Source organism: Schistocerca piceifrons, chromosome 4 (assembly GCF_021461385.2).
Source record: "Schistocerca piceifrons isolate TAMUIC-IGC-003096 chromosome 4, iqSchPice1.1, whole genome shotgun sequence".
Lineage (NCBI taxonomy): Eukaryota > Metazoa > Arthropoda > Insecta > Orthoptera > Acrididae > Schistocerca > Schistocerca piceifrons.
In genome coordinates this window covers 389542753-390495804 of record NC_060141.1, presented here as the reverse complement: position 1 = coordinate 390495804, position 953052 = coordinate 389542753, and the positions used below count along the sequence as shown (strand labels likewise).

The 953052-nt window shown below is 43.0% G+C and overlaps 3 protein-coding genes and 1 long non-coding RNA gene across 7 annotated transcripts in view; 2 read left to right on the top strand and 2 right to left on the bottom strand.

The window, feature by feature from the left end:
• Positions 1–65944: 65944 nt before the first annotated feature.
• Positions 65945–72787, bottom strand: LOC124796257 (ATP synthase-coupling factor 6, mitochondrial). Its single transcript, XM_047260363.1, has 4 exons — positions 72702–72787; positions 72308–72463; positions 66164–66300; positions 65945–66050 (listed from the first exon to the last, which is right to left on the bottom strand). Exons 2-4 carry the CDS (start codon positions 72460–72462, stop codon positions 66019–66021), a joined length of 324 nt encoding a protein of 107 aa, XP_047116319.1. The 5' UTR covers position 72463; positions 72702–72787; the 3' UTR covers positions 65945–66018.
• Positions 72788–73032: 245 nt separating this feature from the next.
• On the top strand, positions 73033–893468 carry LOC124796256 (ETS-like protein pointed). Of its 3 annotated transcripts, XM_047260360.1 has the most exons (12): positions 73033–73200; positions 133798–133906; positions 289436–289577; positions 432509–432562; positions 732462–732578; positions 779110–779310; positions 821214–821369; positions 881080–881205; positions 882949–883263; positions 885133–885384; positions 890631–890928; positions 891225–893468. In XM_047260360.1, exons 2-12 carry the CDS (start codon positions 133814–133816, stop codon positions 891286–891288), a joined length of 1818 nt encoding a protein of 605 aa, XP_047116316.1. In that variant the 5' UTR covers positions 73033–73200; positions 133798–133813; the 3' UTR covers positions 891289–893468. The 3 variants fall into 3 exon arrangements, with proteins under 3 accessions (XP_047116316.1, XP_047116317.1, XP_047116318.1); XM_047260361.1 differs by lacking the exon at positions 432509–432562; XM_047260362.1 differs by lacking the exons at positions 73033–73200; positions 133798–133906; positions 289436–289577; positions 432509–432562 and adding an exon at positions 668277–668431.
• LOC124796258 lies at positions 762903–816953 on the bottom strand. Of its 2 annotated transcripts, XR_007016733.1 has the most exons (4): positions 816757–816953; positions 791268–791416; positions 778883–779318; positions 762903–763640 (listed from the first exon to the last, which is right to left on the bottom strand). It is a non-coding gene; the product is annotated as an uncharacterized LOC124796258 (long non-coding RNA). The 2 variants fall into 2 exon arrangements; XR_007016732.1 differs by lacking the exon at positions 762903–763640 and having other exon boundaries at positions 778842–779318; positions 816757–816952.
• A 39549-nt stretch (positions 893469–933017) lies between the features above and the next one.
• LOC124795012 (cell division control protein 6 homolog) overlaps positions 933018–953052 on the top strand; it is a 39889-nt gene continuing 19854 nt past the window's right edge. Inside the window, exons 1-6 of the mRNA XM_047258774.1 lie at positions 933018–933406; positions 933497–933667; positions 944899–945098; positions 945224–945390; positions 945468–945714; positions 952993–953052. The exon at positions 952993–953052 is cut by the window's right edge and continues 112 nt beyond it. Of these exons, the coding sequence (XP_047114730.1) occupies positions 933172–933406; positions 933497–933667; positions 944899–945098; positions 945224–945390; positions 945468–945714; positions 952993–953052 (1080 nt within the window). The 5' untranslated portion in view covers positions 933018–933171. The remainder of the gene's footprint in view (positions 933407–933496; positions 933668–944898; positions 945099–945223; positions 945391–945467; positions 945715–952992) is intronic.

Below are 953052 nucleotides of genomic sequence, written 5' to 3'. Positions count from 1 at the left end.
ATATTTTGGATGTCAGTGAGTTAGTAGGAAGATAAGCATTTGTGACAAAGTGCATAAAGATTTGAAACAACAGTGTTGCAGGTGAGCTCTGTCTCTTTCCCAACATCCAAACCACTCACACCCCCCTCTAAAACCAATTGTCTCATTGAGTTCTATCTGTGTACATATTACCCCCATTTTTCCCCTTTGAACTACACTAAGTTGAGATGATGATGGATTTAACTTAGCTGTATATCTTGAAAATTGTACATATTTCTGTACATATAAGTACTGTAATACTATTTTTATATATTTATTGTGCTGGTAATTAAAGCACTTTCTTTTTATTTTTCTTGTTCAATTATTTTAAAAAAACTTCACTTTTATTGTGTATTATGAGAAGTATACAAAAAAAAAAATAATGAAAGTTTGAAATGAACATCCACATTTGAGGCAGAAGAGGATCATGTACTTTCCAGTCTCTGAAATAAACAGGGGCAGTCAAATGACAAACAAGTAGTGAATTTTCAGTTTTCAGCCTTATCATTAGTAAAAGATGCTGATATAGATTAAAAGATTTGTACATGCAGTACTTTGACAATGAGAAATGTAAGGTACAGGATGTCACTAAATTCCCTGTACAGTCTTTGAAGTCTTGTATGTGGGACCAAGAAAATTCAGCTTAGCACAGGAACTCATGTTCGGAAAGATACCGTTTTCCCATTAGCTGCAAAATATCACAACACACATTGCTCTCTGACTCCTGCTGCTTCTTGTCGTCTGGGTCTGTTTACAAGTAGGCTCACTGCGACAACCACCAACATCAACCCAGATAAGGCACCTCCATACCGTTTTCTAGTACAGACGATCACCAATCACTGGTCTTCCAGCATTCGCTGCAACTATAACTCATGCCAGTAGGTGTTCCTCAGATGTCACAAGGGTCTTGTAAATCAAACTTTGATTCAACCCCACAGGGAGTAGTCTAGTGGATTCGTGTTGGGAGAACCTGCAGGCCAAGCAGTCAGGCCACTATGGCCTACCTACTGTTGCCCAAATCATTCGTTCAGATTATTTCAGACGGTATCTGCAAAATGAGGTGGTGTGCCATCATGCTGCCAATGGCCTTGCCACAGTGGTAACATCAGTTCCCATCGCATCACCGAAGTTAAGTGCTGTCAGGCTTGGCTAGCTATTGGAAGGGTGGCTGTCTGGATCTGTGAAGCGCTGCTGACAAACGGCATGCACCCAGCCCTTGTGAGGCCAATTGAGAAACTACCTAAATGAGGCATAGTGGCTCCGGTCACGGAAACTGATAACAGCTGGAAGGGCAGTGTGCTGACCATATGCCCCTACATATTCACATCCAGTGACTCTTATCGACTGAGGATGGCACGGTGGTTGGTCGGTACCATTTGGATGGACTGCCATCATGCTGGAACCACACATTTTGATACATCTGCAGTAACACAAGATGATTCCTTGATGGCATACTACATAGGCTCTCGGAAGATCGAAGAGCCAATGCAGTGTGCCATCAAGGAATCTCAAGTACATGGCACCCATGAGATATGGTGAAAGAAGGTGTGGTCCAATCACACTTCAATCCAGGAATTGTACTCAAATGTTCAGACCATATTGCACATGCAGCGTGTAGATTTTTCATGCAGTGTGTTGATTTTTCATCAGCCCACATGTGACTTGTGGAATTTGAGAAAACCTTCCCTGGTGAACTTGGCTTCATGTGTGAAAAGAATCCACCATGGGAAATTGGGCTCGTCTACACAACGGTGCAAGAACTACCTTTAGAAGCTGACTTGTGACGCATTGCCTGTATCTTTCGGGGGTGGTACTGGTCTAGTTGCTGCTCATGCAGAACCCACCAGACAGTTTGGTGATCCACATTCATTCTGCCTGCTATGCGTCAGGTACTCACCATATCCTCTTCCATTGGATGTAGTATAACCTCCTCAAACTGGCGTGTGGCACCACAGTCAGCCCTGCTGGTGGTGTGCACCACAGTCAGCCCTGCTGGTGGTGAATGTACTCGTCTCCAAGGCCCGCTGGTACACCCTAGCAAAGAGGGAGTGCAAAGGTTTCTGGTGGTCTGGAAAATGCTCCACATACTACTGATGAACAACCCTCCCATTGCACAGAGCTTCATACAATAGCATCGTGTTGGCATGTTCTATGTAGTTATCATGTTCAACAGCAACGCACTAAAAATGTACAAACACCTTGCATTCTGCACTGTGGTGTATGATTACCACTGTGCAGTAGTGTGTGGTATGAACAAAGACCATAAGCACAACAGGTGCAAACCTCTCTGGGCAGATCATAAACTCAACTGAATGGCATGTAAACCGGTAGGGAATGTGAGGCTTCAGATGATCAGTGAATGACATACGTAATAGGCCAGTCATCAGTGCTGAAAGTGGGAGAGATTTGAATGTGTGTTGCGTATTTTGCGTGTAGTGAGAAAATGGTATGTTTACAGAAATGAATTCCTGTGCTAAACTTAATTGTCTTGGTCCCACTACGAGTCCTCATAATCAGTAAATGGAATTTGGTCACCGTCTTTTTCCTGGTGGCATTCATGGAAGTTAGACAACTCCATGTGTCTGTTCTAGCCATAATCCAGTTGCCCTTTTATCTGTAATTGTTAAATTGATATTCTTTGAGTTGCAGACAGACATAACAAAAAGATTGTTACACATTAATCTTTCAGCCTAAGCCTTCATCAGAAAAGGGAAACACACATGCATTCACACAAGAAAGCACACCTCTCACACATGAGCATGCTTGTTTGTGTGAACCTGTGTTTGTTTCTCATTTCTGATGAAGGCTTTGGCCAAAAGCTTAATTTGTAGCAGTCTTTTCATTGTGCCTGTCTGCATCTCATCGTGTCCTCTTTACGGTGAATAGCAACCTGTCCTCCCATACCTGTTGATATTCCCATCTGGAATTTCCATTGTTTAAATTGATACTCCACTACAGTTTGATGACAGAAGATCTTGCTTTCAGTCAAGGAGTTGAATACATAATAAGTAATGTACTGAAAACAGTGCAAATAAGTTGTCTTTTATATATAAAAACAAAGATGAGGTGACTTACCGAACAAAAGCGCTGGCAGGTCGATAGACACACAAACAAACACAAACACACACACAAAATTCAAGCTTTCGCAACAAACTGTTGCCTCATCAGGAAAGAGGGAAGGAGAGGGGAAGACGAAAGGAAGTGGGTTTTAAGGGAGAGGGTAAGGAGTCATTCCAATCCCGGGAGCGGAAAGACTTACCTTAGGGGGAAAAAAGGACAGGTATACACTCGCACACACGCACATATCCATCCACACATACAGACACAAGCAGACATATTTGTCTGCTTGTGTCTGTATGTGTGGATGGATATGTGCGTGTGTGCGAGTGTATACCTGTCCTTTTTTCCCCCTAAGGTAAGTCTTTCCGCTCCCGGGATTGGAATGACTCCTTACCCTCTCCCTTAAAACCCACTTCCTTTCGTCTTCCCCTCTCCTTCCCTCTTTCCTGATGAGGCAACAGTTTGTTGCGAAAGCTTGAATTTTGTGTGTGTGTTTGTGTTTGTTTGTGTGTCTATCGACCTGCCAGCGCTTTTGTTCGGTAAGTCACCTCATCTTTGTTTTTATATATAATTTTTCCCACGTGGAATGTTTCCTTCCATTATACAAATAAGTTGTCTTGCAGAAGTGTGACTAAGGCACTTATCTGCATCAAGATCATCTCCTCATGGGATAAAAAACTGAATAACCACCTGTTCCAAGCTAGTTTGATGTGAATTCTGCTACATGATCTGTAATTTTAAGTACCAGGACTCTATTATTTTCAATTATTGTGAAGTCTGAAACAATTAACTCACTTGCAAAGTGACCACTTAACCTAACCTAATGCATACGCCTTAAGAACTGCAGCACAAGCTCTTGTTTGGAGTTCCAGTAGCCATGTCAATAAAATAGGTATCCATCTAAACAATGTTACAAGAATCATGACAGTAACTTTTCGATCCTTGCCAACACGTTGGCTGTCGGTACTCGCCAATATTGCCCCTTCAAATCTCTGATGACATCAAGCAGTAACAAGTAAATGGATGAAATACGAAAGATCCAGAGACTTATCAATTCATGAAATATTTAAAGCTTGCCACACACCTGATTAACATCCAGAGGACCAGTCTGGGTTAACACCGCCAAATTGCCACAGAGAGCTGTAATCTAAGAGATGAATGGAGAAAATTAGTGGACTTACTTCCATGGTCCTATGAAATTTGGTAATATAGAACTGACCAACTCCCAGGTGCTACACAACCGAGAAAAATGTGGAGCTCTCTCAAACATCAACATTTTTTTAGCTACTCGTTCTCCAGCTTTCATTATTACCTACCAATACATATAAATAGATGTATCTGCTTGTTCTGATACATGTCAGGGTTTATTGTATGTACTTGTAATACATAATGCTGTAAGCCATACACTAAATAAAACCTGACCAGTACTATTAACTGTTCCAGGAAATGAAATTGACAGAAATGTATTAAATAAATTTATTTTTAATGTAAAAACATTGTAAAAGTGCACTGCAACAGCATTTACTTCTTAGTAATTGGTAGGCCAAATATAACTGATCAAATTTAAATAAAAAAGTCTTACTAAAGGCTGTATTCACTCATAACAATAACAGACGCAGGAAAAGATGGCGGAACTGCTGCAGGAACATTATTTTCTGAACTAATTCTTTAATTCTCATGGCTCAAAAGACTGGTCTGTCACAGGTGAGCACAGAAATCTGCTTCACCAAGTGTTTCATCATTGAGAGACATCATCCCTGCAGCTTCGCAACTTTAGCTAATTTTAGGAATGAAAGGAGATGGAACTGCGTGATACACTAGACCAGGCTACCTTGTAGATACGAAGTGTCTGACCAGTATGATTTGGTAGCCAAGTATCACAGGCCTGAGACTTCAAAGGACCATATACAGCACTATTCAGAGGTGGCAGTTTATGGCTGCAGTGTGTCGGTAATGTTAATACAACTGTTGTTTTTCTTTGAGCAATGTTATTGTTCTTACTGACATTTGGCTCCACAATTATCTATGGTGAGAAATGTTGGTCTTCCTAAGCTTAGTCATTCACATTTGAAAAAAAAACTTGACAATTTGTCTCCAGTCATCCATCTTGAGATGTGAGCTGCCGCTGCAGTTCCAGGTGGTGTGATGACGAGCATATGATAATGAAAATGAACAATTTTGCAACATGAAAAATGGAGGAACTGCTTTTCCTGTGCTCCCTATAATGCTACAACTAGCTACAAGCATGCCTCTCTGTGCCTTCTAGTCCATATTTGATTTTTTTGAAGGCATTCTTTGGAATTTGTGAAAAATTTACCAGCAACTGTCCTACTGAATTAGTGGCACGGCTCAAACTAGTCCCTTCAAGGTGTTAAAGAGGATGTATATGACTCTTCATAAAAGAGTGAAGCCATTGCTTCTCAAATACTTTTTCTTGTTGTCAGTGTGCCACGAGCTTCTTGTTGTTACTGCAGATCGTATTTTACCTTCCTCATAGCTGTGGATGATAAACTATAATACATACCAACAGTTTCGTTGAAGCAGGAGCTGGCGTTAAAATCTTTTTGTTTGTACTTTGATCGCATAAAGTTTACTTCATGACCATCAACAGGTTATTATTATGTTTTAGCATTGTTTGAAGAATGTTAAATTTAATAAACATTGCATGACGGCTAGTTCCTCTTTTTAATAGCTGTCTCTGGTAGTGTCAGATCGTACACTGAATACAACCGGTGGTTGGTTGTACAGTTACAAACTCGTGACCGCTGAAAATACCAACTTATAACTTATCTAAAATAGGTGTGAAGTTAACTCCATTGCAGTTTTTGCAGTGAAAGTTACTGCCAACAGTATTATATACAAGATTTTTAAAAGTAAAAAACAATACCAGTAAAATACAAAGTAGTTAACTGACCCAGCCTAAATAACCTAACCGCATTTATGTCCTATTAATCTGAACACACTTTTTTTCCTTCTAGGTCAGTAAAACAAGTACTCAACTGAAATTAATAATAAACAAACTGCTGTATAGTGCCAGCACTTCCATTATTTTATGTAATTAGTTTCTTCAAAATGCTTATTTAAGTAACAAATATACTGAAAACAAAATGAGTAGGAAAAACTACTGACAAAAAAAGCCACTCATCACAATTTCTTGTTGCTCTTTAACTGTTTTTAACAGCTTAAATTGTTAGATATGAGCAGTTTTTTTAGCCGTCTAGTGGAAGACACTGGAAATTACTACTGCTGGAATTTAAAAGTGGGAATCAGTTAGCCTAAGCTGTCCAGTTAACCTCACTCTCCCTTGTACACTGGTGACATCTGTCATGGGGTTCAAGAGACCAGTTTTTAGAGGCAGAAGACACAATTATGCTATAGAGAACAAGTGTATAATGGTAAGTTTTATTGACTTGTTCAGTGGTGCCCGGTGCTAAGCAATATTAATCCCCTTTACATGAAAAGATGATAAGCACTTTGTTGAGTGTGGACAAGAATGCATAAGAACAAATTTATCCCAAAGTACAATGTAACTGAGCAAAGTCCTCTGGCACGACTGAAATCTTATCAACCAAGTGAGTGCTTTCAGTCTTATGGATGGCTTAAAGGAGGTTTTCAAACAATGGAAACTCCAAGTAGGAATATCAACAATGTAGGAAAAGATAGATTGCTACCCTTAAAGAGGACCACACACACACACACACACACACACACACACACACACACACACACACAAATATACCTCACGCACACACAACTGCCAACTCCAGCATCTCGGACCGGAATGTAACATCACGTGGGATGCAAACAGCAATCTGGAGGGGGTGGGGAAGTGGAAACGGAAGGGATAGTAGAGTACGGGGGGAAGGTATGTGAACGCAATCTGATGGGGCGTGCAGAGACTAGACAGCCACAGGCACATCGTCAGGAGGTTGTGGAACAGGGAGGTGCGGCAAAAAGGGACAAAAAAGGTGAGGAATGGGGAAAGACAGGCAGATACATTGGCAGAGGGGTGCAAATAAACAGTGTGGGAGACAAGAATAGGAAGGGGATGATAGGACAGCAGGTGTGGAAACTTGGTTTGAGGGTGTAGGGACAGTATGTTACCATAGGTTGAGGCTGAGATAATTGCAGGAGTAGAGAATGTGTTATAAGGATTACTCCCATCTGCACAATTAAGAAAAAATGGCTCGGCTAGTGAAGCAGCCATTGAATTCAAGTGAGTTATGTTCAGCTGCATGTTGTGGCACAGGGTAGTCTACTTTGCTCTTGGTCACAGTTTCGTGGTGGACAGCTAGTTGGTAGTCATATCAATATAAAATGCTGTGCAATGATTGCAGCAGAGCTGGTAAATGACAAGCCTGCTTTCACAAGTGGCCCGACCCCTGATGGGGCAGGATAAACCTGTGACAGGACTGGAATATGAAGTGCTGAGTGGGTGGATTGGGCATGTTTCGCACTTTTCGTCTAGTCCCTGCACAATCCACCAGATGATGTTTGTTTCTCTCCCCATTCATATTTTACTATCCCTTCCCCACCTCCAGATTGCTGCTTGCATCCCAAGTGATGTTGAATTCCGGCCCGACATGCTGGAGTTTACAGTCGTGTGTGTGTGTGTGTGTGTGTGTGTGTGTGTGTGTGTGTGTGTGTGTGGGCGGGCGAGCGCGCGCGCGCGCGCATGCATGCATGCGCTGACAAAGGCTGTGGCCAAAAGCTATGAGTGAGTGTCTTTTAATCGTGCTTGTATGCAACTTGACTTGTCTTCTTTACAGTAAATAGCAATCTATCTTTTCCTAAATTGTTAAAGGAAATTTTTCTGGACTTGTTCTGAAGAAGTAGCATTATTGAGTAATTTTTTCCAGCTGTTATTGGTAGGCTATCATCACTGGATAGGTAGCAATAACAGGCAGAGATAGAGAATGGGTATGTTTACCGAAATAGCATTTGATGTTGCAGAAGTGATCTCCTGAATTCACACCCTTGGCTAAGTATTTACTTCCTTAACAGTGGGAAGCCATGAAGCTGGAAGCCTCTAGCCATAATTTCTATTGAAATTATTCACAGTCTTAGATATCTTAATTGGCTTTCTTCTATAAATGTTTCATGGCTAACAATTATACATTGTTGAAATGTGGCCGCAGTTCTCCTGATGTTCTGCTGTCACACATTTCATGCTCTGTTTTAAACAAGTGTGGTGTTAATGCTCTTTAATCTGCTCTTTTACTGTCTTCCCAGTTTTGCCTATGCGTATACAATTTGTCACAGCTACATGTCACTTCATACTCTTGCTGCATAAAGATGAAAAGGTACATCTGTTTTGTGTTTGAGAAATTCTTTTATTTAGTACTGACTGAAAAAATTATCTTTATGCAACTTTTTTGAAGAATTTTACTTGTCTGGCCAGCAACTGTGGAAATAAGTGGTAACCTTACACAGTCAGACGGTAGACCATCATCCTTCATATTAGCATAATTAATGCTACTTTGTTTGAAGATAAATTGTCATAACTGTTGACCTTCAGTCTCTCCTTTTGGAAATTCAATTCCAATTCCAAGCTGTTACAAGCACTGAACACAGTGCTTTTTGGCAGGATTAGGGATGAAGTGGCATCTAAATACCTATTTGTGTTTGAACTGTAGAATCTCTGTAGTCTTTCCTGTGTAGTCATATAACAAATCAATGGTAGGCAATGAAAATGTCATAACTCCATTTTGTTAAATTTTACAGGAGAATCAAAAACAGTTTCTTAAAAAATAATACAAAGTGATAACGAAAAATTTTCTACATGTGTAACTATATAGTAGTAGCCTATTTTTTTCAAAATACTCCATAAAAAAGCCAGCTTTTACTGCTGACAAAGCTGAACCAATAGCAACAATGTCAGGTTGTTTGTAAACTTCATCCTTGTGTTTAAAATAGGCCTAGCTCAATTGTGGACGTAATCTGATCAGCTCAGAAACAACTACAGCAATTTTCTTCCCTATGGTGTGCAAAGTATCTGGTAAGCAGGTGTTGGTAAATAAAGATTTCATGCCAGAGCTTACAAGAATGTCAGTCGCAAATATCTTCACCGTGCATAATATTTCTAAAAATGTTTTGAATCTTTCACTAAAATAGAATTTTTTTCTATCTAGACGTCTCAATTTCAGCAACAAATCGCACACTAGAAAGTACATTGAAGAGTTTTCATTTCTACTCGAGACAGCTGCCTGGGCCTGCCTCTTGCCAATGAAGCTACCCATTCTGCAGCTTGATCACAGATTTTTTCAATTTTCTAATTATTCCCTTTGTCTGATCACTTTCTGACTTGCAGTACACAGGGTCAACCAATAATTGTTACATCTTCTTGTGGTGTTACACAGCATCAATAAAAACTGTTTCTACTCTTATCCACTTTGGTGGGTGACCACATTGCATTCACCTTGCCATGAGGTGGTTGTGGCAACAATGATTACCAAAGTACAAAAGCAACTAAAATAAGCAAAAAAATATATGTTCAGTAAACTAGGTAAGATAAACCAGTAGTGTCATATCAGTGAGGAACTTAAAACTTTCAACACAGGGTGGAAGCATGTAGAGGAACTACGACTCAAGTTTAAAAGTATAGTTGACCATGCACTGGACAGATATGTACCCAGTGGAACAGTTCATAATGGGAGGGAATCTCCATGCTATACAGTCATTGTAAAGAAACTTCTAAAGAAACAGAGACTACTGCATAATAGGTGTAAAACACAGCATAGAGAGATGCCAAATGAAACGTATTGGGCTGTCAAGAGAGCAGTGTGCAAAGCCTTCAGTGACTACTGTAACAGAATATTGTTAAATGACATATGACAAAATGCAGTATGTAAAGGCTGTTAACTAGTGGCAGCAAAGTTAGTGTTGAGTCACTAGCGAATGAAACAGGAACTGAAATTGAGAGTAGCAAAGCAAAAGCTGAAATGCTTAACTCTGTTTTCAAATGTTCCTTTATAAAAGAAAACCCAAGAGAATTGTCCCAATTTAATCCTCATACCACTGAAAAGATAAGTGAAATCAGTATTAGTGTCAGTAATGTTGAGAAACGGCTGAAATCATTTAATTTGAGCAAAGCTCCAGGATCCAATAGAATCTGTCAGACTGTATACTGAATCGGAGGCTAAGTTAGCTCCTCTTCTAACTGTAATTTCTTGTAGATCCCTCAGACAAATAACTGTACCCAATAGTTGGAAGAAAGCACAATTACACCCGTCTACAAGAAGATTAGTATAAGTGATCCCCAGAACTTCCATCCAAAATCCTTGACATTGATTTGTTCTACGTCTCAGAACATAATATTCTGAGTTCAAACATAATGGGGTATCTTGAACAGAATGACCTCCTCTATGCCAAAAAGCATGAATTCCGAAAACATTAATCATGTGAAACTCAATTCGCACTTTTCTCACGATATACTGAAAGTTTTGGAATCAAGGCAACTGGATACATGCAGAATTTCTTGATTTTTGAAAAGTATTTGACTCAGTACCACACCTATGCTTATTGTCAAACGTATGGTCGTATGGGTACAAATGAAATTCGTGATTGGATTGAGGACTTTTTGGTAGGTAGGACACACCATGTTATCTTGGATGGAGAGTCCGCATCAGATGTAGAAGTAACTTCACGTGTACCCCAGGGATGTGTGCTGGAACCCTTGCTGTTCATGTTATGTATTAATGACCTTGCAGACAATATTAATACTAACTTTTTGCAGATGATGCAGTTATCTATAACTAAGATCTATCTGAATGAAGCTACATAAATATTCAGTCAGATCTTGACAAGACTTCAAAGCGGAACAAATATCGGCAACTTGCTTCAATGCTCAGAAATGAAAAACTGTGCATTTCAAAAAATGGAAAGTCAAAGTATCCTATGACTATAATGTCAATAAGTCACAGCTGGAATCAGTCAACACTTACAAATACCTGGATGTAACACTTTGTAGGCATACAAAATGGAATGACCACATACAGTCAGTCATGGGTAAAGCAAGAGGTAGACTTCGGTTTATTGGTAGAATACTGGGCTGGGGAAGTGGCAATCTGTCTACAAAGCAGTTTGCTTACACATCACTTGTGTGGTCGTTTCTGTGTGTGGGACCCTTACAAAATACAACTAACAGGGGATATTGAACATATACAGAGGAGGTCAGTGTGAATGGTTATAGGTTTGTTTGACCATGGGAGAGGCACAGAGCTGCTGAAGAATATGAAGTGGCAGACTCTTGAAGATAAATGTAAATTATCTGGAACAGGTCTACTAACAAAATTTCAAGAACTGGCTTTAAATTATGTCTCTAGGAATATACTACGACCCCTTTGTATCACTCACATTGGGATCGTGAGAACAAGACTGGAATAATTACAGCACGCACAGAGGTACCCAAGCAATCATTTTACCCACATTCCATATGTAAATAGAAATAAACCCTAATAAATGGTACAATGGAATGCACCCTCTGCCATGCACTTCACGGTGGTTTGCAGAGTATAGATGTGGATGTAGATCACACAGAGCTTTCCTGCACCAATATGTTGCTTGTGGATGAGCTCATTGTCAAGAAAATTCTCTGAAAGTCCCGTCATTCTCCTTCTGCTTGAACCTACAAAAGGCAACGAGGATGCTTCGGCTGCACTGAAATTTTCTTCTACAGGAATTATATTGGCTATATTTGTGAAATTTAGGCCTCTGCCCAATTCTGAGATGGCCTGTTGCCAAGTTCCTCCGACAAGATGTTTACAACTACTCGTTCTGGGTGCAGGATATAGTGCCTTTTATGTGCTTGATTCATCAGTTTTGTGGAAAGTTTATGAAATCTGTGATACCTGTCTGACCAACTGTTCATATAACATAACAATACATACAGTATCAAATAATGGATAGCCCAGGTTGAAATGCCAATAACGGATTGAGCGCCATATGATCCCCAGGCACAGCGACGGGAGCATAGCTGGGCACAACAGCGTTAATTAACGAAGTTAACTTTTCAAGATAACAAATGAACTTGTAAATTAACGTGAAAAACGTTAATAGGCTCTTTAACTTATGTTAATTTTTTTGGGTCCGTTAATCGTTAATTTAGTACCTACAGTTTATCAGAAAAATAATGCCGCGCCGCCTGCGGAAATCGCGTTCTGACAAGGTTTGGTCAAGTAGGTTTGTGGCCATGCCAGGGTGGGGTGCACGTGGTTGACGTCAACAATCGAGTGCGAAGGAAAGAATAAATAGGTAGTGCCTGTTGTCTGTTTACTGAGTTTGTGATAAGTATTTTTGTTTGTGGAAACTAAGTTATGTAATCGGATTCTAACAGCACAACTGACGAAAATCCGTGGCCGCGTTCAGTAGCCGTGTCAAAGGGAAGGGGGGGCGGGCTATAGACCCCTATTACACTGGATAAAATGATTTCAGAAAACACCAAATACATTACTTCAACAGATTCAATCATTTGTTTTATAATTATGTAGCAATATAAGCTGCAATGTACTTCAAACACATTTTAACAAAATAAGAGGGGCAATTAGCTTACTATCTAAACCAATTACTGCAGGTATCATTTAACTTGAAACGGGCGTGGATGTATATTAATGTACCAATTACAATAATCAAAAAAGTTAAATATGCCAGGTATGCCTACCAGCACTTAAATTGCTGACCCAAGACAAAAAACTTCGAAATCGCCGAATATTTGGGTCAAATCGTATATTTTCCCGGGCACACGCATTCTGCAGGCGCGTTGCAGTCCTGGCAACGCCTGTAGACGCGCCACCTACCGACCAGTAGCTATAAACTATACACGAGAGTAACAGGAATTTGTGAAAGCGCATTATAGAGACGTTCAAGTTCAAACGTAGTACGCGTTTGTAGTAAGGAATATGAAGGTCATTTATGTGCGTTTTAATACAGCTCAATGAGTAGAACGCAAATGACGTACGGAAAATACAGTGTGTTCCAAAACGATCTTTACAACTCCGACCATAGATATTTTGGAACGTGTTAAAAAGTGTTGGTTAATTAATATATACATAAATTAACAGTGCAGCATCCGATATTAAACTTTAAAACCAACCAAAAATTGATAATCGAAAAGGCTGAAAGAGAACGTAAATAAAATAACTCAAGGCCGGAAACTGAGTGTAAACATCCATATAGCGGCTGCAACCGAGGGAAGAAACCGACTAGACGAAAAAATAATCAACTAACCAATCGATTGTTAAAAACAGTCGGTTGTCCTGTCACTAGTTCCAACTCTTCCACATGCTGTCAGCGACCCCTTGTCTTCCGCTTACGATTATTGACATTGTTGAAGAGTGCAACTTGAGTAGTGTGACCGAATCATGCGTAGTGAAGTGTCAATTTTTTCTGAAATAATAGTGTATTAGTGATTGGAGTTAGTGATTAAAGACGTTGCTGCAATGAATCGCAAGCAATTGCTGTCTGCTGTTTAAAATACGGTGAGGACGAAGTGATCCAGACATCTAAGAAATATGAACAGTTTTTGGAGAGTTTTTCGCTTTTAATGAAAGGAGGGCTGAAACTATAGAAGAAAAAGTGTGCTGACGAAAGTAAAGGACCTGAAACAGCAACTGATGCTTTAAAGAACTGTGACAAGCAGTTTTTCCGAAATGTATGTTTTAGGCCTACTTCAAATATTTGGGACTATATCTGTCACCGCAAGCACTCCAGAACGAAGCTTCTCTACTTTGAGACGAATAAAGACTTACTTGCGTAACACAATGGAGCAGATGAGACTAAATGGATTGGTTCATGCAAACATCCATAACGAAAGAGATATGGACATTGAAAATATCATTGTATCATTGACATACTCAGTAAAAAGAAACAGAGACGAATGAGCATGACAAATTGGACAGAAGACAGAAATATCCAGGGAATTTTGCTATAGAATCTTTTTTATATTCATATCGAGTTCAAGTTTTTCCTTTAATGTCATCTTCTGTATCCAGAAATTTAATAAAGACTTATTTGTTGTAAGTTGACCTTTTTATGGTTTATGTAATTCATAAAATTTCCCATGTTAAAATAAGTTTTCTTTTTACTCTGAACTCCAAAACACCAACTACTTTAAGCAACACCAAATTTTACCAATTTCTCGGTGAAGGACCCAACTCTCCTTTTATTAAACGATATCCCATTCCCCCAAACCCCTCCCCCCCCCCCCCTCCCCAGTAGCCACTCCCTCCTTGACCGCCTTCTAGTTCGACCCTGGCCGCATTTAATTAATTACATTAATTTTGTATCCAGATCGAGAGAACAAATACTTTTCGTTTGTAAACTGATTTGTGTAAAAAATCAACAATATTGTTACATTCCATCCTGGATTTTTCATTCTTTGAAATCAACAATTAGGTTTCATTACAGAACTGGTTTGCAGGTTACGGTAAGGTTAGTTTGGGTATATGGGCCATGATTTTACAACGTGAGGACGTAGTTCCTAATGTAGTACTAGCCTGAGAAGCACTAATACGTTAAATTAATATCTGAAATATGTTTTCTTAAAATACAACATGCAGCCTTCAAGGAATGAAATTTAAACTTAAAGGGAAAAAAAGCATAATGGGCCCAGATACCCTTACAAAGTGGGGCACAAGTGCCTTAGATCCATACAAACTGTTGTTGTTTGAATTGAGGTAACTGGGCCTGTTAGCAAACATGTAAACCCCATGAGTAAATTAATACAAGTCATTTCTGTGACCCTGTAGTTGAGTTACCGACAATGTAAGATAACACCTGCAAAGTGACTAGGTATGAAATTACTTCACATTTTCGAATAACACAACTGTTATTAAGGAACAGGAGTTACAATTACTAGTAAATATCAATCCAATTACAGGTATTAATATTTAATTATTATACCATATGTGTAGTTAAAAAATGTTAATAAATATGTGATAGGTCACTCAAACAATCAGTAACGCTAATCAAGTCCTTGAATCTAGCAGAGCTGCTTTTAAGAGGCTTTGACAGCTTCCTTACTACATCTTTTTTGGTAATGTAAGCCTCTTCTGTTTCTATAAACTTCATTGTTTGGTAATGACGTCTGCAAAACATGACACCATATCCAGTGTCTCACTGGTTTGTCACTTTTTCTATGTACGGCCTGAAATTCACTTCTAATTTTCCATAGACTCTGACAACGCAATATTCACCCACTTCTATTGAATTCACATCATGTTCATCTGCTTCTTCGTCAGCATAACTTATAAAAGCCTAATCATCGTCACTGTCACATACAGAAAATTGGTCACTTTCTTCAATTGTCTCTTCAGCGGTATTATTAAGTTTCTTCCTCCTTTTTTTCTGGCAGCAGGCTTAGAAAGGTTGATCTATGCCATCTCTCTCTTCTTTTCTCTTGCAGCCTGTTTGAGTGTCTTTCTGTTCACTTCCTTCTATTTTTCTGTTTCCTCTTTTTCTTTCATTAATAAATATTGTTTTGATGTAATAATCTCACAGTTGGTCACAAGTCTTTTACGCTTCGTATCACCTGTTTCAGGTTTTTTCTCACTCTTAAGCATGTCTAATAACAGGTCTTCAAAACTTTTGTGGCATACTCCTGTTGATGTACTGGCTACTCCTGGTGGGTTTATAAATGTGGATGCAGGGATAGCAACCATTCCCAGTGGCGCTGTGTCTACAGGGTTAGAAGCTGAAGTGATTTCTGAAGACACTATGTCTATTGAGTGGAAGTCTATTTCTTGACGGATGGTAGCTACCTGTGGTGGCACATTTGGATTTGGGCAAATTATTATTATTTTTTTTTACTTCATCAGATCAGTTGTCTTGAATACTGAAGTTGGGATTGCTTCTTTGTCAAACCCCTGTACTTCCCAATCATAAGTTCCAGTAGTCTTAAATCCATTGATAATATTTGTTACGAGCACATCTTGGGCTAGTCTGGTTAAAAGTGAAATAAATGTCTGTTTACAGATTGTTTTGTATGGATTTCTCCATTTACATAATTCACTGTCCCATTTGGTGTCGAGGCTTTTAAAAACTGGCACATCGAGAGGCTGTAGTAGGTGTGTAGTATGGGGAGGTAGCTTCATAATGGTGACTTGATATTGTTGGGCTAGTCTAATCAATTTAGTTGAAATATGTGTAGTATGACCATCATAAATTAACTGCACTGGCCTTTCTTCACCTATAATTGGTAGAAACAATACACAAAACCAATTGAAGAATAAAGTGGTTGCCATCCATCCACGTGCACTTGCTGAAACTGCTGTTTGTGAAGCAAGATCTGCATTAATCCAATTCACCATTACATTTTTGCCTCTGAATACGCACAGTAGTAGAAGCTTTTGTCATGCAGCATAACAGCGTTAGAGCACTAATGAACCGAGTGATCAAAAAGTCAGTATAAAATTGAAAACTTAATAAACCACGGAATAATGTAGATAGAGGGGTAAAACTTGACACACGTGCTTGGAATGACATGGGGTTTTATCAGAACAAAAAAAAAAAAAAACAAAGTTCACAAAATGTCTGACAGATAGAGCTGGACAGCAAAACGTCAGTGACTGCACATGACAATCGCGTATAAAAGGAGCTATAATGAGAGAGAGAATCAGATGCGCCAGCAGTCGCAGCATGTTGATATTACCTGAAAAGGCGCTTTTAGTGAAGCTGTATTATTAGAATGGGGAATGTGCTAGTTCAGCGTTACGATCCCATCGCCATAGGAAGGGGATTCGAACGGGTAAAGGTCCGTTTACAAATGCAGCTGTGGCGAGAATGATTTCTAAGTTCGAAGCCGCGGGTTGTTTAAACGATAGACCCCGTAGTGGCCGACCGAGCACAAGGCGTAATGCTGCTGAGACAGTTCAGGAAGAATGAAGACTGTAGCAGGTTCGTCTATGCACGGGGAAGTCAGCGCTCGTGCAGTCGCACCGGCATGCCATACACTACTGTTTGGTAGGCACTTAGGCGTATCCTCCGATGCTATCCGTACAAAATCCATCGGCATCATGAACTGTTACCTGGCGATTTAGTGAAGCGGAGGGCATTTGCGGTGTGGCCGTTTCAAAAGATGGCGGAAGATGACGATTGGTTGAGTAACGTTTTGTGGACCGACGAAGCTCATTTCACGCTCCGAGGGCCTGTCACGGCCCACAACTGCAGAATTTGAGCTACCGAAAATCCTAGAACTGTCGTGGAAACTCCATTGCACGACGAGAAAGTCACGGTATGAGTTGGATTTACCATATCTACCGATATCGGATCTTTTTTCTTCGAGGAAATGCGTGATTCTGGTTTTGGAACTGCTACCGTGACGGGTGAGAGGTACGCCGATATGTTACAGAAGCGCATCATCCCAAGCCTGGCTGATAAACACCTGCTGGAACGTACGATGTTTATGCATGATGGCGCTCCACCCCGTGTTGCTAGACGCGTAAAAGATCTCTTGTGCGCGTTGTTTGGTGATGATTGCGTGCTCACGCCACTTCCGTCATGCTTGGCCTCCCAGGTCCCCAGACCTCAGTCCGTGTGATTATTTGCTTTGGGGTTACCTGAAGTCGCAAGTGTATTGTGATCGACAGACATCTCTGGGGATGCTGAAAGACAACATCCGACGCCAATGCCTCACCATAACTCCGGACATGCTTTACAGTGCTGTTCACAAAATTATTCCTCGACTACAGCTATTGTTGAGGAATGATGGTGGACATATTGATCATTTCCTGTAAAAAACATCATCTTTGCTTTGTCTTACTTTGTTATGTTAATTACTGCTATTTTGATCAGATGAAGCGTCATCTGTCGGACATTTTTTGAACTTTTGTATTTTTTTGGTTCTAATAAAACCCCATGTCTTTCCAAGACTGTGTGTCAATTTGTACCTCTCTATCTACATTATTCCGTGATTTATTCAGTTTTCAAATTTATACTGACATTTTGATCACCCAGTATTTTCACACCCAGATGTACTTGTTTTGCGTCTACTTTTTGCGCCAATGACCCCAACAACTCTGGTTTTCGATGGATCATGACTAAAAGAGGTTTCATCACAATTTAAAATCCTCTCTGGTTTTCTATGAAGATTCAGTTCCCTTACAGTTTTTTCTAAAACATAAAAGAAGTTGTGTACTACCCACGGGTTGACTTGGTCACACCTTACGTGTTCAATACTTTGTGGTTTCTTGAGAGACAAGTGGTGCCTAATTTTAAAATTTATAAACCAGTCTACACCAGGCCTCTGGTCTTTACATCTACAAGGGATGCTGTTTTGTCTGATGTAACATTGAACTAAATCCAAAACTTCTTGTCGAGGTAAGCCAAAATTACTTTCAAGCAGTTCACAATCTCTTCTTCTTCAGTAGCAGACAAGAACAATTCAACACCACCATCACCCGCCGCCTTTGCCGTCTCTTGACGTGAATCCTTCACCACATGTGCCCAGAATACGGTGTTTCAGTGTAGACCTAGAAACACTGTAGAATGTAGCTGCTCCCCTGGTGGTTTTACTGCCATTCTGAACATCTTCAATAGCTTTTTCTAAATCCTTTTCACAGTAGTTAATGCCAGCTTCCCTCTGAGTTTTTCTGACGTGTGTCCTCAACATCATCTGGAAAAAAAAAAGTTTGTGAGATAGTTATAAGAAGTTTAGGCTAGGTTAAATTAAGGTCAGATTAGACAGTCGCCGTTAGAACTCAAATAGTAGACTTCAGGTAAAATTAATTTAACATAATTCACAAGGAAATAATAAAAACTGACTTAAGTTCTGAATTAAAGAATAACAATAACGATAATTAATGACTTGGTAAATGGATATACTTGGGGTAAATGGGTCCTAGGTGGGCCCAGATACCCCAAGCACCCGCCCCAATTGCCCCATTTTTGACAAACCTTTGGGGTAACTGGGCCACTCCCTCAAACGTATAACCTAAAGGATCACACATGCTGCCAGTAACATAACAACTGTTTGTCATGCTTCTACTTTACGCTAAATTACTTGTAACATTGATAATACTCACAGTGAACCAATAGATATTCTGAAACTTTGAAACTTCCTGGCAGATTAAAACTGTGTGCCCGACCGAGACTCGAACTCGGGACCTTTGCCTTTGGCGGGCAAGTGCTCTACCATCTGAGCTACCGAAGCACGACTCACGCCCGGTACTCACAGCTTTACTTCTGCCAGTATCTCGTCTCCTACCTTCCAAACTTTACAGAAGCTCTTCTGCGAACCTTGCAGAACTTAAGGCAAAGGTCCCGAGTTCGAGTCTCGGTCGGGCACACAGTTTTAATCTGCCAGGAAGTTTCATATCAGCGCACAGTCCGCTGCAGAGTGAAAATCTCATTCTGGAAACATCCCCCAGGCTGTGGCTAAGCCATGTCTCCGCTATATCCTTTCTTTCAGGAGTGTTAGTTCTGCAAGGTTCGCAGAAGAGCTTCTGTAAAGTTTGGAAGGTAGGAGACGAGATACTGGCAGAAGTAAAGCTGTGAGTACCGGGCGTGAGTCGTGCTTCGGTAGCTCAGATGGTAGAGCACTTGCCCGCCAAAGGCAAAGGTCCCGAGTTCGAGTCTCGGTCGGGCACACAGTTTTACTCTGCCAGGAAGTTTCATATCAGCGCACACTCCGCTGCAGAGTGAAAATCTCATTCTTGAATAGATATTCTGTCAAATTGTGATGACACCATGTAGCTATAGAAATCCAGCACTACAAAATTGAAAACTTGCACACACGAAAGCTAAAGCACTTAGAAAGATGAGACTGCTTGCTCAAGGAAGACACCATTGTCCTTCAGTGCTGCCAACCACTTGAAGTGAAATTCCTCTGACAACTGTTATGGAAAAAACCTATGGCCCAGTTACCCCCTGGGCCCACATACCGCAACTGACCTTACCGGTCGCTGGCACCCTTGATCAAATTCAAGAAGAAGCTAAAGCTGTGTTCACACAAGCATCTAATGTGGCGCCACAACTTGTGGCTTGGTGTAGTGGCCTCGTGAGCTACAGCACCATTCACACAGAACGCCACAAATCGTACTTAGTTGCACAACTTCCAGTACGGCGTCAGTTGAAATCATATGGCAAGGTGTATACGCTCTGGGACAACAGGGAAATGCGAGAATTTTTTTATTCAGGAGAAAACTGAGAAAAACCTGGAAGTTTCCCAGCATTCGAGGAATTTTTCATTGTTTTAGTTCTGGTTAATTTTTTGTAATTTTGACTGATAAACACTGATAAACAGCAAAATGTGTCAAACGCTTTAGGACGAAGACTAGGAATACTTCATAACAGAAACTGCTTCCGATGAGCGTGATGTCACAACTGTTTACATTACGTTCGGTTTGAGCAGTTGCCAGCGGGCTCATGCGGATGCGCAGTTGAGTTGTGAGTGAGAAGTGCCTTCTCCCTCTTCTGGCTAGTTGAAGTGTGAATGTGTAGTCTGGGTTTTAGCAGGGAGGGAGCTAGTGACCCGTGTTTATGTTTAGTGATTTTGCTGTTTCCTGACGCCCTGTTTCCTCTTTATTCACAGTTCACACATCAAATGAAAACAAAACGATGTCTGTGGCCGGGAGGTATCAAGTGATTTAAGATACATGCACATAATTACGGAAGGCTGTTATTAGTTCCAGTTTTCTGATTTCGTTTTATTTCCATGTTTTTGGCAGTCAAGCATTAATCGCCTTGCACAACAATGAAGTTATTTTTGTCGCTTTGCTAAATAAATGTGGTTTTGAATAATATTTTCCGCAGATGCAGTCGATTTATAAGAAAAGATGTGTTTCATTCCTCACTATTGGCTAGTTTCAACTGTTCACTGACTTTCAAGAGCACATTTTCATCTTCTGGCATGTATGACATTATGCCATAACAAATAATCAAACACGAGTACTGGTACTGGTACTCCAAGAAAATGTGCAGCCTGAAAAGCGCACTGAAAATCTTAATATCAGGTTGGGGCCTACTTCATCGTGACACTGAACATATGAATGTGTCCCTTAAGACCAATTATGCATTTTAGTATGGTTTACGAAATTCCTATGCTCTTGGATTATCCTCTGATGTCCTATTTCTTTTATGACGCCATGCAAGATCTCTTAATACTATATGTGTACGGACATACGGGCTTCCTACGTTATCATAGCTGCCTACGCGCAGTAACGCGTGTTTTCTGGCGCTCTCTGGCAGCTATTGAAACGAACCCATGTGTAACAGGTCGCAGGAAAATATTGCGAATTGTTCATCGAAAGGCGTTACTTTCAAAGGTAATTTTCTTTTACGCAAGATGAATTATGTTACATGTGAGAATGTGCAATGATTTTCTTAAATCATAGAGCGTCTAACTCTCATTTAAAACTTAAAACTTTCAGGACCAGCCACTTGAATAATTTGGAGTCCTAAGGCCAGACATTATTAACGTTGTTTAAAATTTTACTGGCACATTTGTATGATGTATCTTAAAGTGTAACACACATTAAAAACACCAATGTTATATGTGAAAGCTTAACTTTTCTTGTAGCTTACAAGGGAACCTCCCCATCGCACCCCCCCTCAGATTTAGTTATAAGTTGGCATAGTGGATAGGTCTTGAAAAACTGAACACAGATCAATCGAGAAAACAGGAAGAAGTTGTGTGGAACTATGAAAAAAAGAAGCAAAATGTGCAAACTGAGTAGTCCATGCGCAACATAAGCAACATCAAGGAGAGTGTGGGCACAGGAGCGCCATGGTCCCGTGGTTAGCGTAAGTAGCTGCGGAACAGGAGGTCCTTAATTCAAATCTTCTCTAAAGTGAAAACTTTTTATTTTCAGACAATTATTATCTGGCCGTCCGTCCGTCCGATGCAACTGCGCCGTAGTATGGGGACGCTACACCTAAACAACGCACGGAAGAGAGAGTATTCCTGCTAACGAGGCTCCCTGGCTGGCAGTTAACTGTTCGCTACTTTGGACGAGAGTGCATTAAATACGTGAGATGTATTCCGTGGACAATATGAATCCAGCAAATAACAGCGGACGGACGGACAGATAATAATTGTCTGAAAATAAAAAATTAAACATTTCACTCAAGGGAAGACTTGAACCAAGAACCACTCGTTCCGCAGCTGCTCACGCTAACCACGGGACCACGGCGCTCCTGAGCTTACATTATCCATAATGTTGCTTATCTAATGCATGGACTACTTAGTTTGTATATTTTGCTTATTTTTTTCATAGTTCCACACAACTTCTTCCTGATTTCTCGATTGATCTGTGTTCAGCTTTTCAAGGCCTATCCACTGTGTCAACTAATAACTAAATCTGAGGGGGGTGCGATGGGGAGGTTCCCTTGTTACTAATCTTCAAGACCAGTATTATATGTGAACACTTAGCTTTTCTTATAGTTTAAACAATTAACTTTTCCTGTGTGTTCACGCTACTTAACAGTGATGTTGCTATTGGCTGGCTACATCACGTGTCCAATGCTAGGAATGTGTTGTTGTGGTCTTCAGTCCTGAGACTGGTTTGATGCAGCTCTCCATACTACTCTATCCTGTGCAAGCTTCTTCATCTCCCAGTACCTACTGCAACCTACATCCTTCTGAATCTGCTTAGTGTATTCATCTCTTGGTCTCCATCTACGATTTGTACTCTCCACGCTGCCCTCCAATACTAAATTGGTGATCCCTTGATGCCTCAGAACATGTCCTACCACCCGATCCCTCCTTCTGGTCAAGCTGTGCCACAAACTCCTCTTCTCCCCATTCCTATTCAATACTTCCTCATTAGTTATGTGATCTACACATCTAATCTTCAGCATTCTTCTGTAGCACCACATTTCGAAAGCTTCTATTCTCTTCTTGTCCAAACTATTTATCGTCCATGTTTCACTTCCATACATGGCTACGCTCCATACAAATACGTTCAGAAATGACTTCCTGACATTTAAATCTATACTCGATGTTAACAAATTTCTCTTCTTCAGAAACGCTTTCCTTGCCATTGCCAGTCTACATTTTATATCCTCTCTACTTCGACCATCATCAGTTATTTTGCTCCCCAAATAGGAAAACTCCTTTACTACTTTAAGTGTCTCATTTCCTAATCTAATTCCCTCAGCATCACCCGACTTAATTCGACTACATTCCATTATCCTCGTTTTGCTTTTGTTGATGTTCATCTTATATGCTCCTTTCAAGACGCTATCCATTCCATTCAACTGCTCTTCCAAGTCCTTTGCTGTCTCTGACAGAATTACAATGTCATCGGCGAACCTCAAAGTTTTTATTTCTTCTCCATGGATTTTAATACCTACTCCGAATTTTTCTTTTGTTTCCTTTACTGCTTGTTCAATATACAGATTGAATAACATCGGTGAGAGGCTACAACCCTGTCTTACTCCCTTCCCAACAACTGCTTCCCTTTCATGCGCCTCGACTCTTATAACTGCCATCTGGTTTCTGTACAAATTGTAAATATCCTTTCGCTCCCTGTATTTTACCCCTGCCACCTTTAGAATTAGAAAGAGAGTATTCCAGTCAACATTGTCAAAAGCTTTCTCTAAGTCTACAAATGCTAGAAACGTAGGTTTGCCTTTCCTTAATCTTTCTTCTAAGATAAGTCGTAAGGTCAGTATTGCCTCACGTGTTCCAGTATTTCTACGGAATCCAAACTGATCTTCCCCGAGGTCGGCTTCTACTAGTTTTTCCATTCGCCTGTAAAGAATTCGTGTTAGTATTTTGCAACTGTGGCTTATTAAACTGATTGTTCGGTAATTTTCACATCTGTCAACACCTGAAGAGAGGGTCTATACAAGGGCGATGTACTTGAGGACAATATTATGGAAATGGAAGAGGATGTAGATGAAGATGAAATGGGAGATATGATACTGCGTGAAGAGTTTGACAGAGCACTGAAAGACCTGAGTCGAAACAAGGCCCCCGGAGTAGACAATATTCCATTGGAACTACTGACGGCCGTGGGAGAGCCAGTCCTGACAAAACTCTACCATCTGGTGAGCAAGATGTATGAAACAGGCGAAATACCCTCAGACTTCAAGAAGAATATAATAATTCCAATCCCAAAGAAAGCAGGTGTTGACAGATGTGAAAATTACCGAACTATCAGCTTAATAAGTCACAGCTGCAAAATACTAACACGAATTCTTTACAGACGAATGGAAAAACTAGTAGAAGCCAACCTCGGGGAAGATCAGTTTGGATTCCGTAGAAACACTGGAACACGTGAGGCAATACTGACCTTACGACTTATCTTAGAAGAAAGATTAAGGAAAGGCAAACCTACGTTTCTAGCATTTGTAGACTTAGAGAAAGCTTTTGACAATGTTGACTGGAATACTCTCTTTCAAATTCTAAAGGTGGCAGGGGTAAAATACAGGGAGCGAAAGGCTGTTTACAATTTGTACAGAAACCAGATGGCAGTTATAAGAGTCGAGGGACATGAAAGGGAAGCAGTGGTTGGGAAGGGAGTAAGACAGGGTTGTAGCCTCTCCCCGATGTTGTTCAATCTGTATATTGAGCAAGCAGTAAAGGAAACAAAAGAAAAATTAGGAGTAGGTATTAAAATTCATGGAGAAGAAATAAAAACTTTGAGGTTCGCCGATGACATTGTAATTCTGTCAGAGACAGCAAAGGACTTGGAAGAGCAGTTGAATGGAATGGACAGTGTCTTGAAAGGAGGATATAAGATGAACATCAACAAAAGCAAAACAAGGATAATGGAATGTAGTCTAATTAAGTCGGGTGATGCTGAGGGAATTAGATTAGGAAATGAGGCACTTAAAGTAGTAAAGGAGTTTTGCTATTTGGGGAGCAAAATAACTGATGATGGTCGAAGTAGAGAGGATATAAAATGTAGACTGGCAATGGCAAGGAAAGCGTTTCTGAAGAAGAGAAATTTGTTAACATCCAGTATTGATTTAAGTGTCAGGAAGTCATTTCTGAAAGTATTCGTATGGAGTGTAGCCATGTATGGAAGTGAAACATGGACGATAAATAGTTTGGACAAGAAGAGAATAGAAGCTTTCGAAATGTGGTGCTACAGAAGAATGCTGAAGGTTAGATGGGTAGATCACATAAGTAATGAGGAAGTATTGAATAGGATTGGGGAGAAGAGAAGTTTGTGGCACAACTTGACCAGAAGAAGGGATCGGTTGGTAGGACATGTTCTGAGGCATCAAGGGATCACCAATTTAGTATTGGAGGGCAGCGTGGAGGGTAAAAATCGTAGAGGGAGACCAAGAGATGAATACACTAAGCAGATTCAGAAGGATGTAGGTTGCAGTAGGTACTGGGAAATGAAAAAGCTTGCACAGGATAGAGTAGCATGGAGAGCTGCATCAAACCAGTCTCAGGACTGAAGACCACAACAACAACAACAACAACACCTGCTTTCTTTGGGATTGGAATTATTATATTCTTCTTGAAGTCTGAGGGTATTTCGCCTGTTTCGTACATCTTGCTTACCAGATGGTAGAGTTTTGTCAGGACTGGCTCTCCCAAGGTCGTCAGTAGTTCCAATGGAATGTTGTCTACTCCGGGGGCCTTGTTTCGACTCAGGTCTTTCAGTGCTCTGTCAAACTCTTCACGCAGTATCGTATCTCCCATTTCATCTTCATCTACATCCTCTTCCATTTCCATAATATTGTCCTCAAGTACATCGCCCTTGTATAGACCCTCTGTATACTCCTTCCACCTTTCTGCTTTCCCTTCTTGGCTTAGAACTGGGTTTCCATCTGAGCTCTTGATGTTCATACAAGTGGTTCTCTTATCTCCAAAGATCTCTTTAATTTTCCTGTAGGCAGTATCTATCTTACCCCTAGTGAGATTAGCCTCTACATCCTTACATTTGTCCTCTAGCCATCCCTGCTTAGCCATTTTGCACTTCCTGTCGATCTCATTTTTGAGACGTTTGTATTCCTTTTTGCCTGCTTCATTTACTGCATTTTTATATTTTCTCCTTTCATCAATTAAATTCAATATTTCTTCTGTTACCAAGGATTTCTACTAGCCCTCGTCTTTTTACCTACTTGATCGTCTGCTGCCTTCACTACTTCATCCCTCAGAGCTACCCATTCTTCTACTACTGTATTTCTTTCCCCCATTCCTGTCAATTGTTCCCTTATGCTCTCCCTGAAACTCTGTACAACCTCTGGTTCTTCCAGTTTATCCAGGTCCCATCTCCTTAAATTCCCACCTTTTTGCAGTTTCTTCAGTTTTAATCTACTGGTCATAACCAATAGATTGTGGTCAGAGTCCACATCTGCCCCTGGAAATGTCTTACAATTTAAAATCTGGTTCCTAAGTCTCTGTCTTGCCATTATATAATCTATCTGATACCTTTTAGTATCTCCAGGGTTCTTCCATGTATACAACCTTCTTTCATGATTCTTAAACCAAGTGTTAGCTATGATTAAGTTATGCTCTGTGCAAAATTCTGCCAGACGGCTTCCTCTTTCATTTCTTCCCCCCAATCCATATTCACCTACTACGTTTCCTTCTCTCCCTTTTCCTACTACCGAATTCCAGTCACCCATGACTATTAAATTTTCGTCTCCCTTCACTATCTGAATAATTTCTTTTATTTCATCATACATTTCTTCAATTTCTTCGTCATCTGCAGAGCTAGTTGGCATATAAACTTGTACTACTGTAGTAGGTGTGGGCTTCGTATCTATCTTGGCCACAATAATGCGTTCACTATGCTGTTTGTGGTAGCTTACCCGCATTCCTATTTTCCTATTCATTATTAAACCTACTCCTGCATTACCCCTATTTGATTTTGTGTTTATAACCCTGTAGTCAACTGACCAGAAGTCTTGTTCCTCCTGCCACCGAACTTCACTAATTCCCACTATATCTAACTTAACCTATCCATTTCCCTTTTCAAATTTTCTAACCTACCTGCCCGATTAAGTGATCTGGCATTCCACGCTCCGATCCGTAGAACGCCAGTTTTCTTTTTCCTGATAACGACATCCTCTTAAGTAGTCCCCGCCCGGAGATCCGAATGGGGGACTATTTTATCTCCGGAATATTTTACCCAAGAGGACGCCATCATCATTTAATCATACAGTAAAGCTGCATGCACTGGGGAAAAATTGCGGCTGTAGTTTCCCTTGCTTTCAGCCGTTCGCAGTACCAGCACAGCAAGGTCGTTTTGGTTATTGTTACAAGGCCAGATCAGTCAATCATCCAGACTGTTGCCCTTGCAACTACTGAAAAGGCTGCTGCCTCTCTTCAGGAACCACACGTTTGTCTGGCCTCTCAGATACCCCTCCTTTGTGGTTGCACCTACGGTACGGCTATCTGTATCGCTGAGGCACGCAAGCCTCCCCACCAACGGCAAGGTCCATGGTTGAATATCTGGTGTGATTGGCTGACGAGATCACATGACATGAGCTATGATAGGCTTACAATAGCACCCTGCAATCTCTGTTTCAATGCTTCGGAAACTAACGCGCTGTGTTTGATGGAATTCGAATTTATGCTTTCATAATGCGAAAATATACAGCGTATCGTAATATGAAAATATGCAGCATACATGTTGCTGCACATCAAAGGTCTTACCAAAATGCGTTTCCTTCCTCCCCACCTTCCCGAGTTTCGTTTTCTGAAGTGCCTGGAAATTCTCGCTGGCGCGTAAAGCCTTTACCATTCAAAGGATTGATGTTTTTCTGCTCCAAGGGAAAGTACACTTTACTTATCATGGAAAAAGCGTATTTTCATCTTGAAAGAAGTATATTTCCACGTAGGAAAAAGTGCGTTTTTAACTGGGAGATACGACGAAAATACGGTTGTTTTGTTTGTTTGTTTCTTGTCCGCATATACACCCTGAATGGGCGGGTATGAATGACATAGTGCAGGTTATGCTCTTAGAGCTGTGACAAGCGATAAATACAAGGAAGACGAAACCCAAATGTTGGATCCGAAAATAGATTTCGCACAGAGATAAATCAGGGGAAACAAACACACTTATAAAAGTAATAACACGCAGAGACGATAATGCTACCTGAAATGTCAAACCAACCAACCAACACAAAAAATTGGTTCAAATGGCTCTGAGCACTATGGGACTTAACATCTATGGTCATCAGTCCCCTAGAACTTAGAAGTACTTAAACCTAACTAACCTAAGGACATCACACAACACCCAGCCATCACGAGGCAGAGAAAATCCCTGACCCCGCCGGGAATCGCACCCGGGAACCCGGGCGTGGGAAGCGAGAACGCTACCAACCAACACACACACACACACACACACACACACACACACACAAATCAAACGTAGGCTGCTGTTCTTGTGGGTCTAGAAGCTGCGAAAGTTAATTGCCGACCACTGATTTCACTTTTTTCAGAAATAAAATAAAAAACACTGAAATCGAATGGAATACAGCAGCAATTACACAACGATAACTGCAACAGAATACTGTGTTTCGAAATACTGCCACCAGGGAGCAGCAGTCGTAGGAAAATGGCGTAAAAAAGTGCATTGAACAACCAAGTTGAACTTTTTATGGTGTGACAAAAGTTAAGTCTCTTACGTTGCTCCACTATAAGTGGGAACTCGCACTAATTGTGGCGACACTTTCGTTGAGTGTGTGAACCCGGCTTGGCTTACTCCAACTGACAGCTGTGGCAACCATATTTAAATTGAATAATATAGAGGCAATGAGTCTTGTCAACTGCACAGATTTAGCCAGTGCCTTGTTAAGTGGCAGAGATAAAATGCTTGGATCTCCACTAGACGATAACCAGTGCTAACTTGCTGCGGCTTTTCATGCAAAGTTACGGGCGATATGGTTGAAAACATATTATAACAACTGAGTGGAACTAGTAAGACAATGAATGGATAAAGTTGCAGAAGAGACTTTGAGGAAAGCTGTCAAAAGTTCAAAGATCAGAGATACTTTAAGCGGTGGTAGAGGGGCCAGAACAACTAAGATGTATATTTTTTTGTGTCTATCACTCAAGCTAAGGAGGTGCCTAGTAGTAACACATCTGCAATAGGCAAAGCCCAGAGTCCAGTCAAAATATGGCTGGGGGTGAAATCAAAAGACTCATTCAACGATGCAGTAATTCTTGGGAAACAGGTTTTAGTTCATTTATCTATTACATGTAATATCCCAATAACCTCGAGTCTTGCAGTCGAACAACTTTTTTCTGTGGACAAAAACATTTTCTCACCTAAACGAGTCTAGATCTCTGATTAAAACTTGAACATGTTCATGAGAGAAACATGCACCTTACGTAAGATACAATCTGATCCTCCTGTATTTTGGTTCTCTTGTGATTTGCCGTAAACTGGAGTGTATAGGGACAGCAGTTCAAGAAAAAGTTTTATTTGTCACTAACTCATTGTGAAATGTGACTGTAGTACATTTGCTGTCCGAAACTCCCAAAAAGGTTGGAAACGTCTTATGATTTTGTTTCTCTGTAATTGAAGATTTTTCTGGCAGCGAAACATGGGAAGTGACGTAATTGACAAAAGTTAACACATCCAACTAAAGGCACTGTAAAGTACTAACTTTGAAGACGAAATGTTGGCGGATGGAAAGGTCTGTGTTCTTTTCGTCAAGATTCCACCATGCTGCACTGAACTGTAGTAGTAATTCAGCAAAAAACTTCAGGGTACGTTCAAACTCATCAGTTATTTTTGTTGTATTTATTTTGGTGGTAATACTTTTGCTGTACATGTAACACACTTTCGTGGAATCGTTTCAAAAGTTTCCAGGTAAACACTATTTATAAGACACATGTGCAGAGATTTACGCTACAATTCTTTTTGTAGAAACTATTAAGTTTTTTTTCTTATGCTATAATTATGTTTTACTTTCAGGAGTAAATAGGGACAGCATGGTTAGGAAGTATCAGTCTTATCCTACAGGTCATCAGCAGTGCTGTTTGAGGCGCCATGTCACGGACTGCGCGGCCCCTCCCGCCGGAGGTTCGAGTCCTCCCTCGGGCATGGGTATGTGTGTTACTCTTAGCGTAAGTTAGTTCAAGTAGTGTGTAATTCTAGAGAAGGACGACCTCAGCAGTTTGGTCCCCTAGGAATTTACACACATTTGAACTTTTTTTATCGGTCATCGCAACAAACATGCCGCACCAGAGCACCTGAGATGTAAGCAAATTTAAAATTTCGACGTCTGCATTGAAAAATAACATCAAAATATCTAATGAAAAAGTTGAAAACGGGAAAAAGAAAGGAGGCCAAACAGTCCTTGGTGTACCCATCGGAGTGAAGATTGGGAAAAGTATTGTTGTTACTTGTGCAAGACGGGGATATCCACTAATCATTTTTGACTTACAATATTTTGTGAAGTACCATTTGGACAGAGAAGGAATAATAATAAAACAATTTCAAAACAGTCTTCCAGGCCCAGACTGGCTACAATGTTTCATCAAGCTAAAGTTAACTCACACGATATTGTTCGTTATTTTGAAAAGTTGAAAATAATTCTCGATAATGTTCCTCTAGAGCAGGGCTTAACAACTGGCCGGTTTTGTGCGCGAGTACTCGCGTCTGCTCAGGCACGTGCTCGCGAGTAGGTGCTAGGTCGCTGAGTAGGGACAGAGGGATGGGAGGGAGGGGAAATGCGCGCGCACGTTTGAATAGGGCCGCAGCGTGCCTATTGAATTCGCGCCGACTGTGTAACGTTTAAAGTACTACGATCAGCTCTAACAGTCGCTTCGCTGGTTAAGAATCATGTCAAGTCGCCGTTGTGTAACCCCAACCATGCTTTCGCAGTTCAACCCCCATTGCGAGGAATTGTATCTGTTTACAGAAAAAGAGGGTGTTGCAAAATGTTTAGTATGTCACAAAACGCTGAATTCTTTTAGGAAATTTAATTTGCAGCGACATTATATGTCGTACCACGCGAAAGACTACGGAAGTGGAAAATGTGATGGACCAGATCGTGCACAGGAATTTATTAAACTTAAAAGGAAGCTATCCGAAGAAGACCTGGACGACGAAGAAAAATCAACTGAGGCAGAATGTGTTACAAAATTGCTTTGCTTTTGGCAAAATCCCTGCGCCCCTTCACTGATGGCGATTTAATAAAAGAATGAATGGTAGTTGCAGCGGAACATTTGTGTCCATCTCCAGTTGAACAGTCTCGGATTGTGCCATTATCTAACATGACCATTATGCGTCGCATACAGGACATGGCAGACGACGTCCAGAGCCAGCTTGCAAATATCTGTAAAGATTTTATGGCGTATTCCCTAGCTCTGGACGAAAGTGTTGATATCACTGGAACAGCGCAGCTTGCCATATTTATTATTGAGATTGTGGCAGTGATATTTTTCATGTCCGGTGCAAAGTGAGATCAAAAGTGCGCGAGAGTTTTTTTCGGTCATGTGTTGTTTTTTATCTTTGCCGTAGTTTTTGTTACTTCTCTGTTGTTTTTAGTTTTCTTCTCATTGTGAGTTTTCACGAATAAATATTTTTTCGTTAACTCATTATACCGGACGGCTATGCAATTATTTGTTGTAGGCAAGTCGCCTACATAATTGGTGACCTCCGGTTAAGGAACTTTAAATCTTTCGTTAGCTACGTCGAACATTAACTGCAAAAGCAATGAACGACGACGGCAAACGATAAATGCTCACCAAGACAGTTCCGTTATATTGAGTTCATAAGTCAGTTGACGACAGATATACGCCATTTAAGAGGCGCAGAAAATTTAGTGGCTGGCTATTTTTCACGTATTTGCCGGATTTCAGAAATTATAGACTATGATAAACTTGCAGTGGAACAGACCGAGGATGCAGAGCTACGACAGCTGTTAAACGACCCGTCTACAGGTCTGAAGTTCGAGCAAATTCTGGTGCCTAACTCCAGGCGGAAACTGTGGTGCTACTTTTCTCACGGCAGACCAAGACCATTCATTTCAGAAATATTGCGCAAGACGGCATTCGACAGTGTCCACACACTATCGCACCCAGGAGCCAACGCTACAATCAAGCTGCTGACAGACCACTATGTGTCGCCTTCTATGAAAAGAGACGCGCCCCTTTGGGTACGTTCCTGCATTCCTTGTCAACAGAGTAAAGTAGGACGACATGTGCGTGCTGATATTGGAGATTTTCGAGGTACCTCTGCTAGATTCGCACACGTTCACGTGGACCTGGTTGGACCTCTCCCACAGTCAGAAGGTTACAGATATTTGTTTACGGCCATAGATAGGTGCACAAAATGGGCAGAAGCAACTCCAATAGTCGATATTTCAGCCGAAACTACTACTAAGACGTTTCTGTGTACGTGAGTTGCCCGTTTTGGATGCCCCCTTCATGTCACAACGACCAAGGACGTCAGTTCGAATCTACGTTGTTCCTCGAGCTATCCAAAATGTGCGGTTTCCAACGCCACCACACGACTGCCTATCACCCTGCTAGTAATGGTATGGTCGAACGATGGCACAGAACACTCAAAGCAGCATTGATGTGTCATCAAGAGAGATGGACGGAAGCATTACCATTAGTGTTGTTAGGCCTGCGGACATCTCACAAACCCGATATTGGTGCATCAGTTGCCGAGATGGTTTACGGCGAGCCGCTACGGATTCCTGCAGATTATTTAGTACCAACCTTACTACCTGGATCAGAGGGCCTCACACACTGGGTGCAGCAGCTAAAACGTCACTGCACAAATATACGTTGCCCGCCACCTTCTCGCCATGGTAACCGTTAGGTGTTTGTACACAAAGACTTGTACAATTGCTCTCACGTAATGTTGCGAACAGACTCGCCTTTACAACTACCATATACGGGCCCATTTCAGGTGCTCAGTAGAAATAAGCATACCGTGGACATAATGTACAATGGTGTTCCGACAAAGGTATCGATTGAACGTGTCAAGCCAGCATGGGTTTTACCCTCTCCGACCTCTGACACCACGCCTGTGCATCAACACATGATGGACGCAGAGCATACCGAAACACCGCTCAGTACATCGTCCGAGACAGGTGAACCACCACCACCACAAACAACAACGTCACCGCCCCCGAGACACCCGACGCACACCAGAGCTGGACGTCGAATAAAATTCAAGTATCAAGACATCCCTGGGGCTCCGCATTTTAAGGGGGGGGGGGGGGGGGGGAGGGTCTGTGTGGCAGTGATATTTTTCATGTCTGGTGCAAAGTGAGATCAAAAGTGCGCGAGAGTTTTTTTTGGTCATGTGTTGTTTTTTATCTTTGCCGAAAGACTATAGGATCTCCTAGTTTTTGTTACTTCTCTGTTGTTTTTAGTTTTCTTCTCATTGTGAGTTTTCACGAATAAATATTTTTTCGTTAACTCATTATACCGGACGGCTATGCAATTATCTGTTGTAGGCAAGTCGCCTACAAGACCTTCAGGTGAGGGAGGAGCTCCTAGATGTAGTAGCCATGAAGAACACTACAACCGGAGGTATATTTTAAGTAGTGTTGAAGAAAGTGTTGAAAATATAGAATTGTCGTGGAATTCTTTAGTTTCAGTGTCTACAGACGGTGCACCAGCGATGACAAGGAAAAAATCTGGTTTCGTTGCGCTGTTGAAGGAGAAAATGTAAAAACTGACCGTGCCGAATGAAATAAGGGGCGTTCACTGTGTGATCCACCAGGAAAACTTATGTGCAAAGAGTATCACTCTAAAAAATGTGATTAGTGTTGTTGTTCGTACAACCAATTATATAAGGAAGCATGGGCTACAACACAGGCAATTTAAAAGCTTTCTTGAGGATGTAGAAAGCCAGTATGGTAGCCTGCCTTATTACAGCGAGGTCCGCTGGATTAGTCGTGGCGAATTATTAAATCGATTTTTTTGCCTATTAGATGAGATAAATATGTTCATGGAAATAAATAACATGTGTGTTCCTGAATTGAAAAAGCCTTCGTGGAAATGTGATCTCGCGTTCTTAGCAGATTTAACTAGCCGTCTGAATGCTTTGAACATTTCACTACAAGGTAAAGATCTGCTAATTACTCATTTCATAGATCGAATACGAGCTTTTAAAATGAAACTGACACTTTGGGTGAGTCAGCTGGAAACAGGAAATCTAGCTCATTTTCCTAAATTACCATCCATGCAAGATGTTCACAAAGACTGTGAACGTTATTCACATAGTTTAGTTGCCCTTAAGGAAGAATTTGATCAACGCTTTCAAGATCTGACAGCACTAGAGAGTCTTTTTTAATCTGTTCTCCTCTCCATATTCAGCGAATATTGAAGAGATTCGTCCTGAGCTGCAACTAGAAATTATTGACCTGCAGTGGGACAGAGAATACAGAGACAACTTTCAGAACAAAAAAAACATTTTGGAATTCTACAGACACTTCCCTCGGGATAGATTTCCTCGCTTGCACAAACTGGCGGCTACAATAATATCAAAGTTCGGTTCCACGTATGTTTGTGAACAACTGTTCTCTGCAATGAAATGTAACAAGACGCGCCTGAGAAACGCATTGTCTGATCGAAATTTAAACTGCACGCTCCGCTTACAATGCACAAGAACAATTACTCCGAACATAGACGCAATTGTAAAGGGCAAAAAGTACAAGATAACCAAGAATCCCACACTTCAGTGACACCTTTTATTGTATAACAGTTCACAAATTAATACGAATGTAGAGGCATACAACACTAAGCTAATAAAATTATGTGGCACGTGTACATTCTCCTTTATTTGTTTCATTTGTCGCAGTAATAAGTCGTGAGTGATATCCATGCAGGTGGCCGCGGATTTACATTGACTGGCAGCAGCTGTTGTGTGCCTCATGTGACTCTCTCCACTCACCGCTCTGGTCCGGTAGTGGGGGTAGCATGCTCGCGCTGCACCGTGCTCGCGCCTTGCTGCTCACAGCTTGCTCCGCGAGCACGTATGTTGTGAAGCCCTGCTCTAGAGCAAATATTAAATTACGATGAGACGAATCTGGGGGATCACCATGGAAGGAGACAACTTCTGTACAAAAGAGGCTGCAACTACCCTGACAGAGTTAGGAGTCAAACAAAATCCAACGTTAAGTCTGATGTATGCTGCTAGTGGCGATGGCACATTATTGCCACCTTATGTAACATGTAAAACTAAACACCTAGACGATGTATGGAGCGAAGATTGTCCTGCTGGGGCAAGGCTTAACCTATGTAAATCAGGTTGGGTGGGTGGCAGCTATTTCGTAGCTTATAATGATACCTTATTTTCGTTGCTTTGAGGGAAGAAAAGTCATTATTGGCGACAACTTGAGTTCTCATCTGTCTTCTGCTGTCTCTGATTTGTGAGACGTAGATATTGAGTGTGTTTTCTTACCTCCGAACTCAGCAGATTACACAGCCTCTAGAGGGCGCCCTGTTTAGGCAAGTGAAACAGGTTAGACGAAAGCTCCTGGAGAATTGGATGAGCAAACTAACAACAAATTTTCAGGAACTGATAAGAAGTGCTTTCCTCGACTTTTGAAACAAGCTCTCGACATGTTATCACAAACCCCGAAGTTAAATTTTTGTTCATGTTTCAAGGGGACTGGTATTTATCCTTTGAATAAGGACCAAGTTCCTGAAATGTTACCATCTGAACAAAATGGGGAGGGCAGCTCTATTAATGACAACTTAGTTGATTTCTTAAAGAATCAAAGGTGCCTTGATAATTATTTGCCCAAACCGGGTAGAGAAAGGAAACTGAATGTACCACATCGCAGGAGCGTGCGTATCTAATCAGAATGCAGAACAGTCTCTTGGTTGGGCAATGGGTAAAAGTAAAATTTGAGAACCTTGAGGGAGCTGCAGAATATTTTATTGGGAGAATTATCAATGTTGTGAGTGAAGGAAAAACACATGTGACATCATTTTTGAGACAAACCTCCACAGATGATAAAAATGAGTCAGTATAAGTTTAAATGATGTTTTTATATTCTAAAGGTTGATTTGCATTTAAAAAAAGTGTTTTTGTGTCTCTATTGACCCCAATGTCTGTCGCAATAGGGTTCTGTGTTTACATTTGTGACTGTCCCTACTAACCCCATTCATGGGGTGGGCAGGGAACTTTTTAATTGCTAATTAGTACAAATTGTTTAAGCATTACCAAATATACTTAGTTGAGAATGAGTACTAGTACCATCTTCCACCTGAATAATTAAAAAATCTGTTGCAGTTTGCTTTCCTCGTTCTGTAAAATCTGCCCCTATTCACCCCTGTTTATAGTAACATTGATACCTATATAATTACAAAACTAAATTATTAAATTATTTTTTAAAATTTATCTCCATTATTCTACCTGGTCTTTCCCAACTAAAACATTTTCATTTAAGCACTGGTAATACATTTGATTCACATGCTTATTTCACAACACCCAAAGTTTACTATTAGGAGTTAACAACTAACGATTTACTTCAGCTTACAATAAATCTCCTGGAAAGTGACTCTTTGACGTTTAACGAAGCTACCTTTTTAGTAACAGTTTAATAATTAGCGAAATTAACTTTTTGATTAATGCTGCCCAAGTATAGGTGGGAAGCTGTGGCAGATGGGGCGCAGAGGGAGGAAAAAGGTAGGAGCAGAGAAGGCGAAAAGACCAGTGGCTGCGTTGGCAGAGTGTGGTGTGTAATGAGGGGATGTGAATTAGGAGGAGGTTATACGAGGGCGAGTCAAATGAAAATCTTAAATATTTTTTAAAATATTATCTATTGTGCAGAAGTGGTACATTCTGTATCACTTTTCAACATAATCCCCCCCCACGCTCAATGCAAGTCCTCCAGCGCTTACAAAGTGCATAAATTCCTTTAGAAAAAAAGTCTTTTGGTAGTCCGTGCAACCACTCATGCATCGCATGGCGCACCTCTTCATCAGAACGAAACTTCTTTCCTCCCATTGCGTCTTTGAATGGTCCAAACATATGGAAATTACTTGGGGCAAGGTCTTGTGAGTATGGTGGATGAGGAAGACACTCAAAATGCAGGTGTGTGATTGTTGCATCTGTCGTACGGGCAGTGTGGGGCCTTGCATTGTCATGTTGCAAAAGGACACCTGCTGACAGTAATCCACGTCACTTTGATTTGATTGCAAACTGCAGACGATTTTTTAGGAGATCTGTGTATGATGCACTGGTGACAGTGATCCCTCTAGGCATGTAATGCTCCAAAATGACGCCTTTTTCGTCCCAAAAGAGAGTCAGAATAATCTTCCCTGCTGATGATTCTGTTCGAAACTTCTTTGGTTTTGGTGATGAGGAACGGCGCCATTCCCTTGCTCGCTCCCTTCGTTTCCGGTTGGTGGAAGTGAATCCAAGTTTCGTCCCCAGTAACGATTCTTGCAAGGAAGCCATTAGCTTCTCGTTCAGAGCGCCGAAGAAGGTCTTCACAAGCATCAACACGTCGTTCTCTCATTTCAGGAGTCAGCTGCAGTGGCACCCATCTTGCAGACACTTTGTGAAACTGGAGCACATCATGCACAATGTGGTGTGCTGACCCATGACTAATCTGCAAACATGCTGCAAGTCATTCAGTGTCACTCGGCAGTTTTCCTTCACATTGGCTTCAACAGCTGCAATGTTCTGTGGAGTCACAACTCGATGTGCCTGACCTGGACGAGAAGCATCTTCCACTGAAGTCACAGCATTTGCGAACTTCCTACTCCATTCGTAGACTTGCTGCTGTGACAAACATGCATCACCATACTTAACCTTCATTCGTCGATGAATTTCAATAGGTTTCACACCTTCACTACGCAAAAACCGAATAACAGAAAGCTGTTCTTCCCTGGTGCAAGTCGCAAGTGGGGCGGCCATCTTTATACGGATACTGCGACGGTATGTGTGCATCTGCACTATGCTGCCACCTACAGGCCATTCTGCACGCTGTTTGTAGCACACTTACCAACTTACAGGATAACGGCGCAAAATTTCGATTTGTTATTAAAAATTTGAAGTTTTCATTTGACTCACCTTCGTAGAACGGAGGGGTGAAAAATATTGGGTGGAGGGTGTGGGGGACAATAGTATGCTGTAGGTTGAAGCTAGGGTGATTTTGAGAGCAGAGAATGTGTTGCTAGAATAATTCCCTGCTCCACTCAGAAAAGCTGTTGGTGGAGGGGAGGATTCAGATGATCTGGGTAGTGAAGCAGCTATTGAAATCAAGCATGTTACGTTCAGCTGCATGTTGTGCCACAAGGTGGTTCACTTTACTCCTGGCCAAAGTTTGCCCATTCATTCTGGTAGACAGTTGGTTTGGGGGAGGGGAAGGGGGGCTGCATTCAACTCGTCGACTGAAAGCAAGAACCAATATAAACAACGGAAAGCCTTGGTTGAAATATCAACAATTATGGAAAGGCTAGATTGCTACACACCACAGAGATGACATGCTGAGTCATAGATACACTGTGTCATCAAAAGTGTCCGAACACCACGCTGAAAATGACTTACAAGTTAGTGGCGCCCTCCATCGGTAATGCCGGAATTCAATTTGGTGTTGGCCCACCCTTAGCCTTGATGACAGCTTCCACTCTCGCAAGCCTACGTTCAATCAGGTGCTGGAACGGTTCTTGGAGAATGGCAGCCTATTCTTCACGGAGTGCTGCACTGAGGTAAGGTATTGATGTCAATTGGTGAGGCCTGGCACAAAATCGGCGTTCCAAAGCATCCCAAAGGTGTTCTATAGGATTCAGGTCAAGCCTCTGTGCAGGCCAGTCCATTACAGGGATGTTATTGTCGTGTAACCACTCCACCACAGACCGTGCATTATGAACAGGTGTTTGATCGTGTTGAAAGATGCAATAGCCAACCCCACATTGCTCTTCAACAGCGGGAAGCAAGAAGGTGCTTAAAACATCAATGTAGGCCTGTGCTGTGACAGTGCCACGCAAAATAACAAGGGGTGCAAGCCCCCTCCATGAGAAACACGACCACACCATAATACCACTGTCTCCGAATTTTACTGTTGGCACTACACACGCTGGCAGATGACGTTCACTGGGCATTCGCCATACCCACACCCTGCCATCGGATCGTCACACTCTGTACCGTGTTTCGTGAATCCACACAACGTTTTTCCACTGTTAAATCGTCCAATGTTTACGCTTCTTGCACCAAGCGAGGATTCGTTTGGCATTCACTGGCGTGATGTGTGGCTTATGAGCAGCCGCTCGACCATGAAATTCAAGTTTTCTCACCTCCCATCTAACTGTCATAGTACTTGCAGTGGATCCTCATGCAGTTTGGAATTCCTGTGTGATGGTCTGGATAGATGTCTACCTATTACACATTACAGCCCTCAACTGTCAGCGGTCTCTGTCAGTCAACAGATGAGGTCGGCCTGTACGCTTTTGTGCTGTACATGTCTCTCCACGTTCCCACTTCACTATCACATCGGAAACAGTGGACCCAGGGATGTTAAGGAGTGTGGAAATCTTGCGTGCAGACGTATGACACAAGTGACACCCAATCACCTGACCCCGTTTGAAGTCCGTTGGTTCCGTGGAGCACTTCAATCTGCTCTCTCACGATGTCTAATGACTACTGAGGTAACTGATATGGAGTACCTGGCAACAGGTGGCAGCACAATGCACTCAATATGAAAAAGGGATATTTCTGGGTCCGCAGCTCGTGGTCGTGCGGTAGCGTTCTCGCTTCCCACGCCCGGGTTCCCGGGTTCGATTCCCGGCGGGGTTAGGGATTTTCTCTGCCTCGTGATGACTGGGTGTTGTGTGATGTCCTTAGGTTAGTTAGGTTTAAGTAGTTCTAAGTTCTAGGGGTTGGTTCAAATGGCTCTGAGCACAATGGGACTTAACATCTGTGGTCATCAGTCCCCTAGAACTTAGAACTACTTAAACCTAACTAACCTAAGGACATCACACACATCCATGCCCGAGGCAGGATTCGAACCTGCGACTGTAGCGGTCACGCGGTTCCAGACTGAAGCGCCTAGAACCGCACAGCCACACCGGCCTGCTAAGTTCTAGGGGACTGATAACCATAGATGTTAAGTCCCAGAGTTCTCAGAGCCATTTGAACCATTTATATTTCTGGGGGTGTCCAGATACTTTCGATCACATAGTGTAGTTGCATCGAAACGACTGTTACACATTAAGCTTCATCAGAAACTTCATCAGAAAAGGAAACACACACGAATTCACACGAACAAACACACCTTACACACAAAACCGCTATATCAGGTCCTAACCTAGAAACATGCTTTACTTGCCCCCACTGAATCAACAGTGTCTGTATAGGTGCAAGTACTGTAGAGTCCTGTCTACATAGATACTCCGCAAGCCACCGTACATTGCGTGTTTGAGGGTATGCTGTACCACTACTAATCTTTTCTTTCCTGTTCCACTCGCAAATTGAGCAAGGGAAAAACGACTCCCTGTATGCCTCCAAGAGAGTCGTAATTTCTCATGTCTTATCTTCATGGTCCTTAAGCGCAATGTAAGTTGGCGCCAGTAAAATCGTTCGGCAGTCAGCTTCAAATGCCGGTTGTCGAAATTTTCCCAACAGTGTTTCTCAAAAAAGTACGTCGCCTTCCGTCCAGAGATTCCCATTTGAATTCCCAAATCATCTCCATAACAGTTAGTGTTGGTCAAGCCTACCAGTAGCAAATCTAGCAGCCCACCTTTGAATAACTTCGACGTCTTCTTTGAACCCGACCTGGTATGGATCCCGAACACCCGAGCGGTACGCAAGAATTTGATCCAATTTGCGATCGTCTTTACAGGTGATCCATTCTTTCATAAAATTCTCCCAATAAACCGAAGTCGACCGTTCGCCTTCCCTGCCGCAGTTCTCACATGCTCGTTCCATCTCGTATCACTTTGCAACGTTGTGCCCAGATATTTAAATGACTTGACTGTGTCAAGCATGAAACTAGTAATGCTGTATCCGAACATTACAAGTTTGTTCCTCCTACTCAGCCGCATTGACTTACATTCTTCCACACTGAAGACTAGCTGCCATTCATCACAACTGGAAATATTGTCTAAGTCGTCTTTTATCGCCCTACAGTCACTCAATTTCGACATCTTACTGTACACCATGGCATCATCACAAACAACCGGAGACTGATCCTCACCCTGTCCGCCAAATCATTTATGTATATAGTAAACAACATCGATCCTATAACACTTCCCTGGGGCTCTACTGACAACATCCTTGTCTCTTATGGACAATCACTGTCAAGGACGACATATTAGGTTATATTACTTAAGAAGTCTTCGGGCCACTCGCATATCTGTGAACTTATTCCATATGCTCGTATCTTTGTTAACAGCCTGCAATGGGGCACTGTGTCAAAAGCTTTCCGGAAATTTGGAAATATGGAATCTGCCTGTTGCGATATACCATGTGAGAAGAGGGCAAGCTGCGTTTTGCACGAGCGATGCCATCTAAAGCCGAGTTGATTCGTGGACATAAGCTTCTCAGTATCAAGAAATATTATCATAATCGAACTGGGAATATGTTCAAGGATTCTGCAGCAAACAGAAGTTAGGTGTATTGGTCTGTAATTACGAATGTCCGTTCTTTTACCCTTCTTATGTATTGGACTCATCTGCAGCTTTTTCCAGTTACTAGGAACTTTGTGCTGGGTGAGAGATTCGCGATAAATGGAAGCTGGATAAGGGGCCAATGCCGTAGAGTAATCTTCGTAAAATCTAACTGGGATTCCTTGTGCACCTGTTGATTTATTTGCTTTCAAATCTTCAGTTGTTTCTCTAAGCTAGGGACGCTTATTACCGTGTTATCCATACAGGAATCTGTTCGATCCTCAAATGATGGTATGTTTTTTGAACATGAAATTTAAAACTTCGGCTTTCCTTTTGCTATCTTAAACTACCACACAAGATTGGTCAATAAGAAACTGAATGTAAGCCTTAGGCTCACTTAGCAATTTTACATAAGACCAGAATTTCCTCGTGCTCTCTGCCGTCTGTTGCTAAGGTGTGACGGTGGTCAGTGGCAGATCTAAAAACTTTGTGCCCCTAGGCCCAGCGTATTATAAGCGTCCCCCCCCCCCCCCGCCCCCAAGAAAAAAAAACATGTTTTAAATAATAACTATTACCCGATCACTTCACAACTGCCGTTTTGGGTGGGAGCACTGTGAGCTGTTTCCGTACTCTACTATTCGTTGTTCTGAAGGATGCATCAGCGGTCTATTCGCGCTCAATCAAAATGCAATATGGTTCCTGAACTGTACTTGGTGTACGGCAGTGAATAAAACAAACTTAAAACTTCGTTGTGTTAACGCATTCTGTGGTGTCACCGCCAGACACCACACTTGCTAGGTGGTAGCATTTAAATCGGCCGCGGTCCGATGGTATACGTCGGACCCGCGTGTCGCCACTGTCAGTGATTGCAGACCGAGCGCCGCCACACGGCAGGTCTAGAGAGACGTTCTAGCACTCGCCCAGTTGTACAGCCGACTTTGCCAGAGATGGATAACTGACAACTACGCTCTCATTTGCCGAGACGATAGTTAGCATAGCCTTCAGCTACGTCATTTGCTACGACCTAGCAAGGCGCCATAGCATTTGATATTATTTTATATTGTGGTTATAACATGTACCGCCAAGAGAGATGTTCTACAATTATGGATTAAAGTTAAGTATTACAGCAACTGCGTCCGTTTTCTAAGTTCTCATTTCATTGTAATGTTCCAGACCTCACGCAACCCTGCGTGAGCTTAAACGCGTGCCTTTCGGCTTCCTCTCATAGTGACTTGGCTGTCTTGCCAAGTCACAACACATTCTTCTGTCGAAAGACAACAGAAACGAACACAAGAGTCCTGTTTAACGTTTAGCTAGTCAAATGGCCTTTAGCTGCCGGAGGCCAAATAAATAAATGCCGATACATGTACACTCTCATCAAATTGCAAGACAAAATAGAGGTTCTTCATTACATTACCATGGCAAGGAAATTCCCAGAGTAGTGCTAGGGTTCTAAGAGCTTCGATCTCTCTCACAGATGAGTTCAGTTTCTTATTCTAAAACTAGTAAAACTGTTTGACAATAAAAAAGGATCATTGGCTATACATATGTATCGTAGAAATCACAATTTACGTTTTCAAGTAAACAAATGACATCGATACAATAGACGATATACCGTTAACAACTAATGGGCAAATCACTTTACTTGGACACAAGTTTTAGTTGTTTATGTATTGCTTTTAATCTAGATAAATGCAATCAGTGTCCAAATTTAATCTCTGTCCTAAAAGCAGTGCAGAGTCAACATATTACCAGAACACTGCAGTGATGAAGTGACAGTTCATGAACAGATTCACGCAATTGTGGGTCAACGTCTGCCCATGTACATTTCGTTTCATCTGGCTGGACCCCACCAACACACAAAAGAATGGTTTATGTACCCACTGCAGCATTCTATCCATGCCAAGTTACAGGACAGCTAATGACGACCATTTACACGAACCATTGTGAAGTGCATAGCAGAGGGTAGTTAGCATGACACCACAAGTGGTTTCTTCTCATTCCAGTCACAATTGAAGCAACGGAATAATTCCTCTGGGCAATCTAATGAGTCTAGTAATGTCTTCACAAGAGTGATACATGGCTGAAGGCTGTCACCAATTCTGCCAGTTTGGGTTCTGTGACACACTCTTGCGTGTCAAAGAGACCTGTGATCATTCATGCTGCTCTCCTTTGGGGGTATACACTGGAGCGCTAAAGAAACTGTTACAGGCCTGTGTATTCAAATACAGAGATATATAAATAGGCAGAATATGGCACTGTGGTTAGCAACGTCTATGTAAGCATCAAGTGTCTGGCACGGTAGTTAGATCGATTACCGCTGCTACAATGGCAGGTTATAAAGATTTAGGGGAGTCTGAACGTGGTGTTACGGTTGGGGCACAAGCGATAGGACGAACCATCCCCGAGGCAGCGATGAAGTGGGGATTTTCCCATACAACCATTTCACAAGTATACCGTGAATATCAGGAATCTAGTAAAACATCAAATCTCCACTATCGCTGCCGCTGGAAAAAGATCCTGCAAGAACAGGACCAATGATGACTGAAGAGAATTGTTCAATGTGACAGAAGTGCAACCATTCTGCAATTTGCTGCAGGGTTCAGTGCTGGGCCATCAACAAGTATCAGCATGTGAAGAACTCAATAAAACATTTTTGATATGGGCTTTCGGAGCCAGAGGCCCACTCGTGTACCCTTGCTGACTCCACGACACAAAGCTTTACACCTCACCTGGACCCGTCAACACTGGCATTGGGCACCTGATGACTAGAAACGTGTTGCCTGGTTGGACGAGTCTCGTTTCAAATTGTATCGAGCGGATGTACATGTACGAGTTGGGAGACAACCTCATGGACCCTGCATGTCAGCAGTGGACTGTTCAAGATGGTGGAGGCTCTGTTATGATGTGTGGCGTGTGTAGTAGTAGTGATGTGGGCTCCCTGATACGTCTAGACACTACTCCGATAGGTGACTTGTATGTAAGCATCTTGTCTGATCACCTGCCTCCATTCATGTCCATTGTACATTCCAATGAACGTGGACAATTCCACCAGGACAATGCAACACCTCACATATCCAGAATTGCAACAGAGTGGCTCCAGGAACATTCTTCTGGGTTTAAACACTTCCACTGCCCACCAAACTCCCCAGACATAAACATTATTGAGCATATCTGTGATGCCTTACAACAGGCTGTTCAGAAAAGATCTCCACTGCCTTGTAATCTTACTGATTTATGGACAACTCTGCAGGATTCATTGTGTCAGTTCCCTTTAACCCTACTTCAGACATTAGTCGAGTCCATGCCACATCATGTTGCGACATTTCTGAATGCTCGCGGGAGCCCTACATTATATTGGGCAGGTGTGCGGTATCAGTTTCTTTGGCTCTTCAGTTTATATCTTTTCCTCTACATACATAAAATGAAGTTCTCTGCTCGCTTCTGTCTGTATGTAAAGGTTAATATTGGGAAGTACTATAGGGATTTTGATACAATGATTTGAGGCAGACTGGGTGGTGTAGTAGCTCACACCTTCCATCATTTCCATATAAATAAGGAACACTTAGCAGTCATGTCTCTTGAGAACTTTCCTGCCTTGCAATGCTTAAATCGGTTTAGTTATATTAAAATGACGTGATTCAGTCGTCTAATGATGTTTTCTGAACTTATATCATAACTCTATACAGTGGCCCTTATGCCAAACTAGTCATCAATATACAATAATGGCTCTTTCAATCTATGTGTACTGTACTTTTAGGCCTCTCTCGTCCAACTCTTACTTGCATACAGCGTATTAACAATGGCTTTTACAACAAATCAACAATACCTGACCAGTTCTACAGATATTATACATTCATACAATATTTTCTTAGTTTTATAATTCCCCCCCCCCCCCCCCCTCAGTCTACTGACTGGTTTGATGCGGCCCGCCACGAATTCCTTTCCTGTGCTAACCTCTTCATCTCAGAGTAGCACTTGCAACCTACGTCCTCAATTATTTGCTTGACGTATTCCAATCTCTGTCTTCCTCTACAGTTTTTGCCCTCTACAGCTCCCTCTAGTACCATGGAAGTCATTCCCTTATGTCTTAGCAGATGTCCTATCATCCTGTCCCTTCTCCTTATCAATGTTTTCCACATATTCCTTTCCTCTCCGATTCTGCGTAGAACCTCCTCATTCCTTACCTTATCAGTCCACCTAATTTTCAACATTCGTCTATAGCACCACATCTCAAATGCTTCGATTCTCTTCTGTTCCGGTTTTCCCACAGTCCATGTTTCACTACCATATAATGCTGTACTCCAGACGTACATCCTCAGAAATTTCTTCCTCAAATTAAGGCCGGTATTTGATATTAGTAGACTTCTCTTGGCCAGAAATGCTTTTTTTGCCATAGCGAGTCTGCTTTTGATGTCCTCCTTGCTCCGTCCCTAATTGGTTATTTTGCTGCCTAGGTAGCAGAATTCCTTAACTTCATTGACTTCGTGACCATCAATCCTGATGTTAAGTTTCTCGCTGTTCTCATTTCCACTACTTCTCATTACCTTCGTCTTTCTCCGATTTACTCTCAAACCATACTGCGTACTCATTAGACTGTTCATTCCGCTCAGCAGATCATTTAATTCTTCTTCACTTTCACTCAGGATAGCAATGTCATCAGCGAATCGTATCATTGATATCCTTTCACCTGGTATTTTAATTCCACTCCTAAACCTTTCTTTTATTTCCATCATTGCTTCCTCGGTGTACAGATTGAAGAGTAGGGGCGAAAGGCTACAGCCTTGTCTTACACCCTTCTTAATACGAGCACTTCGTTCTTGATCGTCCACTCTTATTATTCCCCCTTGGTTGTTGTACATATTGTATATGACCCGTCTCTCCCTATACTTACCCCTACTTTTTTCAGAATCTCGAACAGCTTGCACCATTTTATATTGTCGAACGCTTTTGCCAGGTCGACAAATCCTATGAAAGTGTCTTGATTTTTCTTTAGCCTTGCTTCCATTATTAGCCGTAACGTCAGAATTGCCTCTCTCGTCCCTTTACTTTTCCTAAAGCCAAACTGATCGTCACCTAGCGCATTCTCAATTTTCTTTTCCATTCTTCTGTATATTGTTCTTGTAAGCAGCTTCGATGCATGAGCTGTTAAGCTGATTGTGCGATAATTCTCGCACTTGTCAGCTCTTGCCGTCTTCGGAATTGTGTGGATGATGCTTTTCCGAAAGTCAGATGGTATATCGACAGACTCATATATTCTACACACCAACGTGAATAGTCGTTTTGTTGCCACTTCCCCTAATGATTTTAGAAATTCTGATGGAATGTTATCTATCCCTTCTGCCTTATTTGACCGTAAGTCCTCCAAAGCTCTTTTAAATTCCGATTCTAATACTGGATCCCCTATCTCTTCTAAATCGACTCCTGTTTCTTCTTCTATCACATCAGACAAATCTTCACCCTCATAGAGGCTTTCAATGTATTCTTTCCACCTATCTGCTCTCTCCTCTGCATTTAACAGTGGAATTCCCGCTGCACTCTTAATGTTACCACCGTTGCTTTTAATGTCACCAAAGGTTGTTTTGACTTTCCTGTATGCTGAGTCTGTCCTTCCGACAATCATATCTTTTTCAATGTCTTCACATTTTTCCTGCAGCCATTTCGTCTTAGCTTCCCTGCACTTCCTATTTATTTCATTCCTCAGTGACTTGTATTTCTGTATTCCTGATTTTCCCGGAACATGTTTGTACTTCCTCCTTTCATCAATCAACTGAAGTATTTCTTCTGTTACCCATGGTTTCTTCACAGCTACCTTCTTTGTACCTACGTTTTCCTTCCCAACTTCTGTGATGGCCCTTTTTAGAGATGTCCATTCCTCTTCAACTGTACTGCCTACTGCGTTATTCCTTATTGCTGTATCTATAGCGTTAGAAAACTTCAAACGTATCACGTCATTCCTTAGTACTTCCGTATCCCACTTCTTTGTGTATTGATTCTTGGTTGGTTGGTTGTTGGTATGTTTAAGGGGGACTAAACAGCGAAGGTCATCAGTCCCCCTATTGATTCTTCCTGTCTTGAACTTCAGCCTACTCTTCATCACTACTATATTGTGATCTGAGTCTATATCTGCTCCTGGGTACACCTTACAATCCAGTATCTGATTTCGGAATCTCTGTCTGACCATGATGTAATCTAATTGAAATCTTCCCGTATCTCCCGGCCTTTTCCAAGTATACCTCCTCCTCTTGTGATTCTTGAACAGGGTGTTCGCCATTACTAGCTGAAACTTGTTACAGAACTCAATTAGTCTTTCTCCTCCTTCATTCCTTGTCCCAAGCTCATATTCTCCTGTAACCTTTTCTTCTACTCCTTCCCCTACAACTGCATTCCAGTCGCCCATGACTACCAGATTTTCGTCCCCATTTACATACTGCATTACCCTTTCAATATCCTCATACACTTTCTCTATCTGTTCATCTTCAGCTTGCGACATTGGCATGTATACCTCAACTATCGTTGTCGGTGTTGGTCTGCTGTCGATTCTGATTAGAACAACCCGGTCACTGAACTGTTCACAGTAACACACACTCTGCCCCACCTTCCTATTCATAACGAATCCTACACCTGTTATACCATTTTCTGCTGCTGTTGATATTACCCGATACTCATCTGACCAGAAATCCTTGTCTTCCTTCCACTTCACTTCACTGACCCCTACTATATCTAGATTGAGCCTTTGCATTTCCCTTTTCAGATTTTCTAGTTTCCCTACCTTGTTCAAGCTTCTGACGCCCTGACTCGTAGAACGTTATCCTTTCGTTGATTATTCAATCTTTTTCTCATGGTAACCTCCCCCTTGGCAGTCCCCTCCCGGAGATCCGAATGGGGGACTATTCCGGAATCTTTTGCCAATGGAGAGATCATCATGACACTTCTTCAAATACAGGCCACATGTCCTGTGGATACACGTTACGTGTCTTTAATGCAGTGGTTTCCATTGCCTTCTGCATCCTCATGTCGTTGATCATTGCTGATTCTTCCGCCTTTAGAGGCAATTTCCCACACCCAGGACAAGAGAGTGCCCTGAACCTCTATCCGCTCCTCTGCCCTCTTTGACAAGACCGTTGGCAGAATGAGGCTGACTTCTTATGCCGGAAGTCTTCGGCCGCCAATGCTGATTATTTATCAAAATTTAGGCAGTGGCGGGGATTGAACGTGGGACCGAAGACATTTCGATTATGAATCAAAGATGCTGCCCCTAGACCATGAGGAAAGTTTATAATGACATTAATGATATGTTATCTTCTACAATTTACTATTTCAATACAAACCACAAATGCAAGGAAGCATAGAACATGTGTGTGATGTCCCGAGAAGCATACCACTATTTGCCTGCCCCTTCTAGATACTTCTGCACCACAGAGAGCAGCTTTGCAGCAAAATTAGCATTCATTACCTGTGCAGATCATATGCATCATCATTAACAGCAACGTAAACCATAGTCTACTAGTAATACAATAACCACCAACATGTGATGATGAAGTCTGGCTCAGGAACTCTGACTGCCCTTTTGTGGAATTAATGATTTTATTAGAACACCCTTTTGTCTAGGGGTGTGTTTCCACTTTCTATTTACATTTTGTGTTCTACACATTGCCTCTTTCATTTTTCTTTCCTAGATTTTAGGAAACCAGTGTACATTATAACTTTATTTCTAGTGGCTACTAAGCTTTTGTGACCATATACTTATATTGTCCTACTGTCTCAATTATTTTCAACATTTCATCTATCACAAGCCGAGAGAGAGAGAGAGAGAGAGAGAGAGAGAGAGAGAGAGAGAGAGAGTGAGGAGGGGAGGGGGTGGGGGGGGGGGGGGAGTAAGAGGGAGTAGGGTATGAAGTGATCTTTACATGCGAAGGCAAACATTCTACACACAATTTACATAACTTCATGCAGTTATTTACATCTCATTCAAGAGGTTTTTTATGTCTTATTGGTGCTGAACCCTAATTTTAATTTCTACTCATCTATTTTCTTTTTTACATTAAATTATTATTTTGTTTTCTTCAAAGATTGCTTATTTCTGTAATGGAATACCTTGAGCCATAAGCACATCCTACTATTATTTCTTGTTTGTGGGCTTTCTTCCTTAGTTTATTTCTGTGGAAATAGTTGAAAATGTTTAGCTATCATATTGTTTCCATTCTGGATAAATGTCCACGTAACATCATCTCAGACACCTTCCATCTTGACACTTACCTCAAAACTTGTCTATCAGCCACCGATTCCCTTTCCATTTTACATACTTTCTAAAATTTATAAATTGAACCACTCAAGATGCTGCCTTGTAACTACTTATTGTTCTCCGTAGGTGTTTTCTGCTTATCATGAACACACCTTTCCTATGCACCTCTCCACATTGTCTGACATTTGGTTCTCTGTTTATCACTGTAAGTACTACATTCTTTTACACCGATATCTCCCATGGCGATGATCTTACTACTGCTGAACAACATCCTGTTAAATCAAGATTTCTTCCTTATACAGACGACACATAATATTCCACACTTTTTCCTCTGAATGTAATGCATAGAAGCAGATTCACACCATAGTCACAGGCAGTCAATATCAAACTGTTCTCAACCCACAAGTTGCTTTGAACACAACCATGTTTTACTGGGCACAGTTCTATGGGGTGGTCAGTTCATATTCACATTTCAACTGACACATCCAGCCACTTATGCGAAAATTTACATTTTAATGTGGACACAGAACCATGATGCAACTTTTCATTTTTCACCTATACCAATAATTGTGAGTTGAAAGAAGACAGTGACAGGAACAAATGATGACTGAAATCTGATTCTTTACATGTATAGTCCAATACTAAGCCACTGATGGGCATTCCATCCATGCAACTATTCATGCCTATTTAATAAACTCTCAAAGGGCATTTAATTTCACTTGGTAGAAAGGAAGAGTGTCTTATCATTGTTCCTGATGAGAGCCCTCAATCTTCAGTTTACAGTTTGGAAGCACAGAAATGATTTTTCTCATTTGCTTACAATAGGGGCTGAATGGGCACTCTGACCACCCAATTATTCAGATATGTTTGTAACCTAGAAGAATTCTTAGATCTGGTTTAGATTAATTTATGGCATCATGTGGAAAAATAGTGAACACTTGCAACAAACATATTAAAATGCATACTACTCAACATTTAATTCCAATACCCTGGGGATGCCACCAATACCTAAAACACCTAAACTTTCCACATATAAAGCCTCCCACATACACTGAATTACTGTAGATGCTACATATGTGGCAACAATTATTTTGAATTTAAATATGGTGAACATCTTGCCAAGACTTTTAGTAACAGGAAGTGTTCTCCACAGCTGGTACTTACAAAATCTTCTGTATCAGATTCTCCCATTCCCAATACTCCCTGTACCATTCCTAACAGCCAAGAGACAGCAGCAATGTTCTCACAATGGGCAACTCTGTGTATCTCAACAGATGAATCGTGTCCTTCATCAAACTGTCACCAATTCTCAAGCCGCAGAACGAGGAATCAATATCAGCCTTCCAACATCCCAAGTGTATTCTTTAATCCAACCAGTCTATATAATACCCTATCTTTTTTTTGTCAGATTTGCAAATCTTGTCCAGTGCAATCCTCGACAACAAGTCTTTCTTTCTTTCTCATCCCATACGGTAAGTTTCCCCTGTCTCACATTTCTGGCTGACTTTTCCGAATTCTCACCACTTCCTAAACCTCATCAGTCCTTTCCCTTCTCACTTCTACCTTCCTCTTCACCCTTCTCCCAGAAGAACGAGTTACTGGTTCTGAAAACATGCAAATTTCAATAACTTTGTATGTGTTTTCCACTGTCGCCACTTTGTGAGTAGGTTATTTAGTTACCCAACTGTTGAAACTTCCTGGCAGATTAAAACTGTGTGCCGGACTGGGACTCGAACTCAGGACCTTTGCCTTTCGCAGGCAAGTGCTCTACCAACTGAGTTACCCAAGCACGACTCACGCTCCGTCCTCACAGCTTTACTTCTGCCAGTACTTCGTCTCCTACCTTCCTGCAAACCTTGCAGAACTAGTACTCCTGAAAGAAAGGATATTGCGGAGACATGGCTTAGCCATAGACTAGGGGATGTTTCCAGAATGAGATTTTCACTCTGCAGCGGAGTATGCGCTGATATGAAACTTCCTGGCAGGTTAAAACTGTTTGCCGGACCGAGACTACCCAACTGTTTCCCACTGTCATTGCTTGGTGAGTAGATTATTTATCTATCCAATTAAATTCTATTTTTGACAGTTGTGGGGATGGGCACTTCTATAATTTCTGTTCACGGCAGCTGACATTCTCGGGGAACTTTCTAGCTTTTTTCAATATCATTATCCATTACCGACATCCAAAGTTACCATACTTATGCACATAATACCCAGTCTGAACGGCACAGTAGTTGTAACTGGCATAGTGCACACATGGCAAGGGTTCTGAGGTCAGAAAAATATGTTTTAGTTAGCATTTTTTCACCAATGAAACTTTATGACACTCTCTCTCTGTCTAATGGGCACTTCACTTCACACCGATACAGATTTGCCCAAAGTCGTACTGCAATAACAAAAAATGGGCTAAAAAGGGTCTTAACATGTCAAACATTATATAAAACTGGAAAGACTGCAAATTCAGTAAAATATTTCTAACAATATTTTTCTACTTTTAACACACAAATCATAAGCCAGGAATTTTTGATTAACTGCCTGATGAGTGAAGTATCCAGAAAAAATGATAGGCAAACGATTTTATGTTAACCTTATATTATGCATAACTATTTTTTGTTTATATGTGTTGAAATATATAAATAAACAGTCAAAATTTACTAACCTATAGAATTTGTTTCATACAATCACAGCACATCCTGCTGTAGCAGAGAAAATGGAACCAGCAGAAAAATGCAAATACACTCCTGGAAATTGAAATAAGAACACCGTGAATTCATTGTCCCAGGAAGGGGAAACTTTATTGACACATTCCTGGGGTCAGATACTTTACATGATCACACTGACAGAACCACAGGCAACAGAGCATGCACAATGTCGGCACTAGTACAGTGTATATCCACCTTTCGCAGCAATGCAGGCTGCTATTCTCCCATGGAGACGATCGTAGAGATGCTGGATGTAGTCCTGTGGAACGGCTTGCCATGCCATTTCCACCTGGCGCCTCAGTTGGACCAGCGTTCGTGCTGGACGTGCAGACCGCGTGAGACGACGCTTCATCCAGTCCCAAACATGCTCAATGGGGGACAGGTCCGGAGATCTTGCTGGCCAGGGTAGTTGACTTACACGTTCTAGAGCATGTTGAGTGGCACGGGATACATGCGGACGTGCATTGTCCTGTTGGAACAGCAAGTTCCCTTGCCGGTCTAGGAACGGTAGAACGATGGGTTCGATGACGGTTTGGATGTGTCCCCTCGACGATCACCAGTGGTGTACGGCCAGTGTAGGAGATCGCTCCCCACACCATGATGCCGGGTGTTGGCCCTGTGTGCCTCGGTCGTATGCAGTCCTGATTGTGGCGCTCACCTGCACGGCGCCAAACACGCATACGACCATCATTGGCACCAAGGCAGAAGCGACTCTCATCGCTGAAGACGACACGTCTCCATTCGTCCCTCCATTCACGCCTGTCGCGACGCCACTGGAGGCGGGCTGCACGATGTTGGGGCGTGAGCGGAAGACGGCCTAACGGTGTGCGGGACCGTAGCCCAGCTTCATGGAGACGGTTGCGAATGGTCCTCGCCGATACCCCAGGAGCAACAGTGTCCCTAATTTGCTGGGAAGTGGCGGTGCGGTCCCCTACGGAACTGCGTAGGATCCTACGGTCTTGGCGTGCATCCGTGCGTCGCTGCGGTCCGGTCCCAGGTCGACGGGCACGTGCACCTTCCGCCGACCACTGGCGACAACATCGATGTACTGTGGAGACCTCACGCCCCATGTGTTGAGCAATTCGGCGGTATGTCCACCCGGCCTCCCGCACGCCCACTATACGCCCTCGCTCAAAGTCCGCCAACTGCACATACGGTTCACGTCCACGCTGTCGCGGCATGCTACCAGTGTTAAAGAGTGCGATGGAGCTCCGTATGCCACGGCAAACTGGCTGACACTGACGGCGGCGGTGCACAAATGCTGCGCAGCTAGCGCCATTCGACGGCCAACACCGCGGTTCCTGGTGTGTTCGCTGTGCCGTGCGTGTGATCATTGCTTGTACAGCCCTCTCGCAGTGTCTGGAGCAAGTATGGTGGGTCTGACACACCGGTGTCAATGTGTTCTTTTTTCCATTTCCAGGAGTGTACGTTCCTCTTTAAATGACTGACAGAAAAGTGGGGAACCAGTTGCCTCAATTATCATTCCACCTTCCTCACCAAAAATTTTGCCATGCAAACATATTATTGCTTTTTTGTGCTGAAAGAGTGTAGCAGAGAGAGAGAGAGAGAGAGAGAGAGAGAGAGAGAGAGAGAGAGAGAGAGAGAGAGACAGTAGTAGGGACAGGAGACAGCATTAGTTGGAGAGAAACAGAGAGGACACACTGACAATGGGAAAGACAAAGTGGCAGTGAAAGAGAGACGGATATAGACTATGGCAATGGGAGCCCCAGAGAGGAGATATAGATTGGTAATTGACAGAGTGGCAGTAAAAAAGAAAGAGAGAAGGATGGAGATAGAAGCAGTGGGAGCAAAATAAAGGAAACAATGGAAATGAAAAATACAGATGAATGGGGACCATACATGAACATCATCGACTTCTCCGCCTGCCTTTGACAAATGCACAGAAACATGCTAGATGACAATGGGGTATGGAACACCACTGGAGACAGGAATGGCATCAGATAGTGTTTTCAGATGAATTCAGGTTCTGTTTGTTTGAAAATGATTGTAATATTTTTGTTCATCACACACAGAGGGAACAGCATCACAGCGACTGCGTTCACAAAGAAATACAGTGCCAACTGAAGGCCTTATGGTGTGGGGTGCTATTGGGTACAACCACAAATCACAGTTGGTGTGTGTCCAAGGCCCTGTAACCAGTGTGGCCCATGTTAAAGACATCCTGTAGCCATACTCTTTCTGCACAGCACCCCAGACATCATTTTTCAGCAAGACAATGCACGATCACATGTTGCTGCATGAACACTTGCCTTCTTGGTGTCACAGGATGTCAGCCTTTCGCCCTGGCCTGCCATATTACCAGACTTGTCGCCAACCGAAAATGTATGGGCTATTATAAAATGATGGGTGCGACACTGTGGCCCAATGCCAACTGATACAGATGAACATTGGAACCATGTGGATGCAGCACGGATGGCTATACCACAGGTTGCCATTCACACCTAATACGCATTGATGCAATCACACATGGAACAAGTTATCAGCGCCCATGTTGGACCCTGTGCCTACTAGGCAACACCTAATCAATCGAGGTGTTCTGTTTTTCTGAACAAGAGTGTACAAACTAAAGAGGAATGATTAAAGACAACAGTGAGAATAAACACCAAAGCTATGAAGAACAGCATTTGTCACCATAAAAGTAAAATTATAAATTTGACATTTACTTTATCACTGCTAGTTTGAAATTTTGAAGTACTTCTGATTCGTTATTTAATCGCTGACAGCTACATAGTGAGAGCACAACTCTGAAAATGCACAATTATATTTACCATTAATCTGCAGCATGCTAAATAAATACAACTGGTTGAGCAACCTATGTCTCAGTTAAGTCCCTAAAATGCTTAATATTAAAATGTATTTCATTTTCTTAGTTTCATATATTCAACTGCACTTGACAGGTCTGGAATTACATGGCCAAGAGTCTGAGGAGAGTAAAAGAACACCTTTGAGGGCGTTGTAACTCCTACTTGAAGCTGAAAATACATGAAACATTCTTTTTTTCTGAATCTTTTAAAACGTTTCTATAAAATGGTGGGATCTTTACAGGAGATTTATATGAAGTCTTCATGCATGTGTAGGTAATTTAGGAAATCATATTTGTAATTTAAACACAGCCCACTACTGAGCTTTTCGTTTCAAAAGCCAGCTGCATGTCCAAACAAATGTTACCTTTTCTTTTGGTGACAGTCAAAACGACAGTGGAGAAAGCAATTTGCTATTAACAGCATATTACACACAGATCAATGATTATCGATATGGAAGTGCAGCATGGTCGGATAAGTCTCACCATGCTTCCATTAGGCTGCATCAGTGTTTCTGCATTCCTTGTTAGTTTTCATTCCTAGTGAATTCCTCGTTTAGTTCCTTGACTCCACTGTTTGTCCCTTATCCATCCAACTGTCCCCGCTCCTTCCCCATTTCTTTTTTATCTATTCAAATAACAATCATCATCATGGTCTTCAGTTTGAAGCTTCATTTGATGCAATTTTCCACAGTAGTCTACTCCGTGCTAGACTGTTCATCTCTTTGCAAGTGCTGTAACCTCATCCATCTGAACATGCTTATTGTAGCCAGTTCTCGGTCTCTCTATAGTTTTTACCTCCCCACCACCCACATCTTTGCTCCATTAACAAATGGAATATTCCTTAATGCCTTACGATACACCGTATCAGCTTATCCATTCTTTTAGGGAAGTTGTGTCGTAAATTTCTTTCAAAACAGTATCTCTTCATTACTTACCTGATCTAGCCACTGACAAGTATTTGCCTCTAGCAACACATTTCGAAAGCTACTGTCTTCACCTTATATGTTCCATCTCCAAATATGGCTACACTCCACAAAAATACTTGCTATCACTTCAGTTTATATTGGATGTTAAAATATCGTTTTCAGAAATGCTTTTGATGCTTTGGCGTGTTCGTTTTATGTGCTCTCTACTTCAGTCATCATTAGTGTTCTGCTGCCCAAATATTGATCTCATACTTTTGGGGTCTCATTTCCTAATCTGATGCCCTGAGCATCATAATTTTACTACACCTCCATTACCTTGGTTTATAATTTTGTTGTTGTTCATCTCACACCTTCTTTTCAAGGCCGTATCCATTATTTTTAACTGATCTTCCGTATCCTTTGCCATTACTTAACAAATTAAAATGTCATCAGTTAACCTTGCAAGTTTTTACTCCTCTTTTTCCATAGCTTGTTTATTGTAAACTGAATAACATCCTGGATCATCTACAACTTCCCTTATCATAATATTGTTTTCTAATACCTTTCCTTCCCTGCCACATATTCATTTTACATTTCAGCCTTCCTTTCTTTGCTTAGTACTGGCTTTCCATTTAAACTTTTGATATTCATATGGCATTTCTTTTTCACAAAAGGTTTCATTAATTTTCCCATATATGACAGCTGTCTTTCCCAGTCATAAACGCTCACTCCCTTCTCACCTACTGCTTTGCTTTCATAACCATCGACTGTTGTAACTGGTCTGGTTTCTGTATGTACTCAGAATAACCTTTTGCCCCCAGAGTTTTCTACCCTTCTACTATAAAAATGTCAATGAGTGTATTCCAGTCACAATCATCAAATGTTGTCTCAAACAAAACAAATGCTGAAATGTAGATTTCCCTTTCTTTAGGCTAACCTCCTAAGTTGCAGGCCCATTATTGACTAACATTATTGTTAATTTGTGTTAGTATTTTGCAGCCATGGCTTATTAAACTGATCATTTGGTAACAATCACACCAGTTCTTGAAATTGGTATTACAAAGTAAGTGTGGATGTATTTTGTCTGTCTTATATGTCTTGCATAAAACAGACACACACACACAGAGAGAGAGAGAGAGAGAGAGAGAGAGAGAGAGAGAGAGAGAGAGAGAGAGAGAGAGAGAGAGAGAGAGAACCACTGTAGATGACAGACTGACCTGGGCACACAGCAGTGGCTCTGTGTGTGTGTGGGGGGGGGGGAGGGGGGGGGGGGGGGGGGCACCTGCAGAGAACTTAGTCCCATAGCTGATAATATCTACTAGTCTCCTTTCAATTTAATTGTTTGCCGCTAAACAACCATACTATGTGGTGAGTACCAGTCTACGCTATTTAATAGGGTTCAAAAATAATGGAAATTCCTGGATGGAGCAATACGTAAAATAAGGGAAAGGTAACCACTCACCTTTTGCAGACCAGTCTGTGGAGCACATACTAAAGAAAAACGATGTTTTCGTGCTAGCTTTCAAGCTCTTGCTCTTTTTCTAGCAAAGTACACTTATTCATACACACAACCACCTAAATGCACACTTGTGTGTGAATGTGTATACTTTTGCTAGAAAAGCTTGAAAGCCAATGTGAGTGCTGTATCCTGTTGTGTGTTTCTGTGTTCCATGCATAGGTCCACTAGAGGTGAGTGGATGCCTTTCCCTTGTATTTTCATTATTTTATCGTAGATTTTCCATTATTATATCTTGCAAAAAAGGTAGAAAAGCTTTGTCATGGTCATTTCTCCCAAGGATCTCAATAACACTGAAGATATGTTACTGTTTCTATTGCCTTGTTCCTTCTTAGTTCTTTAATGATTTTGTCAAATTCCACTCATAATCATACCTTCAATTTCATCTAAATCTATGGCCTCTTCCCCATCGATAATATTGTCTTGTGGTATCTTTCCTTCCCTTCTATATATTCCTCCCACCTTTTGGCCTTTCCTTCTTTGCTATTAGTGCTTGTCCACCTGAATCCCTGACATTCATTTACTACTACTTTTTTATCCAAAGCTTTCTTCTATTTTCCTATATTATGATAGAATCTTTCCCACAGTCATGCATGCTTTTACAGCCTTGCAATTACCTTCTTGTCATTCCTACTTGGCCATTCTGCAGAACATTTTTTGGTTTTTTGATTCTCTTTCATTTTACTCATTATCTGCAATTTTATATTTTCCCCTTCTGCCAATTAAATTCAATATCTCTATCAACGAAAATAACCAATTTTTGAATACATAATTGGATCCTCCTCCCATGAACCATGGACCTTGCCGTTGGTGGGGAGGCTTATGTGCCTCAGCGATACAGGCAGCCTCACAGACGCAACAACATAGGACATCTGTTGAGAGGCCAGACAAACATGTGGTTCCTTACGATGGGCAGCAGCCTTTACAGTAGTTGTAGGGGCAATAGTCGGATGATTGACTGATCTGGCCTTGTAACATTAACAAAAACAGCCTTGCTGTTCTGATACTGCAAACGGCTGAAAGCAAGATGGAAATTACAGCCATAATTTTTCCAGAAAGCATGCAGCTTTACTGTATGGTCACATGATGATGGCGTCCTCTTAGGTAAAATATTCCAGAGGTAGAATAGTCCCCCATTTGGATCTCCAGGTAGGGACTACTCAGGAGGATTCTGTTATCGAGAGAGAGAGAGAGAGAGAGAGAGAGAGAGAGAGAGAGAGAGAGAGAGAGAGAGAGAGAGGGAGGGAGAAATGGTGTTCTATGGATCAGAGCCTGGAATGTCAAATCCTTTAATCAAGTAGGCAGGTTAGAAAATTTAAAAAGGGAGATGGATAGGTTGAAGTTAGATATAGTGGGAATTAGTGAAGTTTGGTGGCAGGAGGTACAGGACTTCTGGTCACTTGAATACAGAGTTATAAATACAAAATCAAATTGGGGTATTGCAGGAGTAGGTTTAATAATGAATAAAAAACTAGGAACAAGGGTAAGCTACAATGAACAGAATAGTGAACCCATTGTTGTAGCAAAGATAAACACAAAGCCCACACCTACTGCAGTAGTACAAGTTTGTATGCCAACTAGCTACCCAGATGATGAAGAGATTGAAGAAATGTATCAGGAGATAAAAGAAATTATTCAGATAGTGAAGGGAGACAAAAATTTAATAGTCAATACCAGGAAAATGAAGAGAAGGAAAACTAGTACGTGACTATGGAATGGGGGTAAGGAATGAAAGAGGAAGCCACCTACTAGAATTTTGCATGGAGCTTAAGTTAAGAATCACGAAAGAAGGTTGCATACTTGGAAGAGGTCTGGAGACACTGGAAGGTTTCAGGTGGATTATATAATGGTAAGACAGAGATTTAGGAGCCAGGTTTTAAATTATAAGACATTTCCAGGGGCAGATGTGGACTCTGACCATAATCTACTGGTTATGAACTGTAGATTAAAACTGACGAAACAGCAAAAAGGTAGTAATTTAAGATGGGGCTTGGATAAACTGAAAGAACCAGAGGTTATAGATAGTTTCAGAAAAAGAACTTTAAGGAACAATTGACAAGAACAGGGGAAAGCAATACAGTAGAAGGAGACTGGGTAGTTTTGAGAGACGAAATAGTGAAGGCACCAGAGGACCAAGTAGGTAAAAAGATGAGGGCTAGTAGAAATCCTTGGGTAAAAGAAAAGAGATTGAATTTAATTGATGAAAGGAGAAAACATAAAAATGCATCAAATGAAGCAGGCAAAAAGGAATACAAACGTCTCAAAATGAGATCGACAGGAAGTGCAAAATGCCTAAGTAGGGATGGCTACAGGACAAATGTAAGGATGCAGAGGCATATATCACTTGGGGGTAAGAAGGATACTGCCTATAGGAAAAGTAAAGAGACTTTTGGAGAAAAGAGAACAACTTGTATGAATATCAAGGACTCAGATGGAAAACCTGTTCTAAGCAAAGAAGGGAAGGCAGAAAGGTGGAAGGAGTATATAGAGGGTCTATACAAGGGCGATGTATTTGAGGAATGGAAATGGAAGAGGACGTAGATGAAGATGAAATGGGAGATATGATACTGCATAAAGAGTTTAACAGAGTACTGAAAGACCGAAGTCGAAACGAGGCCCCGGGAGTCGGCATCATTCGATTAGAACTACTGATAGTCTTTGAAGAGCCAGCCATGGCAAAAGTCTACCATCTGGTGAGCAAGATGTACGAGTCAGACGAAACAGCCTCAGACTTCGAGAAGAATATAATAATTGCAATCCCAAAGAAAGCAAGTGATGACAGTTGTGAAAATTAACAAACCATCAGTTCAATAAGTCACGACTGCAAAATACCAACACGAATTCTTTACAGGCAAATGGAAAAGCTGGTAGGAGACGATCTCAGAAAAGATCATTTTGGATTCCGTAGAAATGGTGGAATACGTGAGGCAATACTGACCCTATGTCTTATCTTAGAAGACAGATTAAGGAAGGGCAAACCTACATTTCTTAGACTTGGAGAAAGCTTTTGACAATGTTGACTGGAATATTCTCTTTCAAATTGTGAAGATGACAGGTGAAAAATACAGGTAGCGAAAGGCTATTTGCAATTTTCACAGAAAGGGAAGCAATGGTTGAGAAGGGAGTGAGACAGCCTGTCCCCGATGTTGTTCAATCTGTATACTGAGGAAGCAGTAAGATTTGCCAATGACATTGTAATTCTGTCAGAGACAAATGGTTCAAATGGCTCTGAGCACTATGGGACTTAACATCTGTGGTCATCAGTCCCCTAGAACTTAGAACTACTTAAACCTAACTAACCTAAGGACATCACACACATCCATGCCCGAGGCAGGATTCGAACCTGCGACCGTAGCAGTCGCGCGGTTCCGGAATGAGCGCCTTAACCGCGAGACCACCGCGGCCGGCCTGTCAGAGACAGGAAAGGACCTGGGAGAGGAACTGAACGGAATGGACAGTGCCTTGGAAGGAGGATATAAGAAGCAAAACGAAGATAATGGAATGTAGTCAAATTAAATCAGGTGATGCTGAGTGAATTAGATTAGGAAATGAGACACTTAAAATAGTAGATGAGTTTTGTTGTTTGGGGAGCAAAATAACTGATGATCGTCAAAGTAGAGAGGGTATAAAATGTAGACTGGCAATGGCAAGGAAAGCATTTCTGAAGAAGAGACATTCGTATAAAAATTAAGTATAGATTTAAGCATCAGGAAGTCTTTCCTAGAAATATTTGTATGGAGTGTATCCAAGTGTGGATGTGAAACATGGACAGTAAATAGTTTAGACAAGAAGAGAATATAAGCTTTCGAAATGCGGTGCTACAGAAGAGCGCTGAAGATTAGATGATTAGATCACATAACTAATGAGGAGGTGCTGAATAGAATTGGGGAGAAGAGGAATTTGTGGGTCAACTTTAGAAGAAGGGATTGATTGGTAGGATGCATTCTGAGGCATCAAGGTATCATCCATTTAGTATTGGAGGGAACTGCGGAGGGTGAAAATCGTAGAGGGAGACCACAAGATGAATACACTAAACAGATTCAGAAAGATGTAGATTGCAGTAGTTACTCAGAAATGAAGAGGCTTGCACAGGATAGAGTAGTATAGAGAGCTGCATCAAACCACTCTATTGACTGAAAACAACAACAACAACAACAACAATTGGATGGATAAAAAATTCTGCTCACAAAATGGTGGCAGGGGAAAAACATTACAGCTATGGAAATGTGCAAGTTTTTGGAGCCACTGGCTCCTTTTTCTGGCACAAGGGAAAGGAAAGGGTTGAAGGAAGAGGAGTGGCAGTGTTCAGAACATGGGAAAGCTATGGAAAAGGCACTCAGAAGCCCAGATCAACAGAGACTTACTGAATACGATAAGAAGGAAAGCGAATTATATTATAAATTCAATATCTAATACATTATCCAAGAGTTTCTACTGGCCATTGCCTTGTTGCCCATGTGATCCATGGCTGCCTTCTCAGAAAACTACCAATTTGTCTTCTTTTTCTGTTTCCATTAATCATTACACAATGTTCCCTGTGAAACTCTCAACCACCTCTGGGTCTCTGAATTTGTCCAGGTCACATCTTAATTTCCAAACTTTCTGTAATTTCTTTAGCTTTTTCTGCAATTCATAACTGTTTCACTGCAGTCAAGAGTCCACAAATGCTCCTAGAAATGGGCCACTATTCAAAATTTGGTTTCTAAATCTTTCTTATCACTACATAATCTGCCTGGAACTTTTCACTATCTTCAGGCCTATTCCATCAATACAACCTTCTTTAGTGGCTCTTAAGCCAAGTTTCTGCAATGAGTAAACTGTGCTCTGAGCATAATTCTATCATGCAGATTTTGCTTTCATTCCTTTCCCAAGGACCACGTTTCCAAATATTTATCCCTTCCTTCTTTTTATACTAATTAATTCCAATCATCCATTACAATTAAATGTCTCCCTCCTTCAACCAAACAATATTTTCCTTACTTTAAAAATCTCATCATCTGTAGAGCTATTAGCCACATACACTTTAACCGCTGTGGTGGCTCTTGGGTTTGACAATGCATCTACAACACTTAAATTATCAGACCTACTCCTGTTCGATTTCATATTGACAATGCTATACTGACCTGACCAAAAGTCTGCCTTTTCCTGCTATTATACATCACTAATTATAACTTCAATCTATCTATTTCTCTCTTCATATTCTCCAATCTATCAATCTTTTTAAGACTTCTAATATACCAAACTCTGACCCATAGAGTGCCAGTCTTTTTTTTTTTAAATCTCGCTCAGAGGTTGAAATGGGGAATTATTTTAGTGAAGAGAAAGCAATCATCATTCAAACATACGTTAGAGCTGCATGTCCTCAGGAAATACAATTCCTGACTTTATCCTTACTTTTAGCTGTATACAGCATCAACAGAATATTGCCACGATGGCTATGTTACAAGGCCAGATTAGTCAATTATCCGGATTATTGTTACTGCAAGAACTACAAAGGCTGTGACAACAAGAACAAAATGTGTTCTTATGGTAAATCAGAATGAAACCGGTGGAAATGAGAAGAAGCTGACTGCCCCTCCACTTTAACCTTCCCATAACAAATCTATCTCTCTCCCTCTGGAGACGGAATGAATAATTCCAAAAGCTAGAATTATTTTCTTCCATATTTGGATATGTCTACCGGCAGTACAAGAATTACACCTACAGGGCAGCCCCACTGTCTCTTATTTCTGTTTTTCTCAAGGCATTTTTCATTCTGATACAATTAAGACATTTAGCTTCTCACTAATGAATACAAACTGAAGCATTTTAACAGGCACTACTTTCAAGTGTATCTGCTAACTTTCATAAAAGTTGAAAACGTCGATTACATAACTGGCTGACTCTGTCCTCCTCATTACATGAATAAACTTTTCATGTGCAAAATGAAGATGTCAGAAATTTAACTGGAGACGAGCATGACCACTGCACTGAACTAACAAGCATGGTCAGTGTTATTTCACTCACCATACGACACAGAAATTTCTTTAATTTGAATACTTGGAACCAAGTAAGTGTGCTCCTGCAGATATTCTTTTCCAGACAGGCTCCTTAAGTGGCAACCCAAGTCACCTACCAAGTGCCGCTGATATAAAAGTAACTACACCCAAGTACAAATTCTAACATACAATAATGAAAAGGAGATATCACAAAAGCCCAACCAACAAAAACTTTGTACACATCAAATTTTGAATATCTTGGGAGTTTACAGCAGCAGTAATGGCAGTAAGTATGTCAAAGATCACAGGTCAGTCATCAATACAAGGGGACAGATGCAATACACTCTACCAACAGTAGGAAATTTCAAAGAGTTTAAAAACTACTTAAAGGCGAACCCTCAGGAAGTAAAAAAAATAATACTGGCTAGTTCCACATGGATGACAAAGAGAAAGCATGCAGACAACTTATGGAAGAAAATATGGAAATGCCTACAAGAGGTAGGTAATAAAACAAGGGTGTACCCAGTGAGGAGCTAGGGAGGGAAGCAGGCAGAAAAGTAATCGGAAGCTAAACTCTAATTCTGCTTCACCACACACACACACTTATATATTTAGTATCAGTTTGAAGAAAGTTGGAAAATGTAATTGATTCTGACTAGCAATAAAAAATATCATGGCCAATTTCTCATGTAATCTAAAATTGATTCTGACTAGCAATAAAAAAATATCATGGCCAATTTCTCATGTAATCTAAAAACTATTTCATCAGTCATATCCAAACTCTTCCTTTCTGTGACCTTGGATACTACCTTGAACCAAAATAATCTTTGCAGGCAATAATATCATACAGAAAGCCTGTAACACAGCATTTTCCAATACTTTTGTCTGTATAAGCAAGCTGAATTGGGATTAAAATTTCAAAACAAATTTTCAGCATCTCAATTTTGTAAGCCTCTGTCAAATATTACTTTAGAAAGCTATAGAAATTATGGTGTAACAGGTTGTTCCATCTCTTCCTCACAATCAGATGAAAGATGTTCATGTAAAAATGTTTACATAGTTAGTGCATAAAGAATTTTTTCTGCACACACATAGCGTTTGCCAATGTACAGACTGTGACACAAGAGCACAGAATGTTACCAAGGAACACCACCAACTGAGTGTCTTCACTTCCTGTGAATGGGTCACATATGCTTGGGCAATGCGGCTTGGTGATGTTTTGGAAGGCAGAGAACAAGAGGAGCAGAAAAAAAAAAATTACATGACAGAAGCCAAAGTGAGATATATGTCTTTCTCCTGTGTTCTGTTCTGAGATTCACATAAGATATGTTGTTCTGGATAATAAGATATTTGTCACCTAATGCTGTAACTGTTAAACACATGAACAACCAAATACAGAAAAGTTCTTCAGAAGTGGTTACATGATTTTGTAGTTAGTTTATATAGTCTGGAGCTCACTTAGAACCCGTGACCCTCTGCAGACAATGAAGTAGTCCCATAGTACAAGGAGCGGCACTGCATTGCAGGTCCACTGCACCCAGAAAACATGAGAAGGCAACCATAAAAATACTCCTGAACAATATTTGGGTGACAAATTGTTAATGAAGTTGTTGGTTCAGTTACACCTCTTAATTTGAGCCCATTAACACTTCACAGTGCTGTCAGCTGCACACCAAAACAATTACATTATTACTGTAAACACTTGTACCAGACAAAGGCAGCACTCTAAAATTATGCAGTATTACATTTTAAGTACTTTCAGTTAGATATTTAGCTATAATGACACCAAAAGTAATTCCCTTTCATAAAAATGCTGAAATCTTGGTGGCTGAAGCAGAAATATATTGATCCAAACTCCCAAATTATGCTTTACTACAAAACCAACTATCCTATTTGTCATACAATTTAATTTTGCACAACTCAGTGGGTAAGTAGGTGTCAGTTTCAAATCCATAAGCTTGAGATTTGGTTTTCAGTGATTCCTACAAATTTTATCACTTACTTTACCTCTGGGAATACTTTATATACGCGGAAGATGCCTAGCTGCACTGTGTCCCACATTAAGCTGTAAGTCTCCATTTAATTGGATGTGCAAGTCAGTGAAAGCAAGAGCACTAGGTCCACACCTGGTGAAGATCACTTTCTTCAAACCAACTTCTGGATTAATAGCAGCTTTACACTTAGGCCTACTTCCTCTATGAGTCTTCACATTTTCTAATTAACACAAAATAAATGTAATATGATAGGTTTCAGATATCTGATATTAACAACATTTATTTAATCAATATTTACAATGAGAATTAACACTAACTGAGTTGATTTCCATACAATTAGGACATGTTGATAGGATCAATCTTTGGATCTGAAACAAATAAAATAAAGTCAAATATAGTCACTGCTTAAAAGTACCTCAATTAATAACTAAAATGAGTAAGTTTTTCTGCTTTTCATATGAAAGTTACAATTAACACAAACCTGTGAACTTGAAAGCTGGGAATTTTGTCATATCTTCACCAGGCTTGCCACCAAACTGCTTTGCTACCTTTTCCAGTTCTGCTTTCCATTCACGTTCTATTTCAGGAGTCATATCCACTAATTTTCCTCCTGCTGCCCTGTGGAAGTATCAAAAATTAAGAAATGCAATGGCATAAAGCTATGAAAATCCTGGATGAGCTAAAATACACTAAATTCATTAATAAAATCTTACAAATGACTTGCACAATCAATAATAATCAAGCACATACAGGTGACAGATGGTGGTTTAAGTGTCAACTGGTCAAAAGAGACCCAGTTTTTATAAGAAATACTTCAGCAATGGTCAAAGCTTTTATGCAACTGAAAATTGTCATTCCACCTCTCTTCTTAATGCAATTATCTATTCCAAATTTCACACTGTCATTCATTGCTCTCAGCCTTGGTTTCATCTATGTCTTCCATTTTATCTGAAAGAATCAGGAATTGGCTATCAAAGTGCTGGAGGAAACATGTACATTCGCCTGAAGTTGTTTAAGGAAACCACGAAAAATGTTAACCAGAATGGTGAGATATAAATTTAAACATGAATGCAATGTGTTAACTGCTGTGGCAATGAATGGTGAGAATGAATGATTTCAGACATTCATACTGTTGAAAGAACTGACTGGCACTGCTTGTAAATCCAGTATACTGAAGTTAAACTGATTAATATAGGGCAAAGCTGCACGACATTCAACATTCTTTGACCACTAACATCGTGTCACTGGAGGATAAAGTCAAACATGTGGCATCACAATGTTTGGACTGTTTTTGACCAAGTTTCAGTTTTAAACTGCATGCTATTATAATTCAACAGACAAAAATCTACTGGCTTCACTGATGGATGCATGAGCCCTGGATGCACTAGATCTGATGCCTAACCTGTAGCACTGGGAGGACATTGTCAGGTAACTACTAAATCACAACTATTTAGAAAGCTGCTGCTCTTTACTTTTGTACATGAAAATTTACATTATTTATTTTACATATAAATGTTTTTAAGTTACATTACTTTTATCTTTATTTTAGGAAATGGGTGTTCATTTGTTCAGTCCTCTCCAGATGTCTAATTACAGTAATGTTCAATAAACATCAGGATACGCTACTATTCCAAATGCTGTCCACAATGTGCAAGATGCCTGTGCTTGGTGTTAATGTCTCGGGAACTTTAGTAACCTATAATTTACAAGCAACACACTGGCATAGGAACCTCTGGTAACCACCTCCCTGCATTAAAGACACAATGGACAATTATACCAGTCATCTTCAACCCAAGTGAATATCTAGTCTGGTAATCACACACAATGTATTGCCGTAACTAAGTAACAAAATGAACCTCAGTAAAGGTTTTCAAAATTATAAAGCATATAATGTATTAACAACACAACAAATAAGATTAAGAATCTCATTTGTGGAAATTTATAAGTATTGTGGAATTCTCTACACCAAATACCAAAGCAAACCATAAAGGAAAGGTAAAGCTGTCATCAAACCAAAAAGCTGGTTTGAACATCACATTGCAATCATTACCCATGGATGGCTCTATTAAAACTGGCATGCTATTGCATTCCTCCTACCATTGAACTTACTTATCCAGGCCAGTTATTTGCCAACCAACAGCAAGATGTGGATGTCAAACCACAGCCCAACTAGTCAACTTTCACATCTACAAATGCTTGTCAGAAGCAAAACAAATGATCAACAAAAAAGAATCCTAAGACCAACTGAGAGTATAAACACAGTTTTCTTAATCTGTAATCTGACACCACCAAGTCACACTGATTTTTACAGAGTATTCATTGTATTTGAAACAAGATACATTTACAATCTAACAAGACATCACCTGCATGTAGTATCTGAGAACAGCCTTATTAAAAGAGGAAGGGTGTAGATGACCTGTTAACATGAGACAGGCTCTATTATTATAGGAATACCCAAATGAAAATTTATCAAGAATCAGGCTAGATCTGTAGTATATTCTGTGTGTAACAGGGATACCATCATTCACAGCCAGTTGAACTAAAGGTGCTATACCTACACCTTCCTGTTTTGCATAAAAATTAGTCAATCCAGAAACAAGAAAATCACACACACACACTACACACAAAGCACGGGAAAAATTTTCACTGCCAGTATTTATCTGGCAAGGGGAGGAGAGGCAGTGGCATTCCTGATCACCAGACTTTGCGCCAATGTTCTGGTTTAAATACCAAACATCTCCGCAGTGTCTCATGAAGTGAAGGCATGACACTATTGGTGGTGGTCCTTCCTTCCACCACACACACACACACACACACACACACACAACACACACACACACACACACACACACGTATGTAGTATTGCAAATATTGTAACAGAGCATGTTACAAATAAATAAAAAAAAAATACACTACAAAGAAAGCGTGACAAGAAGTAGTGAACATCATTATTATAGCATTTATGGTCCAATAATTCATTTCCATACCAGTAAAAGCAGCAGGGGACTGTCTTTGAGGCATTGCAGGATTGTACCTACAACTTGCTTGGTTTTTATAGCTGATTTGTGGCTTGTGTGTAGCTCTGGAATTCCTTGAAGTTTGAAGTCAAACTCTTCTTAAAGACATTTAACATTTGTCTGCAAGCCTGTTGCTGCTTTTAAACCTGAGATATTATTCTCTCTTTTTAACAGCTTATTAATTTCCTCCTTAAACTACAGTGAATCCCCCCCCCCTCTTTTTTTATTGCGCTATTATTTTAGTCCATCACTAAACAGTAACATCTACAAATACCTCACAGTACTGTCAGCTATAACCTGAATAATTGGAACTACTGTATTATTAATATTTTTATGAGCTCTCACAGGCATTAAGAGATTTCAGTTTCTATTCAAAATGCTGCCAACTACCACAGTAATCATTACAGCTGACACACCTGCATTACCAGTAGCCAATTTATCACCCTGCAGAGTGAACTGAAGGTCTAGATAGAGTGGTGGCACTGTCATTTATTTCTAAGCAACAGGGATGGAAAGCATTAATGGCATACACCGAGGTATTCTTGCAAATGAGACAGCACCACACACTACACAGTTATAAGTCAAAGCCTTCAACAGCACAATAATTAAACACTGACTGGCACTTTTGTTTGACAATACTCCCCTCAACACTTTAACATACTAACAGTGTAAAATCTGAGAGCCATTATTAACCACTGACTGCTTCCATTGTTATTTCATTTTTCATAAAAATCAAATGTACCATGCCCATTTTGAAGCATCTCGTTCATGGATATGATGATTCATTTGTTCTGACATCTTTTAAGACCAGATACCACAGTCAGAATAATTTTTCTCAGAGTTCTCCTGTTAGCCTCGAAACACACTTCTGTGCAACAAAAGGTGTTGATTTTAAATACAAAACTGGTATTTCTTTGCACTGTTCAAAATATTGCAAATTAATGCCTAACACACTGGTCCATGTCATCAACGTAATTGATTTTCAATTTCGACCATATCCTTCTCAGCATCATTACCTCGTAATTTTATTTTGCACAACACTGACTTACTCTACTTAAATATTTTTTCTACACCTAGATGTTAGCACACGCACCCCTTTCTCCTTGGTAATAAATGTAATAAAGTTAACAGAAAGTATTTTCTATGAACAGTTTTCGTCTTTGCATTGCAAGATAACAATGTGCACTACTTTGAAATGGAACATGGTTTACCCAGTCACGTGACCGCATTAGTTCCAGGTGTGGCGTAGTCTTTATTCCTGAAAAGCCTAGAAGTATTCTATTTCAAGAGTGTAGGTAATCCTAGTCCCTAGTTCATAAAGTCAATTTCCCAAGACAAAGTAGGATAGAGATTAAAGCACTCAGTCCAAAGGGATGCCTGTAGTTACAGGGTATTTTAATTGCATAACCCTAATTAGTATAGCAAATGCAGACTGAATCCACTATCTTAGTAATAGTTCTTTAACAATATATTCGTCTAGTTTAACCACTTTTTCCTCACATGCTGTTTGTGTACTAGAATTTACTTCATCATATTTGCAGAAGAGAGAGTAGCTGAAGTAGTGTTCATGCAGAAAAATATGCAAATGGTTGCCAAGGATAAAGTACGTGATGCCACACATAAGTACAGATATTGTGCACTGAACATTGGGATCACATCTACTGTCTTTAGGCAGTAATTCTGTGGTGGTGAACATTGTGTTATCAGTAGCCTGATAGTGAATTATGAAGACTTTCAATCCTGCCGATAGCTGTATCCTTTTGGGACTTGTTAGTGGAACAGAGGTGACAGGAAGTTAACCTATGCAATTGAAATGAGTTTTTCTAAGCTATCAGTGGAATTTCCTTGCAACACCTTTACTCTCACAATGAACAAATGTCCCAAACATTGGCTGCTTGGCATTCTTAAGCATGGTAATTCTAAAGACAAGCCACCTAACTCCTAATTATTGCTAATTTGCAGCTTGTGCTTTACAGTGCTATCTGCATTTTATTTGTTATTTAGATAAATAAACTCTGGCCCAACATGCTGGGGCTGGCAGTCATGTGTCCGTGAGATGTGCTTGCTTGTGTGTGTGTGTGTGTGTGTGTGTGTGTGTGTGTGTGTGTGTGTGTGTGTGTGTGTGTGTGTGTCTGTGTGTGTGTGTTTTATTGACAAACGCTGTGGCCGTTAGCTATATGTGAGTGTCTTTCTTCTTTATGGTAAGTAGCAATCTGCATTTTTTCACATCCTCTGTTATACATCTTAAACTTCAAAGTATACCATTGTTCAATACACGTTACGTGAAAATTAGAAGGCAGACTGGGCCTCAAACGAGAAACACTGTCTGTCAAGAGCAGTGCACTACCAGTCTACATCTTTTCTCCACAAGCCACATTATAACGTGTGACAGATGGTAGTTCATACACCACTGTCATTTCCCCAATTCCAGGCATGAATTTTTCACACAAAGATCAACTGTTGCCAAGCCTCAGTGTGAGCTTGAATGTCTACTTCAACCTTCATGGTCTTTTGTGATACGTTTGTATAAAACAAAGGAGGAAGCAAAATCAATTGTCACCTTTCAATCTTATCAAGACCTTGGGCTCGGTATGCCACTTCAATCCTCATTTAAAAACATAACACAGAGGCAACCAAATGAACATTGAGTTATTTCAATTTCTGATTATGGATGTATGATATCAATGATCAATACATTCTACAATATATTCCTACACAAATGGCATACTTGCCACCACCCAAACAAAGATGTGTAAAGTAATACACAAGGTATTACACACAAACAAAGCATAATCTGTACATACCATACAAGTTAGTGTATATATATTCATTTTGAAGTTCTGTGTAGATTGTTTGGAAATACATCCAATACCTCTGCTAGTATCAAATACATTGTAATTTGGTGGAGGTCACAATGGAAAATCTCAACAGAGTGCCGCTAATGTAAGATACTGGAGGGTGTAAGTCTAGCAAAGGAGGGCAGAGGTAAGCTACGAAATACAGCCCACATAAAATCGGAATATCATATCAAAACTGCACGGAATTTAATCTGAGTAGTGCTTTGAGCAACCACAGGCATTTGCCTTACGCAAATGGAGTTAATTTCACATAATCATAATTTTGCTGTGATCCTTGCACTCAAATTACACTCATGCTATTTTCTTCAAGTGGTTTCATATCTCGATACCCAAAAGGTAAGAACTGACTCCTCTGCAGCTGTTGACACATTAACAAAACCTAAAGAAATCTGGACTTTTTCATATAGTACCTGGAAGTGATAGGATTTCTATTGCTCCAAGAACTGGCTAAAAAGATTTTGTTGACCTGTCTGATAGCTTGGTTGTGGTGACAGACTGCCTGTAGCATATCTTGAGGTCTATGATAGGTTGCAAGATGATAATTTGGTTGAGAGTTGGAGTAGCCAACGAATGTGAAAGCTAGATTTGCGAAGTTCTTGCCTTTACATCCTACAGAACGAAATGCTATTATATTCATTACGTTTCTAATTAATCACTACTCCAGGAACTTGATGCATTAGGGTGCAATGTAATACAAGTACATAATCTAGCTCCTTTCTATTTTAAATTCGTTTAATTTTTAGTACTTACTGGCTTCTCTTGGCATAATCTCTAACTTTATCGATGAATAACTGCTGAATCGGATCTGTAGCCTTCTGGAGGGCAGGTGCAACTATACCAAAATTGCGCCGAAGCAGAAGGGGGATGGCTTTCTTTGAACGCTGCAGAAAATGAGATGTGAGCATTCTGAAACGAGGGCAGAATTTTAAAGTTGGAACTCCTTAATACAGCCATTAGAGTGTAATAATACAAAAGAACGACAGGGAAAGTCTTAAAAAGTATATGAGCTTTATTTCTCAGTGAATTACACAATTTATGATATACAATCGATTTCAGATTGTATCCACTAAAACCCACATCAATATATTTTTTCTAGTACCATACTCTTATTAAACACAAACTAATTTTCTAATAAACTTCTTACGTGCACAACTTATTTATCGCGATCACTTCCACCGAGAACGACCGCTATCAGATGCTCAGGCGCTAATGGCGGACGGGGAGCGGAACCACTCCGTTAGTGGCGTAGCAATTGTAAGAAAGAAACAACAGCTTAAATGCATATGGAAACAAATACAAAAATATATATTATTATTTATAACTCCAAAAATGCGTTCAAAACTGTCAAGTTTTGCTATATTTAGTTACGTCACTGATGTTTATAGTGTTTTCCTACGTCACAAGCAGCGTGGTAGAGGCGACCAATAGGAAACGTTGTTTCCTTTCATTCATCCATTCATTCATTTACTGACTGCGCTCGGCAGCCATAATCTTTGCGTTTTATGTTGTGATCAGTACTACAGAGCAGTGTGTGTGAGTGTGTGTGCGTGCGCGAGCGTGACGTACAAAGGTGGCTGTCATTAGCTGTGAGGACGCGTAAACCTAGAACAGTTCGAGCGACTTGCTGTGTTTGCTACTGAAAGGTGAGGCCGTTAAAAATTAGAACTAATCGTACACAACGTTTTCCTGACCGGGAAAATGGTTGTCATCTATTAATAAATTGAAAAGCCCGTAAGAAACTCGTACCATCTCTGTAATTTCCCAACATTTACATCGTATGTCTTGTGTGATACGTAGAACATGCCTTGCGCGAAGACACGCGGTTTCCGCGTCAACAATGAACATTGTTTATCTGTGCTTCCAGGCACCGGGCGGCATCGCATACTCTCATTATCAAAGGAACTGTATTCATTTTAGTTTCTAATATGACTGTATAGATACCAATTGTAAAATCTGAGCTTGTTGTAAGAGGTTTTTTTCCAGTTGTACACTTTTTTGTGACCTCTTCGAACTTTGGTAAATGTCTATTTCTACTGACGCAGAATTGTAAAATAGATCGGCGAACGTCCACACAGCAATAAATGAAGTAATTTGGTTTTGTATCGCTGTTGGAAAAGCATGTCGTGCACATGACTTCAGAAAAACCTGTTATGTATGGGTCTGAATATGTAAGTTTTATATCTGTACTTATATACGTGAAAACTGTTTTCTGACAATAATAATTGCCGGCTGGCGCAGTCCTCGAGACGCGGGGAATCATGTTCACAGGAATCAGAGAACACATCCGGTCAATCTGAATTTTGTTTTCTGTGGTATCTGACTGAAAAGTGGTAGGATTCCTTTATCAGCTACATGGGAGGATCGTTCCACTACTCTTGTCCAACAAATCCACAGAAGCATCGTTAAATATAATGTCGACTTCTTGTGTAAGGTTCATAAAACTGCTAGGTAACTCGAATTTTCATCCCATGTCTTCTTCAATATATTAAAATTTTGTTGCTCGAAAGTAACCAGACACACACATAAAAATAAATTCACAATAAGAAATCTAGAACACACTAATTTTGATGTGGCTAGAGAATTTGACATTTAGGAAACAATGGAAATGATGCGTCCCCGTAAATAAATAAATTTAAAACAAAATGGCAGTGTCTAAGCAAACAGGAATTTGTGAGGAAATGAGGTAATGACGACAATTCGGGATAGACAACTGCTGTACATCTGTGTATATTCCGAGTCATTTATATTGTATATTTATGCACGATATTAATTTTGTCTGTCGAATATTAATCACCATTAAAGTTAAAACAACGATACGCGAGTTCTTTTGAACAACTGTGTTTAATCAAATGTATAAATCTGTGAGAAACAACGGTAGCAGTATATGATGACATGTAGGGACATACCATAGAAAAGTAACATACATGTTACGACCAAGTTTTTTTTTTTTTTTTTTTTTTTTTTTTTTTTTTTTTTTTTTGGGGGGGGGGGGGGGGGGGGCGTGTGGCCAGAAAACTTGTTGAATTAGGTTACAATAGATACAACCATCGATGACTAAACTGTTGGACTACGGTGTCACGTTGCATAACTTTGGCGGTTTTACAATTATCAGGTCAAAAGTCACAGGTGGTGGCTGCTACTGCGTGGAATTCCGAAGAATGTCGATATTCGACGTGATAGAGTTACATCTGCCTACAATACTGCAAGCTTTCGGTGCGCACTCTTGAAGTAGGTTCTGACGCATTATAATTGCAGGAAGCTTTGAAGGGTGTACAACAACACTGATGTTTCTTCTAGCTAACACTCTATTTAAATAATGAATAGTAAAATTGTAATGTCATACAAGCGCAAATAGTGTGTGTGTGTGTGTGTGTGTGTGTGTGTGCGTAAGAGAGAGAGAGAGAGAGAAAATTCCCTATCCCGAATCACATTGGCTGAGATGTGGGGCGTACTAACGTCCAATCGCCAAAAAGTGAAAGTATCTGGTGTTACCGAAGTTCCGAATATTAAATTACTGATATAGGGAACCGAATCTGTTATAGCATCACTGCAATCATTTTTATGAGCTAACGCTATGCAGCCAATTCGCCCTACCGTAGCCGAAGCTCGTAATGTCTTAACAGGCTTCCTTCCTACTATCATACAGTCTTCCAGTGAATTCAGTCGAAGCATTCTGTGGCACAACTTTGATTTGCGGTGGGCCTGCTTCATATGCTTAAGTCTCTTGTAGCTGGCTGAAGAAATTGAGGTTCCGTCAAGTTTTCAAAGCTCACCTTCCAAATACCTTGCACTTCCAGTTGATGAATCATCTTATTTCGTTGTAACATGTTTGTTATCTTGCACCTTCATCTATATTCGCCGCCAATGTTTCATCATAGAATGTCGATTCATTTCTCTGGCCCATCAATTTTTTTCTCTCAGTTGCTCCTTCAATTTTTCACTTTAGAATCATAGTTCTTTTTGTAAGAAGTTTCCGATGAGCTTCTTTCCTCAAACATTCTTTATAGTTGTATAGGTTAAATGGCAACTGTCATTTTTGCAACGGTAGCTATGTAACCTATGTAACTTGGATATCTTCAGCTGTGGAAGAAAGAATCCGAGGAACGAAGACGACATGTATTCTGTGTAGTGTCTCTTAATTTCGAGCTTAACGCGCCCACAAAGCTTTTAACATTATTTTCTACGACCACATTTCAAATGTTTCCAGCGTTTCTTCTCCCTTTTTCATGTACACCACGTTTCACTTTTATATAAAGCTCCCCTCCAGGCGTAATTATAGCAACTTCTTACCCAGTTTGTAGTTAATATTTGATACAAGCTGTCGTAGAGGCAGTTATCAGGTGGCAGCACTCATGATAAGACATTCTTCGTTTTGCTGATATTTCACTGTGTCTCCAGTACAGCGGCAGTAACCAGTAAACTTCACAGAAAAATTTTGAAAGTAGGCCTGAAAATAAGATTTAAATAACGTGTAACCAATTACGGAAACCAAAAATTATACAAATTAACAATGGAGCCACAGACCAATAAAGAACTTTTTGCATACTGTGCAGCTGTAGTTAACAACTTTGATCGTCAGCGAATTAAATAAACCAAAGAGAAAAAGTTGCCTGTAGTGGTTTCGGTACTCAAGCGTTTGAAAAGGAAAGTTACAGTCGCTTCGTATTACCAACTGTGACTAGCCGCATTGAGACATGGACTTTTAATTCGAAAACCTTTCAAAACCTGAGAGCAGCGCAGCGAGAAATTGCGGGAATTATTAGAAATATGGACTTACCAGGGGAGAGAAGTAGGCAGAGAAATGGACTAGGGGACAGACTAGAGGAAAATGTAATTACTGCTTCAATTAATACTAAAGTGAGCTATGCATTTGGCCAACGAAAGGGTGGTAAATGGACCAAGCTTTTCTTCGCGGGATTCTAGCCTAGGAAATAATAAATTAACAGAGATGCCAATCCAATGGATGGTGAGTGAATAACTACACACGTGGACGTGCGTACCTAAGAGCATTATACATGGAGATGTCTGAAGGGACAAGGGAGTCTTTATCTAACAATAGCTGAAAGACGTCTTAGCCACCATATTCAGTTTTCTACTTACCCAAAAGGAGCATAGTTACCTTGTGGACAAGGCAGAAGTTCTCTACATAGAGCAGTTTTCAAGAAAATTCTCACTTTGTTATGGAAATGGCGTAGGTCGCATGCAATACACACAGTACATTTCGTTTGCACTTCTGCCACGTGAAGAATGGCGGCCGTGTTCTACAGCTGGTGTAAGAACATAAAAAAGAAGTCTCCTTTCCGCAAGTGCCATTGTGCTATGTCACAAGTAATACTCCCGTTTCCAGTAAGTGATGTTATATCTCTGGAATGGCTTTCTTTGTACCCTTCTCTGAAGCTTTCACGTAGTTTGATATTCTACGTAGTAGCTCAAAATATTGCATATCCAATTTGAATTCACATCGCGGAGTGTCCTTTTCGTGATTTAGTTTTCTACCAGCAGCGATGTTGTTGATGGCGAATTTCAAACATATGAATACCAGGTCAGTAGTCCACTTCAAGAAAGTTATCAGACTTTACCGAGATTGATACCAACACGTCGCTCGGATTGGAAAACAGAGACGCTGCCTCAGGTATTCAGACTCTAGTTTATGCGGACCTTAGAGGGTCCTAAAGTGAATGTTTTCATAGGAAAAGCCAAAGTAAAATTTTGCCAAACGAACTTAAAAAGAAGACCTAAGAAATTTTGTTGTAACATAATGTCAGAGAAGAGATCAAAATAGTCTGTTCATTCGCTCAGTGCCCATATTGACACCGGAGTGGAGAACGACAGAAAAATTGTCGAAATACTGAATTATATCTCCCGAAAATGTTTCGTCGCAGAAGATCATAATACGGGTCTTCCTACCGCTGTCGCACTGACGCCGAAATGGCAGATAGTGATAAGCGACCCCAAAATAGAAAATAAAAAGATCTCAGTAGTGGAAAGGCAGTTCATCTGAGAGGTTGTACAGTGGCCATGCGAAAGAACATGCCTCCCCTCCTAGCAGTTGTTTATGGTTGGCCACTGGAGCATCAAAGGATACTCAGCGGTTGGAAAAAAAAAAAAAAAAACAGATAAATCCCGTTTTCATGGACGGTCATAGGGTAAATTAGAGACTTATACCGATGTTGTAGAATTATGGAACATTTGTCATTCTCACGCATTATGACGTTTTCTGGGAACGAAAATCTGCTTCCTAAAAGTCAACTTGAACTCCGGAAACAGAGGACCGCTCTGTTCGTCCATGATATCCAGAGCGCCGTAGATAAAGGAGATAAGATGATCCCGTGTTCTTTCACTTCCGGAATGAATTCGATAGTTTCGCGCAGTCGTTTAGTGAACAAAATGCGGCCATTTACCAAGTGGTGGAAGAGATTTGTGGCAAGAGTTCCTGACATACAACACGCCATTCTTGACGAAACAGAATCGACAGATGTGGCGGTAATTTCGGGAATACACTGAGCAAGTTTAAATATCTACATCAACATGTTTACTCTGCAAGTCACAATTACGTACGTGGCAGAGGGTTATCGAACCACCTTCAAGCTATTTCGCAACCGTTCCACTCGTAGAACAGCGCGCGGGAAAAATGAACGCTTAAATCTTTCCGAGCTATCTCTGATTTCTCTTATTTTATTGTGATGATCCATTTTCCCTCTGTTGGTGGGCGCCAGCAAAATATATTTTCAGTCTGTGGACGAAGTTGTTGATAGACATTTCATGAGAAGATCTCGCCGCAACGAAATCGCTTTTGCTTATGATTACCACCCCAATTCGCTTATGATATCCGTGACATTCTTTTCCCTATTTCGCGATGATACCAAACGCGATGCCCGTCTTTGAACTTTTTGGATGTCCTTTCTCAGTCCCATCCGCTGCGGATCCTACATAGCACAGTAATGCTCTAGAAATGGGCGGACAGATGTGGTGTAAGCAGTCTCTGTAGTAGTCCTGTGGCATTTGCTGTGTGTTCAGTGAATAACTCGTAGTCCTTGATTTGCTTTCCACACAACATTATCTATGTGACAGCTCCAATTTAAATTATTCGTTGTTGCAATCCCCAAGAATTTGGCAGAGCTTACAGCCTATAGATTTGTGTGATTTGTCTTGTAATCGAAATTTAGCGGGTTCGTTTGAGTAGTTACGTGGATGGACTCCACACTTCTCGTTATCTAGAATCAATTGCCAATTTCCGCAACATACCAGTATCTTGTTTGAATCATTTTGCAATTTGTTGTGATCATCTGATGACTTTATAAGACGGTAAATGACAGTATCAACTACAAAAAATCTAAGAGGGCTGCTCAGATTGCCTCCTATATCGTTTATGTAAATCAGGGACGGCAGAGGGACTATAACACTTCTTTCGGAAACGCCAGATATTACCTCTATTTTACTCGATGACTTCCGTCAATTACTACGAACTGCAACTTTTCTGACAGAAAATCACGAATCTAGTCGCACAACTGAGACATACTCCATAGGGACGCAATTTGGTTAGAAGTCGCATGTGAGGAATAGTGTCAAAAGCCTTCTGAAAATATATAAAAAAAGGAATCCATTTGACATCCACCGTCGATATCACTCATTACTTTGTGAGAATAAAGAGCTAGTTGAGTACCACAAGAACGAAACCCGCCCGGTTAACCGTTCGGCCTAACGCACTGCTTTCTGGGCGGGAAGGTCCCCGGCACGAATCCGTCGGCGTATTAGTGTCGAGGTTCGGTGTGCCGGCCAGTCTGTAGATGGTTTTTAAGGCGGTTTTCCATCTGCCTCGGCGAATGCGGGACGGTTCCCCTTATTCCGCCTCAGTTGCACTGCGCAAACACTTTCTCCACGTACGCTTACACAATGATTACTCTACCATGCAAACATTGGGGGTTACACTCGTCTGGTGCGAGACGTCCCCGGGAGTGTCCACAGGGAGCCGAACCGCACAATAACCCTGGGTTCGGTGTGGGGCGGCGGTGGGGTGAGTGGACTGTTGTGGGATTGTGGACCACTGAGGACTACGGCGGTGACGAAGCCTCTCCGTCGTTTCTAGGTCCCCAGTTCCATACAATACCACAGGAACGATATTTTATGAATTAGTGTTGGCTGTTTGGCGATAAATCGTTCTGTTCGAGATAACCCGTCATGTTCGAATACAGTATATGTTGCAAAGTCCTACTGCAAATCGACGTTAGAGATATGGATCTGTAATTCATCGGATTAATCCTATTTCATTTCCAATCTGTATGTAAGGAACTTTCGACGAGCGATCGGTTGTATATGATTGCTAAGTATTGGGCTGTTGTATCAGCATACTCTGAAAGGAACTTAACTCGTGTACAATCTCAACCGGAGGCCTTGCCTTTAAGTGATTTAAGCTGCTTCGCTACACCGAAGATATCCTACTTAGAAATTACTCATGTTGACAGCTGTTCTTGACTCGAATTCGGGAATATTTTCTTTATATACTTTGGTGTAGGAATTTCGGATGGCCATCATTATTAATGAACTAGTGGCTAACGATGGAGGTTCTCTGAGGCTACTCGCGGGCGATGCTGCTGTCTGAAAATCGAGAAGTCTTCAGCGAAACGCTGGATGACTTGCCGAGGGTGGACGATTGGTGATGGGCATAAAGAGGCGAAGTAATCAACTACTGTTCGACGGAATGCCCTCTTTTTTTAGCCGCTTGCGTTCCCGTTTGTGTTTGGCGTCTGAGTTATCGGCCGTTTTTGCGAATGATGAGCGGACTGTCGACCGCGTTTTCTTTTTATCCGTCGTAGCAATATGGCGAAGGCCATTAATTTTTAGTTCTGAACCTCCGTTTTTCTATGGCGTATTTTATAGACCTTTCTCCACGTCCCTGTTTTAAGCTGTCTTCTCTTCCATCGATTGGGATTGACATGTAGTCGTTCTTAACTCCTCTCTTCGTTTTCTACAATTTTGACATGTGCGTGTATGATCCTAGTTGCTTTTGCGCCCCAAAACAAAACAAAACTGTTTGATTAAACAAATGCCGACGTATCACTGGAAACAGTAACCACCGTAAAATGCCTAGGAGAAACAATCCGGATCCCCCTATAGTGAAATGACCACATAAATCAAAGCAGATTCCAAGCTGAGATTCATTGGGAATCTTAAGCAAATGCAATTTATTCCCGAAAGAACTTGGTCAGTGGATTGCTGATTATTGCACCTCACCCTGGTACACTTCCCATACTAGATTCATAAAACAGGGAGAAGATCCAACGAGGAGCGGCGCGTTTCGTCAAGAGCTGGTTTAGTTGACAGCAGAGCGTTACAGGGATGTTCAGCGAACTCTAGCGGCAGACACTGAGAGAGAGGCGTGTGCATCACGGCGAGATTTACTGTTAAAATTGCGAGAGCGTAAATTTCAAGAAATTCCTCCCACGTACAAATCGCGAAATGGCCATTACAGAAAATAAATAAAAAATAAACACGAAGGAATTAGAACTCATTCGGAGCTATATTGATCGCCTTTCTTTTCAGTATTCGTGGACAGAGTAGGGAAGGGTTCAAAGATAGTGGTTCCACAACAACCCTCCGCCACATCGTAAATGTGGGTGATGGGTTACAAGAGTAGATGCAGAGATTCGGAACCGAATATTTGAGGCGCTACAAGGTCCTGAACAGCTTGTGTTTCATAACAAATAGCTGCTTGCCACATAGACATTGGTGTCGTTTCTTTGAAAATCGTCCGTGATGTGCCCATGGTGGAATTTGCCACCTCTTACAGTTCATGACTGCTTGTCGAACATGGAACATTTCTCGTTACAGGAATTGCGGACATGCATGTAACAGAAGGTGTAGTGCCCAGGAAGTCCAACGAATGTAGGCCTATAGAGAAAAATTTGGTTACAGAACACCCGTCAACTTGCCCGTGAAAGACGCACTCCAAAGAATGCTGGATGGAGGATACTGGTGGACCGATAATTACACCACTGTCATAAAATAATTGGTGCAACCAAAGAGGCTGACTAAATTTCAGCGTCCAAACCTGTCAACGGATCATGCAGCTCAATAATCCACTGACAAAATAACACAGTTTGTATTAATCATAGATGGCTTTTATTTTTCAAGTTCGATTTTCCGTACAGGATATGCTCAAGTGACGACGTTTTTGATGTCGCAATAGCCACATAGCCAAAATCATACGCCACGCTCGTCTCAGAAAACCAGCAACAATTCTCAAGCAACTGAAGGGCAAGAATCTTAAAAGGTCAACTGACAGACCTTCTTAGCTAACACCTACCCGTTTCGTTGGTGCGGGTGACTTATATGTTTGTGAGCAATATTCTCTATCCGAAATATACTCTATGGGTAACAAATCAGGGGAGAGGACAGATATGTCCAGGATCCGTACATTGCTGAAGGCTTTGTTTGCGGTTGATCCGCAGTGTGGGGTCTTGACCTGGTCAGGAAGGGTTTAACATTCTTGCCACTTAATGTTAAACATTCAGCATATTTTCAACCAGTAGCAAGTCAAACCTACTGCCGTATCCAGTAGGATCCCACACCATAATTCCTTTGGATGAAACAGAGACCTGTCACCATCTGGTTCATGGACACGTTGTCGTCGATCTGGGCACCATTAAAAAGCACAATTGATCGCTGAACGCCACAGAATGTGTGCCCAAGTCGACTCTCTCTACCTCATGCAAGCTTATGTTGCCTGTGGTATGACATCAAAGGTAAACGTAGCATTGCAAGTAGAGATTCCAACCTAGCTTTCGGAAATCTTTTCCCGGCGGGTCGTGGTGACACACTGCCTGTAACCTCCTCCCAAATTTCAGTTGTCATCTGTCTGCTCGTCAGTGCCATTCGAACAATCGTAATACATACGCGTGGTGTAGTCGTTCCTAATCTTATTAGCGCTCATTGGTCCTGAGTCCATCTCGTACCCACTCGGTTCGCAGTCTCTGCACCACAGCCAAATGTCTGTGCAGTCTGCCTGTGTGATTCTCTCATATTCCTCATGCCAGTGATTCGACTTTAGAAGTCCGGAAGATGACGATGGCGTCCTCTGGGCCTGGACCTGAAAAGTTCCAGCAACGTTAGAACATACCAAACAGGCATCACCTACACCATTAATCATCCGTAGGATTGACTCTTTTTGTACCGAAAATAGCTCGCACTTTTTAAAAGTGACGAGACTTCTGACTGGTTCGATACGGCCTGTTACGAATTCCTCTCTGTGCCAGTCTCTCTTTCTCAGAGTAGCACTTACATCTGATGTCCTCAATTATTTTTTGGATACTTTCCAATCTCTGGCTTCTCCTATAGTTTTTACTCTCTGCAGCGCTTTCTACAGTACCAAGGAAGTTATTCCCTCATTTCTCTTAAAACGTCCTATCATCGTGTCGCTTCTTGTTGTCAGTCCGATTCTGCGGAGAACCTCCTCATTCGGTATATGATGACCACCCAATTTTCAACATCACATCTCAGATGCATCGGTTTTTTATCTTTTCCGGTTTTCCCAAAGTCCATGATTCACTACCATATAATGCTGTGCTCCAAACGTTCGTTTGCTGAAATTCCTTCCTCAGATTAAGGTCGATGTTTGATACTAGCAGACTTCTCTTGGCCAAGAATAGTCTGTGCAAGTGCTAATCCGCTTTTTATGTCCTCCATGCTTCGTCCGTCACGTGTTATTTTACTTGAAAGGTAGCAGAATTACTTAATTTCGTCTACTTCGTGATCCCCAGTCTTTATCTTATGTTTGTCGGTAATCTCATTTCTGTAACCATTATTACTTTCTTCTTCCTTCTATTTACTCTCAACCATGTTCTGTACACAGTAGACTTTCCATTCATTCAACACATCCTGTAATTCTTCTTCACTTTCACTGAGGGCAGCAATGTCATCAACGAATCTTTATTATTGATATCCTTTCACCCTGATTTTAATCCCAGCACGGCAGCTTTCTTTCATTTCCGTCATTGCTTCTTCGATGTATAGACTGAATAATATGGGCAACAAACCGGATCCTCGTCTTACTGCCGTCTTGTTTCTTGTACATATTTTGTATTACCCATCTTTCCCTATATCTTACTCCTATTTTTCTCAAAATTTCGAATATCTAGCACCATTTCGCATTGTCGAACGCTTTTACCTGGTCGACAAGTCCTTGGTTCCATTATTAATCGCGGCAAAATTGCGTCTTTGATGCCCTTACCTTTCCGAAAGCCAAATTTATCGTCATCTAATAGATCCTCAGTTTTCTTTCCCATTCTTCTGCATATTATTCATATCAGCAACTCGGATGTGTGAGCTGTTGATGTGATAGTGCGATATTTCACGCTCATCTGCCCCTGCAACCTCACTAGTCGTTTGGTGTCCACTTCTCCCAGTGGAGTTAGCAATTTCGAAGGAATAGTATGTCCCTTCTGCTTTATTTGATCGCAAATCTTCCAAAGTTCTGTTGAATTTTGACTCTTATACTGGATCGCTCATGTCTCCCCCCCCCCTTTTTTTTTTTTATTACTTCGCCGAAAGTCGCTTTGACGATTCTATGTAGTGAATCAGTCCTTCCAACGATCATTTCTTTTTAGATTTCTCCACGTTTTTCTTGTTGCCATTTCACTATGGCTTCCCTGCATTTGTTACTCATTTCATTGCTAAGTGACTTCTCCGAACATTTTTGTACTTCTTTTGTCGATCAATTGAAGCATTTCCTCTGTTACCCAAGGTTTCTTCGCAGTTACCTTCCTTGTACCTGTGTCTGCCTCCCCAACTCCTGTGATTGCCCTATTTAGAGACGTCCATTCTTCTTCAGTTGAACTGCCTACTGCGGGATTCATTCTCGCAATATATTTATAGTCTCAAAGAGCTTCAAACGCATCTCATGAATCCTCAGTACTTCGGTTTCCCCCCCCCCCCCCCTTTTTTTTCTCTCTTCGGATTTGTGAACTGTGTATTCGCTATTGCTATCTGAGATTTATTGTAGAATTCAATTAGTCTTCCTACTCGCTCACTCCTGCTACCAATCTCATTTTCGTCTTCTCCTACCACGTTCCAATACCTCGTCACTAAGATTATCACGTCATTTTACATACCGAACCACCCTTTCAATATCCTCATACAATTTCTCTCCCTCTTCATCCTCTGCTCGTAACTTCGGCTCCGACATGTGTAGCTGAACTGCTATTTTTGGCCGTGGTTTGCTGTTGACTCGATGAGAACAATCCTATCGCTGCTCGCGTAAAGATGAAATTTTAATCGGTATATCTGATGAGTATAGAAATAACGGAGTGTTCGGTCGAGGTCATCATGGTGTATCACTCTATATTTCTGTCATTGTATATAGGGGAGAAATACAATAACGGCACATGTGAAACCTACACCACGATCGAAGCGGGATGCCAACGCGCAACCTCCAAATTACGAACCAGTGACTCTTTGAACACGGGGTAGTCACCCTCCAAGGGAGCGCTGCTGTAACAAGCCTCCCTCCAAAGAGAATAAAATATATTTTGTAGATTGGCTGGGGAGATCCTTTGCTTTTATACTTTTCTTAATGTAACACTAAAGCGTTAGTGCAAGATGAATTGCGATGACATGTATGCGAACGAACTCTTCTGCAGTCATAGCACAGTAGGAAGGTAACTAACCTCCCTCCACCCTTCCCCCAGCGACATGTGAGCGTTCAGTGCGTTTCGAAGAACGGCCCGAGTAGAGTTAACGTAGTTTTCCCAGTAAACATACGTAATATGTGGCATCATGTTGCTTCGTGAAGAATTTCGCGAAAATTTTTCATTCTCGCATTCAGCGCGCGGTTTCATATCCCGCCGTGTCATTAAAGCTGTTAGGCTGGCAGTTTCCGTGTGCATCACAAAATAATGCCAAGATTCCTTCTGTTTTTAGGAGGAGCGGTGTGCTGCGAAAACTGCCAGTTATTTTTCTGATTTAGTTTTTTCTTGCGGTTCCCCTCAGTTTCACTTCAGGTTAATTGCGTCATGCTACTTTAAAAAGGCCGCCGCAGACGTCGTATTGTCTGATTCTGTCTGGTCGATTAAGTCATTTTAATGTTTGGAGGAGGACAAATAGATATCTTCTTCTGTGGCGCCACGCCCAGTAAAGCAGTAACGCTGTGTATGCCCATCTACATCTGTACACCGTAAAATGCACGAAAGAGGGTACTTACTATTGTAAGACATATTAGGACTTCTCCTCGTATATAAATGATGTAGTAGAAAGTGTCGGATGCTCTTTAAGAATGTTCGCAGATGATGCGATTGTCTACAACAAAGTAGCAACGTCAAGAGACAGTATCGATTTGCAGAATGATCTGCAGAGGATTGATGAATGGTGCAGGCTGTGCGAGTTGACCCTGAACGTAAATAAATGTATACATAGGAAAAGAAAGCCAATACTGTACAACTACACTATTGATGACAAACTGCTGTAAATAGCATCTACCGTAAAATACGTAAGAGAAACTATCCATTACGACCTTAAGCGCAATGACCACATAAAACGAACAGTAGGAAAAGCAGATGCCAACCTGAGATTCATAGGAAGAATCTTAAGATGTAATTCTTCCACGAAGGAAGTGGAGTGGCGTATAAGGTGCTTGTTCGACCGATTCTTAAGTATTGTTCATCAGTAGGGGATCCTTGTCAGGTAGTACTGATAGGGGGGGGGGGGGAGGGAGGGAGGGAGGGAGAAGCGAGAGGTGTGCGTTTCGTCACAGGATCGTTTAGTCGGCGCCAGAGCGTTTCCGAGATGGTCAACGAAGTTTATTCGCAGCCGTTACATGATAATTGTGCATCACGGAGAGGTATATTACCGAAATTTTGAGAGCGCTTTTTCCTGGAAGAGCATGTCGCGTAATGTCCACGACTTCAAAATTCTAGAAATTAGATTTAATTCGGAGGCTTATTCAGTCTTTCTTCCCACATCCATTCGCGAATGGAACAGGGCAGGGGGGATCAGTTAGTAGAATCAGAAGTATTCACGGCCACACACAATTAGATGGCTTGCGAAGTAAGACATATCTAATGTTTAAACTCCTCCGTGTGCGTTATAATCGGTGTAACCTTCCCTTAGTGGGCCCCTGCGAGAGCGAAATATTGGCAGCTGTGGTAAATCCCCAAATTCATTTCAGACATACGTGTGACCATTTTTGCTATCCCCTGTTGACCCTATTTGATGTACGTTCGTACATCCTTGAGCAATGTTGTAGGATGGGTCGCGCGAATGTTCCGTGAGCCATCACCTTTGTATAAATAATTGATTGTTCCTAGTATCCTACAAATGAACTGAAGTACGACACTTACTTTACTCACTATTGATCCATTTCATTTCATATCCATCCAAATTGCAACACCCAAGTATTTAAGAGGGCGTGCTGAAAAGAAATGCCTCTGAATTTTTTATGTGATAACTCTTGAAACTTCTTGAATGAAACAAATTTTACTAACGATGTACATCTTTGTTCTTCATGTCTACATATTTATTTCTTAGCATAGTCACCCTTGGGACGAACACATGTCTTCTAAAGAGAGACCAGTTTGCCGATGCTGTCAGAGTAGAAAGATGGCTTCGCTGACGGAGCCACAACCTCACCTATGCTTGCACCGCTCCATCACTACCAAAATGAAGTCATCGAAGGTGTTAGAGTTCTGAAAACAGACGAAAATCAGGGGAGGCCATGTAGAGACTATGGAGGATGATCGATGACAGTGAACCTAAGGTGTACGACTGTTGCGGTTTAACAGCTCTCATGTGTTGTTTGGCATTGTCATGAAGGAGAGGCTGCTCCTTCTGTGGACGAACTATTTAGAATTCGTGCTTTGGTTTCTGGCGCTCTCACAGGACCTAGCAGAGTTTATGGTGACGCCTTCAGGCATGAATTCCGAATGCACCACATCGTGAACATCCCAGAACACTGATCATGACGTTACCTGCTCAGGTCATCAAATGGCTCCGAGCACTATGGGACTTAACTTCTGAGGTCATCAGTCCCCTATAACTTAGAACTACTTAAACCTAACTAACCTAAGGACTTCACACACATCCATGCCTGAGGCGGGATTGGAACCTGCGACCGTAGCGGTCGCGCGGTTCCAGACTGTAGCGCCTAGAACCGCTCGGTCACCTCGGCCGTCTGAGGTCATCAGTCCCCTAGACGTAGAACTACTTAAACCTAACTAACCTAAGGATATCACACACATCCATGCCTGAGACAGGATTCGAACCTGCGACCGTAGCAGTAGCGCGGTTCCGGACTGAAAAGTGAATAATGGGTGTACAGTGTGAATTGAGTTCGTTCATTCAAAATTTTAGTGATATCATGTTTCTTATACCCGTAGATCTGTTCCCTCCAGAAGGTTCAACTGGCGCTCCTTCGGCACAGTATGTACGACTTGCATAGTGTTATCGATGTTCGTTAAACACTGGATCGCTGTAGTCTTATAGGTGATCATGCCACCCCTCACTAATCACAAGTTACACTTGATACTCCGTACGATCGTACTCTCGGTAATAAACGTAGGTGTGGCAGTGACGAGGGACCACGGCATGTGCCATCGCCCGATTTCTCAGGAACTACGCTCAGTGGAAGAGGAGTCAAAATAAGCAAAGACGTGTCTCGGCTTATCTGTAGATACTCGACCGTTTCGAGAGTAACGAGCTTCAAAGTTTCCGGGGTGTCTTGCAGGTACTCCGCGTGTCTTTCACCGCGCGATATCCTCAGACGAAATGGTGACTCAGTGGTCAGCGCTGTGACTTCTTAGCTGTGCACCCAGTGTTCGAAACCCGATTATTGTTTTCATTTATTTTAGTTTGTTTGCGTTTACCTAACCATATCTGTAAAAGGTTACTGCACGAATGTTTACTATTGAATTATAGTAGGCCTATACAAGAGCGATATAGTAATTGTAAAATTGCAACTGGCTTTCACAGTAAGTGTCACACATTATCTAATATATGTGTGTATGGTATGTTGAGAGCTATAATCTCTTTTTAAATTCTCGTATTCCGAGTTTCATTCTCTTCCTATATTTTATTCATATGTTTATTCTTCATGAAGATTTGGTGCATTCCGCCTTAGATGAGACCGATCGTAGAGACATTCGAAGTACAGATATTGTCAACACCACGATCATCGCACCAAGGCAGATTTGCCTCAGTGATGTTTCTTCGTATGATTCTCACTCGGGGAAAAAACACCGTCAACATTGGTGAAGATTTCGCGCGTTGGCAATAATTTCGCGTCAAGTTATGCATAACGGATCGCTTTTCTGGAAACTGAAGCTCACAGCTGATTATGAATAAAGGTATACTACAGGAATTAGACCGAAAACAATTTCAAATATATATTTTTTTTTAATTCGTTCATCTGACATACAATTAGTAGACGAATAAGGACAACGTTATCAGTGTATACTGGAAACCATTCCTGTACTAACTTACGGAAGTACGTATATAAATGAAAAACAAAAATAATGGTAATAATTGGATTTCGAACATAATGCGCAAAATTAAGAACCCGCAACGCTACCCACTGAGCCTCCATTTCTCTGAAGATATCGCGTGGTAAAAGACACCTCAAAAAACTTTGAACGTGGTTCTTTTTAGAAACTGTCGAGTATGTACGGATAAACCGAGATATCTGTTTGCTTATTTACTGAGCGAAGTTTCTGGAAAATAGGGTTATGGGGTTTCCCTTGTTCTCCTTATGAGTCAAACGCCGATGTCCAAACGTCGTAGGCTTTTGTTCGCAATGTCACTGAATCTACAGATGCAGTACTATGCAATATTACTGTCAGTTTCTTAATTCATGTATTCACACCTTCAATGTAACTTTCAAATGATGAATCGATTTTAGAACACAGTACGCTGCCAATTTTGTTATGCATAGTTTCTTTATTGAACAATGTCTATACTTCATGTTACGGGCCAGTATCGACCATCGGCTATGTTCAAATGTACACTGAGTGACAGAAGTCACGGGATAGCGACATGCGCATATGCAGATGGCCGTAGTATCGCGTACACTACGTACACTAGGTATAAAGGGGCAGTGCATTGTCGGAGCTGTCTTTTGTACTCAGATGACTGATGTGAAAAAGTTTCGACGTGATTATGGCCAGTTGTGGGAATTAAGACTGTTAACTGGAGTGATAGTTGGAGCTAGACGAATGGCACAATCCATTTCGGAAATGGTTGGGGAATTCAATATTTCGATAACCACAGTGACAAGAGTGTACCAAGAGTACCAAAATTTCAGGCATTACTCCATCTCCATGGATAACGCAGTGGCCGACGGCCTTCACTTAACGACCGAGAGCAGCGGCGTTCGCATAGAGTTGTCAGCGCTAATAGACAAGCAGCACTGCGTGAATGAAAGCGGAAATCATTGTGAAACGTTCGACGAGCGTATCTATTAGGACAGTGCGCTGAAATGTGGCGTCAATGGGCTAACAGCACGATATCGTCTGCAGCGCCCGTCCTGGGCTCGTGATCGTATCGGTTGGACCCGAGACGACTGGAAAACCGCGGCCTCGTCAGATGACTCCCCATTTCAGTCGGTAAAGCGGGTAATAGAGCTAGAGTGTGGCGCAGACCCCACGAAGCCATGGATCCAAGTTGTCAACAAGGTATTATGGAAGCTGGTGGCTGTTCCGTAATTATGTGAGCTGTGTTTACATGGAATAGACCGGGTTCTCTTTCAGCCGAACCTGTCATTGACTTTAAATGGTTATGTTCGGCTGCTTGGAGACCATTTGCGGCCATTCGTGGACTTCGTTGCCAAACAATGATAACGTATCATCGGGCCACCATTGTTCGCGATTAGTTTGAAGAACGTTTTGGACATTTCGAGCTACTGATTTGGTCACCCAGATTGCCCAACATGGACCCCACGGAACACGTATGAGACATAATCGAGAGGTCAGTTCGTGCTAAAATCGTACACCGACAACACTTTCGCAATTATTGGCCCAAAATTACTGCAGGGGTCCTCCAACGACTTATTGAGTCCATGCCACGTAGAGCTGCTCCACTACGCCTCACAAAAGGAGGTCCGACACGATATTAGGAGGTATCCTGTGACTTTTGTCACCTCCGTGTATAGCGTTGGTGATATGTGTGTGTTTCACATTTGATGTCAGCCCCCCCAAAGCACGAAATAAGTATTATATGTGACACTCACTTCACCAACGCACATTGTGCAATAAAGGCACTTAACATAATAAAACTGACAGCGTGCGACGGTTTAAAATTGTTTCATCATTTAGAATCGTATTACTGCTTCGAAGCAGATCTCTAGCAACGTTAGTTGTGACAGCAGCGTTTCGCCGCATCTCGTATCTAGCCACAGGTCGTGGTTGCTCCTTTATACCCGCAGGTGTCTGCGTCCTCACACCCTCGCCGATGAGACTGAGGGCGCCTCTCTGCCCCAGTGTTTCCAATTTGTGTGCGCGGCCGGCAGCTGTCTCGTAGCAGCGGGCCGGGTCGCTGATGGGCGTGCTGCAGCGGAGCCACGAGCTACCGCTGCGGCGCGACGCGCTTGGCAACAGCGCCGGCCGACAGCTGGTCCAGCCCTTGACACCTGTTGCTATCATCCAGAGATCGCGGCCCTCCGCCCGCCAGCCACCCGTGACGTAACGGTGCAGGCGCAACCTCTGCCTCGCCACTGATAATCGTCTCGCAGAGGGTGGTGGCTGTCGCCTGGGGTGTATCGCGCCCCCGTAACGAGGAGTCACCCGTCACCACTATCTCTCTGGTGTAAATCTCCACCGAGGGCTACACAAATCCCGCCCCCATCTAACATTTGTTCTTTCCCGCTAGCTCCATCCTTCTGGCTGGCTAAGATTTCATCCCTGTCCCGCACATTCTCCCGATAAGGTCTGGGACCCTCCGCTTGTGAACTGGTCCTCTTCTTCGAGCCAACATTTGTTTTGGCCCGTTACTTCAAATAACGCAACGTAAACGTTAATTCTTTTAGCCTTATTGCTTGGACGACTCTCAGAAAATTTCCTGCGATGGCTCGAGCTGGTCACTACCTGAAGCACACACAAAACTCGAACACCAGTGATAATGATTCGGATGTTATTTTAAGTACAGCAATCTCCTGATTATCCGGGTACGGATTATCTGGCTGGCTGATTATCTGGATTTACCTAATTTTGGGGTGCTGAAGTCATTGGTATGATCAGTTTTCTGTGAAGTCACATTTTCTAAATAAACAGCAGAATCAAATACCGTACTGGCGAACATGGACTGGATTAAGACAAACAGGAAATACGTATGCAAACGTTCGAAATAGACACCATTTAATGTACATATGCAGTATATTAGGACATGACGCCAATTAGTTCACAACATTCTGTCAACTTATTTCTTCTTTGGTATTCGAAAACTGTGACAACGATTCTCTTCTTTTCTTTGTCATTCTTTTATCACGCTTACCATCTGACTTGTAGATCTACTACACCTGTACCCAAAAAACAGAAATTTAAAAAATTAGGCATAGACGCAAAACAACATTCAAAGATCGAAATAAAAAAATAAACACCAAAAACACTAAAAAACGTAAATATGTTGCGTGCTAGAACATTTTGAAAGGTAGATTCGTATTCTACACAGTAAAATACTTACTAGTTGACATATCCCAATTGCAAAATGGCTGTTGTATAGTGTAATTAGAACGAATATTTTTGTTTGAAATACAGATTTATGGTTGTGAAGTGATAATGAGAAAACAGCTAAGAGCTGTTGAGCAGCGATGCATGTGAACCGGAATTTCAGCCGCCAAGTGACGGAAATCAGTGGAAGAATACCACTGCTCAAGAGTGCCTTCCAAAATAAAAAACAGCTTGTGCTGAACAAGCCGTCAGTTTTGACTCTAACGAAATATTTGTAAAGACCTCTCTGTGGAGTGTCTTGACATACATACCGGGACATAGCAAAGCGGCAGAAAGCTCGCTTCGAAGCTGCGGAAATGTGGTTCTGGAGGAGAACTGCTACAACTAGCTGGACTGACAGGAAAATGAATGAGCTAGTTCTACAAGAAACGGGAGACAAGAAGTAGTAAGAGCTGCAGCCAAAGCAAAGCAGAGCTCTTTGGACACTTAAATTAGACGTGATATTCTTCTGCAAAATGTTTTTGAAGTCAAGATCACAGGGAAGAAAAGCAGGGGACAACCGGGACCATCCTATCTAAGAAATACGATCAGTGAGATGGGACGAAGCTGAAGAGAGGAAGCTGTGTCTGCAGAGACAGTGCTTGGCCTCTTGAAACAAGTTGAAGTGAGGCGGATGCAATTAACGAAGTATCTTAGATAAAGAATGACAGCGAAGAAGGGCGATCGAGGAATTAGTTACAAGACACCGAGGCACTGACTGATAGGTTATCAGAGTATGCTGCACAACATTCGGTTTACTTTACCATAATTTTGACTCCCTGCAAATCGAAGGCCGCCGTCAGGAAAACTGTGACTGAAAAACGAAAATAAAAGTTTGACGATCATTTGCGAATAGTGAACTGAGAATAAATGATACGAAATATTTGTGTTTTGGGTGTATTTTTTTTAATAATAATCCGGGAAGTAATAAGTAATCCAGTGGGTTTCCAGCTGTGACATGTTTTGTAAATACAATAAACAGTGGTTTCCAGTAAAAAAAGAGTATTTGGAGTATGCATGTTTTTCGGTTATCCGTGCAGTCTCAGGTCCGCATTAATCCGGCTCATCTGAAACATGCTGCCTGCGGTTTCCGGTGAAGTGTTGGAGTAATTACACTTCATTCGATTTCTCCCTCCATTTCTCTTTGTATCTGTATTGCACTGAAAACATTTGCACAACAGTACAAATGTCAACGATCTATGCTGTGTCTTGATTTGAAAAAAATTGTGATCTACACTGACATTGCTTACTGTTTACAACTGTAACGCCCTCGAGCTTGCATTCAATACTGGTCGGTTCTGTCCCTGGTTTGGTTCTGCGACAGTGTTAGTCGTACGGTAGCAAACGGTATGGACAGATTTACTGCTGAAGGCTTGCAAACGTTTCTGCCATGTGGTTAGCTTCCATATCAGACACAGCGCATATCGCCGACATTTACAGTGTTGTGCCGATATTTCCAGTGCATAGCAAATACGGAGATAAATAAAGGTAAGAAATCAAACGACATGCAATGACGAAATGTAATTATTCTGTAACGTACTTCTGGAGACCGCGGGTCTCTTATACCAAAATACTCTGGAAATATCCTGAACAAATTCCGAAAAATCGTCTGTATGATCTGCAGAAGCAGTTTACGGTTTCCGGACGATGGTTCGCTGCTTACGCCCGTAACTATCGAAGTAACTCGGAGAAGTTCTGCATTTTATCAGCCAACGGTCAGGTTTGCGGATTTGAAATATCTTTTTAGTCTGTAAGAAGCAATTCCAATTTCGTGCTTCCGGTCGCCATTATACACTGCAAAAAAATGCGATGTTGTCAGAAACGTATGCTGTAACCTATTGCACTACTTAATAAACCTAGGAAAAACTACTGTAAGGCTCCCATTAAGTCTGGCGAGTGCAGTCCTTGTAGCAAGATCGGAAGACTAACTGTGGTGTTTTAAATATGGATGGCGGACTTTTTAGAGAAGAGGCGGTCCCTCCCCCGGTGGCGAGTTGTTCGTGGACTGTAAGGTGTTGATAAACGTTTTAATATCGAATTCGACCGTTACATTGATTTGCTACCACTGCTTATGTGTTTGGGTGAGATTGGGTGAGAGGAACCGGGGGGGGGGGGGGGGGGGGGGGGCTAGAAATACGTGCTACACACCCCACCCAGATTGCAGAGACCGCTCTGCAGTGTCAACCTCACATTTGACAATATCTGTGCTGTAAGAGAGCTGTGGAGTGTCTGAGCACCGATGCAGAAACGTCATCACGATCTCTGCAAAATTTGATACTATCCAGGACACTTCCCCGGAAAACGTTACGTAAGACCCCTCCAAATAATAATTGTTAAAAAAAACTCCTAATCTTTTAGTGTTTCTTCAGTAGAGAGAATAATACTGTGAACTGACTGTTGCATTTTTATCTTCCTTGATTACGTGAATGATCAAATTCATTTTCTTGCGTGGACTTGTTGTCGTCGTCTGGCTGTAAAGAAATTATTCTCATTATAAATGCAAATATTTACCCGAAAAATGGAATAACTATTGACTGTAACCGGGCTCTTTGGGAAGCCGTACTATCGTAATATTATCGAGTCATATTTTGACTTCACATAAACAAAATTGTGTGTGTGATGGTTTGCGTTTATGTGAATTTCTGCTCAGTGAAAGAGGGACTGTTCGTGTAATTAGGTGACAAAAATACTATTTTCTAACATTGACATATAAAAAAATCTCAATTTATAGTATCCGATTGCAGTAAAACCTTAAAAAGACGACTGCAGGGCAAGAGAGGCAGAACAACACACAGGCAAACATAACATAAAATACTAATGTAAATATTTGCACTTGATATTGAGAATAAATTCTGGATACACTCGTACTAAGCAGTTTTTTATCGCTTAAACGATCAAGTAACTGATTGACCGTGCTCCCTTTCTGTATGATGTAAAACAAAAAAGGTTGAAATCCTCTGAAGATTGGTTTGTCTAAGTGCTTTTACTGGGAATCTGGTAATATTGGACGTTCTACGCCGTTGTTTTCCTCAGATTTGGTAACAGTACTATTCGGGCAGTACTAGGGGGAGTACAGTTTGAATTCTGAATCCAGAACATGGAGCTACTTTCCGTTCTTCACTCATAGAAAGCACTATGAGGGGTGAAATAACAGACTACTTGCGTTATTATGGCATCAGCCTTATCGAACATGTGCCTGCTCCATAAGCCTCTTACATTCTTTCTATTTCACTGAGCGTCTGTTTCGTGTTGATACCCGTTCTTGCTATGTATTTTTCATCGTTATCCCAACATCTTCTTTTGGGTCTGCTTCTTCCTTGCCTTCTATTAATTTTTCTAGTGAACTTTAGGTTGTGTTTTTCCTGATATCCTTAACTACGTGGCCTCGTTTGTTCAGTCTTCGCTTCTTTAGCGTTTTGACGACGCAGCAGTGTTTGTACAGCTTCAAATGTGTTATTTATTTATGATAATCCATTCCCTGTGGTGATAATTGATCACAGGCCCAAAAATAGTTCTTAGTTTTTTTTTCTTCCAAATATTAATAGTTTTACCCTAAATCATTTCCCAAAATTTACTGCTTTAGATTTGTATAATTCTGTTGACCTTACACTTAGTAGACTAACACCTCGAATTTTTAAGTTAGTGCTGAACAACTGTTTTCCTAGGAATTTGATGTTGTATTAGCAGCTGCTAATATTTATTTTTAGATCGAGGGAAATATCTTTAACACTTCACCTTTGTTGTTTGTAGTGTCACATCCACAGAATTAGAAGACAGTAGTAATAGCGTTTTTACATGCTCGTACAAGTCCAACGAACTGTAGCGGCCTACACGCCAGCCACCACGAACTAACGCGGTGTTTTGTATTATACGGTGCACTGCAGTGTTCTTGGCAAGTGAGTCGCGGTTGTATGTGCAGTTCCACGTCCAACCGCCAGGGGCTCTGTGCTTCTTACATTGTATGTTTTCTGTGTGTTCTGTTCATTCTTTGTGAATTTGTTGGTACGGTACGCGCCTTGCCAGTGTTCTGTTGCCTTCAGTTGTGGCCCGTAATAAACTCCTTTTTGTGTCAAGATTTATTAGTTCCGCATTACGGCATTATTTCTGCCCTGTCCACTTTTAAGAGAGATGTCAGGCGTGCATTCATAATAAAGTTTGAGTCACTACATGTGTCGTTCACTTAGGCACTACGAACACGTCAAGCGAAAGTCGGTTGACCATCAGTAGAGCTGAAACCGACAAAACTGTTTAACTGGTTGTGGTCATGCGTACGCTGTACAACGTATTATTCTATAAAAACACAATCTCCGTGGACTTCTAAAAGTTACGTCGTTTCCGGATAAAACCGAAGCTTTGCAGATAGTGTATCGGCTGCTTACCCTCTTCAACAAAAAATGCTAACGTATTTTCTGCGCAGATGATCATGTATGTCTTTATGTCTTATTACTGCAACTGCCCCTAACCTTTCACTGATTTCATTAAAGGCAGTTCGCCCCCCCCCCCCCCCCCCCCCCCCCTCCCCCCCCCCCCCCCCCCCCCCCCCCCCCCCCCCCCACCCCCCCCCCCCCCCCCCCCCCCCCCCCCCCCCCCCCGTAGCTGAATGGTCAGCGCGGCAGAATGCCAATCCTAAGGGCCCGGGTTCGATTCCCGTCTGGTCGGAGATTTTCTTCGCTCATTCGCTCAGGGACTGGGTGTTGTGTTGTCCTTATCGTCATCATTTCATCCCCATCGACGCGCAAGTCGCCGAAGTGGCATCAAATCGAAACACTTGCACCATGCGAACATTCTACCCGACGGGGGCCCCTAGTCACACGATATTTACATTTACATTAAAGGCAGTTTACGTGAGTAATAGAGAAAGGCATCGAAAGAAACGCTTCATATAACAATGAAACACTGTAGAAAGAGATGACGTTTTGTAATCTAGAAATTTATCTCCACAGTATGTCATTATAGAATTGAATATTCAATGATATGCTAGAAATAGGATTATTAATTTTTAAAACATCATTGTTACTGGATGAAAAACATTACATATTTCTGAGAAGTAAAATATTTTTGCGAAATCGATATCGACAAAGGGACAACGGAAGTAAATCAATGTGCTTGCCTTCACGGTTTTTTTATCTTTGCACTGTTCGGTTATTTCTGCAATAGGCTCTGCGGCTGTTTTAAATGTTGGGAACTATTCCATCGGATTCTGCAGTCATCTCGGAAATGCCCCTATTTTCAATCGCGGAGCAAAAGAAGTATTATATGTGCGGTCTTATTTCAGTTCATAACATAATTGAAATCAGACTTAAAATGCGAAAGCTCATTTACAGAGAAGGTACGTACACAGCATCATTTCTTCGTTGAACGTTAATTTACCGATTAACTATGAAACTTATCCTAACTACCTGCTTATTGTAGTAAGTGGTAACGCAATAGTTCTGTTAAAGGAAATAAAGTAGTAAACAGTAAAACTTCGGCGTAAACAGCTGCTAATAGGTAAAGTGAAATAAAATAAAGCCCACTTCTGCATTGGTTGGCTTATTGCAGCAGAATTAATGCAGCATTTAAAAATTTATTACAAAAGTGCAGTTCAGTAACAGAAGACGACAGGTGGATTTTCGGAATGGGATTTGTACATTGGTTAAATAGATAGAGCTCCATCGCCGGGCAGCACTGGTTTTACTAAGTAACGCCACTCCTCCCATGTAGTCAATATGTGATTAAAGATAGGTACAAGAAACTATCGGTTCTCAGTTCCTTAGGATACCGCCCTCGCAAACTAATTTTAATATATCCTTATCGTGGGTGCCATTAGTTGCGAACTATGATGGGCCACAGTCTGCTGCAGTCCGTAATGTCTCACATAACGTGTTACGTGAATGTAAAATGTTTCTGCCACACCTTGTAGCATCGGCAGTTTGCCTACAGAAATAGGGGTATAGAATCAATGTAACATTAGACGAATAAAAAAATAGCGAGCGTGTGCAAATAACAACAATGCGAACGGTCACTTATTTTTTTGGTCGCGCCCGATAATCAAGAAATGCAAAAAAAGTCAACTGACACACATTAAAATAAAAAAATTGGTGAATTTCAGGAACGGGCATACAACCGAAAAATCTTGCAACCTCGTGCTGCCGCGGATATAAGATTAAAATATAAAGGTGATACAATCGCTGCTTCCGTATCATATCCTACTTGTAACAGCCGTCTGGTTTCTTCACTATTTGATAACCTTTCGCTGCACGTGTTTTATCCCTGCTACATTTTGAGTTTCAAAGGTTGTGTTGCTGACCGTACTGTCAAAAGTTTTCTCCAATCTACAAATGCTGCAAATGTTGTTTTCTTTTTTAATATATCTTCTAAAGTAAATCGTAGGACGTTAGTGCTTTGTGCTGACCCACATTTCTCTGGAGTCTAAATTGATTTTCACCCAAGTCGGCTTCTACCAGTCTTTACATTCCACTGTAAGTATTTTACGTGAGTGTATTGCTGCCATGTCTTATTACAGTGATGGTTGGGTAACATTATCACTTGTCAAGACTTTCATCTTTGGAATTATTACATTCTTCTTGAAGTCTGAGGAATAATTTCCCTGTATCATATATACTGCTTAGCAGGTGGAATAGTTTTTCGTGAACCCTCTGTCCTTCGATACATCTTAATAACTGAGAGGGAATGTCGTCTACTCCTGTTGCCTTACCTCGACTTAGGTCAATCAGACCACTATCACATCTTCCATGTCACCTCAACCACTTTTTCTTCCATTTCCATACCATATGCTTTCGTAATTCTTAATTGTAATTTTATCAAATGTATCAGTGGACAGTGTTTTCACATTTGTAGAAAAGTGCTTTCCATCACATGACTGAGACAATGTCGATATCTCGGTCACACCCTCTTTTGAAGCTGTTTCTCCTTTGAAGCATCACGATGTCGATGTTCCATGTAAATACTTTTTGCGTGTGCACACCTTTTCGCCCAGGTTCTACAGCTTTTTGTAAAACTTTGTCAATTTCTTCAAAGTTTTAAACGATGATTGTATTACTTGCATTTTGGTGTAACTATGTTTAGATTCAGTTCGATTGGAGCTAGGTCACCTTTATCTTTTAATATACTGTCCGCAGTACTAAGTTGTATGAGAGGGGGGGGGGGGGACGCTATCAAGAAGTTTCCGCTCGAAGGCCGTCCGTACAGACCAGAATCGGTATGGTTGTCACGCAAAATCACTGAGCATTGAGACAATCTTCGTCAAACATTTGATGTTATTGGGCAAATGATCAAAAGTTTTTGTTGCTGCATCTTGAACTCTTCTCTGCGTCACTGACTTCTTTAATAATGGGTAATAAAGGTCAGTTTCCCCTGGAATGTTGTAGGTATGGATTTCACTGTTCTTGTCAAATTGTGATGGATTATTTATGAGAATATCATTAGCGAATGTATGTATTATGTATGACAGCGCAGTTAAAATGCCTAGCATCTTAAAGAGGCACCTCCTTACGTCTGTGGTTGAACACCGTATGTTATTCTTATTGCTGGTTTTTATGTAGTCAATACTCTCTTTCTAATTGACGAGTTATCGCAGAAAATTATTCCGTACGACATTACTGAGTGGCGATATGCAACATTATGTCAGGATGTTAAGTTTGTTTCCAAGATTAGTAATTATACGAAGAGCAAAAGTAGCTGAACTTAATTGTTTGGGAAGCTCAGTAATATACTTCTTTTACTTTAAGCTTTCATCAATATTACACCCAAAAATTTGGAGCATTTACTCTATTTACTGACTTCTGCTGACGTGCTAGACCAATTATTTATATGACTATTTGTTGCACAGAACTGAATGTAATGTATTTTTTCAAAGTTTAGGGAGAGTCGATTTTCAGAGAACCACTGAATAATTCTCTCTGAAATATCATTTACTGACTCTTCTGTTGCTTTCTCTCGAATGGAATTTATTATAACACCAGTATCATCTGGAAAAAGTACCAATTTTGCTTGTTGAGTGTTAAGTGGAAGGTCATTCACATATATAAGGAATAGGAGTGGATCTAGAATTGAACCCTTTGGGTCTCCCTTTGTGATTCCATTTTCTTACCAATCACTAAAATTTTCTACCTTTCTGACAATGAATTATTCAAGCTCAATCTTTTGCATTTTGGGCGTTATGTATGATTCAAACCAGCTGTGTGCAAAGTACATAATGTACACACAAACACCTTCGAAAGATCACAAAAAATACCAACTGGTGATGTACTATTATGTAAGGCTTGTACTGTTTGATGAGTGAGTGTATAAACAACATTCTCTGTCGAGCAACCCTTCTAGAATCCAAGCAGTGATATGCTAAGTAAATTGTTTCCACTTAAGTATGCCACTACTCTTGAGTACATTACGTTTTTGGAAAATTAAAAAAAATATATATCAGTTAGGAAATTAGGCGATAAATGTTTAGCTCTGTCTTGTTTCCTTTCTTAAAAGTGGTTTAACAGCTGCATATTTTAACTTGTCTGGAAAAATTCTCTTGCCAGTGATGCATAGCATATATCACCAAGGACATATTAAACTGGCACAGATTTTCAGAAGTCTTTTCCATCACCCCCGCATGGACTTCTGTTTTTTAGGATTTTTATACTTGAAATAATTTCAGTGAAGGGTGTTGATGCCACTTCTAGTAAATTCTATTGTAACTGTTAGGTCCTTAATTCTGCGATTACATTTCAGCTTTTTGTAAGAAGATTGGTCTCTCATAAACTCTCTTGCACAGTTCGGATGCCAAGCTGCAAAGCAGACAACTCTGGCGACACATGCAAGTTTGGCGCCAACTTGATAAGGACCACTTGGGGCAGGCGTAACTCGTACACAAGAGTAATACGCCAGGGGCACTGCGATTGACTCACTTGGCCATTTGCCACGAGTAGCAGGTAGAGACAAAAGTGTCGCTCCTGTAAAACGGGCTTAAAAATTATAGTCTGGGTGTATCTGAATGATTTTATTTACACTAACGGTAATCTGTGTTGAGCTACAGCATAGTCCGCCAGGTATCGTGCAGCAGACTGTGTTCGTCTTCCTACAAGCCATGTGGTCATGTAAAACAGACTTTAGCCGCGCGCGTTGACAGGAACAAGATCTCGGCGCGGCTGTCAGACATCTGTTGTGGGGTTGGGAGGGCTGCGGCAGGTAGCGCGAGGCACCTGCAGGCCCATCCCGTGGGAACCCGCGCTGCCTCTGCCGGAGCCTCTCCGGTGTCTGCAGCCGCTGCACTTTCAGCTGCCACCCCCGCTTGCTCTGTGATTTCAAGATCATCTTCGATGCACTTGACCACCTCAAATAACATTTTTGTCGAGAAGCAAAAATAAAAAAAACCGGTACTAAGTAAGTGTTGTTTAGCTACCAGGGAGCATAAATATCGTGGCTGCCTTTCTTCTAACATTGTTCAAACAGCAGTACGCTTTCGTAGCCAATTAAGTGACAAAGTCTTTCATCCGACATGACAAACAAATACATGCCAGTATGTAGTCTTTGGGAGTAGTAATAAGTAAAATCTCTCAAATTTATATGTATTTCAAAGTCCACCGTGAGTTAATGGTCATACGAATGAATCAGGAGCACTAAATTTGTGCTCAAGAAGTTCCAAAAATGGACAAGAGAGTAGCAATGTCACTTTCCTTTAGTAAACAGATGCCCTCAGGAGGAAGTAGTTCACAACCAACGTTAGACAACAAAATATAGTCCTGGAAAATAGCATTCATACAGCGCTGTTCATGTAGAATAACTTGCCTATATATTAGAAATAAAGATGAAGACCAGAGATGTTATTTTGTAAACCAACAGTATAGGATCTGTACATAAAAATGGATCAACTAAGTTACCCTGCTGCAAAAAGTGAATAAAAAATTCTGTAACGGCTTCACATAATGGGGAAAAAAGTAGTCGTACTTAATAGAAAATTTGAGTGTACATCGATGAATGATAATATTAATACTCTCTAATCATTCCTGTTCGATGTATCACTTCTGTTAGCCTCTTTGGCATGGAATGAACCATTTTTTGTTTTTTATTTTGTAGTCTCTGAGGAAAAATTTGGCCTTGTAGCAGACGTCATTTCAAAGCAGTCTTACTTCTTTAAATCATTACCGCCACATAGACTGTTTTTTATTTGCAGTGTTACATTTACACTATTATGATTTCGGCTTCAAAGTGCCATCATAAGGTCTTTTAAGTGTTATACAGTGCCTACGATGGTATACTGTCGTATTTAAAATACTCTGTTAGACACATTGTCTGAGGGTCGATATTTCTGGTAAAGCCAATTGCTTTGTTTTATCATTGAGTATACCATCTTGACTGAAGATGGTATACTCAGTGATAAAACAAAGCAGTAGGCTTTACCAGAAATATCGACCCTTAGACAATGTGTCTTATAGTGTATTTTAAATACGACTGTATGCTATCTTAGGCACTGTATAACACTTAAAACACTTGATAATGGCACTTTGAAGCCGAAATCTTGATCGTGTAAATGTAACACTGCAAATAAAGTCAATGGCGGTACTGACTTTAAAGAAATATATTATGACTGTGGCCCCACATTATGAAGAAATTATCAGTCTTACTTCGTATTTCGCATTTTTTGATAATTCTTTCAAGCGTACACCAAGGATGGTCAACTGTATTAAGGTCTGCGCTCTGTGATGGAAACTTCAGAACATGGGGAGTATGGTACAACAACCACAGCGAACAATTTCGGTTTTGTGATCATGGTCATTGTCTTGTTGTAATAGTAATATGTGTCTAAACCACAGTTATCAACATTGATTTTGCCTATTTGCCTTTAGGTTATCTTCAACAAAAAGAAGCTGCCCAACACCAGATGTGACCATACACCATACACCCCTCCCACCCAATCACAGTTCCTCCGCCAACCTGCTTTACTGTGGGTTGAATGCGTTTGACATCCAGCTCAGTATTTGGTCGTCTCCATATCAAAATTCTGCCATCATTTAAAGATATGTTAAATTTACTTTAATCTGTACATTGTCCCAGAAACTTCTGTTCTTGCTTGTATGCTCTCTAGCAAATTCAAACTCAATGTCTCATTCTTCTTGGTGATGTACGGTTTTCTTGTAGGTACCCTAGCTCAATAACCTACACTGCTTAAAATTTAGTGAACAGTCCTTGGTATGATTTTTTTCCGAACTGATGATTAACATGAGCAGACAATTCAGAAGCTGTCAATTTAGGGTCTTTTCTGACCATCGTTATTAACACAGTTCTTCTTGCGTTATCTTCTGTGATCAGCCTCTTCTTTCGCTATTAAAAATAGTGTTTCTTTCTCTAAATCGTGATATTATGGCCTACACAGTTGCCCGGCTTCTTCCAATATCGCCTATTTCTGAAAATGATTTTCCTTTTCGTATTGGGAGATAACTGTTTGGCTTTCCTCTACAGTTGTTTCCTTTCCCTTGCAACTCATTTCTCCGTTGCACGGCATTCACATCGTATCAAAACTAACATGCGCGACGTGCAATGTGCCACTGAAAGCGTTCCTTGCTGCAAGCGGTTCGTCATTCGTTTCAGTGTTGACATTTGCAGTAACATATGAATACTTTTTTCACCACTGTGTGGAGCTAGCTGGTACAGAATTTTTATTTACTTCGTGTAGAATACTAATTTAGCTAATGCTTTTATATGTACAGATTAGGAAGGAAACCCCATAATGTTAGTTTACCGAATAACAACTGTGGTTGTGATCTTTAGTTTTAATCAATAGTTATTACACATGAATAGCGAGCGGTATATGAATACTATTTTCAGTGACTGTAAATCCACATCTTGCAGCCACTTCAGCATCAGAGTCAGTTTTTCGACTTTAATGAAATGCTTCTTCAAGCACAGGCAAACAGTCTGCCCTACCTGCTGCTTCTTGTACTAGACGCTTCATCCACTGGTCCACTTGACTAGAATTACTGTGACAGTATCTGGAACTGTAGAATCTGAGTCTCTTATAAATTCTGCCTCTTCTGTGTGCTCTTCTGTAATCTATTCCCAGCACTTCGTTACACGATCAGCCAGACCTTCATCTGCTGTGGAACTATACCAGCTCCGTGACGTCATTCTTATAGAGCTAAAAAAATATTCACGAGTGTCAATATGATCAATTTAATTATAAAAATCAACCGAAAAAGAGTAAATATATGCCTACTACATTAAAGTGTGTGCATAAACATGTTCTCATGTTCCACGTTTTCAGTAATCATTGTTGCAGTACATATTATTTAACGGAAATCCTATATGTGCACTGCCAGCGGAAATAATTTATATTATCTTAGCGGCTAACATTTGCCAGATAATTTGTGAAACAATAATAATTCCAATGTTCATTCTTCATTAGAAGTAGCTAGGAACGGATTTACTAAAATCTTTTTATTGACATGTACGACGCGGAAGAAAACTAGCTGCAAATATGGTTGCAAAAGACAACCATATTGATGTTATACTTTATAATACAGGAAATGGTACTGCTCATTGACCTTACTGTCGTTTTTATCAGACGAGTTAATCCACAGATGACAAACGCTAACTCAACACAAATCCAGCTCTGAAGACGAGTGCCTAAAAGGGCATCGGTAAATATTCTTATTACCCACGTGTTCGCTGATACCGCAACTTACCGACATAGAAACAGTAAAGTTGTATTTATACTTGTCAGAGAAACTATTATGATTATATTTATACCAAGAAAATAGATTCTTTGTTGTAAATAAAATAGTAAACGGCGTGGTTTTTATTCAATAATCACCATCCTCTCCTGAAGATCTATTCAAACATATATCATCTTCGCGTATACGTAACGTCATTAAAAACTTTGACTCTTCGCTAATAGCACCCAGTGCGGGTATCAGAGGTAACGTAACACATCCACTTGCTGGATTGATAATAAACAAATGGAAACACAAGAAAAATGAACATTAGTCATTCAATCAACCGCCTTCAATTGAAGTTTCGTGTGATTACGGCATACACAAATAAAGATAAGCTAGAAATGGTACTCATTTATGGAGGATGTAAGTTCCTTCTCCCCATGAACGATGCACCTTGCCGTTGGTGGGGAGGCTTGCGTGCCTCAGCGATACAGATAGCCGTGCCGTAGGTACAACCACAACGGAGGGGTATCTGTTGAGAGGCCAGACAAACGTGTGGTTCCTGAAGAGGGGCAGCAGCCTTTTCAGTAGTTGCAAGGGCAACAGTCTGGATGATTGACTGATATCGCCTTGTAACAATAACCAAAACGACCTTGCTGTGCTGGTACTGCGAACGGCTGAAAGCAAGGGGAAACTACAGCCGTAATTTTTCCCCAGTGCATGCAGCTTTACTGTATGATTAAATGATGATGGCGTCCTCTTGGGTAAAATATTCCGGAGGTAAAATAGTCCCCCATTCGGATCTCCGGGCGGGGACTACTCAAGAGGATGTTATCAGGAGAAAGAAAACTGGCGTTCTACGGATCGGAGCGTGGAATGTCAGATCCCTTAATCGGGCAGGTAGGTTAGAAAACTTAAAAAGGAAAATGGATAGGCTAAAGTTAGATATAGTGGGAATTAGTGAAGTTCGGTGGCAGGAGGAACAAGACTTCTGGTCAGGTGATTACAGGGTTATAAATACAAAATCAAATAGGGATAATGCAGGAGTAGGTTTAATAATGAATAGGAAAATAGGAATGCGGGTAAGCTACTACAAACAGCACAGCGAACGCATTGTTGTGGCCAAGATAGATACGAAGCCCACACCTACTACAGTAGTACAAGTTTATATGCCAACTAGCTCTGCAGATGACGAAGAAATTGAAGAAATGTATGATGAGATAAAAGAAATTATTCAGATAGTGAAGGGAGACGAAAATTTAATAGTCATGGGTGACTGGAATTCGGTAGTAGGAAAAGGGAGACAAGGAAACGTAGTGGGTGAATATGGATTGGGGCTAAGAAAGGAAAGAGGAAGCCGTCTGGTAGAATTTTGCACAGAGCACAACATAATCATAGCTAACACTTGGTTTAAGAATCATGAACGAAGGTTGTATACATGGAAGAACCCTGGAGATACTAAAAGGTATCAGATAGATTATATAATGGTAAGACAGAGATTTAGGAACCAGGTTTTAAATTGTAAGACATTCCCAGGGGCAGATGTGGACTCTGACCACAATCTATTGGTTATGATCTGTAGATTAAAACTGAAGAAACTGCAAAAAGGTGGGAATGTAAGGAGATGGGACCTGGATAAACTGTAACAACCAGAGGTTGTACAGAGTTTCAGGGAGAGCATAAGGGAACAATTGACAGGAATGGGGGAAAGAAATACAGTAGAAGAAGAATGGGTAGCTCTGAGGGATGAAGTAGTGAAGGCAGCAGAGGATCAAGTAGGTAAAAAGACGAGGGCTAGTAGAAATCCTTGGCTAACAGAAGAAATATTGAATTTAATTGATGAAAGGAGAAAATATAAAAATGCAGTAAATGAAGCAGGCAAAAAGGAATACAAACGTCTCAAAAATGAGATCGACAGGAAGTGCAAAATGGCTAAGCAGGGATGGCTAGAGGACAAATGTAAGATGTAGAGGCTTATCTCACTAGGGGTAAGATAGATACTGTCTACACGAGAATTAAAGAGACCTTTGGAGATAAGAGAACCACTTGTATGACCATCAAGAGCTCAGATGGAAACCCAGTTCTAAGCAAAGAAGGGAAAGCAGAAAGGTGGAAGGAGTATATAGAGGGTCTATACAAGGCCGATGTACTTCAGGACAATATTATGGAAATGGAAGAGGATGTAGATGAAGATGAAATGGGAGATACGATACTGCGTGAAGAGTTTGACAGAGCACTGAAAGACTTGAGTCGAAACAAGGCCCCCGGAGTAGACAACATTCCATTGGAACTACTGACGGCCTTGGGAGAGCCAGTCCTGACAAAAATCTACCATCTGGTGAGCAAGATGTATGAAACAGGCGAAATACCTTCAGACTTCAAGAAGAATATAATAATTCCAATCCCAAAGAAAGCAGGTGTTGACAGATGTGAAAATTACCGAACTATCAGTTTAATAAGCCATAGCTGCAAAATACTAACACGAATTCTTTACAGACGAATGGAAAAACTAGTAGAAGCCGACCTCGGGGAAGATCATTTTGGATTCCGTAGAAATACTGGAACACGTGAGGCAATACTGACCTTACGACTTATCTTAGAAGAAAGATTACGGAAAGGCAAACCTACGTTTCTAGCATTTGTAGACTTCGAGAAAGCTTTTGACAATGTTGACTGGAATACTCTCTTTCAAATTCTAAAGGTGGCAGGGGTAAAATACAGGGAGCGAAAGGATATTTACAATTTGTACAGAAACCAGATGGCAGTTATAAGAGTCGAGGGACATGAAAGGGAAGCAGTGGTTGGGAAGGGAGTAAGACAGGGTTGTAGCCTCTCCCCGATGTTGTTCAATCTGTATATTGAGCAAGCAGTAAAGGAAACAAAAGAAAAATTCAGAGTAGGTATTAAAATCCATGGAGAAGAAATAAAAACTTTGAGGTTCGCCGATGACATTGTAATTCTGTCAGAGACAGCAAAGGACTTGGAAGGGCAGTTGAATGGAATGGACAGTGTCTTGAAAGGAGGATCTAAGATGAACATCAACAAAAGCAAAACGAAGATAATGGAATGTAGTCGAATTAAATCGGGTGATGCTGAGGGAATTAGATTAGGAAATGAGACACTTAAAGTAGTAAAGGAGTTTTGCTATTTGGGGAGCAAAATAACTGATGATGGTCGAAGTAGAGAGGATATAAAATGTAGACTGGCAATGGCAAGGAAAGCGTTTCTGAAGAAGAGGAATTTGTTAACATCGAGTATAGATTTAAGTGTCAGGAAGTCATTTCTGAAAGTATTTGTATGGAGTGTAGCCATGTATGGAAGTGAAACATGGACGATAAATAGTTTGGACAAGAAGAGAATAAAAGCTTTCGAAATGTGGTGCTTCAGAAGAATGCTGTTGATTGGATGGGTGGATCACATAACTAATGAGGAAGTATTCGATAGGATTGGGGAGAAGAGTGGTTTGTGCTACAACTTGACCAGAAGAAGGGATCGGTTGGTAGGACATGTTCTGAGGCATCAAGGGATCACCAATTTAGTATTGGAGGGCAGTGTGGTGGGTAAAAATCGTAGAGGGAGACCAAGAGATGGATACACTAAGCAGATTCAGAAGGATGTAGGTTGCAGTAGGTACTGGGAGATGAAGCAGCTTGCACAGGATAGAGTAGCATGGAGAGCTGCATAAAAACCAGTCTCAGGACTGAAGACCACAACAACAACATAAGTTCCTTCTGTTTCAATTTGTTTACTGCTGACTACAGCAAATAAGAGTTCTGTTGGTTACCCCTGATACCTGCCCGATGTGTGTAGGAAAGTCAAAGTGGATTTTGTGTTATGTTTTTAAGAATGTTGTATTTTCGTGAAAGCCACTCTGTGATATGGTTTTCAAGAGACCTTCAGAGAAAAAAGTGATCTTCCGAATAAAAAAATATAGGATGCTCTTTAATAAAGACGCACTGCTCGTTCTATATTCGTAACAAAAAATTGCAAGAACTACAATCGTGCTGATTAGCGTCGCCCTTGTAGCTAAACGGCATTTGCATGATAGTTTTTTTTTTTATTTTGCCCCTTGAGAAAAAGTTATATGGATTGTTCAAGCAAATGGAGCACCTTATATATTAACATCCAAGACTATGACGAGGGCGATGTGACACGTGGATGTCTATTTACCAGTCTGCAATGTTTTCGTCAGTTGCTTCTCCTGTGTCACATGCAAGTGGGAAAACTGAAATCGTCCTTTTTTTCTCTCGCCCCACCTCGAATTTCACTGCAATACCTACTAAATCCGTTTAACCAGTTGTTTGCCAGTAATAAAACACTTGTTTGAATAGTATTTTTCAAGTTCTGTCACATACACGCCGAATTAACTGAAGCAAATGCACTTTTCGTAGAAAATGTTTTACAATATTTTTGTGTAGCTTTAAAGGGAAACCACTGGTAAATCAGAGATTATCCACTTTTTATGGTAATCTGCAAAACAGTTATTATTCGTGCAAAAGTTCAGCAACATAGGTCTCACACATCCCATTCGGTACGATGGGGAAGTCTCAGTTGTCACAGTACACACTTTTTTGATGTTCCCTTTGCAAGTATATGTGCTGCGTTGTTTACCAATTTAACTTGTGGATGATTTGTAACAGCTGATGCGCAGCGCTTTATTTGCTATTGTTGACGGAAACATTAATGTCCCCACAAGGCCTGCAGTTCTTCCATAATAAGTTTTACGTCTTACGCTGGCAGAAATGCGCACATCGTGTGTGGATACTGAGATCGGCAGCGAGGCCACAGTCTAAAATACAGTATCGTGCGACAGTTAAGACTGCAAATGTCGTAAGATTAAATGAGTACCGATGAACTACACCAGAATCTTGCTAAACAGCAGCACACACAGTGAGAGTTTCAGAGTCAAATGTCCAGATCCAGAAAAGTGAATCAACAATGTATTTGCATCTGTGTAAAGTAGGATTCGATGGCGACAGACGAACTGCCGATCAGTGACATAAACTGAAAATTGCCGTTTTTTGACTTGTCACTTTTCTTGACGGGGTAGGATGTATTCCCTGGTCACATTTAATGTGTACATAGCTTATCTTTAGCTACATATCAATAGGTCGCGAAAGACGACAATGTTTCTTCGACACCCCTGTGTTACAGGAGCTGAAATATGTAATATACACATTGGCAATGCATGACTGTTCTTCACCACGTTCTGGGCTGAAACACTATCACCCAACATCATAAATATTATGATTTTTTAAAATTACAAAATCATACCTTAGCGCTTTACCTTTCGCCGTAATACATCAGTTAATGTAACTTTGTGATTCGGTTTCAGCGATCGACTGGTATGGGCCGACCGCCAATTTTTTCTCGAGCACCACATGCTCTGTATTGCCAGTTCCAGTTACGTAAAACAGTGGCACGCATACAGTTACGGCTACGGTTCCAAGTTTTTGGGAACGTCAGCGTGGCTTGCACAGCTGATAACACCACGCGGTGGTATGACTCGCTGCCTTGAGGTCACTTTTTTTAAATACTAAAACAGTGCATTGTCAAACCAGTTGTCAATTACAAAGTTATTCGTGTCGCAACGTAGACTTAGATCTTCTGCACCTTCAACCTAAAAAACAATAGTGATACTGATATTCATATTTGATTGTAACGAAGAAACATAATGCCGTGCGATCTAGGGCGCCTTGCCACGGTTCGCGCGGCTCATCTCGTCGGAGGTTGGAGTCCTCCCTTGGGCGTGTGTGTGTGTGTGTGTGTGTGTGTGTGTGTGTGTGTGTGTGTGTGTGTGTGTGTGTGTGTGTGTGTGTGTGTGTGTTTTGTCCTTAACGTAAGTTGGTTTAACTTAGATTAAGTAGTGTGTAAGCCTAGGGACCGATGACCTTAGCAATTTGGTCCCATTGGTACTTACCACAAATTTCCAGTTTTTCTCCTGTTTTCACCGTAAGATAGTGAAATCGTACTACAACGTATATCTAAATGATAGCTTCAAAAGGTTTTAAAACAGAAAGCCTGCATAAGAGCAATATTCCCAAATAGGAAAGCCAGCTTAGGCACGATAGTCCTGTAATAATTATGATCCCGATGGAGATGCTTCCTGCTTCCTTTCTCTTGCCTGAATAACGTTTCACGCAGCCAATTGTAAGGCCTTCAGCTGAATGCGGTCAACACATCTGCAACAGTTATGACAACGGAATGGCGATTAACATACTTAAGTGCAAAAATAATTGACGCTTGCGTCTCATGAACTGTCGGTTTTATTGATTCTCTGGTTTGGTACCAAGCGTAATGGCTCATTCTTGAAGATTGTGGACATGTGTTTCATCCGTAACGTAGTTAATTTTGACACCATCAGTCATATCCGCTTTTACACTAATTCTTCGATGACCTTAGAATGACAGGATGTCAAGCTCTTAATCTCCCTTCTCATTCATTGTTGAGGGACAATGTTGTTATTGATTTTTTTAACATCTGTGCTCCTTATCATGTAAACAAATGTTTGAGGGAACAGATGTGGAAAACCATTGCTTCAGATATGCGAGCTCTCATATTCGCTCGTGCAACTTTTCGAGCGCTTGTGCTAATGTGGCCTCGACTGCAGCGAGTCAGGCCACCGCCTAGTGGAACCAGCTGTGCAAACCACATTGACGTTCCAAGACTCTTGGAGCTGCAGCTGTAACTGCATGCATGTCATTGTTTTATGCTACTGCCTCATCAGTTTTTCAGCAGCCCTGTAGCACAAAAGAATAAACACTCTCGGATTAGGATATCCGTCTCGGACGTAAGACAAATCCCATTATTTGTTTCCCCAATGTGTTACGAACTTGTGGCTGTACTTATTTGTAAAGATATACCTCTGATATATATGGATGTAACGGAATATAATGCATATGTACTGTAATGGAATGTAATCGAATTAAATCAGGTGATGCTAACGGAATTACATTAGGACAGGAGACATTGAAAGTAGTAGATGAGTTTTGTTATTTGGGCAGCAAAATAACAGATGGCCATTGGCAAGAAAAGCAGTTCTGAAGAAGAAAAGTTTGTAAACATCGAATATAGGTTTAAGTGGTAGGAAGGAAGTCGTTTCTGAAGGAATTTGTATGGAGTGTAGCCATGTATGAAAGTGAAACATGGACGGTAAACAGTTTAGATAAAAAGAGAGCAGAAGCTTTCGAAGTGGAGTGCTACAGAAAAAGGCTGATTATTAAGTGGGTCGATCACGTGATCAGTGAGAAGGTACTGAATAGAATTGGGGAGACAAGGAATTTGTGGCACAACTTGACCAAAAGAAGGGATCGGTTGATAGGACACATTCTGAGACATCGAGGTTCAAATGGCTCTGAGCACTATGGGACTGAACTTCTGAGGTCATCAGTCCCCTAGAACTTAGAACTACTTAAACCTAACTAACCTAAGGACACCACACACATCCATGCCCGAGGCAGGATTCGAACCTGCGACCGTAGCGGTCGCGCGGTTCCAGACTGTAGCGCCTAGAACCGCTCGGCCACTCCGGCCGGCGAGACATCGAGGGATCACCAGTTTAGTATTGGAGGGACGTATGGTCGTTAAAAACCGCAGAGGAAGAACAAGAGATGACTACAGCAAGCAGATTCAGAAGGATGTAGATTGTAATAGTTATTCGAAGATGAAGAGGCTCGCACAAGATAGAGTAGCGTGGAGAGCTGCATCAAACCAGTCTTCGGACTGAAGACCACAAGAACAACAACATCTCGTATCAAGTCTTTTTGGCGAGTAAAGAGCGAGGTCTGCCTTGTTCAGATCACTTCAGTGTCATATGTACAATATGCTGTTATCGCAACTGTGACTCCACATGTTCAGTAACATGTGACTTTTACGGTCGGCGATTTTGGACACTAGAGCACTGGCATTATTAAACGAGATGGCACAGGTGAGGTAGGATGTTAAATTATCCATTCGCACCTCCTGATTTTCTATAACTGTACTAAGTTACTTTACGGGAGTACCGGAATGGATCCACAAACAGGGGCACGTTCGGTAACTTTCCTATCCTTCTTTAATGAGATAGTGCTGAATCTCATATATCCTAGATTCTGCTGAGACCTTAACAGGAGCATTGCATGGAAAGAATGGAAAGAGTTCACGTCGGGTGCCACTAAAGAACAACTGTTGTTTCCCTCCATACAGCCGCACGCGTGCTAGGTAAGTTGTAAAAGAAAATCAATGCCTAAATGAAAAGACAGACAGAAATATAGAATGGTGTGCCACACATATTTCAGACGTACTTTTGTTCGCTAAATACCGGTTTCATTCTTAGTGCTATGTTGTGAATGAGAAGCCACCACCGAGCGAGGTGGCGCAGTGGTTAGCACACGGGAGGACGACGGTTCAATCCCGCGTCCGGCCATCCTGATTTCCCTAAATCGCTCTAGGCAAATGCCGGGATGTTTCCTTTGAAAGGGCACAGCCGATTTCCTTCCCCGTTCTTCCCTAATCCGATGAGACCGATGACCTCGCTGTTTGGTCTCCTCCCCTAAAACATCCCCCCCCCCCCCCCCCCCCGAGAGCCGAGAAGCCACCTGTTAATTCCATTATGATACTGGGTTGTAGCTGTGGTAAAGGAAATTTTTTAATCCTTTCTCTCGAATATTTTGATGACCGCAGAAGATTTCTAAATATAACACTTTATCCTTCATCCGTTTTTTTCGTTTTCCTATTGAAGTGAATCTCTATTCTTATATTTTTACGTTCGCAGGCGACTGACTGGATGATGTAATCTTCTTTACAGCCGTACTACCTTCTCTCCAGTCTTTTATTAAACATGATACGCCTTCCTCTAACGACTTTATAATGGCAGAGCTTTAGCGTGGGTACTCCCTCCCGGTACAAATTTTAGAAGTTTCAACTCTTGCACATAAGAGAAGTGATAAACCACGACCGATGACATTTTCGAGGGCTGGTCGTGCCATCCTGATTTAAGTTAATCGCAGTTCTACAAAGGACTTCAGTGGAAAGGACGTGGCCATTTATTTTGTTGGTTCCGACCATTGTACTTAAATTAACACAGCTACGCCAAATTAATGCTCATGATCGTGGTAAAGATAATCTCATTTGTCAGTGGTGGTCGTTCATGATTTCCATTCCTTTTGATGTTAAACATTGTCGCTTTCGAAATACGAAAAAAAATGCCTGGCGTAACGAAAGCAAATAAATAGTCTGAGAACAGTCGAATCTTACTACTAAATGGCTTTACTTCGATTGTCCATTTTCGGATAAAACGGTTGTTAAGTTATTAATCTTCTTTCCGGTTTATGTGTATTTACTTTCATTAGGACTACCACATTGTAATGTAGTTGTTGGTTGTTGTTGTCGTCTTCAGTCCTGAGACTGGTTTGATGCAGCTCTCGATGCTACTCTATCCTGTGCAAGCTTCTTCATCTCCCAGTACCTACTGCAACCTACATCCTTCTGAATCTGCTTAGTGTATTCATCTCTTGGTCTCCCTCTACGATTTTTACCCTCCACGCTGCCCTCCAATGCAAAATTTGTGATCCCTTGATGCCTCAAAACGTGTCCTACCAACCGATCCCTTCTTCTAGTCAAGTTGTGCCACAAACTTCTCTTCTCCCCAATCCTATTCAATACCTCCTCATTAGTTACGTGATCTACCCACCTTATCTTCAGCATTCTTCTGTAGCACCACATTTCGAAAGCTTCTATTCTCTTCTTGTCCAAACTAGTTACCGTCCATGTTTCACTTCCATACATGGCTACACTCCATACAAATACTTTCAGAAACGACTTCCTGATACTTAAATCTATACTCGATGTTAACAAATTTCTCTTCTTCAGAAACGATTTCCTTGCCATTGCCAGTCTACATTTTATATCCTCTCTACTTCGACCATCATCAGTTATTTTACTCCCTAAATAGCAAAACTCCTTTACTACTTTAAGTGTCTCATTTCCTAATCTAATTCCCTCAGCATCACCCGATTTAATTTGACTACATTCCATTATCCTCGTTTTGCTTTTGTTGATGTTCATCTTATATCCTCCTTTCAAGACACTGTCCATTCTGTTCAACTGCTCTTCCAAGTCCTTTGCTGTCTCTGACAGAATTACAATGTCATCGGCAAACCTCAAAGTTTTTACTTCTTCTGCATGAATTTTAATACCTACTCCGAATTTTTCTTTTGTTTCCTTTACTGCTTGCTCAATATACAGATTGAACAACATCGGGGAGAGGCTACAACCCTGTCTTACTCCCTTCCCAACCACTGCTTCCCTTTCATGTCCCTCGACTCTTATAACTGCCATCTGGTTTCTGTACAAATTGTAAATAGCCTTTCGCTCCCTGTATTTTACCCTTGTCACCTTCAGAATTTGAAAGAGAGTATTCCAGTTAACATTGTCGAAAGCTTTCTCGAAGTCTACAAATGCTAGAAACGTAGGTTTGCCTTTTCTTAATCTTTCTTCTAAGATAAGTCGTAAGGTTAGTATTGCCTCACGTGTTCCAACATTTCTACGGAATCCAAACTGATCTTCACCGAGGTCCTTTCACCGAGGTCCGCTTCTACCAGTTTTTCCATTCGTCTGTAAAGAATTCGCGTTAGTATTTTGCAGCTGTGACTTATTAAACTGATAGTTCGGTAATTTTCACATCTGTCAACACCTGCTTTCTTTGGGATTGGAATTATTATATTCTTCTTGAAGTCTGAGGGTATATCGCCTGTCTCATACATCTTGCTCACCAGATGGTAGAGTTTTGTCAGGACTGGCTCTCCCAAGGCCATCAGTAGTTCTAATGGAATGTTGTCTACTTCCGGGGCCTTGTTTCGACTCAGGTCTTTCAGTGCTCTGTCAAACTCTTCACGCAGTATCTTATTTCCCATTTCGTCTTCATCTACATCCTCTTCCATTTCCATAATACTGTCCTCAAGTACATCGCCCTTGTATAAACCCTCTATATACTCCTTCCACCTTTCTGCCTTCCCTTCTTTGCTTAGAACTGGGTTGCCATCTGAACTCTTGATATTCATACAAGTGGTTCTCTTCTCTCCAAAGGTCTCTTTAATTCTCGTGTAGACAGTATCTATCTTACCCCTAGTGAGATAAGCCTCTACATCCTTACATTTGTCCTCTAGCCATCCCTGCTTAGCCATTTTGCACTTCCTGTCGATCTCATTTTTGCCTGCTTCATTTACTGCATTTTTATACTTTCTCCTTTCATCAATTAAATTCAATATTTCTTCTGTTAGCCAAGGATTTCTACTAGCCCTCGTCTTTTTACCTACTTGATCGTCTGCTGCCTTCACTACTTCATCCCTCAGAGCTACCCATTCTTCTTCTACTGTATTTCTTTCCCCCATTCCTGTCAATTGTTCCCTTATGCTCTCCCTGAAACTCTGTACAACCTCTGGTTCTTTCAGTTTATCCAGGTCCCATCTCCTTAAATTCCCACCTTTTTGCAGTTTCTTCAGTTTTAATCTACAGGTCATAACCAATAGATTGTAGTCAGAGTCCACATCTGCCCCTGGGAATGTCTTACAATTTAAACCTGGTTCCTAAATCTCTGTCTTACCATTATATAATCTATCTGATACATTTTAGTATCTCCAGGATTCTTCCATGTATACAACCTTCTTTTATGATTCTTGAACCAAGTGTTAGCTATGATTAAGTTATGCTCTGTGCAAAATTCTACCAGACGGCTTCCTCTTTCATTTCTTCCCCCCAATTCATATTCACCTATGTTTCCTTCTCTCTCTTTTCCTACTGACGAATTCCAGTCACCCATGACTATTAAATTTTCGTCTCCCTTCACAATCTGAATAATTTCTTTTATTTCATCATACATTTCATCTATTTCTTCATCATCTGCAGAGCTAGTTGGCATATCAACTTGTACTACTGTAGTAGGCATGGGCTTTGTATCTAGCTTGGCCACAATAATGCGTTCACTATGCTGTTTGTAGTAGCTAACCCGCACTCCTATTTTTTTATTCATTATTAAACCTACTCCTGCATTAGCCCTATTTGATTTTGTATTTATAACCCTGTAATCACCTGACCAAAAGTCTTGCTCCTCCTGCCACCGAACTTCACTAATTCCCACTATATCTAACTGTAACCTATCCATTTCCCTTTTTAAATTTTCTAACCTACCTGCCCGATTAAGTGATATGACATTCCACGCTCCGATCCGTAGAACGCCAGTTTTCTTTCTCCTGATAACGTCGTCCTCTTGAGTAGTTCCCGCCCGGAGATCCGAATGGGGGACTATTTTACCTCCGGAATATTTTACCCAAGAGGACGCCATCATCGTTTAATCAAACAGTAAAGCTGCATGTCCTCGGGAAAAATTACGGCTGTAGTTTCCCCTTGCTTTCAGCCGTTCGCAGTACCAGCACAGCAAGGCCGTTTTGGTTAATGTTACAAGGCCAGATCAGTCAATCATCCAGACTGTTGCCCCTGCAACTACTGGAAAGGCTGCTGCCCCTCTTCAGGAACCACATGTTTGTCTGGCCTCTCAACAGATACCCCTCCGTTGTGGTTGCACCTACGGTACGGCCATCTGTATCGCTGAGGCACGCAAGCCTCCCCACCAACGGCAAGGTCCATGGTTCATGGGGGAAGTGTAATGTAGTATATTCCCTTTAACTTAGTTGCACACTAGATGTACTGAGAGAGAGAGAGAGAGAGAGAGAGAGAGAGAGAGAGAGAGAGATGGAGAGAGTGAGAGTGAGTGAGAGAGAGAGAGAGAGAGAGAGAGAGAGAGAGAGAGAGAGTGAGAGGGAGGGGGGGGGGGGTTATAGAAGAAACAGTGTGAGTGTTCAAGGAAAGTCAGTGAGCTTACTGTAAGGGTTAACGAAAACATGTTCTTAAATCTCAGTGTTACAATTGATCTTACATTGTATTGAAACAATGGACTGTAGCGTTATTTTTGCAGAAATTTACAACTAAGTCCAGTTAGTTTGATATTCGATGACAGCATTTTTTTCAGAGACTTCGATTAATTATCGTAATGTGCTTAGAGGATTAACAAGTGGGTACTCTATTTGGATTGTTGAAAGGGAACGGAAAAAAAAGTTGAGAGAAGGGCAGAGATGTGGGCAGTCACATCCAAAAGTTAAAATACCGCCTATTTATAACGTCCATGACGGATTGTGGTTTACTGGGTGACATAACTGCTTATCACTATCCTGTTCTGTCAGAACCGAAGTGAGTAGCAGAAAAAGGAGGAAATCAGTCACTTGTACCCTATCATTACATCTCCCTCGCCTCTCCCCCCCCCCCCCCCTCTCTCTCCACCCGCCTCCGCGCCCATGGCCTAGAAGCAAGTAGCTGAATTACTGTGAAAGAGGTCGCCGCAAAATTGTGCTCCAGAAAAGAAAATGAACTGCATTCGGGGCACTTGCAGAGGAGCAGTTATACGGTTTCTGAAGCGCAACTCCAGACCAATCAGTATGCCGTCGTGAGCGAAGCCGGTCTGTTGCTCGCGGGATTGTCCGCTCTGTGGTGCCTGTTCTAATCAGATGCAGTAATCAAACGGAGTTACATCAGAGAAGCCGGGCTGTTTGATGTATTTATTGTGAGCATGGGTCCCTCAAAGGTTCCGTTTGTTCAGTGGCTTTATTCCTAGTGAATGTAAGTTCTTCCTCAGCTGCAGCAAAGTCTTTTTGAAAGTCTGTGAGGTGTGAAACTAGCTTACGTTAATATGCATTTCCAACATGTTTACTATAGTTTCCTTTAAACTTCCTGAATCAACGTAGCCTCGTCGAACATAATTTTGCTCACCAACGTTATAAAAGTTCACGGGTCGATTTGGAGGGCTGTAGGTTGTGTAGATTGTAGAACTGTTGCCAGACCGTCACGCGGCCTTCACCATTGACGTTAGTCGTAACAGTGAAGTGTGATTTATGCCAGCACAGTAGGGTAGGTCGTCGTGACAAGCTTGCAGAAAAGAACTATCGTATTTGGACTTAACCATTGAACAAACCATGAATGAATGCAATAGCTCAATCTCGATTTGTTGGTGAATCAACGTGAACTGTTCATTGTATGTACAAGAAACGGCGATTCACTCGCAGCCAGCTAACGTGGCGTAAGAACGGTAGTCGTGAAAATGTTCTGACCGTCAGGGACCGGAGACAAATGACGCGCCTTGTCAATGACAACGGTTTCAAAACCGAAAGGAATTGCTGCTGTCAGTGAATGCGGATCCATCTCAACGAGTTTCCTAGTGAACATTGAGAAAAGAACTGCATACAGTCGACAATTTGAAACATGTACTTCTCTTAAGGCCATTTCTCACAGCGGCACATGAAGCTGCACGTCTTCACAGGGTTAAACAACATAGAAACTGGACAGTACATGAATGAACTGATGTGTGTAGTGCGCTCCGACGAGTTACGATTTTACCTCCTTTCGAATGGTGCAATGCACTGAGTCCACAGACGGCCTTACAGAAATGGTTCAAATGGCTCTGAGCACTATGGGACTCAACTGCTGAGGTCATTAGTCCCCTAGAACTTAGAACTAGTTAAACCTAACCAACCTAAGGACATCACAAACATCCATGCCCGAGGCAGGATTCGAACCCGCGACCGTAGCGGTCTTGCGGTTCCAGACTGCAGCAGACGGCCTTACACGCGCAGTGTTTGCAGGTCGTATATTTCAGGTCAGAAGTGGTTCTGTGATGTTTTGAGGGTGTTTTTCGTCACGTGGCGTGGGCTCATTCATTCAGGTTACCATGCACACGAAGCAGGATGTTTATTACAATATTCTCGGTGATTGTGTGTTGCCCTTCCTTCTACATCTTCTTGACGAATATGCTGTGGACACTTCTGTCTTTCGAGATGATTCACAGGGCTGCACGCATACTTCCCTGCTTCGACGAACATTCGAGCATCCTACTGCACCTCGACTATACCGCTAAATCGCCCGATCTTAATGCCATAGAAAATGTCTGGAGCTATAGGGATTTGACAAAAATATGGAACACCGCGAAAAATGGATCCTTGAACTTAAATACAGATGCTAGCCAAGCCTGCAGGTTCCGCATTTGATTTTGGCAACGAACGGCACATGTGCAATGTCCTCAATACGTTAAAAGTGTAAGTCGTGGTGGGAACAGTGTTATGTGTAGTTGTGAATGAATTATGTCAGAGGTCAGTGCATTCAAACGTGGGCAGGTTCTTGGTGCTCGCATAGTGGGTGTTTCCATAACGAAGATATATGAAGCGTTTGGAACAAAATCTAATATTTATATCACTTACAGGAATGCGGCAAAACATCATCAGCCAAGGCACAATGCGTACGAATGTGTGTGTTGAGTGACAGTGACGGACGGTCATTGAAGAGGATTTTGACGAAAAATAGAGGGGACGATAGCTGTAAAAGTCATTGCAGAACTGACTGTCGCATCAAAACAACACGAACGGAGCTCCATAAGCAGAGAACTGTAGGAAAGCTGAAATTCCAACCAAAATCATTCATCAGTGGTGCAAATGCCTTTAACGGGAAAACATGGTGCCGAAGTCATAAATGAAGTAATGGAGTGCTACGTTTCACACTGTTTCCAGCTTCTGGCAGAGTTTACGTCACTAGAGTGAAACATGGTTGAGGTTCGGTACTGATTTAGGCAGCCATGTCGTGGAATACCATTAGCCCTGCGGATACTCCGCAAGACCGCGTTTACTGCTAAGGATTATGTGCATTTTGGCTCATAGGTCTACCCTATGGTGCAACGTTTGTCCCTCAACGGTGTTTTTGTGCTATAGACAGGGCTCCTGTTCAGATACCTTGCATCGTGTATGACTAATTTTGTGTGCACGAGAATAAACTGTCGCATGTGGCCTGACCATCAAACACGGTATCTAAGTATTACTGAGACTTTGAGGTCTACTTTGGAGAGAAAGGTGCGTGACGCTGTCCACCTCCATGATCGCTACCTGAACTTGCCGGTATTTTGTTAGAAAGAATGATATAAAATTCCCTTGAAAACCATGCAGGACCCGTATTTATCCACTCCGAGAGGACTGTAATCTGTTTTGAATGCCAACGGCTTTCCTACGCCATATTAGGCATGGTAATATGTTGTGTTTTTGTGTTCCAATAGTTTTGCCCATCCCCTGTATTTGGAACAGCGAGTGAAACGCAGTAATAGTCATCCCTGCAATAATGGCAATTTTACGTATTCGAATCATCAATGAGTGGCTTCAGTAGGCTGTGACATCCCCGAAGATTCCTGTGATCTTTCTTCCTCGCCGAACTTGGGCCATTATCAGGACTGGACGAGGTGTTAATCATCATTAGCGTGATGTATCCTGGAAGTGACTGACGTTTTGTCCGACGTGCTTATACATCTTCGTCTCCAATGAACAATGTAGGTTGAATGCCTTATTATGAATGCTGTTGAACTCTATAGAATGAATCAGAAAAAAGGGTGCAAATCAAAGGCTGTATGAGCCCAAAGGTAGTCTTTTAATGTAGTTTATCTATTGAAGGAACAGGCTAAAGATCGAATGAAATCCTCTACAAGCGAGAGACGCCTATCAAACTTCGACGCTGTCTAACGAAGTCTTTGTTAAGGTATGCGGGATTGGGTTTTAATAAGGAAGAGATGGCGGAACAGCCTCAGAGCAGCGGGCGCAAACGCCCAGTAGTATTAAAAGTTGTGTTGCGCCACTCCACCCGACTCCAAATCTGCCGTGCTGGGGTGTCGGGCTGCAGACTAGTCGTTCAGGCGCGATATCGAGATTGCCGGGCCGTGGCAAGCCGTCAATAAGCAATTTCCGAGTGGCTCTCGAGGGGCAGCAACGTGCACGGAAGCGCCGTCTCTTACTCCAGGGACGGCCGTCGCCAGCTTTCTGTTTCACTCGCCTTCCTACTGCTTATTTCAAACGGACGGAACTTTCGCTCACCCTCTCTCCTCTCAGTACTACAATCCAAACGTGTAATTGTGCGAAATAAAACATACAAAGTCAATATTGCCGCATGCCGAAAATAAAGCACTTAGTCGATAGATGGGGATGAAATCGGTGGGAATGGAATGACATCAAATGGTATCAATGCAAACCGTTTGGAAATGTGTACATGAAAATCTAGTGCTGTAGTAAAAAGTGCACACTATGTGCACTTAATAATGAACGTATTACATTGCAGCAGTATATACAAGTAACATTAAGTATGTACCTACCACTTTCGAAATGCGAACTTTTTGTCTGAAAGGAAAACTTCTAATAAAGTACTGTAAGTGTGGCATAAAATTTCTCTCATGGTTTATATTTTTGCGTGGGGCTGATATATTTATTCTTTACTACTTATGTTTCTATCTTAACGTGACACGCCTATCTTGTCATAATATCCATGTTTCATCCGTTGCTGTAATGGGTTGGTGCATAAGTTCGTAGGGTTTTCCCGTAAGTTTACTAAACACAACAGACACACATAACAAAGACTTCAGTCATCAGTAATATATTCTCTTTCATTATTTACAAGAGTCTGCTAACGCTGGGGTAATTTTTAATTCCGCTATTGTAGAAATTACATGGTTTCGAGGCGAAGAACTCGTCGAGCCGTGTTCTGAGCACATTTTCATCCGGAAAGGAAATTCCTTGAAAGTTGGTAGGGACAGAGCGGAAAAGGTGAAAATCTGAGGGCACAAGATCAGATGAATAAGATGGGTGCGCAAAGACTACCCAACCAAACTCCTGTACAGTGATATTTGTCAGTCTAGCAGAATGCGTGCGGGCTCTACCGTGGAGTAGCATCACTACACGCAGTCATCTTGACCGTTGTTCTTGGATTGCGTCTCAGGTGTTAACAATAAATGTCAACGTGATGGTTACATCTCTAGGGAGAAAATCGTAGTACACAACACCGTCGCTGTTCCACCAGATGCACAACATCTTTTGTGGATGCACGCAGCTCTTTGTATGGGAAGCTGCTGTTTTGTTTGTGCTCAACCACTACTTTTTCAGTATGTTAGCATAAAAATATCATTTCAGGCTCACCTTTAAAGATACTGGATAGGAATGGTCGCTTTTGTTCACGAGTCGATTGATGACGAGGAAACTGAGATGCACATATGACCACCCGCTGATTTTTGTGATTTTGGCTTAGAGCATGTGGTACCCAAACACCATATATTTGAGCTTTCCTCATTGCATGCAAATGTCACACGATGGTGGAATGATTACAGTTCATCACATTTGCCATTTCTCGACTACACTGCCGTGGGGCACTGTGGATTAATGCTTTTAAACGATCTTCATCAAACCTCGAAGGTCTTCCTGATCGTAGAGAGTCACTGACGTCAAAATGACTCCCCTCTCCCTTAAACCGAAAAAACCATTTTCTTCCCGTGCTCTGTGCAATGGTATTATTTCCATACACGGCGCTAATGTTTCTGTCTGGCTCCGCTGCTGTCACTCCTATACTGAACACAAACAGAAGAATGTGTCGGAAATGTTACGATTTCCCCAACTAGGCACTCTATTTTCAAGCAGTCCACAACTGCACTCACTATGTACAGATAACTAAATGACAATACGTAAACTCAAATAGCAATAGTGAACTACAAAATGACGATCGATAAATAAACCCATAGCAACTGGATTACCAACATGCAAAAGAAAAACGTTACGAACTTATGCATCAACCTAATACTGTACGCTCATTTGCGTTAAAGATATGCCTAAAACATCTAACAAAGTAGCCGATATATTGCGAGCCTGGCACGATGTAGTTACGATATCATGGAAGTGTAGTAATCGGTGCATTATCTATCATATCGAATTAGGAACTGAGACTTCACTATTCGCACACACCCCCTGGGAGAATGTCTAGTAATAATGTTCGAAAATCATAGGTAGAAATATCAGTGACCGTAAATACACTCCTGGAAATGGAAAAAAGAACACATTGACACCGGTGTGTCAGACCCACCATACTTGCTCCGGACACTGAGAGAGGGCTGTACAAGCAATGATCACACGCACGGCACAGCGGACACACCGGGAACCGCGGTGTTGGCCGTCGAATGGCGCTAGCTGCGCAGCATTTGTGCACCGCCGCCGTCAGTGTCAGCCAGTTTGCCGTGGCATACGGAGCTCCATCGCAGTCTTTAACACTGGTAGCATGCCGCGACAGCGTGGACGTGAACCGTATGTGCAGTTGACGGACTTTGAGCGAGGGCGTATAGTGGGCATGCGGGAGGCCGGGTGGACGTACCGCCGAATTGCTCAACACGTGGGGCGTGAGGTCTCCACAGTACATCGATGTTGTCGCCAGTGGTCGGCGGAAGGTGCACGTGCCCGTCGACCTGGGACCGGACCGCAGCGACGCACGGATGCACGCCAAGACCGTAGGATCCTACGCAGTGCCGTAGGGGACCGCACCGCCACTTCCCAGCAAATTAGGGACACTGTTGCTCCTGGGGTATCGGCGAGGACCATTCGCAACCGTCTCCATGAAGCTGGGCTACGGTCCCGCACACCGTTAGGCCGTCTTCCGCTCACGCCCCAACATCGTGCAGCCCGCCTCCAGTGGTGTCGCGACAGGAGTGAATGGAGGGACGAATGGAGACGTGTCGTCTTCAGCGATGAGAGTCGCTTCTGCCTTGGTGCCAATGATGGGCGTATGCGTGTTTGGCGCCGTGCAGGTGAGCGCCACAATCAGGACTGCAGACGAACGAGGCACACAGGGCCAACACCCGGCATCATGGTGTGGGGAGCGATCTCCTACACTGGCCGTACACCACTGGTGATCGTCGAGGGGACACTGAATAGTGCACGGTACATCCAAACCGTCATCGAACCCATCGTTCTACCATTCCTAGACCGGCAAGGGAACTTGCTGTTCCAACAGGACAATGCACGTCCGCATGTATCTCGTGCCACCCAACGTGCTCTAGAAGGTGTAAGTCAACTACCCTGGCCAGCAAGATCTCCGCATCTGTCCCCCATTGAGCATGTTTGGGACTGGATGAAGCGTCGTCTCACGCGGTCTGCACGTCCAGCACGAACGCTGGTCCAACTGAGGCGCCAGGTGGAAATGGCATGGCAAGCCGTTCCACAGGACTACATCCAGCATCTCTACGATCGTCTCCATGGGAGAATAGCAGCCTGCATTGCTGCGAAAGGTGGATATACACTGTACTAGTGCCGACATTGTGCATGCTCTGTTGCCTGTGTCTATGTGCCTGTGGTTCTGTCAGTGTGATCATGTGATGTATCTGACCCCAGGAATGTGTCAATAAAGTTTCCCCTTCCTGGGACAATGAATTCACGGTGTTCTTATTTCAATTTCCAGGAGTGTATTTGCCAGGGCTGCTGGTGTACTCAGATAATCAAATAATTAGGCGACTGTTCGCGATAGTTTTTACTCTGAACGTTGCGTGAATTCAGCACTATTAAATAGCAAACCACTCAGTGGGTGGAAGCTGATGTACGAACACAAAAAGATAGTCAATTTTATTTGCCGGGAAGATAATGGACAGTGTTTTCTTTGACGTAAATGAGATTGGCGCTGTTAATTTCCTAGCAAAGGGTAAAAAAATCTGGCAAATACTACGAAAACCTTCGGGACCAGCGTGATGAAAAATTACGCGGGAGGAGACGTGAATTGCAAAATAATGAGGAAAAAACTTACTCCAGTTCAGTGGAAAAAGAGCGGGATTTGAAGTCAGAATTATTGGCGCATCCACTCTAGTCAGCAGATTTATACCCTCTATTTCCTGCTACTCGCCGTTTAAAGAAATTTGTGGTTGGAAAACGTTTACAGTTCAGTGATAAGTTTATAGAATTCGTAGTTGGTTCTTTCGCAGACCTTACAGGATCTCTGTTCTGACATAGAATATACTCAGCGGAAAAGGTACATTATATTTGGAGAATAATACGTGTACCCTCTTTTCTATATTTAATGAAACGACAGCTTAAAAAAAATTGTACATCAGATATCGTGTTGCACTGAGCACCATTATTGGAAGAGTTCGTAAATTTGTAGGACATGTTTGCGAATCTAGCTACTAATGGCACCGCATGCGCTTCGCGCAGTATCAGGCAATGAGGATATTCATTTCTGCTTTACCGGCATATTACTTCCGGCATAAAAACGCAACAAATTTTTAGATAAAAGTTCTTTCCTGATACGCAGATGCCCCTTTCCGACGAAGTCGCCCTGTGGCCGTACTCTTTGAGAATGCCTTGTAACCAGGGAGCAGCCCACCAATGAGAGTCTCGCCGTCGTGGTTTTCCCCACGTTTATCCCTTAAGCGGCCGCGTTTCGGGATGCCAGTATGTGCCCTGCCGGGGCACGTTGCTTGCCTTTTTCTTTTGCCCGTGGTGTTCGCTTGAGCCAGTGTGTGTGTGTGCGGGTTCGCCGCTGTGTGCACCGTAGAAGACGACAAAAGCTCGTGCGAGTGCAATGTTTAAGATTTATTACTTGCTTTGTGTAGCAGTTGTAATCATAGTTGAAATTCGTTCGGTGTGTGGTACATGTTATACCTGTTTGAATTAGTTTGCCCGCAACCGTTAGTATTTGCGACATTTCAGCTTTTGTAGCCGTGTTTCTCCTCGAATACTTTCATGGAACATTTATTTGCTTACTGTTTTTATACACGTGTATTTTGTTGGTGAAATAGATACTAATAACTATGTTGAAACCACGTTTCACGTCACTTCCTGGTAACCAGCTGGTATTTCACCGGAAGGCTGGTTTGATGCAGCTTTACACACAAGTCTTTACTGCGTAAGTATTTTCATATTTCCATTAATGCTGCATCCTACATAAATTTGAAACTGCTTCCTGTAATCTAGCCACGGCCCCACTACACAATTTGTAACCCCCAGAGTGCCCTATATTACCTAATTGACTACTCCTTGATCCTTTGAGTAACATTCGATTTCTGTCTTCCTTTAGCCAATTTCTGACATAAATTTCTGTCCTCACTGATTAGATTCCGTAACGCTTCATTAGTTAAGTGATCTACCCGTCTATTCTTCAGTGTTCTCCTCTAGGACCACATTTCAAAAATTTCTATTATCTGTTTATGCTTTTGATCGTCGACATCTCACTTCCATGTAAGATGACATTCCATACCAAAATGTTCCTAGTACTTCCTGACTCTTAAATTTAAGTCTTGTATATGTGATGCTTTGCGCGTCGCAAATACTATGTCCTGTTACTATGTACTAACAGACTTAAGCTGCTCAGTAGATGGCACTAAAGATGGGCATCTGACAAATATTAGTCTGGGAGCAGAATGAAAATAGTAAGAGAGTACATTGTATTGAACAGCGGAAGTCGTATGTATATTAACGTGATAATTTAAATTTGTATCTCATATTAAGATATTCATTTCTTTAACTGAAACTTTACTTGCTATTGTCGATCTCCATTTTTATATACTCTTTACATCGGCCATCATTAATAATTTCGATGCTCGAAACCTAATCTAATTACCTCAGCGCTGTGTGATAGAATTCGATTATCCTCCATAGGTCAACTATTAATGTTGCCTAGCGGAGGTGATTCACTGCTATTTAAAGTCGACAATTATGTACGTATATAATAAGAAGAAATTGACCTCTCTTCGAAACTGAAGTGAGAAACAATTGAAAACCATTGCTTCAATGTGATGTCAAAGAAACCGCATTAACTGGACAACAGTTATCTCCTGTACGCTTCTGTCGTCTGTGGGTGGGCAAGGAAACCCATAATCTGGATAACTTGAATCACAGAACCCTTTAATAACTCTGACAATTTTAAATAGTGAAAAACTGCGGCAGTTACGATTTATCATGCTTAGCAGAGATGCATTCCAAGTTTCCAGTGCAACCACTTTCATTCGTATTGTTTGCGATGTCTGCGTGTGTGTTTTTAGACGCTAATGTTAAAAAAATAGTATTTTCAAACGTTAGAGTGTAAAACATCCCAAGATTTATATTTTATGGGCATACTAAAAACTTAGCAAGGCGACTGCAAGACAAGAGAAGCAGATATCATGGAAAATACCAATGAAATAATTGCACTTAGTTGGAAACGAACTGCTGAAACGCGTCGTTGGATGAAAAATAGTAACTGGTGCAGTGTTTTATTATGTAAATCATTAATTCTATAATTGCAGCCTCTATTATGATGAATGAAATTTAAAAAGGCTGATTTTAAACATGTTGTAGTAATACCAATTATAAGTTTTTATTTTATCCAGCTTGAGTAATTTGCTACTAAATAGAAATATAAAAATGAGAAATATGTAATTAATTTTGGCTGGTTATGGCGTTTTGTCACTGTTATCGTGGTTTTTTTTCTGTCACACTACTTCACCTCTTCTTTTGTTACCCCTCCGTATCTATCTTGTCCGCCAGTCAAAGCCGTTATAACATCTCATAGAAGAAAACATACTCAATTAAGCGAATGCGTTTCTACTTACCGAGACACAGAAACATAGCTACATGTATATTATGCAAACCGCTTAATTTATGTAGCGGAAGAAACTTCTTATATCATGTTTTACTGCCTGTTTCTCTACCACTTATGAAGGAAACGTGGGGGCGATGGGAGGAGTCATTGAGTCATGGGCTGTACATGATTGTAACTTCTAGTATGCTCGGTCATATAGATAAGAAAAATTTGCCTTTTTTTTGCAGCTGAGTTGTGTGCCAGTTAGCCGGCCGGAGTGGCCGTGCGGTTCTAGGCGCTACAGTCTGGAACCGAGCGACCGCCACAGTCGCAGGTTCGAATCCTGCCTCGGGCATGGATGTGTGTGATGTCTTTAGGTTAGTTAGAACTAATCAAACCTAAGTTCTAGGCGACTGATGACCTCAGAATTTAAGTCGCATAGTGCTCAGAGCCATTTGTGTGCCATTTAATTGCAAGAGACGAGTAGTATATGCATCTAGGACCTAAAAAAGATAATCACATGGAGACATGAAAAGAACGTAAAAATGAATCCCACTGAAAATGCCTAGCACGAATAGGCGAAACAAATTTGGTTCACACATATAAATAATTCAGATGCAAAGACGTATTTTTTTCTTATCTATGTGAGTGGTCATTATCTCTGATTGCCTTTTGGAGGACTTGTAGGAACTTTCCACTAGTGGGAGGGCTGGAACAGGGTGTAGTCAGCCAGCTAATGCCAGCTGAGAAGTTACCCGAGCGAGTAGTGGCTGCTCCAGGTTTTAAAAACTAACAACGGCCGGGAGAGCGGTGTGCTGATTCCACGCCCTCCATACTGCACCCAATGACACCGTTAGCTGAAGATGACGCGGAGGTTGGTCAGTACCGAAGTGGTCGCTGAGCCTAGGGATGGAGATAACGTTTACGCTTAATATAGCATAGCTGAAATAGTAACTGAAGAGAGATGGCTGCAGATATTAACGATACTGTGACTTCTAGATTAGGGTTACATTTATTAACAATATCTCGTCTTCAGTCACAATATTTTTATTTTCTAATTACTTTCCAACGGGTTTCGGAACCACATATCTATTTTGAATTACTGTAGAGACATATTGGGCATTATGTCTTGCTGTTTTTCAGCTAACACTAACAGGAGGACACAATTGTTAGTTTCTGCCTCACAGTTGCAACAAACTTAACATAAACAACCAGGTGTGAACAACTGACGTGTTCAGACTGCCCCAGTTTTCAAATAGGCATATCATTTGTTAGACGATGTACTGAACACATGTCAGCTCTAAGTTTAAATGTACACCATAAATTTGCAGTGGCATCTGACTTTAAACAGCGAACCCATTCTTCCAGACGTTAATAAAGATATCAAAATCTGCTCTAGACAACCCTCAGGCATAAGACTCAACATACTGAAAGCCATAGAAATACACAGACAACAGGTTTTCCAACCCACTGTGACAGGCTAAAGGAACAGATAGTGAATACAATAGATCATTTCCTGTCTGTTAAGACAAGGACCTCACAAAAAATGATAAACACAATTTATCTCTCTCTCTCTCTCTCTCTCTCTCTCTCTCTCTCTCTCTCTCTCTCTCCCCCCCCTGTCCCAATCCTTCCTCCCATTAACCCCCCCCCCCCCCTCCTCCCACCATATCGTACACACTATCACTTTGCAGCGGATGATTAAAGTCACTTTTATGCATAAATTAAAGTAATATGTTATTACTAGGTTACAATCCCAACTAGTGCAAATTACACACTTTGCAAGAGAAGTGGTAAATTGTAACGAGTATTTTGAGTCACTCTTTGTTAATAAGTATGTTAAATCTCGTTTTGAATATGTAAGAATAAAAAAACTTACATTTTTAACTCCTGTAAGTAATATTTTATTTCAACAAATAGTATGAAATTCATTGCTGCACCACTTCGCTGTAACATAGGTTATATACTGAAGAGCCAAAGAAACTGATACACCTGTCTAATATCGTGTAGGGCCCACGCCAGCACGCAGAAGTGCCGCAACAGGACGTGGCATGGACTTGATTAATGTCTGAAGTAGTCCTGGAGGGAACTGACACCATAAATTCTGCAGGGCTGTCCGTAAATCCGTAAGGGTACGATGGGGGTGGAGATCTCTTCTGAACAGCAAGTTGCAAGGCATCCCAGATACGCTCAATTATGTTCATGTCTGGGGAGTTTGGTGGCCAGCGGAAGTGTTTATACTGAGAGGAGTATGTCTGGGTCCCATTTGTAGCAATTCTGGACGTGTGTGGTGTCGTATTGTCCTGGTGGAATTTCCCAAGTACGTCGGAATGCACAACAGACATAAATGGATGCAGGTGATCAGACAGCATGCTTACGTACGTGTCACCTGTCAGTCGTATCTAGACGTATCATGGGTCCTATATCACTCCAATTGCAGACGCCCCACACCATTACAGAGCCTTCACCTTCTTGAATCGTCACCTGCTGACATGCAGGGTCTATGGATTCATGAGGTTGTCGCCATACGCGCACGCGTCTATCCGCTCAATACAATATGAAGCGAGATTCGTCCGAGCAGGCAACATGTTTCAAGTTGAACGATTCTCTTCAGTAGTCGTTGGTCCCGTTCTTGTGGGATCTTTTTCCGGCCACAGCGATGTCGGATATTTACCGAATTCCTGATGTTTACGGTACACTCGTGAAATGGTCGTACGGGAAAATCCCCACTTCATCGCTACCTCGGAGATCCTGTGTCCCATCACTCGTGCGACGACTATACACCACGTTCAAACTCACTTAAATCTTGATAACCGGCCATTGTAGCAGCAGTAAACTAACAACTGCGCCAGACACCTGTTGTCTTTATATAGGAGTTGCCGACCGCAGCGCTTATTTTGCCTGTTTACATATATCTGTATACGCATGCCACACCAGTTTGTTTGGCGCTTCTGTGTATATACCTCATTTGAGCCACGTAGTGCACTCATAAACTTTTGAATCGTTCAGAATGTAAGTGCATAAGTGAAAGTTTTTCACCAATGCAGAAGGCGAAAGGTAAAATGTAGGTAATATATTAAAATACTGTATTTCTCTCATTAAACCAGCCTGAGAGACTTTTCTCGTAAAGTAAACTTCAGTTCCCTTCTGTTACTGTTAAGTGAGAAACCAACAGTTGTAATGCCCATTACGTCAGCAGGGTCATTGAAAATGGAGCTGTAGCTCGTAAACACGTTGGACAGTAATTGCAAAATAAAACTATTGTGCTCAAGATGAAATATTATTAATAAATGTATCTCCAATTTAAACAGATTGTATGTATTATCTTGGAAACGAGCTGTTGAGTTCATCAAAAAAGACTTTCACAATAATCGGCGTCTTTCTTAGGGTGCCCGGCAGTTCAGATTTTTTTCGCGATATTTCTGGTATTCTAGACTCCTCAAACAAGCCAGTAACCGTGCACTCTCTCCCTCTGTATTCTGCAATGCTCGATGAACCCATTGGTCCATCTTGTCCAAGATCTCTAAAGCTATGCGATATCCCAGTAATTATTGTGCATCCTCAGTCACAGACAACGTAATTCTGGAGAATAACATAAAAACTAAATGTGTAGTGGGAACAATTCCATGTGGTTATTTTAAACTAGTGACTCGAGTGCCCGTGGCGCGCTTGCTGTTAAGCACCGTCATTTTGAATCTACTATGCAAAGAAATACGAATGCAGCTGCTTGTAGATATTGATCAATTTGCTCCTGAAAAATGATTATTGGTTTGGCTAACGCTTCACACAAGGGTAGTTCACTCATGATTTCTGTCAATATGACAAAAAAATGCTTACTCTCTTTAGTCTTTATCTATGCAGTCTGTTCAATGCTTGATTCTCCACGCAGGTGAAGCTCCACGAAAGTTTTGTAAAGAAGAGTTTTCGAGTGAATTGGAATTGTTATAACATTGTTACATGGTGATGAAAATGTGTCGTAGTTGCCGGATTAGTTACTATGCAGAAAAAAATGCTAAATTGGAGAAAGACAAAGAGAAAAAAGGAACAGTTTTGTATCTCCCCCCCCCCCCCCCCTTGTGACATCAGATCTCCAAAACGCTAAGATATCCAGTACTTCTGGAAGCTGCACTTTTTTTTAGTTACCCATCGTACAAATTAATGTGCGGCAATTTCTGCATATTTCGCCGTTTCTCCACGCTATCGCGACCCCGAATATTCCGCCAAGAAAAACGCTTCCAACGCCCAAGTTGTAAGGAGCAAAACGTTCGGGCTCACCACGGGTAGTAGCTGTCGTCTCAGCATTAGACTGACAGACAGAGCGTGTGCAAATAGCATAACTGTGTCGCTCAGTTCACTGAACGATACAACTACATGTGGCAGGACATAACAGTCCGCGAGCGCGCTTATCCCTTATCGCAGAGTTTATCAGGCAAAATGTTAGGCTGAGATAGGCGTTGCACAGTTTTGTTAGTGCGTCGCAGAGCTAACGTTCACCGCCTTTAGAACTGTTGCTATGGCGTACCAAGCGAAACAGAGAGGGAGCTATTTTATGGGCACGCCCAGTTCGTTCGAGAATATCGACGTCGATTCGGACACGCCCTTCATATTCCAGAAAAGCACCAACGATTCCGCCACCCCTCCAGTCTTCGAGAATAACACTGTGAATACTGGAGAGAATAGAATGCTCTTTGCGTTGTAAGTTCCATTCTATGCAGAAGTTACTTTTTTTTTTTTTTTAGGGAACCTGCCTTAACATCGCAAGTGTTCATCTGCAATAGCAAGAATGCTCAATAAATGTGTGTGTGTGTTCGAGCGCTTGGTAATTTGGTGTCTCTTCTGTAAAAGGACATATAAAATAGCGAATGAAATATATGGATGTGTGTGCATATTTCAAACTGACATCCAGCGAAGATATTGATACCTTCTTACACCGAAGGGGGGAGGGGGGGGGATATCTTTTTCCGAATGGGTAATGACTTGTGCCTAATAATTTAACTCGTAGAAGTCATAAAAATGGAGAAACACCGATATGTAACCCTTGAGGCTACTGACCTAGGTCAAGGATGATAAAAGGGAAACATCGTTTTGTGTATTTAACGACTTGAGATCCAATATTGATTATTGAATGGCTAAAAATGGTCTTGCGATGCTATCTTCGCTACGAATTGTGATTGTGCTTAAAGGGTGGAGCGTCATTAAACATTAGACGTTCCATGTAGCGTAGGATATTTTGTTCTGAAGTCACAGTAAAAACAATACTACAAAGGTAAGAAGAGTAGCACAAAGAGCCCAAAACGTGTTATTAATCTTTTTACTGCATATAAATGGCCTGTTATTGCCGGTATCCAAGCTATTAAAGAGCTTCAGATTATTTCCTAGTTGTGACGTGTTATTACTTTTTTGGGGCTGATTGTTTCAGGTCGACTTACTTGATGTATTATATTTTGAATCCTAGATATAATTCCTTCTTTCGGCAGCTTTTATAGTTAACTGACAACTAGTATCTTGTTTGCAGAGGTGGGAGGCCGGATATGGAGCTGGAGTCGTTGTACGGGGACTTCGCCATGGATGAAGAACAGGACTTCTACGCGTCCTCCAGCCCGCTCAAGAGCGCATCAGCCGTGGTACGTCTTGCTTGCTTGCTGCCCTTAAATTATTTCTCAAATAACTTTGTCCGTAACGCGCAATCATTTGATGCACTGTCTTCGCGTTAAGCGTCAAGAAAGGTATTTCACCGTATTATCGTGTGCAGTGCATGCACAAAACAATATAAAAAATGAGTTACCACACATTTCTTCATATTTTTTTACACATCACGTTGTTCTTAGGTTCGTTTGAGCAGTTGCCGGAAAACAAGGCGCTACTGCGCATGTGCAGCTGCGATGACGTAGAAAGCCCATGCTTGGCGTTCGCTCTGCTCATACGCTTTTCGTGGCATTTCTGTTTGATATTCATGCGTAGTGGGGCATCACGTATGCATGTGCACCATTGCGGCATGTTGTTGAGAGGTCATACGGAGTTGTACTTCGAGCAACTGTTTTTTCATATCATACCCAGAAAAGGAATGCAAATAAGGAAGCGGTTATTGGCATCATATTCATTTCAAAACTAGACCCTACATCTCAAAGTACCCTACCATTCTGCTATGTGGTGACTTTGCATAATTTTTTTTACTCATACTCTGCAATATTGTTATGTAGCATTTCCAATCAGGTTTACATCTACACAGTACTGCAAAAAACTAGTAAAGAGGAATACAAATTTCTTGAAAAAATAAAGCTCCTTGTGTAGCGTGCACAGGAGCAAACGACAACAAATTATTCCACGACTATTTCAAACTCTATAAAAAATAAACAGGTTATCTGTGAGGCCAAGAAACTGTACAGCTTGCAGTTTGTATTCTACTCTAGGAATAAATATAAAGGCATGTGGCGAGTTAAAATGATAAAATCACAGTGTGTTGCCAGTCTAAAATTTACCATTGAATGGCATTCCATGAATCTTAGATGTAAACAACACCAATCAAGAAATAACGTTAAGCCTAGTGGACGTACTAGTCAAATGTCTTGTGATCGAAAAACATTGTTCCACGGAAGGCAGATTTCTAAAATACTGCTAAAGCTGTCAATATATTAGAAACAAAATATTTAATGCAGTACTACTGACTAAATCTGCCTGTTTAGTCAGCTTCAAGTGCATATCTACTTATGTTCCTACGTGTATAGCATTAAGAGATCTTACAATGTCATAAAAGAAACAGAACATCAGACTCTACTTCAAGAACATCGGAATTTCGTAAACCGTACTAAAATACTTAATGCAGCTTAAAGTGCACATTTGTATGTCCAGGTTCAAAGTACGTTTATGCAGCTTTTGTGAGTGACTTTCGGTATGCCAGTTTTCTTGGAGTACCAGTACTGTATTATCTCGTGTTTGGTTCTTTATTATGTATAATGTCATACGTGCCAGAAAACGAAATGTGCACTTGAAATTAAACGAGCAGTTGAAACTAGCCATTAAATATACTGACTGCCTCAGCGGAAAAGATTAATAGAACCAAATTTCTCTAGGAAACAGACAAAACAACTTCATTAGTATGCAAGATGATTAGTGGTTGATTGCTGATAACGTGGAAATAATACAAATTTGAACAGTGAAACTACTAACTTATTTTAGTCTTCCCTGGTTATGGGAATGTATAATCAGTTGATGGCTCCCGGCCACAGAACTCTGTTTTGTTTTCATTTGACGTGTGAGCTGTAAACGGAGAGAACAGCTGTATCAGGAATCGTATACACGGTTCACGTGGAGAGTGACCCTCACCCTCCTCCCCACAACAACTCAGATTGCTCTGCGCCTGCGCAAATCTGACAGCTTGGACACACCAGAAACAATTTTCCGAGTAAAATGGTTCAAATGGCTCTGAGCACTATAGGACGTAACTGCTGAGGTCATCAGTCCCCTATAACTTAGAACTACTTAAACCTAACTAACCTAAGGACATCACACACATCCATGCCCGAGGCAGGATTCGAACCTGCGACCGTAGCGGTCGCGCGGCTCCAGACAGTAGCGCCTAGAACCGCTCGGCCACCCCGGCCGGCTTTTTTCCGAATAAATACAGGGTTATTACAAATGATTGAAGCGATTTCACAGCTCTACAATAACTTTATTATTTGAGATATTTTCACAATGCTTTGCACACACATACAAAAACTCAAAGTTTTTTTAGGCATTCACAAATGTTCGATATGTGCCCCTTTAGTGATTCGGCAGACATCAAGTCGATAATCAAGTTCCTCCCACACTCGGCGCAGCATGTCCCCATCAATGAGTTCAAAAGCATCGTTGATGCGAGCTCGCAGTTCTGGCACGTTTCTTGGTAGAGGAGGTTTAAACACTGAATCTTTCACATAACCCCACAGAAAGAAATCGCATGGGGTTAAGTCGGGAGAGCGTGGAGGCCATGACATGAATTGCTGATCATGATCTCCACCACGACCGATCCATCGGTTTTCCAATCTCCTGTTTAAGAAATGCCGAACATCATGATGAAAGTGCGGTGGAGCACCATCCTATGGTACGTTTAGCTACCTGCTTGCTTTATTCGTCGACTTCCGCGGGTTACGCATGAAACTTGCCCGCACGCGTTCAACGGTTTCTTCGCTCACTGCAGGCCGACCCGTTGATTTCCCCTTACAGAGGCATCCAGAAGCTTTAAACTGCGCATACCATCACCGAATGGAGTTATCAGTTGGTGGATCTTTGTTTAACTTCGTCCTGAAGTGTCGTTGCACTGTTATGACTGACTGATGTGAGTGCATTTCAAGCACCACATACGCTTTCTCGGCTCCTGTCGCCATTTCGTCTCACTGCGCTCTCGAGCGCTCTGGCGGCAGAAACCTGAAGTGCGGCTTCAGCCGAACAAAACGTTATGAGTTTTTCTACGTATCTGTAGTGTGTCGTGACCATGTCAATGAATGGAGCTACAGTGAATTTATGAAATCGCTTCAATCATTTGTAATAGCCCTGTACATGGGTACTTGCTGCTACTGCTCATACGGCTAACAGTCACACTTCAAGTGGCCAGAAGCGGCAAAGACACTGCTAATGCGAGAATTCAGCTCTGCACATGCGCACGAGCCCGCTGGCAACTGCTCATAAGAACCTTTTATCACGGCATCGATGAACATTTGTTTATACTGCTAATGATTTTAAATACCATCTCAAGTACAGTGCATAGCTCACTTTCTGCCGTTATGCTAGATGACAGAATATTCCTCATGTCGACACTGGTCGACACGGTTGGGCTAGTTGCTGAAGTTTATCACGCCCTTCAAACGGTGACTAAACGAGTTGCCTAAAGCGTGTAGATTCTTTACCGTTTTAAACAATTTCTTGTTGGGGAATTTCGGGCGCATATATTCTTAGCGAAGCACTCATCATTCCGCAGCTGACGGCAGAAGTCATCCAGTCAAACGCATAAACTTCCTTGGGAGTTCCTTCAACATATATTGCCCATCTAGTAAATACCAAAATATAGACTTAATCATAATCCTTTATATTATATATTATATAATATATATTATACATTTTATATATATAATGTATAATATATATGGCCATCAACTGCCATGGTTCTGTCCGCAGTGCGTTCTTCACAGTTAAATGAAATATCACGATCGCTGAAAATTTAATTTTAGCCTTCATAACATTTTCGTAACCAAAATATATAAATAGCGAACCTGTCCACAGTTTTATTACTGCGGTTTTCCTTACATGCGGCAAGGGCCTTTCGAACATACGCCTGCTATACGAACCCATTCCAGTCATTTCTGTCGAGTGCCTTCTCGGTTGATGTTCAGCCTAGCTATATCATCTCGGATGTTGTCTCGCCACTGTTGTCTTCTTCCTCTCGTTTCCACTATTGTACTAGAGGATGTTATTCTCCGACATTCTTGCTATGTGACCAGTCCAACTGAGCCTTCTCTTCTTTGACAATGTCAGGATGTTTGTACGACTTAGTATTTTTAAATTTTATTTTATTCTCCGTTCTTTGTTGTTATTGTCTATTAAAGACCCAAAAAGTTTTGATAATATTTTTTCGAATATTAATAGTTTTTCTTCATCTTTCTTCTTGTACATTAAAGCTTAAGTGGTGTTGTTGTGGTCTTCAATTGGAAGACTGATTTAATGCGCTGACCATGTTAGTCTGTCTTTATCTGTGCATAACTTATGTAACCTACATCCATTGGAACCTGCAGTTTTACACTGTGTAATATTACTGATAAAATATTTGAAGTTAATCATTAGTAATCTTTTCCTTGTTGTTTTTGTTAGTTACCCTCAGTCGATAAACTAGTTTGTTGCCACTCTTCACTCATTCTTATCCTGACCAAATCTCTTCGTTTCTACGTAACAACTGCAACCGACATCCTTCGAACCTACTTACCTTGGTCTCCCTCAACAGTTCTTACCAACTCACACTTCCCTCCATTAGCAAACGGATGATTCCATGATGCCTCACGATGTGTCCTACGAACTGATCCCTTCTTTCAGTCAGATTGTGCCGTAAATTACAATTTCCCAGCTCGATTTTGCACCACATCATTAATTACACCATCTACCCATCTATTTTCAGCATTCTTCTGTAGTATCACATACGGAAGCTTCTGTTCTCTTAATGATTGAACTGTTTATCACCCCTTGTCAATTCCGTTCAAGGGTACACTCCAAAAAAATATAAGGGGCGTTCAAAAAATTTCCGTTCGAAGGCCATGCAGTCCAGAATCGATAGGCCAATAGTGCAAAATCGCCGTGAACATTGAGGCAATCATGCTAACGACGCACGCGGTTGAAGATACCCTTTTTGTTAAACACAGTGTCCTGTTGCGAGGAAAAGTCCGTAACTGCCTGCTATATATCCTCGTCCGACAGGAGTTGTCGAGCCTTCAAGGTCTTTTTTTTTTTTAAGGGACCGAAAGCATCACAATCGCATGGGGAGGGATCAGTGTTATAGGGCGGGTGCTAGAGTATCTTTCCACTTGAGTTGGCGTAACTTCTGATGAGACATGATGCCTCATATACATCCTTCGCTATCCGACGGATGTCTGCCGGCATTTGTCCGTTGGCAGGCAAGGAAAGAATAACAACACGCTGGCCCTGTTTCAAAGCATTTGGTAATAACGTCTCCATACTTCGTTTCCGCATTTATCGCACGCACGTCGGAAAGACGCGAATGCCATACTAATCCCTTGCCTGCATGTAGGTGCTTATATACCCGCATCGTAGTCGTGCTACGTTGTATATACGCTGCAGCAACGCCCTCGAATGTAAACTCTTTGATCGCCCCTTATACCTTGAGAAAATACTTCGCAAAACCTATTTTTATCTTTTCCTCAAAATATTGATAGAAAAATAAAGGTCTCTCTTCGCTGCTGCTGGACAAGCGTGTATTTCTATATCCGCTCTGTTGTGTTTACTAGATAATTTCCCTAAGTACTTGAAGCACTCAACTGGTGAGAGTGAATCCATCTACAGTCAAAGGTGCGTCACTATGATTTTCTTACTGATGACCGGATATACTGTCTTCTGTTCAGTCTTCTCTTCAGCTATTGCTGGTTAAATTTAATTAACTTGAAGCTCATTAATCTCAGTTTAATTAGCTCGAACTGTAGTGATAAAACTCGTTACTATCGGTATAAATTTTCTGTCCGGTATGTATTTCAAAGGTGTCACCCTCAGAAAATGCCAAGGAGTTCTAGAAGCACCAGCGTACTTATGTTTCTTGGGTCCAGCAGCCGAACGTCTCGGCGCGCTACCCACATTATGTACGCGCATTTATTGTCAACAATACTTCCCCTTCAATCCCGGACCTACGATATTTCCGAACCGGGGTAAAAACTTGATATTGATAGTGCCCCCGCCCCCTCTCCCTCTCCAGCGTTTGAGATAGGACGTCAAAAATTTAAAAATAAAATTGTCAAAAATATTTTCGTTTTGTAGCACACATCTTTCTGAAGCGTTTACTAAATAAAACATGTATGTTCCAGGAAATGTAAAACATGTTATTTGGTCTTAAATGTGCTAAAGTGCAGTGCCACAACGTTTTTCTATCGCACGTCGCTGTATTTCGCTCTATGGAAATCAGACGTGTATATTTTGTAATGGAAGCCATCACAGTGGAAATTAAAATATCGTGTAGTACCTCTCCTTCTCCCAAGGGGTCGGTTAGATATCCTACCCCCCCTCCCCCTCCACCCTTAAAAACTCACAATTATTATTGGGTGGAATTGTTTGTAATCGGAAGAATAAAAACTCTTCAAAAAATTTGCACTCTTTAATTCCTGTTATCTAATAACTTTCTATTTTGCGTGACATAAAATTAAATGTAGGAAAGATAAAAGCAGTAAAGAGAAGAGGCAAGCAAAACAGTACGCATTCCTTCAATCCTTAGGTCACAGCATTTTTTTTCTCTCTCTAATCTTGCTACAGCTCTACACGGCGTGCTTTCCTTTCTGCGAAAGAATCTATTACCTCATCAGAGTTCGTCAAACACTTTGTTACATGAAAAATCAAAGCGTCGTTGTCTAATACTGAAACAGCTGTTGTACGAATAGTAGCAAAGACTGGTGTGGTTCAACTTGATTACGACATTTTGTCACTGTCTGCTAGGTAAAACGAAACAGGTCGTTCTAATATTGCAACAATTGTAACACACGCCAACTGTGTAAGACAGTTTTGGCACAAATGTTCATTTTTATCTACCTCATTTTCATAACTAATACGATAGAATATAATTCACGAGGTACTAATATCAAATGCCTATTAGCTCTTTGCAAACAAAAGTTTTATATTAGGAAATAGTTTCAAATTTTATTCTATGCTCCAGTTCCTCAAGCACGACTTCAGAAAGTGGTGGTGGTGGTGGTGGTGGTGGTGGTGGTGGTGGTAGTACGAAATTTGTATATAAATTTGAAATCGTCATATTCTTCCATACAATTTGTGTGATGTCCTCAGTTTCTTCTCCTTCCTCCTTCTAACAATCAATCTTGTCATCACTAATTTTCTAACTATTCCTGCCCTTGTCAAAACTTATTGTCCGGTTAATTTCACTAGAACAGAATTAAGCGGTTGCTAACTGGCGACTGTACAACTGGCCCTTAGTAGTGTAGCGATCTGGCGAAAATTTTCTGTCAAAATTTCATTTTCTTAGTTACACCGAGAAGATAATATGTAATCTTTCTTACCTGTTATTTCTGTTAGTCGTTTATTTCCACTTTGTTAGTCTGAATCTACAGATTTCACTAAAATCACAACGACGCTAATCATTCGCGCAGCCAGTCAACCACATAAACAAACAGCGATTGGCATTCACCTGTTGGGGTTTATTCATCTCACCGTCAGCTCCTATAGTCCCGTCTCCCATTTGTCTGCGGGAAAGTTTACTTCTAGATGCGACGGGGTTTCCCCCGGCATATACATTACGTACACTATGCAACGCATTTAAAAATCAACTTGTGATTCGTTCAGAAATCAACTTCGAATGTGCTCAAAAATGTTCGAAAACCAAAAGGAACGCGTTTCAAAATCAAATGAACAATCAATAGACCAATGTGCGCTTGATGCTAGACGTTTTGTGAAATTTTTTTTTTCCCTTCTAGAACACTATTTCGGCGCCCCCTAAAATTGCCGGCTGGGGCAGATATCCTGGTTTTGCCCCATTTTAGATCCGGGCCCTTTCCCCTTTCCGCGCAGTAAATCTCTTTAATACTTTCCCAGATTACAGAAATCACACTCGAATGTTCTGAAAAAGAGTATCAATGTGAAACACTTGATACTTTCACCTACAGACGGTGAATTTATAAAACCGTCCTCGAACTGCCTTCATGGAACCATTTCTTTGAAGTTGCGTTGTTTATCCTCTGTCATAAGCTCAGAAGTTGGAGTTCGTAATCGTGTACAGTTTCTATCTTTTTCTGTCCTCACACCACTTCCTTTCCACTCTGTTCCAGTTTTCTCTCCTATTCACACATTCCTTCACTCTAACGATCAATGTGTGTCTCGGTTTTCTTCTAGCCTGTTTCGGTATCTGCTAACTCCCGCTCTTCTGACCATCTTATTGTTGTCTTTTATGTGATACGTTGCATGTGCTTCTATTTCATTATTATTTCTCTCGGCATTTCATGCTGGTCAATCCTGTCCTGCGTCTTTGGAATTCATGTCGCAATTCGTACCCTGCAACCCCGCCTTTTTTCGTTACCCAGTTCTCCGACGCTTACGTGTGTATTGGAATAAAATCTGCTCTGTATCACATTTGATATTTGTTTGCTTTTGGTGGCACATCCTTGCTCCAGTTCAGGATTCCTACTCTCTGCAGGAATCTGTGTGCTTGCCTTTTCATTTCACTTATCTCCGTATCATTCCTCCCGTAGTCTTCCATTACGCTCCTCAGGTAATTAAAACTTTCCACTCTCTTTAGTACTTGTCCTCTGATACTTATATCCGTTGCCACTCTCAGAAGTCGGATTTTTGTTACGTTCCAAAATATAACTGTATGAAAAACCAGCCAAGCCGATAGATCGGCATCTCATTATATTTCTTCAGAATTCTATATTTACTACGGCACCATCACATTTAGTGAAACGAATTCGCCGGTGAAAAGTTTAGGTGATCGTTATTGAACAGAGATAGATTTGAAACTTCCTGGCATATTAAAACAGTGTTCTGGACCGAGACTCGAACTCGGGACCTTTGCCTTTCGCGGGCAAGTGCTCTACCAACTGAACTACCCAAGCACGACTCACGCCCCGTCCTCACAGCTTTACTTCTGCCAGTACCTCGCCTCCTACCTTCCGAACTTTACAGAAGCTCTCCTGCGAACCTTGCTGCGAGGACGGGGCGTGAGTCGTGCTTGGGTAGCTCAGTTGGTAGAGCACTTGCCCGCGAAAGGCAAAGGTCCCGAGTTCGAGTCTCAGTCCAGCACACAGTTTCATATCAGCGCACACTCCGCTGCAGAGTGAAAATCTCATTCTGGAGAGATAGATTTGTCTGAAAGTAGAACGCACCCCGCTGGGGACAACGCTTTTCTAGTTGCGAGGATATTTCCACCTCTGCCGCTGCCAGATGCTGCTCTCCATGCTACTCTATCCTGTGCAAGCTTCTTCATCTCTCAGTTCCTACTGCAGCCTACATCCTTCTGAATCTGCTTAGTGTATTCATCTCTTGGTCTCCCTCTACGATTTTTACCCACCACGCAGTATCCCGACCCTCTTTGGCTTCCGAAAGTTGTCTCCACGCGGCATTCCGTTCCGTCGCTGCGGGCGGGCCTGAGTCACGGAGGAGTCGCCCTCTCAGCTCTCGTCCGCAGGCGCAACTGATTTATAGCGCGCTTAATCAGCCGCAGACGACTGAGAGCCGTCAACTTTTCACTGGGCCCAAGCTATGTAATAGAGCTGGAGGACACTGCTGTTTTCGGCAGTATCCCTAAATCACTCAATGCGAATGCTGGGATGAATACTTTAACAAAACCATGGTGATACGATTCTACATCCTTCCATCAGCGTTAATACTTTATCTCTACTGACCTTGACGAGATATTAAACATTAAAATCCGTTAACATATAAATTTTTTCTAGCTGTGGTACCGCATCTTGGTTCTTTTTCGTGACAGTTATTCCTTATCTTCACGGGTCCGCATCTTAATTCTGGATTTGTTGTTGTTGTTGTTGTTGTTGTTGTCTTCAGTTCTTCAGTCCTGAGACTGGTTGGATGCAGCTCTCCATGCTACTCTATCCTGTGCAAGCTTCTTCATCTCTCAGTTCCTACTGCAGCCTACATCCTTCTGAATCTGCTTAGTGTATTCATCTCTTGGTCTCCCTCTACGATTTTTACCCACCACGCTGTCCTCCAGTACTAAATTGGTGATCCCTTGATGTCTCAGAACATGTCCTACCAACCGATCCCTTCTTCTAATCAAGTTGTGCCACAAACTCCTCTTTCCCCCAATTCTACTCAATACCTCCTCATTAGTTATATGATCTACCCATCTAATCTTGAGCATTCTTCTGTAGCACCACATTTCGAAAGCTTCTATTCTCTTCTTGTCCAAACTAGTTATCGTCCCTGTTTCACTTGCATACATGGCTACGCTCCATACAAATACTTTCAGAAACGACTTCCTGACATTTAAATCTATACTCGATGTTAACAAATTTCTCTTCTTCAGAAACGCTTTCCTTGCCATTGCCAGTCTACATTTTATATCCTCTCTATTTCGACCATCATCAGTTATTTTGTTTCCCAAATAGCAAAACTCCTTTACTACTTTAAGTGTCTCATTTCCTAATCTAATTCTCTCAGCATCACCCGACTTAATTCGACTACATTCCATGAGCCTCGTTTTGCTTTTGTTGATGTTCATCTTATATCCTCCTTTCAAGACACTGTCCATTCCGTTAAACTGCTCTTCCAAGTCCTTTGCTGTCTCTGACAGAATTACAATGTCATCGGCGAACCTTGAAGTTTTTATTTCTTCTCCATGGATTTTAATACCTACTCCGAATTTTTCTTTTGTTTCCTTTACTGCTTGCTCAATATACAGATTGAACAACATCGGGGAGAGGGTACAACCCTGTCTTACTCCCTTCCCAACCACTGCTTCCCTTTCATGTCCCTCAACTCTTATAACTGCCATCTGGTTTCTGTACAAATTGTAAATAGCCTTTCGCTCCCTGTATTTTACCCCTGCCACCCTCAGAATTTGAAAGAGAGTATTCCAGTCAATATTGTCAAAAGCTTTCTCTAAGTCTACAAATGCTAGAAATGTAGTTTTGCCTTTCCTTAATCTTTCTTCTAAGATAAGTCGTAGGGTCAGTATTGCCTCACGTGTTCCAACATTTGTACGGAATCCAAACTGATCTTCCTCGAGGTCGACTTCTACCAATTTTTCTGGATTTGGCAGTGATAAAATGCAAAAAAATCTAAACGGAGCTTGCGTGGCTCATGAGATGAGGATCAGCACAACAAGAACACACTATGGTGACTGGTAGAGGGAGGAGACTTGCAAATATTAATGTAGGACAAGTTTACGAACGGAACATGCTGCGAGTGAAAAATACATGGTGTTCAAAAAGTCTCTCCGCAGTGCCGTATGATTGTTCGCCTGCACAACGATAGTGCAGTGTATTCTGTACCCATTCATAGGAGAACTTGTGTTAAGTAAAATACTGAACCGTTATTTTCAACAAGATGGTGGAACCGCGCATACAGCTCGCGTTTCAATGTCACTGCTTGCCGATGTTTTTTGGTGGTCGCATAATTTCACAGGATCTTTGGCCTCCACGATCGCCTGACCTAACACCACCTGACTTTTTCTTCTGGAGTGCAACGAAAGCAACTGTCTATAAAAACCGTCCAAAATCCATCGATGAACTGAAAACTGCAATATCCACTTTCCCTGCTTCTGTTACAGAAGAAATGTAACAACTTGTGTTTGGAAACATGATTAGACGAACTGAATTGTGTATTCAACAACAGGGGGGACACTTTCAACATGTAATGTGGAAATTTATAAGTAAAAATGAATATTCAATAAATTAATTATTTGTATTTCAGTATGTTTCATTTCGGTATATTCACTGCGGCATACGGCACGCGTGGCTAACAATCATACGGCAATGCGGAGAGACTTTTTGAACACGCTATAGATCCGCAACTTGTCTTGTAAGTGAAATATATGGTTGTAGTTTCACGATAAGTTGCATTGAGAAGTGTCTATTTTTTATTTCTTTATGGTGACTAGTTTTGGGCACGTGTGTCAATTTTCAAACCATCCGTGCTGTAAGTGTGACAAATACAGGCGATAGCCCATGTAGCCTACAGGAACTGCACCGACTTAACAAATGCTTAACAACTTTTAAGTCGCCTATATACGCTTTGATTAATGCAGGGACAGTTTCTGCACAAGGGCTATTGCCTGCATTTGTTACACTTACAACACGGTTGGTTTTAAAATGAACACAGGTGTCCGAAATAAGTCACCATCAAGAAATAAAAAATATATACTTCTCAATGCAACTTACTACGAAGTTACGACCATTTATTTCAATTATAGGGCAAATTGTTATTAGCCAAGTAAGAGTATTTGAATATCTTCGATGTACGATCAGTGAAGACTTGAGATGTCATCAGTAGGTAAACACTCGCATTACTATAGCGAAGGAGACATTCAATGGAAAGAGGATATTATTATGCGTAGAAAAGGTATGAGGAAAATGCTTGGCAAGTGTTTTGTCTGGGAGTGGCACTATATAGGGCAGAAACATGGACACTGAGACGAGAAGTTGAAAAAAAAAATGCTTGAAGCGTTTGGGATGTGGTTATGTAAGAGAATAGAGAGGATAATCAGGATGGAAAGAGTAACGAAAGAGTGTTGGGTTGGGTTGATTAGAGGAGAAGGGTGTTACAGGTTATAACAGAAAAGAACTGGATGGAACATTCGTTGAGACGGGAGTTCTTGCTAACAGATGCGTTGGAAGTACTAGTTTGTGGGAAAAGATAGAGAGGAAGGAGGAGATGCGAGATGATACACGACGTAACCGACTGCAAGCGGAAATTGGGTGGACCTGAATAGGGTTGTAGAAGACAGGAGAGTACGGACAGTCAACATATATAAACCCTGCCTTTGGGCAGAACACTTGCGATGACTGGTAGAGGTTGGCTGTACGCTCTGTCAACGCTACCCCCCGCCCCCCAACTCCCCTACCGGTGGGATTTATGTACCACATTTGCGTCTAGTGTTAGTGTTTATACCATGTGAAGGTGAACGAACGTTTTGTAAATGTTAGCGAATCGTGTAACTGAGGCAGGGCTTGGGTTACCAGCCTGGTATTCACCGAGTCGGATGTGGAATACCGCCTAATAACCACATCCAGGGTGGCCGGCACAGTGGCTGCTATCGTTAATCCGTCGGTTGGATTCGATCGTGGCCGGCGCTCCTCCCCGAGTTCCAGAAGCGGCGAGTTAACGCGCTTGGCTATCCGGGAGGGTCTGATGTGGTACCGCGTCATATTGTGAAATAATTAACACTGGATAAAACTGCCGTTTCAGTCACAGTGGCCTTTCTTGGCTGTACTGGTTACCAGGAGGACTGAAGCATATCCAGTGATACTTATCTCAGAATATTGATACTTGTTTCAGAATGTGACGTCGTTAAGGCCAGCAAACTTTCATGTTACCTGAGTCTGAAGGCGGAAGCCTACGCATTTATTGAAACGTCGTTTCTTCCCTTCTGGAGAGGCGCGCATCTCGAGATGGGAGTGAAAACACCACACACACACACACACACACACACACACACGTGCACGCTCGCGTAAAAGTCGGAGTTCGGAACCCCTGAACGCTTTTCCGTAACTTTCTTCCGAAGTGGTGCTCCTATCTTCCTAAGATATCCGAACAGTTCTTGCCTCTGTAGTAGCGTGCCCTCTATCGCATTATAAGATCAGTGTAGTAAACGGAGCTCGGCGTATCATTTAACCCTTTAGATGTGATATTAGATGGGACGAACACGTGAAATCACTACTGTAGTAGGGAAGGCGTGTGGAAGACCTCGAATTGTGGAAGAGCTACTGACAAGACTGACCAATGCTGCAGTACTGCGCCAGCGATTGGAGATTCTTACGGAGTATCCATGACAGCAGAAATCGAACGAATATAGGGACGCGATGTTAGGATCGCATCAGGTCGCCATAGCTCATAGAAACACGTGACATATGCTCAGAGAACATCAGCTGGAATCTTTGGAGGAAAGGGTACGTTTTTCTCGCGGGACCTTTCTGAGTTAGAGGATCGGCTTTCGAAGAAGACTGTGTGTTGATTCTGCCACTCCAATCGTTTATCACGTGTAGCGAGCACGAGAATAAGATAAGAGCAAATTGGCCATTGACTGAGGCAAAAAGACTGCACTTTTACGTTCGCTTCACACACGAATGTATTCAGATTGCTTCACGCACGAATGGACGGAACATCCTTAATATTGTTTCTAAGTGCCCTTCGCCACGCCCTGGACTGAATATTGTATGTGCAGACTGTAACACACCTCTTCAATAACGTCTATACAGTGATTCGTCCTATGAACGGACTTTCGTCATTATTCCGAAGAAAATGCCACTGTAGGGAATGTTCACTTTACTAAAACAAAACTTCTTACTTAGCTGATTGTCGTGAAGTCGGTCTCGTTGTCGTCTAATCGGGAGTGTGACTATTGTCGCAGGTCTTGATTGCGCAAAGAATGTGTACAGGTTCTAACATGAATGTTCGATTAATCACTGACTATGGAATAAAATAAACTCTCTACATTTACAACTTAGGTATTTTCATCTCTTCAAATATCAGGTCAACAATATTTAACATCAGTTGGCTCCCTTCAGCTTCTAATTCCAGTCTAAAGCATCAAAGCATGACTTGACTCTAATACACAACCACTTCCCGTCAAGTTCGAACAAGGAGGGAGGACAAATATTGCGTTTGAGGCAAACAGATTTAAATGATGTACATTGTTGTTAAAGACAATGTTTCGATTAATTGATACATAATTTAACAAGATTAGTACAAATTAACAGATTTTCAATTTAAAGCTTCAAAATTATCGTAATTACATAAAGTATAAATAGTTAAGCATGAAATAATGAATTTTAGAGATCAGTTTGTATAAAACTTTTCTACTCATAAATCAAATTACCGATAACCATTGGTATCGAACGTTTCAGAATATGTATGACTTGATTACGTCACAAGATACAGATGCAGAAACAAGCGACAACGAATTTGAAAGAGCAGCTCTGTGATCTGTAGCAGGTTGGTCTGTTCTGGATTGATAGCGTCGTTTCCAAGCAGTGTAGAACAGACGGGAGCCGCGGAGTAATACACGGAAGTCATAAGGGTGGAGAACATAGTGATATAAGCCTTGCCTATTGTTATTGTTTCTAGCAGTTCGAAAAATGATTCGTTGCAGCTCTCCATGTCGATCTATTTAACTGTCAGTATTTTCGTATCTGCATGTACCAATTAGAACCTGGTTTCTGTATTCCGGCTTTGGTCTCCCTCTAAGATTTTTAGCACCACATTTCCCTCTATCAGCAAATTAATTAGCTATTCCTTGATGATTTGGCATGCGTCCCATCAACCAATCCCATCTTCTAGTCAGCTCCTGCGATGCTTCTAGATTCCCTTAGAACGATGCACTGACGTTTCGTTATAGGAAATCAGTGATATCTACGATGAGACAGAAAACATCGCATGAGCAGAAATCCGAATTAGATGGTAAGTTGGCGAAAGTTTTCGTGTTATTTATTCGAGTGCCACTGAAAGCTAATTTGTGGGAATTGTGGTTTATGCGCTCTATGAAGTTTCTGTACGTTTACATTTACGAAGTTTTTAATAAATGATCATACTTTGAATCCTGCTTATGGTTTTTTTCTTACATTTTAGCCGGACTCTGTTAGTAGATACCAAGGCACACAACTTCGTCGTGTATACTTACCTTTGTTGGTGGTATTTTCTCCATAGTTAAAATTCTACGGGTTAACTTGATGTGTGAGGTGATAAAAATTGTTCGAATAACAAAGAAAAACATTAGGAAATGATTCTTTTGTCTTTATTTTCTACACAAGTAAAAATATATCTGTATCACACCAGTCTGGTCGCATCTATGTTGCCAGCATAGAATTATTTAAAATGAAGATACAGAACCCTCTTCAGCGGCACACAGAATGTATTAACTGTCCATTTTGCTGTCTGACAACTGTTTCCCGTCCCTGTCCACCGTCAGCTGAGGCAATTAGTTTTATAATGGCGGCCTTTGACTGTTATGACGTCAACCGAGCCGTCTATCGTAATTACACGTCCTATAATTCAAATTAGTTTTTATATAATTTTACTTATAAACTGAACTGAAGGAAAATGTATGCAAGATGAAGTTCATCATAAGCCCTCAGAGCACTGCCGGTTCTGTCCGCCTAGAAATGATGCTCATAGTATTTTGACTGAACTGGGTTGTCATGTGAATGATAAAACTTAAAACGTATGAGAGTCGCTACAAAAGTGCAAGATACAGATTGAGCAAAATGTTGTAATTCCAGCCTTGGGTCACAATATTTATTTGTAATCCGGTAATTAGTTTTGACGGGTAATGGCCATCTTCAGACCTGAGTAGAAACGTGTTGCATTATATTAGATACCACGCCATTAAATGTGATAGTACTGTCATGTAATGACATGTTATGTGTAATGTAACACGTCTCTACTCAGGTTTGAAGATTGTAATTACCGACCAAAATTAATTACCTGATTACAGATAAACATTGTGATCCAAGACTAAAATTATAATAAAACAAATATTTTCCTGGATCACTGAGAACTTCTTCGTGACTGTCACAACTTGTGAAAGAATGTTGTTACGTATATGAAATGCTTTAGTTTCATTAAGGGATTACAGACATGAAAATTTGTCGTAATTGATACGAAGTAAGACATCGTCTTCTATGTGAAACTAGTTAGCTGAGTCGAGGTATTTTGACCACCTGCTTCGCGTGAGATTCTGCAATTGCTTGAAAGGCTTTTCTAAAAAAAAAATTGCCAGAAAAAGTTGAGCAGTGGTCATTGAAGCTGCCGCCCAGAAAGCTTAATTATTTTACTGTGAGGAAGAGGTGGCGGTGAATTTCAGTAAATGTTAAATGTCAGATATAATTTCTGAAAAGGAAACTAAGAGCGGAAACATGAATTACACAATGTGAGTTGATAGAGTAATTATAATTTCAGTGACTGGTACGAAAAGAGACGGATAGTTCCAGCAGTTTCATTTTTGTCGCTGAAAGAGTCTGTCATGTCCCATCAGAACGAAATTAGTTTGCGTTATTATGAACGTTGAGTTTTCCACCTGAATCATTCTCTAGGACGTAGATTGAGTGTTAGCACTGGATCTCAGATTGGTAAGAAGAACTGAGAATTAAGTCGCAACTTAATCATGTAGCTGAATAATTGAAATTCTTGTGACTGCAGGAGTTTTCTCGTGGTGTACCTGTAGTTGTTCAGCCGAGTTTTCTATACGATATTTCGGCGACCAACCTCAACAACTCGGCTGAACACCCAAAACCACACCACTGAGTAAATTCCATATTTATACATATGTGAAAGTGACTGGTATATTGCGTAGTGTGGAATTACAAACGGCGGATGCTTCGTGGAGGGCTCAGAAACCCCGTGAGTGAGTGCCCAGTGGCGCACAGGATAAGCAAATAGCCATTTCCGTGACACGGTATGGGTGTCGGCTGCGTGCCTGATGGCTGCTCGGTCAGGTGGCGAGCGACGAGCTGCAGAGTGCGGCCCCGGTAAGCAGATAGCTCGGCGCCGCGCTCAGACAGGTGGGCGTCCCGTCCCGCAGCCGGGGAAGTGCGGCTCGCTGCCTCCTCCAGGAAGCCGCATACACCAACACTCGCCCCTGGGAGGGTGCGCCGTCTTCCGTGTCGCCCAAATCCTCCTCCTGTCCGTCAGATCCTACTATAGACTCGCCCTTCTTCCTCATTTACAGGCCATTCTCTTCTATCCTTTTCTGTGCGCTTCTCGTGTGTTGCGCAGGTCCCGTAGTACAGTATCAGTTAGTTTATCGCACTGGCGCCTTAACATCAACCATTCCAAGACACATGCGATGATAACAGGATGAAGCGCTGGCAGCTTTAGCCTCGGCGACTTCTACGTAACCATTGACAGTTATCCTATCAAACTAATGAAGCCGTTTCCAGAATGAGATTTTCACTCTGCAGCAGAGTGTTCGCTGATATGAAACTTCCTTGCAGATTAAAACTGTGTGCCGGAACGAGACTCGAACTCGGGACCTTTTCTTTAGTAGCTCAGTTGGTAGAGCACTTGCCCGCGATGCCCGCGAAAGGCAAAGGTCCCGAGTTCGAGTCTCGGTCCGGCACACAGTTTTAATCTGCCAGGAAGTTTCATATCAGCGCACACTCCGCTGCAGAGTGAAAATCTCATTCTGGAAACATACTCTAGGCTGTGGCTAAGCCATGTCTCCGCAATATCCTTTCTTTCAGGAGTGCTAGTTCTGCAAAGTTCGCAGGAGAGCTTCTGAAAAAGTTTGGAAGGTAGGAGACGAGGTACTGGCAGAAGTAAAGCTGTGAGGACGGGGCGTAAGTCGTGCTTGGGTAGCTCAGTTGGTAGAGCACTTGCCCGCGAAAGGCAAAGGTCCCGAGTTCGAGTCCCGGTCCGGCACACAGTTGTAATCTGCCAGGAAGTTTCATAATGAAGCTGTTATCAATCCGAAAGTACAGGGGGATTTGGTCTTATTGTAGGTGGTAAGCCGTTGCGTTCCTTCAACGTTTGGCCCGACTTACCCAACCAATTATAGGGGGACACGCAATTCAAAGTGAACTCCAAATCTCAGTGCGACTCCGCATTTTTCACATTAGTAAACATTGTAAATACAAACTACGGATGCTTCGTGAAACGGAAACGCTTATGGAAACCATCTCTAAAGGAGATCTCATGGAGGAAATTTCAGAGCCCATTGAGATAAAGATGTGAGTTACGCAGGGAAATCGACCATCGCCCAATTCATATCGTCCCGGAAAAGAGAATCAGAACATGGAAGGAAGCTACGTAAGATTGAGTAAAAGCAATCTGTTTACCTCCAGAGAAGCAGGCTTTTAAGGAGTGGTGCCTAGCGTTCGCTGAGCATTTGGCATCGTTAGCCGACGATAAAGAAGCAGCTCTAATAATGCTCGAAAAACTATATGAGATACCAGAAAGAACAGATCTCACGATCTACGAAAGCACAGAGTACTCGGGATACCAGCACGATGGGTAAATTCATTTGAATACAAGGTTTAGAAACACGAGGGGAACAGACAAATTCGAGTATCTTTGTGAATGGGTCCAACCGAATGGGCCAGATAAAGAAGCAAACAAAGGACGATCCAAGAAGATAGAACTAGCACACTGGTTAATACAGAATAGATATAACAATAGAACATTCTCCGCACTACGGTTGTTGAGTCAGAATTACTTAACAGTTGACAATGCCTCATGCTGAATAAAAAAGGAGAAATGGAAGAAGAACAGAAGGAAAGAAATTCGGAGATCCTCGGACTGCAAAAAGAAAAGACGGTACATGGGAGATGAACAAAAATGAGTATAAACAAGTAGAGATCAGATACCTTATGCAAGAGACGGAACCTGTTCTAAATGAGTCAATGAATATAGACAAAGAAAATCTTCAATTGCGTGACCAAACAAAATGTGACAACAAAATGAGTAGAGGAAATAAGACATGGAAGAACATGGGATCAATCAGGAAGAGGTGTAGAACAGAGAGATATTTCGAATGTTAAAAAAATTCAGGGATTTTCAGGAAAACCAAAAGCAAAAGGACCAAGATCATCTGGACAGAAAAAAGGAGGAAGAACCTTAGTGAAAGAACGAATAGGTTCTGGGAAAAGACTAGGCAGAAAACCAGTTGTTTCCTGCTGTACGTAATAGGCCGAAGTCGTAAAAAAATTGTTAAAGGTGAAAGAAGTGACAGATGAAAATCCTAATATCTGTAGTCTGTCGCTTCATCTAGCCAATGCAATTAACACACATGGCCTCATAACCGACGGAACGCCGGGTATTACAACGCACCTACAAATGCATTGCACACAATCGACTGCAACAAGCCACATAGTTCCCTTGTTTTCGCCTTAATTTCATATAACAGTATGCCACTGTACCTACCCTACATTTCTCGCGCCTTTATGCGATCCTACACTACACACCCTACATTTTCTGCCAGGGCATATAGACAGATTCCCATTCTTTGGCCGTGAAATTTGTCCTGAAAGCTATTATTGCTACTACATCAAAGACACTCCCTTCCAATCCTTTCCCTCGTCAGTCCCTTCCCGTCCCAGTCCCTTCTCCCCTTGAAGTTTCATTTCCATGAGCAAGGCCCGACTGCCTATCAGTTTTCTTACTCTAACTCTAATGACGTGTTAATACAAATCCTACACATTACACCTGCTCCATCGTCAGTTCTACACCTTACTGCCCCACAAAACCATTCTGCCTCCCCTCGCATAATTTGCCCTGTGCTAGAGCAGACCCTTCCTGTTACATGCGTTGCTTCTTTTATCTTCCTCTCCTTTGCATTATTTTTCAAAAGACAACAGTTACAGTCTAGCTTTTAATTTTCTGTGTTCAAATTGTAACTGTAAATATATTTCCTTTTTTGAATATTTCATTTAATTTTTGCTATTTTAAAATAGTGTTAGCTGAAGAACGACAGACAGGACCGCTTCCAGCCTCACTCGCACTGGGGAGAAAGTGAAACTACGTAAAGTGGCATAATATTGATTTCTAACTGAGTGTGACGACTAGAAATCCGCGGGATGCGACACAAATGGCATCCGATGTTGAAAGTCGGATATCGATTAATCTGTGTCGCTGTGCTGTCGCACTGGAGGTTGGAGGTTGTTATTCTTCATTAAACAAAAAACAAAAAAAAACACGAAGTTTGGAGCAGCGCAGGTTGTAGTCTGTACATGATGAAGTGGTTATTAGATTATACAAAATAGCATTTTCACACAAACAGGTCACTGCCAAAGATTAAAAGAAGCGCTAGATGGGAAAGCAAATCCGCAGACCTTGCCTTTTTAACTTGTAAACAAGTTAGCCACTGAGCTACATTCGCTGCGGAAAAAACATGAAATGCGATTTTCTTATTTCGTGACTTTCACATCCTTTCCATAACAGTCAAACTGAACAGGAAGTACTTCTGTAATGTTACCGATACCAGCATTCGCGCGAAATGTAAGATATTAATGATATGAGGAGAGAGTTTTCAGATTGACTTCTGCCACGCCAGCAGACAGGTGCGTGGCGGAGTGGGGAACTACATCTCGACCTGGCTCCTAATTTTAGAGCCTGCGGTGGGGAGGGCGGGATGTGGTGCCAGTGAATGCGCGTTGCCAGCCTAGGTCCCAGTAGATCTTCACCCTTAGATGAGCGACGCTGAGGTCTACGGCTTTGCGGACTTCCGCCATTCTCACCCGTCGTGAGAGACTATTGAAAGCAATTATGCGCGAGATCCAGTGAGAATCTCCAATCCTCCCGTCCTTAATAATAAGACTATGATACGCGAATCGTAATTAGACGTGCGTGCCTGGTGGAAGGATTTTAGTCGAATACGCATCCGCACCGTTTGGTAAACTCGTTCGCCCTATTTATGACAAATCATTAAAGTTTCCCAGCGTTTTCATCATTAAGATTGCTGTCCAAGGTATACAGGTGAGAAGATTGGTGTGCCCACTGAAAACCAGACCGAGTAAGTAGTAGAGAAGGGGGGGATAATGCGAAGTCATTTAAACCACTCATTTTGGTATAAATTTAGTCAAATTACTCCAAACAATGACATGTTTTCAAACGAGTTATGTCGTTTCTTTCTTAAGGTAATTTCACTTTGTCACTCATAATTTCGTGTTGATCTTTCGTGTAAAATTCGAACAAAGACTATTGGAAACTTTTTATTGATAAAATCAAAGGTACTACACAAACGCAGGCTGTGAAAAAGAAAAAAATCGAATTGATAAGATTTCTTAGTTTTATATAAAATCCACGCTGTTTTCGTGAGTCGCAGCTGTTTGTGATTTCAAGAGCTTGTCCTAGTACCACAGCGTTTTGTTTTAGAATAAATGCAACGCAGTGGTAACCATGACATATCGTTTAACATTAAAATCGAATTACTAATTCATCCTTGGCGGTTTCGTAGTATACAATGCCTGTGAACTGTTTTAGGCTGTACATAACATCTTCGCATTTATCGAAGCGACGTTCATACTGGAGTCTGCGTTTCGTACTGTTCAACAGTATAAGCTCTAAGATATGCCCCTCTTCCACGACCCTCCTTATTTCCTGACGACTTTGTCACGCTCTCTTCATTCCCCTCTCCATTTGTATAGTTGTACTTGGATCCAGGGTATCTAAAATATGATACATAACTTTTTAGTCCCAACTAACACAAACTAAAATCTCTCAAACACTAGCGAAAGTATATCGAAAGAAAGCAAATTTTGCTACAAATATGTTTGGAAAAAGCTAATTTGCTACCAGATGAACCTACCTGCCATGTACAACGTAATGTCGGTATTTGGTGGTTTTTGTTATGATTTCTGTGCAACGTCTACTCAATTTACTATTAGTTTATGTGATGCGGTAAAATCATTGAAGTAAACCGGTTTCAGTTGTGTTTAGCGTTTCTAAGGCAGGCAAAAGATTATTTATAAGTATGGTTATCTTTGCTTCACTTGTGTAAGCTGTGCGAAGAATAATGTAGTTAGTACAAAAATAGCTGTTTTCGAAGGAGACATAGCACTTGTATTTCCTCATTGAAAGTCCGTTAAAATTTCTTACAAACCACATACGACTAGTTTGTGTGTACTGTGTATCATACTGAGATATGTTATGTGAACGTCGCGTGCTGTGGAAACGGTCTTTGCGTGTTAGTGCCGCATCTCCATTATCCTGCTGTGACTATCAGCATATACTGGAAGGCTCTTCCCTTATCACTATTCTCAGATAAGTGCCAAAAGCAGACTTGGGCGGCAACGAACGACTCACTAAACGGAATATTCCACATTATTCTGCTTCTTCTCCAACAAACATTTCAATACTGATTGACAGCTGTGCGGAAAACAAGAATGCGTAACATGGGCTGTTTTCGCTGACGTCCTGTAACTCCAGATATTTAAACGAATACGTAGAATGTAGAATAATTTGTTTCAGCTTGACTGTAGTTGTAAAGAGTGGCTGAACTACAGTGTGAGAGCTCTGCAACACGAAATTATGACCGACAAAGTGAAATTGATCTTAAATAACATAAAAGTTGCTGAATGTAAAAGTAAACTTAACTGAAAGAACCGAATTATTCTGCAAGAGTGCTCAGGTGAGCCAGTTAACTTTCCTGAGTATCCCCTTACAATTTTTTGGTAAAGTTTATTTAATATCTGTATAATTGTTTGATGTTTCACCACGTTCTCCTGTTGCCTGTGAGATCTGTCGTAAAACTACACACAAGACTGCCGTGTAGATACCCAATGGAAGTATTTTAGACTTGTTTCTGTACAGTGGACTTGTAGATTAAAATTGAAGTAAAAATCTGATGACTCTTTTAGCCACATGTAAAGTTGTAGATGTGAAACATCTGTGGTACTGCCCCATTGGGGTTATAATGTTATCCTGTTATGATATGGTTGGCAAACAGCGGTATCTTGAACATATATAGCTGATAAACTGGTAACTTTTATTGCCATCTATCCTGGAAATAACTTAACCTTTCCTGCAACAGTGTTGCATTTCGCCCGTTATCGGAATTGGAAAGTGATTTATTTCTGTGACTCGCGACCGGTGTCCGTATTTTTTTTCCTTAAGTAGTCGATGTAATTTTGTTTTCCTAGGACTCATGGTACGCCATCGATCTTTCTCATTTGTCACTCTTCTGCTTTGATAAGATGTCACTTCCCGTTTCATAGACCATCTACTACGCACACTGCATCTAGGAATCATGAGGTTGTTACTTGAATAAAGGCACAAGTTGCCACGTAACTGTTTGTAGCCCGTTAAGTTTTGCAGTTACACTACAGAGCTGTATGTTTGAAGCGTAAGGAAATGGGATAAGGCGCGGATGTACTAGCGCACTACGCCGCTTCTCGCTTGTTTTCCAACTCTGCAGGCTGCGGACACGGCACCGAGCCTGATTGGATTACCGTGCGCGCGCCAAGGTCGAGGCTTTTGTTAATCGATAACAGACACGGCACGTTAGCGACCGCGCACTTTTTATTTTTTCCCTTCGTGTGCCTCAGCTGTTTGCGAAATGGCTGCGTCTCGTGGCGGGTCTTCTGTGCGGAGCGCTGAAAATGTCCTTGTGTCCACAAGTCAAGCGAAACGGTGCCCTTAAACTCGTCTGCGTTTTGGAGTGGGAGGTGGGAGCGTAGAATGGTCGCTATTCGGAAAGCAGTTTGCTAAGTCAGTGGAAAATCAGCCACTTTGCTGTCACGGTAGACTGCCACCTGCATTGTCGGCCGCTGAGCTCCGGTTTCTTGAAACCTGCATCGGAGCGGGTCTCGAGTTGCATTCAGCGCGCTTTTTGTGGGAACATCTTGCGAGGGCACCTGAGCCGTAGTACTGAGTGCACAGCAGTCTCCGTATACTGTTGATTAGAGCAATTTTGTTCAGGGCTTTCCTTAGCGTTGCCCTTTATGACGATGGAACGATCTTTGTAGTTAATTTCTGACGGCGATGGCAGCAATAGGTTTGTAACTTTTCGTAAAGATGATATACACAAGCTTCTGCCCATTCGTATGGCTTTCCCCATAGCGTAGGTCTTCGTGTTTGAATGAATGGAGCGAAACATACAAGATTTTATACTTCATAAATATATTTTATGTATCGAGATCGTACAGAATAACAGCTTGAAGGTGGCAGGTCCCGCCACGATCGTCGCCTTGATCGAATACATGTGTAGTGACGGTGATTACCTGCGTGCGAGCAGAGCCCTGTACAGCAACAGAGATGGGCATTGGGTCCACATTAAATAATAGAACACCAGAGATTTGTAGATTAGATCAGAACAGAAACATGATATTACATGGTTGACATCAGTACGAATACTAACAGTACCTTTTCTGGGCGCGGTAACCCATTAACCGGGTCCTAGATGAAACCACAAACGTAATTGCATTTTATGAAGAGAGATTTCAGTTGGTACGAGTTATCGGTGTTTGCCAGACGTAAGGCAAACGTCTAGAAACCATCGATTTCAGTTTTCATCGCGGAACATGTTTGCACCTACCAAGTCTTCCGTACAGCAGAAAAGTAGTATACTGGGTGTCCCAGGAGGATTGGTCAATGTTCAGGGATATGACAGGAACGAACATTCGAAGAAGAAAAAACCCTAGTAAATTTGGACTCCAAAATGCATGCCTTAAGAGCTATGAGCACTTGTTCATCTTCGTTACTGTAAAACACATCCCTTCAACTAAAAGCTAAAAGGTGCTCATAGTTTTGAAGGTATTTCAAGGTATGCATTTTAGAACCTACATTCAGTACACTTTATTTACTTCAAATGGCCGTTCCTGTCATATTGCTGAATACCATTCCTCCTGGGACGCCCTGTACATTCAGTTGCTAGTCGGTTGAGCGCGCTGTCTGAACCTGATATACCCCACAACGTGCGCCAGTTCGCCGTGTCTCCTCTACCAACGTCATTTGACACTGATGTGAAGAGCGTTCTGACCTGTGGCTCATAATTTTGCTATCTACAGCGTCGTGTGAATCTTGTCAAACATCTTTCTGAATATGCGAGTTTCTCATCCGTGTCCAAATATTAAGATTCAGAATGATGTCTTACGGGCTTGTTTCTTAACTGTACGAATTAATCTTCTTTTCACACCTTTACTACGACGGACCATGCTATTAGATAGGCTAAGCGACGTCGTGTACAATGTTGTTGCTGCAGTTTCAGTCCAAAGACTGGATTAATCCAATTCTCCACGTTAGTGCATGCTTTTGACCTGATTACTATGTGCAAAGCTCGGTCTCTCTCTCTCTCTCTCTCTCTCTCTCTCTCTCTCTCTCTCTCTCTAATTTTTGCCTGAAACTACCGTCCATTACCAAACTGACGGTTCCTTGAGGCTTCAGAATGTGTGCTACCAATTAAACCCTTCTCCAAACCGATTCTGTACCTTGACTTTAGTTACTCGATCTACCAATCTAATCTTAAGCATTCTTCTGTAGCACATATCCAATGCTTGGTTTCTAGTCTGAACTGCTTATCGTCCACGTTTCATTGCCGTACAAGGCTACACTTGATAAATACCTTCATAAAACACTTCCTAACTATTATATGTTAACAAATTTCTTTTTTACAGAAACGCTTTTCTTGGTATTGCCAGTCTGTATGTTACATTCTCTCTGCTTCAACCATCATCAGTTACTTTGCGGCCCAAATAGTAAAACTTACGTTTCGTATGCAATGTTTGGTAGGTATCCGATGTCTGACGCTATATTCTGCTTCGCCCATTACTCCCATAACTCTTTACGTCCTTTGCTGTACATTGAAAAGAGTGTTTGAAACTCTACATTCCGAATTTTGTCTTCGTCACATAAAAATACTTGGTGGCCCTGACCATTAGTGGTTTATGTGAACGAAAATTCAAGTAGGGAAAAGAAAATTAGGGACATGTTTGCTCACAGGACAGGAGACAAAACGTTGAAGTAGAGAGAAGGAATTCGTCATTGGCTGAAGTAATCTACAAAAACCGTAGTACACTATAATCTCGATGGGCATTGCAACACCGTACCTCAGAATAAAGCTCCATTATCGTAATCAAAGTCCATACCTATTTGAGTGTAGAACTTCGAGCTTTTAGACGCTAATTGAATAGTCGCATTTGCTACTCGACCGTCCAGAATTTCATTTCGATTTCCCAGAGTAGTTTCAGCGAAATTCAGGATGATGATGTCAATAAGTCTTCCCTCTCCCAAGTTCATTGTCAAAACTGAGGTCTGTAAGAGTATTAAAGTAACTGTCGACGAATTGCTGATCATAACCAAAGTATTAAAATTAGACTCTCTGTAATCTATTGATAATGTTGACGTTTCAGATTTTCTTTTCCTACAGAAATAATAAAAACAGTGGTAGTCAGGAAGGCGGCTATACCTCTGTACTTCGCAAACCACCTTCCGGTGCGTGGTGGAGTGTTGTTCTGGAGCCACTTTTTGACTTTGTTACACCGTAGGTGGCCGTGTAGGAATTCGCTAGTAAACGTTAAACAAGTCTTAGAGTCCAAGCCTTCATCGCCCAGATACATGAACCTACCTCGAGCTAACATTTACATGCCAACTGGCTCTGAAAAGCTCGTTCAGATGTTGGAACTGCAACAGGTGTGACGAAGCATATATTTGGACGAGACCTAATGTAAGGAAGGGCTAGTGACAAATTTAACGAAAACTCGCCGAGTATTTTCGAAAAGCGGAAGAAAGCTGAAATAACTTGCCCTAAGTTTATAATATTGAGGGACTAATTTTAGTTTGTAGAGTGCAGATGTAGATGTGTTTGGTGGAATTCTGGAAAACGATTAGTTACGTCTAACGAAACAGAAACTGTTGTAATTGGCTTCAGAAAGACGGACAGAAGTGAGTCGACGATGCTTGAGTTACGGCGCCACAGTAATTCTGTGACTCGGGGCAAGCTGTGCCGTTGCGTTTCTTTCTGTTTTTTGTCGTGGTCCGCTGTACGCAGCGAGCACGGCGCTTGGCTGCGCCTGCGGTGTGTGGTCCGGTGACTAATCTTGTTGGACGCGCGCCACGCCTTGTGCCTCCTACAAAAGGGGCCGGGGGGAAGTTCGCCGTGGGGCACCCGCCTATAATGCGTATCGCGCTTCCGTGCGTGTGGATGACTTTTGATACTCATAACCGAACGGTCTACCTAACAGAGCAGAGGGTTCGTCACAGACGGGAAAGAAAAGAATCGTCCGGTAAAACATATGACCAAAGCGAGAAGACACGAAGTGTTATTACACTTGCCGACGATATTTCTGTTACACAAATTTATGCTGGATGCGAAAATTAAATCAATTTTTGGCTGTCGGGCGTAGTTTCCTTGTGACATGCTACCCTTCATCTATCAAAATCTATGAAAGCGGTGAATATTGGTTATTCTTTTGTAGAATTAATTTTCAAAAGTAATCCAAATATATGCAAAAATTTTAACACATTACCCGATGTTTAAAAATGCACCCTCCAACAAATGACACATCGAGGCTCTTGGTCATGATTTCAGTGTAAATGAGCGGCCCGTATTTATATATTCCAGCAATTAGTCTGAAGATGACACTTTTCCACAATAGGAATAAAGTTCCTTTCGTTCCGACTGCTCATGCAGTTAATTTGAAGGACACATGTGAAAACTGTAACTTGCTGCTCACGGTTAACCAGTACGACAAATAAAAATGGCGTGTATGCGAAGACCTCAAGAAAATTGCAATTCTTGTCGTCATGCAGCTTGGCCACACAGAGCGCTGCTGCTTTCTACGTTATATAGAAAAAAAACTATTACGGGAAAAATAAGCACCCGAAATGAATTACGGTCTTGACAGAAGATAGTGATGAACATTCCTCTTGTTCTCTGTTGGTTCATCATGGACAGGAGGGGTCATCGGCTGGTTAAGTAATTGTCAATGTTAGTGAGGTTCACCAACATCCGTGTAACCTAAGCTGTTATTTTATTTTGAAGGCGACCAGTTTCAGCATTTCATTATGCCATATTCAGGCCCCATGTGCATCTCTCCAAACAAACGAAAATGTCATACAGAGTCATAAATCTCTGGATGTTGCGAATTCAATCGTTACACTAGTGCTTCATTCCTAGACATGTTAGCAACATTTCTTTGCGATTAACCTTGGCATGAAAAGATATCTTTAACAGAACAATACGCATTTAGTGTAGTCATGTTCCAATGACAATCATGCAGACTGACTCTATGTAAGAGTCTTGAAAGGTGCCAAAGATCTGGTCCCACATGTCAGGAAAGCTGACTATGAGGGCTGTAAGAAAAAGACCAAAGGGTCTGTTGACAATGTTTGGTTTGTAGGGCGCTCGACTGCGCGGTCATCAACGCCCGTGTCCAATCTTTACACAGTCCAATCTAACCACTTACATGAAAGATGATGAAATGATGAGGACAACACAGATGCCCAGTCCCTGGGCAGAGAAAATCGGCAACCCGGACAGGAAACTAACTCGGGATCCCGTGACCAGAGGCATTAACGCTAACCACTAGACCACGAGCTGCGGACGAAAGGGTCTGTGAACTGTCACGCAATTTGTGTTGGAAGATACGCTAGTAAGAGGCTCCTGAATTGTGTGGCTTATTGTTCAACAATAAAAAATAACTTCGACCCAATAGACAATGAGACCAGGTAAGCGTCCAGAAGCAGTTTCAGGAAGAAAACTATCGTGACACATCCACACTGTCGAGAGGGGTGAAAATGACAGTTTCCAATTTTGTTTGTTTTGTGCCATTATCAGTTGTCTCATATTCACGTTTTAAGTGAATAAATGGGAAAGAGTTTAGAGTATATTTTGTTCATGTTCAGTGGTACCTGCATACAGATTACTAAGTTACGCTAAGTTACGTTAAATACTTTTGAAATAACAATGAATCTGGGGAACAAAGTATGTCCGATTTTATTAACGGCTGGCAAATTGAGGTCAAAGTTAGAGGGAGAGGGGCAGGTGAGAAAATTGGTGTCAGTTGTCCAGCTGACACACTAGCTACAGAACATTTAACATAGCTGTATGAGCAAAACGCTCACTAAAAACAGCCCGCATCTCGTGGTCGTGCGGTAGCGTTCTCGCTTCCCACGCCCGGGTTGCCGGGTTCGATTCCCGGCGGGGTCAGGGATTTTCTCTGCCTCGTGATGGCTGAGTGTTGTGTGATGTCCTTAGGTTAGTTAGGTTTAAGTAGTTCTAAGTTCTAGGGGACTGATGACCATAGATGTTAAGTCCCATAGTGCTCAGAGCCATGTCACTAAAAACAATGCCATGTGCGAAAATTTAAAAACAAGATTACGACTGGTTTAACACAAGTAAATATTCCACAACAGTTAGGTATTTTACACTAAGCCACTATGGCAACTGTTACATACGTTTATCGAAATACATCTGATATGTATATGCACATTCTCAATTTTTTTCCGTTCGTGAAGACTCTTTTAACCGAGTGTAAGTGACTAACAACAAAATATTTACGATATAGAATTTTAGTGGGAGTTTTGTTACAGGTATATACACCGACGGAAAAAAATCGCAACGCCAAGAAGAACTAAGCGACATAGACGAAAGATGGAAGACGTGTTTCTACATCTGAGAAATGACGTCTCTTCATATTTCGCGCCAGTAGCGCCACTTTGAGGATGCAAATCAGGTTTGCTTTAAATACGCGCTGTAAGGGTCGTGAGCGTTAGATACCTTTGAGACTGATTGTGGTGAGTTGATGTTCGTCAGGAATGCGTTTAAGGCGACAAAGACGCCATTATAAACACCTCACTGTGTTTGAACGAGGTCGTGTAATAGGAGTACACAAGAAGCTGGATGATCCTGCGACATTGCACAAAGACTTGGCAGGTGTGCAGCCACTCCACATGATTGCTGGCAGCGATAGTCACGAGAATGTACAGTCCCAAGAAGACCAGGCTCCAGACTATCACGTAGCACTACCGGGAGGAAAGACTATCGTGTTTGGCATTGGCTCTGAAGCATCATACTGCATTTGCAGCAGCAATTTGGAAAGCAGTTGTTATCACAGTGACACAACGAACTGATACAAATCGGTTACTTCAAGGACAGCTCCGAGCCAAATGCCCTGTAGCGTGCATTCCACTGACCCCAAAATCGCAATCTGCGAATTCACTGTTGTCAAGCAACAGCTCATTCGAGGGCAGGGTGGAGGTCTATTGTGTCTTCTGAAGGAAGCTAGCTCTGCCTCGGTGCCAGTGATGGTCGTGTGTTGTTTATAAGGAGGCCAGTCGAGGACCTGCACGCAGCCTGTCTACGTGCTAGACGCATTGGATCTATATCTGGAGTTATGGTGTGGGGGACGATTTCGTATGACAACAGGAGCACCCTCTTGGTAATGCCAAACATCCTGACGGCAAGTTTGTACGTCAGTCAGGTGGTTCGACCTGTTGAGCTGCGTTCCTTGGGTTTTTTCCTAAAGGATAACGCTCGCCCACATGCCGCTGTTGTAACCCAACATGTTCCGCAGTGTGTCGACATGTTGTCTCGGCGTGCTGGATCACCAGATCCGTCCCCAATCGAGCTCATATGGACATCAACGGATGACAACTCCAGCGTCATCCACAAACAGCCTGTATTGACCGACCAAGTGCAACAGGAATGGAACTCTATCCCACAAACTGACACGGGGCACCTGTACAGCACAATACATTTACGTTTGAATTCTTACATTCAGCATTCTGGCAGTTACACCGGTTATTAACGTACCAGCATTACACATTAGCAGTGGCTTATCTCGCGCTGTGCTCTTGCAATGTTAGTCACGTAAATACGTTACCTAGACAAATGTATTCCATAAATTTCATTACTCTACATAATTTTTTGGTGTTGCAGTTTTTTATAGTCAGTGTATAACTGCAAAGAAATAGTAGAAAATTTGAATATCTGTAGTATACCGCTGCAACGTGTGCTTTGTCGTATCGAAAATGCGTGGAAATCTATGATTTCTAAAACTAACTTTTCCAGCGCTCATTTTCAATTAATTTTCGGAGAATATTTACACTTCGACGTAGCTGTCAGCGTGAAGCTGACATCATTTGAAACATCTTAAATGGTGAAGATGCTCAGCGCCTGGTGCAGATGTTGACAGCTGATTCTAAACACAACCAACAGTAATGTAATGCGTGTAAATAGACAAAAGATCAGACATGGCGCTGAAACTCAATCGGCGACCAGGCACAGCAGTCGGTCACGACCTTAAAGTTTCTAAGACTTCCAGATCTAAGGAGCACATAAATCTAGTCGCGTTGAAGGCAGATAGTAGGTTCAGATTTCTATGGAGAATCTCGAGGAAGTTTAATTCCCGCACATAAGTTACTCGTTGACCAACGTTGAGTACTGTTGTTCAGTGTGGGTTCAAAATGGTTCAAATCGCTCTGAGCACTATGGGACTTAACATCTATGGTCATCAGTCCCCTAGAACTTAGAACTACTTAAACCAAACTAACCTAAGGACATCACACAACACCCAGTCATCACGAGGCAGAGAAAATCCCTGACCCCGCCGGGAATCGAACCCGGGAACCCGGGCGCGGGAAGCGAGAATGCTACCGCGCGACCACGAGCTGCGGACTGTTCAGAGTGGGATCTTACAAAATTTGATTAACGGAAGAGCTAGAAGATTGAAAAGAGGCCGACAGGATTCATCGCAAGTCAGCATGAGAGTGATACGGAAATATTCAGTAAACTGCAGTGTGATACATATCAAGAGAGACGATGTGCAACGCGAATATCTCACGTTACAAATATACTTTTTCTCCCAACATACACGTCGTGTAATGACAACGCCATTATTTGGGAAATTCTGAGAGTATTTCGTAGTGTGTTTCATCATTTAACTGAATAGGAAAAGGGGGAGAGAGAGAGATAAGTATATTATATATCCTCCTCCACACACTGCACATTGGCTTGCCGAGCTACAGATGTATTTACGTGTCTAACACGTGATACAGATCACAAAACTATGAAGTTCATACGAAGTAAAGATACCTCCAATACAAAGATATGTGTGGTCATTGGTATGATTTTTCTAAATATACTCGTATTTGGAGGTGATTTGTCATAGGACATGTAAACTAGATCATTCAGAGAAATTACGGAAGGTAAAGAGGTAAGATCATTCATTTTAACGTGGAACCCAAACCATAGTGATGGTCTGGGTATCTTCATCATGGTTTAGATTGGTTTGGTTGAACATCGCTGGCTACTGAGTGGCTGCTGTCAAGGGCTGACGATATTTTTACAGCTATCATTTTGTTTGCGTGACGTGTCTGCATGAAAGTTAGTTTCAAGGATTTATTACCTGTTTAGAGAGACCTTGACACTGTCGATGAAAAGTTTATAGTTTCCCGAAACAGTTTAAAAAAGACTGGTAGCCCTTAATTTTCTTAATTTGTGCTTTGAGTATTGCTCTGTAAAAGTATTGACTACCCCACCTACGTTGTCAAGAGGTTTTAGGAAGCCCCGGTTGATGAAGGGTAAAATCTTTAAAAGCAAGGCACAGATTTTCAGCGAGGCGTAGCATAAGTTTGCATCACCGCTGTACTGAAAACTGCACCCAGAACTTGAGAACCGGAGACTGTTATAGAAAGGATATTTTCGAGAAACTGTGTAGATTTTGTTTAGTAAACAAAAGACGGCAACTATTGAGAATTTTCTCCAAATACTCTACCTCACTGTTCTATTTAAAGTTCTCAGGGCACCACGCTTTCTCTGCTTCAGTTTCACAATATCTTTTGTTGGTCTTCAGGCCATCTCGGTGGATATAATGCACGCTACTCTAGACTGTTAGACGATATAGAAGCTGTTTGTAATTAAAGCTGCGTCGGGGATTATTATTTTCCGAAACTGCAAAGGCAAAATTGTTTGTGTACAGATTTTGATTTATTATATGATGGACTGGTACATCCCAGTTGGCACTGAAACAGTAAAAACAACTTGCTACTTGGTGTGTGTCGTGAATAGAGTGTTTGTAAGCTTGGCGAACAATCTGAACGATAAAAACACCACAGAGAGAGAACCGGAAGTTACTGTAATGTAAAGAGTAATGGTAATAATTTAGGTTTTAGACCTGTAGGGCTTGATTAACGTAAACGTAGAAAAGCGACTCGGAATATTTCCTTAAGTCCACAAAGAGAGGTAAATAATTGTGGTTGGGAAATACAGGCAGCTTTGTATGAAACTATGTATTTCGGATTAAGCTTGTTTTTGTTTCTGAATGATGATACGTGTGTTTTTGCAATGCAAATGAGTTGCCATCAGAATGAGCCAATAATGTTTAGAATGTTTCTTATCAGAATCACTAGATTTTTAGGCTAGTTTCGATGCGTTTGGAAACGATGCTAAGTACAAGAGTAACAAAGACGTAGAAAGGAAATATAGCGTATTTGCAATAATAACTAAACGCTACCATAAAAACTGTAACGGTATAAGTGACCACCAACAGAGCAAAAACAGATTCCACTATCTCTCCGGAGAGAACCTCGCAGGGATTACTCTTACACATAAAATATTAAGACAGTTTAATACCAAAGTATTACATAACTGCACGAGAAATACTGCACAGAATTCAGAAACTATCAGATTTCTGGAGGAGATGTAGTTCGTACGTAGAAACTGAATAAAATTAGGTAATTACTCATTTTACACGCAGTCTACACTGTCACCACTTGTAGGATGGAACACACACTCCTTTACAAAGAGAAGGAGGAAAGGTTTAAGTAACAGAAACAAGAGGGCTATGGAATAAAGCCATCAAAAATGTTCCTGTTCCTGACGATGACGTATGCTCCAGTTGAATCAGCATTTCATGAGATTGAAGAGTTCCACAGCAAAAAAGAGCTATAGAATCGTAAAAGGAATAAGAAAAAGAACAACAAAAAATGTAAAAGTCACTGCGAAGCGGTGGTTGGGTAACAATGACTAGAACTAATGTTTTAGTTACTGAACATCACGTGGAAAATCACCTCCTCTCACATTCACAAATCCTTTCCAAGTGCCAATGCGGAGTTATCTACTCTCAATCTAGTCAAGAATTCCCTTAAAGCTTCTGTGGTAAAGACGCCTCCTCAGCTGTCTAATTGTAATTGTTAATGGAGTCCCTAATGTAGTCAACTGACTGCCTTTTGCAAGCCTCTTTGACGAAAGTACTTGTAGAAATCACGAAATTACCGTCGTTCAGTGTCGTAGTGCGCGCCCACCGTGTGACAAACCTCGTATTTTAGGGGCTCTCCTTACCGTCGTGGTTACTATAACTGTTACCAAATGGTCCACCAGAACTTGAGAGCACAGCTATCACGATCGTCACAGAGAGATGCTTCACAATAGGGGAATTAATGCTAAAATTATAGCTACTTTTACATACCTGTCAGCTACCGAAACAATGATGAGAATCTAGACTAATCCGACAAGAAAGTTAAGGGAGATGTAGTCGCACGATTTTAAAATCCACAACTTCCACAGACTATCTAGCACTTCCAAGACTAAATAACTGTCACTTTGGCGTAATCATTGAATGAACCAGAATCGCTGAACTTGAACTGTCACGCAGTCTATACGATAGTAAGTCGCTTCAAGAAATGCAATCTACCAATCACATTCGCAAATTATAATTGTAACACAGTGACATATATTCTTCAAAATTCATGCATAGGCTTTTACAGCGCCATTTGTGTACACATCATTCAGTCGTGTAAATTATTCATAGGCAATCTCAATTCCATATGGATAGGTGCTGAATAGTTCTCAGGACAGCAGATCATACAAAACAGAACAGTACTGACAATACAATGTAACTTTTTATAATGTCCAGCCGGCCTCGATGGGGATTCGCTGACTCTCCACGCCTCTTGTTATCGTCATGCTGTCGGTTGCTCCCTGCCTTTGCCGGCTGCTGTCAGTCCCCGGTTGTATCATTGGAAGCGTACCTCAATTGAAGTATTCTGTATCATTAATAAATTAATTAATACCTGGACGATCGAAATAAGGCTATCCTTCACAACCGTCAGCTCTTTTTAAGTCAATGTTAATGTTTGGGGAGAAAATACGCGGACGCGTATTGTGAGTGTACAGAAGTACGCGTCGACTTGGTCGCTAGCTCGCAGCTTTATCGGGGTACGTCCTTTGACTGCTGGTTCGCCCACGCTTGTCATGTTCGTAACCTGCGAAGGATGCACGCCAACCTGCGCCTGCACGCCTCGCCAAGCACAGCCTTTGTTTTCCGATCTATAGTTTGCCATTGTGCGCGGAGCTAACTGCTGGGATGGCGTGTGTTCCTCCGAACTTCGTACACTTGCCGCATGTCGGAGAAATGCGTTTGGTAATATGATTTAAAAGCCAAAACGTATTTATCAGGTAGTCATTTTCAGAGGCATAAATCCTCACACGGCGGGTCTGGATGTCGTCAGCTATGATTACATTAGCACGAACTTTGTTTGTACTGTGCACGTATCTGTATCACGTGAGTTTTGACTGTAGGGTTTGTGCTATAATGGACGATGATGGAAATTGAAATATGGGGAAAAAAGAAAACTCCCTAAAAGCACAAACCATAACCACGCTTAAAATCACAGAGCGATCTGTACATCTTGACCCTCCCGTCTTTCGGGACCTCACCTTATGACTTCATTGTCTGGTGAGTTGTAACTTTCTGCAGCTACCTCTTGTACTTGTCTAACCAGTACCAACGATGAATACATTCGTAGTCATAGAAAATATCATCAGCTAATGTCAGATTGAGTACCCGAAAGAAACTGCGATTTGGCAGTGTCAGAAATTGTTTATAACCACCTCACAATACCGTAACATAAACTACAAATTGTCGTTGTTTGTTGCCGCTGGATAGAAATTATTCATCAGGCAAAAGAAATATTAAATATGTAACTGACAGAAAACATAGTAATTACTTCCATCTACTTTCTTTACAATAACTTGTTTTATTCGCCAATGTCGAAGCACAGCGTCATCTTCAGGGCTCAGTTGGCTCACAATAACTCTTCATTGTGATGTCATCGCGACAGAAACGACCGTGGAAGGTCAGATTGTAATTTTAATTGAAATTCTCGAAGTTATGATAGAATATACCCGCATTGGCGATAGAAAATATGTAGATTTCGTTGAAAAGCATATTTTAGTTGTCAGCTTATATGTTAAACACCACATGTGAGATTTATTTAAAGATTATGTTGTGGTTGTAAGTTTATCATCTTTGAACAGTTAAAACATCCATTCTGTTTGCGATGTTCTTCGAAACTTGTAGCGTCGTTTTTGAACACGATGTGGATACATAAGACTGTAAGCACACGTAGACAATACTTAATTGCGAGGTCATATGCAACTGAAATAAGGAAATTGTCATGGATTCTACCGTAATTTTTATATATTTTACCGTAATTTGCAAATTCCATTTAAAACAGGGCTTTAACCTCCGATAGACACGTTTCTGTCACGTTGACATCACAATGAAGGCTCTTTGATAGTCAACCGGGCGCCGAAGATGACGCTATGCTTTGAAATCTGCGCTGGCCGATAAAATACGCTACTGAATACAGTGTACAGCCTGTTTACTAAATATAATACTTTGCAAATAAGAGCCCTTGCGGTTTCCATTAAATGAAACTTAGGCGTTGAGTGATTTATGGTAATAAAGTCTTATAAATTAAGTCATTATCAGTTCACTGGTTTTTAAAAAAATCAGTATTTTGTGTGGCTGACAGAAATTTGCCTTAGAGGTGTTATGCATTGTCTCTACAGATCACTGAAGCTTGAGTCGTGTTCAGTAAATATGTATTGTTCACCCAGACAACATCAGCAGTCAGCGATATCTCAAGGGCAATAGGTACAGACAGCAGCGCTTTGAAGAATTCGACATTCCTTGCAGCAAGGAGTTAGGCATTGTTCTATTGGAATACAGCTCAAGGAATGTACAGTGCTGACGGATGACGGCATATACCACTGTCTGCGATTCTGCGACTGACAACCCGTCTATTCTTTATCCAAAATGGGTTTCTAAAATGCATTATAAAAGTTGAATCTAACGACTATAACAGCTGCATTTCGGGGGAAACATCACTAGTTGCCAACTCGCGTGTGCATATCCTAACGTGCTCACTGTCTCAAACGTCAATGGTGTAACATTATGCTACAGCATAAGCTTTGGAGTTTGGTAATCAGGTCTAGCGGTATAGAGTGGTCCAGGCCATCAAAGGCGATCCCGACTTCCTTGATCTGTGGGAACTCTGGCGCGCAGTCTAAACTCCAGTATACACTGATGAGCCAAAGCATTATGACCACCTACTTAAAACCGTGTTTGTCACCTCTGGAACGCAATTAGGCAGTGATTCTGCACGCGCCACGGATCTGAAAAGTATTTGGTAAGTTTCCAAACGTTTGTGGAACCAAATGCCTACGCACAAGTCACACTATTCCCGTAATTTACGGGCGGTTTGGTTTGTGGGCGCCTAGCTGGCTCCCGATAGCGTCCCAGCTGGATTTCATCGGATTCAGATAAGCCGAATCTGATGGCCCAGACATCAACGTGAATTCAACTGTCTTGATCCTCAAACCGTTGCAACTCGGTTCTGGCCTGGTGAAGACATCAAGCATAAGGAGTTACAGGGTGGTCCCTAATAGTGTTCTCGTAGTCCACAGCTGTTATCGTGCCTTCGATTACTACCGCCGGCCCCATGGAGGCCCCGGTGAATGTCCCCACAACACAACACTGCACCCACCGGCCTGCCTCCGTGGCGCGCTGCATGTTTCGAGCAGCCGTTCGCCTGGGTGATGGCGCTTCTGGACACGACCATCGAGCTAGTTTAACAATAAGCAAGATCCATCCAGTCAGGCGACACGATTCCATTGTTCCGTGGTCCAATATCGATGACCCAGTGCCCACTGTAATCACAACTGACGATGCTGTTGGCTCGTTACCGGAACACATATGTGCCCTCTGCTGCGGAACACCATGTTCAACACTGATATGTGCCCTCTGCTGCGGAACACCATGTTCAACACTGATATGTGCCCTCTGCTGCGGAACACCATGTTCAACACTGTACGCTGAACGATGTGCTCCAAAACACTTGTGCCTGCGCCAACACTGTTCTCTGTCGTCAGATCTGCCCCAGATCGGCCACCGAGGCTGCTTTAGAGGGCAGGCAAGCCTCTGAGCCATATGTTCTGCCATGAGGTACGGACGTCCAACTTCTTGTCGCCTACTCGCGGTTTCAGCGTTCTTCAACCACTTTCCATGGATACTCACCACAGTAGAACAGCCGACCAGCTTCCCCGTTTCCGAGATGCACGTTCCCATGCACTGGGCCACAACAATCTGGCTCTTGACAAAGTCTCTTAAATCGCGGATTTCCGCATTTGCCGCTCTTATCGTCGTTAGAATGATTCCCCGCTCGCCAATGCTCCGCTCATACACTTCTTACCGCGTCACGTTCCCTCAGCGCCACCAGGCAGCAAAGAGCCTCGCAGTGGTGGGCAGAGGCCATAATGTTTTTGCTCATAACTGTAGTACTTCCACTGCAAGGCCCTAACACTGTTGGTCGTTAAGCCCCGGTGTTGGTTGCTACACAGCGGATTTTACTTCTTCCCTGGACTCTCCGGCCACCATATTTGTAAGCGATCGTTCTCTTAAGGACTGTTACCAATCGGTAGTTGAGCCAACAGTTGTTGTCGATGAACTTCGAGTTGTGACCGCACGTACATATTTTGATGAATCGCTGCAAATCTATTGTAGAAACAAATTACTCATTTCGTAACATTAGCGTCAGTGTCGGTACATGAAAGTTTTTAACATTATCAGTGTGCCTGCTAATCTTATGCGAGACGAATTTCAGTATTTTACAGCGGTTCCGTAGTTGGTCTGCAATGTTTCTTCCCAGCAGCCACTGTTAGTTCCACACTGCAGAGACAGGAAGATCTTATCTTAAACACTAGGTTTGAAAAGTTTCTTGTCCACTTTCGAGGCCACCAACCTTCCAGCGCAGTCTTCCTCTTATCCTCTTGCGGCTTTGGTCTCATAATGGGGGCCTTGTGTAAATGACATGCGTAATCGAAAGAACTGGAAAAAAAATGAGTCGCCACCTTATTTACATATTAAAACAACATATCGTCCAGTAATATAAAGGAAGATAGCGTAGTACGATGGTTCGGAGAATGTGAAATAAGACAACACCTTGTCATAGATCACTCGTTTCTCCACGTGGGCGCGAGATTTGTGGTTCCCGAGGAGAGTTAACGAGACGAAACGGCCTACGGATATAATGGGCCGTTCGCTGGACATCTCTTTCTCTCCAGTGCCTTGGGCTAAGGATGGCGGCACCGGGTCACGACTGCGTGACAGATTTACTGCCACAGCTGTCAGCTGCAGGACAGAGAGGTCTTGTGCCCAACAAATTTGTAGCCACCTGCGGACCACGTCTGAAATAACAGATATATTCCCACGGCACTACGATACGTCCCGAGTTTTTTGTCGTTTCGTGGGCATCAGTTTAAAATTGCGATTTGGCTGAACTGATTTATAAGAGAAGCATTTTTAGGGCCCTCTTTTCCTTGGAATCACAGTTTTCGAATTTCCAAAAAATGTGCTCTGGAAATGGAAAAAACAAAGATTTTTTTCTTCTGTCTTACTAAATGTAAACTGTGTTTCATTTCTGCACTGTAGTAGTTTCTAAACGGTGTATACTACAGGGTGCTCTAAAATTCCCCTTACAAACTTCGATAACTTGTAGAGGTGACTGAGCCATTTGAAAACACGTTGTCAACGCGACCACTTTTACAATTTATTCGTTAGGCGTGACTCAGTTCATCACTTGTTTTTCCAATCCACTCATTATTAACCAAAGCAACATAACACGGTAGTTTACAGTTAAACCGTTTTTGTCCTTTTAAACGAATGATTAACATTCTGATCCGCTACAAGTAAGGTTTGATGTGGCGATCACAAAGTTCGGTGCACACATTGCACCTACGAATGATGTAGTAAACGCGCTCTGTCATACCTGGTCCTGCAGCGACCACGACTCGTGCCAACCGTTCATCCGTATCTACAGGAGTCTAATAAACCAAACTCCTCATTCGATCCCGGAGTAGAAATCCAGTGGAGTCAATTCCGGTGATCGCGGAGGCCATACGATTATACCACGTCGGCCTATCCATCTCTGTGCGAATCGTTGGTCCAGATGTTGCCGAACATGACGTGAAAAGTGATGGGATGCGTCGTAATGCTGAAGCCACATGTCTTGACAGACCTTCAGTGGCTGAGCATTTAACAACACCCCCGATACTCGTTGTAGGAAGGTAAAGTAGATTGGATGCGTGAGCTCCGGTGGAAGCATGTACGTCCCAGTCACATGACCATCCAGAATATCTGCCCACACATTTGTATCAAATCTGTGTTGGAATCCCTGGACACGCGTGGCATGTGGGTTTTTGTCTGCTCAGACGTGGCTGTTTCGAGAATTGACTAAACAGCCCCTAGTAAATTTACATTCTTCTGTGAAAATAATGGACCGTAGTAATACCGGGGGCCCGTTAGTACAGCGGCGCAGAAACTGCCTACAGAACTCAACGCATGGTGCAAAATCAGCTGGCTTTAGTGCCTGTAGTCTTTGCAGATGGAATAGATGTACTTGTTGGTCACGCAGAACATACCAGTCGGTGCAGAGAGCAACATCCAGTGCACCCACAGTTGCTCGTTTACTTACTTATCGGTTCTCTTCAACGTGCTGCCTACAGCCTCTTCCAGTTATGCGGTGTCTCTTTGAAGCACCATTCACGCCTGCTTATGGTGAAGCCATTGCGTAATTGTGGCTAAAAGTGTATGCTATGGAATCGGACGTTGTGGATAACGATCCTGATGAAGGCGACGAACAGCTCTTCCATTACCGTGAGCTTCTCTGTACAAAAGGATCATGTCGGTGTTTTTTCCAAACACGTACTCAATCACGTTGCTCTGACACCCACAAATACGTGAATGAGGCGCGAATGAGGTCAGAGGGGTAGGATAGACGTCAATTGACTTCAACTGATACGATGTGAGCACCCTCTCCCAACCTCTCCCACTCCCACCCCACCCCACTCCACCATAATTACCCTGTTGAATACCTACCTGGCAAACATGTTTCCAAACGGCTGTTTCCGGACATGGATTCCAATTCAAAATATCATCTACTCAGTCCTCTGTAAAAGTCAGAGAAGTTGCAAGGGGAGCTTTAGAGCACTTACACCCACAAAACTACGATATGTCCTGAATGTTTTGTTATTTTGTGGGCATCACAGTTTAAAATTGCGATTTGCCTGAACTGATTTGTAGCAGGAGAAGCATTCTCTAGTGTCCTATTTCTCTCGGAATCGTTATTTTGAAATTTCAAAAAAAAAAAAAATCAGGAAATGGAAAGAATTTTTTCTTGTGGCTTACTAAATGTAAACAGATTTTTTTTTATCTCGGCGCTACAGTAGTTTCTAAACATTGGGTCCTATATAAAATATGACATTCTTATCGTAATAAACGAAATGTAAAACATGTAGAATGGTAGATTAGAAGTAAGACACGGTCTGAAGGCCTCGCTCTTGCCTTATTAAACAAATTACTTAATAAATAAAATAATTTTGAGCAATGTAAACATTTTTTAAGTTGCTGTGGTTAACCTCAGCATACCGCTCTACAATAAATGGGAATGAGAAACGTCTATAAGTTGGATCTCAGACTCAGGAAGAGCAAAATTGTAATCCTAGTCGGGCCACGAATTTCCGCGTTTATCCTATACATTAAGACTAATGTTTCCTTCAAACAGACCGCTACCGATTTCATTTCTCGTCCCTGTACGAATGAGCTTCGTTTCCCATCCTTCATTCATTCTTTGTGGCTCACAGAACTTCCTTCCATAATAGCATCTCGTGTTTTACCTAGTTGTGTGAACCCTACCAACAAATAGTGTCTGTTTACCCCACCCCCCAACCCTTTCAACACACACAGTGAGCTTTCCGGCCTTGTGTAGACACGAAATACCTTCATAACTGACAATAGCTTGTTCTTGTGCACTACAGAAATCTGTTTTCTACTATGGTCCTTGTCTACGGTCTTACCTAAAAGTTCTTAAGTGCAAGTATCTTATTTATCTCCAGCCGTTCTTAAATTGTTTTGCCTACAAAATAATTGACACTCAGAAATACAGCCTTGTGGAACTCACCAGGAAATTGAGTTTTGACATCAGGGAGATTAAACGAGTGTCACCACGCTATCTATCACTTGCAAGATGCAGTTAATGAATCACATTATTGACCTTCTGACAGTTGTATTGGATTCTCTTAGCCTTATCAATGTGCCACATTTCGTTTGGAGGTGCCTTCATAAACGCTGTGAAAATATACCAGTGTATGATACTAAAATTACGCTTCAGCGAGTCTTTTCATGCCTTTCTCTTCTTTGTGATGTACTTTACTCACGGAACGAAGCTTCAAAGCCCGCATCTCGTGGTCGTGCGGTTGTGTTCTCGCTTCCCACGCCCGGGTTCCCGGGTTCGATTCCCGGCGGGGTCAGGGACTTTCTCTGCCTCGTGATGGCTGGGTGTTGTGTGCTGTCCTTAGGTTAGTTAGGTTTAAGTAGTTCTAAGTTCTAGGGGACTGATGACCATAGATGTTAAGTCCCATAGTGCCCAGAGCCATTTTTTGAAGCTTCAAATTTCCTTGTTAGTTTCCGCGACTTCTTCAAGCTGAAAATTACCGAACGGGGTGGCGCACTGATTAGCACCATGGACTCGTATTCGGGAGGGCGACGGTTCCAACCCGTGTCCGGCTATCCTGATTCAGGTTTTCTTTGATTTCCCTAAACCGCATCAGGCAAATGCCGGGATGGTTCCTTTGAAAGGGCACGGCTGATTTCCTTCCCCATCCTTCCATAATCCGAACTTGTTTTCCGTAAGCCGGCCTTGGTGGCAGAGCGGTTCTAGGCGCTTCAGTCCGGAACCGCGCTGCTGCTACGGTCGCATGTTCGAATCCTGCCTCCGGCATGGATGTGTGTGATGTCCTTGGGTTAGTTAGGTTTAAGTAGTTCTAAGTTCTAGGGGACTGATGACCTCAGATGTTAAGTCCCATAGTGCTTAGAGCCATTTGTTCTCCGTAGCTAATGACCTCGTTCTCGATCGGACGTTAAATGCTAATCTCCTCCTCCCCCAAGCTGAGAATTGTGTATGTTCAACGCAACCAGGCACAATGTTTGTGTTGTTTACAACACTTTATTTGCTACACGTTTCGAGCCACTAGTGCTGATATTCAGGAACAAAAGGATTGCATAACTTTTAATTCCTATCCATGCTAACGAAATGCAACAACTCGACTATAAACTGAGATATAACGTTGCGATTAATTTGATTTGTTGATTTGTTAATATGTATCTTTTCTAATAGTTTTGCATATACTTCATGCCTGTCGATGACCACCATGCTCTTACCTTATCAGGCTGCTTTTTGTTAATCTGTAACACCACGACGTGTCCAATATCCTTCTATAAATGATCCACGGATGAATAAAACTACTACTACTACTACTACTACTACTACCACCACCACCACCACCACCACCACCACCATCAAGGAGTCGACAAGCTACACATTTCCATTCGATGGACGGATCACTATGAACTCACCACGTGCAGAGACTGGTGGTATAGAACTATTTCTCAGACTGTCAGACCGATTTACAAATGACTCTGCTATAAACTATTTCGCCACCTAAATGTGAATGGGCAGCTCTGTTACCTGCCAATAAAACACCGCTCGAAACAAGTATTGATCAGTCCCTCCGCCGCTCTCCCCAAACTATTCTCATCCAAAGTTGTACGTAATGGGGCACTGTAATAACAAACCGCAATAGTGCGAATAGAGAGAAGAAAAATAACCTTGCGTTGTTAGTGCAGTTTGGGCAGCTGAGTGCACAGAGGCGGGCGTCCGCTCCGCCCGCACCCGCGCATGCGCATCCGCGTTGGAACCTGTGACCCCAGCAGCCAGCCCCGCTGCTCGCTTCAATGGGCGCACGCGGCCACCAGATGCGCGTGTTGTAAACACTTCTTGTGGACCGCCCAGCACTGCCGCCGAATTTACTCCATCTCAGTCTTATAAACGAGTCGCCCGGAACCTTGCCTCAAGCATGGACACACACACACACACACACACACACACACACACACACTTTTGTGAGCTCGTTCATGTAAATGAAGTCCTGAATCGCACCATATCCACAGGAGCACAAAATTTAACATAGTACGTTTCAAGGGCCTTTTTTCTTCTTTTCGTCCATCTGAAGACCACGATTCAACTTCATTCATTCTGGTCTTTATCCTTTTCCAATATTCTTTCATTCTCATACTTTTACAACCTTCTTCGCTCTTCTGTCCACTTTATACGTCTACATCTATACTCCCCAAGCCACATTACGGTGTGTGACGGAGGGTACCTCTAGTGACACAATTTTTCCCTTCTGATTTCTATTCGTTCGCGATGGTGCGACGGAAGAACGATAGTCTATAAACTACCGTATGGGCTCCAATTTCTCTGGTTTTTTTCGCTGTGATCATTTCGCGAAACAATTGGGCATCATATGTCTCGCGGAAAAAAAATCAGAGAAATTGGAGCCCATGTGGTTGTTTATAGACTGTTGTTCTCCCGACTCATCATCGCGAACGAATAGAAAAATGAAGGGGAGAATGACAGTGGCACCAAAGGTACTCTCCGCCTCACATTATAAGGTGGCTTGCGGAGTATAGATGTAGACGAACAACATGAACAGAAGAGCGAAGAAGGCTGCAAAAGTATGAGGATGAAAGAATATTGGACAAGGATAAAGACCATAAAAATGAAGCTGTGAACGAACTTAGGAAAAACTCCAAACACCCATCATGATCGCTAGTAAAGTATTTACATAGAAAACATACTAACCACCGAGGTTGTCCGTATTTAGCTTTGGTATGAACATGAACACCGGCAGTCAGCGCGTTAATCTTGTTTTGTATATACAGCTATTTTAATTATGACATGCCGACATCCAGTGTGTTGCACGGTCCTTGTACACACAGTTGTGATATGACACGACACAAAGCGCAGATTGCGGATATTGCGTGAATTGTAAAGTTGAAGATCCCAAGATAGTAACATAGTCTCACTGAAGCCGGTTACCTGAGTAAATATTTTGCTAGCGATCGTGGCTGTGTGGAGCTTTTCCGGAGTTCATTATACCACGGATCGCCTCCATTCTAGCAAAGTTAGGAAATATTTCTTCCATGAACGTACGGTCTCTGAATTTCAGCAGCGACCGCCATTGGAGTTCGTAGAGCTCTCGCGCGCGGATGAATTGAATTTCGCTAAGTCTCACGAATTTATGCCTGCCATCTGCTTTTCCTACAGTTTGTTTTATATGGTCATTCCAATTCAATTGGCTCCGGACGGTTAGTTCTAGGTATTTTATGGGTGTTACTGTCTCCAGCGCTTTTTCAACAACAGCCCTACCGTAATGGCAATTGTCGCCTATTTAAGATATAACATATTTAATATTTATTTACGTTCAGGATCATGTACCTGTTCCTGCACCAATCATCGAACATCCACAGCGTTTCGCTACAGTGTTCTAGCGTTGCAGCCTTCCTGTAGACAACAGCATCGTCTGGAAAGAGCCCCATAGAGCTTCCTAGTGCACCACTGGTACATTTATATATCGTATAAACAGTAATCGCCCTATAACACTCCCTTGGCGTACTCCAGCAATTACCTTTATACCTGTATGCTATCTCCTGAAAAGTATAGAATCCAGTCGCAAATTTGTCCCGATACTCGATAAGCTCGTATTGTGTTCACCAACTGCATGTTCTTAACTGTATCGAAGACCTTTCAGAAGTCAAGTAACATTGTATCAACCTGGTGGCCTTTGTCTACGCCGCTAAGGGTTTCATGAAAGAACAGATCCCTGTTTACGAAATCTATGTTGTTTCTACAGATAAAATTTTCATTCTCTAGAAACGTCAAAATGGTTTACCCTGGGTTTAATTCTGTCCTGCAAACCTACGACAATCTCTTTTTTTTAATTGTTGTTTGGAAGTCACCATGTTGTAAATTTGTTTCCCGTATTCTCCTTCTTCCAGATTCCTTTGTACTTCTTGGGTTCAGCGTACTTTGTTTCTCTTGTTCACAAAAACGCATTATCTGATGTGTCAATCTTCCCAGGTCCATTCCAAGGAGATGCCCGAAGAATATTGTGTTTTTTTCCCCCCCAGACGGTGCCAGTGTGTCTCTGTCTCGGTACATGGTACTTGTATCGTCTTCTGTAGTGACAGTCCTTCGAGGTCTCATTATGCCCCTAGAACTCCTTCGTTCGCAAGTTGTACCATCTTAAGTAATCCTGTTCTTATGAGGTTCAGACTTTCCGCTGCGAATAAGGCTTCAGGGCGGATCATTATCTGGTAATGCCTACATTTTTCATTGATACAAAAATTCTTCTTAGTCTAGATATTAATAGTGAGTTTGGATGCTAACTTTTTATTCTTCATTTTTGTTTTCATTCTTGTTTTCGCGTGAGACCTTTTTTTCAGAGCTTAATGAATTAGGGAGCACTTTTTTACTGGTTGGATACCGGGAACTACGAAAAACATACATTTTTAAACTATCGAAAAATCAATGTTGTGATGAGCCTCTATCTTGGGGTATCCACTGCAGGTCGATCTAGTTGGGAATACAGAGTGTATGCAAAGAAGAACAGCGTGAATGATAATAGCCAGGTTTGACAGTAACATAATTGCTGAAATAGGTCAGCTGGCCAGCATACTCAGAAAAACACAGATTATCTCGGAGAAACTTCCTTAGGTAAACCAAATCCCTGTTTTTAGTCTGGAAACTAAAATTGTCAGGTAGACATAAGTCTCTCAGCAAGTGTGTAGTACTGGATGGGATAAGTCAGCTGTATACAAAGACACCTGCATCCCAACATTGACCTATATCAATAAAACCTAGTTAGTGAATGCTGCTGGTGTAAGTCATCAGCTCAAAGACTACATGGCTGTTGCTCATCACGCTAAACTATCTTCTGCAAATTTTTCCATATCTACATGACTACCACAGTCCATTTTAAGCTGCATAATGTACTCATTCTTCGATCTGCCTCTACAGTTTTTATCCTTGCCCTTCTCTCCACCACCAAATTAACTACTTCTTGCCGTCTTAGAGTGAATCCATTCAACCTATCCTCACTTTTAGTCAAGTTGTACCGCAAAGCAATTTGATCACAGTTAATCAGAACTTCTACAATTGTTATTCGTACTACCCATATAATAGTCACCATTCTTCAGTAATGCCACATTTCAAAAGCTTCTATTCATTTCTTGTTTTAATTGTTTATCGCCCACGATTCACTTCCATATAAAACTACACTCGAAACAAATACTTTCAAAAAAAATTTTATCGTTCTCATATTCCTCTTCCTAGGTATTTTCTTTGTCTTTTCGCAGAAGTTGTACAAAGATCCAGATAATAGTGTACAATAAAAACAGATAACTTTACGACACGTCTATTGATTGGGGATTACGTACAGGACTGCATTTTATACTGTAGACAAAATAAAGACGTAGCTATTAACGGACCCTGTGGTAACATCGCACGTGCTGATTACCATATTTAAGATGGAAAATTTGTCGATAAATTGTAATCAAAGGACCGTATCTGTTGATTCTTGCGTTAATGCAGCACATGTTGGGCTGTCGAGATAAGGTGTTATCACTTCAGATAGATATTTGTTCAGGACAACCTTGGAACGCCCTCCGTCGGGACTTCGCGATGTATTTTGATGCGTATTTTCCGATGACTCCATCCCCGTGGAAGAGACAAAAATGTAACAGCGAGTGTAACGTTATTTCACGGATATATCTCAAGAAAACGAGTTGGGTGGTTGTAGAATTTCACTCGGCAAAATATCGCTGAAACAATAAATACTTCTACCCTTACTGTCTATACAAATACTTACAGATCCTATGATGAAATGTTCCCATTTCGACTTTCAGATATTAGTTTAACACTGACGCTTTCATGTATATCAGCTTGTTTCCGAAGCTCCATTATTCTTTCCATTATTTGTAATTTTTTTCTCGAAGATAAATTTCACCGGTTATATAGTGCGTTATTCTCCATCAGTACTCACTGCAGATTATAACACGGCAAATATTAACACGCGGTCGTGACTAAATAGCTGTCAGTTTCAGGAAAGAGAAATTTTGTAATGTGCGGCTCATAGTTAGGGAATTCACAGCGGGTTCGCTACATGTACATCAAGTATTATCAAGAGGTGTCGCTTTTGGCCGGCCGCTGTGACCTAGCGGTTCTAGGCGCTTCAGTCCGGAGCCGCGTTGCTACTGCGGTCGCAGGTTCGAATCCTGCCTCAGGCATAGATGTGTGTGATGTCCTTAGGTTCATTAGGTTTAAGTAGTTCTAAGTTCTAAGGGACTGATGACCTCAGGTGTTAAGTCCCATAGTGCTCAGAGCCATTTGAAGTTGTAGCTTTTGACTGGTCCTAGTAGCAACCGGTGGTAATTGCCGTTCGACGTGTACCGAAGTTTTGTTTTACACTGAAGAGCCAAAGAAACTGGTGCATTTGTCTAATATCGTGTTGGGCCCCTTGAGCACGCAGAAGTGCCGCAACACGACGTGGCATGGCCTTGACTAATGTCTGAAGTAGTGCTGGAGGGAACTGACACCATGAATCCTGCAGGGCTGTCCAAAATCCGTAAGGGTATGAGGCGGTGGAGATCTCTTCTCAACAGCACGTTGCAAAGCATCTCAGATATGCTCAATAATGTCAATGTCTGGGGAGTTTGGTGGCCAGCGGAAGTGTTTATACTCAGAAGAGCGTTCTTGGAGCCGCTCTGTAGCAATTCTGAACGTGGGTGGTGTCGCATTTCCTAATGGAATTGCCCAAGTCCGTCGGAATGTACAATGGACATGAATTGATGCAGGTGATCCGACAGGATGCTTACGTACGTGTCACCTGTCAGGGTCGTATCTAGAAGTTTCAGGGGTCCCATATCACTCCAATTGCACATGCCCCACACCATTACAGAGCCTCCAACAGCTTGAATCGTCCCCTGCTGACATACAGGGTCCATGGATTCATGAGGCTGTCTCCATACCCGCACGCGTCCATCCGCTCGATACAATTTGAAACGAGATTCGTCCGACCAAGCAACATGTTTCCAGTCATCGACGTCGTTGTTGACGGGCCCAGGCGATGCGTAAAGCTTTGTGTCGTGCAGTCATCAAGGGTACACAAGTGGGCCTTCGGCTCCGAAAGCCCATATTGATTATGTTCCGTTAAATGGTTCGCGAGCTGACACTTGATGGCCCAGCATTGGAATCTGCAGCAATTTGCGGAAGGGTTGAACTTCTGTCACGTTGAACGATTCTCTTCAGTCGTCGCTGGTCCCGTTCTTGCAGGATCTTTTTCCGGCCGTAGCGATATCGGAGATTTGATGTTTTACCAGATTTCTACTATTCACGATACACTCGTGAAATGGTCGTACGGAAAAATTTCCACTTCATCGTTACCTCGGAGATGTGCCCCATCGCTCGTGCGCCGACTATAACACCACGTTCAAACTCACTTAAATGGTTCAAATGGCTCTGAGCACTATGGGACTCAACTGCTGTGGTCATAAGTCCCCTAGAACTTAGAACTACTTAAACCTAACTAACCTATGGGCATCACACACATCCATGCCCGAGGCAGGATTCGAACCTGCGACTGTAGCGGTCGTGCGGTTCCAGACTGTAGTGCCTTTAACCGCTCGGCCACTCCGCCCGGCTAAACTCACTTAAAACTTGATAACCTTTTGTTGTAACAGCAGTAACAGATCTAACAGCTTCGCCAGACACTTGTTTTACATAGGTGTTGCCGAACGCAGCGCCGTATTCTGCCTGTTTCGATATCTCTGTATTTGAATACGTATGCCTGTACCAATTTCATTTACGCTTCAATGCATTTCCTTTTAAAACCATGCGGAGGTAGACAGATTAAAGGGACTTTGAGTTGTCGAGATGGTGTGATGCTTCATGATATAGTGTTTCGCAAGAAATTAATTAGTAATCACTATCCAGGCCCACTGTACGCCCTTGTCTGAGCAAGACAGTAGACCAGGTCGGTTAATAGTTGTTGTTCAGTGGTTTGATGTAATGTTGGTTTTAAATAGTGTACTGGTTTTGTTTTGAAGACCTTTACATCTCGTCGTTGCATTCCTATCTTAAACAGTCACAGTCGGCAGGAATAACTGCACTATACACGAAATCTTACTTTTTAAAAAGATTATTAGACAACGATAGGATATCTAGATTGCTTAGAGTACTTCTTGTCCTGTTTTAAGTGACATATGGCCCTGAGATCTTTCATTCCTGAGAAGCATAGATGCACGTAACCTTCAGAAGTGAAGCATACGATATTCGGTTTGTACAATGAGCAAGCTGTACAAGAAACTATGTAGGAATTTGGAAAACAAATTGAAGTTCCGGGAACAGAAATGAAAATTTTATGAGGTTCGCCGGTGACGCTGTAATGATTTCAGAGACTTGAAACGATCGGGAAGAACGCAACACAGTAGAAAGTGTCTTGGAAAGAGGTTATGAGATGAAACCAAACAGAAGTAAGATAAGGCTAATGGAGTGTAGCTATTTAAGTTTGATGATGCTGGGAGAATTAGATAAGGAAATGAAACGCTAAAATTGGACGAGTTGTGCTATTTAGGCAGCAAAATAACTGATGACGGCCGAGGTGGAGGGGATAAAAATTGCGGACTTAGTGTAGGTACCTATGCTTTTCAGAAAAGAGAGATGTAAAGGTTTTCGGTATGCCGTGGGTTACAGCTCTCAAATACTGAGGAAATTCGTTTTTAATTGTTTACACCAAAGATCCTATTTATTTATTGGCTAACGAATTTCAGTTGCCCATTTTCACAAGCCACCTATTACAGAGAAGAAAACTATTATGAGTGGATACTTCGAATGTGGACGATAAAGATATCGCTAATAATTTGCTCCAGATGGTAATTACTTACGCATTTCGTATTTGGGGTATATTTGGTATGAAGGATTCTGTTTGTTTTCACACTTTAGACGTAGCTCAGATCTGTGTTAAAACATTGCAGTTGCACCTTATTGTAATATGTCAGTGTATGAGTATAATGTATACGTGTCTTAATTGTGGTACCATCATTATCCAGCATGATCTGAGCCAAATGAGAACAATATTTCATATACGAGTATAATGGAGCAATTTTTCACGTTGGAATAAACATTGTGTTTCGCTGACTTATTTTTCTTAGGTGTTATAGTAAATTTCGCAGGTGCTGATGCAAAGACTTTTCATTAAATTACATGTCCATGTTATTTCTAGCATTAATATCAGTCAAATTTACTATAGTTGTACTTCTACTTACTCGTAAATTTATTTATTCGTAGCACATAAGAAAAATAAGCGAGCGTGACATATAGTATATTCCAACGTGGAGTAGTACACGAAATATCGTTGTCACATGGATCAGGTCATACTGTATAAAGAAGGTACCACAATTATGTCCGATATTATATTATGCTCCCACTTTGACATACCACAGTACGGTATGGCCACAATTCTGACATGTTTTAACGCAGAGCTCAGCTACATTTAAAGTTTGATGACATAATTACAACTGTCCGCGCCAAATGTATCCCAAATGCAAAATACAATTACAATTTGCACCATATTGTGACTGATACTATTATTATCCACATTCGACGTATAAAATCATCGAATATTTCGTTCTTTGTAATATATGACCTTTAAAAATGGGCAAAGCCTGAAACTTGTCATCCAATAAATAAATAAATAGCAGCTTTGGTGTAAACAATTACAAATGCCTTTTCCTCAAATAGAAATATGTTAATATATAACTCAAATACAAGTGTTACGTAGTATTTTCTAAAATAAATTTTTGGAGCGTAGCCATATATGGGATTGAGACGTGGACAATTAACATCACAGACAAGATGAGAACAGAAACATTTGAAATGAGGTGCAAGAGAACAATAGTGATTCAGAAAACTATTGCAACGGTGCTATATTCAATAGGGGAGAAAATAAATTTATGCTACAACTTGAGGTAGAGAAGGGGTGTGTTGATAGGACATACTAAGCATCAAGGAATAGTTAATTTCGTGTTGTTGTTGTTGTTGTTGTTGCGGTCATCAGTCCAAAGACTGGTTTGATGCAGCTCTCCATCCTACTCTCTCCTGTGTAAGCTGCTGCTTCTCCGAAGAACAATTGCAAACTACATCCTTCTGAGTCTTTCTGTATTCGTCCCTTGGTCTCCAATTTTTACTCCCCACACTTGGCTCCAATACTAAACTGGCGATTTCTTGATGTCTCAGAATGTGTCCTATCAATCGATATTTTCTTTGAGTCAAGTTGTGCCACAGATTTCTTGTCTCCGCAGATCTATACAGCGCCTCCTCGTTAGTTACTTGATCTACCCATCTAATCTTAAACATTCTTCTGTGGCACCACATTTCAAAAGCTTCTACTCTTTTCATATCCAATATGATAATGGAGGAAGTGTGTGTGTGTGTGTGTGTGTGTGTGTGTGTGTGTGTGTGTGTGTGTGTGTGTGCGTGTCTGTCTGTCTGTCTGTCTGTCTGTCTACATCTACACCCACACTCCGCAAGCCACCCGACGGTGCGTGGCAGAGGGCACCCTGAGTACCTCTATCGGTTCTCCCTTCTGTTCCAGTCTCGTATTGTTCGTGGAAAGAAGGATTGTCGGTATGCTTCTGTGTGGGCTCTAATCTCTCTGATTTTATTCTCATGGTCTCTTCGCGAGATATACGTAGGAGGGAGCAATATACTGCTTGACTCTTCGGTGAAGGTATGTTCTCGAAACTTTAACAAAAGCCCGTACCGAGCTACTGAGCGTCTCTCTTGCAGAGTCTTCCACTGGAGTTCATCTATCATCTCCGTGACGCTTTCGCGATTACTAAATGATCCTGTAACGAAGCGCGCTGCTCTCCGTTGGATGTTCTCTATCTCTTCTATCAACCCTATCTGGTACGGATCCCACACTGCTGAGCAGTACTCAAGCAGTGGGCGAACAAGCGTACTGTAACCTTCCTCCTTTGTTTTCAGATTGCGTTTCCTTAGGATTCTTCCAAGGAATCTGTCTGGCATCTGCTTTACCGACGATCAACTTTATAGGATCATTCCATTTTAAATCACTCCTAATGCGTACTCCCAGATAATTTATGGAATTAACTGCTTCCATTTGCTGACCTGCTATATTTGAGCTAAATGATAATGGTTCTATCTTTATGTGTATTCGCAGCACATTACACTTGTCTACATTGAGGTTGAATTGCCATTCCCTGCACCATACGTCAATTCGCTGCAGATCCTCCTGCATTCGCTGCAGATCCTCCTACATTTCAGTACGATTTTCCATTGTGTGTGTGTGTGTGTGTGTGTGTGTGTGTGTGTGTGTGTGTGTAGAGGGAGACCAATGTTTGACAATAATATACTGGTTCAAGTGTATGTAGGTTTTAGTAGTTATTACACAGAGAGAGACGTGCACAGGATAAACCGGTGTAGAAAGCTGCTTCGAAAAACCAGTCTTCAGCCCAAAGATGAGGACAAAAACTGTATGAACGAAGAATTCTTCCCGTCTTAAAATACACATAGAGTACAAAAGTGGTGTACAATGAACGAGAAAGACGAATTTAGGAAGTAAATTCTCGTAACTTTTACGTGGTGAAGTGACAGTTTGAGCTGTGTGCATACCAAATGCGTGTTCACGTTGGTGATGGAGCATGTGTAGTATCTGGGGAGACGGCAGAGTACTTATTTCTGCGTCGGGCTATCTTTCGCCTTATTCTGGCATGGTCGCTGACCAGATCTGTTCCGTGACTAACGTCGAAGTCTGTCCTCCAGAGGGCTGCAGGCGCCGGGCGTGCCCCACGAGGCAGATCGGAAGGCAAAAATAGCCATCAGCCATGCGACAGCTGGGGGCCCTGCTGCACCCTGCGCCTGGACCTTCTGCTACTCGTAAACGCTGCCCGCTCGTGCTCCTCCATCCAACTTTCACATATTCCTTGTCCTTATCAGTTGGCGTCCCGATCGCTGGGAACCCCAGCGACCATACCACCGAGGAAGAGGCAGATATTTTTCGTGTTTGTGCTTTATTGCGATTTATTCCCCTACAAACTCATACAACTGGACCACATATTTATAGCTTGCTTTTAAAATGAGGGGGCACGCCATAACTGCTTAGACAGTTGTTCTGAAACGACGTGCGGCACTTCTAACAAAATTAGAACTACCTCCTTCCCGATTGTGTTGTACCATACAGACATTGTCCTGTCTTCCTCAGACCTGAGTTAATGTAGAATCCAAAACATTAACTAATTTTGCATTTTTCACTTGCAGAAAGCATTGGAATGGCGAAACGAGTTAAAACACACAGAAATAATGACATGAGATCGAACATCGAACTAGTGCATTTATCTGAAACTTAACTGTTGCGCCACAGAACCGCAACCAGTTTAATTTTATACTAAATCAGGCGGTAGTTTTTGTAGTGAAACGTAATTTTTACATCAATGGGTGGTGTCTGTTCTTTCAGACATGATCGAAAGAACAGATACCACGCGGAATCCGTAGCTGTGATACATGTAATGTAACTGTAGGTGGAGGAGGGGGAGAAAGGACTCGTACCATCAGTTTCTTCCCTTTCCTTTCTCCCCACTCCACCTTTAGTTACATAAAAACACCTGTTTTCAGAGTTAGTTTGAAAATAAACAGTATTTTATTTCAGCGTTATCAACACTAATTTCGGAATTGTGAAGAAGCAGAATTGCTTTCAGTATTGTAAACGACGAATGGGCGGGTCAGTTGAACTTCAATTCACTTTACATTTGTACGTCATCACAAAAGTTGTCTGGTAAAATATGATAGTTCTTGTATCTGATTTGCATTCAGCATAGTGCCGAATGCAAAAGAAGCATGTGGCTCAAATGGTTCTCAGCACTATGGGACTTAACATCTGAGGTCATCAGTCCCCTAGAACTTAGAAATACTTAAACCTAACTAACCTAAGGACATCACACACATCCATGCCCGAGGCAGGCTTCTAACCTGCGACCGTCGCGGTCGCGCGGTTCCAGACTGAAGCGCCTAGAACCGCTCGGCCACTTCGGCCGGCGCAAAACAAGTATAGCCACAGTACAATTTTTATGATGCCAACTTTAGTAAAAGTTTTACGGAAGAGAAGTGCAAAGAAGACAATTGCAGAAAAAGAAAAAATCGGGTTCTCAAAAGCCGAAAAATCACGAAGGCCGAAAGTACAATAAAGTTTCTTCGATATCAGTTTCTGCTGACAAGGGAGGAAAACTTATGGAGTTCCGAACATGTAGAAAGGATAGTAAACACCAAGGACTACACCTGATGCTTTGTAAATAAAAGCGAAACTTAACTGATGTAAAACACTCTTAAACTGGAGTAGGCTTAAGACGGAGAAAGTAATCGACATTTAACAGCTGCAGCTGAAGATGGCCATGCAACGAAGTTTTCTTCATAGAATGCCATCTATTTTGGGATTCCAGTCTCGTTGAATTTTTTGAATGGCAACATGTTCGCCATCAACAGCACCATTTATTATGACTTCTTAAATAGCAGCTTCGACTTTTAAATAATTTCCAAGTGATTAAGGTACTGAGAACAAAGCAGTTGTTAAAGTTAGTAAAACAAGTAAAAAGCATAGCTCATGTTCGTCACATACACCATCGGTACGTAGCAGATGAAATTAAATCTCGTGAAACTGGATTCGTGGTCTTTTTTTTTTTTTTTTGTCAGAACAGTACACTGTACTGGATAAACACAAGTGAATACCACCTTCAACCTATATATCATGTGCAAGGACAAAAGTTTTCTTTGTGGTTAGGATTACACGCGTGTGGAGCGGGAAGAAAACGTAATAAAAAAACTGTCAGTAGCTGCATAAATTCGTCTTTATTTTTGACAACCGTCTTCGGCAGATGTGACTGTCATCTCCTGGTCTTCAAGAAAACGTTGTTACTAAAGGTGTTCATTATGAGTTAGAGCCTCATGTCATTGGCATTATGGTGGCTAAATCATAGCACTTCATGCACAGGTTTGTCAGAAATAAAACATTTACAGTTAAAAAGCATCTCGTGTACATGGCCATGACCGTATATGTAGCGAATTAAGTCATCTGTGAGCGAACACATACGGACATAGCCATGTGCACAAAGTGCTTTTTTTACTGTAAATGTTTTTTTTCTGACAAACCAGTGTATGAAATGCTATATTTTATACACCATAATGACAACATTACGGGAGGCTCTAACTCACAATGAACACTCTTAGTAACAAAATTTTTTTGAAGAACGGATGATGACAGCTATATCTGTCTAACACGGTTGTCAAAAATAAACACGAATTTATGCGATCTTGGTTACTGAAAGCTTTTTACCAAGTAAAACAGATCGCTCCTGATTTCTCAACATGAAAAAATTCAGTCAAGACTTAATACAATGGTAGGAAGTACACTCTGCCACGCAACTCATTGATGTAAGAAGAAAATTGGAGCTACAGAAGAATGCTGAATCTTAGGTAGATGGATTGAATAATTAATGAGAAGGTACGAAATCGAATTGGGAAGAAGACAGTTTTATGGCACGTCTTGACTAAAAGAAGGGAGCGGTTGATAGAACACATCCTGAGGCATCTAGTAATCGTCAGTTTGGTAATATGGAAAATGAGGGGAGTGAAAATTGTGGAGGGAGACCAAGGTGTGAGTTGTCAGCAGGTTCAAATGGACGTCGGTTGTAGCAGTTTTTCGATGTAATGGCTCCCACAGGATGTAATAGCTTGGAGGGCTGCATCAAGAACACAACAAATGTAGAGGAGAAGCTTGCCGCAGAGGCGGATACGGGGCGGCAGCGGCGTTTTTCGCGCCGAGTCGGCCGGCGCCTTTGGGCGGGTGCAAAACAGGCCCGGCCGGTGGCCGTGCGGCACGAGTTTGCGGCGGTGGCGACCAGCCAGCCGAAACGGTCGCCGCTCGCCGGTCACTCGCGCTGGCCAGTGCGCGCGGCAATCGACTCGCGGTGGCGGCCGCTCGAGACGCAGCTCATAGGCCAGCGGCCGTTGTTGCCAGCTCTGCAGCGCCGGCCTGCCCAGCTGCAGCGGGGCATCTCCCGCCGGCGGCGTGGGCGTGGGCGGCCGGCGTGGGAGACGCGCCTAATTCACCGCCGCCGGCCAGCCTCAATTGCCCGCCCCTGTCACCGTGCCAATAGCTGCCGCAACTCTGACACATCGGCGCTTAAACGCAATTTTCTAGTCTCAGCGGGAGGTCGCTCGGCCTATGAGGTCATGCATGCGCAGTTAAAAGTGCTGGAATAAGTATGTTTCGGAAAAGGATTCTGCCTCCACGAAACAGGTTTCTTCAGTTTTCACACATGTTTCGCTGAAGTTACAGCATCGTCATTGTTTCCTTTATTTCCGTACTAGCACGTATTGTTGATCACATAGTCACATGTCATCTACAGTAGAGCTAATATTTTGGTACAGTTTGCCCTCTGCAGTTCTTTTGGCCTCCACTGTACGGAGGTGATAACGCATCACGTGTCCAACTCTCTCATTTATGTAAAACACAAGTTTCGGGAAGACATGGTCCCATTGTCAAGGTGATGTCTACGTTGCTATCATTATCAAACCGTACTCCCAAACACTCATTGTATCACTCTTAATGAAATATTCAATGAAGATCTCTCACATTAGTGACAATAATGCGAGTAAAGTGTCGGAATCATCACCAAAATTTGCGTGGGTCGTATTTGTTGCTGTTGTTGTTGTTGTTGTTGTTGTTGTGGTCTTCAGTCCTGAGACTGATTTGATGCAGCTCTCCACTCCACTCTATCCTGTGCAAGCTTCATCTCCTACTACCTACTGCAGCCTACATCCTTCTGAATCTGCTTCGTGTATTCATCTCTTGGTCTCCCTCTACGATTTTTGCCCTCCATGCTGCCCTCCAGTACTAAATTGGTGATCCCTTGATGCCTCAGAACATGTCCTACCAACCGATCTCTTCTTCTTGCCAAGTTGTGCCACAAAATCCTCTTCTCCCCAATTCTATTCAATACCTCCTCATTAGTTATGTGATCTACCCATCTAATCTTTAGCATTTTTCTGTAGCACCACATTTCGAAAGCTTCTATTCTCTTCTAGTCCAAACTATTTATCGTCCATGTTTCACTTCCACACATGGCTACACTCCATACAAATACTTTTAGAAAAGACTTCCTGACACTTAAATCAATACTCAATGTTAACAAGTTTCTCTTCTTCAGAAACGCTTTCCTTGCCATTGCCAGTCTACATTTGATATCCTCTCTACTTCGACCATCATCAGTTATTTTGCTCCCCAAATAGCAAAACTCCTTTGCTACTTTAAGTGTCTCATTTCCTAATCTAATTCCCGCAGCATCACCCGATTTAATTCGACTACATTCCATAATCCTTGTTTTACTTTTGTTGATGTTCATCTTATACCCTACTTTCAAGACACGGTCCATTCCATTCAGCTGCTCTTCCAGGTCCTTTGCTGTCTCTGACAGAATTACTATGTCATCGGCGAACCTCAAAGTTTTTATTTCTTCTCCATGGATTTTAATTACTACTCCGAATTTTTCTTTTGTTTCCTTCACTGCTTGCTCAATATACAGATTGAATAACACCGGGGAGAGGCTACAACCCTGTCTCACTCCCTTCCCAACCACTGCTTCCCTTTCATGCCTCTCGACTCTTACAACTGCCATCTGGTTTCTATACAAATTGTAAATAGCTTTTCGCTCCCTGTATTTTACCCCTGCCACCTTTAGAATTTGAAAGAGAGTATTCCAGTCAACATTGTCAAAAGCTTTCTCTAAGTCTACAAATGCTAGAAATGTAAGTTTGTCTTTCCTTAATCTTTCTTCTAAGATAGGGTCGTATTTAAGCTTGCAAATTAAAAAAAAGTTTTTGTACAATGATAGGCTTATTACACTTTTAAAAATTTTGGCTGGTCTCTTCCAATTTAATTACAAGGTTGCTGCATAAGTTTGTAGCGTTTTAGGTTAGCTTGGTGGTATTCCGGTTTCTATGAGTTTATTTATCGATTGTCATTTTGTATTTGTGGTTCACTGTTGCAGTTTATGTCTACGTATTATTTTGTGATCATCTCGCCGTCGTGCAACATTCGCATGCAGCGGGGAAGGTTTAAAAATCTGTTATACGGATATCGCCTGCTCTAAGCCATAACAACAAAAATCAGCGGGTGGGCCATATATGCATCTCTCCTTGCTCGTCATAGATAGGCTCATGAATAGAAGCAATCATTCCTATCCTGTGTCGTTGCTGGTGACGGGAAATAGTGTCTTTATGCTAATGCAACGAAAAGGAAGAACGAAAGGAAGAATAGAGCCCAAACAAAGCAGCAACTCTGTACAAAGACATGAGTGCAGCCACAATAGAGGCATTTGGTGGAATAGCGATAGTTTGATATACTAAGACTTGCTTCCGGAGGCTTCACCATTACTCCTGACATTTATTGTCAACATCTTTGACGTCTTGCAGACGCAGTCCAAGTACAACGACCAGCAAAACTGCGTAAAGCGATACTACTCCGTGATAACGTCCGCTTGCATTCTGCTAGACAGACAAAAGACACTACACAGGACTTCGGTTGGGAAGCCATTCCGTACGCGCCTTATTCACTTGATCTTGCGCCCTCAAATTTTCCCCTATTCCGCTCTCTAACAGTCTTCGAGGAACGTCCTTTCCGAATGAAAATGCGAGCTTGAACATGGCTCGAAGAGTTCTTCTCCTCAGAATCACGTGATTTTACAGTCGCGAAATCGAAAAGTTACCCCACCGTTGGCAGACTTGTAAATAGTGGAGGAGAATGTATTATTGACAACTAAAAACTCTATCGTGTGTCTTTGTTGTGTTTATTAAACTCATGCAAAAACTCTCCGAACTTATGCACTAATCCAATACTTTACAGTTCGTGCTAGAAACCGTTCACCTGTAATAAAATAATAGGTAAAAGTAGTGCTACATGATACAAACAGTGCTGTCTCTAACTCCACCTTGCGTGAGGTTACTTTTACTTCGACCGTCGTTAATCAATGCGTAACACTGCTTTTCGTACTAACAAATACGTATAACAATTGTATTTCAGACTCATGTCGTCAATATTTTTCTTAGAGCTAATTTTAAGCACGTTTTCGTGTATGTGGACGATGATTTCCCATATCAAGACTGTAAATCAGTATAAACTAGAACGTTCCCCAGGAGGTTATCCTAGTCACCTACGAAAAATCAGCAAATCAAACTTGAACGGGTCGATGGAGGATTTTGTAACATTCCCTTTATAAGACATGAAGAAAATTGTAAAATTCGCCAGACGATAGAAGAACACATTGGAGACACGCCACTTGTATTTTCGTACACATTGCTACAACACAAAGAAGTGGCTCAGTCTGAGACTTTTACCGTCCACTGTAAAAATGGAAGTACAGAAGGTCTTCGTTGAATAACAGTATCAGGTGCTTTTTGAAATGTAACCACATTCTCTTGGACACGGAAGATCAGTGTAACTGCCAGTTCGATAAGGGGAAAATTCCAGAGTTAAATGATGGGTAGAAAAGCGTTATCAGTTAAACCAGTTACAGCACAGTGTTTGCTCACCATATCGCACATATCCAAGAACGAGGGTTTGCATTACACATTTCACGCGAACTAGATATACAATGAGGTGACAAGTCGACGTGTCATGGATTTAACGATTCATTGGAAATCCCGTACAGATATATTGAGCCATCCTGCCTCTGTAGCCCTCCATAATACCAAAAGTGTTGCACGTGTAGGATTTTGTGCAGGATATGATCTCAGTTATGTCCCTGTTAGGTTGGATTCATGTCGGGCGATCTGGACGCTCATTCGTTCGAATTGCCAAGAATGTTTTTCAAACCAACCTGGTGACACGAAACTGCTTTTTTTGGGGGGTGGGGGGATGAAACCCATGAATGGGAGCAAATGGTCCCAAGTAGCCGAACATAACCATTCCCTGTCAATGATCGACTCCGTTGGTCCATTCCCTTCCATGTAAACACAACCCCCACACCATTAAGGAACCGCCACCAGCTTGTCTAGTGACTTGTTGAGAACTTGGGTCCATGACTTCGTGGGATCTTTACAGCACTCGAATCTTACCATCGGCTCTTACCAGTGGGAAATCGGGACTCATCTAACCCAGGCCACGGTTTTCCAATCGTCTAGAGCCAACCGATATGGTCAAGAACCCAGGAGACACGCTACAGGCGATGACGTACTGTTGGCAAAGGCACTCGGGTCGGTCATTTGGTGCCATAGACCATTAACGACACATTTCGCCTCACTGTAATGACGGTGCTTTCGTCGTTCGTTCCACACTGATTTCTGCGGTTATTTTACGCAGCGTTGTTTGTCTGTTAGCAATGATAACGCAAACTCATACGCTCTTGGTTAAGTAAAGGCCGTGGTGAGAGGCGAGTCCCATAACGATTTCTGAAATGGAATGTCCCATGCATCTAACTCCAACTACTATTCCGCGGTCAGTTAAATCCTCTCGTCAAAAACTTTCACATGAATCACCTGAGTACAAATGACACCTCCGCCAATGCACACTGTTAGATCCCCCATCCGCCCATCCAGTAGTACGTTTTCGATGATTTCCGTAAATCGCTCTAAGCAAATGTCCGGATGGTTCCTTTGAAAAGGCCATGAACGATTTTCTTCACCATTCTTTCGTAACCCGAGCTTGTGCTCAGTCCCTAATGACCAAGCTGTCGACAGGACGTGTTCCTTCCTTCATACGAAAACATCAGTTACGATTGGAGTGGGCACGGGACCACCTAGTTAGGACCACGGGTCCAAGAAGACGTGACGCCTGGTCGGATAACCCACGTATCTTGTTACACCAGGTTGATGGTCGTGTCCGGATACGTCGCGTCGACGCCCAGGCAAATGCCTGCTTGAAACCTGTACTGCGCCACAGAGGCAGGCCACTGGGGGCACTCAGTTATTATGTTATGTGGAACTTACAGAAGTTTCACATGGAAGCAGTCACACATTCAATCTCTCTCCACGTGCGATTTCCGTATTTCTGGGGAACTACAGGAAGATATTCGTGGGCGCCGATTTGCTTCGCACGAGGGAAGTGCACACCTTCCTACAATAATAGTTCCATAGGCAACCGCAAGCGTTTTTCCATGAAGGCATTGGCCATATTGTCTCAGCGGGTAAATGTATTGACGCTTATGGCGACTGCTTTCGAAATAATACGAGTAACTTTTTTCCCATCTGTCTCATTTTTGAGTGTCCCATACAGAAACCGTTTTAAAAAAGGAATTTTGTTATAATTGTTCGTTCTACGTTTCCACTACGTTTGTTGCTTTTTAAGTAGCGTTTCAGGATCACTGTCATTATTGATTGTAGTTTTACCTACCCACTTATGCTGTCTAGGCTCTTATGTGTCAAGTAATTTCAAGACCCCCGGATTGCGTTCCCTAGAGAACGGCCATTTTCAGTAATGATTTAATCGCTTATGACCTCAGCTGTTTTGCGCCCTAAAGCCCCTACAAACAAATAGAAATAAAGGTCGAAGTAGAAGCCCGAAGGGTGGTTTTTTTTCCTACTAGTGGATCACGGGTGGCTGATAATGAGAAGCGTAGAGGAGATGGTCCAGCAGGGAGGGGGTGTGGAGCTGCGGCCGTTCTCCTGGGCGGCAGCCAAGGCCGGCGCTGGCACTCTCGCTGGCCTTGCTGGACGGGACGGACGGCTCCATTCATGGCGGCCGCGACCAGCTCATTCAGCGGCGAGCGGCGCGTGGGACGCCGCGCGGCCCCCACCCCACCACGCCGCGCCGCCGGCGTCGGATTGCGTCGCGCTGGCACGCGCTCTCACGCCCTGACACGCTCACTTTGCCGCCGGCCATCTGACTGCGGGCGCTCTGCTCTCTCCGGGGTGAAATAGGCAAGAAAATGAGTGTTACGAGCACAACTATAATAAAATGGTCGAGGAAACTGGCGGTTCTTCTCGCCTACTCCAGTCTATATAAATAAAAATGTAAATGTTCGTTTGTTCAAAATCGAGTACCTCCGAACGTTCTTCACCGATTGCTTTGAAATTTTGACACAACCTTGCATTCGAATACGAAAATAAAACACTGGTAGATTTTGGGGATCTGTCGACCAGTAAGATGGCTCCACGTGGAGACGTGACAGAATGGCAGGAAGCTACTACTGTGTTCACATGTGCCATGGCAACACTGCGAATGACGCATATACTGAAGCGCTGTACATATTTTCGTTTGTTCAAATCTTATATCTTCGAAAGTGCTTCACCAGTTGCTTCGAAATTTTGACGGAATGTTGTGTTTTTATATACTAAATTTTGTAATATATATGTAGTATATGAAGAAATATTTAATACATACAGGGGAAATGTTACAACCAAAAATCTCCAAAAGTTCCTGACAGATTTACTTAAAACTTTTACACAATTCTTTGATGAACATCGGAAGAGAATCAGGATTTGTATTTTTAATATACAAGGTGATTCAAAATTGACTGTACACACTTGGTTAGTGTAATTTATGCATCAAAGTATGACTAAAATATTAAATAAAGTTTTGTCTGAAATTACTTTGTTTCCGAGATATGCAACATAAACTTAATTATTCTCAAAAAGCAACGACACGAAGGAGACTGAAATTCACTATCACTACGTACTGTACATTTCCCTATATCTTGCCCGGAATGATGTCCGTGTGGATGAAGACAGTGCCGTGCTCGACGCCTCATCGTTTTCGAAATGTTGCAGGCCCCATTCATCTCGTTCTGCACAGTTGCAACTCCATACACGAACTCGTTGAGATGGCCCCAAAGGAGGAAAGAAGTCCAGGGCATTAAGATGTTATGCATTAAGAGTTATGGTGGACCAAGCAACTGGTCCTGCATGATGTATCTACTAATCGGGATAAGCAACATTGAGATACTATCTTGCCTCCAGAATGAAATGTGAAGGGGCACCGTGGTGCATAAACCGTAAGTGGATTTGTGTAGCGAATGGCATATCATGAAGAAACTGTCGACACACTCGTCCAGTCAGGCGCTTTGGAATAAGATGCGGTCCGAGTAGCTGATTGTCCACTATACGACACCAAATGCTTACCGCAAAACGATGTTCATATCCTCTTACTGTAGTTACACAAGTATATTCATGTGCATGTAACGAGCGTTCACTATACCTGCACAGGTAAAGATGCCCTCATCCGTAGACAGTACCAGACGACTGAACAGTGGATAAGCAGCATGGTGCTCGAGTAACCACTGACAGAAATACTGACGTCTAGGTCAGTCGACAGGTCAACTCCTGCAGGGTCGACTTGTTGTCTCCCAAGAAGGCGCCATACAATTGATTGAGGAACCCCTGCAGTGGCACTATTTACACGGCGGATACTTATGGTCGGATCATATACCATGTCCAGGATGTTCTCAACACCCATGATATAATGCCTATCGCAAATGACATTATGCGCCATAACTCGGAAATAAAGCAATTTCAGATTCTCTCTCTTTCTCTCTAAATCTGAATGACGAAACGGACAGAGAGACGGGCAAGGAGATTATGTATGTAAATAAAATTCAGATCACTGCATCACGTTTTTGTGACATATTCTATACAGCGACCTTTACGTCACCGGTTTTCCTCAACTCTGGGTATCCACTTGCCCATCCATTTACATCCCTGTATGTCCCGTCTACTCCCGCAAACTTTTCACTACAATCGTGTTTCCGTCTTCCACGCTAATCTGTTCTCTTATCGATTTATTTGGTTTCCTGTATCGCCAGATTCCCAATAGGTAATCCTCAGTTTATAAATGGTTTTCGCATAGAAAGTACGTGTGCACGTAGCCGTGAGTCAAAACTGGTAATGCTCTCGGAATCTGAAGAACACACCGGACAGAGAAACAAAGCAAACAGTAAAAATTAATCACTACTGTAGCGCTACTGGATGCGGTCGTCGACTGCAAGTGACTGTGGTCACTGGCACTTCGGGAAACAGAACGACATGATAACTGTGCACATAGCACACACGTGATGCTCATTCTCTAATTGATTATTGCTTTGGTAAGTGTCCTGTAACAAATTGCTATCAATCGTTTCGTTATTTTGATCCAAGCAAGATATAAGACGGCAGGCAAAACATTAGCACTCGCGCCCCCCCCCCCCCCCCCTTTAAAATAACGCACTGGTAGATTTTGGGGCTCTGTAGCACAGTAAGATGGCTCCACATGGAGACGTGACAGACCAGCAGAGAGCTAATACCGTGCCATGGCCTCACTTCGAATGAAATTGACCGATTTGCTGGTGCTCGTACAGCGTAATGATCAGGTGTCTGCCATGAAAAGCAGAAAAACTGGGTTAGTCACAACCTGATACAAATTTTAAATTCTTATTACTTACGCATTTCATTTGTATTATTTGATAAACCGTGACACATTATTATGCAAATTTCGGTGGCACATTGCTTAACGACTCCACAAGTCCATTTCGTATGTTTTGAGAAAAATGTGTTTTGCTAACGTCGGAGTTCATGTTCCCCATTTGTCAGCCATTTCATTTACGCTCAGGCGTGGCAAAAGCAACAAAATAAAGGAGTTACTCTTAAAGATAATTCGTTGCAGTACTCTGTACTACGCACTTAGCAATGATTTCACGTACGCCATAACGACACATAACGCTGTTGGCATGCCAAATGCACTGGAATACTGCTATCATAGCAATGTGGGGTCTGCATTGCTGGTACTCCCTGTACTAAGTACTCAACAACGTCTGTATTTGGGGAGTGGCTTCAAGGAAACGTTACGAGAGATGTCATTTGTATCGCCTCCTTTTCTAAGACACTATGCGGCTTTGAAACGACGCACGTGTCGCAGAGTATCAGCGCTCCTCTCCGATTTTGATGTTGTAATTGAGAGAGAAGCTACTCAGACGGTTAAGCGTCCTCGGAAAGAACACCTGATTTCATATCAGGTGCTGCGACCAAGTCTCAGATCGCTCAGTAAGCAACGCAGGCAGCTACTGTGGAGAGTAGTCGCTTGCCGTGTCCGGCAACGATCTCGCCCGCATTGTCCGCAGAATCGCCGACGCCCACCATGCAAGAAACAGATTCGAAGTTTACAAGAACGCGGATGGAATTTGAGAACCCCACTGTTGGATGTTACGCTCATGTACGTTCTTCCTCTGTTGCTCTGCCCATTTCTGAGCTAATGGAAATGACGCTTTGGTTTTTCGGGTACGTACGTTACAGAATGTAACACTACTTGCTAACAGGGCTAATAGGTAATCCGAAATAATCGTTGAATTGCTGCTTTCAGTTCTGTTATTCACTGACCTGTTCGTTCGCTAGATTATCTCAAATAAACATTTATTTTTCGTTCGGTCCTTACAAGGCCCAACATAGTAACTGATATTACTAACACAATGAGTGAACAATGATGTAGAAAATATATCAGCGAAAACTGCCTTAAAATCCTATATAGAAGCAAGCGCCAACGTTACATTTTCTTTCCGCTCAGTAGTTTCTGTTTGTGAGTGGAAAAAGTCCAATTTAGATACATATACTGTTTACGTAATAAACATTAAACGCTCAGTACTGTAACTTCTTTTCCAGATTTACTGTGCACCGCTAAGAAACTGTAAGATATCTGATCTCGCTAGTAAAATCGTCGAATGTTCAGAGATGGAGGTGTGGGCCGATGTAGATGCCACGTGAACAATGTGTCCCTTTGCGCAGTACGCGTCTTAAAAGGACACAAATTTTGTGTCATCTGAATCGCTAAGGCACTCTCCGAAGTTGGGTAAATTGAAAAGTATGCGCCGCAAAGCCTTCATTCATGTTTTCTGAGGCTAGCGCCGTGTCTGAATATTGACGCGTTATGTAATGTCCTGCTCAGACTATACTATATGTACATCGCCTATTGGTTGGCGCATGTACAGTTGTTAGGGTATATTTGTACAGTTTGTCTTCAGGAAAAGTGTTTCTAGCGATTGGCTAGTGTGGCATCGAAGATAATTGCAGTTTTCACTGAGGAGCAGTAACAGTATCCGAAACGAGAAACTGTAATTGCCATTTAGCTTTGCTTAGTGCACTGCAGAATGAATAGTTAGAATCTTACTGCTCAGCAAACTATGGAGCCTATTTCTTTCAGTACTTGTACCCTATTCACGAACTGCATATTAGATGCTGGACGCGACAAACACAGGAAGTCTTTCGCAATGTAGTTTTGTTTCTCAATGGCACAGAACGTACCAACGTCTTGTGGTACGAAGTAAGGAGTACGTAAGACTTGTTAAGTGACATTGTTCTCACCTAATTGTAACAGAGTTAGAGATAATTAACGTGCTGTGTTCGGTAACGTCATTAAAAGCCAACTAATTTCTTTTGAAGTGACCGCAGGAGTAGCTAAAACTGATAGCTTTGGCAAGCCATCAGAAGCGATAGTGCGCACACAAATTCGAAAGCAGCAATTGGAATACTATAATCCATGATCCGCAGTTGAAAGGTTAAAAAACGCGGCAGTCTATGAAACTTTTATTACACCAACAGCTTTCGTGAAACTAGTCATTAGTTAGGCGTATGATGTTGAGTTTATAGTTTCATGTCCTGTAACTTCAATTCCTGACCGGTAACGTGAATATGGGCGTATTGTTAAAAATTATCAGCTACCGTTCTTAACTGCTGTCGACTTCGGTATTTCACTGGAAAGCACATGACGCAGATTGTTGTCCCAGTTTCTGTGTATTTACTAACCAACTGATATAACGAATATCTGATCCTCTGTAAACTAGAGGCGGCTGGAAAGCCTCCAAGAGTCTCTTGCTGCCTCCCGTACCGTCAACATGATATCGAACTCCTGACGCAAAGTGAAATGTTTGGTTCATTGATACGGGTCGAGAAATTATAAGTTTCTTCGAAACTGATATGTTTTAAACAGATCTAGCGACAACAAACAGCACGAAACGTCCCGGGCTTGCTCTGGATATTTAAGGATTCAGTTCCCCTAAAGAATAGCGAGGCAAGGAAAAGGTCAACGCTCTCTTCTCTACTTTACATATTATATTGATGCGAGTGTGGATTTCATGATTACTGTACCACATGGGTGAAACGAAACTCGATAGTTTGTAACAAAAGTATTACGCCAACCCTTTGTTTCCAAGAGAGATCTGTAAAACACTAGTAATGACTCTCTCATGCTAAGCAGCTTGCACGGTTCAGACATTAATAAAATGACGAAACAGGATAAATTGGGCCACCAAGTGTCTAACTTCCCAATCCGGATGTGAGAAATGTAAGAAAAGCATCATTCGTAGATATGTCAAACATTTAATAGTAGTCAGTAACTTCGAAAGATGAAGGGAGGGAGACTCAGTTGTCTTCACTCGCTAATGGAATGCATCCATTTATGCCGTTGTAATAATTTCTGTCATTAACACTGACGTATTTCAGGTGGTCAACTCCGCGTGCCGTATTTTCTGAAAATTTGCTAGTTTTCTGAAGCAGATCAGGTTAAATGCAAAAGATGTTTTAGGCGCCAGCATCACATGGATAATCTAATACACAAGTTTTTACATAGTGCCTAAGCAGTAGGCGAGGGTTTTTCGAGTGACGTCGGAACTGTTGCAAGAATAACAGTGGGACGTGAACAAGTTTCATGCCACGTATTCTACCCAGAGTTACGGGCCTGGCTGGGATATTACTGGTCACTTAACACTTCTGATTGGCTGACGCTGGGAGGTGTAAGAAGTGATGCGCGAACAAGGTTTTTTCATCTCGCGTAGTATCTCGATCAAAGTTGTTATCCCTTTGTGTCTGAGACTGCTTTGCTCATAGCGGGAGCAGGCCGAGCTCTGCGAGTTCTTAACGAGAGAAAGGCAGTTGGTCCTCCCTGTCGTTCCCTTTCATTTTTCCTGGGCTGACGGTGACTCTTTTCTCAGGAGCGATTCATACAAGACTCACGGCCAGAAGAGAATAGGAGCACTTTGCGAAGAGTGCCTGTCACTGAATTTGGGACCACCTCTTGGGTTTTACCTTTCATCGTTACTAAGGAAACAGATCTCTCTAAAGAACTTCGCGAATGAAATGCATCAGACACTCGAAACCGCAATAGGAAAGCGATTGGGTTTTCCTATTTGATTTCTGCAGTTTCTTGATATCAGTTTCAATGGACAAAATTGTCAGTCAACTGCGTAGCAGCGAGGAGAGCTCCGCCTACCATCCTAAGGGAGCCATGGGTCTGATGATGGCTTTGTAGAAAGAACCGAAACCGGTTACCTATAGCATTAAAACATACATGATGTGATCAAGACTGAACTTTAGTCAAGATATAACAATTAATTGATCACTGCTTTCCAAAAATGTTTACCAAAATTGTACTTCCTCTTTTGCTTCTAGTTACTAATTACCTTCGTAACCTGAAATTTGTGCGCTAGCTGTGTTCTTAGACATACAAGTGCATGAACCAAGTAAGTAGAGAAAACTACACATTCACTAACGGATTTGCTTCTTGCACGTATTCCACCGGGTGCGTCTTCCTGGCTACATTGTTTTGAATTGGTGTTTATTTACTCGAGCGCCACTGTTAAGACTACGAAAGAGCCTTCCGAATCCATAGCAACAAGGACTGAAGAAATAAACGGCTGAATCTCGTTTCCAGGCGTTTGCTACTACTGACGTGCGACCATGCTTCACTGCCCTCTGCTTTCACTATTACACACCCAGATACGGTACTCTTCGCGAGAACTGTACATCCCTTTCAGACCTGAATTTTTGCCTGGAAGAAGGAAAGCTTTTTTTGTGGTTATGCTCTTAGATGATTTTTAATGAGGCAAGATTTATCCAAAAATACGTTTTCAAACCATACTTCGTACAATTGGCTACATTTTATGAGCTAAAATAGCCAATCAAGAAATATTTTCTATTGTAATAAATAAAGTGATCATTCAATAACTACCATGCAAAATAACAATTACGATATTCAATTATACTGTGGAATATTGCGAATAAACCACATTCGGTCACGAGCTGCTACGCACTGCTGCATAGACTTACTGACATTTTGATAATTATCTACATCTACAGCACTTAGGCACGATGAAAACATTGAACATTCGCAGATGTGTACCTCAGGTTTCCATTGGGGAAAAATACTTCTATTTCAGCTAAGACACAGTAAAAATTAATGTACCCAATTATAGCCAAAAGGTCTCAAAGGCATCCATCGTGAGAAAAAATTATTTGTGCCAGACCGGGTTTCAAACCGGGATATCGTGATTATCGCGAACACTTTCTGGAAAGTGTTACCTTAGATTCCATTGATTTCAGCACAGTAAATGTAATTTAAGTCGCAACCCTGCGTCATATGCATTCTCTAATGGCGATATCCCAAAAGGAAAAAATTTTGGTTGTTGTTCAGGAAAATTAGGAAGACAGTGGAAATAACGTGGAGAGTTTGGGTCACTTCTGACGGCGTAATATGATGCATAATTCAGTAGTCGGCAAACTCATTAGTAAGCAGAGCCAGGTATGAGCAATACAACGACTGAAATTTCTTTTGGAACCAAGTTTCATAAACTTAAGCCACATAGGTAGGTACATAGGTATAGTGTTGTTATTGACTTAATAGTGTACTCCTATGCTGTTCCAACTTCCCCATCCATACTTGCTTTGTATATTTCTTCCATCTGTCTCATTTCGTTCAACCTCTATATATGTCCAAACCATCGAAACATACCTTGTTCGTTATTAATCACTGCATCTTCTTCACTACATAGCGCCCACTAAAATTAACTTAATAAAATTTATTAAAGTTTTAAGTCGTAGTTACATCGAATAAAAATTAATATATTTAAGAAAGATATTATTTATCGACAAAATTAAATCATGACAGTGCTGACAAACACCAATGTGAAAAACGATCTTGTGTCTTCTTGGAAAGTTTGAGTAAGTCAAATTCAATGTTGTTGTGGCTAAAATTAAGACCGATTCCAGGTTCTTATCAATAACACGACTTCTTAATTTACTCTTGATAAGGTTTATGGTGAAAATGATTCTCCACATGAGCATGTATATCCGACTGAGGAAAGAGCAGCAAATGATAGATTTTTCAGCTGATTACGAATGTCAGTAATACTCTTAAAAATAAACATATCGTTTCTCCAGGTCTTTCAAAGCGGGCTCCTTGATTTGCGAACAAAGTCCACACTTGGTTTTTCTCTACTATATCTGTACCAGAACAAAGACGTTTAAATTTCGAGCTCCAAAATTTTTCTTTTTTGAATCCAGTAATTGCATTTCAAAGTTTCTAATGTCAGTATTAATTGTAGGGAAACTTAATTCTGTCACACTAACATCAATAGGTTTTTTAGCAAAGGCTAACGTCACTTTGGTGTTTCTGAATTCCTGGAAGCTTCCCTTATATTTGAAAGTGTTTTGAAATAACCGATGTCGATACCAGAATAATATTTTTAGCGATATTTCAACAGGCTTCGAAAGTGAATCAGTGTTTATCTTTCAAAATCATGAGTAAAAAGATATAATTTGTTTTCGAATGAAATAGCTTATAAAATCGACAAAATTGTTTCCTTTCCCTTGTAGTTTACAATTCCGTGATTTAGATGAGACGAAACGTTCACAGTGAAGTAAACAGACTCGCCCAGACCTAGAAACGAGTTCTGTGCATGGGCCACAAAGTCTCAGTATTTCTGAACATATTTCTCTGATATTTCATGTTATTGCACTTCATTGATATCAGTTCCACTAATTTCATAAATTTTTATTCAGTGAATTTGGATCAGTTGATACATTCTTCTCCAGTAACGAGGAGAAAAGTTCCACGAGAGCGATGAGCGCGATAGTAGGCCTAATAAGTGCCGGTAGACAAAACATCATTTAAAGTAGCAAGTATGGGAAGCTGCACTAAGCTTCAGATTTGGAAGTAGGTGACCAGAAATAACACATTAATAGTAATTAACATGTAATTGCACATTTCATTTGCAATTTTTTTTCATCAAAGCGGCATGTCTCGGCAAACAATCTCAGCTTTTGTTCAAGAGACATATGCATAGTTCGACACAGTTAATATTACCAATCACGCATACTAAAAGCTTTGAGTAAAATGGTATTTAATTTATGGATTTCTACTGCGTCTCGTGGCATTGTATCACATAACAATGGAATGAACGCATAAAGCATAAGTGAAAAAAGCAAAATCACTTTTCTGATCAGGCTGTCACTGACTGAATCATATTGGAGGTTTTATATGATAGATGAAAACTAATACTCTGTTTTGCACCAGTTCTCAAACAGTCCATTTCGTTGCTCTCCAGGAATATGAAACACGTCATTTACGTGAGCGCAGACTAGGGAAGTATTTTCTTTACATTTTCTAGGCTCACTTCATTTGTTGCACAACTATAAGATGATGACCACCGGAGTATAGCGCAATGCGTTTCATCTGAAGAATTTTCTACAGCATCGAAATTCGCGCAGATGGAATACTGAGGGTTGCTGCAATACCTCAAGCCCCTTTTACACGGACGACTCCCCTAACGTCAGTCGCCTGTTCGTGGCAAGTGAGTTCTGGCGTATTATTCCTGTACTGCGTCTCGCTTGTCACGAATAAATATATTTTTGCTTACCTGTCAGCGCAATATTTGCGTTTAGTAGGATCAACGTCTGCAGTGCAGTTTGGCACATGAAGGGCGGTTATGAGGATATGAGGAACCGTCCTTACTAAAAGTCGAAATGCGGGAACAGCAGTGATAAATGAGTTTATTAATGACGAGGCAAAATTCTTCTTAACAAGCGCCGTATGTTAAAATCTCCACACCGCTGGGAATTGAACGAATAGGCAAGATGTCTTCCAAACATCAACAATTATTTGCTCGATAAAATTTATACATAGAAACACATGAAACAATATTTAGAAACGCCTTATTATTTTATTCATTATATGTATATACTTTTCCCTAAGGCCCACATTACACTCTGAAAGATTTTTGTCAAATATATTTTATAAAAGACGTGTTGTAAAATATTTGATAGTGTACTGGAGTACTGTTATCCCGTCTGTAATTGAAGTTAGACCCCATCCTAGCTTTAATAAAAAGTTAGTCAAAAAACTTTATCATTGTAATACGAGCTTGAGTGCCAAATAACATCGAAAACCGTCTCTTTCACTAGATCTGACCAGTCTTTCATCTATTTACGTTCTTTTGTATGCACAGTGTAGGCGTTTTCTTTGCCCAGGTGTTGCCCAACCGAAATGCTTTCGTACTTTCAAGTATTTGATCTCCCTTTCGAGATAGTATTAGTAGCAAAAATATAAAGTTCACATGCAACATATACTGTGGGTCAGAAAAACAATAAAATAAGTATCAAGGAGGCACAAAAGCGCAAAATACGTTGCCACAACGTGAGAGAACGCTGCGAGATAGGTTAAATTCCATTTGTTAGCAGACGACGCTGATGTTTCCTGTTTCTGCACAAGCGAGCTTACATTCGAGAGAGTCAGCTGATTGTTAACGCCAAAGATCCACTCGCGACTGATTCACGCGCAGGCACGTGACGCACACCCACTATGAGTGCGTTAGGGAATTTTGACCAGAAAGTTGCTCGTGAAAATGGCCTTTGGTGTCGCAGAGGTAGCTGCGCCTACGCAGGTGCAGTTATTCTGACCCGCGGTGCAGCTCGCTGTCCACCCACCGCTCTGTTCATTGACTTGGCGCGCTCCAGCGGCTAGCTCGACGTGTGCGGAATGCCTCTCAACCGGTTTGTGACCACGCCGGACGCTGGTCTCCTCTCTATAGTTGTTCTTATGATATCTACTGTTGCGAACAACCCACTCGTATACACGAACAAGTGTATGGCTACCCTTTGTTCTAGAACTGGTCCCCACCCTGGGGTTAGTTGCTCCGTTGGGAGGGGGAGGGATTGAAATTTTCTGAAAGATGAAAGAAAAACGGGTTTTAGTATCGTACAGTCACGAAACTAAGTAATTATTAATAAATTATGAGTTATCAATACTTCGTTAATCTAACACTTACTAAATAAGCAAACAGTAAATACCTAAAATTTACGGATTCAAGGATTGTAGCGAGATTTAATGCGAGAGAAGCCACATCCCTTGAAACGGATCTGTGAAGAACGTTATTTGGAAATCGCATACAGTCAAAGATAACTACAGAAGTCATCAAAAGGTCAAAACGAACTACAAAATGATTTAGACAGGATAATTCCATGTTGCGTGAAGTGGCAGTTGCCCATGAACAATAAAAACTGAGATGTCGCCCACTTACAGTGCTAAAAAAAATCCCGTTAAATTTCGGTTAAACTATAGAGCACATAAATTTGAAGATTGTCGATTCAAGGGATTACAGTCGCAAACAACTTAAATTGGAACCGTCACATAAACAATGTTTGCAGGGGAGATGAACCAGAAACATGTTTTATTGTCAGAACACGTGGAAGAAGCAACAAATTTACAATGATACTGCCTACGCTACATTTCTCCGCCCTGTTGTCGAGTATTGCTGCGCGGTACGGAATCCTTTCCAGATAAGGTTGGCGAAGCACGTCGAAAAAATTCAAGAAAAGGCAGCTCATTGTACTATCGCGAAATAGGCAGTGTATCACGGATATGATAAGTTGTGGTGTCAGTCATTAAAACAAATGCGTTTATCATTACGGCGAAATACTTTCACGAAATTAAAATCACCGACTTTTTCCTCCGAACGCCAAAGTATTTTATTGACTCCCACCCACACAAGGAGAAATGACGATGGTAATAAAATAAGAAAAAATGAGAGCTCGCACGAAAAGATTCAAGCATTAGTCTCTCTTCCCCCCCCCCCCCCCCCCTCTTGGCATTCGAGAATGCAGAATGCAGGAATAGTATGAAATGTCTTCTACCAACCTTCTGCCAACGCAAGTGTGATTTACTGAGTAATCACGTAGATGTAGATACAGGTATTTGTATTAAGCTGCCAAGTTTTTGACAGCAAATGGTAATTTAACCATTGCCTTTCGTTTATCATTGAGCATAATTAGTTAAATTGGTAAGATACACCATTCGTAAACTCGAAGGAATCGAGCTCTTTATCCCTCAAGTGGTACAACCACTCCTTATGTACTCGTACATAAGGAGAATCTACGAAAGTAAAAAGTGACACGAAAGTGTAGAACACTTAAATATCTCTTGAAAAGGCTTATTTGTGGTTTATTCGATAAACTGACAGTGGTGTCCAATTCAAGCAATGAAAACCACTCCTTCACAGATCAAATACGTCAAACCCCAGTAATTAGTAATAAATTAATTAGTATTATTGTTGTAAATTATCAAAACTGTGTTGTGAAAGAACTAGAGTTCCAAACGCTAATAGAAAGCACTGAAGCTCAAATCGTTACAGATACTGAAAGCAGGCTACAGCCGGAGATGAGTTCAGCCGAAATTATTACTTGGGACCTAATGATATTCAGGGAAGATAGATTAAATGCAGTTGGTGGTGGCATATTTGTTGCTGTTAGACGTAGTTAATCTTGTAGTGAAACTGAAGTAGATTGTTCCCATACGTTAATGTAGGTATAAGTTATACTTCAGCCGGAATAAATAAACAATACATTCCTTTTACTGACTCATCGGCTCAGATGATACAGTTGCCGAAGAGTCAAAGAAAACTAGAGTACCGTCTCAGATAGGTACCCCACTCATACAGTTACAATTGCTGGCGACTTCCATCTACCCTCCATATGTTGGCGAAAATATATATTTAAAGTAGGTGGTAGGTATGAAACATCGGGTCGTAGACATAAAACATCGACTGAAATTATACAGGATGCTCTCTCCGAAAATCAGAGCATTAAGTTAAGGAGTCCGCTCGAAGAGTAAATTGTTGCGAAAACATATTTGACGTGTTAGCAACAATTAATCCTAAACAAATAAGGAGCATCATAACGGCTACAGGGCTTAGTGGCCACAAGGTCGTTGTACCGAGACTTAATACAGAAACATCCAAATCCACCAAAAATAAATGTAAATATATCTACAGTACTTCAAAAAGCATATAAAATTTCGCTTGACGCATTCTTAAGACAGTTTCCTTTCTTTCCAAACTATGTAAACGTAGACCAGGTGTGGTTTGAATTCAAAGAAATAATCATGTTTCATTCCATGGCAATGATTGTGCCCCACGACTATGATGTAATCCAGGACGATGGTCAGCATCGGTCGTAATATAGCTTATCTTTTTTATTGCATATCTAAATTTCAGCTAACAGTGCAGCTATCATCAATGTGTTATCGGTAATCGTGTTGACTCACTGTACTATAACAACATATTCCAGTATAATTTAGGCTTGTACAGGCAGTACGTTGGACTAATGCTTGTGCATGCCTAAGTTGTATTGGAATTTGTGTCGTTATAATTCCGTTGAGTACACATGGCTACCTATAACGCGCTGATGATAGCTGAACTGTTAACTGAAATCTAAATCTATAATAAAAAAGATAGATAATGTTACGACCTATGCTGACGTTCTTTCTGTTCTCAAACGATTACTATCGACGGCAGTTAACAAATAAAAAGACGGAACTGAACCCTCAGCGACAAAAATGTTCCATATTTCAAATAAAGAACAGGCACCAACATGAGTAACTTTGTAGTAGATTCCTCGATGTAGTGAAGCAGTTAAATTACTTTTTAAAGGTAAGTCTTTCACTCCGAATTGTTTACCAGTTGGGTTCCTTTCAGAGTATGCTGACATAATAGCTCCATACTCAGCAATCATATGCAATCGCTCACTCTACGTTAGATTCGTACCTAAAGACTGAAGTAGCACAGGTCACGCCAATACCCAAGAAATAAAATAGGAGTAATCCGTTAAATTACAGACCCATATCACTGACAACTATTTGCAGTAGGATTCTGGTACATATAGTGTGTTGGATGTTGGAGCAGTTTGAACTGCCTCGAAGAAAATCATCTATTCACACACATTAAGTCACGTATTCAAAAAAGTTTTTTTTTTTTTTAAACACAACTAACTCCTTATTCACACTAAGTAATGAGAGCTATGGACAAGACATCTCAAATCGATTTAATATTTCTGCATTTCCAGATGGCGTCTGACAGCGTTGCTCACAAGACTCGTTATCAAATAGCGTGCCTATGGAGTATCGTGTCAGTTGTGCAACTGGATTCGTGATTCCCTGTCAGACGTTCTTGGACGGAAAGTCATCGAGTAAAAGAGAAGTTACATCTGGTATTCCCCAAGGAAGTATTATAGGCCCTTTGCTGTTGCTAATCTAAATAAAAAATTTAGAAGACAACCTGAGCAGCTCTCTTAGTTTGCGGATGATGCTGTCGTTTACCATCTATTAGTTTTAAAAAGATGAAAACCAATTCAAAAATGACTTAGACAAGATATCTGTATGATGTGAAAGGTGGCAATTGATTCTGAATAAAAAAGTGTTAGGTCATTCACACTAGTACTACACGGTCCAGTGACATTGTTACCCCGCTTATGTTCGACGCCAATGTGCAGTAGCCTTTCACAGACGGCAGATGGCAGCACCAGTAGTGGAAGGTGCGTAAAATGTACCGGCGAACGCGGGAAACAGTGCAGCTGTTGTTTTAATGGCCACTGGAGCTATTTATCTGACGTCCAAGAGGGTATGATCATTGGCGTTCGGGCCAAGGGTGGAAGCATTTCCGAAACGGCTAAATTTGCAAACTGCATGGCAAAATGGCCCTAAGCAAAACCGGGGCTGAGGCGATTTTAGTGAAGCAGGGGTCATAGATGACTTGGGTGAACGACGGCAGCGGAGATATGTACGGGCGAACAGAAGTGCAGCTGTTGAGCAACTGACCACCAAGATGAACCAAGGAGCTACCAACAGTATCTCCTCGACAGTTCAGCGAACATTGCTGCGTATGGGCGACCGCAGCAGGCACCTGGTTCGTACAGCCATGTTTATCGCTGTTCATTGGCGACAAAGGCTGGAATTTGCACGCCAATACCGCAACAGAGCTCGTTTCGGATGAATCACGTTTTACCTCCCACCGTGCAGATTGCCGTTGGCGTGTACGGCGTGAAGCACATGAAAGGAAACACCCTGCAGCAGTTAGCCTGGGGAATGTTTTCGTGGAATTCTCTGGGTGATCGTATTATTCCAAAAGTAACAATGGATCAACAAAAGTACGCATTTATTCTTGGGGGACTATGTCCATCACATTCCGTTTATTTTTCCCTGGACACAATGGCATATAACAATAGCACAACACAACGTGTCACACACTGGTATTTGTGTGTTTCGAAGAGCACCAGATTGATTTTATCGTACTCCTATGATCACCAAACTCCCCGGATTTAAACCCAACCAAGAATCTGTGGGACCACCTTGACTGGGCTGTTCACGCCGTGGATCCTCAACTGAGAAACCTAGCGCCGCAATGGAGTCGACGTGAATCCACATCCCAGTCTATAGCTTCCGGAACCTCACTGACTTTTCCGGCACATCTCGCAGCGGTCCGCGCTGCAAACCGTGGTTATTCAGGCTTTTGAAAAGTTGTCACATTCAAGTGACCGGACGGTGTAGATGAAGTCTTTTAAATATCGGTTACACGATCAGTTAAACAGATCTGAAGGCTTTCAGTTCAGCTGAATACTTAGGGATTACAATTACGAATAACTTAAATTGGAGTGATCACGTAGGTAAGGGGGGGGGGGATACAAAGACTAAATTTTATTGCAGAACACTTATAAGATGAAACAAATCGACTAAAGAGACGGCCTGAACTAAGCTTGTCCGTCCTCGGCTAGAATATTCGTGAACGGTATGAGATCCTTACCAAATTGGATTGACGGAGGACATAGAATTAGGGGCAAGAGTGTCACGATTACGATACGCGGATTGGGGTGGCAATCACTGAAACAAAGGCGTTTTTCGTTGAGGCGAGATGTTTTCACGAAAATTCGGTCACCAACTTCCTCTTCTGAATGCAACAATATTTTGTGTACGCCCCGTACATGAGGAGAAATGAGTCGTAATAAAATAATTCAGAGCAAGCGCGGAAAGATATGTTCCTCCACCCACCCCCTGCACTGTTAGAGAGTGAACGGTAAAGAAATAGCTTGAAGGTGGTTCGTCGAACACACTGCCAGGCACTCAATTGTGAACTTTAGAATAGTCACGTAGATGTGGATAAACTATATTCATGACTTGGAAAAACTATAGGTAAGTGACAGGAATTTAAGATAATTTTCAGCGAAGGTAATATTATGATAACAACCAGAAGGGAAGGGGTCAACCAACATCAAATGTACACTGAGAGAAACGAAACCTAATATAAAAAAATCATTGGAAAATACCAGTACGGAACACCTCATTCGCTCATTATTTGGCTCTGAGCACTATGGGACTTAACTGTTGAGGTCATCAGTCCCCTAGAACTTAGAAATACTTAAACCTAACTAACCTAAGGACATCACACACATCCATGCCCGAGGCAGGATTCGAACCTGCGACCGTGGTTCCAGACTGTAGCGCCTAGAAGCGCTCGGCCACGCCGTGCTCATTATTTATAACTTCAGTAAAACACGTACTGGAAGACGTTGTTTTCATTTGTTTGAACGTTAGCTAAGTATTTCTTGATCTTCATTACTATAAACCTGAAATCTACAAAGAAAATTTTTCGAAGTTTGGTTATGCGATGAACTTCGTTGGCGTTATTGACGGATAACTTACACCGTTTAGGGGTAAAGATCTCTGGTAGGTTGGGAAGCAGGATTCTAAAACGGTCGTGGAAGCACTAGGTTTGCAGAACATGCGCTACAGTAGTGTGTTTCTGTGTTGTCAGAAAGTGAGTTGATCTCGAATATTCAGTTGCGAACTTGGTCGCCTGACTCTTCTTCATCCTGAAAGCCTGAGGAGAGAATAGTTGCGAAAATACACGTCCTATAGATTGCAGTAGATCACATGAGTTTTAGCAGATCAGCAGTTGAGGATTCTTCTAAGAAGGGCTGCAAGACGCCCGACGTCTTTCTTTTAGAGAGCAAGGCACAGTGAGCGTCAGTAATTTCTACAAAGAGCCATTACACATAGAGAGTTGCAGACATAGTAGTGGTCGTTGTGGCTTTAGTTGTCCGAATGTCACGTTATTTGCTGTATCAAAAAGATTGGAAACAAATTATTCTCTAAACTATGAAAACCTTACCACTGAGACGGAGTGATGGATAAAGCGTTGTAAAGTATAGGTGTCAGGCAACGATCTCAATGATGAAAGTAAAAAACTTCGGAATCACAAGAGCACCTCTGTTATCGCCACTCCACCACAAATGGAACGGAAACAAAGGCAAGTATCCTCTGCAATAAAGTCCAAAGTAAATGTATCCATATGAGTTTACAGGTAAATGGCAATAAACAAAGAAAAGCCAGGTTTTCGTAAACCATTTTAGTGTTGTTACCGTTGTCGTGGTTTCCATTCGAGGACTTCATTTGCGAAAGATATGGTGACCCCAGTTTGATGTCTGTCACAATCATTCTTGTTTAATCCGAAAATCTTACAGAACAGGAAACCAGCAGTTAATTAATAAAGTAACAAAAACAGAATATCCTAAATTGATTGACAAGCGAAGTGGTGCCATGCATCCGTGCATTGAAGTATGAGCTATCGTCAGAACGGTAAAAAAGCTAGTGGTGATTCCCGTCGTTAAGCAGAATTGCTGTCTGGCAATGACTGAAAACGACGGGTACCATCTATATTTGGGTACTGGAGCTATTTATCTGACGTCCAAGAGGGTATGAGCATTGACGTTCGGGCCAAGGGTGGAAGCATTTTCGAAACGGCTTTCCTTGCGTTTCTGTGGAAAAGCTGCATCTTGCTACTTCACAATGATTTTCGAATTAATATTTTTTTTCCTTTTTGGATCACTCAGTATTTTGTGAGTTTCCTTTCACTACACTGTCAAATAAAGCCAAAAAGGGACATATTCACTTATACATACGTCAGCACTGGTGAATACAAATGCAATACCAGTAGAGTATGTCCGCGCTGCACATACCTTTTTATTTTGTGAGCAAAATAGTCTAGATTAGGTTATTACTTAAATATTGCTCTAGGTTTCGGCCGAATCGGGCGATCTTTGAGAGTTACAACTGAAATACAGGAGCACTGTTGCTACCACCGGCGACAGCTCATGTCTTTTTGCGTACCAGAGCTCTATATTTTACGACAGCGGAATGAAATGAAATGTAACGTAATGTAACGTGTCAGGGCCAGCGAAACATCGACACAGCTGGTGGTCTCTGTGGCCTGCCGTAATGCGGCACTGTCATGGGTTACAAACATTAGTCTCCGAACGTGTGACCGAGATGTGACGGTCGCGAAACAATGCGTGCACCATTTGTCAGCAGCAGAAAAGACGAGAGAGACTGATGGCGCGGAATAATGCGGAGGCCACTGCGCAGTGGGAGCAGTGACCGGGGCTCAGGTATAGCGCCGCAGGGGGCTGGCGCCGAGGGCGTGCGGGCTGACCGGGGGTCGTCTTGACACACAGCTCGCCAAGTGTTATTCCTACGTCTACGAGTATACCCAGCAAGCCTCTATTCACTGAAATGACAAAAGTCATGGGATAGAGATATGCACATACATACCCGGCAGGTAGTATCGCGTACACAAGGCATAAAAGGGCAGTGGATTGGCGGAACTGTCATTTGGAATCAGGTGACTCACGTGATTATGGCCTCACGACGGGAATTAACAGCCTTTGAATTCGGAATGGTAGTTGGAGCTGGATGCATGGGACATTTCATTTCAGAAATCGTTAGAGGATTCACCTCTCACAGCAGACAACGCAGTGGCCGACAGCCTTCACTTAACTACCGAGAGCAGCCACATTTGCGTAGGGTTATCTTTGCTAACAGACAAGCAACGCTGTGAAAAAAAACGCAGAAATCGATGTGGGACGTACGACGAACGTATCCGTCAGGACATAGCGGCGAAATCTGCCGTTAATGAACTATGGCAACAAACTACAGACGCGAGTGCCTTTGCTAATAGCACGACATCACCTGCAGCGCCTCTCCTGGTCTCGTGGCCATATCGGTTGGACCCTAGATGAGTGGAAAACTGTGGTCTGGTCAAATTAGATCCGATTTCAGTTGGTAAGAGATGATGGTAGGGTTCGAGTGTGGCGCACACCCTACGAAGCCATAGACGCAAGTTGTCGAGCTGGTGATAGTTTCCTTGATGGTGTGGGCTGTGCTTTCGTGGAATGGACTGGGTGCTCTGGTCCAGCTGCTCCTATCACTGACTGACTGTAATCAGTTACGTTCGCCTACTTGCAGACCATTTGCAGCCATTCATTGACTTCCTATTTCCAGACAACAATGGAATTTTTATGGATGACAATGCGCCATGTCACCGAGCCACAGTTGTTCGCGACTGGTTTCAAGAACATTCTGGGCAACTCGAGCGAATGATGTAGCCTTCATATGGACCGCAGGACATGTCGGGATCCTGGGCGATGAACTTGCTGAGAGGCTGGCCAAACAGGCTACCGGTAAACCGACTCTAGAGATCGGCACACCGGTGACTGATCTTAGATTGGTCTTACATTGTAAAGGTTTTGGGACCCGGGATACTGAATGGCACACCCTCAGTGCACCAAAAAACTACTTGTTATCAACGAGGCAACGAATGTGTGGAGATCATTCATGCGAGCTACTCACAGGGACTCTGTTGTCCTTTGCCGGCTCCGCATCGGGCGTACGTGGCTGACTCTTCGGTCACGTCATACGTCACGAGGACCCACCTCAGTGTCGCTTGACTGTGGTCCACATCTGGTTGGACCTTCCCGCCACACTGCCAACGGTGTTAGGAGATAATGCCTCAACAGCTGATATAGTTTCACGTTTTCTTCAAGAGGGAGGTTTTTATCACTCAGTCTAAGGGTGGGCGTCTGGCTTTATCTCCCATACCTTCACCCTCCCTCTTTTTTAACTCGTTCTTTCTTTGCTATTTGTTCGCCTTCTCCCTATTTGTGTTTCTCTAGTCTTGTGTGTTGCAGAGTAGTTGACTCATGCTGTTTTATTCTTGCAATCAACCAGCCCAGGCCATCTTCTATGTGGTTGTAATATCTTCCACCGCTTTTTTCCCCTTTTAGTGCACGTTTCCCCCTTTTGATTTGCTTCTTTAGTTTTCTCTTTCAGTGTGGTACCCAGTTAGTTTTACGCCTTTTCACCTTCCCCAATTCCTTTTGGGAATGGTTTAACCCGAGACCTGTTTGCATGAGAAAAAAGGGACTGATGACTCTATAGTTTGAACCCTTTAATCCCCAAACCAACGAACCGAAGGATTTTTATCCATGAGCCTCATTCGCTACCACATCACGATTCTTAGTTGTTTTTCTACACTGGTAAGAATTTCCATAGCATAGCATATGTCCGGAAATTAATGTACAACCATGCATTACCCTTGAATTACCTCCTTGTAAAAATGACATTTTCTGTCGCACAGTAAGTTACTAAGTTCTACCTACATGATATTAATGCTCTAACTTGCTCTTTCTCTGCCTGCTTCATATTACGCGTTTCTAGGGTGTAATTAAATTATTCCACAAAATCAGTATTAGCTGAGTGGATGAAGCAAGGTAGCAGTACCGAAATGAGTATGTGAAGTTTGTTCAACAGACGTCAAACTACAAAATCAAAGGTCCACTATTCGATCCCAAGTTGGGTCTGATATTTTTTTCTGTTACCTGTTGCACCCTCGGCACTGGTTTATATTCGGCAACCTATATCGCCGGTGGAGCCCACTTCGAAATATAGATAAATCTATAACTGGCTGGATCTATTAGCTCATAGAGCAAAGGAAGGCAATAACGTACCACCTTCGACGAGGACAGACCTAGTAAAGAACGATCACGTTCAAATCTATGTTCTGCGTGAGAATAGTTCTATCTTAATTTTGAAAGCCCATTATGTCTGTTGCTGCTTTCTAATTTCTGAATTTCTGAGGAAGTTTTAGTGGAAGAATTTGTAGCATGACAAAACACAGAACGAATCTGATATTCTGTGTGTATGTGTGTGTGTGTGTGTGTGTGTGTGTGTGTGTTACGCTGTTGTAATGCCACTACAGAGAGTATCAGCATGCACTTAAAAGAAAATTTGATCAAATGCTATGACAGCAAAAGTACCTAATTTTGATGCAAAAGCACGTTGTTTTTTTTTTCGGTAGTTCTTTGCGCCCATTTTCCTTGTGGTTTTTAATGGCTGCCCAGTGTCAACCGCACACAGCTGACACAACAGTATGTATGTGGATGCAATTACCTTTGTTAGAAAACTATCGCTAATGAAATTAGTTCAACGGAAGTCTTTAGCAAGACGCTAGGGGGTAGTCGTATATTTGTTTTCACGCTGAGCTCTTTAGGAAAATGGTACTACTTTGTTCACAGCAGCACACGTTTCTGTTATTAACATCAATAAACCCGTGAGATAAACTGAGAGAAAATGTTAATTTATTGCAACTGAACATTCAGCATGAAACAGTATTCTTATCGCACACCGTCCCAACCAAGTGAGCTACTGTGGTGGTTAAAGCATTGGATTCTTATTCAGGAGGAGATCATGCAAAGCATTCTGTGAGCATTGTGATATGTTAATTTTATCCATTATGTATGCTCTTGAACCCGTGACTTAAATACAGAAACCTGCAACCAGTCACTTTTTGAAATTTTTGTTTATTGCCACAAACTAATTTTAGAGCCTTTTCAGGCTAATCTTCAGATGGAGCACATAGAATTTGATCTATAGCTCAGTAGCGTGATAATGGGTACTGGCTCTGTGACAACAAGATTAAAAAAAGATCATTAACGTATCACGACGCGACAGTATGGGCAACGTTGCAATTATTATCCACCTGGCATCTTCATTTTATAGTTTATTGGCACAGATTAAATACGTGTTTCGGTTAGAAACGATTCCTTGGCTCTTGCGCATCTTATGCAGTCTGGTGGGAGAAAAGATATTGACTTAAATTGGTGTTAGCGTTTATACCAAGATGTAGTAATACAGTAACTAGGGGATCAAAAACTCAGTTGTTTATGGATATTAAATTTACTGAACAAAACTTCAAAGTTAACTACCGCTTCATTACTAATCTTACATTAAAGTGACCTGAAAGATGCATATATTCAGTTTATTGCAGCTACATGGGTATTAAGTCAGTATGAATGTAATTATGTTTAGCATAGCTGTCAAGCCAGTCATATTTTTTTATTTAACAGTGGAAACATTAGTTACTTAGCTACATAGCACAGGAAGTATACAGCTGTAAGTTGCTGCATGGTAATAACCATATAAGTGCAGTTAAGAAGTGAAGGGGAGGAACGAAGCTGGATGGGAGGCTTGACTGATTACCTGTCGCAAAACAGTAAATAATGGAAATTCTGTAGGACAAACAATGCTGCATACAATGTCACATGATGACTTTATGGAGTCAGTATCCAGCATCAGTACACAGAAATAAAGAGAACTAAATTTGCCTCATCAGAAGATCAGCCTCAAAAACTTAAATATGGAAACATAATTAAAAAAGTGCCTGGAGTGGGGTATAAAAGAACGAACGATCTTATCTCAAGGTCACTGATACGATAATGCTTCTGTGAACTGTGTCCATGCACCTGAGACAACTGGGTTTGTTATCTTCCATGTCAGGATGAACCCCTATCCCATTGCCTGGGGAATCCCCACATCTCAGGCATTTGTACACAGTACATTCAACGTCACTGAACCTGTGTGTCAGTTACGGCACAGATAAGGATTTAAGCCAACAGGAAAGTATGAAACCTCTCCCCCCTTTTTCTTTGGGGCAATAGGAAGGAGGGGAAATCTCTCCCCCCTCCTGCTTTTGGTTCTAGAGCAATTCTATGAGCCTAATCATTTGCACTCCATAGTGAAAAAATCGGGTTTGTTTGGGTTACATTATTATTTATAACAAGTATCCAAACAAAACATGTTCCTATCATATAGGTACAAAATGAGGATTGTATTGATTTCAGACACCTAGTTTCAACTACTTTTCAAAACCACCAAACTATCCATGTCCTCCATTCGAAAGACACACTTGTACATGATCACAATTGACGACTTTTTAAGATCCGTCAGCTTAGCAAATAAGAAAACAAATATTCTTGTATGAAAACTTTTCATTTTTGCATGTAAATTTACATACAGAAAATAACTCTTCCTCTATTTGTGTTTGGGGTAGTTTTCACTTGTCAAATTAAAACATTTGAATGTAGTTTTAGGTTACAAGTACAGGAACGGTATATTCTCAAATTCCAATACATACTTGATTTTTTTCCCTTTAAACCCTTGTTACAGCTTGAGCTATTACCTCCGTTCCTCCTTGGAATTCACCTAGCATTTGGGAATTTAATTTTGCCTTTTTTTTTAATTCATTCTCTTCCATTTCCAGTTTTCTTCTTCGTACACATAATTGCATTTAAAGAAGTAAGTTCTGTAATGAGGTATGGCTTAAGTCAGTGCGATACATTCACTTTATTTTTTTTATTACAATGTATGGAATAACATTAGTTGCGGGAACCAGTCCTAATTTGGCAATATCTGTATCTTTGTTGAAGTCTGTGTTAAGGAACTCTACATAGTTTACCCAGGCAAATAGTTAAAACTATATGCAGACTGTCCATAGTTTACAATCTTTCCTCAGTCCTGATTGCCTACAAAGATTACGTGCACACCAATAAATTTTTTGGTATTCTTATTATCCCAGTAAATGAACCACAGAACACAGTTAAACATGACGCAGCAGCTGTTCTGTAAGTTACTTGTTACTTGATATCATATGGCAGTGATTCTCATGGGGTGCAGTGCAGCACACTGTGTGTACTGTGTGTTAATATTCAAAACACTAATACAGTCTTCAACAGTGATCAAACACATGATCCATTCTGTGGTTGTATATTGTAGCCTCCAGCCTGGTAATACCATGTTCTTGAGCGAAGGAGGAAATAAGAGTTTCTCGTAAATGCATGTGTGTATACTTCATAAAATCTATAAGGTTCACTGATATCTTTGTTCACTTATGGACTTGAGATTTGGGATATAAATCTGTTATATATCTTTGTGTGCAACTGTTCATCCACATTAAACAGCCTCTTACAAATGTCTTATCGTTATTTACAATCACACTTGTATTTCCTTGGTAGTCTCCTGTTCTAGGAGATTCGTGGTTTGGTACTTGGTAGTCACACGTCTCCATTTTGTTAGAAACCCAAGAATGCATTGCATTATGTCTGAACTGACAATGAAATAATCGTCTGCACAAAGCTGCTGCAAAATTCCGAGCAGCTGGTCCATTGGAAAATTTTGGCACCAGTCAGTTCCACGCTATACATGGTGTAGCCACAAGATTTTTATATTTCCTCAAAATGGTTCCTTGCCAGTTTTTCTAATATTTCTCATGCTGTCACAATTTGCTCCCATTTAGTGGAAGTGGTAGCTGCACCTTGATGCCATATCTTGCAGAGATGAACATTGGGAATTTACCATGTAGGCTGCCCACGAGGTGAGGATTTCCCGAGGGGGACAGCGGGGTGGGGCGCCAGGGGGGGATGGGAGGGGAGGGGGTTCCTGCAGACCTTGAAGCTGACGAGTTGCCTTGATATAAGATCATTATCTGTTCCTGTTATATCTTTGATACCCTACTGGCTGGTGGCAGTTGTCTGTATTTGTATTTATTGTGATGTAGCTTTTCAGTGGTGCCCTCTCCTGTTGATCTCCATGTTGACAGGACAAACTTTACTTCTGCAGTAAATTTACTGCATTTCAGCAAGATCAACAAGGCAAAGAACTTCAGTCATTTCTTGGGCTTTTTTTTTTTTGTCTACTTTATTTTCTGTACCATAGTGTGGTCAGAAATTTTATTCACTAGATTGTAGTTTATGAATGTTCTGCATCCCATTTTATTAGAAAGAGATGGCAGTGTTTAGACATATATAATTTTTTTTTTTTTTTTTTTAAATTATGAATTTGGCCAACTATGGACCGCATACAACTTAAGACTTATGGCGTTTCTTTTTCTTCCGTTCTTCCCAGTACTTCTTCATTTTCTCGCCAACTGCTCGTCTCTGCTGATCTGTCCACACTCTCTTGGGTCGAGGTTTTGGCGCATCTTCTTCACAGTTTGCTTTTTCTATAAGTAGCCTAAAGTTATTCCTGTCACGTATTATTTCTTCTGTAGCACCTATTTTGTTGGCGTCATTCTTTACTGCTTCTATCCATCCTACGGTGTTTTTCAGCTTACTAACGTAATTAAAAATTTTCTTTGTAATTCGTGTTTCTTCCATTCTTTTTAAATGTCCATAAAATTTTAGCCGTCTCTTCCTCATTGTATCTGTGATCTTTTCTGTATTTTTGTATAGGTCTTCATTTCTCCTTTTAATCCACCTTTTTTCCTTGTTTTTCTCAGGACCTAGAATTTTTCTTAATATTTTTCTCTCTCTTTTTTCTAGTTCTCTTAATTCGCCTTTCTTATTCAATGTTAGGCGCTCTGATCCATATGTTGCTTGTGTCCTAATAACTGAATTATAATGTTTAATCTTTGCTTGTATGGATATTGATTTCTTATTGTAGTAGTTTTGTGTTAATCTATATGCAAATTCCAACTTTTTTATTCTTTCTTTATTTGTTGTGTTATCCAGTCCATTGGCTTGGATCCACTGCCCCAGGTATTTGAATCTATCAACTCTTTTAATTTCTCCATACTTTGTTTTCATAAACTTTTCTGTATTATGTTTGTGTTCTATATACTCGGTTTTTTCGTAGGATATTTTTAGCCCAGTCTTTTCAGCAATCTCGTGTAACATATCAAGCATAACTGTTGCGTCTGTTCGGTTTTCAGTTATCAATGCCATATCATCCGCAAAGGCTAAACATTTTACTTCAAATTTGTTCTTTCCTTGGCCCATGCTTATACCCTTTGTGCCTCTGTTTTTACGAATAAACGATTAATTTTTAAAAATATTTTTTGTTTACTATCCTGATTACCAGATTTGGTCTTAAAGACTACTGTCAGAGAAAGGCACCAGATGACACAATGAGGCCAATACGTAATACCATCTGGTACCAGTCAGGAACTGCTCGAACTGCAGAATGGCTTTGTGCTCTTGCTTCTCATGTTGCATGGAGCCTTGGTCTGAGGATTTCTAGAAGACCGAAACTGGTAACCAGAATTAAAAATGAACAAAAAAAATTATTGCCATCTAGAATGATTGTTACTAAAATGTTAAGTACGATCTCAGTGTACCGTTAACGATGTCAGAAGTTATTAATGTTTACTTTGCGATCCTAGTATATGGAAAATAGTAAACTGTCGAACTACTGTAATGCTCACATAAATTGTCGATTGGCTATATTGGTTTCCAATATGCCAGTTACTATTAACAACCCGTAAAAATTCCTTCGCCGATGACTGACTCAGTGTGCTAGGAGGCAGTATTTCCCCTGAGGCTACACTGGACGACCGACTGTCCTGTTAATAATGACTGATCAGTTGAAACCGGTATTTCCATTAACAACAGATGTGAACATTGACTGAAATAAACGTCTTAGTTAAAAATGTGGTCAGTGCTGCTTATCTTATATTTTCCTAAAACCTTCAACCTTTTTACTTCATCAGATAATACACTGAAGAGCCAAAGAAACTGTAACACCTGCATAACATCGTGTAGGGTCTCCGCGAGCACGTAGAGGTGCCGCAACATGACGTGGCATGGACCCGACTAATGTTTACAGTAGTGCTGGATGAAACTGTCGCCATAAATCCTGCAGGGCTGTCCATAAATCCTGGAGCCACTCTGTAGCAATTCTGAACTTGTGGGGTGTCACGTTGTCCTGCTGGAATTGCCCAAGTCTGTCGGAATGCACAATGGACATGAATGGATGCAGGTGGTCAGACAGGATGCTTACGTATGTGTCACCTGGCAGAGTCGTATCTAGACGCATCAGGCGACCCATATCACTCCAACTGCAGACCATTACGAAGCGTCTAGGAGTTTGAGCAGTCCACTGCTGACATGCTGGGTCCATGGAGTCATGAGGTTGTCTTCATACCCATACATCTCCATCTGTTCGACACAATTTGAGACGAGACTCGTCCGACGGGGAAATATGTTTAGTCATCAACAGTCCAATGTCGGTGTTGACGGGCCCAGTCGAGGCGTAAAGCCTTGTGTCGTGCAGTCAACAAGGATACACAAGTGGGCCCTCGGCTCTGCAAGCCCATATCGATGATGTTCGCACGCGGACACTTGCTGATGGCCCAGCATTGAAATCTGCAGCAATTTGCGGAAGGGTTGCACTTCTTGGTCCCTTTCTCGCAGGATCTTTTCCCGGCCGCAGCGATGTGGAGATTTGATGTTTTACCGGATTCGTGATGTTCGCGGTACACCCAGGAAATGATAGTGCAGAAAAATCCCCACTTTATCGCTAACTGGGGGAAGCTGTGTCCTATCGCTCGTGTGCCGACTATAAAACCACGTTCAAACTCACTTAAACCTTGATAACCTGCCATTGTAGCAGCAGTAACCGATTTGACAAGTGCTCCAGACACTTGTGTTAAATAGGCGTTGCCGACCGCAGCGCCGTATTATGTCTGTTTACATATCTCCGTATTTGAATACGCATGCCTGTGCCAATTACTTTGGCGCATTAGTGTAGAATATCATTTGATTAATCTCTGTTATAGTATACTCAAATGACCAGCTTTGCATTCATCTTATGAAAACTTCGCTTTATTAGTTTTTGTGAATGGTGTCGGCTCCGTGACATATTTAACTACAGACCGTATCACCACATAGCTTATTCTTCCATCTGCAGGAAGCAATTGATGGCGATGAAGGGTTTCCCTCGTGGATACTACGTTATCTCAGTAACGGCGTCGTGGACTATCCAAATATTCTCAAGTGATTTAAAGCCACTGCGGCTTATCCACCCCGTACTAGAGTGATAATTAAATCAGGCCTTTTCCGAGTCAAAGGCCACATTTTACCACCTAGTCATTGCGTTCGTTGGGAAGAATTGCAGTGCGTTTTTGTAAGTGTAGAATTTTTCCCACGGTGGACACAGCCGTGCGAGTTTGTTTACTGGACCCCGGACGACGTCACCCGGCAACCAGCCGTGGGAATAGCGACCGCTAACTCAATTACTGCTGTTTATGCGGTGGCACAGTGACACGCTAATTACCTACACAATGACTCGTTACCACCTGTCTCTTGCCGCTACTGTTGCCACCTGAAGAGTAATGATCCGCTTCACTCATTTGCATTGAAATCGTATTCCCGGCATGCAGCTGTGGGTCTACAGCTGCAAGTGTCTCGAGGGCCTCTCGGCCCATAGCTCCGTGGCAGAGCACCCAACTTTTAATGTAGATTCACTTATCATCGTCATCTTCTTCAGTTTCAGTTTCATGGGTGGTGGTGGTGGTGGTGGTGGTGGTTGTTGTTGTTTAGTCTTCCAGTTGTAGACTTTTCATCTCTGCAAATACCTGCAATCTACATCCATTTAAATCTGCATACTGTCGGCAAGACTTTGTACACCCCCCCCCCCCTCCCACACACACACACACACACACACACACACACACACACACACACACACACACACACACACAACATATATATATAATCAGGATGACCTTTTCTCTAAGAGTCGATTCAGTATGTCTTCGTTAATAATTTTATCTATCTGTCGTATCTTCGGCACTTTTTTGTACCCCTACAGTTCAGAAACTTCTTGTTTGATCTTGTCTGTGCGGTTTATCGTCCACATTTCACTTCAGTGCAGACAAATGCTTTCGAAAATAGTTTCTTACAGTTTGTATTAGACGCTAACACATTTCTGTTTTCAGGGAAAACTATTCTTACTTTCGTAGGTCTCACTTTGTATTAGATGCTTAACACATTTCTGCCTTCCACTGTTAGTTTGCATCCCACATTCAAAATTCGTCTGCCACTTGCGGCGTCTTATTTCCTAGTTTAATTCTCTTACCATCACCTGACTTAATTCGACGACAGTCGTAGCCCACTGAACTTGTACTCACACCCCTTTACTGTCTAGCTAGTCGTCGTAGAAAACTTTCAGATCTTTGTCCTGAACACCTTTCGCAGGATTCTTCTATCAAATAGTAAACACCTCGAGATGGAAACGTTCTGTTTGTCTGTGCGTCGCTCCGAGGCAAGTACTTTGTTGGGGTGCTCCTACTACCATGAGTGACCGATTATACGCGTCATTCTTCTGCAGCATCGACCAATTTAAATTAGGAGTATGTTTACGGCTTTTTCAGAGACAGCTGGCTGTGGTGACCGAGCGGTTCTAGGCGCTTCAGTCCGGAACCGCGCGACTGCTATGGTCGCAGATTCGAATCCTGCCTCGGGTATGGATGTGTGTGATGTCCTTAGGTTAGTTAGGTTTAAGTAGTTCTAAGTTCTAGGGGTCGTATGACCTCAGATGTTAAGTCCCATAGTGCTTAGAGCCATTTGAACCATCATAGAGACACTCTGGCCTCGGCACCTAGAGACTGGTCGTGTGTGTGTGTGTGTGTGTGTGTGTGTGTGTGTGTGTGGGTTTTTTTTTTTTTTGGTTTTTTTTTTTTTTTTTTTTTTGTCAGTTCTGAGGAAGGTATTTCCGGCCGAAAGGTTACTGGTTTGACAGTCTTCTTGTTGTGCCTATCTGCGACTCAGTTTATCTCCACTACGTGGTGGGTGGCAACTATCCTTTTCATAATATTGTTCAGGTATTTCGGTTTCATTACGTGGTTTTTGTAGGAGATAGAAACTTTAAAGCAATTTTCTATCCCTACTGAGCAATTCAGTAGCAGCTGAACTATGGAAGTAAGCTGGAAGTAGGATTGTAATCAAGATGACAGGTATACTACTAAGTATTTGGGAGACTGAAATGTTACCTAGTGATTGGTCTTCTTTGATTTATGCCTTGCGCAAGAAATGAGACTTGACTGACTTCAATAACTATCGAGAGATCCCATTTACAACTTCACGCACAGTACTCCAACGTATGTTAAACAGAGCTGAATCTCAACTGGACAAACACAGTAACAGAACGGATATCTCTTAGGAGAATACTTAATTTCCAGAACAAACCATCGAGAAAGAAGACAGGTGCTCTCTGAACAGAGGAAACGAAGAAACAACGCAGCCAGAGGACCCGCAATCACTGGACGAACATCAAAACAGACCGCAAACAAAATAGTTCAGTGTCGTGTGCGTAGCTGACCAATACGAAAAAACAAGAAGAAATGACAGATAGTAAGACATTCTTCACGCATCAAGAAATAGTTAATTTGGTAATGGAGGGAACTGTCGAGGGTAAAAATAGTTGGGGACCAAGACATGTGAATACATTAAGCAGGTTCAAACGGTTTTAGAGTGCAGATATAGAAGGGTTTGTTTCAGATAGGCTAGCAGGGAGAGATACAACAAACCAGTCTTCGGAGTGATATCAAGAACTACAAGAACAGACGTGCGGCACATAGTCCAGCATAACATGCAACATGTCGGTGCTGTGGAACAAGGGTTTTTGAAGGCGGCTGGCTACTTGCACAGGTCGAGCAAGTGAGTGGAAACAAAGACCGCCCTGAGGAAACCCAAGCAGCCCACATAACGGCGGCTGCGCTGGTCTGGCATGGGGATAGGGTGTCGCACGCCGTCCGAGTTGCGCTCACCGTGTGAACCTCTGTACACCGGACAACTGCCCCACTAACTCACACGCTCCCCCATCCTGAACATCTGAAACATGCCTGTGGGCTCTTGACTCTTCGCCGGTCTGGGTGTAGTAGCTGTCAGTCTCCTCCAGAACTGAAATGGGAAAATGTGTCTCCTGAGGCATCGCTCGAAAGAAGTTATAGCGGAGGATTTTTGCAACACCGACATGTGATCGAATCATCTACTTTACATTCGCTACTGCCTGGGTGTCGCTGTATTCACGCGCAAAGCGATTCATATCCTTCATGCTCTGTCTCCAATGACATCAGAGCCAACTGGAAGTTTTTTCAATACTCTAACTCACTCTAGAAGTAAATAGAACTCATCTGTTACAAAACTAAAATCCAAGAAATGTACAATCCTCCTCGACTAATAACTTGAAAGACATACTGTCAAACCGATTATATCTATTACGTGCAATTTACGTTTCAGCCTGTTGGTCGAGTTGGAGTGTTTAACTTGCAAGCAGACCAGCAGCCATGTTCGTGTACGTCATTATTGCCACATTACGGAGCAAAATTTCAGTTAAGCTAATGACTTACATTAGAGTCCTTTAGAATGAGGGCTCAGGCGCTACGAAAAGTGATCATCCATCGTAGTTAGACGTTTGGCCTTGTTGCAGGAACTGTACTTTACGAAATGGGAGGCAAGACTCTGTGGTGGAACACCACGCCTGCTCCCACACTTCCTCCAACAAGTGGAATCCAAAGATGATGATGCCATACTGTGAGCATCAGACTCTCTCCTATCTACAGCCGTGGATCAGACAGGCACTTTGGGCACTGATTATTGAAGGCTTATCGTGGGGTCACTGTGAATAGGAAGTGACATTCCACGATTATAAAAATGGGAGAGATTTATGTACCAACAGCAAAACTAATATTATGCTTTCAAATTGGATAGAAAGAGTGCACTAATATTCAGTAACATTTTGCAAATGTGATCAAACATCAGTTAAAAAGAAAAGCTACAAAATAATACCAAGGAAGTTACTATATTGTTGAGAAGAGCGAGAGAGATATACTAGCAACGAGGAACAACAGTGGAGCACGATGGCGCTTTATCTAGATTCTAGACTGTATGATGCACAGTATCTCGCCGTGTTGTGCAGACATCTGCCAGCGATGGTCTTCCGATCGTGTCAATCACATGGATTATTTACGCCTCCCGAATAGGGTGAAGTTCATTACCTCTCCTTACTGAGTTGATTACGTCGCTCTCCTCTACCTTTAGAATCAGTATAAAACTCTACAGGAATGTACTGCGTCAGTTATCAAAAATGTGTGCTGCGGAACACATTCACAGAATATTTTACAGTTCCCACCCAACACGGCTGGCACACGAGCTTTAAATTTCCAATCCAGCAGTGTGTGCAGATGAACCGCACGTTTGTTATTACTGAAAGAAAATACTGTGTTTTGAACGGTTCAGGGATTACTAGGCGCTCGTGACCAGTTGACTCGTAACACCGTGGTCGAGTGCGCTCTTTTTTTCTTACCTACAACATCTGACCACGGGCTTGTTCTAATAGCGACTGCGCTTGTGGAGATGTTTGAATATTTGCACAGCAGCTCTGTACCAAAATTTGACACAAGTTCATTGATCGGCGATAACTTCACTGAAAGTGCGGCCGAGTGACACAGTTTAAAAAAAAAAGGGGGGGACGGATGACGTTGTTGCATCGACAGCTCTCGTGGCAAGTGCCGGCTAATCAATCATTCTGTGGCAGTAATAACTCGTTGTAACTAGAAGTTGAAATAGTTGGATAAGAAAGCTAAGTATGCACTCGTATCTTTTTATGTTCACCACAGTATCAACATATGAGACAAGATACTGCGGAATGCACAAACGAACAGTAACGTTCTCGTTAGCTGTTACTTACAACGGGATGACCTCGAGCCATAGATACACCGAGTGAGGTGACGTAGCGTTTAGCACACTGGACTCGTATTCGGAAGGACGACGGTTCAAATTCCAGTCCGGCCACCCAAAAATAGATTTTCCCTGATTTCCCTAAATGGCTTAAGGCGAATGCTGGGATGGTTCTTCTGAAAGGGCATGGTCTGGAGCCAAGTTTACGTTCTTTCTCATCCCAAAGGTGTTCCGTTGAGTTCAGGTCGGCACTCTGGGCAGGGCTTTCCGTTTCAGGACTGTTGTTGTCCACAAACCAGTGACTCACAGTTGCTGCTTCATGACAGTACACTGTCATGCTGGAACATCATTGACTCCGAACTTTTCCTCTATTGTACGCAGTACACTCAATTTTCCTATCGTAACACTGTTTCCTCCGTACTTCACTGCTAACAGGCATTCGCCAAACCGAAACCCTTCCATGGATTTGCCAACGTTGTATAGCGTGATTCATCACTTCAGATCCCTCATTTCCGGTTATTCACTGTCCAGTAGCATCGCTCTTTACATCACCTCACGCATCGCTTTGCGTTGTCCGTAGAAACGCAAATTATGAGGAGCATTTAGAGCGTTGTATCACATTCTTTTACCAATCATAGCGCTAGCTGGACTGCTGTTAGCGTTTTAGGTTTCTTACGATTTTTCGCAACCGCCCTCCTCAATGTTCAGTGGTCCTTGTTCGTGTTTACACGAGGTCTGCTTCAGCTTCGTTAAGCTGCGGTTGTTGATTCGGGTTACCACTTCACAATCGCATCATCAACAGTCGACTTGCTCTGGTCTAGAAGGATTGAAATATCCCTGATGGATTTGTTACACAGGTGACATCCAGTGACTAGTCACTGAGCTTTCCTAACTGACACATTCTGTCTTTTCTCCTTCGGTACTGACAGAACACAATACTCCACGCCTTCTTTTAAACTGGTAGGTGGTTCTCTCGTGATATTTGGTGCTCAGTACCGAATTACATAGGCGTATCCGGATACTTTTGATCAGGTACTGTAATTCGGACTAATTGCAGACACTCAGTTGTATTAGTTAACAAGATAACGAACCACGTTAACAGCAAATAAAAAAAATTCAAGTTGGTGTGTCTTATCGTGAACACAGAGACGAACGAAATGACATGGTAGATAAAAAATTAACATTTTGAATTAGCATGAAAAGTTTTGTTTGTGACAATTTGCACTGTCCTTTTTTGTATGTCCTCGCCGTCTCCTTTTATTCCGATCTGATTTGGGCCCCCTACACTTGAGCGCAGTATGCAAGTTTGTGTTCTACAGCTTTGCTAGCCAAACTACAGCTTATGAACAGTATTCTGCCATTTGCTATGACTGTGAATGAGCCTATCCGGTGTCCGACTTGCTGTCTTTACTCGTTGTTAGCTTATGGACGTGTGAGATACATTGGCAGCACGAATTGTTGTCCTAGACGTAAGCGCGGAGTGTTGCTGGCAGCTGGGCGAGGGGCACGCCGGCCGGCTGGGACCAGGTGTCAGGCGCGGCTGGAGCGTCCAGCGCGGCGCCAGCGATGGAGGCTGCCGTGCGCTCGCGCTGGCCGCCGGCCGCTATTTCGGGGGAGGGTCCGCATTTAGCCCCGTGCTTGGCTCCGGGACCTGCTTCTTCTCACCGGCGCTCCGCACGCCCACGCCTGCGCCGTGGGGGTAGCGCCTCCCCGCTCTGTTGCGCCAACACGACCTCGTGTGCTAGTAGACGTGTACCCGCCAAACGCCAGTTTCCGAATATGCGCAAAATCCAGTTTCCACAGACAGCACTGTTTCGATGATTCTGACACTAATACGGGCTACTAGTTGACCATAGCACTTCCCAACAACCTATGCGACAAATGAGTAATCCTCTGTCACTAACACTAGTATGAATTAATAAATCTACACCTATATCTGTAAATGACTGTCTAGTACGTGTCAGTGGTTTCTTCCCAGTGTACCACTTATTAGGGCTTTACCTCCCTTCCATGCCCGGATTGAGCGCAGTAAGAATAAAGGCTTCAACAACACCTCTTAATTGTCATTAGGCTAATCCTGTCTTCGCAGTCCCTACGGGAGTGATACGCAAGGAGACGTAGTATAGTAATGGATTCCTCACTTAATGCTGGTTCTTGAAACTTTTTCTAAGCGGACACTTTTGGTGAAGAACGAAATCAGCCGCAAATAATTTTAAAAAGTTTCATTTCAGTTCCAGTAGCAATTTAGGGCGATCATGCCAATCTTCAAAAGGCCAACTTTTTTAATTACAGTAACGTGTTACTCAGCAATATGACGTCCGCTTGTGCACTGCAGGAGAGTTTTTAGCACCACTTCGTATGTTGTGTGGGTAGCAAAAACATGTTAATGTGCCTGCATTTTGTAAGATATAAAGAGACACAGTCATACGAACTTACTTACACTGACCTGACAAGTCACGTGATACCGCCTAACATTTTGCCTGTCGTAGTGCAGCGACTCGACGTGGGAAGTCCCCTGCAGAAATATTGAGCCATGCTGCTATGCTGCTTCCATGGCCGTTCATAATTGCGAAAGTGTGCCGGTGCAGGATGTTGTGCACGAACTGACCTTTCGGTTTTGTCCCATAAATGTTTGATGGGGGAGCGGTGGGGGGGGGGGGGGGTGGCAAACCATTCGCTCTAATTGTCCAGAATGTTCTTCAAACCAATCGCGAACAATTGTGGCTCAGTGACCTCGCGCATTGTCATCCATGAAAATTCCATTTTTCGGAACATAAACTTCATGAATGGCTGCAAATGGCGTCCACGTAGCCGAACATAACCATTTCCAGTCAATGATCGGTTCAGTTGAACCAGAGGACCCACTCCATTCCATGTGAACACTGCTCACACCATTATGGAGCCACCAACAGCAAGCTCACTGCCTTGTTGACGGCTTGGGTCCATGGTTTCCTGATGTCCGCGCCTCACTCGAACCCTGCAATCAGCTCTCGCCAACTGAAATCGGGACTCGTCTGACGAGGCCATTGTTTTCCAGTCGTCTAGGGTCCAATCGATATGGTCACGAGTCCTGGAGAGGCGCTGCAGGTCATCTCGTGCTCTTAGCAAATGTCCCGATTGATTCCAATTGTGACTCGCCGATATTATACTCATGGTATACTATATTCTTTGTTTCGTAAATTTTATAATTTTACGTTTTAGAAATTTAGAGCAAGTTACCACCCTATTCAGCACATTGAAATTCTGTCAAGATCTGATCATGTTTGTACAGCTCCATTCAGACAGTAGTGTTAAATATCACGACAATCTGTTGCAGTGGTAGCACACTGGACCCGCATTCGGGAGGACGACGGTTCAATCCCGCGTCCGGCCATCCCTAAATCGCTCCAGGCAAATGCCGGGATGGTTCCTCTGAAAGTGCACGGCCGATTTCCTTCCCCGTCCTCCCCTAATCCGATGAGACCGATGACCTCGCTGTTTGGTCTCTTCCATCAACCAACCAACCATCTGTTGTAAGTCTCAGGTTACTATTAATACTGTCTTCTATGCCATTAGTCACTAAATGGTATTGCGACATTAGCACCGCGAGGACCACCATGTAATTTATTTTACGTTTAAAAAAAAAACTCCCCCTGCAAATCGTTTGACAATGTCAAGAAAGCCTAGGGCAACTCATCCTACGAGTGACTTCTCGGGCTACGGGCTCATCGTTTTGAAAGAGCTGCTCCACCAAGATGGTTTGTAAGCGCAGAAACAATTAAGTCATCTGGCGCCAAGTTTGGGTTGTACGGTGAATATTTCAGACGCTGACAGTGAAATGTTTGCAATAATCCCTGCGTTTGTTTTGCTGTTTGAAGGCGGGTATTGCCCAAACGTATCACGCTCACTGTCAGGAGTACAAGTCGTTGCAGTTCCCTCAATGCAGTGCAGCAGGTTTGGGCATTAACAGCCGTACCATAAGACTGGAATTTCAGCACTATACCAAAACAAACCTAGGCTAAACTGTTCTATCCTACCGGTAACAGGGTGAACGAGTTTGACCTACGCGAAACTAGTCCATCCTAAAATCGGGTTACCTTTCGTAGCCTATTCAAATCATTAAGGTAATTTGTTTGTGGTAATTATTGGTGCAAACACCAGAGTACACCACTATGTTTTTTTTTCAGGTAATTATTGATACAAATATCAGGTGCAATGCTATTAAATCAAACATCTATGACACTCTTTATTGTTGATTATGATGTTTCCTAATGAAGAAAGAGTGTTTGCTTGAAAAAACGCAGCACAAAGGTGGTTATAATTTAATAATAAATGAGTGGAATAATAATTGCAACACTGTTATATCTATAAGGAAGGCTGTCTACAATTTAGGGAAAGCCCTATAGCGGATTGCCACAGGACAGGTAGGCCACCAATAAGTGATGAAACTAAGCTGAAAGGTATACAAGCGGTTATCCAGAGACCTAAAAAGTCTATTAATAGGCTATTTCTCGAACTGGATATTTCTGGAACTCCTGTGGTGAGATGAAATTCAAACATCGCTACTGGAAAAGCGATCCTGATCGCAGGCTTCAATATTGCTAGACAATATCAAACAAATAAAGGGGTGGTGATAATGAGTTGTTTTCTATGATAATTTGGAGTGATGAGGCAACTTCCAAATTATCAAGTCATGTCAACAGACACAACTGAGTCTATTGGTGTACAATTATGTTACGATGAGTAGCGACTTTTGACCTATCCTGTATAATAATGTAAATTGGATATGTAATGTTTGTAATATTGTTTATAAAAGGTGCAAACTTGAAGTCACAAAACCATTTAAAGTGAGTTTCAACATTGTTTTGTTTATTAATGTTCAAATTCACAATACAGTGTATTTATATTTTGTCTCGCTTTCCCCCCTGCGTTCATTCTTGACGCGGGAAGTTCGCTACAGTCAGTGTCAGTAGAAGAGTTTTTAGAGTGACATCGTCTATCCTAAGTTTGTGGGTTTCCTGTTTGCTATACATTGCAGGCGACGATTCCACGATTACCTGTCTTTTTAAATTCATGACCCCATCCCTAAGAAAATGTTTTTGTAAGCGTTTCTATTTTTATAAATACCAGTTTTCAAATTTTTTAGCTAATATTCGGAGAATGAAATGGCACGAGCACTGAAGTCTAAAAAACAATATTTTTCGATGCTTTTCTGATAGTCGTCATGGATGCGGCGTGACTGACAGCAGGAATCATTCCGTTCAGATACAGACATCGATTCGGTGCCCATGTCTCCTACCATCAACGAAAGTGACAAGATTCGTCGGGACAGTGGCAGGAATGGAAAACCACAGGAAGTTAAGCAAGGAAGAACAGAAAGATTTAACGACGTTCTCAAAATTGTTAGAGTTTGTTGTTGTTGTAGTTTTCAAATAAATTACACAACACACACATTTACCATACTTTCGGACAAATGCTTTCCAAATTACATACGACTCTGAATTTAAATTATTACGTGGGTTGTTTTACGTTATTCAGTCCACCTGGTTTCTTTTTTTTACATATATATATCGTATTCTGGTGAAACTACGTAGCAGTTTATCTCTTGACTGAACATATCCCTATCTGCCGGTTACACTGCTACTATCTGGACTTTCTCTAGATACACTTTTTACTTGTTGAATCCATGCTATATTATTTAATTTTCATGTGTACATATAAAATCTCGTGTGTAAACCTGATTGTTGGGAGGGCAAAGAATTTTTCTCATATATCCTTCGTCCTTCCTTCAGGATGTTATCCAGATCGCCTCTCTGTTGAGAATTAGTTATTCTCTCGTTCAGAGCTTCAGGTTTCATCATCGTGTTGTAAAATCTAACCTTTACGCTTGTGCACTTGCATTTTTTGTTGTAGAACTAATGTGTTCTCCCGTACGCTTGTCCGAGTTTTTGTAATCCAACTATCTGTGCTTTCTTTTCAGGCTCCACGTCAGTCCTATGATCTCGCCGAGATGCTTGAAGTACCCGACCCTTTTGATTTGCCCGCACATCGTGTTTCATTGTTGAATATTGAATTTAGCGCAAGTGAACTCAGGTTTTTCAAGAGAGATTTGTAGGCCAGCTTTTACGGCACGTTCTTCGAAGACATCGGTATGATTATTGTGATTTCACTGTCCGCTAGTATCGCTAACTCATTGCGAAAGCTAAGTAGGGCATACTGTCACCTTTTCCTCGTCCAAGTTGGTAAGGCTTCTAGAGATTTTAGTTTATCATATCAAGACGTTTTATACATTTTGTCTTTATTATTAAAATCATAAGCTTCTGTGGCACGTTAAAAGCGGTGTTCATGGCAAGTTATTTTTGATATTTGGAGGGTTGGTGGGGGAGTGGGGGGGGGGGGGGGGGAGGCGGAGTGGCCGGGAGAACAACAAACTGTCTCTACTCAGAACCGAACCCTGGATCTACTCTGGTGTGTCGTAATGTTGTCTGAGGACAGCGGAGGGCCGTGAGGCCGAGTACGGCAAACGCAGGGCGCCAGTCGCCACAGGTGTCCACCACTGCGAGACAAAGGCGCCATCTCCTCGCCGGCGAGGCGTCTGGCCGCCCGCCGCCGACACGCGGGGTCCTGCGAGGCTGCACGCGATCGCAGCTGGCGGTCGCACCGCGGCCTTGCCACCACGCGGCCCCGCTTTTTTATCCGCCGCGCCGTCTGCCGATCGCTCATTCGACCGTGTCTCCCAATGTACAAAGACCGAGCAGCAACGCGTCTGCTCCTTGCCCCATTTCTTGTTCTGCGCTCTTTCTGTGGCATAACACTACCCCCATCCCCCTCCCGTCTGCCTAAGCCTGAGAATAATTAAATACCTTATTGCACTTAAGGAACCGCCAAATGCGGAAGGATATGAAGACATTGTACACCATTGTGTGCTGCGTACAGTATAGGAACAATTCGGAGACGATCACTGTTTTGTCAGCATGACAATGCACCCCGTCATAAATCAGCATCTGTGAGTCAATTATTGGTGAAGAATAACAATCCTGAAATGGGCTGACCTGCCCAGAGGCTCGACCTGCACTTTATGGACGTCGACATCGCTCCCGACCCCAGCGTCCAACGTTACCACCTTCTCAGGTTTCAGCTAGTGAGGAAGGAGGATTACCATTTTTATAGACACATTCAGACATCTCTCTGAAAGTGTCTCCAGTAGGGTTTAAGCCGTCATAAAGGGTGGACTGGACACAGTCATACTAATATCCGCTATTGTGTGTCTGGGTACTTTCGCTCAGATAGTGTTAATGTTACTCGAGGTTTGCTCCGGAAGAGTAACCCTCACACTACTAAAAATAGTATTGACGGAAATGCATGGGATCGAAGGGTAGTAGAGGTGACACCATAAACCGTATTTATAAGTCTTAATTTATTTCTAATAGATTTCTGTGTCACGTAACGCCATGTTCAGGTCTCTGAATACATGAAACATCTCTTCATCATAACTATGCAAAATGCAGTATTAAATTGTTTCTAGTTACCTTTAAAGTTCATCATACATTAATTCCATTAAATTAAAAAGATTCCAGTTTTATATGTGCACGTGACCAGCAAAATGTTTGCCTATACTGCGTCATATTTATAATTATTACTCAGAGATCAAACAGCCTATGATATTAATACAATAATAGTTACGAGGAGTGATGGTACACAAAGTGATTTGATGTACATGAGCTACTCATTAGGATGTAGAAACGTATAGTGCCACATCGGCCTTGGGAGGGGGCTATAGTCTCCTTGTATCAGTGACACAAAACAGTTGGTGTGGCTCATAACGCACAACCTACATGAGATGGTATCTGAATGCATCATAAAGCAGAAATGTAACATACGGGCAATTTTGTTAAATTATTTAATCGTATGGTAAAACAAATCAGTGCAGAGCAGAGTCATTATTCGTATTCTAATGCCACAGAAAGACAGCGAAACAACCAATGTTTAGCATACACACGGCTATTTACACTGTTTAACACACTTCACGTACACAAGCTAATATGAGATCTAGGAACATAAGTGTGTGTGTGTGTGTGTGTGTGTGTTGTGTGTGTGTGTGTGTGTGTCACTGCATGAATGAAGGAGGCATTTGTAACTTAAGAGGCAGATCATCTTTGTACACTTGACATCGGCAATAAACCGCAGAGGCGTGTCCCAACTTACGCGTAACCTGTGCTTGTATGAGTTGGTGTCTTACTTGAGCTAGTCATGCTTTGCTAATGAATATCAATGCTCAAATTATGATGATAAAAACGCACAGAATTCCAGTTTAGAATTTTCTATTTTGTCTGTCAATGAGGTAGTGGTTGTCAAATATTACTATAATATTACAGTTCTTTGGCTCATCCACATAAAATTCATGGTAAGATCACAAGTCACACAACCCGTTTCGAGAGCAGGCTCTGATCTTCAGCACTGCTTAAATCACGGTCGCTCCAAGGTGCCGATCAACGTCCCATAGTAAAGCCGTAGGAGAATACACGATGTGAGCTGGTTGTGTCAGCCATGCAAGAAGACGACGTGCAGGAGGAAACAAGGGTGTTAGTTCAGTAGCTGTTTAGCTCGACGCTTTTGCTGTTATTTTAAGTTGTTGAATTATGAACCTTCTTAAAGGTTCTTGTATCGTATTTTACCTAACAATGAGAGCTTGCTCTCGAAACACGTCGTTTGACTCGTGACTTTATCACGAATTTTATGTGGTTGTACCAGATTTTAATATTTTAGTAGCACAGAATTGCACTGAGCGCGGGAGAAACTATAGGAATAATTGCGTCAGGGTTTTGATACGGCACGGAGAGTGTACCTGCACACTCCAACGTCGTTTGCCGGGGCGACAGTGGCCTTTTATGGCTCGCAGCCTCGGCGTCGGAAGCAGACTCATTCTTCACGGAGACGGCCGCACGACAAATCTCCTCTCCAGCACTGTCCGTCTAGAAGGAATCTTTTGTTCCACGACGAAAGCCGGTGGCCCTTCGGAGAAAGAAAAACGAATTTAAGTTTCCTGGTAAAGTCGAAGTTGCACGAGCACTTTGAGTAACATTTTCGCCATCTTTTACATCGAGTATGAACTTGTTGACAATGCTCTCACTTCCTGTCCCCAGGAAGCGCCCATTTTGCAAAATCCCTCCAGCGTGCAGCCAAGGATTGTATTTCGCCAATGCGTGTCATGCTGTTATCTTTTATCTGTCTTGCTCACGTCATTGACTGTTTTAAAAATATATCTATAAGTACATAATATTGCCTGATTAGTTGGCGTCCGGCTGTGTGGTAACGAATCCAGATGTTCGTATCACATCTTATTACTCTAAGCGTCCAAGAAAATTCGTCGGCACCTGAGATGAAAATCTGCAAGATCGATTTCGCGTTACCTGTATCACTTACTCGTTGACTGTTTCCCAAACCATTTAACCATTTCTACCTCCTTTCTTTTGGCAATAACATGCTCCCCAATTGCTGTTTATTTTCGAAGTGAAACTGAATTACACGTCTATTTCAAAACAGTTTCGCCAATATCATCTGTATAAAAAAATCTTGGAGATATGCAAGTGGTCCTGGCGGAGGTTCGAGTCCTTCCTCGGGCATGGGTGTGTGTGTTTGTCCTTAGGATAATTTAGGTTAAGTAGTGTGTAAGCTTAGGGACTGATGACCTTAGCAGTTAAGTCCCGTAAGATTTCACACACATTTGAACATAGATATGCAAGTTTTATTGTTGCCCAAGAACTTTAAGAAAGTGTACGAGTACGAGAACATGATAAGATCGCCATCACGATAAATATTGTAGATACGTACGACGGTCTCCACATTATCGTCACGTCTTTCTTTGTCGCTAAGTTCAGATTCACTGAGTTTTATCACTGGATTGAAGATGAGATTCTGCTTATTCATTCCAGTCAGTAAATCCTCAGTATTTTCCAAAATCACTTTGCAGTACAATCTTCACTAATACGCGTTCTGCCTGCCACTTTTATACAAACGAAAGTCGCGCGAGAAGGAAATGACCAGTTGCGCACGTCTAAGTACACATTATATAGAACAGACAATTTGACGAAGTTATGCTGGAAATGTGTAATAGATGACTTGACGGTGATGAGTATGCTGAACCAGTGATACAGACACAAGATATTATAAAATCTGCATTTACACATTACAAATAACAGTGAAATCCATAACATTCGTTAAGGTCTCAATATACACGGACAGAGCGCTAGAAGAAATAGCCCTTGCACTATATGTAGTCAATCAAAATCTTATCTTGCTCCTCTCTATACGATGTGTGTGTTCATAGCAGATGCATATTCTTGGAAGCCTTCTAGGAAACCCTCTCTTACAACTTTTTAAATTAAATTTCGGGTAATGTATGCTATTTTCCTCTGAGTTTTTGATTTGGTTTTAACAATTTTTTTAGTTCATCTAGTGAGTGAAGCAAACTTATTACTTCTATTTTTCAATCAGCTACTCCGGGAATAGGCGCAAAGGGACGACTGAAGCACCTAAAGTGCCGAAGGAGTCGCCTGGTGGCTTTCACGCAGTTGTGGCTTCCGATGCACCTGATATGTCCAGTTTTTCCAGACCGCATCCAGGTCTTGGACCACAGGATAGGAGGTCGTTATGGTTCTACGAACCTACCAGCTCACACGTCCTCCTGATACCAAGCTCTGTCTTTTGTTCATATGATGCCTAAAACAGCTCGAACCCGCTCCAATACCGAGGGCCTTTTGCTCCAAAACCCGGGAATGGATAGACTTACGGCATCTTCCTAGTTTTTAGAACCTCCGAAATTATGCAGGTATTGATATGTCGGAGGGAGACAATAGTCTTGTTATGACGGATGTGAGGCGTGTTGTCAACACTCATACCAGGTCCGATGCAGCGTGACAAGGCCTACTGAGTGCGCGGAGGACAGTCAACTACAGTACGGTTCGTGGCACGATCTGTGACGCCAGCCGTCTGAGTTGTGATGATGATCTCAGATCTTTCCAGCGGCTGACCGAATTGGTGGACACCAATATGCTTCCACGTGTAATGGAGACACTGATTACCATCTGCGTAGTGGTCTACGATGTCAGTTAGAGGAGTGTGCAGAAGACCGCCGCGAATGTATTCGTTTAGCGAGAGGATGACACTGAACAGTTCGATGAACACGTACAAGCCTCTCAAGAAACGGCTCGTTCAGTTCTTTTTACAATTCCTAAAATATACCTTCCTTGAAGAATCAGCGCCATACATCAAACGCGCTCACCGTCATTTCGTGAAAAAGCTGTGGTTGCTGCAGATACATATTTTTCTGCCGTCAGCATATGCATCGTAATGTGCTTTGTTCTATGTTGGCTCAAGTAGTAAAGCATCATTATAATCTACCTGCTAAAGTGAATTCAAAGAATTGTTTCATTGTCAGTAGTCTCTAACTGCAGAGACGTGGGATAGTATTGATTCTGTAACGTCGTAACCACACTCAAGTCCAAATCTGTAAGCAGGGCCGTCAATGGGGTACAATACTTGATACTGAAATCACGTTCTATATTGACACCAACTTTCAGACCGAACAAAACTGACTCCTAGATGGAGAGTGTTACTGTTACTACGAATCTGGAATTTGGGAATATACAAACAAGAGAAACTTAAGAAATTTCGAGAACGTTCTGGATATGATAGTAAATAACAATATCAGCGCACACTGCGCTGCAGAGTGAAAATCTCATTCTGGAAACATCCCCCAGGCTGTGGCTAAGCCATGTCTCCGCTACATCCTTTCTTTCAGGAGTGCTAGTTCTGCAAGGTTCGCAGGAGAGCTTCTGTAAAGTTTGGAAGGTAGGAGACGAGATACTGGCAGAAGTAAAGCTGTGAGTACCGGGCGTGAGTCGTGCTTCGGTAGCTCAGATGGTAGAGCACTTGCCCGCGAAAGGCAAAGGTCCCGAGTTCGAGTCTCGGTCGGGCACACAGTTTTAATCTGCCAGGAAGTTTCATATCAGCGCACACTCCGCTGCAAAGTGAAAATCTCATTCTAAATAACAAATAATTTGTGGTGGTCGGTTTTGAACTGGCGACCCACAGGACACCAGCCAGCAACTCTAACCGTTACTCCATACGGCATGCAACACAGCTCACAGCTCACAGCAGTATGCTCAACTGCCGCAAGCTGTTGGTTTCTACAAATCTCGCTTCAGTGTAAGACTTTATTTTATTTATTTATTTATTTTTATCCTTAGCATCTTCGTGGTTCTGTGTTCGTAAGGTGAAAAATTATGTCTCCTTTTTCTAGCACGCTAGCTTAAAATTTACGCGAAACTTATGCGTACGAAATAACAAATGTTTCTATTCCGTAACTGACAGATGGTGTAGTTCACGGGAAAGCAGCAGGGATCTACATCTACATTTATACTCCGCAAGCCACCAAACGGTGTGTGGCGTGGGCACTTTACGTGCCACTGTCATTACCTCCCTTTCCTGTTCCAGTCGCGTATGGTTCGCGGGAAGAACGACTGCCGGAAAGCCGCCGTGCGCGCTCGAATCTCTCTAATTTTACATTCGTGATCTCCTCTGGAGGTATAAGTAGGGGGAAGAAATATATTCGATACCTCATCCAGAAACACACCCTCGCGAAACCTGGACAGCAAGCTACACCGCGATGCAGAGCGCCTCTCTTGCAGAGTCTGCCACTTGAGTTTGCTAAACATCTCCGTAACGCTATCACCCTTACCAAATAACCCTGTGACGAAACGCGCCCCTCTTCTTTGGATCTTCTCTATCTCCTCTGTCAACGCGACCTGGTACGGATCCCACACGGATGAGCAATACTCAAATATAGGTCGAACGAGTGTTTTGTAGTCACCTCCTTTGTTGATGGACTAAATTTTTTAAGGACTCTCCCAATGAATCACAACCTGGCACCCGCCTTACCAACAATTAATTTTATATGACCATTCCACTTCAAATCGTTCCGTACGCATACTCCCATATATTTTACAGAAGTAACTGCTGCCAGTGTTTGTTCCGCTATCATATAAGCATACAATAAAGGATCCTTCTTTCTATGTATTCGCAATACATTACATTTGTCTATGTTAAGGATCAGTTGCCACTCCCTGCACCAAGTACCAAGTGTCTAATCTTCCGGGGTATCGGCAAGCGCCGGCGGGAAGATGAAGAAGGCAAGAGCAGAGACGGCTGTGAGACGACGTCAGCCAATAGCCTGCTGACTAGGACCGCACCACAACAGGAGCGCCCTCTATGCGAAGAGAATATAAGCGCCGCTCCTGGCAGCCTAGGCCGGAGAGTAGAAGATGCATATTAGCAGAGAGGCCTAGAGAGCAGTGGTGATATTAACGATAGCAGTGAATTATGAGCGAGTGTGAATGCTTAAATGGACGTTGTATGTTGTGAAGGACACTGATAGTGTGCATGTCACCCATCGCTTGCGACAACTCGTTGTAAATCCGAAGTTAAGTATTGTCAATCTTCTTTATTGTAATAAGAAACTGTTAATGTGTTTTGCTTGAATTGCTGTATAGCTATCCGAGAAGGCAGCATCCTTTTGGCGCCCTGTAAGAGAGAGAGTGGGCAGGACCCCACATTTAATAAAGCAATTTCCTGAAACAAAACTGCTGTTACTATCATATGTTACACTTCTTTTTTGATACCTGATGTTTCCTTAAAATGAGAACTGTTATCGTGTTACTTCAACCAAGATTGCATTCCACTACTATGGTTGTCGGCGTTTTATAGCTCTTTGGGGAAATTAACCTGAAACCTTGAGTTAATTGCAAGCTGTACTTATTTCTATGCTTCAGAAACGTTTTAGGTGCAGAGAACAAAAATGGTGCGCTTAACTGATCTGAATATACGGATTCCTGAGCATATGCTTCCGTACTTCACCCTTCGTAGTGATTCTTTGTGGGACCGCTATTTCCACTACCGGATAACTAAGATTATAGGGAAGATAAGAGGGAAAGAGGGCATGGCACAATAAGTGTACGCTATTAAACAAAATTTTTAGTTACAAAGCGCTCAGAAAAAAGTTTAAAAACAGTATTCAAGTATTCTGTGCGGATCTGTTACAAATATGGAGGCCAGCGCAATCTCTTTTCGAAGGCAAAAAATTTAAATGTGTCGCAGACAATTCCCGAATCTTTCACCATGTGCAATGCTTATAAAAAAAAGAGAACTTCCTGAAAACAGTAGAAAGCGTCTGCTATCTGCTCTTACGCAAGATGAGAAATGCTTCTTTGCTCCCGCATCCGTCATCTCATAAATACTCGCGATTGGAAACTCAATTGAAGACTGCTTAATAGGTTATTGTTAATGAAGGAGAATCCATTCAGGGGCCAGGTCGTGTGTAAGCAGTTCCACATGAGGCATTAGAACTGTAGTAACTCTATGCAAATAAATGGGACGCAAGCCATCTCGTTAATGAAAGACATCGAAAGCACAAAAAAGCGGGGCCAGATAATAAGCAACGAAAGCTGCTGTGGGGTCACGCGCGCTGTATCGAGTGACTCATTCATTCAGAAGCATCTTGCCCTCGCTCGCTACGGACACTGATTTATCTGGGTCTACAAATTTACTTACCGACAAAAGCAAAGGGCACAAGCTTGTCCGGCCACTGATAGCGGTATATTTAGTCACGTACAGTAGAGCCGACAAAGCCTAGTTAATGAAGTGTTGCGGAAGGCCTTTCTTTTTCTCTTGGCGTGATTAGAATAAGATTGTATTCTTCAGATTGCTGTAAACACAAACGTTGAACGGAGCAGCAAGCGCATTAACATACAGGGAAGTGCGGATGTATCCACTAACATAAAAAAGAAATAAAAAAGCTGTTCAAAGAGCTGAGATATTTGAAAGACAGGGAGGCTGGAAAAATCGCTGAAATCACATAGTAAGTTGTCTTTAATGAACATGGTATGCTTTTAAAATTTGAATACAGCCGAAGGTTTTCCTGTTGTATATTTGTATAGATTTTTTTCCATGGCTCGATCTCAATAAAGAGGGCGAAAGAGAGGTATTTATTCAACATCTTTCTGTCATATCGCTCAGAAACCATGGAAAGTGTATGAAATTAAGAATATTGCAATCAGTCAGTTCCAAAAAGAATTATGTTTGTCTTATAGTGAACTCCCTGTAAGAGCCCAAAGCACCCTTGGCCAGTCGGCTACAAAACAGACCATTTGGGCTTCAGCAAAACATCGCTGTAGTGTGGAATAGACTATTATTATCTTTAACTGGACTGGAGGTAGTTCGCATGTTTATTAACCCAAACATATTTTAGAATTACTGTCATACGAGGAATATTTTTAATGTGAGTTTAACAGTACTGTGAAAGAGGATTGTAAATACACCGTATTGCAGTATGCACTATCAGAACTTCGCAAGGCGACTTCCTTGGCTTTCGTTATTTCTTTGGCATTCGTTATTTTCCCCCTCCAGATTCATTTATGATGTGTGAACAACATTGGTGCACTTATTCAGATCTAAATAGAGGTGTTCTTGCATCTAGCTTCTGAGAAGAGATGAGCAGCCGTACTTGAACAGTAAGATACACAGTCTTTTATCAAATATGTTACACAACAGTTATAAATGAATTATGAAGAGAGCGCAAGTACGTGCTTACGTTTTGCGCCTTTTACACCTCTGCTGATATATAAATGTCACGATGGAATCTCACGTGGGCTTTCCATATATGATTTCTGTTTCTTTCTTTATTCATCCTGACCACTGCTTGTAGCTTAGCGAAACCACAAACAGTTGTAAGAGAAGAGTATTATTTCGCGTATTAAAGGCACTTGTTATGCACATCAACTGAACATAATTCTTGCCCAAGCTATAAGTCAAAATAAAAAAGTAAAACTGTTTCTCACTACTGCTGCAGAAGTACCAATGATCTTCTCTTATTGACCTCAGAGTGGTTGTTCTGTATGCAATTGTGAAACAAAGTGTCTCATGGATAAGCCACAAGATGGAACTCTAAATGCAGAACAATCCTCACCGATCATAAGAATAAAGAAGCCATTCTAGATTGTCTTCAACACATTGAAGATTAACGACAAGCAGACGACAATTGTGAATCCAACACATGGCCTAAAATTGAAACTACATCAGCCAAAATTTTCCTGTTGGTTTGAGGTATTTTATAAAATAATGCCCTAGGTACATATCTTGTATAGCGAAATACCCCATCTCAATAAAGCAAGCAATAACATCATCAGAAAACGAAATTTTGAAAATGAGGGCAGTATTGATATCATAAATGAGGAAGAACCAAATGTAGCAAAAAGGTAGGTTGGCTGATTCGGGGGAGGGGACCAAACAGTGATGTCATCGGTCCCATTAAATTAGTGAAGGATAGGGAAAGAAGTCGGCCGCGCGCTTTCAAAGGAACCATTCCCGGCATTTGTCTGAAGCGATTTAGGGAAATCACGGAAAACCTAAATCAGGATGGCGGGACGCGGGTTGGACCCGTCGTCCTCCCAAGTAAGAGTCCAGTGTGCCAACCACTGCGCTACCTCATTCGGCAGCAAAAAGGAGCGAGGGCGTGTCTACAATAAGGAATGTAGCAGCAAAGGAAGTCTGTGACATAATAATTGAGCAGAGCAAATTGAGGTTTGAATTATCCAGCCACTTACTGGCGTCTAATTTAATTGACCAGCAGTTCTACTCTTCACTGAAAAATAAATTTTCTGCTGTTGTAAAGTACTATCATTTTTAAACAAAGCTAAAACAGAACTGTGGTATCGTACAGAGATCGCGTTGCCACACCAAAGTTTGCAACGAATATCGATATCACAGGCACTAGCAAAGATTCACTGCAATCCGCAGCTATGTATAGGAGGCGTTTCTGAAGATCACGCCTTCCCGCTCACTATAGCAGTGGTCATACTGAGGTCAATATAGGGTCGGGCCAGCAAGAACTCTGCTCCCAGTTGGTGACTTCATCTGAAGGAGACATCATAGCATAGGACCAACGTGAAAAATTTCTGATGGTCTTGGTCATTTAAATATGGAACGTTGTACTGAAAGACAACAGTTCGTTAATCTGTGCATCAAGTGATGCATAATAGTCAATAAAAGTTGTAACTTATCAAACACTCCTGTGACAAAGTTAAGTAAATCTTTTATTCATTTATGTAGTAAAGTAAACTAATATTTCATGTGTTACCGTATAATGCGCCAACTCGGCGAGCAAGCGAAGAACCCACAGCAATGGCCGGATGATTGTAGTTTCGTCCGGTCGCAACAAGAACTACAAATCATTTATTCTCGAAATGATTATCTAGAAATCTAAAGTGAAACAGTGTTCCTGAAGTTTCTGATTGAAAATAGCCTGCAAGAATCTTCTGGTGACGTTATGAAATTGTTGAAATTACTAACTGCTATCCCAGTAACAACGTGCGAAGCAGAGAGATCAAGACGTTTCACAGAAGTACCGTGTTTGAATATAGGCTGTTTACTCTTGTTATGCGGTCTATTGAAAATCAAATGATCCACAGGCTTCCAAAGTTCAGCGGTAGAGCCATGGACAGATTCACCACGAAAAAGGAACCGGGGATGAACTTTCTCTTTAAATATATCTCCGCAGAAGAGTCAAACCTATTAACGGCGTCAGGTTCGTTTAACGGTAATTTTAGAGCTACAGAAATATTTTAAGTAATATAGAAAAATTAAATAACTTTGAAAGCTGAATTGCATAATGCAGCAAAAGTGGTCAACCCTCCTTTATTTTGGCACCAGATGTCACTGAAGGTGATAGATTTTTATCTCTGTATTTGAAAAGTTGACACAAAATACTAAAGGCAACTTAACTTTTGTACGACTCAACAATGAACTCACTGTACTTCATTCGTTTAAAAGATTTAACTGATAAGACTTAACAGCTAGTATGTTCACTGTTGTTTTTGTTGCCTTCAGTTCGAAGATTAATTTGGTATAACTCTTCCCAACAGTCTGTCCAGTGCAGGTCTCTTCATCTCTGCATAACTACAGAAACCTAGGTACCCTCACTCTTCCCCGAATTATCAAACTAACTACTTCTTGGTGCTCCAGGACGTGTTCCATCAACATATCCCTTCTTCTGGTCAAGTTGTGCCAAACAGTTCTTTTCTCCCCAGTTTTATGCTATACCTCTTCATGCCATCTAGCTCTGCAGATGATGGAGATTGGATAAATGTATGATGAGATAAGAGAGATTATTCAGCTGGTTAAGGGAGAGGAAAATGTAATTGTAGTGGCGGACTGAAATTCGATAGTTGGAAAAGGAAGAGAAGGGAAAATAGTACGTGAATATGGACTAGGGGAAAGGAATGAGAGTACGCAGATTGCTACAGTTTAATACAGAGCATATTTAACCATCGCTAACACTTGGTTTAATAATCACGAAAGAGACCTGGAGACTCCGGAAGGTTTCAAATTAAGTAAGTAATGGTAACACAGAGATCTCTGGACTAGATTTGAAACTGTAAGACACTTCCAGGGGCAAATGTGTATTCTGACCGCAATTTGTTTATGAGCTGTGGATTAAAACTGAAGAAATTACAAAAAGGTACTAAATTAAGAAGATGGGAGACTTGGATAAGTTGAAAGAACCAGAAGTTGCTGAGAGTTTAAGGGAGCATTAGGCAACGATTGATTAAAACAGTGGAAAGGAATACAGTAAAAGATGAATTGATAGCTTTGAGAGATGAAATGTTAAAGGCAGAAGAGGCTCAAATAGGTGAAACGACAAGGCTTAGTTGCATTGAATGGAAGTGAAACATGGGCGACAGAGTGTTCATACAAGAAGAGAGTAGGAGCTTTTGAAATTTCCTGTCCCAGAGGAACACCGAAGGTTACATGGGTAGATCATGTGACCACTAATAACGTACTGAATCGGAATGAGGAGGAAAATAAGTTGGTGTCGTGACTTAAGTAAAAGAATGGATCTGTTGACTGAATACATTCTGAGAGTTCTAGTGGAAAGTGTGCCGGTTAAGAACTGAAGAGGGACACCAACAGATGAATAGAGTAAGCATGTTCAAACTGATGTAGATTGCAGAAGTTATTCGGAGATGAAGAAACTAGTGCAGGATAGAGTAACGTGGAGAGCTGCATCAAACTAGTCATCGGACTGAAGACGACGATGACAACAACAACAACAACAACAACAACAACCATCTCGTCATTAGTCATCTGATCCTCAGCGTTCTCCTATAATACAACATTCAGAACCTAGTCTTCTCTTCTATTTAATATTCACAGTTTGCGTTTCCTTCTTCCCTGTCAGCCCAAAAAGTTTCGAGGGTGTACTAAAAAAGAGAAAAATTACGAATTTGGTTTTAATGCTACAGGTGCTCTGTATAGGCCCCTAATCTACAAGTACTCCAGTGCAACGAACAAAACTTTCATAAGACAATGTGAAACTGTCAAAAATGTCTTCTTTGGGACGTTGTTCAACTCGCGCGTCACGTTGGCATGAATATCGAGTATGTCGGCAGTGTTGTCCCTTCATGTGAATTCTGCACTTAATTCGCTTTGTGGTATGTTCGTGCTGGTAACATAAAGTCTCTCATCTGTGATGTTTTTCCAGTAAAGAATTATCCGTGTTTTGTATTTCAGTGAAGCCGTTGATTTTGTTCTGGGGTCGAAGTGTACAGGACAAACCTGACCTAACACAATGCGTATTAAGCAGCGTGAACAGAGTTAATGAGATGTAGGAACCGTGGAACAACCAGTGTGTAGTTTTATGTTGTTCGGGATTAATTTATTCTCTTTGGGAGCATTTACGAATCGAAAGTACGTCATACTATTTGATGTGCAGCAACAGGTACGAATAAATATGCTCCCTCATTGGTATTCCAGAAACCTTTTAGCTCGACAGTATGCCGCCGTTAAAAAAGACTGAATTCCTTGCCTTAAAAGCGAACTGTGAATGAACGTTGGCGCCGCTTCGTGCCGCGGATTCCTGCACGTGTACCTGATGGATGGGCGACAAGGTGAAACCGGCTGCTGTGGCCGGTAACGGGCGATAAGAAGTCAGCGGAAAAACCGGGCGCCGCGCTGCGACACGAGGAGACAGGAGACGGAACGAGGAGAGACGGCACGGCACGCGCCCGCCCGCCTGTCCCTAGCCTAGGGGTTGCGGCGGCGCGAGGGCAGTGAAGTTGGCAACGCTGGCAGCGCGGGGCCGCGCCCTCTGGTATCACGTGCGGCGCAACAAGTGAAGCCCGGCTGCGCTGCCGCAACGCGCTCGAATGGCCATCACACGAAATGATACGCTGCTGTTGACATAACCGACAGGTCATAAGTAATGACACGGGAGGGGAAAAAAGGGGGGGGGGCAGAGACGGACGGAGACTGTACTGTGATCAGGCACGATTCACGGTGCAACCGCACTTCGAAACAGTGGTGAGCACGCTTGTGTAGAGCGTCTACAGAACGTCTTTCATAAATGACATTTCCACCTGGACTGTTGTTAAATTCATTTGGGATCGCAGTTTCAGCCCTTGTACCAATCTCGAGTAACAGATCTAACAACACAAATTACTATGAGACCAGTTTAGTTTAATGGAGCCATTCTATTCTCAAAAGTTTCTAAAATCCAAATGATTTTTTATTAGTTATACCACATCCTGCCTCATTACGAAGCGCGTCGATACATCGTCATGCGTGTTAAGAGGAGATCGTGTTCGTGTCAATCTTGTTAACCTCTTCCATGTGCATAATAGATCTGGAGTTTATTGTTTCAGTTCCCCGCCAATGGAGAGGGTGGAGCCAGGTGGGAGGGGGGGGGGGGGGAGACTGACAGCGGATGAAACTACTCTTCAGCAAAAGGCTACAAAAATTTGAAAGGGGTTTCAAAATAGATAAAACAGACAATAATAAATGTTGTTTAAAAACACACAACACATTAGTCACACTCTGAGGTGATAAAAAAAAAATCATACCTCCAATTATCGTGTCGGGCCTCCTTTCGGCCGGCGTTGGAAGTCCCCTGCAGAAATATTGAGCCATACTGGCTCTACTGCCGTCCGTAATAGCGAAAACGTGGCCGGTGCAGGATTTCGTGCGCGAACTGGCATCTCGATGATATCACATAAATGTTCGATGGGATTTATGTTGGGCGATCTGGGTGGTCAAATCATTCGATCGAACTGTCCAGAATGTTCTTCAATCAATCGGGAACAACTGCAGCTCGGTGACACGGCGCCATAAACATTCCATCGTTCTTTGGAAACATAAAGTCCATGAATGGCTGAAAATGGTCTCCGAGTAGCTAACGTAATCAGTTCCAGTCAATGATCGGTTCAGTTGAACCAGAGGACCCAGCTCACACCATCATGGAGCCAATACAAGCTTGTACAGTGCCTTGTTGACAATTTGGGCCCATGGCTTCGTGAGGTCTGCGGCACACTCGAACCCTGCCATCAGCTCGTACCAACTGAAATCGGGATACATGTGACGATACCACGGTTTTCCGGTCGTGTAGAGGTGCAACTGATGTGGCCATGAGCCCAGAAGAGGCGCTGCAGACATTGTCGTACTGTTAGCAAAGGCATTCGCGTCGGTCGTCTGCTACCGTAGCCCATAACGCCAAATTTTGCAGCACTATCCTAACAGATACATTCGTCATACAGTGTTTCCTGTCTGTTAGCACTTACTACTCCACGCAAACGCTGCTGCATTCGGTCGTTAAGTGAAGGCTCTCGGTCACTGCGTTGTGCATGGTGAGAGTTAGTGTCTGCAATTAGGTATTCTCGGCAGACTCTTGACACTGTGTATCCCGGAATATTCAATTCGTTAACGATTTCCGAAATGGGATCTCCCTTGCTTCTAGTTCCATCTACCATTCTGCGTTCAAAATCTGCTAATTCCCGTCGTGTGGCCTTAATCGCGTCGGAAAGCTATTCACATGACTCACCTAAGTACAAATGACAGCTCCGCCAATTCACTACCCTTTATACCTTGTGTAAGAGATACTACAGTCACCTGTGCACACCGCTATCCCAAGACATTTGTCACCTCATTGTATAGTATTTTTGAAACTTTTTATATGATTTAATATTACAGTTAAAATATATGATGATAATGTGAATGACGAGAGGGTGTAACGGTGGTGCAAGCATATGATCAGGGTTATGGTGGCGGTGGAATGATCCTTTGACTATGGGGCTCTGTGGAACGACAGGTAGCGACGAAAAGACGTTAACGTGTAGGGATTAAACTGGAAGGATGGTGTGAGGTGGGGCATTGTGACTAGGGCTTGGAAGAAGGGTATAGCTCGTGCTGTATTTAATCGTTGGGTAGTAGGTGTTGGATGGGGTTCCGACATGAGAGGATGGATAATGAACGCATGGAGGTGCGTTGAAAGTGGGATTTCTAGTGGCGCAGCAGGCTGCCTGGATGGTGATAGTGAGTAAGATATTGGGTACCGGGACTGGATTTTGCGATTAGTACATATATTGGGCCAGAAGGTGCTCCAGGTAGAGGATGTGGGAAGTGGATCAGTTGGTATAGGACGCGAGTTGGTGAAGGTAGTCGGATGCAGAAGGCGAAGCCGAGTGCATGTCTTTTTAGAATTCAAAAGATTTATAACATTTAGTTGAGGCGGAGGTCCAGGCAATCTTGGCATGAGTTTACATGGGGTGTATGAGGGATTTATAGTTCAGGATAATGGTAGAAAGATGTAAAACCCAGGTGCGATCTGTTGGTAGTTCGTGGTTATCGGATTTGTGCATTTCATTTTATTTTTCTGTCAATGATTAGTCCTAACACTTTACTGTGTTAGAGAGTTGAGTTGATTGTAGATTGAGCGGTGGAAATCTGAAGTTCCCACATATTACTCCACTCGACGAGGAGACTCAAGTGCGGTTGGATGGAGGCATAGGTGGAACAGAATTCGTTCATCTATATGGAAGTATCTAACACTTCACTAAAAACGAGAACGGTATGTCAAACTAGGTGTTGGGACAGGAATTCACTAAGCATATTTCAAATACGTTACTTACAATATTGATTTCTGTCGAATTGACGTCATGCTGCACTATCATCTATGTGCGTGCACCAGGTAGGACACGGGACATCTGTAGTTTCAGCGCTGGACACTACATGTATAACGCTTTACATTTCGTTCTAGACTAGAGAATTGCTCCACTATTTGGAGCCCATATGTAGTAGGTAAGAACGAACATCTATATCTTTCCGTACGAGCTCTGATTTCCCTCATTTTATCGTGGTGATCGTGTCTCCCTACGTCGGTGTCAACAAAATATTTTCGCATTCGGAGGAGAAAGGTGGTGATTGGAATTTCGTGAGAAGATTCTGTCGCAACGAAAAACGCCTTTCTTTTAATGTTATCCAGCTCAAATCCTGTATCATTTCTGTGACACTCTCTCCCATATTTCGCGATAATACAAAACATGCTGCCCTTCTTTGAACTTTTTCGCTGTACTCCGTCAGTCCTATCTGGTAAGGATCCCACACCGCACAGCAGTATTCTAAAAGAGGACGGATAAACGTAGTGTAGGCAGTCTCCTTAGCAGATCTGTTACATTTTCTAAGTGTCCTGCCAATAAAACGCTTCCCCACAACATTTTCTGTGTTCCTTCCAATTGAAGTTGTTAGTAATTGTCATTCCTAGGTATTTAGTTGAATTTACGGCCTTTGTATTTGACTGATTTGTCATGTAACTGAAGTTTAACGAATTCCTTTTAGCACTCATGTGGATGAACTCACACTTTTCGTCAGTGGTAATCTTTGGTAGAAAGGCGATGGTGTTCTCCCGAAACCCTGTTTGGCAAATGTGGAGAACTGGTATTATAGGAAGACTGCACCATTTCAGCTGTCATAATCGTATAACTCGCACAGGCATCGTGAGAATGACATCAGCGCGCGTATAAGGCAAGCTGAACTTTGGAGCTCGTCCACCAACGTACTCTAATTGTACAGTTAGAAGACAGTAAAGGAAACAAAGGAGTAATTTACAAAAAGAATTGAAGTTCAAAGAGAACAAATTAAAAACGAAAGTTTACCGATGATATTTTAGAGAGAGACACTCAATACGTAATGTAACACATTTTTTTCTCTGACATCTTCAGATGAAAAATACAGAATTTACATGGATATCGTGGAATATTCCCGCTTCTGCTCCTGTAGATTCATGAAGTTCTGGTAGGTGCTATACGCAGCGTTTAAAATGGCATCTGTGACGTAGGTGTGTTCCAAGCAAAGGGCTGTCATTTATTTTCTTTTGGCGGAAAACCAGACATTCGCAGATATTCATCGGCGCTTGCAGAATGTCTATGGAGACCTGGCAGTGAACAAAAACATGGTGAGTCGTTGGATGAGGCGTCTGTCATCATCGCAACAAGTCTCGCAAACCTGACCGATCTCTCTCGAGCGCCGGGCGCACACAGCTCTGACTCCTGCATTGTTGGAACGTGCGGACTCTCTCATTCGGTGTGATCGACGGATCACAGTCAAATATCTCGCTGCGCAACTGGACTTCTCTGTTGGCAGTGCTGACACATTCATCCACCAGTTGGGTTACTCAAAGGTGTGTGACCGCTGGGTTTTTCGCCGGCTAACACAAGAGCAAACGAAGGACGTCTGTGCGGAATTGCTTACGCGTTACGAGGTTGATCGTGACAATTTTTTGTCGAAGATCGTCACGGGCGATGAAATATGGCTTCATCACTGCGATCCGGAAACAAAATGGCAAGCCGGCCGCTGGTGGCCGAGCTGTTCTAGGCGCTTCAGTCTGGAACCGCGCGACCGCTACGGTCGTAGGTTCGAATCCTGCCTCGCTCAGAGCCATTTGAACCACAAAATGGCAATATATGAAGTAGCGTCATATCTGCTCTCTTCCGAAGAAAAAGTTCAAAGCCGCACCCCGAGCCGGTGAAGTCATGACGACGGTCTTTTGCGACTCTGAAGCTGCTGTTCTGCTTAATTGACTCTCTCATGGTGCAACGATCAACTCTCAAGTGCATTGTGCTACCCTCAAGAAACTGAAGAAATGACTTCAGCGTGTTCGTCGCCACAAAATTGCAAACGAATTTCTCCTTCTCCATGAAACGCCAGGCCTCACAGAAATCTGCGCAGCCGAGAGCAGCTCACAAAACAATACTGGACTGTTCTTCCTCATCCACCGTAAAACGCCGATCAGCACCTTCCGACTTCCATCCGCATGGCTCAATGAAGGATGCTCTCCGCGGGAAGCAGTAAGTGAATGATAGGGAGGTTACTGATTCAGCAAGACGTTGGCACCGATGTCGAGCAGTAAAGTGGTATCACGCCGTCATAGGGGCCCTCCCAGTAAGATGGCGTAAGGCCGTCGCATTGAACGTAGATTATGTTAAAAAATGTGATTTTGTAGCCAGAAGAATGGGGACTATATGATACAGGGTGATTCAAAAAGAATACCACAACTTTAGGAATTTAAAACTCTGCAGCGACAAAAGGCAGAGCTAAGCACTATGTGTCGGCGAATTAAGGGAGCTATAAAGTTTCATTTAGTTGTACATTTGTTCGCCATTTCAGCCAACAAAGTTTTTGGTCCCTTTTTCTTCGAAGGTGCTACTGGAACTGGACTACAGTATCTGGAGATGTTAGAGAATTGGCTGTTCCCTCAGCTCGAACAAGAAGCACAACAATTCATATTTCAGCAGGATGGAGCGCCACCACATTGGCACTTATCTGTCCGTAACTACCTGAACGTCAACTAACCGAGGCGATGGATCGGCCGCCAGGCAGCCCGTGACAGAGCACTTCATCACTGGCCTCCAAGAAGCCCTGATCTTACCCCCTGCGATTTTTTCTTATGGGGGTATGTTAAGGATATGGCGTTTTGGCCACCTCTCCCAGCCACCATTGATGATTTGAAACGAGAAATAACAGCAGCTATCCAAACTGTTACGCCTGATATGCTACAGAGAGTGTGGAACGAGTTGGAGTATCGGGTTGATATTGCTCATGTGTCTGGAGGGGGCCATATTGAACATCTCTGAACTTGTTTTTGAGTGAAAAAAAACCTTTTTAAATACTCTTTGTAATGTTGTATAACAAAGGTTATATTATGTTTCTTTCATTAAATACACATTTTTAAAGTTGTGGTATTCTTTTTGAATCACCCTGTATATTGGAATCAAGCTATATAGTATTACTTATTGAACACCCCTCGTAATTCTTTCGGGGGCAACAAAAGACTTAAAAGATTAGTTTAACGGAATGGGTAGGATATTCAAAAGAAGTTGTAAGATGAATATCGACAAAACGAATCCGATTGTAATGGGAGCAGAGGTGAAGGAGAATGAAGTAGATTTAAGACATGAATGGTTACGGACTGTGGAATAGGTGTACATGCTTGCACACACAGAAATCAAAGAAAGCGAAAACAAATATTTTCACGGTTTTGGCGTCCAGTTCTCCAAATAATCCGTATCGAATTTTGACTGGGCGTGTCTTGTGACTGCAAGGCCTAAGTCTGTGGAGGAGCGTGACGAACGGGTGCCACCAAGCGGCTTCAGAATGAGGTCGCGTCTGTGACGGTGCTCAGCTGGCGCGCCGTCGCCGCTGTGTGGTCCCGCGTGGGCGGACCGAAACGCATTCGCGCCGACGTTAACAAGGGCCCTCTGTTCCAGTAGAGGCGCGCCGCCGGCTGCGATAAGGCTGCACCCATAGCCTCGTGTTCCCGGCCCGTACAATTATCACACGGCCGCATTTTAGCAAACCTATGGACGGATTAAAGCATTGGGTTACACCTGTTTATGCAAAACAGTTAATTATTCTTGTGTTCCTTTGCCTCTAAAACGTTTTTCAGCACACATGTGGGTCGCCAACGATTTCTTATTTGACTGAAATCTGAAAATAAAGGACGTTTGGCAACATAAACTACTAGTCATTAAAATTGCTAAACCAAGAAGAAATGCAGATGACAAACGGGTATTCGTTGGACAAATGTATTATACTAGAACTGATACGTTACTACATTTTCACGCAATTTGGGTGCATAGATCCTGAGAAATCAGTACCCGTAACAACCACCTCTGGCCGTAATAACAGCCTTGATACGCCTGGGCATTGAGTCAAACAGAGCTTGAATGGTGTGTACAGGTACAGCTGCCCATGCAGCTTCAACACGATACCACAGTAGTGACTGGCGTATTGTGACGAGACAGTTGCTCGGCCACCATTGACAAGACGTTTTCAATTGGTGAGAGATCTGGAGTATGTGCTGGCCAGGGCAGCAGTCGAACATTTTCTGTATCCAGAAAGGTCCGTACAGGACCTGCAACATGCGGTCGTGCATTATCCTGCTGAAATGTATGGTTTCGCAGGTATCGAATGAAGGGTAGAGCCACGGGTCGTAACACATCTGAAATGTAACGTCCACTGTTCAAAGTGCCGTCAATGCGAACAAGAGGTGACCGAGACGTGTAACCAATGGCACCCCATACCATCACGCCGGGTGATAGGCCAGTATGACGATGACGAATACACGCGTCCAATGTACGTTCACCGCAGTGTCGCCAAACACGAATGCGATCATCATGGTGCTGGAAACAGAACCTGGGTTCATCCGAAAAAATGATGTTTTGCCATTCGTGCACCCAGGTTCGTCGTTGAGTACACCATGGCAGGCGCTCCTGTCTGTGATGCAGCGTCAAGGGTAACCGCAGCCATGCTATCCGAGCTGATAGTCCACGCTGCTGCAAACATCGTCGAACTGTTCGTGCAGATTGTTGTTGTCTTGCAAACGTCCCCGTCTGTTGACTCAGGGATCGAGACATGGCTGCAGGCTGCACGATCCGTTACAGCCATGCGCATAAGATGCCTGTCATCTCGACTGCAGGTGATACGAGGCCGTTGAGATCCAGCATGGCGTTCCGTATTACCCTCCTGAACCCACCGATTCCATATTCTGGTAACAGTCATTGGATCTCGACCAACGCGAGCAGCAATGTCGCGATACGATAAACTGCAATCGCAATAGGCTACAATCCGACCTTTATCAAAGTCGGAAACGTGATGGTACCCATTTCTCCTCCTTAGTCGAGGCTTCACAACGACGTTTCACCACGCAACGCCGGTCAACTGCTGTTTGTGTATGAGAAATCGGTTGGAAACTTTGCTCATGTCAGCACGTTGTAGGTGTCGCCGCCGGCGCCAACCCTGTGTGAATGCTCTGAAAAGCTAATCATTTGCATATCACAGCATCTTCTTCCTGTTGGTTAAATTTCGCGTCTGTAGCACGTCATCTTCGTGGTGTAGCAATTTTAATGGCCAGTAGTGTAATTTGCAAATGTAAAACAGGCTTAAAACAATTTCTGCTTATTGCGATCTTCTAGCGTAACTACTAGTTAGTCAGGCTTTGTAGGACATTCATTACTAGAAGATTGGACGACTATTAATTGATACGAGACCGCAACAGATAAAAAAAATTTTAGGGGTAATTGGCAGTCACAAATGTTATCACAAAACCTTTTTCCGTGGTAGGAGGGGATAAAGCCACGCAGTATTCAATTTTTCTATCGTTGTAGCAACGAAGGGTAGATTTTTCCCGTGATTTCAAGTTGAAGTCATTGGTTGGGCTGTTCCCTATAACCCATGCAAATTACAGCTCTATCTAATTATTAATTACAGAGAAATTTACAATTTAGCTAAAACAGATATTGCGGGTTAAATTCCCGCAGTGCGTGTCTTTTCCTCATTTGAGCTAAACATGGCCACAACACAACAGTGTCACAAAGGGCTATTTGAAGGGTTTGAACTGAAATGTCTCGTAAATTCATGCTTAAAAATACTTGCAAAAAAGACACGTCTTCGTCACGAAAGGACGATTAGTAGGGCAACCTGAAAGAGTTCAGTTACTGAGGCTAAGCTATCTAGGTACCTAGTAAATAGTGTACTTTGCTAGGTCCTCTGAGTCTTCCTTGAAGCCTCCGATTCTTCTTTTTTTCTTCGTATTCGAATACTTCTTCGCCAAATAATAAGTCCATGTCTATATCTGAGCTGCTGCCATAATGTGAGAAGTCTGAAACTGACGCTGAAGAATAATTAGCTGACTGTTCGATCTGTTATGTGTTTGATTGTCATTGATATAATGAAAAACACCTTACGTCGTTTTGTTTCTATGCCACACTCTTTTCTTTCATTGGCACGTCATTCCTTCTCAGTTAGAAAACTTCTCTTTTCTCATATCGTGGATTCTTCTTCCATTCGTTGATTGTTTGGTGTCGACGTTAGAAGCACAGATTTCAAAGCTTCGTCAAAAAGTTTCCACTAATTTTTTTTTTTTAGACAGCGGAATTACATCTTCAAGACAGGTAATCTTACTCAGTGCGTACTGTCATCTTGGGTGGGGATTATCATTGAAGAATTGTTGTTACATTGGAACTGCAGGGATATACCCCCAAAATACCTGCGTGGATTTCCCCATTTCGCTATTTTCTGAGAAGTGTGATATTCTTGATTTTGAGGAGCAACTGGAACAATTATTTCCACGCGAAAGCGAACCGTAAATGCAGTAGTGTCAACGAGTAAATCGTCGATTCTTCTTTTCAGAACCTACATCAGTTTTCAAGTAAAACTTCAGAAAAGTTAAATGTGAGTCGTAAGAACCAGTGTCACCTAATTTTTTTCCCCTTCGAAGCGACCTGCTGGGACTAACTTTCATGGAACAGTAAGTTGCAGTAAGACAAACCTGACACCTGGTGGTCAACTCCTGAATCGATGGCAGTCAGTTCAAAAACTTGGTGTAGGTTTTTACCCTACATGGGGCTGTACTCCCACCTAACCTACTTTCAGATTGCAACTTCATAAGAACCTACTGGTAATGACAGAAATATGCCAAACCATGTCTGCGCAAGAAAAGTAACACAGGAAGAATTTATGTTTCTTGCAGACATGTGGAACTCAACTGTGTAATTTGTTCTGCAAATCACACCGCCTATGATCGTAATGCTGTTGTGGTCTTCATTCGAAAGACACTTTTCATTCACCTCTGCACTTCAGTCTATCTCATGAAAGCCTTCATCTCTGGATGACTAATGCAGTCTACATCCATTTGAACCTTTTTACTGTACTGAAACCCTGGTCTCTCCCCCCTCCCATGCTTCCTTCTATTACGAAATTCACGATTCCTTTATGCTTCTGTTGGTGTCTTATCAACGTGCTCCTTCCTTTAGTTGAGTTGTACCACAAATTTCTTTCCACCTCAGTTGGATTCAGTTTCGCTTCCGTCACCTGATATCACTGGAAGACGGGGGGCCCTAGCCATACGATTAAATAAATACTCAAAGAGATGCCGCGGAGAGATGCGATGTCTGACATGGGGTTTCAAGCGAAGAATGGTGAGCAGGAACTGTTCGTTCCTTTGCTGGCGAAATCATTGCTATTCAAACATTTCCTCATCCAGTATTCGAACAGACCATCTTCGAGTTGGACGCCACCGCTCAAGCATCCGCTCATCTAGTGGAAGCCTTTGGAGTCGTGCAGTGAAGCGAGTCCATAGCCTTGAACAGATGAATTTTATTTTTAAAATGTTGTCTTGGGATGAAATAGCGGAAGGATGCGTATATGCGAAGAAAATGCTAATTTTCATGTATAACTTCGAACTGCCTCAAGAGATGTCATATCTTGAAAAGAAAAAAAAATGTATTACTGATCGTATTACGATTACTAGCCATCCTCGAACTGCACGGAATAGTCATGGATCTCAGGAACTGCATGTGGCACGTGGTTCAACTATTGTCTGTCTTTAGCTGGCAGCGCAGAATGCAGCTCGGCTGGTTGGTGCCGACAGGCAGAAGGCGGCGGAATGGCCTCGCAGTCCGCTTTTTGTAACCGCCTCCTCCGGTAACTGTTCGTAGCAGGGCGTTACGCCACGTCGACTCTTATAGCTCTGCGTCTGGGCTTGCGTTTCTTCACTCGCCAGTGCCTGCCCCAGAGCTAAGTCCGAGTCGTCGGAGTCCTTTCCTGTGATCCCGAAGCTACGAACTGTGTTGGGTGTTATCTTTGAAACGTTTCTTCCGTTCGCCTTCGGAGCTCCAGTGTCGATTCGCGGTCGCGTCCAGAATCCACACACTCTCGGCATCGTGCGACGCGCGAGGGAAATTATGCGATGTACTGCTGTCGCAGATATAATTGAAAACGCGTTTATTGGCGGGCAGGGATTAATTATTTACTCTGCTACATTAACCGTCACTTCTGAAGCGTCACTAGCCTGAATTTGACGTGCGACACTACACTGGGTTAAACTTTTTTGAAATCCAAAGACAGTTATTGAAAGCCCTGTAGCTGTGTTGCTTCCCATTTCTTCGGTGAGGCCTACTTTTAAGCGACGGTAAATCAGTTGTCTCCTTTCACTGCATGGTTTAGATGTGGTGTTACAACATTCCGTCGGTACCTAGTATTTTCGAGACAGATCTCAGATCTAGGTCCTGGTTAAACTTAATATTTGAGTGAAATAAAGAATCAAAAGACAAAGCTACACTGAATCGAGATTTGTACTTAGATGCTTTCGAATAATACCCGTTCTTGTTTACATTAGCAGTATAGGGAAACGTAAAGTTTTACTGATAATGCTAGAAGTTTGCCGTGCTAGGACGTTGGTAGAATAGGTACTCAGTTTTATGGATTGGAAACTGTTATCGGCTAAGGCCGCAGGCGGCAGAGGTCTCGCCCATCCCGCGCGCGTGCAGTAATTGATTCTCGAATCGATGCTGCCGTCGGAGTTACTATGCGTGGCTCCAATCCATTATCGAAATATCAGTTATCTTCGTGCTTGCTGTTAGCTCATTTCCTTCACTTTTATTGTTTCCTCGTTTCTATTAAGTAAACACACTGGCGTTCGTCATTTTTATGTCTTACGTTGGTGATTCCACATAGAAATGAATCTGTGTCCATTTGTCTCTCAAATCAAGGGCGGATTAATAGGTTTCTTTTATAAAACACTAAAACAACAACAGGGTATCTAATTTCTGGAAGTACCGAATATGATGGCATTTCTCATTACGCAATTCAACATTTTAAGAACTTTATAAGTATATAATGTCGAAAGCTCAAAGTACATAGAGATATGGTCACGCTAGTAAACTATTGCGAAATGCAGAAAGCTCTGCAGAGGACGGGCGCTTTGTGTTGAGATTGTCAGTTTATCCTCGACATCAACAAAATGAATTTTGCATAAATAGGCGGAAAGACCTATTATTGTAAGATTAGACGATATCCGAACAACCACTGGTATCAGTCACATCCATTTAATATCTTGAATTATGCGTGTGGAGCGATTTAAAGTGGAACGACCACTTAAAACTATTCGTATATTGCCGGCCGGAGTGGCCGAGCGGTTCTAGGCGCTACAGTCTGGAACCGGGCGACCGCTGCGGTCGCAGGTTCGAATCCTGCCTTGGGCATGGATGTGTGTGATGTCCTTAGGTTAGTTAGGTTTAAGTAGTTCTAAGTTCTAGGGGACTTACGATTTCAGCAGTTAACTCCCATTGTGCTCAGAGCCATTTGAACCATATTCGTAGATTGAAAGTCAGTGGAAGAATTCTCTGGAAGTGAATACCCGCGAAGGCGATATCTTACAAAGATATGGTTCGGCCAGGGCTTGAATATTGCTCCTGAACCTGAGACCCTTACCATGTAGGATTGAAAGAGGAAATACAGAAGATCCGATGAAAAGCCACGCTGTTCGTCGTAGTTTCGTGCAACCCCAGTTCAGAGTGCAGGACAGGCGTTGTGTATCACGATGTGGTTTGTTGTTAAAATTCCGAGAGCTACCGGTCGTAGAAGAGCCAACCAATATATTATTTTCTCTTTCAGACGTCCTGCGAAAAGACCACGAACGTAAAATTAGAGGGCTTCCAACACTAATTAGGCTTGTCTAAAACATTCTCGGACTTCTTGCTGTGTCAGTTCAAGGTAAACCCTCGAGCTATCGACGATTAGGTCCATCGTCTTCATCAAGAGCAACTGACTGTCTAAACTGCTGCTGTCGTGGCCTTATATAGCCCATAGACGGCTTCTAATAGTGGCGTAAACATTGTGACGAATAGCTCTGCTTCTTCTCTGCATCGAGAGCTCGCTTCCATGCACTGCTAGGATTACATCCATTGTCACCGTTCAAGTTCGTCTCGCGTATTCGTATTTTTATAATCTCTCTAGTTATAGAATTCCAGTATGTAGCACCCTGGATCAATAATTTTATTTTGTCAAACAGTATTTTTTGTTTGTTTGTGAGGCTGTGTTCAACTGCAAATTTCTCTAGTTTTCGATTTGTAATATGTTGTTGATGTTCTGCACAACGGTCGGAAGCCGTACGGATTACTTAGTTGCCCCTGACGAAGAGGATGGAAGTAACCGTCTAAAGCTCGAGGTATTTTCCTGAACTGACGCAGCAAAAAGTCTGAGAATGTTATATACAACGGTGTCGTCGCGAACTACTTCGTACTGCAAATCAGCCTTACCCATAGTTGTTCTTCCTCTCTACCATTGTCCATTGGCTTTACACTGCGCCGCCTCGCTCATTGGAATCATTCCTGTATTCACATATATGATTACGCATAATTTGAATTTCTGGATCAGTATTTTTTCCTAAGAAAGCATAAATCAGCGCACGAAACATTTCAGATAATAAAAAATAACTGCAAACGTAATGTGTTCTCATCACAAAACCGTTTAACTCTTGTCACAGTTGCTTTGGTGTCAAGATGGTACGACATTATAAAACGTGGTTGCAGATATCTGCTCAGATAAGGCACACTAATCGTGAGTTATCATGAGCCCACCAACAGATATGCGCGCAGATAACATTACTTCATTGCACTTTGTTCATTGCGTTATGAAGTTCAGTCGTCGGCAAGCTTTAGAAAGAATCTGGTGTCAAATTTCTGTGTGCGCCTGCAAATACTACACGCTGGTAACTGCGTGGTGTGTACTATTTTCTCCTTTGTACCTTCGGGAATCGCGTGCGCTTTACTTACATGAGGTCATTATCAAGTGAAATTTCTTTCAGTAAACAGCGAAGGCGCATCGTTTGAGTGTCTATTCTGGAACCACTAATTGAACGTCTATTAGAGTTCAACAGACTGAAAAATGTTGAGTTTTGCCGACGAGGTCGCTGGTTTTTGGGTGAGTAAGCACAACAACGGATCACGTTTACCATAAATTTCAGTAAAAGAAATTGTGATTTCTTACTCACTAGGAGCCGTTACGTCTTCGTTATGTATTGGATAGTAAACGTTATAGTTTATAAGGTTTCTCATAAAATTGAAGTATTTATTTTGAGTTGTGTCTAGTTCTGCGTTTAGCGAACGAGCTCGTTGTATGATTTGGATACACATCTCCTTTCCTCTGATCTAACCTCCCTCTACAAGCGCGCGAGGGCGCGCGCACACACACACACACACACACACACACACACACACACACACACACAGTATTGATTTCCAAATGCCCTGTCATGTAAAACAGACGTAGATGAATAGAGGCAGAAGATAGAATTTATCTTACGTTTCGTGGCTGTTCTAATGAGCATCACAATCTGGTGACGACTCCATCTAGTAACGGCATAGATTCTCAGAAAGCGAAAGCGAGAACCTGGAATATCCAGCATTGCTGAATTCCATCGTCATGCCCGGGAGAATGTAAAACTGTAACTATTGTCATGTGATTGTTACGAAAGCTAGCATACAACAGTTGGCATCAGTCCTTCATTTCTCTTCACTGCGACCAAGTAGCGGTGCAGGCGTGATCGGGCATAAATATTTGGGTGCTAGCTTCTTTCACCGCTCAACGCGGCTGTAATTGAAACCTGCGGCTGCCGCAAACAGAAGGGCGCTTCAGCGGTAATACTATCTGACGAGGCCGGTGCTGGCTGAAGCAGAAAAGTGACGCTGCTCCGCGAATACAGCGGGAAGCCAGTTGGCATGGCACGACTTCATTTCCATGTCCCAAGGCTCTTCCCACAAGCTGCGACCACTTTTCCAACAAAGTAGTGATTTATGTAAGACGAACTACCTGAGTACTATTAAAGATCTTCAATACATTCAGAGCTCAAAACATCTATTGGAGTTAGATGTTACGGAATAATCTAGCATGGAGCATAAAAGAATTGAACTGACCACTGTGCGAGAACTTCGCAAATGCTTTTCTCGTACAGCATTCTGAATTATGTTCGTGCCGAAAGCCAAGGATACCCTCAGACGGCATTTGAACACCCTTGCTACAAATCATTGTATGTGTATCTGGCTCTGTTGCCAATGTATGCTTGTGCTGTTGGCGCCCGACTCCGATAAAGCCGATTCGAATCATTGTGGCGAGAAAGAAAGCTATTATTTGGCTTGCAAAAGGAGAAGTAATACAGTTCTCGATCACCAGAACTTGCAGCAATGCCCTGGTTTGAATTTTGAATCCCTCCGCAGTGTCTCATGGAGTGAGGGCTTGTGAGGTGGTTGATGGTGATCCGTTCATTGTATGTGGACGTTCAGCTTGGCGGTTGTATTGGTGCTGTTCGCGACGGTTAGACTGTGTGCTAACACAGGGTTTCACACTCTTCGTTCATCATCACACAACACGACACTACAGTATACACACACACCCATTGCAATCATAGATACATTTAAGAAACAGACTTCAGATTTCATGAAAGCTGTTGTGGGCAAGAGAGAGAAAAAAAGTTTTCAGTTAGACGACTGCGTCAATCTCTTTGGATACGCAAGCCAACAACGCCAAAAGACTTCACTCTTGTTGTAACTGTCAGCTTTTCAATACATGTCATTGAAGCCCAATAGAAATGAAAAGCAAACTGGTTGTATACGGTAGACACGTCTAATAAAATCCCGTCGATTGTGTGAATTTTAGCTTTGTTCGCGAAAATAACATCTTCCGCCTGTTTCAGGAGCGGAATGAGCTTGTCATTTCGGTTCTTTAAGGTCATGCCGCAACTACTACACTGAATTATACGTTCCGTAAATGATTTGCACGATTTTTATCGAAGTAATGTGGAATGTTTCAGTTTATAGATAGTGTATACATTATGTGTTTGTGACTTTGGCTCCGAGCGAACCACGTAAGACTTGGCATTGTTACAAAATTGCAAGCAAACTAAAATGTAATAAAAACGACTCATGTAAGTAGTGATACACTTGAATGTAGTTTTTTTTTCATTTACACAGGCTACTAAGTTTTAATTAAAAATTCATTCCTTAGTAGAAGTTATTGTTCAGGATAATGATTTTAGGCTGAATTTAAAATTTGATTTATTCCCTGTCAGGAATTTCATGTTGTTGTGCAAATGATCAGACATTTTTGTGGCTGCATACCGATCTCATTTCTGAGCTATTGATAGTTTTAGAAATGAGAAATAAAGGTAATTTTTATTTATAGTGTTGTAGGTGCAACACCACTTTTCTTGTGCTTGTTTTCGCGCAATGAGTACTTTCTTTGTAAGTTGTGACCAACCTTAGAAAATTGTACCATGAGACAGAAATGATTGGAAATATGTAAAATGTGTTAAAATGTTGATTCGTTTGTTTCCTACCTACCAGTTATACGAAGGGCAAAAGTTGCTGAACTTTGTTGCTGCATTCGAAAATACGTTTCTCCCTGTTAGAAATTTCATCTAAATATCCACAAACAAACACCTTGAACAGGAGACGAGAAATACCAACTGATGTTCTTCGTTATTTAAGGCACGTAAAGGTGAGTAAATATATAACTGATCCGTGCGACCCTCCCGGAATCCAAACTGTGATGTGCTGAATAAACTGTTTCTACTTCTTTGTGACACTACTCTTAGGTGCTTTACTTTGTCGTAATACCTGTCTGAAATCAATTAATAGAAAAGGATCATACGCGGTGGCGAGAAGGTATGGGACAACGCAGTGTGACTTCGTCACGGAAAAATCGTGTCCGTCTATATAGTCGTGATGGCCTGCACAGATTCTGTCCCGTTGGATAGAAGTTAAGGGACGTTTACATGGTCCATAAAAATTGCATATTGCCGATAATACATCCATTCTCCATTGCTGTACACGACAAAGTCACGACAACAAATAACTACAAAACATGTGGCTGTATTAAGTATCCTAACTTTTGAACAAAAGCCATACAATGTTGCCAGCCGGAGTGGCCGTGCGGTTCTAGGCGCTACAGTCTGGAACTGCGAGACCGCTACGGTCGCAGTTTCGAATCCTGCCTCGGGCATGGATGTGTGTGATGTCCTTAGGTTAGTTAGGTTTAAGTAGTTCTAAGTTCTAGGCGACTGATGACCTCAGAAGTTGAGTCCCATAGTGCTCAGAGCCATTTGAACCATACAATGTTGTTTTCGCTCAGACACGTGGCTGCAGCGCTGTCGGCGAGGCAAGTAGGAAACAAAGATGAGAACGAGAGGGAAGCATTTAGAGACAGACAGAGGTAGTGTCTTGCAGGGCGAAATGATCTACGCCTTTGGTGGACAACACTGGTAGTCTCTCGACAATACGTTGCCAGTTCCCAGCAGCAGCCAGCGACGTCAACTATATTGCCCAGCCAATCCACAAAATAGCCGTCTATTGCAGCAATGTTGACCGCAACTCTATTGCGGCCAATATTGCCGTATTTTTTTTTTAATAGGGTGGAGCCCCTCCACGCCCACACCGGCATGATGGCCAACACAAACAGGTCTACTGCCATCTCTGAATATTGGTTAGTTTTTATTAAGTGAGGTCTCGCAGGATGTCTGTACTGGTTATGATTAACCATTAATACGCGCTCACCTGGAGACAGATCAAGTGCAAAGTTGAACAAAGGGTAGCGGTTTGAAGGGCTGAGAATAAAAAGTGCCAAGGCACTTTCTTTCCAAGGGAAAGAAAGCCGTGGGCTAATTGGGTCGTATTGTAAGAGCAGTAGTGATTTTCTTGCTGCCTGTTACAGGTCATGCAGGGGTAGGCTTGTGTTAGTAATGGGTGTCATCCAGGCGGATACCTTTGACGTTATGGAGCAGTGTTACTCGGCAGCTGCAGCTGGATACTGGTGTTAGCTTCTCAGTCAGCATCAGCATGCCTGTAACAGTTGGGTTCATCATCTTTTAGTGTCCGATAAGTCATATATGAGATACACACAGTGTAGGGTAGTGTTGGTGGTTTGTTTGTGCGTTATGTGCGAACTTGTCGGCTTCCTTCCTGTAGCCAATTGGTCGGCTTTCATAGCACTGGCATATCCAGTCAATGTTGTTGTTTTGCAGGGGCATGCCGATGTAGCCCGTAGGTGTAATAAAATATGTTCTATATAAACGCATCTGTAGAGCACTACAGTGGGCATGGAAATCTCTTTGTCTACTGTTCACTGAGGGCTGAACTGGTTGTAAGCAAGGAATCAAACGGCTGGAATTGTAATGGCCACGTGAACCCCAATGCTGGCAGGCTGCGTAGCGATGTGTAGTGACAGCATATGGGTACGATTTCAACTTGTCCTCCAGGGATGGCAGTAAGCGTATAAGAAGTTCTCAAGATGGCAATAGTCAGATAGTTTGCGTCGTTGATGGCGATAGCGGGCAAACACTAAGCGCAGTAGTTTAGGACACCACTGGATATAACATGCTATCTTTAATAGTGGTACTACTGACATGTATTTATGGCATTAATAGCAATCGCTCCGTCAAATAGGTTTTCGAAACAGAGATACAGCCCCTGCTTCAGATAACTCCACATGCTGCGAGAGTTGACTGAAAAGTAACACCTCCACCTTCGTGACTCTTCAACAGTTGGCAGCATTGGTACGCTGCAGGTACTGCCTTGTTCCGTAGCCTCTTCTCTACAGCTCCAGTTGGCGGGAAGCCTTAGCATCTAACGGTTGTGTTGTTAAAGTATAAAGTATGGAACCCTGCGCAGACGGTCGGTCAACGCGATTTAAGCATCGTGCTGTCATTGAATTCTTGACAGCAGAAGGTGTTACCCCAAAGGACATTCATCAGAGAATGAAAGCAGTTTATGGTGATTGCGTTGATGTGAGTACTTTGCGTCGTTGGGGGAGTAAGTTTAAAGATGTTGAGGCGGTAACTTCTAACCTGTGTGACAAACAAAAAGTTGGACGTCCTGTGTCAGCAACCACAGTGTTTAACAAGCAAAATGTTGACAAATTGATTCAGGACGATCGTCGTATCACTAGAGAGAAATCGCAAGCACAATCGGCATTTCACAAGAATGTATGGATCACATTATTGTTTTGCTTGGCTATCGGAAGATCAGTGCGCGATGGGTACCCCGGGTGCTGACTCCTGAAATGAAAGCTCGCAGACTTGAAATTTGCCAGGAACTCCTCTCGCGTTCCGAGAATGAAGATGCACAGTACTCACATCAACACAATCACCATAAACTGCTTTCAGTCTCTGGTGAATGTCCTTTAGAGTGACACATTCTGTTGTCAAGAATTCAATGACTACACGTTGCTTAAATCGCATTGACCGGCCGTGTGCGCAGGTTTTCATACTTTACACTGTAACAGTACAACCGTTCAATGCTAGGCTTTCCGCCAACTGGAGCTGTAGAGAAGAGGCTACGGAACAAGCCAGTACCTGCCTCATACCAATGATGCAAATTGTTGAAGAGTTCCGAAAGTGGAGGAATTACTTTTCATTCGACCCTCCTTTTAGCAGGACAACACCCACCTACGTGTGGTAATAAATGTGCAAGGCATCTTCGATAAACGAAGGGTATCGCTACTTCGTTGACGTGCATTTTTTGACTGACACCGACCTTACCGAACCTATATGATTTACTGTATGCGCATTGAAAGAAGATTCTCACTGAAGCGGCTGACGGGTGTAGCTGAATAAATCAAAATCGAATTATATGGCCGATACTGATACGTTTCTGATCACTGTCAACGTTAACTAGCAAACAATACTATCTTCCGTGCGTGTATATATCTACGAAAGCGGAAGTGACACGCGGAGCTAATGATCGTAAATGTGTTATTTGAACTTCAGTTTAAAATAATCTTATTACTGATATTGTTGGACTCTTCGGATGTGGCCTGCTAGCTTAAGTTGGTACCAACCGGAAAGCATTCAAAACCGGTCAACATAATAGAAAATATATCTACTCGTGGGTGGGCGGGGCGGAGCGTGTCATGTGTCTTCTTAGACTGTAAGTGGCGCAGTTGGCCGTCACCTCGTTCAGTACCCTCTTCCACCAAGATCTGTCGATCCTTTACGGATTCACACGCATGCTGAATGAAAGAAGATTCCACTCGAAACTTGATTCAGTGCATGATGTGCTTACGTTCTGATTGCAGCACAAAACAAAGGCCACTTCACAGCCAATTTTTAAAGCCAGAGATCATGCACAGTTTTGAATCCCGATCTTTTATATCTCATCATGTACCTTTGCTGCGGTCCATTGTCACACTATCGACTTGGTGTTGCGATTTTCGCAAGTTCATTCAGGATATATGACCTGCGCCTTATGTAAGCTATCTTCAGCTCGATGGCGCTTATAGTCTATAGATGGCTCTTATCAGTCACGATATATGCTGAGGATGCCGGGGACAACAATCGAAAGACATTGGCTGTATGTCAGCAAACGTGCCGATAAGACTCTTGTATTTGTTTGCTTTTTAACCGGACATTACGAAGAAACAATGTACGCTGAGATTATAATCGGGATGTGACTCTTGTCAGATATTTTCATTGCAAATTATTGTGGGACTGTGATAGGTCAGATGCATCAGATGTATAGTAACGCGACTGCCATTGACTCCTTAAATTCTGTGTATTTGTAATCTCTTCATGAAATTCGTAAATACATAAACCACAACTTATTCGTAATCGCAATTATAATCTGCGAAAATTCCATGAAAATTTTAATTTTAATTTTCAGTATTCTTTGATATTGTAATACATATCTATCAGTTGCCTATAAGCGATCAAGTCTTGTACAACAATTAATGCATCACGCTCGCAATTTTTACGGTAGTTTTTCAGCGTTTATAGAGAAGAGTGTGGCATCTAAGAAAACCGGAAAGAAATGACTCAAAGAACCATTCATACAGCTATACCAACAGTAAATTTACAAACCCTGCTGCCCTTATGTTTTTTTTTTTTTCTCCGCGTAAAAGTAAAAGTCTCATCGCATCATTTGGTACTTCGTGTACATTCGTAAAGTAATCTGCTGATTCCCCAGAACCTAGTTAACTTGTTTGATTCGGCATAAATCGAGCTACCGCATTTCTCATGGACCATGTCCCACAAGTAAAAATATCACTAGAACACACAGATCAGTAGCAACCACATGTGGACTGGCAGGTACCCGTACGTAAAGAATGAGATCTTGAAACAAAACCATGTAAATTTTTTGCAGCAGACTACATTTTGCAGGTACCCGAAAAGAAGCTTTCGAAGATACTGATGCGAGTAAATCTTTACCTTGACATTTGAGTATGATTGTTGCTTGTTTCCATCCTTTTGCGCCATGACCATTACTAATTCCTATGGATAGTTCGTATGAATATTGTAGAATCATGATTTTCGAGTGAGGCAACAAGAACGAGATCTACCACATTACTACATCGAAGTGAATATTCGTATGGCACTGAAATAATGTGATCTACATCTTTCCAACGCTAGCAAGCGTCAAATATGTTTTGCTGATGTTATGCAAATAAACAAAGTAAATTTCATGTTTAAAAATGGGTTGTGATCCTAGTGGACTTTACGTATTGTCGTTATGGAGCATGTCGGCAGTTCCAAATCAAATTTTCAGTGCGCTGATCTGAAACCACTTGGCAGATTACAACTGTATGTTAACAAGGTCTCGAACCTGGGACCTTTGCCTTTCGCGGGCAATTGCTCTACCTACTGAGCACTCATTCCGGATACAACGTCCAGGCTGTGGCACAGTCGTGTCTCCGCATTATCCTTTATTCCAGACGTGCTAGTCCCGCAAGATAAGAATTTCATGAAGTTTCGAAGGCAGGAAATGTACTGGCGGAAGTAAGGCTACGAGGGCGGGTCGGGGTCTGTGCTCGGTATCTCAGTCGGTAGAGCACTTCCCCGCTATTGTCAAAAGTAGTCAAAAGTCCCAATTAGAGGGTTGGGTTGTTTGGGGGAGGAGACCAGACAGCGAGGTCGTCGGTCTCATCGGATTAGGGAAGGACGGGGAAGAACTCTGATGTTGACAATTTTCCGTTCCTTGTTTGGTTGTCGAATACTGAAGCTGTTTACGCGAAAGTGGTCCGCTGCTTTCTTGCTTTTGATCTACTTATGCTATGCAGCGTTGCACTACGGAGTCTAGGTAACGTTGTCTTCAGCTTTCTGTACGTCCCCATTTTCTTAGTCGTGATGTATGAGGCAAGGTTCAGTGAGTAGCCTGAGGGCAACTGAGGAGCTTCATGCAAAAAGAAACTTAATTGGTGCCCAAGTAACAATATCCGATGTAACTGCTTCGTATTGAGATGAGTACTTCGGTACCTTCTCTAACAGTAGCTGTAGTCTGAAATACGTAGCCACAAGGGCCTGGCTGAGTGTTGGCATTCTTGTGGTAGACGACGTGCTTGGCTACAGCTGGCGTAGGCGGATGGAACCACTTGAGATTACGGCGATGCTTTACGTAACGCTGTGTCCTCACAGGTGCCGCAGAGCAAGGGCATATTCAGTCTTTTTCTCGATAAAGCATATTCTCTCACACAATACCGCCGTTACCATTTTCGCAATGTAACTAATCTAATAATAGTGACACAGTTTTCGCAAACAAATGAGATCTCCCGCGTCTTCTCTCACATGAGGCTGGACGACGAAAAATGACTTTTATGTCACACTGTTGCTTGAATGCATGGAACAATATCCGTGATCTGGTTCTTGCTGTTGCTGCTCGTTGTTTCCTAATGGTTTGTCACGTTACCTTTAATGATGGATTATATTAGAAATGAAATCTCCCGCTATCTTCGTGTGGTTACAATTAAGTCGGTTACTAATCGTCGGTAGTCGCAGAGAAAAATTAATTTTAAAGGCACTGAAATGATTACTATATTAAACATTCCTATTTGTTCTTTCTACTCTTTTCAATAATTCGAGGGAAATCCTTACTCACATTTATAACGGTGTGATGTTTAATGAGAAATTTGCATCGTATTGCCTTCACTTAGAAAATCGTCTCTAAAGTGCATTTAAAGTTTAAGTTGTTGCGTTAATATCGAGAAAACAATTACATAATGATGAGAGTTGATTGTACGGGTAATAGAAGCGTTACAAAGTGAAATAAATAATAAAATAAATAAGACCGTAGTATACGAAGCAGTACATGAAAGAAATATACTGGACAGGTCGTTGCTAAATATTTTCAAAAGAAAAACGTATGGCTTACTTGAATACATATTTCGTACATTGTTTTTAGATCTCGCATCCTACGTAATATTTTCACGACAATGCGATAACGGTTTGTTAAAATCGCTGTGTTTCTATGAGAGGGTACTTTTCATGGGACGTGCATCTTTCGATATTCTCTCGTTTGATACAATTGTGACAAAGGTGATACCTGGGCTTACCACTTATTGAGGCTTGCCGAGAACAGATACGAGAGTCGGTATCTACCACATCCTGTAGACGACAACAAGGTACAAATTGTGTCCAGTTCTTGGGCTATGGTGGGGACATACACGATTTTTAAGAGGTTTTGTTGCGAATAAGAGACTCTTGGAATAGAAAGAGAATTACTAATTTACAAGCATGGCGCCATGTGGAGTAAGTATGTAGATGTAGAACATAGCAGTCCTATGACACTGAAGCTCAGATCCGTTTACATCGCTAGCGCAGCCTCCAGTCTTTCCTGCCAAGCACGGTGGTGTATAATGAAAGCGGTAGGCCCCTTTCCACGAGGAGCAGAGTTAAAATCTCTGTCCGGCTAGCGTGGATTAGGTTACCATGTCTTTCCTAAATCATTTTCGCCGAATGTCGCAATGGTTCCTTCGAATAATGTCATTTCTTGTTTCTTTTCCGATCATCCTGCAGTTGGTACAGTTCCGATGACGTCACAGCCGGCGGGACATTATTATTAGTTTCATATTTTCTTCCGAAATGCAGTGAAAATTAAAGGTACAGGAGAGTGAATGGGGATGAGAATTAGATGCTATCCAATCGCAACAAATATGTACAGATACCTCAAACTCAGAAAACTCTAAGACGAAAGTAAAAATTAAAAAAAAAATTTTGAAGTACAATGCGTGGAATTTTCACTTCCGTTGGACAACCATGTACGGAGGAAATTAGTGCAGTTGACTTCCACATCATCGCTAAGTAAAATTAGTATACACATCTTTATTCCCAGTTAAATTGATGAAAGTGAGTTTTGGCGAGGCAGAATCATTTGTACGAATCATTCATTGACAAACCTTAGAGGCTGAAAAAGTTCTCAGATCAAGTTGTGCCAACTCCATCAGTTGCAGACATGTGGCATCTATGAACTCTCATGTAATATCGTGAAGATGTGGTCTCAAGAGTTGACAGATGCGCCGGGCATCCTGTTCAATTATTCACCAAGTGCAAGAGACGTATTCTCCTGTAACAGTTGTTTTTGGCGCTCGGACAAATTTTCAGTGTGAACACACATTCTTTTTGCCTTAGCTTGTGAAATAAACGAAAGGCCAAGGCCACGACAGGAAAAAAAAGTCAAACTACAGTTGCTCAAGGCACTGTTTTACGTTTCCCCTGTAATCTTGAAAAATCTTCGTGCAGTAATGCTCTTGGGTTAGCCCAATGTCCCAATAACGACTGGACATTGTGGGGGGCGCGATAATGGAGAATGTTCCGCCGCAACTTAAGTAGTGCGTTGTTAAGCTCGCATTAGTGGATTTGATTGGATGCTGCTATCGATTTACGTTGTTGGATGTCCAACAGTCGATCGAAAGAAAGCCGTTCTTAAGACAGGTCACAAGTCCCGACGGCTAATGAAATATATACCCTATCCATCAATGACCTGTAGTTGATGGACCACCTAACGCTCCCATCTGCAGTAACTACATAAATTGTTGTCTCTCTAGGAAGCGGTGGAGACAAATGTTTGGATGCAAAAGCTCTATATTCTGACGCTATTGAAAATCACTTGAATGGCACATTGTAAATAATAAAAGGAGCAGTAATAGACATTTAAATGGAACTAAGGTTTTTTTTACCATGGAATAGCAAAGATCTGTATGAGACAAATTGAGTGATACTCTTCTGTTGGTAGAACAAGAAAGTATGGAATATACATACATTGATTACGAGGATTTTTGTCCTGTTGCTGCGGTCGTGTGAATAGCCAGATAAACTCAACGCCGAGAGTAGCGTAAACGTCACATATCGCTTGCTCCGGCTGCACCAATTTTCGTGAAGCGTTGGCAACATGGCATTGAAACGACTCCAACGAAGCAGAAAAAATCACCAGTCAGTGTATTTTTACTCAGTATTGTTGCTACAGCTACAAAAGTGTTATATCACAAAATCTGCCTCATACAAGTCTGCTAATTTGGCGTAAAAAAGCGTAGCTCATCCTTTTTTAACAGAATGCCATTCAGGTGATACTCGGTAACGTAAGGAGATATGCCTTTCGGACCTAAACAACTTTTGTATGAGCCAGTTTCTTGCCACACCAAAATTAACATAAAAACTGGTTATTTATTTCAGCTCTTTTGAAATAAAATGCAGTGTAATACGTAAACTTCATGGCTGCTAGTGACAGCCTTCGCATTTTAACGTTGAAGCAGCCATACACCAATACGAAAACAAATGAAGATGGCCGAAACCGCTAATCAACTGTATTACATCATAATGATTTATAAATTCCCAACGATGGCTGCATCTCCTGTTGCGCTCATAAAATTAACGTAATTCTTCCAGAAGTCAGAGTTAGATGGAGCAACTTGTATAAATGCACTCTCGAAAACAGATCGGTTTTTCCGAAACCGCGAGTGACCACACAGTATCAGAATTCAATAACGGAGGGAGGCACAGCCTCATACTCTATCGGCAGAACGTCGGCTGCGCACTTTTCTGAAGTTGGGACGTATCTGGTGCTACTGTGGCGCAGTAGTTTTCCGAGAAGAGGCGGGACTTATCGGCGCGATATTTAATTCATGTGCGCCCAAGACGCGCGCCGGTGTGCCGGGGTCATTAATCGCCGGTGACAGCGGACACAGGACACGGCGACGTGCGCGCGCCCAGCGGTGCGGCATTCGCCCGCGAGTTACGTCGCCATCCTTCCACAAATCCCACTCTCCGCAAAAGGCACGACACACCAGCTGCAAAGTTTTGACCTCTTTTACCTCGGCAGCAATACTGGTGAGTACTGAAGCCACAGGGAACACGTTGAAAGGACACTATCACATACTGTCATTAGCACCGTTACTGGATACTGTAACACCTCCGTTTTTATCCCGACCTGATCTGATCGAATAGCAGCCCAATATTTATCATCAACATGACCGCGAACCTAATGGGGCTGATAATCGGAATTGACTGCTACGGATGTTGTTACTTTCCAGTTCGTCCTGTTCAATACTATAATACTGAAAGTCTGGTAATAAGGAACACCAACACAGTTTTACTAATTACAAACTTATATTCTTCTCAAAACACAAAAAGGAGACAGCCACTGCCTTCGTCATACATATCTAATTACGGCTAATCTCAGCACAGGCTTTCTTCATTTTCCATTATCGTCACACGCTATTCCATCACTGCTTCCAACACTGCAGTCCAAGGTTAGTCAGGCGCGGTAGACGCGAAACCAAATATTGGCACTAGTAACGTCACTGATCACTTTCATAATGATACTTCTTCACTTTCCCGGTGTTAATCTATTACTTAGGGGTCTAACCACGGCGATGGTGACACTCTTCTCGGTTAAAGACCCTGTATTTCAACAATGGCCTTCACACACACCATTCCCGCCAACCACACTGGCGCATCTCCACTCGCTCTCGCAACACGTCACAATCGATTGTTCGCCCTATCGACCTGTGCCGAGTGCAAAGTTGTAGTAAGGGCCTACGGACCCCTTACAATACGAATATGCACATCTCATGGCTTGAACGATGTCAGTGCTCACAAACTAAATTGCTGTCGGGCGTACACGTCATCGAGGTCCCGGTCGACTACGTCTGACACAAGGAGGATCGCCATATTGTGTACCAAGAACATCACAAGCCCTTCACATATGCGCCTGCCATTCGAGGACAAGAAATGCGCTCACTGCAACATTGTGTGTCACCCTGCACCATTGGTCGGAGACAAGCAGCAGCGGACTAAGGAATTACAATCTCATTCGTAGGCTCCCATTAACACCGCAACATAAACGGCTGCGACTGGAGTAGCGTCGCATTTGTATTCAGCGATGAATCGCGATTCTGCACTACGTCAACTGACCACCGTCAGCCAGTAGGTCCCATTCTTCCTGTGTTATTGAGAAGCATAGCGGTGTAATTTCTGGCGTCATTGTGTGGGGAGCCATTGGATACGACTTCATATCACGGTTGGTAGTGGCTGAGTGCACTCCGAAGGCACAATGATACGACGTGCTCGTCCTACATCATGCGTTACCTCTCCTGCGCTAGCATCGTGGTGCCATTTTTCACCAGGACAGTGCTCATCTACACATGGAACCTCTCTCTATGAACTGTCTGCGTGATGTTAAGGTACTTCCGTGCCCAGCAAGGTCTCCAGATCTGTCCTTGATACAATATGTAAGGGACCAACTCGGACGTGTAGTCTGTCCCACTATCAGTAACCAGGATCTCAAGGACTAGCTACACAAGTTGTAGGCCAGCTTGCTTCAGGAGAGGATAAAACGGATTTACGACGCCTATCCCAACCAAATGAGTGCTAGCATCCATACCAGAGGGGGTGCAACGTCGCACTAACAAGTGGGCTCATACTGCCAAGTTCTTTGTAAATTTTACTCGATGTTGCAGTTACTGAAATAATGTCAGTCACCCTATCAGCCCGTGAAGTTTTGTTTCCCTCCTCCACTTATGTATGCTTTCGTTTTTTGTCAGGCGACGTATTTGCGAAAAAGGAGCTAAAAATTACGTAATAAAAGTGTGCCTGATTATGAACGAAACGTAACTATACAACTCTAAAAACAGCTCAGCGTTCAAAATGCAGTCGTCAAAAACGTTGTATTGATGAAGATACAAATTTGTTTCGCCAGCTGACGTTGGGTGAAAACCCACAACATACATCTATGTAAAAAGCAGCCAGTTCTGTATTTCTTAAAGATCTTACTCCAGCCACTAAGCTCAACAATCATGATCACGGATTAATGTTTAAGATGTTCACGGAACGAGGGAGCTCTACTGAGACTCTTTAGGAGGTATTAAGTGATTATATTTCAGGGTCTTAATTTAAATAATCCACCATGCTCACAAACGCAGTGCAAAGTTATTTTGCTGGGTGGTTTCATTACTTTCTTTATTTTTTTGTTTCTAGCAATTTCAATCGTTAAACCATTACAGCATAGTAAGAGAGGAAATGTGGAGGATAATGGCAGAGTATAGGATACCTGAAAAGCTGATAATGCTAACTAAAATGTTTATGATGGAATCAAAGTGTAGAGTGAAAGTACAGGGGCCGTTCTCAGAAGCATTTGAAGTAAAAACAGGAGTGAGACAGGGAGATATTATCATCAACCGTGTTCAATTTGGCCCTGAACAACACGCTGAGGAGAGTAACATATGAAAGAGCAGGAGTCATCATAGGAAAAAAGATAAACGTCCTGGCTTTTGCGGATGGTATTGTGCTGATAGGAAAGAACATGGAAGACCTGGAGAAAATGGGGACTGTGCTAATGGAAGAAGCTAAGAAAGTAGGTCTAAGTATAAATGAAAGTGAAACAAGGTTCATGGTAGTAGGAAGAACAGCTCATTTAGGAGCAAACCATCTAAAAATCTGAAATCTAACAATACAGAAGTCAGAGACATTCACGTACCTCGGCGTCAACATCAACCAACAAAACCTTGTAGAACGAGAGATAGTAACAAGAATTCAAGCTGGGGGAAGATGTCTAGGAGCTATACACATCGAAGTTAAAATAAGAATATATCAGACCACCATCAAGTGCTATGCAAGTGAGACAGAGAAAGAGCTCATCACTTTTGAAAATGAAGTACTGATAAAAATATATGGACCAGTGAAAGAAAATGAACAGTGAAGAATAAGGAAATAAAGAGAACTCAGACAATTATACACATTGCCTGACGTCGTAGCGAGTGTGAAAATTATGGGACTAAGATAATACGGACAAGTGAGGAGGTGGAGAGGGGAGAACGCGGTAATAAAGGCTGTACTGGATGGAGAGGCTGAAGAAAAGAGACCACTGGGACGGCCGAGAATGAGATGGAAGGATAATACCACGGGAGACATGCAGATACCGGGTCTGGGTGATGATGATGCTGATGGCAGAAAAGTATGGAAGGCTGGACTGAGGCCAAGCACCGGCTGCGGTCTGTGTGGCCAGTATAAGTAAGTAAGTAAACCATTACAAAACTCGGTGTTGAGTAAGCAAGCTCCTCCATGACAAAGTTTTAGTAAAAATGCACAGCCCCCTATGCAGAGCCCATTTGACGACGTTTCAAATATACATGGCTTGTCAAAGATAGAACAACAGTATATAAAAGAGTACATAGAACTACATCAAACAGTCTTTGCAGCAACACAGCGTAAAAAATTAGCATTGACCTATCAACTAAACAGACATTTACTTAACTAATTCCGCAGCGTGTGTGAAACTCGCAGAATAAAAATGTTCGGAAACTAAGAGGGCTATTACATTGATGTAGTACAAGAGGCGGCAAGCCGTGAACGATGCGGGAAACGGTACGAAGTGGAAGACCAGGTACTGTACGCAGAACGCTCCTCGGACCACCAGTGAATGAAAACGTAGCGTTAGTTGACCGAATGTTTAGCAGTGCACGGAGAACGAAACACTTAAACAGCGCTACAGTTGGAGGCGAACGTCTAACAAGAGGAATTCCCTAGCCTGTGTCGCAGAACAGCAACCTGCTCTGCACTATTCCTTCACTAGGGGGGGTCACCGATCTGTAGCTTGTGTGATACCAGGCGAGTCACCGATCTGCAATTTATGATTTATAGTTTGTTTAGTAGCTAAGCCACATATATGTTCTCGCAGTCGCTAAATAATATACTGTGACTCGAATCCAAACGATACTATTTCAGGCGTCATCGTAACACAGTCGCTCATATTGGAGCCGTTGCCAACTTTAACAAATACTTCGTGCCGTTTACGTTGTCGCCTGCTTGAAACTTTAATCTTTAATTTATATTGTACTAGTCTCATGGTGCACATACGACCCATTTTTCTGAAATTTTGCTTAGTGCCGTTCAGTTTTTCTAATTTTTTACTGTTTGACAAATGTAACTGTGAAATGCAATCTTAGCATCTCAAAACGCTGTAGCATAGGTAAGTAGGAAGTCGGTGTAATGAAGAAATGGTGTGACCTTCTACACTCCTGGAAATTGAAATAAGAACACCGTGAATTCATTGTCCCAGGAAGGGGAAACTTTATTGACACATTCCTGGGGTCAGATACATCACATGATCACACTGACAGAACCACAGGCACGTAGACACAGGCAACAGAGCATGCACAATGTCGGCACTAGTACAGTGTATATCCACCTTTCGCAGCAATGCAGGCTGCTATTCTCCCATGGAGACGATCGTAGAGATGCTGGATGTAGTCCTGTGGAACGGCTTGCCATGCCATTTCCACATGACGCCTCAGTTGGACCAGCGTTCGTGCTGGACGTGCAGACCGCGTGAGACGACGCTTCATCCAGTCCCAAACATGCTCAATGGGGGACAGATCCGGAGATCTTGCTGGCCAGGGTAGTTGACTTACACCTTCTAGAGCGCGTTGGGTGGCACGGGATACATGCGGACGTGCATTGTCCTGTTGGAACAGCAAGTTCCCTTGCCGGTCTAGGAATGGTAGAACGATGGGTTCGATGACGGTTTGGATGTACCGTGCACTATTCAGTGTCCCCTCGACGATCACCAGTGGTGTACGGCCAGTGTAGGAGATCGCTCCCCACACCATGATGCCGGGTGTTGGCCCTGTGTGCCTCGTTCGTATGCAGTCCTGATTGTGGCGCTCACCTGCACGGCGCCAAACACGCATACGCCCATCATTGGCACCAAGGCAGAAGCGACTCTCATCGCTGAAGACGACACGTCTCCATTCGTCCCTCCATTCACGCCTGTCGCGACACCACTGGAGGCGGGCTGCACGATGTTGGGGCGTGAGCGGAAGACGGCCTAACGGTGTGCGGGACCGTAGCCCAGCTTCATGGAGACGGTTGCGAATGGTCCTCGCCGATACCCCAGGAGCAACAGTGTCCCTAATTTGCTGGGAAGTGGCGGTGCGGTCCCCTACGGCACTGCGTAGGATCCTACGGTCTTGGCGTGCATCCGTGCGTCGCTGCGGTCCGGTCCCGGGTCGACGGGCACGTGCACCTTCCGCCGACCACTGGTGACAACATCGATGTACTGTGGAGACCTCACGCCCCACGTGTTGAGCAATTCGGCGGTACGTCCACCCGGCCTCCCGCATGCCCACTATACGCCCTCGCTCAAAGTCCGTCAACTGCACATACGGTTCACGTCCACGCTGTCGCGGCATGCTACCAGTGTTAAAGACTGCGATGGAGCTCCGTATGCCACGGCAAACTGGCTGACACTGACGGCGGCGGTGCACAAATGCTGCGCAGCTAGCGCCATTCGACGGCCAACACCGCGGTTCCTGGTGTGTCCGCTGTGCCGTGCGTGTGATCATTGCTTGTACAGCCCTCTCGCAGTGTCCGGAGCAAGTATGGTGGGTCTGACACACCGGTGTCAATGCGTTCTTTTTTCCATTACCAGGAGTGTATAACAACTGTTTTGACTGGATGCGCTGAAATCTGTCCTGAGATAGTGAGCTAAACAGCGCATTAAACTCGGAAAGTGAACATATTCGAAAAATAGCAATTGGGTGTGGAACCTACAAGAAGTGCAATGTGTCTTCATATCAGCCTTAATGAAAAGTACAAAGTCGAAAAATAAGAAACCATAAATTATTTATTTTGTAAGACAAAAAAAGAGTATTTCCACACTGTGAAGAGATCCAGGTACATTCAGTACCTGCATCACTAGTATCGAAACACTTGAACTGTTGTTGAGGAGCCTTTTAATGCCAGAAACTTAAACAAAAAATTGATCGGTGGGTGAGAGCCTGCTACGTGTCCTTTCCATAAGGGAAAAAACCATACTGTGGATGCCGTAGGGCCTTGTGTCAAACACTCTCTAGTACAAATATCTTTCTACCGAATGAACACAGGTCCAACAAATGCGGTAATATTTCTGTTCGTCGTGTGTCTGTACCTAAAATATATTTAAAAAAATATTTTCAGACTTAGTCACTGGATTCTCCTTCATTCGTAAAAGCAAGCGGTGAAAATAATGAAATTACGTTGGAGAAGCGTGGAATATACTCCAGTAGTGTTATCTGATTGTCGCTTATCATTTTCCTCTAGTAATGTGCCCGAAAGACATAGTCTCCATCATGAATCAGCAACTCCATATCGGTATCGTGAAGTTATGAAAGACTGGTAGGTTATGCCAGGACTCTATACACAGCCCGTTAGAGGGCAGACTTATATGTATACCTTTTTCAGGGAAATTAATAAAAAAGCCCGGATTGTTACTTATTACTTACTTTAATCATGAGGGATGAATCACAGAATTTAGTACTGTTCACCGAGGATTTAATCAAGTTCCTAGTATAAAAAGAGGTGGAGTACGTTTCAAACTTCCAGGACAGTAAAAGATATAGTAGCTTTTCGTTGAGCGGTGACGGAAAAACCGTACGTAGTTCGTTGAGGTCGCGCTTTGCTGTTCACTTGCTTCCGTTGGTTATCCAGCTTTCGGTGGAGATTTCAGTCTACCCGGATGCTTAACAGGGTAGTAGGACACAGGAGTACTTTCTGTATTCGGAGTTGTCAAGTGTGAAAATATTGTCACACACTTTCATCTCTTTATCGATGCCGATATGTACCTTTATCACTTCCTGTGGAGTTTATCATACAGGATGTGACACATACTCGTACACCGAGAATAAACTGTCTTGTATCTATGCTGAACGTATACGTTCATTTTTGTTAAATCGTTTCTAGAATATAGTAACCTACATTTTCAGTTTACTCCTAATAACTCCGACATCAGTATTAGTACAGTCCAACACTAGCGTTCTGCAGTTGCTGTGTAAACAATGCTCGCTAATCACTTGCAGTGGAGAAATCCACTCGTGGAAACAAATGGCAGACTGTATATGCGTGAACGTGATTATTTCGCTTAATCACATGATAGAGGACTCTCCCAAGAATCATATTTCCGAGGGACGAGCATATACAATTGCGCCTTGGCGTCGTAAATAATTTAAGCTTCTGAGTCAATTCAGTAAAAATATACTGCCGTTTATGTCAGTTGTTATGACACAAACTCACTCATCAAAAACCCAAGAGGTAAGTAGCTATGCACATAGTTGTGTATGTCGGAAACCCTCATAGCGCGAATCCTACCCGCATTTGTCTTTTAAATCATGAAGCTGCGCCCTCTCACTGTTCCTGTCCTTGTTGTTTTTGAACCAATTGCCCTTAGAAAATGGCATATTATGTTTTATTTCACTCCACTTATTGTGAGACAAGAGAGAACGAGCTCTGTACTTAGGTACAATATACTTGGTTCGTGGTGGATTGGGTAAGACAGGACGTATCATGATCATGCAGTTCCCATTTAGAAGTAACTGTAGCTACTGGGCGAAACTATCTTTCGTCCTAACTTGTGTCATATACGATGATCAGTTACATGCTTCTGTGTAAAATCGCATAAGATGTTCAGAATTCGAGGGACTTCCGAAACAATACTCGTGTATAATATGTACGGAAATAACAATCTGGATTATCGGTGATATTAAGTGCTAGTTAGAAGGATTGTAGCGCATTTATGAAATTTATTATCACTACTACTTGATGGTACGTCGAAAAGACAGTGATTAAAATGAAGTTAAGATCAGGAGAAAAAAGTGAAAGGAAATGAACTGGTCTGTCAGCGCTCACGTGGCATTATGTGGCTGACTAGAAGTTCAAACGACACGAAGCACGGAACTGGGCTTCATGAGAATACCGAGAAAAGTTTAAAGATTAAAGAGGCAAAACAATAATCAAGAAAGCACTGAAATTTGGAAATATCTAATAGAACAAACCATGTAATCGTGGTGCTAAAGGAGCAAGACTACGCAAGATCAACGAAGCTATAATCACTAGGGAAAGGTTATTATTTAACAACAGATGAAAGAAGAGGAACTAAAGAAATATGTTTCTGGAAACGAACATTTGCATAGTACCATGCATAATTGATCGCCTTTAATAAAATAAAAAAGACACGCGCGCGAAAGGACGAGGTTTGAACAGGCAGAGAAATACTGTGTAGATTTGGAAGCGTCTTTGCAAAGTGTAGATATAAAGTGCTCTTCAAGATTTTATTGGACAATGTAGAAAGTCAGTGTGATCAAACAGTTGGTGAATATCAAGGAGGATTTCGATGTGGAAGGTTCTGTACTGAGCAGATCTTCAATCTGAAAACCATTCTCCAACTAAAACAAAAAAGGAGTACGAGCATCACCGTGGTTTTCGCCGACTTTACGAAAGCTTATGATTCCATCGACCGCCAAACACTCTTCTTAGTATTGCGTATTGCAAGAACGAGGTGTGGATTACAACACACACACACACACACACACACACTCACTCATCAAACAGACTATCACGGATACAGCCTCTAAGGTGAAGTTCAGGGGAGAACTACCTCAGAGTTTCAACATCAGAAAGGGAGTACGACAAGGTGATGGTGTATCACCCATTCTGTTTAATCTGGTGTTTGATAAAGTCATCAAAACCTGGGAATATTCGCTGAGGACCAGAAGAATCGAGATAAGATGCCCTGCTTTCGCAGATGACATTGTAATCTTAACCAACAACTCGAAGGATGCTGCCATTGCTGTCCAAGCCCTGCATGAGAGAGTGGTGAAGTCAGGGTTACAAATATCGTATGACAAGACCAAATACTTTGAGAACCGGCACTCCAGTAACACCCCATTAACGACTATACATGGAACGATTGGGAGGGTCGATCGCTTTCGTTATCTTGGTGAATGGGTCCACCCCAATGGTGGAGACGACACCTTCATCTTAGAAAGGGGTAACAAACTCAACGCAGCGTACCATCTGTCCCACAATCAGTACAACAAGAAGTGTATTTTGAACAATGCTAAGGTCTGTCATTACAGAACTGCTGTCAGACCACAGTTTGTGCATGCCGCAGAGACCCTCTCGATGAACAGAAAAGGTGCGATGGATGACCTGGAGAAAGCCGAAAGACGTATTGTCAGAAAAATTCATGGCCCGAGATTGCTCCCAGATGTAACATACCGACTGAAGTCTAATTCTGAACTCTATCAACAGTTAGAGAACACCAGTATGCGACGTAGGAGGCTCAAGTTCTATGGGCACCTACAACGAATGAACAACAATAGGCTTACCAAGAAGATCTTCTCAGTGGTTCAAAGTTACAAGACTGGAAGCCTGTGGCTTAATGAAGTGCTAAAGGGCTTGTATTCGGCTGGGATCTCTGATCTTGAGGTAGAAGATAGTTGCAAATCTTGTGCTATGGTAGAGTCTTGGACACCACCTCCTAGAGTCCCTAAACGTCGGAAGCCCCTTTCACAGCAGGGCTCAAGACATAGTGGGAACGGAAGAGATCATCGAAGAAGAACTAGTCATAAGCAATCCTTTGTGGGCTTAAATCAATATATATAACAAGCATATATTTGATAAATTTTATGTTTAAACGACGTAGGTATTCGAACTGAACGAAAATTAAAAGCGAGAAACATTAATGACTGAAACCTGACACGAACCAGCGATCCAGTCTTGAACGCTACCGATAACGCAACGCACCCATCGAAAATTGTCCTCCCTTCAGTTAATTTAAGTCGCGCGGAGAAATAGAAAGTTGATTTTCTTGAGAATTTTTGAGAGTTACATGAAACTGCTTTGAGTGATCGATAAGAGTTGTGAAAATGAACAGCCGCTTTGGCAGAGATATATTAAGGACTAGTTAGTACGTCGTATGTGATGGAAGTGGAACGAATGGCAGGTAGCGAGTGGAGGCAGCTGGTGCAACAGGTGGCAGACGCGGCGGTAGCCGTAGATTTCGTGGCCGGCTGGCTGGACACACGAGTGGACGTCGGCAATCCGACACCCGCCCCCCCCTGCCTGCCTGCCTCTCGCTCGCACAGCTTCTGTCGCCGCACGCATGCCGGGCTGGCCGTTGGGTTGGCCGCTCCGCTGCTCGCGCTGCGTCACGCACTCTGCGCCCGCCTTGTAACGTTCAACTAGTGCCCCTTAGCAGCTGCATACCGCTATCGTATTCACTTCTCTCCAGCAGCTAAACGTTACGTCTACAGATTGCTGCTCACATGAAACTAACGATTTGGAACCAAAGGCGCCTCTAGTCACCACTTACAGCTGGAATCTGTGTCTTCACTTATTATCATCATTATTATCATTATTATTGTTATTATTGTTGTTGTTGTTGTTGTTGTTGTTGTTGTTGTTGTTGGTGGTGGTGGTGGTGGTGGTGGTTGTGGTGTTTGCTATTATTACTGTGTGCTGGTTTGGTCTTTAGCAGCCGTGCTATGCGCGCGCGCACGCACCCACCCACACGGTCCCACATACAGTGCAGTTAGCCACTAATTGTTATGACTTAATTCGCAGTTTCTGTGGTGATTCAAAAAAATACTAAAATTTCGTTTATAGTTAGAATTTACCTTCCTAACAAAACAGCCGAATATTACTATATCCCGAAAAAAATTAAAACTGCTTTTTATAGTGGTGAACAATATCGTAGTAGAGTAGGTCAAACGTTTTAATTATGGGTGATTTTATATCAATACCAGTGTAATCACGACTTGGACCAGAAACTGAAAAATTTGAAAAGAATTATGGAGCATAAAACATACTTTAGAACGAGACATACAAAATAACTCTAGTTAAAATATTTTTTGGCTGCATACACTACATAGACTACCAAAGTGGGTCGTGAGTCATTTACAAACGACAATAAAGTAAGCTCCAGGCTGCTGAAATGGGATCTTCGTCCTGTGAAAGACTGTACCAGAGAAGACAGATTAAAAAAAAACGAGATTGGAGAGGAATTACACGTATTTAACGTAAGAAACAAAACTGAATGCAGCAGAAGAAAATGGAGTGGACATTTCGAAAGAATGAAGATCAGCAGACTACCTTACAGAGTCTAATTCAGTTGACCGGAGAAATCTGAGAAGGCCAAGGAAGAGATGGGCATCGTAACAGACAACGACCTGATACTTAAAGTGCAGATGCAGAAGAAGTCAATTTTATAACTTCCTATATAAATGAGAAATTCAGTTTAATGATCTAAAGCAGTTCAACCAATAACTGGGTTTGACTGACCACAGGGCTAAAAAGGACGGACCAGCTACCATGCAACACACTAAATCCTCCTGTGTAAAAGCTTTGACTGCAGTACCGACACTACATAAGATTTTATAACTTTTACCGCACTCCTCTCTTCACCTAAAACAGAGGCCATACCGCAACTTCGATTTGCTTGTTCCATCTTGTCAGAATATAAAATGAGGCACACCAGAGGCATGCCAGACTGGGGGGGGGGGGGGGGGGCGGCGGCGGCTTCTGCTGGAGTATGAAGCAGTGAGTTAATGTGTCGCACTTGGGGCCACAGCCGGGCTGTTGGCTTCACTGAGTGCAGCTTTTCGTCCGTTAGTCAGCCACATCGCCTCTCAGCTACATGGTAGTCAGAGTTAACAGCGAAATGACAGCCTATAGGGAAGTGGCACATTGCACCATGTGTTCATTGCAGGCCTACTTAAAACAACCCTTGATGAAAGTTGCAGCTGTGGCCGAAAGGAAATGATGAGAAATGTTAGTAGCTGATCATCATTCACAACATACGACAGTGATATAAAAGAAATGATTACACGCCATATGTATGTGGATCGCAAATGGAGAAAATAATGTGGAAAAATAGTGCATCGTTCATACTTTCATGTACAATACAATCCACTTTTATTGCTGATTTTACGCGTAATAAAATGTTTTACAATGTTAATAGCCTCGTTATTTGCCGGAAGTTATTCGTCAAGACTAAGTGACGTTATTTGAGAAGAACTTGTCACTGTCACTGAGTTTCTGTTCAGAAAACACACACACACACACACACACACACACACACACACAGACAGACAGACAGAGAGAGAGAGAGAGAGAGAGAGTGGGGACAAAACTAAATCATTGAGGAGCAAAACCCCAAAAGCGTATAAATTCTTCCTCGATTAGGCCTTAGGATATGTCATCCTTGTAACGGTTTGGTCTGACAAGTACATGTTTCCTAGAACCATTCATATTATCAACTCTCTCTCTCTCTCTCTCTCTCGCTCTCTCTCTCGCTCTCTCTCTCTCTCGGTACACAGTTATGGGGTGGTCTCAGATTCGGCAAAGGGGGCGGGGTCCAAGCCCACCCCCCAGCACTCGAGGGTAAGTCATATGTGCGAGCCTCATTCCCCGTGAGTCAGTCGGGGTGTATTCTGCGTGTGTGTTTCAAAAAACTGCGACAGATTACTGCTTCGCTGAAACATAGCTTGTTATTAGTCTCCAGTGACTTAATTACTGACGAGACGTTAAATCACAATATATTTCATTCTGCCTTTCTCGTTTTGGATCCCGGAGTTCGTTAAGTAACACGCACATCGGCAGTGTCGCAGAGTGTTTTAATTGCCTGTCCGGTACATCAACACATCCGTGTACACATGATTCTTAAGATGTGATGTTCGAATGGTGTTCCAGTTACCCAACCACCTTGTTTGAGTATTGCTCGAAACATTTTCGTATAACTTCATCAGGCAGTACCAGCGGAACATAAAGCTATTAATTCTTATTAATTAGTTTTTTTATTCCTGTATTCTATTAAAATAGTAAATTTTTTTACTTTGCTGCTGTGCTTCATTGACAATATAACACTTCGTGCGTAGCAAAAATTATAATGTAGATAGTAATTGATGATGATGATAGTAATGCTGAAATATTGTTATTTTTCTTTGTATCCTTTGCAGTTGCGTCCTGACATGTGTAGACATGTAGATTATTCTGTTTCCAGCTAATATTTCTATTAAATTTTGACTATTGCCGTTTACCTAGTGTAAACATTTGTATTAGCTGTATGGTCTATGCGTGTAGCGGTATAGTGATGGTGGTGTTCACGTTGCAGAAACGCGAACCCGTGCCCCTGGTGGTGAAGCAGGAGCGCGTCGATGGCGGAGACTCCTGTGTACCCGGCTCCGGCCCCAATTCGTGCTCCATGCAGAAGGTGCCTTCGCTGTCTGACCTCAGCGACCCCGAGAGCTCGCTCGGTGAGTACTTTGCTACCTACTCTGCATGTCGTATATACTAATAAGGTGCTCTGCCAAGGGATGGAAGCGATCTCGTATGTGGAATCACAGTAGCCACGAGATAAAAAGCAGCACCGGTTGCTTCAGTTCCTCGTATGATTTGTGCTATTGTGTCATAAAATATGGGGACGCAATCCGACTTCACTTTCGGGGTGACACAGTAGGAGAGCGTCTCCCGTAAACGAGAGTGGCGACGAGTCCAAAATGGGGCGTTCTACTTACGGACTTCCCATCGCGGTCCGTTGCTGGTCACACGGATGTCATTCGACCGGCGCAAGACGATCGACATTAGTACCTCAGCGTTCCTTAAGTTGCCGTACATACTTCGGAAAACAATGGAAAGTGCGTCGTGCAAGATACTTAGAACGAGTATCAACCTCTGACTTTTGTGTTACAGTAGCCAACGAAGCGTGCGAAAAATTACTGTATGTGTATTTCCGCACGGCCCCTTACTCCTACCGACAGTTTGGTACACATAAAAATACTTAGGCACATTTTGAGAACCGGGTCACTCAATTCACAAAACTGAAAAATTGTCGCTGAAAGAGGTTCCGAAATTTTCCGTTTTCGAGTTCATATCAAAAGATATTGGTGTAATCATTAAGAGCTAATCTCGGTGGTCTTCATTGCACTGGAGCCGCAGCTGCGATGAATTATTTGTGATTTAGTGCCGCCAGCAGCAGTCTCTTTCCTTCATTGGTTGTTCGTATATACAGTTTTGGTTTTAGACAATTATCAAGTATGCATACAGCAAAAGCACCATAGATTCAATATATTAGTAAACACTTAAAAATTAAACATAAACAAGTCAGATATTAGGGTACGTTAGTGAAATATAACTTACTTTACAACAAATTCAGTGATGGCACATTATGCCATAAAAAACTCTCTGCTCATGTCTAAATAGCGTTGCCTGTGGTTACAGATGTCGTAACTGTTATAAAAATGGAATTACTAACTCAGTTGTCGCGGGAGAACATCATAGTTTTTAAAACTATATGCATTTCGTGTTCCATCGCACTAAACAAAGATGTCAAGGCCACACGCTGTTCAACGTGGATATGCGACTACTAACCACAGATCTCTTCCAAAGATCTTACGCTTAGGCGTACACAGAGCCGAAGTACTCAACGTACATAGATGGTGGACAAGGGTGTTATTCTGTCATGTACACACACAGGTTGTGAAATGGATAAAATTAAAATAAAAGCCGACGTGTAAAGTTTAGCTGTCGAATATCTAAAATGCTAAAAATTATGCTCGTGTTCCATGAGCTGGTGACGTTGTGAACAGTTATTGTGGGCTGTAGTTTGTAAATAGTGAACAAGCCAAAGATCTTCAGATAGTGACTAAAACTAGTTTTTTTTTTTTTTGACCTGCCTTTACATGTTTTTACTCTTAATTTTGGTACGAGAATCCCACCTCCAAATTTTGTTTCTGTGTTTTGGTGCACTGTGTATATTGATATGGTACTTACTTGAGATAAAAACTGGAAGAGCAGAATCTATATAGTGTGTGGCTTGGATACTCTGAGTGTAACGAGAGATCGTTGTCCGGTTTCTAAGCGAGATATTTCTCAATGTATTTGAAAGTTTGGTGTCTGCTCTTCCATACACGTCCGAAAGAACAGACATCACGCATTCATATAATTTGATTGGCCTAGCCGGGCAATGGATCGACATTCTTCAGTGAGAATGCACAAATACGTCCGACCTCCTGTGGGAATCTCAGAGAGCGAACATGGAGGAAGTGGACAGGGACTGCAGATAGGTGGCACTCGATGAGAATGTGAGTCGGCCGTGAGGCGTGCCGAGTTAGTCCGCGCCGATGCGATAACGCTGTGTCCCAGATGGCGCAGTGATTAACGCAACAGCCTCGTAAGCAGGAGATCCTGTTTTCGATTCACGGTACGGTACACATTTTCATTTGTTGCCGCTGATTCCGCCTAATGTCCCCGTGTAACTGACAGCAGTGATGCCCTCCCCTCCCTTTCCTTTTCTTTATTTTCTTCCCCTCTCCACCTTCGATTTACACTTTTCTCAACGTATTCGCGCCTTGCAGTAATACGTGCGCGTGGTTCCTTTGAAAGGGAATGATTGATTTCCTTTAATATCTTTTCTCAATCCGAGTTTGTCCCTCGTTTCTAAAGACTCTGCCGTTGATTGAACATAATCACCCTTCGTTTTTCCAGTACCACGAATGTTCGGTGCGAGCTGGGCAACTTCGATTTCCATATCCCGCCATTGGTCCATAAGACCAGATACTGTATGCAGAACCACACTGGGCTGTGGAGCAGTGGACGGTCGTCTTATGGTGATTACCTCATGGGATTCCGACTGAAGACTGTGATTCAACGGAGTCTACCGAGATCAATTGGAATTTCTGCTGCGATACATGCATCCCCGTTCTCTTTCTCGAGGATTGGGCTTCACTCTTTTTGCTCCAAGTGGAAAAGTAAAGGCAGATGGCTTACAGAAGTGGCTGTGCACGATAGCCGTGAGCGGTGCCTGTTCTAGTATGAACACTGCATGCGTCAGTTGGCCGTTGTGGCCGAGTGGTTCTAGGCGCTTCAGTCCGGAACCGCGCGACTGCTACGGTCGCAGGTTCAAATCCTGCCTCGGGCATGGATATGTGTGATGTCCTTAGGTTAGTTAGGTTTAAGTAGTTCTAAGTTCTAGGGGACTGATGATCTCAGATGTTAAATCCCATAGTGCTCAGAGCCATTTGAACCATTTTGCAACCGTCAACTGGGTAATACTGACTGTGTTCACACAGGTAGGTTAGCTTTCATGGTTTCTTCTATCGAGTGTACACTTTATCATGGGGAAAATTTTTGATACTAAAATTTCCTCGTTACGACATATATTATAATATGCGAATACGTAAGATACTGAGCATTAGTATTCATCTTCATTATCGTCATACGATTTTCAGTCGGAGGTGAAGATTAATTCTGAATTTCTATGAGATGGTTGACGTCGGATGTTTGCTAGATGGGAACAAGGATGCCCAAGACGAAAGTGGTGAATTATTCACTCTAAACTATGAGGCGATGCAGCTGCCGACGCACTATTAAGCATGTATTATTCCAAACGGATGCAGCTAAGACCGCGCGCTGCAAAGAGGGGCACTCGCGTATACCGATAGCTGTCAGGAACCGGTGCGCAGCTCAGTTCTTCAGCCAGCGAACCTTACACAATACTTGCGGCTGAGTACGATCCTGTAAACAGGACACGTTTAGACAAGATAGCAATCCGCACACATTTAAATACCCAATTTTTACACTTTTGTAACTACATCATCTCATCGTCGAAATTATTGCAACAAAGATCAAACACTGTTTAGAAATCTCACTTCTCTTCCAGTTTGCGGAATTACCGATTCACCTGTGATATATTTTCTCCGTCATAACAGTACTTGTTAAATGTAGCGTAATGCATTAAGAAGGGGAAATATTTGTAAAAGAACAGTATTTCGGCAGAAACGTCCTGAGGTAGAAAATTGGCGATTCGCAGTTATTTAAATGTAGATCTTTCTGGGTATGTTGTTGTTATACCTTAGATAATATTCCCACGCAATAGAAACGAATGTGAGAGAATATTAATAAAATTACGTTTATAAAACACTGTAAGCCCTGTAGCATAATAATTGTAGATCTTTCTTCAAAGAATAGGTTTTATACTAGTTTCTTACTGTGTACATGATCTTTTCAACGACTGTCGTTGTGTTATACGTGCCACGTGCCAGGTTGTCGCATTTTAACCGTCAGAATTGATAATGATATTTCCGAAAGTAGTTACGAAATTTTATTACTTAAAATGTTTATCAGACTACACGATACACTTCTCCCTACTTCTACTTACACATTATTAACAATTACGTAAGTAATAGACGTTATTGGCAGGAGAATCTTTCAGAAGTGCTATTAACCAATTACTATGTAGGTGGACTGTTACAGTTCGGAGAATAATTTTAAAAAATTGGTACGCTTATTGCTGAGATAACCGATGGCTATGACAGCTTGTTATGTGCCTGACCCTCCAAGCTGTTGGGGATTTTCCTCCACTGTTGTTCTCGCATAGTCACATTGTCGTGATGTAATAGAACATTTATAGCGAGCAGTGTGCACTAGTTACCTTACAGCTTTTCATGCACTTCTTCCAACAGCAATGTGTTCCTCGATTCGAATTGTAGAGGTTCAGATCCACATCAGACTATCACATTCGCATAGTCGTGAGTGATCCGTAATTAGTAAATTCAGGTGATGGCTAGAACGATACCGTCAACAAGGTCAGTACCTGTTGCCTTCTCTATTCTCGTTCTTGAAGAGGAAACAGATTTGTATACCAATATATGCCCTGAAATTTAAATATATAAAACTCGGACTTATTTGTATAAGATTTTCACACCAATTTCCCAGCATTCATTTATATCAAAAATTTAGTTTCGGAAAAATGAAAAAAGATGTGTTTATCGGTCAACAGGTCAGATAACTTTTGAACAACACTCAGCGTGATGAGCTCTAAAGGGAAAAAAGAAAACGCCATGGCATACCTTAAAAAAAGGGTGCAAGTGGCTTTCTGCAACACTTAAAAGCAGAAAATTCCAAAGAGCTTCACGGTTACATGATATGGTTCTACGAAGAGCCGCACTGTAATATACTATGAAAAATGCTTTTATGAAATTGGACTGAAATTCTGTCGCGCCATAATGTGTTTATGTAATTCGACTCTGACATATGATACGTTTAATGGCTGCAACACCGTGGATCTTTCGGAAGTCGCAAATGACATTGTTTCACTCATGAAACAAATATAGACTGCTGAATTGGGGGCTGCCATGTTAAGTGATCATTGCTGTATGGTAAGAGAACTGCTGGAAGACAGTAAGCCTACCAGAGGCAGGCCAAAAAACTGCCTTAAAATATTTTACTTCTTTTCAATTTTTGCGTCGTCTCTTGTAAAATACATACAATAAGTCATTGTCGAAAAGTGAGAGCCAATCAATAAATTTCAGCCTTTTCTTCGGATTTTGTGATCCAAGAAACTGTAAACAAATCATAGTCATTGTTGTGTATATTATTATGTATTAGTATAGAATCAAAACCTCAGAGAGAAAAAGTCTTAGTGCCACTGATCGAACCAAAAGTAGCTACAAAAGCAAATCAACGTCCAGTAAAGTCAAGAGACCTCATTGTTGCATAGTGATACAGCCAGAGGCCCTATATGCAGATGAATGGCTCTCTACGAATAGAAAAGATCAGCTCAAGAAATAAGGGAAAGCCAGATCTAAAGGAGAATGTCAGGTGCATTCAGAGAGAATACTCGTGAACTGTAGAGACACGTGGGAAAGATGATAGCGACCACTCCTAGGAGGTGGATTGCTTGTTTGAATTCTACATGGTTGAGCTACCGGATATTCCGCTACTTTCCCAGCAAGAAAACCAAGGAGGTAGGGTAGGTATCTAGCAACGCACTCCGTTTAAGAAGAAACCCCGTGAGCACCACGCTTTCCAAGAAACTAAAAACAGGAGAATCGTGGAATGAAGCGAGGAAGGAACAGGACAGGAAAAGGGCAGTAGGTTAAAGTTATATCCCATGCACGAGGAAGAGGAACAGTACAATTGACACAGCTTGGTCTGTAAATGACGTATACGATAAGGAGAACAGCTTTTCAGAATTTCTAGAGCAGTGATACACATTTTCAAGATGCTACGTATTAAATAAAGTTTACGTAGTTTCACGCATTGTACCTTGAGGTGCATCTGAGCGTACGAACGTCCTCTGGACAGATCGTAGACAGTGTCTGAAGAAAAGCAAGCATCCAGCAGGTGCTGAGGCGTCGCGCAAAAACAAAAATTTCGTTGGCATAGATATTTGCGTGTGGTTTTTTTTTTTGCGCTCACTGTGCGGCAGGTGGCGCCGCTTGGCTAGAGCAGGCGAGGCGAGGCCAGGCGTAGCTGGCTGGCATTGATTTAGCGTGTCGCGGCCGCCTGATGAGGATGCTGGCGATTATTCTATTAGGCGGGCGCGGGGCGGCCCCTACCACAGGGCTGCCACCTTACCTATTCCCTGCACAAAACGACGTCTCACAATTGTGGAACGCTACTGTCTAGCAGTAATCCGACCGGTACCTATAACTACAATTTCTACTCCTATGAATGTAACGGTGCAATAGCTCTGTAGTTTCGGCCATCAGCGTTGTGACTGGTTTGTTGCAATTCCCTATTCCTTTAGCTTGCCAGCCATCCTCTTCATTCGGTATAGCTGCTGCGTGGTACGCTGTCAGAGGTCTTTTATATACAGTGACGGAAAAAAAAATCGCAACACCAAGGAATTGTACGACATACTTGGAAGTGGGGAGGCGTGTTTCTACATTTGAGAGATGATGTCTATCCAGAATTCGCACTACTTGCGTAACAGTTGTGCTAGTAGTGCCACTTTGGGGATGCAGATCAAATTTGCTGTAAACACACGCTGTAACGGCCGTGAGCGTTAATTACCTTCGAGATTACACGTGGCGAGTTGATGTTAGTCAAGAATGCATTTAACGCGACAAAGACGCTGTTATGAGCAGCACGCTGAGTTTAAACGATGTCTTGTAAAAGGGCAACGAGAAACTGGATGTTCCTTCTTCGATATTGCAGAAAGAATCGGCAGGAATGTAGCCACTGTAAGTAATTGATGGCACGATGGTTACGAGAACGTACGGTCGCAAGAAGACCGGGTTCCGGACGGCCACGTGACAGTACCGAGAGAGAAGACACTCGTGTTATGCGTATGGCTCTGATCCATCGTATTGCATCTGCATCAGCAGTCTGAGCAGCAGTTGTCACCACAGTGACACAACGAACTGTTACTTCAAGGACAGCTCCGAACCAGGCGCCCTGTAGCATGCATTCCACTGACCCCAAACTACCCCATTTGCCAATTCACTGGTGTAAAGCCAGAGCTCATTGGAGCTGAGTGGTCAGCGCGACGGAATGCTATACCTAACGGCCCGGGTTCGATTCCTGGCTGGATCGGAGATTTTCTCCGCCCAGGGACTGGATGTTGTGTTGTCCTTATCGTTTCATCACCATCGACACGCAAGTCGCCAAAGTGGCGTCAACTTGAAAGACTTGCACCTGGCGAACGGTCTACCCGACGGGAGGCCATAGCCACACGGCATAAAGAATATTGGAGGACAAGATGGAAGTCTGTTGTGTTTTCTGATGAAAGCTGGTCTCCCTCGGTGGCAGTGATGGCCGTGTGTTGGTCAGGAGAGGAGGCCACCTGCAGTTATGGTGTGGGGAGCGATTTCGTATGACAGCAGAAGCACTGTCGTGGTTTTCCCGCGTATACCCTGACTGTAAATCTGTACATCAGTCTGTTGATTCGACCTGTTCAGCTGCCGTTCATGGACAGCATTCCACGGTGTGTTTTCCAACAGGAAATCGCTCGCCCACATACCGCTGTTGGAACCCAACACGCTCTACATAGTGTCGACACATTGCATGGCCTGCTCCATCTCCAGATCTGTTTCCAATCGAGCATCCATGGAACATTATCAGACGACAACTCCAGCATTATCCACAAACAGCATTAATCGTCCCGGTACTGACCGATTAAGTGTAAGAGGTATGGATCTCTATTCAACAGACTGACATCCGACCCCTTTACAACACAGTGCATACACGTTTGCATGCTTGCGTTCAACATTCTGGCGGTTACACCTGTTATTAATGTACCAGCATTTCATCTTTGCAATGTTTTACCTCTCTCTTACATTAACCTATAATCTTCCAATGTTAATCATGTAAAATGTTATCTAGAAATTAATTATTTTTTGGTGTTGCGATTTTTTTAAGTCAGTGTATATTTCTTTCCATATGACATTTAATCCATAACATTAAACGACTGCAACTACTTTCTGAGCCTTATTAACAGAAAAATATAGAGATGAAAGAAAGCGAGAAGAGTGAAGCAGAAGCGAAAGAAAAACCCACCATCCCTGGACCCTTTGCAGCCACTATTCTGTTACAATGGCAATCAGCAACCTTGAAATTCAGTAAGTAACCTAATCATCAGTGTCCCATTCGGTCATCATCCTTACCAGAACTTTGAATGTTCAGATTTGCTTTCTCTTCTCATTGTTCCCTTGTTGAACTCCTCTAGGTGGTTCTGGCGATACAAGGTGTATTGTGTATTATATGTAATAGCGAAAAGTGACATGTGTGAAAGTATAGAACAATAGAAGCAAAAACGTTCCAGTAAATGTGGATCCGTAATGACCCGTTGGCGAGATAATTTAGAATGTGTGGTTATGAGCCGCAACTGACTGCAGCACGAAATACTAAGATAGATTAACTCCTCATCCAACTGGCTGAAGTATCACGAAGGATCCATGGTTGAGGAATGTGCTACAAGCGTGGTGGGGTACCGGTCCATTTTGCTGTTGATGTAGGACGACGTCCAACGCACCAGTTTGGTCCATGTTAGGTTGGTCGAGGTGGACCTGAACGTTGGCCTCCAACATTATCTGACCTCAGTCCTATGGATTTTTCTGTCTAGAGTCATCTCAGAAGTGAAGAGTACAGCACTCCCGCTGATGTCACTGAATAGCTGGAGCAGCGAATTATACAGTCTTGTCACGATGATCCGTGACTTACTAGAGAAGGGAGTGCACTACTGCATACAAATGCAAGGTTGACATATGGAACACCAGTCTCAACATCTTAAAGTGTACAGTAAATTGTAAATGGAACGTGCTGAATTAGTATTGTATTCCTTATTTAGGTAAACCACAGCTTAAATTTTAGTCCAGTTATTTGGGAAGTTAATCGAAAGATTTACTAATGAAACATTGGAATTTTGTTACTAACTAAGGCAATATTTTCTGCTGAAACCAGTGGCGGCTCGTAACCATACATTTGCAATTATCTCGCAAACGGTTTATTTGGGGATCCATGTTTACTGGAACTTTTTCGCTTCTATTGTCGTATACTTCCACCCTTGTCGATTTTCGCCACTAATTATGATACATCCCGTCTACTCATATTTATGCGTGCCCCTCCAAAAAGGTTTTCGGCTAAGACTCATGTAATGTCTGTCCAAACTTTCTCTCTCTCCGTTTCCTTGTGTTCTTAATTGCACGTTTTTTTCTTTGACTCGCTGGAGAAAGTTTTCTTTTCTCACTCGATCAGTCCATTTGATCTTCAACAGTCTCCTGTAATATCGCACTTCAGAGACTTTTCTTCGTTTCATTTATGTCGTCTCCATTGTCCATATTCCGCTCCGATACACAGCTTTGCTCCAGACATAGCTTTGGATGACTATTTTTGAGGTTCAAGGTTTATTTTCGGATGTTAGCAGGTGTTTCTTTTTACAGAAAGCTATTTTACCTTGTGCAGTTCTCGCTATTATGTCCTCCTTGCATGTTCCGTCATTATCTGTTCTATTTCCTCGATATTAAAGTTCATCCTTAAATAACCTTACGGTCTCGTAATTGTGTAAGTGGGGGGTAAAATTTCCACCCGTTGTGATCAGACAACTGCCATATAACCAGTGCGTTCTCCTACTCAGTGTAGATTCATACAATTCGGGCAACGTCCCTACATCAGTGACTGCTCTGGTTTTGGAGCGAGGAGGCACGATCTTTCTTCGGCGTTCTCTTGGTTCTATTTTGCAAGTTATCGCCCCCTCATACGTTTCCTGGAATGAAGAACTCTGTATCCCACGGAACAGAATATATCGCCTCATTCCTATCTTATCTGATGACCTTACGTATGGACAGTTACAAATGTGGATCAGACTGTTACTGGGTAACAGGACCATCTGTACTGTCTAGACATCCTGTTCCAGACTAACTGAAACCGTAACATCTCAGAAACACATCAAATGCCTCCCTGATCTTTTGACTCTTATTGCAGAGAGGGATAGGTCCACTTAATACATAGGTTCCGATTAGAGAAGACAATCGCCCCTTCTATTCCTTCTAAAGAACCGTCCACTATTCGCCTTAAGCGATTTAGGGAAACCTCGGGAAACACAAATATGGACAGCTGTACGGATATTCGACCCTCCGTCCTCCCGAAAGCGAGGCCAGTGTCTTACCACTAAGCAGACTCGCTGGTAATGCAAAAGAGGGACATGAATTAATTTCATCTACAGTATTAACAGCTATGTTTAGCCATTTGTTACTCCTTTTGCTAAAGCTAATCCTTCTGGACTGGTTCAATGCTGTCCTTCAAATCTTCTTGTCCTTCGTTAGTCTCTCCATTTCTATATAACTGTTTAACCTAACATCATTAACCTACAATAAATATGTCTATCATTGTCGGTCTGCAGAAGTTTTCACCTGTGCTTATTCTTCCAGCGTCATGAGAACTATTATCCTTCCCTTTGTAAGATAATGTTTCCATAAAATTACTTTCCCTCTCATTCTTTGAATATCTATTTTGTACCTTCTCTGTCCCTTAATTGTTGACTGACTTTAAAAAGCATTACATTGAAAATGTTTCAGATTTCTCCTTCTCCGGATTAGTATTCCTGCGGTCATTGATATGCTTTAACGATGTTTGTTTCATTCTGATTTCCTTACCTTTTGTGTCCGTTGTTTACAAGAGTGCATTAAACTTCGCATAACTAAAACTAGCCTTTCACTCTGCAGTGAACGCGTGGCACATTACAACTGCATGCCGTGTCGGGATTCAAACTTGTATCCTTGCCTTTTAGAGGCAATGCACTTACCGACTGAGCTATCGAGCCAAGACACAATGTCCGCCCTCACTGAGAGCGTTGAAAGGTGAGGTTGCGGGTTCGAGTCGTAGTGCGACATGGAGATGTAATTTGCCAACAGTTTTAATTGTGAATATTCTGGTTGCTCAGTATGTCTGGGATGGCTGACCAGATTTTGTTCCAGGAATTTTGTCTGTAATTTCATGACTGATTCACACATATTTACATATATCTATTTTTGTTAGTTCTTACAGTAAATTGTCTTAAGACTAGGCTTTATAAACTGAACACTGATTTGAAGCGTTTGTACTACACTAACCATGACTATTATGGACCCAGCTACTGAGAGGTTGCTTGTGTGTCTAAACGATACAGATAGCCGTACTGTGGCTGCAGCCACACTGGAGAGGTATCTTTGGAGAGGCGAGACTAACAACTAGAATTATTAATTTACCTTTAAATGCTTCCTTGAACTCTTATATTTTGACTGTTAGCTCAAAAGAGAGAAATGCAGATAAGGTACGGACACTTGGGATCTTATTTCTAAAGTAGTTTAAGTACTTAAGAGTTCGTGAACATTAGAATGCAGCAACAGTTTTGAATGATTTACGTGTGTTGAAAAAATGTTTCTTACAGAGGACAACGCGAAATAATGCAAAATCTGATTAGATTGTGCGGAAACAGGTCTTCAGTATTTGTAGTGATAAATAACATTCACACATTGGTGATTCACTGCTATCAGCCGGAAATTTGAGGTCTTAACCTGTGGGATGGGCATAGCATGTAGGTTACATTGATATGTCAGTGTGAATTGCAAGCTTTTGGAACTTCGTATTTGACTCACGTGATCAGAACACAAGTGCAGTTAGCGTGCACTGACAGCTGCTTTTGGTTCGACGTAAACATGTCGTGCCTTTGTTCTAGTATGTATTTTTCCTCTACTTGCGTGTCTCCTTGCCATAGACACGTCCATGCTAGCCGGATATTCAAGGTACCATATGGAGCCCATCAATACTGCGTTTGTAAAGGAGCGGGATCACGTGTATGTTAACAAAGGAGGGCGACGTCTCAAAGTTTATCATTTCCACTAATGTTGCAAGCAACGAACCAGTAAAGTGAATCACTTTTTTTTACTTAGGAACTCTAGTTTTGCATCTTCTGTATTAGGCCTATTTCGTGATTGTGGGAAACTGAAGTTGAACACGACTGGATTGCACGTTAAACGGCCCGTCCTCAGGCTGTATCATCCAGCTTACAGATCAAAGTAATCCAACATAAATACCTCCAAGATGTCAATATGCAGTGATGCACGAGTATTCCGGCCAACATTTGGACTAATGAACGCTTTAATTATTTCCCCATTAGCCACTGTCGTATGATACAGAAAGTTTCCTTCTTAACTCAGCGAATTCTCTTATAATTCTGAATGAATTAAACATCTTCGAATTCATGCACTGCTCTTATTCTTAGTCATTTTCGAAGTATTATATGTGAAGTTCCTCCTTTTGGAAAACGTGTTTCACGACTGTATACGGCTGTATACGATTCTGGATTTGTGATGAGCTTCTACACATCTATATTTGCATCTAGACTCGCCAAGCCACCCTACAGTGAGTGGCGGAGGGTAGTCTTAATTCAGGGGAGCAACCGGTTCTGTCTTTAGAACGTGTGTATCATCTTTCGCTGGTCTCACCGACTGTCTTACATGGTTCGTCGTGTGTGTGTGTGTGTGTGTGTGTGTGTGTGTGTGTGTGTGTGTGTGTGTGTGTGTGTGTGTGTGTGCGCGGGGAGGGGGGGGGGGCAGGCAGTCTCCTTGCAATCAGCCATGGAAATGAGGTTTCTGCCCCAGGGGATGGCAAGCGATATGCGCTGAACACAAACCATCTCGCCACCTCTCAGGAAGTTTGATATTGACCGTATCTCGGCGGACACTAGTCTCATTCAAAAAGAGACAGTGAGGCTCGTTATTCATCCACGTGTTAAAAGATACTCCTGTCGGACAGACTACACTTATTTACGCGATTTAAATTGGCCGTTACTGATTATCTTTTCAGAACAATGATAAAATGTATACCCATCAATCCCACTGCCCATTTTTGTTCTTAGATTCGTTGCCTAAGTAACAATAGTAACAATTTAAAGTACGAAATTTAAGCGTCAAATATTCCCGAGAAGCCGGCCGGTGTGGCCGTGCGGCTCTAGGCGCTTCAGTCTGGAATCGCGTGACCGCTACGGTCGTAGGTTCGAATCCTGCCTCGGGCATGGATGTGTGTGACGTCCTTAGGTTAATTAGGCCTAAGTAGTTCTAAGTTCTAGGGGACTGATGACCACAGATGTTAAGTCCCATAGTGCTCAGAGCCATATTCCCGAGAACAAGTTATCCTCAGCCAGAACACCATAACGTTGCCATCTAAGAGCTTCTATAATAAATGGTTGCAGACGTTCGGTTCTCTAGGTTACCGCAGATGTACGTGACACGTTTGAGTAAATCTACACGCCATAGCTAATAACAGGTACCTACACGGTCTACGTAAAGTTAACGATTGGTTAGCGTTTTATGGCTGAGTGCAGAATAGCTAAGAGAGCATTCATTACTTACAGGTATCGAGCGTTAAAGTGTCCAGTTGTGTATGAATAACATGTAGTGGGGAAAAAAGCGGAAGGAAAGCAAAAGATTTCAATGTCTCATTGGAGCTCATTAGTCACAGAGGGTGGATAAAGATACGAACGCTGTTGAAGTAATTATCTCTACATTGACTGAAGTGTTACAAGGAAACCACAGTCAGGATAGCAAGGCGAAACTATGTTGAACCTTCCCCCCACTTCTACTCATGGAAAATGTGTGTGTTTTAGCACGTCTTATTGTCGAAGATGGGTACGAGTGCGCAGTGGAAATTAAAAGAAATTGTATACTGTTCAATAGGTACAGAGCTGACTACAATGAGATTAGAAGTCCAGCAACGTAGTAGTATTAGATTTGCGCCAGGGTTTGTGGGACGTAAACTTATTGTTTTCGCGGAGTATTTATCGACAGAAGTGGCGAAGAGGTTAACGCAATGGATCTGCATTCTGGAGAAGCGAGCTTCAAATCCTCCTCATTTCATCCTGAAGCCTACTAGAGCATATGCCCTATACCTGATGTCGTCCTCGACAGGATGTTAAACACAAAATGTTATTTCCTTTCGCGGCATACGAACCATTATTGACACAACCGACGTATTGAAGCTTCGTGTCGGGAGATGTTACATGTCGAGCATCGATGCTTCAATTATCGTCGTTTCCCTCGTGTGGTTCGTAACGCTACAAGGACTCTTCCACCTAACTCCAACACCTGTCTGTATAAATAAAGTGTGATGAAGAATGGTTTAAGAATGAAGTCTAGGGTGCTGAGATTTAAGGAACCGTTACAACGGTGTATGTTTCACATTCAAATATGGTTCGTCATTTTGTGCCCAGTTGAGGTCGCCTCTTCATAGCCGAATGAATATAACTTTTTTTGTTTCATGAAGAGAATAAAATGAGTAGATGGTGCCAAGGACTGATCTACATATGGACACAATCTGATTAAAGGTCCTAGACACTTATTGGTACACACTGATGTGAGGTATGTCCACCCTTCGCCTCTGTGATATCCTGAACTTCGCTGGGGACCCTTTCAATGCGATGTCTGAATGTCTGTGTAGGAATGGTATTCCGTTCTACCTTAAGAGTCGAAACCAGAGATGGGAGTGATATTGGACGCTGGAGTCTGGAGAAAAATGGACGTTCTAATTCATCCCAAAGGTATTCCATCGGGTTCAGGTCGGGACTTCGGGCATGCCACTACCCTTCTGGAATGTTCTTGTCCACGTATTATTGCCTCGCAAATGGTGCTTTATGAGAGGATGCAATGTCGTGATGATACGAACAGTCAGCATTTTCGAACTGTTCCTCTGCTGCACGCAGTACACAGTGCTGTAAAATGTGTTAATATCCTTCCGAATTTGGCGTTTCCTTAAGTCCAATAGGGGGACCACATCTCAAACACGGAAGACACCCACATACCAGAACAGCACTTCCTCCTGCTTCAGTCTTGGCGTTACACGTGATTCATCTCTCCGTATCACTCGTTTCCAGTCATTTCCTGCCCAGTTCGCGTCGCTCTGTACACCACCTCAAGCGTCGCTTAGCATTTACTTATGAGGAGCTGCTCGATGATTATCATTTTTTTAACTTCATACTCACGGTTATTGTTTTAGCAGGATTGCTGGTAGTACTTCGGAACTCACGAATGATTTATCCCGCTGATTACATCATATTTTACAACCACCCTCCGCAGTGCTCGACGATGCCATATACACGAAGTATGCCTGGTGGTGATTTACCTGTAGTTGTTCTTTCGTGTTTTCACTTCACAATCACATCACCAACAGTCTACTTGGGCAGCTTTAGGAGGATTTAAATGCTTCTGATGGATTTGATACTCAGATGACACATAATGAGTAGTCCACGTTAGAAATCACTGAGCTCTCATAATTGACCCACTCTTTTGTTGCTGCTTCATTATGGTACTCCCCACCTCCTTTTATACTGGCGAGTCCGCCTTTCGTGAAATCTAATGGTCAATTTCGCATGTCGTATGGTTGTCTGGATTCTTTTGATCAGATTGTGGACATACATGCGTGCTACATATTCGGGAAGCCATTGTACAGTGCGTGGCGGAGGATACATTCTACCATTGTTAGTAATAGCCTCTACTATTCACTCGCAAACAAAACGAGGGAATAATGATTGCCTGTCTGAACCGTGATCTCCTTTTTGTGCTTACAATCCTTAATCGGAGACTGTAGACAAATGGCGCAGTGGCTAGCACACTGGACTCGCATTCGGGAGGACGACGGTTCAATCCCGCGTCTGACTATCCTGATTTAGGTTTTCCGTGATTCCCTAAATCGCTCCAGGTAAATGCCGGGATGGTTCCTTTGAAAGGGCACGGCCGACTTCCTTCCCCATCCTTCCCTAATCCGATGACCTCGCTGTCTGGTCTCCTTCCCCAAACAACCCGACCCCCCAACTGTAGACGGAGGAATCGTGCTGCAATCTGTCGCAAACGCTGATTCTCTTAATTTCGTGAATTGGAAAAAAAACCGTCGTAAGATTCCCGTCTAAGGTTACGCAGCATTTCCATAATATTCGCGAACCGGTCGAAACGAGTGATAACAAATCGAGCAGTATACCTCTGAACTGTTTCGATGTCGTCCTTTGATCCCGCTTGGTGGGTAACTACCGCTCGAGCAGTGCTCGAGAATGGTTCACGCAAGTGGTCTCCGTTACAGGTGCGCATTGCAGTTTTTTCAGAGCTCCCTCCACACGCTATAGCCGACCAGTCAGTCGTCTTCCCTGCAATGACGTTTCGTGCTCGTTCCATTTAATGTCATTTTACAAAATCACACTTAAATATTTTTGCTCTACGTGGCTGAGTGATACATCACATGTATTCGTTATCTTGATAGTGCCTTAGGACATTCGTGCAATACTTCTTGTACCCCTCCGCATTAACTTACATTTTCCGAATTTGAAGCGACCTGTCATTCATCACAATGACTACATTTTCCCTTACACAACAGCGTCATTAACAAACACTGAAAACAGCTGCTTGCCCTTCCCAACAGATTATGTAAAAGGGGAACAGGAGCGGTCCATCACGTCTGAGGCCTGATGGATCTTATCGGTGCTATCAGAAATGCCACGCGGAAAGGGAATCACATTTACAAAGAGGATAACGGCCGCGTCAAACGCGACACAAGATTAGAAAGCTTTGCCCTGGCTTGGGCCAACGAGCACGTCGGTGTTGCGTTGCGAAGTTGGCTGGCGATCGTCGCTGTGAGCACCGCCTCGGCCTTGTCGTGAGCAGCCTTGGCTCGTTAGCGCAGTTAGTGTGGGCCTGGAGATGCGCGCCAACGCCGCAGGCAGCTGCTGCTGCCAGCCTCGACCACGGACCACTCCACGACGCAGTATGCCTTCCCCACTCTCTCACTCCTAACACACCATACACATTTCCCCCTTCGCAAAAGTCATCCATACGGACCAAGAGAGAGACAGTGTCAGCCTGGATCAGAGGTGCCCGCTATGCCGATAGTTGTTTTTGTCTCCTTTTTCTTGGTAGGCCCTGCCAGGAAGTCCACCAGTCTCCGTCGAGGCCGGAACTAGTATACGAAGAGAGTGGTGTAAACTTCCGGGCAGCGCTATTCAAACGGCAACAACAATGCACAAAATTCCACAAATTTTTCACATTTTCTTGTCCATATGTTTTGAAATCAGTCTTCTGATTGGTTTGACGCGACCCGCTCCGAATTCCTATCACCCTGTGCAAATCTCTGCATCTGGGAGAAGCACTTTGGGCCTACACCCAACGTCCTCAACTGACCCATGTATTTCAATCTCCGTTGCCATACAAGTTTCACCAATTAGAGCTCCCTCGAGTACCACGGAAGCTATTCCTTGATGTCTTAACATATGCTCTACCATACTGTCCCTTCTGCTTATTCACATGTTCCTCCTTTGGACGATTCTGCAGAGAAGCTCCTCGTTTCTTATCCTGATTTTCAACAATCTTCGAAACATCCTACTAACAAGTTGCAGGACTTAGTCTTTCACAGGCTTGCTATTTTGGTGTAGAAAACACCAGCAAAAAAAGAGCATGGAAGCAAGTGATTACACATAATTGTCAGACATGCTTGTAACTGTATGGAGATCCGTTACTGCATTGCTGTGCTCTTCAGCATGTTGAATTGTCACTAGCGGGAAACTATCAGCCCACCTCTATAAAGAAGAATTTTATTGTTATTTCTCAGCATCGGCCCTCGGGTTACACAGACAGCATCACGACCGGTTTCGATTTCTTAGTAAGTCATCACCAAATGGTGTGAATACGTTACACAATAACTCGCAATTGACGAGCTACTACATAAAGGATTCACATCATTTAATGGTGACTTTCTTAGAAATCGAAACCGGTCGTGATGGTACGTGCGACTTGCGACCCACAGAAATACAGTACAATAATTTCGTTACAGGATGGGCGCTGTGCTCCCTTCAGTCAGTCTGCCTAGCCTTTCAACTCTGGAACGTACGCTCCTTCAAAGCTCCAGCACTGAGCCGATCGACTTCAGCAACAAACTTGTTGCGTACCCTCTGAGCAGCAGCAGCAGCAGCTGGCGCACGCTTATTTTGAGGTTTGCAGTTTACGTCAGAGAGTAGTCGGTGCCACGATTCCGAGTGTACTGGAAGACGGGGCAGCAGTGTCGCGGCGGAGTTCGTGGAAGCGAACGCGGCGATCGAGCCGCAGTGCTCCGCACGGGCTGCATGCCACGCCCGCCTGCGCCAGTGCACGCGCCGTCACGCAACTGCCGAGCTGCCAGCCAGCATTCAGCTCCCGGTCCTATCCACCGGCGACGACGGCTGCGCTCTGCCTGCTCTCGTCATCCTCTAGCGCAAAAAGTTGTGGCGAGGACAATTTGTAAAGCGTCCAGGCACAGCGCCTTCTGTTGTCGTACGTGCCTCATTAGCCGCCGACTCAGAGCTTCATATTAGCAATTTTTGTTAATTGTTTGTTGCAAGGGACTCTCATCGGATGTAACAATAGAGGTTGAACTCTGCGAGCCGCAGCAGAAAGAAAAACGAAAACTGAACTGATATCTAAGCGGTTATTGTTTGTCAGTCGCAACATCTGCCGTGATAACGGCGCCTCGCATATTGCTTTGATGAGAAGTTATGAACTTACGAGATTCTAGCTGAGAAGTGTTAACGCCATTTCGCATGTTCCTCCCAACGTTGCTCTCCTTGCACAGTATAGACGCCCGCCAAACCCTTCGTAATGCCGGCTCGCAAAGAAACTTTTGACTTTATGCCAGAGAATTTACTTCCTGCAAATTTCTCATCTGTTAGGACGCAAGTAATCATGCACCCCCTTCCCTTAGCTATCCGAGAAATAAGAGGTCAAACCAAATATAATCACCACGTTTCGCAGACTACAGCAAATAGCATTACATTTAATTTTCATAGTACACAGTTTATTAGTATATAAAGTAATGTAACTCGCCGTAACAACCTGCATTCCATTGTCATAAATTCTCATAATCTTTTTACTTCAACGTTGCTGTTCAGATCCAGATTGGAATCATTTCTGGCCGTAGCATTCTCAAAAGAATATTCCATCGCGGACATTTATTTCACACAGCCAGCTGATTTTGGCGCTGTAGCGGTTTCAAGTGCTCACACAAATCCTTGTCACTTTACCGTCACTCTGTGTATTTGTATACAACGCATGTCAGTCATTCAGATATTTTCAGATATTTAAATGACACATACACTATATACGCCTACCCAGTGTGACTGCGTAAAATAATGAGTAAGCACATCGCTGAAATCAGTTGTTCGTGTGAAATATTTCTGGTTCATTTGTAAAATATCTTTCTCCAATTACGGTTTTGTTGCTGAGAATAACTCTTATCGATTTACTGGGGTAATAGTACGCAGCGCATCTGGTTACGCTACGGTCGCAGGTTCGAATCCTGCCTCGGGCATGGATGTGTGTGATGTCCTTAGGTTAGTTAGGTTTAAGCAGTTCTAAGTTCTAGGGCACTGATGACCTCAGAAGTTAATAGTGCTCAGAGCCATTTTGAACCATCTGGTTACTAGACCCTACTAATTCGGTGAAGTCTTGTCTCATGGCTGGCGCCGGGAACGTCCCTAGACCTTTGATATAAAGATTTTGAAGTAATCTGTATACTCCACAATCTAGTATACTGTGTGTCGCGGGGGGTTTGTCATATCAGTGTCAGAGATTTTGTGTCGCAGTCTCTTCCCGAAATAATCGATTGAAAAAATGACTTTATATGTACTTGCACGCGCCCGACCTCTCGTATCTTATTCTCATTATCCGTAGGGAAAATAAACACTGATGACAACGTTCTTCCTCAAATACAGGTTCTCAATTTAAAAAAGGGGATTTCGGAAGAAAAACTTCGCCTTTCTTTGAAAGATTCACGATTTAAGTTCGCCGAGTATCCCTGTTACACTTTCGTGTGGGCTACACCGACTTGTAACGATACAGAGTCCCTTACAAATGCACTACGCTTCTTCAGGATTCTTCCAACAGATCATCGTAGGTGGTTTCCAAAGTTAAACTGTATGCCCGCTCCACCTTACTACTATACTCTTCCGACCTTTTGTTGTTGCATTAGTAAATGTAACTGGAGAAAGGAGGGGCCAGGGGAGGGAAGGTGTAGTAGTAGTAGTAGTAGTAGTACGGTAGTATTATTCGAAGTTCTCTCTGCCATACACAGTAAAGTAACTTGCTTAATGCGGAGGTAGATATGGTGAGGAACATTATCGTGCTGATACAGATAAGGTCCGACTCCAAGTTGCTGCTAGTGCGGGAAACGCGCTGTTGTCAGAAATGTTATCTACGTTCGTTTCTCGTTTCGTTTTAAATTTGATTGCATTTAGGCCTGTATAGCTGGCGAAACTTCTTTTACCTTTTCGCTAGTGTAAATTGCCAGATCCACTATAAATTGGTATATATGAACTGAAGCTCTATCTGTGTAGCGACAAATTTAAAACATGCACGTATGCTCCAAACGGTACTGAACACTGCTTTTCGAGATCATGGAAACTGTCTGTTTTTGCTTAATTGTATTCCGCAACTTACTGTTTGAACCCTGTTCATACACACTCGGATAAACAACGTTTGCCGAGCATCCACGGGCTCCATGCACGTCCAGCAGAGTTCTGCATCGTCTATCACCGCTGATCACTCCATATGTCTTCATCCATTGTTCCACATATAAGACTTCTTCGTTTGTCACGCATCGAACAACTTCGCTTACTATTTCGTGTAATCGCTGCCTTCTCGACAACAGCATGGCCGTGATAACCGAAGCCTATCACCTCTTGGCCGATCGTTCTGTCACTGATCGCCTCTATCTGAGATGCGATGCAAGCCCTCTGAAACACTTGACAATGATGTCCGGCATCTGGTTCGCGCAATACAGTCTGGGAATTCGCGGTCTTTAGCAAATATTTCTAGGCCTACCGTTGCCGTTATAGTGTTTAGTGCAGTTCTTAGTGACCCCATCAACAGTCGACTTTTATGTACGTCCTGTGAAATGTCTCATACAACGCCCCCAGCTGAGTAAATCACTTATCAAACCCAATTCAACTGATTCAAGTGACTCACCCGGGATTGTAAACACAATGTTGTCACGGTGTCATTTCGACAGTATAATTTCGTCCATACAGAATCATAAAGATGCGGCTATTATCGGACAGACGTCTATCGCTGAAATGTTAATAGGCTAACAGTGCCCTTACACCACCAGCTGCCTCCTGCACAGCTCTTTCACGTTCAGCAATGGAGTTCGGATTTTTACCCATTTGTACCAACTGAGGAATCGAGCTAGATGCAGCAGTGGTGGGACCAAGCAAAAAACTGGCGGGGTTACATAGTCTTCCGCAAGGGGCAGGGGGGCGGGGCGAAAGGGGCACAGTGGTTTTGTGCATTACAAAATTCTGATACGCTGTGGATAACCAGAAATACACTGGGATATAACAACTTTTTAGTGTCACCTACAGAATTTACTACCTGTGACACGACACGTCTTGAAACTGACAAACGCATTTATATAAAAAAAATGGCAACTTTCGGTGCTGTCTACATGAAAAGAGATTCGGTGATAATCGTGCGTGCCTGATGAATAATATAATCAGAGCTGTCAGTCGTTGTGCCTACAGACAGCTATACTTTGCGTATCTAACATGAATCCTGATTTTAACAAACCTATGCCCTGCCATTGGTGATAGGCTACAATGATCAAGCACCTGGTGTCGTAAGAATACTGACAATAGGACTTAACCTATGTATTTGACATTTGGTTGTTATTCTAGCGCGAATGAAACTAACACATGAAGTTCATGTATGTTTCACTTTGCTCCAGGTCACATCCCCTACCACACACACACACACACACACACACACACACACTCACTCACTCTGCAGGCACTGTGAGATTCGGAGTTCCCTCAAGCGCGCCCCGTAGTTGGTGACGGGACGAGACGAAGCATCGCGCATGCGCGGGATGACAGCACACACCCGCGCATACTAAGACGGCCGGCCATTGTTCCGGACGGGACAGCCGCACAACGACCATCGACGCAACCACCGCCGCCACCATCGCCTCCGCCAACGGCCGCATCCTCACCAGCGGCAACACCGCCGGGCGTTCTGGCTGCCGCCTGCAGAAAAACACGCCTGCCAAAAGACAACGAAAGCAAACACTAGATGCTTCGGACGCGACTGGAAGATCTCCATTGTCCGCGGAAATTAAGATCCCTCAATTACTTCCTTGCGGCCAGCGCCAGTTTGACTGCTTCGTTGTTACCAGTTTCGTCTTGCTAGCGGAATCCCTTATTGTAATTCAGGACGTCAGTTAAATAAAACACTCACTTTACTGTCCTTGGCTTTTTGTTGTATTATTTGTTCTGAGGTTCTTTTTGCTTTGGCGGCATCTAGAATTGGAGGTTGGAGGTAGAGGCGCAGAGAGAGAGAGAGAGAGAGAGAGAGAGAGAGAGAGAGAGAGAGCTGGCGACTAACTGGTTGATTATTTTTCTCTATGATTTCGGAAGAATAGAAAGTGTAACGAGTTTGCAAAACCAAGCCTGATATTACGCCATCCGTAACGACGGCAATAATAGTGGGTCCTAAAGTCTTCAGGTGGAAGGTACTTAACGTAAACGGCATTGAGTCAGCAGTCTTCATACTATCAAATTTCATTCCATTTGCGTCTGCCATTGCTTGTACTATACCGATTACACATCGATGAATTTAGTGGAATCGGTAGGTTCACAGTGAAAAGCAATAATCACAATAATCATGTATTGGGAATCTGTTGTGCTTTTACTTTGTAGGTCGTAAGAGAGATTTTCTTTGTTGTAACCGTAGGCCTTTTCTCAATGAACATTACTGCCCATTTTTTCTCAGCCAATAGGTTCCCAAAATGAGAACAGTGGAGGTAGAATATCGAACATTATTCAGCTGTTGCCCTGCATGAGAAGTTCGCTCATACAACACAACATAAATGTTTCCATATGTTCCTGTTCTGTGTAGGGCCTGCGGAATATTTCGTAATTTCTTATTGTGTTCACAGGACGTGGACTACAAGGGAAATTCAATAATTAAGGGAAAAATGTACTAGCAGGAAAACCACTGGGTATATACAAATCGTAATTTTTTTGGAGCAATTTGTTAATCTTTGGGACAAATTCAGTCAGCTGCGTAAAACACGTAAAGTAAACTTGGCTTCGTTTAGTTAATTTTAAAACACCGCCCCTCTCGATATGTGTACATCAGCGGTCCAACTTCTAGTAATACGTTTTCTGCCATCCAAAGACGTGAAACCGTTCGAAATTTACTCAAAAATGTTGACACAGTGTGAATGAAAGCGTTTAATCCGCAGAAACGTATACTAGCTGATGTAAAAGTTTAAATCTGGCAAAAAGTATTAGCGATGTTCATCAGACGCTTGATCGACTCCTATATCAACCGTCGTGATACAAAAAAACGTAAATGACTTTATTTCAGAAGACACAAATATGACAATGTCAACAACTGCCGGTGCGTGTAATGCTAGTTTCCGAAGTGAATATGTGTGTGTGTGTGTGTGTGTGTGTTTTTTTTTGAAGTCATTTCATAGTGTGCCATCTATTAACGCCTGCATATGTTTGTTCTGATATGCTGAAATACATTCATTGCCATGCTGTAGCATTCTGCTTCTTCTTCACGCTGAGACATAAGCTGCGTGCAAGAGATTGGTTTTCTTGTTTTCCAGCAGAGGCCCTCCCGAGGAGGCAGCAGTCGCGTTGAGCTCCTCATCTCCGGCCTCCCAGAACCACATCCGCTTCCTCTTCCTATAGTTAGCTGCTCCACAATGCCCTTTCGTTCCCCCTTCCGCTCATCTCTAATCTGTTGCTGTGTCTGCTCTGCTGTTCGTATTTGTCATTTCGGTTGCAGTTACCAAGTTTTCATCCATTATTTAAATCTGTTGGCATGCTACGGTCAGTTGCGAAGCATGTGACATTGGAGTAAAGGACCAAGGAATCACTGCGAATACGATCTTCATTTATACAACGTTATTCAAGGGAGGATAGGACATCAAATAGTCTTATTGACGGATTCACGTAAAACATGTTTCACTACTGCATGCCACTGTTGGTGACGCCCCACAGAATGAAGTGCGTGAATAACCCTCTGCTATAGCCATCAGGGTAAGTTTCCGTACGTAACAGATATTCTAACGTGTAAAGTGATGTAGCCTCACGTGTGAACAAAGTGAACACTGACATATTTTAAAGCTTCATGCTGGCTTGAAGCAATCACCCTCATCAGTGCTGTACCCTCCTGCATGTTTGTTTCTTAGGCAATCTACTTACATGCCGAGCTATTCAGACGTGCAGCATACGCGATGGTTCAGCTTGCCCCTTTCTCTCTCTTTGTTATACAAATTTCACAATTTGACATTTCAGATTTTCTAAATGGTGATGATCAGCAGCACTATCATTGCTTGAATAACGAATAACTTATATTTTCTTCACTACTTTATGGTTTCAGCTGTGTAGCCATTTCCACTTCTCTACTATAAACCATCAAACGGATATTTGGATTACAGTCAATACTTAACATTGATAAAATGCAGTGAACTGGCGACATTTTTTTAAATCCGGTCAACCCACTGCATTTTAACAACGTATCAATAAAGTAAGTTACGAATATCCAAAATATATCCGTTGCGCAGATTGTACTATACACGTATGATCAAAAGTGTTCGTACACTCCTATACAATTGAGCTCTAGATGCTACGAGAGGCGGATTCGATAATATAAAAAGAGGCAGGGTGTGTTGTGTTGCCAGTAGAGAAGCAGTAACAATAAAATGGGTCGGTCAGAACAGTTCAATGACTTGCAACGTGCAATGGTCATTGGATGTCACTTAACGTAACAGATCTATCAGACATTTCAGACCCTCTATACGTCTATAGCTATCAAAGTCGACTGTTGGTTATAAGAACGAGCGGTTCTAGGCGCTACGGTGTGGAGCCGCGCGACTGCTACGGCCGCAGGTTCGAATGCTGCCTCGGGCATGGATGTGTGTGATGTCCTTAGGTTGGTTAGGTTTAAGTAGTTCTAAGTTCTAGGGGACTGATGACCTCAGAAGTTAAGTCCCATAGTGCTCAGAGCCATTTGAACCATTTTGGTGATAAGAATGTGAAGTAGAAACTGCGAAGAAACAAGTACAGTTAAACAAAACCAGGCAGACCTGTTGTACTGACGGACGCGGACAGGCAAGTATTACAGAGGACAGTTGTAAAAAGTTGCATGAAATCAGCGGAAGGAATTACTCGTGAGACTGCTACCAGCAATCCAGCTGTGTGTAGTACTTAAAAATAATAGGGTACAATGATCGAGCAACTCCTCATAAGCCACACATTTCCGTACTCAGTGCTAAGCGACGCGTGAAGTGGTGTAAACATTGACGCCACTGGACAGTGGGTGATTGGAAACAAGTGCTTTGGAGCGATGAATAATAACGCTATACCTTGTGGCATTCCGAGGGAAGGATTTGGGTGTGTCAAATGCCTGGAGGAAGTTACCTGCCGTCGTGTGTAGTACTAACAGTGAAGTACGGAAGAGGTGCATGGTATGGAGGTGCTGTTCGTAGTTAGTGTGAGGTGCCCTATTGGGCATAAGATAACGCAAATGCCGAAGGATATGAACACACATTACAGCATTGTTTACTGCGTACAATAGAGGAATTGTTCGGAGATGATGATTGTATCAGCGTTACTACGCTCTCTGTCATGCAGCATCATCTGTGAGTCAGTGGGTCGCTATCAGTTATGAGCATCATCTGTGAGTCAATGATTTGTGGACGAAAACATACCTGAAACGGAATGCTTTTCCCAGAATCCGGCCAGAACACAACTGAACACTTTCGGCATGAGTTAAAACATCGACTTCGCTCCATACTCCAGCGTCCAATATCAGTACCTTTTCTGGCTTCATCTCTTGAGGAATAATAAGCTGCCATTCCTCCACAGGCTTTGACACCTCATTGAAAATGTCTCCAGCAGAGTAAAAGCCTCATAAAGGCGAAGGGTGGGCACACCTCGTATATGTGTCCACTGATAAGTGTCTGGATACATTTGACGATCAGATAGCGTATGGTTAATAACGGCTGTGCAGCCGGAACTGTACAGTAATGAAGATGAAGAATTGTAATCCATGTAACGTCAATCGGTTCGGCAGATTATTGTCAGTCAAAGAAATTGTTGTAACTGTGCCCCCACTGCAAATAAGGTATTACAATCTTTGCAGAATTAATGGCAGAAAGAATGTCGCGTAGACTGGTATTGGCAAGGTTTTGTACTGTGTGAAGTTTGGGAATTAATCAGACTTGAAAGCGTGTCTTAACATTCGATAGTTGAAAATGATCAATTTGTACTTGCTAATTGAGTTTTCTATAATCGGAAAAAATGCATTTTAAAGTTCCTTGAAAAACAGGGGTAAATTAACATTTATATGGTCACGACTCCATTGTCCTGTAGCGTTGCTTGAGTGCAAGGATTTTTTAAAGTTTTAAATCAAGTTTTGCTGGGATTTTCTTGTATTCGTCCACTAAAGACATGGTCAAACACTGCCTATTATTCTATACAATAGTGGCAGTTTGAATGAAATTAATTTGTTACCTGGAATAGAGAAACTCGAGCTAAAGAGTGATTCAACTTCTGTTTAATATCAAGACTTTCACAGTATTTTGCAAATGGCTGCTCCCTTGGCGTCGGGCTACACACAGTGACATCATGAAAGTCGAACCACATACAATATATGCTTAGCTTCTATGCCTACAGGGTGATTCCGTGATGATGATACAAATTTTCAGGGATGATGGACAAAGGCAAATGAACCAGTTTGCGGTAATGGATCCCGATTCGGAAACGACATAGTCGAAAGTTACAAGCGAAAATCGATGTGATAGCTTTCACAGTGAACCTCTTCCACGGCAAGCTCTTTGCTTTCCATATTTTGAGTGGAAGTAGTATGATCCAAAACCAGAGAAAAAGTCCGGTAAACATGGGCTCTAAAATGCATAATTGCTACTGTAAAACATCACTTCTACTGAACAAATGCTCACGTCTCTTAAGGTATGCATTTTAGAGTCCATGTCTACTGGACACTTAATCTTCTTTTGGTGTATGCTGTCTCCTCCCAGAATATGGAAAGCAAAGACCTTGCAGTAAAAGGCATGCGCTGTCCGAGGTAACGATTTTCCCTTGTAACTTACGACTAGGTCGTTTCCGGACCACGGTTCCTTACCGCAATTTGATACATTTACCCTTCTCTATCGACCCTGAAACTTAGTAATATCATCACGGAATCACCCTGTAGGTATCTAACAAGGCTCATAAGGCAAGATAATTGACTACTGGCGTAATTTTTCTGTGGGTGCAAAGCGAAGATATTGGCGACCAGTATTACGACCGTGTGGCGCACGTGAGACCTTGTGGGAAGCCCTGCGAAGAATGTGCAGAGGCTCGCAGGAGTGCGATTACGAGTTGTGCGTGGCGCCTCAGTGTGGTATCCTGAGACTATCGCAGTTATGCGCTTACGCTTCAGCGCCGGGGGAGTGTAGGTACTTACGTCACGCATGGAAAAGCAAGATCAATGAGATATTACGAGTCTGTCCGAGCTTGCATTGTTGACGTTCCATTATAACGACTTTAGTTTGCGGCCACGTATGAAGGCTCGGTGGCCAAATACGTAATTGTCATTAAGGGGAAGCAAAATTTTCGTACTGTGAAAAGTTCATGTCCTATAGCAAGTCGCAGACACGACGAAATTCCGAACTCGTCTCTGCCTCCGTATCCTCAAGGCTTTCCGTTGCTGCCTCTAACTCGCTTCAAACCAGTTCCATTACGGCTGCTAAAACAAATGTCGACTCCCTCGTCCATCTTTTCCAGATGAGATAGTGTTCTGTCTCTAGTTCCCTCTGTTTCAGGCAAGTAAACTCTTTACCCTCCTCTTGCTCTCGTTTCTCCACAACCACCCGAACAACTGCGCATTTACGCAGGTCGAGGAATGATCGGGCAGTAAAAGTTCAGAGATAAACTTCTCGAGTTACATAACTGATCGTCCATTTTATCTTTACTGTATAAAAAGGAGCGGCAACTGTATTAAGTATATGCCGTTTTAACACTTTCTACCACCAGAGTTAGACTAGTGTATTAACAAACAAAACACAGAAAACATAGTCTACTCATACTTTCCGTACTCATGTACTTATGCCTTTCATCGATACGTTCCGCTTATAATAATCATGTGTCTTTGTTTTGCTGCGTCGTTGAATATATGCAGGAGCCCTGCAGGTCAGGTTTGTTTTCTGGAACGGGAGGACCTAGAGTTGCCACAAGAAGAAAAGAACTCCTTGTCAAGGACAATGTGTTCAGTATTTGTTTGCTTCTCTATAAAATTTCACGCGTAGCGATAAGAGCTATTTTCTCTCCGCAATAAGATTAGAGATGTCGTCTCTGTTAGATAAGCTTAAGATATTTCACAGCCGCAGCGAGATGCATACTGAGCGTGGGTCAGACCAAGTGTTATCAGTAATTTGCGAATGTTCTCCACTGAGCTATTTCTTTACAAACCACCTCACATAAATGTCTCACTCGCCATGCCAACAGCTGCAAGAACACTCTCTTCTCGGAGTATACTGAACTGCTAACGACATGTGAAATATATAGAGTCGAATATGTCCTCAATGAGTGAAAGTCTAATAAGAGTTGTTTTAATATTACATCTCATCACCAAAATATCACAATGATGTTGCCTGTAGGAGCATGAAATAACGGTAACACGTACTCAGGGGGCTACCTCGATTACAAGTTATGAATTATTTCGTGTTGATCAAAAGTGTGAGGTTTCACAGGCTTGTTTCTGTTTAAACCTAACTGAGATACTACCAGTGATTTGTATTTCTGGTTTTGTCAGCTGTTGCGGGAGTAACGCACTAGTATTTGAAATTCAAATTTCGAATGCGAATAAAGTACTAAATATTGTGGTTTAGCAAAAAGTATCTTTTTATTGTTATGTAGCTACGATAAAATAATCAGGAGCTATTTCGTAAAGTGTATAATAATTATTTTGCTGGTGCACTGGTGGCATAACCTATTGAGACTACACTCACAAGAACGGTAAGGAAATATGCTTTACGTACAGACCTAATAAAATAACCCCGCGAACGACTTCTAAGCTTGATTCTGGAGGGAACATTAAGTGCAGCACAAGAGAAATAATGCACAAAACGTCTTTTAATGGTGCGTCCAATCTGAATTTCTCCAATTCTACAGTAAGTTTACATTGTATCGGAAAAACGTTGTACGGAAGTAGATAACAGTACTTTCACAAAATTAGCTACTTCATTCGTTTACTAAGTCTGCAGTTCTCTCGCGGGTTTTAAGTGTCAGCTTCTTATGATCCATATGTATTATATCTGGTCAAAAATTTGCTGACGCACAGTGGTGGACATCAATAGACGGTGTGTCCGCCCTTCGCTTTCATTACGGCTTGAACTCTGCTATGAGGACCTCCATTGAATTGTCTGAATGTCTGTGGAAGAATGACGGCTCATTCTTCTTCTGGAGCTGAAGCCGTAGAATGCAGTTGTGTAGGACGCTGGGGTCTGGAGCTAGGTTTACTTTCTAAATCATCCCAAAAGGTGGTCCACGGTGTTCATGTTGAGACTCTGGGCAGGCCAGTCCGTTTCAGGAATACATCTGTTCGGAACCCATTGGCAGACTGATGCTGCTTTATGTCGAAGAACATTGTCATGCTGATACAGTCAACCATCATATCCAAACTGTTCGTCTACTGCATGCAGTACAACATTCTATAAAATGTTTTCATATCCTTCCACATTTAGCGTTTCCTTAAGCGCAATGAGGTGTCAACACTCTAATCACGGAAAACACCCCCAAACCGTACCACCACCACCTCCCCTTTACTTCACTTTTGGAATTATACATGATGGCATGTAAAGTTCTCCAGGCTTTCGCGAAGCCGAAACCTTTCCATCGGACTGCCACAGTAGTTAATCACCTCAAATCACTCGTTTCCAGTCATTCACCGTCCAGTGTCGTCACTCTTTACAGCACCTCAAGCGTCGCTGACTACAGAAATGTGTGCCTTATGAGGAGCTGCATGACAGTTTTATTTCATTCTCAACATAGGATTTATACAGACAACCGGTTTAAAATAACTATTTGGTACAATGACCTAGGTTTCGACACCTACTAAGGGAATCTTCATCATAATGAAATTTTGATAAACCCTATAAAATAATACATAGAAAATGCACTATGACGAAAAACATTAACCAAGATGACAGTTGTCGTGACGTACAAAGGTTAATTACGTAAAATTACATTGCGAAAAAACAATGGTCAGTATTTATAGCAGCTATGCTCAAGTTAAAAATAAAATAAAACGTCCCAGCCTTTGTCACGTGTGCCTCGCTAGGGACATCGTCAGACTGGCTTACATTGCTGCCACGTAAATAAGACAAGTTGTGCTGCTTATCGGGCGCGGACAGTGACATGTGTCCATTTAAAACATTATGACAGAAATAATTGAAAAAAAGACAGTTAATTTTAAAAAACAAAATATAAAGGAAGAGAGCTTAATGTATTGTTGAAAATACACAGTAGTCAAGCAGATTAAGTGTAACTAAGAACCATCTGTTAGGCTTTACAGAAATTACTATTACGTTAAGGATAGGATAATACAGAAAAATTTTACAGTCAACTGTACAATCTAGAAAGTATTTGCATGAAGGTAACTTTTGTAGTGCATATCTATGAGTTTCGAAGAAAATGATGTTTCAAAACCAGAGGCAGGAAAATATAGTAAAAATAGGGGAATCAAAACTTCGCGAGCTGTGGATTGAAACCATTGAAAAAAATTTTCATTACGTAGTTGTAACTGTTCGAGGATGAGGCCATCGTTCTTAGAAATATGCATGGAAATCTCCAGCTCTTGGAGTACATCGAGCCTATGACCTTTCTTTTCTCTATGTAAAATGGAAATGTCTTAGACGTCTTGCGCTTTGTATCCGGAAATTAACAGATGATGAGCAAAAGTGGAATAGTGTACAGTAATGCCTCTTTTTTTCCAATAAATGTTCCTTGTACCTGACACTAAAAGACTTTCCAGTTGGTTCTGTATAATAAACGGGATACGTATCTCAAGTGATTTTATACTCTCCTGGATTGTGTGTAGGAGCAATTGTGGTCTTAAGATTGTGACTGAGATTTTTATTTTCTTTTTCAACTTATTGTTCGTGGAAAAGCTAACTTTGACTCCATATTTTTAAATCAAAGATGACGAATTTTATGCGAGATAGGGCCTAAAAATGGAATCAAGAAAACATTTTTGTACGCGTAACTGTGAGAAACCGCACTGCTGCCTAAAGTGGTCACTTTAGCGTCTGTTTTAACTTGGAAGATGTCAACTAACGTGGGTTCTTTTTAACTTCCCACGCCCAGTCATTGTTTTACAAGGACTGCGGATAGCACTTTGAAACTAGCGAATGATCATTCGGCTGATATTTTTTATAACCACTCGCCGCAATGCTCGACGGTCCCTATCCGTCAGTACATGAGGTCTGTCTGGTATCGCTTTAGCTGTGGTTTGTTCCTTCGCGCTTCCACTGGTGATGTGCCCATCACCTGCAGTCTAGAAGGTTTGAAACGCCGTTGATGGATTTGTTGCCCAAGTGACGTCTAATAACTAGTCCACATTCGAAACCACTAAGCTCTCCTGGCCGAGCTATTCTGCTGTTACTGCCTCTCTACTGACAACACAATACTTCTCTCCTCCCTCGTCTTTCGTGACGTGGTCAGTCCCACATTACGTGAGGATGTCCGGATACTTTTGATTGGAAATCGTACAGTTCGCTCCTAGCTCCTCACAGAGTTGGTCAGACACAGGAGACAGTAGTTGGTTTGTGGGACGATGTTGATCTTCCTGCAGATCTCGTCTTGAGAAAATTTCTCTCTGACCCAAAGCCACCGTGATATCAGTAACATCTGAGGGCTATAATGATGACGAGAAAGGCACATTTATCTATCCCTGTACTCTGTGTGTTACCTTCCAGATGTGGCCGGGGTTCTTCTGTTATCGTTATCATTTCTCTCCGTTCCCTGTTCTATTCGCAGTTGGCGCTCTTGAACATTGAGTATCGATAAACCTACGCATGAGCTCGGGTTTTTTCGTCGTTTTTAAAATATCGTATCTTAGTTGGTAAAAACGGTACCCTTATAAGGATCATTTTGTTGTCTGTCTGCCTGCCTGTCTGTCCGCAGTATCACGTTCAGGGTACAGGGAGAAATCCGAAGGCCCGTCAGCACCAGCCATACGGGGCCATGAAATTCTGAACATGGCTTGTATGTAAGTCGAACCTGGTCAGTAAAGATATATTAATGCGATCTCGTGTGTTCATTTTAATTTATATATTTATTATCATATCAAACATCATCCCTGTGATGTATAAAACTGTTAAGAGTTATTCCTCAGCATTTTACAATTTTTGCTATTTGCAGTGATTTATTACCAATAGTGGAATCGAGCCGTAATGGAATTATGCGTCTAGTTATTTGCAGTACGTTACATTTGTTTACGTTCCGCATCAACTCACAGCCTCCACACCACTTTATATGTAATAGTATCGACCGCAAGCAGTGCTTTCTACATTATCAACTATATATAGTGAACCAGAACTGCACTGACAAACTTTCGGAGGTGGTAGTACTGGAAAAGTGTCCAATAAACTTGGACTCTAAAATGCAGGTGTGGAAAACATCTCTTCTACTGAGCAAGTCCTCATGGTTCTTAAGGTATGCATTTTAGAGACCATGTTTACTGGACAGTTTTTTCTTGTTCTGGTCTGTAGAATCACCCCTGAAAGTTTGTCGGTGGTGTTACGGTTCACTCTGTATATTATATCGTGAACAGTAATGGCCCTATAGCATCCCTTTGGAATACTCGTGAAGCCTTGTTCTCGTAGAGGGGCTGCCACAATAAGCATGCGTGTGATGTACACCACGATAGTGATGCGTCTCGCGTTATCGAATTTCCAGAGAAGTTGATGTGTCACCGGGAGCGGCGCCTAACGTCATTTCAGGGAACATCCTTGCTTCCGGTCTCTGCTCTGGTCGCCTCACAGCTACAAGTGCTGACTGAGCTCCGTCTCAGTAACGTTGCCATTGTTTTACGAGGACATTCTTGCCAGTTTGCGGCGCTACGTTGTCGAAGCAGACCATCTCCATACTCCCAACAGCCCGAAGATTTTTATTGCAGTTTTTTGTCTCTGTTGTTGTTGTTGTGGTCTTCAGTCCTGAGACTGGTTTGATGCAGCTCTCCATGCTACTCTATCCTGTGCAAGCTTTTTCATCTCCCAGTACCTACTGCAACCTACATCCTTCTGAATCTGCTTAGTGTATTCATCTCTTGGTCTCCCTCTACGATTTTTACCCTCCACGCTGCCCTCCAATACTAAATTGGTGATCCCTTGATGCCTCAGAACATGTCCTACCAACCGATCCCTTCTTCTGGTCAAGTTGTGCCACAAACTTCTCTCCTCCCCAATCCTATTCAATACCTCCTCATTAGTTATGTGATCTACCCATCTAATCTTCAGCATTCTTCTGTAGCACCACATTTCGAAAGCTTCTATTCTCTTCTTGTCCAAACTATTTATCGTCCATGTTTCACTTCCATACATGGCTACACTCCATACGAATACTTTCAGAAATGACTTCCTGACACTTAAATCAATACTGGATGTTAACAAATTTCTCTTCTTCAGAAACGCTTTCCTGGCCATTGCCAGCCTACATTTTATATCCTCTCTACTTCGACCATCATCAGTTATTTTGCTCCCCAAATAGCAAAACTCCTTTACTACTTTAAGTGCCTCATTTCCTAATCTAATTCCCTCAGCATCACCGGACTTAATTAGACTACATTCCATTATCCTTGTTTTGCTTCTGTTGATGTTCATCTTATATCCTCCTTTCAAGACACTGTCCATTCCATTCAACTGCTCTTCCAAGTCCTTTGCTGTCTCTGACAGAATTACAATGTCATCGGCGAACCTCAAAGTTTTTATTTCTTCTCCATGAATTTTAATACCTACCCCGAATTTTTCTTTTGTTTCCTTTACTGCTTGCTCAATATACAGATTGAACAACATCGGGGAGAGGCTACAACCCTGTCTTACTCCCTTCCCAACCACTGCTTCCCTTTCATGTCCCTCGACTCTTATAACTGCCATCTGGTTTCTGTACAAATTGTAAATAGCCTTTCGCTCCCTGTATTTTACCCCTGCCACCTTCAGAATTTGAAAGAGAGTATTCCAGTCAACATTGTCAAAAGCTTTCTCTAAGTCTACAAATGCTAGAAACGTAGGTTTGCCTTTCCTTAATCTTTCTTCTAAGATAAGTCGTAAGGTCAGTATTGCCTCACGTGTTCCAGTGTTTCTACGGAATCCAAACTGATCTTCCCCGAGGTTGGCTTCTACTAGTTTTTCCATTCGTCTGTAAAGAATTCGTGTTAGTATTTTGCAGCTGTGACTTATTAAGCTGATAGTTCGGTAATTTTCACATCTGTCAACACCTGCTTTCTTTGGGATTGGAATTATTATATTCTTCTTGAAGTCTGAGGGTATTTCGCCTGTTTCATACATCTTGCTCACCAGGTGGTAGAGTTTTGTCAGGACTGGCTCTCCCACGGCCGTCAGTAGTTCCAATGGAATATTGTCTACTCCAGGGGCCTTGTTTCGACTCAGGTCTTTCAGTGCTCTGTCAAACTCTTCACGCAGTATCGTATCTCCCATTTCATCTTCATCTACATCCTCCTCCATTTCCATAATATTGTCCTCAAGTACATCGCCCTTGTATAGACCCTCTATATACTCCTTCCACCTTTCTGCTTTCCCTTCTTTGCTTAGAACTGGGTTTCCATCTGAGCTCTTGATATTCATACAAGTGGTTCTCTTATCTCCAAAGGTCTCTTTAATTTTCCTGTAGGCGGTATCTATCTTACCCCTAGTGAGATAGGCCTCTACATCCTTACATTTGTCCTCTAGCCATCCCTGCTTAGCCATTTTGCACTTCCTGTCGATCTCATTTTTGAGACGTTTGTATTCCTTTTTGCCTGTTTCACTTACTGCATTTTTATATTTTCTCTTTCATCAATTAAATTCAATATTTCTTCTGTTACCCAAGGATTTCTACTAGCCCTCGTCTTTTTACCTACTTGATCCTCTGCTGTCTTCACTACTTCATCCCTCAAAGCTACCCATTCTTCTTCTACTGTATTTATTTCCCCCATTCCTGTCAATTGCTCCCTTATGCTCTCCCTGAATCTCTGTACAACCTCTGGTTCTTTTAGTTTATCCAGGTCCCATTTCCTTAAATTCCCACCTTTTTGCAGTTTCTTCAGTTTTAATCTACAGGTCATAACCAATATATTGTGGTCAGAGTCCACATCTGCCCCTGGAAATGTCTTACAATTTAAAACCTGGTTCCTAAATCTCTGTCTTACCATTATATAATCTATCTGATACCTTTTAGTATCTCCAGGGTTCTTCCATGTATACAACCTTCTTTCATGATTCTTAAACCAAGTGTTAGTTATGATTATGTTGTGCTCTGTGCAAAATTCTACCAGGCGGCTTCCTCTTTCATTTCTGTCCCCCAATCCATATTCACCTACTATGTTTCCTTCTCTCCCTTTTCCTACACTCGAATTCCAGTCACCCATGACTATTAAATTTTCATCTCCCTTCACAATCTGAATAATTTCTTTTATTTCATCATACATTTCTTCAATTTCTTCGTCATCTGCAGAGCTAGTTGGCATATAAACTTGTACTACTGTAGTAGGTGTGGGCTTCGTGTCTATCTTGGCCACAATAATGCGTTCACTATGCTGTTTGTAGTAGCTTACCCGCATTCCTATTTTCCTATTCATTATTAAACCTACTCCTGCATTACCCCTATTTGATTTTGTGTTTATAACCCTGTAATCACCTGACCAGAAGTCTTGTTCCTCCTGCCACCGAACTTCACTAATTGCCACTATATCTAACTTCAACCTACCCATTTCCCTTTTTAAATTTTCTAACCTACCTGCCCGATTAAGGGATCTGACATTCCACGCTCCGATCCGTAGAACGCCAGTTTTCTTTCTCCTGATAACGACATCCTCCTGAGTAGTCCCCGCCCGGAGATCCGAATGGGGGACTATTTTACCTCCGGAATATTTTACCCAAGAGGACGCCATCATCATGTAATCATACAGTAAAGCTGCATGCCCTCGGGAAAAATTACGGCTGTAGTTTCCCCTTGCTTTCAGCCGTTCGCAGTACCAGCACAGCAAGGCCGTTTTGGTTATTGTTACAAGGCCAGATCAGTCAATCATCCAGACTGTTGCCCTTGCAACTACTGAAAAGGCTGCTGCCCCTCTTCAGGAACCACACGTTTGTCTGGCCTCTCAACAGATACCCCTCCGTTGTGGTTGCACCTACGGTACGGCTATCTGTATCGATGAGGCACGCAAGCCTCCCCACCAACGGCAAGGTCCATGGTTCATGGGGGGTTTTTGTCTCTAAAAACGTTAAAACCCACAAATTTAAGTAAAAGTGACGGCTGCATGTATGATCGTCAGGTATGAAGGTCACTGGTTCGATTCTAGCACCGCATATGTCCCTTCTGTAACTTGATCTTCACAGAACTATAGTAAGCGGTGGTGCTGCAAACGCGGAAAATCAGTGAAATTGTATCCTAGATGCGCGTGACTGAAATGAGGAGTTGCAACATAAAGGTTAAAGGAGAGATGCTAGGAGAAAGAAGGCCTCACACGTCCATCTCATTGGTGACGTCGTAGCTCCCATCCTCCATAATGCGGAAGGGCACTTGAAAAGGGTACTGAATTAAGAAGCTATATCAAACGATATCAACGAATCGTTGCTGAAGATATTCTCGAACTTAAATGCCTGCTTTGAGTCGGAGAGCGCGGAAGCAAAACATAATAATTCAGGACCCTTAAAATAACGCGACTCATTAGAAATTTCAGAAGGGATGTGTGTAGCAGTCCTGCATTTCTTACACGCTTTCGTAATTTAACCGTTAATGTTGTCAATTATTGTTGTTCTGCGACCATTTTCTACGGGGACAAATAATGCCACGCATGAAACTAGTAAAGATTATATTACCTTACTATTTATTAAAATACGTAGTTTGGTGTATGTTACTTGTTTGCTTTCCCACGAGATGTTAAAAGTGAAAAGACTACAAATATGCTGACCGAAAGGGCGATTGCGTGATGCAGTGGGTGGAGGACACGATGAACTTCAGTGTCGGAAAGATAACCTGCTTCAACTGCTTCGTCTAGCTGTACACCCATACTCTGGCTACAGTAAGGTGCATGACAGAGGGCAGTTCCCACTGTTCCAGTTCTTAAGGCTTCTTTCCGTTCCATTCACGTATGGGGCCGGGGGGCGATTGTTATTTAAACACCGCTGTTCGCGCTGTAATGCACTTGGAGGAACAACACATACTAGCCGTAGCATGAGACATAAGACTATGAGCTATAAAATGTTGAGATATAAAAGAATATCTTACTTAATACATATATAGAAAAGCTGCTGCTTTACCAGTCACTCTATTCGCCTGCCATTCGCAAACCGTTAGACGCAGTAAGTACTCAACGCGTGGTTAACTGTATGGATTCTTGCGTGATAGAAATGTAAATAATAATGATAATTCAGTGTACCGGGAGGTTCCTTATCTTCATTGTGTTGTCAATGGACTAACAACGTAGCTTTTTTTTTTTTTTTTTTAATTAAAATGTGAGTAGGCTTTTAAACATTCGCTAATTTCACCTCACGTGCGTGATTACCTCTAATATTGTTTATTACATCCCTTTTGGAAGGACGAGTGCATCCCGGAGCAGACATAAGAATTTTTATTTCGCGTCTTATATCCGCCATTTTAGTACTGCTGGGGTGTAAGCCGATCGTGTCAGTCATGCGTACGAAACACTTGCTACTAATGGCGTCAAGTATAAGCCTCATAATGCTTAAATGTTCCGCGTTCACGATTGTGTGCAGCAATAAGGAAACGAGATAGCTGACATTAGTAATGGTATTAGCGTTAGTGCATGGCTTGTGATATCGTTCAACAAAACAGATTCTCACTGGCGACGGACGAGTAGTTTGTAGTAGACGTGTTGTGTTCTTGGTACCCGCCGGAAGGCAAAAACGGCGGGGCGCTTCCGCAACCTCACTATGACCAATACGCAGAAATGTTATGAGCAGTGAAAATAACGAATACAGACGCCTACGTTAACTCGAACGTCACTAACGGAACATATGTGGGCACGAATTTGCAGCATCAGTCTCGTGTTATTTGTGCTGGACCTCGTACACGTTCTCTGGAGAAACGCAAATACACGTAGGAAATATGTTCGCCCACCGACATTGATTTGATCGAGCAAGTTAAAACTTTTCACAGTGTGAGGACGACGCGCCCTTGCTTAAAAACATCTTAAGAGACGAGTGCGTAAAAAGATAAAACAATTTTAAAAATTAAACCAGTATTTAAATATAAAATTCTCTAAAACAATGTGTGCACACCGCAATTTGAAAGGTCTAATCAAATACAACAGATAAATGTGTCTGGTTGATCATTGGACTAGAGAAGTCTGGAGCAACCATCTTGAGTCACACTAAAAAACCCGGCATAGGAGCCAAGGCGGAAGTCCACACGGTTCAAACGGTCGATTGGTAGTACGATCCGACAATTAATTCTGTAGTGACGCTAAAAGACTCGATCCTTTTTGTCAGTATAAGAATTACCGGGATTGTTGGAAGACTGTAACGCATACATTTAGTAACGACAATAACGTTGGAAGTTTCCATGTAGTGTAAATACTTGCGAAATATGGCACTGTTATGCACTAGAGAAATACGGAGCATTTCAGCTTTCGGTGAGCGCACTACTAACGCTTCGTGCGGCTTGCAGCTATCGCTTTATCGGAATACTGAGTTGGTCCCAAAACATGGGCACTAAATGGTCCTTGCGTTACCTGCTCAAACGATGTAGCTTTCATTTCCTTATGGCGCCGTTACTACTGTGGTATTTAACAGAAATTAAATTTAAGAACCTCATATCAATGAAGAAGGAACAGCACCTCAGTTCCATTACCAATGCACCTACTACATACGATACATGGAACTAAGAAAATAAGTTGTAATGAATGATTTTCCTTTTTAAAAATAAATGGCTGAATATAGGCCGATTAACATCATCGTTATAGGCTCAAATCTTTCATTTTTTAAAAAAATAATCACTTAGACGTGGTCTGAACGCTTTATTGCTGACTGAAATTCTGCGAGAATACGTAGTCTGTTGCTCCAATGTGCTACAATGGAAGAAAATCACGAGCGCAGGTGATCACGTAAGCTTAGAACAGCTTTATCATTCTCTCCACTGTCTGCTTTAGCAAAGTGCTTGAAATAAGTGTTTCACATGTAAGACTTTCCTCTTTGTGTCCGAAAAAAGATTGCGCGTTTGTTTGTATTGTCATAATACACTAGATTATTTCGAAACATCTTCAGGGAAATCCTGTGATATTCTTTGTAATATATTATTTTTTATACTAAGAAAAATTATAGCAGAAGCGTCTTGGTAGCCGTTAAAAGTTAGGATCGAAGGTTTCTTCTTATTACTTTCTTGAACCAGAACTGGCAGGCTCGACGCAATAACAAGTATCCCCGCATCATACATGACGCCTGACTGATTTATAGTCACTGAGCGACTTATCAAGAAGTGCCGCAGAAACGATGCACCTGCGAACGGGAATTCAGTAGCGAGCTTTATCCGAACTTAACTTTTGCGCGAAGTAATTATTTAGACTTGCTTCACATTCGGACTATTCATGGGAACAAGATGCTCTGTGTATGCTCGTCTCTATCGCTAAATTTGTTGGCTACTCTGTACATCTTGTCGTATTTCCTTTTTATAACGAACTCGCTCCCGAGACGTTAGCGCCAAGCGGCAGCTGGAGATTCCAAGTTTGGCTGCCAGAGGGCAGCAGGAGACGCGCAGGTAGCGAGGAGTTTCACAGAGGGACCGCCAGGTGGCACTGGGTGCTGCAACGCCAGTTGAGCGGACATTTACAGCGGGAGGCCGCAGATGAGGCAAAACGTTAATGCGATCTTCAGTCGCTTACGGCTCTCCTGACCTACAAACAGTGTGCCCGGTAACTAATTTTGGACTCCCAGGTGTCCACAGGGAAACGAGAGAGGCTGCCAAGTCTCCTCACTGTATCTCGCGTCGCCCTTATCTGCTTGGTTTTAAGACGTCATGCAATTCTTGAACAAACCAAATAGTTGCTGTCACAGATTTCTGTGTGTTTTGATGTAGTATGTGTGTTTCTTCTTCGTCTAGCATCTACGCTGCAGTAGGGCTCCTGCTGCAAGTGGTACATTGTTTCGTTTGAGGATTTGCATATTCATGAAAACCTATGAATATGCAAGTGAACAACCCGCTTTCATGGCCTCTGTACTGCCGTGACCGTAAAACTGGAGCGTGGGAAACGAGCAAGTGGTATTATGTTAATGACTTGCCGTCCCTTACGACGCACTGTACTGCGCGAGGCAGCTACGTTCGTGAAGAGAGACAATAGAGAAACTCTTCAAAAACAGTTACACGAATGTAGGAGTCAATCGTGTTGTTGGTTCAGAGCAGTTAGTTCCCCATCTCCTTTTAACTAATGCCAGAGAAAAAAGGTTGTTCACTTATTTTCTCTGGCGCCAAGGACACCGATCAACTGTCTTAAGTCCAAAAAAAGCGAGAAATGTAATGGTGATGTTCAGACAGGAAGCACTGATAATTAAGAGAACTGAGAGATTATTTTGTTTCGAATAACTTATTGTGCCCGCGTTATCGGAATGGTATTTAGTTTTAACAACGTGAACACCCATTTTAAGTTAATAAAGAAAAGATGTTGCTACGATCGTTTTTTCGTTGTTGCTACTCAACTTGCTCCGTTACACATGCTCCGGATTGTATAGAACGCCCCGGAGATACTTCCCAACGTTACGCTAGGCAAGGTGTAGATAGCAGGTAAGTGAAATGTCATGGTCATCGTTAAGTCTTGGGACAACAGAATGAAGATAAATTTTTTACGTTAAGACTGGATATGTGATGTGTTCGGAATTCCTTCGATCTCAGGGCACAGACGAAATGTATGGGCTGTTAACTAATTCTTCTCAGTACGCAATACTGTACATTTTTTTACTTTCTGAACATCTCCCATCATTGCTGCCTCAGGATCACGGGGTTCCGGGTTAGATTCCCGGCCGGGAATCATCATCATTCGTGACAGTGACTCGATTCGATAACGTGAAAAAATTGGACTGGGTAAAAATTGGGACTTTGTACGGGCGTTGATGACCGTGCAGCTGAACGCCCTAAAAACCAAATATCATCATCTGAACATCTCCCCCTGAGTCATTAAAGCTTGCTTTTCCGTTTATAAATGTCAAATGCACGACTTTGCGAGAACCTCCTACAAGTCACTATGAGAAGCTAGTGGAATAGGTTGGTTGTATGCGTTAATTTAGAAAGTCTAAACACGATTACACCTCTAACAAGGGAGAAAGGAATATTACCATTTAGCGTCCCATGTAAGAAGAGGTCATTGAGAGGAAATACTAGATCAGGTCCAAGTCCACATGAATACTCTTTTGTTGGTACTAGGCATCCTTATTTTTCGTAAATCAGACCAGAGAAAAGCTGAAGGCCATTCTTGTCCAACTCGTTAGATACTTTGTGTGGACGTTGATGTGAGTAACTTGTTTATTTCTTCTTTTTTTTACGTCGTTGAAGTCATTACCTCCATGTAGTCTTCATGAAAACTTCCTAAAGGTCTATTCATTTTAGTGTTTTGTATTGGTTACTGTCTAGGAGCACTATAATTTTATTGAGTAACTCATGCGTCTGCGCACAAATTCACGTTTGTGTCTTGACCAGGAATACTGTGGTATAACTTGTAACAACAAACATTGAAGCTTTCCTAGGATTGGCAATTTCCTTGAGTTCAACCATTCATCTTTTTGAAGAGTCATAGAATACGAAACGGTGTTGTTTGTCGAGCATCTAACACATTCTGCAGCCACAAAGCAATGCTGCAGTCTTTTATTCCATATGCATAAGTATCTTCTTTAGAAACAGGGTGGGAGACTGTAAACGTACAGTAAGTAATTGAGTAACTGAAAGTATTCACTGCTTTCTTCCTGACTCGTAACTTGGATTTTGGCTGTTTCAGACAACAAACCCAAACGATGTGGTTGCAGTCGTCTGTCGACCATAAGAGTTTTTCTGGAATTTATCTACTCTCGCTCCTTATAATTTATGTGCAAAAAATCCCAAATTATATGTTTGTGCCTAGTCGACGTTAAACTGTAATATCCAGCTGTATGTGTATGAAAAAACGCTGGAATTAGACGAAGCTTGCCATTGCAGATAAGGAAATAATCGATGTTCAGATGTGTGCGAAAATTATACCATTACAAAGGATTTTTTTGCAGCTAAAATCAAAAATTATACTGATACTCATTGTAAGTACAAATAGGGAGATATTATCTGTAGCTACGTCAAGCAAAACGAATGCCTGGCAGTTAGGGCGGAAGTTCTTCGCGTTGTATTGTGATGTAGAGAGGAAGTTAGCCCCGTATTCAAAACAATTTGAAAATTGAGCAGTCTCTTGTATTCTCTCTCACGAAAAAGAAATGCAGTTACAGTACGTTCCAAAGCTTTAGGATGAAAGCCATACAGACGAAAGGGGATCCTATTTGAAGCAGTGGTAGGTCAGGAACTAATCTTCATAGTTGACTACTCAATTTCCTATTGACATAAACAGTCACAGCAACAACGAAACTTCAAATCAATTTATTGTTTCTTACTGAAGTCCGCGAAGTTGGCAGATGCTTGCTGGAGAACCTTCTCCACACGATTCGACACTGACTCTCAAATTCTACAGTGCAAACACTTCTTCGTCGGCAACTATCACCAGCTCCCTGTGGCGTAAACGAACGAGCTTCTTGTTAATTTCTGTACACGGCGATGTCGTCCAGCTAGGAGGTGGTCTGCTGCAAAACGTTCCTCTGCAGGCCCACATTCTTTCGGCTTTACGGGCAGTCCTACAGACATTAAATACAGGGTTACAAATTCATGTAATGAGTAATGATGCGTCATCTTAGACTAGTTATGAACTGTAAACAGCGGTTAATTCGACCACGTATAATGTAAATATTTCGCTGCACCAGCTGAGTCATGATGATAAATAAGTGATAACGTTGTAAGTTAAAATTAAGAATATCTTTGGAAAAACTCTCGAGAACATGTGAGTTCGTAAGTATAATTAAATGAATGAACAAAAACAGGACAAGTGGGAGTAAGAGGTCGCCGTGCAAACTTAATTACGTAGATAGATAGTTAAGTTAAAAGTTTTGATTAGTGAGTTCGCGAGTATCAAAATATGACACACAAATGGCAGTATCATTTGATTGCATTGACTTACAAGCTTAAATCTTTTACATCACCAAGGGACCGTAGACCTTAGCATTTGACATGAATTTCAACTTGATACCTCTAACCGTGTCTGAGAGAAAGATCTGTTAACAGACGGACAACAAAGTGATCCTATGAGCGTTTCGCATTTACTGACGTAGGCAGGGAACCCTAAAAATGAGCGTTCAGCGCTTCGATTAGTTGTATCATCAGATGGACACGCAGCTGTCACACTACAAAAGTACTTGGAAAGTCCCTATGACCTTTCTGATATGTATTCACTAATATCAGTTGAATTGTTTGAATGAAATAATTAGAATGTTACGTAAATTTATTTAGTATACCTAGCAGGACGAGTAATTTTTGGTACGATGCAGCTCAGATGATGATGTCAATCAAATGTATATCCGGACTCTTTATCTGACAAGGACAAAATGGTGGTTTGTCAATAGAGCATTTTATTTTAATATATTTCATAATGGAATGAGGTAAAAGAAGGCTGACAGGGATTCAAAATCCACTCCCGGAGCGTCGGATTATAACAATCGCTACGGCAGACATTATTTTAAGCTTCCGGGATTTAATTTAAGCGATGTTAAACATGGATACATGACTGAAGACTGCGTATTATTTTTCAAGGTAGCGCTACAATCATCTGTGTGGAAGTAGTTGTTCCATGAGATATAAGCGTTTCATAAGCACGTGCCTCGCAAGAATTTCTCATTCAGAACCACATACCACTTGAAATATTAATTTTAGGACATTGGTTCCTGATCTAAAAATACGAAGGTTAGAATCCGCTACCGTTCCTTTTACTTTGACCCTGACGATCTGTGACACCCTACATAAGTGACATGTGTCTTTGGAGTATGGAAGACACTATACCAGGGACCTACTGTGTATTGTTGATGGCGCAAGGCTCCAGATTCGAGTTACGTGCTTAACAACTTCCGGCGGAGACAGAAATTTTATTTTCAGTGTTAAAACATTTAAAATGGTCTCGTAATCTACTTATTAATAGGTATAATATTCTGTTAAATGCATAACACAGTAAGAGAAGTACTTTAGTTGGAAACCGTGTGTATGGCGTGAGACAATCTTATGCAACCGGCGAAAAATCACAAAGACCGCGTTCATTCAGTATTTAAGAATGAGAGCACTTAGGCCCTGCAACAAACTTTACACGTAATCTCATACATTTTGGGAACTTTTTCTCACTGACACCCTCTACAAAAATGACTAAAGGAAAAAGCTTATCACTTACTACATTTCCGCTTTTCCTGCAGTAAAACTGCCGTATTAGGCCTGTCTTTTTAATTTATTACTTCTTCACTAATAATTCTAATCGCAACACATTTTGCAGTCCCCTCATGATACCTACAAAAATTGTATCATTGTGCGACACATAGTTCAGGAGAAATAACGTCAAGTTCAGGAGAAATAACGTCATGAACATTGAGATGCTGCCTCGGGCATGGATGTGTGTTGTGTCTTTAGGTTAGTTAGGTTGAAGTAGTTATTAGTTCTAGGGGACTGATGACCTCAGAAGTCCCATAGTGCTCAGAGCCATTTGAACCATTTTTCGAACATTGAGATGCGTGAAAAACTAGCGTAAATTAGCTAAACTATATTCATTCAGTGTTTGATAATGGGGACACTTAAATATTTCCAACAAACCTTAAACACAAGTTCAGGCCATTTCTATGAACTTTTCTCGTTTACATGCTTTAATATTTAAAACATTAACTCAATTTTAATCAGAAGTTTGAAGCTGTTTATACATGGGAGATCGATCTTTTACAGAATCGGTGCTCTGCTGGTGTATACTGAATACACTAAAATGAAATGTTTCTGACTTGTTGTTTTGCATTTGCGCCTGCACTTTAACAATTGTCCGTGAACTGTCTACAGTGGATGCGCATCAGCAATCTGGTTTGAAGACGCACAGTCGTCACTACAGACACTCTCCTCGCTCGGGCGTATCGTAAAAGAGGTTTAGAAACTGTGCAGAAGATGCGGTATTTGGTGGATGTCAACATGGTAGGTCACGCCAGTATATGAAGCACTTTATTTGCAGTAGTATGTTGAACACAGAAGAAGATGCAGCCTACACCCTGCTGTTCGCGCGCTCTGACAATACTTTGGCCTAGGTTACTGATAGGATTACCTAAATCGATAGGTATCGAATGACATCACTCGATAGAAATTGCTTTTCGTCGCTGTCAGCATTCACTGTCGTGCAACACTGTGTTAAGTGTGTCAACGTCTACTAAACCCTGATTAACGGTGGCCGAAATGTTATATGCAACGGAGATTATATCTTATTTATTTAATTTCAGACGAGTTAAAGGCTATTTTATATTCTGGGTAATGCCTGTACAGCTGGAAAGCATTCAATACCATTCACCGTATTTAGATTTTGGTCGATCCCCTATCCCTATTAGCCACGTCGTCGCAAGTCTTGATAGAGTGCGCCGTGGTATCCAGACGAACAGTAATGTTAGTGGAATGTAAGCGAGAAAAATGAACCAACCATCGGATATTAATTTCATGTTTCCGCCATTTCAGGAGCACCACTTGTCTGCGTTCGAGGGCTGGCGGATTCTAAGTTAACGCAGGGGTCGGAGGATGAAGAGGTGCTGCACCGCGTGCGATCTTGGTGCGCGAGGTGCGCAGGTTGGCACCCCTGGCGCGTCTTTTATGAATGGAGCCGGGCAGGCTGTATCCCCGCTCCCCCTCCCCCGCCAATCCCCTCACGATGGGGTCACTCACCGGACGCGCTCGGATGAATGAACGTGGACCGCGTGGCGAAAGTTGTCGAGTCTGCATATGCATGAGCGTCCGCGCTGTCCTAATCTCCGCTTCCTGGTTCGCTACTCTGTCAAGAATGCCATCGATTTCGATGTTGCTAATAACACATCCGGTTCAAGTTTCATTCAGGTAATACAGGACGCGAACTAACGTTTCACTTTCCGCTGTAGAGCAGCAAAGGGTGATAAATGGCTAAGTACTGCTTAATTGATAGTAGACATGGCCTGTGAATGTAATGTATGGGAAAATGAATAACAAACAAGAAATTGCAGTTTAACAGCGACTGTAATATTAAGTGTTGAGTTGCTAAATCATAAATGTACTAGATACGTATAATACTACAAATTATAAGGGGCAGTCAAATGAAAACGAGACAGATGGACAAAAAGTGCGTAAACTGTTCATTATTTCGAAAGTAATCGCCATAGTTGTAGGTACATCCACCCCATTGTGAGAGAGGACTGTCAACGCCTTCATGGAAAAATGTTCGCTTTGGCTATGGAACCATGATTGCATCCAGGAGTGCATTTCTTCATCCGGAAAAAATCGACGGCTATGAATGTCTTTCTTCACATCTCTAAACTATATGGAAATCGATTGGGAGAGTTCAGGACTGTATTCAGGATACGCAAGGGCTTCCCAACGAAACTTTGCATACTAGTCGAAACAGCCTTGATAACATGTGGGAAAACCCCTTTCTGTAGTGGATTTTTAAGCCTTCCTTCTGCTTTTAGTTTCTCCAATTTTATGACTTTCGTTCTCATTGCTGCTGGTTTTCATTTTCGGTTTTTTACTGTTTCCTAAGTCACGGACCGGGCGCTAATGACCATAGCAGTTTTGCGCCCTAAAACCAAAATAAAACCAAAAAACAACATGTGGGCAAACATTATCCTGCAGCAGAATTATGTCTTCTGTCAACATTCCTGGGCGTTTGACATGATGTCGCGCTTAAATTTTTGCAAAGTTCTCACTTAAATACATGTATGGACCGCATGACTAGCTACATAGAACTCATACAGAAACCTATATACCTTGAGAAACTAAATGATACTGACAGCTGGTATTATCTGCAGTGGAATACACTGTGGTAACAGGTTGCAAACATATTCGTAGCAGGTAAGGCATATATTATCCTAAGATCGTATGAATCACATCGTAGAACTTCCATCTCGATAAGTTTTACTTGACTTTTCTAAATTATATCTGGCGAATTTTAGGATAGGTTCTTTAATAGTGTCACGGCCGTTCCCTAACCCTTGTCAGACTCAGCTAGTGCTGCAGAACAAAGTACTTACCCCTGGCAGTCCTTCCTTCGCCATCCTGTCGGAATGCTAGGCAATTAATATGGTGCCGTTAAAGTCTGTGCAGGGTTTTAATCTGGCCTCAAAGCACGTGTGATTAGTTTATGTTTACGCAGCCTATTGATAAAATTGGGTAGAACCAACATTGAGCACGAACTTTATTTAGTGGAAACCAACGAACGATGTCGTTGATGGTGAAACGTAGGTCTGTCACTAGGCTGCGAAATGTACACTTACGATTTTTCTTAAAGTATTACAATTGCAGATAGTAGATGTTGAAATGTAAACAAACTTCTATGTGCTTCTTCAGTGGCATAGTAAACAGAAACGACCACGTTCCGTCAAAATCCTTACAACCAATGTACCCCAGGTTGATATGAATGGGCGATACGGTAACTATTGCCTAATCCTCTGCAAAAAGCGTATCCAATTTTGCGTTGCGGTGCTATAAATCAGGGCTTCCTTGATCCGAATAACTCCGGAAACTATCACTGCAAAGGTCTTAAGTCGCAAAGTACTGGTGCAGGAAGCACGCCGTGCAGTTAATTCGGTGAGTCACGGGTTATTGCATAATTTCCGCAACGTTGCTGAGCGACCACTCAAAGCAGACACGGTTAGGAGTTGGAGAAAGGTTGTTTCTTCTGTTGTACATCCTCCTCCTTCCACTTCCCCCACCCCCTGGTAGTCTCGTGGAAACCTTTCACATTTTGGGTAGACCTTGGGCTTATAAAGATCTTGGGAACAGTATGATTTCAGTGATTCACCACAACCTTGAACTGCAGACAGAATTAGAGGGATCAATTAAGATCTACCGCTCTTCAAATGCACATGCTGTATTCGTCGTGACTCTAGCTGGGCGTGAAGAAAAATGTAAAAGAAACAAATCCTCGCTCTATTCGCGTGCTGTTATTAACAGATACACGCCTTCAAGCCTAAAGCACTGTAGTTTCAGGGCTACATTCCAGCATGTGGTGCCGAAATTGTACCTCTTCGTCGGTTCAGCTGTCATTTTACCCCGACAGGCAATAGCTAAGCACAGTTTTTCTTTCCATTTGTAGCTGAATAGGTACTGCTTTTTATTCGGCCAGGCTTTTTATTCGGCCAGGCAGACTGTCAAACGCAGCATAGTTTTCACCATTTCTTCGTGAGTAGAATATAGTCACGCACCAACCTTCCAGTAGGTGTTCTGAAATAGTCATTAGCTGCGTACTCAAGGCAGCCAGAACGGTGGAGGTCGTCAAGTTAAGGCAACATGATGCATATGGTCAGGGGGACTCTACGAAAGACGAAGTTCATTTGTACCAGTGATGTGGTTGTGCTAGTCTTAACGTTTATTTGTAATTCTGTATCTGATAATTCCATCATGGTGTAGCAGTACACATTTGTTTGGATTTATTGTTCTATCGACGCCGAACACCTTAGAGATTGAGCTGGGAATGAATATTCTTATTTAATTCGGGGAAAGTCTAAATCGAAATTAATGGAAGGAATTTGATTCACTACTGTGCCGTCAGTGTCCTTAGCACAACGCCGCCATCTGTCTGGAATGCTGTATTAGCGTTGGCAGAAGCAAGAGATTTCACTGAGGGTCAATGTTTATGGGACGCTGTCCGTAGATGGAACACCTTAATATATTGATGGATGCTTGGCGTTTTTCTTGGGGATAATGGAACAAAAGTATGCATCTAGACGTGTCGATCCCAAGTTTCAATCTGAAGTCCAAAACACAATATTTTCGTGCTGTGCTTTGTGTAGCAAAAACTGGTGATCCAGTTGATAAATATCACTAATAAAAAAAGAATGGACAGACATACGTAAGGTATGTAGGGAAATAATAGTGTGAATTACCTTTAAGTGTAAGATTGATAAAATGAACTTCTCCGTTTCCAAGTTACGTTCTAGTTGCTAAATCCTGTTGTCGTAGATGTCTTAGTCTTTCACTCCACATTCTTTTCTTTTTGCGTAATATTGGACATTGCAATATCTTATATTTCCAAATTCGTTGCTTTACAGCACATTTACGATTCACTACTTTAACCTAATTTTAAAAAATATCTCAAAGCAAGAGATGATGTTTTATTTATCTAAGACGCTATTTCCGTAATGTTGCACTCCTCGAGGTTAAGTTCTTCGAGAATATGCACACCTCATGCCATAGTATCATATGACTATATTTTGTACGAAGATCTCATTTTAGTAAAGCTGTCGTCGACACAAAGAATGGGTTGAGCACCATAATATTTTAGTAGACATGGTGCTATGAGAGGTGGTATATCCTTTTGTCTTCCTCTGAAAGTTGAATTGATTTAGCCAGTTACAGGGGAAGGAGTAGCGATAGTTTATCGTGGACTCCAAACCATTAACAAATAATTGACAGAAGTTAAAGAAACCATAAGTGACAGACAAAATCCTTGCACTGAATGGGTATCGAACTCTAGATATTTCGATTTGCAGTCTCGCGCTTACCAATGAGCCACCTCTATCTTTAACCTTACTCTTTACTTCTTCTGGTAGTTATATAAGGCCTTTCATTCTTCCTGCTTTGCATTATTAGCCTTTTGCGACTATATATCTACCCGAAAAACACAGGCATAATGAAATACACGAAGCAGCCATGAACAAACACAAGATAAGATTTATTCGTTATAACTACTTCGTGTATTTTCGTATGCTTGTGTTTTTCATATAGTTATATATGTTAATCATAAAAGATCACATATCTTTGGAAAACCATATTTATACAGCTCTAAACAGTCCCTGATGTTGGGTAGACTGTCTGTCTAGGCTTAAGTTGTTTTTAGGGTAGCCTAAAAAGCCGAAAGCTGGTCCACAATGAACTATGAAATACACATTGTTGTGGAACATCAGCATTATGTCTGTATTTTAATATAATGGACAGTCAACTGAAAAAGACAGATGGAAAAAATAAGTTGTTTATTATTTTAAAAGTAATCAACATATCAGTTAATGCATTTATCTCATTGTGACACAAGACAGGCAATCGGGACTGTACGGATGATGTTTAAGAACTGCGCTGCCCACCGAAACTTCTGCAGGCCAGTCGAAACATCTTTGGAACATACGGGCAGGCATTTCGTTGGCAGGTTGTTTAGACTACGCTGCAAAAGTCTCACAGGGAAACTCTTACACGCCCTCTGTGAAGTCCCAATCTCTCCCCAAGCGTTTTCCATATTATTTGTATCCTAAAAAAATACATTCGTGGCAGTCGATTTGGTTCGGACGAAGACGTGCATGCCAGGATACAATCATGGTTTCGTAGGCAACCGCAATTTTTTTCCGTGAAGGCACTGACCGTCTTGTTCCACAGTGGGGTAAATGTAGTAAGTATTATGGCGATTACTTCAGAAATAATGAACAGTTGACTTACTTTTCACTCACCTGTCTCTTTTTCATTTGACTGCCCCTTGTATGCCTGTGAAGTGCCGACGAAATTTCCATAAATGCTTAACCAATTGGCTTTACAACGAAGCTTTTTACATTGTTGCTCTAAAGTGGTTGCGACCCTGTGTCTCTTTTTCTTCGGCGTCATGGTCTTTCTCCTCCTGTGTGTGTCAATCTTAATTCATCATTCAGTAGGTGGTGCATTCATTGTAATACTTCTACAGGCTGACTACAGGAAAAGTTTCAAACAGCAATTTTCAGCCGTGATTTTGTTAACTGCTTCTGCCTGTAACGTCGTCTTGTACGATTCGGGTTGTAAGTCACTTATCACTGACAGGAACCAAGAGGAAGTGCGAACATTTAGGGGCGAGTGTCTCACTAAGGTGATTATTCACGACGCAGTGGCGGGCAGTAGGAAGCGGGCGCGGCCGGCAGTGGCCGCGGGGCTCGAAGCCGCGACCGGTCCGAGGCGGCGTGGAGGGGGCAGGCTGGAGGCTGGGCGGCCTGGCCTGGACAACACCTGACCGTGAGAACGGGCCGCCTTCCTGCCGCTGCCGCTCGCCAGAACAGGTTCAATTAGGCGCTTATAAATAGCAGCAGCGGCACCGCCGCGCGCTCACGTGACGTGCCGGAGATCCTCACCCTGTCGCCAGCTGGTGTGTTGTTGGCCATCCGAGGAGTTTCCGATCCAAACATGACCTCGCTGTTTTCGAGAACTGCCTTCCAGTCTGTGAGAACAAGACGTCACGTCTCACGTTGGGTATCTGCTCATGTCGAAAGCACTCGAGAACAGTCTTGTACGTTGTTCTCGTAAAAGGTCTCGCTTCTGGAGTGTGTTTTGATTTTCATTTGCTTCTACCTTCCTCTTAGCATGCGATATCGGGCAATGGTTTTCATTTGTTCACTTCTTGTACAAAAATGCAAATGCAAGCGGCCTGGATGGAAAAATATTAGCTTTTATACACTGCCTCCAGTAGAAGATAGGAAAGTTGGCTTTACGACCATCCACCGTCAACACATACACATTCACCACTAAGTAATTGCTGTACCACTCAAATAGCTTTTTTATCTTGGAGTCCCGACGAGCGACCCACTATTCCGTTACTTTATATCGGGGGATCCCAACAGGATCTCAACACACTCTTTCCGCGGCAGTCGCCATTGATCGCGCGCCAAAGCAACTATGAGGACACTAACGGCGGATTGTCGATCCGTACGATGTGCAGCTTACACACTGAAAGGCGTATAAAAGCTTACAAAACACACTTTTCACCAATATTTGAATACTGATCGTCGGTGTGGGATCCATACCACCCAGGATTTACACAGGAAGTAGAGAAGATCCAAAGAAGAGCAGCACGTTTCGTTACAGGTTGCATTAAGCAAGAGCGGAAGTGTCACAGAGATTCTCAGCCAATTTCAGTGGTACAAGCTGAAAGAGATGCATTCTGCATCGCAGTATGGTCTACTGTTAAAAGTTCCGAGAGCGTTCGTTCCTAGAAGAGTTAGCCAATATATTGCTTCCTCCTACGTACATCTCGCGAAAAGACCATGACGATAAAATTAGAGATTCGAGCCCACACGGAGGCTTAGCACCAACCGATGACTGGAACAGGAAAAGGGGAAGGTGACAGAGGTTTACAAAGTACCTTACGCCACACACCGTAAGGTAACTTACGGACTATAGAGGTAGATTATCTCAAGCAACTGTTATATTTGCATTAACATAAAACAATGATACAATTTTGCTACGAACTGCTCCATTAAATTTCAAAAAAATAGTATGAAAACAGAAGAAAAATATTTTGCAAACAATACTTTATGAATATACTGCAATATTTCGGTGTGGTAGCTATATTTTGTATGCGTCAGTGAATTACGTAATGTGAACCGAACATGAAGTACTGTGGCGAAGATTTTAATTCCAAATTCTGCAGTGAGGTACTTGGTATCGGAGCATTATAATAGCTATGACCAATAAGAAGAAGATTCATATGCAACTGGCAATGTGAGACTATAATAACCCGTTGTTGCTGTGGTCTTCAGACAGACGACTTGATTTCATGAGATTTATGGGCTCCTGGTGACATCATCCTGAGTAGTAGTCCGCGCCTGGCAACCGAATAGGGGACTGTATTACTTCTGGAAAAGTTTACCCGGGAAAATACCATCATCATTAAGCTATACAGTTGACATGCATGGCCTAGGAAAAAGTAAAAGCTGCAATTTCCCCTTGCTTTCAGCCGTTCGCCTTTCAATGTAACAAGGCCATTTCGGCTAATTCCTTACGTTAGTCAGTCACTCAAACCGGTGGTCCTGCAGCTACTGAAAAGCTGCTGACCCTATTCAGAACAACAGTTTTGTATGGCTTATCCATAGGTATCCCTCCGATGTGGCTGCACCTTCGGTACGGCTATCTGTACTGTACTGTAGAGGCACGCAAGCCATCGCACCTCGGCAAGGCCCATAGTTCGTAGACGGATAATAAGCTAAACACTCAATTTCCTACCCTAATAATTTACTTATAAATACGCTAATCTAAAACAGCAAAAAGTAAAATGTTATCTCAAAACTAACTTCATCTAGATAAAACTGTTTTCATTAAAGGCTCAGCTGATGAAATCCCACATTATGGATGCAGGCCCGCTGGATACTATTCAGAAGACCGAGGACAATATTAAATACTTTATTACTCAACCATGTGGTACCCATAGTAGCTAGCCTGTAATTGTAAGAAAGTCTGAGTTCTTGAATGTTTGTTTTGGTTTTCGAGAACAGAGTTCTCGACACCTTGAAGTTCTCATTTTTGCCCAGCACTACCTCACAGCCAATCATACGACAGCCATATATGCGATAGATCATATTTAGGTCGAAGAAGGAAGTAGCGCACCACTTTTATAAAGTTGTTGTTGAGGACAGCAATGACAGTTTCCATCATTCTCCCCAATTCTCGTTGTCTGGGGCTTGCTGGACAAACTTGTATAAAAATCGGTAACCCACGTTCTCAGCGGTGTAGTTCTTCTGTTTTGTACTCACAGATACAATAACTGAAAGGTAACATAAGTCGTCACAGACAGATGTCTACGTTCTAGACCCCAATCTATCTCTAAGGCGCGTAAGAAAACTTGATGCCCTTAGACTACTACTAACAACGCTAGCGAAAATTCCATGCCGGACTCCCGTTGTTGATTAAATGAACAGTGTGTTTTACGTTGTAAAAGCCGCATTGAAATATGAAAGTATCTCTACGCAGGTAGTAACTCCAGTTTACTTCCTCTCCACGAAAATGCCACTGTCCTCCACACATGTTTTTCCTGCTAAAATGATGTAGATCGATGATGATGAAGATTATTCCTTCGAAACTATAGGTCAAACTCCTGGCATACTATGCAGATGTGGTTACCTGTTTATTGGAGGAAGGAGGACTTGCAACAAGCATTGGCTAGACAGACTAATTTACTGATTAGCTGTGAAGAGGCTCCCTGACTGTGTAAGAGAAAGAAGGGTAACTTTCTACAGCCTTGTTGCAAGATTGCTTCCAAACAGATTGACCAACCGTATATTCATCTTCTGGCAACACACGAAGGTTCGCGCCACCTGGCTGACAGAAACTGAGAAGGACATAACTGGGAATAACTGATCTCCAGAACAGACAGTCTGTGAGACATACCCTGAAGGAAGTTCGAGGATTTCAGGAAAAGCCCGGAAGAAAAGTTACCCCTGGACAGAAGAAAGGGAGTACTTAAATCAGCAGAGGTTGCAACAGTACTGGGCAAAGATCAAAGCCCAACAGTTGAACAAGCGTGGTCCAAAGCAGGCCCATTCGAAACGAAGAAGAAGAAGAAGAAGAAGAAGAAGAAGAAGAAGAAGAAGAAATGCCGGCCGCTGTGGCCGAGCCGGTTCTAGGCGCTTCAGTTCGGAACCGCGCTACTTCTACCGTCGCAGGTTCGAATCCTGCCTCGGGCATGGATGTGTGTGATGTCCTTAGGTTAGTTACGTGTCAGTAGTTCTAAGTCTAGGGGACTGATGGAAGAAGAAATCACCATCATATGCAGTAAGAGCTGCAAACTCGAACTAATATGCGTTGGCTTTTAGCATTGAGCAGTGACTTCGAGATACATAACTGTTTATCATGGAACTCCGAAACACAAAAGAGGGTCCATACTGGATGACGTAGCGAAAAGTAATATCCAGAGAAGGTAGCAGCAGACATGGTAATACGAAATACTGTTCCGACACAGCCCAGTACCTGACAGGATGTCGTTGATAGTAACAAAGTATCTCTGCTTTCTCAGGTTTTTTGGGAAAGTCTCTTAAAATGGATGTGGATAACGTCACACACTTCACCAACAAATGACTAAGGAGCTGTCAGCGGTTAGTCTGATACAGACTTCTAGGTATATCGTTAACTTTATAGTTTCGTGATATGTCTAGAGGTGTTTACTGAAGACAGTATATTACAGTGTGTTCAGAGATGAGCGGAGCTCTCCATCATTAGCATAGTCCATTTGCTCTAGGCGGAACAGTGAAACGAAGTCACTGACAAGGACTGCGAAGGCAGTACCAAGCATGTTGAGGAAACGGAAACAGCAGTCGGGGAAGTTCGAAGTTGTATTAAAAAAAAGAGAGAGAGAGAACTGCGGAGGAGGAAAGGCTGGCAGGCGTTCAAGTTTCTGTGATGTAAAACAGAGACGTTTTCGCAACTATTTTAGCATGTGTACGTAGTATAAACAAATACATAGAAACGTCTGGAAATGATTAAAATAAGCCTCAGAGATACAAATGTAAAATGCTTAGCAAGGAATTTCGATCGCGCTCTAACAGACTTTTGAAGGCAGTTTACTGTGTTAAATGTTGTATTGGTAAACGTACTGTGTTGTCGGTTAAGAAAGTTTAGAAAATATATAATGGAAAGGGGGCGGTGACTGAAATTAAATGTTCTAAAAATTAAGTTCGCCACATCCTTTCACCTGTTTATTACTTCAACGTGGGAAAGGGATTACGGAAAAAATCCTTTTCTATTGCTCCGTTATTCTGCAGTCGGCGTAAAGGAAAATTATGATGATGAAATGCTTTCGACGAACTCAGATGTTACTTCTGCCTCTCTTTTAGAGGGGCTCATTAATGACTGTCTCACAACTCATGAATAGTGTCGTTGAAATTTAACCCGGCGTGGACTAAATGAGAGTGTATAACGAAAGAGGATGATCTGCATCTTCGGCATCACAAGATGTAGTTCTTAGGCACTTAACTAATATTACAGCATTAAACTAAGAGTTGCGCATAATGAAGAGAGGTTGCTGCCTATTTGAAAAGGACCGTGTGTACAGGAGTTCCTGCGGAAAAGAAGAATAAAGATCGGAAAAATAGTTAATACTCGCTATAGACAGTCCAAATCATTTTATTACAAGAGGAAGGAAATGTGACTCATATGTCACAAATATAAGTGGATATAGTGTTTTGTACTATCTTGATTTATTGTGCTTCGGGGAAACGCACTTATCCAGTGCATGTAACGGGACAAATGAAAAGTCTGGTTGAAGACAAATACTTTTGTATAAGTCTGTGCAAGTGCATATAGCTTCCAGATCAGCCGTTGACCGAAAGTTGCACGCTCTGTGCATGAGTCGAGGAAAGATTGCGACACCCTTGTCATACACTACATTTTAACATTTGTAGAGATGGTGCTTTTTTATCTTATACTTAGATACATGCCAGGATATTTATTTCTTTTTCCTTTTGCTTCATCTCGTGCACTCACTTATTTTGATAGATTCTCCTGTATTTTCAGATCCAGAGCCATTATCACTATGGTGATAGATATAGTTAAGGTTCAAATGGCTCTGAGCACTATGGGACTCAACATCTTAGGTCATAAGTCCCCTAGAACTTAGAACTACTTAAACCTAACTAACCTAAGGACATCACACACACCCATGCCCGAGGCAGGATTCGAACCTGCGACCGTAGCAGTCCCGCGGTTCCGGACTGCAGCGCCAGAGCCGCACGGCCACCGCGGCCGGCTATAGTTAAGAAAGTGTAATTTTTAGTGCCAGAATTTTCCTTAATTATGTGTTAACATTGTGGTGTCGTGTTTCGTTTTACTTTGTCAAATCATGACGAAAGCTTTCCTTTGACAACGTCTGGTTCTCCTAGCCAGTACGGTTTGTCTTCATAGCATCACATTAAGACTTCTTACAGGCAACAAATATGTCGTGACAAATAATATGTATCATACTGGTTAAATTGCATTCGGAAGGGCTATGTCCGCAGGGTATTGAATATGTCGTGACAGATCAAACTCTATGCTAGACCGGGAATCGAACCCGACTCACTTGCTTATCACGAAACATTTACGAAAATAATTTCCTTTGATTTCATTCACTTTATTTCAAAGAATTTGATTCAAATGGAACAACCTACGTATATCTCGCGAAGAGACCATGAGAATAAAATCAGAGATATTAGAGCCCACACAGAGGCATACCGACAATCCTTCTTTCCACGAACAATACGAGACTGGAATAGAAGGGAGAACCGATATAGGTACTCAAGGTACCCTCTGCCGCACACCGTAGGTGGCTTGCGGAGTATGGATGTAGATGTAGATGAGCCAAAACATTATGAGTACCTGCGTAATAGCTTGTTTGTCCGTCTTTGGAACGAAATAAATCACTGATTCTGCGTGTAAGGGATCCAACAGTTTCCTGGTACGTTTGTGGAGCTATATGGGACTAAGTGTGTACGCACAGGTCATTTAATTCGCGTAAATAACGGGCCGCTGATTTGCGTACGCGGTGATGGCGCCAGATAGCGACCCAGATGAATTCCATAGGATTTACTTCAGACGAATTTGGTTGCCCAGACATAAGCGCGAGTTCACTATAATGGTCGCTCTTTTTTCTGGTTTATAGATTTGGTCTCACCTTTTATGCCTTTTACTGTGTGTCGTACTTCGTTATTTTATAATTTGACTCCCCTGACTGAATCCGTCCTTTTTTAGCGGACCCTCTTTCTTCTGTGAGTAACTTGGGAATTGCGGGACTGATGACCTCGCCGTTTGGTCCCATAAACCCACTGAATCAATCAATCACTATAATGCTTCTCATTCCAATGTAGCACGGTTGTATCTCCGAGACACGGACAATTGTACTACTGAAAGGTGACAACGCCGTCGAGAAAGGCACCAAGCATGAAGGAATTCATGTGATTCGCATCTGGCGGTGTGTCTTCGATTACTACCACAGGTCCTATGCAAGCGCAGGAGAACGTCTCCCATAGCATAATACTGCTCCCACCAGCCTACGTTCGAGGCGCACTGCACGTTTCGAGAAGTCGTTCAACTCGATTGCGGCGATGAACAATGGTATAATGTAGCAAAAGTTTGATTCACCCGAAGAGGCAACACGTTTCAACTGATCGACTGTCGAATCCCGATGGTCCCGTGCCCACTAAAATCGTATTTGACTATGTCATTTGGCCAACATGTGAACACGTTAGTGGTGATGTGCTGCCGAGCTCCAAGTTCAGCAATGTACGATGAGGGATGCGAAACACTTGCGCATGCGCCAGCATTGTGTTCTTTCGGCCGAGATGCTACAGATCACCATCTGTCCTCCTTTGCACAGCAGACATTCCTCCGAATCCAAGTTCTGAGAATAGTCGTGGACGTCCAACGTTTTAGCGCCTAGTGGTAGTTTCACTCTACCTCTTTTGTCGATGGTCACGACAGTAGAACGTGGACATTAGATCAGCTTCACCGTTTTCTAGATTTTCGTTCACAGGCTCTGCGTAATAAGAATCTGTCCTTGGTCAGAGTCGTTTGTCTCAACAGATTTCCACATTTTCAGCCCGTATCTTCGCCAGGATGATCCCTCGTCCCTGTTTACACACGGGGTGGAGCAAATAAAAGTACAAATAAAAGTAGCCCGGAGAACAGAGTACCAAGGTACAAAGAAACACCGCACAGGAAAGGAAATACAGTACTAACAGGAGATGTTGACAGTGACCACCATTCATCCCTTAGCACTTCTGGGCCATGTTTAGCAATTTGCTGAAGCCGGATCACAGCTGGACTGCTGATATTGCTGCAGTCTCGTCCGAAATGTCCGGCTTCAGTTCTTGTTCTTGCAGCCTTTGAGGGTTGTTGCGATACACCTGAGACTTGACGCCTGCCCACACAAAGTAAGCGCAGGCCGACAGATCAGGTGACCTGGTTCGTCAGCTGGAGTCGCGATCAACCTGACCTCTACTATAAACTCTGTCAGGCGTGAAGATTGTGTAAATGTGCTCAAAGGTTCGGCAGGCTGTAGGGGGAGTTGCTCCTCCATCCTGTTAGAAGTAACTGTAAGTCTTTTCCTCCTCCGTTAATGCTGCCCTAATGGTATTCACTCGTTCGAGCCGCTTTTATGTGCCCCACCCTGTACGTTTGTCACCGCTTAATGTGTCGGCAATGCCACCAGGCGGCATCCAATGTCGCGGTGGGCAGTGGTCATAATGTTTTGGCTGATCAGTGTGTATCCCTGCAGTAGGGTAAATCACAGTACTCAATCAAATAATTGGTACTTCTATGGGAGGATTTTTGATTGTAGTTTTTCTTAAATTATAAGAGGAAACTTCAGTGAGATTGGAAATTTAAATCAGGCTATGATGCCTGCTCAGATATCGGCTGGAAATCAGGTGGACTCCCGGTCTGGAGAAAATTTTCATCACCGCGATATATTTATTGCATTGTAAGTTCAGCATGTTACTTACACAATTTCATCGCATTGCGTTTAATTAATTTCACCACCGTTGATTCCATCTATTTCTTATCAGCGATATTAATTCACATGGTGCGTCCCCCTTTCATCGTGGTGGAATTGCACTCAAGTACAAAAAATGGACGTCCACTGAGTGGCGACAGGTGGCCTTTTCAGCTGAATCAAGTTTTTTGCTCCATCAAGTAGACAACAGTTGGCGTGTACGGTGTGAATCGTCTGAAAGCAAACTCCCTGCAACCAGGGGAGAGTGTCAGGGTCGCGGGAATGTTTTCATGGCATTCGCTGGATGTTATCATTCTGGAAGGCACAGTGGATCAACAAAAGTGTGCATCTATCCTTTGGGAACATGTCCACCCCTATGTCCATTTTATTTTTCGTCGACACGATGGCATCTACCAGCACGCCAATGTAACTTGTCGCACGGTGCCGAACTAAATATGCGTGGCAATCTTTTCTAAACTACACCGTCCAGTCACATTAATGTGGCCAGCTGCCAAAAGTCTGCATAACCACCTTTTGCAACGCGGATCACTGCGAGACCAAGCGCACCAAGTTTAGTGTACTGTACTCCCCTGGCCAGCAGATTCCACGGAATTAAACCCAAATGAGAATCTGTAGGACCACTTCGTTCGGGCTGTACTCTCAATGTATCCTCAACCGAGAAACTAGCACAGCTGGTCACGGCACTGGAGTCAACATGGTTCCACATCCTTGTCTGTATCTTCCAGAACCTCACTGACTCTCTCTCCGCACGTCTCGCAGTGATCCGCGTTGCAAAAGGTGGTTATGCAGACTTTTGGCAGCTGGCCACATTAATGTGACTGGACGGTGTAGTTTAGAAAAGATTGCCACGCATATTTAGTTTATTTTGTTAATACCTCTGTTGTGTGACTCGAATAACCACGTTTCAGATGTCGACTCAGGAAATTTATGTATGTATTGGGTTCTCATCTCGTCTGCTCTGTAGTGGGAGACGCACTGAATATCGGACACATTCTTTTCACTGAAAATAAAAAAATAAATAAATAAAGCTTTAAAGATCTTTACCTTATTCGTGTATCAACTGGAGATCAGGCTGGTAGTCCGATAGTGACGAACAACCACAGCCACACCTGCTAACACAGGAATACCTATTCGCTCCCGAGGGATGACCAGCTGCTGCCGAAACAGTGGATTTATGTAACATCATGACGCTTCATTGTGCGCATGAGAGTCGCACAGACGAGCAACTTGTTGCTTTTGTAATGATACCTCACCTGCGGAAGGCATACATGATTTATGCGTTCGCCTAGCGTGCGCCGTGGCGCGCTGGTAGCGCCTTTAAAACTCCTGAAGTGGCCGGCGGCAAGACCACTTTTTGCGCCTGCTTACATCCTGGCCCGGCTTTGCGCAACGGGTCCACTCGCCTGCACCGCCGCCACCGCAGCCTCATGCCGTCTCTCGCGCTGCTGTGCCTCTTCCTCCCATCCCTATTCCCACTCCTTCATCTTCATTCCTCCTCCTCCTCCTCCTCCTCGTCCTCCTCCTCCTACTCCCGTCTCTTCCCATTTGCCTCCATAGATAAGGACCATGGCCGATTAAGCGAGGCCCCAGCGAATTAATGGTACTGAATGAGTTGTCCACTCCCTTCCCTTCCCTTCCCTTTCCTGTCCTTCTTTCTTGCTGGCGCGCCGTTTGAATGGGAGCTAGGAGGCTGCTTTCACGGCGTGGGCCGTACGTTGTGCTGGTCGCGGTGCGTCCGGCGGGCTCTCCCGACACAAACACCATTCATTTCAACGCTGCGAGTGACGTGTCCTTGGCACCAGCACCTCCGGATGAACTTCCCCCTGAAAGGTAATGTGATTTGGAGGAGTGAGCTTGCAGGATGGCCAATTTTTCGCCAACAACGGAAGCATCAGTCAATGCATGACGGAACTGTGTAAAGCAGATCCAGCTCTCAGCTGTGTGTGTGTGTGTGTGTAAAAAAAAGTACCCAACTGAAAGTAATTAAACGAAAAACAGAAAGAAACCAACCACCTTAAGGATAACAAAACTTTATCCGAAGACAAAAATTGATAATGAAACTTCTAATGCAAAATAAACTATCATATGAAGAGAAAACAAAAGAAGAAAAATCTAACCTACAGATTCCCCACCACCAACCCACTGATTATGTCCTGGAAACAACTTCATACCAGCCCACACTCTCGCAAGGACTCTACTCCTAGTGTTACTAGTAGTGACTACATCTGTTGTTAGTACAACTACGTCTAATCCCAGTGGTATTTCATCAAATCCGTGGGATTTCCGAATGGTTTTTAAGCCAAACCATGACTCTAATACCACATGCTCTACGATGATGTATTTTCTAGATGAACTAAACTGCTGCAACCCGTTAAAAGCACAGTTACATTAAAATGTGAAGTCATGTAGAATCATATTGTAAAATACTTTTCAGGTACTAATTCCGTTCTTAAGAACTTCTGAAGCTTATTTAAGAAACCTCCATCGGCAGCCATTATACGCCACGGCACTTCTGAATGAACCCTGACACCCTCTTGGTCGATTTGCTACAAGCTTTTAGAGTCAGTGTTCTATTTTATGACATGAAATAACGGTGCAACCGAAAGTTAACTCTCCATATTAGATTCCTAGTTTTAGCCTGTGATGGACATTTCAGCACAGCGTATACTTTGCGAGAAATAAAATAAGGCAGTATGAGCTGTTTCATCTACTAACGCAAGTGCTCTGGTGATCTCACGAAGCTGGGGAAATTAACGGCAATATCTCATAGCACCAGAAAGCTGCTGAGCCTTTACATAGAATTAACTGCGAGTTAGGTGATCGCAACTAGCAGTAATAACAATCAGATCAGTAGGCAGTCACCTGACACTTGTACGCCCTCGTTCGGCCTCGGAAAACTTGCTTTAGGCGTAAGTCTCAACCATCGCCGTATCGTTGACGATTCGATTCGAAGACCGAAACGCTCTTCATTCGAGAAGCAGGAAGACATTATTCTAAAATAAGTGAGGCTGAATTGTGCAACTTAGTTTGCTGGAGAATTAACCTGAGACAGCGAGAGCGGCTGTCAGGCTTGCGGATGGTTCTGTAAGATTGAAGAACCGTAGGGCCTCCACTTATGGTTATCTAGAGGTTGCTAACGGCAGAAAACTCTTTTCTTTTGGAATAAGTCTCTTCCGATTTAAGTGATCCATCGATTAATTATTCGTTTCCTCTTGTGAATGTTTGCGCCAGTGGATACCTGTTAAACACGATGTCATAAACGGTCAGTGGGAAACGCTGGTTACGTTACCTATGTAAAAGGAGATATAAAAACGGTAAGTAAGTAATCGCGTAATGAACATCTGTGTTGCTACGTTCCCGAGTGTATCTGGATTGTTATAGCTGTAACGCAACAGCCATTTGCGAAAACCTCGTAATCCCGTCTTCTTATCTTATTCTTCCAGGTCGTCAACAGCTGTTTGTGCGAAAGTAATTGTAGATAATGCGTACAGTTAATTTTCTCTGTTCCTTCTTCTAATGCTGGAACAGAGCATTTTTTAGTTCTCGAAAGAAACGCTGGGCGCTAGCACATTGTATAATCCTCTCTAACAGTGCCATGGGTAACCGCCGCACTTAACATCCACATTCAATGGGAAGATTCATCGTCAACGATGTCTCGTACCCTATCTTCAAAGACACTTCAGGTATTGCGATTTAACCCAGGAAATAGATGCCAAGCCTCGCGACCAAGAGCTGACCCCACCAACCGTCCCCTCCCTCCACCCCTTGCAGGCTGGAAAATGGTGACTAAAATTACTGTCAGCGCCAGAGCTCGAACCGAATATGTCCTGTTCGTACGATAACTGGTTACAAACACGGGTTTCATCAGTAGTACGTTGAATTTTACCTTTATCTGATTGTTTTGAGTGATAGCACTGGCTATTTTGCTAGGACTAAACAATCCTTTTGTTTTATATTGTTCGCGACTACGTAATTTCATCGGCGTAGCTATTTTCAGGTGTATTCAAGTATATACCAAATGTAGCATAATTGAAATATGAAGCATAAAGCAACCATTAGTTGTTTACTCGGCGTAATAAAAAGAGAATTCACGAACCACGTACTACGGGTTAAAGCCCGTAGCACACAGTGTTCACCTTTTCCCTTGCCGCCACTCATATATTCTAGAATGTTAGTTTTGTGGTTAAAGAATATAGTACTTCCACTCCTGTTTCTCATTGACCAAACAGGCACTAAGTGTCTTTGTCATAGTTCAGTATTCCCGTACACTGGTTAGGTGACCGTGCTGTGTAACTATTGGTTTTTAACACCTGGAGTTATTTCTGTAATTCTAGAGTCCAGTAATGTAACTAAATTTTTAGTTGTATGGTATCTTCCCTTTGTGTCTATTTGTGTCTATTTGTTGTTTTAATTAATTATTTATTTTACTTAATTCCTGTTCATTTTGTTGTAGGACTCTTATCAGGTCTCCCACGCTTTCATTCTAAAATTGTGTAACGTAAAGTATGCTGACAGTAACGCAAGTATGTGCGTTTAACGGTTTATACTCTACAAATTCTCGTGTTATTCTGTCGACTAAAGAACCAATGACTGCTGTATGCTTTGTGTTTTATATATATTGCAAATACTTCAGAATGACTGCACAGCCGAAACTACGTATGAGTGAACAGTATAGAATAAAAGAATGGTTTAATTCTAACAGACGAACGGGCGTACTGTAGAATCCGGCTCCAGTCGACATTCCTTAGTACCATGGTTTTTGGCTACGAAAAATACCGTTGTTGGGATGCCAACTTCTACAAATTTTATCCATGTCACGTCGTTTATATTTTTATTATATGTTCTTAACAGATAGTCCCTGGTAACTTTGGGACTTTTTCCGTGTCATAACAGTCAGTGTGGCAGTCTGATATAATTAAAAAAAATTGTAATGGCTGTAGGCTCCATTGCAACTAAAATATTAGAATTTGTTCGTGGGGCATAATTTTCCTTACTAATTGACGAAATGCCGGCCTGAAATCCCAAATCGCCGTTGCCTGTGAAATACAACCACAACTAATGGCTAAGAGATCATGGTGCGCCGAGCGAGGCCTCAAATATAAATGCTGTATAGGGTCGAAAAATTTTTACGAGAATTTGATGGCAGCTAGGACCGGAGCGCCTTTTGTCTGACATTCCAGCCGACGGCCCGCCGGGAATGAAGAATGGCCGCCCCGCCCCCGCAGCTGGCGCGAGGGGGTGCGCGGTGGCAGGGTTTTCTCGCGCGCATTGTGCTCGCAGCGGCGCGGAGAGCTCGTGACAAATCGCCGCATTGAGTCCGCTCTTGTCGGCCGCCCCAGACGCAGACGAACCCCCTCTCAATGCAAACATCCGGCGCGCCGCGCCGCAGCAGCCCTTCCGTCTCTACACCTGCAGGCGGGGCCCGGGCACGGACAACCACCTAGCCCTCGCCAAGTGGATCTACTCCCCGTCGTCGGTGCGCGCCCCTCTCCCCGGGGCACCCTTGAGATCCCCCTCCCCACCTTCCCACCAGTGGAAAAATATTTTCCTGGGGCTCTCGTCAAGTCACTTAACCTACAAAGTAGATTACCACAATGTAAACGTGGTGATGTTTTCAACAAAGACTAGGCTCTTGTCGACTGTGCTTGGGAAGTGTAGTCACCGGCGATAATGGGAGTCTATAAAGCGTAAGCTGTAGGCGAATAAGGGACTGAGCGTTTTTGTGTATACAGGTGAAATTTAAGTTGTTCTTCAGATTTCTGCTCTCGAAGATAACGATGACCCGTGCAACCAAACCCATCTCCGAAATAGATGTCGCTAACGCATAGCTATGCGATGTCACTCGACTCTGAGGCAGCTAGTTCCAATCATGGTAGAGGAAGAAATTTTCGTAGCCTGTATTTGCTCGATAATGGGATGAGAGTGGCGTAAAGTTCCTTATTACTATAGTTTGCGCCAGTGTTCTGAGTTAAATTCACCTTTCCGTAGTGTCCCATGGCATGAGGGCATGGGGATGTTCAGCACACGGTACCCTCGGTGCGACTGCAGTGGAGTAGGACATGCTACTCAGGTGGACTATGGTGTGTCTCGACATCGGGTTGCCGGCCGCTGTGGAATCTACGGTCGCAGGTTCGAAACCTGCCTCGGGCATGAATGTGTGTGATGTCCTTAGGTTAGTTAGTTTTAAGTAGTTCTAAGTTCTAGGGGACTGATGACCTCAGGGGACGCACACGCACGCGCACACACCTACACGTAACTACGCTCACGCTCAACAGAACCACGTAAGACACCACTAGGTGACATTCGCGCGAAGAGCAAAATTTCTTTGTTAGGTGTCATAGAGCCGGAGTGAGTTAGACCTACCGTAGAACAGAATATTACTCTACAGCCAAACCTTGGTTTTACTGTGACAGGAGAGCACACACAGAATTTTCTTATATCCCTTCAGTACACCAAGTGCTTCATACAAGGTCTTCCCCCCCCTCCCCCCTCCTCACCTGGTGTTTTTTTATTATAGTCGGATGCCATTTCTGTCGCCATATAGTCTCTTTCAAAATACGCTGGAAGGAAAGTCTTTGAGATTATTGGGTTAAATGCTTTGTTAATGGCGTAGGTGGTAAATCGTTGCCTGTTACATTGAAACATTTTCTCCCGGAGTCCTGAGTGGCTGTTTGGAGATAATTCAAAGAAAAAAGTTGCGTGGAGTTAGTGAAAGAGTTGGGCAATATCATTATTAGTTAGGTGCCCGAAAAACATTGGATATTTTGTAAGAAGTGCGTCGCGATAAGATCCATCTTTGAATTCTTTGCTGTGGTCTCAGTCAAAATAGAAATTGATAGCCGCCGTCGCCTCCCCCTCTTTTGTAGTTACATCGCAAAGGTGTAGACGAGAAATGTGGGCATATCTCAAAATGTCGAAGGGAAAACGAAGGCTTAGCTTCTGAAGCAAGACCATATTGAGTAACGAAGTGTTGCGTCCAGTCCCTAATTTCGGCTGATGCTCATGCGAATGGTGTGCACTGCACTGTGTTCAGCAGCCCAGTGTAGAAAGCTTAAATATTGGGGTTCAAAATCTCTAAAAGCGTTGTTCGGATATTCGTGAAAGGAACAGAGCTCCCCAAGGCAACTTTTCGCCACGCCGCTGCTTATGTAATATGCCACCTGGCTCTCCGCCGGGGATTCGAACCCGCGCCGCCTGCTTGCGTAACTTGGCACCACTTCCCTCGCTCCACCTGTCCACGCGCGGGGCGTTTTGCGTAACGTTTAGCACCACTCTCTACCGCTTACACTTTCTCCGCCCTCTCCAAAAGGTCATCATATGCCGCCAGTCTCCGAATTCAATTTTCTAAGTTTTGCTGTCGACTACTTTGCATCATACTAAGTGGGTCGCTGGCGCCCTCAAATTGGCGACCCCACGGACCAAGCTAATTATCTGGTGTTCCCTGCACGATGCTTCCGCCGCGGTGTGTCTTTTTGTATGGCTGGTCTGGTCTGCGAAGGACAAGGAGGGCTGAAAAGAATGCTTGATTATATCTCTGCTAGATGGATGTGAAAGGTACCAGTGAGTTCTGCCGATTTACGGAGGCAGTTGCCATATAAAGTGATGAATCATAACACTACATAGCAGTTGTTTGTTGCACTGATTACCGCAGATTTAAAAAAAAAAAAAGGAAAAGGTGGGGCAGTCTACAACGTCAGAGTTTCAGTTGCCAGTTAGCTGTCGGTTGAAAACGTTGATATATTTCCGTGACTTATTTTTTTCGCCGTGACGAAGAGGATTTGATCAGTTGTAAATTAAATTTGTCCGCATTATAAATGAAATGAATGATCATATCGTATTATTGCTCGGGAGATGCCGCCTGTTGCAATTCTTTCTATTTGCCACCACTTCGGAGGAGGCTTACGCGTTGCAAACACCCAGTCCACGAGTAAAGGAAATCGAACCTGGGACTCCGCGATTTAGAAGCAGCAACACTAACCATTAGAACACAGACTGTGGACATTATAGATGAAAACATCTGTAGCGGCGTTCTCATCCTGTACAAATGAAAGAATCCGCAAGGAAAAATAGACATAAGCGCTAGGAAATTCCCAGTCATGGTTCGTAATCATGTATCTAGGATATTTATTAGTTTATTAGTTTCTTTAAATTGTATCTCACTCAAAGTTATGAGTTCCAATCAATGTGCCTGATGTGCATAGTTTTATTCTTCATCTGTGTGGCCATAAATTCTTTTGTGTGGCCATAGTGTCCATAGTTGGTTTATAATTCTTGAGGGTATCTTTGTTCTGTCGTTGCAACTACAAAAATGCGTTATTATTTTCACCAGAAGAGTTTCACTTTATCGAGGCAAAGCATCATCAGTGGCCTGTAATTAAGTTATTTACGTTTTGATTTGCTTTTAGATCGAAAAATAGTTTGTTAAGAATAAATTGGTTTGTGTTTACGGTGACTTTCGGTTGATTTCTCGCCTACATCGGGAAATGCCGTCTGCTAGGATGATACTCGAAATTGTGTACAGCAAATGAGGTGCGCCAGATGTTTGTCTAATCTATTCTCTTTGTTGCTGTCGGATATGTCATTTCACAAAACTTTTGGCCAACTTTTTCTAATTTTTTAAAAATGTTTTCCTCTACTCTGCCTACCATTACCTCGTATCTGTCGTCGATAGTGTCCAGATAATACAGCTAAGGTAAGGGTCGGGCGTTGGCTGTAGTGAGTCTTCAAAAATCTTATACGTGTTAGTCAGAATCGCAAACAAATCATCCCTGATACGTCCCGGACTCGAGAATGAGATTTTCACTCTGCAGCGGAGTGTGCGCTGATATGAAAATTCCTGGCAGATTAAAACTGTGTGCCGGGCCGGGACTCGAACTCGGGACCTTCGCCTTTCGCGGGCAAGTGCTCTACCACTTGCCCACGAATGGCAAAGGTCCCGAGTTCGAGTCCCGGTCCGGCATACAGTTTTAATCTGCCAGGAAGTTTCACATCCCGAACTATTCAGATAAACCAGCTCCCCAAATTTAAATGAACTACCCTGCTTTATACCTTTCTTAATTTTGGATCTGGGTGACTATTGAAGAAAAGAGAGTGGATCACACTGATCCGCCCGAAATGTCTCATAAGCTCTCTACGAAAGGATATGTGATAGCTTTCATTGGCTGTGAAGCGTTATCTGTGTCCTGTCAGTTTGCTGGGCGTGACGTCTCAGTTAGTGCTGTGTGACTTAATCAGTTCTCAAGGGAGTTGTCAACAAAAGGACGTGTTGTTCCCCTCTGTGTGGCTGCGTGTGGGGACCACCCATCGGCCGACTGTCACAGGGGAAGGAGCCGTCTGTTTAGCTGGGGCTGGTGCCTGCAGATAGCGGCCGCTATCTGGCAGCATTGCGTGGGCTGCGCTCGACGATTACCCGCGGCCGTGCCTATCGCGGCCTTCTCGCCACTCTGACAGTGGCCTCAGATACCGCCAGCTGTCAACAGTTATGGCGCCACACTAGCGGGACGGGTCCAGCGATTCTTTCTTCTCCCACTACACACACACACACACACACACACACACACACACACACACACACACAGACTTCCGGTGATTGAGCAAGCGCAAATGAAATTAAGGGTAGGTCTGGAAAGATAGTTAAATTGCAGGGAGGTATTAAATTACTATGAAGCGTATGGCAGCGGTTGCTTTGAATGGTACCTCATGTTGGAGTCTCTTCTCATTGTAGTGGCGTTTGGAGCCCGAGAAATGTGACCACTTTAATTCCTCTGTGCGCACAGTAGTTGCGTTGTCTCCACAGTCCCTGCTGGACTACTAAGTAGGGGCTCGTAGTATATTCCTAGATTTATCACTTCAAGCTGGTTCTTAAAACTTTGCAAGCCGGCTCTCTCGGGATAGACACAAACTATCTTCAAGCAATTTCTGTGACGTTCACCCATGGGTCAAACAAATCTGTAATCATGTGTGCTGTTTTTTCTGTTGTTCACCCTATTTGGTACGGTAGGATTGATCACATGAGCCTTTGAATCTCCCTTGTAGACAGACTGCGTTCCATTAGTGTTCTGCCAATGATCCAAGGGCTGCCACCTGCTTTACCAACGACTTAGCCTAGGTGATAGTTCAATTCCCCTACAAATTATCACACTTATGTACTTTGAGTTGCCAGTTCACTGCCCAAACGTATGAAATCAAAGTTTTTGCTCTTTTGTTCGTCAGATTTCATTAAAAATCGAACGTTTCAGGACACTAAAACCAGGCTCGTAGTGCCTAATGAACTAAGAGGTTGAAGTTTAATGTAGTGACAGGCTTCCAAAAACCGGAGGGAAAAACGATATCGTAAGAAAACAGTCTGAGTTTGCAAGAGGTTGATAATGGAGGGAAACGTGGGGAAATGGGTAAAAATAGTAGACGAAAACCGTCTTCGGACTGAAGATTGTAACAACAATCCAAATGATATTATTGTCTTTGATTTAAACCACTGAGAGACGAATTTTTCGAAATGACAGGTAACAGACAATGACTGACAATGTGAGGTGCACGACCTTCTTTGTGAATGAACAAAACTGAAAGAATGAGATTTTCACTCTGCAGCGGAGTGTGCGCTGATATGAAACTTCCTGGCAGATTAAAACTGTGTGCCCGACCGAGACTCGAACTCGGGACCTTTGCCTTTCGCGAGCAAGTGCTCTACCAACTGAGGTACCGAAGCACGACTCACGCCCGATACTCGCAGCTTTACTTCTGCCAGTATCTCGTCTCCTACCTTCCAAAGTTTCAGAACTGAAAGATATTGCTGGATTCTCGAACGCTGTTTGCTTGAACAAATTTGTGTTACGTTTCAAAACACAGCTTGGGAATGTTTCATTGCGGTGATTTTTCGCATAAACCACACTGCCGTTTGCGGACACAAACATCAGAAAACAAAGAATGATCAATAGCGATATCAAGACGAGTGGACTATTTTGTAAATACAGCCGAATATTCTTTCGTAAATGTGTAGAATTGAACTTAACATTGACAGTGATAAAATAACCGTAGCGGAATGCATCGAAAACTAAATGAGGAAGAGAAATAGTAAGGGCAACCACATGTTTGACGTTGCCATCTGTTGGACTAACAGCCACCAACAGTGGCAGATTATTTTACAACTACAATGGAACGGAAGATATTCTGAATACGAACGAAAGCAGTTATCATTGTGAAGACGAATGAGAGAATTCACTGTACTAAATACTCCAATACTTTATTACTGGCTCCTGGGCGAAGAAGACTGTCTTCATTATAACTTCCCTTATTTTGCCGTGTTCATCATCACGTCCATTTTAGGTCAATGTTGTCTTTCGCCGTTAATGTTCAGTCTATACATGGAAGAAGCAATAACGGAAAGATTCAAAAGTGGATTTATAATTGAGGGTGAAAGGATATCAATGATACGAGACACTGACAACATTGCAATCATCACTGGAAGTGAAGAAGAGTTACAGGATCTGTCGAATGGAATGAACAGTCTAATGGGAACAGAAAATGGTTGAGAGTGAAACTGAAAAAGACAAAAAATAATAAGAATAGCGAGAAAGTTAACATCAAACTTGGTGATCACGAAGTTGAGGAATTCTGATACCCTGGAAGAAAAATAACCCAGGATGGTCAAAGCAAAGAAGACATGAAAAGCAGTTTAGCACAGGCAAAGAGGGCACACCTGGGCAAGAGACGTCTAATAGTATGTAATACAGGCCTTAATTTGAGGAAGAAATTTCTAAGAATGTTTTTTTGAGCACAGTATTGTATGGTAATCATGAACACAGGATAAACTGGGTAAAAGAAAATCGAAGCGTTTGAGATGTGGTGCTACAGAAGAATGTTGAAAATTAGGGGGACTAATAAGATAGGAATGAAGCCGTTCTCCGCAGATTCGTCGAAGAAAGGAGCGTAAGGAATAAATGAAAAGCACCAGTTTGCTTTTGTTCTACCAAGAACCGACGGAAGATTCAGTTAATATGAGCGTAAGGAAAATAACACAAGAAGTGACAGGAGGTGATAGGTATTAAGACATCAGGGAAAAATGTCAGTAGTACTCGATGGAGCTGTAGAGGGTAAAACTGTAAAAAGACTGAGACTGGAATACATCCAACAAATAACTGATGACGTAGGGTGCAAATGCTACTTTGAAATGAAGAGGTTATCGCAAGTAGGGAATTCTTGGTGGATCGCAGCGAACCAGTCAGAAGACTGGTACTCACAAAAAGAAAAAAAAAATCTTTAATTATTGGGGAACTTGTACGTTATCGATGACGATGATTTTCACTGTCAGTTTTCGAAATTGGTACACGCGCAGCACCAGGATGTAGCGATGTCAGCGGCAGTGATTTCATAGGGTTCGGTTTTTGTCTGTGAACAGTCTGGTAGTAATAATTACGAACACTGAGTCAATTTGTTGGAAGTAAGTATATCCATCTGTCGAGATGTTTTAGTATAAAAAGCGGAACGGGAAATACTGGAGTGTAGCTTCTGTTTCCACTACGAACTGTGGGCTGCCTAACGCTCAACCTGGGAGGTAGTTCTCCCTTCTCATACTCGCCACGAATCAGTTCTACCCCTGTTGAAAGTGAGTGGCTTTCCTATGTCGCATGCAGATTTTGACCGCTCTTTTAATTGAGAACAATATTATCAGGCTGATTCTCATATAGGGGAGAGGGGTCGATAATATCGGAAATGACTAATAGCATTCAAGAAGTTTCAATTAAAACTGTCGATATATAATCTGTCATCAGAATAACGCCCGCAGCAAAGTAGCGCTTCAAGTAAATCAAAGAGGGTTTAATGCGGTTACTTTTGTTTCTAAATTCTACTATATAACCCATGCGCGAGCATTGAATTTCTTGTTTTATGCGACCTGAGTAAGTCTACGTAGCTGCAGCGTGCGATATAGCTGGCGTTTCCGTGTGATATGATACGGAAGGGATCAGGGCACTATTGTTACACTGCAAGAAAATTGACTATAGTTAATTTACACGGGACGGACTTTTGCCGTAAGGTCACGGACTAAGAATATCTGAGAAATTGTCTAGGCGAGAAAATGTAGCGCTCAGTATTAACTACTATTACAAGCCGAATAACCGATGATGGGATCTGATCTATACGAAGGGACGTTAAACAGAATATAAGAACGGAATTGGACACTTAGTTTTGTGAAAGTAAAAGCGTACGAAGTGTATGACCGTATCGAAATATATTAATGGGCCATAGTCCTTGCTGTATCTTTGAGTGACGAACTAAAAAAAAATCACGATTTTAGTTCCCGTAATTGCTGAGAGTAATTGTAGGATCAACCCTCATTTTCCCTATATACAAAACGCAATCAATCATTCATGATTATTTAATTATTATTAAGTATTGTTAATAAACTAGTGAGATTTCCATAATAGCGTGTGTATTAATCAACGATATTTATAAGAAAGCTGCAAACTGTATCTCTGGATTACAGAAGGTTTGAGTATGAAATATTACCAAACGTCAATTGTGAGTTAAAAGCTAATCAACATTTCATTTCCGATCGGACAGAAATAATACAAAATCAGAAACAGAGCGGATAAAAAGTAACGTCGGAAATAGGAAGTTGAGATAATAACTAATATCCAAAGACTTCATTATCTTGTCTTCAGTAACGCAGCAACAAATGAAGGGTAATCGACTGTGTAAAAAGTCAACATTAACTATCTGGAAACCCGTAATTTTGTCGCCGTTTTAGTGAGGATGTTTGTGGCTGGTCCATCTGATGTGTAGATGTAACGAAACGCCGGACGTATAATGTAGATAACAAAATCAATGTATTACGTCAGAGAAGTCGACGACAGCAGATCGACGGAGGGTGGCTACAAGATTTCTGGTCCAACTTGCTGAATGCAAGCCTCCAACTTGTTTCATCCCTAACCTCCACTGCAACGGGATTTTCCCTTTGTTTGACTAACTTTTAACCACCCGCGATATGACTGTAAGTGTGTGATTGCGCGTGTGCGCGCGCGCCTTTCAGAACCTCAATGGTTCATAAGATTTGTCTATTTGATGATCTTAACGCGCATTGATTTGGCTCGAGAAACAGGAGGGCATTTCGTAATGCCTATACTACTCGCCCCGCTGCAGCCGTCGACTAATTGGAAACATCAAACATTTCGATCTGATCGGCGGCCGTCTAGAATAGTTTAGATAGCAAAAAGCAGATGTTCTTTGAAAATGTCACGCTGATACAAAGTAAGTCCATGAATAACACCCCATAGCGGTAGGTGTTTAGGATGTAGTTTTCGCATTGTATTGATAACTAATATTGAAACTCGTTACGTGGCGAGGAAACCTGCTTTGCCAATGGTGGATTATGATTACGTTGCGTGTTGCTTGAAGAACTCCCTTTGTTTTACACTGATGGCATTTGTTTGTTTTAGTGTGCTTAACGTATAAAGTACTGACGGAATCTTATATGTGTCATCCCTTTTGGCTCTATTGAACGCGTATGGCAGTCTACGTCTGCATACTCTGATGACCAAAACATTATGACCACTTCCTTAGTAGCACGTTGTTCCACCTTAGGAATCGAATGCAGCAAGAATTTTGCGTCGCAGGATTTGAGTAAGTCCTTTATAGGTTTCCGGAGGTATGTGGCACAAGACGTCTACGCAAAGATAATGCAATTCGAAAATTACGTGCGGCGTGCCAAATATGTCCCATCATGGTCATGTCAAGGGAATCTGGTGGCCAAGACATAAATTTGAGTTCACTATCATGTTCCTCAAATCGCTATAATACGATTCTGGCTAGTCTGCAGGAAGATACTATTGCCGTCGGGGAAAAGACTTCAAGGAAGAAGGAATGCAGGATGTCTCCAATGATGTTAACGTTGTCCAAATTAATGGTGCCTTCAGTTATTTTCACAATTTTCGTGGAAGCCCAGCTGCATAAATCCCATAGGATAATACTGCGCGCACGCACGCCTGCGTACGTGACGCGGCGCATGTACATAGCCGCTGTTCGCCTGGATGTCCGCGTATCCGCGCATTGCAATCGACCTGGTGTGATGAGACAAGTGATTCATTCGACCAGGCGACACACTTCCATTGATCTGCCGTTCAATTTCGACGGTCCTGTCACCATTGCAGTCGAAAATGACAGTGTCTTTGGTCAATCTGAGAACGCATAGCGGTCGTCTGCTGCGGAACCCCATGTTCAGTGTTGGTTTCTACCGAAAGAGCTATGCACCAGCATTGTACTCTGTCGTCACATCTGGTATATACCGCTCTACATAGCGGGCAAGCCTCCGACTTCCATGTTCTGGGTTGAGGCGTGGACGTCCATCTTGTGGCCTACTCGTGTTTTCACCCTCATTTTACCATTTTCCGTAACTGATCAGGACAGTAGCACCGACCATCTTCGTCGTTTCCGAGATGTTCGTTTCCAGGGGGCCAGGACATAATAATCTACAGTTTGTAAAATCGCTTATGTCGATGGATTTCCCTATCCTAAAATGATTTCCATTTGTCTTTGCTCAGCGTATATATCTTCCTTACCGCGGCATGTGCATTCAGTCTCGCGGTAGGCGGTAGCAGTGTTCATAATGTGTTGTCTCATCAGTATAAATTACAGTGCTAACATCTCTGAATGCAACTTAGCTGGAAGAGGAGAGGGAGGGAGAGAGAGAGAGAGAGAGAGAGAGAGAGAGAGAGAGAGAGAGAGAGAATTTGATTGGATATTTGTTGTAACAAAAGGAATAAAACACCAGTTGCAAGCAGGTATCATACGTTGGTACACCTTATGCGGATAATTTCATGCCTCTGATTTTACAACGTACATTCCACTGAGACTGATGTGCTTGGGGCTGGAAACGTTGGAAGTCCTGTACAGGGTGTTGGGAAATTCCCCTTACAAATTTCTAGCGTCTTAGAGGAGAGTGAGTACATAATTTTTTGAATAGGAACCCGTGTCCAGAAACGTTCGTTTCCATTCTACCACGCTTTGAGTTTGGATGTATAACGCGTCCACGTCTCCTGACGGAAAGAGAAAAATCTCAGTGTTACTTGTGTTGGTATACATTAGCGTAGACAGAATGACATGCACTACTTCTATGGGTTGTTCTTGTGGGGTGGTATGCCAAGTCTAGTTTACGGAACTTCTGTAGAAACAGAGAAAGATCTGCTGACATGCATTCTGACCGCTGCATTGGAACTGGAGAGAGACCAGGTGGGATGGAAAATGTGTATCAGAACATGCTTCCTAGGTACGATGTCTGCAACAACGTTGGTGGTCGCCGCATCGAGCCGCTGTTGTAATGCATCAGTACTGGTTTCGTTGTTGTTTGGAATAATGTAAACACATGATGTTAAAGTGTTAAGACAAGCCAATGTGCTTGAGTAATTAATGGATTTGTCGTAACGCCAAATTCAGTTCCTCAAGCAAAAGTAGATGAGTTAAACATCTGAAAAGAAACTGTCGTCTAACGGAAACCGTACCTCCCGGACATGGGTTCGATTTCAAATTATTACGTACTCACTCCCCTTTACAAGTCCTACAGGTTTGTAACGGGAATTTCCGAACACCCTGTGCATGCGAAATCAATGAAGAATGTATTCTGTACATTTTTAGTAGCGGTTGATAATCTGTGAATATCCTGGTCTGTATCTCCCGGCATCTGCTAACTTCCGAATATAACGGCAGATTCATTTTATTCAATAGCACTAAGTATTGCATGTGGACGAAAACATGTGCGTATGTGTTCTTGGGAAAATAAATACTCATCCATGGTATCATTACTGTGTCGATTAGCTAGCTTACAGTGTCTGATTCTGGATACCATTCTATCCTAAAATAAATTTTTCACCGTACTCACCTGTGTGGGAAATACAAACATGAGAAACTGGTCGAATGGTCTTTGAATCAGGAGTGACCGCAAGCAGTGTTGCTTTATAACGAAATTTTGTGCACATCGCTTTCAGCGAATTTCGCAAGAATTTATAAACTATGGTTCCATTTTAAAATTTAAAAAAAACAAGTTCAAAATGAGTGACAACTCAATTACGCCTTTATCGTTAACGCAGGGTTCTTGTTGAGTTGTTGGTGTCACTTCATATGAAAGAGGGGATTGTGTGTGGAAGGTGTCGTCGCTCAGGATGAGCGGGCGGGGGCTGGCGGTGACGTCATCCTGGCACTGCGGCTTTGTGAATGAAGCCCTGGCCGCGTGACGTCACATCCGGTGCCGGCTGGCGGGCGCTCGCGCCTCGCAGGCTGGCCGCCTGGCGCTGTAGGCGCTGCCATCTGTCAGCATCCCCAGCAACTAGGTCGCCGGCCGACATCCGGTGTGGGCACATAAACACGCAGAAATATCGCAGGATTGTTGTCGCTGCAAGCGGAGACGCCCGACCTGCAAGGGAACTGTTAGCGCGCGTAATGGGATACGCCCGCAGCGAACAAATATACCTTAGTCGCCGCTGCCGATTGGTATTCCCATTCTTCAAAGGCAGGCACGACTTTGGGAGAGATCTCTCCCTGCATGGGGCCATTTATTTGCCAAGCACCGAACCGTGTCAAGGAGTGCGTAGTTATTTATTGTCATTGGCAAAATCGCACAGTTCTCAGCGACAGAGGTTATCTGCTAATCTGATCTGCCACTAACAAACATATGCTAGAAATTGTATTCTTAAGTACGTACCGAACGACGATTACAAACAAGTTTGTTTGTGTGGCCATTTCTGAAAAGATTGTTAGGAATCCACAAGCATGAGTGGAGTAATGTAATCGTACCCGGGAACTAAAGTTCAGTTCATTGCCTGGAAAAATTCTCTATTCGTAATACTGTGACACATTGGATATTTGAGATACAGACTACGAAGAATGCTTATAATGTTAAATTATTTCAGCATTGTTTCTCACAAAACTATTTAGCTGTTTGCCAAAACTTTTTCCCGGCTGCATACTCCGCTCAGCTGTTCACGATAATCCAGAATTACGATAGAAAGGATAGCGTCTTTCTAGGGAAGCACACAATTTAGTAGAGAGAGAGAGAGAGAGAGAGAGAGAGAGAGAGAGAGAGAGAGAGAGAGAGAGAGAGAGAGGTGGGGGGCTGGTGCGGCTTGTAGCTCATTACTTTTTCCATGTCTCTGTAGATTAACTGCAAGACACATTTCAATTAATGTGAGGCTTGGAGGCACTCAGTGCATGTTCTCCCGTAATGGCCGCACGTTCCATTCGAGGAGTAGCGGCAGCAACTGCATACTGCAAGATCTACATCTTTAAGCCCATCGCATCTCCGCACTTCTCGTCGAAAAGCTGCAATCTCAACAGGACAATGACATGGCGTGCTGTAGTTGTATACCAGGAGAAACACTTTCTATTCGTTAAGTGACAGTACATTAACGGCACTGCACTGGAATAGCCTAGCTCCACGTAAGGATTACCTGCCTGAAACTGCGCCTGACGCACCGTCGGATGCTACCCGCCGCACTGCTTTGTGCGCAAGTTTGCGGTTGACGCAGGCGCAGTGAGTCGTCCAATAGATGTGTAGCGGGCGTGTGCTATTGTTCTTTCCGCTGATACGTAATTCGCCTGTACCTTGCGCATGCTTCGACGATTCGGAATGTGAACATATTTAGGATGTAACATTGCATCATAAGTAATCCAACTGATTTGTGATTGTCACAGTGAAAGAATGCTATTTGTCATATATTAAATCACATTTTAAGCATCTTATGAAACAATGGATATTTTAAATGACGGTTACTGTAATTTCTGGGAACATTAACCATTTCTGAAAAGAAATCCATCTTCAATATAAGTAAAATGAAACAGACTTTCTATTTTCATTTATGTGGGGGAAAGAGCACATTTTACTGTCGACAATAACTGACTCGTAAAATACACTCCTGGAAATGGAAAAAAGAACACATTGACACCGGTGTGTCAGACCCACCATACTTGCTCCGGACACTGCGAGAGGGCTGTACAAGCAATGATCACACGCACGGCACAGCGGACACACCAGGAACCGCGGTGTTGGCCGTCGAATGGCGCTAGCTGCGCAGCATTTGTGCGCCTCCGCCGTCAGTGTCAGCCAGTTTGCCGTGGCATACGGAGCTCCATCGCAGTCTTTAACACTGGTAGCATGCCGCGACAGCGTGGACGTGAACCGTATGTGCAGTTGACGGACTTTGAGCGAGGGCGTATAGTGGGCATGCGGGAGGCCGGGTGGACGTACCGCCGATTTGCTCAACACGTGGGGCGTGAGGTCTCCACAGTACATCGATGTTGTCGCCAGTGGTCGGCGGAAGGTGCACGTGCCCGTCGACCTGGGACCGGACCGCAGCGACGCACGGATGCACGCCAAGACCGTAGGATCCTACGCAATGCCGTAGGGAACCGCACCGCCACTTCCCAGCAAATTAGGGACACTGTTGCTCCTGGGGTATCGGCGAGGACCATTCGCAACCGTCTCCATGAAGCTGGGCTACGGTCCCGCACACCGTTAGGCCGTCTTCCGCTCACGCCCCAACATCGTGCAGCCCGCCTCCAGTGGTGTCACGACAGGCGTGAATGGAGGGACGAATGGAGACGTGTCGTCTTCAGCGATGAGAGTCGCTTCTGCCTTGGTGCCAATGATGGTCGTATGCGTGTTTGGCGCCGTGCAGGTGAGCGCCACGATCAGGACTGCATACGACCGAGGCACACAGGGCCAACACCCGGCATCATGGTGTGGGGAGCGATCTCCTACACTGGCCGTACACCACTGGTGATCGTCGAGGGGACACTGAATAGTGCACGGTACATCCAAACCGTCATCGAACCCATCGTTCTACCATTCCTAGACCGGCAAGGGAACTTGCTGTTCCAACAGGACAATGCACGTCCGCATGTATCCCGTGCCACCCAACGTGCTCTAGAAGGTGTAAGTCAACTACCCTGGCCAGCAAGATCTCCGGATCTGTCCCCCATTGAGCATGTTTGGGACTGGATGAAGCGTCGTCTCACGCGGTCTGCACGTCCAGCACGAACGCAGGTCCAACTGAGGCGCCAGGTGGAAATGGCATGGCAAGCCGTTCCACAGGACTACATCCAGCATCTCTACGATCGTCTCCATGGGAGAATAGCAGCCTGCATTGCTGCGAAAGGTGGATATACACTGTACTAGTGCCGACATTGTGCATGCTCTGTTGCCTGTGTCTATGTGCCTGTGGTTCTATCAGTGTGATCATGTGATGTATCTGACCCCAGGAATGTGTCAATAAAGTTTCCCCTTCCTGGGACAATGAATTCACGGTGTTCTTATTTCAATTTCCAGGAGTGTAGTTAATACAATATCCCACTTGAACGTCGAAATTTCAAAACCTAGGATTCACGGGCGTGCTGTACCCTTACTGCCATAAGCGGTGTGCATCACGAACAAATGTGTGTATTGAAAAACATTCTGCTAGATTTTATTTGTTATGAAAAATATCTGATCTGTCTGCTTATCCAAATGCAGTTAAACGTATGAGGATAAAAGACAGCGTAGAAAATTCGAAATTTATTTTTGAATTGGTCGAAAGAGTACGGATACGTCCACCTAACGGGAAATGACAAGTGTTACCTCCTGTGCGGGAATGTTAAGTATTTATCGGAAGCAAATAAGGCTGTAACAACATAATACACCAGCACATGGTATTGAATTTTTTTCGAGTGTCGCATTACGCATCTCCAGTATCATGTCGTCTGTTTCAAACGTAAGGCGATGGCGTCGTTAAAGTGAGAGTTTTTACGAACGTAACCTCGCAAAAAATATACTGGCAGCCAACTCCTCAGAATACCAAAACACGTTGTAAACTATCAGTCCATAATTGTCAGTTGTTGTTCCTCAATATGGCTCTATCTTTCAGTGCCACAGTGGAAGAAGAAAGATTCATTTGTCATAAACGCTGCGAGCGGTGTGCATGGAAGCTGGAGACGTGTGAAGCACTGTTTATTTCCTATGTCAATGAAGGCGAATGCATCCTTTATGAAATTCGCTGTTTTACGATAACTGCCACATAACATTGTAAATATGCTACAACCATTAATACCTGTATACTTTAATCTGGAAGACAGAAGAACTCTAGAAATGAAAATTTTCGTTTCTTCAATCTTAGAGCGCAAACCGATGTACTTATAGCTCAGAACGACTGAAGTATAGCCTTGTTTGTTTTAACCACGTTGTAAACGACTTTAATATGCTGCAACTCGGCATGTACGTGTAACCAGTAAGAGTGAGAGTTAAGTACAAAAAATGCATTACAGTGACACGTTCAAAATGTATGACTTAGTCATATTGGATAGACCAGACGCGGACTGAACCTGAAATGTGGCGCGATGTCACACCTTGGCGGATAGATACTTGATAAGCAACAAGTTTCGTGTAATAGCAGTGGCTTACATTGTGTTCAAACGAAAAGTAGGGCCGACTCTTACTCTCAACGTACTGGAAGCTACTTCTCTCTCTCCCTCTCTTTCTCTCTCTCTCTCAGCAATGTTACTAATGGCACAGATCATCAGAGCCTTAATTCTTTGTGTACTGTCTCAGTATTTCCATGTTTCTCCTGAAGTATATGTAGCTACAGCATGCTACGTTGTTCCACAGATCAATCACTTTTTAAGATAATACGAAATTCCGAAGTGTTGTATTGAAAAGAGTGGGTGTGATAACCCATGAGCAGGGAATTTGTGAATATGTGTGTCAGTGCTACATCGTCGTTATTTTCTTTGGAGAAAAATCGTTTTTTGACGTCGGTTTTTTGTGTAGTTTGCATTCGATATCTTCCGATTGGTTCTGAAGAGCTTATGTTATTATGGTACCGCGAAGAATGAGTACAGTGTTGAAGTAATTCGATGAATGCCAAATACAAGTTTTATTTCACGTGCACCGAGCTAAAACTTGATAGTATATACTATTTAATGTGAGTGAGCATTTGCCGGAAGCCATTATGAGTTTCATATGAACCTAAAATGCACAGCGATTGTAGCAAATTACCTCTTCAGATCAGCTCATTTTCTCTAAAATGTTCGACGTAACCGTTTATTTAAGTGATACAGGTAATTATGCATACCATTGGTTTTAAATACTGCCAGCGGCCTTGACGCAGTGGTTACACAGGTTCCCGTCAGATCACCGAAGTTAAGAGCTGTCGGACTTGGCTAACACTTGGTTGGATGACCTTTCTGGTCTCTTGAGTGCTGTTGGCAAGCGGGGTGCACTCGCCCCTTGAGAGGCCAACTAAGGAGCTACTTGACTGAGAACTAGCGACACCGGTCACGAAAACTGACAGCGGCCGGCGGAGCGGTGTACCAACGACATGCCCTCCGTATCTGCATCCGGCGACCCCTAGGGGCCGAGGATTACACGGCGGCCGGTCGGTACCGTTCGGTCTTCAATGCCTATTCGGATTGTGTTTGTTTGCTTTACTGGTTTTAATTTCTGTTGATTACTTTATTTACAGCAATCATTTTATTGGTATAAGTATATTCACGATAGTTTCTCTGATAAGTATGTAGCCTATACCATTTTTATTTTTCTAAGCCAGTAGGCTTGAGATGTCTGCGAACAAGTGAGTTATGCTGTGAACATTTACCGATGGCCTTTGGGCCACTGGTCTCCAGAGCTGGGTTTGTGTTCAGCTAGCACTTCTCATCTGTGAATTCACTCTTCTGACATAAACGACGATAATTTCAATTCACAGAAACATTTCCTAAATTACAAAGTATGAAATGAATGATGGAGTCGTTTGTAAGAATATTTACGCCTAGTTTCCATCATTGCTTTAAATGTAAGCAAATAGACTGTCGCGATTTCACTGGTTATATGCTGTGAAATCATTCTCTTAATGAAGAACAAACATTGCAAATAATGTTGTTTCACAAATTATCTCGGAAATGTTAGCCGCTGAGATAGTATAAGTTATTTCCGCCGACAGTGCACATTTAGGATGATTATTGAAAATATGCAACATGACGAAAACAGTTTATTCAAAGACTTGAATGTCATAGGCATATTATTTACTCATTTTGGTTGGATTTTGTAATTAGATGTATCATACTGATATTCGTGAATATTTCTTTTAGATCTGTAGAAATGACATCATGCAGTTGGCTTATTTCCGTGGTGTATGAAGTCAAGGCTGGTAGTGTAACAGGACTTTTGGAAAGAGGCTTAAGAACAGAATGCAGACGATTCAGAATTTGGAGGTATTTCTAAACTTTCAAACATTTCTACATTAAATGATGGTAGCCTCGGTAACAGTGCCAAGTGGAAAAGTGGGTGAAACGTTTAATACAGCTGCAGCTGGCAGGGCAGACTGTTTGCTTTTGAAGAGGCATTTCATGCAAGTCGTAAAACTGACCCAAATATGGAAGGGGCTGCAGAAGTGCATATATGTGCTTGGTCTAAAGTTGATTGTGAACCCCGAGCCCTTTCGGGAGATGTTTTTCTTCTTATAGCTTATTCTGTAATTCGTGGTGGACTTGGAAATATATAATTAATGGAGCAGTTTTATTGATTACTGTTCCCAAAGAGTACATACGAATTATGACTTTCGTTGTTATGCTGTAGAAGACATTATGTCACCCAGTGGTTAAAGTAACATCATAGCGAACTATATCTTGCGCAGGGTTTTAAATTTATCAATTGTGACATATTTGGTAATCCTATAGAAGTTGTATGGGAAGACTCCCCGTCAGTCTTCTTCTTTCGTAAAAAAAAAAAAAAAAAAAAATCTGAATACTCTCTAAAATTCCTGTTTGTCTGTATCAATCCAACAACGGCAACAACAAAAACAAAAAACAAAAAAAACTGAAACTTCCTGGCAGATTAAAACTGTGCCCGACCGAGACTCGAACTCGGTACATTTGCCTTTCGCGGGCAAGTGCTCTACCATCTGAGCTACCGAAGCACGACTCACGCCCGGTACTCACAGCTTTACTTCTGCCAGTATCTCGTCTCCTACCTTCCAAACTTTACAGAAGCTCTCCTGCGAAACTGCAGAACTAGCACTCCTGAAAGAAAGGATATTGCGGAGACACGGCTTAGCCACAGCCTGGGGGATGTTTCCAGAATGAGATTTTCACTCTGCAACGGCAGAAGTAAAGCTGTGAGTACCGGGCGTGAGTCGTGCTTCGGTAGCTCAGATGGTAGAGCACTTGCCCGCGAAAGGCAAGGGTCCCGAGTTCGAATCTCGGTCGGGCACACAGTTTTAATCTGCCAGGAAGTTTCATATCAGCGCACACTCCACTGCAGAGTGAAAATCTCATTCTGGAAGAAAAAAAAAAAAAAAACTGATGTAAAGTGCTAATTTCCTCAGACTTCTCCAAGGGCATGCAGCGTTTCTTTAGCATGTGTGGGCATAAGGATGCAGTAAGGTGATTCTCGTTCCTTCTTTTTGTAGCAGTGAGTTTAATTTTACCAAGTGTCTGGAGGTTTGGGACCGGAACGTCGCGAGATATCATAGTTAGAAATGGCTGAGAAAGGGCGCGTGGTGCAGGCGGTAGCAGGTAGCAGGTAGCTGGTAGCGGGTTGCGAGCCAGATAGGATCGGGCGAGGTCCCAGTCCGCATTGGGCACGCTCCGTCAAGGATCTGCAGTTAGACGCGACGTATCCGGCCGACCTGGAAGCACGCCTAGTTACTCGCTTGGGCGCTCTCCCGGCCTTATCACCTGCGACCACTTGTTTCTGAGCTCACTCGGCTTGCAAGTTTTTCTTTCATGGCAATCTCCCTATCAGCCTCCCATGGTGCCAAATTCTATGGACAAAGCATCCATCTATAAAGATCTGTCTCTGGAAAGAACGGCGAACGCTAACAAAAACGAAGAGGGTAAGATCCTTCACCTTAAGGAACATCTTAGTAGCACAGTAGGGAACGGCTTAAATAGACCCACGGTAATCCTTGAGATCATATCTTCTACATGAATGAAGACAGAAAATTTGTATAATTTTTAACTTACACATAGGAGGGCTGCAGCACTTTTATTTTCAACAGAACAGTTCAATTTTAAAAGGGTATACCTTTTACATGTACACGCATACAACATTCGGGTAGACTTTGAAATTGCCTTAGCGTTAAAATTTTCGTATCCCATTCACAATGTTCAGTGGGCAGTACAACACACGCGCGGCTAAAATCCGCACGGCACTTTCAGTGCTTTTGCTATTTGATGTCGCAATTCTCTCAAAATCGGTGTAAGGGGAGACACACAGGCGGAGTATTTCACAAACTGCGGAGGAAAAAAGTCACTTATCGTGAGATCAGGCGAATCATAGATGAGCCAGCTCGTTAAGAAATGCTCTGACGCGAGGGTACGTGCACTGTTAAATAAATAAATATGGCATATTCTCACTATTGTGGAAGAATCCAGATCTCCAACACACTCCTAAACAGGTTCCTCTAAGCGTCTTAAGGAAAACAAAAAAGAAAAACTCAGTCATTTTTTCTGAGAAAATGATCCAGAATACCCGAAGCTTTGTGGAGTCTCCGGTGCACGGTTACCCGTATGTGGCTGCTGTGCTCCCAGTATTCTTACGTTCTGATGGTTCGCTCTCCTTTTTTTCAGTCTACTGACTGGTTTGATGCGGCCCGCCACGAATTCCTTTCCTGTGCTAACCTCTTCATCTCAGAGTAGCACTTGCAACCTACGTCCTCAATTATTTGCTTGACGTATTCCAATCTCTGTCTTCCTCTACAGTTTTTGCCCTCTACAGCTCCCTCTAGTACCATGGAAGTCATTCCTTCATGTCTTAGTAGCAGATGTCCTATCATCCTGTCCCTTCTCCTTATCAGTGTTTTCCACATATTCCCTTCTTCTCCGATTCTGCGTAGAACCTCCTCATTCCTTACCTTCTCAGTCCACCTAATTTTCAACATTCGTCTATAGCACCACATCTCAAATGCTTCGATATCTTCTGTTCCGGTTTTCCCACAGTCCATGTTTCACTACCATACAATGCTGTACTCTAGACGTACATCCTCAGAAATTTCTTCTTCAAATTAAGGCCGGTATTTGATATTAGTAGACGTCTCTTGGCCAGAAATGCCTTTTTTGCCATAGCGAGTCTGCTTTTGATGTCCTCCTTGCTCCGTCCGTCATTGGTTATTTTACTGCCTAGGTATCAGAATTCCTGAACTTCATTGACTTCGTGACCATCAATCCTGATGTTAAGTTTCTCACTGTTCTCATTTCCACTACTTCTCATTACCTTCGTCTTTCTCCGATTTACTCTCAAACCATACTGTGTACTCATTAGACTGTTCATTCCGTTCAGCAGATCATTTAATTCATCTTCACTTTCACTCAGGATAGCAATGTCATCAGCGAATCGTATCATTGATATCCTTTCACCTTGTATTTTAATTCCACTCCTGAACCTTTCTTTTATTTCCATCATTGCTTCCTCGATGTACAGATTGAAGAGTAGGGGCGAAAGGGTACAGCCTTGTCTTACACCCTTCTTAATACGAGCACTTCGTTCTTGATCGTCCACTCTTATTATTCCCTCTTGGTTGTTGTACATATTGTATATGACCCGTCTCTCCCTATAGCTTACCCCTACTTTTTTCAGAGTCTCGAACAGCGTGCACCATTTTATATTGTCGAACGCTTTTTCCAGGTCGACAAATCCTATGAAAGTGTCTTGATTTTTCTTTAGCCTTGCTTCCATTATTAGCCGTAACGTCAGAATTGCCTCTCTCGTCCCTTTACTTTTCCTAAAGCCAAACTGATCGTCACCTAGCGCATTCTCAATTTTCTTTTCCGTTCTTCTGTATATTATTCTTGTAAGCAGCTTCGATGCATGAGCTGTTAGCTGATTGTGCGATAATTCTCGCACTTGTCAGCTCTTGCCGTCTTTAGAATTGTGTGGATGATGCTTTTCCGAAAGTCAGATGGTATATCGACAGACTCATATATTCTACACACCAACGTGAATAGTCGTTTTGTTGCCACTTTCCCCAATGATTTTAGAAATTCTGATGGAATGTTATCTATCCCTTCTGCCTTATTTGACCGTAAGTCCTCCAAAGCTCTTTTAAATTCCGATTCTAATACTGGATCCCCTATCTCTTCTAAATCCACTCCTGTTTCTTCTTCTATCACATCAGACAAATCTTCACCCTCATAGAGGCTTTCAATGTATTCTTTCCACCTATCTGCTCTCTCCTCTGCATTTAACAGTGGAATTCCCGTTGCACTCTTAATGTTACCACAGTTGCTTTTAATGTCACCAAAGGTTGTTTTGACTTTCCTGTATGCTGAGTCTGTCCTTCCGACAATCATATCTTTTTCGATGTCTTCACATTTTTCCTGCAGCCATTTCGTCTTAGCTTCCCTGCACTTCCTATTTATTTCATTCCTCAGCGACTTGTATTTCTGTATTCCTGATTTTCCCGGAACATGTTTGTACTTCCTCCTTTCATCAATCAACTGAAGTATTTCTTCTGTTACCCATGGTTTCTTCGCAGCTACCTTCTTTGTACCTACGTTTTCCTTCCCAACTTCTGTGATGGCCCTTTTTAGAGATGTCCATTCCTCTTCAACTGTACTGTCTACTGCGCTATTCCTTATTGCTGTATCTATAGCGTTAGAGAACTTCAAACGTATCTCGTCATTCCTTAGTACTTCCGTATCCCACTTCTTTGCGTATTGATTCTTCCTGACTAATCTCTTGAACTTCAGCCTACTCTTCATCACTACTATATTGGGATCTGAGTCTATATCTGCTCCTGGGTACGCCTTACAATCCAGTATCTGATTTCGGAATCTCTGTCTGACCATGATGTAATCTAATTGAAATCTTCCCGTATCTCCCGGCCTTTTCCAAGTATACCTCCTCCTCTTGTGATTCTTGAACAGGGTATTCGCTATTACTAGCTGAAACTTGTTACAGAACTCAATTAGTCTTTCTCCTCTTTCATTCCTCGTCCCAAGCCCATATTCTCCTGTAACCTTTTCTTCTACTCCTTCCCCTACAACTGCTTTCCAGTCGCCCATGAGTATTAGATTTTCGTCCCCCTTTACATACTGCATCACCCTTTCAATATCCTCATACACTTTCTCTATCTGTTCATCTTTAGCTTGCGACGTCGGCATGTATACCTGAACTATCGTTGTCGGTGTTGGTCTGCTGTCGATTCTGATTAGAACAACCCGGTCACTGAACTGTTCACAGTAACACACCCTCTGCCCTACCTTCCTATTCATAACGAATCCTACACCTGTTATACCATTTTCTGCTGCTGTTGATATTACCCGATACTCATCTGACCAGAAATCCTTGTCTTCCTTCCACTTCACTTCACTGACCCCTACTATATCTAGATTGAGCCTTTGCATTTCCCTTTTCAGATTTTCTAGTTTCCCTACCACGTTCAAACTTCTGACATTCCACGCCCCGACTCGTAGAACGTTATCCTTTTGTTGATTATTCAATCATTTTCTCATGGTAACCTCCCCCTTGGCAGTCCCCTCCCGGAGATCCGAATTGGGGGACTATTCCGGAATCTTTTGCCAATGGAGAGATCATCATGACACTTCCTTAATTACGGGCCACATGTCCTGTGGATACACGTTACGTGTCTTTAATGCAGTGGTTTCCATTGCCTTCTGCATCCTCATGTCGTTGATCATTGCTGGTTCTTCCGCCTTTAGGGGCAATTTCCCACCCCTAGGACAAGAGAGTGCCCTGAACCCCTATCCGCTCCTCCGCCCTCTTTGACAAGGCCGTTGGCAGAATGAGGCTGACTTCTTATGCCGGAAGTCTTCGGCCACCAATGCTGATTGTTTGTCAAAATTTAGGCAGTGGCGGGGATCGAACCCGGGACCGAAGACGTTTTGATTATGAATCAAAGACGCTACCCCTAGACCACGGGTTGTGTAAACGAAACGAAGCTTCATCACTGAACACTAAACTTTAAAGGAAATCATCTACGATCTCCACGCCTAGAATGAATTCGCGGGTCACTGTGTTGTTGTTTCTCACCATCGTAGAGGGATTTTAGCAGTTTGTAGCTTGTATTTTGTATGGTTCGAAACAGAAACAACAGCGCTAATTCTCCAGACAGGCGCTTGAGAAATGGTTAGCATTGGACTTGAACAAAGAGTAGACTTCTGCTAACTATGTGCCAAACTCTGGTGGATGCGCTGTTCGTCGTGGACGAGCACAGGTGGTTCCTTGGATTTCGGTGTCTTGAAACTGATTGCACCTTATTAGTCATGGCTGAATTGGATAATGTAAGGTAACTGAGGACTGAAATGCTTGTTCACTTAGTGTCCATGATGGACTTGGTGAACCGCTTTCTTCCGAGCAAAATAATACTCTAGCCATCTCTCACCTATAAACTCGAATTATGATTCATAATTTATCACTGCTGTAATTCCTCTAGCTAACCTTTTATTCTTTGGGTCTTTAGTGTACTTAGTCCATTAACAGCACCATATAAGGGAGCTACTTTAATAACCTGATTATTGTAATTAGAACGCTTTGGTTAAATTAAATAATTTTAACGAAGTTCGTAGATACCTTCAGTGAATCCTCTCTTAACTGCTGTGTGATCCGCGTTTCTCCATCAGCTCTTAGCCATTAGTGTCCTAGCTCTTCACGTCATATGGAAAACCTGCCTGGCTTGACTGATAATTCTCTTCTTCTAAACGTCCCAGCCGCCAAAAGAGTATGATCTTTTGCGGCTTCATTTGTTCTAGACGCTTGTCTTAATGTTGCTAATGAGTTTTGGGAAGCTCTGACAAAACAAAAGTAGACATGGAAACAGCGTTATTCAAACAAGAAAGGAAATTATTTTTTAAAATTAAAGGACGTTCGACAACACACAGCAAAAGTGATGAGAAATGTTAAGCGTGTATATGATAAAGACAGACTCCGTCATACTAAAAATGATTTTCAGGAAAGCAAGACCCGAGACTACTACAAAATGTTTAAATATAGCCTCGCAGGGTATAAGTCCTCAAAACTTTGTTTTCAAAAAGAAAATGGAAAGGTAGCCTTATCCAACAAAGAAAACAAACGTTTCTAGAAAATATTAATCTTTGACGAACTGAAAAAGAGATTTCTCACCTCAACTACTGAAGTGATGTTTTCAATATCGAAGCCTCCAGATACGAAGGAACTTAATAGAAATCATTCAAGAGGTGAAAAACAAGAAAGCAGCAAGTGAAGATGGAATTGGCACAATCGTGGAAACTGGCTGATATAAATGTATCACAGATGTTGAAAGCGAATAATGCGGAATGTATGACCACCAGAAGTAATCCCAGAGGACTGAAAGTGCGCAGTAATCAGACCTTCATATAAAAAGGAGATAAAACTGATACCAACAAATGCAGAGGAATATCACTACTACCAATTACATACAAGTTCATTTCCAAAGCGGTAGAGTCTATAGAAGCAGGTACACAGCAAGATCGGGGAGTATCAAGTTGGAGTTCGGAAGGGAAGGTTGTGTGTTTAGCAGAGCCTAAGGCTTAATCAGAGAGTCCAAGATAGAACAGTAAGACGCATGCCCTAAGTCGCTTTGTTCGTAGACTTCAAAAGTGATTGCAAATGTTGACAGAACGTCTCTGTTTCAAGTAAAGGAAGAGAGTTGCTTGGATTAAAAACAAATAAGTCGGCAAACAGTAATAAAAACAAAATATAAATTTTTGGGAGAGAGATCTGATACTTTCGAGGTGCGAACGGGTATCAGACAAGAAGTTCGTTTATCTTTTATTTTGTTCAATTTTTTCCTTGATAAGGTGATCCAAGGACAGGAAGAACAACTCAGAATGTATGGAAATAAATGGCGAAGTGCAATGGGACTATGGAAACATTAATCGTAGCATTCAGTGTTTAGCTGTTACCGACGGTCTTGCAAAACTGTCCAGGGACATACCAGTGGAAAGAAGAAAAAAATCGATATTTTGAAAGAACTGCAGATAAAAACAGGTCCTCGGTGATGTAATACAGATGAACGACTGTGAAAGAGAGGGTGATACCTTCATGGTAGGCAAAATAGAAATGGCCCATCACTTGATTTAAAATGTACACTTACAGAGATCTATCTCATCCCAAGAAAGTTGCTACACTTAGTCGGGAATGGGCGTCTAGCTGTAAAGCGCCTGTCTGGAAACCGAGAGGTCACGGGGTCGAATGCTGGCCGGGCCACAGCTTTTGTCAGTTGACATTTTAAACTATTAGCTTTCACCTTTTAACGATGTGACGAGTCGCCAGAAACGGTACATGGTTCCAATTCCACTTTTCCCCGTTTCGATAACGGAGGTAGGCTAGGGACACGTTAAGTCGCTGAAGTGACGTCCGTTTGAAAGACTTACACCAGGCCGTTGAGCCACACGAAATTATTATTACAATACTGTGTTAGAATAATAGTGGTTAAAATGGCTCTAAGCACTATGGGACTTAACATCTGAGGTCATCAGTCTCCAATTAGAGTAATAAAACCAGAGTATTTGTACGCAGTCGAATGCATGGATTCTACTAAGAAAAGAGAAATAGAAAACATGTAAAAGACAGAGGAAAATTCTAAGAGAAATACGAGGACAGTAAAGCACAACGGTGAATACAGGTCCAAGAAAATTAAACAACTAAATGTAACGATGAGATGACGTAGGACGATGTTTCACGGTCTTGTGAAAACAGGATATGGAAGAGAATTTCTGAACGTATCAGCTGCAAGAAATCTCCTTGGTGCAAGTGGATCCAAGAAATCAGAAGTGACCTGAAAGAGATGAAGGGTGAAGAACATGTAATTATGAACAGAGATAAGTTTCGAAAGAAGGCTTTAAATTTACATGTACGGAGGAAATAGCTAAAGAAAAATTGAGCAAAGTAGTCAGAAGTTCGGAAACAACACTGCGACCGTATGAAAATTTATTGGAAAAACCGGAAGTTAAATCAGAAGTAGTTACTTATCTGGTGTGTCGGAAGCCTAGGTGTCGCACATAAATTTCATTTTTCTTAAGCAGCAGTCTCCCTTATCTACTTCTGTAACAAACGTAAGCTCTCCTGAATCTGTTGGTTAGTTTGAACATCACAGTACTGTACTAAACTTGGTCCTTTCGCCTTTCAGCGACCGTCCAACTCACCAAGCCAGTTACAGAGGGAACTACAGTATAAGGGACCCTGAACCAGAGTACAGTTTGCTCCTTTTGACTCTACAAACTCATTGCTGAAGCGAACGGAGCAATAAGTGGTAGAAAAATATTTAGAACTGATTGTGGTTCGAAGTCCGGACGTTTATATTTGTTTTCTAGCACTGAAGCATTGAGCCACACATTACGTACTTTTTGGTATTTTACTTTTCTTGAAGATAGTCATTTCATTTCCTTTACCATCATTTCGATGTATACCTTTACTGGCGAGGGAACTGGGGCCTAGTGTGAGCGAGTTTTCGTAACACAGTCATTTTCTGTGCGAAATTGCGTAGCAACGGAAAAATTGCTCCAGCGTAACCAAGCGATTTGCGCTGCGGGTCGTTGCAGGTGAATGCATCGCAGCTGTCTTTTTTGCTGGCTTTTTCAATCGGAACTTCGGTTGGCAGGGAGCGGCTCTGCGATCTGCACTGCTAGCCTCCGCCTTTGCCGCCCGCCACGGCGAGAGGGGACAGGGGACGGGGAGGGCTTTCCCGGATGTTCACTTCAATTAGCGCTTTCTACGCCAGGAATGCGGACCCCGCCCCCGCTTGCGTTTCTTTATTGCAGACACTCAGCACGCGCCACTTCCGCCGCCCTTCTAGTACAGCTCTTGTGCGCAACCAGGCGATCCATGCGTCTCTCGTCTGCGCAGCTTAGCGCAGTTTCGAAAGAAAGTATTTAGCTTGTAAACGAAAGAAGTGAAGGGAAACGGTATTCAGTACAGATTCCTGATCACTACCACTGTTCGTAGATTGGAGTTGATTACGTCTATTATTATTATTATTATTATTATTATTATTATTATATTCCTGCTGTTAAATCTACAGTAGGCTATTTTGCAAAACTTGACGAAAGTAACTTCCGCATGATGTCTCACTGCCAAGTAACATAGCTCGATGAAACTTGGACCATGCAGCTACAGTATAAAGCAGTAGGTAACTGAAAGAAATAAGCGATGAGGCGAACAGAAATGACACTTTTATTCAATAATGTTCATCAGTGAGTGTACCGTGTTCAAAGATTTGTAGGTTAGTACGTTCATGCAACATCACGCCTCCACACACAGGTACTCAGCAAGCCGCCGTACGGCGCATGGCGGAGGTTGCCCTAATACTAGTGATACCCTTTAATGTTCCAATCGCAAATACAGCGAGAGAAAAAAGACTCTATATGCCTCCGTATGAGCCCTAATTACCTTGGTGGTCGTTATGCGCAATTTACGTTGGCGGCGGTAGAATAGTTCGGCAGTCACATTCAAACGCCGATTCTCTAAATTTTCTCAGTAGTTTTCCTCGAAAAGAAAGTCGCCTTTCCTCCGAGGTTTCCGATTTGAGTTCACGTAGCATCTCCGTAGTACTTTTGTGTTGATGGAAACCTACCGGTAACAAACACAGCAGCCCTCCTCTGAATTGTTTCCATGCCTTCCTTTAACCCGAACTGATACGGACCCCAAACACTCGAGCAGCACTTAAGTACAGGTCGCACCAGCTTCCTTCATGCGGTCTCCTTTACAAATGAACGACACTCCCCTAAAATTCTCTCAATAAACCGAAGTCGACCATTCGCCTTCTCTACCACTGTCCTCACACGCTCCTTCCATTTATTACCGCTTTGCAACGTTACGCCCAGATATTTAAACGACGTGACTGTAAACCAACTACACTACTGATGCTGTATCCGAACAATACCTGTTTGTTTTTCCTACTCATCCGCATTACATTTTTCCACATTTAGAGCTAGCAGCCTTTCAACACACCAGCTAGAAATTTTGTCTAAGTCATCTTGTATCCTCCTCCAGACACCTTACCATACGTCGCAACATCATCAGTAAACAACCACTGATTGCTGCCCACCCTGCCCACCAAATCAGTTACGTATGTAGGAGAACAACAGCGGTCATATCACACTTCCCTGGGGCACTCCTGACGGTAGGGTTGGAACGTGTGCATTGAGTGACATTTGCACGGAGCCTGGTGCTGACTTTTCACAGGTACAGGCGCTCTAAGAAGTCTAGAAAGTCAGCACAGCTTGTCGCACGAGCTGGCTCGCGCTCACATCACAGCAGTGAGCAACCACGGATCGCTTCAGGGTGGCCTATTAACAGGTTTCGTGGCAAATTTGTTTTTAAGACTGTTGTATTAATAAGAACTTCCAATGTAATTCAACATATCTTTTAACATTATGCTGTTGCAAGGAACGGGGGACAGCAAAGTAAGAAACATGATATTTCTTAAGGCGGTTGCAGCCTTATGACGACTGCCGTTTTAGGCAGAAATTTAAACTGACGAATTTATTTTTCGTTACCATTTTATTTAAACATAAAAACACAGAATGTCAATGAATATTGTTTTGCTTTCCGTTAAAGGCTTAGTGTCTAATACCATTTTTTTGATTGATGCTAATTCGAGAACAAGCTCTTAAGGTGAAGTCTGCCCATGAGCTTCAGTGGGTGGAATTGGTTCTCTTAGTTGCGAGAAAAAGCAGCTTGTACATGTGTGCCTAAACATTGACATAATCGTAGCTGCAGACTTATGAAGTCGTGAAAATTCGCATTCAGGGAACAGAAGTCTCTGATTTGTGGTAAGTTCCTATGGGACCAAACTGCTAAGGTCATCGGTCCCTAGGCTTACACACTCCTTAATCTCGTTTAAACTAACGACAACACACACACACACACACACACACACACACACACACACACACACACACATACATACATATATATCTCCGCGCCCCAGGGAGGACTCGAATCGCCGACGGGGGGGAGCCGCGCGAACCGTGGCAAGGCGCCTTAGACGCAAAGCTCTAACTGTAGCAAGAGTTTCAACACTGCCAACATAACCTGGAAATCAGTGAAACAGCGCAACCCTTTTCAAGCTGAAACTCAGCATGGTAATTTGAATTAACTGCAGATTCATTCTTTGAGTGTTCCTCTAGAAAACAAATGTGTTTACTTAGAGAAAACGTTGGGAAAATTATTGAGATGTTTATTTCTCTGCTCTCTTATGATAAATACTTTCTTCAGTGATATCACTTACAAGTTTCCCACATTGGCTTCTCACTGTTCATCTTCCAAGTGACTATAATCTTTTGCATGGAATCTGTTGTAATGTTGTTGTAAACTGCATATTTTCGTATTTTGAAGCACATTAATAGAACACTAAACACATCAAGACATCATCACGTACAATAAAACACAGACATCCTGCACTGATGTGTTGTTGTTGGTGTATCTGACCACTTTGAAGTTCCTAACCCAACCACCATGCTGCTTTTCATCCCTTTCAAAACAGCTACTCTCCATTTTAAAAAAGGAAGAAAAAAGCGTAGTTCACATCTTTAGTGTGTGTGATCTTAATTCCCCAAACGATTTGGCTGTATTCGGATTACAATTACGTCTAAGTAATGTTTAAAATACAGATTGCGTAAGGCACTGTCACACACCGGAAGATCGCAAAGGTAATTTTTGATTTCTATCACCTTCAAACGGAACCATCTTTACCCCGAACTTGGCATAAAGTCAAACTGGAAAAAACAAGTTGCAAGATTTCCAGGAAAACTGAACCGAAACAGTTGGCGGCCAGCCGTTGAAAATCAATTGCTTTGCCTGTTGACTGTGTGAACCAACAAGCTCTAAGGAAACAGACATTGGTTTGCAATCAGATATCCCTGCCACTGCACCTCCTTAAGAAGACGTTTAGAAAATTTGAGAAAAAGCCTACCCTGCTCTTGAAATTACAAGAAGTAGCCTCATGTAAGCAGGAAGGGAAATATTTATGGTACCGGTGAATTTTAATGGATATGTGTCTTCTATTAACACTCATTTTTTGATAATATGTAAAATACATTTGTTTTTCTAAGCTCGCTGCTAACTTTTTTATTATAAATATTAACTAGTCTGAATGAAATTTTTGAAGGGAGGAGACTTAGTATGTCTCCTTACTTACATTCATTAATATTATCGAAAATGTAACTTGTTTATTTTATCATAAAGTTTGTGTAATGGTAATTAAAGACTTACAAAGCTTATTTTTAAATAATCAGTGAAAACAAATTACTAATATTTCTCGTGAAATGAATGCACAGAACCATTGAACTATGTATGTCTTCTGAATGTACACTGAAGATCCAAAGAAAATGATACACCTGTGTAGGGCCCCCGCGAGCACGCAGAAGTCGCGCAACACGACGCGGCATGGACGCGACTAATGTCTGACGTAGTGCTGGAGGGAATTGAAACCGTGAATCCTGCAAGGCTGTCCATAAATCCGAGAGTACGAAGTGGTAGAAATGTCTTCTGAACAGCACGTTGCAAGGGAGCCCAGATATGCTCAATATTGTTCATGTCTGGGGAGTTGGTGGCTATCGGAAGTGTTTAAACTCAGAAAAAAGTTCCTGGAGCCACTCTGTAGCAATTCTGGATGTGTGGGGTGTCGCATTGCCCTGCTGGAATTGTCCAAGTCTGTCTGAATGCACAATGGACATGAACGGATGCAGGTGATCAGGCAGGATGTTTACGTTCGTGTCACGTGTCAGTCGTATCTAGACCCAGCGGGGGTCCCATATCACTCCAACTGCACATGCCTCACACCATTACAGAGCCTCCTCCAGCTTGAACAGTCCCCTGCTGACATGCAGGGTCCATGGATTCATGAGATTGTCTCCATACCCGTACACCTTCATCCGCTCGATACAACTCGAAACAAGACTCGTCTGATCAGGCAACATGTTTCTAGTCATCAATAGTTCAGTGACGATGTTGACGGGCCCAGGCGAGGCGTAAACCTGCTTGGATGATGGCAGTTTCGAAGCATCGTCAGTCAGGATTCCATCCAGGCACGTTAGTTTTAATGGCTTTAAAAAGTCTCGTATATTTCTCACTTTTTATTTGGTAACAAAGCGTAAACAACTGAAATGGTGTTTGTTTCCTCCCTATAACTATTAAGGTCAGCAAGGAGTACTAACAACTGTCCAAACTGCTTGCTCGAACTCTTGAACGTTCCGTCCAGAAATTATAATACGCAGCTTTATAAACACACTTTTCCTTTTTCACTGGCAAACGCCAGTATTCTGTCATTCGGTCCCCTGTTATCATCTGCAAGTTAAAAATTACTACCATTATTCATCAGTAAATTATTTTCTTGGAAGAATTTTCCTCCAGAATAAGTGGGATGTTGTGTAGTTCCCATATATTTTTGCCTAATAATATGTAATGATTGTTTAGCACTTCTGTGTGATGGTAACGATGTTACTAAGTCGTGGCCTCGACAGAAGACCTGCCCTACTTCTTCAACGTAAACTGACGTAGCGTCTGTTTCTTTTGCCCACATCTTGGCCTGACAAAATGCTTTCGCACTTCATTTGCTGCTTCATCTGGAATACGAAAGTGGCTGCCTTCCCCTACAACTGTTCTTTTTTGTGGACAGTTTTCCTTTGCATTTATTCTTTTTAAAGTTTACACAACGCCATTAAGTTATTTCTTGTTGTTTGTATAGTTTGCTGTATAGTAATGTCCGTTGTAAATCAATAAAGGCTTCCCCTACGTGATCTCGGTGAACTCGGTTATCTCGGCAGTAAAACACGCAACACTACTTGCGAGTCAGAGATCAGCAGCAGTACTAGCTCTGTGAGAAAGCCACTCACACTACGAACTGGTACGGGGACAGGGAACTTTGTGCAGAAAATGGGCTTTGGCCTCCTCCAGAATACGTCGCAGGTAGGCGCGGATAGGCTGGTGTATCCTACTTTTGGAAAACCACAGTGTCCTGGTCTCCGTGCAAATATCAACACATTCCCTCTCCGTACAAGTGTCACTCCGTGCACGTGACACAAACTCCCTGACGATACCCGTGTCTCTGAACACTCGCCGTCGAGGACAAAATACTGGATTCTATAACTTAAAAATCTTTGAGCCACTCACATTTGTAAACCTGTTCTGCCTGTTCGTAGTTTCGTTAACAGCCTGAAATCGGACACCGTGTCAAATCCTTTCCGGAAATCTAGAAATCTAGAATCTGCCTGCTGCCCTCCGTCCGTAGATCGCAGTACATCATGTGCGAAAAGGGCAAGTTGAGTTTCATGCTGATTCGTGGACATAAGCTGCTTAGTGTAAAAAATGTTTAATGTATTCGAACTGAGAATATGTTCAAGGATTAACAGAAAACTGACGTTAGGGATATTAGTCTGTAATTTTGTGGGTCCATTCTTACACCCTTCTTATATTTAGGACTCGAGTTATCTTTTACAAATAGGGCTTAATCTCTCTTATTTTCTTTCAAAAAACTTTGGTCACCCTATATAGGGGCCACCAGGAATTTTTTTTCCCAGTCGCTTGGGTTTTTGCGCAGGGCGAGAGATTAAAGCAAGCTAGGTAAGAGGCCAGTGTCGTCGATTACTCATTGTAAAACTGAAGTGGGATACCATCTGATCCTGGTGACTTACTTGCTTTCTAATGTTTCAGTTGTTTCTCTACTCCAAGAATGCTTATTACTATCTCGTACATACGATAGTCTGTTCGATGGTCAGACGACGGTATGTTTGTACGTTTCTCCTGCGTCAACAATTTCTTGAAGGTGAAATTTAGAACTTCGGCTTCCCTTTTCTATATTCAGCTACCACACCGGATTGGTCAACAGAGGACTGAATGGAAGCCTTAAACTCGCTTAGCTATTTTGCACAGGATCAGAATTGTGTCGGGCTGTCTGTCAGATCTTTTGCTAAGATAAGACGGTGGTAATTGTTGGATGCTTCGCGCTTAGGTATTTTCATAGACACACGAATCGCGACTAACCATAACACCAGGACCACCAAAACAATCATATTCGACGATGTTGGACGTACCTTCACATGGCGACAGGGGAGATTACGTAATGCACGTTGGAACATCGTCGTCTTAGGGGTCGTGGTGTTAGGGTGTGGGGAGGCGTAATGTTGGATGGGCGTACTGACCTCCAAATCTTTCAACACTGTACACTCACTGGTCAACTTTATTGCGACACTCCTTCCCCATCTACGACGTCGCAGGGATGCATTTGGCTGTGACTTTTATGGATGACTGTGCGCGATCGCATCAAACAGCACAGGTGAAGCTCTTGAACGAGAAGGTAATGAAGGAATGGCCTGGCCTCCCGTTCCCCACATTTAATTTCCTTTGAGTAATTGTCTGATGCGCTGGGGATGCGAATCGCAGCAAGTCCACATACATCGATGACCATTCAGCAATTGTCAACCGCTGTAAACCGAATGGAACGCCCTTCCATTAGTAACCTTGTGGCTTGTATGGGAGCACGTTGCAAAACATGCCTTGCCGTTTGTGGTCTTCACACACACACACACACACACACACACACACACACACAATAAGAACCATTTCTCGCCTTTTGTAATTTTCGGGGGGCCATCATGAACTACAGTGTCTTCAGTACTTCAGTGTAATTAATGTCTTTGAGTAAAATTGTCATGTCTGTTAGTTTCATTGCGTATTTTTTTCTGCTAACTTCTGCAGTGTGCCGGCCGGTGTGGCCATGCGGTTCTAGGCGCTTCAGTCCGGAACCGCGAGACTGCTACGGTCGCAGGTTCGAATCCTGCCTCCGGCATGGGTGTGTGTGATGTCCTTAGATTAGTTAGGTTTAAGTAGTTCTAAGTTCTAGGGGACTGATGACTTCAGATGTCGAGTCCCATAGTGCTCAGACGATCTGAACCGTTTTCTGCAGTGTAGTGTAGCAGTTCGTTATATGTACGGTCCAAATATCATCGAGCTATATTACTTGGCAGTGACATATCATACGAAAGTTACTTTCGTCCTTAAGTTTTGAACACCAGTGGAAATTTTCAGTGTCGTCGTACCAGTTTCTGCATGGTCTAAACAGACATGCATTTGCTCGCTATCTGATTTGATACTTCGTTTTCCTTTGGTGGATGTCCATCTTCTCGCTGTAGCACATAATTAATCTGGTATATAAGGGAAAGGCGTAGGGTGTAATAGTAGTATATAGCTTTTCGCCGAACTCTGCGATCATACCTCATGTGGTGTTTATAGATTCCTATATGTGGCACAGCCTATTCGGCAGAACATTAAACCACATTCAAGTTGGTGGGTGTAATAGATCCTTTGCCGATTGTGTTGTGGCCTGATTAAATCAGGATGTACTGTGGTTTTTATTGCTGACGCTCTGCACGTTTCTGATCACGAGGATCTCTTTGCTGTCAGGGAATTTTGGCTGTCTTTGAGTGTAATGTGCTGTCGCTTAGTTCACCTAACAAAGACAAATGAAGCTGCAGGAAGTGGGGAAGAGAAGGTCGGCTCATGGTGACTGATAGGAATTTCTTGAGCTGTCTGTTGGTTATGTGAATAAAGTAAGGATAGATAGCAACACGTTGGGCCATAGAGTGAATTGGGGGTAATATTTGCGTTTGCAGGTGTGTCCGGTATTTTGTCGTTTTAAGTTTGAAACTATTTATCTGGTTGCTAAAAGTTACGTTGTGACTAATAATTTGTTGTTAGGGCCCCAAAAAATCTAAAAAATTATGTTGCTCAGATGGTACTCAACAGCTTCTAACAACGGCATGACCACAGATGTCAGGGAGGTGTTATAGACAGACGTGTCCGACGTATTAGTGCAATACTGTGGCATTCTGACATGTCAGTTCACAACAACTCACGCACAGCGGGTGAAGCTTCGAGTTGACAGCCTTGGAGCCCACAGCGGATCAGCTTGGTTTGCGGTACTGTGTGAGATGGGACGACCACTTTTAATGTAAGACCCACAATTCAATTTATTTTTATTCCATTTTATTTTGTGAGTACCGCAAATATGTTGGTAACACGTTTTAGTATTTTGACCGTATGAGCTGAGTTTGACGACTTGCTGATGACAGCATTCTCTAGAAACGCGTTGCGGAGTTGTGTGTAGGGCATAAAAACTGTTGAAGACTACCAGTTATTACTGTTACTCAACGACTAGTTTTCGTAACATGTCACAATCATCTGTACAGCGCAACGGTGACATACTGGCTAACTATGGTGCAGCGTTATCATGTGCCATGAGTTATTAACGATTGCTTATAATGTGTAGTGATGGTACATCATAATGACTCCGTTAATAGCACTCACGCCACAACGTTTCCTGCAACTCCAGGAAACAATACGTGTGAGTGGATGCTTCGCGTATGTTTGAACACTTACGTCGTCTGAAGCTATTTTCAGTACTGGAGAATGCCAGCAGGGTACAGACTACAATGCAGTCTCACTTCAGGCCACCGGTGTTGCAGTTTCTCTCAAAATTCTTGAGCATACACAACACGAAAGCAAAGTAATGGTCACTTTGCGAGGTGGCGATATGAGGACAGTCTCACATGAATTTAACGTGAAGCGGCAGCGGGGAGGCAACCTCTTCTACCGGGTCAGCACTGGCAGAAATCAGAAGAAGTCGGTGACAGGAAATGACCCCAGAGTCCCGGTGTGAAGCTGCGAGCGGGCAAACGAGAGAAAAACCTGTTTAGACTTCCGCTCTCAATTGCTCGAGGCGGCGGCCTCTCGCTGGCGCCGGGATGTGCGTCACTGCCGCGGCGCGGCCAACCTGCACACACTGGTCAGGTGCTCCCCTCACATGGGCCTATCCTGTCCGTCACATAGGCGACACCACACACACAGTTAGCCCGCAAGGAAGGATGGAAAGGACGAAGGGTTCACTAGAGACTCAACACAAACTCGGACGAGGGAAAGAAATCGGCTTAGTGATTTCTAAGGTACTATCCTGGGATTTGCCTTAAGCAGTTTACGAAAATAACGAAATCTTAACTCTGGATGGCTGGATAAGGATATGAAGTACCATCCTCGCTAATGAGAGTCCAATGTGCTAACCACAACACCATCTCACTCGGTAGTTTGCTTGACGAAACTGCAACTGTGGTTGAAACTGATATTCCTGGGGGGTTATATCGGCGTGACAAAAACGGGGCTGCGAACTGGCGCTGATGCGCCCCATAATTTTCTCCAAAACGAAAAGCCTACGACTCCGTGCTGGGATCACCTCGTGTTCCCGAGCGATGTGTATCATTGCTTAAGACACAACAGGCTTAAAACTGCCAACAGGCCATCCTTACTCGAGTTTTCCCGGTATTTCCTTGTCCAACTGAACTGGATTAAGCGTATACACCGCACTGCTTCAAAACTGCAAGTGAACAGATGCCTTCTGACGTTTCAGCAAAGGGAGACAGTCTAGCCATGGCGTTGTCAACTGTAGTTGGAGGTTCACGGTGTGAAGTCTCAACTTCTTGTTCTTCGGTTCTCCAGTCCATTCTGGACCTTTACCTCTTCAACGATTTTCCTCCAGATGTCCCGATTCTTTGCTAGTGCTTTCCAATTCCTGTATCTCATTCTCCATAGCATACCTTTTACCCACATCGTTTTCAGTTGGACGCGCTATCTTTCCCTCCTGGATTTACAGTTAGTATCTCCTTCAGCTCCTAGATTTTAACCTCCGTGCCACATGCCAGCCCACATCAGGGTTGTTGTCTTCACTGTTTTTGTGATAGCTGGCTCCTTATATTTGGTATAAAGATTATTGTTATACTATCTCCTTATCACTCTTTCGCAGCAGGGGCTATTAATCTCCGGAGTAGCTTCGTCACAAAGGCATCCGACATGCTGGCATCCTGTACTGTTAGAGGCCATGTTCATGGGACATGTTACCATTGGAGATATTGCGACTATGTCTACATCATCGACTTACATTTGCATCGATTTGTGGAAGGTCGCCACCCTTTCTTATCACGTTTTCCAGTGCTGCATTAAAATGAAGATATGCCAGCGCCTTCCCTTGGCGTAAACCACAGTGAATATCCAGTAGCTCCAACAACACTCCTCGAACGATGACTACTTCTCACATTGCTCATCATAGTCCTCACAACTCTCCCAGGGCAGCATATAATTTCTCCCCATTTACGCTATCGTACACAGCTCAAAAGTCGATGAATAGATGACATGTGTCGATTCCAGTTTTTTTTTTTTTCTCTAAGATTTATCTCAGGGTGAAAATGTGATTCACGGCTAACTTCAGTGGGAGAGGTCTATTTTTATATCGACCTGTGCTCATCTGAATGATTGGAAAGAGGCGATTATACAGGAGATAGAACAATAGAACACCTTACACCACAAGTATCGGATTGTAAGCCCTTGATAATTCCCACACCCCATATGATCTCCTTTCTTGTAGCGTGTGAATGTAACTCCTTTATTCCACTGTTGTGGCATTTTCTCGCCTTGTCAAATGAAAGTCTTTTTTTTTTTTTAAAGGAGCTGTTCGAATTTGTGAATATGCTGTTTTTATAATTCTGCAGGGTTTTTGTCTGTTGCGGACGCCGTGTTGTCCTCCAGTCGTTCCATGTCAGATCTTACTTCTCCAGGTGTTATAGGAACAAAAGTCGCTTCACTTGCTTGTTCTTTCTTATCCATGGGAACTGTTTCTGTGAACCTCGAATTGAACAGGTTGTTAAAGCGGCTGCACTGTTGTTATTCTTGTGGTCTTCAGTCCTGAGACTGGTTTGATGCAGCTCTCCATGCTAGTCTATGCTATGCAAGCTTCTTCATCTGCCAGTACTTGCTGCAACCTACATCCTTCTGAATCTGCTTAGTATATTCATCTCTTGGTCTCCCTCTACGATTTTTACCCTCCACGCTGCCTTCCAGTCCTAAATTTGTGATCCCTTGATGCTTCAGAGCATGTCCCTTCTTCTTGTCAAGTTGTGCCACAAACTCCTCCCCAGTTCTATTCAATACCTCCTCACTAGTTATGTGATCTACCCATCTAATCATCAGCATTCTTCTGTAGCACCACATTTCGAAAGCTTGTATTCTCTTCTTGTCCAAACTATTTATCGTCCATGTTTCACTTCCATACATGGCTACACTCCATACAAATACTTTCAGAAACGATTTCCTGACACTGAAATCTATATAACTCGTATGTACCTTTCTCTCCGCTTATGATGCTTCATCTAGCAAGTAATTTTAATGATACCGTAGTATCCAGTCTGTTAATGACCACGTCGTCGACGAGACAAAATCCTCATCCTCGTCCCCCACTCCCTCAACCACTGGTCTTTGACGATACTCGCAGATGTGGATATTAGACTTTGGAAAAGAAGAGAAAGAAGTGCAGTGTCGATTGTATGGCGTGCTGAGAGCATTTGACCTGTAGCGCAGTGCCAGTGAAAGACAACGCTAAAAGTTTGTTTTCACGTCTGTAACGTGCTTTAATCTGAAGGGAGATTCAATCGATGAATGCATTATTCCACTTATGTTGCTATATGTAACTAAGTATTAGTGGGCAATTTATTTTTTAAGTAACTCATTAGTAAAGCGTTTCTCAGCACTGGTATTTTCTGTACGAGGTAATTCTCCCATGGGCTTCTGCTCTGAATGAATTGTACTCTATCGACGCTAAACCCTCCCTCTCACGAACACCTCACTGATCTGGTATTCAGACTTCTGGAATTACTCCGATCTGTTTCCTGGTACATTTCAGATTTTTCTGCTGTACGTTGCCTTACAGTAGCAAGTATTCAGCCGCTGAGATAATGTATAATACTGGTTGAATATCCCGTGTTCCCATTTATTGGCTTAGTATTATTTCTCCACCAGTATGTATTTATTTAAAATTGACACCACTTTCTGAAATTTCGATGACAGTGCGTGGAATAGACTTTAACAGCATGAATAGCTGGAAAATACAACGTGAAATAACTTCTCTTTGACATAAATTGTCTTTAATTCCTTTTGTATTTACATGGTTTTTTGTCATAAATTCCCAAATTCGTTCTGTCTCGTAATTGCAGATGAAAGAAGACATCCCAAGACGACTAACGTTTTCCTTTAGAAATAGTATTTCGTAACTAGTCAGGTTAAAGAGTTACCAGTTACTTCTACGAAAAATTGTAAATATTTTTCTGCGTTTGTAACGCAATAAAATTTCAAATCATTTGCTTAATGCAAATTTTTTGTTGTCTTACTTCGGCTCAGACTTGGACGCTATTATTTCAGTTTCGTGAAGTGAATATATTTCTGCGGAAGACGAAAGCCGTCTGTGTTAATTTTTTAAAAACAGTCTCATCTTGAATTGTAGTACATTCATATTGAGTTTGCAGATAACTGTCACCAACTGACCAGCATAGATACAATGTAAATATGAACTACATCTGTCAACAGGCCAGGAAATACTAACTTTTTCGTGCGTTGACTAACGTTGAATATATATGATTTCTTTTTTATTTTAACAGTAATGGCCGCAAGATAAGACAGCGCGTCTGCCATCATCTGGCGGCCGCTGGCTGTTAGCTAAAAGATCAGAGTTGTCCGGCGCTGCGAAAGGCCACGTTACCTGAAAAAGACGATACCGCGTTTTCAGGAGTCCGGTTAACTTCTCATGAAACGAAGGTAGACAGATCCACTGAATACATAGACACAAGAATATTGTAAATACATTAAAACATTACAATATGAAAATCTATCTACCTGTCATGGCTCGAACGTAAAAGAGAGCATTGTTGCCAGCAGTAATTCATAACTTTACAAATACTGAAGGTGGGGCATCCCATTTCGTGCATTGACAGTAACAGCTTCAGGCTGCAGATTACGTTTTGTCATTGGCCTACCTGAAAGCACCAGCTCTGTTACGATGTCCTCGCCTCATTTGTCCTAGCTCACTAGAAGGGGTAAGAGTCCGATTTTGCGCTGTCCGCTCCAGGCAGTGACATGGGCAGCCATGTGTAACGGTTCGCGGGCGGTGGGCGCCGGAAGCTAGTGCGAGAAGCCGGAGTAGGTGTTGACTTCAGCTTGTTCCGCCTGCCCCAATGTTCCCCTGTCGTTAACTTCTCCAGTATACGTGCGTTTCTAATAGTCAAGTACTTCAGTTGGCGTGTTCCAAACGGGCACTTTTTCAACGTGTTAGAAAGCCCACGACTAGGAAGCAAAACGATGCGTACAGTGGACATTTATCAGATCGAGGAACATATTTTGACAATTTAGCAGCGAAGGTGTCAATTAAGTGTATATGTATAACTAAGGTAAAAATGCTGAAAAATGCTTTTCCTTACTTAAAGACCGACGTGCCGTCGAGAATACACCCTAGTGCGCTGGAACACGAAACAAGATTACCCGAGTAACTCTTGATAATGGACGAAATTTTCGTCATCGGTATTTCGCCAAGAATGAAAGACGTGGTAGCGAAAAAATTCTTGAGCACCACACCACACCTCGCACCACACCTCGCATCACAGTGTCCCGTGGAGTGATATCACTTGATACTGTTGGTGTTCTTCCCGTCATATGGAGACGTTTACATTCCGAGGCCCACATGTTGCTATTGCAGAGGAATAGGATATGTAGGAATCAGATTTGACTCTATCGTTCCCTTCCTTTCATAGGAAGCTCATCCATGACAAAGAACTATAAGAAAAGGACAAATTATCTGTGCTTGGATTATAATACCGCCTAAATACTTCATGCACCCGAGGGTAGTTGACAACTTGGGAGATGGGATAGTGGTATAAGTGAAGAGGAAACGTAAAGCATTTATAAATCAGAAAGTGTCTTTGAACTGAAAACAGTTTTTCTTTGCCTGACTACGTTATCAGTTAGTTACAGTTGGATTTAGCTCATGCAAATTCCTGGTTGATACAATTTGTAGCAATGTGAAACAGGGATTTCACATAAGCTCAATCGTAGGTGAAGAATTACACAGATTTCGGTTCATTGTCAGGATACTGGGAAAATGCAATTCAAAGCGGAGATTCTAACAAAACGCAGTTAGGACTCTTCCTAAAATATTCCTCAAGTGTATGAGACCCATACAAAGTAGGACTTACGGCGGATATTGAACACATACGAAGAAGGCAGCACGAATGCTCACAAGTATGTTCCACTCATGGAAGAGTGTCGCGGAGATGTTGGAAAGTGTGAATTGACAGACGGTGGAAGATGACGGAAACTATCCAATGGAAATCTGAATCCAATGTTTCAAGAACTGGTATGTACCGATAGCGTAGAGACCGGAAAGACAAGTTTTGCCTAATCACAGTACGTAGAGGCATTTCATCCTACTCGCACATTGCTGTATAAGTGATGCCGCGCTGCGCCGACGTATGCATCGCGTCTACAAATGGCGTCCTATTTTAAGACTGTTTTAGATGTTGAGACCGAGTATAGTACGAATGTTGATGCTGCTAAGCTTATGGGTATTTCGCATAGTCAAGACTGGTTTTTTGACTTTGCTTTGACTGGTTGTTAAATTGTTCGTAGACAGGCGTGGTTATCCATGGCTATTGTTCGTGTTGATTCAGCATTACGACATAATGTTCCATGCGCGAATGGAGCGCTAAAATGTGCTGTAAATTCAAGGTACTCTCTACCATGCATTTCACAGTGGTCTGAAAAAGATTGTATATGGATGCATGATTGTTAATAAAATAAAGTAAAAGACTATAAACATGTTGCAGAAAGTGACCCTACCCGTCAACGAGTGCAGCCACGGTGCTTTTTCAAGTCTGTTCTCCGAAAGTGAAAGGAGCCTACCAGGTTTGTGCTGGGAAATGTCAGAAAGGAAAGTAGAGCTTATGGGAAGTGTGGACCGGGGTGGTTTGGTGTGGGTAGGAGTCAGTGTGTGGTGAGCGAAGTGCGAGTGTAGGAGGGAAGCGCCGGCGCGGGCGCGGGCAGCAGCAGCTGCGGCACCTGCGGCTGGGCCGGCAGCCGGCCTTGACACGGCGTTCAGTGACCGGCCGGCCGGCGCAGCGCTGCAGCCTCCGGTTCCCACGTCCGCTGAATGGACCGGCAGGTTCTCATGAATGGAGCGCCGCGGACCGGTCGCGTGGCACTGCCCCCTCCCTCCGGCCGGCCACACGCGCCCGCCGCGCGGCCCGGCGTGGGCGACCGGGCCTGCTGCGCCTCGCCTCGCCTCGCCTGCTCCACTCCGCTCGTTAGCCGCACTGCTCGCCGCTTCCGGGGTGTACACACACACACACACACACACACACACACACACACACAGCAAAACTCAACTGCGCAACTTTCACCGTCTTCCTGATCACCACTCCACTCCCTCTGAAGCTTCACGATGTTGTTTTGAATGACACTTACTGCCTGACAAAAAAATGAAACGCACAGAAGACATGATCGGATGTCAGTGTAATTTCGTAGACGTACACACTATCGCAGGGTATGTAAATAACTAGAAATGCAACCGTCTGTGACAGAACAGCTGCCAGGTTGGTAGGGTATATGAGGCGTGAACAGAGTTAGATGGTGAGTCATCACTGTGAAGGACGCAGAGATTCCGTGTACTCGTTTGAGACAGCATTATCTGCATGTAATAGTTCGAATAGGATCTCATTATGGATCTCCATTTCGCCGACTGGTGGAATCGTGCAATGTGCATCTTTGTGGGGCTTTCGAATGTGGAAGTGGCACCAGGGAAATGTGAGAGACGGCAATATTCGATGTCAAGGTCATAGTGGACCACGTCTGACCGCCACACGGGAGGATCGCCATGCTGTAAATTAAGCATATCGTAACACCTTCATATATGCACCTGCCTTCCGCGAAAAAGTAATTGAACTCCCTGCAACATTCTGTGTCACACTGCACCAATAGTCGCAGACTATCTACTTCTACATCCATACTCCGCAAGCCACCTGACGGTGTGTGGCGGAGGGTACCTTGAGTACCTCTATCGGTTCTCCCTTCTATTCCAGTCTCGTATTGTTCGTGGAAAGCAGGATTGTCGGTATGCCTCTGTGTGGGCTCAAATGTCTCTGATTTTATCCTCATGGTCTCTTCGCGAGATATACGTAGGAGGGAGCAATATACTGCTTGACTCTTCGGTGAAGGTATGTTCTCGAAACTTCAACAAAAGCCCGTACCGAGCTACTGAGCGTCTCTCCTGCAGAGTCTTCCAATGGAGTTCATCTATCATCTCCGTAACGCTTTCGCGATTACTAAATGATCCTGTAACGAAGCGCAGCGCGCTGCTCTCCGTTGGATCTTCTCTACCTCTTCTATCAACCCTATCTGGTACGGATCCCACACTGCTGAGCAGTACTCAAGCAGTGGGCGAACAAGCGTACTGTAATCTTCTTCCTTTGTTTTCGGATTGCATTTTCCTTAGGACTCTTCCAATGAATCTGTCTGGCATCTGCTTTACCGACGATCAACTTTATATGATCATTCCATTTTAAATCACTCCTCATGCGTACTCCCAGATAATTTATGGAATTAACTGCTTCCAGTTGCTGACCTGCTATATTGTAGCTATCAGCAGCCGGACTAGTGAATTGTCGTCCCTTTGATGGGTGGCGTCCTACTTCGTTCAGGGATGAATCGCGGTTCTGCAGTACCCTGCATGACAATGTTCGCATATATGGCGGCGACCTGGGAAGAGATCCCATCATCCTCCCTCTGTTTCGGAGAGGCATAGCGGTGTTACTCCTGGCGTCATGATGAGGAGATGGAAATTTTACCGCACAGTTTAGTCGTGCCATTTTTCAACAAGATAGAGCTTCTCCACGTGTGGAAAGTGTCTCTGAACACTCTGCGTGATGTTGAGGTCTCCAGTGGCCAGCTAGATCTCGCGATATGTCCACAATAGAACAAGTGTGGGATCAGTTCGTGACGTCTATTCCGTTTCAGTGCCAGTATCCAGGATATCAAGCACCAGCTGAAACTGTTCCGGGCCAGATTGCCTCAAGAGAAGATGAAACGGCTTCCCAGCCGAATTGTTGCACGAATCCAGACCACAGTGGGTGCAACGTCATATTAATAAGTCTGTATATACTTCAGAGTACAATGTAACTCTGACTCGATTTTGTAATCACTGCAGTAACATCATACAGCCCTACCCGCCCAATTCGTGGAGTTCCATTTCGTTTCTCTTCTCCCATTCTGGGTGCTTAATTTTCTTTGGCAGGCAGTGTAGTTATTTTGAAACACACGAAACTTCATAAATATGTCTTAAAAGTATACATTAATCAATACGGAAATTCGTTTACGTCAGTTCCAAAAACTCGGAGACATTAATCACATTTCGCATTTGAGGAGGCCAGTAGGAAGATGGATTGAATATCAGCTAGCATAAAACAAAACAAATGGCTACTAGAAAGCACGCAGTGAGAACATGAAACCCACTACAACAGCTTTTGGCATTTATACTTCTGAGAGGGTTGATCAATGTAAATACCTGGGATCGACAGTCCCCCATTCAGATAAAGCCTTTCATGAAATTAAATAGAAAGCTATTGCATCCAACAAGCCTATTTTGTATTACAAAGCTACTTTCCCTCAAGACTCTAACTTGTATCACCAAAGTAACGATTTATGAAACTAAGAAAATGTCTACATATGTATCGGGATCTTGGTCATTAGCATCTAAGGTGTTGGAATGCTAGGTGCCTGAGAGAGGAAGGAACTTCGAAAAGTCGGTGGCCCATGTGTTAAAAGACGAAGCCGGAGGAGGAGAGACAGCATGATATATATAGTGTGGATGAAGATCCACCTATTACAAGAATAGTGACTAAGAAGGGCAAGGCGCATGGCACGGATGAGCGATTCGGAAGTGTCTGCAATTGAATTAGATAGAAACCCAGGGGGAGTGTGGCGGGGGGCTCAAAGAGAACTGGGTCGACATAGAACCAGATTATTGGGCGGAGACTTGGAGGGCCTGCAGAAAATGAGCGTAGGCGATGAAACCTCGGGCATTTGTTATTGATAACTGGTGGAGAATTGTTGACGAGACCAAGGTTTACAGTGAACTGTAGAACCACAGGGATCCTCGTTGTACATTAACCCTCAACAGTTCAGCCTCCTTTGAAAAAGGCCTTTGCTCTAGTGCTTCATTATGGTAAAGCCACATCCACATTATGACAGAAGCAGATCATACAAAAATGTAGCCACCCGTAGAAGACATTATGCTAATATCGTCTGCCTCTAGCCTTCATAATGGCCTCAGTTCCTCGAGGAAGAGTGTCTACAAGTTTTTTCAGCTGAAGTCACTCAGTTGATGATTAGATCTTGTCTCGCAACCAAACTTCAGGGATATCAATTGCTGCGTTTCACCCACTCTTCGGAATACCTCAGTACATTTTCTTTGGGGCTACAGTCAGGTGATACAGCGGGTCATTCGAGATGCGATAGAGTACCTGAGTGTTCCTCAAACCAGGAAGGCATGTGTGCAGTCCTGTGAACATCTTTGAAGACTACAGTGTACACAGCATACTCACCATGAATGTGTAGAAGGAAAGGCAACATTTGTTCACCGAGACTGTTGAAATGTACAAGGGTTGCCCAAGAAAAAACGAATGCGAAACGTTACGTATGTATTATTTGAAGTCTCCTGAGTGAGCGCGACAAGTTTCCGTCACTTCCGACAGGTAGCGTCGCTGCAGGACAGTTCCAAAACGGCGTCTGTAGATGATATATATTACAAGTAACGTGTCGACATTGGATTTCTCCCTGCAGAGAAAGAAATTGCGGAAAATTCACGAACGCATGTGCAAAGCTTGTGGAGCATCTGCTGTCCATATAAGTACAGTTAGTCACTGGACACGGAGGGTGAGGTCATCAGAAGGCGGTTCGGCGGAGCTCCACGATTTGCAGCAACCGGGGGAGACCACTAAGGCTGCCACACCTGACATGTTGCAGCGAGCTGCTGACGTCATTCGTGAGGACAGACGCATTACGACTCGGCAGTTGGCGCTCCATTTGTCAATCATCAAAGGAAGTGTGGATGCAGTTATCCGCACTCTTGGATATTCAAAAGTGTGTACAAGATTGGTCCCGCGTAGTCTAACGCTGGATCACAAATCGCACAGAAAAAACATTTGTCTTGATTTGTTGCAGCGTTTTGAAGCTGAGGGGGAAGCATTCTTGACCCGAATTGTGACAGGTGACGATACGACAGTCGATGGAATGGCGCAATTCCCACTCCCCACAGAAGAAAAAATTCAAAACAACTGCTTCCGCCAGTCATGGTCACCGTGTTCTGGGATGTGAAGGTGTGATGTCATTGATGTGATGCCGAGAGGCGGTACGATTAATTCAGAAGCATATGTCAACGCATTAACAAAACTCAAGACGCGCTTCCGGCGATTTCGGCGCCACAGCAACCCAGAAGATGTTTTGCTGCAACACGATAACGCTCGGCCCTACACAAGTCTGAACACGTCGCAAAGCAGCTTTGGACAGTGCTACTTCATCCACCATATAGCCCTGGCTTAGCCGCCTCGAACTTCTACTTGTGTGGACTATTAAAGGATTACATTCGTGGAAGACATTTGAGGACAATGAGGTGGTTATTCACACAGTGAAGCACTGGATTCGTACCGACAGGCCATACAAGCCCTTGTTTCGCGCTGGACGAAGGCAATAGAACGGGATGGAGATTACATGGAAAAATAGGGTGTGTAAATTAAACACCGTTCTTTTCTGTCTTTTGAGTCTCATTATGGTCAATAAAGGATTGTTGAAGACAGAAATGCGGTGCATTTCTTTCTGGGGAACCTTCGTATCCTGCTTTGTGTTCACGGTAACCTGAAGAAGAGGGCTCGAGTCACGATGCGAAATCCCTACAGAACATCCTCCGCCCTGAGCTATCCCCACACAGACAACAGTTTAACTGCTCTATAGGCCTTCTACACTTATGCGTCCGAACAGCTCCTTTCTGCCGTTCTGTGACGGCCGCACGCCGATCCGTGTTATTTCGTTGATCCATACTGTCCACTGGCACATGAACACTAACATCAATGCCATAACTGACGACAGCAGTAAAGAGCCACGTGGCCGCTTGGTTAATTGGAGCAGTGGTTTTACCCTAATTTGAGTCTTGCTTGATAGACAACCGTGCCTTGGAATGTGAACGTAGTTACTAACTAGGAAATGGCACCTTCTAGGGATTTTCTCGTGACGTGTAAGGCCTTATCGGCTTTGCGGGTTGTTGAGTTGACTCTCAGTGCTCACAGAAAGCTGCAGTCCGAAACTACTAGGTTCGTTTAAGGGTTAGACTCTCTGGTGATGTTAAGTATATTGCCCATAACATTAGCTAAAGCTATCCTCATTTTGCTGGTTGGTTTGAACGCCACAGTCCATTACTATGCGTGTCATTTCGTTCCGATCTTCGAGCTTAGTCACAGGGGGCCAAGTGGACTCGGAACCACGATACTTTTCGGCATTTCTCACATACATAAATCAAGTTTCCAGACGTAAACGAAAAAAATCCTAGAACCACCCGAAATTTGTGTAACTAACAAACCTTTTGGATATGCAGTCTGACATTTACCCTGTGTGCTATCGAGACACACCCAGTAACATCATTTCTTGGGGAATGATAGTGTGGGGAAGTCTAGCCAGAAGACAACGCAGGCCACAGAAGTGATGTTACGGGAAGATATCCTCGATCGATGAGAGTGATCGCGTTTGCGGCAAAGGGCAGTTATTATTTACCTCCAGGATTGTCGGCAAAATGGCCTCAATGTTAAACAATGTTGAACTAAAGTAAGAATTCGCTAAGTTTGAGAATCGTGAACTGGCTCACCTGGATGTGGGAAGCAAGTCATGGACCATCTGTGACGGAGGTGATGATAGAGTGAATCTACGTTGCTGGGATCAGACGTTAATGATACACAGTGATCCATAAAGTTATTTTTCAAGTATGGGAAGGTTGTAAGAACTCGCAAGTGCGTATCTAGTACGTCGGAATGGGTCCTTAACAGTTTTTGTACGATTTTTCTTGGCAAATTTGCAGTTTAGTACATGCGCATATGATGCGTCGTATTAGAATTTGGGTATGCTCGCTAGTAAACAGTGCTCATGATAGAGACTGACTCGGGGATGTATAGTTAAAGCAAATGAACTGTATGTCTTTCAGGGGAAACAAGTAGTAGTTTGATTTGGAATTGACTCTTGACCGACGCAGCTTCAAATTGATCACAATTTGGAAATTTGTAGTGAAGGTGCATTGAACAGAGTGGAGGTGATGAGTTGATTATAAACGATGTCCAACGAATCTTTGTCTTCTTGTTTACAGTTAGATCTCTGCAGGACATTTACTGTTAGTACTGGGGTGGCGACTATTTTAACCTTGATTATGTAAGCGAGGTTGGCGACCCTTAGTAAGGATATTGTTCAAGATTTAGCAATGTGGAGAACTGATCCGGCTCCACTGACAACTGTATCCGTGACTGATCGTCGTCATGTTAAGTAACATCGCTCGGAGCGCGTGCTTTCCGCTCGCAGACGCAAGTGCATGCTCAAGTGATGCTACATCACGGAGGACGAGGAAAGGAATATTTGAACATACGGTAAGTGATCCTCATGATAATGAGGGGCGTACAGCGGAAGGTATATGCTCCATCTATTACTTGCACACTTCATTTTCTACCCACAGAAACTTAACTGATAAAACATCTGCCTATATACTTCGCAATGTGGCCAAAAGGTACTTGTCTTAACAGGGTAATCCTCGGGATTATATGTATTTAAATAAGAATATTATTTTCTTAGGCTTTTCAAAATGGCTCTGAGTACTGTGAGACTTAACTGCTGAGGTCATCAGTCCCCTAGAACTTAGAACTACTTAAACCTAACTAACCTAAGGACATTACACCTATTCATGCCCTAGGCAGGATTCGAACCTGCGACCGTAGCGGTCGCGCGGTTCCAGACTGTAGCGCGTAGAACCACTCGGCCACTCCGGCCGGCTGCAGAGACCACAGTTAAGTTGTATTTGGTCATCGTAGGTTTCAATGAAAGTTACCGGAACGCAGAATGATCTCAATATAAGGAGATGTACGAATCATATAAACTCGGTCTTGTTTGTTTACTCTTCTTAATTTTGTGTGTCACATATCTGAGGCAAAGTGGGGAACCAACCTAGCATACTCTTAAATGTGTGCAATAAAAATGACAAAAGCTACATTTTAGCTACCCAGCGTAAGCTATCAATAGTTGGATGTCAAGGATGTGGCTCAGATCCCCACTGGCTTCGCTTAAGAGTATCAGTACTTGTTTCATAATAACATCTTTTGTACTATAGAAGTAAGAGAGGCATTTAATTTTGTCGGAACTGTGTGTGGATTGGGGGTGGATATAGTTCAACCTCAAATTTAGAAACTTGTCCAGTTGCATCTGGGAGTTTTGTCATGGGCAAAACGCCCAGTTGCATCAAGAACTCTTCATTGACAAAATGCCATCACATAGACCAAAAAGATAGGACCTGTACAGCCGAACGCTGTCGCCACTGTCTGCATAAAGTATATATATATATATATATATATACACTCCTGGAAATTGAAATAAGAACACCGTGAATTCATTGTCCCAGGAAGGGGAAACTTTATTGACACATTCCTGGGGTCAGATACATCACATGATCACACTGACAGAACCACAGGCACATAGACACAGGCAACAGAGCATGCACAATGTCGGCACTAGTACAGTGTATATCCACCTTTCGCAGCAATGCAGGCTGCTATTCTCCCATGGAGACGATCGTAGAGATGCTGGATGTAGTCCTGTGGAACGGCTTGCCATGCCATTTCCACCTGGCGCCTCAGCTGGACCAGCGTTCGTGCTGGACGTGCAGACCGCGTGAGACGACGCTTCATCCAGTCCCAAACATGCTCAATGGGGGACAGATCCGGAGATCTTGCTGGCCAGGGTAGTTGACTTACACCTTCTAGAGCACGTTGGGTGGCACGGGATACATGCGGACGTGCATTGTCCTGTTGGAACAGCAAGTTCCCTTGCCGGTCTAGGAATGGTAGAACGATGGGTTCGATGACGGTTTGGATGTACCGTGCACTATTCAGTGTCCCCTCGACGATCACCAGTGGTGTACGGCCAGTGTAGGAGATCGCTCCCCACACCATGATGCCGGGTGTTGGCCCTGTGTGCCTCGGTCGTATGCAGTCCTGATTGTGGCGCTCACCTGCACGGCGCCAAACACGCATACGACCATCATTGGCACCAAGGCAGAAGCGACTCTCATCGCTGAAGACGACACGTCTCCATTCGTCCCTCCATTCACGCCTGTCGCGACACTACTGGAGGCGGGCTGCACGATGTTGGGGCGTGAGCGGAAGATGGCCTAACGGTGTGCGGGACCGTAGCCCAGCTTCATGGAGACGGTTGCGAATGGTCCTCGCCGATACCCCAGGAGCAACAGTGTCCGTAATTTGCTGGGAAGTGGCGGTGCGGTCCCCTACAGCACTGCGTAGGATCCTACGGTCTTGGCGTGCAGCCGTGCGTCGCTGCGGTCCGGTCCCAGGTCGACGGGCACGTGCACCTTCCGCCGACCACTGGCGACAACATCGATGTACTGTGGAGACCTCACGCCCCACGTGTTGGGCAATTCGGCGGTACGTTCACCCGGCCTCCCGCATGCCCACTATACACCCTCGCTCAAAGTCCGTCAACTGCACATACGGTTCACGTCCACGCTGTCGCGGCATGCTACCAGTGTTAAAGACTGCGATGGAGCTCTGTATGCCACGGCAAACTGGCTGACACTGACGGCGGCGGTGCATGGTGTGTCCGCTGTGCCGTGCGTGTGATCATTGCTTGTACAGCCCTCTCGCAGTGTCCGGAGCAAGTATGGTGGGTCTGACACACCGGTGTCAATGTGTTCTTTTTTCCATTTCCAGGAGTGTATATATACACACTTACGAGGGTTGCCCAGAAAGTAATGCACCGCATTTTTTTTTCTCACCCGAAAACAATGCTACGAATGCGAAACGTTACGTTTGTATTATTTGAAGTCTCCTGAGTGAGCGCGCCAAGTTTTCGTCACTTTCGACGAATAGCGTAGCTGCAGGGCAATTCCAAAGTTGCATCTGTAGATGATGTACCTTACAAGCAACGTACCGTCATTGTTTTCTCCCTGCAGAGAAAGAAATTGGTGAATATTCACAAACGCTTGTGCAAAGCCTGTGGAGCATCTGTTGTCAATATAAGTACAGTCAGTCACTGGACACGGAGGGTGAGGTCATCAGAAGGCGGTTTGGCGGAGCTCCACGATTTGCAGCAACCGGGGGAGACCATCTAAGACTGCCACACGTGACATGTTGCAGCGAGATGCTGATTTCATTCGCCAGGACAGACACAGCACGACTCGGCAGACGGTACTGCAGCTGGAGGTGATTCACACAGTGAAGCACTGGCCTCGTCTCCAGGACAGTGATTGGTACCGACATGGCATACACGCCCTTGTTTCGCGCTGGAGGAGGGCCATAGAACGGGATGGAGATTACGTGGAATAATAGGGTGTGTAGGTAAAACACCATTCTTTCGTGTGTAATTCTCATTATGTTCAATAAAGAATTGTTGAAGAGAAAAATGCGGTGCATTACTTTCTAGGCAACCCTCGTATGCACACTGTCATCTGGAGTTTGTTTTATGTAGCTCTGTCGACACTCACGAGTTACTTCCCAGCATATCTCACATAGAACTCCTTAACGTGTTGTTTGCAAGACCACACAATATGCCCGGTAGACTGGCAGTTCCGCAGCGACATTCTCTTGTGGATGCCGCTGTGTGTGTGTGTGTGTGTGTGTGTGTGTGTGTGTGTGTGTGTGTTGCATGTTGCTACTGAAACACGACAGAGGACTTTTTTGCCGCCTGGTGGCGCTTTGTGGCCAGCGGAACAGGTCTGAGAGAGTGGCTTGCGTAGAACTAAAGTTTTCTAATGTTGTAAGAGCATGAAAGAATAGCTAAGTTTTACAGCTTTTGATTCGGGCAGTACCATAATGACACTTTCTTAAGAAAATATTTCCCTATGGTATATCTAGAAAGGTTTGCGACCAGACAATTTGCTGACAAATAGAATACAACGCGTCATCTTTGATGGGGAATCGCCTACAAACACTGGAGTAACAATATCTAATATCTTGCTGCGTACATCACCCATTAAGAACTTAGGGGATAGTACTAACTGCAGTCGCACACGAGGATTTTTGTTTATGAGGATGTTCCATCCAGTACAAATTTCAGTACGATCTTTACAACAACCGGCCTGGTGCAAAGGCTGGGAACTTCTTCATGGTGTGGAGAAATGCAAAGATATGCACATCATGAAAAGTGAAAGCGTGGTCCTCTTTGACAGCTGGATTAATGAGTGACAGGCAGAATTAGTCGTGTCATACAACTGTTCGGGAGTAATGAATTGCAGAAGTATGAATTGGAGCAGCCATATATGTTCAGTTCTTGGCTGACTATGATACGTTAGTAATAGGCTGCAAAAATGCAGTTTGTCTATAAAAGAGACGGCATCCAAAATACTTGTACTCCTCATCCTTTATTCTGATAAAATGTGTGCGATTCATTTCAAGTCACACTAGCAGTGGCTATCGAGCATATACGTAGAAGGGTAATAAGAATGGTCGCAAGAGAGTGAGTGTCTGACGGAACTGTTGAAAAATCTTAACGGTCAGGCACTCAAAGAAAGACACCGTACATCTGCATAGACATTTCTACTCTGCAAACCAGGTTGAAGAGCATGACAGAGGGTACGTCCCATTGTACTAGTTACTAGTGTATCTTCCCATTTCACTCGTGTATGGAGCGCAGGAAGAACGACTGGTTAAAGGGCTGTGTACGCGCTGAAATTAATCTTAGGTGATTGTTGCATGCAGGTATTCATACGAGTTGAAAAATTCGTTTTTACTCTTAAGGTAAAATGTGGTTGCAATATGTGAAGAGCACAGTTTTACATATCTGAATTTTTAAAGAAACTCCAAAGCTTTGCACCCGTTTATGTTGCATTAAAATGGGACTATATATTTGATACACCGTATAGTTTGTTTCGTTAATAAGTGTTGGTTTAGTATTGTACCTAATACTTTCCAAAGGGAGGAGTACCCTGTTGATTTGCTGTATGGCTTTCAGGATGTCCTCTGTGAAAAGCGTGAGTAGGATTTTTTTAAAGAAAGAGAGAGAGAGAGAGAGAGAGAGAGAGAGAGAGAGAGAGAGAGAGAGAGAACATTTATTTTGTCTAGAATTGATGCGAGAGGAAGTAAAGATACTCTACGTTACAGAGTTCCACATTTTGTCAAATGTAACTGCAGGTATGCGAAGCTCTTGCCCTTTCCCATTCAGATTTTTATACAGAGCAATAAACTCGAATCTACTTAGAAAACTTCGAAAACAGAAGCCACATGCTTTAGTTGAACAAGAATTAGCCCCGGATTTTCTCTCTCCTTATTTAACCGAGTCACCAATTGGCCTTTTTTACTAACAATCGGCGATCGGTTCTGCCATTGACCTCGTAACTCGATGAACGTAATTCAATGCTTATGCCCGGATACTCACTGAATGAATGTCTTAGTAACTACAAAACTTTTTCTTAACTTGACGTTAACGTCGGGAAAAAAGTTCATGGTACAAATATTCAAGAAATTTTTGTTGTCGGAATGTCATGAATATGTACACAACTGTATCTGGATTCGACGAATGTTCTCCACTAATTTCCATTTTTTGTGAGATACGTTACTCCGGTACTCAGTTATCGCCTTGACAGCAGTTCAGCGCCAACGTAGTTATTCGGTTATGTTACTGCCTTTGTCCCTATTTATGCTGTAGTTCAGGTTGGAGCAATATGAAATTAGACATAATGAACTGTTCCGAAAGCACCTACACCTGGCGATGTCGAAAGATACCACTCTGGGGCAAGAAAATGGTGACTCAGGGGAATAGCAACGATTTTGTGGTAAGTCAGGTTTATGGCTGTCGTAAAGGCCGCGAGGGGCAGAAATTGTCCTGTTGCAGGGAAAGGAAAAGGCTGGTATGTCTGACGTGACTTCAAGCAACCAAGTGCTCTCTCTCTCTCTCTCTCTCTCTCTCTCTCTCTCTCTCTCTCTCTCTCTCTCTCTCTAAGAGTTCATATATCTTTAGAATACTGCATAATGTTCGTCGACTATTCTTTTGAGGGACATTTCTATCACGATGAATATCCTGATCGCTTGACAGGCCGTGCATTATGAACAGGTGTTCGATCGTGTTGAAAGATGCAATCGCCATCCCCGAATTGCTCTGCAACAATGGGAAGCAAGATGATGCTTAAAACATCAATGCAGGTCTGTGCTGTGATAGTGCCACGCAAAACAACAAGGGGTGCAAGTCCCCTCCACGAAAAATACGATCACATTATAACACTACCGCCTCCGAATTTTACGGTTGGCACTACACACGCTGGCAGATGACGGTCACCGGGCATTCGCCATAGCCACACACTGCAATCGGATCGCCACATTGTGTATCGGATTCATCACTCCACACAACGTTCTTCCATTGTTCAGTCGTCCAATATTTACGCTCCTTACATCAAGCGAGGCGTCGTTTGGCATTTACAGGTATGATCTGTGACTTATCAGCAGCTGCTCGACTATGAAATCCAGTTTTTCTCACCTCCCGCCGTTCCGCCTGTCATAGTACTTGCAGTGGGTCCTGATGCAGTCTGGAATTCCTCTATGATGGTCTGAATAGCTGTCTGCCTATTACACATTACGACCCTCTTTAACTGTCGGCGGTCTCTGTCAGTCAACAGACGAGGTATTTTGTGCTGTACGTGTCCATTCACGTTTCCACTTCACTATAACATCTGGAAAAATTGACCTAGGGATGTTTAGGAGTGAGGAAATCTCGAGTACAGACGTACGACACAGGTGACACCCAGTCAACTGGCCACGTTCAAAGTCCGTGAGTTCCGCGGAGCTCTCTCACGATGTCTAATGACTACTGGGGTCACTGATATGGACTACCTGGCAGTAGGTGAGAGCACAATGCAGCTAATATGAAAACGTAAGTTTTTGGGGTGTCCGAATACTTTTGATCTCATAGTGTAGACTATATTGTACCGGCTCCTAATTAGTGCCACTACTATAAAATTCATACCTCTTGTGCTGTCCGATATTTAGAGAGGTCAGCGTGAGCTACGCGTTTCTTGGTGCCATATTGCGAGCTGTAAGTTTTGTGTGTTGAGAAACAGATCGTCTGAAGCCAGTGTTTATTTTGTTGTGGTGTTCATCTATCTTTTTGTGTACGTGGCGAAGAGAGTTGCTTGTATAAGGTAAGTGGCAATGTAAGGTTTTATTTACGGATGAATATTCTTGAAATAATGTTACTTTTCACAGAGTAACGAATCAGCATTAGTTGTGATTCGTTTGTAAATGATGACATAGCCTATAATGTACCCCTCTGATAAGTTTCTGATATTGTATCGCCTTATGTTTCTGATATTGTACCGGTACAATTTAAGAAACTTACCGATGTAGTGAGCTTCATAAAATGTGTTTAGCATTATTAGTGCAACATAAGAGTTAGAAAGGATACTGTGTATTTTCTAATGCATTCTCTATCCTAATTTACGAGGGTTGGAACTTTAATAGTGGCAAGTATTAATAGACAAGTCGTACAAAATATATACGTGTTTCAAAGTTTTACTGACCTTCAAAGTAGTCACCAGCATTGTGCATAATCCGTTGCCAGCGATGTACAAGTCGTAGGATACTCTTAGCAGTGCCAGTTGTGTTGACAGTTCGAGCGGCGCGGTCTATTGCCCGACGAATTTGTAGCAGTTCTGAAGCGAGTGCCGTAAAGTGTTTCTTCAGTTTAGAAATAGAGTTTAAGTCACGAGGGCTTATGTCAGGGGAAGTGCAGTAGGTGGTATAGCACTTAGCAGTCAAACAATACAGGAAGAGCTTGCACTGTACGTGCTTGAGTACTGTCCTGCAAAATGATGGTCAGGTCCTGCAGAAAAAGTCATCACTTCTGTCTCTATGCCGTTCATTTTTGGAACCCAACTTACGACCAGCTTAGAGTATCCTACTACTTCCACATAACTGGCAACGGGTTGTGCACAATGCTGGTGACTACTTTGAAGGTCAGTAAAATGAAATACGTATCTATTTTGTACGAGCTGTAAATAAATAGTTGCCACTATTAAAGTTCCAACCCTCGTATTAATTAAATCATTATTTTCTATTACAGTATGGCAACGGAAAGGCGTTATGGAAAGTGGAACGCTGATGAACAGTATTTAGTTGTAACAGTATACCCAATTGGGGATCGTGGGTTAAATGAAAGTACATGATGTAAAAAGTGCCTTAGCCAACAATAAAAGGACATGCTGAAAATAACCGTGCAAACCAGGTTGCTAAAATTTTTGGCCACAGAAAATGTTTCTCAACGAAGTTGAAAATGAATTGGAAGAGCATATTCTTATATTTGAAGAGATGATGTTGGGTTTATGTATATTGACATTTGCATTATATAAATTATATTCTCATCAACTACGCAGAAACAAATTCTATAGAACCGCTTTAACAATTGTTAAGCTTTCAATTCTCTGCAACCTTAGAGAAAGTTATATAAATTATGTTTTGTATATTATTTGAAAAAGCGTTAACAACTGTATAGCAATAATACTGTAATAATAATAAGTGTTTGCTGTTAGATTTAAAAGCATCCGACCCAACTTACATTTCAAGGCGGCGGGTTCCTCTGTACTCTTAATGAAATAAACAAATAAATAAATATCGGACGTAAGAAAACTTGCTTACGACATTGCAGAAAGAAATGTATCGTCCCGTAATTTCTGGGGCGAAACTACCACAAAAAAAGAAACTCATTCTTAAAACAGAGTAATGGTATTGCGAGTTGTGCGAGGAAGATAGAATGGTGAAGAAAATGTCCAGATGCATGTAATGTAAGACTGGAGTCGTAGAAAATGGTCAAACGTGAGGAAAGGGGTGAGAAAATTCTGTCGCAGTTCCTGCAAATAGTGATGTAAGAAGATGAGGAACATTTGCTTAAACTTAGACTAGTACATATCTTTTAAGGTCAGGGACTTGGTTCATAAGAGTGGTATAATTTTAGGACCCATTGGTACGAATTAAGAAACCAGATTCTTAATTTGTACCGCTTGCGGATGTTTAGAAAATCATACGTAGCGTGTTTACTTTTCTGTAAATTTCCATCCTTTTAATCTGATATCAAGAACAGCATCCTAACGTTGAGAATGGAATAGGGTAAATAATTTTGTAACTTACTGTTTATTAATCATATGCAGTTGATATTCCTGAGACATATTAAGTCTCACCTCTGTCTATGATAATGGTGTAGACTGAAGAAGTGAATTAAAATTAGTACCAGAGTCAGGATTCGAACTCTGGTCTCCTGCTTACTGATAAATGCGCTATCAGCTGCACTACTCGGGCAGTTCTGCTACCTTGCAGTCCGACTACCATAGCTGCATGGAATAACGTCGTATATCTCCCTCGCTGATAATTAATTCCAATTCATGCCTTAGCCCATTGCTATTCCCCTTCTAAACACTCATCAGTATTGCAGAGGCTTTCCGACATTGGAATAGTACCTTAGCAATGAGCGAAAAGGGTTTAATCCTACCCATGCCCCAGGTATAAATGATATATTGATCATACACAGTTGATAGTCTGAGACATATTGAGTCTCACCTTTATCTACGATAGCGATGTAACCTGAAGCAATGAATTAAAATTTTTACCAGTGCCTGGATTCGAAGCCGCCTCTCGTGCTTGCTCTGGTATTCTGTACAGTTCTTGAAGGCAAAGTGCCAGTGTGGCGCATCTGCCTAGTAAGCAGGAGACAAGGGTTCGTATCCTGGTGCTCGTACAAATTTTAAGTCATTGCTTCAGCGTGCGTAATTATCTGACTTACTGTTTCAGTTGTAACTCACAAAATCTCAAAAGTGGTACAATTTAGGCAACTCTCCTTTAGTTGAAATGACAGCCGTTAGATTAGTGTGATTTTTTGTGTAACCAAAATTTAGCGGATTCCTTTTAATATTCATGTGGATGACCTCACATGTTTTGTTGTTTGGAGTCAGATGTCAGTTTTCTCACCATACAGACATGTAAAACATTTTACAATTGGTTTTAGTATTTTCATGACTTTACAAGACGGTAAACGACAGCCTCACCTGCAACCTGTCGCTCGGTGAGATTGATTTTATTTGCTGGAACGAGTTTTGCGTTGTTATTGGTTGGAATAATGCGTGCTCTGTTAGAAGCGGGGGCGCAAGACGGAACGGCCCAATTTCGACGCCGGGACGGGGAGGCGCGGCCGTGTCACCGGTCGCGGCCGCTGCCGCTGCCAGTATGCTAATGAGGGCCGCGTCCGGCGCCCGCGACGCGGCGTTCCCAGGCCGCGGCATCTCAGGCGTTTACACGGCGCCGCCTGTCAGCGCCGACGCCGCCGCCTCCGTTTCCGCCTCGCTCCCACCATTAAGCCGCGTCTTCGGTAATGCTGCCTTCCGATGCAACGGTCGCTTTAGTAATGCGATCGGCGAAGGAATGCAGCAGTGAAGTGCGTCCCCTGTTTTTCCATCCAGAGTTAATACGAGAAGACACCAAACAAATTACAAGCCGACATTGAATGAATGGACTGAGAGCGAGGAATTTCCAACTAAATGACACCGGAAAGGCAGTATCAATGGCGCTGTGAAATGTTAGACGTCCTGGAACGCAATGGTTCTCTTTACATTTACCAGCCCGTATCTGGGTGTTTCTGCGCTACAGTTAATTCTGTCCGAACAGGCCTCGGAAGGCCGAACGGTACCGACCGACCGCCGCGTTATCCTCAGCCAGTAAGCATCACTGGATTCGAATATGGAGGGGCACGTGATCAACACACTGCTTTCCCAGCCGTTGTTAGTTCTCGTGATGGGAGCCGCTACTTCTCAATCAAGTAGCTCCTCTATTGGCCTTACGACAGCGCTCGACAGACCAGGACGCTCACCCACCCAAGTGTTAGCCAAGCCCGACAGCACTTAACTTCGATGATTCCGGCGGGAACCGGCGTTAGCAATGCAGCAAGCCGTTGGCTGCACTAAAATTAAGGAGGGAGTAATTCCTTCACGCCGATGACATTGTAGTTCTGTCAGAAGACGACGAAAGTGTCGGAAGCTGAAGTGAACAGATAGATTGTCTTGAGAAGAAATGTCCGCAGCTGGTGGTCTCGCGATCGCGTTCTCGCTTCCCGAGCACGGGGGCCCGGGTTCGATTCCCGGGGTCAGGAATTTTCACCTGCTTCGAGATGACTGGGTGTTTGTGTTGTTCTCATCATTTCATCATCATTCATGAAAGTGGCGAGATTGGGCTGAGCAAAGGTTGGGAATTTGTATGGGCGCTGATAACCGCGCAGTTGAGCGCCCCACAAACCGAACATCATCATCATTGAGAAGATGAACACCGACAAAGTAAGACAAAGGTAATGCATCTGACACATTTGAGAGTTCTTCTAGTTTCACTCGAGATATATTGAAAATCGTTATGTCTCTATGCCTCCCTTTCATCAGTCTTTCTCGAATACAAAAGTTTTGTGCATGAGCACGAATGTGACATAGTACCTTCTGCTACAGATGAACACGTGTGGAGATGTTGGTGTTTTAAGAAATGAAAAATGGAAGACGTAAGTATTGCATTTTACTATTTATTACATCTCTGAGTGGACAGATGCCACGGACATACTCCCACTCATGTTGTTTCAAAACGGTCGAAATGTCCTTGCAGCTCCACACTTAGCTCGAGTGGGCTATTTTGGTCACAAATTGGCAAGAGTACAGGATGTATCTTTGTGAGGTCAGTGTTACGGGAAGCCGCAATCAAAAGAATATGACGCACCTACGCCAATGCTTGCGCGAAAGATACGCAGATTAAAATTCTTGATGCTGGAACCAACGAACCTTTTTTGACTGTCTGGTAACTGTTGCGTACCCACTGTTATGTTTCGGTTTGCAATTATAGAAAAAAATGATTAGTTGGAAGAGAGCGTTATCAATGAAGCGTCTCTGAGGTAAATGTGAGAGCGAGTTGAGTCTGCACCCGCATTTCTGTTTGTCAGACCATCCTTGCTGATTCAGAATAGCTCTGTTTCCTACCAGCTAGACACCGACATGATCTCATGTTCAGATACTTGTCAAAGTAATGGTAAACATGCTTCGTTCCTAACGGTACTGCTGCTGGCATAATACTCTCTAACACAAAGAAAAGAAAAAAGAATGGTACGAAAATTGGTAGATGTAATATAAATATACAGACAAATTAGTAATTACAATTTCAGGAAAACTGGATGATTTGTTTAAGAGAAAGAACCACACAAATTTAGCAAGTCAGTAATGAGTTTGTCCACCTCTGGTCCGTAGTCAATCATTTATTTGGCTTGACATTGATTTATAGAGTTCTTGAATGTTCTCCTGAGGGATATCGTGCCAAATTCGGTCCAATTGGCGCGTTACATCGACAAAATCCCTAATGTTTGGAGGGCCCTGCCCGTAATGCTCCAAACGTTTTGAGTGGGGAAGAGATCCGGCTACCTTCCTGACCAAGGCAGGATTTGGCAAAGACGAAGATAAACAGTAGAACCTTTCGCCGTGTACAGACCGGCATTCTCTTGCAGAGACGTAAGCCCATGTTGGCTTGCCACGAAGGGCAATAAAGCGGGACGTATAATATCGTTGACGTATTATGACTATGCAGTAAGGGTGCCTTGGATGACAACCAAAGCGGTCCTGTTATGAAAAGAAATGGCATCCCAGACCGTAACTCCTGGTTGTCGGTTCATATGGCGAGCGACAATCAGACTGGTGTTAGACCGCTGTCCAGGTCGTCCCCAGACACGCCTTTGGCCTGAAATCTCATTGACTGGAGTAGAATTGTCGTCAGTGACGGGTTCCGCTTCGGACTGAGCCCCGATGACGAGAGAAGAATTTGGCACGATATCCCTCCAGAGGACATCCAGCAACATGACTGATCAATGCCAAGCCGAATATCTGCTGGCATAAGGGTCAAAGGTGGAGCAACGCGTTATTGACTTGTTCAATTTGTGCGATCTTTCTCTTTAATAAATCAGCCACTTTTTCTTAAATTGTATTCTTTTGTCTGTCTGTGCATGTAATTGTCACTTCTACTGATTTCTGTCCCTTTTGGAAAATTCCTTCGTAATACGTCGGATTTCTTTTGTTTTGTTTTTCTTAGACAACTCTCTAAATGTGGACCCCACTACAGAGGAATCACGAAGGAAGATAAGCACACTGAACATGAAGTTAGTCAGTGCCAAGAGACATCACGCTGTTACCGTGTAACACCACCTCTGGCTCTGATAATGGTCTCAGTTCGTCGAGGAAGAGTGTCCACAAGCTTCTTCGGATGTGACATATCCAGCTGAAGCCACTCATTGATGATTAGATCCTACAGTGTTTCCAAACTACAGGATGTTGATTCCTTCGTTTCACCCGCTGTTCCAAATAGCCCAAGACATTTCTTTTGGGATTAAAAAAGTTCGAATGATTTAACGCGCCAGTATAGGTGCGATAGGATGCCTTAGTTATAATCAGACCAGGAACGCTTAAGTGCAGCCATGTAAACGCGGCGTTTCCGTTCTTGGAAGATGGGAATACCCACAGCATACACATTGCAAATATGTGGAAGGAAGAGCAAGACTTGATCCCCTAGAATGAAGTAAATTTCTTGCTTGATGTTCTTCTCATCCTGAACGAGTCATGGTACGGAAAACGCACCAAAATGTCACAGAAGCACCTGCACCATGAATTGCAGATGCCCCACCCTCTCCCTTTATGGGTTAAATGCTTCAATCGTCCAACTTGTCCTCGACACCTTGCATAATTTGAGGAGAAACACGGACCACACTACACGCTTCCAGTTATCTACTGTCGTGTGTTGTTTGGCCCATTTTGTTGTGAAGCTTCTTGTGCTGCGGGGAGCAACGGTTTCTTTAAGGTACCAGACTCCAAATGACCATTGCGTGTATTTCCTCTCTGTGTTCACTTGTAAACTAGTTGAAATAATTTCGCATTTATTTACAGTTCGTTTCCGGTTTGGAAACGCTTTGTCATTGACAAGGTGTCACACACTTGGCCGGTGCCTGTCTGTCTGGATCTTCTCATCCCATTTCTTGTAGCCACGTTGAACAGCCCGCGTTGAAACACCAACAAGCCGGGCAACTTTATTAATGGTATAGTCATTGATACGTCCAAACACGATAGCTCCTCTCTGCCATCCTGTCACATCTCCAAGTGGACCCATGGCACTGAGCTGATTGCATTAAAGTGGCTGGCACGTGCATACCAGTTGACTACCACGACGCTGCACTAAAGCCACACCACTTCACTACCTCGACGTAATTTAGCGGCGGTGGGTCGTATGGCAGCCTGGTACCAGTGCTGCATCTACAGCGTTCCAAAGTGACCTGTGTGCTGTTTTAAGGTGGAGACCAATGTTTTGTCCATTGAGCTAACTAACTACGGCAAGGGATAGAAAGTCAAAAACTTCTTTACTTAACGAAGAACTGTGGAGAACTAGTGTCCAGTCAGTCTACAAAACAATAAGACGAAGAGAAGAAAATACGGGAACTGCATAGGGCGGGTAAGTTAATCAGGTGATGTCACGTCCTGCAGCGCACAGCAGGCGGTAAGTGGGCCTGGGGCACAAGGCAAACAATCGCAGAGCGCCTGATGGTATCTGCGTGCTGTTAAACCTGGCGCGGGTGGCCTCAGGCGCGTGAGTCACGCCGTTGCCGCTGCCGCTGCCTCTGGTCTCTCGGACCGCCTCTCGTTAAAGCGTTTCATAACGCCTCGCCACAGTAAACAGGTACGAGCCGATGTTGGGCTTGCACACATTGCTCTCAGCTTGTCAGATATAAAGACGTCGCACCTCACAAAGTGCACTACCTGAAGACGAATTTCCGTCTCAGCTCGTTAACTATGAACCTTATGTCACATATGTAAAGCCACTCTTGATTTCACTTACCGGTCTGCTTCTTTCTCATCCACTGGGTGTTTGACTATTACTGTTACAAACGAAAGGGACAAGTAGAAAACAGTAAAACACGCAAATGAGGGGCTGAGAGTACGTTGACAGTTCACAAGAAACTGCCGTACACCGTAATGGTAAAGTCTGAGATCCAAGACTATGTTTGGACTGCATTTAGAATACGACTAGTATAAGTGAAATGGCGGACGCAAGGAGAATTGCTGTTATCGTTAAGGCCAGGTTCTCATTCAAATGAGCAAAAAATAGGCAAAGTTTGTAATTTTTTTAAGAAAATGAAAAGACATAAAAAGGATGCATGGGGATTATGATTGCTCCTACTTTGAATTTTCTTAAGAATTTCAATACCAAAACAAAAGACTGACGCCCGTAATGATGATCTGAACAAGAACCTGCGAGTTTAAAGTACGAAGACTGCGTGCAGTGTAGCCCCTTAGGAGACACCTGAAATGAAAAATGCATAAATTCAGTCGATACTACATTAAATTTGTGGTAGCTTATACGTAGTCACAATGAAATAACCTTAAATTTAACGATGTGCTGCTAACTCGAACTTTGAGTTTAATTTTTTTCACTATTCAGAGCTTTACAAAAAATAGTTAATATTAACAAATGTAATATACACTCCTGGAAATTGAAATAAGAACACCGTGAATTCATTGTCCCAGGAAGGGGAAACTTTATTGACACATTCCTGGGGTCAGATACATCACATGATCACACTGACAGAACCACAGACACATAGACACAGGCAACAGAGCATGCACAATGTCGGCACTAGTACAGTGTATATCCACCTTTCGCAGCAATGCAGGCTGCTATTCTCCCATGGAGACGATCGTAGAGATGCTGGATGTAGTCCTGTGGAACGGCTTGCCATGCCATTTCCACCTGGCGCCTCAGTTGGACCAGCGTTCGTGCTGGACGTGCAGACCGCGTGAGACGACGCTTCATCCAGTCCCAAACATGCTCAATGGGGGACAGATCCGGAGATCTTGCTGGCCAGGGTAGTTGACTTACACCTTCTAGAGCACGTTGGGTGGCACGGGATACATGCGGACGTGCATTGTCCTGTTGAAACAGCAAGTTCCCTTGCCGGTCTAGAAATGGTAGAACGATGGGTTCGATGACGGTTTGGATGTACCTTGCACTATTCAGTGTCCCCCCGACGATCACCAGTGGTGTACGGCCAGTGTAGGAGATCGCTCCCCACACCATGATGCCGGGTGTAGGCCCTGTGTGCCTCGGTCGTATGCAGTCCTGATTGTGGCGCTCACCTGCACGGCGCCAAACACGCATACGACCTTCATTGGCACCAAGGCAGAAGCGACTCTCACCGCTGAAGACGACACGTCTCCATTCGTCCCTCCATTCACGCCTGTCGCGACACCACTGGAGGCGGGCTGCACGATGTTGGGGCGTGAGCGGAAGACGGCCTAACGGTGTGCGGGACCGTAGCCCAGCTTCATGGAGACGGTTGCGAATGGTCCTCGTCGATACCCCAGGAGCAACAGTGTCCCTAATTTGCTGGGAAGTGGCGGTGCGGTCCCCTACGGCACTGCGTAGGATCCTACGGTCTTGGCGTGCATCCGTGCGTCGCTGCGGTCCGGTCCCAGGTCGACGGGCACGTGCACCTTCCGCCGACCACTGGCGACAACATCGATGTACTGTGGAGACCTCACGCCCCACGTGTTGAGCAATTCGGCGGTACGTCCACCCGGCCTCCCGCATGCCCACTATACTACGCCCTCGCTCAAAGTCCGTCAACTGCACATACGGTTCACGTCCACGCCGTCGCGGCATGCTACCAGTGTTAAAGACTGCGATGGAGCTCCGTATGGCCGGCCGAAGTGGCCGTGCGGTTAAAGGCGCTGCAGTCTGGAACCGCAAGGCCGCTACGGTCGCAGGTTCGAATCCTGCCTCGGGCATGGATGTTCGTGATTTCCTTAGGTTAGTTAGGTTTAACTAGTTCTAAGTTCTAGGGGACTAATAACCTCAGCAGTTGAGTCCCATAGTGCTCAGAGCCATTTGAACCATTTGAGCTCCGTATGCCACGGCAAACTGGCTGACACTGACGGCGGCGGTGCACAAATGCTGCGCAGCTAGCGCCATTCGACGGCCAACACCGCGGTTCCTGGTGTGTCCGCTGTGCCGTGCGTGTGATCATTGCTTGTACAGCCCTCTCGCAGTGTCCGGAGCAAGTATGGTGGGTCTGACACACCGGTGTCAATGTGTTCTTTTTTCCATTTCCAGGAGTGTATTATAGATGTAAGATCTCAAGAAAAGTGATTACTTTTCGGGGTCAAAGGTAGAAGTTAATAGATTCAACGGTTTTTATTTTATGCTGCAGGCAGTTTTGAAGATTCCTTTCTCGAGGAAAACCAGTCTGAAGTTCTGGAAAAACTTTTATATGTATTATTATTTTAATTTGCGTAAAAACTACATGTTCTATATTTTTAATGTCGCTAAACACAAATCTGAAGTTAGATACTCAAAATGGCTAATCCAGTATGGCGGACCATAATTTGACCAAAAAAGTGTTTTCGTTACTAACATTGAGTCCGCATTTCCAGGACTGTATATCAACCCTTCCTCTAACTATAGTTGTTCCTGGATCTGACTGAGCTGGATATGCTAAGTTAAGGACACTGCGCAGATTGTTCGTCAGCTGTTCCGGCGAATATGTTTGCATGCATACTGCAGTGTAAATAGATATATTTATATGCGCGTATTATATATCCTTTCTGTCGAAAATTTCTCTTCTTCATACCTCCTCTGTGTTGCCACAGATAACATGTCACTGATCTCATTTGTACTGAGATTGCAGTTACACGGGAGGCGCCTATTTGCTTCTACCGCCTTGAGTGGAATGCGTAAGTTCTAAGTAATGTTCATCAAACTGCAGTCTTCTACGGTTGTTGTCTCCTGCGCAGGAAACAGCACGTAGATAGTGAATCCGTTATCTTGAGGTTGTAAGAAACTCTTAGCGAGGAACTGATGTTATGTGAGAAATTAAATTTCGAATTAGTTTGTTTATATGGGATGCCACTCGCTTTTTATTGGCAGAACAGGAGAAACGGCACAGTTGTATTCCACTTTAGAGTCACAAATAATTTCCATTCTTCAACAAAATAATGAACTGCGCATTTCCATGATTACTATCACACTGTATGTCCAAATAACCATAGACTACTAATAGTCTTAACTGACACAGACCACAGCGGACATCTCTCTTATCATACACTGCCGAGCCATCTCTGATCTTCCAGCCGAACCACTTCGCCCGTCATCAAAGTTTAAGCGCGATCCGAAGATCACCGAAGTGCTTCGTCTGCCTTTTCGTTTAGCAGTTGTTTATCATTGTGCTGGTTATAAATACTTGTGAAATAACGGAATGACAGCACGCTGTTGAGAGATGCTTTAATATTAAATCCAAGTGAATACGCTTTATAGTTTGTCTAATATTAATAACAGAAGATTACCATTTTGGCGCGCATATCCCGAATGCAGCAGCCAATCGCGAAGAGAACCACAATTTAGGCGGTCTCACGATACCCATGCCGAATAAACCATCTGTCACCGGTACCTCACACCACATTACGTCATCTTACCACTGCTACCTTCTCAACTGCTTTAAGAAGAGCTTCTTGTCGCCGTATATGATGGCTGTCAAGGCAGAAATGTTACACACGGCACGAAAAGTTTTCTACTTGGGGCAGGCGTCTCCGGCTGAGAGCGTCCCATGGCGGCCGAGACACTGCTACGAACTCTAGAAACGTTTGTAACGCACGGATTAAGAAACCTTTTCGTCCCATCATTGTAGAAAAACATATCTTTGAAAAAGTGAAATAAGAATCGAATTTTCAAACATTTTGAATGAGAACCTGTCCTTAAGTAAGGTTAAGGTATGTATTTTTTGAAAGTAATATGTGTGCTTTTAGAAGTATTTACAGTAATATTTAATGGATGTTTAAGGAGACAATGTTTTGAAATACCAATTTTACATCTCGACGCAAAATCAACATGGAACTTAGGATCTTGTATGTCGATTGTCTTAGATTCAGGCTATACGTACGTGGAATGTGATAAAGATTTTGATCTCTCAGAAAAGGCAAAGTAACATATGGAACATGTACTTGTTTCCCAAGACAGAATGTAAGCAGTGAAGCAGGTCGACAGAAAATTCACCTTTATAGAGATGCAAACAGAAAACTTTCTTCCAGTTATGGCATGACTGCCATAGCAAAGAATAAGTAGCTAAAGACAGAAGAAAACAAAATACAGTGGAGAAATACCAGACGGATCTGAATCAGCAAAGAAAATTCTCTAACAGTGTACTTCAAGTAGTCACTAAACGGTGATCTTGAGTTTATAGAAGCGGATTCTAGGAGGCCAAATGTTGGTCCTTAATCAGTACCTCTTCTGTAGCCTTTGAATCAAGATGGGTTTGAAATAAAATTTGAGAAGTACATGAATCTGCAGAAGATGAACTACATCCCTCCATCTCACTCCCAGGGAGCAGTTACCATGGGTGTAACAAGAGGGAATGGAGAAAGACGAGGACGTGGTCAAAGAAGGTGACGAGGAAGACCAAAAAAGGAACAAGCAATGGTACAGCGTCATGAGTGTTGGCCGGGACGGACGTTCTTCAAGAGATGCCACAGAAGAAAATGATAATGATTCTATAGACACTGAGGGGATTATAGAAAGCAACTATGGATACTGTGTCGTATGCGTTGGAACCACACCAATATATTTTCGTTTAGGTTTATTAATTGTCTTTGCTATTTACCTACTGCTTTTCTGTTTTTATATTAATTTCGCTTTAATTACTCACATAGCCTTTTTTTATAATGAACATTTATATTACTATGCATCTCATTTGTGGTGTTCCGAAAATTCTTTCAAATATAGCACAGTAAGTAAACGGTTTTTGCACTTGTACGTGTTTTACGCACGGAGTTAAGTATTTAAAAAATAATACAGGAACACTACGGTCTCTAACCATACCTACAATTACACATAGATTAACTGACAATTAGGAAAAAAAAATCTGGTAACTCAATTTATAAATAGCGATTTACCTTTGGCAGTCATTTACTTAGTTTGTTCCGGCAAGTGCTTGTATCAGCTGTACTGTCAGCCCCTCAAATAAACTTAGTATACAAAGGTTCGGAAACCAGTGGTTCCCGCTACTACTCACACATCCCGTCATGTTCGGTGTCCACCTTAAAAATAAATGGCAAGTAAAACGCTACTAGATCGGTGAATGTTATTCATAATGAAATTAATTGAGCTGGATTGAAATAAAGTGACTGGACTGATGACGGGGATGAAATCAGTGAAACTGGAATGACATGAAGTAACTTCAGTGCAAACCATTCAAGTATTGTGTCACCACTTATTCATTACATTCCACGTTCATCATATCTGGACTGTTTGCACTGATATTTGGCGACTGTGCAGCTGCATTGCTTTCATCCATGTTGATACATCCGGTTCATTCCGTACATTTAATTCATTTTATATATTTCACTTGTGGCAGGGTCTGTCCAAGGTCCTTCACAGACTTCGTTTACCTGGATGCTGTTCTCTCAAACCCCCCTCCCGCGGGTAGTGCTCATCAGATGGAAATATCGGTGACCAAGTTTGAGCCAGGCCTAGAGCTGTTCTCAGGTTGATTAATGGTCCAGGCGATTGCTAGCATTGAGAGGGTGCAAATTTTAGATTTCCACTATGTATTCGTTATTCATAATGTAGCCATCAATGAACTCAAAGTAACTTGTAGCAAACGTACATACGAACATAATTACCAAATTTTGGCTGCCATCCTCTCCCGTTTCGCGCGACCGTCCGTTCAGTGTCGATCATCATTCCTATCAATTCTCATAAATATCGAATTTTTCATTACAGTAAGAAGCAGCATGCAGACATGCTTCACCGGAGTATTTCGAAAGTGAACATTGCTTGATATACCCCTTGGACCTCAATGTATTTGTTCATTATTTGGTGTAAAACAATTTTTTGATTCTTTTGTACTGTAACTTCATTATCACAAGCTTACTTTGCCTCCATAATCACACGCCTGTTGTGGCGCTCAGTAGTGGTGATGCCATTAGGCCTTGAAATGAGTAGCTGGTTTGAATCCGAATAAAATTTTCATCGGAAGAATATAGGCAGCAAAGGAAAAAGAGCGGGATGGCGGCATACAGTAAATGAATACGCCATTTAGCACCAATCATTTCTTCTAAATTCCAACTTCGTAGTTTAGTGGAATGAAAGAATCTCTTAATATCTAGTTCACGACAGTTCTCCTCGACGATACGGGTGCTCTGCTACTGACAACTTCATGAATGTTATTCAAGTTGTGCATTAACTGCCATCCTCCCTTACGCATATCAGACCATCTGATGGAAATTTACATTTCGAGATTAGTAGGGTTTGTGCCAACACCTGATTCATTTTCATCTTATCTCCTAAAAATATTCGTGGAGAGCACTTACTACATACAGTCAGCTGCAAACAGAATGTTTATGTGGTGGCAAGGCGGTCACCGTGGTCTGGAGGGCAGCGTCTTGTCTGAGTCTCGATTCGATTTCAGCCACTGCTTATTTGAATAAAATCCCACAACAGCGATGGCCAAAGACTTCCGGTACGAGGAGTCAACCTCATTCTGCCAGCGACTTTGTCAAAGAGGACGCAGGAGTGGACAGAGGATCATGGAAACCTCTTCCCCTTGATTTGAGAAACTAGCCCTGACGGCGGAAGAATCAGCAACGGTCACTGACAGGAGGGCGGGGAATGCAATAGAAACCACTTTATTAAATGGCTCTGAGCACTATGGGACTTCACTGCTGTGGTCATCAGTCCCCTAGAACTTAGAACTACTTAAACCTAACTAACCTAAGGACGTCACACACATCCATGCCCGAGGCAGGATTCGAACCTGCGACCGTAGCGGTCACGCGGTTCCAGACTGAAGCGCCTTTAACCGCACGGCCACACCGGCCGGCAAACCACTTTATTAAAGGCACATCATGTAGGCCTGTATTCACAAGACATATCCTCTGTAACTGAAAAAAAAGTATTTCACAATGTTTTCTCCATTGGCAAATGACACAGATTTGTCCCCCATTCGCATCAGAGGGAGTGGGCTGCCAAGGAAGTGACCAGGAGAAAAAGTTTGGAATACAAACGAATTAGCGGGCCGCATACACCAGTCAGAAGATTCACGATTTAAAAAACACTTTAAAGCATGACGGAAGAACCTCGATCCGGAAACACTCTAGTCAAAAGGATTACCCCAAAATCGCGTCCGACAGCTAACAAGAGATGGTAGTAGCTTCCACGCAAGCACTAGAAACACGTTGGTATTCATTACCTGTTGAAAGCAAAGATAATATCAGGAGAGCTAAACGAGTATGCCCGTCGTTGGTCCCTCGCTGCTGCGCTGCCAATTAGCGCGGAGGGAGGCGTCCGCGTGGCGCGGCTGTCCTCGCCTGGCCGGGACACTGTCACAGCGGCCCTCGGCCCGCGCCAGAAAAACACCGCCTTCCGGCGCTTCCCAGAAACGGGCGCAAATAGCTTGTCCGGCGCATGCGGCTACACGCGTCTCGCCGCTCTCTGCCCTCCTGTGCCTCGACCGTCACCTAGCAGACACAGTCGCTGCCCGCCGACCGCTGTTGGTGCAGACTCCTCTTCTGTCGACGGCTGAGAGCATGTCGCAGAGTTAAGGCGAGGTCATCACGTAAAAGTGACTACGAGCGAATGGCAAGAGAGTAAGGAAGTGTTGTAGGATTGTTACCGACCACAACACATTTATTTAAATATTTTGTGTAGGCGGTGTTGAAATTTGGTAGGGTTAAGAAATGCATTTTAAATACACAGCTGTACTGTTTCTATGGAAAACAATCGATTTCGGTCCAACATCTGACCGCCTTCGGGTCTCTTGCACCAAAAGGAGAAAACCAAACAACAAGTGTGTACAATGAAACTTCCTGGCAGATTAAAACTGTGTGCTGGACCGAGACTCGAACTCAGGACCTTTGCCTTCCGCGGGCAAGTGCTCTTCTACCAACTGAGCTACCCAAGCACGACTCACGCCCCGTCCTCACAGCTTTACTTCTGCCAGTACCTCGTCTCCTACCTTCCAAACTTTCATAAGCTCTCCTGGAAGGTAGGAGACGAGGTACTGGCAGAAGTAAAGCTGTGAGGACGGGGCGTGAGTCGTGCTTGGGTAGCTTAGTTGGTAGAGCACTTGCCCGCGGAAGGCAAAGGTCCCGAGTTCGAGTCTCTGTCCGGCACACAGTTTTAATCTGCCAGGAAGTTTCATATCAGCGCACACTCCGCTGTAGAGTGAAAATTTCATTCTAAGTGTGTACAATGTGTAACCATCGAGTATATAGACGGTGTTCCGAAACTATTCACTCAAATTAATGCAGGATATAGAGAACATAAAAACAAATATGTTTCGACAAGGAGCATTTGGCCTCTGATGTCAACTTGTAATGCTAGGGAACATTTTGTTGGTGATTCTGACACTGAAAACTGCTCTTTGTGCGGATGCTTGGCTCTGATGTGTCCTTGGAAACACACAGATTCAGTCGCAGTCGTTACCGCCTTGTAACAACAGTGAACGTGAAGCGGTTTACGTACACTGAAACGGCTGACATACATCTGGTATACGGGTCTGTGAATGAAAATGGACGAACTGCAGTGAGACAGTATAGACAGCGGTTTCCTAACCGGCGGGTTCTACAACACCGAACACTCGGACGTCTACATCGCCTGATATCTGAAACAGGCACTCTCCGTGCAAGTGAGCGTAATACAAGTCGGAATCAAACAGTGCTAACTCCCGAAATAGAAGATGAGATGCTGCGACGCTCTATCTACAAGTACACAACGTGTTTCACACATCCTTGGCGTCAGACATAGCGTTGTTACACGACCAGAAATTGCATCCTTTCCAGCTTCAGCGCTTGTCAGCACTAGCACCTGCAGATTTTCCTCAATGCGTGCCGTTCCCAAATTGGTTTTTAAAACAACTACCCTCCACCCATAATATTCGGCCCATGTCCTGTACACCGACGAGGCTTTGTTTAATCGCGAAGGCTGTTTCAGTATACACAATTTGCATGTTTGGATACACGTAAGTCCACAATATACTCGATCTCCTGCTCATCAACAGAGCACAAAATGGTACTTACAAATGCAACTAATTTGTCCATTGTCACAGTTTAAATGCCAAATGTAGCTTATAGAATCTTCCATTACTATTATTAACTGTCGATAGCAGTTACGCCTTGACGACATCAGCGACGATTATGACCACCCTGTTCTCACATTTTTAACTGAGTAGCCCAAAGACCCTACGATGGAAGTCCCAAACATTCCGGAGATATAATGACGATCGATTTAGTCACATATAATTAAATAACATTGAAGATCAGGTCAGAAGCTCCAGGAGTCGGTTGCAGATAAGGCTGCAGTGTATAGAGAAGTATACTAAAAAATTATACTGATATCAAGGAAGACCTGCAAAAGACCAACACTTGGCGCCGTGTTTGAGATTTGACGTAAACAGATGTCTTGTATTGCGTATAAATAAGAGAAAAGATACGTTATTGCTGAGCAGTCACTGAAAGCACTGACATACATTAAATAGCTTGCAGAAATGTTTCGAACATTTTAAGCAAGGAGTATACACGTGTGTGGATTGAAGTGAGTGCTATTTTTAAATCGACCGTCATTAATTGAACATAATATTTTCTAAGTGCACAAATTTACTGCTTCATTTTCGTGGTTTTTCCCCAGAGCTCCTACATTTTTTTTTCCACCTGCAACAACGTCATATTTCTAGTGAATTTCTTGTTTACAGCTGCTGAACTGACGGAATATTTTGAAATGTGCAACAGTGTAAGGACGCAGCTCATGAAACAGAATCTGTCACAAATTTGCTTCATCAAATAGTCATAGTAATGCGAAGTCTCGTTTCTTGCTTATTACAACTATACGACCCAGATGTGCTCTACTCGATCGATAAAAGCTTCGTGCATCGTGTAATATTAGCTTCAAAATTTCCACTGAAGATGTTCCAATCAGTTATATTGCAAGAATGCCTAGCTGAGGATCTACACGTAGAGCAGGTACCGACAGTTTTACCCAAACAGTAACGCATTGTGCGTAAGTAGGCGAAAAGACCAGTTATTTATGATTGCTTTCTTTTATTGTTCTGCAACTGTGTAGTCACAACCGTTAAACACCCAGGGGTATCCGTACGGAAAGATTTAAAGTCGAACGACCACATACATAAAACTAATCGAAGGACCGGCAGATGGCGAACACATCAATTGGAAGGATTCTTAGAGGTAGCAAGTAGCACTTTCTACCGATTACGTGAGCAAGATCCTTACCAGACAGAAATGACACAAGAAATAAAGGGTATAAATGATATAGGAAATTAAGCAGACCCAAAGAAGAGCCGCGCCTTTTGTCTCAGGTTTGTTTGGTAAACGCGAAAGCGTCCCGGCGGTGCTAATCCAACTACAGTTTTACACGCTACAAGAAGGGTCTCACGCACCAGTACATGGTTTACTGTTGAAATCTGAGAGCATACATTCCTAGAAAAGTGGATCAATATGTATATTGAAAAAATGCCATGAATGTAAAATTGGAGAATTAGAGCTGACACGGAGAGCTACCAACAATCGTTCTTCCCGCATAACATTCGTGACTGGAGCAGGAAACCGGGAAAGTAACAATAGCACACAAAGTACCCTCCGCAGCACATCAGAAGATGGTACAAACAGATGCTCGAGACGACCCCCCTCCCCCCCAAAATCGCTTAATATAATACCGTTTCCGTTAAATACTGTTGCTCTCTTACTTCGAGATTAGGTTCAAATGGCTCTGAGCACTATGGGACTTAACATCTATGTCATCAGTCCCCTAGAACTTAGAACTACTTAAACCCAACTAACGTAAGGACATCACACACATCCATGCCCGAGGCAGGATTCGAACCTGCGACCGTAGCAGTCCCGCGGTTCCGGACTGCAGCGCCTAGAACCGCACGGCTACCGTGGCCGGCTTCGAGATTAGGGGCTAAGTCTGTAGTGGTGGCGGTATCTGGACGTTTAGTCGGCCTGTCCGCTACGCGCCCCGGAGATCATTAGGGCGACTGCCTGGGGAGCAACCTGTTGTGCGGGACTCCCTCGCTGTTTACGGCAGTGGCTCGCTGGGGGGTTGCTGTCACAACTGGCACCGCGCAGCAGGGAGCGCTGTCGCCCCACACAATTACCAGCCACTCTTTCCAGGGGGAAAACAACCCCGACTGACACGCTTCTGCTTCCTCTTTGGTCTTATTTTCTCCCTCTCACACCACAGATTTGACTTCCCGAGTTCGAAGATACGTGACGCAACTGCTAAAATACTGGACTAATGTTTAGGAGGAACACACTCAAACCCGATACGCTTATTCTTACTTCTGCTCTTACAAAATCATTTCAAAATAGCCTATCGTTAATTTCTTCACACTTCAGTGTCCGTCTTAGTTGACCTTATTTATTACCTCCACCTCCCTACATGCAACACTGACGTCATCTTTCAGAACACATTATTTTACTCTCTTCGTAACGTCGCCCGTAACGTTACTTCAACATCCAGATTTTTGTTTCCGCCCACGCTGTCAAATTCTTATAAAACATGTTTCTTTTATATTTTCGAGCATTCCAAATAGCTCTCATTTCACTTCCATTAACAATATTTAATTGTTGGGTAATGTACGTATGTAGCCCCACAGTTACTCTTCAGCATCGTAGCTTGAACCACGACGAACAACGACGCTCACACACCGTCTACAAATTTGCAGTTTAATTCTGAATTATGACGCACGCTATGGTTATCAGGAATGTAGCTGCGAACTTACCTCGATTGGCTGCTTCATCACCATCATGATGTTGACTTATTTCTTTTAGCTCCGCTAGCAGTCTGACGCTTTGGTCGTATCTTAACTCGGACGATGTTTTCCTTAGACATATCAATTTGTCGACAGTGTGAAACTCGCAGCAGGCATTGCGTTAGTCTGTCGGAGGTGTTCCCTTGTGATGGAACTGTAAATGTGATTGTAGGACACACTTGTCGGCAGTTGTGACGGCCACGTAGCGGAAACGTTGCGTAGAGTCTTGCCACTCGCTGGGCAGTGTGTGTTCGTTAGCGGAGATGTGTCGCCACACGCCAGACGACCGAGAAGTCGTGTTATCGTTGTTGGCTTCCTGTTACTTCACTTCCGCAGCCTGCATCTTCAGTACCTGCAAGGGCCTCGCTGTTGCGGTAGTAGCGTTGTGAAACAAACCTACTTTTTCAGGTGTGATAAAAAGAATGTCTTAGCAGGGACCCGGCACTTGTGACAAAGTACTGTAATGTCCTTTCGATTCTAAACGAAAAACAGGTCACAGATTAAACGTAGCTAGCCATTTGAAAATATGTTGACTTACGTGGCGATGAAAATGCATGGACGTAGTTTTCTCGTACGATGTCCTAAGAATCATGGATGAAGGGAAACAGGGAGATTCCTAGATTTCCAGAAAACGTTTGACATAGAGCCCTACTGCAAACTGTTAACGAAGGTTCAATCATATGGAATAGGCTCTCTGGCTGTGAGAGTCTTGTGAAAACATTTAACCGCAGAAACCATTACGTTGTCTTGGACAGTGTGTGTTTATCAGAGACAAGGGTATAGTGAGGAGCGTCCCAGCGAAGTTTGATAGCACTGCTCTTGTTCTTTATGTACATAAACTACCTGACAGATAGATTGAGCAGCGATATGGCAGTCGCGTCGTTGAGTAACTGTAGGAGGATGCAATGTGAGTTAATATCTATTCCGTGTGACTAATAAGGTACTGCAGATGAGCAGGCAAAACAATCCTGTACTGTTCGAATATAGTTGTAGCGCTGTGCTGCCGACACAGTTACATCTACTAAATATCTAGAAGTAACTTTGCAAAGGGACATGAAATGGAACGAGCAGTTTAGATCGGTTGTAGGGAAGGCGAATTGTTGACTTCAGTTGATTAGGGGAATTCTAGAAAAACTTAGCGTTTCCATAAACGAGAGCGTGTCCATTCTCGAATACTGCTAGAGTATTTCCGACCTCTGTAGGGTCGGATTAAAGGAAGACATCGAAGCTGTTAAGAGGCAGCTGCTAGCTTTCTTACTGGTAGGTTTGGTCAACCAGCATTTACGACTGACGGCAGAGTGATTATACTGCTACCTATTGAGACGCCAGTTAGAAGCTATCGGTAGGGGGAGGTGAAACGAGCCGCCACGGCTCAATGGGAATTGTCAGAAGACCGGCAACGGACTTTCTCAAAAGGTTACTGTGCAATTTTAAATATCTATATTGTCTATGAAACTACGCTGCAACCTCGATTGTGTACTTCACCTAAGGCCAATATAGATGTATAAAAGCGAAGCTTACAGAATGTCTTGTTCCCATCCACTCTGTAACTAGATAAATGTAACAAGAAAGGAAACGACTCGTAGCATTATGGATTTTCCCCGGCCACGCACTGAGCATAGAGATCTGAAATAATCTCATGGGTGTAGATGTTGGAATCTCACAAAACCAGACGACCAGCCTGTCGTTAACTGAAATATCCCAGATTTTTCTATATGCATTCGAGCACTCTAATACATTAATAACGGCCCTGCATCGTTAAGTATTAAAAGTGTGTATTTTTTTCATTTTAATCATTAAGTAACGTTCTGTATATGGAGGTTCTTTGATCCGAAATGGCTATGTATTTTCTTTCCTGGCTGGATTTTTGACTTTGACACCTGTGACTTTGAAACAGAGGAAATGGCAAGGAAGGAGCGTTCTTGAGAACAGTTTCGTAGTGGTTGTGTGCGTAAAGTAAAACAATTTTTCCTCCGAGTGATGGGGAAGTAGGCGTTACGGAAGACATCCATTCGAGGAGTTATCACCGATGAATTTGTTAGCAGGCTTTAAGAGTCTCGTGGGTCGCTTCCACCCTCTACGTGTTTTCTTCGCTCGCCGGATACTCTGTCTGTGTGTGTGTCCCTTGCCCGGCCTGCCATTGGCCGGTGGCGCTCTAACGCCCTCTGTGATTGGCTTGTTGCAGGGGAGAACTCGCGGCGTGGCCCCTACCAAAGCGGTGGCGTGCAACAATTAAAAGGTAGGTAAAAGCTCGGGCGCCCACGGCTCCTCCCGGGGGCTTTTAAGAGCAATACAATTAACCCCTGCGCCCCGTTTATTAAGTTTGCTCGCGACTGGTAATTCTGTTTGTCTGTCCTCAGCGGCTAACGCAATATCGCAGACGGCGACGGAGACATTTTTTTATCCCTCTCCTCCACGTCTCTCCACACGCAATTAGCAACGTAATGGAGTTTGGGCGGGTTCCGCACCACTTGCGGCCGATGGCGCTCCGCTGGCGATTCGGCCCACGGGCGACGCAGCTGGCGAGCTCTCCGCCGTTCACTAGGGCAAAGTCCCCCCCCTAGTTCCTACTACTAGATTCTCGCTCAACATTCCTCCAAAGCCGTCTCACGGAAAAATATTATTGCCAACTCCCAAGGAGTTTCCCAACTCTGTTGCCGTATACGAACGCATGCCGACGTCTCAGTGAACTTCTCTATACTGCACTTAAAACTTCAGTAAGTCCTTTATCTGGTAAACAGGGCGATTCATTTTTTGGTGGTAAAACGAGTCTCTCTTTCTTGACACCGAATCTTGATTTTTTTATGGACCCCTACTGTTCAAGGAAACAGAAAACCTTAGAAGTAATTACTTTTTCTAATTATTATTAATAATAGTAGAAATAGTGATGGTGACAGAGGTAGTATCTTGTAGGTGGTAGTATTGCATAATTTATGTAAGAATCTGTATAAGGATGAGTACAGCTGAGTTTGAGTTTAAAGTGACAGGCTACAATGGGATAAATAAATGTTAAAGAAACACCGTGAAAAATGACTGAAAGACACCAGTTTAGTATAAATGAGGAATATTAAGGAATATCCGGCTAGGTGTACAATGATAAATAAAAAAGTATGATTTTTCAGTTTGATTTCTATAGTATAACCTCTGTTGAAAAGAAATAAGGTAATACTGACACACTATTACGAATGTTGGCAACAGCTTAGAATTAATTTTCTACAGTAGTTATACGAGAGCATTCTGTTATAGGTAGGTGATAAAAAAACTCGGTTATGAGCACCAAATTACGAGTACGTACTCGTGTTCAAGAAATATGGTTAACTCCTAAAAACTGAAGGAAAACTTTTATTGCGTACATTCATCTTAAACGCAACGCTGATGACTTGGGCACGAGCAGATTTGATTTTGCCTTCATTTCCTTGTCAAACATTCTCACTCTATTGCGTATTTTATTTTTTTGCGTATACTATTCAATTTATTTTCGGCACGATAGTTTATTTTCTTCGTTTTTTATTTTTTTGTAGCTCTGAACATAAGCTACATTTCGATTGTATCGGAAATGGTGATAGAGTTCTTTCGCTGTCTGTTGGTCGGCTACATCAGGAATACCGGAAAAAAAACATATGCACTTCTGCCGTCGTCGACGTAAATACTTTGTTACTAGTCAATAAAATGAGCTCCATCAGTGATGATGATGTATTTGCATTAAGTGATTGCAAGATAGTATTTTATTGAGTGCACTGGAACTGAAGAATCTAAAATAGGTTGAAAATCTTTTGACTAATTCGTAATGTTATTCACGTAGAATAGATGTAATCTCGGTTTTGTATCGTTAGATTGTCGTTGTCATGGGTGTGCCATGTATGTTATTCCCCACATGCTGCAAACGACACAACTTAATTTTCTTTCCACCTGCCTGTTTTTATGTTTGATTTTGTATTGAAACATGTTTCCTTGGCGGATCCGTGGCTAACTGAGCATGGATTACTTCTGGTAAGGGAAAGGAGTAAGAGGATAAGGTGAGAATTAAACAATAAACGGTAGTACCTTATTGCGATCTACAGTACTTAAGCGCAGCGGAGTTTCGGATTAACCATAATCATAACATGCTTCACTCAGCCTGCAGTGCCACTTTGTGGATTCAAGTGTAATATTATTTTGCTTTTAGTCCCAGGTTGTATCAGCGACGGTAATTTATTACAGCTGACACAGCCGATGAATGTTCCTAATAAGATGTATACTGTCAGTCCTCTACAAGCGCTCCATACCCAACACACTGCTGACAATTGTAGTTGATGTATATTTTCCTGTTTTCCTGCGAGAGACATAAATAAATAAATAAGCAGGTAGAAGAGAGAGAGAGAGAGAGAGAGAGAGAGAGAGAGAGAGAGAGAGTGTTTCATTCGGCCCTTTCTCAGTGTCTGGCACAAAGCGAACGAAAGTTGGTGTACTACGGAAGAGGAGAAACCGAACAATTAAAAAGAGGCGCGTACACAAGACGTAAGAGTACAATCTGCCTGACGTCACTCATTGCTGATCTTCCATTGCGTCGTTCGCCGACGGACTTTTTACAAGGATAGCCATGCAGGGACCGCATTCTGTCTACGATGAGCACTGTTTCGAACTACACATAAAAGTGCTTTCATGAAAGAATGAGCCCTTGTTTTAAAATAATACGCGGTGTTATGAACAAGTGTCCCGTAAATGTTGAGGTCATTCTAGATGAAGCATTGACGTATTTTAGTAATACGGGGGAAGAACTGTGCGTGATCTCACTGAACCAGTCATCTTGGGATTCGACTGGATTGGTTTTAGTGGTATTACAGAGAGTTACGTGAATGAAGAGTAAGCTTTTAATCGACTCGGAGGTAGCAGATTCGAATCTTGGCGGAGGGAATAATTATCATTGCCCGTACGTGGCTGGTGAGGAGAGGATAGGTGGTGTGCTCATCAGACATTGCGCCAGTATCCTCGGTTAAATTCCAGACCTCTCGGCAATATCGTGGAATGAGGACATCCGACGCTGTTGATGGTGTCCGTGCATCGGAAGGAAAGGATAAGCTCGGGAGCTCCTTGGTCGTATTGGAGCAGACGAGACTATCTGCCCTTCCTTCACACAGTCGGCAGTAACACAGACGCGACACAAGAGCGCCATACGCTTTCGTCACAGTCACCAGCAATTTGCGAAGGGAAGGTATCAATGTGCGCGAGGAAGGGAAACGTTTCCAATTAGGCGGCTGAATCTACCCCAAGCGCATAATCACTGCGCTCGCTCTCTCTCTCTCTCTCTCTCTCTCTCTCTCTCTCTCTCTCTCTCTCTCTCTCTCACACACACACACACACACACACACACACACACACAGACAGTCATTTTTACGTCTTTAATTTCTCTGTGGACACACTATCTGCATTAGCTAACATACTTGTGGAGATGAGAAGGGGAAAGCTCCTGCTTTTGGTATTTTCTTTTGCTCCAGTAAACGATGATGGAAGGGGGAGGGGGCGGAGGGGCTGCGGTCTCAAGTGTTTTCTTCTTACTCACGGAATTACTATACAGTTCCACCTGTGCCCCCGGGCATGAAGTCCAAATCTTACTTCCTTTAATTTGAAACCTATGCTTGTCTACATGTTATTCGTCCATATCACCTACAATACACAGACTGACTCTTTTCGTTTTGTGTATCCTCTCCTGGTATCGGTACGGAGGAGGCAGAAAGAGAGAGTCACGAGGCACACATTTCTCCCCAATTCGTATTGGGGGGGGGGAGGAGAACCTTTGTCACCCACTTCCTTCCCCTATTCAACCTTCACCTTCACCTTCACCTTTGCGTTTACTGTATCTTCTTTTAACATCGTTATGTTTTTGTCAGTTTATCTTCTATCGTCACAGTATTGACCCGAGTGACTGTACATTAATCGTTAGTTGATTATTAAGGTAAAGGGACTAATAACCACCCTGTTGAATCCCGTATTATTATCACCATCATTATTATTATTAACTGTATACTTCAAATCTTGATATCTTCACAAGTGCATGAGGAGGGACTCGCTTTTCGAGACAATATACTATCTTGAGGCGTATGCTTAGTTCACGGAAGGGGGGGGGGGGTATAAACCATCAGTAAAGGGCAAACTTAGGTATGGATGTGGGATTATTGTCCGCCAGCTGTTGAGTGGCTACTGACAAGATGTTAAGCTGTGATTTGAAGTGAGTCACCACGTCGTGGCTTGTTGACTGTAGTCGTCATAGTGAAGGCTCCTGTAGGGTGACAAAACTACGACCTGTGCGGCGTACGGAAACTCGGATCAGTGGGCGCTGGCAGCCGAGACGCGGCCGCGTGGCGTGCTGTGAGCAAGAGCAGCGCAACTCTCGGTTTCTGCGGCAGGAAGCGCCGCCGTTAGCGGCGCCGGAAACCCTGGGGCGGCCAGCGCGCGGGCCGCGCCTAGCTCCCGTTCTGCGCCGCCAGGCTGGCGCACACCTGCGCGTGCGGGGCGTGCTCTGTCTGTGGTCTCGTGGCGCTGCTACCACACACTGTCTGATCAAAAGTATCCCGACACACCTACGTAATTCTGAACTGACTGATAGACGTCGCGAGAGGAGCACAGGAGAGCTCAATGACTGCGAACGTGGACTAGGCACCTGAGTAACAAATTCATCAGGGATATTTCAACCCTTCTAAAGCTGTCCAAGTGTTGGTTTAGCTGTGGTTGTTCATTTGCCTTTCCTCTTCACAAATACGTCACCAAGACCAAGCAGATCTCATGTACTGATGGACAGCGATTGTCGAGGGTTATGGGGGGTGGTTATAAAACCTCGCAAGAAATCATTCGTGGGTTCCAAAGTGCTATCAGCAGACCTGTTAGCACAATGATTGTGCATAGTTTCTAACATATAGTCTATTAGAGACTATATATTAGAGACTATCATTATATTATATAGTCTCTAAGAAATCTCTAGTTACCATATGCACAACAATAATAATTTCTCTTATGTCATTACTTTAGGATAGGCACAGTACGTAATGCCCCATTTAAAAATACGGAACCTTAACCGAGGCGGGATTCGATGTCTGTCATCTCTACTTCGCAAGGGAGCATTGTATCCTCTATTTAAGTACCATGATTTTAGTGGAACAATTAAGGAATAAACTCGAAGATGTTGAAGGGAGTTATTAAATTGAAGTCTCGGAATAGGTGGTATAGCGCGAGTGATCAAACTGCTTGTATTGCAGTTAGTGCAACAACGATGCCATCTCGTTCATGTGGACACTGCACGCAAGAGCACCAGCATCGCAAAGCACAACAGACTATCTTTAGACTACCCAACCAGGAAAGCTGTTAAGGATCTTGTAATCGAAGTCAGGTCTGTTTTGAACGAAATATTTATTTACTCCAAAGTTGAACTAGATGAGTCAAATTGTAATTTTTTTGCTTTTAACTGAAATAAAATTAATAAGTAACCTGCCTTTCGCAGGATATTATTTCTTCGTAAAAGACGCAAATACTAGACAGAGATTAGCAGTGAAATAAAATCAAGTGAACCTCTTATTGGGTATACAAAATAGATAAGACTAACACTGTGGGAGGAATACTATGGAAGGAAAACTGCATGGAGGCAACAGCGCCAACATATCTTTATTTGTGCAGCTCGCTGTTGCAAGATTTACGAATCCAAATTCAAATTGGAGCTACATTAGGAACCTCGGCTGTACATCCAAAACATATGAGAAGGTAACTGCTAAGATTCCGGATCGCGCTACTGCGGAATGTGAACGCTTAACTCTGCTCAAAGTCAGCAGAGTGCTGCAAAATAGCCACAGATGGTCGTCAGATACCTTCTTTGCCCATCTCCGACCGTGTGGCTCGAACCTCTCTCCCCGACTTCCAGAAAAACGTTCCTTCTCCCTGTCCAACTTTCAACCTGTACCTACCTTACATCCAAGGGGTGGCGAGGCTGACTAGACATCTTTGCCCGCCGTGGTGACGTTCGCCGGCACACAAGCTCGATGGTGTGATGCGTTCAGACTGACGCCAAGTCTGGGCCACACACACAGTGAGCGCGGTTGACGAAGTGAGTTAACCGACGGCTCTCTCTCGCTACAAAAGGCACGCCACCCGAAAGCGAAGCATTTCTTTCCCCACTCACAGTCCAAAAGATAATTACGTGATTGAAAAGTATGCTGGCCCTGGCCCGCCCGGTTAGCCGTGCGGTGTAACGCACTGCTTCCCGGGCGGGAAGGCGTACCGGTCCCCGGCACGAATCAAAAATGGTTAAAATGGCTCTAAGCACTGTGGGGCTTAACATCTGATGTCATCAGTCCCCTAGACTTAGAACTACTTAAACCTAACTAACATGACATCACACACATCCAGGCCCGAGGTAGGATTCGAACCTGCGATCGGCTCGAATCCGCCCGGCGGATTAGTCTCGAGGTCCGGTATGCCGGCCACTCTGTGGATGGTTTTTAAGGCGGTTTTCCATCTGCCTCGGCGAATGCGGGCTGGTCCTCCTTATTCCGCCTCAGTTACACTGTGTCGGCGATTGCTGCGCAGACACTTTCTCCACGTACGCGTATACCATAATTACTCTACCACGCAAACATTGGGGTTACACTCGTATGGTGTGAGACGTTCCCGGGGGGCTTCCACTGAGGGTCGAACCACACAATAACCCTGGGTTCGGAGGGGGGGGGGGGGGGGACTGCTGTAGCCTGTTGTGGTTGTGAACTACTGAGGGCTATGGCGGGGACGAAGCCTCTCCGTCGTTTCTAGGTCCCCAGTTCCATACGATACAATACTGGTCCTAAAATGAGTACATATGACATAGCTATATGTGACACTAATGTGACAAAGTCTAACGGAATACGATTGACGAAACAGTCTAGCGAATCCTGCAATGAGCGTCGCATGCGAAGTTTAACTTCGCAACTACTCAAATCATTTTTGCAGATCCATGTTCGCTTATTGTGATCACTTTCACAGCCGTGTACTTCAACGGGTATAATCTTTGTTATGACGTCTTTTCCAATTGCAGTAAATCTCGATTTCAGCAAATGCGTTTAACTTTATTCCAGCACGCTACTAACAACTGTAATTTCACAAACAATTTAGTATAATGAGCCCTACAAGATGTAAAAGCCTTACAACTAATGCAGCAACCATCATACCATGACTTCGTTCTCGGCATCCGTGGAAGATATCACTATGTAAAATTTTTTCAACTTATGCAGCTATCATCATACCATGACTTCCTTCTCATCTTACGTGTAAGATGTCAGTCTTCTATGACAGAGAGTAACTTCCCACTTGTTTAAGGTCGAAGTTGTAAAACCTTGCAAAATTTGACAAAAATGGCTGTCGTCACATATTAATGAAGCATTTAGCTACTTTAATTGTATTGGGTGAAATTATTTTTATATTTGATCTGTGGCGTTAGTTAACTTTGTTAGACATAGACGACACATAAATGTGCACAGTAAAAAAGTTCAGCCGTATTACTAATTCCAACGACTGCTGCGCTATGTCGTCTCGCACAAACAATTCTGTTCTTCCTGATACATGAGACTAGGACACACTGAAAAGAAATGCCTCCGAATTTTTTATGTGAAAACTCAAGCATTTTAAGTAAAACAAACGTTATTAACATTTTACATCTTTATTTTTCATGTCTCCATATTTATTTCTCAACGTAGTCATACTGGTGACGAACATACATCTTCCAACAAGAGATCAGTTTGCTGATACCGTCACTTTAGAATGACGCAGCCACAACTTCGCCTCTACCTGCACCGACTCATCGTTATCGTAGTGAAGTCATCGAAGGTGTGTTCTTTAAATTTTGGAAACAGATGAAAATCAGATGGTGCCAGGTTGGGATTGTATGGAGGATGGCCGATGACAGTCAACCCAAAGCGTCGGTTTGTTGCAGATGTCGCAGCTCTCGTGTGTGGTTTGGTATCGTCATGCTGAATGAGAGGGTGTTCCATCTGTGGACGAACTCTTCGAATTCGAACCTCGATTACAGCACGCTGTTTCTCGTGCACAGACACAGTTACGTTACTCAATGCCGTGTTCCACACTACAATGCGGAGCCCTCAAGCGACATACGGCTCCAAATACTTAGACATGAAGAATAAATATGTCAAATGTTAATAACGTTTGTTCTGTTTAAAAAGCATTAAAGAATTCTCACATAAAAATTCGAAGGCATTACTTTTCAGCTCGCCCTTGTATTCTATGACTCTTCAGAATACTCGAAAAGAGATTGTTTGTATTGTATATCAATGCTATCGTGAGTTGTTGATAAAAATTACACTCATAGTAAGTTTTGTGTCAGGTTGTTATGTATGACGCAGATATTTGTAGTGATAAAATGTAAAATTGGTTCAAATGGATCTGAGCACTATGAGACTCAACTTCTGAGGTCATTAGTCCCCTAGAACTTAGAACTAGTTAAACCTAACTAACCTAAGGACATCACACACATCCATGCCCGAGGCAGGATTCGAACCTGCGACCGTAGCGGTCTCGCGGTTCCAGACTGCAGCGCCTAGAACCGCACGGCCACTTAGGCCGGCGATAAAATGTAATAATGAGACTGCTAAGTGTTGCCGCGTTAGTTGTGCGTGAGTTATTTATTATTCACCGTGTAGGGTAAAAATTGCTGCATATATCTCAATGTTCTTCAAAACTAGTAGGAAGCCAGCAGTGCTAGAGAATATAACATAGAGTCATCTGTCATTCGCGTAAAGGTCTCGCTTCTCCGTTGAAGCCACCTGCCTCTTATTGCGAGAATTTGAATAACGATTTTCACTTGTTACTCAGAGAAGATCGCTGCATTGAAAGATAAATTTAAAAAAAAGCATGGAGCGTGCACAGTATGTTATTTTTGTTGGTATATCCCCTTAGCAAAGAAAACATTGTAAACTAACAACTGTTTTTTTCCATTTTCTTGCAAAAAATAAAATCTTCTCCGAAAACTAAATTTCTCTTCCCATTTACACGTACGCGCTTACTCTGCAATTCACACTTGTGTGTTTGTCATTGTATCCGACATCAGAACGATCGAGAAAAAGTTTGAAAATAGCTCTGAGAACACAATGTGCGGAAAAATAAGCGCCTAAAACTTGCGTGTCAGCTTTGATTTCTGATATTTTATTACGATGGTTATTTCTCCGTGTTCAGTTTGCAAAATACCTTTGGGAGCTGGAGGAGAAACTTGGTCATTGAAATTTCGTAAAAAGGGTCCCACTGCAACGAAAACGGCCTTTGTTTTAATGCCTGCCATCCCATCTCGCTTATCACACCCGTCGCTCTCCCCCCCCCCCCCCCCCCTGTTTTGTGATACTGTAAAACAAGCTGCCATTCTTCGGCCTTCTTTAATGTCTTCCGTCAATACTTAAATATGCCATACCGCTCAGCAATACTCCGTAAGATGACAGACAAGCGTAGTGTAAACATTAATTTATCCATTTTACTGATTGTAATAAGCAGAGTGTTGGCAGTCTCTTAAGCAGATTTGTTGTCTGATCGAAGTGTTCCGGCAATAAAACATAAATAATCCTTGAATCTCCTTCTCCACGACAATTTTAAGTGATGGTTCGTAATTGTAATCCCTAGATATTTAGTTGAATCGACAACCTGTAAACTTCTAATATTTAACTTGCAACAAAAATTTAACGTCTTTTTATCATTTTGCTATTCGTTTTGACCTTCCAGTGACTTCGCTGGAGGGTAAAGGGCAGCTTGATCTGCAAAAAACCTAAGAGGTCTCATCGTATTGTCTCCTACATCGTTTATGTAAATTAAAAACTGGAGACTGGCGAACAGCAGATATCACTTCGGTTTCACTAGCACTTACGACGCGGATGTAGCTTTGCTTCATTTACATATTTACGGTCGCAGTAGCTGTAAGAAATTCTACGTTATGCAGTAGACACACATTCGAGAAACGCGAATTTTAAAAGTACAGCCGGCTCCGTGGTTGAAGTGTTCGGTGCCCTTGACAGACAGGCTTTAATCCTAAAAAGTTTTTGGTAGGTATTTATTTTGTTTTAGTAACATTGTTCTGGATTACTACAAGTTCTCTGTTCTTCGATCAATATCTTGAACGTTAAAAACATTCTATTGTGATTTAGTTGGGCTGGAAAGTTACAGAGAATGTTGAATATTCCGTTGTCAGAAGCGACATACGATCTAATTTTGCGGTCTTTGCGATAAGTTACAGCAAAACTGCAGAGCAGACGTATGTTTTAATTACGGGCTGCTCGCCACCGCAAGCGGCCCCTGCTTTCTGCGGTGTGCCTCTATTTGTCTGTAGGGCGGGGGACACGTCATTACGCGTGACGTACTGGCGGGCCGCGTCCAAATTACCACTGCCGAGAAAAACACACGTCGGGCTGGTTTCACATTTCATTCTAACAGCTATTCCACCAGGGGCTGATCTGATAGCGGTGTCAGGAGGGGCCGGAAAAAAAGAGGGTAAGCCGTGGGCGCTGGAGGCCGTTATCCGGCGCCTGTCGGCGTATTTCGTGGCGGCGCGAGGCGCTGACTGAGTTAGGAACTGTGGCGCGCTATCGGCCAGCCAGATGTGATTTACTCGTCGCTGCAGCCCGGCTGCCCCAGGCGTTTTTGCGTCAAGCCGCTGAGGAGCGAAGGCGTGCACACCACACAACACAACACCGCTACCTTTGGGCCCTGCTTTCTGACAGCTACAAAACTAACCTGTGACATTCTTCTGATAGGTGTAATTACACCAAAAGTTGCGTTGCCCCGCATACCAGAAACATTGTTTGCATTGAGTTAAGTAAAGTTTAGTGGTACAAATAGGAGTTCCACAAATCTCAGTTCAGGGTTCACGTCTATTCCCTTTATTACCTTCAAATTTTCATACTTGCAAACAAAGTTAGCACTGAAAGTTCTTGGTAGATTAAAGGTAAGACAGCAGCACAGGCTCATGGCACGACGCGACCGAGTACTGTTTATATGAAATCGTATGAGAAGAACGTACTGCACGGCGAAGTACTGCGAAGCAAAATATTGACTAGCTGGCCGACTGTGACACTCCGTGCGGCGTCGCGTAGTTCTGTTTTCGCTTGTACGGTAAGTGAGGCGACACTGCACGTCATTCAAATCTTAATTGTTTTGACATGCGAAACAAAAGTTTGTTTACCAAAATGGCGTAAGACGAGGAAAAGTTAACTGTATGTAACTGGATATCCAGAGTTATGACCTTCAAAATGAACATTATATGAATAGTACCAGAAAAAGCAACAACAGGAAAGAAATTGGCAAGGAAATGGGAGTAAGCATAACTTACGAATACCTACAAATTACTTTTTTATTTTGTGAAACGGACTATTAGGTCTCCATTTTTTACGAGTACATGCTTAGTATTACATTTTAGTTATTTTCTCTTCGACGACATTCCTTTTTACCTTGTCGCTTTTCCAGACCAAACTGTCTTACGCGAAATTAAAATAATCTTTGAATCTATCCCGTATCTGGATAGCATTATTTACGAAATTGCCTCCTATTTGAGGAAGGTCTCGTAATTGTATATCTTCAGTCTTGTCATTGTCTAACAACACTATATCATGAGTTAGAAAATAATGCAATACAGACGTGGCAAGACTCAAGTTCTCTACGTGTTCATTTGGCTCCTCGTCGATTGGGAATATTCGGCGTGTCACGTGATGCTAGGGATATCGGCAGACCTTGTACTAGCTTTCGGCGCGACATTAGTCGTGCGCAGGATGGAACATGCGCCATCGCTACCAGATCATAAGTCCCCAATGCGTGGAACAACTTTGAATCCGTGCGAGAACTGGGGTTTCCTCGTGTTATAGTCTAAAGGTCGTACTAGAAGATTAAACAGCTGCTGTCAACACCGTTCTGTTGACAGGGTTCGCCGTCGACCGGACCTGCGGAATGGCACGACACAATGCAGCAAGTCACTCACCAATATAACTCTGGAGCCGACGACGACGACGACAACAACAACAACAACAACAACAACATTAACAATCAATCAATCAATACCCTGCTATGTTACTCTGAACCACCACCTCCATATGACGTACTGAAGCGATCGCCCCAACTGTGCATTTCTGGTTACGCACATCACAGGACGTAGGTAATATGAACGCTGTTCAATGCATCTAGCTTGCCAATAGGTCTCCATGGTACAAGTATTGTCGTGTAGGGAATGTTCACACGGCATGAAACGCAGGCCCTGATACATCTGCCTTCGTCTCTCACCACCGAGAGATGCAGAAAGATCCGAAACAGATGAAAGGCTATTACATCTGATGGAATACTTATACGATTCTACATAAAGTATGCGGGTGAATATGCTTCTCTTCTAGTAACAGTGTACCGTAGGTCCGTGGAGGAGCAAAGCGTTCCTAGTGATTCGAAGAAGTGCGGTCATTATCATTATCATTTTCAAGAAAGATTGTCGAACAGATGCACAAAATGATAGGCTTATGTTGCTGACAGTATTTAGTAGAATTTTGGAAAGTGTTTAATGCTCGGGTATTACGGCATTTCTTGAGACCGAAAATCTTCCCTATAGGAATCATCATGGATTCCGAAAACAACGATCGTGTGAAACCCAGCACGCTCTACTCTTACACGAGACCCAGAAAACAGCAGATATACCAGCGCCGAGGTTAATGCCACGTTTCTGACTTACAGAAGGCGGTCCATACAGTTCCACACTGCCACTTCGCGAATAAGAGCGCACGGAATATCAGACCATCCTTGTGACTGGACTGAAAGGTTCCTGGCAAACCGAACACAGCATGTCATTCTCAAAGGAGAAAAACTTTCAGACGTAAGTCACCCTGGTCATACTCCAGTGGAGTGTTATGGAAGCAGTACCGTTCACAATATGTATATAAATGAGCTTCTGGATGACTAGGATTTTCACGAATGTTGCTGTTGTACGCAGAGAACTCGCAACGCTATCGAACTGCAGCAGAATGCAGGAAGGATGAGGTGCAGATGTTCGATATTTGGTTCAGGGATGGGCAGTTATCCCTCAACATCAACAAATGTAACACATTATGTATAAATAGACAGGAAGTCCTATTCTTGTTTGGTTAAACGATTGCAGAATAATCATTGGAAGCAGTCACATCCATTAAATATCAAGGAGTAAACATACTCACCAATTTAGAGTGGAATGTCCACATTAAACTAATTGCAGGTGATGCCAATGCTGGACTGATATACATTGGAACAATCTTCGGGAAGTATAATCGACTCACGAAGGAGATAACTTACAAAACACTCGCTCGACCAATGTCTGAATATTGCTCGTCAGTCTGGAATCCGTGCCAGATAGGATCGAGAACGAATAGAGAGCTGATCCAAATAACAAAAATGGTTCAAATGGCTCTGAGCACTATGGGACTCAACTTCCAAATAACAACAGCGCGTCTCGTTACAGGTTGTTTACTTTTTTAGTAACTGCGAAATCCTCACGGTGATGCTCAGCAACTGCAGTAGCAGACGTTAAGAGAGAGGCGTTGTGCATCATTATGTGAGTTACCGTCAAAATTCCGAGAGCGTACGTTCCTAGAAGTGTCGTGAATATATATTTATTTCTCCTATATTTACTATCGAAAAGACTATGAAAGTAAAATTAGAGAGATTGTAGTTGAGACGACAGATTACCAGCAATTGTTCTTCCTACTGACCATTCGTGGATGGAACAGGAAAATTGCTAACTGACAGTTATACTCAAAGTACCCTCAACTACACACCATAAAATGGCTAGTGAGGTTTACAGGTAGATGTGTGTCTTTTTGTTCGGCTATGCAGCAACCTGCAGGCGACCTGCACTTTCAACACGGTCCATTTCAGAACGGTTTGGGGAACATACCAGCGATGGTGGTTGTCTCTAGAGACCCGCCCCTATCCTTAGTCTACCCGCCCGTCTTCTCACTCGTCCTTCGACCACTTGATCAGAACCCTGTTGACAACAGATGAGAAGCTATCGGCGATATGTGTGTATATTGGACGTAGCTCCGGAAATTCTTCTTGCGTTGTGGGTGAAGGTTGTGCGCTAGTGGACATAGTATCTCCAACAAAGCATTCATCATCTTAGGGAGTCTATACTACAAAGCTTTGCCCGTCGTCTTCAGGTCGAAACCCATTGCTACACGCTGATTGTGGGTGCGTTTAATTCAGCTGCTCCTAAGTCTGCGTGGAACGAAGCAGAAACGGTCGAAGGGGTGTTCGTCCTATGGGCTCACGTCGAGGGAACCTAGTTCCTACTGCTCGTTAATGACCCGCAGCATCTGTCACTATCGTTTACTGTCCTGACACAGTATTATTCTCCTTGAACGAGGCACCGGTAAATTCTGGAAACTTTTTAGTAGTATATTAAGGGAGATGGACTATGAAATTTTTTCGTTTGTGTGTTGTGGATGTCGTTCGTGTGTTTCATTTACAAAATGTTTACTACTTCCGGATGGTAGGCTGCATCGTGTTGTTCACCAGACGTCTCTCAGATACTGAAGTAAGAGACCCATTAAGGAATAGATGACTAGGATCTTGTTGTATATGAGAAATATATACGTCAATTAAGATGACAGCTGTACTTAAATTGCAATACTGACATTCTGCATTTATCATTGGCAAGTATATACACCGACGGAAAAAAATCGCAACACCAAGGAGTAGTTCAAAATGGTTCAAATGGCTCTGAGTACTATAGGACAACATCTGTGGTCATCAGTCTCCTAGAACTTAGAACTACTTAAACCTAACTAACCTAAGGACATCACACACATCCATGCCCGAGGCAGGATTCGAACCTGCGACCGTAGCGGTCACGCGGTTGCAGACTGAAGCGCCTAGAACCGCACGGCCCCATGGCCGGCTAAGGAGGAGTTGTGCGACATAAACGAAAGTTGGTAGACGTGTTTCCACACTGATGGCAGATGATATCTGTTCAGATTTCGCGCCTGTAGCATAAGACGCGTTAGTAGCGCCACTTATGAGGATGAAAATCAGGTTTGCTTTAAATACACGCTGTAACGGTCCTGGGCGTTAGTTACCTTTGAGATTAGACGTGGTGAGTTGATGTTAGTCCAGAATGCCTTTAAGGCGACAGAGACGCCATTATCAACACTTCACTGAGTTTGAATGACCATCGCCATTTGCCACTTCGGTGGTGTCAAGCGAGAGCTCATTGGAGGGTAGGTTGGGAGATCTGTTATATTTTTTGATAAAATATGGTTCTGCCTCGGTGCGTATGGGAATCTCCAACCAACCTGTCTGCGTGCTAGACATAGTGGACCTAGACCTGGAGTTGTGGTCTGGGCTGTGATATCCTATGACAGCAGGAGCGCTGTCGTGGGTATCCAACGCACAGTGACTGCAAATTTTTACGTCAGTCATGTGATTCAAACTGTTGAGCTGCCATTAATGATCAGCATTGCAGGGGGAGTTTTCCAACAGGATAACGCTATTCGACATACCGCTTTGTGAACAAACATGCTCTACAGTGTGTCGACATACTGCCTTGGCCTGCTCGATCGCCAGATCTGTCTCCAGTCGAGCACATACGGGACGTCATCGGACAACCACCCCAGCGTCATCCACAAACAACATTGACCGTCCTGTATCCAGCGACAGCGCGAAACAGTCATGGAAGTCCACCCTAAAAATTGACACCCGGCACCTGTAAAGCATAATGCATGCACCTTTGCATGCTTGCAATTAACTTTCTGGCGGTTGCACCGATTATGTACTAGCATCTCACATTTGGAATGGCTTATCTCGCTCTTACATTAATATGTGATTTTTGAATGTGAATCATGTATGTTACCTAGCCAAATGAATTCCCGAAATTTCATTATTCTAAAAAAATTTTATTTTGTGTTGCGGTTTTTTTTTCGTCAGTGTAATTGTAGTCTGTGTATTTATTTATTTTATTTTTATTTAATGGTGGTTGTGGTTACAGACTGATATGTTGCATAACACGAAGTTTGTTGTATTTGAAAAGTCGTAGTTTGGTTGTTAGTACCATGAAAATCGTTTTGTTTTTAATATGTTGCAGTTATATTTACGTGTCTGTTGAAAGTCCCTGGACTCTCATTTTAAAGTTTTTAATGTGTACGAAGGCGTTAAAAAAGACATCCATACTTCCGTGGAGGCCCGCTTAGTTTTTCAGCTGTTGTTTGGGTAATGTGTTCATATTCTTCGTTACGCCATCATCGATCGTATCTCGAGACTCTTGTACCCGTCAAGTTGACGGCATCATCGATCAGTCGAATCGGTATCGCATTGGTTAATAATACCTTCACTTATTACCTTGTTGAAAGGATAGCTAGAGAGCTGTGTTTAGTTTATTGGGGATATTCTTGAATTAGAAGAAAAATAATTTTAGCTGTTACGGAAGTAGTACCTGTGGACAGCAGGTCGTGGTTACGGCGGCAGCATGTTTGGCTTCCGCGAGACAAAGAGGTGCGGGCGGGGTCCAGCAGGTAGCCGGTGTTTTGGCTGGCGCCGCGCCAGCAGCATCCGGCCGGGCCCGGCCTGGCTGTTACGCAAAGCGCCGCCGGCGGGCCGGGTTTTTTGCGGCCGCTCTTGGGGCCCCGGCTGGTCCCCGCTCCCCCATCCCGCCCGGCCTGGCCTGCTCTGGTCTGGCTGGAGCTGCACCACGGAAATGTGACCCCGCAGCTCGGCCCGGCCCGTTCATTCATAAAGCCGTCCTGAGCGCCGCCCGTTACTCTAATGGACGTCCGGTGCGGCGGCTGCGCTGCGCTGCGCCGCGCCGTGCCGGCGGTCGTTCACCTGCGCCCGCCGCGGTCCCGGGTTCGTGCACCGCCGCTGCCTCTGACTCACACACCACTCCCCTTCGCTGTTCGCCACTTATCGCGCTTCCTGGGTACTTGCCCGGCGCTGTTTCGCTGGCGTCCGCGGCTGTGCAGTTGTCAGGTCCCTTTGGCGTAATCTTCTTAATTAAATTTGGCACACGTGACGGCAGCCACGTCCATCCATCAGACTGACTTGTCTTCCATGCGCGTCCGCCGCGCCCTAGCCGGCTTATCTGCTTACCGTCAAGTGACTCGTCGGTAACATCTCGCGTATTAACCGGCCACCGCCTTTATTTATTTGTTATCTGTCCGTTTGACTTTACGTTGCTTCTTCTGCACCTACGTACACTCCCGCAAGCCACCATACGGAGCATGCCAGATGTTACCTTGTACCACTGCTAGTCATTCCCTTTCCTGTTCTACTTGGAAATGGAACGAGGTAAATCGAGCCGTTACTTGTCTTACCCTGTCTTCACAGTCCTTACGCGATATGTTCGTTGATGGCAGAAGAATCGCTTTGCAGTCTGTCGCAAATGTCAACTATCTAAACTTTCTTGTGTTCCGCGGAAAGAGCATTCCTTAATATCCGCATGTTGTTCGAACATACTGGAAGCAATTTCGAAGCGCATGTTTGAATTGCTTCGATGTCTTCGTTTAATCCGATATGGTGGGGATTGCAACCACTCAACCAGTAGTCAAGAATGGGTCGCACAAATGTTCTGTATATGATCTCATTTATAAATGAAGTATGACACCTGGTCGTGCGGTAGCGCTCTCGCTTCCCACGCCCGGGTTCCCGGGTTCGATTCCCGGCGGGGTCAGGGATTTTCTCTGCCTCGTGTTGGCTGTGTGTTGTGTGCTGTCCTTAGGTTAGTTAGGTTTAATTAGTTCTAAGGGGACTGATGACCATAGATGTTAAGTCCCATAGTGCTCAGAGCCATTTTTGAAAGTATGACACCTAGAATTCTCTTTATCAACCGTTGCCACCATTCGCAACCTACAACCGAGCTCACGTTGTCACTTCATGTCGAGTGGTTTTGCAACGTTACACCTTGATATTTAATCGAAGTAACTGTGTCGATAGCACAGCACTAAAACTGTATTCGAACAGTACAGGAACGTTTTCGTAATCATTTGCATTTGCTTCCATTTTTCTGCTCCCTTAGCTAAGTGTCATCGTCTCTGGCTGCCATGCAGCTGGCGCGGGTTCGATTCCTGGCTGGGTCTGAGATTTTCTCCTCTCGGGGTGTGGATGTTGTGCTGTCATCATCATCATTTCGCCATCATCCACACGGAAGTCTCACTACGCGGCGTCAACTGGAAAGGCTTACAACTCGGCAGTCGAACTTCCCTAGGTGGCGACTCCTGGCCATCAATACCATACTATCATTTCATTCCATTTTTTCTGAATTTAGAACAATGTCATTAATTACACCATATAGAGCTAGTGTACATCCTACTGTACCCTCATACAGTCAATCAACAACGATACTTCACCGCACACTACAGCGTCATCATCAAACAGTCGCAGATTGTCGCTCACCCTTTCCGTCAGATCGAGAGAACAAGGAGTGGTCCTGTCACACTTCTGTGGGGTACTGCGACGAAGTGTTGTACGATGTGGTGTCGCTACGGATGAGATGTAGAAATCATCCTGGTACCAAACACGTTTCTGTCAAAAAGCTGCAATGGCATTGCCGAGTGTGACGTCCCAATCTGACGTACAGAGCGAAGTTAATTGTTTCAAAAGATATGAGGTCAGAGAACCTCACCTTCTCCCTGTATATTGCCCAAGAAACCTTCGCATGTGGCAACAAGTCAAAACTAAAACTGTCGCACCACGCCTGTCACTCCTGTAATCGGTGAGCAGACACCTCCCACCCTTTCGATAAAGGGCTCCAGATCATGGGCCTACCAGCTGTTACGCAGCTGTCTACAGGGGCTTTTGTGGACTCGATGATCAGACGGACGATCTTAAGTGAATGACGCAGTAGATTACCTTCGGCAAGACCTTTCAGTACCCATAATGTCCACCTTTAACGCAGTGCCAATCCTCCCTATTGTCTCTACTGTGACCGACAGACTTTTCTTTGGATGTCTCCGTTCAGTCGTTTTCCGGAACTGTTGACAGTGACACAAGCTGTAGACCACAGAAAATCCAGCCTATACCTCTGCGTAATTGACGATGTATATAGTGCTTAAACAATTCGCGCAAATATCTCTCTCCCTCCCCCCATCTCCCTTTACGGCTTCACATTACTAGAATCCCATGGTGCTTTGTTATTGTAGTGCAGTGACAGCTGCTCAGTGTAGATTGCCTTTGTAATGTGTGTGCTCCAGCAAAGATTTTAATTTCAAGACTGAATTACCAAGCCTCTTATTACACTCCGATAAATCTGACATAATAATGTTTCCCCCAAACCCATTGCTATGGACTTTCTTCCGACACTGAAGTAGGCCCTATTACAGTAGCATCTGTGTCATTTATCAGGGTAGGATATGTGTTTGAGCATGTGAGTGACTTAGGCGCTGTAGCAATGAGTTTTTGTAGCCATGGATTGTTGTGAAAAGTTAGGAAGCAAGAGATAAACACAGCTTCGACAAATAACCTTGTTTCGGTTTGCACCAGGCTTATCGTCTACAATATCGCATGTTCTTACTCCAAGAAACTGTAGAGAAGTTAATCACGTACATCTCACATTTGCATCTACTTTGATTGTGTCAGCTTCTCCTCAGATAGACCGCTGATGATAATTACATACACTACAAGGAAGAGGCTGTTGCGACGTGCAAACAGTGCTTTGAAAAGTTGTATTCTGGGAATAACAACAGAATGGACAGCCAAGCAGTTGAGCAACTTACATTGGAACATACAGCGAAATAGAGAACCCAGTTCAACATCTGAAGAACTATAAATCCCCTAGTCTAGATAGTATCTTTGATGAGATGATCGAGGAAATGGGCAGGAAGATGTTGATGAGCTGCATTCAACGTGCACAATAATATGGGGAACTGGGGAGCGACCAGGAGACCGGAAGTCTCTGTTCACCTCATTTCAAAAGAAAGGATCAAACACAAACTACTCCAGCTACTGAACTATTGTTCTCATATTCCATGCAAGCTAACTTTTGCTCCACATCTTGAACCAGTGTTCGAATCCACGCGTTCAGCCTCAAATATCCACAGAACAACCAGGTTTTGTTCAAGGAAAAGGAACTCGTGAACAGATACTCTATATAACACAAATATTCGAGAAATCGACAGTTCTGCGTTCCTGTCTTTAGCTGCTTCCTTGGCTAAAGGAAAGCCTTGTCCGGGAAAAGTTGTGGCAGGTGCTTGCAAAGTTCGGTGCCCCACCACATTTGACAGCACACCAGAAGTCTATACAACAATCACCTCACAGTTGTGAAGACAAGTGCTGGCGCGTCTGGTTGTTCTATCCCCCTCAACTGTAGAACATCTATGCAGAACTTGTCATTATGAATGCTCTTTATGTTTGGACTAAAGGCATCTCAATGGTAGTAGAATTCTCTGATTTGCTGATGACACAGTGCTTTTAGTCAGAATCGAAGATGAACGTGCTGAGCTACTAACAAAAGTAAAGGGCATTATTCTATAGTGTAGACTGGGTCTCAATGTCAGATCAATAATCGATAGAGGAGCATCTCTCAACTCACAGATCGATTAAAGGAAACGAAAGTTGTGTATTATTTCATCTAGCATTGGAACCAGTGAAGATGAGATAAGAACACGGATTACTCTAGGGCGAGTGGCTGTGAAGGAGCTCACCAGGATCTGGCAGAACAGAGCAATAGGAACACAACATCACTCGAGTTTTCGTTCTTCTTTTATAGTTGCGAACACGAACCCTTCAGGCCACAGACATGCTGCGCGTCCTAGCGTTTGAGCTTTGGTGCTGCCACAGTGTGCTGAGCATAATCTCACTATCTCTGATCTCCTTTCTTCTCGTATCACCCAAAAGATTCACAAGTTCTTCGGCCATATTATGAGAAGAGAGAGAGAGAGAGAGAGAACCCAGAGAAAATAATCATGGAACGGAAAATCAAGGGCAAGAGACTGAGTGGAAGAGCAGGGAACTGGTGGATGGATCATGCCAAGATAATTTTTGATCGTCCTCTTCAGCAGGCTCTAAGAGAAAGTGGTAACCGTTCAGGATGGAGACGCTTGGTTCATGGGATCACGACGCTCAGCAATGAGCGCGAATTTTGGTGGTGGTCGCAGCCAAGCATTCGAAGAGACTGCCTCGAGGTGGAGAGCGACCGTGGTATTGTGCATTGGTGATTTCAGCATACGCTTACAAGACCACAACGGCATGCAGAAAATTGTTTCCACTTTCCAGAGCAAAATGTTTGAGTTTCGTGGCACCTGCCTTTACGAAGACAAAACTGTCAAGATGACATGTGTGTGTGTGTGTGTGTGTGTGTGTGTGTGTGTGTGTGTGTGTGTGTGTGTTTTTTTTGAGAACTAGTCATTGTTTATGAAACGATGAATAGAGAAGACAGAGCAAATTGCTACATGTCAGCTGCCATGTGCTTAGTTTTACTCTTCGAGTTAAGCAGTAATTTGTCGGAAAATTCAACAGAATATGAAGAAGAGTCCATAGCACGAGATAAGTGACAGCAGTCATGCGTTTGGTTTTTGTTTGATCATTGGTTTATTTAAAATATGAGGGAAAGACGTGGCGGTGATGTTACAGAAGGGTGAAAGACTGGAATTCTTCGGTCAGGTTAAAGCACCGACAGAAGTCCTTCAGTACGATATTCCAGTGCCTGTGTTATTCTAATCACGGTGCAAAGAAGCATGGCCACAGGAACAGGCACTGCTGCGACTACAGGCGTTATGAAATACATTAAATGTTTTCGTAGTTGCGAATAAGGACAATCGTCAGCTGTAGAATGAAATGACAATGAAAATTTGTGCCGGAACGGGACTCGAAACCGGATTTCCCGCTTATCGCGAGCGGTTGCCTTACCATTTGACTATCTGTGCACGACTCACGGTCAGACCCAAACTTCTCTATGTCGTCAGTCATGCGTCTACGACCTCTACTCTTACATCCATTATGTATATTCTCGTGCAGGTCAGACGTTGTACTTAAGTCTCTTGTCTGGTATCGGCAGATAAATACTATATTGTAGTGCCTGTGTTATTCTGATCACAATGCAAAGTTCCTTCGGACATGCATGCATCATAATTCAGATTAACACTGGCACTGCAGTATGGTATATATCTGCGGATACCGGGCAAGTGTCTTTAAAGTATAACATCTGACCTGCAAGGGAATATACACAATCGAAATAAGAGTAGAGGTCCTAGGCGCATGACTGACGACACGTGGAAGCTGGGGTGTGGCGTGAGTCGTGCACGGATAGGCAAATAAATGGTAAGGCGACCGCTCGCGATAAGCGGAAAATCCGGTTTAGAGACCCGTTCCGGCACAAATTATCATTGTCGTCATTCCATTCTACAACTGGTGGTCGTCCTTATTCACAGTTGCGAAAACATGTAATGAAGTGTTTCAGAGCTCTGCGGACTGTTTTCCTTGAAGTCAGCGCAACTCAAATGTTTCCCAAACTGTGGTATACGAAATATTTCTGTCGCCATACATCAAACACATCTCTCTATTCAGCTTGATTTAGTAGACACACAGAACATTCAACCATTGCAGCTGAGTAGTCGAAGGTTTGTTTAAACGAACCTCCATCTGCTTCGTTCCGCTGCAGAAGTCGCGCGACGTTGAGCGAAGCCAACAGATGGCAGCAGCGCAGCGATCTGAGCGTAGCTCCGTCCGGTCGCGCGAGAAGTGCAATTACGTTTTTTCATCTGCCGTGTTATTAAAATAGCGAGTTCCATTCTATTCTTAGCAAACCCCATTCACAGCCCGCGTTGGCTATATATAGGTATTGTTTTAATGAATAATTTAATTAAAGCGCACCTGCTCCGCCCCAAGACGGTCTGTTTTGTAAACAGGGTACTCACGGGACGCACTCGTTGGCTGGCTACTCAACATCGCCTTCCATTATCCCAGCCCTGTAACCAAAACACACAACAGCACCGTAGGTGAATGAGCGAGTAGACACGAGCAAGAGTCTGATTCCGTGTAAGAGTCCACTGTAACGAGCTCCTTAACTATTGCTCTGAGTTTACATTAAACGTCGAGTCTAAATTAACAGGAAATTGTTCTAACCGTTTGTTGTGGCTTTGGAGAGACGTCTGACGATATTGGTGCCAAAGCTGGTGCGGCAGGCATTGGCACTGCGCTAGTAACGTCACGTAGCGAAATACTTCCATTACCCTCGTGGCACAAATTGATCGTTGCGCTGGTAGCAGCTGGTTTGGCACAGCATGCACGTCATTTGTTTTCGCCGAAGTGCGCAGTGTTCCATATTAGTCGTCGCTGTCTTGTGTGTGTGTGTGTGTGTGTGTGTGTGTGTGTGTGTGTGTGTGTGTGTTTTCTCTGAAAACTGCTGTGCCACCCATCGTGCACAAAGGGCGTCCACATTGATGACGTAATGTACGGAGAACAACGTCAACGAATACAGATTAGTCAGGAAAACGCAGTAACACTTTCCACCTTCCACAGCAGTTAGACTTGTTCGCGTTGCCTCCTTCCTGGCCAATTCCGTACAGTATATTGCTCACCATGGAACAGTCGGCCTTTTTTTTTTTTTTTTTTTGCGGTGTGCTCATTGCAGGCTTTTCCCTTCGTTAAATGTGCTCTTAACAGACCTACTAATGCGCCTCGCAGGTGGAAACTCTCGCTGTTAAAATGCATACAGCTCTCCCCGCCACCACGGTAAGTTCTCGCAGTATGCATGTTGTCGCAGATCTGATCTAAGCTTCGTGTTTGACACAACCCTCGTTTCGCGACGCGCTTTCCAAGGATCGCCATACACATGACGTGGCAAGAAAAAAAACTTTTCGCTGCAGAAAAATTCTAACTGCAGCCTACGGTTTAACTATATCGAAGTATTTTCATAGTCAAACTTTACTTTTGCTGATAGCCTGAAGTTCGTAAATAGGGAATGAAGTTGTTTCACGCGTGGAATTTATTTTAGAAAGCTGTATTTTTTTATTTCTTCTCAGTTAGCAATAAAACTTTTCTCTCTACTTTAAAGACATTATGCGATGACTAACATATCGTTAACTGCAATACCGTTACACGGAACACGCAAAGACTGTTCCAGGCAATGAACTATGGTTGCATAGTGGGACTTTGCAGTCCTTCCTTGGTAGATGGCACAGCATGGCCGCCTTACAGGACGTTCGGAATGTGTCAGGAGCTCAACCCGAAATCCACACCCCTCCCTCTCTCACTCGCGTACGGAAAGGACATTTTGGAATATCTCAATTTTCCATGCTATAAGCTACAACTTGGTTGATCGCAAAGTATCACCTACTCCCTTCTCCTGAAATACGCTGCGAATACACCAGCTCCACCACAGAGCTGACACGACTACCACACTACACGAGGGCTGTCGGGCGACTCCTCGATGTCGCGGGCTCCCGAGCGCGCCACGAAATTGTTTAATATTCGAGGCTTTCGACCAGTCAGAATTAGCAGCGGCACACAGATAATTTCATTGGCCAATCCTCGCTCGCTATAATAACTCTACTGCAAAATACCGATTGCTGCCAAGCATTTATTTCCAACAGATGCTTCAAAAGACGTGCCATCCTAGGAAAGTCAACCGCACTTCAGCCAGCGTAGTCTGTTCCGACCAATATCAATCTAGGAGAATTAAGGAAAGACCAGCTCATTATATCTTCAGATCGGACAAAGACCCGCTTTCTCCTGTAAGAGGAAATTGTCCGTGGCGACCATAACAACGCAAGGACTAGCACCCTTGCGCGGCCACGAAATATGTTATACGGTATCGTACGTGTAGCACACTGCTCAGTGAGTGGTAGTGCTGAAGAAGTGCCACGTACCGCCAGGTGCTCCACCTAGACGCCAGAGGCATACCGACTAATGGCTGCGCTGCAGGAGCAAGGAGAGCGGGAACCTGGACGGCGGCGGCGGTGACTCACATATTCCGGCGCCCAGAGCGAAATAAAAAGTGGGCAGCATCAGCGCGTTTGTGTTTTGCTGCGACTTCCCACGGCGCCGCCGCCGAGCGGCGCGACGCGAGTGGTCAGAGAGGACAGGTGGCGCAGATGTTCCCACGCGTCGCGCTGACACACCTGCCGGCCGTCTCCTCCCGCGCCCGGCTCTACCACCACCTCCGCCGTCAGTCGCGTCATCACCAACACCGCCTCTCGGGCCGTTAAGATCGCGACAACCAAGTCCGTCTGGCAGAAAATCGCTCATTGCTCCCACTAATAAAAGGTCAGGTTAGGTGCGATAGGGGGTGGCAACATGCTAAAAACTCCACAAATTTCAACTGGTTTAGACAGCTGTAGGCCGACAGATATTTGATTTTGTGTACGGTTGTAGCGAAGAGTGTTGCTTATCAAACAAGACAAATCTAGATGTACGTTTACATGGAGCACAGAAATTGCATATAGCCGACAACATAACCCGGCAATGTTGTCTCACAATATTGGTGGCCACAAGAATAGCAGTCATGTTCGACAACATTAAGAGCCGCTGTTGCCGAGCAATGTTCGGCAGTAATACATTTTCGCTCCAGTTGTGTTAACAAGGTCCACAGGATCGCTACGGAAAATGAGTGCTGCCTTCGTCCATGAGAAATAAAAGTCAGTGATAAAAAGAGGAATTGGGTGTGGTGGATCCGTTCTTCTTTAAGTAGGCGAACTACTTCGGAAAGTTTAACTTGTGGACTGATATTAAATGTATACTTATTTCACTTTGTTGAAACGCGAGTGTAAAATAAAGGCAACTGGTCTGAGATGCGGTAGAATAAGAAAGACTGCATGCTAGTTTAAAGATTGGTGATTTGGTTGCCGGCGATTCATACAGGAGTTTGATTCACAGTTCTTCAAAGGGTACTTTTCATCGTTATGCGTCATTGTACTACACATTTGTAACGTTTTAGTGGAAGAACTCAAGGAATTCATAAAGTAGTTTGAAACAAAAATCAGGCGTTTATGTTAATATCTTATTGAAGTTTGTGTTTTTCGCCAGTACTACGAGAGAATTACGAATATCATAAATGCGCTGCATCTACGATCAAAGTTGTAGGACGTGAAAAGTAATCTTTGCAAAGGTCGTAATAAAAAAAAAGGACTATTTGAAAGTTGCAACCCATGAACGATGAAACACGTAATGAAGTTAAAACAAAAAGAGTATAGAAGTTTTACGAACCTGTCTTAGAATACAGTTATGATTCAGTGCTCCAGATCTCCGCCTACGACGGTAGCATCCAGAATGTTATTCTTCTCCTTTGTATTTATTGCTTTTCATGTCCCGTAGTTGTGGTAGGATATACGTATCACATTTATTTATTTTTATTTATTTATTTACACGTAAAGTTCTGTAGGACCAATTTGAGAAGCAAATCTCAAAGGTCATGGAACGAGTCAGTACATGAAATTATAACATAAAAGTAATAAGAGAGAAAAATAAAATGTTTATGAACCCAAAAAAAGCCAAGCCAGAAGTTTAAGTAAACGCAGTCAACAGTACAACAAGAATCAGCTTAATCTTTTAAGGAACTCCTCGACAGAATAGGAGGAGTGACCCCTGTAGATACTCTTCAATTTCGATTTGAAAACGCGTGGATTACTGCTAAGATTTTTGAATTAAAGATTATTGAAAATGGATGCAGCAGTATACTGCACACCTTTCTGCATAAGAGTTAAAAAAATACCCAGACTTGTGAACAGGGGTCGACAAGATGTTCGTGAACTTACGTCACGTATTGCCCAAACCGCCTGTTTCTGAGCCAAAAATATCCTTTTACAATGGAAAGAGGTACCCTAAAACATAATAGCTTGCGACATAAGCGAATGAAAATAAGCAAAGTAGACTAATTTTCGTGTCGAACGACCACTCACTTAAGATACCTTTCGAATAGTAAAAGTGGCAGCACTAAGTCTTTGACAAAGATCCTGAACGTGGGCTTTCCACGACAGTTTACTATGTATCTGAACACCTAGAAATTTGTACTGTTTAGTTTCACTAATCATATGCGCATTCTCTGAAATTAAAACGTCAGGTTTTGTTGAATTCTATGTTAGAAACTGTAAAAACTGAGTCCTACTGTGGTTTAGCGTTAGTTTATTTGCTACAAACCATGAACTTAGGTCATGAGCTGCACTATTTGAAACCGAGCCAATGTTGCACACAACATCCTTTCCCATCAAGTTAGTCTCATCAGCAAAAAGAAATATTTTAGAATTACCCGTGATACTAGAGGGCATATCGTTTATATAAATAAGGAACAGGAGTGGCCCCAACACTAATTCCTGGGGTTCAGTGGGGATTAACTCATACTCAGGTGTACTATGCTTTCACATCTAACATACACCTCCAGTGTACCGATACTTATTTTTTCTTTGGATGTTCAGCGGTTCTGATGGGGATGTATTAAAAACATGGATATGACGTGGTACATAAATATCACCCTTCGTAAGTATTAGGTTGTATAACCCCATGTATCCATTGCTTTTATTCCATGCATTTCTGGTTGTTATACACTGAAGCGCCAAAGAAAATGGTATAGGCATGCGTATTCAAATACAGAGATATGGAAACAGGCAGAATACGGCTCTGCGATAGGCAACGCCTGTATAAGACAACAAGAGTCTGGCGCAGTTGTTAGATCTGTTACTGCTGCTACAATGGCAGGTTATCAACATTTGAGTGAGTTTGAACGCGGTGTTATAGTTAGCGCACGAGCTATGGGCCGGTGTGGCCGAGCGGTTCTAGGCGCTTCATTCTGGAACCGCACGACCGCTACGGTCGCCGGTTCGAATCCTGCTTCGGGCATGGATGTGTATGATGTCCTTAGGTTAGTTAGGTTTAAGTAGTTCTAAGTTCTAGGGGACTGATGACCTCAGATGTCAAGTCCCATAGTGCTCAGAGCCATTTTGAAGAGCATCTCCGAGGTAGCGATGAAGTGGGCGTTTTCCCGTACGACAATTTCACTAGTGTACCACGAATATCAGGAATCCAATAAAACATCAAATCTCTGACATCACTGCGGCTGGAAGAAGATCCTGCAAGAAAGGGACCAATTACAACTGAAGAGAATCGTTCAACGTGACAGAAGAACAGCCCTTTCGCAAATTGCTGCAGATTTCAATGCTGGGTTGTCAACAAGTGTCATCGTGCGAACCATTCAATGAAACATCATCGATATGGGCTTTTGGAGCCGAAGGCCCACTCGTGTACCCTTGATGACTGCACGACACACAGCTTTACGCCTCACATGGGCCCGTCAACACGGTCACTGAACTATTGATGACAAGAAAACATGTGGCCACATCGGACGAATCTTGTTTCAAATTGTATCGAGCGGATGAAAGTGTATGGGTATTGAGACAATCTCATGAATCCATGGACCCTGCATGTCAGCAGAGGACTGTTCGAACTGGAGGAGGCCCTGTAATGGTGTGAGGCGTGTGCAGTTGGAGCACTGATGGGTCTAGGATACGACTCTCACAGGTTACACGTACTTAAGCATCCTGTCTGATCACCTGCATCCATTCATGTCCATTGTGCAACCCGTCGGACTTGGGAAATTCCAGCAGAGCAATGAGACACCCCACACATTCAGAATTGCTACAGAGAGGCTCCAGGAACACTCTTACGAGTTTAAACACTTCAGCTAGCAACCAACTCCCCAGACATGAACAATACTGAGCATATCTGGGATACCTTGCAACGTGCTGTTCAGAAGAGATCTCAACCCCCTCGTACTCTTACGGATATATGGACAGCTCTGCAGGATTCATGGTACCAATTCGCTCCAGAACTAGTTCAAACACTAGTCGAGCCCATGCCGCGTAGTCTTGCGACACTTCCGCGTGATCGCGGGTGCCCTACACGACATCACGTTAGAATGATGTACCAGTTTCTTTGGCTCTTCAGTGTAATTTTTTTTTACACAGACACCGTGACAATGGCTGTTGGGCGCAACAGGTAATGACAATAATTGAGATCTGCACGTCATGTTCTTCATAAAATACTTCATATTAGATTTCGGTAACAGCCTTCAAAAATGTTTAAAATTATTTTTAACTGTTGGTCTGCAGAGTTCCGTTATTGTATTTTACGTAATCACCGAATAAGTCCAAAACTGATGGTTTTCGGACGTCCTATAAATGTGATTCCTTATTTCCAGTTTGCTACCCTGTGTGCAGTAGTTACGAGGTGTACTGTAGCTGAAAATCGGCAATAATATACCGAGCGCAACAGTAGAAGTGAATCCTAAACACCCAGTCGGCGACTCTGATCTCGGGCGTTCGTTCAAAACCACAAACTTGTAAACGGATCTGCTACACTTGGCTGCACGTAACCGCAAGACGAGTGGCGGAAGATAGGACTGGGCGGCTTAGCGCACGCAACGGCCGCGGCGGCCTCTGGCTAGGACGTGTTAGCGCCGAAGACAACAGATGTGCACACTGCTTCATAACGGCGCGGCGCGCCGCTGTAAACACTGTAAAGCGGGCGGGACACAAAGCAACTGTTGCAGTATTTCTGTCTTGCGGGACAAGTGTGGCCGGACGCGCCTACAGCGGACACAGAACACGCTGCGCGAGAGGAAGTCTGCAGCCCGCCAGTTCCCTGTCCCTGCCTCGGGCCGTTGCCCCTATCCGTGCTACGTACGCAAACCGATCGGGTTCCTGGTTCCCTCTGTCATAATGAAGCACCATTAATAGATCTCTTTACACACGGTTCACTACTCGCCTAAAACATTGACAGTTAAACAGAAGTCTTCGACGTCACGATTTTGGGCGGAGGGTACGTCGTGTACAACTATAAAATGTCCCCTTTCTCGTTCATTTTCAGGTTGTGCCTGGAAAGGAGGACTACTTTTTCTGATTTTTTTTTTCCCCAGCATGGTCATTTCACAAGATGTGTGTTGTAGGAAGTAATGTGACTACATGCATGGCAGATGGTACTTAGGACTGTCCACATCTCAGGATTCTTTCCTGTTCCATAGACGTATGGAGGGAGAGAAGATTCACTCAATAATACCTTTTTGCGCACTGTGATTACTCTAATCTTTTCTTGGCCGTCGCTATGGGAGCGACACGTAACGGGAGACATGTAACGGGCTGAAACCGGCCGCGGTGGCCGTGCGGTTCTAGGCGCTTCAGTCCGGAGCCGCGAGACTGCTACGGTCGCAGGTTCGAATTCTGCCTCGGCCTTAGGTTAGTTAGGTTTAAGTAGTTCTAAGTTCTAGGGGACTGATGACCTCAGATGTTAAGTCCCGTAGTGCTCAGAGCCATTTGAACCATTTTGAACGGGCTGAAAACATATCTATATTCTTTTCTTAAAACTGTTTCTTAATACGATGTAAGTAGGCTTCGCGGGGTAGCTAGCGTATAAACTGAGGTGACAAAGGTCATAGGATACCGATATGCACATACACAGATGGGGATAGTATCGTATACACGAAATGCAAAAATGTATTACATTTGCGGAGCTGTCATTTGTACTCACGTGATTCGTGTGTAAAGGTTTCCGACGTGCTTATGGTCGCACGACGGGAATTAACAAACTTCGAACGCGGAATGTTGTTTGCAATCAATCATTTAATTATGTATTTGTAATTCGTTTATTACGTTAACTAATAGTATGTGTGCAGTTTTACTCTGTAGATGCCATACGCTAAATAAAACAAATAAAAAGTTGGAGCCGGCCGAGGTGGTCGAGCGGTTCTAGGCGCTACAGTCGCAGGTTCGAATCCTGCCTCGGGCATGGTTTTTTTTGTTTGTTAGTTGGAACTAGACGCATAGCACACTCTATTTCGAAAACCATCAGGGAATTTAATAGGACCGAGAGTATCGGAGTTTCCGTAGAGGTGTCACTGCTAAAAGACAAGCAACACTGCGTGAAATTACCACAGAAATCGATGCGAGACGTACGACGAATGTATCCGTTAGGACAGTGCGGCGAAATTTGGCGTTACTGGGCTATGGCAGCAGATGACCGACTCCAGTGCCTTTGCTAACAGCAAGAAATCGCTTGCTGCGCGTATCCTGGGCTCGTGACCGTATCAGTTGGACGCTAGACGATTGTAAAACCGCGGCCTGGTCAGATGAGTCCCGATTTCAGTTGGTAAGAGCTGATGGTAGGGTTACAGCGTGGTACAGACCCTACGAAGCCATGGACCGAAGTTATCTAAAAGGCACTATGCAGGCTGGTAGTGGTTCGATAATTCTGTGGGCTGTGTATACATGAAGTGAGTGGGCGCTCTGGACCAGCTGAACTTCTTGGAGACCATTTGCAGCCATTCATAGACTTCATGCTCCCAAACAACGATGAATTTTTATGGGTGAGAATGAGCTATGTCAGTGGCCGCAAGTGTTAGCGAATAGTCTGAAGAATATTCTAGAGAATTCGAGCAAAGATTTGGCTACGCATATCGCCCATCGAGCATTTGTAGGACGAAATCGAGAGGTCAGTTCGTGCACAAAATCTTGTGCAATCATAGACGGTTATAGAGGCAGCATAGGTCAATATTTCTGCAGGGTACTTCCAGCGACTTGCCATATCGAGTTGCTGCGCTATGCCGGGCAAAAGAAGGTCCGACACGATTCACAAGTCTGCCACTTAGGAGTTCTCTACATGTCCTTGACTCTCTCTGTTGAGTCAGACAAACCTGTCACTGTTCTTACTGCCTTTCTTTACATACAGTTAATATCGCCTGTTAGTCCCAATTCGTATTGAGCATTATTATAAGATGAGACGCGCAAGTGATTTGCAAGCGGTCTTTGTTGTAGACTACCTTTTTCCATTATACTGCCTTTGAACCGAAGTCTGCCGTCTGCTTTACCTTCGATTGAGTCTATGTGATTATTCCATTCCATATCCGTATGCTGTCGTACTCTTCTTGGAACGCACTTTCTCGTAATGTTAACATCAGTTTCCTCCTTGATACACAATCCCTCTCTTGCATTGTGTGCCACCGGAGATTGATGAGCATCTCGGTATCGCTACCACACAGCTTAAAATTCCTGTTAAGAAAGATGCCGCTTTTCTTTGAATATTTCCAATTTCCTCTGCCAATCCTACCTGGCAAAGGCCCCAGACCGACAAGGAATATTCAAGCATCGGAGCAAGTAGTGCTTTATAAGCCATTTTTTCTCATGAATAATTAGCATTTTGTAGGATTCTTCTGAAGAATTTCTGTTTGGCAACTGATTTTCCTGCAACTAGTTATATGTGACCGTTCCACACACAGGATACCTCTAGATACTCTGCGGTAGCTACTGGTTCAGTGATTTTACCGCCAGTAATGTAACAGAAAAAATAATTGGTCACTTTTCTTCCCTATCGTTACCCAATACGAGCTAGAACTTCGTCTATAACGGTCTCAGTCCAGATAGGGTATTAAACTATAACCTTCCACTCATTCAAAATGGTTCTTTATAACGTAAATATTCATTTAAAAATGTCTCTCTTTGACGACCATATTTTTCACTTTATTGGACTGTGAAGATCACGAATCGTTCTGTACAAGGGAATCTTCACATTCACCAAGTTCATTACAACGTTGTAAAACATACTTCGTTTGCTTTCTGTGCAATATGTAATGTTAATACACTGGCGGAAATGGAAAGTGTTACACCACGAACACGTCAGCCGAACGCTCACAGACGTAATACTCCAGTGTTTGCTTGCCTTTGGTATACGTTGATTGCTTCATCCTTACGCCATCTTATTTTCATTACAGAAAAGTCATGGTCAGCGGGACTGATTTGATAACTTTTTAACTGGATTTTGAATGCTGCCTGTGTATGACACCGTTGGTACACCCTGTTGTCATAAGCTTCATGACAAGAGTACCAAATAGGATATTCTAGCAGGTTAATGCAAGACCCAACGCTACAGTTTCACACCACAGCCACTTTGAGGAATGTATGGATCCCCGATTGTCCTGCCTGGTTCCCAGAATTGTCACCCATGGAGCATGTCTGGGATGCGATGGGAAGATGTACACTTTCATACCATCCTCCACACACCAGTCATCATGAACTGACACAGCATGTTTTTCAGGCATGGCAAGAAATTCCTCAAGACGAGTTTCGGAGGCTGTTTGATTGGATGCCATAACAAATAAAAGCGTGTGTCAGTCGACCACAGTATTATTGCACCTGGCAGTGAGGGCGTTTCGGACGGCTAATCGTGAAGTTTCATTCGGGAGGACACGCTGAACACTTTATAATATATACACTAGCCTCCCGGAAGCAAGGCGTTTTCGTAAAAACACCACTGTACTTGTTTTCTGTGTTTCACATAACAGTCACGGGAAGGCAACTGCAGTTGTATCGTGGTCGGGTCGTGCCTGCTGATGTCGCACCTCATGCCGATGTTTATGATAGGCGTCAGTTCGGAATGAAATAAAAATTTATTCATTTAATGTCCGTTATGTAATGATATCTTCATGAAGTTTGATAAATATTGGATAGTTGCTTCATGGTGTAGCACTTTGTATCCCATCAGTTGTGCATAACGGATCTGCAACTGCATTATGTGGCCTTGTACAGTTGTTACAGAATAACATTCAGATGATTGTAAAACCACGTTGTGGGAGACACGAGTTACGTTGTCGCAGTGTGCTGGTGGACGAGCCAGCACACAACGGGCCGGGGACTGCATTTAGCGGTCGCGCGCCGCCCGGCCGCCGGCGCTGAACAAATACACGGAGGCGGGTAAACACCCGCTGATAGGGAGTTAACTGCTATTGGCGAAAATATTTACAGCTACTCTCGGCACGGCGGCGCGGATTGCTCAAAACACTTTCATAAATCACCTGCGCCCGCCGCCGCACCCGCGGACACCTTACTAATGGCACTAAAACTTATTTTCGGCCGTCCTTTGTCCGGGTTCTTCTTTTTTTTATTTACCTTTGCCCTTTTGCCAGTGTTTATTTGCACGGAATGGCGTATGTTTTGTGATGCAAAGAATAGCCGGCTTCGACGTTGGTGCTCTTTACTAACATCGTTTACGTTAGGCACGTGTTCTGCAGGCGTCGGTGTTGCTTTATCCACAAACGCCGACCAGCGTGGCGTCTCGTTAAAGTGCTCGTCTCTCCTCGTGCAGCAAGAGCTAAGTTTCACAGCTGCGGTGACAGGTCGCAGGGCGGGACAGACTGACATCCATTTTTATGTCCGTTACGAAAAACTCTGCTTATAATAAAACTCTAGTTACTGATCGCCAATACACCTTCCTCATTATTGCACGATGACTCAGAGCGAGGTCTTACCGTAATTACCCACAAACGCTGAATGAAATCGCGCTCCGTTAGACGTTATGTTCAAACTGCCATTTTGTTCATTTGAATGCTTGTATACCAAGCAAAACAAATTTGGCAAGTCTATTGCGCTAAGTTTTCCGTTTGCATTGAAAATAAAAAGGCTTCATACAATTAGAAATACTGTGCCGACACATAGGTGGTAAACGGTAACTGAGTAATTCATCAGTTGCAGTATTGTTTCGAATGGTACACTTTTTTCCGCAAGTTAATGGAAGTTATTTGAGCCTGAAGACTTTTATATAAATCAGACATTCAAGTTGAACATAAACTAAAAATTACTGATAAACGATGGGTACGTCGCAAAATTTTCCCATGCTGCACGTGGTGTTCATAATCGCGGTCTCTACACTGCGCCACAGGGGGAAATGTCGTCCTGGGTCATTCCGTCTCAAATGACCAGAAATATGGCAAAATGCAACCCATCAACTCAGATTTTCATGAAATTTGATGCACATGGTTTGTTTACACGTGCGACATGTTTAAAATTTGAGACATCTCTCTGTAGGCATATCAGAACTGGAGCAGCCTGATTTTCAACCATAGAATACTAAAAAAAATTCATCCTTTACTGTCGCGAATTCAATAATTAATTTTAAATTTATTTAATGCCTCCTGAAATTATAGTAGGAAACATTTGAAATTTTCCATACTTACGTAAAATTCGTACCACATTCTGAAGGCTCATTTGAGCCTACCAGAATAGAAATATTGCTTTCTTTTAAATGTCCACAACTTAACATACATATTCCTATGTAGGGTACAATTGCGTTAATCGTACCACGGCCTAACTCGTACTCTAGTAATATCAGATCCCACGTTCATAACATGGAGCATCAAGTGTTTTAAAATTGATAGTCGTGCGAGTAGGCAAAAACACGTGAGCTGACCGCTGGCTGTCGTGACAGATAAATAATTAACAAGTAAGTTTGTCTGAATGTTTTTATAACATTCTTTCACTCTTTTGTAAGTAGTTTCATAGAAGCACATGATAAAGTAATTGTTTTGTATCACGTCTACTTTCGTGGTTATCTGATATTCACAATTAACCGATAGGAAACTTACAGGTTATACCTGTAGTTCTGGCATGAAACGGTAGAGGTCTAACTGCCTAAGTCGTACTGACGGTGAATACGTTAATCGTACTGGTACGACTTAGGCGTTGATGGAAATTACATACCATGCACAGCATACAACTAATCTAGTCTAGTTTCTTCGGAGAAACCACTATTGAATTAAGAAAACTTGCCTACAGACTTTCTAAGAAATATCATCTATCGCGTCACTTCAAAACAGAAAAAATGATAGTCGGTAAAAAATATAACAGGTTTATGAAAGATCGTCCCACTTTGTCCTTGAGAGTTCCCGAAGCAATATCGATGACACGAATGAGGCGGTTTAATAAAGAGCATGTTAATGAGATTTTGATAAATACACTCCTGGAAATGGAAAAAAGAACACATTGACACCGGTGTGTCAGACCCACCATACTTGCTCCGGACACTGCGAGAGGGCTGTACAAGCAATGATCACACGCACGGCGCAGCGGACACACCAGGAACCGCGGTGTTGGCCGTCGAATGGCGCTAGCTGCGCAGCATTTGTGCACCGCCGCCGTCAGTGTCAGCCAGTTTGCCGTGGCATACGGAGCTCCATCGCAGTCTTTAACACTGGTAGCATGCCGCGACAGCGTGGACGTGAACCGTATGTGCAGTTGACGGACTTTGAGCGAGGGCGTATAGTGGGCATGCGGGAGGCCGGGTGGACGTACCGCCGAATTGCTCAACACGTGGGGCGTGAGGTCTCCACAGTACATCGATGTTGTCGCCAGTGGTCGGCGGAAGGTGCACGTGCCCGTCGACCTGGGACCGGACCGCAGCGACGCATGGATGCACGCCAAGACCGTAGGATCCTACGCAGTGCCGTAGGGGACCGCACCGCCACTTCCCAGCAAATTAGGGACACTGTTGCTCCTGGGGTATCGGCGAGGACCATTCGCAACCGTCTCCATGAAGCTGGGCTACGGTCCCGCGCACCGTTAGGCCGTCTTCCGCTCACGCCCCAACATCGTGCAGCCCGCCTCCAGTGGTGTCGCGACAGGCGTAAATGGAGGGACGAATGGAGACGTGTCGTCTTCAGCGATGAGAGTCGCTTCTGCCTTGGTGCCAATGATGGTCGTATGCGTGTTTGGCGCCGTGCAGGTGAGCGCCACAATCAGGACTGCATACGACCGAGGCACACAGGGCCAACACCCGGCATCATGGTGTGGGGAGCGTTCTCCTACACTGGCCGTACACCACTGGTGATCGTCGAGGGGACACTGAATAGTGCACGGTACATCCAAACCGTCATCGAACCCATCGTTCTACCATTCCTAGACCGGCAAGGGAACTTGCTGTTCCAACAGGACAATGCACGTCCGCATGTATCCCGTGCCACCCAACGTGCTCTAGAAGGTGTAAGTCAACTACCCTGGCCAGCAAGATCTCCGGATCTGTCCCCCATTGAGCATGTTTGGGACTGAATGAAGCGTCGTCTCACGCGGTCTGCACGTCCAGCACGAACGCTGGTCCAACTGAGGCTCCAGGTGGAAATGGCATGGCAAGCCGTTCCACAGGACTACATCCAGCATCTCTACGATCGTCTCCATGGGAGAATAGCAGCCTGCATTGCTGCGAAAGGTGGATATACACTGTACTAGTGCCGACATTGTGCATGCTCTGTTGCCTGTGTCTATGTGCCTGTGGTTCCGTCAGCGTGATCATGTGATGTATCTGACCCCAGGAATGTGTCAATAAAGTTTCCCCTTCCTGGGACAATGAATTCACGGTGTTCTTATTTCAATTTCCAGGAGTGTATAAAGAAATGCTAGATGAAAATAAGTTCACTGCTGACCAAATATGTAACCTGGAGGAAACTGTGTTATCCACTGTTAACAAACCGTCTAAAGTAATTACCCGAAAAGGCAAACACCAAAAGGGCGTAATCACAAGCGGAGAAAAGGGTCTTACAACGACTGCAATGAATGTAACAGGAGAATTCATATCTCCGATGTTAAATATTTGGCGCAGCGAAATGACGTCCCTAAAAGAGGAGCTGCATCAGACACAGCGTTTGGACGCTCACAAGTGAATGGATAACATCAGAAATGTTTGTACGATGGCAAGAACATTTTAAAACGTGTATAAAGTTAGCAAAAGGGACCAGAGACAAGTTTTACTTTTACTGGATGGAGACAGCGCACACACCAGAAATTTAGAGGCACTTCAGGTGAGTCGTGAGTATGGTATATTCATGCTATCATTTCCTGCCTCACATGATCCATCGCCTACAGCCGTTCAACAGATCGTTCTTTAAAACACTAAAAAAAGCTAAAATGACGCGGCACCTTCGTGGGTACGTTCAAATCCTGACAGTGTTATGAAACCTGCTAACATTGCACAACTTCTGGGTAATGCATAACCAAAATCGGTTGTTTGTATGCTAGCAGTTTTGTGGCCATTTAATGGAAATGTTGTCAAAGAAGAGGCTTTTGTAGTGTCCACTGTAAATATTGCTGGTCACTCAGACCAAGAATCGCCTGATAGAACTGAGGCAACGACGCGAAAATCAGAAAGGCCGTCTAACGTTGGATCTCCACTTCCTACAATGTCTCAAGAATGTGGATACAAAACCAATATTGCAACAGTTGCCGAAATTAACACAGTCTTACTTGAATACTTCATTTCTTACCCCATGTATAACAACAGTTACCAAGAAAAATACGAGATGACCTAAACCAACAATGGAATTAAGACCAAATACTTGCTGAAAAGAAATAGAAATCAAAGAAAAGTCAAATAAAAAGAGTCCTTTGCAAAAAACCTACAAAAAAGACAGGGGAATGAAAACTTTAACAAGGACGAAAAATAAAGGACAGAGTTAATGGGCTACGTCAACTGTGTGAGGAAGATCGAGAAGAAGACGTAATAACTGCGTAGAAGGTAAAGGTTTCGTTATGCCAACTGAAACAGCTTAATTTGTTAAGAATTTATATTTTGTTTCATATGTGTAATTACATTATGTGTAATTGTGAAAGTAACATTACGTTTAGAATTTGTAATTTGTTGTTGCGATGTAACAAAACGTTAGATTGATTTATTGCGTCGTCGCTGACTTCGTTTCCTAAGTACCATTTAGGCTCTAGGGGATACATGCCAGAAAAGCAGGCGCCTTAATCGTACAGAAGGTACATATTTCAAAAACGTTGAAAACCCACCTTCAGAAAAGATTTTTGTGTTTGTGTGGAAGCTGGTTGATAGGTTAAAAAATAAGAATTCAGTGTATGCAAAACAATTTTTGTCATTTAAATTACCTTACCAAATACAGTAACTCTACCGTAGTGGGTACTGTTTGAACAGCTTTTGCCTGCGGATTGCAGTTACAGTGCACCAGTATTATGGCTGATACCACCGGGAAGAAAAGTCCTGTAACACAGACTTTAATAAATCTTTGGAGAAATGACAAGTACACTAGTAGTCATAAAAAGCTATATTTAGGGCATATTAACAAATTGATCCGCTTTTACACACAGAAACAAAATTAATTCAAAATAACATCCAAATTTACATGTACAGAAATTTAATGATGGGATGAATTTCCTTAAATATTGCATACAACTCTTCTAAATTACTAAATATGAAACGTTTCTGAGCATGAACCTTCTTTTTTATGCTGACATAGTCTTTCGTACCGGGAATTAGTCAACTGTACTCATCATTGCCACAAAAATTCCTTACAAGTAATACAGTTTCATTTGACAACTTTCTGCCTTGCTTTGGGTCAGGCAGTGAACAGATACCCTTTCGCATAAGAACCTCACTAACTTCACGCACAATTCTTCGTGATGCACAAAACGTTCGTTAATTGTTTCTGTTGGCCGTGATGGAGGAGCAAAAGTAAGAATACGAATACTTCCCTGCCTCTTTGCAGTTGGTAATTTTTCTTTAATTAAACCAGTCTGTCTAAGTTTTAACTCTTTCGTTTTTCGTCGCGCTTTCTTGGTATACTTTGAGTCGAATGTATTGTCTTCGCGTAGTTTTTCTTCTGGAAAATGAAGCACACGAGCCATATTCTGTCGGAGATTTTGCTTAGCTGCCTTTATTTTACATTTCCCGTGGCTTACTTTTTGGCGTGGAGCTAGAGAATTCATTTTCATTGGTGAGTGTTCTATGCCTGTTAATCTAATATTAACTTCATCCAGTCCTTCTGTATTGTATCTTCTGCTGCTTCCCCTTTTTAACAGTCTTCATCGCATGTAGTCTTCTCTTCACTGTTGTTTTCATAACTGCTGTGTTTGTTTGGCTTCTCCTGATCTGGACTTGAAATTTCACTTAAGGCATGCTTGCGACATGTTGAACACAATTTCGACCCTGAAATTACAGTGGGTCTTACATGTAATGTCTCACGGAACTGCTTAGCGAAATCAAGTGAAAAAACTCGCAAATCATGCTTTATTGCTTTTGTGTGCCTTTTAAATGGATCACATCAAACGCACATGAGCGTAATTTTCATTCTGATTCAGGTGCTAAATTTTATGACGACTGCAAACATTAGTTAAATTTGCATGTTACTCAATTCCTGTTCTCCAGACCAACAGTTCATTGGGTACTAAATGATTAATGGAAAATCTCATATAAGATGTGAAACAAATACTAACAAAGAGATAGAGGGGCTGGCCAGTACTTACCTCAGCTCAGTACAGCCGATAGATACACATAAAACAGAACTGAAAATTTACATTCCTAGCTTTCAGAACTTTGTTCCTTCATCAGGGAGGAGAGAGGGGAAAAAAGGGAAGAAGGGAAAGTGGATTCAGTTACTCACAACCCAGGTTATGAAGCAACAGGGAAAGGTAAACAGGGAGGGTGGCAAGGATGGAGGCATGGTTGTCATTGGGTACAGCAGTGAAGGTGTTAGCCACAAAGTTAGTCGCAACAGGTGAGTAGACAGTCTTAGGACAGGCACTCTCCCTGCAGTAAAGTATGAATGAATGATGGGTAACTTGCGCCATCTACAGGTCAACTTGTCACACTCCTGCAAGTAAGTTAACTTTTTACATGGTTTACTTCTCCTATAAAATGAACACAATAAATTAAGCATTCTTCTTTATAGGTATTCAGATTGTGTACTAACCACACTAGCTGCAACTTCTCATGGCAGCTAGCTGGGAAAATGCACTATCAGTAGTGACAGCTGGTGTGGAAGAAAAATTTGAAAAGTCTCCTATGATGATTCTTTCCAATGATACCAGCCGTAATATTGGGACATCGTATACAGTATATACACGGAAATTTGCAATTTAAGTTGTGGGCATTCAAAAGAAAGTAATATTTTCATTTTGGAGGCTCAAATGACCCTTCACATTTGATACATGTGAATTCTGCAGAAAATTTTACGGGAGTATGGAAAATGTAAAAACTTTCCTACTTCATTTTTAGGAGAAATTAAATAAATTTAAAACTATTTATTGAATTTGCGAGAGCCACGGATGATTCTTTCAAGTATTTTAATCTGAAAATCAAGATTTTCTATTTCTGAAATGGCTTGTGAAACCATGTGTACCAATTTTCATAGAATTTCGGGTCGATGGATTGCGTACCGTGGTTCACTTGATGTAGCTTGACCCCTTTACGAATTAAACACGCAACACGCCTGTGTACTGTAAGTTGCATAGATGCAAGAAGTACAGAATAGAGGTCAAGCCACTTGCAAATACTACCTGGGATCAAAATTCGAAGCTGTGTAAGTGTATATATTGAAGAATAGTAGCATGATTCCTACGAGATGGAAGTAATGCATTCAGTGAGAATGATCCTTGACACCAGGCATAATACCGAATTGTTGGAGTACTGAACAAAGCTTCTCTTATTTTGTATATTCCAGTTGAAAATATTGGAAAGTTTTTTTTCCCCTTAATCCTTTGGGGAGTTTTTCCCCATTGTGACGAAGAGTTGTGAGGAACTCTTGCCTAGATTTTGTCTGATGAAGGGGATATATCACGATGACGTCTGCATTAGAGTATGTAACTAAGCAAACAGATATATAATTAAGTAATTGTATTCACCCTTGTGAGTAACACTGCAGCATACCGTAGCGCTTATTATCAATGAAACACGTTATTACATAACTTTTATATTGCTCGTTATTGCGATTACAGGTGAGACTCGGAGGAGGTGACTAGTGAAGTGTACTTGCTATTCCCATTGGCAATGTTCTTACGATTAATTTTTTCCCGTGCCACCAGTTTTTAGTAGAACATACTAGCTGTAATTTGCGTTTGCTACGTAAGTGTAATAAAGCGTTTTGTAACGTTGGTTTAGTTTTTAAAAAAAATTATTCGTACTGTGGTGTCTACGATTAACAGATGTTCAGATATGCAAAATTAACGGAAAATAGTCGAGATGATGTAAAGATCCCTCTGAACGGCTTCGCTCATTCTGACATTTGCTTCGAATGAAAGTTCGACCTTTTGGTGTAATTATGTAGCAATTTAGATAGGTGCCCTACTTAGTAGATGAATTCTGCGCTTCTGTTTTCGTAGTATCGTTACTTGCCACTGGAATTCTGCAATCTTGTCCACACCTCTAATGTGTTTATATCATAGCGAGTCTTGGAAAAAGCAGCTCCATTTGGGTGGATGAAACAAGACGACCTATCATACTGTTTTTGTTCACGGGAACCAACATTTATTCTGTAGTGCTACTGTCCTGATGTATATTTCTATCCAAATCCTCTCCTCGCAGAACGAAAACGGCTTCTCTATGTACAATATAAAAGTAACAGCTTCTCTTACTTGGAGAACACGGCCGTTTTGCCGTTGTGTACCTGTTTCGTAAGGAGCTTTATACAGATCGACGAAATGACTCTATAGTGAAAACCCGTAAAAACATGAAGTAACCTTGATACACCAGCGTCGTATTGCGAACAACGCTGTTCTGCATCGCAGAAAATTTACGTTTAGTACTAGGGATACGGTGAATGATGATGAGTCTTGCTTAATTTAGTGATAAATTGATAATTCTTCTACTTACAAGCTATTTTTTGTACTTCCAATGATTTCTTTAACAAAACCATGTTCCGCCTCTATTGCTCTCGATGTCCTTTTGTAACTCAGGGCGTTCTGTTCCCTCCATAAAGACCATTTTGGTTCTTTAACCCACATCGGCCGTTTCCTGTGAAAGTGTAAAAAAAGGCCGTGCTGCAGGTCGATTGCGCGATAATGATTCTTAACAGCCACGTTCTCCCCTCGCTTTTTATGAGCCTTACTTGTTGCACTGCTTTGGGTACGTAGCTGAGGACGTAATTCTAATTGCCGTATAGCGTAGCAGAATTACGGTACAGCGTTGCATCGGCGATTCAGAAAATATGGACCAGAAATGACTACATGTTTTAGTTTAATAGCGGTTCTAGGCGCTCAGTCCGGAACCGCGCGACCGCTACGGTCGCAGGTTCGAATCCTGCTTCGGGCATGGATGTGTGTGACGTCCTTAGGTTAGTTAGGTTTAAGTAGTTCTAAGTTCTAGGGGACTGATGACCACAGATGTTAAGTCCCATAGTGCTCAGAGCCATTTTTTTAGTTTAAGCCGCACTTTGTATAAGCGGCACTTAGTGTATCTCCGTTGACTATTCCCTTCAGATAAATCGTCTGCGTTTTACATGCTTGCCACCACAAAAAGTTTATCTATGACGTATTCTACAGCTGTGTCTAGTCGGTAAGGTTTTAAGGCATAATTTTATAAACTGTGAGAATACAATTTTTGTCATGTCAAGGATGAGGGAAACATTTCTACGCTATATACGTCGCCAGTTACACTGACAAAATTTCATCAAACAAGTTGACACTATGGGCAAGATGTCCGCCATCACTATTCCGTCAGGACGTGCTTTATGGTCGCAATCTTAGATTGCTCGACTTTACTTCAACAGAGAATTCTCTTAGATTATCAAACCAATGTTGGGAAATTATGAAGTATTTTGGTCCTTGAAGTTCCCACGAAAACCCCTACTCACAAAAACATCATCTTAGGATTAATAAATTTAAACTGAAATTCGTTTTTGCACATCAGACTTACGATTGCTTTAATGCAGCACGGCACAGTTTTTCGCTTTTGGACCAATTTTTGCATCTCATAGTAGTACCTACACCCAATATTCTCAGTTATTTGTTGTATGTATCCTCCTCCTACAGTGCTCTTACTGCTCCATGCCATGGAAGTTATTCCTTGATGTCTTAACACGATACCATCATGTCCCTTCTTATTGTCAAGGTTTTCCACACATTTCCTTTCCTCGCCGATTCTGTGGAGAACACTCTCAGATCTTACCTTATGAGTCCACTAAATTTAGAGCATTCTACTGCAACACCTCTTTTCAGAAGTTTTAATTCATTTCCTGTTATCCCACAGGCCATAATTCACTTCCACACAAATCCTTGTTCTTCACGTTCATTCTGAGAAATTTAATTCTAAAATAACGTCTTATGTTTAACACTAGTGACTTCTTTTGGCTAGGAATGTTCTCTTTGCTGTGTTAGTCTAATCGTCCTCCTCGATTTGTCTGTCGTGCATTATTTTGCTTCCAAAGTTGCAAAATTAGTATAATTCCTATCTACTACGTGCTCCCCAGCTTGATGTTAAATTTGTTGCTAATCTCTTACATCCTGCTGCTTAGCACTTCCATCTTTCTGTGGTTGACACCCAGTCCGTATTCCATGAAAGATCCCGTAATATTCTTCACTTTCACAGAGGGTAGCAATGTCATCAGCGAGTCTTATTGATATCATTTCACTCTGAACTTTAATACCACCTTTGAAGGTTTTCTTCATTGCTTTCTCGATATACTGGGAGGACGAGATAGGGGAACTACTTCATCCCTGCATTACAAGCCTTTTTAATCTGGAAATTCCTGTCTTGGACTTTCATCTTATTACTCCCTTTTTGTTCTTGAATATATTCTGTTTTACCTGTCTTTCTCTGTAGCGTATATCTTTTTGAGCATTACAGACATCTTACACCACTTAATGTAGTAGAACTCTTTTGTAGGCCGACAAATCCTTTGTTTGTTACTTCAGTTTCCGACCATAACTTCAGAACTTTATAACACATCTTTAAAGCTACAATTAATAGTGATTAACCCATCGTATTTGTAACTAGATCGCCCAGTTGATCCGGCACCAAGCTAGGCGTATTCTTTTTTCAAAAGCAAAATATAGTATTTTACTGAGGAATTCTGTCAGCTGCAATACTCACCCACATGTATCCCACCAGATTAACCAAAGAGAATAATCCAACATAATCTTCTGGCCAGGAATTAAATGTCAGAAAGCCTTAATTAAGTGTTGTGAATGTTTCTTAAGTGAACAAAGTTTTCTTGGCCGTTGCAATCACACGACATTCCTGCGACAGCATTCTCTGTCGCATTCTTCGGACCACACGGAGCAAAATGTGTTGTAAAGAGTAACGTACATAAAAATTTTAGATGTAAATTATAATTCATACCAAAAGAGCTTCACAAATGTTTCAGAGGCATTCAGCGAGCAACACTGAAAATCTTTTTGCCGTGTTGCGCAGTGCCGCGAAAGGCGTAGTGGGCCTACTGCTTCGGCGCGGATGACTGCACGCAATTACATAGAGGGTCTGCAGCCAAGGTCGATGAGTTGAGGAGGCCTCCCCCACATCCTTATCTGCTGCAGTCGAAAGGGGCCTGTCGTCAATAGAGACGTCTGGGGACACACTCTGCCGACTTCAGCTTTAGCTCTTACTATATGCACACCAGTAACGGACACATATGTAGGAATGACAAGCAGAATGACGTTGTCGACCTACCGAAACACGGGAATCAGACCTGTGTTCGTAACTATGATGCACTGCTAGTGACTGATGACTGTTCAGTCATTGCCTAGTGACATAGATTAGCTACTGTACTGTCGAGCAGATACATGTACTTTACTGCTTAAAATTCTTCCCTTTACAGCCATTTTCGTAGTTATAAAGCAGGTTACAATGAGAAATTCAGCTTTTCAAGTGTCTGTCGTGAGTAAATTGACTGTAGAAACGTTGGCTGTTTACGACATGTTGATAAACAATAGTGACAGCAAAGAGTGCACTAAATCTTCTGTATCTGATGAGAAAGGTTAACATTGTTTGATAGCTAGTGGATACGTAAATACCAGGAAATCAAAAAGCATTTTGATCCAGTAGACCGGGCGAGGTGGCATAGTGGCGAGGTACTAGACTCGCATTCGGAAAGATAGCGACTGAAATTATCACCCGGCCATTCAAATCTAGGTTTTCTGTGATATCCCTCCTTCACTGAGGACGAATGCCAGAATGGGAACTTTGAAAGGGCACACCCAATTTCCTTCCCCATGCTTTCACAATCCGAACTTTGGGCCAGTCTCTAATTGCTTCGCCGTCGGAGGCATATTAAACCCTAAACTACCTTATATTGATTCCAGTAGAAGCGGCATCTAAATTTATAGTTAAGAAACTTAGTGTTAGACTTATCTCTCGTTGCTCTAAATTAAGCGACGATTGCTAGGATCAGCATGAAACCAAAAATAAGTAAGAATAAGGAGTTTAGTACGTTAACCACATTCATATCGACAAACGTCATCGTTTCAAAATCCGTCTGTGACTGCAAATCATGGATTCTGAAGTAAGTCAACTGGATAAAGTTGGTGCATTTGAAATTGAGTGGTGTCGACTTTTCTCAGAATGTAGTGCACTCTCGCAATCATTTTTAAGCTGTGCTAGAACATGATTTGCTAAAATATCCATTGTAGGCGTAGTGATTTGGTTAAATCTTCTGTGTTTCGGGAACATAATAATTTTTTCCTTGGAGAAGAATGTGAGCAACAGCAAAAGAGTAGAAATATAAAAATAGCTTTGACAGGCAGCATCAATCATTGTAGTAGTTCATCTCGAGAGGGTACCTGAAATAGACAGGGATGAGAGATGCGCAATCCATAGAAAAGTCGCGTGACGTTCTCGATTGAACTGTTCAGCATAGTGAATAGTGGAGCAGGTCCATTACAGAAGGCTGTCCGTTATATATGACATTGTATGCAACAACCCTAGGCTACCTTCTTCAGTCTGTTACTCGTGAATGTCTAGGTAGCCAGATCGAAAATGACCGGCACAACTGCATTTCCAAAAGAAACCCTAACAAAGCACAATACAACTGACAATCTCAATACAGATAGTATATAAGAACTTAAAGAAATAGATCACTTAGAAAAATACAAATTTACATCATCGGCTATTTGACACATCAAGGTGGCATTGTTGGTGGTATCTCTGCAGTCGAGTTTAAGGACTTCGTTGGTGCTTCAGTGTGTAAGATCACTTTAAAATTTCCGTCACGACTTTAATTTGTAATGAATAAGTTACAAAATATTGCTTTTATCGATACCGTGAATCAGTTTCAGTTCTTTGCTTTTGTGAAAGAGAACCATGAGAGACCCTAAGGTGCTCAATGACCTGGTGTTACCAATATTACAATACAGGGAAAGTGGGGTAGATTGTCAACATACTGGTCTTTTATTCAATAGTTAATTGATGTACTTCCCCAATATAACACACACAAAATAAGGGACGAAGGAAAAAAAATAGCTGCGCAACTTCAGATCTCTGGAAATCTGAATAATTTTTCGTCCTTATTGTTAGTGTGTTCATAATTTTCTAACGACACGAAATGGTGTACGTCCTCATTCATTACTGAGAGTAGACCTTAATTACATATTTGTAACGCAATATGAAAGCATAGAAGCTGAGAACAAAATACCCAGAATTTGATGTATTTTATCCATAATGGATACCTTTGAACTGCGTGACTCTTTCTGTACAAAGTGTAGAATAAGATTAAGATCAGTTTCCAGTCACGAATGACTGTGATTTATTAAAAATACGACGGGTTTTGGGCATGGGGCCCATCTTCAGGTAACACATTCATTTCCATGTTTCCACAGTCTGTGTTAGTGATGATTGTTTACATAAAATGCAAATTGTATGATGTCGACTGAACAGAAACAAGTGAAAGAATTGGATGTAGCGAAGTAAAGTATGTTGAAAATATTAGTTTGCTTACATATAAGTGCACTAACCAAATCGTAGTTACACATTTGTCACAAAGTAAATGTGATTTTCACACATTCACTGCGCGTTTGTCACCATTGTAATTATTTGAATTTCCATATTATGCTATTAACACAGTAATGGCACTTCATGTGTTAAGAAATGCATATGAGGCATAAAATCGCAAAATCAAATGTGCTTACATTGGAATACAGAGCTTATAATCAAATAACATAGTTATAAGAAGTACAGAGATGTTACACACATAAAGCATAGCATCTGCTACAGAAATTCTTTGATTTTTTTTCATAAAAACAGCATCCATGAAATACAGAATGACCTCACTTTCAAAGTTTAGGCTCAGTTAAGGAAACAACTGAAATATTCTGAGTTCCTGTTATCTGACTCTGATGTCCTAAATTGCTTTGTCATGAACTGTTAGCACGAAAACTACATTCACAACCAAAAACTCTCAATCCAGATTGACCTATACATCGTGTAATTAACTGAAGAAACTGTCTTGCGCATTTTATCGCCAGGAAGAATAACGACATTCTCACAGTTTCTGTACTTACGAAAAAACGTTCTCAGTTAAGAATAGCACTGATTATATACAAGATATCAAAACATCAATAGCAGAGGGTGCCAAATTTGCATCAACAGAAATAGTAAACATTTACAACAACATACCTATTCATTACACAATTCCTACAATCAAAAATAACAGACTACAGCACAAAAAGTTATCCGAAGCTGATATACATGTACTCCGTGGATTGCCAGAACGAATCCTGTGACAATTTCCTGTGTTTTAACAACAACATTAATAATGAAGAAGATGGTCTTGCAATGAGCAGCAGTTTGACAGAAATCCTTGCAGATATTTAGATTACTCACACAAAAAATAACATCTTCAGGTCAGATTGTTTATAAAGATGAAATAATTTATTGTAAAAGGTAAATGAATGATACTATTGTCCTGTAATATGGCACAACTGATGAGATTGAAAACTTGATAATACTCTCTGCACAACGTTGTTTGATCTCACAATTTCTAGCGTAAATAACAAACATGCTTCTCAAATTTATTGAAAATCCACCACCAATGATGTAGTCGTTAACAACTTCGCCTGTTATCCCACAGCCGGCCGCGGTGGCCAAGCGGTTCTAGGCGCTTTAGTCCGGAACCGCGCTGCTGCTACGGTCGCAGGTTCGAACCCTGCCTCGGGCATGGGTGTGTGTGGTGTCCTTAGGTTAGTTAGGTTTAAGTAGTTCCAAGTTCTAGGGGACTGATGACCTCAGATGTTAAGTCCCATAGAGCTTAGAGCCATTTGAACCATTTGTTATTCCATACAAATGACATTCTTCAGATCTCTACTTAAACGTGTACACCAAGTCTCAAACAGAAAGAAGTCTAAACATTACAAAAAAACGCACAGAGAACGGATACAACCCAGGTATAATTGATAAACTTCACAAAAAAATTAAACGACAACATTTCACTCTTTGTAAATGAGGCTCACAAGACCAAGTACACACATTTGGTCATATCCCCTTTACAAGAAAAAATTTCATACCAAGTTGCCAACCCTTTTCGTAGATGTGGTATTTAAAAATCCTTCAGCACAAACAACGAATTACAACAGGACGTGATTCACTGCAACAAGGCAAATCGCTATTGTCAGCACAAATCAGATATTTCCAAGCTCTTAGGTGACAATTTCCCACAGTTCTGCATAGTCCAGGCAGGAAGGAGTATCACTGTAAGATACTAGGCCTTCTGGCTAAATAACTTAGGTAAATCCACTTTTGCAACACATCCGAAACAACGTGGCCATTCTGTCACAGGTAATGAAGACAACCAGCAGATACTACACATATTCAGCAAAAGAAAGACAGTGAGTCCCCTTTAAGAGCTCGAAATTTACATCAACACCTCATTCTTAATAAACAAGTATACGCTACAAAAAGTCATTACTAACATATTCCATTAAATATTTAGAAACAGACACTGTAACTCATTGCCCTCCATCAAAAAATCCTGTATGATAACCGCCTTAAACCTAGAAGAATCATCTAAATACTTGGTTTTAATAAGTCTTATGAAAATCTGTTGTATGAAAATGGATCACTTTACACTCTCGACCCAGATATAATTGACATATGAAGGGCTTATTTCAGTAGTGGTGCAAGTCCATTTATGTTCATTTTGAGATACAGAGCCCTAAAGTTAAATGAGCGCTCAAAAATCGGCAGTTGAAATACCAGAAATATTGAAGCATATGGCTTCTTGCTAGAGATGACCCTTTCTTTCTGTTTGTTTGGATCATTAATTTCAGAAGCATTATAGGCAGAAAAGTGGAGGTAATGGACTTGTACCACTATTGAAATAAGCCCTTCATATATATTTGACAGTGACTATTTACTCTCACATAACTTGGCAGCAACCATTCTATAGATTATAAATGACAGTGTGCTTCCACAATCATGTAACAATTTTCGTTTTCGTATTTTGTAATATCTGCTGTGCTTCAGTGTGTGTATTCTCTCTTTACTTCTTAGGTCTATGTTTGTACGCATCCTTCTGCATGACTAAAGTGATTCCTTCCTAAGGTAATTTACAGTACCCCGTGACAGTGCTAACGATCACGCTTTTGACTAGGTATTACAACCTTATAATGTCAAATATCCCTTCCAAAGAATGTAACTACCTTTTCCACGTAGATATTCTTTATAGCAGATCAGTCACAGGTCTCAACAGTCGTGTTCCCTGCATGGGCACGCCTCTAACTTGAATTACAATCGAATCGTATGATAGAGTGGAAGTAGTAGCAGCATCTTTTGTAATGATGGTCTATAACGAAAGCGAATGAATGATTTTTTTTTCCCTCAAGGTGTAAGAGCTTAGACACAGATTGTGAGTAGAAACAACTACTAACAACGTGCTGATTTCTCGGAAAGGATGTTCTGCACTTACTGAAAGCGCCATAAACTGACCACTGCATAAGTGAAATGTGGGTGTTCCTAGAACCTCGAAACCGGTCTGCGTGTACGCAGTTGGCAGGCTTGTCGCGGGTGCGATCGTAACCTTGAGGGGGTTCCCACGGCGCGCCGGCGAAGCTTTTCCCGGTCAGTGGAACGACCAGCTTAATTCGCGCATTAGGACAACGTGCCCCGAATCGTTATGCTGGTTCGGGAAGAGTGATGCGGGTTTCGCGCAGTTGTTCCCACGCCGCGAGGAAATGACCCTTTCCGAAGTCAGTGTCCTGTCATCAGTGACGTTGTGGAACACTCATTTTTATTCATAAGTTGATCAATAGAACTGACGTATTACTGCAATAAAGTTATAGAAAGAGTACGGCTATGATGTCTGCGGACTAGATCTTGCAGGCCTTATCTTTCTAATTACATAAATTTTAATAAAACCTAACTTTCTGTATATCATCTGTCACCTAACGTTACCGCTGGATATATTTCGTAAACCACATCAAATACTGACGAACCGATTCCACAGACCGAACGTGAGGAGAGGGGCTAGTGTAATTGTTTAATACAAACCATACAAAAATGCACGGAAGTATGTTTTTTAACACAAACCTACGTCTTTTTAAATGGAATCACGTTAGTTTTGTTAGCACATCTGAACATATAAACAAATACGTAATCAGTGCCGTCTGTTGCATTGTTAAATGTTAATTACATCCGGAGATATTGTAACCTAAAGTTGACGCTTGGAACCTCCGACGTTCAGTTGCGGTCTGTAACAAACACGGGCCACGGTCGGCGAGCAGCATCTGCAGGGACATGTTTACGATGACGACCGTGTTTACGAGTGTGGCTCTAGTGCACTGTTGTGGTTTGGTCTAGCTGTCGCAGTGTCCGCATGTAGCGCTTGCTGCTATTGTTATTCTGCATTCGTCTGAGCACGCAGACTAACTGTAGTACAACATGTTACCAGACGTCTGTGATAGTGTAGTGTTGTAGGAACTGTGACCATAGTGTATTCGAACTCTGAAAAGGCGGAGATGATATCTATGACGAGTGTCGACGAAATGCAGCTGAAGCCTGCAGGGTGTATGCAGAACGGTACCCGGACAGAGAGCATCCAACGTGCCGCACATTGCAAAACATCTACCGACAACTGTATGCAGCAGGTATGGTCGTAGCACGCAAACGGGTCCGTAACAGGCCCGTCACAGGAGAAGTGGGTGCAGTTGGTGTGTTAGTCGCTGTTGCCATGAACCCACACATGAGTACACGGGACATTGCGAGAGCCGGTGGACTGAGTCAAAGTAGTGTCATGCGCATGCTGCATCGTCACCGCTTTCACCCGTTTCATGTGTCGCTACATCAGCAATTACATGGTGATGACTTTAATCATCGAGTGCAATTCTGTCAACGCATTCTCAGCAGAGAATGCGTTGCAGTTCTACCTGTTTGCCGATGAAGCAGGTTTCAAAAACCACGGGGCAGTGAATCTACGGAATGTGCATTACTGGTCCGTGGACAATCCTCGCTGGCTCAGACAGGTGGAGCGACAGCGACCGTGGACTGTAAATGTATGGTGCGGAATCATTGGCGACCACCTCATTGGTCCTCACTTCATTGCAGGGGCCCAAACAGCTGCAACATACATCGCGTTTCTACAGAATGATCTGCCAACGTTGCTCGAAAATGTCACACTGGAAACGCGTCGACGTATGTGGTATCAGCATGATGGTGCACCTGCACATTCCGCAATTAACACTAGGCTGACCCTTGACAGGATGTTCGACGGGCGTTTCATAGGACGTGGAGGACGCATAAATTGGCCAGCCCCTTCTCCTGATCTTACACCTCTGGACTTCTTTGTGTGGGGTACGTTAAAGGAGAATGTGTACCGTGATGTGCCTACAACCCCAGAGGATATGAAACAACATATTGTGGCAGCGTGCGGCGACATTACACCAGATGTACTGCGGCGTGTACGATATTCATTACGCCAGAGATTGCAGTTGTGTGCAGCAAATGATGGCCACCACATTGAACATCTATTGACCCGACATGTCGGGACACACTCTATTCCACTCCGTAATTGAAAACGGAAACCACGTGTGTACGTGTACCTCACCCCTCATGGTAATGTACATGTGCGTCAGTGAAAAAGACCAATAAAAAGGTGTTAGCATGTGGACGTAATGTGCTGTTCCAGTCTCTTCTGTACCTAAGGTCCATCACCGTTCCCTTTGGATCCCTACGTAATTCGGTGCTCTCCGATACACACGATCGAACAGCGGAGGAGTGGTACTCAAGCGTCAACTTTAGGTTACAATATCTCCGGATGTAATTAACATTTTACAATGCACTGATTACGTATTTGTTTATAAGTTCAGATGTGCTAACAAAACTAACGAGGTTCCATTTAAAAAAACGTAGGTTTGTGTTAAACATACTTCCGTGCATTTTTTTTTTTATGGTTTGTATTAACCAATTACACTAGCCCCTCTCCTCACGTTCGGTCTGTGGAATCGATTCGTCAGTATTTGATGTGGTTTACGAAATATATCCAGCGGTAATGTTAGGTGACTCACCCTATATATATATATATATATATATATATATGAGAGGGAAATCGAATTTGTGTGTAATGGGAGTGATAAAAGATATCACCTCTGCTTTTTTAATACATTATGTTTTCCGATTGTAGTGTGAACATAAAAAGACGACTGGAGTGGAAAACACAGAATTAAACATTTGATTTAAAAAATGTAATATCCGAAAATGAGAAATTCTTGAAACTTGTTGCATTATTTGTAGCTCAGGCATTAATTCTTTTATTCAAATGAGTACTGATATAGTTTCCGGAAACAGAACCAGTTCAGTCGAATGCCAGGATGGTTCCATAAAAAAGGCCACCACCTATTTTAATCCCCGTGCTTGATCAAACCGAGTTGCATCTCCAACTGTCTCAACATGGTTGTTAGCGTTGTTGTTGTTTTAGTGGTGGTGGTGGTGGTGGTGGTGGTTGTTGTTGTGGCAGCGGTGGCTCTCCACGCTAGTCTGTCTTGTGCAAGCCTCTTCATGTCTGAATAACTGCAGTTTGAACATTATTGCTACCTACATCCATTTGAAACTGGTTATTGCGTTTATGTCTAGGTCTCCCTCTTCTGTGTTTATCCCCAAACACACTTCACTCCATGACCAAACTGACTATTGCTTGATGCCTCAGGATATGCCCTATCAAGCGGTCCCTTCTTTTAGGCGAGTTATGTCATATATTTCTTTTCTCTCTAATTAGATTCAGTAACTACTCATTAGTTATCCGAACCAGCCATCAGAATTCTTATGCAGCACCACACTTCATAAGTTGCTAATACTTTCCTTGTCTGAACTGTTCGTCACCAAACTTAACCTGCATGCAATGATACGACACAGGCAAATAACGCCAGAAAAGGCTTTCTGACTTTCAAATTTACATTCATTGTTAACAAATTCATCATTGTAATGTTTATTCCATTCCATTATTGCCTCTAGCCGCTTCTTCTTATAGTATTATGCCTAGATTAATTTTTTACCACAATACCGCCTTCTGTTGTTTTACTGCACTATTAGCGCGGACAACATGGCCTTTCTCTGCACTCGAGTTTCAATGTGGCGATCTATTAGACCGTTCAGTCGCCTGATACCCATAGTCATTCTATTACGTATGGCTCTATGCTGAGCTTCACATGGCGGCTCTCACTATTTTAAGGTATTTCCCCTTCCTCCGCTTTATGCTTGCCTTTATTTATCCTCTGTTTTATCCATTTTAAGTATATACACTTGGTTTTGTTCCAGCATCCTGTTCGACGATACTTCCTTTAGACGGTTCATTGCCATCGTTCTGACTAACCGTCCTACCACCCAGTGATTCGTAATACTTTGACAGTCTTTCGTTGGTGCTAATTATTTTCCTTAATTTTTTAAAATTTCCAATATTTTAGCGCAGCTTAGAACCATGCCCCGTGACTTATAATTTTGTATAATTACGTCCTTGCTTTTCCTTTTCTCTTAGAGAACTTGAGGAAGCCTTAACCAGGCGAAACGCGTTATATGTGGTAAAATAACTTTGTGACCGAAACTGTCACTTTATATAAATTCCTCATTTTCAGAAATAATTTTCTCGCTATTGACAGTGTTTCATATTGTCTGTACTTCAAGCATCATTCGTTATTTTTGGCACCCAAATACCAAAATTAACGTGCTAATTGTAGTATCTCATTTTCTTATCTAATTTTGACATCATCGACAGGTCGAACTTGTCTGCACTCCATTACCTTCTTATGATTCCTTATTGTTCAACGTATAAGGTTAGTGGTTGCGTTTTTTATCTGTAATATTTTAATTTTTGATTTCTAGACGTTGTATTACATGCTTACGGAAATAAATGTAATGTAAAATATGTAGAATGCCTGTTAAGATGCAATATGCATCTTCCAGGGTAAATAAATAAAGACCAATTTCGTACGTTCTCGGCGCGGAACGTACGTTAAATCCTCATCTTCTTTCCCTTTCCTTCGGTTCAAGTCTACAACAGTCTCAACAGCGAGACAAGTAGATCTGTGGCGACACAATAGCAGCCACGTGTGTTGTCTTCCCACGCTCCCCGCTCCGCGGTCGCAGTAGCCGCGCGAAAGCATTGCCGGCGGTGGCTCGTCCGCGGTCCAGTCGAGCGCCAGCGCGGAGATTAAGATAGCTATCGGCGCCTCCCACAGGCCGCGTTTTTATGCCTCGTAATTGGCCCCGAGCCGGCCGATCGGGAACAAATTGAAAGAGAGCACGCGGCTGCCGTTACAGCGCCCTCGCGCTGTCCGCTCCACGTAGTCCTTCCGCACCTGTATGTGCCTCCAAACAAGTGTGCCAGCGGTAGCCTGTTTACTCCACAACTAGCAGGACCCTGTCTGAATACCTCGCACTGTCTACAAGTTTCTTCGAAATAACAAAGAGAGATATAGTTTAGCAAGTCTGCAGTTATCTGCATTATGAGACCGCCAAAAGGCAACATAGTCTCATACTCCGAGAAGGATCGTAAGGGAGCAGAAGCAGGGATCGTCCACCGCCCCTCACGGCAACGTCCTTACTGTAAGTGGTTTGCCATTACCTTCCTCTGACCTGTTACGAAGTGTCAGTTGTGTACCTTCGTCGTGTGGCTGACTGTGATGAGTTTTTGTACAGTGTAGAGCAGCGTTTCTATTGAAACTTCCTGGCAGATTAAATCTGTGTGCCGGACCGAGACTCGAACTCGGGACCTTTGCCTTTCGCGGGCAAGTGCACTACCAACTGAGCTGCCCAAGCACGACTCACACCCCGTCCTCACAGCTTTTAATTCTGCCAGTACCTCGTCTACTGCCTTCAAAACTTTACAGAAGCTCTCCTGTGAACCTTGCAGAACTAGCACTCCTGAAATAAAGGATATTGCGGAGACTTAGCCACAGACTGGGGGTAGGTTCTAGAATGAAATTTTCACTCTGCAGCGGAGTGTGCGCTGATATGAAACTTCCTGGCAGATGAAAAGCGCACACTCCGGTGTAGAGTGAAAATTTCATTCTAGAAACGTCCCCTTGGCTGTGGCTAAGCCATGTCTCCGAAATATCATTTCTTTCAGGAGTGCTAGTTCTGCAAGGTTCGCAGGAGAGCTTCTGTAAAGTTTGGAAGGTAGGAGACGAGGTACTGGCAGAAGTAAAGCTGTGAGGACGGGGCGTGAGTCGTGCTTCGGTACCTCAGTTGATAGAGCACTTGCCCGCGAAAGGCAAAGGCCCGAGTTCCAGTCTCGGTCGGGCACACAGTTTTAATCTGCCAGGAAGTTTCATATCAGTGCACACTCAGCTGTAGAGTGAAAATTTCATTCTAGCGTTTCTATTGTTTTGGATGAAAGGAAAGAAGGGGGTGAAACCCGGTTCCGGTACTTAGCCTATTCCTCTACAGTAGCACATAGGGGGCCACCGAGCTTAACATCCCCATCCGACGGACGGATGACGATCAACACTATCGAATGAACTCACTTCATCAGAAACTGCGGAGTTGTTTAGAATGTAATACAGCATATTGGCCCGAAGACTGGTGATCACGAACTTTACGCCACGACTTCCCCTCCCCTTTCCTGTCAAGTGCTGGCAGTGAAAATTTTCAACCAACAGGCATGTTCACGTCATAGCATTGCAAATACATAATAATTTTAAATATTAAAAAGAATTCCGCGCCGCGCCGAGTGGCCGTGCGGTTTGAGGCGCCATGTCACGGACTGCGCGGCCCGTCCCGCCGGAAGTTCGAGGCTTCCCCCGGGCATGGGTGTGTGTATTGTTCTTAGTTTGTTAGTCTAAGTAGTGTGTAAGTCTAGGCACTGATGACCTCAGCAGTTTGGTCCCTTAGGAATTCACACACATTTGAACTAGGAATTCACACACATTTGAACATTCGAAGAATTCCGCAGGTTATAGCAGGTGCTAGTATTTTTTCCCCTGGAATACGATGGACTAGTTTCTAAAAGGTCATTATTGGCTACATATTACGAAATATTAGAATGTAACCTTGCAAATAGTTCCCAAAAAAAGAAACTTACTTTACAAGTAACATAGAGTAACGTCTTTTACAACTGTAATAAAAGTCTTACTTATGCCAGATCCGTTTCGCTTTATTTCAAAGCATTTACAGTGATCATTGTAACAATAAGATTTTTCTTAAAAGTCTGTTTGCTAAGATATTAAACAGTATTAAATTATAATCTTGTTTATCGTCTTGCCAAACTGATTTGCAAGATAAAAAACACGTAGTTACAGTGACCGCGCAAGCTGCTTTGAAATAAAGCGAAACGCCTATGATCTAAGTAACAACTATAATCACAGTCGCAAAACACGGTATATAACTTACATTATTTGTATAACTACGACTACGGAGAGTAGGCTTACCAACAAAAATGACAACATGTAAACATACACTGATCAGCCAGAACATCATGACCACTTACTTACTATCGATATAAACCCGTCCAAGCGACAGGACACGAATGATTGCTAGTTAGACACACGCACAGTGCATGTAGTATCAGTGAGCGTGCTGTCCCTTTGTAGAATGGGGAAGGCCCGCGATCTATCTGTGTTTGACCGAGGGCGGCACGAGCGTTTCGGAAACTGCACGACTTGTCGCGTGTTCGCGGAGTGCTGTGGTGAATGTCTTCAACACGTGACGTAAAAGGTATAACCACGCCCAGACCTCGCGCTGTTGGGCGGCCGTAGCTCATTACAGATGTCGGATGTCGTACGCTGGGCAGACTGGTGTGGTGGAAGTAGCATCAGACCTTAATGCTGGGCGAATGACAAGTGTGTCTGAACACACACTGCGCCGAACAGTCCTAACGACGGGCCTGCGCAGCCTACAACCCATGCATGTGCCAATACTAACACCACGACATCGGCAACTACGACTGAAATTGGCACGTGACCATCGGCACAGGACGTTGGCGCAGAGGCAAAGCGTTGCATGGTCTGATGAATCCCTATACCATCTTCACCATGCCGATGGGAGGGTGCGAATCCGTCGTCTTCCAGGGGAACATCTCCTTGACGCTTTTACTGCGGGACGGAGACAAGCTGGCGGCGATCCATTATGCTGTGGAACATTCCCTTGGGAATCCATGGTCCAGTGGAACTCGTGCAACGCACCATGACGGCCAAGGAGTATCGTACACTGGCTACAGACCGCGTACACCCCTTCATGACAATCATGTTTCCCGACGGAGGTAACATTTTTCAGCATGATGATGCGCCATGCCACAAGGGCAGGAGAGTGATGCAGTTGTTCGAGGAATACAGTGACGAGTTCCAGTTGATGTGCTGCCCTCCCCCCCCCCCCCCGCCCCCGCCCCCTCCGCCCCCCAAGTCGCCAGATCTCAACCTGATCTAACAGATCTGGGATGTGATGGACGTGGCCTCAGGGCTCGTCGTCCCCCTCCCCGAAATTTACGGGAATAAGGTGACTTGTGTGTGTGCAGATGTGATGCCATCTCCCGCCAGCGACCTACAGAGGCCTCATTGCTTCCATTCCAGACACGTCAGCGCTGTTATCCGTGCGAAAGGTGGACATACCGGCTTAAGTACGTGGTCATAATGTTCTGGCTGACAGGGTTATTTGGCAGGTTGTCATAGCGTTTTGGCTGATCAATGTGTTTCAACCTGTGCAAAAAACCTACAATGTCACCTAAAATTATTTTTGAAACAATCTCAAAGTACAGTGCATATTTTATAGTGAAAATGTAAAGCGGCCTCTAGACGATACAATAATAATCTGCAGTATTATTGCCCTGTAATCTGCAGTTACAATACTTCACTGACTGTAACGGCCGGCCGAAGTGGCCGTGCGGTTAAAGGCGCTGCAGTCTGGAACCGCAAGACCGCTACGGTCGCAGGTTCGAATCCTGCCTCGGGCATGGCTGTTTGTGATGTCCTTAGGTTAGTTAGGTTTAACTAGTTCTAAGTTCTAGGGGACTAATGACCTCAGCAGTTGAGTCCCATAGTGCTCAGAGCCATTTGAACCATTTGACTGTAACGCGTTGCAAAACAATGGAACATTGGATGCGATGTAGGAAGAAGCAAAAATTGTAACTGACCTTTGAGTAGCAAATTTGCAACAGTATTGCCTTTCTAATGTTCCTTCCGTGCCGCCGCAGAATACAACGGACCACTAGCGATGTGCGACGCTCAAGATGAACTAACAAGGCTGTAAAACGGACTTTTCTAACAGTTCATACATCGCCTGCAGGTGACACGTAGCAGCTTTAGTTGATTATCCCCACAAAAAATAAATGAAGATAACAGTTCAATGTCAGTTGGGAGAAAAGTTCACAAAATATACCATACATAAAGAGAAACCAATGGAATTTATTGCCTTCATTTAGACCTTGCCAAGCGTGTCTCGTTCAGTAGATATCACTATTTATCTAGCTAATGGTTACATGATATATATAATGAGCCTTATTCCTAACGGGCCCGCGTGAGGTCTTTGTATTGCAAAACTCACTAGAAGAACTGGAAAATAATTCATCAGAATTGTATGCCCTTACTTGGGAACGAACTTGCGAACCATTTTAGGCTTTCTGTCTTGCAGAAATGATTTTTTGGAAAATCCCTCATTTGCAAATGCAAACATCCAACAACCATACTAACACCAGCTCCGCCCCATGGAACCGACGATGCGTTTCCTACATACATGATGGATGCCAACGGGCGGTCCTGCGCTTTCCCGAGCTCCACACTGCTCCCCGAAACTGTTTCAACATTCAGACCTTTCAGCCAATTAAACTCCGCTATTTTCATTGGCGATTTCCGGCTCCACAAATGCCACTCGTTTACAAACTGCTTCCAGCCAATACTTTCCAGAAGTAATTATAACACGTATTGTGAAACACCTGCGATTGTGGCGGGCGGGGGGGGGGGGGGGGGTGTCCGTAGCTCTTAAACTTATAGTACGCCCCAACTACAAGTCAGTCAGATGTGTTATAGAAAGAGGGAAAAAATAAGAATGGAGGGCAAAGAGTGAAGTGGTCCGTATAAAAATGGTGTAACGCGTGGATGCACTCTTTCGCCCCCCTGTTGTTCAAAATGGTTCAAATGGCTCTGAGCACTATGGGACTTAACATCTGAGGTCATCAGTCCCCCAGAACTTAGAACTACTTAAACCTAACTAACCTAAGGACATCACACACATCCATGCCCGAGGCAGGATTCGAACCTGCGACCGTTGTGGTCGCGCGGTTCCAGGCTGAAGCGCCTAGAACCGCTCGGCCACTCCGGCCGGCCCCCTTGTTGTACAGTCTATACATGGAAGAAGCAGTGACGGAAATAAAAGATTTCAGGAGTAGAATTAAAATTCACGGTGATGGGATATCAATAATAAGACTACTTTGGTATTCTCAGTATGAATGAGTGTACGGGCAGGAGACCCTGTCTTGGGTAGTTCGACCGCCTGGCGCAAGTCTTTCTATTTGGTGTCACATCAGTTACTTGAGCGTCGTTGTGGTGAAGATGAGATGAAATGAAATGTTTAGGACGACATAGTGCTGACTCACGGTGCGAAGTGGTGCCAACCGGGAATGGATGTCGGTACCTTGTGATCTAGAGGCAACGACGCTAATCGTTTCTTTCCCATTTTGTTAGTTATCGATCTCATCTTTTGGTCTGGGCGGACGTCACATTACACCCCTTCAAGTTCATTGTTGAATACTTCACTCAGTTTTTTTATTACAGCGGTATGCCCTCTGACCCAATACGCAGAGCTACCCTGCCGTCGCCACTAGACCGCGAGCTGCGGCGCTATTCTCAGTGAAAGTAAATAAGAATTACGGGACCTGTTAACGGGAATGAACAGGTTGATGAGTGTAAATTTGATGAGAGTAAACCGAAGAAAGAAGAAAATAATGAAGGGGCATGTGAAATGAAGTTATTGGAAAACCTAACTTAAAAACGGATGACCAACAACTAAGTGAAGTGAAGGGTGTTTGCTACCTTGGAAGCAAAATAACCCGTGACGGATGAAGCAATGATGACATAAAAAGCAGATTAGATCAGGCAAAGAGGGCATTCCTGACTAAAAGAAGATTAATAGTATCAGACTCCGAATCATGTCAAGGCTGGATCGAAAGCTCATCCCTAGATACAGAAAACCGACCCTCTGGTCCACAGTAGCCAACAAGGACGAGCATACTTGCGCCGACATCAAAAAGGCTCCAGGTGCAAAATCTGTAACAATCCTGTAGCTCCATGCAGCAACTGCTGTGACAAATACGTCTGCCGACAAACGACAACGGTTGCACGTCGCACAAGGAGTACCTCAAATAAATAAATACAAAACAAACATATGAACTATACAAAATATCCTATATACAGAAATGACGCACATGGCCGGTATTTAAACAGTGTAACCTTTAAAATAAAATTAATTATCGGCTTGCTTGCTCATTTATAGACGACCATATAATAGAAAACTACACACGTCTACTGCTTATTGGAAAAACCTCGTATTTACAGGGTGACAGTTATTGAACTATATGGTAAAACGTTAGTTACTTGCTAACTACGGCGTGCATACACTTTATTCAACATGTAAACGACGCTACAGATATCCGGATTTAGGTTATGAGATGTTCGATATGCCTACCTTCATTGGCGATGAAATGGCGCAGACGAACAGCGAAATTCTGCATAACCCACTGAAGGGTCGGAACATCGATGCAGGCGATGAACTCCTGAATGGCCGTTTCCTGCTGAGAAATGGTTTTGGGGTCATTGTTGTACACGTGTTTAATAGAGCCCCACGAAATGGAGTCCCACGTGTTCAAATCGGAAGAATATAGTGGCCAATCGAGGCCCATGCCAGTGGTCTCTAGGTACGCCAGAGTCAGAATTTGGTCCCCGAAGTGCACCTCCAGGACATCAGACATTCTCCTGCTTCGATGGGTTCGAGCCCCGTCTTGCATGAACTACGTCTTGTCGAAATCAGGTTCACTTCGGATGATGGGGATGAAATCATCTAAAACCTGTATGTACTGTTCGGTAGTCACTGTGCCGTTAGGGAATATCACACCGATTATTTCGTAAATGGACATTGCACACCACACAATCACATGTTGAAGGTGAAGAGACTTCTCGATCGCGTAATGCGGATTCTAAGTCCCCCAAATGCGCTAATTTTGTTTATTGGCGAAACCATCCAAATGAAAGTGGGCTTCGTCGCTAAACCAAACCACACTAATTCCCGTCATATCTCGCGGCCAACCGAGCCTTCTGAACGTCCTAACGCAAGCGTTTCAGAAGATATGACGATTTTATTACATATAATTCAATAATTGTCACCCTGTAAATCAGCAAAAAATCGGTATCGTCACAACAGGAATGATGCGTTACACATATCATTGCGTACGTGAAATAAAACAGAATAGGAACAAGTTATTGCGGTACAAGTTACACTTCGATACCCAGGTTACAGTTATCAGATGTGCGTGAACGTGTGGTTTAACATTACGAATAAGTTCAGAACGAAATTTTCTCTTCAGTGCGCTGATGTAAAACTTCCTGGCAGATTAAAACTGTGTGCCTGCAGCCAAAGGTAAAGGTCCAGAGTTCGCGTCTCGGTCAGAGTGACAATTTCATTCTGGAAACATCCCGCAGGCTGTGGCTAAGACATGTCTCCGCAATATCTCTTCTTCCAAGAGAGCTAGTCTTGCAAGTTTTACAGCATAACTTGTGCTACATTTAGAAGGTGGCGTAAATCTGTTAGGACGGATCGTGAGTCGTGCATGGGTAGCTGAGTCGGTCAATGATTTACCCAGGAAAAGCAAACGTCCTAGTTCGAATATCGGTCCTGCGGACAAGTTTAATGTGCCATGAAGTTTCACGAATGATAGTACAGCAGTCAACCGATGACAATGTAGAATCAGTGCTAAGACGACAGCATTAGAAGGGTTGTTAACGGAGATTACTTCACTTGGTTGAAGACAAAATGACATTGAGCGCTTTTCAAAATGAGTTACTGTAGTCAGGTAGTGGCGTGAAGTGCAGCCCGCTCGTCAGCGGGCGGCGGTCACGTCCATTGCCAGCGGGGTGCCAACCCCGCACAGGCGCACTGCCGCCTTCACCTCGTTCCCTGTGCGCGCTTCGCTTACTCTTTCACCTTTCTCCTATCTTTCATTAAACGCAGCATTTAGCTGCGAACTCAGACTCAGCTCCATGTCGTCATTCACACATGTCATCCCGACTAGATCCTAAACTAGACTGTCTCAACGATTACACTGCTTCAGTGTCGCTGTATTGCAGATAGCACCAGATATGGAAGTCACCTGCTTACATTCTAATGATTAGAACACTTTCTACATTCGATTTAACGGAAGTACGAAACCGAAGGTAAACCACAAATGAAGAACTTACGAAAAAAGTACTTATCTTTATGTCGACGATGAGGTCATAACAACAAACGGATCACGAGATCAAATTAGGGAAGGGAATCGATTGCACACTTTCAAATGAACCATCCCGGCACTTACCGTAATCCATTTGCCGAAAACTTGAATTACCTTAATCTACACTGCCGGGCGTGAATTTGAGTCACTATTCTCCCGAATGTTGTCTTGACTACATCGTCACATCCTGGTTCGCGAAAGTTTTCGTGTATGCAATGGCATGCACTATTCTGCAAGAAATACAGTTTCTTCGTGAATAGTTCGTACGTCGTTCTGTTTCAGCACCCTTCCCGCCTAAGCCAATAGAAATGAGGTGCAAATAGATAAGAATTCCTGGAAATGTTAGTAGTATATTAATTACATTACATATCTTTATGTGATGTTATTGAATAACTACTTTTAGAAGTTGTGTCTACACCTACATATATACTCTATAATCCACCGTACACTTCTTGGTGATACGTCATATTGGAAGCCGCTCAAGAAGACAATACTTTTCACAGACAGTGTACTTCAGTCGCGACCAAACCAGCACTACCGCTAGGCTGTAGCCTCTTCAGCGATACACTGCAGAAGATAGAAACTTTTGTAGTGTCTTTCCGCGTCATCTGAGTATCCTGCCGAGCGGGCAGCCGCAGTCGTGGTAATTCTTCCAGCTTCCATTGCAATCAATCTTGCAACACTACCCCGCTTTTAGTGAGCATACCCCAAATTCTGGACATGCACATTCTGGAAATATACATTGGTATCACTTGATCTACATGAAGACGAGAACATTCGTTAGATCGATACACGTCGACGCTAAACGTACCCAAAACAAATTAGATCATGACAACATCGCCCACTGCCGGTCTCTGGACTTTCTGATGACACGAGTAGCTTTCGCCTTAATTGTCCTCTTCCTGACGACTATACTTTTTGGAACGTCATGTTTATAGTATACTGTGTGAAATAACGTCGCCTGTAAAGTCTCCAAGACTGTTCAGAGACAAACCACTGAAAGTAATTTTCGGCGAGGGAGCTAGGAGCAATAAATTGAGATAGTCGAGCGTTGATTGCCATTGAGAATGTTCTTAGGGCCAGTTTGACTTTTACGTGTGGAGCATAGCCAGAAATTACCGCTCCATGCTTAATGTTAATGTGTCGTCGTTACCACGGTCGTTAAAGGCGGAACACTTACTCCGCACAGTCGGCAACTGTGAAAGGAACAACGGGGCCTTGCGTGAAGAAAAATACGTTCATTGGCATGGCGCAACGGTCGGAAACCATTAGCGGGCTATACCGAACGAAATTCTAACATCACGTGAAAGTATCACTCGTGTATTGAGGACATGACCAGACTGCCTGCCAGCATCATACTCCAGATGGGTGCTCCAAATACAGTTAATTTCTTTTATCCTCTTGCTCTTGACCAGAGTTCGTCATAGCGGAACTCGTCCATTCCAGACAGGAAGAATTTGCTCTGCAACATTGTTTTCGTGATTTTTATCTACAACACCGCAGTATTGATTGCTGTCTGAAAAGGTATTGAAATCTGATGTATTAGTGTAGAGCTAACACACACACACACACACACACACACACACACACACACACACACACACACACACACGGATAGGGAGAGCGACTTGAAAAAACTTTGAAAATTAGATTTGCGACCACCAAGGATTACAAAACTTTTAGAGCTTATCATCATATTAGCCAGTAGTTGAGTGCAGCGTTTAATGTATGGACGCTGATACAGAAGATCCTCGCCTGTTACTTTCGTGCCGTGGCTCTCACGATTGACACACGGCTCCTCCTATGTCCGGAGAATACTTACTTCCCGACGGCCAAGACTCGCGCTCTTATAGGGTTTAAAGGCATGTTCATTTACTATTTATTAGCCCGCCCGGTTAGCCGTTCGGTCTAACGCACGGCTTTCCGGATTGGGAAGGAGCGCCTGGGCCCCGGCACGAATCCGCCCGGCGCCGGGGCCGGGGGCCGAACCGCACAATAACTCTGAAAGAGTGGTTCGGCGTGGGGCGGCGGAGGGGTGAAGTGAACTGCGGTAGTCGTCGTGGGGTTGTGCACCACTGCGGCTGCGGCGGGGACGGAGCCTCTCGGTCGTTTCTAGGCCCCCGGTTAACATGCAATACAATACTACTTATTGTGCCATAATGAGAGGGTGGTTCTTGACTATTGGTAATATCTCCAAGATAATCACAGCACACTTGGGCACACTCCTCGCTATCAACAACTAACTCTTCACAAATTACTTGCACAGTATCTTCATAAACCCTGCTTACAGTTGAGATGTATCGGGCAGAAGACGACCGTCCTACTAGTGGACGTTAACATAAGGCGAAATGGTTATCGACTTGGTACCAATCAACGTTGTCCACAGTGGAGAAACACACGTGGAATGTTGTGAACGATTTGTTTTTCCTCATTATTTTGATTTTCTTTGATGGTGTGTTCGTTGTTTAAGCAATATAACTGTTTTCATTCACTTATTTGTTCTTAGATGTTTTGTGTTTAATCGTGTCTTGGAAGATGGACGGATGAAATAAATGTGATATTTTTTAATGTGAAGATGATTTATGTTATTTACACGTAATTTGCTTACACTGCTTACTTACTAAGGGAAACAATTTGTGTTACGCTTATATCCCAACTTCTGGAGTTGATCTACCTGCCATTAATGGTAATAGTATGTCCATAGATATTTAAATATATTTCATGGTTTTTGAACAAAACTTGAGAATCGAAAAAATTTTGAAAAAAGAGTCATGTTTTGTCTAAAAGTAGGAAATAAAATAGATTAGAGAAACATTTAACGCGCCTTTGGATGATCAGCATCATCCAGAGGCACGTTAAATGTTTAATGTTCAATTTAGAATATCAGAAGTTTAAGGAGTACTTCAGGATGTTTGTCGGGTGAAAACTACCCAATTTTATCGTTACGTGATTGATGCATGAGCAACTCAGCTGCTATTTATGTTTCAGAACATCATTCAAATACTCTGTCTTACATTTATACAAATCATTTCACGAAACATTTGATGATTTTTCAAAATTTTTAGAGTTTTTTGTAGAATTTCAACGTACTTATTTAGGGAATGGATGTTCCGTCAGTGGCCTTCAAATCGTGATTAAGGCGCGTAGACAGAGAGCGACTTGCCACCAGCACTGTCAATAACCTTCTATCGCCGATCATTCGGCAAATGATTTTTCCGACGCCATTCGACTAATACGGGTATCTCCAATAGTCTTATCTCACTCGCACAACATTCAAGTGGAGCTCAAACAGAAAAGTCGCATCAGATAATGTTACGTGGCAAGCCTCAGTAAAGGTGAATTGCACACAGAGGCTAGAGCGACGGACGTGCAGAGGTGATGCACAGCCCTCGACGCGAGCGTTTCGCTCTACGTACGTCACACGGCCATGAATCAACCGCGTTCGGAGAAGATCCCAAGGACGCTGCCGCGAAATGTGGCTCGAACCGAGACCAGCTGCAACATCACTGCGGCTTTGTCTCGCTGCCTCGCGAGTCTAGTTACCGTAATTGCCTGTTCCTAGCAGCGGCATCTGCCTGCAGCACCTGGCGCTGGCGTCGACTCACTCAGTCCGGGGCAGATTCTCCCACGAGATATTCGTTACGAGCGCCCACACCTGGGCTGGTCTGGCCCCACTGCCGTGTAACTGCCAACTGTGCAGCATGCTGCTACAGACCGTCTGCAGAAGAGTCGAAAACAACTTGACGTACCTGTACATTTACGTTAATTTCTTATAGTTACGGCATTGTTACTTAAGTTGTAACTTACTGATTTTCAAACATATACTTATGAATATGTTTTTTAGTCATTTGTAATTCCTTAAAATTCTAATAACAGATGAACTGGAACTACTGAATTTTTTAATCATCATCATCATCCTTAAAGTTTTTCTTTTTCATAAAGTAATATTTACTAATCGTAATACAAATGATAAATAGTTTCAGCTTCATCTGCACGCAACTAGTTTTCGTTAATAAATGGAATAGATATGCGTTGTAACAACTGCTTCTACACAACACATTATTGACTAGAGATAATTCTGGATTTATTGAAAACCTATAGTTTGTAGCTAGAGAGTGGCAGCAATGCCTAGCAAACGAATTCGTCGCATATTCAGTTGGCGACGAAACAACTGGCATACGATGCTTGCGGAGCGTGTCGTCAGTAATCTGCATAGTATTAAAGTGACCTCCACAATCATGCGGTTTGTTACTTTGTGGTTTTTCAATATAATGACATCGTTATGTTAATCATCGTTTCTCGTATCTAGTACTTAATTTGTGTTTACTTCTGCCTCCCCCCTCCCCGTAATATTTTACTGATACTCGTACTGACAGCAGATGAAGTCCTCCGCATCAGTTATAACAACACCAGTGAAAGACGGTTAACATCATATTTCTCGGTAACTGAAAGTCCTATGCATACGACGGTCTACCTGATAAGTAAAATTTATTCCAGTTCTTACAGCGGAACGCTGCACTTTATTCAATTTGCTGTCTGTATTTATATCGAGGACAGAGACTCATTTTGGCCACATACACTGGTCTCGCTTTGTGGAGGCCAGTGGCTCACATCGACTTCCCACCATCCATGTTTAGGTTTTTCCTGGTTTCCCTAAATCGACTGAGCCAAATGCCTGAATGTCCTTTGAAAAGGACGCAACTGATTTCCTTCACCATCTTTCCCCAATCCTGGCATGTGCTCCGTGTCTAATGAGTTTCTCCTGAACGGGACTTCAAACCTAGTCTTCCTCTGTTCCTTCCTTCAGTGTGACCATAGGCGGCAGGCGGAGCAGCGGTCGGACTGCATGCCAGTTTCCTACAGAGACGATAACTCCACAGAATTAAGTCAACTTACTGTGTTAATGTTTAACATAATCTCTATGTCGGTAAATGAAATTTTACTAGGTATTTGAACATGTATGAACTCGTACATAAGATATTGTTTGATTGGATACGCAACAGATTTTAATCCGCACGTCGCCGTCTTATAATGAAAAGTTTTCCTCACTTAGATAACTTAGGTCGGTATGTTTTGTGATATGAATACAGGCAATTGTTATTTAGATCATCTAAATATGACGTGCTATGCTAAGGAATACGTTTTCCTAAGACGAAACCAGTCCATTTGGTGGCGATGAGTCGGGCTAAGTCTACAGTGCTGCAAGAAAGCCGTCAAATTGTAGAGCTTACTGCCTACTGTCCACGTCGTTCTTGCAATTTAGGAGTCAGACAAATGTTGCGACGTTATTGGCGAGACATTAAGTTAGAGCGTATGATGCACAAAATAAATTGACAGAACATCATGACTTTAGTTTTAACATCGCCTTAGACTTATTGAATTAGACTTACTGAAAATTTTCTATAATTACGCCGAATCTGTAGCATATGTCATAAGAATCGTACCAATTGCCAACTTGTTTATTCCATCTGTATACTTGCAGCTGTGGCTAATGTCATAATTGATGCTTAAAATCAGAGAAAATTTATAGTTTCACTGATAAATATTGGAGCAAGAAACATAATTAAATCGTGCACAGTGATAGCTTCATTTGTACTTTGTCTTTGCATGTACACTCTCCACTGCCAAGGGTAGGAGGCACTTTCCATGTCTATCAACATTCAGATTTACTGGGTAAAAGCACGATACCATTATTTTCTTAGAACCCAACATTTTCGTTAAACGCCTGTAATCATCTCTCCTTTTGAAATATGTTAAATACACTGGAATGAAGTGAAATAAAATGGTAAATATGCATGAAAGCGGTATAGAAGATATGACGTGAAGTAGTATCAATGCAAACCGCCTAGACATGTCTAAATGCAATGCGATGAAATTGTAGTGAAAATTGAAAATTTGTATCAGGAATGGATTCACATCCAGATTTGCTGTTTATTGTGAGCAGTCGCCCTAACCTTTAAGCGTCCTGGGCACGCCAGTGCGCCTGACTCGAAACTTTCATTTTCACTGAAGTTTCCATCGTCGATTTCTGAGCACAAATTCCAGAGGTTCCTCTACGGGGTATGTGACAATAGCACCACTGGGGCGCGAGGTCGGTGGAGGATCGTGGCTTAACTTGCCTTAAGGGATCTCGATGAAATGAATTAAAAGTCACTGAACCAAAATGAACTGATGGATAGGGTTCAAACCATTAAAAATTCAATCATATGAAATGATGTCAGCGCGAATGTGCTGTCAGATACATTAAACCTACAGTGTAATGAATATGCAGTAGAGATGTGATGGTGGCCAATCATGTATGCTGATTTAGATTTCATTGTCGACGTCTAACCATCTACAGCTGATAATAAATGACACCAAAAGCTCGATGTTTTTAACAACGATGTTAAATTTCGAATGTATTCAATGGCACAAAAAGCAACGTGCAAATGCATGTAATATCTTTATTAATCGATAAATATAGCAATACTTAACGTTAAATTTCCCACAACTATGGACTGTAATGCTTTGCTGTTACATGTTGGTAGTTACAGTGATGCTTCAGTTACAAAATGTTTCTAACTGTTCACTCTACATTTCAAATAACTCGAAATTCTCTATGTTTATAGCGGGTTTCGTAACAACGTAAGTGTTAAATTATGAAAACGAAGTATCAACCGCTGACATCACTTGTCGTGCATACGGTTTCCTATATAGACATGTAATGTCTATATCATACATAATGTTAACAAGAACCGACTGAAAATGAAAACAAGTTAAAAATGTTGATTACTCGTAATAAGTAGCAAAAGGAAATAGTAAAATTATACAAAAACTGACAAAATGCGGAACTGCTGGAAAACCTTAACTGTGAATATGGTGTTTTCTTTTATATAAGCACTTAAATTTACCTGGAACAGATGTAGTCTTACGCATCACAAACGGAAAATGTAATTATAAAATTCGAAGTGTCATTTTTAGCAAATGGAAAAATAATTGCAGAGTTCAGAGAACAGAAGCACACACTACTTCATACCACGAAGACACTGATAGAATAAATAGTGAGAGGCATTAGCCCACGCTGAGCTACAACGATATATATTGTTTCCGCCTTCGCCATTTAACTGTCGTATTGTTTATTTAAGTACAACTCAGGTTTCGGTCTTTCATGCCATTTTCAAGCATTTGATTTTATGCCTTTAATATATATTGCAGGACACTTAACATGTTGTCAAGCTCAAAGTTGGCCAAATTAAGAAAAATATTGGGTCCCCAAGAAATAACAGATGTGAAATCACCATCTTGTAACAGAGTAACAACATCAAAAACTTTTTCTAACTTAGTTTGTTCAAAAACATTGTACTCCCGCCCTCCTTCATGATCGCGTTTGTTAAGTAGCAAAAGTGTTCATTGCTGTTGTTGCTGAGATACATTTCACCAAACGACTCGTTTAAATGTCTAAAAAATTAACGGTGGTAACATGACCCCGTTTTTTCTTTTCAGCAGCAAAAGTCTATGTTTTGTTTTTATCGTTTGGTATGATATTTCAAAGACGCCTATATCGACATTAAAACATTGATTTTTACAATCCGAAAGGTAATATTGTGTGTATTTGATATGTAAATACCGATGATCATCGAACTTCCCTAATACGTAGCAACTACTGAAAATTCGTGACAATCCAGGACACGTAACCAGCTTTCGGGCGTGGTCAGACTGGGTGTTGTGTGATGTCCTTAGGTTAGTTAGGTTTAAGTAGTTGTAAGTTCTAGGGGACTGATGACCATAGATATTAAGTCCCATAGTGCTCAGAGCAATTTGAACCATGGTCAGACTGCCCGGTATGTAATGCTGCTGTTCACGACAAGCAGTAAATCTTCGTTAGATTTCTCCGGTCTGGCGCAAATATCAGTTGTCTCTACACATCCGTTTCCTCGTATCGACAGTGTCGAGTACGCTTGACATTATGGGCTCTGTAAGTGGAACGTGACTATGGAGTGTGAAGAGCACGAGTTATTTTGAAAACAGCGTGAGCGCAACAGTTAGTCCCTTTGAGACAGCAACAGCTGTCTGAATGATGGAGGCCCTCTGGAACCGCGACTGCAGTGAGAACGCCGGCTTCGCAGATTTCACAGTGGACTCCGTTGACGAGCAGATGTCGGCCAGAGTCGTACCGACGCAGAGACGCAGATCACGCACTGCTGAAAGCTGACATATTGCTCTCTGCGACGACGGACACGCGAGGGGGCCGGCCGGCCGTCTGTGGGAATTCCTACCAGGTGATGTGGGCTGGTCTGCGCTCGGCCGTGACTAGTTGCTACAGCCGTGTGGGGGAGGCGCCCGTGCGCGACCACAGCACAAGTGATGTTATCTCCTGCCTGGCGCGAGCAAAATTGCGTTCCTCCAGCACCGCAACAACACTGCGTATTTATCCCTCCTGTGTGATGCAGTGCGTGAATTGCTGTGGGAATTTCATGCACTGTTGACAATATTCTCTCTCTCTCTCTCTCTCTCTCTCTCTCTCTCCCCTCCCCTCCCCTCCCCTCCCCTCCCCTCCCCCATCCTTCCTGTTGAAACCGCATGGACAAACAGTTAACCTGAAGTTAATGTTCAGTAAGTAAATGTGACCTAAATAGGAACAATAATCAGAGATCGAACTATTAAATCACAAAGAAATATTATCTGATACTGTGACTGCAAGGTTGACGTAAAAGTGAAACAATACCCGGTTGGCACGGCACTGCTTCCCGCCTATCGTGGAACTGTCACGTGCTGCGGGACGGTATCTGCTCCTGCGAAAGCTTGGCTCACCTTGCCTGCTTGCGTCGGGTAGTGCTATTGAAAGCACCGTTGTTCCATCACGTTAGGCGGTTGATAACGAAGTGAGACACGGTTGTCCCCTATTCTCGATTTTGTTCAGTCTGTATATTGAGCAAGCAATAAGGGAAACCAGAAATTTTGAAAGAGAATTAGAGGTCATGGAGGCGAAAAAAGAAGTTTAGTGTTTGCTGATTGTAAGCATGTCAGAGATGGGAAAGAACTTGACAGAGTATTTCGAAAGATATTATAAGATTAACATCAGAATTAAATCAGGTGGTGCCATGGTACTTAGATTAGAAGACGAGAGACTAAAAGCAGTAGATGAGTTTTATTATTTGTCAAAATAACTGTGCATGGCTGCAGCAGAAGAGATACAAAATGCGGACTATCTGTGGCAAAAAATGCATTCCTGAAACAGAAGACTTTAACATGTAACCTGAATTAGTGTTACGTATTCGCCGTATAATGTCAAAATCATATCTAACTACAGAGACTCTGAAGATTTCAGACGTCAGTTGCTTCCACCAGAAATATGAGCTCTTGGGCATTGTACCCATAGTCCACGCGGTTTGTGACCATGTTTGTATCCATGCGCCACTCCCTGTGGACGATTTTTCCCATTGAGCCTAAACAAAATAATTATATTTCTTTTAACAACAGATGAAATTGTCACTAAAAGCCATAGTAATCCGTTTTGAATTCCAGAGCGTATGAAATTTGCAAAAATGGTCATTTTGGAGGGGCATACTTTCTGTGTTGGGACTGTTGCATAAGTAGCACGGATTTTGGAGGTCCCAGACATATCATACTTGCCGTCTTCCCATTGGAGTCACGTAGAAATGTTCGGAATAAAGTGATTTTTTAACAGAGTTTTCTTTTCCCAGCTAGCTACTTATGTTTTAATATACCAAGTTTTAACGCCAAAACTGGCCAATCAACGAAATGAACGTAAATAATCCCCTAGAGATCCAAGTAAACAATAACCTATGTAAACATTTTGAAGCCAGCAGTATCGCACGGTGCTATAATCTGCATTGTGGCCTTGTACGGAAATGAAATGTGAACGATAAGCAGCTCAGACAAGAAGAGTGTATAAAACTTCTTCAATATAATGCCACAGGAAAATGTTGAAGATTAGATAGGTGCAATGATTAATTATGTGGCTGTGAATGGGATTGGGGAGAAAGAAATTTGTGCCGTAACTTGACTAAAAGAAGAGATTGGTTGATAGAACACAGCCTGCGACGTCGAGGGTTAGTCAGTTTGGTAATTAAGGGAAGTGTGGGGAATAAAAATTGTAGGGGGAGATCAAGTATCGAATACAGGACGCAGGTTCAAATGGGCGTAAATTCTAATAGATGTTCGGAGATGATAAGGCTTACACATTATAGATTAGCGTGGATAGCTGCGTCAAACAAGTCTTTGTACTGAAGACCACCACCACCACTAACAACAACAGCAACAACAACGACGACGTCAGGCATGTACGAATTGTTCTTAGATTACCATTACAAAGGCGATTTTGACAGTCACAAAGGAAATTCTATCTTTGATGTATTTGAGAAATATAAGTGATCTGGCGCATAAAGTACGTAGTCCCGTGTGGCCGTTCGTAGCATTGCAGTCGTGTGCAGCGAACAGACAACTTTAAAACTATTTTAGAAATCTGTGGGACTACCAGTGCCTGATGCAAAGATTGGCGGACCACCACCATCACCAATAAATGCAATGAAATGCAGTTTAGTAGACAAAGGGATCCGATATCGTTTGACATCGCTATCGGAGATTAGTCGCTACAATCGGTCACAATCTTAAAATATTTCGAGAGTGTCTGTCCGCTGTGATTTAATGTTGAATGAGTACCTGCGGACGGCAAACATCAGCTTCGATTTTTTGGGAGAATCCTAAGGAAATGTAATCCACGCAGCAGGGAGGTACCTTTGAAACGGTTGACCGACCAGTTATTGAGTATTATTCGCTAGGTGTGTGTGTTTTTGGCGGGGAGGGGGGGAGGGTGACGGTGAGGGTGAGGGTGAGGGTCAGCAGTGTGCTCCGCCGTGAACTGTAGATGTAGATTCGAAGAGGTGCGCGATTCACCACGAGTTTGGTAATCAAACGCGAGAAATACTTTATTACTACTTCTTACTTGTACGTACCTCGATTAGACGTAAAAGTAGAGAAATTCGGCGTCGGATCCGCGCTGGCAGTGTTTCTTTGTACCATCTGCGTATGGAGTACGAAAAATAGAAAAGAATACTTTGCACTATATAGCCTTCGTCACACTTCGTAGGATGGCTTTCGGAGCACAGATAAAATTTACTCAGCAAGAACTACCTTAATGAAGCAACTATACACGTGTCTGCCGTATCCACGTAATAAACGGAGGTCTTAGTAGTGAATACCAGGCGACTGAATATGAATTTAAATGCACAATGTCGACATATACATTGATAGTGAAAATATCAACGAACAGACGGTAACTTGTAAGAATACGAATCACCCGATATTTGCTCTGTAAAACCGGTCAATCGTACATTCGTCCTATGAATCAAACAGCTGTGAAGACGAACTGATTGTAAGTGAGAAACACGTAGATTTTAATGAATCGATAAACTAATGCCGCTCAGCTCATGAAACCATTCAAAGAGCACATGAAAAATTTTAAAACTGATCAATGCATTCAGATTCTCGGTCACCGCCCTCCCACTCCTCCTTTTTAGAAGACTACTCGCGTTTAGGGATTGACGGGAGAGACCGGTGGCGGGGACGCCGGGCAGGCGGGTTGAGATTGCATAAACAACATAGTCTTTTCTTGTGCAAACTAGGAGACAGTGGTTGTGCGTCGCCATTTCTGTCTTCCAGAAAAAGATAGTCCCATTTGCACCATAACTAGCAATAATTTTTGCTGAACTGTTCCAATATTTTAGTGGAACTTCGAACTGCACAGTGATGGTAAGCGTGGAGAAAAATCAGTTAAGATGCCTTTTAAATGAAGCAACTTACTCGGTGTGTGAACGGAACGCCGTAACGTAGTGTGTGTGGTGGAGGGTACCACTGTTACTCACCCCTTTCTTTCCCTAGTCGCGAATAGTCTGCCGTGAGAATGATTGTTGGTCAGCCTGTTGTGAGCTCGAATGTTTTTAATTTTAGCTTCCAGTCTTTTTCGCGAGACATGCGTAGAGGGAAGCAATATATTGTTTGATACTTGTAGGTACGTATTTTAAAAGTAAACCACACCATTGTCCACATCGCCACTCTTGAAGCGCCTGCTATTTATAACGAAACGCGCTGTTCTTCTCTGTACCCGCTATCAGTCCTATCTGATATGGATTTTACACTGACAGACAGTACTCAAATGATTGGGCGAAAGAGTACCTGTTTTGTGGCTGCACTACATATTCTGGGGATTCTTCCAGTGAGGCAGTCTGGCATATGCCTTTCCTGCGATTGGTTTTATGACGTAGACATAGCTGTAAGCCGGATTCATGTTAGGAAGCGACGACACGCATTTTGCGCTTCGCCATTTACGATGTCTGCGCCCCGCCGAGCGTAGCGATGGTCGGCGTTGGACGGTGAAGGCATAGCGCCCGCATGGCGGGCGTTCCAGCAGTAGTGTGGCCACCAGCTGCGGACCTTCCCATGGGGCCACACGTGCAGCTGCCTTCCACCTCCCCCATTTCCTCTCTCTCTCTCTCTCTCTCTCTCTCTCTCTCTCTCTCTCTCTCTCTCTCTCTCGTGTGTGTGTGTGTGTGTGTGTGTGTGTGTGTGTGTGTGTGTGTTTTTTGGGTCTTCCAACCTCTCCGTTAGACTCGATAAGAAGGTCATTGCAGAAATTAAGCAAATCACGACACTGACTTCCCTTCAGCAGTTCAATGGTAACTTACTACAATAAACAAGACATTTTTAGAAAAACAGAGGCTTTTCTCTTGTCTTCTTTGCTTTGCCCACAGACTGCTTATTTTACCAGGGCTCGGTTCCCTCTCACCAAAGGGACAAAGGGATTAGAAGGAAGATCATCCCTTATATTTTTCCTCTCTGTGAATAATGAACGAGCAGAACTACACATGGTCCCAGGAATTTTTTCCTCAATCATAGTAGATGAAATTGTAGTTTTCGTGTTTGTGTATCAGTTTGAGCAAAACACAATATGTAGAATTAAGTACACGATAATTAAAATCAAAAATTGCTTCCATGATGCTATCAAAACTATCGCTGACGGGCTACTGACGCTTGACTCATATATGCAAATATCAAGGTGGATTTACAAAGAGCATAATTTAGTCTGAACTCTGAACCAGTTTAAACTATACCATTTAAATTCCTAATTCATTAGGGATTACCAGAAGCTAAGATCATAGTCAAAAGCCTTTTAACTTCGCTGAAAGTTAGGTACATTCACAAACATTATCTCAAATAGATATAGATGGAATATCAAATACTCGTACAATCAAAATAATTACAGGATCATGACAAGGTGATGGTTAATTGATCTCTATTTCCCTCCACTTGCGCTCTGGAGAACATCATATTGAAAATCAGAACATCAAATGATACAAGTGATACTGGGTAACATGTTAAACTGCCAGGTGTTAGCTAATAGCTTTGTATACTTTCTGGAAATCTAACAATAGACGCGATGTAAGTCAGTACGTTACTGGAGGTAGTAACCAAAACAGATATATGGATCTCTGCACATTAAAAGGATCGATTCATTACGAACATTAAATATTCCCAAATTTTAATGTCTGATACTGGTCCAACAGCGATTATCTTGAAGTATTTTGGAGAAAGAATACAAAAAATAGTTTACAAATATTTGCTAACGCTATGGTTTCACAAGGAATGTTTACAACAGAAATTGCTAATGCAAAGAACTTACAGTAAGGTTAACAGTACGGTAATGAAAACAAAGTATTTGGTGCAGTTGAATTCATAGTATTGACTATTTTATATGTTACATTAATCAGAACTTTCGGAAAGTAGTATTTTCAAGACAGATACTGAATCCACTAAAATTGACAGACTTCTTGAAATTGAGAAGAAACATGAAAAAAAAAAGTTTTGAATGGGTTTCATTGCTATTTGTGTTGACATTATGCTGATTTCCTCACCCATACGAACTGCCCATAAATATCTGTAATGTGTTTGCACATGATGGGAACCTAACGGTGCATCATCAAGTGGCGGATTGTTGCTGCACATAGAGCAGCGTCACTGAGCAGCTATGGCCCAGCGAGCTAGTGCAATGGGCGGGACACTCGTCTCTCATGCGCGAGGACCGAGCATTCAATCCCAGTTCGACTACGCTGATTCAGCTTTCCACTTGTTTTAGTAAACTGCATCAAGTGAGCACTGTGGTAGTACTTAAAAACAAAGCAACGCCGCCTGCGTACCAAAGCCTTGTCCAACTCCATCTACTGATCCGTCTCTGCCTCTCGAGCGTTTCCATCCAGTTGGCCGTACATAAACACCATCTTGGCTGGTTCTCGACATGAAAATCGGACCATCCTGTTACTTACTATACGCTACGTCAAGCATACAGCCTGCATCACCCAAGAAATACATGACACGTGGTCAGAGTAACTTTCACTTGTCAGCGTGCTATACCGTGACAACGATGCATTTCCGGACACATGTTCATAGGACCTTTTTCTCTCCATTTCCAGTCATGAATCGTCCCTGTAGTTTGTGTACATCAATGTTCACCCGGTATATTTATGTGTTTATTTAGTGAATGTACCTCGAAGTTAGCCATTCATCGCGAAAGTAATGAGAGTCGTCGTCGTCCCCCCCCCCCCCCCCCCCCCACACGCCCCGCGCCCTCTTGGGTAGGCTCTTGTAGGGATAGGTAAAGATTAGAATGTAGATGGTAGGCAATGAAGACATCGTAGTTCCAATAACCAGTAACTACATTATCAAAGAGAGATTTGAAAGTGCATGGATATCTCTAATCTGTTAATAACCGGACTTCTGCTATATAGTTACACATGTAGCAACTTCATCTGTATTACTTTACATTATTTTTAAGAAACGGTTTTTGTTTCTCCTGCAAAATTTAACAAAATGGAATTACGAGGTTTTCATTACCTACTATCGATATGTAAAACAGTACATCGAAAAGTTTTGGGTCGAATGAAAATTTAGATATTAAACGATTAGCCCAAATTATTAAGGCTGTAGGACGACACGAAATTAGCCAAAAGATTAATGACTAGGCTGTATAAAAAGAGAACGGTATTAAGAAGACGCGTCAGCGAACGCAATAAAAGTGTGGTCGAACCCTTTGTGAGGCAGTGCTTTAGTAAAGTTGGCCTGTGACGCGCAGGGTGCACACAAAGCGGGCAGGAATGCTCGTTCCCAGGACCGGCCTTTTGTCGGGAGCGCGCTCTCTGGCGAGTGATCCGCGATTACGCGCGTCCGGGCACAATGTCATTAGGCGCGCCTGCGCGGAAGGGGTGGCGAGCCGGCCAGCCGGAGCTGGCTGTGATTTTAGTGCCGCCACGCGTTAAGCGGCCAATATCGCAAATTAGCAACTCAGGCCGGCCTGGCCAGGGGCCCGCATTTGGGAGATTACGGCTTTTTCCCGGGCTGCGGGCATCAGGCGATGCGCGCCAACTTCATTAAAGTGTCGCGTACGGGGCCAGGGTGCCGGCAAAAAGGCGGCGCACCCACAATGGCCGCGGAGGCAATTAGAGCACGCGTGCATGCGTGAGGCGCCGACCATTGTGGGGCCCGCCCTTTGTGGCCGCCACTGGCAGGTGGCGCCACGTCGTCCTCATCTCCTCCCCCTTCGCCTGTTCTGTCCGGCTAAATATTGTCCCTTTTCAACTGGACTTCTTCCTTCTCCTTTGTTTGGTAACGAAACATGCGTCACAGCATCAGTTACGTTTTTCGCAGACTTCTACATCGACAACTCTCAAACATTTCGTCTGTGCAACAAAAAAATGGCTCTGAGCACTATGGGACTTAACATCTGTGGTCATCAGTCCCCTAGAACTTAGAACTACTTAAACCTAACTAATCTAAGGACATCACACACATCCATGCCCTAGGCAGGATTCGAACCTGCGACCGTAGCAGTCGCGCGGTTCCGGACTGAGCGCCTAGAACCGCTAGACCACCGCGGCCGGCGTCTGTGCAACCTCCAGAGGGTTGTGTAGTGTACGATAAATCGGAATACTTGACGTAGATACAAAACTACCAGGAGACGATTTGCAACGTTGGGAACGACTTATAATCTTGTAAAAATATCAGTTGTATGAAACTCTACGTCACGGAAGCGTTAGTTTCCAGAGTGAATCTTCACTCTGCATCGCAGTATCGACTGTTTTAAAACTTTCTGGAACATTAAAACTGTGTGCCGAACTGGAGTCATTCCCAGAATGCTTCTTTCTCGAGCTAAGACCTATATTTGATACTTACTAAACTTATGTTTTGCTTCTGATAACCGTCTCTTCAAAGTTTACTTTATTCGTCCGCACTGCGTTACTTTGCTTCCGAGGTAGCAAAATGCCCTCACATCCTTGTAGCGGCAGGTTAGTATTGGAGTACGTAAACCAGAATATTTGATACCATTATAAGTCTATAATCACCTCTATTTACGCATGTCTAACTTCTGACTACGAGCCTTAGAATGCCCGTGTCGAAGTTGTCTGCCACCGTTTGTTTACAGCATTATTCAGCTCGGTATTACTTTTAGAACGTGTCCGCCTAGGAACTCTTTAAACTCTGTGAGAAGAAGAAAATCGCACCGGAGGGTAATTAACAATTTTCCATCCACATTGCTCCAACAAGCCTCTCGTTGCAGCGGCTACTGTTGCTATTTGTTACAGACTTACATGCTGCAAAGAGTGAATCATGTATTATTTAATATGGTAGCCTGGACAAACTGCAACACAGCTCATTTATCCTCGATAATTAGAATAGATTGCAAAAGCTGGGCGTCTCCTCAGGTTTGCGTGTCTTGCTATTCGTTAAATATTATGTATTGTACATACACACACAATTAATACCTCTTGCTTCTACTTTTAGACTTCCTAATATAATAATACCTCTGTCGTGATTAGAAGGAATCTCTCTCTCTCTCTCTCTCTCTCTCTCTCTCTCGCTCTCTCTCTCTCTCTCACACACACACACACACACACACACACACACACACACACACACACACATATACGTTCGTCTTGTATCCGACAGCGAGGTGCGAACCCCCCCCCCCCCCCCCCCCCCTCTCCTTCTTTGTCCCTGTGTTAACAGTTAGGCGTTTTAATGTTCGTCTACTAGACGGAGGACCAAGGCAGGTAAAACCATTTGCTAATTCTGGTGAGCATAATCTGAAGCCTCAGGGAATGACATCGTTGTGCCACCCATAAAAAAGACTGCACTGGCAAAGTAACTTCACCACACATAAACTAACATGAAAATCAACGCGAAATGTCCTAGACGCACCGCAAAGTACACGCTACAGCTAGACGCGTCAGAATGACACTACTGGCTGGAACATTACGTGGTACACTGCCCCTTGTCGCTGCGCATCGCCCCACCACTCGCCACCTTACTTGTGCGCCACTATAACCTAAGGTCGTCGATTTTCTGATATAGATTATTCAGAGACTGGACACCGACACGAGAGTTGTAGCCATTGAAATGGCACCGCTCGAGGCCAGCGAGATCTCGCGGTCGAGTGGGCGTTGGCCTGGGTCACCAGCGTCGCTTCCTGGCAAACCTGCCGCCTTCCGGCCGCTCCCGCTGCACGCCGCCGCCATTACAGCTTCCGCCCTCCACTCAGCTCCTACCTGCTACTTGCTACGTGTACTTGCAGGTTTCAAGTAGCCAGGTGTGGCCACCTCAGCATGAGAGGGAGGTGGGAGTGGGTTGTACATTTGTACTTCTTGGCACATCGTTCTTATTTTAAATTCCGGATTTTCTGCAGGAATAAAGGCAGAGTGAAAGTCAATCAGCTGCACACAATATGTGCGCGTCCTCTTTCTCGTAGCTGTTGGGACTCAGTATGCGCGAGGCCGGAGGAGCCATCCTAATTTTCTTTCCGAGCGAGACAGTGCAGCGATATATTGAAATTTGTGACAAGCTGCTGTTGGACCAAACTGCTGAGGTCGTCGGTCCCTAGGCTTAGACACTACTTACTTACGCCAAGCACAAAACGCACGCACGCGCGCCCGAGGGAGGACTCGAACCTCCGACGAGGGTAGCCGCGCGAACCGTGACAAGGCGCCCTAGGCTACGCGGCTGCGACGTGCGACGTGCGACGATGTATGCAGGATTAACCCGAATCCCACCGACAGTAGTTCGAAGGTTCGGCAGGGATTTCTTCTGAACATTTTGGTTAAGAGACTTGAGGTCTCCGATGGTTCATTTCAGAAGTTTTGTATGATACATACACGAAGAAAAGTAACAGTACCGGTACTTTCGTATCTGGGACTAGTGTAACCCTTCATCACAAAACCTATCCACACTGCGTTTTATCACTGTTAACATGCAGTTGTCACTGCGGGACAAACAAACCAGAGACAGAACCGAGCAGTCCCGAACACAAGTTTCAGAGTGATTAGTAAAATGAGTATTACTGCTGTCAATAACAAGTGAATCGAACAAGTTTGTCTCCGAACAAGACACACATAATTTGTACTGCTCTTCAGATACTTTTAGCGCAAAACGGATACAAAGATAAATTGAGGTAAGAAATCTAACGAAATTCAATTGCTCTGAAACGAGCCGCCGGAGGCCTTGGTCCCTTTATACCAAAATGCTCATAAAATATCGCTGGACAAATTCCAAAATTTTGTCGCCAGAGTTTCGGTTCATACTGTAGATTTTCGTATTGCGTACTAGAGTAGAGAGATAAACTGATACGTGGTCTTCGTTACTATGGTTTTACTAAATAGCTACAAGTGAATCCAGATTGTCTCAACAACACTTTGAATTATTTGGCTCCCATAATTATGCCCGAATGAAATAGTCCGCTAACAATAACTTCGGTATCTTCCACAACCTAAACTATAAACTTCCATTTGTCGTTATTCGATTTTGACTGATAAGAGGATCATAGGAACACATCAGAGGGTTCCTAAGCTTTTGTCGCTGCCGTCCGTCGTCATTATTTTTCTCCACCTGTCCTACTTCGTTTTTAATACTGTTTTTATTGTCGACATAGTGCGTTGCAGCCAGCTAGGGAAAGTGTGTGGCGTTAGCTTGGCATAACTTAAGAAAACGTCTACATGTTCGCCAGAACGATCCCTGACACGCCCCGAACGGTTCGTATGTACTAGGTCTCCGAATACCGAGCAAGCGATGTTACATGATCAACTCAGCATCTGGTAATGTTGAAGCGTACATTGCTAAAATAGAAACTCTGCTGTTTATACACGAGTTTGTTTTTACTTCATCAGCTGTATATTCTATTGCCCTATACTCGGCTTCTGTAGCTGCCGTTTTAGTTACCTCTCGTAATATACTTCAATATTGTGTATGGCTTCCGCCAAATGTAGAATTAGTTTTTAAAAGTTATCGAACTTCCTGTTCTGAGGGCCAATCCTGTTTTCTCTTGACTTTTCACGTGTCTCCTCGACGCGCCAAACATACCTAAATGTAAAAGAGTAAGTTAGTTTTCTTGCTATCTGTTTCGCATTTGGCTGTGGATCTTCAAACCAAGCTGCTATTGTTTATGGCAACAACAAAAAAAATGTTCTCGCTACGAACAACCGTTGTTACATCCAACCAAACCTGGAAGAAAGTAGACAAAAAAATGAGTAGTCCCATTATATTCATAGGGTCACTTGTATTTATCTATGCTTAGAGAAGATGGAATACCTACAGAATCAATAACTGAGAGAAAGTGGAATTCAATTACTGTCGCTGATTAAATCTTTGAGTGCCATGATATCAGACGCCGGCCGTGGTGGCCATGCGGTTCTAGGCGCTGTAGTCCGGAACCGCGCGACTGCTACGGTCGCAGGTTCGAATCCTGCCTCGGGCATGGATGTGTGTGATGTCCTTAGGTTAGTTAGGTTTAAGTAGTTCTAAGTTCTAGGGGACTGATGACCTCAGATGTTAAGTCCCATAGTGCTCAGAGCCATTTGAACCATTTTGATATCAGACAACTCCGACTCAGGACGTGGTATCCACATCATTTGTTTGCCATACGCACAATAGTAAACTGAAGAAGTTCGTGGAAGCTCATAACAGACTCAAACTCTGCGTACGTGTCTGTATTATGGAACCTTACCTTCTGCAGGCAAAATGAGTGCTGGTCGTCACTAGTGCCTGGATACCTGAGTCGGTAAATACGCTGTCTGCGAAAGACAAGGTCCGACACACGATTAAAATCCATCAGTTTCAAAACAGCACACATACCTTTAAAGACTTAACTGCTAAGTTCTTGTTCAGCTGTTTACAAATACACAGCAAATATTACAGTTTCAATATGTCTCAGAAGTATTAAGCGGAAAAGGAACTGCCGGGCAACGCAAGCAGGAGTGTGAACACATTGAAGATGAGATTGACTACAGAAGTCTCTCTCTTGTTCGGCATCTCTGAACTCGAACTCGCGCTGATCCGCCCGTGGGAAGAAGACGCAATCAGCGTGCGGAGGATATGAAAGTGTGGGACAGGAAACCAGTAATGCTTACGTGCAGCTGGATCAATCTGCTGTGCGTGGGAACTGGAAAAGCGGAGAAAGGGAAACGAATCAAATTACTCGAAAGTAAAATAATCATTACTGGAATGTCCGAAAGCTCACTAACTTCTGACTGCCAGAGAGACTGCTATGTGTTGCATACTGTAGGTTTTTCAGTTCGAATCCTAAGGGACTCATATTAGTTTGATTACGGTGAAACAAACAGAAAAGCACCCGTGAATTCTGTCTTCCTTTGTTTCCTAGTTCTCATTATAACTGAGTTGCAGAACTGGATGAGTTTCTGACAATTAAAGACGTCGTTCAGGGTGACCACCCGCGAATAGAGTGCCGTCACACGATTGTCGCCCTGCAGAATCATGCACTCACTTTAGCCAAGTAACTGCACGTGCTTTTCCCTAATATATTGATAGATCGTGAGACCAACCTTCAATTTCGTTTATTCTTTCTTGTGAAGGAAACTCTTCTGAATCCATTACCACGACTGAAATACTCCGTCAACGTTTTACGAGTATAACATCGTTTCCAGCGAATCAGTTCCATTTAAATGCAGCGTGAAAGAGAGGAAAGAAGGAGAATTAAAAATTCTTGAGAGAGACCCTAATGAATCACACTAGTGTTTCTCTCAGCATTAAGTGAAATGGTTGGCTGTCCAGTGCTACCAGCTGAAACGACTAGTATCATAATCATGTGAAACAGAAAATCTCAAGATAAATTGAAGATATAGGAATGCAAATCAGTTATGAGGTAGAAAACAGGCACGCTTTTCAAGTACTTGTGGACACCACAGCTAGAAATGTTCAAATGTGTGTGAAATCTTATGGAACTTAGCTGCTAAGGTCATCAGTCGTCAAGCCTACACACTAGTTAACCTAAATTATCCTAAGGACAAACACACACACACACACCCACGCCCGAGGGAGGACTCGAACCTCCGCCGGTATCAGCCGCACAGTCCATGACTGCAGCGCCCAAGACCGCTCGACTAATCCCGCGCGGCACCACAGCTAGAATGACAGCAGTAGGGCCAACGAATGTTGAGTTGGACTTGACGCGGTTGGTGGGCGGTGGAGGGGGAGGGGGTGGGGGGGGGAGCGTCGTGTACTCTCTGGCCTGTCGATCGGCCGGAACCATCTTTCATGCAATTATTTATGTCTAGCATAAAAATTGCTCTCAACACTTCAATATTACCACACCTTCCTACTATCAGATTTCTGTATCTGTGGTGTCTGTCCTTCGGAAAATTCCGAAAGAACAGTCGCTACGTATATAATAAAGGCGAGGGCGGTCAGTGATCCATTCCGTGCTGATGCTCAGCAGGCTCGAACTCTTACGGGAATCGACGAAATGCCGCGAGTAATGCGGATAATTGGCAAGGGCACATTAATAATGTATGGATAAGTTGAGAACTTGGGTCTGACGGAAGGCGTGCTAGGGTAGTCCGTGCAATAGCGATGACCGCCGTATCCGGATTCCGCAGTGGTCAGCGCATCTGCCTGGTAAGGAGGACACCCGGATTTGAATGCCGGCCCGGCACAAATTTTTAACTTTCCCCATTGATTTAAGTCAGTGCCCATTGGCAGCTTATGTCTTTAATTCCTTTGTGTCTTGAATCAAATTTCTAGCTGACGTCACTAACTCCAGATGGACTTTCCCATGAACGAGGGGCTGAAGACCTTGCTGTTTAGTTCCTTACTCCCAACTAATCAGTGTAACGGAGAGACAAGAGGTGCTACTCGGTCGCCTTCGGCAACTTCAACGTCGACTTGCCCGAGGACGGCACGTCCAGCCAGCGTCGCAACGGCGCGATGCGCCTGTATAAGGCGGCGGGGGCGGGCGCGCTTGCTAGGCAGGCGGCGTGCGGCGCGCCGTGCGTCACCGCATTGTTCCGCTGCCGGTGCTTACCAGTGTCACGGCTGTCGCCGCCACGTGCGATCAGCATCCAGCCGCTGTGCTGGCCGGGCACGGTCACTGCGGCCAAGAAGAGTACCCAAGCGATGCACAAGCCATTGTCGCCTGTCGCATTACCGGAAATCCACAGCAGAACCGCTAGTCACCATCACCTTTTACCCTCTGTTCTGTTGTGCAGAATTTGAATCGAGCGTTCAGTGTCATTGTGGTGCTTATGAATGACTATTTGTCTTCAGTGTGTTTGATTTAGCTTAAAATGGAGACTCATTACAGTTGTACAAGCTCCATCTACTGCCGACGTTGTGAAGCCAAACGTGATGAGTTCATACTTTATAAAATGATATACTCTACTTAATCGGAACACAGCGAACGTGTTGAAACGATATTCTTTCGTTGTGTTATACGGCCTTGGCGCAACTAAGGTTTCACTTCTGGTTTTGACTTCTTGTCAAGCAATGATCAGATGACGTTTAAAAAGAAAGAAGGGAGATAGTGAAATACGTCTTTTTCCTAGCGTGATCCCATTGAGGACGAGCTCCACCTTTTCAGTTTTGGCTAATTTTATTTATTTTTATTTCCTTTAATTTGAGGCCGGGTGACCTCCTAACGCCAGAGAGCTCAAGGTAACCATCTGTCTCTGAAGCGTGTGAACTTTGTTCTGTGTGTTATATTTTAACTGTATCTTATTCTCTGAGGCGAAATTTGAGAATCAGCACAGGAGCATTTGCCTAAATAAACGTGTAAGCCGCCTAAAACGTACATTCAGAATGGCCGCTGTACCAGCGCACGGTCGTTAATCCGTCGCGAGGATTCCATCCTGATCTAGGTCTGGCTCACCTCCGTGTCTAGCAAACTAGCTGGCTGCGCGTTAAGCTAAATTAGCAGGTCGGACAATAAAATACTGTGAAAGTAAATTACAAATTAGACTGACTTCTACACACAACCAGACGCATCTGAGTACTTCACAAAGTAACTTGTCAACTTAACAGGCCAGGAGAGGCTTTCAGAACGCAGGGTGCGATTTGTGCTTCTGCTAGTGTGGGGGGGGGGGGGGGGGGGGGGGATGGATGTCTTCGGGGGTTAGTAGAATTATATATGTTACTAGCTTGGACCTTGGCGTTACGCATGGTTAAACAGCTATTTATAAATAGATGCTAATCCCGAAACTTAATATTGACGCGTATGCACTATCAGAAAAGCCATCCCTTGTTATATCTTTAAAAGTACATTATAAGTAAATCTTATTTACAAAATCATCTACATACGGGTACAGATATACGAGGGGAATTCAAAAAGTAGAGGCACATTTATGAAAACTTGTACTTATTCTGATGATAGAAAACTGAAACATATTAATAGTGTTAATAGTAAGACTTATTGAAAACTTTCAGTGTTCGGCTCCACAAATTTACATTATATGTAAATCCCCCCCCCCCCATCTCCCCCTGCAAATCGCACACTGTCAGAACGAGACTGTATTTGCGATGTGACCGTTGGAAGGAAATGGTAGCCGCCAGTTTCAGCAAGCAGAGCCCTGATCCGTTCACATTCTGGTCGCCTCTCCTGCCTTCTTCAGTTGACGAATTACTATGTAATGTATTCAAATGCGTAAAGTTCTGTATAGAAGTTAGTCTCATTTTTAATTAAATTTCCCGGTATATTATTATACCGCGTTACAAAAAAATGAAGCCAGCAGAATTCATGGTCGGATGTCAATGTTAACTTCGGACATGTACACACAATCAGCTGGTGCGAAATTGATTGAAGTTCCATTTACCAGTGACAGAACGGCAACCAGGTTGCGTTGATGTGGTGTGTGTTTATTGTGGTTGCCAAGTCCGGTAGGGAATGAAGGGGCGTCAACAGTGTCGGATGTTCATCACAGGAAAGGGCACAGTGCTACCGTGTGTCCGTGTGAGACAGCGTCATCAGCACATGACAGAGTTTGAACAGGGTCTCATTGTGGATCTCCATTTGGTCGACTGGTCAAATCGTGTTACATCCAAACATGTGGGGCATTCGGATATGACATGGCCCGATGTAGGACTGCACGGGAGCGTGACAGCAGACATATCGTCACGGTTCTGCTAGGTCATGACGAATCCCTGCAAGTGAGGATCGACTTGTGGTGCACCAAGCTCATCGTATCCCCTTCATGTATGCGCCTGCCGTCAGAGAATAAGAAATGGACTCCGTACCACATACTGCGTCACCCCACACCACTGGTCGGAGACAAGCAGCAGCCGGACTAGTGAATTACTGTACCTTGTGCAGGCTTCCATCAACATCACAGCACAAACGGCTGCTTTTCGAGTGGTGCCATGCCCGAGGAGCATCAACTGCTAACGAATGACGTCGCATTGTTTTCAGCGATGAATCGCGGTTGTGCACAACTCTGCATGACCATAGTCGGCGAGTATGGCGGCGACCAGGGGAAAAGTCGTCTCCTTCCAATGTTTTGGAGAGGCAAAGCTGTGTTACTCCTTTCTTTATGGTGAGGGGAGCCATCGGTTACGCCCTCCGGTCACGACTGATAGTGATTGAGGCTCGTAACGGACAGCATGCGTCCTCACGTGTCATGCGACAGAATCATGGTACCGTTTATCAACGGGACAGTGTTCGTCCACACTTGGCAGGTCTCTGTAACAACTATCTACGAAATGTTGAGATACTCCGTCCTAGTGCCAGTATCCAGGGAGCAGTTGGCCAGCTTCCCTCAAGAGATGATGAAGACGACATTATGACACACTTCCAAACTGAATCAGTGTATGCATTCTGGCAATAGGGGGTGCAAAGTCATACAGATAACTGAGAACCTAAGGCCAAGTAATTTGTAAATCTGACTCATTATTGTAATCACTGAAACAACATCGCATACTGGCTCAACACCTGAAGTTTCATTTCATTTCCTCCTTCCCATGTGGGTGCTTAACTTTTTTGTTAGCATTTATTATTATCCTCATCATCATACACTTTTCGTAAGTCTCTTATTATTTGGTAAATAATAACTTTGCCGTCAAAAAGCTCTTACTTATTTGACAATAAGAGAATAAGGAAAAATCTGTAAAATTGTAATATATATGGAAAGACAATTGTAATATACATACAACAAACATGTATTACAGGCCACTGAGGATACATAGAAAAAAATGAAAGTGCAATGCATATAGCGTAGAACGAGAACTTTCATTTAGTTGCTTAAACGGGCCGCAACTCCAAGAAGGAACTAAGGAAGACAGAAAACAGTAAAATGACGATACTAGCCTAGAATTTTACTATGCTTCTTCTTAATTTTTAAACAGCTCAACAGTCGATGACTCGCTATGAATTCGGAACTGGCGGTCAACTTAATTGTATGACACGAGGCTATAAAATATAATAAGACTGTCGATATATTGAATAGTTAGTACTGGAAGAGTATTTGTATATGAAGTGGCGGGGAGGTGTGTGTGTGTGTGTGTGTGTGTGAGAGAGAGAGAGAGAGAGAGAGAGAGAGAGAGAGAGAGAGAGAGAGTGTGTGTGTGTGTGTGTGTGTGTGTGTGTGTTAGACAGAAAAAGGGAAACACAGGGACAGTCTAAACTGATAAGTTACTCTTCGGTACAGTTTCTTAGAGGTCGTTGGTTGCATCAGCACCTTCTACCGAAAATCATACTGGCGTCCCAGTTCACTGGTGTATTCGTTTGTGATATCTGTATGCTCACGCTGCTCCGATAAAATTCCAATTAAAATTTTATTTAGTAAGCAGTTAGTGAATTTTTTTGCCACGTACACAGGAAGAGAGACGATAAAAATTACAGATCTTGATTTACGAAGATCATGCCTTTTTGAATTAACCACATTCTCCAATGACGCACTTAGTTTTGTCATTTGTAAAACTGAGTTTACTTGTGCCCTGTGAACGAACGCCATTACGGGGAATGTATTATGTTAGCTGCATTTCCTGCTGTAACCTCTTTTGAACTTCGTGCGGCCGTGTGCAACCATTACGCTTACTTCACCGGCTACCTGCGTGTGTAGGCAGACACCTGCGCGTCAGTTGTGTAACGGCTGGCGACTAATTCTTGCTACGTGATACCTTAGGTCGGTGCTCAGCTGCATCGTTTGTACGCGGCTACCGTCTCTTTCTAGTCTTGGGCGTCCAGCTGATTCTTCCTAAAGTGTCTCACAATGAAATGTTCTCTTGCTTCGTCGAAACTAAAGATTTCACATCTGTTTGTGTTTCGAATTTAGTTTCAAGAAATACTGTGACTGTTGTTTTGTTATAATGAAATTCAAAGATGTCACCATATCTTCAGGCAAGAAATAGAAGAACTTTTGTATCTGTTTCACTCCAAATCTGGCAATTTAATGACGTTTTCTGGTGTATTCTTAAACTGAGAATCGTTAATATTTTGTCTATTCTTCAGAAACATCATCCGACAATCTGCTGATAATTATCGCAGTGCTTGTTCATCTTAGCAGTGTTAGCAGCGAAATTTTTGAACTCCTGGTGGAAAAATTGGAATCCTCATTTTATGTCTGCATGAGGAAGACTGAATATGATGCACAGAAGTACCTACTTTTCTTGGCGAGGGAAAGGAGAAGGGACTGAGGAGAAAGCAACTATGTATTTTCTAAACAACAGAACTAAGAGCGAGAACAGTAGTATACAGAGCATGAGAGAAATAATCTCTCATTCAGACTCTGTTGTTCCTTTTGTGATATGCATAGAATGTTACTAGAACAGTTAAAACCGCTCACTCCATGAATTTGTTGTTCTTGTTGAGAATTGTAAATACTGTCGCCAAATTAAATGCCTTAGATTTTTCATGTGTAGTTCCATGTTTTCAGAATTGACGTAAAAATATCCAAGGGTAAATAGTGCTTCGCTACAACTCAGACCTATCGTATTCTTCGTTCGACATTGCTATAGCCATACACCTGAGAGATGATTATGGCCGGCGACGTGTAGTTTCCTTTTGTAACGGCGTCTCTTCACTCTTGCTTGTGCAACTGAACAAATCTAGCACATACATCTCACGATAAACACACAGTACGTCTTTTTTTTTTTTTTTTAATGTGAAGAGGATTTCTTCGGTCGGAAATTCAGTTCCACTATCGGAATACATTTATCTGGACGGATGAAGTCATTAATGATAAACACACGGATGTTAAAACCCGTGACCTTGCTTCTAATACCTCTTCCATATTCCTTTTTCGATTTGAATACGGTATGACAATAATTCATATTAATTCAAAATAACGGTTGTCAGAGAGGTGTATATTCTATAATTCTGAACACTTGAAGTACCGAATACAGTCTCTGTTCATTTTATAATCATAAAATCTCAATCTGAACAGTTTATGTTTACCCTCGCACTTTTCAGTTTCAAAATGCTTCAAATGGCTCTGAGCACTATGGGACTTAACATCTGAGTCATCAATCCCCTAGAACTTTGAACTACTTAAAACTAACCTAAGGCCATCACACACAGCCATGCCCGAGGCAGGATTCGAACCTGCGACAGTAGCGGTAGCGCGGTTCCAGACTGAAACGCCTAGAACCGCTCGGCCACATCGGCCGGCACTTTTCAGTTCCTTTACAGTACAACTTTCACTGCGGGGTATGCCATTCTGGACTCCTACCAAATCATTTTTTTAGAAGGAAGTTTACTGTTCTTATCTCATTAAATATTTACTTGCACTATTAAACCCACGGGGTTTAATTTAAATATTATATGTGACAACTTGCAGTTAGTTTATATTCATGCGCTATTGCTAACCTTAATTATTTTACTCAGTCGTAATTACAGTGTTACTTCTTCGTGCTTCGTATCACAATCTCTGCGCTCGTTTTAATATTATTCTACATCTATACTCCGCGAGCCACCTTACGGTGTGTGGCGGAGGGTACTTATTGTACCACTATCTGATCCCCCCTTCCCTGTTCCATTCACGAATTGTGCGTGGGAAGAACGACTGCTTGTAAGTCTCCGTATTTGCTCTAATTTCTCGGATCTTTTCGTTGTGATCATTACGCGAGATATATGTGGGCGGTAGTAATATGTTGCCCATCTCTTCCCGGAATGTGCTCTCTCGTAATTTCGATAATAAACCTCTCCGTATTGCGTAACGCCTTTCTTGAAGTGTCCGCCACTGGAGCTTGTCCAGCATCTCCGTAACGCTCTCGCGCTGACTAAATGTCCCCATGACGAATCGCGCTGCTTTTCGCTGGATCATGTCTATCTCTTCTATTAATCCAACCTGGTAAGGGTCCCATACTGATGAGCAATACTCAAGAATCGGACGAACAAGCGTTTTGTAAGCTACTTCTTTCGTCGATGAGTCACATTTTCTTAGAATTCTTCCTATGAATCTCAACCTGGCGCCTGCTTTTCCCACTATTTGTTTTATGTGATCATTCCACTTCAGATCGCTCCGGATAGTAACTCCTAAGTATTTTACGGTCGTTACCGCTTCCAATGATTTACCACCTATGGCATAATCGTACTGGAATGGATTTCTGCCCCTATGTATGCGCATTATATTACATTTATCTACGTTTAGGGAAAGCTGCCAGCTGTCGCACCATGCATTAATCCTCTGCAGGTCCTCCTGGAGTACGTACGAGTCTTCTGATGTTGCTACTTTCTTGTAGACAACCGTGTCATCTGCAAATAGCCTCACGGAGCTACCGATGTTGTCAACTAAGTCATTTATGTATATTGTAAACAATAAAGGTCCTATCACGCTTCCCTGCGGTACTCCCGAAATTACCTCTACATCTGCAGATTTTGAACCGTTAAGAATGACATGTTGTGTTCTTTCTTCTAGGAAATCCTGAATCCAATCACAAACCTGGTCCGATATTCCGTAAGCTCGTATTTTTTTCACTAAACGTAAGTGCGGAACCGTATCAAATGCCTTCCTGAAGTCCAGGAATACGGCATCAATCTGCTCGCCAGTGTCTACGGCACTGTGAATTTCTTGGGCAAATAGGGCGAGCTGAGTTTCACATGATCTCTGTTTGCGGAATCCATGTTGGTTATGATGAAGGAGATTTGTATTATCTAAGAACGTCATAATACGAGAACACAAAACATGTTCCATTATTCTACAACAGATTGACGTAAGCGAAATAGGCCTATAATTATTCGCATCTGATTTATGACCCTTCTTGAAAATGGGAACGACCTGCGCTTTCTTCCAGTCGCTAGGTACTTTACGTTCTTCCAGCGATCTACGATAAATTGCTGATAGAAAGGGGGCAAGTTCTTTAGCATAATCACTGTAGAATCTTAAGGGTATCTCGTCTGGTCCGGATGCTTTTCCGCTACTAAGTGATAGCAGTTGTTTTTCAATTCCGATATCGTTTATTTCAATATTTTCCATTTTGGCGTCCGTGCGACGGCTGAAGTCAGGGACCGTGTTACGATTTTCCGCAGTGAAACAGTTTCGGAACACTGAATTCAGTATTTCTGCCTTTCTTCGGTCGTCCTCTGTTTCGGTGCCATCGTGGTCAACGAGTGACTGAATAGGGGATTTAGATCCGCTTACCGATTTTACATATGACCAAAACTTTTTAGGGTTCTTGTTTAGATTGTTTGCCAATGTTTTATGTTCGAATTCGTTGAATGTTTCTCTCATTGCTCTCTTTACGCTCTTTTTCGCTTCGTTCAGCTTTTCCTTATCAGCTATGATTCGACTACTCTTAAACCTATGATGAAGCTTTCTTTGTTTCCGTAGTACCTTTCGTACATGATTGTTATACCACGGTGGATCTTTCCCCTCGCTTTGGACCTTAGTCGGTACGAACTTATCTAAGGCGTACTGGACGATGTTTCTGAATTTTTTCCATTTTTGTTCCACATCCTCTTCCTCAGAAATGAACGTTTGATGGTGGTCACTCAGATATTCTGCGATTTGTGCCCTATCACTCTTGTTAAGCAAATATATTTTCCTTCCTTTCTTGGCATTTCTTATTACACTTGTAGTCATTGATGCAACCACTGACTTATGATCACTGATACCCTCTTCTACATTCACGGAGTCGAAAAGTTCCGGTCTATTTGTTGCTATGAGGTCTAAAACGTTAGCTTCACGAGTTGGTTCTCTATCTGCCTGCTCGAAGTAATTCTCGGACAAGGCAGTCAGGATAATGTCACAAGAGTCTCTGTCCCTGGCTCCAGTTCTGATTGTGTGACTATCCCATTCTATACCTGGTAGATTGAAGTCTCCCCCTATTACAATAGTATGATCACGAAACTTCTTCACGACGTTTTGCAGGTTCTCTCTGAGGCGCTCAACTACTACGGTTGCTGATGCAGGTGGTCTATAGAAGCATCCGACTATCATACTTCCTTCCTCTCTTCCCAGTTTTCTCTTTTACACCCATCATCTACACACATCATCTAATATGCGATACTGCTCGACACTAACGCATCTGTCACGACGACTCAAAACTGACTAAAATTAGGAACGCGCACCTGTTCTTACCAGAAGTCCCTATCGTCAAAACTGCAATGACCAACGAATACTTGTCCAGTTACAAACTAACTTGGACGAGCAGATAAAATACCCTTGCATTGTCCATATGAACTAATGCGTCGTACAAGTATTTTATTATGTCGACAAGACTTCAAGTGTCCAATCTTATTTCGTTCCTAAAACATACTATATCAAAGATGCAAAGTAAGACATTGACATGAACGTAATTAGAATAACTTGTGATTCAAAACAAACTGTTTTCTCGGGTGGAGAGACTATTTTATGGCCTGTTATGAAATGGGGAATAGCTTTTCGACGGGGTAGTCATTAAATTTTAACTATCACTCCTAAAAAAAAGATAAGTATACAGAATTAGATTTTCACTCTGCAGCGGAGTGTGCGCTGATATGAAACTTCCTGGCAGATTAAAACTGTGTGCCCGACCGAGACTCGAACTCGGGACCTTTGCCTTTCGCGGGCAAGTGCGGAAAGTTCGGAAGGTAGGAGACGAGGTACTGGCAGAAGTAAAGCTGTGAGTACCGGGCGTGAGTCGTGCTTTGGTAGAGCACTTGCCCGCGAAAGGCAAAGGTCCCGAGTTCGAGTCTCCGTCGGGCACACAGTTTTAATCTGCCAGGAAGTTTCAAAGATAAGTATAGTTAGATAGTAGATTTTTTATTTAGTTGCAGGTGCTCGCGGAAGTTGCAGCGTACTACGATACTGAATGAAATTAATTATAATTAAGTTTGTTTGTATGACGGACTGCCGGAACAGCTGTTAGCGTTTCGCTTTTATTTACAAATCATCTTCAGTAATCTCTCTGGAAATATGGTATGCATAAAATGTTTCTACATTTTGCTTTTTATAGATTAAGATCAGTTTTCCTTTGTAGGCTGTCCACTCACATTATTGTGAGCCACCTTTTGCAACACGGACCGCCGCCAGACGCGCAGTAAGAGTGCCATTTAATGAAGTTCTGGAAGGCTCTGCCAGGGACGTGAAGCCATGCCGACTCCAGCACCGTGGCCAGCTGCGCTAAGTTTTTCGGTTGACGATCCATGGCGCGAAAAGCCCGATCGAGGTATTCCTACAGATTCTCGATTGGCTTTAAATCCGGGAAGTTTCGTAGCCAGGGGACGTAAACTGATACTGGTGCTCTTCGAATCACGCACTTATACTGTAAGCTGTGTCACTCGTTGCATTATCCTGATGGTAGATGCCATCGTGCCGAAAAACAAAATGCTTGTAGGGGTGGACATGTTCCCCAAGGATAGTGTTCATACATTGTGTCTTCCAGAATGAAGGGATCACCCAGGAAATGTCGCGGAAACGTTTCCCAGACCATAACGACCCTTCCTCCGGCCTGGCCTCTATGCTTTGAGACGTTTCACGTCGTACACGCCAACGGCCATATGTCCGTTTCAGCATAAAGCGTGAATCATTTGAAAAGGCCACCTGTCGCCACTCAGTGCACTTCCAGTTGTGGTACTGGCGTGCAAAATTCCAACCTTCGTCTCCAGTGAACAGCAGTGAGCAAGGCTGCGTGAACCAGGTGCCTGTTGCGGAGGCCCATATGCAGCAATGTGTGCTGAACGGTCGTTGAAGAAACGCTGTTGGTAGTTCCTTGGCTCATCTGGGCAGTGAATTGGTCAACAGTTGCATGTCTATTCGCCCGCACACATCTCCGTAGCCGTCTTTGACCCCCTATAGCCCGTGGCGCACTACAGTTGCATCGGCGCCAGTTTTGGATAGTACCATTTTGCTATGCACGGTATACTTTAACCACGGCGGTAGCCGAACAGTTTACAAACTTAGCCGTTTCAGAAGCGCCCCGACTCTCGACTTGAAATCGAATGATAATACCCTCCTGGACGTCAGATAAACCGCTCCGTTAACACTTTACGACAACGACTGCACTTTTGACCGCACCCCCCCCCCCCACCCCTACACACACACACACACACACACACACACACACACACACACACACACACACACACACACACACACACACACACACACACACCCGCGCTTTATATAACCTCCATTGCTAGTGCTGTCATCTGCCGTCTGTGAGTAGTTACTGCAGGATGATGTCTAACATAAAAAGCGGCGGTCACATTAAAGTCACTGGGTCCTGTGTTAATATGGTGTGCGATTTACTTACGGTATTTTTTCCCCTTTTCACCTTCTTTTTAATTTTCATATTGACGAACTAGAATCACGTAGCAACTTCAGATTGTCATCTTTCCATGTTGTTTTGTTTTTCTACAGTACTCCTTCATTTTCTCCCCGTGTTGTATTTTCCTTTCCATTGTCCATGTCGTTTCCTATTTCTCTGGACTGAAAGCGTTCTAAATTTAGTATCTTATTCTTAGAAAGGTTTGTCTGTTCAGATTTTTTAAAATGTTGTTTCTTTCTATTTTTTTCTAATTTCTGTAAGCCATGCTATTATCGATTTCCTCTTCCAGAAATACATGGGTATTTAGATGTTATTTTACCCATGTTGGTTCTTGTGAACTTCGCGGCCGTTAATGGTAGTTGGTGAATGTGGCTGGTTGCGTCTGTCACTCGCAGGAATATTTGTTTCATGAGCCTTTTCTCTTTCATCCGGTAGACGTGTCCAAAAAAGATAAATCTTTTAGCCGTTGCTTCTGATATTTTCTCTGTGTTTTCTGTAAATCTACTCATTACTTCTCATTTTCCAGCTATCTTTAGTTTGTATTACACCCATTATTTTTCTAACAATTCGTGTTTCCAATACCTCTGCTCTGTCCAGCTTATAGGCATTGTTAGGCATTCACATCCGTATGACCATTCTCGGCGTACCACTGTGGTACAGTGTTTTAGTTTTGTTTTTTTAGTTCTGCGTTTCTTGTTGTAAATCATCTTAGTCAAGCCATATGCGCTCTCCATTTTGTTAAACATTACATCTACATCACAATATTATTATTATTATTATTATTATTATTATTATTATTATTATTATTATTATTAACCGGTTTCAGGCAAAATCCATTTCATGAGATTCAATTATCTCACCTGTAAAAGATGCAGGACAATTATCCAACTTCATTACAAAATACTAATTTATTCTGCAAATAGTAAAATGTATAAACATTATGTACAGACTATCGTCTTTACAGAATGAGCACTGAAGATGCTTTGTAAATAAAACCGATACTGGTCCTGTGAAAAGCTGAAATCGCAGTAAATTTAAGAGGCGAAAAAACGATAACAGATAATAAAAATAAAATACTTAACGTTATTTTTTAGAGGTAATCAAAGCTCGATGACTGCCCCCTCGTATTTGGTGGTAGAGTTCATAATTGACGCGGCGGTGTATAATTTTGCGGATTGAGCACGTATTCGACTGTGTATGTAAACTGGTCTCCAGGTGGTCGCAGGGCACACAGGCGGCAGTGATGCCTCGGGGGACGATGGGAGGGGTACATACAGACAGTCGTGTAGGACAAGACGAAAGCCGGGCAACGCCCCTTTCTGGACTGCATCGGGTGAATGTGATTACGGAGGCGAGGCGAGGCGAGACGCTCTCCTCGGGCAGCGGGTAGCGCGTGCTCGCGATTGGCGGAGCGGCGGCCCGCGAGGCCCACCTGGGGCGGCGGCCGCCCACTTCCGGGCGCGCACAATGGACACCGGAGCGGCGCGCACGTGCAGGACCGGCAGATGCGCCTGCGGGGGGCGGGGCGGCCGGGCGCCTGCTCTTTCCAGGGGACCGCTGCCTCAGCTGCCGCCTTTGTCCTAGCGGAATCTCGAGCATCCACCCGCCCTGCACTACCGGTTCGACTTCTAGCGTCGCACAGTCGCAGCCCCCAGCCACTCCCGGTTTCGCGACGACAGCTGCACGAAATGAGTCCGGCGCGCTCGTTACGGACGTACAGCTAACTTTGCCGCGAGCGCGCACACACGTAGGCCCTTCCCGTAATGCGAGTGACAGAAACGAGAAGTTTCAGAAGACGACACAGTAATATTGTTGATGCTGAGACTCTGATATCGGTTATCTTCTTGTGTTGGCGCCACCACATTTGTGCACTGACAAAGAAAGAAAAAAGAAAAGAAAAATCTCTCAACACCAAGAGGGAGGTGTACGATGTAAACGAATATCGATAATCATATCTCTACATCTGAAAGATGATGTCTATTTACATTCCGCGCCAGTCGCATAAGAGTGGCGCTAGAAGCGCCACTATGAGGATGCAAGCCAGGTTTGCTTTAAATACACGCTGTAACGATCGTGAGCGTTTAGGCTGAAGGGGTGAGTTGATGTTAGTCCAGTACGCCTTTAAGCGGACAAGGTTGCCATTTTTAAGACTTCACTGAGATTGAATGACCACCGTCATTTGCTACTTCAGTGGTATCAAGCGAGAGCTCATTGGAGGGCAGGGTGGAGGTCTGTTGAATTTTCTGATGAAAGCAGGTTCTGCCTCGGTGCCAGTGGTGGCAGTGTTGATTGGGCTCTGTAGAGCATGTTGTATTACAATAGCGGCATGTGGGCGAGGAGTTATGTTGTTGGAACACACCTCGTGGAATGTTTCTCATGAATGGCAGAAAACTTCAGGTAAGGGTCCCGTGTGTCTAGCACACAGACATGTTGGTTGCAGGCCCCACTGTTCAGCCACACATACTTCGTAACTTTTACCACGTGTCTTTCATACAAACTGAAACATATTAACATTATCATCATACTTCGCCTACATACGGGTATGTCAAACATATTTCACATATATTCAACATGTTTTACACTTCCAAGCATTTGCTCCGACATTTCATCTATATCTACAATCCAACATACTTCCAAAGTGTTAATGGTCAAGAACCAATGCATGCTTTGCCTCTGTGCCTGATCTTGAGTGGTTAAAGAGTAGGCCTATTAAACCATGAAGATCCGCGTTACACGTTAAATGTTTTTTTTTTCATTTCCAGACCCCAAGTTCCTGACAGTGTGTCCATGTTCTAAAGGAGCGGGGTTCGGATACATGTGCAGTCATCGAGATAAAGGTTTCCTGAAACCACTCCTAGCAAATTTCGGAAAGATACCTCGATCAAGACAGATTTCTTTCCCGACATTCTTCTCGAAATATCCTCGTAAGTAAAACTAGCTGTCATCTTGTTACACATGGAAAAAAGGCTAACGAAATGAAATGTCATATCGTGAAGAAGTAATTTTTTTGCGCTGTAGTGCTACAATCGCACTGAAAACAGCGAACAGCATTTGAGAAAAAAAATTACTTGCCGTTTCTGGTGACATGAAATGGTCAGCAGTTGCTGGCCAGCGCGGTGGCGAAACCTCGGCCGTTGTAATGGAGTACTTGCAGGGAAGCGGAGCGTGACGTAGGCAGTGGGGTGCGGCGCGCCGAGCAACCCTCTGCTCGACAAGCGCTCTCTTATTAAGTCTGCTGCACCCTCTTGTTAGACTCTACATTAGTCACATGTAGCCAAGGGGCTGGCAGTCACGAAGTCGTGCCACTTTACCACAATGCCGTTGTTCTTATTTGCCCTATCTCAGTTTTCTGCAAATTTTCATGAGAACAGGGTCTAAAAATTTTGAACATAATCTTACGACAGCTACATTAAATAGTCTACCAATAGGAGTTATTTGCACTTAGGGTGTCTGAAAATGAGTTCTTTGTTTACGGTGAACTGAGAACAGTATCTGTTCATTGACGCGAAATGTTTTGTGTGATGAGCCATTGGGGACAATCTATATAGCAGAGTACGTTTCCGTTTAACGCTAGAACACCAGTGACGATAAGACTACGCTGTCACAATCTAACGGAGGCTGTTGTTTAGCTCTCTGAAACACAATTGGTATCATAGAGTAGTGGAGGAGCAAACATTTATTTACTACTCGAAAATAATATTGTGCCACAGTTAAGTGCTATGAAAAACGTTTATTATTTCGACCAATTTACATTGAGACAGTTCATCGTCAGACACCACGGATACAAACCGGCGTAGACTTTTTGATGAAAAAAGAAATGGATAGGAACTTCACAATTTTATAGCACTGAATGATGAACAGAAATTTTTCCAGTCACATTATTTTAGTGTACACATATGTGATGTGCAACCAGTCAAAAACGCAATCTGAAAATGAGCACCTGATAGGTAAAATCTAAACAGTGTTCACAAGAGACAAACACCTGAACATCTTTAAAGCGTTGGAAAACATCTCCATCAGACGTCTGAATCATGACTGAAAGCACACATACTGCTGTACTTGCGCACTGATTGCACATTGTTAATTTTTTTAAATGTTCGTTTTTGCGTCGCAGGAACCTTAGTGTTTGTAATAATAAAAATCGCTAACTATAATAAAAGTATTCATCTTCTGGTTGAAACTCCCTTTTTTTCTCTCCATGCTTGCTTCTTATATTTCCATAATAAAAAAGTTTTTCATAGATGCCGATGGGTTTCAATAAATATATACAAACCGCGCAGCACTTTGTTACTGTGAGATATTCAAATTTGCGCAGGACAGCCTGACTTTAGTTTCCAGTGCTTTCCTCTGTCATTTTAAGCTTCTAGAATGGACTCGTCCATCAAAAGTGGCTTTACTTTCTTTCCATAATCACGTTCATGATGAATATGATAAGACCAGTCAATCGCTGATGGGTTGCATCTGAAAATAAGTTGTGAGTAGGAGGCTGTTTTAGAAACATAACTCATTGCAAATCTCGGAGATACATACTGTGTTGACAGTAAATTCCGAGGGTCAAATGCAGCATGCAAAAAAATCGTTAAATAGCAGCTGGACATAGCTACCGCACGGAAAGCGAGAGAACACCATTGATGAACCAGCTGTCGTGCGGGATGGATGCTACTAGGCGCGAGCAGAGTTCTTACGCGGAACTGGTCGTTGGCAGAGGGACTAGGTAGGCTCTGGGCCACCACAATACACGAACGTTTTCGTTTTTTCTTTTTTTGTTCCCGTAGTAACAGTGCGCCACTGTATAGAACTTTTCCGACACTTAGAGGGAAGGGAGGTGGATTCCACTATAACGTACTGTTCAGGGCGAGATCATTACATTCGGAGCTCAAGCTCGAATACGTTATCAGGCTGCCAATGTTTTGCGTCTGACCACAGCCACGAAAATAATAATAAGGATGGTGATGGTGATGATAATGTTAATATGTTTCAGTTTGTATGAAAGACGCGTGGTAAAAGTTACGAAGTATGTGTGGCTGAAGAGTGTGAGGAAGATGATGATCATACATTCCTTTCAAAAGCTCTAACCTCGCCACACTTCGTCGTGCGTTAATGTCAGTACTTGAAATAAAAAACGTAATTATTGGTAACATATGTAATCAGCATTACAGAGTTATAAAATAGTGATAATGTTAATGATCTTTTAAAAATATTGTAATTTCATGATCGAAACACAGTCGAACCCTTTTGTGTTTACCGCTTCACATAATTTCGTTTTACCCTTCAGGGCGTAATTACCACAGGTTGGGGTAAAGAAAGTTTTCATCTGATGAACCATGCAATTGTTGCCTCCACGCCCGCCCCCTGTTACAAACGTTCTTTATTGTTGGCGCCAGTATGACGCCATCAGCGAATAGGATCGTTGTTTGCTGGTTATTTTTGCAATTTTCTGATGTGTGACTGAATTAACGATCCCATCAAGTAAGAGGTTCGTAGTGAAATACATTTTCTTTCTGAAAAAAAATTACCTTCTAGAAATTTACAGGCAGAAAGCCCAAGTTTTAGGAAATGTGATGAATCAGGCTTCAGTTCGTAAGTGGTGCATCATGTTTAATGGCGGACGAGTGAATATTCATGAAGAAGACCGATCAGGTCGACCCTCAGTTGTGACTGACGAACTCAGATCGAGGGTTGAGGAAAAAAATCAACAGGATAGACGTTTCATTACGGGCAGACTGAGACTGTGCTCACCGGAAATTTTAACTGGTGATTTCGGTTATAGGAAACTGCTTGCCAATTGGATTCCTCGACTTTTGACGGATAAACACAAAAAAAGGGTGAAAACTGCTCACTCGGGACAAGAATGGGGTGGAGTATTTGAACGACATTGTTACTGATGATGAGACCTCGGATTCGCGTAAAAGTCCACAAACAAAGCGATAGCCATTGAAATGACATGTCACAATCTCCACCAAACTAGAAAAAAAAAAGACAAACGCTGAGCACCAAAAAGGTTATAGCCACAGTGTTTTCCGATTGAAACGGCGTCCTACTCATCGTCTAAGTCTAGAGAACCATAAATACAGCGGCCTGCTATCATACCCTTCACCGATTATGCCGCGCCGTTCAAAATAAACGGTGTCTGTCTGTTGTTCAGCGGCATTGTTCTTCAAGATAACGCTTCTTTCCCATTCTGCTGCGCTGACGAAGGATTTTCTTCGGCAGTTTAAGTGGGAAGTTCGTGAACATTTGTGTTAGTACTTGGCTCCCGAGTGATTATCTCCTTTTCCCCAAAGCAATGAACGGTGACTACGTAGGAAAACAGCTAAAATATCAAAATATGTTTTAAAATATTTTCATCCCTTGCCTTGAATATGTCTGTTGAAACACAGGTTCTTTATCTTTAGGAAGACCCACGTACCGTGGTGGAATTGAGCATACCTTGGTGACAGGTGCTGAGTAGCCGGTGTGGCGGGAGAGCCCTGGCGGCCGGCTCATTGAGAAGAATCGCCCCCACGTGGGCCGCGCGCGTCGGCGGCGGATGCGGCCAGCGCCGCGCCGCGTCACGCCACGCCACTGCAGGCGGCCAGACGGCGCCTCTCTGTCGCTGCCCACAAATTAGCCTGCACCGCATACCTCCAGCGCAAGTCTCCTTGTTGCGAACTCTTTAAGCCTTACTTTGCGCACCAACAAAACTGCAAGCTGCATTGGAAATCGTTACAGAAGTATTAGGAACTGCTTCCGAAAACGCTTCGTCAGGGTTCTGTGCATCGATTTGTAAAAAAGGAACCCCTATAGGATCGCTTTGTTGTCCTTGTGTTTATCTGTTCGACTGTTAAAACCCTTTTTCTCCGGAACGAGTAGACGTGTCAAATTCAGATTTATGTCACATATTAAGGTACACCGTCCAATGACGCTGTAGAAATCTTAAGCTTCTAAGGCAGTATAGTCACCAATAGGGTACTTACCGTTGACTGAGAATCATGAAATTTTGCAAGAAAAATATTTCACAGTGCAAGTAAAGGGGAAAAATCCAAAAGCGTTAATTTATAATTATTTACACGGAAAACTTGAAATTAAAATATTCTCGAAAGTCTTGGAATCCCTGGGACTGACATCTTGCCAGTATCAATGTCGATAACAGGCAAAAATCGTATCATCGATTCCCGGAATGGATAAACTGTCTGTATACTTAATACACTGATCACTTTGTTGGAAGGAAGGAAGGAAGGAAGAAAGAAAGTTAGGGTTTAATGTCTCGTCGACGACGGACACACAAACTCTAATTTGGAGAAAAACGTCACATCGTATATCTAGCCAGTATATGGGCTGGATCAGAACTCCACCCTACAAAATTTCGGAGGTTGTTCGCGGACACTTTTTGTTTCGGTGTAAGGGACCTTTGGTCTTCGGTGGTTACGGTTTATTCGGCTTTGTTGCAGAATTATCTTTGTTTGTGTCAACATACTTTCATAACAGTTGAAATGCCTGTAGTACACAACCACCAAAACGTAGTAACACCAAAAGATGTTGCTCATCGGTGCATAAGGACACATGCAACACTGCTGTAATGTAGTTTCAGTCGCTGCGAGAACAGCTGAGCACAGTGTAGTCGTGGCGCTTTTCCACTGCATTCAGTCAAACCATATACGAGCAGCATATCGGTCAACTACTCTCCAGTTATTTGCATGCTGTTGTTTATTTCTGCAGCTAATGCTGCCGTAAAAACAAACGCAAGACACAAGCGAACAGTACTGGATGCAGTCTTGAGGACAAAGAGTAAAGTAAGCATTTCTGTTGTCAGCAGCAAGTACTTTGAGTGAATGGAACAAATTTCTTTCCAGACAAGACACGCAAAAAATATGCACTGTTCTACACGTATCATCAATGTAACAACGATATGAGACAGTAAGAAATCAAACGAAAAGTAATTACTCTCTAACGAGACATCAGAGGCCACAGGTCTCTAATAATAAAGTACTTAGAAATTCTCTATGAACAAGCTCCGAAATTTTGTCGCTGGAGTTGTGGTTCACACTGAATATAGAAGCGATATAAAAAGGATACGCGAACAGAAGACAGAGATTTGTTGTAAGGGTTCTGGGAAAATGCAACACACCTGTTACGAAAATCCCAATCGCATACAAGGCGTTTGTGCTTCTGATACGCGCTGCTAGGATCGTAACAGGTTCATGTAACTTGTATCAAAATATAACGTAGATATTCGTGGAACTTGGAAGGAAATTCTTGGAAGAAAGACAATTCAGTTCTTGTTAACATAACATTGATGTTAGTTCGAGTTACCTGCTAGAAGATTCCAGCATGTTTCGGCTATTTAGAACTAGAGTGCTATTTTCTATCGCTCCAAAGCGCTCGTCGTACCATTGCAATCATTATTTTTTTTTTTTTTATTTTTTATTTTTTTTTTTTTTTTTTTTTTTTTTTTTTTGTCAGACTTTTCTTGAATATGGAACGGGCGAGGGGCGAGTCGCTAATAGTCTGCGACAGGTTGATACTTTAAACACTGTAAAGCTGCTACATTTTTCAAGGATTAATTTAAGGAATGTAAAGCCGGCCGCTGTGGTCGAACGGTTCTAGGCGCATCAGTGCGGATCCGCGCGCCTGGTACGGTCGCAGGTTCGAATCCTGCCTCAGGCATGGATGTGTATGATGTCCTTAGGTTCGTTAGGTTTAAGTAGTTCTAAGTTCTAGGGGACTGATGACCTCAGATGTTAAGTCCCGTAGTGCTCAGAGCCATTTGAACCATAAAGAATGTCTCCTGTTGTTATAATCATGAAGTAGCGTAAGAATAAATGTCACAAGGCTTCTATTGAGCGAATGGGTGAAAGCCAATGGGAATTTTTTCAAAAAAATAATGTTCTTTTCCTGCAACTAGAATCTTGTTTTGCAACTGGTACACATTATTTAACCCTTTCATGGTTAAAACTCATTCTATACATATTTCAAAAATAAAAGATCGAAAACTTTCTTCCTTTGCGATCAGTATTACACTTTTCGTATCAAAGAGAAGTTAGACATCCACCAATCATCGTGGTGGGACACGTATCCCACGTTTTAAGTCCATGTTTTCATTAGACCCTAGGATCTTCAAAGTCACATTTCTCTCTTTAGAAGGACTTTACCAGGATGGTAAACGTGGTAAAAGTGTTACAAATATGTGTCAAAACATATTTATTCTCATTACAATAAAACCATGAATGATATGAATGTGTCGTGCTGTCCTTTCGGGCATGTCCGAAAACAGACACCAAAAACTCATATAATCGATTCGCCTCGATGGACTATGAATCCACGACCTTCAGTGCGGATGGTCATTTGCGTTCGACCTCCAGTGGGAATCTAAAATTAGCGAGTATGGGGACATTGTCGGGGACTGCGGATAGGTGGCGCTAGGTGGGAGTCTGGGTCAGTCGGGGAGAATGCCGAGATAGCCCGCGCATTTGCGATAAACAGTGTGCTCGGGTGGCGCAGTCGATAACACAGCTGCCGGGTAAGCAGGAGATTCCGAGTTCGAGTGCCCGTCCGGCACACATATTCACTCGTCGCTGCCGACTGCGCATTAAGTCCTGAAGCAGCTGATAACATTAGTTCCCTTCCCTTCCCTTCCCATCCCTTCCCTTCCCTTCCTCCTTCTGCCCCCTTCCGTTTGCATAAGGGAACCATGAATTTTGAACATAAAATTTTAGGATGACTTTGACGTAAAATATTACTTTTTTCATTTTAACAAATATACTGGGACATATACATCCCACTAACAAAAAATCATGTTCAAAAGCGGACAGTTACTTGAGAGTGTGGTAATGTTTCAAGATAATGCCTGCAATGCATGAAGGAACCTACTGACATAAGACATTCCTGTAGCAAAGAAGATAGTGATTCGATTCGTATTCTTGAGAAAGCTGAACTATGCGTATTCTAAACACACACCGTACCACTTGCTCGCTCTTGGAGTTCTATACATCCAACCTATGGTCCACAGTATTTTCTCCAAGTTCTGAAAGGTACTCGCAAGACGGTAGCACTAGATAGATATAGGACGTAGACGTCCCAAAACTTAAAATTGCATATTCCTTTGGTAAACCACGAAACGGTTGAATAAACTGTGTAAGGAAATACTGGTGCACATACTAACTGACAGCAGATTATGACAGCACGGTGAGACGGGGAAGTAAATGAGACTGGGCCACTCTTTAAATGTAGACCGGGCGACTGCGCTGGCGCCGCACCGGCTGCAGCGCCCGCGCCGCCTCTTGCTGCCCGCTCCGCGCAGCTCCCGCGTGCCTCGCCGTGGCGCATCTCTCTACTCCCGCCTCTCGCCGACTCATGAATGAAGCCGCCCGTGCGGCGTGGGCGGAATGCGGCCTTGGACGCCGAAGAATGTGTGTCGCGGATCGCTCATTCCGCTCACACGCGTCGCCGCCTCCCTCGCGCCTCCTTCCTGCCCCCCTGGTGTCGCCGGACGACTTGGCCAGGCACAGCACTCCTCCACGTCGCCGGTCCAGCAGGGGCATACACTGTCTGATCAAAAGTATCCGGACATTATTACGGAGTGTGTCCCCCTTCAACTCTGCTGGGGACACTTTCAGCGAGGTGTCTGAATGTGTTAGAGTGGCAGGCCATTATTCCTCGCGAGTCGAGGCCCGAGAAGGTATTGATGTTGAATGCTCTAGTCTGGAGCGAAGCCCACATCCTGACTCATCCCAAAGGTGTTATATTGGGTTCAGGCCAGGACTTCGGAGAGGCAGTCCATTTCAGGAATGTTATTGTCCACAGACCAGTGTCTCAAAGATGCACCTTACGACAGGGTGCAATATCATGCTTGTACAATGAACGTCTCCGAATAGTTTCTCTACTGTACGTAGTAAAGACTGCTGTAAAATGTGTTCGTGTCCTTCCGCATTTAGTACACACACTAACCACGAAAAACACTCCTATACGGTAACATCACCTTCTCCATACTTCACTGGTAGCGCTACACGTGATGGCAGGTAACGTTCTCCAGGCGTTTGCCAAAACGAAAACCCCTGTCGGATTGCCACAGCATGCGTGATTCACTATTCCAAATCACTCGTTTCCTACTGTCCACTGTGCAGTGGCGTCGCAGTTCACGCCACCTCAAGCGTCGCTTAGCGTTTCCTAGAGCAATGTGTGGCTTATGAAGAGCATTGCACCTTATTCTTTTTAACTCCCAACGCGCGGTCGTTGTCGTAGCTGGACTGCCTGTAGCTCTTTGGAACTCAAGAGTGATTCCTTCCGCTGATTTCATCTGATTTTTTTTACTACCACGATCCACAATGATCAATGGTGCCTGTGCGTCAGCGCATGACGTCTGTCTAGTTTCGGTTTAGCTGTGGTTGCTCCTTCACGTTTCCACTTTTCAGTCACATTACCAGTTGTCGACTTGGACAGCTTTAGAAGGGTTCAGGTTTCCCTGAAGTCAATCAACTCTCCTGACAGACCCATTCTGCTGTTACTGCTTTTCTATTTACATCTGTTTGTCAATTCCTCATTCCGCAGAGTTATCTGGTTGTTTTTGATTGGATAATGTACGATGTCTTACAGCTGCCTATACGAACCCATATCCCAACGAGCTCTGCCGTTCTCAGGCCGTCCGCACTCCAAAGCATCGGAACGGGCTACCGATCTCAATCGGTCACTGGTTACCCGGATGCACAGTTCTACACGCGGCGACAACTCTAAAGTAACAAGCCGTTGTTGTCATTTGTGAGCGCGGAAGAATATCATTTCTTGCGGCTTGCATCCTTTTATTTCATTCGACATGTACAGTATAAATAAAGATGTGGTACTCTGTTATAATTACAAACGAATGTGAAAAAAAAGAAAATTCTAAACTCATCTATACGTCTAGAGAAACATAAGCTGCTGAATGTTCGTAGCAGACAACGAGCTGACACAGGTACATTCGAAATTCTCTCTCTTGGCCTATGAACACAATTTGCTGTACACTTAAGAGGTTTCTGCCTTTTCTGTTATTTTCCCGCCGTTTTCACCGTTCGTTTTGTCACGATAATGTAAGTTTACAGAACGTGACCACCGCTACTCACACAACATAATACTCCCGGTATGATTTTAGTTTTTCTTGTGTACTTACTTGCATCAACGTATTTTTTTTTCAAACAATAAATGCTCAGTATATTACATACCTGTCATTTGAACTTATTTTCCCCTCTACAAAACAACATTGTGTGTCAAATCCTTGCTACAGTAGCCTCAGAATAAATAATTGTATAAAACGGATGTTTTTTTTCCACTTCCGTACAAAGTTACTATTCAAAACCTGCTCATCCATATTCAAAATAAAACAATACAGCACTTGTTCGAGGAGATGACGCATTTCATTGTAAGTTCGCTTTACAACGCCGACTCCCAAATCGTTGGCAATTGGTCGATAACACACTGCGAACAATGTACTTTTGAGTCTGTACAAGGACGCGCAGACTACGAACACCTATCCAACTGCTTGGGAAATCGTTTACAAGTGACCAGTTACCACCCATATCGTCTACGAGCCCGAGTTGTTTCTCGTGCGGAAGGCCTTACCTAATGAGTCAATGCTTTTACTTATCTTTCGCACTTAAATGCTTTAATCTGATCTGGCGAATGTTGACGCACTTGTAAACCACCCTTCTTCCGATAAATCTGACACCCACGAATGAACCCACTCAGTGGTGACACCAACTACAACATACAGTATCATATTGCTCTAACAGAGGAATATTTTTTCCATGAAAAATAAATAAATTCGGTTTCGCACCAAATGTTAGACCAGATTTATTACTAAGTGGGAAATATTCCCAGGACATCGTGTTTTAATCTTCCGTGACGGCTAATAACCCGTAAGTGCAACTTGGTTCAAAGTAAATTAAATATTATGGTCATATGGCATGAAGCTTCTAATGTGTTACATGCAGTTGCGTCAGTGCTAAAGATTCTCTTACTGATTGTGAGAAAGCTAAATAAACTTGTATTTTTCTTTTCAGGTGAGTAGCAGCCAGCCCAGACTGAAAGTATTTGCGGTACGTGATTCGCCACAGTAGCGAACTGTCTACCACTTTATTAATTCATTGCACGAGGTACAGTGCATTTTCGCATAGCTTTGCACGTTGGAATGAATCATGTGTAGATGTTGATTTGATATTAGTTTGGTTCATGCCCTTAGCACAGCTCTGTCACTTGATTTAATGTCGACGCCTTAGCCGGCCGGTGTGACCGAGCGGTTCTAGGCGCTTCAGTTTCGAACCGTGCGACTGCTATGGTACATGTTCGAATCCTGCCTCGGGAATGGATGTGTGTGATGTCCTTAGGTTAGTTATGTTTAAGTACTAAGTTCTAGGGGATTGATGACCTCAGATGTTAAGTTCCATAGTGCTCAGAGCCATTTGAACCATTTTTTTCGACGCCTTCTTGTTTAAGTGTATTTTAAGTTACGCTAATGCGGCTGTGGACTAGTTTTATAATATTTATAGGCAAGGTCGATTCGCTGAGCTACTGAGACACAAGAGTTGAAGTTAAGAGTGACTTGCAAATTGTAGGTACTACGCTGTCTCACGCGGTCATTAAATTGGAAGACCTCTGAAATAAAACGATATGCATCGGTTTAAAAATGTATGTTCATGGTTTGTTGGTACCTGTAGATGGAACATAAGGGGCTCAAATAAATACATTCCCACCAATACTAAAAGTGCTACATTGTGTTCGCTCTATCCGAATGTAGAGCTGCGGCATGAACAGAATTTCTGCAGAAAGTTCATAACAAGAAGTGTTTCTGCATTTTTTAAGCAGCTGAGCGATTTGCATGTGTGACGGCCTCGCTGAAGGGCTGATTTCAGTCCATAGGAGCAGTGAGTTTCCTTGATAGGACTGGAATGCTGCCTCTACTGTGGGATGAACCATTATCGGCCCTGACCCCTAAGAAGACATCGGAGACGTTCGAATTTTAACCCAAAACACTAGCGTAATCTGACGAATTACTGTGCTTATATGGGTCGAGCGCCACAGCACTAATGTTTATAGGTGATTCTGACTACGAAAGAGTCTGATACTGTTGCTATATACCAGAACTCGAAAATACTGACAGGTTTCACGGTAGAAGTTTTGTTAGGATCCCGGAGAAATGTTGGAACTACTGATCCTGTGACGTACTTTCGAAGATAGGTTTAACAGAGACAAACCTACATTTACAACGTTTATAGATTGAGTAAAATTTTTTTACCGTGGTGACAGTAATACACAAATTGTAATTCTGAAGGGAGAGGGTATGAAATACATGGTGGAAGCTTATTTACAACTTGTACAGAAACCAAACTACGGTTATAAGCGCCGAAATACATGAAAGGGAAGAAATGGTTGAGGAGGGATTGAGACGTGTTAATACCATACCCCAACATTATTCAGTATGTACACTGAGCGGGCAGTATAGGAAACAAAAGAGAAATTTGGAAAGTGATTTAAAGTCCAGGTAGAAGAAACAACAAGATATTTTTCTGGGCTGTTAATCAGTGGGGAACACCTGAATAACTGCTTGGGAGACCCCGAGGTGTCCTTGAGGACGGCCTGGACGTAGCGTTTGGGTGTGGGCAGAGGCAGGGACCAGTGACCGGCGGAACCGGGCGCTTCTGCCCATTACCCGCGTGTGCCGTCTGCCGCGTTAATGGGCGGATGCGCCCGTCGCCACGGCCCGCGCCCCAGACTGCTCGACACACTCAGATTTATTCACACAAGCACATGCGGAGCATAGATCGTGGGTTATTCACTCATCTAGCCCAACACAGCTGCTGTGCATTATTCAGTTCCAAAGTTCGTAACGGATATAGTAACACAAATAAAACTATAGTCTGCAGCAGTTCATGTATGATAAATGAAGCCCCACCCTGTAGTCTACCCCCCCCTCCCCCCCCTGGTCACCCTTCCCAGCCACCGATATGCCATAAACGCTCCAAGTACCCAAAACACCGAAACAGGGTTTTCAGCCTATCGTAGAGTGCAGAGGGCGAGTATTTTAATGTTTGATTATTAGCTATGATTCTCTCGTGTATGTACTTAACCAAGCGAACCCTAAGTGTACAATGACTGCATGTGCAGAATGCCAGTTGTTGTTGTTGTTGTTGTTGTTGTTGTCTTCAACATGAAAATTTGTTTAATGCAGCTGCCCACGTAAGTCTATTCTCCGTGAGCCTCTTCATAATTATTGCAACCTACGTCTACTTGTACCTGCTTACTATAGTCAAATCTTGATCTCCCTATACAATTTTTACCCTCCACACTTCAGTTCATCACCAAATTGACAATTTCTTGATGATTCAGGAGGCGTCCTATGCACTGATCGCATCTTGTAGTGCCATAATTTTTTTCTCCCCGTTTTCGATTCATTGGTTATTCGATATAACTGCCCAGTCTTCGGCATTCTCCTGCAGCATCAAATTTCAAAATTTTCTGTTCTCTTCTTGTCTGAACTGTTTGGCGTTCACGTTTCATTTCCGTACAAGGCTAAACTCCATACAAATCTATACAAATGCCTTCAGGAAAGACTTCCCACCACTTAAATTTGTATTCGATGTTAACAAATTTATTTATTCACAAACGCTTTTCTTGCTATCACCAATCGGCATGTTACATCGTGTGCACTTTGGCCATTGTCAGTTGTTTTGCTGTCCTAATAGTAAAACTCGTATACTGTCATTGATTATGTATAGATCGGCAAGAGATAAAAAGAGTAACATGGCTCTGAGGGACAACTCCAAGACCGAGAAAATTCTGTGACTAGGGTAATAGAAGTTGTGTGTTGGAGTTCACACACAACTCACTAGACGTGTCGGTATTTTGTATCGAACACACCTACAATGAAGTACTGTGCCGAAGCCAAACACAGTGAGTTTCAGATCTCTGACTCAGTCAACGTTTCTTCATAACGAAAAGGTGGCCATCAAACCTTCCACGGTAATGATGTTGGAAATGGATAAGGACTTGCTTATATCTGTTTCTTGTTTCTTTCTGATTAAACTGTGAGCAGCCAGCCGTAGAAGTATATATATATATATATATATATATATATATATATATATATATATAGTGTGTGAACAGGCCTGAAGCATAAAAATTAGTCTTCATGGCGATGCAACATCCTCTAGTGGTGGATTCAGTTGCATCTTGTAGATCCTTTTCTCTCCAATAAAGAAAACCCGAAGATCTTCCTACTGCTGTTTACGTAAAATAGCATTGTGCTTAACTTACAATTTTCCTAAAACAAAACGCCGCCGCTGTTTTATCGATCTTTAAATGTTCTCTCTGATATCAATAACAATTTAATTCATTTTCCACACGACTCTGGATTATCGTAACTGGATAATTCATCTTCTGAATAATAAATATCTTGGCTTAACTTAAGCGTTCCCGTACTACAGTTCAGTGTATTTACAATCACAGTTTCCGTTAATTATGAGGCGTAGTCAAAGATATTAATACTCCTAGTAGTTCAATTTCTATACGTAATGTTATTTATTTTTTAAATTGATGTTTAAAAAAATTTAACTTCACGCAATGTATCGCACGATTACTGAGAGGTCTTTCGGTCCTACAGAACTATCAGTGAAGTCCATTACACGTTATTCTGAACTTGCACTTCCCGAAAGTACAGATTGGTAATGTAATTCCAATAGAAGCACATTACGAATTGTCTCTTGGAATGTTCAGTTCATGATTTAGTTTGACCTTCTCCATTAATTCGCCGTAGAATTCACAATTAAAGTACATCCTATGATTCCACAATCAAAAACACATCACATTCCCTTTCGATTAAATTGTTTATAGTCTGATATATTACTGTACATAACAAACATTTTCCCCCTTTTTATGTCAATGAAATATTCTTCTCCTTTCCTGAACGTCTAATTCTCTTCCTATGTTGAATTAACTTTCAATTAATTAGAAGAATTAATCTCTCCTAAATATTCAGTCTCAGATTACTGAAGTTTCTAGTTTAGATTCCGATAACGTCTAAATATTCCTCAGAAATCGTCGTAAGTGCTTTATGTATACTAACAGCATATATCGACACAGTTCGAGCTAGTAACACGCAGTTTAATGTTCACAGTATGGTCATCTCTACAGAAGTGGTTTTAACAACAATTCTTACTGTTCGCATCAGGTTTGGCGTCTGAATCAGCGAGCAATTACGGTGCATGTGGTCAGATTCTTCATTATAACGTGGCTCAGAGACGATATTTGGATGACTTCTCATGGGTAAGAATCATCGGGAAACCGGACTAAGGACGAGGTGTGATGGGTGTAGCCCAGTAATGTGGTATTGCACACAGGTTTGTTACACGAGCATGGAAAACGTTGCGAACCACAGGCACTGCTGCTGGGAGGAGCAGATGACCGCTCGATTGTGCAAAAGGCAAAAAGGATCCTACGTCAAACAACGGGTGCAACGGCAACCACATTTAACAGGGCTCCACAGTGGCATGGCGACTGCACGGGGACGGTCTCTTTGCCTGAGGTACGTTGTTTTCCGTTGCCACCCGCACCGTTTGCAATTGTGCCAAGAGCGTAGGTGGTGGAGCACTGCTCGCGTGCTCTGCTCGATTGAGAGCAGGTTCTGTCTGAGTAGTGATTCTGGAGGTACCGGCGTATGGCGAGAAGTGCGAACACGTAACACACCCAGGAACATTCTCGAAAAATACTGTTTTGGTGGACGAGATGTTACCGTATTGGGAGTACAATATTTCATGGGCACACTGATCTCCAAAGCTTCGAACCCGTACACCCACCGGTGAACGTTAATTGAGACACAGCACTCCTTCCCCACGTGCGTCTTTTCAGGGGTGCATTCTGCCCTCACTTAAATTTTGTGGATGACAATGTGACCGCATCGAACACAGCAGATGGAGGTGCTGTTGGAACGGGAGGATATTTGTCGAGTGGACTGGTCTGCCCGTTATCCCCCCCTCCATCTCCCCCCTCCCCACTCCCCCCACTTGAATCCTATCAAGCATATCTTGGATGCATTGGGGGAAATGTATTACAGCACATTTACGTGCACTAACCATAGTCTAGCAGTTGTCTGCTGAGTTAGTAGAGGAGTTGAACGCCTTACGACAAGAAATCTTTGCCAGCCTTGTCCCGTCCTTGGTGATCACGCATCCTATTAAGAACCATTTCCTGCCTTTTGTATCGTCCAGGGGACCATCGTAGACCGCGGGGACTTTAGTGTAACTATTGTCTTTCAATAAAAATCTCATTTCTTGATAATCTCACTGCGCACTTCTCAGTTACTGTACTACACGGTGGCAGTGTATGGTCCAAGTTCCATCAAACTACGTTAGTTCGCAGTGACACATCATACGAAAGCTACTTTCGTCCTTACGTTTCGCACACTAGTGTAGTTCCGTCATGCAGACCTCTGACGAGGTCAGAGGCGTGGCAACTGCCTCGCGCGGCACACTCCCGCCAACAGGCAGCGCGCGTAACTGCCACGGCGCGCAAGTGCGTCGCCAGTTGGCCACATTAGCGTCGCCGGCCGGCTGATGGAATACCCTTGTAGGAGCGCGGGCATGCGGGAACGGGAATTTTTCGCGGCTGCGCGACCGCGGCAGCAGGTGCTGCGGCGCAGGTGCGGGTCAGCGCCAGACGCTTCCCACCGCCGCCGCCATCGCCGGCGGCCGCCACCTGCGCAGCCGCCGCCGCCACCGCCGCCGCCGGAAGCCCCCGCCGATCAGTATCTGCAGCGCCCTCTACCAACTAGGTTCGCTACTTTATTGCGGGCCGCGCTGCCCTGCCCAGGGTAGCAGGGGAGCATAGGTAATTTCCTCCCCCTCGTTTCAATTTACCGTCCAAATATTGGGCCTCTTTTTGTGCCGCCCCTATACCCGGTCCGTAAACTTTGCTGGCTGGTGATCGCGTGGGAATGCTAGCTAGGGTCGCGAGGTCTCTCCTGGTACCCTGTTCAGTTTTTGTGTAGTACATCTGAGCTCTCTGAAAACAAGTAAGGTTGGACTGTAAAGTACCAACAATGAGTCACTATTTTCCATAGCTCAGTTGCCCCGACAGTCATGGCTCTGGGTGAGAGTTCAAAGAAAAGAATCACCTCTGTAGTGGTGCTGAATAAGTGATTAACCTGCATCGAGGTTGGCTTGAGTTTCGTGAGGATTTACCATTTATCGTTTCTAAATACGTTGTTGTCCATAATGGAGTGCTTCTTAAGGGCCGCGACTGATGTGGATACAAACAGTTATTAGTAAACTGCTTCAGTAACTTTCATTTTAGCGCGACAACGCTTTTCGATGATAATGCCATCATAATGAGATGGCTTAGGTCGAATTTGTTGCATAAATCTGCGTTTTTTTCTGTTTGGGAGATAGTACTCTGGCAAGGAGGTTGTGTGTCATCTTGCATTTGTGGAGAAGCGTTAGCGTTATTTACAGCGCTGAAATGGTTTACACACTTTTCTCTATATATGTCACAGCTAAACCTGCTGCATATCTGAGCGAAAATATTTCTTCTGCGCTACCATGCATGTGTTCGTGACCCGCCTACCTCCACGCGTATAGTACTATACAGCAAATATATGCACTCGGATATGCAGAAAGTACCGCTTCCATGTATGGATTGATAAGTGTGTAAATTATTTCACTGCTGTAAATAGCGCTAACGTTTCTGCACTAATCCACTACGACACATTACTTCCCAGTCGCAGAGTTGTCTACCAAGTAAACGACTTAGGTATATGTCGCAAAGAAGTTCAGATATGTGAAAGACACCATCTGATGATTATGGTACGATAATCGAAATGCTTTTTAGGCTAGAATAAGTGTGACTGAAGCAGTGTAGCAGTTGTTAATAATTATCTTGGTCGATGACCAACGACTGAAGGAATTTGGCTGGGAAATGATCCAGCTTCATTTTTTGGTCGCCTCCACGGAATACAGAAATGGATTAACAAACGAATACGGGCAACCTATCGGGCCTCCGTGTGTTAATGAGTAGCAATAAACTATTACCTTGATAAATAACGGTAACTTTTTCTTTCAACTACTATTTACACCAGTACGCATTGTGAACTAACAAAAGAGCTTCGAGTCTGCTACAGACTTAACTTTATGCATCTCAATAAATCGTTCCAGTGAATGTAAATAAATAGTAATCTGTTAAGAAATTTCATCTGCCACAGGGAACTAAGATATTCTTGCATGGAAAACAAAATATTCAGCCCCGTGCTGAAAGCACTGTTATTTTTCCCATTTTGAGTCAACCTGGTGTTGAGGCTATCCTACTGATCGTGTAGAAATCGTTGCATTCGAATACCTGTAACTCAGGCAATCATTATGTGAAATCAAGAACAGTTCGAATAAAAAATATTCCATAGATAACCATTGACTTTTGTATTGTAAAACACAAAAATCTTTCACGCGCTGTTAGGTACTGCGAGCTATTATGAATATGCGTGCATTATCAGTGCTTAAGTTTGGCGGATCCTGTTAGGTTAATGGTCGTTAGTCATACCATCCACCATTATCACAGAGTTGGCTAGATTACGTTAACTTGTAGGCACCCTGCAACGGCCCTAACTGTTCCTGAAACTGCCGAAATAAGTCTAGTGCGGAAATTAGGTTGGCAAGGAGAGATCTTGTCTCGTGCTGTTGCTCATACATAGATTACAAACGCGTCATTATTATGAAAGGGAAAATACTATCACGGAGACAGACACTAACACAGTGGGGCCATGTTCTTGTGTTATTACCAATTTCTTTCCTGGGTGTGGATCGTTCTGTCTTCCTTCCAAGGATTCAGTAATAAAACGCAGTAAGCTCAATAGTGTAGCGTCTGTGCTTGCCATGAGTGCATGTAGAACACGTGATGGTAACGTAGAATCATTTTGTTCAATGCATAAGCGCAAATGGTGATACGCCTTTAACTCTGTGCTTTCATAACTGTGTGGTTAAAAACACGCAACGAAGTGACATCGGCATGTTTATTCAATATAATATTTCGCGCTACACGGACTAAACGTTAACCTTCAAAGAAACTAGGACATATTCACTGGCACCATGGCATTCGAAGCATTCAACAGCTGAATAACTGTTCGTTCTTAAAATACAATGCACCGATCTGATGATCAGCAAAACGTTCGAAAACTGTAATGGCAAGAAACAATAAAGTATATTAAAGAAAGATATGTTAGTGGTTGGTAGCTGTTTTGCGACATAATACGGCCACGGAATCCTTATACACTGAAATAACAAAAGCCATGGGATAGGGAATGCACATATGCAGATGGTAGCAGTATCGCTAACAAAAAAATATAAAAGGGCAGTGAATTGGCGGAGCTATTATTTATACTCAGGTGGTTCATGTGAAGAGGTTTCCGACGTGATTATGACCCCAGGGGATGGGTATTAAGATACTTTGAACATGGAGTGGTAGTTCAGGCTAGACGTATGGGACATCCCATTTCGTAAATTAGGGAATTCAGTATTCCGAGATCCACAGTGTCAAGAGTGTGCCGAAAATACCAAATTTCAGGCACTATCTCTCACCACGGACGACTCGGTGGTCCACTGCCTTCACTTAATGATCGAGAGCAGCGACGTTTGCGTCTAGTTGTCAGTGCTGTCAGGCAAGCAACACTGCGTGAACTAACCGTAGAAATCAATGTGGGACGTATGACGGACGTATCCGTTAGGACAGTGCAGTGAAATTTGGCGTTAATGGGCTATGGCAGCAGACGACTGACGCCAGTGCCGTTGCTAACAGCACGACAACGCCTGCAGTGAATCCCCTCTGCTCGTTACCGTATCGGTTGGACCCTAGACGACTGAAAAACCGTGGCCTGGTCAGATGAGTCCCGATTTTCCATTGGTAAGAGCTGATGGTAGGTTGCGAATGTGGCGCAGACTCCACGAAGCCAGGGATCCAGTTGTCAAGAACGCACCATGCAAACCGGTGGTGGATCCATAATGGTGTGGCAATGGACTGGTGCTGGTTATATTCAGCTACTTGGGGGCCATCTGCAGCAATTCATGAACTTCATGTTCCCAAACAACAACAACAGAATTTTTTGGATGACACAGTTATTCGCGGTTTGTCTGAAGAACATTCTGGACAATTCAAATGAATGAATTGGGCATTGACATCGCCCTACATCAGTCCCATCGAATAGTTATGTGACATAATCGAGAGGTCAGTTCGTTCAAAAATTGCTTCACCAACAACATTTCTACAATTATAGATGGCTATAGAGGCAACATGGTTCAGTATTTCTTCAGGGAACTTGCAACGACTTGTTGAATCCTGACACGTCGAGTTGCTGCGCTACGCCGCCCAAAAGGAGATTCGTCACCATATTATAAGCATCCCATGACTTTTGTCATCTCGGAGTAATGTCATGTACTAAGAAATAGCTTTAAAACACAAGTCTTGGTATTCATATAGAGGGAACAACGTACTTCGGTGTTACTGCATGCGTTCTGTTACAACCAGAACAACTGCAAATTCTATACTGTCTCTCAAGGAAGTATTCAGTATATTCCATATTCTACGTGATCTTACATTCTGTTTAAATAAAGTGAGCGACTACTACTGAATTTTCTGACTCGTGATTGCTACACTGTTGCGATATATACTGGATTCCTTTCCGAGGGGGGGGGGGGGGGGGGGGAGAAATCTCACAATAGGAAACGAATGCAACGTGGGGCGCGCGCGTGGGGTCCTTACCTATTGCTTTACAAATCGAGAGCAGGAGTGTTGCTGTTCGGTTGTGCGTTACCGGTATTGTGCCTTCAATTGGACGACTATTCCTCAAGGTCGACAATATTGAGTTTACGGCAATTTGTACATGGCAGGCGCGACTCGAGATCGAAGATGCAAAATCGCATTTCCGACGACTCTGGAAGTAAGCCGCCCTCTGACAGGGCGGAAGGCTACAATCTGATTGTCGCCCTAGCGTAAAGGCACTTGGCGTTGACGTGATTCAGGGCGCTCGTCTGCCTACTGACCTACCTGCTTCCTGTTGGGGAGCTGCTCGCGCGTCTTCCCATAACGTGACGCTGAGTCGAACATTTCTAAATATTGATACCGGTTCTCTCTTTTTTTTATCGAAAAGTTTTACTCTTTCTTCTTACGTCTTGGAAATATTTTTGAGTTCTGTATGTTTTTATTTTAATTTTTAAATCCCTTCTGACAGAGCTAAGTGATCGAAAAAGAATGTAATTTTTCTCTGTACATAGAGGCATGTCATTTTTAGTCCGATGTAGATTACACATTCCCGTAATCACATACACACAGATGTAGTTGGTGATCAATACATTGGGACACTACATTTATTTGTTTAGGGAATTAAGTTATAAATTTAAATAAAAGGACCTCGATTAGAGATTGTGTGTGTCCCCAAGACAAGAGTGAGCTGGGATTTAAATACGAGGGGCGTTCAATCAGTAATGCAACAATTTTTTTTTTCTCTAAGCAGGTAGGTTTTATTCAGGATACCAGTACACCATATTATTCCCCACTCTTCTGGCTACAAAATCTCTTTTCAACATAATCACTGTTCGTGTATGTTGCTGTGGTTAATAATTGAAATTAAATTATTCAACTGCTGACAGGCCAAATATCAACGCCGTGAAGTAATCTCGAGAGAAATGTGAGTTATCACACGTTACCAATTATAATCCACATGTGTTCCCGAGTCATTTGTTTCAAAAACGCGTGGTCATGCCAAATACTGAAGTCCAGTCTCTTATTTTTACTATGCGTAGTGTGTGGAGTAAGAACATGTGCTTGATCAACGACTGTGGTATATATTCGTACAGAGAAGCACTGTTCAGTGGATTGCTGTGTTTGTATTTTAATGGGTGCCTATTTGACAGAAAGCTAGTCAGAGTTAAACATGAACTAGTACGTAGTCTTCTGTTCTTGTAGCGGCCGGACTAGCGTGCCACCTTTCGGGCGGATCACCATAAGTAGTGACCCTTGCCCTCACTCAGAAAGACACTAAGGAGAAGATTCAGATTTAACCCCCGTCATCTGCGCTCTGTTGGGTGATCAAAAATTGTCTAGCTCTCTTTCGATTGCCGTTCAAATGAAAATTTGTTCCACTGCCAGGACCTGACACGGCTACATCGCAACCGCACGCGACCGTGTTTTAGCTACATCCGCTGCTGAGCTATGCTGTGGCACAGGTCAGACTGATGTACTCGCATACTGGCATGAAATCGATGTTCGACACATTTACAGCTTCCTGCAGCGATATTCGCAGCTGTGAATGTGATGCATAGGGATACAGCCTAGTGTAATTGAGTATAGGTGTGAGGCTCGTGGAAGTTCTACACTAAAACCGCATGCATTTCTGGACCAGAAGAGCAACTTTTGATTTACTACCCTTACTAAGTATTTGTCAGAACTTTTGTACGGGATAGTCCTCATACAATCAATCATTGGCAAGTTCTCGATTGTATATTTCATATCACGCGTGCAAACTGCTAATATACAGACATTTCCGATGTGCTGTAGATAATGAGCTTTTTATCATTCCGGTTTACCTGATGGAACTTTCATCCGAGACAAGGAAAAAGGCAACAATCAAGGTCTACAGTAGAACATGAATGCATCCAACAGACGGCTTCTTCGAAGTCTTGCCACAAGAATAATTTTTATTTACCTTTAACAGTCATGGGCCAGTTCCTGAGGACAGACATATGCACTTGAGCGCTTCCGTTTCACCGCTTTCAGCATATGTTGCATGGGTTACGGGTGGCCCGTAGACTAACATCGGCAAGTGAGTCACGGCTGCGCAAACGCCGTTGCTACAGCCTAGCTCTCTGGAGTCGTAGCGTGGCGAGGCTGTCGTGCAGATGGTACACTTTCGCTAAGTTACGGCAAACTCCAATAACGGCGCTCTCCCCTGCTCGCACCCCGCTTCTCCAATCAGTTACCTCGTAAGTCTAGAGCAATCTCTTTCTCCAATCAGTTACCTCGTAAGTCTAGAGCAATCTCTCTCCTTGCTCGTCAACTTTGTTTCCTTTCGTAGTTGATTAGTAGTAAAGCTGTATTAGTCTAGCAGTTGCGTGGAAATGTTATAACGCAGGTAATGTGTAGCGTCGTACCATTCTTGTAAATCTCGCCGCTAAGCTGCCATGATTTTAGGTCACTTACTTACTAGGACACGAGTAAAGGCGCTCTAGATGTTCGCCCTTCTAATTTTTTGCTGCACTGGGTGAGATAGTAAGTGGGTAATGTGAACTCCTTGAAAATTACATCGTAAAAGCACCTGAAACGCTGGACTCGGTGCAAACAAGTGATTTTATGATGCTTCAAGAAAAGTCAGATCTCATAAATGAAAGGTTACTAATTTGGATTTTACAGCAAGAGAAAAGATAGTAAAATATTTGTGCCCTGGAAGTCGATTGTGTTGTAAGAGACATTTTGCTGTCAAGAGTGACGTTCTGATTACTTCACAAAGTTTTGAGGAGAATTTCAGGTCCCAGAGAATCGTCAGAGGCCTTAGGAATGCCTCCACCTTTATTAGGTTACAAGAAAAAGGGGACTGGTTGTGTGGGACATATTAAAACTTCGTGCTGGAAACTCTGTCGTTCTACTGTATCCACACGTATGGCTCGTGTAACATGCTTCACGATGAGTGGAGGCGTAGAAGTGCACTAAGAAAATTACTTTTCCTGTTTTTGTATACTGTGTGTTACATATGGTCGCAAGTTTGCGTTCGTGGCACTGTGAGTGATCCAGACATTTCATTCGAAGGGGTAAATGTATCAAAATGTTAGGGACAGTCAGATGTACGTCTGCTGTATTTTGATGTTTTCGTTCTCAATCTGAAGACCATTTAAATGGCCCTCTCCATATTAATCTATACTATGGAAGTATCTTCACCTCTGCGTAACTGTTGTATTGTGTCATTAGTGGAGGTGGCCAACAAACACCATCATACATCTACAAAAAGGTAACATGTTTATAAGTGTATTTTCAAAATGGTTCAAATGGCTCTGAGCACTATGGGACTTAACATCTGAGGTCATCAGTCCCCTACAACTTGGAACTACGTAAACCTAACTAACCTAATGACATCACACACACCCATGCCCGAGGCAGGATTCGAACCTGCAACCGTAGCGGTCGCGCGTTTCCAGACTGACGCGCCTGGACCCGCTCGGCCACACCGGCCGGCTAAGTGTATTTTCAATGAGTATAAATAACTTGGAATGCTAAAGGTTCTTCCACGGTTCTGAGGTGTATACAGAGAGAGTAAAGTTCTTGGTTCTAACAAGTAGCCTTGAATGTCACTGGATATTAGTAATGTATAGTGCTACGACGGTTTATTGTTCTCACTGCAGTCTGCGATACTAATGTTTATAAATCTAAAGATACACTAAATCTGGGTACAAAGCCCTGCAGTACGGCTGCTTAAAAAATACGCCGGACAATCGAAGTAGCACGCAGCGAGCTTATGTCAATTTATCTTTCTCTGGCAGCGTGCATGCGTGGCGCTACCCGACGAGAACTGTGAGCGATGCCTGCCCGGCGGTGCGCTAGCGGGAATCTAAAAGCGCCGCCTCACGCTTAGCTGTTAAGCGGCGCGCCGGGTGTGGTCGACGAAGATGCCGTCGATACCACATCCGTTTCATCCTGCTTGTTGTTTTGAATCCTTGCTGTCCATCCACAGCCGGCCGCTGTGGCCGAGCAGTTCTAGGCGCTTCAGTTCGGAACCGCGCTGCTGCTACGGTCGCAGGTTCGAATCCTGCCTCGGGCATGGATGTGTGTGATGTCCTTAGGTTAGTTAGGTTTAAGTAGATCTAAGTCTAGGAGAGTGATGACCTCAGATTTTAAGTCCCATAGTGCTTAGAACCATTTGAACCATTTTTTGCCCATCTACAACTTCTCGACAATTCTGTCCTTTTCTAAATTAGTTATTATTTGATGCGTCAAGATGTGTCCTGTCAACCTGTATGATCTTTCGGTCAGTTTGGGTCACAAAACTGTTTTCCCTCCCTTTAGATTGAGCACGTCTTAATTATTTACTTGATCTACTCGTCTGATGTTACGCATTTTTTCTGTTGCACTCATTTGAAAACTTTCTTTTGGTTTCTGTAGTGTTGATCGTCAATTTCTGTATAAGGCTACACTCGAAAAAACTGCTTTCTGAAAGAAAAAAAACTCCTTAAATTTATATTTCCAAATGATATTCGACTTTAAAAAAATTTCTTTTATTTCTGGAACGTTTCCCTTGTTATTTCCTTTCTATCTTTTATATCCTTTTTACTTCTACCATCATCAGTTATTTTGCTGTCAGAATAATAAAAACTATCTAGCACTTTCATTTTCTCAATTCCTAATAAAGCCATATTCTCATAACCTGGTTTAATTAGATTGCTGCCTGTAACTCCTGTTTTACTTTATTTATTTTCTCCTACAACTTCTCTTCAAACCACTAACCATCCTTTGCTGCCACAGTCCGAATAATATTGTCTCGGGTAAGCTCAGAGTTCTTGTTTCTTGTCCCTGAATTTTAATTGCTTGATGTGTTACAGTTTAGTTTCCTGTGTTCCCATTAATAAGAGTTATCTACGAGAAGCCGTTTTGGTGGGGAATGAAATCAATGAGTGAGGTGCGGCAGCGGTTGACGTATCGGACCCGCAACAGAAATTTTCTAATCTGCACTGAGTCATACTGATTAATGGTTTCCCCATTTTCCTAATCTGCACTGAGCTATACTGATTAATGCTTTCCCCATTTTCCTAAATCACTTCAGATAAAAGCCTTGACGGTTCTTTCAAGAAGGCAATATCCGACACTCTTCCCCCGACGGGTGCCCGAGCCAGAGTCGGGCGTGATGTGATCTAGTGGTAAAGTTGGAGCCTGGAAACCATTAGCTCGCGCGATCGAACCTAATTTTTCAATCTGGTTTTACGCAGCCCTCAGTCTCTCAGTAAGATGAAAATATACCAGGAAAGACAGGTGGATCAGTTCAAGCTTAAACTTAGACCTTATTTCCCTGATAGGATTGTTGGGGAAGGCCAAGGGTGTGCAAGTCGCCGAAGTTATATCCAGTTGAAAGAACTTACAGACAGGCAGTTGAACATCCATTTTGAGGTACTCCCAGCCGATCTAGCAATATGAATTTCTTTTACGTGGAACAGAGCTGCGTCCATCATGAGCGGGACGCAGACAGGAACGTAATTTTTAACGTTCGTCGGTGCCCCGAGAGCGGGTCGACGCGGCTTTCCCACGACCTGCGGCAGCACAGGTGCATCTGCAGCGGCTGATAGGCGCGCTGAGCCGGCGGGCCCGCCGTGTCCGGCTTGCGTGTGGAGTGCGCGCCGCTGGCGGGAGGCGCGCTTGTTGGAGCGCGCTTCCGGCTGGGCCGACCTTTGTGCCTGCGCTGCCGTGACGGCGCGCCCTGCCCTGCCGTGACGTCACCCGGCAACCCCGCTCATCCCGTCACCACCGTCTCCCATCCCGTGTCTTATGAGACTCCTAAGAGCCGTCAGCGCAGTAAACACCACTCGATCTTCCATTTTCCACCGAACTGCCGGCGTGCACCGAGGACCTGCCTACTCATCGCTCCAATATATTCTACAGACAGACGACTTTCTCAAACTATCCCCTTCTGCATTTAGCTTGGAATACGAATCACTGAACTACCGGCCCACAATCTTCTATCAGCCCAGAGGGTCGGATCGAGCTTTCACTACTTCTACGGGCTTTTCTCATTTGACTGCGTTAACGTAGCTCTCCTGACCCTACGACTTGCCTTAGAAGCTAGATTAAGGAAAGGCAAACCTACGTTTCTAGCATCTGTAGACTTAGAGAAAGCTTTTGACAATGTTGACTGGAATACTCTCTTTCAAGTTCTGAAGGTGGCAGTGGGAAAATACAGGGAGCGAAAGGCTATTTACAATTTGTACAGAAACCATATTGCAGTTATAAGAGTCGAGGGACATGAAAGGGAAGCAGTGATTGGGAAGGGAGTGAGACAGGGTTGTAGCCTCTCCGCGATGTTATTCAATCTGTATATTGAGCAAGCAGTAAAGGAAACAAAAGAAAAATTCGGAGTAGGTATTAAAATCCATGGAGAAGAAATACATTGAGGTTCGCCGATGACATTGTAATTCTGTCAGAGACAGCAAAGAACTTGGAAGAGCAGTTGAACGGAATGGACAGTGTCTTGAAAGGAGGATATAAGATGAACATCAACAAAAGCAAAACGAGGATAATGGAATGTAGTCGAATTAAATCGGGTGATGCTGAGGGAATTAGATTAGGAAATGAGGCACTTAAAGTAGTAAAGGAGTTTTGCTATTCGGGGAGTAAAATAACTGATGATGGTCGAAGTAGAGAGGATATAAAATGTAGACTGGCAATGGCAAGGAAAGCGTTTCTGAAGAAGAGAAATTTGTTAACATCGAGTATAGATTTAAGTGTCAGGAAGTCGTTTCTGAAAGTATTTGTATGGAGTGTAGCCATGTATGGAAGTGAAACATGGACGATAACTAGTTTGGACAAGAAGAGAATAGAAGCTTTCGAAATGTGGTGCTACAGAAGAATGCTGAAGATAAGGTGGGTAGATCACGCAACTAATGAGGAGGTATTGAATAGGATTGGGGAGAAGGGAAGTTTGTGGCACAACTTGACTAGAAGAAGGGATCGTTTGGTAGGACATGTTTTGAGGCATCAAGGGATCACAAATTTAGCATTGTAGGGCAGCGTGGAGGGTAAAAATCGTAGAGGGAGACCAAGAGATGAATACACTAAACAGATTCAGAAGGATGTAGGTTGCAGTAGGTACTGGGAGATGAAGAAGCTTGCACAGGATAGAGTAGCATGGAGAGCTGCATCAAACCAGTCTCAGGACTGAAGACCACAACAACAACAAACGTAGCTCTCATCGGTCAAAATATTCACTGACTGCTCCAAAACAAGAGAGAGCACCGAATATGCTTGCTCCTGCGGAGATTCACTGTCTTTGGCTGTGTGTCGGCTTCCGACAGAAGGCAGCCTCTGCACTGCCGAAGTTCTTGCAATGAAGGAGACCCTTTGATATGCCGCAAATCAGTTCGATGACGTTCTTATTGTCACAGATTTGATGAGTGAACTAGAAAACCTGGAGAAGTAGCAGTGGGGCTCCAACACTAACCGCTAAGTGCTTCATGTAATTAAGTTAATCTATCAGTGTCAAAGTCAACATAAACGTGTCCAGTTATCATGGATCAATGGACACACTAGTAGCTCATGCGGACCACCTGGCGAAACAGTGTGATTAATGGCCCACCTTACTACAATTCCCTTCCACCTACAGAGTTTGTTACTGGCGTAGAAAAAGAGGTCCATCAAAAATGGTCACACGCATAGGAGATCGCGCAGCAGTCCAAAGGAAGACATGATGCCGCAGTACAGCCGAGTATTCCGCGAGAAACGTGTTTCTCCGATATCAAGCTATGTGGACGTCATACCACTGCTATAACGCTCATCCGGCGGTCTATCTGGATCACGGCCATTATTCTTCACATCCTTACTGCGAAGTCTACCCAACTGAGATTGCAGACCTCAAGCGTGTGGTTTATTTAATTTAATCGTATGGCTAGGTCCCCCCATCGGACAGACCGTTCGCCGGGAGCCGGACTTTCAATTTGACGAAACTTCAGTGATCTGCAGTCGATGAGGATGATAGGATAATGATGATGGCAGCACAACACTAAGTGCCTGGGCGGAGAAAATTCCCCGACCCAGTCGGGAATCGATCCCGGGCCCAGAGGATTGACAATCTGTCACGCTGACTATTATTCAGCTACCAGGGGCGGACAAGCGTGTGATACTACGTTGTCACGCTATGACAGACAGCGCCGCAAGTTTCTTAAGGCCTTGATCAGAGCAGGAATTCCCAACCTACATCTCTGAGGGACCGATTTCGAAAGCTGTCCACAGTGGACTATGTCAGTAGTGCCCGGTTTCTGCAAGAGGATGCCATCCAATTATAGATCTGACAAAAGGATCCAGCGTGAGGGGTTGTGATATGGAACTGTGTTGTGTGAATGTACAAAGTGTACCATGAAATTTACCTGGAAATAATGTAATTTTTAGTGCCTATGCTGTATATGTGATATTGTGTACCAGATCTGTTGTCACTCACTTCTCTGGCTAAACAGTTAATGCCAAAGTACAATAAATTTAAAAAATCCCTTCGTGTGTTCCTACTTCTTACTTCATCATGCAGACAACACATCTTTCTTTGCTGTACAGCCCAGTCTCCATTAGTCTCAACGATTACTCCGTCTGGTATAACCAGTGGTACTTCTCCATCAACCCTCAAGCAGGCACGACAGCAGACATCGAACGAATTGATAGACGGGCTGCTAGCCGGCCGCGGTGGTCTCGCGGTTCTAGGCGCTCAGTCCGGAGCCGCGCGACCGCTACGGTCGCAGGTTCGAATCCTGCCTCGGGCATGGATGTGTGTGATGTCCTTAGGTTAGTTAGGTTTAAGTAGTTCTAAGTTCTAGGGGACTGGTGACCAAAGATGTTAAGTCCCATAGTGCTCAGAGCCAACGGGCTGCTAGGATCGTCATAAGTGGATGTAGCCCATACGGAAGTGTATCTCCACGGGCTCTTTACTAATGGAATCATAAAAAGAGTTAGTTGTTTACAAAAATCGTTTTTTATCGCAGTGGCAACCCACCGAACTGCTGAGTTTAGCATTTCCGCTGGCTGCAGGCAGTGTGGTCAGTTCTGCAACACAGTCAGGACACAGGAGCGAAATTTACAGAGCGTCTTACTAACTTTTGCGACGCGGGTAGCTGATGTCAGTCGTCTACGGCTCACCTGCAGATGTCTGGCAGGCACCCAGGTGATATATTGTGCGTGGCTAGAGAGGGACAAGTTAAGTTTCATGCTGGGCTACAATATAGGAATATCCACATGAACTTTCCGTCGTCAATATCTTTAAATCATACCCCAAAACAGTCCAATTCACTTAACGAAAACTCTCCAATACCTTACACTTGATCAGAAGCTAACTTTGAAACACTACCTACTAATTATCCAAGAGAAAACCCACAGTTGACTAAAACTACTGACCGAATGAACTTGAGGATAAATCTCACGACTATCATAGATACTTAAGACCCTCACCGATCTCATGTGTACCTATGAAAATGTTGAATGTGCCTCCGCTGTCGTCCCGTCCCCCCCCCCCCCTCCCCCCCCATTCTCTCTCTCTCTCTCTCTCTCTCTCTCTCTCTCTCTCTCTCTCTCTCTCTCTACATACTACAACCCATTCTCAGTCATCGCATGTCAAGCCCTTCACCTTCCATTCCGTAAAGGCCCCATGTTTTCTTTTTGATACCCGTGTCAGTCTTATATTGCTCGTGCGATCAAATCCCAACACTGCACTGTATCGCCTATCCTTAGTAACCACGTCCAATCGTCATATCTCCAGACATTCGTGTCCATTCCCTGGTAATTTCTGGCGCCTTTCCAGACTATTTAATCGTTTATGTAGTCTAGTCATTCTGTTAACTAACCCTATCGTATCTTTTACATTCCAAACGAGAGCTCCAGTGAGTCCATTTCTGCTTAACCGCGATCGTATCCACCTATCTTATCACGTTCATCCCTCCTCTTGAAACTTCGCAACACTCGTCTCACATCCATTTATCGTACAGGGTGGGTCAAATAAAAGTGACCCGGAGAACAGATTTCCAGGGTACAAGGAAACAGAGCAAAGAAAATATAGTATTAAACTGACTATATCAGATGTTGAAAATGACCACTATTCATCCCTTGGCACTCTTGGGGTCTGGTCAGCAAGTTGCTGAAGGCGGATCGAGGCTGGACAGCTGGAATTGCTGCAGTCTCATTCGAGATGTTCTATTGCAGTTGTTGAAGACTGAAGGTTGTTGCGAACACCTTAAACTGGAGAGTTCCCCACACAGAGTAATCGCAAACTGACAGATCAGGTGACATGGGTGGGCGGCTTTGGCCGCGACCCGACTGTCCTCTGCTTACAACTCTGTAAAGCGCGAAGATTGAGCAAATGTGCTCCAAGGAACCGGTGTGGATCACATGGTGGACGTACATATGTTGTGCGCGTCACGGGGCGTTGTTATATGCATCATCTACGTCCAATTGTATCCACTTGTCCGAACCACTTTTATTTGTCCCCACCTTGTATAACTTCTTCCTTTAAAATCCAGTTTGAATCTGTATTCCCTACCCAGAACGTTACCAGGAGCTCAAAGCACCAATGTCTTCACATGATGAAATCAACATACATTACCAACATGCCACAAAGCTTCAAATCATTTTTAATTCTTATTGATAAGTATTTTTAAATTCACAAGCTGAAAGGTACAACAAAGCCTTGGCAGCCGGCCTTCATCACTAATATGAAAAAAAACCTACCTTGTGTTGATGTCAACACTTACTACACCAAAGTTAATCTCACACACACACACACACACACACACACACACACACACACACACACACGCAGAGAGAGAGAGAGAGAGAGAGAGAGAGAGAGAGAGAGAGAGTGAGGGGGGGGGGGGGGGGAATAATTGTAGGTGTGGCATTAGACAAGCTTCGGGGGATGATGTGTTCGCGGTGATTTCTTATCTCCTTACTGCTTGTTACACGGAACTGTCGTTACTCGAGTACGCTCGCCCTTCCTCGTTACGACACGTTCTCTCAGTACTAGCGTCCCGGCCGGGGTAGCACAGCGAATAACCGATCTGGAATCAAATAAGACGGCATAGAGCTTAGTCGACAACTGAAGTATCGTCGTCAATGTAGTATCGACTGGACAAGCGCGGTGTCCAGTTGAGGGCTATTACGAGGGCTTGGATCCTCAGACTCTACTGGCGTACAGCAGATGGATGAGAGTGGAAACTGCACGAGCGCAGCTCTCGACGACATTTTAGAAGTAATTTCTTCACAGCAAGGTTGCCGCGCTGAAGAATATTTCCAAGGTACGACCACGTACTTAAGAACTTAGGCTTGTATTTAGAAACACTGCAACTTATTTAAGTCAAAGAGATTAAAGTGACACGCTTGTAAATAAATTTTAAATAACATTCGTGGTCCAGTAACTCAAGTTCTTTGAACTGACTTCAGTAAAAGCAGTTTTGCATACATATGTAACAGAAGCGTCATGGATGAACTGCAATAGTAGCTCACAGAAATTTGCTTACGGGAATATGTTGTAGATGTCCCAGGAAATGTAACTGACGACTTTGAGATGACTTAATGAAATGACGACTAGAGCTTGCCACCATTTTGTTTTCAGAATGATGCCAGTTAACTCTACAAGCGGTACCACACATTTGGTGTCTATTAATGCTGTGAACGTATAGATCTGTAACTCAGGGTGTTTATGATGTGACTAATGATGCTAAGTCTCAGCGCTCGATACCCCGTTGTTTTAAATGTTTTGTTTGTCAGAATAACGCGATTTTTGTACGTTACTTTAGGTTGAACGCATGAATAACGTCATCAGTGTGATTTGGAAGCAACATTAAAATAAAGTTGTCCCTCCACATCCCACACCCCACACTTCCCTCAATAGTTGAGGTCCAGTAGTCAGAGGAACGCAACACAGTATGACTCTCAGTAGGACCATGTCAGTAAAATACTGGTGTATTCGAAGAATGCTCTGGATAGTCGACAGAGGTACCGACATTTATCTGCAGGAACACCGAGATTAAAAGTAGTATCTATGGTAGGAGACACAGCCGTTGCTGTCGTAGGATGAAATGCAGTACAGATAATGTTAACGAGGGCCTGGTGCTATCATTACATTCGCTAATATATTCTGCAAAAAACATTCACTTTGAACATTATGATACAAGCAGTGGCTAAAGTAAATTGTTAATGAGAGTTTCTGTTGTGTCCTCTGGCAGTGTTGTAAATAAAATTTTCCTAAACAAATGTAAACTTCTATTATTTAGTAATCAATATAGTTTCAAAAAAATGTCTCTGAGCACTATGGGACTCAACTGCTGAGGTCATTAGTCCCCTAGAACTTAGAACTAGTTAAACCTAACTAACCTAAGGACATCACAAACATCCATGCCCGAGGCAGGATTCGAACCTGCGACCGTAGCGGTCTTGCGGTTCCAGACTGCAGCGCTTTTAACCGCACGGCCACTTCGGCCAGCAATATAGTTTCAATATTTGCCCAAAAAGCACAGACTGCAAATTAACATTTCAAAAGTTTCCGTGCGGTCCTATTACATATACTTTCCGTCGTCCATCTATATATAGCCTGATTGTCCTCAGGGACGCATAACACTGAATTCGACGAACAGATTTCAAGAATATGATTAGACGGTAGAATTGCTTTCAGCTGGCGCAGTGGTTAGCACACTATGCAAATGCCAGGATGGTCCCTTTGAAAGGGCATGGCCAACTTCCTTTCCCATCCTTCCTTAATCCGATGGGACCGATGACCTTGCTGTTTGGTCCCCTCCCCCAAATCAACCAACCAACTTTCCACGTCGAAGTAACAGCAATGTTGAGATCAAATTTTCGTGATTCCGAGAAAAAAAGTAAACACGTAATGTGCAGAGTTATTCGAACTGTGGAAAGTAAAATGTTCAGTAAAATATAGTAGCGTATGCAGTACCATTTTCAACATTGGCTGAATATGTGTCAGTAAAAGAACATGACATTGCCGTCAATTACCCGCAGAAGCTTTATTGAAGATGAGAGTGAACATTCACCAATATTACGTCTTTTTCGTTACACCTAAAATTAATTGTTTTATAATATTGCGTGAGATCGCTTTTGCTTGAAAAATAATAGTTGTGACGACTTTGACGGCAAATATTAAATTACCGGAAAGGAACTAATGTACACCTGTTGTTCAATGTTTGCTTGTGTTGGACGTTTTTGTTTTATTCTGTGCATGGTATGATTTAAAAAGCCTTAAATGTCAATACAATTTTCCGTAATTGATTGTTCTCATGTGTAACATTATTGTTTGTGGCTGGTCGTATATTTCATTGCTTTTGTCATCCATCATTGTGTTATATTAATCGAGAGAAAAGATAGAAAATAATACTGTTCGCGCTTCTAAATACTGATGACGATAGTCATCGACAGCCAGTTCTGTCTTAGTTTTTTGGTTATTAATTCGTTTCTTTTGCTAAACCGTTGATATCAAAGTAGTACTTGAATTTTACGTCCCCAATTGTTTGCTGAATATATTCCAATCTCTGTCTTTCGCCATAGTTTTTATGTACCAAACAAGTTGTTCCCTGACGTCTTAACGTATGTTGTATCATTCTGTTCCTTCAGTGTTTTCAATATACCCCTATCTTTACAGGTTCTGCAGCTCCTAATTCCTTACCTTATTTTCGACATCATGACATAGCACCACACCCCAAACGCTTTGATTCTCTTCTTTTCCGTTTTTCCCACTGTCGATGAATCACAACCATTCAACGCTGTGCTTCAAACGAATATTCTTAGAAATTTATTCCACAAAATTTTGTCCTATTTTTTTTGTCTCCTAGTTCGTCCTTCATATATTACTTTGCTTCCAAGTTTGCAAAGTTCCTTAACTTCGTCTCTTTCGTGGTCACCAATTTTGATCCCGAGTTTATCGGTAGTCTCATTTCTGCTACTCCTCATGAGGTTCATCTTTCTTTGGTGTCCTCTCAAGCCATGTTTTATAGTCGATAATTCCATTCCATTCAACAGGTCCTGCAGTTCTTCACCACTTTCACTGAGAATAATATCGTCAGCGAATATTATCACTGATATCCTTTCAACCTGAATTTTAATTCGTGTCCTCAACCTCGCTATAATTCTATACGAGTGAAATAAAAATGCCATAACAAACGGCTTCACGGCTAGTGTACGACGAATTGCGCTATCATAGCCACCTCGAGTCCGTGGCAACTGCGACCGGCCTTGCGGGGGCCGGGGCCGACACCTCACCTCTGCTCGCCACGGCTGTCCCCCGCGGGGGCGGCTTCGGCTTCCGGCGTGCCAGCGGCATTTCCGCGCGACGCTCGATCTGTACAGAGGGCGCGTAACCCGAGCCTGTTGGGGTAGGTTCGTGGCCGAAACACCTGGTGAGCCGACCACGTGCGGAAGTCTATTGATCGCGGGAAGCGGGACACTCGAAACTGCGAGCCGCTGACGGAGACAGAGCACTCGCGAGCCGCGAGCGAACGCACGCACGTACTTTGCGCACGCCACGGGCACGTGTACTGTTTGCCTTCCTGCTGCGTCTTGAGCGCTCGACGTTCTTAACTCCGCGCTGTGCGTCGAGACCAGCAGACTGTACGATAGGAGGGGGTAGCTGCGTTTCTTCTATTAGCCCGAACAGTCTGGCAGTCGTCCCCGTAACGCCTGAACTCGTAGAGTGCCCCTGTACGGAGCACGAGTACGGTAATAGAGTGCCTCTGAATTGAAGTACGGTCGTCCTTAACTGTATGACACACTGCCTCGTTGCATTGGGCGCCACAGGTTCTTGTTTTGTATCGGTGATCTGCCACTAAACGTGACAGATGACTCATAAATTTTTCGCTTTTCATATGTCGCATTCGTAATTACGAACGATGTGGAACGGAATATAAATGATGTAGATAACAGGGTAATGCAACGCAGGTTTCGTTGGGACTGGTAGGTGGCCGTAGATGTGGTGTCGTAAATACTTACCAACTTCAGTACTTTATTATTTATTAATTATGGTGACGTTCCGATAGTGGAGGTGGTCAATAAACACAAACAGACATATACAAAAAGATAACACATTAAAAAGTTTATTCACAGTATGTACTCTTTTTGAAAATTGCGTTTGAATGCTGTTGATTCTTCTGTGTAGCTGGGTTATACAGGGTGAGTCACGTAACACTTAAATATTTCGGGCATGGAAAGCACTGTCGATATGCGGTTTCTACAAAAAATGGAATTGTAGGCAAGGGCGTGTATTTGCGGCCAGTACACAGAGTCTAAGACGTTGATGAAATTGCAGTATTTTACAATAGCTATAAAATTTTAAATAGGGCGATGGTTATTGACAATAAAATCTTAAAACTAGCTTCAATGAGAATGTCAGTGGCGTTTGTTGCAGGAAGCAAGTGCAAGTAGTTGAAGAGTTATCATATTGTGGACATTGTAAACGCTGAAAGCTGTTTGTTTCGTCTTACTGCATAGATGCTAGGCGACAACGTTACGTTCGTTTACAATATGTTGTGTGTACACTGCAACTGCATTGCGACGCTTCTATCACTTATTGTATGATAGTGGACGTAGTAGGACGTGCTTGGAAGATGGTATTTCACAATGCGAAAAAAGCGGACATATTCATGGTTTATGGTGAATGTAACAAGTTTGCCGTTCGTTCGTGTACCGTGTACGCCGAAAGATATCCCAGTTTACGTCAACCTCTTCAAACAATTATGGCGTAGTACTGCTGCCTGCGCTGCAGTTTCCGCTGAAATGCTAGAACGTGTGCAGCAGTCATTGTATAGCAAACTGCAAGCTTGTATTGACGCTGTTGGTGGGCATTTCAGTAAATGCGTTCAGGACACGTTAGTTCTTTACATGTCAGATACTACAGAGGTACTGTATTCACCTTTGTTTGTCTTTCGTTTGTCCAGTTTAACAACACGACACCTCCGGAGACGTATTAACTTCTGTGTAGGGCTGCACACACGCACCCTTCTCAAGTTCGCATTCGTTTGTACTACAACTTGGAACAAACAGCTGTCGTTGCTTACAATGTTCAAAGTACGATATCTCGTAAACTATTTGCACTAGACTTCTGAAGCAAACACGTTGTAAATTAGTTTACTTTGATTGCGATATTGTCAGTAGGCATTGCTCCATCAAAATATTATTTGTATATAAACATATATTTGGAACTATAACATTTTGTATGCGCGCTTCAAAGGTTGGCCACTACCGACCAGTCCTATCTGTGAAATACGCATATCAATGGCGCCTTTCTGTATAGAAATATTTGCGGTGCAAGTTTTAGCTGATTCTCCGCGTGTACAATGAGAGTAATGTTCTTGATGGGAATAGATGGTCTTAAATGCTGACATACTTAGTCTTTGAACATTAGCAATGCTTAGTAGCGTCGTGCTACGACGATGTATTGTCCTCAGTGCAGTCTTTCGTAGTACTGTCGGTAAGTCTGCAGATGGATTGAATCTGCTTAAAAAGACGCGCCGGCCAATGAGGGTCGCAAGCAGAGAGGTCATGTGAATTTAGCGCCCTCTGGTGGTGTGTGTGCGTACCGCCACCCATCGGAGAGCAGCGACCGATAGAACAGCGACATCGCCCGCGGCGGATTGGCGGGAGGTTTAAAAGAACCGTCTCCCGTGTAGCTGTGAGCGGCACGCCGGTTGCGGTCGAATAAGACGTCGTCGATGCCGCAAATACAACCCAGATAATCAGAGCACATGAGCTTGAAAAACAAAATAAGGAAATATTATTTTCGCTCGCTTCCAACAAACAAAACTTGAACAGTGTATCTGTATCTTACATTAAACGTCAACTTGACAGAATCTTGGGACTTTAAACAGACGTTGCTTTAACAGTAAAAGAAGAGCACATTGTAAATCCACGAGGCTATAACTAAATAACTGCACAATCTGGAAAAGAACAACAATAAACAAAGGTTTCTGAATATAAGCTCAGGCACTATTTCCCAAATAAACTACAGATGAGAGATGACGACACATTATAGCGAACACTAATTCTGCTAATCGAAACCAAAAACAGCAAGAAACATTCAATTTAAGCAACATGGAAAAACGCCTGCATGCTGCTAGAATATGAGGGAAAACTGTTCACGAATGCAACGACGCTAAGTCCACAAACAATATAAGAAAAAGTAACCAATTAAACATAATAATAATAATAATAATAATAATAATAATAATAATAATAATAATGCAAGAGCACTCCAACAAGGGGCTAATTTAAGATGGAACCTTCCACAACAGCAATGTATTTCAGGGAAGCACAATGTAATCTCCCAAGACAATAGTAAACAAGGAAACCCTATAACGGCTTAAAGGTGAATCACAGTCTGACCACAGGTGACTGCACAACCGATGTTTTTGTTGAGCACACCGGAACGACGGGTACAGCCAGCACGGTCTTCAGTCGAGCCAAGATGTTAGGCACTGTCCACTCTCGGACCAGGAGCCAGTGACCGTGTATTGATAAGTTGTCGCTCGTTCAGACCTGGACTGGACACCAGGCTGCCCCCTGCTGGCCATGTGAACCTGTAGCTCCGTCCGTACTGCCCACACTGCCGTCTCTGTTGCTCTCGTCCTAGTTGGTTTTCCACAAATTCACTCACTGTTCCATTCCTCCTTACATATGTGACTACTATCATAGGTTGTCATGAGCCAAAGCCAGTGTTTTTCGCAGGCCCATGTTATCAGACTTGGCGGCTCCACTGGTACCCCCAAACAAACAACACCGGTCGGCCCGTACTCCTTGCAAGTGAAACAGAGGGACGTGCGCTTCAATTTCAGCTGCTGATCGCGATTCGTCTGCCCAGGCATACACTCAAAGATCAGTGTTGCTGCTTGCCTACCCACTCCAGGGCCAAGCCATTCCTGGACAGAACACCGGGTAGCTGACACCTTCCATAAATTGACGTCACTCACGAAGTGTTGTCCCGCCGTTGCTGCCCACGGACCGCGGCGATGGCTTCAGGTTGTGACCACTTCCCTATCACACACCTGACCGCCTTCGGTTGTCTTTCAGGGCCATTCGTCGCCTCGCTGTTGCGTTGCGCTCGGTTACTTTGATGTTTAGTGTGTCGCAGCGGGGGAAGAGATCTGCGGGACTTAAATTGTATAGTATGCAGCTAAATCATGGCACAGTAGTCAGTATGATCAGAACGTTGCTTCGAGAGAACAGATTAACAAAACGCTTGCATGCATGCATGCTATTTCTGACACGGAACTCGTGAAAGCGAAATTTTACTGTCCATTGTAGTCAGTCAGTGAATACGAGAATTTTAAATTCTTAGGACTAAGGTGAGATGGAAGACTTTTTTGAAAATAACGCATTCAAGACTTCATGCAGAAACTGAATGCTGCGGTCTTCACTGTAAGAGGGACCTCTACTGTCTCTGACACTGAAAAAGCGAACGGTTGTTTACTTCGCTTACTTTCGCTCTGTTGTCTCGTGTAGTGTTATATTTCTGGACAATACTGTTCACTCCACAAGAACATTCGTAGCCCAGAAAGAAGGCATTAAGATTGCTACGTTGTGTCAGTTCGCGAACTTCGCGTAGTACGTTGCTCAGGTGTCTCGCAATTCCTACTCTGCCAATCCTACACATATTCTACCATGCGGTTTTTTGTTGTCAGTAGTGACTTACACAGAAGAAACTGCAATATTCATTCAGAAAAAACTTGGATAACACTTCCGTAAACATTGTACAGAAAGCTGTGCACGATTCAGCAGTTTCCATTTTCAGTAAGCTTCCAGCTTAGAGTGAGTGATTAAACCTATGTATTAAATTCAAAATTGAAAGGTTCCCTTTTATCTCTATCCTTGTATTTTGTACTGGAGTTTCTCGAAATAGGTGAAATCTTGTCTGTTGATTGTTATTTATCTGTATACTATCTCTTTATTCTTTCCGTCTTTGGTTCAAATGGCTCTGAGCACTATGCGACTTAACTTCTGAGGTCATCAGTCGCCTAGAACTTAGAACTAATTAAACCTAACTAACCAAAGGACATCACACACATCCATGCCCGAGGCAGGATTCGAACCTGTGACCGTAGCGGTCGCTCGGTTCCAGACTGTAGCGCCTAGAACCGCAGGGCCACTCCGGCCGTCTTTCCCTCTTTTATTAAATCTTTAATTATTTGCTTATAAACTTTCTAATAAGAATTCTATAAATTGAGTACTGACCCATTCCATGACCAAGTACTCGTAGCTTTGGCTTACATGATCTCAAGGAACCTGACAAATAAGTAAACGATCATATACTGACATTTTCGGAATGGAATATGCGACCCATGTAGTACGTTCCAAATGTATTCTCTCTCGAATTTAATCATTTTTTATAGTCATTATTTCTTTATTTATTCTCTATTACACACTTTTTTTCTACGAATGTTTTCAAACGTTTGGTAGCTATGTTAGCCCAGTCAAGCCTACCGTTTCAAAATGAAGTTACGTGAAAAGAAGTTGTTTTACATTTGCATCAATATTCTCAAGATTCTTAGCGTCCAAAGTGTGCTACGGCTTGTAGTTCTCTTCAAAATAAGTTTTGACTTGTGTCTAGTACAGTTGTTACTTATAGAGCTTTATATGCTGTACATTTCTTTTGTAATGATACACGATGTCCACGCCGTGTCTTTGTCGTTTTCATAGGGTTTAACAATTGTATTCAAGTAATAAGTATTAATGCTCACCGTCCGCAGCTCGTGGTCGTGCGGTAGCGTTTTCGCTTCCCGAGCCTGGGTTCCCGGGTTCGATTCCCGGCGGTGTCAGGGATTTTCTCTGCCTCGTGATGACTAGGTGTTGTGTGATGTCCTTAGTTAGGTTTAAGTAGTTCTAAGTTCTAGGGGACTCATGACCATAGATGTTAAGTCTCAGTGCTCAGAGCCATTTTTTAATGCTCACCAGTACTGCTACCTGGTAGTCCAGCTGTTTGCCGCGTGGGATTAGCCGATCGATCTAAGCGCTGCAGTCATGGACTGTGTGGCTGATCCCGGCGGAGGTTCGAGTCCTCCCTCGGGCATGGGTGTGTGTGTTTGTCGTTAGGATAATTTAGGTTAAGTAGTGTGTAAGCTTAGGGACTGATGACCTTAGCAGTTAAGTCCCGTAAGATTTCACACACATTTGAAGATTTTGTAGCTGTGTTCCTGAACGGGGCAAGTGTCGCAATGAAACAGTTTTGCGTAATCTCATGAACGAGACAGGTGACTCCATACCCATGTATGACGTGTCACCCAAACCCTGGTATGATTTCGTATTGTACTTTGATAGGTTTCCTGTATTTGTTTATTGGTCTATAACTATTATTTTGCGCTATATATTATTTGTGGTATTTTACGGATTTTTTTCAGATTAATCTGATGATATATAAATAGAAAAACGTAACTAAAGAAAGTAGTCACCAAACGACCTGTGACTTCCTTGTATTTTTTATACTGTCTGCTACTGCACTGATACGACCTTCAAATTATATGAAAATCGATGCATACCTCTTACGTTATTTTGTCACACCTCTTACTTATTAAGTAGGCATGACAACAGACACCGAACGAATCTGGGGTTGCGCTGCTAGGATCAAAATTATTTGGTAACTTAAATGGGAGTCCAACGAAGAATGACGACATAGCTTCCCCTGAGGTTTTGTTGGCTAAATGTTCAAAATCTGCATTATTCCAAGAAGACTGTGCGGCGATTCTATTGCCACCATCGTATATCTTCTGCAGAAAGTTTCTCATTGAACTTTCGGAGAATGAAGTAGCATTAAAACTAAGAGTATTGAAAATACTTTTTAATGATATGCAGTATTTCTCTGAATTGCAGTTTCTTGGAAGTCATCTACATCCATATCTGTAAATAAAAATTTCAATTAGTAAGAGGAATCGCACACATTCTCTAACAAAGTCCATTTGGGACTAGTACATGTACAAGTGGTCTTAATGCGTTAACATTTACTGCACTGTAGATGGCCACACAGGACAGAAATCTCATCATTTACGACTGATATTTGTACCCTGTACTACTTAAAACGAACACAGTCGACGGGCACAACTGTTGCCGTATGGAATCAAACCTGAATATTCTATGTACTTCGTTGTTACTGTTATTAAAAATCCTAAACCTGGACCTGATAGAACATACAGGAAAATCGATAATAGGCGTACAATGTACCCTCCGCTATCCACTGTGCAGTGACTTGCGTAGTGTATGTGTAGCTGAAGATGTGGAATCTTCAGATGGATGACCTGTCAACTTTCATCCAATGGACACACTGTGCGTTTCTGAGACGTTTAGCAAGACAGTAATACGAAAAGGTTATGGAGCAGCAGGTATCAGTGCGTACCCCGCCGCACATGGCACTGCCGCAGGGTTTGGTACCGCAGAGCGCGGGCCCAGCCATTGTGTCCGATCGCGGGCCGAGGGGCCCTGAGCTTCCGGTCACCTGACCGCCGCCGCCGCACGGCGCGAAGCCGCTTCCGTCTTTATTCTGCGCGCACCACAAAACATCCACTCGTAATTGCACATTATGAGCAGCTGCACCTTTGCGTCTCCTTTTGTGGCTGTCACGAGTTCTAAGGAAAACGTCGTCGCGGGGGTCTCAGTCCTCCGCCGCCTAGTGCGTCTCTCTCGTCACCAGTCATCGCACCGCCTGCTCCCGTTGCCTAACGCTCGCGACTTGTTGGCAGTACCGCTGTTCAAGCCACGGCTCGTCTTCGTATCGTGTAGCGCCGCATAGAATTCAGCAGTCGGTGGCAAACAGGACAGCCAGTGTCCTTACATGACTTTTGACCACTCAGCGTACATCTGCAACAAAAAATTAATATCATCTCGGCATCACTTTCGTTGTTATACATGGTGTCGCAGGAGGCATGGTCAATATTCAGAGATCTGGCAGAAACGCTCATTTGAAGCAAAATACTTGATATGGCTGGCCCTGAGCACTATGGGACTTAACATCTGTGGTCATCAGTCCCCTAGAACTTAGAACTACTTTAACCTAACTAACCCAAGGACATAACACACATCCATGCCCGAGGCAGGATTCGAACCTGCAATCGTAGCGGTCACGCGGTTCCAGACTGAAGCGCCTAGAACCGCACGGCCACACAGGCCGGCTACTTTATATGGACATACGCACTATTCCGAGTGGTTCCCAGGATAGAACACATTCGATGTACATTTGTTTTCCGACTAGGGATGCGCACGTATATGTCTTACCCGTCCGACCTCCGTGACGTTTTATTCTAGCCCAACCTCCAGGTTGCTTTTAATCTCTTTACTCGGAATGTCTTTCTGCAGTTAAAATAGCCTGTTGAACGCGCTCTTGATTGTGCTATTCTGACACTGAAATAGCGGAAGGGATTGAGCTAGTATCAGAGAGAAGGTAACTGTGTTCGTACTCGAGCTGGCTAAAATGCCACACTTTTACACTAATGAAGAATATGCAGCTATGATGTATGTTTATGGCTTCTGCGGTGGTAGTGCTCCTGCTGCTGTCGAAGAATACCGACGGGGTTTTCCGACTCTTCGAATTCCAGATTGTAGAGTGTTTATCAGAGTTTCCAGCACATTGAATAAAAAAATGTATTTTTTCCAAGATCCTGTTTTCTTCTGAACGTGTAGTTCAACTATGTGTGCAGGAATAGTAACACATTACTGAAATGGTGCACAGTATTTCTGTTGCCAGAACACAGCTGTACTGTGACGCGTACGATAATGCTTAGAAGTGAACGTGTTAAAAATACGTATTTTTCAATTGATACTTTGTAAAACTCTTGTATTGTTTAGCAACTGTTTTACATGAGTGTGTGTTAACCTGACAATGAATTGAATAAATAACAAAAAATGGCTCTGAGCACTATGGGACTTAACAGCTGTGGTCATCAGTCCCCTAGAACTTAGAACTACTTAAACCTAACTAACCTAAGGGCATCACACACATCCATGCCCGAGGCAGGATTCGAACCTGCGACCGTAGCGGTCACGCGTTTCCAGACTGAAGCGCCTATAACCGCACGGCCACACCGGCCGGCTATAAATAACAATATACACTAAACATGCTCTATCTCGGAAACATTTCGGAATAAGGCATATGTCTATATTAAATTTCGTGCTTCATATTGTCATTTTTGTCATGTCGTTGAATACTGTCCATTCCCCCTCGGATACCCTGTATGTGCTTAGAACTAATTACGTAAAATATTCAGTAGCCTGTAATTTCACGCTGAAACGAGCAACTCGACATCGCACATGCCAAAATAAGCACGTTTGGCATTAGTGAGTAGTACTGCGATTATACCAGTTTAGATGTCGCAATCGGCTCTATACATTGTTTTCATCTTGCCACTGTAGACAGTGGGCAGCGGTCATTTTAATGAAGCTACTTTGTTGACGCAGTTAGGGGAAATAATCAGCGCTTAGACAAGGTTACAAGAGCTTTGAGCAATGTACTGGAGCATTCATAGCACCAGAAACGGATATTTATTACCGCCGGTTCTTGCATTAAAATAAATATTAACCAGGTTTGTTATCGCTGTAGTTGTTTAAACTTTAATAACGAGCAGTAGTATATTATAATTTCCCCCCCAACACATAATGTATAGCTAATAAATAAGTTAAGAACCGAAGTGAAAGGAGCTGTGGCGAAGTCTACTTTGTGCCTCGTCCAAAACTTTGGCAGGTCGGCGCTATGGGAAGGCCAAGTCCGTCTCAGGAATGTCATTGTCCACAAAATAGTTGCCTCACAGATGCTGCTTTGTGACAGGTTGCGTTGTCGTGCTGGTACAATCAGCATCGTCTTCGAATTGTTCCTTTGTTCTATCAGTACACCGTACTGTGAAACATCCTTTCCTCATTTAGCGTTTTCTTAAGCGCCATAAGGGAACCAGGCCCTAACCACGATAAACACCCTCATACCGTAACACCACCTCCTCTATACGTCACTGTTGGCACCGCACATTACGGCAGGTAGCGTTCTCCAGATATTTGCCATAACCCAAACTCTTCCATCGGACTGACATAGCATATCGCGTGATTCATCGCTCCAAATCACTCGTTTCCAGTCATCCGCTGCCCAAGGAGTCGCTCTTTACATCACCTCAAGCGTCGCGAAGCACTGACAACAGAAACAGAGTATACATTTGGGTGAAAAACAGCATATCTACGTATAAACAAGTGATCAAGACTCAGTACCTATATTTGCAGGTGCACCTTATAAAGTGACAAGACAATGCCACTCACAGTTGTTTACTCTCAAATCGGACGAATTACATAATCGCTTCCGCTCGGTGAAGAAACATTTCATTCCTCTATCTTTCCCAATTGTTACGGAACCAGAGAAATTAGATTACGTTACCGAAGACGGCAGCTCTGTTAAATGTCGCCCTGTAATCATACACGTCGAACACGGGTCCCTGGAAGCGCGGCAGTAGTCTCGAGCGTGCGCGATCCCCTACTGCTTCCGGTCGATGGAAAGGGTGGGTGGCAGGCGGGGAGGGGAGGAACTTCCGGCGCGCGAGTAGGGACGCCACGCAATTAAGCGCGCACCTGTGACAGCGTGCGCCGCTCCATGGGAATGCCGGCGCCGGGCCTCCACCTGCCTAATGTGCTGAGCGTGTTGCTGCAGTGACCGTTCACACAGGCCAGTCGTTGTGGTGGGAGCTGCTGCCGTGCCAGGAATCGGCAGAACGACGACGATGGCTGACAGGGACATTTTTATTCAGTGGTTTACGTTGGCACATTTAGGGCCGTCAGGCCCTCTCTTTACAGTTTACCCAGCCATTCTGTGTGTTTTACATCACATTCATTGCACGAATCATCCTTTAACTTACGTATAAATGAACACTGTTACAAAAGTCATAGGTTAGCGATGTGCACATGTACAGATGGCGGTAGTAGCGCCTACACAAGGTATAAAAGGGCAGTGCATAGTGTGAAAAGGTTTCCGGCGTGATCATGGCCACACGACGGAAATTTACAGACTTTGAACGCGGAATGATAGTTGGAGCTAGATGTATGGTTCATCCAATTTCTGAAATCATTTGAGGATTCAATATCCCGACATCCGCAGTGTCAAGAGCGTGCCGAGAATACTACATTTTACGCATTACGTCTCACCGCAGACAACACAGTAGCCTATGGACTTACTTAACGACCGAGAGCAGCGGGGGTTTGCGTAGAGTTGTCAGTGCAAATGGAAAGCAACATTGCTTGAAATAACCGCTGAAATCAATGTAGCACGTACGACGAAAGTGTATCCGTTAGGACTGTGCGGCGAAAATTGGCGTTAATGGGCTTTGGCAGCAGATGACCGACGTGAGTGCCTTTGCTAACAGCACGACATCGCCTGCACCGCCCCTCCTGGGCTTGTGCCTATATCGTCTGGACCCTAGACGACTGGAAAGGCGTGGCCTGCTCAGATGAGCCTGCATTTCAGTTGGTAAGAGCTGATGGTACGGTTCGAGTGTGGCACAGACCCCACGAAGCCATGGACTCACGTTGTCAACAAGGCACTGTGGAAGCTGGCAGTGGCTCCATAGTCGTGTGGGCTGTGTTTATATGGAATGGACTAGGTCCTCTGGTTCAGAGAAATGGCTCTCAGCACTATGGGACTTAACATCTGTGGTCATCAGTCCCCTAGAACTTAGAACTACTTAAACCTACCTAACCTAAGGACATCACACACCCATGCCCGAGGCAGGATTCGAACCTGCGAACGTAGCGGTCACACGGTTCCAGACTGATGCTCCTAGAACCGCACGGCCACACCGGCCGGCTGGGTCCTCTGGTTCAGCTGAACCAACTGAGACCATTTGCAGCCATTCGTGGACTTTGTTCCCAAACAACGATGGAATTTTTATGGACGACAATGCCCCGCGTCACTGCCCCTCAGTTGTTCGCGATTGGCTTGAATAACGTTCTGGATAATTCGAGCGAATCAGTTGGCCACCCAGATCGCCCGACGTGAATCCCATCGAACATTTATTGGACATGATAGAGAGGACATTTCGTTCAGAAAATCCTACACCAGCCACACACGTAATTACGGACGACTAAAGAGGCAGCATGGGTCAGTATTTCTTCAAAAAATGTTCAAATGTGTGTGAAATCTTCCCTAAGTTTACACACTACTTAACCTAAATTACCCTAAGGACAAACATACACACCCATGCCCGAGGGAGGACTCGAACGTCCACCGGGACCAGCCGCACAGTCCATGACTGCAGCACTTTTTTTTTATCGTTGTGTTTGGTCGTTGCGGACGTCGCAAGACATCCTGTTCAAGTTCGGTGGTTGTTCCTTCCACTCAGTTTTTTATTACGGAGGCCAACCGGCTCTCTGGCCGAACACGCTGAGCTACCGTGCCGGCACCTTAGATCGCTCGGGTAGTATTTCTTCCACGACTTGATAAGTCCACGCCACATTGAGTTGCTGCACTACGCCGGGCAAAAGGAGGTCCGACATATTATTAGGAGGTATCACGTGATTTTGTCACCTAGTGTAGAATACAATAAGTGGAAATTAGTATGACACAATTAGCGCAGGAAAACGCAGTTTACATTCGTCCATGAAAAGTCTAAGGATAAATTCAAATTCTACGCAGATATAAGGTGTGAGCTCTGACAGCAGCTGACACGAAAGGAGGGCGGAAGAGGAAGAGACAGAGAAACGTGTTCGTACACAAATAATGAACGGAGTGGAAAATAAAACTGCTTCACTGACAGAGAAAGGAAAAGAGAAGGGTGCGTAACAGGGGGAAGTGGCAGCATTTGCTTTATCGTTTGACAGGGGGAAATTTGCGATGTATTTTAATACTTCTAGGGAGCAGTTAAGAGATTGATAGTAATGTTTAAATGCAGCAGAGCATTGGACTGCGCTCAGAGTGCAGGGTAGCTTGTTCCAGAGGCGTGCCGAGGAGTAGTTTATGACTGTGTTTATGGAAGCCTACAGCTAAGATAAGTGAGACATTGAGCTGCGATTTTGGTGAAACGGTAGGTAAATCTCTAATGCCAGGTACTGAGGTGCATGCGCAGTTTGTTTTCAGCTTACAATTATTTGATTTCTCTAAGAGATAGTCGGCGGAGGTGAGGAGTCTACAGTGATTGGAAAGAAAAAAAAAAGGAATAGACCCTATATGAAATCAACTTAAGATGCCCAGCCGAAATCACTCATTACTTCGCGCGAATAAAGAGCCAGTTGAGTTCACAAGAATGTTATTCTCTGAAAACGTGATAGTTATGTGCCAACAGATGGTTTTCTTAGTGGTATTTCGTTATTTTGAGACACACGTCCCCCAAGTCCTGTGGTTGTCGTGTTTCCCCATATTCGGAATGAAGTGGTTGTTCATCTTCGTGTACATTGGTGCTTACCTACCGATCGGAACTGGACGATTGAATGAGGGCAGGGCTGCGTAGTGTCGCGCGGCTGTGCTCGGTAGTCTGTATGCCCGCGGCGACTGCAGTCAGTCATTGAGCGTGGCTCGCGGCTAGCAGCTAGGAATAGCCTTGAGACGCGCGACGCTCTCCGCACATCCGGCGGCGGTGCCAGCGCCAGCCCAGTCGTCGCAAAACAAACACCGCCGCCCGCACAACGCCTTGTTCCTCCGCGCTCACCTGCCCCCCGCCCTCCACCCCCACACATACTCTAACAGGCAACACGGACTGACCAACCTGCTATAAAGACGGTATTAAAAGAGAGACGTCCTGATCAAAATCGGATACTCGTGGTGGCTGCGCTTAGCAAGTGGGAAGTTGCGCTGCACAAAATCGAAAGCGATCATCGACGGCATGGTCCTGCTCTCAGCTGAAAGTTTGTCGTATTATGAAATAATGTGTTCGTAGCTTGTACAGTGATTGCTGTTGCGAAATGAATCAACAGTGTGACACTGGCTTTCTACATTGTTAAATACCTTCTTCGTAAATCTGTGATGTACACTACGAATAAACTGACTGTATTGATCAGACAGGCCTTGTATCCGGCCATCCCGATTTATTTTTTCCGTAGATTTCCTAAATAAATTTCTTCGACAAATGCCGGGATGTTTGCCGGCCGGAATGGCCGAGCAGTTCTAGGCGCGACCGCTATGGTCACAGGTTCGAATGCTGCCTCGGGCATGGATGTGTGTGATGTCCTTAGGTTAGTTAGGTTGAAGTAGTTCTAAGTTCTAGGGGACTGATGACCTCAGATGTTAAGTCCCATAGTGCTCAGAGCCATTTTAACCATTTGAACCGGAATGTTTCCTACTACAAGGCCACGGTCGCTTACCTCTCCGATCGTTGTCAGACTAGACCTACAAATACTTAATACCCACGAATATGAATTATGTTTTCTAAGTCTTAAACTTTAATATTGTAAGATGTCTAAAAGTTCTTGTAAAAGTGATTTACAAACGAACAGTATTCTTGTAAAAGTGATCCATGGATAAATATAACTACTAGTAATCCTAGTATCGACGACGATGACGATGATGATAATTCAGGCCTGCTTCTAAATCAACTGCTAACGATGTCAAATATAGGTCAGTGGGGTCAACGATGAATTGGCTGTGCCAAGGGTAGAGTTCTATGATTATACACATTCACAGAAACAGGGAAGTGTGCCATCGTCTAATAACGTCGGAAATTAACCTATTGTGACCGCCATACTTACGTTGCAGTAACTGATTTTGTGGACAGTGTCTGTTTTTAGTAGTGTTGTTAAAATTTTGTCAGAGCACCATAGTTCGGAGTTAGTCATTAGTATCTCAAACAAGGAAGACCGAAACTTCACATTCTGTTGTTGTAAGAATGATATCTGATCAAGCAGTACCATTGCGAGACGGGAGTGATGGTGAAACTCGTTATCTCGTTATCTGCAGCATAAATGGACTCTTTAACTGTTAATAGCTTGCGAGAACATCATCAGAGGCTCTCGGATCCTACGGAAGTTACATTCTGTAATGTTCAGTAATTAACCCGAGGCATCGTTCCATTGTAACATAATCTTCATAAAACATTACAATACAATGCTTCCTTTCACAACCGAGGCACTCATTTAGGGTAATTTATACTCTTCGTTTTGTAGATGATGCAGATACCAGCGCGAAAAAAGGATGCAATTGCAATGGAATGGTATTAGGGCACCTCCCGCTTGCTCTGTTTCTAGAAAGAAAGATGGCCATTGCATTATTGAAACGTATTGGCTCCAGAACTTTTGACTCCATTGCAGGTGCTGCGAAGAGTAAATACTGCAGGTTCCTAGTGCAGCTCAGTCCAGAGCCTTAGAAGAGTGTCAGCTATTAATGCACCTACATTTTTTTATGATTCCATAATACATTTCTGTAGGTCTCTGAAAATTAGTAACAATGTAGGGTATTTTCTAAAGCTCGATTTAAAAAAAATAAGGAAACAAGACGAATTCATACAGTCGTGGAAGGAATGTCTGTTTTACATTTAACATGGTATTTCTGCATTACTGAGAAAGGTAAGATCTCATCCGATCCTCGATGTGCAGGTTGTCTGGTTTGGTCTCTAAATGTTTTCGTACGAATACGAGATGATTCGCTCATCACATGTTCAATTCACATATTGTACACATCTCCTTTCTCTGTGTACACCTCTTCCTCCAACCATCTCTTTTCCAACTCATCCTCCACTCTATCTGTCCATCATGCCCCCCCCTCTCTCTCTTTCTCTCTCTCTCTCTGTCTCTCTCTCTCTCTCTCTCTCTCTCTCTCTCTCTCTCTCTCTCTCTCTCTCTCTCTCTCCCTCCCTCTCTCTCCCTCCCTCCCTCCCCCCTGTATTTGCCGTCTCCCCCTCCTTCTGTTCATACCGTTTTCCCCTCTCTCTATCGATCTGTTTCTCCCCTCTCTTCCTTTTACATGTGCCCATTATCCCTATACAGCTTTCTTCCCTTCTGCATTTCTCCCTATTCCTCATCTCTCCATGCATCTCCTCTACCCTGTCTCACTGTCTGCCCCCCTTCCCCCCCTCCCCCGATTTTCTCTCTATCTACCCCCCCCCTATCCATATATCTGTCCATTCACCCCACTGTCTGTCAAACTCCTCCTTTCTCGTTTCACTGTCCCTACCAGTCTTCCCCCCTTCCCATTCCTATACTCTCTTTGTCCTTCAGCACCTCTATCTATCTCAACTTTCCCCCAGCCATGACCATCTGTACATACAGTCCCCCAAGACAAGTCAATAAAGCAGGACAGCCAGCACTACTCCAACACAACACTCCTGTCATGCAGGGCAATCTACGCATCAGAGATTTGAAACTGTTTTTTCCCTCTGACTTGTACGCTGCCCTGCAAAGCAGGCCAATAAAGTAAGCTGATACTATGGCAACACAACATGGCTATCATGCAAGACAATATATAGGGCAGAAGCTCAAAAAAGACGTTTTTGCCTGTATTACCGCAACTATTCTTTCACGGTGTGCTGTCAGGCGTATCTTGTACACAGATTCACTATTTCGCATGCCCGTATTGAAACGAAAGCAGACATTTGATTTTTCTGTTGGACACTGTGCTCTGTGATCATCAGAGCACTGCTCTACAATAATGAGTTCATGATGAGTAAATTACTTAGACGGTGCGTTCTCTCATAAGCGCACGTGTGATCCAGTGGTAGTCTACTGTAAACGAGCCGTCGACGTTTCTGGTGCGAGAGGTACGTGCCATTGCGGCGGCAAGTCTGCTGACGTGGCGTCGCCGCCAGGGGCTTCTTGGGTGTCGTTTGATGTGGCGGCGACTGTGGCGCTCATTAAAAGTATCGACTCGACTTGACCGCCGCGGGCCGCAATTACCGTCCGCAATTAGGGGCCTCTCTGCAGTTCTCTCCTTGCGGCGTCGACGGCGACGCCAAATCTCGGCAAACAGGCCGTCGCTTCGCTTCACGGCGCCCCCTTTATTGGCAGGGGCTTCTGCGCTGCGGGGAGCAATTAAACTTGCAGGATTGTCTCGGCCGATCAAACAGCGCCGCCCGATCCCCTCGGCGGTTAGCGCTGCTGTCGACCTCAGCCTTGTCGTTGGCTCAACCCGAAGAGAGATCCCTGTCTTCGGCGCACTTTAAAAGTTCCTCACATCTTCCAAACTTCTGCCAGACTTCAGACATTTATTGCTCGAATAAACTGGTTTGTTGTACAATTAGTCGCATCTTACATCCTTCTAACTTCTTTATTTTCCGCTCGAGTACTGCCCTTCCTGTCCTGTATCGATTGACTGTTTGGAACGAAGCAAGTAGCGTCTGCAGCAGAGTGCAACTGTAGTCATAGCGCTCACGAATCGGCCTGCCTAGCTACTTCTCATCCTTTCACGCCTCACCAGGCTTCTCTTCAGTCAGCCGACCGGAGTGGCCGTGCGCTTCTAGGCGTTACAGTCTGGAACCGAACGACCGCTACGGTCGCAGGTTCGAATCCTGCCTCGGGCATGGATGTGTGTGATGTCCTTAGGTTAGTTAGGTTTAAGTAGTTCTAAGTTCTAGGCGACTGATGATCTCAGAAGTTAAGTCGCATAGTGCTCAGAGCCATTTGAACCTTCAGTCTCACCTAAACCTTTTAATAGGATGTTCGGAACCTGCAGTTAGCGGCCAAGGAAAAGTCCAGTCTTCATATTTAGCCTCATATCGTGACTTTTTCTTAGCTCAGACTTTCCACCTCTCCACTTTATTTCCATGAATATTTCTATTTTAACGAAGATTAAAAAGTCATCGAAGTGCTTGTGTGAAAAAAAAGTACATTTAATTTATCGATGAATGTGTAATAGATGCCATGATAAAAACGAGTAAGTTATCGCCAGCGGAAGTACTACATGAACGTGGGACAAAGTTAGTGAATGAAATAAATTTTAAATGGTTATGATGAAATAATTCGACAAGCAAGTAAGGATTCTATGTAGAAAGTACGATTTATGTAGCTCTACAAAAGGAATTCAGTGCATTCAAAGGGAAACTAGCTTCATTCTTGTTGAGGGCAACACTGTACAGTGCCGTTGTTTGGAAAAGACTTTTCATTTGTTGAGAAAAACTGAAAAAATAGAACGTCTAGTAAGAAATTTGAAAGCGCATATTATCCTCCTTTCGGCAGAATGAATATAAAATAGTAAGAGGCAAATACATCCTGTGCACACTGCTTCTTAAGTAGCTCCAAAATGCACCGCTATTCTTACAAACATACATGTTGCCTGATCGTACTCCTGCTCCGCATGTCACGTGCAACAACTACATACGATGAAAGACGCCTTCTTTACGCTGTAAATCAATAACACTATCGGCTGCCTGTGAACGTAGTTTCCCTTGAACCCATGTACTGTTCTTACATACAATATCAGCTCCTTTGTGGTGGACAGTGAATATGACAGTTTTCTAAGAATCGTCGTGATTTCGAGTGACAATTTTATACTCGAATCCTTGGAATCAGCTGACATGGCAGCTGTGTAAGTTTGGTTACTATATTCAGAGTATTCTAACCACAAAGAAATTGCACACTCAGAATACAGCTTACGATGAGCAGCTATTCCTGAAAAGAAGAGTTCTGTCGAGGGTGCTCTCTACAGCCTGTTCGTTGCATGGGCTGGAGCAGAACCATATTCTTCCGTAGATGACAGGTATAACTCTTTTGACTGGTTATTGAGAGAGCCACAGACGGACGGGGAATTCAATTTGTTAATCTGGAAAGGCAGTGTTATAAGCATAGTAGCTGACACGTGACTACATTACGCATTCGCAGTAATGACAGTATAGCGTCCGGTGCCTTGTCGCCCTTTTACATCTGATTGATTTCCTCCACGATAAACTGTCGGTAAGCTACCCTTCATAATACTCCGCCTGATGACTCTAGGCTGAACCCAGGAATCGCTCATAGAATCATGACAACTCACTTTTGCCAACTGATCTTTAGTGGTACCAAAGTAACAGGACAGTTAAAATAGCAGCAGACGACCTGAGAATGAGACTGATCACGCCTTCGGTTCAGTTTAGTATTGTCAATCGCTCTGCTACCTGAAGTACCAGTTGCCACACTTAGTGGCAGACGCCGCTTGCTGCCGGCGACGTAACATTCGTGACTAGTTTCCGTTATTCGCATCGTTTCCTGTGCGGCATGTTTATTTTACGTTACATAATTTCATATACATACACTAGTTGCAAAAGTTCTAGAAAAGTGATGCGTTTTACTACTATGAAGCAAATCCTGTATTGCTTGTTAAATGGCTGCGTGTCCAGGTGTTGCTGCCAAGAACACATTGTGTGCGCAGCCAAACGTGAACCGACATTATCGGCCCCTCCTATTCGCATCTTTCGACTACTTTGTTTATTGAGGAATAGTACTCATTCGGAATCTGCCAGTAGCTGCGACAAAGAGCAGACACACTCGCCTTTTAGACTGTGTAAAAGCCAGCGAAGTCTTACTTCATTGTGGATGTGTCATTGGTGTTCGCCTCCGTAACCGAGTGGCCGATGACGGAGTTTGGTTTTAGTTTTTGTGTAATAGGTGATGGCCAGAAAAGATTCAGTGAGTCGATTACAGATGTGGTGAACTGGTGATCTTCAACAAAAATTAAGAACGTTCAAAGCGCAGTACTACTCTGCGTAAGGAATGTTTTATAACATTTGATATAATTCATTGCTGAAATAGTGAAACAAGCTTTCGCACAACCAACCGATGGTGAAGTAAATAAAATTAGTGTATGCTGATTCATATGGAAAATAATGTGCGATTGAGGGCAAAAAAAAAACTAAAAGCACGTTGTTTAATGTATGCTGCAGCATGTAAGAAACAAAGGGAAAAGAATAATCGCATGTCTTGAGATTGAATCTTACAGAAAGTTGGTGCTCGTCATACAGATCGCACTGTTGTCGCTCTCATGTGGTACCAGGGTGTTAACAAATGAAGAAATATTACAATACTGTTTACAGACCAACTGAGAATTCGAATCTAACACACAGGTAACATCTCACAAGAGTAATGGAATAGCAAATTCGACGTAATTGTATTGATTACATTTTTGTAATATTAGTGAACACTATGTTGCGGTCAGTAAAAGCAACAACCGTACCACTAACAAAAGGTCAACTGCTCTTCTGGTGCCTCTGAGAGTGTCTTTGACATGTAAACTCCTTCACTGTGAGATGACATGCAGTGTGCACATTTTGGTACTGTGTACCTTCTTTACCGAGCGTGGTGATGCAGTGGTGGGACACCAGACTCTGATTTATGAGAACGGCCAGACAGGTTTAAGTTCTCTGCGATTTTCCTAAATCGCTTAAGGAGAATGTCGGAACGATTCCTCGGAAAGGGTATGCCCCCTTCTATCCCTATTCTCCTCAAACCGATGTTGTTCTCCGTCGCTAGCGATCTTGTCGTAGACGTGACAATAGACTATTAGTCTGATTTGAGGACAGTCTGTGTACTTTCTGAGCATTTGCGTTCCGTTTTGAGTACCGGTACGCAAAGTTTCAAACGCATTTTCATTTCATTACAAGATTGGTTCTATTACGTGAACCACTAAAATTTTTTCATACAGCAGCTATCTGTACATTTATGTGTACTTTTTATGCACTTCTGTAGTTCACCGTTTTAATTTACATAATTAGTGCTGTTACATTTCGATAGTATTAATGTACAATGTAGATCACTAGCAATGTTTTTTGCTTCTGTATATAAAGGTTAGTTACAACTCTGTTGTGATCCTGAAGCCGAACACTGGGAAGCATTAATGCAGCACGGCATCTCGTTGTGTCTGTCCTCTTCAGAACCTGGGGCGTTGAATTTCTGAGGCTATCTGTGTGCTGCGGGGAGACTTGTTCGCGACGTTCCAGAGAGGCTGCCAGGGCCTTCTGGGAACGCCCGGCCGGCGGCCACGTGCGATTTCTCTGAATTTCTATTTTGTGCCGACTCCGCTTCGGAAGAGAGGTACTGCCAGATACCGCGCGTGTTTGAAGTATTGAGAACGGAATGCTAGGCGGCCGTTTTGGGTGATTTAACATGTTTTCTGACCCTAAACTGCTGGCGGCGGTGATCCACTGGTGCAGCTAGTGGCTGGGCGGCGGAACTTCAAAGGGACGCGTCAGCTCGCTTGTTCCTGTAACTGGATCGCAACGTTGCCACATTACTGTTGTTTTTGAACCTCCATCACTGCGGCGCAGGTGCTGCCGTGTGACCTCCCATGTCTGCGACGGCGCAGTGGAATGAGAACAGTTCGCCGAAGGGACTGAATTACGTCCCCAATGGGGCATTTTTATACTGTATCCAGATTTGCCTTGAGCACTGTCAGCCCTAATAAATATAGCCAGCATTATATTCTGTCCGTATAGAGTATGTCGTTATCTGCTATTTTTAATTTATGGGCCTTTATTGATCTACACATACAACTCAAAGCGTTAATTTCCGGTTGGAAAACTGCTCAGAAACAGATTTGTTCAGCGTGGACTCGATGGATACTTGGTGGGAAGTTGTAGGAGTGACAGATAAACAAGTAAATGGATGATGGAGCAGACTGAAGAGGAAGATATAATTATGATATTACGTTGACAATTATTACTTTGGATCCGTCGAATTACAACTGAATATAACGAATTTTTTCTGCACTGCCACGTTTCTCCTTTATTATTTGCAAGGCATCTTCAGTGACCTGACGTATACACGTATTTGTGTTAATACTATTTCGTTTTGTGTATTGCACATTCTAAGAGACAAGACAAGACCTGGAAATGCATTTGAAGGATGGTGAATGGATAACAGTGGACAAGAGAATATCCAGGGCCGAGATGGGTATGTATATCTGAAGAGTGCAGTTTATGGAGTCTTAGAGTGGTGGATGGGGTGAGTTTTATCCATCTATTGATGAGAAATTGATGATTATGATTCATTTTCGTTGTTCATAACGCAAAGTGATCCCTAACGTCTTCGACTTGTCGCGAGTTTTACGTCACTTGGAGGTAAAATGGCTGAATGTCTATTCATGGATCCCGATTCAGTGCATAAGAGCAGCTTTCGAAGGGATAATGACATCCCAGTATTAATTGTTCGCGTTTCAGACTTTGAGTTCATCGGTGCCCCATACATCTTATCTACAGTTTAGACGAAAGAGGGAGCAAATTTTCACTGTGAATTTATCAAGTACTTTATGATCAGTTTCTGTGTACACTCCATGTGCTAAGAAAATAATATACCGTGTAGCTTCCTTCGATATTCAATTCCGGCGATGATGAGCGACAACCAGCTGTAGTTCCTCTTCAGTATATTTTCATGGAAGGTTTTTTCAGATCTAAGCACTCATCACGAGATAATGGTTTCGCCTTTATAGCTATTATATTTATCTGAAGTCTTTTTCTTGTACTGCAAAGTAAGGAACTTTTCTGCCGATTAGTAGACACCTTTGTGAGTAGACATTTTACAAACGAAAATGACAACATATACGACAACACATCTTCAACTAGTTTCCTCTTTAGTCCAAACTGTAGGAAAGATATGTGGGGGCACCGATGAACTCAAAGTCTGAGAGACGGAAATACAGTACTGGGATCTGTCATTATTCCTTCGAAAGCTGCAATTGTGCACTAGTGCTGTTACTTTTGGCCTCGTAATATATTTGTATTAGGAATAAATTAACAAAACGTAGAACGCGTGGTTACCGAATGCGCTGCGTCTATGGAGTTATGAAAAGAGGGGGAAGGGGGGGGGAGAGTGGTACTAAGTAGAATACTGTTTTGAGGTTTGCCTATGTAGCTCTGTTCGTAAGAACATTGCCTGCGAAAGACAAAGGTTAGGTTTAGAGTCCCACCCAGCATGCTGTTTCAGTCCGCCAAAAAACTGCGATAAACAAATAGTGGGTACTGGATGACAGACGAAATTGTCGAACTCGAACAAATGGATGCATGATGTAGAACACAACCTTTCACGTTACGTCCTGCTGTTCCACACGTACAGCCATAGCGTTACCTTTCCGACCACGGAAATCAAGTCGTTAAATTGCCCGGACAGTAGATAACACAGTCAAAACGATTTGTACTACATCGTTATTGTAAGGCCATATAGTATACAGTCCTTCGGGCAAGAAAGGTGTTTCAAGCATGGGCATTCGTTGTAAATACCGATCCAGCAGAGACTTTATGTCCAGTTGATTTGCTACTGGGCAATGGCTGAAACTGAGGAGGGTGGGAAAGCAGGTGGCTGTGAGCATACTGGCATTCGTTTGGTCTGATCGAAATCACGGAAAATGGTGATCTTGATGTCCGACGCATGAGGTTACAGATCGAAAGAAAGAGGTGAATACAAGTTGTGGGACGGAGCAGAAAAGTACATTTAGAGCGTTTGTAACACTTTTCGACAAACAACAGAAAAAGGGCAAGTAAATATGTACGACACAGAGCGTATTGTTAACTGACACGAGATCCCCGAGTCTGAACTGGGCGGGGCAATCAGAACAGGCATACATGTTTTCGGTAGTCTTGATTTCACCTCAATTTTACGGATTATGAGACACTTGTTATATTCATTTTAAGGAATTAGCTGTGGTTCGTACAGTTCATGTTCGTAATATTTTAAGAAATTTGGAGACCACCCAGTTTTCGAGATGGTTGATAACATTTACGCATTGGGCAGCATTTGATAGTTGGTCCATAGCTGCTCTGGGAAAGTTGTCTCTTGATTTTAGGCTTCGGTTAATCATTCGAATTCCAGTTCAGCAGATGGTCTCGCACGTGGAAGACTTCATGAAGAGCATAGTGTCTAACCACCATACTGATCAGTGCGAGTGAGTGGTAACGCCTGCTGCACGACCTTCACCTCCAATCTGGAGCCCATCTTCATCTCACAGCCATGGGATTTTCGGAGACTAAAAAGTGAGAGCTATATTTCCTCACCCTGGAAATTTTTTCGGTGTGAAAATAGTTAATACTACGAATTACAGTTTATTTTAGTACAGATATCCATCTTTGAAGCTTGAACGCCTGACGCAAGCCATATTTAAGACCAGGAATGAACCAGTTCGCTGTTGATGTAGCTGGTATGTTTGTCCTTCACACTTACGTTGTTCTCGTTACTCTATTAATTGGCATCTATTGCTACGATCGGTACGTTTGTGGTTAAGCCTTCAGACAGAGGAGAATTGTTGAGTGAGGTGCTGGAGCTATTAAAGGGCCATCTACAGTATTGGCTTTGGGGAGGCGCCGGGGTGTGGTGTAATTAGTCCCCCCTTTGTGGCGACGAGCTTGTTAATTAGGCAGCCGACGATCGCACAGCCACAGGCAGAGGCAGGGGGAGAAAAGCCAGTCACGCGGCGCAGACTTGCCACGTGCGTTCTGCCCTCCTCTCTCCATCCACTCAGATTCGCGAGCTGTGTTTCGTGCTCAGGTGACTACTGTCGAGCTTGGCTGTTTCGGTGTGCGTGTGCGCTTATAGTAAGCTAAGACTCGGCTTAATCATAGGCTTTTCTGACTCTCTGGTAAGAATCGTGCAAAATCTAAGTCGACAGACACGAAAACGTCTAACAATTCGCGGAGAACGTTGTAGAAGATGACAAGAACTCGAGTGATGCCGTCATAGGATCGTGTGGAAGATGGAATGGCGCGCCGTGGTCTTCAGAGATAAAAGCGGACTCTGCCTGCACGCAAGTGATGGTCGTTTGCGCGTGCGACGTGAACTTAGTGAATGCTGTCTCGTAGAGTGCGTTCCTTCAGGGCACACTGGCCCCACCCAGGCCTTATGGCTTGGACTGGGATGAGCTACAGCTCCCATTCACCTTCGTTGTTTCCGGAGGGGACACTAACCAGCACCCAGTACGTGCAGAATTGTTAGACCCATTATCTTGCTGTTCTTGCAGCTGGAAAGTAATTCGATGTTCTAACAGGATAATGCTCACCAACGCACTGCCTGTGACGCTCGACGTACTCTGCAAAACGTGAAGCAACGTCCTTGGCCAGCACGCTCTCCGGACTTGTCTCCAATCGAGCACGTATGGGATATAATGGGCTCGTCAAGCCAGCCGGGGTGGCCGAGCGGATCTAGGCGCTACAGTCTGGAAACGCGCGGCCGCTACAGTCGTAGGTTCGAATCCTGCCTCGGGCATGGATGTGTGTGATGTCCTTAGGTTAGTTACGTTTAACTAGTTCTAAATTCTAGGGAACTGATGACCTCAGAAGTTAAGTCCCATAGTGCTCAGAGCCATTTGAACCATTTTCTGGGCTCTTCAACCAATAACTCTTACAGAACTACATAAACAGGTCTAGTAGGCGTAGCATAACATGTCCCAGGGCAGTGTACGCCATCTTAACAATCGACTGGATGCCAGAGTCACCGCCTGCATTGCCGCCGGTGGAGGCTGCATCAGTTACTAATATGGGTGCTGGTGCTTCAGCTTCGGTCGATACCCGATACCTCATAACTGCTTGTATTATTGATCTGTAAGTGTAATCATTACGTGTTCTCCATATGCACTATTGCAACAATAAATATCGAGTGAAATGGAAACCTCTACAAGGGTGTAACATTTTTTTCCGACAGTATATGTTAACATCTACACCAGTGATTCCCAACGTGGTGCAATTATCCTTTGAGAGGTAACATCTGATTTCCTGAAGAGTAAAAACAAAAGGAGTCAGTCGTATTTCAGCTGTGAAACTAAATTATTTTTGAAAAATCATTAGCACAAGGAATGTTTAAATGGAAAGCTACGAGACTTCGCGACAACCACACAGGTTGAAATTTGCATATCCTGCTTTGGGATAAGATAGTGAGTTATCTAGGGACGCGATGTAGCGTTTTCATCTCCCCCTAAAAACTTCAAAGCTGTGCCCTTAGCAGGCAAGGTGATGCTCACCGTCTTTTTCGTCGTCTGAGATCCGATCTCATCGAATTTCCCGAACACGTAGAAACCATTAACAGTGTCGTGTACTGTGAGACCCTCCTTAGCCTACGTGTAAGTCCGTCAAGAGCAAACAACTTGGACTGCTCACATAGAGAGTGATTATGCTCCACGATAACGCGTGTCCGCACGTCCTGAAGGTCACAAAAAATATAATGGCAAAGTTCAAGTGGGAGCATGAGTCCTACAACCCGGACATGTCGCACTGAGATTTCCATACGTTTGGTCCGCCAAGGAAACATCTCAAAGCGAAGCGCTTTAATTCGGACGACGAACTGAAGGACACAATGGAGGACTGGGTCTTCTTGCCACAAGAATTCTGAGAAAAGGGACTCCTTCGGCTCGTGAAAGAGTCAGATCTTTGGTGACTTTTGAATAGAGAATTCATTTACACTCAGTGTTGTTTCGTATCTTTTCTTTTGAACACCCTTCATAGTATTATTACTTCGAAAGACAGTAGTACTCACTACAAAAGTTACCAGTAATTACATTTTTTTCCAAGTACTAAAGTTCACAGGTGACACGGTGTGATAGCCGTTACAGTTTCTAAAACAAAACTTTGACCTTCATTTTCCTCACATTGTCCACCCCGTACACGTATACTTTCTACTTTGTACACGCATCACACATGCTTAAATATCTCACAAAAATACTTTCTCCAATTTATACGTACTTCCCACAGTAGACTAGAAATTGCTTCTGTATGCTCTTCGCAACAATAAATGAACTAATTGACGGCATAAAACAACAGTATGTATGTAATGGATACTACACTGCTGTACGGCTTACACTGTATTTTATTATTATTATTATTATATTATTATTATTGCCAGTAGCGAAATGCAAACCGCTGGCAGCCTGAAGCCTTCCAGTTTCCGCCAGTTCAAAAGTGAAAAGTCCAGCAGTCAAGTGATTTACAAACACAAGGCCACATTTTAAATTGCTTGACTTTAAATGAGGATGAAGTCTGTGGGTGAAGCAAATGTCGCTGGAGACGGGAGTGGCACAGAGGAAGTGTGTTTTGTAAGAAGTGTCTACCCTCAATGTAGATAATTAGCTCTCTCTCTCTGAGCAGAAGTTGTAGGTAGGACTCGTGATGCACTGAGAATTACTTGATCATACTATAAAAAGATTATTAGAAATAAGTAGTACCAATTGTCTCATTGACTCATTAGTTCGTGAGTTATTAAAACATCTACAAAAAATTGATATTATTTATCCTTCGTCATTTTAAAACTGAGGTGTTGAAAGAAAATTTTTTCATCGCGAAGTTTAGTTTCGTTAGACGCTAATGATGATGGGGGCGGGGTGGGAGGGGGGGTAACATCTCATTACACTAAGAGGCAATGGTCTCCAAACGTTGGGAACCACTTGTCTATACGTACTGTAAATGATTCATGAAGAAGGTTTGTACGCATAGTTTATTACTTCGACGGCACATGGGAGTACTTGGTGGTACCCATGCGAAGCCGGGGCAGGTCGTTAGTCGTATATTAATTCAAGGGTTAAGAATAGTTGCTCTATATGGAAATGAAACCTGGACGAAGAGCACTACAGACAAGAAGAGAACAAACGGTAGCTTTTGACTTGGGGTGCCACAGAAAAAACAATGAAAATCTGGCAGATCCAGTAATCAATTAAAAGAATAAAACTGCCAAGAAAAGAGCTTTAGGATAAACCCCACTAAAAGCGGGGTAAGTTGATGGGACACAACCTATGGGATAAAGGAGTAGTTGGTAACAGAAGGAAGTCTGTGTTTCTGGGGGAAGGGGGGGGGGGGTAACAGTTACAGAGGGACGCCAAATGGCGCGTTCAAATGGATGTACTGTAGTCTGCAGTTGTTGTGCAGATATGAAGAGACTCGCGCGGGATGAACTAGCGCTACCGGCTGCAACAGCCCAGTCTTGGGGCCCATGAGCACGTCGGTAACATCACTCACTCGGTTCGAAGCCATATGATCATAGATTCTTTCCACTTTCCATCCGAAAGTGTAACTGGAAAGAACTTCTACAACCTTACATGACTGAATAAAATCTTTGAGCTATTTATTTGCGTTGTTCGCGTTTTTCAATAAACAATCTTTGCATTTGTACTACCGTGTCCTATGTGTGATCCTGTAACTGACGTCCACTTTTGCTTGTGCGAGAACAACTGATATGGCCACAGTTGAAAGGTATCAAGCTGTGTTACATTTCAAAAACTAAATTGCCTTTCCTGTCTATAAACAATTTTCTTATTTTATGAACGTTCCAGCAATTTTGCTACAAGATGAACGCATACCTCATCTTTGTTAACTCTGCCTGCAGGTATATAGAAAAAAATTGCAGGTACAGTAATGACTCTGTCCATACTTTTACAAGATATATTGCTTCATGCCATAGACAAACATAACAAAAAGTAATGGCGCAAAATTTTTTGGCTGTTTGTAGTAAGCAGTATAACACGAATATCAACCCGGCTGTCATTAACCTGTGTTAGAATAAAAGCCTACGACTGTTATTTCAGAGGAAATGATACTTCTGTAAAGAGACAGCTATTTGTCGCTGTCCAATTACAGGTATGAGAAATGGATAAACGTGGCCCTGGTTACATCGATCGTTAGGCAGTGTTGATGGAGGCTTCTTTCTAAGCAAGTAAAGTAAACGTCGCAACCTTAAGTTGCAAACTGCTTGAGGGACATTGACACGGGATTGCTGATTTACCTTCGGAAAATTATTTTGTGGATCTGTTTTATATTGTTTGCTGTACTTCATCTGACTTCGACAGTTGCATTCGTTGGGCGGCAGTCGAGAACTTCCAGAAGTTCAAATAGCATATTTGTAGCATATGAAAATTCAAATCTGAATTTGTTTTTGTTAACTTTCTTAGATATTCGGGGATGAAAATGGGCCATTAATTTACACATGTATTCGAAATTAAATTTTAATGGAAAAAACCATCAACGTTCTTGTAACCTAGCGTTACAATATTCATCGTAGATAGGGGCCAGAATGGTCGTTTTGGCGAAACTATTGCGTTGTTTATTCCTGTACACGTGTTCCCATTCTTTGTTGGATCTCGAGAAAATCTGTAATGGTATCCTGTTAAAACTTCACACGAAACGAAATATAAAAGAAAGCACGTCAATTTATTAGTCGCTTTCAGCTGTCGATTCCTTTAAATATTGAAATATTATCCATTTTAAATAAATTGCTTGCAATTTAAGTTAGCTATGTAATTTAGTTGAGTAAGCTGCAGATCTTCGTTTATCAATCTACTTTCCAATTTGTGGCGCTTCCGAACGGACTCTGCAGCTTTGGAAGAAAGTTAACAAGGCGGAACCGTAACGGTCGGCGGAGGGCTTTTGCAGCTGCTCATCGGCTGTCGGATGAACGAACGCCCCCTGCTGCACGCTGCTACGTAAGGGGGAGGGGGGAATGGGCCAACGGCTAGGTGTCTGTCTATATTTCACAAGAACACTTCAGCACTTTTTGTTTTGGTAGGTTCTCTTTGTCGTTGAATACATGTCTTTGGATTCTCACCATGGACGTCTCTATTACAAGATGCTAGCCAAGGTATTTAGACTCCATTTCATTCCCTCGCCTGTGAGAACGATGAACGGGAAGTCGCGTTTTCATTGATTCGTCTGTCGGCCAATTAAGAGTTTCTGAATTGCAATTTTTCAGCAGAACACTGGCTGTCACAGATTGAAGTAAAAATTCCCTTTATTTTGCTTCAGTTGTACTGTGTCGGCTGTGAGGCCATTTCCAATAGTATGCTGAATAACAACCCGTCAGAATCGCCATACTTGGATCGGAGTGGAGCAACTTACCAGTTCACGGATGTAATATTTTAATCGTACGTGGCTAGCGACATTGTTAGACAGTTTGTTGTGGCCATGGTCCCTTTCGCATCAAAATAATTAAAAACTTACTTTTACAAGTAAACACATCATGTGAATCTCTTAAAGTGCAAACTTCGCGAAACAGGTGCTTGATATGAACATAGAAGAAAAAATCCTGGCATAGAATACAATGCAATATGGAGAAAAGACAACAATGGACGTGTCTGATTATAAAGGTGGTATGTAGCGTCGTCAACGGCATAGGATGGAGAAGGCAACGGGAAACCACTCCATTAAAGATCACTCAAGATATCCCAAGAATCAGTAGCGCACCATGCCAGAATCTTCTGTTAAACATAAATCCGGAGTAATAGTCCCCCAATCGGATCTCCGGGTGGGGACAATGGAAGGTCAGGCAAAGTTGAAGAATACACTAAAAATAGCAACATGGAATGTGAGAACACTCCTCCAATGCGGGAAATTAGAGAACCTCAAACTAGAGATGGACAGAATGGGAACAGACATAATAGGAATATCTGAGATGCGATGGCCTGAACCAGGAGACTTCAGATCAGGAAATTATCGTATCATTCATACAAGTACTAACCAAGGAACAACTGGAATCGGTGGAGTTGGAATAATTCTAAAAGGAAAACTCGGGAATCTAGTCACAGGATATGTGCAATTTAACTCTAGGATAATACTAGTCAAAATTGGAACCAAACCAAAGAACACGGTAATAGTACAAGTCTATATGCCGACATCGGCAGAAGAAGACGATGTAATAGAAACAGTGTATGAAGACATCAACAAAGTTATAAATTATGTTAAAGGTGAAGAGAACTTAATTATAATGGGAGATTGGAATGCTAGTGTTGGAGAAGAGAAAGTTGACGGAATTGTAGGGAAATATGGTCTAGGAGATAGAAACGAAAGAGGAAGCCGGCTAATTGAATTTTGTGCCAAAAACAAGTTGGTCATAGCGAACTCCATTTTCAACCACCATAAAAGAAGAAGGTACACGTGGAAAGCCCCAGGAGATACTAGAAGACACCAAATCGACTATATATTAGTAAAATCGCGTTTTAAAAACCAAATCAAGGATTGCAGAAGCTACCCGTCTGCGGATATTAATAGTGATCACAACCTTGTAATGATGAAATGCTTACTCAAACTCAAGCGATTAGAGAGAAAAACGAACAAAGTATGGAACAGAGATAACCTAAAGTCTGAAGAACTAGTGATCCCTTATGCACGGAAAACTGATGAGATGGCATCAAACATTATTCCCGGGAGTACTAACGAGGAGTGGAAACAAATCAAAGAAGGCATACATAAAGCAGCAGAAGAATTTATTGGGAAAGCCAAACCTGTAAACAGGAAAGAGTGGATAACACCTGAAATAATTTGTCTAATGGAAGAAAGAAGACTATACAAAAATGCCTCTGACGAGCAAAGCGAAAACAAATATAGAAAGCTTAGAAACCAAATAAACAGAGAATCTAGGAAAGCAAAAGAAAATTACCTCAACAGCATTTGTAAAGAGGTGGAGGAAAACATGGTTAAAGGAAAAACTGACTTGGCCTACAGAACAATAAAACAAAACTTTGCTAAACGGAAAGTAAAATCTTCAGGAACTATAAAGAACAAAGAGGGCAAGGTACTATTTGGATATGACACGCTGAAGAGATGGCAAGAATACATTGAAGAGCTATATCAAGGAGACCCTCTAACAGATAATATGATAGAATTAAGCGAAGAAGTAGAGAAAGAAGAACTAGGGGACACAATTCTGAAAGATGAATTTGAAAAAGCACTAAAAGAACTACCAGATAAGAAAGCGGCAGGTGTTGATGATATACCTTCTGAACTAATTAAGAAATCAGGAGACAAAATGAAAGCTACATTACTGCAACTCATACAGAAAATATACAAAACAGGTGAAGTTCCTGAAGACTATCAGAAATGCATCATATTCCCCATACCTAAGAAAGCATCTACTATGGACTGTGAAAACCATCGAACACTCAGTCTTCTTTCACACGCATCAAAAATTCTAATAAGAATAATTTTGAAAAGAGTTGAAAACCAGTTGAATAGCACTCTAAGTGAAGACCAATTCGGTTTTAGAAGCGGTGTAGGGACGAGGGAAGCAATCTTATCTTTAAGACTAATAATTGAGAAACAAATTTCCAAAAACAAACAAGTATTTATAGCCTTCGTAGACCTCGAAAAGGCATTTGACAATGTTGTATGGCCAGAAATGTTTAGAATTCTGAAGAAGGCTGGTCTGAAATATAATGATAGAAGGATAATCTTTAAAATATACCAAAATGAAACAGCCTTAGTTAAGAAGGAAAACAAAGAAGAAACAGCAAGAATAAGGAAAGGAGTGAGACAGGGATGCCCACTATCTCCAGTAATTTTCAACGCATATATCCAAGAAGCAATAGACAAAATAAGAGAGAATATTGAAGTAGGAATAAAACTTAACGGAATGAAAATAGATATGTTGCGATATGCAGATGATATCGCCATAATTACAGAAAGGAAAGAAGATTTAGAAGCCGCACTCAATGAAATGGAAAACACCTTAAAAGAACAGTATGGAATGAAAATAAATAAGAAAAAGACTAAAGTGATGGTGAGTGGCGCCCTGAACTACAATGAACCCATACGAATAACAATAAAGGGAGAGAAACTAGGGCAGGTTACAGAATTTAACTACTTAGGTAGCAAAATAACAGCAGATGGAAGGAGCAAAAGTGACATTAAAAACAGAATACAACTTGCCAAAATAGCATTCAACGGAAAAAGAAACTTACTGACGAGTAGAAATGTTAGTTTAGACGTAAGAAAGAGAGTCATGAAAACCTATGTGTGGAGTACAGCCCTTTACGGATGTGAAACTTGGACTAGTGGAAAAGAAGAAAAGAGAAGATTAGAGGCATTCGAAATGTGGTGCTACCGGAGAATGGAAAAAATCAGCTGGCGAGACAAGGCTACAAACGAAGATGTCCTCAGAAGAGTGAAAGAAAACAGATCTCTTTGGCGAAATATACAGAAAAGAAGAATAACCTTCATAGGTCACATTTTACGGCATAACAATTTCATTAAGAGAATATTAGAAGGAATCATTGAAGGAAGAACTCGCCGAGGACGACCTAGATTAAGCTACATTCAACAAGTAATAAATGACATCGGGTGCCAGACCTATGCAGATATGAAGAAGAAAGTTGACAAAAGAACGGAATGGCGTGCTGCTGCCAACCAACCTGTGGGTTGATAACCGAAGAAGAAGAAGATGTAGCGTCGTAATGTCCCCCGCCCCCCCCCCCCCCCCCCCCCCAAAAAAAAATATGGAGGGCGCGGTTTCAACTGCTCTGCTGGTCAGACTTTAATGCAATAATGAAGACCTAGATTGTGTAAGGGATGGCAGATGTCACTCGCGACAATCCTACGTGCAGAAATACAGAAAATGTTTTGATTAGCCCCTGTCATGCAGCAGTTACAGATGTTGGAAACTGAGCGTTTGCTCTGTTGGACTAGTAGACGGGAGCAATCAACTATATACATCTTAAGGAAACCGCTCCTCCTAGTATAATGTCGTTTAAGAATACTACGCAGTTTGTTTGGGTGGTTATCTTCCGCATCACCTATAATATATCAAATTATTATTGTTTTCTGCGGTCTTAGGTTTATTGCGGTTTGAGAGTGTTTTTCACCATATGCGTTTCAATTTTATTTACAGAGCATCTACTGTGGTCATTATAAATATGGTATACCTAATTTGTTTGTTATTTATAGATTATTAAGAAACAACTGTGCTTAACCTATAAACAGCAAAATGTAGAAACACATTTTGTATACCATATTTCAGAGTTACCACAGAAGATGCTTTGAAATAGTAAACGCGCCAGGTGAAACACACTTTCAAACTGCTGAAAGCTTAAGACGAAAAAGCAATAATTTTTTACTTTCTTTGCACATGTTGCAATATTTATTACCGTAGAGAGAGGAGGTCCTGAGACAAGCAGAAGTGGGTCGTAAGAGATTTGTATGATCTTTTGATCAAAGAAAACAGACCCGAATGATGTATTTGTTACAATAATTTTTATTTCCAGACACTAACACACATTACCGGTTAGACCTTGGCAAACGGTCAACTTTATACTAGTGTACTGTCCAGTTGTACCATGCATTTGATTGACGGTCGAAATCGGAAATTAAATCCATGCACGTGACTGTGTCTCGGAATAAAACTGGTAGCCTACCCACAAAACTGCTGCTTGTTAATTTTGGTGCCTCTGAAAGAGCAGTTGTGAAGTTTGCACACATTAAGACTGACGGTTAACGTGCTGTTGCATCAATGGGGATATGTCGTTGACTTCGCGCCGTCCTCGAACCGGTGCGTGTGAATAGGCGGAGATAGACGCGGCACCTGTTGCCGCGGCCGCTCTCCACACGGCGCCGCCGTGATCAGCAGCAGCCGCACACGTGATTGGAGGCTCAAGACACCTAGTTAATAGACTGCTGCTAAGCGTGTGCCACTTGTTTACTTCACGTGTACAGCACAAGCAGTCAGAAAGTTGTTACGTAGAAACCGTACGCACTCCTTCGTGGCTTGTACAGCGAGGTCGCACGATTCCGCTGTCCTCTACCCTGAAGTGTCCATGGGTAGGATGTTCTTAGCTGGAAGTTGTCCGGTGAGTGAGAGAGAGAGAGAGAGAGAGAGAGAGAGAGAGAGAGAGAGAGAGAGAGAGAGGTTGTGGTAGGAAACTGTTCTCAATTACCAGATGCATTGACACTCTTTAAATTCCAAATTTCCCCCGCAGTACAGTGCTGAGTGAAAACGTACACTGATGAGCCAAAATATTATGACCACCTGCTTAACTTGTTTTCACCTCTCTGGAACGAAATGCATCACTGATCCTGTGTATCAGGGATCCGGAAGTTTGTTGGTAGGTTTGGGAGGGGGGGGGGGGGGGGCTTCGAGAAACGGACAATTACATTGCTGCAACATGACATCACCGTTGAGGAAGACCTCAAGTGTAAAAGTATGCAGGTCGCTCGTATCGACCAGCGTGTCTCTGATTTCTACCACTGATCCCTTGCAGACGCAAGAGAACGTTTCCCATAGCACAATACTGCTCCCACCACCCTGCGTCTGTGACGCGCTGCACCTTTCGAGGCTTCTTTTACCTCGATGACGGCATTCGTGGAGACGACCAGCGACCTAGTGTAGCAAAAATATGATACACCCGAAGAGCCGACACGTTTCCATCGATCGCCGGTTGAATCCCGATGATCCCGTGTCCACTGCAGTCGTAACTGAAGATGTCGTTGGATCAATATGTGAATACGTAGGGGTGGTCTGCTGCGATGCCCTATGCTCATCAATGTACGGTGTACTCCGAAATAGTTGTGAGTGCACCAGCATTGTGCTCTTTCGGCAGAGATGCCACAGATCACGTTCTATCCTACTTTTACAGCGCAGAGATGGCTCCGAACCTCACGGTCTGTGAAGAGTCGTGGATGTTAAACCATTTAGCGCCTAGAAGTTTCACTGTCCTACGAAAAGAAATGTCGTGTGACTAGGGCCTCCCATCGGGTAGACAGTTCACCTGGTCCAAGTCTTCTGTGTTGACGCCACTTCGGCGACTTTAATTTCATTTCACTGTCCTACACATCTTTCCATAGATGCCCACGGCAGTAGCATGTGAAAATTCGACCAGGTTCGCCGTTTTCGAGATACTAGTTCACAGGCTTTGCGTAATAATAATAATAATAATAATAATCTGCCCTTTGTCGAAGTCGCTTATGTCAAGGGATTTCCCCATTTGCAGCCCGTATCTCGCTATTGTGATCCCCGCGCGCGTTTGCCCCGCTTACATACTTTTGCTATCGCGTCAGGTGGCCGCAGCGCAACCCGACGGCACCCAACGTCGCGGTGGGCCGTGGTCATAATGTTTGGGCTTATCAGTGTAATTCTGATAAGACTGAACCGTCTGTTAATTTCCAATTTCAATCGCCCTCGATACTTCTGAATAAGAGCGGCTCTGTAGCTGTGGTGATGAAGTAACGGACATTCTGCAGGCGGCTATGAATATCTGCGATGCTCCGATGCCAAAAGAAACGTAATGATAGCTCTCTGCTTGGAAGGCACCTGCGCTACAGACATTTTGAAGGTTAAATACAGCGCCGCCGCCTATCGGAGCTTCATGAAACTTTTAGGGCTTATGCGGGAATATTCCACGTCGTCCCACAGAATCGAAATTGGGCGAGAAAGAAAGTGTGTTGCATTGTTTATTGAACGCTCCTCGCTACTTCTGGAACGGAGTTAGTGCGGACCCAATCCGAAATGACACAGGAATCGAGTCTTGGAAAGACCGTGCAGTGGGTGTTAAGATCATCCTTCCCTCGCATCGCCTTCCGCGTGGCTGTAGCTGTAGTTGCCCCCGACTGTGTTAGACGCGGGGAGCGTCAGCGCGGTGCGCGAGTGGTGCCAGCGATAGCGCGCGTGGCGTGGGCGCGGACAGCCGCCGCCGCCTCCTGTGGCTGCAGATAGAACGCCGCTTCCGGCCTCGGGGTGTCACCGGCCTCGCATTCGCTGCATCTTGTCCGCCGCTACCACCGCCTCTCGAGATAGCGATACACTGCCTCGTGCTACTAAACACCCATCCAAGTGATAAACTTCTCCATTTGTCTAAAGCTAATTATCTTATACACTGAAGAGCCAACGACATTGGTACACCTACCTAATATCGTGTAGGGCCCTAGCGAGCACGCAACACGACGTGGCATGCCCTTGACTGATACCTGAAGTAGTGCAGGGGGAAATTGAATCCATGAATCCTGCAGGACTGTCCATAAATACGTAATAGTGCGAGGGACTGGAGATCTCTTCTGAACAGCACGTTGCAAGGCATCCCAGATATGCTCAATAGTGTTTATGTCTGGGGAATTTGGTGGCCAGCGGAAGTACGTAACTTCAGAACACTGTTCCTGGAGCCACTCTGTAGCAATTCTGGACGTGTGGGGTGTCACATCGTCCTGCTGGAATTCCCCAGTCCGTCTAAAGGTACAATGGACATGAATGGATGCAAGTGATCAGACGTGATGCTTACGTATGTGTCATCTATCAGAGTCGTATTTAGACGTCTCAGGGGTGCCATATTACTGCTCATGTCCCACACCAGCTTGAACTGCCCCCTGCTGACATTCAGGGTCCATGGATTCAAGAGATTGTCTCCACACCCGTACACGTCCATCCGCTCGATACAATTTGAAACGACGCGGCCGACCAGGCAACAAGTTTCCAGTCATCAACAGTCCAATGTCGGTGTTGACGGGCCCAGACGAGGCGTAAAGCTTTGTGTCGTGCAGTCGTGAAGGGTACACGAGTGGGCCTTTGGCTCTGAAGACCGTATCGATGATGTGTCGTTGAATAACTCGCACGCTGACACTTGTTGGCGGCCCAGCATTGAAATCTGCAACAATTTGTGGAATGGCTGCACTTGTGTGGCGTTGAACTATTCTCTTCAGTCGTTGTTGGTCCCGTTCTTGCAGGATCTTTATCCGGCCGCAGCGATGTCGGAGATTTGATGTTTTACCGGATTCCTGATATTCGTTTTACACTCATGAATAAAATCGCCCCTTCGTCGCCACCTCGGAGATGCTGTATCCATCTCCCGTGCGCCGGCTATAACACCACGTTCAAACTCACTTATATCTGGATAACCTGTCATTGTGGCAGCAGTAATCGATCTAACAACTGTGTCAGACATTTGTTGTCTTATGTAGGCGTTCCCGACGGCAGCGCCGCGTTCTGCGTGTTTACATATCTCTGTAGTTGAATACGCGTGCCTATACCAGTTACTTTGGCGCTTCGGTGTATATAAGGCAGTGTCCTGACTGACTAACGAACTCTCGCACTCACTCACTCACTATCGTCTAGCCCAAACTGCTGCCGATAGAAACCTGGTATTTGCAAAGGGTATTCATCTTATACTGTAGGCGTCGTTTATGAAGCGATTGTACGAAATTCCACCCCTAGGGAGAGGTGTTAAATAGGGCATGAAATGTTTTTTGAATGTATGTTAAGGCAATTTTGAAGCTGTAACTACGAAAATTAGTTTTTGGCTTGTCCGTTAGAAGTAAAAACACGTGTTTCACTGTTTTTGGAAATTCAACCCCTGTCAGGGTGAAACGGGGAATGAAAGTTTTGAAAACATTTCGTTGTGAAAGCCTTTTTGAAGCTAAATCTGTGAGAACTGGTATTTCACTTCTCTGTTAGATATAAAGAAATGTCTTACGGGATGATAGTTTGCCGGCCGAAGTGGCCGTGCGGTTCTAGGCGCTGCAGTCTGGAACCGCGAGACCGCTACGGTCGCAGGTTCGAATCCTGCCTCGGGCATGGATGTGTGTGATGTCCTTAGGTTAGTTAGTTTTAACTAGTTCTAAGTTCTATTGGACTAATGACCTCAGAAGTTGAGTCCCATAGTGCTCAGAGCCATTTGAACCATTTTTGATGATAGTTTCTGTGCAAATACCACCACAACAACGCAAAATGAATGACTAACAAAAACGTTGCATTCCAATTACCAGAAACGCTTTTTGGTTAATTGGAAAAGGCCATGGCTCTACGGTCTTCATTGGCGTGCAAAGTTTAGAAACTGTTGCAATTTGTTAACAACATAAAAATTCGATTATAGGGAAACAAAACAAAACTTTTCAGATCATATAGTCTACGCCTGCGAAGCAGCAGGCATTGAGCTAGTAGTTAATGTAGATCGCCTCTGGTGCAATGTCTTTCATTGAAGCCGTACCTGTTTTGGTAGATTAATCTTCCATCTTTAGTCATCTATCAAATATGAAAACACAGTTCAACAGTCGAGCCAGAAAGTAAAAAAAAAATTAATGTTAAATGATGATGAAATATATTTACCCAATTATAATTCACTGTACCGTGCATAATTATAATTACGCGGCATAGTGCTGGTTTCTAGCCTCCAATAATACAAGTCGTACAAACTGTTAAGAACAATCACTGTGCCAGTTAACCTTCAACCTCTGTGACGTGCCGACACCTTTGAACATAAAAAACGGAGTAATCCCACTCGTACACAGTATTAAAATGTTCCAATTGAACGGTATGTCTAAAACATTCATACCCGAACTGCGCAAGCCTACGGGACAACCCCAAAAGGACCTAGTGCTCCAATTGATCGTAATTACTGGCTGACAAGTATAACTGCACATAAAACGCCATCTATCTAAAAACGTGGTCAAACCACTCGAAAGCCATTCTTTTGTCAAACGTGACAAATAAAAGGTTAGGGGCAGATGAAAACTGTGTACAGGAGCTGGACCTGAAGCTGGACCTCTTGCTTCTCGCGGGCAAATGTTTTACCGTCATAGCTACCCAGACACGACTGATGACTCGCTCTCACAGCTTTACTTCCAGAGTACCTCTTCTCCAATTTTCTAAACATCACAGAACGCCTGCTGCAATCCTTGCGGAACTAGCAACTCAGGGAGAAAGAAGACGGCAGAGAAATCACTTCGCCACATTTAGGGAATTACCTGCACAATGAATTTTCACTCTGCAGTGGAGTATGCTCTTATCTGAATCATCCTGGAAGACTAAAACTATGCCGCACCTGCAATAAAACGCTTTGCCTTTCGCGGGCAAATGCTGTACCGATTGAACTACGTACGCTCAGTTTGTCCAGTATGAGCGTAAAAATTTATACGTTTCGGTAACATCGCACAAAGCGGTATGATACGGATTTTAAGGCACTAGAGTCACGGCATTCCATGAACATTCTTTTCCATGGTTTTCGTACATCAAATGTGGCTAATGCTGGAATCTTTCAAAGAAAGAGCTGGTCCCGGCGGAGGTTCGAGTCCTCCCTCGGGCATGGGTGTGTGTGTTTGTCCTTAGGATAATTTAGGTTAAGTAGTGTGTAAGCTTAGGGACTGATGACCTTAGCAGTTAAGTCCCATAAGATTTCACACACATTTGAACATTTCTTTGAAAGAACCTAAGATTTCTTATTGTTTCCTTGTTCAGTGGTAAAGCTTGTACCTAGTCTTTCCTGTTCTCGTTGTCAACATGACATTAAATCCTGACCTCCCTCTTCCCCTTTGAGAAAGCAGCTATGTGCGTCAACTCTTTATTACTTTCCAAGCGCACTGTTTTTGACTAGTGTTCTCTCTTCATAGTACTGCGTCCCACTGCTCAGAAACAATTTCTGTTTTCTATCTTTATATTCGACACACTTATCATTGGTTTTACACTGCGACTAATACTTCATACTCCGTTTGATAGTTGTTCTAAAGAATATCAGGAAGATATCAAAATCTTGCTTCAAATGCACTTGGTTTGATCGGTTACTGATATAAGAACCTTGTGCCACATCGGCGCCACTTTTTTCTACAGCATGCATATTTGTGAGTAGCAGTTTGTCTGACATGGGAAAGCCATTTTTCTAGGTAAATACGCAAACAAAACAGCTGTAGGATCTATCTGACTTGAAATCGCAACAAATATTCAAGATTTCTAATTTGTTTATGATGGTGGTCCGTCTCTCCTCGCCCAGCACAAAAAAGAACGTCTCTACTATGTGTGTTCCCTTAATGAGAAAAAACCAGAATGGTATGATGAAAGCTTTATGACTAATCACAGCGGTAATTAAATCCAGCCTTTAATATCGCAGTGGTGACCACATTAAGCGTCTGAAACAGAGAACAGGCTTTAGAGATCTGCTATAAAGCGTCTCCCACACGACCAGCTGTTTGGAATATTCAGTGGCCCTTCACCCTGCACGAGCATGAAGACTGTTACCTCTTTGTTAGTAGTTATTGAACGTTTGTTTCAGGTTAGTATCAAATAAATAAGTGGTAAAAAATAAACCAATACAAATAAAACAAAAGAGATTGTCCAGCGAGTTTTCCTATTCTTATCAGACATTGCGAAAATTCGTAATATATAGACGTGACTCATTTTGTGATGCAAGAGCACTTTTGGCACAGAAAAACTTGGTAAAACTTAGCGAAAATTCTGTGTGTCTGCGAAATGTATTTTCGTACCATCTAAAATTCATTCAGTTTCCTTCCTAATCGTAGTACAGCCTACGAACCATGGAGCACCTGGCATACGAGATGACATTGTGTGTCAAAAGCCACTGGTGACCTAATTTCAGCCGCCCCTGTCACCACCGAACGAGTTTGTGGATCCGTATGCCGACAAGCTCATTCTAGATAATTGTATGGCTGAAAGAGGCAACCGAGTGAGGTGGCGCAGTGGATTGCACACTGGACTCGTATTTGGGAGGAAGACGGTTCAAATCCCCGTTTGGGCGTCCAGGTTTAGGTTTTCCGTGATTTGGCTAAATCGCTTAAGGCAAGTGTGAGGATGCTTCCGATGAAAGAACACGCCTGATTTCTTTCCTCTCCTTTCTTAATCCGAACTTGTATTCCGTTTCTAACGATCTCGTTGTCGACGAGATGATAAACTCTATTCTTCCTTTCTTTGCCCCCAGTTCTGCTATTTTCATTTACCTTCAACTTTCCAGTTCATGTTCCACGACGATGGTGACTGGCAATTTTCGGAAAATCGAGCTATCCCTCAATATCTGCGCGAGTATCATACTTATTGGATCAACTGTAAGTTTGATGTTCCTCTTCCAGATACGGGTCTTGTGAAATTGGAATTTTATAGGCATAAAAATAATAAATTCGACGTCTTTTAGAGGGAACTCACGAAACTGATGCTTTGTCACTGTTGTCTAACGGAGCAGAAAAATTTGGATTTCACACAACTCCCATCTAATAATAAAAATGTGATCGAAGTGCATGAGTTTAAAGATGCATTCTCTGCGTTATATTTCTTTCCGAGCGGTAATGAGATTTTCATGTAGGAAGACGTGTACTCGAAAAACGCAAAATCACGCCATCGTTCGGTTTCCTTGTTACACCGGCTTCCTTTAAGTCGGGAATAAGACAAGGCCACACCACATCCAGAATGTCCATGACGAGTAAAGCACTGTGGAGTTCATTTGAGCAAACTGGTGACCGTTTTGCTTGGTACACCACACGCATACACATGCTCAGCTGTGACCGACATCTCGGCTAGGTGGATCCCCAGTCTCGTTTGATGCTTGCTCGTTTCAAGGCGCGAGACGGCGCCGGTGACGACGCGCGGGCGCTGGCGTCCCGTCCCGTCTCGTTGCGCTGCGCCTTCCTGTTTCTGACCCGGCAGCGCGCACCTTGTGTTGGCGCAGTGACGTCACGCGGAGAGCGGCGTGGCGAGGAAGCGGGAGAGAGCGGAGTGCGCTGATGGATCGCTTCCGGCCGGCCGGCCCGACCGCCGTCAGCTGGAGCCGCGCGGCGCCGTCGACGTGCGCGCTGCCAGCGCCGCCGCAGCGCGCCCAGCCCTGGCATCTGTAGAACTGAAACGTCTTGTGTAGTGTTAAGCAGCACATTCAGTCAACAAGGACACTATGATACATGCACAAATGCCTGAAATTCGGACCTCCGAAGTACGTTCGAGTTGCAAACGACTGGTTAAATGTATAGGGGAGGCAAGAGGGGTTGTCAGGCTGTGACCCATTTCGAGACTTCTAATCAGAAACAGCATTTACGTATTGTCTGTCGGGGCTATACTTGCCAGATCAGAATGACGAGAGAGACAGAGGATATTCAAGGAAGATGACAAAATTCGTGATGAGATTTCGGTCAGTTAGAAATTCCTATCGAGATACGCAGTAAATTCTCGATACATGCAATTCGTCAGTCGTCACTATCGTTGCTCATCAGAGTTGAAGAAAGTATGTTCAGAGAAGAACTGAAAGAGTGTTGCTATGTACTACGTGCTATCCACACACCTGACACACTGATAATACGTATATAAGAAATAGAGATATGTCTACAAACTTAGAGACAATCGTCTTGGCTGGTTCAAATGGCTCCGAGCACTATGGGGCTCAACTTCTGAGGTCATTAGTCCCCTAGAACTTAGAACTAGTTAAACCTAACTAACCTAAGGACATCACACACATCCATGCCCGAGGCAGGATTCGAACCTGCGACTGTAGCAGCCGCGCGGTTCCGGACTGAGCGCCTAGAACCGCTAGACCACCGCGGCCGGCAACAATCGTCTTCTCTGAGTACTTTGCTCAGTTACAAATGGCACTAAGAAAATGAGTACTATATACCTGCCGTCTTGGACGCACCATTGTGAGATGGAATATAGTACTTCATCATCATTTTCTAGAGTTTCCACTCCTGGCTGTGTCTGCTTGTAACATAAGCCTCTCGTCTTTTCCTGACCTCCCATCATCTTTGCGTCTCCACTCCGTCACAGTCGTCTACTCTCTTCTTCGCCCGTTCCTTCACCCCAACGATCTGTGTGTTTCTCGGTGATTCTCTAGGTCTCTTGCCTCCTGTTGTCGTTTCATTAGCCTGTCCCCGGTATCCTGCCAACTCCCATTCTTCTCACACTCCCATACCATCTTAATCTTGTCTTTCCTATCGTCCCTTTTCCTTACTGTCCATTCCCGTTGGTCCTATCCTGCGTCTTTCAAAATTCATCTCGCAAATCTGGATCCTGCTCACATGTTTTTTCTTCATTGCCGACGTTTCCGATGCATACGTGTATGTTGGATCATATTATGCACGATATAACGTACGTTTATTGTTTGGTGGTACATGGTGGGGCAAATAAGTGACCAGGACGCGTGGGTATGATTGGACGTGAATGTATGCGTATAACCGCAGCCCGTGACACGTACACCATGTGTACGCTCGCCACGAGATCCACACCGGTCCAGAGCGTAGTGCGTACTGTGTCAGTGTGAGGGGAGCAGTGCAAAGGGGACGATGGTACTCACAGTGGATCAGTGGGTATTCGTTGTGAAACGTTGTGTGGCAACAAAGTGGTGGAAACAGTGTGATCAGTTATTTGCTGAGAAGTTCAATGATGATAAAGTGCCAGCAAGGCAACGCTTAGTCTGAAAATAGCGTCAGACAGGAGCTGTTTTGAACAAGTCAAAAACATTCCGAAACGTGCCCAAAAGTGCCAAGAGATGAATGGTGGTCGCTTTCAACATGTGCTATAGTCAGTATTTTATTTTCTTTCCTCTGCTGTGTTCCTGTGTATCCTGGAACTCTGTTCTCCGTGCCACTTTTATTTGCCCCACCCTGTACATCCTTGCTCCAGACTAGACTTCTTACGCTCTTCAGGACTCCATGTTCTTTCCATCTCCTTTCACTAATCTTATCATCCCCAGGTAATTCAGACTTTCTCTAATACTTGTCCTCTGATACTTACAGTATTATTCCTCGTAGCCAATCAAAACAAAAAAGTGAAACAGTCTACTGTCAACAGCGTATCTGAAACGTAAATATACTGTGAAAAGTCCGCATAAGAGACAGCAACATAGTAAAATCCAAAGTTCGATAATGAGGACGAGAAAACGAAAGCGAGCGTGTTACAAATACGCTATACAATTTATAAATAGCAAACTGCGCCAAATAGTTTTGTAAACCAAAACTCGACGAAATTTTACCGATGCCGACAGGTAAATTTAAACATAAAAAAAATTACACATTTAGCAGGCAAATAGTAACCAAGAACAGTTCAAGACAGATCAGTTACAGCAATGGCAAAAGTCTGCAAGGGGGAATATGCCACGATTTTACTTGAATGCGTAGTGTAGAGATTACACTGTAAACAAAATTAAAGTTAGACGCTGCCCTAACATCACTGTATTTCAAATGACATACTACATTAATATACACTTCTGTGATTGATTTCTGTTACCTGTACAAGGCATAAATAATGTTAAAAAAAGGTTAAATACGTATGTAACCAAAGAAATAACAATCTTATGTCAGAATATTGTTAACATACATAAAAATTTGTATGTACAGTTTTCAGAAACAGTACAAGAAAAACCGACTGAAGATGCCACAGTTGTAGTGAAAAATGTTTGCGGGTTAAACAAAACAAAAAAAAAATGTTCTAGTAAGAAGACAGGACCCTATTTAATTCATTATCAGATAGCTGTTATTTTACACATCGGATGTGTTCCGTCTTGTATTCTTAAGGGAGCTGATGAAGTGAGTGAGTTGTTTCAGTGGTTTAGCAAAGCGCGTGATTCTGAGAACTACTACTGAATATATCAGATTTATTAGAGCGAATAGAACTATGGAAAAAGTGCTCTTTCACACACTGTCCTTCGTTGCAGTTACGTGATGCTAACGAATAATGCAGAAAAGTGCTAAAACAACAGATTGATATTTGGAAGCAGTCCCAAGGACATCCTGGCTCCGACATAGGTTCCCAGCCAGCTCCCTAAGTGATTTCAGACTAATGCTGGGATGTACGTTTCTAGGTGGCTCTGACCGATTTATTGTGACCTCGTCGACAGTGAGAGCTTGTGTTCGACGCCGAGCAGCGTCGCCGCCGGCGTAGCTAGCTAACTCTTCAAGAACAGGAAAGAGATCGTTTGATAGGCTAGTTGGCTGTACTAGCGGAGAAGGATGTTGCCACCCGCGACGTGTGTACGTGCGTGTCGTTGCATTGCGAGCGGCTGGTCCATAAAATCAGCCGGTGGCTATTCATAGCGGCAGCGGCAGCAGAAATAGTGCGCGCACGCGAGCCCAGCCTCTGTGGGACGACTTGGCGACATCCGTCACTCAGCCGCTGCGGCGCGACCTGCTCATACTCCAGAGCCAAAGCTCGCAGCCGCCAGCAGCCCTTCGCCTTCGAAAGCTGCCAGCAGATCTTGTGTGCCACTCTCCTCTCCTAGTAACATTTCACTGAATGCCTGGCGTGAAGTGTTTCCGCTAATTTGTGGTTGTTTTTTTACGGGATTTCTCGGAACACTCGTAACTTCCAAATAAAGATGTAAAGATGAGGTTTACTTACATTCGCTTGAAAGGGAAAAAAGAACCAAAGAGGCCTCTGCAGTGAATGAGAAGAGTAAATAAGTGCAACGCTCGACCTTGCGACGCGACGCAGGCTATAACGACCGTCAGAACCTTGTTGTGTGAAGATAACACTTTGGTGGAAAAAAGGCAATATGCACGAAAAAGCGTAGGAGGCTGGAAAATCAACTGCAATGCAATTTGCTGATGGCATGGTACTGCTTGGAGATTAAATAATATCTCTTCAAAGAACGCAAACTACTACTCTACGGATTCGATGAGTGCGGAATGAAAATCAACGCAAAGAAAACTGAATTTATGGGAGAGCATGTGACAAAGAAGATACGAAAATGAAAACAATAGGTCAAATTGAACAAGTTGCACAGTACATTTTCGGGGAGCGTGCTAAGAAATAAGATAAAGAATTGCAATGGCAAAGAAAGCTTTCGAGAAACAGAAACCGTTATTATGCAGCAAATTGGGGTTTGGGTTAAGGAAAAGGCTGTTTAAATGCTTTGTGTGGAGTGTTTAATTGAAGGAGTTTGAAGAAAATAGAATGGGTGGCTAAAAAGTAACGAAAAGTGAAGCAATGGAGATGGTAAACGAACGAACGGCTCCCGTGAATCTGTTTAAGAAAAGGAAAGCAGGCTGGGTGGGACATATTCTGCGACGAAAACGAATTCTAGCGACATCTGTTGAAGGTACAATAGAAAGACAGAAGAAAATAGAAAGAAAAAATTCTAGATGAAGTGAAAAGAGGAAGATACTACAATACGAAGCAGCCGGCCTGGAATAGCATCGGACGGAAACAGCAGTGGCGTCAGGAGCCGTCCAGTACAAGGAATGCTGTAATGATGTATGTGGTGGTGTTGACTAAAATCGAGTTTCTGAATTTCGCGAATTTGGTTAATTTTTTGGGTGTAACACTCTGTGGCTTCTGTAAGCATTCAAATTTGTCTTGGGATTATCCAACTCCGTGTGTTCCGCGGCGGGCACCCCTTTATCAGTTTATGCAAAGCTGGACGCTATTGCGAGAAAGGAAAATGGTTGTGCTATATTTGGATTTTAAAGCTACAGCGAGGGTGAAAATGGAGTTCTGGGGATGTATCTGAATACTATCGATCTCGTTACCCCATCCTTGTCCTCATAATATTTCCGTGTTTGTATCCTCCTAACAGTAATAGTGATCTCAAGGAAAAAACTTAATTGCGTCATTATCTCGGTTTTACTTAGCTTTTTACGTCGTTGTCGCAATTTCCCTCCCTCAATTGTACACCAGTTTCAGTGTTAGGCCCGATTTACACATCTGGGTAGACTTTGGGGAGTCTTTCAGATAGCCGACGTTAGGATGCCGAAAGTGAATTCGTAGAAGATATAACTTTACGTAAAAAATTAGCACACGGCCAGATTTTCCTCTGTCAAAAGAGTAAAACAAATCGTTCCATTTTTCTCCAGTTACGCTTCGCTCTCTTTTCGTATCACAGTGAATTATATTATTTCGTTCTCCCTCCCCTCATAACCTGTGTTCTGTCACGTACCTCTCTCTTCCTCTCTCCTACACCTTCTCTCACTAACATTTCTGTCAGTGTCCTCAACTTAAATCTACCAACATATAACTTACTTATTTCTATCTTCATGAACTAACATGGACTCTATTTTTCCCCTACTACAACTGCTACTATTTTCCTCTGTTTATATAACAGTTATTTCTAAATGTTGTATCCCATATTAAAATTTTTTGAAGAAATGTGTGTTCCACTGAATAAAATACAAAATAAGTAGAATGCTTGGTCAGAGGTAAGGGAGGGCTTTATGATCTTAATCTTGCCAGGATAAATAAACAAATTAATTAACTAATTAGAATTTAGTGTAACCAAATTTTTGTAGGCTATTTCCGTAACTGTTTAAAATACAAATAAAACATAATCAGCCACTAAATTTAGTTTTTAAATTTACGACGTATTCCTATGCATCTTCGTTACGTACTTTTCTCAAGAGCGCTGCACTTTGTGCGCGCACGCGCATAGCGAGGGGGAGAGGGGAGGGGGAGGCGGTGGGAGTGTGTGTGTGTGTGACGTGAAGGAGGTACTAAGAGACTGAAAAGACAGAAAGTACCGTCTGAAAGACGGTGTCACGCTGTTCGACGTTTAAGAAATTTCGTCACTGTGTTTAACCGCCGGAGAAGTGTGTGTTGGCGGCTGGTGGGCGTTGCTGCATCAGGGGTGTGAGGCGGCTCGGCTGTCTTCAGTGGCTGTTGCCTCACCACCTGCGCAGCTGACAGCGGTGTCCAGCTTTTCATTGCCAGCTGCTGCAAGCGACGAAACAAGCAGTCTCGCGGCTCCCCGCCGCCTATTCCGTTGTGACACTAGCGATGTTTGCCGGCCTGTGCTAACGTTCGGTCTCACAGGGCCTCACAGAAGTGTCCCCTCTGAGCGCCAGCTTCCAGTGGCCATGAGCCGCTTACCTTACGCCTAGTTCACAGTTGTCGTGCATTTCACGAAAACGCGTTGCCCACACTCCAACCTCTTCACGTTTCAGATATATCTCCTTTTTTAAACTTTTGAAAAGCACTTTACTGTACTACTAAGGAAGGGAGCAGGAACCTTAAAAAAAAGTACTTAAATTAGGAACTGGCGACCGGATTATACCTTATGATTCCTTCATGAAATATATTTTATTCACGACGTCCGAGTAGAGGACGCTAACTGTGCCTTACAGAAACCAAATACATAGGCAACGCGAGGGCAGTGGCGGTGCTAGAGATCAAGCTGCGACTTTCTCACGCAGTGTTGGCACTACGCACGTGCTTATTGGTTCCGCACGGCAGGACACTACACGGCAATCTTTGCTTAATGACTACGGTACGCATAGATACTTTATTTTATTTTTTTTTTTTTTAGATCGTCGGTGTTGGCAGCGGCCGGGCACAAATTTGATAAGTAGAATTCTCTCTGAAATATTAGTTAACAGTTAACAATGGAGGCAAATGATTAATATTTTCGCACTTTGATTTTTGTTTTATGTATTTGAAGTTAATATGTCTAATGAATCGGATGTTGTTCCGGAAGCCAAGGCAAGGAGACTGGGATGCGCTGGCCATGTCTGTAGAAGAGAGGAGGGATTAATACTGAGAGAAATGCCAGAAGAAACCCTAAGGACGAAAGGCTGTAGAGGAAGTAAAAAATCGATTGCGGTTTGTGGGCCAGGAGAATAAAGGTAATAGTAAGACGATCCACATAAATAAACTGAAGGTCACACCAGTTTTACAGACTAAATAGCCAAAAGGAGAGATTTCCCGTACTTTCTCGTTTATGTTCTTTATGGAATTAGTAGCGCCGCGCAAACTGGTGCCACAATTCACGTTTAAATTGTTGTTGTGGGTGTGCCACGTATCTGTCGGATGTTATCGCAGTATCCTTACAGATATCTAGGAAAGTCTGCTGTTACCACTCTAACACTCTTCATACCTCCGTTTCGTCTTCACAGACAACTCCTAAAGAATTCCCACGAGAGCAAAATGTTTTGCAGAAATCTTGCCAACTTTCGTGTTCAGGAGATTAGCATTGAAAAGAAAGGAAAAATTCTGCTAGCACGACAGTACTACCAATACAAATAATGCTAATCGGATGAACATTCAGTTTTCAGTAGAAGATTGTGTGAGTTACTACGATTGATCTGCAGCGTAGGACTCTTTAACAAAATGTATGATGAATTTTTCTTGCACGTGTACAACTCAACTGACACAATAAGTAGACAGCTGCAGGAAAAATATAATTATGTCGAAGTCCTGAGTAGATTCCGCAGAACTACAGGGGGCTGAGAAAGCAACGTACGTACTCACGTCCAAATTTTATATTCTTACAAATAATTATCTTGTAACTACAACTATAGTATCTCCAACATTATCGGATACCATAGGTACACAAGCTATTCCATTCTAGCTTGGCTTCTCATAAGCTGAAATCTGTTTCGTGCATTCATGCGCCACCGTTGAACTTCAACGCGAAAGAGGAAATAGCCTCCAGAATTTCTCACAAATCGCCTCCGTGCCGGTCCCTGAGAACTGCATCATTAGGGAGGTAAAATACGAACGCCTGGAGCCTTTTGAAAAAGTAATAAGTTTCTACTCCACCGGACAATATGAACTTTTAAAATGAGAAACGAGATATACAGTAGCCCAGAAAAAATAAATACAGGATGCGGCGCTAAATGTGTAGGGCAGTTCTGGATAACAATAGTAAAGATCAAGTACAAATGCTGAGTTGGATCGCTTTATACAAGGACCAGTCACAGATTAACAAAATGTAGAGGAGCCTGTCTTGGACATGTTCAGATGCGTGCCGGAATAACAATAAAAAAATTTATGACTGAATGCCAACTTGAAGGAGGAGGGGGGGGGGAGAGGGGGAGAGAGAGAGAGAGAGAGAGAGAGAGAGAGAGAGAGAGAGAGAGAGAGAGAGAGAGAGGGGGCAGAGAGAGGGGGGGGGGGGGTCCACAAAAGCGGGGGATACACGTCTGAAGGAGGGTATGAGAACTATTCCTGTCACCGTCAGATCCATTCCCATTTAATGGTTGCCACTTTCACCCCTTATTGCTTCTCCAGATCTCAAAATAAAATCTGCAAATTCATAAAAATGGTAGGTCCCATAAGGACTTGTTTAGAAATAATACTGTCCACAATCCACCAGGTATTCGCCTGACATCACGCTAACCACTTTGGGTCGACCTGAGTATCAGAAACTTCTTCGACACCAAATAGTGGAAAGAACGCTGTAATGAACAGCCATAGCAGAAGCTTGCCTAATTCGAAACTTAACGACGGAGATAGCAGAGTTGATCTTCCCTGTCACTATTGGTCGAGACTGAATTGCACTTCAAGTGAACGCAGGTATGGCAACAGCTTGAATTGAGTTATTGTGAAAGTGCTGCGTGTGACTGGTGCTTAAAAATTGACAGCAGGACCTATTGTACCCACTCCATGCTTTTAAAGGTGGTCTGAAAGACTTGTATGAAATGACACAGAGTTCTAGGCGATCTGGTTGTCAGTTTTAAACACTAAACTGTACTCTCATTGCTTATGTACACTATCTGATCAAAGTATCGGGACACCTAGAAGTGGACATCAATATGAAGTGTGTTCACCCTTCACCTGTACGACTGTTTGAACTCTGCCAGGAACACGTTGAAGGACGTGTCTGAATATCTGTGGAGGAATGTGAGCCCGTTCTTCCTCAAGAGCAGAAACCAGTGAAGGTGCCTGGGTTCTGGAGCGAAGTCGATGTTCCAACTCATCCCATAGTTGGTCCACTTGGTTCAGATTGGTACACTGTGCTGGTTAGTGCACTTCAGGTATGCTGTTGTTCAGAAACCTTTGCGTCAGAGATGCTGCTTTATGAGAGGCTGCATTTGCATGTTGCAGAATGGGTTCATATCCTTCCACATTCAGTGTTTTCTTTAGTGCGATAACTAACCACACCCTAACCTTGAAAAACGCCTCTATACCGTAAACCCACCTCCTCTGTACTTCATTGTTGGCACTACACGTGATGTTCTCCATGCGTTCACCTTTCCATCGCATTGCCCCATGGTACAGCGCGATTCATCACACCAAATCATTCGTTTCCAGGTATCCACCGTCCACTGGCGTCGCTCTTTACACTGCCTGAATCGTTGCTTGGCACTGACTACAGAAATGTATGGCTTATGAGGAGCAGTTCGACCATTTTATCCGCGTCCGGCCATCGAGTTTAAGATTTTCCGTGATTTCCCTGAATCGCTACAAGCAAATGCCGGGATGATTCCTTTAAAGGGCACGGCCGATTTCGTTCCCTATCCCTGAAGCATTCCGAGCGGCACTCCGTGGGACCTCGATGTCGAAGGGGCGTTAAACTTTAATCTCCCTCCCTTCGACCGTTTTACCCCACTTCTTTTAACTCCCTATGGACAATAATTGTTGTGGTTTGATAGCTGGTAGCACTCTGGAACTCAGGAGCGATACTATCCGATGATTTCGTGCTATTTTTTATAAACATACTCCGCAATGCTCGACGGTCCCTGTTTGTCAGTACATGATGTGTGCCCGTTAGTTTAGCTATGGCTGCTTTTTCGCGTTCCCACTTCACAGTCGCATCACCAATAGTAGACTTGCGCAGCTTTGGAGGAGCTGAAATTTCCCTGAAGGATTTCTCAGGTGAAATCCAGTGACTACTTCACAGTAGGGGTCACAGAGCTCTCGCGATCGACCCTTTCCACTATTACACCTTCTCTACTAACAACACAGTCCTCCTCGCCTCCATTTATATTGGTGGGTCCGCCGCTCGTGACATTTGCTGATCAATTCCGCACTACATAGGAGTGTTTGGATACTTTCGATCAGATAGTATATACGTGTATGTTCTGTAATGCCATACTGTAGTACTAATACCTTTATTCTTTTGACACCCACATCTCATTGTTCATTACTTTGATGTTATATAATTTACAAGCCTATTGTCGTAGTTGATCTGTTCACCAGTGCGTATAGAATATAGCACTACATCTCCAGCAGCGAGGAAACTATTAGTCTAGGATACGCGAATTCCGTAGCGAGCTCTCCTAGGTGGTTCTCTGCCGCTAGATAGGAGTACTTTTTGACGGGCGATGACAGCAGAGGAACGAGGCCACCAACCTGGCGAAAGTCTTTCTCGAGCGTGGCCGAGCGGTTGCGGGAGTTGGAGCTGGTGTGGGTGTGTAGGAGAGGAGAGGAGGCTATTGAATCAGCTGGTGCGGCGACGCGGCCGGATGCGGCCCAAGGACAGCCCACAAAAACTGTTCGCTAGCCTCGCGCGGGGCTCCGGCCGCTTCCGGTGCCCGGCTTCCGGCCGCTGCCGCACCACGCCAGCCAGCTCTACCTGCTGAAGCCGCGTCGCGCCGCGCCAGCCGGGACTTCCCCGTACTGCGAGCGTGTAGCAAAAGTTGCTGCCAGCAGGTTGTCCCGTGCAGAGAAAGACAGTGATCCCTCATTAATCCCGGGTTGGGAGAGCGTATCGTAATTCCTTCAGAAAGTCCGTAGGATCAACCGTTCAAACAAGAGATTAGAAGCTTTTGGAATGTGACGCTACAGAGGAACGTTAATGATGAGACGGGTAGAGAGAATAACAGCTAGACTACAATAAGGGATCCATTGATACGACGTACCCTGATGGATTGAGGAATCAATTTCATAATGGAAGAGGGAAATGTGGGGGTATAGATTATAAAGGGAGGCCAACGCACGAATACAGTAAGGAGTATCAAATAGAAATTGGTTACAGCAACTATGCAGATATAAAGAAAATAGCACATGATGGACAAGCGTGGAGAACTGCATCAAATCAGTCTTAGGAATGAAAACCAACGACAACAACATGACACTGACGAATGCTCTGCAATTCCGACCAAATAAACAGAAATTTTAACAGTACACACCGAAAACCGTAATTGCTATATTCGTTTCCTCTCAGGCGAAACTAAAATCGAATTTGAAATTGTTCAGTGACTGGAAACAAGCGAGCTGGCGCAGTTAATTAGCGGTCGATTTGATCAGTAAAAGAGTATTGCGAAATGTTCCGTGAGCTTAGGCGGGAATCCTGGGAGGAAAGATTACGATCTTCTTACAAAACCTGTAGAGCAAGTTTAGAGGACCAGCGTTTGTGATAGATCGGAGATCGAGTCTGTTGCCTACAACGTTCGTCTTGGGTAAGTGGAAAGTAAAGGATATTATGGCTCGTGCAGATACTTAGAACCAACCACGCTCCATTTGCGAGTGCAGCAGGAAAGGGACTGACTAGATGTGGTACAAACCACGCTCCGCCAAACGCTGAACAGTGACATGTAGAGTACGTATCTAGAGATAGTTAACTCACTGGAGTAACCTGAGAATTATCAGTAGTCAAATCCTCAACAGACTATCCTGGCGTAAGTCTTCGGCGATTTCCCTATACTTTCATATGCGCAAGCTATAACAATTGCTTAAAAAAGACCGTCACTTCCTAGTAGAGTCGAACTGAACTTACGCTTCACACACAATGCCCTCGTTAGTACGTGAAACTTCCTGCTCGATCAGGAGCCATATCTACCGAATAGGTAGATCACATAACTAATGAGGAGGTATTGAATAGAATTGGGGAGAAGAAGAGTTCGTGGCAGAACTTGACAAGAAGAAGGGACCGGTTGGTAGGACATGTTCTGAGGCATCAAGGGATCACAAATTTAGCATTGGAGGGCAGTGTCGAGGGTAAAAATCGTAGAGCGAGACCAAGAGATGAATACACTAAGCAGATTCAGAAGGATGTAGGTTGCAGTAAGTATGCGGAGATGAAGAAGCTTGCACAGGATAGAGTAGCATGGAGAGCTGCATCAAACCAGTCTCAGGACTGAAGACAACAACAACAACAACAATATCTACCGAAAGACAGCATTGTTTCCCAATCATCAGTTGTGCAACCCTGCACGTATCAATAACTGCACAAGTAAATTAAAATCATGGTTGTACAAATTAAATTCAGTGTATAGAAACTATTAATAAAATTGTCGTGTCACTTCAGCCTATGGCTCAGTAGCATGGTCGATTACTTGTAAAAGCAATAAGCTAAGGTTATTACAAAATAAATGGCTAAATAGGATCCAAATTGTCTCCAAATTCACCAAAATATAGTCAAAATGCTCGATGCCTATACGCAGAAGCATTAGAATAGAGCTAAGACACACGCATCTTCACATCAAAATAGAAACATTAAAATTCTCAAAAAGACATTAGAATACGCAGGCTAAGTCTTCCTTGTGAAATGGAACTAAAGAGCAGCGCAGTACGAACAGGGAAGGCAGAAATAACGGAAATCGAGGAAAACAAAAACATTTATTCAAAAAAGAGACATCTTTAAAGGCGATTCATCGCTGTCAAAACAACAGCCAATTTATGGTTTTTATGTAACAAGGAAGTCGTGAAACCTCTGTCCAATCCAGAAAAAAATAAAGCTTTCGTAACGTATGTAGGGTAACGATGCAGCTAGATGCGATAAAATTCGGTGTCTCCTTTATATGCATTCTTAGCAGCCAGCACTATTGAAGAGTTCACTTTAGAATGATGTATAGTAATCCACTCCCTAATAATACACTCCTGGAAATTGAAATAAGAACACCGTGAATTCATTGTCCCAGGAAGGGGAAACTTTATTGACACATTCCTGGGGTCAGATACATCACATGATCACACTGACAGAACCTCAGGCACATAGACACAGGCAACAGAGCATGCACAATGTCGGCACTAGTACAGTGTATATCCACCTTTCGCAGCAATGCAGGCTGCTATTCTCCCATGGAGACGATCGTAGAGATGCTGGATGTAGTCCTGTGGAACGGCTTGCCATGCCATTTCCACCTGGCGCCTCAGTTGGACCAGCGTTCGTGCTGGACGTGCAGACCGCGTGAGACGACGCTTCATCCAGTCCCAAACATGCTCAATGGGGGACAGATCCGGAGATCTTGCTGGCCAGGGTAGTTGACTTACACCTTCTAGAGCACGTTGGGTGGCACGGGATACATGCGGACGTGCATTGTCCTGTTGGAACAGCAAGTTACCTTGCCGGTCTAGGAATGGTAGAACGATGGGTTCGATGACGGTTTGGATGTACCGTGCACTATTCAGTGTCCCTTCGACGATCACCAGTGGTGTACGGCCAGTGTAGGAGATCGCTCCCCACACCATGATGCCGGGTGTTGGCCCTGTGTGCCTCGGTCGTATGTAGTCCTGATTGTGGCGCTCACCTGCACGGCGCCAAACACGCATACGACCATCATTGGCACCAAGGCAGAAGCGACTTTCATCGCTGAAGACGACATGTCTCCATTCGTCCCTCCATTCACGCCTGTCGCGACACCACTGGAGGCGGGCTGCACGATGTTGGGGCGTGAGCGGAAGACGGCCTAACGGTGTGCGGGACCGTAGCCCAGCTTCATGGAGACGGTTGCGAATGGTCTTCGCCGATACCCCAGGAGCAACAGTGTCCCTAATTTGCTGGGAAGTGGCGGTGCGGTCCCCTACGGCACTGCTTAGGATCCTACGGTCTTGGCGTGCATCCGTGCGTCGCTGCGGTCCGGTCCCAGGTCGACGGGCAGGTGCACCTTCCGCCGACCACTGGCGACAACATCGATGTACTGTGGAGACCTCACGCCCCACGTGTTGAGCAATTCGGCGGTACGTCCACCCGGCCTCCCGCATGCCCACTATACGCCTTCGCTCAAAGTCCGTCAACTGCACATATGGTTCACGTCCACGCTGTCGCGGCATGCTATCAGTGTTAAAGACTGCGATGGAGCTCCGTATGCCACAGCAAACTGGCTGACACTGAAGGTGGCGGTGCACAAATGCTGCGCAGCTAGCGCCATTCGACGGCCAACACCGCGGTTCCTGGTGTGTCCGCTGTGCCGTGCGTGTGATCATTGCTTGTACAGCCCTCTCGCAGTGTCCGGAGCAAGTATGGTGGGTCTAACACACCGGTGTCAATGTGTTCTTTTTTCCATTTCCAGGAGTGTAGAAAGTGGAACTCTCTTCATTGAGTCACGTATTATTTCGTGATTGCAGCTTCACATACTTCATAAGAATCGCCCAAAAAGTTTTCAATAAATATGGTCTTTGCCCTTTCCCGATGTTGAAGGCAACATTTCGTAAACTGGTGTCCGAGGCGTGCGACTAGCTTTAATGTCGTGCCACCCTTTCTCCACGACTGCTCGTTCGGCCGACTCCCCGTTTCGAGTGTGGCACTGTGCCAAGTTTCTCATTCACCAACTTTTGCACCTGCGCTCAATTTGTCGGTGGTGCTACAAATTATCTAATAAATATTTGCAACCGTGCTGCGTGTTTCAGCAGTAATAGGAACAAGAGAGCCTACAAACAAACTTAAAACTACAAGGAAATTCATCACATATTACTAACGCGGGCAACACAGTAGAAAACTGGTGTGCTACTATGATAATATTTGTGTACTTCTCTATATTTGCCGAGCTTACAGAATGTCATCTGCTCCCTTTTATGACTAGTAGCTCCAAACGCCTTTCTGGATTCTTTCTAGTGTCCCTATAATGAAGCTGCGAGGGCGTGCTGAAAAGTATGGCCTCCGAATTTTTTATGTGAAAACTATTCAGACATTATTAACATTCTGCATCTTTATTCGTCACGTCTATAGATTTTCATCCTTCCTGCGTGTCACGTGGCACTGTGTAACGTAACTACGTCGGTGCGCGAGAAACAGTGTGCTGTAATCGATTTTAGAATTCAAAGAATTCTTCAACACATGGAGCACCCTCTCCCTGAGCATGGCAGTGCGCAAGATCACACACGAGCGTTGCGACATCTGCAACAATCCGACGCCGTGTGTTCGATGCCATCCGATTCTCATTCGTTTCCAGAACTTAAAGAACACCTTAGGGAACTTCAGTTTGATATTGATGAAGCGGTGCAAGCAGAGATAAAGTGCAGTTCCGTCAACTACATTAAACATTCTACGGTGACGGTAACAACAACCTGAAACTTCCTGGCAGATTAAAACTGTGTGCCCGACCGAGACTCGAACTCGGGACCTTTGCCTTTCGCGGGCAAGGTAGGAGACGAGAGGCAGAAGTAAAGCTGCGAGTACCGGGCGTGCTTCGGTAGCTCAGTTGGTAGAGCACTTGCCCGCGAAAGGCAAATGTCCCGAGTTCGAGTCTCGGTCGGGCACACAGTTTTAATCTGCCAGGAAGTTTCATATCAGCGCACACTCCGCTGCAGAGTGAAAATCTCATTCTGAACAACAACCTGGTCTGGTAGGGAGAAATTTGTTCATTGCCAGGGTGACTGTGTTGAGAAATAAGTATGTAGACAGGAAGAATTAAGAAGCAGAATGCTAATAACTTTTGTTTTCTTTAAAGAAAATTCCGAGTTTTCACAGAAAATTCGGGACATTACTTTCCACTACGGCCTCGTAACTGACTATCTTCACGATGAGATGTTTGTGTCGCATAGGATACGTCTCGAATACAAAGACCGCAAGAATCACCTAACGTGATCAATGTATGTCCAGAGATATTTCGCCCACTCACTGAATAAATACCATATGGACTTCAAGCACTTCATCGTGTTGGAAGGGGCATATACACGATGTTACGCACCTGAATCTTTACTCGTACCCTACACATAGAGTAGGAATACCTAAGGAGGCAGCGCTCAGATGCACAGAATTGAATTTTTGTCGGAAACACACAGCAGATACAACAGTGACGTGTCTGTGGTGCAGCGTAAAATTTGTCCGTAAGTGTTACGTGACCACTAGTATAAATCAATACCGATCAAAAGTACCTTGTAACGTGTACACCCATTTCACAGGCATTTTAAAAAATGTTGTTCGACATCTTGACTCTACTTGGGTTAGTGCCATACGTTCAGTATTTGCTCATCCTTAAATAAGCTAAACTATGAGACGCACATACTTATTTTAGTATCATAGACACTTTAACTAAAGTCTTCCTGTTAGTTGCAAACAAATGTAATGTTTCGGAGATCTTTATAATCGGCAGGTAGTAACTCAGACTTCCATAAACAAATCTTACATGCTGGCGAAAATTGCTCGAAATGTATATACATTAGACTGATTGACTGGCACCTACGCCATCGTAAATATAGGGAGATACAATCGCGTAGATCAGCCCTACAATATTAACTCTATTTTACTTATTTAATCGTATGGCTAGGGTGCCCCCCGTCGCGCAGGCCTTTCGCCTGGTGCCGGTCTTTCAATCTGACGCCACTTCGGCGACCTGCAGTCGATGAGCATGATATGATGATGATGATGATGATGATGACAGCACAATACCCAATCCCTGAGCGGAGAAAATTCCCCGAAGCAGCCGGGAATAGAAGCCGGGCCCAGTGATTGACAATCCGTCACGCTGACCATTAAGGAACCGGGGCGGACTTTATTATAATGGGTTTCGATAGTGATCAATACATAAAGCGCCTCTAACTACTACGATAACAACAGTTACAGCTTCGTGGCACTACTTGTGAAAAGTAAATTTTCCTCCTTTGACAAATTTCGATTTGCATGTGTTGCAGCGACACTTCATTATAGTTGCTTTCACTAATAAATAAATGGGTGAAAAATTGACAAATGCGTGTAACATGGAAGTTCCGGTCCTGACGCAAAACGTCAACAGCGCCATGTGACTACCTTAGCTTGATGTTGGCGACATGCGCAGTAAGCTGTACTTACGTCATATATATTCCTATTTTTTGACCCTGAAAGTTATCCGTTAAACGAATGCCGGCTTCCGCGTTCGCCGAAATAACTGTCGCGGCCAGGCGTATACCACGGCCCAGCACCCTACCGCTGCACACTACGTATGGGAGTTAGGAATTACGCAGCTCTCTGCCGTAACCGGAACAGCGACGCGGTGCTGGCGCCTGGATTACGAGTCGCACTGTCGCCTGCTATCGCGTGCAATGCTGCGCCACCTTATTTTTTTCCTTTACCCTGCGTGTCGGATTTCGTCAGACACTCGGGCTGTGGAAGCAGGAGAGGCCCTTCTAATACGAATCCGGCCGTTGTGCGATACACCTGCTCCTTTCAGCATACCGCGTGGATTAGTGTTCGTGCACTCTCTCCTGTAAACTGAAGCAACAGCTTCACTGCCGTTATTTTATGCTTCTAAGTCATTTTGCTGCATTACTTTTGAGAGACGTACAGTACGGCTCATGTTTGCAGCACCATTCTCTCTTGTTAAACATGATGGTGCGCATCCTTCTGTTTTGTTCTTTGCTTCACAGTAGTTACTTGCGCTCGCCAATAAATTGACGCGGAGTCTAGATTGAGAGCACCAATGCCACGTACGAGTAAACAGCGTGGCAGCGGCCCTAATGAGGCAGTAGCTGTGTCTCGCCCAGGCAGCAGGTTTTCTCGCAATTACTGATGATAGGGGGAAAGGGAGGTGGAGGAGCCCTTGATGGCGTCGGCAGCCCTAATGACGCGGACGTGCCCTGCACAGCCTGCGATCATGCCGCTACCGACTTCGTTTGTTCGCGTACCTCCACGCGGTAGCCGCGTTCTGCCGGGCCCACGTGGAGCGACTAATGGGATTTCACCTGCCACCTGTAGCCAGGCACATTTCTGTTGTAGGCGCAACAAAAAAGTGGTTGAAATGGGACTTAACGTATGTGGTCATCAGTCCCCTAGAACTTAAAACTACTTAAACCTAACTAACCTAAGGACATCACACACATCCATGCCCGAGGCAGGATTCGAACCTGCGACCGTAGCCGTCACGCGGTTCCAGACTGAAGCGCCTAGAGCCGCACGGCCACACCGGCCGGCTAGGCGCAACAGCCACTGTTACATTAAAGTACAGTTCCCGGTTTCTCACCCTCTCCTGAGATAGTGTGCAGTATCTAACACTCATAAGTAGATGTAGAACACCAGGCACTTTTGTACCTGCATCCGTCTTAGTATACTAAACGCCAGGAGTCGCTTAGCTTTTCGTGTCGAACTAAAAGCAGCGTGTGATCGGGATTCAAATGATAGCGGAATAGCGCGGCAGCCTACTGCACGAGTTCTTACAAGAACCACGAACCACTAAGGCTTAAAATCAACTCATAATCCTTATCAAAATACAGTGTCAATTATCAACGCTGATTGCAATATTTTCTCTTAGTAGGAAAGACGCCAACACTAATGTACCACAACAGCACACGTTGTAGACGGTGGCTAACATTCGGGTAAGCAATAACGACTCATACATTTTATGACCAGTTTTTATGGTTATACTGCATTGGCACTGTCTCCATTTAAAAAGTACAGCCGTATACGAGATAGTTTAGTGTCTGTGTCTGCTTCAGAAAGTCCTTGAGAGATGAGGCGTAAGACACTGGACTGACGCTCAATGGTTAGGTGGTTTTTAACACCGCCCGATCATTCACACTCAAGTTGTCCTTGTTTTCCGTAGAGTACTTACGTTCGATGCCGAGATAGTTACTTAAGCGAACCGACATTCGAATTTATTTCCATCCACGCCCAATCTAAATGAGTACAGTCATTAATGACTTCGATGTGAAATCTTTGATTCTTCATTTAGATGCTCCTTCATTAGAAACAAAATTTTCATTTTTTCCCATATACCGTTTCGTGTTGCCCCTTGTTTACTCAGTTTACGTCTCAAACGAAATAAATTTAAAATAACCGAAACACGCGTGGCAAAGAAACAAAGAGCCTTCTTTATAGACATACCTTGGACGCTAGCAAGGTATCCATAATTAAGTTATAGACTAAGGAACAACAAAACATATTTTGTAATTGGGTTGGCCTACTGGGAAATTCATGAAAAAATCTTAAGTCGTCTGTTTTTTCTCCTTTGTTTCTGTCCAGTAGTTTTTCATCCTTTCCCTGCGTTGTTCTCTTCTTTCTTCTGTCCATATTGCGCGTCTATTTCTTTGTTTTTCTCCTGGAAACCCTTGAAACTTTTTAATTATGTTCTGAATTTCTCTGTTTCTCCTATTTCTTTGTCTTCATGGTCTTCAGTCAGAAGACTGGTTTGATGCAGCTTCCCATCCTATTCTGCCCTGTGCAAACCTCTTCATCCCCAAATAACTGCTTCAACCTATATACTCCTGAATGTGCTTACTTTATTCATCGTTTGGTTTCCCTCTACTATTTTTACCCCCCTCCTTCCCCCCCTGCCCTAAACACACACACACACATACACACACACACACACACACACACACACACACACACACACACACACACACACACACACACACACACACACACACCTCAACATCTTCTCATTAGTTATGCGAACTATCCATCTAATCCTCAGCTATCTCTTGTAGCACCACACTTCGAAAGCCTCTGTTCTCTTCTTGTCTGGACTTATCATCCATGTTACACTTCCATACGTGACTATAATCCAGACAAATATCTTCAGAAAGATTTCCTAACACTTAAATCTATATTGGATATCAACAAATTTCTCTTCTTCAGGAATGCTTTTCTTGCCAAATTCAGTCTACATTTTTAATGCTATTACATTCCATTACCCTTTTTTTGCTTTTGTTGTTATTAATTTTATATCATCCTTTCAAAACACTGTACGTTCGGTTGAACTGCTTTCAGTATATAAATGAGTAATATTGGTTTTTGCACATAAAGTCCCCGAATGGCAGCGACAAACTTTCCGTAAAATGATCGAAACTCTGTTTGTAACAGAATTTTTTTCCTTATCATTGCCGTATACATTTCCTTGCGTTGTTCTGAATACTTGGAGCACACGAGTAATAAATGATACAGATCTGCAGTTTGTAGGTGATATTCTTCAGTGCTGCGTGTGGTTCCTGGCCAAAACGCAGATATACAAACGTTAAAATGTGTGGACAGAAAAATGTTTTACAAAAAGAAATCTGTCTGAAAACTTCTTGATTGTACTATTTTGATATGATTCTCCATTTTTATTCTATTCCTGTGTTCTTCCCTGTTTAAATGTTACATTGCACGTTCTCATTAAACTTTACTTCATCTGTCAGTCTTTGACATCTTCAGGGATACTAGTTAATTACGAACATCATTATTGCATTGAATTTCTTCCTCCCTGTCATAGCCTCGAGTCGGTTGCTGCCAAACCATATCCTAGTGGGAGGCTGTTTTGTAAGATGCAATCACACCGCATCTTTCGCCCTAGGAAATAAAAGAAGTGATATTTACTATAGCCGAGGCCGCTACAGCCTCATTCTGAAGATTATCTGACACTTTTGCAAACTCTGCGTTTTGCACGGCAGTCATGGCTTCGTCGCTCTTGCTTCGTTTTGCAAGTTACGCAACACAAGAACGCTCCCACAAGACGTGGACGGCGAACTATGTGAGTGCCGTTTAGGGGTTGTTCTGTACACTAGGTTTACGTTATCTAGAGTTTCGTGTCGTGTGGCAAGCATCGTCAGCGCGTTGCCGCTTCCAGTGCGCACAATATCGCCAACAGCAGCTGAAACAAAGTCAACAGCCGGGAGTCGAATCAATTATTATTCATCCGTGCACAGGTAAATCTCGCCGTGCAGCTGGTTGTAGCATGTAGTATCAACTAAAGGTAATCATCTCATCGAATCGTGTGGTTATTCAGTTCATTTCTGGTAGATGCAAACACTCGTCTACGACACATTTTGACTGTAGTTTTTGTCCGGTTACATCTTTGGATCCTTCACATTTAACGGGTAAGTAGCCTGTGAACTTCACCCAAGTCCGATACCTAATATATTCCTCTCTTATGACTCAGTTGTTGATGAATTATTAATAAATAGAAACACGAAACTTGTCAGTGCTAATATAATGGACATGTACAACGAAAAATTGTGGTAGAGACGATAGTGGTTACCTGGAAATAGTGCGTGGATGTCGGCACAATGCTGCTAAACAACAAATTTTAGCAATAAAAGTGGGTCTCGTAAACCATAACATTAAAACAAAGCAACTAATAAATAAATTCATCTTGTGGTAACGTTAATTTGGAATGCAGCTAATTTCAGTAGTGAATTTGTTTGCCATTTTCAGTGCTGTAGTACTTATCCGCCAGCAGAAGACATGTTGCGAAAATGATAAATATCAGAAATATTTTAGATCTTTTTCGTGGTTATAGGTTCGTAATTGTTTCCTTTATAGCGATTTTACAACCATCTAGTTTACCATACCAAACTTAAGTATAACATTTCACTTTTTCCCGAATAAACAAAAGTTACCCAAACACCAGAGACAAGTATGTATGTGTACAAGTACATTTCATATAGTATAAGAATATGACTCGGTATTGCTTTTTTCGGTGTACAAGCATAAAAAATGGAATTTTTACGTTCTATGTGTGTAGCAAGTGTCAGATATTTGCAAAGAGTTTGATGTAATCCTTTGACGAACGCCTTACTTGAAGTAGAGGTATTCCTGTGAATAAGAGAGACAAGAAAACTGCGACAGTCTCTGCCAAATATGTTGCTAAGTGCTGCCACGCCTTGGGATCAGCGTCATTACTATCACAGTGACCATAGCAGGAGCAAAATAAAGAAATATATATCATCAAGCAAGAGTTCAATTTTGATTATGCTCAAAACCTCCCGCTTGGTCAAAATAAAACTCCCGTGTTACCTATTTTCTTTGTATTCAGGTGCAGAGTCGTCGATGGGGAGCAGAAAAGCTTGGTGACGACGGACCCTGATAATCTGATGTATTGCAACGGAAAACAGATACTTAGATTGCAAGGTTTGACTCCCGAAAAATACGAATGTGCATCTAATGGCGCGCAATGAACACGTCATCCAACCAATCGCCTTCCAACATTATTAAAAAGCTGAACCGAGACAAATTCAGAACACATCACTAGTAAAAGGATTTGTGCTGGATTATTATGAAATAAAGGTATAAATAAATTTAAATACTATCATTATTATTCGTAAAATTATAATTAACAGGAATGCGTACTTACATGAAAGCAGACGGAAGAAGAAATGAGATGCGAGCGTCAATTATTTTTTAAGTCGGAGAACAAAATTTAATCGACAATTTTAAGCAGTGACAGTATGTAAATTATAAGTGGATTCTTCACTTATCGCACCAGGTTAATTTATTACAGTAAGGCATAGTCATTAGAAGCTTCAGTTTGGTAATGTGTGTGTGTGTGTGTGTGTGTGTGTGTGTGTGTGTGTGTGTGGGTGTCAGTCGATTATCTACGTCGGGAATAGCATATCAGAGTGAATAAATAAAAAAAAAATCAGTATCCTAGCAGCCAGTCACATGTCCGAGTTCAGTTGCCAAGTTCTAGATTCCCAAGAGAATGAAGGAGAGGTATAATGGGATACTGAGCCTTTGATAATGAGGTCTTTTCATTGGTCTCATACTGGTCGTTTAATGCAGCATGGTGAGCGCGTGCTATTTCGATCTTGAGGGAATAAGGCCTTTCATGCCTACATCAGACGGATGTCCGTCCTTCAGAAGCATCTCCTGAAACTGACGAACTGGTTTCATGACGTGTACAAGGCTAATGGGGAGTGTGACAGGTACCTGATTGATGTCTCCTCATCAAGACACAACTTGCATCTTCTGTTTCCAGTTCCCGGGTCGGTGGATCTCTGTTAGCTATTCGAAAATAATATAACCTCGCTTCTTAATTTGAGTCCATTTGTCTATTTAATGCGGCACAAAATGCAAATTACGTGGGAATTTTGTGTAACATGTGACTGAATAAGAGATGCGGCTGCTAAATTACGCAAGCTGTTTCTTCGGGCTACTTACCATAAAATTTCTCCTCATTTATCTTCCTGACGGCCGACAGCTACGTTTTGTTTGCCATATCACCGCCCTGTTGCCATAGGGGGTTAATCTTTGTGAAGCACGGTTGCTAGAACAGTCTTGTAGTACAACTGCACTACTTACCTTTCAGTTTTATAATCCTGGTCTCTACGAATAATCAGCACAAATTGACTTTTTCAGTCGTTATAGTTGTATAACTGATTTAATTGCAGTGCGGTCTAGCGTCATGTCCCTATCGTCGTCGATCTAACTTTCGTGAGATACAACATTCACAACAGAATAACAATATCTGCTCACTTAGGCTGTACAGATATTGTCATGCTGATGTCAAATATTGCATCTAACGCAGGGAAGATATCCTCGGGACTGCCCAAGGGAAATGTGTTAGGACCGCTCTTGCTCTGTATACAAACTATCTGACAGATAGGATGAGTAGGAAGCTGCGAATGTTTAGTGATGGCGCTGCAGTGTACGGGAAAGTGGTCGTCGAGTGACTGTAGAAGGATACAAAATGATCTAGGCAGAATTTCTGTTTGCTATTATGAATGGCAGGTTGCTCTAAATATGGAAAAATAAAAGTTAAATGCATATGAGTAGGAAAAACAATCCTGTAGTGTTCGAATACAATATTAATGGTGTGCTTCTTGACACAGTCACGACTATTAAATATCCTGGAGCACTGTTAGAAAGCGAGATGAAATGGGACGAGCACTTATGGTCGGTAATGGGGAAGGTGAATGGTATATTGCAGAGTTTTAGGGAAGTGTAACTCAGCTATAAAGAGATCCATTCTTGAGTGCTGATTATGATTGGGATGCCCACGAGGTGCGATTAAAGGAAGACATAGAGGCAGTTCAGAGACGTGCTGCTAGATTTATTACCGGTAGGTTCGATGCGAGTATTACGGAAATGCTCCGTGAACTCGCATGGAAGATGTTCTTTTTGCGAAACACTATGAGAAAATTAAGAAAAGTGCCATTTGCGACAGAATGTAGAACGATTCTACTACCACTCACTTACTTCCTGCCCAAGGATCGGGGAAGAGAAGGCAGGAGAAACCATGGCTCATGCGGAAGCACATAGACAGTCGTGTTTCACTCGCTGCATTTGCGAGTGAAATAAGGTACTCCCCGGCATGCAGCGTTTGGTTTGCGAACTATATATGTAGATGTGGATTATGACTCCATGGCGTCGAAACTGATATATTTAGCAAAACGTATTGACTAACATACCAAAATGTGTTCATTTCTTGCCGGCTGTAAAAGCGATCGCGATCCTCCGTTCTGTGATTTGTAAGACATCTAAAACGAAGTCGGCGATACAGCGGTCGACGGCCGTCTCCTCCGACGCATCCGGTGATTCATCTGGAAGCGCTATTTATAAAGCCATCCACGGGTCACCTGCACAGTCCCCCACATACTATCCATGTTGCACCGTTCTGCCTAGATATTCCGGCTAGTACTATTTTGTGTTGGCATTTTCAGTCTTTCTGCAGTACTTTTAATACTTTTTCTTGTTCAGTAGCACTCACTGAAAGAACTGAATACGTACTGCTCTGCTTTAAGAGACAAAGACATGGTGCGTGTTTGATGTGGACTGACACGTTTTTACTGAGAGCAGATGGTACAATTTATAGTTCACGCAAAATTGTCATATTATAACAGTATTATATAAAAAAGACACAAGAATATTCAGCGTTTTTTATAAAAAGAAAACCTCTATGCCCTTTGTAGTTTTAACTTCTTTGCCGATATCTACCCTGTTAGCGAAAAAACTTTGGAGAGTGCGTTAGTAAAGAATAGAGAAGTTGGCGTTCTCCCCACTTGAGTACAAAGCACAGAGCGTTTATACGTACAGAAAAGTACTGTTTTCGGAAATTGCTCAACTCGCGCGTCCCTTTGGCTTGAATACCAGTTATGTCGTCTAAGCGTTGTTCCTTCATGTGAATTTCTGCACATTATACTTTTTTGGTAGGCTCGTACTGATAAAGCCAAGCTTCGATTTTTTGAGAAAAGAACTGTGCACTTTTTGTACTTCAATCGTGTCGTGTAAGGCGTCCGTGCGTCGTTGTTTTTGTCTGGTAGTAAAGGGATGCGGGAAAAACTTTTCACACACGCTTTCCTCTTCTTCAAAACATTCTGGAGTATGTTTTGAACACTTGGCTCTGAGCACTATGCGACTTAACTTCTTAGGTCATCAGTCGCCTAGAACTTAGAACTAATTAAACCTAACTAACCTAAGGACATCACACAAATCCATGCCCGAGGCAGGATTCGAAGCTGCGACCGTAGCGGTCGCTCGGTTCCAGACTGCAGCGCCTAGAACCGCACGGCCACTCCGGCCGGCTTGATTTAGAGATATTCGTGTCGTTGCCCGATTGCGATTTGTGATAATAACGTTGCGAAAGGATGGCCTCACGTGCACTATTTAACACTGATTGCTCGAATGAACATTTGTCGTTTACAGTTGTTAGTTCAAGCTACTACTTCGGTGACTGTACTGACGTTGCTTACACGCAAGGGATAAACTCGGCCTCTGAACCTTTTGGATGGACGGAGTGTGTTACGAGTATATCGCTGCATCTTCAATAGGAATGAAATACGTTCGATAAAGCAAAAAAAAGTGATATTCCATACTTTATCTCCGGAGAAGAACGTCTCCGTCAGGTGCGTCCCCTTCTGATGGTTATGATCATATCGGTTTTGTGGCGAGTGAGGGAGACATTTTTCTGCAAGTTGTATTACATATTCGTCACGAATGTGCAATAAATGAGAAAAAACACATTTTATAATTGCTGCCTTTGAATAAACTCATTAGCTACTCATGACAGATTACACATCATGCCCACTAAAGAGTTGAAAGCGTCTATAGTGATATTCACTGCAGTCCGTGTGCTTCCCGCAAGATCTTGTTACCTGTGTTAGCGACAAGTATTAGTCAAAAAAAGAGCACGCGTCTGTGGTTTCTCAGGAACAAGACTATGCCGTCCGTGCCTTACTGTGCTCTGGGAGGGAACGCCGTCGGCTCTACCAGGAAGGTGCGTGTAGGCCCTTCTGAGAATAGCTCGCCGCCGCTTCTTGTGAGGGACCTGCTGTTGACTGCGTAATGCATTACTGCGCAGCGTTTCAAGGTTATCACTTGCGCCAACCGTCCCGAAAAAATCCAGTCCTTGCCAGTTTCTATGGGCTGTAAGAGTAAAAGCAGCTGAGGAGTCAGCTGATCTTTTATGATTGTCTTGGTGCTCTAACTAGCTAGTGGGCGGAGAGCAACTGAATCAGATAAAGAAAGGCGTTACGAATGACGGAGCGTTTGGGGAACTCGTGCGAAGTAATTCGATCCGAATTGATTCCGCGGGACGTCACGGCTCTTATGCCCGGTCTGGTGCCCATGAATCGCTCCTTGTGTGTTGAAACACTTCACAAATTAACGGAAAATTGGGTGTTTTTTTTTTTTTTTTCAGGCATCTGCCATTTCTATTCCACATCCATGGTGGTACACTGTGAATGATATGATGGACTGTTCTACAAGAAGTGGAACTCTATGGAGACAACATAGCGACACATGGGTACTCTCTAACTTCTTTTCTACAGTGTTTTGGTGGACACACTCTGTCAGAGTACAAATACAGAGATTCGTGATTTAGCCTTTGGTGTTTTTTCATACTGTAGTTCTCAAGCTAGACTGATTTGATAACAGCTTTACCTTTAATGTCTTGGCGTTACTGCTAAGTCGTCAGTGAACGTTCATAATTGACTAAGAGATTAAGGTCGTGCAGTGTACTTCTAACATTTGGTAAACTCTTTGAAATATGTAAACAGTGTTTCCGGACTGATTTCTGTAACATCGGGGCAATGACACACACAGCTGAGGTCGTGGGTTCGAATCCAGCATCTGTCATTGGTGTGTTTTGAGCGTTCTCTTACTTCGCGTGCGTCATTAAGCTAATGACAACTTTTTCATTTTAGTTCAGTCTACCCATTTGACTCTTTGTAACGGATCGGTGTGTTGGAATTAGTACGGCGTAACTATTTCCATTGGTGTTCTGTTCTGACACCCGCTGTTGGTGCTCCATTGCAGTCAAGAACTTAGTTCGAAGGTCATGTTGGGCTTTTTACCTGTGGAGCATCCCGACAGCTTGAGACGAGTCAGCCTCCACCTTCCGCCTCACGCCATTGTCTGGGCCACGGAAATTCCGTGAGCGTTGCACGCGACACGTGTCTGGAGCCGGGAGCTGTTTACCAAACTTCTCCGTGGGGCAGACATCCCATTGAGGCGGCTGACGTAGTACACGCGGTCTCTCGCCGCCTCTCCGTTGCTCTCCCGCGTATTGTATCGCGTGGCCTCGTTCCAACCTGCCGTGTGGCGGCTTTTGTTCCATCTACGTGACAGAAAGATCACTTCAATGTTTCTGGTACTAACGAGAAAACAAGCGACATCTGTCTTCTGATGCAAACCGTACCGATGTTTCAAGCTTTTCCTCGTGGCACTGTTTCATTAATTGACGGAAAGTTTTTGATGAAGGGCTGCTTCTACACAGTAACTCTTAAGACAACATACACGGTACGATCAGTTAGTATTTTCATCATATTCGTCAATCATCAGTGCCATGTATGTTTGGGGAAACGTCGATTTATCGGTAACTGTAGGATCTGTGCACGAAGGATGAAAATTAAAACAAGTAGTGTCACAACATCTAAAGACATTCCTTTTTCCCATTCTCTCTGATGAAATAAAAACCAAAAAGTTACACATAAAATTACACTGCATGAAAAAAAGTGAAGCACCAACAAGGGGAGGAAGACACAGATTCACAGGGTATGTTACGTTGTTTCATTGATTACAAAATCAAGTCAGGTTGACTAATAGTTGCTCAGTATGGGCCACCTTATCATTATGTTGTTTTACCCCCCCAACCCCTCTGTGCTGGATGTTGTTTATTGACCGTTTTTTTCAATACTGACCCGTAAATTACATGAAATCCATAAGAAAGCGTCAAATCTAATCAGAATAAATTACTCCCCACTGGACAGTGAAATGTGAATCAGTATCAGTGATTGCCAACACTTTGCTGCATAGATCACAATTTACTGTGTTACGTTGCATGCATAGCTCAATGAGAAGCCATTGTGGAAGCAAGTCGGACTCCACGGAGAACAAGGGAAGCGCGGCAGGGCCATAAATGCAGGGAGTCAGCTCCCCACCCCCATTCGCAGAATAGCTGCTCGCCGCTGTCTGAAGGGACCTGCCAGACATTTATCACCCGGCTGTGTTTTGAAAGGAGGCCGCCCTGGTACCAACCGGCCAAAGTCATACAATGCAGATTACAGCTCCAGGACGTGCGGGGACAGCAGATACTGTTTTTAGCGAATGGTGTGGCCACGGGGTGCGTACTGCTTAGCGGCAGACTCCCGGAACATTTACCATTGTGGAGACAATCAGCAGGCAGTCAAAATTCGCTCAGAAACACGTGCTCTTAAGATAACATCTTAGAAAGTGGAATGCGAACAGGCCCCCTCTGAAGATCGTGGGATGCTGAGAGCTCGCCCAGGTACCACAAAGAAAAGTAATTAAAGAAATGTAAAAACGCTTACCACTGATTCACGTAAATAATTTAGATCTGAGAGTGGGGAGTGTGACTGTGCTTATAGAAATCTGTCAGATTGGCTAGTCCACAAAAGTAGGCAGAGAGAGAGAGAGAGAGAGAGAGAGAGAGAGAGAGAGAAATTCGGATACATTTTGTAGCGCCAAGACCAACAATTTTTTTAACTGGTTAACCACCTGAAACGTGAATACGGAAGGGAGACCAGTTTCTTGTAAGTTAACATAACTTGTTACCTGTTGGCACTCACAAAATTTATTATTTCGCCAATCACAAATTACGCGAGACTGAAAAACTCGTAGCTCAAAATTTGTCTTGTCGGAAGTGCACTGCAGAAAGTTACTTCTGGGCCAGGTTTAATCCCAGCAGCCATCTTGGTGGGCAGACTTCACTTCTAGACGACTTCCTCAGTCTCATCTGGGACGAGATGAACACAGACCAAGCAGTGAGGCGTTCTTGGTACGGAGCCAGTGGACGATTGATTTTTCAAAGCGAACCGTAGGGAAAGATGAAATATTTGTAACGATGTACAATAATTTCAAGCTTCATTCTTAAGACTAGTTTGCACTAAGGGGTTCAACATGCTTTCATCTGCGGCAATAGATGTACACACACATCCTTCTGTATTATTTTCTAACTTTATACACTAACCTTCGGCAGTCACGGCATGACTCCCGCATATGCAAATGTTTTGTCCAGAAAAGTGTTCACTTGAAAGACATTCCAAATCCCCTGTCCACATTGCCGAGTCATTAGTCTATTCATGTAATGTTTGTTCCATTTGTTTACTGTGAACGTGTAATAAACTGAATTCATTCAAATCTTTGTTTAATTTCATAGTCAGATGAATTCCTTTATCATTGTTTTGCTGGGTGATGATTTACTTGTCAAATATACAGGGCTACTTTAAGATATTTAATTAAAGATTCCGATCATAATACTCTAGCCATAAGGCACACGAAAGGTGTAAACTTACAACGCACACACTGACTGGGTTGGGAAGGATTTCATAAGGCTGTAACTCATCTTTGATATGCAGGATACTGGCACTGGAACAGAGGTCATCAGAGATGGTTCCACACGCGTTATGTGGGAGACAGATATCCGGATCTTACTGCCGATGGGAGAACATCATGATCACTCGAGACAGTTCGTAGAGGCATGTGCAGAGGAGCATTGTCCTGTTGGAAAACGGTATCACGATACTGTCGCATAAGAGGAAACACAAGAGAAAGCAGGGTGTTCGTGACGTACTGTTGTGCCGTCAGTTCCCTCAGTCACTATCACCCATGGCATGAACTCTTACGCGATGGCTCCCCTCACCTTGATGTTAGGAGTAACACTGTGGTGTCTATCCAAAACTTTGGGAGAAGGAGATATCTTTCTTGTCGCCGCTATACTCGCCGAAGATGGTCATCGGGGGGTAGCGCCGAACGGTACTTTATCGCTGAACACAGTGCGACGCTATTCATCAGCTGTCTGTGCTGCCCGGTCGCGGCACCACTCCAAAACGCAGCTGTGTGTTGTGGCGTTAATGTCACCCTACGCAAGGGATGGTAATTTCCTTTTCCGCTTCTGCTAATCTCGGACCAGTGATGTGGGATGACACAGAATGTTGCAGGGAGTCCATAACTTGTTCTCGGATAGCAGGCGGAGATGTGCAATGATTAGGATGTGCTTGGTGCTCAAGAAGGCGATCCTTTCTTGTGATGGTCCGACGTGGTCGAGAAGAACCTTGACGACGGATTTGTATGCCCTCACTTTCCCTTGCAGTCCAGTATTGAGGGACTATCACATCCAAATTCCCCACAAATCACAATATTGTACGTTTCGATCAGGCGACGAAATGGAGACCCACAATGAAGTCCCTTTCAATCCCTGTCAGGTACTGATAACGCTGTCTCTCACGGATATGCGGCATGTTCGTGACTTCTATAGTAACCACTTAACATATGACGCAGTTCACGTTCCTGACTTTTCGCGGATGATGCTACAATACATAGAGAAGTCGCAACGCTAGAAAATTTTAGCGAAATTCAGGAAGACCTACAGGGGATAGACGCTTGGTAAAGGGAGTGGCAATTGGCCCGAAATGTAAAGTACAACGGATACATAGACACAAAGATCCTTTATTTTGCGAATACACGATTGCAGAACAATTACTGGAAGCAGTTACTTCCATAAAATATCTAAGAGTATACGTATGGAGCGACTTAAGGTGGAACGACTACATAAAATAAATCGCGGGTAAAGCAGATACCGGACTGATTCATTGGAAGAGTTCTCAGAAATCGTAATCCGTCAACAAAGGAAGTAGTTTACGATTTACAAAACACTCGTTCGACCAACACTTGAATATTGTTCGTCTATGTGGGATCTCTACCGGATAGGATTGACAGAGGAAATAGAAAAGATCCAAAGAGCAGCAGCACATTTCTTGACCGGTTAATTTAATAACCATGAAAGCTTTACTGCAGAAATTCCGAAAACATGCGTTCGTAGAAGAGTCAACGAATATATTTCTGCTTCCTATCTCGCTAAAAGAACATGAAGATAAAATCAAAGGGATTCGAGTCCACAAGGGGAATTACCAGAAACGGTTCAACGAACCATAAGCGACCGGAACAAGAAAAGGAGGAAGTGACACTGGTATATTGGTACACACCTGTAAGGTGGCTTCCCGAGTACAGATGGGAGCCGGCCGCGGCGGTCTAGGGGTTCTAGGCGCTCAGTCCAGAACCGCGCGACTGCTACGGTCGCAGGTTCGAATCCTGCCTCGGGCATGGATGTGTGTGATGTCCTTAGGTTAGTTAGGTTTAAGTAGTTCTAAGTTCTAGGCGACTGATGACCTCAGAAGTTAAGTCCCATAGTGCTCAGAGACATTTTTACAGATGGGATGTGGAGGTGTAGGCCGTTATACCTGTCACAGAAAAATTCAGCTCTAATCATTCACATAATCGCCGATGGCGTTTAGTGTACGGAGTTACGTTGGCATGCGACCATGTCTTCTAGGTGCTTCACTTTTCTTGATGAGGAAGCGTATTTGTGCCCTGGTTGCAATAAATGCCTTAGTCTGCAGGTACTCGTATCTCGTTTTGGTTGCTATCTTCCTATCGGCATTAGCATAACCGGAGGAGTTATTCAGACTGAGTAAGTACTGTAGCTGACATCAGCAACTGCATCTATTTAGCAACCATTTCCGCATTTTCATGGACGGAGTTCAGTGTAGGAACGAACTTCTTTCGCGACTCATTGATCACTGGCCTAGTTACTTGGTTTCAAGATATGTGCATGTTATCATACAAATTCCTATAGAATTCTATTGAAATACCTGAATACTGTTGCTGATGCTGGTCGGTTGAAAGGCTAAATGTTAAACAACTTCGTGAAATAAGGAATCGTCCAGTAGTCCTTGTGGGGTGTAGAAGGTCTGTGGCCCCTGGGGCAGATGTGGTGTATTCGTAGTGTAGTTGGTGACACTTTGTGGTCAACAAAGTTGTTTCGTGCCGTGCGGAAAACTGAGAGACCTTTGTTCCTTTGCGCGGGCGTGGATTTCTGGTTGGGTCACTTTTGGTATTCTAAGCGAGTGCAGGCAGAGACCTCAGCATTGGTTGTGGATTCAAGTAGCTAACTAGACGGAGGTGTTGATGAACGAGACGCACGTGGCAAGGGTTAGTTGATGTCAACAAATCATTTCCCTTTCCCTAGAAATTTGTGTACAGTAATATGACCTTCTCCCTATTGACTTTAAATTGTAATTTTGTTTTGTTGTTGTGGAGCTTAAAGGCGGTAGTTGCTGGAGCCAGTGTGTGAACTGTTAACGATGTGAATTTTTCGTCGAGTGGTCCGATCTTGGAATTTTTCTGGAAGTAGTTTGTTACTGGGTTTTAATTATTTAAACTGGAGTAATGCGAAGTTTAGCTCTGTCTCACGGCTCGAAACGAGGTTAGCGTCCCCCCCCCCCCCCCCCTAATATTCGGACTGAAGAAGGTTAATTCGGATCCGACAATAAACATTTCAGTGTAAATCTTGCGGATCGATACATCGCGTAATTTGTCTCTGGCGTCGCACGTTGCTAGAGATGCGAGTCCAATGCGACGGCCAAAGACGTCTGCAGCCACGCGATCCGGTACATCTGATCGGAGCCGCGCGTTCCGAGCCGACTTCTATTCGCGGCACACTGCCTCAAAAACAATAAACAGACCGCGGGACTGCAGCATTTGAAACATACGCAGGTAAATAAAAATAGAACTGACGATGAAATGACTGTGCAATACAGTATGCACATTTAGAGACTGAAACTGTCCAGAATGTTCATCAAACCACTCGCGAACAACTGTGGCTCCAAGACATGGTGTATTGTCATCCATAAAAATTCCATCGTTATTTGGGAACATAAAATCAGTGAATGGCTGCAAATGGTCACCAAGTAACCGGTTCAGTTGAATCTGAGAACCCCGTCCTTTCCACTTAATTTCAGTCCACAGCATTACGGAGCCACCACCCGCTTGCATAGTGACATGTTGACAACTTGGGTCCATTGCTTCGTGGGGTGTGTGCCAGACTTGAACATTACCATCAGTTTTTACCAACTGAAATCAGTACTCGCCTGACCAGGCGACGGTTTTCCTGTCGTCTAGTGTCCAACCTGTATGGTCACGGGCCCAGGAGAGGCGCTGCAGGGGATGTGCTCTTAGCAAAGGCGCTCGCGTCGATCTCTGCTGCCATAGTCCATTAACGCTAAATTTCGCCGCACTGTCCTAACGGACACCTTCGTCGTACGTCCCACATTGATTTCTTCGGTTACTTCACGCAGTATTGCTTGTCTGTTAGCACTGAGACCTCTGCGCAAACGCCGGTGCTCTCGGTCGTTCGGTGAAGGCTGTCAGTCACTAAGTTGTCCGTGGTGAGAGCTAATGCCTAAAATTTGGTATTCTCGGCGCACCCTGGCGCTATGGATCTCGCAGTATTGATTTCCCTAACGATTTCCGAAATGAAATGTTCCATGCGTCTAGCTCCAACTACCATTCCGCGTTAAAAACCTGTTAATTCCCGTCTTGCAGGCATAATCACGTCGGAAACCTTTTCACGTGAATCGCCTTAGTACAAATGACAGTTCGCCAATGCATTGTCCTTTTATACGTTGTGTACGTCATACTACCGTCATCTTTATATGTGCATATCGCTATCCCAAGACTTTGTCACCTCTGTGTAATTTTGGGACAAAAAACGGAAAGCCTAATTTATGAGAATTTTTTCGTATCTTAAGAGTGCGCGAAGTTCAGCGACATCTGTCAGTGCCATTTCATACCACACTACGTTAGATCCGAAGGCGGACGAAAGGAAAGCTTCAATTTTTCGTGAGGTTTGTAGGTTGTCATAATGAACGAAAATAATTGTTTTAATAGGATTAGGCTTATACCGGTTTTCCAAGCAGTACCGACTGAAGTTAGCGAGTGCTTGCCGTAAGTGTGAGAAGGCGCGATGAGGAACTGTCTGCTGTCGACCGGTGACCAGACGCGGCGCCGCGAATGGCCAGGCTGCGCGATGCTGGGAGACTGCGTGGAGGGGCGAGGCGGGGGGATAATTGCGGAGCAACTCCGCGTCGCGATCTGTGCGCCGCCGCGCCGCGCCGACCCCTTCTCCCAGGGCCGGCTGCCGGCAGCTCAATTGAAGGGCGTTACGACACGCCGCCCCGGGCAAATGCCCTCCGCCAGGACTTTCATTGAGTGCGCCGGAGACAATGAGTGAGCGCCGCGCAGCGCCGCCAAGAGAGCAGCTCGCGGGACGGCCTCTGGCCAGCTGCTGCTGCTGCTGCCGCCGCTGCTCCTCTCGCCCTGCTTCTTGAAGCCTCTATCCCGCTCTGTCCTTCTCTTCTACATATGGCGTCACTCTACTGCAACCGTACCAAAATGACCTAGCACACGTGACAGAACTGTCCAAGTTGCCATCTCCCTTCCCCTAAAATTATGTTTCTGCAATTTTTATACGCAGATTTTCTGTGTCTTTTTAAGTAGGCTTACTAAAAAAATAATGCAGTATGGACCAATATTATTTGAATTATAATATCGATAAAAATATTGCACACAGCAAAATCTGTAACTTCTTGTTCATGGCAGGTACTGTACATAGTTTTTAGTGTTAGGTTACGAAGGTAAGGCACAGGTTACTTTTTGGCAAGATTGAGTGAGATTATGGCTTCGGTTTCTGAAGGGATTGTTTTATCCACCGTGTGAGAAGGCAGAGTGGTGAAGGTATATGTAGCAGAAACAAGACTGGAATCTCTGTCCTTGAAACAGGCTTTCTCTGCTTTTCCTGTGTCACGTAAGGCCAATACCGGAAGAGCTCTTATGACAAGCCCATAGTGGATTTCTCCGTCGGTACTAAGTCAATTCGGAAAATGTTAAATTTCTAATGAGTACGATGTTGTCATGACATCAACACTCTTTCCTTCCTTCCATTTCTTCATGTGGCTAAAATGTTTCGAGCAAAATTTGGAAACCTTGACCCGGAATCACTTGATGAGCTACAGAAACATCCTCATATGACTTTGATTCTTGTAGAATTTCCAAAACTCAAAATGTAAACCATCGCTTTCCGTACGGACCTCGTCGTCGACGGGTTGTCGTACATCTGAATAAAACACGTAAAACAGTTGTTTAAAGACTGCCTGTGATGTAGTACTTTTCATAGTTACCTTCTGAAGAAACCAATCAAAGTATCGCAGTTGTAAGACATTGGACTCGCATCTGGGAGGACTAGGCCTCAGTTTCCAATTCGCGTATTCAGATTTCCGCGTTCTTCCTAAAACCACATAAGGAAAACTTAGGGATTCCTAAAACGACTTGAGGAGAACATGGATACGGTTCCCTCGAAAAGAACCCAGGCAATTTCCTTCCTCAATCCGGGGGTTTGTCTCTAATTACCTCGTCATCGACGGAACCTTAAATCCTTATCTTCTTTCTTTCCCTCCTTCTTTCTTTCCCTCCTTCCTTCTTCAGAAACCACTTGGTCTGAGACGGCGGAATGTGTCCACTGCTACATATGGGAGTCAATGGCTGAAAGCCCCCAGCCGATTTTAAGACCCATTATTGTATGATTACATTGTTGCAGAACATTCGCGGGCAGCAGTCGTATCCATAAAACACCAACTAGTATGCTAACAGAGCGACTAGATATGGAACGACCACATAAAGGTAATTGCCGATAAGGCAGATCAAAGACCGAGATTCATTGAAAGAATTCTCAGGATTCCATTCTCAGCTTTATCAGGAAAGTGACGTCTGTACACAAGCCCACAAGATAATCTGTGCCATATACCATGAGCTGGCTTCCGGAGTAAAGATGTAGATGTAATATAGTAACTTCTGCGTTGCTCACTGTTATGAAACAAAATCAATTGTGATAAGTTTTTTTTAAATCGACCTACCACTGTTTGTATGGTGGTAAATGAAGTGCGTCTAACAAGAAATAGAAATGTTAATGTATCAGTAGAAGTTTCTGATGAGTCTTCCTTTCTTCAACAAAGGGCTGTTTTGACCAGTTTTACACTCTTACGGTGTCTGCCTTAATAATCGTGTAAGGTCTTGGAGAGCGAGAAGTGCTTGCAACTGCCTTGGATGTTAATCCCTGTCTTTTACATGAACTGTATCTACACTCTACCCTCGTTATCTTCTGTACCCTCCCGACTCCCTTGCACACTTGTCTCTGGGCGGCAGATCTGATTTACTTGTATTATAACCGTCCACAGGAAAAATATTTGACCTCCGGCTTGAATTCAGTTTCACTAGTTTGAGCTTACTCCATGCATTGTTGCCTGAGCCTTCTGAAGGGTCTTCGGAGAACAGTTCTACAACGTATGTTTCATTGGTTGTTAAAGAGTGCGCAGTCACAGTTGGCGTGTTGTTCCAGCGAATTCCGCCAGCGCTCCCGGCAGCACACGCACTGCGCAGCCGCTCTCCCACCTCGTCCCGTCGCGTCCAGTTTTGTTTTGTTTCGCCGCTGATGAGGCATTATCATGTGACTCACCCACTGCCAGAGAGAAAAACAAAAGCAACAACTATTGTCCGCGCCGCTTTCATTCCACTTCCTGCCATCTCTCAATCGTCCACAGTGGATGCGGTCCTGTTGCCGTGACGGGATCGTTAGAATAGATTGTACTCATTATTTGCCACTTAGCCTTTTCAGACGGGTAATCTGATGACAGTAGTTTCCAGGGACTTTTTGCCCCCTTGCAGGTATTTGTTCATTTGTTACGGGATTTGCACGTGGTAATTTTGCAGTTGCGTCATGTAGTCTAGTACCGAATAGAGCCTGTTCTTGTGTTGCAATTCTCTTGCAAGAACAATCATCATTGTTTGAGTGTTTTTTAAGTGTGGAGACTGGCTAGTTGATCAGTTTTGAAGTGTAGTGACGAGTGGTAACGGTGCTCGTTGTGGGCAATTCGCAAGTATTTCTGACATCAATATTTTACATTTCACGCATATATATCATCATCATCATCATCCAATTGGTAATACGGCCTGTTTGAGTTAGCTCGCAACATAGGATGCGTGGAGGTTCTTTCTATTTCTGGCGATCTTGAGCTTCTCGTTGCCAATTTAATCCGGCTGTCTTTAAGTCCCTGTCTCATCTGTCTTCCCGTAGATTGGCAAACTGGGCTCCATTCTGGTACTTCTTTTGACCAACTGCCATTTTTTTTCTTTGAACGATATGACGAGCCCAGAGCCATTCCTTATGTCACTGACCTTTGTTGTATATGAAACAGCTATTGAGTGGTCCTCATATTGTTACAAAATGCTATTTTCGATCGGTTCTGTGTCAGTTCATCAGCTTCGCTAAAAAGTTTTAGGATTTGAGAAAACTACTAGATAAGTCGATAAAATATATTAAAATGTATATGGCTGTAAGGATAATTCGAGAGTATCCTCGGACTCTTTCGCTGTCCCATGCTTCAGTAAAATCTTCTCGGTTTACAAGCCACCTTATGTGGAATAAAACACTCAAGCTTTCGATAACTATCTCCTCCATCGTCATCAGCAATTGAACTCACTCACTACCGGGGCTGCAACGGTTTTCTACTTATATAACGGGCGGTTATAATTAAACTTTCCCTTTAAAACACGTTATAACACGGAAACTAATTACCGTACGAGTACCAAACGACGTCAAGAACATGGACAAGAGAGATAATGCAGATTTAATTTAATTGAAACACTTTCAGTGTGGTGCTACGGTACATCATACTACTACATACCGGTATCATTACTGCTACAAAAGGGACACAAGATGGCGCCCGTCAGTGTCTAGAAGAGTCTGAAAGCGCAGGATTCCATTCTGCACAGCAGAACGAAGCATGTCCGTAGGTATGCTGGCTACCTCTCTTGATATGCTGCGTTTCAGATCAGCACATGTGTGAATGTTTCGCTAGTAAATCCTTTCCTTCAGATAGCCCCACAACCAGAAATCACAGGGAGTGAGGTCGGGTGATCGTGCTGGCCAAGCATTTGGAAACGACCGGCTGATAACTCGATCATTTACAAATATGTTTTGAAGAAGCAGGTGGACGTAACGAACGACGTGTGGTGGAGCCGCTTATAGCATGAAAAATGCGTCTCTCTCCTGTAGGGCGGGTATGACGTGCTGGCGAAAGATATCGCAGTAAAACGCTAGCCAGTCACACTGCACGTCTTTGGTCCTTGAGCGCCAACCTGTTCAGAAAAGAATGGGCCAATGATGAACGTAGCCGTGAAACGACGCCATGCGGTAACACGTTCACCGTACAGAGGAACTTCATGCACGGTGAATGGAGGTGAACATCCCCGCTCTCGGCATTTCTTCGTGTTCACCTCATTCGTCAGAGAAAAATTTACTTCCTTCCTTTTACTCATAGGATTTGGGAGAAACTGGAGAGCGAAGTCAGCACGTCGTTGTGCGTCCTGTGGAGCAAGCTGCTGTACGATATGGATCTTGTAGAGATACCATTTCAAAATGGTTCGATGCACGTTCCGTACAGTGGACACGGGATGTTCAACTGTCGTGACATAGCACGCCCACTGCGTGACGACCGGGAATTGCGCGCAGCGTTGTCTGCCTTAGCAACAGCGATTCTATCAACCACCTGTGGTGCAACCGGTCGTCGGCCTCTTCCTGGAGGGACGCCCAGTTCTCCAGTTGATTCGGACTTCATAATCACGCTCCCCACAGCAGGTGGAGAAAGATGACCCTTCCGTAATCCTTTCAGCTGGAGATATTCTCGAAGTGCAGCTGCAGCATTAGTGTTGTTTTGATAACAGAGCTTCATCAATAATGCCGTGCCGCTTTTGTCCAAGCTCATGCTGACACGTCATGAAGTGCACTGCGACTGGTCAGGTGAGAGAGACTGTGAATCATGATGACTGATCACGACACCTGGTGGCCATAGTCGGAACTGCACGGTGGCGCTGTGACGCCTGGAAATCATGTACCCCATACCCTGGACATTAATGCTACCAAGTTTGATACTCGTACGGAAGTTAGTTTCCATGTTATAGCGTGTTAAGTAGGGAAAGGTTAATTATAATCATGCGGTAGATGTAATTAATGGCAGCATCTGGAACGTTCCAGAGAGGACTGGAGTCGCATATATCTGTGACATTTAAAAAGTACTCGTCCTCCAGCATTAAATTCATAGTGAGACGTTTTAGCAGTAGTTGTTCATTATTTAGATTACTCTTATATAGCAGCCACTCACAGTCCGTCAGTACTATCTGTAGAACGTATATGTTTCCAACGTACGGCTAAAACGGAAAGTAGTAGCTCATTTAATACGAATTGATGTCAACTTTCTACGCTAATGCATCTTTTTTGTTGTTATACTGCAGAAAACTTTTACTTCTTGTCTTCTGTAGAAATTACATAAAGCATAAATGCCCTTTAGCAATCTACTATTTCAATTTCAGCCTCATGTTAAGGACTATTCGAAAAGCCCTTAACTGGTTCTGGGTTCTGCAAGTCACAATTTACGGATATGTCGGCGTGGAGAGAAAATTAGCGAAGCAACTACATTCGTGAATCACCTGTAAGCGTGTCTCTGCTGAATGAGTTAATCGCTTTGGTTGTTTTGCGCTTACAACCTGAACTCAGGAAATGAAGACACAAGATTACAGTAGTTAACTTCCTTGCCATCCATTACGCCGTTGTCTGTTTAAAGCGTAACCAAGAGCGCTAGAGGCAATTGAAAAACTTGCTTTTAATGTCTTGAAAGTCTTGGGACGGCTGTTTGTCAGTTGTAGTGTTGGAATTCTGCGGCGTAAATTCATGGCTTCCTTTCACAATTTCCTAGCGGATGAGCAGTCCACCGCTGGGCTGGTGCACGTTTACTGCCGATTCACCCAGTATCAGGTGATATTACACGAGTGTAATGAAATTCTCTTTCGTCTGAGATGGCCTTTTTCTTACTTTTTTTTGCTCATACATCTGTTGCGCCATTCTTGAACGATAGCCGGCCGGTGTGGCCGTGCGGTTCTAGGCGCTTCAGTCTGGAACCGCGTGACCGCTACTGTCGCAGGTTCGAATCCTGTCTCGGGCATGGATGTGTGTGATGTCCTTAGGTTAGTTAGGTTCAAGTAGTTCTAAGTTCTAGGGGACTGATGACCACAGATGTTAAGTCCCATAGTGCTCAGAGCCATTTTTTTCTTGAACGATAAACAGTTGCGTTAATTGCTACATGAGATATGTGTTTGTTAGGAAGTTGGAGCATCAAGAGAACTGTTGATTCATAGGACGTTAGCGGTAGGGTAATTTCTTACTTCTTATCATTCACCTCGCTCCATCTCCGCAACTCCATCCTACAACAGGTCCCCTCTCGCATTTTCGTAAAGAACGTTTTCTTAATGCACCGTTTTTTTACTTTATTAATAATGTGACTAAAGCATGGGACACGGTTACGTTCAGTGAATTTATTTTAATGATTTAAAGGTATAAGTTAACGTAATTGTCAACGTAATACAGTCGGAAAGTTCAATATGTCGTCCATTAAAGTATTTCAAAATTCTCATATTTCTGTGGTCGGTGATAATAGATAAGAATTAACAGTGAAAATGTGACTTGATTCAGTCGCCGTGAAACACTATGATGTGTAGGTAATGAAAACGTACCAGTCATATTTACGTCAGTTCTTCTGTTTGATATGTATGCCCTGCCCTTGTTTATTTTTCTATCGGTGTTAAAACTCTCTGTTGGAATAAAGTGGTTTAGTCGTGTCAACGCCTGTTCTTGTCGATATTGAATTAATCATCTGATGAGGCAAACTGGAGCGTCAAACGTCAGATAGTACATAAAATATTTAAAAAGTCTAAAGTTCCCTGCTGTCCTCTTCCAGAATACCGATTCGATATATAGACCATTTTTTATTGTTACCATTTGATACTGATTTTTCTTTTATTCACATTATTGCTCTTAACCTGAACAAATTTTGTTCGGGTATAAGTAAGCTCTAGTCTTATGTTTACCAGTTAATTCGTAAAGTACGGGCAGATAGAAGCTAGATTGTTTGGGATTTACTGAGGGAAACACCGGCACGTCATCACACACCTCTGCTTACGTAGCGTCTTCCGATGCCTGATGTCTCTTGGTCAAGGAATCGCAGAACCAGTACCAGAGCCAATTTCTTACATGTGCTCGTGACTTGAAGCCCTAGGAATAAGAGGCCAAGGGAACACTAATATTGAGAAACTCAGGCAGTGCTTGTCCATACTCCACAATTTTTTCTGTGAACTTGTTGTTTATGAAATGAAATGTCTTGCCTTAAGGTCCGACGCATCACAGGTAAGGCGATCGTATGTTTCAGTAGCCAAGACATTTTACTGCCCGTGCCACTTCCTTGTTCTCGCCAGCATTTATATTCATACCTTATCGATTATTTTTCGGGCGAAACGTGTCCATCAGTTTACTGGGTGCCGCAGAAAAAATAGGACACGTCTCAAGAAAAAATGTTTCGATGGTGATCAAAGGTCCAGTTCTTGTCATTGCCACGAGATGAATGTTTCTCGTAGCGGCTGCCTTTGAGAATAGATACAGTATGTGCCTGTATCGACGCTTCCAATGCAGCAGTTCCTCGTGTGTTCGTCGTATGCTCTCACGAAATAACCAGGTAATTTTTTGACGGTGAAATGTTCCACGTTTGCATCTGGTTTACGTCTTCGTAATCTACGTCTTCCTTTTTCATTGTAGACAGGTAGTGCTGTAAAGGTAACACAGGGTTATGTTTACAGTTGATACAATTTGTCCTTTGAGGACAGATTTCTACCACAGCAACGTCCGAACAGTTCTGGCACAGCTGTTTGAGAAGTCACATTGGCAACGAAAGGGATCTAGATATGAATGTAACTATAGATTCCGCACAGACAATTGTCGAGTCCCCCAATACACTCATCGCGCCAGCTCACAGCACGTGACATACGTCATCGGCTACGCGAGACTGATGCCAAGTGCAAGGAGGTACTGGTAATGACGAGACTGTTCTGTGCTTTTGATCTCGGAAGCAAAGTGTTGCCACTCTGTCGGACATTACCCCCCCCCCCCCTCCCTCCCTCTCTCCTGCATTTGTCGGGCGGCAAAGATGCGGCACCGACGATTCCGTTCCAAAGTAGCGAATACTGCGAGACGCGGCCTGGGCCCAGGCCCCCGCCCCCGCCATCGGAATGCGCGCGCCGTCACGCGTCTGCCTCGCGCTTCGCCAGGTGTCGGCCAGCCGGCCACTGCTAATAGCAGCACGTACTCCGTGACGCTTCTCTGCGCCTGCGTGTTAGGCCGCTCAGCCGACGCGCCGCTGGCCGCCGGCCAAGTGAGCGGCCTGCCCGCCCCGCTGCCTTCCCCATATCGCTGTATGAATGCGGCGCGCCCACACTTCAGGAGACGTGACTCAGCCGAGCACTTTACATCGGAAAGATGCTTGAAATATGCCTCGTACGAAGCGATCCGTCCCCGTTGTGGAGTTTCTTTGCGAATAGCCGAGTTCCCGTAACGTATATCTGTAAATGGTAAGACTTGGCGTCGCTGATAATCAAGGGAGGTGTATCTTGGGGGCTACCAACCTGTCGCTGTTGAAGAGTTGCAATTCTCAGAATTGTCCTACCCATCTGTCAGCCTTTCACAAACAGTCAAAAATGATCTGGTTGCGACGTTAACTCGCAGCTTCCTAGACGGAGAGGTGAGTCTGACCGGGGTCGAATCGAAGCGGCGGATTGACGAGTCTTTGTCCGGAACACCAACCAGCCTGAGTTTGGTTTCTGAATGGTCTTCCATGCATTTAGGCAAATGCAGATCTGACTCCTAATCTTCACCTGCACTACAGGTTGCATAGTGCAAATTCGCCTCGGAAGCAACGTAATAAAGGAATGTCTTTTAAATTAAAGGTGAGTTACCATTCTCTAGTATTTTGCCGTATTCATTCTGAATACAGTTCTAGGCGCTTCAGTCCGGAACCGCGAGACCGCTACGGTCGCAGGTTCGAATCCTGCCTCGGGCGTGGATGTGTGTGATGTCCTTAGGTTAGTTAGGTTTAAGTAGTTCTAAGTTCTAGCGGACTGATGACCTCAGATGTTAAGTCCCATAGAGCTCAGAGCCAAGCCATTCTGAATATTTATGATAAACATTCAAAGAAGAGAGCGCGAAGTTACTGAGAGCTGCTGATGTAGGTCTATTTCACGCACACGTATGAACGAAAACATTTCAGTTTACCATATGTTGCCCGCTACTGCAACAAACTATGTATTCACTAAGAAACTTTGTTTTTACTGCTATAATTAGACATTTTTGAACTTGGTGTATAGATAAAAAAGAATATTTTGCAGAAAAATACGGGAACTGGCTGTTTGCACGTCAGTTTAAAAGTAAAGTAACCATCATCGTGCCTCGTTCGGTCTATGTTATTCCATTTCTCTGTAAGACAGTAATATGACCACAAGTTGAGGCTGGTTGAACGTAGCCGTTATTACAATGTGCGGCGGAGCAGGTTCGACACTATGATCGCTAGCACTGAGTGAAGCAAGCTGCAAAATTAATGCCCACCTACCTCAGTATATAGCCTTCGTTCACCATCCGTTACTCTGCATTCGTAGGTATTATGCAGACGATGTTAAAAGCAGCGTTGAACAAAACCATCGTCCATACTTACGATTGCACAGTCCACGTAACTCAGGTAACAAAATAAACCTGAAAATCTCTAGTAATAACGAGCAGAAGGGGATGCTTCCTTCCTTCCTTAACTGAAAATGTTTTTGTATTGTCTTTTAGCTGTGGTGTGTCCGCCCCCGGTAGCGGAGTGGTCAGCGCGACAGAATGTCAATCTTAAGAGCCCGGGTTCGATTCCTGGCTGGGTCGGAGATTTTCTCCGCTCAGGGACCGGGTGTTGTGTTGTCTTAATCGTCATTATTTCATCCCCATCGACGCGTAAGTCGCCGAAGTGGCGTCAACTCGAAAGACCTGCACCCGGCGACGGTCTACTCGACTGGAGGCCCTAGTCACACATGTACATTTAGCTATGGTGTCAACAAGCCCACATTTACGTCGATAGCACATCCACTACTAGTTCATGCAGCTTATGTCACACGCAAGACAGCCAGAAAGTCCAACCGGAAATATTACGAGATTAATACAGTCAATACTCTGCTACGAAATGAATTTCACACTAGGTCCTTTTCAGTGGATTCTTCAAATGAAGATGCTCGCCAAAAATGTTCTGTAAGTGCATACTGAACACGCCACGCAGAATTCTTTACAGAGGCCGACAGTTTAACACGCAGTTTTCTCTACAACAAACACTCCAAAATCTCCCAAACTTCTCAGAACTGTTCGTAATTGCATCTACTTGCACGGCGATACAAACCAAACGCGGTATAACAGTCTTTTCTTCATTTTACAAATAATTTTTTTGGACACGTCTAACATGACCTCGTCCGGCAGCTAGTCCACGACTGATTGACTGACTGACTAACTGATTGCCTGCCATTGCTTTCAGGACGTATAACTCATCCCAGTGCGCGGGAAAGACTTTCCTGTCTTTGGTTGATCAAAACGAACAGCCAATCACATTAATCTTTCATGATATATTCGCGCTCAAACTACTTCACTCCAATCAACATCCGCAGATGCATCTACGTCGTTTCATGCTGCAAGTATTAACAAAATGTTCCACCGAACCAAACGAAACGAAAAAGTAAGAGAAAACCATGCTTGAAATATACTTTAGAACTCATTATCCTCTTACTACCTTTCTGGCTGCCTTATTACAAAAGCAAACGCTCATAGACATACATCATCCGCCAGTTAGGGGGATTCACAGTTTTTCATGACATTCTGGTGGCGTAACACTTGCTAGTTACGTAAGGTGTAATACAATATAGAATTGAAATTTGACGTATGTCCCACATACATACTCACACTCACTCTCATTTACTCTCACCCTAACACAAAATATAAATATTAACTTTTAAACTGTTATTTCCATCACGAATGAAAATTTATCGAAAGTTTAGAACCGAAAATCTTTATAAATTAAATCATCACACTAAGAATGTTATTACTGTTTTCAAATAACAAAAGAAATATAAACTGTTGTTATTACTATCTGAATTTATTTTAAGTGTCGGTTAAGTACTTTTTAATAGGTTTTTTATGTCTCTGAGACTATTATAGGTAGCGGTATCAAATTTCGACACAAAGCTCGTCTGAATAACAAAAGGTCATGTACCAAATTTGGAATAAAATAGCTAATATTTAACGTAGTTATTTAGTTTTTTAGGTGAGGTGAATAAGTGATTTTAGTACGCACCACAGTGAGCATTTTCACGGTCCGCCTTAGCAACAGGCGGGCCTATGACGCATACGGCAGGCCACATGCCGCCCGCCACCGAACGCTACTATACTGCAGGCTCCCAAAACAGCTTGTCATAACGTAACAAACTTACTACAAATATCTGCAATCGCGTAATAGCTGCGACGCTGCAAATGTACGTGTAGGGGCCTGTGCCGAGCGCGCTTGTGGACACTCCACTTCGCAGCGTGTCGGGGGACGGGATGAATGAAGACGGTCTCCCTACCTGCCTCGTCGCAACAATGCAAAGGTTCTTGACCCACCTACCGGCAGGGACACCCGGGCTATTTGACACTTGCTACATCCGGAGACATTCGTTCGTCGCCGCATTCGTATTCATGCCTCCACTTTCGGAGCTTCTGGAACGCTGTTCCCCTGTGTGAATCAGCCCTTATTCGGAGTGCCGTGGTTCCCATGTTTTAAATTTGTTCACGAACATTTATACCTGTGAAAGGATGAGGAACACATTTGCGGCAACTGCGAGGAGTCTAATCCTTGCATTCCCGGTGGCGGCAACATAAATGGAAACGAAGAAAAGAAATAAGTAACTGGTGGCACTATCGCTTCGTCTCTGTGTACAACGTTCATTTTCTGGAGTATACATCGAACTCGATACTTAAGAGACCACATTCCAGCGATATATGCTCCTTCTTTATGTTGATACATTATGAAGTAACGGAAAAAACTGAAAGTTTTCCCGTTTTGATCTTCTATAACCTTGGTTTCCGTCGCGCGTTAAAAGTTGAAAGTTCCTATTTTGTAGCGTGCACTTAAATAGCTAAATGCAGGATTACTTCATTGTATTGAGAACTGTGCAGCAAATTTTGTTTGCTTGTAGTCTTCGCACAAAGCTAAGAGTCCACTATACGTTATGTGCAGAAGAAGAAAGCTATCTAAATATTATCCTTTCTTGTTCCACTCGGAAATGAAGCAAGTAAATATTAATCATTTTGCGCCTCTTCCATCTCGTTATCGAAAAAGCGTAAACATTTATGCGACACCTTCATATTGTAAAAGGTGGTAGATTTTTATACTTCCGGTGCTCCTTTACTGATGTCCATATTGTCCCTTCGGAATAGGGATACGAGTGCCGCAATAGTTCACAAGTGCGATCAGTAGAACAGTTTCTAAGGTGTAACTTCGCAGTTGATCTTCGACGTCCTAAAATTCACGCTTTTCACGTCACACCAGTTTGGCTGGATCTTTCCACTTCATGTCGGGAAGTACAAACGCTGATGTTCTGACAGAAAGCTTTGTACTTCTAGACGTAGTTGCCTTCGTGTGCACAGCGCATGGATCTTTCTTCTGGATAAATCGTAATTTTTATTCGACATTTTGCCGACGGGATCATTTTAGACTGTATCGGGACACAAAGTGAATAATGTAGTAGTTCTGTCTCTCTGACAGAACAGATAGGAACTTGGCGTCCTGAGCCACATACTAAATTCAGTACGCTAAATGGACTTCGGTTCTGCCAGACGTGAGGGTAGACAAGGGCATGAAAGGCCCAAGCGATGCAAGCAGCCGCTTGGGCCGCCAGGCTGAGTGTACAAAATGTGTGTATATAGGGTAAAAAGTAATTAGTAGCGCCGCGCGGTTTGAGGCGTCATGTCACGTACTGCGCGGCCCCTCCCGCCGGAGGTCCGAGTCCCCTCTCGGGCATGGGTGTGTACGTTGTTCTTAGAATAAGTTAATTTAAGTTGTGTGTAAGTCTAGGGACCGACGGCCTAAAGCGTTTGGTCCCTTAGGCATTCACACACATTTGAACATTTTTAATTAGTAGCGTAAACTGACGCGATTGAAAGGAAACGATAGTATTCGCTACAGCAAACATATTCCAATGAACATGGGCCAGCGAAAGAGCCGTTGGCGAAATAATTGCGGACGTGGGCTACTGAAATATTTCGGTATAAAATATGAATACTTCGTAGTTGTATCCTCATCCAATCGGGCTCAAATTTTGCCTAGGGCTTACCTCGACAAGGAACAAAATGTTACTCCAGCACGTTGCACTCGTGTCCCAGGATCTCAGCGTAAAGGTTGACAAAAGTGTGCAATTCACTGCTCCAGTTCTTCAGCCGTATCAGCGGTAGTGCTTTACACTTCACTTTTGAGATGAACACAGACAGAAAAATCTAAAGAATTGAGATCAGATGGCCTTGAAGGTCAAGGTACATGCTGTATTCTACCTATCCGTCTTGGACCGTATTGGCGTTAAAAGTCAGTAACAAAATGTCCCTGTGGTGTACCATGCACGTACCACATTCACCAACGTTGGGCAAGGTAAGGTAGTTCTAGGGTGAAACTGGAGTCCAATTAAATGGGGACTTACTGGAAAGGTTTCGTTTCAGGTAGTTCTGTACTAACTAGGACAATGCTGCGTGGTGGCACATGCATAATTTTCTCGCAAACAGCTTGTTTGCAGACCCATGTTTACTGGAAAGCTTTTCCTTGTGTTGTCACATAGTTCCACAGTGTCAGTTTTCACTATTAAATGTGATCCTCCTACGTTGCGGGGTAGATAATAACAGAATTTTATTCAGTAAAAGCTGTTAAAGATCTCAGGGTTTACCTTAAATATAAATGGTTACTTCTCGTAATATTTAGCACTGGACGCAATTTTTTTTTAAATTCTGTTAGAGGGAAACGTCTGTGTAGTACTTATTTTAAAACAAACAACAACTCACTTTCACGACCACTGTATTTAGAGTTTTTTAAAGGTTTTATGAAGAGCCCGCTTGGAGTTGGGGGGGAGGAGGAGGAGGTCGCAAAATGACACATAGCTTGTGGGGAAAAATGTTCTCGAACTTGCCCTTAGTACAGAATATGATAGTACTTCCAGTTGGCAATGAGGGGTACGTCCCAGACACATACCTAGAAACCTAGGGTTACATGACAGACGAATGAATGACTGAACGAGCGATCAAACGACACAACAAGGGTACTATTCCTGGTTTATAAACTGAACAGCGGATGCGCGCACTCCGAAGACTATTGGCTTGTATTCTGGAGGAAACACATGTAATCCTTATCCAGCCATCCTCATTTAAGTTTCTGTGGTTTATTTAAACCATTTCTTTCTCCGAGGCGGTAACAGTCCCATTTTCTCAATCTCTAGGTGCACAGTGCTCCGTCTTGTATGGCATCTACGTTCACGCGACGTTAAATTTTTACCATCTTTCCAACAGATGTATAGTTTGAGCTCATACATGCTTGGTAGTTGCTGTCCGCCTGTGCTAGGCCTGTGACAAGAATATGTAAGTAGATGCATTAGAGACTAGTGAAATCGCGCACACAGTCCACTCTCCGAGATAGCAAGTAACGGCCCAGACGTACACTGTGTTAACTGGAGAGACACGGGCACATAGACCGCAGGGTGGTGCGGAAGCATACGCACCGCTTGGCGACGTATTTAAATTGGAGAGAGGCGGGCGGGCATGCTTCGCTGTGAGCGGGGCCGGGGTGCAAGGTCGAGTTACAGCGAGTTAAGATACTTCCGGCGGCGGCAGGGTAGCGCCCGCGCCTGCGCCCTCCCACGCACTGCGCCGCTGCCGCCGCCACGGCAGGTGCGTCCTCCGGCCACTCTTTGTTAACTGCTGCTGCTCGCTGCTCGCTCCCAGCCATCGTCTCCACCTCTAGTCCGCAAAAAACTATTTTTTTTATCGCATAGCGAACTTGTATCCGAATCCATGGCCTCTACCTTCCTAGCCCACTCATGACTTGGGCTTACCTCACACGACGATCAAGGTAGTATTTCTTGACTTCCGAAAAGCATTTGACTCAGGCCCATGAATATGTTTGTTGCTGAAAGTATGACCATACGGAATATGGAGCGAAGTTATGACCGGATTCAGAATTTATTATTAGAAAGTACACAGCTTGTGTTCTTGGATGTAGTCGTAGAGAGATGTAGAAGTAGCTTCAGATGTGCCCAGAGAAGTGTTTCGGTGCCCTTGTTGTTCATGTTATATACGAGAGGCGTTCAGTGAGTCGTGTAATACATATTTTCAGAAGGCAGAAGCACGCATTGAACCACTGTGCTGGTCGACGTCGGTGCCAACGTCTTTGCTGCATCAGTAACTTCCCCTTGATCCATGTACTGCTTGCCATGGAAGGCATCCTTCGTTGGGCCAAACAGATGGAAGTCGGAAGATGAGAGATCTGGGCTATAGGGTGGACAGGGAAGAACAGTACAGTGAAATTTTGTGAGCTTCCTTCTGGTAAGCAGACTTGTTTGAGGCCTTGCGTTGTCACGGAGAAGGAGAAGATCGTTTGCATTTTGCTGGCTCCGAACACGCTGAAGTCAACTTCGTGAGGGTGCGCCATATACTTCAGAGTTTATCGTTCCACCATGAGGGAGGACATCAAATAGAATAAGCCCTTCATAGTCTCAGAAGATCGTCGCTATAACTTTATTGGCTGAGGGTGCGGCCTTGAGGTTTCTCTTCTGACAGGTGTCACTCCTTGGATAGCCGTTTGATTTCCGCTTCGAAGTGATGAACATGTGTTCCATCGCCTGTCACAATGTTCGAGAAGAAAAGTCACATGCAAGGAATTTTGAACAGATTGTTCATGGCTACTCTTCATGGCCTTATGTTAGCGGCAAGGTACCACATTTCTTGAGTGCCCCAACTGGTGGACGAGTGTGTCAGAACTACCAAAGAGCCGCGCGGAGTGGCCGCGCGGTTTAGGGCACCATGTCGCGGACTGCGCCGCCCCTCCCGCCGGAGGTTCGAGTCTTCCCTCGGACGTGTGTGTGTGTGTGTGTGTGTGTGTGTGTGTGTGTGTGTGTGTGTGTGTGTTTTCGTAGCATAAGTTAGTTTAAGTAGTGTGTAAGTACCGATGACCTAATACATATTTTAACATTTGAAATACCAATAGAGATGTCCAGTTGAACAGTGAGGTCTTTGATTGTAATCAGTCGATCACTTCGAATGAGAGACCGAGCGAGGTGGCGCAGTGGCTAGCACACTGGACTCGCATTCGGGAGGACGACGGTTCAGTCCCGCGCCGGCCATCCTGATTTAGGTTTTCCGTGATTTCCCTAAATCGCTCCAGGTAAATGCCGGAATGGTTCCTCTGAAAGGGCACGGCCGACTTCCTATCGCGTCCTTCCCTAATCCGATGAGACCGATGACCACGCTGTCTGGTCTCCTTCCCCAAAACAAGCCCCAACCTCGAATGAGAGTGTCCGCACGTTCTATCATTACAGAAGTCACGGCGGTCGGCACGCAGGAGATCACAGAGGTTTGCGCGACCGTGCTGCGATGATGACAGACACCTCACCCAACGATATACCGTACTTTTGTTCACTGCAAGGTCTCCGTATACATTCTGGAAGCGCCTATGAATATCTGCGATGCTCTAGTTTTCCGCCAAAAGCAACTCTGCTTGGAACTCTCCTCCATTACAGACACCACTTCGAAGGCTACGAATAGTGCCACCATTTATAGAAACTTTACCAGATTGGGGGAGGAGGGCTAACAGAATTTAGCCAAATGTAAGGGTCTGTTCGTATTTTTCTCAAGCTGCCCATAAAAATTTAAATGTGGTCCGACCCGAACGAAGAGTTAAAACGGGAAGGAAGATTCTCACACGGCGCAGTTGCCGCAGAGCACTCATCTGTGAAAGAATATATAAGCGCTCTTATATTTTTTTATTGTTATCATCTCAGGCTCGTATTCAGTTTGTGTACTGCAGCGGCTTGGAAGCGAAATACAAAAAAAGATAGCCAATAAGATAATTATATGTGGTCGTATAATCGATTACTGTGAGGAGTGCGTCTGCTTAGTGATGGGCCACTCCGGGACAATGAACGTTGGAGGGAAGGCCGCCGGTGTGCCGGGAGCTAGGAGGGGCGAGTGCGGCCCGTGAATACCTGAACGTGCGGGCCCGTCTGTCCGCGCCCGGGCCCGGATGCTGCTCCTCCGCGCCGGGCACTTCACGCGCTCGCTCATTCACCGCTGAGGCGGCCAGGGCGGGCGGCAGCCAGCCGCGACTGCCAGCTCAACGAGATTAACGGAGTCGGGCAGATTAAAACCGTGAGATATGAGCGTGAATCGTGCCTGCATAGCTCAGTCGACGAATTACAAGAAATAAAGTTAGTGAATGTCTTTCTAATACCTAAAATTAATTACGTGGCCCGTGTCCTCTCACCACCCCGCAACACCGCCAAAAGAATTATGTCGGCGCTAGGTCACTTTACAACCTGTGGTCCTATTTTTAAAGTACAATAAAACAGGCTGACGCTAGCAACTAAAAAAAGGCGGTTCAGCCTCACCGACGTCCACTACAGACCAGTGGTCTTGTACATCGGCAACATGCTTAAGAGTGGAGAAATACGCCTCCTAGCCTCACCGCACGTTTACTAAATGAGATACCACTGGCAAGCCTTCTCAACTTATCAACATTAACCATATAACGAACGGATTGCTGTCATTTAAAGTACTTTCTCTTCGCATACAATTATAAACAGGTGACAGAAGTCGTAGCGTACCCCCTAGTATTTTGTCGAACCTCTTTTTTCCCAGCGCACTGCAGCAACTCGACGTGGCATGACCTCAACATGTCGCTGGAAGTCCTCTACAGAAATATTGAGCCTTGCTGCCTTCGTAGCCGTATGTAATTGTGAATGTGTTGCCTGTGCAGGATTTTGTGCACGAACTGACCTCTCGATTATGTCCCGTAAAATGACCGATGGAGTTGATGTCGGACGATCTGACCAAATCATTCGCTTGAACTGTCCAGAACGTATTTCAAAACATTCGCAGACAATATGACCTGGTGACATGGCGCATCGTTACATCGTTCTTTGGGAACATGAATTCCGTGATTGACCGCATACCTATTTCCATTCAATGATCGGTTCAGGTGGACCACAGGACGCAGTCCATTCCATGTAAGCACAGCCCACACAATTCTAGAGCCACCGGCAGTTGGCACAGTGCCTTGTTAACAACTTGGGTCCATGGCTTTGTGTAGTCTGCGCACACCTCCCCCCTACCACCAGCTCTTACCAGCTGAAATCGAATCACCGAGCGAGATGGTGCAATGGTTACGATACTGGACTCGCATTCGGGAGGACGAAGTTTCAAACCCGCGTCCGGCCATCCTTGTTTCTAATTTCCGCGATTTCCCTAAGTCGCTTCAGGCAGATATCTGGAGGATTCCTTGGAAAGGATACGGCCGAGTCCCTTCCCAATTCTTCCCTAATCCGATCTTGTGCTCCGTCTTTAATGACCTCGTTGTTGACGGAACGTTAAACTTGAATCATCTTCTACTCCTACTCCATGGTTTTCCATCCGTTTAGAGTCCGACCTACGTGGTTACGAGCCAGGAGAGACACTGCAGGCGATGTCGTCTGATACCATAGCCCATCATCATCAGATTTCACCAAACTGTCCATACGGATAAGTTCGTCGTATCTCTCAGTCTATCAGCACTGACAACACTACGCAAATTTCACTGCTCTCGGTCGTTAAACGAAGGTTGTCGGCCACTGCGTTGTCAGTGGTGAGAGATAATGCCTGAAATTTGGAATTCTCGGCACACTCTTGACTCTGTGGATCTGAGAATATTGCACACATTAACGATTTCCGAAATGGAATGTCCCATGCGTCTAGCTCCAACTACCGTTTAGCTTTCAAAGTCTGTTAGTCCCGTCGTGCGGCTATAATCACGTCGGAAACCTGAGTACAAATGCCAGCCCCGCCAATACGCTGCCTTCTATACCTTGAGTACACGATACTACCGCTATCTGTATACATGCATGTCGCTACCTCATGACTTTTGTCACTTCTGTGTATGTAACTGACAACGCCCGATAGAAACTAACATACGTAAATCAATTACAGTATAAATTAATGGATCACAAAGATGAGAACATGATAGAAGGTAAATAGAAGACCACAAACTAGCAAGGAATATGGAACAAGATTCATAACAGACATTTACCCACAAGAGTGAGAGTCCAGTTCATACACCACGGTCAATTCGAAAATTCCAACTGATTCCAAACTATACACAGTACACCTCACCGGCTAACCCTTGTGTTCCCCATGTACCGCTATAGACAGTGAGGAGCACAGATTTACATGTGCAAACGCAAGAGCAATATGGACCACAAACAGAACGATGGTGTCGAGCATCAAAGGGACTGCACCTCATAGCATGACAACAGCGGTCTTCTTCAACCAACTATGCCCCTTTTCCCAAAATAGAGAGAAACGCAGTGAATTGGCTAAAAGGTCACACCGTATATTAAATTCCGGGGAACGAAAAAAAAAAAAGAAGTGAACAGGACCGATGAGAGTTCCTCACGACAATGCACCATAGACTTCAACGGAGGAAACTTATGGAAGAATTTGGCAATTTTTTTTACTTTTTTTCTCATTGTCTTAAGGAATAGGTTTAGGTAATATCAATGCTAAAGACAAATGTCCTTTATGTTGCATAAAAAAAGTCTGTAAGAGCATTTCCCGCAGAAGGCAAGGTTCTGGGTCCGAGCGCCGGTATGGTACACACTTTTAAATTATAGTGTTAATAAAAACTACCACATCTATATTTCAGATGCGTTTATAACACCACAACCAGTTCGTGACCTGCAGTTAAACAAGCGAGACACACAAGCGAGGAACTAAATGGATGATAAAGGGAACGACTGGGAGAGGAAGAAGAAGACATCAACTAACTAACAAACAGTTGAGGCAGGAAACCAATGAACTAAACAGGAAAACACAAGACAGCAAGAGATTGCGAAGTGCCATATCTGAAATCGCGGCAAGCAGAACAGATGTTCTCTCCAAAGAACGAAGATTAGGTTTTAATGTCTCGTCGACGACGAGGTCATTGGAGACGAAGCACAATCTTTGATAGAGCAAGAATATCAACCTTGTCCTTTACCAATAAACCATTCCGGCATTTGGCTTAAGCGATTTGCGGAATCCATAGGAAACTGGATAGCGGAAGTGAAAAGGGGACTGTCCAATCCGACATATTGAAACTAACCATGACATTTTTTATGCAGGAAAAATGCACCGAAAGATCCAGTGTCAAAATTTTACCTGCTAAGACTCACTGCAATGAACGCCTACTTATGTGTTATTTATTAGTTAATTTCTTGGACGTTCATTCAAATAATGTCGGCATTCCGTTAGAAACTGTGGAAACATCAGAAGAAACAGGAAGTAAATGGAGCGATTCCGCGAACTGTGGCTCTAACGATGATTGTTGAGCTAATTGAAGTCCAGAACAAAAACACGATACCTTTCAAGCCTAAAGAAAACATCCACAGTAATAACTCTCAGCGAGAAATAAGACTGTCAAATTTTTGGTTGAACGAAATAGGGGGAAAACGTTTAAATTCGAGCATTGTGCAAAGCCGGTTTGATATCGTAAAATCTGAACATGAATTGTACAAGTGGAAGAAAGATGTACACAAAGTACTAAATGCGCGACAAACTGAAACTCGCAAAAGTCTGAAAGAAAAACTTAGAGCAAATTGAAAAAGAGGCAGGGAGAAGCGGGTGAGATATATACGTGCGTTTGACGAAACCCTTCTCTGGAAAATTGCTCTCCTTCATGCCTCCTCTGTGTTACCACAGATGACGTGTCACAGATCCCACTTCTACCAAGATTGCAGTACGGGTAAGGTGTCTATTTCCTTCCACCACTCTTCGAAGAAAGCAGCACGTAGGTCGTTAATCCGCTATCTTGTGTCTATAATAAACTCTCAGTGAGGAACTGAGATTTTATAAATAAATTGCCAATTGGTTTGTTTATACTGGATGCCACTCGCTTTTTATTAGCAGAATACGAGAAACTGTACAGTTATATTCCACTTTATGAGTCACAAATAATCTCCAATCTTCACACTTTCATACGAACAAAACACTGAACTGCGTATCTGCGTGATTACTATCATACTGTTCTCAATTACATGTCCACATAACCAAAAATTGCTAATAAAATTTTAATTGACACCGACCGCGGCAGACAACATGTCTGTCCCCCGAGGCTGCCGAACCAGCTCTGATTTACACATAGACATTGCTAATTAAGTCTTAACTGATACCGACCGCAGCAGACAACACGTCTGTCCTCCGCCACTGCCGAACCAGCTCTGATCTTATAGCCGGACCACTCCGCCCGCCATCAAAGGCGCGATCCGAAGATTTCCGAAGTGCTTCGTCTGCCTTTTCATTTTTCTATTTTTTTATACTGATGGTATTTAACGCTTTTGAAATAATGGAATGATAGCCTGCTGTTGAGAGATACTTTTACATGAAATACTAATATATTCACTGTTTAGTTTCTTTAGCATTAATAACAGAAGATTATAAATTTGGCATGCATCTTCAGAAAGCAGCAGCCGATCGCGGAGAAAGACCACAATCTAGGCGGTCTTTCTCACGATATCCGTGCCGAACAAACCATCTGTCATCGGTACCTCACACCACATGACATAATCTTCCACTGCTGCCACCTCAACTGCTCTAAGAAGAGCTTCAGGTGCCTGAATATGATGGCTGCATAACGAGAAATATTACAAACTATTCGAAAGGTCTCGCACTGCACGTGAGAGTCAATGCGCCATTACCGAGGAAGGTTCACGACACTGGGCGCTCTGAATTTCAAATGAGCTGAACATTACTGATTCCAGGGATCTCCGACGTGGTTAAACAGGTTAAGGAAATTATAAGGAAAAGGAAGTCGCAAAATTACGGAGTTTACTTGAGGTAAACGTGTCGATGAGATGTCAATAAATAATACTACAGAGAAATCCATAGCTGACGTAAAATGAAGCTTCTTGTTATCTCCTAAGATGCTGTGTATAAAGCCATTTATCATTTCGAGTGAAAGAGAGAGAGAGAGAGAGAGAGAGAGAGAGAGAGAGAGAGAGAGAGAGAGAATCGCTTGTGTAATCGATGACTGCTATCACATTCGTATATTGCTATGACATTCGTGTACAACAGTGCCAGTAGTAAGTATCAGTGCATTACTGTTTCCACAGCTTTCTCTCTGTTTTCACGAACATCAACGCAAATTAGGACCAAAAACAAAAAATAAAGAACTGTTTACTTGCAAAAATCTTGTTATCAACTTAGCAAATGTTCAAATGTGTGTCAATTCCTAAGGAACCAAACTGCTGTCATCGGTCCCTAGACTTACACACTACTTAAACTAACACACACGCCCGAGAGTGGACGCGAATCTCCGGCAGGAGAGGCCACGCATTCGTTGACTTGGCGTCTCAAACTGCGCAGCCACTCCGCGCGGCGACTTAGCAAAAATCTGGAAAAAATGGAAGAGAATAATGGTCAATCTTATATTCGAAATGTCCTCTTACCATTTGCGGGCAATAATGTCTTGCTTTTGTTGGTCTTTTGGCCTGGACATAACGACATCCCTGTCATTACGAGGACGACGAAATACACACACATCAAAAAAAGTTCTGCATCCTCTCGGTTCCGAGAATTCCGGATCCTGTACAGAAAATTGGAATAGAGATCAACATAAACATCATTTCCGCCCTTTTTATTGCTCATCAAAACAACACATTGATTGTTGGACCACCATACAGCGAGATCTTCAGAGGGGGTGGTCCAGACTGCTGTACATAACAGTACCTCTAATACCCAGTAGCACGTCCTCTTGCACTGATGCATGCCCGTATTCGTTGTGGCATTCTATCCACAAGTTCATCAAGGCACTGTTGGTCCAGATTGTCCTACTCCTCAACGGCGATTCGGCGTAGATCCCTCAGAGTGGTTGGTAGGTCACGTCGTCCAAAAAACAGTCCTTTTCAATCAATCCCAGGCATGTTCGATAGAGTTCAGGTCTGGAGAACATACTGGTCACTCTAGTCGAGCGATGTCGTTATCCTGAAGGAAGTCATGTGCACGATGGTGGCGCTAATTGTCGTCCATGAAGACGAATGCCTCGTTAATATGCTGCCGATATGGTTGCACTATTGGTCGGACGTTGGCTTTCCCGTACCGTACGGCGCCTTCCATGGCCACCAGCGGCGTACGTCGATCCCACATAATGCCACCCCAAAACAGAAGGGAACTCCATCTAGCTGGACACGCTGGACAGTGTGTCTAAGGCGTTCAGCTTGACCGGGTTGCTTCCATACACTTCTCCGCCGATTGTCTGGTTGAAGGCATTTGCGACACTCATCGGCGGAGAGAACGTGATGCCAATCCTGAGCGGTCCATTCGGCATGTTGCTGGGCCCATCTGTACCGCCCTGCATGGTGTCGTTGTTGCAGCGATGGACCTCGCCATGAACGTTAGGAGTGAAGTTGCGCATCATGCGCACAGTTTGAGTCGTAACTTGACGTACTGTGGGTGCACGAAAAGCATTATTCAACATGGTGGCGTTGCTGTCAGAGTTCCTCCGAGCCATCGTCTGTAGGTAGCGGTCATCCACTGCAGTAGTAGCCCTTAGCTGCCTGAGCGAGGCATGTCATCGACAGTTCCTGTCTCTCTGTATTTCCTCCATGTCCGAACAATATCGCTTTGGTTCACTCAGAGACGCCTGGACACTTCCCTTGTTGAGAGCCCTTCCTGGCACAAAGTAACCATGCGGATGCGATCGAACCGCGGTATTGACTGTCTAGGCATGGTTGAACAACAGACAACACGAGCCGTGTACCTCCGTCCTAGTGGAATGACTGGAAATCTTTGGGCGGGTTTAGTGACATCTCTGAGCACTCAAAGGGACTGTGTCTGTGATAAAATATCCAGTCAACGTCTATCTTCAGAAGTTCTGGGAACTGGGGTGATGCAAAACTTTTTTGATGTGTGTATATAATTCTGATTCCACCAGGAACTAATAGTGTGATTCAGCCCTTCGATAAAAAAAAATTTCAACAGTGTAAAGCATTTTTCAGAAAATTCTCGGGCAATATAATTTGCAACAGCTCTTTGTCACTTCAAATTTATTTGTGGAACAGAATTGTTTAACTTCCGTCTTTTCTGCACTGTCAGTTTCCATCATAGCTGTCCATATGAACTGCAAGTTTCTCAAAACGGTTATTATATGAACATTTTTGGTACGGTTTATGTGCTTAAAATTCACGTGTGTGATTTGGACTTCTTGTCACGGCTGAGTCCGCTTATCCGCCAATCCGCGCACTGGGCATGAAGGGCTGTACAAACTGCTGTTATAAGTGGTTCTTCATGCGGTAGAAATTAATAACTTTAATTTTTTTACATACTCACAGTGCGCCTTAGCAGCTACAATTTTGACAGTGCATTTGTTTCTGTGTATGCTTCCTGCTTCCAAAATGTCATGGACCATTCCGTTGTGAGTGCAAGTCCCGTGTCTCAACTGCATCACGTCGCTCTGTTTTCCCTCGAAGAATCTGTCTAGAGGTCTTTCGAAATTATGCGATGAGTTTTTATCCACAGTTCGGTAGTTACTACATTTACCACATGTAGATTTTCGTCCTGATATTTTACTGAATCAACACGATAAATTAGATAGAAAGGAACTAATTTCTACAAACTATTACACCTAATATTATTCAATAAGAAGAGATTGTAATGCCACTGGTCCGAGATAGTTGTCCGTTCAAAAACAGCTGAAATAAGAATTTGTTTACAATTGTCTGTTGTAGTTCTCACCCCAGAAATTATCTTCTAGACCCACACCAAACACTACTGCCTGCGTAGAGAGGTCTCATTATTAGGTTAATGCGAAAATGCAGTTACTCTACAAAAGAAACTGCTCACTATACATTTCTGCGAACCATGATAGAGTATTGCTAACCTAAGGACAGCACACAACACCCAGCCATCACGAGGCAGAGAAAATCCCTGACCCCGCCGGGAATCGAACCCGGGAACCCGGGCGTGAGAAAAGAGGCTTTGTATATCTGAAGATATTCATCACATAACAACACAGAAGCAGTTGTTGGAAAGGACACCTTACGTTTCTGAATGTTTCGTAGTAAATGAGTTTATCGAGCTTTGAAGAAACTGCAGGAAAACAACAAACAGTTTACACCTCTTTGTTTTTCTTCTGACACGCAGAAAGGGATGTCCTTGATGCTCATCGGAAGTAGGTAGGAAAGAGTTGAATCACGGTTGATACGCATTCGTACCATGGTAGTTATCAGCTTCCTGCTTGCCTGAACTTTTCAAAATCAAGGAGAACTTCGAAGCAGCGGTTGGATTAGAGTGTAGTATTGTCCTTCGTGGCAGATGGAAACGCGCCTATCCTCTACCCATAGGTTGCAGCATAAACGTAACCTAAGGCAGAATAGGACATGTATTACGACATCAAGAAATAGCTTCCGTGATTCTTGTGGAAGTTGTAGGAGGTAAAAACTCTAAGGGTAGGCAGAGATTGACGTTCGTCGTCGTCGTCGTCGTCGTCGTCGTCGGTGGTGGTGGTGGTGGTGGTGGTGGTGGTGGTCTTAAGTCTGGTTTGATACAGTTCTCCGCGATAGTCCATCCTAATCAAGCCTCTTCGTCGCATCGTAATGTACATCCATTTCAGTCTGTTACCTGTACTCGAGTATAGGTGTCCCTCCTCCCACCCACTTCCATTACCAAACTGACGATTCCTTGATGCCTCAGGACCCGTCTCATTAAACGATTCCTTGTTTTAGTCAAGCTGTGCCATAAATTTCATTTTTCGCCAATTCGATTCAATACTTGTTCGCTGTATCCGACGTTTGATCGATGATTTTTCTGAAGTTTTTGCCAGCACGAGTAGCCGGCATTGATAAAACTTCACAAATTGCCTGTTGGCCTCTGTCTCGGGTTCTTCAGCCGACATTTATTTGAAGGTTTTTGAGACGTTTCTTCAGCACGAGAGACTGGCAGTCGTGAGCTCGACTCGGTCCACCACCAGCAGTGGAGGATGAAGGTTTGAGAATGCCAGTCACTCGTGCTGGAGAAACGTCAGAAAAATCATGGAACAAACATCGGCCTAAGAGCGCAAGACAGAAGGCAACAGGCACTTTCTCAAGAAGTGGCCACGAAAGCAGTACCAGTTTTGTACGTTCTCGTTAGTTATTCTCTTGCATGAACTCTTCATCGGTCGCGTTTCACATCTGACAAATAATCGAGGACGTTGGGTGCAACTGCTACTCTTAGATGAAGAGGTTGGCACTGGTGAGTCGTCAGACCACTGAGACGAATGATGGGTGGCCCAAAAGATGAATCATCGCCGTACACCTTTATCGCAAACAACAACAGTGGCAGCAGCAACAAGAAGCGACTGTTGTGGTACGCCTGTAATGAGCAGTCCCGGCAAGGATGACCGCATCCTTACGTCCGCTGTGAGTGGCGGCAGGCTCCCCCGCGGAGTGCGAGCAGCGGGAAGGCAGCGGCCCAAAGGCGCAGCACATCTGAATGGGCTGCAGCCCGGCGCGGCGTGGTGCGGCCAGCGTTACGTCGCGCCTCCCCACGGCGGCGCCAGGTACTGAGCGCTGCAGCCCATTCACGGCGGCGGCTGGGGGCGGGCGCTGGCGGTAGCCGCCGCCGCGCCGCCAGTCTGCCGCGGAGCGCGCTGCCGAGCGGACCTCTCCACGGCCGGCATGTGGGTCAACCTCGTCGACCTCTACCGGCAGCTACGCATCGCATGAGCCGGACACGCACAGCCGCAGCATGGGAATTAAAACGATGAAGTCGTTCGCCAGGCCTAGAGGTGAGACTCGAGACGACGGCGACAGATGCCTCGGCGGACACGTGCCGCGCCACGGAAGCCGCAACTCCGCACGTGTGCCGCCAGCCGTTTTCGGCTTCTCCCTTTTTTCCTTACGCTTCGGAAAGACCGGCTGACGCCGCCGTTTAAAGGTCGCGCGCGCTGTTTTCGTAGTGACACATGGCGCTCGTGTGTTCGGTGCTGGTGCGCGGAAGCTGAGCGAAGCCGACGGCGCGGCGTGTGCGAAGCTTGATGGCGTAGTGGTGTTCTGTCCTTGCTGCGTTACATTCAGCCCCAGGACGGATGCGTTGGAAATTATAGTGTGCTTGTGCGTTCTATGATTTATGTGAGGCGTTGTAAAATTTATGTGACGTGCCAATTTTCTTTTTCCTTTATTTTTCTTTTATACACCCGTCGCAATTTCAAGACGTCTGAATCACATGTGGACTTTGTCTAGCGTTTGTTGACACTCGTTGTGTTTGGTCCTTTTACCATGATGTGTCTTCCACGAAACACGTCATCAGCTCTGTGTGACTGCGTTGTATTCCTTGGGTTGACAGCTTATCTCATTCATTGCCAACCACATTCTCCCACTCCTACTTTCAACAATACTGTGCAGATGTAGGCCGTACACAGCGTCAGTCCTTCAAAACTGTTTCGTATGAGGGGCTTTCTTCAGATGTATTCAACACTTGTACTTTGTACAAGAAAGGAGAACACGGAAACTGTAGTCAGCATCTTGGCTGTTACGGTACAACATATTTTTTTTTACTTGTTTTTGAAATGTGTTGCCTGTACGATAAAGTTTTGTTTGTTATCATTGTCGAACCTGCACTTCATGCGTCACATATGTCTCTCTTTATTTCCAGTGCTTTTGTAAAGAATCGGTGACCCGGTATATTATAGTGCCCAATGCGCTGTCGGATTACGTGGCTTCACTACAGTTTGCGTTATTGAAGATGGTTGCTGCCATGACATATTTTATACAGAGCTCTGCTGTTTCGTTCTTCTTCTCGCTGCCGTACACCCGCGCGAGAAAACTTTGTGCTTCTGAAAGTGTGATAACATTTTTGTAGATTGTGCAAAATGGTTCAAATGGCTCTGAGCACTATGAGACTCAACTGCTGTGGTCATCAGTCCCCTAGAACTTAGAACTACTTAAACCTAACTAACCTAAGGACATCACATACACTCATGCCCGAGGCAGGATTCGAACCTGCGACCGTAGCAACAGCGTGGCTCCGGACTGGAGCGCCTAGAACCGCACGGCCACCGCGGCCGGCTTAGATTGTGCAAATACCGTTTTTAAAGTGAGCCCCTCATAATAGCGTAAACCATTTGGGATTGATCGGTATGTAGAAATAATGGGAACCAAAATAGATAAAGTGAGGTAGTGTGCGTGTACCTAGAAGTCACACGGTATTATTATTATTATTTGTTTCTGCTGGGTGATAGAAATTATCTATCACAATGTAGGCTATTAGTTAAGTGATGAATTTGTAACTGTTGGCCGTATCGGTTTTAAGTAAACCATTAGTGTGCAATACCTGCTGGAATAGTACCACGACTGAAAGTACTTACGGATGAGGTGTATTGTTGCTAGTCGAGATGCCGCTGTACGGCAGTAACAGAGCTAAACGTTGTCAAAGCCTTGTGATTGGTAGATCCTCTTTTCCACTGAGAGAAAACTTGCTGTTCAGAGCATCTGCAGCAGTGCCTAGCTCCGCACACGGCACGTAGCCCATAGCGTGGTGCGCTGGTCACCCATCAGCGTGGATGCGTACGGAAAATCCCCACAGGCCCGGTTGCGAAAGCGGCGAGTAGAACATCTGGCCGGTCGGCTGTGCTGAGCGCTTCCGCCGAAAGCCTGTGGACGCCGCGAAGTGGCCGGTGCGCGGCAGCGCCGGCGGCGGCGGGAGTGCGGGCAGTTTTTGGCCTAGGCGGCGGCGGTGGTCGACGCCGTGGCATGGCATGGCGTGGCGTGGCGTGCGGCAGCCGCACGGCGCAGCGAGGGCGGCCGCAGCCGCAGCTACAGACACAGCCGGCCATTACCTAGCAATTGCCCTGAGAGGGTAATTGGGGCCCGGCCGGGGTCGCTGATTACGCCGTCGCCTCGCCTCGCGGCACACATTCGCCGTCGCCTTTGACGCGCCTGCGCCGCCGATTTGCGAGACCGCGCGCCTCTTAACCTGCCTGCACTCCCACACTCGCAGGGGAGCACAACTGCACTGCAATGCACTGCACGCTCACTCCGTCAGTTCCCTCCAGGCGCTGCATCCGTGTCCATGCATGGACAGCAAAATAACTGACAATGTCCGTAGTACAAAGGATGTAAAATGCGGGCATGTAACAGCAAGAAAAAGTTTCTGAAAAGAGGCAATTCTTAACATCGAATATAAATATTGGGAAATATTTTCGAACTGTGTTTATCTGGAGGTTAGCCTTCCACAGAAGTGCAATGTCAGTGGTAAACAGTACAGACATGGTGAGAATAGAATTTGAAGTGAGATCCCACAAGAGAATGCTGCTGATGATTACATCGGTGGACTGGATACCTAATGACGCGGCATCGAATCGTATAGGGGAGAATAGAGCTTTGGACCACAACGAGATCCAAGAGAAGGGATAGGCTGAATGGGCACGTCTTGATGCATTTACGAATAGATTTTTTTTAATGAAGGGAACTGTGGAGCGTAAAAATTGTAGAGGGAGACCAAGGTTTGAATACAGCAAAACAGGGGCAGATGGATGTAGTTTCCTCAAGTGCGACTGCACACTCTCTGCGTAATTTTAGAGTGCAAAAACCATTTTTTATGTCAGTCGTAGATTGTAGGAAATGTACATTACTGGCTAGTTTCGGCGTGCGACCCTTTTCAATTCTTGCCATGTCAAATGTCAACGATCTCATACCAGATAAAAAGGAAACACTTTTGTAACATTGTTATACTTTATGCAGATTTTCGACGTGTACCAGGTGAACTAGTGTCAGTTCTCAATTAGCATTAACTCTATCAATGTTATAAAGTCCTCTACCGCGTTTTTCTGTCTGTACGTCAAGGCTAATCTCGGGAAGTACTGCTGGGATTTTGATTCGGTTTTCACTGATAGATCGAATCGCGAGAAAGGTTTCTGTGTATAATTTATCATCACTACGTCTAACAAGTCGGCCGGCCATAAGTACTCAATGCTAACCGATCAAAGCAGGGGCAGATCGCTAATAAATGTTTGATACAACGGCATAATTTACTGACCCAACTGTAAATAATGTAACACCAGTCGTAATTTCCAAAGTATGACAAAGTGAAAGAAAGTACTGCCTTTTTCCCTTGTATCAGCTCGCTGATATTTGATGATGCGGAATTTGAAAGTGGGCACACCCTGAAACTGGCCATTATGTGATACTTGATGTGATTAAGGTCATGTGTTAAAAATTTCCTACAACCTATGGTGGACATAAAATATGGTTTCAGCGCTTAGAAAGTTGATGTTGCGGTAGGTATCTAGAGATGTCTGCACAGGGTAGACAATCGTGGAGAGCTGCATCAAACCGCTCTTAGGACTGAAAACGTCGTTGTCCTCAACAACAACAACAACAACAACGTCTGTGATTGTATTTTGTCACCGTACACATTCTCGTCTTTCGACAAGAAAATTCACCAGGATGTAGTGTTTACGGAATAACACTCACATGCATCATGGTTTAATGTCTTACGTTTTGTATGCTGACATTAGAGAGAGGCATTTGGTATAGCAGTGATTACGAGACGTTACAAATTAAATTGCTCATATTTTGTGTAGCATCAGTACTGCTCCCCCGATTCGATCGGACGGATATTTTAGTGTGTTTCAGAACGGCTATTCATTTACATACACATACGTGCTTAGTTGTTTTGTATTTGTTCAACTTGTCTTGGACGAATTAGATTTTTAATAGGCGCTTTGTTCGTGGGACTCATTACTAACTCGGTGCATCGCCGTCTGTAGAATGAGTATCTTTGGTAAAATGCTGTTATAACGTACAAAATCCAATAATTAAAAGGTTATATCTGGTACTGGAAGAAGGGTGCTTCATGTATTTTTGAATTTTCAAACGCTGAAGTAGAGTAACAGTTAAAAGTGTGTCAAGTTACGTAGACATTTCTATGAAGGAAAAGTAATTAGAAATAACTCATTTCAGTTTTAGTTATTAATGTAGGAATATTTAATAGTGGCAGTGGCAAAGCGTGATTATTATCTGTGCAAACTTCTGTTTACCAAAACTACGAAAATATTTTCACACATTTTGTATTTTCGTGTTTAGGTACAAGTTCGATGTGATAGAAATGCAGCGTGCCATTGGTTACCCCTGAAAAAATCGGGCCGTAATAAATTTAACCTGAAAAATTACTGACTTTTAGATTTTTTTTCTTTGTACGAGTATGTGTTTTATGTTCGCCACGGCGTACGTCCGGTAAGTCTTAACGTTATATTACATTTCTCTAAATAAGATTTTGTGTTTAAGGGAAATGATTTTTTTTCAGTCTTCAGTACCAATAACCTCACTAGCCTGCGAAGCTACATTTTGTAGAAGTGTAGTTCAGTATAGAAGAGCTTCACATTCACTTTCGATTACCGGTAATTTTTTTTCACCTTTACGAAAGTCAATAGTAGTAAGTGATATAAGCGAAACAGAAAAAAGTGAAAGAGATTGTGCATAAATTACCGCTGAAATGAATAAAACCATAGAAATAACTTCGTGTCATTTGCCAGAGAGTGAAAAAGGAAAATGAGACACTTGCCGAGGGTTTCAAGAAAAATTCTGGAGAAGAATTCTAAGAGAAAACAAATTTTGGAGTATGTCCGAAGGAATATTTGAGTGTAATATGCGAAACTCAAGATCTGGAAAGGGATAGGAAGCTCGCGAAGAATCACAAGAAAACAATCAAAATGCAGTATGCAATACAATGAAGTTAAAATAGTTACGGATGTTTCGGAAGCACTGTAAAACAGAACTCCTTATCAAGCATCGGTGACCTGCGTGTGCTGTAAAAGGCTTCGGCTACCCAACCGTTAACCTGCGTGGTCGGAAATTTTAACACTAAATGCATTGCGGAATCCTGGGGACTTTAAAAGAAATGAATTGTGGCTGGTAATGTTTTTTATTGTTTCGGGACATATACGTAATCAAAGACGTATAAGAAACAATTTTTTTTATTTGCATCCAATTTAGAAACAAACAAGAGTGCCGCGCTGGGTAGCCGTACGGTCTAAGGCGGCGCCTTGCAACGGTTCGCGCAGCTCCCACCGTCGGAGGTTAGAGTCCTCCCTTGGGCATGGGTGTACGAATGTGTGTGTGTGTGTGTGTGTGTGTGTGTGTGTGTTGTCCCTAGCGTAAGTTAGTTTAAGTTAGATTAAGTAGTGTGTAAGCCGAGGGACCGATGACCTTCGCAGTTTGATCCCATAAACCTTACCACCACAAACTAGAGCGGAAAAATCTGAAACTAAAGCTATTACGAAAGTAGCATAGTCTTTTTGTTATATCTATTTCCCAAGAAAAAACTGACAAACTTTTTTTTCAAATACACACTTGGTAAGGCCTAAACTATAAGAAACGAGCATACATTTACTTCCATGGGAACACTATGAAATATTGACAACGCATCTAAAAAGAGGTAAAATTTAGGGGTCTTGTAGATTTACATTGCATTGACACACAAGTTTCGTCTTCAATTTCAGTAACCTACATCTCATAAAATTCACTTGGTGTTTCGTGGTCACTTGGTATATTATTTTCGATGGTAATGTTGTTCTCGGGATGTAAAAACTCAGCATTACATTCCTCAGTCCTTCTTAATACACGTTCCTCAAAGTTAGGATCTGTAACGTTAACTTCTTTTTGTAATCGCCGACATGCTCACTAAACTGAAAATATTACACTAACTGCGCCGCGGTATCCCGGGGACTCCATAAGATCGTTATTTACAATGGTTGTCTAGATAACAACTGCAGTCGCCTGAGCACGCGATGTTCGTCCCTACCATAGGAAGGTATCGAACAGAACACGCTCCCTTATCAACAAATACGAAAGTTTCTACAACTTCATACTTTCCTGGAGTCCCAGAGACTCCGTAGCGCCGGTCAAGAGTTGATACGGAATGCTACTCGCCAATCATAACTGATCTAAACACCCAACAGGCATGACATCACGTTGGGCCCGAATCGTACCACGCAGTAATTATAAATTTGCAGTATTATCTGTAGCACGCTGTTGCTTCGTAGTGACAGTTGAAAGTAAACTCGCTTCCCTTGCCTTTGCTAGCTGAGACAGCCGGCCTGGTCAACGCACCCCCGACAGCTACGTTAGCGGGAACTTTCGGTGTTTACAAAACAACGTGAAACGGACATTCCGAGATACAGCGGTGGGCCCGCGCTGTCCGCGGCGGCGTGCGCGTTAAACGGCCGGCACTGTGGACAGCGCCCTATCTTTACGAGACGTAATAGGCCATTTGTCGCCGGCTGTGGCTGCTATCGCCGCCCAGATGGGATTTGCGCGTCTGCTGTGGCAGGCCGGCTGCGGCCCCAGCCCCAGCGCCCACACCGATTGCCTCAAGTGCCCTTAATCTAGAGGCTCGGCATTTAGCAACCCGCTCGCAGCCCGCTCAGCGGATCGTCTGCCCGCTTTCGGTTTCGAAATCACTGCCTAATGAGCTGCCGTCGGCACTCACTGGCTACGTTGCGTGCGCTGGGGCGGCCACTTCGCGGTACTTCTTTTTGTCTCCCGGAGAGCCTTATATATGAAGCCAAACCGTTTGAGTCTTAGCGAATGTTGCTAATGAATTTTGCGACTGTTTCGATCTTTCCAAGCCGTAACTTCACCGCAATGTATAACTCAAATGATAACGTGTCCTTTTCCAGCAGAGACTTCAATTGGCTTCTACATTCTCACGAACGACGGCAAAAAATTTATCTGCGGTGAATGGGGGACAGGACTCATTCTTTATATATATATAAATGAAATGGTCAGATCGCAACGTACCATGCCACATGAACTAATTTTGTCGTTGAGACTCTCACTTCAATTTCTCTAATGAATAAAAACTGTACTCCAAATTCCGGATGGGGGGAGGGTGAGGAGGGAGTGCAGGCATTGCGGGCGTCTATATTCATTTTCATGCAGAATAGCGCAGAAAATTGCTCACATTGCTACGAACTACACTCAGCCACGTTGTACAGTGGCTTGCAGAGTGAACTAGATGCATACACCCAGTTCTGTTCCACAAACCACCTTAAAGTGTACGTTAGAGGATTCCTGCTACAGAAATCTTTTCCATACAAACTTACTTCTGACGTGCGACTGAAAGAACCGATATTTTAATCTTTTCTCATCCTATGTTTTATAAAATTTTTTGAGTTACCTTATCGCATCTCTGTTTCTGATAAACTTGTCGAAATATTTAACTATCTTCTGTTAGGCAATGTTTCAAACTTCCTCTGCATTTGTAACACTCTTGCAAATTACGAGCCCACATAGCATTTTGTTTCAAATACTTCAGTTTTATTAATCACAATTTTCCTTATGTTACTTCCCTAATTTCATCATGATAAGTCCTAGTGCTACATACGCCAGAGAAAGAGCGTTCTTCGAGTATCTCCCATACGAGGACTTGACGTTGTGTATTTCATGTGCCAGAATTCTGCAGTATTTGCAGAACATCGGAACAGGTTTTCCAGTTAATGTTATTGTTACGTTCTGTCAAGCACCGACTAACAATTCAGGAAAAATTTTGACAAAAGACCGACATTTGAGCCTATTTCCCTCTTAGTCAGACACGCGTCTGGTTCCCTATTTGTCTGTTACGTGGGTGGTTCAGGTTTTTTAAATATATCGCTGAGACAACACATTTGTAGCGTTCTCGGCAGTGGCTGAGCTGCATGTACGATTACACACTGAAAGCTGTGCCACTAAACCACACACAACACCAGCCCGCCCACACACACTCTGATCAGCCGAACTGGAAAAGCGGTGCATTCAGTGAATCAGCTAGTCGATTTACTTCTACTTTCCGCAACACCGCTACACAGCTTCTTCAACAACACCTCTCCCTCCCCCACCTTGTTTTAGTGTTACTGTCATTTGAGAGTAATTAAAACAGATCATAACGGTGTTGTGTACTATTCCTCCTACGAACTACGTGCCGATGGTTTATTACTGTGATAAGTTAATATCAGATACAGACTCCAACAACCATTTTTAACTTTTGCTCGTTTTCGAGTCTTCGTTCTGGTGCTGATTCTTCTTATAACTATTCTCAATCTGTAGATTCATGTTGCAGTTTTTTTTTCTAAGAAAATAGTACCTTTCCATTATAAAATGTTTGCTTGAGCTATCGGTATTTTGGCCAGTTGCAGTCGTTTTGTATACAGTATGGGTTATATTGGCTTTGACGCCAGTATTGTGTTAGTGAAATTTTAAAACAAAATAGCATCAAGGACTTCTTATCAATTGCGAATGCATAACGAATAGTCTGTGCCCATATTTACTGGACTTCTCAGGACGAATATAAAGAATTTTTAGTGTTTTGATATACAATGACAAGTTTCCTTAGTTACACAGTTTTGTCAGTCGTGTTAGATAAATACTGGGAATATTCACATGCTTGAGCGAAAATGATCATGATCGTTTTTAGCTTATAGTGCTTTTATGATAAATTGGCGAAGACCATTTATGGAACTGTAGATTTCGTATGGAGGAGTAGAACATACAAAAACACTGCATTCACTGTTCATCTCATTAACCAGAATCCCTTGCAAAATCCGGTTTGTTTGTAGTTTTTCTTACTGTATCATTTTTCTCTACTGTTAAAGACTGAAATAATTCTGAAGTTGTACTAAGGAAAGTGTTCAACATATTCATTCAAAACGTAATATGATGTAAAGAAGTGGTTTCACGCAAAAGTGTGGTGCTTGATTCGACCGATTTGAATTTTTGGTCTTAATAAGTACACATGTTTTACGATGTGTTGTTCTATTATACAAATATGAAAAATTAGCTAAAATTAAACATTTTAGTTGTGTTCCTGCTTCAACTGATTGCATGATTTATATACAAAGTTCTATTTAGACCGTTGAAAAATTAAGCCTACTGCTTGAGTTGATACTTGCGATCTCACTGCTCTTATAATACATTTATTGCGGAGCTATTAAAAACTTATTCTTTGAAATTTTACACTTTTCAATGTACCTCTTCGAGGAAAAGCAGGAACTGAATGGATATTCGGTGTTTACAAAAATTTGTACGAAACACTTCAACATTAATTTGCGATTGCTCTTGGAAAGCGCACCCTGTTAAATTTGTCATGTAACTCAAAAATTTCTCAACGGCTTGCGGTTAGTGGCTTGCATTGTCGTTATCTTATAAGGAACATGCTTCACATAAATATACTTTGTTTCTAATCTCACTTACCTGTTGCATCCGAGACTGAAATTTATTTGCGAAAAATTACGTTTATCGGGATGCAGCGTCTCTGATACACGTAATTGTATTTGAGAAAGGGTGTTCTGAGCTTGAATTGATTGTAAATTGACATGTTTCGACCTGTCTGTGGCAAAGTGTTGGTTTCCTTTCAGAAGATAAGCGTGTAGACTAAATATTCTCACATTACTTTCTTAACTGAAGGCTTATTTTTATTTCACGTTTTTGTGTAACAAGGAGTTGCCATTTCACTACATATTCTTCTACCTAATGTTCAGGAGTGTTAATCGCACAGAATCAGTTACGTAACGACAGCACTGAGTTTTTCGTCTTGGTGTGCAAGTGAACTGGCAGTCAAAGTTACTTGCCTGCTGGTCTGCGAAGGGATGTTGGTGGACTATGATTATAAGCCATTGAACTTGGGAATATAGTAACGTCTGCAAGTGGCTTATTTTAGTAGTATAGACGGCAATTATCTGTTGTTATTGTGAGCAATACATGGGGCCGAATTCTTTTCGGGCTAGCCTACCCGTCCTGTTGTTGCTGTTGCTCTAAAACTGCGTCTTAGTTACTCCCCAGATACCGATGCTTTTGTCTAACTCTGATGGTAGTTAAGGATTTTCAGCTGACAATGTTTTTATTTTCTCTTACATTTTTTTTCTTTCTGGATGATTGTTACAAGTCACCTGTTGTTATTAAGTGATCATCTAGCCACAGTAATCTTCACCATAAAAAAGAAATTGTCCTGCTATTTTGTAACAGATTTTACGGAGAGCAATACGGCGCCCTTTTTCAGTACGTATTCGCGTTTTGTTTTTATGGCTGCTTTCGGGTCGAGTTTTTTTCTAAATCGTGTTCATTATATTTCTTAGCTGTTCCTGTTTGGTTTTAGGGTTTATTATTGTTCAGCCAATTTTAATCACACTGATCTCCAGTTTATTTTATTGTTAATGACCTCGCTCCCTAAAATAACCATCAACTTTTGAGACACATGCAATATACGTAAACGCTGTTGAATATTTCTTCTAGAAATGGCTACCTTTTAAATATAGTTCTTTATCTCGAGAAATAACTTTCCTAAAATCAACTCCATACTCTTGCGACATCTAAATACTCTGCTGCACTTTGACACACTTTGCTAGATTGGTACTCCTCATCGATCTTCCTTAATCTATTCATAGCGTAATAGCTATTTCGAATAGTAAACCGCGCATTACTGTAATACACTCGTCAAGGTCCAACAAGGGATGGTTGCTGTGTGGCCATCTTTGTGATGCTTCATTTAAAAATAAATTCCCTATTCTAGGGTGTATTACTATTTACGACAGGAACTAAACATCAAAGACAATATATAATTTTTTTTATAGTGACGTGAGGGGAATCCCTGTTGCATTTTGACTGGCTTTCCTCACTCGCGGATTGCTGACATAGATTCGGAATAAATTTTGATCTGCTTAATCATCACGCTCATCATTCAACACATCGCCCCATACTGAACCACATGCGCACATACAAAACATGAACGACATTGTCTCAGGAATAAATTAAAATAGTCCAAATACCCCAGTTCCGACAGTTTCCGGGAGGTTTTCCTTGGACCAGTTCGTCTGGTATTGGCTGAAAGATAACCGCGACTTCGCAATGGAACGGATTCTAAACAGCCCGTTCTATTCCCTGTAATGATGTATGTTTCTTTTTTTTCCGGACATATATTGTACCCGTACCATCCAGACCCCTGCGCCATCGATTCATAATCGGGCATACATCTCAACACAAAAAAAAACAGAAAAATTAGTTACAGCACGTCTTTACGCTTTTTGCTCCAGATGGACGGCGATAACCACATTTTGAATTTCTGTTGTAGGAAGTGGGTGGTGTTGCTGCTCTCCAGGCATTGCGTGTGAATGATCGCCCAACCTCTTGCAGCCGCGCGCTCCATTTCGTCAGTCGCAAAAGATTATTTCGGGAAGTTGGCCTCATTGGCAACTCTGATGTTTATAGACGACGAGAGGAAGGGAGAAAATGAGAGCGTTCCGCTCTTTTAATTTGCAGTGAGGAGAAAATTGCCAAGGTGCTGTGTTTTTGTTTCATACGAGAAAGAATTTGGTTCGCCGGGAAGGCTTGAGCTCACACAACAGAATTTCTCGAATTTGGGTGACACGATTCTCGATCTGTGTTTCCATGTGACGTACCTACCTACATACATCCAGACGGCCGTGTGGCTGATTCTAAGGAGCTTCCGAGAGTGGAGGGGCGCGTGGTACAGTCGCGTGCTTAGTGAAGAAGCGACATGCCCGTTCTGGACTGTAGACAGCTTGTCAGCGGCGTTACTTGCAAGGTAGTGTACAGGCGGGACGCCCTGCAGACCCCTCGACACCACCTCTGCATCGGCCACCATTTTGCGAGATGAAAACCTGCTGCCGCCCTCTTCCATGACCTACTGTCTCTGCTTCCTAGGACCAGCGGAGAACCTGACTGTCGTCCTGCTACACAATAGGCTACTACTCTTCACTTTACCGTGCGGTAACTTCCATTGCGTGAATATGGTTCGAGTCTTCAATTCAGATGACTGTGGCCGTGCAGTTACCAAACCTCTATCGCTAATTTAGGATTTTGTCTATGGAATCTTTCTATCGATACTGAACAGCGGAGATAACCACCATGTCGATTACCTTTATGCATGTTATATATATATAAAACATCACGTAGATTTATGCAACGTGATTGATAAAACACTAACAAATGTGCAGTGAAAATATTATTACGTAAATAATATCAACTCTTCCACAGTACGTTTATGTCAGGAGATAGGCTATGACCTATTATTCAGTCTCGAGAGTAAAATCAATCTCCTTGTGGCTTCGAACGAAACTGATTGGCGGTCTTTTGTTTGCCATCTATTTTCGACAGACGACAACCCTTCTATAGCAGAAATATAAACCCATTCGAAAAGATGACAGTAACGGGAAACGGGACATACAGAGCTACTAGATACATTCCGTGTGTGTGTGTGTGTGTGTGTGTGTGTGTGTGTGTGTGTGTGTGTGTGTGTGTGTTCTGTAAAAAAGTCTAGGTGTTGGTAATAATAATCGGGGTTTTTATAATTGTAATAGATGCGTTGTTTGTCATAGTACATGCTGTTGTATTACCACTAATAGCAGTAGCTGATAGAAGTAAATGTAAAATTGTTCAAAATAGATTGAAATAACGAAAACTTGTTGCTCTTTTTCTGTCGCAGTGGAGGAACACCGACTGAGAGTGGAAAAAGATACCATAGGACAACCACATGTGGAGTAAACTATAGATAGCCATCTAAAAGTTAGAGGGATAGTAATTGAAACAGGGTTAAAGAAAAATAGTATAGGCGCTGTAAACTGCTTTCAATTTTCAGAATAGAAAATAAAATCGTTTGTCATAAAGATACACATAAACGTAATTTTGTGTATAACGGTCCATTATTGTCATCAAGAGAGTGGATCCTAGTTAATAGATAAAATAATAAAATAAAAGAACAGATGCCAATTGTCATCCAGGTGCCCGCAGTGTGGATGTGTAGCAGATTGAAAATACGCTACATAGTATCTGGGTTGCTCCTGAGCGCACGTTTCCGAGAACTTTACCGAAATTGAATCCGCAGTTTGTGTCGTTCCCAGGACAGACTTACCATAATATTTCTTCCTTTTTAGTGCTGTCAAAACATTTACAACTAAGGATATCAATGAAAAATCTACACCACTATGGAACAGCGTTATCAACAATAGTTTCTCGAGAAGCAATTATATCTCTTCTATTTCCATTCAGCCTATCAAAAAGGCTTCTTGGGATAGAGATCGTCAGAGCTGATCAGAAAATGGTCATCGAAACTTCATCTAAATCTGCCTGCCTCCTCTAACGGATGGCGGTGATGTTAAAAAGCCGACGGAATATTTTATGATTAGAACCGGTAATACATTCACCTCACTCAGCAAGACATTTCTTGAAGACTGGTACAGAATTGTCCGAATACTTCAGTTTTATGATACACTGACGCTTGAAATATCTACTGGACAGGCACTACAAACACTGGTATCTGCTCAATGTTGAAATATCAAAAGTACTTTGTTTGCTGCCTCAGGTATCACTTATTTTAGAATGGTCCTTTCCTATTTACTATGGACACGTCATGTGTGTAAAACTCGATCCTGCAGCGTGCAGCATACCTGTTGCTTTCACTTTTTGACTCGCCTCTGTTTAAATTAGTAATGTGCAGCGCTTCTAGGAAAATACGGAAATAATGTACGTGAAAAAGAAGTTGATTAAGCGGGACGTCATTGGCATGCTACAAGAAAAAAAAATGTTTTGTAGATAAATGTGCTCGCAATAAATTCCACTTAGGGACATCTCAAACTCACCGAATGTTATGTAATAGTACTCTTTCATACAGAGAGTCTCACTAATGACGTGAACAGTATAGAGTATATCTTGTGATCCCACAAGTTATCTGAGGGATGTGAAGAGAGTAGCTGTGTAACTATGTGACTTAAGTTATGCAAGTGTGCCGGCCGGAGTGACCGAACGGTTCCAGGCGCTACAGTCTGGAACCGCACGACCGCTATAGTCGCAGGTTCGAATCCTGCCTCGGGCATGGATGTGTGTGATGTCCTTAGGTTAGTTAAGTTTAAGTAGTTCTAACTTCTAGGGGACTGATGACCTCAGAAGTTAAGTCCCGTAGTGCTAAGAGCCATTTTTTATGCAAGTGTCTGTATAAATAACAATTTCAAGCATTAAAAGATGATGTGGTTTAGCGGTTTAGTTGATGCCTGATTAGCGTGCCGCCCCCATTTTACGCGTGTGCTCACACTGGTTTGCGCACGTCTCGCAGATTACTGCTCCACGGCAGCGAAGCCATCGCAGACACGCTCTTTACGTAACAGCAACAAGTATCAGAATCGATCACGGCGGCTCGCTCACCTGTGGGTGCTGCTTCCTCGGCTTCACGTTTACTGCCGCGAAGCTTGTCATCTGCGTGGAAGAGCGTTCTGTTTCGTGTATTGCCGCCGAAACAACGCAACTAGCGTTCGTAGTCGGTACTCGATAATTATGTAGACAAAACAGGCTTCCGTTATTTGAATCTACAATTGTACAGTTACCTTCATCAGCTACTGCTGTTAGTGCTATTACAGCGGCATGTACTATGAGTACAATAACAAACAACACAGCTACTATATTAATGCGTGGAGTCTGTTCTTTCGGACATGTCCAACAGAACAGACACCACGCATTCATGTAAGTGAGTCGCCTCAATGGGTTAGGAATCCACCACCTTCAGTTGGAATGCACAATCACGCTCGACCTCCTGCAGGAATCTCAAAGCAGCGAGCACGGAGGACATGGAAGGGGACTGCAGGTAGGTGTGGATGTGGGTCGGCCGTAGGGCGTACCCAGATACTTAGCGCAGTTGTAGTAATCACCGTGTCCAGGTGGCGCAGTGGTTAACGCAACTGCCTAGCAATTAGGAGATCCCGGGTTCGAGTCTTGGTACGGCACACATTTTCACTCGTCGCCGCTGACTCCGCATCAAGTCCCTATGCAGCTGTAATCATGAGTTCCTCCCCTTTCATTTCCTTTCTCCCTCTCCGCCTTCAATTTACATAATACGTACTAATTTCTCTACATTTCATTTTACGTCTCCGACGATATTATCCCGAGATGAGATCGAAAGGAAATGAAATGAGAAGAAGATAAATATAGAACACATTCATAAATACAAAAAATTTGACTGTGTAATCCGTTAAGAAGTTTCCATTAGAGATGCGGTACTCAACTTAAGTATATCCATTTTTTCCAGCATTAAGAAGCGTATGAGTGATATCTTCGCACAATATCGTGAGTCATGTTAGCAATTCGGGAGGCAGGGAACAGTTAGTGCCACAGTTGTAGCGAATTTAAATGCGAATCGTGGCAGAGAAGAGGAAAAATCAGGCAGCCATATTAGCTGTAGGAACATTTGCAGGCTGTTGGCTATTTCCAATGTTCAACACATAAGACGATAAAAAATGGTTCAAATGGCTCTGAGCGCTATGGGACTTAACATCTGAGGTCATCAGTCTCCTAGAACTTAGAACTACTTAAACCTAACTAACCTAAGGACATCACACACATCCATGCCCGAGGCTGGATACGAACCTGCGACCGTAGCCGTCACGCGGTTGCAAACTGAGGCGCCTAGAGCCGCTCGGCCACACCGGCCGGCATAAGACGATCCTTCCAGAATCATGACACAATCTATGTAGCGTAATGCTGACTGAGGCAGTTACACAAGTCAGTGGGTAAGGCCAGACTACAAAGTTAATGGTTCGGGGCTCAAATACGCTCATCCAAATAGAGTGAATCATATCGATCAGAAAACTAAGTCTTGTATCAAAGTTAGTTTGAGAAAACTTCCTTGCGCAGTTCGCACAACTCTCCTGCAGCAGTCAACAGAACAGGGTCTACTTATCGCAGGTATCAAACGCGAATGTGCTAAGTCGCTCCAAACGATACAACAACAATAGCAGCTGAGCCATTTTATGTGATGGCGAGGTTGTTATCGCCTCAGAACACGAGCAGCAGTATAGATGGTGCGCATTGTTCGGCGCCTGGTTGAGTGCGAGCGCGCGCTCCCATGCGGCCGCGTATAGCGCAGCGTAAAGTGCCCCGTGTTGCGTTCATTACGGCGATGACTTGGGACGTAATGGCGGTGAAAATATAGTCTCCTCTTTCAGTGCCGTTTCTAACTTGTCTCAGAACAATCAATCTTAACCATTTGTTGATTCGCGGAGCACCAGAAACAAGCGAAATAGTAACTGGAGTATGGCTGTCGCTAATACAAGTTTTGTACAGAAAAGTCAAGGATGCCAGTAGTGCCGCCAGGGGCATAAGAGAACATCAAATCAGGCTGCGCTGAGCATCTCGTCTTCTTTGAATCTATGTCAGTTCTTTTCGAAGTATCTCCAATGTCTGCCTCAAGCTGCAAATAATAGTCGTATAATTCAATTTACCCGTAGTCTAACCAAAGATTGGTCTGATGAATCTCTCCACACTAATCTGTCGTGTACAAGCCTCTTCTATTGCATCCACTTGGAAATTGCTTGTTGTAGTTCTGTCTTGATTTTGCTGTACAATTTTTACCCTCACAGATACCTCTGTAACCAAATTACCTATTCCTCGATGCCTCGGGGTGTCTCCTGTCAGCCGATCCTTTCTTATTTTAGTGAGTTTGCGCATAAATTTCTTTTTAGCCCTGTTCAATTCAGTGTCCTATTGTTCATTATTCAATCTACTTATCTGATCTTCAGCATCCATCTGCAGCACCGATTTCCAATATCTTCTGTTCTCTCTTTGTACATACTGTTTATTATTTTAGTTTCGCTTCCATCTGACGCTACATTACAGGCAGTTATTTCCATGAAAAAATGTTCCTAGCATTTAAATTTAAATTCGACGCTAACATTTTTTCTTTCTTTTTTCTAAAATCCTTTTCTACTGTTGCCAGTCTGGATTTTATATCCTTCTTGCTTCGGCTATTACCACTTACTTTGCTTTCCAAATCTCGGAACTAATTGACTATATCTACACCTTAATTTAATTTCCCCCACATTACCGAACCTAACTCGAATGCACTCCATAATCCGCGGTTTCCTTTTATTGACGTTCATTCGTCAGCCTCTTCTCAAGACCACCATCAGTTCCGTTCAACTGTTCGAAATCCTTTGCGGTCTCAGAAAGAATTACAATGTCATCGGCAGATCTTAATGTTCTTATTTCTTCTCCTTGTAATTTAATTTCTCTGCCAATTTTATCCTAGGATTCCGTCGCACGATGAACGAAATGTATTTGTCGAGTGAAGATTTAGAACCGCGTGAGTAAAGATATACGCCACACAGTTTTCTTTTAACTGCTTTCAATTTCCGCTCTAATTGTTATCGTATACTTCTTAAACGGCTGAGATAACAATTCTATAAAATGTATGTGCCTGGATATAATTTTTTAGTGCCATATTACGCACAGAAGCGTTAAAAAATGGTTCAAATGGCTCTGAGCACTATGGGACTTAACATCGGAGGTCATCAGTCCCCTAGAACTTAGAACTACTTAAACCTAACTAATGGACATCACACACATCCATGCCCGAGGTAGGATTCGAACCTGCGACCGTTGCAGCAGCGCGGTTCCAGACTGAAGCGCCTAGAACCGCTCGGCCACAGCGGCCGGCCTGAAGCGTTAAGGAAAACAGCGATGTTGCGTTGTTAAGCACTAGAATGATCTGTGATAGGTTGTCTGTTTCTGCATCGATTGCGACGCACGGTATGGGCAGACGTTAATGGAATAAATGCAAGGTTGAATCCAACCAACCACTCCTCTCCTGGAGTTAGGTAGCTGGCAACGGGAGAGCCGAACATGTACGGTGCTGGCCACGGGCCTAGCATTTTAATGCTGCATCATCTGTGGCTGTGGCGCGGTGCTGCCGTCCCCACTACAGTCTTGGTCGTTCGTAGTATCTCACTACGAATCTGAGTGCCCGCGTAAGAATCTTTTGTATTCGTACGGTGTTGTACGTAATGAGGCGTTCTTTCTCTGAAATAATTGTTCCTCTCTGTTTCCGCTCCTTGCAGTTTAGTGCGGCAAGTGGAAACTACTTTTTTGTTCGTATCTATGGGTCACAGTTCTTCAGTAACTAAACTTGAGTTTTACAGTATTTGCCTGCCGTATGTTCATGCAGCTTAATTATAACGATCCAAGACTGCGATCTGTCTCATGTGACGGAGGTAGCTGCCGGGGAGGGGGCGGGACATGATACTCTATCCCTCATATTATCCAAGTTGGCCATACAGTGAACAGTAAACTACAGAGAAATTGGAAAAAAGAAATTAAAGTTCAGGTAGAAGAAATAAAGAAATTGTAAACTTTGTCGATGACATTGTAAGTAACGTAAAGAATGTGGAAGATCTTTTGAATGGAATGGGTAGTGTCTTCAAACGATGTTATAAGATGAACGTAAACAGATACCAGGGTAATGGACAATTTTTAAATCTGATGATGCCGAGGAAAAAGGTTGGTAAATGTACGCTGAAAGGAGTAACTAGTTGTACTATTTGTGTAACAAAAAAACTAACGACAGCAGGAGTGACAGAGCATAAATGGAGCCTACCAGTAACAAGAAAAGATTACCGAAGAAAAGAAATACATTAACGTCGAGTACCAATTTAATTGTAAGGAAGTCCTTGAAAATATTTGTGATGTTCAACGTTATGTGAAAGTGAAACGTGGACAATAAACAGAAACGGCAAGGACAGAAGGGAAGAATTTGAAATAAAATGCTACAGTAGGAATCTGAAAGTTATATGGGTACGCTGATTATGTGTCAGAGAGAAAAGAGCTTTGTCACAGATTCAATAGAAAAAGGGTTTCCTTGATAACACCAATCCTGTTTCATCAACAAATAGTTTTATAATGGAGGGAAGTATGGCTGATAAACATCGGTGAGGAAGATCAAGTTTCGTATATGGCAAACACCTTCAAATATATATATATATATATATATATATATATATATATATATATATATATATATATATAATAGCTTGCAGAAGTTAGGCAGACTTGAAGAGACTTGCACAGGATACATTAGCGTGAAGAGCTACTTTAACAGATCTTCTCACAGAACACGAGGACAACAACGACGACGACGACGACGACGACAACAACCCAACCTTCTGCTAAAGATGGTTTTTAAATTTTTGTATTTGCTATTGTATTCATCGTGGACTGAAAATAATGGATCTTCATAGTACACAACACTGCGGATAATTCTTGTGAGAGTGAGTATCAGTAAAATATAGCGTTGCTTCAAAATTGTCTACTATTTCCTCATCCTTCAGTGTTTGTCCCGCCATGACAGGGCCTACTTCCCAGCCGTGATGTGAGAAATGTTATAATATGATTCTGTTCCTAGATATTCTTCGCGTTGCTTCAGTCGTCTTTTGTTCCAAGGCAGGAATGCGCTACATATCTGTGAATGGTGAAAACGATCCTTTATGCAAAGGATCTTTATGCAAAGGATTGTCTTCTTATTTCTGCTGTTTATATGGTATGTTGCTGAGGCGGAAATGTGAAGCTGGCCAGCGTTCGTGTAGACTTGCCAAGTTAACCGTTTGAAATCTACACGCAAACTGACCGCTGTTAATCTAGAGCGCGGATTCGATTAGTTGGCTGCTTCACCACCCTGTTCCTGCCCAACAGCTATTATCAACTTTAATTCCTTTACCAAAGAAGAACAATGTGTGAAAATATGAAGATCCTAAACTCATTAGTCTTACTAGTTATTCCTTAAAAATATTTCTCAAAGTCATCCATCAGAGGTTATATGAAGAATTTGGGAAATTCATTGCTGAGACGCAGTTTGAGTTTAGGTACAAGACAAGCAATAGTTGCATTAAAACTTCAAGTGCAAAACTGCTATGATCAGGGTAAAGATGCAGGCCTTCCTTTTATTGATTATGAAAAGACATTTGATAGAGTGCATCATCGTGAACTTAAGGAAATTGTAAGAAAGGTGGATGTAGGTCAAAAAGACAGACATTCTATAGAGAATTTATTCTGGAATCAGACAGCACAGCTAAGTTTGTTAATGAGGACACAGACTTGGTGTTATATTTGTAGAGTAGTCCGACAAGTATGCATTTAGTCACCTCTACTGTTGAATTTCTATTCACAGAATCTCTTTCAGGACGCATTTGGTGGTACATAAAATGGCATGAAGTTTAATATAGTGTTTACCAACAACATTCGCTTTGAGGATGATACAATTTTTATTGCTAATAATTTGGATGATAATCAGCAACTAGCAAACCTAGGAGGATATTATAACAATAATATTGTCGTGAATATCAACATCAGAAAGACGCATTATATGATTGTCCCACGACAACCGACTCCTTTACAAATGCAAAACTGCCATTAAATGGCTCCTATACAAAACGTAGACAAGTTTCAATACAAGGAGAAGACACGTTTAAGCAAATAGGGACGTTGCAGTGTAAATATTGTAGATCAAACACGGAGATAAAACATCTCAAAGGGGACACACGTAATGCTTTCATAAAATTTTCACAAGTAGGGCCAGACCTAAACCTTAGAGCCCGATTTGTAAGATGTCACATCTGATCTGTCCTATACGGTTCTGAAGGATGGACGCTAAACATGACAACAGCGAAGAATATCGCGGCGTTTGAAACGTGGATTGACCGCAGAATGTTTAAATACCGTGGAGAGCAAGAATAATTAACACAAAAGTACTGTGACGAATACACCATCAGCGAGAAATATTAACCACTTTCAAAATAAATAAATTGCATATCAGGAGATTTCTCGCGGAACGCAAAATACATACTTCTACTGTTGATAATAGGTGGGTGGTTGTTGTTTTGGTCCAGAGACTATTTTGATGCAGCTCCACGCTAATCTATGCTGTGCAAGCCTCTTCATCTTAGAGATCGGTAGGTCGAGAAAAGGGTGAAGAATAATACAAGAATATCTTGGTTCGATAACGCAAAGCAGTAAACTACTACATAGGTCTATTGCGATTCACAGCTTCAGTTGTTGGACAGGAAGAAAAAGAAAAAGAATGAATATGTTGCAACAATTGAAAGGTGAAACATAGTACTCCCATCATATCCGTTCATCTGGTTGTACTGTGATGGAATGGGCATCCATATATGGCCTATATTTATTCTGAGTTAATGGGGGAAAATTCATTAATATTGACGGTTTGAGTCAGGAGCTCAGATTGCGTAATGGATATCGCGACTACTCAGGAAAAGCAGGAAATCAGAGCTTCGGACGGCACAACTTTTCAGACCTCACAACATGTTAAATATTTCGGAGTTTATCATTTCTTAGCGTTGCTTCGCTGTTATCATTTAATAACATTACATGTTCACTGATTTCATCCCGTTACTGTAAGGAACTTATAAAGGCATTCCATCAGCATGAAATATTGTGTTCAGTTGGGACCATGGGGAAGAAAGGAGGAAAGAAACAGAGAGACACTTATGATAGCATCACGCCAAAGTTGTCCACAAGTGTAAGTTCATTGACTGATAACGCGTGTTAACAGCGACATTGCTCACCGTGTTAACTTGGCGATTAGCGGTTTCGTGTGACTAATCAGTATCGCTGACAGCCCGGAGATACCTCTTTACTGGGTAACGGGAGTGTCCGGTGACAAGAAACGCAAATATGCAACCAGCGAAACGAGCTTTAATCGGTGCTGGTGGAGACTGCTAGTTCCCAGTTTCTGCGTAAAGCACAAAAGGTTTTGTTACGAATCATTCTTGGAGAAGCCGACGGGGGTGGGAGCATGGGGGAGAAAAGAAGAAAAAAAACCGACGAACTGTTGTAAGGAACTTTGTAAAGACGTTAAGGTAATTTGGTATAGCTGAAATGGCGTGCAGCGGCTAGTCGGCACGTTCTAATGATGGCATTCGTAAGGGAGTGATTACCGGCTGACACAGGCGTGCTAATTGCATCAGGTAGCGGTGACTTTAGTGCTGTAGGCGGTGAGGCGCATAGGGCGTAAGATTTCACGTATTAAGAATTAAATAATTATAATCACTTTGGACAATTTCTTACATTATTTCAAGAGAGATTGAGGGTATTATCCGATGTCTAAATCATTGGACGAGATTTGGCGAGAAACGGGATTTGAGTCACTATGGGGCTATCCTAATCAGTTTTAAAATGTTTTCCCAAAATAATTCAGGCGAATGCCCGAATATCTTCTGCAATGACACTGAAACACGATTTCTCCGTACGTGTCGAACCGTGGTTTCCAATTATCCTGTTGTTAAGTGAAACTTAAACGATAATAAACGTTTATTACGTAAAAGGCAAAGCTTGCGCGTTATGACGCACAACCTCATTATTTTCGGGAAAATTACAGGAAAAACGTCTCTTCTTAGCACAGAATATTGTCAGCCTCATCGTAGCTGGAGTTCTCGTGTCATGTTTCGATTTGTTTTGTATATACATATCTTTCTGATTTTTATTTATTCTCTTAACTGCTCTTATTAAATTTGTTGTATTCATTATAGTGAAAACTACGCGGTGTAAGTCTTAAATTAAAATTAAAATGTATAATCTACCTCCATGGTGAGCGTGAAAATTAGTCTATACGACTGCAAGTCAAACAGTGGTGGATGTCGATACGAATGTGACAGCATGCGCTACCTAATATGTTCGAAAACGTCGCGCATAAAAAGGGGATTCTTCCGGGGCTCATACCTAAGGGTCTGTTGGTGACAGAAAGGTAGGACCAAGTGTTTTTGATAACCATTGGGCTAGGTGCCATTTGTATACCCAACAGAAGTATCGTCGCAGTAGCGCTATCCTACAGTATAGGGTCAAAGTACGAATAGCATACTTCCTCATGTTTAGGCAAATGGAGCAAATCGTTTGGTTCTTTCTTTTCCATTTGACATGGTCTTTGGTGAGTCTTGGGCCTTAAGGGACTATGTGGAGGCACCATTAGTTCAGGGGCAGTTCTGTAGAAAATCCCCCAAAAAAGAAATTTTCACCACTTTTTCGAAGCAAAAAAAGAGGGTCGGATTCCAAGACGGCTATGCACAGCAATTGGCTGAAATATTGACAATATATGTCGCTAAAAACCTTGAAAATTTTCTTGATATCTTTATGCTTTTCGGGGATACAGAGGTACAAAGTTACCTTATGTGTACACGTAAAATACGCACATCAACTCAGTGTAAGGCGAAAACGTAGTTTATGAAGTGACGTAGCTGTAACACGTCACCGTTATCACCAGAATGGTTCTGGGATCCCTGTATTGTAGTACTGAAGCATATGCGAAATTACTGTGCACGTAAAATCTGGTCTGCGGTGTAAATTTACTTTTGCGTTGTTTTAATGTTCCGTAAGTATATTATCAAAATCTTTCTGACCCATAAAGTTCTTTTCATATGAGTGACGTGCTGTGCTGTGGTAGGAAAAAGAAGGGAACCAGCGGAAAAATGGTCGTATCGGAGCACAAAAATGGCTAATATGCTCCTATTTAAAAGACTAATTGAAAAATGGGATACCAGCTGCCGGATTCTACCTTCCTCAGCACTTTTAAAAATCTTTCCCAAAAATTTTGACATGCAGAAATGTTCATGCTTTTTTATGCTGAAATAGGAGGAGACAGTGAAACAGGGAAAGAGACGGACAAGTAATGAATACTGGATAGTAATAGACGGCGGCTGTGGTATAGAAAGAGCGATGGAGAAAATGGCAATGTGAGAGAACACACACACACACACACACACACACACACACACACACACACAGTGGCATTAAATGCAGTGGACAGTAACAGAACAGTGCCAAGGAAAGAAACTGATTCAGTGGGACAGGAATAAATAAAAGGAAAAAGTGGAAGTGGGCGAGAGCTAGTGTTAGACAGTCTATGACAATCACAACTGAATTTTGCTGCTGTTGGAAGTAGTTATGTTCCATAGTTAGACATTATCTGGGTTATTTTCTTGATTTTTCAATATACCTGTACTGTGTATGTCTTTTGCACAAATTAGAGCATCATTCACAATCTGCGTTGGCTTTGAACCTCATGTTACATGTACAACACACACAAAAAATTTACAAATGACAAAATTTTCTCAGGATTTCATCTTTGATATGCTGGGTATACGGTCAGAGTGACAAAGGAAAAACTCATTAGTTGTGAATAATCCAGAAAAAATTAAATAAATAGTGTGTGGTCCGCAGCCTGGTCCTAGGCTTTCCATTTGACGCCTTTGCTTGTAAAGTTTACCCTGTTACTTGCAGTTGCGCCACGACATGGCGTAAGCTTCAGGAAATGTTGCATGGACGTTGTAGCAACAGGGGTTACCCCTATGTGACGAGTTGCATCCGTCAGTTTTCATCGACACGTTTGTACATAATCGTACGCAATTCTTCCTTTAGTTGTAGTGAGTTAGTTTTCAGAAGTGCTTAAGAGGTTTTTCACCTGACGTGGAGAATCGTGCAAAACTTTTCTTTCTTGTTTGTTGTCCAAGATCAGATGCGAGAGTTAGTGTTAACAACATTAATCAGCCAACTAGGGACAATGATTCTATGAATTTCCATTGTCGAGAGCGATTTTTGAGAGAGTAGTATTGGGGACATTCAGATAACATCGATCATACTGAAGTCGATTCTACCTTTACAAGAATTTGTATTTTCTGAACTGAGTGCGGCCCAAGATTAATATTAGATCTTGGTGTATTTTCGATTTGATTACCCGAGAGTTAAATAACTTTATTTTAGTTACGCTTCGTCCACTACCTAAAATATTGTGTTTCATAAAAGCTATAGAACATTGTTTAAAATTTTTGTTCTTAGGAGACACCTTTTAGCACATCATTATGGGTAATCGCTTGCCGCATTGTATTTTTGACGCTACTAGCTAGAAAGTTGGTCAAGTTAGTTTTGGGATTAGGACCCGCAACCGCTAGGTTATTAGCATCCGGGCTGAAAGGTTACCCTTTTTAACACTTGTTTAACAGTAAGCAGAGGCACGTGGTGGCGGTGGCACAACTTACCAACGATTGCGGCTATTACACATGTTGTTGCACATACTAGAAATTTTCCTTTAAGATTATTGATATTGGTAACAATGGCATCATGGGACTACCAAAAACTGTCGTATTCACAGAAAGCTTCGGTTAAGCGACCATCTTCAAGTACAGGATTAACACTGCGTCGAGTTAAAGGATGTTTCTCGGCATCCAGTAGGTACATTAAGTTTTTTCCGTTGCAGTAATTTACGTACATTAAGACGGAATGGAGAGGTGCGCTAAAACACACACAATATCTAATTTGTGTGTCATCTCTCTCGGTTTGCATCTTGAGTTGTCTCTATTAATGATGGTCGCCTAAGAGGACGGAAAAACCAGAAGCATCATATGCTTGAAAGCTGTGTATTGTTTACATATTTGTTTACCGTAGTTTCTTCCTGTGTGGCAATTGTACTGGGCTCGGAAATTAGAAATCTCAGCATTGTGCTCATCGAACGTGAAGGAGAAATGGAAAAAGTATCACAATTCGTTACTATATACTATAGTTACTGACAACATTCTAGAAGTAACTGCCAGTTAATGCCACGGAAAGTCATTGTCATTTCGTTTATTATTACTTCGAAGGGAAGCGTCAAAGCTTGTTTCACGGGTACCTCCATACTAGCACACAGAAGCAGCGTTTTCTCTTCCGTTTCTTGAGACCAAAGCTAAATTTAAAAGGAGTTTAATGATTAGCCGTTAATTCGTAATGTGTTTCTATAACGCTTTTTTCGGGAGTGGCGGTTCTTCCTGTTTCGTCTGCGGCGCGGAAATTAAGTGTGTCTGTTTTTTCGGCGAGGCAGGCTGTTTTTAAACGTCACAGAATAATTCACTTTAAGCAGCGGCCGGTGAGGACGTGTCAAAACAGCGCCTGCTGCGGCTGTGCCGAGCGGCATTGTGAACGAGCGGGAAATATATGGGGCAGCGCAGCAGGAGCGGGGCAGGTACGGGCAGATGACAAGTCCTTGTGGGCTGGAGAGGCCTGGAGGCCTGCTGCCGGCCCGTGTCGCTTGCCAGATGGCGACTGCGGGGGCTGGACACAGCTGGAGGGGAGAGGCATTCCCTGCTGCGCCTCACCTGCGCCTTCCCGCGCCCTTATATCCTAATTACCAAACACTTACTCTGCAAGCTCTGCGCCCTTTGTTGCTAAGTGATGTGGCACAGCTCGCCTAGTTCATAAAGGCCATTCTATCGGTATGCAGCTCCTTACATAAGTCGGAATTCTTCAGATACTAGCCAAGACGCTGGATGTTTAGGTATATCATTGATATCTTTAGTGTTAGTTGGACAGCAACCTGGGTTCTACTGAGGTAATTACTCTGATCTGGGAAGATAACAACTTTCGCTACCTATCAATTAGCAGAATAGCATTCCCTTGCACAAATGGAAAATTAGGCTTAGGGACAGGATCTAGACGCAGACTTTGATCCATGACATGGTGGCGTGCGTCGTCATACATGAGCAAACATAGGTCAAAATTAAGATTTTTTTAACTCTGATTGTGCAGGCATACTTGATCTGCAACGTAGCAAGAGGTCTAGATTAGTTTGGAAGGTTACAGCTTTGTAGTGAGTTCGCAAAGTCAATAACCGTCATGAAATAACTGAAATTATTGTTGTGCTCGGTATTTCAAGCATATTAGATTTCGACGAGCGGTTTACAACCGCCATGTCGTGGATCAAAGTAGACGGGTGGTATCGACCAGTACAATATTTCTCCTTTTCCTACCTGGTATGCACCCTCATGCACGATGGTGCTTTGTAATTTTCAAGTTAAAGTGCCAATCCGTGAAAAAAAAGTTGCATTAAAAGTTTACTGAATTTCGAAATCTAAGTGAAGATCAATGCTGATGCTATCTTTTAAATAACTAAAAATTGGAGGATAACAGAAAATGTTAAAAATATTTTCGTTGATGATGCAAGGCAAATGTTATGCTAAAAACTAAACAGTAACTTACACAGAACCACCCTGACTTTCTCTTAAGCTGATTTGACTTACCGCTGAAGTTACAAATCGTCGTCTGTGTACACCAGGCAGCGACTTAACCGACGAATATGGTGGGAGGTGAAATAGGCACCATACACAATATGAGCAGAATGCAGTCATGTGTAAAACTAAAAGAGCTGGCATCCTGAATGGAGGAAAAATGCTTCTCATTCAACAGCTTTTCTGATTTTAATCGACGAAATTCTTCGTGATTAGAGTAGTGATGTATTCTAACAGTATCGTGGTAATGTTATTTCACTTTTAAGTTTGAAAATGGAAAAATTCACTTTTCCTTATGAATTCTAATTCTGATTTTTGCCTACATGGTACCTAAGTGTAGGTTACGTAGGGGTTACAAGTTTTGTTGCTAGATTCCTCAGTGAACACGTATTCTGAAATTTTGTTAGTAGATCTATATTGTTTGGTTGAGATTCCTGCTAGGTTGGTTTAAATTTTACAAGCTCTGGAGAACTATTTTCCAGTCCACCGCAGATCGGTTGACTTCATAACGCTTCATGATTGTAAACACACCATTTGGGTAACCTACGAGTAATCTATTTGAATGCTGCATTTCACATCTCCACGAATGTATGCACACAATTTCATATACCTTTATGCCTATGGTACATAGTTTCAGAATGTTGAGAAAAAGCCATAGGGGAGGAAAGTCGATGTTTCTTTTATTTTTAATTCTTTAATTTTATGTCAGACCCCAAGCTGTAACAGTCACTGAATATTTTTATGGCACTGACAAGTCTTCCAGTGACGATGCAGCAGTAATCGTCCCCCTTAGCGCTAGAGATACTCTTCCAGTTTATGGCTGAACCTTTGGTATGAATGATGATTGGATTTTTCACTAGACCACGCTGAAATAAATTTTTGTTAAAGATAGTTTATAAACGACCTTTTATAAATATTTGTCTGTGTGTTGAAGCGCTTTTATCGTGCCTTTTATAATCGTTTTGGCGGAGATGTCCGCCAAATTTGAGATGTTCTTTACAAAATAGTTTATCTTGACCCGTGTACCTTTTCGCATATACATTTCTGCCATTTGCAGTGTAGTACTAATTAGTTATTCGACAGCGAGTCGAGACGAGAAGACGGAAGAGTATATGATTGTATATGCAACGACCTACGAAGAACACCCGAGAAGAAACAATGGGTGGCAGGCAGTGCTGTGATTGGAAACGAAATGAAGCTGTGGGAACGGAGCCGGTCTCACGTGCGGACCGTCCCAGCAGAGCACAGCACAGCACGCCGGCTAACGGCCGCTGTGGAACATTCCTCCCTGCCGCATGAGTCTACGCTACTGTAGAGCCGTGAACCCCGTAAACGTTGCATTCAGCGATGCTGTCTAAACTGAGTTTACTGTTGATCACAAGCCACGATTGCGTCATTTAATGTCGTGTGCCAGCTAAGAGCAATAATGATACGTAGTACTTCCCCCATTCTTAGCAGTTTGTACAAATGCATCGATGTAGATGAACGAAATACCTAATCAAAAAGTTATATCACCGATAAAATATTGAACTAATAATAATGAACGTTTCCGTCAGTGAGGAACAGATTTCACGAAATACTCTTATATTGTGTGTGTGTGTGTGTGTGTGTGTGTGTGTGTGTGTGTGTGTGTGTGTATTGTTTATTGAACCGGGGCCCTAGAAATAACGGGGAGGCTTCGTCCCGCCGTAGCTCTCAGTGGTCCACAACCCCACAACAGGCCACAGCGGTCCACCTGCCCCCACACCGAACCCAGGATTATATACTCCTACATAGTATAATAGTTTACTAGCTTCATAAAAAGAAATTATCTAGACTATCAATGATGTACGTACATTGTTCCGAATTTTACTCTTATAGGCCTACATTGTTTTGTCTTTCTTTTTCTGCGCTAGCAGAATAATTTAGGGATGTAACTGTATGCACAGTTATGACGAATTGAACAAGATAACAATGAAGACACGCATACACAGCCCAGAACAGTCCACCAGACATAAACGGAGCAGAGGAATCGCACTAGGTGAGAAACTATGTCGGGGAAGTTAACAGGTTAAAGAGAAAAGAAAATTGCAGGGAAAAGGTGAAAATTGTGCTAGGAATGGAACTGCTTCCATCCACATTAGATGAGCATTCTCAGAACGAGGCTCTGTCCCAAATTGAGTAAAGTGCAGCACACTATGATATTCAACAGTTAGTGCTTCATCGATTTACGTTTTCTTCGTAATATTGTCTCTCCTTGTCGTTATTCAATCTGCCAGACGTATAACTAAGTTACTGAATCCGTAAAGTAAACAAGAAGATTAAACACTTCGAAACTTGCCACTGTGGGTATGAAAGAAGAAAGCTATCGTAGGTATGAAGGAGAAATTCACTTCTGACACATTAGGAAAGGAGGACAGGGAATAGTATACGCTTGTTCATTTATTTAAAAAAAGGTGTAAGTGTAGCGAAGGTGCAAGTCTGAAAATACATTATAAGAGTTAAAAAATAAGTTTCTGTTTGGTGCCGCGCGGGGTAGCCGCGCAGTCTGGGGCGTCTTGTCACGGTCCGCGAGGCTCTCCCCGTCGGAGGTTAGAGTCCTTCTTCGGGCATGGGTGTGTGTGTCGTCATTAGCGTAAGTTAGTTTAAAGTTAGATTAAGTGGTGTGTAAGCTTAGGGACCGAGGACCTCAGCAGTTTGCTCCCATAAGACCTTAACACGAATTTTCTAACTGGTAAATGTTAGTTTCTAAGTGGAGAAAGCAGCCACTGTGAGGAATGAAGAAGGTAAGGTAAGAGGGTTCAAATGGCTCTGAGCACTATGGGACCTAACATCTGAGGTCATCAGTCCCCTAGAACTTAGAACTATTTAAAGCTAACTAACCTAAGGACGACACACACATCCATGCCCGAGGCAGGATTCGAACCTGCGACCGTAGCTGTCGCGCGGTTCCAGACTGAAGCACCTAGAACCGTTCGGCCACTTCGGCCGGCTAAGGTAAGAGGGGAAACATTTCGTTGGCGTAGGGAACATCAGTCGGAAATTTGATACCGGGTCTCCCAAAGTATGAGTACAGTATCGGGAAGCACATGGCGACAAAGAAAACCTAGTTATTGTGTTCATAAGTATAGATAACAGAGGATGTAGTCTTTTGTGTGCAGCCAGAATTTTACGCCGTACCCTGCTGAAAATGTTAAACGCAAGGATTGGTGTAGTGCGAACACATGAGGTAACGTCCATGCACCCCCGGATCCAGCTGATTTGCGTTATTGTGTTCAACGAGTCATTGGTATTGAAGGTGCTTCCACAATATTCACAGGTCGTTATAATTAACCTTTCGCTATTTGCAACGACCCCTATGGAAAACGAGCAATCATAGGGCAATGAAACTTTGTGGAAACATTTAACAAGCAGAAGAGAAATAACGAGTAAATCACTCAAAGAAACACACCTTGATTTCCACATGAGAGGGTAACATTTGTTAATTGCACACTATGTTTACGTTCCAGGTTACATACATTGCTCAATGTGACGACCATCTGCAACCACGACAGCTTCGAACCACACTAGAGATACCATTTCACAATTACTCGTAGCCATTTTAGAACGGTGGACCAGCCAATGTTCAGCCGTTACGACACAGCTCGTGCGCTCTTTGGAAGTTCGAGCACTGCGTCAAGCAATTTCAGCCATAGGAACAGTAAACTGTCCAACAATTTGTGTCGCAGCTGACTATCGGACTCTGCCAGGAGTAATTTTCAAGTCGCCAGTTAATTCGATCCTCCGAATCATCTTCTTCAACCCTGTTGTGGAAAGAGGACCTCTCTGTATTGTTTTAAGGCGGGTAGGACGTCAAACGGGCCGACTTGGAGCAGGAGAGGCATCACAGGACATTTTAATTTCCACTGTCTATACTTTTACAAATTAATTCATAAAAGTTTAACATCATGACCAGGAAGGATTCAGGATTCATACTCATAGCGGTGGAAGCTCAAAAACGTAACAAAACACTTTTTTTTTTACATGTGAAATTGCATCATTTTTTTCACTCACTACTGGCTGCATTTGTTGCTATAGGTACACTTTTCTTCGTAAGTAAGAGAGATTCTTCGATGTCTTTTGCACAGCATACAAACCATAGTTACAGGTGTATGAAACTCTAGAAGTTATTTAATTTATGAAAATATGAATGAACTGTTACATTTTAAACTTTATGTTTAGAAAAAATTCAAGTTTTATAGTTAATTATCTCAATTTTTTCCATAGTTTTGAATAGATTTGGAAAATTCTAGAGTTTCATACACCTGTAACTACTGTTTGTACGCTATGGAAAATTCATCGAAGAATCCCTTACTTAGGAAGAAATGTGTACCTATAGCAACAAATGCAGCCACTAATAAGTGAAAAAATGATGAAATTTCACATGTAAAAAAAGGTATTTTGCTACGTTTTTGAACTTCCACTGCGATAAGTGAGAGTCCTCAATCCTTCCTGGTCATGGTGACAAAGTTTTATGAATTTATTTGTAAAAGTATAGACAGTAGAAATTAAAATGTCCTGTGGTGACACTCCTGCTCCAAGTCGGCACGTTTGACGTCCTACCCCCCTTAATGAGTCGATACTCGCAAAGAGGAACAGCAGTATTGCTGTTGTTTTGATAAAACAGCTTCACGAGTAAAGACCAGATCACCTCTTCCAGACACATCTTGACTGTCTGCAACTGTAATGCATATTCATGCTTGAGCTTCAACGCTACTTAGCCGTACCAGGGCGGCCGCCTAACGCTAAGTCATGAAACTACCGCTACTAACAACGCAAATCCTGCACAGCCCTGTCTGAACATCATCCCTAGAGAGTTGGATACTCCAACTGCAAATTGTTTTTCCGTCTACACTGGCTCAAGTAACGAAGGTTTACTTATAACTCCATGTATATAGCGTTTGAACTGCGATGGCGATATTCTAAAAAATGGTAGCATTAACACGGTAGCCCAAGTAAAAGCCGAGATTTGTAAAGCGTTTCTATTGTGTCTCGATCGGTTTCGCCACTTACGAGGCGCACCGGTTGGGGTAAACAGTATGAAGAGCCACGGTGCCGGTGTGCTCGCTGGAGGCTTGTGCCCGCCCGCCTGATGCAATAGCGGCAGACGGCAGCAGTCTGCAGGCGACACGCACGTTGCGTGCTGTTCTTCGCTCTGCCGCAGCTGCTTTCAAAATGAAACGTCGCTCTCACTGACTGATGTCAGCTGACCAGGTGGCTCCAGCGATCAGAATTACATTACTCAGAGACAACAGTCCTTTGTAACATCTGTCGTGGTTGACTGTCCTATAAACATTTATTCGCCGTTAATTTCTACAGTAAACCGGGATCAGCTGATATCTTCGTTGTTATCTTTTGTACACTTTGAGTTTCACCATGTTCTGTCTGTGGTTGTTACGTACATGTTTCATGTCGAATTCGTAAGAAGTGAAATGAAGGCGTTAAATAATTTTCATTTAGTGTGCAGTGAGCTGACAAAAGTCGTGGCTAGCGATATGCACACATATAGGTGGCGGTGCTATCGCGTACACAACGTGTAAGAAGGCAGTGCATTGGCGGAGCTTGTGAGTTGTACTCGGATGATTCATCTGAAAAGATTTCCGACGCGAGATGGGAATTAACAGGCCGAACGCGGAATAGTGGTTGGAGCTAGACGCATGGGACTTCCATTGCGGAGATCGTTAAGGAATTCAGTATTCCGAGATCTCCGTGTCAAGGGTGTGTCGAGAATGCCAAATTTCAGGCATTACGTCTCACCACGGGCAACGCAGTGGCCTACGGGCTTCACTTAAAGACCGAAAGCAGCGGCGTTTGCATTGAGGTGTTAGTGCTAACACGTACGCAACAGTGTGTATTTTTCTCCAGGGGACTTGTTGAGTCCCAGCAACGTCGAGTTGCTGCACTACGTCAGGCAAAATGACGTACGATACCATATTAGGAGGTATCCCTTGACTTTTGTCACCTCATTGTACTTCTGTCATCTTCTGACAAGTTTTCTGCAGAAATTTGTCGTGCAAATATATTACCAATACTGTGCTGGTAACCAATGGGCGCTTTTCTTAACAATTCAGGAACAGTCACAGAATGGTACAGATACATTTTCCAAGGGCGAATGTTCTGCCATGTTAACAAAGGTGCCGAAGGAGATATATAAACGCCTATAGCACTTATCTCCAAGTGATGTCATAGCATTATGTGAATGTTTCCTTTTCGGCTATTTTTCACAACTTTGAATTACAATAAGCTTTTGTCCTTCTACGTACTTAACGGGTCGTGCGTGAATAGGGGCCTACAGCTCTGGCGTTCTGGAATAAATTCTCGTTTAGTTGGTTTGACTTTGCCATTTTCAGAGCTATTATTGTTGCGTTTTCATATGTAATCGTGGAATATTTGTGACTGACGCTGTGAAACTAAATTGTTTTACGTGTCCTGTAGAGAAACGATGAGGACGTCTCCGACTTGTTAATTAGAAATAACAGAAACGGGGAAATGTTTTTCCGTATGCTTTTATTTGCTGGCTTCAAGTATCAGAGAACGTTGGTTTAAAAGAGTCGTCCAATACGGTATTGTTGACCTGTCGAGTCCATCGCGATTTCTGTAGTATTAGCTAAGGGTAGATACCAGACTACATTTCTATGTCTACGGATCATTCAAATGTAGTTCGTTTGTGATTGATACTAGTGTTCAGTTATCGTTCTTGAACAGCAAGCGATGGTGCACTGGTAGCAGAAGGTAATCTGTACTACCAAAACAGTAAATCACGCATTTATAGAAGGCGAAGCCGCTCCATGACGGTGCACTCGTTACTCAGCGCTCCATGCACTTGGGCGATCGCCCTGTTTAATTAACAGTCGCTTAATCATTTCGCCTTCCATAATTGTGGCAAAGACACACAGTTTTGTTGGTCTTGTGTAAGCCGATTCAGTCTCACTTGTCGCTTTGGTTTGTTAAACTGTTTACAGTGTATTCGGCAAACAGTCGGCAGCGAAAGCCTTTCCGTATAATTGCAAGGCAACAACGCCTTTTGATTTGTTACATATCACCAGCCTGCTCTCGTCTTTCATTATTTTGCGACCGATCGAGGTAGCATAGAAGTAACACAGTCGACTCGTATGCGGACGGCCAGGGTCCAAAACTCATTCTGGCCGTCGAGATTGGTATTTCGTTGTCTTGCCTAATGTCTTAAAGCAAATGGCAGGACGGTCCCCTTGAAGAGGACATACACCATTTAGTTCCATATTGTTCTGTAATTCGACCGTGTCTTTCATCTCTAAAGACTTTTCGTCGACGGGAATTCAAACCCCTAATCTTCTTCCTTCGTTCTTTCATCATTTCTCCCGTCCATTGACGATTTTATGTCACAGTTACAAACGCTCTAGCAACAATTATGCAGTATAGGGTACGTGGGATGAAAGTTTATATTTACATTTACACTTAATTTCAGACGCACTTAAACAAGATGTACATAATGTGATCAAAAGTATCCGGACACTCCAAAAACATATGTTTTTCATATTAGGTATCGAGTACCTGTTCATAATGCACGATCTGTTGTTACGCTAACATTCCTGTAATGGACTGGCCTGCACAGTGTCCTGGCCTGAATCCTATAGAACACCTTCGGGATGTTTCGGAACGCCAACTTCGTGCCAGGACTCACCGACCGACATCGATACCTCTCCTCAGTGCAGCACTCCGTGAAGAATGGACTGCCATTCTCCAAGACACCTTCGAGCACCTAAGGGAATGTATGCCTGCGAGAGTGGAAGCGTCATCAAGGCTAAAGGTAGGCCAACACCATACTGAATTCCAGCATTACCAATGGAGGGCGCCACGAACTTGTAAGTCATTTTCAGCCAGGTGTCCGGATACTTTTGCTCACATAGTGTACCTCCTTGGGAAAGTTCTTCCGTCATTAGTTACCCCTCGTCAGAAGTCAGTAAACATGGAAAAAGAAGTATATCTAAGTAACAGAAGGATGACAAAAGTGACAAAAAAGGATAATTGATGTTATTTCAGTGACTACAAAATTACAAAAGTCAAATTTACGAAGAACTTTGAATTATAATAAGACCATTTAGCAGTATGGCGTTTCATTCTCTCTGACCTTCATGGATCGGTTGGGAAGTGTGTCATAAAGCAGTTGCAGCCTCTCGTGAGCCAAGATGGCTCACGTTTGTTGTAACTGGTCGTTGGTACTGCACTGCGGCGGAGTTGACGTGCGAGCTAGTTGCCGATATGTTCTGTCGCGGATAGATCTGGGGTTCTTGGTAGCCAAGGGAGCACCTCAGCAAGACGACGACACTTCGTAGATACACGTGCCATGTGTGGACGAGTATTTTCCTGTCGGATCGCAATTCTGTCGCATGAGAGGTGACAAATGCGGACACAGGGTGTCCGTGACGTATCGTTCTGTCTGCAGTCCTTCAGTCACTGCTAGCCGTAACCTGAAGTAATACCCGATGGCTCCCCACACCGTGACGCCAAGAGTAACACATTAGTGCCTCTCCAGAACGCAGGAGGAATGGGACGTTACCGCAGGGCGCCGCTATAATCGCCGACTGTGGTCGTGCAGGTTATTGCAGAACCGAGATCGATTTCTGAACACTATGCGACGCCATTCCTCAGCAGCCCATGCTTCCAGATCATATCGCCGTTCCAGACACAGAAATTTGTGGAGCGTTATTTGCTTGGATCACAGTAGGGCGATCTTTCCCTGAGGTGGTCAGATGTGGTCAGATGTGGTCGACCGAAACCTTGACGAAGAGTGTGCCTGACCTGACGTTCACATGTGAATGCCTCACAAGTCTGGATCTTTCATGATTCGACCGGCCGGCCAAATGGAGAGCGACAATGAGGCTTCTTTTTAACTAATAACGCTGTCTCACACGAGTATGCAGCATCTCGGTGTCAGGGAGTAATCACTCAACATTTGACGTTGTTCACGCCGCTTATCTACCCTGCCAGTCCTAGAAACCACTCCGAACACGAGCAACACTAATACACTGGTAGCCGTTCTACCTGTCACAGAATTGTAATTCTAATCATTCACATACCCGCAGTGGTGTGCACGTGTACGAAGTTGCAATGACTTCTGACCATGTCTATGGGTGCTCCACTTTTCTTTTCAAGCGGTATATATTTCCTAATTCAATATCCTGTAGCTGTTATCTGTCCTGTTGAATTTTGTCGCAATCGTTGACCTGAGTTCATCAGTCACAACTGTACGTCGGCCTATCCATTCATCATCTTGAATATTCGTTCGTTCGCCACTAAACATGATGCACCATTCCCAAACTGGAGCCGAACTCTCGAACTCAAGTATTGTAACGGAACACTTCACTCACTGCGCTAACAGGGTAGCACAGCTCTGGCGTATTGAATGAAGATACGCGACGGACAGTGTTGCCAAATTTCTTTGCTTTGACACCCCATTCTCTACCGAAAATAGGCTGGATGAAGTTTTGTAAGAGATTTTTTCGTACTGTTACTGTGCAGAGAATCGCGCACTGGTGTCAAAGAGTGCGCGAATTTTTGTTCATACTGGATTAGATCTCAAACCTGTATAATCACGCAGTTACATAATACGGAATTGGCATTTGTACTGCGAATTAGAGAGAGACCGTGTTGAGAGTTATTGTGGGCGTGACCGCGTTCCGCCAGAAACAGTGCGCCTTTACCAGGCCGCTTTTCTGGCGGGCACTTGGAGAGTGAAGGCGGCTTATCTGCCAGTTAAACAGTTAATGACAGGCGGTTACTGGGGCGTTCAGGCGCGCGAATTACCCTTCCGTGCAGTACGTCTGCAGTTTACTCCTCTTTAACGCCTCACCGCTGTCGTGAAGCGCCAGCTAGGGAAAGAACATAAGAAGTTTTGCAACGGCGCCCAACATAAAATTTACCCCGTTATTTGTAGGTTACTGGCGTCAGAATGCCGGAGTTGGAAGTATAAGAATAGGATTTGCATTTCACAAATGCTTTAAATCAACAGAAACTCCAATCTACTGTTTTTATGAAAGGTACAGCAGACTAGATTAGAGATAAATTCACGTAGATGTAATTAACTACATCTAAGTAATGTTGAATACCACACGGTATTTTGCTCTACGTTTTTCCTTATAATGGCTCACATGGGCGAGATGCACAAACCAATGTTTAGTAACGGATAATAACGTTATCAATATCATTCGCTCCTTTTTTTCTTTTGTCAGTTCGCCAAACTATGTTAAATGAAACTAGCACGTCGTACTTCATTTTCTGTATCATCTTCTCTTTACATTATTGTCGTCGTAAATATATAAGCAGCAGAACTCGTTCGACGCCGGGTTTTCGTAGAGTACTTGGCAATCTTTCTTGAAAGCAACGTTGCGTCACCCTTTCCCTTTTCCTATAATTTCCCTTTTCCTATAATTTCCCTTTTCCTATAATTTCCCTTTTCCTATAATTTCCCTTTTCCTATAATTTCCCTTTTCCTATAATTTCCCTTTTCCTATAATTTCCCTTTTCCTATAATTTCCCTTTTCCTATAATTTCCCTTTTCCTATAATTTCCCTTTTCCTATAATTTCCCTTTTCCTATAATTTCCCTTTTCCTATAATTTCCCTTTTCCTATAATTTCCCTTTTCCTATAATTTCCCTTTTCCTATAATTTCCCTTTTCCTATAATTTCCCTTTTCCTATAATTTCCCTTTTCCTATAATTTCCCTTTTTCCTATAATTTCCCTTTTTCCTCTAATTTCCCTTTTTCCTCTAATTTCCCTTTTTCCTCTAATTTCCCTTTTTCCTCTAATTTCTTCAGACTTACTGCGGTCGGATACAAATATAGTTGCACATAATAGAGTCCTCTCGATCTGCTCCTTGAGTCTGAACTAATAATACAGCGATTGCACTGTAACACAATTCAAAATGAGTTCGTGCGTTTGTACCTAATGGTCCCTCTGACACTGTCCCACACTTACTGTTTCCTGTAGAAGCTATTTCCTGTGCTCGGTGTTCTTAATACTCTAATACACCTATTTAATTGTTATACTGAAGTATAGGCTCTATAACGTCCATCAGGAGAAATGATATTGCAGACAGGACTGAAATTTCTCACAATTGAACGTCAACGATGGTTTGGCTTGAGCGATTAGATAGTGATGGCTAAATAGGTTAACTGGGAGAATCGTCAATGCCTTTGGTCTGATGCCATCATTATTTGATAAAACCTAACACTGTTCAAAACACGGACTACAGTCCCCTGTTTCTTGTGCGTACTGAACGCTTAACAGTATAACAAGCTGGATAGCACGCCCTTCAACTGGTAGAGCACAGATATTATCAGTCAGTTGAGGAGTTGGTATCTAGCTTCTTCCGCAAAAGCTGTGGTAGTTATCCGGTTTACGTACCTGCCATTGGTGCGAGATGAATTTGATCTGCAACAGAGGAAAAAATTTCCTCGTAGTTCATGTTCCGCCGACGCCGTGGCCCATTTGGTCTGGACTAGAATGTGAAAGAAACCCGGCAGCAGCTCGCTGAAAGGAACCGTCGCGACATTCGCTTTATTGATTTACGAAAAGAAGGTGAGTTGTGAATCTGGACACTCTAGAGGGATTACAGCAGAGGAGCAAGCATGATTGAGCTCTCCACAAACGTGTGGCGATCGATGCAGGTTCCCCTTATTCTACAATAATTGCTTTATTCATAAGTGTTCATTATCTAAGACGCCACACATTGTAGTGTTGTCATAAGCTAAGACTAGACTTACCCTTACTTGCATGAAAGTGATCGAAAGCATTAGAAAAAGGGGGGGGGGGGGGATATGCAACAGGACGAACGCCGTATTGTACAGATAAGTTATCTTTCTGGCCAGTTTACGATTGCTAGTTGGTGCTAAAAATCTGTCACAAATAAGTACTTACGGTGGCTAACTCGTCACATAGCTCACACACACACACACACACACACACACACACACACACACACACACACACACACACACACTCTCTAGACCTCCAATGGGGACCGTATTGGTCTACCGTTGAAGCTCGCCACTGCACCTGACTAACGTCCGATACGTGGCCAGCCGCTAGTCTTTCGCCTGGCAGGTGAACTGCTTCATTAGGCGATGGACGGTGAGATATACTTCCCAGGAAATGTGTACCACATCAGGTAAAGAAGCCAGCGAAAGCGAAAATTCTTAGTACTCTGTAAGTCTATTACTCACCATACGAAGCAGACGAGGAGAATTTCATCACCTACTTCAAGAATTGAAGAGGGACAGGGCAAAAATTCTGCTGTTCGACGTCGAACGAGGAAACATTTCAGTATATCGTTATAGCAATTCAGCACGCTATTACGAAGTTAACGAATTTCACCTGACGAATGTCTGGCATTAAGCTTGACACGTGGTTCGGTACACAATAATTCGTGAACACAAATGAAAAAATTGTCCACAGAGCTAGTAGTATTATTTTAATGATCCCAAACCTGCATTACAAAATAGCTTGGGGAAAAAAGTGTAATAATGTAGAGCTTGTTGTGTTACCTACAGCGACCGCACACAAAACAAAGGAATCTTTTCGTCTTAGAGGTTGTACTACAGGCTGAGAAACGTGTCAAGTCAGTGGCCGCAGTGCACATATGGTCTATTGCATTTAGGTCTGTGGTAGGACCAATCAGGTAAATGTTTGTTGTATTTGTATTGTTATATCGTTGAGAACAAAAAGGTTTCCAGATCATAGCCAGAACATTCAACGCCCTACGATCGATTAGATGTAATGTGAATTAAGATCGTGTTAGTTACAGCTCTTAATTATTCCTCAAGAACAACTTTTTGTAAATTACATAAGAAGTTTTGCAACGGCGCCCAATGTAAATTTTCCCCGTTATTTGTAGGTTACTGGCGTCAGAATGCCCTAACCACATTTTCTGTGGATAGGGACATAATTTAAGGAAAGGTAGGAGGCTGATGAGAAATTGACAGTCACTGTTTTTCGCAACATAGTTGCTGCGAAGTAATTTCAACTTATCCTTTCGTACTGCAAGAAATGAGACTGCGCATGTAGCTATACAAGCTTGCATACTAACACACCGACGCAAACAGCAACAGCCGCCCGCTTCGGACAGAATGCGTCGGATTAAAGTGTCCGCCAGCCGTCCGTGTTCGGCAGAGTTGACCGCGTGCAGTTGACGCTTAACAATGCATGTACCTACCTTTCGATTCGGCAGTCTTCTGGTGACCAGTGAGTCTGGCTACGGGATTGTGGTTAGGAGCGTAATATCTTACGCGGTATTGGGGGCGACGAGTCGGTAAGTAGGAGATGTGGGCTAGACGGGGCAGACTGCGGAGTGTTTGAGGAGGCAGCTGGTGGTCAGCGCAGGTGGCGGCGCGTGCGGCGGCGGCGGCGGCCAGATGACGGCGACAGGTGCCTGCCCGCAGACACGCGACCGCGCGGTCGCCGCTCTCTTTCATTTCGACCGCGCAACCACGGCAAGAATAACTATCCTATCGAGCTGCCGAAACAGACTTGCACCTAGCCTGGACCACATGGCTGGTGGCTTTTCACGTTCTTGTCCAGTACTGCCAACGTCTCGAAACGCTCGTCCGACAAACTGAATTCATAAACCAGAAATATCTGGAGTTCGACTTGTAGCTAGACTGAACACAGAAACGTGGCGAATAGGGCCATGCATACTACGTGACAGCTGTGTACTAAGTCGGTTAATCACTGCTTTATTAAGTTATTTACGTGCTCTCTAGTAGTTCAGCTTGCATTTTCTGTAGGGATCAGCATTGCTCATGCTGTAATTAATACATCTCCTGACAGCCTCTGTTTGGCATTACGTTGGATACGATGAACCCCAAACTGAACTGGGTAGATAAAACTGTAACATTTCAGAGTACAGAATTAACGCTCTTAATAAAAGAGAAAAGTGATCTCTTCTGCTTCTTCGCTGGTCTCGTAACGTGTATCTGCGAGGCTGACCCAGTTTGCACCGAAAACGAGCCATGTCTGTGCGATAGTTCTATTTTCTTAGCCGGCCGAAGTGACCGTGCGGTTCTGGGCGCTACAGTCTGGAACCAAGCGACCGCTACGGTCGCAGGTTCGAATCCTGCCTCGGGCATGGATGTGTGTGATGTCGTTAGGTTAGTTAGGTTTAATTAGTTCTAAGTTCTAGGTGACTGATGACCTCAGAAGTTAAGTCGCATAGTGCTCAGAGCCATTTGAACCATTCTATTTCCTTAAATACCGAGAGAAAAATCACCTGTGATTGTTGTCGTCGTAGCCGTCAGTCCGAAGGCTGGTTTGATGCAGATCAATCGTATGTCACTGTTTCCATAATTCAAGGCTTGATTTCTTCGTACACGTTTTACCGCCCAAACTTCCCTTCGTTATCAAATTAACTATTCCTTGATATCTCAGGATGTGTTCTACCAGTCTGTCCCTCCTTTTACCAAATTGCTCTCTGAAGGTCGTGTCACTCCGATCGAAGCATTTCTCCTCTCTGTCGTCATACGTTACACTGCTGCCCAGACTGCAAAACTCATCTACTACTAATTTCCACAGCATCAGTTTTCTTAAATTGACTACATCCCACTACCTTTATTTTTCCGGTATTCAATTCAATCATTTCACGATACTTGTTAGTTAGACTACTCTTTTGAGTCCTTTGCCGTCTTTGACCGTAACACAGCGTCTCAGACAACTCTCTTCTATTTTTTTCTCCCATAACTTCCATTACCGTTCAGAATTTGACTATAGTTTTCTTTAATGTTTGCGGTGCTTTCTCAGTGTAGTGATGGAATAGCAGAGGTAATAGACTACAACACTGTCGTACTCACTTCTCAATTACATTTCACACTCTTTACTTCTTGGATAACTGCGGTCTGGTCTCTGTACAAATTGTTGGTAAACTTCCACCTAATCTATTTTTGACACCTGATAACTACCGAATTCCGAAGTGTGTGTTCCAACCAACGGCTTAGATAGGCCAAAATAAAGAACAAGAGTTTAAAAAAGTAAGTACGTTCTCAAGCAACAATATCTGAAATTAAATTGAGGTGACGAGTTGACACACATACAGATGGCGGTAGTATCGCGTATGCAAGATATAAAAGGGCAGTACGCTGACGGAGGTGTCATTTGTACTCAGGTGTGTCACGTGAAAACGTTTCCGGCGTGATTGTGGCTGCACAACGGGAATTAATAGACGGGGTAGTTGGAGCTAAACGCATGGGACATCCCATTTCGGAAATAGTTAGGTAATTCAATATTCCGAAATACAGAGCGTCAAGAAGGTGCCGAGAATAGCAAATTTCAGGCGTTACCTCTCGTCACGGACAACGCAATACCGATGGCCTTCACCTGACGACCGAGAGCAGCGGCATTTTCGTACAGCTGTCGGTGCTAACAGACAAGCACCATTGCGCGAAATAATGGCAGAACTCAATCTGGGACGTACGACGAACGTATCCGTTAGGCGTTGACTTTGATGAGCTATGGCAGCAGACGACCGACGCGAGTGCTTGTGATAAGAGCACGGCATCTCCTGCAATGTCCAAACCGTGGCCTGGTCAGATGAGTCGCGATTTCAGTTGGTAGACCTGATGGCAGGGTTTGAGTGTCGACCAGACCCCAGGAAGTCCTGCACCCAAGTTGTCAACAAGGCACTGCGCAAGCCGGTGGTGGCTCCATAATGGTGTGGGCTATGTTTACAGGGAAGTGAACCTATCATTGACTGGAAATGATTATGCTCAGATACTTGGAGACTATTTGCAGATAATCATGGACTTCGTATTTCCAAACAGCGATGGAATTTTATGGCTGACAATGCGCTGTGTTTTGAATAACGAAGTGCCGTGTCACCGGGCCATAATTTTTCGTAACTGGTTTGAAGAACATTCTGGACAGTTCGAGCGAATGATTACGTCGCCCATCGAACATTTATGGGACATAATCGAGAAGTCAGTTCGCAACAAAAAAAAGTATCCTCCACGGCCTTAGAAGCAGGACTTAATTACTCTACAGGAGATTCCAATGGCTTGTTGGGTCTATGCTGTGTCGAGATGCTATACGACAGCGGGCAAAAGGAGTCCGACACAGTACTAGGTCCCTGTCTTTTGTCGCCTCAGTGTACGACCTACATGAAATAAGAACCCAGCGAACGAGCTGTAAAAACAACTTAGTATAGTGCTCCTGAGACGTGTCAGCGGAAAACGTGAACCACGTAAGTAGGCAAGGACGCGAGTGCAGTGTGGTGCAGTAGACGGAGGCAGTGGCAGAGGTAGGCAGTGGAGCGGCGCGTGCCGGCGCGGGCCGCAGCTGGATGCGTCTGTGCTAGCCACCTGCCGGCACACACCTGCCGTAATTAACGATACACTCCCCCGGCAACCGTTCCAGACGTGACGGCCCGTCCTCCAACTGGCCCCCTCCGTAACGGAAACACCCGACACCTACGTTCGCGCCTTTTCTCGCTCACGTTTCGTGAGTAAGAATTGTCGTCCTTTCAGTAGACAGCTAGTCTGGCTGTAGGACCTCTAACAGCATTTCTCTGTATTAGTCCACAATGATATCCAGTTTACAATGGAAGTGTGAAAATGAGGCTTAGTGGGGACTGGATGGGTTTTTGGGTCGCCGAGAAGTCATCACTCTTGGCCGGCCGGAGTGGCCGTGCGGTTCTAGGCGCTGCAGTCTGGAACCGAGCGACCACTACGGTCGCAGGTTCGAATCCTGCTTCGGGCATGGATGTGTGTGATGTCCTTAGGTTAGTTAGGTTTAATTAGTTCTGAGTTCTAGGCGACTGATGGTCTCAGAAGCTAAGTCGCATAGTGCTCAGAGCCATTTGAACCATTTCATGACTATTTACAAACTATAGGTGTCCTACAAAGGTACATCGGGCACATGTTGTGTCTGATGGAGACAGCCGTGCAAAAGGAGCTGGAACACTTGCAATTTGTGTTCAAAGATTATCGATATTCTCCATATAGCATTAGCGCAGCTTTAACCCTTGGATTAATAACAGGGGTCTTTGAGACCCGGTAACGTTTCGTTTTTCTGGGAAATTCCTTTATTTGATGTCCTTTGTAACTGACTTTCTTGAGCTGGAACAATATTTGCCTCAAGTCAAAGTAATTACATTACATTGCTTTATGAGTTTGGTAATCTTGCATATATAATGCATGGCAGGGGTCTTTCAGACCCCTTAGCTTATAGAACCAGTTTATAGTTTACCTGAATGAAGCGTTAAAGTACCTAAATTACTGTTAACAGGTATCAGTCTGGCACAGTTATACGCTTTGATGAGAAGTCAGAAACAGTGTACAAGCAACATCCCAGTATGAAACTTCTTGATAGATTGAAGCTATTTGCCGGACCGAGACTGGAACTCGGGACCTTAGCCTTTCGCTTGAGAACTCAGTTGGAGATCACTTCCTGCGAAATACAAAGGTCCGTAGTTCGAGTCTCTGTACTGCATACAGATTGAAGTTGCCAAGAAGTTTTATATCCGCGCACACTCCGCTGCAGGGTGAAAATTTTAATCTGGGAACATCCCAGTACTCAGCTGAATATGTGTTTCTCAAAGCCAAATTACTTGTTGATGATCATGTGTTTTCTATCACAAACAGAATAAGTACTTAAGATAATATTATTCCTTGCTTTAGAAAATACATACCGAAGTACCTGTAAGGAACAGAACAACAAAATCTGAAGGTAGCGCAAATGATCAAAACTTTAAATCAGTTATTACTGAATGGCTCGAAGAGGAAGCTCTCTTTGACAAAGGAGATGGCAGAGTTTCAGCAGAGTTTCAGACAACGACGATCACCAGTATAGTGAACTCCCGTCTTCTAGTGTCCTTAGTGAAGCAAGCAGTGAATAATTAGATGATACTGACGTCGGAATTAATGATTTCCTTATCGGTCATGACTGAACTCAGTAGAGTAAATCACTGTCACCAATGAGCAAATTAGGAATCCACACTGTCATGGAAATTCCACTTTTTCCATCTAAGTAATCAAAGAGGAAAATCCACTCTAAATCAGTTTTATAAGCATCATTTTCGTCTAAAGACAAGTTGACAGTCGTGCCTTGTGACCAAAAAGAACAAATGTGCGATATTGCTAAGTCTCTGCAAAACACCACCACTGTAGATGAATGACGTAAAAATATTATTCTGTAATGACTGTAAATCAGGAGTTGAATTTATTGACTAGAAGGCACGTACATACTTGAAACGGACAGTCAGAAATATGGTTTTTTGTCTTGTGGACAAACATATTGGATATAGAAGGAATAAGAATCCTGTGCTTATTTTCACAGTAACATCCAACTACATGGAAGGTCGATCTGACGAAAGCAGAACTTTGTACATATAGAGAGGAGAATCTACAATCCACGGCACGTTGTGGAATTGCTAGCCAACAGACGAAGATTGCGGCAAGTGGAAGACCACTTGAAAGAAGATGCTTCATTTGCCGACGTCGGTTAGACGGAAAAGAGGTCAATCATTCTGCAAATGAACAGAAACACATGCAGAAAACATTGCGAATTTATTTGTGAAGAGCAAGTATTCCACTGTGGATCAGTAAAATTGACAGTTAGTTATTGAACTCTTGAAAACTATAACGTAATTTTAAAGCCCCGCTACCGTAATACCATTCTATGTCATCAACCCCTTCAAAACTTTGTAACATCCCTTTTAATACTAATAATTAGTACTTGTTTTAAGGTACGGGTCTTACAGACCTCTCTTACGAGTTTTTGTTTGTCCAGTCACTTATGAATTCTAGGATTAGGAACTGTTGAAGTCCAGGGCGTTCCATGCGTTGACATCATTTCATCGATATTATGTAGGCTCCTAAGGAAACATTATGTTGTAAATATCTTCTAGCCACGTACAAAGACCTGTGCTCTTCTCGGTTCGTTTTGCGGATGGCTGAAGTTTGCAGAACACAATGTCAGTGTGACAAAGCTTACATTGGTCAGACCACACGCACAGTGCGGGAAAGGTGCGTAGAACACGATCGCCACACGCGTTTCACAGCCGAGTAAGTCAGCTATAGCCGAGTATTGTATCCCCAAATTCCGTGGATTATTCTTCTACGGAAGTCCTCCTGTGATTCAATTATTAAAGAATCTGTCGAAATATATTTGGTGGAATATCTTCTTAACCATGATGGCAGCTTTCATCTGGGTAAGGCACGAGGCGCAATGAGTTATTTAGTGTGTCCAGAAAGAAAACATCTTGCGTCTAATGACGCGTAGTGACTAATAATTGTATTTGTTGATTCCTGGATTTTGTCTCCACCGCCGCGGCGAAGATGAAAAAGTGCTCATAGTTTTTCAAGTACCATTGTAGAGCCCATGTTTACTGGACTTTTTTTGTGTTTTCGCCCATATTAACACCTCTCAAAGTTGCTTATCCTACAATCTTGGCAACAACAGTTCTGGAAGAAGTATTCTACTGTCAGAGGAATCAGAACGATTTTCGTTTATAATTTTAGACTCGCTCGTTTCCGCACCAGGGTCCCTCAACTCAAATTGTTATATTTATCGTTCGCCATCATTCCTGAAACTTTGACAACATCATGGAATCAGCCTGTATATGCACACATTGTCAGCCTCCAGCTCCTATAACTTCGACGCTGTGTAGCGTAGTTGGATGGCGTTTCTGCAAACGGGTTCCTATCCTCATTTTGTTCCTCGAGATAACTTCTACACGTCCTCGAAGTGTGTCGATGTAATTTTGAAACACCCTGTATATAATCAGGAAATGACATACGGGGGGGCGATATGACGCGACTTTTTACCCAGTACTGCATTCGTCTGCGTTAAGCAAATGCAGCTTGGTGAAATCCCTCTCATAATCAGTACAGAAGCCCTCCATGCAGTTACTCCTGCGTTGTCGCTAAGCACACGACGATATCTGCCGGTACCGCCGGGCAGATTCGCTTACGGAAGTTTCGCTTCTGCTGGAGGAACGATGGTTTTCACCACTGGCAAAGCTCCGTTTGTCTGTCAACAAAGCCCGCGACAGCAGCGCGACGCCTACTTTCGCACGCTAAATGAAAGAAAAGAAGGGCGGTGGTCGTGGGAAGCAGAGGTGAGGTGAGGTGTAGGATAGGGGAGGAGAGGAGAGGCACGAACACTCTGCCTTCCCGAGCCAAGTGGGAACTGAGCGAGGCGTCACTTCAGCACGGTCGTTCTTACGTACAACCACCACAAAACTGCTAAAATGTCTTATTGTCCGCATTACTTTCAGCAGTTTGTCGCCATCTGGTAGACTTCAGAATTTCTAACTGGTGTATATCGTACGTCTTTAATGCTAAAAAACATCCACTTACCACTGTTACAATAAGAGGGCCTGGAGTATGGCATAACATCATGTACTCAGTGCTAAATAGATATAATTTAAAATTACAGATACATGACATAAACATTTTAAATTTTCAGAGCCTGTCAGACGATGGCGTACTGTCGAAACTAGTTGCAGAACAATAAAGGTTTGTTAGCTTTTTAGCGGTTATATATAGAAATTTCTTATATAAAGCCTGCCGAGTACAGCTTCATCAATACTTCAACACAGTGCTTTAAATTACGCCGATTAATTTCTCCTCCTTGTTGTTCTTTCAGAAACCGTAAAGTGTGCCACTCTCATGGTGAAACTTCTTAGTTTGTGAGTGGTGCTTTAGATTATGTACGTATATAAAAATAAAGAAGTGCATCATACAGTTTTCGATGGTGCAAGATCACAAGCAGTCTGCACTGGAACGTACTGGGGCGGGTTTGAAAATCGGCACCTCTATTCCAAGGAAATTTTATTAGTTGGGAAAACAAAAAGCGAAAGCTGATGTAAAATTCATCTTAACGTGAACGAACTATTTAAATAAATAAATAGCATTGTAAAATGTGGCTGGTTGCTGTTATCTTCTATGTTAGAGTCAAATGGTTCAAATGGCTCTGAGCACTATGGGACTTAACATCTATGGTCATCAGTCGCCTAGAACTTAGAACTACTTAAACCTAACTAACCTAAGGACAGCACACAACATCCAGCCATCACGAGGCAGAGAGAATCCCTGACCCCGCCGGGAATCGAACCTGTTAGAGTCAATCTGTATCAAGTAGTTCTCAGTTTTTATTACATGTCAGAGCGCCCAAAGCTGCGGATAACATCTCTAAAAGTGTCTAGCGTTGGAAGTGCAGACAGCTTGTTCGCTGACTGCCAAGTCGTTGAGTAAAATTATCTCCACGTTGGTTCTCTCTACTCTTTCTAATGCATCGCTGAAGTACTTTGTTCGATAATTATTTCGTTCGTTTCTGTTGAAGCTGTGTTCGTAACAATGAGGATCTTGCCAATTCTTACTATTCTAATAGGTTGTTTTGCAAAGCTTTCCCCAGCACCTTGACTAAAGATATAATGATACACGTCAAAACTAATGTAAAAGTAAGAGAAAATCCTGTAAACAACTTTTAAATTTAACTTAACTCACGACGTTATCTTTACTGCTGTTGCATTTGTATTTATTGCAAGAGCAGTTCGGCATGGCAATCTTCTTCCTGTCTGCAAATTCATCGGGTTGCATCAAAGGCTTGCTATTACTTGATGGAACGCTTATTAGCAATCTCTTCTTTCATTATTTGACAGTATGTTATAAAATTTTGGTCAATCATAATCTGGCGATATCTCTACTTGAAAGTCATTTGACACAGTTGTAATGTGCCAGGAAGTTTCACATCAGCGCAGACTCCTGCTCAGAGTGAAAATTGATTCTGCAAATTATCCCCCAGGCTGTGGCTAAGCCATGTCTCCGTAACATCCTTCGTTTCATGAATGCTAGTCCCGCAAGTTGTGCAGAATTTCTGTGACGTTTGGAAGGTAGGTGATGAGATTCTGACGGAAGTAAAGGTGTGAGGGCTGGTCGTGACTGATACTTGGATACCTTAGTCGGTAGAGCACTTACCCGCTAAAGGCAAGGGTCCTAGATTCGAGTCCTAGTCTTCCACACAGTTTTAATCTGCCAGTAAGTTTCAAATCGGCGCACATTTTGCTTCAGAGTGTACGTTCATTCTGGTAAGTTTACAGAATGAGGAGGCGTTGGTAGGTAGCTCTCTGTAATGATAATCTACTAGGAAATGAGGTACGTCAATGTATTCAGTTAGTATGTTACGTTGATGCCGCTCAAAGCAGATGGCTTGCGTGGACGCACCGAAAAGGATCGCCACGCTAGTTTTGCAGGTAAAATACACAAAAAACGCTAACGTTGAGAAAAAGTTCAAGGATATGGTGGTTATACAGTTAGTATTGGCTACAAAAGCCCTTTTCTTTTAGAAGACAATGTGATGAACTTTACCGAGTGCTTGTTTGTCGTTAGGATACGTAGTAGTCTGCTGAAGTAGAGTATTATCCGTTAGCAGCGGTTATTTATCTGATTTCAAGGTCAAATTTCATATTTATTACATGCAATGATAGTTTGAAAGTGCTCTTACTACACGAAACGCGGTAATTGTGGGATACATGGTGGGATCGGTTCTTTTTCCACACTATGCACTCATTTCAGTGCTTTGCCGAGTGAAGAAGCTTCTGAGCTGTCCGTTGACGTCATGTTCACTTGCGTCATAAATAAGGCAGCTGACACATTTCCAAAGAACTCGTGTTTATAAATAGAGGTTCTCTGTGAGGCGCACAGTGTTTTTATTCACCGGTTTGGGGCGGTGTCAAACAGACCGCTCTGTTCGAGCACTCGCAAGTTACTGACTGCGGTTTGCGGAGTCTCCTTTCGCACTCAACCCTGCTAGAGCGCTCCCTGACTGCTTGTATGACGTCTTACATTACTGTCTCTCTTAGTTAGGACCTCCCAAAACTTTTAGGAATATACTCAATTCTTAACAGCTGCTATCATTTTGGACAGTTTTCCAAAACCCAATAATGGTTTCATCACAGGAAAAGGTACCAACCTTAGAAAAAAGTTTCGTTTCTTTCGGAGTGGTTCGGATGTTTAACGCAGTCCTTGCCTCTTCCTGAAAATGTAATGTGTACCAACAGTTAAATGCTGGCGAGCAGTTGTTTGTCACAATTACGGCATCAGTCGTTTGCAACTCGTAGCATTTCTGTTTACCCTTGACCGTGGTATCTAGTAGACGATTATTGATGTAACTCTGGAGGACGGGAACGCAGACAGTGCTTCTTCCCTAGAAGATACTATCATAGAAAGGCCAGCAATTATTCAGATAAAGTTGTGAATCTCCTTTGTAACTTAGTGTCCAGACCACCTTGTGAACCAGATACGACATTATATTTAAAGTTTTATGGGTTCAAAGTATTACGGAAGAAATGAAATGATGAAGAGACTGTATTAAAATTACATTTGTGTACATACTGTCCACGAGGGAGAAATGAAACAAATAGGCAGTGCTAAACCCTTTGCCGGCCGAAGTGGCCGTGCGGTTAAAGGCGCTGCAGTCTGGAACCGCAAGACCGCTACGGTCGCAGGTTCGAATCCTGCCTCGGGCATGGATGTTTGTGATGTCCTTAGGTTAGTTAGGTTTAACTAGTTCTAAGTTCTAGGGGACTAATGACCTCAGCAGTTGAGTCCCATAGTGCTCAGAGCCATTTGAACCATTTTTTTTGCTAAACCCTTTGTCTCACTGGCAGAACACAGTGGTACAGCTTTTACGTCGTAAATATGTGAAGGTGCTGTGTAATTGTGTTGCCCAGTGAACGCATCACCCCGCACACCCCACTCTCCAAATCGTCGTGTTCTGATATTCAGTCAACAGCTAGTTACTGAGGTGAGAATGCAGCAATAAAAAGTCTGAGAACGTGTGTGAAGTTTTTGCCATACGAAATGTATTAAGTGACACAACAGTTACTCACACGCCGTTTACAGGTTCACTGGTTTTGGACCCCACCCTCTACAAACTTATGAACCTGAACTGATGCATGAAAGTGAAGTGGTATTTGGGCGGTGTCAGCTGGAAACCTGGAGCCGGCCCCGTTCTGCGAGAGTTTTAAGCAGGCGGTGGGAGGCATTCTGTGCCCCGTGCCAAGTACGTTATTTTGGTTTCCTGACATTCGGCATTACGATACAGCCGTACACACGAGAGAGATGGGGCCCGGCCGCCGGCCACTTCTGGGCGGATGCCCGAGGCGCGCCTGCTCGCCCCACCCGCCAACTAGACGTAGCCCCAGCAACTTACCTCTGACCTGACAATACTATCACGTAGCTAGTTTTGGGGCGACATACTTTTTAACGCGAACTGCGCAGCACCATGTGACATCTACATCTATATCCAGATTCCGAATACCACAGTGAAATATGTAGCAGAAGGTACTGCCCGTATCAGTTATTAGGTCATTATTCCCATTCCATTCACGAAAGGGGCGGGAAGAATGGTCGCTTAGACGCCTTAGTGCGCGCTGTACTTACGTAGGGGTTTGTAGTATATTCCTAAATTTGCCAGTTAAAGCTGGTTGTTGAAGTTTTGTAAGAAGGCATTCACGGGATATTTTGCGTCCACGTTCAAGCGCCTGGCAGTACAGTTTTTTCAGCATGTCCGCGACGACCTCCCATCGGTCTAACAAACTGGTGACAATTCGTTCTGCTCTTCTTTACCTGCTTTCCGTATCCCCCGTTAGTCCTATTTGGTGTGGGACCATCATACTTGAGCATTGATGTAGGGTAAGTCGTACGAGTGTTTTGCGAGCAATCTTTGTTGACAGATTGCACTTTGTAGTATCCTACCAATGAACAAAACTCTTCTACGCTTTATCTACGACTTAGTCAATGTGATTGCTCCATTTGTTACATACAGGTGTTTGTATGAGATGACCAATTCGAATTGTGGCTCACTAATATTGTAGCCACAGGATATAAAATTTGTTGAGTTTTTTCGTTTCTGAACATTCAAAGCAAGTTGCCAATCTTTGCATCACTTGTAAATCCTTATCAAGATCCGACTGAGTATTTGTGCAGGTTTTTTTTCAGACAAGACTTCATTATAGTAGCATCATTAGCGAAAGTCTGAGGTTTCTTTCAATATTGTCTCCAAGGTTATTAACAGATAACACGAACGGCAAGGGTCCATCACACTTCAGTCTGGCACACCTGAAACTACTTCGACATCTGTCGAACACTCTATATTCAAGATAACATTCTGCGTCCTCTCTACAAAGAAATCTTCAGTCCTGTCACAAACTTCGCTCGATACCCCATATAATCGTATTTTCGATAATAATTGTATTTTCGATAACAATCGTAGATGTGCTGCTCAGTCGAACTACATTTCTTTCACATGGCAACCATGACCAGAGCTAAAGTATGCTATGACCGGTTTCAGTTTCATCGAACCATTATCAGATCTTATTTCGTCCGGTATAAAGACGGTTTCACTGAACAGAAACCGGTCAAAAAAATCAGAGATATATGCAATCTAGACGGACAACGAAATTTATTGTACCGCCATTTATGACAGATTTTCTCCAAAAATGGCAGTATATCAATTTTGCATAGCTAAAGTCCCGCGAAAAAAATCATTGGACCTTTTGGATTGCTCACCTAATATCTAGCACCGTGACATCCGCTTTATATTCTGTCGTCTTAGCTGTGATGTTAAACACTCACCTCTTTTCAACATTTGGAAGACAATATATTAGTAAGTAAAATGAAGTTGTTTGTGATTCTTGGTTGGAAGACACCGAGAGGTATGCTCTGACGTCTAATTCTTCCTTCGCGAACAGTGGTACCTTTTCTCATTCGCGAAGAGTGGGAGTTCTGTTTTAAGTGTATCTGTTGTGCGTAGGTCATATGCAGAGTGTTTCATGTATGGGAATTTTCCCTGCAATTTACAAAATAAGTGAAAGAAATATTTGAAATACTGTAGAAAGGCAACACGTCCACATTTCCTACTTTTACGTTGCATATGCAGTTTATCTCCTGGCAGGTATTTGAATAATATTTGAGGTTTTACATGATTGCATTTCTTAGTTATTTCAGCTAGATGACGAGATGCCGTTGTTGTCGGTCATGGGGCGACTGAGTTCCAAAACTGCTTCTTGTCTTGATGGATATAGACCAAAGATTTCTTGATGTCATCCATTATTTATAAGCAGTACAAATATGTAGGCTCTTATTAAAGGGAGTTCCAAAGGTTGTATAGCTTTTCTCAGACTGAAAGTGTCCGTCGCCAAGCCAGCAATATGAATGTTGCACTATGCAGATTTTCAGCTGAAAGTGTTATCTCACTGTATTTTGAAATAGTGGGAACCCTTTTCAGGCATCTAGGAACGAACTTACCATGCAAATCATCGCTCAGTTGTAAGAGGTGTGAAAGGCGATATCACTACTTCAAAGTGTATCCACAAGTGCTTTTTTTACATACCGGTACATTTCTACGTCTGCCATTATGCTGCATGTAAAGCTGCAAAATGAAAGCTCTGGGCTTCGTTGTAGATAACTCTGGTCTAGGCTTCTGTCTTTCTCTCGGAAAATGTCCCTGACTAGTTCCTTACCTGCAGTAAACAGAAAACTGACGTCGTTGCTAGACCCTTGTTATAGCGCAAACAGGTTTCCTATTTGCGGTGAACAATGCACTAACCCACTCAGAATAATAATCATCAAAAAATAGAAATCTGTAAATTTCGGACTAGTAGCCTTTCTACAGTAAACGATTCATTTATTTAGACAGGTTAACGGAATAAACGTTTTTTATGTGGAGTTAGGAAAAAAATTTTAGTTCCTTTCCAGAGTGTTACGACATAGTTATGTTTTAAATAGAATTTTTTGTTAAATCGTGCCCCTGATGTGTTTAAACCAGCGGTGTAGAAATCAATTTAAATCAAATTACTATCAGTTTTAGTTACGGAGTTTGATACGTTCAAAGGTTTAGGGATGGATGCAACATCCTGTGTATGATTAGCTGCGTTCTATAGGTGTACTGGTGGTGGAATGTGCATTTATTCCAGTTGCTCAAATGATTGTACACTTTCCTGAACGCACATTTCATTTACGCACACTGACGTAAAGCTGATACCAGTGACTGCAACAACTTCTCGTACGCTGATGTTGGAATCGTGGTGTATTGCAGGTGAAACACACATTTCCTTATCGTCACTTCTTGCTCGTCTTCGTTTGTTACCGCCGCGCCTTCTTAATCGTAGCCGTTGATAGAGCTATTGAACCACGGTATCTCAGGGCATTATCCACGGATGCTTCATAGGTATCGTGCCGGTTGAAATGCCTGGGCTAGCAGGACAGAGAGGATTAGGTTGAAGAAAGGGGCCAAAATGAGTTCCTGTCAGTTACACTGAACATACAATATTACAACAAGGGTGCAAAACACTTAAAACTTTAATCGACCTCATTTGATTAACTTAAGATCAGCTGGAGGCCACATTCAAAATCCAAGACACAAGGCTTAAGCAGAATTGAAATACAAGGTTCTTCTGGAGGTTTCACCCAAGAATATATTCTAAATCTTCAGTCTACTCGGGTGAAGGCCTTAGAAATTTAATTTTAATGGAACTAAGCTGGAGGTCCCATTTAAAGCATAACAATCTTATGCCTTAAGGGCAAGACAAGGACATTAATTTAAGAGATATTGATACTCGGTTGAAAGTCACACATCAAACAAATAATTAAAATCCAAACAGGGAAATTACTACGTAACAAACAAGAAACGGCGATCAGAAGTTTCCAAGGGTCAGCCTTTGATTGTAATACTAACTCCCGTCTAGGGGAGACAGGCAGCCTGACCCACGATCTCTTATTCGGAAGGCTACCCAACCGACAGACGGCCGACGAACCAACCAACTACCTGATTTTGGTCACCAGACCAAACGGCACTACAACCAAAATGCCAGCGAGGCGAAGAGACGAGTAACACTCGTCATCAAATGTTGGTGTGTCAGTAAGCCAAAGCACAATAACTACTGGCATACACGAACATCGCAACGGCTGTGGAACTACACGCCGTGGCGGACAGCATCAACACGATAAGAAAACACTCACTCGCTGCTCTTTCGCAACCGACCAACTGGCTACTGCAGTACGCAGACAGCTTTACAGCATTTAAAGCATTGCTCAGTCGAACTGACACAGGATACACAGTGTTGCACGAAACACTGCCACGAGAAACTCGAACACTCGTAAAACGAATCACTGATGAACAACTAGAACAAATCACCTGCGGATATACACACACACACACACACACACACACACACACACACACACACACACACACACCCGAAGGAAGGTCTGTGACGAAACACACGTCATCTGACCAGATGACCGACCAACAACCAACCAAGGTCGTTGGCACTCAAACCATGAGCGTCCGTTGTCCGCCGGGAACTGGGAGACACGGCGATCTGGGCACACTGGTTCGGACCAAATCATGCAGAGGTTACTCTTGCCAATTGGCCACGACGTCTCCGCACAAGAAGGAACCCAGCCACGTCCAGTAAGATGATCCAGTAACGCGGCCCAAAAACGGTCAAAAGACCAAACACACGTCGCCCAAAGAGGCGATCCACTGAACCCGCTGCCATCTCCGTTCATCGGACAGTTCATCCTGTGTCGCGAGCGGTCGGCGAGTACTTGCTGTCCGCGCCTCCCTAGCGCTCCGTCCCCGGGCGCTGCTACGTCTCGACTGCACTTCTGCTGCGTTCCAACTCCAACCGCTCCAGGTGCGATCTCTCTTCACAACACAACCGGGAAGTAATAACCGTCCAGCAAAGATAATACGGCAGGGAAAATATCGATACGCGCTGCTGCTGCTGCCACTCACGGGCAGGCAAGACAGTAATTCTGTGACACCAGTAATTGAAATTTAAAATGACGTAGCGACCGTACGGTAAAAACAAGATAATACATAATAGATGGCACGAACATGAGCCACGCACGGCTCACCGGTATTCACCGAGCATCAGCAAAACAGTGTCAGATTATAAGCATCCGGACACCGCTATGTAACTCGGAATTGACCACTAGTTGTCACGAGAGACGAACTTCCGCAGCTCGTGGTCTCGTGGTCGCGTTTTCTCTTCCCTAGCACGGGGTCCCGCGTTCGATTCCCGGCAGGGTCAGGGATTTTCACCGAGATGACTGGATGTTTGTGTTGTCCTCATCATTCATGAAAGTGGCGAGTTTGGATTGAGCAAAGGTTGGGAATTTGTACTGGCGCTGATACCCGCGCAGTTGAGGGCCCCACAAACCAATCATCATCATCACGAGAGACGAAACCGGCACTATGAAACGAGGCGGAGTGTAGGGTATTGTCATCAGAGAAGCAGCAGCACCAGAAGAATTAATCTTCCAGGAAGACTCAGTGGCTTCGAACGTGGACTATTCATTGGATGTCACTGATTAACAAATCCATCAAGGACATGTCAACCCTTCTAAAGCTGTCCAAGTCCATCGTTGATGGTATGATTGTAAAGTGGAAAAAGCGAAAGAACAACCACAGTTAAAGAAAGGACAGATAAACCTCGTGTAATGACGTACAGGGACCGTTGAGCATTCCGGAGGGTACAGCAGAAGGAATCTCCCGTGAGCTCCCAAGTGCTGCCAGCAGTCCAGCTAGCACAATGATGGCGCATAGGGTGTTACAGAGAGTGGAGTACAATGATCGAGCAGCTCCTCATATTTCTGTAGTCAGTGCTAAGCGACACTTGAGGTGGTCTACTGAACGAAGCAACTGGACAATGGAGGGCTCGAAATGAGTGATGTGAAGTGACGAATCACCCTATATGGTGTGTCAATCTGATGGAGGGGTTTGGTTGGAGAACATTAGCTGCCATCACGTATAGTGCCAACACTGAAGACTGGATGAGGTGGTTTTACGGTATGTGGGTGTTTTTTGTGTGTAGGGCGTGGTCCCCTTATTGCTCTAAAGAAAGGGCAAAATGGTAAAGATATAAACATATTTTACAACATTATGAACTGCAAACGCTAGAGGAACAGTTCGGAGATAAGGATTGTATCGCCATGACAATACACACTGTATTGTGTATCCCACTGATCACAGGCCGCTGCTCCAGTGCGATGCAGGTCGACAGTGGGGCGGCCGTCTTTGCTGTGACACAGGCTGTCAACTGTTGGTCATTTTTCACAACTCCTGCCAACTGCGAAAATGGTAGTATAATGTTTTAGGAATTTTATTGCACTTTTAAGATTTTCATATGACGCTCTCGTATAATCTCTCAAAGGATGTCTCCAGATAAGACATCGATAAAAACTTATCGATACCTTTCAGTAGTCTTCAAAAACCTAATTTTTATTCTTGAGGTGAAGGTCTTTGATGAATCAAATTAAAAAAGGTACACAGCAGTACGAAAGACTAAATTATGCAACATTTTTCACTCGGTTCATGCTTCAGGAAGATGTTTCTGCTCAAACAACCGTGATGCTGTGACTGCTCCCTGAGAAATGTTTTATTCTTTTAACGATGCCATCAGCTCTCCTGAGACGCTTCTCACCCTACACGGATTCGCCAGCTGTTTCGGAATCCCTACTGTTAATCCGCCACCCTCAAATGCGGCATTTATCATGAAGACGAAGCTGGTGGAAAGCGCCTGATGTGATTTTAAACTGTCGATTAGCTTGGCCGTGACGTCACCGCGCCGGTTATTTATACCTAGCGCGTTGCGCCGCCGCCATGTTGGAGGAGAGGAGAGTTGCGCTAGGGAGTCCCCATCGTGTGCTAGACGGCGCACGTCTAGGAGGCTGGGGGGCGGCGACTTGTCCACAGTATTGGCGCTCCCAGCTACACGAATTTGGCGTACTTTTGACAGTCTGGAATAAACTTTGTTTCTTGCAGTACATTTAACCACCGGGTCAAGTAAAATGGAACGGCTGAGGAGACGTAATGATTACCGTATGTACCTGAATATTCTTCGTATTATCCACGAGGTGTGTCAAATGCACGGAGGCATCCCTTTCCCAAGTTATCGGTTACATGTGCCTTTATGTACCATGCGGATTCCTGCTTCGCACGTGTTTTTCTAAACAGATAATTAAATGTTAGTAATTTGACGTTTCATGTCAATGTTCCGAATTTTCTTTATTGATTGTGGTGTTTCTGGTTTTTGCAACAACACTATTCTAGCTTGCGTACAGTTTCTAATGCTGTGAATAATTTTGCGGGACTAGGAATTCACTGAAGGGAACTGTTATAAAGTTCTTTAAATTTGTGCTTTAAGCTTCGTATGATTTATTTTGTGACTGAAAACACGAGAGCTGTTATTCCATATCAGTATCAGAAATATCTGGTTTCAGACTCTGATAGCAAGAGGAGACACCACGTACGCGAATGCGCGTATTTGTCCGTCAGATCAGCATTTATATTGTTGGAGAAATAGGTTTGACTGTTGCTTAACTTTAGGAAGAGAAAGCAGATACCCCATTCCTGATAACGTAATGAATTATCCACTTTATATTCCTCTGCTCAGCTGAGTTGACTAAGATTAATGGATGATGTATGAACTGAAGGGAAAAGCTAACATTGAATACGTTTGCTGTATAGGCAGTACAGCTAAGTGTGCTCCAGTGTCGAAACATTTATTTGCCGTGGATATTTATCACATCAAATTCGCAGTATTTATGTACGTGTGGAGCGATGGGAAACCGGAATCAGCTGTTGGAAATTATGCAGAATCGCAGATAAGGAGCTACATTTTCAGCGCTGCCCTCTGTGGGAATATCTTCCTGTAGCAGTCTTCAGTCACAATCGATTGTTTACGAATCGAACTTTTCTAGACTGACCTGAGCCGTATATAACCGTTAAACGTCCTTAACAATACAGCAACGACAATACAAGTCAACACAAAGTGCAGTATCGTATGTTCCCAGTACCCAAACTCTTAACAGACACAAACAAATTGTGCAGTTGTGGTAGGTGAGTGATTAATGTGTGACTAGAATCTCTTCATAGTAACTATCTAATGACATTGTAATGAAAAGTTAACATAGGAAAGTATCAGATAGCGCTGGAACATGTTTCCCAAGCAGCCGATCGCTGATTCCTGTCTCACGAGCCAAGTAATTGACCTTCAATGTAACTCACAGCGATGATGGAAATGTAACAGTGTTTACTAAGGTGGTCAGTCAGTTTCAAAATGCAGTGAATAAAAAAGTCCTACGTGTTTTCTTAAATTTTTAAACGTCATTCGTGTTGTAGTCTGTGATGGCAGTTCACGTTTTCCGTAATGTTAATGATTGTCACAGGGTTTGATTTCCAACATTACTGATGGTAAATATAAGATCCAAGCTGTGTTTTTATGATTGTTGTGAATTCTTTGAGACCAGCTGCTAATCTTTGTTGCATACGACGTTAGTTCAGTTACAGAAATAGTAAGATGAGGTGCATCATACAAAAAAATTTCGTTGTATGAAGGTTCTACAGATAACAGCGGACATATTTGATGTGACAACTTATTTTAATATGAAACGTATCTATGACTGACCTTGAAACAGAAAGCTCCTTGCCTGTTCACTCAAAAGATTCGTTAGGCGCTATAGTACTAACGTTTAGAACGAAGGGACGATAAAGCTGGCCCAAGAAGGCACAGTGATTGACCCAAGGGGAAAAAGGAAACGATGTCTGCCGGCTAGAAGATGGTTGACAGATGTCAAGGAAGCTACGCACACAAGCAGTCTTCAAGAGGGCATTGGAAGACGAGAAACTATGAAGTTGGGAAGGGAGAAGCACCATCAGCTGTAAACTTCTAAAACTAAATAAATATACGCGCATGTTGAGTTTAAATGCGGCTCGAAGTCCCAGTACTTTATCGTATTTTAAGGGACGTAATTGTCTACTGGACGCCTTATTGACGTTTAGGTTACATTGCTTTGGTGTCTTATTTGTGACAGGCAAATTAAGCAGAGGGACGGAGCTAAAATTAATTTCGTGAAGAGATTCATTCTCTAAATCTTTGTGTTAGAGAATTGAACAGTGATACAATTGATTGTAGTAGTTGTTTACATTGCATTGTGTTACTTGCTGCTGTTGTTTTTGTTGTCCTAGTGGCTTCCTGTGCAAGCTTCTTCACATCCGCAAAACAACTGCAGCCTACATCCATTGAACCTGCTTACCGATATCGAGCATTGGACTCCCATATGCGGTTTTTAACGCCACACTTAACTCGGTTACCAAACTGACGATTCGTAGATAGTCCAGGATGTGTCCTATCAACCGATCCCTTGTTTTACTCAGTTGTTCCGCAAGCTTTTCTTTCCAAATTCGATTCGGTTCCTTCTCATTCGTTATTCGATGTACCCGTCTAGTCTTCAGCCTTCATCTGTAGCGCCACATTTCAAAAGTTTCTATTATCTTCTTGCCTTAACTGCTTATCGTCCATGTTTAACTTCCGTACAGTTCTATATCCCTGCCGGCCGGTGTGGCCGAACGGTTCTAGGCGCTACAGTCTGGAACCGCGCGACCGCTACGGTCGCAGGTTCAAATCCTGCCTCGGGCATGGATGTTTGTGATGTCCTTAGGTTACTTAGGTTTAAGTATTTCTAAGTTCTAGGGGGCTGATGACCTCAGATGTTAAGTCCCATAGTGCTCAGAGCCATTTGAACCATTTTATATAGTCCAGACAAATAGTGTGCTTCAGAAAAGACATCTTAATACTTAGCTTTATATTAGATAAAAAATATCTCCCTTTTTCGTATTATTGTCAGTCTCCATTTTATACCCTATCTACTTCCGCATTTTTTGCTACCCGTATAGAAAAACTGGTGTATTACTTTGTGTCTCATCGAATCCAATTTCCTCAGCATCACCTGAGATTTGATTCAACTCCATTCAATTACCGTACTCTTAATTTTGGTCCTGTTCACTTTATAGTCTGTTTTCATAGTTACCAGCAATGGATTCTTGTATCTAAAGGACTTCACTGTTGTTAGGCTACTGGGCCACAGAGATGTATCTTCATCGTATCTTGTCATTCTACTAATGAGTGAGCAGCACGCAAACACCACGCTGGTCGCTGCAGGATTCACTTATCCTCGCGTGACACTTAATTGCCGTCGAGGTTGCCCACAATAACCAGCACTCACGTATAGCGTGCGGCAGAGGGCGAGCCACAGGTGGCCAGGAGAGCGAGCAAGCGGGCAAGGGGAATTTGTTTGCTGCCGAAACGTAGCGCGGGCGCCTCCTGTGTCACCGGCAATTACCCGCTGTCGCTGCCAGGATTATCCGGCGCCGCGGCCATAAAAATGCGTCTTTACTAGGCGGGTGCCAGGGGCGCGCCCCCCGTCAGCCGTGGGAAGGGAGCGGGCAGGGCCACTGGTTGGCAGGCGCCCGCCCTCCCCGCCCAAAATGCCCCGTCCGCGTGGGAAGTTTGGGCAGACGCCGGCGGTTGGCAGCGCTGGCTCGTCCAGCCAGTCGCCGCTGCCGCCGCCATGTTGCGTCCTTGGTCGAAAGCAATTTGGCTGCGCAGCGGAGCGCAACCGGCAGTCGGCCGCCCACGAATGCTAGAAACAACGGCGGGCACGTATCATCCTGCGACTTAGCCAGACAATCCTCCTTACGCACTCCATCTCAAAACTGTGCTGAGACAAAAGTCTTACGCTAAGGGACAACATATAGCTCGGTTTGTCCCATTACGCACTTATATGGGGTGAAATACACGGAGACAACCCCAAATTTACATCCCTGTACATCGCTTATGTTGGTAGTTTCATCTGAAGGCAGTAGACGTCGCTGATAGATCACCAACATTTTCTTCTGCATTTGGGTGGAAAAATATTTTTCTCGAGAAATTTTTTGTGTAGTATCTTTCTAAATATGCAGAGCATATGACGTGCAGTGGCCGAAGAAAACGAAAAAATAGTTATCCTACTCCCAAAGTTCAAAGTATTTCTGGTTTCAATTGTATAAGCCAATAGAACGACATTTCATGTCACTTCAGTGGGCTATTACAGAACATTACATGTAGAATATCCTCTTTACTTCGCCCACCGTCCGTATCTTGCTATGCAAATAGTAAAACTTATCTACTGCTTTTTAGATTCCATTTCCTAATCGAATTCCTCTCTAAGTCACCTGCTGTAATTAGACTACACTCCATTGCCCTTGATTTGCTTCTTTCGGTTTTCTTCTTATAAGCTGTTTCCAAAAAATTATCCAATCTGTTCTTTTGCAGTCTCTGACAAAATAATAATGTCAACGGGAAACCTGAAACATGTTACTTCTTGCCCCTCAATTCTCTTTCCAAGTTTTGCTTTGGTTTCCTTTAATGTTTGCTAAAAGTACCGTCTCCTTAATCCGTGGTATTAATATATAAATCCCGCTCTTAATTGCTGTTTACAAAGCTACGAACTGCATGTAGCCAAGAGATTTTAAATCTAAATTATTTCCCCTATGATACCAAGACGATTTGTTTCTCAAGGTTGCAGTTCAACGAGTTACTCCATTTATTCTAATATTCGCTGTTTTATGTGGCTTTCGTAGCTGCGTGTAAGTTTTCATCAATTTCAGTGCTGCTTGATGCTGAGATTGCGACGATGTCCTCCATTCTCTGAGAGTAACCTACTATGCCCTGTTATGGCCATGGAGTTGATATGCGAGGAAACCCAGTAAGAACTGTCTGTATCTTGTGCTGAATTCTATAGTGGAACCGCTGTTCATTATTTTAATACCGTCATATTTCGATCATTCGTTTACAATCTGATGGGAATCAAGCATTGTCAATTTCAGCCAACTTTCCAACTGTTGTAACACTTCACTAGTTTGCTTCATATCAACTTGGTTCGGTTGTTTATCTGTTTCGCTGTTTTTGAGTTGAGAAATACGTTTTTTTCAATATTCTAGGTGTGTTCCAAACGCAACACTGAATATGTTTATCTAGCGACTATTTTCCTTCTAAAAACATTCTAAGATTGTTACTTCACGTCGTTCTTTTCAGTCTGGGAATTTCGACTTCTTACCTTTCGTAATTTGCGCTGCTTTGTGTGTAATTCTAGCATTCTAGTTCTATGGACCTTTGAAGAGTTTTGTTGTGTGGTCGTTCTTGCTGGAAACGATGGCAGTAGTATTCTAAACGACATCCTCATCGGTATGTGAGGCGTAAACTGTGACGAAGCGTAGCTCGCGATGAGTAATGTGTACACCCGTGCGGCCTCATTTGCTGCATAAAGTATTACCTTAGGATGACACTGCAAGCGTTTGCATTATTCAGCTGCTTTCTTCCACGATGAAAATATTACATGGCCTTATATTGAGCGTGCAGTACTTGGTAATCATTCTCTTTCAGATATTGAGTGTCTCATAATTTCCGGGTAAACACAATATAATGCTCTATATTTGTATAAATATTAGACAACTCTGCGGGAAATGAGTGTAGGCTCACAACATCTGGGCAATTCTTATACGTGGACTTCCACTAGTACGTTTGGTGTTGCTTGCTGAACTTATCGACGAGACTTCTTCGTTAACTAGCCTTCGACTTAAAAATGCTCTTGGCAGTCGTTAATATTAGACTCTTCAGACAGACGCATAATTCCGTATTTCACGTTTGTGTGTACTGTAAATGCCTTTGTATAGTTTTGAAGGAAGTACTTCATATGAGATCTTTGTTAATAATATTTATTATGCCTGCGTTGTAGAGGCGTCTTTGAGACCTACCGCAATCTGTCATTATTAAAAGTTATCTCATTAGTTTTAGACATAAAGTCCACACTGGAAGGACCAAAACATGTACTGATTAATGTAAATGACATACATTCCGAATGGAAAATATAAATGACTAAGGCAAACTGATATTGACTATAACAAATAATTGAGTCTGGAGTTTCCTTTCAGCCATATCTGGTAAGTTAGGGAATTGTTATAGTATAAGAGTGCCTGTCAGACTCGTCTCCGTTTCTCTGGTGAAGTGAATTCTCAGTTTTGTACGCACAATTGGGATATTCCCAGCGCAGCAGCTCGCCATGTTACTGACCAGTTGTTTTGTTTGGTTTTTGCAGACATGCCGACTCAAGTGCCCCCCTTGACGCCGGGCACGAACAAGAAGATGACGGAGGCGCTCAAGGCGTCCTTCGCGTCCTGGGAGAAGGAGCAACTGCGCCTCAGCATCGTCAAAGGTAGGCTGCCCGCACAGCGCATGTGCTAGCGCCTGAGCCAGCGGTGGAAGCAGTACGAGACTGGAGCAGCTATAACAATTTGGTTGCCTCCCTACAGCCTTTTTGTGGTCCCCGTCGTAATGAACTACTTTGCCTTTTAATTAGGTGGAATTAACCACAGTGTCCGCCAGTTATATATGAAGTGCTGTTCCACTTACAGCCACATACTCACACAAACCAGCATGACAGTCTCTTATATAAGCGAGTAAACAAAGAGAGGCAATGAATTGCATAGCTGTTCAAAACGAGCATTTCCAGTCCTCCTTGTCTGGACAAAATTTTGTCACATTGCCAGCAGTTCATATCAATTATACACTGGTGAGTTGCTGTATAGTTTTGAAGCTCTTACACGATTAATACTTCAATATTTACCTCAGGAATTGCGAATTACTGTGCACCTAATTTTGGAAAGACATGTCACAGTCACTTAGCTTGTGCTAGAAAAGGTAGAATGGTGATCATATGTCTAGAAGGTGACAGTGGCTTATTGTGGAAAACTGAATTTCAGGTAGTCATTAATGCTGAAAATTGTTATATCTTGTTCTGTTGTTCAGCTTAAAACGTTAAATCCGTGGGCGCTGTTTATGATGTTACGCTAATATTCTCAGCTATTCGCATCACAGAGACTTCAGCAGAAAAATATATATCTTTTTCAATCTGATAATCTGCCGATGGCTGGAACAGGAAGGTGCAGTGCATGGATTTGAGTGACTTATCGGCAGTTTTTAGTGCTCCTGGGCCGATTCCCAGTCGGCTCGCAGATTTTTTTCGCTCGGGGACCAGATGTTTGTGTTGTCCTAATCATCATCGACATGCAAACTTCCTATGTTGGATCAAATAGAAATATTTGCACCAGGTAGCCGAACAACCCAGGCAGGGACGCCCGGGCAATAACGCTATAAGGCAATTTCATTTTTTCTATCTTTTAACTAGAAAGAGACATGGTTCGTCGATATCAAACAACTTTTCTGTTGAATTCAAGAGAACTATGTATCTCGGTGACTCAGCAGTTAAGTGCCAGACTAACAATTCAAAGACCGAAGGAGATGTCACGTCTGGGAGGACAGCGGTTCAAATTGTCCACTGGTCAACCAGGTTAAGGTTTTCCGTGTTCTTCCTTAATTTCGTAAGACAAAAGGACATAACAGAATTCCTTTCCCATCCTTTACATCCAAGTTTTTGATCCGTTCCTAATGACCTCTTTAATGACGCGACGTTAAATCCTAATATTCCTTCCTTCCTCCAAATGAAACTGTCAGAAGGTTCGAGCCCTAGTCTGGACGAGAATCTTGATCTATCGTGTACAGTGTCTTCCACTTCTGACAGTGATTTGTTATTGAATAAAATACAAAGTTGGACCGTGATTCCGGGTCCATGTTAAAATATAGCTGCCAGCCGCTGTGGTCGGGCGCTTCTAGGCGCTTCAGTCTGGAAGGGCACGACCGCTACGGTCGCAGGTTCGAATCCTGCATCGGTCATGGATGTGTGTGATGTCCTTAGGTTAGTTAGGTTTAAGTAGTTCTAAGTTTTAGGGGACTGATGCCCTCAGATGTTAAGTCCCATAGTGCTCAGAGCCATTTTAAAATATAGCTCCTCCTATAACTGGCCGAGCCAGTTAGTTCAAAGGCCAGAGGAAAGCAATACACTGTCTGATCAGAAGTATGCGGTCATTAGTTGACATTAATATGGGGTGCGTCCACCCTTCGCTTTTAGGATGGGCTCAACTCTGCCGAGGAAACTTTGGGTGAGGTGTCTGGAATCCTGTGGAGGAATGGTAGCTCACTGCCCAGTGGCGTCACTCCTTCCACCGCTTAAAGCGTCGTTTAGCTTGAGTGTCGCGTTTGAGGAGCTGCTCGACCGTTGCGCCCCTACGCGCAGTCATTGTTCTAGCTAGTCGTAGTAGTTCGCATCTCACCAGGGATCCTTCCGCTAGTTTCATGCGATATTTTACAACCACCCTCCGCAACTTTCGACGCGCCCTGTCCGTCAGTACCTGAAATCTCCCTGATCTTTGCTGAGCTGTCACCAACAGTATACTTGGGCAGCTTTAGGTGGTTTGAAATGTCCGATATGGATTGTTACTCAGGTGATATTCAACGGCTAGTCCACGTTCAAAGTCAATGAGCGCTCCTGACTTATCGAGTCTGCTGTTGCTTCTTCTCTATTGACAAGACGATATCCCCCTCCCCTCCTTTTATACTGACTGGTCCGCTTCTCGTGACATCTGGTTGTCAGTTTCTCATTACGTAGGGATGTCTTGATACTTTTGATGAGATACTGTATCTGTCTTACTTCACCCCGTCATCCAATTGCAAAGTAGTTGCTAACACAGAATTTATTTATTTTTTAAACTTTCGTTATGTATTTTCGAAAATCTGATAACAAATGTGCGATATTCATGTAAATATCACACTCTTTGTCGAAGAAAGTGCGAAGACTTAATTGGAATCCACATTACCTTGATAACTGAGGAGAAATTCTGTTGTCACACTTGCGCCCAACTCATAAACGCACGTCAATAGTTTCGAACTCTTCGCCGTTACGTGTAGCTCTCTCTGTGCTACTTCCCTTCATACATTGACTATAATTTAAGTTGTACACTAGTTTAGTTATTCGTCGGTAAACTGTCCTTGACAAGAATTGTGATCCTACAAAAAGCCTACTTTGTTTACGCTCCGATGTAGATTCCGCCCAGTGATGACCTCCCGCAGCACGGCAGTGTTTTAGGGAAACAGGTGCATAAAGTGGCGGCAGGCGAACGTGCCCTCCTTGCGGCCAGAGCTCGCGTGCGGCAGGCGCCGTGCGCTGGGCCCGTCGCTCAGTCATTGTTGACAGGACAATACGCGGCTCCCCGGCCTCCGGCGAACACAATTACAGGAAGTGCCGCGAGTCAAAGCTGATCCCACTAGACCAGAAACACATCTCGCTGGCGCCACACTTTGCAGCTCCGAGCGGCGGATCCGCTCCGCCAGAGGCGCGACACGCTCTCTGCCGGGCCAGACGTGTGGGTGTTCGGTGGGTCCACACTGGACCAGCCCTGGCGCTTTCGGGTAGAGCTTGCGGTATTCGCTGATCGAGCTGGAAACTAGGGTGTACAAGGCTAGGGCATGGCGGGCAGCTGTTTCCCCCTCCCCTTTTTTCTAACCCTCTGCTTCTAACAGAAAGAAAAGTAGTCTTCACAAACCGAGCTCATGTTCTGCTACACCGTACAGGCAAGAGTCTCATTTCAGTATCATTCCATTCAATTTACCATCGATGTAGAAAAGCACGGATGCCTTCCGTTCTTGGATGTACTGGTTCCTTATAAGAAAAACGGCACCTTGAGACATAGGGTCTTCCGCAAGCCAGTAGATACGGATCTCTATCAGTGAGCGGACAGCTGTTATCATCCAGCACAATCCATTGGTGTCCTCAGTACACTTGTACACAGAGCACGTATGATTGCTGACAAGAACCGTCTACAGGAAGAACTCTAATATCTCAAGAAAGTTTTTGATAATAATCGTTATCTACATTGAAAAACCCGGAAGGCTTTGTAGTTCATACCAAAGATTAGTATTATACCTCAAGAAGCTGACGGGGAAAGATTAAAGTCTATCGCATTCGTACCATTCCCAAAACCGCATGAGCTTTTACAGATTTCTCTTCGTCATACGACACGTCTCGAAAAAGTGGATGATATGCAAACTACAACAAGCAATTGCATGTAAAAAGATGACCAGATTAACCCATAATATGCTTCGTGAAAGAATAATTACAGTGCATTTTAATGATACATCCATTTCTACGCGTTCTCTCAAAAATTAATTAATTAATTAAGCCTGCCCCCAGGGGTCAGTCCTGGCACCAGTTCTTTTTAATATATAAGCATGAAGCATCACCTAGAACATCAATGAAATTTACCTATGCTGATGATATGGCACTGACAACCCAATATCAAAATTGGAGAAAGGAAGTGACGAGCTATCGGAAGACCTAGAAATAATGCACAAATAGTACATGAAATGCTGACTCGAACCTAATCCCCAAAAATCAGAAGTAAGTGCTTCCCATCTTAGTTGGCTCACAAAAGACTTTGTTTACTTTGGCGGAGAAAGAGTACGGCGCAACACCTGCCTCACTCTGGACAGATCATTGCAGTATAAGCAACATCTGACAAAAAGTACTCTTCAAGTGGTTGAAATGGCTCTGAGCACTATGGCTCTGAGGTCATCAGTCCCCTAGAACTTAGAACTATTTAAACCTCACTAACCTAAGGACAACACACACATACATGCCGCCGCGCGGGATTAGCCGAGCGGTCTTCGGCGCTGCAGTCGTAGACTGTGCGGCTGGTCCCGGCGGAGGTTCGAGTCCTCCCTCGGGCATGGGTGTGTGTGTTTGTCCTTAGGATAATTTAGGTTAGGTAGTGTGTAAGCTTAGGGACTAATGACCTTAGCAGTTAAGTCCCATAAGATTTCACACACATTTGAACATTTTTGAACATCCATGCCCGAGGCAGGATTCGAACCTGCGACCGTAGCAGTCGCGCAGTTCCGGACTGAAGCGCCTAGAACCGCTCGGCCACAACCGCCGGTGACAAAAAGTCCCCTGAATATAAAGACTAGGAATAAAATTCTCAGGAAACTAAATGGAACCTCATGGGGAACAAAGCGCTGCGTTGGCCTTTAACCTACTATGCCGAAGAACACTGCGCCCCGGTGTGGTATAGGTGCCGTCATGCCAACAAAGTCGACGTCCGGCTAAACGAAACAATGTGGATAGTAACAGGCACATTGAAATCCATTCCCGTTGCGTGGCTTCCGACCCCAGTCCGTATCGCATCACCTCAACTCCGCAGAACGGCCACGGCTCAAAAGGAGTCATTAAATGTAACCAACCAGGAGATGTACTTTGTGGTGTCACCGCCAGACACCACACTTGCTAGGTGGTAGCCTTTTAATCGGCCGCGGTCCGGTAGTATAAGTCGGACCCGCGTGTCGCCACTATCAGTGATTGCAGACCGAGCGCCGCCACACGGCAGGTCTAGAGACACTTCCTAGCACTCGCCCCAGTTGTACAGCCGACTTTGCTAGCGATGGTTCACTGACAAAATACGTTCTCACTTGCCGAGACGATAGTTAGCATAGCCTTCAGCTACGTCATTTGCTACGACCTAGCAAGGAGCCATTGTCAGTTGCTATTGGTATTGTAAATAATGTACAGACAAGAGCTACGTTCAACATTAATGGATTAAAGTTAAGTATTCCACAAGCTACATCATTTTTTCTAAAGTCTAAATTCCTTGTCCTGTTCCAGACCTCTCGCCAGCCTGCGTGAGCTAAAACGCTTGCCTTTCGGCTTCCTCTCATAGTGGGTTGGCTGTCTTGCCAATCCGCAACATACTTTTATCTTTGTTCTTTTACTGCACTTGTTCAGACTAGGTATATTTCATTTCCAAATGTTTACATTTTAATTGTCTTAACAGAGTCTTCATTTTAATTGTCATATGTTTCATGTAACGTCTATGTTCTTTACGTGCACCTGCTTGGTGCTAGTCATTCTTGTTATGTAATGTTTTGTGTATTGTAATTTATTTATTGTAATTTATTTATGCTTCTCATAATAAGTATAAAGTTAAGGTCATTTTTCTGCTCGTTAGTTCTGTGAAGTCAGGAGTGTATAAGAGTCCCTGTCGGTACTTCACATACAGCTGAAGATCGCACGTAACATAGACGTTACATCCGCCTGTTACAGCCTGATAACTCTGCCGTGTCTGAGCGCTGTATACTGTATACAGGCAGGTTGCGAAATATGGACAACGCGAACGTCCAGATTTTAACATCTGTTCCATCCTACTGGGATAGCGTTTTCAGGGCAGGTATTGAAATAAGTTTGGCGAATGATTTAATTAATCTTGATCATGGTTTTGAGCTCGACAGAATTTGGAATCTGACATTGGCAGTAGTTAATTCTCATAGACTACGGACCTGATCCCCCCTGTCTGCCAGAATATGTGAAAAAAGAGCTGTCACAGAGGGATCACGGTAGCATATATCTCTGCCGTCTCTGTTTTACTTTTCCCACTGTGAGTTGCCCTGTCCACAAATGCAGTTGGCTCGCTCTACTGTTGTATCAGGTGAACGGCAGCGCTTTACCGTCGGTCTGTTCCGACTCGCTCCGAAAATGACTATTGGTCTGCAGCCGAAATGTTAGCAGCAAGCAAAATTTGGTTACGGCTGAACTCCTACAACTGTATGAATCGATACAGTATCAGTTTGAAGAAAGACTGACTAGTAGCAAGTGTACTTTAAAGCATTTGTCGTGTAATCCCAAAACTATTTCGCTATCCAACGCGAAATTGGGATTGGTGTGTAGCGTACAGGTAGGATCTTGGGATCCGGCTACGCTCTTCAACCAGCACCTTAAACTGGACGGCGAATGCACAACAGGAATGGAAGTAACATCGTGTGCCGACCAAAAAAGTATAATAGGATCTCTTATGGTCTCGCTGTACATAAACGATTCATCAACCAGTGTCGGTAGCATCATCAGATCGTTCGCCTACCATGCCATTGTCTACGGGAAAGTACCATGCTTGTAATTATACGATCGTAAGGAAATGCAGACATCGGGAAAACGTGACATCTTTTAAATATTTTGAAGTAGCATTAAGAAGTGGGAACGCGAATGGAAGACTTACGACGCGTTGCAGGATTTCTAGGAAAGTGCAGTGAATCTGTTAAGGCAATACGAGTAGAAGTCGCTTGTTGGTTCAAATGGCTCTGAGCACTATGGAACTTAACACCAGAGGTCATCAGACCCCTAGAACTTAGAATTACTTAAACCTAACTAACCTAAGGACATCATACACATCCATGCCCGAAGCAGGATTCGAACCTGCGACCGTAGAAGTCGCGCGTTTCCGGACTGGAGCGCCTAGAACCGCTCGGCCGCTCCGGCCGGCGAAGTCGCTCGTGCGACCAGTTCAAGAGAACTGTACTAGCGTTTGGAGTCTTCTTCAAGTAGGCATGACAAGCAGACACCGAACGAATTCAGAGCTGCAAACCAGTGTAGCCCAAAACAATGTGTAATAAGAATGTTCGGAGAAGTTAAATGGGGAATCTTAAGAAGAATTCAGAACTGTTAGTTAAATTTAGAGAAGCGGTAGTCAAAGAAAATTGTACAACTGTTAATCTGCAACCTTCGCATATCCTATGTAGGGATAATTATGTCAAAAGAGAGAGAAACGAGACTGCCAGGGAGTGGATTAAAGTGCTTACAGAGGCAGATGGGCAGACATTTTTCCTCGGTCAAAACCGAACGGGTTAGGACAGTAAATCGCAAATACTGGTACAAAGTGCCCTCGGCCATACACTAGGCAGTGGCGTAAGGAGTATTTATGTACATCTCAACCAAGCAACGCGCGGAAGCACTTACCGATGAACTGTAAATCCGTTTCTGCATATTCCAGTAAGCAGAACCCATAAATATCGTTTGACAGTGACTGTGTTAAAGAGTTTCGGTGACAAACAAAAAGCTGCCCCAATCACGGAATATATATTTTCCCTATACGCGTGCCATTTCCTGCTCAATACTGCACGTTTTTCTTAAAATGAACCCGTTTCTATTCAAAAAGTTTCTGTAATTGATCTGCTCGCTTTTCTGTTCCCTTTTCCAGAAATTTTCAGTTGTAGAGATGAGTCTTATTATACAGCATATATTTTAATAAACTTTGAGTCCTGGACGACCACGTTTTGAACAGGTCGATATTAAACATCTATAATTGAGATCATACAGCCTTTTAGAGCACGGTATTTCTAAAAAAAATAATTAGATACTTGCAGTGCAGTCTTGTATCAGTTCGTATTTTATTTTGGAGTATCACATACCTTCAGCTCTTGCAGCAAAAGGATGACTCCGTAACTTGTGCTTTCCCTACATTTTGTGTGTGTCTAATTGAAGATAGTTTCCTTATTGAAAACGACAGTCTTAAATATTTATTTTCGGAAGTAAAGAAAGCGAAAGACATTTGCGAACCATTTCACCTGAAGGGTTCTGTACGACTTGAGTTGCAATTATTACTGCCAAGCACGTAGTTACAACCTTTGTTGCAGTTCTTGAAGTCCCGGTGTAGCACAATGCGCGCTGTTTAACACACCCTACAGTTGCGAGTAATGCATCGTTTCCGGCAATTGGGGGCAGTGCCAAGTGGAATTCCACGCGCTGTCGGGAAAGCTGTCCGACGCCGGACACGGCAGGGTCGGCGTTGATGCGTGGCGCTGCTTTACGGCCCGGCAATGCGGCCCAAAGTAAACTGTGCGTAATCTGCGTTTTACGACCGTTTGTGCATTGAGTAGCTCGCAGCCGCCGTGACTCAGATCAAGTGGCAGGAAGCAGCAGGTCGTTGACCCGACATCCGAGCAGGTAACCTACAACATTTAGAGCGCAGTACCTGTCTCCTAGAACCGAACGAGACCCCGCTGGACACGGGTAGTGTAGGCTGTGACATGAGCTGCAGACTTCCGTATGAGATCTCATAGAAAATTCCAGGTGTTAGACTCGGTGCAGTATGTAATGACAAATACGTTCAGGCTGCCAACGAAAGCCACTGAACTTTGGCCGTGGCTCTGGGTGACATGCGACACCTGTAACGAACGCTGATGCAATGGTCTGGACCCAACATTCCATGCTTAAGATGCCACCGCTGCCTTTAGTTTGATTTAAATTGGTTGCATCTGATTTTTAGGTCCAACGTCGTCAAGACCGCTTCATAGACTGTATCTCTTGCAAAGATCATGTGAAAGAGCTGAAATTCATACACAGAATTTATCTGTAAAGTGCCTCTAAGAATGTAAAAAGAAATTCTTCTTGATTTTAATTAGGATCACAGTTGTGTTAATTATTTTTAAACATGTGAAATTTTCCCATCCGAGAAAGAATGTCAAACTTATCATGTGACGTCTTGGAAACCATTGAACTCGCTGAAATAAAAAGGGAAGGAAACGCCACAATCAGGCCCTGGAGACCATGCGACAATCTACCGATAGCCATGTGCTTCTCAGTCAATCATCATCGGATGCTGTATGGAAGTGCACGAAGTCAGCGTACCTTGGACCCGCTACCTCTCAATTAGGTAGCTCTTCAGTTGGCATCCCGAGGCTGCGTACACCCCGGTCCAGTCCTTTTACCAAGGAAACCAGTACCGGGAACCAAATCCGTGTCCCCCTACTGGAGGTCTATCGCTTCGACCACTCGGCTATGGAAGCGGACACTGAATTCACTGAAATACTTTTTTTTTTCGTTGATCATCAATATATCTTGCTCTTCACTTGATGTCTCGAATGTTGCGTACCACATTGTGTTTGCTATGTACGACAATAAGCTTCGGAGAACGCAGTGTTCTTTGTAAATCTCAGCGTTTAATTCTTAACAGTTATGAAGATTAAGGCCTTTCTTTCCCACAGTGACGTAATTTTTCCGGAGTTTACACATGTTATCCGGCCGCTGTGGCCGAGCGGTTCTAGTCGCTCCAGTCTGGAAACGCGCGACTGCTACGGTCGCAGGTTCGAATCCTGCCTCGGGCTTGGATGTGTATGATGTCCTTAGGTTAGTTAGGTTTAAGTAGTTCTAAGTTCTAGGCGACTGATGACCTCAGATCTTAAGTCCCATAGTGCTCAGAGCCATTTGAGCCAACACATGTTATGTACAGCGTCTCTAAACCCACGAAAATTTTGCTCTTAATTTTAATTACTTTTCGAATTAGGTTTCTTTCTTGAAATAGGCTAGATTTTACTCTTTCAGACCTGACAGGCACGAGGTGTGTACAGTGAAAGTGGCAATCCAATGGGACCCTATAATGCCAGGCTCCCATTGGTGTATCGCTGACGGAAGTAGAGCTATCAAAACATAAATATAATGGACAGTCAAATGAAAACGAGACAGATGGGAAAAAAGTGAGTAAACTGTTAAATATTTCAGAAGTAATCGCCATAACTGTTCGTACATCTTTCCTACTGTGAGAAAAGACTGTCGCTCCCTGCATGGGAAAATGTTCATTGTTGTCTACGAAACCATCATTGCACCTAGGCGTATACCTCTTCGGTCGGAGCAAATCGACGACCACGAATGTCTTTCTTCAGGGCTCCAGAAATATGGAAATCGCATGGGGTCAGAGCGGGACTAGATGGGTACACCCACAGGTTGCCAAGCTTGTTTAGACTACGCTGCAGGAGTTTCACCGGAAAGCCCTTGCGCATTCTCCATATCTGGCCCTGAGTATCATTCTAAATTATAGTGTATTGTATTAATTATTGTATTTGTATTAATATACCGTGCATATATTGTCAGTTCTCCAACAAGGTGTGATTGTAGTGCGTAGCGGAAATTACTTATAATCTTTTTTAAGTACATTGATTTATGTGGGTGTCGAAATGCACAATGTAGGCATATTGGCAGTGAAATACAGTGCACTAAGAATTAGTTGTTGTATATGATTTTTATCTTTCTGTTCGTTCATCAGTGGAATATTTCATAATTCATGTGCTTCTTTCTTTCATTAGAAAATAACTAAACGCACTAGAGTCAAATACTATTATACTGTCAAAATTAAACAAATCAGTGACAGAAAAGGGATGATTAATACAATTTTGAGATTCTGGAAGTACCTCGACAGCTATTTTCAGACCGTTTTTATTTAACCAAGAAAGAAAAACAAGCCATAAGACAGTTCTTAATGTCTAATCGGCCCTTCGATGACATTGTGGCAAGTCTACCTCTGTGACTTTCCAAGTACTTTACCTTTCTTTTTCCATCATTAGACGCTAACTACATGTGAGGTATAAAGATGTAGCTGAGGGGATCTCGCTGAAAATCTTTCTCAATTCTGCGATATGACTTGTCGCCTTCAACAGTTCATGTTATCTTCCACCCAAAACTATTATGAAAGGAGAAACTCTTCTTTACACTTTATTTGGACACTTCAGACTAGTTGACTAAGGAAAATATAAATTCTGTATTTCGATTCCTTAACGTTTCTATTTTAGTTGAAAAGAAGCACTAACACTAATAAAATACGACAGATACGCTCCGAAATAAACCCTGCCGTTCACTGTTCTGTTCCAGCAGATGAATAGTATTGGTAGAGAATATTTTTGTAGCGAACTTTCAACAGAAATAAACATAACCCATTCGTACCTTGTCATAGCGTGACATAAGGTAGTAGGTACATTGCCTCACCGACTTTTGCGGATGGTAAAAAGCTGTGTGTCGTTGCAGACAGACACCTTTAGTTTTCTTCAGAAGCTGAAGAATCTGTAATGAGATTCCTGTAAATTTCGTAACGCGATATTCCTTGAAACTGCGTATGTTCTTGTATGTTTTTAATGTCCACTTCAGATCTCAGTTGTGCTGTTACAAATAATACGGAATCTGTTCGCCGGGTAGCCGCCAGCCAAGGGGCGCTGCGACGAGGTTCGGTCTCTGGCGTGCGCCACGGCTCTGGTCTGTTCTGCAGGCAACCTATACGTTATTGGCCAAATTCAGTACGACTTTGCTGTTAGCAGTGGATGCAAGATACGAAAGATTGTATCGGCACGTACGTGTGATGCGACACAGAGTTCTCTCTGACAAGGCGTTAACTGAGACCTTCATATTTGTTCATAGTTACCGGACTCTGAAGATGGTAGCCGTCTTAATGCTAGATTGTCGTTCGTTATTTGGCGCTGGCGACTTTCTGCTTCACGGAACTGTAGCAAATGCTATCAGGAGTAAATGTAACTGCGTTTTCTCTCTCTCTCTCTCTCTCTCTGTGTGTGTGTGTGTGTGTGTGTGTGTGTGAGAGAGAGAGAGAGAGAGAGAGAGAGAGAGAGAGAGAGAGAGATGGATGGCTGGGCTATAGGACGGCCACGGCCACGTTTCGTGCGGCGACCGTTATGTTAGCAGCTCTAGGAGTCTACTTCCGGTCCACTTCCTCGCGGCGTAGCACGCGCCCTCGGACACAGCGGACGCCGCCAGCGCAGTCGCCACACGAGCACTATACTGACGGGAACGTATCGTAAACTAAGCAATCACAACATTTGCGTCGAGTAATCCACCCGTCACAGTGCTTGTATTTTGCCACCTTATCTCGCAAAAATTAAGTGACCTCTTGCTTCTCACCTTTAGTTGCTTTATTCCTTTAGTTGATCTATCCCAGAACTTTGCATCAAACCTCTCTTACAAGCTTGTCCATACTGTACTTGATTGCCGGTTAGCGTCTTAATTTTCAGTTAATTTATTTCTCTTTGTAACATGTCCTTTCCATTTTGTGGCTTTCTGTATAATGGATTTTCCTACAAAGATGAAAAAGTTCATCGGCTCAGTCGGCAATTCATTCATGAGGAAGTCGAACATGATTATAGTAAAAAATATAATGACCTAATTTTTAAGAAATATTGGAATGCAGTACAGTCTTGAACTCAATTTTTTCCCTTTATTTTATGACCCAGTTCAATCTGTGAGCTTATCATCAGATGCGTCGGTTTTCCCAAACTAGTATTCAGAACACAGAACACTTGTAATCAGGATGGCCATCAACAAAAGATGTAAAAACATTACTATACTTTGATAAACACAAATGACCCATAGTGAAGGGTCACCGTCAGCGTACTGTCTATATCAAAGTATTATAATGTTTTTATATTTTTGACGACGCCCATCTTGGCTTCAAGCCTTTTCGTTTTGTTTACAGGTTTAAGAATAAAGGCGCATCTGATGATGATCTAACTGATCGAAACGGATCGTAAAATAAAATAAAAAAAATTACGATCAAAGATTGTTTTGAATTCCAGGAGAATTTATTCAAATAAAACTTGTCTTTTCCCAATTAAGTCTTCAATTCAACGGCGGAGAAGTCTTCCTTTAAGCCTCAGTTCTGCATTTTTATGTGAAAAGGTTTTTCCGCTTGTATATATTCTGACCTGCGCAAAACGCCTAGATTATCCTGTGGGATTTTTGGTGGTAGCTTCCCGTTGTCCGTTCAGAAAGATTATAAAACTCTTAGATTATGAGTATTTTTGGCTGAGTTATAGGAAATTTGTAAATTGTAATCTGTTGTGTTTGAGCTGAGGCCGGATGATACACACTTTTTTTTAGTCACGTGGCGATATGATTTACATTGCTTTAAATATTTTAATTGACTTCATGACGTCCGAAGGGCCTAATTGTTTTTTTTATATGTCAGTAAAAAGCTTTTTGTAGTTTTTTCACATCTGAAGATCGCAGCTATTGCCGAAACCGTTTTTTTATATATATTCTGATCAGCCAAAACATTACAATCACTGCCTGCCGCCACGCTGGTTATATGTAAGTGGAGCAGACACGGACGGGAGCTCACACTATCGAAGATATGGGCTACATATGGGGAAATCCATTGAGATAACCTACTTTCACAAAGGTCAGATTATTGTTACGCAGAGCCGGCCGGAGTGGCCGTGCGGTTCTAGGCGCTGCAGTCTGGAACCGAGCGACCGCTGCGGTCGCAGGTTCGAATCCTGCCTCGGGCATGGATGTGTGTGATGTCCTTAGGTCAGTTAGGTTTAATTAGTTCCAAGTTCTAGGCGACAGATGACCTCAGAAGTTAAGTCGCATAGTGCTCAGAGCCATTGTTACGCAGAGCCTGTGAACTAGTGTCTCGAAAACGGCGAAGCTGGTCGAATGTTTACGTGCTACTGTCGTCAGCATCTACGGAAAGAGGTAGAGCGACAGTGAAACCACCACTAGGCGCTAAGTGGTTGAACGTCCACGACACTTCACAGAACGTGCGGTCCATAGGCTTGTCTGCTCTCCAAAGCAGGATGGTTGGTGAGCTGTGGCATCTCGCCGAAAGAGAGACAAAAAGTGTTTCAGAGCACATCGTACATTTGAACATGGAGCTCCGTGGAAGACCCACCCCTACGTGTTCGATCGTCAGTTACGATTGAGTGGGCACGAGACCATCGGGATTCGACCGTCGATCAGTGAAAACGCGCCGGCTCTTCGAGTGAGTCATAGTTTTGCTACACTAAGTGGGTGATCGTCTCCACAAACGCTGTCATCGAGATGAACGGCGGCTCGAAACGTGCAGCGTACCGTGGACGCAGGCTGCTGGGTGCACTATGGAGACATTCTCTCGCGTTTGAATGGGACCTGTGGTAGTGATCGAAGACACGCTGACACCTACGAGCCGCCTGCATCCCTTCATGCTTGATGTCTTCCCCGAAGACGATGTCATATTTCAGCAGTACAATTGCCAGTGTTTCGGAGCCAGAGCCGAGCTACATTGGTGTGAAGAGAATTAAAATGAACTCAAGTTGATGTCTCAGCGACCAAATTCGACTCATGTAAATCCTATGGAACCCATCTGGGTCGCTATCGGGCGCTATCACCGCGTACGCAAATCAGTGGCCCGTTATTTACGCGAATTACATGACATGTTCGTAGACATCTAATGCCACATACTTCCACAAAGCTACGAGCAAACTGTCAGATCCCTGATACGCAGAATCAATGATGTATTTCGTTCCAAAGACGGACAGACAAGCTCTTAAGCAGGTGGTCATGATGTTTCGGCTCTAAGCACTATGGGACTTAACATCTGAGATCATCAGTCCCCTAGACTTAGAACTGCTTAAACCTAACACTCACATCCATGCCCGAGGTAGCATTCGAGCCTGCGACCGTAGCAGCAGCGCGGTTCCGGACTGAAGCGCCTAGAACCGCTCGGTCACAGTGGTCGGCTCATAATGTTTTGGCTCATCAGTGTTTATATATAAGCGATCATGACGTAATAAATTGTAGTAAAAACATTGACGAAGGACGCTTTCTTCCTGTTGACAAAAAGTCAATTTAAAAAATCATCAACGTGCTGATTGTTTTCGACCTAGCAAAATGAGCAATTAATGCATCATTGGGACACTCGTTTTTAAACTGGTGAATCCATATAAAATTTGTGCGATTATTTGCGCCACGTCGTATTGGAGTGCCTTAAGAATCAAAGTTGTTTGTCGTGAAACAGTGAGGTGACCTGGTTTTAGACCCGCACGCCGAGAGCAGACGAGAACACGGGCGCGCCTACCTGGTCCTTGTCGCATGTGGCGCTCTTGCGTCACGCGGCGTCTTCCCAGCATTCCCCGTCCAGGAGTTGAACAAAGGGCACGTGTCGGGGCACCGTAAGTGTGGCCGTATGTGACGCAATGCCCCGAAGCGACGTTCGCAGCGTCACGGAGCGCGGTCGCTTCTCTCACAATCGGTGGTAACATTTCCCACCTTAGCTTCGGCGCACGTACCGAACTGCATAACGCCTCCAGATTTCTGATCCACACCATTGCATCTGTGCTCCATTCGTGTCCTGTATACGTGAGCGAGAAATATAACATTTCAGTTCACACCAGGCTGTATGAGTTTGTGCTTGAACTTCAATTCTTGAAGTATCCGTTGCCGTGCCAGTTTTACTATGAGACTGCGTAGTTCTGAACTGCAGTAAAATAACGTGTTATCCATAAATGTCAGATTTTGTGCTGTATTAGTACACAAATCGGCAATCGCATGACACGCTTATTTCACCAATTGTGCAAGTATCTGAAATTCTGTCGCCATAGATACTCACAAGTGGGAACTGAAGCACTGCTCGGTCTTTAGCCGCAGTAGCAGTCAAGTTAATCATCGTGAACATCGGCACTAAAATCAGTTTCGTTTTTCGTCGCGAAGGAAGTATCGTAAAGTTTGAATTACCACTGCGAAATAACCAGTCTGCGATCATGGAAGCTGGTGGTGATTTTATTCCTTCTAGACGTAATCACCCCTCAGTGTGAAAATTTTTTCCTGATTATGAATGGCTTGGCGTAGAGCTAGGTTATAGAAGTTTACATTTTGACCGTACAGGAAACATTGCAGCGAGAAAATGTTATTCTGCAACGCCTGCCACGCAACAGTTTCTTCATCTGAGGAAAGAATAAGAAGTTACCGGGTCCCATGTCTGGAGAAAATGGAACGGAGAATGCAGTCGTGCAAACTGATTAATAAGTGATTTTCAGTTTTTCCGCTCTCGCCTCTAATGTGTCACGTCGGTATCGTATACCAGTGCCCCCCCCCCCCCCTCCCCTCCTCTTGTTGTCCCCGGGTCTTCGTTCTCTGCCATTTAGATTATTTTGATGGCAATAGAAGCGTCTGCGTCGCCTAACCATAGCGCCATATGTTGGTTCATTGATTCTGTACATTTCACCAATTCGTGTGGGTTGTTACAGTGTTGTTTTCCTTCAGATTCAGAAAGCGGATTATCAGACGATACTCGACTTTTATCAGCGTGCCGCACAAATTTGGGTTTGGGTCCTCTAGCGGCGTGTTGCGGTACTGTGTCGCAGGGATTTCGGTGTGCTTCAGGACTGCAGTTACATCCTGCAAACAAACAAAAATAATAATGCAACATTATTTTTTCGAGGTGATAATTAGAACCCTACTGTGTGATTAACAGTGTGTTGCATTCAGGCTAACGTGATTTGGTTTTTCAGATTTTCATGTCTGCGTCGTTCTTTGAACAAAGCCAGAACGGCTGAACACCTCATTTATTCGCGATCAAGCACTCCTATCAGTTTAAGTTGGCAGTGTGTTAAACGTCACCTTTCTCTCGTTCAGTTACCACAACTTAGCTTTTTTAGAGTTCCTAAATCAGTATACGCGAATGATCACTGCTGATTCTCCGCCAGTCGTTTCCATGTTTGTAGCTTTCCCTATCATAGAGGAGTTAATGGTGTTGACGTTTCTTGTGGGCTTCATACAACGTAACCAGTGTGGCGAAAATGCTAAGAAGACGCAAGAGAAACAATTTAGAGACGAATGAATCCATACTGACACATTAAACAAATAATGAGCGAAAGAGTATTACCTCGGTGTTTGGAGTAGGCATAAAAACAGACAGCGAACGAATACAGAGACGCATTGATATCATCGTAACAGACCGGTACAGCCCATACAAAAGTTTAATTAAAATGCACGGGGAACTTTTGGAAGAATTGGAAAGTAATTATAGCGAAACTCTATCCCGTTAATTTACAGAACCTGCGTTCGAAAAAGACTATGCGACCAGTAGCTCGCAACCATCGTATATCTCGCACAGGGGCCAGAAGAATAAGATAAGAGAAAACTCAGCATGTATACACGCATTTTCTCCTCACTTTTTACGCGAATGGGATAGGACAAGTGTTCACTTATATAGGTACGAGCTAATCTCCGACTATACAGTAGCTTTCGGAGGATATATGCAGCTGCGTAGCCACTCTTTTCGATAACCAGGGACAACTGCTGCAGAAATCTCAAACAAATACTAGATATTGTGTAACGTCACGATAAAAGAAGTTTGTGCCTCTAAAAAAGGGGGACAGGCAACATACCGGGTATTGATCCGTCAGTATGAAGAAATTGTTCGTAAACTATGGTGTTATACGGATGACTGTTCCACTTTTACGTAAAAAGCGAGCGCGCGCGCGCCCGCTGAACCGCAGTGTGTGTTCAGAAGCTGTGACGTCACGGGAGAGGCACGGGCGCAGTCCCGAAAGCGAGCGCATGCAGCTTGACGCTCTCGCAATTACGCCACTTTCGCCTAATTAAGAAGGTGCGTTGCGAAACTCGCGAGCTCTGTATTGTTTGGCGCCTCAACTGGGCTACCGGAGCATCCTCGTCGCGGCTCCTCTCTGCAAACGAACGTCGCGAGTGAAGTGTTCCACACCTCTCTCTCTCTCCCGGTCTAGTCTATACGAATGACGCCCACTGTGGAAACAGCAGTCCTTTCTGAGTGCAATATGACACATTTCTCTGTCCAATTCGCTGCTTCTGGTTGCTAATATAATAACAGCGTATCATTTTATTGCAAGGCTATGCTGCTCAGTGGATGGCCAGGAAATGGAAGTGCATAGCATCGAACTTAAGCAATTCCTGTAAGTAATAGGTTTTGGTGCAAGTGAGAAGTGAGGCGTAGGTTATGGTCGGGAAGGCGACAATAATCATAGAGTTGAGCGTGAAAGTAATAAAATACAGACTTTCGCAGCGGGAAAAGTCTCGCTTACTAAAATGTTATGGGATATTATGCCGTACTTATGTGACTAAGTTGGAGCAGCCTGACGTTCAGTCCTCATTTGCGAAGGACAAGGGGGAGGGGACTGCGGGGACGGGGGTTGCAGCTACTATGAAGGTCTGATGCAACTGCGAGCCTGGGTGTGCATCGGATCTTCACAGAAACAACACCCACGCCCACCTGACCCCTTCCTCCCCTGAACAACATCCTCTGCGGAGAAATGTTGTATTTCTTCAAGAAATTCATTCGATCACGAAATAGTATCCCGTATTATTTTAATGTTTATGTTCCATTAACAGACGACGATTTTATAATTTGCACACTTAACACTATAATTGTTGCTGCTTCTCCATAACATAATCTACGCTTCAAGGTCTCACTTGTATCAGGAGCGGTGACTTACAGTGCTCATTTAACGTCCATGATGATGTCCTCTGGTTCCAGATTTCTTGACCTTTCTATATTAGCTGAAGTATCTGGATGTACTCGAAACTATACCAATCACTGTAGAATCACGAGGACCGTGCAGCTGAATGTTTCCAGCTCACCGCAGTGGAGATATTGGTGAATACCATTTGGCATTTAAATACTCGTGTTTCGGTGCCACACAGTAAGGAGCATTACGATAGGAATGGGTTTGTATGACTCGATAAATGTCTCGAGAATGTACAAGAATGTGAACAGCCTAGACGATAGGAGGAGGACGGTGAGCATCTTGCGGAAATCTGTCTAAACATTTAAAGGATGAATATTTCCGGGAGAGTCTAGGAAAATTTTTGTTTGAGCACCGTTACGAGTAGCAATTCAAAATTGCTGTAAAGAGTGACATTTAATGTGTTACATTTAATGTGTTACACTTATTCCTTCATCAGGTATATCACGTTAGTTAATACGACATCGATGCATTGCCAAGTGCGACTTTTGGGTAAACTGTTGCACTGCCTGGCGGCAGAAGACAAACAAGAAATACAGTTTTAGTGCAAAGTTCAATGTCATGTGGATGTTTTGATTACATTGCTTGAACAGTCATTTTAATATAAACACCTTTTAGTGGTCAGAGGCTCGTTTTTATTTTACTGTTCACCTATGTAATCAAGCGATCCACGTAACTTAGCTTTTCACCAAAGTAATTCTTCTTTCGTGTTATGCAGTTACACAGTTCCAAAGGTTACCCACTGTCGTACAATACCATACTACTTGACAAAAGTCTGCGTGATGATGGAGGGCGTGCAGTGGGAAGCTGAATGTAATAAATCTGACTGGTTACAACAATTAGTATTTTTAAAGGAGTCTACGAATACTGCGCACTTCCTTCCCCCGCCCCGTCTTCCTCCTCCCGCCCATCCTTCTTAGCAATCTAGCAGTATGTCAAATTGAACGTGAAAAAAACGGCAAACAACTATTAATTGATGATTATCTTCACGACCGGTTTCGCTGCTTTAAAGCAACCTCTTCAGCTGATAATTAGTATCGCCTACATTAGCACAAGGAGACAGCCCAAACGTTCATAGTCACCGGAATCCAGCCCATGAGGGGAAGTAGTCAACTAATAATAATCGGCAGAGCATTGGGGGCGAACGGTGGGCTGGATTCCGGTGACTACGTCTCCGTGTGCTAGTAGAAGTGATAACGCTTACCAGTTGAAGAGGCTGCTATAAAGCAGTGAAACCGGTCATGTGGATAGTCATCAATTAACAGTTGTTTGCCGTTTTATTGAAGTTCATTATCATGAATTTCAAGAGCTGTGACTGCCCTTGTTATGAATAATACAGTAGTTATCCTCAAGACAAGTTGAGGCTTATTTTAGTATGGCTCACTCGTTCCGCGAACTATCTCGTGGAAGATACACTTTGTACAACGATTCTCAGAGTTAACATGAAAATGTAGGTGAGTGCTAATTGCTGTTCCTGCCGCTAGCTCCTCCCACTGAAACACCTGGCGACGGACTCTGAAACCGCGCGTCTGTTGTGTGGCGAGGCCCGCCCCGGCACTGTCACTCAGCCGACAGGTAGAGTCGCGTGCGTGAACGGTGTTGACTGAGATCGGCAAATACCGTTCGCCCTGAGCAAACATTAAACACGACCGCCGCTGTTGACACTTCTCCCTGAAGAGGGGCGCTCTCCTCAATGGGTTGCCATCACTCAATGAGGGGACCGTCTCTCTCTCTCTCTCTCTCTCTCTCTCTCTCTCTCTCACACACACACACACACACACACACACACACACACACACCCACACACACACACCTTAATGGTATATGAAGTGTGTATGTCCCTGCACACCACCAGACCTACATGGCTCATACTCGTTCGTCTGATTCCACTTCCCTCCCCCCCCCCCCCCCCTCCCGTTCCTCATTTGGTCCTTGTCGTTCGAGAGGAATACGTGGAGCAACTATTTCCATGATTCTGAACTATCAGTAACTTGGATTGATGACGTTAGATAATTCGAGAACTTTCCAAATTTTACAATATGTGGTAGGCAGTTCTTTTGCTTTTTAACAAGATGAAATGTATTTCATAATATACGCAATGAGCGTTTATATGATTTGTGTACCAAGCATCGTACATCACAGAAAAATTGATCGAAGTATAGCTTTCTATTCTACCTTCCAGTAGCAGTTTCGCCCATTGTAGATTCCTTTGAACAATTCATTATTCTTAGCGGCTGTATCCGGCGAATACTGAATACAGTGCAAAGCGACTTAAAAATTCTCATGGTGCTGTGAATGACTTACGTTACTGTGGTAAAAACAACTTCCTTCTTATTCCGCAATTCTGGCTTTCGTGCGAAATATGTTGGAAATTTGTGGTAAGTTCCTATGGGAATGAACTGCTGAGGTCATCAGTCCCTAGGCTACTTACGCTAAGGACAACGCACACAGCAAAATCTACGAAAATAGTAAATAACAATGATGAAATACAGATTTGAATACCCTTTTTCGTAGGCAACTGCGTAATAAAATTTTATACGCATTTCACGTTCGCAAAAGAATTAAATGAATGTGGGGCGAGACGCTCGATTTAAATAAAAATCCACCAAATAATACACGGTACGTACTTTCTTGTGTAAAAGTGCAAATTTTCATCTGTGCCAGTAATTGTAATGTGTCAGTGTAATGATTTGGCATTACTTTTGAATTAACCTGCAATATTTGTATCAGGATGATATGAGACACCATTATTTCATTTTTTCTTGTCCATCGAACCCTGTTGAACATTTGAAGTGTCTTTTTAGACAGTGGGCTAATGTTTGGAACGTCATTTCGTACCTAGACAATATTACCGACGATAGTGAATTTTCGACGTGGCAGTTACACTAAGATGTATAACATGTAGGATTTCTAACGTACTTAGCAGTGGCAGTCCCTGCCTGTCACCTAATATTGCCGATATTTCACATTTTCAAATTTGCAAACGTTCGTTTGTTTCTCTCGCATTTTCCATAGAATTACTAAAGTCAGTCGACCAGGAAAAGTTTGTCGCTTCGCTTCCAGACCTTTGTGACATACAATCATAATTATCGCGCACATCTACTGTACGTGTTATAATTATTCGTTCCTCGCGTATCGCGATAGTCATAATTGGTAACATTGATCTGACGATAAACTAATCGCCATTAGCTGCATATTGTATAGCTTTTGCACAACAAATCCGATTGTCATGTTCAGAAGGCAAGCCTTCATATGAGACAGACTGAGTCCAGTAGATACGGAATACGGTGAAACATCAGACTTTACTGAGTGCTATATCCAGTCGTCGCCTTGCCCTTCTCAACCACGACAAATGCTGCTTTCGACCAACCATCTGGTCATGCTTTCCGTAGAACGGAGCAAATAAAATGTAAAACAAATGAGTTGGCCACTCAGAATGATGGTGTTCCTTCGGCCCGCTAGAATTTTATTTTGTGCCTACCTGTATGCGCCAAGTTTTGTGGAATGTGGTGCGGGCGCCCTTGGCGATGTCGTAACCACCTGTTCAAGTTTTCTGAAGCCACGCCGCGACCGAGGAGAACTGATATTCGCGAAGTCATGCCTGTCATGCGATGAGATTATAAAATAAAATACAGGAACTAATTGTGTATATTTCCTTGTTTCAGGGAAGATGATGTCAGTACTGGCTACGGTTGTTGATGGAAAATACGTTTTGTAGAAGCGAAATGAAGCTCGTGATTAGTCATGCATTTAATATTTTTTGACAGTAACGTGTTTAATCTCAGAGTACTAAACTTGAGATAAGAGGAGGAATGGTGGAGAGAGGGGAAGTCAGATTTCAGAGAAAAAATCACCCATGATCTTTCACATTCTATGGTGGTTTGGGAAAAGAAAAAACAGGAAATCTGTATCATAACTTCAGTTTTACATTGTCGTTCTTTCCATAGTTCACTTACACTATTCTGCGTTCGTGGTCTCTGAGAATAATTGTGAGAGTCCAGGACATCTTGCGCAAGCACGAACATTAGGTAGTGAAGGTAGTTGATAAAATTTTAGAATCTAACCTGACACTGCAACAGAACATTTGTTAAGCAAAACTTAAGGAATAATAATAGTACAGTAAGTGAGAAGAATGTCAAGCATAATAAAATCATTAACGGAAGCCACTTCACATCGGAATGTCTTCTATAACTGAGTGTGATTATCAAGTGTAACGCAATTATAAATGTTTAGCGACGTATAGACTTCCCAGATGTGACTGATCTTTGATTTCATTTAGGGTGATGACGAGGTTACCAAAACCAATGGATTTTTTTGAGACGAGCTTCTAACTGCGCGTAGCATTTATTACCTGTACTAAGTTTGTCAAGAAGTGACCGTTACATCTTTACATCGAGGGCCTGTTAGAAGTATAGTAACAGTTGTGTGTCAGTTCTAATATTTTCTAGGTGTCTTGACTGTAAAGATGAAAGCAAGGAAATATCAATAGTTATAATTAAAATAGTGTGTTCTTGAAGCTGACGATGTTAGTAATGTATCACATTACTTTTTAACATATACCTCATAACTCGTTCTTGTTTCTATCATCAACTGGAACTATGGTATAATATAGCCCCCTGTTCACGTCCCTTACAAACTATCCTCTTTATTTCCCTATTTGCCTAACTTACGTACCTCTAGGACTGCTCCTGCGAGTCTTTAGTTTAACCAAATATAAGTTATGGTAATGTTGTTATTAGGGTATACATTGTGTGTGACACACGGATTTTAATACATTATCAATATTTAAATTAGACCAAATAAAAGTACGAATAAACAAAAGTGAACCCTCATGATATTCGTTCTTGCTACCTTCTCGTTTGTTTTGAGTGATTTTAAATACTTTCCGTAGTCCATTACTATGCTAGCGAAAAATTTCCATATCTGCAGTATCTCTTATGTCACTGAAATTGCAAATAAAAGATAAAATAATACCAAGGTTTTAACTTCATTTGTGACAGAACGTGGATGGATGAATTTTTTGCTTGGACATAGCGCATGGAACGTGATAAATTACAATTTTACCGTAGTAAAGACGATTTATAGATTCAACGGATTATTTTCTGTGAATCGTTGTGCTAAATGATTGAACTGATAAAATGCAATTCCTTTATATGTGTCCTGCATAGGGTACATTTGCCAGCACAGGTAGAAAAGAATTTGGAAGCGTAATAGCTTTGGTGCTTCATGTTATTCCAGTTACAGTTGAAAAAACACAAAGCGCTTCACGATTAATCGATGTGTGAAAATTTCATCCCGATATTTGCCTGCCTATGTGCTGTGTCAGAGAAGACTTGAGTGCTTACGCCTGTTGGAGTTTCCAGCTTTTTAAAACAAAAAAGGCCGTCCACGTGCCGGCGCGATCTGTTCGTTTTGCGGGCACCTGCATTGTCGGAACGACGGCGCGTGCAGTCGTCGCCACGGCGGGCAGTGGTGCGGTCCAGCGCTCTCGTCGGGCCCAGTCAAAGGCGGCTGCAGCGAAAGAGGAATGCACGGCCAGAAATATTTCACGGCCGGCGTCCGTCAAAGAGGATCATCCCCAGGGCCAGGGCCACTTTTGTGTGTCGCAAGCGACCGGTGAAACCAGAAGCCGGTTGCCCCGGTGACGCGTCCAATTATGGCGTCACTACTGCCCACCACAAAGGTTGCTGCTGTTCGCTGTAACTCTGTGTAGATCTATACGAGTGTCAACCTCCTTCGCGGTATTTTATCCTCACTTTCCCTCTAGCTCTTCCCTTTCCCTCCCCGCTCTCCCCCCTTTCGCTTCCCAGGGAAAAAAAATGGCTTCCACACATCGGTGTACTAGTATCAAGATCGATACACAACGTGTCCAGTCTCATTGGAAACATTTGGAAAGTCGTTCTCAGCTCTTTGGGGCTGAGAAATAAAAGTTGATAATTTGTGCGTAACTAATGGAAACCTAATGGTGTATTAGTTATGACTTCCTTGTGTATTTACTTAGGTCTGACGTCGTTCCCAGCTGGGCACACGTGGTAAAGGCTAGAACGTTTCATTTTACGATTTATCATAATTTCATTCTGATGAAGACCCCCCTTCCCCCCCCCCCCCAAATAGGTGTCGAAACCTAGGTAATATACCTACTAGTTACATGCAACCGTTTGGCTGTGTAATCCTATGCTGAAAAATCAACTTAGGTCTTATAAATTTCAGTGTTATAGCTGGTAAATTCAGTATCAATGATCAGTAATCGTTTGTGTCAATATTGTAAACGACAGGACTTTATTCTCCTTTTTTAAAAACTTGATTTGTTGTTTAAGACAGGATGTAGCAATAATCTCGATATCGTGTAACAAATCTGTAATTTGTGTTGCTCGTAAGGTGGACGAAAATATTCATAATTACTACACAGGAATACGACGAAACATTACACATCCTTAACAGAAATCTTCAGGGCATTTCTTCGCGTCGCCGGCCGAAGTGGCCGTGCGGTTAAAGGCGCTGCAGTCTGGAACCGCAAGGCCGCTACGGTCGCAGGTTCGAATCCTGCCTCGAGCATGGATGTTTGTGATGTCCTTAGGTTAGTTAGGTTTAACTAGTTCTAAGTTCTAGGGGACTAATGACCTCAGCAGTTGAGTCCCATAGTGCTCAGAGCCATTTGAACCAACCATTTCTTCGCATCTTGTAAACTGTTCCACCGTTTGTCATTTACCGCCATCCAGAAATCTTTATCAGATTTCTAACTGCTGTGCAACGCATAGTTCACAAAATACTACATATGTGAGAAAAGTATTAAGACCGAGAACGCTGCGAGCGATCTGGTAACGCTGCGTAGTGCCACTTACGTACACCGGTGTCTTCATCCCGTCCAGACGCTCAGTAGGAGTTCCAGCTCCGTACAGCCATCACGTGATTTTTGAGAGCGCCATCAGTGAATTTGTTTTTTTATGGAACTGAAATAGCGGAATTTAGAGCAACATTATGCCATCAAGTTTTGTATTTAACTTGGGGTATCCAAGAGTGTGACCTTCGAAAAGTTGAAACAGGCTTGTGGGGAACATCTTGTAACAACAGCACAAGTTTTTCGCTGGCTCAAATCATTTTTCGAAGGTCGAGGGCACGTTGAACGTGGACCTCACTCAGGGAGAACGTCGAAAGGGTACGTGAGAGATTGTTCCTATAGGACAAACTGTCAACCGAGTGTTTCATAAAGACTTCCTTGAAAAGCCAAGGAAAAGGGTGAATCGAGTGAGACTGGACATTGTAGACAAATGGATGCTGCATCATGACAACGTCCCATGACATACTGACACTTCCACCACGGAATTTTTGACCTCAAAAGGTGGTCCTGTGGGTCCAAAGCCCCCCGCCCCCCTCCCCCCCCCCCCCACCTCCCTATTCATCTGGTCTGAAAGATTTTTCCCCGAAATTAAAAAATGTCTTAAATGGACGTCATTGTGGTACTCTAGAGAACATTCAACAGAATGTAACCGACACGTAAAAGGCCAGGCCCTACCGGTTGAAGCCTTTCAGCGCTGATTCCAAGGCTGAGAACAACGATTCCGCCGCTGTATAACTGCTACAAGGAACTACTTTGAAGGCGACAATGTTGTTTGAAAAAAAAAATGAAAGCTTTGGTAGATAAAAAATTAGTTTCGGTACTTTTCTCACATGTCTCGTACACTGACGAGCCAAAATATTATGAGAACTTGCATGATAAAGTTTGGTCCACCTATAAAACGCATTACAGCAGCGATTCTGCGTGACATGGATTACACACGTCCTTGGTAGGTTTCTGTTGGTATGGCATCAGATGTCCATGCAGAGATCACGCAATTCACGCACACAGCGTCCCAGATGTGTTCCCATCAGACTGAGGCCAGGAGAATTTGGTGGTCTAGATCTCAATGTGAATTCACTATCATCGTCCTCAAAACACTGTAGCACGATTCTGATCATGTGACACGGACAGTTATCCTGTTGGAAGAGCCATCGCTGACTGGGAAGATATGGACTGGGAAGATATGGACTGGGAAGATATGGACTGGGAAGATATGGACTGGGAAGATATGGAGTGGGAAGATATGGAGTGGGAAGATATGCATGTGGTCTGCAACAATGGTAATGCTGTCCACAGCTGTCATGGTGTCTTCGATTACGACCACAGATCAGGTGGAAGCCCAGACTAATGACCCCCTTAGCATAATAATGCACGAACTGGCCTGCGACCTTAATGCAGTGGGTGTTTCAAGGAGTTGTTCGGCTGGATGACGGCGTATCCTGACACGGCCACCGACCTGCTGTAACACGAAACGTGATCTGGTCGATCAGGTAACACATTTCCATCGATTCACGGTCTCATCTCAATGATTTCGCGCCTACTGCAATCATAATTGAGGATTTGGTTGGTTCAGCATGAGAACATACACAGATCGTATGCTACGAGTCCCCGTGTGCAACAACGTGCGCTAAACGGTGCGCTTCGAAACACTTGAAGGATAAGTTTGCTGATGCGCAGTGACCGGTTTACGTCGAATGCGTTGCACAAGTTCATACAATTTGTTCGGAAAGGGAGGCCGACAGTATTTCCCTCTATCGGCCAGTCGGTGAAACGCTGCGATGACAGAGTCGAGGCGCACGCCCTGCAGCCTATCTCAAACGATTTTACAGACACTATCCGGTAAAAAACCATTTTTTGCATTAGTTACAGCTTTATATGTCAGCTTCATGATGACGAGACCATCGTTTCGTTAATGGCCATAGTTACTGCGATATTTGCACTTAAATAAGACACCGCGAAATTCGAAATAAATTGCAATGAAAAATAGAGGTCGCTGTAATTTTTGCGTTCGGTGTAGATTGCATGATATGTTGCTGTGTACGAAATTTAGCTAACATATTGAATTTCCCTATAGACGTGTGTGGTGGTCCCTGTCTGTCATCAATATCAAGAAAACTGAGCTGATACAGTACACTCATTTGCGATCTCACGCGCCAACGATAAAGCCAGACTGAAATATCCACTACATTCCTTTTATTCTGTTCTTCCATAAACTGTTTATCGTTCACGTTTCACTACCGTCCAAGGCTAAACTTCAGATAGTTGCCTTATATTTGACATTAATAAAATTCTCTTTTTCAGGAATACTCCACGTGCTATTGCCAGTGTGCGTTTAAATGCCCTCTACCTCAGTCACAATCAATTATTTTGGTACCCAAACAGCAGAACTGGTCTAGTGTCTGATTTCCTAATCCAGTTCCCGCAGTATAGCCTGGTTTAATTTGCTATCATTCCGTTACCCTTGATGATGATCATATTATATCCGGTTTTGGAGACCAATATCCATTCCTTTCAACTTCCGTTTACGACGTAAGTACAATGTCATCGGCAGACCTGAGAGTTTCGCCTTCCTCTCCCTGTAATTTAATTTCCTTTTCCAATTTCTCCGCGATCTCTACTTGGGAAATGACGTGCATGAAGTGTTCTTACTTCTACCCTACTGTATCTGACCCTCAAATGAAAGCAGCATTCAACATAGAAGACAGTGTTAAGAGTTCTGTCTGTCCGTGTGTGACACTTGGATTTCTACAGGACAGTCGCAGACGCACATTCGCTGTCGACAGCTAGTGCCAGCCGCATAGTCTGTGAATGCCAGTGCCGCGTTATTCTCCAAACGCTGTGTCGTAGTGTAGTGGACGAAAGGCGTCGCCGCTGAAAGAAGGCCGGCGTGACCTGGGGTATGGGACAGTGGGAGAGCGCCCCGCCGCGTACCTGCCAGATACGACACTTCCGAGAAGTCTCCGGCCGGCGCTGTTTGCTCCCTCGACCCGGCAGACATCAAAAACCCTGAGCCGCCCATGCTTGTCAGCTCGCGAACACATCTGGGTTCTTGCGTGTCTGTCGCCTTCAGGCTGGAGCCGCAAGAGCGGTCTAAGCGTTTATCATCCTCTTCGAGGATTCAGCTCACTCTGCGCTCACCACGTGGGGGTGCGTATTCGCAACTATCCAATCCAGTCCGTGCAGGTATTAGAAGTGAGTGAAAGTGCAGGCTGGAGCAATGATTTCTGTTTACCAGGAAATCTCCGTCCCGTTGCGCTACTGTCACTTGACTGATATTCCGTATACAAACAAGGCAAGCACGTTGTCAGGATCGAGTAGGAGTGGGGGGTGGAGGAGCAGCTCATGTTGCTTTCGCGGTGACTGACGAAATACTTTGGAGTTTTCACGGCAAATGGCTCTGGGTACACTTGCTACTAATGAGTGTCTAATACTGATACTGTGTACGCCCTTGGCACAGAGTGAGATCGAAATGAGCGTCCCCATCACTCGTTCAACCTACACACTATAACGATATCTGCTTAATTTGATTCGCAGTGCTGTACTGAAAAATGAACCTCCACAATGTGTATGACCTAACACAGTCTCGGTTTATCTTTCGTTTCCAACAGCAGCAACACTGTTACCCACAGTTCCCTTTTGCTCGTTGATATACCAGTACTTTCGTTATATGACGGGCGTACGGTTCCAAGCGTTCGCACTTTCATTGAGAAGAGCTTGTCCAGATTTTGTCATCACCGCCCAGTCTTCCGCTTCACACACTACTGTTCAGCACAACAGCAAGTTGCTGCTCTACTTACCGCAACAAAAGAAGTAAAGCAATGACTTAGTGAACAAAAGTGCTTAGGTAGACATCTGGTCTGACACTTCATGATCGGGTGACAAATGACGAAATTCGTAGACTCTACGGAGTGTTAAGTATCATTGAGAGGTTGAGCCGTCTACGACATATCGGCAGGTATTTCGAACAAATGAAGAAAGATAGTGGAACACTGGTTTTCTTTGTTGTAAACGTACTAAATTAGCTAGATACCCACCCTCCACGCATATCTCAAGATAGTGGGTCTCCTCTCTTACAGCGCACTAGATGACGTCAAGTGGAGATAGAGCCAAAAGTATGGACCGGAGGAGGAGGAAGAGGAGGAGACGACGACGACGTCGACGACGCCGCACGACAGTTCACCAACAGTCCCATGGTTTTTTCCATTAAAATTTTATGTACCCGAAAACTATTAACCATCGCTGATCCGTTCACGTTGTGTTGACACTGTCATACAAAGTGATTGACGCAAGATACTGAAATATTTTTGTCTTCTCGTGTGCTTCATCGTCTTCGTCCATCGGAGTTAGATAGTAGTTAGACATTTTTCATATTTTGATTTCCTAGATACCTCCGTTGCTCTGTAGTGGGATGCTCCTCGGCTGTAGCTCTCGTTATACTTTCAGGCAGCTGTTGCATTCAAGTACATTGTTAGTGTAAAAGAAGTGTAGGCTGGCACTCACTATATTATACAAAGGGCGTTAAAAATGTTTTGCACAGTCGTCTCTAATTTTTTTATTTTCTGCAGGAGGAGAATGATATTTTTTTAACATACTAGGAACATTTAGCTAGAGATTGAGCCTACCCAATGTAGCCTCCATCGGCTGTGACGCATCTGGCCTAACGTTCTTTCCATTATGTAAATGCACTTTGGTATAATTCTGGGAAATGACTTTTACACCATCGCTTGACACAGGAAATAAGGTATTTCTCACTATGAAATGTTTTACCGCGCAGGTGGGCCTACAGACTACCAAAGAGGTAAAAATCAGACGGAGCCAAGTCCGGACTGTAGGGAGGATGAGGAAAAATTTTCCAACCCATTTTCCTGATTTTCTCCTTCGTCAGAAGGGCTGTATGTGGTTTGGCATTGTCATGGTGTAGTCTGATGAGCTGATCCTTAAGCTGTGGTCTGTGGGTCTTGATGGCACGTCGCAGCTTGTCCAACGACGAACAGTAACGGTCCCGGTTAATTGTGGAGCCAGGTTCCAAAAATTCAATGAAAATATCACACTGATCCCAGAAGACGGGGGCCATCACCTTTCGTCCTGCTGTTCGTGAAAGTCTTGGTCTTTTCTTCCGAGGGGAACCCGGATGACACCACTCCATGGATTGGGCTTTGCTCTCAGGTTCGGACAAAAACAACCATGTTTCATCCTGGGTGATGACGCCTTCAAAACACTTTTCCACTCTTCAGTAAAAGTCTTCATGAGACCCTCAGACTTATTCTTCCTCGTCGTTTTCATTTCTCTTGTCAATAATCTAGGCACCCAACGTCCACAGATTTTTCTGTACCCTAGTGACCATACCAGTGATACCACACCACCCAATGACAAACGAGTTATTTCAGCAAGCTGCCGTGTCGTCACACATTTGTCATTTTGGATGATTTGATCAATGGTCTCGTTATTCACATCACTCACTGCCGTCGATGGTCTACCGCATCGTGGATTGTACAGTAGAGAGAAATCACCTTCTTTAAACCCTCTGCAACCACCGCTGGATACTGCTGCGATCCACCGTGTCCGCCCCATAAATAGGGAGCAATTTACTGTGAATCGATATGGCAGTCATCGCCGGTCTTGAAGAGGAACTCCATCACTGACCGTTGTCGCAACCTGACATCTACTTCACGGTCCATTATGGCGAACCTGTAAATAAAAGAAAATACTTTTATATACCAACTTATAGGTGAATGTTCCTAGTATGTTAACAAAAAATTTCATTGTCCTCCTGCAAAAAATAAAAAATTAGAGACGACTGTGCAAAACTCTTTGTAACGCCCTTTGTACAAACGCTAAAAACCAGTGAAGAGAGGCAACACCGTTGCTGGAACAACTCTTAGATGTATTTGTCGGTTTGTACGCAAGCGTTGGCATCGCTTTGGTTTCTGGACTCGCAAGGGCGTCGAGTTCGCGGGTTCCAAGTGGAAACCGATTTCTACGTCCGAGCACGAATCGTGATATGCTAGCGATCCTCGGCAACGTGGACTCGCTGGTCACGGGCCATGCGCCGTGGGCTGGTTCCGAAGGGGGCGTTGCTCCTCTGAGTGGAATGAGTCGTAGACTGGCGGTCTCCTTGACGAGATAACTGCAACAAGGCGGCACTCCGGCGAACCTGGCTACAAGCGCGCCGACCGCTCCGGCGCTGACGTCACCTGCGAAGGAACAAAGGCAGATAGCGTGGCGTGACTAATTCGCCGGCAGCACGAGGACAGGCCCAGGCAGCTCTGTTGACAGTCGAATTTTGCCAATCTCCCCACGGCATTCTTCTAGCTCTGCACCACGTACCGAGGAACAAGGTTCTACTGGGTGCAATTTTGAAGGAAGATTAAATAATCTCTCAATTGTTGTTCCTTAGCATTTAATATCTCAGATAGAACGAGAGTTGTTCGCGGGTGACATATATTGACGACACAAAACATTATGACCACTGCCCGCTACGAGATTGAATGGTGCCTGGTGGCGTTGCGGACACGTGTCGCAGTAAGAAGTCAAGCTGGCTTTGAGTCGGTTCCTTCGCCAGTTGTGAGAAGAAAGCTCATCTGGCGGAGCACTATTGACGTAAATTAGAGGCTTAGCTTTGACTCAAGAGTGCGAACACGTCTTTCGTTTCATACCAAAGGGTCTTTTTTGGAGTGACTTGATATAGCTGGATCGGTTAACCGTGCTATATTGGCTACTTGTAACCACCAGTAGTAGTGACCTACTGTGTGTGTGTGTGTGTGTGTGTGTGTGTGTGTGTGTGTGTGTGTGTAGGAATGGGTCTTTAATGTGTTATGTCTCCGATTACCTTCCAGTGGAGGCTACGCGTAATATAGCGAACATTATCATAAATTTTAGATAGCACTGGGGTTACCATAAGTAAGCTCAGATTACAGTAGGTTTCCTAGTAGCATTGGTTCAAATGGCTCTGAGCACTATGGGACTTAACTTCTGAGGTCATCAGTCCCCTAGAGCTTAGAACTACTTAAACCTAACTAACCTAAGGACATCACACACATCCATGCCCGAGGCCAGGATTCGAACCTGCGACCGTAGCGATAGCGCGGTTCCGGAATGTAGAGCCTAGAACCGCTCGGTCATTCCGGCCGGCCTAGTAGCATTGGTCAGTTAAAGTTGTACCTTCGGTACCTGTGCGTTAGGTGTGTTGCATACCTATAAGGCGGTTCTTCGCTCTCTTCATGTATGCGATTAGTGTCTTAAAAGATTCCCCAAAAACCTGGAAGCGGTGAACAGTCTAGAAAGTGAGTGGTGATATATGAAGCGCTAGGTAGCCTACAGAACATTTTTGTTCTACATAGCTATCCTCCGGCCTGTTACTTAAAAATAAACAGTACTTACAGCAAAATTGAAACTCTGGTGCTTAATTCAGGTGTTATTCGAAAATCATTGTTTTGTAATGTGAAACAGAGGGATGATGCTGTAAAAATAAACGATACAGATTTATCATACAGCACTAGAAAACTCATTTCCTCAACAAAAAGGTGAAATTTAAAAAAACTCAAAACAAAAATGTAGCTTCAACACTTCGTCGAACTTACATAAATTTGTTAATATTACCCATAAACAACTTTCGCATCTATCAATAATACCAGGAAACTCTTGTCTTTTCTCATGATGAACAGTCTACTGAGTACAAAATGACAATAATAATTACATATATATTATTACTGTAAACTCTACTTGTATCAAAAGTCATTGCTTTGGGAACATAAAAGTGCGGAAGTTAGGTGACAACTAATTTTTATACTCATAAAATGCAGTTTATATACTGTAAGGACATAAATTACTCAACGGACTAACATTAAATAAAGTGCGACTCTAATTAATTACATGCAAAACAAACAAAAGAGTTGTCGGCCCCCAGTTTCTCCCTTACACATCCATTTATGTGCTTTTCTATCAACGTTACCACTGGTAATCTGATTTACGTAATGTCCCAAAACTACCGAACCGCAGTTCTTGCAGAGCACAGCTCTAGTTAACGCCAAAGTAAATCAAGCTGTCGGTATCGAAAAATGCGAAGCGAGATGATGAAAGATGATGATTGGGCAGGTATCACACACATTAAAAACGTTACGGCTGCAAGGACTGATTTGGAGGTAAAGTTACAGAAAAAGTTCTTTGACACTTTGCATGGTGCAGGATATAACATTCTAGTTGGTTGGTTGGTTGGTTTGGGGAAGGAGACCAGACAGCGTGGTCATCGGTCTCATCGGATTAGGGAAGGATGGGGAAGGAAGTCGGCCGTGCCCTTTCAGAGGAACCATCCCGGCATTTGCCTAGAGTGATTTAGGGAAATCACGGAAAACCTAAATCAGGATGGCCGGACCCGGGATTGAACCGTCGTCCTCCCGAATGCGAGTCCAGTGTCTAACCACTGCGCCACCCCGCTCGGTAACATTCTAGTAACACTTTCTGTAGTCATGAGTGTGTTGCGCAAAAACTCGGGAAAGCAAGCACACGTTTTCTCATTAAAAGCTGTTTCGCGATTCTACCAACGTACAACTTGTTATTCTGAAGAGATGATCTTAAGAAAAATTGATGAAGTCGTGTTAATACAGTCTAGCAAAGCCCGGAACTTTCATGATGGAAACAAGGTGGTCGTCTGTGTGCAGACCACAAGACAACTCATCTAACGACGCTTTCCAAATGCTGCAGTCAGCCGAAAAATATGCTGAGTTTCAAGAGCGGAATCTTGCTTGTAGCACGAGTATGCTGGCGAGCAGGAGGACTCGCCGTAAGGAATGCCCTGAAATACCTATTTGTTCACAAAAATAGATTAAAAAGCGTCAGAGGCTTTTTTTAATCGCTGAGAGCGTAACTAGTGTTTTTCTCGACACCAATAGAATACTGAGCTGTATCAAGATGAGTTGATGTAAAGAGGTATTTGTTGCCGTTTTCCTCGTGATCGTACGATGACATTAGATTTTACACCTACATGACTACTGTGCAAGTCACATCTTAGTGCTTGACAGAGGGTTCGTAGAACCAGTTTCAAACTATTTTTCCACCTGTCTACTCTCTAATAGCATGTGGAAAAACGAACACCCGCAACCTTCCGTATTCACACAACAACATGTGCCACAAGCTACTCTTCCCTTCTACGGGAAAGGCAATTCCTGGTGCCAATACCCGGCAGGTAAAACTAGAAGCTGGACGGCAAACCGTGTATGTCATGGTTATAAACAGTTTTTCTGCACCTGCAAAAGTTCTCAACAGGTACTAAAAAAGATCATTCTTTCCATTCACAGATATGTATAATGCGACGTGCAGTTACGCGCCCTCACATTTCGCTGTCTGCTGTACTTCCTTAAAGCTTTCTTAATCCGCCTCATATGATTCTGCTGTCGACGAGACGTTAAATTCAACAGAAGACGTGGGAAAATAAATTTCTTCCGCAGTAGGATTACCCCTGACGCAAGCTGTCCTGCGGGACACTATGTAAATGGCGAGCCTTGACCGTCGCCTGTGTTGCGACGTTAGCCAGCTAAATATATCGCCATTTATCTTACCCCGTATAAGAAACTGCCTTCAACCCTTGTTTTATTTTGACGGAAACGAAAATTTTGTTTAATATCCGTTGAGTACTATCTTCCAATGAACATGTTCAAATGTTGTAAACCCAATTCTGTTAGGACTTCACAGCAGAATATTATTTTCGTACGATAATTAATAATGTATGCAGATGTAGTTCTTGACTATTTGACATTTGAAAAAGTCTTATTATTCGCAAAGTTAATGTTATAGCGCCAAAGTAAGATTAATTCAAGTAAACTAGTTGTGTAGATTTAGAAGGGAGTCTGTAGAATTTTTTGCTGTAGCCTACTTCCTGAATAACTTTACGAAAAGGCAGCATCAGTGTATGCAGCTGCTATTTACTCTCCTGCTCACTTTCTGCTAACTGTATCGGAATTCGGTACGACAGGTGCTATAGTGAGTTACCATCTTTTCATGCCTAACATTGTACCCTACAATATTTGTCGATTTCCACTCTTTCGTACGTAGATCAGTCTAAAAAATTGAGTATCTAGCGTTTGGGCAGTTCACTGTTTCTTTGTTTAGTTCCTTACGAGGCACCGACGTTCTAACCATGCAAGTCTTCTTTAAGGAATCCTACGGCGCGAGGTGGAGCAGTGGTGAGACACTGTAGGGGAAAGTAGAGGAATGGTGCGCACTTAAGCAAAGTTATTATTTTGGAACAGCCACAGTAAGTAATCTAAAGCCAACGCTAAGAAAATTTGCTGTATTTTCTCTACTCTCACTATAGTAAATCAAGTTAACTGCAACTAAAAACAGTACAATGAAATATAACTGCAAATATCACAAAGATGCGACTACGCAGATTCCCAACCTCGTGGTAGGGGAATTCTGCGAGAAGGGAAGCTTATATTAAATATACAGGAATGAATATAATCGCCACTTAAATTATCTGTCAATATCTGTAGTGGATTGTATTAAACAATAAGATGAAATGTGTAATTACTTTCATTTTCACATTTCACCAAGTTTTCATTTCTTGGATAAGAAGTCATCAGTAACATAGTCTTGCAGAGACAGTATGTGCAGCATGATTCCCAACACACGTTACCACACTTCTTTGTCTTTACGTACTTCTCCCCAGATGCAAACGACTCAGCAGGTTCTTTACCACTTTCAGCTAGTGAGTTCAATGCTCCAGTATACTGGTCGTCGTAATCTGCTGGAAACATCAGGCACGGCCGATGACTGGTGTTTCGTCCTTTCTTCTTTCCTGTTTGTTCAGTAAAGCACCTACGAACAGCTTTCATCATCTTCGTCCCAGTCTGTTGGTTCTGTTCATTTGTTGGCTTCTTTTTCACAGGTTTGTGCACGTTCTCTTTCAGCACTCCATTACCCCAATGTAATATTACGTACTAACTCGATCAGATTCTCTACGTTGAACGGTTGTACTTAGCAAGCAAAGCAATGCAGATAAAAAGAAATCTGCAATAACTGTAAGCTTACCTTCTTATTTGCTTCCGGTTGAAAATAACTGAAACTGTCCTGTTTCACACTCATTCCTCAATTCAAATGGGTTCTGTCTTCTTGTTCCAGTTTGTTACTTGTATGAAACATAATAGGGACAACAGTAGTCGCAAGTCATCATTTTTGTCGCAAGCTTCACATATTGAATGCGTGCGATTACCCGCTTCCCACAATTACTTAACTCCCCCTTACTTGCATTCGAGGACGGCGGTTCAAACCTTCGTCCACCGTTCCGTATTAAAGTTTTACTGGTTTCTCTAAACCGTTTACAGGAAATTTCGAACTGCCTCGTTCCCTTCTCCATCTTTACCAAAGGCAAGACTGTGCTCTATCCCTAATGACCTCCCCATCGACGGGACGTGAACACTAATCTCTCTCCCGTCCTTTAACGAAACCCGAAACGCTACTTGTACAAGTATAAAATATTATAGTTACTTTCACATTGTGCTAACAATAAGGTTCCCGTTCCAATGTGTATGACCACAGCAGAAGTATCTGAAAATGTCGCCTGTGCGTGTGATTTGTTAGGTTGTTGCCATGAATGGCTAAGGTCTGACTTCAGTGTCACTTCTTAGTTCTTCGTCTCCACCCACACTTTAATACTGTAGTGTTTATTCCGTCTTTTAGAAGCAGTGGAATGTGGCACGGCTAGTGAGGCAGTTTGATATGCTGTACGATGGGTTCACTGTGCCGGCGATTGTCGATGTCTCATTGGTTACGTTCCGCTTCTCAATTCCTTCGATCTCTTCTCAGAAAATTGGTTTTTCTACATAGCTTAACCAATTTGCAGACGGCGTAAGTGTTCCCTCATCTAGTAGAGGCTAACGTTCTGAACATGTGGAAATAAGGAAATTCAAACCAATACGCTTGTGCAGTTTTCTTAAATTTAAAGTATTTACGTCGGAGAGTTATTTTCCGTCTTAATACGATTGTATCTGTTGCAAAGAAAGGAACAGTATACGTCCAGCGTGAGTTATAGTATGTTAAAAAAAAAAGTCTTGCATAGCCCCCATGCTACTGTCGGTGAAATACCAAAACTAAGAGCGCTGTCTCGTCGTACAGCGAACTAAAATGCTGCTGCTCATGCCGCCAGCTATGTTGTTCGGTTCCGCATTCTTAAGCAGACAATTAACTTCACCTTTTAGAGTCTCTCAGCGTAGCTGCAAAACGTAATTGGTACTCAGGTAGCCTTTATGACAGTTTATGTGCTGCAGAATGCTGCCCTGCGACCGATTTCGCAAAACCGTGGTAGTGCAGTGGTACTCACTCGGATGTAGCGGTTGAAAGAAATTTCCTTGCTCGGAATTTGCCCTACAGGGGAAGGAGAGGTTGCCGCCGTACATTTCCAGATGAACGCTCCGCTCCCCGAGTTGTCAGTGGTACGTAGGGAAGAAGTTTGCACATTCAGAATTGTACAACAATATCTGCATCCCGAACCTTTCGAGTTGTGCCGTAATTATTCTTCGCAGCGTTCGCGTTCGCGTTCCCGAGTGCATACGCTTCTGTGAGCCTATTTTGCGGAAAATGTTACCGACGCGGTTGGGCAGTTACGGCTCGCGAGGTTTGGGGAAGGCGAGCTCGCACCTCTGTGTGATGTGCCAAGCCGCGTCCCGCGGCTGACAGGCGGCTTTTAACAATAGGCGGCGGCGGAGGCGGCAGGTAACTCGAGCCGCTGGCAGGCGCCCGCGGACCGCGCCGCGCCGCGCGCCGGAAGTAAGACGCCCGTAGACGGGATGGCCGCCTGCCTCTGCCCCCACAAATACGCGCGCGCCAGCATCGCCCAAAACTTAACCCACCTCTGTCATCAGAAACGTCTCCAGGCACGTTGACAACATTTCCTGGATGCGTAGTCCACTCAGTAGCACCGGTGTTAGAAGTGTGTCTCGAGCCACTGTTTGTGCACGCGTTTTCGGTTAACGAAGCAGTTACTAGTAAAATACGTATCAACAATTTATTGCCTGCTGTGGAGCCTTCTGTGGCGTAACCTTTAAAAAAACCCTTACTTGCGACGTAAGGCCATCCGCTGTACCACAAGCCAAAATTATTTTGCAAGTCCATGCAAATATACACTGATACATAATCGTCCCCTAATTTTAGTTTTCTTCCACAGGTTCATCTTTGCTGACAATACCCGAATGAAACTACCAGGGTCGTCAATAAGTAATGCCCCACATTTTTTCTCAGAACACATTTATTGTTAAGTCAGAATTTGGTTAAAATATACACGTACATGTCTTGTTCATGTCCTGTTTTCCTACGTAGTCTCCACCACGTTCTATGGCCGTACGCCAACGTTGTGGAAGAGCATGTACTCCCTGCTGGTAAAAGCTCTTGTCCTGTAGGCGTAGTAATATTTTCACTCATAATTGACACTCTCCTCATCTTCGAAATGTGTTCCCCGTAGAGAATCTTTAAGCGGCCCAAAGAGATGGAAGTCCGAGGGTGCCAGGTCTGGACTGTAGGATGGATGAGTCAATGATGTCCAACGGAATTTGATGATGTGTCCCCGGGTTCTCGGACTTGGATGTGGGCGTGCATTATCGTGTTGGGGCAAGATTTCTGCTGGATTCTTGTCCGACAGCTATAAAGCCAATTGTCGAATTGTGATGGACCAGTTGGCACGAATAACGGCGTCCGCATGGTTCACCATGTCTGGAGCAGTGGCTGTAACAGGACGTCCCGAGAGTGGCTGATCATGGAGCTCTGTTTCTGCGTCTCCTGAGGCTGTAACTTTCTTTACCCATCGCCAAACAGTTCTCCTATCAAGTGCAGCATCACCATACACTGCACACAAACGGTTAAGGATGTTCACCACGGTTTCTTTTGCTGCACACAAGAATTCAATACAGCATGCTGCTTGTAACGTGAGTCGTAAGCAGACGCCATTTTGACGCTGTATTACGGTTCTGCCAACCGTCAGAACGGTTCGACACTTCACCGGCCCGCAGAAAAAACATCAAATGTGAAGCACCAACAAGGACGTTTGCCTATGTATATTAATGGCTTTAAAAAAAATGTGGGACATTACTTATTGAACGACCCTCGTAAGATGATGTACAAATCTGAACATTATTATTGACACTGGTCACGTGCAAGCATGAACAGTTCCTGGCAGTCTCCTTCGTTTTGCTGTCGGATCCTTAAATCAACATGAGTCGGTATTGCAGCGATCCATCTGCCGCCACATTTTAGGCGTCAGTTTTCAGTGGAACTCAGCGGCGGTGGCGGCAGCGACAGCGACAGCAACGTCTCTCCTGAAGATAGCGAGCTGGTTGATAGCCGAAATATCGAGTCATGTTGATTTTAGGATCCGGCAGCAAACCTGACGGGGTTACCACTGATTACTATGCCTCATTATTGTCAAACACGAGGCCTTTTTTTAATTTTTTTACGAACATCAGATCGGTTGCGAAATTCAAACCAAAGCGAAAATTCGGTGAAGCTTTGCGCAGATGGGTTGCACAGTGTCTCTAGTACGCCCGTCTGTAGCGTCACGTGTGAAGTCCTGCTGAGGGCTTTTGCCCGATTTCATCCAGCCCACAAAACATAACCGTCGTGCGTTTCCTTCTCCACGGCAATTATCGGCCTCATACTGCAGGTGCAACGAAGACACTCCTGCAGCGTTTACGGCGGGAAGTGTTTCATCACCCACCATACCTTCTGGACTTAGCACCCTCTGATTTTCATCTCTTCGCTCACATGAACCGCTGGCTAAGAGGGCAGTACTTCGGCACAGACAATGAGCTGCAGATCAGCGTAGGGAATTGACGAAAATCACATGACTTCTATGGTGAGGTTATCGCAAAGTTGGTACCACGCGCTACGACGTATGTCGTAAGTCGAAGCGGCGACTATGTAGAGAGGTAGCAGAAAGATGTAGCTAAATGTCGCAAATATTTATTTTTGTGTGGTTTCCTTTCCGTGACCAATTGGAGTTCGGAAAAAAATACCACTCGTTTATTAACTTCAGCAATGAATATTTTTTTACTGAAATAAAACGGCTTAATTGTTTTTCTTTGTGATGATTAACTTCTTGTCTAGTTGCCACTAAATAATTTACAAGTGTGTGTGTGTGTGTGTGTGTGTGTGTGTGTGTGTGTGTCATGAGGTGTATTACAACTTTCGTTCGTAATCCGGACAAAAGTTCGTTCTGCATTCTCAACCAAATTTTGCTTTTCCCTGAAGACGTATATACAACATTGGTAACTAATTCCTATTACGATGCCTGTATGGTCTGTTTAACGACCAAAATTGTGTAAATAGTTTTTTTTTCATCATTTCGTAGGACTCACTTCCTGGAAATAAACTTACTTCTCAACTTTCACAGTAGTTTGCTCCATCTCTAATTGCGTCGCCGGCCGAGGTGGCCGAGCGGTTCTAGGCGCTGCAGTCTGGAACCGCGCCACCGCTACGGTCGCAGGTTCGAATCCTGCCTGGGGCATGGATGTGTGTGATGTCCTTAGGTTAGTTAGGTTTAAGTAGTTCTAAGTTCTAGGAAACTGATGACCTCAGAAGTTGAGTCCCATAGTGCTCAGAGCCATTTGAACCATTTCCAATTACGTCGTTTCCTGTAACCTTCTGAGACACGGCTAGCGCTGTAGGCTTACGAGGATTTCATTAAATCCAGACATCAGCCATCGTATGAAAACAGTCTCAGTGCATACTGAGTTGACTCGACAGACACATGTGCAATGACTACCACGAGCCATAAAAATTTCCATCAATACACCAACTCAGGCGACGACATTCAGGATGCGGCATTCAGAAGTTTCATCCTCCTTTGCCCCCGCCCCCCCCCCCCCTCCTCGTACCTCCCCCCCCCCCCACACACATCCCAAAAAATTGAAAGACTCAGAACTAACACCAGAAAAAAGTTTCAAATGTCAAATTGCTGGAATCTTCACATATCCACTCGAATACCCCTAGATCTTCATTGCAGAATTACCTAATGTCAGTGTTACCCATCGTAAATCTCACTTTTGCACATAAAAATGAAGTTTTGAGTACCAACTGACAACCGCAGCGACATTAGGCCTGTGCGATAAAACCTCGCGTACTGTACGCGCATTTGTCAAAGTCACTCCGCGTTAACAGTGGGGCTGTGATTCACGCGCTCCAGTAACCAGCCGCTCCCGTGTGATAACAACGGTTTGTTTGTTACGTGCTGCCGGGCGGGAGCTGACGTGCCGGCGGCGTTATCGCCATTCCTCGGGCCGTCCCGTAAGGCCGGCGCTGCCGATAACGCCGCAGATTTCCAGCTCTGGGCCGCATCAGGTAGCAGCAGGCCCTCTGTGGCTTAGTCGACGGTTTCTTCGGAACAAGAACTTTCAAACGAATTTCTTTTGTTCTGGAAGCTTCTCATCCTAAACGAAAACTTCGATGTGGTTGCAGCTTGCGACACCGGTTTCACCGCAAAAGATGCGGGAATAAGGGTTCTTCCTCCTTGCGTCATTAGTAGACTAATAAGACTTGACCATTAGTATTATCTTCAGAAAGGGGCAAACCAAGCATTAAAAAAAGAAAAAAAGCCATACCATTCGGCGGTCCTGGTTGACATTTTCCGTATTTTATTTTTTTAACTCTCCTAGTAAACCGCCGCTGGCCCGTTCTTACCCTTTTTGCCTTTCCTGTAACTTGTGTAGGAATTAATGCTTTATCTTATTGCTTCCATCGCGATGGAAATTGAGGATGTTAGTTGCGAAATACTCGTATTTTGCTACGGAGCATAAAGGTTACTCTCGCACTGCTTTTCCACTCAGTCAGCTGTGTTTATTGCTGTAATTTGTCTGCAACCGATTTCAGAGTGCCGGCCGGAGTGGCCAAGCGGTCCTAGGTGCTACAGTCTGGAACCGCGCGACCGCCATGGTCGCAGCTCGAAACCTGCCTCGGGGATGGATGTGTGTGATGTCCTTAAGTTAGTTAGGTTTAAGTAGTTCTAAGTTCTAGTGGACTGATGACCTCAGATGCTAAGTCCCATAGTGCTCAGAGACATTTTCGATTTCGGAGCAATTACGGCTACATCTTCACCCCTGTAATCGATGTAAAATCCCACTACAAATGTATCCTGTCAATGTATCCCACCAACCTCTTCTAGTTACCACGTTTAGAAGATGATGGGATGCATCGACAGGATATACTGTAATACAGTCGAATACTTAACATAGGGGTTGCTAGAGTATATGAAGAGGATAAACAAAGGTGACTAACTGGAAGTCATAAGAGAGTAACTTTTGAGCTCCATAACAAAATTAATGCTTTGTCTTTAACGACATGAATATCAACAGAAAGTTCATTCTTCCAAATAAATATCCGACTACCGAATACACGTACTGACAGACCTGATTCTTTAAGTCGAGGCAGATACAAGAATTACACAATATCGACATTATTTCTGGTCTGTCATTTAAACGATTGTTTCCGGATGGCCTCGTCGTCCTCCAACAGTGATTTCGCTCCGTTTATATCAATTTTATTGTAAAGAATTAAATAGGTGTAGTAAATGATTAAAATGAAACTAACTCAACAAGACTTTGTTGCAGCTGCTGCTCCTGGTGCTTGAGATTGCGAAATTCCACCGGAGGGATAAGTACTACAAAAAAGCCGGAGCAAATATCACACAGCGAACACATCTCAGACCAGTAACCTGATTTACTGCTTTCCACTGTGAGCCAAAAGTATGAGGACTCTCTCGCTTCCCCTGAAGTTAATTATCTTACAGTTGTCATTATACTACATAACATTCTCTATAGACGACGTTGCATTTAATTTTGGTTCTTTGTTCCAAAGTTAGAATACTTTGCAAACAAACACAATTAACGATCTTCATTAAATGGTTGCTGCATCCGGAAGACGACCACACTCGGCTGTAAACTACTTTTGTTCAGATTTCTTAAGCAGTATGAACTATATTGCCTTCCCATTAGAAAGTTAATGACTCTGTGGAAGGAGGGTCAAGATCAAAAAGATATGCAATAAAAGAAGTATAGGACCAGAGAACTATAAAACCAAATAGTAGTTGTTGATTTCACCAATAAGGAGGTGGTCTTTTTTTTTCCTTGCGGCATCTACAAGAATTTGCACTCAGGATATGTTAGGTTATTAACTGTGGACCCATTAACCATAATACTATTTAATTCCAGTTATAGCATCTGACAGTCTGTTTCTTCATAAACGTATTCCCTGCCAGAAGTAGTAAGTGAATGTGCGTAACACAGTATTCTCCAGACACCCTCGGCAGTCCCTTTAAAGAGAATGCTAGAACGGCCCTAGTGTTAATCACATACAGTCTACAGTATATTCCTGCGCGGTAAAATATAAACGATTAGTTACGGGTAGGAGATGAAACATCCATTAACAAGCAGAGAAAAAAAAGCAATCCTTATTCCTGAAGTACACTGCATATTAGGACAACGTACAGCACACCTCTCGAAGCGCTAAAGTTCACTTCCATCTGTGTAGAAAATTTTTCTCTTGGTTTCGTCACATATGTTTTTACTCGTATTATGAAAATGCCATCAAGTATCGAGCGCGTGATGGAAGGACGGAAGACAGGGAGGTATTGGAATGGTGAATAGTAGATGCACGTCCGACCGGTGTGTTTATCAAATTTGAACGAGTTTTTCACTTTATCGCTTAGATCAATAACGATTCTATCCGTAACTGTTATGTTTAATTGTAGGAGAAGGCTGAAGCTTTGGCTTCAAAACGGGATCAAGGTACTTAATACTTCTAGCATGAAAGGTAGACTACACTAACAGATTGGAAGTGTAGCTATTGTCTGAATTACGCAAGTATGACGCTGTATTTGGTGCGCTTAGACAAGGTGAAATTAAATCATAGTACAAAAAATAAGGAATTCGTTTAGTAGTTGCCGGACATGTCCTCAAGGGCAACCTAGCAGCAACCGTACAAGCAACCGTGTGGCCTAACGAAAGTGTGTACGCTACGACTTTTACACGGACGTGGACGAGTCGAACCTTTGAATCTCCTTGCTTTCCTTTTCTTCAGCGGATTTGGAGGGCACTTTCATTTGCACAGCTGCGTTACTTAAGTCTCCTTGTGACAGGCAGGAAAATCTGTCACCAGCACAGATAACAATCTGATGGTACCACTACTGCTGTGCCGCCGATCTGAGCTCGATGAAAGTGTTGTGTTCCTGTTGGTAGCCTTCACCTTGAATGACGAAGTACCCGTGTGAAGGCAAGTGGGAAACTGCTTGGCTTGCTAGTAGCCACAACCAGGCCACAAAAACGCGTATTTCTCCACAATTCAGAGGGGTCCCAGCAAGTGAAAATGTCCAGTCCAAGCAATTTTCTGCATTCGTGCGAGCGGCAATTTTATATCCCCCACATTAATTTCACATGACCTTCTCGGTAATACACTTGATCAGATTTAAATTTCACAGGCAGCAACGACGCTTCCTTACTGTATTAAACTTGTCATAATATCTTTGTCAAGCTATGTAAATTTTAAGGATAAAATGCGTAATAAGAATTTCTTCTGTTACAGAAGAATTTATAAGAGTTCTTCAGTATTTAATGCAGGAATATTCATATCTATAAAGTGTAACATTTGTTGAAGCGAACGAAAGGAAAACCATAGTTGAGAAAGGAGTCCAACGGGGCTGCAGTCTGTCCCCGATGTTATTTAGTTTGTGTATTGAGCAAGCAGTAAAAGAAACCAAGGAGAAATTTGTAAAGGGAATTAAAGTACAGGGAGAAGAAACTAAAACTTTGAGGTTTGTCGCTGAGATCGTAATTCTGTCAGAGACAACAAAGCAACTGCATAGTGCTTTGGAAAAAAAGAAAACTAGAATGTAGTCGAAATAAATGAGGGGATGCTGAAGGAGTTAGATTAGGAAATGAGATAGATTAGGAAATGAGATAATAAAAGTAGTAAATGAGTTACTAAAAGTGGTAGATGAGTTTTAGTATTTGGGTATCATAATAACTGTCGATGGTCTATATAGAGAAGATGTAAAATGCAGTCTGGCAATAGCAAGCAAAGCATTTCTAAAAGAGAGAGTTTTTTTCACCCCGACTATACATTTAAGATTAGGAAGTCTCTTTTTGAAGATATTTGCTTGAACTGTAACCGCGACAGTGAAACGTGGAGGATAAACAGTTCAGACAAGAAGCATGCCGAAGATGATTATATAGGTAATTCGGATAACTAATGAGGAGGCACTGATTGGAACTGGAGTGTGGAAGACGGAAGAAACTGACGGCATAACTCCACTAAAAGAAGAGATCTGCTGATAGGAAACATCCTGAGATATCAAGGAACCGTCAGAAGGGAAACGTGTTGGGTAAACATGTGTAACTGTATCATGCAGCTACTATATTTCGCCACGTAGATCTTCTACTTTCACCAGAAATAAAAGCTTAGGCGGAACATATTTTAGGAAACTTGTTTTAGCTTTACATGAAGAAAGTATTGGCATGTCATAAAAACACGGCAGCAACATTAGATACATGATGACGATTTTTCTAATGTTTCCCTTGTACGCAGTTGAACAGTGTTCGGGTGAAAATTTTCTTTTGTTGGACTGATAGTCAAATTACTATGCTTACACGAAATTGAGCTCACATCGAAACTAAAATATGAATCTCTGTAGCCGGCCGGGGTGGCCGAGCGGTTCTAGGCGCTACAGTCTGGAACCGCGCGACCGCTACGGTCGCAGGTTTCAAATCCTTCCTCGGACTTGGATGTGTGTGATGTCCTTAGGTTAGTTAGGTTTAAGTAGTTCTAAGTTCTAGGTGACTGATGACCTCAGAAGTTAAAGTCCCAAAGTGCTCAGAGCCATTTTTTGAATCTCTGTATATTTAGAACCGTCTACTATTGTTCAAATGTTTGGTTTATTTATTCACTTAATGATATGATACCTTGCTGGCTAAGGAAGCAGGAGCACTGTGTTTGCTGTTATCGGCTCGCAGTCATTCCTCACCACATCGACTACGAGTATCTTCAGTATCTTTGCCACAACTGGATCTCTTTACCAATTTCCTTTAGCTCAGGTTGACTCAGCTACATTCCGTCGACAGCAACGTGGGCTAGTGTCAGAATCGCATGATAACGTGCTAACTGAAACGTTGGTTGCGCTGTGTTGCAGACCCGAGGCAATGGTCGGAGGCGCAGGTGGCTCACTGGTTGTCGTGGGCCATCCGCGAGTTCTCGCTGGAGGGCGTCACCATGCAGCACCTGCACATGCGCGGCAAGGACATCTGCAACATGGGCAAGGAGGCCTTCCTCGCCAGAACGCCGCCCTTCATGGGCGACATCCTCTGGGAGCACCTCGAGATCCTCCAGAAAGGTACTCGTCTGAAACACACAACAAACAATACATCTTCAACATCCACATCCAGAAACATTCACTTGCTACATTGCTCTCCATTCGAATCCTGCCTCGCGTATGGATGTGTGTGATGTCCTTAGGTTTACTTAGTTCTAAGTCTAGGGGACTGATGACCACAGATGTTAAGTCCCATAGTGCTCAGAGCCATTTGAACCTTTTTGAGCGTCCGTACCAAAACAGCACTGGAGCTTCAGCCAAGCATACCGAAAGCCGCACATTTTCTGTCCTTTTAAACGTTATACACACTTTCATGATTAATGCTGACGAGTAATGATATAAAATTTTATTTTAGGGAAAGCTTACACTCAGTGGATCGTCGATTTTAGCCATATTCCCTACGACTATTGTATATGCTTTAGTGCAACAAATTCTGCTCTAGCGTTTTCGAGAAATGGCGCTTTACAGTTTTACGAGACTGTTGAATCCCATACCAGACGGGCTAGTGCAGTAGGTCTGGTCGTATTGCGTTCAAGTCTTGCCTTTTTTCTCCATTCTTCTACCAAATACAGTGAAGCATATTCTTCGTAAAGGAACAACAATAAAAATGGCAATCATAGAAGTAAAATTGTATCGAGGTATCATAAGGAATCGTTAAACCGTTACGTCTGCTGTGCAATGTATACTTCTATACAAGTCAAAATTTTTCTGAAGCGATTCCAGAATGCGTCTGCATTGAAGTAGAGCCAGAGTGATATCATTGATCGGAAAAGCTTGGCACACGTCCTCAGCGACTCCTTTAAATCAAGTTTGAGATTTTGTTAGCGTATTCACAATGTGGTATAGAACCAAAAAATTGCGTATGTAGGACTGTCGTTCCCCCCTGTCCAATTGTTCTTCCGATAAGCGGACTTGCTGCTAATTATCGCCAAAGATTTTCTTCAGTTCGGTCTGGAATTTACCCTATCTACTGAGTGCTCTTCGTTGTTCTTGAACCACTGCTCAACTGTGCCGTCTCAAGTAAAAGTACACATTTGCCAAACACATCATGTCGTCCCATCTGCTGTATTTGACGATCCGGGCGAATCCTTTGTCATTTCGCCGTGTCATGACCAGCATCTCGAGGCAACACTGGTGAATGCCTGATGTGCAGCTGACCTTCTGCTGGCTTGGAATCTATTGGTGTCCTAAATATATCGACCATGGGAACAACGTACTGCTTGTATTCCGGGTCGCGTCCGTGTATGCGGCGGCTGTTACGTTACCTAATTGAAGCCACGGCGATGGTAGATGTTTTGAAGTGCCCGGCGTCTCCGGCAAACAATGTCATTTCTTAACCAGAATCGAGTACAAATGCGAAAGTACAGCCAGAACAGAAATCAACTTGAACGGAGAGTACTGCTGTTTATATAGATATCAAATATTCCGGAATATACAAACATAAGAACTTCCGAGAACCTCTCAGAAACGATAAGTACTAAATAACAAATAATTGCCGTCGGTCGGATTTGGACTGGCGTCCCGTAGCACATGAGCCTTGCGACGCTGCATACGTCACACCTCGCGGCAGTATCAACTGTATGAAGACTGCATTAGTCTTCACCCCCTGGTTCTGTATCAGTTGATAACTCCAGAATTCCTGCTATTCGTACCTACATTGAAACGGCCACGTACATTCAAGTGTTAATGAGGTGTTTTGTTTCCCTCTATTATTATAGAAAATAAAATGTTGGTGTCAAGAAGCGGCATTCATAAAATATTTTTGGTGCTAGTCTGTACCATGTTTTTCATGTTTTTAGAATTAGATTCTAGTCTACCAGTGACTACGAAGAATTGAAAGTGTAATGACGTAACTGCGATAACTTTGTAAGATAAAAAAAATGTTAATTTCACCACTATTCCTTATTACATCTCAACTGTGCCTCGCCACGTATGTACCAAAACGATTATTTTTTATCTCTTTCCGAAGAAACGGGATTTGTTGTTACGATATAAGTATTTGGGGAAAGATTATAAAGGAAAAATATTCATGTCTCGAACGCAGTTCGGGTCGACTTCCGATCTGCTGCCTTACTCGGTTATGCAAACGCCACTCGTCGAAGACTGGCTCTCTCGTGTGGCACTGAAAAGGCTCGGTAAATTTTGAACCTTGATTTCTCGTAAACGCTAGAGAAGCATATCGTATTAGAGCAGTTGCCTTTTACGTTGATGCATAGGTACGTACTAACATGGTACGAAATACGACCGAACTCGCCGAGCGTTTGAGTATATGCTTCCTTTGTTAGAGATGGCAATTATCAATTGAAGAATTTTGTACTCTTCTGTCTCAGGCGCAGAACTGTCCCTATCGAGAACGAAATTAAAAGAATACATGTAATTAACTAATTAGATCCGTACCCTTGGTCGAACAGAAATCATGACTGTGAGAGCACTACTGTAAAAAGATAAACAGACTACTTCCGACAGTACGCTTAAGTTAAGTATCTGAGAGCACATAACATGGTCATTATTAATTCCAAATTTATGTTCTCCAGACATTGGCCAGAAGTACCTTAAAATATAGTTCAGCGTTAGTGACCAATCAAATGGCAGACGATAAGCAGCTTCACTACTTTTGTTGTTGTGGTCTTCAGTCCTGAGACTGGTTTGATGCAGCTCTCCATGCTACTCTATCCTGTGCAAGTTTCTTCATCTCCCAGTACCTACTGCAACCTACATCCTTCTGAATCTGCTTAGTGTATTCATCTCTTGGTCTTCCTCTACGATTTTTACTCTCCACGCTGCCCTCCAATACTAAATTGGTGATCCCTTGATGCCTCAACACATGTCCTACCAACCGATTCCTTCTTCTAGTCAAGTTGTGCCACAAACTTCTCTTCTCCCCAATCCTATTCAATACTTCCTCATTAGGTATGTGATCTACCCATCTAATCTTCAGCATTCTTCTGTAGCACCACATTTCGAAAGCTCCTATTCTCTTCTTGTCCAAACTATTTATCATCCATGTTTCACTTCCATACATGGCTACACTCCATACAAATACTTTCAGAAATGACTTCCTGACACATACTCGATGTTAACAAATTTCTCTTCTTCAGAAACGCTTTCCTTGCCATTGCCAGTCTACATTTTATATCCTCTCTACTTCGACCATCATCAGTTATTTTGCTCCCCAAATAGCGAAACTCCTTTACTACTTTGTCTTATTTCCTAATCTAATTCCCTCAGCATCACCCAATTCGACTACATTCCATTATCCTCGTTTTGATTTTGTTGATGGTCATCTTATATCCTCCTTTCAAGACACTATCCATTCCGTTCAACTGCTCTTCCAAGTCCTTTGCTGTCTCTGACAGAATTACAATGTCATCGGCGAACCTCAGAGTTTTTATTTCTTCTCCGTGGATTTTAATACCTACTCCGAATTTTTCTTTTGTTTCCTTTACTGCTTGCTCAATATACAGATTGAATAACACCGTGGAGAGGCTACAACCCTGTCTTACTCCCTTCCCAACCACTGCTTCCCTTTCATGTCCCTCGACTCTTAAAACTGCCATCTGGTTTCTGTACAAATTGTAAATAGCCTTTCGCTCCCTGTATTTTACCCCTGCCAGCTTTAGAATTTGAGAGAGAGTATTCCAATCAACATTGTCAAAAGCTTTCTCTAAGTCTACAAATGCTAGAAACGTAGGTTTGCCCTTCCTTAATGTAGCTTCTAAGATAAGTCGTAGGGTCATAATTGCCTCACGTGTTCCAACATTTCTACGGAATCCAAACTGATCTTCCCCGAGGTCGGCTTCTACTAGTTTTTCCATTCGTCTGTACAGAATTCGCGTTAGTATTTTGCAGCTGTGACTTATTAAACTGATAGTTCGGTAATTTTCACATCTGTCAAAACCTGCTTTCTTTGGGATTGGAATTACTATATTCTTCTTGAAGTCTGAGGGTATTTCGCCTGTTTCATACATCTTGCTCACCAGATGGTAGAGTTTTGTCAGGACTGGCTCTCCCAAGGCTGTCAGTAGTTCCAATGGAATGTTGTCTACTCCGGGGGCCTTGTATTGACTCAGGTCTTTCAGTGCTCTGTCAAACTCTTCACGCAGTATCGTATCTCCCATTTCATCTTCATCTACATCCTCTTCCATTTCCATAATATTGTCCTCAAGTACATCGCCCTTGTATAGGCCCTCTATATACTCCTTCCACCTTTCTGCTTTCCCTTCTTTGCTTAGAACTGGGTTTCCATCTGAGCTCTTGATGTTCATACAAGTGGTTCTCTTATCTCCAAAGGTCTCTTTAATTTTCCTGTAGGCAGTATCTATCTTACCCCTAGTGAGATAAGACTCTACATACTTACATTTGTCCTCTAGCCATCCCTGCTTAGCCATTTTGCACTTCCTGTCGATCTCATTTTTGAGACGTTTGTATTCCTTTTTGCCTGCTTCATTTACGGCATTTTTATATTTTCTCCTTTCATCAATTAAATTCAATATTTCTTCTGTTACCCAAGGATTTCTATTAGCCCTCGTCTTTTTACCAACTTGATCTTCTGCTGCCTTCACTACTTCTTCCCTCCAAGCTACCCATTCTTCTTTTACTGTATTTCTTTCCCCCATTCCTGTCAATTGTTCCATTATGCTCTCCCTGAAACTCTGTACAACCTCAGGTTCTTTCAGTTTATCCAGGTCCCATCTCCTTAATTTCCCACCTTTTTGCAGTTTCTTCAGTTTTAATCTACAGGTCATAACCAATAGATCGAGGTCAGAGTCCACATCTGCCCCTGGAAATGTCTTGCAATTTAAAACCTGGTTCCTAAATCTCTGTCTTACCGTTATATAATCTATCTGATACCTTTTAGTATCTCCAGGGTTCTTCCATGTATACAACCTTCTTTCATGATTCTTAAACCAAGTGTTAGCTATGATTATGTTGTGCTCTGTGCAAAATTCTACCAGACGGCTTCCTTTTTCATTTCTTAGCCCCAATCCATATTCACCTACTACGTTTCCTTCTCTCCCTTTTCCTACTACCGAATTCCAGTCACCCATGACTATTAAATTTTCGTCACCCTTCACTATCTGAATAATTTCTTTTATTTCATCATACATTTCTTCAATTTCTTCGTCATCTGCAGAGCTAGTTGGCATATAAACTTGTACTACTGTAGTAGGTGTGGGCTTCGTATCTATCTTGGCCATAATAATGCGTTCACTATGCTGTTTGTAGTAGCTTACCCGCATTCCTATTTTCCTATTCGTTATTAAACCTACTCCTGCATTACCCCTATTTGATTTTGTGTTTATAACCCTGTAGTCACCTGACCAGAAGTCTTGTTCCTCCTGCCACTGACCTTCACTAATTCCCACTATATCTGACTTTAACCTATCCATTTCCCTTTTTAAATTTTCTAACCTACCTGCCCGATTAAGGGATCTGACATTCCACGCTCCGATCCGTAGAACGCCAGTTTTCTTTCTCCTGATAACGACGTCCTCTTGAGTAGTCCCCGCCCGGAGATCCGAATGGGGGACTATTTTACCTCCGGAATATTTTACCCAAGAGGACGCCATCATCATTTAATCATACAGTAAAGCTGCATGCCCTCGGGAAAAATTACGGCCGTAGTTTCCCCTTGCTTTCAGCCGTTCGCAGTACCAGCACAGCAAGGCCGTTTTGGTTATTGTTACAAGGCCAAATCAGTCAATCATCCAGACTGTTGCCCTTGCAACTACTGAAAAGGCTGCTGCCCCTCTTCAGGAACCACATGTTTGTCTGGCCTCTCAACAGATACCCCTCCGTTGTGGTTGCACCTACGGTACGGCTATCTGTATCGCTGAGGCACGCAAGCCTCCCCACCAACGGCAAGGTCCATGGTTCATGGGGGGATTCCACGCTGAAGAACTATAAAACTGATGCTTGATTGACTACCGTAACTACCGTTTTCGCCCTGTGCTATGTTGTAGCATGACACTTTATTTGAATTATGTGGTTACCTCCTATAACAGAACCTTGTGAAGCAACATGAGATACGTGCAGTTTGTGATAATTAATCCCAAGTCAAAAGCATCGTGTTTAAAATACGTGTCCGGCGGGTCGTTATACGCGAACGTAAAATTAAGAGCACAATCTTCTTCCCCACAGCTGGTTGTGAATGAGTACTGAACAACACTGTAGCACACGAATTTATGGAAGTAATTATCCTGAAAATGACCACCGACAAAAAGAGGAGATTTTACAGCCCTGCGTCTCCACAGTGTTTTATTTTGCATCCCGGCGTAGGCTGCTGCAGCCACACGACTTGCTCTCCAACGAGAACAGTAAAGCAGTGGGCTGTAGTTGTTCCCGAGCGCTACAACTCTAGAAGGCGATCCGACAGCTACTGGTGTAATTGCGGTTACAGGAAGGCTGCAATCTTTTGTTATTGAGGACGGCAACCGAGTATCAGCATCAGGCAGTTATTACTGCCCGGCGCGGCATGCGGCTGTCTGACGTGGGGTAAGCCAACTTTCTCTCCTGCTGATCTACTTCCCTGCCCAGGGTGATGTCCCGCCACACAAGAGTGCGCTGTGGGGCTTAATTTGTTTCCGCCGATGTCGTACCAGCTCTACAAAAACCGCACCTTCATGTAGCATACAGACGGTGTCTTGTTACAGCAGTTTTAAGCAGAATTTTATATCCATGTTTGAGGATCAGCCATAATTATATTTGATTAACATCCACTGAGGCAGATCTACTGCAAAATGAGTGTGATAAAGGAAGCACTAGGTGGAATACTTTATACAGAATCTACAGAAACACTTCAAAGAATTCCGTGAACAGTTTACGTGAAACTTTAACGTGTATCCACGGAGACTACATATACAAATGCTTGTGACGAGTTAATACTAGTTTGAAATATCGGCACTAGAGAATTTTGTTGTAACAAAAAAATACAAAAGATGAGTATCATCTGTTAATAAAAGTATTTATGAAAAATTACAATTTTCAACTTGCTGATATGCTAATTTCCTTTGTTGATAACTTCCTTTACAATAAAAGGAATATGACAAATGTGTGTATACTAATAAATGGAAAAAAATGTTGGCTCTCTCCCTACCCCCTATAATTTATTTTCTGTAGCATTATGGTAACATCTGCTGACTAAAATACTTAGTATAGAGTTAACTGTTATCTACAGCTCCGATGAGAAAATTTATTAGACATCATTGTTAGTATTTTTAAGTGAAGATTCAAACAAAAAATAGTTGAAAGGGACAGCAAGAGGGAAAATGAAACGAATAGAAAACAGATTGTGTTTCCTGCATGATCTGAAATCATTCATCACTACTAGTAGAGGCTTCCTGTGATAAGTACGTCCACGCAAAATGTATACTATTGACAACCACCTTTTCAAGCTGACTACAGAACGATTCTTCTGCCATCAATGCATATTTCGCGCAAGGACCACGAAGATAAGAGAAATTAGGGCTTGTACGGAGGCATATAGATAGTTGTTTTTGCCTCGGTCCATTTGTGAATGGACAAGGAAAGGAAGTGACCAGTACTGGTACATGGTACCCACCACCATGCACCATACGGTGGCTTGCTGAGTACGTATTTAGATGAACATGTATCGCCCCGCATTACACGATGTCTTGCGGATAATCTAATGTACTTCTTATTCATAGTTTGTACCAAAATCAGTTACTCCCATTCAGGTCCGGAGCGAAGAAAAAAACGCGACCTAGTCTCATTTTATTCTCATGGACCAAAGGGGATATACGAGGGTCACTCCAAAAGAAATGCACACTATTTTTTTAAAATCCATCTTTAATTCTACATGTTTGAAAGTTTTGCAGTGTGTAGATACATCCTTTATGTACAATATTTTCATTTCTCCACATAATTGCCGGCCGGAGTGGCCGAGCGGTTAAAGGCGCTACAGTCTGGAACCGTACGACCGCTACGGTCGCAGGTTCGAATCCTCCCTCGGGCATGGATGTGTGTGATGTCCTTAGGTTAGTTAGGTTTAAGTAGTTCTACGTTCTAGGGGACTTATGACCACAGCAGTTGAGTCCCATAGTGCTCAGAACCATTTTTCCACATAATTTCCATCCTTCTCAACTGCCTTACGCCGTCTTGGAACCAGCGCCTGTATACCCGCACGGTAAAATTCTGGACCAACCTGTTGGAGCCACTGTTTGGCACCGTGCACAAGGGAGTCATCATCTTCAAACCTTGTTTCACGAAGAGAGTCTTTCAGTTTCCTAAAGAGATGATAGTCACATGGAGCCAGGTCAGGACTGTAAGGCGGGTGTTTCAGTGTTGTCCATCCGAGTTTTGTGATCGCTTCCATGGTTTTTTTGACTGACATGTGGCCGTGCATTGTCGTGCAACAGCGAAAACATCTTGATTTTGCCGATGTGGTCGAACACGTATCAGTCGAGCTTGAAGTTTCTTCAGTGTCGTCACATATGCAACAGAAATTATGGTGGTTCCACTTGGCATGATGGTCATAAAAAAGAGCCCTTCGGAATGGAAAAACGCCGTAGCCATAACTTTTCCAGCAGAAGGTGTGGTTTCGATTTTTTTTTTTTTTTCTTGGGTGAATTTGCATGGTGCCACTCCACTGATTGCCTCTTCGTCTCTGGTGAAAAATTATGGAGCCATGTCACAATTCTTCGAAGAAATTCATCTCCACGATTCTCTTACTTTTCCAAAAGTTCGCTGCATATCGTTTTTCTTGTTTCTTTGTGAGCCACTGTCAACATCCTGGGAACCCATATGGCACAAACCTTTTTTAACGCCAACACTTTCAGTATTCTGCAAACACTTCCTTCCCCTATCCCAACGTAGCGTGACAATTCGTTCACTGTGATGCGCCTATCAGCAGTCACCAGTTCGTTAACTTTGCACATTGTCTGGAGTGTGTGCAGTACGAGGCCTGCCGCTGCGAGGACAATCCTGAATATTGACGTGCCCGCTTTCATCACGTAACCTGCTTGCCCACCGACTAACTGTACGGCGATAGACAGCAGCATCTCCATACACCTTTTTCAACCTCTTGTGGATGTTTCCCACTGTCTCGTTTTCACAGCACAGAGATTCTATGACAGCAGGTTGCTTCTGACGAACGTCAAGTGTAGCAGCCATCTTGGAAACATGCTGTGACGGCGCCACTCACGGGAACTGGTTGAGCTAAGTTTGAAAACAAGCGGGAAGGATGTATCTACACACTGTAAAACTTTCACACATGCAGAATGAAAAATGTATGTTTACAAAAATAGTGTGCATTTCTTTTGGAGTGACCCTCGTACCTAGGAGGCACCAGAGTTGGTGCCCAATCCACTTCGAATAACTGTTCCCTAAAGTTATGCGACTCGAGTTTTAACCACAGCATTGACACCTTTCTTCCTTGTCTGCTATACAGACTTCTTGCGATCCGTGCAGCGAATTTTTTCCACGCCTCCCTTCGACCCCATAAATGGATCCGGAAATTACAACAGCAGCTTAAAAAAATCGCACTAGAATTGCAGAGCAATCTATTCGCTTTCCCTGCAATTCATTTTAGTGTTCGTGCCCCTTCGTATCTTTCGTAGGTATTTAAATCTGTAGCTGATGCAGATATTTCTCACCTAATACGTAAGCTGATACTACGTGGCTCTTGCTGTTGTTACACACGCAGATTGTTTTATTATGTATCAGTGGTACTGCGATGGATCGAGCTGCGGTGCTCACCTTGAAGCGGAGTACAATCAACCCTGCGACGTGCCGTGTCTAGCGGGACCGGCACGTGGGCTCCCGAATAAGGGCTGCGGCGCTGACGTCAGTACGTGGCGAGTCGTTCAACTGTGCGGCGGCGGCGGCGGGGGCGGCGGTGAGCAGAAGTATTGCAGTGACCATTACTTTCGCATGGTGACATGCGCCAGTATGGAGAACGAAGAATTGCCTACACTATCATTATTAAATAAACAGCAACGGCTTCACGACGGAAGAATATAGGGATCCAGGACGTGGCCTGGAAAAACTCTAAGAATCGTTGGAACGAACAGCGACTGTACAGTGGTACAACAAGCTTGTCCCCAACTGTACTCGCGCCTTCCGGCGACAAGGCGCACTTCCCGAGACCACCGCGGATTGCGATACTGTGCGATAGCAGACCACCGCTATCTGTCCAGTTCCGCCGCAGTCAGGGACCGCTGCAGCACACGCTAGCTACAGCTTCACCACAGTTCTGCACTCATCAAACACCATTACCCAGCCGTTGTAACTGTAGAATAGCCAGGCCACTTTGATCAAAGTGAAACATGTACGCCCGCATCTCGTGGTCGTGCGGTAGCGTTCTCGCTTCCCACGCCCGGGTTCCCGGGTTCGATTCCCGGCGGGGTCAGGGATTTTCTCTGCCTCGTGATGGCTGGGTGTTGTGTGCTGTCCTTAGGTTAGTTAGGTTTAAGTAGTTCTAAGTTCTAGGGGACTGATGACCATAGATGTTAAGTTCCATAGTGCTCAGAGCCATTTGAAACATGTACACACACTCAGAAATCATTTTGACTCCTAACCAGTTTACATTCTCCGGATGCAACCTAATTATTGTTGTTACCATCATTAACAGATGCCATTTAATGCCTGGGAAATCAATAACTGCAACACGATCGTGGCAAGTGTTTCTTTCGAGTCACTCGATTTCTCTCCGAAGCTCACGGGAAATAACAGAATGAATGCTTCTACGCTCTAAATTATACACTAAACTATAATATTTCTTCAACATGTGAATATCGATTCTCCGATGATTGAGTACTGGACTGTTCAAATCACAACGCACCAATGGCTCTCGCATTTCGGTATGAAGTTTAATAACGAGTTTGGTAAATACCTTTATAGAATAAAAGACAAAACAAAGAACAGAAAGTTATAGACCGCTAAGAAGTACAGGGATTCGCGTTGTTCCTTCTTTTGACTGCTTTCAAAACCCATCTTTTAGTTGTTGCAAAATGCCTAATCAAAAATTATTCGGAGGCGTGCTAAATGCAATAATGCACACTTAGATAATGAAAAAACTCAATGTTGGTGAACAGAAAAATATATCTATGATGACAAATTATGTTGAAGTGGCACCATCTGTTTGCGTCGTGAAAATAGTTATTTTCTGGCAGTATTGTAAAATTACTGTTATTTTATTAAGGAAGTAACTCAAACTCCTGATCACCCTATGGGAATTAGCGAAGAACAAACAAGGAAAAGTTATAATAGAATGTTGTAGAACGCCGAATCGTCTGGAAGACAGCTACGTGGGCTGTTCATACTGCTGTTAACACACATCGTCTATAAATGTATATAAACCTGAAGGCGCTAAGAATGGGTTGCAAGACTGTAATACAGAGCTACGTTACGGCCGCACCATTGGCTGTTGTCCTCCGCCCATTAATCACAGAGGCGTGAAGGCTTCTGCCTATTCGGTACAGCCAATGTCACATCGAACGCGCGTAGCTTGCTTTGCTTGCTAATAGCCGTAGCCTACAAGAAAGACGTGCGTTTTGTTGTTCCACTCATTTCTTTTCTGCTTGTTGCCATTTTACATGAAGTACAAACTTCATTTATATCATGAAATTTAATTTTATAAAAGTTATTGTCCGGTATGCGGAATGTTTAAATGGGGGAGGCGGGGGGGATTAAGTTTCACTCCGCGCTGAAATACGAGACTAGCAGTTATCCGTGCTGTTGTCCAATTTCCAAATTACCCACATACCGAGAGAAGAGTCTTAGAAACAACGAAGAAACCTGAAATGTTTTATTTATTTATTTAACCTACATCAATGGGGCGTTCAAGCAGTCATTCTATAAATAGTTTAATAGTTATTGAGTTTGTTTACTTATGTACTTAGTTTCTGCATGTTTTTTATCTGAATACCATCATTGACTTTTTAAACTGCTGATATTTTTTAAAACGTTTGCTTGTATTTTTGCAGTGTAGGAAGAAGGAAATGTGCAAGATAGGCTACCTGTCAAGACTGGCGACTATAGGAAATCAGCGTTGGGCACTGAGGTGCACCGTGAGTTCGAACCGGTTGCATGTAGACATCTGCCAGTACTGAGTCTTCCGACGCAAGCCGGCAGCTGTTTGCCGTGGGTATTGGAAACGTTCATGAACCTGCAAATGAAGATAAAACAATATGACGGACTGATTCAAAAACACACATTATGGGCAGTCAGGTTGCAGTAACAGATGCTAAACTGTAGAGGAAAAAGCAGATGTACATAATGGATGCGTTAAAACAATAACTAGCGACTTGGGGACCGTTCGTGGTAGGAAGAATTTGAATGCAGTGGCCTCCATACAAAGCAACAGAGAACTGCTCTGTGACGATAAAGCGACCAGCTAAAGCCGTCGTCACTGAGGAAGGCATATCCAACGACAAAAGAAACAGCGCCGTCGGCACATGGGACTAGCTGGTTATCGTGATTTTGCGCTCTCCAGCGGCAGTTGTCTGCTTTATTTGGCTCGTAAAACATTGTTTGTTCACGAAAATTTACGAATGTAGAATTTCTAATTTAAATCTGTTAAAACCAACATTTCCTCTCATGTCCATATGCTAGTGATGTCGTTCTGTCTGTGGTATCCATAAATAAAAACTGCAATGTCCGTGAACATGTAATAAGACGAAAACATACACGCCCAGTCAGTAGGAGCATCAGCTTATAGACTTTCACAAAATCGAACAAACTACTACTCACAGAGAGCGCACTTATATTTACGTAACATCAGACATTACAGAAATTATTTCTATTAATTTCGTACGAAAGCTCCACAACCTTTTATAAAACATGAAAGTGAAGGGAAAAAAATTGAATGTAGAAGGATGCTAGCCCTCTACCCACTGTTCAGTAATTTGGCGCCCCTGCAAACTACACTACACTGAAGCTCTGCAACGAGCGACCTCGTATTTTACGTTGCGAGCTCCCAAAAACTTTAATCGCCGATACATAATTAACTGACCTTTAATTATAACAAATCCTAACAAGAACGACACGTTTTTCATGAATCTTTAATGTGTCGTTGCCTTAAAATGGCGTACTTTCAAAAAGACGGGTTATAACATAAAAATAACGGAACATTACAATTCTTTAACTATTAATATGACGCTTCGCATCTTTCAGCAAATCGTACCAATAACAGCGAGACAATCAATATGCGGATGCTTAGAAACAGCATATATTCATAGGGTGTAAGTTAGAACGTAAAACCCAACGAATGTGGGCTTCTACTTAACATGAAAAATACAATGTGACGTCTCGCAAGTTCTGCTTGTTATGCAGGGAGCGCTCTCTCTTCCTGTAGGTTCTACTTTTCGTGGCACTTTGCCGAAAAATTTTGCATTTTACCTGACGAAATCTCTTCTCAACGTGATATAGCAGGAAGTGACGTCACAAAACTTGTAGATCTCCACGTCAGCTTTAGCTAAGACGTTAACACGTGACGACCGCTTTAGTCGTTGCCCAGAGCTTGGTCACTATTCCTTGCGGTGCCCGGCTTTCACGAAGTTGTCAGAGTGAATTGCCGCTCTATAGCGAGTGCTATATCTAAAAGAAGTAAAGTTCCTTCAAAAACTGCTCATTCCAGTCTCTAGGAAACACCTTCTATTTGTCACAGTTGCATTCTTAGTTTAATAACTGCTCTCCGAGGCTGACTTTGGAACGGCATAAATGTTGTCCATCCTGTTAACAAAAATGCGGAATTAATTGTAATCACGTCATAAACGGACTAACAAAATGGGAACCTTTGGCTATAAACGGTATCCACATTCTTCAATAAAGTAAATGTTCTTTCCCTCTTTCCAAGGAAATTAATGGACACTTCAGTAAATTGCACTTTCTATTGTAACACATTTGCGTACAAGAAAGTGCCGCTCATAAATCTGCATTGCATACTGAACTTGTTGGTAAAATGATGTCGACACGGAGTTGTCGTACCGGTAGCAGACTTTGAGTGCCTGGCAGTACAGTGAGAGGTAGTGTGAGAACGTACAGTGAGTGGTGGGTGTGGTGTGTGCGACCGGTTGGCTCCACCCGGCATTCGTAGCCAGTCACAGTGCGACAGCCAGGTGAAAGCGTGCGGAAACCACCTACCTGAAGCATAGCGCACCTCCATCCCGTCAGCAGCTTTCGTTATTTGCTGGTATCATCGTTATGGCTCGAGTAGGGCACATCTGACGGTTTGCATTTCACTACTTACGGGACTACTCTCGATCTTTCTCTTTTGATTCTTATATTTAACTCTTCTTTCACACTCACGTCCCGCAACCACCCACTTCTCTTGCCATACTAAAGTATTTCTTTCCCTTTTGTTCAGCCGGCTACGCTGGTATCCCGTGAGGATAGCTAGTAGCTAGCTTTGATAAGGATCCCAATGAAACGCCTGACATGATTTAGGGATAACAGCGACAATTCATATTGCAGATGGCGGCACCATAATACGAAGTAAACGTTTGCCGCATTTGATTTAAGTACCTTAACAGCAGCAACGTAATGTTTTTTCTCAATTTTTAAGCCATACCTTTCTCCACCACTTGTAGATATCTTGCTCTCATTTCTGGCCGAATTTATTGCTTCATGTAATTTATTGCCGTGCGGGATTAGCCGAGCGGTCTAAGGCGCTGCAGTCATGGATTGTGCGGCTGGTCCCGGCGGAGGTTTGAGTCCTCCCTCGGGCATGGGTGTGTGTGTTAGTCCTTAGGATAATTTAGATTAAGTAGTGTGTAAGCTTAGGGACTGATGACCTTAGCAGTTAAGTCCCATAAGATTTCACACACATTTGAACATTTTTTTGTAATTTATTTTCGTCATACCGACTAGTACTCATTAATTATAACTAAACTTAGTGATTTCTACTTCAGTTATCTGTTGGCGTCCTGAGAGTAGGACATACTTTTTTCCCAAACTTCTTTATCGACACGCCGTAAGTCAGCCCATGTTCTCGTTTGTTCTTATTGCAACTTGTCAACTGTAAGAGTGTCGCCATTGCAGATAGATATCCCTTTCGGACTTCAGCGATTTGATTACTACCTGTAGTGTGACGTTATTTATAATTCCACAATATTTAATGTCCATATCATATTGGGAATTTTCTTATTATGACAGCGTTTAATACTCTCGAATTTCATTAAGTTAAGATATTGGGAATATGTCTCCACCCTGAGACCGTTTGCGATTTTACTGCGAACGGATTATGATACAGTTACGCCTCAAGTTCATATTATCTCAGCCTTGGCAGCCGAATACAAAATAGCTGTGAAGCGATTATCGGAAAAAATAAGGCAACGACAAGAGAGTACACACTGAATCCAAACTGCTCGCAGATCTCTGCGTTCTTGGCATCCAAGAACAACTGCCGTCGTAGCTACCTTCCTGGCTAACATTTTTCTGCTTCTCCTTCAGCTCCAAACGTTTCTCGATTTCGGGAAAGAAGGCAGTGTAAAATGGTTTCAGAACTCTTAGTAAATCCTGTAAAACACTATTTTTTTCATTTCGAGAAGTGGACAACCACTGGCGTGGCGCCCACGTGGTGGTTGCAGAATTAAAACCGCGAGACTCGTGTTCCTAGATATTATTTCCTTAGAAACCTGGAGTGGCCCCAGAGAAGCTGGATGTGACAATGGCAGGCGGTGGCGTTCGTTAGCGCCGGCGCCGGCGCCGGCGTCGGCGTGTGGGGCGTGTCGGTAACGAGCTGGCTGCTCGCCTTGTTACGCGGGGCAGTGGGCGTGCCTAATACGCCGCCGGACATCGATCGCTATTGTTCATCTTCGGTAGATCTGCAGGGGTCTCCGGTCGGAGAGGCCTGGTGCTGGCGCCGCAGCTCGTCATTGTACCACACGTTCAAGACGCCGCACCTCAGCAAAATGCGCAGTTCACACAAGGCACAGTAATTATGCGATCGTAATAATAAACTAAAAGGCTTTGAGTTTGATTAGTTTTCTGGATGGGAGAAAAGTTATACTGAGATCACCTTCTGTGTGCGTGCTCCTGAGTAGTGGCAGTCTGTGCCAATGGCAGCTACTCCACCCCGAATAAAGCACTGAGTATACGTCTGTTGTCTAAACTACGCCACAGGGCGGTTGCTTCATTAAGGCCCAGCTACACGGTTAATGGACGCGTAAGTCACTAATGCGATCTTTTTCTCAATGCAAGTCAGAAGGGGTAATACTGAAGCGCTGTATGATTGATGAAGACTGTACTGTCATTAAGAACATTTCCCATTTATTCTGATGATTGTGGCTAAAGGTTTGAAAATTGGGAATGTTTCGCCGAAGCTATTTGCAGTTTGCTTTACAGTAAGGTACGTATCAATATTGTATAGTGATTCAGACAACAAACTGCTAATCGACGTGTCTTCAAAATTTCCGTCACGAACCTTACTTTGGATTTTGTTAATCACTTACGGTTAATTCTTGGATCCATCATTCTAAATAATAACAATCCATATTCTTATCCAGCAATGTATGCGGTACCAGACGGAGAAAATATATACAGACATACTGGGTGGTTATAATTAAATTTTCCCTTCACCGTGATTCATAGTCTCACACACCTGACTAGCCACATTGCCCTTGTTAACGTGTCAGGGGTAGCCGTGCAGTCTCAGGCGCCTTGTCACGGCTCGCGCGGTTACCCCCGTCGGAGGTTGGAGTCCTCCCTTGGGCATGGGTGTGTGTGGTTAGCGTAAGTTAGTTTAAGTTAGATTAAGTAGTGTGTAAGCCTAGGGACCGATGACCTTAGGATTCCATAGGAACTTACCACACATTTAAACCAAATTGTTTAACGTGTCAAATTGAGCTTTGACAAAAGGAACAGGGCATTATTGGTTAAACTACGTTATCAAAACAACAGTACTGCTGCAGCTGCACTTCGATAGTATCGCCAACTGAAAGGATTACGAAAGGATCCTCTTTCTCCACATGCTGTGTGGAGCATGATAATGAAATTCGAAAAAAAAAACTGGAGAACTGGGCATTACTCCGGGAAGAGGCCGACGACCGGTTGCACCACACGCGGTTGATCAAATTGGTGTTGTGATTCTTCCATTTCTCCAGGCGTATTTCATGACGAATCTGGTGTTGGTATACTGCGCGCAATTTCTAATCTTCAGGCAGTTCACGTGCTGTGTCACGACAGTTGAACATTCTGCGGTACACAGTACGGAAAATGCTTCGAACCATTCACGAATGGTATCCGTACAACATTCGTATCGTACAGTAGCTTACACCACAGGACGCACAACGACGTATTGACTTCGCTCTCCACTTTCTCGCAAGGACTGAAGTTGACGAGGGCTATCCCTCGGCCATCCTATGGACAGACGAAGATCATTTTTCTCAGACGGCTGTGCTGAACACACAGAATTGCAGAGTGTGAGGATCTTCACCTCCTGTCACTGTTGGTGAACTTGGTACCGTATGGTGTGGCTTCATGGCTACGTTCATCAATGGCCCACTCTTTTTTGAACAGGTCGGTGCTCAAGGACCAAAGACGTGCCGTGTGACTGGCCAGCGTTACTGCGAAATGCTTCGCCAGCATTTCATTTAAAGCAGAGAGACACATTGAACTCAACAGTTTTCGTGCAAGGTGGGGCCCCACCGCACGTCGCTCGTGAAGTCCACCTGCTTCTCCAAAACACATTTGGAAACGATCGACTTATCAGCCGAGCGTTTCCAAATGCTTGGCCAGCACGATCCTGTGATTTCTGGCTGTGGAGCTACTTGAAGGATGGTGTTTACCAGGGAAACATTCACACAAGTGCTGATATGAAGCGCAGCATATCAAGAGTGGTAGCCAGCATACCTACGGACATGCTTCGTTCTGCTGTGCAGAATGTAATCCTGCACTTTCTGACTCCTCTGGACACTGACGGGCGCAATATTGAGCGCTTTGTGTAACAGTAATAGTACCAGTATGTAGTAGCATGATGTACCGTAGCAACACATTAAAAGTGTTTCAGTTGCCATTGCGCCGAGAAGGTGGATGTGTATTTACATACGTTCCTTCCTGTTGACAGCAGGGTTGGCGTGTCTCTAGACAACCAAACCAACTTCACTGTTCGCTCTAAGCAGATATAAGAAATATGAGTGTTAGTTTATCAGATCAGATGAATCCTCCTGATATCACACAGGAAGATAGGGCTCTTTAGCTACTGGATTTAGTAATATCCGTATCCGTATACGTTAACGAAAACAATACGAAACAAGATTAGAAACATCAAAGCATTCAGAATAATGTCCTTTTACGTCGGCAAGGTCCGTACTTCGTAATGATGAAATGAAAACACAGTGTGTCATTGTTTTCTGTCATCTGTGGACAGATATGTTGAACTATCACAACCAAAGAGTTTTCTGTACCACAGTAATGATAGACTGCGTCCAGACAGGATGACAGTACAAGAATTCAACTTCATGCTGTTTTATGACTCCAGAAAGTGAACGGGACTTTTAAGTCCTGTCGGGCAGCAAAGATTTAAAAGTACCCTGCAACAATTCACAAAGATTTTTAGTAAACGCTTTGATGTAAACACACATTATCTTCCGATTACTGCCTATGTATAAATTTTGAGCATATTTCAAGCCTTGGCTGCTTATGTTATGCCGTCCGGGCAGGAGGAAGATGCAGGAGACCGTGCTTCGAAACGTTTACCTCAGATTTTGCCGCACTCTGTACACTAATTTCGTAAAGCAGATCACGCTGGTTTGTGGATTATAAGCGAAACCGTACACTTCAGTGCCGAGAGAGAAATGTGGATATGTATTGGCGCCCAGCAATATGTCGCCGTAAATTGGACTTCAAACTCCTGTTTGTTGGGAGAGAAGTTAAAATCCCTTTGTGTCCACCAAGTTTTGATTTTCTACTGTTTCAAGCAAGTGTAGAGATGGTTATAAAGGGTGTTTCAAAGCCTTCTCTATAAATATCTGGTGGTGACAGATAAAGTCAAGGGGAAAATTTTTTGTTAGAGATAAAATTTTCACTGACTCCTTCCAGCAACGATCGGAGACCTTTAGTATCCTCCAGCCATGTGTCAACGAGGTTTCACCAAACTAGAAGGGTCTTCTGTACAGAATACTACCTACTCCCAAAAATTGACAGTGATTTTCAACGGGAAATCCATAAGAATGTAAGTCTCTAACTGAAGGAAGATATTTTAGAAGCGAATCAAGAACTTCAATTTTGCATAGCTTACCGGCTATCACAAGGAGCGAGTGACTGGGTGATAGGCAACGTACATGCATACGAAAGCCCCAGAGTACCTACGGCCTGCCGCCTCTTAGAGGCCTAAACAGTCTTAAACGACGCCACAGCAATCAGTTTATCTCTAACAAAAGTTGTTTCCCATGACGTGATACATTACGAGACATTCGTCGCACAGCTTTGAAACATCCTGTATGTGTTTAACGCGCACTTGCAAACGTATACAAGGGACGTCAGAGAGTAAGTTATACAATATTGTGGAAGGCCGACCAAGTAGCTTTTATTGAATGCTGCACTGTAGTTTAAAGTGATACAGATATATGATACTATTTCACTTGATAGTCACCATGTCTCTGCAGCAACAGTTGAAACTTTCTACCAGTCGTTCTAATTCGTTGACGACAGAAATCCACTCCCTGGCCACGTAGCGGAGCCATTCGAGAACCACTGTGACAATGTCGTCATCGTTGGAAAACATCTGTCCCCAACAAGTTATTTCAGATTGCCGAAAAGATGGAAACTGCACCGTGTGATATCTGGACCTCCTGATCGGCACTATCCACTCCTGCGCAGACCTGGCAAAACTGTTGGCACGATTTCACCACGGCTTTACGCGATATTGCATTTAGTCTATATACCGGCAGATTTTCACGGCGAATCTGTGTGCAATTGAGACGTTTTGCCCACAAGAATCGTGCTGTTCCACTAAGTATAGCTTTGGAATACGTTTCCAGTTGTCGCGCCATTTCAGTCGCGCAGTGTGATGCGCCTTATTTCCGGACTGCAGCAGAACTGTCTGTGCAGGAAACCCGAAACATGTAAACTCTTCTGACAGTGCGCCACTCCTGATGCGCAATGGTCTTAGCGTGTCACGACGTTTATAACTTACTGTTTGAAGTCCCTACGTAAGAGCACCATTCTCTCTCTCTCTCTCTCTCTCTCTCTCTCTCTCACACACACACACACACACACACACACACACACACACACACACACACAGCTTTATACTTGTCCCACATCACTTGACAACCAATTGTAGAGCAATATATAAAAAAGCTGTGGAAAACTAGCCACAGTTGTTGTGTCCTTGTCACTCAGAAGTCTGCTAGTATTCCGTTTCCTGTACAGAAATTAAGCGGAGAAACATGTTAGTGAGTGTAGCTGCAAGTGGAAGCTTGACGGCCTTTAGACAGTAACAAGCACAGGAGTGAAAATTTCGCATAAATAAGCATAAAAAAGTGTATTAAGAACTCTTGAACGCGGCAGCACCTGTGTGGTAACTTTTAACCGTTCCATAAAAGAAATGCCCTTTTCTTATTGATGAGTGTCCCATTTATTTCACTGTCTCGGTTTTGCCAAGAACAGGCACTGTGGCCGCTACGAAACAAACAAATCACATACATTGTTGATCAAAAGTATCGAGGTGCCTATTAATGGGCATTAATATGGGATCTGTGTCCACACTTCGCCTTTGTGAAGGATTGATCTCTGCTGGGGACACTTTCTATGAGGTGGGTGACTGACTGTAAAGGAGTGATAGACTATTCTTCCTCAAGAGCAGAAACTAGAGAAAGTAGTGATGTTGGAAGCTGGGATCTGGAGTGAAGTTCACGATCTAACTCATACCAAAGCTATATCATTGTATTCAAGTTTGTACTGTGGGCAGGCCATTCCACTTCAGGTTGTTGTTGTCCACAAAATGGTACAAATGACTCTGAGCACTGTGGGACTTAACTGCTGTGGTCATCAGTCCCCTAGAACTCAGAACTGCTTAAACTTAACTAACTCAAGGACATCACACACATCCATGCCCGAGGCAGGATTCGAACCTGCGACCGTAGCGGTCGCGCGGTTCCAGACTGTAGCGCCTAGAACCGCTCGGCCACTCTGGACGGCTGTTGTCCACAAACTGGTGCCTCGCCTCACACATGCTGCTTTATGACAGGATGCATTGTCATACTGATACAATCTCAGAATTCTTCTTATGAAGAGCTGCTCGACCATTGTTCCCCATATAATGGTGTGCCAGTTGGCCTGCTGGTATCGCTTGGAACTCGCGCGTGATTGCTTCCTTTGATTTCATGCTGTTTTTTTACAACCTCCTCATTGCCCGATGGTCCCTGTTCGTCAGTACATGATGTCTACCTGATCCCGGTATAACTGTGGTCGTCCCTTCGCGTTTCTACTTCAGAATCGCATCATCAACAGTCAGTTTAGGGAGCTTCAGGACGGTTGAAGTATCCCTGATGTGTTTGTTTTCAGGTGACATCCAACGACTAGTCTACGTTCAAAGTCACTGAGCTCTCCAGACTCTCTACTGACAACACAGTATCCCCCTCCCCCCTCACCCCCGTTTCCTTTTATATTGGCGTGTCCGTCTCTCGGGAGATCTAGTGGTCAGTTATGCATTACGTAGGGGTGGGCAGCTCCTTTTGGTCGGACAGCGTATAATCAGTCAAGCGATTAACTTACATTCAGCGGAAGCAACAATTACACACTTTATGTTTGAGTTGTGGCCGTAACAAAGTGTTGGCGAGGTGAGGAGACAGGATAGGCACCAGAGCTGAAGGGCGAGGAGCGGGGCTGGGATGACCTCGACCGCGGGGAAACGACCGCGGAACACGCCGGCGGCTCCCACGCCTGCGGCAGCGGCGCCGCTGCGCCCGGGTCAGGGTGGGGCGGATCGCTCCTGTAGCGCACGCCAATGTCGTCCAGCAAAGGCAAAGGACTGCTCTACGCGTATTATCTCAGGTCACCCGCCTTGTTAACCACCAGTGTCGCTCTGACTATTAACGGCCAGAAGAAACGGTTTCCAATTGATCGAAACGTCACCTCTTCATGATGCTCCATTATATGCAAAAGCTTTTATTTTCTTCCAGGTTGACACCGGCTGCAATCACCTGCTCATTTACCGACAGATACTTCATGTTCTGTTAGTTTGGCAGTCTCATTGAAGACAGGCAAAGCCTATGAGAGTGTTTTTAGTATACCTAGAGACAGTTCAGAAAGAGTCGTCTAAAGGCAGGCGTTAACGTGTTGGTATTTAGCCGTTATTTGAAGCAGCAGTAACATCACATAAGACAGAAAATACAAAAAAAAGTTAAGAATGAAACACGCTTGCATACATGAACATCAAATAGAGTGTCGGATTCGTTTTCACTCTTAACACTGAGTATTCTTCTCACAATGCTTCGACCGATGACACATCAGACTTTCCATTTTATGTGCCTGTTTACAGTCATGAGTGTTGACCGTGTCAAACATATGGCGCATCGGCTGTTCCCCTCAGTCTGTGACATATGCTCTAAGGCGCCTCAGAACCACTTAAAAACGGTGGCAGACCGAAATCGATGTGGGAATAAATATAATATACACTCCTGGAAATGGAAAAAAGAACACATTGACACCGGTGTGTCAGACCCACCATACTTGCTCCGGACACTGCGAGAGGGCTGTACAAGCAATGATCACACGCACGGCACAGCGGACACACCAGGAACCGCGGTGTTGGCCGTCGAATGGCGCTAGCTGCGCAGCATTTGTGCACCGCCGCCGTCAGTGTGAGCCAGTTTGCCGTGGCATACGGAGCTCCATCGCAGTCTTTAACACTGGTAGCATGCCGCGACAGCGTGGACGTGAACCGTATGTGCAGTTGACGGACTTTGAGCGAGGGCGTATAGTGGGCATGCGGGAGGCCGGGTGGACGTACCGCCGAATTGCTCAACACGTGGGGCGTGAGGTCTCCACAGTACATCGATGTTGTCGCCAGTGGTCGGCGGAAGGTGCACGTGCCCGTCGACCTGGGACCGGACCGCAGCGACGCACGGATGCACGCCAAGACCGTAGGATCCTACGCAGTGCCGTAGGGGACCGCACCGCCACTTCCCAGCAAATTAGGGACGCTGTTGCTCCTGGGGTATCGGCGAGGACCATTCGCAACCGTCTCCATGAAGCTGGGCTACGGTCCCGCACACCGTTAGGCCGTCTTCCGCTCACGCCCCAACATCGTGCAGCCCGCCTCCAGTGGTGTCGCGACAGGCGTGAATGGAGGGACGAATGGAGACGTGTCGTCTTCAGCGATGAGAGTCGCTTCTGCCTTGGTGCCAATGATGGTCGTATGCGTGTTTGGCGCCGTACAGGTGAGCGCCACAATCAGGACTGCATACGGCCGAGGCACACAGGGCCAACACCCGGCATCATGGTGTGCGGAGCGATCTCCTACACTGGCCGTACACCACTGGTGATCGTCGAGGGGACACTGAATAGTCCACGGTACATCCAAACCGTCATCGAACCCATCGTTCTACCATTCCTAGACCGGCAAGGGAACTTGCTGTTCCAACAGGACAATGCACGTCCGCATGTATCCCGTGCCACCCAACGTGCTCTAGAAGGTGTAAGTCAACTATCATGGCCAGCAAGATCTCCGGATCTGTCCCCCATTGAGCATGTTTGGGACTGGATGAAGCGTCGTCTCACGCGGTCTGCACGTCCAGCACGAACGCTGGTCCAACTGAGGCGCCAGATGGAAATGGCATGGCAAGCCGTTCCACAGGACTACATCCAGCATCTCTACGATCGTCTCCATGGGAGAATAGCAGCCCGCATTGCTGCGAAAGGTGGATATACACTGTACTAGTGCCGACATTGTGCATGCTCTGTTGCCTGTGTCTATGTGCCTGTGGTTCTGTCAGTGTGATCATGTGATGTATCTGACCCCAGGAATGTGTCAATAAAGTTTCCCCTTCCTGGGACAATGAATTCACGGTGTTCTTATTTCAATTTCCAGGAGTGTAGAACAAACTGTGGCTCGGTGAAAATATTGTCATTTCATGAGTACAATTCAACTGTGTCGTCTAGTGCGCCATAAACTACTGGTTTTACTTAATTACACTTCGTATGAAAAGATAACTTCAGTACTTTTTAAAAAATCTGTCAAGCAGGACAGCTAGCACTGCACATATTGAATTATAGAGTAATTTGACGACTAACTAAAGTACTGTACGTCAGTGTCAATGATATAGTATACTACAGCAACATAGCTCTTTTTCTACGGCAATGAGGGGACTCATTTCAGACAGCTTATTTACAAAACTAACAGGGACGCTCATATCTCGACGTGCCCACTGTAGTTTCCAATGTCAGAAGTTTCCGTCTTCTATTTGTTCAAACAACGGATTGTTACTGTCCGTTCGAGGTGTCGTGTTGTCATTCCCAAATTGCATCACGGATGTCCGAAAAAGGCCAGAATCGGGAACTCAACTAAAACGAATGGTTAATCAGTAGGTAATTGATGTCATTCTGTAGATTTTAATCCTGGTTACGTAAAGTCAAATCAAAACTCGATGCCGATGTAATTCTACATGAGACAAAGTTTAAAAGCAAAAAATTATGGTTTTGAATGTAAATAGCTCGTGGCTTACTATATTGACGAATGAAAACTTCAGGGAAATTCGCACTGTTGCTTGAAATTTAGTCTTCATGTTGGTTCTGTCACACGAAAATAATAAACGAAAACTTTTGATACCTTTTTCCTTTAAGCGAGAATCCGTTCAAAATCTTTGTTGTCGTTAAGATATTACGTATTATAATCTGACCAATTATAATGAAGGCAGTTGCGGCGTAGTCGTTAATTAATTCACAACGTCGATCGTGACATACGGTATAGTTCTTTCTTCGCTCTTCCCTTTGAACTTCGCATTAGTCGAATTTATGTCGCAAATATCTGAGAGAATTGCATGGTTTTCAAAGCAAAAGCTAACGAAGTATCAGAATCTCAATGCAGCAAAGGTTTCTTCGCTGCTGAATTGAAATGAAAAAGAAAAAAAAATCGAGTTATCTGTTGTACATACGCAAAGACGAAAATTGTTTTGGTTCTGAAGCATAAGTTAACAGAAGAAATTTTAATCAGTCAAAGAGTACGGCAAGGTTGCAAATTCTCAACGCTCTTCAGTACTTATAGAGACGATATAAGTAGGAACTGGTAGGAAAATGTGCACCCCGGAATCAAATTTTATAACGATGTGTACATAAACACTTGGCTTTTTGCAGAAGATCAATTAATCGTACAGGGTGGTGAAGATAAGTTTCATAAATCATTACTTATGGTAAATATCAGTTGTAATTTTCAGATATCTAGGAGAAAAACGAAAGTTATGGCATGGTAAGGAAAGTACTGAATCATGCCAAGGGAGTAACTGCCGATCAATCAGCAGAAAAAATTTCAAGCTAGACTCATTGTGGTTGTGATTCATCTTTTAACGATGGCGACGTAATGAAGAAAAGCGTTCGTCCATTTCAATATGTGCGTGGAACAATTGTGCGAACACTGAAGGATGAGGTGGGAGAAAAGGCTTTAATTTTGTAAGACTGTGCCAACATTGATGCGTGGAAGCGTGGCTGGATAAAACGTATGTTCGTCGACCCATAAAGTGTTGGCAGGAAAACTGAGGTCGGAATAGGCTAACTGCCTAATCCTGAAAGAAGACATAAGTATAACTGCTGTGTTATTAAATGAGTTCGCACCAACTGTTCATAACTTTTAACTCAATCTGTTTGCAAAGTGTACGCGTGGCGTTACTTTTGTATACAGTACATAACTGATTTCAGAATGGAGTCGATGATCGATATCATAGGCTAGGAATAGTTCATAGATGATGATCTTGATAAGCCTTTCACTAATATGCAAACAACAAATAATTGAGAAATATCAATAAAATGCACCAGGAATTCTCATACCTTCAGTTACTGCTTCAGAAACTAGTCTTGTTGAAACACTTACTTATTACCGAGTCTCTAGCTTGGATCTTGCTGCCATTTTTCCCATAACATCGGCGTTCTGCCAACATCTTAAAGTTCTTTGAGTGCCGAATTTTGATTATTCCCAAGAATGCTTCGACACGGAAAGGTTCAGCTGGTTTACAAAATTAAAGTTTAGCTTAACAAACATGACAGTTGATAGTTCCTCCAAACGACGATCCGCGGCCAGTACCAGCATCGCATATTCTAATAAAAAGACGACAGTGTGGTGAGCTGTAGTGAGGTCAGTGTCGGCCATTGCAGCGTTGTAGAGAAATGTGGTGCAGCGGTGGCCGGCGTGGAGGGAACGCGTCAGACGGTCTGGGAATGGCCACCGTAAATTAGGAGGGCTGCATTGTGTGTCGGCCGGCGGACACCTGCGCGTTCCCACGGCGCTACCTTTAACCTGCATAATGGCGGGGCCTGCCGCGCCGCGCCGGGCTGCGAGCTGCTCGGCCTTCGCCGCGTACGCGCTTACACGCCACTCGACCAACGCCGGTCTACACAAAATACATGCCCACTCGTCACACGCATGCGCGCACGGTCGTCCCACTGTAAGAACGAGCCCGCCACGCTACAAACAAATCTCGTCGTTTTCGTACACCCTCTGATGACAGCACCTTCACGGCAGTACTACTCGTATTTGAAATCTACATTACGTGGTGGTCTACAGTCCCAATTGGGAGACATTAGTAAAAATCCCCCCCTCCCCCCCCCCCCCCCGTCGTCAGTGAATAAAGATGTGAAAATGTGAAACAATACAACCTTACCTCATTGGCTGAAAAAGTGCTAAATCTTCAGCCTCTAATAAAAGGAGGGAATGAAATGTGCTAAAAAAAATTGCATTTCTTTATTAAATATAAATCAATAATTTTGTGATCGAACAACAGCCCATCATCGCGCATAAAAACTGACAGAACGTCCGTCCAGTGATGATCGTTTGCATGTAGAACGTCATACATTAAGGGCATCAGAATTATAGCAGGCAGGAAAGTACTTGATTTATACGTTAAACAATATGTTAACAGCGCGAAGAACATTGCCAGACTTATTTTGGCCATGCCCTCCAGCCTATTAAGTAAAACATAAATCGGATATTTTCCAGAATTCTAAATTTTTGACGCGGTTAATATGTTAAGTTACTGTAGATACAAATGCTAATGATTTGCCGCATGTCCTCTAATGTCGTTTTATTATATCTGAAGATGGTTTATTATTTGACTGAAAATGATAGTTTTAATACAGCGACATACAGTTATTCTATCCAATCATGATTTCTGAAAAATATGTAAAAGCACCTCCTTACAAATAAATAAACCATATAATGTTAATGTCCAGTTCGTATATCACCTGTACATAATTGCCGTAATTATATGCCGTTTATTACTCCCCCTTTTGAGCATTTCTCTTTACGATGTACTGTCATTTGTGAGCTGCAATGCAGTCACCAGGAAGCCGCTTACAGGTAACAAACCATACGAATCCTTTGGTTACTTGAGGCGAAAGTGTCGGCAAAAGTGGTTATTAGTGAAGTACGGTTTGACATCACCATCACTAGCGAATGAAACAGGTTTTCTCACGAACCTCACGTTAGGTAGATCGATTTCTATTGTTAGTTTTTCTCCGAAGCCCTGCTAGAAGCAGGCCATTGGTCATTACGCTCACCTACTCGCCTTTAAAAAGATTTATGAAAATCCAGTGCCCTGCTATAACGTAACATTACCAGTTACTTGGGACATGATGGTCTAGAACGTGGAAGTTAGACACGGTCATGCAATATATACATTTGGCTCATTCGTTGTTCCCATATTGGTTGAATGTAAGGAAGGATACGCATTTGTCGACAACAACTTACAAGTATTGGGAAGTGTTTAAAACATCTCGGTGCAAGATACAGGTTCCCATCCCACATCAAAAAATGTATGCCACAGAGTTAACCAGCGGATTTCGGTCGGTGAAAGTTCATGGTCCTTTCGTTCACTTGTTTTAAAATACTGTTTTCTTTTTTGATTTCTGTGCGAAAGAAGCTGAGAGATTCAGTAGCTCCATTGTAAAACTAGAGTACTCGTAATTCTTCTGAAACAGCTTCAGCTTCGGCTTCGGCTTCGGCTTCGGCTGAGTTCGCTTCACCGTCCTACTCTGACTGAAAGAGTGCGCTCTCTCTGTGATCACACCATCGGCGGGATACAAAATTTTAACCCACATTCCTCTCTTCCAGTGTGGTGTAGTGAATAATGAAAGTCCGTACTTCAGTAAACCAACACATGCAGTATTACTGTTTGTAATGGAACATGATAATAAACATAATAACATGAAAACCAGGTACGTAGAACAGAACACAGAGGGGCTTGATGCAGCAAAGCAACAGGTACGCTCGCTTTAAGCAAAAGAAATGCGATCTGCAAGTCTGTATGGCGAGGTATCTGCAGCACCAAAATAAGATGGATAATTTTTACATAGTTTTATGTCTAGAATGTTACAGTATACTACTCTGATGCTTTTTGTATAGCGGTAAAGGCTAAATTACCAACGTCGTGAATTACTGATCATGTTAAAATTGAATACTAAGATATATCTATATATTTCGGCTGTAAGTAATGGTAATGGACACTCGCTGAGAAACAGAGTTATTGTAGGCAAAACTTGACACATGGTAAGCTTTATTCATATCAGCTGATGGCTCCACGGTAAGCCGAGAAATGTCAACTGTATCTTCAATTTCAGATTCTCACTATTGGTAACTTCGTCAGGATGAGAGCATGTAAAGACTGGTAAGTGCCAAAAACATGGCTTCCAGTACGTGAAATTATACGGTGTTCTTCGTGCAGGAAAATGCTTTTCACGGACGATTTGTACAATTTTGAGGAAGAAGGCGATGACGACGACTCAAATAAAGATCCTGCGTATGGTCCTGAATGCCAATGCGCTTCAAAAGTCGATGCTAAGGCAAATGCGAATAATTCTTTAAATAAGTACACAATGTAGTGTCCTTTACCACTGTTTATATGAATTTCCGAAACAATGTGGTGGCAGGGCCATCCTTAACATTCTTTATGTGCTGTAGTAATGCGGCAAGTTAATGTTTATATTGTGCTAAATTATAGATTCATTTTTCTGAGGATGTCATACGTCATTGTTTTAAAAATTGGTAATGTTAATCTTAGTATCATAAATTGAAACAGTTCGGGCCTTTTAAATTTGTAAAGTTTCGTTAACTCATCCATCACAATAGTGAGCGGAATCAGACAGCTCTAGGTCATTTAGCGAATTCCCGCAAACATGACCTGCTGTAAGTATCAATGATTGTTATCATCGCACTTTTCTACGACCATTTACAATTTCTTTTAATGCCCCGTGAGAATTCAGATAATTAATTTGGCGCCCAGAGAGAGAATTTTCGATTTCATTGAGTAAGCGCATAATCTACCAAAATTAAAATTGTCTGTTTGCGAGTTGTATCTTCTGTTTCATTGTTACACCACAGAACGACACTCAAATGGCACTGAAATTATGAAATACGGAGTGTTCCAAAACTCTCCGCAGAGCCTTATGATTGTTAGCCGCGCGTGCCGTATACCGCAGTGAATATACCAAAATGAAACTCAGTGAAATAAAAGTTATTAATTTATTGAATATTAATTTTTACTGAGATAAACGAAACAGTGGAATGTTGGGAGAGTCCGCTTGAAGGGAAGTAACCCAGGCAGGCGAACAATCATACGGCACACGCGGCTAACAATCATACGGCACTCTGCACTCCGGAGAGACTTTTTGAACACCCCGTAATAGCATATTGCGTGCAGCAGCCTCACGCACAATTTCACAGTTCACACAAAATGTAAAAACCTCAGGGACAGCAACTACACTGACAGTATTTTGGGAAAATAATCTTGCAGTCTGAAGTACTCCTAACAGAAGTTGAACATAAATATGCGAAGTAACTGCGGCAGATAGAAACACACACGCAAAAAAGGTGTCTGTCGTCTTCTATTTACTCGGAAGAAGACTTAAAAAATGGAGGGGAGGACAGCATGGGTGGAAATTCGTCAGCAGGGTTAGTCTAAATGAGCGCAGGGCCAGGGCTGGCCTAAGTTCGTGTTCTCTTAGGTACCATTCCATTCCCGAAAAGAAATACGCTGCTGGTCCTTAAAGTATGCGTAACTCGAAATCTGCGCATGCCGAAGCACTGGAAGAATGCTAATAAAGAAAACTGACTCATTCCATTCGAAGCTACGATGACAAAGATTAGTTCTTGTATGTTTCAAGGTTCCTTCTGTAAGAATGAAGTTGTCGTTCAGTAACTATAAGACATTTTGCCGATTTCTTCTGAAAATGTTTTGTAAGAAAAGTGCATGCATTAGTTTCTTTAACTCTAATATGTTGTTCGGTGATCCTTAACTTTTACATCACTGGAACCTTTTCGGCTTAATAGAGTTAAGTGGTAAAGAAGCATAGGTTTTTCCTTCTTAATGACGTACTACTTTTTTTAAAACTGAGTATTCCGTAGATTTCGTATTACCGGTCTTTCAAAAATACTTTTACAAATTTTGGGAACAGGTTGTTTACATAAAACAAGAAAAACCTTTCTATAAATGTCCGAAAATTCTTCGTCTTCGAGTCATTAATGAAAGTTTACTGGTTAAGTGACTGGAGCACATCAGCACACAAACTCTCATAATAAATGCTCAATATTCCCTACTCTGGCTTCAAAACACGCATGCATTCGTCGAATCCCGGACTGTCGCACTATTTCAAGTAGTCCCTGACTGTTCAAATGGTTTCGCGGGCTTCCATGCGACGTCGATGAAGAGTTTCGGGATCCGGATGGTCTGCTGCATAGATGAATGGTATGAGGTACCTCCAGAGATAAAATTCAAAGGATTGAGATCGGAGGAACGCGCAGTCAAGGAACTGGCCTTGGTCTACGTATCCAAAATGGTTCAAATGGCTCTGAGCACTATGGGACTCAACATCTGAGGTCATCAGTCCGCTAGAACTTAGAACTACTTAAACATAACCAACCTAAGGACATCACACACATCGATGCCCGAGGCAGGATTCGAACCTGCGACCGTAGGGGTCGCGCGGTTCCAGACTGTAGCGCCTAGAACCGCTCGGCCAATCCGGCCGGCTACGTATCCATCTGTGATTGTAGATACCACCCAGTACATCTCGCACACTGAGACTGAAATATGGTGGAGCTCCATCATACATAAACAATATGTTTCTTGATAAGATTGAAAATATCCGTTTCAGTTGTGACTTTGTTGTATTACAAACACGACCTGTTTCGGCAAAATTGTATTCTCATCTTCAAATGCACTGTAACGTCCGCCTGTTCTACAGTGCAGTCTGATCTCTACGGTATGCAACCACCTCGCAGCTGACTGCTAACTTTGTACACCTGAAAATGGGAATATAATTTTCCGGAAAAAAGGCTTGTTTGTAACAAAACAAAGTTACAACTGAAGCGGATATTTTCAGTTTCACCATGCACCTCAGTTGCGGATGTTATGTTGTGTGAAAAAAAAATCACATTTTTCTTCCAATTTGCAAAGTAACATCTTGTGATAGGTCTTGGAGGGTGTCCTGAGTAGCTACAATTCCAGCCCACACATTAATCGTAAAACTGATGCTGCTGTCTAGTGTGCGCTGTAGCATGAGGATTACGATCGGCCAGTAGGTGTACGTTGTGCAGATTTATTGTCATGTCTCTTCAAACGTTGTTTCGTTCTTAAACAAAGCTGAAGTGACTAACAATGGAGTGGCAGTTTGTGCAACAAATCATCGGCAAAAATTCTCCCGTGGTGGGTGATCGGCAGACACAAAGCTCTGCACACATTGATGACGGTACGGATACATGAGTTGCTGAACTTGGAGGTGGACGACACGTCAGGGGCATTGTCTAGCGCTAATACCTGGTTCTTTAACAGCCAGTACAGAGTGCTCTTCAAGGTGAGTCGTACGAGCAACACTCATCTCGATCAATAGTCTGCGGTGCTACGGATTCTATCTCAGCAACGTGACGATAAACAGCACCGAAGATTGAATGACGCGGCTGTCTTCGGTATGAAAACACCGACTGATACAGCCCTGCTGCCTCGTGTCCACCGCACCGCTGTACATAAAAATTCATGTCTGCCAGCTCACGAAATGGATATCCTGCCATGTTTGAACGAACGGTGCGCTTTCAGTTAACGCACTGTCTGTAGTACAATTACACAATTGACACCTTGAAGACAGACGAATGACAATGTAAACAAGTTCCCTTGGCAACACGGCACCATCTAGCATACGATGAATGAAACGGGTACAAAGATAAGTAAAGTTGTTGGGTTGCACCTGAAACGCCATTAACGTCGACTCTAAAACGAACACTGACCCAATTCAGAAATGCAGTACTTCAGAAAAATCGGCTTAATGACTTCTATGAAACTTAGCTGCATTGAAACAGTGTCAGCTTCGTTTAAATTTCAGGTAAGTATCGTTGGCAGTTAATTCCAATACATATTTCATGTATGTTGGGGCACTTTACACCAATTTTCGTATTTTTCAGTTAGATAAAGATAAAACTGACATATTTCAACTTGGGTCACTTTTCGTGCCGGGGTAGGATACGTTTATATCGGGGCCGGCTACGTCGTGCCAAACCGTATGAGAGCTGGACGAGAAGCCCGAGACTTTGCCCTGCCTCGGCTTTGCTAGGCCCTTCCCAGAAGTACCTCGTGCAGTGCGACATGTCATTTACAGTTGCGGTGTGGCAGTACTCTCTTCAGTACGGCAGAATCGTGGTGTCAACGCTGTTTCTTCTTCGTATGGTGGACGTTCCCAGGTTCAGTGGCAGTTTGCGCAAAAGGGGCAATCTACTGATCTTTACAAATAAATGGGAATGGCAGTGAAGACGGATGGGAACTCTCCATATCTATTATCCAGTCACATAATCGAACTGTTCTCTAAATTTACTATCAAACGACATGGCAAAACCATGCAAAAAGAATTTTATGATTTAGTTGAAAATGGAAGAGCAAAAAATTTACACCAATCGACAGACGCAATTCATTGTTCTGTACATTAAGAAGCATTCTGTGCTAAATTTACAGGCATGGAGCATATGAAGAAATTGGTAGTACGAATAGTAAAATTTCTGAAGTTGCATACATTATTTCACTATCAGTTGCGATAGTTTTCGATGTAACTGAACGAAGAGTATGCAGACATTACGTATTGCTGAAAAGTATGTTGGTTAAGTTAAGACACATGGTTGGAACTATTTGAAAAAAAAAAAGGCATTAGACAATGGCGAGAAGCCGTTAAAGGTAAGCAAGTTAAGAATCAACTCAGTTACGGAGGGTCGAATGGTTGTCACGATGGAGAGTGCCTGTCATTTGTGTTCGATATTATTATCTTAACACTCTTAGATAAAGATAAATAAAACTCAAAGCTGCAAAGAAAACCGGAAAAAGGAAAGAAAAGTAAGAGGTCTGTTGAAAAATTACCGGTACATTAGTAATTGCGAGACAATGGTGCATTGGAGCGGAATACGGTTGACATCTCTGTACACGTCTGTGTTTAACGTGTAACTGCCGGAAGTTACATTGTTGTATGTCTGTTATTGTTCAGTGCTGCATTGAGTAGAACGTTGTCACAAAGTTCGAGAATTTCGAGATGACATAGTTAGAGGAGCAACGCGTCTGCATTAAATTTGCGTGAAACTCGGGAAAACGTTTACAGAGAGGCGACAAATGATGCAGGAAGACTACGGTGATGAGTGCTTAAGCCGTACTCGGTGTTGCGAATGGTTCACATCGTTTAAAAATGGCCGGACGGAAGTTAAAGATGACCCGGGTTTAGAGCTTCCTTCAATGACTACCGACGACGCTCCTGTCAGGAATGTCAACGAAACTTCGCGTGCGAGTCAAAGACTGAGTGTCAAAGAGGTTGCAAAAGAATGTAACATTTCAACTGGATCATGTCACGAAATCCTCACAGCACCTTGGAATCCATCGTATTGCCGCCAAGTTCATCCCACGGCTCGTGAGTCAAGATCAGAAAGACCTTCACCTAGCAATCTGTGAAGAGCCTTTGGATCGCGCAAATGAGAACGAGATGTTCCTTAAGAGAATCATAACCGGTGATAAGCCGAGGGCCTACGCGTATGAAGTAGGTCTATGGTTATGATGTTGAGACCAAGGTTCAACCTTCACAGTGGGTCGGGAAAGGTTCTGCAGGACCAAAAAAAGCTCGTCAGAGAAGGTCAAATGTCAAAGCCACGTTGATAGTTTTCCTTGACTTTGAAGGATTAGTTAATCCATCATGAATTCGTGTCACAGAGACAAACTGGTAATCGATGGTACTATCGGAACGTGTTGCGACGCTTGCAAGAATATATGAGAAGGAGACGACATGAAGTGTGGCGAGGCAGTTCATAGCTTTTGCACCAAGATAACGCACACTCACATTGTCCCTGTTGGTGCGTGAGTATTGCACAAGATACGAAATCACTATTCTGCCTCATTCTCCGTACTCGCCGAACGTGGCCCCTGTGGTCTTCTTTTTTATTTCCAAAGTTGAAAACCCCGTTGAAAGGACGAAGATTTGCAACAATAGATCAGCTACAAGAAAATTCGCAGGCGGCGCTTCGCACGATCCAGCAAGAGGCTTAGCAAGACTGCTTTCGGAACTAGAAACTGCTTTGGTGGCGGTGTGTCAATTGCGGAGGAAAGTATTTCGAAGGAGACCATGTGCAATAAGTGAAAGATAAGCGTAGGAAAATTTTGTGGTAAAAGCTGCGGAATTTTTTGAACAGACCTCGTGTATATGACCAACATCAGGGACAGTTTGAGCAAATAAGAACGCAGGGTGACACTCCACGAATTGAAGCCTTCACTACAAAGGAAAGTGGCTGGGCATAAGGAAAACCGAGAAGCTAGGCATGAATGAGAGAATTATTAACATAAATGTTTGCCTATATCTACAATATACATATATCTACAATAAGAAATCACTATCAGTGGAACAGAGATGTGACGATACCAGGCCGTTGTAAGGCTAGATGTTCTGTGTGCATCAGAAACACAAAGCTTGAAGTGCGAAACTGGACAATTCTTTAAAACAGTGCATGGAATACAGAAGAATGACGAACTACATAACAAAGTAGTAAAGGTAACAGATACCATCAAGAAAAGATTGGTTTCCTTCGGCCATATATTTCACATGATTGCAGCAGGCTGAGAAAACTTGACACGTTTGACGGAAAGACCTGGTTGCTGTTCAGGAGCCAAAAATATATTTAAACGGAAAGTAATTGACTGAATATGACATCAAGACTGTCAACTGACAACCGTTGACAGAGGACAGTAGCAATGTCGCACAGGCGAAGAAAGACAGGCAGACCTTGCTCTCAACTGAAATAAACCCAATACAACGATAAAATGGGAAGAAATAACTGAATGCTGTTGACTAATTGCTACGTAATTTGTGTTTGTTTCTCACGCTTCGTGCTCGAAAGTCAGACGTACGGTTACTTCCTCCGAGGTTCGATATTGAGCCATAATCCCATTACTGCTCCACGCTACAACGGAAACGGAAGTGAACCAGGACGCGATTTACGTGCCGAAAGAAGGCGCCGATCAGTCGAATGAGAGAAGTGAGACGGAGGTGCAGTAGTGCGGCGGCAGACGCGCGATAAGCCGGCAGCAGGTGGCGGGTGGCTGGTGGCTGGTGGCTGGTGTTGCGCGCGAGTGGCGCCAGGCGGCTGGGGCCCGCCGCGCGGCCGCCAGTGCGAGGCCTGCCGGCGTCCAGATGGCCGCCGACGGCTCTGGTGAGTACGTGCACCGCGCCTCCACCTGTTGCTGCTCCGGGGGGCCGCTACCTGTTGATCACGCACGCGACGTGCCAACTGCGTTGACCAAGTCGTTTGGCAGGATAAGCCTGACAGTGGAGCTACAGAAGGCTTCGGGGAACTGATATCTCGTGACTGCAGCTAGGAACGCCCTAAATAAATACCTCAAAAAACTTTTTGCGGTGGAGAAGAAGACTAACATCAAATGTTGACACAGTGTCAAAAAAGTAACCACCTACATTAGGCATAATTTCGCAACGTATTGGAGACGCAGGTGCTAAGCTTAATGTAATAATTGCCAGGAGGTAGTGTCACATCTCACATGATCCGATATCTTTTATATTTCCGAATTCCTCGGCAACGAGACGTCGTGTCATATTACTCTAGCTTCTGTTTGCCATTTTTCTTCTCAAGCACCGCACAGCCCTCTCTGCTGCTTGTATGTACATAGATGCAGTTCTTCTCGAGGCACGGTTCAACCATTCATCCTGACAGAGCAAACACTGTACGGGGGCGTTGGCGTTGGTGGCGGCACTGAGAGGGAACGAGAACAAGAGCTGATATATTACCAAATACTATCCGAAGAAAGTGTGGTACATCAGTTATGAGACTTGATGTTCTGTAGCGCTTAACACAAAGCTTTAAAAGAAATGAATTCGTCCGTTAACGTACTAGCCTGCGAGAGGCTTTACCGTCAGGCTCTTCCTACACACCACACGAAATGGAGATAACCCAGAACATTTGCTTTGGAAATTGCTACTTACCCGCCTGCTTTCCATAAGCAGCTAAACAGTCACTTCTCGTGTCTGTATGAGTCAATACGCTGAGGCAACCCGCGTATATTGAGAGACACGTTCCCGGATTTCGCATGTATTCTCCTCGAGCCACTGTGTGTAACGGAGGGATTCATTGTAATTCGCGCTATCTAGTGTTAATGCTTGCAACAAATTTTGTCTCCATTTATTTTTTGGAATAGAACTCTACATTCAGATATTTCATCTTTTCTCCGTACATTGTTTTACCATTATAGGAAGGTCACAAATTGTGCATTTTATCCTTTTACACACAGTATCTGAGAAATAAGTAAATGGACGCTTGCAAGTGTCAAAAAATCTTCGTGTCCTTCCATACGAAGTCAAAGCGACGTGAGTCGAAGCAATATTTTCAAACAATCTGATGGTCAACATTTTCGAACATTTAAGGCACCAGATAGCAAAAAATTAACTGCAGAAAAATTCCATATAACAGCAGATAAACGAAATAAGCCATTATCTGAGTTATAAAGAACTAAATTGTGATTTTGTGTGTTCGTGTGCGTGTGAAAGCACATCATTCGATCAAAGAGTTTTCGAATGACGCAAGATACGGTTACGTAATAAGTACTGCGGGAATCAGGGATTGCACGTAATTCGTATCAACAACAAAAAGACGTTTTTCAGAGCGTGCGAATCAGGAACTTTCACAATCTTTTAGTAGCTTATAATTGCAAGAGAAGCAGCACCTGACACTGAGTGGGACGCAGCGACACAGACGCAAAGCTAGGACACACGATTTCGGGGAAATTGGTGTGAGCGCAGTGTGGCTGCGTGCGGCTGGCGGCACGGCAGAAGCGCGACACTCACCCCGCCGCGACCGGCGTCCCTCGCCGCTCGCCTCGTGCGTGACCTGCGGCGCGGGATCTCCCACGCCGCGTCGCGTCGCGTCGCGTCCGTCTGGGCAGAGTGTCGGGCCACAACTGCGTGCTGGCGGCGCGCACCACGCTGACACACATCCCCCGTATTGACTGCAGGATTTCCTGCGGGGCTCAATAGCAATCGGCAATGCCGGTCGGATGCTGGCCGTCCGGCCGGACGGAGCGGCTGCCGCTGCTGCTGCCGGCGGCGCCTAATGAGAGGAAACGCCGCGACAATGACGCTTCCGTCGCGCCGCGGAAGTGTCGCAGCGGCAGCAGGAGCCGGCACGGGAAGCCGGCCCCGGTCCCGCCGGCGGCCGGACGCCACCCCGGGCAGCCGCCGCTGTGCTGCTACAACTGCTGTCAGTCGTTCGCCGAGTCTACGGCCGCGAGTGCGGTTGTCGCTACGGAATACACGGTGCAAGCTCCTACATCACAAGGTTGCAGCCGAGACTGCCTCTCCCCCGTGGGACTGCGAGAACACCGGAATGTACCCTTCTGACAAATTGTCACCAGTGTATGAAGGCGTGAGTGGGGAATACACTGTGATGGCCACTGTGTGTCTGGCTTCTATACTCCACAGGTGGATCAAATACAGGCTGGCTCGTGAGAGACTACAAGCACACCGAAATGTATCCTTCTGCCTAGGATGAGCAGTTACTGCACCTTGGAAACGTAATGGGAAAATCGTAGTTAACGAATTGTGTGCGTTCGACACTCCCCTGCCCATCGCTCGCGAATAGGAACAAGAGACCGCTGTTCAAGCTCCGCGCCATCTTGTGTTCCCGAGTGGGCGTCCATTCTCTGTCGACTACACGACCCGAGCTGCACAGTGAGCCAACAGGGAGGCTTCTTTCAACTCTTCGAGCACGCTAACTGGTGCCCCTGAATATGTGCCTCGTGTTACACGTAGAAGAGCGTAGTCCGTGTGTTTGTGATAGGACACGTGAAAATTCCGTGTTGGACGTGTGGGCGCTCGTGCAGCAGCCTTGCATCGACATGGACTGAATGGAAATTATGCTACCTCGACAGCAACGTCGTCCGATGTGGTTATTCTCTGCAGACGTCACTAAAACTGAAAGTTCATTACGTATATTAGGAGCTCCACTACATGGCTGCAGTTTTTCATTGTTCCCGTCAATCAGTCACCATAACTTTCGCGAAGTGATAATTGTTGTGTAACAAGGAAACTATGAGTGAATGAGTTTTTGTTGGTGATGACAGCAAGAAGGAAAACGGAGAAGCTCGGTGCCGCTACGTAGCCCACTCCTGTCGAATAGCACCATGGGTGTCACCCAGATTAAGGTCATCAGCAGGTGCACGGATCACCAACATGTACCTTAACTAAGGGAGCCATTGCAGAGAATATCTGGATTTATTCTAGACTCTGGACTCAGTCTTTTGGTCAAGAATGCTGGTGAAGAATTTTTCTTCTGCTACAAGGATTCGAATCGACTGCATCCAGCTCCAGCTTCAACGCACTAGTCAAGTCGTCACAGCTATGGCATGTGTTTGGAATAGGTGAAGTTTCAGCTGGCTATTATTTTGACTATTCATTTCTATAGTTATGTATGTAATCCTCTTGAGTATAGAACCTGTATTCAATGAATACTGCTGCCACTACCATATACCTCGCGTGGGGATCATGAGAAAGGAAAGAGCTAATGTTAGTACGAAGCACCCTCCGCCGTGCACTATGCCGTGGCTTGCGGAAGGTCTGTATATCTGTATGTTTTAAATCAAAATTTTCATACATAGCTCATGGGACAGTCAATACGTTCCTGCTTCCATGTCCTCCAAACAAAATAACAAGAAAACATTTTTACTTCGTTGCATAGAATGTGACCGGTTATCCTATTAGTACACATGACGGCTTTACGTAGAGAAGAAAAGCAGCGCGTCCAGGTCAGATGACCTTGAGGCACGTTAATAGCGCAGCCGTGCTCATACAAGGTGTTCTCGCCTTATAAAAGCTTTCCTGTCATTTGCATTATGTGGCAGTCCGATTTTTTTCACCAGTCTTCTGGTTCGATGTGGCCCGCCAAGATTTCCTACCCTGTGCCATTCTCTTCGTGTCAGAGTATCACTTACACTCAACTTCCTCAATTATTTTGTCAAATATATTCCAGTCTGTTTCTTCCCTCAAAATTCTTCCCCGCTACAGCTCGACCTAGTGCCGTGGAAATTATTCTCTGGTGCCTTAACACTTGGCCTATCATACTGCATCATCTTCTAGTTAGTTCCTTTCGTCCAGAGATCGCATCCTCCCATACCACATCTCAAACACTCCGATTACTTGTTTTTCTTTTTTTTTCTTTCTTTCTCAGTGTTCCCGCAGTCCATGGCTCACACTTATAATGCTGTGCTCCAGACGTGCATCCTCGAAAATTTCTGTAACGAATTAAGCCAGGTATCACATACAGTTTGGCGTGTTTTGGTCAACAATGCTCTCTTTGCCTGTGCTAGTCTGATTATTATGTCTTCGTTTCTTCGTCCGTCATGGGTTGTTTTGCTTCCAAGATACAGAATTCTTTCCCTTCGTCTACTGCATGGTCCCCATTTTGATACGTTTGTCTCTGATGATCTCATTTGTACTGCTCCTCTTTAACATGAATTAACTTATGCTCGATGATCCCACGGAATCGTCTAATAAATCGAGAAAGTACAGGAATTCGCTCCCTTGTAAGCTTAAAAACAATTTACGTGCCCACAGCGTTATTCGAAACAAGCTAACAGACATTGCCCGTGTATGTATTTATTCCAGTCTTATGTTAGTCTGTCTCCTCCTTCCCCTCTCCCTGTCCATCTCCTCCTTCGCCCTCTCTCACTCCACGTTATCACACTCACACGAATAGAACTCTGATACTTCTTACTTCCTCAATATTTCTTTCCATATCGTAACTAATACGTATACTAACTTTAGTTGAAATCGTTCCAGGGGTCCAGGATGAGCTGATAACCCATGACTTTTCCCGCCTGTGCGTATGTAATATATATTTAACACATTTCAGACGTATTTGTACACGTATTTCACTTTTATCTCTATCAAATTTCTCTCTGCAGTTTTATTTTCAGGTAGCTCAATGTGTATGGCATCGTATGTCCTGAACTATTGTGTTGTATAACGGTATATTTTTTGGGAACATTCTAGTTTTTTATTTATTTTTTATTAATTTATTTATTTTTTTATTTATTTATTATTTATTTATTTATTTATTTTTTACGCATCGCAGTATCTGACGTCATATCTTCTGAACTGTGCGTCGTAAAATGATACAATTTTGATGGTACATTCAGTGGTAAATGTGAGTACTGCCCGCAAAATGTGCCGCGAATACAGTTAGTAAAATTAAAACGTCGTGCTTCATGCAGCATCTGTACTGCACTAACAGTGAAAATGCAGAAAGCAGTAAACTTTTTTGCCTTTCCTCATTGTGTAGGAGCCGTCGCCGAGGAAAAGTTTTGTAAACGTTTGCAGTTATGTGCAAAGTGCACTGAGTGCCCCCATTTTCAAGTGAGCAAAGTAGCCGCGCTTCATGGGCTGCAAGGCTTCTCCACTCCACTCCACCCCGACCCCTTTGATATACAGTGTGGTCAGCAAATGTCTGAAACGCTTGTAGGGATGTTGCAGGGCAGGTTGTACTGAGATATGAATGTCACAAAAAAAATCGATACGTTGCGCCGTTTCCGAGCTATTTAGCATTGAAGTTAGCCAATCAGATCGTCGCGCGCGTAAATACAAGTTTCAGCTAACGAGACAAAGCACTCGTTGGGCAACACCGCCCCTGGCAGACCGCTTGAATGCGAGTGCGCGGCTCCCCGATTGGCTAAATTCTATGATAAATAATTCGGAAACGGAGCAACGTATCGAATTTCTTTCTTAACATATATGTCTCAGTACAACCTGCCCTGTAACATCCCTACAAGCATTTCATACATTTTCTGACCACCCTGTATAAGTTGTACTTACGCACATAGCGATTCATTCCAAGCAGGAAGTGATACACGTGTACCAATTTTGGTTGAAATCGGTCCAGTGTTTAGGAGATGATGTGGAACATACATGCATACATTCATATATACGTACATCCATTTTTATAATATGTATGCACGCGCGCTCGTGTGTGTGTGTGTGTGTGTGTGTGTGTGTGTGTGTGTGTGTGTGTGTGTGTGAGAGAGAGAGAGAGAGAGAGAGAGAGAGAGAGAGCACTTAAAATAAGTGCAAAATACGTCTCAAGAACACGTCGCAGAAGGTTGTAAGATGTTACGAGAAGATTGCTTTGTGAAAGTTGCTTACATCTATGGGCTGCGAGTATTTTGGGCATAAGAGTAGAAGGTAACACTGAAGGCTTAGCGGGGACACGTTGTTTTGTCGGAGGAGTGACCTGGTGGCGCGTTGTGTTGCAGAGGTGGAGAAGGAGCGGTCGTTGGGCACGGCGCCGGCCGGCCTGTACGAGTCGGTGTGCGTGCCGGACCTGAGCGAGTACCTGGGCAACGCTGTCGCGGGCGGCGCGTACGGCGCCAACACCCCGCACGGCCAGCAGGCGGCCTTCCTACACGACGGTGAGTACCCGGCCAGGCGCCAAGTCCACACTGCCGCGTCTTTTACCGCATTTAAGCCTCTTGCTGTAGCTATCTGATCTAAAGGATCCGGACTTTTCGCCTTCACCGCATATACTTTCAGGAGACTTCTGAATGTCTGCGGAGGAACTGCAGACCATTCCTCCAGAAGTGCTTCTTCTTCTTCCGTATCCGGATGCACCAATTATACCTTCCCTTCCCAGTAATTAGCAACGTAGGTTGCTTTGTCATTGACTTTCAAAATATCGTCTTTAGTGCATGCTATAGACATCTGGGCAAATCAATAGGTGGTCCAAGTCCTGTATTGCTCCGCATTCACACCTATCGCTATCGCTGTAGCCTCACTTAAATAGGTTTGTTTTGCACCCAGTTACTCCAGTGTGCAGCCGGTTTAATGACCTCCAAGTTGTAAAAGGTAGTTGAAATCCTGCAGATCAAATGGTTCAAATGGCTCTGAGCACTATGGGACTCAACTGCTGTGGTCATAAGTCCTCTAGAACTTAGAACTACTTAAACCTAACTAACCTAAGGACATCACACACATCCATGCCCGAGGCAGGATTCGAACCTGCGACCGTAGCGGTCGTGCGGTTCCAGACTGTAGCGCCTTTAACCGCTCGGCTACTTCGTCCTGCAGATCCTTCCTCAAGTAGCTCAACTGTGGAGTGTGGCACCATTTCTTCCCAAAGAGATAGCCGCCTTGCGACGGACTTGGTGGCGAACTCTTCAGTAGTTTCAATGAAACTCCTGCGAGATTTCAGCCGGACACGTTGTTTTCGGTGCATATGCATCGGGTGTCGAGGATCATTCTTTTGTTTTGATCTTTCGATCCCGGCGGCTACTTGTCTGCGGATAGTGGGTGGCGCTATGCCTATGATGGCATAAATTTTGTCTTTGGGAGTTGGTTTGAGGCACCCTGTGGCAATACGTACAGTTTCGTTTACGGCGACGTCAACTTGCTTAGTGTGAGCAGAGTTCCTCCAAACTGGCGCCGCGTATTCCGCTGCAGGAGCCTCCACGAAGATTGCATTCACCACACGAACAACAATCAATCGGGCGTCCTCTGGAAACGACCTAGTCGGCCAATCCTGCAAACACCGCAGCACCAAAATCAAAGATGTCTAAACAGCTCTCCACAAGTGCTGAAACTAGAAAAAGTAGTGATGTTGGACGGTGGGATCTGAAGCGAAGTCGACGTTCTAACTCATCCCTAAAATGTTCGACCGTGTTGTGCTTGGGACTCCAGGCAGGCCAGTTCGTTTCAGGAATGTCATTGTCCACTAACCATTGCCTCATAGGGGCCGCCTTATGACAGGGTGCATTGGCATACTTAAGCAGCCCTCGTCTACGCTGTACGCAGTACACAATACTGTAAAAAAAATTCATATCCTTCCTCTTAAACGTAATAAGACCACATCCTAACCTTGAAAAATACCTCCATATCGTAACACCACTTCCTCTGTACTTCACTGTATTGGCTTTTGCCAATCCCAAACTCTTCCATCGGATTTCCACAATCGTAACACCACTTCCTCTGTACTTTACTGTATTGGCTTTTGCCAATCCCAAACTCTTCCATCGGATTTCCACAGGGTATATAGATTCGCCACTCTAAATTACTGGTTTCCAGTCGTCCACTGTCCAGTGACGTGACTCTATACACTATCTCTTACGTCACGTAACACTGACGACAGAAATGTGTCGCTTATGAGGAGCTGATCGACAATGTACCCCATTCTCTCTAACTCTTTACGGACACTAGTTGTGCTAGCTGGACTGCTGGTAGCACTTCCGAACTCACGAGTCGTAGCCTACCTTTCCGCTGACTTCGTGCGATCTTTTACACCCACCCTCTGCAACGCTCGACGGTGCCTGTCCGTCAGTACACGAGGTCTGCCTGGTTTTGGTTTAGTTATGGTAGTTCCTTCGCGTTTCCACTTCCCATTCACATCACCAATGGTCGAAATGGGCAGCTTTAGGGGGATTGAAATGCCCCAGATGGATTTGTTAGTCAGGTGACATCCAGTGACTACTCCACGTTCGATGTTGGCGAGCTCTCCTCACCTACCCTATCTGCTGGTATTGCTTTACTACAATCAACACAATACCCCTCGCCCGCTTGTATAGTAACAGGTTCATCTCTCGTGACATTTGGTGGTTGATTCCGCATTGCCGGCTATTGGGGCCGAGCGGTTCTAGGCGCTTCAGTCCGGAACCGCGGTGCTGCTACGGTCGCAGGTTGGAATCCTGCCTCAGGCATGGATGTATGTGATATCCTTAGGTTGGTTAGGTTTAAATAGTTCTAAGTGTAGGGGACTGATGACCTCAGATGTTAAGTCCCATAGTGCTTAGAGCCATTTGAACCACTTTTGATTCCTCATTTCATAAGCCTAAGGGCGCCCGGACATTGTTGATCAGTGTATGTTAGAAATAACATATAGCGGAGGAGTGCAGCAGTTCCTAAGTTTTTAAGAAACTGATAGTATGGAAAAGAGTAAATACACTCAAGGTCTTGCAGCAGTGAGCACAACATATTCTTTACCTGTGGACTCTCAAGACTAAAATCTCATATCAAGTCACTACCGTAGGAAATTTAAATACGCGAACCGCAGCCACTGAATGTCAGTTATTTTAGTTCAGCGGTATTTCGTACATTTTCCGCTGCTATGTCTATTTGACATGATTACTACTGTCTCCTAACTTTGATTACTGAACACTTTCAACATCGAACGGAATATTTCTTCCATTGAAGCCAAGCCATTAGCTTGTGTTTGGACACCAAATAAGAAAAAGAAAATTCGAAATGTTTCCATGTTTAGTGTTCTCGTTTCGTTTTTCAGTGAGATACAGACCGGCTGAATAGGTCGAGTGTAATGTGACACGTATATTTCATTTAGTGGCAGAAGGTATGACAGTTTTTCGAGATGGGTTGTTTCCCAGTGGAATATTCTGTAAGGTGCCGGAAAAAAGAACAATGACTTATATGTTGACTAGTCTGCTTCATACATAGGGCGAACTCGAACTCCATCAAAAAAAATTCGGAGGATGTATAGTGAAATTTTCAAAGTATTTTGGAATGAGGGGCATATGGTGTCCGTGGACATATTTCAGGGTAACTGATTTCTTAAAGCCGTTTAGCTTTGTAATTGTATTACACTGGAAATGTCTGCACAATAGTGCAAAAGTAGTGTCTTTCTTGAAACAAACTTGTTTTATTTGCTCACGATTCTTGCTGTTGACAACAGTAATGCCTGCGGCCGTGCATATAGTACTGATCAGATCTCTGTCGGGCTATTTTTTTCAGTGGTGTTGGTTTACTTTAAATGATACAACTCGTAATCAGTAGGTTAAACCTGTCCGTATTGCTATGTAGCGCTGATGGCTATGTAACACTGCCGGAAAACAACCAAACCGTAGACAGATCGGAGCACCATTGAGTGCAAGGTTGAGAACGAAGCGTAAAGTGAACGGAAGTGTTGGCCACGCCAAGTATCGTGAGTGAATGGAACTAGTCTGCAAATAACGCATGCATACCGCATAATGCCAACAGGTGACTGTATTGTAGGTATTTTCAGTGCACTAAAGATATCAAGATAAAAGGGGACAAGAAATTGAACGAAATGCAGTCACCCTGAAACAAGCCACTGTAGACTTCGCGTCCCTTATTCCGAGGTACTGGAAAAATTATCCCTGAGCAACTTGCGAAATTTTGTCGGTGGAACTGGGCTTTACCCTGTAATTGTGGTTACCGAGAGGCGGTGACAGGTCTGGAATTCCGCTTTAGATTCACGCACTAGTGTCTCGGTGTAGAAGGGTTTAACATTGACTTCCTCAAACATGTGAGCGAAGTGTCAATGTCACATCTGTACCGTGTTTAAGACTGTATGAGTGTATGTATTGGTGTCCCTGTTCATGATTATGGGACCGAATTGGTGTAAAACTAGATGCCAACAAAAGGCTCTCTGCGTTTGAAAAGAAAGAATAGGCCGCAGAGTTTAATGTCGGTGTCACAGAGGTGAATCACAGTCTCTGGTGTGTTTGTACTACAAGAAACTGAGTAAATGGTTGTTGACAAACTGCCTGTTGGCGTCTGTGTCTGGTTCTTCGGCTGACGTTTGTTTGATGATTTTTCTGCATTTTCGCCAGCGTGATTGGCTGGCATTGTCACAGCTTCACCCTCCATTGCTGGTGGTGGACTGGAGTCGAGCTCGCGACCACAAATTATATGTACCTACTGCACCAACGCCCAAGAGCTTCTCCGAGGTCATTTCCGCTGCGGTTCTCCCCTTGCTACTTGGTGGCAAGAGTCGTTCGCTGCATCACGAGAATCCAGAATCCGTTCATCTTCAGGCTATCTTCTCTTGTTGAAGCAGTTGTCATATTTGTGTATTTCTGTAGCTTCCCTGAACAAACGAGTGCGACAGCTCTTCTGTACAGCCAGAACATACGTGTCGGCGAATTTCACCATGTGATGGGTGTCACCTAACGTGTCCTCCGCCACGGCTAATTTCTCCAGCTGTCACATCCTGCAATGCCTCTTATGTTCGCTAATCCTAGTGTTGCTTGATCGTCAGTTCATTCCAATATAGACTTTTCCGCAAGTCCAAGGTATGAGGTATATTCCCGACATTGTGGGTGGATCCCTAGTCTCCTTTGCCGACCTGAGACACTCTTCGATCTTCTTTGTCGGTTTAGGTCTTTACGCTGTGTTTCCTCGATATACGACCGTTTCTTTCTGCTACTCTGTGAATGTATGGCAGAAAGGCCGTATCCGGCATTTCTTTTTACGGTGTGTCACTTCACCTGATTGATTCTGTGAACTTCTTATGTAGACTAATTCGTGAAATACCCATTTCTCCTCAGATCGCTTTGCAGCTGCTGCATCTCGCGTGTTGCGGCTCACATATTCGTCTTGCTCATGTTACGAGCGTATTAATCATGCCTCTTTACTGCTCAGGTGATGATTTGACAGTTGGTGCAGGTATCGGTCCGTATGTCTCGGTTTCCGATACACGCTGTCTCCCAGGTTTTCAACATATCATGTGACCAGAGCATCTGGAATGGGCAGCTATTGGTCCTTTTCCACCTCCATGATAAATTTTACATGCTTGGAGACTGTTCAGGTGTTTTACGAAATCACCGAGCTGTTCCACACCATGGATCCGCGCAATGAAGGTATTGTCGACCTCATGTGCCTGTGCTTCGAGATGTTCCACGAAGAAGTTGGCCACCAATGGACTAAGTGGACTGCCCATCGCGACGCCTTGGAAGTGTTAGTAGAAGTTGCCCTTCCACATGAAATAATTCGTGCTGAGACGTACATGAGAGAGCTTGGTGACGTCTTCCGGGAAAATGGAACAAAGAGTCATGGAATGGCACTTGGGTAAACAAAGAAGCAACATCAAAGCTGCCAGGCTGTCGTTTGGTCAATGAGGCAAAGGCGCTGGACTGGGGACCCTGTAAACCTAAGGTGTGCTATAGATACTGACGTTGCGTGGATCTGTGGTGAGGAACAGCTCGGTGACTGCCTAAGACACCTGAACAGCCTCCATGGACGTAAAATTTACCGTGAAGTGGAAATGATCAACAGCTGCCCTTTCTAGGTGTTCTGCTCATGACATAGGGTGAAAACTTGGGACACAGAGTGCATTGCATCGGAAACAGACACAGAGGGACCGATACCTGCTACAAACAGTTCAATCATCACCGGAGCCAGAAAAGAGGCATGATTAATACGCTGGTAACGCGAGAAAGACCAATATGTCCGCAACACCTCAGACACAAGGTGCAAGAACTGGAAAGTGATATGAGGAGCAATGGGTACGTCACCAGTTAGTCTACATAAGAAGTGTCGCAGAATCAAACAAGCGAACTGACGTTGTATCGTTAAAAAAATGTGTCCGGTACGGCCTTTCTGTCACACATTCGCAGAATAATGGACAGAATAGGTCGTATATTGCGCAAACACACCTTAAAGACTATTTATAAACCGACAAAGAAGATGAAAGAGTGACTCAGATCGGCAGAGGAGGAAAGGACTCACTTTTAAAGTCGGGAATATTACCGAATACCGTGGACATGCGGAAAAGCGTATATTGGAATGACTGGACGATCAATCAGCACAAAACTGCAGGCATTGCAGGCTGGGGCAGGTTGAGAAATCGACGCCTTATGTCCGACACCGACCATACAGTAAAATTCGCCGACACGCTGTAGAGAAGAGATATCATATCCGCTTGTTCAGGGTAGAAATACACAAACATGACAGAGAAGAAAGCCTTAAGCTGGACGGATCCTGGATTCCCGTACTGCAGCGGACGACCGCTGCAGGTAGCAGGGGAAGAACAGCTCCGAAAATGACCACGGAAAAACGCTTGGCTGTTGGAGTGCCAGGTATATATAATCTGTGGCCACGAGTCCACCACCAGTAATGGAGGGTGAAGCTTTGACAATGCCAGTCACTCGTGCTGACGGAACGTCAGAAAAATTTTCCATCAAACTTTGGCCGAAGAACCCGAGACAGTAGCCAACAGAAAGTCTGTTAACAAGTGTCCAGGAAAGCCTTAACAATATTGTAGACGGTTGTTTCTTTCGGGTTAGCGCGACCGGGGAGTGCGTAGAGTAGGCCGAATATTGGGCATGAAGGAAGAGCAGTCTGGAGTGGAGCAGTAAGTGCAGCGGAGCGTGCCTTGCGCTGCCGCGGCGTGCCGTGCGGGTAAGGCGCGGGCCGGCGAAAGTCCGCAGTCTGGCGCAGCCGCAGCCGCGGCCACCTCGCCGCCACGCATGCTCTTCACAGGTAGGCCCGCTGTGTAGTGCTCGCGCTGAAGCTCACCTCAGCCGCCTGCTCCCCGGAAAACTGCCGACACCGCAGATTAGTAATTGAAAGTATGTACAGCAGTCACTCTTAAGACGCTCTTCATATTAAGCGGTTGCCTACAGCTTTAGCCGATTCTCACCGACCTAATCACTGTACACGATAGTTATCATCTAGTGGTGCGTCATGTTGATGAGTTACAGCTCATTTGTGATGCCTTATGGTTCTAATGGCTCTGACCACTATGGGACTTAACTTCTGAAGTCATCAGTCCCCTAGAACTTAGAAGTACTTTAACCTAACTAACCTAAAGACATCACACTCATCCGTGTCCGAGGCAGGATTCGAATCTGCGACCGTAGCAGCAGCGCAGTCCCGGACTGAAGCGCCTAGAACCACTCGGCCACAACGGCCGGCAGTGATGCCTTATTTCTTAGGTGCATCCTCACATGCACGGTGAGAATTTTGTATCTTTTGGTCACTATTTAGTCAGTCGGACGTTGGAAAACCGCTTCTTAAAATGATGGGATGTTTAACTGGGAAATTTACAGCACATCCACGTCCATTAACCCTTTCGTTGGTGAGTCTGTGGCAGCAGTGCACTTTCTGTGCGCGCCTTACGCTAGGCATGGTTGTGCAGTGCTGGTCGTTTCTGCCCGTTCCCTACCACTGGAAACTATCCACAGATACGGGATCTCTTTCGCAGTCTTCATTGTCCCCTCAACATCGTCATCAGTTTCACTCCTGGAAGTCGAGCACAGGAAACGCGAGGAACGATTTTCTCGGCCCTGAGATGCAGAAAGGGCAAGATCGACGATACTAACAATATCCTCACTATGAGACGAACGAAAATTAAAGTAATCCTCATTAAATTCATCCTCACTGTCACTATTCATAACACTCGACCTTTCACCTCCGCGTTCGATAAGCCGCGCTTGCACATCTTCTAACTGCTTCGTAACACGCTTCTACACTGTAATCGCCAAAATGTGCCTCAGACAAGTAATATTTGTGTGTGAATTCATGTTGCATTAAAACATCTTCTGGCGCTGTTGACCGCTGCCGCATATAATCGTCGTTAGCACTGAGCCCACGCAGGTTTTCGATGTACATCTACGTCGCAACTAATCGTTCCAACTAATATGCTTCCGTAAAAAAAAAAGAAAAGAAAAACAATTATCTGCTGTAAAATGGCTAGCACAGTGAACTACCCACCTGTACGTAATATTTCTCGACACATTTCTGCTTCCATTAGCCCCTTCCGAAGTGCGAAATCACATTCAGTAACTGTTCAACATGAATGTTCTCTCATGTTCATTTAGTATTTTAGAGTTATTCGTTTCCATTTCTGTAATGATTTATGCTATTTGTGCCTGTGATAACAGACTGCATCATTCTCCAAGTCTGCATGTCGCCTCCACTATCTTTCGCCATTTCCTATTCCCTCTCCAGTACTTAAAGTATCACGTGTTGTTCCGTTCCGCTCATGGTGCTGATGGTTATCTTTCCTGGTAGCCCGCAGTTTCTCCTGTTATTAAGGCTTAGAATTGTTCCTCGTATTTTTTTTTTTTTGTTTGTAATGTCTGCTGTAAGGTCCATGTAATGTGCAGCATTGCGTCATTGTATCTAATCCGAAGAAAGAGATTTCTGATTATAGCGTACGAGTATCTCTATAACATTTCTGCCTTCTGCTTGTTTTTTGAAATTTGATCAACCGCGTTTTTCTGTGGTACTGGAATGGCGATGACGCGTAGATTCGACCCGCTCGAATAGTATGATGCTCTGACCGCTTATTCCCGAAAATTCTTTGATAGACACACAAAGATCGATCTCGCGAATCGTACTTAAGACCAGTGGTCTGCAAAACTGCTCTCTTGGTCCTTTTATTCCTTGCCATATTGATAGTGCCCAGTCTGCGCTCAAATCTCCTCAGAAACAGCTTAATGGAAACGTGAACTGCGGGCAACATTCATTTAGTTCAAGTATACCTTTGCTAACTCCATTGTTTCTGAAAGAATGTTTTGTGACATAAACCACTGCTCAGCATTACGCAAAGGCTTCGTTGGTAAAATAGGTTCAAAACTGTTATTACATGTTAGGAAGAAAACAAAAGATAGAATTTAGCTTAAAACTTATCTATGTCACTGATTTTGGGATCAACTGTAATGTAATTCTTAGTGTTTACACAGTTTCCTTGTCGGCAATAAGCAGCTTCCTTCTCCGTATGAAGGTCAATTGGGGCAGCTGTCATAGTTCGCCTCACGCCTCTTCGTACTCTTCTTTTAACAGTCACATTTGTTTTCACGAAACATTATCATTCGCAAATTGCCACCATTAGTTATATAGCTTCCTCGCATAACGTGCATCTCCAACTTGTAGCAACGGTCACTAGATGCCACTGGAAAATTCCTCTTGACCATGCCAAGTTTGATCTTCCATCGGAACGTAGTAAATACTATTTTGGCTACTCTTCTACAACTTACATTTAAAACAATAAAAAATGAAATCATTTATTTTTCTGTTTTTTGTGATGATCCTGCCCATTTTGACATATAGTCTATAATATCAGCAAAATATTTTCTTATAATAAGTAATAACAGAGAGACTCACTACGGCATTTTATCGGAAGGCGGCATTTTTGACTAACAAATATTAGAGTTCAGGCAGATTCTTCCGCGACACGCTGCTGATGGTCGCATACAGCAGGCTGATCGTTGCCGTCAGCAGATTTTTGCTTTTACTATGGTGAATATTCCCCCCCCCCCTCTCCCCCCTCCCCCCTCCTTTGTGTGTGTGTGTGTGTGTGTGTGTGTGTGTGTGTGTGTGTGTGTGTGTGTGTGTGTGTGTGTGTGTATAACTAATTCACTCTATTCACAACTGTCTCACCAATCCCCTAGATACTCGCAGTGTTTGGAGCTAAGAGTTAATACCAGTTTCAGTCTCACGTGCCAGAAAAAGAGGAAAACCGTACATGTGACAAGTACGTTAGTCCAATCCAAAAGAGAAACGACGTTCATGTTCCAGTTTGTTTCGGTCTCCCCACTAAAAACCGGTTACACCCGCTATGTAAATACGTTCACTTAACGCAAGCCACCAGTTTACATTAAGAGTTCTGCTACAACACTATATAGGAACCAGATCAATGTTTTAGTTGATATATTGTCCCACGTGTTGCCGCCCACTGTGGTGTCAGCGTGGGAAGAAATTCATCGTCCGGAAAAGTGACGAGTTTGTTTTTAATGTCGCTTTATCATCGAAACAGATTACGTTACTTGTCAGCAATTCCTCGACGTGGGCTTTAAAAAACAATGCGTTCCCTGAAATAACATAACAAATTTCAGTCACGTTATTAATAATGAGTTCTTAAAGATTTGCATAATTTTTGAAAACAAATTAAGCCGTAACTTTCGGAAGTGTTGCCTTTGCTGGATGTTGTAGACGTATACATGGAGTCCCTCGTAACAATCGTCAGGTGACTTTTCTCTGGTATTTCTGTATATATTTGCAATATGGTTTTTGCAATGTGCTCATGGAGTCAGCTCAAACAATACTGATCATTACGTTTTTCTTGTGACGCCCAGTGTCGACCGAAAACGCCGGTTTGCTTCCCTTTGCAAACAAAATTATTTTTAAATCGAAATTTTAGGTGCCGATTCGATACAGCGGTCTCAAATTAGTGACGTGCGATATTCATTTTGCCGGTATGACTACAGCATGGGCAGTAAAACACAAACAATGACAAGTACTCTAACAGCGACTGAGCAGCGCTGCTGCATGGCTGTAGCAGACGGCGCGGGCCATGGCGGTGCTGCTGAGGTACTGGTTATTTTCCGCGTTTTACTGTCCCTGTTAACACACATCGATGAAACATATATCCCACTAGACTGCCAACTTATAAATTGCAAATACCTGCCGAAACATCACAGGAAATTCGCTTGGAACATGAAAGATGCTGGAGTCACACGTGATCTTTATCAATGTATGTAGATGTTGAAAAACTGAGTCCGTGTGCTGTAACGACTGCGTGCAAGCAACCTGAATAATCTACTTTAGTTCCATATGCAATATTACTTCTAGAGATTTTATTAAACCATCGCTCACTATTCCTATCAGACCAAAAAATACTGAAGAGGTCTTCATTTGCCATGTGTCGATGTTAACACCAGCACTGCTTAAGCGTACCTGTTTCATCGCTCCCTCCCCTCCCCTCCCCCCCCCCCCCCACACCCACACACAATACTCAAACGGATTTTTCGAAAACTGTCTGGCCACACACCTGGGGGTTCAAACTAGACCATAACCTCTGTCTTCTCATGTGGGCAAATACATAAACGCCACATAAAGATGAACGGTAACATTAATTTTATAGCTACCGTTTATTGGCTCGTTAGAAATATTTATCTGAGCGCAGATAACACGGATCCCCTCCGGACCTATTTCCCTCCATCAGCGTTCCGAGACGGCTCCTTGGGAACGCACGCCGGAAGCTCAAAGGGAGACTGTACATTTTACTGCCAGGTCTCGTTTCTTTTATTGGCGCCGTAAACTACTGCTTACGAATAAAATCACTCGCTCATGTAAACCGGTTATATAATCTCGTAGCAAGTAACTAACTTCACTTAAGCTATGACTCACTTGTTGCCTGCAAATAAAAGGTGTAAAATCATGGTGTGCAACCGATTTGTAGTTCACATGAAATTAATGTTTCACTTCTATTCCCGTGGAAATGAACGAGAGAGAAAATTAATGATGGCGTGTTTAGAGTGGGCTTCATCTCACGTATATATCTTTCATGCTGCTTCGGTCTTTGTTATAGTAGGTTCTCTTATTTTTCGAATTCAGTATGCACTGAAAAGTATCCCTGCAAGTACAAACCTAGTCTATTACTCGCAGGTTCAATACTTAAGTTGGATAATACAACGGGCATTGTCGCTCTGATTTTAAACAAACACGTAAACAAATGTTTCGCAAATCTTAACTGCTCTTCTAGTTGTCGGAAGGTCACACCCTGACGATGTCTGTAAACATACATATGGTTACCATAAGCGCTACCTACGGGCAGAACGCCGCCCTTGAATGTATTGCAGCATTTCAGTTGAAAGTAAAACACCAGTACGGACGTGTTAGTCATCTGTGGAACAGTATAGCGAACATCCATCATACTATGAAAGACAATCGCGACCAATTGTCGGATCCACATCATAACATTAAGCGCAGAAGACGTGTGCACTGGAGTCAAGGTACTATGATGCGGGCCGGCCGAAGTGCCGTGCGGTTAAAGGCGCTGCAGTCTGGAACCGCAAGACCGCAACGGTCGCAGGTTCGAATCCTGCCTCGGGCATGGATGTTTGTGATGTCCTTAGGTTAGTTAGGTTTAACTAGTTCTAAGTTCTAGGGGACTAATGACCTCAGCAGTTGAGTCCCATAGTGCTCAGAGCCATTTGAACCACTATGATGCGGACATGTGTCTACGACTTTTGAGTCAAAGGAACCATGGGCTGAGTGCTCCAAAATTTAATTTTGTGCGAAGAGGATCTCCATTCGCGACGACCACGGCGAGCAACATGTCGTACATCACTATACCACGTACTTCGTTTTAGATGGGCAAGAAATTATGCAAAATGGGAGCCCCAAGATTGGCCCCGGGTGTTGTTTACGGATGAAACTCAGATTTGTTTCTAACATCATAACCGCAGACATGGAGACAACCAGGTATATCAAACGCCTCCACATCTGTGTCTCACATGTGCAACAAGGTGGTGTGGAGTGATTTTCTGGGGTGTCATTACATGGGCTCACCGTAGACTGCTCGTGGTCGTTTAGGGCAGTCTCAATGCTCTGTGGTACAGGACGCGATTCTGCAGTAGAAAAATTATTTAAAAATCATCAATTCTACGTCTAGGATTCTGAGCCAAAATGACGGAGTTAAATTTAATGTCCAATTCAAAATCCGTAAAACTGTACTGATACGTGCACATATTAATCCGTGTATTTACGCTCCAAAATCAACACACCAGTCATGCGTTCCTTACAAGTTATCGCCCTACCACTGGATTGTTCAATCATCGAAAAAATAGTTCTTTCATAGCAAAGATACAGATCCAGGAATGTATTGACTCCCTAGAGCTATACCTTTGCAATTGTAAACAATTTAATCTGTCGACGGTTAAGAAATTCCACTGTACCTCAGGTTGTCCGCTGTTAAATTTTCTGATCCATTAAAACCGGAGACGAAAAATGAGACTAGAGACTATTTTGGGAATTTAAAATTTTCGAGAACTTGAGCTGCTTCTCGTGTGCTTAAGTTAATAAGCCGAATTTCGGCTGTTTATGTAGGTCGTCCTTACTGGGCCGTGAACCTACTTGAATGCGACAGAGGACGAAGTTTGTAATTAGCTTACAGGCTTAAAAATATAGCTCTCGATTGTAAAAGGAATAATAAATAAATAAATGAGTGAGTGGTGATGGCGATGGTGCTAATACTCGTAAAACCGAGCAAATCGAAAGCCGCTTACGAAGAAAGCTATTAAAAAAAATTTAAAAAAATTAACGTAAAGGCAGTATAGAAGTGATGATGCATGCCGTCGTTTTAATTAACTGCGCGTCTTTATGTGGACAAGTAAGCTGTATAGATAATTCTTTTGTCGGTCTTCTAGGCGGGAAATATTTTCCTATCGATTTATTCACGATTTGTACTACTCCTGCAACTAAAATATAAGATTATAAACTTGTGGGGCTCTCCTCTCTGCCAAAATCGATATAGTGAAGTTCATGACTTAATACTTTTTCTCCCCTGTACGAGACAAGTCGTGTTGATGTCATTTGTTTCCGCAGCGCTATTCAGCACCGCTGCCACCAGCTAGTGCCGCGCCAGTTTAGCGGCCTCTGTTGCAGGGACTGCTATAGATACTGTGGTTTTAGTCTTGCGGCCCTTACCAAAAGCTCTTTGTAGTAATTTGCTTTTGACATACTGTAGCCACTGATGAGTCATAAGCTTTGGCAGCGGCGATGTAGAGAGGCGCCGGAATAATGAGTGAGCTACGCGTAAATGCAGATGAAATGTGGGAAAATTGAGGATTCGCCTGTCGGCAGAGTCGCGCGGCAGACGAGCCGAGTGTTGCACAAGCGCGGCACGGCACGCGCCCTTTGCAGCGCGGCGGGCTCATCCAATAAAAGAGAAACAAGACAGCGCGATGCGCGGTTCACGCTTTCTAGGCGCCGCGCCGGCTTATTACGAGTATAACGCAAGCGCCTCGCCGTTGCCGGTTCCGGGGCGCGACCCGCTCGCCAGCGCCCGGACCACCTCCCCCGAACCCCGCCTGCGTCACTTCCGGCCGCGCCGACGCGCTTCCGCCGACGCCCGCCGTCGCGCTGGTCAGTTGGCGTCCGTCTGCGGGTACCAACCTGTCGACCGCTGCTCCTCCGGCTGCCAGTCTCCTACCACAATGTTTTCACATAATATGTAAATTTTCTTCTGCACGTTATCTGTTATAAGCATTGTTTAATACGTTTATTCACTAGCCTACAATTGCGTTTCGAACAAAATTATCATCCTCGAAACGTCGTATGTTTCCTCTTAAAAAAAAACGCATACACAGAGACAGACAAACAATACGAATATTAGTGGTTGGCAACAAAGCGCTAACTCTCAACTTTGTAACGAATAGTCTGATGACGGATCTGTTCTGTTTCCCAATGCATCATATGCTGATAACAAGAAGTTTCCATACATACTGCTAGCAACCGCTGTCTGCTACATTAATTGTTTTGCGGTAATATATCTACGTCATCGTCTTAGAACTGGCAGCAGTGGCCGAGCGGTTCTAGGCGCTTCGGTCTGGAACCGCGTGACCGCTACGGTCGCAGGTTCGAATCCTGCCTCGGGCATGGATGTGTGTGATGTCCATAGGTTAGTTAGGTTTAAGTAGTTCCAAGCTCTAGGGGACTGATGACCTCAGAAGTTAAGTCCCATAGTGTTCAGAGCCATTTGAACCATTGTCTTAGAATTTGATAACTCAAAATACGCTCTTGAGCGACATCACTGATCACTGTAGTTCTACTGCCTTATCTCAGTGGTTTCATGGTGTCTAAAATCCGTACGAATCAGAATACCTGTTCCTTGTGACTGTGGTTCTTCTACATTTTTTATTCTCATAGCCCTAACAACAAATACGTTCGTATATTTTTGTACCTTGTGACGATGTCGCTATCGGGGAAAACGGAATTATTCTTGGTGAGTGATCTAGGTGTCCATCAACCTGCCCAGCCCTAACCCGAATACGGTAAGATTTTGTCATCGATCCAGGTCAAATATCACACGAAGAGGGCCTAAATGAAATCCCCTCATAACCGCTATTTTCAGCATCTGATAAGCCCTGAAATGTTCTGGTATCTGGCTGCGGGCAGTTGGAAAAGAGTGATGGCGAATGTTAAAATTTCAGCTTCCTACAGGTCGTATAGGAGCTCAAAAGAATAAACAATCAACACAAATATTTCTCACACCAAAACAAATTCAAAATGCTCGATATTAAACTTTGTATCCAGTAAACACACTGATGAATACACTCCGATAAACTTCAAGCCACTAATCACAAGTCACAAAATTCTGTAACTGAAGCACGATATATTGTTTCGAATTCCAAACAAATATTGCACCCCTTGGCATCCTTAATCCACATTAATTTCATTCCATTAACACATTGAGCAAACCTGACCTGGAGCAGACATGTGTCTATTGTACTCGTACATTTCAGTACAGGAACTGACATAAAATAATATTGTAAGATATTTCATTTCTTCAGTGAGCTTAGGCTGACGCTCCTTGGCTGCCGCCGCCGTCTGAGACCACAGTGCCACCGGCAAAGTGCTTCATGTACGCCGGTCGCATCGAGTACAGCGTGACTCTAGCAAGTAACAGAATCCTGCAACATTTTCGTCTTTATAAGCATACTTAAAATCCGCCATACCGCTAGACCGGTTGCCCCTCGGCAGTGATGTTACACAAAAATCCTGGTAAGTAGACCGTACTTGTGAAATAACCCTTTAACGGCGGGCACCGGGGGCGTAGGGCGCGACGCTGTCGACGGGAGGCACGGCTCGCCGCTTGTTCCCGCTGAATGGCTGGTTCGCGGCCGCGTGCAGCCCAGTTTGATTTTGTCAGTCATTACCATAATGATCGCTGGACTATTTGCTAGTTGTTTGCTATTTTATGTTGGTTTACTTTTAGTCTCCCTTTGAACAGAAGGAGTGATTCTTCCACGTAAAGGTTTTCACATCGGCATAAGTGCTTTTTGGAAACAATACGAAAGTGATCCAAAATAGGATGAAGTCTGAACAAGTTGTCTGTTGTATTCACAGTGTTATCATTGAAGTGTAAAAATCGTAGGACAAATATGTAGCTCGAGAAAGCAATAGTGAGAAAATCGGTGTTTACAGAAGTGGATGTTTTGATCAGTACTCCGATAAAGACAACGTTTTTACTCTTGCCATAATTTGAGACATAGCTTGCAAAAATAAAGAATTCATTTGGTGTCGCACGGCCCACTCTTTCTTCATCTGCCTGTTAGATGTTCAAAGCGTTTAGTAAAATACCTATTTGTTTCGTTACAAATATGAGCCACAATTTCTTCACTTACAAACAGGGAAAACAAGCTAAAGAAACTTACTGTATCAACTACACTTTTCAGTCCAGAGTCTGATGTTTTCGTAGTGTTAACATTATTACTTGTCCATACCAGGTTCTGTTTTATATCCAAAGGCGTGGTTCCTTCTTCATCGTTCTCCTCGTCTTCTGATGAGTCATCTGATATTGCGTCTGGTATTGTTGAAGGGTCAGGAAACACCGATGTACCTGAAGACCTCGGTATATCTCAAGTCATGGAACGGCCTGCAGAAGGTAACTTGTGCTGAAACACTTGGTCGTGGTAATGAATCATGTCAGATCCACTTTCACTGCTGAGCTCGAAATCACTAATAGCAACTTCAGGTATTGTTCGGCTGAATAAACAAGTTGCTCACATTCAAACTAAAAACCTTACACAAAGTGAAACACCTACAGCCAAGAAAGAAGACAATACAGATTCTATATATCGACAGCAAAAGTGTCTCCACTCGCATTGTTCTGCTAACTGAATTGCCGGTAACACAATGCAATGTGAAATCCCTTACAGCTCGCTAGATAGCTCCAGGGACGTTCTTTCAATAACACTTTAACGTAGCAAGACGGTAAACACGCAAAGTAGGCTGGAGGGAACGTCTGTTACCCAGCCAATTTCAACAGCAGTTCACCGTATGCAAGGTCCGATTACTGACGTCATGCTGACGAGAAGTTGAAGATAAATTGCTATACCATGAACAAATCACAGGTAGTGAAACGGCTTCCCATCACTATCTTAACTGTTGACCTATCATTCGCTTCGTGAGAGAGATGACCCTGTATGTATCTGGAACTCAAATGGCGGCAAATATCAGCAGCGGCAGAATGGGGCATGTGCGACGTTGTTCGGTATTAAACCTCATACCTCTCGCAATAACTCACATAGTAGTTGTAGTAGATACTGATGATGACGAGCCACTTGTCGTATTAGGGGTTACGGAGTTTCTATATTGCTGCTCAAGGTGTGTATGACATAGCAAAGGGTTGCCTACCGTTTCTAAATCCACATCACTGGAGCCGTATGTTTCGTGCAATTTGATACCAGATATATCAGAATACGTGGAGCCAGAACTGTTCCAATTGGACCTAGCCCAGAGGCATAGTCCCCAGCGCTTCACTGATGAGTACGGTAGCAAACAATGAATGTTTTGAAGTTGGCCACCGTCCTGGGTGAATTAGGTGTAAGTTATTAAAGGCACTTTAATGGCCTCGCTTCCTATTACGCGTGGTTGTAGGAAGAACTACGTTCCATTGTAACCCTGTGCTCAGAAGGCTGCGATATGTCTTTCACTTACTTGACTTAATTCCTTTGGCCCCTTGGGATCATAGAGCATCAGGAGAACACGTCATCTGTCTTTGGCCATTTTCCTCAGTTTCAATCAGCTCGTGCCAACTCACCTTGTTTCCCCTTCCAGCATTCTTCTCCATGGGCCTTTGGGCCTGCCTCTCATCCCAGTTTCCTTGGGATTCCATTCCAGTGCCTTCTTTACGATTGCTCCGTCTCATTTTGTCGTGAGAAGCGAATTCCTACCCTTTCATCCCTCTACTCCATCACCCTTCCCACCCTTTGTCAAGGGAGTGATCAGATTGTGGCATTGCTGTCTTCCCCCGAAATTAACTGCCGACCACCCACGAATCCTGAAAGCTTTGCAGTTTTGTTTTCTCATTCATGCCTGTCTCGCGTGTGACTTCATACGTGTGTGTGTGTGTGTGTGTGTGTGTGTGTGTGTGTGTGTGCGTGCGCGTGCGCGCGCGTGTGTGTGTGTGTGTGTGTGTGTGTGTGTGTGTGTGTGTGTGTGTGTGTGTGTGTGTGTGTGTGTGCGTGCACGTGTTTGTGTGTGTGTGTGTGTGTGTGTGTAGTCGGGGAGGGGAGGATACATATGACATTATATGTGTATGAGGGGAGGAAGGATAATACGCGTAACGTGTGTGAGTGGTGGTGGTGGTGGGGGGGGGGGGGGGGGGAGAAGCGGGGAGAATGTACCGGAAACGGCTAAGGTGGAAGCAATCGAAGCATCTACAAAGATAGAGGAAGAGGCGAAAAGATTGGACAACATTTATTATTTTGTGGCATCTTAAGATGGAACTTCAAACTTCAAAACTGGCCGTGTAGTATACAAGAAATTACTGGTAACTGTAGCTGGGTTTTATTATATTAGTAATCGGTAAAAAGTTCATATAAATATACATGCTGATTTTTCAGTTCGGAGCTATGACTTTAGGTTCCTGATTCCATTTGTCTCATCTATTCTCCTGCCATCAGAATGAGGAGCCAAGCCGGGGGAAGACCGTCACAAAGAGAATAACACGCAGCAGGGGTTGGTGCGTTCGGTGGTAAGGGGTTTATCTCGTATCGCCGACGCAGAGCTGAGAAGTCTGGCGCAAGCGGAAACTCGTATCTCGCACTCCAACCGCCGAGGAAGCGGAAGTGGAGACCAGCTGCGGCACATGTTTTCGTCGTGTCCCTGGGACGTTTATCTAGTGGTCGGCAGATTTCACAAACAGTTCCGCGGGTACGTCTTATTTTAATCCGACTGCGGTGAACTGCACGGTGTACTTCTGGGACTTGTTTCTTATATCCGGTTGACATTTCTTCCTTATGCCGTCGCCGTTAGGTCGGCGTGAATTAAAATTCATCATTCGCTCGCTGATGTTACAGTTTGCATTTTCTTGTTTGAGGTGGCTTTAGTTAGTGTAGACCTGCCTTCTGGTCGACGTGCACACTAATCGACGAACGTTACTGAGAACATTCGCGGGCGTGCGTGCGTGCTTTCGTGTATCGAAATTTGCAACCATTTCTTACGTCCTCTGTGGCTGAGATGGCGCGGTTTTGGCTCCCCTCCACGTGATTCAGTTGTTTGGCTGATGGCGAAGGGAAGCGACGAAACACGAATTCTGTGCGGTACGAATTTTCGGGAGTCTTGTTAATATGGCAACAGCAGCGTATGAACCCATAAGACGCGAAGTGTCAGCGGGGCGATGTGTGCGGCTGGTTTGGGGCAGAGCGCGTCCACCCAGCGCCGGCCACCGCGCACGCCGGCAACCAGCAGCCGACAGCGGCAGCCGCGTTCCGCACCGCCGGAAACAATGGCAGGCTGAAAGCCGCGCGGTCCAGTTGGCGCAGTTTCCATTACGGCCGCTCTATCAGATGCCGCCCGGCGACGCCATTTCCATACGCCCGGCTCCGCGCCCGTTTATTAACATCCTTTTGTGTCCGTCCTGTTATCTGCCAGAAGATGGGGGTAATGATGGAGTACGGGTGAAAGCAGTGCACGAATAACGGACCGGTGTCGGCGAACCGAGCCCGTTCCCGTGCTCCGTACAGCCAGCAAGGAGTTTGGATTCGCCGACTTAGGATTCGCGTGTTTTTCTCAGACTGTCATGGGGAAAGTATACACCGCGCTATTCAGTATGCAGTTTCCCAGTCGATCGGGGATGCGATACCTACTTTCTTTCGAATCTCTTGGTGGATCAGACATGAGTCTTAATCGGCTTTTTGCATGTACTTCAACTGATTCTGTAGCTCTTCAAATGTCGAACATGTATGATATATTCTTCATGTAACATTTCCTTAATAAGTTACTATCTGGGTTATTTTTGTCCATCTCATGTGATTTCAACAATGAATTGACAGAAAATTCCAAGGATAAAGAAAAAGAAAACTATATGAAATGGGCGACGCTTCAGTCTTTTCCATCGCTAATGCTTCGTGTACTCAATTTTATGTGCAATAAATCGGTATTGGTTATGCCTTCAGTCCGAAGACTGGGTTTGGGTTGATGCATCTCTCCAGGTCTGTTCTGTGCAAGCCTCTTTACCCACATCGAGCTGAACCAGCTTACTGTAGTCAAGCTTTTGTTTCTTTTTCCATTTTTAACCTCGCACACTTTCATTACCAACTCAACTATTCCTTGAAGCCTTAGGTGTGTCCTACAAGCTGGTCCCTCCTTCTTTTAAAATTCTGCCTTAAGTATTTTTTGTCCACTACTTGATATAGTAGCTCTTCATTAGTTATCCGGTCTACCCATATAGTCTTCAGCATTCTCTTGAAGTATCACATTTCAAAAACTTCTGTTCTCTTTTATGTTTACCTGTTAACGACGTTACTGTAACAGTCGGAAGTTCAGCTTTATTACGAGCTATTTATGTTTTATTTTTCCTTTATATATTAATTTTTTAACGAACTGATTGGTGACTGAAAACATTTTTTCCAATAGTGTGCATATAGGGCTTACGTTACTTCTTTTGAAACGAGACGAATCGCCGATTTATCGTCTTTGAGTTAATTGTAGGCAGCAGTGTGTCCAGTTGATGATGTAATGTCTGGAACCGACGCTGATTGTGTTAACAGATTATGTGTAATCTAGGTTCGATTTTCTGTACACTCGAGGACCAACAACTTTCACGCAGTTTTTGCAGGGCGAGATCAAAAGATGCTATTACTCACAAAGCAACCTTAATTTCATATTTGAGCGAAAATAATAAAATAATGGGAGGGAATTTTGCAATAAAGTCTGCCGCGTAAGGATGCGAGTAGAAACGAAATTCAGTGAGCTCTACAAGGCCCAAGGTCGCGGGAGGCAGCAGACCATACCTTTGATAAGGCGTCAGTTTGAACTCATCGAATTCGCTTTTACTGTTTGCGATGCGCGGTGCAAGATAAGAGACAGGGACGTCAACTCGTCGCAGGCGCTTTAGAGAGATTTGGAGCAAGGTGGCAAAATTCGTAATAGAGGTTAGAGTGTGGTCCTGGACGGCGACACGTAGAAGATGCGTTTCGCCAGAAGCGCCCTCTCGCTGGAGGTGTGGAAACGGCGTCCGGTCGCCGGGAGGCGGCGTCGTTGACGCAAGCGAGGCGGCGGCCGAGGAGCGGGCAGAGCGCGCGCCGCGCACAGTGCGGCCGCGCCGGCGTGCGATGCTGGCGCTACACGAGCTGCGCTGCGACCCCTACGGCTGCCTCTGCTGCGCCGACGGTAAGCGCCTCCAGCCGCGCTTCGTTTTTGTTCTCTCAACATCGCTCGGAAATATCAGCGCAACACGTGGTTCGCAACAATCGAACGGAAACATCGATCTGCTCGTAATCGGAATTCTTCTTCTTCTTCCAGCGTATCCTCAAATCCCCCCCATCAACTGATTTATCTTCGTTTAACGTTAACGGCCATAACAGCTTTTTTATGACCTTTTTTAAGTTATATAAATTTCTTGTTCCCCCCGCCCCCAAAGTACTTTACCTGTGTTTGAATCATTGCTTTCCTCTTGTCTGTCGTTTTGTCTCGTATTTCTTCTTAGTGAATTGTTGAAAATAAAAACTGATGGCAGTGATATCAGACTTCGTGCTTGTCTTACTTTTTTAGCTATTTTACAAGCATTTTTAAACTAACGAATTTGTTGGTGTATATTTCATTCCTGTAGAAACTACTATTGAGTAAATTGTACATAAAATTTGTTAATTTTTTGCCTTGGGCTAAACTCTATTTTCTGTAAATTGATTAATGATATGGATTCTGGAATGTTACGCTGTGTTACATGTGCTGCTTCTTCTTGTGTTAATTGTGAAAGATTTATGACCCGTTTGCTACGTAAGGCAGAGTGAAAATAATTTTGTACCATTTATTTCCCTTGCTTTGAAGGGAAATACTCCGTTCATGAAGAACGCGTCGGCATGGCCTGAGACTGATTAGAAAATAGATAAACAAAATCATCGATCTGCTGCTTCAGCCACTTTTATTTTGACTTTAAAATCAATTACGTGTAGCAGTAGTCACGGCATTATTATCATCAGCTAGATTTTGTTTTCTTTGCACCATGCAATATACTTTTAGTATGCACGTCTCACGTCTACTTGTCAAACAGCGATCTGTAAAGAAAAAAGTAAAAGTGATTCGAGTAAGGAAGCGATGACTTTTGTTTGCGTGTATTCACTGACATACACTCGCCCCAACATTGGATTATCGATAACCAGAAGAACAGACAGGCCCTTACCTTAGGGAAGCAGCAGTTGTTTGTCGCTCAGTTTGGAGTGCAGACCGTTACATAGTGCCGTGTCACGCTGACGTGCCGGGAGGCCCCTCGGGTAGCCTCTGGTCACCCACGGCTCCCGTACATCACGCTCGCTACGGCTCTCAGCTCCCTGCTGATCGCGACAGTATTGTTCGATGCTCAGCGTACAACGGAATTTCTGCACAGCCGGACCACACACGACTTTGATTGCTTAGCTACGAACACACCGGAGATTTCTTATTTTGCCTCGTCCTATCGTTGCTGAAGTGCATTTTGAGGTTAGACCGCAAATTGACGGCATACCTGTGAAACCTTGCGTGATAGTGTTAAACTTTACTGTATTCATTATTGAAGTGAAATTAACCGTAATATGGTTTAATGATTTTTACTAGAACAGAATGACGCTAAACTGGATCGATATTTTGTTAAGTCCCTTTTGACAGCAATGAAATACATGTGAAAATCGATTTTGTTTTGTTTGTTTTGTATATTATTATGAAACAATAAGAACGAACGATTAACACACATTAACTTATACGTTCTCCATTGCTAATTCGTTTCCGAACAGGTTTCGAGAAGTTGTACTATACTTTTTTAACCATTCCTTTATCCTTAGCAGCTGGAGAACAGATTCTTCGCCAAGGACTGAACTTGCAAATGAACTGTAACTAAGCTTTGGTACCACAAATGTGACTTGGATTAGAGTAGGATGAAGACACGCATGTAAAACAATGGTGCGTGCGTGCGTTGCTTCTGCACGTGGCAACACTCATCGACACTTCCCGGATGCTGATAGTGGCGTAGCCATTCAGCTGCGGGAAATAGTGTGACGGTTGCGCGCTGTGACCAATTTTATCGCCTTCACAAACTTCCAGTTCCGCGCGAAAGACGCAGCGACATCTCCGCGTTGCCCCGGCGGTCCGCTGAAATGACAGTATAACATCTCTACTGTACCATAGTTTGATGTGCAGAAACTGATTATCCTCCGTAACATGTTAATAAATACAGCTCCAGCGCTGCTTAGTTACGTTAATGCCATTTAATAATAACATGACGACAGAATAGTTGATCAGTTAACAAATTTTGATATTTTCGTTTCATCGTCGACTATCTACGTTAACCAGTGAGGCGGTTCAGTAGTAAAACAGCGGACTTGGGTTCAAGAGGACGGCGATTCATATGCTTGTCCAAGTTAGTCACATTTCGGTTTTCTGTAAATTACTTAAGACAAATGTCGTGACGGGTCCTTAGAATAAAAGGACACGACCGATTTTGTTCCCCATCCACAACTCCGTCTCTAACGATCTGGTCGTTCACGGGGCGTTAAAAAGCCTGTTGCCTTCGGTTTTGTCGATTGGTGAATCGCCGTGACAGGGATTTATAGCTCCGGACGTCCCAGTCTCCTGGGTGTTTAATCAGCAGAATGGAGCAAGCAAGAGACTTTTGCAACAACAAACATCACTGTTAAATCACCAGTCCCATAGCACAGCGTCGACGTGTACGTAAATGATTAGAGTTGCAATTTCCTGTGACGGGCCACCAGAGCGCACAATTTTGTTCGTGTTTAGTGTTTTTAGCAGGCCTGCTAGGGTATGTAAGGGGCGTGAAAAGCGTGACATGTTGAGCGATCACATGAAGAACACGGAGGCATCCCGTACCCGTGTGAGGCAGCGTTCTCGGCATCTGACAGTTTGAAGGTGGCCTCATTGTGTGTCTGCATTTAGACGGCGCGTCTTGCAGTGTCCAGATTTGTGAGTTATTAAGGTGTGACAGTTGCCCTTTATTGGAATGCATGGGAACGTGAGGGCAGACATACTCGTCGACAAGGTTCCAGTCGAGTATGTTTGACCACCACAGTGAAGGAGCGCCATATTCTGCACCAAGCACGTCATAATCCCTCCATGTGTGCGCCTGCCATCAGAAAAGAACTAACGGACTCCTTGCAACGTACGGGTCATCCTGCACCATTGGTCGGAGACTGGCTAAAGTTCGGAGTCGGGAATTACCGTACCATGCGTAGGCTGCTGTTAACACCACATCTAGGCGCTTCAGTCTGGAACCGCGCGATCGCTACGGTCGCAGGTTATAATCCTGCCTCGGGCATGGATGTGTGTGATGTCCTTAGGTTAGTTAGGTTTAAGTAGTTCTAAGTGTGGGGAACTGATGACCTGAGATGTTAAGTCCCATAGTGCTCAGAGCCATTTGGACCATTTGTTAACACCACAACACAAACATTGCGTTTGGCGTGAAGCACTAACCGGAAGCATGGACTGTCATTAACTGGCGTCACATTTGCGTTCAGTGGTGAATTGCAGTTCTGTGCCAGCCCAGATGACCATTGTCGACCTGGTGAGGGGTCTTATTTTACCAATGTTTTGGAGCAGCCCGGCCTTGTTCTGACACCACAATGTTACGTTACTCACGTCTTGCGTACTCGAGTGTTACCTCTAATGCAACAGTATCGTGGTGCCATTTTTCAACTGGACAGTGGTCGTCTCACTGCGTGTGTATATCGTTGCCAGATAGAACATGTGCAGACGAGTTCCGACAACTCTTGTCACTGCCGGTGTCAGGGATATGAAGTTGTGGACCAGCATGCCTAGCCGGGCGAAGTGGCCGTGCGGTTAAAGGCGCTGCAGTCTGGAACCGCAAGACCGCTACGGTCGCAGGTTCGAATCCTGCCTCGGGCATGGATGTTTGTGATGTCCTTAGGTTAGTTAGGTTTAACTAGTTCTCAGTTCTAGGGGACTAATGACCTCAGCAGTTGAGTCCCATAGTGCTCAGAGCCATTTGAACCATTTGAACCAGCATGCCTCGGGTGATAATACTACTGTTTGACACCATTCTCAACCGAATGTGCGGATGCTTGCAGGCTAGAGATGACGCAACGTCACGCTGATAAATCGGCTCATACTGCCGAGTTCTTTGAAAATTTCAATCAAATTTGTAATCGCTAACATCACATAACCTCCAGCTCGTGAAGTTTCATTTCGTTTCCTCCTCCCCTTCTGGGTGTTTCACCTTTTTGTCAGACAGTGTACATGGCTCGGAGGCAATCCAACGTCGTACGGTTATGAGGTGTCATCTTGCAACAGAGTAGTTCTCTGGCCGTCGAAATTTTTGCATTGGGCCCATCCCGTAAATGTTGACATTTTCAATAGAGTTTGGAGTAATACGAAAGATAGAGCTGGTTGTTATCGATGTAACAAAAAAATGGCTCTGAGCACTATGGGACTTAACTTCTGAGGTCGTCTGTCCCCTAGAACTTAGAACTAGTTAAACCTAACTAACCTAAGGACATGACACACATCCATGCCCGAGGCAGGATTAGAACCGGCGGCCGTAGCGGTCGCGCGGTTTCCAGCGGCCGGCATCGATGTAACAGCCCAGGGTTGGTAGGGAAAAGGGAGGTCATTGCCGCTTTGCCAGCGTGCGCTCCCGATCGCCGAGATGCAGGAGCGACGAGAAATGCCTCCGGTTCGGACAAGGCCGCCCCGGTCGCGAGGGCGGCTGTGACCTGTGCGACAGCGACGGCGGCCCGTGGAACCCGAGCCGAGCCGTGCCGCCGGCGGCCGGCCGGAAGCGCGCACAAAGCGCCGCTGGACCATATATAGGCTTCCGGTGGGCCTCCCCCACCCCACCACCCGCTTTTGTCTGCCACCGGCACGCACGCCACTTATCAGCTGTACCACTGCCACCTGTATGTGTGTGTGTGGCCACGGTCCGCCGCTGCGGAAAGGAATTTCTCTGCACTCGTGTAATCACTCGCCAGGCCAACAAAGGAATGCGACCTCGCCGTGCCGGGACACGAAACGAAATGCTCGGCTTTCCGGCTACGTGCCACTTGTACTACTGTTGGGGCTATATACAGTTGCTTTCCAACTGGTGGTACTTAATGAGTTTTCCAGGCACATGAAAACATGGTAAAGTTGTAGCTTTTTTCAGCGATAGATTCTTACTTCTCTAGCTTCCACTGAAATTGACGAGAATGAAATTCCATTCTTTTAAACTCTTCCTGAGGGAAACATAAACAAACAAACAAACTGTGTCGTGGAAGCTGATGCAAAGCAATTACTAGAAAATTGAGTTTGGCGATGTTCCGGGAACGGTGCAGCGTGCTATCTGCAAGTTAAAGGGCCAAGTGCTACTTCCGGATAATCATTTTCCCGTGAAAGGGAGAGTAATGAATGACTAGTTACTCGATGTGCATAGGCCAAATGAGTGGCAATTGTCTATAATATTTAAGTACTTTTACACCTATGACTTTCATCTTCACTGCCGCTGAATAAAATGACATAAGAAAATTTACAGCACAGAGAGCAGTGGTTCCCAACATGGGGGTAATGGTCCCCTGAGGGGTAAAATGACATTTTCTGCGGGGTAAAAACTAAACCATTCGATTCTGTTTCAGTCACGAAACTAAGTTATTTTCAAAAGATCAGTACTATTATCATAATTTTGTAAGATTCTAATAATAATTATGTAAGTTATCAATAATTACTTTCTCTCAGTTATTAGCATTAATGCGGTGGAAGTTACAAGTTCCTCACATAGTCTACCCACTACACACGCATATTGTGGTTTGTCCCATACATCGCTGATGACAAAAGTGAGACATATACCTAATAAATGCTAAATATCTCAAGAAAATGTCTTCTCCGTGTTGTAGATGGTACCTGCAAATGTCCAGAAATTGCTTCATTTCACACTTCGAAACATATAAATCAATTAACAGCACCACACAGCAGTAACTACATGAGGGCTACTATAGTGTTGTACAAACAATTACTATTATATTCATTATTATTGTTATTACTATTAGTGGCTGTAGTCAGACACAAAGCATTAACAGCCTGAAATCTCCAGTTTCTGCCAGTTCAGAAGTAAGGACCGCAGCAGTCAAGTGATCTACGACACTAAGTATAGAGCACACGTTTTAGCGTGGTTGACTTTAAATTGGGTTGCAGAGTGCAGATCAAGCAAGTGCTGGAATAGAGAGGAGTAATGCAGGGGAAGTATGTTTTGTGACAAGTGTGTACCCTCACCGCGGATAGTTAGCTTTCATATCTGGGAAGAAGTTGTGGGTAGCATTTGCAACGCACCACCAATTCCTTCGTCATTCATTCGTCCTCTCTCTCTCTCTCTCTCTCTCTCTCTCTCTCTCTCTCTCTCACACACACACACACACACACACACACACACACACACACACACGTACGTACGTTCAGAACTAAATGTCATTCATCTTCCATCATTTTAAAAATAAAAGTGTTCCAGCTAAAGTCTTTCATTGTACGGTTTAGTTTGGTACTAAAGTTGGTGATAATGTGGGATGTGGGGGACGGGGGGAGGGGGATAGGGACCAGACAGCAGGGGGGGGGGGGGGGGGGGGCACTAGCTAATGCCTAATTGTACTCTGGGGTAATGGTCTAAGAAAGGTTGGGAACGAGTGACATAAAGGGTACAGGGACACGTGGATTCTTCTGCAACACAATCATTATGTAATAGATGACTATTTTTCGATTATTCCTTTTATTATAACGCAGCAGCGAACTTTTCATTTTGTCGCGTATTTGAACGGTTCTCATCATTACTACAGTTGTTGCCGTAACATCAATTGATCACACAAAATACGATATCATGTACATTTCATACTCCACACATTTTTCAGATACAGTTATTTTAACGTACGCATTTTGACGTAGTTACCCATAATAACTGCTCCCTAGCACACTGGTGCAGAAATATAGTGCATCATATTATACATGAAATTTTTAGTCAGACGTATTCGTACTTGTGTGTAACTGAAATCCAGTGAGTGAATAAATTTGGACGGAGATGGTGTACAGAAAATTTTGCACGCGCAATAATTAGTGCAGACCTAATCCTCGTGTGTGATAAAAATTCCAGAAATTGCGATTATCGCTACTCGAAATGTAACTTTCACGGTCAGGACTTTACTGTAGCTTCGCCAACTCTGACCATTTCTCGCAACCAACGACTTTCTTAAATGCATTTTTTTTATCGTGAGTCTTCTGACGGTATGTTACAAATCGTTTAACAGCTAAAGTATTGACACACATTAGCATTCTCAAAGCATATTTCAATTGTAGAAGTAGAAATGAAAAGTGATCTATAGATCCTTTGTGGCTGACAAGATAGGTTAATAAAAAACTAGAATTTGAAAGACCTTTTCGTAAATGGTGTACACGCCGACAGTTACACAGCTGTGCTGAGTAAGGCGCCTCTCGGAAATTAGCCATCTGTAGTAACAGGAAGCGCTACGTAACAGCTACTTATTTGTGCATCCGTTAAAATAATCGACGGCTCGAAAGTCGCACAGGTTGAACCTTCTATTAAGTTTTATCGTATTCCTGCCTTTCCTGGTAGTGTTTAAAATAAGTTAAAAATAGTTTTGCTAAATTCAGTTAAAAATTGATGTCCCGTGTTTTAACGACGCGAATTTATGGTGCGAGCTGTATTGTATCATCACATGACAATAGCACAATATATCTTAATTTTTTATAGAATAAGCTGCCCTACTACTCTGTGAGTGCATAACAAATAGTAGTTTCATTTCAGAATATTTCAGCAATAGCAGCTAGATGGGACTGAACTTTGGAACATGCGTCTGTCAACAAGTTGAAGGATGTGAAGAATAAACGAATACTTGTAATCACACTGAGCAGCAGGGAGCCCCATGTAGCATCGTGTTCTTTGGACCTCATTCGTACCAGAGACGAAAATACAACTCGGAGAAGGAACAGGCGACCGTTGTCTAGTTGTTGCAGCCTCTGTGCCATCCGCGAGGAGCGATTTATCGAAGATACGGGAAACTACGGGTCGGGATTTGGCACCGGGATCCGAAAGCGTTCACTAAGAAAACGAACGCAGTGCTTGAGTGGTTCCGGTTGTAGAGCCCGGTGGCAGCGGTGGGCCGGAGGCTGCAGCGGCAGCGGCAGCTCCCAGCTTCCGGAGGCGGCGCGCTGACGGGTGTCAGCTGGGCGCGGCACCTGCGTCCTGTGCGCCGCGCCGACAACCTGACAAACTTGTGCGCCTGAGTTACGGGCCCTCCTTACAAATGGCTGCTCACCTCCCTGTGGCCGACCTGGCCGAACCCAAATAAACGCCCCCGCATAACCGGAAGGGCTCTCTCACTGGCCGCGCCATTGTTTTCCGTTCCGTCACGCTGCCCCGTTCGGCATAAACACGCGGCTGCCTCGGCCATCCGGCAGCTGACGGATCGTCGCTTTTGAGCTCTGGCTTTCACACGCGCAGAAACCACAAGCGGGCGCAATGCGTGTCCCATCACGGCTGCCGCTCTCCTCGCATGTGCCGCTCGCGTCGAATCGACTGCGACTCTGACAGTCTCAACGAACTACTATGAAAGCGGCGCGGAGGCATACGGACGGAGTAGTGCACCTACAAAATTCTGATACCGCAATCGGAATTATCGGATCACATCTCTAATCAGCCATACGACATCACGTTTCCACGCATCGGAATGATTCGTCCATCGATCTCACAGCCTATTCTTTCTCTCTCTCCGTCAGAACTGGGTCTCTACTATGACCACCTGTACGAGGTGCTTAGAATGACACTGGAAAACTCTTTAGGGAAATTCCCACGGTACCCGTGATCACGAGAATGTCGACTTATAGTGTGTTTACTTGAGTGTTTGAAATCTGATCCACAGGTAGTGAGGGAAAAACCTTAAACTGTAATTTTTTTTGTCATTTCCTCAGTTAGTATCAGTTTACAAGAAACCTATGTCAGCACGAGTACTGTGCAAAAAATGGTTCAAATGGCTCTGAGCACTATGGGACTTAATATCTCAGGTCATCAGTCCCCTAGACTTAGAACTACTTAAATCTAACTAACCTAAGGACATCACACACATCCATGCCCGAGGCAGGATTCGAACCTGCGATCGTAGCAGCAGCGCGGTTCCGGACTGGAGCGCCTAGAACCGCTCGGCCACAACGGCCGGCAGTACTCTGTAGTTCACAATTAAGTGCCTAGCGGAGGGTTCATCAAACCAGCTTTAAGTTATTCCTTTACCGTTCCACTCCCGAACAGCGTGCGGGAAAGATGAACACTTAATCTTTTTGTGCGAGCTCTGCTTTATCTTATTTTATTATGATCATTATTTCTCTATCTAGGTGAGCGTCAACAAAATATTTTCGCATTCTGTGGAGAAGGTAGTTGGTTGAAATTTCATGAGAAGATTCCGTCCTAACAAAACAACTCATTGTTTTAATGATTGCCACCTCAACTCGCTTATCATTTCAGTCGCACTCTGTCCCCTATTTCGCGATAATACAAAACGAGCTGTCCTGTGAACTTTTTCGGTGTCCTCCGTCTACCCAATCTGATGCGGATCGCTCACCGCAGAGCAATACTCCAGAAGAGGGCGGACATGCGTAGTGAATACATGTCGCTTCAGCAGACCTGTTGCATTTTCTGAGTGTTCTGCCAATAAATCGCAATCTTTGGTTTGCTTTTTTATCTATGTGATCGTTCCAATTTAAGTTACTCGTTATTTTAATCTCTAAGTATTTAGCTGAATTTGCAGCCGTTAGATTTTTGTGATTTTTCGTGTAACCGAAATTATGCAGATTCCTTTTAGTACTCATGTGGATGAGTTTACACGTTTCAATTTTTAGAGTTCATCAATGTATTACGACCTATGAATTGCGTCGCCATAAGCCTGACACTCCTGTAGAGTTACTAGAAATATCAAATTTGATATGACAAATACAGCGACATTAGCAAGTAGTCACATATTCATTTCTTTCTGTCTTTGTATTTGTGAAAATGCTCTGTCGCACGGCCGATTTCTTCAGTACGTTGCTTAAGAAGTCATAGCAGGACGCTTGCGGTTGTTTTATCTTCTTGTGCGGTATAGGGAAGTCGCAGGAAGTGGGACACCGAACGGAAAGTCTTGCGAGCCGGTTTACTGTAACTAAGCTCTTTTTTTATTGTACCTTGTAATAATGAAACGAATTGGCTGCACTGAAATGAAGTGGATGGATCGATGGGGATGAAATCTCCGAAGATGCAACGATACAAAGTAGGATCACTGCAGACCATTCATATATGCTGCACTTGATTTGTAGTAAATATGTAATAACAATCGAAAAAATTGACTAACACCTGGAGGTGGACTCAGATAACTTAATAGTTATGACTGCTGCTCGCGATCAGCAGCAAATCTGGGTTCGAGTCCCGGTCTGGCACAAATTTTCAGTTCACTACATATTCTTTGTAATAATTTTCAATTTTGCTTCAATATTTTCCTTACCGTTCGATTACAAAGACCGTTCTTTAAGTTATTAATGTAGACAGATAGCCGAGAATTAACGTCAGCTGTTTCAGTAGCCTGTTTCTCTTGATATTGTTACCTTCAAAATCGAATAGCTCGTGATACCTTATCCGCAACTGTCGAACTTACTTGTAAGCTCCTAGTGAAACGCTCTCTTCAGTCTGCGAGTTAAATTTCACCGTATTCATATCGGACAGTGCCTCCTTTATATAAAGATCCAAGCTGTGTTCCCCGTTTTATTTTCTGTTATCTACGCGTAAAGATGTCAATCGAACACATTCGTTAAGTTATCTGAATTCATCACACATCATTGTTTTCCAGTAAGTAAGTCATTTGGTCAAGAAATTTGAGACATCTGTAGCGCTCTTATAGTCCGTACTGCCTTATTTGGTCCATCTGACATTGTCACGTCTGACTTTTCCTTTTCATGTACCTCATAGCATAGTTTGTTTCGTGCGTTTAATCTAAAAGTTCTGATCATCTGAATTACGCAAGCGCGTTTGTTGCTTTCCGAGTCAGACAGATACCTTATACACAGAGTCAGATAACACAGCAGACGTTACCATGTATCTGCATACGGGCCTACTACAGGGCGCCTTGTGGTGGGTGGCAAAGAGTACTTCATTTACCCATACCATCCGCTCCTCTCCTCCCATCTTTCATCTTCCGTTTGCGAATCGTGTCCAGGAGGAAGTCGGTAAACCTCCGTTAGCGTTCGTATTTTCTTGATTTCACACTTCCGGTCATTTCTTTTATGAAATATTTTGCTCTTAGCTTAATAATGTTGCCTGTACAGAGTGCATTTGATGTGGCAACATGGAGAAAAGGAAACTACAGTGCTGCACGTTCTCTCAGCAAATTAACGAATCGATCGAGGTAGCTGGATTGAAGTGCTAGTCTCCCATTTGTGAGATTTAAGCTTCCCGTTGTTCCTTCTGGCTGTCTACAGGACTAAAGCACAAAGTGCACGCTCTGAACAAGATTTCAGGTACTGATCCCACGAATGAAAATGCCTTTCTTAACACCATTTTTGGGTAAGCATTTCTCTCTCTCTCTCTCTCTCTCTTCCCCCCCCCCCTCCCCATCCCTCCCTGTGGGTGAGATCGTATCAGCGCGCTGAAGGGACGCTCACGGTTCTTGACGCATGAATCTGGTAACTACCTGCATATTATTATCTTTTAGCTCGTAAACGTACGCACAATACTTTTACGAACTGATGTTTGCTTGGAGAGATTTAGTGGCAGTAACTTACATCTCAACAAAATAATGAATATGATAAATGTGTGGCTCATGTAGTACTATTGGAGGTTGACCTACTTTACGGTTTATCGTGCATTGTGCAAACCGTTTTAATTTCTGTCACATTTTCTTCCATATGCCTTGGCCACAACGCAAAGTTGATTCTTAGATCATACAGTTTGGCCGCAACATATGAGTCTTGAAAAGTTATGAAGTCAATGTGAATTTCTTTGCTCTCACCGTTGTGCGTGTACTGTTAGGCTCTGCTGACAGCGCCGTGCGTGTTCTTGTTTCGGAAAACAGTGGAGGGGAAATCTCCGGAAGGCGTGGGAGTCCCTTCTAAGAGATTCATGACGCGCGTCATATTACAATTTCATCACCACAGGAAGCCAAAGACAACGTTTTTACAGCAGAGCACCGCTTCCATTCATTCCTCGTTTCCAGTTATTATTAAAGGGTTCTCGTTTTAGATTTATGAATTGTGACTTCTTACCTTAGTTTTACTTCAGCTATGCTGGAGACAGTGAGAACTAGTTTTATTCTTTGAATGTGAGCTTGATATACAATTCACAGTTGTTATCTACAGCCATTAATTACCGACCTCTTCACAAACTTGTTCTGATATTTCGGCATATAACACAGCAAAAGACTGTGGAGGATGTGGCCCTACGAGACTGAGTAAAATAATGTCAGCCGAATCTGAGGGAAAACTTTTGTTTTCTGATACGCTGACTGGACCGTGCAACAGAGGAAACACTTGTCCCGAAATTATTAACCAATGAGTTGGTTCTGAACTGGGCCATATCGCTACCTATCGTAATGCGCAAAATTTTCCGAAGTAGCCAGCTTAGGGCTATCTTTTATAATGTCATATATCCCCTGACATAAGCATTGATGTATAGTCGATAGGAGTATCCCACAGTGTTCTCCTGTCACAACGTAAATAGCTGGCACATGTCTAATTAGTTATATTTCAGATGTTTTTTTGGAAACATTCGTCCCATTTGAGGCTGCCGCGCGACAGTTGGCTACATCCCATGGCACGTGAGGTATCCGTTTCTTGTGGGTGCTCTCGCCGACACTAATACATGGTGTTCCGAAGCGAAGGCCAAATAACGCTTGACGCGGCGCAGTTCCCCCCTCCCCCCCAACACAGTCGCTGAGAGCAGCGCCACCTTGTTAGTTGGGTCCTCCGCCGTGTGAGGCGCTGCCGGTGTAGCGTCCCCTCCCGCCCAACGCCAGCCAAGGACTGGGTGCTCGCTGGCTTCAGTTGCGAGTTCGGCCCCGAGGCGGAAGGCCGCCGTTAGTCGCCATGGTGCTTCAAGTTATAGACCTGGTCGCTGCGGCGCATGAAGCCTTCTACGCGGATAGTCCTACGTTCGAACATCCAGACACAGGTACGCTTCGTGTGACAGCAAAAAAAAGTTTTGCTTATTTGCCTGATTCTTTCCGTAGTTTTGCGATTGGAATATCGTGTTTCTCACGAGCTTGCTGTGCCTCTGCAACAATGCTAGTTTAGCTTAACTTTTTTATTGTGATTAATCTATATGTGGTTGCAGTTCGTTAGCAGTTTCATTACTACATCACGTTTACAAAGATTACTGCAGAAGAACAAATTATAGAAGATAGAGTAGTATAGCATACTGCTCCAAAATTACACGTCAAGTTTTCGAACTCCTAAGATACGGGCTAGATGTTAAGAGAGAGGTTAGATGCGTGTTACGAAAAATCAACATTGTTTCTGCATGTTTTTTGCCAAAATGTAGGATAGGTGTGAATGTTTCAGAAGCTTAAAGTCTGTATGTCATATATCCAGTACAGTAAGAGAACCATTCGTACAGGAACGGTTGTTACTTCGCCAATAGGTGGCAGCATTGAAGAATGCATTTCTGTTATGTGACAGGTGGCAGCATTGAAGAATGCATTTCTATTGTGTGACAGGTGGCAGCATTGAAGATTGCATATCTATTGTGTGACAGGCGGTAGAATTGAAGAATGCATTTCTGTTGTGTGGCTAGTGGCAACATTGAAGAATACGGGTCTGTTGCGATACAGTTCACTAGTGCATTACTGATTTGAACTGGAACCGAAGGCAGTGGATCTATGTGCTGCAGAGGTTTTAAAGAAGAAAACTGAAAAAGAAAAGCAAGAAGGAAACCGGAGAAACTGACATCAGAGAAGCCATAATATTTTCGTGTAACACGGACCCAGAGAGAAGTTGCAAAAGACAGAATAGCAACAGAAACATTCTTTCAAGAAAGTAAATACAATACTATACTATTTCTGTGTAAGTTGTTAATTGACTGCCTGTTGCCCGAAAGGACATACCTTGATTATATGATGCAAAAGCAGCTCGATATTATTAGAAAATCCCTGTTTTCAGTTCATTCTGTTCTCCCTTTTTCGAATCTACATCACTTTGTCTGGATTCAAAGGGCGGAGTGTACAGACTACCGATTGTAAAAGAAAGCACGGATTAGAAGATTAGGCCGAGTCGAGTTGCAGTTGGAAGGAATTGAACAGAGTAGGGTTTCATTCGAAAGGGATAATAACCACCCAATGCATTTTCATTGCGTAACACTGCATGCTGAAGAAGTAGCTGTCAGATAAAGATATTGTTATGTATTTGTTAACTGCGGAGACATAAGGAGCCGTGTTTGTTGTATGTTATGTTAAGGGATAAATATTGGGAATCGACAAACGTGTGGCTCTCGGTGCGATTATCCATTTCGCAGTACGTCCTTTGGTAGATGGGTGGAAGACAGAAGCCTGATACAATACTAATAAAACCGGTGCTCTCGAACGTCTCGAGCAGATTGTTGAGGAAGAGTGCTGTTATTTTCTGAAGTCTGTGACAGTCCCAGAAAAAGTAAGCCACTAAAGGGTTGGCGATACGAATGGTGTGTTGTGAGGTAGGAAAAGAGCAGCGGCAGCAGCAGTGGAGAAGGGAACAGGTGGCGGGCGCCGGGAACAAAGGTGAGCCAGCGGCCACTCGTAATTGTAGCAGTTGGCGCCGCACCTGCCCGCCTTGCCACGCGTCGCCTGCATCTGCCGCCCCGTGTCTCCGGCTAACCGCCGGCCTCCAGTCATACACCACGGCGCCAGCTCGATCCGCGAAAAGTGCAACACTCGAATCGTGTCGGTTTAGTTGTTCCCGTTCCCGATTGTCGCTAGACATCTTTTGCGAGATCTTCCTCCGTCCTTGGCGTCTCTAATGCTCTAACTGAAGGCGGCAGCTAATCTCTGTTTTAGTGTAACACCTCAACATTTTTTTAATTTCACGTTTGAACGCTCATTGCCACAGAACTTCATTATCTAAAATTTTTGAAATACGTGTATGAAAGGTTTTCTCCATGAAGTTCATTTTAAGTGGCATCGTGAAATGATAGATTAATGGGCAAGGTGGTCAGTATAGTCAACTGAAATTAGCTCATAATGCAGATGCTTGTTGGTTTTTAATACAAATCAATTCGAGATAATTGTAAGTCGGCTTTGATAAAGCCATTTTTTGCTTCGGAATCGCGAAAATGTGCAACGTCAATATAATGACGCGTACTAATGGAGAAATTTGTTGTCTCCTGACTATTACTGACTAAGCAGCACGAGCAAGCTTCGATACCTTCGGATTATTACACGTATTTTGCGTAATAATTGCAACCGTTCATTGCGCAGCGAATGGGAGATTCCCCCCCCCCCCCCCCCCAAATTATAAAAGCAGCGAGCTGTACCAGCCGCAAGTATGAAGTATGTCCTTTCACTTGAGTTGTTCAGCTATGAGCTAGAGACCACATGTGCAGAGCATGAGGGTGTGTTAACCGACTAACCGAAATGAGAGAGCGAAAGGGCTATAATACAATTTAACAGTCAAGCCACGCATACCGCTAGAAAGACAAATTACGGTCGTAAACTGAACTGCGGAGTTTGTGCACTCGCAAACAAATAGTAGCCTGTTTTTGTGCCTTAAAGTAAAACTACTGTCCTTAAGAAACGAGTACTGGATGTTGTTGCTATACACCCCACCCCCTAGTAATCACCGAGTTCCAAAATTGGAGAAATTCGGACTCGTGTGGAGGAGAATAGGTGTTGCATTCACGATTTGAGATGTTCGTGGTTGTAGCAAACGTTTTGCAGCGTAATGGGCTTTTAGAGAATGGAATGCGAAACGGAACTGATAGGTTGTAGTTTTTTAGCTATCAACATTAACACCAACTGGCGAAGTTTTGAGATGTATAAACACTTAATATTACAGATAAAGACGAAGGATACAATTTGCTATTTGTCTCTGCAGCATCAATCGTGAGGTGAAAATTAGTACCCATCTACTCCAGTGACCCCTTACCTTACGTAATTGGTCTGGGGACCAACCGACACGCAACTTAGCGGCCTTATTTTAGCAGGACGGAATACGTAAGATGGAGTAAAGAGTCCATTTCCCCTCTTTCATATTTAGGGCATGCGACAGTCATTGGAGCAGTACTTTATTTTCCGGAAGCGCCACCATCGTGCCAGCATTCAGCATCCTCCATTACCACCTTCATCGGACCACACCCACTAGACCTGACTACGTCAGCAGTGTTTAGGCAGGCTCCAGGGAACAGCTTTTCCCAAATTGAATTAGCTTTAGGGAACAACAGCTAGCATTTCTATCAATGCTGTGATTTCTGACACTTCTGATTTAATGTCGACCAGTTGCATAATTAAAAACCACACTTGGGAAGAAAAATTAATCACTGAGTAAGAGAAACTGAAAATTTTAGATTTTGAATCAGTTGTCATTAAAGGAAAATATCGCGTTCTGATTGATTCATTACAGGTACAGTAGGTTATGTTTCGTTAATCGTATTGAAAAACGAAAGCAAATCTGTTCACTTCATGTGGCCGCATGTCGATCAGTAGGGTAATATTAGCACTTGAAGAAAGCGCATTAAAAAAGGAAATAAGCCGCGAGGCAAAATATCAACGAGAAAATGGATTACAGATTTGTGAAGTCTTAATATAAACATAATTGCAGTTCTGTTTCATAACGTTCCAACGCTGCAAATAGCAGATGGAAAGGAATGCTACGCACCTCAATCCGGAAATTATACTCTGTCGTGGAATTCGTCGCATCTTAACTGCTGAACCAAGCGAAAAGAAAGATGTCTCGGTGTAATTTATCGGAGAACAAGAGCTTAATTGTATCAGCATCATCGCGAATAAAGAGCGAGCAAGAGTAAAACGAAAATAAAGCTAAAAATTGATTGGTGGTACACTCGGTGTGTGACAATGTTGCAATTAAGTTGGCAGACAATACGGACAGAAGTGGTGAGACGTTTGCTATAGCGGTAACATGAGGGCCACAGGGAGCAAGGCGAGTCAAGGTGAGGGCGGGCGCCCGCATGGGCCGTGAACTCGGGGCCCGCATCGGCCGCCTCAGCGTCGCGCTCTGACCACGTGCTCAGCACGCCGCCGCCGACACTTCCCGACACACTAACCTTCCTACCAGCCCAGACCGGCACATGTCTTCTCCATCCGATTAGCCGAGCGGTCTAAGGCGCTGCAGTCATGGACTGTGTGGCTGGTCCCGGCCGAGGTTCGAGTCCTCCCTCAGGCATGGTTGTGTGTGTTTGTTCTTAGGATAATCTAGGTTAAGTAGTGTGGAAGCTTAGGGACTGATTACCTTAGCAGTTAAGTCCCATAAGATTTCACACACATTTCAACATTTTGTCTCCTCCATCCGTTCTGCAACAGCCTACACGTTGCTCGTGAAATACGCCCTCGGCGCCAAATATTGATGGGCTCTTTTTTTCCGAAAATGTCCGTGGCGTGTCACTTCGTATGAACCTGCGCTCGTTAAAAAAGGTATGTACTATGCTGACGCCAATATTCGCTCTCTAGAAGTGAACGTCTATTTCAATACCGGTACATCTGATTGGTGTTGGTCGGCACGCAGTGGTGTTGGAAGGCCTAATCAACAAGCATCAGAACAGCAGTCCGAAGGTCACACTCGAAACACTCCCCCACCCCTTCCTCCCTCCACAAAATCCCATTACGCTGCAAAAAAGTTTGCTACAATCACGAGCATCTCAAATCGTGAATGGAATCAACAGGGGCTGGCTGTTCTACTTCGCGAGCTACGAAAAAAAATTCAAGGCGGTTGGGGAAACGAAAGACACCGACAATAAGGATAAAGTTTAAAACTTACGATGTACGTTTCAAGACGAGTCAACAAACATGTTACAGTCATCATCTCGCGTGTAAGGATGGCAGTAAAATTACGAAATATTTTTGGTCTTATTCAAAGCTTTAACTGGCCCTCACGATAAGAGCCAGTGTACAAATCGAAAGATTCTGGGCTACATCGGCAGTCGGTTGTTTCACCTTTGGCAATGACTTGAAAAACGCTGCTTTAGTACCTCGATACGGAGTGCAGATGGAACTGTATAGACTCCTCTAACTCTCTGCTCAAGCCAGTGCAAACGACGGAAGAATGGCATGGCATACCACCTCCAAAAGGAGCGTGTCTAGTAAAGTAGTGCGGTATTCGGGCTTAGCATAGATTTACCTTCTTTTTACAGAGGTGGATGGCTTTCCTGTGTTCAGTCGGTGACCAAAATACGAGGCCTGTTCAGAAAGTAAGCTCCGATTGATTGCCAAATTGAAACCACAGTGAACATCAGAAATGTTTTACTTCTAACAATTAGCTACACCTTTCAGCTACTTCTCCACGTAGTCGCCGTTCTGACTTAGACTTTTGTCATAGCGTTGTACCAACTTTTCAATAGCCTCATCATAGAAGGCAGCCGCCAGTGCTTTCCGCCAATTCTCCACGCTGGCCTACACCTCGTTGTCGGTGTCAAAATATTGTCTTCAAAGACAGCGGTTCATGTGACCAGAGATGAAACTCAGGGGGAGACAATTGCGGACTGTATTGTGGGTAATCTAACATTTCCATTTGAAAACGATGCAGGAGCATCTTCATTGCCCCTGCAGAATGCGGCTGAGAATTGTCTTGAAGAATAAACAGCACGACAGTTCTGTAATGTTAGCTGCATAGCTTCAGGCGAATTTCTCATCAGGCCCTCGTACTTGGCGGCAGACACTATTTTCTAGACATCTTTACGCACTCACTGCGAGCTCAGAAATGAGAAGAGCGACGTGATGCTAACTGGGGTTATACTAGAGACACTACCCAACACATCTGTGCAAAGCTTTATCGGATTTTCATAGTCGTTTCCATTTCGCGACCGATCGGAGCTTACTTTCTGAACGCCCCTCGTAGAAACTGAACTGAAACAGGCACAGTGTGCGTGCTTGGTGCCACTCACTGAATCACATTGCTTCACGGCTTGTTGCAATAATATCTGACGGGAAGGCTCCTTCTTGGTACACAACCATCAGTCCATTACATTCGTGTAGGATCTGCTCAGTGCTATGCAAAACATGGCAAAACGTGATGCAAGGTATAAAAGTCTGCGTTTCCTCTGAATCGATATACACTCACGACCGGGGAAAGTTTAGTTGAGGAGGGGGTCGCCACTTCCATTTTAGTATTAGTGTTGGAAGAGTCTTGTTTCGGGGTGCGCGTGACTCTTCTTTCACTTACAGTCGTGCCGCTTTTCTGTGGCGAGCGGCCTCGTGCCAGAGAACGGCGTGGGCCAGCCGGGCAGCAGCGGGCGGCGGGCGGCCGCCATCTGTTGGCGGGCAGGTGCGCCTCCACCTGCCACCTCCCGGCCCTTTATTTGTTCCCTCTTAACGCCGCCTCATCTCACCTCTTCGTCATCTTCATTACAAGACAACAAACTGTTTTGGCGAGCAGTCAAGTGATCTCCAACTTGTAAGTGGTTCGACTGCCGAGGAGATGCCTGAATAGAATTACGAGCGGCAAAAGGATTTGCTCTGTGGCTAGGCGTACATTACACCAAACGAAAGACCGTCAGCAAAGAGAGTAATGAGAAATAAAGCTCCGAGGATTCGTACTGTCTCACCGAGCGAGGTGGCGCACTTGACTCGCATTCGGGAGGACCACGGTTCAAACACGCGTCTGGCCATCCTGACTTAGGTTTTCCGTGATTTACTTAAAATCGCTCCAGATAAATACTGGGATGGTTCCTTTGAAAGAGCACGGCCGGTTTTCTGCTCTATCCTTACCTAATCCGAGCTTGTGCTCCGTCTCTAATGACCTCGTTGTGGACGGGACGCTAAACACTAATCTCCTCCTCCTCGTAACGCCTCATTCTCCAGGCGAAACCGCCTTCATATCGTGCCCTTGTGTAATTGCTTGGGGAGCTTCTACAAAATGTAGTCGTCAGTGTGAGTGTGGTGTTGGGTCGGGCTCAACTTGTGTCATTAATTGGCGCCGCATCAAGTGGACGACCGCCCCATCTTTCTCCAACTGTGATGATGCTCCGCCTACGATTTCTTTGACGGATTGCTAAACTCTATCTTCATTAGTTATTTATTTTTCCAGAGAACTGCGCGTAAGAGTCAGTGATCGGTGAGCTGCTTCAGTCTAGTCACGCCTTTGTCTCCCACATTATTACCCCCCCCCCCTTCCCCTCCACCCGCCAGATCTCATCAGACCAATTGCTCCTTCATGCCTCGGGATATGTTGAATCAACATACACGTTCTTTGAGGTTCTTGTGCCACAAATTTCCATTTTCCGGATTCGATGCAGTACCTCTTCATCAGCTATCAATCTTCTACAAAATGAACTAAATGTCGGAAAACCATTGTAGGAAATTGTCTATGTAAACTAGTGGGTTGGTGCCCCGGTTAGCACAGAACATTTGTGTTTGGAAGCAACGGTCTTTACGTCAACTACCTGTCATCTTCATATTTTTTTTTTTTCACCTGTGTTTGTGTGTGTTTTTTTTTAATCACTTCAGGTAATATATCAGCATAATTCCCGCTAAAAGTCCATGTACGATTTCAGCCCCTCTTCTGCATTGTGAGTTCTTGTTCTGCCTCTAATGACAAAGTCGTCGACGGAACGGTAAGTCTCGAATATTCCTTCCTTGAAGGGTGCCTATACGATATTTTGCATGGGGGTGGGATTGACCTAGGGATGTAGAGTATTTTTAGTATTTTGGAAGACGAATGGCGACTTGTAAGTAGCCATAAAAAAGTTCTAGTTCCAGTTAAAATCCTGCATAATAACGATTTGTAAAATATTTTCTTGCCCCCGGGTATGAGCGCCCTTGGCGTTCTTCATTTCTCTAGAGGCCCAAAATTTTACTGATCCCCTGCCGGCAAGTCCAGAGTATTATGTGCTTCTGCAGTGAAAGCAGTCCTCAGTGTCACTATGATTCATTTCAAAACACTGTAAATTCTGCCTAATAGGCACATTCGCGTCAGGAGAGACCCCGCAACACAGACAACCGCATCTTCTGTCGGTATCCGTGACGTTCCTTATGATTTAGATATCGTTCTGGCAGACCACAGTAACCTTGAAGCATTTTATTTCTCTTTCTCGTTCCTGTAGCAGCAGTCGTTTTTGCTGAAAATTTGCCCTTTTAGACGGCATAAATTTTGGCTTCCTACGGGTTATGACGACAAAATGCTTGGCTGTGGCTTGTAACGACAACATTACGTACCTTGTACGAGCGAGATGACGCAGTGGTCAAGATACTTAACTCGCGTCGTGGTTCCTCATTTTTTTACATTTCTTTACATTAATAATGACAGGAAGTAACTCGTCCGCCAATCAGCGTCTTCCTTTTAAATAAGATTAACGGACACTGAAAGTTGTAAAATAATTCAAAGCAGTAACATGGAAAATTTTAATAGGTTTTGGCTGTAGATAATTTATTTCAATTATGGTTATGAAACTAAAAGAATACTTATTCGAATTCTTAACTAATAATGATATTTCTATAACTGCAAACAGAAATGTAAAATGGATCAAGAAGACACATCGCGAAATCTCTGCATAGTCGGGCTTGCCCCCCTCCCCCCCCCCCTTTCCTCCCCCCTGCCTCTGCTGTTTCCATGACTTGCAGATGACACCATCGATAATAGTATTGCGCTTCCTTACAGCAACTCATTAGTATAGCAAAGAGATACCCACATAAGGGTAGGTTAGATTTTTTCGTTTAATTTGGCTTAGCCTTCTCCATATCACTTCCATTCTTTAGCGCCTTGTAATGCTCTGTTTGCGCAGCCTTGAATAATATATATTTTAGGCTCCATTCACGTGCCTGCTTATAGAGCTGTTCATTTCGGTACCTAAAACCGCTCCTTATCTCCCGTCCCATGTTTCTGGCGTATTATACTGTACTTCCCTCCTGCGCTAACATGAACCACTAAAAATGTGCGACCGACTATTATTGGGTAAGATGTGGGTTTCGGATCATCGTCCGGTCATCCTTACCATGGTTTTCCTGAATCTCTCCAAGTGGCTCCAAGAATGAGAATTTATTTAACAAGGTTACCGACAATATTTTCTCTCACTGTAATCCAGCAGTGACGGGACGTTTGAAATTTCTTCCAAAATTGTGCCATTTTTACCCGTCAGTCAGTCCCAACGTTGAATAACTTGCTGACAGGAAACGAACATTTGTTCGTGACTCAAAGACTTCTCAGGCTGACTTCCTGTTGGACGAGGAGGATTCATACCACGCTACGCGCTTCAAAAAATTAGGTCACTGTTCGTGGTTTCGGGATATCCATCTCCATCGACGTTTGTGCGGCTTTTTCTCCGCAGAATGAAATACTTCCTTCCGTCAGGTCACTAACAGAGGTGAGGAAATTTGATCTATGCGTAGGCACTACAGCCTTATTGTGGCAATGGAAAAAGGAACCGGGGTGAAGCCTGGCATTTTCTCTACTTGCAGTCCGGCGATGAAACGTTCGGCACTCTTGCAGGAATCTGAAATATAACTTATGGTCTTACACATAACACAAAACAAATCTCTTATTAATTGCTTAGTTAATGTTGCGATAACCATGTGAACATGTTGTCCATATTTTACGAATATTGCATCTTCAAATCATTGGGGCCTTGCGCTAGCCTAACGTACAGTGTGTGTCAGGTGTGGGCCTGGGTAAACATGTTTTAACCAGTTGGATACGATGGCGAGTAGCTACTAGACAAGGGCACGGATCTCGCTGCGAACTGCCCTCGACTGACATGCCTGGCTAACATCACAAGAAACTTACGAGAAGGTGTCAGTATTATTGCTCCCTTATAATACAAAATAATTCCTTTTGTTCGTACTTAGAGACTTCAATTCATCAATAGTGAAAAAGAGATGTAAGGCGTATATCAGTTTAAAACACACACACACACACACACACACACACACACACACACACACACACACACACACACACACACACGCACACATGTGGATGCGAATTAAGGAAAGATCGATTTTCTTATACTGAACTGCCCAAGTGCAGTCCATTCGATACCTGTGTGTATTCCATGCTCCCTTTACAATTTTGTACCACCTTCCTCACAGGGAACATTAAGTGCAGTCTGCATTATCTGAGTAAGTGCACCTAAGTCACAGCTTCAGCAATACAACAATTATGAGTTCAGTAAAAAGGCGTAAAAACTTGCAGTTTGCAACATTTACATCTCTGTTTCATGTGTAGAACAATAACACGCAAATGACGACGCATAGGATCCTTGCTTGTGGGAGAGTATTATTCCTGTGTTTTTCTAGTGCCGCATCACTCGATGTTTGGTGACTTTCAGTGCGTATCTCTGTCACAATAGCTCCTTTTTTCTTGCCAGCATCTAGCGAAGGGGAGCGTAGTAAGACACTGGCCTCGTATTCGTGAGGACGGCGGGTCAAATCTCCGCCCGGTCATCCAGAATTAGGTTTTCCGGTCTTTCGTAAATCGCTTAAGGCAAATTCCGGGATGGTTCGCAAAACAGAGCTTGTCCCCCCGGCTCTAATGAAGTCTTCGTCGACGGAACGTCAATCTTTAATCTTCCTTCCTTCCTTCCTTCCTTCCTTATTGACAGCACGTGCAGCAGGGGACCCACAAGTAGCTTTTGTCGTGCGGCCCTCCCCTCAAGTAGCCCTTGCGGCTGTGGCGTCGCCCACCTTATTGATCGCGTGCAGAAAGCAGCGGGCCGCTGACACCTGTGGCGCAATAGCGCTCCTGCCTCAACTCGTGGAAAAGCTTAGCTTAATTCTAGCGAATCCATACTTTGCCTGTCGCTAGCAGACACGAATTTCTACGAAGCTGCTTTGTTGTTATCGCTGTTGTCGGCAACCCCTGTCTAAAATAATGGAACAGCAGTTTGTTTTCCTTATTCCTAAGAGAAAAAGGTGTAATTTAATTACGATTAATTCAGTTAGGAATAAAGTTTCAATAGTCAATACTAATTCGTTTCTTCACTTAGTATAAGTACAAAGCTTTCTTGCTGCTGGAGAATACAAAATGTTTGACAAAAGGAAATTGAGACGGCTTTACTGCAGGGGGAGAGCGTAAGATTTTAATGCCCTACTAACAAGGACAGTTGAGGGGATTGTCCTCGTACACGCCTGCAGTTACTTAGAGATATCCGAATTTTTAAACTCGCGCACTAGTCAAGTTCTGATCACTGGGCCCTGTCGTTATGCTTCACAGCTAGCGAAGGAAAACGCTGAATGATTGACTGTAAGCTCCACCACTTATAGATCTTAACAGTTTTGTTTGGCATAACCGCGCAGGTGGCGGGCTACTTGAGTATCTTGGTAAACCTGGTAATAGGACAGTACCTTAAGGACGTTGTTTAGGGATAATACTTCAAATCGTACATTAAGTGCTAATGCTAGTATTTCCTCTGCATGCACAGAGAGCGAACAAAAATATGGAAACGCGACAAATATGACACAATACCATGCCTAATACGGTGCAGGAAAACCGTTGGCGTTCAAAACCGCTTCCAGTCTTCTCGGAATGAATAAATACGCCATTTTTCCTGCAAATTAGTGGCAAGTTCATTTAACGATGTTGGAGCTGATTAGCGATGACGCATCCTTCTCTCCAAAGTAGACGACAAAGGCTCAACAATGTCGACATGTGGTGACGGTGGCGGTTAGGGGACATGCGACAGTTCATCCTCGTGCTCGCAAAACCAGTTCTGGACGATGAGAGTTGTGATACCGGGGCTCCTGTCGTTCCAAAACAGGCAAACTTCGAATCGTGGGATAGAGCTGATCAGCTAAAACGGTCACACAACCCTTGGCAGTAACGATACCTTGCACAGTAACCGTGTGACCCATGGAATACCACGATATGGCTCTGCCTAAATCAGCTCTGAACCCCAACCATATTTCACTCTTGGGAAGTAACCTCGGCCAGAAATTGGACCAAATGACATTGCTCCAGTGTTCCATAGTCCCCTTTTGACCGTCTGTCACGACCACTCAACACACACTTTCGTCCGCTTTGTGACTTAGCAGATGATGTTCGTGTTTCCCTGTGTGCGGTATAAATCTTCTATATGATGCCTCTTCAAACACAGAACACTTCGGCTACCTCAGTTACGGAATCGTCCACCATTCAAACACCAGCAATTTGCCCACGTTCGAATCCACTCAGCTCCTACGTAATGGACTCACAACTGCACAGAACACTGTTCTGACCACAACTGACATTTGCAACGCTTAGGCCGAGCGTTTCTAGGCGCTTCAGTCCGGAACCGCGCGACTGCTACGGTCACAGGTTCGAATCCTGCCTCGGGCATGGATGTGTGTGATGTCCTTAGGTTAGTTAGGTTTAAGTAGTACTAAGTTCTAGGGGACTGATGACCTCAGATGTTAAGTCCCATAGTGCTCAGAGCCATTTGAACCATTTTGCAGCGCATTGAGGACATTGCACAGGTTCGTTGTCAAATACAAGAGCGCAACCAGCCGGGTTAGCTAGCATTGCATTTACTCGTGAGTTTATGCACGCATTTGTCGCGGTGTTTTCATATTTTTGTCCCGCTCCTGTACTTCCACCAGTTCAACGACGTAGGCGGCTGTTCGTGCTCCAGCACGCCTGCTTATCGATGTAGCTTTAGGATCCACAGCACGCAATTAGGATATTTGCTGCATCGAGGGACTTGTAAGAAGACGTCTATCCGAATTCCGCATCTCGCCCCTCACTTAGAAGAGTGTGTACAAATTTGGGCAGAAGAATCTTTCGACCATTTGGAGAGTTCCCGCAAGAATTTCCATTGTCGTTTTAAACTCCTTGTTTGAATGGGCTCACCCTAACATCTACATTTTATGAATATTGTGAAGAGAGTCCACACGGATTATTACATTGGGGTAAATGGTGTCGGCTGTAGTTTCGTACCAAAACTGGTAAGACTAAAGAAAGACAGGTATCAACACAGATCAAAAATGTGCAATTGCAAAATCGTAAAATGGGGGATTACACTCACTGAAGTGAAGTGTTTCGTGCAAGTTTATATGGTATAGTAGGCTTAAAAATAGCTTGCCAACAAAATTAGCTGGAAATGAAGCTCGTTATTAGGTACTTTTTCGTCATCCCTCTGTCAATTTGGCAATAAAAATGTAACAGTATTGTTTAGCTTAACATTGCTAGAGTCGTACAACATTGCTTACCGACGTGTTGCGGAGAGTGGCCGAGAGAAAACCACGGGTCTGCTGTGAGTTGCGGGGTCGGTGTGTATTGGTGCACTGGAGGAGTACGGACACTGAACAGGTGTAAGTGGCAGAGTCGGTGTGAGCCTGTCTGTAGGTAGTCTCGCGGCGCCCTTTGTCCGCTGTAGCCGGAAGCCGCACGGCGTCGCGGCGCCTGTCTGCATTCGGGAACAGCCGGCCGGCGCTCGGCCGTTCATGAAGAAAACACACTATTTCAAAAATCCAACAAGATACGGCAATGACATTTATTTTCAAAAAATATAGGCCTACCTTTTTCTCAGAAACTATGCGAGAGATTTCTACAAATTTTCTCTATTTAATCTCTTTGCAGGTAGTAAGCTTCTGTAATGAGGTTTTTTTTTAACATATCGAATAGAAGTAGGGGTCTGTTGCAAAAAATTTTAATTATAATTCTGTAAGTATAATATAAAATTCATGCAAAATTCCTAGCACTTTGCCTCATATCTCAGCTCACACTCAGAATTTCAAAATTTGCTCTTGAGGCAACATCTATTTGGTTTATAGAAATAAGTGTACAAAATTTCATAATTGTAACCTTCATAGACTGTGAGAAAAAGATACACAAACTTTAAGAACGTGTTGTTTAGAAAATGCAATTTAAAGTTCAACCCAACGTTATTTTCTTTTTCCACCTCTTCAGAAGGCCCCAGATTTGTACTCAGTGCCCTCTTTAAGACTTCTCTTCTGGTTTCTTGTTTTCTGCCTTCTTTCCTTTACTAGGTCTACAACTGACTTCTCAGCCGCAGAGAGGCGCTGTAAATCTATTTTTCTCAAGATGTCTTGAGTGAAATTTCGCATCTTAAAGCCCATTCTTTCTGATACCTTCAGTCTCCCTAGGGTCCCAAAATTAAATATAAGAGCTGCATCGTAAGTTCTAATTCTGACAACTGTAGCAAATGAAAATGTGGTTTTAGGGCATCGCCTCCATACGAGACACATTTGGATTCTGAGTTTTGCTACGACCACACTTTTGTAGAAGTTCAGATTCGTCCAGACACCCTTTACGTGGGGCTGACAACACCCAGGATACAATTTGGAAGGCTTTCCTAGTGAATGTAGGGATTGTTATCCTTCTGAGACTGTAGACATTAACAGCATCTAATGTGGCACAGATGATGAATAGGCTGTTTATCTCTTGACACCATATGGAAATATGTAGCCCATACTGCACTTTTCATGTGACATACACTGAATAGTTCCGTCTGACAGCTTTGCCATAACAACTTGAAGATTGTCTGTCATCTTCTTTATGAGTGCGTTTTGTCCACCAGTATCCTTTCGATCTTCCAACATCTTGCCCTTCTTGTCACTGACAAGTAAGAGATGATCCATAAAGCCAAAGAGCACATATCACGGCCTTCTAGATATATCCGCAAGCTTGCTTGCAAGTAATCAACAGAATCGTTGCTCACTGAGTTAACATTGAAGTGTTGCTTCAAAAAATGGGCTTGGCGGGTAGGTCGCGTCACACATTTTATTATTTTTCAGGCACTTCGGATGCGATTTCATTGGGAACTTATTGTTCATGAGTGCTACTAATAAGTAAAAATAATTGAAAATTGACATTTTCGCTCAATTTCACGACACTTTCTAGACGAGTGGTGGTCCATGGCCATAAACCTCATATCTCTTGAACTGTGAGTCGTAATATGATGTAATTTGGAGGTCCATTCAGTAGTATATGTGGAAACTGTTTGCAAACTGTGTTGCGGGTAATATGTCATACTTTGAGACTCAGGCTTCGTCTCGAAAATATTAATTGAAAACAAATAATCTGCAAGAGACACACCCTGTTGGACTGTGTACTACACTTTTATAGTACAGGCATGCGTAGATATACTGGCGGCACAGTTAATTTACTGATTCGACGAATCACTTACCGCAGAACAATGTACTTACATGTTGGATTCTGCTGTGAAACAACACATCACAGCGTGCAGAATAGAACATCGCGGATGAATATCGCGAACATTTTCAGAAAACTGCTTACGTAATTTGCTGCCACATAAATCACCCTGAGCTCCTTTTCAAACTTTAGATCGCTGAAATGCAAGAGCGTATATAGTATGGTAGCGTGTTCAAACAGTATGGATTCAGCGTTAGCATAATTTTAAATTTAGGAGTATAGCGCAGTGGATTAGCGATTCGTGATGCCTTGATTATCTCACTCCATATCGAAGTCCGAGTATTCTGTCGCAGATTCCAATTTTTTTTTTTAAATCATTTATTCTGTGTTTTGACACAATGTTAACTGGTCATACGACTCGGGATTCGACGAGAAATGCGGAGCCTTCTACATTTGAACGCGTCTCTGGTTTCTCTCACTTAACATGCAACAGTTTTGTGCAGTGGTTAGAGCAGCGTGAAGTGGATAGACACGTGCGAATAACTGTAACAGGCAGGAGACCGGCTGGCAACAGGTATCGCTCCTAATATACTCGCACTTTTTCCCCCTATAGCGCTCCCTAAGATTGGCAAGAACAACATGTTTCAGCCATGCCTTCTTTTACGGTAAAACAATACCTAAGTGCAGTACACAGTGGCAGTGTTAAACGCAGCGACGTGCCGTTTTGCGAGAATAGGTTTTTATGTTGCAATGTAAACGATTACGCAAAACTGTTAGTTCAAGACTATTTCAGTTTTGGATAAGTGAAATATTTAAGATCTGTGTGTCATTTATGCTGTTCTCAAGTGTTCCTCGCGAAGTGTGAGACAAGAGTCTCATTTCCATTAGTAAAACTCGTCTCGTCTCTCACCTATCAGCACTCCTTTCGGAAGCGCCGGATTAAATGTTTGCAAACTGTTCCTTTGTCTAATGGCTGTTAATGATTGCGATATGATCAGCGATACTGCACAACCCTGTTCCTGAAGAACGTGATAAATCTGTCAGTGTACAGTGGCACATGCCCACTCCCAAACAAAATCTTTAGTTTAAAAGCTACCTTAATCGCAAAAAAGTTTATTTCACACAATAAATATCACTGGAATAGCAGACGCCCGCTAGCAGAACGGGCTTTTTCTTTGTAACGAGCCACTCTGATGAATCACGTTTGCAGAATGTTTCATTTACGCAAAGCCTTAATGCAAGTCACACCAAGTGCTATGAAGGTTTGAGTTATTTGCGCGTTATAAAACCAATTACCACACAGGCAGTTTATTTTTCTGAAGTGATAAAAAGTTTTCCTCAACCTCGGCATCAAAACGCAATGCTGCACGTTGCCGCAGTGGTATGAAATGATGCAGATGTGTAATTCAATCAGAAATTAAATGTACCGGCAGCTACTTCTTTGTACGTTATTTCGTATCAGAAGAATTTCCACGCTATCCAAACCGAAAGAACTATTGTCATGAGCCGGCCGCGGTGGTCTCGCGGTTCTAGGCGCGCAGTCCGGAACCGTGCGACTGCTACGGTCGCAGGTTCAAATCCTGCCTCGGGCATGGATGTGTGTGATGTCCTTAGGTTAGTTAGGTTTAAGTAGTTCTAAGTTCTAGGGGACTGATGACCACAGCAGTTGAGTCCCATAGTGCTCAGAGCCATTTGAACCATTTTTATTGTCATGATTTACATCGAAATCTTGTAGGGCCCTCAAGAGATTAGTGCCCACCAACTACTCGAAGCGTAGTTGGCATAACATCGCGATGCATAATGTGACCTAGAGTCGAGTGACATTATTGATGCAAAGTGCCTGCAATCAAAAGAAACTGCTAACTCCATGGTTATATCCACCATACGCGTTAGAAATTTTGTTCCAGATCTTGTTTTATCCGGAACATATACTGATTATTTTCGACTTGGTGAGCAGTTGTAGTAGTCAGAAAGAGTGACTGTACTCACTGGATATCTTGTTTGTTCCTCTTTTGATCTGCAGAATTACAGTGATGTACACTGATCAAGGTGAGGAGTAGTTTTCTATTTCTTACAACACTAATAACAGCGATGGAAACGTCATTTGGCCAGAAGACGCGTTAAAACGACGAACTTCAAGTTGCGGAGAAGCAGATTTGCTCTTTTGACTGGGAAAGAGAATACAAAACACCCCATAAGTTTTATGACGATTTATTTTTCTCTAGAACGATCCCATTGACGACCACTTAATTAAAACTGCAGTTTCGTCGGCCCGAAGAATAGCTAAGCAAACCGATCGAAGCTCGACTCTCTGTTTTGTAGTTATTTAGTTTTCCCGTATGGCGCAGCCTAACTCTCAACAGGATCTTAATCAAGCTGCCGAAGGCTAATATACCGTTACCGTACGGAGGGGTAAAATGAGAAAGTGCGCCTTCCTCAGTACGTAAGTCCGTCAGCACAGAAGACGAGCGCTATGGTAATAAATCCTACATCGGATTCTATTTCAGACATGAACTTTGCAGGCATATGATGACCTCCCTTTGGTAACGATAAATATATACATTCTCTGTAAGACACTGTTCAGCGCGTGACATTTTGTAGAGCACACGGGGAAGTAACTTATCCATTTGAGAATTCAACAAGGAGAAAACCGTTTATCTGACGGTCGCTCAAAGTCTTTAAATCTATGTAGTCACAGACTCACTAGTCTGTAGCACTTTCTCCTTGTACAGAAAGAGTCTCGTTTCTTTCTTATGTTTTCCCTCTAAACTTACTGAGCATCTGTTGATTACTCAGTAATGGCCCAAATGACTAAGTGGTTGTGACGCGTCTTCGAATCCTTTCGATCTCTTTACACACGTCCTGCAAGGTTCGTACACGAGCTATAATATACGTCGAGAAGGACCACATGATATCATTACACACAACAGACGAGGTGCCGTATTACTTCGTGTACTACCCAATGTTTCTCGTAGACAAGTAATCATGCCCTTTAATTAGGCAAAGACACTGCGCAGGGGCGACGAAAACGTTTCGCAGAATTCGACGACGCGATCACTACTTCGTTTCCTTTGTTCTGTGCTGTGTGAGTTGTCTTCGCAAGACACTTTTGCTTTAGGTGAGGCGGATGCGAGGAAAGGCATGAGGTCGCGCCGCTGTGGAACTTCACCGGTCGGAGGCCGTTCCAGGCGAGCGCGCGCCAGTCCCCGCCTTCCACTCCGCCGTCTGTTTACACTTTCCCGCCCGAGCTGTTGTCCGGTCGGGCGGGGCAGGACGCTATTGGGGGGAGGCGTGACACTGCCAGCCAATTGGCGCGCCGTGGGCTCCGCCCTGGCCTCCATTGGCCGCCGCTGTTGCGTAGCCACGCCTCCCGCTGTCCCACCCGGCCGCGGGTCCAGGGAACAATGGGCTGGACACGAGGTGGGCGCAGTCGGCCGCCCGTGTGCCATTAATCTGGTCACTGATGCGGCCAGTTTTAATTAACATCGCTCGGCCACTAACGAGCAACCGGCACACAATGAGCGGTCGCATTGAGCCGATACGTTGAAACTGTGCTCTCTCCAAATAGGGTCACTCATTAGCGGGTAAGCTTGCCTCTGCTGATTAGATAATTGCGACAATGGTCACAACGAAGTTGTATCGGATTACGCTACACGCGTGCTAAACTAGGGTCTGTAATTTCGTTTGCCCATTTCACTGCACGACGCTTAGTCCGTGTACGTTGTCATCATATTATTCGATATACACACATTTTCGTTGCCATAGGCTGTAACTGTCACACTAATTCGAGTTAACGTAACTGTAATTGAATAAATGTGGATGTGGAGCCACAAAATACTTCTCTTCTTAGTTTGCACAGTTGGTTTTATGATCTCGATGATACTTTAAAAATACTGCGTTCGGGAAAAAAGAATGTCTGTTGTCAGCGAAGCTATAGCTAATTCTCCTGCCTGCAAAGATGTATGTCGCATGTTCACAAACTGACACATCCTACAATGTTATTACATACACTAGCTGAATTTTCGCTTGCGTGTAGGCAGCTGTATGTTGCGAAGGTGAAGGAGGACTCTAACGAGCCCAACGTCGTTATGAGCGGTAGGCCTCTGATTAAATTTATATCATTGCTTTAGTATGTCACCCAGCGTCGAAAGTTCGCGGAGGATATTAGCTTATGGAAGGTCTCTGGCAGTCAGAAGCTTGCCAATATACTAATTTTAGCTTTCACCAGGTCGACTTTCTGATTCTCCGACAGAAGAGATGAGCGTCTGATAAATCACCCGTTTTCTTTTTCGTAAATCGCTTATCTTGCTTTTTACAGCACACTGATCCACAAGTCTCATACGTCAACTGTACAGGTGAACTGACTGTCATTCGGGTGTCTTATCACACAATTTACCACGGTATTTCGAAATTTGCCACGGCTTTAGCCCATTCTTCGTTTATATGGTAACCTCTTCGAGTCACTACGCATTCTAGCGAGCTTCAAACTCTCAGCCCATCTCCTTGTTGGTCTTCGTACACCATAAATACCGTTCGGGGCAGTGCACGATCTTGGAAGCCACACGAGACATTTACAAGCTCAAGAAATTACCTGCGCCGCTTGTCGACATACGCACGCCACATCATATAAGCATTTAAGGATAATACTAATGAGCGATATGAAATAAAACGATCATGCAGAATTCAAAGCCATTATTGGTGAAAGCAAATGGAAGACCAAATTTGTTGGAAGGGTTCTGGGAAAATACGACTGATCTATAATAGAGATCGCATACGAGACGCTGGTGTGACGAGTTGTGGAGTTCTGTTCCAGTGTTGGTGTCCTCATCAAGTAGGCACAACAGACATCAAAAGATCACAGAGACGCGCTACTAGGACTGTCATACGTTGGTAGGGTCCATACGAATGTGTAACAGAAAAGCTGAGGAACTTAAAACGTGGATTCTTGAAAGCAAGGCAAAGTAGTTCTCGCAAAACCCAGTAAATTTACAGGACATTTATGCAAATGTGCGACCGCTATGCTGCTACGAGCATATGTCTTGCGTAGGGACCCTCAGTATACACTACACGATTAAAAGTATCTGGACATTAATATTGGGCGTGTCCAGCCTTCAACTTTATGGCGGCTTGAACTCAGCCAAGGACACTTTCAGTGAGGTATCTGAATGTTTGTGGAGAAGTGACAGCCCATTCTTCATCACGAATGAGACCGGGAATGCAGTGGTTTTGGACGCTGGGGTTCGGAGAGAAATCGACGTTCCAACTCATCCCAAACGTAGTGGGATCAGCGCGTGATTCTGGGCAAGCCAGTCCATTAAAGGAATGTTATTATCCACAAACAAGTGTCTGACAGACGGTGCTTCATGACAGGGTCCATTATCATGCTGATAACAATCATAGACTCCGAATAGTTCCTCTACTGACCGCAGTACATAATGCTGTAAAATGGTGATCATATTCTTCCGCGTTTAGCGTGCACTATGAGAGGACAACGTCTTAACGTCAAAAATATACCATTACATCACATCCTTCGTACTTCTCCGCTAGTACTACACATGATGGAAGGTGAAGTTTTCGAAGCACTCTCCAAACCCAAACCCCTCCATCGGACTGCTGCAGGGTATAGCGTCATTCATCACTCCAAGTACCTCTTTCCAGTCATTCACTGTCCAGCGGCGTCCCTCACATCAAGCGTCGTTTAGCATAGACTATAGAACTGTGTGGCTGTAGAGGGGCTTACCTGCCATTCTTTTTAACTGCCTTCGGGCAGTCATTCGGCTCGGTGGGACTTTTACGAGCGATTGCTTTCGCCGATTTGATGCGATTTTTTACAACCACGTTTCGCAATGCTAAGCGGTCCTTCTCCGTCAGTAGATGAGGTCTGCCTGGTGTTGGTTTAACTGTGGCTGGTTACAATTCACACCATATCAACAACAGTCTACTTGGACGGTTTTAGAAGGGTTTAGATGTCCCTGACGGGTTTGTTACTCAGGTCCACGTTCGAAAACACTTATCTCTCTTCTGACCGACCCATTCTGCTGTTCCTGCTACTCTGCTGACAACACAGTACTCCGCGCCATCCTTTTATCCTGGCGTCCGCCTCCAGTGACATCTAGTACTCAGTTCCAAATTACATAGGTGTGTCCGGTTACTTTGATCAGACAGTGTAAGAGAGGAGAGAGTAGGGCGCGTACAGAGATGGCATTTTTTCCCCTTGATCATCACGCGAATAGAGCAAATAAGAAAATCGATAATAATGGTACTCCGTGCCATGCACCGACGGTAGTTTGCGGAGTACGTAGACGTACAGTCCTTCGGTATGACCTCGATGCTGTCGCACAGTTCTCTGTCGCCAGCCAGAATGCCATTCCCCTTGGTTGAATTACAGACCTCTCTGCAGCGTCCTACAGCAAAATTCTGAAGGTATTATCCGTCGAAGGTCCCGTGATAATGCTGAAAATGTGAAGATTATTCGTCGACACAGACATTTGCCACCGGTCTATACCTCATTCTTGTCACGTGAGGAACAACTGACATAAGGTGTGAGGAGCACAGTGGGCGCATTGTGAGCAGTTGCACATTGCTGCCAGACTTTGGCACTGATAAAGTCACTCCCTCACAGTTTTTGGCTCAAGTGCGGAGACCAACCTGGCTCTCTTGTTACAGCATCCAGTACGGAGTATACCTTCTTGTTGTCCCCATGTAACAGCTTCCCGGCCGAACACAATGAATAACGAAATTTCTGCAACTGTCTTCACAGCGGAAGCTCAAAAGCAAACGTCATTTCGACAGTTCCATTCTGTAACGAGGTGTTTTATGTGGTGCACTATATGTCTGGCCCTCGGCTTTCCGCGTTTGCAGTAAGACAAGCGCGTTACAGAGCAGTATTACGCGGCGTCGGTGTTACGAAACGCGCAATTAATGGTGGCAGGCAGAGCGAGGAGGCAGCCAGGAGAAAGCCGCGTGTGGGCGCGCGCCTCGCTGCCCATATGGAACGCCGAGCGACCACCGAACTTGGACGCACCGAGGCAGTGTTTCCCAGTTTGCGAAATATACGTTGTATGTACTCAGAATTCTTTAATTTCGGATTAATCTTTACCACGTTTGAAGCAGACAGTACAAGGATGTTAGGAAGTAATACGTTCTCGTTGGCTAAAGGATAAATAGTGCATGCCTTTTTAAACGCTTTGAAACTTGTAAATATCTTCTGGCACACGAGTACATAACATCTGGAATTTCTTTCCGTAGGATTAGACGCTTAAAAATTGTGTGGGGTGGTGAGAACAAGCATGGAGTGGAAATACCTATGGAGTAAGCACTCGGATACGCAGAATAGGATTTGTGTCGACAGCCTACGTTGTCACCCACGTCACGTGACTTTGTGACCTGTGAAAAATAAGTGTTCCTTCTTTCAAGTATTTCGATGTTCACCTCTAGCACTGAAGGTGATTTTAAAGTTTCGTGTGAACAATACTGCTATACCAAAAGTCATGTGCCATTTCTCGTTTGAAGTTGGCGACACCGCAGTACGCTGCCACTCCATGCTCCTACTCTGTAGGCACAACGGAAAAAAGTACAAATATTGCAGTTTTCTGTTCGTTGTTTATTGATTTAGAATCTCATTGTTGCCGGCCGGGGTGGCCGAGCGGTTCTAGGCGCTACAGTCTGGAACCGCGCGACCGCTACGGTCGCAGGTTCGAATCCTGCCCCGGGCATGGATGTGTGTGATGTCATTAGGTTAGTTAGGTTTAAGTAGTTCTAAGTTCTAGGGGACTGATGACCTTAGAAGTTTAAGTCCCATAGTGCTCAGAGCCATTTTGAATCTCATTGTTATAGTTAAGAATATGCAGGTGTGTGTAGTCATTCAATACCACCCTTTTTAAACATTATTTTTTTAAATGTAGCTTTATCGATATGCCAGAACACCCAGCGACAAAACGTGAAGAACTTACATTTTATGTAGGTTTATTTTTTCCATGAGTTTTTCTTGTATTAGTAATTCATGTCCGAACTTTTCCCAAGTGTTGAAATCAACCTTTTTAACGTTGCGAAGGCCATTGTAGTAAAGCAATGCTTACAAGATGTTTTCAACACGGACAATGGAGCGCAAGGAACTTATTAAACTAATTGGACGTCTTATAACCGATTGTCCGTATATGAACGATAATGTTTCCGTGAAGTGAGCAGTGGCGAGGTTCTGATAGTTATTTGTTTGCCGCAGGTCAACGCGCCCAGATTAGAAGTGCAAGCAGTGGACACGGATTATTTACATGACGGTAATTGTGAAGACTTGGCGCGCGTAAGCTGCCATAGGTCTTAGCACTTTACATCACCGACTTAGGCCTACTCTTTACGGAACACCACATTGTCTTTTACCTTGTGCTTACAACGCCATTATTTTGCACTACAAGTTCAGGGCCATATTCTTGAAGGTTACGCGTCTATTATTCTCGTGAGTTTCCTACAGCTGGTTACTCTGTTGCAAAATTCAGGGAGCTTCTCACTTGTAAGCGAAATTTTTCTGCAACAGCAAAAGTTTCCAAGCTGCTGATGCCATGCGGGCGATATCTTATTTGTAACATACACTCATCGATTGGTACATTACTCTTTACATTATGTCTATGCTTTGGCTTTTTATCAAAGAAAGCCTGATTGAGAGTAAACTCAGCATTTTAACAATCCAAATAAGACTAGTAAAATATTTAATATTTGGATAATTGTAAAATAAATTTACTTGTCTCAAAACATTGCAAATTATGCAAAAGTATATAGTTAGGTGTTTGCGAGAAATGAGTGTTTTATTACAAGTTCCATAACTACGGCAAGAGTCTGAAAATTGTTGGTGTGCAATCGTATTGTGGAAATCCTCGTTTTGTATCACTAATATGTTTTCACTGTTACATATGGCAATAGTTGGATTTTACTAGACTGCATCGTTCTCCCAGAGTATATGATTTGACCTGTCTAGCACTAGGTGTTAGCTGTCTAGATAGGATTGGGCGCGGTAGGGGCGTCGAAATCGCGAGAGATCAGCTGCTTAATCAGGGTATAATTTTAGGCGGACTTTCACACCCGTTGAACAAAATGCCATCACAGTTTCTTCTTTCCGTCTTACATACCCAATCGCCTTACAATTCCAAAACATACCCCATTGATGGAGCAAGATACTTTGGCAGTGAAGCCTGACAGGGTACTTTCCGTCTCCAAGAAGCAGTAGGATTAAGTAGATGGAATGCAAAAGATAGAAAATCTTGGGCAGTCAGCGTTACATGCTTTATCTCGGAATAGTCCCTTTGTAGTTTGAAGTACAAATGGCAGACAGGAAATTCAGTTATCTGGTTTAATAAAGAAAGAAGCATTTAAAGTAAAATTTGTACGTTTGTTTTCTGAGTGTGTCTCATCGGGCATTGTTAGCTTTTCGAGATTGACGAGGGCTTTTGGTTGTCCAGAGTGGAAGGGTTATATGGTTCCAAGAAACTCACCTGTGAGAGCGTTCAGTAAAATCATTACGAAGGACATCTGATTTCACAGAAGGATGTAAAAATATATTACCGTGCTGGCGTAGGTCACACGAGAATCACACAGAGTAGGAATATCTATGGAATGAGCATTGAGATGAGCAGATAAATATTTTTATTTTCAACCTACATTGCCCTGTATGTCACGTGGTGACTTGGTATTTCCCCATGAAATTTACTGTTGCTTCTATCACGTATTGCTATTTACATCGGTAGCAGCAACAATTATCAACCATTGCTGTTACTAATAAATAAATGTGTAAAAATAGGATACTTACAATACTGAAGTTGGCTTTAGAGCAAACTGTAAACAGAGTGTGACGATTTCGATCTAATATCGGCGACAAGCGTAATTCTGTGTGTTCACTCCTATTGTATAACGAATCATAACGATAGAATTTGAAGAGCATGACACCAACAAAAACCTATCTAGAGGTACACTCCACATGTAACGTCTGCAACTTATGTGCAGTCGTTTGTCTTCTCGTAGCACGCGTGAACGAACTGGCAAACAACAACGATACGAGGTACAATTCGCCTTGTGTGCGTTAATGGTAAACGACAATGGCATCGCTGAGGAAAGCGTTCGTTTACATTTGGGGGGGGGGGGGGGGAGGAATGTAGCGACGTTACTGGTGGGATGACAAGCTGGACGCAAGTGCCGTTGTGCTAAACGCTGGTGTTGTGTTGTGTGCAGGCGGGTACAGCCACCTGAGGTCGCCGGCGGTGCCGCCGCGCGACGCCGACTGCGGCCGCGACGAACCGACGCCGCCACCCGCCTTCATACACCTCCGCCCGCCCGCCGGATACCACATCAAAGACGGTGAGTGCTGCGGCCGCCACCTACACCTCATTACTGCTCGCTCCCGCTTCCCATTACCTCCCCCTCGTCTTCCTGAAATCGAGAAACCGTTGACGGTTCTGGTCATACCACCGCAGTCTGAGACCTTGACCGCTCAGCCTGGGACAGTGACAATATCTTGTACGACAAGCTAAACGATATTGATCTGAAAAGTTTTGAACGTAGCTCGTAACACGCGGTGTTATTTTACGTCAGTTCGATACCTCAGTTGCAACAAAACTGGACTAAATGGTCCTTCCAAAACGGGCAGAACTGGTTAAACAGATAGAAATCAACGATAGCTGGCAACGTATCACCATGCCTGTACACTTAATTCTTGCTAGTGGCTGAAAACTTTTATGGTATAAACCGATGATGGCAACGAGTGCTTTTTATATCACGAATATGGATAGAAACGGCCGTGACGTTTTCCAACACGTATCACTATTAGGCACTACTATGAAACGGTTCGGTCCTGCACGTAATTACGAAGTTCATACTTTTAGTGTCATGTTGTGAATGCTGGGAAATATTGACAGTGTACTTAGAAGTATTTAATAACATTTTGTTTGTGCAATAAACCTCTGCTGTTGCAGACCTGTTTCAGGAATCATATACCTGGTAGAGTCATATTACTTGGCAAGACTTATGTCTACATATTTTATATCCGTTTGACTCGTTCTCTACCAATCTGTGTCTTAATGTTCTCAACTCCTTTTGCATCTATTAGTCTTGTAGTTTAACTGCAAGTATTGACACAGTCTCCTTGCCATCTCTGTGTTTCTACAGAAATGTTATCAACAGCACCACTGCTCGTTTCCATAACTCTTGTAAAATGTATGACGAAGCAGTGTATGAAATGCCAAGGGACTGTTGTATATCTGTAGAATAGTACGCCCTAAGCATTTAAATTAAAGCGGTCATTTAATATTATCTCATTCTGTTTAGAAGTAAAAACGTTTAATAACATGTTTAATCGTTCGATAAGTAACTAAAAATCACCGTCTGGAGCTCAGAATATCGTATTACTAAGAACTTCCCCATGAATTTCTACTTTGCAGATCAGCTTCAATGTGGTAATAGCTGTAATATCTAAGGGTATCAGTGCTTTCAGATTAGGATTTGTTCGTAATATAAGTGACAGCACTGCATTCAAGTTCACTTTTCAGAGTGGCCAGTCCTCCCTAAGTAATTATAAATTCCGACGAAAAGACCTTACTCCGCTTGCACATAGCGAAACGAAACAAAACTACACAATCACGCTCAATGACTAGACAAATGACTCGCAGCCATATTGCCACACATAGATGATTCGTCACATGCGATTCATCACACTTTACGAGAATTCCGAACGATCAACAGTCGATCGCTGCAGCCGGCTGTTTTTCCACATACATGCAATTTGCCCACGTACTGCAATCTATGGGCAGATCGCGATCAAGATTGAACTATTACTGCAATCTGTCACTCTCGTATGGGGCCTGTTAGAGTAGCCTACAGTAGTATCTTCGTCATAGACTTATCCTTTCGTTCTGGAATTTTAAACGGTTACTAGGAGAGCTCATGCAGAGATTTGAACGTAAGAGGGACGCACCTTTGAGTTCGTGAGGCTTTCTCAGGTAGCTTACACTAAAAACCAGGCTTGCAAAAGAAGTGTGAATGTCGAACTGAGTTGGCCAGCACGGCGTTCTGCACGGACCGTGACGAGTGTCCCCGTTTGCGCAGGCGGCGCATTCGGTCCTCTGGAGCCGACGCTGGGGCAGGCGCAGGCGGCGGCGCTGGGCAGCGCCGACGACGGGTTCGGCGCCCCGCAACAGCCCCCGCCCCCGCAGGCGTCGCAGCAGCCGCCCCCCTCGTCGCAGCCGCCCCCGCAGGGCCAGCAGCCGCCGTCCGGTCCCGCGCACTTCGATCACGACCAGGACTACCACTCGCTGGACGCCCACCAACCACCACCCTACCTCGAGTCTTCCCCGGAGTTCTACTCTGCTGCGCCTCCGCTCTTCGACAAGTACCAGCAGTACGTCAAGAACTTCAGCCGCGGTGAGTAACGCCGTAGCACTTCTTTATCTAACTGCCTCGTAACGTGCTGCGTATCAAACGATTTTCCTCTCCGAGGAGGAACGCTGCTATGATCCCTGTAGTCTGTTTCTGTAGATGAACGTTACTCATATGGGATACAGCACACTTCCTCTCGAGTAGTGAATAACAGTGCTTGGCTTGACACTCGCAACTACCATCTTCAACTTTTTCACTTGCTCTCCTCTCCTTTTGTGTCCTTTGCACACTCTTTAAATCGCAGAATTGTAACAATTTGCTGGTTAAAGCAGTTTCTGGGTTCGAGCTGAGACAGACGGCAGATTGTTAGGTAGTTTTACACGCACTGGGTGAAATGTCTCCTACCCTTAAAAGTCCAGCTCTTCTCTTTTATTCGTTGAAATAACTACCATTCCAAGTAAAGACCTCCCGTGAGTCTGGCTACAACATCACTGATGCAACAACATAAATTCACGATTATCAGCTGTTTCCGTTGCAGTTAAATCACCTATTAATTTCATATTTGATTGTACAAATTGCTTAAATTATACGTAAGGCGTGATTCCCTGTCCCTAGTTTCGTTCATCTCTCCGTGTTAGCGTATTTGTGCAAGTCTTTTCATATCATTTTACACTAACTGCTGGACATTCCATACATTTGAACCTCCTAGCCAGTCACCAAATTATTCTCTGATGTGTCAGGATTTGTCCTACTAATCGATCCATCGTAGTTGAGCCGCAAATTTCTTTTCTCCCCAGTCTCATTCAGTATCCTTTCATTAGTTATTCAATCGACCACCCAATCTTCAGTATTCTTCTGTAGCACCATATTGGAAATGCTTTTCCTTATTGTTTGTAACGTTCATTGTTCACACTTCACTGCCATATAAAGCTACGCTCCAGTTGAATGCTTTCAGAAAACACTTATTTGTATCCGACTTCATCGGAATACTACTTTCCAGAAAATCTTTTCTTGCTTTTGCCAGTCTGCATTTTATATGCTCTTTACCTTTTGCATCGTTCATCATTTTGTTGTCCAAATAGGAAAACACTTCTATTGCATTTCGTGTTTGCTTTTGCCGTTATCCCGCATTGTGCGCAGGGTCGGCAGGGTTAAGAACGGAGTTGGCATGGTTAATTTTAAGGGGTGGCCGGATGCCCTTCCTGCCGCCACGCCATACCCCTCAGGACGGAATTAGTGTACCCCAGCTGTCTGCGTCTAGTGTAAATCGTGAAATAGTGTGAAAGTTTCAAATGTCTGTGAGTCGTGTAACTGAGGCGGGACGTGGGGACCAGCCCGGTATTCACCTAGTAGGATGTGGAAAACCGCCTGAAAACCACATCCAGGCTGGCCGGCACACCGGCCCTCGTCGTTAATCCCCCGGGCGGATTCAATCAGAGGCTGGCGCGCCACCCGAGTCCAGGAAGCAGCGCGTTAGCGCTCTCGGCTACCCTGGCGGGTCCTATTGCATTTCCTGTCTCATGTGTTAATAATTTCCCTCCATATATATTTTAATTCGACTACCTTCCACTACCTGTGATTTACTTATGTTGGTGTTCATCTTATAACTTCTTTTCATGACACTATCTGTTCCGCTCAGCTGGTATTCCAAATCCTTTGCCATCTCTGACAGAATTACTGTGTCATCAGAAAACAACGCAATCTTTTATTCGTTCTGTCTATACTTAACTTACGTTTCCGACTAATGCTTCCCTTGTCGCGTCCTCCTTTTCTTATAACTGCACTCCATCATCCATAATAACCAGAGAATCTCGAAGGGTGTGTTCCAGTCAACGTTATCAAAAGATATGACCCGTAATCGTAGAGTGTGTGGCGCGACAGAGGCTTCATCTCGACTTCCCTGGTCGGTTGCAGCTCGCTACGGCGGCCACCACGACGGGTATGCCGACGCGTACGGGTCGCCGTACGACGCGTTCCAGACGGTGCCGACGAGCGGCGACCACTGGGGCGGCGGGGGAGGCCCCGGCGGCGAGCACGCCGCCTTCCTGCAGCACGCCCACGCACACGCGCACCACGCGGCCGCGGCGCGCGGGCCGCAGGACCTGGCGCACAGCGCGCCCGACACCAAGCCCGTGCTGCAGCCCTCCATGCTCGCCGGATACTCAGGTCAGTGTCTAGCCGCTCACACGATGCCTTCTACGAGGTGTGATCAAAAAGTAACGGGAATTTCTTAATTTCGCGGGCTTTACACATCTCATTTCCAAGATTTTTTATCTCGTTGGTGCACGTGTCACCGATGTGTGTGTGTCTGTAATTTCAGCTGTTTTGAATATTTACTATATTGTTGTCAGTTATATGCGTTTTTGAGTGCTCGCCGAATTTTTAATTTCGAAAAAGATGGATCAGAGAAGTTGCATTAAATTTTGCGCGAAAAATGGAATTAAGTGCAGCACCGCAACCAGAGTGTTGACTGTGGCTTTTGGCGAACCTATTACGAGTAAGGCAAGAGTTTACGAGGGTTATTAAACGTTTCAAAGAGGTCGAGAAGACATTCAAGACGACTACGATGTCCTGGATGTCCTATCACAACAATTATTGGCGACAGCGTGGAAGAAGTAAAGAAAATGGTTCTGGAAAACAGCCAAACCACCACCAGAGGGGTCGCTGATTTTTATTTAATCGTGTCAGAAGCATCGTACATAAAATCAGAATAATTGACACATACATATCAAGTATATAACAAATACAAAAAGAGTACAAAAGTAAACAGATATACAAGTGGGGTCAAGTAGTTTTTTATTTTATGAAGTCTTGGACCAGAATCTGGCCACGTCCAACGCTTCTGGGGTGGCATTCGTCAAATCCTTCATGGTGCAGGTGCTTGGGCACAGCACACACTGCGTGAGGTGGGTGGTTGTTTGAGTGTGTCACACAGCGTCGGTTCATTTGAGAGGCCCCATTTGCGCATATTCTCTTTGGATCGTGAGACACCAGAGCGCAGCCTATTAAGAGATTTCCATGTCGTCCATCCTTCCATACGGCCGGGAAGAAGTTCTTCGTTTGGGACTGACCATTCCCGGAGGTGCGCGTTTTCTTCTCGCCACGTTGCCAGCCTCACTTGCTGCGGTGTCCCGACGATGTTTTCTGCTGTGTGCAGGAAGCTTTTTCTAGATTTTAGTCGACGGCAGGCTGGCTGGTGTTTGTAGAGCAGGTGGGCTGGTGAGGTCAACACCTTTGTCTTTTCCTTCCTGGCCGCTACTTTCCTTCTAATATCTGGTGGGGCCACGCCTGCCAGGCAGTAAAATTTATGTCAAGGTTGGGGTCGCTGATGATGTCAGCATATCCCTTCGCTCAATTTTTTTTTATGTTTTGGGTACTGAACACGTAGCAGCAAAGTATGTTCCGAAATTTTTGCATTTCGATCACACGAGACGTCACATAGACACCACGTGAGAATTGCCGAATGAAGTCCACGACGACCCAGAACTCGTAAAGAAGATTATAACAGGTGACAAAACGTGGGTATGCGCGTATGATGCTGAAACTGAGGCCCAAACGTCCCGATGGAAACTGGCTGAAGAGCTGAGACTGAAAAAAGTCGACTGGTCTGAGTGCAAGTGAAGGTGCTTCTCAATGTTTTCTTTGGTAACTTCTTACTGATCCCGAGGCCGAATAGAACCTCGAAAGAATGTCGTTTTGTTACTGTTGGTGAGGTAAAAACAGAATCACGGGAGGAGCTGAACACCGTAACAAAAAGTTGAGCTCTAGAAGTGCTTCCAAGATTGTAAAGAAAACTGGCACGAGTGTATTATATCTGAGGGGGATTACTTTGAAGGGCACTAAGTGATGTTGATTAATAAATAAAGATTCTTTAAGGGAAATGAAAATTCCTGTTACTTTTTGTTAACACCTTGTATACATAAATGATCTTCCGCTTACAAATTTTGCCTCTTTTCGAGGGAATATGAGAACAGGTATAGAAAGTAGTACCAGTACACTTAATGAGAAAAAAGACAGGTAATGACATACCTAAATCATTAACAGATGGTTAAAGGCAAACGCATTACTGTTATATTTCGACAAGACTCGGTACGCACAACCCAGTACTTGTCATTGAACTTAAAAAATTAAAAAAAAGTCTACTTAAAACATGAAATGCAAGAAGTATGTAAATAATGTTTTTGGAGTTACATATAGATCAAAACTTTAACAGGAAAACCCACTGCCTAGAATTCATAGAGATGTAGTTCAACTACATTTACACTGTGCATGATTAGTGCTATATGCAATTTATATATGAAGAAATAACTTTATTCTCCATATTCCCATTTACTAATGGGTTGTGGAATACTTTTCTTGTGAATGTGGACTTTAAGGGAGAGTAATTTCATTATCTTACGCCTGTTATAAGAATTATATCTGGCGTCAGTTTGCAGAAACTTCTTCCAAAAACTTATTTTGACAAATGCTTTATGATACTTTTTTTCAGTTTTTAAGTCCATTGTCAATAGCAATATTTTTCTTTTCACAAAATCAATAGTCAGAAACAAGAACACAACACAGTAATTGAAAAACACACTCTACAAACACTTAGAATTTACCATTAGTACACACGTATTCAGCATTCTGCCAGAGCATGTTGCGGGTGGTGCAGTGAGTTTTGAAATGGAATTAAAGAATTTTCTGTTGGCAAATCCTGATACTTCATTGAAGAGTATCTTCATAGAAACTATTAAAATTAATTTATATAAACACTGCAACACAATAATATTTCATTAAGTTGAGTAATTTCACTGTATTGCATTTATAACATCTACATCTGTCCACGATCCGGAGAGTCCACTCCACAAGATGTATAGGATCCAATGTAATGTAATGTGATAGCCGTTCATGACTGCTCTTCATAAACAAAGTTGCAGTTCCATAGTAAATGTCAAGAGGAGGCAGTATGTTAATTTTTTTTTGGGGGGGGGGGGGAGGGTCCATCAGTGAATACATCTCTTTGGCCATAGAGGCTACACCAGGTTCTTATAAGACTTTTAGAGATTGCACACTGCTCATTAACAAATACCCAACAAGACAAGCCAGTCTGCAGTGCTTGCAGTGTAAGTCACATTTGGAGAGTGGTCACATAAAACTAATGGGGCCAGTCTGTGATCTTCATCTAAACCTGCCCACATCTTATTGTCTAGCATTTACTAAATATTTGTTCACTGTGACAGCTTTTACACAGAGTGTTGAGAAGTTCACTAAGTTGGTCTGACTTGTTCTGTAAATAGCAGCTTTGAACTCTCAATTTTTTAAAAGCAGCTTTTGAACTTTTAAAACATCCTTTTGGGCACAGCTATAGCATTTTCACCAACGACTGATTTTATTGCTGTCTTTGGCTAATTTAATTTAATCTGATTACACATATAAACTCAGTCAGGCCTTAATGACAGAACTTTTGTGCATCCTTAACTCAGATGATAACTAGAAAAATGATTGGGTCATAGTCACAAGCAGTTCTCCATTTCTTGGCCCTCTTCATTATTACAGACACTGAGAGCAATAATTCAACTCTTCTATTCCAGTTTCTGTGACCATTCCTTTTGTTACTCATTAATATCCTGAAAAAACAGCCACAATCTTAATGATGTGTTAAAATGTAAACTGCTGTGGAATAAATGTGGCTTTCTGTCTGAGTATCGAACACTTTCATTTTCACGGCAACAAATAGCTTTTCTTGAGAGCCTGAGAAGGTTAAATGATATGTTAAATGTGACAAATGCAATTGGCTGTCTTAAAAATTAAACTTTGTCAGTTGACTGTCAGCGTATGTCGTTAACAGCTCCATCACCGTGCTTCAGATTACTATGGAAGAACTTCAGTTCAGTGCCAAAGTGACAGTAACATTTGTCTGTAGAGACAGTTTGTAGAGAATTCCATCTGTAGATATCAGCTAAGTACAAAACAACAAAAGAATTATTTGCTGTGAGAATGGCTTAAACTTTAAAAATTTCACAGTACATGCTGCAGTGTTTGCATTAATCCTGTAATGTTCAAATAGAAACTTCTTATGAAAATATTTTATTAAAACTGTTTGACTCCTGCAGAAACACCCCTCATTTGCTGATGAAAGTAAGAATTTATTCTTCTAACACACTATTGGAAATGAATATTCCTTCATGCCGCATAATCGCATGTGGATGTAATATGACATTAATGGTCAGCATTTAGAAAAATAAAAGTAAAAACATGCAGTGCATAATGATTACAGTATTATCAAAAGCTTTAGTACAACTGGACAGCCTGTGTATAAAGTGAAGTTCTTTGAAGCTGCATGATTACCTTTGACTAAATATATGTACATATCTGGTGCATACAACTGATAAGTAATAGAGAAAAACAGTGTTTAAATGTGGCTGTACATTTACATATTTTCATTCCACTATAATATTTTTCTTTCATTTCTAGTTAATGGATTTTGCTCTGATGTTGCCATTACATCCCCTCCATAGTGAACTAAATACTTGATAATAGAGCTTTGCTTTGAAATGTCCACTACCTACCAACAACAAAGTTAATTTTGAAAACAGCTTACTCGATTTGGCATGAACATCTTAACTACTGTTTCTGCATTATGCTAATACCCACAACCTTTCTTTTTGTGCTATATGTGAAACAACTTTTCTTTATTTGCTTTCACAAGAATCTCAATGTCAAAAAATGAATTAATTGTAAAATATGACTCAAATCTGAGATGATATCATTTTCACAAATTTCTTCTGGTATCTTTAGAATATGGTACTACTGGTAATACAGAGGGGACACAATGAACTATATAAGGAAAAGACAGGTTGCTACTCAATGTAAAGATGATACATTGAGTTGCAGATAGGCACAATGAAAAGACAGTTACACATTAGCTTTTGGCCAAAGCCTCCGACAGGGGGGAAAAAAAAACCACACACACACAAAATAAACAAAAAAATATTTTTGGCATCAAAAAAGCTCAAATTGATATCATTGTGATACTTTTTGGAACCTCACAATCAGACTGTTAGCTTAATTATCAAAGAAGTGAAAGCTGTATATGTAAGCGTTTCCTTTAGGGCAAATGGAATGTGTGGAAGGAACTGATTGTGATTTTTCTAGTAATTTTTTTTAAACATGTTGTCCGATGGTTTTGTCTCCTGTTTCTTACTGCATTATGTGTAATATTAAGTGCCATAACACGACTCTGTGTAAAGCGTTTACTTGGGTAGTAAGTACTGGTTTGCGCAATGATGGCATGAAAAGTTTATTGTAACAATTTGTGCATTACCCTTTACAGCACACTTCAGTTTACAAAGACAGTTACAAATATTAATATGTCAGAATAGCAGGTTGTTGTTGTGTTGTTTTTCTAATGAGTAATTTGTTGTTGTCAGGTGGAGGCCCTTGTTTCACTGGCTCAGGTCCAATCCAGTTGTGGCAATTCTTACTGGAGCTGCTTACTGACAAATCGTGTCAAACATTTATCTCGTGGACCGGAGATGGTTGGGAGTTCAAGCTGACCGATCCTGATGAAGTTGCTCGTCGCTGGGGCATTCGCAAAAATAAGCCCAAAATGAATTACGAGAAGCTGAGCCGAGGCCTGCGTTACTACTATGACAAGAACATCATACACAAGACAGCAGGAAAGCGCTACGTGTATCGCTTTGTGTGTGATTTACAGTCTCTTCTTGGGTTAGTGTTTGTACATATGATACTATAACTCGAGTAGGTTTGTAAATGGTCAGATTCTGTGATTTAATTCAGTTTTAAAATAGTTGGTAAAATGTGAACAATACAGTAGATTTAAATTTTTGTAGTGTTTCTACACCCTGAAATATTGGAAATATATGCTTGTGATGCATATTAATGAAGATTGTTGGATATTTATATTTCCTTCTTCTTGAGCTCCATTTAATATTCCAATAAAGTTTTGTCCACTTATGTTATAAGATTGCCTGCCATTTAATGAAATAATTTTGCAATTTCAGATGCTCTCCTGAGGAAGTTCATGCTGCTGTAGAGTTGAAGCCAGAGAAGAAGGATGACGACTGAACATTTGGAAAGGATATACCGAGTCAATTTGAAGGTTGCTGGTGTAGCAGTAAATTAGGGAGCAAAGAAGTGTACATATCCAATCAATCAGTAATTTAAAATAATTGTGTCGGTCATAGTATTTGCTATGTCTGTCCTGAAGGTGTCTCGTTTTAAGAGATACCGAACTCCGGCTTGTTCTTTAAATTTCTCCGAGGATATGTACAATGGGAATTATCAATGCTTGTGTTGACTACGCTCTCTCCTGACAACACGTAATGAACCATGTGGCACAGATACCAGAGGTATACTGCGAGTGAACTAATCGTATGTAAGTTGTTCAAACTGCTGTTGTGTTGTTAGGTAAGAAGAATTACACAGTTTGTTATTAAATGTTTCTAATTAAGTGGTCACAAATAATTGTGAGTGTTTCAGTTTTATCAATAAGTGCCTTGTAAATATTCAATAAACATTTTTTACTCCCCTGATGCGGGATGCTAACAGATTTTTCTTGTGATTTTACGCGATGATAAATATTGTGGTATCAACTTTTTTAATTGTAAGTTGTAATTTTTCATTAATAGAGGAAATGTAATATATTGTTATGCACACTGTAACTGTTATGATTGTGCAAATAGGAAAAATGTAAATTCAGCAATTTTTTAGCTGATATGGAGTGATGACTCCCAAGGTGCAACACATTAAGTCTGATGGCACAGCTAAAAAACAGCTGTTTTGCCTACACTATTTTCGTAACTTTTACCTGTTGCATACTTCTTTAAGTAATATATGGATGAATTGCTTTTAGAAGAAAAAAGAAAATGTTGACGTCTTGTGTATGATGTTTTTACAAGTGATCATTATACCAAATACAGATTCCATTTAGGCTAATGTTGCACTGTCAAATTTGTATGCTATTATGAGCATATCTTTTTAGATGTACCGTGTGATCTAGTAGCTATCGTCATCAACCAGGATGGTGCTACTGTTCTTTTATGCTGAAGTATAGCAAAATCACAAAAACAAATCCTTCAGTTTATATCTTGTATTAGTAATAGAACGTTCATTCTCTTAGTTTTCCAAACATGGCAGATATAGTGATCTATCTTTGATATCAAAATTTTTCTAAACTGCATGGTACTATGTAATTTAATTATGCAATTTCTCTGATTATCAGTTCACTCATGTATACATAACGTTATGAAAAACATCTTTGTGAAATTATTTTCTCCAGAAATAATACTATAACACTGTTTTGCTAGCAAAAGTATTTATGAATTCAGACTTACTTTAGAAGGATTATCATTGAGGACTGGACTTTTTTCTTTTTTTCTGCCTATATGAAATGACCATTAAGCAAAGTTTTATATATATATATATATATATATATTCTTCAAAAGGTGATGCAAATTTTCCTATGCTGTATGTGTTGTTAACATATGTGACCCTTTACATTACCACCATTAAAAAAAATGCTTATGATTTTTTGGAAATGCCAGGTGATGAAAATTCATTCACTTACCTGTCATGTCTGAAGGGGGTTCAAAAGTAATACAGTTTCAACTAAATTCATGTCATTTCTGCTAAATATCTACCTTAAAGTATAGAAGGTAAAGCATCAGTTTTGTATTCATTTAGAAATTCACTTCTGTATGTTAAGATGTTACTTACATGCAAAAGAATATAGGTATGTAATGTTAGTACAGAAACTGTCTAGGAGAAGAATACTGTGGACATGTGAATATTTTTAACATCATATGATTGCATTTTCCTCAATGAAAATCTTATTTTTATTATTGCATGCACAAGAGGCCAAGTATTATCATAAAATTTAAATTATTAACCCACCTATTCCAGCCAAGAATGGAAAAATATCCTCTGTACTATTAGAGCTAAATCAGTATTTGGTTTTTTGTGATTTTATATAAATGAAGACAAACTATGCGCAGAAGTCATAGTTGCTGCCTCAATTCTTTTTTTACACCAAAGGAATGAAAAATATATATTGGTAAATTCAAATTATAAATATTATCTGAATGTTTGAGAGAATGACTGTGCTTGATTGAAAGGTTAGAGTAAAGCTATTTGGGACAGCATTGTAAATTTCTATATATGATGGTTAGAAATAAATTATATTCATTTAAAAAAGCTCTGTACTTACAAACTGAAGAGCAAAATAAAGTTGTTTCTGCAGCTAAAAATCTGATGTTCATTGGAGCCTGAATTACAGCCATGTTCCCTTTAATTAGGCTTGCTTTTTTATCCATGAAAATCAAAGAATATCAGAATACTTTTATTGTATTTTTATCTTTTTCTGCTGCCTGCAAGTCCTGTAAAAACATTGTTAACAGTAAGATAACTACAAGAATCATGAATATCTTTAATTATTCATTTATGTTCCATTTTTAAAATAGTTTGTTCCAATTCAGTTTAAACAGAAATACAAAATAGTCTCTCAAAGGCATAAACTTAGTTCATAAAGTAATCATATCTACACCTGTGTGTGTAAATATCTTGGACTTCCAGACAATAAATTGTGTACTGACAGTGTTTCAAAAAACTCTTATCTCTGACATTACACAATACACAGTAATGATATGGAGATTCTATGGAACACCACTTGTCCTTCGACTATAGTATGATCCTGTCTAACACTGAACTTTTCATCTCTTCATGCCTACTACATTCAACAACCTCAATTATCTGTTTGAAATATTGAGAACTTTTGTCCTTCGTGAACATTTTGTCATGCTACAACAACAATTGGAGTAAAGTTAGGGAAAGCCAAGTTGGACAAGCATGTAGAAAATTAATCACTGCTCTTCAGACTGCACGGTCCCTCTATATTGTGAAAGAACAAGAATAGTAAGAAGTTGTATAGTACAAAATCCTGAAATATAAATGTATGCATTCTTACAACTTTTTTTTAGTATTTTTTTCCAAAACTGCTTTACCTGGAGATGCTGAAGGCAGAGCTATTAACTACACAGACAATCGTCTGCAGTAATTTATTACAATATTTTTAGAAATGTTACCACTTAATTCAAAATTATATGCTGCACTAGTGGAAAGCATCACATAAAGAATATAGCTAAATTAATATAAGAGTTTATGAGAAAAATGTGAAAATATGTAGAGAAATTGAAGTTACCTAGAGCAAGGCAGTGAAACGGTAAACTAAACTTATCACAGATACCACCAAAATTTTGAAGAATGTTAAATAATTGCAAGTTATTGCAGATTAGCCAAGTCTGAATATCTCTTATGCGATCAAGTGTACACAAAAACTGGAGTGATAAGAGGTACATGAGTATCAGTTAAATAATCTCTTATGTAACATTTTGCTGTGGACAGCTCATTTATTAGAGTCCTTCTGGTAAGGACTCTATGAAAGAAACAAAAATGAGGTCATATCACTATAATGCTGCAGTATGGATTCACATGTTAACAAAGGAGAGTACACTAATGGAAAATGAAAGCTAAGTTTTGCATGAACAAAATTTTATCTTGTTGGCCAGTTTAACTGAAGAACAACTCGGAAAGGGCATTGGGGAATGCGTGAAGACTGTGTACAAGTATTGTTTTTCAGGTGCAGCACATCTCTGTAACATTGTAGAAATGGAAAAAAAAAATTGATTGGCAGGACATCGCAACTGAGCATCATGGAATCGGATAATAAACTGCTTCAGCTGTAAAAGATTTATTTGTTCAATCATCATCGGTTTTGGGTGATTATAAGCCCATCTTCAGGCGACACAAGATTGTATGTAATGGAACATGGAGAAACTATAACAAAAGATCGGAAACCACATAACACTTGGTTAGTTATAATAACAGGAATTCATTTCCCAACTGTAAACATGAAGTTGATAAGGTTGGATTCGTCAGAATGGAACATAGGTTATGTTTCATATAATCAACAAAATTACCTGAACAAATGGGTGGTCAAAGGGGGAACTTACACAATAAGGCGAGTAGCCACTGCACTGTAAACTCCTGCCTGAGGGTTGGTGACAGCTGCACACGAAGATGAGATAGAGGATGATGCAGCACCAGAAGGCAGGCGTGCACAAAAAAAAGTGACCATTTTATTCCAGGGGAAAGTAAAGTCATCTAGTGGTGAATAGTGCCAGGGCTGACTAGCCCAATCGTTAACAAAGATGGATACTCATTATGTAACTGATAAAAATGCTAAACTGTCCATCATCAAAATATATTTTTAAAAATATGTAATAATTATGTTCTGGGGCAAAATCACTGAGTGCCCAACCATCTGTTAAAAATAATATAATGGTTTAAATTAAAAAATCCACAAATTGGCTAACAGTGGAATGTTAGATAAAATACTTAATATAGTGCCATTTGAGTATCCATAAGGAGAAATAGTACCAGTTGGTGATTAAAATTAAAGGGATAAAAAGAAAATTACAATTCTTCCAAGAGGAATGTTTGAAATTGTTGAGGTCTGAGCACTATTTAAAACAAGAATAACTACTTAGAAGGTACATGTGCTTCAGCGTGGTTCACTTATTTAGGGTTGTTGAGGTGTTCTTGTTCAGGCTGTGCATAATATCCATTTCCCCTAATAAATTAAGGACAAGACATTTGTAGTGATGATGAAGGATACTCAGATTGGTATTTGTTACCAATAGAGTGCCCACTGACTTGCAAATGACCAGAAAAAGTGGCTTTTAGAATTATTAAGACCTTGATATTCCTCAAATCAGATGTTAAAGGTGTGCCCTGTCTGCCCAATGTAGAGGCACTGGCAATCACTGCACTTAATTTGGTAAATGCCTGAGGCCATGTTGCATTTGTGGGTTCTGGCTTCATAACGCCTATACTGAAACCCAACTTTAGCTGAAATAGTACCTAAATAGGATTTTTCACTGTGCAAATTACATTAAATGTCTACATCAATGGGTGTCAGGGTAATTCCATGGTGAATACAGGGTGACAATTATTGAACTGTATGGAAAAAAACATAAATTAATTACAAACTACAGCATGCACACACTTTTTCAACATGTAAACATCACTACAGATATTCGGATTTACTTTATGACATGTTCAATATACCTGCCTTCATTGGTGACGATGTGGCGCCAATGAATAGCGAAATTCTGCATGACCCACTGAAGTGGTGGACCATCGATGCTGTCAAGTGCCTCCTGAGTGGCTGCTTTCAGCTCAGCAATGGTTTTGGGGTTGTTGTACACCTAGTCTTTAATATAGCCCCATGCAAAGGAGTCACATGTATTCATCCGGAGAATATGGTGGATAATGGGGATGAAATCATCTTCCGAAATCTTCACGTACCATTCAGTAATCACCATGGAATCAAAGAATATTGCACCACTTATTCTGTGACTGGACATTGCACACCATGTAGTCACCTGTTGAGGGTGAAGAGACTTCTCGATCGTGAAATGCGGGTTCTCAGCCCCCCAAATCTGCCAGTTTTGCTTATTGATGAACCATCCAAATGAAAGTGGGCTTTGTCGCTAAACCCCCATCATGTCCTGTGGCCAAGTTTTTAGTTTGAATGTCCTAATGCAAACCCTTTAGAAGTTATGACAATTTTATTTAATATAGTTCAATAATTGTTGCCGGGTACTAATAAGTCCTTAACATGTCATTTACTGCATAAGAATGTCCACAGCCTGAACTGTGTAGCCATTAGAACTTGCAATGTACCTGATAATTTCAAGTTCATTTTTATCTCTCTGTGTACTAAGGTGCACTTTAGTGACATGGTGCACATTTGTGTGCAATGCAGCCATCTTATATTTCTGCAGGTGATTCAATAAGCTGTGAGTTATATTGTCAGTTGTGATCTCTTTCCTAAAAGTGAGATAGGCAATGTTATTGTTCTGCAAATTGATTTCTGATCTAAAAGTGGTAAAGTAAAATTAGTGTGGTGCTCTAACATAAATTGAATATTAGGGTGCATCATATTAAGATTTTTGTGAAGCTGCTGGGCTTGTTCTTTAGTACCACTGTAGAGAAGTGAGACATCATAGGCATAATGTTTATAGCAAACAACATTCTGAAGGTGTTGGAAGAAATGATTGGAAGAAATGATGTTCAATGCAGCTGACAAAAATATTGACAGTAACACGAACTAAGGGTGATCTCATGGCTAACCCTTCTGTCTGTCTGTAAATGACATTATTGAAATTAAAGAAATTGTGGTTTAGAACCATCTTTAGGAGAGCAAGAAGTTCATCAATTATTTGGAAATATAAATTAGCATGTCGACTTAACTGGATTTTGTAATCAATATTACTTCTTTATTCAGGATATTTGTAAACATATTGGTGACAGAGAAGATAGCTAAATAGTTATTAGGGGAATCTGGTTTAAAAGTCTCATGAATTCATACCTGTTTTTCACAGTATAAGAGGTTGGAAAGTAAAAATGCCTCTGTGGAAAACTATTTAACTCTTTAGCTAAAAGTTAATCACGAGAATCAATTGTGTTAACAACCACGCCTTAAGTTGGCCACGCAAAGTGCATTTTTGAGTACTCATAGGTACATGGGTCTTTTTTTTGTTAAGGGGTTAAGAAAGTTCTGATTTTTAATTACTTTTTTATTTCAGCAACAAATTTAGCTAGTATTAAGCACAATGATGGCCAGGGCCTCTACATTGGGTGGACGGGGCACACTTGTAACATCAATTTAAGGAACATCGGAACCATAATAATTCTAAATCCAGTTTGTCGAGCCATTTGAAAAACAATGGATACTCTACTGGTGACATAAAAACCAATTTGAGATAAGATTAGATTAGATTTACTTTGATTCCAATTGATCCGTAGTGAGGAGGTCCTCCAGGATGTAGAACATGTCAGAAAAACAATAATACATGACAAATATTTACAACTGAAACAAATAAGCTAATATACCTTACACAGGCCCCAAGTGGAGTGATCATCATTTTTTTTTAATGAACACTATATGAAATAATCATTTTACAAACACTCATTTACTAAGATCACATTGATGCACTGAATTTAAAATTTAATTTTTTTTTTTACTTATAAGGTAATAAACATATAATAGAACTACAACAATACTTATTTTTCATCAATGGAGTAGAAGGAACTGGCCACCAACAAATCCTTTAGGCTTCCCTTGAACAGAATTTGATGGTTGTTAAGCTTTTTATGGCTGCTGGCAAGTTATTGCAAATGTGTGTTCCTGAATAATGCACATTTTGTACAATAGTAAGTGACTTTAAATCCTTGTAAAGGTTATTCTCATTTCTAGAGCTCAAATGAGGTCAGGCATGGCGCTCAAGAACAGATACATGCTTCAATGCTAATGCAATCTTTGCCAGGTCACACTCTATACTGTACCCAGGATCTCTGTCAATACTATCACCTGGCCCACCCACTATAACCACGGTGTTTTCCTTAGTGAAATCTTTGCAAAGTGATCCTAAATCCTCTATCACCTGCTCCAGACCAGCACTAGGTTTAAAAAAGTTGATAACCTTGTATTCTGATCCTGGTTCATCCTGCAAAAGTTGGCCAACACCTCTTCCATGGGAACTACCTAACAACAACACTTTCTTTCTCTTTACTGATTTCCTTACGTTCTTACTTTTCAATTTGCTGCTGAAAGTTTTTTGTGCACTGTCTACACCTGCAACTGCTTGAGGGTCACCAGCTTCTAACTGAAGCAACAGGTCAAATCTATTTTGCACCTTCACCATGAAGCTGTCAGACAAAGTTCTAGGCCTGTTCCTCCTGCTGCCTGTTGCCACTTCCCACCTCTCTTTACCCTTCTCCCTCCTTAGCCTGTCAAGCTCTCTTGTGGCCTTGTCTAACTCAGCCTGAAGGGCAGCAATTTTCCCCTCCTGTTCTAATATCTTCCTATCTCTACTACATATCCTACAAAACCACTAATGAGTCTCATTTACTTCCCCTATTCCCATGCCACTACAGTCACCCACATGGGAAAAACTACAGCAACCGTCACACCAAAGCCCTGACTTAACAATTCTACAGCAAGTCAGGCACTTTTCACTCGTGATAAATGTAATAGTTTATTAAGGATAAATCAGTTAAATTACAGATAAACACAAAAATATGATTCCACAAATTTGGCCTATACGCAGCTGTATGTAAACAAAAACAACACCACAAAGTTTCTGAAACAACTTAAACTTTACACTACTTTCTGGAAATGTGAGTTAAATAATGAAGAGGTATGCTACAGTTAAATTGCTGGAGAAAGCAAAGAACAATTCAACAAAATTCTATAGATTTGCTGTGGCAAAACGTAAAAGAAAATATGACTGTAACCCGACTGTACAATCTTTTCGCGTTTTCTGCTATATTACGTAAAGAAAAATGAAACCTTTAATGGCATGCTTAAAAAGTACACTAATACACCTATTTACCAAGTAATCAGTACTAAACTAAATGTTGTTATAATCTAAAATTACTTATCTTAACGAGAACACCAAAACTCACGCTAGTCGCCTGGCTCAATCAGTGTCAGTATCCTTCACCATTACCACAAAGTTCACATCCTTAATTTATTAGAGGAAATAGAAATTATGCACAGCCTAAACAAAAACCCCTCAAAATGGTTCAAATGACTCTAAGCACTACGGGACTTAACATCTGGGGTCATCAGTCCCCTAGACTTCGAACTACATAATCCTAACTAACCTAAGGACATCACACACATCCATGACCAAGGCAGGATTCGAACCTGTGACCGTAGCAGCCGCATGGTTCCGGACTGAAGCGCCTAGAACCACTCGGCCACAGAGGCTGGCTCAAAAACCCTTCAACAGCCCTAAATGAGCAAATCAGGCTGAAGCATGAATATCTTCTAAATATTTATTCTTTTCTGGTACAGCACTCAAACCTCAGCAATATTCTTTACAAAATTCTCTCTGCACAGAATTGTAATTTTCTTTGTATCCCTCTAATTTTAATCTCCAACTGGCACTATTTCTTCTTGTGGACACTCATATGTCACTATATTGAGTTTTTTATACAACTTGCCACTAGTAGCAATTAGTGGCTTTTTTAAATTTAAATTTTACCTTTATATCATTTTTAACAGATGGTTGGGCACTCATTATTTGTGCCCAGTTCATAATTTATACATAATTTTGTTTTAATATATTTTGATGATATACATCTAACCATTTATAATTTATATATCCATCTCTGATGTTATTCACAACTATATTGCTTTACTTTCTTCTGCAATATGATGGTCAATAGTTTTTGGGCACATCTGCCTTCTACCACCACATCATACCATATCTAGAATTCACATGTGGCTGTCACCAGCCCACAGCTTGGAGTTCAGTGTGCAGTGGCCACACAGCTCATTGTGCAAGTTATCTCACAGTGTTCATTTTTCTTGTTTCCCTCTTTTAACTGCCCATTTGTTTAAGTAATTTTGTTGATTATGTGACACACAACCTGTGTTCCATTCTGACTAACCTAATCGTATCAGCTTCATATTTATAGTTGGGCATGTATTCCTCTTATTATAACTAAGCAGATGTTAGATTGCTGACAATCTTTTATCACAGTTTCTCCATGCTCCTACTGCAGTCTTCTTTCAGCTGAAGATGGGCTTCTAATTGACTGGAACTAGTTGTGATTGAACAAATAAATCTTTTACAACTGAAGTGGTGTATTATCTGATTCCACTGTGGAAAAGGCTACAGAATGAGCTTCACAATGTTCCACATGCACTCCATACCGCCGTGTCCTCTCAACAAACATGGGAAGTTAATGGTCATTGTAGACGGTGACTCCCCTAGTTCATGATGCTCTGAGTTGGTCTGCTGCATCATAGTATGACACACTTCCACAGTTCCTGCTTTGCTGGTCAACAGTTACTGCTGATGCCAAGGCAGAATCTGCTCTCATCATTAGACTTAACTTGGCATCATTCATCCTCCCTAATTTGTGCTGGTGTTACTGTGTGATCAGCAATCAGATTGCCTGATGTGGAGGTCTAGGCTGAATGTATCCCATTGGCACCTGGAACTAGGATGATTTGCAAATACAGTCAACCTTTTTGCATCGAATGTGTTAAGTAATTCTTCAGACTGACCTTACAGCTAAGTTTACTGAAAATATGTTGACTGCATACTGTGAAGGAAGATTAGGATTTAATGCCATGTCGATGATTTCATTAGAGTCAGGTCACAATCTCAGATAGATAAGGATGGGGAAGAAAGTAAGCCACAACCTTTTCAAATGAACCATTCTAACATTCACCTTAACTGATTTACAGAAATCATATTGAACCTAACCCTCAGACTATGTAACTCGTTAGCTAAAAGGTAATGTAGAGAATTGATTGTGTTAAAAAGAGTTTTGCATGCCATGCCATTCCTTCAGAATGTGAATGCAGTGTCTTAATTACTGCCCTAGCTTGCTCACTGCATGAATTGGGCTCATAGAATCTCTGTTGACATGTCGACATCATTGCTGTTCCAAAATGGTGTCTGAAACAATGAAGCACTCTTCAGAGTTTTCATGCTCCCACTGCATTCAGAGCACAGTACTGTTAATCATTGCTCTTTCTGTCCGTAATCAGCACTCTATCCTAATATCGTGGTCCTGTGTCACACCTTTGAAAGTTTTCTTTTCCCACAAGTATGTTCCATTACACATAGTACCATAAACATTTGATATTAAGTACTGGATCATCAGAAGGGAAGTTAGCTCTTATCCTTTTGCTTTCACCTGCTCTCTGAAAAGAGCTGACTACTAAATATTTTTTGTGTAACTTAGGCATTTGGCTTCACATACTATTGCCTAATATATTATAGAACTATAAATTAGTATATAATGGGACAGGAGGGGTGTCATATTGTTTGGTTCAGTCCTACAAACAGTCATCTCATACAGCCATGAAACAAAACAGTGGGTGCTGTGTTAAACATAAAAGACTGCTTTCCCTAATGTATGTTCATGATATATCAGTGAGAGCAACCAAGGCTCAACCTCTTTTTTTATCTGCAGGCTATACTGGTTTATTTTCCAACGATTACCAAAAAAAAAAAAAAGCTGGATTACATATATAGGACATTCAAGGAAATCTCTATTTTGTTTGCAGATTAAACTGAATGCAACAATCTTCAGAGGAAATCTCGTAGTGGTAATACTATACTAACATTTAGAAATGAATTCACCTGTAAAATGTAGGTATTACCTTAGGATTGAATAAAGGTCTGAACGTTATGTGGAAGACACACTCATTACCCTTCTTAGAAGTTGAATACAGTAGCCCCACTGTTGTGGGAGTACTTTACCCTCACCAACATGGGCGTAGTTTCAGCTGGTTAAATGTAGTTATGTTCATTCTTTTAAAGTACTGTCACAAATTCAAGAACAAAGACTATTTTTATTGCTAAGTGAGTAAAACGGTTGCTAGAACTGTCTGATTTCTTCAACAGACATAATCAATTAACTGTTAAAAGCATCTGTCCAAACACAACTCTGAATTTATTAAGGAACCATAAAAAAATAAATTTTCTGTTTAAGCACAATTTTTAAGAGCAATTCAAAAACATAAGCAGTGTCTTGCATCCCCTGTCTGTTCTACATGGAGATAATCAGTTAATAGCAATCACAGATTTTGAACCCAATCTGGAACCTTTTACTTTCCTGCACTTCAGTTATTTGTACTATAGCTGAAATTTCTCCTGATCAATTTAATAATATTGCTTGTTAATGCAATCTGAGACTAAGGCATCATTATAGATTAATGGGAATGAAGTTTCTTGCGATAACATACTTGTACGACAGTCACCCAGAAAGTAATGCACTGCATTTTTTCCCTCCAACAATTCTTTATTGAACATAATGAGAATTACACACACGAAAGAATGGTGTTTTATCTACACACCCCATTTTTCCAGATAATCTCCATCCCATTCTATGGCCTTCCTCCAGCTGAAACGAAGGTGTGTATGCCCTGTTAGTACCAATCCTTGTCCTCGTGGTGGAGCCAGGGCTTCGCTATGTGAGTCAACTCCTCATTATCCTCAAAATGTCTTCCACAAATGGCATCCTTTAATGGCCCAAACAAGTCGAAGCTCACTGCAACATGTCTGGTGGGACAGCCACGGATGGTCTCCCTGACCGCTGAAATCGTGGAGCTCCATCGAACTGCCTTCTGATGGCCTCGTCCTCTGTGCCCAGTGACTGACTGTACTTCTGTTGAGAGCAGATGCTCCATAGACTTTGAATAAGTGTTTGTGAACATTCCCCTCAGTTTCTTTCTCTGTAGTGAAAAATTCAATGACGGTACATTGCTTGTAACATACCTCAGTTACAGACGCCATTTTGAAACTGTCCTGCAGCTATGCTACCTGTCGGAAGTGACAGAAATTTGGTGCACTCACTCAGGAGACTTCAAATAATACATATGTAATATTTCGCATTCATAGCGTTGTTTTTGGTTGAGAAAAAAATGTGGTGCATTGCTTTCTGGGCAGCCCTCGCATAAGAGTGTCACTGATCAGATGGGTAACCACCTGCAGTAGTTTCGTATCCAGCCCATGCTCTACAACAGCAGCAGCAGTAAGATCCAGGATGTGCTAGGTTCCACCTAGAACAAGGTAGATGCTCTGCACACTGCAGGCATGTACAAGATGGAATGAGAGTATGGAGAAGTCTACACTAGAGAAACTGGCAGGCCAGTAGCAATATGCATACAGTAGCACAAGTATTATATTCAACTTGGGTAGCACAACAAGTCTCCAGTGGCTGAACACCAAAAAAGTGCAGAAAGGAAACCAGTATACTTGCCGTGCCATGGTGAAATGTGATATCAGAGAGCCAATTGAAATACTGAAACACACAGTACTATTCCCAAAAAACTTTCATGTCAGCTGACTCTGGCCATGGGAGCCTATAACTTCTACCCAGCTAACAATTTGAGTCTTAGTCTCATTAACACTTGGGTCCAGAATAGACACTATGCACAAAGTTACTGCATAACAACCTAAATAGGAGCCCATACATAAGAAAACCAACCGAGAAACTGTATTTCTTGCACTTTGTAGTATTTTTAATTGTGTTGAGTTGAAGATCAGAGTGATGGCTTATTTTGCATATTTCCTCTCACTGCTGCTTTTTGGAATTACTTCTTACAACATTCAGTTAAAGTACTGAAAATATTTAGGTAGGAAAAACAAGCGGTAACAAGCATGTGTAAAATAGATAACTTCCAATTTTGCAGAAACTTCTTGAAACATCTTGGAATTCTTACAACCACTTTCCAGTAGTTTTATTCTGTAGTAGTATCCATTGCTGATAATATAAAACAGTCTCAGTCGGTTCATTATTTATGCATTCACAATGAAAGATGCAAAACTTATTTTCATTTAGAGTTTGATTCATTGTTTAGGGTTCAGATTAGAATTCTACATTACGGTACAAAGTTGTTCTTCATGCTTCCACTAAACATTTGGAATCTTTAAATATTCAAAAGAAAATTTAAAAAGTGACTTATTAGTCACTCCTACAAATTATCTGATTATCTAGATGCAATGATTGAATATTCCTACTGGCTGCATGCAAGAAGTAACAATGATCACTGTAAACAGGCTTCTCTTGTTACAAATGTATAAGGTGTACAACATTGCTTCCACTGTTTGCCAATAGGTGGTGACAACGGTAAATAGCGGTCTAAAGAAACAGATCACAGACATCGGGCAGTTAGCTTGGACCTCGGTCAACATAACATCATTCAAACATTAGTCGATTTGTGTCTGCATCATAAAGCTGTTCTTGATTGAAAATGTCAGTTTACGAGCCTAATTCTCATCATTTGGGGGAGGTGTTACTGTTTTGTTTCAATATGAAGAAAACAGCAGCTGAGTCTCATCGAATGCTCTCAAGTACGTATGGTAAGGATGCTACTAGTAAAAGAATGTGTCATGAGAGGTTTCAACACTTCATGAGCGGTGATTTTAAAGTTGTAGACTGGCATAGTGGTGCAAGAGATAATGTTTTCAAAGACACAGAATTGGAGACATTGCTGAGTGAAGACTCTCATCAAACCCAAGAAGAATTGACATGATTAGTGGGACTGATACAGCAAGCCATTTCGAAATGTGTGAAGGCTATGGGCATGATTCAGAAAGAAGGAACTTGGGTCCCGTGTGAGCTGAAACCAAGAGATGTTGAACGGTGTTTGTGAACAATTGCTTCAGAGGCAAAAATGGAAGGGACTTCTGCATTGCATTGTGACCGGGGACAAAAAATGGGTTCATTACGATAAACCTAAACGCAAAAAATCATGGAGATATCCCAGCCATGCTTCCATGTCAACGGCCAAACCATATATTGACGGCTCCGAGATCATACTCTGCATTTGGTGGGACCAGCTCAGCATCGTGTACTATGAGGGATTAAAACCAAGTGAAACAATCACAGGTGCTCTTCATCAAATGCAATTAATGTGTTGGAGCAGAGCATTAAAAGACAAATGGCTGCAATACAGTGAGAGGCATGACAGAGTGGTTTTGTAGCACAACAATGCTCGACCCACATTGCAAAATGTACTTGGAAACGTTAAAATGGGAAGTCCTACCCCAGCTGCCATATTCTCCAGACATTGCTCCCTCTGACTATCACCTGTTTAGATCAATGGTGCATGCCCTGACTGACCAACACTTCCAATCTCATGAAGAAGTCACAAATTGGATTGATTCATGGATCGATTCAAAAGATGAACAATTTTTTCGACACAGGGTTCGTACACTGCCTGAAAGATGGGAGAAAGTAGTGGCCAGCAATGGAAAATACTTTGAATTATACATGTGTAGCCAGTTTGTTTCATTGAAGCCTCAAATGTTGGGGAAAAAATGGTGGAAGCAAAGTTGTACATCTTGTAGATAATCATTATTTTTGAGAAATATGACCATGGTCAAATAAATATTTAGCTTCTTTAAAACTGCTGCAAATTCTCTTTGTTTTCTTTATTTTGTTGTTAGGCCTGTGTATGCCTAGGTCACTTGCACTAACATAGTGACGTTTAGTGCAACATGCGAATTTAATTTCTATCTGCTATTTAATGTAGTCCTTTATTCACACATCTAAGCCAATTCTCTACAGTGAGATGCATGGAAGATAGAACAGGACCTGATGAACTTAACTCAGAATATTTCTTGAGGTTTTGGAATTGTAGCTGACAACCATTCGACCATAATCAGGTGAGTGTTTTACATTAAAGATGTTGGTGCATGTTGCTAAGTTTATGCCAGAAATAGGAACAGAGATGCATGCTTATAGGTTACCACTGCATGGGCACCCTCTGTCAAGCATAGCAACCTGTTTGATGATAACTCCATCTGTCATTCTCAGATACATCTGTAATGGTGATATTGTGCCATGTGTTGAATTACTTGCCCACAGAGTTAAAACTGTTGGTTCCAGGGAGACCGATGGAAGTACAAAAGAGTGGGCATCATTTTTCAGTTGTCGCCTAAGCCAACAAAATACCTAGCAATGGTCCTGGTTGAAACACATCAATTATTTGAAAAGTTTGTAGAGTGTTTGCAGCCACTAATGACTGAACTGAATAGAAAGAAGGAAATTACAGGCACTCAGTGCCAAGGTTATCAGCATTGAACAGAAAGAAACGTTTCGATTTTTTTTATTATTTCTATAAATATTAATGATGTAAGCAGCTTTCTACAGCTACATTCAGTAACTGATAATTTATCAAAATTGTGAGAGCAGACGTCCAACCTCTCTGGGAATTGCTAGAAGTTGGTGCAGGACGCATCTGGCATAATTGCTTATATTAGTGAGTGACACAAAAACTATTCTATTTGTACTGTATTCCTTTATTAGTTGCAGCCCACATGACACAGTCCATTAGGAACAAAAAAATTATGAAGGAAAGAAAGAGAATCCTTCGACATTTTACAAAAAATCTTTTACTGCCTATAGGCCCTACTCTGATAGCATGATGAAAATGTCTCGAACAACTTCCAATGCCAGTGCCACAGTAAATGTTCTAAGTGATAATGAAAGCCACCAGACTTCTAATGCTGGAAAAATTGAAGATGCATTAGCTTGTCTTTATTTGAACCATAACCCGTCCATGTATCTCTTTTTGAAAAACACTGGATCGCCATCACAGGCACCCCTAACTTTGCTGCTTGACTATGCTAAGCAATTTGCCAGATGACCACTAAACCTTCAGAAGTATGAAATTATTAAGTTTCAAATACTCACTGCCATCTGATATATTCCAACGAAAGTAATTCACAAAATCCTTTTTATACTGACTCAGTTACATTTCATAGGATGTAAGGTGGCCTTTGTTGCTCCATTCTGAAATACGTTTTGGGGATTAGCAAGAATTATGATTCAAACCCAGAAAGTTCCACAATACATGTCATGTTGTTTGTAATAGTGATTAATAGAATAACATCCAGGAGCCCTGTACAAAATCAATATTCACAGACAGCTTCACTACTTCTTCTTTTTGCTTTGCAGCTACTACCAGGCAGTTGTGACTCACTATTATGAAGTTGACAAGAGTGGCTGAATGCTAGTTGTTTAATGTATTCTTTGGAGAAAACAGATTGTAAACAATTTTATGTAATGTGTTAACTGGTTGAATTAGTGATGGGGTCACTATTAGCAATTTTAGCAATTCAGTTAAGGTTTTGGGGCAGTATTTCAAATCTTAGTCTAACATGACAGCCTTGCCAAAGGAAAATTTGGGATTTGGGGGGGGGGGGGGGGGGGGGATAACACAGGTAGTCTGCTCGAGTTCTACAACCTTTCAAAACAGTCCCTGCTTATTATAGATATGCATGGTATATGAGTTGGTGATCATTAAAATCATTTGACAATGAGATGAACAGGTTGCCAACATGAGCATTTAAGACCAGTACTACATCCTGACTCTTTACCAAAGCTGGTAAGCCTCTGCTTGTCCTGTGAAAGCTCCTCATTGTGTGTCAGGCATACAAACCATCAGTCAGCCCGCAGCCACTATTATTGCATATCCTGTAAGGGCGTGCACTTTGTCAAGCCAACCATGAACAATCCATTTACATAGTTCTCTTGACTATGTTGACAATATTTGAGACTTTGCTTTGGGGAGCAGGTGAATGGAGCACAAACTGAAGCAGAGAAAATGGAATTATGAAGTGCTAACAGTAAGTAAGCATTCCTGTTTAGTACCAATCACTATTAAGCAGAGCATTTTTCTTTCTTTCTTTCTTTCTTTTTATCAAAAGAGAAATGATGATCATCTGTAGCGCAACTAATGTCTGTAGAAGGAAGGTCTCCAGAGATTGGATTCCTTGAAACATAAATTTATCCACCATAAGGTGGTGTTCACAATGGACATGCATCTATACTGCTTCCAAGAGCAGAGCATTGATTGGTCTGGTACCGCGCGCCGCAGAATTTGAATCCCCGCCAGTCGTCACGGACACCGAAGACCCCTAGAGGTCTCTACACCATCGCGCTGTAAGCTGTGGCGGCGCACACCTCCTGGCCCGCACTTAGTGTGAGGGCGCCACAGTGGAACACGTAGTTCCAGCGGCCAATAGCAACACCCCCGATAGAGTATTTAAACTCCTGCCTCTCGCTCACCCAGTCCTTTTCAGCGCCCACACACCCTCCAACAGATCTCCCTCACTGCCCGTTCCGTTTTCCAACTCAAAATGTACGCCACCTACTCCAACAACCAGGCCCATTTCACCTTCTCCCATCTTGACACCCTCATTTAAATCCCTGTCATGGCGCGGCAGCAACGTATCCTTTTCAACAACATCTGCTCCCTTCCCACCAACAAGAACCTCTTCCTGCACACCCTTGCCACCCACCGCGTGGATGCCTTCCTCCTCAATGAAACCTTCCTGCAACCCCACCACACCGTCCACACTTCGCCCTACCTCCTCCACCGCTCCAATAATCCCCTCCCGATTTCGCGTGGCGGAGTTGCCATTGGGCACCACCGCCAGATCCCAGTTCGGCTCCAACCTCTCCTTCCCGACCCCACCAAACACCTGATCCTTAGTCTCTTCTTCCCCGGCCTTACCGTTACCTGCGCCACCATCTATGTCCGCCCCAACGCCCCTATTCCCTTCAACTTCCTCTCCCACATCGACCGTACCTTCTCCTCCTACGTGATCGCCGCCGACCTCAACATCCATAGTCATTCCGCTGCCCAGTTACGGCGATGGCATCAGTTCCTCTCCTACCTTCAAGGTGACCTCATCCCCATCCCCCAGCACACCCATCCCGAATCCAACTCCACTCCCGATGTTATCCTCTCCTCCCCCAACCTCCTTGGCCGCATAACGGCGGATGTCCTGGAGCCTATTGGTAGCGACCATCTCCCTGTCCTCCTCACCATTTCAGACGGTCGTCGACCCCGCCCCGGCCCTCGTAATGACCCTCCCCCTAAGTACATCTATGACTATTCCCGTGCCAACTGGAATGCCTACCGGGATACCCTCTCCACCCAGGTCGATAGCCACCCTTTCCCCTACCACCACCCCGATGATGTCACCCATGCCGCCTCCTTTCTCCAGCAGACCTTGTCTGAGGCCGTGGAGGCCCACGTCCCTACTGTCGCCATCCACCCCCAACGTCCTACCTTACCCCCACATGCCGTCCTTCTCCTCTGTGAATCCCGCCGTCTCTACTGAGCCTTCCTCCGCACGCGTGACCCGGACACACTACGACGCCACCGGCAACTCCAGCGACACATTCGTAATTTGCTCGCGGCTAAGAAATGCCGGGACTGGCGACAGACATGCATCCGTTTAAATGCTACCCTACTAATCAACTGGTCCAAGTTCTGGTCAGCCTTCCGTCACCTTACCGGAACTAAACCCTCCCCCTACTATCCTCTTCTCCATGATGATCACCCTTTCCCTGACACCCTTAGTAAGGCCAATCACTTTGCCTCCTACCTCTCCGATGTATTTTCCATCCCCGATGATCCCCAGTTCGATTACTCCCTCTTCCCGGATATCCGCGATCAAACTGACACCTCTGTCCCTCCCCTCGCTCCTGGTTTCCAGTACTAGGACAACATTGCACACATGGAACTCAATGCCCCTATCACTACACAGGATCTCATTGATACCCTCCGCACAAAACGCAACACCGCTCCTGGTCACGATCGTGTCACCTACCGTCACCTTCGTGAAGCTCCTGTCTTTCCTCTCCACCCTGGCCAGGCTCTACAATGTAGTCCTGTCCACCGGTTACTACCCCGACCTGTGGAAAACCTCCCGTATCCTAATGTTCCTTAAACCTGGCAAACCGCCGTCCGCCGTCTCCTCCTACCGTCCCATCAGCCTTACCTCGGTCTTCAGCAAGGTCCTGGAATCTATCCTCACCCGACGCATCCACCAGCATCTCCATCAGCACCGCCTCCTTCCCGTTACCGAGTGTGGCTTTCGGCCGTCCTTCTCTTCCGACGACCTTCTCCTTCACCTCACTCATCTCCTTTCCGAACAGCTTAATTCCCGTCGCTCCGCAATCTTCCTCTCCCTGGACCTCGAACGAGCTTATGACAGCATATGGCATTCCGGTCTCCTCTTCAAGCTCCAAACCTTCGCCCTTCCCATTAACTACGTCCGTCTGATCGGCTCCTTTCTCTCCCGCCATCCTTCCTATGTCACCATCCATAACACAGATTCCTACACCTTTTTCCTCTCCGCCGGTGTGCCCCAAGGCTCCGTCCTCTCCCCCCTTCTGTACCTTTTGTACGCGGTGGACATGCCGCCGCCGTCACCCCCCGTCCACCTTCTCCAGTTTGCCGATGACACCGCCTTCCTTGCCCTTGCCCCTACCCTGCAGTGCTCCCAACACCTTCTCCAATCCCATCTTGACTGATTCACCGCTTGGTGCAACCAGTGGTTGCTCAAGGTCAATCCCTCCAAAACCCAGGCGATCATTGTAGGCAAAACCACCCCTTCCTTCCGCCTCCTTGATTTCTATCTCACCATCTATGGCCGTCCTATCGCCCTCACTCCCACCCTTAAGTACCTTGGCGTCACCCTCGATCGTCGCCTCTCCTGGACTCCCCACCTCCGGACAATCCAAGCCAAAGCACGCTCCCGACTCAGTCTCCTCAAGCTCCTCTCTGGCCGTACGTGGGGTCTGGACTCCTCCACCATCCTCCACACGTATAAATCCCTCATCCGCCGTATCCTTTGTTATGCCCATCCGGCTTGGATCTCCGCCCCCCCCCCTACCTTTTATAAATCCCTCCAAATCCTTGAACGCCTTGCTCTCCACCTCGCCTATCGCATCCGTCTTCCCTCCCCCACGCGGATCCTGTACGATCTCATCCCCTTCCCCCACCCCCTCCTTTTCCTTGAAAGGATATGGATCCTGTACACCTCCCGTAAGCTCGATCCTCCCCACCCGCTAGTCTCCCCGATCCTCTCCCACCCCTGCCCACTGCTGCGCCTATATTCCCACATCCCACCCAGTCTCCATCTCTCAACCCTCCTTACCCGCTCCCAAGGTGGCTTCCACCAGCTCCCCCTCCCTGATGATGTCCTCCTCCCCTCCATCTACCTCTCCTATCAACTTTGACCCTGCCCCGCCCCCCACTTCCGGTGTCCTTTCCTTTAGGCACCCTCCCTCCCTTCTCTTCCCTTCCCTTCTCTTTCCTTTTCCCCCGTCCCCTCCCTCCACCCCTCTTCCCCCGGGCTTTCCCCTCCCCCTTCCTCCCTCCCCCTATCTCCCCTGCCCGTGGCATCTCTGCTCTCCCCTCTCGCTCTCCCACTCCCCTTCCTCCTCCTCCTCTCTTGGCAGGTCCCCGGACTCCCACATGCACAGTGAACATTCGCACGCCGGAGGTCATCGCCATCAGTGTCTCGTGTGTGTGCCTTCGTTTGTGTTTAGTGTTTGTTCGCCGTCACGCCGCCACTGTTCACGTGTACCATCGCCATCATCCATGTTTTGTGCACCGTGTCAACTAGTGTCAGTGATGTTTTCTCGTCCAGCGTGAACGGCTCCATGTTTTTTTGTTTTTTAGTATCTACATTGTTTTGCCCGCCGTTTTGATTGTATTCTCTGTGCCCCCTCTATGTATTACTTATTGTAAACCTCAAGGCTGAAGAGCAGCGTACTCAGCTGCTGACAGCCCGCCTTGTAAGGTGATAAAAATCACAATAAGGAAAAAAAAAAAAAACAAGCTCACCCAGCGAGTATAATCCTTGCGTGAGTGTTGACATATCGCCTCGACAACAGACAGCATGTTTACTGTTCTTTGTTTTCATTACTAGTGGACGTCTCACATTCGTTTGGTTGTCTCTGTCACTCAGTTGCTTCATGCGTGTTTTCGTCGTAAGGTCTCCATCGATATTCCGTCATTGTTTCGTGTCCATCCTTTCCGTTCATTTGTTTGTTCGCGGGCTGCTCTCCGTTTGGTCCCACCGCGCTTTCTCGGCCACTGGAACGGTCGCGGTTACAACAGTTGGTGTTGACAGTATCAATATGATACAGATTTTAATGTGGGCATAACACATTAGTCACAGTTCTGCTTAGTTCCATAGCCCTAGGTTACTGAACTCTCAGGGTCTCCTAAATCTATATGCGGAACAAAATGCTGCACACATTTGTACTGTTTGTTATTTGTAAGACAATATTGAAACTCCAGTTTTATAGCCCAATCATCAAGATGTATGCCAACATGATCTATACTGGAGAGACATGTTCTGCATGTTCTGTTTTCAGTTGGCAGCAGATATGTTTCAAAATCAGCAATACACATGGTGATTATAATTAAAGTTTCAAAACACTGTAGAAATAATATCACTGGTCAGAATGACATCAAATTGCAAGAGAATATTATCGGAGAAGGGGGGGGGAACTTATGGCTGAAGAAAGAAAATAGTGTGAAAATTGATGACTGTTTCATAATAAGGGTAATGCAGTTCATAAAATGACAAAATGTTGTGGTGCTTCTGTACCCACTGTATATATAAACAGTGCAGTAACATCAGAACAGTCCCAGCGCCTGATTCCCCCAGAAGAGCATAGAAATCTATGATATTTGACGACTTTTACAAAAAGTTAGAAAGTAGAACTGTATTACTTTCCCAGATAGCACAGTAAGCCAGTTTCAAACTTGTTTCCAGATGTAAAGTTCAAGTATATAAGCTTGATCAAAGCTGGAATATTCAAGCCTGTTAGTTGGATTCAAGCTTGAAACAAACATCAAAGTTGGCAGAGTTCGAGCTATATTTCAAGCTTGACTTATCAAGTTTGGCTCCAGCTGTATCTACACACGTGGAATACAGCCTGGTATTTACAGCTTGTTTTAAGCTACATAATTATTAATATGAATTTATGAACCTAATTAATTAAATAAATACCAGAATGGAAATGGTGTGAAAAAAATTATCAAGACATGTATGTTTAAATTTTTTATTTTCAAAGTGTTGAAAATTGTTTTATTTTAAAATTTAATTATTCTGAAGCCCCTCCGGCCCCAGCACACAGACCAGAGCAGGATCAATTATCGCTGACTTCTGCCGGCATAATGATCCTGTAAAAGGTAAAAGAAAATGTTAGCCATACCTAAACATAAAAAATGTAAAAAGTTTAAACTGATCAACCTAAATATAATTTATGCCGCAGATTAGCAAAATAACTTCAAACTCACTGATGCAGTAAAAATCATTAACTAGTATAAACGTCACTGAGTAAGCAGCTGCTTCTGGTGACTTCATTCCAAAGAGTTTTTAAAGTAATTTGAAATAATTTTTTGTTTGAAAATTTTAAAGTAAAGATGATATTTGTGTAATTTTGCGATGACTTCATGAAGAAGCCACACGTCACTATTTCTAAGAGTTTCAGGGCCATTTAAACTGAATTATAAAGAAACAATTACTTGAAATCATATACACCTCATACTGTAAGCTTATAAGGAAACTACGGTTTGGAAAAATGTAGACATTTTATTCTATCCACAATTATTTTTTGTTGAGTAAAACTAAATCAAAATGAAATAAAAGATGAAATCGAAATGAATTTAAGAAATTACCAGTTCAGTGGAACTGAAATGTAAAAGAACAAAAAATGTTCTCCATGTCATATTTTAATATTGCCTTTTTTTAGATTTCAGCCACATTACAAATAACAACAAAATTAAAAAGTACCTGTAGGCCTTGCAGTATTATTTCACCTAGGGAACAACAAAATTAAGAGCAGATGAAGAGCAGTCAAAGCTACGTAAATAAAAAAGACTGACACCTATGTAGTGACTGGTTCTTGAGCACTTTTTCCCGTTCACCATGTCATTACTATTTGTATTCGCAAAGACACTTTTCACACTTCACGATTATTCATTCATGGTGTGACACACGTGAGTACTTACAAGTAAACAAATGTAATAGGGCGATATATATAAGAAGGAGAGATTTTAAAAAGGTAAAATAACATTAAGTTTTAATTTATTGGTGCTGAACAACTTGTATTATGTATTCTTCGCTGGTAATCCATTTCACTTTCATCCAGGCTCAATTTTTCTACGTAAAAGAATATGATATTTCTTTACGTTACGTAATAATATTTAACATTTGTAATATTAACATACCACTAGAGAAAAATGCACCAACGTACCTGTAATACACTAATATCTTCTTCAGACCCAGTGTAGCAGTAAGGCAGGGGACGCCACACACTTTCCCAACTATTTTCCAGTATAAAACAAACTTCACAACAGTCAACAATCATTAACGCGCGTCATAAAAGTAAAATGGCCGTAAACCTAGCAGAGTCAGTGCAAGGCTTATAAATGCTTGTGGCGCTTCCCGTGGACATCTATGGAAGCTATGCTGCGCGCGCATCTGCTGTACAGCCTTCCGGGGAAATTACAGTTTATTTCAAGCTTGGGAAAATTATTTTAATTCAAGCTAAATTTTTACAGCTTGATGTAAACTGAGTAACAGGTTGATTTTTCAATCTTGAATTTTCAACTGAACCTAAACTCAATATCCACCTTGAAATAAGCTGTGTAACAGGTTGAGTTTTCAACCTTGAATTTTCAACTGAACCTAAACTCAATATCCACCTTGAAATAAGCTTGAGTGCTAGCTGGGTTAGTATTACAGAGGATAGTATCCGATGGCTAGAGAAATGCTGAGTAATGTCCGTGATAAAACTGATTATTCTCGTCAGTCACTTCAATGCACTGTCTTCTCCGCCCACTTGGTTTTTAATTCAGAAACTGTAATGATGTATGAAATTTGTAGTAGTAATAATGTAATGTAATAACAAGGTTTTTGTGCACCAAGCGCGTATTGCATGGTGAGAATAATAGGCTTACAGAAAATTTTAGATAAAACTTAGGTTTCACAAAACCTTTCGAACAAATATTTTGCTCGACTTCAGTGAAAATATTGGCTTCAAACTAACTACAATTACTTTTGCGTAGCGTATATTGGCATTTTGATTGATGGATGTAATGACGAAGAATACGTATTAACAGCCAGTTAAATTATTTTCGGGAAGTAGGGAATATTCTCGGTCATATTAAAGCGAGCCGTCCGAACAGAACTCTTGGCGACGGCCTACGACTCGCGCGCTGCTGTGCACGCAATATCGCGGAAGTAATTTGCCTCTGTCCGTGGTACGATACAATTATGATGTTTGAAATGTTACTGATGAAAAATATTATTTTAAAGGCAAGAAATCATTTTATTAACTTTATAATTACACCCTGGATACGAAAAAAAATTTACTGAAAAAACACAGAAGTTACACAAAACAAAGAATAAAGATATTGACAGCAGCGTCATGGAGCAACACATAAACATAGACCTCAAGATTTTTTTTTTCTTTTCTTTTAACACTTCCTCCAAAAGAAAAAAAAAATCATGAAATTATTGTTTTGTCTCTTGCATGCCAATTTCTGAACATAGAAAATTCTTCCTTCTCGTTTGAATGCAATATTTCTGAAAAACAGTTTGGATCTTTGAACTCAAGTGCATCAACTTTTGTTGCCATACAAAATTCACCACTTTCCATTCAGGTTGGTTTTCTTCGTTGTCTTTTATTCTTCTGCTGCTCTTCATTAAAAGATTCAGCAGCTTCTGCTTTTAGAAATTCTGTTAATTCTTTATTTTCATCAGATTCACTCGACTCTTGACTTTCTCTAGAATCGAGTGTGCCAATTTTTTCTTGAGTTTGACTTCCTCCAGAAGTGCACAGCCTAGGAGATTTACATTGGTCATCTTTAGATGAATTGGGATCATTAAATTCTTCTTGAGGGACTTCAAATTCAACATGATCACTATGTAAATCACAAACAATTTCTGGATTAAATGTCACATCGTGACTCAACACCACTTTTCTTTTAGATGGAATCCAAACTCTAAACCCATCCTTGTCATTAACATATCCAACAAGTCGTCCAAAAACTGCCTTATCATCAAACTTGGAACGGAATTGTTTGTTAATGTGAACATAGCAGCCTGTGCCAAAAATTCTGAGATGATCAAGTCGTCCTAAAGGACGATTAAACCATAGTTCATAAGGGGTTTTATTTTCAACTGAAGGTTTTCCAGTACGATTTATTAGTTACACTGCTGTGTTACATGCCTCTGCCCACAACCCTTTAGGTAATTTACTCGGATTTAGCGTTGACCGGGCAGCTTCAACAATGGTCCTATTTTCCCGTGCAGCCACAGCATTTTGTTCAGGAGTGTAAGGAGGAGGAATCAGAAGCTCTATTTCCCTGTCTGCAAGCAGTTCACTGACATTCTTATTTTTAGATTCTTTGCCACCATCATATCTAAATTGTTTGACAACATGTCGATTAATTCGTGCTTCATTTAAAAACTGCTCAAGCACAGACACACTTCACTTTTGTGTCTTAAAAAGAAAATTCGACGAAATTTACTAAAATCATCTTTGAAACATACATAATAATGCTTACCTCCAAAAGATTTCGTGCTCATTGGTCCATTGACATCCGCGTGGATTAATTCACCAGTACTGGTAGAGTGTATTGTTCGTGTTTTGAATTGCAGCCTATGCATCTTTCCAACCGCACAGCCGTCACAAAGTTCACTCTTACCCTCTTCCACATTAATGTTCATTCCTTTTAAAATATTCTTCACATGTTGTTTATTTTGATGACCAAACCTTTCATGGTACAGTTGCAATGTTTCGGATGAAGTCATCAAGTTCACATGATTCGTTTTTGCATTTCTAACAACACGCATGTTCAACACATAAAGTCCATTTTTCACATAACCTGTCATAACAATATTGCCATTGACTTGTTTTCGAACACAGACATTATTATAACTAAAATTAGTACTGTAGCCTCTGCAGGCAATGGCTCCCACAGATAACAGATTAGTACTTGCATCAGGGACGTACAAAATATTGTCCATTCTAGCATTGTACCATTTATTGTTTCGTCGAATTTTGATGTAAGCTGTTCCTTGACCGTACACACACATTTTGACATCTTGTTATCCCAATGAAATTACCTGAGGAGCATCAAATTCACTATACGAAACAAAATACTGTTGGTTGGGAGTGATATGATTTGTAGCGCCACTGTCGCAACACCATTTATTTGGGTCACTGTGATTACTGGTACACACACCCATAGCGTATGAAGTAAATACAGCGTCTTCACGTTCTCGCTTCTTCTCTTTTCTTTTATTGCTGTCACGAGTGTTCTGTGGACACTCTGCTGCCCAGTGACCTAATTGTTTGTATATATTACACGGAAACTTCTGTTTTAATTGTGACTTCGTCATCTTTACTTGCTGATTACTTGTTTGCCGTTTTCTTGTTTTAGAAACGACGAAAGCTACACTACCATTAATGTCTTGTTCACGCAGTTCAATAGTTCAGAGTTTTTCAATTAATAAATTCAAGCTTTGCTTTTCTGTCTGTATCGTATCCTCAACATCCTTAAAACTGTCGTAGTCTTTTCCCAGTGTAGACAAAATTCGACCATTTAAGACTCTTTCAGATAGCGTATTTTCTTCATGTTTTGCTAATTCATCGTTCAGGTCCACAAATAATTTTTGCAGTTTGGCCACATGTGCACTAATATCTTCCGTTTCATCACGTTTAACACGGAAAAATGTTTCAATCAACATACTCAAACGCTGAGTACTGCTACGTTCAAATCGGGCGCGAAATTTGTCCCAGATTTCTTTAGCATTCTTGCACGTTAAGACGAGTTCTGCATCAGGTTTACTTAGCGCACTTGCTATAAGACTTGCTGCCTTTGCGTCGTCCTCGTGCCATTCCGCATACGCTTCTTTTTGTGCACTTGTCGCATCTTGCGGCAATTCTACACGATCACGCGTACCGTTAATAATATCTTCTAGTCCATATGAATGCAGCACCATAGAAATATGCCATTTCCATTTGGCCCAGTCCTCAGGTCCTTCAAGCTTATCAATGCTGACCTTATAATCGCCGCTAGCAATCATGTTTCTTTACAGACATAGGCTCATTTCAAATATTGTTTTAATTAAACTATGTTGTTTGCCTTTACACGTGTACTGGGCCCATAACCCGATGAAAAATATTATTTTAAAGGCATGAAAGCATTTTATTAACTTTATAATTACACTCTGGATACGAAAAAAACACATTTACTGAAAAAAAACACAGAAGTTACACAAAAGCAAAGAATAAAGATATTGACAGCAGAGTCATGGAGCAGCACATGAACATAGACCTCAAGGACTTTTTTTCTTTTCTTTTAACAGTTACCAAAAATAATTTTGTAGTTGTCTTAACAACTTTCCCGCGGGAAGTTTCTTCGCAGTCCTACAGAACGAAAAATTCATCAGCGACTACATTTTTCGCTATGCAGCCGGCACAATTTGACACCTCTTATAATATTTTATTTGATATCTCAGAATACTTTTATGTTTCCAAAACAAAAGATGCAGCATATGCATCTTTAAACTTTGAGGATGTTCTTTTTTCAGTCCAGTTACATTAGTGATTCTGTTACCACCACAGATTGAAGTAAAAAATTATTTTTCTCCAAACTTTCTTGTAATGTTAGTTTACATTTTTTCATAGCAGCTGGTGAGAATTTTCGTTTGGAAAGTACTCCATCATATTCTAGAATAAAAATAAACTTGCCCAATATCTTTATTAAAAATTTTTACAAACATTTGAAATTATCGCTACAAAAGAACTGGCAATGATGTAAGATGGAGAGATGACCTTGAAGTCATATTTTCGTGCCAGACATTATAGCTGATATGGGCGCAATAACTCCATTACTTGCAATTCTTTAAGTTCAGCAGCGACTTTGTCCCATAATGCAGTGGGAACAGTTCTGGCCCAGCAAAACTTTGGCTGAGCATTGTCTTTCAGTGTAATATGTGTAACAAAATTGTTAGCTTTGCCAAAACCTTCAGAAAAGAGTTCTGGGAATTCTATTAGCAAGCTAACTACACTGTCTTTTGCATTGAATTCAAACACTGACAACACATTGTCCTGAATGTTAAAGTCGAACAAACCAAGTGAATGAAGACCAAAGATGTTCTCACACTCACATGATTGTAGCACTGTAAAAGTCACTGTTCACATATGCAAGCGATACATAGCAGGCAATGTACATGTTCCAAGAATGGGAATGTCTTGTCCATTATAAGACATCAGTTGTGTGCTAGTTTTAGACAGGCATGGGGAGCCTAACAGTTCACATGTGTGATGATTTAGCGATGTGGCAGAGGCATGCTTGTCCAACTGAAATATCACATGTTTCCCACAAAGAAGTAAATGAACAAAAAGTTTGTTTGGCTGGCATATCATCAAAGAAACTGCACACTTGCTAGTTTTGCTAATGTCTGTTGCAGGCTTGGAATATACTACATTAATGGCATGGACCTTGTGACGAGAGTTTTGTGAGTGGGCTGAATTCTTATGTTTGTTCCTTTGCAAACATACGGATTGCACATGACCTTTCCTACCATAAGCTTAACACTGAGCTTGTTGGGAGGGGCAGTCTAGGCGTCTGTGCCGTGAATAACACCTAGAGCAAGACTTAATTCTGTTTGCCTGTGATGCCTACTGTTTAGCAAACTGCTTACGCGACGTGGAAAGTTGTTTACTCGGCATGGCTAGCATACGCCGCCGGTGCAGAATGGGGCAATCGTGAAGCAAGGGACTCAACCTGGCAAATAGCTGGCTGCACAAATGTATGAGCCGATAAGGCACCAGAATCGTACTGATGTAGTATTTGCACTACCTGCTGAAATGATGGATTGGGCTGTTCTCTGAGTTTGAAATCAGATACATTGTACACAATCACATCACACAACATAACATCTGAATATAAAACACCACAAGCACATTTGAATTTACATTCCTTGTCATACCCTGGTAATATGTTACCCATTCACGATACGGTTGTTCTGATCGTTTTTTGCAATTGAAGAATTGATACCTAGCAGCTACCACATTCACTTGTTGGTCATAACAGTTAGTTAGCGAAGCAAGTGGCGTTAGGAAAAAGTTTTTGAATTAATCTGAACACTTCACTTCCTACTGTGGACAGTAGGTAGGGAAGTTTCACAGTACCGGCAACATTGTGGGCTAGTAGGTGTGCCTCAAATTGGTGTAACCACTCGAGCCATTCTTCTTCTTGTTCACAGAACTGTCAAAAAGGTGGTATAGCAGCTATAGTAGGCAGTGCTTGTTCCATCGGACGTGTTGCGTTGATTAGTAACTGCTGCACTATGTTGAGTAGTGCAGAAATCTGCTGCATCTGAAACTGAAACATCTGCATTAGCTGTGTGGCATCTAATGCTTGTGGCTGTGGCGTATGAGCAGGGGGCGGGACAGGTGGGGTGGCCATGTTGGAAGACAGAAATGTAACAAAGAGACAAAAATATGTGTAAAGAAAGTTCCTGCAACTCCTACCTGAAAACACTGATTAGCAAAAACGACAAGAAACTGTTAACGCAAATGAGTGCCCCTGAAAGTAAAGACAAGAGAGAATTAAGACGCCAGCACATCAAAAAAAAAAAAAAAGTCTGTGGCCATCAGGCACGGGGTTCAGAGGAGGCTCGTCACCAAATGTTGAGTCCTCATCGCCAAATGTGGGGTCCTGCCCACTCATCTCGTATAGGGTGCCTAAAGGATGTTGCATTCCCGAAATGCTATACAACAATTCAAGCAGATAACATTAACAGTTTTATTTAAATAAGCAGATTGACAATACTTAACTTTATATGTAGAAGAAGTGTCGCAAGTGATGGGCGACATACAAACAGTAATGTTCTTCGCTATAAACAAAGTCCAAACAAGCAGTGGATATCGATCACTAATAACTGATATTGTAGCACTCTCTGCTAGACCATGCTAATAACTGTCCCTTAATGTCTGTCTGAGGCTGGCAGCAGTGGCGCTTATATTCACTTCAGCTAGATGCCACTTCTATCGTGGTGATGTCCTGGTCAGTGCGCTATTGGCCCACATCGTTTCACCTCCTTCTCTGGTCTTGCATTCTTCTTCTTTGTTCCAGCGCTTGTGGTTACGCCAGAACAGACAGAATCATATTTTCATTTTTCCGTGCTGTATCGCTTGTTACTGGACCATGTGGAACTGTGTAGCACAGGCCATAGCAATAGTACTTTGTTGAGGATGAAATAATGTTTTTTTTAAACATGTGGAAGACTGCATACATTGGCAGAATAATGATATTGTCTAACCATTCTGTCTATGAATATTTAAAAAAATCACTATTCTTTAACACGGGTCAGGAGGCGTTAAGATCACAGTGTAACCATAGCTATCGTATTAAGAGGAGACCTAAGTTTGACTGAAGTAGTAAAAAAACAAGGAAAAACGCTTTCAGCAACAATGCTTCGTTTTTCACAATGTGTATCAACAGTGTATAAAAATAAACCATAAAGTAATAGTATTTCTTACAACATCGCTGTTTTCATCAAAAAAGCTCTTCCTCTATCTAAAACAGATCTCTGACACACACAGCATACAAGGAAAGGGGAGATTCACATTTAACATGAGCAGCAATATATATGTAGGGTAAAACAGTAGTCCCATTTCTTATCAGAAGAAGATTTTACACAGGTGAGCATTATCATAAGCTCTCACAATATTATTTTTTACTGTGATGCTGTCAGAACACCTGATGGATGTTTAATATCAGTTGCATACATTGCAGTAACTTTTGCATCTCTGATCTGACAAATATTAGCCACAAAATCCCTAACCTTCACAAGTTGCCCAAACAGGCATTTGGAAAACCACACAGCATGTTCAACCCATGGTTTAAGAATTTCATCCCAGTATTTCAACCCTCCACCGAATGGAAGGACACATTGGTGTTTGTTTAAATATACATGTTGCAATTATTCGCATACTACCCCGGTAGTTTGCCTCCCTAAAATGCAGAGCAACGACATGAGCTGGAAGTGATGTCTATATGCTAGGTACATGCGAACACACACATAGGCTCACCTCCCACCCCCAGCCTAGTGCGGTCTTTGTGAGCGAACATACGTTCCTCTGTAGAAACGCTTCAGCAGTTATTTTTTTTAGCATAATCACATAATTTAGGGGACCTGATAGTTATGTCATGCACAAAAGGTGTGGGAAATAAATTGTCTAATGCTGAATATCCGTATAATTTATTATATTACCGCAATGTGGCAATTGATTGAGTGACATTTTTATGTTGGTCTTCCTGGAGAGGGTAGCTATTTGTAGACTACTAGGAAAAAATTTTTAAACTATACATAGCAATGGTGTGAAGATATATTGCAGAAATTTTTATACATTCACAGCTAAATTTTTACGTGTGTCCTCTCGAAAAATCGGATAAATTACCCCAGAAATGTAAATAGTGTCACACATTGAGGTGCCAGCTAGAAATATATGGTGGTGGTATTCTGCAGACCCATATCAGTGAAATATCAGCAAAACTTGTATTTATGTGTATCTTCTTGGAAAATCGATAAAATTGTCCCAAACATGCAAATAGCGTCATGCACTGAGGTGCCTGTAGGATATGTATCGTGGTGGTATTCAGAAACCTAATATTCACTTGTATATTGTTAAAAAGTGTGGAGAATCAGTAATCTAGCGATAAATTTGTGTCTTCCTAGAAAATCGGTAAAAATTAGCCACGAAACCGTAAATACCATCGTGTGTTGCAGAAATACGGGGGTTGCCGAAAAAGTCGTGAAAACTAGGCCAATTCCGGTGGGTGCTCTTACCATGCTGGAAATGTGAAATAGTACTTGAATTTACTGATGCTGCTGCTGCTCCAGTGAGGTACTGATGAAGAATAACTGTCAAGGGATGGTGGGAGGACACTAAGAGGTGGTTGGGGTGGTGTTGGGGACATGGCCGATAGATGGTGGTGAGCTTCATAAATTACCAACATAAAAATGACAGCTATCACTTTAAGCTTAAAGCTTTGAACACCTGAGTAAACATGAACCAACACCGCCCTCTTGCTTATAAATTACAGTAATTATCTTGACAGTTATTGACCATTAACTGACAGTATCATGACAGTACTTGGCATTAATTATGTCATAAATAAACAAGACCGAAACTAGGGCAACTGAACAGTTTGTTTACCTGAGGAGAACAGTAGGTTCTTTGTTCTGAAATGCATTTATGTCCACTACTAAGAGTGACCTAGAAGCAGAAAATAAAGAAAGAGAAGAAAAAAATAAGAAGGAAACATGAAAAGCAGCAGAAGAAAAGGAAGGCAGTAAAAAACACTGTGTGAAGAGCATGAATCCCAATCCTGAAAAAGCTCATTTCAATAATAACAGTGAAGACGGAATGTGCACGTACTGCGAAGAAAAATTTTCAAATTCAGGGTCAGAAGAGCAGTGGATTCATTGCTAATTGTGTTCCCTTTTGGCTGTACAGGCATTGAGAAACACAGTTTCACTTTTATTTGTGAAAAGTGTAAATAATTTAATTTGAATCATTTTTTACAATAAAATTTATACAGTTCTTTGTTAAAATCGTTTTTATCCCTTATTTTTGAGTTTAAATCAGAATGGCCACTTTGCCCACTCATGTTGGATAAAGTGGCCATTTTGCCACTTTCTGAAAACTGAATTGTTTAAAGTACTTAATTTGGTCCTCAAGAATTAAAGTGTTCGATATTGTACTTCAGCAGTTACCGATTATAATCACCGACTTTTATGCAATTCTGTCTATTGTAATTCAGGTTAAAAAAGAGAAATATATTAGCCTGGCGGCTTTGCGTGGCTGTCCCCTACATTAATGTTTGCAAAACATACTCAAAGAGCACAGTCAAGATCCCTAGTACTTAAATACCTCAAGTGAATGATCTCACTTATGATTTTTCTTTCATAATTTGATAATTATTCCTACATTCTGTCTGTTTGATGTCCAAAAAATTATACCTAGTAACTGAGTAAACATATGTGCAATAAGTTACTTTAAGGCAATTATTGTTACATTCTTGTGCTAGAACCCTTAGATCGAGCTCTTCCAACAAGTGCCTTATGGGCTGTAGCACTCACGCTTTCTGAGGGAGCTGTGGTAGTGAACAGAGCTGGCATCAAGCCCACTAGTACTCTGTGGACACAAGTAGACAGTGGTGCCTCTGTCTTCTCGTGGATTTGTAGTTGTGAAGTCAGCAAAAATGTGTAGTCACGGAAGCCTGCTGCCTGCATGATTAGAAGGAACATATCTCCTAAGTGAAAGTGATAGTGTGTCATGAAACACAATTCAAACCGTAACTGCAATCACCTTCATGCAGCTGATTACAATCGTATTTAACACAAAGCTCGCCACAAACTGCTTTCCAGTTTGGAGAGCAACATAACGTAAGTTAAAAAAAATACTGCAATACTGCGATTGAGGATTATTTAGGACTGTAAAAATACTTCTTGTACTACTGTAACACGTTTATTCATTTCATCTCAATGCTGCTGAAAAAAAGCCTGAATGAAGCAGTAATTTGTGCAAGTTATAAAGTAGCTCATGTCGAAGCACTGAGTGGCAAACCATTGTCTATGATATCTGTAGATAAGTCATGTTTGGCTGCAGAAGCAGAATGTTTAGTTCCACGGAGTTTGTAACCTTTGAAGGCATTCGTCTCTCAAAGAAAACGTCTTTCTGTCGAACCCCGAACATGGGAGCTTGTTTAGAGGCAAACATGGAAATGAGCGTATGGCATCGTTGGCCAGGAGGCCCTGTCCGGGGAAGTTCGGCCGCCAAGTGCAAGTCTTATTTTAGTCGACGCCACATTGGGCGACGCCACATTGCGCGCCGGTGATGAAAAATGAAATGAAACGATGATGAGGGCAACACAACACCGCAAAACTCAGGAATAAAATCGGAAGTTTAGTAGCATGTTCCCTCGCACTCTAGAAGAGTAGTGATAAATCTGATTGTGTGGAACTCATTGTTTTTGTACACAGTATGGACAAGCAAATGCAAGTTATGGAGTTGCAGCTAGCATGGGGCCACAGGATTACACTAAAACAGGGCTCATTTTTTGAAGCTGTGATGTACACAGAATGAACTTGCGTGGGAAAACCCTCATTCTGTGGCCACAGGTGGTGCACCACAAATAATTGGACCTTATAAAGGTTTCGTATCTTGCTTAAAAATACACTTAAAGGCGCCTTTGGAAAGGATACCTGCAATTCACACTGTTTCCCTCATCGGGAGGCAATGTGCACTGAAACTATGGAACTTTGTCACGCAGTGGACATTGTCATGAAGTGTGCGAATTTTGCATGAAGGCTCAGTGTCAACTGTCGTCAGTTCAAAGAGTTTCTTCGAGATACTGAAGGAAGTTGTATATTGAGATATGCCTTACCACAGCACTGTTCACTGCACCAACAGATTAAGGTTCTTGACCCTTTTTCAATTCATGACGAAATTCGTTTCTAGACAGAGAAAGAAAAGAAACTCCTTGCCTCAGAGAACCAAAAGGAATATCAGATCTTGCTTTTCTGGCTGCTATAACGATGCACCTAAACACACCAATTGTGTCATTGCAGTCGAAAGATTTGTTGATAGTAAAAAAAGTAAAGTTGTATGGCTTGGATGGCTGTAAGACCCTGAAGGGCAGCAGGTTCAACTGTCTGAGTGGAAAGTTTTTTCCTACCCTCCACGCCCAAAGGCACATCTCTTCACAAAGTTAGCTCCATTTATTTGAGATACGAATAGGGAAGAGAAATCTGAAGTTCTTCACCCACCTTCGTTCTCTAAATTAATCTGCTGATATCTCATTTGTAAATTACCAACCTATAATTAATCAAATAATAAATAATTTCGAGTCACAGCTCGAAGAACAGATTTTTTTAGAGAAAGAATAGCAGTTTCTTAGTACTCTTTTACCTGACTTACAAAATTCAATGTTGCTAAAGGACAGGTACTGCAATTATTTGAATTTGTCCCAATATTATCCTAATTTAAACACAGAAACATGTCTGAGGCCATGTAGGAATTCAGCTGGGATTATGTCCACGTTCGAGCCAACATACTGCTGTGAGCAGCCATTCTCTGCGATAAAGACGACTGAAAACAAGGAATGGTCATAGCTTCAGGAAACTTAAGTGAAGAGTATGCTGCAGCAAACAAGATAACAGCTAACAGAAGTGCACTTACTTCACAAATAGTTCTGTAAAAAAAATAAAATAAAAAGCATCAATAAATTATTTGACATTTTAGCATCCTGATGCTGCCCCCTTTGCAGCAGCAGAACTCCACGAAAAGAAGAACTAAGAACGTGGACATGGGAAAGGAGCTCCAGACAGTGCACCACTACACCAAACTGAAAATGGAATTCAAAGGACACTGATAATAGTGAGTGTGGACCACAGAGGGAACATCTACGAATAGAACTCCTCCAGGGCGAAAACTGAACAATAGTGCACAAATGGGTGCACTGGACTGAAGAGGGAGCACTTAAGAACGTTCCTGATGGGACTGCACCACAGCGAGAACACCTGCAGCAACATGGACCGACAATAGAACGCTAGTAAATGGACATATGCACTGGTCTGAATACAGAACGACTAAGGACACTACAAGTGGGACTGGACTGCAGCCGGTATGCCTGGAACTGGCCATGGTGGGGCCTGGACTGTAGATATAAATACTGTACCCGTTCTACTTTGCAAACGTCGCCAGACACTTTTGGGCAACGGTAGCTAGGGCATCTTTGCTGCTGAGTGCTCCACTGTTTTATGCTGAGAGATGTGTTTGCCCAGTGATGTTTGCATGACTCTAGCAAATTTTCGTGTTGCTGTTCTAACAGCGAAAAGTAAATTTGTTATATTGACACTGTGCTTACCATCATGCGCAAGGGCAGATGCAACGTTAAGAGGAGAAAGTTCAAGTAGATGAAATGTCCCTCGGTGACTCTGCCTGAGTCTATCAAATCACTGGACAATCGATGAACAGCCACCGGCAGAGACGCTAGCGTCTTCCAAGTTTCGTCTATCATCGGGTGACCATCCAGTGATTTGGTAGATGGCTCTGAGCACTATGGGACTTAACTGCTGTGGTCAACAGTCCCCTAGAAGTTAGAACTACTTAAACCTAACTAACCTAAGGACGTCACACACATCCACGCACGAGGCAGGATTCGAACCTGCGACCGTAGCGGTCGCGCGGTTCCAGACTGTAGGGCCTAGAACCGCTCAGCCACCCCGGCCAGCAGTGATTTGGTAGACTCTGTCACTAGGCCTGCGATGATGATGAACCACCGCACACAGAGACGTTGATTCCCCTTCTCTCTTTCTAAATCCAATACCATGTTGAGAAACGCATGGAGCTCCTTGGCACAATGTAGTGTATTGCAAGTAGTGATATCGCCATAAAGTGCCCAGATAACGACACTCTTCGCGAGGTGCAAGTCGAAAACTGTAGCGATTATAAGGCCCTCTCCCCTCTCCTCGACTAATACGTCCCTGCACCGGAGAACTTGTGGCAGAAGAAGAAGATGATGATGATGTCAGGTAGGGTACTTCTCAGAGGGTTTCTGTGGCTATGCAACGAAGAAATGGTCAGCAAAGGATTGCTCCAGGCTAGGTTCAGAGATGTGGTAGTCCAGTTACACAACAGGGCAGTAAGCAGAAGCCATTGCTGTTCATCTTGGCGGTGGACAGAACGGAGAACCGACGACAGAAGAAGGATGCTGACAAAGTCTTCGTGCTGCACAAGCTGCGTGGCTGCCATGTGCAAGTAGAACCGCCCCCTGTGGGACTTGGTAAGAAGCCTCAGTGCTTCAGGCCACAAAAAGAGAGGCATATGGCCAAACATTGCGACAATCAGGCAAACAGGGCAGTCACGGTTGCTCACTGAAGAAGGATGATTGACCAACGTGTGCTCGCTGCTGTAAACCCCATTTCATAAACTGGTGCAGTTGCGAGGCCTTCTCAAGCCTGATTAGCACCAGTAAAATGATGCAGTGTACGTCCCAGGAGAGATCAGCAGAAGCTGATCAAACCGAGAAGAAATGTTCACGAAGACTAGGAAGACTAGGCAAAACTGCAGCTTTGCCCCCAGAGAAGTGCAATGGCAAGCCAACAGTTTCGTGTTGGTGATATTGCGGCTATGTTCTGATTACTTAGTTTTATGTTCCAGTTGCAATCTAATTAAAAAAGTCATCATCCTCCTAGATTCAAAAAGAAATGTTGGACCACATTTATGTGGATATGGACGACTAAGTAGTGGTATAATATCTACCCTATTCCGTTCGTTGTATAATCCAGTGATTTCGCCACTGTTGATCAAAGTGGCGAGTAAAAATTATTTATTTTGGGTGCCCTGAGATGAATATATAGACAACTGGAAAACTCATTAAGAGCCTCTGTTAGGACTTAAGTAAATTCCGCTATTGATGTTTCTGTACTACTTCTATATCTGAATATAGATTGGGATTTCATAACCGTTTCTGTCTTTGAAAACGAAGATACTAAATTATGTTTTCTATGTCTATGACAACACTCTGGCTTGCTTTAAGCACTCAGGAAAGATGCCTGATCTGAATGACTCATTTATAATATCATATGCTATCTATGCATTTCTTGGGCATACACATTGGATTTTTATATAAACCTGAGGATTTTTTATTATTTAGCCTGCACACTATGCTTCTGACTTCCTTCTCTTTTAGCAGGTAACAAAATCATTGAGTTGTTTAAGTTGCTTCTGGCATGCAATTTATATGATTCTGGAGAATTTTACTGTAGTTTTGTTGCAGTTTTGGTGAAATACCTGTTTGTACTATTGATCAGTTTTTTGGGTTACAAATTATTGCTCCTCTATCTTTTATTTGGAATTTATTTCCTTCTGTTGCAAGTTATCAGAACAGTAATTGCAATTATCTTTTCTTACTTAAAGTATGGGGGACATGTGGGAGAGTACTGTTGTACTTTTAACCTACATGTTATGTACATTAAAGGCAGCCCTGTTTAAAATCTACAGCATCATAACTTTTCTTTAATTGTGGTTGAAGGTAGGCATAATGTTGCTCAGTCAGAGGAACTCTGTAGAGTGTGATTCTAATTTTATTAGGTAAGTAATACAATGTCATGTGACCTGGAAGGAAATGTTGAAGGTGTTCCTCCATGATTGAAGGCAATAATTCTGTTCTGTGCACCTGAACACTCACTCCATATATATATTCCTATCCGTCACTTACCATGCGGTTTGATATTAAAGAGCCATGATATGCTAAAAATTTACCCCCATGTAGCTGACTTTCTTCTTGAAATAAATGAATTCACTAAAGGGAAGATACAAATATAGCATTCAGGGCTATTTTTATGTCTTTGATGTTTTTAGCTACTATTCTAGAGTTCCTTATTGTATGTGTTTTTGTTATATGTATAAATATTAGTAATTTTATTAAATTTTTAATTTCTTGGTTATGTAGTATGTGGGATGATTAACATTGTCTACTATGGGATATGTAGGAACAAATTGTTTGTGTAAGTTAGGGTGTCCACAGAGCTTTGGTGTTCTAGGGTTCATTGGGATACATATCCTTTTTTCATATTCTGTAAGCACTGTGTGAGATCTTTTTATGATTTTCTTGGTGGGGGCTACAAATTTGTTTGTGGTGTTTCTATTGATTTTTGTGATAACATAAGTACCAAAGAAATCGTTAACTTTTTGTATGCAGACATTTTTATTTATGATAGCTAGACTGGGCCACTGTTATTCGTTAATAGTAGCTTTTACCAATTTTGAGCTCTCTTTATGTTGTGTTCACTATTATGAGAGTGATTTCACTCTGTTGCTATATACATAAGTTTTTTAAGTCTAGTCATACTTTTGCAGATGCAATTAGTTGTTTTTGTTGAGTATTGTGTAATCTAGGTTCGATGGTATGATAAAAATGGAAAGGAGATATTATGTTGTTAGTTTTTGAAACGGGGTATTATTTTTCCACGAGGCATTTGATTTTATTTTTGTATGTGGATCTGATCTTAGGCTGATCTTATGAACATAGGTATTTATAAAATGTGACATAATGTGAAAAATTAATAGAGTAGTATTGTTACTTAATTTTAGGTGAGCCACATACATGTCTTGATTTAGGTGTTCCTTATAAGACAGTTTATTGCAGATTTCTCGTTGCATCCATAATTTTGCCCCATATTGTCTGAAATCTTGATGTTGATGTAGGCTGGGATGAGTTTCTTCTTTAGGCAAACCTTACTGAAATTCACACTTTCGATGAATTTTACCATTTTTATTCTTATCCTTAAGTATTTCAAAAAGTTACCCATATTGGTGTATGACATTTAAGCCCGTAACTTTTGTTCTTTGGATTTGCAGTGCAAAATATCTCCTCTAATGACATGATTATTAAGAGTATCAGGCAGCTACACTACTCTTTAAGTGGTTTATATTTTATAAATTACTCACGATGAAAGGGAGTTTTCCAATTGCCTATATATTCATCTCAGGGCACCCAAAATAAATAATTTTTACTCGTTTTTACTGCATTACACAACGAATAGAAAAGGGTGGACTTAGTCGTCCATATCCACATAAATGTGGTCCAATAGTTTTTTTAATTCAGGAGGATGATGACTTTTAATTAGATTGCACCTGGAACATGAAACTGCATAATCAGAACCAGAGCTGCAATATCACCAACACAGTACAGACAATCAATAAAAACCAGCAGAGTCCTCTAACTGGGGAAGTATCAAGAATGGAGTCCCACAGGGTTCAGTGTTGGGTCCTTTATTGTTCTTAATAAAAATTAACGACTTGCCACTCTATATTCATGAAGATGCAAAGCTAGTTCTTTTTGCTGATGATACAAGTGTAGTATTCACACCCAACAAGGAAGAATCAGCTGAGGAAATTGCAAATAATGTCTTTCAGAAAATTATTAAATGATTCCCTGCAAATGGACTCTCACTAAATTTTGGGAAAACGCATTTTATACAATTCTGTACAGTAAATGGCTTAACACCATTGATAAATATAGACTATGAGCGGAAGTCTGTTGCTAAGGCAGAATACTCAATATTTCTAGGTGTGTGCATTGATGAGAAATTGAATTGGAAGAAACACATTGATGATCTGCTGAAACGGTTCGGTTCAGCTACTTATGCTATTAGGGTTATTGCAAATTTTGGTGATAAACATTTCAGTAAATTAGTCTACTATGCCTATTTTCATTCATTGCTTTCATATGGCATCGTATTTTGGGGTAATTCGTCATTAAGGGAGAAAATATTCATTTCACAAAAGTGTGTAATTAGTATAATAGCTGGAGCCCACCCAATATTACCTTGCAGACATTTATTCAAGGAAATCCGGATATTGACAATACCTTCGCAATATATATATTCACTTATGAAATTTGTCATTAATAACCCATCGCAATTCAAAAATAGCAGCGAAGTGCATAGCTACAACACTAGAAGAAAGGATGATATTCACTATTCTGAATCAAATCTCACTTCGGCACAGAAATGGGTGAATTATGCTACAACAAAAATCTTTGGTCATTTGCCAAATAGAATTAAAAGTCTGACAGATAGTCAACCAACATTTAAAAGAAATAAAGGGGTGAATTATGCTACCACAAAAATCTTTGGTCTTTTGCCAAATAGAATTAAAAGTCTGACAGATAGTCAGCCAACATTTAAAAGCAAATTAAAAGTATTTCTGAATGACAACTCAATCTACTCAATAGATAAATTTTTAGATATGAAGAAGTAACTGTAAAAAAATTAATCAATTAATTTGTGTAACGAAAACTTATGTTAAATGAGACGTTCCACATCATTGCGCAATGTCGCATTCATGATCTATGGAATAAGGTTTAATGTATGTATCTACGAAACTGTCGATCTGAACCAGTTACGTCATGGGAGCTCCAAGTATTCAGAATATCGCAAGAGACGATATACAGTAATAATAGTAAGCAAAATTTTGCTACCGATCAGAGTTTTGGATGTTTAGAGATTGTTTAATGCTGCTATTTATTCTACACGTATCTACATGTGTTCTGCAAAATACAACCCAATCTAGGCAGAAATAAGAAAGTGTCATTGGGAAATGTGACGTAATGAGTAAAGAACAATATTATTTACTTATGCACTAATAACAATACGCTGTAATTGGAGCATTCAAGGGCCAGTAATAATAATATTAATAATAAATACAAATTTGAAAAAAGCTATCCAAATGTTTCTTCTGTTCTATCGATACTGATCGTTGTTTCGGCTATCGATTCAAGCGTTACCGCGCGTTTTTCGCGCCAAATCTAGTGTTGCTTTCAATGTGATGTGAAAGCGTGTGCTACCAAATCAACGGCATAATTCCGGTGTCTCTTATACGCTTATCAGTGTGTCTTCTTACGAACTGAACTAGGAAACGAAGTCCACAAAAATGGCAATGGTACAGACGAATCTGAGATTTAAGGTGAGAAAGAATCCCCAGAGAACCTTGGTTGTGAAAGATTTCTACGGTTCATGCAAAGAAAATACTGATGCATCACGAACGAATGTATGTGGAGATAACAGTAACTCAAAGGCAGGAATTGCTAGTGAAAATCCGCAGCAAGATACAGAGAATCGTATTGCGGCAAGGAAACGCTGTACTAGCAATGAAGTGAAATCAGCTGGTAAGTTCTTCCCCCCCCCCCCCCCCTTTTTTTTTTTTTAAGTTATTTATATGTACAAAAGACGTTAGCCTTAACATGTGAATTTTTCAGGTAGTCAAATTGATGGCGGGAGTCCTCCAAAGAGAGAGAAATGCGTATCAGCAACAACCCCATCTACTACTCCATCCCAACTACTGATGAAACTGAACTTGACTAGTCCAAAAGCCAGAAGTGATTCACAAGACGAGAAACACTTAACCCCCAAAAAATTGTTCGATTCAGGTATGTTAATATACATTTCCTTTTCATTGTGTTCCGTATACACCATCAAGAACCACCTTCAGGATTGTGTAACGAGTCAAGATATACACTATCACGAGAGCAAGTCGACATAGAAACGATAAAATATAACTCCTGTTCTTTTCTTTTCACACACAGCTGAGTGTAAATTTGTATGATTGCTGTGTCAGTTTCATCGTGTAGCTGATTATTTGCTGCTAGTAGCCTAATATTTACCTGATCAGAATGGTATTTTTCAAAGAAAAATTTTTGTACATCTAAAAATTTTCTGTTCATCTTTCAGTACTTGGCTGCTAGTCTTCATGTTTCATAATAAAACACTACTCTCCATGTAGCTTGACAATAATTTTCAATCCACGAATCTAGATTTGCGATAATTTATTGAAACAGTGATTAGTGAAAATGTGTTTTTAACTTTCTTTAAGTTTGCTAGCATTTTCCAATATCTTGCTTTGTGTTAGATGTTATCTTCATGATCTTTACACGAAATATATGTTGTCAGCAGTAGAACGCCCTGCAGTCAGCTTCAAATGCGGGGGTCTAAATTTTCTCAATAGTGTTTATCGAAAAGAAAATCTTCCCTCCACGGATTCCCATTCGAGTTCCTGAAGCATCTCCATAATACTTGTTTGTTGATTGAACATACTGGTGACAAGTCTAGCATCCTGGCCTTTGACTTGCTTTGATGTCTTCGTTTGATTTGACCTGATAGGGATTCCAAACATGCGAGCATTACTCCAGAACAGGCTGCTCTAGTGTTCTAGATGTCTCTTTTACTGATGGAACATGCTTTCCTAAAATTCCCTGAGGAAACCAAAGCTGACCATTCACAATCCTTACATGATTGTTTCATTTAATATAGCTTCGCAGCATTGCGCCTAGATATTTAATTGATGTGATTTGTCAAGTACAACACTGCTAATGCTGTACGCAAACATTACAGGATTGTTTTTCATACTTACCTGCATAACTTACATTTTTCTACATTTAGAGCTAGCTGCCCTTCGCATCACACAAATTAGAAATTGTTTAAGTCATCTTGAATCCTCCAAGAGCTGCAGAATTGCTGCTTTCTCTGTCCAGCTGATCATTTATGTATATAGAGAATATGTAGCCCTATCACACTTTCCTGTGCTCTCATGACGATATCTTTGGTTGAGGAACACTCAATGTCGTGGATGAGGCACTAGTTTCTGTTACTTAATCTTTGAGTCACTCACATGCCTGGGAACCTATTCGGTGTGTTCGTACATTCATTAAGTCTGCAGTGGGGCATGTCACTTTTCAGAAATCTAACAATATGAAATCTACATGTTTCCTTTCATCTGTTCTTCTGCATGATATCAAATGATAAAAGGGCAAGCTGAGTTAGATGGTCACTTGCTGAATAGCACTATCCTACTACCATGAACCCATGATAAGAAGTGTACTGTTTAGATAAGACATAGACGACCTTTGGTGACAAGCTGGCCTGATTCACATACTTAAGCTCTTGAGTGAACTTGGCATTTGATGCAGCAGTGCTCCTAGTAAATAAAATCAAAATGTAAATGTTTGTGGGTTAACGCACCAATATGAATGGCATCCCTAGCCCCTTATAGGGCACATTCATTGCGTGTTCATCCGGAATATCTTCCACAGGCTGGATTGGAACCAATCGTGGACCACCGCATGCCCACCCTTGGTTTAGGTAGCCCTGTGGTTGTAGCCACACAACAGCTGGATTAATCGACAATATTTTATTGTGTACGGGGTTGGTTTCAAACACAAAAAATTCTATCATCTGGTGTATAAAGTAAAATCATTTGACCATCTGAGGTCATCCTCACCCCATTAGCTCAGCCAATAGAGACAAGTAAGGAGTAGAACCACAATCTAAAATAAGCTACTAACACAGAGTGCTTGCTAAGGATCATCTTCAACTGTATAAGTTCATTTTGTAAAATGAAGAAACCGTGCAACATTCAGTTTTGGAACACTTAAAATTCCGTCATCTGGTGTAAAAAGTAAAATTGCTTATCTGACATTATCCTCCACTGTTGCCGTGGGACCAAAAGTTCAATGTCAAAAGAATAAAAGGGTCATACATTCCATAAAAACCATTCCCTTGTGCTGTGCGATTGGATGCGTTCCTCGTCACGCAACACAGGTGAACTGAATTTGGGAAGCTATTTGCATGGAATATAGCACTCTTGTTAGTATCTTACTTTATATTGTGGTTCTACACCTTACTTGTCTTGATCAGCTGAGCTAATGCTGTATGGCAGAACAATAAACATTGTGTTCTCTTCTTGTTTGTTTGGTTTTGAATGGTTTACATTTTGATTTTGTTGAAATGCAGCAGCAGCGCAGAGAGAGGTGTTTGTGGTGTTAATGTGAAAGTAACAGGAGTGTGATTATCTTCTGGATAGTGATTACTGTCATTCCGCTTGGTATTTTCTATTTTCCTTCCAGTCATAGTCAGCATTATGAAAAAACTTAAATGTCAACATTATCTTACACCCTCCTGACAATATGGCAGGTCAGCTCAGGCCAATAAAGGATCTTTGATTGGGAGAAGTGGGAATGTATTAAATTCTATGGGAATGTGGTAAATAAAACATGCAGAAAACTGTGAGTGTGGCATGAGAACATTAAACACAAATGCTATAAATGTAATTTTGAATTTCTTCATTATATCTTTTAAAATAATCCCTGGGGTCTACTTTTTTTTCTGAGACCCACCAAACTGACTTTCTTAAAGGTCCTCTTCAACCAGTTTTTCAACCCTTCTATTTTGCATCCATTACTTATGAAACTGATAATTTTCGCAACAAACTGTTGCCTCATCAGGAAAGAGGGAAGGAGAGGGAAAGACGAAAGGATGTGGGTTTTAAGGGAGAGGGTAAGGAGTCATTCCAATCCCGGGAGTGGAAAGACTTACCTTAGGGGGGAAAAAAGGGGTATACACTCGCACACACACACATACATACATCCGCACATACACAGACACAAGCAGACATTTGTAGCTTATGTCTGTGTATCCTTTCGTCTTTCCCTCTCCTTCCCTCTTTCCTGATGAGGCAACAGGTTGTTGCGAAAGCTTGAATTTTGTGTGTATGTATGTGTCTGTTTGTGTTTCTATCGACCTGCCAGCGCTTTCGTATGGTAAGTCACATCATCTTTGTTTTTAAATATATTTTTCCTGCGTGGAATGTTTCCCCATTATATTCATATGATAATTTAGTAATATTCACCCCTGTCTTTGGAAATATTACTCTCTTCTTTAAGGCTAGGTTCTCATTTGAGTGAGCAAAAAATTGGCAAAGTTTGGAAATGTTTTTGAGGCAATGGAAAGACATTCAAAGGATCTGTTCGTGGATTATGATTGATCATACTTCATTTTATCGTAGATTTTCAGTACAGGACAAAAGCCCTTGTAATTAGTGTTTGAGCAAGGGCCTGTGAGTTTTAAGTATGCAGACTGCGTGCAGTGTAACCCCTCAGGAGTTATCTGAAATCAAATACAGATAACATCAGTTGATATTACATTAAATTTATGGCAGTATATATGCCTAACCACAGTGAAATTACCTTAAATTTAAGAATTTGATGCTAACTCGAACTTCGAATTTGATTTTTTTGGGGATTTTTTCCACTCTTTATGGCTTTACAAAAAAGTTAATGTTAATAAATTTCATATCCTATACATATAAGCTCCCAATAAAAATGTTTACTTGGTTGAATCATTTGTATTTTATGCTGCATGCAGTGTTGAAAATTTTTTTCTTGTGAAAAACCTGCTCCTGATAAAACTGAAGTGCCATGTATTTATGAAATGCATAGAAAAACTGTAAAGACATATATCATACCTGTATAAAAGATATTTTATGTGGGTCTTGTAAGAGGCTTTAGTGATTTTGTATTGCCATCAAGATGGCTGCCTGCAGACAATGTTTGGTATAGCATCACAACTAGTTTAAATCGGACTATACAGGGGAACTTACTTGCTGCGGTTATTGTTGTAGCAAATGATGTCACTTCCTCTCATGGACATGAAACTCCAAAAATTTAAAGTGATTGTAATCATTCTACACCCCCACACCACCCCCTTGCGGATCTGGTTGTTAGTATAGGCCCGAGGTATTCCTGCTTGTCGTAAGAGGCGACTAAAAGGAGTCTCACATGTTTCAGCCTTTATGTGATGGTCCCCTGTAGAGTTTGACTTCCATTTTTCAAAATTTTTCCCCAAAGAGTGGGCTAATTGGGGAAGGGCGCCTTACGTGGTGCATCGTGCTCATCGTGCATCGAGATCTTTAGCCCACTTTCTTGTCATCACATTGCAGTCATGCCCATTCTCCATCTCTTTGGTGAGGACACCTTCCTGGGTAAGTTTTCCACCAATCATATTCAGCACGGTAACCAGTCCATTGTGGTGGGGCCACCATGTAGCCTGTTGGTTGTGGCCCCCTGACAACACAGGGATCACTCTGCTAATGGCTGTGCCGTTAACTCCCCACATATGCAAAGGAGAAGATGCCCGTCACCCTGGGGCATCGGGACGGGACCCTCGGCAACGGGCATCCTGCCAGGTGGCCTTTGCTGCAGCTGGGTGGCGCCCGTGGGGAGGCCCCCTGGTCGGAGTGGGTGGTATCAAGGCAGATGACACGCCACGAAGCGTAGTACATAATCTCTTGCTGGTGATCTGCCGCCATCAGTCTCTTAAGCGGGCAAAATCTAAGAGCTAAGAAACATGTCCCCAAGTCGTTCACCTCCCTGGCCACACCATGGGAGGAACGCCAGGCCAAGGATGGCAGTGAAGCTTATTCATCCCTGTACCTCATATGTGCGAGAGTTGATGGGAATCTTCAATGTTGATGAGGCCTCAGTTTTTTGTGGAGCATTTGGAGGACAAGTTTGGGGAGGTGGAGAGATTGTCCAAAATGCGCTCTGGATCACTTTTGATAAAAACAGCATCCTCTGCCCAGTCATGGGCATTACTTGCTTGTGGCAAGTTGAGGGAAGTTTCTGTTACCATCATGCTTCATAAGAGCTTAAAAACAATCCAGGGCAATATATTCCACAGGGACCTTCTTTTGCAGATATTCCACAGGGACCTTCTTTTGCAGTCTGACGACGAGCTACGCGCCAATTTAGACTGGCGAGTTGCTGATTTCATACGTCGGGGTCTGAGGGATAACCAGGTTGCCACGGGTGCCTTCATCTTGGCCTTTGAGGGTGACACATTGCCCGAGAAGGTCAAGGCGATGGTCTAACGCTGTGACGTCAAGCCATATGTCCCTCCCCTGATAAGGTGCTTAAAAGTGCTGGAAGTTCGGCCATATATCTTCCCGCTGTACTTCCAACCCCACCTGTCGAGATTGTGGACATTCATCGCATCCCAATACTCCATGTGCCCCACCTGTGTCAATTGCGGAGAGCATCATTCACCTTGCTCACTAGACTGCAGGATTTTACAGAAAGGGGAAAATCATGGAATATAAGACTCTGGACCGACTGGCCTACACTGATGCTAAGAGGAAATTGGAGTGCCTACATCCTGTGGCTATGACTTCCGCATATGCCTCCACTATGAGAATAGTTGTAGCTCCATCAGTTCCATGAATTCCAGTCAGCTCCTCTCGCCAGAAAGGGGTCCCTTTGGTCACTCCCTTCCCAGGCTTCTGCTAATGGGAAAGATAACACCCGCCAGTGGCTGAAGAGCCCAAAATCAGCTGGTCATAGGGCTTCACATTCATCCCTTGTCCCGGAGACTGATTCAGTGAAGTCCTCCCAGCCAAGAAACCCAAGGAAAAGCGTGAGAAATAGAAAAAGAAGACCCATAAGAACAAGGAATTTGCAGTGGCACCCACAGCTCCGCTGTCTACAAGCTCTGCGTCTTAGGATGGGGTGGAGATTGTGGCGTCTGAGGACCTGGAGACCTGGATCTCACCGAATCCTCAGACACAATGGATGTAGACTGCCCAGGCAAAATGCTGGTGGCAGCAGGTAACCCTGAGGTGTAAACTGCCTCATTGAGTATTCCATGCCTTCCCAGTCTCACAATTATGTCACCCGCCAGTGGAATTGCGGCGGTTTTTTCCACTGCCTGGCTGAGCTATGGCAACTGTTAAGCTTTACACCTGCTTTCTGCATTGCCTTCCAGGAAACCTGGTTCCTGGCAATGAGGACCTCTGCTCTCCAAGGCTATAAGGGATATTACAGGAACCATAGCAACTATAATAGAGTGTCAGGTGGAGTTTGCACTTATGTCCTAAAATCAATCTGTAGCGAAACTGTGCCCCTTCAAACCCCTGTTCAAGCTGTGGCTGCCAGAATATGGACAGCTCAGGAAATAAGTGTGCAATGAATGTCTTCCTCCAGATAGTGCAGTACCCCAGCATGTATTAGCTGCACTAATTGATCAGCTCCCTAAACCTTTCCTACTTTTGGGAGTTTTTAATGTCCATAACCCCTTGTCGGGTGACACCGTGCTTACTGGCCGATGCAGAGATGTCGAAACTTTACCGTCTCAGTTCGACCTCTGCCTGTTTAAGTACTGGGGCTGCCACACATTTCATTGTGGTTCGAGGTAGTTACTTAGCCATTGATTAATCAATTTGCAGACCAGGATTTCTCTCATCTATCTGCTGGAGAGCATTTGACGATCTGTGTGGTAGTCACCACTTCCCCATCTTCCTGTCACTGCTCCAGTGTCATGCCCTCAGACACATGCCCAGGTGGGCTTAAACAAGGCGGACTGGGAAACTTTCACCTCTAATGTCACCGTTGACACTCTCCCTTATGGTAACATCGATGTGATGGTTGAGGAGGTGACTACCGCAATCGTTTCTGCTGCATAAATGCGATCCCTCACTCTTTAGGGTGCCCCCAGCGAAAAACAGTCCATTGTTGGTTGCCTGAAGTCGCTGAGGCAATTAGAGTGTTGGCAAGCTCTCCAGCGACATAAGTGGCACTGTTCCATAGAGCATGTTATAGCCTTGAAACAGCTCCATGCCTGTGTATGCAAGCTTATAAAACGACAGAAACAGGAGTGTTGGGAGAGATACATGTTGACCACGAGGTGCTGTACATCACCTTCCGAATTCTGGACGAAGATCAGACGTCTGTTTGGGTACCAGACCCCAACAGGTGTCACTGGCATTACCATCAGTGGCGTACTATGTACCAATGCAAACGTGATTTCTGAGTACTTTGCTAGGCAGTATGCTCGAACCTCTGCATCGGAGAACTACCCCCCCAGCCCTTCGCACCCTCAAACAGCGGATGGAAAGGAAAGTTCGTTCACTACATGCCACAGTGAATCCTATAACGCCCCATTTACCGAGTGGGAGCTCCTCAGTGCACTTGCACATTTGCCCCGACACAGCTACTGGGCCAGATCGGATCCATAGTCAGATGATTAAACATCTCTCGCTTGACTACAAGTGCCATCTCCTCATCTTTAACTGGATCTGGTGCGATGGCATCTTTCCCTTGCAGTGGCGGGAGAACACCATCGTTCTGGTGCTCAAACCTGGTAAAAACCCGCTTGATGTGGATAGCTATCGGCCCATGAGCCTCACCAACGTTCTTTGTAAGTTGCTGGAACGTATGGTGTGTCGGCAGTTGGGTTGGGTCCTGGAGTCATGTGGCCTACTGGCTCCATGTCAGGGCAGCTTCTGCCAGGGTCACTCTACCAGTGATAATCTTGTGTCCCTCTAGTCTGCCATACGGACAGCCTTTTTCAGACGCTAACACCTTGTTGTCATATTTTTTGATCTACGCAAAGCGTATGACACCACCTGGTGACATCATATCCTTGACACATTATACATCTTGGGGTATCCGAGGTCCAATCCAGATTTTTATCCAGAATTTCCTGTTGTCGGTCCGTACTTTCTGTATCCAAGCTGGTGCTTCCCATAGTTCCCCCCCATATCCACAAGAATGGGGTCCCGCAGCGCTCTGTATTGAGTGTATCGCTATTTTTAGTGGCCATTAACAGTCTAGCAGCTGCTGTAGGGTCGTCCATCTCATCCTCTCTGTATGCAGACGACTTCTACATTTCGTACTGCTCCACCAGTACTGGTGTTGCTGAGCAGCGCCTACAGGGAGCCATCCACAAGGCGCAGTTATGGGCTCTCGCTCACGGCTTCCAGTTTTCGGCCGAAAAAAGTTGTGTGTTATGCACTTGTATCGGCATTGTACCATTCATCCAGAAACAGAACTTTACCTTCATGACGATCCACTAACTGTAGTGGAGACATATCGATTCTTAGGACTGGTTTTTGATGCCCGATTGACTTGGCTTCCTCACCTTCGTCGGCTTAAGCAGAACTGCTGGCAGCACCTCAATTCACTCCACTGCCTGAGCAACACCAACTGGGGTGCTGATCACTTTACCTGCTGCTGCTGCTATACAGAGCTCTTGTTTAATACCGCCTTGACTATGGGAGTCCGGTTTATAGTTCGGCGGCACCCTCAGCGTTGCGTTTCCTCGATCCAGTGTACCATTTTGGCGTTCGACTAGCGATGGAAGCTTTTAGGATGCGTCCGGTGACCAGCGTCCTTGCGGAGGCAGAGTCCCTCCATTGCAGGTCAGGCGTGCACAACTGTTCGCCAGTTGCGTTTCACACGTTCGTTGTTCTCCTGCTCATCCGAATTACCGTCTCCTTTTCCCACCCACGGCGGTTCATCTCTCACATCGGTGGCCCAGGTCTGGGCTTACAATTGCAGTTCGCATGCGATCCCTTCTGTCTGGAGTCATTGCCTTTACCACGTATACTCGAGGTCCAATTGTGTACACCTCCATGGTGTACACCTAGGCCGCAGATTCGCCTGGACCGTTCACATAGTCCAAAGGACTCTGTTCACCCCGCGGCTTTCTGCAGTCACTTCATCTCAATTCTTGACATGTACTAAGGCCGTGAAGTGGTTTACACCGATGGCTCGATGGTTTATGGTCATGTCGGCTTTGCATATGTCCATGGAGGACTTATTGAACAGCATTCCTTGCTCGATGACTGCAGTATTTTCACTGCAGAGCTGGTGGTTATATCTTGTGCTCTTGAGTACATCCGTTCATGCCATGAGTTGTAGTTTCTTCCGTGTACGGACTCCTTGAGCAACCTACAAGCTATCGACCAATGCTACTCTCGTCATCCTTTGGTAGTGACCATCCAGGGGTCCATCTATGCCCTGGAACGGTCCGGTTCTTCAGTGGTGTTTGTGTGGACCCCAAGATATGTCGGAATCCCAGGCAACGAACTTGCTGACAGGCTGGCCAAACAGGCTATATGGAAAGTGCTTATGGAGATCGGCATTCCAATAACTGACCTGCATTCGTTTTTACGTCGCTAGGTTTTTCAGCTTTGGGAGATGGAATGGCGTAGTCTCAGTACGCATAATAAACTGCGTGCCGTTAAAGGAGACTACGAATGTGTGCCAGTCCTCAACGCTGGCCTTTCGCTGGGACTTTTTGGTTCTCTTCCGCTCCACATTGGCCACACTTGGGCGACCCACGGCTACCTCCTGGCTCCGAATTGGCCACGTGTGGGTGACCCACGGCTATCTTGTGTACCGTGAAGACCTGCCTCAGTGTCGATGCGTCATCCGGTTGACAGAGGCCCATATTGTGATGCACTGTCTCACTTTGACTGCCCTGCGACGAAATCTTGGGTTACCGGACTCGTTGCCGCTAATTTTATTTGACAATGCTTCATCAACTGATTTAATTTTTAGTTTTATTTGTGAGGGTGGGTTTTATCATGTGATCTAAATTTTTGTGTATGTCCTTCCTTCACCCTAATGCTTTTAGGGTGGAGGTTTTAATGTGTTGCAGAGTTCAAAATTCCGAAATTTTGGAACAAATTTTTGCTGTCACAAGTCCCACACCAAAAACATCTGTAGCTTGAGCCAGTTGATTGTCAACTTTGTCAGAAACTTCTCGAATTGTGATTCAGTCATAGATCATAACCATTTTTCAGAAGAGTTACTGGTGTTGATGTGGTACATGTATGGTCTTTTTCTGCCATTCCATTGGAGACATGAATACTCAAGTGTGTTTCAAAACATCCTCACTAATTCAAGGTTCAAATAAAAAAAAATAAAAAAACAGGTGGATCAAAATATTAACATAAATGATATCTATGAGTAAGTGAGAAGTTTTGTTCACGCACTTTGCTATAATGAAAGGTTGAAATAATTATATCAAAATGAGGGCTGACTAAGACATCGAATTGACATTAAGCTAGTGCGTACTGTAATCTTGACGAATTCCAACTGTGGAGGGATGAAGATTGTGCTTATGCTGTGGAATCATTTCTGGCAAACCGTTATTTTCTGTTGTTGCTTGCTGCCCAGCATGCTTTCTGGAGATGCTTCCACATTCCCCCTGTGGGAAGAGAAGGAAGGCCACATAACATCCATACCCCAAACAACATTAACACGGTAAGGTGTTTATTTCAGCTGTCAGTAAAGAGAACTGCTCAGAACATGTTACACCTCTTCAGTTGATTAGAAGGTGTGCATCAAATTTTTCAACAGGACTTGAGATTTTACCTGTACAGGGGTAGACAGAATGGTTTTGAACTTCTTGAAAAAACACTACATAATGATCTTATTACTACTATGTCATGTGTGGTTGGAAGATTTTGGATGATTTGTATTTGCTTTTTTGAAGAGCAAGTGAGACAGTAAACTATTCAATCATACATGCTTGATTAACACTTTTTTTTTCAGTAAGTCTTAATCAGCTGTAGATTTACCAGATCTGGTTTCAGCAAGATGGAGCCACTGCTTACGCAATTCAGATTTCTCTCAGTGCTAAACAGAAGTCTCCTAGATGCTTATTTTTTTCATGTAACATCACCTGACCAGCGTGATCGCCAGACTTTACACTCTGTGGGCCTTTTGTATTATGGCATTTGATGGCTGAGCTGTTCAGAACATCAGCTGAGGTCTTCACCTCCCTAAAAACTGCAATACAGGAAGAAACTAGTCTTACTGCTAAAGAATTAGTCATTAGTTATGCAGAATTTCCGAAGTGCATTTGACTATACATTTATGTGGAGGATACTATTTGACTGAAACACTGTTTAAAAGTTTATTTGACCTTCTTTGCATAATGTTACTCAAATTTTGAAGAAATGTAGTAATTTGTATTAGTTTATTATCACGGCATACTAACAGGTACAAATCTACTTATATTCATTCATTTTCCCTCTTTTCAGATCCTGCCTTTCATCAAGCACGAAAGGCTCTCCATTGCACATCCTACAATGGATTACCTGGAAGGGAAGAGCAGCTGGAATTCTTCCAAAATTATCTGCAGGACCACTTACTTCAGAGAAAGCCAGGAACTGTTTATGTGTCTGGTCCTCCAGGTACAGGAAAGTCAGCTTGCCTGAAAAAGATAATGGGACTGAAAGAGGTGGGCCTAAAAGCAGTGTGCATTTTTAAATTAATAGTACTGCTTTTATCACGTGATTTGAGTTAATGATGGTAACATGTTTAACTGCTCTGTTAGTTTTCCTAAAATTCCTTCCTTTTTTGTAGATTAATGAAGGTTACAGAACAGTTTACATAAACTGCACGGCATTAAAAACTTCACAAACAATATATTCACGAATATGTTCTGAGCTGAATCTGAAGACCTCAACAAAAACTGTTAAGGAATATGTAAAGATCATTGAAAAGTTGCTCTGCAGCAGCAGAAAAATGATGTGAGTAAGATGTAATGAGAGAATAACCTATTATTTTTTGGTTGTGTGTTGATTTAACATCTGTTTTTTTATTGCAGATTATTTATTTTGGATGAAATAGACCAGTTGGATAGTCGAAATCAGTCCGTTCTGTATACATTGTTTGAATGGCCATCAAAACCTGATTCAAAACTTGTCTTAATAGGTATTGCAAATGCACTTGATTTAACTGACAGAGTACTTCCTAGGTTACAAGCTCGTGTGGAATTGAAGCCAAAGCTTGTTCATTTCCCACCATATACAAAACAGCAGATTGTAACTATACTGTCTTCAAGGTTATCAGAGGTAAGATTTTAATATTACACAAATTTAGTTAAGTTAGGATAAAAACAAAAGCAGTGATTATTTGACTGAGAGTAGGCTCTTCATTGGGTTGACTCCCCTCATCAATGGCTTATGTCGTTGATGTGCACAACTGAGCCCCAAGTAAATTAAGACTAATCATGCAGTAGGATCATTAAAAGGTTGGGTGTCAATGTTTCCCATATATTTATTAATAAATTCGTTTAATAACAGCTGATTCAGCAAGAAGTTATTTAATTATTTGAAAATAAAGTGGATGTAACATATTAGTTAAAATTTACTGAAGATCATTTGACCAAAAAATCGTGCTGAGTAGTTGGAAGAAACCACAGGTCACATTAGTCAGCAAGAAGAATGGCAGAGGTGTTGCACAAAACTACAATCCAGTATCCTTGGCATCTGTTTGTTGTAGAGTCGGAGAATATGTTCATGCTTATGTGTAATAAGGTATCTCGAACAGAATGAATGTAATTGTGCTCATAGAGCAAATGTGTTAATTTATTGGAAAATTTCAGGAATTTGAGTCTACATAAACTTAGAAGAATTTAACATGATTTTAAGGAGTCCTTGTGGTTGTACGAAAGTTTCTGTGATGTCCTCCAGACGTGTAAACAAAAAGGAGAAATGTGTAGAGTAGAAATGAGGATGTACAGTGCAAATGGGGGTGGCAAAACAAGGAGATAGGAAAAAGAAATGCACAAGAGCAAGACGATCTAGTATAATTGTGGACACCTGTGTTTTTGAGATTGTGTTGCTGAAAATAGGAATATGAAGCACCCGCATGACGAAACTACCATGTCTTCTACATGATCCTCTTCAGAGCTGAGTGTTTAAAGAATTCCTTATTGAGATGCAACACTACTCCCTCTTTATCTAGGTGCTTCTACTTGTTATAAGTGCCCTTTGTACTTTCGTAATCATTGTTGCTGCAGCTGCCTCATGGTTACTGACACAGTTCTGCATCCCCCCAGGGGGTCCACAACTCTTTTGTGGACACGTGCGTAGCGAGCACGGGACCCCGAGCTAATGTGGCCCTCCTTCCTTTCCGGGCTGCATACCTTCCCTTTCCGCACCCTTCACCGTCCCCCATCTTCGCCCCCCCCCCCCCCCTCACCGCTGGCTCTTTCCTTCCCTTTCTCCCCCTCTGGGAGTATGGTTTGTGCCTACGTCCGGAGACGGACGCTCGAAACTGTTACAAATTTCTTGCTTTCTACACTTGCAAGTCTTCGTCCTTCCTCTGTCCTTCTCTTTTCCTTCCCTCTTCTCTTTGCCCTTTTCTCCGCTGCGGCGTTTGAGATCCCTCTTCTTTCCTTTCCTTTCCCTTTCTCTATTTTTTCCTCCCTGTGCGTGTCTAAAGGCTGACCCACGCATTTCCATGAGTAGCCGGTGACGGGGTAACGCGTAATTCCCCGCCCCGGGTAGACAGGTAGGACACGTACGTACCCCCTGGTAACGGCCAGGCTCAGGGAGGGGTGATTACCCGAGCTGATACCTTCCGCAAGTGCCGATTGGTCCCTCCGTCCGTTTGTCAGGAGGTGTGACCTGAGGTGTGAACAATCACCTAAGGCGGGAGTGCCCTCAGAGAGGGCCCCCACAAGGGAGGAGCGCGCCATCGGAGATGCCGGTAATAATGGGGGATTCTTCCGCAATGGTTTCTTCACCTCCACTATGTCTGCTCACAAGCGTAAGTTCACTGAGTCTCAGCCACAGACAGTTCTTCCATCGTTGCCACAGCTCCTTGTTGTTTCTCGGTCTGACAAAGGTCACGACTTCTCCACGGTCAACCGTTTCATTATTCAGAAAGGTGTCGACGCAATTGCAGGTCCTGTAAAGTCTTGTTCCAGATTACGGAATGGCACCCTGTTGTTAGAAACAGTCAGTGCCCTCCAGGCACAAAAATTGCTGCGTACTTCTCTGCTCCACATCTTCCCTGTCCAGGTTGAAGCGCACCGCACTTTAAATTCCTCGCGTGGAGTCGTTTATACACGCTCCCTCAATGGATTGTCTGACGAAGAAATTCAGCACTACCTGTCTGACAAGGGCGTAACGGCTGTTCATAGAGTTATGAAAAGGGTTGACACGAACATCATTCCAACCCGCACTGTCTTCTTGACATTTGACAAAGTTCAACTCCCATCGAAAATCAAAGCAGGCTATGAGATAATTTCCGTTCGCCCTTACGTCCCAAACCCTATGCGTTGCTATCGGTGTCAGCGGTTCAATCACACCAGCCAGTCCTGTTCCAATCCGGCCAAATGTGTTACGTGTGGCAAGGATGCCCATGAGGGTGCTTGTCCATCTCCATCCCCTCGCTGCATCAACTGTATGGGTGATCACGCTGCTTCCTCTCGAGATTGCCCCGTTTTTAAGGACGAAAAGCTCATCCAGGAAATAAGAGTGAAGGAAAAGGTGTCGACCCTTGCTGCTCGAAAATTATTCACCAGCCGACAGCCCACCGTGCCTCAGACAGGAAAATACAGCGCTGTCCTTGCTTCTCCTCAGCCAACAAAGGAGGCGGCCACGCAGACTTGCGACCTCACCTTTAGTGCCACGGTCGTCAGATCGGCCAGCACAAAGATCGCCCGTTCAACCTCACCACTTTCGCCTGCCCACTCTATGGCTCACCCTTCGTCGGGTTCTGCTAAATCTCGAGCCCTAAAGTCAGACACCAAGACTTCGAAAAAAGAGCATACTCGTGAAGAGTTTTTACGTACCGCAACTTCCCAACCATCGGTTCCTCCTTCATCTAAACATCATACTTCCAAGAAGGCTACAAAGAAACCCAGTTCTTCTCCTTCTCCGCCAAGGCGTGTCCCATCTACAGCACCACCTGGCGGAAATCGCCCTCAGCCGTCTTCTGTGTCGCCGAGGCGCACTGCTGGTGGCCGATCAACCGGCCGATCGTTGGTGGCAGGAGCTGCTCCTGACCAACCTATGGATCAGGATCTTCTGCCTTCGGCTGAATGCCATTCCATGCTGTCAGTCGCAAGCTCTGAGCAGTCGTTGAGTTGACAGCACCCTTGGTCACATTCCTCCATTTTCTGTTCACCCTGTGTCCATTATCCACTGGAATATCTGCGGTATTCGAGCCAATCGGGATGAATTGTCGATCCTCTTACGATCCTACTCGCCGGTCATCTTCTGACTTCAGGAAACAAAGCTGCGTCCCCATGACTGCTTTGTTCTCCCTCATTTTCAATCCGGCCGATATGATCTCCCCTCTGTTGAAGGCACTCCAGCACATGGAGGACTCATGATTCTTCTCCATGAAACTCTCCATTATTACCCAATCCATTTAAACACTTCCTTCCAAGCTGTCGCCGTCCATCTTTCCCTTTCCGGATACACGTTCCATTGTGTCCTTAGACTGCAGCCTCAACTGCCATACATGCGCCCGCGACACTGGAAGTTTGCCCAAGCTGATTGGACACTTTTTTCGTCTCTAGCGACATTCGATGACCGTCACTTTCCCAGCGTCGACGATGAGGTCACACATATTACTGACGTTATTCTTACAGCTGCGGAACATTCAATACCATGCACCTCCGAATTGCCCCGGCGCCCCCCAGTTCCTTGGTGGAACGAGGCATGCCGTGATGCAATACGTGAGCAGTGACGTGCTCTCCGCGTTTTCCGCCACCATCCTACTTTGGCCAACTGTATCCGCTATAAGCAGTTCCGTGCGCGATGCCGTCGTGTCATCTGCGATAGCAAGAAGGCAAGCTGGAAATTCTTTATTAGCTCATTTAACACCTTCACTCCCTCCTCGGAAGTTTGGAGTCGGCTTCGACGGTTCTCAGGCGCGCCTAGTTTCTCCCCGGTCTCTGGGCTCACTGTCGCGCATGATACATTAGTGGACCGCGTCGCAATTTCTAACTCGTTGGGTCAGCACTTTGCTGAGATTTCGAGCTCTTCAAATTACCCGCCAGCGTTTCTCCCGAAGAAACGTGCAGCAGAAGTGCGACCTCTTGCTTTCTCGTCTCAAAATCGCGAAAGCTACAATGCTGTTTTCTCCATGCGGGAACTCCAACATGCACTCTCTTCTTCTCGCTCCTCCGCCCCAGGACCTTATGGTATCCACGTCCAAATGTTGCTGCATTTATCAAGCCATAGTCTGCGTTACCTCGTTCGCCTTTATAATCGAATTTGGACCGACAGTACTTTTCCCAGACGATGGCGGGAAGCTATCGTCATTCCTGTTCCGAAACCTGGAAAGGGCAAACATCTCCCCTCTAGCTATCGCCCCATTTCTCTCACGAGTAGTGTCTGTAAGGTTTTGGAACGTATGGTGAATTACCGTTTAGCGTGGTGGCTGGAATCCCGCAGTCTTTTAACACCTGCCCAATGCGGATTCCGAAAGCATCGTTCTGCAGTTGACCATCTTGTTGCTCTCTCCACTTATATCATGAACAATTTTCTCCGGAAACGCCAAACAGTAGCAATATTTTTTGATCTGGAGAGAGCATACGATACCTGTTGGAGGACAGGCATCCTCCGCACACTGTTCTCTTGGGGCTTTCGAGGTCGGCTGCCCCTTTTTCTTCGTGAATTTGTGGCAGAGCGCACATTTAGGGTGTGGGTGAACACTACTCTCTCCCGTACTTTCTCCCAAGAAACCGGGGTACACCAGGGCTCCGTGCTGAGTGTTGTACTGTTTGCCATTGCCATCAATCCAATTATGGATTGTCTCCTTCCTGATGTCTCGGGCTCCCTCTTTGTGGACGATTTTGCGATCTACTAAAGCTCTCAACGGACCAGCCTTCTTGAACGACGTCTTCAAGGATGTCTCGATCGCCTCCACTCTTGGAGCATCGAAACCGACTTCCGTTTCTCTCCCAGTAAGACCGTTTGTGTTAATTTTTGGCGACGTAAGGAGTTTCTTCCGCCCTCCTTCCATCTAGGTCCTGTCAACCTTCCGTTTTCCAACGTCGCTAAATTCTTGGGTCTTATGTTTGACAGAAAACTGTGCTGGTCCTCCCACGTTTCCTATCTTTCGGCTCGCTGTCTGCGATCCCTTAACACCCTCCGTGTCCTGAATGGTACCTCCTGGGGAACGGACCGAGTGGTCCCTCTCCGCCTTTATCGCGCCTTAGTGCGCTCGAAATTGGACTATGGAAGCATAGTCTACTCCTCTGCTCGGCCGTCTATTCTTCGGCGTCTCGACTCTATCCACCACCGTGGATTACGTTTAGTGTCTGGAGCTTTTTACACCAGCCCTGTGGAAAGCCTTTATGCTGAGACTGCTGAACCTCCGCTGTCCAATCGGCGAGCAGTCCTTCTGAGTCGTTATGCTAGGCGTCTGTCTTCGATGCCTGCTAATCCAGCCCATGACCTTTTTTTCGACGCCTCCTTTGATGTAGGGTATGCAGGCCGCCCCTCTTCACTACTACCACCGGGAGTCCGCTTCCGTCAACTGCTCCATTCTCTTTCCTTCCGCTTTCCTGAAAACTTCTTGACAGCTTGGGGTACAGCACCTCCTTGGCTCCGTCCCCGGATTTGCCTGCTCCATGACCTTTGTCGATTTCCCAAGGAGGGTACCACTTCACTTGTTTATCGTCGGGCATTTGCTGCTCTATGTGCACAAATGACGGACGCCACATTATTTACACCGACGGCTCGAAAACATCGTTAGGTGTAGGGAGTGCCTATATTGTTGGCGACACCCCAAATCACTTTCGGCTTCCCGAACAGTGTTCGGTTTATACTGCGGAGCTTTACGCTGTTCTCCAGGCTGTCCACTACATCCGCCGCCATCAGCGGATACAGTACGTTATCTGCTCAGATTCTCTCAGCTCTCTCCTCAGTCTCCAAGCTCTTTATCCTGTGCGCCCTCTGGTTCACCGGATTCAGGACTCTGCGCTTGCTCCACCTGGAGGGCGTCTCGGTGGCGTTCCTCTGGCTCCCGGGACACGTTTGTATCTGTGGAAATGAGGGGCCAATATTGCAGCCAAGGCTGCAGTCTCTCTTCTTCGGCCAGCTATTCAATTGATTCCCTTCGCCGATCTACGGAGCGTTTTATGTCGTCGTGTTGTTCATTTATGGCACGCGCATTGGTCGACACTTCCCCATAATAAATTGCGGGACGTGAAAGCTCTTCCTTGTGCTTGGACCTCTTCCTCCCGAATGCGTCGTCAGGAGGAGGTAATTTTAACTCGACTCCGGATAGGGCACTGTCTTTTTAGCCATCGACATCTTCTAAGTGGCGATCCTCCCCCACTATGTCCCCACTGCTCTCAGCTGTGGATGGTAAGACACCTATTAATTGAGTGCCCCTATTTTAATCCGTTACGCTCCCATCTACAGCTATCGCCTGATATATCGTCGATTTTAGCAGATGACACGCGCTCAGCCGACCGCGTTCTCCAGTTTATTAGTGCCAGTGAAATGACGTCAGTCATTTGAAGCTTTTTTTTTATGACTTTCGTTCCCATTGCTGCTGGTTTTCAATTTCGGTTTTTTACTGTTTCCTAAGTCACAGACTGGGCGCTAATGACCATAGCAGTTTTGCGACCTAAAGAAAAAAAAACAGTTCTGCATGGATCTTGGGGAAGAGGTCACGTCTGTTGCTATTAGATCCAAAGTATTTGAATCAGGAGTGGGATTCTGAACAATCTGTTAAAGGTAGTTATCAGGGAATGCTTTAGTATTGTTTCATAGGACATCTTGACACATCCACCACTTACAAAACTGTTATTATCCCAATAGATGGCTGGATTGTGGGTCTCCTGTAATGACATTGGTTGGAGTGGGGAAGGTACGTGCTAGTGAACTTGGATTTCCTCTATAGTTTTTGTTACATATGGAGGTGAGTCTGGTGGTAGACAGAAGGATCAAATTAAATTTTTATGCACACCCATTGTATTGAGTTTTGCCCAGACAGTTGCACATACAGTTTGTTATTGTCTTGGTGGATTTGTATTTGTCTGCTGTGACAAATACACCACCTATGTTTACCATTAGCCTATCTTTCCACTATATGATTAAATTTTCCCCAAAAATCTCACTAGGTACTTCTGAGTAAGGAAATGAAATGCTTATGATATGGATTCAACTCAACATTTGTGCTGATTGCTTATTAACAGATATGTAATTTTTTTAAAGGATTATTTTATGTAATCTCTCGAAGCTTTGAAGCAAACATTATTTTGTGGTCATGTAAGTGTCATTGTGTTTCTTTTTAATTACAGTTTGAAATCTTCTACCGTGAACCAGGCATATTTATTTTTATGTCTTCTAATGTCCACATTTCTCTTCTTTCAGTTCAATGTAAACCAAATATTCAGTCCTGCTGTAGTGCATCTTCTAGCTGCAAAAGTTGCA

What these genes read in the sequence shown, in the direction of transcription:
- LOC124796256 (XM_047260360.1), top strand. Translation starts at nt 133,814, where the DNA reads ATGGAGCTGGAGTCGTTGTACGGGGACTTCGCCATGGATGAAGAACAG. An exon ending in CCTCGAGATCCTCCAGAAAG is followed by an intron (nt 779,311 to 821,213) that starts GTACTCGTCTGA and finishes GTTGTGTTGCAG; the next exon opens with AGGTGGAGAAGGAGCGGTCG. An exon ending in GGCGGCCTTCCTACACGACG is followed by an intron (nt 821,370 to 881,079) that starts GTGAGTACCCGG and finishes TGTTGTGTGCAG; the next exon opens with GCGGGTACAGCCACCTGAGG.
- LOC124796257 (XM_047260363.1), bottom strand. Translation starts at nt 72,462, where the DNA reads ATGCTCACATCTCATTTTCTGCAGCGTTCAAAGAAAGCCATCCCCCTT. An exon ending in GATTATGCCAAGAGAAGCCA is followed by an intron (nt 66,301 to 72,307) that starts GTAAGTACTAAA and finishes ATACTTCCACAG; the next exon opens with GGCAGCAGGAGGAAAATTAG. An exon ending in CCCAGCTTTCAAGTTCACAG is followed by an intron (nt 66,051 to 66,163) that starts GTTTGTGTTAAT and finishes TATTTGTTTCAG; the next exon opens with ATCCAAAGATTGATCCTATC.